Genomic DNA, 1,153,433 nt, shown 5'->3' with positions numbered 1-1,153,433 from the left:
GCAGAGACCAGTGAGATGAGCAAGAAACAGAGGGAAAGGATGCACAGTGGGGTAGTAAACATAAATAAAAAATCAAGAGTCAGTCTTAGAAAATAAACAAGCCAGGCCATGGAGGGACCAAGGGTTTAGAATGGAGAAAGTGGTTAATTTTATTTCTGTGCTACTTTATATCTTGATCCGTTTGGTTATTCAAGAATCTGGAAACAGTTGAAGACCTATACAGGATCTCAGAAAGAATCCAATTCAACTTTATAATTTTATAGATAAGGAAACTAAGGTTCCCCAATGCTGCACTGTGAAGGAGAATCCAAGTCTTTCTCCTCCTCATCCAGGAGGCTCTTCATTATATTTTGTTACTATTAATATAAATTTCTTGTTCATGAGATAAATTAGTCAGCTTTATAAAGTCGTACGTTAAGGTTGTAATTTTTCTTTATAGGTTTCTATACTTAAAAACTCACTGTTTAAAGCAGAAACTAACACACCATTATAAAGCAATTATACTCCAATACAGATGTTAAAAAAAACCCTCACTGTTTAAATCTAAGTTAATGTTGGTATCAGAATGCCACAGGGACATCCTTCAAGCAAAAGATACTGTTTCAAATTTATATCTAGTTAAATTTTAGCCTTTTTAAACCTAATTGTTGACTTAGGGAAGAAGCAAATTACAAAAACAAAGACAATTTTACATAATAACTTTAAAATCCCTCAGAAAAACTTCTATGTATGTCCCAGAGCTGCCCCATCTGAATCCCTAATTCTGTACATCCATGTACACCCCCATAGTTTCTATGTTAAAAAGAGGCTGTTAGTGTGTGAATAATGACCCTCATGTACTTAACTCAAGATGCTTAATTATAAATGATAAAATAATATTTATATCTTGTTTTGGGCTAGGGCTAAGAGACAAACTTGTGAAACTATTAATTCTAATCACCTGCAGGTTGCTTCAGGTTTTCTATTTGGATAATCATATCATCTTTGCATAATCTTGTTTCTTCCTTTCCAATATCATTTTTTCTTTTTCTTGACTTACTACACTGACCAGACCCTCCAGTACAATTTGTAATAGAAATGTGATTTCAAGCATTCCTGTCTTATCGCTGATCTTAAAGGAAATGCTTTCAATACTTTACCATTAAATATAAGATTTGCTGCAAGTTTTCTTCTCAACTTAAGGAAGTTCCCTTCTATTCATAGTTTGCTCAGCGTTTATTTTTGTCATGAGTAAATGTTAAATTATATCAAGTGCTTCTGCATTACTAAGATCAAATTATTTTTCTTCTTTAATCTACTGTGAATAGGGCTTAACAGAACCTTTCCCCATTAAAAGATGATCTTTGCTTAACTCTAGCTTAGTTTACCTAGTAATCTGATAATACAGTATGTCAACTATGTTGCTAGACAAACTTGTTTCTGGTAAAAATAATCCCTGATTGGTAAATTGCTTTGGATTGGGAAGAATCCAATCCAGTATAAGCGAACTATAAATACCCGATAGGGGAGCCAGAGCTCTGGGCTCTTCTGAGTGTGTAACTCATAAACAGGTGTGTCATCTATAAGGCGTCTGGGAGCTGGGCTTATGGAGTTGTTACAAGAGATAACTGGCTTCTGTGGAGACACGACCTTTAAACTGGGGTATCTACATCCATCTAGCGTGAGTCTTGTCTCCTGGCATCTGAGAGTTTATCTAGGGAGGCAAAGAAAACAGCTCATGGATAGCTGGTATGAACTGCTGCCAGATGGCTGCAAAGACTCCCAGAGAAGAAAGTGTGACATTGTGCCATTAAGCTCTGGTCCCTGTGCTATACAGTATCTTTCTGAGGATATTGGTACCAAGGGAGGCCTGTGATACTGTTAAGTCTGGATGTTTAGCTGCCCCTAAGACTCCCTAGTTGGCATTGCAGTTCTATTAATGCAGTGAATTGTTATCATTGATTTTCTAATGTTAAATTAATCAAGTATTTCTGGGATAAACCCGACTTGATTGTCACCTATTTGGTTGGTTTGCTGGATTTTTTTGGATAATATTTTGTTTAGGGTTTCTGCACCTATGTTCAGAAGTAAAATCAGACTAGTGGTTTTAGATCCTATTGTCTGCTGAAGTTTTGATGTTAAGATTATATTCATCTCATAAAAAGAATTGCTGAGTGTTACTTCTTTGTTTATACTCTGGAATAGTATATGTTAGATTGGCAGTGTTTGTCCCTTAGATGTTGGTAGACCTTCTAAGTAAAACTGTCTGGACCTGGGGTTTTATCTGAAGAAAATTTTAAAATTAGGATTGAATTTCTTTAATGGTTATAAGACTATTTAGATATTCTATTTCTATTTGAGTCCAAGTGATAAGTCCTCACCCCCTGGCCATGAATTTGTCCACCTCGTCTAAGTTTCCAAATCTTCTGACATAAATGGCTCATAATATCCTCTTAACTGCTTTTTGAGAGTGCTTTAACATCTGTTGTAAGGTCCCTTTTCATGCCTAAATCATTTTCTTGTCCTTTTTTACGTTTTTTCTTGCTTAATCTTGTCAGTTTTGTCAATTATATGAGTCATTTGAGAGAACCAATTTTTTATTTTGTTAATTGTCTCTATTTATGATCCTATTTTACTCAATTTCTGCTTGTATGCTTATTTCCTCCAATTTTTAGAAGTGTATTCTGTTGTTCTTTTACTAACCTCCATAATTTGTATCAGTCACAGAATATTTTTCACCCTTTCTTTTAGAATATAAACATTTAAGGCTATAAATTGCATTCCACACATTTTAAAATTCAGTGTTTCTATTATTGTTCAGTTTTTAATATTTTCTATTTTCCATGACAGTTTCCTTTTGATCACGAGTTACTTAAAAGTACATTTCTCAATTTCCAACATCAGGGTTTTTCTTCTTATTTTTTTAATTACTGTGTACTTTGTGCTATTAATTTCTAATTATTCATTGTTGCTGGAGAAGGATGTCTGTGCGACACTAGTTCTTTAAAAGTGATTTGTTTCATGGTGCAGTAAGTGGTCAAGTTTTGAAGTTGTTCCATACTGAGATTAAAAATGAGTTTTTGGGGAATTCCCTGGCGGTCCAGTGGTTAGGACTCTGTGCTCTCACTGACAAGGGCCCAGGTTTGATCCCTGGTCAGGAAACGAAGATCCCACAAGCCGCGTGGCATGGCCAAAAAAAAAAAAAAAAAAAAAAAATGAGCTTTTGGTTCTGTTTTATGTCCATCAGGTAAATCTAGTTAACTGTGTGCTTCAAATCTATATCTTTTCAGCTCAGTGCTTTGTGACCACATAGAATGGTGGGATAGGGAGGGTGGGAGGGGGAGAGCTACAAGAGGGAAGAGATATGGGGATATATGTATACGTATAGCTGATTTACTTTGTTATAAAGCAGAAACTAACACACCATTGTAAAGCAATTATACTCCAATAAAGATGTTATTAAAAAAATTATATCTTTTTTTGTTTCTTTTAAATCTGCCAATTACTGTGAGAAGTGTGTTAAAATCTCCCACTATGATGGTGAACTTGTCAATTTCCATTTCTACTATTCCAGACTTAGTTATATATTTTGAAGCCTATATTATATTGAAGGATAAAATATATATTTTAGTTACATATCTTTGCATGTTATTAGCTGCATGCAAATTTTAGAATTGTTATATCGCCTTGTAACCCTCTTCATCTTGAGAAATACCTTAAAGTCTATTTTTTTCCCTAATATGAATAAAGCCACTTCAGTCTTGTTTTGGTTAATATTTGCCTGGTATATTTATGTTTTTCTATCCTTTTCTTTTCAACTTCTTTGTGGCCTTATGCTTTAGGTGTCTCTTTCAAATAGCATATTGTTGTATTTTGTTTTTCTAATCCAGTCTGATAATCTTTGGCTTTTAACTTTTTAGTCTAGTTATATAAATTGGAATTATTGATACATTTTCATTTCTACTAGCATATGTTATTCTATTTTCCCTTATTTCACTTTCTTTAATTTCTTACCTTTTTTTCCTCTGCTATTTTAAAATAAAATTTCAAACTCGGTATTCTTTTACGGTTACCTTAGATATTTTAATGTAAATCCGTAAGTCATCAAATTAATCAATATTTTTATCCTTCTCTTTTTCAATATAAAGGGCTTAGAATACTTAGGTCAAGTCTTTTTTTTAATGTTTGTTTTCCACATGAACTTACTATTTTTGCAAATTTGTTTGCATGCATATAAATATGTCCATGCATTTAAGCAAAAGAATTTTCTGGTTAATATTAGTTAGCTCATATTGGAGCTTCCTGATTAGTAGCTGTTTTATTATAGGGCTTTTCTTTAAAGAAGATTTTGTCATTAGTTTATTTCATTTAGTAGTCCAGAAGGTCTAATGGGAGCCTGGCAGCACTTTCCTATGGAAAGGAAAAAAAGAAGGTAACTTTCTTCCAACTAAGTTTAACCTTCAATCAAGTAAATAATATGACAGAATTTAAGATTTGGGAACTTTGCAAGATTCTTATGTTTTTGTTATAGGAATTGAATTGAATTCAAAGGATGAAAATTAAGCTAGCAGGACCCCATGAAACACATCAGAGAGTCTGGTTTATCATTTTGAAATTTGTTTTGTGATGGTTTAGTACGGTCACCCATTTGTTGGTTACATGTATTTGATTCCCCAAGTACAAATACCTAAAAAAGACCCCAAAACTTTATCAACTGTTCTTTAAAAAGAAACAAAAAATTTAAAAGAAATGATTCCTAAAAGAGAAAATAATATGGGACTCCAGAAGTCATCTGGTCTAACTCCTTCAATTTATAACTAAGGAAACTGAAGTTCAGTTAAAATAAATGATGTAATAAACAAGAAAAGAAATTAAGGGATGGTTGTTAGACCAGAAAGAGCCATGCCACTATTTAGTTTATGTCTGTTTTGAATAATTGAATTAAAAGACAAACCATTGCCATCTGTTATTAACCACTGAATCCCATCAACAGTTGTAAGTCTTGTGTCAGAGATGCCAGTGGTATGATAGTTTGGATAACTTTTTACTTTACTGTGACTCCAGCCCCCACTCAGAAACCCATGGAAGTCTTTTCACTGGTTGTGCAGGAGGCTGATGGCTGCAAGCCTGCTGCCTGTAGTGCACCAATAAGAAGGTTCCACTAAAAGAGGAGACATGCTAAAATCTTTAGTAGCCACCCCAAAGTCTCACAACATGCATTCTTGAAAGGTACCGATTTTTTGAGAGAAGTTTAGAATCCATCAGGATTCCACAGTTACATCCTGGCTGGGTACAGCGGCCCTGTGCCCTCAGCCAGCTGAGAGGGCTTTTTTCTAAAAGGTGGCACTGACCATGGAAGCCACCCACAGCCTCCTCTAGTTCATTCACTTCCTCAAGCTGGTGAGTGCCCTGGTACTGATGGGCATCCTGGTGGGAGAGTTTAGGAATGATTCCTGACCCTGCCAACCAGCCCCCATTCATTGCTTTCTTGTGCTCCCTCAGCTGCCCAAACAGGATTCTACCTTTAGAACTTCTATTTTCTGCTCTTTGAGTGTCTGGTCACTTCTAGAGCTGGGAGTTATTGTTTTCACCCAAAACAATATCTTCCCTTATTTCTAAAACTTTGCTTCAACTGCGAGAGACCTTGTGACCCAAGCCTGTGTTTATCCCTACTATTCTTTCTACCTTCCTTGGGTAGGGATGGTTGTTCCCTCTTCTGCAGCTCCTGGCCCACAACCTCCTGAGGGCTGGTTGCCACAATCATTGCAGGTACTGCTGCCTTTTAAGCAGCTCTGTGCAAACGATGGGAACCCTTTCACAGTTCTTCCATTACTGAGTGAGAAGAGGTCTTTCAAAGGCAGTGGCAGAATGCATCCCAGCTGATACAATCTCGTCCAGTTAACTAGGGATTAACAAGATAGGGTTGTCAGGCTCACTTCTAATTTCAAGTCCTATGAAACAACTAATTATGATTTAGGCTAGGAAAACAAAAACTGAACTCTGCAAGAGAAGAGGGTTTTCCTGTGGAGCAGAGATGGCCTTTTCTAGTGGCAGTGAGGGCACTGGGGTTAGAATTAGGACTTCTGAGCTAGATTGCCCGTTCTGTCTCTTGGGAGATGTGTGCTCTGCACAAGTCACTAAATATACCTGAGCTTCCATTTCTATCACAAAATGAAGGACCTGAATGAGATTCCTGAGGGACACCATTCTAGCTCGAACATTCTCTGGTTCTGCAGAGAAGAATTATAGTCTATTTACATTACTGAGTCCATCTAGTCCCTGCGGTTCTTGGAATGTTCTTTTAGCAAAGTATAAACTGATACAAGGACAACCTTATGTGTAAATAGCAGGGAACATTCTTTTTACAGTGTCCCACTTTCTATAAAAGCAAGTCTAATGGTTGTTATATAATCATTTAAAAATATTTTATTAAGCATTGATTTTTAAAATGCAAGAGAAGAATATCACAACTCAGAGCAAATGCTTGAAGGTAAAACAAATATCACTATAAATATTGCACGTATAAAATCTCTTTTTTACATCTTCACACAACTCATTTCTAAAATATCCTTTTACAGAGATGTATAAATAAACTGCTTCCAAACTGTCAACGCTTGATACATTTAGTTTCTTATCACCTCACTAAGTGTGCAGGTTTCCAATCGGCTCTCTGCTCTTCTTCTTTGCAGGCAACAGAACTTCCTTCAGTGACACCGGAGCTCTCCTACCTACATCATGTGAAGAGTAAATCTCTCTGAATGCTCAATATTTCAGGTTATAAATTTTCTTTTCCTACTGAGAAAAAATAGATCCTTCAAAGGCAGTGACAGAATGCAGCTTAAATGGATACAGTTCACTGTTAACATTGCTTGTTCTTCAAGGCGTCCAGGAGCTTCTGATTCTTGGTCTTGAACATCATGATAAAGCTGTTGGGCATGATTTTGCCTCTCCCATCTTCACCCACTTGGCCCATAATAATGTAGTTTAGACCTAAAAGAGAATATAAGATTAACTTTTTTCTCTGTGTGTGTTGGTTTGAAACAACTTCAACTATAACTCACCTCTAGGTAAATGCTCTGTAAATGGTATAATTAGACATTTATCCTATCTAGGATAAAATCTGGTTTAAGACTCTCATTGGGAAAAAATCTAAATGTAACTGAATAGCATGTTCCAGCTCTGCTAACACTAGGAAAGTGGATGGAATGATTCGATCCGGTCATGTCCAGCTCTGCAGAAGGTCTGATGTATTTACTGAATGTCTGCTATGAACAATACACTGTTTCTGTGAAAGGCTCTCCTTCCTCAAGGGGCCTCCAGTGCTCCCCGACACGCCATCTTCAGATGGCCTCTCCTGGTGTCACAAGGCTTCTGGATCTCCCCAGGCATTTGGCAACTAATGATCCATTGTCTTCTGTTGTTGTTGTCTTGAACTTTTTATTAACATCGCCAACATTTATACTATGTAAGTTTTTTGAGGGCATGGTTGGATCATATACTTCTTTCCATTCTTATAGTCCCTTGCAAAAAGGTAAGTACTAAAAAGTACTTTATTCTGTTAAACTATTTTTTATATATCAGTGTTTCTGGCTAAGGTAGGCCTAGACTGGGGCCCAAGCTGAGCTATGTAGGGTTCAACTCTGAAGATTTATACTGCTTCAGAAAAACGTCATAAAGGAAGTGTGTCTTACCACCCCCTTTATTCTCCCTCTCTCCATGTGTCATAAGAGAAATATGTGTTTCCTTTTTCTCTTGCATAGGCCTTCCTCTGTGGGCCAACACTGGCATCATAGTGGTCTTGAGCCTGTGAAGGCTTGGTAGGATGAGCAGGTAGATGCCACCGAAAGGCTGGACTGCTAGCATCATTATGAGATTTGACCGTGTCTAGATGTGCATTATTTGCTGTTCCAGACAGTTCTGGAAAGAAGTGTTACCTTTTACAGGGTCTTTGCTATTCCCTCTAAAGAGTCAATGTGAGGCTGCTCGCCTTCCGACTTTTCTCAACAATCTGAATTCATAGTAAAGCTTTCTTGAAGTGGATATGCTATATTTCTGTGTGTGTGTGGCAGAGGTTTGGTTTGTTTCACTTGTAGGAGAGGTGTGTAACAAGACTGAGGAAAGAAATGAGCTGATATTGGACAGAAAAATCATGGTATAGCACACAGTGGAATGCCAGGCATTATTGCCATGCTGAAAAAGAGATCTATACGTGCTGTTGATGGAAAGCTGTCCACATATACATCACGTGGGGGGAAAAGTTTCAGTAGAACGTGTAGTATGATCCCTCTGTCTATGTGTGTATGTGCAGGCTTTATATGGATAGAACTTTGTGGAAGGAACTGTTCATTGTGCCTCTGGTGAAAGAGAAAGGGCTTCACTTTTTATTTTATATCCTTCTCTACTTATTTAAACTTTTTAAAAACCATAGAGCAGGGGCTTCCCTGGTGGCAGTGGTTGGGAGTCTGCCTGCCGATGCACGGGACATGGGTTCGTGCCCCGGTCTGGGGGGATCCCACATGCCGTGGAGCGGCTGGGACCATGAGCCATGGCCGCTGAGCCTGCGCATCCGGAGCCTGTGCTCCGCAGTGGGAGAGGCCACAATAGTGAGAGGCCCGCGTACCGCAAAAACAAACAAACAAACAAAAAACACACAAAAAAACCCCCATAGAGCATACATTACTTTTATAAGTTAAAGAACCTGTTTAAAAAAAAAAATCATGTACCTTTGGCTCTGGAGTAGCTTTTCTTTTTCCAAAATTTCTTAATAAACTCATCCCCGTCTATGGATTTAATAATCCTATATCTACAAATGAATCCCAAATCTTTCATTCTAGCCCATAGATATCTCTCTCTTCTGAACTCCAGCTCTGAATTTCCTGTTCCTTGATGGATATCTTCCTCTACACACAGTAGTGGCACCTTAAGTGCAATAATTCAAAATCTCTTTCTCCTGATGTGCTCCTTCCCTGTCTGTTCCCTACTGATCCAACTTCAAACGTTTCTTGGACTCATTGATCATTTCCATTACCTCATCTCCTTCCACAGGTCACCGGAACTGGGATTGGAGCCCAATTCTGGCTGACTCCAAAGGCCCTCCTTCGAAACCACAAGTGGGCAATACAGTAGCCCTGACTTTACTTCCCTAGACCAGCCATGGCATGGAAAGATCCATGATTTTCTCAGAGAGGCTCTCCCGTCCCCTTCTCTGCCCCTGAGCTCCCCTGGAAGAAAGACTGAAGTTTTCCTCTGACTCACCTCTTCTGAGGAGTGGGCACTGCTTGCAGACCACGATGACCTTGGCACTCATGTTCTTGCCGGCTTGCTGAATTGCCAGATTTCCCTCTTTATAGATGTTGATGATTGAGACCGTGGCGTGCAAACTCCCACCTCGAGGGATGGTGGTGATAACAGTGCCGGCCAAGACTGCAAAAAAAAAAAACGTTTTTGAAATAATGGGACAGTGAAGGCAAACGTAAGCAGAACTGAACGTAATTGTACATTTCTCTAAGTTTCAGATGAGGAACATTTTAATGTTAGAAAGAAGGTCCTCATAGAGCCATTGAATTTGATTCTGTACATTTGTCACCAAAATTCAGGTTGAAAAAAAGGAGTTGTGAAGCTGTAACGTTACCGCAGCTGTTAGGCGTTGATACTGAGTAGGAAAACCAAAATATCTGCCGAATTGCAGTCAGTTGCTGAGACGAGGACTCGTTCCAATGTTTCATCCGACGTATGGATCAATTACCAAATAAGGGATGGGCTCATGCGCCTCTACCTGTGAATACTCAACAGGACCTTGTACCTTTAGAGGTACTACCATACTAAGAGGCTACATGATGGGGGTTTGAGCCACGAAGATCTGAGTCCTTGTGTCTGTGTGGGTGAGCACCTACCTTTCTGTGTCTCCCCCTGGTTCCTCTCTTTAGCTGGCCTCTCTCCTTGAACTTTTTTTTTAATAAAACACATATTTATTAAATGAAGAATCGGTCTTACAAATATCCACTCCCTTAAACCTTCTCCCAGGCTTCTACAGCAAATGACCAATTGCAGGTGCTGGAGGAAACTAAAGAGAATTAGAAGCAGCAGGTTGGGATGGAGGTGGGGGGAAGGAAGAGGGAAGATGGGGGTCAGAAGATAAAAGCCCCTTTCGGGCTTCCCTGGTGGCGCAGTGTTTGAGAGTCCGCCTGCCGATGCAGGAGACACGGGTTCGTGCCCCGGTCCAGGAAGATCCCACATGCCACGGAGCGGCTGGGCCCGTGAGCCATGGCTGCTGAGCCTGCGCGTCCGGAGCCTGTGCTCCGCGACGGGAGAGGCCACAACATTGAGAGGCCCACGTACCGCAAAAAAATAAATAAATAAATAAAAAATAAGAGTATCATAAAAGCAGTGAAGGTAATCAGGGTTAGCAAAAACCAGAATTGTTTTTGTTCCTTAGACCAACCCCCCCACCTTCATCCCTTATCTGTCTTCTCTCAGTGGATATCAGGTGCTCTCTCCTTGAACTCTGATTCATCCATAGATCCCCATCTCCCTCTAATGATCAGTAAATATCTGTCTTTTTCTGGGTCTTTCATATTCTCTTTTTTATCCATCCTGTTTAACGCATTTAACAAGTCAAAGTATAGAACTGAGGTATAACTTAAGACATTTTCTTGCTTACAAAAAAAAAAAACAACTCTAGCAAAATTCAGTTGCTTTTCATTATGTCACTCTCTCTTTTTACTATGTGACACTCAGAGAAGAGTCTCACTTCTGACCCACAGAAAGAAAGATGCTATGTTTCTCAAAGGCGTGCTTTTGGCATTCTGGGGGTGGTGGGGGCAGGGGACATTCCATGTGAGGCAGGACTTGCGTTGAATGACTTTCTGATGAATCCTGTCTCTACCCAGAAAACCAGTAGCACCCGGCAGTTATTGTGACAATCGAAACCTACCCCTAGGGCTTCCCTGGTGGCGCAGTGGTTGACAGTCCGCCTGTCGATGCAGGGGACACGGGTTCGTGCCCCGGTCTGGGAGGATCCCACATGCTGCGGAGCGGCTGGGCCCGTGAGCCATGGCCGCTGAGCCTGTGCATCCGGGGCCTGTGCTCCGCAGCGGGAGAGGCCACAACAGTGAGAGGCCTGCGTACCGCGAAAAAAAAAAAAAAAAAAAAACCTACCCCTAAAGGAGTGTTACCAATGCTGGTTGGGAACCAATGGGCCACTGGTGATAGTATTGGGTCATTTTGCCATGGAAGTGAGTCACAGTGGAATAGATCGAGTTTTGGACTTGGCTGATATGACCCGTTCAGGATAAAGTGAGAACTCACTGCTTACGTGGTGCGCAAAGCTCATAACATCAGAATTCTTCTCATGCCTTACTTTGACTCTTGGTCATGAATGTTTACTGCAAAACGTCAGTCAGTAGCCGAGTGAAATCAGGTGGCTCTGAAGGACAGGAAGGGAGATTTCCTTAAGCACCTCGTACAGAAGACCACACTGGGTGTAGGAGCCATGACACCTCGTGCTACTGGTTTTCATTTTCATGCCATTATTTGAATTTCGGCATGCAAACTCCAGTTAGATTTAGGGCCCTAGATTCTTTAGTGCCTTCATACCTTCTCTACAACATAGTCCGTCTGGGCTGCAGTTACCACTTGAAGGCATAAGAAAAAGCAAGCAAAGCCTCATCTGGGAGGCCCTTTGTTCTGGGTAACCTATTTAAAGGCCATACCAACTTTCTTTTCCGGCTAAGACTTCTCTTCGATGTTCTTTTTAAACATAACCAACATAATTAAACTTGGCATCTTTTGCTCTTTAGTGGTTTTCACAGAAGTGCAATTTTTTTTAATTGGAAAAAACTCTTAGAAATTCTAAGTCATTAAGTAATATCTCCTCAGGTTCCTGTTTATAAGAGTTTCCAAATGGATTTCAGATTTCCAAGTTTTAATTTAGTACTTTGGAAGGACACTACAGAGGAAATACTTGAATTTCTTCTGAGAGAGGCCAGCTTGGACATGTTTCTAATTAACTTCAGTTGAACTACAGATGTGTGAAAAAGTACTCAGTACATGAAAACTATGTGAGAAAAAAGGGACACAGGTTTTTTCTGGAATACGGAGCCAGCCAGAATACACAGAGCGGTAGTATCACATACCAGGAGTCAAATTATTAAGTTTATGTGGAAAATGTATATTTTCTGTACATGGATTTTTCTCAGGTGTGAAATCTAACACTTCAAAAGGCACAAGTCAACATACTCTAGTGTGTAAGAAAATATTTTCTTGGGTAAATGAAGAGTGTAACTGACCCTTTACCATCACATTCACGGCAATTCCTCTGAGATTAAGCATGCGGTTTCAGGTTTCTGATTAAAGAGGAAAGGCTGGGTTTTATTTCTTACCAAAGTTACTCAAGCAATAATTGCTCTCCAGCGTCCCCGTCCGTCTACACTTCTGCTGACACAGGGCCACGGTGGGTTTTAAACCTTCATTCAGAGAAGAAAGACATAAGATTCAGGAAAATGAATTCAAGTATAATTGGTGTTTAGATCTGAATCTACCAATTTAAAATTCCCATATATTTCCCTGAGCCACCAATCTGTCATTGCAGTGAAATAATTAAAAAGCATGCAAAGGCAACACTTCATGCTACCAACCCCTGCTCTAATTTCTTCAGGGTAACTCAATACCCTCTGCTGAGTTTTAAACCTGAGATCAAAGATAACCCAAATTTAGCCCTATTCTCTTCTTCCTTTATATATAACTAATGCTGTAACCAAAAATAGATACAGTCTCATGTGCCCTGCTTAGAAAAACCCAGTACAACAAATATGAACACAGGAGATGTAGGTTAACTCCTCATTTTCCAAAAGGAATCCTATGGGTCTCCCCCGGAGGGTGGAGGGCACTTTCTTGGTGCATCTGAAATACACAGTTGCCCAAATGTGAGCAGTACAGGTTTCTGGGAACACTGCTCATGTGGTAAGGTGTGTTATAGCTGTAATTAGATGCAACCAATCACTAAACATTTATTTTGAGCCTGTAAGGATTATTAGTAAGGCATTATTCATTGCCTAGAAGGATCTTAAGAACCTAGAAGTAGACAAATTTGAAAGTACAACTAAACAGATAACCACAGTGGTTCTCAGTCAGGGGTGATTTTGCCCACTAGGTGACATTTGGTAATGCCTGGAAATATTTTTGGTGATCACAGCTAGGGGATGCCACTGGCATCTAGTGGGTATATAACCAGGGAGGCTGCTAGACGTCCTACAGTGAACAGGACAGCCCCCAACAGCAAAGAATTTTCTGGCCAAAAATGTAAATAGTGCCAAGGTTGAGAAACTGTAATATGATGAAACGAAATGAAATGAAAATAATCCTCATTATCATCATTAAAAATGTTTCCAAAATATTTCCTAATGATTCACTTCTATGTGGCAACATGCTAGGAAGAATTAAACAAAGCTGTCACAGAACAGTACTTGGTAGGTAAGAATTTACAACTGTAATATTGCCCTGCTAATATGTTCTAACTTTTCTGTGAATTTACTCTTAATTTGTACCCCTACTTAACTCCAAAAAGGATCCAAAGTGGATTATAGTATTAAAATATATACAATTTAATGGTAAAATACACACAATTTAATGGTAAAATACACACAATAGCATATATATGGAGAAAGAGCTCAGAAAGCAGTTAGAGGGACTGTTGTTCCAGGAGTTGGGGACCTGAATTTACCTAATTTGCTGAGTCAAAAGGCAGTGGCGTTAGTGGTTCTCCCTGTCTGATGAAAGAGCATCTTTTCACGTGGGCCACTGGAAACCAGCTCCTTCTCGACCTCGGAATGCTAGTCTGGAGGTGGGGTGGGTGTCCCCCACGGCCCCTTCTCTCCCTTCGGGACATCCCTGCTCTCTTGCCTTTCAGCCATCAGCTGTCCCACCCTGACCCTCGCCATGCTCCAGTCCTCTCTGTTGCCCTGCACTCCCCAGCAGGGCACCTGGTTCTCAGCCCTCCTCTCCATGTGCTCCCGCGGACGTGCCGGTGGGTCCTCCCTCCTCGGGGACGATCCCTCTCGGTGCCGCCACCCTCAGTCCCAGGCTTCCATGTCCTCCTGCTGAAGTCTCATCACCAATCTCCCAAGGGTAGACACCCTGTCAGCCAGTGTAGCCTCCTCTCCTTCAAGCTTATTTAGCTACTCTCAGACTCTCATGAGTACTTGCTTTCTGTCTTCAGAGGTTCAACTCATTGACCCCTCGCATTCTTCCCACTCCGCCCTCCTGGCCCGTCTCTACTTCCTTAGCTACTCCACTGACTTTCCACGGTCTGTTATCTCACTTTCTTGACAATATGTTAAGCTCCCTTTCCCCTCTGCCCTCCAACCCTTAGGAAGCCTGAAGGAGCCTCTGCGTCTCTTTCTGTGCCTGCACGTAGACAGCTGAGAACACAAATGGACCCTCGTCCAAGTGACAAGCTGTCTCCAATTTCCACAGCTGTTTTTCGGATTCTCCCAACCCCCCGGGGCTCCCACCTCCCTTCTTTCTCATTCTCAGCAGGTGACCTTGCCTATTTTCTGGGGAAAACAGAGATCATAGAAGAAAATGTTCTCGAAGCCCCACCAGACCTCCGAGCTGTCTTTATCTGCCCCCCTCTCTTCTTTCCTCCCCGAGAGAGGAGGCTGCCCATGTCTGGTCCAAGGTCTGGCCTTCTGTGCGTCCTCCGGAGGTCAGACCCGCTCCTCTTTGTGGAAATTTCCTCTTCAGTTTATTCCTTCACTCTGCCCTTCTGTTCTCCTGCTGTGCCGGCTACTTCCCATTGGCTTTACCACGTTCACACCCTCCCTTAGGCTTGAACCTGTGGACTGAGTTGCTGGACTTAGTGTCAGTTTCCTCGCCTTGCTCCACACGCCCCTCACCCCCATCTGGCTTCTGCCTGCACAGCTCCACTCATAACCCTTGCCAGCGTGTCCAGTAGCCTCCACGTCATGAAATCAGATGGTAACATTTTGGTCCTGCCGTTGTTTGAAGTCTCATCAACACTTGGCTCTTCTGACTACCCCCTTCTCAGAGACACCTGGGTTCCCCCCACATCCACCACCTCCCCTTGGCTGCTCTTTTCATTCTTCTCTGCCAGCAGATCCTCCTCTTTAAAGACCTGGAGTTTCTAGAGATTGAATTCCAGCCCTTCTTCTCCTTTCCCTGTAACCTCTCCCTAGGAAATAGCATTCTGCACCATGGCGTCAACCATGTATATGTTGAAGATTCAAATTTAAATCTCTTGCTTAAATCTCTCTTCTGGCCTGGAGGCCCGTAGATCTAACTGTCTACATAACAGCTCCATTTGCTTGTCTCACAGACACCTCTAACCCCACAAGGGCACAGCTTAACTTATGAATCTACCCCTCAACCTACGACTCTCCTTCTATGAATGGTAACATTGTTCCTCTGAGTTGTGCAAGCCAGGGACCCGGGAGGCATGCTTCTGGATCGCTCTAGTCCAATTAACCGCTGAGCCCTGTCACTGTCTCCCAAGGTCTCTGGCCTGCATAACTGTCAGTGTCCCTTGACCGTCTCTGTATTTCCGTCTGGTGCAGTTCCCCTGGACAACCCCAAGAACATGCTGACCCTCCTGACCCCTACAGTCCATTCACCTCACTGGGGCCTCACAGAGTGATCTTCGTAAAGTGTGAATCTAATCCTGGACTTTGCTTAAATCCACCAACAGCTTCCCCTGCACTTAGGATAAAACCCCAACTACTTAGAGCTTCAGTGGTGAGGTGGTGGGGCCTAAAGATGAACCCAGCAAGAGAGGCTACGTACAAAGTGCCAAGGGGCTCGGCCCCTGTGCCGTCCAGTATGGCAGCCACTGGCCACGGAGGCTTTTAAATTTTAATTAAATTAAAAATTCAGATCTTTAGTAGCACTCGTCACATTTCAAGTGTTCAGCAGTGGCCACTGTATTGGATGGCACAGGTGGAGACAATGAATTTAAGTGGGAGAAGGACACAGTCTGCTGTGTGTGTGTGTGTGTGTGTGTGTGTGTTTATGTATGGGGCATTCAGTGGGGAATTAAGACAGAGGAAGGGGACCCTAAGAGTGTGGCTACAGTTGCTGTGGACCATGCTTGGGAAAACAGGTGGAGAAGCAGAATTGAGACAGAAAATAATGTGATAGAAGTGAGTTACATTAGATATGTTTTCATTTAAATGTCTAGCAGCTGCAAAACTCGAGGAGAAAATTACAAATTCATGTTTGCAATTTCAGAGAAAGTTTAGGACTGGAGATAAAAGCTGGGGAACCACAAGACAAAAGCTGGGGAACCACGTGAGTGCAGACAGATAATTCACTGGAAAGAATAGGACACCAGGGTCCACTGAGATGGGCTGAAGAAATATTGCTGTAACGTGCGGTAGTACACCTTCAGGCCACAAGGTGGCACACTGTGGGGTGCTCAGAAAAATCAGCCCTTCTAGAAGTGCCTGTACTCAGGACAGCCCTGCTCAGGGTAACTGCAGAAAATGGTGGGCAGTAAAGCTGGGTTTATCTCAGCCTATTTCATATCTTAACCTTAGATCCTTCCTTCCCACTTTTTTCCTCCTCCCTGTATTTAGATTTTGAAATCTCAGGCCTGAAATCCTGGTGGGTGGAGCTGACAGGTTACAGAGACAAGATACAGGGACCCACACTTGCCCCTCCATTTCTTAGATAATACCAGAGTTTCCCGACTGGCTTCTATAATACCTCAAATATTTCTGTTTGATTTACTCCAATTTGAAAAAATAATACATTTTGTATGACACATTTTGGAGCATACCCCCTCCCAAAAAAGTCCAAATACTGGCAGATGTGAAAACAGGCAGGTATCAGAGCCCTGAAACTTTAACCTAAAACACTACAGTTCTATGTAATAAAAAATAAACATAATTTTATAAGTGCCAAGAAATAAAAAGTAGGCTTGTAATGATCTGTGCCAAAACAGGGTTCCTAGCATTTTTAAGTGACCATAATTTTCTTAGGTAACGGTTTAAAATTATTAGCTTAGATGCATTCTTACACCTTACACTTTTCTTTAATTCATGGAATCATATTATTCTCTTCCATAAGTTTTCATCTTATTTAACTTATTTTAGTCTCAAGTATTTTCCTCTTATTTAATTTTTTTTTCTACTTCAGAAGAATTTCTCTTATACTCCTCAAGTTTGTGTACAAACCTCAAATGAGAAAAACTTACTTGTAGTCACAGGAAAGGTGGTGGTAACAGGTGGTGCTGTAGTTGCTGGCAATTTCTTTGGCCTGAATTTGTAGTGAGCGATAAACCCATCTGCAGTTAAACTTAAGTCTGATAAAAACTGAATGAGAAGTTCATTTCTCTCAGATACAATTGGCCTAAAAGAAAAAAAGATGTAAATACATATATATTTAAAAATTTAGGTGACACCTCTCTGAAATGTAGAATTTTCTAACTTTCCATCAATTTCTGACGATAGGTTATTCTTTGTTTAAACTGAAAAGCTGAAATACTTAAAAAGATGATGGTCTTAATCTGCTCAGTATTAATGCAAATAGCTAACATTTACTGAACGTTTGCTCAGTTAGAAACGTGCTTTATGGAAACTCTTGAATTCTGTCTTCCCAACAACCCTGTTATTATCCCATTTTCATGGAATAGGCAAGTGAAGATCAGAGAGTTCAAGTGGTTTGCCCAAGGCCCTCGGTTAGTTTCTGGGAGAGTCAGCATTTGAAAGGACCAGGTGCCTTTAGAGACGCTGGTAGACATTGGGACCAATGTAAACACTGAAGCTGCAGCTGGTTCCTCACAAGCACTGCAGGGTTTGGCCTGACTTGGCAACCACACAGCTTCTTTGAACTAAGACTCTGAGTTCCAGCTGGCCTGGGGAGCTAGGGATGCTGGCCCTGGGGAATCAGATGGAGAACTTCGGTGAACAAATTCCCACACCCTGTGAAGACACCACCAAAGGGATCACCTCAGTGGGCTGGTCACCTAGGGATAAGAAAGCCAGGCAGGGTTTAATGGGACTTTCATTTCATTGTTAATGAGAGTTCTTATGCGTGCCTGAAATGGCACGCATTCTGTTTATAATCTGGGTAGCAAAATGCTGTGAAGGAGAAAGAGAAAGTGATTACTTTGTTTTGGTGGTCATGAAAGACATCATTAAGAATTCTAATTTTAAAGCAATTTTAGGGGCATGCTGGTACTAAAGGTTTAGTGGCGATAATAACTGAGGCTCAGAAGCTCTGTTAAATCTTAGGGGATAACTATATTATACAAGACGGTAGTTTCATTTAATCTTGCTATTGTTATTTAAACAATGGTTTAAAAATGCTGTTTGGCTAATTTTATTTTAAAACTATTTAATTCAGAAGTGGAAAATTTATTTAATTGAGTTAATTGGTGGTTTGACTAAACTCCTTTTTTTGAGGCGTCTTCTCAGCTGAATCACTTCTTAGCCCTCACGGACAGTAAGTAATGAGGCAACCTATAAGCTATTTTGAGTGGAGCGGGTGGAGGGGAAGGTAGATCTGGACTTGACCCAACCAGTTAGAAAAACTGCAGGATCTTTTCTGTCCTGAAGGTTATTGCCTTCTTAGCCAAGGGATGAGACAAACCTAAGAGCAAGCGCTGTGACCCACATTTAGAGTTCCAGTCACAAAAGCGACCAAGGTCATTTAAATAATGCTTCTGAGAATCAAGCCTGGAACAGAAGTATTTTATCTTGCTTTTGAAAACACATTCCATTGAATAAATACAGTGTGCAGGGAACACAGTTCTCAACTACAAGTACAAATAAGACACGTTAATCTTGTTTAGATGATAAAATTACAAAAAGCACTTCTTATAAGCAGCAAAGAAAACCTTAAGATCCAACCAGGTCAGCCTTCTAGGCATGATGTTATAATCCTAGTGATCATTCACTGCCTTTTCTATGAACTAATCTTGGAAGCACGATATTGGAAGCTGAATTTTCTCAAGGAAGAGTCTTTTAGTAACAAAGATATGCTGCCACTGAGTTATGCTGCTACTGAGCTTTAGTATGAATGCGACAGAGTCACAGTGCCATAAATGTACTGAGGGCAGAGTGCTGCATCTGCAAATTAATGTTACAAATCGCTAGGAAGGCAAGGGGGCATCTCACTTGGACCCACTCCCCACTGGCAGATCCCAGGAATGGACTGAGGATGCTGACGGGCGTCTTACTGAGGCGGCTTATGTGAGCTGTCTCTGCCTTGTCATCCACAGCCTCTCTCTTCTTTAATCACTACAGCCAACCAGCCACCAAGTCCTGCCAATTTTGCCTCCTAAGTATTCCTTGATCCACCTCCTCTTCATCTCTACCACCCTTCGCTACCACCTCAGCTTTCCCGGGACCACTGCTACAGCCTCCTTGCCAGCTCCCTGCTCCTCTTGTCTAAGGGCGGGCGTTCTAGAAGCCCCGGTCCTGTCACTTCCCCTAACTGCGCTTCGAGAGTCCCCATGTCTGCAGGACGTGGAACCCAACTCCACTCTCCGCCTCCTTGCTCTCTGGGCACCCACTCAAGGTTCAGGCTCCAGAATAGCATATATCTCCCCTGTGGATCTTCAGTAACAGAGTCCCCTCTGCTTGGAATGAGTCTGTCCTAAGTTCTGCCTCTAACTCTCACTCTTGCTTCAAGACTCAGCTTCAAGAGGCATAATCTCTTTTCCCAAACCTCCCCTGACCTCCCACCACTTGTCCCGACTGGACCAAAGGACTCCTTGTCAGAAATCCACCAGGACATTCCGTTGCCAATCTACCTATCTGCCTTGTTTTGGTCCTTCCCACTACTTACCTCTGTATCTTTTATTTTATCTTTGTGTTCCAGGTCCTTAGCATCATGTCTGCCACACGGCTAGGGTACATATAGTACATGTTTCTGAACTGAATCCAATGGTATCGATACTGATTTGAACCAGGCACAGGGATGCTGAAGTGATGTCCCCATTGCCCCCACCCACCCTGAGTTTTGTGCTTCTCCTTTCCTTTTGTCTACAGATTTACTCAAACATATGCATCGTGAAACCAGATATTCTATAGGTTTGCATTTTTTTAAACTTGATATAAATGAAAGAGTATAGTGTGTCTTTTTCTGTTATTTTTTTCACCCTCAACATTATAACTGTGAGATTCATCCACTGTGCTCAGGGCTGTGTAGTGTGAACGATAACAGAATCGAACTATTCTCTTGTTGATAAACATTGTGCCGTTCACTCTCCCCCCAGTACAAATAATATTAATGAGAACATTCTTGTATATGTCTTGTGATACACAGGGACAAAACTGTCCATGAAGAGAGTAGGGTATATGGTCTATACCAGGTCAGAGGATACAGGCTCATTTTCAAATTAAAAAAAAAATTGTTTATTTTTGGCTGTGTTGGGTCTTTGTTGCTGCGTGCAGGCTTTCTCTAGCTGTGTCCAGTGGGGGCTACTCTTTGCTGCAGTGTGCGGGCTTCTCACTCCGACGGCTTCTCTTGTTGTGGAGCACGGGCTCTAGGCGTGCGGGCTTCAGTAGTTGTGGCACGTGGGCTCAGTAGTTGTGGTTTGTGGGGTCTAGAGTACAGGCTCAGTAGTTGTGGTGCATGGGCTTAGTTGCTCTGCGGCATGTGGGATCTTCCCGGACCAGGGCTCTAACCCGTGTCCCCTGCATTGGCAGGCGGATTCTTAACTACTGCGCCACTAGGGAAGTCCTTATTTTCAATTTTATTAGATACTGCCAAACTGATTTCCAAAGTGATTGTACCAATTTACATTCTTGTCAAAGATTTATTCACTGTGCAGATTTCTTCTTTGGGGAATGCCTTTTCATGTCTTTTGTCCATTTTTTCTGAGTTGTTATCTTTTCCTTAATAATTTTTAAGGATTTCTTGATATGTTTTGGAACCTAGACCTAGGTCTTTTTCAAATATATCAAACATTTTACAAATATCTGTTTCCGTTTTGTGTCTTCTCTTTTCCCTCTCTTTAAGGTGTATTTTGAAGAGCAGAAATTCTCATTTCAGTTCCCAATCCATCTGTAATTGATGTTTGTGTGCTATTAGATATGAATACAATTCATTTTTCCCATAGAAGCAAAAGTTGTCCCTGCCTCATTCTTCAATAGGGTCATCCTTTATCTGCTGATCTGTGCGTCTCTGGGATATGTCTAATCTGCAGAGACATGTGGATATGTTTCTGGCCTCTCTTTGATGTTTTCATTAGTCAATTTTTCTACCTCTGTTAAAACCACACTCTGTCTTAATTACAACAGCCTTCTGACCTGGCTCTGCCATGGTTGGTCAAATCCCCCTGCCAGTTCCTTCTCCTTCAAAACTGTCTTAGTTTTGTCCCCTCCCCTAGCAATGCCATGTACATTTTACAGCTGGACTGTCAGTTTTAATGGAAAGCCAATCTTTAAAATTTTTAGATACTACTGATTTTTCCTATTCATTTGAATAGTACATAGCTCCATTTATTTAGGTCTTATTAAAATATCTTTTAGTAACGTTTTATAATTTTCTCTATTAAGGCCTTGTACATGATTTGTTAGATTAATTCTTGAGTTTTTTTTTGTTATTGCTATTAAGATACCTTTTAAAAATACAAACTTTTTTATTCAAGCTATTTAAGATAGTCTTATATAAGTTAATGTTTTCAACTAATAAAAACATAAGTTTACAAGTCACACTTTAATTTGGTAATATATAAAATTAAATTAATAGATTTTTCTAAATTCAAACCAACCTTGAACTCCTGGTCATAAAGTATTTTTTGATTGTTAGATTTGGCTTGCTAATATTTTTTCTTTTAGGATTTATTTTTCATCACATTCATAAGTGAGATTGATCTTCAGTATTCTTTTCTTTGTCCTTACCTTGTTTTGGTGTCACTATACTAGCCTTGTAAAATTTGTTGTGGAACAATCCCTATTTCTCTCTGGAAGAATCTGTGCAGTGTTGGAATTATCTGTTCCTCAAATGTTGGTTAGAACTCATGGAGGAAAACAACCGGGGCCTGTTTTTTTCCTCCCTTGATAGGAAGACTTTTCAACTACAGATCAAATTTCTTTAATCGTTATTCTGGCTTTTTCTTTTTCCTGCGTCCATTTTGCTTAAAAAAAAAGAAAAGAAAAGTGTTCTCTCCAATGGTTGGATGCAGTGTTCTCTATCCATTAGACCAAGCCTGTTGCCTTCAAATCGTCTACATCCTAATTTCCCATATTGAAAGAGATGTGTTAAAAATCTCCTACTGTAACAGTGGACTTTGTAGATTTGTCTTTTAATTTTTATTATTTTTCTGAATTAGATATTTTGATGTGCATACAAGTTTATAATTATTATACTTTCCTGATAAACTGCACCTTTTATCATTATATAGGAACTATTTCAGAACTGCTTTCTGCCTAAAATTCTTTTCCCTGATATCAATAAAGCTATGCCAGTTTTCTTTCAGTTAGCATTTGCTTACAATAGATTTTTCTATCCTTTCATTCTCAAATACTCTGTGTTCTTATTTTTTGGAGACGTGTCTTATAAACAGCATATAAATGGATTTTACTTTGTTATCCAGCCTGACACTCTTTGTCTTTTCATCAATGATTTGATCCATTTGCATTTATATTGATTACAGGTACATCTAGATATATTTCTATGGTCTCCTTTGGTGCTTTTTAAAAAAAAAAAAATCTTTATTTATTTATTTATTTATTTTTGGCTGTAGTAATGTCATTGCCACTTTTCCTAGTACTGTATGTGACGGTGTGAAATATCTTGCACCAAAACAGTCATGTGTTGCACCAAAATACAGCACAGAGGAAGTTAAGTAACTTGCCCAATGTCATGTATCTAATAAGCGGCAGAGCTCTTAGCTCCATAAATATTTGCTGATAAATGCACAGTACCTTTCAGGCTCACTCAGCAAGAATTTGAGCAACAATGCGAGGCAGCGTAAAGCCCCCAAAGTCCAGGACAGGTAAAATCACCTGGATCTGTCATAAGCTTCCAGGTTTCCTCATCTGGATTCCCAATAATCAGCTCCCTAGTTTTTGCTCAGAATTTTCCTCATTCCACTCTGATGCTTCAGCTCCCCCCTTGCAGGGCAGTGAGGTATCCAGGTCAGGTCTTTGGCTCAGCATCTGCCCCAGGGGCATCACCAACGCTACTTCGGTTTATCTGTTTGGCTGCCAAGCCCTCTCTACACTCTTGCTAATGTTGCCTTGCTCTCTTGGTTGGCTACTCTTTGTGTTGATGATGTACGGGACTCCACTGCCATGGAACCCAAGAATTTGAGAACAAAACAACACCACAAAATCTTCCAGAAAATACAATATAATTGGGCAATTTAATAAGAAACAAGTTTAGAGCTCCTAAAATATTAATGAAATAAAACAGGTGCTACTCACGCAGGAGGGCTGTCGCCACAATACTTCCCAATTCTTTCAGCGTCATTGATCTCCCCACCGTTAAACACGGCCACATAATCATACCGGCAGTAGTTATCACGCTCAACATCAAACTTCTCAAACTTTAATTCTATAAGCTTTAGTGAAAGCACAACATTAGAAGTGTCAGAAGAGCAGTGCGGAACAAACTCAAACAGTCTTCCTCTCCCCAGATTTGTAGGGTACCACGATTTTCCTTCTTAAAAAAATGTATTCACCGTGTTTGAATTTTTTCTTAGTGTTTACATACTTATTAGTTATCAAAATTGTGGTATTCTTTTGCTTTCATTTTTAATCATTCCTAAAGACCATCTCAAGCCCAAATCAATCCTAATTAGGATCTTAAACGTGGGAACTCTGTTCACTTACAGCTAAGAAAGTTTAAAAACACTATATAACCCCAGAAACCTATGTTAAGACTTAAATTGAGCTTGTGTTGGAGTGGGAAGCGGGGCTATACACCAACTTCATTCTTCTCTAGAGGAAAACTAATAGAAATAAAAATATTATCTACAATGTCCCCTATAGTAGTGTGTGTTGGGGTGCGTGAGATGGGTGGACACAACAGTTCCCCTTTCAAGAAAACGAGACTCACATTCCCACCACATGTAAAGAAGTCAAATTCTTTAGGACCAGAGGTTCAGGGAAGTGGGAACTGATTATGATGTCTTCTGGAAGTATGTTTGAAAACTGTGCCTGCCAAACACATTCTACTTGGTGATCTGGTTGATTTTTTAAGAGATTGCATAGAAGCATGGATACACAAAGTCAGTGCTAGATTTCTGAAGTATTTCTTAATTTTTTTTTTTTTTGCACTGGTACCAGTAGTAGTGTCCTAAATTATTCGAATCAATAAGATTTTTTTTTTTTTTTTTTGCAGTACGCGGGCCTCTCACTGTTGTGGCCTCTCCGTTGTGGAGCACAGGCTCCAGACGCACAGGCTCAGCGACCATGGCTCATGGGCCCAGCCGCTCCACAGCATGTGGGATCTTCCCAGACCGGGGCACGAACCCTCGTCCCCTGCATCGGCAGGCGGACTCTCAACCACTGCACCACCAGGGAAGCCCTCAAATCAATAAGAATTTTTGATGTAAGAGCAATCATTCCCCTCATAAGCAGATTTTTCAAGACTCCCTCCAACATGTGAATCAGAGGAAGTCTCACTGGGTTCATAAATACCCATGACACCCAGAGAGCTGGTCCCCACTCTTGCTGGATGGCAGGTGGGCAGGCAACCCTCCTTGCTGCTTATGGAATATAATAGGCATTAACTCCTGTTAGGACAGGCACACTGTTACTAGTTGTTAGCTAGTAAAGACTTAGACACAGTAACGTGGGTGAAGGTGATAACAGCAATGGCACCACAGAGAGACACAGAGGTAAAGTGTGGCTTTGAACATCATTGCCACTTATCTACATATTTATCCACTTTTAAAAAGTCAGCACCAGTGATGGGTGAATAATTGCTTATTCATACTTAACACTGCTTTAAGTTATATTAAAATATTTCCTCTTTGGGTCCTGTAACTCCTTACCGGTTAGTAATAAAATGTGTTCTAGGTTATTTAAAAATTGGCTGAACTTTTTCTACTTAGAAATTAGTCACAGAACTTTTGAAGAGAAAATAAAAATAAGTAAATAGATAGGAGGGTAAAGGGAAAGCTATGATTTTTTTAAAAGTAAGTCTTTAATAGAAGAAAATGCCCATAGATTTACATAGAAATTACTTAGGACTTAACTTTCTCATATTATTTTTCTCATTTGGACAGTTTCCAGTGATTTCAGACACTACAACCATGATTAAAAACTCAGCTGAAGCTTTTGGCTGAAGCCAAAAGTCATATAAATAAGATAAAACCCAAATTTAAGTTTAAATAATCCAAGAGAAAAACAATGGAAAAAAGATGCTAAATTGTAATCTGTGAGTATAATTAAATTCAATTTATTTAATCTAACATATTTATAAATGACACAGAGAGAAAAATGATCAATACAATCTCAAGAATTACATGATGGCTTAAATGTTTGAGAAATTTAATTTTTAAATTTATTTTAAACTATAAAATGTTTAATAGATCTATAGAATCTTTCATTATCAAATAAATGAACATATTTTTCATCTTAAAAATAAAACTGAATTTGGGGATTATGATCAAAGTGTGTGAAGTGTGTGTGTGTGTGTATGTGTGTACTCAAATCACTATCTTGCAGGGTATATTTACCTGAATAATTTTCCACTAAAGAAATGAATATATGTCAAATAATATTTGTGTAAGCAATACAAAAGATCAATTTAGAAAAGTTTTTTTAACAGTATTATAATGCTCACCATACAGTGTTTTGATTTAAGTCTATAATATTTGTAATAATAACAATTTTTTAAAAGTTATTTTCAGAATTCCACAACATAAGCTTGGTCTATTCTCATGCTAAGTTCTACCCTGCGATTAATATCTGAAAGTGGTCCCCAAAAAGGGTAAAAATTCATACAACCACATACTAATAAACAATGGAAAACTTCTCTGTTGATTGTTTTAGAGCAATGAATAAAGTTATTTGTGGGGAAACTACACAAATTTTATTTTAAACAACAACCAAAAAAAAAAAAAAACCACACACCACCAGTTTTCTCATCAGACACCTTGTTCTTAGAAAAGATGATGTGGTACGCTTGCACTGGCTTTGTTAAAGTGAAGCATTCAGGCTGTTTCTGATTTGGTGACTAAGAGGGCCATTATCAGGACATAATGCTCTGTGAGCAAATGGTAACCCGAAGTGTACATGTACTTGGGGATTTGTTATGCTTGCATGGTTATTCACTGCTGCTTATAACCCCATGCTTACAACATCTTCCACAGGGTTAAACAATCTCATGTGGAATTGGCAGACCATTTGTATTTCAAAACCTGTTTTGAAAAATCCAATTCTATAATAGGAAATTAAATCCATGACTTTGCATGTCAAATGGCACAAAGGCAATTTTAACCTGGGCCTTTGCATGAAGAAATACTGTGTCCAGGGGGTCTTCCTCACCCTGTATCTTTAACAGTTCACACTAATTCACACATGCATACTTTCTTCATGTTTTCAGGGAATCTTACCTGATTCTTTGGGGCTACAATGTGCCACACACAAGAGACTCCTGCAGGGTAATCATGGTCTGGCCAGTTGGGGGTTTTAAAAGAGCCGGAAGGTCTTTCAAGGAGTCCTCCACAATACTGATCCCCTGAAGTTATTAAAAATGAAAAAAGAAAATCCAAGTTTATGGCAATGCAACCATGGGGAAATTAGGAATTTGGAATATTGATACTATAATAAAGACAGTGGCAGATGCTTTTAAATTTTCTCTTAAAAAAATGGTTAGTCTCCTCTAAACCCACCCCCCCCAACACACACACACACACACACACACACACACACAAACACACACACACACAGACACAGAATGATCTCTAGGTTACCTGACATATCATATCAGCACAAGAGAGAGAAGGAGTGAAATCAGGGCCATAGCTTCCTTCCTTTTTCCCATTTTTTTGGATGAGACAAAACATTTGGGCATGCACTCATTCAGAAATCGTGCAGGCTCATTAGAACTCTCAAGGCAGGAGTATTATTTACTAATAATATTTTTGTCCATGCCCACGGACAAAATCTGAATTAGCTGTTATAGACAACTCTCATTCCTCGAAAACTTTTTATACTATACATCTTTCACAATTTTTAAGAATAATTTTGTTTGTAAAAACAATACATGTTTATAAATTTTCAGCAATACAGAAAAGCATTAAAGAAGGTGGGAGTGATTTCTAGATTGGGCCTGTATTGGGCAAGCTCCCTCTTGGTCTGAGAAAGTGACTGCTCCAGGAAAGTCTCCTGGACTAACAGGTATAGGTGTCACAGGGGGGCCGCTCCGTCCTGAGCAGCTAACCATGACCCTGGACTTGCCGCCAGGCATGAGCAGTTCTGCTCTGAATGAACTCAGAACAGAACCAGGAAGACTCTCTCCCAAGGGCCTCAGGAAGGGGTGCCACCGGGTGTTGCCAGGACCTGCTGGAGGTGCCCTCACACCAGACAGCACAGGCCCTGTGTGTTATGACAGGGACTGTGCTTCGTCAGCCAGTGTCCCTCTGCTGCCCTCTGTCCCCAAACCCATGGTTCCTCCCTTACCTGCACACTGAGATGGCCTTGTGTGGGGATGAGACCATCCCCCTACCTTTTCCTCTATTCCTCCCACCCCAGACCCATAACCTCATGTAGAGCTCAGACTCAGCAGTGCTGGAGGTTCTCCCTTTATGCACAAGTCTCATTATTTCACTAGGAGCTTCCAGAAGTTTCACCAAAGCCAAACTCAGCAGCATTTCTGATTGTTAGGATATTAAGATGGATGTTTAGTTTCACACTTGGTCTTCAAGAGAAAATTCTGCAGTGCTAGATTCCTGCTCTGTGCCGATATTAGCCTCACTTCTCTGGGACTGAACTGGGTTCCCCAAATACACCTAGACTCCTAGTAAAGCTGTTTCTTCATTGGTGGGGGGAAAAAATTAAAATTAAATTCGGGGTAAGATTACCTCAAATCCCACTAACCACAATGAACATGTGACAAACATCATTTCAGACCAATCTCTATGCATATGTACTGGGTTGGCCAAAAAGTTCGTTTGGGTTTTTCCTGTAACATCTTACGGAAAAACCCAAATGAACTTTTTGGTCAACCCAATACAAAAAGGTTCACAGAAATAATTTTAGAAAGATATTTTAATACAAGTTTTACATTTAATTTTACTGGGACTTAACTAACAAAGAAACACTGAAAGGAATTAATATACTTTAATAAAAATATTTCTGTGACACAGAAGCTAATCATTCTTAAAAGAAGTCTGTAAATTTAAGACAATGTGTTATAAAAATTGAGCCTTGAGTAATTTCTGTAAGTTTTTTAAAATATATATTTATTTATTTATTTTTGGCTGCATTGGGTCTTCGTTGGTGCACAGGGGCTTTCTCTAGTTGTGGCGAACGGGGGCTACTCTTGTTGCGGAGCACTGGCTCTAGGCATGAGGGCTTCAGTAGTTGTGGCACGTGGGCTCAGTAGTTGTGGTGCACAGGCTCTAGAGCTCAGGCTCAGTAGTTGTGGTGCACGGGCTTAGTTGCTCTGCGGCATGTGGGATCTTCCCGGACCAGGGCTCGAACCCGTGTCCCCTGCATTGGCAGGCGGATTCTTAACCACTGCGCCACCAGGGAAGTCCATCTGTAACTTTTAATTCATGGAAAATTTCAAGCATATACAAAGTAAACAGAACAATATAATGAATCTCTATGTATGCATCATCCAATTTCAACCATTATCATCATTTTACTGTTCTATCAATATCACTACCCAATGCTCACCACCTGCATTATTATTATTATTATTATTATTTTACAGGTTTGGGGGAGGTAAATTCAATACTCTGAAATGCACAAGTCTTAGCTGTAAAAATTTGAAAAATGGATCTGCTCGTGTGAGCCACACTCCTATGATGATAATAGAATCATTTCCCACAAAATTCCTGTATCCCTTGTCAGTCAATCTTCTGGCTTTTCGTGCCATTTTTCTAAAACTTTTCACCTTAGATTAGTTTTATTCTATAGCTTCATATACATGGAATTATACGGTGTGTCCTCTTCTGTGTCTGACTTCTCCTGCTTAGTACAATTTCTGAGATACATTCATGTTGCTGTGTGTATTAGTAGTTTGTTCCCTGACATTGCTAAGTAGTATTCTGGGGTGTGGAAACCAGAGTTTGTTCACCTATTCTCCTGCTGGTATTCATCTGGCTTGCTTCCAGTCTGGGCTTCTGCAAATAACGCTGCTATGAACATTATTGTATAAATCTCTTTGGGGACATGTATTTTCATTTCTCTTGTGTAAATATCCAGGAATGCAATTGCTGGGCCAAGAGTAGATGTAGATGTTTAACTTCATAAGAAACTACCAAGATTTTTTCCCCAAGTGGTTGTAGCATTTTTTACCTCTCAAGGGATGAGCACTTTGGTTGCATCACATCCTTGCCACCATTTAGTGCGGTCAGTTTTTTTAGCCAACCCGGTTGGTATGTAATGGTATCTCATTGTGGTTCTAATTTGCATTTCCCTGTTAACTAATGACACTGAACAGTTTTTCATGTACTTATGAGTCATTCATATATCTTTTTCTGGAAAGTATCTGTTCAAATATTTGCCCATTTTTATATTTACGGGGATCTTTATCTTTGTACTATTGAGTTCTTTATATATTTTGAATACAAATCCTTTATGAGGTAGTTTTGCAAATATTTTCTCCTATTCTGTAGGTTGCCTATCCATCTTTGTAACATTGCCTTTTATAAGCATTAGTTTTGATTTTAATGAAGTTTGCATGGTACATATTTTTCCATCCTTTTATATTGAACCTATTTTGTCTTTGTATTTCTAGTGCTTTCTTTTAGACAATTATGGTTGGGCTCTGCTTTTTAACCCATTCTAATAATTACTGTCTTCTAATTAGAGTATTTAATCCTCTACCTTTAATGTATTTATTGACATGTTTGGATTGAGTGTGCCAATTACTATTTTGTTCTATTTGTCACACCTTTCTCTTGTTCCATCTGTTCTTCCTTTCCTGCCTTCTTTGGGCTGTTCAATAATTCTGGTATTCTATTTTAATCTTTTGGCTTTTAGCTAAAACGTGTGCATTTTTAATGGGTTCTCCAAGGACTGCAGTTTTAATGGGTTCTCCAAGGACAGCTTATTTAGAGTTAACAGTGTATTTCTCCATGTACTGTATGTTTCCATTTGCTCCTCCATCCTTTGTTCAATTGTTGTCATATATATTATGTCATACATTACGCTTGCCACAATAGAGTGGTAAAGCTTTTTGTTTGTTTTGTTTTGAACAGACGCATGTAAAGAAATTAGAGAAGAAAATAAAACATAGCCTTCTATATTTACCATTTCCAGTGGCCTTCAATGCTTCCATTACCTTTGGGTTACCCTGTGGGGCCACATCCCTTCAACTTGAGGAACTTCCTTAAATACTTCTTGTGATGCAGGTGTTTATCTGAAAATGTCTTTATTTCATTTTCATTTTTTTTTGCCATTACTATGATTCCATTTTTTAAAACATCTTATTGGAGTATAATTACAATGGTGTGTTAGTTTCTGCTTTATAACAAAGTGAATCAGCTATATGTATACATATATTCCCATATCTCCTCCCTCTTGCATCTCCCTCTCACCCTCCCTATCCCACCCCTCTAGGAGGTCACAAAGCACCGAGCTGATCTCCCTATGCTATGCGGCTGCTTCCCACTCGCTATCTATTTTACGTTTGGTAGTGTATATATGTCCATGCCACTCTCTCACTTCATCCCAGCTTACCCTTCCCCCTCCCCATGTCCTCAGGTTCACTCTTTACGTCTGCATCTGTCTGTCTTTATTCCTGTCCTGCCCCTAGGTTCTTCAGAACCTTTTTTTTTTTTTTTTTTTTTTTTAGATTCCATATATATGTGTTAGCATACGGTATTTGTTTTTCTCTTTCTGACTTTCATTTTTGAAGACTAGCTGTAGAATTCTGGGTTGGTACTTTTTTTCCAGCACTTTAAAAATGCTGTTCCACTGCCTTCTGGCCTACATTGTTTCTGATTAAAAGAAAGCCATCCTTCATACCATTGTTCTTCTGTATGTAATTTGGGTTTTAGCTAATTGATTTTAAGATTTCCTCTTTCTCTTTCGATTTCTGTCATTTAATTATGATGTGCCTAGGTGTGGCTTCATTTTTTTTTTTTTTTTTTGCGGTATGCGGGCCTCTCACTGTTGTGGCCTCCCCCGTTGCGGAGCACAGGCTCCGGACGCGCAGGCTCCGGACGCGCAGGCTCAGCGGCCATGGCTCACGGGCCCAGCCGCTCCGCGGCATATGGGATCCTCCCAGACCGGGGCACGAACCCGTATCCCCTGCATCGGCAGGTGGACTCTCAACCACTTGCGCCACCAGGGAGGCCCTATGTGGCTTCATTTTTATTTATCTTATTTGGGATTTGTTGATCTTCTTGGCTCTATAAATTGATGTTCTTCACTAAATTTGGGTGGCCTCCAGCCATCATTTCTTGAGATATTCTTTCTGCATTATTATCGCTCTCTTTTTCTTTTGGGACACAAATTACATGTGTTAGACCACTTGACATTGTCTCACTGGTCTCCGAGGCTCTCTTTCTTTCATCTTTTTCCTCCTGGTTCTTCAGCTTGGATCATTTCTATTCAAATCCACTGCCTTTTTCCTCTACCACCTCCAATCTGCTTGTAAGCCCATCAGGTAAATTAAAAAATTACATGTTCTGTATCTTTCAGCTCTAGTATTACCATTTTCTTTTTTTTATATAGTTTCTTTTCTGAGATTCTCAATCTGTTTATTTTCTACACATATATTTCCCTTTAAATCCTTAAACATTTATAATAGCTGCTTTAAAGTGCTTGTCTGCTAACTGTAACTTCTGGGTTACTTTGGGGTCAGTTTTTATTGACTGCTTTTTTTCTTGAATATGGACACACTTTCCTGGTTTCATCACATGATTGGATACTGGACATTATGAATGATACATTATAAAGTCTCTAGATTCTGTTGTGTTCCTATAAAAAGTGACTTTTGTTCTAGCAGGCATTCAACTTGGCTAGACCCGAGTTCAAAGTCTGTTGCCCTGGCAGTGGGCAGCAGTTGTAATCTTTGTTTTTTTCAACCTCCAGATGATGCTTTTGTGCCAGGCCAACTGAGTTCTCCCTCATATATGCAGAGTTTAGCCATTAGCCAAAGATTTAGCTGGATTATACCTCAATTTTTTGTGCCTCAATTCTTCTTTGGGATTTCCTCCCAAAGGTTCTGGCTGCTCTCTCAAACCAGCGATGTTGCACTATAGCCCAAAGCAAGAAAAGATGAGGAGTGCCTGCAGGCGGAAGGCTGTAAGTTTAACAGATCTTGACCACTGTGGTTGTCTTCCAAGGGTAGAGGTTTCTACCCTTGGGAGTGCACATGTACTGACACGGAACGGTCCCAACTTGTAGTATGAAGTGTAAAGAAAAAGTTGTGAAACAATATGAATGTATGATACTACTTATATATTTTAAAAACTATTGCAAAAATACATACATATAAGTAAGTGCACGTAGACGGTATGGGAACTACCAGCCATGGCTATTTCTAAGAGGGGACTACAATGGGGTGAAATGTGTCTATAGCTGTATGTGTATATCTGTATGCAGGCTTCACATTTTTACTCCATGAATTTCTACATTTGAATTTTTATAAGAATATATATGGGCTTTAAAAAAGACTGATTTTTTTTATGGTTTATCTCAGAACATTGAATATAGTTCTCTGTGCTGTATAGTAGGACCTTGTTGTTTATCCATTCTATATGTAATAGTTTGTATCTGCTAATCCCAAACTCCCAGTCCATCCCTCCCCCACCCTCCCTCTCCCTTGGGAAGACTGATTTTTATTTTTAAGATTTTTTTTTGATGTGGACCATTTTTAAAGTCTTTATTAAATTTGTTACTACACTGCATCTGGTTTATGTTTTGGTTTTTTGGCCGCAATGCATGTGGGATCTTAGCTCCCCGACCAGGGATTGAACCTGCACCGCCTGCATTGGAAGGCGAAGTCTTAACCACTAGACCACCAAGGACGTCCCAAGACTGATTTTTTAATGGTCTCTTGATGGTTTGGTGGTATTTATTAGCTCTCTGTTTGAGAAGAATTGCTCTTAAACTTTAGATTAAATGAGTAAATGCATATAAAGTGCCTAGAACAGTGCCTGACACACAGGAGGCATTCAATACCCATGAGCCCTCATTATTGCTGTTATGTGGAAACGGTACCTCTTTCATTTGGTTCAGCGGCAGAGAACATGGCCATGAAGCCATTCCCAGCTGTGTTGGCATCGGAAATCATCTGCACCATCATCTTGTTGCCACTGGACACAAGAGCTCCGGGCCGGAACGTGCCGCAGAAGCGCCCAATGCGCTGGCCATTGGAGTGGCCGTTGTACACGTCCACAAAGTCATAGCGACACAGGTTGTCACTCTCCAGGTCTATGAATCGGAAATTAAGAACTACTACTTTTCCCTCGGGGACCTGCCAAGGAAAGGGCCAAGTGGAAAACCGTGTCATGAAAACAACTGAAATCTTCACATCGAGCCAATTACTAAAATAAGCAGATAAAACTTTAATACCCAAAATGATTATTTTTCTTCCCTCAACTCTGAACTAGGCCAGAAAAGATTTTCTACCATAATGCATTCCTAGTAAAAGATAAGCATTTGTTCTCTTTTGACAAATTCCACAATTCTCTAGGGTACAGGAGCTTATTCCTAGGGAGTCTGTTTCAACAAAGCTGCAAAATACTGCATCAGTCTTATTAATTGATAAGTCATTGCTGACAAAGAATACCAGTCCTGATTGGACCTTAGCACACATTTGCATATTTTAAAGCACCATGGCACTCAGAGATAGTGCTTGGCAAAGCAACATTTGAAATGTCATTTTTCACAAATAATACAATAGGATGATCTCAATATACAGAATGTTTCTATGAAGTTCAAACTGAAGGGGTGATTTGGCAATTGTGCAGTTAATTTACAGATAATCCACTTTGGGTCCTGAAGGATCCAGATCAACTATCTACAATGATTATATTAATTGAGTAATTGTTGAATCATCTCTTTTCAAAGTTGCTGAGTTTTTTATTTGTTTTCCAGGTGAAAACTTTGTATAACAGGCAGCCTTGAAACACAATACACTGATGAAAAAGATGTTTTCACTTTCTCATAAGACTTTGTTCACCATAATCTCCTCCTCCCTCCTTGTTCCCTGAATAGGTAGAGAAAATGGCTACAGGGCTTCCCTGGTGGCGCAGTGGTTGAGAGTCCACCTGCCAATGCAGGGGACACGGGTTCGTGCCCCAGTCCGGGAAGATCCCACATGCCGCGGAGCGGCTGGGCCTGTGAGCCATGGCTGCTGAGCTTGCGCATCCAGAGCCTGTGCTCTCAGAGTGAGAGGCCACAACAGTGAGAGGCCCGCGTATAGCAAAAAAAAAAAGAGAAAATGACTACAAAAGCATTTGGCAGGATTCTTACAAAAGCCCCATTCCTTTCCCAGTTCACACTATTTTAATTTCTTCATCCAAGCTGTTTAAAGTCTTGATCAGCTTTGTTTCATACTCAATAGAATAAGAATTTCATTCTGTAAAAGCTTACAGTTGACAAAGGTCAGTGATTAAAGAAAAAAAAAACACAAGCAACACTGATTGCTTCATCTTAGTTAACTATCTCAGACTCAAAGATCAACAGATGCTTTCATATAAATATGGCTTCCCCTTGCTGGTGGTAAATGCCATGAATTTTTTTTCCTATAATAATAAGAAGTGTTTCAGTGTTATTTGCCTTTTTTGTCAAACACATACACACCCAGTGTAGAAGCTGTAACAGAGTAGTCACAAGAAGAGGGATATTTTGGCTTTGACCTGGTTGCATTCTACTTGCTGGAAGCTTATCTTAAGTGTGAATATCAGAAGCTCTAAAGCAACAGTCTAAGAAGCTGATAGCAAAAAATGCAATTAAATTTTTAAGCATTCTCACGGAGATAGCTGTTGTAGAATGTCTTGTTTTTTTGTTCTGCTTTGCTGCATACAATCTCTATTTATCCCATGATCAGAAAATGATCAAAATGTGATGCCACGGGCTTCCCTGGTGGCGCAGTGGTTGAGAGTCTGCCTGCCAATGCAGGAGACGCGGGTTTGTGCCCCAGTCTGGGAGGATTCCACATGCCGCAGAGCGGCTGGGCCCGTGAGCCATGGCTGCTGAGTCTGCGTGTCCGGGGCCTGTGCTCTGCAGCGGGAGAGGCCACAACAGTGAGAGGCCCGCGTACCGCAAAAAAAAAAAAAAAAAAAGAAAAAGTGAGTCCTTTCTACTGTATGACCCAACAATTCCACTCCTGGGTATATATCCGAAAAAACTAAACACTAATTCAAAGATACATGCACTCCAATGCTCTTAACAGCATTATCTACAATTGCCAAGATATGGAAGCAACCTAAGTGTCCATCAACAGATGAATGGATAAAGAAGATGTGGTATATATAAATACAATGGAATACTACTCAGCCATAAAAAAGAATGAAATGTTGCCATTTGCAACAACATGGATGGACTTGGAGGGTATTAGGCTAAGCGAAGTAAGTCAGACAGAGAAAGACAAATACTATATGATATCACTTATATGTGGAATCTAAAAGTACAACAAAGTAGTGAACAAAATGAAACAGGCTCACAGATATAGAGAGTAAACCACAGTGGGGAGAGGGCAGGGAGGAAGGGCAAGATGGGGTAGGGGAGTAAGAGGTACAAACTATTATGTGCAAAATAAACAAGCCACAAGGATAGAGTGTACAACACAGAGAATGTAGCTAATAATTTATAATAACTATAAATGGAGTGTAACCTTTAAAAATGGTGAATCACTATGTTGTACTCCTGTAACTTATATAATCTTGGACATCAACTATACTTCATTAAAAAGGGGAAAAAAAGTGAGTCCTCTCTGCATGGTTGCATTCTTTTTCTCCCCAGCCACGTTCAACTCCCTGGGTGGAGGTGCAGAGCGGCTGGAGCTGGATTTAAGCAGTGCTGGGTGGGGAGGTTGGGAGGTGGAGGGGTGTTTGCCAAGTGAGGACTATGGTGGGGGAGAGGACGTAGGCAGGAGAATGACCATAATGGTGGACCGTGGAATCCAAGTTGGGTTATAAGCATAGAAATCAGGACTCAGTAGGGTGAGGGCAGTAACAACCTAGATCATGGTAGAAGCAAGGACAATGACAATGGAAGTGCGTGGCTGAGGAGCGATGGAGGAGAGGAAGCTAAAGACCCAAAGGGATCATCCACATAGATATTGAAATTACTGTGAATGATGACAAGGAAGGTGCTGAAGACAGTGACCATGAGCCAGGGGCTAAAATTTACAAGAAAGGAGGGAGACTGTCCTGGAGTCTTTGGATGACTGCAACAAGGAGGGACAGGGGGCATCATAGTCTTGTTTTATTTCATTCATCACAGTTCCCTGACACTGAGAAAACTGGGTGACTGTGGTCGGGCTGCTGAAATGGAATCCAAGCCTTGGATACTCATTCCCAATGGGATAAATCTTTCCTTCTCCAACATTCTTTATTTGGTCTCGATGCAATGAAAGTTGAAATTTCTCTGAGAATGAGCCACAAATAGATCAGCAGCAGAAAATGGGTTACGTCGTATAACTTTCAACACAAAACCCAACAACCCTGACAAAAACTCTTTGGAAGGAAGGTTTCAGGGGAGATCTGTACCCATTGTGGGTCTATTGGAACCACAGACGAATGCCATCTCACACTGAAGGCCAAAGAGAAATTCTACTGCAAGTGAGATGCACACTGCATCAAACCCTTTCACTGTAACACAACAGCTGTTCTTCATATTTATATAAGGAACCAAGATTGTCTGATGCTCTGTGAGGCGAACTTTGCTAAGAGTTCCTGGATTATCATTCTAAAGGACTTTGGAAAGCATATTCTCTGAAGATGACCTTCCAGTTGAAGAATCTACGGTCTGTACCCTTGATTTTTCTTTGTTAGGGATATAAAAAAATATAGAAAGGGGGCTTCCCTGGTGGCGCAGTGGTTGAGAGTCCGCCTGCTGATGCAGGGGGCACGGGTTCGTGCCCCGGTCTGGGAAGATCCCACATGCCGCGGAGCGGCTGGGCCCGTGAGCCATGGCCGCTGAGCATGCGCGTCTGGAGCCTGTGCTCCGCAACGGGAGAGGCCACAACAGTGAGAGGCCCACGTACCGCAAAAAAAAAAAAAAAAAAAAAAAAAAAAAAATATATATATATATAGAAAGAAACAGAGAGTAATATAACACACACCTGGGTACCAACCAGCCAGAATTGATCATTGTTAACATCCTGTGAATACATGTTTTAAAGTCTCCTTTAAAAAGTTAATAGGTAATTTCAGATCAGATGAGTTTTCCTTTGTCCTCATTCATAGCCTCATTCTCCCTCCTTTCTCAGAAGCAACCAGTGTCACAAATTTAGTGAGTTTTCTCCTGTGCCATGCAAAATACTTTTATATACATGTGTATGTATCCATGCAAAATACATAGTTAGGTTTTTGTGTCCATTTTCCCTGAAAGATGGAGCTCTAGAAGGTAAGGATCCCCCCCTGCCTTGTTCACTGTTTCATCCCCATCTTCTGGACAGCACGTGGCCCCAAGTAGAGGTGCATCCTAAAGATTTATTAAATGAATGAATCCATCAAGAGCTAAATGGACACCGGCTTCTTTGCACAAATCCTGGACGAGGCACCTTCTGGGTGGCTCTGCCTCTTGGGTTTTCATCTCATATCCCACCAAGCAGCAAAACTCCAGAAGGCCCCTCTCCTTTCTAGGTCATTCTTTACCAAAAATAGAAGATACATACCTTTGGGGAAACTTTATATCTCAAATCTCCCGTAAATGCTAACAATGCAGAAACTCAAGTAAGGTACTTTTTTGGGGTAGCAAATTAGACAAGGCTACCAAGTTGTTGAGATTCTATTGACCAAGGGATTCATTATCTGCCTGTAGAAAAATAATTCTGGGCTTGTGATTTCCCTATCAGTAGCCGAGTCTTGTGTGGGCCAAAGCTCAGCACTGCAACAGTGACCTCAGCTCACCCCACAGCCCCTGGGCTGTCCTTATGGTCACAGGCAAGTATGCCAAGTCGCTGGATGCCAACGCCAGGGCTGCTGCCAGAGAATGAATGGGGAATTGCATTCTGAGCTGGTCATTTGCATTTTCAGGATACTATGAGCAAATGCAACAAAGAGGAGCCCGTGCACCGCAACTAAAAAGTAGCCCCTAAAAAGTAGCCCCCGCTTGCCGCAGCTGGAGAAAGCCTGCATGCAGCAGTGAAGACCCACCGTAGCCAAAAATAAATAAATAAATAAACAAATAAATAAATAAAATGTAAAAATAAATAAATAACTGAGTGGATGACAGAGGACTTAAAATTGTGTTATTGGCTACCAATGTGTATATTTGACTTGAAGTTATTCAAGTAAATCTATTTCTATCCGTTGCAAAAAAAAAAAAATCGCAAATAGAAGCCAGCTTCTTTTGTGCGGAGGAATAGATTTCGGTAGAAGTGGGAACGCTCCTTTGTGTCTCTATCTTTTCTTCCCCCAACGCATCATTTACTAATTTGAGCAAAAAGATCTGTTTCTGCAGCCTGTCTGATTTTTTTTAAAAGCCCTCGTTTTAATCTTCTTAGATTTTCTTCTTCCACAAACAGACCTTTCAGAAAGCGTGTTCTAAAATGCAGTCCACATTTTATTTACAGCAAGTTCAAGAGGCACGGCAGCTCTGTGTCAACTCACTTACATCTCCAAATGTAATCCAGAGAAATGTATGTACAAATTACGCACAACTATTTGGCTAGGCTTCAAGAGGGGGATAAATCAGAAGCTTCAAGATCTTATTCACGTGTCTCTTCTATTTATTTATTTTATTTTTTTTGGCAGTGCCATGTTGCTTGGATCTTAGTTCCCCGGCTAGGGATTGAACCTGTGGCCCCTGCAATGGAAGTGAGGCATCCTAACCACTGGACCACCAGGGAATTCCCATCGTCTGTGTCTATTTAAATACTCCTCTTTTTAAAGATGGAATCTTATAAACATTTGGAAAATAAGACATACATTTTTGATTCATGGAAATAACGTGATGTTTTGAAAAAAATTTTTTTTTCTTTTGGTTAGGGTGTTTACCAAAGAAAAACCCCTTTACACCCTTACGTCTGGAGGGAGGGTGGAAACCCCCAACTACCTCAAGCCCAGCCCATGAGAACCAGTGGAGATGAGGTTACACTCCTCTGCTGAAAACTGTCCAAAGCTTTCCCAGCATAGCAGGAATAAAATCCTCACTGTACTATAATCACACACTTAAGTAGTGTATAAAAGGTGCCGGTATTTTTCTAAGCCCTTGACATATATTATCCCACTTAATTACAGCAACCCTATGAAGTTGATATTAGCCCAGTTTTACAATGTACAGGTAAGGAAACTGAAGCAATGAGAGGTTTAAGGTCCTGTATGATATGGCCCCTGACTACCTCTCCGACCTCATCTTTCCTTGTCATGCAACAATCTGGCTGTTCAAGGAACCCTCCAAGCTGGTTCTCCACCTCAGGGCCTTTGCACAGTCTGGCCCCTCTGCTCGGCACACTCTCCTCCCTGATATTCCCAAGTCTGTCTCTACCTACCTCATTATTTAACTCTCAGCTCAAGTGTCACCTTTCCAGAGGGGTCTCTCTCGAGCCCTTCAGTTGTTTTAGATCATGTTGACCATATAACTGTGTTATTTCTTTACAGATTATTTATCATCTGTCTCTACACCAGAATGTACCATCCAGAGATCAGAGGTTGCCCACAGCTAGTTCAATACTTAGCTATTACAGGAGTTCAAAACGTAGTTATTGAACAAATGACTGGAATCCTTATAATCTTTTTTTTTTTTTTTTTTTTTTTTTTTTTTTTTTTTTGCGGTATGCGGGCCTCTCACTGTTGTGGCCTCCCCCGTTGCGGAGCACAAGGTCCGGACGCGCAGGCTCCGGACGCGCAGGCTCAGCGGCCATGGCCCACGGGCCCAGCCGCTCCGCGGCATATGGGATCCTCCCAGACCGGGGCACGAACCCGTATCCCCTGCATCGGCAGGCGGACTCTCAACCACTTGCGCCACCAGGGAGGCCCCTTATAATCTTAATTTTTAAAAAAAAACAGTGCAGACCGCAACTCCTATTACTAGCACATAAGTTTATATAACAATGTAAACTAACTAACAGGTATGAGGCAAGCAGTAGTGGCACCCCTCTGAAAAGGAAGAAACAGCTCAGAGTGGTTCTGATGACTTACAGCCACCCAGCAAGTCAGCGGCAGAGCCCAGGTGTCCTGACTTCTACCTGACTGTGTTTCCCATGGCCTGACCGTGGCAGAAGCTGAGGAGATGCTCACTGATCTCGGTTCCTTTCCCCAGGCACACAGGAAGTTGACATGCTCCAGCCTGCACTGCAGTTAGGTTGGGGCCAGGTGCCTGGGTCCTGGTCAGTGGGATGCAGGTGAAGTGAGGTATCCAAGTCCAGGCCGAGCCATAAAAGTCCCCTGCACAATCTTTTCGGAGTTCTCTTTTTGCTCTAAGGAGGGGACTCAACGGAGGAAACAGGAAGGTTCTAGGAGATGGCAGAGCCACACAGGAGCTAATGCTCAAAGGCGAGTTGCCCTGGACAGCCATCCAACTGCACTGGACTGTGACGTGAGCAAGAAATTACCCTTCGTTCAGACTCACAAACATAGGGAACAGACCTGTGGTTGCCAAGGGGGAGGTGGGGTGGGGGAACGATGGATTGAGAGTTTGGGGTTAGCAGATGTAAACTATTATATACAGGATGGATAGGCAGCAAGGTCCTCCTGTATAGCACAGGGAACTATATTCAATATCCTGTAATAAACCATAATGGAAAAGAATATGAAAGAGAACGTATATATATGTATAACTGAATCACTTTGCTGTACAGCAGAAATTAACACAACATTGTAAATCAACTATACCTGAATAAAATAAAGGGAAAAAAAAGAAAGAAAGAACTGTTTTGGGCTCCCCTGGTGACGCAGTGGTCAAGAATCCACCAGCAAATGCAGGGGACACGGGTTCGAGCCCTGGTCCGGGAAGATCCCACATGCCGCCGAGCAACTAAGCCTGTGTGCCGTAACTACTGAGCCTGGGCTCTAGAGCTCAAGAACTACAACTACTGAGCCCATGTGTCACAACTACTGAAGCCCACGCACCTAGAGCCCATGCTCCGCAACAAGAGAAGCCACTGCAATGAGAAGCCCGTGCACCACAATGAAGAGTAGCCCCCGCTCACCGCAACTAGAGGAAGCCCGTGTGCATCAACAAAGACCCAATGCAGCCAAAAATAAATAAATAAAATGAATAAATTTATAAAAGAAATAACCCTTTGTTGTGTCAGGCCATTGAGATTTGGGGGGCTGTTTGGTACAGCTTTACACTTTGGGTTAATTATCCTGATTGACACATGGATAGTGACACGTGCCTGTTGTCCTGACCCAGCAGCTCAGTGACAGGCAACTGTGGAGATATCTTTGTTAGGTTTTGGTGCTTATAAGTTCCATATGAATTAGCATTGTAATGTGGCCACCAAGAAGTGGACACGGTCTCAGGCTGTGTGAATAGGAAGGGAGGTGACAGATGATTTGAAGCAGTCAGAAAAGAGTGAATTCAGAGGCATCACCGAGGTACGTGCTGTAAATTCAATGGCTCCTGCAAAGTCTAACTGGCTCTTCTGGCACCACCGTCGTGACCCCTGACGCCTTTATCTGTGGCTGGGCAGCGAAGGTGAGAAGACAGTCAGCAGCCATGGATACTGCTCGAGATGGGAAAAGAAATGGGTCTTCTGATGGAAGACCTGGCTGTGAAATGAACAAGAAGCTGGTCATGCATCCTAAGACTGAGGGTGAAGATGGAAAAACCAGAGAGGAGAAGGTGGCTCCCGCAGGGCCACTCAAGTCTGCCACGGGAAAATGCAGATGGGAAAAATGTGAAGGCACAACAAAGCAGCACCCAGGGCAACAGGAACTCTGAGGAAAGTCCAGCCAGGATGGGGAGACAGGCAATTGGGTAAAAAGCTACTCGTTTAGGTTTTGCCTGGGGGAGGAGAAAAAGTCGGGTTAAAATGTAGAGTATTCTGTATAGTTGATTCACTTTGTTACAAAGCAGAAACGAACACACCATTGTAAAGCAATTATACTCCAATAAATATGTTTAAATATATATATATAGGGCTTCCCTGGTGGCACAGTGGTTGAGGGTCCGCCTGCCGATGCAGGGGACACGGGTTCGTGCCCCGGTCCTGGAAGAGCCCACATGCCATGGAGCGGCTAGGCCCGTGAGCCATGGCCGCTGAGCCTGCATGTCTGGAGCCTGTGCTCCGCAACGGGAGAGGCCACAACAGTGAGAGGCCCACGTACCGCAAAAAAAAAAAAAAAAAAAAAAAAAAAAAAAAAAATATATATATATATATATATATATATATATATATATATAACATATATAGAAATTTTTTAAAATGTAGAGTATTCCTTTTTTTTAAACTCTGAATGAACTAATTTTATTTATTTTTACTTTTTATTGAAGTATAACTGATGTACAATGTTGTGTTAGTTTCAGGTGTACAGCAAAGTGATTCAGTTATATGTATATATATACCTATTCTTTTTCAGATTCTTTTCCATTATAATTTATTACAAAATATTGACTATAGTTCCCTGTGCTATACAGTAGGTCCTTGTTGTTTACCTATTTTATATACAGTCGTGTGTGTATGTTAATCCCAAACTCCTAATTTATCCGTCTCCCCCTTCCCCTTTGGTAACCATTAGTTTGTTTTCTGTGTCTGTGGATCTATTTCTGTTTTGTTTATAAGTTCATTTGTATCTTTTTTTTTAAGATTCTACATATAAGTGATATCATATGGTATTTGTCTTTCTCTGTCTGACTTACTTCACTTAGGATAATCTCTAGGCCCATCCATGTTGCTGTAAATGGCTATATATCATCCTTTTTTATGGCTGAGTATTATCCCATTGTATATATGTACCACATCTTCTTTATCCATTCCTCCGTGGACAGACATTTAGGTTGCTTCCATGGCTTGGCTATTGTCAATAGTGCTGCAATGAACATTGGGGTGCATGCACCTTTTCAAACATGGTTTTCTCTGGATATATGCCTAGGAATGGGATTGCAGGATCCTATGGTAGCTCTGTTTTTAGTTTTTTAAGGAACCTCCATACTGCTCACATCTTTTCACAGATGTGCCTCTTCTGCTTTTCCTGTGGCTCATGGTATCACTAGGACCCTACCACAGATGTAAGTGATGACAAATCTTCTGGGCAAGTTATGCATTCGTCATCACTTTTTCTGAGAACTGTAAATTCACTACTTAATTTTTCACTACACATGAGCTGTCTTTTTAACTATTTGTTCTTGAAAGGGTTTACTGCAAAATAAAAAAGCATTACCCAACAATAAAATAAAAAAGCACTACCATACAATAAAATATTGATTTATAAAAATAAAGAGCTGTAGATTTATACCAAGCCATAAATAATGAAACCACTCTAGCAAGAGCACTCAGACTGTTTTACAGCAGGACAGCTCAGCCTCCTTTCCCCAGCATATATTTCACGTACGATGAACCTATACTTCCCATGTTGTCCATTGAACCAGCCAACTGGTAGCCTGGTGGCTTTGTGTGTCTCACTGGTCACAGCACCAACCACAGCACTGGTGCCACCTGGCTTCTGGGACCAGAAGCATCAAACACGCATCCCTCTACCACCCAAGACTGGAAGGAGTGGCTGAACCTAGTGGCTAAAGCCCAAGCTATTTCACGTGATCAGTGGGTGTCTGGAATGTTGTCCTTGAAAGGTCTTAGCTGTGTTGGGAAAAAAGAGACAAGTTTGCACTGGTTGCCTTTCACATTTAACCACGTGCTGAAGAGAGAACTCTGCCTACTGTGTAAGTGTACGATGCCCTTCTAGACAAGACCACGGCAGAAGATGGAAGCGCAAAGGGAAGCTCTACCAAACCCATCTTGCGTTATTTTAAAGCAACTCTCAGGAGTAATATTTCTTTTAAAACAATAAAAAATCCATGACAAATGGTCAATCACATGAGATGCCCTGAAAGGCAGGTACACATCGGAACTGTCCAGGACAAGTGCGGCCGCCTGGCTCTCCTGGCCGCAGGGCATCTGGGTCCCTCCTCTAAAATTTGAAGCTGCCCCAGTAAAAACCATAGGTTGACTAAATGAAGTGCTGCTGAATGGATAAAAGGATGAAAGAATGGCTTCCTGTAACCTGCAGAATGAAGTCCAAACTCCTTACAAGGCTGTGTGAGGCCCACCCCTCTGACATTCTGGTCTCATCTTTACCCAGCCCTTTGTATCTTGGGCTCGAATCTCCCCATCCTCTATGAGATCACACACATTACCCCTGCCTGGACTCTTCTCTCCCCATCTCAGTCTATCGACTGCCACCCCGATTTCAACGACTGGGCCAAATGCACCTTCTCTAGGAACCCACCAGCCTCCCACTGCTTGACCAATGTCCACACTCAGGGGGATGTTATCTTCCCTCTTTCCGCTCCCAGAGCCCACTGGGGCCCACAGGGTCTGGGGTGTGTGCTCTGTCTCCAGGTGGACTGTGAACCTTTCAGGGGCAGGACTGCTCCACTCTGATTCATCTGAGTCTGAACCCACAGGCAGCTGGAGTCTAGGCACCAAAAAAAATGCAGGGAAGGTGAGGATGGAGATGGGGAAGGGTTTTCTATCTTCATTTTAGTCTCAGATCTGCGAACAGTTTGGGGACTTTCTAGGCCATTTATCATGCCATATGCCATCTATGCCATAAATAATAGCAGCCGGCACAGTGACACATATCCAGGTGGAGAAAACATAAACTCTGAGGGTCCCTGTGACACAGAACCTGGCAGTGCCTCCCTGGATCAAGTTAGGGCTCCATTAAGACATGTGAGAGAAGAAGACTGTAAAAACAACACCCATCCCAAGCAGTCTGGTTTGCTATAATCTCTCAATCTGCATATGATGGATTATAGCTTTTTTAACGAAAGGATAGTCATTGCTTTTTCTTAGCTGTGTTTCATGATAAAAGACTGCAGATAGGTCATAGAATTAAATCTAGCCAATTTCTTCACACCTTCAAAAAATAGAACAAAGTACTTAAGTCATTTTAGGATATATTTTCAATTCTCCAGAAGCTGTCAGCATGAGTTAATCCAGAATGGGATAAACGTGATTGGTGGAGATTCATGGAGAAAAAGCATCCCTACCCTAAGCCACTGGTCTGTGTCATCTGACAGCTAGGCTTAAGGGTAACAGACATAGAAGCCAGGGTTGTTTTTTGCTAGCCAGGCGCCTTTGGCTCATACAGAACCCGTGTTTTCTCCTTAATGACATGTGGGTGTAATTTTTTTTTGAAAGCTTTTATAGGATAACGCTGATTTCTATGTGATGACCTAAGAAAAAAATCTGAAATGATATTTTCAAGAAAATCCTTTTGTAATCTGTGATATCATCTGAAAAATCTGTAATGGCCCAGGAACACAAAATTCTACTATTTTACTAGGAATGAAAGAGAAAGCCTTTCCCTTCTGGGATAAGAGAAGTCACAGGAAGGTAGTAAGCACATTTCAAGCAGAACAGATGCAAATGTGAGCATCCAATGTTCTCTTGAAGGAGTAAGAAACAGGGTTCATGTGGCTGCATTAGGCTGTTACAAGAAAGAACTCAAATTGTTTTTAAACCTCATTCTTTTATCCAAAAAAATCATGTCCATAGTTTATAACTTAAAATAGCACTACAAGGCTTTAACGGAAAATAACAGCCCTGCCCCTCTTCCCATCCCTGATTCCTCAGGGATAACCAATTTAACTTTTTCGACTGTTTTATCTGGCATTTACCTCCTTGCTTCTTAATAAAATGCTTGTGCTTCTATTTCTTGATTTATCCTTTTAAATCTTTATCTCTTTACTTACTACTATTTCCCCTCTTCCCCCATGAAAGTTCTGGTGAAATCAATATTTAGGATTTCCAGTACTACGACCACATAAATATTATTCACTGTTGAACTAAGTTGTTACATTTCTTGCACAATTTTTTGTTTTTCTTAGGGCTAATTTATTGCCTTGTTCTTTAAGCTTTGTTTTCCACGTGCTTGTCACTAAAACCCCTCTCAGTAATCGTCAGCCACGGGTGTTTTATCAGTTTCATTTTCCTCCTTGAAATATCGATTCTGGAGCCTTCCACCCTCCTGCCCTCTATCTCTCTGGTCTGGTCTGGTTACTCTCAAGTCCTGCTGCACAGCTGTTAGGCTGGGATTTTGCTTAGCCATTAACTCAGGAAATCCCCATGGGGCTCCTATGTCTACTTTCTTGCTTGCTTTATTCCTTCATTTTTCTGGAGCTCATCCTCTTGTAGTTTTCTTACAAAGGGTATACAGAGATAAAGAGTTTCAGATCTTCCTTTTTTAAAATTTTCTTTCAGATCTTCCATTTCTAAAAACATGTTGGGAATTCCCTGGCGGTCCAGTGGTTAGGGCTCAGCGCTCACACTGCCGAGGGCCTGGGTTCGATCCCTGGTCAAGGAACTAAAATTCCACAAGCCACATGGTGTGGCCAAAACAAACAAACAAACCCCCAAACAAACAAAGAAACAAAAAAAATAACGCCTTAATTCTGTGCTCACATTTGTCTGACAGTTTGGCAGGGTATAGAATTATAGCTTAAAAATACTTTTCATTAGAATTTTAAAGGCATTGTTCCACTGACTTCTAGCTTCCCATAAACTAATGTTCCTTTCCCTTTCTACGTGATTTCTGCCCCCTCCAGAAGCTTGCAGGATTTTCTCGTCTAAGTTTAACAAAGATGTGCCTTGGTGTTTATCTTTTTCATTCATTGTGCTGAGTATTATTTCTTTGATAATTCCCTCCCTTTTGTATTCTCTGTTCTTTTTTTCTAGAACTCTCCCTAGTCAGATGGGGCTTCCTGGATCCTCTAATTTTCTTACCTTTTCTCTCTAATATTTTGCTTTCTGAGTGTCTTCTTCAAGTTTATTTTCTAGCCCTTCTATCCATTTAAAAATTAATTGGAATTAATTTTTCATTTCTACCAAATTATGAATTTCCGAGAGTGTTTAACTTATTTTTTCTTTTTTTTTAAGCATCCTGCTTTTATTTTACATGAACAACATCCTTTTTGATCTCTCTGAGGAGAACCATATTCATTTTGAAATTTTCTTCTGCCCTCTGCATTGTCTCTGTTTCCTTGGAGTTTTTTGGTTTCTGTCTGTTTGGGCTCCACTCTTTCAGGTAAGAGCCTTTCCTCAAATGTCTAGGACCCCTCGACTGAGGCGAGGCAGATGGGAAGCTCTGTGGCAGGGCTAGTCACCACAGCGTGACCGGGGACAGACTGGCTTTTTCCCGGGGTCTCCCAAAAGTCAGTGTCTTGAGGTCCTTCCCTTGGGGCTCTTCATTTTTGCTGAGATCCTTCAATGTCTTGTCTGAGGGGTAAAGACTTTGCTGCAGCTTTCATGAGAGAAGCAGAAGGAAAGGGGATTGGGAGGACCTCCCCAACAGCCTGGCCCCTTCTGCTGGACCTGCAGTTCCCAAGTCCAGAACCTCTCTGGTTCCCAGAGAAGAAGCCCTGCCATGATGGAGGGCAACAGGGAAGGGAGGCAGCCTCCCTGCTGCTGGGAGTGGGGGAGGGAACCTGAGAGGTTCACTGCTCTTAAAAGGCTTTCAAACGTAACTCCAATTTATAACCTCCCCTGCTCCGCTGCCTTCCAGGAAACCCGGTGCCTCCAATTCCGTGGCAGGGATTCCGTGGCACAAATCAGCTTGCTCCTCGGTGGCAGCGCCCCCTTCCCTCTGAAAGACACGATTTCATTCTCTCTCCTTTGCTAATTCAGTTACCACGGACCATCTGCTTTCTTATCCTCCAAAATTTTGCTGGTATCTCTCATGTACTGTTAGTACCATTCCAGTTCCCTTCGTCTTTGTGGGTTTAAATTTTTGAATTTCCTTCCTGTAATTTTGGTGGGACCTTGAGAGGGGGCAGATATAAACACGTGTGTTTAATCTACCATGCTTAACCAGAGGTCACTAAGGTGATCTTCATTAAGAAGTAATAAGAATGATATGACACTATAGTCTTAGGTTACTTGTAAGAGTATGTTAGGTATAACAATATAAAATTATGTACAAGAGTACATTTAAAAAAGAAAAGCCAGATTCTATTAAGCACTTATCAAATACCAAGAATTATGCTAGATGCTACGGAGTAGTGGTCCCCAATCCTTTTGGCACTAGGGACAGGTTTCATGGAAGACAATTATTCCACGAACGGGGTACGGGGGGATGGTTCAGGCGGTAACACGAGCGATGGGGAGCGGCAGGTGAAGCTTCACTCGCTCGCCCGCAGCTCATCTCCTGCTGTGCGGCCCGGGTCCTAACAGGCTGCGGACAGGTACCTGTCCATGACCCAGGGTTTGGGGACCCCTGCTATGGAGGACTCAAAAGAACTAAAAGACAGCTACGTTACCATTTTTAATGGCTTTATTCTAATGTATGCCTGTACCATAATTTACAGAAACAATTACATATTTTTCTGCTTTTAGTATGTTTCTAATTTTTCATTACTACAAATAATGCTATTATAATCACAATAATATAAGGCTTCTTGTGTGTAAGGGAATATTTCTGTAGGATGAATCCCTAGAAATGGATTTGCTAAGTCAAGGAGTATGGGCATTTTAGATGATTACAGAATAGACCCAGGAAAAGCTGAATTAATTCACAGTCCCACGTTTCACACCCTCAACTACACAGATGCTGTCAAGACATGTCAATCTGGTAGGCAAAAAAATGACATTTTGTTGTTGTTTTAATTTCACAGTGAGCATCTGCAGCAGAAAGCTGGGTTCACTTAAGGTGGTGGGGACGAGAGGGAGGATGGCAGGGAGGAGAAGCTTCACTAAAGATGACCTCGAGGCTTCAATCCCCGCAGGCACCATCCATATTAGAAGGACCGTGAGAAGGAGAGAAAGGTTTTGTGTTGTTTTGTTTTAGAGGAAAGCAGGGTGGAGGGACAGGGGGTGTAATAAGTTTGCTTTTGGCAGGTTTAAGATATTAGAGGTGTATGTTTCAGTATCAAAAGGCAGCTGGAACGATGACTGGAGGGAGGGGAACGAGTTTAAAAGGTGTAGTTCTAGACATAGAGAACAAGTGTATGGATACCGGGGCTTCCCTGGTGGCGCGGTGGTTGAGAGTCTGCCTGCTAATGCAGGGGACACGGGTTCGGGCCCTGGTCTGGGACGATCCCACATGCTGCGGAGCGACTGGGCCCGTGAGCCATGGCCGCTGAGCCTGCGCGTCCGGAGCCTGTGCTCCGCAACAAGAGAGGCCGTGATAGTGAGAGGCCCGCGCACCGCGATGAAGAGTGGCCCCCACTTGCCACAACTAGAGAAAGCCCTCGCACAGAAACGGAGAACCAACGCAGCCAAAAATAAATTAAATAAAAATAAATAAATAAGAAGACCCCAAGATCACTATGAGAAAAAAAAATGTATAGATACCAAGGGGGAAAGGGGGTGGGATGAATAGGGAGATGGAGATTGACATATACACACTATGGATACTATGTATAAAATAGATAACTAATGAGAAACTACTGTATAGCACAGGGAACTCTACTCAGTGCTCTGTGGTGACCCAAATGGGAAGGAAATCCAAAAAAGAGGGGTTATATGTATACGTACAGCTGATTCACTTTGCTGTACAGCAGAAACTGACATAGCAGTGTAAAGCAACTCTATTCCAATTAAAAAAAAAAAAGGAGTAGTTCTGTCAGGAAAGAGGACGTGGAAAACTTTTACAAGAGAAAACACACTCTGAGGTCAGAGATGACTCTTACTGTAGCCAGATGTCTCCCAAATGCGGAGCCATAAGGAGAGGGTAAGAGAGAAAGAGGGTGTGTGTGGGGCTCAGAGATGCCAGAAGCCACAACCCAAAGGGCACATCCTGGGGACAGCGGTGAGCAGTGTAAACAAAGGCGGCACCTCCACTATTTCCACAACTGTCTTCCCAAGACCAACAACCTAGCTAACGCTGCTTATAAATTCTCCTCCCCTCAGATCCCCACCCCCCAAGGAAACTTTTCAAAAAACGTAAATGAAATTAAAAACAAAAGAAAAATGGATAAACTAACGTGCTATTTAAGAAAAACCTCAGGATTCCCAAAGAAGAGTTTAGTCAGCAGGAGAAAAGACACTGAACCCTTCTGCTCACATGGTGTGACATTTAAATTAAATGTTCTGTGACAACACATTTAGGAAAAATCATAAAAAGAAGACACTCGTGGATGGGAAGAACAACATTGGAGAGAAGCTCAGAACAAACTCACTAGTTCAGACTGCTTGTAACTGGCACACATGGCTTGAAAAATCACGTGGCCATGCCACGTGGCTTGCGGGATCTCAGTTCCCAGACCAGGGATTGAACCCGGGCCATGGCAGTGAAAGCGCCAAATCCTAACCACTGGACCACCAGGAAACTCCCTCACAATCCAATTTTTGAACACTTCCATCACTACTCAAGCCCATTCAGTCATTCCTCATTCTCATGCCCAGCCTCAGACAACCACTATTCTCTATAGATTTGCTTTTTTCCAGATATTTCATATCAATAGAATTATATAACTTGTGGTCTTCTGCATCTGGCTTCTCTCACATAGCATAGCATCTTTGAAGTTCATCCATGTTGCATAAATTAGTACTTCATTCCTTTTTATGGGTAAGTAATATTTCATTGTATGCCATAACACATATTATTTATCCACTCATTGGTTGATGGATATTTGAGATGTACTTACTTTTTGGCTATTGTTAACAATGCTTTTTGAACATATTTTTGCAAAATTTTATGTGGATGTATGTTTTCATTTTTCTTGCACCTGAGAGTGCAATTGCTGGATCATATAGTAAATGTCTAACTTTAAAACAATCTGTTTTCTAAAGTGGCTGCACTATTTTACATTCTTACCATCAGTGTACAAAAGTTACAATTTCTCCACATCTTTAACAACACTTGTTATTATTCTGTTTTTTGATGATAGTCATCCTAGTGGAGGTGAAGTGGTATCTCATTGCGGTTTGGGGCTGCATTTCCCTAATGACTAATGATGCTGAACATCTCTTCATATGCTTATTGGCTATTCATATATCTCCTTTGGTGAACTGTCCACTCAAATTTTTTGCCCATTGTTTTTTTTCTTGTCAACCCTAATTTCAAATTACAAATAGAAAGAAAAGCATCAAAACTTAACTTGTAATAAGGATGAGCATCTGAGTCACACCGCAAAATCTGGTTTCGCACATTGATTTCATGCCAAGAGGGAGGGGCAAGGCACCCCTAACAAGTTTGTTTGATGAAGTTACTCTCCACAAAAGAACTGTGAGTTGACAACAGTATCCTTCAAATAATGCATCGGTTAAGAACACTGGTTTCTCACCTTAATTTCTCAAACCGCAACAATTTCTACAAAAGATGTTGGAAAAACTGGAAATCCACACAGAAAAATATGAAGCTTGACTCCCACCTCACACTATACACAAATTAATTTGAGATGGATCATAGACATAAGTGCAAAAGCTAAACCTACAAACTTCTAGAAGAAAATATAGAAGAGTTACAACTCTGGGTAGCAAGAAAGCACTAACTACAAGAGTAAAAACTGATAAATGGACTTCAAAAAATTTTAAATTTCTGGGCATCCAAACAAACTCATAAAATGAGTAGATAAACCACAGGTGGTAAGAAACTATTTGCAATATGTATATCTAACAAATAACTTATATTCAGAATAAATAGAGAACTCCTATAACTTAATGATAAAATACAAATAATCCAATAAGAAACATGGGCACAAGACTTGAACAGGCATTTCATAAAGAAAGACCAATATGCACATGAAAAGCTTTCAAGCTCATTAGTCATCAGGGAAATGCAAACTAAAATCACAATGAGACATTACTATACATCCTCCAGAATAACTAAGATTAGAAAGATTGATGATCATCTAAGGTTTATCTATGGTGCACACCTCAATGGTGTATTGGTGCTGCTCCAGACCTCATCACATTTTCACTCCAAAAGACCCTGGACTAGATATTCAATATGGGTTCCAATGCTGTGTGGCTGACAGAGTCTTGGTGCTCCAGCCGGGTGTCAGGCCTGAGCCTCTGAGGTGGGAGAGCTGAGTTCAGGAAACTGGTCCACCAGAGACGTCCTGGCCTCACGTAATATCAAACGGTGAAAGCCCTGTCAGAGATCTCAATCTCAATGCTAAGACGCAGTTCCACTCAACGACCAGCAAGCTACAGTTCTGGACACCCCATGCCAAACAACTAGCAAGACAAGAACACAACCCCACCCATCAGCAGAGAGGCTGCCTAAAATCATAATAAGTTCACAGACACCCCAAAACACACCACCAGATGCAGTCCTGCCACCAGAAAGACAAAATCCAGCCTCATCCATCAGAACACAGGCATGAGTTCCCTCCACCAGGAAGCCTACACAACCTGCTGAACCAACCTTACCCACTGGGGGCAGACACCAAAAACAACAGGAACTACGAACCTGCAGCCTGCAAAAAGGAGACCCCAAACACAGTAAGTTAAGCAAAATGAGAAGACAGAGAAATACACAGCAGATGAAGGAGCAAGGTAAAAACTCACCAGACCAAACAAATGAAGAGGAAATAGGCAGTCTACCTGAAAAAGAATTCAGAGTAATGATAGTGAATGAAGATGATCCAAAATCTTGGAAATAGAACGGAGAAAATGCAAGAAACGTGTAACAAGGATGAAGAAGAACTAAAGAGCAAACAAACAATGATGAACAACACAATAAACGAAATTAAAAATTCTCTAGAAGGAATCAATAGCACAAGAAGTGAGGCAGAAGAACAGATAAGTGACCTGGAAGATAAAATAGTGGAAATAACTACTGCAGAGCAGAATAAAGAAAAAAGAATGAAAAGAATTGAGGACGGTCTTAGAGACCTCTGGGACAACATTAAAAGCACCAACATTCGAATTATAGGGGTTCCAGAAGAAGAAGAGAAAAAGAAAGGGACTGTGAAAATATTTGAAGAGATTATAGTTGAAAACCTTCCTAATATGGGAAAGGAAACAGTCAATCAAGTCCAGGAAGCTCAGAGAGTCCCATACAGAATAAATCCAAGGAGAAACATGCCAGGACACATATTAATCAAACTATCAAAAATTAAATACAAAGAAAAAATATTAAAAGAAGCAAGGGGGGCCTCCCTGGTGGCGCAAGTGGTTGAGAGTCCGCCTGCCGATGCAGGGGATACGGGTTCGTGCCCCGGTCTGGGAGGATCCCATATGCCGCGGAGCGGCTGGGCCCGTGAGCCATGGCCGCTGAGCCTGCGCGTCCGGAGCCTGTGCTCCGCAACGGGAGAGGCCACAACAGTGAGAGGCCTGCATACCGCAAAAAAAAAAAAAAAAAAGAAGCAAGGGAAAAGCAACAAATAGCATACAAGGGAATCCCCATAAGGTTAACAGCTGATCTCTCAGCAGAAACTCTGCAAGCCAGAAGGGAGTGGCAGGACATATTTAAAGTGAGGAAAGGGAAGAACCTACAACCAAGATTACTCTACCCAGCAAGGATCTCATTCAGATTTGATGGTGAAATTAAAACCTTTACAGACAAACAAAGGCTAAGAGAATTCAGCACCACCAAACCAGCTTTACAACAAATGCTAAAGGAACTTCTCTAGGCAGGAAACACAAGAGAAGGAAAAGACCTACAATGACAAACCTAAAACAATTAAGAAAGTGGTAAAAGGAACACATATCAATAACTACCTTAAATGTAAATGGATTAAATGTGCTTACCAAAAGAGACAGACTGACTGAATGGATACAAAAACAACACCCATATATATGCTGTCTACAAGAGACCCACTTCAGACCTAGGGACACATACAGACTGAAAGTGAGGGGATGGAAAAAGATATTCTATGCAAATGGAAATTAAAAGAAAGCTGAAGTAGCAATTCTCATATCAGACAAAATAGACTTTAAAATAAAGACTATTACAAGAGACAAAGAAGGACACTACATAATGATCAAAGGATCAATCCAAGAAGAAGATATAACAATTGTAAATATTTATGCACCCAACATAGGAGCACCTCAATACTTAAGGCAAATGCTAAGAGCCATAAAAGGGGAAATCGACAGTAACAAAATCATAGTAGGGGACTTTAACGCCTCACTTTCACCAATGCACAGATCATCCAAAATGAAAATAAATAAGAAAACAGGCACTTTAAATCACACATTAAACAAGATGGCCTTAATTGATATTAATAGGACATTCCATCCAAAAACAACAGAATACACTTTCTTCTCCAGTGCTCATGGAACATTCTTCAGGACAGATCATATCTTGGGTCACAAATCAAGCCTTGGTAAATTTAAGAAAATTGAAGTCATATCAAGTATCTTTGCTGACCACAATGCTATGAGACTAGATATCAATTACAGGAGAAAATCTGTAAAAATTACAAACACATGGAGGCTAAACAATACCCTACTAAATAACCAAGAGATCACCAAAGAAATCAAAGAGGAAATCAAAAAATACCTGGAAACAAATGACAATGAAAACAGGATGACACAAAACCTATGGGATGCAGCAAAAGCAGTTCTAAGAGGGACGTTTATAGCAATACAATCCTACCTCAAGAAACATCTCAGACAAACAACCTAACCTTACACCTAAAGCAATCAGAGAAAGAAGAAGAAAAAAACCCCAAGGTTAGCAGAAGGAAAGAAATCATAAAGATCAGATCAGAAATAAATGGAAAAGAAATGAAGGAAACGATAGCTAAGATCAATAAAACTAAAAACTGGTTCTTTGAGAAGATAAACAAAATTGATAAACCACTAGCCAGACTCATCAAGAAAAAAAGAAGACTCAAATCAATGGAATTAGAAATGAAAAAGGAGAAGTAACAACTGACACTGTAGAAATACAAAGGATCATGAGAGATTACTACAAACAACTATTTGCCAGTAAAATTGACAACCTGGAAGAAATGGACAAATTCTTAGAAAAGCACAACCTCCCGAGACTGAACCAGGAAGAAATAGAAAATATAAACAGACCAATCTCAAGCACTGAAATTGAAAATGTGATTAAAAATCTTCCAACAAATAAAAGCCCAGGACCAGATGGATTCACAGGCGAATTCTATCAAACATTTAGAGAAGAGCTAACACCTATCCTTCTCAAACTCTTCCAAAATATAGCAGAGGGAGGAACACTCCCAAACTCATTCTACGAGGCCACCATCACCCTGATACCAAAACTAGACAAAGATACTACAAAAAAAGAAAATTACACACCAATATCACTGATGAATATAGATGCAAAAATCCTCAACAAAATACTAGCAAATAGAATCCCACAACACATTAAAAGGATCATACACCATAATCAAATGGGATTTATCCCAGGGATGCAAGGATTCTTCAATATATGCAAATCAATCAATGTGATACACCACATTAACAAATTGAAGAATAAAAACCATATGATCATCTCAATACATGCAGAAAAGCTTTTGACAAAATTCAACACCGATTTATGATAAAAACTCTCCTGAAAGTGGGCATAGAGGGAACCTACCTCAACATAATAAAGGCCATATGAGACAAACCCACCGCAAACATCATCCTCAATACTGAAAAACTGAAAGCATTTCCTCTAAGATCAGGAACAAGACAAGGATGTCCACGCTCACCACTATTTTTTTTTTTTTTTTTTTTTTTTTTTTTGCGGTATGCGGGCCTCTCACTGTTGTGGCCTCCCCCGTTGCGGAGCACAGGCTCCGGACGCGCAGGCTCAGCGGCCATGGCTCACGGGCCCAGCCGCTCCGCGGCATATGGGATCCTCCCAGACCGGGGCACGAACCCGTATCCCCTGCATCGGCAGGCGGACTCTCAACCACTTGCGCCACCAGGGAGGCCCACGCGCTCACCACTATTATTCAAAATAGTTTTGGAAGTCCTAGCCATGGCAGTCAGAGAAGAAAAATAAATAAAAGGAATACAAATTGGAAAAGAAGAAGTAAAACTGTCACTGTTTGCAGATGACATGATACTATATAGAGAGAATCCTAAACATGCCACCAGAAAACTACTAGAGCTAATCAATGAATTTGGTAAGTTTGCAGGATACAAAATTAATGCACAGAAATCTCTTGCATTCCTATACACTGGTGATGAAAAATCTGAAAGAGAAATTAAGGGAACTCCCATTTACCACTGCAACAAAAAGAATAAAATACCTAGGAATAAACTTACCTAAGGTGATAAAAGACCTGTATGCAGAAAACTATAAGACACTGATGAAAGAAATCAAAGAAGATACAAACAGATGCAGAGATATACCATGTTCTTGGACTGGAAGAATCAACATTGTGAAAATGACTATACTATCCAAAGCAATCTACAGATTCAATGCAATCCCTATCAAAGTACCAACGGCATATTTCATAGAACTAGAACAAAAAATTTCACAATTTGTATGGAAACACAAAAGACCCGAATAGCCAAAGCAATATTGAGAAAGAAAAACAGAGCTGGAGGAATCAGCCTCCCTAACTTCAGACTATACTACAAAGCTACAGTAATCAAGACAGTATGATACTGGCACAAAAACAGAAATATAGATCAATGGAACAGGATAGAAAGCCCATAGATAAACCCACACACATATGGTCACCTTACTTTTGATAAAGGAGGCAAGAATATACAATGGAGAAAAGACAGTCTCTTCAGTAAGTGGTGCTGGGGAAACTGGACAGGTACATGTAAAAGAATGAAATTAGAACACTCCCTAACACCATACACAAAAATAAACTCAAAATGGATTAAAGACCTAAATGTAAGGCCAGACACTATAAAACTCTTAGAGGAAAACACAGGCAGAACACTCTGTTACATAAATCACAGCAAGATCCTTTTTGACCCACCTCCCAGAGAAATGGAAATGGAAACAAAAATAAACAAGTGGGATCTAATGAAACTTAAAAGCTTCTTCACAGCAAAGGAAACTAGAAACAAGTCAAAAAGACAACCCTCAGAATGGGAGAAAATATTTGCAAATGAAGCAACTGACAGAGGATTAATCTCCAAAATATATAGGCAGCTCATGTAGCTCAATATCAAAAAACAAAGAACCCAATCCAAAAATGGGCAGAAGATGTAAATAGACATTTCTCCAAAGAAGAGATACAGATTGCCAACAAACACGTGAAAGGATGCTCAACATCACTAATCATTAGAATAATGCAAATCTCTTTCATTCAGCCTTCTATCACGTACGTTTTTATAAGGATGTGTTGGCTTTAAAAGAATATAACGTTTTTACCAAAGTGAAGTAGCTAACAGAACACACTCTTGGTGGTGGTGGTGGGATGAACTGGGAGTTTGGGATTGACATATATACACTAATATGTATAAAATGGATAACTAATAAGAACCTGCTGTATAAAAAATTTTTTTAATAAAATAAAATTCAAAAAAAAGAGAAAAGACACACTCTTAATTCATATTAACTATTTATCTATTTCTCTACTTAACTATTTACAAATTCCAACCCCGAATGGTTTTATACATAAAACTAACAGCTTACAAAGTCAACATTAATATTGCAGCACTGTACTTTTGCATATATGAGAAGTATAATGCATATTTATAGTGACACTGTGCTGTGGAACAGAAGGCACAGAAGAAGAACTTCACACAATGATGCATCTAAGAATGTTCACCCATATTGGAAAGTAAATATTCAGAAATCGACATTAAATCCACAGGGTGTGTTGTTCTGTTCATGTCACTGATGTTATGCTGACTGACTGGTGGTCACCCAGTACAACCATAGGGTGACTGATAATGCACAAACGCAGGGGGAGGTGCAAACAGCACACATATGGCACACAACTAAAAGCAAGGAGGAGGCAGGAAGGGAACATCTCTTTTAATGGTAGCATTCTTCAGATTACAAACATTTTCAGAATAAGTCATTTTCAGAATAAGTCTCCTTCCCTAGAGATCTTTGGCAATAAATTGATACTCTTCTGCAGAGGTCTATAGCTTCTGTGCTGTTCTGCCTAAAAGGAGGTGTAGTCATTGATCTATTCATTCATTCACTCATTCATTCACACATTCATTCATTTATACATTCATTCTTTCATCAGCTACTATTGCCTGTGTCAAGCACTATGTTAGCTACCAGGAGAACAGAAAACTAAAATAAGGGTTTTGTCCTCAAGAGCTTTTCAGTTTAGTAGAGGAGACAGATTAGTAAAGAGATGATCAGTGATCAGCGTTGCAATAAAGATACCCCCTGGATGCTATGGGAACACAGAGGAAGTAGATTCCAGTCTGCACTGGGGGATAGACAGTCAGGAATGCTTTCTGGTAATTCCCTTCTGGCTTAATAACTCTATGATTTATTTCTCTACTAAGAAATATAGTTTCATTATTTTCAGATATATAAATAGTTAAGATTTATAGAGAGTAATAAAACAATATATGCATTGCTCAGATTTATAGGGATAAATATATATAAGACTTATGGAGAATAATAAAGCAAGTTCATTAAAATTATAAATCACAATTATAATATAATAATTAAAACAAGTATATTGGGTAATTCCTAGGGTAGATGCATGGCTCCTGATAATTGCCTTGCCCTAAAAAAAATTTTTTTTCTACCACATATATGTATCCCCCACACAATAAATGCCTAGTAATCCCTAAAGAACAATGGGGCAAGGTCCTATTAGCTTGATGACTGTGCCAGAATCCCCCCTAAAATCTCAGTTGCTTTGGAGTATCTCCAAGGGATGCCTACACAGGTCCACAAAGCTGTCTGGCTCCCTAGTGATAGCGTTCACATGTCTTTCCTCTCTTACTGCTGGAAAGCAATTTGGTGGCTCCTCATAAAGCAGAGAATTACCACATGATCTGATCCAGCAATTCCACTCCTAGGTGTATGCCCAAAGGGACTGAAAGCAGGGACTCAAACAGACACTTGAACGCCAGTGTTCACAGCAGCGTTATTCAAAATTGCCAAAAAGTGGAAATAACCCAAGTGTTCATTCCCAGATGAATGGATAAATAGAATGTTCCTGGTGATGCATGTGCCCACCAAGTCCCCTGAACGGGCCGATGAAGAGGAAGCATCTATCTGTTTCAAGGGTGTTATTTTCTGATGCTCCTAAGATTCTGCACCCTCCCAAGTTGCAGAGACTTGTGAGCCAGGATGAGGACAACACCTTCCTCCCAACTCTGCATCACTCCGTGTCACCTGGGACCCAAGACAACATTACGCACAAAAACTGACCCTTCAGCTCCTCCCCTGTGCACATCCCGAAGCACCTTTCAAAAGTAAAAGCCAAACAAACCAAATATAAAGAAGCAAAGAAGCAAACCAAATCCACTACCCTCTCCACAGGAGTTAACCTCAATTCATGAGCAAGGCCTTTCCACTCATAATCATCCAGAAGACACTTTGTACTCATAATGGACAAGAAACATCAGAAGTTGCTTAATGCCACATACCTAGTCATCTGCATTCAGAGCAGTGATGACAATTTCTTCAGGAACCATCAGTGGGGAGATACTTTACATCATCCAGGTTTCAGTTCAAATGTCACATCGTCAGCCTCAGTCTCTATTACATCACCTTGTTTTATTGTCTTCATGGTACTTATTCCTACCCTACTATTTGTGATCTATTTTACTGTCTCTCTTCCCCCCTAGAGAGTAAACACCATCAGTACCAGAACCTTCACTATTATATCTCCAGAATATAAAACAAGGCCTGACGCATATTAAGCATTCAATAAATATTTCATGGATGAATAATACTTTTCCTTCGAGTACTTACCATGTGCTAAGCACAGTTTTTAATACTTTACATGCAATAACTAATTTAATGCCCAAAATGATCCTATGAGGTAGAGAGTATTATTAGCCATATTTTATAGATGAGGAAACTCATCTCAAGGTCATACAGCTAGTATGTAACTCAAGGTCAAGGTCATACTTGACCTTGAGTTACATACTAATGAATTTAGAATGGTCAACAGTAAGTCACTGTTTTGGTAATCTACTGCTGCATAACAAACAACCCCCAAACTTGGTGGCTTAAAACAACAATGTACTCTTATTTCTTATGGTTTTGTGACTTCACTAGTCTCAGCTGGGTGATTCTTGCTTGAATTATCTCAGGCAGTTACTATCAGTTCTCAGCTAGGGCTTAAGTTGTCTGAAGGCTTAACTGGGGCTGGTCCTCCAAGATGACTTTCTCATATGTCTGGCACCCCAGCTGGGAATATTGGAACAGCTGGGGGCTGTCTGAGCATCTTTCTCTCTCTCTCCATGAAGCCTCGCTACAAGGCTAGCTTGGGCTACCTCATAGCATGGCAGTCCTTTTATGGCAGTGAGATTCCCCCCGAGTTCATGTTTTAAGAGACTAAGGCAAAAGCTTTAAGATTTCTTATGCCCCAACCCCAGAAGTCATGTAGCATCACTTCTGTCTCATTCTATTTTTTCATAGGGCCAGCCAAGATTCAATGTTTGGGGGTACTAGAAAAAGGTGTGAATACCACGAGGTGAGGTTATTTAGGGGTCATCTTTGGGGATTCACCACCATAATAGGAGAGCTGGTATTTGAACCCAGGCAGTCTGGCTCCCGAAACTGCACTCTTAACTATCAATAATATATCATGGGGTACCTCTATTAGGAATAAATGAATAAATTCATTACTTAATTTGTATAACTAGTGGGGACTATTCTGATGATTTGAGCCTCCAAAAGAGAATTAAAATCCGCCTCTCTAAAGACAGAAAATTATTTGCAATTCTTAACTGACAATCCTTTCTCTGCCTCTAAACACCCTAGTTTTAAAAGTTAAGGGGCATTCTCAGTTGGTGCTGGGTGAGAGGTGGTTAGGTTGAGGAGAATCAGGGAAGGTTTGGAAGCACTTCTGTGGACAAAGTCTTATGAAAGACCATATTTTAAGTGAAGAAAGGACACAGTGAGTAGGAATGGGTATTTCCAATACCCATGGGAGCTAGCCATGCCCCAAAGGGATTACCATCCAGCTTGAAATGCGTTGGCTTGCAGACAAGTTCTACACAAACACCACCCTTTTATGGCTTGTTACAGTCCTGGAAGAGAGGTTGAAAAAAAAAACCCATTTATTGACTACTTTCTTGCATCAAGCGCCATGCCAAGGGCCACTCATCTACCACCTCCTTCAATCCTCACGCTACCTTTACGACGCAGGTCTGGCCATGATAACCAACTTTGGAAAGTTCTGGAAACTGCATCACATTCCTAGTAAACAGCTGAAAAATATTTCAGTATGACTCGCCAATGCCCTTTCTACTGGTCACTGAGTGATGCCATACTTACAGCCCTCCACTGTGAACCTTGTTACCCTGTGCTACTGTGATTCGTTTCCGGGACATCTCCCAGACTAGTGAAAGTCTCCTTGCCACCCCAAGCCCTGTTCTGGGACATGGTTTTCCAAACATTACAGTCTCCCTGCCCAACCCAGCATCTGATCTCTGGAAGGTACTTCAAAAATAGTTGTAATGAATTATGATTTCTTCCCAGAAGGTCAATCATAGCCCAGGGCTTTTAGAAAGTCTATATCAGACCTCTATCAGACCCTTACAGAGACAGGCTGGACTGGGGACCCTCTGCTGCCGTGCTTGCACCTGGAAAAATGTCTCCTCAAGCAAAAAAAATATGAAGAAACTATAAGGGACTAAAAATAACTGCATGCATGCCCAGGTGGGGCAAATTATGGACAACAAGATACAAAGAGATCAAAAACCCAACTGCCACTTCTGAAGAGCCCCCCTCCACCAAAAAAACACCCAACTGCTACTTCTGAAGAGCCCAGAGCAAAAACAGGGGTAATGTGCACGTCACCTGCACTCAACTCCACCAAAAGTGTGGGCAAGCCACCTAAGCCACACCTCCAGCCCGACCCCTGGACACACCCTTATCCTCACCCCATATAAGGAACCAGCTTGCTGTCCTTCCCCAGAAATGAGCAAGGGAGACTGTTACTTGTTTTCACTGCCCCGCCTGCTGCAGCAGGGGTCCCAATAAAGCATGGCCTGAATTTCTTGTCTGGCCTCATCAATTTCTATCGATTAAGGAAGGTCAAGAACCCTAGTCTGTAACACTATCAATTCACTTCTAGGAGCAGTAAGCAGAAATCAACTCTCCACTGGCTTCCCTGGGCTTCTTATCAGCTTGGTCCACAGAACAGCCCATCTGTGACTAAAAGGTCTCTCCCTCCCTCTGCACTTTGGGAAACACTATTTTATTATATGTCATGTCCAGGAGTGTCTTGGGGCTGAGGTGGTGAAAGAGAGGTGATATTTAGTGGCAGGGCTTGTGCAGCTTTAATTGCAACTCCCCACGTCTCTGTGGTTGTTCCATTTATTTTTAGATATTTATATTGGTTTTACAGAGACTTGCCACCTTGACTCTTATAATATATCTGAAGAAAACACTTCTATTCTCCCAAGTCCCTAGAGTAAGAAATTCAAGAGTACCCCCAAAGCGCCATTGCCACTGTCAATAAAGCTGCTAAATTATAATGCGCAGGGGTGATTACATTTTTCATAGGATCAAGGAATAATGATCCATACAGATAAAACTTACCTGTGCAGCAGCTAACCACGGGAACACTTTCCAAACTCTAAAAGCAGGACAACGTGAAAAAAAAAAAAACCAGAGAGAAAGCCTTAGAATTAGGAGCCCTGTAAATGCTTCTCTGGTCTCCAGCATAGAGCAACCAAGCAATGAAACCACTCTCTTTTTCTTTTTTTTTCTGTCAATACCTGATAGATTGCAAGGAATCTGCAAATTTTATGGAACAATTCAAATTTGCCTGTAATTTCATATCATAAATTGAACTCTGGATAGGAGTGTGAAACTAATTCCATCAGTCTTTTTAATAATACAACCTTTAAAACCATTTCTGGGTGTTTTACCTCTGTTAAATGCGTTCTCTTATACAGCTCTTTAATAGAGGGGTTTTAAATGTGTTATCTTTGTGCTCTATTACTATAGTGATGTTTCAGGAAAAATGACTTTTTGTCATTAATATATTATTAAAGAGAATCTCTTTCAGAAAAAAGAAATACCCAAAGAGGACTTCATTTTCATGGTCTCTCATTTTCTTCTCTACTCATTAAGCCCTTTCTAAGGCATCTGCCTTCAACCAGCCCTAAAAATACAAGCGGTACAAATAAGCACATTAATAAAACATCATGTTTTCAATCAATAAAAACATATTTGATTTCCATGTGAGACAGCAAAGAAAAACAAAACAAAACAGGCAACAGAAGCCCTTAAAAGCAAGCAGGAAACTAAACAAATTTAGAAAAATTGGGCTGAGGCCCCAGTGGGAAAATGTCACCTACTTGCTTATTTATTTAGGATTTATATTCCCCCTGCTTCTCAGAAGGACTGAAGGCAGCATGGAAAATGCTTTAATGCTTCCAGTATTTTATCAATTGAAACCTAACTGGGACAGTTTAAGTGTCATAAGAATCACAAAGTTTCTGAATTATTCTCTCCTAATTAAAATCAGAAAACATGTAGCTATAGTGCTCTTTTCGCATTCATATAGTGCTCAAGTTTGGGTATGCAGACATTCTCTGTTAATTGCACTCATCTTTACTAAGATATTAGATACGAATAATAACTCAAGCGCTGGGTTAAATTACTATTCAGGCAGCTGAAGTAACGAAGCCTAGTCCAACAAATGTATAGGTACATTAAAACAAACCCCATAGTTGACTGGAATTTAAATCTCTATATAATTCTAAATCCTACATGTATTTTAAAGCCAGGAAATATGTGTTTAAGGCCAAAATTCCATTCCGCTATCTGTCCTGCTGTGGTTATGCCAGGCAAATAACAGTTACAGTAATTTTAGAACCCCTTGCCATACCCTTAGGTATGATTAAGCGACTTAAATGTTGAGTTCCTGTCTAAATTCACTATTTGTTTTCCCAAATTATATACCTAGCACCAATCTAAATAGAACATCAGTATATGTTTCAATTTTCATGCAATTCCGTGCCCCACCACTGCTGACTTGCTTTTCATGAAGCCATATGAAGGTTAGTAGGAAGTTGTAAATCCCAATCACATTTTCAATCTATCATTTCTCTAAAGTAAATGTGAATGCCATTTAAACTTAATCAGGCTTTTGGAGGATGGATTCAGTATGATGACTTTAACACACATAAGTAACAAAATCACCCCATGGTAAGGAATGCCTTTACACAATTATTTATTAGGTGTATTTGGAAATATCAAGGCATGTGTTGTAAAACAGCCCTGTGCTGTCAAACAAAGGACATATAACAATTTCTCAAGTCTTAGAGCAGCACAGATGTAAAGTGGGTCATAACATCTTTTACTCTTTGCATGAGGTAATAATTGTTTTCATTTAAATAATCTAAGAACTGCAATAATTTTTAAAATGTCAATAAGCCTTATTCCACATTATCGATACTTAAAACTACTTACAGTGAGTAGCATAATTATTTACACAACATAATTGCTACTGATTTTCTTATCTAACTACTCCCTACCAGATTATAAACTCCGTAAGCATAGAAACTACACCTTGACTTTTTACCCCTGGGGCCCAGCCCAATGCTCAGTACATAGCGGACGCTCAATAAGCATCGAGCTATTTGTTAAATAAGTGCATAATAGTGCATTTGTGTCACCGAGTCAGAAAATGTGCTAGTCTTTTCAAACCATTTGCAGGGATTTTAGGCAAGATACAAGTTCTTTAGACCTCACTTTTGCCATTTGTGAAATGGACATACTAACATGTATCCACTGACATCACGGAATTGGATGCAGATGAAGTAACCATATGTTATTATTTTAGATCTGCGACCTGTATAATAACCAGTATATATATATATATATATATATTTTTTTTTTTTTTTTTTTTTTTTTTTTGCGGTACACGGGCCTCTCACTGTTGTGGCCTCTCCCGTTGCGGAGCACAGGCTCCGGACACGCAGGCTCAGCGGCCATGGCTCACGGGCCCAGCCGCTCCATGGCATGTGGGATCTTCCCGGACCGGGGCATGAACCTGCGTCCCCTGCATCGGCAGGTGGACTCTCAACCACTGCGCCACCAGGGAAGCCCTAACCAGTATATTTAATTCCAGTTGCGTAGAAAAAAAAAAGGTAGTTATCAAAATGACAGTACGTGTATTACCTGGGGAATCTGAAGATCTTCTACATATGACAATTTATGCCTTTTTCCTCTGCATGAATTAGCTAAATAAGGAAAAATTTGCCATATACTTTTGGCTTAAATAGGACTGACTCTATTCATTGCTATAATTCTCCTTCCATTTCTGGCATAAGTCTGTAACTTTCTGATCGGCCCACATTATTTACTTCAGAGTTAAAGGAAACACCAAATTTTAAACTGCTCAAATGTTTGCTGTTTTTTTCCCAAGCCAGATTTCTGCTCAGAATAATAACTGAAACCTTCAATAATCTGCTCTCTAATTTCAGTACCTTCAAACTTTTTTGGGAAATAAAAAAGAGATATAAATCATAAACAAATACCTTGTAATTTTGATAAAGTTTTATAACAATAAGACCACATACATGAATAATCTCATTTTTAAAAACTGTTTTGTAAATTATGCCCACCTTTAAATCTAAGAACAAAATCATTTTCACTGACATCTGCATACCAACTGCTGTTTCTGTTAGATAACAACAGCAATTCAGATGCAATATTTAGTGTTAACTTCATAACAATTCCTACATACCTATTCGAGGAGAGTTCCCAGAATGTTCTAGGCTTCAAGTTTCCTCTAATTTGCATAGTTGCTATAAACCAAGTTTCAGCTGGTTCCACTTAGCTGGCCATACCATATGCAGCCCAAGTCAAACTCTGAATAGAGTTGCTTTCACAAGGTATTATTTTGCTACTAAAGCCTCTTTTCTTTTTTTTTTTTTTTTTTTTTTTTTTCCTTTTGCGGTATGCGGGCCTCTCACTGTTGTGGCCTCCCCCGTCGCGGAGCACAGGCTCCGGACGCGCAGGCTCCGGACGCGCAGGCTCAGCGGCCATGGCTCACGGGCCCAGCCGCTCCGCGGCATATGGGATCCTCCCAGACCGGGGCACGAACCCGTATCCCCTGCATCGGCAGGCGGACTCTCAACCACTTGCGCCACCAGGGAGGCCCCTCTTTTCTTTTTTTAAAAAATTGTGTCAAATTATCAATATGAATCTCTAATTCTACTGGGATTATAAAATGAACAAGTTATCGATGAAAAGATCAAGGAACCGAAGGATTGGGTGACTTGCCAAGTTTGCACTGAATTTATAAGGAAACCGTTAATAGAATGGTGATCTTTGTGCCGGTGGACCCAAGAAGGAAAGGTGCCTGTTGGGTTTTATTTCCCTTCCCACCCAGAGCCTGGGGAATGTGTCATCCCAGGCAGCCTCCCATGCTCACATCTCCCAGGTATTCATCTGTGTGTCTCCAGCACCTACAGCCGTGCTTGGTGGGCTCTTGGTAAAATGTGCCTTGCCAGTGTAGCAGTGAGCCGCATCCCACCGGCTGCGCTCTATTTGACACTGGTCCACTCTCCCTGACTTGTTTTAGGGATCTCAGAGGTCTCTTACTGTCTTCTGCACAGTCTTGCCACTTTGGGCACATGTACCCAGCAGGGGGACCACTGTGATAGAGCGGTCCAGGTGGTGGTATGTCACTCCTTGGAGTTTCATTTCTTGTTGCCGGGCTTGGTACAGGCACAGTTACTAGTTCTCATCCTTCAGTCACTTTGGGTGACTTTTGCCTCAATCCAGTCATGTTGTCCTTCCAAGCCTGCTTAGAAGATCAGCTACCATTTTCCAAAAATTATACTTCCCTTAGCTGTCAAATCATACTTAAGTCCTACCCACCCCCCATGTATGCAGACTTGGTATTTTATGCAGATGCCCCTTAGGTTACAGTCCTGAACCTCAACTCTTATGAGAAACTAAGAAACCCTCAACTCCATCATTAGTAACAAAATACTTAACAATTTCTTAACCCTCAAATTCTCTGATTTGAACTCTAGCCGTACATTTTTTAGAACACACTCAGCAAAATTAATTAGTAAAACCTAAGACTAGTTGAGGTCACCAAGAGTTGGTGGCCAGAAAGATATAGTTGAGTCACGAGGCTTGAGTTCCAGTCACAGCTTCAGCACTACACAGAACAAGCATCAGCTTCCTCGTTTGCAAAGCAGAAGTACAACTAAGCAGCACGGAGCACGTGCGTCCTCAACATATCTTCACATGAGTAAAATTAACCTCGAAATTTTTTTAGAATAGCACTGTCCAAAGGAACTTTTTGTGATGATGGAAATATTCATCTTATATACTGTCCAATATGGTGGCTGCCACCTACATGTGGCCATTGAGCATCTGAAATATGGACAGGGTGACTGAGGAACTGGATTTTTAATTTTTAACTTAATTTTAATTAGTTTAAATTTAAATAGCCAATGTTGACAGTATATTTAGACAGTGCAGCTGTCCAAGAAATAGCAAGGAAAATTTTAAAGTCGTATAATTTAAGGGCAAATCTAAATTTCCATTCTGCAAGCTGTACTTCCATCTCAGAAAGTCCAATACAAATGGCTAGAAAGTTTGCTTGTGACCACTAGCCTTCACCTTTCTCAAAGTATACAGATGTTAACATTAGGTTTTTCCCACCTCCACACCCCCACTGATAAGATAGAGTTTGATGAAGAGGATTTGGTGGTGAAAGCCACTTTGCTGGGACACATCTCCAGTCTGGAAGAATGGACTGCAAAGCAGATGAGTAGTGAGAAGCAGGATCTTTCTAGCTACGGGAACTTGAGTTTGGGGGCTACTCTGAGACTCTGCCGTCCCTATGATGTTGAATAGCCAGTGGGAATTCTATTCTTGGTTTACTGACTGCAGGAGCTGGAAAATGGACTGGATCCACTGGTTTCCAGAAAGCCTTAAATGGACTGCCTTGGATGAGGCCACACCAGAGCACAGCCCTGTCTGGATCAGATGTCAAGCAAGGGTCCAGAGCCTGGTGCGTTGGGCCTCTTGGCTGGTGCCACTCCACCCTAGCTGCATTCAGAACTGCTAAGACAACTGTTTTAGGCAGAAGAGCCCACATTTCTTCATCTCCTTGGTTATCCCTCTTGTCCATTCTACCATCTTCTCTCTCCTGGAGGCCACACAGCTTCCTAATTGGTCTCCTTGTTTCCACTCTCAACACCCTACAATTCATCTTCCACACAGAAGCCAGAATGATCTTTTAAAATCAGAACATCTCAGTCCTTTGCTTAAGATTCTCCAGTGGCTTCCTACTCAAAATAAAATTCAAGCTCTTCACCATGGCCTACAGGGCCCTGCTCACCCTTTTTACTTCTCCCATCGTCCCCCTTATTCATTCTGTTCCAGCCTGTTTTCATCCTGGCTGTTCTTCAGACAAATCAAGCTTGTCTGTACCTCAGGGCCTTTGCACCCGCTGGTCCCTCTGCCTAAAATGCTCTTCCCCAGACTTTCACATGGCTGGATCCTTACCACTCAGGCCTCAGCTCAAATGTCACCTCCTCAGAGTGTCCATTCCCAACCACCTCATCCATAGCTACTTCTATCCCACCACTATGTTATGTTTGCTGGGCTTTTTCTACATATTTCTTGAGGTATATTTAACATATTATAAAACTCACCCATTTTAACAGCACAATTAAATAATTTTTAGTAACTATACCAAGTTGTACAACCATCACCATAGGTCATTTCCACCTTTGAGATCCCTCATGACCATTAACTGTTCATCTCCATACCTATCCCCTGCTCCAGGCAACCACTAATCTACTCTCTGTCTCTACAGATTTGCCCTTTTGGAATTGGAATACAGTTATTATCTAATATTCCACTGCTCTGTTTTATTTTATTTAAAAATTTTTTTATTGTGGTAAAATATACATAACATAAAATGTACCATTTTCACCATTTTGAAGTGCATGGGTCCGTGGCGTTAAGTTGTGCAACAATCACCATCATCCATCTCCAGAACTTTCTCATCTTTCCCAACTGAAACTCTGTATCCATTAAATACTGACTCTCATTCCTCTACCCCCACCCAGCCTGTGGAAACTACCATTCTACTTCCTATCTCTATGATTTTGATTACTGTAGGTGCCTCATGTAAGCAGAATCACACAATATTTGTTCTTTTGTGACTGGCTTATTTCACTTAGCATAATGTCTTCAAGGTCCACTCATGTTGTGGCGTGTGTCAGAATTTCCTTACTTTTTAAAGCTGAGTAATGCTCCTCTGTATACCATAGTGTGTTTGTCCATTCATCTATGGATAGATACTTGAGTTGCTTCCACCTTTTGGCTATTGTGAATAACGCTGCCATGAATATGGAGGTATAAATATCTGTTCAAATCCCAGCTTTAACTTCTTTTGGGTATATACCCCGAAGTGGAATTTCTGGGTAATATGGTAATTCTAAGTTTAATTCCTTGAGAAAGTATCCTATTGTTTTCCACAGCAGCTGCACCATTTTACATTCCTACCAGCAATGCACAAGGGTTCCAGTGTCTTCACATCTTTGCCAACACTTATTATTTTCTGTTTTTTTTAATAATAGCCATCCTGATGGATATGAAGTAGTATCTATTTTATTTTTATAATTCAGTTATCACTATGTAATATTTTCTTGTTTACTTGTTTGTTTAAACATTAACTGCCTGTCTCTCCAAACTAGGATGCTAGCTGCATGAGGGCAAGGAGCTTGGCTGCCTTGTTCACCAAAACTCCAGTAGTACCCAAGACCTAACACACATTTGCTGAATGAATGACAGACCTTAGGGCTACCGGCTTCTACAAGCTTTAGTGCTACCACAGTCCTCCTTCTTTTGTCAACCCAAGGATATACAGAAGCTAGGGAGCTCCTTTCTTCTGCTCTGACACACCAGAGGACCATGAAGAAGAACTGGGAATATTTTCCCCAACGATTCAGTGCTTTTCCTTGTGAAATACAAAGAAATGAAGATATTTTGAAACTGAGATCTTGAGAGCATCCAAGGCCTTTGGGAACATTCTGCTGAGGCTGTAATTATAACCAGGAGAATGTGCTGGGCTCCTCTGGAAGTTCTTGGTGCTACTCATATGCAAATATAAAAGAGGCAGCCCCTTGAAACAGAATCAAATGGCTAAGAGTGAAAACTATAAAGCTTTTCACTAGAAAAGCAAATTGTGCAGTCCTTTCTTGTGCATTACCTATGCTTTCTAAAAATATATATTTTTCAAAAAAGGCTGGCATTTGCTACTCAACTTTTGAGCATTAGTTCAGGCAGCCTGGGCAAACCAGAAATAAATATGTCACAGAGACTGCTTGTTGTTTGCTTGTTTTCCCTTCTTTCCACAGTTGATAGAAGACTTTTATTCAAAAGAAGACTCTTGAGTTTTAGCAGAGCACATGGATTCCTGACATGAAGACTTCATTTCAGGGCTTCCCTGCAGCTAGAAGAGGCCATGTAACTAATAACTAGCCAGTGCAATGTAAACAGCAAGGTGCAGGTAAGTCTGCAGAATGTCCTTAAAGGGAGGATCTGTGCCCTTCCTCTCTTCCTTTTTGTTGGCTAAACCATGAACCTGATGGCTTGGAACTTGAGCACACATCTAAGTGGATACTGAGTGCCTAATGATTTGAGGCTGCCACACCAATCTTGGATTGCCTACCTCCAGATTCCTTTACACGGGAGAGAACCAAGCTTCTGGTTGAGCGATTGTTACTTTGGATCTCTGTTACTGGGAGTCAACCTAGTCCTAACGCACACGGAATCTCTCCAGTAAGATTACAGGAGAACCCAAGCACAGAAATAAGTGCTTCCTAGATACACATAACAAAGTCTATTGTTCCATCAAAGTCTGAGCTGCTTTAAGGCTGATGCCAAGCCCAGCTTAGCCAATATACTAAGGGGGTGGCAGTGATCTGCCATATTGCCTACCAGTCAGAAGAAAGGATGAGTCAATACTAGCAACAACGGTAACGGTGGTAGCTAACGTTTAGTGAGCACTTCCTATATCACAGACACTCAGCTAAAGAGCTTTACACATACCATCTCATGTTATCTTCACAACAGTCCTGAGGTTTAAAGATAAATCCATCACACGGCTTATGAGTGATGGAATGAGAGCCAGCATGCCTCACCTTTACATTGTATCCATAAGGAGCATCCATTATACTTCCTCTTTCCCACACATAAAAATAAGGTAGTCAGGGGCTTCCCTGGTGGCGCAGTGATTGAGAGTCTGCCTGCCGATGCAGGGGACATGGGTTCGTGCCCCGGTCCGGGAAGATCCCACATGCCGCGGAGCGGCTGGGCCCGTGAGCCATGGCCGCTGAGCCTGCGCGTCCGGAGCCTGTGCTCCGCAACGGGAGAGGCCACAACAGTGAGAGGCCCGCGTACCGCAAAAAAATAAATAAATAAAATAAAATAAAATAAAATAAAACAAAATAAGGTAGTCAGGCCTCTGCGAGGGCACACCCCTCCTTTACCAAGGACAACTTTCACTGGATACCCTTCCCCACCTCCAACACTAACAATGCCCTGAAGACCCAAAACACTGGGCTAACCATGGAGTCTACTTGCTAGGCCCATGGTGTCTCTCAGTCACTAATTTCCTTGGGTCATTTTTAACTTACAGCCATTTAATCATAACTGAAACACAACTATAACATAAAAACCAAGTTATATGTTTGTTTCGGAGCCTTATTTCACATTTATGCTACTATCAATATTGCAGAGCTATCTTTCATGACCATTCTCTCCTGGCCCCCTGTGTTGCAATAACATAATGAAATCTGTACCATTTCATTAGATAGCCGATATTTTACAGGAGAGCATCAATGCATATAGGAGCTGACTTTTATTTAAGGAAGGAGACCCCCTCATATCTGCCTGTCAAATGACCTTCTTGGTGGGAAGGCCTCACTGCAAAATAGGCTTTACTTCATAGAAAGTTGGACTTACCCAATGCTTGATCAAGTCAGTTTATATTATTGTTCTAGACCTCAGCTTCCTCATCTATAAAATGGGGATAATAATACTTCCTCACAGTGATTTCAAAGATTCAGTGAGATTATGCTTGTTACCTCCTTGGCACAGTGCCTGGCACCCAGTGAGTCCTCAATAAGAGGTACCTACTTTTTTTTTTTTTGCGGTACGCAGGCCTCTCACTGTTGTGGCCTCTCCCGTTGAGGAGCACAGGCTCCGGACGCGCAGGCTCAGCGGCCATGGCTCATGGGCCCAGCCACTCCGCGGCACGTGGGATCCTCCCGGACCGGGGCACGAACCCGTGTCCCCTGCATCAGCAGGCAGACCCCCAACCACTGCACCACCAGGGAAGCCCAGAGGTACCTACTTTTAAAAATCATTCATTCATGGGTGGTACAATCTGACTGAATGAAGCAGTGAACTAATGTGTTCAATTACCAAACAACTTCCCAAAATTGAAAAAAAATGAAGAAGATAATAGTCACTACTATGCTCACTTGGAAAGATGACTCACTCTAGCTGACGAAATCCAGACTTATTTTTTTAAGGCTGGCTGTCTCTAAATCTGATTTCTTATCTTGACTCAGCATAATCTATGCCATTACTAACCAACCTGGGCATTTTGTTAGTTTTTGTTTTTAGGCTTTTTCTCCCCTAAGTTATTGTTATTCTCTATTCTTAGATTGCCTTTAGTGGTGGTTTTAAGTCAGAGACGTGAAGTGGGATTGTTTTTTTCTTTTTCTTTCCCCCTTTTTTCCCCCTAATGGTTATAAAGTAGTCAGAGGTGAGTACTACCTTTGATCTTCTATCCGCCACTGGGAGACATTTATGAAAGGCACAGGAAACAAATCGCTTCTAGAAGTCTTTATGATGGGCCTTTGCCTGAAGATAGCCTTAATTTTGAATCCATGAAACTCAGCTGAGTCAGACTGGGTTTTCAGACACACATCTGCTTTAAGAATTTCTCTCTCCAAGCATTATCTCGAGCACTTTCTAACTGTTAATGCAGGGCACCACCAGTTCTATTAAAAATCTCCCAAATAGTAGAGGTAAATCCAACATTTCACTCTTACGGACATTTGCCCCCAACCCAAATTCTGACAGCAGAGGAAAAAAGCAGCAGCTCTTCCACTGTTTCCAGTATTCACTTTTGGAGAATACCCTTTTAAAAAATGCTTACTGTGATTTTCCAGGTACATTTGCTATTTGGAGGGTACACTCCAGGAAAACCTTCGCTGCCAATAAAGCCAGACCCTCCAGTAAGAATGCCGCCACATGTGAAAACAGGTCTGGGGAAATAAAAGAGGAAAAGAAATTTGAAACACTGTCTAACAATTTAATGTCAATTTCAGAAAGGTGCAGTCTATTAATATGGATAAAGTGAATACTGACAATTAACTGCCTGCATCATATACGGGATTTGAAATACTTGTTAGCTCTTAGAATAAATTCTAGCCTGCTAAAACATTCAGTCCAGCTGCCATCTGTCTCCACCATAATAAGATCTATCTATCCATCCATCCATCCATCCATATGCAATCAAGTCCTCCACGTTAAGTGGTAAGATCTTACAGGAAAATGGTAAATGGAAAATTTAACTGCGGGGAGTGAGAGAGAGAGAGAGAGAGGGTGAGAGAGAGGGAGAGAGAGAGAGAAAAAAAGAGAGAGGGAGAGAGGGTGAGAGCTAGGCTCCGTGAAGTGCATGGTTTTAAAGCTAGACAAGTAATTGGTTAATATGAAAAAGTTTTAATTTCCTGGATTTGGAGAGATGCCTAATTCTCTCTTTGTTTGAAAATCGTTGGCCATTGGCAGAACCTCCCATTGAAAAGGAGAAGGCAAAGTTGGCCATAGGGCGGGTCTCCCGGCCCAGGTCCTGGAGCCATCTGGCAGCTCAGAGGTTGAAGAGTTAAACCTGCCAAGAGCCGCTCCCCGGGCGCCGGGCAGCTCGCGTTTTCCCCCAGGTTTCTGTCTCTGGGCAAAGCCTCTCCGGGGAAAAAAACAGGAGTAAAGCAAAGTCCACACATTTAGGTCCCAGTGCTTCCCAGCGCCCGCCTGAACCTTCGGGGAGAGGAGAGGTGGTGGGCGGCCAGCTGCGGGGCCGTGGGGCGGGCGGAGCTGGGGGGCGCCAGAAGGAGCCCCGAGGACGGGCGCCATCCCGGGGTCCTGGTGGCGCGTGGGTCCCCCGGCGCCCCGAAGCGGAGTGGGTAAAGCCAAGCCGTGGGCGAGGGAAAGAGAGGGAGGAAGGGAGGGAGCGCGGGCGGGGGTCGCGTTACCTCTCCGGGGGCTGCGGCCGCGAGGGCTGGAAGGCGGCGGCCAGCAGCAGGCAGAGCGGGGCCCAGGCGCCCGCGCCCCTCATGGCCGGTGGAGACGCTCGGGGCTCGCCCCACGCCGGCGCGCACTCCGGAGCACCGCGCGCTCCGCACCGCCCGGGACTCCCGCCCCGGCGCGCCCCGCACCCCGGCGAGCCCTCTCCCGCTCTCTCGAACGCGCCGCCGCGGGGCAGCCCAGGTAGCCGGGCGTGCTCGGCAGGCGGAGCCGGGGCGCTTTTCTAGAGGCGATTACGGTGCAGTCTGCTTCGCCGCTTAATTTCCCCTGAGGAGTTGCTCTGGCAGCCACAGGCCACTGCTGAATATCCCGTTTGTTCTCCGGCGGCGAGAGGGGGTGGCTCCCAGGCCGGAGCCGCCTCCTCTCTCGGGGCGGGCGTGGGGGCGGGAGGCTCCTCGCTGGCACCCCGGGACCCGCACCCTGCTCACATCCCTCGGGCAGGGGCTGTGGAGAGAAGGATGAAAGGGAATCCCCTGCCGCGTGGTACCCAAATGGGACCTGGCGCCTTGATCTACAGATGATGGGGTGGGAGGGGGGTTGGAGGGGGGTAGCCTTGGTTTGGTTTGCTTTGGGGAATGTTTTTCTCTAGTTGCTTTCAGATAAAAAATATTCGCGCTTGCTGATTGCTGGAAAAGAGGGTTCCTCCTTCCGACATCTAGATCCAAAGAAAGAAAAGAGAAAGTAGAAGAGAGATTCGACTATATTTTAACTCCTACTCTAATCCTCTTACTTTACACACAGAATCTCAGTAGATTCTTTTTGCTTTTACTGGTGTGTGAGAATAGGGAGATAGGTTCTGTCCGGGAGGCGGGGGGGCGGTTTAGAAGTGAGTTTTCAGCCGTGTGATTAGTGAGTGACTTGTCATTACCGTGACAAATAACGGAGACAAACTCCGGATCTTCAGCTCTCACCACCCCATGTTACGTCCTGAGAATAGCGCTTCTTTGCTGGCGCCTCTCTCTTCTTCAAAGATCTTTTACAACGATGCCTTTTTCTGTAATACTGATTAGTTGAGATGTACAGAGAATTTTGTTTTTCTAAGAACAATTGCAGTCTTATGGAATCAAGGCTTTCCTTTATTACTTTTAATTAATTTTAATTAAAAATAATTTAAAATATTTATTTTGCTAAGTGCTTCCCAATAACCAGGGATTAATAAAAGAAAAACAAGAATGGAATGGAGCCACTGGGTTTTTCAATGACTACGTCACCATAAGGGGACATAGCTGAATTCAAATGCCTCATTGGTGTTATTCCTCCTAAAGTATTTTCACCATTCTAAGCAAAAAAATTAAGCCTTCAAATAATCCTTATCAAGACTTCATTTCTTTCTTTTTTAAAATTAATTAATTTATTCATTTATTTTTGGCTGCATTGGGTCTTCATTGCTAGGCTCATGCCGACTTCTCTAGTTGCGGCCAGCGGGAGCTACTCTTCGTTGGGGTGCGCGGGCTTCTCATTGCGGTGCCTTCTCGTTGCGGAGCACGGGTTCTAAGCACGTGGGCTTCAGTAGTTGTGGCACACAGGCTTAGTTGCTCCACGGCATGGGGTATCTCCTGGACCAGGGCTCGAACCCGTGTACCCTGCATTGGCAGGCAGATTCTTAACCACTGTGCCACCAGAGAAGTCCCAAGGCTTCACTTCTAATAATGAGCCTACAGTGTTAAGAACATAAGTCCTGCAGGCAAGGAAATAAGCAACAACTGGCCGCAGAGAATAATCTCCCTTTTTAGAGGAGGGGTATCCAGGAGTCAATAGTAGGAACCAGAATTTCCCTGTGGGGTTTAGATTTTCTTACTATTTTTGAAAATGCGAAGGAAAAAAACACCAAGAATTACAACTTGTTAAAAATTTTCTGAAGGCACCACACCCTGTATGACTTAAAAAAAAAAAAAAAAAGGATTACAGAATTTGGCAAACTACATTATATGCTGAAGCCTACACCCTCAACCCAATAAAATTGTTTTAAAAGAGCAAATAGGAAAATAAATGATTGTTTATTTTGCACACATTTCAAGAACAGGCTGTCCAACAGCATACGTATTTTAGATATTTTATTAAAAAGTCATAGTTTTAAATTATGAAGTGAAAATATTGCTTAATTCACTTTCTGGTAATGATTTGAAGTGAACATAGCCAGCAAATACTTCATTCTTCAAAACTAAGCTAAGTTTTCAAAATTTAAAATTAAAAAACAAAGTGTGAAATATGACTAAATGGATAGAAAACTATTTGGACATAAATATGCAACAACTCTTTTCTTAATTTACAGACTGATGACTGCGTTTATATCCTCACTAAAAAGTTAGGGTTCCAACACTGATAGTTCTGTTGTTGTTGAGACATGTAGAAAGACACTGACGTTACCATGTGATTTTAAAAATTTACTAAGACATTATTATTTGCTCTTAGAAACGCATATTTAATTTGGAACTACAGTTCTTATTTTTTTTAACATCTTTATTGGAGTATAATTGCTTTACAATGGTGTGTTAATTTCTGCTTTATAACAAAGTGAATCAGTTATACGTATACATATGTTCCCATATCTCCTCCCTCTTGCGTCTCCCTCACTCCCACCCTCCCTATCCCACCCCTCTAGGTGGTCACAAAGCACCAAGCTGATCTCCCTGTGCTATGCGGCTGCTTCCCACTAGCTATCTATTTTATGTTTGGTATTGTATATATACCATGCCACTCTTTCACTTCTTCACAGCTTACCCTTCCCCCTCCCCATATCCTCAAGTCCATGCTCTAGTAGGTCTGTGTCTTTATTTCCATCCTACCCCTAGGCTCTTCATGACATTTTTTCCCCTTAGATTCCATATATATGTGTTAGCATACGGTATTTGTTTTTCTCCTTCTGACTTACTTTGCTCTGTATGACAGACTCTAGGTCCATCCACCTCACTACAAATAACTCAATTTCGTTTCCTTTTATGGCTGAGTAATATTCCATTGTATATATGTGCCACATCTTCTTTATCCATTCATCTGTTGATGGACACTTAGGTTGCTTCCATGTCCTGGCTATTGTAAATAGAGCTGCAATGAACATTTTGGTACAGTTCTGACCAACATTATAAAGCTTAAATGTCCTGAGAAGCTTAATGTGTCAAAATTGAGACACACCCAAGTGGACTCTGAAAGCGTGTGTAAGGTCCATTTCTGTGAGACCAATTTCTGGACTTCAGAGATGCAGCGTTGGTATAATGGTAGGGAGCCACAAAACTCCAGGCACTAGGAAAGGAAAGAGGTGGAGAGAACCAAACCTCTGCGGGTGCAGAGTGGTAGGTGAAGTGATCCTTGTTGTCCAAAGTATATATTACCCAGTCTCTGCAGTTAACCAAGTTGCACAGAGACTCAAAATCATGGGAATATGAGAATACTCACCAATGAACTGACCACTTATAAAATTAGAACCCGCTCAGAGTACATTGTTGCATAATATTAGCACCTAGTTGGGCCCAGTTTGTCAACATCTTTGTTGGTTAGTCACTGGTCAATTCATCAACCTTGCAAACATCTGAAAATGCAACATAAATACAATGCACATTTAATCCATGGTGCAGTACTGATCTTGTAAAAGATCCAGAATCTCATAAGATGGATGCAAGTGATAGTGAAAGAAGTGGAGGAATGATAGACTTCTTTGACAAATGAACACCTGGACGAATTACTCCAGTGAACAACTGAAGGAAAAAAACTAAAGCTCGCTGACCAAAAAAAGAATGATTTTTAATGCCAAAAATATTAAAGAGATGCCCATGAGAACAATTGATTCCCTATGCTACTTTTTCAAAAGTAACATTCTACTTTATGATGTTGTGAAAATCAAAGGTGAAGGGGAAGAATGTTTATATTTTGCTCGACTGTAATTTCGTAGGGAAAATTGTGTGAAAAACTCCAGATTTGATTCATTCTTTATTATGAGAATTGGCACATAGCTGCAAATATAGATGAAATTTTGTTAAATACAAAATAAATTTAACTTTAAAAATTTCAGCTTCATTTTTGAAGGTAAAACCCTAAACACTTTTTTAATATCTGCTATGAAACGTTGGAACCTGTTTTAAGTAAGTGGCCTTTTCCAGTACAGTAAATCTCAGGGATGGATTCATTCAAAATCTCAGATAATTTTTCCAGCTATCTTGAAAAGCACCTGAGCAACAATCCAGGGGACTGCATCAGATTGAGGGGGAGAGGCCGGGAGAGGACATAATGGCGGGCTGGTCTCTACCCCTGGATCCCTCCCATTGTTCTTTTTTTTTTTTTTTTTTTTGTGGTACGCGGGCCTCTCACTGTTGTGGCCTCTCCCGTTGCGGAGCACAGGCTCCGGACGCACAGGCTCAGCAGCCATGGCTCACGGGCCCAGCTGCTCCGCAGCATGTGGGATCTTCCCGGACGGGGGCACGAACCCGTGTCCCCTGCATCGGCAGGTGGACTCTCAACCACTGCGCCACCAGGGAAGCCCCCTCCTATTGTTCTTTTAGAGGCATGAGCCATATCTGGAACTCAGGTGTGGTCTGTGCTTCCTTGAACGTGACACTGGTCCAGCTGCACCACATGGGTCTCTAGATTTATAAGTGCTCCAAATGTACAAAAGGAATCAAAAGTATCTGGAAAGCAAATAGTGTGGAAATTCTTTTATGCAGCCCAACTTAGTGACAATACTGTTTGTGACATTTCCATAACATCTGTCGTTCTGCAAAACTATCAGACTGGAATATCCCCATGTTCTTTTACCTAGGAAAATATAATAGTGTAGAGTTATGATCTTAATACTTTACTGGTGAAGTGCCTTTTCTGAATTCAGCTTTTCAGATACTATCAACTTTTAGGAACTCTGTAATCTTTGAATTCTTGTGCATAGGTCTATCAGTAGGTCCTCTCGTGAACAAGGATTTTTAGAATTAGAAGTTCGAAAAAAAAAGTTCAATATTTTTTATAACTTTATTTATTTATTTTTATAAATTTATTTATTTTATTTATTTATTCTTGGCTGCGTTGGGTCTTCGTTGCTGTGTGCAGGCTTTCTCTATTTGCGGTGAGTGGGGGCTACTGTTCGTTGCAGTGCATGGGCTCCTCATTGCGGTGGCTTCTCTTGCTGTGGAGCATGGGCTCTAGGCGTGCGGGCTTCAGTAGTTGTGGCATGTGGGCTCAGTAGTTGTGGCACACGGGCTTAGGTGCCCTGTGGCATGTGGGATCTTCCTGGACCAGGACTCAAACCCATGTCCCCTGCATTGGCAGGTGGATTCTTAACCACTGTGCCACCAGGGAAGCCCTAGTTCCGTATTCTTTGATGTTTGGAAGCCTACTATTCCTCCTAAGAGTAGAACATTGGAGGGGAATTGTACTGGTTAGGCTTCTCAGCTACAAGCAATTGAGTCCACTCTGGCTGATTCAAGCAGTATAAGGGATATATTTTAAAACGCAAGGTAGTTCACATTACCATTAAGAGAACTGGAGAAACTTATTCCAAGGCTATTTTCCCCAGAATAGTGGCCAAAACCTTGCTTCAGAAATGTCCCCAGGAGAAATCTGTTGCCACTCCTGCCACCAAGGCTAAGTACTACACGCAGGTACTTCACCTTGCCGACACTGTGACACCTGCGAGCACAGCAGATGCATTTCTGCCCCGAGAAATTCAATCTCCCAATACTCGTGCCCCAAAGGCCAGACGGCTCTGCTGCCACCTACAGAATGAAAGCTCATCACTGACCCTCTTGGCTCAGATGGATCTCTTGAATCAGTCTCATGCAAGTGCATATGGTAATGTCTGTGTCACATGCCGGCATCTCAGCTGCAAGAGAGGCTAGGAACACAACTCTTTGTGGGGCATAAGGTCTGCATGCTGTAGAAATGTCCCCAAATATTAAAAAGCTACTCAAAAAATAATGGCAGGGGCTTCCCTGGTGGCGCAGTGGTTGAGAGTCCGCCTGCCGATGCAGGGGACACGGGTTCGTGCCCCGGTCCGGGAAGATCCCACATGCTGTGGAGCGGCTGGGCCCGTGAGCCATGGCCGCTGGGCCTCTGCATCCGGAGCCTGTGCTCCGCAACGGGAGAGGCCACAACAGTGAGAGGCCCGCGTACCGCAAAAAAAAAAAAGGCAGGCACAAGTATGATTAATGTCCATGACAGGGATATACAAAGTTCAATTAGCCTTTCTCTGTTGAGGAAAATGGCTCCAAGGTAGTCTTTATGTATAAGGGTCCCAAGGCAACGTAATGTGTGTTGAATGAAACCAACTCCACTCATCTGCCAACATTGGACAAAGAAGTCAGCAGCCCTTTGCTGGTTTGGAATGAAACTTTGTCCAGTGGAAGCTCTCCACGATAAATCCTCCTCCTCATCCGCATCATGATCCCTAACTTTTACTGGGCACTTATTATACACCAGGAACAGTGATATAAATGCTTTACAATAATATTTCTTTTAACTCTGCCAAAAACCCTATAAGGTAAGAGTGATAATCACTATTTTACAGGTGAAGATTCTGAGATTTCTAGAGGTTAACCACTAATCCCAAACCTGCCATACATAAATGAAATGCTGGGATTTGAACCCCGGTTGACTGGAAAACCCAAGCTCTTCATCAATACTGCACGCCAATCCAGCAGAGCCTCATTTGGGACCCATGAGTTCAGTGTAGATGGAGATGGTACCTGGAGTGGATGGATATATGCTGTGTATGCACCAAGGATCACCGATTCCATTCACTGCTCCTCCGGGCCCCCGCCCCACCTGCCCTGTGGGGCATGTGACCTAGGACTGTCCAATCAGAGAGCTCTCCCAGGACTTTTCTACCGTTGGTATTGAGGAAAAGGTTCTGCTACCCTGCTTCTTCCTCTGGAAGCAGCATGTAAGCAAACATTACGGGAAAGGAAGAGCGAGCCTGAGGTGAATGGTTCAGAACAACTGGACACCCGACTTCCACATGAAGATGGCCCTCCAAGAACTTAAAAAAGATTCTGTTGAGAACACAGGATTCTACCACATAATATGGAGACTCGGCCATGAGAAAAGATGTAAGTACCAGTGTTAATAAAAAAAACGAACTTGATCCTAAAAAATCCTCAGTGTGTGGGCCATTGATGATAATGAGGGCCATGAAGTGAAGAGTATAATTAACACCACCAAATCAAATCAAAACGCCTTGGAATTATTTTATTATGTTGACTTTGGGGGATAAGTCTTTGTCTATAAGATAGATTAGTATTAACTGTAGGTAAGAAATATCTTTTTTGTTTGTTAGGTATACTTCCCATAATTAAATAACCTCAATAAATTGATCCAGATATGGATGCTTTTTGCAATTAACTCATCTGGTTCTCTCACCAGGACTCAATATTACTCATAATCATGAGTCATGCCAAGATGGTAGTTGTCTTCAAGGAAGATAGGGTTACTTGGAGGAGAGTGCTGGGACCCCAAAGGTGAGAGGAATGCCACCATGACTGCCCACTAACAAGGAACCAGGAGTCTGGAACAAGAAATGCCAGAGCACCAGAGGGTATTAGCCCAGATCCCTTTGCCCCAGACTACCCTGCGGTTCCTGTGCCCTCTTCACTGATTCTCAAAGCTCAAGGCAAGCATTTGGTGTCAGCACCCAACCCTAACCAACACCAAGGAATGAAAACTGAAGCTCTCTCTTAAGCTGCATGGGTTTCCATCTTTGGTCACCATCTCTTGTTCTTTCTATTTTTTAAGGAAAAATTTCCCTGAGTAGAAAGGAAATACATGCTCATTATATAAACTCTGGAAAATATTTAAACAGAGAAAGAAGAAAATCACCATTAACTTTGCCACCCAAAGACGACACTAGTGTCCCTTTAGTTTCCCATCCTTTCTGATGTGCCTCTTCTACTATGAAATCATATCTAGGGATTTAAAGAGTTTGTTTTCATCCCAAGTCCTTCTTCGATTTTGGGAAAGTTACCAATAAAGAAAATCAATGATAATGATCTCATAGTGTCAACATTACTGCAGTGACAGACTGAACATGATTTCCTGAGAGGAATGGTAGTGGATCTTTTTCTATTTTCTCCATTCACAAGTCACTTCCTGCTTACTCATTGGTCTTCTAAACTACTGTTTGGAGAAACCAATTCTAAACACAGACAGAACCAACAAATCTACCTCAATTCAATTGCCTTTTATTTGTCCCTCAAGGAAAAGATTCACATTCATTGCTCATTAAACATCTGGAATAAAAGAATTTGTATTTCCAATTTGAGTCTGGTTTGTTATGAGTTTCAAGATTGCTAAAGGTTATTGCTTTTGAAAAGGTAAGATAACTACCTAAAAGGCATTATCCAAATTAATATTATATGTGAGCAAAGACATTAAAACTATGAGACGATCATTACGAGATTCTTCAGAGTTCTGTGAATTTTGCAGTTGGTTTTCTTTTAAGTGTTTCTGTAGAAAATTTGCAATTTAAGAATTAACTAAAATTAAATGAAATTAAAATTTAAGAATTTCTCTAAAAACTTTATATATAAAGAATTTATAAATATAAAAAATTATATGTAAAGGATTTATATATACTGTAATATATGAATATATGTTTATACATAAATATACATAAAATTATGGCTATGAACACAGTCCTAAATCCATGATATTAATAAAACTGTTTCAAGTATGTGTCCTGAGTCCTTTGCCCTCAGAGTTCTAAAAACACTTTGTAGTCTTGTAAATACTTTTGAATAATCCAAACAAAAACTTCATTTTTCCTAAGAAACAAGTCAAATTCTGAATACATATTTTTCCACTAAGATAATTGCAAAAGAAGATATATGTGGGAAAACATCACTTTCGGTAAATTTAAATAAAGCCAAAATGCTTGAACATCAACATGTATTTATTGTGGACATTAAACGGTTATTAATTTTAAAAATTAGCCTGAGACTTGTTTGATGGAATTTAATAGGATTACAGCTCTTGATAGAGTCCAGAGCCTTTTCTCAGGGACACTGCAATTTCCACATCTTAACTGAGGGATGTTTGCCAGACGCTAATGACAGGAGTACTCTGGCCTGCTGTGTAGAACTAATTGCACAAATGGGAAGTTGTAGCAACAGAAGTGCTGTGACTGTGCCTGCAGCTGGCAATTGTCTGTTTTCTCAATTGGTAATGTTTCCATTGGCAGTATCTAGAGGAGATTTTGTTTGTTTGTTTCACTTTCCTTTGACCCTTGTGGTATGTTCTTGGTATATATTGAGAATTCTGAGCAAGGTAATAGGTATATGCATATATGTATAATATATCCATTATTTCCTACACATTATTATTCATGCATATATAGATATGGATGCAGGTTGGAATGTGTGTATGCATCTGTGTGTGTGTGTGTATCTTCTCCAGACAGTGCTGAGGAAGTAATAACACATTTTTACTCTTTGACGTTCCCTTTTCTAAATTCAAAACTGACCATCCTCTCCTGTCGACATGTTTTTCCTTCTAATGCTACAGTTTTTTTTTTAACATTCACTAAAGCTTAGTTAGATTTTTAATCTCAGCTAATCCAAAATCTTCCCTTCCTCTCTCCCTCTCTTCCTTTCATAAGTTTTTGAGAGGCTGCTTTATGCTTTCTGCCAACTGCTGCACTAGGCCCTGAAGATACAGTGTTGAATAGAACAGACCCAGTTTGTATCCTCACCGTTGAGAATGTCCTTCAAGTTTATTTCTGTAAGTAATTAATCTCATTCACTTTGTATTGTGTTGGTTCGGGTCCTCCGAGCGACAGTCACTAGTACAGACTTAGATGTCCACAGATATATTGGGGGAAACACCTGTGGAGGATAAAGGGATGAGGAGGCATGAGTAGGTAGGGAGCCTCAGACAGCAATGCAGGTCTGGCACCTGTGAAAGGAGTTAGGGAAAGAAGTGGGATTGGGTTGGAAGCACTTTAGGTGACAGTGCAGCCCTGAGTAAAAGCTGGGCCAGGGCAACAAGGACCCCTAGCAAGGAGCCTGTTAGAGGAGACCTGTGTTGGCTCTAGTACTTCTGCCGTTGGCTGGGAACAGCCCGGGTGGCCTTGGCATGTATCCTGTAGTAGATCCCTAAAGTACAGCAGCTGGAGGCTGACAGCTAATGACAGTCCTTACACCAGGTTCTCTCCTGAAGGGACATCTATATGGTGTACTCCATGGCTACCATATGGGTGAATTTTAGGGTTTTATATGCAGAGGCAACTTTATTTTCAAGTTCTTGGAAGAGGCGAGAGTGGGAGCAGAAGAAACATTTCACTGCTGCCTCCATGTAAGGATTGTAATATCGAGAATTGAACTTTGTAGCAACAAGGTCTTACCGTATAGCACAGGGACCTATATTCCATAGCCTGTGATAAACCATAATGGGAAAAAATATGAAAAAGAATGTGTATATGAATAACTGAGTCACTTTGCTGTACAGCAGAAATGAACACAACATTGTAAATCAACTATACTTCAATAAATTTTTTTTAAAAAAGAAGAAGAAATAATATGAATTAAAAGTTCAGATTATGAATTGGCAATGATGGTACAAAATTAAAAAGGTGAAATTTAATAAAAATAGTTTTGTGTGAAAAAAAGAAAGAATTTAACTTTGTGACACCCAAACAAGTACATACCTGTGTCCTTCCCAGTTTTAGCAGAGAGGTCATTATATGGTCCAACTCCATTGAAAATACATATAGGGCTATTTTGTAATGATGCATTTCTTCGGATGCCTAAGGCTCCAAATCCTGTATTTCACTCTTGTCCCACAACAGACACCTACCAGCAGTAAGGTGTAGAATTAGATACACAGAAGGCATCCTGTAACACCTATCTCTTCTAGATTGCTTGTGTCACCTACAAATCTAGGACATCTTGGATTGCCTTTCCTCTTGTTTTAAAGCAAAATAAAGCCAAACCCACACCATCCCATACCATCCCCACCACCAAAACACTTGTAGCTGAGGAAAAGAAAGACCAAACAAGAAAAATCGATTAAAAAAGAAAAGCTACAAAACGACATGATTATCTCCAGGATAATTATACCCAACTGCACTTCAGTTGAACCCACCTCCACCTTGCCCTCTCATCAGATAGCTCTAGTGGGTCTGAAAACTTAGGCAGCTCAAAAGATTTTAACCAACAACATACAAGGCCAACAACTCTCTGCCTTCAAAAAGATTACCACCGAGGAAAAATTGAAATACCAAAATCAGCAGTCATCTGAACTCTTCAGGGCAAAAACAAACAGCCGAATAGTAAGTGTTCAGATGGGTAGTATTTCAGATGAATATCTGGTGGTTGGACTTTTTTTTTTTTTTTAATCTCTGCAAAAAGCACTAGAGAAACAGGAGAAACTTGTTTCTTGACTTCCAAAAAAGGAAATATGAGAACATTAGACACAGTGAGAAGGTGATTGGGAGATCGTCTCTAATTATTGCTGCTCCTCGACATTTCTGTGGTTGGATCTCCACTTATCCAAAATACTAGCTCCTTACATTAGCTAATTTTGAAATATAACTATGATGTCTTTAATGTGATTCTAAGAAACAGTAAATTAGAACACGGTATAATTTAGCTATGTATCTAGATCTGTGCTGTTGAGTAAGACAGCCACTAGCCACATATGGCTATTTAATTTATTTTACTTTATTTTATTTTTTATTTTTGACATTACGCAGGCTTCTCACTGTTGTGGCCTCTCGCGTTGCGTAGCACAGGCTCCGGACGCGCAGGCTCAGCGGCCATGGCTCACGGGCCCAGCCGCTCCGTGGCATGTGGGATCTTCCCGGACCGGGGCACGAATCCGTGTCCCCTGCATCGGCAGGCGGACTCTCAACCACTGCGCCACCAGGGAAGCCCCTTCCCCACTCTTAGTCCAAGTTGTCCTGATGAGCACGGCTCCACCCTGACTCTCTGGGGAAAGCAGTGACTCAGGCCGCAGTAAATCAGAGCTTCACACTCCCCTGGCCGCAGCGATCACTTCAGGGATGGGCATATGACTGCTTCCTCCCCAGAGCCCATGGGTTGCCATGAAACATTTTTGGAGAAGGAGACATTTCTGAGAAGCGTGGGATGTGTGGTATTCTTGCTTTGAAGCTGAAACCTGAGAGGATGTGGGGTCGGATCTGCCGTCACCATCTTGATACTTCTAGAGCCATCTCAGAGCAAATCAGATGAGAGACAGATAGAGGGCAAGGCCTGGAGACAGTGGGTGGGCCCGGAATCCGGCCATGCCTGATGAGTCCATCCTTGGCCTTTTGGTTTGCTCACTCAGTTCCCTAGTAAATTCCCTCCTTCTTTAAACCAGTTGGGCTCAGGTTTTCTGTCTCATGCAACTGGAGTGGCAAAGTCCTGCTGCTTCCCCTGCCAGGAATACCTCCACCCACCCCCATCGACTGGCAACTATCTCCTTCTCTTTCAAGACTCAATTTATGCACCAATCATCTCTGAGCCTTTTCTGGCTCTCCTGCCTCCGGGGGAGCTGACCCTTCCTTTATTTTCCTCCACTGTACTCTGTACACATTTGTATCATCTCACCTAAATTGCCTTAGAACACTTATTCTTATCATTGTGGCTCTCTCTCGATGAGGCTGTAAAGCTGTCGAGGGCAGGAACTGTCTATTTGTGGGCTTTATATCCTCAGAGTCTAGCCCAGTGTTGGACACATAGTAGGTACATAACTAGCATTTGTTACGTGAATGAATGAATGAGTGAATAGCGCAAGAGTCTGCACCCAAGTTTTCCTATAAGTGATATTCACATCTCAGCAGGTGGACAGAGACAGGCCATGGAGAATTTGGGATACACAATGGAAGGAACCAATCTGTCCATCGGTCAGCCATTCAGTCAGTTTGTCCATCTATCTGAATCTCCTTAGGCATCACTCACAACTGGGATTCCCAGGCTGGGGCAGTGACTCATGCTTGGGAATAGGAAATTCAGGGCTGTTTAAATGTCACCTATGCCCAGCACTGATTTTTGTGACAATCCTTGCCCAACTCTGCTCTCCCTCTCTCAGGTGGGCATCTTGGTGAGCAGCTCTGGAGAGCCAAGGGCACAAAAGCTGAGGGCATGAGGTGGAAGGTGATGGAACAGTTTTTAAGCATTTAATAAGTTATTGCTCCATTGAATTCGTTTACTATAGGAACTTCTTTTGTCCCCATTAATATGAGAAGCCACTTGGAGTTGCAAATATGACCAATGGCAAAATAAAAAAATGACATTAGTGAATGTAAACAGAAAATGTTTGAAGCATCATCTGAAGCACCAAAAGTATCCTCAAGACAATACCATTGGTAAGTAGGTCTGATCACCTCTCATATTGTGGTGTAATGATCATGTTGACTTTTCCTGTTTCCCAAATCAGAAGGTCACCAACCCCAAGCTCTGTAATCTACTAGCTAGAAAACCTTGGGCCAATCATTCAGCATATCAAGGGTATAATTTTATCACCTTTTCAGGGGGACAATAAAACCATCACCCCTACCTACATCTCATAGTTGAAATGAGGATTAAATGAAGGGAGAAACGAAAACTGAAGTGAGATTGGACGCCTTTTAAGTTCCCTATCCTATACTGCACATATTACAGACTGCATCTGTCTTGATTTTCTTGGTTGCAAGTGACAGAGAAAAACAAGCCAAACAGCCTTAAGTGAAAACAAGATACACTGACACTCATAACTGAAAACTCCTCAGAGAGATCTGGGCTCCAATGGCGTCACTGGAACCCAACCAATCTCTCTCACCTCTGTTCTCCTCAGTGTTGGCTCCGTTTCCAAAATATTCCTGTCCCCTGTGGTCACAAGATGCTTCCAGGAGCAGCAGACCTCATTCAAGTCTGTTGGAAAGGAGTAAGTGTCCTTTCCTTAAGAGTCCCAGTAAAAATGTCATTGAGTTTTATTGACTGTTTGGATCATGTGCCCATCCCCAAACCAATCATTGTGACCAAAAGAAATGTCAGATTTTTTCTGATTGCTGAGGCTGAGTCACATTCCCATACCTTGAGCCAAGGCTACAATCAACCCCACCCTTATTTCATGAACTGAGAGAGGAAGAGTTGGTGATCCCCCAAGGGAAATTGTGCTGTGGTGACCAGTAGGGAGAACGGAGGTTAAGTGACAGAACAACAGATGTCAATTACCCATATGTAACTCTTAAGACCTCAGGCCACACAAGAGAAGTGATAGCAGCTTGAGGCAGATGGGAGGGACAAAGAGGGTCACAAGAGCATACAAACTAGAACTTCTCTGGTTTTATCCCCACCTGCTCTGTGAGAACTCCAGACCCTCAGCTTCCTCCCCTATTAGTCCCTGGAGACTTTAACAAGGAGCCCCATGTACACTTGTGAAAGAGTTCTTCTGGGTATTGCTCAGGACCTGTAACCTCTCCCTCCTTTGCTGTGGCCTCTTGTGATGTTTTCTGTGGCTGCCAAGACCAAGGTATGCAAAGCACGGTGCTGCTTCTGCAGTGTACAATGCCCTCCACGGGCAGCAGAAATGGTGTGCATGTTGCTGAAAGGATCAAAGCCTTTAAAAACTGGTGTCTCTTCTCACTTCTCCAACAGGGACTCCATGTGAAGACAATACCCTTCACTCCCATTTTTGCCATTCAGCCCCTCTTACCTGACAGACAGGGCTCAGGTGGTGCGTGCCCAGCCAACAGGTAAGCCAGAGGATGGAGCTGGGGCACAACTATTTGTGGTTATAAAGCCAAGGCAATGGAGCCCAGGGAGATTCCTGGATGCAGTGCCCTGTTCAAGTCCCAGTTCAGAGCCCAAGTCCAGGGACATAGGTGGGCAGATAGCTGAGGAGCACTGACGTGGAGAAATGGACTTGAGCTTGAGTTGATTGCCTGATGAGTATCCCCTCTCCCAGAGTTGCTGGCTGGGCGAGACTGTGCTTATTTGGCCACAGAGATTAGTCAAACCACCCTGTATGTAATTACTTACTCTTTCCTGCAGTCCTCTCCCACTGTGAGTCCCTGGGGGCTGGGCTGGCCATCAGTCGATTACTGAGAACCATGCTTTTTCTGCAGGAGTTGCTTACTATTGCTCTTGGACCAATCCCAGGGTTCCAACTCTTTCTCCCTTAAGGTACGTCCTCTTCTTCATGCAAATCCATGCCTGGAAAGGATAGTAGCAGTGGAGTTCACTGCCCTGCTGGTCCTCCAGGCAGTCCTCAAACACTGTAGAGTGGGCATTATACATAATGATAACAACATCTAATACTAATTGAGAGCTTGTTATGTGCCAGGCAGGGCTTTGTGTGTGCTATCTTCTTCACTCGTAACAGCAGTCCCCTGAGTTAGGAACTATTATTATCCACAGTTTATAGATGAGGGCATCGAGGCAAAGAAAGGTTTAGTAGATGTAACTATACCTTGAACTGGATATTCGTCTGTCTTGGTCACTGATGTGTTTCCAGTGCTCAGCGCAGTGCCTGACTTAGAGGAGTTATTCAACAAATATTTTTAAGATTGATGGATATGCAGGGGATGCTGTGGTGGGCCTCCTTGATCTCTCATTTAGGACCAAGGCATTCATTCCCCCAGTTGCTGGGTGTCAGCTGCTAACATCTTCCAATTGGCACATGTCTAGGAATTTCCCACAGGACAAGATTTACAACCCCTCCCCCAAGGATGACACCCAGTGGCTGGTCTATGTGGGAGTTAAAAGATCAGTCCCAATTTGAAGGGCCATCCCAGGTCCCACTGGAGACGGAATCAGTTAGGCCTCTGTTGCATCTCCATTGCAGTTCAGTCTCTCTCTCTACCCAGTCTTGCTTTCCTCACTTCTTTTTTTTTTTTAACACCTTTATTGGAGTATAATTGCTCGCTTTCTCACTTCTTTATGGCTGTTATTGTCGACTACACCCCTCAGTGAACCACCTGCATGCAAATCTCTGAGTTTTTCTCCAGGCAGCTTGATCCAAGGTGGATGGGATGCATCATTCTCTCAGCCTTGTGGCTCTCACCTCAACAAACCTCTCTAGAGACTCGCTCTGTTTCTAGAGCTGTTTGAGGTGACATGGCCATGGGCGCTGCAAAAGCCTCTGCCTTCCTCCCTGAAACCTCCAAAGTTCAGGAAGATGCCACCTCTCATCACAGCTTCTCTCACTGAAGCTGGAACTATTTGTTCAGCCCTGATGGCCAGAGATGGCTCTCTAGTCCCAGTGCCCCAGGCCACAGTGATAGCTCAAGACACAAGAAAGAAAGCTTCTACCCTTGGAGATTCTCTCAGGAGCTCCACCGCAGCTTCACAGACCTTCCTATGAACCCTCCACCCTGGCAACCCTCTTGGGTCAGACCAGCCGCCGAGGCGTCAGTTACTAGCACCACCGTTCCCCAGTGAACCAATGGCCATGAGTTGGGTCTTCTCCTTCCTGCCAGGTGAATTTCCTTGGAGTCTCTTGCTCTTCCTTTTTCCATCTGCCTATTGTCAGGGCCACATTATGCACATCTGAAGCACGAAATGGAAATGGGTCCACTTCCTCCCCCTGGCTCCTCTGTAAATTTGCCTGACTGTCCATTCCCCTTGCCTCTCCCCAGGAACCAGCAAGCTCTGAGAAAATTGAATATATTAGGAGAGGGAGGGAGGGTAACGTGGGAGGGACATCTGCTTACTGACATACGATCCAGACAATGTCTCGTTGTGTACAGCAGAGGAGTTAAGGAGTCAGATAAACCCAGCTTCCTAACATACCATCTGTAAAATGGGGATACTTCACTAAGTTGTTAAGATAAATAAGGTAATGCGTGTAAAGCACTTGGCATTGTGCGTGGCATGAAGTGAGCGCTCCATACATGATATTTGTGCCGGTTACTTGGTTTTTGTCTCTCAGTTCTAAACCTACTGCTGTCTGCTCTGCTTTGTGGGTCTGGGACTCTACAGACCACAGTTCTGTTTTACCTGCTATTCCTTGTTGGGCTCTGCCAATGGGGAAACCAGAGGGAGACTACAAGGCTGCAGGAGGGAGCAGGAACGTGCTCCTCCCCTGGGGGCTGAGATCTACTTCTTGTTCTTGTGTGCCTCACATCAGCAATGCTTATTCATCCCTTCCAGGGGCAGTCTGAATCCAGGTTGCACTTTCCCCCTCACTTGCAGAAGCAGCCTCATCACACTCCCTTGGAGACACCAGCCCCATCCTTTTGTGCCATCCTCAGAGGTCCTAGGTCCCACCTGCACCCTCTTCCTCTCTTCCCCACCTCTAGGGGAGGTAGCTGTTTCCCATAGTTGCTACTGCTGTGATTTCTTAGTGTCTTCTTTCTACCTTTTCAGTCTCCTAATTAACAACATTATACCTAGTTAACAGCTTTTTTATATATATATATATATTAAATTCTCACTGTTCAGATAACTGGTATGGTTTCTTGTCTCCTGACTGGACCGTGATGGATATAGCAGTTTTTCCATTTTATGAATGAGAAAACAGGGGTTCGTGTTGGTTAAGGAATTTCCCAAGGTCACAGAGTGGTTCTTTGGGGTTTGAATCCTGGCCTGCCTTTGGCCGGCACTACAGTGGCATATTCTACATGATATAACACAGCTAACGTAAGCCACGTTGCACCCACTCCAGGTCACCCTCAGATTTTCATCCCTGCCTTGGCCTCACCCAGTTGCGTGATGGGATGTACTCCACCCACTACCCTGGGGCTTGGAACTGAGAATAAAGCCCAGCTGCTGCATGGCTAAAAACGGGACATTGAGTGCCTCTCTAAAACTCTGTATTTAAAAAAATTATTTTGACCAACTTCTAAATTTCTCATTAAGTGAACAGGGATAAATAGTAAATCAGTTATAAAAATTTTAGATGCTAGTGAATCTTTTAGATTCACTAAGGGTTATAAAATTATCTTGACCGAAATTGATTCTCTAAGCCTGACCTAGAATTTTGTGGGGAAAAAAATTCTCAAAACACAGCTATTTTAATGTCACTTTTATTTTTAAAAGTGTTTCATGAAGCACTTTTTGATGGAGGACAGGTGGTCAGAAAGAAGAAAGGGAGTTAGACCGAAAGAGAAATCTTTCACATCAAGCAAGGATGGACTGCACATCTTTAAAAGATGAGGAACCAGCGTTCTAATAGATTATTTGGGGAAAAGACACAGTGACATTCCTGGGAATCTGGCCAAAGGAGGAACTATCACTGGATGTTTCTGACTTTGTTCAGAATATTCCTGGAACTCAATATCTTTATAACGCCATAGAGATAGGAGCTTTTCCTAATATGAAGAATGCCACAGTCGGTTAGCAGAAATTGAACAACGTTTTAATTTTATTATAATGAATATCTAATTAGAAATGGTACCCCAAAGAAAAACAAATGAGTTGTTAAATAATTATTGTCAAGAAATAATGAGTAATGTTACTAGATGAATGGAAAAGGCTGACCCCAACATGTTGGTGAAAACAGAAAATACAATCCAACTTCTGGATCACTACCTAGGAATGAGGGCAGGGTTCTCATTCCAGGCAGTGATAAGTTGTTATGCTTGATGTTTCTCTACTAGAAAAACAAAATCGTGTAAGCAAAGAGTCATTTTTACAAGTTTGGAAAAACTAAAGCCACAAAATTTTGTGTCATCACCAAAGAATGCTCCTAGGAAACTCACTGACAAATATAATTTTTATGAAAAAATTGTTTTCAGAATCATGCCAGGGAGTTGAACGTTCAGAATTTATTAAATATTAAGTGTTGCCAGATAAAAGCCAAGATAAGTGAATATTTCTCCTATCTAGCTACTTCCCTTCTTTCTAGTATTCCAATATCTTGCTTTCTCACCGACTATATTCTACTTGGTTATTTTTTGGAGGTTCCAACTGTTTATGCTATTTACTCATTACCAAATTTTAAAGAAGGAAAAAATGACAGAATCCACTGACTTTTTCTACCAGTCTGAAAGGGCTTTCTAAAGTAACATATTTTACAATTTTTTATATGACTGTTACTGAGAGCACTTTTAAAACATTTCTTAAAATTGTTTTTCTCCATTCTTCAAGTCAGCAAGGACAGCAGAGAGAACACAGCAAGGTCAATGTGCTGTCCTGGATAAGACCACAAGCTCCAAGGGTCAAGAGATCAGAATTTGGAGTTTAGCTTCAGCCATTCACTAGCTGTGTGACCTTTGGGCAAGTTACCTAACCTCTCTGAGCCTTAATTTCCTCATCTATAAAATGGGGTGATGATAGTAGCCACCTCATAGGATTGATGAGTAAAACAGATGATACGCCTGGCACATCGTGTATGCCCAGGGAGTTACTATTTAATGAAAATGCAGGGGCCCAGAACAGGATTGGAGTGAGGGTTACCTCTTGGCAGGGCATCAACTCTGTATGATAAACACTTCCACGAAGTTCATTGGAACTTTTACTCATTCATATTTGTTGAACCCATACTGTATAAAAAAGAGCTTACAAAGTGCTAAGTAAGCTACAACCCATGCTTTCAAGAAATTTATAGCCAAGTTGGGGCATGAGGGAAATATCCAAACAACTTAAGGGCAGAAGAAAAGAAGGGACTTGAGTGTGGGACAAGCAGTGTGAGCTGTGGAGAGTCTCAGGGTGGAGCATCGTGGCTTTCCTTAGAGCCAGGGGTAGGCGGTACAGGTGGGTAGGGTTGGACCAGGTGACAGGGACATTTCAGGGGAGGAAACAATATAAAGCAAGAAAAAGAGGTGGTGAATTGTGCAATTCGTTTGGGGAACTAACCTATTTGGCTGAAGCACTGGGTGATGGTGAGAGGATAGTAGAAAATCAAGCTGGTTGGAATCAAACTTTGGAGAGCCCTGAATAGTAAGCAGATTAGGGAGTCTTGTTGGTTGGTTGGTTGGTTGGTTTTGGTTTTAAATAGGTAGTAATAGGGAGCCCATGGTAGCATTCAAGCGTGCTCAAGTCTCTTTTACCTTCTTTTCCCCTCCAGATAGGTCTTATCTCTCTCTTCTCCCTTTCAGCCGTATTTCTTGAAAGTCTTGCCTAAATACTTTGTCTGAAATTCAGATGCTCTGAACCACTGCAGCCTGGCTTCCGTCCTGTCATTCTGCTTGGAACTGCCTTATTGAGTGCACCAGTGACATTCTTTTTTTTTTTTTTTTAATTGAAGTATAGTTGATCTACAATGTCGTGTCAATTTCTGCTGCACAGCAAAGTGAGTCAGTTATACATACATATACATTCTTTTTCATATTCTTTTCCGTTATGGTTTATCACAGGATATTGACGATCGTTCCCTGGGCTACCAGTGACATTCTTGATGCCATTTTGCAGTCCCTATGGCATTGACACACTGACCCTTCCTCCTGCACTGTCTTCGCTCGGCCTCCATAAACCAGCACCTCCTTGGATTTCATCTAACACCTCGAGCTGCTCCTTCTCAGCTCCTTAGCAGGCTCATCTCCCTCTGCCCATCCTGAACTATCAGGACACCTTGGGGATCTGATCACATGCCTCCGCCCTTCTCCTCCGCATCTCTTCCTGAGGGATCTCACTGCTCCTCTTCATTTCCACACCCCTTACCACTTCCGTGCTGAGGATGGGTACCCAGATCCGCATCTGCTTCTGAGCTACATTTCCACTTACTTTACAGACAACTCCTCTTGGAGGTTCTTCAGGCACCTTAATCCCAATGTGCCCAAATGAACCCATTGGTTACCCCTGTGATCTCTGTCTTAATAAATGGCGTCACAACCCACACGCTACCTAAGCCAGAAATGCGGTGTCATCTGAGCCTCTTTCCTCTTCTTTATGTCCCACATTCTGCCACCAAGGCTTATTGCTTCTACCTGTGCCTGTTCCTTGAACCCATCTACCTCTCTTCGTCCCCATTGCCGTTTTCTTATGTTCTCTGCTAGTCCTAAGTGGTCTTCCTTTTCCCTGTGTCCATTCTTCATGTTGCCATCGTATTGTTTTTTTTTTTTTTTGCAGTGAAAATATTGTCCCCTTAATGGTACCCATCACTCTTAGGGATGAGTTGCAGACTCATCACAGCTTACAGGCCTTACAGGGTCTGCAGATCTGACCCTGAAACAGCAAGTGGGTTTTACCCTAAGAGTGCTTAATGCCTCGGGATGCAGGCCAAATGCAGGGAGTCCAACAGATCTTTCATTCTCTGGCTCCTGTCTGCCTTTCTGTTCATCCCTGGGCTTTCACTTACGTGCACCCTGCCCTCCCGTCACCTTGAACCTCTTCCAGGTCCTGGGATGTGCCATGGTCTCCTCTGTGCACAGCCGTGCACCTGGTGCTTCCCCTGCATGGAATATTTATTGTCCCTTCTGCACCTGTCACGTCCTGTTTGCTTTTTTTTTTTTTTTTTTTTTTAGCGGTACGTGGGCCTCTCACTGTTGTGGCCTCTCCCGTTGCTGAGCACAGGCTCCGGACGTGCAGGCTCAGCAGCCATGGCTCACGGGCCCAGCTGCTCCGCGGCATGTGGGATCCTCCCGGACCAGGGCATGAACCCGTGTCCCCTGCATCGGCAGGTAGACTCTCAACCACTGCGCCACCAGGGAAGCCCCCTGTTTGCTTTTTAAATGATTGTCCTGGGTGTCTTCCTCCAGGGAACCTTCTCAGGCTTTCAAGTCTAGGTTAGTGGCCCCTATTAAGTGCTCCAGTTTTGGGTTAGTCCTTTTCGTTTGCTGTAGCGTTTATGCTTCTGTACTGTGAGTGTCAACTCACTTGCCATGTTCCTCTTTTGGACTGTAAGCTTGGTGTGGAAAGGACCATGTCTATCTTATTCATTGCCTTATTCCCAGCACCATTTGGCAGTGCATGGCACATAGTAGGTATTCAACAAATACGTGTTAGGTGAATGAATGCATGAACTCAGCAGAAATTATTAGTACAATAACGAAAAAATTAGAAACAGCAGCTATTAAATATTACCATTCATTCATTCACTCAATCACTATTTACTAAGGATTTATCATGTGCCAGGCACTGGGTTAAGAAACTGGTAATGAAAAAGCTACAGAAATATGAATACAAGTTTATAATGCAATATAATGTGAAATAAATAAATAAACAAAACCAGAATACCAAACTGGGTGTACACTATGATTACAACTCTGTAAAATATGTAGGAGACAGCCTTGTTTTGTGCAGTGGTTTTAAAGGTTTTCTATTTTTAGTTAAAGGCTTTTTGTCCAAATGAAATCTGAGAGGCCCCAAAATATAAAACAGAAAAAGGCAGAGATTTTCTGCTTGATACAGGGGTGGGGTACAGAGCCCGCCCACGCTTCCCTCCTCCTCTATCCCACCACCTCCACCCCTACTCCCAAGCCGGAAGGCAGCCACTGTGGCATGTTCAGAGAGCATTATTTGAAAATCCCCAGAATAGTCTTCTGGTTAAACATTGCTGTTTAAAAACATGCACTTTTCTTTGATCCCTTCCAAAATGCCACTAAAATGACAACAAGCAAACTAAAATGGCCCAAGTCCACAAGGACAGAGGGAAGAGGTGGGGTCAACGTCAGCTCATTGGGAACAGGAACAGGGACCAGGTGAGTGGTGAGTAACCCAGCAGAGCTGAGAAAATGTCAACCCTGGCATCTGCACGTGGGAAACTGTTAAGAAGGAAGCCCGTTCATGGCACCGCACCCCAGAAAGGCCCTGGGATTGGGGGCACAGATCTTCTGGAAGAGAGGGTAGGAGGCAGGACTGCAAACAGGAGGTTCATGGAAAGTCTTTTTTTTTTTTTTTTTGCGGTACGCGGGCCTCTCACTGTTGTGGCCTCTCCCGTTGCGGAGCGCAGGCTCCAGACGCGCAGGCTCAGCGGCCATGGCTCACGGGCCCAGCTGCTCCACGGCACGTGGGATCTTCCTAGACCGGGGCACGAACCCGTGTCCCCTGCATCGGCAGGCGGACGCTCAACCACTGCGCCACCAGGGAAGCCCCATGGAAAGTCTTTTGAAAGTCCTTTGAAGGGGCCCTCAGATCCCCAAATTCCTTCTCTCCACAGCCAAATGACTGCCTTTCTCCCACCCCAGCAGAAACCAGGTTTACTCTTTGGGGGAAGTGAACTAGAGGAGGCTCCAGACTCAGGGATATGGACCAGCCAAGGGTGAACAGAGACTCCTCACTGAAAGAGGAGAATTAACTGATTGGTCTAGTGTTAGACATGCAACCCAAATTGGGTCAGTCATCCTTGACACTTTTATATTCTGAAGCTGGGAGAGAAAAGCAGTTAGAAGAAAAGAATGAAGTCAAACACAGATGAGAGAGACTGTGTGTGTGTGTGTGTGTGTGTGTGTGTGTGTGTGTGTGTGTGTTGAGGCCCTGGATCTAGTCCTGGAGGTTAATGGCTTTGACTGGTTCCGGTAACTCTTCCTTCAATTCTATAGGCTACCCAGTATCCTTCTATATTAGTTGGCTAAGGCTGCCATAACAAAGTACCTAGCTTAAACATCAGAAATTTATTTCCTCATGGTTCTGGAGCCTAGAAAGTCTGAGATGAAGATGTCAGCAGAGTTGGTTCCTTCGGAAGCCTCTCTCCTTGGCTTAGAGATGGCTGTCTTCTTCCAGCGTCTTCACGTGGTCTTCCCTCTGTGTCTGTCTCTGTCAGAATCTCCTCTTCTTATAAGGACACCAGTCAGATTGGATGAGGGCCTACCCTAATGGTCTCATTTTACCTTAATTACCTTTCTAAAGCCCCTCTCTTCAGACACAGTCACGTTCTGAGGTACTGGGTGTTGTCTTCAATATATGAATTTTGGGGCGAGGTAGGGACACCAAATTTAGCCCATAACAACATGTATGGACAGCAATTATTGAATAAATAATGTTTCCTTTTCTTTCTTTCTTCCTTTTTATAAAAGCTATTCCTTTCTCTTTTTTAAATTGAAGTATAGTTGATTTAAAATGTTGTGTTAATTACTGCTGTACAGCAAAGTGATTCAGATATATATGTATATTCTTTTTTTAAATATATTCTTTTCCATTACAGTTTGTCATAGAGGTTTTTTTTTAATTTATTTATTTTTATTTATTTTTGGCTGTGTTGGGTCTTTGTTGTTGCGTGCAGGCTTCCTCTACTTGCAGTGAGTGGGGGCTTCTCTTGTTGCGGAGCACGGGCTTTAGGTGCACGGGCTTCAGTAGTGTGGCTCGCGGGCTCTAGAGAACAGGCTCAGTAGTTGTGGCGCACGGGCTTAGTTGCTCCGCGGCATGTGGTATCTTCCTGGACCAGGGCTCGAACCCATGTCCCTTGCATTGGCAGATGGATTCTTAACCACTGCGCCACCAGGGAAGTCCCTGTCATAGCATATTGAATATAGTTCTCTGTGCTATACAGTAGGACCTTGTTGTTTATCCATTCGATATATAAAAGCTTACAGCTGCTAACCCCAATCTCTCACTCCATCCCTCCCCAAGCCCCCTCCCCCTTGGCAACCACCAGTCTTTCTCTATGTCCGTGATTCTGTTTCTGTTTCAAGGTACGTTCATTTGTGTCATAGTTTAGATTCCACATATAAGTAATATATGGTATTTGTCTTTCTCTTTCTGACTTTATAGTATGACAATCTCTAGTTGCATCCATGTTGCTGCAGATAGCATTATTTCATTCTTTAAAAGCTATTTCTAATTTAGTTTCTGCCACTTGGACCCAAAGAGCTCTGACTTACCCCTCCCTCAGCTCTGTGTACTGCCTGGGGCACATCAGAGTCTTCCTTAACTGTTCTTTAAATCTGCACTGCTCTTCACCTTTCCTATATTTATGTCCCTTGAGGCAAGCAGTGGATCACAGTTTGTACAGCCTATGGTGCCAGGTGATCAGATTAGTAGAGGATCTACTTATTAGCTGCTTGATCTTGGTGAAGTTCTCTGTGTCTCCATTTCCTCATCCGTAGAATGGATGATGATAATAGCAGGTTGCTGTGAAGATTGATGTGTTAATGAATGTAAAGCATTTAAAGCAGAGACTGGTATATGGTGAGTGTTATGCAAGTGTGTCTATTATTTATTCATTCAGTAGTCTCTATAGGAAATAACTCAGGTCATGTACGTGGTCGATGATCAATAAATCTTTATTAATTCTACTTTGTAAATGTATGTGCTATGATAAGTGGTTCTTAAAAGTATCCTCAAATCTTCTTTCATCAGTATCTTGTTATTTGCCAATGTAAGGATATCGTTACAAGTTTCTTTTTCATTGTTTAGTCAGTGGCTACCATAAACGGCTATAATTCTGGAGCACCTATCTTACTTAAAGCAAGTTGATACAATAAACAGGTAAAGAGCCATTTTCTTGTACTTTAGAAGCTCAGTCATATAGAAAAAGAGGCTGGGATAAAAGTCAGTGTTGCTGACTTCTTGTCCTGGCTCCCCCCTTTCTGTGACACTGGACAGAAGTCTTGTGTTTTCTGGGCTCTGAAGTCTTTATTTACAGACCGAGTCTGGATTATGTAATCTTTAGATGAGAGAACATCTTATCTGAGCTGCTCAGACCCTTTAAAAGTTACATTTTCCCTCTTTTCCAACTTTGAATAGAGCCTTTGGTAATTCTAACGCATAGTTAGATGTATTCCCCACCCCCTTCCATCAGTTATATAAATGAGCCATACATTATTAAAATTTGGCAAAGATTAGTATCAGGTATAGTATCTTTTTTTTTTTTTTTTTTTTTTGCGGTATGCGGGCCTTTCATTATTGCGGCCTTTCCCGTTACAGAGCACAGGCTCAGCGGCCATGGCTCACTGGCCCAGCCGCTTCGTGGCATGTGGGATCCTCCTGGACCAGAGAATGAACCGGCGTCCGCTGCATCGGCAGGTGGACTCTCAACCACTGCGCCACCAGGGAAGCCCCAACGTATAGTATCTTTTGATAAGTTAAGCATTTTATTTTCTAATGAGTAGCCCTCCATTCCAAAAGAAATCAGAAAGAGGGTAAGAAGAGGATACAAAATGCTATTTCGTTTTATTGAATTTTCACTCCTTGGCCATTTTAAATTTCCTCAGAATAGTGTTTTGAGTCTTGACCTTGTAGTCAGTTGGTCAGTCTGCCACTGTGGTGAGTCTGGAACTGCTGGAGGTAGCCATGGGGAGGATGCAAAAGAAGCAAAATGCACGATGTCCGCTCTCGATGGGGTCCCATCTTATGCTGACAATGCTCAGGCTAAACGCTCAGGAACAGGAACACGCACACACTCATATGTGTGCAAAGTGACACCACGTTCCTTCCTTCCTTTAACAAGAATGTGTTGACTGCCTGCTCTGTTCTTTGGGATCAGTGCTAACAAGACAAAGTTCTGGTCCTCATGGAGTTGTCATTTCAGTTAACTATATATCTCTGAATCAAAGAAGAAGATTGAGGGAAAAGTGAGGGTTAACTTCCATTCCCCTTGTGGGCAGATTCACAGCCGAGCGGCAGGGGAAAGCCTTGTCAGCCAGGGCAGCTCTCCCCGACCCCAACCCTGGCTCTTAGCTCTGGGGGGCAGTGGTGTGCCCTGTGTATCTGACACACAGAGCACGGCATTGGTTTACAGATCCTCCTTTATACCTTATTTTCAGTAATAGTAATAAAATGAGAAAAATAATATGAACAGAAAAAAACCCACAGTGACATTTTTCTTTTATTGAACTTTGTATGTATAATCATGACAATAAAAATAAATAAGTAATAGAATAAAGGATTCCAGGATCATAAAAGGGGAAAAGTAATGGACTACTACTTTTTAATTACATTACTATTTTTCAAACGGAGGGGGAAAATATACCTACATATTAGTCTGCCACAGAAATTAATTAAATGGCAGGTGAATAGTGATTAAACAGCAAATAAGGAAAATGACAACTAAAACGGAATCAATTTCAATTTTTAAAGGTATTGTTCAAATGCTGTTAAATTTCACATATGAACTAATTTCTATTTTTATCAGACAAAAATGTTCCACCTTGCAGTTTGCACTGTTTCACTTTAAAATTTTAATCACAAATTAAAGCTCCAAGTGGTCGCAGAAAAATGAGAGAATTAAATTGAAAGAGAGAATTGAAGTAGCTCAAGTTCTCTTATAATCAAGACTGTCTCTTATTTCAAATCTAGTGTGTAAATGCAAAAGCAGAGAACTCCACCAGAATTGGAGACATGAAATGTGCCCAAAGCAAGCATGATTGATTCCAAACCATTAGGAACTAAGCTATCAAACAAACTCATGTAGATTAGTCCAGTTATGCGAAGGCTTCTGTGAGTTAACTTCCATGTAGAATACAATGTTTATTGAACGATAAGTGACGAAATGTGCTAATTTTACTTATTACAAAGTTGAATAGTAACCACAGAACTTTTTCAGAATTTAGACAAACAAAAGATTTTGGGAGAGGAAGAGTATTTCACATTGTATCTGACATTGTGTAGAATTGCCAGTGTGGGACTATGTAAAAGCAGACCAACTTAGTCTGTTTTATTATTGTTTTAAATCTCTCTACAGACTATTCACTCCCTTATATTGTCTGGGACGATTCGTGTGACTACTCTTGGAACACCAATGGCAGAGGAAGTGAGGAAAATTAATATAGGAACTATAACTTAAAGCCACATGTATTTAATTGGTAAGACCCTCCCTGCCTCTCTGTTCCAGGCCAGTTCCCAGCCATGGGAGCCTCAAGAAGCCCCTGCACACCCTCTGGATCTTGCAGCCGGGTGAGGAGCCTGCCCAAGGCTACTTATCATAGACTCTGAAATGATAGCAGAGGCTGTGTGTCTATTGGGTGAGTGCGAAATAGGAGTTAGGGTGTGTATGCGTGCAGACGGTCATGTTTGCCTGTGGCGTGAGGTTAGAGAGGCTGGTGAAGAGCCCTAAGAATAAACATAAAACGAATTTGTGCCCTCTCCTGGAAACAATGGGAAATTTTGGTTTGAAAATTAATGTGGATTTAAACAGCTTCTCCGAGTTCAAAATACCTCACAGACATCATTTAATTCATATTTTCAGTTTCCCTGTGAGTTTGGCAGGAGATTTCTGTAAGCAGGGGGAAATTGTGGAAGGTATATTCAGTGATCCCCCTCATTCCAGGGTGAATTCATTAAACGGTAGATGAGTTTTAGACATATACATAGGAAAGAAAAAGAATGAGACCAAATCAGTAAGAAGTAATTATTTAAGAGCGTAATATGACAATACCTGGTACAGCTGAAGACAAACATTCCCAATGATCCAGCCATTCACTTCTCTTTTTTTTTTTTTTTTTTTTGCAGTACGAGGGCCTCTCACTGCCGTGGCCTCTCCCGTTGCGGAGCACAGGCTCCGGACGCACAGGCTCAGCGGCCGTGGCTCACGGGCCCAGCCGCTCCGCAGCATGTGGGATCTTCCCAGACCGGGGCACGAACCCGTGTCCCCTGCATCGGCAGGTGGACTCTCAACCACTGCGCCACCAGGGAAGCCCCACTTCTCTTTTTTAAAAAAATTTATTTTTATACAATTTTAAAGGTTACACTCGATTTACAGTTATTACAAAATATTGGCTATTTCCCCCGTGTTGTACAATACATCCCTGCAGCCTATCTTAAACCCAGTAGCTTGCACCTCTCCGTCCTCCATTTCTGCATCCCCCTCCCCCTCCTCCCCACTGGTAACCACTAGTTTGTTCTCTGTATCTGTGAGTCTGCTTCTTTTTTGTTATACTCACTAGTTTGTCATATTTTTTAGATTCCACATATAAGTGATATCATAGAGTATTTGTCTTTCTCTGTCTGATTTACTTTCCTTAGCATAATGCCCTCCAAAGTCCATCCATGTTTGCACATGGCAAAATTTTGTTTTGTTTTTTTAAATGAGCCATTCACTTCTAATTATACACCCAAGGGAAATCTCCTGTATGTGCACAAGTAGACGTGTGAGGATGTTTCAGACTGACTGAGTTTCTTAGGCTCAGCTGTGGTTTTCTCAAGACCCCCCAGGAAAATCACCTTCTTTGGAGCCACAGAGAGGTCGTTTTGACCATTGTGGTAGGGAAGCTCATGAATCTCGACCTCTGCAGAAGCCATGCCGTCATCATGTTCTTCCTGCTCAGCCAGCTGGGCCCATCGTATAGCTGCTCCGGGTCTCCCAGGTCACTGTGGTACAGCCCAGTTATCACCCCGCCTCAAACCTCACACTGCAGCCCCTTCTTTCCCACCCTGGACCCTCCCTGTCACCACGGAGGTACAAGATACAACAGAACCACTGGAGGCACACTGGCTTGAGGGGGCCCAGATGCTGCGGGCTGCAGGCAGAAAGGGGATGTCCCTGGCTTGTGCCTGCTCACAGGTGGCAGATGCCACTGCTGTTTCTTCATGGCTGCCAGGAGGAGCCTGCAAACAATGCCAGAAGTGCAGGATATTAATACCCAATGAAGTAAGTGTTAACCACTGATTCTTTGTTGTTATATTTAGTGTTATTATACACTAGCATTATTTTTTAACTTCCACATATAAGTGATATCATACAGTGTTTGTCTTTCTCTGTCAGACATATTTCACTTAGCATAAAACCCTCCAAGTCCATCCATATTGTTGCAAATGGCAAAATTTTCATTCTTTTTGATGGCTGAGTAGTATTCCAGTGTGTGTGTGTGTGTGTGTGTGTGTGTGTGTGTGTGTGTACACATACCACATCTTATAGAGAACAAACTATTGGTTACCAGTGGGGAGAGGGAAGCAGGGAGGGGCAATATAGGGGTAGGGGATTAAGAGGTACAAACTATTATGTGTAAAATAAGCTACAAGGATATATTGTACAACACAGGGAATATAGCTAATATTTTATAATAACTGTAAATGGAGTATAACCTTTAAAAATTATGGATCACTATACTGTACACCTGTAACTTAGATAATATTGTACATCAATTATACTTCAATAAAAAAATCAAAAAAACATTTCAACCACTGAGAGGATGGAAAAGAATCCATGGATGATTTTTCTCCATCCTCTCCCCAAAGGAGTCTTCTGAGAAATGATTCCATGTGGTCTCTGGAAATTTCCTACATGACTGAGCAACCAACTGTGCCTTCTATTGAAGTGTGGGGGGCCAGCTCAGCCAAAGATCACCTTCCGTCTGCTTCCCCTGCCTCCTGCCTCAGTGACCTGTTCCTCTTCACTCTCGCTTCCCCGGGTTTGCATTCTTCCAGTAAAGCTTCAGAATGTAAAATTTGCCTCAGGCTCTAATTTCCAGAGAACTCAGACTCAGACAAAGAATGCTGACTGCAGCAAAATTGTCACAATGCTCAGACATTGTTTTATGGACACAAAAACCTAATTAAACCATTAGCACAGAGAAAAAGAAGGAAAGCTAGAGCGAAAACAGGGAAAGCTGGAAACTAAAATGAAAACAAACATGGACTCACAGTGCAAAGAATAGCCTCTGACCTGGAAGAGTTCACTTCTATTTTTTCTCTGCTGCTCACTAGCAAGCTGTCTTGTAAACTTTTGGTTTTAATTTTATTTATTTATTCATTGGCTGCGTTGGGTCTTTGTTGCTGCGTGCGGGCTTTCTCTAGTTGTGGCGAGCAGGGGCTACTCTTCGCTGTGGTGTGCGAGCTTCTCATTGCGGTGGCTTCTCTTGTTGCGGAGCACAGGCTCTAGGCGTGCAGGCTTCAGTAGTTGTGGCACACAGGCTCAGTAGTTGTGGCTCGCGGGCTCTAGAGCACAGGCTCAGTAGTTGTGGTGCATGGGCTTAGTTGCTCTGCGGCATGTGGGATCTTCCCGGACCAGGGCTCGAACCTGTGTCCCCTGCATTGGCAGGCGGATTTTTTTTTTTTTTTGCGGTACGCGGCCCTCTCGCTGTTGTGACCTCTCCCATTGTGGGGCACAGGCTCCGGACGCGCAGGCTCAGCGGCCGTGGCTCACGGGCCCAGCCGCTCCGCGGCATGTGGGATCTTCCTGGACTGGGGCACGAACCCACGTCCCCTGCATCGGCAGGCGGACTCCCAACCACTGCGCCACCAGGGAAGCCCACGATATATTTTTAACCTGGCTATATGGGCATGGAGGTAAAGGTGAGGGCGGAGAAAGAATGATGTGGGTGATGAGGAGAAGGAGGTTGCAAATAGCAAAGCAAAAAAGGAGCAAAAGATGAAAAAATTTATGATTATGTTTAGGTATTTTTATAAATGTATATATGTAGAAAAAAAGCTTAAAAATAAAATGCATAAACAAAGAAAAACCATATATCTCTATATAGAGATATTCAAAATAAAATAACTGGAAATTGAATCTAAAAGTGGATTGAGAAAAATGTCCTGCGATCACATGCAAAGATGACTCAGTCTTAAGAAATATATCAACATTATTCAATATACTGCATCAACTAATTAAAAAGTAAAGAATCCTATGTTAGAATAAACATATGTCCCTAGAAGAGGAATTGAGAAAATTCAGAAACCATTCCTAACATATAAAGAACTTCTAAAGTTGGTGAAAAAAAAATCAGCAATCAATTAAAAAATAAGCCAACGACCTGAAGAGGTTAAGTGACCAGTCAAAATATGAAAGAACAATAAATAGTCATTAAATTGTTAAGGAAACACAAATTAGAGAACTTCAGCTGTCACATCTGCAGCAAATATTCTCTGAATCTGGTTTTCAAATTTTTTTAAAGTTGTCTTTTTATTGACATGCAGATTTTAAATGTTTCTCATGTATGCAGATTTGTCATTCTTTTTATGAGTGTGATATCATTTTTACCCTTGAGATTTGAAAAAATGGAAGAGATTATAATAACATATAGGTTATAATAACATATATAATAACATTGTCAAGGATGTGAGGAAACCAACATTCTCATCCCATGTTGTGGATGGGAATGCAAACAACAGATTTTGAAATATAATCAGCTATATGGCTGTTAGCATAACTAACACCTTCTTGGACCCGTTTTAGTCCGTCCTGTTGCTTCACTGATGCTACCTAGGACTATACTGTGTGGTAAATCACTTCTCTGTTATCAAGGGCTCTGTAGTTAAGATATTCTTTAATAATCATTAGGACCAGGTGGCCTCTATGCTCTGTTATTCTCCAAACAATGATGAAAACCTTCACTGACGTATTCCTGGTACCCATGAGACTAGTCACCCATTCCTAAATCTTGACTTAGGAACGGATGTCCTGTTTCCAAGCACTAACCCCCACACCCTAGGTTAACTATAAAGTTGTTTCAGTGGCCCCTTGGTGGTGCTGAGTGCAGCTGCGAATGCTGGATGGTTGTCTGCCTGATCCCCATTACACCCTGTAAGTTACCCTGTAATAAATTGATCCATTGATTAGATGGAGCTGCCTGCTAATTTTTTCAGTCTCAAGATGCCTTCCCAGTTTTGTGGGCACTTTTCATTCCTTCTGTCCTCCAACATCAGGTAACAAATATTAAAACATCAAATATGTTCATCTTTAGAACTTGCAATCCTGCTTTGAGGCATCCATATTGCAGAAATAAATGAACTAGCCAACACAAGGAAGTTTCTTGCAGCACTGCTTATAATATAAAACTTTATGGGAAGTGGGGAGAGCAGAGACAGCTGCACATTCGTCAGTGGTGACATGGTATACTTTACAGGAATTTACAAAAATGAGGTGGTTTTTTTCCAGTATTGACATTATATTACATTGATTACTTTATATGGAGAGATGTCCATAATGCACTATTAAGTGAAGAAAGAGAGATACAGGAAGTAATAAACAATGTTGTTTTTGCTGACCCAGGATTCATTAACCTTTCTGGTAAATGTGGTTTTCCTTTTGGGAGTATTATGAACTGGATGTTTATGCCCATGGCTCCCACCCCGCCAAATTCATACGTTGAAATTATAACTACCAATGTGATGATATTAGAAGGTGGGATGTCTTGGATACTTTGGATATTAGTTCATGAGGGTGGAGCCTCATGAATGGGATCAGTGCCCTATAAGAAGAGATATGAGAGCTTTCTCCATTTCCTCCTCTCCTCTTCTTTCCCCTCTTCCTCCTCCTTCATCTCCATCTCTTTCTCTGTCTCTGTGTCTCTGTTTCTCTCTCTCAGAGTCTGCAAACTAGTAAAAGTATCCTCACCAGACACCAGATCAAATCCAGCTCTTGATCTTGGATTTCCAACCTCCAGAACTGTGAGAAGTAAATACTTGTTGTTCAAGCCATCCGGTCTAGTATATTTTTGTATGGAAATCCAAACTAAGACAGGGAGCCTATTCTCAGTCCATGTATACCCATGACACATGACTGGAAGATCACAATGAGAGCATTCCTCTGGCCTCAGGAATGGACATTTCATCGATCCAATCAGAGGCAGTGAGTGCAAAACCTCAGAACTTTCGTTGATTCTGTTGAAAGAGAAACGTACTCTTTTTTTTCCTGGGTTTGGAGCTGTGAAGATGTAAGCTATTGCCACCACAAGGGAAGATTTGCCCAAGAATGGACCAATATAGAGAAGACCAGCACCAAGACAAAGCAAAACCAGGTGCTGATTTAAGTCCCTAGATCTAGCTATTCTTGAAACCTTCTCAGTTTAGTGAACCAACAAATATGCCCTTTTAGTTAAACAACTTTCTGTTTCTGTTACTTGCAACCAAGAGTCCTGATTAATATGTAGAATGATGTGAATGATTTGATTCTGACTTTATAAAACGAGCCTTTACAATTATGCATTTGTGTTTGAATAAATGTGCATATTTCTTCAGTGAGGAGAATATACACTAAACTGTTAACATTGTGCTTCTCAGGGGGATGGAATTGGAGGGAGTGAGGGAAGATTAATAACTTTTTCTTTATACATATATGTAATGTTTGACTTTCACACAGGTGTTCGTATCTTTTGCAATTTTTAAAACCCTATAAATTTTCATATGTTTTGTGTTTTTTCAAATATGGGAATTTATAAAAGGGGAAATGATGCAAATTACCCAGAAAAAGAAAAAAAAGCTTAAATTTGATACTAGAAACATTTTAAAACAAATAATCATATCAGCTGATGAAAACCTAGTAAAACTTTTCTGAGTTAATTCTTGATTTCAGAACTTAAATATAATTGATTATTGCTTTTTATATCCTTATTTTGAATGCACATGATTAAAGCTTTTTAAAAATGTCCTTATTCCTAGTTAACCTGATGCACATATGGTTTTAATCCAATATATTTAGGAATAGGAAACAGGATTTCTCCTCCACGATTAAAATATACCCACCCCTATATTAAGAAAACAAAACAATAAGGTATTTCACTATTGTCCTGGAAAATTGTCTTTCTCAGATTTGAATTCTGAGTTACAAAACGAATTATAACTTCTTATAACTTATGAAATATGCTTTGAATGATGCCTTCTGATAATGTTTGAGACTTTTTTTCACACTGGCATCTTTTATTTCTTGATTAGAAATGTAACCAAGGGTCTGATCAACCTAAATCAAAAACCTAGATCTTGGGACTTCCCTGGTGGCCCAGTGGTTAAGAATCCGCCTGCCAATGCAGGGGACACGGGTTCTAGCCCTGGTCCAGGAAGATCCCACTGCCGCAGAGCAACTAAGCCCGTGCGCCACAACTACTTAGCCTGCACTCTAGAGCCCGCAAGCCACAACTACTGAGGCCCTCGCGCCTAGAGCCCATGCTGCACAACAAGAGAAGCCACCACAGTGAGAAGGCCGCGCACCACAACAAAGAGAAGCCCCCGCTCCCTGTGTAACTAGAGAAAGCCCGCGCACAGCAAGGAAGACCCAATGCAGCCAAAAATAGATAAATAAAATAAATAAATTTATTTAAAAAAAGAAACTAGATCTTATAATTTTATGAAAACACAATTCAAGGCATATGTTGTTACAGTATTTACATTTGCATTATTTAGTAAGATGGTTTTTTTCCTCCTGGAAGTTGGGGAACGGAGATCAGTGAGAACATTAATGACAGAGCCAGGAGAAAACACTGCCAGCTCTTACCTTTGAGTGGCATTTCACAGGTCTTAACCTCACAGCCCATTTTAAACCCACAAAAGGTCATTTACTTTCTCACACAAGCCTCTAACCCACTTGAGAGATGGGTTTAGTCAAAGGTAAAGCCCCTGTGAATTGGTAACCTGGTTTTGGGAAAAGACTTACATAGTAACTAAGGTTTTGGGTAAACAGACACTTACCATTTATTTACAAAGACGCCTCATAGCTATGAGTATTATTTTGATTGTGTCTTCAGAGCACAATATAGCTGTCTTGGAGCTCCTTTTCCCAAGGAGAGGATCAGTTTAAATATAATTAAAAGTTGGTAATTATTTCCTTGAATTTGAGTATATCAGGTTATTATGTTGTATCTGCAAACCCAGTATGCCATGTTTATAGGTAGGAACTTCTACTGTACCATATATTAAATATTATCCATTAAATCCATCAAAATGAAAATCTTGACAAATGACAGTAAGTGAAATAAATAAATAATGTCCTTGGAAAAAAACACAGTAATATGTAAATAATTTTTATCTTATAAAATTAATACCATAAGAGAGCATAATTGACTTTATTGATTTACAGTACCGTCAACATTCTTGTAATGTAACATTTAGTAGCTAGCCTTGGACATTAAATTTTAAACTCAGAATCACCATCAATCTTTTATTTAGATCTGATAAGCTTCTGGGGTTGCTCCAGCAGTGGCATCTTAATCTGGTTCTCCCACATGGAGGGACTCACCTTCAGGATATTACTTGTCCTCTTTTACAAATCTATAAGCAAAAGTATTACCTATCATAATGGAAATAACATGACTAAAATTTTTTCACTTGGCATTGGGATAAGGATTACATTGTCTTGACTAACAGTTTATATATATTTTTTTCTCAGCTTTATTAACTCTAGCCAAGTCCTTAATTTTCATGAATGGAATTGAAAATACTGTTCCTTTAATCTTCTGGGTTGAGTTCTGGGTCATGCAAAGATTAAGTGAAGTGATTCCAAACCTAAATCCTATAATTATGAAATGTCTGTTTTAAGTTGATGCTTGGTCTTCTTTCTCCCTCTACTTCTAAGTTGGGAAGAGAGCTTTCTGAACTGCAAATTAAGATAGTCTTGGCTTGTTCATCTGTAGTAAAGCAAGCAGACTTAAAGAGGCCATCTACTTAGTTACCATTTCTTTTGTTTAATCTGAGATTAGGCCTAGGTTTACCAAAAATTTACTAAATTTAGAGTAGACAGAAGGCTTTAAGACAGCATTACTTGGTAGTAGTTTCTTCCTACAGCCTCTTCTGAGTGGTTCGTGAATGGACAGCAAAGTGTAAATAAGCTTTGACAAATTGGAGGATGCAGTTTTAGAGGGAATCGAAATATCTACAAATTGATCAAATAACATACTAAAGGTCTTCTAAATGGCAGCATTGGTTTTTTAACCATTTTTTAAAGGAGCTGGTAATAACTCCTCTAATGATTTACTGCATGTGTTTTTGCCACTGACCATTACCTAAGGGAAGAAAGATCATGTGACTCTTTACTGTAATGGCCCAGATAAAGAAATCCCTGTGGGAGGAAAGACTTAGAACTACAGCCTCATTTCTTTTTTTAAAAAATTTTTTATATCTTGATTGGAGTATAATTGCTTTACAATGTTGCTTTGTTTCTGTTGTACAACAAAGTGAATCAGTTATATGTATACATATATCCTCATATCCCCTCCCTCTTGAGCCTCCCTCCCACCCTCCCTATCCCATCCCTCTAGGTCGCCACAAAGCACCGAGATGATCTCCCTGTGCTGTGTGGCTGCTTCCCACTAGCTATCTATTTTACATTTGGTAGTGTATGTATGTCAGGGCTACTCTCTCACTTCATCCCAGCTTCCCCTTCCCCCTCCCCACATCCTCAAGTCCGTTCTCTACGTCTGCGTCTTCTTTCCTGCCCTGCTGCTAGGTTCACCAGTACCGTTTTTTTAGATTCCATATATGTGCGTTAGCATACAGTATTTGTTTTTCTCTTTCTGACTTACTTCACTCTGTATGACAGACTCTAGGTCCATCCACCTCATTACTAATAACTTAATTTCATTCCTTTTTATGGCTGAGTAATATTACATTGTATATATGTGCCACATCTTCTTTATCCATTCATCTGTTGATGGACATTTAGGTTGCTTCCATGTCCTGTACAGCCTCATTTCTAATTGGAGTGTGGTGAAAAAGACACTAGTTACAATTGGAACAAGGGGCCAGGATGGCTGCTTGCCTTGTCTTGCAACCAATAGTCAGCAAATCTTTGCATCAACATATGAGACAATTTTTGCAGCCAATTTGGGGGTTAAATTGTAGAAACTCTCAAAGGGACCAAATTGAGGACATTTCTGAGATTTAGAATTTGACACTTGGTTTAAGAAAGACTACAATGGGTAATGTGACCTTCTACCTTAGAGACAGTATTATTAATTGATGAAGTGTATTAGTTTAGTTTTATTTTTATAACTCTAATAAACTTAAAGGAATGTCTTAGCGGTCATTCAAAGTAGGAAAATATATTTATGATGCTGTTCTTTTCTGCTTGTTGCTTTCTCTGCTTGAAGAGCCTGCCAGGAACAGGAAGGTGAAGGAAGGAAGGAAGGAGTACGGACTCAGGGCCAGGGAGACAGACAGACCTGCGTTCATATTTCAGCTCTACAGTTACTGGCTGGCTGGTTGCAAGTGTGAAACTGATCCTCTCTGTTTCCTCAGGGGTTCAGTGGAATCAATGATAATTATACTGAGGGGATGTGGAGATAATGAAGTAACATATGCAAAGTACCTTGCACATGGCAGATGCTCCAAAATGTTGCTTTACTTCCTCTTTCCTTATGTCTGCCCGGTAAATCACTCATCCTTCAGACTGACTCAACAAACCTCTTACCTTCCAGCTCTCACGACCCTTCTCTTATCATGAAAATGGAAAGGTTGGACTACATTTGGGATATTATTCCCAGATAGTCTTTGGAATGCAGAGGACTGTGCTCCTTCCAAAAGACACAGAAGCAGTTGTCTTCAAACAGCCAAGATTTGTCAGAAGCTGGAGTAGCAGACTACTTGGATCTTCAAAGTACCTGGGCCCCTGAATCAGTTAAGGAAGATTTCTTGTTCTCTTTTGTATGATCCAATCATAAATTCTGTAAAATCAACTAACTGATAAAATTGACCTCCCAACCTAGTAACATTTCACCTACTAATCTTCCTAACTGATTTGTCCTTTGGTCTAGTTTTCCACCTGCTGTTTGTCTGACTGGGAAATCTGCTTTGTCTACAGAACCTGACCAGTCAGTGTTCACACCAACTCAGGTTGCTACACTGGCTGTCCTTTCAAAGACTTCTCTCCTCCATCTCAGATCTTCAGGGCTACGCTCACTGCTCTGCATAGGTTTCCATCATACGGCTTTGAAGAGGGACAGCTAAATCAATATCTTTGCTCTCCTTTGCTGCCAGAATTCGATGATCTGTCACAGTTCTTGCCCAATTCGTCTAATCGTTATTGTTCAAATGTTTTTAGCTTTGTTTAAAGTATTGGGTTAAGTGGTTTCATAAGCTACCTCTGAGCTAAACTTTGAAGTATAACTTTAGCAACATTTTACTATACTTTTCCACAACCCAGAACACATACTATTTTATGCTTAATGGTTAATCATTAATGGCATACATCTTTTGCAACTATCCTCCAAGATTTTTCCAGTATTTTCTATCTGGGAAGGTTTTTACTTATAATCACCCTATCCTGAATCATCTCACAAACTCTTCTGTCTTATATTACATTGCTCCTAACCCACAGACCAAGCACAGCTTACTCTAAATAATGTCGAATAAGATGCTATGGTTCGGGCTTCCCTGGTGGCGCAGTGGTTGGGAGTCCGCCTGCCGATACAGGGGACGCGGGTTCGTGCCCCAGTCCGGGAGGATCCCGCGTGCCGCGGAGCGGCTGGGCCCGTGAGCCATGGCCGCTGGGCCTGTGCGTCCGGAGCCTGTGCTCCGCAATGGGAGAGGCCACAGCAGTGAGAGGCCCACGTACCACACAAAAAAAAAAAGAAAGAAAAAAAAAAGATGCTATGGTTCTGTGAAGTCTTTAATATTCACATCTGAATGCAATCACTTGTAGATTCATAGAATAAATCTCTCTACAATGGGAGTGTTTATAAGTTGCTTATGTTAAACAGTTCCCCTATCATGCTTTTCACATTAAATAAAGTAACCCTTTCAAATCAATTTTCTATTGTATCTATGATGTAATCATTCGATGGTATAGGTCAGGGTTGGCCAACTTTTTGGAGGGTCAGATTGTAAATATTTGGAGGGTCAGATAGTAAATATTTTAAGCTTTGCAGACCATGCAATCGCTGTTGCAACTACTCAGCTCTGCTGTGTAGCAGTCACAGACAATTTATAAATGGATGAGCATGGCTGTGAACAATATAACTTTACCTATAGATACTGAAATTTGCATTTCATATAATTTTCACAGGTCATAAAATATTACTTTTCTTTTCAACCATTAAAACTGTAAAAGCCATTCTTATGGCCTGTACAAAAACAGGCAGAGGGCTGGATTTGCTCTGTAGCTGTGGTTTTCTGGGACAGTATAGTTTAAAGCCAGAAGCAGATCCAGGTTTTGTGAGGAGAGAACTCTTTACAAGGGGACCTTCTTCTTCTTTTTTTTTTAACAGTTTATCATTTTAATATTTCAATTTGCATTTACTAAGGATGAGGATATTTTCTTAAGTAACATCAGTAAAACTAATACATTTATGAAATTTAACAGTAATATAATACTTTATTCTAACCTATAATCCCCACTCCATTTTTTTCAACTGTGCCAATAATGTCCTATGTAGGACTGTTTTCAGTACAGGATGCCATCCAGGTCATGTAATAAGTAAAGTCTGCACATCTCTTTAGCTTAAGGGGTCCTTCTTTTTTAAAAAAAATAGTATAAAATTACAAATACGAAATTAAATACAAGGCTTTGGGAGGGACCCTTGCAGATGAGAGGCCCTTGAAAATGGAGTCTCCTTGATGTCCTGGTGAATCTGCCTCTGGTGACACTTGGACAATTCTGCTGTGAGGTTCCCAGACCTGGCTGATTATTCAAGACACCAAGAGAATTTTCTAACGACAGGTTGCAAAGCCCCAACAGAGTGCCTGAATTAGAATCTCTGTCTTGTGAAACTCTCTAGGCAATTCTACTGTGCAGCTAGGTTTGGAGACCACTATTTTACTAACCAATTTATAATAGCATGAGTCCATTAGAACTAGTACCACAAACACATTTGTTGCCTTAATTGTGTAGCCTGTCCAGAAGTAGGTTTTAACCATTGTTATTGACCCATAGCCCAAATATTTAGTTTTATCCAGAAAGCTCATGTGCTAAATGGTCTCAGCAGAGTAGATATACATACTCTTAGGCCAGGCCATCTACTCTCTTTTTAGTGAAGGTTAATCCATCCATAGTTGATTGGCTCTTCACCATTTAGACTCAGTCTAATATTTTTATATATTAATCTTTAATTTTAAAACTCTTTTTAAAAGTCTTTTATCTTTGGGCTTCCCTGGTGGTGCAGTGGTTGAGAGTCCGCCTGCCCATGCAGGGGACACGGATTCGTGCCCCGGTCCGGGAAGATCCCACATGCCGCGGAGTGACTGGGCCCGTGAGCCATGGCCGCTGGGCCTGCGAGTCCGGAGCCTGTGCTCCGCAACGGGAGAGGCCACAACAGTGAGAGGCCTGCGTACCGCAAAAAAAAAAAAAAAGTCTTTTATCTTTGAGTTGGCATTACATTTCAGATAATCTATGAAGTAAATAAATGGCAGTTGAAGAACATCTGAAACTTACGTCATCACAGTTGGGAGAGTTAGTTTATAACCTTGGGCACAAGGTGGTAGCTAAGTCACTTGTCATTGCCTGATTAATCGTCAGATTTATAGAAGCCTGCTTTCATATTCCTGTGAGTATAATGCATTCTTTATTCTTCAAATATAATATTATTTCCATGATGCTGAGAGATCTTCTTAGTCAGAATTGGGTAGTTCTGTCTGTAGAGTAGGTAGATACTACCACATCCAGTCATTTATTCATTTAACTCATTAACTCATACATTCAACAAGTATTAAACAACTGCCTACAATATACTAGGCACTGTGCTGGGTGCTGAGGATCAAAACCTGAAGCCTTGGAGCTTAGATTCTAATGGGGAGACAGAAACAGTAAACAAGGTAATTTCACATGGTGATAAATAATGTGTAGAAAATAAAATAAGGTAAAGCCATGGTGAATGTGTGTGTATGAAGGGAGGGAGGAGACAGGGGCCACTACTTACATAGTCAAAGGTGGTGGTGACGTTTGAGCTGAGACTCAAAGAGTGACAAGGAGTCTGAGCTGTGTTGTCCAGCACATGGGAGATTGAAGCTCCTGAAATGGGGCTGGTGCCACAGGTTGAAATGATAGTACTTTGGATATAGTGGGTTAAACAAAATATATCATTAAATTTAATTTTACCTGATTTTTTGACCCTTTTAAAGTGGTTATTAGAAAATTATATATATGGTTTGCGTTATATTTCTATTGGATGGCATTTATCTAGAAAGAAAGTTAATTCAATTCCAGTTTTTTTCCAGACTGCACACGTGCCCCCAAGGATCCTTATGGATTGGGGATGTTATGAGTTCCTAAGAGTTTGAGCGAATATAACCCGAGCTAAAATGTACTGAATGGTTAGCATGTAGCAGGCACTTAGTAAAATTGCTTTACATTCATTCCTTGAATTCTCACACTGCTAGGACATAAGAAATATTTCCAACTCGATTTTACAGATGAGGAAATGGAGGTCTGCAGGGGCCAAGTAACTTCCTGAGATGACAGCGAAATTGTGGCATGAGAAGTCAGACCCACGTCCAGGTCTGATGAGCGAGAGGCCAGGAGTTGCAGTGGGAGGAGGCCGGAGTTCAGAGCACGGACAGGGTCGGGACCACCGCGGACTTTCCTGCAGCCTTCTGGGTCCTCGAGTGTGGGTCCCCTGGCCCCCACCGTCGTCCCACCGTCCAGCCCGCGCCCCGCGCCCCTGCGCCGGCTCCGGCCGCCCTCCCAGCAGCTCCCGCAGGCCAAGGCCAAGGGCGAGGCGCCGACCTCCCCAAGCCGACCCCGCCGCCCTCGTCCTCTGGGACCCATCCGCCCCGCGCGACCCGCGCGCCGATGACCCTCGGCCCTCGCCCCGCTGCCGCTCCAACCCCTGTCCCCTGGCGACTACTCCCCGAGCACACCCGGAGAGCACCCCGCATCCCTCTGGCTGCTAGAAATGTATTTCCCCGAGCCAGCGTCGGCCCTGCAGGAATTCCTGCAAAAAATCCAGCGAGAGCCGATTTCCTCCCCCTTCCCCTGCTGCATGCATCTCCCCATCTGCTCCGCCGGCCGTGGTTCTGAAAGAGGCCTTTGTGGGGACCTTTATCGCTCGAGGGTCATCTCGCCATCTGGAGTGACCAGGGTGTTTGGTGTGTGTATATTTGTCCACAGCTCTTTAGATACCATTCTCTGGAGAGGCAGGATCCCCACCCCACCTCCAACTTGGGCGTCCAGCTTTTTCTTCCTGATTATCCAGAACTTCAGGCTGCGCCTCCACAAAGTTACCTGAGTGTGCAGTCATCCAGCTCCATGGCCGCAGCGGGGACAGTGGGGACATCGTTCCAAACACAACAAGCAGTCTGGACGCTAAGAGGCCCCAGACACCTGGGCAGCGATTCCAGAAGCGGCTTCCCGTTTTACAGGAGGGCACTGGTTTCCTCTTTGGGGCATCTCAGGAGGGGCTGTGAATAGTCACTAGCACCTCGGGGTGGGGTGGTGGAGTCAAGCAACACTAGCCTTGACAGGTGTCTTTGTCAGACCTACTTTTGGCATCGAACAGCAAGGACAGGGAGGAAAAGGTTTAGTTTTTAAAGTACCCTGCTACTCACGTGACGAGCCCCGTGTTGTTACGCCCAGGAAGAAAGGGAGAACTTCATCTTCACCAGACCTGAGTCTGACTCATAGCATAGCTGTGAGTCATTCTTCCAGGACTACTTCCCCAGCCACGAAGAAGCAAATGATGGCCCCAGGGCCGATTCTGTGAACCAGTATGACAGGGAGACAGGGTAGAATTGCCACCTGGTGCTAAGAAAAGCCCTCACGTTTCCTTTTTCTTCTCTTTTTTTTTTTTTTTTTTTTTGTTTGCTGTACGCGGGCCTCTCACTGCTGTGGCCTCTCCCGTTGCGGAGCACAGGCTCCGGACACACAGGCTCCGCGGCCATGGCTCGCGGGCCCAGCCGCTCCGCGGCATGTGGGATCTTCCGGGATCGGGGCACGAACCCGTGTCCCCTGCATCGGCAGGCGGACTCTCAACCACTGCGCCACCAGGGAAGCCCCCTTTTTCTTCTCTTTAAATTCATTTTAGCTGGATTCCCTCTGTGTAACCAAATTAAAGGGAGGCACCATGATTTATATGACTTGCCCTGGATCTCCTTATGCGTTCACGTGATACATAGGCGCCTAAAAATTAACAAGCTTTACATTTGGCAAGACATAGGTAATATCTGAGATCAAAATGAGGGGCTTCTGACAGAATTTCATATCTACCATTTTTTATACGTGACCCTTTCCTAGGATCTAAAAGTGACAAAAAGAAAACACCATAACCAAAAATTCAGATGAAAACCAAAAAAATCCAACCAACACAAACAACAAGAGAAAATGAGGACATGCACCTTTTTCTTACCTTATATGTAAGATATGATCATGATCTTCTTTTTTTTTTTTTTTTTTGCAGTACGCGGGCCTCTCACTGTTGTGGCCTCTCCCATTGCAGAGCACAGGCTCCGGACGCGCAGGCTCAGGGGCCCGTGGCTCATGGGCCCAGCCGCTCTGCAACATGTGGGATCTTCCCAGACCGGGGCACGAACCCGTGTCCCCTGCATCGGCAGGCGGACTCCCAACCACTGCGCCACCAGGGAAGACCTCATGACCTTCTTATAGTTGGTGTATTATATGCATATAACTGTAGAAATATTTATTTCCTTAAGCTCATTTCTTTTTGTACTTTTTGAAATTTCTGTGCAACTAAAATAAGAATATGAAAGAATTCTAAACTGATATTTATAGATTACCTTCAAAACAGATTTATAGATGGTAAGGTTGAAATAATACAGTGAACCAGTGAATTAAGAGCAGGAGTAAAAACCCACTCAGAGCACCTTTAATTAATAATGTAGCTCTTAGAGAATTACATTTTGTAGTAATAAATGCTCACGTGCCTTCTCCCTACCTCTCAGTTTTCTACATATATTTTTACCATTATATAGGCTCAGGATAGGAAGGTTGGGTACTATGTGAGCAGGCAGGATATGGGACCTCTTTTATTAGTCCTATGATTTTAAGAAGTACTTATATTTGCAAAGGTAATCCAATTTCTTAAATTCTACCTTCTTTTAGGAATTCCTTCTGCTCTTGGAAAAAAAAAATTGGAGGTCAGAAACTGTGAGTGGACTCCTCAGACAGAAAGGAGAGAAAGAAATTATTTACAAATGCTTCAGAAGTCGTCATGACTCAGCCACACACACACAAAAAAAGAATGAAATAATGCCATTTGCAGCAACATGGATGGGCCCAGAGATGGTCATACTGAGTGAAGTATAATAAGTCAGACAAAGACAAATATCATATGATACCACTTATATGTGGAATCCAAAAAAAAAATGGTACAAATGGACTTATTTACAAAACAGAAATAGAGTCACGGATGTAGAAGCAAACTTATGGTTTTCGGGGGGGGGTACGGGGAATAAATTGGGAGATTGGGATTCACATATATATGCTGCTATATATAAAATAGATAACTAATAAGGACCTACTGTATAGCACAGAAGTCTACTCAATGCTCTGTCATGGCCTATATGGGAAACGAATCTTAAAAAGAGTGGATATATGTATATGTATAACTGATTCGCTTTGCTGTACACCTGAAACTAACACAACATGGTAAATCAACTATACTCCAATAAAATTTTTTTTTAAAAAGTCATGTCATGTCTACGTGTAGACTTTCCTTTGTACAGATTTTGAGTGGGTGTTGTATCATTCGCTATACTCTGTTCCTTTCTCTCTTTTCTCTCTTGCCTTCCCATTACGCATATGTTATACTTTTTGTAATTGTCCTACAGTTCTTGGATATTCAGTTCCATTCTTCCCCAGTCTTTTTTCTCTTGGCGTTTCAGTTTTGGAAGTTTCTATTGAGGTATCCTCAAGCTCCTTGGTTCTTTCCTGAGTGTCTAGTCTACTAATGAGTCGTCAAAGTCATTCTTCATTTCTGTCAATATGTTTTTGATTTCTAGCATTTATTTTTGATTCTTTCTTAAAATTCCCATTGTTTTGCTTACAATTAGCCATCTGTTCTTGCGTGTTGTCTGCTTTTTCTATTAGAGCCCTTAGCACTGTTGTCCTAAATTCCTGGTCTGATAATCCCAGTATCCCTGCCTATTCTGAGTCTGGTTCTGCTGCGTGCTCCATCTCTTCAAACTATGTTTTCGGCCTTTTAGGAGCCTTGTAGTTTTTTATTTAAAGCTAGACGTGATGCCTATCAGGTAAAAGGAACCCAGTGCTTGTTCCTGCAGAGGTTTCTGCTCATGGATTCCTAACATGGCAAGTTATAATTCTTTGCATCCACCTGTCTGGATCTCTAATTTTGAGGACAATGGTTTGCTCTGTGATCTCACTTCTCGGATGGATCCAAGAAGAGTTGTTGATTTTTTTGGTTTATTCAGTGTTTTAGTTGTTGTTAGGATAGAGTGACAATTTGTAAGCTTTTTACATGCCATACCAGAAACTGGAAGTCCTCAGTCAATGTTCTTTAGTTGCAGGAAATGGAAACCTTCTGGCTAACTTAAGGGGAAAAAAATTTAAAAAGAATAATATATTGAAGGCTATGGGTGCCTCACAGGATTACATAAAGTCATATGCAGGCAAGTCATGGAAAGTACAGAATCCAGAGACACTCTGGGCTCACAGGCCTACCTTGGGTCACATGCCCCACCCCCACCCCCCCACTGCCAGGGACAGCAGTCCCACCAAGGTTGAGTGGGAGGGATTCTTCCTAAAAGGAAATTTAGGGTACTGCTAGAAGAAGCAGGGGGCTGCATTATAGGGATAGAAGGAAACCAAGGGAAAGAGGAAATGAAGCAGCTGCTGAAGTTCCAGCTCACTTCTGATGGCCTTTAACTGGGATAGAGGACCACAATTAATTTTTTAGATCAGAGACTCATGGAATTCCTTTCCAATGTTATAATTCTGTATATTCTTTATATTTAATGGATTTTTGGTTATTAGGGGCTGAGTCTCAATATGAAAATTATAAACACTATGCTGATACATGGGAATGTCACTTATTATTTGTGAGTTTTGTTAGTTTAGATTTCTTTCACTTGACATATGTTCTAAGTATCCATGTTATATCTCCCTTCATCTATTTAAAGTCAACATTAAGGGAAAGAAATCCTAGGTAATTCTGTTCCTAATGTTCCTTTTTTCCTTTGAAGTAGAACCAAATCTCTGAAGAGAGTTCAGTCTCTGCCTGATCCAGAGTCTGCTTTGTCTTCCAAGGAGAATTAAGGGTGAAAAATCAGAGGCCTACTTGACTACTTGCTAATGATTGGTTTGGGGAATAAAGAGCTCTGGCTTCCCATTTCCAGCACTCCTGATCACCATCTTTTTCTGCTTAGCTAGTTTATCAATTTGGAATCAGTTGTAGACAACAGAGTCCACTCAAGCTAGCTGGGGCTGAAGGGGATTTGTTAACAGGCACTGGTTGGCTTAGACACCCACTGAAAGGATTGGAGGAGTAGGCTCAAGGTTGAGCTTCCTGGAACTAGAATTACAATGCCTCGGTGAGTCAGAGAGCTGACAGGAAGTGGCAGAATCAAGCCGCTAACGTATACTATAACGAATCCTTAATGTATACTATACATAGTAGAGGGTCTGCGTTCACACTTTGAGAGCATCGACGTCAGGCGTCAACAGGGGAAGAGAAGTCAGCAAAGGAGATTATGAAAGAGTAGCCAGAGAGGTAGGAGGACATCCAGGAAGTACAGGGTCACAGAGGCCGAGGGAAGACTTTCAGCAGAAGGGAATGGAAAAGAGGATCTAAGAAATGTCCAGGACACCATAAGGAGGTTGTTAGAAATCTTGTAAAAACCATTTTGGTGAGATTAATGAAGCCAGAATGCAGTGAGTGAAGGAGTGAGTGGGAGTATGAAAACAAAGACAAGTGTACACCACTCTTGCAAAAAGCCTGGCTGTGAAGGAGAAGAGAGAGGGGAGTGGTCGTTAGAATGTGACAGAGTGGGGAGAGGCTGACTCTTTTTTTAGAAGATGGGAAAGACTAGTAGCACATTTAAAAATGTTCATAGGGAGAATCCTATTGAGTAGAAGTAGTTGAACATACAGGAGAACAATGTGCAATACGTGGAGTGTGGTTCCTGAAGAGATGGGAAGGGGTAGGATGAGAGATTTGAGGAAAGAGTGGGCGTGGGAAGATGAAAGAGACGAAATACCTGCAATGGAGCACAGGAGGGTCACTGGGCAGCCCCGAGTCCTAATATATCAACAGAAATCTGTACTTTAAGAAGATATTTCAAATGCCTAACATACAGATCCTAGGATGGGGGACTGGCTGAGTGAAGGTGGGATGGGGGCTGTGCAAGTCCTATTTTATATATAACTGGGACACTAGCAAACCTTACGGATCAGTTAAGATGTTTCTGATTACATGCAATAAATACAACTTAAACTAGATTATATAATGAAGGTTTATAAGGAAAAGTCCAAAAATGGGTAGGCTTCAGGCATAGATTGATCAAGTCTCCTTTTGTGATTTACTCTATTTGACCCCACTCCATGTGCTAGCTGTATTCTTATTCTGGCTTCCCGCAGGGTTACACTTAGACTGCCAGCAGCTGCCAGGGTTAAGGATCCCAGAAAAAATTGGAACCATAAAGGAAGAGTGGGGAGGGAAAGGGAAAAAAATACCTGCCTTCTGCCATCTCCCTTCCATCCAATCTCCCACCATTTCTCTCCTTGGCAGGACCTAACAAAAGCCAGAGAGAAGGGGGCCTAGAATCAGCTCCAATACAGAACAAATGAGGGGAGGGATGGGGAAATGGATCTGAAGGCAAACAGGCAGATATCTGGCACAGGCGCAAGGTGGACAGAAATCCTCCCAGCACACAGAACCTGAGGAACTCATCCTACAACCAGCTCATGGAGGGCTTGGCCTTCCTAGATCATGGGAGGTGACGGCTGCCATTTATTGGTGGCACAGTATGCTATTAGAAGTGGTACAATATTGTGAGCGGAAGTTGGCCTCTCAGTGATCCAATTCTTCTCCGCCTACAGTGAGTTGGGGTGTAGCTGAATGTCTCACTGAGAGGAACTCCTATCACATGGAGATCCTAGGTGCTGGGAGCTGGCTGCAGTTCTAAGCCAGGACTTTGGGTTGATTTTGGGAAAGGGGGCAAGAACACTTAGATTATACATGTAACGGTTCTATTGCATAAGGCAAGCATATATGGAAAGGAGAGTGTGGGCTAGCCAGCCAGGTGCTGGGCTGTGGTGGTTATTGTTTGGGGCTGCTGGCATGCATTTTCTTCCTTCCTTCTGTAACCGGGTGCTCCAGAACTTGGACGGGAACCCCACATTGGTAAGACACTCGGCTTAGACAAGTGCCTTACACAGAGTCCATTGGCCCAAACCTTCGGTCTCCCATTGTCCTTGTCCTCACACTCCCCAGGAGTTGGGATTATAGAGCTATGCCTGTGTAGCAGACAGCCAAGGGACACATGATGAGGTGGACAGCAGTTGTTTTTGTCTGCCCATCATCCCTTCCTTTGGGGAACTAACTCTTCCCCTCCCTGCGGTTCTGAAAAGGGCTGTAAATCACAAGCACCCATACCCTGACATCAGAAGAGTCCATGTGATCTAAGCTAAGCCAATCAGATACTCCCTCCCTTTGAACTGGGGAGAGATACAACAGGGCCAGAGAACAGCAGAAGTTGCCTCTCTCTGGTAGCAGTACCCTGGAAAGACGCCGGCTTGGGGCAGGAGTTCCCAGCTGGAATCTCAAGCTCTGTCCTGCTCTTTTTCCTTCCTGAGGTGCGGGTGGTCAGCTCTGTGCATTCTGGGAACTCCCAGAAGGTTTGTAGTATTCTTCCTACAAACCTTTTCGTGCTTAATTGATTTTTTCTGTTCCTAACAACCCCAAACCCCTGAAATAAGAGTCAACATGAGTTAAAGACTTAGCAGTCACCACAGAGCTTAAGAACTGAAGCTGAATCTCCCTTGCTAGTATTATTTAGGACAGAGAGGATGCAAAGTTACACAGATCACAGGGTTCTGGAACAGGCTGTATTTGCACAGAAGTCCATGGACCACATGTGCCCTTGAAAAATAGTGAAATGTAAAGAAAAACTTCATTACCTGGGTTATATGAGTATTTTCTTAGAAGATATGGTTTCAAAGTAAGTCATGAATTTTCTCTTCCTGTTGCGGGGGATGCCTTGTTGAGCGGCTTGTGGGATTCTAGGTCCCCGACCAGGGATTGAACCCAGGTCCTTGGTAGTGAAAGCACAGAGTCCTAACCACTGGACCTCCAGGGAATTCCCATGAATTTTCTTTTTCATTTAACTAAAATTGTAAAAATAATATACTAAGGGTGCTTCCTCAGGGCAAACTTAACATTCTTCCCTTCTGCCTGCTGATGTTTGTGTCATACATACTATTAATTTAGGAATAATCTGTTTGCTGAAGGATATCTTCTGGACATGCACAGAGGCGTACAAATGCAGTCCTAAACACGATGCTTACAAATAATTTATTCTTATTTCATACATTTGTTTTTCAGCAAAAAATGAACAGTTATTTATACAGATTCTCATATTCAAGATCGTAGGGAACAAATGTCTCAGAAAACCCAAATCACGATACAACAGAAATGAGTCACAATTTTGTTCAGCTACATGCACAGAACTGACCAAGTGATAGTTATCTCTATGGATTATTTTGCTTAATTTATCAGGTAACAGGGGATTATGATTAAATACTCCTTTTCTGGCAGAATACACCAACGATTTGAAACCACATTGTATAGTCCCTGTCCACACATCCTGAAAAAGCCTCGCCAGCTAGCTAAACACAGCTGTTTAAGATCTAGGTGGTGACTGGAGTTAAGGTAGCCTAAGAAGAATTAATTTAGCAAGCAGTGGAAAAACTAGAAACTATTAGTTTCTTTTTTCATGCCTGCGTTTTCCTTTACTCCCTTCTTCCTCCATTATCACCATTAAATGAACTTAAAAAATACTGACACAAGGAGGGCTCTATCTGGTCACTGTTAAATCCTCCCTCTGCCCCTGACCTGAGGAAAAAAATGAGTATGGCCCTTCAATTAATGCCCTTGACTGCAAAAGGGGACCTGCTGGTTGTACATTCTTGTAAATCTGAGTACAGTCATTGTATTTTAAATCCTCAGTTTAGAAATGGTTGAACCTCCTAAGGCAGATGGTTTGAGAAGGCCTAAATACACATGGAATCCTTCTAGAAACCTTTTGTGTTCAAGGCTGAGTTGGAAAGTGAAAGCTTCAGGGGGGATGGCCATGGTCTGGGAGAAGGCTGATACGAAGAGAGTTCAGAGCTACCACGTGCTTTATTTAAAGACAGCGGCCACAGCGGCCTCCCCCAGCCCTGAACCACAGCCTTGTCCTGGTCTGTGGATGGATGGCATGAGGCTTTTTTCTTCTTTCCACTCCAGAGAAACTAGGAGCGGAGGGTCCAGGGCTATACATTTTACTGGCTATGTTATCCACTGCGAGTGAACCCTCATCAAACTCAACTGGGCCTCATTTCTTTATTGCCTTGGTATTCAGTTGCTTAGTTGGAACAATTTTGCTCATAGCCTCCATAAAAGACCAGCCTGGTAGAAAAGTAGACCTTCTGTGCTAAGCCTTGCTGGGAGATTGAATTTAATGATGTTTCTAACTAGAATTTTAAAAAGACTTAAATTTAGCCTTGTGACACACCTATAACATAGCTGACCTGTTTTCTTCTTTTAAAAAAATTGTTTTATCCTTTTTAAAACTATACACTATTTACATTTTTCAAGACCTTGTAGGTCTTGATCATTTGGGTAAGAGCTCCAGGTGATTAAACTCCCAGGACAAAGATGAGGCTTTCCAAAAAGCGCTGGTTCTCACCTATGTGCAAAGGCCGGTTTTTACAAATAAATTGCTATTATAAACTTTTAAAATATAAAATTAGAATTCTTCTCTAAAAATTTTGCCTATTAATTTTCATTTTTGCATCCAGCATATTACAAACAGATCATGCTTTCTAACTAGAGATGGACCTAAAAGGAGAAATGACGTTCATGGGTCCCTGTACTCCATCTGGAAACAAGGGTTATTTACACGGGGTCCTTTCTCAATGTTGTGGTGAGCTGTGAGGGGCAGGGCCATCTCTACAGCATGGTTAAAAACCCAACCGAAGACCCCTCCACTCCTGCTTGAGTGCTTATTGCATATTTTAGGTGGAGTATAAGGCATGAGAAAGGTGGCCAGCCACTTTTACACGCTGGAGAATAACGCTGCACATTCAAGAAATGCCACGGTTGGAATAGCTTTCAGAGATTGTTCAAGAACAAAACGTATTAAAGGTCGTGCGTTACATTTAGAAGCACAATACACTGGAGAACATTTTCAAAAGCTCAAACGCAAAGCTGTGTTCCACTGAGTTAAATAGTCAATAAATGAGCATTTTTGCTGCCTCTAGGTATGTGTTCAGAGCTTTCAGAAGTCACATCCTGCCACAATTAACAGCCAAATGAGCATTCTCGGCCTCTGACCTATCCGTAAACACTAATTCTGCAACACACTCACAGGCTCTGAAGAAGCTGTTTGGAAACAAAAGAAGCCCACGAACCGGTTAGAAATCTGCAAACCAGAAATACAATACATTTTTCCTTTTTTTAACGACAAAAATTTATGTTGGCTTTTGGAATAGTGACCAAGAAGAGTAGACAACCAGGGGCTTCCCTGGTGGTGCAGTGGTTTAAGAATCCGCCTGCCAATGCAGGGGACACAGGTTCGAGCCCTGGTCCGGTGCCACGGAGCAACTAAGCCCATGTGCCACAACTACTGAGCCTGCGCTCTAGAGCCTATGAGACACAACTACTGAGCCCGTGAGCCACAACTACTGAAGCCTGCACGCCTAGAGCCCGTGCTCCGCAACAAGAGAAGCCACTGCAATGAGAAGCCTGTGCACCGCAAGAAAGAGTAGCCGGAATGCTGCAACAAAGACCCCAATGCAGCCAAAAATAAATAAATAAATAAATAAATTTATTTAAAAAAAAAAGGAGTGGACACCCATTTTCACAATTAAGAAATAATTATTCACAATGTTGAAGGAATAAAATCTTCAGTAGGAAGACATGCAGCCTATCACAACAGAGTACAGCAGTACTCAGCTTCCACCAATGACTGATGCCTTTTTCAGTTTGTCTAGACTTGTTCGTTTTTTGTCAGGTGATATACGTCAGAGAATATTGGCAATCCTTCAAGAAAATGATTCAAAAGGTGATTTACAATTGGCTGATGCTATCCCCTCGTGCCTTTCTGCTTTATGCCCTAATTTTATGGAGACAAATTAAAGACGGTAAACCAGGAGTACATCTGCTACTCAAAATATACCTAGGCACTTGTGCTCAGGTCATAAGCTACAGGATGTGGTCAGGCTGCCAAACAGAATTCCTCGCCTGCCTCTCTGAGCACTAATGCCCTGGGAGTGCACATGCTTTTCTAGGGACAAAATGTAAAACTCAGGCAAAACTGTCCGTAGTTCAACTTGTCCCATTCTAACTGTGTGAATCTAATCCTCCTTGTTCTCCCTTCTCGCATGACTGCTTCCTATCTTTTTCACATCTGATATTTTTTCTATGTAGCTTTCTCCAGATTAATTTTTTTCTAAAATAGGTTTCATAGGTTACAACACAATGACCTGAAAAGAGGAAAAAGGCTAAAGAGCATTAGGTAATCTCAGCTAATCTTTGGAGATATAAGCATTTAAGCTCACATTTTTAAAAACTTAAATACACTATCTGTGAAATGCAGACACTTAATGATATCACGGTTTAGGCACTTTGGATGAACCTTGCTTCACAGTGGTTTAAAACCATGAAACTTCCCAAAGTGATCGTTATTAGTGTCTTTATGAATTAGCAGTGATGATAAATTTTTCAACTCTTTGTACATATGCCTGCTCTCCCTTCACCTGGATTATGCCTTAAACTTTCTAGTTATTTTTACCAAGAAAATTCACATAGGCTTAGGAGCAGACAGAAAAAAAAAAAAAAAAAGGAATGAAATCGATTGTGGGTAAATTAGCATGTTAAGTGAAATAAAATTCTATGCATTGCTCTTAGGAGAAAAGAACCAAACTCAGTGGCTTGGGACATTGTGCTTATGGCCAAGGTCAGAGTTGGATCCCTGGCCAGAGGGCCTTTCTGGTGCTCCCACCTCTGTTCCACCAGCAGATAAAAGGGTAATGGCTATAATAATATGGCTGGTTCCTTGCCCAGCATCTTACATGCAGAAGGTTGCTAATGATCACTAAAGGGATTACATGAACAAGCAAGTGAAAATCAACTCAGAGTGAAGTCGGCAGTGGCAGACTTCAGCAGATGAAGAACAATCCAAGATGACAGAAAGTACTTAAGTAGCTGATAACATTTTGTTTAAAATTTTATAACCTAAATTCAAGGATAGTCATCTCTAACCTCGCTGTTTTACAATTATAAGGTAATCAATGAAAGGGGGAAAATATACAGATATCCAATTAGTGTCGGTGTGCTTGCCCAGGCATCATAGCCATGCGAACTAGTAACACTCACAATTGAGCACACAACCGTCTCCACGTTCTAATTCTGCTACCTTGGACCAACGGTATAACCTTCAAGTGGAGATAACTCCTACTGTATGTCTCCCACTATAGCTTTGTGCAGATTAAATCAAGTTGTGAAGAGATCTGAAGATTAAAATCCCTGTTTGTTATTGCTGTTAGCTCTCAGATTCAGCACCAAATCAGAAAAAGTTATAAAAATCACCTCTATCCTCAAATTTTGCAGTCTTCAAAATAATTCCCCTGAAGTAGTATGATGAATTAAGTGAAACAGTTTTTGACTGCGATCACTTACAGGCAGGATTTATGAATGGAAACATGGGAAGGCCACTCTGGCCAGCTCTGAAGCCCCATACTTTCTTCCTGGGCTATTTACAGAAAGCGTATGGCCGGGGGAAAAGATCACGTTCGTTTTTACAAGCCAGTCATGACATGACCAAAGAACTCACTTCCTCTCTCTGGGAGGTCACCCTCTTCACCTGCAGGTGCAGATACAAGAATGGCAGGGAAGAAAGGAACCTCCCCTTAGCCACCTAAATCAGCCCGAGTCAATTCCAGAGACCAACCCCCAGGGTGACAGGCATAGAAGTCAAACACCCTCATTTCCCAGGCATGACTCTCTGATGCTGCTCCTTGAGATGTCATCCAGATCATGACTAACAAGTAAAAATAAAATGCATTACATAACGGGCTTCAAAATTCTACTGCTGAAATAGGTTGTACAGAGATAAGGGAGTGCATTCTTATCATTTGTCCTACATTTCTAACAGCTGAACACAATAAACTGACTGAATTGTAAAGGATGTGGCAAAACGAAGTGTGAAAAAATATTTTAAAAGCGATTTTATTCTGATTGTCATTTCACCCCAGAAGTACATAATATACCTGGAGAGTTCCATGCAAATGTGGAGACTGAGTAAATATTTGCTGATTCTCAAATAGCATCATTTATCTTGACTGAACTCCGATATCATTTAGCAAATAACATATACAGCTTCGCAAATCAACCCTGGTCTTATGTAGTGTATAAGGTACCTATTTGGAAACATGAGGTAAAGCCAAACCACTGCTGTCAACGCGAATGTCCCTTGTCAGTGCTCTATGTGGTATATAAAAACGAAGATGGAACGGGAAAGGGAAAGCGCAGGAAGGAAGAGGCAAAGGGAAGGAAAGTCAGTCCTGACTCTGCTGAAACCTTCCAGGGGGAAAAGTGTGTCATCTTACTGGGCTCATGCATGATAATCACTTGAAAATTATATGCGTATAATTTTATCCTTAAGTGGCCTCCGCTTAAGGACAAAGACACGAGGCAAGAAGAGAATTTCCTTTGAGGACCTGGAAGATGGCCAACAAAAATTTAAGATGACAAATCGAGGCTTTATTTCTTGTGCTCAAACTCGTCAACCTTTTTTAGAAGTCTGTCTCTAGAAAGTTTCTTCTATTTTACAAGCAAGATCCAAAATGCTCCTCAACCTGTTTTTCTAGCTTCCAAACCAACATTTCTGGGGGCTCTAGAAGGGACAACAATGACATGCAAATGAGTTTGCATGTGGAAATAGCCTGATTTCCACAATTGCCCTTGAATACATGTACTGAATTAAGTTACAGCTGAGGATTAACATCCGTGGCAGGCACGACTCTCAGACTCTGTAACCTAACAGGAATCTCCTTGCACTTTGCCAAACATGAGGCACTGCCACCCATCAGCAAACGTGCAAAGTGTATGTACGATCTCGTTAAGAGGTCTAAGTTAAATACAGACACATATAAAGTTAACTTCCGTGTGCAATTAACACACAAGGATACTGGTTCCTCCAGGGAATTGTGCGCAGCCTCTCTGTTTACAAGTACAGGAGTGATTAAAAGCATAAACAAAAAGAGCAATCTTGGCAGGAGCACCAGCCTACCCGTGCTGAGGTAAGTGTTCATCTACCTTCTGTGCTTGATCTAAATTATACCATGAAGTCAAGTCTTCCCCATTCAATGACTTATTTGGCTCTTCACCCAAAGGACTTGTCAAGAAGTGTGATAAGTATTTAAATAAGCCACCTCAGTGGTTTGTGTTAGTCTAGAGTTGCTATCTCAAGTCCAGGATAACGTTTATGAGAAATGTCTTAAGTAACACTGGCCAATGAGGTTGTCAGATAGGATCTCAGGAGTGTGTTTCCCTAATGTTTCAACGATTTAGGGTGACCGCCATTCATTTCCATAGTCTGGATCCAAATGAGACTTCAGTGCGTAACTAGGCAAAGGTCATCTTATTTAACTCAAAATTGTCAGCTCTAACTCAAGTAACATACTCCTGACTTTCATAGTACAACTGCCGTATTTACTCCTGAATACTACGATTTTAATTTTAAGCAAGGCTAGATGGGCTCAGTCTAGAACAGTGTCCTTTCACCTTCCCCGATGGCAGCATTAGGAACCACAGCCTCATTAGTGGGTTGATTTCTTCTCCTTGTGAGAGAAGCCAAATGCTCTGCATGTCCTAGGAAGCCACTACCGGTCCTGCCAAAAACTTACAGCCCATACCATCTTCCTTCCCTCCTGAGTAGAATGTTAAACCTTGATTTGCAATAAAGTAAGAAAAGCTTACACCTACTGCTCTCCCCATGCAAGAAACTATGCCTGAGGACCAGTCATTTGGACATCGCTTCAAAGGCACATTTATTCCAGTGGCAATTTGAATCAGTAGAGAAAGAGAGAATAAGATTAAAAACAAAACCAAAAAACTGGATGGGTTTTGTGGAATACATAAGTAAATAGCAATCTGGGACCTATACAAACCACTTAGCTCCTTCCCAATAGTTTAACCAGAGTCCCTAAGGTAGAATAATTCACAGTTGTATCATGACACACACAGGCCTTCAAAAAATACTGTTTAAAAAAGTAGCTGAGAACTCTCAAGCAGCTTGCCCTGATGTCCAGTTCAAGTATATGCAGTGCAGAAGAGCTGCAAGATTCAAAACTACGTGACAAAGAAAATTCAGTGCAGATCACAGGCTTTGATAAATTATGAAAAATCATTGTATATATTACTATTTAATAACATCTAAGAAACATTTTGAAATAATTAACGTGTGTTCACATTCCATGCATTTTCTAGCAGGTTAAGCCCTGGGTTAGTGTCTCTGTGCTCTTTTCCTACAAAGCTCTATTCTTTGACAAATCCAAGCATTCCTCACACCGAAACGGAAGTACCCATGGATTCTGTCTACTTACCCTCTTTACTTCATGCCTGACCTCACAAGCGCTGCTCGTTATTACCTCTGGCAGAGAAGACGACTGGAAGATGGAACTGGTTGGGGTTTTATGTGGGGTTCTATTCGCTGCCTTAGAAGAATCCCTGGATGTCACAGACACCACCTGCATTTTTTCCAGGGGCAAGAACCAGCCGCCCTCTCCCTCTTGCTTGCCCCACCTCCCTCTTCCAAAGCCCTAAGTGCACTGAGACTCCCTTGTCGCACTGAACTTTTTCCCTGTGGTTTTGCAGCACCCTCCTCGAGCAAAGAAGGAAAGACAACAAAACTTGAAAACAAACCAACAACAGAAACTTGAAACAAACAGGTGGGCGAGCCGGCAGCCTCCTCCAAGGCGGAGGCTCACTTTTTACTGCAGAATTCGGTGTTGTTGAGGAACTTCTTGATGACCAGCCCCAGGCAGACAACCAGCAACAACATGTAGCCCACGGTGCCCGAGAAGGTGGGTGCGTCCGGCGGCGCCTTGAGGAACTGGCGCAGGCCCTCCTCCACGTAGTACACCTGGTCGTAGATGCTGAGGAAAGTGAAGATGTGGAAGAGCTGGTGGCTGTGGCCGATGATGTCGAAGAGGCCCGGCTGGATGCGCTCGGGGATCTTGCTCACGTTGAAGAAGGCGGCCACCACCAGCCAGAAGTAGCGGCGGTAGAAGTGCACGAAGAGCGTGGGGTTCTCGCCCCGCAGGTCGAAGAGCCAGCTCTCGAGCATGATGGGGCAGGCCATGCTCAGGGGCATGACGAAGACGAAGGTGCGCAGCGCGAACGGATAAGAGCACCAGTCGGTGCGGCTCTTGCAGCAGGCCACGGTGCAGGCCACGGCCAGCAGGAAGGCCACGGGCAGCACGAGCGCGCGGTAAGCGGCAATGAGGCCCGTGCAGTCCACGTGCCAGCCCAGGCGCTGCTGCACGTACGGGGTCATCACCCTGGCGTCCAACAAGCTCAGGCCGGGCAGCAGGTAGTAGTAGTAGGCCACAGTGCTGCCAAAGCCGTAGTAGCTGATGGACGCGTAGTCCAGGTAGAAGAAGGCTGCGCGCAGGCGCAGCGACAGGCAGCTGAACACGTGCGCCGTGCAGCTCATGGCGAAGGTGAGCAGCACGCCCGAAGCGTAGCACCACAGCGGCAGCAGCCACGGATGGTGGAAGGGCACGTCGCGGCCGCTCAGGAAGAACAGGCGGCAGAACTTGCTCAGGAACAGCAGCAGTGGGATGAAGTGCGTCCAGAAGTTCAGCGTCTCGTTGGTAGGCTTCAGCACCGAGGCTAGGCACTCCTGCGCCGTGCACGGCAGCCGCCGGTAGCCCGACAGGATGAAGCACTCCACAAAGTCGTCGGGCACCTCGTCCCAGCGCAGCAGCGGCTTGGCGGAGGCCGGAGGGTCCCCGGAGGGTGAGGGGTGGGGGCGCGAGGCGGCCTCCGAAGCCGCCGCGGTCGTGCCGGGCGGGCCCTTTGTGCCCGCGCTCCGGGGCTGCAGGCGCCGCGGCATGGTGCCCGGGGCTTGGCTAGGGCGCGCACAGGCGACCTCTGGCGCCGGCTCCGGCGCGCTCGCCAGTCCCCGCCGGCTGCCGTCGGAGCCTTTGTGCACGCGCCGGGGGCGTCGCTGCAGGTTCACGAGAAGACCTGAGCCTCGGAGCAGCCGTTCCTAAGAAATAAATAAATAAGTAAATAAAAATAGTCATCGATTTCGCAGCCGCGTAGCGACCGGTAGGAGCGCACGGGGCTCGGCGGCCCCTTCCCCAGGCTCCCTGCTACCGGCTCTCGGCCGCCCGCGCTGCTGCAGCGGCGGTGGCGGCGCGGCTGACGGCGGCGCTGCTGCGGTGACTGGGCATCGCGCGGTGCGGGCGCAGCAGCAGCCGCCCCCGGCGCGGGAGGCGGGGATGTGGGAGCTGAGGCGCTGGAGGGAGGGAGGGACGGGCGCACTGGGGGAGGGCGGGGGCCTCTCTGGCTAGTGTTTCGCGGCGGCCTCGGGGGATAGAGTTGTCCCTGGGCTCGAGTTCCGTACCATCCCCCCTCCCTCGGGTCGCAGAAGCCCGAGCTGGCCCGTTAATGATTGATGCGGGGGACCAAAGGCTGCGCCCGCGGCTCGGCAGCCCGCGCCGAGAGCGAGGGTCGGCGCGGGGATTCGAAACCCGACAGCCACGCGGGCATTCGAGAGGACACTGGAGAGACGCGTTCGCTGGGGGCGGGGAGCGGCGGCCGCTGGGGGAGGGGAGAGGAGCGCAGCCGGCGCGCGGGAGCCGGGGCAGGGCGGAGGGATGCGCTGACAGTAATCTCCGGAGGGGGCGGGGGCGCTCCGGAAATCGGGGGCCTTTGAGGCCATGTCTGGATCGGGGCGTGTCATTGTCAGATACCTGGGACTGCTCGTCTCTTTCCGTGTGTGTGCGCGCGCCCGCGCGCGCGGTCCTCACTCTCAGCACCGTATCAAGCATTAGTTTGTCTCCTGTCGTCTAGCGGACTTATTCAGGTGCGTCACTCACCTCCTTTCGTCCTTGTCCGGTCCAAACGAACGGTCCTCTAAACTGGCCTGTGGTCGCGCTCACCAGGCCTCGGGGGCCGCAGCTCACCCGTGCTCCTGTTCTTGTGTCTTTAACTAGGAATTTTGTTTGGAGCCCAAAGCCCTACAACTCAGAGCGGGCTGCTCAAACTCCACGTTTTAATGAAAAAATTCAGGTGAAGACCAGGCGATTCAGAAAGCCTGTAACGATCTGAGGAATTTATTAAGAAGGGGTTCCCAAGCAGAGCTGCGCCTGAGTCAAAGGCTGATCATAAGTGGGGGACGTTGATGACGGAGGACTTCAGGGAGGAGGTGCGTTCTAGCCCGAACTGAAAAGAGGACGGAGACGAATTCGTAGAGACTCGGAGGGGTGGCTTGGAAAAAGCTTATGCATAATTTAGCAGAAGTACCTGGCAAGCTAAGTTGGGTGGCTGGAGCCCAGAAGAAAGGAAGACTGAAGAATGGAAAACAGTTGTGATGCACTGTGCTGTGAAAATATGCCCGTAAGCCTTGTGAAAAGAGGGGCTAAAAAACCTGCCTCCTGTAAAATGTTTATCATTTCACGGAAGTTTCTCTTAGTGATGCCTTGGGGATGTGACTGAGTCTGACTTGCATCACTGACCTGCTGTATAGTGTCATGGCAACAAGGGCTAACCTTTAAGGAACCAGGCACTGTTCTAAGTGCTTTACAGTTTTAAAATTTTTTAGGTATTATTATTTTTCCCATTTTGCAGGTAAGGAAGTGGAAGCACCACAACGGTGAATAATATGCCCAATTGGCAGAAGGGGGATTTGAACCCAGCAAGCTGCTTCTGGATCTTGTGTACTTAAAGCAGAACATCCAACAACCTGATTTGCTCGGAAGAAACTAGTAGGGAAGGATAGTCTGATTTGAGGAAAGCCTTTCATTTTCATTTTATAAGTGAAAGGCCACCTTCATCACTATAACAAATCCTGTAGGTACGTCAAGGGAGATTTACTTAGTGGTGGCTCAGAGGACTTAAGTTATGGATAATAATTATTTATAACTAAGAAACCATTCAGTATTGTAAATGTCTAAAATTACTTAAAGGTACTAGAAACAGTCCCTTTAGAAGTTTCCGCCTTCTCTTTGAAAAAAGTGTTTTCCATTAATAACTGCTTTAGCAAACTCTTACACAACTAGACCAAAGGTACACTTGGGTCTTGAGCCTTTCTGAACTATCACAAATTCCTTATTAATGGATTTTAAATAAATGAGATTTTGCCGTAGTTACTTAACTAGTATTTTGTTTTGCCAGTGTCTATAGCCTTGTCGTTTTAAAGCAAAACCTAATTTCCTTTCACATCTGGACTAAGGATCCAGGCTAATTTGTAAAAGGGATTAAGATTCAGGTATTTATAAATCAAACCTGGGAATGATAAAACTGAATCCAGGGCAGACTGGAAAAAAAATTTTTTTTCTATTCTCTTTGTTACTCCACAAACAACCTGAGCTGTAGAAAAATGTTGATCTTATAATAAACCCCATATTTACCAACCTCTTAGTTGCATAATCAGCTCACTTACATAATCGGGAGAAATAATAGAAAGTTCACATCAAGTGAAATAGTGGAATTGACTCTGAATGAAAGTGAAAAAACTCTGGTTCGATGGAATGACATTTATCTTTATGACTAAGAGTGATGAGACTGGTTATAATAAAAGATGGTATTCTTTAAAACACTCAGTATTTTATAAAGTCAGAAGATCTGTTGTAACATTCTCATGTCTTTCGGAAAGTCTTTGTGACTTCTGCTTTTCTCTTTTCTCACGCGTCTCCCACCGCACATGAGGCACAAAATCAGCTGCTGCCTTGAAGTGGTGTTCCCGAAAGCTCTCTGATGCCAGCCAAGACAGGTGTCCTGGCTATACCTTGACAAAGCCAAGTAAAAAGGAAGTAAGGAAACTGCAAAATTCACCTAACTTATTTAAAAAAAAAAAAAAACTATGATTTTTCCTTAATTACTACCAATCTATAGAATTAGTTTTTCTTAAGGTTTTTGAGATGTAAAACTGTGTTCCCCAAACCTTACAAAGGCTGGCTTTTAACTCCAGTAAACTAACTGCCTCTTGTCAGTGAGAACCACGATTCCGTCCCCTGGGCTTGGCTAAATAGATAGAAGCAGCGGGCTGGCTGCCATTCCCTGAAGGTGCACTGGAGATAAGGCATCTCTAAGGTAACCAGATCTACCAAGTTCCTGATAGAGAAGAGTCACCAGGTATTACATTGGAAAGCCAGTGCCAGTGTTTAGAGGCAGAAACCAGCTAGTTCTCCCAATTGAAATCTTGTCAAACCAAGGCTACAAATGTGTTTTTCGCAGTTCTATGGAGGCTCTGTACATTTGGATGCTGAGGGGTCCTGGCTGCAAAATGCAGTCATAGGTAGGAATTGTAGCAAGCAGGACAAATGGCTTTTGCCCTTGTGGTTTGCTTTGGTGATGTTCTTATAGACCAACTATAGGTTTATTTGTGTTTCTCTCTGCAGTAATAAGATGAAGCATATATAGAAATTACCCAGCACATGTGATGTCCTCTAATAAGGATGATGAGATATTTGTAAAACCTGCAGAAAAAAAATATGCTATGATATTTGTTAATACTACACCTGGTTTTGGAGGAAGTAATTTTTTTGCTAGTCTCAGTTTTAGAAAATCAATCAACCAACCAAACGAAACCTACTATGGACCCAGTGCTTAAATGCACCCATGACTCTGTATGAAGAGAATTCTGTAAGGTTTGGTCCCTCTCCTTAGAATATACAGTCTAAACAAAGTGCTTCCCTTTCCTCAAATTGAAAACAGTCGTAATGTTATCATCCAAACTCTTGCATGCTGTTTGGGATTAAAACATACACACTACTATGTATAAAATAGATAACATGGGAAAGGGACGGTGGGAGGGAGACGCAAGAGGGAGGGGATATGGGGATATATGTATACATATAGCTGATTCACTTTGTTATACAGCAGAAACTAACACAACATTGTAAAGCAATTACACTCCAATAAAGATGTTAAAAAAAATAGATAACCAACAAGGACCTACTGTATAGCACAGGGAACTATACTCAATATCTTGTAATATGCTGTATCTTCCAATATATCTATAATGGAAAAGAATCTAAAAAAGAAAAAAAAATATATATATATATAACTGAATCACTTTGCTGTGCACCTGAAACTAACACAACATTGTGAATCAACTATATTTCAATGCAAATTTAAAAAAAAAAACAATCACTTCCATGTCAGATGTGGTCACTACCAGATTACAGGGTCCCAGCTGCCTAATGGTGGAAAAGCTTCTGGCAGTGGCATCAGGTGTAACTATGGCAACCTTTTCAGGGCAAAGTGCAATCCAAAGCCTGGGTAGAGGGCTGAAAGTGAGAGGGAGAGTGGTGGGAGATTGAGTTCTTACCTGGCACCGTTCCTTCCTGGTTACTGACATGGTGGCAGGGTTCTCTCTTTTTTTGGGCTGCACTGCAAGGCTGGTGGGATCTTAGTTCCCCGACCAGGAATTGAACCTGCGCCCACGGCAGTGAAAATGTGGAGTCCTAACCATTGGACCTCCAGGGAATTCCCAGCAGGGGTCTCTTTTGAAGGAAAGCTAAGGGAGCCTTGTTGAGGGTGTTTTTGCCTTTTGAGGTTCTATGCCGGGAGTGACAATTCCATACGCCCCTCTCTCCACAAGTTCACCTGCTCTCCCCCAGTGGTCTCCAGAGTGGGCTGCACAAGAAGACCGATTAAGGTGAAGAATAAGATGTCGCAACTTCTGTTTCAATAGATCTCATCCTTCTGAATGTCCATCCTCTGTGAAGGTTGTATAATACACTTAATGTGGAACCCATGGAGGTAACTTACAAATAATACATTGGGTCGTGGGGAGCATCTAAACACTGGCAGGTAAAGGGCATGCAATCGAAACTGTTTGACGACTTCTGCCCTAGAGTCCATTGCCCTTGTTTGTCTGGTCTGCTTCCATCCCCTGTCCCAGATCCAGGATGGACTCCCCTTTCCTGCCTCTCAGGTTGCTGGAAAGGGTGTTTTGGAGTCACCATCTGTCCTCCTACAGTCCCTAGGCTCTGATTAGCCCTGCCCAAGCCTTCAGCCCCTCCCACAGCTTTCCTGAGCGCAGTCTCCATTCTGGAGTTATTTCTCCCAAGTCTGCCCTTTCTGTTTCCTGACTAGAGCCTGTATTGTCTTCCTGTAAAATCCTCGTATTTACATGTTACATTCACCCTAATTCAGAGTTACCCTTTGAGGAAGAGACTTTTTTGGTGGTGCCTTTGAGGTGGCTTCCATTCATTTAACTTTAGAAACAGTGATACAAGTGTGTAAGATAGATGACTGAGTGCCTGCTCCTCATTATTTTATTTATTTATTTTTAATTTTATTTATTTATTTATTTATTTATTTATGGCTCTGTTGGGTCTTGTTCCTGTGCGAGGGCTTTCTCCAGTTGCGGCGAGCGGGGGCCACTCTTCATCGCGGTGCGCGGGCCTCTCACTGTCGCGGCCTCTCCCGTTGCGGAGCACAAGCTCCAGATGCGCAGGCTCAGTAGTTGTGGCTCACGGGCCTAGTTGCTCCGCGGCATGTGGGATCTTCCCAGACCAGGGCTCGAACCCGTGTCCCCTGCATTGGCAGGCAGATTCTCAACCACTGCACCACCAGGGAAGCCCTGCTCCTCGTTATTTATTGACAGTTTTCCTTGAGACACAGTGCTTTGCACATAGTAAGTACTCAACACGTACTTGTGATTGGGGCAATTCTTTTCAGTACTGTAGTTCTTTAAAAGGTTAGAATCTTAGAATAGGCATGTCCTGTAACCCTTTGGTCATCTACAGAGTTGGTCATCTAGTCCACCTCTCTTCCCATTTATCATAGTTGTTTCAGTTTATTGATCATACACTGTATTCAGGTACTGGGATAGGCACTTTACCTATATTATCTCTAATTCTCAGAATACTCTTTGTAAGGTAACTCCACTCTCCTCATTTTCAGACAAGAAATCAGAGGCTCAGAGATGTGAAGCAGTTGGGTGTCAGAGCCAGAGTCAAACTATTAATTCCAGACTCCCCACTCTTTCCTTTATGGGGCACTGTCCCCGGCAAGGCTATGGTGTAGCCAGCCTTGAACATCTCCAGCAAAGGCACCTATTACCTCATATGGTCTCCCCTTCCATTTTAAGCATTTTAAATAGTTGTTGTTGGAGAACTTTGTAAATAATTAAATGTACACAACTGATGAGAAAAAAGCCACTGTTGCATCTTAGCCTAAAGCTCAACCATAAGTGTTATTGAATGTGGTCCCTGGTTGGATCTGGTTAGAAAGTCCCCGAAAAGAATGATGCCAAATAAGACGTGTGTGCATGCAGTATGTGTCAGCTGCGTATCGATTATCCATGGCTGGAAGGTATATTTCATACAAAGAGCATTTTCCTGTAAACAATTAACATCTGTTGTTACCAGGGGACTTGCCACACCCTCGATCTCTACAAAGAGGCAAATAGCAGATTCTGTGATTTCAGAGATGATCCTTGTATTTAGTACAATATTATTGACTACAGTGATTGATTAATATAGGAAGGAAAATATTCTGCTATGGTTTCATTTAGTTTTTTTCTTTTTAAAAATTAAAAAAAATGTTTATTTAGGCATAATTCACATGCAACATTATATTAGTTTCAGGTGCACAATGATTTGATATTTGTATCTATTGTGAAATGGTCACCACAATAAGTCTAGTTAACATCCATCACCATACATAGTTACAAAAATTTTTTTTTCTTCCATTGAGGACTTTTAAGATCTACTCTCTTGGCAACTTTCAAATATGCAATAATACAGTGTTATTAACTGTAGTCACCATGCTGTACATTACATCCCCAGGACATTTATTTTTTCAACTGGAAATTTGTACTTTTTGACCCCCTTCACTCATCTTGCCCACCCCAGCCCCTGAATATGTTATTTTCTTCCTCTGTCTGACTTTTTTCACTAGCATAATGTCCTCAAGGTCCATCCATGTTGTCACAAATGGGAAGATATCACTCTTTTTTATGACAGAATTATATTCCATTGGTCTCTCTATCTATCCATCTATCTATCTATCTCTTCTTTATCCATTCATCCATCTATGGACACTTAGGTTGTTTCCATATCTTGGCTGTTGTTAATAATGCTGGAATGAGCATGGAGGTGCAGATATCTTTTCGAATTAGCATTTCCATTTTCTTTGGATAAATACTCAGGAGTAGAATTGCTGGATTGTATGGTAATTCTATTTTTAATTTTTTGAGAAACCTCCATACTGTTTCCACAGTGGGTGTACCAATTTACATTCCAATCAACAGTGCACAAGGGTTTCCTGTTCTCCAGTACAGGTTATTTCTTACCTTTTTGATAATAGCCAGTTTAACAAGTGTGAGGTGATATCTCAGTGTGGTTTTGACTTGCATTTCCCTGATGATTAGTGATGTTGAGCATCTTTTCATGGACTTGTACATCTAGCTTCTTAATGTAATGATTTTCTTTTTCTTTGGGGTACAATGTCTATCTGTTGAAAATATTTATCAACATAATTATCTTGGGACCAATCACAAAACTAATTGAAGGTATCGTATCTTACATATATTGCTTTTTTAAAGAGTCTGATCTTACATTCACCTTGTGCCCCATTCATGTGAAAACCACAAGAATGTGGGGTTACCAATAATAGGACTTTCCTCCACACACTTAATTCATTTCTACACAAAGAACAAGGAGCGTTTTTAAAGGAACGTGCGTAGTCCCTTGGTCACCCAGTGGCACGTTTCCTTTGAGCCATGTGTTCTGAGAATTCTATGGTCAAAATGCATTAGTTTTGTTTTATTCTTGGTCCCTGCCCTGCTCCTCCAAACTTCCACCAAACTCAGCTTTAGATACCTCATTCTCATATACACTTAACTCACTGATTAGAGATAACCCAGTGCTGGATACGGATTATTGAATAAATCTATAGTGAGCATTCAGGAGACAGGCCAGTTGTTTATTTAACAAGCAATAATAAACACCACTTATGCACATAGCTGGTACCTATTGCTCAGGGCATGGGAAGGCAGAGGAGCAAATTGGAGCACAACAAAGAGAAGTCAGAATCATCCCTCTTCTCACTTGGAGGGGAAAGGGGTCCACAATGTTTTAATGCAGCCACTTTGTGATTACTTATTTAACGCAGCCATTTTGAAACAAGGAACATTTCAATGCTGCTTCAAACACCATTAAGCTTCTGATGTTTTTACTTCTAAGTAATGTGCTAGACAGACACCTGTACCCCACCCACGACGGTCAGGGCTGGGGTGAGGGTTAAGCACCATCTGGCAAGAAAACTATGGAAAACGAAGACTCATGAGTCATCCACACTTGTTCATCTCAAAGAGAACTGTCATCCGTGGATTATTTGTTTGTCTGTCCCTTGGCTTGCATCTCTGTTCTCTGATTTCTCCTTTACTGTACCAATGCCCAGGCTCACTTCTTTTTTTTTTTTTTTTTTTTGCGGTACGCGGGCCTCTCACTGTTGTGGCCTCTCCCGTTGCGGAGCACAGGCTCCGGACGCGCAGGCCCAGCGGCCATGGCTCACGGGCCCAGCTGCTCCGCGGCATGTGGGATCCTCCCGGACCGGGGCACGAATCCGTGTCCCCTGCATCGGCAGGCGGACTCTCAACCACTGTGCCACCAGGGAAGCCCTCTTCTTTTTTTAAAATAGATCTTTATTGGAGTATAATTGCTTCACAATACCGTGTTAGTTTCTGTTGCACAACAAAGCGAATCAGCCATATGCATACATATGTCCCCATATCCCCTCCCTCTTGAGCCTCCCTCCCACCCTCCCTATCCCACCCCTCTGGGTCGTTGCAGAGCGCTGACGTAGACCTAAATAGACATTTCACCAAGGAGGACATACAGATAGCCAAGAGGCACATGAAATGATGCTCAACACCACTAATTATTAGAGAAATGCAAATCAAAACTACAATGAGGTATCACCTCAGGCTGGTCAGAATGGCCATTATCAAAAAAGCTAGAAACAATGAATGCTGGAAAGGGTGTGGTGAAAAGGGAACCCTCCTACACTGTTGGTGGGAATGTAAATTGATACAATCACTTCTAATTAACAGCTTTGAAATGCAAGAGTATGGAATTGACTTTGTTTTCCACTTTAAATTGCATGAATGTCCACTCCTATGTTTTGGAAGCTTCCAGATTATACTAACTTTATTTAATTGGGTCAGTGTTGGGAGGGAAGTGGGGTGGGAATGGAATGACTCTTCGGGTTACAATTCTATCTCATATTGCAAGCTCCAGACTGCATCGGAAATTCTCAATTAACATTTCTAACAGGTCCTTCAGTAATGTACATATATTCTATCTACTGGCATCAAATTCCGTTGCAATGACTTAGGGGAGACAGGCTAATCCAGGTCTGGTAGATGTCAACACAACACTTTGTTTTCTCATATTATTAAACAAAATTAAAACAAATATCGAGTAATTAGATGTGGGCTTGTCAAAACCATAAATTTGTAAGACATTTTAAACAATTCAGAAATAAAGTAGAAAATGAAAAGCTCATAAAAAAGGGGATTAGAGATGGAAGAAGGAGTGAGGAAAGGCTATTTTTCTTGTTTTATCTGGTAATTTAAAAACCAGTAGTGGGCTTCCCTGGTGGTGCAGTGGTTGAGAGTCCGCCTGCCAATGCAGAGGACACGGGTTCGTGCCCCGGTCTAGGAAGATCCCACATTCCGTGGAGCGTCTGGGCCCGTGAGCCATGGCCGCTGAGGCTGCATGTCCGGAGCCTGTGCTCCGCAGTGGGAGAGGCCACAGCAGTGAGAGGCCCGCGTACTGCAAAAAATAAATAAAATAAAATAAAATAAAAATAAATTTAAAAAATAAATAAATAAAAATAAAAACCGGTAGTGATTTTACGCTTATGTCAAGAATCTTTTGACTTTGCTGGGAAGAATGTTCTATCTCAGGAGAGACAAAGCATGGTACAAATACTATAAAAGAAGGAATAAAATGATGGGGAGGGAGGAGAGGATTTCTCTGTGTGAGAGGAGCATGGAAATAGCCTGCCTTAGTTTCCAAATTGGAATGGTATTGTATTAGGGCTGATGTGGTTCTTAAATTCTACGTCAGCCTCATGGTTGATGGCAGAAAATCATCCCCCTGTGGGGGACGGAGGGGAGTCCCTTGTCGGGGGGAGGGGGGCTCCTAAATCCTGTCCCATGGGGTTGGTGGTTAGCTCACGGAAGAAAGGGATTTTTAATCTACATCACTCATCTTTTAAGACAGAGGTTGCTAGTTACCATGCTCCCTCATTCAATTCTCTCTCTCATCCGCTGCACCAGCCTTCCTGCTGTCCCTCTAAAAGCATGTGCCACCAGGAGAGGCTTCGTGTGGCTGTGCACAGGCTGTCCCCTGCACCACAGCCTGGCAGCAGGGGCAGGGAGGTCTGACAGGCAGCCTGTAATCTGCCGGCCACACTCTGGGCCCAGGCATGGGCTGTCTCCCCAGGAGAAAGGGTGTCTTTCCCTGACTCACTGCTGGGCTGACAGCTGCCCCTGGGCCCTTGCACTTGCTGTTTCTCTCTGCCTCAGATGCCTTCTGCTCTGACATTGTCCCTTCATTCAGTTTTCTGATCAACATCACCATCTCTCAGAAAAGTCTGCCACCCGTCCGATCTAAAATGGCAGCCCCCGTCACTCTCTGCCTCCTCACCCTGCTTTATTTTCTTCATATTTTACTAGCTGACACTGTGTAATATATGGCATGATATATACTTCTTCATTCTTTCTCCCCTCCTGAAATATAAGCTCTGTGAGGGCAGGAACTTTGCTCTCTGCTGTATCCCCAGCACCTATCAGAGGACCTGGCACATAGAAGGCACTTAATCAACATTTGTGAAATGTTTAAAAACACCCATTTCCAAGGCTTTCTAAGTCCAGAGTTAGGCTCAATTCAGAACATTTGTACTGACCCTGTTCAAGCAGACTCTTCTCTAATTAACTGATCTCCACAACCCAGAAAAGCTAAACCAAAAATAGAAAACACGAAAGCTGTTGGCTGAGAACCTGTGACTAGGGCTGTGGTGTCTGCACTTCAGAATCAATCACTTGGGGACCTTCACAACAAAACCCCCAAATGAGGCATGCCACCCCACTCTCACCACTCCCCTCAGCTGAACCTCTGGAAAGAGCCCTGTTCACTTGGTGGACAAGTCATTTATCTGGAAAGAAACAACATATAACGTGGGCTATTATGATAGGAAGACTTACCAGTGCTTTGATTTGAATTTTAAAGGTCAATTCTAACAAAGTAGTTTGTATCAAAGAGAATTCCTCAAATCTCTTCTATTAATAGCATCATTTTGCACCCGGGCAGCTCTGCACAGGCTATTTAGGATTGTCTCACCATGGTTTCACCTTAACTGAGATAAAGAAGCAAATGTCAGCGTGGCTACAGTGCCACAGAGATATTAAAACTTTACACCCTCTTTCCCTATGGCTTGAGTTTTTAGAACTTAACAGATCCTTTTCCTGAAAGTCTGATTTAAAATGCTTGGAGGTTTGCAAATTTTAAAGAGCTTTTAGGACCACAACACTAATTAAAAATTTTTTTTAATTTAAGTATAGTTGATTCACAATATTATACTAGTTTCAGGTGTACAGGGTAGTGAGTGATTCAATATTTTTATAGATTATACTCCATTTAAAATTATTATAAAATATTGGCTATATCCCCTGTGCTTTACAATATATCCTTGTAACTTATTTATTTTATACGTAATAGTTTGTACCTCCTAATCCCCTACCCTTATCTTGCCCCTCCCTTCTTCCCCTCCCCACTAGTAAGCACTAGTTTGTTCTCTACATCTGTGAGTCTTGTTTGTTTTGTTCTATTCATTTGTTTGTTTTATTTTTCCGATTCCACATATAAGTGATAACATACAGTATTTGTCTTTCTCTCTCTGACTTATTTCACTAAGTATAATACCCTCCAGGTCCATCCACGTTGTTGCAAATGGCAGAATTTCATTCTTTTTGATGGCTGAGTAATAGTCCATTGTGTATATATACCACATCTTCTTAAGCCATTCATCTGTTGATGGGCACTTGGGTTGTTTCCATGTCTTGGCTGTTGTAAATAGTGCTGCTATGAACATTGGGGTATGTGTATCTTTTTTTTTTTTTTTTTTTTGGTACGTGGGCCTCTCACTGCTGTGGCCTCTCCCGTTGCAGACCACAGGCTCCAGATGCGCAGTCTCAGCGGCCATGGCTCAAGGGCCCAGCCGCTCCGCGGCATGTGGGATCTTCCAGGACTGGGGCACGAACCCGTGTCCCCTGCATCAGCAGGTGGACTCTCAACCACTGCGCCACCAGGGAAGCCCCTGTGTGTATCTTTTTGAATTAAAGTTTTTATCTTTTCTGGATATATACCCAGGAGTGAAATTGGTAGATCATATGGCCTGGGCTTGAAACATGGCTTTGTTATATATCGACTGTGTGACCTTGGGCAAGTTGTTTAACCTCTCTGATCTGCAAAGGGAACCCGTAATGTTGTCTTGCAAGTTTGTTGGGAAGATTGATGCATAAAAAGTGCTAGATACAGACTAGGTATCAATAAAGTGTAGCTGTTACTGTTGTTCCTATGCCCTCCCCCCAAAACCTTAGTCAAGGAAAAACAAACACAGCCACAGATATTACAAAACACTAGTTTAAGATGGTAGAGCTTTCAGGAGTGTTAATTTTTTAGTAGAGATCCTTGAAAATAAAAAGCCACTGAGATATAAAGGGATGAACTTTAGTAATGGGGTGGACATCTGGGCATGGTCCAGCTACATGCAGGGGGATGGGTTAAGCGTTAGGGGAACAGTTTCCCCTGACGGTGCCGGGAGGAAGCCAGTGCGAGGAGGACGCGTGAACACGTGAAGACAGATAACGTCCAGGCAGGCAGGCAGCCTTAGGGCAGGTAGCTAGCCATCTAGCTAGCCTGAAGAGGGACACGGCACAACAACCAGAAACCTGGAGGAGTTGAGATGCACACTTGTAAGTCTGTAGCTGACATCAGGGCGATCCATCAGGAGGTGGGGAGACCACAGCACCTATTTTCACATTCAGTCCTGGAGAGGTTGGCGGTGGGCAGACCGACAAATCCCAACAGGCAGACAACTACTTCTGTGCTTCCCTTTTAAGTCTGGCAAGAGTAGCTTGTGTATGTCGATGTGTCAGTTGCTATTTATTTTTATTTGCATAAAAGCATTTTTTTAGAAATAGAAAATTCTGGGGGAAAAAACGAATTAAATTCTAAACCGTTAGAAATAGTCTAAATACTCTTCTAATCTTTCTCAATATTCCTACAGATGTTTCACATAATTATAATCCATGTGTGAATTCCATCTTCTGTTCTAAATGTAGATATTTCCATGAAGTAACATAGTACACATCCTTTCCATTTTTAATACTTCTGTAATCTTTCATCCAGATTTTATCACAGTTCCCACTGGAAGTATTGGGGATGCTAAGAATTTATCATAATTACCAACTGCACTATTATGAGAATATCTTTGGCCATTTTGTTCTTTTACGTTGTTTCTTTGCCATAAATTCCCCAAAACAGAATTATGAGATCAAATATATGAACAGTTTGGTGGCTTCTGACATGATTGACAAATTTCTTTTGCAAAAACTGCTGAGATCTCCCTCCTCAATGCCCTGTCAACCCAAAGCCCACATAGGTCTCCCCTCCCATATTCCACAGGGACATGACCCCACCTTTGCCCTGGACCCTGGATAGACTCACTTCATGTGTGCATCAAGATTTTAGCAAGGCTGGCTTTGAGGCAGAGGTAAGAGTCGGTGCTGGGCAAGCTGACTTATGCTGGCCTCGGCCCAAGGCTGACCTCAGCCCGAGAGAGAAGGCAGAGAAGAAATGCTGCTTCTGTTTCTATTGATTCTTAGAAAACATACGGTAGAGGGAAACAGGATATAGAACTGAACTGGAAAAGGACTTTCCTATGTGTAGTAACAGAATTTACTGTACTATACGGTTACCAGGTCTTTTAACGATAAAAGATCCTGTTTGTTCGTTTAGAGGTGGAGATAACCGATTCTTCATTCACCAACGGCTCTCCGTTTGGTTGTTCCAAAGGAAAGTGGTGAGGACATCACACTTTCATCCCAAATGTGTCTGTAAGCTCCATGAGGGTGTCCCTGTCCAGCAGTACTGCCTCTCTATCCCCAGCACCTGGTACAGCACCTGAAGTGCAGGAAATACCTGTTAAATTCATAAATGAATGAATGTATTCCCAGAAATAGGAAATCAATGAGACAACCCGGTTCTTTTTCTCCAGGGGACGTTCTATCCAAGAAGCTTTCTTTCTTTTCTCTAATAGTTAACTGTGACAACACAACATTTAGCAGATGTAAAGTGAACATCAGCCATGCCCTGATGTAAAGACCAGCCCAAACAAAAGGATATTAATTCCGCAAGTTCTCTTGTGAAATGCTACTTAATCAGTACTTCTTAGGGAACCCGCAGGATAATTTTGAATTCGGCTGGTGCACCGGTTCTGGTTGAGGGAATGAAGATCTGATGAGTCAGGCATGCAGCCAGGGCTCTATCTCTAAATGGTCTTTGGTGAATTAATCGTTAGACCACATGCAGGGCCCCACCCATGTTTACTTTCCATTTGCAAGATTATGTTTCACAAATCCCCAAATAACATGGAAAATAATTGTTCTTCCAAAAAATCTATTAAAAACATAAAACTATGGCATGAATAGGATTTCTTTTCCATTTCCAGTTCCAAATGGTTGTTGTTAATATATAGAATAGCTATTGATTTTTGATATTATTAATTTTCGATATCTAGCCATTTTTAAAAAATCCTTTAGTATATTTTTGTTGTTGAATCTCTTATGTCTTCTCATTATACTCTCACATCATTTGCTATCATCCCTTTAACACACTGCTAGATTTAATTTGCTAATATTTTATTTAGAATTGTTTATCCTCATCTTCATAAGTAAAATTGTTCCATCATTTTTGTGTTGTGTTTTTGTAGTAGGTTTTGGTATTAAGGATATGGTAAAATCATACAGTGAAATAAAGTGCTGTCTTTTTCCATGGTCTGGGATGGTTTGGGAAGGATAGGAATAATTATGTAGTGCTTATTCCAGAATTATATCATTTTATAACATTAGGAAATATATCAACATTTTCTAGAATATTATAACATTAAAGGTTAAAATCTATGTGATTATGGTGATGTAGATGAAAAAACTTTGACAAAGTAGGTTTTCTAATAAAAATTCCAAGTGTAAAAGGAACAAAAGGAAGCTACTTAAATTTGCTAATAACTATGAATTACAACCAGCAACATCATATTATTGAGTGAAAAATCAAAGCTACTGTCATTAAAATCAGGGACAAAGCTGGGATAGGCACATTCACCACCATTCAACATTTTTTGAAAGTTTTAACTAATGTATTTGGGACTCTTACATAAATTTAACAAGTGGTATAAATATTGGAAAAGAGGATAAGCTTTTTGCAGTGGTGTGACTATATACCTAGAAAATTCAAGACTCTGTTAAAAACCAAGTAGAACAATTAGAGATTTTAGCTCAGTTGCTGAATGCCAGGTAAATATGCCCAAATCATTGTTTCTTCTATATTAGCAATTGTCTATTAGATATGGGAGAAAAATCCCATTCAAAATAGTGACAGAGAGCTTCCCTGGTGGCGCAGTGGTTGAGAATCTGCCTGCCAATGCAAGGTACACAGGTTCGAGCCCTGGTCTGGGAAGATCCCATATGCCGCGGAGCAACTAGCCCCGTGAGCCACAATTACTGAGCCTGCGCGTCTGGAGCCTGTGCTCCGCAACAAGAGAGGCCGCGATAATGAGAGGCCCGCGCACCGCGATGAGGAGTGGCCCCCACTTGCCGCAACCAGAGAAAGCCCTCGCACAGAAACGAAGAGCCAATACAGCCATAAAAAAAAAAAAAAAAAAAGTGACAGAAAGAGCAGATTCAATGATAAAGGCACAAGAATTTTATTTTTAAAAACTCTAACGTTTTCTTGAAGAACCTAAATAAATGGGGCATTACACCATGTCCATGGATAGAGAGATTTAATATGTGTGTCAGTTTCTGAACAAACTAATAGGCATATTTAATACAATCCAAATCAAAATGTGAAAATATATTTTCTTTGAAATTGAACAAATGATTTAAACCTTTGTATGGAATAAAAATATTTAAAATTTATTGGATAAATTTAGAAGGGTAGTAAGGGAGTACTCGCCTTACCAGAGAGAGAAAACGTACTATAAAACAACTAAAATCAAAACAATATAGATGTGACACAACTACAATAGAATCCAGAGATAGACTAGTCAGGCTATATTTGAGAACTTGTGCCATGAAATGTGTGCTTCAGTTAAATGGGAAGGATGTTTCTTAAATGGGATTAGCACAATTAACTGTTCATCTGGATGTTTGGAAGAATAAGGTCTTGAGTGAGATTGCTTGGGTTAAAATTTCATTTTTGTGTCTTAGTAGCTCTGTAAACTTGGCTGGTTCCTTAAATTCTCTAATCCTTAATTTTCTTATCTATGTGAAGTGAATCAAGTGCTTACAGAGCTCCTGGCATATGGAAATTGCTCAGTACATTTTAGCTGTTATTGTTGCTCATTATTATTATTTCTTCTCACTGTATAAAAATAAAGCCCAGATGGCGGCATATATTTAGAAAAGACAAAAACTCTAATTCAAAAGGGTACATGCACCCCAGTGTTCATTGCAGCACTATTTACAATAGCCAAGACATGGAAGCAACCTAAATGTCCATCGACAGACGAATGGATAAAGAAGATGTGGTACATAGAGACAATGGAATAGTACTCAGCCATAAAAAAGAGTGAAATAATGTCATTTGCAGCAACATGGACAGACCTAGAGATTCTCAAACTAAGTGAAGTAAGCCAGATAAAGACAAATATCATATGATATCACTTATATGTGGAATCAAAAAAAGTGATACAAATGAATTTATTTACAAAACAGAAATAGACTTATAGACGTAGAAAACAAACTTATGGTTACCAAAGGGGAAGGGAAGGGGGCGATAAATTAGGAGTTTGGGATTAACAGATATACACTACTGTATATAAAATAAAGAGCAAGGACTTACTGTATAGCACAGGAGTATCTTGTAATAACCTATAATGGAAAAGAATCTGAAAAAGAATATATATGTAAAACTGAATCACTTTTCTGTACACCTGAAACGAACACAATGGTGTAAATCAACTATACTTCAATAAAAAAGATTGTATTCTCCCCCTCAAAATAAATAAATAAATAACAAAAAATCCCAGAGGGGTTAAAAATCTGTTTAAAACGTAAAACAATAAAAATATCAGAAGGAAATATGAAAGTATTTGTATAATCTCAGTTTGAGGGAGACAGCCTGCAGGAAGACAGAAAACCCAGAGCCATAAAAGAAAAATCTGATGAGCTTGACAACATAAAAATTAGAAACTTCTGCCTAGGAAAAAATGGTAATCAAAGTCAGTATAGGACAGACAAGAAATTAATATCTTTAAAATACAGAGAACGCTTACAATCTGATAAGAAAATAGAAAAAGAAAAAATGGGCAAAGGGTATGAATGATCGGGTCACAAATTAAGAACTTTATATAGCTGAAAAATGTCTGAAAAGATGCTCAGCTACACGAGGCCAGTGAAATGCAAATTATAATAGTACTGAGTTGACTTTTTTTTTAATCCAACAGACTGACAAAAATCTGTAAATTTATCCTCCAGCTCTGGCTGGAGGATAGAGAAACAGGTGGTGCCCAGTGTTGCCGGCCAGAGTGTGTCTGCTACAACTCTTTGTAAAGTTAAATCTGTTGGCTAATTAGTTAAAATTAAACTTCCACATACCTTCTGACCCAGCAATCCCACTTTTGCAACTCTAGCCTATAGAAGTGAGAGCACAAATCATTAAAGGATAGGTGTATAAGGGAATTTGGTACACCAAGTTTTTAGACCATCCCCTCAAAAAAAAAAAAAAAAAACACTGGAAATAATCTGAAGTTTTCTCAAATAGAGAAATGGATGAACAAGAGATGGACTATTATGTCTACAAAGAATACATTCCATGTTATGTATTGATCTGGAGTAACAAAAGCAAGTTCCTGAGTCATGACATAATGGCTGACATTTATTGAGCACTTACAATGTGCTAAGCCATTTAAATATGGTCTCTTCATTAAACATTGTTGTCAGGGTTCTCTCTCACCGGATCTGCATCCTCCTCCCTGGTGTATTCCGGGGTTTGGCTTTCTCTGCTCTGTTTTATCTGAATTGTCTTCCAGAAAGTATTGTCCATTGGTGACTTCCTTATCTGTTCCCTTTGTTGTTTTAATTTTATCCCTCTCCCCACCCCCACCCCACCCCCCAATTATCTATACAGATTGTCTCTGGAACAACAGGAGACAAATGTTTGGTCCACTCTCTTGAAGCAGAATCCTTTAATTTCATGTTGTTAAACAAGAGGGAAAAAGCTGCCCTGCATTTGCATGCTTTGATTTATATAGATTTGTATGAGGGCAGAGGAAGGTAGGAAGGAGTATACAGTGAGTCTTAACATTTGAATGGATACATTGGTAATCTATTGTCCTTGAGTAGAAAGCTCCCATGATTTTGTAAATAACATTATTTCACTTTACAAATGTGCATATCTGTTGTAAACGGATTGAATCTGATTCAGTTGTAAACTGATTCAGTGACCTGAATCAACTCAGGTACAATATCTATTATCATCATATTAATTTGTCAGTTTTGAATTATATACTCACAAAGAAGGTAAAACCCCATAACTGCCAAAACACATCATGTTAATTAAGGCCTCCAAGCCAAAGAAAGTCTTTTAAAATCCCAATAGCTAGGAATAACTCATCTTGTTTCAGAATTTAAGAGCACTATTCCTCAGATTTCTAGTTTAAATTTTAAAAAGATCTATAGATAAAAACCTATAGGAGAAGGAAATTTCATTTAAGAGCACCTTTGTGCCATGTTCTGAGAGCATAAGGAGGTTTAAAAACTACCTTATTCTTCTTAATGTGTATACATTTATAAAATTACTTGCTTTGCTTCCCTGCTAGTCAGTGGAGCACACTCATTAAAAGTCAGGGGAACAGCATGTTCCATTATCAGCACACTAAACCACAGGATTAACGAATATTCTAGCAAAAGCAATCACATTTATTAATGTCCCCATGGAGCTGTGGTCTGAAACAATAAACTTAGCCATAATAATTTGGTATCCATTAATCAAATAAATTAATTCATCCATCCACGGTTTCGAGTATATTTACAATTTAAAAAGGATAACTTTGGGAAAAGAATAGACCCAAAGGAGTGTACACTATTAATTTGCATTACTTGGCAGCTCCTGATTCTGGCAAAGCACATGCAAAGGGTTAATGAGCTGGGTTGACTCAGTTGGTAGCCGCATTCCATCGTTGAAGGGGGTGGCAGGAATTTAGAACCAAAATGATTGCCTGGAAAGGCAGCAGGGGCACAAGAAGACAGATGGCAGAGAAAAAGGAATGTGTTTTTTTGTGCATTTACCAAATATAATTAAGTACCTCCTTTTTACCAGTGTTAGGTGCTTTTCAAAAAGGATTGCATTTAATCCTCTGACTAACCCTTACAGATGAAGAAATCAGATGAGAGAGAGAGAGAGAGAGAGAGAGAGAGAGAGAGAGAGAGAGATACTTGCCGAATGTAGCACAGCTAGTAAGTGGGAGAGCAGAGTTTTGAATGCAGTGGAGCGATCTGAGGTCAAAGCCAGAGCTCTATTCTCTGTCACACTGTGTGTGGACTGTTGTCTACCCTTGAAATTATTTGCTTAATCTCTGAATCCCTTGCTAGAGAGTAAGCTCCTTGAGGGCAGAGGTTGTGTCCCCCTGTGGATCCAGGTGTCCCTCATTGCCCTCTACAGAGTCCTCTGTTGGGAGCAGGGCACTTCCGGTTCCATTTACTTCCCATTTGGTGCAACCTGCTAGGAATTTATTCCTTCACGTTAGCCAGGCCTCTGGTGCCCCTTCTGACATTTATCCTTTCTTGGTCCTCTGCTTCCACTCTTTCCCTGGAAACCATTTTTCATGCAGCAGCCAGACCGATCTTTTAAAATGTAAATCAGGTAGTCTTGATCTTTGAATAACATCCAAAATCTTACCCATGGCCTCCTGGCCCAATTACGGGCCCCTGTGAACCTGTGCCCTCAGGAGTCCAGCCTCGTGCCTGTGCTTCAGGCACAGTGGCTCTCTTCCCGTTTCTCATCACTCTGAGCTTTGTTCCACCCTGGAGCCTTTGCACAGCTGCTTCCTTTGCTCTTTGTTCTAATTATCCCAGAGAAATACATGCACAAGGACATTTATTGAAGCAACTTTTAAATACGACAACTGAAAACAACCTAATGTCCTGCATCAGTAGAAAAGGGCCTATCCACTACAATGTATATCCTTTGTACAGCCGGTCCTCCTTATCTGTGGATACCGGGACACCATCGTCTTCAGAATATTATGCAGCAGTTGGAAACACTGAGATATACGCTGATGGGGGTATACATTGGTACAGTACCTGTGGAAGGCAATTTGACAATATCTATCAAAATTAGCAATTAAAAAACCCTTTGACTGTACAGTTTCCCTTTTGGAAATTAACCCTACAGGTATACTTCCACATGGAAAGTGACATAGGTACAAAGTTCTTTACTGTAGCACTCATTGTAATAGTAAACATTGAAAACAACCCAGGACTCCATCAACATCCATCCAGGGGGCTGATTACATTATGGTACAGCCATACAGTGGAACACCATGGTGCTGAAGAAGGGATGAATATATTCTCAATACTCTGATATGGAAGAGTTTTCAAGATACGTAAAGTCACTTCAAGGTGCAGAATAGTGCATAAAATGGGAGGAAAATAGGAATTATATTCATATTTGCTTGAAGTGCATGAAGAATAACGGATGGTAATAAGAAACTGACTACAGTGATTACCTATGAAACTTGTATGGGAATGGTGTAGATGGGGAGCAAGAATGGGGAGGAAAACTTCACTGTACATTTTCAATACTTTTGGGGGGACTTCCCCAGTGGTCCAGTGGTTAAGATTCCGTGCTTCCGGGCTTCCCTGGTGGTGCAGTGGTTAAGAATCCACCTGCCAATGCAGGGGACACGGGTTCGAGCCCTGGTCCGGGAAGATCCTACATGCCGCAGAGCAATTAAGTCCATGAGTCACAACTACTGAGGCTGCGCTCTAGAGCCCACAAGCCACAACTCCTGAGCCCAAGTGCCACAACTACTGAAACTTGCTTGCCTAGATCCCGTACTCTGCAGCAAGAGAAGCCCCTGCAATGAGAAGCCCGCGCACCGCAACGAAGAGTAGCCCCAGCTCGCTGCAACTAGAGAAAGCCCGCGCGCAGCAGCAAAGACCCAACACAGCCAATAAATAAATAAATAAAATAAATAAATTTATATATATTAAAAAAAAAAAGACTCAGTGCTGCCAGTGCAGGGGGCACGGGTTTGATCCCTGGTCGGGGAGCTAAGATCCTGTATGCCACGGGGCTAAAAAAAAAATAAATAAATACTTTGGGGGCTTTAACTATGTGAATATACTACCTCCCCCCGCCCCTACATACACAAAACAAGGAAGAGGTGGGTCTACATATTCTGACATGAAAAGGTCTGCAAGACAAATTGTTAAGAAAAACAAGCATGCTGCAAAACAACATGCAGACACTTATCAAGGTTTAGAAATATAAGGACAGGGGATTTGGAGAAGGGCACAAGAGGGGGGTTTGATTTTTAGGGGTGGGTTGGCCAAAGGCAACTTTCCTTTTAGCTGTATGGGTCAATTCTTTTTTAAAAAGAAGAATGTAGTATGCATTATTTATGAATTAGTTATAAATAAAGGAATAAAAAATATATCTTGGGTGGAGTACTGTCAGGTGATGACCAGATTAAGGGTTGGATTCTGGGAGTAGGTGATTGAAATGTAGTGAAGGTGAGGCTGGAGTTAAGGAGGTACCAGACGTGTTCAGTCAAGCTGTTACCCAGAGCTACACACATGGTAAAAAGCCCCAGTGTGATGCTGGGAGCTGGCCTGGGACAGCATGGGGCAGCTCTGAAGGCTGAAAGACCCTCTGAAAGTCTTCATCAGGAGAGGCAGCTCCATGACTCCCAAGAGGGCGTGGCTGGAGGTTCTAGGGCTGAATGGTCTCCAAGGAGAGATGGCTTTATCTGGTGGTGGGAGGGAAATAGAAGAGAAATACTGTCCAATATGGAGGTCGCTGGTCACATGTGGCTCTTGAGCACTAGAAATGTGGCTACTGCGACTGAGGAAATGAAGTTTTTTATTTTATTTTGATTAACTTAAATTTAGGTAGCCACATGCTTATTTGTGTTTATCACATTGGACAACACAGAGCTAGCCTAAAGCTGCATGAGGAACGGATTCTGGTAGTTTGAGGTATAAAAGAGTAAGTGGCCTCTGCTAGAGGCGCCCAGGGGTGGTGTAGTGGCCTTAGGAGCGGACCTGGATCCCAATGATGCAAGAAGAGGAAAAAAAGTGCTCTGGGGAAAGACTGAATATATAGGAGGTTAGAAGGTATTTATGAGAACAAGGATCTAACATTTCCATCATTGCAGAAAGTTCTACTGGACAATGTTAGTCTAGCCACATGCTGCTACTGAGTCCTTGAGATGTGCTGTGAGCATAAATACACACAGGATTACAAAGACTTAGTCCCAAAAGAAGAATATAAAATATTAATAACTTTAAATATTGATTACATGAAATGATAATATTTTGCATATATTACATCATATAAAAATATTATTTAAAGTAATTACAAAGGGGAAGGGAGGGTAGGTGAGTGATGGACTGAGAGTTTGGGATTAGCAGATGTAAACTATTATATACAGGATGGATAAACAACAAGGTCATAGTGTATAGCACAGGGACCTATATTCAATAGCCTGTGATAAACCATAATGGAAAGAATATGAAAAAGAATGTATATATGTATAACTGAATCACTTTGCTGTACAGCAGAAATTAACACAATATTGTAAATCAACTATACTTCAATAACATTTTTAAAAAGTAATTACAGCTGCTGCTTTTTTGTTTGTTTATTTGCTTTCTTCCTACCTCAATGGTCATGCATGTCTCTCTTTTTTTTCTTTTTTTTAAGAAGATGTTGGGGGTAGGAGTTTATTAATTAATTAATTTATTTTTGCTGTGTTGGGTCTTTGTTTCTGTGCGAGGGCTTTCTCTAGTTGTGGCAAGCGGGGACCACTCTTCATCGCGGTACACGGGCCTCTCACTATCGTGGCCTCTCTTGTTGAGGAGCACAGGCTCCAGACGCGCAGGCTCAGTAGTTGTGGCTCACGGGCCCAGCTGCTCCGCGGCATGTGGGATCCTCCCAGACCAGGGCTTGAACCCGTGTCCCCTGCATTAGCAGGCAGATTCTCAACCACTGCTCCACCAGGGAAGCCCACAGCTGCTTCTTTTTTAAAGTAGCTCCGAGAAAATTTTAAGTTACATTTGTGGCTTGTATTATATTTCTGTTGGACAGAGTTGATCTAAAAAGTGCAGGGGAAAAGATTGAGAGGGAGATCAGGTCAGAGCACGGCTGAGGATTGTGGGGACAAGAGGTGCTTTAGTACATTTTGGTCCCAGGTGGTGTCCGGTCTTCTCTCAGTTTGACAGGAAGGACCCCTACGAGACCTGCTGAGGGCCTGGGGTCCCAGCCTAGAAAGCAGTAGTACAGCTTGGGGTGATGTCGAGGGCTTTGTTTGCGGGGTCAGCTCAGGACTTTCCAGATTCTCTTTTCCCCGTGAAAGTGTACTCCCCTCTAGTCTTAACTGGGTGATACCGTCTCCACATCCTATCCCTTTATATAGTAGAGTTCACCCTCATTAAGACTAGCCTTTCCTAAATATGTAAAAAAGATGCTCAACTCACTTATATTAAGAGAAACACAAAGCAAAATACAAGGAGATTTTTTCACGTAGCAGATTGGTCAAGATAAAAAAAAATTAAGTATAAACTGTGTGGGCAAGATACAAGAAAACAGGGTTATGGGAATTTAGTTAGTACAACCTTTGTAGAAGACAAATTGATAGTGTCTATCAAAACTTTAATTGTGTATTTGCTTTGACTCAATCCTGATATTTATTCTATAGATATACACACTGCAAAATAACCTCTGTAAAAGAGTATTCACTGCAATAATGTTTATGCAAGAAATAATTGGGAATAACTTAAATGTTCATTACTAGAGAGTGATGAAATACATGATGAGTATAATTTCAATAGGATTATAAAATAATCATGTAACTTCAATAGCAGGCAGCTGCTAAAAATAGTAAGGCAGATATAAAGCAGATCCAAACGTACAGAGAAGTATCTCCAAGATAATAGCATTAAGTTAAAAAAAAAAAAAAAGAAAACAAGCAAATTGAGAACAGTGTAGGTAGCACACTGCCATTTCCATCGGGGGTGGAGCTCAATATATTTGTTCAGTTCTATGTTTACACATGTATAGATTTATTTGAAGGCTGTATAAGAAACTAGTAACAATGGTGGCTTCTAAGGAGGGGAACTGTATTGGGGGAAGAAGAGAGACTTAGTATTTTGTACCTTTAAGTTTTTTATGACCAATATATATTGTCAATCCAATAAAACCATATAAAACATCTAATGACTTTTTAAATAGGGAATTACCTCTTATCACAATATCATAGAGCATCTTTTGCCTACACTTCATAGTTTACCTCTTTCCTGGTACTGCAACTCTCTCTTTGCTTTCTAGAGAGTTAGATTTACCTTCTTACTACTTAGCAACTGAAAGGAAAATTGTATGTATTTATTTATTTGATTGTCAAGTACAGTATCTGGATTTACCAGTTTTTAGATTTCAAGGATTTTGATTTCTTTCCCTCTTCTTTTGTCCCTTTCTTCATGCTTATCGTTAAGTTAATGAGGGTTTTTAAAAATATTCACATTGAACAGCAGCAACTAACACAACAATGTAAAGCAATTATACCTCAATAAAGATGCTAAAAAAAGAAATATTCACATTGAAAAATCAAAGTTCTCTTATTCTTCCTCTTACTCTTTGAGTACTCTTGAAATAAACATTTAAAATTACATAGAAGTGAAATACAACCAAAGTACCCATTGTAGTGTGCCCTCTAGTGGTTAAAGAAAACACTCTCAAACTCACCAGCCTCTTCTTTTCTCAAGAATCAAGAACTTCTGTGTTTTACTAAAAATAGAATTACCATATAATCCAGCAATCCCACTCCTTGGCATATATCCAGACAAAACTATAATTCAAAAAGATACATGCACCCCAATGTTCATTGCAGCACTATTCACAATAGCTAAGACATGGAAACAAGCTCAAAGTCCATCGATAGAGGAACTGATAAAGAAGATGTGGTACCTATATATAATACAATGGAATACTACTCGGCCATAAAAAAGAACAAAATAATGCCATTTGCAGCAACATGGATGCAACTAGAGATTATCATACTAAGTGAAGTAAGTCAGAAAGAGAAAGACAAATACATACCATATGATATCACTTATATGTGGAATCTAAAATAAGGCACAGATGAACCTATCTATGAAACAGAAACAGACTCACAGACGTAAGAGAACAGACTTGTGGTTGCTAAGGGGAGGCATGGAGTGGGAGTTTGGGGTCAGTAGATGCAAACTCTTACATATAGAAAGGATAAACAATAACTAACTCCATTCATGAGGGCTCTACCCTCATGGCCTAACTAATCACCTTCCAAAGGTTCCACCTCCATAACCATCACATTGAAGGTTAGGATTTTAACGTGTGAACTTTGGGGGGACACGGATATTCAGCCCATAACAGTAGGTACATTTCTTAAATCAGAAACAAATAGTAGCTAAGGAAGAAAGCGATCAAAACATATTTAACTTGCTTTACCATCCATCTCTCTGGAGCCAAATACACAGATCAAAGGTGACTTTCCAAAGTTTAGATTTAGTTAGAAAGACAACTTAGTTGGATTGGAAGCAGAAAACTAACTCTAACTTTAATTTGCCCAGGAACGAAACAAAGGATGCATCATAAAGTAAATAGCCATTGGAATTGGTTAATGAAAGAATGCCTGCTTTTAGTAAGAGATCTAAGAACAAAAGTCATAGAATTTTTTCAGAAAGTGTGTCACAGAGGGTGATTTGATGGTCACAGCCCTTGTTTGCGAAGTTTCCTTGGGTCTGGTGATGGTAAACCAGGGTCTCTTTGAAGAAGACTGGAAACCTAAGGAGTGTTGGGCTGTGGTCTTCTGAGAGCAGCTTTGTCCAACAGGATGGAAAGTTCAGCTCAGAGTGGGGTGAATGGGGGCTGTCTTGATGGAGCTGACTGACAATTCCACCCATGTCAGTGGAAGGAAAACAGAATAGATGTGGACTTCTTTTCAAGGAAGAACACCCAGTTCCAATGCCTTTACTCTGGCAAAAATGCACAGGATATTAACATGCCACATTTTCTCGGATTTACCACCTGTGAAAGAGGCCCTTACATAGACTTGGTCCCTGGGCTAACCCTTCCTTTCTCTTGGCTCTTGCCTTTTCTGAAGTTGACAATTCTTTAGTGGCAGAAAGGAACACTAGTACAGGAAGGAATGGAAGAGATGAAGGAGGTATCATGTCTATCTTTTTCATCCTGGATCTCAGATTCAGAGGTTTCAAATAATCATACTTCTCATTTCAAGGTGCATTGTTATCGTTGTCTGGGTAGGGTTCCTCTTGTGACTGGCTGATTTATTAAATAGTTTACTTATTATCTCCTCTTCCCTTATCTGCTTCCCTTTAAGGCTTCCCCCAAAGGCAACTATTATTACGTGTTTAATGTGTATCTGTGTGTATGTTTCTTGCAAAAAATATATAATTGTTTTGTGTACATGTATTTTTAATTGAGTGGTACTACAGTATATCTCTCATTCTGTTCCTTTTCTTTTGCTTCAGCAGATGCCTCTGAGATCTATTTATATTGCTGTGTGTACTTTTCATCCATTATTTTTAACTGTTGCATAATATTCCATGATGTATATCTACCATTTTAACAAGCCACTGGCCAAGAGATGGATAACCAATTGTCTCTAACTCCCTGCTACCACAGATAATGCTGCCTCTTAATGAATCTGAGTGAGAACGTCTTTGGGATATATCCTGAGGGATGGAAATGCTGTGCCATAGAATATGAATATGTTTAATTTGACTATAGTACCAGATTGTTTTCCAGAATGGATGAACTAATCTGTACCTCCTATAGCAGAAGGCCAAAAACGTGTTCACAAATTCTCATCAAAAGGTGGAAACTATTTCTCTTCCCTTTGAATCTGATTTGACTTGTGACTTACTTTGAACTGTAGAACATGGCAGAAAACACATTATTTGAGTTCTAAGTTTGGGCCTTGAGAGTTCTTGCAACTCCTATTGCTGAGCTGGGATCCTTCCACCATCACGTGAACAAGCCCGGGCTAGCCTGCTGGAGGATGAGCGACCATGCAGAGAGAGGTGTGGAGAGAGGACCCAGGTGCCCCAGACACTTTGGCTGAGGCCCCAGACATGGGAGTGAGTGGAGAGTAGTGGGACCAAAGAGTAGGCTGCCTGGCAGAGCCCAGTCCAGATTGCAAACCCACAGAATTGTGAGCTAAATAAAATGTTTGTTGTTTTAAGCTACTAAGTTTTGGGTGTTGTGCTATGCAGCAATAGATAAGTGATATTTCCCCCCCTGACATATCTCACATTCCCACCAACACTTGACATAATCTGGCTTTCTTATTTTTATCCATCTTATAAGTATAAATAATATTTTATTTAATTTGGATTTTTAGAAGTATATTAATAAAATTGAATATTTCTGCATGTGCCTGGTGGACTTCAGGCTTCCTCTTCTTAAATTGCCTGTTCATATTCTTTGCCCCTTTTTCTTATGAAGTTGCTGACTTTTTCTTGATGATTTTTTGTTCTTGTATATTAGGGATATTAATCCTTTTCCATTTTTAGACACTATAAATATCTTCTACTATTCTGTAATCTATTATTTTTTACCCGTGATGGCCTTTGTTTAATAAAACTCCTTAATTTTTATGTAATCGAATGCCTCAAGTTTTTGCCTTATGGTTTGTGTTTGTAAATTTTTTAAATTGAAGTATAGTTGATGTACAATATTATATAAATTACAGGTGCTACAGTATAGTGATTCACAAGTTTTAAAGGTTATACTCCATTTATAGTTATTATAAAATATTGGCTATTATACAATATATACTTGTAGCTTATTTTATATATAATAGTTTGTCCCTCTTAATCCTCTACTGCTATATTGCCTCTCCCAGCCCACTGGTAACCACTAGTATGTTCTCTATATCTGAGTCTGTTTCTGTTTTGTTATATTCACTAGCTTGTTGTATTTTTTAGATTCCACATATAGGTGATATCATAGAGTATTTGTCTTTCTCTGCCTGTGTTTGTCAAGGTTTGTTTAAGAAATGCTTCTTAACTCCTAGAGTCACAAAGACATCCTACTACAATTTCCCCCATTAATTTTAGAGTTCTCCCTCAGATAATTAGAACCTTCATTCACCTTGAAACCACTCTGCTAGTTTGAGAGGTGAAAAGGGCATTTTCCACCCTGGTCCCATGTAGCAAACTGGATTTTCTTTTCCTTCATAATGAGTCAGTTCTCCCAACACCATCTGTTGAGCAATGCATTCTTTCCCCCATTGAGCTGTGGTGACACCTTTGTTGTGTATTAAGATCTCATGTGCAAATGGCACTACGTTAGCTCTTCTAGTCCACTGGCCAATCTTTCAGTCTTGTGCTAATATAACACTGTTTTTGTTTGTTTATTCTGTTCTGTTTTTACAATGGCAGGAGGTTTGATATTTTATTCTTATGCCCTAGGCATTCAGCCATATGCTTTCTTTTTTTAAAATAAATTTATTTGTTTGTACTATTTTTGGCTGCGTTGGGTCTTCACTGCTGTGCCTGGGCTTTCTCTAGTTGCTGTGAGTGGGAGCTACTCTTTGTTGGAGCACGGGCTTTTGGCGTGCAGGCTTCAGTAGTTATGGCACGTGGGCTCAGTAGTTGTGGCTCGCAGGCTTTAGAGTGCAGGCTCAGTAGTTGTGGCACACGGGCTTAGTTGCTCCACGGCATGTGGGATCTTCCGGGACCAGGGATCGAACCTGTGTCCCCTGCACTGGCAGGCGGATTCTTAACCATTGCGCCACCAGGGAAGTCCTAGCCATGTGCTTTCACTCCAGGTTCTCACTTAATTCTCTCAGAAAGCTGCAAGGTCAGTATTATGTTTTTATTATTTTTTTTTAACTTTTGGAGGTGACTTTATTACCATGATTGTGATGATCTAGGTCAGTATTATTATCTGTATTTTACACATAAGGAAACAGAGGCCCAGAAAATTTAATTTCATTGACAAAGTTCATGTATACTCTTAAATGGTAGAGCTAGGATTTAAACTAAGCCAATCTGGCTTGAGAGCCTGTGTTTTCCTTTCTACAACATGCCCAGCTTGTCAGCTCCTGGTCTGCTTGCTCTTTAAGCTCAATGAAGAGTCCTGACCAATTGGGAAAGGGAAAAAATTCATCATCTTAGTCTCTTGGCAAACACTGGCATGGTTCTAGGTTTAATTGCCTCATTTTTTTTCACTCAGTACTACCAATGCTCAAAGTTTTAAAAATCCATATTCTGAGCTAGATTTAGGTCACTTATGTGATCATTTTAAAAGTAAAGCTCCAGGTCTTGGGAGTGATGTAGTGTTTTCTAACTATAGTATATGCAATTTAGTTCAATAGTTAAAAAAAATGTCAGAAACCTAGGTCCTCACAATGTAGGAGACAGTGTTGTTATTACCCACTCTCTTCCTTTTCAGCAGAACTCAGATTTTATTCAGATCGCAAATTCCCTGGCAGTCCAGTGGCTAGGACTTGGTGCTTTTACTGCCCAGGCCTGGGTTCGATCCCTGATTGGGAAACTAAGATTCTGCAAGGCTCAGGGCAGCCAAGAAAAAACAAATTTTTTTTATTCAGATAATGCACACCCTAGTCAACCAGGTGCTGCATATAAGCCAATCATGGTCATTCTACTCCCCTTGCCATCAGTTGGTTTAGGCATGAGCATCAACCCATTTCTGCCAAATAAGACATGAAGAGAAAGTCTGATAGAGTGGCTTCTAGGAAGTCTTTTTCTTAAAAAAAAAAAAAAGATATACAAGCTTTCAGGAAGAAAGGAACACTTTTTCCTCTGGTGTGATGTTGGGAGCTGTGGTAGCCATTTTGTGACTGTGAGGGAAATTAGCCTGAGGAGCAGGCTGACCCGCTGAAGGTAGCAGAGCAGAGTGATGGAAAGAACCTGGGTCTTTGATGAGACCGAGCTGCTAAATTAACAAGTCCTGGGACAGTGTTGCCTCTGAACTTCTTGATGAGTGAAATAATAAAATTTCCTTACAGTGTAAGTCACACAAGTGACGAGGCTCCTGTCAGTTGCAACGTATGGTATCCTATATGTGCTTCCTAAGGTGATGTAAGTATAAGTCCTCAAATATCTCTTGTGAATTTAAGTCAAGAACGTGACCTCTGTATGAGCTAACCACATGCACTTGCCCCTGCTCGAGGTAGGGAGCGGGGGAGTCAACAGGGCATATTGGACCACAGTTCCCATATGCCTGCCTGCTATCCCATCCCCTCTCATCTCCAAGGAGCTTACTGTCTAGTAGGGAAGACAGAAAAATGACATGACAGTGGGTGAAGACCTGCCTGGGACTAAGTGTAAAGTACAGGGTAGCCCAAAGGATTGAGAGACCCACTTATCTGGGATGCATATCCAGGAACAGAATTGCTGGATTATCAGGTAAGGGCATGAGGATGGTTGGGGCAGGAGTGGGCTAAGGTGTCAGAGGAGGAGCCTTGAGTTGGGTGTTGTGCATAGGAATTATCCGGGGGAGGCCTGGGAGGAACAGTATTCCAAGTTGAGAGGAGGTGTGCGTTAAGAGATGGAGACAGAAACAGGCCCCCGAGGGGGAGATGGAACCCTTGGTGTGGCTGGAGCACAAGGTTATCAGGCCACAGAGAATGGGGCTGAAAAGAAGGCATTTTCCTGTTCCCCCAAAGAGGTGAAAGGAAAGAGTCTCTTTTTCTGTGAGAAGTGATGTGATATGTGCTCAAGTTAAACAAAGTATGAAAATGCTTCTTTGTGAGTTAGCTAATGTATGTCAATATAGAAAAAATGTTCATATGAGAATTTTAGAAATGGGTCTTTGGAATGATTGTTTATTGGAGGATATTAAAAATGTTATTATTTGTCTCTTTGCTCATTTGTTGAATAAACAATAGACTGAAATAGACCAAAGGGTCTATACTAAAAAGTAAGTTTCCTCCCGCCTCTGATCCCCAGAATCTTACATTTCCTTTCCTGATGGCGAGTACAGTGGCCAGTGTTTAAAGAACTGTATATATGCATAACAAATTAGCATTTTGTATTAGTTATCTACTGCTGTGTAACAATTTACACCAAAACTTAGTGGCTTAAAACAACAAACGTTTATTATCTCACAGTTTCTGTGATCAGGAGTCCAGTGGCCTAGCTGGGCCCTCAGACTCAGGGTCTGTCACAAGGATGTCATCAAGCTGTCAGCTGGGAATGCAGTCACCTCATAGCTCCACCCCGGAACATCTGCTGTCAAGTTCGCTCAAGGCCTTGCTGGCAGGATTTAGTTCCTCACAGGTCGTTGGGCTGATGGCCTCATTTCTTCACTGGCTTTTGGCCTGAGGCCTCCCTCAGCTTCATGCCCCGTGGGCCTCTCCACTGGGCCCCTCAGAGCATGGCAGCTGACTTCATCTGAGCCAACAGTTGAGAAGAGCTAGAAAAGTCAAGGAAGACAAGAAGCCAAAGGTTTTTTAACTGAATCTCAGAAGTGACATCCTCTCACCCTTGCTGTATTCTGTTCATTAGAAGCACGTCACTAGGTTGAACCCATACTCAAGGGCAGGGGATTACACAGGGCATGGTTACCAGGGGTTGGAGAGCATTGGAGGTCATCTTAGAAGATGCCTGGCTCACATGTGTACATATTTCTATCTATTGATGGCTTTTTTTTTTCAAGCATAAAGTTTCCTACCTTGCTTTTGTCATGTAGCAGTGTATCTTGGAGCAATTTCCAAGTCAGTGTATAAAGATCTTCTTGGCATAGCATTTTGGCCCTGCACCACACTGAACACTCTATGGATGTGCTAGAACTTAGGAAACAGTCCCTTAGTGATGGACGGTCAGGGATTTTGGATGTTTTGCTGCACATATTCTTTACTGGAGTGAGAAAGCATCCAGGAGGAAAATTCATTCCTACAAGTGGAATTGCTGGGTCAAAGGGTATGTTCACTTCACATTTTAGTAGCTATGGCCAAATGCCCATCCAAACCCCAAAGCAGAAGAATTGTCTACTTCTCCACAGCTTCTTGAGGCATTTTTTGCCACAAGTTTTAATGAAAAGAGAAACGAGAAATCGCAGGAGAAAAACTAGAAACCAAAGTCTAAGAAGTGAGACAAATTGGAGTCATTAATTTTTAGTAACAAAAAGTGGAACACTACTTGTTTACTTTGATTTGGATTTACCAGGGTATTTTCCTAGTGTAATATACAAACAAGAGCAAGGACTCTTGAGTTGAGGTCCCAGTGTACCTGTTGATCATTTCTGGCTCTCATCACTATAATCTTAGATAATGCTTCCCTCTCTGAGGTTTGTGTGGGTCCCTAACAGCACTCAACAGTTAGCTTCTCAGATTCCAGCTGCATCTGTGGACTATGGCACTCATGAATATCGAATCAAGTTTATAATGAGTAATTACTTACTTTGGAAACTTTACAGCTTTGGCTGTTTTTGTCTTCTCCACGGATGTTTCAAGCGTTTGAAAGACAGGGAATGTTGGGGTAAGAGAAGTCTTAGAACCCAGATATAGCTCTCCTCCAACTGCCTTCCAAATTCTGGAGCCCTTTCCACAATCAGCTTCTGTCTGTGTATTTTCATAGACAAGTACTTATTTCATTAAGGTAGATTGTTCCATTGGTAAACAGTTCTAGAGGTCAAAAAGTATTTTGGACATTGAGTTGAAATCAGAAGTTTGTTGTTTTGGGCCTCCATCCAGTGCTTCCTCATCTGTCTTAGGGAGAAACAAGGAAAAAGCCTTTGTTCCTTAGCTCCCGTAGCTTCCTTCAGTCTGCTCTCCTCCAGGCCAATGGCTTTATTTCGTATCATTCCTTCTTCCCAGGAGTTGATTTCCAGATGCACCACCACACTGATCCCTCTACTCTGAACACACTCCTGTTCTAAGGTTCAAAAAGATGTCAAGCATCAGGGCACCCACACTGCCAGTTTTTCTGCTGATCCCCACTTGATAGTAGGTATATTTTTAAGACCACTGATTGCTGGTATGTATAAATGACAAAGAGCTGTTGTGAATTCAAGAATGCTCTGAGAGTGTCCATAGCAGCATTATTCACAACAGCCAAAAGCTGGAAGCAACCTAAATGTTTATCGATGGATAAACAGCTAAACAAATTGTGCTATAGACATACAATGGAATATTATTCAGCCTTAAAAAGGAAGGAAATTCTGACACGTGCTACATCATAGCTACGTTATAGGAGACATTATGCTAAGTGAAATAAGCCAGTCACAAAGGAACCAATACTGTTTGATTTCACTTGTGTGAGATATACAGAGTAGTCAAATTTATAGAGACAGAAAATAGAATGGTGGTTTCCTGGTGCTGGGGTGGTGGGGGGAGATGGGAAGTTAGTGTTGAATGGGTACAGAGTTTCAGCTGGGGAAGATGAAAAAATTCGGGAGATGGATGAGAGTTTGCACAACAGCGTGAATGGATTTAATGCCACTACACTGCACCCTTAAAATGGTTAAAATGGCAAATTGTATGTTATGTGTATTTTACCACAGTAAACCAAATTGTATCTTAGCAGTCACAGCAGCATCTCCAAACATTTGAAAAACAAATTGTATATGTGCCTGAGACCTATTATTCATACACTCTACGGTTAGTTTTGGCCCCTCAACCCCACACCCGACATGAAATCTTCGTTCGATCACACTGTAAGCCTCTGGGGGCCATGTGTACTATGTGGCCCTATTTCCCTGGGCGCGGCTGATTGGACCAAGAATGGGCAGCTGATCTGAGCTGGACTGTTCAGAAACTCACGGCTGTGATTTTGGAATTTGGTTTCAGGAACTTTTTGTTAGTCTCTGTGTAGGGTGAGAGGATATATGTTTGGGAGCTACAAGGTAGCCAGCTTCCATGTTCATTTATTATTTATTCAACAAACGTTTATTGTTTGCTTATGGGTGCCAGGCACAGTAATAAGTTCTGGGATTCAGCCCTGTCCCTGTCCTCCTCAAGAAACAGAGCAAGCCAGACTGAAAAGATATTACCTCTAATGTCATCTATAATATGTCTGTCATCTCTAAGATTTTGTACACAGTATACCATCGTTTCATCGTATTTAACTTCCCCCTCTACATTATTTTGTTAGCATTTTTTTTTTTCAGCACTGGAGGTAGCACAACTGCTCAATGAAAGCTTGGTTGACATTGACAGGACCCTAGGAAGACTTTTAATTGACAAGAGCACCAGGACCACTCACAGAAGTTGTGTGTGTGTTCACAAGATCTACAAAGGATGGTGGGTGTTTTTATTCACCAGCTGCAGTAGTGCTACCACGTGGCAGAATAGTAAATGATGTTTGTAGTCCATTGAGCCTGTCTGTAGAAATCACACAATTCTTGTTTTTTCTTTTTCCTTTGGGCCACTCTGCGTGGCTTGTGAGATCTCAGTTCCCCGACAGGGATTGAATGGGGGCTTCCGCAGCGGACGTGCTGAGTCCTAACCACTAGACCACCAGGGAACTCCCGAAATGACACAATCCTCGAAAAGAGTTTTTTAAATTGAGGATGAGAGGAGGTTCGTATTATTTCAAAATTTGCACAGGAAGGGAGACTTTTCAGTCTGTTTAAAATGAGCAAAATTTGCATTTTCTTAAAATGAGATAACATTGTGCTAAGGTCTCCATCCTGCTCTCTGAGAGCCTCTAGTAATTCCTGGGAGTTAGCCCCAGAGGTGATTTCTTAAGAGCAGGACAGATACCCCCAAAAGTTCTACAGATTCTTTGACGAGGTCTTCCCTGACTCCTCTTATGCAGCACCAGTCTTCTGTGTTCCCAAAAAACCACCTCTGCTGTGGATTTCATGCATTAGCAAATAGTCATTGAGTGCCTGCATGGTGCTTACTCTGTTTCAGGCACTGCAGACACAGCAGTAAACAAATCGGACCAGAATTTCAATGTTATTACACTTGTTGTGACACATCTGTCTCCTCTATACCCTGTAAGTCCTCTGACAACAGGGATCTGTCTCATGCCATTTCACTGGAACCATACTGTCTACCCCTTTAATTCCCCAATAACAATTTCAGAGCTCAGTTGCTTTGAGAAGACTGTATTTATTAGGACCATTCCCATGTTAGTGTTCTGGTCGGATCAAAGCTGTGCCTGCCAGCTTTCTTCTAAGATGAAGAAAGTTCATTTTAGATCCTGTGGTAGGCTGAATAATAGCCCTCCAAAGATATGCACATCCTGACCCCCAGAAACTGCAGATACGTTAATTTACATGGCAAAGGGACTTTGTGGACGTGATTAAGTTAAGGTTTTTGAAAATTTATTTTTTATTATTATTATTTTTTTTGTGGTACACGGGCCTCTCACTGTTGTGGCCTCTCCCGTTGCGGAGCACAGGCTCCGGAAGCGCAGGCTCAGCAGCCAAGGCTCACGGGCCTAGCCGCTCCGCAGCATGTGGGATCTTCCCGGACCGGGGCACGAACCCGCGCCCCCTGCATCGGCAGGCGGACTCTCAACCACTGCGCCACCAGGGAAGCCCAAGTTAAGGTTTTTGAGATGGGAAATTATCCTGGATTGCTGTGGAGGACCAAATGTAATCATGAAGGACCTTAAAAGAGGGAGATGGAAGACTTGGAGAGAAGATTATAAGTTTGAATCAGAGGTCAGAGAAGAGAGAGGATGCTATGCTATTGGCTTTGAGGATGGAAAAGGGGCCACAAGCCAGGGAGTGTAGGTGAACTCTAGAGGCTGGAAAAGGTAAGGAAATGGATTCTTCTCTAGAACCTCCAAAATGAACACAGGTCTGCTGGCACATTTTATACTTCTGACCTACAGAACTATGAGATAATACATTTGTGTTGCTATAAGCTGCTAACTTTGAGGTAATTGTTCTGGCAGCAACAGGAAGTTAATATAGATTTCTACCCGTCCTCCCTCTAATCTGCTCACCCCACTGCCCATTCTCACTGGTGCACAAAGCAGGACATTTCTACTCTGTTCCCTTATTTTCCCAAGTCATGGAGGTGTCCTGGGGTTTCTTAACACAAGCCTGTAATAGTGTTTCTGTCATAGGGTTGTCTGACCATTGGCAGTCTTTGGCATATCCTCAGGGTTCCCAAGTTTTCTATGAGAATTAAAAATTCTGTATTTTCAGTTCCATGCTTGGCTAAAAAATTAATATATAATTAATATATATTAATTAATAATTCAACGTACAACCCCAAAGTCAGCCTCATCCTCGTAAGAACACTAAAAGCATTCTCATCAAAGTCAGGAACAAGACAGGGATATCCATTAGTACCATTCTTACTTATCGTTATTCTGGATTCACTGGCTAATGTTATTACACAAAAGATAGAAAAAAAACGTGGGACGAGAGGAGGTAAACTTATAGTTATTTGCCAATGAAATGAAAGTCCAAAAGAAACTGTGAAAAACTATACAAATAATAAAAGAATTCAGCAAAGTGGTAGGTACAACATTCATGCATAGTAATCAACATAAAAAATTACCTAGGACACATATAAATAATGGAAAAACATCCTATTTGAAGTAACAGAAAAAATTTAAAATCTAAGAATTAGGGTAACAAGAAATGTGCAAAGTCAATACAAAGGAAACAGAACAAAATTTGGAAAAGAAGAAAAGTATGCCATGTTCCTTAAGAGAAAGACTTACCATGATAGCACTGTGAAAACAGAGTCTTATGTGCTTAAGACCACTGCAGCTGGGCTTCTGTTGTTGGCAACCAAATGAAATTGATGAGAGAAATAGTCTTGTTTTATTTTCTCTCCATAACTTCATTCTCCACCCAGCCTTTATATTACCTGGTGGTCCAAGCCAAGCCCACCTTTGGACTGCCAGGCCATGGCAAGTGAGTTCTCCCTAGGAGATGTTGCCCTCTGCTCGGTTGTTGTGACTTGCCCTGGGCACCTTCAGTCCTCCTTTTTCGCACACACACATACACACACAAACTTAGAAACACCCATTTCCACAATACCCTATCTGGCCCATCCTAGGTTTTACTATATTGTTGATACAATAATTGCTACACAGTAAGGGTAATCTCTCCAGGATCAAAGCTAAAATAGCAATTTTTATTATCTTCAACATGTCACCAGACCATTCTTGGGCTATATGCTTTCTGACACTGTTTTTTTTTTTTTTTTTTTTTTTTTTTTTTTGCGGTACGCGGGCCTCTCACCGCTGCGGCCTCTCCCGTTGCGGAGCACAAGCTCCGGACGCGCAGGCTCAGTGGCCATGGCTCACGGGCCCAGCCGCTCCGCGGCATGTGGGATCTTCCCGGACCGGGGCACAAACCTGTGTGCATCGGCAGGCGGACTCTCAACCACTGCGCCACCAGGGAAGCCCTCGGACACTGTTTTTATATACTTCTTACCTCCCTACATCCCGGGCATTGTAGTTAAAAAAAATTCCACTGCTAATTACTATTGTCAAAGGAATTCTATATATCATCAATAAGTACATTTTTTTTGCTGGTGGGGGGAGAAAAAGGAGAAGCTGTTATTGCCACTGAAATTTTACTTGTCAGGCTAGCATTGTGGGGTGGGGCAGGCGATCAGGTTAATCAGAAAGAATCTTCCAGTCCACACAGACCACACCCTCCTTGGAGGCTGTCACCTGACTATTCCTAGAAGCGGCTAGGATCTCTCAGCAGATAAGCTAAGTCGGATTTTTAGCTTTCCCTTCCTCCCTTTTATCTTCTTTCTGCAGAGCCTGGCACATGCTAGAAATTCAATAACTGCCAAATGAACAAATGGATGGGATTGTCCTTTCACCAACCTATATCCTGAAGCCTAAAGAGCAGGGAGAGCTGCTTAAAAATTCTCTAGAAAGAAAGTGCCACCAAGTAGGAGCAGTTCATTGGCACAATAGAGGAGATGTTAACCTTAGGGCAATCATTTTTAAGGTCTCTACCTTTCACTGCGTGTACTGTGAAATGCTGCTATTGTTTCAGCCTCTCCACTCCATCTTCCCCCGGGCCCTTATTCTAAAAGAAATTAAAACACTTTGGGAGGCCCCTAAAAGTCAATGGGCCCTAGGCACTGCACCTTCTGTGCCTAACAGGTAAGTCAGTTCTCCTTGGTGCCGGGGGACTGATAGTTAAATATTTTGATCATTACCCCTGCTGAGACTTACATTGCACATGAGAAGTAGATAACTCATAGGCCTACAAGCAGGCCTGTGTGGGGCACTTGTCCACCGTGTGTGGTGAAGCCCTGGTGAACCCAAGACCCCCTACCCAAGAGCTCCCTGTGGCTCACCTCCACCGGGTTTTTCCCAGACTTGCCCATTTTTCAAGAAAAACTGGAAATCCTGAGTAGAAAAAAGTCAAGTCTCCCAATTAAAAAATGCTCAAAATTCAAAGAAAAAACCCTCCCTACTTGAGCCAAACAAAACACCTCTGTGGACTGCATCTGGCACTACTCTGTAATCTCGGTCAAATGTAGCTTTGGGGAGAACCCTTGAAAACAGATGACAGCTGTAGGACTAGAGAACCAACACGCCAGGAAGAGAAGGATGGTATGGGTTCAGTGTGATTGTAAAAAGTAATACTAATTGCAGTAAATGGTATGATTTTCTTACTCTTCATGTGTAGTCACTTGGCAATAATAATTGTGAATCTAATTAAAAATTTCAGGTTCTGTAAACTTCCATTCATATTCATATTCATGCCCTTTCATCCTCTTTGATTTGTGGCTTGAGTAACAGGGCCACAACTTACATGTACCTATTGAGGGAAGCTGCTCTTAATTGTGATTGTGAGTTTTTTTTTTTTTTTAAGAAGATGATGGGGTAGGAGTTTATTAATTAATTTATTTATTTTTGCTGTGTTGGGTCTTCGTTTCTGTGCGAGGGCTATCTCTAGTTGTGGCAAGTGGGGGCCACTCTTCATCGCGGCGCACGGGCCTCTCACTGTCGCGGCCTCTCTTGTTGCGGAGCGCAGGCTCCAGACGCGCAGGCTCAGTAATTGTGGCTCACGGGCCTAGTTGCTCCGTGGCATGTGGGATCCTCCCAGACCAGGGCTCGAACCCCGTGTCCCCTGCATTAGCAGGCAGATTCTCAACCACTGCGCCATCAGGGAAGCCCGTGATTGTGAGTTTTTAAGAGTGTACTTAATTTGGCCTTAATAAATGCCTATGTACCATTTCTAGTCAGGTCATATTTGTTTGACTTCCTTTGGGGCTTTACTGTATGAAAAAGAAGAGAGAGAAGAAGTCTATGTTCCTTTATGTTCAAGTCTTTAGGAGTAAACATTTAATAAAAATGATTTTTATGTGAAGTAGGACTTTAGGGATTTAAATGAAAAGTATGAATGTATTCACTTTACAGTGACAAAGTCAGCCTGCAGCATTGCCAGAACATGACTAGGCACGGCCAAGCCCACAATTCTCCCTTCATCTCAGCTGATGATTTCATTTTCTAATCCTAGATTGTAAACAGACAATGAAGATCTGGTGCAATGAGCATCTTGAGTGTGAAACAGGTTCCTATGGTAACAGAAGCAGAGTCTCTTTCTTAGGCTTGGTAGGGGAGGGAGGCCTGTAAGTCTTCCTGGAGGAAGGGATATCTTCAATAAGAGTATAAAAAGAAATTGATTAGCCTTCAGTTAGCAGTCAGGACTAATTGGGGGGGAGAAGCCCAGAAGTGAAAAAAGCTGGGCTCGAAAATAAATTCAGCAGGACTAGAGATTGTAAAGCATCATTCCATTTCAAGTGTAGCACTTGTTACTTTCTGACCTTTCCTTGTTTGCTCATTTGTTTACTGTCTGTTCTTCTACGCCCAACCCCTCACACAGAACAGGAGCCCTACCTGGCCTGCTGATTCCTCAGTCTGGCACATACGACTGTGAGTCTTTCCATGTGTCAGATCCAGCTTCCCTCACCACCACGCCAACCTCCCCTCCCTCTCCCCCCCAACACCATCCAACAGACAAAATTCTACTTCCTCAGAGTTGGCTCAAATACTTCCTTCTCTGGGAAACCTCCCCCCATCTCTTTGCCCAACCCCTACCTTTAGAATGAATTCTTTCAGGGTTCCCACAGCTAATGACCCTTCCTTGCAGCATAAATTGAATTCTACAGCGTTAGTTTGCTGTTCCCTTCTCTCCCCTATTCCTCATTAAATCTTTTTTTTTTGTTTTGTTCCTCATTAAATCTTAAATCATAGGAAGATAATGTGTCTTAGCATCTCTGTAAGCCTCTCAACATTTCGTGCAGGCTTTTACACACAAAACGGGCTCAAAAATATTTTGAATAAATGAATTCAGGAGAAAGTCATGAACCCTTCTTCCTCCCTTCCCCCAGTGCTCAGAGCAATCTTTTTTTTTTTTTTTTTTTTTTGCGGTACGCGGGTCCCCCACCGCTGTGGCCTCCCCCACCGCTGTGGCCTCTCCCGCCGCGGAGCACAGGCTCCGGATGCGCAGGCCCAGCGGCCACGGCCCACGGGCCCAGCCGCTCCGCAGCACGTGGGATCCTCCCGGACCGGGGCGTGAACCCGCGTCCCCCGCGTCAGCAGGCGGACCCCCAGCCACTGCGCCACCAGGGAAGCCCAGAGCAATCTTTTAAAACTTAAAATCTGATCATATCACAGCCCTACTTAACTGTGTTGAGGGCCGCTCTTCATCCTTGGAATAGAATTCTAACTCCCTAAGCACACTGGTTACCTCAGGGCCCTGTGTGAGCTTGCTCCCATCTACTTCTCCAGCCACGTCGATTCCCAAAACCTGGTCTAATAAAACGGGACTGCTTAATGTGACTGCACCACAGGGCTGTCCTGATTCATGCCACCAGGCTTTTATTTCAACGACTCCCTCTTCCTGGAATGCCCTTTCCATTTTCCTTGCCTGGCTTGGCTCAGGAATGACCTCAAGCAAGCTTTCCTTCTTTGACTATAGATCCTATTAAGAATTTAAAAAAACAAAACCCAAAAAGCTAAGTACAGAAAGGTTTATGGTGCTCCCCCATTTATGTGATTAAAAATGAAAAAACCGTAGAATGTAATTCTTACATGACACACAACTTACATGGATGCTAGATTTAGAATACCATCTGTTTATGATTTTTCTTTCATTCACCCTCTCTCTGCATGTACCCGTTTTGACCCAGAGTCTATCCGATAACCCCACTGCCGGAATCTCAGGTTGGGTCAAAAGCTTCCCTCCTCCGCTTCCGGACACCACTCTATTTTAAATTAACTTGAACAAACTGCAAGTTTGCCTTTCCCACTAGGGTGTGAGCGACAGAGGTGGCGCGAACACCATCTCTGTCCACGGAGCGCCGGACCCCGGTCGGCTCCAGATTTATTTTCTGAGTTGGAAGTAAAGGCTCCTCCCCAGCTGACGACGCATTTCTTCTTTAAGAAGACTTTCCCTCCTCGCCCAGCAGGTGCAACTGGCTCGCACCTACCAAGGGTTGGTGCTGGAAAAAGAGTGAACTATCGACCAGCCCTGAAAGCCAGGACAAGAAGATTCTCTAAATTCTCGGGCCCAATAACGCAACACGCCACAGAAACGCCCCCAAATATTCAGCGGAATGGGCGGGCCCGGGAAATGACCAACACCGAAGTCACGTGGCGAAGGTCCTCTTGAATTTCGCCAACTCGGCAGTCGACTATTCGGCCTTGCACGCGCCTCAGGCGGGCTCCGCTGAGATCCAGTCTTTCGGCGCTCGACTCGCCCGCGCTGCTGCCGCTGCCGAAGGAGGGGCAAAGCTCAAGATGGCGGACAAAACGCCAGGCGGCTCTCAGAAGGCCAGTTCAAAGGTAATTTCTTAGAGGACTTAGTAAGTCAGTGAGTGTATCACTGTCGTCTGGGGACTACAGACGCTTCTGGCCAGAGGGAGGAGATTGGGGTGGGGGTCCGCGTTCTGGTCGCGACGGTAGGCCGGGCGCAGACGCACCGTGGTGCGCAGGTTGAGAGGCCTGGTATCTCCCCTTAGTCCCAGCCTGGATTCGGCTCGAGACTGGCGGGCCCAGGGCGGGTGGCCTGAGTAGTTCGGCTCCCGCTTAGCACTGGAGTGAAATCAGTGATTTAGACTGAGGTCTGAAGTCGGGAAAACGCGCCCCTGTATTTCAGCTTATTGAGCTCTGAGGCCGCGGGACAGAGCCTGGGAGAGGCGGGAATCGCTTCCCGGTGCTTAAGTGTCTGCCTCTGTTTCCTCGGCTCTTTGGGTTTGGATCTCGCACGCTTCCGGCCTCGCTCTAGTTCCTTCACGTCCTCCAGGGAATAAATCTCTAGGGCCGCAAATTGTGAGGGGAGGGCCAATAGTGGAAGGAAGCGGGGTTGGAAGTGCAGTTCTCCTTGGCGGTGATGCCTCGCCAAGGTTAATGCTACGCTCTACACGTGGTCTTAGCTCACATAAGAGGAAGTGTAGAATGAACCCTTCGTTGGAGGGCTCGTTTTCGAGGACTCGGGGTCTTCCGCTTCTTCTGAAAGGAAAACTTTCATAGACTTGGAAGCCACCTAAGTAGTAAATTGCTTTTGAGTTTACAGGGAACCGTGTGCACGTATTGTGAAACCACTGAGCTGTAGAAGTCGTTTAGCGTTAGTCAGGTTGTGATTAGCATCAGGTCCTAAGTTGCCATCCTGGACGGGTCAGTCACTTAATCGTTTTTTGCTTCGAGTTTTTCATCTCCAATACGATATTAAAAGTAATAGTGCCCGAAGTACTTGTTAAGCTTTTTGATGCTGATGCAAGAAGTGTAATACTTAAAGGTTCTAAGGACTTACATATTAAAGAGTGTGTATTATAGTAAGTAGGTTATGAGGAAGTTACGTTTACGGTAGACGGGGCTAGTCTTGTGTGTACAGCTTGTTCTGGGAAACATAAGCTATTATACACCTGCTTTCTCAGTTTCTGTTAAATCATAGTCTTTATGCCATTTGGTGAATGATGTTTATAATTAGTTCGTAATTAGTGATGGATTTACCAGAAATCTTTTAGTTATGTAGAAACTGTGGTAGAGGGCCAGTCTTGGTTGCTCTACAACCTGCGTTTACTCCTTGTTTGTTTCTCCCCTCCCCAGTACATTTCTCCTTGGTGAGGAGGGGCATAGTTGGGTACCTGACTGCCCACTTCCTCAGCGGACTCTGACAAAAACAGCCCTGCTTACTATTAGGGAACTGTTACTAAAGCTAGTGCATCCATAAAATTCACGCACAAGCCTCACTAGTTTTGTTTCTACTCAGCGTAATATTTTAAGTATCTTCTGTTTGAGGCTTTGGGTACATTGAAAACATTAATGTATATATATGTTCAGGCCTCCTTCTCTAGTAGTACTTCTCACGGTTGTGACTGTGTGGCTGTTCCCTGTAAGTAAATTGTTGGATCTTCCAGTAATCTTTTTAGTTTATATTGCTTTAGATTATAATCAGTTGATGCTGTTAAGAGATCTACCGATGTCTGTAAAATATCTCAGGAGGGTGCATGATGTAGTGGAGAGATTATGGATTTTGATAACAAACAAAAGGTATTTGGATTCAAATCCTGACTTGGCAATAAATTATATTTGCGATATCAAGGCAAATTGCTTAAACTTTTCAGCCTCAATTTCCTTGTTCGTAATATGGACATAATCCCTTTTCTACAGGGTTCATGTAAGGATTAAATGAGTGAATATCAAGTACATAAAAAAACTTAGTTCCTTTCTTCTCTCCCCTTTGTTCTTAGAGGAAGTAAAAAGTACTTACTTTTCAAAATGTCAGGCTAAGTTCTAATCCTGAGATTCAGAATCTGTTATCATAATGACTGCTCAGATCACTGCTTTCTATTTCTAACACAAGTCCAGAATTTATTGGAGAGAGTATAAGATCATTTTGGTTAATATGACAGTGTTTGGAATTTCTAGCCTTTGATCTCTGTTTTGATTTCTTCCTCTGGGGAGTGCAGATGAGTGACATAGTCTACCATACAGATGGAGTAAAAAATTCTTTAGTTTCATGTTCATTCTTACTCTTTGGTAGTTAAATTCCCATTGCTATGGGTAGGGATGCTTGTTAATCGTATTTCTAGACCCTGAGGAAAATGTTAATTTTAAAATGTACGAGAGGATGTAATGTACAGCATGGTGACTATAGTTAATAATACTGTATTGCATATTTGAAAGCTAAGAAGAGAGTAGATCTTAAAAGTTCTCATCACAAGAAGAAAAAACTCTGTAACTATGTTTGGTGACGGCCATTAACTAGACTTATTGTGATGATCTTTCTGCAGTGTATACAAATACTGAATCATTATGTTGTATACCCAAAACTAATACAGTGTTGTATGTCATTTATACCTCAGTAAAAAAAAAAAATGGAGCTAATTGAGGTAATTTAAGGTATTGAGGTAATTTAACAAATGAAATGTATAATAGGTTTTTTTGCTATTGACAATGGCAAAATTATTTGATATGTCTTAATTACAAAATAAAGAGATTAAATTAGATAACCTCTACAGTTTCTTTTAGCTTTAAAAATCACATTTTAAGTTTGTATAGTCAAATGATTTAACCTTTATGTGTAGTTGTCCCTGATGAAGAGACCCTTTATTTTCTTTGTAATTTTGCTGTACTTTTTATTTTAAAGCCTGACAAATATAGAAATTCAGTAAATGTTTTAGGAATTAGCTAAAAATTTCCTGTGCATTTATTCTTGTATCACCAGACTAAAATGATGCTTTGGGGGAGAGGGGTACCATGTTGTAGCTTTGATTTTGGGAGGAGAGGCAAAGAGCCTATAATTGTTTGCTTAGAAAAATGTTAAATTTAATATATAAAATTAGAATTTAATTTATAAAAATTAATTTATTTTGATTGTAAGAGTTGTTTGCTCAGCACAATGAGGATATGAAGAGAATGTGGTATTCTCGTTCCCTCTGCAGCTCCTGTGCTGGTAGTACTACTAATATAATGGAATTGTGTGCCCTGTTATTTCACTCTGTGACAGTGCTTATTTTTTGCCAGTGTCAAAAATTGGGTTAGACAGGTAAATGGCTAAGTAGGAAATACTGCTGGCTTCCTTGGACACCCAGTGCTAAATTGGTGTGGGAACTATTTTAATTGCTGATTAACAAAAGTATTTCAGTTGTACGAAATATGTATTGATATAATGAGGATCCATTCAAGGCTTATCATCCTTAGGTATATATTACTGCTTGTGTACATTTTTTTGGTGGTACCTGAAGCTATGAAAGAATTAAATATGATCAAAAACTCCAAACAAAACACAAACCTTGAAAAATTAGGCTCTGTTCTCCAGTTTTAGTTTAAACTGAATCTTTATTATGATATGGTGTAAGATAAGATAACTGTCTTATCTTAAAATATAAGGTGGTTAGTTTTTTGGGTGGAAGGCTGTGTTTTGGGGTGGAGAGAGGAATTAGGAACTTTGGTTTTCTTGATTGGTGTCTTAAAAATTCGAGTATTTGTAGCACTGGTGCTCGAATATGACTATTAATATGGTTTTAAAAATTTTCTATCTTATTGGATTGAATTATTTGTTTTCGGAAAGTCTAATTTTTTTTTTTTCTTTGCGGTACGCGGGCCTCTCACTGTTGTGGCCTCTCCCGTTGCGGAGCGCAGGCTCCAGATGCGCAGGCTCAGCGGCCATGGCTCACGGGCCCAGCCGCTCCGCGGCATGTGGGATCTTCCTGGACCGGGGCACGAACCTGTGTCCCCTGCATCGGCAGGCGGACTCTCAACCACTGCACCACCCGGGAAGCCCTGAAAGTCTAGTTTTTATTCTCTTCTAGTTTTTATTCCTGAAGCTTTTTTTTTTCCTGGAAAGTATGATAAATTGACAAAAAGATACTCATTTGCCAGGAAGGCAAATGAGAGGAGGGCTCATTTGGTATGCAAGTTGAAGATTCCTGCCTCTCTATCCCTTTTTACAAAGAACATCATTTTTGAAAAACAAAAACAAGGAAAGAAAAAGGAGCCCCAAACTTCCTACAGGATATTAAACTCAAAAATATTAATATTACAAATAATTTGCCTCTTGTACTGTTAAGTAGCTTTAACAGTTTATTGCAGATTGGCCACATGCCAGATACTTTGCTGAAATAATTTTTTTTAAAAGCAAGATGCATTTGCCAATAGCACTTGAGGCTATTTGGTACTGTTAGATGTCTTCCTTGAGCAGTTAATTTTTTTTACCAGGCTTTCCTCATTTTAGATTACAGATCATTCAAAACGTACTTACAACTTTTCATGTATTGGTAGTGTTTTGGATGTAATTTTAAGGATAATTTCAGGTTTATTATTTAACTCAATAGATTTGATGAATTTTTTTGAGAGGTAGACTTCGGTTTGTCTTGGAAAGTGGTATTCAGCTAGGTAGCTGTTACTTGTTGGTGAGTGGACAGCTTAGTATGTTGATAGTGAGGAGTGCAATTTTGTTGTGTAGGTACTTGTTCCAACTGAGTACGTCAGCAAGTTTATTGAGGCTCCGTCACTTGCCAGATTTTGTTTGACTCTGAGGAAGAAAAAATTAAATAAGATGATAATCAGTTTTGGGGAACATGCTGTCTAGTGGAAAAAGAGTCAACACATGATAGTTCAAAGCGGAGCCATCAGAAGCGTCTAAAACTTTAGGGAAAGAAATGACATATGGTTGATTGGAGGGTGGGGTGGGGAGGCTTCAGGAATGGAGGAGTTTGAGTCTTTTGAACAATGAACAGAGTTTTGAAGGGTAGACGTAGAGGTATAAAAAAGAGATGGGTGAGGTAAAGAAAATAAATCACTGGCAAATGGATTGATACATGTTCTGGTTTAGCCAATGTATATAGGACATTTGCATAGGGATAAAAGTTTCTGAGACGGAAGGATAAGTTTGAGCTAAATTGTGGCGGCTTTAAAACCTATGGAATAAAATTAGAGAGCCATGGAAGATTCAAGGCAGGAAAGTCCTTTAGGAAAGCTCTTCTGGAGACATAGTTTAGGAAGAATTTGGGAGTGAGGAGGATTAGTTTGAAGATTTTTGTAGTGCTGCTGATAAATATTAAAGATTGCTTCAAAAATCTCACCTCAGATACTCTTTGGGAAGCTTTTCTGACGTCGTCCCCACTCCCATTAAGATTTGCTTGCCGTCTGTGCTCTGGTGGTGTAGCCACACTGTTTTACTTGTCTCTCTTATTTATTAGCTCCTAAGAACATTTATATCTCTGATGTAAGGCACAGTACCAGTAAGTGGTTGCCCAGTAAATGGGTTGAATAAAGGGAAGATCTGAACCACAATAGTGTCTTTAGTAAAAAAGGTCCCCAGAGAAGAATTTCAGTAGAGGTGGGGTGAACAGAATTTGACTCAGTTGGTTATGGGGGATAGGGAAGTAGTCAAGGATGACCCTGGTAAAATGCTGCTGGCTAACACTCATTGAGCACTTCTGTGTACCAAACACTGTTCTTAGTGCTTCACCTGTCTTTGTCCTTCACAACAATCCTATAAGGCAGGTGCTACTCAGCATTACAGATGAAGGAACTAGGCCCAAGTTTACAAAGCTGGTAAGTGCTAAAAACAGGAAGTCTGATTCCAGAGTCTGTGCTCTTAACATTTTACTACTTCCATGTTATGACTGATTGAGAGTTACCATTCGGTGTCAGAAGTAAGAAGGTCAACAGGAGAAGCTAGTTTGGGAGGAAACTATATTTTATATATATAGGATGTGAGGAACTTGCAGATATGCAGGTGAAGATGTCCAGGAAGTTGTTTAAGAACAGATTGGAACCCAGGAGAGGCACCAAGGTTGAAGATAAGGAATTGGGAGTCATCTCAGCACAATAAAAGTGTTGATATGCTTCCTATGGGAGTGATTGTTAAACTTGTGGAAATGTTAAGTTGATGCTTTAGAGGATGTGAGGAGGAAGGAGGCAGATGGGAATGGAGAGGGGACTAGGCAGAGTGGAGGTGTTGGAGGAATGTTGCTGTGGGTAGCTTGCTAATTTGAAAACTCAGGTGTAGCGGTTTTTCAATTGACGTAAAGTAGGAGCAGCTGGAAAAAAAAGTTTTATGGTATCGTTTAGTTGGCTTCACCTCTGTCTCCTCAGCAGCCATCAGAATGATCCTTTTTTTTTTCCCCCTTGCTGTCCTTCCCCACATCTGTACTATATCTGCTTTCTCAAACTTGAGATAAGTTTTTCTTGTGTCTGCTTCTTTATTGCCTCAAATCTCCCTTATTTTGCCTTTTCATTTCTTGCTTTTGGGTCTTTTCATTTGGATGAGGAATTGTGCTGTGGACTTCAGAAGATCTTTAAGCATCACTAATTTACTGTTCTTCAGTAAAAACATAAAACCCAAACCCAAGACAAATAACATAGTGCAGTACCAGATTAAGTAGAGGGAGAGACTCGGCTTCAGAAATAGCATTACATTTACTGCTTACCTGGACCATTAGCTTTAGAAGTTGGTTATTCCTTTAAAAATTTTATTCACTAGTATTTGCATCTCTTTAACTGTTCTCAAGCCTAAAATTTCATTCTGATGCTGTGTAGCGTATCAGTGGAAAATGTTTGGTTTGCAGTAAATATGACCATCTTAGGTTAATTGAAATCAGCTGATGCATCGTCCTAAGCCATGCTGTTATTTTTAAATCCTAGAAATGATGATATGGATGTGGTGGCATAGATTAAAGAAAGGGTAGCACTTTCTTAGCTGCTCTTTTGTGCTTATTCTTCTGGGTGAACTTCAGAATTATTTTTGGCAATCCCCTTGCAGAGACTTCCCTTTAGGATTTTGAGCTGTGGAATGAAATTGCATTAAATGCATAAATAAATTTAGGTGTAGTTGACTTTGTCTTAATAATGAGTTTTTCCATCTAGGAATGTGATAAATCTTTTCAAAAGTTGACTTGAATAACAACTCTTCTGTGAAGTTTGTATTTTCTTCGCACAGGTGGTACATATTTCTTTAGTTGGTTTCTAGGTGTTTTATGTTTTTTCTCACTATTATGATTACCGTGTTATTTTTGTTACCTAGCAGGTTAACAGTGGTATATTAGAAGGCAATTGAATTTTTTTTTCTCCTCAATTCACTCAGTCTCTTGATGGAACTGTTTTTTTCTTTTTAAAGAGGAGTTATTTATTCTCTTGTATTTTTTAAGTGTTTGCAAATGGATGCATTTCAAACTGATTCAAAGTAGGTTTCACAGGGTTAAATTTTTTTTTTTTGCGGTATGCGGGCCTCTCACTGTTGTGGCCTCTCCCGTTGCGGAGCACAGGCTCCTGACGCGCAGGCTCAGCGGTCATGGCTCACGGGCCCAGCTGCCCCGTGGCATGTGGGATCTTCCCGGACCGGGGCACGAACCCGTGTCCCCTGCATCGGCAGGTGGACTCTCAACCACTGTGCCACCAGGGAAGCCCCACAGGGTTAAATTTAAATATAAAAAAATTTCTTTCATGCTACCTTGCCTTTTAGGAAAGGTTAGCAGGGAGAAGAAAGTGAAATAGGAGGGACACAATAAAAGTTGGGGACAGAAAAAAGATGGGTAGAAAGAATGGAGATGGCTGGTGGCTCAGTGCTTGGTTGTCTTGGGCTGATTTTGCCTAGGGTTCAGTATGGAGTTCAGAGGAATAAATTGATTCAGTATGAAAATCCAATCAGCTGTTCTTAGCCTTATGTTTCAACAAGATAAGTAAAGCAGTACTGTGTGGACCCATAGGAATCTTATTGGCTTTTTTCTACATCATACAAATCTTCAATTTTTTTCTTAAAAATGAATATATTGTCTTGTGCATTGCATTTGAAATCTAGAACTGGGAGCTAGGATCGATGAGGTACTTGTGATCTCAAGATTCTTGATTTCACTTTTAATACTTAAATATATATATAAAATAAGTAAAATCTCACTACCCAATACCTTGAAAAATAAAAACAACTCAGTACCAGAGTTAAATTCTGGGCCTCCAATTAAAACTTAAGAAAGATACCACATATTATTTATTTAGTTAATAGTGTTATAGCTTGGCTTCTTCATCCTTTGCTGCATAGTGAAAAATCAAATAAATTATTATATGCCATATGTAATCTGAAATGTAGATCAATTAAAACAAAATCAGGTGAAGCTTTAACACTTGACCTTATTGGAAAGTGCCATTATTTGAAGACTGAACTTGACTGACACATTTATTTTGGATCACAATTTTTGTTTGTAAGTCAGAGATTGCCTTTGTTAGGTTTTATTAGCTGAGAAGAAATTGCTACAAGTTTGGAAAGATTGTGTAACACGAGAAATACTTGTTTTGTTAACATAATACATTTTCTGATTATTTAAATGTTGGTTTTTATTTTTAATGCTTGCAGACCAGATCATCAGATGTTCATTCATCTGGATCTTCAGATGCCCACGTGAGTATAAAAGGCAATCGTTGTCTTTTTTCCTTAAAATGTAATTTCTTTTTGTATATATCCCTACTTGATGTGCCCCTTATGATTTTACTTGATAAATAAATATGATTGCGTTGTATGTGCATATTTTCTTTAACCTTTTTTGCTAGATGTTCTGTGTTCTTTTTTTGTGTTCTGTTATTCACATAAGTTGGCCCCTCAAACCATGTTAGAAACCAAGTGTGTATATTTCCTTTTTTTTTTTTTTTACTGTGCTTGTAAAATTTTGTACATACATAGGTGTGTGTGCTTATACTTTTTTTTTAAACAAGTTTTGTGTTATACACATTTCTTTTCACAGTGCACAGTACACCTATTGCAAATCCCTGCAAGTCACCAGATAACAGCTCTAATCTAGTCTTTCTAATCTAGTCTTTCTAATGGCATCTTAATTTTCCACGGGGGAGGTGCAATTATTTATTAAGCTATTTCTCTGTTGATGGGCATAGACGTTTTGTTTCAAGCTTTTTGACATTTTGAATAATACTGTGATAAACTTTGCTTTACATGTGTTATTATAGCAGTGCTAAAAGTGTGGTCTTCAGACCCCTGGGGTTGCTGAGAATTTTTCAAGGTGGCTGAATTCAGAGCTATTTTGTAATAACACTAAGACATCATTTGCCATCACTGTGTTGACATGTGTTCTAATGGTGCAAAAGCAATTGATGGGTAAACTGTTGGCACCTTAGCATGAATCAAGGCAATGTCACCAAAATGTGCTAGTAGTCATTGTGTTCTTCCCTTCCAGACACAGTAAAAATATGCTAGTTTCACTTAAGAATGTTCTTGATGAAGCAGTAAAAATTATTAATATTAAATCTTGTCCTTGTGTATGGGTGTTTTTAACGTTCTGAGTGATGAAATGGGAGGCACATATAAGGCACTTCTGCTTGCCAAAGTGTGGTGTTTGTCTTGAGGAAGAGTATAATACTTGTGGGATTGTTTAAGTTGTGAAATAAAACTGGCTCCTCCTTTCATGGAATACCATTTTTACTTGAAGGTACAACTGACAGACAAACTGTGGTTAGTCAGACTTGGGTGTTTGGCAGATATTTTCTTGAAAATGAAGGAAACTAACCTGTTCTTTTAAGGAAAACAACTATTTGTTAGTGATATAAAATTTGATCTTTCAAGTGCAAGTTAGAATTATTGAAAACTTTCTGTACTTAAGAACTTTTCTGATGAAATCAGTGGTATTAAGGGATGGGATTAAGGGATAATTAGTGAAATATTTTGATAGTGTAAAATGAAGTTTGTCAATATTTGAACATTTGGGTTGATTCTAGTTTCAGTACTACATATATGATTTTTAAAAACTCATTTTCCTTTTCTCGAAGATGGATGCATCTGGACCCTCAGATAGTGATATGCCAAGTCGGACACGACCCAAGAGCCCAAGAAAGCATAATTATAGGAATGAAAGTACCCGTGAAAACGTTTGTGACTCTCCTCATCAGAATCTCTCAAGAGTAAGTATTGATAAAGATAAGAAAGGATAGATAATGATTTTGATCTGCCCTTGATTGAATTTGGTAGTTGAATATCTTGGTTTTGTACTTGTTGTTTCATCTTGTACTATTTGAAAATAGCATTCATTATTCTATTTGGGTTAACAATAAATTCAAACTCATCTAAGGAAATGTTTTTTAGCTCATATGTAAGATATGTTTCATTTAAAATTTTTAATTTTATTTTAAAAAACCAAGGAGTGTTTTGAATGTAAAATGGTTAATAGATTTATTGTTCTCCCCTTATGCCAAACCTTTACTGAACCAAGTGCCAGAGGCCAGTCACTGGAAATACACAGATGATTAAAACACACTTCTTGTTCTCAGCTTATACATAGTCCCAGCCTGGGAAGCTAACAGGAGCAGGTGCTGTTCACTCTGGTCAGTGCAATTCCCAGGGTGCTGCAAGCACCCAGAGAAGGAGCATCTTCATTTCCTGTATCTGCAAAGTACTCTCGTGTTCTTTTAGTCTTTTTTAAATTTCAAATAATGTTTTCTTGTCATGGTTAAATTTGGAAAATATAATAAAGAGGACAGTCATTACCAGCCAGTATTGATACTGATAACACTTTATTTTTCTTGTTTAATATTTTTAAGCATAAATATATTTTTACTTTGCTGAGGTCCATTTTACAGGAACACATTTTAAAAGATTCTTCAGGTCGAATTTTTTTTAATTTTAGGAAAAACTCTGTAAACAAACTTTTTAATGGATGATTATATTTTTTGAGTAAGTGTTCCATAATTTCCTTAACCATTTCTCTCTTAGGTGTCTAAGTTTAGCTCTTAGGATATAGATAAAATTGAGGACAAAAATTTTGCTTTGTAAAAGTATGTTTCTCATTGAATTTGTATGTAATTTTACCATTTGTTTAAACTTCAGCAGTTGAAACCAAAGGTGCTGAATGATAGCAAAACATTTTCCTTTCTATTTTCGGAAAAAATTTACTTTGAATGTGTTTGTGAAACCCAGTATTGACTTTTGAATTACAAACTGCTTTATTTTTTTTAAAGGGATTTTAATGTAACCTGGAAGTAGTTTGCAGCAATATTACTTTTCTATTTTGTATCTTGCCAAGGGCAAGCCTGTTTAATAACCAAGGGGTTGTTAGTTTAATGTCATAATTGGTTAACTTCTCATTTTGGTAGGTGAGAGAGAAGCCTTCAGATTTCAACTGCAGATTAATATTTTATGCTGTATTTTTGAATTTTATTTATTGTTTTATACAGCAGGTTCTTATTAGTTATCCATTTTATACATATTAGTGTATATATGTCAATCCCAATGTCCCAATTCATCACACCACCACCACCCCTCACCGCTTTCCCCCTTGGTGTCCATACGTTTGTTCTGTACATCTGGGTCTCAATTTCTACCCTGCAAGCCAGTTCATCTGTACCATTTTTCTAGGTTCCACATATATGCGTTAATATATGATATTTGTTTTTCTCTTTCTGACTTACTTCACTCTGTATGACAGTCTCTGGATCCATCCACATCTCTGCGAATGACCCAGTTTTGTTCCTTTTTATGGCTGAGTAATATTCCATTGTATGTATGTACCACGTCTTCTTTATCCATTCGTCTGTTGATGGGCACTTAAGTTGCTTCCATAACCTGGCTATTGTAAATAGTGCTGCAGTGAACATTGGGGTGCATGTGTGTTTTTGAATTATGGTTTTCTCTGGGTATATGCCCAGTAGTGGGATTGCTGGGTCATATGGTAATTCTGTTTTTAGTTTTTTAAGGAACCTCCATACTGTTCTCCATAGTGGCTATATCAATTTACATTCCCACCAACAGTGCAGGAGGGTTCCCTTTTCTCCACACCCTCTCTAGCATTTGTTGTTTGTAGATTTTCTGATGATGCCCATTCTAACTGGTGTGAGGTGTTACCTCATTGTAGTTTTGATTTGCATTTCTCTAGTAATTGGTAATGTTAAGCAGCTTTTCATGTGCTTCTGGCCATCTGTATGTCTTCTTTGGAGAAATGTCTGTTTAGGTCTTCTGCCCATTTTTTGATTGGGTGGTTTGTTTTTTTTAATATTGAGCTGCATGAGCTGTTTATATATTTTGGAGATTAATCCTTTGTCCATTGATTTGTTTGCAAATATTTTCTCCCATTCTGAGGGTTGTCTCTTCATCTTGTTTGTAGTTTCCTTTGCTTTGCAAAAGCTTTTAAGGTTCATTAGGTCCCATTTGTTTACTTTTGTTTTTATTTCCATTACTCTAGGACGTGGATCGAAAAAGATCTTGCTGTGATTTATGTCAAAGAGTATTCTTCCTATGTTTTCCTCTAAGAGCTTTATAGTGTCTGGTCTTATATTTAGGTCTCTAATCCATTTTGAGTTTATTTTTGTGCGTGGTGTTAGGGAGTATTCTAATTTCATTCTTTTACATGTAGCTGTCCAGTTTTCCCAGCACCACTTATTAAAGAGACTGTCTTTTCTCCATTGCATATCCTTGCCTCCTTTGTCATAGATTAGTTGACCACAGGTGCTTGGGTTTATCTCTGGGTTTTCTATCCTGTTCCATTGATCTGTATTTCTGTTTTTGTGCCAGTACCATACTGTCTTGACTACTGTAGCTTTGTAGTATAGTCTGAAGTCAGCGAGTCTGATTCCTCCAGCTTCATTTTTTCCCCCTCAAGACTGCTTTGGCTATTCAGGGCCTTTTGTGTCTCCATACAAATTTTAAGATTTTTTGTTCTAGTTCTGTGAAAAATGCCATTGGTAATTTGATAGGGATTGCGTTGAAGCTATAGATTGCTTTGGGTAGTATAGTCATTTTCACAATATAGATTCTTCCAATCCAAGAACATGGTATACCTCTCCATCTGTTTGTATCATTTTTAATTTCTTTCATCAGTGTCTTATAGTTTTCTGCATACAGGTCTTTTGTCTCCCTAGGTACGTTTATTCCTAGGTATTTTATTCTTTTCGTTGCAATGGTAAATGGGAGTTCTTCCTTAATTTCTCTTTCAGATTTTTCATCATTAGTGTATAGGAATGTAAGAGATTTCTGTGCATTAATTTTGTATCCTGCAACTTTACCAAATTCATTGATTAGTAATTTTCTGGTGACATCTTTAGGATTCTCTATGTATAGTATCATGTCAGCTGCAAACGGTGACAGTTTTACTTCTTCTTTTCCAATTTGTATTCCTTTTATTTCATTTTCTTCTCTGATTGCTGTGGCTGGGACTTCTAAAACTATGTTGAATAATAGTGTCGAGAGTGGACAACCTTGTCTTGTTCCTTATCTTAGAGGAAATGCTTTCAGTTTTTCACCATTGAGAATGAGGTTTGCTGTGGGTTTGTCGTATATGGCCTTTATTATGTTCAGGTAGGTTCCCTGTATGCCCACTCTCTGGAGAGTTTTTATCATAAATGGGTGTTGAATTTTGTCAGAAGCTTTTTCTGCATCTATTGAGATGATCATATGGTTTTTCTTCTTCAGTTTGTTAACATGGTGCATCACATTGATTGATTTGCGTATACTGAAGAATCCTTACATCTCTGGGATAAATCCCACTTTATCATGGTGTATGATCCTTTTAATGTGTTGTTGGATTCTGTTTGCTAATATTTTGTTGAAGATTTTTGCATCTATGTTCATCAGTGATATTGGTCTGTAGTTTTCTTTTTTTGTAGTATATTTGTTTGGTTTTGGTATTGGGGTGATGGTGGCCTCCTAGAATGAGTTTGGGAGTGTTCCTTCCTCTGCAGTTTTTGGAAGAGTTTGAGGAGGATGGGTGTTAGCTCTTCTCTAAATGTTGGATAGAATTCACCTGTGGAACCATCTGGTCCTGGACTGTTGTTTGTTGGAAGATTTTTAATCACAGTTTCAATTTCATTACTTGTGATTGGTCTGTTCATATTTTCTATTTCTTCCTGGTTCAGTCTTGGAGGGTTATACCTTTCTAAGAATTTGTCCATTTCTTCCAGGTTGTCCATTTTATTGGCATGGAGTTGCTTGTAGTAGTCTCTTAGGATGTGATGTATTTCTGTGGTGTCTGTTGTAACTTCTCCTTTTTCATTTCTAATTTTATGGATTTGAGTCCTCTCCCTCTTTTTCTTGATGAGTCTGGCTAATGGTTTATCAATTTTGTTTATCTTCACAAAGAACCAGCTTTAAGTTTTATTGATCTTTGTTATTGTTTTCTTTGTTTGTATTTCATTTATTTCTTCTCTGATCTTTATGATTTCTTTCCTTCTGCTAACTTTGGGTTTTGTTTTTCTTCTTTCTCTAGTTCCTTTAGGTGTAAGGTGAGGTTGTTTATTTGATGTTTTTCTTGTTTCTTGAGGTAGGCTTGAATTGCTATAAACTCCCCTCTTAGAACGGCTTTTGCTGCATCCCATAGGTTTTGGATCGAGGTTTTCGTTGTCATTTGTCTCTAGGTATTTTTTAATTTCCTCTTTGATTTCTTTAGTGATCTCTTGGTTATTTAGTAACATATTGTTTAGCCTCTATGTGTTTGTATTTTTTACAGTTTTTATCCTGTAATTGATATCTAGTCTGATAGTGTGGTGGTCAGAAAAGATACTTGATAAGATTTCAGTATTCTTAAATTTACCAAGGCTTGATTTGTGACCCACGATACGATCAATCCTGGAGAATGTTCCATGAGCAGTTGAGAAGAAAGTGTATTCTGTTGTTTTTAGATGGAATGTCCTATAAATATCAATTAAATCTATCTGGTCTTTTGTGTCATTTAAAGCGTGTGTTTCGTTATTAATTTTCTTTTTGGATGATCTGTCCATTAGTGTAAGTGAGGTGTTAATGTCTCCCACTATTATTGTGTTACTGTCGATTTCCTCTTTCATAGCTGTTAACAGTTGCCTTATGTATTGAGGTGCTCCTGTGTTGGGTGCATATATATTTATAATTGTTATCTCTTCTTTGATCCCTTGATCCTTATGTAGTGTCCTTCCTTGTCTCTTGTAACATTCTTTATTTTAAAGTCTATTTGATCTGATATGAGTATTGCTACTCCAGCTTTTTCTTGATTTCCATTTACATGGAATATCTTTTTCCATCCCCTCACTTTCAGTCTGTATGTGTCCCTAGGTCCGAAGTGGGTCTCTTGTAGACAGCATATATATATGGGTCTTGTTTTTGTATCCATTCAGCAAGCCTGTGTCTTTTGGTTGGAGCATTTAATCCATTCACATTTAAGGTAATTATCGATATGTATGTTCATATGACCATTTTCTTAATTGTTTTGGGTTTGTTTTTGTAGGTCCTTTTCTTCTCTTGTGTTTCCCACTTAGAGAAGTTCCTTTAGCATTTATTGTAGAGGTGGTTTGGTGGTGCTGAATTCTCTTAGCTTTTGCTTGTCTGTAAAGTTTTTGATTTCTCCATCGAATCTGAATGAGATCCTTCCCAGGTAGAGTAATCTTGGTTGTAGGTTCTTCCCTTTCATCACTTTAAATATGTCCTGCCACTCCCTTCTGGCTTGTAGAGTTTCTGCTGAGGAATCAGCTGTTAACCTTATGGGAGTTCCCTTGTATGTTGTCATTTTTCCCTTGTTGCTTTCTATAATCTTTCTTTGTCTTTAATTTTTGCCAATTTGATTACTATGTGTCTCGGCTTGTTTCTCCTTGGGTTTATCCTTCCTGGGACTCTCTGATCTTCTTGGACTTATGTGGCTGTTTCATTTCCCATGTTAGGAAAGTTTTCACCTGTAATCTCTTCAGATATTTTCTGGGGTCCTTTCTCTCTCTCTTCTCCTTCTGGGACCTCTATAATAGAATGTTGTTGCATTTAATGTTGTCCCAGAGCTCTCTTAGGCTGTCTTCATTTCTGTTCATTCTTTTTTCTTTATTCTGTTCCGTGGCAGTGAATTCCACCCTTCTGTCTTCCAGGTCACTTATCCGTTCTTCTGCCTCAGTTATTCTGCTATTGATTCCTTCTACTGTATTTTTCATTTCAGTTATTGTATTGTTCATCTCTGTTTGTTTGTTCTTTAATTCTTCTAGGTCTTTGTTAAACATTTCTTGCATCTTCTCGATCTTTGCCTCCATTCTTTTTCTGAGGTCCTGGATCATCTTCACTATCATTATTTTGAATTCTTTTTCTGGAAGGTTGCCTATCTCCACTTCATTTAGTTGTTTTTCTGGGGTTTTATCTTGTTCCCTCATCTAGTACATAGCTCTCTGCCTTTCATCTTGTCTATCTTTCTGTGAATGTGGTTTTTGTTCCACAGGCTGCAGGATTTAGTTGTTCTTGCTTCTGCTCTCTGCCCTCTGGTGGATGAGGCTATCTAAGAGGCTTGTGTAAGTTTCCTGATGGGAGGGACTGATGGTGGGTAGAGAGCTCAGTAAAACTTTAATCCCCTTGTGTGTTGATGGGTGGGGCTGAATTCCCTCCCTGTTGGCTTTTTGGCCTGAGGCGACCCAATACTGGAGCCTACCTGGGCTCTTTGGTGGGGCCAATGTCGGACCCTGGGAAGGCTCACACCAAAGAGTTCTTCCCAGAACTTCTGCTGCCAGTGTCCTTGTCCTCACATGAGCCACAGCCACCCCCCGCTTCTGCAGGAGACCCTCCAACACCAGCAGGTAGGTCTGGTTCAGTCTCCCTTGGGGTCACTGCTCTTTCCCCTTGGCCCCGATGCACACTCTACTTTGTGCCCTCTAAGGGTGGAGTCTCTGTTTCCCCCAGTCCTGTCGAAGTCCTGCAATCAAATCCTGCTAGCCTTCAAAGTCTGATTCTCTAGGAATTCCTCCCTCAGTTGCCAGACCCCCAGGTTGGGAAGCCTGATGTGGGACTCAGAACCTTCACTTCAGTGGGTGGACTTCTGTGGTATAAGTGTTCTCCAGTTTGTGAGTCACCCTCCCAGCAGTTACGGGATTTGATTTTACTGTGATTGCGCCCCTCCTACCCTCTCATTGTGGCTTCTCCTTTGTCTTTGGATGTGGGATATGTTTTATGATGAGTTCCAGTGTCTTCCTGTTGATGACTGCTCAGCAGTTAGTTGTGATTCCTGTGCTCTCGCAAGAGGGAGTGCGAGCACGTCCTTCTACTCTGCCATCTTGAACCATTCTAGTCTGTATTTAATAAACATTTCCTCTCTTTTAAAAGTTTATGACTCAAAATTATCATTCAAATAAATAACTGAACAATTAGAAGTCTACAAGTTGTTCAAACCATATTTACAAGGAAATTGCTTCTAAGTTACATAAATGAAGAATTCATTAAAATACTATTTTCTCATATTCACAATTAATTGATGACTGTTTACTTGTGTGAAACCTAGAACACAGTATGTGATATTTTCCCAGCAATGAAAATGAAATTATTTTGTTCATAAACATGAGTTTTGTTGATGAAGAATTGGGTAATTTACTGAATTACAAAAGGAAGTGATGCGATTTTTGTACCTGAATTGGGGGCTCTAGATGGTAATGATTCCTGCTACTGAACCATGGAAATAGATGCCTCTTTCTCCCTATTTGAATGTCTGTTTTCTATCACTGCTTCTTTTGCCCAGAAACATCTATACTTTCCTTCCTCAAGTGCTTTTATTCTTGTCGCCAAGTAGGCTGAATGAGTTCTAAGCCTTTATGTCTCTCTTTGTGTTTTATTTTTACTTTATGTATTTAAAAATGGCTTTTATAAGTTATTAACCTTGAGGTTAATAACAAGTTAAATTGATAATGTGTATGTAAAGGTATGCTTTTTATTTCTTTTCACAGCCTCTTCTAGAAAACAAACTTAAAGCATTCAGTATTGGAAAAATGAGTACAGCTAAGCGAACTTTAAGTAAGAAGGAGCAAGAAGAATTAAAGAAGAAGGTAATGCTTAAAATGTATTTTTAGTTATCTTTATAAGTGTGTCTAAGGAGGCGTTAAGTGTATGGACAGTAGAGAAATGTTTTTCAAAGATTCTTGATGTCCAGTGTCTTCTCAGCTCCCACCCCAAGTTAAGTCTTATTATAACACAAGATATATTTGGAGAAGTCCAGCTTTATCCCTGTCCCCTCCAACATTTCCTCTCTTCTGTATAAGAGTTTTGATTGTTTTCTGGTCTATTCTTTTTGTATAAGCAAGTTTGTATAAATGTATGTTGTGCCTGCTCTTTCTTAGATGAACAATAGCTTGCTATATTCAGTACACTTTTCTCCACCTTGCTTTTTTCACTTAACATTATATCTCAGAGATTACTGGAAGTATATTGAAATATTGCTTCTTCTTTTTTTATAGCTCTATAGATATCCCATAGTTTATTCACTAAAATCCTACATTCACTACAATGCCTATTGAGGGCATTTGTGTTTTGGTCTTTTGCCGTTTCCAGTAGTGCACTTAGGGATAGTGCTAGGCATATGGGTTTATTCCTAGTGTATCTTTAGGGTATATTACTATAAGTGAGATTACTGGGTTGAATGGTAAATGCATAGTTGTAATTCTGCTAGATAGTGTTAAATTGGTCTCTCATATATATGGGCAGGTCCATTTTGCATCCCTGTAAGCAGTGTTTGAGAGGTTGGTTCCCCGTAGCCTTGCTAGTAGTTTTGAAGGACTTTTGCCAATCTGCTAAGTGAAAAAATGGTATCTCAGTGTAGTTTTAAATGTGCATTTCTTTTATAAGTAAGGTTGAACAACTTTTCTTGTGTTTGATTTTGTGAACTGTCTGCTCATATCTAAACCAGTATTCCTCTAAGTTAGTAGGATATGTCTGTTTTTAGAAACTCCTGTATTAAGTATATTGTAACACTTGTCTATGACATAAGGTACAGTGTTCTTACTCAGTTTGTTGATTGCCTTTTTATTTTGCTTCTGGTGTTTTTTTTCCATGCAGAAACTATTTTCTGATGTATGGTCAGATTTATTATCAGTCTTATGATTTCTGGTTTTTCAGTTTACATTTTTTTACTCCAAGCTTTTAAAGGAATTTCCTTTTGTTTTTCCCAATACTTACATTTAAAAAAAAATAAATCTGATTCATTTGCAATTTCTTCTGGTATGTGGTGTGAAGAATTGGTTCATTTTTATCTTTTTTTTCAAATAACTATCAAATTATCCCACCATCATTCATTGAAAAGTCCGTCTATTCTCCACCGATTTGAGAGGCCCCTTTTATTGAATACTAAATTTCCACATGCTATTGGATTTATTTCTGTATTTTCTATTCTGTTCTGTTGGCCTTCCTATTCATACATGTTTTGGGGACATTTAGAATAGTTACAATTGTCAAGGTTCTTTTGAGGTTTTTTTCTTTAATGCCAACTGTCTGGAGATATTGGTTCTTCAGACTTCTAATACTCATGTCTTCAGTGGTTTGTGAAAGAAATGTTTATATTCAGAGTTAAATTGTTGTGCCTTAGAAATGTCATAAACATTAATTGAATAATATATTTTGTGTAGTCAGTTGTCATACAGTTGGACCCTTGCATTGTCTCTAAACAGATTTACTTAGTGGGTCCTTTTCTTGTTCCACAAATTACCTGTAGAGGAGCAAAGCCCCTCTTAATTCCAGTGTTAATTAGTATCTTAAATATCTACTAAGCATTAGATACTACCGCCTGTTAAGGTTGCTTAAATAACCTGCTTTCCCCATTGGAGGGAGAGGTTTTGTTTACATTATTCTTGGATGAGTTTCACCGTATATACAGTAATTTTTGTATCAAGTGATGTTAATATTTTCGTGTGTATTTAGGAGGATGAAAAGGCAGCTGCTGAAATTTATGAGGAATTTCTTGCTGCCTTTGAAGGAGGTGATGGTAATAAAGTGAAAACGTTTGTACGCGGAGGTGTTGTTAATGCAGCTAAAGGTTAGTGTGAATATTACAGTCCTTGAGCAAACCCAAAAAGTCTTGGTTGAATTGCTTTTGAGTTTCATGTTTCCTTTCTATCAGCACCCTCTAGTGGTGATAATGATTAGTAAAATTAATGGCCAAATGTGGATTAATGACAGATTGGAGCCAGATAAGTTTAAAAAATGTTTTTAGTACCTTTCAGGTTTCAAGATAGCAGAGAACTTTGCAAACATTTTCAAGTATTTTATAGTTTTACTGTATATTCCTAGGAGTGGAGTTGCTACTCATATGGTAACTGTTTGTTTAACCTTTTGAGAAACTGCTGTACTGTTTTCCAAAGTAGCTGTACCATTTTACAGGTTTTATAGTTTTACTATAAAATGATTAAATTAGTATTTTTGAGAGTAAGGCAGTAATATTTGAATAATATTTGAATTGAATTTCATATTTTGTCACTAGTGATATATCTTAATACCAAAAACATTTTACTAAGTTGTGTTTATTTTTAATAAAAATAGTAAGTAAACAAAATCCACATAATGTGAAATTAGTTTTGAAACTTAGTATTTTAAATTTCAGAAGAACATGAAACAGATGAAAAAAGAGGTAAAATCTATAAGCCATCTTCAAGATTTGCAGATCAAAAAAATCCTCCAAATCAGTCATCCAATGAAAGACCACCATCTCTTCTTGTGATAGAAACCAAAAAACCTGTAAGTCATACTTAAATAATTGACCATTTATGTTCAGAGATGACATTGCCAATAATATTTTCTGCACTTCCACTGTAAGCAGGACTTTGGTTTCTCGTTTCTAATTATTTTGGTAGTAGATGTTGAGTTTTGATGCTTAACCTTCCTAGATGAGAGATAATAAATTAGGACACATAGATGATACTCTTTTTATGTTTGTTGAGCAGTGAACATTTGCTGTTACTCATAGCATACTGCAAGTTGAAAGTTAACTATAGTATAGGCATAAATGTAAAATAATGGGATTGTCTTTTTAAGCAATGCTGAACTTGGGTATTTAAATATCAGCATGTGTAGTATCAATTACTTTGGAAGACGGTGTACTCCAACAATGTGTCTGTTGCCTGGAACATTTTTGGAATTTATTTGGATTTACTATCAGAACTAGTGACACTTTCCTTTAAATATTCTCAGTGTTAGAAAGTCTTTATGTTTTGAGAGTGGGATTTTTTCATGGGGGATGGTAGGTAGATGTGGGTCTTGTCATTTGGAGCCAGATTTGAGGAAATGTGATTATGCTGAATAGTGAGACTGATTTTTCTTGTGTGACTTTTAAAATAGCTCTGAAAGCAATTTTAAAAACAGCTTTATTAAGTGTTTTTTTAACGTATGTTGACAGTTGTGCAACAGTCACTAATCTCTAATTTTGAAGCATTTTTATCATCCCAGAAGGAAACCTTATACTTAATTTCAGTCATCCCTAACCTCTGGCAACCACTAATCTACTTTCTATCTCTTTGGATTTGCCTGTTCTGGACATTTCGTGCAGATGGAATCATACAGCATATGGCCTTTTGTGTCTGGCTTTTTAGCATAATGTTTCAAAGTTCATCTACATTTTGGTATATATATCAGTACTTTATTCCTTTTTATGGTTGAATAACATTCCATTTTGCAGATATAGCTCATATTGCTGATCCGTTTATTACTTGATGGACATTTGGGTTGTTTCTACTTTTTGGCTATTATGAGCAATGCTTCTGAAAACATTCATGTATAGGCTTCTGTGTGGACATATATTTTTAATTCTTTTATATTCCTAGGAGTGGAATTGCTGGTCATATGGTCACTAATTGTTTAACCTTTTGAGAAACTGCCATACTGTTTTCCAAAGTAGCTGTACCACTTTACAGTCCCATCAGCAGTGTATATGAGTGTTCCAGTTTTTCTACATCTTCATCACCACTTGCTAAAATTATTTCAGTCAACTGAGTGGGTGTGAAGTTGTATCTAATTGTGGTTTTGATTTGCACTTGCCTAGTGATGTTGAGCATCATTTTATTTATCATCCACTTGGAGTCTTCTGTAGAGAAATGTCTTTTCAGATCCTTGGCGCATTTTTTAATTGAGTTATTTGTCTTTTTATTGTTGAGTTGTAAGAGTATTTTACAGCTTCTAGAGTCAAGTCTCTTATCAATTGTGTTGTTTTCTCCCAGTTTGTGGGTTGGCTTTGCCCTTTTTTGTTAGTGTCCTTTGAATAACAAAAGCTTTTAATTTTAGTGAAGTTTAGTTTATCAATTTTTTGTTGTTGTTGCTTTTTCTTTTGTTTCTCATGGTGTCATATCTAAGAAACTATTGCCGAATTCAGGCTCATGATGGTTCACTCCTATGTTTTTAGGTCTTATATTTAGGTCTGTGAACCATTTGAGTTAATTTTTGTATATGGTATGAGGTAGAGGTCCAACTTCATTCTTTTTTATGGGTGGATATTCAATTTCCGTACTTCCATTTGTTGAAAAGACTATTCTCCCCCATTGAATTATTTTGGCACTTTCAAAAGAGGGATTCCAAAAGCATTTTTGGAAGCCGTTTTTTTTTTTTTTTTTTTTGGCGGTACGCGGGCATCTCACTGTTGTGGCCTCTCCCGTTGCGGAGCACAGGCTCCGGATGCGCAGGCTCAGTGGCCATGGCTCACGGGCCCAGCCGCTCCGCGGCATGTGGGGTCTTCCCGGACCGGGGCACGAACCCGTGTCCCCTGCATCGGCAGGTGGACTCTCAACCACTGCGCCACCAGGGAAGCCCTGGAAGCAGTTTTAAGAGAGGAATTCCAGTGGTGTTACTGTTTGTTTCAGTAATTCATTTCCTTCTAAGGTGATTGTTTTGAAGGGTGCATATTTTTGGTAGTTGTTCACGGCAGTTATTTACATGGCAGTTCAGTTACTTTATGTTTATTAATTTTCCCTCCAGTACCCTTCCAGCAGTATTCCGGCCTAAGTGTTGTAGGCTTTGGGGCAGGGGCGGGGCAGGGGATAGAGTTGGTGGCTCCTTTAAAACTGCTCCTTGTTTTAATAATGTGTTAAATTCTCAGTTTTAGAAAATAGGAAGGAAAGTTCAGTGGTAACAGAAGCATTCTTTCTTTTTAATTTAAATAATTAGATCATAATTGGCACTAAAATAAAAGTTTATTTAAAGTGATCTGATTATCGAACCATTAGTTTTGTTTAACCTTGTTTTCTTTGAAGTATAACTTATCATATCCTTCATAGCCACTGAAGAAAGGCGAGAAAGAAAAGAAAAAAAGCAATTTGGAACTCTTCAAAGAAGAATTGAAACAGTAAGTTTTATAGTGTTGAGAATGGCTCTCGTAGGTATTTTGAGCTGATAATTATAGATGCAGGTATGAAGAATGTAGTCTACCAATTCGTTTTTACTAACTGGCTTACCATGAGGCTGTTTTAGATTATTTTGTGGGTTATGTTTGAAAATGAAATTAGCCTTTTGTCCAGCATCTAGGTTGCTTCTGTTACGTGGATGCAATTAAATTGATTTAACTAATGTCCAGAGTCCTGTTTGCAGTGGAAACAATATAGTCACTGAGAAATGAGGAGTGGTCAACCTTTAGCTAAGAAAGAACAAATTAAGTGGTTTTAATGTTGAATTTCCTTCTCACCTTAGAAGTGGGCTTTGTATTCTACTGCTTACATGATATATCAGAAGTTTGCTCATGACTTGTAGCTGAGGGACTCTTTAATCTTGGTTGTCAGTACTGGCATTACACACAAATATTTCAGGTTATTTCAAGATGATATCTGGATAAGTTCTGTTATTAAATGTGAACAAACAAATTTTGGCTCGTTATTAGTGATTATATATATTTTCAACAGAATTCAAGAAGAGCGTGATGAGAGACATAAAACAAAAGGCAGGTTAAGTCGATTTGAGCCGCCTCAGTCAGATTCTGATGGTCAGCGTCGTTCTAGTAAGTGACATTTATTTTAATGTTTGTTTTTGTGACGAACTATTCCAAAAACTAAGAACTGTTTTCTTTTCCCCCTTTTAAAGTGGATGCGCCTTCAAGAAGAAATAGATCATCTGGTGGTAATACAGTTTTTTGCTTTTTTTAATTCATAGAAATTGTCCAAACTTTGTATTTTGCAGGTTATAATTTTTTCTTCTTTGTCCTAGTTCTCGATGATTATGCACCTGGCTCACATGATGTAGGAGATCCAAGCACTACTAATTTATACCTTGGAAACATTAATCCACAGGTAATATTAGAAAAGTAAGATGAATGTTGGCTTATATGCTGTATACTTTTGTAGGAAAACTGCTTTGTCAGTCATTAAAAAAAATGAAGTCAAGAATCTGAAGTAAGCAGATTTGGTGGAACTAGATAAGTCTCTAAAATTATCTTGTGAAATTGAGCCTTAGCGGTATGGGCCGAATTTTCTTGCTATAATTCCTAAGGGCTTGTCTCCTCTTTCTTTCTTTTCTTTTCTTTTTTTTTTTTAAATACATTTATTTAGCTTTGCTCTTCTTATTATTTCTTTTAAAAGTTTTTGGCTGCGTTGGGTCTTCCTTTCTGTGTGCAGGCTTTCTCTAGTTGCAGTGAGTCGGGGCTACTCTTCGTGGTGGCGTGCGGGCTTCTTGTTGTGGTGGCTTCTCTGTTGTGGAGCACGTGCTCTAGGCATGTGGTAGTTGCAGTACCTGGGCGCTGTAGTTGTGGCGCACAGGCTTAGTTGCTCCGCGGCATGTGGGATCTTCCCACACCAGGGCTCAAACCCGTGTTCCCTGCATTGGCAGGCGGATTCTTAACCACTGTACCGCCAGGGAAGTCCCTGTCTCCTCTTGCTGTAACTGGACTATCCTCTGATTTTGAAATGTTTTGCTAGGTGCTGATTTTATTTATCAGGATATGACCAGTGGTAGAAAATATTCTTTTGAGACTGTCCCCTTCTGATGCATAGCCTACTTCCTTATGGATTTTTTTCTTTTTTCATCTTAATAATAGCAAACTAATATTTTTGCTTTGTTTTTTATTTTTTAATTCTTTCCCCTGCTTCATTCTTAATTGTTATGGGGAATGTAGTGGTTGTTTTGCATAATAAGATCTTTTAAAAAATAATATATATTTTGGACCTCATTGCATATTTACCCTTTTTTGTTTTCTCTGTTCTTGATTACACTGGCAGCTGGGTGCTGGAAAAAGAAAAAGTGACCAGATCCTTTATTTCTTTCATTGCCAACAAATATTTCCTCCTTGACTTAAGTGTGGTAATCATTGCTGCCTGAAAAAGGTTGCTAAATGCTGAACAAACCATTGCTGTAGAAAGCGTATTTTAGGTGCAGGATCTCAGAAGCAGGAAGAGTGAAGGTAAAGGTGTGCTTTTGATTTCTCCAGCCACCCAGCCTCTTCACCCGGCCACTTATGTAAAACAGGATGTTGCTGGTGTGAGAAGATTTGTGCGTGCCCCTTGAAGGCAGGATTTTACCCTTGTAGAGGTCCCAGTACTTGAATGGAAAGCTGTAGCATTGATAGGTCTCTTCTCATTTTGCAAAAACTGCTCTGTGCTGCACAGAGTTCTTTTTTCTTTCCTCTTTGCTTAACAAAAATATCTTACGCCTTTTAATAGATGAATGAAGAAATGTTGTGCCAGGAGTTTGGAAGATTTGGGCCCCTGGCCAGCGTGAAAATTATGTGGCCCAGAACTGATGAAGAAAGGGCAAGAGAGAGAAATTGTGGCTTTGTGGCCTTTATGAATAGAAGAGATGCTGAAAGAGCTTTAAAAAACTTAAATGGTAAGGAAGCCCATCTGTAGAACTCAGATATTGCTTTGGTTTTGAAAAGTATTTATAAAAACTCGAGGGGAAAAATGGACCAGAAAGGTAAAGGTTAAACATGAAAATTAATTTAAATCACAAGAGAGCCCTTATTTTCTTTTGAGAGTTACCAGGGTGACTTTTCTTTTCTTTCTTTTAGGAAAGATGATTATGTCTTTTGAAATGAAGTTAGGTTGGGGTAAAGCTGTGCCTATTCCTCCACATCCAATATACATTCCGCCTTCCATGATGGAACATACGCTTCCCCCACCTCCGTCAGGACTGCCTTTTAATGCGCAGCCTAGAGAGCGGTTAAAAAACCCCAATGCTCCCATGTTACCACCACCTAAAAACAAGGAGGATTTTGAGAAGGTAATTTAAAAAATGTACATAGGGCCGCATCTAATTTGTAAATACTAAATCTGTGGTAGTATTTCTTTTCAACAATTTATAGAAAGTGTGTGTGTAATTCTGTTTGGCAACTCTTAAAGAAAATGAAATAACTTAGATGTGTTCCCTGCCTTAGCCCATGGAAACCCTGTATTGGGATACTAGGTCATATTTTTATTTGTGGCTATCATTCCTTTTTTGACCACTTATTAAGTTTTTTTTTTTCCTTTGTCCACTGTTGTATCCAGGTTTGCTTAAGTGTAGTATCTAAATTTACTTTGTTTTGAGAAAGTGATACTTTGTATTTGGTTAAGTGCCTTTTCAGTTAGAGACTCCTAAATAGTTAAATTGTTTGGATGGCAGCTAGCTAATAACTTCGTTTTCAAGATCTAAAGTATTAGAATATTTGAGAGCATATATGGTTTTTAAAAAGTTGGCTACTCTAGTAAAAGCAAAGGGTGAATATTTTCTTTTTATTAAACATAAAACCAACTTAATTTCAAGTTATAAGAATTTGTTGGTTCTATTATGAATTAATTACACTTAAAATGACAGGGCTGGTTTTAAAGGCTTGGGAACAAAGTAGCAAACTGTATGGTCAGAGGCAAACAGTTAATGATTTCACAAATTAAAATCTTTATCTGATAATTCTCAGTGTAGTACCTATTTCAGTGCATTGATGTGCATTCTGGCAGGAATGTTCTGATTCTTTGCATTTGGTGAACGTTTACTGTTCACTGAACACATCCATTTGCATTTATGTAATTGCTTAGTGTATAATTACTTCAAATGCAGTGATTGCCTGCAAAACTTGTGATTAGATGTGTAGTATTTTCAATGCATATGTATATTTTTGCTTGTTACTTGTTAACAATACTCACATATTCTATGTTTATTATCTGATGTGACTTCATATACAGACTCTGTCGCAAGCCATAGTCAAAGTGGTTATCCCAACAGAAAGGTACATGTTTTTCTTTATTATTACTGATCTAAATATAGACAATATCCCCTTCTGAATTAAAAAAAAAATGGTGTTGAGGAAAAGGTAGTATCTTGACTGAGCAATGGTTCCTTCCCAGTACTTTTTGGGGGGGATATGTGAAATTTAACTAACTTTAGTATACTTTGCAATTTTATGTCATTATCGTTTTTGTTTTATTGTTACCAATGTAGGGTATTTTGTAGCTTTAGTAGTTAGAATGTGTTTAATAGATTTAATCTGGAGTTGTTAGTCTGATAACATTAGACTATTGGGATGGGAAAATAGGTGTTTTAAATGTATCTTAAATTTTAGATAATGTTACATTTTGACCCAATCTGTTATTTTTTTTCTTGGTTTCTGAATTGTCTGTGTTTAATATGCAAGCTTAGTTTGAGTTTTCCTTACTGAAAGCATAGCTTTATTTTTCCTAAATGATTTTAAGAAGGAATTTCTATTATTCTCGTGAACACTGACCATAACTAGAAACTTTTTTCGTGATAACAAAGGTGTTTGGAGTTCTTTTATTTTCCTTTCTTCCTTTTTTTCTTTTTCAACATAATGTTAAAGCAGAAGAATTCATGCTGTAGGTATGCTCTTGCTCAGTCAAGCTAAGCCTTTTCCCAAACACAAGAACACAACACTGGTTGAATAATAAATGAACACAAAAGAATACCAAATTCTCTTTGACATTGGCCTTGGTGAGCAACACCAGCTGAACTGTCTGCGGCAGCGGGGGACCAGGAAAACATCATGGGATGGATTGGGAAAGTATACAGTTTTTGACCAGACATTGGTACGATCGACTCCAATAAATGTGGTTTTATTATAACTGAGAGACAATTTTTGTTGTTGTTGCCCAGAATAAGATAATTACCATTTTAAAATAAAATAATGCACTTTAAATTATATCATCTTTTTGTACTACACTGTTTCATTCTGATAGAAAAGTCACCTTTTTAAAAATAAGCACATAATCCTTAAGGAAAAAAGAGTGATTGCAGTTCTTTAAGAATCTTGAATTTAAGTTAGCAACAACTAATTGTCAGATTTTGATTTTAAATAATCATGAAACATTTTAAAACTTCTTTTAAACTTTAAATTTTCTAAAAATAGATATATCAGTTACAAGCCTGTTTAAAACTATAGTGGGTTTTTTTTTTTCCACTGGTAAAGCACTCACAGGAAGGTAGTATATTGGCAACACTTAAAAAGCATATATCCAGTATTAGCTTTACATGTGGCTCAGCTTATTTCTAAACAAAATTTTGAGTATACATTTTGCTGTAAAGTCTTGACTCACCATTACAATGAATCCTTTGTTTTAAACTTGCTAAATCATTTTTCATCTACCTTTAATATGCAAGTCAAGTTGCTTTTGACTTAATTCATACAAGTTTCTGGATGTGTAGTATTTGTCCACCTAGTCATTGATTTTACATATTATGATACATAAAATTTCCCTTTAATTTGACATATACCAGTGGGAGTTTTGGGACTGAATCAATACCATATCTCCCTTCTTTTAAAACAATGTCATTAACCATATGGATGTTGAGAATACGTTCTCATTTGTATATCAAGAACTGCATATTTGCAGACCAATTAATACTTCTGTGAAAGAATTTTTAGATTTAAAATTGATACTTTTGGGTTTTTGTTTTAACAGTTTGAGGTTGAATTAATAATTTTAATATATAGTTTTCCCTCTGTTAAAGATTTATTAAACCTTCATATTTTTCTTTGACCTCTTTTAGGAGGTCAAAAAATTTCATTTTTTCACTATGTAGAGATTTTAGTGTCCACTTAAGTAGGTTTGTTTGAGAACTGAGAAAATAATTATAATCAGCATGAGATAAATTATTTTACTGTTCATGTACTCTGAAGCAGGGCTTTATAGAGCAAAAAAAATGTCTTATTCTATAACTATATATTTATTCTAGCAGTTATATGAACTTAATTTGAGCTGGGAATGCTAAAGGTGTAATTTAGTGTGTGCCTTGTACCAAGAGCCAATATCCTTTTGCTTTTCCCATTTGTTATTTGCCAACTCTATATGGTGGAGACTGGTGAAATGAGAAATCAGAAGTAGCTATCATAAGCTGAATCATTTTTGCTTGACACTGTAATCAATGTCTAAAATTGTGTTTGGAGCCTAATAAGGTATCAAATTTTAAAAATAAAGACTTTGTATAAGGCCAGTCAACAAAATGACAACTAAAAAGTTACATATGTTTATTTTTGGCTTAAATATTGGGAAGTAATTGTTATGAAAAATGGGAAGGGCATATCACCATGTCCCTTATTTTGGAATATTTTGGAAACAGGACTCCATTCGTTTAAGGCTTTGGCAATATAATTGCTTTACTGATTCAGAACACACAGGCAGAATTATACATGTCATGAACTATGTGAACTAGTTTGAAGTGTGGTCCAAAGGGATGTTGCCTCATTAAAGGTCAGATTCAGTAAAAACTCCATCTGCTATATGTGTACCAGAAAAGCACAGGAGTTGGATGGATTTTTTTATTATTATTATTAAATCAGACCTTAAACTTGTTAATAGTTGTGCATTTTTATAAATTATAGTCATGTCTATAACATTTCAATATCACTACAAAAGTGCTTGGTTTAGGAATGTTTTAAAACTGAGATAGTGTGTAAGTTTTTAGATGGTTGTGATAACATGTAAGCTTTAAGTTACTGATTTTATATATTTGCAGCTTTCCAGTTAGTTGTGATTCATAATTTAATGTTTTGCATTTGGAAAGTAAAATTAAGTGGTATTTAGAAATTGAAATCTTTATTACTGTGAAGCTGTGTTGTGGTTTCCCACCCTCCCTTCCTTTCCCCTCCCCTCCCACTCCCTTATCCCCATTGCCCCACTCCCTCTTAATGCACAAGGTATTAACATATGCTCCAGGTTACTTTCTTGGTATAAAATTCTGTATTAGTCAGCAGAATAATCTTTTTCTGCACAATTATAGTAACTTAGGTCAAGTGTAGTTTTATTTAGTGGTAGGTCTGAATCCATTTTCTTTAACTGTGTTGTTGTTGTAGGAATTTGCTCGCCCTGATACATCGAATGATAGAGTTTGTTGTACGTGAAGGGCCAATGTTTGAAGCTATGATTATGAACAGAGAGATCAACAATCCTATGTTCAGGTGTGCATTTTTTTTATTGTGGTAATAACATTTACATGTAACATACAACTTACCATTTCTATATGTACAGTTCAGTGGCATTAAGTACATTCATGTTGTTGTGCAACCGTCACCGTAACTTTTCACATTTTCCATAACTGAAACTCTGTACCCCTTAAACAGTAACTCCCCATCCCTTTGGTCCCTCAGCCCCTGGCAACCACCATTCTACTTGCTGTGAATTTGATTACCCTAGGTACCTCATCTAAGTGGAGTCATACCTTATTTGTGCTTTTGAGACTGGCTTATTTCACTTAGCTTAATGTCTTCAAGGTTCATCCTTGGTGTAGCATATGTCAGAATTTCCTTACCTTTTAAGGCTGAGTAATATTCCATTGCATGTATATACCACATTTTGTTTATCCTCAGATGTGCATTTTTAAAAATACTTTAAAATTATTTTTTGGAGTTAAAAATACTCAAAGAAAAAAGTCCTAAAAGTATGAGGTTATTTTCGTAATGGGGTGAGAAGGCAGTTTTAATAATTAGACTAGAATGTGCCTGTGTCAATTTTCCAGTGATTTCCATGGTTTGATTAATTAAATAGCTTTGTTTTTAGCATTCTCTAGGAGGAAAATATTTTTCATTGTGTTTTTCAATGAAAGAGTCTTTCATAAGCAAAATATGGTAGAATAAATGAGGTTTATAAGAAACTACTTATCTTCTTAATAGTTATATCTAACACTTCATTTGCAATTTACTTAAGTCATTTAAAAACCACTGCTTTTGAAATTATATCTTGGGAAGACCTCTCCATTGCCAGACACAGTACCTGACACAGTGTTCAATAAAACTGATTGTAAGACTCAGCAAGATGCATACATACCTTCTGAGTATTAGTGTCAGTCACAAAGGCAGTCTGGGGTTGGGGTGAGGAAGTGGGTAGATGGCAGTGGGTGAGGATTTCTTTCGGGGATCTTTGCTTTTGGTTTTATTTAGAAGTAAATAGACAAATAATGTTTCTCATTTGTTCATATTTACTTGAAGATAGTTCTCCATTAAAGAATCCAATGTTTAATTTTTTGTTTGTTTTTGTTTTAGATTCTTATTTGAAAACCAGACACCAGCCCATGTTTACTATAGGTGGAAGCTTTATTCTATTCTGCAGGCAAGTATAATCAACTACTTTGTTTAATTTTGACTCTGAGGTATTATTAGATCTTTCTAATAACATTCTGGACACTTAACTAGGGAGATTCTCCAACTAAGTGGCGGACGGAAGATTTTCGTATGTTCAAAAATGGATCTTTTTGGAGGCCACCACCGTTAAATCCATATCTGCATGGGATGTCAGAAGAGCAGGAAACAGAAGCTTTTGTAGAGGAGCCTAGTAAAAAGGGAGCACTTAAGGAAGAGTAAGATTTTTACCTTTCTTGTTTTATATTCAGAAAAGTTGCTTTAATGGTCACTTCAATTGATGGTCTTAATAAGATGTGTTAACCCTAAAATAAAATGGTTTTTAAAATTGGTGATTGTTTAAAATAGTAACATCTCTTAACATATGCATTGTAATTTAAAAAATCTTGGCAAGTATTATAAGTGTGTGTCCTACTCAACTTGACCTCTTCCTACTGACAAAAATTATTGATGATCTCTTAAGTGATGGTACGCTAGCAGTGGAATACTTTATATTCTTATAGAAATTATTTCATGGCCCTTAGAACTCTTGCCTCTTTGAATGCAACGTAAAGAGGTAAAGTTATTTTATGGCTTAGTGAAGTCAAATGGGTGACTGCAAAGCTGCCCATGAAGTGCCGTGTGCGGCCACCATAGAAACATGTTATTATTAGTGCTCAGTCAGCACTGCTTCAGGGCAGTTAACCTGGTTTAAGAAGCAAAAACAAATTAAACTATTGAAATGTTTAGAGGAAATTCTGTATACCTGAAGGGGAAAAAAAGGCCAAAATAATTTTTAGCTTATAGGATTATATACTTCCTGTCAATAAATCTTAATGCTAGTTGCATTGATGCATTGTTTGTGAGAGCATTGCTGATAGAGAACTATAGCATTTGAGAGTATATTTGCTTCTGAAGATGTTATGTTCATCATTACTTTTGCCCAGGGATCTGCATACTCAGCCCATAGGCTAAATCTGGCTACCTCCTGTTTTTGTAAATAAAGTTTTATTTGAACACAGCCATACCCATCCCTTTACATGTAGTCTGTGGTTGCTTTGGTGTTATAGCAGCAAAGCCGAGTAACTGTGACAGAGACTGTATGACTTTCAAAGCCTAAAATATTCACTCTGTGATCCTTTACAGAAAAAGTTTTGTCAACCCTTGCTTTATAGCCTGTCCTAATCCTATGCAGAAGTGCTAAAGTAACAAACTTCCTTCAAAGGAGAGTGAAGACCATGAAGGTTCTTCTTCAGTGTAATAGGATAATAGGAGTGGGACATTCACGAAGACTCTTGAAAAAATGCCTATAATTTAAAATTTACTTAACTTGTAAACTAAAAGTCACTAAAATAATTTATTAGTTCCCAGGATAGTTTTCTTCCCCGTATAAATTCTTTAAAAAAATGTAACATATTTGGAATACGTAACACAAATCAGACTTAACACAATTTAGTCTTCAGAGTTTTATCTGAGTGGGTTTTAAAGAAATTAACTTGCAAACAGAAACTATAATGGCATTTGATATTTGTATTTATAAATACTTATAAGTTAAAAAATTCGTATTCAGACAGAGGGACAAATTAGAAGAAATTCTGCGGGGGTTAACTCCAAGGAAAAATGATATTGGAGATGCAATGGTTTTCTGTCTTAATAATGCTGAAGCTGCTGAAGAAATAGTGGATTGCATTACCGAGTCATTGTCCATCTTAAAGACACCCCTTCCCAAAAAGGTATGGGAATAATTTCTCCTAATGGAACATTTAGTTAAGTAAAGGAGAGGTAAAAGTTGACTTCTGTTTGAATTGAAATTGGTTTCCTTTTTGAATGAAGAAGTTGACTGAAGAAATCTTTCTCGTACAGTTTCATTTTCCTTCTGCCTGGGAAACTTATCTTAGTTACTAACACACAAATTATCAGCAGATTGAAATGTAAATGAGTTACAACTTTTATCCATGCCAGAGTCATGGTTGTGGTGATACCTAATTTCTTAAAACTCTTCTCATTAGTTAGGATTATTAAATTATGGCTAAACATTGCCCTTATGCTGTTGATTCAAAACATTTCAATATGGAAATTTTTTTAGATAACGTTTTTTGCTGTTGGTTTTTATTTTTAATCCATTTTATGCTATCTTTTGGTATTCTAGATTGCCAGATTATATTTGGTTTCTGATGTTTTGTACAACTCTTCAGCCAAAGTTGCCAATGCTTCCTATTATAGAAAATTGTAAGTATAGTGATGTAAGTTGACATGCCTGAACTAAAATATTTAAGGGTAAGGAGCTCAGAACAGAGGATAGTTTTGATAATACCCTCAATAATAAGAAATAATTGGAATTTCTTCATAGTTTGTTGAATATTCTAAAAATTGGATTGTATTCATTGAAGTAAACCACTTTAAGCTAAATTATTATAATCTTTTGAAAGTTTTTCTATCAGTTTCTTGATTAACTATCAATAAAAGAACAAATAAGAGTTAAAAATCACTTTATTCCTATTGTGTATTTAGCCACTTGTGTAATAAATAAGCTGAAACACTAGAAATAGTGGCCAACAAAGGAAGAAAACAAAGGAGCATTAACTATTTATAGACTCAGTGTTCTCTGATCATCATTGTAATTGGTTGTAGTTCATTGTTAATGTTTTCCTAGGCAATAGGAAATTATGTTGCTGTATATTGATATACAACTCTTCCTCAGTTCCCCACATTTCTTTTTTGGTGTTTATTTTATGAATTAGGGAAGCTTTTCTTTAGGAACTGGCTCTGAAAGGAAATTTGGAGGTTTGGGCCCTAATCTTAGCTCTGCTATTTCTTCTTTTGCCTTGGACAGGTCACTTACCTTTTCTATTTCCTATTTTATAAAACAAAGAGGTTGGACTAGATGGCTCAAGGTATCCTAGATGTAAAAGTTCCTTGTTAATTAAGGGAACTAGTTCTTAAGGCTCTTCGTGTGATTTTGCAGAAGAAAAATTCAGAATAATAGGAGTTAAAGTTTTAGAGTTTAAACACCTAATTCTTATTTTTAAAGATTTACTTGATTAATTTATTTATAAAATTAAAAGTCCAGAGTGGTTTTCGTTGGCTAGCATGTTGAAGTAGATAAGGATTTTTAAACACATTCTATTGTAAAAAGCATATTATTTGAATTTCAGTTTTGAAACAAAGTTGTGTCAGATATTTTCAGACCTCAATGCTACCTATCGTACAATTCAAGGCCATTTACAGTCTGAAAACTTTAAGGTACGTTTATTGTTTGGGTATTTTTGCCCTAGTGTTTTAAATGGGAAGTGGGCGCCGGGAAGCACATTGGAGGGCTAAAAGAGTATGTTAATTAAGTAAGTGTAAGACATAACTTAGATGTTTCAGAAATTATTGTTTTAAAATTTACTGCCATTTTACTTTCAGTATCAAAAAAAGCCTGAAATTTTAAAATACGTCTAGTGTTCTGTTGGGTGTCTGTTTTAGTTTTAAGGATTTTATTTAAACATTTTAAATATTGGTCTTTTCACAGAAAACACTCAGAAGATGACTTGCTTTGTAGTGGCATATATCATTTGGCTGGATTAGGAATATAGTTATTCATGTTGAAAGTATATTCAGTTATTAATTTTTTATTAACACGCAAGCTGTAGACCAATGTTAAGGAAAGCCAAACAGAATACCTTACTTATAGTTGAAAAAATAGATACACTTTCATGGGAAGAATACTCATTAAGGAAATTTTTAGCTTGGGAAGATGCCCAATGACCCCACCATTTAGGGGATTCAGACAAACAACTCCATTAAAATTTTTTTTGACCTTAAATTTTGACCATAAGACAGAGATTATAGAAAAGTTTAAGGAGGGGACAGAGAGAATTGTTAGCCAGAATCAGGAAGTACTTCATCAGACCATAAAGGAATTCAGATCAAAATGTGGGCTACCTTGATATCCAGCTTTCATAAGTTTCTAAGCTAGTGTTTCCCAGAATGTGTACCTCATGTGTACCACCAGTGGTATGGGACCTTGATCTTAGGTGACTGAGACCAAACAGTTACTGTTTCTTTTTTATTACATTTATTCTTAGTTTCTTTCCTCTTTTAATGGGGAGGTAATATTGATTTTTTAAAAAAATATTGTAATGATGAATAGTTATTTCCCTTAAACTTTAAAAAGAATATTGGTTTAAAGGAAAATTTAGCAAATTGTGATGGTCATTATCATGAGATGACGTTGGATAGTTATTGCCCTAAATGATAATTCATTGTCTTTTTCCTGTTAGCAACGGGTAATGACCTGCTTTAGAGCATGGGAAGATTGGGCAATTTATCCAGAACCGTTTTTGATCAAACTACAAAATATTTTCTTAGGACTTGTAAATATTATTGAAGAAAAGGAGACAGAGGTAGGTATTCAGTGTATTTGTCTGATTATCTTAAAATTTATTTCTGGAATGCTGTGGAGGTATGATATGTTACAGATGTGAGTAACATTTCTTTGTGGAAAATGCCTACTGTTTACCACTAAACAGTGGATTTTTGTTGCTGGGGTTGCTGGAGCCCAGGACTTGAAATTATATGTAACAGGAATTTTCTGTTTTGTGTCCTTATGTGAAAATTGGTGACTTTTTATTTGATGACATGAAAGGCTTTATAGTATATTAGTAGAAAAAAAGCAAGTAATAGAGCAATGTATGTAGCATGATTTCATTTTGTTAAACTAAAGATAGCTGTGTAAGTAAACAGGTACCTGAAAAGATACACCACAGTGGTAGCAGATTGTATTCATCACCATTCTGGTTTTTTTTTTTTAAACCTCCTCAATAGTTCTTAAATCCATCATCTTCATTTCTACCATCCTAATCCAGCTATCATATTTTCACTTTCACTGCTCCAACCACATGGTCCTTGTTTCAGTTTCTTAAATATATGCCCTCCTACCATAGACCTTTGTACATGTTCTTTCCTCTTTCCGGAACATCTCTTCTTTATCTGAGACACTTCAGATCTCAGTTTGAGGCATAAATTCATTGAGCCTTCTCAGACCTCTTTAGGTGGAACCTACTTAGTACACATTCTGATAACACAGTGCACCTCTTTGTTACAGCAGTCATCGTATATTGTTGTGATTATCTGATTGCCTGGCTCCTTCTCTGCCCCCCTGTCCCCCCCACCCCCTAGTTGTACTAAAGCTCTATGACAGGAGGGACTAGGGGACCAAGGCTCGTTTTTGCCCATCATTGTATCCTCAGTGCCTCCCATGGTACCTGGCATAATTAAGTACTTGGTAACTATTTGATAAATATTGCACAGATGAATGTGTCTTTGTCAGCTGGATGATAAAAATATATTCTTATTATCTCCTCACATTGTACCTGGGAATGTTAGTTGGTTTATACTGGATTGCAAGTTAATCTTTTAGCAATATGACTTTAGCAAGCAAAAGAAAATGTTACAGTAGTATGTGTTTTTATAGGATGTGCCAGATGACCTTGATGGTGCCCCCATTGAGGAAGAGCTTGATGGTGCACCTCTAGAAGATGTGGATGGAATTCCTATTGATGCTACTCCCATTGATGACCTTGATGGAGTCCCTATAAAGAGCCTTGATGATGATCTTGATGGAGTACCTTGTAAGTTCAAACTTCAAACTCATTAAATCTAGCTAATAAGTTTGATTCCAAGCCTCTTTAATTTCCACACATGCTGATATGGAAAAAGGTTATAATTTCTCAGTAAGGTTGTCAGTCATTAACTTTTTTTGTCTTTTATTTCTGACTTTTCAGAATGGAACAACCCAATAATACATTTGTGCCAAGAAAAAGGTTTCCTTTCTGGTCACATTTATTTGTTGGGACAGTCAGCCTTTTACAATATTAGCAGGTTTTTCCTGTCTTAATTGTTAGGAAACTATAGGCAAAATCCTGTGTTCAGTTGTATGCATAATCCCGGGTGCTTGGTTTTATCAGTTCTATTTTTATTATTTTTCCTAACTTATAGATTCAGTTTTCCTAGTTGCCTGAAATCATTTTTGGAAATAGGAAGTATACATAATCTTTAGTACATTTGGATTATATGTTAAAATATTGAATAATATATGAATTCTGCAGTTTAAACAATAATTAGATAAAGGTACTAAGGTTTCTTTTACTTCCTCAGCTTCTCCATTTGCTTGCAATAACCACCTCTGTTCTGGGTATATGTGTGCGTGTGTGTGTGTGTGTATACACACACACACACATATATGCATATGTATATATATAAATTATATTTATACTTATATTTAAAAATTGGACCTCAGGTGCAGAGAGTTGGATTAGTCATAATCCTTGTCCTTGACACTAGCATTATTAATCCATGTGTGACCTTATGTAATTTTACTTTTTAATAATAAGTGAATACTCATGAGCTCCTTGAGTCATCCTCTAGTAGTCAGAGTTAATGGCTCATCTTTCTTCAATAGTGGATGCGACTGAAGACTCAAAGAAGAATGAACCTATATTTAAGGTTGCCCCATCAAAATGGGAAGCTGTAGATGAATCTGAATTGGAAGCACAGGGTAAGTAAAAATACAATAAATACAAAGCTTTAAAAAATTGAGTACTTAAAATTTTACCAAATCATTGTGTGTGTGTGTACATTTTCCTTTTGTATTTTATAACATGTTTCAACCTTAAGACCCAGTGTTGTCATATTTTATGTCTAGTGGCTAAGTTTTCATTGTGGCTGCTGTTTAAATTTTCTTAGATCATTCAGTTTGGATGCTTCAAGAGTAATCAGGGAAATCTCTAAAAACCTTTTAGGTTAAGCCATTTCAGTAGAAAATGTAGATGGGAAGCTGTACCTGTTTGGAAATTTACTTAGAGGTCAGTTTCAGAAAAACCAAAGCTTTGTCTCTTATAATGCTTGACTTCTTAGATGCAGTTTAGACCTGCCTTTCATACTTGCTTGGACATGTATCCTAGTGCTTATAATCTGTAATTGTTAATTTAGTATTTGTAGGTTCTAATGAAATAAATCTTACCATCTAGCATAGAAATAAGGATGACAACATTATTTGTCACCTCATGAATTTGAGTAAAATTATAGTGTAGGTGTGAGGAAAGAAATACATTTAGTACATAGAAATGGCTATTCAAAGAAAAGATAAATGTAGATAACTTCTGTAATATAAACTTTCAGTTCTAAAGTTGGGCTTCTACTGTGCTGCTGCAAAAATGCTGATTTACCTTATGGAATTACATCCTTTTTTTCCTTCCATTCAGCTGTAACAACTTCTAAATGGGAGTTATTTGACCAGCATGAAGAATCAGAAGAAGAAGAAAATCAAAAGTAAGAATCTAAGTTTCGAATATACTCAGTTTCTTATTGCTTATACACTCCCTTTTTCATTAAGAGGTATGCTTGAAATAATAGTGAAGAGGAAAACTTAACTCTTAAAAAAACTTGTTTTAAGAGGATCATTTTTAGTTCTTCATTGTTTTTCCAGTGAATAAAGAGCTTTTGCTTTCTGGTTTTGACGCATCTGGTTTCACTTTGCTTTTGAGTTTGTTTTCCTATGCTAGGTTATACATTCTTACTTTGTAGTTACTAAATGGTCAACTGCATTTATTTTAAATCTTTGTCATCAAGTATTGTTTTGGCTCCACAAAAAGTGTTTTTTAAAATGTGAATGGGAAGGTTATTATGCTCCTTTTTGGGGGGGATTGTGCATTGCTAAGAAAAATAATTCATTATGACCATTATGACCGTTACGTTCTTTAAATGTTAACACCTCAGAAGAACTAAGAATAACTAAAAGAAAAAAACCATTTTACCTTTATCGTATGGGGAAATTATAGTTTTCAATCTTGCTCTTTGGTAATTACCCCCGGTTGATTTTGAGTTTAACACTGAATGTGATTATAGGAATTCCTGCTCCCAAATTCTCCTGCAAGTTTATGCTGGTAGTTTTTTTTTTTTTTTTTAAGATAGCACTTGACACCTTTAAAAATCATTACAAAAAAAGTTAATTTTTTTTAATAGGGAAAGAGATGGCATCAAAGCAGAGGTTTCTGGGTTTTGTTTTTGTTTTTTTTAAAATCTTCTTTTATTGTTTTCATATGGAAGAGTGCACAAAAGGAAAAGTCCCTTTGTGTCCCAGCACAATTTGAGCATTTGTATGGATTCAATAATTGGGTGTTAGCATTTAGATTTAAGGCAATATGATTGATCAGCATTTGTGGAAACACAGTTTGGTATGATGAAGAAAACTTGGCAATGGTGATGTCTTTCCAGAAACAGTGTGATCAGAACAAGTCAGCAATGATTATGACAACATGTTTACAAAATACAGATGTGGTTCGCTGATGGAAGTACCTCTCTGAGGCTGTTTAGGTGTACAGGAATTGGGAACAGTCCAGTTTGTTTTCATTTTTATGTCTGCAGTCCCATCATTAGTAACATCTCTCACCATTGTAGAATCAGTGCTTTTTAAAATGAGTATGTGTATTCATAAAATAATTATTTAAGGGAAAGGAAGGGTAGAAAAGCCATTGCAGAACTCAAATATTGTTCAAGCGGTTTTGTTTCTAAAGGTGCTAATTTTTTTGCATTGAATTTGGTATTTATGTTAATGTTTGAAATGTGAAAGCATTTTTGTGTTGATGGTAATTGTACATTCATACAGTGAAGCATGGATCACTGAAAATATAATTTATATTTTTGATTTTTCCTAGGAGCTCCAAATAAGTCATGATAACATGAAAATAACTTTTTGAAAGTACAAAGCAGGGGAAAATACTTTTTCACATACTACTGCTTTCTGGTCCTTGAAATTTTCTTGCGCCTCACTGCTGCTCTCTAGTGGCTGAATCCAAAATGCCTTTTTACCAAGGAGCTGCTTTTTTTGGGGGGGAGTGCTGCATTGGGTCTTCGTTGCTGTGTGCAGGCTCTCTCTAGTTGCTGTGAGCGGACTTCTCATTGCGGTGGCTTCTCTTGTGGAGCATGGGCTCTAGGCACACGGGCTTCAGTAGCTGTGGCTCGCGGGCTGTAGAGCACAGGCTCGGTAGCTGTGGCGCACGGGCTTAGTTGCTCCGCGGCATGTGGGATGTTCCCGGACCAGGGCTCGAACCCGTGTCCCCCGCATTGGCAGGTGGATTCCCAACCACTGCGCCACCAGGGAAGCCCTGGAGCTGCTTTTTGACACTAGTAATTATTGTCTTTGTGGCAGAAGGGTGATTAAAATATATATATAGCACTACTAATGCTTTGGAGAAAAGTTCCAATAGTAATTTAATGCGTTTGTAATGAATTCTGTATGGGTTTAGTCTTGAATTTCCAGTTCTTTAAAAGAAGAGCAAGATGAGGCTGTGATGAGATCTGAACCTAGAACTGGTAACTAAGAGCTAAAGTCAAAGCCAATTAGATCACTCAGGCCTTACAAACTTTAAATAGCAGCTGTAAAGTATGTACGTATTTTAAATTCTCAAATTGCAGTGTAGTTCATTTTAAAAGTCTTAAATAATATGATTAGTGTTCAGCCACCTATATTTTTTCTCTGTATGTATAAAAACATGCATATCTGTTTAAAGCATAAACTATGTAATATTGTACATACTCTTCTGTGACCCATGTTTTTCACTCAAGTATCATGGGTTTTGTTATTCCATGTCAGTCCATATGTTTATCAGCTCTGTATTCATCTGTGGTTGAAAGCAGGCATTCAGATAAGTGTCCAAGGAAGTTTATCAAGGAATATTTCAAATTGCAAAAAAATTTTTTTGAAAAAATTGTAAATAACAGGCTGGAATTGGTTAAGTAATCTCCATTGCATAGATAACACAGTTTCATTAGCTGTGTTGCATCTTTATTGATTAACTCTTTCCAGAATAATCCTTCAGTAAACTGTATTTACACACACACACACACACACACACACACACACTTTAACCACTAAAAGCATCTGAGACACTTGTAAAACTATTTTGCACCATAAAACAAATTCTCGTCTTTTAAAAAATTAGCTAAGAACTGCATTTAGGAAGTTTCTGCCAAATTAATGGGAAATATTAAGTAAAAGTTTATTTCCGAAAAGAATATGTTTTTTAATCGTCGGTTTTGACTTTTTCCTCTTTTTTTCATCACCTAAGTATTGTATTGAGTTGTGCCTATATGTGCTACTAATGATTTGTGGGGCTCTGAGAGTATAAAGTGTGAAAAGTATTTTATTAGTATTCTAGAAAGGACCTTTAGATGAGAAATAAAAAAGCTAGTACTCTCTTTATTTTTATCTACCTTGCTTAAATTTTTCTCATTCAGTGTGTGACTCTAAAATAATTAAAATTTTATTTGGAAAGAATTTGGTTATAATTGTTTTTATATTATCATGAATAGTTTTAAATATATACTAAAAGAACTCCTCTTATTCATGGTAGAGTGTAGTTAGTACCCAAATACCAATATATATAAGGGCTTATCAGGTTCAGATATTAAGGGAAAATGGCATATATTCTAGGCTGTGCCAGTAATGTTCTTATCACAATATTGTTTATGAGGAGTTTTGTTTGTATATACGTAAACATTTTGAGTTTGTACATGGAAGACTTGTTTTGCCCAGATCCAGCATTTACACCCAAAAGGCCCCAGTCCCATACAAGCTTTTTTTTTTTTTTTTTTTTTTTAAAGTCCCATCATTCTTTGTGCTTCAAGAACATTGAAGAACATTTGTTAATCCTATCCTGGCAATGATGAGCACCTTGTCATAGTTGCTTCCCTGTCTGTTTCCACTCGATTGCTTCTGGAAGGACAGGAGAATTTTTCTTCATTGTATCCTTAGCTATGGTAGTCACTTAGTTTATCATTTTCTTTTTATCTGACATAGAACCAATACAACTTTCATAATCAACTATGACATGAATACTAATGTGTGCTAAAATTTAAAATTAATACACTGTTTTGTTCTTAGGGTTATGTGTTAATTAGATAAGGTCTTTTACTTGCTGCATAGAAACTCTGACTCAAACTTATGTATTTTCTAGCTTACAGGCTCTGCTGAAGGAAGGGTAAACATTTGGCTTTTTAAACATTAACCATCATGAAATTACTCTGAACTACGAAGTATGCAGAAATCACTGATTGATTATTCATTTCATTTAACTGTTGCAAGGAACGTTTGTGGCAGAATGAAAAGCACAGAAATAACATTAACATAAGCAGAATTTTTAGAAGTGTGATTATGTTGAAGCTCAGATTTTTTCTATGGAGGAAACAAGAGTTTTATAAAATTGTTATTTGATCAGATATTTAGTAAAAGATGTTTTAGTGATGAATTATCCTCTTATGTTTTGTTAACATTATTTAAGCTCTAAGGCGGTGAAAAATCAAAAAGCTGTACTGTAAAATGTAATTTTTTTCTTTGCTGTCGAGACATACAATGTATTCTGCTTATTTATTTCCAAAGTCAAGAAGAAGAAAGTGAAGATGAAGAAGATACTCAAAGTTCCAAATCTGAAGAACATCATTTGTACTCTAATCCAATCAAAGAAGAAATGACTGAGTCCAAGTTCTCTAAGTACTCTGAAATGAGTGAGGAAAAACGAGCTAAACTCCGTGAAATTGAGGTTAGTATTGCATTGAAGTTTAAACTACACTACACTGGCCTTCTTTCACTTTTCCCACCAAACTGTGCTTCCTCTTAGCATCATACCTTGGTCCATATTGTTCCCTCTCTGCCTGGAAACCTTCATACCAGCTGTCTTCCTTCAGGCCTCTTAGTTCAAGCATCTCTTCTGTCTTTCTGTTACGATTTTACATGTGTTGTGGTGTGTGTATTGTTTTTTTTGTTTGTTTGTTTTTTTCTTGCTTGTTTAGTGTGTTCCCCTCTAGGCTGTGATTTCTGCAAGGGTAAGGGACCATGTCTGTTGTCTGTTCATCATCATATCTCCAGTGCCTGGCACATAGGAGACCCTCGCAGATATTGATGTAATGAATAGATTATATCTCACATTATGAAATCCATCACATGTTGAGCATAAATAATATGTAACAAAAAAAGTGAGATATTTTCTGACACGTTCAAGTTATGTATATATGGTACTGTAGTAGGCTCATTTTCAGTGTCTGCACAAGCGATGGGGAGAGAGTAGACGTCGATTGGGGCTTAACAACAAGAAGGGGAATGACTTACGCGGGAATCCAAACTCTCAAGACTTCTCTCCATTCCCTTTTCTATTATAATGCCTTTTTAAAATTACCAAAGGTATTCAGACACGTCAGTGAGGGGAGGGTTCTATAATGGGAGACTTCATTAATTCTTGCCCCAAGGTGGTGGAACATTCCCAGTAAGTATTAGCAGTCGTGTAGCAGTCAGTCCAGAATCTCAAAAGTGTGCATGAGAGTGAATTTTAATACTCTGTCCATTCATGTAACAGTATTTTATATGCCTACTGGTGGTCAGTGCTTTTCCTCTTACTAACTTATAATACCTACCACCTGAATTTCCGCTTCTCCACTTACTGACTGTTGGGCTGGTACAAGTTCTTGCCCACCTCTTTCTCGATATCACCAAGCCAAAAAGTTAATAGAGAAAACGTTTTGTTTCAACCTTACACAGAATCAGTATGATGTCAGTTTTAAGTAGAGAAGAGGGATTTTCAGAGTTAGTAAGTTGATTCATTTTTCCTGAGGTGTATTCATATACATTCTTTATAAAATTGTAGGGGAATCAAATGTTGTGTTATCAGTGAATGTGCTCACCCGTGGACCTTTTTCAAGCTGCACATGGCCCTTAACTCTCAGAACTTCTCCCAGTCTTACTGAACTCTGCCTTACTGACCTGATGGATCTACTGGAGTAGAAACAAAGATTGAGTTCAATAAAAAATATATTTTCTTGATAAATGAATGACCCTCTTATAAATGCCAAAACAGACTGTTTCTAAATGTTCTGTTTTCTTATTGACTTGAAAGAAAACCATGTGATACAACTTTTTTGTTAATTTGGATGGTTCTACACTGTATATGTATATACTGATTTGTGCTGTACATGCATACACAGAGGTGCACATACCAACACACCTTATATATATACATTTCCCTACTTTATATGTTCTTTGAGAATCTGGCCTCTCTCTTTGTTAGATACTCAGCGGTTGTTCATCCTGCTCTCATAGTGGCTACCCTATCGCAATTTACTTACCCTTTTGGGATTTGGACGTGAGCCAAATCCTGATTTTACAGTGTAGATCTTGGCTTTGTTATAGAATTATCTATTCTTCTCCCTTATTTACTCTGAGATTTAGTCGCCTGGAGTAAAGGTCCACAACTGGTGGCAAATTTGAACTAGAACTCAGGGCTCGTGAGCTTCATTCATGCGCACTCTCTTCTCTGCCCCTAAATTCAAATGTCAGTTTCTGAATTTAGAATTCAGTGAATACCTTTTTATTGGAGAACCCTTAAATAGAGAATTAAGTTCTAATTAGTTTTATTATATACTATAGTATATATAGTATGTATAATGTGTATTTATAGTATAGTTTTTCTAAAAGCTCTTTTCTTCCCCACATGTGTCGTAATAAAGATGTCTATAGCGGAATCTTTTTTACCATGGGATTAATAAAAACCAAAGGATTTGTGTTATAAAATATTGACATTCTCTGCAAAGCACCTAGAAGACACGCAGCCATAAATTACAGTGTTTACTGGAAGCAAGTTCTTAATCTTTCAGATTCTGCTTAGGGCAGCGCCTAGGCTGGCGTTTTCTTTTCTCATTGTGCTGTTGACTCCGTTTCTATCAGTAAGGGTTGGAGGAGTGGAACACTAGGTGGGGAGCCAGGTGAAGGGTCTTCTTTGTTGTTGAAGTAGAAAGATCCCTCTTCTGCCCTCATCCCTGAGGAAAGAGTGAATAGTTGGGGGGAAAGGTGATATACTTGGCACTGTCCCAGGGCAGCCAGGGGATAGATGGCTAAGAAGCCATTCCGTGGGCTGCTGTCTTTTGAATTGGGACCCTTTGTGACCTGTTTTCTGAGTGCCCTGGACTTGTGCTTGTGCCTGAGTTAGGCCACATCAGTAGGAACTGTAGCTAGGGATTTTATAATGATCTTCAAAAGGTGCTCTAGGAATGCCTTTCTTTCACCAAAGTAACATTCAGGTCTGTTGTTTGACTCTTGGATGCTTAACTCTTAAACTGATTCACCACAAATTAGAACAGTCATTTTTGTCAAGTCATCTCGTGTGGCTGTGCAGAGAGCACGTGGGCCAATGTCTGATTACTTGAATTCTGCATAGTTGGGCTTGTCTGACAAGTGGCCTTCCGATTAGGGAGTTACACATTGATGTTATATTTTGACTGAGTCCTTAATCAGTTACTGTATGTTTTTATGTTTTATGTTACTATACTTATGCTTTTCGTTTTTATACACTTGTTTCAAAGAAGAGAGTTTTTTTTTTAAAGGAGCAAAGCACTCCTTGAGAAGCTATAGTGATAAAAAGAGTTATTTTAAATATGTGTTATTTCACAGCTCAAAGTTATGAAGTTTCAAGATGAATTGGAATCTGGAAAAAGACCTAAAAAACCAGGCCAGAGCTTTCAGGAACAAGTAGAACACTACAGAGATAAACTTCTTCAACGAGTAAGGAATAAGTATACACAGTAATATGCATCTTCCAGAGTTATTTGTTTGACTGCCCACAATATTGATATATTGGTATATTTAAGGAAAAGAATACTTCAAATTATATCCTTTATCTAAATGCTGAATATTGGTAGCTAGTCAGGAACGTTTGAAACTTGATGTTTTACACTTATTTCAGCGTGGAAAACAGTCTTAGGGCAAGAGCACACTGTTTTATTCCTGATACTACCTGTGGAGCATGAAATCCTGCTAAGAACATGCTTTCAGAGCTGGAAGATACTATAGAAAGAGTCACATTTGTGACAGTGAGACACAAAGAGCCCTGAGAAGTAGCACAGAGTCAGAGATGGAGTTAGGGTTTGGGAATTTCATTTAGGACTCCTTTTCCATTGTGTCCAAGGAGGGACAGCAAGTGGTAGACTATCTCATCTGTGAATTCTAAGCTTTTGAGGGACCTCGTATTCTTATACATAAAAAAGTGTGTAGGGATATACAGAGAATTTCAGAACAAGGAGGCCTACATGATAATTGTTGAAAGAACCTAAGAATTTTTTTGGGACTGCTATTAATTTTTACCTATATCTTGACTGTCTTACAAATAAAAGATTATAGAGAGAAATAGAAACAACTAGAAGGGAGCTTAAAATCATACAAACCTATTAATGGTGACGGGAGCACAACAGTATGGTAAAGCAGCTTGTTGCTGTCCAGCACTGTGGAGTCCTGGTGCCACTGTCTGCTGTGCACTCCCAGGCACGTCGCTGAAACCTGCTTTTACTCTGTGAAACTGGGTTGATAAGTCCCAATTTTGCAGGACTGTGAATTAGATAATAGCTACATTAACTCTTTATTATTGAATTAAAATGTTTAAAATATCTTGAGTGTTTTAACTGTAGTCTGATTCCTATGAAAGTATCAATCAGGAAAATGTATCCTACAGATCACCAGAGGAAGTCAGTCTCCTCAGCATCACTTTTTAAATTTGTGCTCAGTATGTTGTATTTGGAAAAAAGATAAATGAGTTGTTTTTTTTTAAAAAAAAGATGTTATGTATCTGAACCCCATGAGTCCCTTTGGAGATGGTGGTAGATGTTTGATCTGCATGGAAGACTACACCTTGAGACGCCCACTGGGTCTAATGTAGTAATACATGTGTTATTACCATTTTAGTCTCCTTGCATTCCATGGTTGTAATTGGAGGGAAGAATGTATTTTTTGAAGGTACATACTAGGGGTCAGCAGACTATGACCATCACCTCATTTTTGTAAATAAACTTATTAAAACACAGCCATACCCCTTCACTTATTATCTGTGTATTATCTACTGTGGCTTTTGGACTAAAGTGGTAGAGTAGACCGGTTGTGGCCCACAAAGAAAATATTCACCACCTGACCCATATGGAAAACATGTGCCAGCATCTGATGTCGGCTTTTTATCAGATATCAGTTAGCTTTCTTGATGCATACAAATCATACAGAAATTTAATTCCTGTTAGTGGAGAGCTAAGTTGGCTTTGTGGGTTCATTGTCTATAGCCACTCCTTTAATTATCAATAGAAATCATAATTTCAAGTGAGACGTGGCAGTTGTAGCAGTTGGGGATAAGCAAATAAGTTATTTTTTGGTTTATATAATTATATAGTCATGTAGTTAGTCAGTTTGTACTTTTATAAATTAGGATTTAAAATTTCCAATATGATTGGTACTTGTTTCTCACTAATAGTATTTTCTGATGGACGATTATTGTGAATAGCTCTTTCTCCTTTTCAACATATTACTTTGTAAGGGCTTTCCTTTGATTAAATCAACTTGCTGTACCATTAGAATCACTATTGACAATTTTATTGCAGTCTGAATTGGAAAGGTCATTGTACTGTTAGCTTTTTCCAATTTTTTTTTAAGTGGTTGGACAGCACTCTAGGTAGTAGCTAAGAGACCCCTGGCTCTAGAGCTTTGGCTCAGATCCTGACTTCACCATCCTGTATGACCACAGGCATGGTACTTAGCCTTTCTGAGTCTCATTTTTCATCTCTAGAATGAGGATAATGCTATTCCTAGGCATGTTTTGAAGAATTACACGAAATGGTCTATGGAAAATTGTTTATTAATTGCTTGGCCTGTGGTAGGCACTCAGAAAATGTTTAGCTGCTGTCACTGGCATTATTATTCAGTATAAGTAGAAGAGTAGAAGAAATGACTGGTTTTCTGGAAGAGTAGGTATTAAAAAAAAATAGTTATACCTTCAGTAGTAATTTAAAAAATAGTTAACTAGAAGAGGCAATATTGTTTCATAAATGAGATTAACCAGGTTGGTGTTTTTAATGGGTAAATACTTTCTCTTTAAAAAAAAAACAAACAGGAGAAAGAGAAAGAATTAGAAAGAGAACGAGAAAGAGATAAGAAGGATAAAGAAAAATTGGAATCTCGATCCAAAGACAAGAAGGAAAAAGATGAGTGTACACCAACAAGGAAAGAAAGGTATGACATTTCTCATTTAATGCCTATACTGGTTTCAGGATTTGGAATCATGTTTCATTTTGTAATATTTTCATCACTGGTGCCAACAAACTGGAAAAGTATTTTTGTGTGTGTGGTAAACATGTTTGGCCTCTGCCTGCAGGAGGCAGAATTAGCTGAGAAATGGGGCAGTCAGTTGGCACTTGGCTTAGTTATCTGGGACATCATCCCTTTACATGGTGCGTATGGTACCTTAGCCTTAGTTCAGTGCAAGAATTCAGTTACCGTATTAGGTATCAAACCTAAGGCTTAAATAACTAAACAACTTGCTAGATCTTGCCTGTTACCTCCAATATAAGCTTTTCTTCTGTGCTGAGGCTGATATCTGTAAACTTGAGTCTCCTGGTCCTGTTTGTAAAGGGAGTTTGTGTACATAGGCCATAGGGACTTGGTCCTCACTTTAAGTCTTTTTTCTAATCAAAATCATTTCTCTTTTAGTTTTTATTTCTTACTTTCACAGTTCCTAAATCTCTGATTAGTAGAGAAAATTACTTCAGTTAACAGAATTGAGGTTTTCCTAATAAAAACCAAGCAAATGCCAAGAAAAAAAATTTGGCTCAGTCACTCTACATATAGTTACAAATAACAGGTACACTAATTGGTTAAGTAGTAAATCTATCACTTTTTTGTTTTTTATTATTGTCTTGATATAATTTCAGATTTATAGAAAAGTTGCAAGAATAGTATAAAGGATTCCCAGATACCTTCACCCACATTCCCCCAATGTTAAAATATTTCTCCTTTTGCTTTATTTTCTTCTTTCTCTTCCTTCCCCCCTCATCCCCATTCATTTAAGAGTACTGTGCCTACATGATGCCCCGTTCTCATACTTAACTACAATAAAAGTTTCAAGATGAAACAACAAAAAAAGGTTTCAAGGGCAGGAAGTTAACATTTTAAAAAACACTGTTGTCTAATCAGAGACCTTGATGAAATTTGGTCCATTGTTCCAGTAATCCTTCTTAGAGCAGGAGAAAATCTAATTTAGTTGAATTCAGTTTTTGTCTAGATCAACCTATCTTTAAGACTTATTTGTTCTTAGTATAAAAGGCTTTGACTGTTGTTGGAAAATAACATTAATAAGGTTAGTGAAAATAAAGATAGTGTAAGCTGGTAGGAATTAAAAGCTAATTTAGTAGAAGGAAAATGAATACCTGATCCTTTGCTCACTTTTGGAATGTTTTGGGGGCTTTGTTCCATAGGAAAAGGCGACACAGTACGTCCCCTAGCCCATCTCGCAGTAGCAGTGGTAGACGAGTGAAATCCCCATCACCAAAATCGGAACGATCAGAGCGTTCAGAAAGATCTCATAAAGAGAGCTCACGGTCCAGGTCATCTCACAAAGATTCTCCTAGAGATGTTAGCAAAAAGGCCAAAAGGTAAACGCAAGTCATTTTTTTGTAATATTTGAAATGCCAGTTTCCTTGTCATTCCACCAGCTTTTGAAAATAATTTGGTTGGCAGCCATTTTTAAAAGGATTCTAGAAAACCAAACAGATATACTTTCATTTTAGAATCTTCCTTCCCATCTCACCACCCCAGCCTTGTCATGACTAAAGCACAAGAAAGCTTCCAACAAGTAAAGACCAGCCAAGAATTTTAAACATCAGTTTCCTGTGGAGTAGGGATAGCTGCTTTCCTTTCCTTTCTGTTCTTTAGCTTCTATAGAATATTCTTTGATTTTTGTCAAGGCTGAAAGAAAAATACATTCTCCCTCCCCACCCAACAGTAATCTTATTAGCAAGTTCTTGGGTAGAGACTTATGGACATAGATACTATTTCTTCAGTGTTTAATTTAGTGTGTTATATACCTTTCTCCTCCTAGTTCCAGAAAGGTGGTTCAGAAATGTTTTATTTATCTAGTGTTTTATAGAAGAATTTTTCTGAGAGCTAGAACTGCTTTTTATCCTAAAATGTTTTTATTGTAACCATTTTTAGTAAAATCTTTATACAACAGATAAGTCTGTTTTTCTAAATGGTGCTTGTGCATATATTTATATACATGTTCATGAAAATTATATATATATATATATATATATATATATAATTATTTGTTTTGGTAATTTTCATGAATAGCACTTACAGAGTTATGCTGTCTTAAATGATTCCCTCAAATGATATTGCAGTAGTTGGTTCTTTTCCTTTCGAGAAGATAGGCTGCAAAGCTGCTGTGTTTAAAAGTTTGTGAATGATCTTGGATGCCATTTTGAATTTTGGCTTATATAATCTGGGGAGCTTGTTAAAATGCAAATTCTCAGTCCCTACCTCTTGAGATTTAGATTCAGCAGAGCAGTGGTAAGGCTCAGGAGTCTGTCTTTCTAAGCATGCATACCACCAATGATCACTGATGTGGTGCCTAGGAAGTACAAAATCTGTGTGTGTGCACACGGTAGGCAAAGTATAAACTTGGAAAGTTTACAACCTTTTTTATTTCAGTGACTTTCATTGTGCTCACTTTAGATAATTTAAGGATAGTCAGTTTTGATCACATGAGTACTTTGGTTAAATTGTTTTTGTTTGTTTCCTCAGATCTCCATCTGGTTCAAGGACACCTAAAAGGTCTAGGCGATCACGGTCTAGATCCCCTAAAAAATCAGGGAAGAAATCCAGATCCCAGTCCCGGTCTCCACACAGGTCTCATAAAAAGTCAAAGAAAAACAAACACTGACATAAGTTTTTAAGATGCTGTCACTTATTGGAAATGCGATTTTGTTTTGTGCCTGAACGGTCTGTTTTTTAAAAAAAAAACCAAAAAAACAAAAAATCTAATGAAAGAGCATTCCTGGGGTTTTTCTTTGTTTGTGAATGCATGTGTAAACTCATAAGTAACTGCATCTGTAGACCTGTCATTGTTTTATATTGTATAAATTACTTTCATTGTGGCTGTTTCTCAAGATGAGGTTTCTATTGTGCTAATGCGTTTCATCAAAAATGTGTATAATGGATCTGCCGGCAGTAGTAATATTTTGTTTTAGGATGTTGTGACTTTAGCAAAAAATAATACAGATGTCTTCCCCCCTTTTGTAGCTTTGACAATTTGAATTAGATTTCAAATAAAATCTGAACAGAAAACTATAACGTCGTTTTTTTGCCCTATCGATGACATCAAGTCCCTTGAAGTCCTACTTAAGTGAGTTTAGCACTTCTGCTGTGTTTCTTATACCTAATGCACTTTACAAGCTCCATTGTTCAGGTAGCTAAAGTTTTATATTTACTAAGATGACTGTCAAAATTTAGGGACCTGAGACTCACATTTGGTAGGTTTGCCAACCAGTTTCTTTGGTAAGGTTCCCTTAAGTAATGCTAGTACCCAGAGATCAAAAGACTAGGCAAATGTGGTGTAGTCTTTTGTTAATGCAATGCCTGGTTAAAATATTTTTTTCTTTTTTCAAAGAAGCAATATGGTTTCAATGCACTTAACCTGTGTCCTGAGCAACTACTTATTTTCAGGGAAAAATTAAATTTCCATCTTTTGATTTCATCTTCTGTCATTAGAAAAGTTTACTTAAAAGAAGTTTTCTAATAATAGTTGGCCATAGAATTTTTTTTTGAAGGTCACCCTTTTACAGCCCTCTGTAGGCTGTCTTTCAAACACTGGTATCAGAATATTTCTACAAGGTTCAGTTTAAAGCACCTTTGTTGGGTTTTTTTTGGGGGTTTGTTTTTAAAGAATTTAGTTTTAGGTTTAGCTTTAAGTAAAATCTAAAAATAAAATAATTTTCAGGAAACTTAACATCCAATGGTTTGTAAATTAAAGGTGCAAAAAGTTGATTTAAACCATTTGCAGAGTTGAAATCTGTAATACAGTGGTAATAAATTGCAGTATGAGGAAGAAATAAGAAAACTTGTGTAATGTTGAATATAATATTGCTATAATGTAATAAAGGGTTATGTAGACTTGAACTGACACTACTACTATTTGTAAATCTTGCTTTCAGTTTTTCATTTAGGCACTTTATACAATGGTTTGATGTTTTTTTCCCCCTCTTAATAGAGTAGAAAACTGTTCTAATAATGGATTGTTTTGAGTTAGCTTGTTTTTTAAATATATCTTTTCAAGTTGTTTTACTTAGTCTTGCCTAGTCACAAAATAAAAAAGCTGTACTCATGATTTGAGGAGTAGGAGTATCAGCTGAGCAGTGAGGCATGTTATTGCCAAACTGGGCAGACCTACAATAGCTGTAGAAATGAGCCAATCAGATTATTTTACTTAGTGCTTCTTATCAACATGCAATATTGCTTGAAAGTTATTCCCTTATCATTCACTCTTTTGTTTGTCCGTATTGTTAGGGTGTTAATTACTAAATGTTGCTCAGAATAATTAAACATGAACATTTGGTGCTGGTTTTTAAAAACCTACAAATATAGCCATTTTTAAAGAGCATGTTTTTCTCCCCTGTTCATTCCCTGGGAGAATGGAATTTTATATAATTACCTTTCTTTGCAGAAATAACAATGTTGAGTTGCTGGTGACTGCGGGCACTCTATCATTCATTGGTATCTAGTATAGGCTTAGAAATAGTTAGTCAGGAAATGATTTTGCCAGTCAAGTTGCAAGGAGTACTTCTTTTTCTCTCTTTAAAAAAATATCCTGGAGAAGCAGGAGTGTGTAGAAATTGTTAGGTCAGTTTCAGGTGCTTATATTTAGTATTTTTTCTACTGCAGTGGGACATAGTTCTTTTAATCTGCATCCAGATATAACGAACATTGTTTATCTATCTTAGAGTGGGGAGACTGGCTTCCTTTTGGGTGATGGGTGGGGATTGTGTAGGCTTGGTAGAATATGTATTCTGTGAAGTTTGCTAATGTTCGTATTAGATTGTATTGGATTTTTTTCCCCCTGGAATTGCAAATGGTATTGTTACATAGGTTATTTCCAACTTAATGAGAAAATATCCAGGGTAAGTGTGTTTAATTCTCCATGGATTCTGTGAAAGCTTAACGGTCAGAAATTGGTAAATTGTAAGGGAGGAGATATTCTCTACCATATTTTTATAATAGCATGTTATTCCTGTTTCCTGTCTAAAGAACACTTAATTAGATAGCAAAACTTCTACAGGTTAACTAAAATGTTTGTAGATGTGGCCATCCAGTTATAGGAAATACCCTGTTTCAGCTCTGTGATAGACAGTTATCCTCCACCACAGCTACATGTAGGAGGAAATCCTCTGTTGGCTACTCTTTTTATAAAGGGCGTGGCTTAAACCCTTCACTCTCTAATATGCACAGGGATTCCTTACCAGGTTAATACCACTTAATCTCATTCTTTAACAGGTGAGAGAAAGTAAATCATGTTTGTGAATCTTTTCTTTAACTTTGTATTTCCTTATTACTGTTAATAAGCTTATGGGCACTTCTGGACTGCAACATGTTGAAAAGTTAGAGACTAAAGAACTAAAACAAAAAGCCCTGACCCAAACGATCACTTTTATTTGGCTCAGAGTGTTCTTGGCATTTCTGCTAAAGTTTGCAGAAAGTACTATACACTGACCTAGTTTTTCTTTATTGCAGACCATTCCCGAGACTTTTATCCCAATTAAAGAATCTTAGAGGGAGGAAATACTTGCTTATGACTTTTGCATTTTTTCCCACAAACTTTAATATTCTTGAGCACTTGAAAATATTTTAAAGAAATTCTAATCGTGAGCTAATATAGTTTATTAGAAATATTCTGCACATATTTGCCTCCATTGTGGTATAAGTTCTGAAAAATTCCATGGACATGATAATAGTATATGATTATTAAAAATGAGGTGAAATAAGTATTGTCAAAGTGACTTAACCTGTTCTGATGACCACAACAGTGTGATTTCTTTAGCAGAAAAAGTTGTTTTTAAAAATAAATAGTACCACTTTTCTAAGAAAATAAGAGCTTCTTTTTGCTTTGTTGTTTTCCTCTTCTATTATATATTAATGGAAAAGCTACAGAAAATTCAGTGCAGGTACTAATGAAGACACTAGTGTAAGTTTAAAGGAACATGTGACTGTAAAAACTCATGAAGTGCTTGATTTCTTCATATTTCACATGCATGTTTTAGAATAGATTTTAGGGAGTATTTAATTCATTTTCCTTTTGGCATTTTTCTTTATTTTGTTATCAACTTCCCAGGACTTAGATGATACACAAATACAGATCCCAGGGGATGTGTTGTGATGCTGGACTAAAAGGTGGGAATGTGCTGCTGTCCAGAGTGAGCCATGTTCCAGTGTTGAAAATTCAATGCCTCAGTGTTTATTCAGTACCACCTCATGGAGCGTCAGTGTACACGGATTATATGTATAATTGGTTATTTATATAGTTTTGTAGATCTGTAGATAAATGCCCTCATTCATTTTTATATGTAATTGTGCTTGGAGTATTTTTGTGTTTTATTCTTTGACTTCAACAGGGTCTTGTACGTTATATCTTTGGTGATTTGAAATATCAGGAAAGACAGATTTTCAGAAATGAGAATAATACAGTTGAAATCAGCTTAGCTGAAATATTCTATAGCAAGACAATTTCTTTTGGGTGAACTGATTCCATAATTTAGTTACTCTTGATGTAAGGATTCAGTTTATTGTGGAGTTGCTTTCCAGACTGTCACTTTATAGTTTTTCTACATAAAGATTATATAGTTGCAAACAAAGGTTGTGGAATTTCCTTTTTGTTGTTGTTTTCTGACTTTTAATTACTTTAATAAAATACATTGTTTTCATAGCAGACTTTAGACTGTTCATGTAATTTTCTCCATACAGTTTTTCTAATGTAAGCCCAGCAAACCATATCTAGTTTTCAGCAGCATTATCCCAAGTGAAATAAGTGATGTGTCATATTTATCAGTTATAGCTAAAATGTTACTACATTTTACGTGTTTAAACCATAATAAAATATTGTCATGATAGATAATTTTTTTTTGTGTTTGTGGTACGCGGGCCTCTTACTGCTGTGGCCTCTCCCGTTGCGGAGCACAGGCTCTGGACGCGCAGGGTCAGCGGCCATGGCTCACGGGCCCAGCCGCTCCGCGGCATGTGGGATCTTTCCGGACCGGGGCACGAACCCGTGTCCCCTGCATCGGCAGGCGGACTCTCAACCACTGTGCCACCACAGAAGCCCTAGATGATTTTTTTGATAAGGAAATTTTAGTTCCTTATTGGTTCCACTTTTTAAAGAGAGTTTGTTCTGTTTTATGGAGGCAATTTTCAAACATATATGAAAGTAGAATAACAGGATGAGCATTCCTGGTACCCATCGGTCTGCAAATACCAAGTTATTATTCTCTAAATGTCTCTAAGTGTTTTCTTTTTAAAACATAACCACAGTATCATCACGTTAAAAATAATTTATTGGTTCCTTTAAAATCTTTTAAATTGTGGTAAAATACTCATAACAAAATTTACCATCCTAACCATTTTTGGGTGTACAGTTTAGTCCTGTGAAGTGTGTTCACATTGTTACGCAACCTGTCTCCAGAAGTTTTCATGGTACAAAACTGAAACTGTGTACCTATTAAACATTACTCCCCCATCCCCACACCCGGCAACCACCACTTTTTACTTTCTGTGAGTTTGACTACTCCAGATACTGCATGCAAGTAAGTGGAATCATAAAGAACTTGTCTTTTTGTGACTAGCATATTTCACTTAGCATAATGTCCCTTCAGGTTCATCAATGTGGTAGCATGTGCATTGGTTCTTTTTTAAAGCCTACTTTTTCTTTTAAAATTTCTATATTTCCTTATAGAATTTGAAAAGTTTTTTTCTGCAAATGGCACATTAGCATTTTCTATTTCGAGTAAAAACTTAAAAAAGAAAACAGAGTAATACCAAGTATATATGCCAACCACCAACTTTTTTTTTTTATCACTTTTGTGCTGTGTTCTCTTGAAATGATTATGTATATGACTTCACATCAACATCATAGCATGGGGTGCAAAATACACTTTCAAAGCATATGTGATTTTGAAATTGTAGTGTATTAATATAAATGACCATACTCATGCTTTTTTAGCTTATTTATTGCCTGATGAAAAGGAAACTAAAATTTTGGCATTTAGTATACTCTGTTTAGATTAGACACTCATTTTGCCACAAAGGAAAAAAAACTTTTGTTTTAATTTTTTTAGTTATTTTTTCCTGTTAGAAAACACAGAGCATGAAACTGTTTAGAATAAAGAACTTACTTTTTGATTTTTAAATGAGATGTGGCATAGCATAATGGAGGAAGAGGAAGAGGCTGGTCTGTGGCCTTGTATTTGAACTTACTTGAACTTGAATACCAGCTCTTCCCCACTACGAGCTGTGTGATCCTTTGGGATCTATTCTTGCCTATAAGATGGCAATAACCTTGCCTGTTTATTTTAAGGATGGAATCACATGTAAATCACTGGTGTGTAGTTGTCATACGGTGGTGGTTTAATAAACTTTCAGTATTCCTGGATCCTAATGATGGGAACATCTTTTAACTAAAAATAGATTAACACTACAATTCTGTATTACTGGTACCTTTAAAAGATATATTTGTGTACATGATTTGTATTAACAGATTTTGTGGACTTACACTTGGGGATATGTTGCTTTGTTGCACACTGAATATCACTTCATAATTTGCTGTCAAGTCTTAGAGATGACGTTTAATTCTTGATCTCCTTTGAGAAAAACATTTTCATTAAGCAGGTTTTTAAAGATACTTTTTAAATTGTCATTTATTATTATAGAATTCCATTAACCAAAGTTCCTGAAAGGAAGCTCATAAAGCAAAATTCAAATGTAAACAGCTTAAATAGGGTATATGTGGAAAGAACCTGGAAAATAGTATAAAATAGGATGAAGCACTGGATTCTTTGACCAAGTTCAAAGTTAAAAAAAAAAGAAGAAAAGCTATACCAGTTACCAGAGCTGAGCAACAGTATGCGATATTCACAGAATGAGTGGACAGAGAAGAGCATGAGGGAAGACTAAAAAGAGGGTTAGTAATGTGAGGGCAATTGAACTGCGTTTTGTGTATATGTTCAAGTTACGATTTGTATTTTCAGATTATGCAGAAATAAGAAATGTACCCTAAAACTACTTGTAGAAAGGAGAGCTGAAACTATATAGAATTTGAAAAGGAAATTACACTTTAAATTCTACTCAGGAATAATGGCTTTGTAGTAAAATACCTTTCAGGACATTTGTAATGATCTTTGGAGTTCTCAGCAGCTGCACCAACATGAATCTAGAAGAGCAAAACTTTGCTTAAAAACACTTATTTCGTTCTCCATATAGCTGAAACATTGAAATCAAAACAAATAAGTACCTCACTATCCATTGGCTACCTTAGCAGCTTAAATAGTCCTGTTACATGAAGTGCTATTAGATGATTTTTCTTCTTTCAGCATACTTTGTTTCACTGCTGCAATAGCTATTGGGTGTGAGCAGTTTGTTAAACAGCATTTAGGAAGATGCTTTTCAGATGGTTTTTAGCCATGCTAAAGTTTTAATAAAGGTTGTGTCAAACTTCACTCACTTCTGGGAAAGTTAGCTATCTGGGCCTAATACAGGCCTCCCTTACAGGGTGTAGTGTGGTATCAAAAACCAAAAGGTGTTCTGAGTAGATTTTCTAATCTTTATAGTCTCTAATCACAGCATTTAGCTAATGGGAATTTCAACTCTAAATTTCGAGATCACATATGTACCTTATGTATTTCATAGGGTGCTAATCCTTAACTTCTCCTGATATATCCATCTTACTTTTAAGAATGTGTCCTCTCCAGAAAAATCTGCAGCATGTCCAAGTCTGTGCCAAATACTATATATGTGTGCCACAAAGCAGAAGTATCACTCAAGTACTTCTCAAGAGGCATCAACGTCTAAAAGTACCGGTTGAATGCTGAATTGATTGCCCTAAGAGCATGCTTAATTTTACTCAAATAGTAGGCATATGTTAGAGAACGTCTTTAAGCAGGGAATCATCTTTTTACCTGTTCTCTTGACTGACGTGGAACTTGTCGAAACCTGTCAGAATATTCTTCATTTGCATGTATTACGAAATCTAATGTATTCTTTTTCTATTACATAATAAAACGGTGACTAACAATATATGAAGAATGAGAGAAAGTTTTGGTGCTAAGAAAGAATTACTCTGCGGCTTCCCTGGTGGCGCAGTGGTTGAGAGTCCGCCTGCCGATGCAGGGGATACGGGTTCGTGCCCCGGTCTGGGAAGATCCCACATGCTGCGGAGCGGATGTGGGCCCGTGAGCCATGGCCACTGAGCCTGCGCATCCGGAGCCTGTGCTCCGCAACAGGAGAGGCCACAACAGTGAGAGGCCTGAGTACCGCAAAAAAAAAAAAAAACAAAAAAAACCCAAAACTCTGCCTGCTGTATGTTTCAGAGCTTATGGTACCATTCACGACAAGTTGCAGAATTCTACTAGATCTGTTTCCGTGTATTTCCAGAACAGCTTATCTTATAATAGTCTTCATAATTAACAGTCACGGCACATACACTGATACTGTCCTACTCAGTGAATAGTTCAAATGATTCTCTTCAGGTACCATAGCCTATCACAATGGAATTCAAAGTACTTAGCTACAGAGATCACCACATCATGGCTTTCCTTGTACCTTAAACGTCCTTGGAATATAGGAAAAAAAGCCTTCAAGCAATTTTTAGTGCCTGAGTGTACTAGTACCTACCCCTCTTTATCCTAGACTTTGGCCTTTTGTCAGTTTATCTTGATGTTCTTACACGCACTCATTGGGGATCCAGAGACCCTTGAAGACCTTGCAAAGCTCCTCATGTCTGTGTGGAAGGTGTTTTACCTCTGTTGAAACAGACCCTTTTGTTGAATATGGAGGAGGATATAATGTACTCCTGGAGAAACTAGAGGACTTGCCTGACCCCCTTACCTCTTCTGATTGCCTTGTAGTGCTTTTTTTTTTTCCCTCCCCACTTTCTCTGAAGTTTTTAGTTCTTTCCTTGCAGAATGTGTTGAAGACAACAAGGTAAACATGATAAAATATCTGATTGTGGCTAAAATGATATTTCTCATTGATTTGTACAGATGCTTACCTCTGACCCAAACTGCCCAGGGCAAGAAGGAAGACTGAGGTGAAGACAAAATACTAGATATAATCACTTCCATCATCTCATGTACGAATGAGTCTAGTTGTCAGACCTCAAGACCTTAGAGCTTTTTGGATATTTTGGGTGGAATGTGATTTCTAAAGAAGAATTTCTGACCTTGATCATCTTTAATAAATCTAGATTAGCTCCTACAGGGCTTGATAGAAAGTTCACAGAAGCTGAGTGCCTCCTTGAGAGCCAAGTTCTTTGTATTTTGTAGCCCAGCAGGACTTGGCCAAGCAATATAACACAATACCCGGACTCCAAAGACTCCCTTCAACTTTGCTTCGTTGCAAAATGTGGCTTCCAATCACTTCCCAGCTGTGTGGCCTTGGTCACAACGCCTATTTCCTTATCAGCACAAGTGCACCATCCCCTTTATAGGGTTCATCAACAAACAGCATTTGCTGCGCACCTGGCACTGTTCTAGGCGCGGGGGGTATATGGTAATGATAGAACAAGGTCTTTCTTGTGGATTTTACATCTTAATGGGAGGAGCCAGACAGAAAATCAAACAAGATCATTTCCAGTGGTAAAAGGTCCTGAATAACAAAGAGCGGGTGGTGAGACAGAAAGTGGATGAGAGGTGCCTCTTTTGGATAGGGTAGTCAAGGAGGGCCTTGTAGTAGTGGTAATGTTTGAGCTGAGACCTGAGTAATAAGGTAGGACTGGCTGTGTGAAGATAGGGCACTGAGTGCTCCAGGCCCAGGGAGCTGCAAGTATGGCTGTGTTAAGGAAGGAACAGTGTTGGTGTGATGAGGAATGGAAAGCAGTCAGTGTGGCTCCAGTGCAGTGAGGAAAGGAAGGCGTGGAATGAGGTGAGGTTAGGAAGAACTTGACAGTTTTAAGCAAGGGAGTGATGTAGTTTCAGATCACTGGCCACTGTGCAGAGAGGCAAGAGGGGAAACGGAACTTAGGAAGTTCTTGGCTGTGAAAATTAAATGAGATGGTATAAGTGAAGTATGTGGCATTGCCCCGAGCACACAGCAGCTACCTAATCATTCAACCTCTCCTCTCATCATTTTCTTGGATCTTGTGATTCCTTTCTTCCCAGCAGAGGCTAAGCATTCACTTTAAGATTAACTTCACTTGACCTCTCTTAAACAAATTCAACCAGACCAGGACACAGCAGCCCTGTTGCTGGTATATGAGGAAATTATAAATTGTGTAGACTACATAGCATTCCTTCACTGCCACCCGCTGCTACTACTGCCTACTGCACTGCAGGGTGTTAATAGGTACTACTTGGAAAAAGGAGTTGTGTGGTCAAATCAGTTGAGAAACACCAGGCTAAATAGGCTTCTTTACAGCAGTCCTCAGAACCTTGACTATGGACTATGTATGCCCAGGCAGGAGACGTTATGTCATTTCCCAAACGTATCTGATCTCAGAGGGCTAAAGTTCCACTGAACATACTTTGGAAGACACTTTCAAACTGTGATTGGGCAACTTTATTTTTTGGAGTCTGATGATCTGATTGATGGGTTGGTTAGATTAGAGTCCTTGGGCACAAGTCAGTGAGACCATCTCTTGCTAAATTAAGCAAAAAGGAATTCAATGGAAGCCTGCCTAGACTCAGAGAACTGACAGTGCCATATGGAAAGCCAGATGTGGAAGTCAGCAGGATGTAGAGCGCAGCAGGCAAGGGAGCTGGAATCACAGTGGTGGGCAGTCCGGCCAGGCCCCCACCAGGAAGGATCACAGCTCCAGCCTTCTTCAGCCTCTCTGTTCTTCTCCTGGAGGTTTGGGTTCCAGGAAGGGGGCACCTGATGAACCTAGCTTTCCAGTCATAAACTTTTAGAAAATATATAACTTTAATGGCTACAAACAATCCTTTACTGTAGTTTGCCAAGACACTGTTGTTAGAAACTTGGGTTGTTTCCACTTTTTTCTAAACAATGCTGTGATGAACATGTATAACATTTTTGTTTTCATTCTTCAAAAAACCTTTTGGATTATTCCCAGATATGGAATAATTGGGTCAAAGAATGTAAACATTTTAAAGCTCATGTGATGCATGTTGCCAACTTTCTTTCCAAATAGGTACCATTTTAGACTTTATGTAATGTTGGGGGATGGGTATTTCACCACACCTTTGCCACCATTGGGAACTTGTGACGTACAATTTAAAAAAGTAATTCAAATTGGATGAAATTACTTGCTTCCAGCTGGGGAGATTTCTGGAATCCATAAAACAGAGGGTGATTTTGGCAGGCTATATAGATGAATGAGGTAACTGGTCCAGTCATCTGAAGAAACGTGTAGGTTTAAAGCAATCCCACTTGCAGGAGCCATACTGAGTGGCAGCCATATCCCTAGAGCCACACTAATTTCCTCTGACATCTGAGGCAAAAGGCCAAATACTCCTGATATGAATCTATTGTAACTCAGTTTTTTTTTAAAAATCACTATTTTATATTATCTTTAAAAGAGAGAGAAATTATATATAATAACTTAAATGTAAGTCTTTGGGTGGCTTTAGCTGTTTTCAATTTTTTGTGTGATTTTGGCAAGTTAGTTTTCCATGTGCATACGTGTCTGAGTATGGTTATGTGTTACAGAAAGGAAGACACCTCTGGTACATGAAAAAATCAAGCCAAGCAATGCTGTGTGTCCTCTTTTCCAGACCAGGGACACCTAGGTAGGTTTCCATTTTTCTACTATATCCTGGTATGTGGTTAAGAGGAAACTTCTCCTCCCAGATGACTCGAGATGGAATACTGCGAGATCCTCCCTCACTGAGTCAATAAAAAATTGGACCTTAAGGTTCTTATCTTCCAAAACTTGTGTTTGATTAAGCTAAAGAGTAGCAATATTGAACGTTAAGTGTGATAGATAGCAAGGTGGAAAGGGGAACCATACCTCCCAAGCTTCCTACCCCCATCACCATGCACCAAGTGATGAGACGCCCGCAGCTTCTGGGCCAGGAAGGAGCCAGGGCTTTTGGTGTGGGTTTGCCCCTTTAACAACAGGGGTCAGATCAGCAGTGAACCTCTCTTAAGCCTCTGCCCCCATCACCAAATGTCAAGAAGAGGTCCTCACATCTCCTGTGGTCCAAAGAAAACCACAGACACCCAACTCTCCCTCTCTCCCTTTCCCTTCTCACAGCTTCTCACGACTGATTCGACCATTCTTTTTCTTTCTTCCGCCAAGGCTGAATTTTCCCAATCCTTCAGCCCGGGTTATGTCGGTTTTATCATGAGGAGCCCCAGAATCCCACGTCACCCTTCACCTCCAACATTCTAATACACCTCAGGCTGAATATTCCCTGTTCTGTTCAGGATTCATGGACCAACAGAAACAAAATCCCCAATGTCCTTAATCTCCTTTCTGAATGTTCCTGCTGCCTTCTGGTTTTCATTTGAGCAGAATGTAATAGGAACATTCAGAAAAGATGTTGCAGACACAGGAGATTTTGTTACTGTTGGACTGTGAATCCAGGAGGACAAGGTTTATGACCTCCGTGTGTAATCTCATTTGGAAATAACATTGGAGGTCTTTTTTTTTGAATTTTATTTTATTTACTTTTTTATACAGCAGATTCTTATTAGTTACCCATTTTATACATATTAAGTGTATACATGTCAATCCCAATCACCCAGTTCATCATGCCACTACCCCCACCCCGCCGCCGCTTTCCCCCCATGGTGTCCATACGTTTGTTCTCTACATCTGTGTCTCAATGTCTGCCCTGCAAACCGGTTCATCAGTACCATTTTTCTAGGTTCCACATATATGCATTAATATATGATATTTCTTTTTCTCTTTCTGACTTACTTCACTCTGTATGACAGTCTCTAGGTCATCCACGTCTCTACAAATGACCCAGTTTTGTTCCTTTTTATGACTGAGTAATATTCCATTGTATATATGGGCCACATCTTTATCCATTCTTCTGTTAATGGGCATTTAGGTTGTTTCCATGACCTGGCTATTGTAAGTAGTGCTGCAATGAACATTGGGGTGCATGTGTCTTTTTGAATTATGGTTTCCTCTGGATATATGCCCAGTAGTGGGATTTCTGGGTCATATGGTAATTCTATTTTTAGTTTTTTAAGGAACCTCCATACTGTTCTCCATAGTGGCTGTATCAATTTACATTCCCACCAACAGTGCAAGAGGGTTCCCTTTCCTCCACACCCTCTCCAGCATTTGTTGTTTGTAGATTTTCTGATGATGCCCATTCTAACTGGTGTGAGTTGATACCTCATTGTAGTTTTGATTTGCATTTCTCTAATAATTAGTGATGGTGAGCAGCCTTACATGTGCTTCTTGGCCATCTGTATGTCTTCTTTGGAAAAATGTCTATTTAGGTCTTCTGCCCATTTTTTGATTGGATTGTTTGTTTTTTTAATATTGAGCTGCATGAGCTGTTTATATATTTTGGAGATTGATCCTTTGTTCATTGATTTGTTTGCAAATATTTTCTCCCATTCTGAGGGTTGTCTTTTCGTCTTGTTTGTAGTTTCCTTTGCTTTGCAAAAGCTTTTAAGGTTCATTAGGTCCCATTTGTTTATTTTTGTTTTTATTTCCATTACTCTAGGAGGTGGATCAAAAAAGATCTTGCTGTGATTTATGTCAAAGAGTGTTCTTCCTATGTTTTCCTCTAAGAGTTTTACAGTGTCCGGTCTTACACTTAGGTCTCACATCCATTTTGAGTTTATTTTTGTGTATGGTGTTAGGGAGTATTCTAATTTCATTCTTTTACATGTAGCTGTCCAGTTTTCCCAGCACCACTCATTGAAGGGACTGTCTTTTCTCCATTGTATATCCTTGCCTCCTTTGTCATAGGTTAGTTGACCATAGGTGTGTGGGTTTATCTCTGGGCTTTCTATCCTGTTCCATTGATCTATATTTCTGTTTTTGTGCCAGTACCATACTGTCTTGATTACTGTAGCTTTAGAGTATAGTCTGAAGTCAGGGAGCCTGATTCCTCCAGCTCCATTTTTCTTTCTCAAGATTTCTTTGGCTATTTGGAGTGTTTTTTTTTTTTTTTCTTTTTGCGGTATGCGGGCCTCTCACTGTTGTGGCCTCTCCCGTTGCGGAGCACAGGCTCCGGACGCGCAGGCCCAGCGGCCATGGCTCACGGGCCCAGCCGCTCCGCGGCATGTGGGATCCTTCCAGACCGGGGCACGAACCCGTATCCCCTGCATCGGCAGGCGGACTCTCAACCACTGCGCCACCAGGGAGGCCCTATTTGGAGTGTTTTGTGTTTCCATACAAATTGTGAAATTTTTGGTTCTAGTTCTGTGAAAAATGCCAGTGGTAGTTTGATAGGGATTGCACTGAATCTGTAGATTGCTTTGGGTAGTATAGTCATTTTCACAATGTTGATTCTTCTAATCCAAGAACATGGTATACCTCTCCATCTGTTGGTATCATCTTTAATTTCTTTCATCAGTGTCTTATGGTTTTCTGCATACAGGTCTTTTTTCTCCTGAGGTATGTTTATTCCTAGGTATTTTATTCTTTTTGTTGCAGTGGTAAATGGGAGTGTTTCCTTAATTTCTCTTCCAGATTTTTCATCATTAGCATATAGGAATGCAAGAGATTTCTGTGTATTAATTTTTTTTCTTTTTTTTTTTTTTTTTTTTTTTGCGGTACGCGGGCCTCTCACTGTTGTGGCCCCTCCCGTTGCAGAGCACAGGCTACAGATGCGCAGTCTCAGTGGCCATGGCCCACGGGCCCAGCCGCTCCACGGCATGTGGGATCATCCCGGACCGGGGCACGAACCCGTGTCCGCCTCATAGGCAGGCGGACTCTCAACCACTGCGCCACCAGGGAAGCCCTGTGTATTAATTTTGTATCCTGCAACTTTACCAAATTCATTGATTAGCTCTAGTAGTTTTCTGGTGGAATCTTTAGGATTCTCTATGTATAGTATCATGTCATCTGCAAACAGTGACAGTTTTACTTCTTCTTTTCCAGTTTGTATTCCTTTTATTTCTTTTTCTTCTCTGATTGCCGTGGCTAGAACTTCCAAAACTATATTGAATAATAGTGCTGAGAGTGGACATCCTTGTCTTGTTCCTGATCTTAGAGGAAATGCTTTCAGTTTTACACCATTGAAGATGATGTTTGCTGTGGGTTTGTCGCATATGGCCTTTATTATGTTGAGGTAGCTTGCCTCTGTGCCCACTTTCTGGAGAGTTTTTATCATAAATGGGTGTTGAATTTTGTCAAAAGCTTTTTCTGCATCTATTGAGATGATCATATGGTTTTTCTTCTTCAGTTTGTTAATATGGTGTATCACATTGATTGATTTGCATATATTGAAGAATCCTTGCATCCCTGGGATAAATCCCACTTTATGAAGGTGTATGATCCTTTTAATGTGTTGTTGGATTCTGTTTGCTAGTATTTTGTTGAGGATTTTTGAATCTATATTCATCAGTGATATTGGTGTGTAATTTTCTTTTTTTGTATATCTTTGTCTAGTTTTGGTATCAGGGTGATGGTGGCCTCATAGAATGAGTTTGGGAGTGTTCCTTCCTCTGCAATTTTTTGGAAGAATTTGAGAAGGATGGGTGTTAGCTCTTCTCTAAATGTGTGATAGAATTCACCTGTGAAGCCATCCGGTCCTGGACTTTTGTTTGTTGGAAGACTTTTAATCACAGTTTCAATTTCATTACTTGTGATTGATCTATTCATATTTTCTATTTCTTCCTGGTTCAGTCTTGGAGAGTTATACCTTTCTAAGAATTTGTCCATTTCTTCCAGGTTGTCCATTTTATTGGCATAGAGTTGCTTGTAGTAGTCTTAGGATGCTTTGTATTTCTGCAATGTCTGTTGTAACTTCTCCTTTTTCATTTCTAATTTTATTGGTTTGAGTCCTCTCCCTCTTTTTCTTGATGAGTCTGGCTAATGGTTTATCAATTTTGTTTATCTTCTCAAAGAATCAGCTTTTAGTTTTATTGATCTTTGCTATTGTTTTCTTCACTCTATTTCATTTATTTCTGCTCTGATCTTTATGATTTCTTTCCTTCTACTAACTTTGGGTTTTGTTTGCTCTTCTTTCTCTAGTTCCTTTGGGCATAAGGTTAGAGTGTTTATTTGAGATGTTTGTTGTTTCTTGAGGTAGGATTGTATTGCTATAAACTTCCCTCTTAGAACTGCTTTTGCTGCATCCCATAGGTTTTGGATCATTGCGTTTTCACTGTCATTTGTCTCTAGGTAATTTTTGATTTCCTCTTTGAGTTTTTCAGTGATATCTTGGTTATTTAGTAATGTATTGTTTAGCCTCCATTTGTTTGTGTTTTCTGTGGTTTTTTTTTCCCTGTAATTGATTTTTGGTCTCATAGCATTGTGGTCAGAAAAGATGCTTGATATGATTTCAATTTTCTTAAATTTACTGTGGCTTGATTTGTGGCCCAAGATGTGATCTATCCTGGAGAATGTTCCATGTGCACTTGAGAAGAAAGTGTAATCTGCTGTTTTTGGATGGAATGTCCTATAAATATTAATTAAGTCTATCTGGTCTATTGTGTCATTTAAAGTTTTTGTTTCCATATTAATTTTCTGTTTGGATGATCTGTCCATTGGTATAAGTGAGGTGTTAAAGTCCCCCACTATTATTGTGTTACTTTTGATTTCCTCTTTTATAGCTGTTAGCAGTTGCCATATGTATTGAGGTGCTCCTAACTTGGGTGCATATATATTTATAACTGTTATATCTTCTTCTTGGATTGGTCCCTTGATCATTACATAGTGTTCTTCCTTGTCTCTTGTAAGATTCTTTATTTTAAAGTCTGTTTGATCTGATATGAGTATTGCTACCCCAGCTTTCTTTTGATTTCCATTTGCATGGAATATGTTTTTCCATCCCCTTACTTTCAGTCTGTATGTGTCCCTAGGTCTGAAGTAGGTCTCTTGTAGACAACATCTATATGTGTCTTGTTTTTATATCCATTCAGCGAGCCTATGTCTTTTGCTTGGAGCATTTAATCCATTTACGTTTAAGGTAATTATCAATATATATGTTCCTATGACCATCTTCTTAATTGTTTTGGGTTTGTTTTTGTAGGTCCTTCTCTTCTCTTGTGTTTTCCACTTAGAGAAGTTCCTTTAGCATTTGTTGTAGAGCTGGTTTAGTGGTGCTGAATTCTCTTAGCTTTTAGTTGTCTGTAAAGCTTTTGATTTCTCCATCGAATCTGAATGAGATCCTTGCCGGGTAGAGTAATCTTGGCTGTAGGTTCTTCCCCCTTATCACTTTAAGTATATCATGCCACTCCCTTCTGGCTTATAGAGTTTCTACTGAGACATCAGCTGTTAACCTTATGGGAATTCCCTTGTTGCTTTCAATAATTTTTCTTTTTCTTTAATATTTTTCAGTTTGATTACTATGTGTCTCACTTGTTTCTCCTTGGATTTATCCTGCCTGGGACTCTCTGCACTTCCTGGACTTTGGTGGCTATTTCCTTTCCCATGTTAGGGAAGTTTTCGACTATAATCTCTTCAAATATTTTCTCAGGTCCTTCCTCTCTCTCTTCTCCTTCTGCGACCCCTATAATGAGAATGTTTTTGCTTTCAATGTTGTCCCATAGGTCTCTTAGGCTGACTTCATTTCTTTTCATTCTTTTTTCTTTATTCTGTTCCGTGGCAGTGAATTCCACCATTCTGTCTTCCAGGTCACTTATCTGTTCTTCTGCCTCAGTTATTCTGCTATTGATTCCTTCTAGTGTATTTTTCATTTCAGTTATTGTATTGTTCATCTCTGTTTGTTTGTTCTTTAATTCTTCTAGGTGTTTGTTAAACATTTCTTGCACCTTCTCAATCTTTGCCTCAATTCTTTTTCCGAGGTCCTGGATCATCTTCACTATCATTATTCTGAATTCTTTTTCTGGAAAGTGCCTATCTCCACTTCATTTAGTTGTTTTTCTGGGGTTTTATCTTGTTCCTTCATCTGGTACATAGTCCTCTGCCTTTTCATCTTGTCTGTCTTTCTGTGAATGTGGTCTTTGTTCCACAGGCTGCAGGATTGTAGTTCTTCCTGCTTCTGCTGTCTGCCCTCTAACATTGGAGGTCTTAAATGTGAGTTCCTGTGTGCAGATGTGGCTCGAAAGTCCTCTTCTCCATGATAGACACTGAGGTCCTCACGGATCAGGTAGCCCCATGGGACTATGATTACAGAGTGATGAAAGATCCTAGACAATTCCCAGGGTGACTTCCGGCCACGTGTATTTAAACTGGGTCAAAGCATCATGTTGCCTAAGAGGGGAATACATTTAGGAGTGAAGGCATTTGCATTCAAGAGTCTGCCTATTATTCTGAAAATGATCCTGGGCCAGAGTCAGGCAACTTGGGTTCTTCCGTGAACTAGCTGTGTGACTTGGGCAAGAAATGTGATGTCCTTGCGCCTCAGGGTCCTTGTGAGTCAAATCACTGTTTCCCAAACACCAGTCCACAGACCAACCACATCAGATTCACTGGAGAGATCTCAGAACTCAGATTCCAGGTCCCACCTCTGAGATCCTGGTTCAGCAGGTCTGAGGTGGGACTTAGGACCAGATATATACATATATATGGCTTTACTTTTAAGCGTGGAAAATTCAAACATATGCAAAAGTAGAAAAAATAGTATAATGAACCCCCCGACTACATCACTTGGCTTCAACAATTATCCCTTCACAGCCACTTTAATCTGTATAAATCCCAGACATGTTATTTTAATCACACATATTTAAAAAAAAATTTTATTGGAGTATAGTTGCTTTACGATATTGTGTTAGTTTCTACTGTACATCAAGGTGAATCAGCTATACGCATACATAAATCCCCTCTTTTTTGGATTTCCTTCCTATTTAGGTCACCACAGAGCATTGGGTAGAGTTCCCTGTGCTATACAGTAGGTTCTCATTAGTTACCTATTTTATACATAGTATCAATGTTTCTCTACAAGATACAGATTTTAAATATATCCACTATGCCATTATACACCAGAAAAGAACAGTAATCCCTTAATATCATTAAAAATCCTGTCAGTGTTCACAAATCTACAATTGTCTTATTAAAAAATGCGGTTTTTTCCTGTGTGTTTGAATTGAAACCCAAGTAAGAATCCTGCATTATGATTGGCTAATGTATCTCTTAAGTAATTTTTAATCCATCGGTGTCCATCATTTTAATTTTTTCCCCCTTAAATCTTTTGTTGAAGAAGCTGCGTTGTTTGTCCTGAAGACTTTCCCATAGTCTGGATTTGGCTGACGGCACCTCTGCCTCCTGCCAGGTTTATTCTCTGCAAAGCAGTCATTTGATCTAGAGGTTTGATGCCTTGGGTTCAAAAGCTTTGGCAAGGAAACTTCATAAGAGGTGGTGTGCACTTCCATTAGGGGCACATAATGTCTGCTTGTGTCTCTTTTTGTGACATTAGCCGCCACTGATGGCCATCGCCTATGTCTATTAATCCATTATGGTTGCATATGGTGATGTCCTAAATTTATCATTCCTTTTCCATTTGTTAGCTGAGATGATACAGAGAAACTTCCCCTCATCTACTGTTTGCTCAGGCCACAGTACAGTTCAGATAGGAAAGGCAGCCTAAATGCTTGATTCTTTCTCTTTATTTTCCAGTTTGCAAAATCATCTCGATGCAGGGAATATCACTACCATCCTCCAAAGTGACCATTAAAGTTTTATTATTATTATTAGCATCATTATAACCTCATGGATTTTTAACATGTTTGATGTGCTTTTATCCATTGCTTCCTGAGTCTTTTTGACACACGACATTGGTCTTTCATAGCTTCCTTGTTTTCTGAAATGATAGAGTCTCGAGACTCATCTTGTGCATTTTTTACCCCCAGAGCTAAAACAGCCATTTCTCAAGCTTTAGTGGAACTCATATTATTCAAAGACTCCTCAGGTAATTCTGATTTGCAGCAAAGTTTGGGAACCACTGGGTTGTATGAGATTCCTTCCAACTCCAAAATGCTATTTTTTTCTTCTTGCTAATTACAGTAGCAAAAATATATTTGAAGTGATTTAAAAATATTTATATGAAATACAAATATATTTCCATACCTGATATTCTTTTCCTTTGCTCACTGCACTTTAAGTTGGTACAACTTTTTAAAATGCACTTTGACCACACCCTGAATATTTTCATACACTTTGACCCAGAAATCCCACTTTTAGAAATCTGGTTTAAGGAAATAGTAAAAAATATATATGTATCTGGAAAAAGATGCATGCACCAACGCTTTATTTGCAAACTGTAAAAAAAAATTAGACATAGCTTGAACATCCAAAATTGGGGGAGCAGTTTGGTAGATTGTGGAGAATTTACTGGAAGGAATATTATGAGGCCATTAAATAATGCCTGGGAGGACTATGCAGCCAGATGCAAAATTGTATTTATGACATTATGTTAAAATATGCACACGAAAATGTTTAAAATGGAATATATCAAAATGAGAGCAGTAGGTTAGTAGACTTATGGGTAATTTCTCTCTGCTCTCCCCCTTTTCCAAAGTTACTTAAACGTGTATTTAAAAATTCTATGAGTCTGTGATATTTCATGGTTAACTGACTTGCAGCGCCCTGTCACTTAGAAACAACAGGGCTTGGGGAAAAGGGGCACAGAGCATAAGGCACAGCCCAGAGTCGGTGGGGGGAGGTGTTACCTAGGGAGTGATGGGGGAGGGGACACGAGCACCAGGCTGAGAAGAGCCAGTAGGGGTGACAGTGGATGCGACTGTGGCTCCCTTTCGGTCTTACCTGAGCTTTGTCTCCATCATACTCACGAACAGTTCAGCTACAAGCATGGGCTTGGAATCTTTCCAAGCTCCTAGTCTCCTTGGTGGACCCTCAGGCATTTCATCGGGGCTTGATGGCAGGGATGACTGTCCAGCCTCGCAGGCTGAGGAATTTGGCTTCAATATATTCAGGTAACCAAGGGAGTCAATGAAAATTTGGGGTTTGCCCTTTCAATTATTTAGACTTAGAAGAAGCGCCTTTTTCTTTGGGTTGTATTTATCGGTATGTGAAGCATCTTTTCTCAAACCGCTCCTCACATCTGGAAGGCCCTCCCCTGGCTTTCTCTCTCTCTTGTTAGGAGGTGGTGCCTGAGGGGAAGCTGAGGGTGAGGAAAGGGATGAGCCCTGGCCAACTGCCAGCACCCTTTGACCCCATCTTTTGAACTTTAGTTATGTGCTCTTATAGCCCCAGGATTTCCCCCTCATGGGAGAGAAGACATGAGAGGCTGGGATGGAAAAGCAGAGAGAAGCCACATTACAGGACTTGGAATGCCACGCTGAGAATTTTGGACTTTCTTCTCTAGGGACTACAGGGGGTTTTGAGCAAAGAAGTGATGCAATCTGACCTATAATTTAGGAAAACCACTCTGGCAGCTGAGCAGGAAAGACACTGGCATGAGATAGAGTCAGTGGGAGGGCAGCCAGAGCCAGGGGCCAGGTGAACAAAGGGAGCTTGAACGGTCATGGCAGCAGCAGAAAGGGTAGCATGGATCTCCCACTGAGGAAAAAGGCTGCGACTATTTACCAGCATCTGTCGCCTTTTCCTCCTTGGCACACAGCTGGACCACGTGTATTAGTCCCAGTGCTGCTGTAACAAATGACCACAAACTTAGTGGCTTAACTCAACACAGATTTGTTCTCTTACAGTTCTGGAGGTCAGAAGTCGAAAATCCAGGTGTTGCAGAGCTTTGTTCCTTCTGCAAGCTTCACAGGAGACTCCGTGTCCTTGTCTTTTCCAGCTTCTAGAGGCACCACCTTGGCTTGGGCTACTTCCTCCATCTTCAAGTATGTTACTCCAACCTCTGCTTTCATCTTCACATCTCCTTTTCCTGCCTTTGACCCTCTTGCCTGTCTCTTCTTAGGACACTGTGATTACACTGGGCTCGCCCATATCATCCGGGACAATCTCTTCATAGCAGGATTTTTAACTGAATCACACCTGCGAAGTCCTTGTGGCACGTAACATAGAACACAGGTTCTGGGGACGTCCTGGGGCCATAATCTGCCTACACACCACTCATCCCAGGCTCCCACAGTTAGGTGGGGTTATGAGGCCAAATCCCAGCCATTGGAATGTGACCAGATGATGTGATTTCTACTCTGCCCTTCCAGGCCTGGACCATAAAGTCTCCCTTGTTGCCCTCCACACTGTCTCCCTTTCACTGTGCTGAGGACACGAAGGAAAAGGCAGAGATGTACATACCTGGGACCCTGGATGGCCAAGCACAAAGCCATCTGCCACCGAGGAACAGCCACATTGGACCTAGTTGAGTGAAAAATAAACCTCTGTGCAAAGCCACTGAAATTTGGGAGTTTGTTGTTAGCATTACTTACCCTAATACCTCAACTGGCTGACTGTTATTCAGGATTGAGAGTCAGAAAGAGGGATGGTTTAGGGCTTCCCTGGTGGCGCACTGGTTGAGAGTCCGCCTGCCGATGCAGGGGACACGGGTTCGTGCCCCGGTCTGGGAAGATCCCACATGCCGCGGAGCGGCTGGGCCCGTGAGCCATGGCCACTGAGCCTGCGCGTCCGGAGCCTGTGCTCCGCAGCGGGAGAGGCCACAGCGGTGAGAAGCCTGCGTACCGCAAAAAAAAAAAAAAAAGAAAGAAGGATGGTTTAGAGTCTTAGGAGGTGGGGAGGCTGGAGCCCTTAGTGAAGATAAAAATTCAACTTGGGGTGTACCTTGAGACACTTTTGACTGAGGTGTCGGGTGGGTGTCCTGTTCCATATCCAAAGTCCAAATGTGAAAATAAGAATACATCCATAAACACACACACTACTATATATAAGACAGATAACCAACAAGGACCTACTGTATAGCACAAGGAACTCTACTCAATATTCTGTGACAACCTATATGAGAAAAGAATCTAAAAAAGAACAAATATATGTATATGTATAACTGAATCACTTTGCTGTACACCTGAAACCAACACAACATTGTCAATCAACTATACTCCAATAAAATTAAAATATTAAAGAAAGAATACATCCATACCTCAGAGTGAAAACTAACTAAGGCAAAAGATCTGAAAGACATTCTATAAATGCTTCTTCTCCTTTCAGTATTCTCACTGGGTTTTTATAGGAGCCCATTTCTGGGAAGTACTGAGCGTATTTAGATGCAGCAGATTCAGCTGCAGTCTTGCTTCAGTCAGGCACCTGAGAGACTTCATGGCAGCGAGTGGAGAGTTACAGGGCTGGGACATACAAAGTAAGAGAGAAAAGGGACAGGGCTGAAAGGAAGAGGGGGGAGCGGGGAGGGAGCAGCCCGGTTGGTGGTCAAGGTTTCTGGATGAAAACAGCTTTGGTGAGGGTTTTAAGTATTGTTTTAGTTCTACATAAGCTCAGAAATAATAAAAGAAGTAACTTTAAAAGTTTAAAATTTAGAGTGTAAGAGTGAAAATTCCTGGTGGCAATGGCTAACAATGTATTGTTTCGATTTTCTTTCTATTTATGTGCTAACACACACACACTCATTTTCTACTTGCTTTTTATACTAACTAGATCTTGAATATACTTCCTTGTCATTATCTATAAATCTGCCTCATTCTTTAACTACCATTGATAAACATTTGATTCCAGACACCATATCAGTGAATATCCTTTGAGCACCAGGAGAGCACTTCAAGGAATCTATCCACTGCAGGACAAATAAATTCCTTGGAGAGGGATTCCTGTGTCAAAGTGTAGAAACACGTTATAACTTTCATAGGTATTTAAGTTTCCCTCCAAAAAATATACCAATACCCCCCCACCTTTTTTTTTTGGCCATGCTGTGTGGCTTGTGGGATCCTACTTCCCCAACCAGGGATCGAACCCAGGCCCTCAGCAGTGAAAGCCCGGAGCCCTAACCACTGGACCACCGGGGAAGTCCCTAATACCCCCTTTTTGAGGGGCAGAAGTTGTGGAGTCAAGGAGGTGGGGCGTGGTGTGGAGGGAGGGTGGATTTTTGTGTGGAGACATGAGGGAGACGGGAGGATGGGGCAGAGAAAGACTCAGGACTTACCTGCCTGCCACCTGGGGCCCAGGGACCAAGCCCTGGGAAGAAGCGTGCGTGCTTGGCTTGATGCTCTGTTGTCACTGTACCGAAGCTCTTAATTTTTAACAAGGGGCCCCCCGTTTTTATTTTGCTTTGGGCTCCACCAATTATGTAGCCAGTTCTGGCGAAGGAGGAAACGGGCAGAGCCAGTGAGCACTTGTCCTCGTGGTGACGGGGTGCTGCATGGACAGCCCTTGGCCCTGGGGTCAAAGCGAATGGGCCTTGGGCCGGTCCAGGGACATCTGGACTCCTCAGGAGGGGGGCTCACAGTGAGCAGGGGGGGCCTGAAGAGCAGCTGGATTGGGGCGCCCCGCAGAACCTGTGTCCACTGGCCCCCTTAGAGTGTCCTAAACCAGTGACCCACCTTGGAACTCCACTGGTTCTAGAGTGTGGTCCCCAGGCCAGCAGAGTTAGCATCCTTGGCAACTGGTGAAAAACGCAGATTCTAATGCCCCACCCCAGATGAACAGAATCAGACTCTGGTGGGGCCCATCCATCTATGCCCCCGCCAGCCCTCCGGGGGTTCTGATGGGCACTGAAGTATGAGAACCCCCGTCTAGACCAACTCTGATCCTCAGGACGCCTCTCGGAGCTGGTTTCCAGAATAGCATAAACCTTCTGGCCTCTGAAAGGCAGAAGTGAGCCCAATGAGGGAGCCTGCCTTCTTTCTTGCCCAGGCTGGGGCTTCTCCCTCCTGCTTCAGCCTGAGGGAAAAGCTTTGGACCATGACAAGTCTCCTGGGGTATCAGTGTGCTTTTTCTCCCTCTCCGTCATGAATATAATCTATTGGGCTAATGAAATGCTATGCAGACCTCATTTCTGTGGTCCCCTGGTGGATCCAAGATAGAGTCTATAATAAGTCCTCCTCACATAGGGGGATAGAGGAAAGCTAGGCAGAGATGAATATCCTAAAATACATATTAATTATGTGGGTTCTGCTTTGGAGAAGCTAAAAACCACTGTGTTCGCTAATAGCTTTATGACATCTTTTAGACTTCTGGAAGTTGCACATATCTAAGGTAAATATCTTTGTCAGGAAAGGGGCCTCTTGGGATGCACAGAATATGAGAATATTAGAATTAGAAAGGGCAGCTAGAGATGGTAATAAAGTTGTATCACATCGAGGAATAATATTGAAAAATGCTAACACGAATGGTTTAAACTCTCTGAAGAGTCAGGACAGACTGTATAGAATGGAAATTACAGGCACATATTGGGCCTTATGTTGAGTCCAGGTCTGCACGGCCCCCTCCACATCTCCTTGGGCTAGGGAGAGCTGAAGCTCTTTGAACTTGTAGAGGCTGACGCTCTGGGCTGCACACGTTTTGAATGCAGGCGAGGGGAGTGCCCATCTCTGACTGAGTGGCGGCCTTTCACTGTGCCTGGGCGAGGGGCACTGTAGGCTGAGGACAAAGCTGGGGCTCCTGGTATCCCCTATTCTGGGAGCTGGGTCACCCCAGGCCTCTTGCACCACGTTCAGCTGATGACTTCAGAGGTACAGGGAGAGGTTGGAGCTGGACCCTGCCACTGCCTGTCTTCCTCATTTTTTTTTTTTTTTTTTTTTTTTTTTTGCCTGCATGTGGGATCTTAGTTCTCCGACCAGGGACCAAACCTGCACCCCCTGCACTGGAAGCACGGAGTCTTAACCACCGAACCGCCAGGGAAGTCCCTGTCTTCCTTCCTCTTAATCCTACAAGTGCTTGTGAGTTTGTCTGTCTTCTGGGCACTCCCTTCAGGAGTGTGGAGGGATAAACAAAGTCAGCCTCTGGGTGGGGGAGCCCAGCGGTTCTCTCTCTGCCCCTCGGGCCCTGTGCCCGGGGTCTGGTTCTGTGCAGACAGCAGGAGGTCTGCAGATCCCTTCTGGGGGCCCGGGCCTTGACAATCTTTTGGTAGCACCTTCCCCTAAAAGGAATCTCTCTTTGCCTCCAGCCAGCTGCTGCAGCCCCATCTGTGCCTGTTAGAGATGTGCAGAGGGTGAGCTGGTGACAGACTGATTCACAGAATTGTCCCTAAGCTGCAGGTGTGAAAAGAAGATGGGTTCAGAGCATCATAACTGAAGAAAAAGGCTCAGTGGAATAGATGTGACTTTCCAAGTCATTGACACCGGCAGAAAATGTTACCTTTGGTCCCAGCAGCTTGTTCTGGTCTAATGTCCCGCACTCCCTGGGGCTCCCTCCTCCCTGTGGGGTCACCCAGGACTGCCTCTTGTTCCTTGTCTGCAACACATATGCAGCGAAAGGGGACACAATGTCCTTGGATGGATTTGCAAATGAAAGTGTGTGATATTCTCTAAATGTTGTGGGTACCTTGACCTTACAGGCTTTAAAAGAAAGTCTTAATGAAGCAATAGTCTCCAGATGCTCATTTCCTTTTTTATTTTTATTTATTATTATTATTTTTTTTTCTGGTATGTGGGCCTCTCACTGTTGTGGCCTCTCCCATTGTGGAGCACAGGCTCTGGACACGCAGGCTCAGCGGCCATGGCTCACGGGCCCAGCCGCTCCGCGGCATGTGGGATCTTCCCAGACCGGGGCACAAACCCGTGTCCCCTGCATCGGCAGGCAGACTCTCAACCAGTGCGCCACCAGGGAAGCCCTCCTTTTTTATTTTTACCTGTAAGTGACCTTTTCTTCTAAGAATGGGCTTCTGATGTGCAAGGTTTTCTCGTGTTTGCTGCTTTTTTTTTTTTTTTTTCCTTCTGGGCTCATTCTTTGTGACTTGATTACCATGTCCCTAGCCTCTACCTTGGATGCTACAATTGGAGGTTAGAGCTGGTGAGAAGAAAAAGGCTCCACCAGATGAATTCTTAAGAGACCGAGGTTCTGTATTTATCTCAGCAGCTTAAAAAAGATACAGGGAAGGGAAACACAGAGATGCTGTGACACACAGGTGGAGTTATGGCTAGGTGGGATGCTTTTCAAAGCTTTAGATGGCATTGTTGGGTCTGTGAAAAAAACCCGTCTCTTCTCCTAGGTGGCTCCATAAATTCTGAAGTCCAGTCAGGTAGTAGTGCGGGCTGGATTTCCACTTACTGCCTGAAGGGTCTAGAACAAGGATATTCTGTGCAGCATTTCTTCATGAAGGCTTTTGTTTTCTCCTCTAGCTTTGAAATTTGCATTCCTTTTAATAAAACATGCTGGTACAAAAACACGTACGCATATGTGTTCTGTCTACGTTACTTAATTTAAAAACATTTGCATTTTTACAAGTTATTCTTTTCAAGAATTCAGTGAAACAGAGTGGAGTTAGTAGCTCCATGTTTTAAGTGGGAAACAGAGGCACATTTGAGGTCTGGTGTCTTGTCTGAGCACAGTGTTCTCACATTCCTTGTTCAAAAATGAACGAGTCAGGTTTTTAATTTTAATTTTTTTATTGAGGTAACATTGGTTTATAATGTTATATAAATTTCATGTGTACACCTTTTTTTTTTTTTTAGATGTTGGGAGTAAGAGTTTATTAATTAATTTATTTATTTTTGGCTGTGTTGGGTCTTCGTTTCTGTGCGAGGGCTTTCTCTAGTTGCGGTGAGTGGGGGCCACTCTTCATCGCGGTGCGCGGGCCTCTCACTATTGCGGCCTCTCTTGTTGCGGAGCACAGGCTCCAGACGCACAGGCTCAGTAGTTGTGGCTCACGGGCATGTTGCTCACGCGATCCTAGTCGCTCCGCGGCATGGGATCCTCCCAGACCAGGGCTCAAACCCGTGTCCCCTGCATTAGCAGGCAGATTCTCAACCACTGCGCCACCCAGGAAGCCCCATGTGTACAACTTTATGTTTCTATTTCAGGATACCCTGCAGCATACTCACCACCAGAAATATAGTTTCCATCCATCACCTTTATCTATCCCCCCCCATGGCCCCCTCCTCTCTGGTAGCCACTACTCTGTTCTCTGTATCTACATGTTTATTTCTGTTTGGTTTGGCTTGTTCATTTATTTTGTTTGTTTGTTTTTTAGATCCCACATATGAGTGAAATCATATAGTATTTGTCTTTCTCCTTCTGACTTATTTCACTTAGCATAATACCCTCAAGGTCCATCCATGTTGTTGCAAATGGCAAGGTTTCATCCTTTTTATGGCTGAGTAGTATTCCATTGCATATATGTACCACATCTTCTTTATCCATTCATCTGTTGATGGGCACTTAGGTTGTTTGGATGTCTTGGCTATTGTAAATAATGCTGCTATGAACATTGGAGTGAATATATCTTTTTGAATTAGTGTTTTCATGTTCTTTGGATAAATACCCAGAGTGGAATCGCTGGATCATATGGTAGTTCTATTTTTAATTTTTTGAGGAACCGCCATACTGTTTTCTATAGTGGCTATACTAGTTTTCATTCCTACCAACAGTGTATGAGGGTTCCCTTTTCTCCACATCCTTGCCAAATAAGCCAGGGTTTTAGTTGAATGCAGCAGAAACTGACTAGTGCTGATTAGTGGGAAAAACAGTTACTGGGCACCTCCTAGAATCACCAGGACAGCAGTGAGCCAGGCTCACAGAATGAGTGGGAATAGAGGTGCTAAGGGCACAGACGGCTGTTGGACTGGATTCTCATCTGTTGTGCATCTGCGAGGCTGATTAGTAGAACTGTAGTCACAGTCCTGGGCCCTCCATACAGAGCTGGGGAACGTGAATTTCAGCCCCCCTTTGGCTCCTCTAGTGGAAGGGACTCATGTTGGGGAAGTTTCCGAATATGGGAAAGGGATTTGGTTGCTGGTGAAGTATCTGTTCATATCTTTTGCCTATTTCTTTATTGAGTTGATAACTCATTAAAAAAAATTATTTCTGAAAAGTCCTTCTTCAACATCTATCTTTGGGAAATTTCTGGGAAACAATAAAAAGCTTAAGAAGCTGAGAGCTAGCTTATCCTTAAACCATACATTCATAATTAAATATATTTATTTCTCAGACTAAAATATTTATTGTCAGTGGTGTATTATATAGGGTTATTTGGGAATGTTTGGTGTGTGGAATTAATAAGGGGCCCTGAGATGCCTTGATCTCTCATTTTTCTAGCTATCAGACACAATCCCAGGGGTGAACAAAAAATAATTAAACAACTGGAGAAAAAAAAGAATCTCTTTTGCTGTGTTTCTGATTTTCAGAAAAGATAATGTTCTCAAGACATAACCTCAGAAACCTAAGGAACAGTTTATTTGGAGCTCCTTCTTTGAATCTCTTAGTTTTTCTGTAATTGTAATAAAACACTTAACCCAGAGTGCATTGATCTGCTAGAATTTCATCCCACTTGTCTCAACTGCACAATCCATTCTTCCTACCACATCTAAGAACGTGTATCGAACATTCAGTACAACCTGTCATTAAGGAGATGTAGAAACACCCAATCTCGAAGCGTTTACCAATTAGGTGAACTGAGTCGGTTCCCCTTGAGAGCCCTGCATTTAGCTACTGCAGTTCATGAAGGAGGAAGGTTGCTGAACCTCCCAGCCTTGGAGAAGTCAGGCAAGGACCTCACCACTCGATTTCCGGCTTGAGGATCTGGTCAAGATATTTCACAGGCTTTTCTAAGGGTTATATCTTGACATTTCCCTGCTTCCTGGGCCCACCACCATTCTGCTCCTCTAATTTCTCCCTCCCCCTTTCCCTCTTCAGACTCTGCACATACCTGCCAGCCACAGGGCAGTGCCCTCTGTCAGCATGCTGCCTGAGAAAAGGGGAGGAGCTGTCCAGTCCTTCGCCTCAAAGGGCCAGTGCAGGCCCAATGCAAACAAGGGAAAACTCAGATAGCTCCCAGATCAAGAAACAAAATCCTAAGATTCCCTAGGCATCTTGGTGGAGTGGCGTTTTGCTAGATTTAGACCAATTCTCTGGTCCAATTACAAGGAAGAATTTTCATTTAGTTCCGTGATAGGTCTTCTCGTGGAAATCATGTACACTTGTACCCAGGGACCCTGGCACCTATGCTGTGTGAAGAGTTGATTCCTATGATCTCAACTCTGTGGGTTAAGACTGTGAGTTTGTGACACAGACAGACTCACAGACTTAGGATATGCCAAGTGTTCTTCCCTTTCTCACTCCTGCATTCTCGCCCAGCCTATGCTTGGCCGGCTCCACCCTGCCTTCCATCTTGGTGTCCTGGACGTCCCTTCCTCAGAGACGCGCCTCTGACCACTCTCCGAAATGCTCCAGCTCGTCTCATCTTCTACGGTGCCTTCATAGACTCACAGACATAGAGAACAGACCTGTGGTTGCCCAGGGGACTGGGGGATGGAGAAGGGATGGATTGGGAGTTTGGGATTAGCAGATGCAAACTCTTATATATAGAATGGATATACAACAAGGTCCTACTGTATAGCCCAGGGAACTCTATTCAATATCCTGTAATAAAGCCTAATGGAAAAGAATATAAAAGAAAAAAAATAAATTACAAGAAAAAATGATCTGAAGTTGAATAGGTAAAATCCAACTTCCTTAGTGATTTAAAATTACTTGGATAAATCACCAAAATTAATGTATAGTCAAGGAAATAAAAAAGAACAACCGAAGCATCTTTTTCATAAAAAAAAGACTGTGACTTTCTGGTGTGTTGAGAGCGCAGGCGTCCCAAGGACTAAGAAACCACTCATTCTCTCATCTTGTCCCTTACAAGCCTCTGACTTCTTCCCATAGGAGGAGAGAGAGAAATATTCTCTCATTTCTCTAAGAGCTTTCTCCATCATCTCTCAGCTTCACCCCTTTAGTACCCTCAAGGTGGCATTGGGCTAAAGATTGCAGTTTTTGAGCCCCTCTTTTGCAAGTCTTGTATGGGGGTGTCTAGTAGCAACCTGTGAAATGTGGAGAGTACTTGACACTTATTGATTTGTTCTTTTTTTTAAAATTTTATAAATTTCAGTTTTATTTGACATTTAAAAGAGCTATGTTGACAAATATTACAGTAATACACAAGCCTTCGATATCATAATGTATATTGTATTCTTCAACCTATTGATTTGTTCCTGACCATATGGAGTTTTGGCCAAAACTGAGACTGAAAGAGGCCCATCTTAACATTCTGTTGTGTGTGTATATTGTATTTGCATCTTTATCATCATCACCTCCCAGCTTGTTCTGTATCATATTTAAGGTACCTTTGAAGGATACAAAAAGCGAATAATATGGCGTAAAAGGAAGTAGGTAGAGTTTAGGAAGAAGTGATACAAACGAGAAAAACAAGCAGGAATATATAAAAATGGAGTGAGGCGAAAACCAACACAGTTTCCGTCTGTGGACCAAAGTTTGACTCTGAACTTTCTGGTTAAATGAGGAGGTCTTCAAATGTGAGCCAGAAGGAATTTCTTCTGGGTCCAGGTAATCAGTAGATTGTGATGATCAGAGTACTTCTAATCTATTTAAATCAGATTTATTTTTAAAAGCTGGACAATCATAGTGTTACTAAATGTCCCCTGTGACCCAATCTTCCTCCAAAAAGACTCCAACATCAAACCAATAAACAACATAAGATTTCCCCAAAAGAACCAAGTCTGCCCAAAAGACACAAAAGTATCTCCACCTTCAGAATAAAGTTGGTGAAATACTCTACCCATGAATATTTCTGCAGAGGCAGTTTTCAGTTAAGAAGGAAACAAGAGTGGACGGTGGGTTTTTTGATGGTGCAGCACCCATTTTATCATTGCACCTGAACCAGTTGCTACGAGGTGGGCAAGGGACCCAAGCAGGATGAAGGGACTCGCTTCCCTGGAATTTGAATCACTTTTTGATTTGACCTAGGGACAGAAAATGCTTGGCGTCATTCACTCCAGCGGGGCTGTTCCTGGTGGAGGCTGGAACACAGTCTCCTGGGCACCCCCTGTCCCCTGACCAGACCGGACTGGCTCTGTCCCTTGTGAGCCTGGGACTTCCACCTTCCTCTCTCCTGTGACACTGCCCTCCCCTCTCTCCCAACCACCCCCATAGCTTTCTAATAAAATCTCCATTCATTTATGAGGGTCAGACTCCGTTCCTGTTTCTTGGCTCCCAAGTATTCCGACACTTTCTCAACGTGGCTTCAGTGTCCTCGGTCCACCATCAGGATCCAAAAGGTTAGAAAGTTTTTATCCCAGGTTGTTCAAAATTCTGCTTATAAAACATCCCCAGCACGGAACACTTTCCCACAAAGAATCTATCAGGTTTATCTGTATGCTGAATTTCTAAGGTAGCTAAGATGCCTTGCGTCTAGATGCCCAATTATCAGGAAGAAGATGCAACCTGTGCACATTCTTTGGTTAATTAGATCTGCTATGAAATCATTCATTTGATGTCCACCTAATGAAGCTAATAAAAGCCTCCTCTGAAGTGGGCTATTCTTCGTACCTCAAGTACTGTACCTCTCGCTCAGCGACGCTGGCAGCCGAACTAACAGACTTATTATCCTCCAAATTCTGATGTCTATTTTCACGCTCTGTGGATTTCATTAGATACAAAGTAAAATCACTACTTATTAAAATTGCATTAAAATCCTAACTTAAACTGACAAAAGCTTAGAAACTTAGAGGCCAGGCTGTTGTTCAGCCTCCCGTATACGAGAAATTCCTGCATTTTGCAGACCGAGTGGATTGGGCCTGGCCTGTACTTTATGGCCGAAACATTCGGTGTTTCCCCAGGCTGGGTGGGGAGCCAGCAGTGTGAGCTGCCAATGAAATTACTTGGTTTCTCATCAGTCAGTGATTCAACCATATTTTAATGGGTCAGCGGTTATTTTCTGATTTCCAGAATCAAATGAGGCAAATGTGAGGATGGGAAGAGAGTCCATTTTTACATGGCAAACTGCAATGCCTTCAGAAAAGATCACCGGTAGAGATGTTTCCACTGTTGATGCTTTGGGGCTACTTATGGAGAGACCAGTAGGTTGGTTATACTTCCATATCACATCATCAACGTTACTTCCCCCAGAGAGTGTAAAAAACAAAAAATAACCACAACCAGCCTTGGTTCTTATAGAAAATAGGAACAGAGGGTTAAGCGGCCACGACTTTCCAAAACCAACGTGTAACCTGACTGTATCCGGGGGAGAGAGGCCGAGTGGGCATCTGAGGGACGCTTGGAAGCACGAAGCTGGCGGTTGCACAGGGGAAAAGGCGTCGGCTGAGAAAAGAACTCTGTCCCGGGCGCGGATCGGGGTGAGCTTGTGACCTTCAGCCAGTTATTCTGTGGACTTTAGCTTCCTCATCTGTAAAATGGAGCTGTCGTACCACATTATACTATTACTCTCACCAGACAACTCAGTGTGTGCATGTGTATGTGTGTGCACATGTACATGTGTCTTTGTGCATGTGTGTGTGTGTGTGTGTGTGTGTGTGTAAATTCTAAAAGCTGCCCTCCTCAAAATTGCCCCTCCTCAAATTGAGAACCACTGTTCTAACGCATCCTTCCTGCGGCTGCCAGGGAATGTCTCCTTTGGTCCCCACATGAGGAATTTTGTTCTGATCACCTTGAAGACTGCAGTTTTGACAGCCTCTAAATCAGTGTTTAGGAGGACAGTGGCCGGTCATCACACGCATCGGAGGAGGGAAAACTGCCTCTTCTCCTCCCCTCTTCCCACACTTCCGCGTCCCTTGATTTCCATTTGAACTCTCCCAGGTGATTCCTGAAGTTGGGACCTCAAGGCAAAGATCCAGGAGGTGACAGGACACTGTCCCTGATGTACTCACTGAGATCCTGGCGGGTGCACAGCAGCTGTCTGGGTGCCATGACATTCTAATGAAAATTGCCATGCAGTTGAAGAATGATACAAAAACGTTAAAGAAAAACTGACAACAAAGCCACTGTTTATTGACCGCTTGTGATGTCTGAGGTGCTGTGATAAAATACTTATATACACTATCTTGACTCCTTATGACAACCTAGTAGATATTATTGTCCCATATTACAGATGAGAACACTGAGACTCAAAGAAGTTAGGCAATTTTCCCAAGGCCTCAGAGCTCCCTAAGAGGTTGATCCCGGATTGGAGACAAGCAGAGCTCTTTGCCACCTGGCCAAAGAGGAATCATGGAGCAGACTGTTTTTTGGTCTGTGTTGCAAACAATTTATGGGTCATGAAAATAATTCAGAGGTTAAGGACAGTATTAAAAAAGTAGAATAGACTAGAAAATATCAGAGGACCTCTCATGTTTCGTGAGTGGCACACATGTGCAAGAGTTTGCGTGTGTGTGTGTGTGTGTGTGTGTGTGTCTGTGTCTGTGTACAGGGTTGTAATGTAAAATCGGTTTCCTACTGTGAGTTGTGATTTAAAAAAATGTTTGTAAAACCCTGGCTTGGAGAAGTTAATGAATGAGATGGAGTGAAAAGGGCTAGGTGTTTGGGAGTCTAGGTTTTTGCATCCAGAAATTGACCATTAATTAGTTTTTTCATTTCAAATGCTCTCATTACATCTCTCTCTTCTTTTATTATCGTTCTTTCTAGCTCTGACATTCTAAGATCTTTTGAGAAGCACACACAGTTAGTTTGTGTCTTAGCAGTTTAGAGCATGACCAGGTCACTGGGCACCGAGGAGCTTTATGCGGGATGTCACCTGAGCAGAGAGGAGGAGGCTGTCTTTCCTGGGCAGGGGGACCAGCCGAGCCAGGGCCTGGAAGTGGGGCTCCGGGAGTACAGGAGTGCAGGGGTAACACAGGAGGGGTGAGAATGCAGCACTGCCCATGCTGGGCTGAGGAGGCTGACCCAAATCTTGGCAGTGGGGAGCGAATGAAATCTTTGCATCAGGAGAACGGATTGATAAAAGTGCATTTGATGCTGGGATTGCAAATTTCTCCAAAGCTAGGCAGGTACCATGAACGAATGAAGTGCACCAGGTGTGGGCTCTGGTGAGCTGTCCATCACATGGTCCCACTGAGGGGACAGCCACCCCTCAGCTCTGGAAGATTATCTTATGAGAATACAACTCCAGGGTTGCTAGATATTCCGATTTTTGAACAGAAATCTGAATTTTTATGTGAAATCTCCTGATTGGCAATGTAGACAACTGTATTAGTTATGGTAAAAGGCAATGCTGCTGTAACAAATACAGTGGCTATAAGAAGATGGACATTTATTTCTCTGAGGTTGTGGCCCAGGCTGGTGGGTTGGGAGGTTGGGGGCCAGCTGAGCTCCATGTGGTCATTCAGGGACCACGCTCCCTCCATCTTGCTCTGCCATCCCTTAGGGGACCGTCCTTAACTGCATGATCAAAGCTGGGTCACCAGCCTGTCTGTGGTCCAGCATCTCTGCAGCTGCAGTCTTTCTGCCTTTGATCGTTCTCATTTCTCCCTCCCTCACTCCTTCTTTCCTTCTCTTCCCCTCCATCCCCCTCTCCTTTCTTTCCTTCCTTTTCTTGCTTTATCTTCTTCTCATTGTACTTCCTCTTATAAAACATACCACACATAAGAAAAGTACATAAAATAGGCATTATAATAAACACCCTCTACGTTAAGGAATGTAATATCGTGAGCTCCCTGAAAGCACCCCAACATGCCTTCTCAATCATCATTTGCTTTCTCCTCCACAGAGGTGACCACTACTGACTTTCGTGGAAAGCATTTTCTTTATTTAAAAAAATATAATTAAAAAATATGTAAAGAACATAGTGTAATTTCTCCTGTTCTTGAACTTCATAGGAATGAGACAATACTGTATGTCTTGCTTCATTTTTACTCAACAGTGTCTGTAAGATTCATGTTTTTGTTTATACTCTAGTTCATTTCTTTTCATGTCATATTCCATTGTTTGACCATATAATTTATTGATCTGTTTTGATGTTTTGGATCTTATAAACACTTCTGGTCTTTCTCCTGTTGCCCATGTCCACAGATGCTCTAGCAAATATGCCCTATAAGTAGAACTGCTGGGTCATAGCGATGAACTTTTTCAAGTTTATTAGATAATGTCAAAACTTTTTTCCGAAGTAGCAATAGTTTTTGATTCCCACCAGCAGCGAATGAGAGTTCCCTTCCTTACCAACAGTTGGCACTGCCAGATTTTTTATGTTTTTAGCAATTTGGTGGTGTGTAGTAATATTGCTTTCTGGTCTTTAATTGCATCTCCTTGATTACTAATAAGATTGAGCATCTTTTCGTGTATATTGGCAATTTCAGTTCATTCCTTTGAGAAGAGCCAATTCAAATCTTTTACAGTTTTTCTATTAGGCCACCTGCCTTTTTCTTACTAAGCTGTGAGAATTCTTTGTGTAAAGTGGATCTAAGTACTTTGAGACTTACATGTGTTGCAATATCTTCTCTCATTCCACGGTTTGTATTTCCATTTCCTTTATGCTATTTTTCTGCTGAACAGAAGCTCTTATTTTTAATGTAGTTAAATACATATGTATATTTTTTTCTTCATGGTTAGTGCTTTTGTATGTTTACAATTTTTTTTTCTCTACTGAGATCATTAAGCTATTCTTCTACATTATCTCCTAAGAGCATTAGTGTTTTACCTTTCACATTCAGGTTTGTACTTTAGCTGGGCTTGAATTTTATGTATTGTATGAGATAGGTGTTCAATGTCATCTTTTTCCATATGGACATTCAATTGTCCTAGCATCATGTATTGAGAGACTGTCTCTGTCCTACCCCTTTGCAGTGGCAACTACGTCACAGTTCAGGTCCATATATGCATGAGTCTGTGAAGGAGCTACCTGGTCTATTCCAGTCCATGCTCGAGTTTTCTTTTACTGCACCAATATCACACTGTCTTAATAACGAGAGCTTTATACCAAGTCTTGATATCTGCAACAGCAAGTTTTCCTGCTTGTTCTTCTTTGAGGTTTGCTTGGCTTGGCTTGGTCCTCTACCCTGTATATCCACTGTGAATGAAAAATGGTGCTTGCCTTCTCAGTAAATAAAGGATGCTGCAGCCATCAAGCCACTACAGCCGCCCCTGACGGTGAGCCTTGAGGGAACTCAGGATGGAGACAAACAGGCTGCCCGCGAAGCCACGTGCTATGGTGCACCCTGAGGGGACTCAGGCTGGGAAAGCACAGGATAGTGACCTTACCTAACTAGCTGAGGTACATATCAAAGGAATGATTTCAATGAGCCCTGACTCTTGCATCTTCCCATACATTAGGAAAGTGCTAATTTCATTAACTTGAGGTGGCTGGTTTTCTTTAATTAGCAGTAATCTTTTGATGTTCCAACTACCTGGTGTTTTGTTGCAAAAGCCCCTGTGTATCCTGGGTCCTTCCTTCCTTCCTTCCTTTATTTATTTATTTTATTTGGTTGTGCCGGGTCTTAGTTGCAGCAGGCGGACTCCTTAGTTGCAGCAGGCAGACTCCTTAGTTGCAGCATGCCTGTGAGATCTCATTCCCTGACCAGGGATCTAACCCAGGCTGCCTGCATTGGGAGCGCAGAGCCTTAGCCGCTGTGCTACCGGGGAAGTTCCCTCCCTTTCTTCTTCCAGTCAGTCCCTCAGAGCTCTCTGATTGGTTGCAGCCCAGGGTTAACTCCTCAGTTTTGTCTGACAAATAAAACATAATTCTCAACTTTCAGGCTGTGCATTTTTTTCAGTTGACACCACGAACTTTCAGTAAGTGGGTATGTTAATCCGAATAACCAAGTTTGTCACTAATGGAAGCAGTACCTTCTGAGTAGAACATTTATAAGGATTTGCATATGTTACCCCCAAATGGAAACTCTAGAAAACACGATACAAATGTGCACCCCCAAAGCAGGTCAGAACAAGATTTAGCATGGAGAAGGACCATTTATATGTTTTTTGATTTAATTTAGGTGGTGGTATAACGTTGACCTCATGCCTCTAGTAGCTGTTCAAAAAGTATGTGCTGAATATAAGAATCTTTTGTATGAATAGAAATGCAGAGTGTAATGGCAAGCAGAATGTGTTTTCCCTTCTCATTGTAACTGTATGTGTGTGGTACTCATGTGGTTTTGATGTTTGAAAATAATTGATTATATACTATTCTGAAAAGAAGAACGAGATACACTTAAAAGTAAATTGAGTGTTTTAAAAAGGTCTTTCTTAACTCTAAACCTTAACAACAAAAGCGAATTGTATGTATGCATATAGTTCACAGAAGCGTTTCAATGGAATTATCAGATTTGGGGTGCACGGAGTTTGCCAGCATCTCTTGCAATGCTCATGAGCCTGGAATGGAAATATTTACTGTTAAGTTAAGAAGGAAATAGCATGAAGTTGTTCAGTGAGCTGGAGCCAGGGCTGCAGGTTGAGCATAACTGCTTTGGGTTGCACAGGCGTAAACACAAACCCTCAGCAACGGAGAAGCTAGAAACTGGAGGATTAATATTAGACATACAATCCTAAGCCAAAACCGGAACATAAAAACCAATCAGTGGCTCTAATAAACCGTGTGATTCATGACCTAACATAAGTGAATGGGGTGATCTGGGATGCCAGATGGAAAGTGTAATAAACAAACAAAAAACCCCACTTCAGCCTCTGTTAATGAGCATTCTGACCCTAATCTAATCACATGCAAATCAGGAACTCACCACACAGGGGAAGGAATTCATGGGGTAGAATCTGCACTGTACCAGGAAGACCCTGAACTAGACCCCTAAATGTTAATGGAGTAATTAAATGGAGGAAAGTTGCAAAATCAAATTTTACAGTCAAGATGTTTGTACATTCCCTCATTCATTCATTCAACAAATATTCAATCTTTGTTCAGTGCCTCCATAAGCAAGGCACTTGTGCTAAGTCCTAAAGCAGTTTTAAAGATGTACATGATGGTATTATAAAACGTTCAGACAGATTTCTTAAGTGGCAATCTACTTTTAAATTGTTACATTTCCCATAAAATACAGTCCCTTCGATTTCTGGCACGGCGTTTCTTTCCTTTTTTTTTTTTTTAGTGGTACGTGGGCCTCTCATTGTTGTGGCCTCTCCCGTTGCGGAGCACAGGCTCCGGATGCGCAGGCTCAGCGGCCATGGCTCACGGGCCTAGCCGCTCTGCGGCATGTGGGATCTTCCCAGACTGGGGCACGAACCCATGTCCCCTGCATCGGCAGGCGGACTCCCAACCACTGCGCCACCAGGGAAGCCCTGGCACGGTGTTTCTTAAAGACTAGGAACCCTACCACTCATGGTATGTCAGATTGTTTTCAGAAAATGAGGAAAAATTTTCAGTTTTGGTCTGGGGCTGGTCTGTCTTTAATACCTATTAATTTCCCCCCTGCTTTTAAAAACAAAACAAAAAAGCAAAAACAAAACAAGACAAACAACAAAAACAATAAAACACAAAAAACCAAAACAAAAAAGAAACCAAAAACAAAGAAAGGCTATAATCTAATTGAATTTAATAACTTCCTTTTGTTTTTTGTTACATTTATATTTGGTTACTTTTCATTTGTAAAAATTGATAATGGTTTTCCATTTATAGTGGTGATATACAATTTCTATCTAAAAAAATACAGGTTAGCTCTTGAACAGTGAATCAGATAAAATAAAATATTATATAAACAATAAAACAGGTGGTATCTGGACATGACAAGAAGGAGTGAAAGCGGAAGAGGAATGAATGAGGTTTGGTAAACTGCCAGAGGAGAAGACAGACACGCACACACATATCTGCTCAGCTAACTCAGTGGTTCAGACATGAGCTACAGACAGAAAGAGCTCTGGGCATTGGCTGCTTTTCTTCCTGTAGTAATCATGGAAGGCTCCCTGGAGGAGGCTTTTCAGCCTATCTATGGATGGGGACTAGCGTTGGAGCCAAGGGCCTTGCAAAACAGGGGAAATGACTGTGAAAGCCTGAGGGTCAAGGCGTGCGCTGCAGTTGACAGTGGTCCCCCTCATTTAAGTGCATCAGAATCAGCTGGAGAGCTTTTCCAGGACCCTGTCCTTGGAGATAATGATGTTGTGGGTCGGGGGAGGGGAGTGTTTAAACCTCACTTTGAGCAGGTCCTTGGACCACAATTTGAGAGGGCCTGTGAATCTAGAGTAAACACAGACCTGGAGGTCAGAGCCCATTGAGCATGGAGTCAGCATCCCTCTCGTGGTCATAAACTTGCAACATGGCTGGGCTGCTTCCACTTTCTTGTGTCTCCACTGCAATCCCGGCTAACATCAGTTTTAGCACTCTCACGTGGCCCACAAAGCTTATACACATACTTGCTACCGGTTTGGTGGTGTTTTTGAGGGAGAGATTGGGAGGAGAATGCTTGGATGTGGGAAGATGGAGAGAGAAGATCTGCTATGAGTTCTCTGTTCCTGCTTTCTATATAAGCCTCATGCAGGGCTAGGCATCCAGTACTGGGTCCTTGGAGGACAGGATGAAATAAGGATGCTAAAATTCTGCTGGACCTAGCTATTCATGGGTAAAATTAGTGCCTCATTTCCAGTCTTCGTGAAATTTCTATCCTTCTCTGGTGGGAGGTTATAAGGACGAGCTTCTGTAAAGTGATTTGAAAGTGAACCATGATTATGTAAACAGATGACATTATCTACCTTCTACTGACAGCAAGAATTGGTGATGTGGGGAGTCTTGCAGGTAAATAAAGACTTTTTGAATCAGGAGGAACCATGGGATTAGACTAAATGTGAGCCCCCAAAGCACACAGTGCATATTCAGCACTTTGACTTGAACTACCAGATGGATAGTAATCTATTAGGGGATATTCTGAGTGGGTTATTTAAAAGGATGTAAAAGATTGCTGACCCAGGCTGGGACTGTGGGAAAGCTGTGGGCACATCTGCAGCTATTGAGTACATATTTCTAAGGGCTTCCAGGAGAACATAAGTAAACAATTGCCTGCCTGAGTGATATGGGAGTTTCATAATAGCCATAAATACTTAAGGTGATGGCCAATGTGGTTGGACAAATGCAGCTGTGTGCAGAAACAGTGTCGTTCAGCCAAAAACATACCAAATGGCACCATCTCTCTTGGGTTCTTCTCCAACACAGCACACCATGCAGAAGGGCAAAACTTGAGCAATGGATACCCAAGTGCTCTGATGTGGTGACATCGGCAAAAAGGCTGCAAATAGGGGAAGATGTTGTGACTTTCACGTCATTATGGACAGAGTTCAACAGGCCAGGGATCCAAAAGCTTGCAGAGCAGTGCCATGCATATTAATTGAGAAGAATTAATTTTCACCAGAAGGAGAGGGCTTTCTTCTCTCATTAGTGACCATTATTCCCATTTTGTTGGTACTGCCATTCTGTCAAGCACATCATCATATGCTATGATGCTGTCCATCATATCTTCATTCTCTGGGTACAGAGTCCAGGCAGTGGCAATGGCTGAACATTGCTTCTCTATAATGAGTATAAAGCCATGACCACTATGGTCTGGGCAGAGGAGATTTGAGGGAAAAAGAAACAAAACATGCATCATTAAAAAGATAATGGGGCTTCCCTGGTGGCGCAGGGGTTGAGAGTCCGCCTGCTGATGCAGGGGACACGGGTTCGTGCCCCAGTCCAGGAAGATCCCACATGCTGCGGAGCAGCTGGGCCCGTGAGCCATGGCCGTTGAGCCTGCGCGTCCGGAGCCTGTGCTCCGCAATGGGAGAGGCCACAACAGTGAGAGGCCCACATACCGCAAAAAAAAAAAAAAAAAAAAAAAAAAAAGATAATGGAAAAATAAATCTGGATGAACCCAGATGTTTGTCATAAAAATCAAAACAGAGAGTTTAGTATAATAAATTCCTAATTTCTTAGGTTGTACTGAAATTTCATCGAGTCAATTAGATCCTGAAAATAAATGAGAAATGGGGCATTGGCTGGAGATGAAGAGAATGATGTATTTTTGTACAAAGGCTAGGAGTTTAGACATTTATTGGATTGGAATTTGACCTGTGGCATTAAGATGTAGATTGTCTCCCAAAACTGTAAGTGGGGCACGGATTTGCAGAAGAAACTTTTCTGCATAAAAAGTTGTGTCCTAACAATGAAATCTTGCATAAAAATAGACAGCTAACAAGGCAAAGGAAAAGAAACACTCAACAGATCAACAGAACATTTTGTGCTCTCAGAATGGAAGTGGCAGAAAGCATGCTTAAGCCAAAAGGTTGCTCCTTTGAAGGAAGTAAAGCCACTTGTTACGTCGTGACTGAGAAAAGAGAAATCTGTCGAAAGACAAGGATATATCATCTGAAAACTAATGAGACGTTACATTCTGAGCCAAAATTGCATCCAACTTTTCAGCGTGTAACTAGGCAAGATCTGAGCCAAAGTATAAAGAGTTGACCTAAAACTTTGGGAATTCAGAACTCAGAAGCTGCCATAGATGAAAGCGGGGCATGGGGCAGGGAGGGGGGAAGACCAACTATAGACAGAGGAGATGCAGAATGAAACTATCTAGGTTAAGACCTACTTTCTTTCTCCGATATTTTCCCCGGTTGGATTTTCTATCTTGTGACTGCCAAAACAATGAATGCATGAAATTCTACATTCCCTGCATTCACCGACACACCGTAGAAATTACACACATAAGCATGGAGGTCACCTGTGGAAAATCGCTGGCTTTCTGCATAATAGTTTGTCTATAAGTTACAAGGACGGAGATAACTTGGCCCAGAATAGAATTTGCTTTTGTGTGTGGCGCTGAGTACCATGAGACTCAGAACATGCCCAAAGCACTCGTCTTTCTTCAGAAAAAACTGATGTCACGATGGGTTGCTACCGTAATTAAGTGCGGGCATAGTTCCTTTTTTTGGTTTCTATTTAATGCCAGCAAAGCAGCTATTTCTATGGCTTTAGGTAAATACGGAAGTTGAGAGTGAAGGACGAGTTCTGGAAATTTGTATTATTTTTACTTATTTTTGTGCCAAGAACATTCCCTCGTGCGGTTGTGCAGGTTGTATTCTGCACAAAGTTTCCAGCCTCTGCTTCGCTGGCTGCGCACCCTGGCCTGGGGCTGTACCTGGGGTGGGGACGGTGGGGAGGAAGCATTTCTTATTAATATGTGTGCTAGCAACTGCTCCAGAAGGAGCCTGTCCTAGCCACCTGATAATCCTGTGCGACAGAAAAGGGAGTGAAAAACCAGTCACCCACCTGCATGACCTTAAGTTATTTATTTAGGTGTTCACTGCCATTAACACCAGAATGGCTGCTACCGGGCTTCCCAGGCTCCCCAAACTCTAACGTGCAGACCAGTCACTCAGTGATCTTGTTGAAATGCAGATTCTGATGGAAGCCGTTGGGAGGCCTGAGATTTTGCATTTCTAACAAGCTCTCAGGTGACCTTGATTCAGCCGATCCACTGACCATATTTTGAGTAGCAAGGCCCAGGGGACGTCAAGGCCAATGAATCCCAAGGTCAAACTCCAGTCATGATGGCCTCATCCTTCTGCTAACCACTGAATCCTTCTCCCACCTTTCTGCCCCTAAAATCTCAACCAGAACACTCCCTACCCTGAAAAAAAATCCCTCGCTGAGCCAGATCCCCAAATGTCCTTACCAAAAAAGGAATAGAAGAAGTGATATGGCACCCTTCCTTTTGCAGACCCCAGAGTTCATGCCACCCTAAGGAGAAGATACCCTTCACCTGGGGTGGGGGGCAAGAACTGTGATTTACTAACCACTCGGAGCCACGCTGTGTGTCTTCCTCCTGCACTTGCCCTGGCTTTTATTAGCCATTCGAGGAGATGGCTATTATTATCCCATTACTACAGATGGAAAACTGAGGCCCGAGGAGATGACATACTTTGTCTGGGAACACAGAACTAGTAAGTAAACTTGCAGGGAATTGAATCCAGGGCCGATTTCAAATTCTGTACATGAACCACTATATCTTTTTTTAAAATTTATTATTTATTTTTTAATTTTATAAATTTATTTATTTATTTTATCTTTGGCTGCGTTGGGTCTTTGTTGCTGCGTGTGGGCTGTCTCTAGTTGCAGCGAGCGGGGGCTACTCTTTGTTGTGATGCGCGGGCTTCTCATTGTGGTGGCTTCTCTTGTTGTGGAGCACGGGCTCTAGGCATGCGGGCTTCAATAGTTGTGGCATGCAGGCTCAGTAGTTGTGGCTCACGGGCTCTAGAGCACAGGCTCAGTAGCTGTGGTGCACGGGCTTAGCTGCTCCGCGGCCTGTGGGATCTTCCCGGACCAGGGCTCGAACCCCTGTCCCCTGCATTGGCAGGCGGATTCTTAACCACTGCACCACCAGGGAAGCCCCATGAGCCACTATATCTTGTTTCTCCATCTCAAGGAACTTAATTTCTTATGTCAATAAAGAGAAAGTTTTCCAGTTGACGGCCTTTTATCAGAGACTGTGTTACCTGTGGTAGAAGTCACATTGAAGGCATGGGGGTATTACACTAGACAGCTCTTTATTTGTTTTAAGCAGAATTCTATTACTGCACAGACATGTGGATGTCCCACGGAGTTTCCACCAGTGTGACATTATCTCTGCTTCCTCACGACAGTTGATTTTGGTGACTGGTTGATTATTTTTAAAGTACTTCCGATCATGGACTAAAACCCCAGTGGCAAAGCTTCTCCAGTTTTTCAAATGTTGTGTTTCAAAAATACCGTGAAAGTCATTGCTCCTGACCGACTGGGGCCAGGTGAGTGATGTGTCCAGAAGGTCCACAGTGAGCCAGTTGGCCATCTCTCAGGGCCTATAGGGAGGTCCAACCTCCAGACATCCAACTGTTGGGGGACAGGCTCTCCGTGGAGAGAACAGATTTGCTCCAAGGAGCAATTCCTGCAAACTGGAGGCCCAGCCTGGGGACGAAGGTGGTGGTTGGAGCAAGGCACGCTGCCTGCTCCCAGTTCAACTCCGTTTAGTGTGTTCGTAGCTCACAAGTCCTGGGAAACAGAGAGGGGAGAGCTGGGTGGGGAGGGGGAAACGAAATGATTTTCCAAATGCTTCAAGACCACTTTCTAGCTGAGGATAGCACAAGACACAGCTCTTACTGCTGTTGGGAGATGTTTGGCATGGAGATGTGAAAAGAATTGACAGAAGCTGAGTCTGTTTCCAGGCAGTCAATTCTCCAAGAAGCCTCTTCCTAGAAGGGATTCATCCCTACACACTTGGGCATGAGAAATAGCTTAATGCAGCGTGCTGAGATGAGCCATCAGGCCAGACCATCAGAGTGGTAGATGTAGCCCACACTAGTCCACCTTTCCTGAACTGAGCATTGATATTATGACATTAGATTTCATTGACTGGGCTTATAAGAACCAGCACCTACTGCCCCAACTCTATAGTTTTTTTTATTGTAGATCGTGGAGACCTATTTAAGGACATAGTACACTTTCCATGCTGCGTAATTCCTTTTTAAGGACCCACAGTAATTAGCCAACAAATATTTATTGAACACTTATATGCCAGATAGGGTGCTAGTATTAGGAAAAAAGCAGTGAACAAAGAAATCACATGAATGAGTCTTACAATACAAAGAAGAGAAATTATTTTCTTAGTTCTCTATGTCAGGCAAAGCTGTCAATCTCCTGAGCAACTTTCCTTCTTTACAATGCCTACTAGGAAGCTCAGAGCCAATTTTTGGACTCACCTCTCGCAGTTGCACAGGACCTCATGAAATGAATTGCTGTCCAGACCATACCCCTGGCTTCATGTTATTTTCCCCTTTGATCATTTTTCCTGTGTTTATCTCTGTGGGCTACCTCACATTCCTGCTATTTTTTTTTGAATGGGAGGTTATAATTAAATAATAATAAAAGAGCCCAGCAGATCAGGGGTTATGAGTGAGCAGCCCAGTCAGTGTTAGTGTGAGATAATGAGAAATATACATATATTGGTCTCTGTCCTTGGTTCCCGGCACAGGACTCCTAAAACCCTTGCAATTTCCTAAGTGCTAAGAGTACTAGGAACATCTTTTGTTCTAATGAGGTGACTCTGGGTGGGCTTCTGAGTGGCTCCTGGATAAGGGCTGGTCACCAGAAGGACAAGCCATATTAGAAACTTAGAATTCTCAGCCCCAGCCCCCATCTTCCGGCGAGGGAAGAAGAGCTGGAAGTGGAGTTAACCATTGGTCATGACAACATGAGAAGCCTCCATACATTCCAACAGTAGGGGGTTCGCCGGTGAACATGTGTTGGTGCCTGGAGAGCGGTGAGCCCAGAGAGGGTGTGCAAGCTCCGTGCCCCTTCCCACATACCTTGCCCTGTGCATCTCTTCCATCTGGCTGTTCACCCATATACTTTATCGTATCCTTTGAGGATAAACCGATAAACGTTAAGTAAACTTCTCCTGAGTTCTGTGATCCGTTCTAGCCAATTAACTGAACCCGAGGAGGGGGTCGTGGGAAACCCCTTACTTAGGACCGATTGGTCAGAATCCCAGGTGGCAATCTGGATTTGCGACTGGCATCTGAAGTGGGGGGCAGTCTAGTGGGACTGAGCCCTTAACCTCTGGGATCTGACCCTATCTCCAGGCAAATAGTGTCAGAATTGAGTAAAGTTGCTGGACACCCAGCGGGTGCCACAGAATTGCTTGGTGTTGGGGAAAGAATCCACACTTTTGGTGACCTGGAGCATCAGAAGTGAAGTGAGTAGCAAAGTGTTCTGTGGAGGAGAAAGACACAGGTGGGAACCTGTGTGTTCTTCTCATCCAGCTGGTGATAAATAAGGCCAGGGAGAGGTGTGAGGGGTGAGGTCACTGGTGCTGATGTAGAGGCTGGGCTGGAGTTCCTCAGGATGACTGGTGGCTACATACTAGAATTTGAAGGTGGGAACTCAAAAGAGTTCCTTCACAGCCGTCAGACGATTCAGGCTATTTCCTTTTTTTGTCAGTTAAGGCAAGCCCCTCTCCCCCCCACCCCAATCTTGACCATTTCATTTCAGCTTTTAAACTCAATTAAGCAGAGCGGTTACCTCTGGAGGTTCGTGGGCTCTGTAGTGGGTTCATGAGTATTCATTATATTATTTAAAATCATATAAAAAAGAAAAGGACCACACTTGGACTAATGACAAGCAGTGGTTTTTTGTTTGTTTGTTTTGCGGTACGCGGGCCTCTCACTGTTGTGGTCTCTCCCGTTGCGGAGCACAGGCTCCGGACACAGGCTCAGCGGCCATGGCTGACGGGCCCAGCCACTCCGCGGCATGTGGGATCTTCCCGGACCGGGGCACGAACCCGTGTCCCTGCATCGGCAGGCGGATTCTCAACCACTGCACCACCAGGGAAGCCCCAACAGTGTGTTTTAAATCAAGGATTATGATTAATCCAATTCTGTGCACTCAAGTTCCCCTGACAATGCATATTCGCTGAAATGATGACTGACTGAATCTATCTTGGTGCCCGGGGAGGGGCAGGCGTTCCCCAGAGGGGAATCTTGTGGGTCCACAGTGACACAGACAGGCCTGGAGGGAAACTGGCCGGGTAACCCAGCCTTACATCTTTTCTCGACAGACTATGGAGTAAGGTCTGGGGAAGATCTCTCTGCCACATCCCACAGGCTGGGCCCTGGGCCTACAGCACCCCAGAACGTTTGGCCTCCTATCTGTCCAGGATTAGGTAAATGCCACAGCAAGTTTCCAACAGCAGTTTCCTTTCCACAGCCCAGACCGCAGAGGATGGACTGAGGAGCCTCGTGGAAAAGACTGAATTGCGATAAACTCAACAGTGAGCTGAAATTAAGGACAGCCCTGTGGCCTGACTCCTCTGGCAACGAAATTATGTGACTTCTTATAGGTCTGGGTCATTACTATGCTAACGGGATAAGTGGCTTAAAATGAAAGGACATCCTGAACCCACGTGGGAAGACAGGCATTATCAAGTCTTTGGGTGTCATTAGTTGTGACGAAGGCTGGAATTAATCATGACACGGTGCAAAACGGTAAAACATTTGCAAGCAAGGAGAGGGTGGAGATGCTGGAACCTGTAAATTGATGCCAGCTGAGCACTCACTGCGGGGGGGGTGTCTGGCAAATGGATTTAGTATTTTGCCAACTTCAGGAAAGTGTTACAGAATGGCAGACAAAACTGTTTCTATGCAAACAATTGTTTAGAAAAGAGTCCTTACAGCAAATAACTGCAATTCAGGGGCTTTCTAAGTAACCACAAAGCCAGGGACTAAATTTTAAATATTCGACATTATTTTTCTTGGAACCAGGCTGAATACTAACGTCGAGGTTTTCTTGCCTCCGTAACTTCCTCTCTTCCACCAGTCTTTTAATGTGTCAATATCACTTCAGTTTCGTGGGGCAAGGGTAGTCACTCCATTAAACTATCATCTTCGTCTGTAAACAGGGATTAAAAATGTCTGTCTGTCCTGACATGCTCCCAGGGGAAATGCCATGCTGCTTGAGAAAGCTGTGAATAAAATTCGATCTCTACTCTCCCTCTCTCTATTTGCATAAAATCTGTCCCAGAAACGTCTCACCCTTACCTTTTATCAGAACCATGGCGGAGGGAAATTATCTGAACTCTACCCGTGGCATTATGGATTTTTCTGGAAAACGAGGCTAGGTCAAGTTCTTGGAACATTTTTCTGCCCTGAAAACTCATATGAATTAAGTCACTTTCTAAGACTCCTTGCACTCCGAAGATTCGTACTTCAGTAAGACTCACTGAAGAATAAAGGCGCAAACAACATTTTTTAGTTTAGAAGGATCTTGCTGAGAAAGGCTGCCCCAAACAGTACAAACATAAATTCGCAGTAACTTTATCAAATTTCTAAAAACTCCATCAGGACAGGAGGCAGCAAAACGTCTCCAGGAGATCAGTCTGTTACCAGCGGCCCGTGAGCTTCAAGACCGGTCGCAGTTCGTAGCGATTCAGCCCAGGACTCAAGTGGGGTTTAATCATCTGGGCGTCTAGCTCCCCATCACCGTTCAATTACTGGAGGCTATTATAATTGTCCCCATTTTGCGGATGAAACTGAGCTATGGCTTAGTCTCTTTTGGTGAGAGATTGAGAGAGAAAGAGAGAGGAGGAGGAGGAGGAGCAGGGCAGGGAGGGAGGGAGGGAGGGAGGGCTGTTCCTCATTATCCTAAAAAAAAAAAAGTACTTAAACCTTAACTTAAAAAATGATCTACTTCCAAAAACTGCGTTTCCTTTAGGGTGAAATCGTTTGATCTCTAACACCAAGAAGCAAAACAAGTATTTTACTGTAAATTGGAACAAAGAGTCACCCCCGACCCCCCATCACCCCAATTCCCGAGGACGTCAGTCACAGCGGACGCGTCATTACGATCGGAGGTGGGGAGAGCGTCTGCTGGGGGCTAATAAAACCGAAGAGGCCCTCTCCATAGGTGGAGTAGAGAGGGGAGAAGACGCCCCGCTGGCACACACCTCCGGAAAACTGAAGCTTCTTCTTTGACCCAGGGGTCAGAAAGATTTATTACTTCCTCGGTGAGGGAGAAGCCTCAGGCCAGCTGGAAGGGACGAGCCGGGAGTGGGAAGCCTGAGAGCCGCGCTCGGCCTCCTCGGAGCGCTCCGGGGCGCGGGTGCGTCCTCGGTCCCCGGAGAGGCCCGGCGGTGCCGACCCCGGGGGGAGAGCGGAGTGGGAGGCCGCTGGGGGATTTCTGCCCAAACTTTATCACCAACTCTTTCCGAGAGCAAAACTGTGCGGTTGAGCCCGGTAGCGGCACGGAGAATCCAAGTTTCCCAGAGGTCGGGACGCCCAAGCGCTCCGAACCCCGCGTCCGTACCCTGGCGCTTGGCGCACGGATTGCTACGGCCTACGCTGCGCGGATGGCGGCCCAAGCGGCGCCGCTGTAAATCGGAACCCGCATCTCCAACCCCCAAGGTGGCGGCGGCGGGAGCTGGGCGCTGCGAGGGGGGGGGGGGGGCGGGCGCGGGACGCGCGGAGGAGGAGGGCAGCGCGCCGAAGGGGAGGAGCCGCAGCGACAGACGGCGGCGCGCACCAACCCGGCGCCGGCTGGCAGGAGCCGCGCAGAGGCTGGCCGGAGCGCGTTGCAGCCGCTCCGCGTAGGGAGGGTCGGGTAGCAGCATCCTCCCGGGCGCCGGCTTTCGCGCGGCGGCGGCGGCGGCGGCGGCGGGGATTTCTCTGCCCCGATGCCTCGTTGACCTGAAGAGGCTGGTGCCGCGGGGTAGGCGGGCAAGGGAGCGCTGCGGACCCGGCTCCTTTGCCTAGAGCTGTGTGTGTGTGTGTGTAGGGGGTTTCCGGGCCAGTCGGAGGCTGAGGAGCGGCGGGGGCTGCCGGCAATGCCCGCCCGGGCATCCTTCGGGTGATGGAAGAAGCAGCTGCCGCCGCCGCCGCTGCAGAGTCGCGCTGCGCCCCATCTACCACCGCCAGAGAGATGGGAAGATTCGGGGCGCGGAGGCCGAGAGCAAGAGAGGCGGAGCCGCTTTGCCGGGAGCTGGGTCCCGTATAAGCCGCCTCCCCCTCCCCTCCCTCGGCCAGCTTCACCCCCCCCACCCCCCACCAGAGCGAGGAAGGAAGCTACAGTCCCGAGAGGGCGGTGGAGACGCCGATGGAGCCGGGCGCACTGGACTCAGCGGAGCGCAGAGCAGGGCTCCGGGCCCGGTGAAAGTTTCCCTTCCCCAGCCGCAGGGCGCCCGCTGCCCGCAAACTCTGCCCAGGGCTTGGGCTGCCAAGTCCCTCGGCCCCCTCGGAGGCGCGCGGACCCCGGGCGGAAAACAGCGCTCGAGAAGGCGGGGAACGAGTGACAGCAGGACTGACCGCCGGGCTGTGCTCCCGGGCCGCTCCGGGGAGCGCCCGCGGCTCCAGGTTAGCGGGGTAGCCAGGCAGACCCGAGGGTGGGCGTTAATTAGGGGGAGGAGGGTTGGGGCGCACGAGCTTACTCTGCTTCCCCTCGCAGGTCCTTCTCAGAGCCGCTGCCATGGGAGAGCCAACCCTGGGCGCCGGGGACCAGCCGCCGCTGCTGCCGCGCCCGCCTCGGAGTCGCGGCCCAAGTCCCAGCGCCCGAATCCGGGCCGCTGCGTCCTCCTCCCGGGTTGCAGGGCCGCCTCCGCCGCGCTGCCGGCCCGGGTTGTGCCTGTGATGAGCCGCAGCCCGCCGCGAGCCCTGCCCGCGGGCGCGCCCCCCCGGTTGCTCGCGGCCGCGCCTGCCGCCGGGCCGCGCGCCTTGCTCCCGCCGTGGCCCCGGCGCCCGGGTCGCCGCTGGCCCGCGTCCCCGCTCGGAATGAAGGTGTTCCGCAGGAAGGCGCTGGTGCTGTGCGCGGGCTACGCGCTGCTGCTGGTGCTCACCATGCTCAACCTCCTGGACTACAAGTGGCACAAGGAGCCGTTGCAGCAGTGCAGCCCCGACGGGCCGCTCGGGGCCGCGGCGGGGGCGGCTGGGGGCGGCTGGGGGCGTCCGGGGCCTCCTCCGGCCGTGCCGCCCCGCGCACACACCCGCTTGGACCCCCGTACCCCATACCGCTCTCCCGTCGCCCCCGTCCGGGCGGCTCCGGCAGCCGGGGCGGGGGCGGCGGGGGCCGCAGCCCCTCCCGGTAATGGCACTCGGGGCACCGGGGATGGCGGGGACAAGAGGCAGTTGGTGTACGTGTTCACCACGTGGCGCTCGGGCTCGTCCTTCTTCGGCGAGCTTTTCAACCAGAACCCCGAAGTGTTCTTCCTCTACGAGCCAGTGTGGCACGTGTGGCAAAAACTGTACCCGGGGGACGCCGTTTCCCTGCAAGGGGCGGCACGGGACATGCTGAGCGCTCTCTACCGCTGCGACCTCTCCGTCTTCCAGCTGTACAGTCCCGCTGGCAGCGGGGGGCGCAACCTCACCACGCTGGGCATTTTCGGCGCGGCCACCAACAAGGTGGTGTGCTCGTCGCCACTTTGCCCCGCCTACCGCAAGGAGGTCGTTGGACTGGTGGACGATCGCGTGTGCAAGAAGTGCCCGCCGCAGCGCCTGGCGCGCTTCGAGGAGGAATGCCGCAAGTACCGCACTCTGGTCATCAAGGGCGTGCGTGTCTTCGACGTGGCCGTGTTGGCGCCACTTCTGCGCGACCCGGCCCTGGACCTCAAGGTCATTCACCTGGTGCGGGATCCCCGCGCTGTGGCCAGTTCACGCATCCGCTCGCGTCATGGTCTCATCCGTGAAAGCCTGCAGGTGGTGCGCAGCCGGGACCCCCGAGCGCACCGCATGCCCTTCCTGGAGGCCGCTGGCCATAAGCTGGGCGCCAAGAAGGAGAGCATGGGTGGGCCTGCAGACTACCACGCCCTTGGCGCCATGGAGGTCATCTGCCACAGCATGGCCAAGACGCTGCAGACGGCCTTGCAGCCCCCTGACTGGCTGCAAGGCCACTACCTGGTGGTGCGGTACGAGGACCTGGTGGGAGACCCCGTCAAGACCCTACGGAGGGTGTATGACTTTGTGGGGCTATTGGTGAGCCCTGAAATGGAGCAGTTTGCCCTCAACATGACCAGTGGCTCAGGCTCCTCCTCTAAGCCTTTCGTGGTGTCAGCACGCAACGCCACGCAGGCCGCCAACGCCTGGCGGACCGCCCTCACCTTCCAGCAGATCAAACAGGTGGAGGAGTTTTGCTACCAGCCCATGGCCGTGCTGGGCTACGAGCGGGTCAATAGCCCTGAAGAGGTCAGGGACCTCAGCAAGACCCTGCTCCGGAAACCCCGGCTCTGAGAGGGGTTCCCGGGAGACCAGACTCCCTGTGGTGACACCCACAGAAGGATTGTGGTGTGTTTCAACAAAAACAGCCCAGATCCAAACTGAGGAAGCCCACACATTCTGTTATAGATACATAATATAAATAACCACACAGGCACTTGCTGTCAGTGTTTTGAGTCATTGAATTTCAAGGAACAGCCACAATACACACACATCTCAGAAAAGGCAAGGCTTGAAAGTTCTGACCCGCTGTCCTTCCTCTTCTCTCCCCTGCCTTTTCTCCCTTTTCCTACCCTCTCCCCTACCTGCCTTCCATTTTGAAGTGGGATGTTGATTAAATCAAGATCCAGTAACCCAAATCTTGTTTCCAAAATTTTCGTGGTATCTGTGAACATGTAGAAGAGTCATTTGGATGTCGGGGGTGGGGTGGGAGGTGTGGGAGGGTGGAGAAAGGGGAAGTGGTCCAGGAGCAAAAGCCCCACTGGGCATGCTAAACCAAGGAGGCATTCTTCTAAGTAGACTTTTGTGTAAAAAGCAAAGGTTATATGTGAGTATTAATAAAGAAAATAATAAATAATATTCTTTTTTATATTTGCCTCCATTACTTTGGATTTGCCTGTGTTCCTTGTCCTGTGCAGCTTCAGACAGAATCTGCTTCTCCTCCCCCCACCCCCTTTTCCTGTCTGTTTCCTAGAAAACAGCTCAGATGGGTGGGAGCAGCTTCAGACTCCTTGATAAGAGCCTTGGAGTTGTGTTCTCCCATGTAAATCACAGTCTGTCAGGTGCCCAGGAATGGGGACAAATCTTCAGATTCTAAAGGCAAAAACCAAGCAGGGCAGTGGAGGAAAAAGCACAGCACTACTTTCTTGTTTCACTTGGAGCACAGAAAGGAAGAAGCAACCCCTTGAGGATCTGAAGGCATTCGGTTTTGATTACTCTTAACACTGGGAAACCTTGAAGCAGAGACCAGTGTTTTGGTCCTGAGGTTAGTTCAGAAAAAGGATTTTTTAAAAAAGAGAAGTATGTAGTTCAAAAAACTTCTGATGATAACACAAACCTCAAACTAACTGGTGGTGCGGTACGAGGACCTGGTGGGAGACCCCGTCAAGACCCTACGGAGGGTGTGACCCTCCGTAGGTTAGCGTGACCGTTTTGTTGGCAACGGTAACAAGTTCTTTGGTTAGAAAAGTGACAGAAGTATTTGAGTTTGGGGCGTTTTTCTGCCTCTGACGCAGTCCACAGAGGCATATGAAAAGGGAAGTTTGATCTGGGAACTGTAAGGGCACCCACAGGTTATCCCCCTTATTCCTGGCTGCCCATCCAAATTAGTGCAAAAGAGAATGTGAATTTATAATGGTTTACTTAGGTTGCTTGTGGGGTACATTGCTTTTCTTTTATCATGTTTTCTGAAAGTAAAAAATTGCAAAGAAGCTACGTGTTGCTGACAGTATAAGTCTTCAACCAAGAGCTTCTTTTAGATATGAAAATAAATTATGGGAAAGAGGAAATGAAAATGAATTATGAGTTTGTATGTTGGATTTTGAGATTTGGTATTTTCCAGGGAAAGAACCATTGCAATTTTCCTGTAGTGGTAATGGTGTTGCTGCTCTCCTGAGCCCATTTGTACTGAAGCATTCTGCAGAATGTTGTATTATGATAAGAAGTTATGAAGCTAAATAGGAACAAGAGAGTGTAGTTGTATATTACATTAAATATGGTACAAGTTCAAGTTCATCATAATTTTATTTTACTGTAATTTATTGTGAGATTTGTGCAAGCCAATCTGTATAGGTTAAATGCTGAGGATTTCATTTTAAGGAAAATATAATGAAAAGGAATATGTACATGGGAAATACTTTAAGTATAATTTTTATTACAATGTGAAATCTAACTACACTGTTAAGAATTCCGAGAGTTTAAAAGCACAGAGGTTAAAAAAAAAGGGATGTATTTAGCAGTGGATTTTCTAACACATTCTAGAATGGTTATTTCTTAATTTACTAAAATTGTTTATAGTAATTGTGTTTATTAATCCAGATTACAGCTATAACACATTGATCATGGTTTCTATGATATTTTCATGGTAGCACCTATGCTGAATTATCTTCAGCAGCAGTAGAATATTTGTAACAACTTTAATTTAAGAATACTTTAAATGAACAAAATAAATATTAATGTTGGATGACTAGAGATGAAACAGGTTTAGCAGGAAATTAAGGCAGCATCATTAAAAGGCAACCACTCTGAATAAAAGAACCATTTAAAAACAAATTTCATGTGGCATTAGAATCAACTCATTTCACTTAATCACAGTAAAATTCACGCTTAGTGTTTGAGTGAAGGATTTTTAAGCAGTTGAACTCATTCTTCTCTCTGGATAGCTAAGGACTTTGATTGCATTAAAGTGGAATCATGATGTTTTTGGATCTTGTATTTTTAAAAGGTGAGATGCCACGTAGAGGCTTTGTAGCCTGCAGCACATTCACGGTCTCTGCTCCGATGAAATTTTAAGCTAAACACCCACAGTTCTCCCTTGCTGTGTTTGAACGGGGTTTCCGCCCATAATGTCCTTGTTTTGTAGCAGCTGCCTTCTCTCCACTGTGCCACTCCTGGGCTCGGTAATTTGACAGGGTGAATTGTTGCTCCTGGAGATTTGTACCTCGCTGCATTCTAGGAAAGCGAGACAGGTGTAGTTCCCGCTAACAGCCGAGATCGTCATATCAGTGACATTCACCTACAAGTCTGAGAAGGAGAGAAGCAATTTTGGGCGTTAATCAGCTTCTGTCAGCCCCGGGAGCAAGCAGACTTGTGCCACACAATTTGTGACAGAGAATTGTGACCATTTCTGAAGCAGCAAATGTGAAGGAGTTCCTTTCACCGTTCCCAACTGGGCAATATGTCCATCAGCAGGAGGACATATTCTTCAGAGCAGGTTATCAGAGTGATTTTTATTTTCAAATTCTGCTTGACTGATAGCACGCCTGATTTACCCCATTGCCTTTGGAATGCCTTTGTTAATTAGAAAGCTCTATTTGTAAAACAAAGTCTACTCAGTGCATTTAGCCAACAAATATGAGTTTGGAACAGGGGCAGCAGCTGAGGCTGGGTGCTTGAGTTTCAGGGAGCTCAGGGGCACTCAAAGGCCTCATTCAGACTGACCCGTGGGTACCTTGTGGGCGGGCATGGGGGCAAATCCTGTACCCTTCCGTGTCTACTACACAGTGGGTACTTGATAACTATTTATTAAGCGAGTGAAGTACGTAACTATCCAATTTTGAAAGTGCTCAGAAGGGAAAGAGTGGGAAAACGAGTTACCTGTTTGGAGAAAGTGCCAGGCTGTTCATCAAAGTTTGCTGAAGAGAAAGGGTCTTAGGCTCTATTTAGATGTGGGGCATAGGCACTAGAAACACCTTCAAGATTTCCAGGAGGATCTGTGTTTAGTTCAGTATTTCCCACTGATGAATTAGAATTTCTGAACATGGAGAGGTAAAAGTCTCCAAATGAGGAATTCTATTTTTATTACTTGTTTTTCCAACGGCATGAACAAGATAAAAGGCAGGGATCAGAACATATGGGCAGAATAAATGCTGCCCTGGTACCTAAGGGATGTTGTTAATGATGGCAGAAGCCTGTGATATTTATTTATGGTTTCGAGTGCTGTGAGTTTCACCCAGACAGAGAATAGTTACTTGCAGGAAGTGAGTCTTATTGTGGATAGTGGACGAGACAATGGCTGCCTGTCCCCATGCATCCCCCGCCGGGCCGTGGCCATTTCTGTCCAGGATTTCTGCTGCACACTGGAGAGTGGTGGCTGAATTACGCTGTCTGTTTGAAATTAATGTGAATGTGAATCTGAGTGAGGCCGTTAAATGAGTATTCCCTCCGTCTGAACAATGAAATAAACATGTTGGAAACCCAGTCTCTAGAGATGACTTCAGAAAGGCTAAGAGGGAAGTAAAAAGGCGTGTCTTAGCTGTAGTCGTGAATAAAGACGAGGTGTCACTTTACCACCCTCCCCCGACCTCCTTCCCTTCCCTCTCTATGCACAGCACACATGCCCGCCTGCACATACAAGTGTGTTTGTGCACTGTCTTGAGGTCTGGAAGAGAGAATGTTTTTATACCAGCTAATGGGTGTGTGGGGAGGGACACTTTTTGATCTCAGGCCTCTGAGAGCTCGTGGGCGATGATTCTATCAGAACCAGTGACAGTTCCGTGTCAGGATCCAATGTGGACAGGTAGAAAATGACCGTTGCAATCTGCAGAATGGCTTGAGGTGGGTGATCGGATGTCCCAAGGCAAATGCACAGTTTATAGATCCCTTTTGTCACTCGCCTTGAGAAGGACTCTTTCAAATCTGTCACGGCTAAGAACACAGTTGGTTTCCATACCTTCCCTTTTTTTCTGGCAATCCAGCTGCTACTTTTGCAGTTCAAGTACAAGCCACTGAGCCGCTTGGGTATGGGCTCTGGTACAAGTGTTTAATAATTGAAATTACAGGGCTTGACTTTTATTACATCTGATACAATTCTGCACACCCTTCATCAAATTATGCTAAGGAAATGGTTCAATTCTGAATAACACATTAAGTTTGTAGAATGGGAAACTTTATGAACCAGTGTTGGAGGTGGTATTGTTTATAAACTTGAAGGAGCCTTGAAGAAATAAGGCCTGTCTGTATACCTGGCAGGATGAGAGAGGATAGCCAAGGCCGAAGCTTAACTTTTGACCAAGCCAGTTATTTGTAATCAGACTTCAGATGTGTTGTGGGGCTGTTTGAACTTTCAGGTTGGTGACAGTCTCCCTGCCAAGTAAATGACTGTGAAAATGATCACTGTAACCAAAAGCTGTACTCAGAACCATTCAGTAATGGCTCCCATCCTGAGTGTGTAGACAGGGCTTGATAGAAATTCACCTTGAGGCAGTGAATCCTCGAGACAGGACCAGCTACATAATTTGTCGGGCTCCGTGCAAAATGAAAAGGCAGGGCCTCCTGTTAAAAAATTCTTAAGCATTTCAATTCTGCAGCAGCAGAGGATTAAATCAAGCATGGGCCCTTCTGAGTGTAGGGCCCACAAACTGTACGAGTATTTGTCGTGAAGCCAGTCTTGCGTCCAGATACAGAAACGAAATGCTTAATTATAGGAGAGAATAAATAACAGTGGCCTACGATTTCCTGGAAAGTGGCTGCAAGGTATCGTGTGTAACTATAATTAAAGCACAGACATCCTAGCGAGACAAGTGCACTCTGTATGATAGAATTCTAAGGCGGTGAGTGCACACATGACAAATAATCCTTGATGATTGTAGCAAGTGATTGACAAGGCCCTCTGAGTCATCAGTTGGGCTTGAGACAACTTGGGACCAATCCTGTTCAGGATGGATATTGCTTTATTAACTTCTGGTCCTGATTTTTCTTCCCTTGGAGCTAACTTGTTTATTCTTTTTGTTTGTTTTATTTTGTTTTTGTTTTATTTTGTTTTTCCTGTCTTCCAGAATTCTTTTTATGAAAAATTAAAATTTCTAACTTCCACAAGAACTAGTCTCTTTATGTTAATTTTGTCTAGTATTCATCAAGCCCATTTGATCTGAATATTTACTTCTTAAGTTCAAGAAGTTATTTTCTATAACTTTATATAAATATAAATATATATATATATATGGCCTGTGCCGTCAGGGGAATCCTTCTGGCAGGAACAGGTCAGATAGTCTTCCATGAGGATGGAGAGCTTGACCTCCTTGTCCTCAGCGTGGGGATGCTAGCAACTTCTGCTGACAACAATGTTCCCTTCCTTCTGAAACTACTGTGGGACTCTCTGCATTTGCTTCGTGTATAACAGAGAGGGAGAGTCTGTGCATAGAAAAGCAGAAGGTCAAGTTACAATGAATGCAAGGAGTAAAGGTGCAGGGTGTGCTAAGCCAACAGCTAAGCCTCCTTATTGTGTCCAGTCTGTTTGGCTAAGTTGATTTCATTATAAGTGTGGGATGTCCTGCTCTTCTCTGGGGAAATTTCTCTGCACTCTCCTCCCCTCTCCTGCCTGCCATTTCTTCTCTACTTTGTAAATTCCTACTCATTATCGAAGAGCTTAGATGTTTGAAGCTTTTACTTATCAGCCCTGCTCCAAGATGCAGACGTGTCTTTCTGTCTCCTATTCCCTCTGACTGCCTCGTGCATAGATCTATCGGTATGTATCCCTGCAGATTGGGGTTCTTTGTTTATAATCCACTTCCTCTTCTAGTCATGGTCCTTTAAGAGGAAAGAAACTGGCTCCTATCTGTGTGTGTGTCTCCCCAACACTGAAGCAGCATCTTGCTCGTAGGTCTTTAAAAAGTGAGTGCTGGGGACTTCCCTGGTGGCGCAGCGGCTAAGACTCTGATGCTCCCAAATCAGGGGGCCTGGGTTCGATCCTTGGTCAGGGGACTAGATCCCACATGCATGCTGCAACTAAGAGTTTGCATGCCACAACTAAGGAGCCTGCCTGCTGCGACTAAGACCCAGCACAGCCAAAAAAAAAAAAAAAAAAAAAAAAGTGGAGTGCTAAATAAAAGAGATCACCCAAGAAGCCACCGCAGCAGAAGGGATTGAGGGGAGCAGACACTGTCAGAGGCCTTTGAGTTGGGATGTGACATTCCACTATGGTCTGAGCTTCATATGTGTGCCAGACAGAAGGCGGAAAAAGCCAGACAAATCAATACGGATGAAAAGGAATTCCAAAAAGTCCTGTGGAAGGCCTCAAATGTGGTCTTTCCCTATTAACGTTTGAAACAGAGGAACAATAAATTGGAGCCCCCCAAAGAAAGGTAACAACTGAATTACAGTCAATAGAAATGATACAATTCTTTTGGTCCTACCCATGCATGTAATATATATGTATCCTTTTTACATATTAAAAAAATTTTAATACAATGTTTAAAGGTTACTTTCCATTTACAGTTATTACAGAATACTGGCTCTATTCCCCGTGTGGGACAATACATCCTTGAGCCTACCTTACACCTGATAGTTTGCCCCTCCCCCTCCTCCCCACCAGTAACCACTACTTTGTTCTCTATATCTGTGAGTCTGCTTCTTTATTGTTATATTCACTAGTTTGTTGTATTTCTTAGATTCCACATATAAGTGAGCTCATACAGTATTTGTCTTTCTCTGTCTGACTTAGTTCACTTAACCTAATGCCCTCCAAAGTCCATCCATGTTGCTGCAAATGGCAAAATTGCATTCTTTTTTATGGCTGAGTAGTATTCCATTGTGTCTATCTATCTACCTGTCTATCTATAGATATAGATATATATACAATGGAATATATATATACACAATGGAATCTGTCTCTAATATAGATAGATATATACACTATGGAATATATATATACCACAGTTTCTTTATCCATTCATCTGTTGATCGACACTTAGGTTCCATATCTCAGCTCTTGTAAATAGTGCTGCTATGAACATTGGGGGCGTGCATGTAGAAATGATACGATTTTTAAGGGCCCACTAGGAAAATATATTGCGGTAATGTAGGCTGAGCCCGTGTATTTATTTTGACATGTGGAGCTCATCACTGGTATGATCATCTTTTAACTTTTTCAGGGACTGGAAGGGTTTCAAGGAACAATGTGGAGGTCTGAATATTACATTTCCATTTTCAGATGTCCCAGTTACTCTGGCAAACTCTTATTCTCTCTAGCACTGAACTAGCTCCTGGGAGGAATTAAAATATTTGATGTTCTCATATTCATGCTCAGCATCTTTAGATGAAGGAGGGTATTATGTTATTTCTTTCTAAAAGAAAAATAGAAATGAAACACATTTTCCTTCTGAAAGAATGGGCATTCACATTTATAGTTTTTAGCCCTGTTATTTAACCAGCCATACTTGCTGGTAAGACCAGTATCCTTCCAGAATGTGAGCTCCGAGTGCACTTTTTTAGGTTAAGTCTCCATTTATATTTTTACATTTCCCAAGTGACTTCTCGATGTGTTGTGCTTTTCAGAACTTTCTATCACCATTTTAGTTTCACTTTCAAATGCCCTAATTGTGATGATGATAATAGTACTAATAGTCATTTACCCTTTGTAGAGCATTTGTTATGTGCTAGTCACTGTGCAAAGTACTTTATATGTATGATTCTATTTGATTCTCATAACAATCCTATGGCATAAGTATTACTGTCTCCATCTTTTTCTTCCAATTTTATTGAGGTGTAATTGACCTATAGCACTGTCTAAGTTAAATACGTACAGCATAATGATTTGATTTACATACATCATGGAATAATTACCACAGTAAGTTTAGTGAGCATCCATCGTCTCATATAGACACAAAGAAATAGATTTTTTTTCCCATTGTGATGAGTGTCTCCACTTTACGGAAGGGAAATATAGGTTTAGATGCTTAATTTTCCTCAGGTCACGCAGCTATTTAAGTGACAGAGCCTCTTTCTTTTTGCTTGGTACATGAGAGGTCACAGTATTTCCATATAAGGGATACCAACAAAATAGCAAAGCTTTTTATTCCAACCAAATGCTTTCTGAGAAATGCTTCCTAAATGCTGGAGGCATTATGCCTTCAGCCAGGGAACAGGTGTTATCAGTATTGTTAGAGATGCATTTTTTGCATCAGAAAGAAAGAAGCAATTGTTGGTCAGAATTCCTCTTGGAATGACCTTTGTTTAGCAAAACATGTAACAGGCCATTTTGGTGGTGGGAAGAAGGCATGGAAAATCTGAACAGGAAATTTGGGGATTGGGAGAAAGAGTTTGAAGGGAGAGGGGAAGAGGTAGAGAGAGGAGACAAGCAACGTGACGGGATGCTGGAGCCCAAGGAGGGGACCCTGCAGTGATGTCCCTGGGAGAGAAGGGAATGGCCAGTGTTCAGCCTGGAGGTATTTGCCTTCCTCGGCTGCGGTGTGTAGTAGCCTCTGTTACTCCACGCCTTCAGCAAGGCTGCTACCTGCTTTGCCTTGAGTGGGTGGTGCTTTGCAGGCCGAAGGGATCAGAGTAGTGCCATCCAGGATGACATGGGGTGAAAAACTACAGGAGGTGAAAGGCAGGGAGGCAATTGCAAATTCAGTGGAAGCAGGAACTCAAGCTAGAATTGACCTGTGGGAGTGTGGGCTTACGCCAGGACTTCCTGGAGGCGTTGGGCAGGGAAGGAAATTTCTCTCCCACTGTGAGATGGGGCTTCTAGGCAATCTTATTTAAAATTTCAAGGATGAGGTGGTGTGAGCCCTGCTCAAGGAGTAGGGATGTCCAGGAGGTGGATATATGGCTTGTGACTCTAAGGCTTTGCAGGTAGGGACTCAGTGGGCAGGTGGAGACCTAGCAAAGTTGGGAAATACTGGCATGTCATAAAGGTTGATGTGATAGAGACAGCTCAGTCATCCACAGGTGTGGAAATCGAGGTGCAGAGAGGCTGAAAGACGTCCTCTGTGTCTCTAGTCAGAGAAATTGCACAAACTAGAAACCACAGCTCTTGGTTTCCTGACACATCCTTGCCCTAAGACTTATTTCCTTGGCTTCTACCAGTTTTTTGGCCATTCCAGTGTTTCACATCTGTATAGAATGTCTGGGAATCAGAGAGGAAGTGCCCTTTGGGATTCTGGTCAAGTTTTAGTAGGAGATGAGGTTGAATCCAAAGCAGAGAGCTGAGTGTCTGGGTGGTCTGCAAGTGTCATTCTCATAGGCATCAGTCAAGGTTCTTTGGTTGAAAAACAGACTCAATTACAGTAAGCAAAACAGGAAATTAGCTGGAAAATACATTGGGAGGCCACAGAATTGAAGAACAGCTAAAAAGCAAGGCTGGATACACTGGCTTTCTTGTTTCTTTCTTTTTTGCCTCCCTCCCTCCCTCCCTCCCTCCCCTTATCCCTCCCACACTCCTCCCCCCCCTTTTGTACTCCCTCTCTCCCTCTCCTCATCCTCTCCCTTTCTCTCTCTTTCATTTGTCTTGCTTCACACATTCAGAATTCAATGTCTAGGAAGAGAAAGTTGCACTGGCTGAGGTTGGGGCACCTGAGCAGGGCACCTTGACTGACAGTCCCACTGAGGCAGGAGATAGATGGGCCCCAGGCTGAGCAGCTGAAGTCTGTCCACTGTGGACAGATACTCCAAGATAAAGATAATGGCGGGAGCCAGGAGGAGCTGAGTCCTACCGAGATAAAAGATAAAGAGACCACATATATCTCATTCTGGAGGTCAAGGAGACCTCCTGACTACACATGCGCAGAAAGGCTCCTTGGGGGCCAAAAAGGGAGGGGACACCACCCCATGATAAGTGGTGTCAACCTTCCCACAGGCCTCTGTGCTGGAATCCATCTTGGCTAAGAGATGTGTGTGCACGGGGTGGGGGGACCCTGAGATAAACCAAATATGGACTCAGAGCCAGGCAAAGCAAGATGATTGGCCAGAGGAAACCTGGCAGAAATGCCCCATATAAGTGATTCAAACTATCACAAATCGTGACTCTCTCTCTGAGCCCGCCGGGGTGTGTCTATTCACAGGTAATTTTTCCCTGCTAATAAACACTTTACTTGTTTTACTGCTTTCTGTCTCTTTGTTGAAATTCATTTCTCCAAAGCAGACAAACCAGGGCCTTGTCACTAACCCCTGACCCTTGTGGTCTAGTGGTTAGGATTCAGTGCTGTCTCTGCTGTGGCCTGGCTTCAGTCTCTGGTCGAGGGACTGAGATCCTGCTTCAAGCCACTGCAGGCTGAGGCCACCTGAGTTCACCACCAACCTGCACACAATGTGGGAGAGTAGTTTTCCACAAGAACATCAGGGTGCAATGATCAAAAGTAGGTGAATAAATTCCAGGTGGCCTTAAACCAATAAAAGTCTTCTATATTCATTTACATACTTTCTTATTATCTCCTGTTACCTTGAATAATTGGGACCAATCTTCTTCAGAGCCCACTACACAAAAGGTGGTTTGCTCTGCATTGCTATGTTAAAATGTGGGCAGCGACATACCTTATTAGTGAATTGGGCAGCATGCTTGTTGGATGTAAATAAGAACATTCACTTATTTAAGTGATGGGGATTAATTCAGGTAATGAAATTCATGTAGACAGTGCATTTTGTGATGTGCTTTCATTCAGGTTTTAATAATAACATCACCTTACACTTCTGTAATGCTTTGTAGTTTACTAAGTATGGCAGGTATTGCTGGTTTCCTACCCACTATCCATTATCCCCTTCTTTCTTACTCACAGAATCTTAGGAGGCAATATGCTCAGCTAAAAATATTTCCCATTCTCCCTTGTAGGTAGGAATGATCCTGCGACAGCCAATGAGACGTAAATGGAAATCTGCTGGGGATTTTTAGTTAAGTGTCATGTTTCTGATAGAGACAGAGCTTTTTCTTGCCTGTTTTGTCTTCCTACCTGTCTTCTTTCCTTGCTCCCTTCCTCTTCTCCCCCCTCCTTTCTGTCTACCCATCTGTCTGTCTGTCTGTCTGTCTTGAGTCTGGAAGGGGAGACTCTATGCTGTGGCTGAGAGGTGGCCATGAAGGTAAAGGCCACTTGCAGAAAGACAGAATCCAGGGATGTTGATGAGATCATGAAGTCACCACACCAGTCGTGGACCACCAGCCTTCAGAATACCTGTGTTGTAGGAAAAATAAACACCTAATTGTTTCAGCTGCTGCTGTCAAATTTTTTGTTACTCACAGTCAAATGCAATCCTAATGAATGCACTAAATATTCTCACTAATACTTTATTAGATTATTGGAAACTTGCCACCACCAGGCAGAAGTAGGATTATGACCCATCTTTTGTAGGAGGAGGAACTGACTCTCAGAGAGGCTAGTGGCTCCCTCAAGGTCAAAGTATATACAGTAAATGTCAGTTTTGAGGTCCAAATTAGTACGCTTTCCACTCAGCCCCTGGTTCTCAACTGTCCTTTCAGTCTGCTTGGTGGGGAGAATTGAGGGCCAGCCTTTGGAAAACTGTGTGTGTGTATGTGTGTGTGTGTTTGCCATGACACTGGCATTTAGTGGGCTGGGAGCAGTATTGCTGAATATTCTGTTGTGCACAGGACTGTCCCAGGTAATGAAGCATTGTCCTGCTCCAAATGCCAATAGTGGTTCCTTTGAGAAATACTGAGCTAAATTAAGCCAAAGAGAATTATGTACTTACTGACTCAGAACCAACAATAAAGCTACCTCATAATGATACTCCATAAATGTTAGGTGATAATGATATCACCACCATCATCAACATCATCATCATCATCATCAACATCATCATCGTCATCATCAACATCATCAACGTCATCATCAACATCATCATCATCATCATCAACATCAACAACATCAACATCATCATCATCATCATCATCATCATCAACATCATCATCATCATCATCAACATCATTGCTATTTGGGGCATTTAAGGTGGTAATGAATTTAAAGTTTGCATGTTTCTATAGCTACATTCTGCTGCTTTAGGTCAGGTGTAGAAAAGATGGCTGCTTGGATGATGGGTAAAGGATAGGGAAAAAGTAGGAGAGATGCTGAAACTCTCAATGAGAGCAAAGATTTGAGATTACATATATATATATATATATATATATATATATATATATATATATATATATACATATATATATATATACAGTTCTGGCAGGATAGATTATAGAACAAGCAGTCAGGAATTCTTGAATCCTATATTTCTGAGATGGTGCAGTTGTTCTCAGTCAAGGGCTAAGGTAGTTGTGTGGATTGAAGGTGAACATGTTAAGGAGATGAAAAAGTCTAGAATATCAGATAGCTTCCCAACGTGGACACTCAAATCATGGATAATGGTGGTCTAGGCCATTGTCGTTGATCTGGGTGCTCAAATCTTGCACTTATCCTTGGTGTTTGAAGTTGACACTGTCCTCTTGTACAACTTGCTTAGTCTCTTCATGTCCCAATGCACAAGCTAGGTCATTACTGCAACTCTATGTTCATGCCTGTGGAAGCTTCTGTTCCAGCTTACACCAATGCCTCCTTTCTTTGAGGACAAATCAGTACTTAGCTACACATTATTTTGTATTGGCTTTAAAATATTTGATGTGTCAGTCTGGTCTATATTCCAATTTAACTCTAATCTCGGAAACAATTAAACCAGACTTTTCACTTCTCATTTCCTGCATGGAAAGTAATGAATGAAATATTTCTGGAGTGACTGAACTACACCATTGCTGAGGTAGAGGTGGAGCAGTGTCATGTTAAAGGCCCCCAAGAAGCCAATCAGCAGTCTTTTCCAGATTGGGCACTGTGTGTGCTTTGCCTGTGGCTGGTGACACACACACACACACACACACACACATGCGCGCATGCGTTGTCAAGAGTATTTATCAGGTACCAGTGTTTTTCTCTATGCACATGCTTCTATCACACCTCTGTTGTGGTGACTGTGGCCTTTTGGCTGCCTGGCATCCAACCACTGATTTTCTTTTGGGAATCCATGCCTCCTGCTCTTTTGATGCATGTGGTTTTGCTGGGGCTAACTCCACCCTAAACATTAGTGTTTGCCATAGTGGAAGTCTGACTTCCCAGGACACAGTGATTGGTTAAGTGTTGAACACATGACCCAATTAGAGCCAGTGAGATACCTTGAGATTTTTGCTGAGATTTCTGGGATAAGCAGGCACTCTTATTAAGAGGAGAAGAAATATGGACTGGTATCCACATTGCCTCCAAGAGAAAAGAGCCAAACCACAGGAAGCAGAGCCAAAAGGCTGAGAGAGAGAAACCAGGTCCTGGTGGAGAAAGAGAAACTAGGTATTCATGATGTCATTTTAGCCCTGCTTCAAACTGGACCTGAAGTCACCTTACCCGAGCTTTGCAATTACAGGAGCCAGTTACATTCCCTTTTCACTTGAACCACTTTGGATGGGGGTTTCTTGCTTGTGATGCAAAGAATCCAAACGACGGCTGAATTTTCCCAGAGTGTTTTAAGCTGTCTCTCCTATGACACCAACTTCTCTAAGGCAGGGCCCCTGTCTTATCTTTGTATTTCTAGGAGAAGGCACTGTGCCTGGCACCTGGGATGCCTCCAAACCACGTTTATTTAATTGTGAAGGGAAGTGGGGTCCTCAGATCAGTTGCATCAGCCCCTCTCTATCCTGCCAGATTGGAATCTGCATTTTAATAGGCTCCCAGGTGATCGATGTTCACATTCAAGTTTGTGGCCAACCTGTAGGCAATTTCATTTTGCTAACGTTCAGCCTGGAGCGGTTCTGTATGAGGAGCACCATCGCAGTTCAGTAATTCTGGCTGCATGCCAGGCTTCTTTCAGTGGGCATCTTGCTCCCTTCCATAAATGTATAGATGAAGATGATCAGAAAGACAGGAGCAGCATGCGTAGCTGGTCCAGTCCCGTGGAGTGAGGGACGTGAAATCCCCCCGTGGCTTCACCATGGATACCTCGGTCCCTCCCTGCACCCCATCCTGGCCACCTGTCAAAGGACCAAACATTTGTTTACTTATGAATATGTTAACAACCCACTAGATTCTTCTTGGTTTGGAGAGCCTGAAGAAAGCTAGTTGAAACCTGAATTCTGCCACAGTCTAGGGAATACTGCATGTTAAAATGAATTCTGGGCTTCCATCCTGCAGCATCTTAGCCATGTGGCTGACTCCAGAATTTGATTTTTACTCTTTTTGAGTGTGCATTTTTAGAAGGACCAAAGGCAAACAAGCAGTGTATAAATAACAGACAAAATGACGGATATTCTCATTTCTTAGCATGTTTTCAGGTGATAAGAAAACTTGACATGCCAGACCCTCTAAAGATTAGATGCTGGTTAAAAATGACAATGTCAGTCTTGTTCTTTTTTTCTGATTTCTGCTCACCTCAGTTAATAAGAATATATTTCTACCATACGAGCTTTACACCCAATCATAACATGAATTTGGAGTAAATTTAGAGTCTCATCTAAGGGTCATATATGCATGTTTTATACATATGTACATGTAACATAAATAATTTGCATAACTTTTGATTAACACAGGGCAGAAAGAATGAGTCATTTCTTTTCTGTAACTTAAGAATTTGTTTAAAAATGGCTGGTTGGAGACTTCAAGCTGGGGGTAGGCGAGGAGCACAGTCACATGCTTCCTAGCTGCGGTTTGCTCTCCAGGATGAGGGAGTGATGACTGACTCAGCATTGTCCCCAGGGGAGACGTGGTCCTGGCATTGCCATTGGCATTTGCTCTTGAGAAATAACTTCAGACTTTTGGCTTTCATTGCTCAGTGTAGAGTTGAGAGTCAGCTGTGGATCAGTTATCTGGGCTGCCGTGATGTGATGATGCCTGATGCTAATATCTAAGGACTTCCTAATGGCCCAGAGATGATTCCCTAACCACTCTGATGAGAGCTGCCCAGTATGATAGCTTACATTTTAATATCCAACATGTTACTCATCCTTCGTTTCTTTGTGGCAGGTTAAGTACCTTCATTTCCACAATGTTTACAGCTCCAATAAATGGTAGAGAGCAAAGACACCACAGCCTAAACACGACACATTGTGGAGCACACTCAACCGGCCGTAGCCTGGAGGAACACTCATGGGGCAAGAGCTCAGGACAGTTGGCCACACCAGCTCTCGTTGCTAAGGCTGAAGCCTCAGAGTGTGGGGAAAATCAAGATCGTGGCAATAGATGGTTATGTATACATTATATCCATTTATCTATATAGATACATACATATATATGCTTGTGTGTATACATGTATTTTAAAGGAAGCCATTTTAGGGACAGACAGCACTTTAACATAACAGTGCTGAGCAAAGAGAGGGAAAACACCCACCTTGGGCTTGAGTGCACCTCCCAGGTGGTACCTAACCTAACAGCTTAGGGACTGAGTGTACCTATCAGCCAGCTGGTGCAGGCAATGCCTTCTTCCTCCAGGAGAGGTACCAGCTCTTTTAGATTTGCCAAACTGGTGGTTGGTTGGTTCACTTTTCAAAAGCAACTTTATACTGACAGTGAATGGGTAGAAAGATCCTCTTGCCTTTGACCTGCAGAGGATGATAATAATTTGCTGACCTCGACTGAGTGTACTGTTCTGGCCACTGTGCTATGCATATATGTCATCCACCCAGTGAGCCTCTAAGGTAGCCACTTCTCTTAGCCCGATTCACAGACAAGGCTCAGAGATACAGTAACCTACCCATGGTCACACAGCCAGTAACCGGGAGAGCCAGCTGTCTCAGCCCAGAGCCCAAGATCTTACCATGCAGCTCTTTTTCCCGGTTAAAGGGTTCGTAGTTGTTCTCATTTCAGACCGACATAACTACCTTCTAAGTTGAAAACCTAGAATAGACCTAATGATTTGCCACAAAGAGGAAAACCTCACACAACTCCTTCTTTACGTGTGGGTAATTATGGAGGGATCTTTGTTTTTGGCTTTTTCAAGCTTTCTTTTCTTTCTTTCTTTTTTTTTTTTTAAGGAAAACTTCAAGTTGTTTATCCAGAGACCCAATTAGGATCTAGTTTCCTATTTGAATCATCATCATGTATCGGCCCTATTTTGAATCAAATGAACAGTTTGCATGGAAGTGTCCTATCTGGATGCAAGAGGAAAGCAATTATTTCTGTTTTGGTGCCATTTAGAATCAACTGACAAGGAATGATTTAGGAGGACTTATTTACGTGTTTTCTTAATCAGAAGTGTGAGCGGGGAGCTTCAGTGACCCCATTGTTAATAAAGATGCACATTGAAACCTTAGTCACAGGTGGATGTTGACTTTTTAGAGATTGAGTCCTCAAGTCATTATGAAAATATCTGGTGAAGTTCTGAGCAGGTTGAAAAAATATTGCCAAACCTGTCATCTTCCACAGCATTATGTACTTAAAAATAAGGATAAAGACATTGCCTGTGTGTGACAGCTGTTACTGTTTCATGTCATAGCTCTGTGTTCACCGACAGGAGACGGCCGTGGAGCACAGATTTGGTCATCCAGGGAGTACACACAAATCGCTCTGGCCTGTTGAACAACCAGTAAGAGGCAAGAAGGTAGGGAGATTTTTTTTTTTTTTTTTTTTTTTTTTTTTGCGGTACGCGGGCCTCTCACTGTTGTGGCCTCTCCCGTTGTGGAGCACAGGCTCCGGACGCGCAGGCTCAGCGGTCATGGCTCACGGGCCCAGCCGCTCCATGGCACGTGGGATCCTCCCAGACTGGGGCACGAACCCGTGTCCCCTGCATCGGCAGGCGGACTCTCAACCACTGCGCCACCAGGGAAGCCCAGTAGGGAGATTTTGATTAAGAGTGGTGTTATGGGCTGGTGACATCACAGACTAGTATGGGCCAAGAACCCAGAATGATGTATGGGCTTATTAACTTCCTCGAGAAAGAGTTCTTGGGGTTTCCTTAACTTTCCTTGAGTATTCAAAGAAAACATTGTATCTTTGGCTTCTTTTCCCAGCTGGGAGGTGTCTGATGAGAAGACATTGTCATTTCCCAGCTGAGGACCATTCTGATCCCTGTCTTGTTATTGACCTTCTATCATCGGCAAGAAAATTAAAGGAGATGAAACTTCTGCTGCAGCCCAACGTTTAGAGAGCTCGATGTCTAATACCGAAAGAACTCTTCCTCACAAGAAAAAAAAGCAAGCCCTCTATTGACAAACTCACGTTCAAAACTCTGATTTGGGAGTGAGGGAAATGGCGCTCAGTGAGGAAAAGATGGTGAGCTGGGGTTCTAAGCCTGGTAGTAAAATGAGAGTTAGGATTAGGTTTAAGATTAGGTTTCCTTCACTACAGCTTCCTTAGCAATCGGTAACCTTCTTTATTTTTTTTTGAATACATAATTGCACGAAGGAGAGCAGAAACACATTGTTCCTATCCCCAAAGCTAAAGCTACAAACAGAAAACAGTGTTGAATCCACAATCCAAAATTTTGACTGGAGGATGTTGCTAGCTGTGTTCTTCTAGGACTTTCCTTTGGTTTCCCAGAAACCTGCAATCCCTACTCTGTTCAGAGAGATGCCCCAGACCAAGGGATGACCAGTCTTCCAATTTCCTTCTCTATCTTGCTTCCAAAGTAGTGATTAAAGGTAGACGGCTGGGAGGAGTGAATGAAGGACCCTCCAGTGAAACCTTTAAGACACTCACAAATGGTAAGTTTTTATTCTTCCATCTGAGCTTAATATTTTTCTCTCTTCCCCTTTGTTGAAACTAGGACAGCAAACAGCCTAGAACTACTGATATATCCTTCACTCTCCTACCTCAAACAAACCAAAAGAAACATTGAATCCACAAACATGTATTTAAGACACTGATTTGGGACTCATGGAAATGGTATCAAGCAAGGAAATTTAGAGTTTTGGTTGAAATGCCCTTTCTCCTTGGCTCATACAGTTTTGTGTACAGCTTGCAGGGCACAGAAGGAATTAATCTGGAAAAAAAACAGTCAAAGGCTTTTATCATGAAACAGGCTTTTCATGTTCATAAGCCATCTGTGCTGTGACTTCAACCAGCAGAGTCCTAATGTTACCACCCGAATGCTCCTTGCCCAGGAAGCGAGCCTGTGTTGTCCTGAGCTAGAGACGGCCCCCAGTCTGGCTGATTTCATGGAGGGAGGCATTGGTGATGGGGCTCTGTTGTCCTCCAGCTCAGCCGGATGGAAACAGGAGTCAGGAGCAGGACAAACATTCCCAGGGTCCTGCGGGGCCCACAGCATCTGCATGCCTTCCTTTCTTAAGCAGTGGGTCTGATTTCACTGGTATCTTCTCTACTACCTGCCTGGGTCCAGGGTGGTTATGTTCATACCAAGAATATTCTTCCACTGGGAAAAGCAACAGTAACTTGGAAATTCAAATACAGATTCTCAAAAGTATATATACTTAATAATTCAGCAGAAATTTAAAGCACTGTAATGTGCAAGGGACACAGACAAGCATATTCTCTGCCCTCTTGGAGTGTACATTGTAGTAGGAGAGACAGACTAATAAACAGTTTAGGTACAGTGTGACAAGTGCCACTGTAGGGCAAGTTCAGGGACAGTGAAAGAACTTGCATGGAGGGAGGAGGACCTAATCCCTACTGGGTGGTGATGGGGGTGCTAGAAGTCTTCCAAGAGGAAGTGATGTCTCTTCAGGGGTCTGAAAGGTGAAACAGGATTTTCTAAAAGGTGTGGGGTTGAGGCCAGGCTAGGGCACCAGGCAGAGGGAACAGTGGGTGCAAAGGCCTGGGAGAAGTGGAGTGGGGCTGGCGTCTAGAGTGGGAGAGACGAAGCTGGCGAGATTGGAAGTACTGCTGGTGGCTTCCGAATAGCATCATCCACTTCATCTACAGTAATAGAACCACCAAATGCTAGCAAGGCATATGGCTGCCCAGAATAAAGACTACATTTCCCAGTCTCCCTTGCAACTGGATGTTGCCCATGTCTAAGTTCTGGCCAGTGAGATGGAAACAGAAGTGAGTGTATATCCTGTTGGCTGTGCCCTTAAAGAGTGTGTCCTTCCTCCTGCCCTTTCCTGCTTCCTGTGGGCAGGAATGTGAATGAGGTCATGAGCCTTCTGGGAACGGCCCTGCCCCAAGGGTCCTGTTCCTGGAAGTATCTTACAGTTATGGGCCGTTCATACTCAGATGACTATATGAGAGAAGAATAAACTTCTCTCTTATTTAAGTTACTGGTCTCTTGGGTCTCTGTGACAACAGCTGTATTTCTGTTCAAAATAATTCCAGAGAGAAGCTGTGCCAGATGTTTCTTTCTTCCATTTGAGTAGCATGCCATATGGAGTGTCTGCTCTGTGGAGGGACCATGTAAAGCTGGAGTTACTGAGGTCACCACGCTGGACAGAGTGCCCACTCCCATGGAACTAGACTCTAGTGAGGCTGTTTGTAAGGCTTTGCAAGCAGAATCATAATAATGATGATGATGGAAAGGAGTATGATGGTTAGAGCAACTAACATTCATCAAGAGCTTTCTCTGTGCCAGACACCATGCTAAGTGCTTTCCATGTTATATCATGTAACCCTCACAACAGCCCTATGACCTACCTGCTATTATGGCCCCATTTTGTAGATGGAGAATGAAGAGGTTAAGTACCTTGTTCAAAGCCCCATTAAGGAGTTTGTTCTCTATTTGGAGAGCAGTTGGAAGCAGGGTGAGGTCTGAAACATACGTGGGTATAAACAGGTGTGGCCAAAGGTCTGGGTTTGGGTTAAGAGGTTAGTGCAGGGTTTAGGCTTGATCTAGACCTTGCTCTTTCAGGTCACTGCTGCCTCCTGTTGGTGGCTGACTCCTTAGCTCTCTGCCAGACCACACAGTTTAGTCTCTACAAAGCTGGCTGCCCCCTGCTTACCAGCTCCAACCACAACCCCAATGGGAACCATTATAAACATTTTATCTTTTAATACTTAATTTGGAAATAGTTTCAGACTTACAAAATGTCGCAAGAATAGTACAAAGAATTTTCTTATCCCCTTCACTCAGAGCCCCCAAATGTTAATATTTCACATAGCTACAGTAAAATGATAAAAACCAGAAAATTAATGTTGATGCCATACTGTTAATGTAATCTAGAGACCATATTCACATTTCTCCAATTGTCCATCTAATGTCTCTTTTCTGGTCCAGGATCCAATCCGGGATAGCATGTTGCATTTAGTTGTTATGTCCCCTAGTTTCCTTTAATGTGTGACAGCTTTCTCCATAGTCTTTGTCATTCATGACATTGACCTTTTGTGGAGAGTACTGGACAGCTACTCTGTGGAATGTTCCTTAATTGGATTTGTCCAGGTTTCATGATGACTGAATTCAGGTTATGCGTTTTTTTTTTTTTTTTTTTTTTTTGCTGTACGCGGGCCTCTCACCGCTGTGGCCTCCCCCATTGCGGAGCACAGGCTCCGGACGCACAGGCCCAGCGGCCATGGCTCACGGGCCCAGCCTCTCCGCGGCATGTGGGATCTTCCCAGACCGGGGCACGAACCCGTATCCCCTGCATCGGCAGGCGGACTGTCAACCACTGCGCCACCAGGGAAGCCCAGGTTATGCGTTTTTGACAAGAACATCACAGAAGTGGTATTGTGTCCTTCTCGTGCAATGTATCAGGAGGCCCTTGAGATTGATTTGTTCCATAACTGGGGATATTAACTTTGAAAACTTGGTTCAGGTGGTGTCGGACAAGTTTCTCCATTGGGAAGTTACTATTTCCCCCTCTGTAACTAACAGATATTTTAGGGGGAGATACTCTGAGACCATGTAAACATCCTGTTTCTCATACTCATGCCAATTAATTTTAGCACCCATTGATAACTCTTGCCAGAAACAATTATTACTGTGGTATTTGTCAAATTCCCTGCTGTCATCATGCTTTCTACATTTATTAATTAGAATTCTACTGCAAGAAAGAGCTTTCCCTTCATTCTCATTTATTTGTTTATTCTCAATTGTTTGTTTATATCTGTATAGATTAATGGCTTTTATTTTACTCTATGGGCAATTATCTATTACTATCTTTATTTATTTTATTGCTGAAATTGTTCCAGATTTGGCCACTTGGATCCTGTGTCATTTTGACCTATCTCTATCATTTTTTGAGCATTTCTGACTCTTTGGCACCATAAGATGGTCCAGGTTCATCTTCTTTTCTTTCCCTGTCCTGGAAGCAGCCATTTCTCTAAGAAGCTGTGATTTCTTTTATTGGAGAATGGTATTTAGAAATTAAGATCTGAGTGCTAGATCTGGTCATCAACTAGAACAAGTGTAAGCCTCTATACAAGGGGGCATGGTTGCATGTTGCCACTTTTCATTCTTTTCAACTTAGTTTTATGGCCTGTGAGATATTGGGATAAAAGCCACTGTTCTAACAGTCACAGAAATATCAGTGTGCGTGTTTATGTTTATTTACTATCTTTTGACAAATATTTATTGAATATTTACTGTTCTAACAATTCATCTCTTTACCTGTGAGCATCAAAATTTATTGCTACTAGAGCTGAAAGAAAATAGATTTTGGATAATCTAACTCTGATTATATACATGTATGTGTTGGTGTGAATAGATCTATTTAATGCCTTATCACTTGGTTAACTCAGCCCATTTGCTCAAGCTACTGGTCAATTTAGTAAAGCAAAAATCAGCTTGGCTAGTTGTTTGGCATAGCTAGATCCTAATCAGCTAACTACATTTTTCATTTTTTAAATAATTGTGCTGTTGTGTAGAGATAGCTTTAGTTAGAAATTCAGTTTCCCAGTTTGTAATACATTTGCCAAGATGGTTGAGTCATATCAAATCAGCATAGCTGATTCTCCCTCTCCTGATGGATACCATAGTTATATGCATAGTCAACAGGTAATTTATGAACTCTAAGGCCAAATCTCCCGGTGCAAAAGCTAATGCTGGTCTGTTTTGGTGAAGGATGTCTCTATTTCATTTTCGATGGATTCCTAAGCAAATTCACTCTAGATCAAACAGGAGTGCAGTGAGGAAACCCTTGGAACACGATTCAATCATGCTGATTTAGCCAACAATTTCCCACATGGGTAATGCAGTTAGAGCAATCATATAAATCAAAACACCTAATTCTTCTTATCCAGAAAGTCAAAGACTTTTCTACATTGTACTTGATGTATTTGGTGGCATATAATAGATTAAGAAGGAAAAGTACAAGATTTCAAAAGAGAAATTAAGAGGAATTATATTCTTATAAAAAGATTTTTTTGTGTTGCTATTGTCCAGAGCTAGTTCCCCAAAAGATGAGCAGTTCCTGATATGATCAAACCCAGGTTGTGATTATAAAAGTAGTTGCTGTTCAAGAGATACATCTGAATAGGTTGTATACCAGACTTGACCATGGCACCATCCTTCCAAAGAGAAGGACACCCCCAATAGCCTTGGAAAGATCACCCAGATATCTCTATTACTTCCTGTGTGCCTCATGGGACTATTTTAACAGAACAGTGTTTCTTATGGGTAGTTCTTCCCTTAAAATTGTATTTTGAAAAACTAAGGTCCATTCAAGTCTTCCATCTTAGCCTTTTTTTTTTTTTTTCTTTTTGCGGTATGCGGGCCTCTCACTGCCGTGGCCTCTCCCGTTGCGGAGCACAGGCTCCGGATGCGCAGGCCCAGCGGCCATGGCTCACGGGCCCAGCCGCTCCGCGGCATATGGGATCCTCCCAGACCGGGGCACGAACCCGTATCCCCTGCATCGGCAGGCGGACTCTCAACCACTGCGCCACCAGGGAGGCCCCATCTTAGCCTTTTGAGACACACTTTGATACCATTTTGAAGCCACTTGGGAGCATCATTTCTTCATTCAGAGCTCCTGATGGAGGGAAAGTCAACTACTCTCACCCCAGCACAGAGACTCCTCTTCCAGTTGGCTACTGCTCCAATGGATAGTCCTCAACTTCAATTCTCCTTCGTAGATTACCCCGAGGGCAGGTGTTGCTGCCATCATGAGAATCGTGGGGAAGAGAAAAGCACGAGACCGACCCAGATCAACCAATTTGGCCACAGAATATGCTATCCCTCAGTATTTGTTAAAAACCTAACAAACAACCTGGTGCTTGTTAAACACCTTCCCAGGACCACCCCCCAGCCCCACATACATTTTGAGTCCATGTGTCATTTTTTTTGGTAATTGCCCCTAGAAGTTTCAGAGGGGGTTTTGCAAACCAGTTCTTGCACCTTGAAAACAGCACTTATGTTCTCCTACTCTCCTGGGATTCTGTGCCTTTATGATTCTTTAACATTACATTCACTTCTTCAAAAAGGTGCTCATTTTCTATGTTAAAAACATGCGCATGTTCTACCCTGGAGAGCTAGGCCATCTGTTCAAGAAATGTTGCAGTGAGAAGATCTGACATGACATGGACCCGTTTTGATGGTGAAAGGAAAGGAACGTGGCACAGACTCACCCCAGGGCCTTTGCACTTGTGGTACCTTCTGCCCAGAATGTTGTTTCCTGAGATCTTTGCATGGCTGTTCCCCTCTGACCATTCAGGTCTCAGCTTAAATATACCGTCCCTAGAGAGGCTTCCCTGACTGACCACACAGGCACTCTCTTTCCTGTCCCAGTTTTATTCTCTTCATAGCACTCATAATGATCTGATATTATTTTGTTGGTTGATTTGTTTACTCGACACTTGGGGGCCTAGAATAGGAAACCCTTGGGAGCCGGGACCTTGTCTGTTTTGGTCGTGAGCATATCCCCCTGGTTTAGAATAGGAACGGCGAAAACTTACCACATGCTCACGATGCTTGTGTCAATTTGTTCATAGAACCGTCAACTTTACCTGGAAGAAACAAGTATGTACCTCTTTCATTTGTATGCTGTGGTCTCAGGTACATCCCAAACTGTAAATGCACATGCCCCTGTAAGCTGCCTGTCTTTTGGAATTTTATTATTATGATCACCCTCTTTGTAAGAGATTAGAAAAGATGGATTTTGGTGGCAAGTGAAGGGTCATTTACCTCTTACTTACTTCCAAGCCTTCTTCCCTAGCTGAACATTACATAAATTAAGCAGTTGCAGTGTCCAGGCCAGCAAGCTGTCAACTGCGTGCCAAGTGTACTTCACACTGGAAGTCAGTTCATAATGTAGGGGTGCCGATAGGATTTGCTTTGCTCTGGCATCCGGGTCTGGCTGTGGCTTCTCAGGGGCAGAGGAGAGTCTGTGCCACTGGCCACCTCCCGGAGTAAGCCAGCTCTGAGCCCTGCCATCTGATGTGTCTCTCCTAGCTCGTCTCCCCTCACCCCAATTAATATCACGAAAGGGCAATGTTTATGTAAAACCACATGCCGAGCGGCCTTTTGCTCCTAGTTTAAACTATTAAAATGCCATTAAGAATTGCACAGCACATTTCAGCACTGTTTTCCTTCATTATTTCTTGTTGAAGAACAGCCACGTGGAAAGGAATGTGTTTTGTTTCTGTGCAAAGTGGAGCCCGTTTATCTCAGGACGGTTTATGGTACCCACTGGTGGAATTTATATCCCCAAATCCAATCCCCCTGCTACCCAGAGATGGAGTTAGTAGATACACTTTCTGTCAGCGAAACTCAGGACAATCAATATGAACATACCAAGGCATTTCTTTTAAACATTTGGCTGAATAAATCATCGTGGCCACCACGCCGGAGACAGCCTTCATTTCAACTGTGGAACGTTTTGGAGCCTGTGAAATTTCTATTCTGTTTGCTTGTTTCTTTTTGATAAAGCATCAGCCTTTACTGTACCATGGCAAATGCCTCATCAGAGGTTACACCTGCTGCTCCGATGCAAAGCTACTTATCCAAAGACCAGTTCGTATGTCATGGGAAACCCTTCATGAATATAGAGTCTACCCACAAGGCTTGTTATTTTTGAAATTTTGGCCCAATTTACATCGTTTGGAGATTAAAACAGACACAGTTTCATCTCAGCTTTGACCTTTTAAGTTGCTACAAGTTAATCTTCGGCTAAAAGCATGGAGAGTGGGAATAATTATATTTTGTGAAAGAAGCAGGCTATGCGCACAGAAGGGGACCGCGGTTATGGAAACGTGTCTCTCAGACAACATTTCAATGCTAGAAACGGTATCAACAAAGAAAGACAGTGTTTTCGTGCATTTTTAAAATTGAAAACGTGTACTTAGATTCTGGATGGCTGCTTTGCAAGCAAGCTGCTCTTGGGTGTTTTTCTTTGCCCTGCTTGTCTTCGTGGGAGAGATGGTGTCCCCGGGCAGACGCACCCGAACGGTTCATTCAGGGAGCCAGTGTGGTTGCATCTGAAGCCAGGGTCCCTTTAGGCAATGTCTTCCCGACCTTGGAAGGAAGAGCAATTTTTGCCTCCTCTGCCCTGTTAAGGGCCCCACAGCCCCTGCGCTGAGCTCAAGGCTTTGCATCCTGAGTTCATCCAACCCTCATGGCCACCCCTGAGGAGTGCACCAGCTACCCCATTGTATTGCTGGGAGAAACAAATTATTCACCTGGTGGCTGGCAGAGATGGGAATGGAACCCTGGTCCGTCCCACTCCAGAGCCCATGGCAGGCTCCAAACCATCATGATAGGTAGCCTGTCATCTATGGAATTCAGAAGGTCCTTCAAACCCACCATTTGCTAGACTGAGATGAGCAGATATCCTAGAACTCTCTACGCCCCGGTGTCCAGGGAAATACATTCTGCAGAGAGGGCCTGATGATATTTTCTCCCTGGGGACAAGAACCACCAAGCCTTCACGTAATGACATCTCAGGAGTTGTGACTATGAAGTAAAATCAATGGCTTTTTAACACACATGGGGATGGCGTCCTCCACAGTCAAAGCCTGAGCCAAGATGGGCTGATTCCAATGACACCACCAGTTCTCTCTTCCTCTGTCTCCTCGGCTTCTGTATCCCGTCCTGGACAATGAAGCTCCTCTTAGAAATGGAGGAAAAGCACAGGGTTTAGTGTCCTAAGATGAGAGGTCAAGCCTGAGCTCCACTGATGACAAAATAAATGACCTGAGGCCATGGAGTCAAGCTCTGAGTCTTCACTTCCTTCCTTGTAAACTGGAGATAATTAGAACCTCGTCATCATCTCCAGTGATGGGCCAATCTTTATCCTTTGAAGGTAGGTTTGATTTTTGGATTAGAGCTAAAAATTCTTTGCAGAAAGGGACTGTGAATAAGGTGAGGTTTCTCTCCGGGAGAAGCTGGGCATATATGATGAGACGGCCAAGTCATAATGCTTCTTTCCTCGTGTGATTTGTGAATTGGCTCTATGGAAATTTCGGAAATGCCTTCCTCTTGGCATAATTACTGGAACAAGTATAGCACCTTTTAAACTAGGATGAAACTGTTCTGTTTGTTAAACTCTCTTATGGATCATATGATGCTTTATGGATCTTTATTTCCTTTGAGACTGTGATTGAATGTTTACTGCCTCTCAGATTTTCCTGGTGAAGATCTCAGGCCTGAGAAGACACTTAATTCTTTCACAAGATGGTGAAATTGGTGAATAGGAATACCAATCCTCCACCCCCTCTTTATGACACAACTTTAGACAATTCATTGAAACTCTTGAAGGCTCTGTTTCTCAATTTAAAAATGGAAAAATGCTGCCTTCTTTACAGGATTGTTGAAAGGATTAGAAATAACGTAGGAACAGCATCCAGCACATTGCTGGCATGAAGTAGGTACTCAAATTATATCTGTCCTTATTGAAATTGCCTGAGCAGAAAAAGATAACTATTTTCACAGTTGGCTTTAAAAATGTAGGTTATTTCCAACAAACGATGACTCTCCCAAGCATTTAAGGACAGTCATACAGTTTTTAATAAATGTTTACTAGTGCCTATTTTGTGCTGAATTCATGATGCATTAAACGAGGCCTGGGGTCACTTCAAGCAGCGGGGAAAAGGGAGAAAAAGATTAAGAAGTAAGGATAACTGCAGAACTGAACGAAGTCCCTGAACAGTAGACAGGCACTGTTACAACACATGCCACTGTGTTGTGGAAACTTCTACAAGGTGGAGGCAGAATAAAGCAGTGGCTTACGTCTTTGCTCTGGAGCCACTGTCTGGCTTTGAGTCCCAGCTCTGCCATTTACTGTGCAACTTTAACTTCACTAAGCCTCAGTTTTCTCATCTGAAAATGGGATGACAGCATTTACCTCATAGGGTGTTGTAAAGTTTAAATGAATTAATATATGTAAAGCATTGAGAATCGTGCCTGGTAATATTTTATAAATGTTTACTTAGAAGTTATTGGACTGACATTTATTGAGCATCTTCTCTATGCCAGGCACTGGTCCAGGCACAGGAGAGAGTGCTGGCAGAATACTTGCCCTCCAGGAGCTTTTAGACATGTAATAGAAGCACCAGGCAGGAAAATAGAGAACAAGGAAACACCAAATGTATTAGGGAAGGTGGCCAAGGAAGGCCTCTCTGAACAAGTGACATTTGATGTGACATATGATAGATGTAGGGTGATCTTAGAGTCTAGATCAAGGATTGGAGGTAGAGAAAGACTAACTTTCATGAGAGTTTCACCTGTGACATAGTCCTGTGGTCAGGATCTCCCTGAGATATTATGTTGTTCCATAGCCACTCCTTTCAATGGAATTAGAAACTGGGTAATTATGGGAACACGTCATCACAAATGGTAGACTCTACGCAGCGGCAGAGGAGAACTAAATCAGATACATGTTCCACACTGTTAGGAGGGCTATTTGCTCCTTCTCCTCAGCAGATAATTGTAACTCCGCTTAGACACATTTCACAGATGTAGAAAACTGAGCTACTGACAAGACTAACTCACATACTACACACTTATCAGCATTATACATTAATATAAAATGCCAGTGTTCTTCAGACAGCCACCTGAGCTCAGCAGATTACAACACAGGAACTGTATGACAGACCCACTAATTGTCTGGGCTGGTGCTTGTGATCGTACATAGTATAATTAGCTCAACTCTTGCGGTGGCCCTGCTGTTGCCTATCCAATATGTATTTTAACTTTATTAATAGACTGGTCATTTTGTGTGGGGTTGGCAATGTGTCCCACTAGAAACGCACACCTCTCAGACTCCATTGCAGCTAAGAGTGGCCATGGGACACTATTCTGGTCACTGAGGTGTAAGCAGAACGCTGCTATAAGGGGGTTTTGGAAAAGCATTCACTTTCTGGATGCAATGCTTCCCCTTTTAGTTTCTTTCTTTTCTTCCTGCCTAGAATGTATATTTGATGACTTAAGATGCAGCAGCTATTTCGGAGCCATGTGGCAACAAGCATGAGAACGGAGGCCTAAGATACAAGACTTGTGGGACAGGAAGAAGAGAAGAACCTGGAATCCTGATGCCAGTGTTGAGTTTCGGCGCTATGGCGAGACTGCAGACCCCCAGATTGCTTCATGCATTAGACCAATAAATCCTTATCTATTTAAGGTAGTCCCTGGTAGTCAAGGTTTCTTTTATTTGCATCTGCACTTATTTCTAACTGATACAAATAACTTCCATAACAATGGGCTAGCCGACAGCAATAAATTTCCCCGTTTGGAAACAGGCACTCGATTTTATGTGAAAACAGAGGGCATATGAGCTGATAATGAAAACATTATACAGTCTAGTTCTCTGTAGGAGAACTGGCTTTCCTAGCTACTGCTTTGTCTTAACTTATGGCATCTGGCTTCCTATGTCTTTCGTTCCTTAACAAAATTTAAATTGAAGCAATCATTTGTGAGGACGCCGACAGGCCACTTACATCTCCAGATCTGGCAGGGTTTCTTCTTCTCCTATTTAGCCTGATTTCTTGTCCTGGCTCTTTTCCTCTGGGTCACACCCCCCAGCATCTTCTTGGCTCTTCCTGCCACCCAAATATTGCTCTCTCTGCAGTTGATGAATTCAGAGACAGTTCTTTTCTCTTCATTTTGACCGGGAGTGACTTGACCTAAAGCCATGAGAATGGCCCGAGAGAGACTAGCATAGTCCTAATTGCTTTTCCTGGCCCTTCAAAAAAGAAATTCAACAGCCAATACATTCGGAGGTAATTGTATTATCTCAATTAACCCCCTTGTTTTAGTTCCTGGTTTACTGGATGAGAAAGAGGAACATGGTTTTAGGCAAAAGGCTCCTGGTGTGCAGTTACAGCTCGGAGACTGGTGCCCCACTACCCACTCTTCCGTGTAAAAGGGAGAAAGCGCTGGAAACAGCCTATGCCCGCTCCTTTAGCTATCAGCAAGTAGGGACTCTGATGTCTGCCAAGATGTGACCAAACCTTCAGATTCCTCTGTGTTTGTGTCCACATCTGCCCAGAGATGTCCCAGATTAAAGAAATTCACATATTTCCTTTCCTGAAGTGATGAGGGTCACGTGGAGACAGCCTGGGGTGAAATGCAGAAGTGAATATGGTTATTTACGAACGGCTCTTACACACGGGAAATAATCACCTTCCGAGTCCCTCCTTTTCCAATAAACATATAATTGCATTCTAAATGAAGAAGTGCCAATACCTGCAAAAGCTGAAAGTGGTAAAAAAAAAAAAAAAAAAAAAAAAACAATCAAATGAATGGGCCTCTCCAAAGACGTTTTGCTATGCTGTGTGCTCTGGCAGCTACTGCTTACCAGAAGAGCATGCCTCATCTAAACTCCTGGTTGTGTCAAAGAGATTTTTTTCCTAGTCTCTAATTTCATTTTTTTTCTCCCTTTGTCCTTGTGTTATTTATGGGACAAGGCTGAGAGTGAGCTGCTGAGGCACTTTTCAGCATATGCTTCATAAGTTTTATGAACCTCAATTGAATTTGCTTTTTTGTCTCCCTAGTCTAGGCCGAATAACTCTTTTCTGGAGTATAACCTATCAGCCTGCTGAAGGCAGTGGATACAACCCCCCAGCCCTTGCAGCCAGCCAGCCAGCCTAGACACTTCCCAATCATTTGCCTCGTTTCCATTTCCTGATGCAATGGGGCTCCTGAAATGGGGCTCATAGTTTCAGCTGAAGGCTGCGGGACAGGGCATCGGTCACCCCCTCTGCCCCTCAGCTCAATAAATACTCATCTCATGGATGCTGACACTGATGCCTTCTTCAGAAGTGAAGGCGCCTCTTCTCTCTGGAGCCTCCCTCCCTCATGCGGTTTGTGAAGTGCTAAGCTGACTTGAAGTGCTGGAAAATCCAAAGCAAATAAATTTGTTAGACCAAGGCAAGTGGACCAGCATGTGGGGCATCTCTTCAATCATCAGGCGAAATCTGAGTTGAACTACCCAAGTGTGGTTGACATTCATCATTGTTGGCTTTCTCAGCGTCAAAGAACCCTTCTTATTTGAGACAAGCCTCTGCTTGTGGGAGTCTTGGGGATGGGCAGGGCCCAGATGTCCATGACAAAATCAAGGAGAAGGACAGATACTCTTTATTCCTTACTCCTTGCTTGCTTGGCAAATAAGATGCTTCCATCAAGGCTTGGAATTTTCAGGGAGTGATGCAAGGATGCAGGGTCCATTGGAGCAAGTTGTAGCATGCAGAGGTGGGTGCTTTTGGCTCTCCTGGGGGTGACCTGGAAACACCCTGCCCGGACGGGAACTTGTCTATGTTCTTGGGCTGCCCAGGCTGCCTTTTTCTGTCTGTTTTCCAAGCTTACATCTTCAGTCTTCCAATGGATTCAGAGAGTGCCTCCGTCCTTTCAATACATTCCATTCGGTAAGACCTACAACCATAACTGGCATGTGAAGGAAAAATTAAATCTCCATCCCTCCCTCCACCACCCAACCCATTAGAACAAAATCAGGAGAAACTGATAGGTGTTCCCTTTCAGTCATCATTTCTATCTGAGATGGACCACAGCCCATTTCTTGTATGAGAAGAATGGCACTCCTCACCCATCCCTAACATGATCTGAATTAAGGTCAGGATTGTTTTCTTTATTGCATTTTAAGGAGAGGTTTGGAGGAGGTGACCGATTGCTCATGTTTTTACCACACTAGTAATACATGAATGCATAGTCCTCATAAAAGACTCCAACAATGCAGGAATATTCAGAGGGAAACAATGTTTTGTTTGTTTGTTTGTTTTGTTTTGTTTTTTGCCGTACGCGGGCCTCTGACTGTTGTGGCCTCTCCCGTTGCGGAGCACAGGCTCCGGACGTGCAGGCCCAGCGGCCATGGCTCACGGGCCCAGCCGCTCCACGGCATGTGGGATCTTCCCGGACCGGGGAACGAACCCGTGTCCCCTGCATCGGCAGGCAGACTCTCAACCACTGCACCACCAGTGAAGCCCCCCATGCACTTTTAAACGCGTAAATGGGACATACTGTGGGCTTTGCTTTGTGACTTGGGTTTCAGTTAACAGTTTGTCTGGAAGATCTTTCTATAAAGGCTCAATATTTTCTTCTAACAACTGCACAGTATTCCATACCATGCTTTATTTAACCTCTTCCATTTAGGAAGTAGGAAAAAATTTTTTGCTGGTAGAAAAAAATGCTGCCATGAACAACCTTGTATATCATTGTGTTTATACATAATCTTCTTTTCTAGAATAGATTTTTCTAGAACTGACTTTTTTCTAGAATGGATTTCCTAAATCAAATATTATATGTATATTTTCAACAAGGACCTACTGTATAGGACAGGGAACTCTACTCAATATTCTGTAATAACCTATATGGGAAAAGAATCTGAAAAAGAATGGATATAAGTATATGTATAACTGAATCACTTTGTTGTACACCTGAAACTAACACAACATTGTAAATCAATGATACTGTAATATAAAATAAAAATAAAAAATATTGTATACATGTACAATTTTGATAAGTGCCATCCAACAGCTTTTGAAAAAGGTTTTACCAATTTACAGCCCCCTTAACAGAACGGCCTAGAGCCCAATTCTCCAGCCCTTTCAATGATTTTATAGGCACTTAATTCTCTTTCTGCTTAAAATTGCCAAAGTGGTTTTGATTTCCTGCAACAGAATCCTGCCTGATTTTCCATGCTATGATCACAGGACTTCTCTGCTTAAACCACTTCTGTGCAAAAAAACCAAACAAACCAATCAAAAAATGGGCAAAGATCTAAATAGACATTTCTCCAAAGAAGACATACAGATGGCCAAGAAGCATATGAAAAAATGCTCAACATCGCTAATCATTAGAGAAATGCAAATCCAAACTATACAATGAGGTATCACCTCAATCCGGTCAGAATGGCAATTATCATCAAAAAGTCTACAAATAATAAATGCTGAGGTGTGGAGAAGAGGGAACCCTCCTGCACTGTTGGTAGGAATGTAAATTGGTGCAGCCACTATGGAAAACAGTATGGAGGTTCCTTAAAAAATTAAAAATAGAGCTACAATATGATCCAGCAATCCCACTTCTGAGCATATAGCCAAAGAAAACTCTAATTCAAAAAGATACATGCACCCCAGTGTTCATGGCAGCAGTATTTACAATAGCCAAGACATGGAAGCAACCTAGATGTCCATCGACAGATGTATGGATAAAGAAGATGTGGTATATATATATAATGGAATGTTACTCAGCCATAAAAAAGAACGAAATAATACCATTTGCAGCAATATGGATGGACCTAGAGATTATCATACTAAGTGAAGCAAGCCAGACAAAGACAAATCTCATAAGATGTCACCTATATGTTAAATCTAAAAAAAAAAAAAAAAAAACAAACTTATTTACAAAACAGGAAGAGACTCACAGACATAGAAAACAAAGTACAGTTATCCAAGGGGGAAGGGGAGGGGAGGGATAAATTAGGAGTTTGGGATTAACATATACACACTACTATATTTAAAATAGGTAAATAACAAGGACCTACTGTATAGCACAGGGAACTCTACTCAATATCTTGTAATAACCTATATGGGAAAAGAATCTGAAAAAAAGAATACATACATATATCTGAATCACTTTGCTGTACACCTGAAACTAACACAACATTGTATGTCAACTATACTTCAATTAAAACAAACACACACACATACAAAAACCCACTTCTGTGTATCAAATACAGTCCAAACTAAAACATTCTGTGCTTCCCTTGAGTCTTACTTTCCCTCAAGAACCAACCACAGTCTCTCTTGCCTCCAGCATCCAGAACAACTCAGGCCGCCTTTCAGACTCTCCAGAATTCTGCTCCATTCCCAGGTTAGTCAGGGTGGGTTTGTTTCCTCACATTCATCCCGTGCTCCAAACGAATGTATCTCCCACTGGCCTGCCTTTATCTGTAAAAATAATGGAAAAATAAGTGAAAATGGCTGGCATCTACCCACATGTACTCCTGTCTTCATGCCCTTGCTTCTCCCCCTCTCCGGCTCAATTGTGCCCCACAAGCCCCATCCTTTCCTTGTCGGTGCATGCCACGCTCAGGACAGTCCCACTGCTCTTGAAGGCTGCCCAGGGGATGCTGGATCACATTTCTCCCTTCTCTACTTTAGTTTGGGTTGTGCTCTGGTACACACTGTCCCACTCTCAGGTGGACGCAGCATTTGATTATATCAGAGGGTAAAGCCATTCTTTGGTCATTATTTTACACTTGTGTACATTTTTTCCCAATCTAGATTATAAGGCCCTAATGTAAAAGGGAGCACGTCTTGTTTTCCTTTTGTATTCTAACATGCTTAAAACAAGAGGAAAGAAAAGAAATTCACTGAATACCTACTATGGATAAAGTGCTTTCTTAAGCATGACCTCATTTAATATTCAAGACAACTCTGGAAAGATCTTATTGAATTTCAGAGGTGTGAAACAACTTTCCCCTGACAAATTCCCAAAGTTCAAACTTAGATCTGCCTCAGCCCAGTGCCACAGTGCTTCCTAAATCCATTGCCTCATCAACGGCCCCTTAAGGCTTTATACTCCTAACGGGGAGAAGCGGTAAACTCCTACTGTGAGTTACTAACTCATGAAAAATGAAAGTGTGCCGTCTTTGCCTAGAAAGATGATGTCTCAGGGGCTGCCCTGGTAGCGCAGTTGTTGAGAGTCCGCCTGCCGTTGCAGGGGACAAGGGTTCGTGCCCCGGTCCGGGAAGATCCCACATGCCAGCGGAGCGGCTGGGCCCGTGAGCCATGGCCGCTGAGCCTGCGCGTCCGGAGCCTGTGCTCCGCAAAGGGAGAGGCCACAGCAGTGAGAGGCCCGCGTACCGCAAAAAAAAAAAAAAAAAAAAAAAAAGATGATGTCTCAGGACTCTCAAAGTTTTCACTCTGTGTGCCTGTATTTTTCTTCAGATATTTAAAAAACGTTTAATTTTGAGATAATTTTAGACTTTAAAGGAAGTTGCAAAAGTCGTACAGAGGGTTCCATATACCCTTTATCAGGCCATCCCTAAGGTTAAAATCCTATAGAAATGTAGTATAATTATGAAAACTCAGAAATTAACACTGGCACAGTACTATTAACTAAACTACAGATGATTTTAGAATTTCCTGAGTTTTTCTGAGAATGTCTTTTTCTATTCCAGAATTCAGTGAGAATGTACTTAGGCATAATGTCCCTTTAGTCTCCTCGGATCTGTGACAATCCCCCAGTCTCTCCTTGTTTTTCATGGCTTTGATAGTTTTGAAGAATACTAATCAGAGATATTATAGAATGTCCCTATGTTGGGATTTGTCTGATATTTTCCCGTGAGTAGGCTGGAGCTATGGATTATTGGGACGAACACCACAGAGGCGATGTACCCTTGTCAGTGGAACATGTTGGAGGGTACATGATGTCATAATGACATCACTAGTGATATTAACCTTGATCATTTGGCTAAGGTGGTTTCTCTGCTGTACAATGACCATGTTTACCTTTGATATGAATAAATATTTATTTGGGGGGAGATAGTTTGAGATTATGGAAATATCCTGTTTCTCCTTAAATTTTCAGTCAATAATTTTAACAACTATCAGTGGGTTGTTCCTCCAGTGGGCACTATGGTGGTGTTCTAATAGTGATTTCCTATTTCTCTCATTCCTCCTACACTTATTTACTGGAAATCTTCTGTAAGGAAGTGTTGTCCCTTCTCTTCTATCTATTAATTATTTAATCATTTATTTATCTCACTATAGACTCAGGGGATATTTATTTGAATTTTTGGATTATGATCCAATACTTTTGCTATTTATATTGTTGCACACATTGTTCCAGCTTTAGCTATTTCAGGTTGGCTCCTGTGCTTTGTAGCATGCCTTTATCTTCTTATTTTTTTGTAAAAAACCCCTTTTTAACTTTCTGCCAGTGTGAGATGCTTCAAGTTCATCTTTTTTAAAAAAAAATAGCAGAATGGAGTTTTACTTTGATTGACTGAAAAGATAGACATTAATAAGCAGCCAGTTGATAACTAGTCACAAAACATAATTGTTGGGCATCAAATTATTCTTCCTTTCATTGTAAGCTAATCAAGATTTTAGACACAGTACAGATTAATGGCCATCTATATTTTTCCTGCTCCAGCCCTGGAATCAACCACTTCTCCAAGGGGCGTGGGTTCCTTTCTTGGTAGCACGGTATTAGAAACCAAGATCAGGGTAGTAGGTGTGCTCATTGCTACTGGGTTATTACTACTTCTAGAGTTTTTTTTTTTTAATTACAAAATTAAAAAAAATTTTTTGGCTGCACCACATGGCACATGAGATCTTAGTTCCCCAACCAGGGATCAAACCCCTGTCACCTGCATTGGAAACATGGAGTGTTAACCACTGGACTGCCAGGGAAGTCTCTATTACTAGTTTTAGACTCTCTCAGGAGACACACTGAGCTAGGACACATGTGTGTATACTAACCTATGCATACATCTATATTTCCTTCTGTATTTTTGTAGCTGTATATATATTACAATTAACCATGAGCCTTGATAGCAAAACCAAAGACACTACAAGAAAAAAACAATGGGACAATGAGAAGTTATCATTTAATGGGTACAGGGTTTCAGTTTGGGGTGATAGAAGAGTTCTGGAGATGGATAGTGATGATGGTGTGAATGTAGTTAATGTAGTTAATATTTTAACCACAAAAAAATAGCCATAAATTCACGTTGCTACCTCCCACTCCCATCTAGCAGGACAGGGATTATTCTAGCCTCCTTCTTGCCTTATTTGGAACTTCTTCCTCTAGCAGTAGGAAATTTAGCTCTCATTATCAGCAATATATGTTCTTGTATGTTCAACTCTAGAATACATAGAAAATGGTTTCAAAATTGCTAACACAATACTCCTGTGAGAAACAAAGTTACCAACTAGAGTACATTCTTTATGTCTTTAGCCTTGTAGTATCCAGTCAAGATATTGTTTTCCAAAGTTACTTAGCTCAGTTCCTTCCTTCCTCAACATCTTCAATGTGGTTATGTCATTCATTTGTAATACACTTGGATTCATTTGTCACAAGTGCTGGCTTGACGGTCAGTGAGATAATGCATGTGAAGTGCCTAATGCACTACCTGGCATGGCTCAGGGTCTTAAGAAATATGAGCTGAACCTGAATTTGTGGCAGTGATTAGTGTTGTCCATCAGCTTCATTACTGCAGCCCCGTGAAATGTCAAAAGAGCTTTGATCGGGTTTCGAGTGCCATTCTTGGCTGTGACTCAGAACTAAGGTAACCAGCCCACAAAAATCAAGTCAGAAGTGCTGCCCTCATTAGCATCATGCTCTAGACAGCTGAGTTACTTCTCACAGGACGATAACTCTATGGGCTTAAATGGTGAGTAACTGTAAAAGGTGTGAATCATGCAAGGGACAGAGAATTCCAGGGGTTAAAACCTATCTAGAAACCCAACAAAATTAGAGCCTATTCCTTCATCTTCTTGTCTCTTGAAACAGCCCCATTTCTCCACTCATCTGCTGTCCAGTAACAGTCACCCTCTGATCTCTGTAGTGGATTCTAAGGCTCAGACTCACCAGTGTCAAAGGATGCCTCCCCTTGGGCAACTTGAGATTCAGTTAGGATTTTTTTGGTTGCATGCAACAGGAAAAAAAAACCTAGCTACCTTAAGCAGAAAAGGAATGTGCTGGAGGATATGAGGTTGCTCACAGAATGGAAGAGAAAGCTGCTGGACCCTGTTTCAGAACAATAGGGACTTAGAAGCTCTGGGAAACTCCATAGCAGGAACCAATTGTCCCTGTGTCCAGGCCATGGCTGCCAGAATGAATCAATTCCAGAAACCTCTCTTTGTGTCTCTCCACAGAAGACTCAATTTCTGGGAGTGTTCTATTGGTCTAGCCTGGGCCACATGCCCACCTTTGGTTGTGGGAAGGCAGAGAACCTTGAATAGAAACCCACCAATGGGGAGAGGGGGGTAAACTTCCAATAACAGAAGTCCAGTACTCTCTGTGATATGGTCATCTTTCTTCCATCTATTGTGAGCTCTAAGTTAATTTAGCAATAAAAAAAAGAGTTGAGCAATAGGCTGTCTTTCCCCATATTCCCTACATGTATTCACTGTAAATCCTACAAAGTTCTCCACTCCCTGCCAGGGTAAGTGTGAGTCAGATGGTGACACATGGTTGGCTTTGCTGTTGTCCAAAATGTGCTCTGGGTCATCTTTCAGAGTGGAGTGTAGCAAATGGTCAGGGAGTGTCACTTGGACGTTCACCCAGCTTCTCTTGAGACAGTCCTTTACTGTGGAATTGGGTGTTGGTTTGAAGCCCTGGGATTCCCCTGATTTCACATTTTATGAAATCCTCAAATAAAATGCAAATAGAAGTTAGGTTGGGTGTGAACATCAATTTAGTACAATACCAAGTTGAAGAGCGTGGAAACTTGGAATTAGGATGACTGGAATTCAAGTCCTGACGTGGCCACTCACCAGCTGTGTGTTCTTTGATGTATTATCTTCTCTGGGGCTCAGTTGTCTCATCTGTAAAATGTGGGAAGGCCTTGTAGTCAAAGGCACAAGCAATGGGATCAGACCCTTGGATTGATTCCGTGGTCCACACTCCCTAGTTATATGACCATGGGAAATAGATTTAGTGTCTTTATATTTATTTAATGTCTTTAAATTCTTTCCTTGTCTGGAAAATGGGATAATGATAGTGTCTCCCTCCAAGGCTTGATCTGATAAACAAAATAATTTACATAAGTTGCCATTGGTATTATTATCACAGAATTTCTGTTTTGTTTTATTTTTTGGCTGCGCTGTGCAACTTGTGGGATCTTAGTTCCCAGACCAGGGATTGAACCATTGCCCCCTGCAGTGGAAGCTCAGAGTCCTAACCACTGGACCTCCAGGGAAGTCCTGATTACAGAATTTCTTGAGGATTAAATTCCTGTATGTGAGGTGCTGGGCATAGGGCCTGCCCTACTACACTAAACCTTTAATAAATAGTGGCTATTGTTATTATGTGGCTTAATGGCAGTTTGTGAATTACCTGTTCTTACCTTCATTTGTCTGGGTAATTGAGTTCCTGTGTTTGTATATATATTTTAACCAAATTGCCTTGTATCTGATGAGAAACTCTATGTTGCTTTTGTTTTCTTCAGAGACTAATAAAAGATTACAAAGACCTCAGGAGATTTTTAGAAAAAAATGTTTATTAAACTGATTTGATTCAACAATCTAACCTTCTCTGGAGCTACTGAAATGGTGAGCCTTGTCTTTAATTGCAAGGTTCTATTTGTAGAGCTCTAAAGGTAGCACTGAAGATACATTCTAATAATTCGGATTAAGAGAGAAACCGACAGCCCTTTCTTAAAAACCCTGAATCCTTTGTCCCCATTTTCCCAGGGATGTGTTGAATTCTCTGCTTTGCTTGTGGAGACAGGAACGTTTGACTGTGTCCTGATAGTAGGAGTGGTCCACAGATCCCATGAAAGTGATTTTCTTTTCTTTTCTTTTTGTTTTTAATTGGAGCATAATTGCTTTACCATGTTGTGTTAGTTTATGCTGTACAACGAAGTGAATCAGCTATATGTATACATATATCCCCTCCCTCTTGGACCTCCCTCCCACCCTCCACTCCCTTCCCACCCATCTAGGTCGTCACAGAGTACCAAACTGAGCTCCCTGTGCTATACCGCAGATTCCTACTAGCTGTCTATTTTACACATGGTAATATATATATGTCAGTCCTAATCTCCCAATTCGTCCCACCCTCCCCTTCTCCCCCCAACCCACGTCCACATGTCTGTTCTGTACATCTACGTCTTTATTCCTGCCCTGCAAATAGGTTCATCTATACCATTTTTCTAGATTCCACATATATGTGTTAATATATGATATTTGTTTTTCTCCCATGAAAGTGATTTTAAAGCTAAACTCCTCATTGGCTTCTGCATACAAGTGTTTCTCTTTCTACCGTTTAGATTTCGTTCTTTGTCATGAGTTCTACCATTTTTAAAGAAATTAATTAATTAATTATTTCACACACACACACACACACACACACACACACACACACTGTATTTTATTTTTACAAGAGATAAATAGACTGACACCAAGCATTGTAAATGGATGACCACAACAAGAGCAACAATGATTGCAATTACCAAACATGAAACACACTCATACTATGTCATAATATTGACATTCAGTTCAGTAATCCTCCACTGTAACAGCTTTTACTTTGCAGTGAAAATTGATTTGTATATTTTTTGCCTCTGAGTCCTTGTGGGATTTTTTTTTAATTCAAACAGAAAGTCACAAAAATTATAATCATCCTCATCAGTTCACTCAGTCCCATGTAATTAATTTTTTTTCATCTTTATCTTTTGTTAGCACTTTTATGAGTTCATCAGTTTTTCATTAGAGTTCTGAAAATGCTTATTCATTCAGTGCAGCTGTACAGTAAGTTACCAGAAACCTGTACTTGTCAGAGTCTTTTCCATGAATTCCTTGAAGATGAAACCCTTTTATAGGAACATATTTGCAAAAGCATCAGAGTGCATCCAGAACTGTCTGTAAATGACAAAAGAGCTAAAAATGACCATGGTTAAAGATTTGATGAAAGTTCATAATAATGCAATTGACAGGAAATTTAGTTATTTCTGAGATATATACTTTAAAGTAATAACTAGAATTATGACTTATAACATTATACCAGAACATATAAGATTTCTAGAAATTTCATGTAATGTCTGAAACATTTATATTAACATATTTCCATAAAAATAACCCAATGACAGTTTAGTATTAGTTGTTTTGTTTGTTTGTTTGTTTTAATACTGCAGGTTCTTATTAGTCATCAATTTTATATACATCAGTGTATACATGTCAATCCCAATCGCCCAATTCAGCACACCACCATCTCCACCCCACTGCAGTTTTCCCCCCTTGGTGTCCATATGTCTGTTCTCTACATCTGTGTCTCAACTTCTGCCCTGCAAACCAGTTCATCTGTACCATTTTTCTAGGCTCCACATACATGCGTTAATATACGATATTTGTTTGTCTCTTTCAGACTTACTTCACTCTGTACGACAGTCTCTAGATCCATCTACGTCTCAACAAATGACTCAATTTCGTTCCTTTTTATGGCTGAATAATATTCCATTGTATATATGTACCACATCTTCTTTAACCATTCGTCTGTCGATGGGCATTTAGGATGCTTCCATGACCTGGCTATTGTAAATAGTGCTGCAATGAACATTGGGGTGTCTTTTTGACACCCCAATGACAATGACATGTGTCTTTGACAAAAAGACACATGTGTCTTTTTGAATTATGGTTTTCTCTGGGTATATGCCCAGTAGTGGGATTGCTGAATCATATGGTAAATCTATTTTAAATTTTTTAAGGAACCTCCATACTGTTCTCCATAGTGGCTGTATCAATTTACATTCCCACCAACAGTGCAAGAGGGTTCCCTTTTCTCTGCACCCTCTCCAGCATTTGTTGTTTGTAGATTTTCTGATGATGCCCATTCTAACTGGTGTGGGTGATACCTCATTGTAGTTTTGATTTGCATATCTCTAATAATTAGTGATGTGGAGCAGCTTTTCATGTGCTTCTTGGCCATCTGTATGTCTTCTTTGGAGAAATGTCTATTTAGATCTTCTGCCCATTTTTGAATTCGATTGTTTGTTTCTTTAATATTGAGCTGCATGCGCTGTTTATATATTTTGGAGATTAATCCTTTGTACTTTGATTCATTAGCAAATATTTTCTCCCATTCTGAGGGTTGTCTTTTTGTCTTGTTTATGGTTTCCTTTGCTGTGCAAAAGCTTTGAAGTTTCATTAGGTCCCATTTGTTTATTTTTGTTTTTATTTCCATTACTCTAGGAGGTGGATCAAAAAAGATCTTGCTGTGATTTATGTCAAAGAGTGTTCTTCCTATGTTTTCCTCTAAGAGTTTTATAGTGTTTGGTCTTACATTTAGGTCTCAAATCCATTTTGAGTTTATTTTTGTGTATGGTGTTAGGGAGTGTTCTAATTTCATTCTTTTACATGTAGTTGTCCAGTTTTCCCAGCACCACTTACTGAAGAGACTGTCTTTTCTCCATTGTATATTGTTGCCTCCTTTGGCATAGATTAGTTGACCATAGGTGCGTGGGTTTATCTCTGGGTTTTCTATCTTGTTCCATTGATCTGTTTCTGTTTTTGTGCCAGTACCATATTGTCTTGATTACTGTAGCTTTGTAGTATAGTCTGAAGTCATGCTTTCCTTCTTTTTTATTCCTCCAGCTCCGTTTTTTTTCCTCAAGACTGCTTTGGCTATTCGGGGTCTTTTGTGTCTCCATACAAATTTTAAGATGATTTGTTCTTGTTCCGTAAAAAATACCATTGGTAATTTGATAGGGATTGCATTGAATCTGTAGATTGCTTTGGGTAGTATAGTCATTTTCACAATATTGATTCTTCCAATCCAAGAACATGGTATATCTCTCCATCTGTTTGTATCATCTTTAACTTCTTTCATCAGTGTCTAATAGTTTTCTGCATACAGGTCTTTTGTCTCCCTCGGTAGGTTTATTCCTAGGTATTTTATATTTTTTTGTGGCAATGGTAAATGAGTGTTTCCATAATTTCTCTTTCAGATTTTTCATCATTAGTGTATAGGAATGCAAGAGATTTCTGTGCATTAATTTTGTATCCTGCAACTTTACCAAATTCATTGATTAGCTCTAGTAGTGTTCTGGTGGCATCTTTAGGATTCTCTATGTATAGTTATCATGTCGTCTGCAAACAGTGACAGTTTTACTTCTTCTTTTCTAATTTGTAATCCTTTTCTTTCTTTTTCTTCTCTGATTGCCGTGGCTAGGACTTCCAAAACTATGTTGAATAATAGGGGTGAGAGTGGACATCCTTGTCTTGTTCCTGATCTTAGAGGAAATGCTTTCAGTTTTTCACCATTGAGAATGATGTTTGCTGTGGGTTTGTCACATATGGCCTTTATTATGTTGAGGTAGGTTGCCTCTATGCCCACTTTCTGGAGAGTTTTTATCATAAATGGGTGTTGAATTTTTTCAAAAGCTATTGCTGCATCTATTGAGATGATCATATGGTTTTTATTCTTCAATTTGTTAATATGGTTTATCACATTGATTGATTTGCATACATTGAAGAATCCTTGCATCCCTGGGATAAATCCCACTTGATCGTGGTATATGATCCTTTTAATGTGTTGTTGGATTCTTTTTGCTAGTATTTTGTTGAGGATTTTTGCATCTGTATTCATCAGTGATGAATATAGTGATCTGTAATTTTCCTTTTTGGAGTATCTTTGTCTGGTTTTGGTATCAGGGTGATGGTGGCCTCATAGAATGAGTTTGGGAGTGTTCCTTCCTCGGCAAATTTCTGGAAGAGTTTGAGAAGGATGGGTGTTAGCTCTTCTCTAAATGTGTGATAGAATTCACCTGTGAAGCCATCGGGTCCTGGACTTTTGTTTGTTTGAAGATTTTTAATCACAGTTTCAATTTCATTACTTGTGATTGGCCTGTTCATATTTTCTGTTTCTTCCTGGTTCAGTCTTGGAAGGTTATACCTTTCTAAGAATTAGTCTATTTCTTCCACGTTGTCCATTTTATTGGCATAGAGTTACTTGTAGTGGTCTCTTAGGATGGGTTGTATTTCTGTGGTGTCTGTTGTAACTTCTCCTTTTTCATTTCTAATTTTATTGATTTGAGTCCTCTCCCTCTTTTTCTTGATGAGTCTGGCTAATGGTTTATCAATTTTGTTTATCTTCTCAAAGAACCAGCTTTTAGTTTTATTGATCTTTGCTATTGTTTTCTTTGTTTCTATTTCATTCATTTCTTCTCTGATCTTTATGATTTCTTTCCTTCTGCTAACTTTGGGTTTTGTTTGCTCTTCTTTCTCTAGTTGCTTTAGGTGTGATGTTAGATTGTTTACTAGAGATTTTTCTTGTTTCTTGAGGTAGGCTTGTATAGCTATAAACTTCCCTCTTAGAACTGCTTTTGCTGCATCCCATAGGTTTTGGATCGTCGTGTTTTCACTGTCATTTGTCTGTAGGTATGTTTTGATTTCCTCTTTGATTTCTTTAGTGATATCTTGGTTATTTAGTAACATATGGTTTAGCCTCCATGTGTTTGTGTTCTTTACGTTTTTTTCCCTGTAATTCATTTCTAATATCATAGTGTTGTGGTCCAAAAAGGTGCTTGATATGATTTCAATTTTCTTAAATTTACTGTGGCTTGATTTGTGACCCAAGATGTGTTCTATCCTGGAGAATGTTCCGTGCGCACTTGAGGAGAAAGTGTAATCTGCTGTTTTCGGATGGAATTTCCTATAAATATCAATTAAATCTATCTGGTGTATTGTGTCATTTAAAGCTTCTGTTTCCTTATTTATTTTCATTTTGGATGATCTGTCCATTGGTGTAAGTGAGGTGTTAAATTCCCCCACTATTATTGTGTTACTGTCAATTTCCTCTTTTATAGCTGTTAGCAGTTGCCTTATATATTGAGGTGCTCCTATGTTGGGTGCATATATATTTATAATTGTTATATTTATCGTTGTTATATCTTCTTCTTGGATTGATCCCTTGATCATTATGTAGTGTCCTTCCTTGTCTCTTGTAAAATTCTTTATTTTTTTAACATCTTTATTGGAGTATAATTGCTTTACAATGGTGTGTTAGTTTCTGCTTTATAACAAAGTGAATCAGTTATACATATATATATATATATGTTCCCATATCTCTTCCCTCTTGTGTCTCCCTCCCTCCCACCCTCCATATCCCACCCTTCTAGGTGGTCACAAAGCACCGAGCTGATCTCCCTGTGCTATGTGGCTGCTTCCCACTAGCTATCTATTTTACGTTTGGTAGTGTATATATGTCCCTGCCACTCTCTCACTTTGTCAGAGCTTACCCTTCCCCCTCCCCATATCCTCAAGTCCATGCTCTAGTAGGTCTGTGCCTTTATTCCCTTCTTACCCTTAGGTTCTTAATGACATTTTTTTTCTTAGATTCCATATATATAACATTCTTTATTTTAAAGACCATTTTATCTGATATGAGTATAGCTACTCCAGCTTTCTTTTGATTTCCATTTGCATGGAATATCTTTTTCCATCCCCTCACTTTCAGTCTGTATGTGTCCCTAGGTCTGAAGTGGGTCTCTTGTAGACAGCATCTAGATGGGTCTTGTTTTTGTATCCATTCAGCAAGCCTGTGTCTTTTGGTTGGAGCATTTAATTCATTCACGTTTAAGGTAATTATCGATATGTATTTTCCTATGACCATCTTCTTAATTGTTTTGGGTTTGTTTTTGTAGGTCTTTTTCTTCTCTTGTGTTTCCCACTTAGAGAAGTTCCTTTAGCATTTATTGTAGAGCTGGTTTGGTGGTGCTGAATTTTCTTAGCTATTGCTTGTCTGTAAAGCTTTGATTTCTCCATCGAATCTGAATGAGATCCTTGCTGAGTAGGGTAATCTTGGTTGTAGGTTCTTCCCTTTCATCACTTTAAGTGTATCATGCCACTCCCTTCTGGTTTGTAGAGTTTCTGCTGAGAAATCAGCTGTTAACCTTATGGGAATTCCCTTGTATGTTGTTTGTCATTTTTCCCTTGCTGCTTTCAATAATTTTTCTTTGTCTTTAATTTTTGCCTATTTGATTACTATGTGTCTCAGTGTGTTTCTCCTTGGGTTTATCCTGTATGGGACTCTCTGTGCTTCTAGATTTTGGTGGCTATTTCCTTTCCCATGTTAGGGAAGTTTTCAACTATAATCTCTTCAAATATTTTCTCTGGTCCTTTCTCTCTCTCTTCTCCTTCTGGGACCCCTATAATGTGAATTTTGTTGCGTTTAATGTTGTCCCAGAGGCCTCTTAGTCTGTCTGCATTTCTTTTCATTCTTTTTTCTTTAGTCTGTTCTGCAACAGTGAATTCCATCATTTTGGCTTCCAGGTCATTATCTGTTCTTCTGCCTCAGTTATTCTGCTATTGATTCCTTCTAGTGTAGTTTTCATTTCAGTTACTGTATTGTTCATCTCTTTTTTTTGTTCTTTAATTCTTCTAGGTCTTTGTTAAACATTTCTTACATCTTCTCGATCTTTGCCTCCATTGTTTTTCTGAGGTTCTGGATCATCTTCACTATCATTATTCTGAATTCTTTTCCTGGAAGGTTGCCTATCTCCACTTCATTTAGTTATTTTTCTGGGGTTTTATCTTGTTCCTTCATCTGGTATATAGCTCTCTGCCTTTTCATCTTGTCTGTCTTTCTGTGAATGTGGTCTTTGTTCCACAGGCTGCAGGATTGTAGTTCTTTTTGCTTCTCTAACATTTTGTTTTTAATGACTTTTGAATTCTTGGACAACTGGCCTTCTGTCCTCGTGATTGATCACCTCTGTGTTTCTCTAGAGGCTGCTTTACCTCTTCCCTGGAAACCTTAGCCTCTAGCTCTGATTACCCCATGATTTCTTGCTGACAGTGTCTTTGGGATGGAAATTGCTCTATCATCTCTTCTGAGGGGCAGGCTGTTTTGAAAAATTAATTTAACTTCTCAGTAACCACACTCACCCCCTGTGTGGACTGTGGCTTCTCGGACCCTCAGACACCCTGCCCTATGAGGGCATGGCTTCTTAGCTGCATTTCTTGGTGCCCTTTGACCTTCTAGTGTGTCGTCTGTGGCCAGAAGCTCAGCTCAATACCTTATATCTTTGGAACTCCTTAGAATCCTCCTTTTCCAACAGTGCCCCATGATTCAGTCTTCAGTTTCTTTTGTAATTTCTCTGTGTCTAGTGGCACACACATATTTCATATTTATGACAAAGCTACAGTTTTCTGGAGACAACTATTTTTGAAGGGAATTTACCTATTACTTTCTTTTTCTTATTAAATCATAGTTGATTTTCAATATTATATTAGTTTTGGGTGTATAGCATAGTGATTCAATGTTTTTATAGATTATACTCTATTTAAAGTTATTACAAAATAATGGCTATATTTTCCTGTGCTGTACACTATATCCTTGTTGCTTATTTATTTTTTACATAGTTGTTTGTATCTCTTAATCCCCTACCCCAATATTGCCCCTCTCTCCTTCCCTCTCCCCAGTGGTAACCACTAGCTTGTTCTCTGTACCTGTGAGTCTGTTTCTGTTTTGTTATATTCACTAATTTATTTTTAGATTCCAATATAAGTGATAACATAGAGTATTTGTCTTTCTTTGTCTGACTTATTTTACTAACCATAAAACTCTGCAAGTCCAGCCATGTTGTTGCAAATGGCAGAATTTATTCTTTTTTATGGCTGGGTAGTATTCCCCCCCCCCCCACACACATATATTCTTCCTAATCTGTAAAATAGGGAAAATACACCACAGGATTGTGAAGAGTAGATATGAAAACATGATAATTGACTGATGTGCCAAGTTATTTCAGTGCAAGACAAGAAAGTCTTTTCAACAAACTGTTCTGGAACAATTGGATAGCCCTGCAGCGGGAAATGAGCCTCAACCCCTACAAGTCCACATTTAAAACTAATTTGAGATGAATTATAGACATAATATATAAAATCAGATTCCTAAATCTTCTAAAAGAAAGTATAGGAGAATATCTTAGTCAAAGATTTCTTTGTCAAGATGTGGAAAGCACTAACCATAAAAGATAAAATTTGTAAGTTAGACCACATCAAAAGTCAAAATTTTTGTACATCAAAAGATACTGTTAAGAAAGTAAACATGCAAGACACAGACTAGGAGAAAATATTTGTAATACATGTATCTGCATAGATCTGACAAAGAATTTGTATCCAGAAAATACCAAGAATTCTTACAACTCAACAGTAAGACAAACAACCCAATAAAAACATGGACAAAATATTTGAGCAGAGAAAGTCACAAAAGAAGATATACAAATGGACTAAAAATACATGAAAAGATATTCAATATCTTTATTCATCAGGAAAAGGCAAACTAAAATCAGAATGAGATACCATTAGATATCCATTAAAATGACTGAAATTAAGACAACCAATAACACCAAGTTGTAGAATACTTGGAACATTCATATGCTGCTGGTTGAAATTTAAATGGTGCAACCACTATGGAGGACTGTTTGCCAATTTCTTATAAAGTTAAATGTACATCTACTCTATGACCCAGTAATTAAACCTGTAGATATTTATCTGAGATAAGAGATGTGAAAATCTATGTTCACAAAAAGGCTTGTTCAAGCACGTTCATGGCAGTCTCATTCTTAATAGCCAGAAACCAGAAACAACCTACATATCCATCAGCAGGTTGAAAAGATAAGCAAATTATGGTATATCCATGTGATTGAATACTGCGCAGCAATAAGGAAGAACAAATTACTGATATGTAACAACATGGGTGAACCTCACTATGCTGAATGAAAGAAAACAGATACAAAAGAGAACATACAGCATGATTCCATTTATGCTAAATTCTAGGACAGAACTAGATGAATCTATAGCGATAGGAATCAAACAATCATTGTCTTCATGGGAGGGAACTGACTTGAAAGTGACACAAAACAACACTGGGGTGTGATGGACATGATTTTTATCTTTACAGGACTGGTGGTTGCACGAGTGCATAGAACTGTCAGAACTCAGTGAGCTGAACAATTAAGATGTGTGCACTTTACTGTATGTAAACTATTCCTGAAAAAAAAGGACAATGTGGTAAAGGGCACAGTACAGGGTAACTTCTCAGGAATGGTGGCTGTGGGTATTACAGGCATGGACAACAATACCAGTAGTTTTAGTTTTGATCTGCTGCCCCAATAAGTCAGAGGCTCTGTCAGCCATCTCCTTTGCCTAGCAGGGTCCTGTGGACTCACAGGGGACTTTTAGTAGATGTTCTGATTTGATTATTGTTACCCACAATCATGCACCTGAATTCTTTTTTTTTATTATTAAGGTATAGTTAATTTACAATGTTGTGTTAGTTTCAAGTGTACAGCAAAGTGATTCAGTTTTTTTATATATATGTATTTTTTTTCAGATTCTTTTCCATTATAGGTTATTACAAGATATTGAGTACAGTTCCCTGTGTTATACAGTAAGTCCTTGTTGTTTACCTATTTTATACATAGTAATGTGTATATGTTAATCCCAAACTCCTACTTTATCTCCCCCACACTCCGCTATCCCCTTTGGTAACTGTAAGTTTGTTTTCTATGTCTCTGGGTCCCTTTCCATTTTGTAAATGACTTCATTTGTATCATTTTTTTTAGATTCCACATATAAGCAATATCATATGATATTTGTCTTTGTCTGACTTACTTCACTTTGTATGATAATCTCTAGGTCCATCCATGTTGCTGCAAATGGCATTATTTCATTCTTTTTTATGGCTGAGTAATATTCCATTGTATAGATATACCACCTCTTCTTTATCCATTCATCTGTTGATGGACATTTAGGTTGCTTCCATGTCTTGGCTATTGTAACTAGTGCTGCCATGAACATTGGGGTGCAGGTATCTTTTTGAATTATGGTTTTCTCAGGGTATATGCCCAGGAGTGGGATTGCTGGATCATGTGGTAGTTCTATTTTTAGTTTTTTAAGGAACGTCCGTACTGTTCTCCATAGTGGCTGCACAAATTTAATTCCCATCAACAGTGTAGGAGGGTTCCCTTTTCTCCACACCATCTCCAGCATTTATTTGTGGACTTGTTAATGTTGGCCATTCTGACTGGTGTGAGGTGATACCTCATTGTAGTTTTGATGTGCATTTCTCTTATAATTAGTGATATTGAGCATCATTTCATGTGCCTGTTGGCCATCTGTGTATCTTCTTTGTAGAAATGTCTATTTAGGTCTTCTGCACATTTTTACATTGGGTTGTTTGTTTTTTTGATATTTAGCTGTATGAGCTGTTTGTATATTTTGGAAATTAATCCCTCATCGGTAGCATGGTTTGCAAATATTTTCTCCCAGTCTGTAGGCTGTCTTTTTGTTCTGTTTATGGTTTCCTTTGCTATGCAAACGCTTTTAGTTTAATTAGGTCCCATTTGCTTATTTGCACCTGAATTCTTAACTCACACATATTCTCTCTCTTTCTCCTCATCTCTCTCTCTCTCAAACACACACACACACACACACACACACACAGAGAAAATCATGACCCTCCCTTCCTTTCTTCCTTTCTCCTTCTCTCCTTCCTTCCTATTCATTTCTCATCTTTATTCCACCTCATTCCAAAGTCAGTTTAACGTGGTTATAATAATAGAGTCAGCTACCAGATAAAATGGTGTAGGAAACAAATGTAAACCTAAAGCCAGAAGGAAATAGACACCATTTGCTTCTCAGCCCTTGCTCGAGGTAGGCTACAAATTAGGCTCTGAGCTTCCTAGCCACAGCAACAAAAAGGGAAATATGATTAGTCACTAAACAGCCCACAGAGCAGAGATGCCCTCAAGCAGCATCTTGAGCTGGTATCTGTTATTCAGAGCCCCAGGTGTCCAAATTTGTTTCCCCAAGTGGTGGATTAGTGGTGAGGAGAGAAGGAACTAGAGATTTATTTGCTCTTGGCTCAGTTTTCCTGGCAGGGAGACACTGAAGGTTTCCTTCTGGAAGCTAGTGTCGCCAGGGCTCTCCATGCAGTGGAGATAACATTATTTGTATTCTGAATCTCTGTGGTCATCCTCTGGGTGAGCAGCCCACCCCACTGCCCAGTTCATCCTCACGCTGTTTTTCTGCGTTTCAGTTTTGATGTTGACACCTTTTCTTGAGTGGTATTCCGGCAAGACAAGCTTGTTGCTGAATGGCCCTTCCCAGCAGAGGTCTCTTTCATTCACCTTGGTTGTTTTTCTTTGATTATGGTAGACTTATTTTTTCCCTTCCCCTTCTCAGAGTTATTTTAGACTTTAAAACCTCTTCTTAGGGTTTCAGCCAAGCTATCAAGTGCATGGATGCAGGAATTTTTTAGATGGAGGGCCCTCTCCCATTAACCCTTTTAAGAACGAGCTTCCTAATTACAGGGAGTCACTGGCCTTGCAAGATATTACAGATCCATCTCCCTCTTGTCTTGAAGAGTTACTTTCCCTAAGAACCTGCTGTTTCGTAGCTGGAAATGAGATTTTCAGGCTGCTCACTGGAATTAAATCTTGACTTCCAAGAATGAGCAACTTGTAGTGTCAAGTACTCCAGACTGGGTGCTGGCAGATGTAGATTCCAGATGAACTTCCAGGGCTGACCCACTGTGTGATGTTAGGCAAGTGCTATAAACTTCCTGGGCCTGCTTTCCTCATGGTGTAATGGAGGAAGTAATCTCAGAAGGTCGTTGTGATGATCAAACAAGATATAACACTTGAAAGTGTTTTGAAAGTCTCAGTGCTTTAAATTCTAAGTCTGTAATGGAGAGGAAATGAAGGAAATAGATTTTCAATTGTATGGAATTTGCAGGTTGTATTCAGTGCCTTGGTAGGGGGACAAAAGTATTAGGAAACACAGTTCTTATCCTGAAGAGTTTTAGGCAGAGTTTGAAAGTTGTGTGTAAAATGTAAAACATTTACTCTTGATGGCTCTCTGAAGTGTTTTTTTTTGGTCTGAAGATTTTGGAGTCAGACTTGCTTCTTTAACCTCTCTTTCTCTAAATATTTAACTTCCTCCTCCTCACACTGATCTCTAGGTATTACAAAAATAGCTCTTACCTCCCTTGAATAGTATGTTTCAGATAATGAGGATTTCAGAACTCATCATGTTTCTCTTTTTGCTTTGGCTACCAGCAACCTCAAAGCTATAACTATTGCTTAGTTTAAATAACCATGATATTCACGGTGCTTGAAGCATTTCCTTTCGCTTCTTCTTTTTCCTACCTGATGTCTGACTTTTTTTTTTTTTTTTTTTTTTTGCATTTGAATAACCTTACTGAATATATCTTTTTCTTTTTGCTGCAAGTTGTTATGGATTATTTTTGGCAGTATAAATAATTTATAAGTTAATTTGGAAGTATAAATAATGCCAGCACATAACAACAGATAACACGCACTGTCCAATGGGCAAAATGCATTCTGAGTTCTAATTCAGCATTCCTCCTGCTGTCTCAGTGGTTGAAAAGAGGACTCTCTTGAATTCTAAAGCATCAGCTGTAACTGATGACTCCCACTGAAGGAACTGGGAGCCAGGTGGGAGTTACCGACCACTTGAGAATTGTCTAGATTTGTAGAGGAGAAGGACAAACTTAGGACCGGTGCTTTCTCAGTAGCTCAGAATGGTCTGTTCAAACAGATTTCCTGGTCTCCATTTGTAGATATATGTGTAGCTAATGCTTGGCACTCAGAACAGTTCTCCTCAAACTTTAACATGCCTATGAGTCACCTGTGAATCTTGTTAAAATGTGGATTCTAATTCACTACTTGTGGGATGGGGCCCAAGAGCCTGCATTTCTAACAAGCTCCTAGGTGATGCTGATGCTGCTGGTCTGGGGACCAGGCTTTGAGTAATGAGGACTTAGAAGTCACTCAACCCAATCTGTTGAATGGATGAATCTGACTTGTGCATGAGTCATACTTCCTAATTGTAGAACCACTATATTGCTAGACCTGTCTTTTCTTAAGAACCCTAATTCTTCAACGTTCCTAATTTCTTACTGTCAGTTGAGCATCTCTTCCACTTCTTGATGAGCTTTCGCCTTTCTTTTCTTCCCTCCTGGCCCACACCAAACTCAAGTCCATTCCTAAAGGGAATATACTGTGAGCTGTAGTGTCACTGGATGGGTCCAGTCTCTCTAGCCTTAAAGGTAGACTAGCTTGTACTTTTCCTTAGAATGGGGGTGGTGGGGGCAGGAGTGGGGTGGGCCTGCAGGGTTTTGTGCCTAGTGGGTGCTTCTTAGATATTTGTTGCTTGATTGATTTGCTTGTGACTGTAAAGGTTTTCATTAATGGAGACTGAAAAATTGACAAAAATTGGCTATCCTTTACCGACCTCTCCCTGCCTACAGAAGCAGAGGCTAATGGATGCAGTAGTGATTTAATAAATCACTATGAAGATTAAGGCCCTAATCTGCAAGGGACCAAAGTGAGAGAATGGGTACTGGGGTCCAAACACTGGTGCATTTGGGTCAGGCTCTCAGGCAGTTCCTATAATGCTGGTTCACCACAAATTAGGCCACAGAGACAAAAGGTATTCACAACTCAGTGGCTGGAAAATGTTACAAAGTGTACTGTGAGGGCTGCATATTTGAAACCATCAATACTGCCTCTATACCACATGCTCTCTGTCATGGTCCTTTTCCACTCTCGTGATTCTCCATCACTTTCCTCCCTGCCTCAGTCAGAGAGGTGAATCAGAAATGCAAGGTGCAATTAGCCAGGATTCCTTTACTTGCCCACATGACATGCAAATTAGTAATACAAAGTAATACTTAACACTGGCATCTTAGAACTTACATATCTGCATAAATGACTCTCTCTCTACTGAGTCCTTCATCTTGGAATAAGATTATAGTTGTCCCCAACAAGGAAAGTTTCCATTTATGTTGCAGAACATCAGTCATGAGGCGTGTCAAAACAAACTTGTTATTAGTCATGCTTACAGCATCCAAATTCACTAACAATGTATTTAAAAAAATTAATGAGTAGATTCAGTGATTTCTGCCTAACCATTTCATTCTCACTGACTTGCATTTGATATGGTCTCATGAATGAGTGGGAGAGAAAGGTTTTCTAACAATTAGTGAGTGGTAACTTGCATATCCATCAGGTGTTGAATGGCACTTCTGCCATCTTGAAAAATTCAGCTAAAGTCCCAAAGCCAATAATGATTGGGTGATAAGCTCCTAGGGAGTTGCTGTTAGCCATGTCCCTGCAGCCCCTACTGAGAAGGGGTCAAACCAACCCAGTGAACCTCAACCCAAGAACCACCTCCAACCTATATGAAGAGAAGACGAGAACTTCAAAAGGATCATCAAGGAAATGAGTGACGTGGCTTTGGCTCTTCCTTCCAAGCCTGGGATGGGGGCTCCCCCAGAGCACCAACACTGAATCACAAAAGCACTGATCAGGTATGCCCACTTTGCCCCATCCCCCTTTCCCTGCTCCTACCCCAGAAGAGAACTGGGTGGAGGTGGAGGAGGTGTGAAAGGGTGGTGGAAATACAGACAACTCTCCAGCCTCTGCAGGTCAGTGCTAAGCTTGAGGGGACAGGGTATCAGTGGTTGAAGGAGAGGAGGTTGAGCCTTGAATTGCATGGGGCTGATATTTTAATTTTGAGTGGACCAGGCTTGAGAGTGAGTCTTGATGGCCAAAATGAGGCTTGTTCTTAGAAGTGGCAGAGACAGGAAAGTTATGGGATTGGTCAAGTATGTCAAGGGGTAGAGGAGGGCGGTCTGATAAGGCAGATCTGAGGGCAGCAGCTAGAGGAAAACAAAGCTGTTTCCTGTTTGAACCCTGCTTGCTTCAGACTGTTCCATGAGATCGTTTCCCACGTGAGCCTGGGTACACCCATGGGAGTATGTTCTGTCTGTGACCATCACCTGACCTGGGTGTCTCAGGGGAAAAAGTGTAGGGAGACTTGGGGCTAGAACTTTTTTATCTCCCAGCCTCAAGGAAGACCATCCTGGTGTGGAAGGGGTTGTCTGAGGACTAGTTGTGGGTGCTGTCCCAAGACACATCCCTTGAAGATATTCTCTCATTTGACACCTATTTCTTTGCATAAGCAAAAACATTTTTTTTGCCTTTATGGAGTTTTTTTTTAAATTAAAAAAAATTTTATTTTATATTGGAGTATAGTTGATCAATAATGTTGTGTTAGTTTCAGGTATACAGCAAAGTGATTCAGTTATACATGTACATGTATCTATTCTTTTTCAAGTTCTTTTCCCATTTATGTTGTTACAGAATACTGAGCAGGGTTCCCTGTGCTATACAGGAGGTCCAGGAAATTTTAAACTGAAATATAAATATTTCCAGGAGGGCAACACCTGAGGCAATATTAATTAGTGGCTTTGGGGAATTGTTTGGTGGGATCAAGTCCCCATCCCTGCTCTGAAGCATTCAGTGGCTCCCCAGTGCCCTTGTGATTAAGTCTGAATAGTCTAGCCTGGTCCACAGGGGCTCTCAGAACTAGTGCCAGGCTACTCTTCTGGACCGGACTCCTCCTGAATTCTCCCATCTTACCCCACAAGTCAATATTACAGCTCTTCCGGAGTCCATGCATCTTCTTGAATGTGCTACTCACTTTTCCCATGGATTCCCATCCTGCTGTCCTCCCATCACTGTCTTTAAAAAGTCTACCCACTGGGCTGTGTTCAGATGCCACCTCCTACAAAAAGTCTTCCTTGAGCTTCCTAATTCATTTCTCTCTCCCTTAGTGATCCTTAATGCAGAAACCAGCCCCTACTTTGATAACATCGCACAACAGGAGTTAGAGAAAGAGAGGTAAAGTTTCAGCAAAATGAAAGCTCGTGAAAATTTTATCCGACAAACACTGAGACTTTTTTCAAGTGTATCATCAGCAAATCCCCTTCCTCTCCCCGACCCCACTTTTTTTTTTTTATAGTTCTAGGGTTTACCCTTCCCTCTCATATGCAGTCAAATGAGATCTCCTCTCCCCTGAGTGTCATCTGGGTCCCCTTCCCCTGCTGACCACAAGGCAATTCTCAGAGGGCTTTGCTTGCAAATTCTATGTGTTAACTGTCTGATGAGCACTCCCCTCCTCCCTTCCCTGCAGATCTTAGTACCACAAGGCTTTAAAAAATTCCTGTGTCTGTAGCCATAATAATATTTACATCACCCTATAGCTTGGTCTGTACACAATTCTAGCACACAGTACTCCCTGCCAGCCTTAGAATTTTCTGTCTGCTCCTCTGACAGATTGTATACTTCTTGGCCGTCCCTTCATGCAGTACACATGTTCTACCTACTTCATGTAGAGAACTTTGTAGGGGCTTAGTTAATATTTGGTGAATGACAACTCATGACACCTAAATCTGCAGGTGAAAAACTCCAGAGAGAGGCTAAAAGAGAGCTGTTGGAGGAGGTGTAGAACTAGCCGTTCTGTGGACCAGCTTCCGTCATGCCACTACTTTGCCTGAGATTGACCTGGAATCAGGCTGCAACATCCCTATTCACATAAGGCTACAGACCTCAGCATATAAGGAACGTTACCCCTTTCTCCTTGATTTACCTCTTCATGCCTGCTCAGGCACTCATGTTGGGGTGTGTGTGTGTGTGTGTGTGTGTGTGTGTCTGTGTGTTTAAGATGGGGGCAGGCAGCACATGTGGGCTTGGGAGTGAGGGAAGTTGTAGTTTTGACCGCTTACTCCAGTGTTTGAGGAAGAGGGTTTGAGTTTTCAGTCTGGTCTCAAAACCAGGTCTAGGATATTTCATTCCTCCCTGTCTGGCTGGCAAAGTGCAGTACACAGGTTGTACCCAGACTAAAGAGCGTGTGAGAGACACACGAGTGTTTCCAGGGTTAATTCTCCCTTCTCCATGAAGCCTGCAGATTTTTACAGTCTACACACATCACCCCTTTACAGAAGATCCTACAGCATTTAATACTTGATACTATTCCAGCCCTTGATTATAGCCATTTTTGGTTAGTTTCTTTAATAACGTCTGTCTTTCATTTGCTTCAAAGCTCATTTCTTCCACTGCTCCCTTGCTTCCTGTCGTATGAAGCAGTGTTGAACATGTAGGAGGAGCTTGGTAACTATTAACTGTTTTACTCTCTAATTAGATCCACTATGGAGTAGCTACCAGAGGGTGCTGGGTTTTAGGGGTTGTAAGAAAGTAATTTGGGGGAATCAACTCCAAAGACCAAATGTATGAATATTAACTTAGGTTGCTTCTCCGTAGGCCTCATGGGACTTAGATCAGATCAACAGACTTTTCAAGAAATAAACCACAAGTAGCTGAAAAACACAAAAGTTCAAATTGCATCCGGTGTAACCCTGTGAGAGAATTTCTACAGCAGAGGAAGTCTGTTATTCTCGACCTGAACTTCAGTCTTCTGTGATAACATGGGGGCTGCAAAAGTGTTTCTAATCTCACTGATAAAGTTATATTCTTACCCATAAATCTATCTGAAATGAGAGGGACCAACTGACTGAGAGCAGAGAAAAAATGTCCCCAGTGACAGTACACAGTCTATGCATATGTGTATATATATTTAAATCAAAGTAATTGGTTAATATTATGGAAACTTCATCTCGGTTTTAAGTGGTATTTTTCTTAATTTGATGTGCATTATTTTAAAAACATGGCACAGATTAACCTTTAACAGCCCCCGGCCTGTGGCATTATTCATACTGAAGCTTTCAACCAGCCGAAGAGAAAAGCACTTTTAACTACAGTCCACTTCATTAATGTTTCTGCTGTCTAAGCAGAAAAAATGGGAATGTGGCTCAGCAAAAGGCTGAGAAAAACATAAAATAGGAAGAGTAATATATCTATTTCTCATAGAGTTTTCTTACGTAAGGAGCATCTTAATGACTTTCTTTCAATTAACATAGTTTCACACATCTGAGAATGAGAAATGCAAGAATATATTGTTAGGATAATCTGTATTTCCCAAGACATGTTCAGTTTGGAGTCGCTGGTCTTTATTCAGCTCTTGCTCTGCCAGTCTTCCCCGTCTGGGCCCTCACCACTCGGTGTCAGCTCCTGATCTTGCTTCTGGGCTCCAGACTGAACTTTTTCGCTCTCTAATAAACATTTCAGAAAAGTCCTATTGAAATTTCTAACTCATCAAGCTAACAGTGACCTCATAATATTATCCCCAAGCAGTATTTGCATCAATACCGTTGACATCCTCCCCCTGCCTGAGTCAACTTTGACTAATTTTTCTGTTTCCTACAATCAATCCATGGTGGCGGAGTCTTGTTGATTCTGTCTTTGAAATGTCTACAGAATACGCTCTCCAGTTTCCATTTCTACTTCCACTGCCATAGTTCCTGCTTACCTGGGTCATGACAGCAAAGAATTGTCCTAATTGGTCTCATGGGCTACCATCGATTCCCTCTCAAAAGCACCCTCATGAGGCCTCCGGGATGTCTTCCTAAAGAATGACTTGGGTGATACCCTTCTTCTGCTGAAAAACTTGCGGTGGTTCCGCCACTGCCTATTGAATCTGTTTCCAACCTAACTCTTCAGCCTCATTTTCTGCAACTCCCCGCCATCTCCCCACACTGAGCTCCAAAAGACAACTCACTTTGCTCAATGAGATGCCCACTGTGCCTTTGCCTGGGCTGTTTTCACCCACAAGAGCCTCCAGCAAGACAACATGCAAATATCCTGCATCTTCCCCTAGCCCCTCACCCCCATCTGGTCCAAGCATCATTTGTCCTCTGTTTTAAAAACAACCCTTCTTGGCAGGCTTTCTGGAGACTTTGTTTACATTTCCATCTCTCCTGTGCACCAGATTTGAGCTCCTGGAGAGCAGGGACTATGTCATTTTTATCTTTTTTTTTTTTAATTTAAAAGATTCAAATTAGTGATGGATATGTATTAACGGCTCAATGAATTCTTCTTGCTGAATGGATGAATAAATGAATTGTTACCTCCTTTGTGAATATCTGATCCTCTGAAGCAAAACTATTTTTCTCCTTTATGTGACAATAACATTTTCATATTCTTCCAAGATTTTTCTCTTTGCATTTGGCTTTGAGCAGTTCCCTGTGATGTGGGTTGGTATATTTTTCTTGTATTTATCATGTTTGGGGCTTGAGGGGCTACTTGAATCTGTAGCTTGATGTCTTTTTTCAGCTTTGGAAAATTCTTTGTTATTATTTCTTCAAATATTGCTCTGCCCTTTTCTTTCCTTCTTCTCTTTGGGACTCTAATTCCATATGTTAGATTTTTCTACTGGGTCCCCTATATCTCTTTCAATATTTTCCATCTTTTTTTTTTCTCTCTGTGCTTCATTCTGGATAATTTCCACTGTCCTATCTTCCAAATTATTAGTCTTTTTTTCTAGCTGTGTCTAATCTATTAAATCTATTTATTGAGTTCTCAACTTCTGATATTAGTTTAGAATTTCCATTTGATTCTTTTTTATAGATTCTAATTCTCTGGTGAAATTCTCAATCTTACCATCTATTTTTATTAACCTATAAATCACAGGAGTTTTAAAGAATTTAAATAACTCCTTGGATTGCTGTAGGGGGAAGGTCTGTTTTTACTGTCTTTCCCTCCTCTTGGTCATCTCTCTTGGAGGTCTGAAACATTTTATTGAATGCCAGATATGCACAGAAAAATTTGTAGAATGTATAATAACACTTTCTTTTTCCAAAGAGAATTTAAAAACTCTTCCAGCGCTCTGGTGCTGCTGATAGCTCTGCCCAGCTTTTTATAGTCTTAGAAACCACTATTTGCCTTTCCTTTGGTGCTTTGTATGAATCAGTAAATGCCTCAAGGGTAAATGCTGCTCAGATTGTTGGGTTCACCCCTCTGCTTCCCTCCTCCCTGCATCTTGGCCTTTTAAGTCCTGGCTGTCTTGCTGGCTCTAAACTCCAATTTTTTTCTCCCTATCTCTGTGAGATGGTGAAAGCTCTGCTCAGCCTTTTTGTCTCAGCAGTTGCTTTCTTCTTGGCTTCTCAGCCATCACACACACTGTGTATGAATCAGAAAATATCCTAAAGAGAAAAGTGATATGAAATATTGGGCTCACCTCAGTGAGTTTCTCCTCTCTCTGGGCTCCTGCAAATCCTGGCTTCCTTAAGAGTTTCCAATGTCTTCAAACAGATTTTTTTTTTTTCATTTTAGCACATCTTTGTAGTTTGTTCAGTGGGATGATCGCTCTGCTATGACATAGTCTGCTGTAGCTGGAAGTGGTATTCTGTGTATTCTTCTATTACAGCATGATCTTTCATTATAAATTTTCAGGTGTGTTTCTTTCTCCTCATTTATGACTTCCCTGAGGTCAGAAACAGTATTTTCTTTCATTTATCTTTCACAAAATGCCAATTCATTCATCAATTCATTCAATGATTTTGTTTTTGAACAGCTACTATGGTACAAATGCTGAGGATACATCAGTGAATAAAATAGACTAGGTCTCAGCTGTTATGGAGCTCATGTCCTAGTGGGGGAGAAGGTACACAAACAAACAAATGAATAGCAAAAAAACCCACCCACCAACCAAATAGTAAAAGATGTTATGTACAGGATTAAATTAGAATGCTGGGGTCCAAGGTGGGTCACCACTGAGATCTAAATGATAAGAAAAAGTCAACCATAAAGAGATCTGGAGAATTGCAGGTAGAGAGAGGAAGCAAGGGCAAGGAAGGACCCAGCATGTTTGCTAAAGTTGATGAATTTTGTGAGAGTCTAAATTAAAGATTTCAACATAAGCTTTTTCTTCTTTTTTTCTGAGAACATTAATTTATACATTTTGAAACATTTCGAATATTTGCTAAATAACTGTCTCTGAGGTACTTTAACTCATTTAGGAATCATGAATGTTACTTATGTTTTTTTTTTTCTTTTTTGCGGTACGCAGGCCTCTCACTGTTGTGGCCTCTCCCGTTGCGGAGCACAGGCTCCGGACGTGCAGGTTCAGCAGCCATGGCTCACGGGCCCAGCCGCTCCGCGGCATGTGGGATCTTCCCGGACCGGGGCACGAACCCGTGAACCCTGCATCGGCAGGCGGACTCTCAACCACTGCGCCACCAGGGAAGCCCAACTTTATAAAATTTTAACTCATTAAATTTCCAGCAATGCTGTCAGTAGGTACTATTATTATTATCCTCCTCATTACATGTATGGGTCAGTTGAGAAGTGTGGCACAGAGGGTTTAAGTACCTAACACAAGGCTGCAGTTAATAAATCGGATTAAAACTGGGATTCAAACCCAAAGTCTGGCTCCAGAGTCTGTGCCCTGAACCACTACACCAGGCTCTCTGTATTCAGTGGAGGCTTGAGTTTACAATAATTCCACTGCTGTGGGGTTCAGATTTCAATTTCATGAATTGAAGTGTTTATCAAACAATTAAACCAAGATTTTCAAAAGTGCCTAGTAGATAAGTCCTCACCTTAAAAAGACTGTTGATTAGACTTTTACCATTAGAGAATCCATTAATGTTTCTTTGGGTCAAAGAAACATTAATGAATTCTCTTATGGTAAGAGGGAAAGATCTAATTAACATTTCTTAAAATGTGTTCCTTGCAGGAATGCCCTTATAGGATGCTCCCCGTAAAAACGTCTACATCATCAAATAAGTTTGGAGAACTTCACATGCTATATACATATATTTGAGATTTACAACACACATATTAAAGGTACTGAAAAGTCCTTCAGGAAACACACTTTCTTAGCTTTTTTCAGCCTAGAATTTATCAAGTTAAACTGACCAAAGGATTATTTTTTCACAAAATTCTTATTAACATCCTATAGCACCAGTGTCATACAATTTTAATCAGGTTCCTTAAAATCCAAGTGTTGGCTCTGAGGCTTCTAGAAGGCAAGCAAAAAGGGGCTGAAAAAAAATAACCAAGAAGTGAAACAATGAAACAGATGATTGTCTTTTTGCTTATACTGTCTGAATTCACCTTTTAAGTCTATGATAATCTGCTACACTGACATTTCCCATCATGGAATAACATTGTTGGATTTCTTCCTGATCTTAGTCAGCTCTAGATGTAAGCTTGGGAAGTATTGTGGAGAAGCTCACTTGCCCTCCCCATGTGTGCTGTGGATGTCTCCTCGAATAGCCTTGCTTTTTTTGATATTTTAGAGTGATTTCTAAATGCTCAAAAAGGGCAGATTCTAAATCCAGATCTGGTGAGAGACGCTGTTACTTATCTGAGAAGAACAGCTATGGAGTGCGCACACATATGTGAAAAGATCTTTTTAAAACAAGAAATGAGAGAGAGAAAGAGGGAGGGAGAGAGAGAGAGAGAGAGAGAGAGAGAGAGAGAGAGAGAGAGAGAGAACTTGATATAGAGATTTGTCATGTATTGAAGACTCTGTATTCGTCATATCACTTCATGCTTTGTCTACATCTGGGGACTGGAATTCCCAAACACATTCTAAGAATACTGTTAAAAACATTGTATGCTCCCTTCTCTGACATACACTTTCTCTCTCTCAACCCAGTCAGGTTTAAGTTCACTGTACTTTGGACACCTGGTTCTGACTATGGTGTTGAGCCCTGGCTTTATCCTCTCTCCCTACCCCCTCCTGATGGTAGTCACCTCAACCCCAATCTTTTGGTTCCAACAATCCCAAGAGCAACATAGAGAATGATTTCCCTTTCTCATGGTCATTATTGTTCTTCCTGTTTCTTTCCCTCAACCGGGTTCCCAAAGACCAGGACTGTGGGGAACAACTGTCTGCAGGGACCCTGGGTACTGCCCTTTGATGGTCCATTAGACTCGGGCCTGCTTGGGCAGGGAGAAAACTGCTCTCTGAAAGTGAACTTGTGACCTGTGCAAAACGAATTCACTTTTCAATGGCAGTAGAGGGCTATTTAGTAAATGACTTTCATTGCACAGAATTCCACCCTGGTGTCCTGGAAGACAAGACTGGTGTCACACAGGTGACCTATTTTCTCCCTGAGCAAAAGTGTTCCTACACAGAGGGCCCTGGGGGACCCATGAGCCTGAGTCTTGTAGGTGGATTGAAGGATGTTTGGCTGAAAGTCTGCTGGGACAGGGCAAGCATGGGGATTGTGTTTGGCCCCTGAAGTTTCTAGACCTGGGTCAGGAGCGTTTTCTGGGGAACTCTGAAAACTGAATTCTTGACCACCTTTTGCTGTGGCAACATCAGTGATGACCACAATAGTGATAACAACTCCTTATGTGGCTCCTATCAAATTCTGGCACAATTGAGGATACTTCACACACATTATGTCAGTTAATTTAGCAATAGAAATATGAGATATGTTCTGATATCATTTTATGGATGGAGAAATGAAACTTGAAAGGGTTAAGTCCCATACTTAAGGTCATGCACATAGAATACGATGGAGTGAGGGTTCAAATACATTCATTTATTCAACTAATGTTGACATTCTTGGAGTAGTTCTAAATGCCAGGGATGAAGCAGGGAACAAAATCCAAAAGTGAATATCGTCTATTAGAGGATGAGAAGACTAATGGAGAAAAACGGAGCCAGATGAGGAGATAGCATTTGTGTGGATGACTGTTCTATTTCATGTGGGAAAGGGTCAGGGATGTCCTTCCTCTCTAACAAGGTGACATTTAAGGACAGAGTTGAAGGAAATGTGGAAGCAAGGCATTTAAATATTCCAGAGATAAGGGAACAGTAAGTGCAAGGGCCCTGTGGTGGGTGTGTGCTTGGCCTGGTCAAGGACGGAGAAGACCAGTGTGACTGGAGCAGAAAGAGTGAGGGGGAAGTGGGTACTAATTGAAGTCAGACAGGTGGCCAGTTCATGTAAGGCCTTATAGGGCACTGTTAGGGCTTTGGTACTTACTCTGAAAGCCATTGGAGAGTTCTAGCAGAGGCATGGTATTGAGGCCTTACATTTAATTTTATTTTCATGATATAATAAAGGACATTTTAATCCAACAGCAATTCATTTCTATATTACATACTTTGAACATTTCTCTAATTTCTTTAATGTAATTAACCAATTAACCACCAGAGATTCCCAATAATGTAACAGAAAGAAGGTAATTCATAAATTTCTGTTTTTGAAACTATGAAAAATTATTAAAACATACCAGATAGAATTCTTAACATCTTTTCTTTTTCATGGCATTTGGAAGGCATTATAAAATATAATAAAAGCCCTTCAGGAAAGAAATCAAACAAAGTGACAAAGGGACTTCCATACTTTACAAATGCAGTATAGTATTGTCTCTCGAGTCAGAGGCCTTACATTTGAAGAAGCTGATGTGGAGCATAGACTGTCAGGAGGCAAGGACAGAAGGTAAAATACCATTATGAGCTCCTGTAATAATCCAAGCAAGAGATGATGTATTGGGCTTCCCTGGTGGCGCAGTGGTTGAGAGTCCGCCTGCCGATGCAGGGGACACGGGTTCGTGCCCCGGTTCGGGAAGATTCCACATACCACGGAGCGGCTGGGCCCGTGAGCCATGGCCGCTGAGCCTGCACGTCCGGAGCCTGTGCTCCACAACGGGAGAGACCACAACAGTGAGAGGCCCGCGTACCGCAAAAAAAAAAAAAAAAAAAAGAAAAGAAATGATGTATTGAGGCCAGGATGGTGGCCATGGAGGTGATGAGAAGTGTTTGAAGGCAGAGGCTACAGGATTTGGTGATGGTTTGGATACAGGATGTGGGGAAAGGAGAGGAGTCAAGGATGATGCCGAGGCGTTTGTGCCAGGAAACCGAAAGGATGCCATTGTCATATATTGAGGTAGGAAGACGGTAGGAGGAACAGGTGGGGGAAGGGTTGGGAAGGGCAGACTAAGAGCTTGGATTTGGATGAGTTAAGTTGGAGATGCCTAGTAGATACCCAAGTAGTGAGACTGAGGAGGTTGGTGTACATATAAGTCTGGAATTCGGGGCAGAGGTCTGAGGTGGAGATCACGAATCTGGGATTCTTGCTGTTTTCTAAACCGTGAATCAGAAGAGATCACAAGGGAGTGAGTGTAAATAGAGGAGAGAAGAGGTTGGAGGCCTGAGCCCCAAGTTAGGGACATGAGATGGACATGCACACAGGAGACAGAGAAGAACCAAGGGAGGGTGAAGTCCTGGAAACCAAGTACAAAGGTGTATCAAGGAAGAGGATGTGATCTTCTGTGAAAAAGTGCTGCTGACAGTTCCAGTAAGATGAAGGCTGGGAATTGACCACTGGATTCATTCATTCAACAACAACAGCAGATGAATAAATTCAGTAGAAAGGAGCTGTTTTGGCAAAGTAGAGAGGCTGGAAACCTGTTTGGAGCAGGCTCAAGAGAGATGGGAACAAGAGGAATTGGAAGCAGTGGATAAACAAAACAAAACAAAACAAAACAAAACAACCCATGAAAACTCCTTTGAGAAATTTTTCTGTGAAGTGGAGCTTTGGGATGGCATGGCGAGCAGAGTTAAAAGATTTATTTTTTAAAAGATACTTGGTATTAGGGCAAGTTTATATGCAGATATAAACAATCTAGCCAAGAAAGGGAAAAAATGATGCAGAAAAGATGGGGTAAATGGTGGAGCCATATCTTTGAGTGGGCAAGAAAGGAGGGGGAAATCTTGGGCACAAGGGGAGAAATTGGTCTTAGAAGTATGGATGGTTTATCCACTGAGGGAGAAGGGAGGCACAAAATAGAGGATCACATGGGTGGGTGGTAGGAGCATGTGAAAATTCTTCTCTGATTGATTCTATATTCTCAGAGAATTGGAAGCCAAGTCGTTAACCAAGAGAGAAGATGGGGAAGAGATGTTGGAGGGTGTAAGAGAGGAGACAGGAGAAATCTGGGAGCGAGGAGAGTGAGTGGACTCAGGAAACAGATGTGGTGGCAGCATGAAGGGCTGTAGATAATGGTCTTGAACTTAAGTTGGGACCTGTCAGGCTGGTTGTGTGCTTTTCTCCAGCCACATCCAGCTGGAGTATACGAGTGTGGATCAAGGAGGGTATGAGGTTAAACTAGGGCTGTGTTTTTTTTCCAGATGAATAAGAAGAAAGGAGGAAAGGGCAAGGGAATGATTACAATGGTGAACCATAGATTCTAAGCTATGTAGAGAGGGAAGTGAGAATCTGAACAATAAAAGTGGTAGGATCAATAGATTTTATCCTGGTGGGTCAAAGAGTTGTTGCAGTTGGGGTGCCAGAGGGGGTGATGTAATTGGTGAATGGGCAGCAGGAGATTTAAAGTGAGATTGCAGAGAGCATGTAGTTATTGATACTGACAAGATTTAGGGCGACCATGTGACTGAGCAGTTGAGGTAGGTCAGCAGTGGTGGGCGGGGGGAAGGAGCAGATCATTGGAAGAAGGGTAGGTCTAGGAACTGGGAAGCCAGGATACTGGAAGGTTCATTTCCACGGATCTTGAAATCAGCCAGTATTAAGACAGGCAGGTGCTAGTTTGTGAACTTGTAGCTAAGAGCAGTAAAGAGTGAGGGAGTGTGATGAGGGTCTTGGCAGCAGGAGAGGTAGTGGACGTCTAGGCTGATAGCTGGCTGTGCAAAGCTGGGAGAATTTTAGGAGATGTGAGATGTCAGTGAGAAGCAAGCAAGTCACCCAGTCCACCTCCAGGCCCTGTGAAATGATGACCGTGAGACAGAAAATAGCTCACAATGCCCGGGGGCTGAAGGGGAGGGAGCGTCCTCAGATGACAGGAGGTTTCAGATGGAGCAGGGAGGTGATGGAAATGTTTAGAAAAGATGTTGCGATGTGGGATTTTGTGGATGTGCAGTGAGCCTCAGAGGACACAGTGGGAGAGTTTCAGGAGTTGGGGAGGGGTGGGAGGGAGAATCAGAGTAGAGGATGCCTGGGATGAGGGCTGGGGTATAAGGGATGACCTGGAGAAACACGTCTGTAGAGGGTGGCAAACGGGGATCCAGATTGTCTCTACAGCAGACAGTGATGTTGAGGCTGTGAGTGTTGGTGGTGGCAGGGGGCAGGAAAGGTGTGTGTGGTCTTCCCAGGGACACACAGAGCTTTGGAGCTCCCTCTTGTCTCCTGCCAATGAGGGTGTGGAGACATGGCTGGGTGGTGGTATCCAGAGCACCTGAGCTTTTGGCCTCATTTCCATTCCTGTGGACGGAGGCCATGAACTAGGTGCCAGAGTTTGTGCTTAGCACTGAGGACCAAAGCTGGGATCAGTGGCTCCTGTGCCACACCATGGTGAGACTGTCACATGTGGGTGTCCTGCACAGGAGAAACAAGATCATCTAGCCACTGTCTCTCTTCATTTCTTCACTCTGCTCTCCACTGAGTCGTCTTCATTTTCAGGAAGATTCTCTCCATGCCATAGTAAAGTCAGCGTAGCAGCTCCAGCCTTGCATCCATTCATATGACCACCCCTTAGGAAAGAAATCTCTCCCCCAGTGATTCTCCAGAAAGATACCTTGGGTTCTTCTCTCTGGCCTAGCCTGGTTCATATTCCCATTGTGGCCAAGAAGATGTGGGACTGCAACTGGCCAAGTACACCCCTCCATCCTGGAGCTAGTTCACATGAACTGAGAGTGTGGGAGGATAGGTCCCCAAAGGAAAAAATTTAAATGATTTGCATCACGTTTATTTGGAGGAAATCTGAGTGCAGAGATTCAGGGCTGTGGGGACAGCATGTCCAGCCTTCCTCTGTTATCCTGAACAATTCAACATTGGCCCCAGTTTTGCATAGACATTCAGCTGAACAAAAGCCCAGCAGTTCATCAGACCTATCCATTTTGGAAAGCAAGTTAGGCATCATCCATAGTTAATTACCTTTTTCCAACATCAGTCAAGATAGTCTAGGTTTTGTCACTGTTACAAATAACCACCAAAGTCTTAGTGGATTAAGCTTAATTATTGCTCATACAAAGTCCACTGTGGGTCCCGGCAGCCATCTGTCATGTGGCTCCTCAGGGACCCAGGATGCTTTGGTCTTATATGGTTTCACCATCTCAACACAAGGCCTCCCTGAGAGCATTGTACCAGGATGAGAGGAGACTGGAGAATTGGCGGGGGTGGTGGGAGTGGGGGAACTTGTCACCATCTCTGCTTGATGTGACAGACTTCACTTCTACTCACTTCTCATTGGCCAGGACTTGTCACATGTCTCATGGGAGACACAGGGACTCCTCTTTGTTTCCATAGATACCTGTGCACTCCTTTGTCATAACACCTGCTTTACAGTGTGGGAACTAGCTGTTTAAGTGTCTGTCCTCCTCCAAAGACCATGGGTATCTAATTCATCTCGGTGTCTTTGGTGCCCAGTACCAGCCAGACACATTACAGCATTAAAAAAATGTGTGAATTGAATTAGTCCAACATATTCATTTGGCATATAAACCAAATAAGACCCCTAAAGATGAATGAGCTCAGAGAGGGGAAGTGATTGACTTCAGTTTGCATAATTAGAACCAACACAAGAACCCAGTGCAGCTGATGTTTAGTCTGCTTCCAGCCTGTGCCACCATGTATTACGTGCAGGTTGTGCATTATAAGGGGGACACCTGGCTGAGCCCATGTCAGGCTTGGTGTCCTTGTTATAGGCTGTGCTTGCTCAGAGGAAGCAGAGGCCTTTCCTTTCTATAAAGTACTGTGTGCTGGTCAAGCCAGGTACCTTGGAGGGTGCATCTGATGGGAGAGAGTGTTTTTTCCTGATTTACATTAAGGTACTGAAACATGGACTGAATGTTTGTGTGCCCCTAACATTCATATGTTGAAACCTAATCTCCAATATGATGGTATTAGGAGGTGGGACTTTGGGAGGTGATTAGAGCATGAGGGTAGAGCCCTCATGAATGGAATTAGTGGCCTTATAAAAGAGACCTCTGAGAGCTTCCTGTTTTTTTTTTTTTTTTTTTTTTTTTGCCATGTGAGGATACAACGAGAAGACAGCTGTTTAATTACCAGGAAGTGAGCCCTCATCAGACTCTGAATCTGCTGGGTCCTTGATCTTGGACTTCCCAGACTCCAGAACGGCAATAAATAAATTTCTTTTGTTTATAAGCCACCTAATCTATGGTATTTGTGTTATAGAAGCCCAAACAGACTGTGTAAAGACCAGTAATGGTTCCTCTTTTGCCATGGGACATGTCTAGCACCTAATACCCTTTAATCACCCAGGGTCAGGTGACCTAGCCTCTAAGGCCCAGGAAGAGAATAATCACCCTCTGGGCTTCCAAGAATAGATCACAGATAGATGCTCTGATTCTTCACCCTTCCAGCCAGGGAGAGATGGGAAGACCCCCTTTATCCCCCCACCCTTGTACCTTTCAAAACTTGCATAGGAACTGAATTGCTCAGCAGAACAGCTCTGAGGAGGCCTCTGTCATCCCCTAGACCCACGCACCACTTTGAGCCATAAGAATGGCCAGCTTGTTCTGGATCTTTCCACATTTCTTCTTGAGAGACTTCTTGGACCAAGCCCCTGTGGATCATGAACATTTTTGCCTTAATCCTTACTCCCCATCTGATAACCCCTCACTACCTGCATGTTGCCTTATCCCTACACTGCTCTGTACATCCTAAAATCCTTTTTCCATGCCTTTGCATCTGTCCAAATCCTTCCAGTATGCCCGTTGGAGCTCCTGGTTTGTCTTTATCAGACATAAATTGTCATCTTTTCCCCCGAATGTTCCCTTTACCTTCTCACTCTAACTGGAACCTGGCTCTCCCTGAGGACTCTGCTTCCTCCACAATCCTCTCAAGGAGAGACTTTGATTTCATACCCCATGGATCTGAAAGCCTGGAAAAAGGGTAAGTCTCTTCCTTAGCCCCCTTTACGGCTTCTAATTAATCATTGCTCTTGCTTCTAACTTCAAAGGTCTGAGCCCCTTTGAAGCACAGCATCAGATGTTACCGCCTGCCACCCCACCTTGCTGCTGTCATTCACTGGCCTTAGTCCTTGGTGCTTCCAGCATCTGCTTTGCTGTCTTTATCTCTACTGCCCATGATAATGACAATGATAGTTAGCATTTACCAAGTGCTCTCTTTTCTCCTGGAACTCTTCTAAGCTCTCTAAAAACATTATTTTATTTAACTCCTATAATACTATGAGATGGGTACCAATATCATCCTCATTCTATAGATGAGTAAGCTGAGGTGCAGAGAGTAATCAAATATCACACACAGTTAGTGACAGAGTCAGGGCTGGAAACACAGTCGGGCTCCAGAGCAAGTGCCCTTAAATACTATATTAAGCTATTTCCCTGTCGCCGTTCCTGGCAACCTTAACATCTCTGCAGATGACCCACGTGACACCCTGGCCGTTCTGCTCCTTAATCTCCTTGGTTCCCCTGTTCTACCACAGCTGCTCACTCCTGCGATCTTTGCTTCAGTTACAACAGCATTATCTCCAAATATGGATTTCAAGTTCCCTCCTGTCTGGCATCAACCCCTGTTTTTCTTTCTTTCTTTTTTTAATTTTAATAAACTTTACTTAGCATACCATAAGGAATCACTGGAGCTGTTTTTAGTAGGAGCTTGGCCTGAGAACATGTTAGGACGACCGATTTCCAATACTGAGCAGGTTGGATCAGAGAAGAAGAGGAAGGAGTCAGAGAGACAATTCAGGAATGTGTCCCAGTATTCCAGGAGCAGAAACGAGGAGGACTAAACTCAGGAATGAAATACAGGGAACAAACGCAAAAGATGTGGTGACTGAAGAATCAGTGACTTGGTCTGGTGTGACAGAAGAGACTGAGGGTATCACAGGGGAAACCCAAGTTTCCCCTGAGGGTAAATGGCCCTCAGAAGAAGAGCTGATTTGAGGGACAGTGAAATATTGTCTGGCTTTGGGCAAGTTGTCAACTCCTGTTTTTCCAACCCTCTACTGTAGTGATCCCACTCCAGAAATTCCTCAGCCTCATGGAAGCCTCAAATCCAACAACTCCATTGACTCTGTTATTTCACTTATAATAACACCCCCTGAAATCCTCATTTCCTTTTGGTGGACGATGGCCACAAGCTAGGGGAGCACTTCCTGTTTCAGTTACGTAATGCCGTGTAACAAATCACCCCAAAGCTTAGTGGTTCAAAACAGCAAGCCTTTTATTCGTTCACAATCCTGTGGGTCAGGAATTGAGCAGGGCTTGATGGGATGGTTCTTCCACTCCAAGTGGCATCAGCTGGAGTCTCTCATGAGGTTGTAGTCAGATGGTGACTGAGATTGGAGTGTCCACGATGGCTTCTGTCTCATGCCTGGACCCTTGGTGGTGATGGCAGGGATCTCTCTGTCTCTCTCTCTCTCTCTCAATTCATACTGCACTTTAAGTGTCCATCCTGGACTTCTTTACACACAGTTGGATCTCAAGAGTGAGTATTGCAATCAACAAAGCTAGAAGCTGCAGAAGTTACACAGCATCACTTCTGCTGCATTCTCTTAGTCCGAAACAAAATGTATGGTGAGCCCAGATCCAAAGGAAGGGGAAATAGACTGTGTCTCTAGTGGATGAATGGCAAGATTACACTGCAAAAGAGCATGTGGAAAGGGGTGGGGGAAGACTGTTGACACTATCCTTGGAAGCAATTTAATTATGACACAGCATTACAATTTCTCCTTCGAATGGGCTTGTACCTCCCCTATCCTCTTTCCCTTCCTCCTTGCCTGGCAATATTCCTGAGCTGGTCAAACCCAACTATCAATTGACTCCGTGTTTGCACCTGAGTAGCTGAATGTTTCTGGAGAAAGACCACACAACTTTCTAATTATTCTCACTTTTATGTTATCACCATGAGTCTCAGACGATCTCTGAAGACTTCTAGACAATCTCCACACAGTTTCCTGATGTTCACCCTTCCACTCTCCAGCAGGACTATTTCACACCTCCTCTCCTTCCTTAAATCCCCAACGTCATTCTATCCCTCTATCCCACTATCCCACCCTGGGGTTAACTTTACCTCACAAATTATATATACAATCAGATGAGAAGTACCTCATTTTTCCCATCATCATATCCATCAACTTACAGGAATCTGCACTCACACACCTTGTCTTCCATTCTGTTGAAGTGGAAAAAGAATCTCTGATGCCACCCAAGGCAAACCCTTCCAGTCGTGCATGGCATCCTCCATCCTTTCTCACCTCATTAAATACTTCATTCCTGCAGCTCTCCCTCCTCTCTCTAACATCATCAACTTCTCAGTCTCTGGGATGTCTTCTTGTCTCTATTTGCACTCTCTTCTTGGTGATCACAAATAATCTCATGGTCTTAATACAATCTGTCCTTTGATGATTCCTAAATTATAACTCTAGCTAGGGCTTGTATATCCTGCTGCCTACTTCATGTCTCCACTTGAATGTCTAATAAGCATTTCAAAATTAACTCAGCTAAAACAGAACAATGGATGTAACCCCCTTCTCCTACCCTAAACTGCTGTCCCTCAGCTTCCCACTGGAGCAAAGCCCACCACCATCCATTCTGTTTCTCATGACAAAAATCCCACGGTCCTAACAGATTCCTCGCTTTTGTTCATCCATGCCTCCATCCTTCCATCCATCCACCCATCCACCCATCCCTCCCTTCCTACCTCCCTCCCTCCTTCCATCCCTCCCTCCCTCCATCCATCCTTAAGTCCTTCCACTCTGCTTCCAAATATTCTGAATATGACTGTTTTACCATCTCCACTGCGATCATCGCAGTCCAAAAGCCACAATAACATCTTGTAGCTGCCCATCCTGCCTTCACTTTCACTGGTAGCAACTTACTTTATTACTAGTTGGGTAAAGCCATCACTATGTGGTTAAAATCACAGTGAATTGCATCAGACTGCCTGATTCAAATGACAAACTAGTTAAAGAAAGTGAGAGACAGCTTATTAAGGAGAATATCAGGCTATCTCACTCTCCTACTTAAATCCCTTTAATGACTTTTCATTGCAATTGAACAAAATCAAATGGTTAATCATGGCTGAAAAGGCTCCTGCCAAACTTTCTGAACTCAGTTCCTATACTCAATGTCCCCTTTTCCTACTCTGTTACAACCAGCTGGCCTTTCTAGCCTGAGAACATGCTCCTTCCAGTCTCAGCCCTTTGAATGTGATACTTCCCACATGGCTGCTCTGAGAGCATCATTCATAACTCAGTTCAAGTCACCTCCTCCAAGAGGCTTCTTTGATTACTGTAGGTAAAGGAGATTTCATGTGACCCCTTGTAGACTCTATATCAGATTACTCCATTTTCTTCATAGCAATCACTATCTAAAATTTGCTTATTCATCAAGTTCCATGTTTATTGTTAATCTTCCTCACCAGAATGTTAGTTTTTTTTTGGTTTTGCTTTTGTTTTTTTGCGGTACGCAGGCCTCTCACTGTTGTGGCCTCTCCTGTTGCGGAGCACAGGCTCCGGACGCACAGGCTCAGTGGCCATGGCTCACGGGCCCAGCCGCTCTGTGGCATGCGGGATCTTCCCGGACCGGGGCACGAACCGCGTCCCCTGCATCGGCAGGCGAACTCTCAACCACTGCGCCACCAGGGAAGCCCAGAATGTTAGTTTCTTGAGGCCAAGGACTCTCACTTGTGATTCTCGGAACCTAGATGAGGGCTGGCACAGAGTATGTATCTGTAAATATTTATTAACTAACTGGACCTGTGCTTTTTAATTTATTGAATAATATGAGTAATTCAAACACATGAGAAAATTTTCAAATAGCATCAAGGCATAAAATAAGAAAATTATCCATCTGTCTGTTCTCAGGACACCAACCCCCTCACCCCCATCCAGTTCTCACTCCCAAGAAGTAAGTTGGTTTTGGAAGTTTGTAGAATTCATCATATTACCATCACTTCTCTCTTCTTTGTCCATTTTTAAAAGTTACATTATTGTTTAAAATGTCTTCTTTTGGTTAACTTTATAACCATAAATAGCACACATAAACCACTATTTCTTGTCTCCCCATTATGGAAGAGGAGAAAATATACACAGGTACTTCCTTCCCCTTTTCTCTGGCCCTCCCCTCTTAGCTTCAGTCATTACTTTCACATGATCAAGGTTTATTACATTTATATTCTGATCTGTAACTATAATTAAGTCTTCTGTGCTTTGATGATAGATTAGTTTCTTAAAATTGAATACTATTAAATGGCAATTGGAAATTATGATTATGTAAATATTATTCAGTGTAGAACCAAGTAATTTGATTAGACTTGTAGAGAAGGAAAAATAATCCCAAATTACCAAACCCATGACATGCAATGGAGAAAAATCCAATCTTCAAGGTCAAATTAATTCTCTGTTTTCCACTCCATATTCTTTTACTTGCGAAAGTCACCCTGTGGTTTAATTTGTTTTGACATATGACATTTCTTGACAGCTTTGTTTTGTTTTTTCCAAGATCTCTAATTGCCTTTTTTTCTGTTGATATGAAAATTATAACAATATAAATCTTACTGAGGGCCAGGCACTAAATATTTTGCATGTATTATTTCATTGAATACCCATAATGACCTATGAAGTAGAAATTATTTTTATACCTATTTTTCAAACAAGAAAACTGAACCAAAGAGAATTTAAGTAACTGCTCAAGGTTACACACATAGTTTGTAATTTGAACCAAGCAGTCTAATTTTGGAGACTGAGATTTTAATCACTTTGTGATGTCTTTACCCAATTAGTAAGCATATCAAACTTCTTAATTACACTGTTAATTGAAGTAAACATTTTTTTCTAAATTGAAGACCTTTTGTGGGAAGGTTTCTGACATCCTGTTTCTTTTTTTGTTTTGTTTTGTTTTGTTTTTGTTTTCTTTTTCCTTTGTGGTACGCGGGCCTCTCACTGCTGTGGCCTCTCCCATTGCGGAGCACAGACTCCGGACGCGCAGGCTCAGCGGCCATGGCTCACGGGCCCAGCTGCTCCGCAGCATGTGGGATCTTCCCAGACCGGGGCACGAACCCGTGTCCCCTGCATCGGCAGGCGGACTCTCAACCACTGCGCCACCAGGGAAGCCCTGACATCCTGTTTCAACTTAAACTTTCAGGTTTAGTACTGCTGCGTAGTTGTCATCTTGACATTTTATTTTTATTGTACTTCTGGTTTGGTCCACGTCTTCCTCTTTCTTTTATTTCATTTAAATTTTTGCTGGCATGCAATGACAGGTAAGTTCTTCAGAATGGGTAACTGGAAAGTAAAATTTCTGAGTCATTGTATGTTTAAAAAGTTCTTGCATTATGTTGCCCTCACACTTGACTGATAGTTTGGCTGGTTATAAATTTAGGTTGGAAATAATCTATCAAAACTTTGCCAATATTGCTCCACTATCTTCCAGCATCCAGTATAGTTGAGAAGTTTAATGCCAGTTCTTTTGAAGATATTTTTCCCCCTCTGGAAGTTTTATGTTCTTTTTATCTTTGATGTTTCAAAATTTTATAAGAATATGTTTTTGTTCAGTAATTGGTACATCCCAGACTTGTGCTTCCTTCTACTCTAGGAAATTTTCTTCTATGATTTATTTCATGATTTTCTTCTCTCCAGTTCTTTTTTTTCCCCCTCTCCTTCTAGAACTCCTGTTGGATTGGTGTTGGAATCCTCAGAATGAAGTTAAATCTACCATGTTGCTTAAGTTTTTCTCTTTTTTTTCTTTAAAAATTTTTTCCTTCTTTCCTTTCTTGTTTCTTTATAATGTACAATCTTTCTTTGACTTTGTCTTCTAGCCCTTCTATGATTTTTCTTTTAACAATTACTTCTTTAATTTCTGAAAGGTTGTAGTTGTCTCTGCACATGTTCAAGTGTCCGGTTCAATTTTGATGGATGTGGTGTCTTTTTGAATCTGTCCATGCATCCTTGGTAATCAGTTGCTCTGTGTACCTTAGAGTTTCTTTCATGTTGTTGATTTCCTTAACTGTTTGCTGAGGCTTGGCTGCTTATTTCTCTTTGTAATAAAAGGATTAGATTTTCTACTAAGGGCCACTAAAGTAAGTTTCTTCTGGAGCTGATTAGATCTATTTCTACAACTGATTTCATCCTCCTCTTTCAAAAAAAATGTCTGAGTTACTCATCTTCCAGGGTCAGTATATAACCCTTTGTATTTTTATCCAGGTGAAGCCAGAATAGAGTGAGTTTTGTGGGAAGATTTAAGAGAAAAAGACATAAAAAGTCAATGTGTGGCTTGAGGGATAGATGTGCAGAAGGGGAGTCTGCCTTATAAGTGGAGGTATGACATGGGTTAGTAATTAATGTGGCTGATTATGTACAAGGGAACCTTAGAGGGATCTTTGTTGTTGTTGTTTTTTTTTTTTTTTTTTTTTTTTTTTGCTGTACGCGGGCCTCTCACTGCTGTGGCCTCTCCCGTTGCGGAGCACAGGCTCCGGACACACAGGCTCCGCGGCCATGGCTCGCGGGCCCAGCCGCTCCGCGGCATGTGGGATCTTCCGGGATCGGGGCACGAACCCGTGTCCCCTGCATCGGCAGGCGGACTCTCAACCACTGCGCCACCAGGGAAGCCCTGTTTTGTTTTTTTAAAGAAAATTTTTTAGAGCAGTTTAAGGTTCATAGCAAAATTGAGGGAGAGTTACAGAGGTTTCCCATATACCCCCTCTCTCCTTACATGTGTAGCCTCCTCCATGATCCACATCTCCCACCAGAGTGGTACATTTGTTACAACTGATGAACATACACTGACACATCCATAGTTTACATTATGGTTCATTCTTTGTGGTGTACACTCTATGGGTTTGGACAAATGTATAATGACACATATCCATTATTCTAGTATCATACAGAGCATTTTCACTGCCCTAAAGATCCTCTGTGCTCCATGTATTCATCACTCCCTCCCCTCAACCTCTGGCAACCACTGATCTTTTTATTTTCTTTCTTTATTTTCTTTTCTTTATTTTCTTTCTTTATTTTCTTTATTTTATTTTATTTCTTTATTTTATTTTATCTTTTTATTTTCTCCATAGTTTTGCATTTTCCAAAATGTCACGTCATTGGAATCATATAGTAGCCTTTTCAGACTGGCCTCTTTCACTTAGTAATATGCATTTAAGGTCCCTCCATGTCTTTTCATGACTTGAGAGCTCATTTCTTTTTAGGACTGAATAATATTCCTCGTCTGGATGTACCACAGTTTATTTATACATTCAACTATTGAAGGACATCTTGTTTGCTTCAATTTAGAGGATTTTTGGTGGTTGTGAGTTTTTTCTCCCCTTCTCAAAACTCAGAAATCAGAACCATCTCCTCCAGCCCCTGGGCACCTACAAAATCACTTCCCAGCCATAACCATTAACAGCACAGCAGACCTCTAGGACTCAGAATATAGAGACACTGTTTAAATCTATATTGTCTAGTGAAGGGGATGGGCATGCTACCCCTGGACCAGCTCTGGCCTCTTCCTCACCTGGTATTCTGTATTATTTTACTAATAACAGTTTTTCTCTTGTGAATATAAGATCATTGTGAAAAATTTGAAAAATTCAGAATTTAAAATATTAAATATCACTCAATATTCTACTACCCAGAAAAAAGGTTACAAATTCACTGTATACCTTTCCAGTTTTTTGAGAAATAGGTAGCATATGATGTACATAGTTTTTATTTGACTTTAGAAAAATTTATAGTTTATGTCTTTAAATATTCTTCAAAACATGATCCTTGATGTTGCATGATATTTATCACATGGCTACAGTACAGCTTATTTGCCTATTCTTTACTTTTGATTTTTAGAGCATTTCTAGATTTTCTATTGAGTCATACTATGAGAAATATCCTCGTTCATAAAGCTCCCCCTGCCCCCATCTCTTAGTTCCTTGGATTAATTCTTAGGATGGCAGATATAGGCCAAAGTGTTTCAGCACATTTTAAAGCTTTTTGTACATACTGCCAAATTGTCCATCTGTTGAGATAGTATCAATGAATACATTTTTCTGTTACTGTGTAAGAATTCCCTAGCATCTAAACTTGATATTATCTTTTAAAAAAAGAGAATGGGAAAAAAGATTTTCTATCAGCATGACAGAAGAACATGTTTTTCAATGTTCTTTTGTGTTTTTTTGATTCTTACCAAAATTAAATATGTCTGTCTGTCTATCTAACTATCCTATTTGCATTTCTTCTTTTGTAATTTTTCTGGCTCAGATCTTTTTGCCTATTTTTCTGTTAGTGTGTCTCTCTTCTATTACTTATAAGACTTTTATGGATTAAGAATTCTTCTCTTCTATATATATGTATATGGAAGAGAAGAATTCTTGAACATATGTATGTGTTTACATATATGTATATATATTCAAACAATTTTTTTAGTCTCTGAATTTCTTTTTAGTTTTGTTTAGGACTTTTTTTTTTTTTTTGCGGTACACGGGCCTCTCACTGTTGTGGCCTCTCCCGTTGCAGAGCACAGGCTCCGGATGCACAGGCTCAACAGCCATGGCTCACGGGCCCAGCCGCTCCGCGGCATGTGGGATCTTCCCGGACTGGGGCACGAACCCATGTCCCCTGCTCGGCAGGTGGACTTTCAACCACTGCGCCACCAGGGAAGCCCTAGGACTTTTTTTTGAATAGAGGAGTTTTAAGTTTTTTGCATGAATCCTTTCTCTTATGGGTTTACTTCTTTGGCACTTTTGAAATTTAAATCTTTAAACCATCTGGAATTTACCTTTCTGCAAGCGTGATATAGAGATCTAACGTTATTGTTTTGCTAAACATACGGCCAACTGTACCAATGCCATCCACCAAATAAGATTTTATTTATCCACCAAATAGAAATGTTATTTTTGAAATATATTTAATTCTTACATACATTGGGATCTGCTTCAAGGATATTAATTCTTTCCTATCACTGTATCTGCTTACTGAAGTGCTACTACACTGTTCTAATTATTGTATTTTTACAGTATATTCTTAAAAGTGGTAGTGAATATTCCAATGACTTGTCTTTCTCAAATATTTAAAAGCAATTCTTGCCTACTTATTCTTTCATATGAACTTCAGAATAATTTATTCACACTCTTTCCTATCCCCAGTCTACTTAATCTAATGTGTTAAGCCTATAAATTAATTTGAAGAGAAGTAACATCTTCTCATTACCCAGGCTTCTTTGCCCAGCATGATCTATCTTCTCATTTATTCAAATAGCTAACTAGTTGTTATATTCAGTAAATTATCTACAGTGTAATATCTTTGATAAACCCATAAAATCATGAAGAAATGTGATTTGACCCAAGCGGTCCTGGAACAGAAATCGGGAAACTTGGATTCCTGCTCCAGCCCTGCCACCAATTGGCTGTGTAAACTTGGATGATGAGCATCTTTGGGGATCTGTGTTTTCACCTGTAAAATGAGGAAGGCTTGATAAAGACTTCTTTAAGATCTCTCCAGCAACAGCATCTGTGATTCCATGAATCATGATGCAAAATTTGTACAGCAAGTGGTCCCCCACCAGGAGGAGAATGTTACTCTAGCTCCCTGCACTGGCATCATAGGCGTGCACAGAACTTTGAACACATCCACCCACCATTCCTTACATGAAAGTCAGTAAGAAAGAGAAGAACTGTGCACACTATGGAATTAGTTTCATTTCTTACATTTTCTAGCTTTCAGTGCTGTGATAAAAACAAATTTAAAACCACCTTACCAGGCCATTGTTGCTGTTCCAAAGCAGGGTTGAGATGTGAGCTCTCAGTGGGAGGAGGGGGGCCTCATGGAGGGGCATGGAGCCGTGGGCACTGTTACCATTTTGCAAAGCTCCAGGGAAGCGAAACAAAAGAAATGGAGCTGCTTTGAAGGTCCCTTAAGAGCAGCGGGATTAGGAGGAAAATGAGGCTTCTAAGAGCATGACCAAGCATTTAATACCCCCTGGAACCCACAAAACAAAAACACAGTCATCTTCATCTCACCATTAAAAAGAAAACACGAAGGACAGTGGCTTTGCTTGATCTCATTAATTGGATTATAAAGTTTTTATGAAAATTCTATTGCAACGAAGTGACCAAAGCTTTATGGCCAGGACACAATAACTCAGAGCAAAGCTACAGGTCCACCCAAGATCCTTCATCCCTAGAAAAATGGGGCTTAATTTCCACATCATAAACGGTTTGAATCTGCACAACTTTTCCTATTGCTTTTGAAAACAATTCAGTTTCAAGAACAGTGGAAGATTGAACTCAGTTTGGTGATGGCCATTAACTGTTCTCATTTAGAAGGATATTTTGGAAAGCTCTTTTTTTTCCCACTGTCACAAAAAAACGAACTGGTGATGCCTAAGCAAGCACTAGAAGAAGAGCTTAATATATTGGCAGATAAAAACACAGCACATACTGAAGGAATGTATTATGGACGTAAGCCATAAAAATGTTTTCAATTTCTTTTGGTGTTAAGCTACAGTGTAAGAAACTAGTCAATTTCTGGAGACTCACTTGAGGCAATTTGCATATAGAATGTTTATTGCAGGATAGCAGCTGTGACTATGAATAAATGCAGCCAGTTCTTGTGAACATTGCCTCCCATCTCTGTCCAGGCTACCAGCATCTGGAAGTTGTGACCATGCTGCATTAAGAAAAATGATTCAAGGGACTGAGAGACAGTGTTCAAAGTTTATATAATTTTAACTTAATTTGCAGCTAATTGATGTAGTCCTTTTTGAGGTTTCTGTGAGTCCTCTTAAGGAACTCTTCCAACATCAAGAGAAAGAAATGTTTTCTCCCAACTCCAGAACCTTCTTTTTCTTTTCCTTTGGTCTGTTTTTAAAAAGATACATTCACCCTGTCGGTACACATTGAGATCCTGTCCCTTTTCTTTTTGGAAAATAGCTTACTGCGAAGCCTCCTTTACAACTGGATTCTGGGGAAGCATTTAATTACACACCAAGGGAGGAGGGTGTTCATGTGGATACAAGAATGATGAACATGCTATGAAAAGTGACAAGGATTGAAAGAGAGGATAATATGCCAAATTATAAAACCAAACAGACAAATGTCTTTGACTTCATTCTAGACCTAAGAAAGAGGGAGTGTTTACAAACCCAGCCTGCACATGGAAGGCTTGTTTTCCCTGGGAGCCCTGGGAAAGGAAGAGGGCGGAAGCAGCAGAGCCAGCCCACAGGTTGCAGCTCCTGGGTATTTCTCGGTCCAGATGCAGTGAGGGCAATGGACCAGTTCCACTTCCTCTTCCGGTTGCCTTTGAGGTCTGGCCCTAATGCTGAGCAGCCCGCAAACTCCACGCCAGCCTCTCTTCCCGCTGCCCTCCACAGGCTCTGAGTGTTTCTCATGAGCAAATGTCACCAATTGAGGTTGGCCTTCCACGACCTGCAGGTCTAACTCAGCTCTCCCAGTTGTATTTGCTCGTGGCATCCTGTGGGTTTCCTTCCCGGCTCTCACAGCCATCTGTACATGTGCATTGACTTGTGTGCTTACTGGTTTCTCTGGCCAGGTGGTACATCCCCCTCAGGGCTCGGCTGTGGCTCCCCAGCACCTGGAACAGGCTTGGCACACAGCAAGTGCCCAGTACATCCTCGGTGACCAGTGAGCGAACTTTGTGGTTTTCCGAGGGAGACTCATCTCCACTCCCGTCCCTGCCTTGTCTTGGCAGAATTCTCCAACAGCTTGATCTCCATCTGTCTCCTTTTTACTTTCTCACTCCCTTCCTCTGTCCTTCCCTCCTTCCCCTAGTCACTTGTAACAACTTTATTGGTTTCCCTGTTTTTTCTCCCATACAGCTCTAGAAGGAAACAGATGGGTAGAGGATTTCGGATGAATACTGAATATCACATCCCCATTGATGAGATCATTTTGGAATTTTCTAAAAGTACTCTTTGTGGTTACATGGCCAGGGAGAAAATATCCCTGGGTTTTTGAGAGTGGGGATGCTGCTGCCAGGTTTAAGTCATTATTAAAGAGACAAAGACTCACCAGGATAAAGCTGCTGGAAAGTTTTCTTTCTTTCTTTAGTAGTAGAGCATATTCAATAAATAGCACTCACCTGGAGGTACGCTGGATAAGAGCTCCTTCTTTTGTGTGTGTGTGTGTGTGTGTGTTTATGTATAATTACTTGTCACTGTATCTAAATGTCATATCTGGGAGAAATTATCTTCCTTTAGACATTTCCAATAGCATCCACCTTGGGACTGCCAATAGGAGATTACTCGGCCCTGGAAAGAAGATTTTTAATGGCTCATATTAATAGCATATGATTTTCCTCCTCCCTTTAAAAAATGTGGACAAATGTGTCAGAAAGGCAATGTCATGCCTTGAGCATATGAAAGACGTTCCAGGTATTATTGCCTGCTTGTTACCTTTGATTATCTCATCCCTTACTCTCCAGAAAATGAAGTGCATATGGACTTGGCTCCTTCAGAGAGGCAATCTCAACTTTGTCGGGGTTAAGCCCATCGGTTGGGTGTTGAGTCGTCTTGATACTACAAGCTGGGCTGTTAGATTCAAAGAACAGGTGGTCACTGCCATGGTACTTGGTTGCCAAATGCCCTCTCCTCCCAGTGATGTCCACAGCAGTTTGACTCTAGGTCAACCACCTCTCTCCCACCTTCATCTCAGCTTGAGAAAGGCTGCCCTGGTGCAAAGCTGCAGCGAGTCTCGAGTCTCAACATTTCAGTGAAGACAGGGAGATCTGTCGGTAACCTAGCAACGTGACGACATAAGCATCCACGTGCTGTTTAGTTTTTCAAATAATGAAACGATAATGTTTCATGAAATGCAACATTTTGCATTTAAACAGCACAGTCTCCAAGGACCTTACAGACTGTTGCAAATAGAGAACAGGAGTCACAAGAACCTGCTCCTCTGGAGACGGTTAGCTCTATTTTACAGATGGCTAAGCTAGAGCAAACACAGCACAAGAGTCCATTTTACGTGAGCGGCAGAACTAGCTAGGAAGCATGCAGAACTTCCAGCCAATGGAAAACGCGAAAGAAAAGGATCTGTAAACCAGCTCATTTCTTCTCATTAAACTTTTCAACTCCTAGGGAGCAGAGAATGTGTTCTTCATCTATTTTGAAAAGTAGTTGCCTTACTGATTGCTAAATTGGAGATGAAGTCAGTGGGTAGGTGGTCTGCCTTGCAACCTCACGGCTGAAAAAAAGAATCAGCTCTAGGAAGGATTTGCAAGATGTTGTCAGTTTTCTAAACTTGTGGTTATTCTGGGATTGTTTTCTGAAAATGAAATTTATTTCTGATCCGAAGGCAGATGCTGTTATTTATCTACTCCTTTTTTTGCTAACAGTGTGGTTTTAAAAAATTGGCACAATTTTTTTTTTTTTTTTTTGCAGTACGCGGGCCTCTCACTGCTGTGGCCTCTCCCGTCGTGGAGCACAGGCTCTGGATGCGCAGGCCCAGAGGCCACGGCTCACGGGCTCAGCCGCCCCGCGGCACGTGGGATCCTTCCGGACCGGGGCACGAACCTGCGTCCCCTGCATCGGCAGGCGGGCTCTCAACCACTGCACCACCAGGGAAGCCCCAGGCACAATTTTTTTTAATGAAACTCCTTTGTTGAGAGATAAGGTCTTTGTAATCTCTCCTTGAGTCTGTTGACCTTATGACTGATTCAACCAATAGACTATTGTGGAAGTTATGTTAGATGATTTTCTAGGCTGATTCATACAAGGTGATACAGCTTCCCTCCTGTTCACTGGAACATTCACATTGGGAGCTCAGGAAGCCATGAAAGAAGTCCAACTACGATGAGGCCGCCATGCTGTGTGGAAACCGAAGTCGCACTATGGCGCTATGTGTAGGCATTCTGGTTGACCCCCCAGCTGAGCTTAGCCTTCGAGTCATTCCCGCCTGGGCACCAGATATTTGAGTGAAGAAGCCTCCAGATAATTATGCTGTCCACCACCCAACTCTGCCCATTCTCATTGTCCCATCTGAAATCCCAGACCTTGCGAAACATAATAGCCATCCTTTCTGTACCTTTCTAAATGATCAGTAAAAATGATGAAATCATCATTATTTTATGCCACTACGCTTAAGGAAGTTGTTTAAGCAACAGTAATAACCAGAACACTCAGAAGCCCAGTCGTCCACGTCTATGTTTATGTCCTGAAGGAGAGGCTATGGCCCTTTCTTGACTCCTGAGGGTGAGTATTTATTTGTCTAAGGCAATTATGGCCATCTCATTTCTCTTACTATGTGTTTAGGTTGGGTATGGTCAGGAGATGCAATTCTAGTCAATTCAGTGAGTAGAAGAGTTTGCTGGGGCTGCTTTTGGGAAAATTTCCCTTATTCTCCATAAGATTTGAAGGACAGACTGGTTCTCCATGCTACCTTTGGATGCTGCTGTCTGCACATGACGCCTACACCCGTGGTACCCAACCTAGGACCATCAGGAGAGCAAAGAGGACAAGCCACACACTGAAGGGAACAGGTCAAAGAGAAGGATAGAGAATCTATGTCCCTGATGAGGCTCCACACTGATGATGCTCAATCCTGGAACTACCTCTGCTTTTGCACTTCTTTTTACGCTAACATTTCCCTCATTGTTTAAGCCTGTTTGTGTTGGCCTTTCTGAGAGCTTCAGCCCTAGATCTCATATTTCAGAGCATAGGTTTTGGTCCTAAAGATCTAGATTCAAATTTTGGTTCTGCCACTTATTAGCTGTCAAACTTTGAGTGGTTCTCTGTTTTCTTAGACTAAAAAAGATTTTCATCACTGAATTCTTGTGAAAATAAAATCAGTCACGCAATAGGTGCTTATTGAGGGCCTGCTGTGTGCCAGGTACCATTTTCAGCTCTGGAGAAATGGCTTTGTATCAGACAGATAAGCTTCCAACCCTCACTGTGGCTACATTCGTGTGAGGGAGATAGATCGTAAATGAGGACCTAAACAAGATAATCTCAGGTAGTGGCAAAAAGCATGATAAAGATCACATAAGAGGAGGTCCGCAGAATGCTTAGCACTGGGCCTGGCACAGTGCAAGCCATCTGTAGTGACATCTATTACCTTTATTATTAAAGTTAATAGTATCGGAATCGCCATGAGGGAAAGTAAGTCGCATGAGTGAACTTGGATTTTGGTCTGAGGATTATAGAAACATGAAGGCTGTTTGTTCCCCCTCCCCCATTTCCATCCATTAGGATTAAGTGGGTAAGGCCTTCTCTGCAATGCACTGGCCTGAATGTTTACCCTTCAGGATCTTGCAATTGGCTCTTCCTGGGTGCAGCCCCTCCCCAAGTGAGCCGAGGAGAGATGTGTGGCTGGTGGGAGAGCTCCATGGACAGGTCCCCGCTGGCTCTCTTCTGACCCTTGGGCAGCCAGGGCTATTGAAGTATGTCAGATGGAGGTGGCCAAGTGCCAGCATGTTCCCCTCCACGGTGGTCCCCTGCCTCAGGTCTGCCAACCCTGCAAAGTGGGTAGATGGGTGACACTGGCTCTTAGAGTCCACACTGAGGCTGTGCATTGGAAGGCGTGAGGGCTTGGCTTGTGATGAGGCTTGTGTAGACTTTAGAGCAGCAGTTCTGTATAAGTACCGCACGCTAACCGATTGTGCCACTGGAGCTCCTAGAGCAGCAGTTTTCATTCTGAGTATCCCAAATACCTAGAAATTGGAGAATAATGACAAAAACAACGCAGTATGGATTTTTGGTAGGGACCTATGGGCCAGGCATTTGTGAAGTAGTTTTAAATTATAGTGGTGTCTAAGAAAGATTAATGTATGAAACGCCCTGATTCCCAGCTCCAAGTGGCGGAGCAAATTCTCTCCTACGATGGCCTGCTGCTAATTCCCTTCAGTGACAGAGGCTGGACCATGTTTTCTGCACTGTCTTATTTCTCTGTTAAGGCATCCAACTATTCTTGTTTGCGTTTTCCCTAATATTCACAGCTTGTCAATGCTAAATAGTGCTGAAAAGCAGTTTTGAAACCTACCCACACCTCCAGCTGAGAGATTTAGTTGAAGGGTTCTTTGCCTGTGTGTTTCAATACATTGCTTATGCCATGCACTGCCTTGACCCTGGTTATCCTGAAGAATATCCCCTTCTCACATTTCAGCTGGCTGAGCCGGGTTGGAATTCAATCTGGCTGGCTTGCCAGGCAGCGCTTCAGACCTGACTGAGGTCTTCAGGCTGCTGCTGTCAAGTGTGGAGAAGAAAAACAAGTCATGTCTGCCCAGCCCTGTCTGCTGGGCTCCTGAGAATGTCAGCTGTGTAGCCCTGGTGTCCTGAGTGATGGGCCACGACCACTCAACTGTGCAGAGTCTCCCCTCCAAAAATGCACATGCAGCCCTTTCATTTTGTGTGTGCATTTGCAGCTGCTCACAGAGGCATTTCCCTGGAGCTCAGGATAGTGCATTTTTTGTTTAAAGGGGATTTTTGGTTTCAAGCGCTTCTTGCAGTCTTGTGGAAGAAACCTGTTGAATTACTGCAGGTGGCCAAATGCAGTGGCCAGAGGTGGCATCTGATGGTGTTTCTGATGGAGGGGTCACCGACAGTTCCAGCCTTAGGCCTCTGCAAAGGGGTGAGGAGGTCTTATTAAGAAGGGGTGTAGGTAAGTAGTTGCCTTCTGGGACCCTACCTGTCATCCCACATTTTCCATCTCCTTTTTTGATTACAGAGAAAATGCCTGGGCTCTTAGACAGACCTAGGTTTGAAAGCCGAACTTGTCATCTAGATACGGTTTGACCTTAAGTAATACACTTAACCCCTCTGAGTCTGTTTTTTTTTTTTTTTTTTTTTTTTTTGCCTATGGAAATGAAAATAATGTTTAACTCACAGGATTGATGGAAGAATTAGATGAGCTCACTGCATAGCACGGGGCTCAATAAATGTCTCATTTTAGATGTCCTCTTTGAAAATACAAGTGTCACATCAAGGATTCCTACAATACAATGAGTGCTTATCAATGAGCATTCACTCAACACTTTAACGATAATTAAAACAAGGATTGGCAGGAATTAAGTGGAGAGGGTCAAAGGGGAGAGATAGAATCTTGTAGGAAATGGGTAATAGCACCAAAGACATTGATTTCCTCACCTCACAGCTTTCCTGGATGTCAGGCCTTTTATGGAAAGCTAGTATGTGTATATATAAAAAATATATTATGGATGTTAAAATCAGTTCTAAGGTATATATATATATATATATATATATATATATATATATATACACACTATATATAATATGTATATATATTATACATATTTTAAAATCAATTCTAAGGTACACATTTTAAAAAGTTAATATCTCTGAGTTTTGAATTTATTTGACAATTTATGGCATTTATAATTACAATTTTTTAATGGTATATGAAGTAACATATCTCGCCATTGATGGCATCTTAGTTTGGATGAATAAGGTAATACTTTTTATAAACAACAATAGTTTCAGGAATCTAGGGCCTTCTTTAGACTCTCTTAGAACTGCACTGCCTAAAACTGTAGCCACTAGCCCCATGTGGGTTTTGAGCACTTGAAGTGTGGTTAGTCCAAATGATGATGTGCTGTAGCACAAAATACTCACCAGAGTCTGAAGACTTCTGTATGGAAAAACATAATGCTAAGATAGCTCCTTAATACTTTTTTGTTGATTCCATGTTGGAATGATAATATTTTGGCTCTATTGGATCAAATAAACTATATTATTAAAGTTGATTTCATCTGTTTCTTTTTCCTTTTGTAAGGCTACTAGAAACTGTAAATTTCCATACGCAGCTCACGTTTCTTTTCTCCTGGACAGTGTTGCCTTAGAACAGAGATCTCAGAGTTGATCTGCTGTGACCACCCGCTAGAAGCTGGATGGGCTTCAACCCCAAATTTGGTTCAGACGTTGAGACTGATTATGCCACATAACAAGAGGGTATGAGAAGGTTTGCTACTCACCTAATGAGGCTTTCTGGGGAGAACAGTGTAGGTCCTAGGCAGTTCCAAAAATACCCTGAGAGCTGAGGGATAGGAGACTGGCTTGGGGTTTTTATGGCCGTTCGGGAATGGGACTGGGGTGAGGGTTCCCATGTGCTGGCAGAGGCTTGAGTGACTAGAAAGTCCCCGGAGGGAACATCTGGGCTTTCTTTTCAGCTTTTCCAGATGTGGGGCCAAAGGGGAAGAGGGAGGGTGAGGTTAAAAGCTGTCAATTCCAGCTGCTGATCATAAAAGAGTCAGACTTCTCATTGCATGATCTAATCCTGTGCCTTCCTTTTACCAATGGGGACTCAACGCAGAAAGGGAAGGTGACTTGCCAAAGGTCACACAGCCAGCTAGAGGCAATGCTGCTGGTGCTGGAATCCAGGCCTCTGGAGACCAGAGATTTTTCCTCCCCATTCACAGCACCTGGTGGAAAGTCTTCTTGGAGGACAAGGAAATTCTTTATCCAGGGGACAACGGTCTCCGTGTTTTGTGGATCTGTTGGGAAGAAAGAAGTGCTGAAGGATGGCGGTCAGGCTCAGCATCAACCACCTGGGACTCTCTCTCTCTCTCTCTCCCTCTCTCCCTCTCTCACTAGGGCAGCTCCAGGCCAACTTGCCTGATGTTTGCTGACAAGCTGGCTCAGGAAAGTGACTTGAAAAGTAAATACTAACTCGACCTAAAATGAAAAGGAAATCAAGAGCTGAAAAGGAAAACAAAAGAGAAATCCCCCCAAAAAACCAAACAAATCTGTGAGAACAGAGTAGGCATTGTGCACTCACTTTTTTTTTGATGTTAAAGTGGCTTTGAATCAAGCCAGAAAGCTCTCACACCTACATTCTATGCGGATTAAAAACTTCCACGAGAGGTTATGAGTCCAGGGACAGAGGGTTCCCATTGCAGGTGCAGAGCTTAAATGCTTCACAAAGGAAAGGAAATAAGCTCGTTGGAGTTTGTTTGAACACTTCCAGGAGAGTCGTTTCAAGTTGACAGCATGCATTTTGGAAGCCCGAGTACTTAAAAACACACTTGAGAAGGAACTGGTTTTAAAATCTGAAACTTTGCCTGGTTCTTGGTTTCTCTGAAGTGTCAGTAGTTTTGTGTTTTCTATTTATTGTTTCACACAAAAATCAGTCTGAATTTGTTTTGATTTTTCTGATTTTCTCCTACCCAGGGAAATTGAGCTACCTTCTCAGTGGAAATAAGTTTGCATAAAGTCTCCAATAATGACCAGTTTCAGCTGACACTCGATGGGACCCTGGAATACACTCTCTGCTGCCTTCTAGGAAGAACAAAGGGTAGAAGGGGTTGATTGAGAAGCAGATAAAGATCTCCTCCTGTGTCATGGCCAACCAAGAGAATTTCATCCTTATTTGTGTGTAGGGTCAGCCCACAATTGTCTGGCAAATGAGACATGGTGGATAGAAAAATGTGACAGCTGTGGATGATACCCAATTACTTATATTTAGCTTTGAACTGTCTTTTGTTGGGTTGTGTCTTTTGAATATGGGGAATTTTATGGTTATAGCAATACCAGCATATATCAAATTATATATTCCATGCCTACCCTGGGGAAATAATTTGTGATAGTGTCTCTATTGATTCTATTATTTACTATCTGAAGGGCATTTTTTTGCTTGGATAGGAATACTCGCTACTACCTAGCTTCCTTTCATGTTCAATTTATTAACTTTTTGGACTTTATAAAACAATAAGCATTAACATAATTAAATAACTAATATTCTTCTAAATATTTGCATGCTATTCAACACAACTAATAAGTCAAAATTTAGGAGTTTGAGAAGATATTTTCCCCCACACAAACTTAGAAAATTATTTGATTAAATGTTTTCGTACAGTAAATCTTTACAAGTCCTATGTATCAGGATTCTCCTAAATGCTCTAAACAGCCAAGAGGGAGGTAAAACACACAGAATATCACAATGATTGCAGCCCTTATTCTTATACTTACACTATTGATTTCACTGTTTTATTGTTTCTATCCAAATCTGTATCCTCATTCTCATCTATATTCTTATACCTTCCCAGGGTGGCAGTAAGTTTACCAGACCAACATAGATGCCAAGTTCTGGGATGCATCAGCAGATTCTTGGTCTGGATGTAGGACCTGTTTTTTAAGTTCGAGATGATTTAAACCAGAACCCTGGTCAATGGCCCAGGCTGGGTCCACTTTTTTATTTTATTTTATTTATTTATTTATTTTGCACTCTCACTGTTGTGGCCTCTCACTGTTGTGGCCTCTCCCGTTGAGGAGCACAGGCTCCGGACGCTCAGGCCCAGTGGCCATGGCTCACGGGCCCAGCCGCTCCGCGGCATGTGGGATCTTCCCAGACCAGGGCACGAACCCGTGTCCCCTGCATCGGCAGGCGGACTCTCAACCACTGCGCCACCAGGGAAACCCCCTGGGTCCACTTTTTAACTGTTTCTCTTGCTAGTCATGAGATTTTAGATTTCTGAGGCTTTTAGGCTTTTGATATTTGTTGTCTTTCTCACTATCCTGCCATTATTGTATATTGGCCAGGTCTTTAAGTCTTATTGGAATGTAGTTATGCACTCCTAGAATCTCATTCTTATTAATAAGTGCATTTAGAAGATTAGGTTTGTGCGGTAAGTTCTCTTCTTTGGGTTACATAGTGGATGCTGTGATGTGCCTTCCAGCTCCTCCCCTGATGACTGGGGCACTCGTGGGTAGGCATGTTGCCTGCTGACGGCTCAGCAGAAACTGTCCTTGGGCAAAGGGAGCTGCCTTGTCCCAAAGACAGGTTGGTGTAGTGGTACAAATGCTGATCCCCTTGCTTCAATATTCTAAATCTTCACTATGGGAGCCATTCCAGTTTTGGAGCTCCCCATGGGCTTGGCTTAGGCTTTGCTGCCATGCATCACAATTCAACTCCCCCCACCCCATTCAGCTTTCCTCATTTGCTTACAGGAGTCCTTTCCAACAAGACAGCCTAACAAACCTCTATTTCAGAGTTTGTTTCCAGGAAGCCCACCTACACGTTTGTGCCAGGCATAGTCCTAGCAAATGGCATCCAAAGTAGAATTTTGGAGCTGGATCACTGATCAGGTGGCAATGAGAACCCCATCCTTGGTGGTAGCCCCCTGCTATGTGGTGCAATTGCTAAAATGTCCCTGGTGGTGAACCTGGATGGGGTACTTGTGGAAGGGAATTCACTGGCAGATGCAATACCTCAGCAGTCGAGAGGCTCAGGGAAAGTAAACGTTTTTAGGATTCTGGAATTGGATGGTGGTTGGTTGGAGATCTCAAGGTACTGAGAGAAGGAAAGGCTGAGGGTGATTAATCACCAATTTCAGATGAAGTGTGAAAAGCAGAGCCAGCCCACATGTCTGGCAGCATGTGAAGAGATTCTCATTTATTATAGCCAAAGGGCAGAAAACAGTCAGCATCGAATCTAGGACTTAATTACAAGAGTGATGGTGCTCCAGAAGAGGTTGAATTCTTAAACATGGCAAGTCTGCCACCCCAAGTTTAGGGTTCTGATGAGAAAGGTGTAGGACTCTGAGACTTGGAATGGGACCATCTGGGTTGATGTAATTAAACTCAATCCCTGGAGTCCCCCAAAGTCTCTGAGCTTGTAGAAATGGTCAGAGACCTCACTATTAAAGACTAGTGTACTCCTTTCTTGAAGACTAGGAGGAAGTCTCTGCCTCGAAAAACAATACATCAACCATGCCCACCATCCCCAGGATCTATCTCCACCTTTTCTCTAGACCAGTAACTAGAGTTAAGCCACAGTATAACCTGGCCAGAGAAGTGCTGTGTCCGCTAAGGGAGGAGAGGGAGCAGCAGTACCTGGCCAGCACGTGGTTCTCAGAACTGGGAGAGTATGAATGGGAGGCTGGATCAAGTGGGGGTGAAGGTGAAGAGGAAATACAAGGCTGGTTAAAGGGGAGTTTATGGATATGGGAACAGTCTCACAGGATACATGATTTAACACCTTGGCAAGGACCCTGGGGGATGAGGCTGACACGCTGCTAGCACATTGCTCTTAGAAGCTTAAAGAAGGTGATACCCTACACTAGGTGAAGTAGAAATTCCAAAACCGTGGCAGATGGTGGAAGGGATCAAAGGCTCAGAGAATTGAGGATGCTAGAGAGAATACACTAAGTAAGGATAAAAAAGTACCAATTAACTTTCTGGCGTTCCATGAGAAAGCCAGAAGAATAAGGTCAGAAGGATACCAGCCTCACTGAGCAGTTCAGTGGTGGCTGTGTTCTGAAGGCCAGAGCTAACACAAGTGATGCCTTTATGGCACCTAGTTTGGTGACAGCAATGGGGCTGATAGCATCCACAGGACTTCACTCTCAGAAGTGAGGGGGGCAAAATAATCATAATTAATGACAAGGTCAAAGTGACAGCCAGAAAACCTGACCCACTGAGAGCTATGGAGGTGGTTAGTAAAATGTAGCATTGCTGCAGGTGAGATAGACGGGCAGCCACAAAGGATTGCCCAAACCATACAATCAAAAACCATCAAGGCTAGATTATCAGGAAGTTGAGGGAACTAATGTAATAAAAATTCATGATGTCCCTTGTCTAGTTTCTAGGCCTGAGCCAGTTTTTGGACTTGGAATTTTTCGACTGAAAGAGAGGTAGAGTCCCTAGGAAGAAGGACCCTGCAACACCATGGCAAGTGAATATGATATAATTCCTCTGGGTAATGATGCCCCAGAGGGCATTCCAATCATTTACTCAGTTAACTGTACACTGGATAAAGGGGAATACCCAAACATTTCAAAGACTGTTGGCAACAGAGTTGATATTAATACCTGGGATCCCTTCCTCTTCAATAGCATAGTCTAACTCACAGAGTACATTGAGTTCATGGACTCATCCAGAGGTCTTTCCCTGGAACAGACATACTTGGTAGTTTGCAGAAACGCCATATTTATTCCTTGGTTCTAAGCTAAGAGATACTGTAGTGGAAAAGGCCAAGTGGAAGATTTCACTGCAGCTACTCTCCTCCTAATGGTCAATCAGGCAGTAACTTCGGTGGCCCTGAAGGCACCACACCTCCCAGTATTCACAGCTTTGAGTTGTCCCCTCCAACACTGAGTCTGAGCTTGGGAAAATGGGTATGAGCAGGCATGATGCAAACAAAGGCTTGATAAGAGTTTGCACATAAGGACTTGTCTTCTTGGAATGCTTGCTCTTGGGATTGGCTGCCATGTAAAGATGCTCTAGGTAGCTACATGAAGAGATGATGTGGACTGCCAGCCATCTCTGCTAAGATGCCAGCCGTGTGAATGAAGATATCTTGGACATTCCAGCCTCAGCTGCCATCTGGTTGCATCAGCGTGAGAGACTCCAAGCAAGACCAACAGAGGGATGATCCAGTTAAGCCCCTGTTAACCCACAGAATTGTGCTAAATAATAAAATAGTCAGTGTTTTAAGCCACTACATTTTGTGGTAATTTGTTTTTCAGCAAGAAATAAACAATTGTAAATAAAAAATATAACATCCTGGGGGAAATGGCAGCAATTAGCATAACTGATAAAGAACTAGACCCTCTCAAAGGGCAGCATTTTGAGTGTTGCATCTAGTCTATACTTTTATGGAAAGAGAAGTGGTTCAAGGCAGGAATATGAATGGACTCCTGGGCAGTGGCAAATGACTTGACTGGTTGGTCAGAGGCCTGGCAGGAGAAAGATTAGCAGACTGGGGACAAAGAGGTCTAAGAAAGAGGTGCCAACTAAAAATTGGCATTTGCCATCTGCCTCTACAAGGATTAAGCCACTGACCTTCAACACATCCTGAAAGGAGTTCAGGGTGGAGACCAGGAAAGAGGCGCTCTGTACTCTGGGAAAAACTGGCAGAACAAGCCTTCAGAGAGTTAGATATTTTCAGGAGAAGATTTTATAAGCCCATTTTTTGCATCTCCTTCTGTCTAGAAGAGCAATAAAATCATTCATGGTGACATCTGCTGCTTGTGACTAGCAGCGACTTTCTGCAAAACTCTGTGCTTGATTGCATGTACCCCCCTTCACCAAAATCATATATATACTGACCTTCCCCCCTGCCTCTTCAGAGCATTTTCTCAGAGCTATCTGAAATGCTGTCTCCTGGGCTATAGTCCTCATTTTGCCCCCAATCAAACTTAACTCACAGCACTCACGTGTATTTTTTTTTCAGTCTACAGAGGCATGTGGATGGACCTATAGGAGTGGCCACAAGGTGTACCCTGTGGGTCCGGGAGGACATTTCACTTCTCTGGTCCATGCAGCTCTCCTCCATGCTGTATGCAAGAACTAAATTCCTAAGTTGAATGTCTCTGTCATTTTTGTACTGGTTTATACCTTCCTAGGAGCAGGTAGGTCATTATATGCCTAAGGCTGAAATGACTTTCCTGATGGTTGGGTCTGAATGTGGTGAGAAAATGCCAAACCTTCCTTCCTGGGGGATGGACTAGAGTTCAGATGATTGTGCAATCACTAACGACTTTTTTTCTGATCTATTGGTTTGAACTCTGAGGTTTGCACAGATTGTGGACGAGAACTACTACGTCAGTTCTCATTCATCCTTAACTATGTAATCTGAATCTTGAATCCAAGAAACATGTCCAGAGATAGCCAGGATCACACGACAATTTATATTATTTGAGGTAGAAGGTCTTATCTTTCCTTTATTAAGAGGCCTGAGTAGGTAGTTGGCTTGGCCTTTAACTTGAGTAGGTACCTGGCTGCTTTCCCAGCTTACACTTCATGGAGAAGGACTCTTGTCCTCATAGGGGTCTTGTCCTGCCCACCAGGTTTGTTCTCCTGATGCTGTCTTTCTGGCCACAGTTGACTGGAGCTAAGGTGAGCAACTGATCCACGCTGAACCAACCATATTTTTTCTCCTTGGAATTTGGAGCTGGAACTGAGCTGTGACCCAGTTAGTCCTGGCTGGTCTATTGAAGCGAGAGGACAGAGACTTGGGAGCTGAGACATATTCACCCTTTGCTCACACAGGCACAGAGAAGCATCAGAGGCCCTTCAGAGGGAAAAGAGAAGTGGATTCCACAGAGCTTTCCTCCTTTTGGCTTCCAGATACCACCTTCCTTTTGCTTCCTGAATATTCTTATATCTTTATAAGAATTCTTATATCTTATGGCTTTATTCCTATATCTTATATTCTTATATCTTATATCTTTAAGCCAACTTGAGTTACTTTCTGTGACTTAAAACCAAAGAGATTTAACTAGCATAGACCCATTTTCCTGAACATACTTCTGGTGCCTGGATATTGCTGCTTGATTTTCCTTTCTTCCTTCTTCCCTCCTGCTCTTCTTTCCTCTCTCCCTCCCTCCCTCCTTTCCTCCCTCCCTCCCTTTCTCCCTTCTCTCCCTCCCACACTTCTCCTTTTTGCTTTTCATTTACCCCCAGGACTGCATTGCCATTGTGTATTCAGGTTACAGAGAATCCCTGTTCTAACCCAAAGTGGTTTTCTTGCCAGGAATCCCATAGGTACAAACCCTGAGCTTTGAAGGCTAAATTAAGCTTAAGGGTATACCTCCCAGAATATAGCTCACAACCTATTATCTGAAGAAAATAAGCAAAGTCATTGTTCTTCCCTAAAGGCAGCCTCCTCTTAGTTAAGTACGTATGTCTAGTTCCATTTGTGTGATCTTCAACAGCTCTTTGCACTGAGAAGGGAATAACAAACCCCCAGAGACAAGGGACAACAAGAGGGCCTTTCACATGAGTTTCTTCATCTTTTCTCAATGTTCTTTAATAGAGAAGAAGAGAGACTTGACAGTCTCTTCACCTGTCAGTCCAGGAGAGGTAAAAATGTAACACATTTAAAAAAATATATTTGATAAATCTCCACTCAAATTCAAGTACTCTTGCTTGTCATGGCAAAGAGAAAACAACAAAAGACTGGAAGTAGGACACATTTTCAGAAATAGGAGGTTGGTTGGAAAAACTATGATCACCCACACTTTAGAGAATTGAGCGATTATTAAAAAGAATGATTGGGGGCTTCCCTGGTGGCAGTGTGGTTGGAAATCCACCTGCCAATGCAGGGGACAGGGGTGCAAGTCCTGGTCCTGGAAGATCCCACATGCCATGGAGCAACTAAGCCCGTGCACCACAATTCCTGAGCCAGCGTTCTAGAGCCTGCAAACCACAGCTACTGAGGCCCGCGTGCCTAGAGCCCATGGTCCACAACAAGAGAAACCACGGCAGTGAGAATCCTGTGCCCTGCAACGAAGAGTAGCCCCCGGCTTGCTTCACCTAGAGAAAGCCCGCACACAGCAACGAAGATCCAGCATAGCCAAAAATGAATAAATTAAATAAATAAATTTAAAAAAAGAATGATTGGTTATTAGAAAGAAAGGTTATTAAAACAAGCAGTATGTATTATAGTAAGAGCTTTATCTGGGGCAAAGTCTGTGCGTTACCCCCACCCCCCAATAAGTCTATCCCTTTCCATGAAATTTAGCTGGCCACATAGCTGCCAGGGGAAAAGACTACATTTCCCAGCTTTCCTTGTAGCAAAGTATAGTCACGTGACCAGGCCCTGGTTAATGACATATGTGGAGAAGTGAGATAGGCAACTTCTGGGCATGTCCTTTCCTCCCTTCTTTCCTTCATCGTATTTCCTGAACGTGGCTGTGATGGCAAAATTAGGCCATGTGGATGAGGGATACTGCTTGGGGAGAATGGGTAACAAGCTAGAAAATTTTGGATGCCTGGCCCACCGTATGGGACAGAGTTCCAGAAGGCCCCTTGACCATCTACCTAGGAACTGTTAAGTCAGATAGAAAGAAACTTCTGTCTTCTTAATTTGGATCTCTGTTACCTGCAGTCAGACTTGTAGCCCAATTAATACCTCATATAAGTAGGAAAAAAATTTTCGGTTGTAGAGCCATGTGTATAGTATGATATGATTTTAAAATATCTGTGAAAGAATTTGCCTTGTATGTATGCATATATGCTTGAAATGTTTAAATGATCTTCAAGAAAAGTGGGAAAGTATATGGCCAAGCTTCTAACTTTGATTTCTAAGAGGTGGGGTAGAGAGAAATTGTTCACACTTTCAACATCTTTTTTTTTAACTTATTATAACAATCAAAACATCTTTTTAATTTATAGAAAAAATTATTTCAAGTCTTCCTGAAATAGGAGTAGCTAACATGAAGGTGCTAATTAAAACCATGCAGTGGAAGGCTTTTGGGCTAAAAGTTCAGGAACAGAAACCCAGCCCGCTGTTCTGCTGTGGCAGAATGCTATATCTGCCTGAGAGACTTATATGTGGGGGGCTATTCTTTTTTTTTTTTGGCTGCATTGGGTCTTCATTGCTGCATGAGGACTTTCTTTAGTTGCAGTGAGCGGGGGTTACTCTTCGTTGTGGTGCGCAGGCTTCTCATTGCGGTGGCTTCTCTTGCTGTGGACACGGGCTCTAGGCGTGCGGGCTTCAGTAGTTGTGGCTCGTGGGCTCTAGAGCACAGGCTCAGTAGTGGTGGCGCACAGGCTTAGTTGCTCCGTGATGTGTGGGATCTTCCCGAACCAGGGCATGAACCTGTGTCACCTGCATTGGCAGGCGGATTCTTAACCATTGCACCACCCGGGAAGTCCTATATGGGGCTCTTCTTACAAACTTCTTTCTAGATAGAGGTCCTGCTGGCTCTTTTATGTGGTTGGGTAAATGCTACTGAGGAGGACTGATTATTTTGTAGTAAAAAGAGAGGAACTATTGTGTTTCATACAACATTATCTCTCTCTGTGCTTCTATTATGGGGCAATTGTGGGACGAGGTGGACAGAATGAATGAGGGAAATAATTAAACTGTGGAAAGATCTCCCTAGTGACTTCTGACCAGCTGACCACGTGGCCGAAACTCAGAGTGAGAAGGGGTGTCAGAGAGCCAGGAATTTACTGCCCGCAATGAATACAGCAACCTCACCCGCAGGACGCAGAGAGATTTGCACATTTGTTGATACGGCCCCAGTTGGAAATGAAAATTAGGAAATCCTGGGCTTCAGAGTCAGTAACCAGCAGCAAAAGCTTTCAAATTCTTTTTCTAAGCATTTGTTGAGAAGATAATTTTTCTTTCTGTACTCCTCCCTACCTCCTTATTTTTCTAAGGAGAGAATGATGCCACAAGACTATAGTTTGACAATAGTTAAAATGGCACGATTCATTGAGAAGAGGAGCTACTTAAATTTTTCCACTTGACCAAGGAAAGGGAAACTAATAGCTTCCTTTGGTTTTCCATATCTGGGTAAAATGGACAAAAATCACTGAGAAGAGATGGATGTGGCACAGACACATTTGAAAGGACATCTTTTCCAGGACCAAAATGAAGACTATTCAAAAAGTACTAAATAAATTCTAAATGGAATTCTGAATTTGAATTTGGAGGTTGTCTGGCATAATAGAAAGAATAGGGAATTTGGAATCAGCTAGTTGTGGGTTCAAATCCTGATTTTCCACTTATAGCAGTGTAATAGGATGTTAAGATAAAACTTTTTTTTTGGTATCACTTTTGGCCAGGGCTTTAAGACCATGATATTAATTTACATTACAACATGGGGTATGACACCACCATGTAGAACTTGCAACAAAGTGTTTAACACCATTTTGGGACTCTTATCCCCTCAGCATCAAGGATATAAAAGGGTTGAATAGAGATTAGAAGATTTTTATTTGGAAAGGTGGGACATTTTTCTTTTACCTCAAGCCCAGGGAGAAGGTCTTCAGTGGGACCACAAGTGAGTTTGACATGTGTCCCAACGGATTGATGTTTGAGTCACGCTGAAGACATCAGAAAGGTAAGAGACTGTTGTTGCTTCGTTTCACCAAGAGAAGAGTGAAAAGATGCTGCATAAGGATGACTTTCACTCCCCAGGCTGACTGGGGCAAAGAGCATATGTGTCCTTCTGACCAGATGTTGCCCAGGAGGGCTGTCTTAGCTGCCAAGCAGGAAGCTTGCCTGAAAGGGCAAAGTGAAGTCAGGAGAGAGTGTGGTTGGGTCCTGCTGGGTGAGGTTTGTGGGAGAAACCCAATCTTTGAGGAGTCTCTGAAGAACCCACATAAGTGCCCCTTGAAACACAGAGTCAGTTGTATACAGCTGCCCATCCTAGGAAGTGCTGGTGTCACAGCACTACGGTGGCAGGTGGGGTAGGATTGTGAAAGAAGACTCACAGGACCTCAATAGTTAGCGCTTATCAATCTACAGTTCATTGCAGGAAAAGGATGAAATAGAGCATCAGCATTAAAGCCAGGACATACATCTCAGCCAAGGGCGGCCTCACAGCAAGGGGTCAGGAGAGCCCAAGTTCCAGGTGTCTTCCTCTGTAAGGGCTGAGGTGGGATGCCCCTGCTATCTCAGCTCAGGAACCACTGATTTGTGCACAGAATACTTAGGAACTGGGGAGCCCAGAGGAGAGTCTGGGCCAGGGTTTCTCATACTCTGCTGGTCACATGGGTATAATTTTGCTATGCAGCCAGCTCCAATGGCCAAGGTTTTTGGGGGGCTCTCACCAAGACAGGTGCAAATCATCAGCCTCACTGTTATCCATAAAGATGCTGACAGGCTTGTACAAACCACTCCAAACTCCTCAGACACATGATTATAAAGTGACACTATTAATCATGCCTTGGCATGTCAGTGCCATGCTGGTGCATTTCATATCTGAGTAAAACAGCTCAGCCTTATTCCAGGCTTGCTGGCATTAATCCTCTCCATGCACCAGCTCATGACAACCTCTGTCTAATAAGAACATTTCTGCCCCTGGCTTCTCCCTGCGCTCTAAGCCTAGAAGAGGTGAACGCAGACTAGAGATTGGAGGGGAACAGAAACTCAAGATGAAGAAACAGAAAAGGAGCTGACCACATCTATTTCCTTCTCAAAGCATGTCTGACAGGAAGAAGACGTCATTCTAAATGTAATCGAATCTTATGACTCTTCTGTAAGACTGGATATTTTAATTATTGAACTGAGACCATTTTCATGAAGTACACATAGCTGGAAAATTCTTTTTTTTTCTTATTGGTGATGATTGACCATAAAACCATGAGACTTGTCTTCAATTTCTTCTAGCAAGCAGGGCAAAACTTAGGCCTCCCAGGATGTGTTTGAATAGGTAGGAGGAGAAGATGATTAAGCCACACATGAGCTTGATTCTTTTCATATATGGATTCCATGAGAATATCAAAGGTGAAATTGGACAAGTGTTAAGGAATGTCCGAGAAAAATGAGAGATGTTAAATAAGTAAAAATTGATGATTAAAACTCTCCCTTTCCCACTTCAAACTTAACTAGGAATAAGCACTGGAATCCTATTGCTTTCTTTTTTAAAATTTAAAATTTAAATTTAATTTTTTATTGAAGTATAGTTGATTTACAATGTCTCAGGTGTACAGCAAAGTGACTCAGTTATACATACACACACACACACACACACACACATATATATATATATATATATATATATATATATTCTTTTTCAGATTCTTTTCCATTATAGGTTATTACAAGATACTGTGTACAGTTCCCTGTGCTATACAGCAGGTCTTTGTTGTTTGTCTATTTTATGTATAGTATTGTGTATCTGTTAATCCCAAATCCCTAGTGTATCCCTCCCTCCCTTTTCTCCTTTGTAACCACAAGTCTTTTCTTGTTTTTTTTTTTTTTTTTACTTTTATTTGCATTTATTTTTTGAGGCATTTATTCCCAGGCCATAAGTAAGTTTTTGTTTCTTCAGTTTCTTCTGGGATATCTTTTTCTTCTGTGCAACCTCCACTTCTGGTTTAGGAACAATCTGTTCTTTTTCAGTGAGGATCATCTCAATGTGGCAGGGAGAGCTCATGTATGGGTTGATCCTACCATGAGCTCTGTAAGTCCTGTGCCGTATCTTGGGGGTTTTGTTCACCTGGATGTGCTCAATGACCAGAGAATCTACATCTAAGCCCTTAAGTTCAGCATTACTCTCTGCATTTTGGAGCATGTGCAGTAAAAATTCAGCACTCTTTTTGGGCTACCCACCCTGTGTCCAGCCCCATTGTTTGGCCTGGGCACACCTACCAACTCCATCATTGTAACAACGGAATGGCACACATTGCTTCCTTAAAGTGACACCCTTCAGATATTTGGTGGCTTTTTGGATATGCATACCCTTAATGGCCTGGGCAGTTTCATGAGTGTTCTTAAAGTGAACACGAAGATTTGAACCTCTTGACTTGCATGATTTTGTGGGGTTTTCTGGGTCAAGTGAATAGAGAACCGTTTTTAGAGGTCACCTCAGGCTGCTTACTGGAAAAGGAAGCACAGGTCTTTTCTTAACAAAGCAAAATGTTTACTTACATCGTTTGATTTTATGATGAAGGAAAAGGGATTAAGATACCGGTTTCATGAGTTTAAGAGCTGGTTTGCAGGATTAAGAGAGATCTTGAACAGCTGGGAAGATTGCAGGGTTGACACATGGAACATGCTCTTCCAGGCCATTAAGTCATGTCACCAGGAGCGGAATGATAGCTCCCTTTCCCCAGGCTCCCTTGCAGCTTTTGGTTTCTGGCCGTCTGATGAGGGCGGAAGTGGTGTAAGCCACTTGCAGACCTGGTTTTTAAAAGCCAGGCAGACTCTCCAGATTCCTCTTTCTCTGTTACTCTGAAGTTTTCTAGATGAAAACAAGACAGAGGAAGTTCTCCTGACCTGTATAGGGCTTTGTGTGAACAAGTTCAGCCATAGAAATGTTGGGTTCACTGTAGGTTAAACCATCCTGACTAATATATGGGAAAAGACCTAGGAAGAAAGGAAGCAGCAAAAACATAAAGCAGTTTTCCCAAAACAGATCTAAAGGTGGAATCAATATTTCTCCTACATCAATATTTGTTGAAGAGAACAGGGAATAGGGAAAGAAAGAAGAAATGACATTAAATAATTTTACCTTGTGGTTACACTAAAAAATGAAAAACTTCTAAAAAAGAATAATACATATAAACAAATGTATAAAAATCATACAATTTTCACAAACGGAATATGTCCACATAACCGAGTGAGTAGTAATAATAATAATAAATCAACCCAGAGTATTACCAGGATCCTAGAAGCTCTCTTCATGATGCTGTCAGTCACAAACCCACAGAAATACCTCTGTTCTGACTTCCAACGCTGTGGTTGCACCTGAGCTCTGCTTGACCATGTGGTTAAAAAAGAACCTCACTCCCCAGACCCACTTAAGTTTCCATATTACCCAGAAACTCCAGGCTTCTCAAAGTTTCTTAATTTTTTTGCTTTCATAACGTAGAAAAAAAATAAGTTAAAACAATGAGGAACTGAATGAAACAATTATCAAACTGATTTTAATTCTTAGTGGATTTTATTTTCTTTAATTTCATTTTCTTGGGATAAATATCGTATGTGTGTATGTCTACAAAAATTTATAAAACTAGTTATATGTTACCAAAAAAGGTCACCTTATTACATTTTTAAAGGTAGAGATTTTACAGGGAAATTGTATGGTCGTAATTCAATACAGTTAAAAATAAAGACTGGAAAGTTACCAAAATATTACTGCATGGAGAATAAAAATAAATAGAAAACACTTGGTACAATCCAAAATCAAAACTGAAGTTACAGTCTTTTTAAAACCATGAAAATAATGCTTTATCTTAAAACCTAATAGTCACTGCAAAAGCTATTCTCATAGAAAAATCCATAACCTTAAATATCTTTATTATTATAGAAGTACTGAAAATAAACATTGCCTATCTTAGAATAAAATATAATAAATCAAACAAAACAAGCCAGGAAGTGAGGATTACCATATTGCATCAATTCTAAGGCTCACTTTCCTTTTTATTTTGACATCTCTTAAATCAGAACATGTCCTCAATTTCTGTTGACCATGTAGCAGTGTGACCTTGTTATTACCTGTGCCTGTAAGAACTTGGCTGTTCTTCCTGGTGGCATGATTGAAATCCCTTGAGATGTCAGTCAAAAAACCATTTAAGCACTGTTTGAAGAAGGACTATGAATACTGGTTGATGTCTAAAATACTTTGAATGACACTTCCAGTAAGAGAGAACTAGCATCAAAACTTGAAGAGTGAGTATCAGCAATTTGGAAGAAAATCTTGGAAACAGTTGTGGGTCGCTCTTAGGAAATGCTGTGTCACCAGCACGGAGGACAAAATTGTGTGGAAAAATTGGAACATTGATGACTGAGTGGATGATGATTTAAAAGAGCTGGTCTCTCAATCAGAAGACATCTTAGAAGTACTTTAAGTGATTTTATGTTTTCTTTTATGGATGCATAAGAGAAATATGATTAAAATTTATGCCTAATGAGTCTAAAAGAGCCTTCCAATAAGTAAAGAATAAACATTCTAAGTGATAAGAAAGCCTTATGTCCTAGATAATGTCGAAGAGTTTTATTTTTTTAGCGGTGTCCAAAATAATGATGAAATGGGGTTACACAGCCAAAAGTTAAAGTTATGAAATAGAAAACTGAAAGAGTAGCATGTATAAATAAATGGAAAAACTAGATTTTTGCAAAGATTGGTAATGTATAAATAAATTCTTCATGAGCCTGATTAAGGACAAAAGTGTGGGAGCAAAAATATACAGGATTAGGAGTAAGAAAAGACACAGAGCTAACAGAGAAGGTAGATTGAAACAGTAAGAGAATATTCATGCAAATCATCAGCAACCTATCTGAAAATCAAGAACCGGGGTTGGTTGGACCTAGAGTCCATCATACAGAGTGAGGTAAGTCAGAGAGAGAAAAACAAATACCATATGCTAACACATATATACAGGATCTAAAAAAAAAAAAAAAAAAATGGTACGGATGAACCTAGTGGCAGGGCAGGGATAAAGATGTAGACATAGAAAGTGGACTTGAATGTAAAGCAATTATATGCCAATAAAGAGGTTAAAAAAAAAGAAGAAAGTGGACTTGGGGTGGGAGGGCGAAGCTGGGGTGAAGTGAGAGTAGTATCGACATATATACTCTAACGAATGTAAAATAGATAGCTAGTGGGAAGCAGCCACACAGCACAGGGAGATCAGCTCGGTGCTTTGCGATGACTTGGAGGGGTGGGATAGGGAGTGTGGGAGGGAGGCTCAAGAGGGAGGGGATATGGGGACATGTGTGTGCATATGACTGATTCGTTTTGGTGTACAACAGAAACTAACACAGTATTGTGAAGCAATTATACTCCCATAAAGATCTATTAAAAAAAAAAGATACTAGGGGTTGGCAAACTTTTTCTCTAGGAGGCCGGGTAGTAAATATTTTAGGCTCTGTGAGAGGTAAATCGAGGCTATTATGTAGGTATTTAAATAACCATTTAAATATTTATAGAGAAAGATGTGGCCAAGATGGTGGAGTAGGAAAAGACCCTGAGCTCATCCCCTTCCATGGGCACACCAAAATTACAACTATTTACAGAGCAACTATTGATGAGAATGACCTGAAGGCTAGCAGTAAAGATTTTCCACAACTAAAGATAGAAAGAAGAAACCACAAAGAGATGGGTAGGAGAAGTGGAGACACAGTATGGTCAAAATTCATGCCCCTGGGGCAGGCCATCCACAAACAGGAGAACAACCACAGTTGCAGAGGTTCTCCCCAAGGAGTGAGAGGTCTGAGTCCTGCATTAAGCTCCCCAGCCTGGGGGTCCTGCACCGGGAAGATGAGCCCCCAGAATGCCTGGCTTTGAAGGCCAGCAGGGCTTGCGTATGGGAGAGCCAGAGGGCTGTAGGAAACCAAGACTCTGCTCTTAAAGGGTGCACACAAAAATCTCACATGCTCCGAGTCCTCGCACAGAGGTAATACTTTGAAAGAAGCCTGGGTCAGATCCCCTTGCTGATCTTGGAGAGCCTCCTGGAGAGACAGGAAGCAATTTGGACACCCCCTAGGGACAAAGATGCTAGCAGCAGCTATTTTGGGGGAGCTCATTCTATCCTGAGGACATTGGTGATGACAAGTGCCATTTTGGAGTCCTCCCTCTAGCCTACTAGTGCCAGGGGCTTACTGCCCACCCACAGGCCAGCACCAGTCTTGGGACCCAGTCCCCCACCCCCCACTTATGGGCTGTCATCAGCCCTGGACACTCTGGGCTGTGCAGCCAGCTGCACGGGGACCTGGCCTGGCCCAGCAGGAGGCTGGCAACCACCACACGAGGCAGGGCCTGGCAGCTAACTGGGCTGAGTGCCAGCTTTAGTGACCAGTGGGTCCACAGCAGTCACCCCTACCACAACAGAAAGGCCCACACAACCCAGATGAGGGGCACCCCTAGAGCATAAAGCTCTGGTGACCAGCGGGGAGGGTGCTGTTGGGTCCCACAGGAGGTCTCCTATATAAAGCCACTTCTCCAAGATCAGGAGATGTAATTGGCCTACCTAACATGTACAAATAAATACAGCAAAGTACCGAGTGAATGGTATGTTACAACCAAGGAGAAAAGGCAAGGGTGGTTGCATCTAAATTATCAAGAAATTTATCAATAATTAATTATATCAGCAAATAAGAGAAATGCAAATATGATCAGAGCAATAAATGCTAAAAAAATTTGATTAAAAACAACCGCAGCAGTTATTCCTAAAAAAACCCCTCTAAATAAATGGCAGTTAAGAAAAGGTATTTAAAAATGATTAATGAGTGAAGAGAGTCAAAATATACAAACTTCCAGTTATAAAGTAAATAAGCCATGTAATGCGCAGCATGGCGACAACAGTTAATAATTCTGTATTGCATATTTGAACATTGCTAATAAGTAGATCTTAACAATCCTCACCACAAGAAAAAAGAATTGTAACTATGTATGGGGACAGATTTTACCTAGACTTATTGTGGTGATCATTTTGCAATATATACAAATATTGGATCATTATGTTGTACACCTAAAACTAATACAGTTATAGGTCAACTATACCTCAATTAAAACAAAAGACTCGGGCTTCCCTGGTGGCGCAGTGGTTGAGAGTCTGCCTGCCGATGCAAGGGCCACGGGTTCGTGCCCCGGTACGGGAAGATCCCACATGCCGTGGAGCGGCTGGGCCCGTGAGCCGTGGCCGCTGAGCCTGCGCGTCTGGAGCCTGTGCGTCCGGAGCCTGTGCTCCGCAACGGGAGAGGCCACAACAGTGAGAGGCCCGCGTACCACAAAAAAACAAAACAAAAGACTCTTTTTTGAAAACGAAATAGGAAACATCACTCTATGTACTGAAATGATGAAGGCAAGTCAATGAAATTCAAAAAAGACGTGCCAACTATTGCCTTTATCATTCTATATCATTTTGGAGGTTCTGTTGTATATACTAAGACAAAATAAAAATAAAATACAGTAAGTCCCCTACATACGAACCTTCAAGTTGCAAACTTTCGAAGCTGTGAACGTGCATTCCATCAACGTCTGGCGTGAGTGCAATTGCAGCTTGCCCTCTGTCTCCTGTTGCTGACGATCCTTCAGCTCTACCGTCTCCCACCTCCTCTCCCTCCTCCAGTCAGTAACTCTTCTTACCTGTTCACTTGATGCCAGCCCCTGGATGCCAGCTGTTGTACTGGACTACTGTACTTTTCAAGGTACTGTACTGTAAGAGTAAACATGTTTTATTTTTTGTGGTTTTTTTCGTGTATTATTTGTGTGAAAAGTATTATAAACCTATTACAGTACAGTACTATATAGCCAATTGTGTTAGTTGGGTACCTAGACTAACTTTGTTGGACTAACGAACAAACTGGACTTATGAACGCACTCTCGGAACAGAACTCGTTCATATGTAGGGGACTTACTTACTGTAGTAAGTATAAGCAATGGAGAAAAAAGAGGTAAACTGATCATATGATTCTACACCTAGAAAAACCAAGAAATTCTAGATTGAAAAATTTCTAGGAAAAGAAATTTTCCTAGAGAATGAAGGGGAAATAAGAGAATTTGGTGATGTGGGACACAAGCTTTTCTTTATTCTAGAAATAAGACATGGAAATGGGAAAACATTTCATTGATAACATCAACAAAAATTTAAAATATAGATGAGAATGGTACAGAACCTGTAAAATAAATGATAGTATGAGATGGAAGGATGTAAATCAACATCTGAATAACTGGAAAAACTTTCATGTTCTTGGATTGGAAGTGTTAATATTAAACAAAATCAATTATGTCATTACTAATATGTCAATGCAATTTCAATTAGAATTCCAATGAGAGCTTTCTGGGGGATAATTGATTATGATGATATTACATTTCATATGGAGGAAAAAATGCCTATGAACAGCCAGAAAAAGTATAAAAAGAAGCATAGTAAGGAGGCATCTGCTTAACTAAAAAGCCACCATAATAAATCAGTATGATACAGGCATAGGGATGGCCATATAGATCAAAACACAGATGGACACTTCAGAAATAGATCCCATTTCATAGGATTAAAACATTTTTTTATTGAAGTACAGTTGATTTACAGTGTTGTGTGAATTTCTTCTGTATAGCAAAGTGATTCAGTTATACATATATATATTCTTTTTCATATTCTTTTCCATTATGATTTTTCACAGGATATTGAATATAATTCCCTGGGCTATATAGTAGGACCTTGTTGTTTATCTATACTATATATAATAGTTTGCCTGTGCTAGGATGATTTTACATATGAAAATGTGGTATTTCGATTCAACGGAAGAAGAATGATTTATTTAATAAATAATGTGTGCAACAGGCTATCTATCTGGAAGAAAATTAAAGAGGACTTGTATCTAGTATCATTTATAAAAATAAATCCCAAATAGATTAAAGGAACGAGACTTGTAGGGTCTCTTTCAACGGATGGACTTCACATTTTGAAACTCTACTTTGGCCACTGTATCTGGAGTCAACTCTGTCCAAAGTCCTCACAGGATGAAAGGGAAGCTGGCATCTTCCCATCTGCCTAGCTGCAAGGGAGTGGAGGCTTTGAACACAATGAAGGAAGACAAAGAGAAGGCATACTGAGTAGGCGACTGGTGGTATCTGCTAAAGAAAGCCAGCTGGAGAGAGAGAGAGAACGAGAGAGAGTTTACATTGGAGTATTTTTGTCATTGGCTGGGATCCATTGCTGTTGCTACAAGACAGGATGGCTTTCCCTTGCTTTGATTAGCTTTGGCTTCTGGCCAGGTCTTTGCTGTGGTACCTGCAGCCCCTAGGGGGACAGGAAGACTGACTTCTATCTTAGGTACCAAGGAGGAAAGAGTCCAAATATCATGTCTAGGACACCCGCCACCACCTGCCCCCAACTCTCTAGAACTGCTCTTTCGCAGGAGGGAAAAGAAATGTAATTACCGCTGCCTTTTCCTTCATACTTAATACTCTGAAGAAAAGGGGATGAAAGCCAGGAAACTAAGCAGAAGGCCAACTGCTTTCTTCACCCGCTTTTAAGGGATGCCCAAGACAGGTGTGGGGTCATTAACCATTTCCCCAGCATCCTGCACAGGAAGACCCTGGGGTGGGGTGTCTGGAAGTGAGCCGTGAAGGCCCATCGGATAGTCGCCCTTGAAAGACTTCCTATTCCTGGTGCTTCTGGCATCTGGTCCTGAGAGACAGAGGGCTCAGCATCACCCGAGGAGCAGTGGGTGTGGGGAGGAGAGAAGAGAGGCCAGCTGAGCAGAGAGCCCGGGAGAGGACTGGGCACTGTCCTCTCAGGCCTGGGGCTTGCTGGGGGAGCAGCTGACCTGAGCTGAGGACCTCAAGGGAGGGAAGGAGCCCTCTGCCATGCTGCTCATGGATGGAGAGGACGCTGAGCTCGGATCCCGAGGTGAAGCATCGCTGCAGCCACAGGTAACCACCTGAACGGCCAGAGGTGCTGGCGAGGGCAGGGGTGGCATTCTCCCCAGATGCCAGATTACCCTGCCCTGGCCAGAGAGGTGTTTATTTAAGGGCAGAGGCCGGGCACATCCAGAACCTTCAAGGCTTCTGGCAGGGGTTCTCTGACAGAGCTGGGGCCTGGGTGGGGCCTCTGTGCCCAGGAAGTGACAAAGAAGCACAGCACTAAGAGTGACCCCCCCCCCAACCTTGCCCTGTCTCTGGCTCTCACCAACAGTGTCAGCTTGGAGAACTTCCCGAGCATGCAGTGGTCAGGGTAGGCTGCCTCTCAGCAAGGGTGTCTGAGGGAAGAAGTGTGGTTTTGGCCTCAGACAGACCTGGGCTTGAGTCCTGAGTGACCCACTTGCTAACCAGCTGTCTGATCTTGGGCAGGTCTCAGTTTCCTTGCTGTTCATTTGTGAATTAAGAGACCCACAGAGCTGCAGGAAGTGGTCAACAGGAATGAATGACAAGGCCCTTAGCACAGTCTGGCACAAAGTAGGCACTTAATCAATGTGAATTTCCTTCCTTCTCTCTGAGGAAGCAAGGTGGCCTTCCATGGCAGGCATCCTGGAGGTCCTTTTGTTTTCCTTTTGTTGGGCTCACCTGGCCCGGCCTCTGGTGGGTGCAGCAGGCATGGCTTAGTGAGCTCCATCTCCCGGTACCTTACTTTACACTGCGACTTGCTGCTTTATCTAATTTCTTTACTGTTGTATTGCTTTGCCTAGGACAGTGTCTGGCACATAGTAGGTGCTCAGTGAAAGTGTTCAATGAATGAACGAATGAGTTTGTCTCTTTTGTCCTTAGACTGCTTTGAGTGAGACCCCCAAAGTTCTATAATTTGCACCTGGACAATTATTGTCACTTGGAGATCCATCTCTGTTTTTTGGTTTATAGTTTTTCACAAAGAACTGTCACATTCTAAGGTCAGTACCAGGTTTTAGACCACATTCAGACATTATATGTATTAATATACACCCAAAGCCTGCATTAGAAAGAACTAATTTGCTGTAAAATAAGCCAAAGATTTCTTTAGAAATTATTGGCTATTGGAAACTTACTTAATTGACAATTTGCTAGGATTTCTTGGCAATCATTGTGCCTGCTCAGGAGTTTCTGCAAAGTGAGCAAATCTGACTTACAAATGGTTTTCAGATGTAATGGAATTTTTATGAATACTAAACTGAACAATTAATGAGGTTAAAATAATGTATTTTGGCAATAAACATTTATTAATTTATGTTTTGCTGGTTTCTTTTCACATCTGAGAGTTAATGATTTTATATTCTGGCCTCAAACATTTTTGTAGGTCCCTGAAGAACTCATGTGACATAAGCACTGGGCTGAGAGCGTCTGTTGGAGAAAATAGTCTCAGAGGATTGTAGACTCAGAATGTCTGTAACTTATTCTTATCTAGAGTGGATCATGGGCTATCTTTTTTTTTTTTTTTTTTTGCGGTACGCGGGCCTCTCAATGTCGTGGCCTCTCCCGTTGCGGAGCACAGGCTCCGGACATGCAGGCTCAGCAGCCATGGCTCACGGACCCAGCCGCTCCGCAGCATGTGGGATCCTCCCAGACCGGGGCACGAACCTGTGTCCCCTGCATCAGCAGGCGGACTCTCAACCACTGCGCCACCAGGGAAGCCCATCATGGGCTATCTTGATAAGGGGAAAGGACATCTTAGGAGACTGTCTTTTAGCTCTAGCCTCTTCGGTATTCAGCCCTGATTCTCCTTTTAGTGTCTTTTAGTATCTTACCCCCTACCTATTTCCTTTTGGTTTCCACCCTCTGCACTGAAACCTATTATATTATTTGCCCTCAAGGCCACAATTCTTGGCTTATCAGGCTCACTGATCTGCATTATTAAATTCTTGCACCGGTGGGCTGAGTCATTCATTTTTGTATTCCCTTAGAAAGGAAAGTTAGTAAATGTAAGTTGAAGGTAAGAAATAGTAGATGAAGTCTTTACATCAACGAAAAGGCATCTTCCCTTCCCAGGTAACGTGGCTGTATCCCGTGGCCTCTGGTGGAGGTGCTCATATCTGAAATCCCCTCATTCTGTGTCCCTCTTCCTCATTCTGGCAGACGCCTCCAGTCTTTTTCCTTTTCAGAGAGAGGACAGTGGGGTGAGGGGGAAAGGAATGGAGAGTGAATATCTGAGAACAGTTTATCAACTGCTTTATTAGACTGCTACGCAGACTATGGTCTGAGGACAAGTAGCGTCTGTACCCGCTGGGGGCTTGTTGGAAATGCAGAATCTCAGGCTCCACCTCAGACCTGCGGAATCAGAAGCTGCATTTTAAGAAAATCTCTGGGTGAATTCATGTGAACATTAAGGTTTGAGAAGCCCTGGACCAGACATCATCACCTGGATGTCCCTTAAGTACTCAATGTCCACAGGTCTGATTCGAAGCCCATCATCTGCTCCCACAACTTGCCCCCTCCTGGGCTTCTTCTCTTCTTCTATGTTTCAGGGGTGCCTGAAATTATATTTCATCACAGGACTTGTTTATTGTTTATTATGTTACTTTTTTACTGTTTTCTCCCCATTAGATTGTAAGCTTCTTGAAGAGAGGAATTAAGTCCATTTATTTTCTGTCACCAACAGTGTTCACTGAGCCTGAAACAAGTTTTGGCTTCTCTAACCTCAGTTTCCTCATTTGTAAGGTGAAGGGGCTGGGCTTTATCTCAGAGACTCTGTTCAACCATAACATTCTGTGATTCTATGATGTGCCTATCAGAACTGCAAGTTCTGTGTGTTCTATCAGAACTGCAAGTTTGAGAAATACCTTGGAAGTCACCTAACTCGACAACTGCTCCCCAAACCCCCATATTGCCCCATGATATTCTGGCTAAAGCGGAAGCTCCTTCAGCCACATCCACATGTAATGACTGTCCCACTTAAGCATGGACATCATTAGTGACAGAGAAGTTAGGACCTCTGTGGTCAGTACATTCCATTTTCAGAAGGCTCTACCTTTTTAGAAACTTATTTTATATTTTTGAGGCTTCATAGCTAACTTAAAAGAGAATGGATATTGGAATAGGATAGAAGTGGTCTCCAGTTCCACGAGAGTTACTAACTGTGTGAGTTGAACAGACTCTAAGATGAGCCCATGAGCCCTGTCTCCTGGTGTTCATGTCTTTGTGTAATTCACTTTCCTTGAGTGTAGGTGAGCCCTGTGACTTATTTCTAACCAACAGAGTGTGGTAAAAGTAATGGGTTGTCACTCCTCTGGTTACATTATGCTATGTAGCCAAGGTGATGTCACTCCCATACCTATGATATATAAGATTCCATGTCCCTCTCAGACCACTCTTTATCTTCAATGCTGGCTTTGAAGAAGTAAGCTGTAATGAATTTTACAGCCACAAGGAAATAAATTCTGTCATCAGCCTGAGAAAGCTTAGAAGTGGAACCTTCTCCAGTCAAGCCTTCAGATGAGAACCAATCTCTGACTGGCACCTTGATTTCAGCTCTGCAGAGGACCCAGCTAAGGCATTCCCGACCTCCTGACTCTCAGAAACTGTGCCATAATCAATGTGTGTTACTTTATGCTGCTATTTGTGTAATTTGTTACACAGCAAAGAAAATGAATAACATACTGTATAATCTTGGGCTTGCTTCTTAACTTCATTGATTTTCTATAAAACATAATAATACCTACCACCTAGGGTTCTTGTAAGGACTGGAGACAGTTTGCTTGCTGATAGTGGCTGCCATCAATGGTAGCTTTTCTCCTTGTTATTGTTATTTTCTCCTTGTATCTCCTGAGGCTTTTCATAGCCAACTTCATGAGAGAGCTGTCTTTGGAAGCCATCTCTAATTCTTTGCTTCTCGTTTACGGGTCAGCCTTCTCCCATGTAGTTTTTGTCTGCATCGGTCCATTGTCAAGATTACCAGCAACCTCTAGTTTATAAATCCAATGTCTCCTTTATTCTGTCATCAGTTTACTGACCTCTCAGATGATTTTGTTATAGCTGACTGCTCACTCCTTCTTGAGATACCCTGTTGACGTCCATGATAGAACACTCTTCTGGCTTTTCTCTTTGATGCTTTTTTTTTTTTCTACTTGGCTGATAACCCATCTCTACCCAGTCTCTAAGTTTTAATACAGCACGGTGTTAAGCCCTCCATTTCCTTACATACTGCTCCCTTACATTATTCATCCGTTTTTTCCATGGTTTTCATTAGCATCTGCAGGCTCCCAAATTTGTAGGTCCTTCTCTGAACAATCCTCTGAGCTCTAGACTCATATATCCAACTGCCATCTTGACTCCTCCATCTGGCTACCTCACAGGCATCTCAGATTAACATGTCCCAAAGTGAACATTCTATCCTCTTTATCCACTCCTCTGTGGATGGACACTTAGGTTAGTTCCATGTCCTGGTTATTGTAAATAGTGCTGCAATAAACATTGGGGTGAATGTACCTTTTCAAAGTATGGTTTTCTCCAGATATGTGGCCAGGAGTGGTATTGCTGGATCATATGGTAGCTCTATTTTTAGTTTTTATAGGAACCTCCATACCGTTCTCCATAGTGGCTGCACCAATTTACATTCCCACCAACACTGTAGGAGGGTTCCTTTTTCTCCACACCCTCTCCAGCATTTATTTATAGACTCTTTGATAATGGCCATTGTGATTGGTGTAAGGTGATATCTCATTGTAGTTTTGATTTGCATTTCTGTAGTAATTAGCGATGTTGAGTATCTTTTCATATGGTTTTCATTTTTGACCATCTGATAAAGATGTGGTATATTTATACAATGGAAAATTACTCAACCATAAACAGAATAAAATAATGCCACTTGTAGCAACATGGATGGACCTAGAGATTATCGTGCTAAGTGAAGTAAGCCAGACAAAGACAACTATCAAATGATACTGTTTATATGTGGAATCTAAAAAATGATACAAATGAACTTATATGCAAAACATAAACAGACCCACAGACATAGAAAGCAAACTTATGGTTACTAAAGGGGAAAGGTGTGGGGAGGGGTAAATTAGGAGTTTGGGATTAACATACACACCCTACCCTATATAAGACAGATCATCAACAAAGACCTACTGTATAGCACAGGGAATTATACTCAGTATTTTATAATAACCTTTAAGGGAAAATAATCTGAAAAATATATATGTATATATGTATAACTGAATCACTTTGCTGTACACCTGAAACTAACACAACATTGTACATCAATTATACAAAACACAACAAACAAAAACCCCCAAACCCAAACTGAATGTTCCATTCCCCACCCTCCCAGACGATGCTCCAGCCTTCTTCCTCCTCTAGATAAATGGTATCACCGTCCACCTGTTTGTTTCAACCAGACTCACCCGTGATTGCTTGCTTCCACTCATTCTTCCTGTCCCCCTGTAAGCAAGGCCTATCGATGACAACTAAAATAATGTGTCTTGAAAGTGTCCCCTTCACTCCCTCTATACTGCCACCACTCTATCCAGGCCCCCAGGAGCAACCCCTTGAACAGGGACAACATCTAACTGCTCTCTGCTCTTTCCCTCAGGCCTCTCTTTAAACCATTCTTCAGGCCACAGCCAATGAACTTTTAAAAAGTTAACTTGAATTATATCCCTCTACTTTTAAAAACCTTTAAAGGCTTTTCGTTGTATTTAACGTAAAATGCAGACTTTTAAATGGCCTAAAGCCGTATACAGTGTGGGTCCTCCCACCATTTTCCTGTTCTTTCATTTCCCGTTGTTACCTCACCTTAAATATTCTTCCCCTTGTTCTCTGAATAGTGTCTTCCTTTCAGTGTTTCGGCTTCAGTTTAAACATAACTTCCTTAGACACATCATGTCTTACTGCTCTACTGACTTTAGAATTCTGTCCCTCTTCTCTAATTCAGCACCTTGCTTCATTTCCTTCTTTGCACATTTTATAATAATTAATTTGTTTGCTTATCATCTGCCTGCCCCACTAGCCCATAAGTTTCATGAGGGCAAGTTCTGGCTGTTAGGTGGCAACTTGGTAGATGTTATTGAATGAATGAATGAATGAATGAATGAGTGACACTAGTGTATTCTATTCTTACCCTCTCGGTTCACCCAGAAACAGTGTCATCCCCTTCACGCACTCTGCTCCTCCAGTTCCTTGAAGACACTCTCCTCCCCTATCCCAAACAAGGCTTCTTTTTCCCTAAAATAAAATATTTTTCAGCTTTCCCTTTGTCACGTGATTTTGATGTCACTTTATAGTCCTTGCTATTCATTCAATAAATCTCCTAAATAAAATAACAAATAGTATTCCCTCTCCTTTGGACAGGGCTCAGCTCTATTTTGTCAGGTTCTTATTAATATGTGTTCCCCTGCCCCCAGTAAATGGGTATTTCCTAGAGTTGAAGAAACTCTTGTAGATGTTGACTGACGAGTCCAGCTCAGAGCTGACGAGGACTGTCATATCCCTCACTTCAGAGTCCATACTTCTATTGATTCATCCCAGTGGGAGTTTCAACAAGTCTAGAAGGGAAGGTGACATCATCACAGTAGTGGGGAGGCGGGAGTGTATCAATTACATAACTTCGGGTGAAAGTAACAGAAAATTCAACTATTAACAATGGATTGAACAATAAAGGTGTTTAATATCTCATATAACCAGAAGCCAGTCTTTAGGCTTGGTTAAGAAAGTGGTTCAGTGATGTCATTAAGGACTTAGGTCTTCAGTGTGTGTCTTTGTCCTTCAGTTTGGTTTCATCATGCTTGCAAGATGGCTGCAGTAGCTCCAGGCATCACCAAGCCCATAGGTAGAAAATGCACCTTTCTTTTCTTCTCATGCATCTTTTTTTTTTTTTTTTTTTTGGTCTGGTAAGTTTAGGTTGAATTTATTAAGAAACATTGTCAAGTTTAGAGCAAAACTAAATTCCAAAATCATTCAGTACTCACTAATTGTGTCAGAGGACAATTCTCATTCAGAAAAAATTCAGTCTCAGTCCTAAGCTCCAAAAATTAAAATGTAACTTTACCACCATTAAGACATTAAGCTGCTCTAAGGTAGGACAAGTCATTATATTCACCTTCTACTTCTGAAAAAAATTCACGGAACTGATGATATTTAAATCCATAAGAGCAAGTAAAATACGCCATGGACAGTTATGTTTCAATAACACATGAGTATTTTACACAACTGCTGATAAATAGTACAAGGAATAAAGATAGACTTTTAGAATTTTACATTTTAATAAATTTAAAATGTAAAATTTGTAAATTTCTCTAAACCTTTTTCTGCCCCTCGTGTATTTTTATCACTAACAGTTGTAGCACATCTTAGCAGATTCCACTTCAGCTTGTAATAAATTAGTGCTTTTTCAACTTCTTTGAAAAAAAAAATATATATATTTAAAATTTTTATTACTATTCAGAAAAGCTTAATCCAAATGGTTTTAACTGAAGCACCAATTAACTTTTGACCCAGTAGGAAAAAGATGCAACAAAAAAATAGTAAAACTAGGACAAAATCAAATACACGAAGCACTTACATACATAAGTAACATTCAAAAGCAAGCTAATTGTAAAATGTCTCAAAATTCTACTATTACATTATAAAGTCACAACTAATATATATCTAAACAATGTAGCTGGATCCTTTTTTTCTTTTTGAATTTTATTTTATTTATTTTTTTATACAGCAGGTTCTTATTAGTCATCAATTTTATACACATCAGTGTATACATGTCAAACCCAACTGCCCAATTCATCACACCACCACCTCCACCCCCCTGCTGCTTTCCCCCCTTGGTGTCCATAGGTTTGTTCTCTACATCTGTGTCTCAATTTCTGCCCTGAAAACCAGTTCATCTGTACCATTTTTCTAGGTTCCACATATATGCGTTAATATATGATATTTGTTTTTCTCTTTCTGACTTACTTCACTCTGTATGACAGTCTCTAGATCCATCCACATCTCTACAAATGACCCAATTTCATTCCTTTTTATGGATGAGTAATATTCCGTTGTATATATGGACCATATCTTCTTTACCCATTCATCTGTCGGTGGGCATTTAGGTTGCTTCCATGACCTGGCTATTGTAAATAGTGTTGCAATGAACATTGGGGACATGTGTCTTTTTGAATTATGGTTTTCTATGGGTATATGCCCAGTAGTGGGATTGCTGGATCATATGGTAATTCTATTTTTAGTTTTTTAAGGAACCTCCATACTGTTCTCCATAGTGGCTGTATCAATTTACATTCCCACCAACAGTGCAAGAGAGTTCCCTTTTCTCCACACCCTCTCCAGCATTTGTTGTTTGTAGATTTTCTGATGATGCCCATTCTAACTGGTGTGAGGTGATACCTCATTGTACTTTTGATTTGCATTTCTCTAATAATTAGTGATGTTGAGCAGCTTTTCATGTGCTTCTTGGCCATCTGTATGTCTTCTTTGGAGAAATGTCTATTTAGGTCTTCTGCCCATTTTTGGATTGGGTTGTTTTTTTTTAATATTGAGCTGCATGAGCTGTTTATATACTTTGGAGATTAATATTTTGTCCGTTGATTTGTTTGCAAATATTTTCTCCTATTCTGAGGGTTACCTTTTTGTCTTGTTTATGGTTTCCTTTGCTGTGCAAAAGCTTTGATGTTTCATTAGGTCTCATTTGTTTATTGTTGTTTTTATTTCCATTACTCTAGGAGATGGATCAAAAATCTTGCTGTGATTTATGTCAAAGAGTGTTCTTCCTATGTTTTCCTCTAAGAGTTTTATAGTGTCTGGTCTTACATTTAATTCTCTAATCCATTTTGAGTCTATTTTTGGGTATGGAGCTAGGGAGTGTTCTAATTTCATTCTTTTACATGTAGCTGTCCAGTTTTCCCAGCACCACTTATTGAAGAGACTGTCTTTTCTCCACTGTATAACCTTGCCTCCTTTGGCATAGATTAGTTGGCCATAGGTGCGTGGGTTTATGTCTGGGCTTTCTACCTTGTTCCATTGATCTATGTTTCTGTTTTTGTGCCAGTACCATATTGTCTTGATTACTGTAGCTTTACTGTATAGTCTGAAGTCAGGGAGTCTGATTCCTCCAGCTCCGTTTTTTTCCCTCAAGACTGCTTTCACTATTCGGGGTCTTTGGTGTCTGCATACAAATTTTAAGATTTTTTGTTCTAGTTCCATAAAAAATGCTATTGGTAATTTGATAGGGATTGCATTGAATCTGTAGATTGCTTTGGGTAGTATAGTCATTTTCACAATGTTTACTCTTCCAATCCAAGAACATGGTCTATCTTTCCATCTGTTGGTATCATCTTTAACTTCTTTCATCAGTGTATTATAGTTTTCTGCATACAGGTCTTTTGTCTCCCTAGGTAGGTTTATTCCTAGGTATTTTATTCTTTTTGTTGCAATGGTAAATGGGAGTGTTTCCTTAATTTCTCTTTCAGATTTTTCATCATTAGTGTATAGGAATGCAAGAGATTTCTGTGCATTAATTTTGTATCCTGCAACTTTACCAAATTCATTGATTAGCTCTAGTAGTTTTCTGGTGGCATCTTTAGGATTCCCTATGTATAGTATCATGTCATCTGCAAACAGTGACAGTTTTACTTCTTCTTTTTCAATTTGTATTCCTTTTATGTCTTTTTCTTCTCTGATGGCCATGGCTATCACCTCCAAAAGTATGTTGAATAATAGTGGTGAGAGTGAACATCCTTGTCTCATTCCTGATCTTAGAGGAAGTGCTTTCAGTTTTTCACCATTGAGAATGATGTTTGCTATGGGTTTGTCGCATATGGCCTTTATTATGTTGAGGTAGATTCCTTCTATGTCCACTTTCTGGAGAGTTTTTTTTTTTTATCATAAATGGGTGTTGAATTTTGTCAAAAGCTTTTTCTGCATCTATTGAGATGATCATATGGTTTTTAGTCTTCTGTTTGTTAATATAGTGTATCACATTGATTGGTTTGTGTATATTGCAGAATCCTTGCATCCCTGGGGTAAATCCCACTTGATCATGGTGTATGATCCTTTTAATGTGTTGTTGGAATCTGTTTGCTAGTATTTTGTTGAGGATTTTTGCATCTATATTCATCAGTGATATTGGTCTGTAAGTTTCTTTTTTTGTAGTATCTGTGTCTGGTTTTGGTGTCAGGGTAATGGTGGCATCATAGAATGAGTTTGGGAGTCGTCCTTCCTCTGCAATTTTTTGGAAGAGTTTGAGAAGGATGAGTGTTAGCTTTTCTCTAAATGTTTGATAGAATTCACCTGTGAAACCATCTGGTCCTGGACTTTTGTTGTTGGAAGATTTTTAATCACAGTTTCAATTTCATTACTTGTGATTGGTCTGTTCATATTTTCTGTTTCTTCCTGGTTCAGTCTTGGAAGGTCATACCTTTCTAAGGATTTGTCCATTTCTTCCAGGTTGTCCATTTCATTGGCATAGAGTTTCTTGAGGTAGTCTTTTAGGATGCTTTGTATTTCTGCAATGTCTGTTGTAACTTCTCCTTTTTCATTTCTAATTTTATTGCTTAGAGTCCTCTCCCTCTTTTTCTTGATGAGTCTGGCTAATGGTTTATCAATTTTGTTTATCTTCTCAAAGAAGCAGCTTTTAGTTTTATTTATCTTTGCTATTGTTTTCTTTATTTCTATTTCATTTATTTCTGCTCTGATCTTTATGATTTCTTTCCTTCTGCTAACTTTGGGTTTTGTTTGTTCTTCTTTCTCTAGTTCCTTTAGGCGTAAGTTTAGAGTGTTTATTTAAGATGTTTGTTGTTTCTTGAGGTAGGATTGTATTGCTATAAACTTCCCTCTTTGAACTGCTTTTGCTGCATCCCATAGGTTTTGGATCGTCGTGTTTTCACTGTCATTTGTCTGTAGGTATGTTTTGATTTCCTCTTTGACTTCTTTAGTGATATCTTGGTTATTTAGTAACGTATGGTTTAGCCTCCATGTGTTTGTGTTCTTTTCGTTTTTTTCCCTGTAATTCATTTCTAATCTCATAGTGTTGTGGTCCGAAAAGGTGCTTGATATGATTTCAATTTTCTTAAATTTCCTGTGGCTTGATTTGTGGCCCAAGATGTGATCTATTCTGGAGAATGTTCCATGTGCACTTGAGAAGAAAGTGTAATCTGCTGTTTTTGGATGGAATGTCCTATAAATATTAATTAAGTCTATCTGGTCATTGTGTCATTTAAAGTTTTTGTTTCCATATTAATTTTCTGTTTGGATGATCTGTCCATTGGTGTAAGTGAGGTGTTAAAGTCCCCCACTATTATTGTGTTACTTTTGATTTCCTCTTTTATAGCTGCTAGCGGTTGCCATATGTATTGAGGTGTTCCTAACTTGGGTGCATATATACTTATAACTGTTATATCTTCTTCTTGGATTGGTCCCTTGATCCTTATGTAGTGTCCTTCCTTGTCTCTTGTAACATTCTTTATTTTAAAGTCTATTTGGTCTGATATGAGTATTGCTACTCCAGCTTTCTTTTGATTTCCATTTGCATGGAATATCTTTTTCCATCCCCTCACTTTCAGTCTGAATGTGTCCCTAGGTCTGAAGTGGGTCTCTTGTAGACAGCATCTATATGGGTCTTGTTTTTGTATCCATTTAGCAAGCCAGTGTCTTTTGGTTGGAGCATTTAATCCATTCACATTTAAGGTAATAATCGATATGTATGTTCCTATGACCATTTTCTTAATTGTTTTGAGTTTGTTTTTGTAAGTCCTTTTCTTCTCTTGTGTTTCCCACTTAGAGAAGTTCCTTTAGCATTTTTTGTAGAGGTGGTTTGGTGGTGCTGAATTCTCTTAGCTTTTGCTTGTCTGTAAAGCTTTTGATTTCTCCATCGAATCTGAATGAGATACTTGCTGGGAAGAGTAATGTTGGTTCTAGGTTCTTCCCTTTCATCAGTTTAACTATATCATGCCACTCTCTTCTGGCTTGTAGAGTTTCTGCTGAGAAATCAGCTGTTAACCTTATGGGAGTTCCCTTGTATGTTATTTGTCATTTTTCTCTTGCTGCTTTCAATAATTTTTCTTTGTCTTTACTTTTTGCCAATTTGATTACTATGTGTCTCGGCATGTTGCTCCTTGGGTTTATCCTGTAAGGGACTGTCTTGTCTTCCTGGACTTTAGTGGCTATTTCCTTTCCCATGTTAGGGAAGTTTTTGAATATAATCTCTTCAAATATTTTCTCTGGTCTGTTCTCTCTCTCTTCTCCTTCTGGGACCCCTATAATGTGAATGTTGTTGTGTTTAATGTTGTCCCAGAGGTCTCTTAGGCTGTCTTAATTTCTTTTCATTCTTTTTTCTTTATTCTGTTCTGCAGCCGTGAATTCCACCTTTGTGTCTTCCAGGTCACTTATCTGTTCTTCTGCCTCAGTTATTCTGCTATTGATTCCTTCTAGTGTAGTTTTCATTTCAGTTATTGTATTGGTCATCTCTGTTTGTTTGTTCTTTAATTCTTCTAGGTCTTTGTTAAACATTTCTTGCATCTTCTCGATCTTTGCCTCCATTGTTTTTCCAAGGTTCTGGATCATCTTCACTATCATTATTCTGAATTCTTTTTCTGGAAGGTTGCCTATCTCCATTTCATTTAGTTGTTTTTCAGGGGTTTTATCTTGTTCCTTCATCTGGTACATAGCCCTCTGCCTTTTCATCTTGTCTCTCTTTCTGTGAATGTGGTTTTTGTTCCATAGGCTTCAGGATTGTAGTTCTTCTTGCTTCTTCTGTCTGCCCTCTTGCATCCTTTTTTTTTTAATCCTAAAAGTCTTCCCTCCCCTCCCACTCCCATATTTTCACATCCTATTGGTAAGAACTGGGTCACGTGTCACCGCTAAAACAACCAATGGGAAAGAGAAGCAATCATGATGTTGGGATTGATTAATGAAGCTTCTCTGGGGTGGAGAAGGAAGAAGTCTCTTCTGAAGCAGAAGGCTGCATCAGCCTTGAATCAACTCTGGGTTCTGCTAGCAAGGAAGGTAGAGCAGGGGATGACAAGGAAGAGCAACTGCTGTAGGGTGGGTGATGCTTTTGGGTACACAGACCTGTCTCTATCTCTCATCAATGTCTGCAGTGGCTGCCCTCTCCTGAAATGTGAACTTATCTTTTTCAAATTCTCAAGCACTTTAAAGGGTTTTCTTGGGAGTGGAACTTATTCTGGACATACTATATTTCATCAGACCTAAGAAACCATAGACTACAAGATTCACCATTGTCTAGTGAACTTCTAACATAGAAAAAGTTATTTTAAACTCTTACGTAATGTCTTAACAGTCATTCTGCAGGGTCCTTGATTGGTCATACTAGCGTGTGCTGCTTTGAAATTTCTTTCATCTCTTCTGAAGGATTTGTCAATCTCTCTTGCACTCAGTTGCTTTGCTGGATGTGGGGCAAATATAACTGCTTCATTTCTTGTAGGTTTCATCCTTTTTGAGGTCTTGAAAGAAGTTGATTGTTGCTTTGTGAGAAAGTACGGAATGGCGGTTTTCCTGTAGGAACAAATATTTGCTTCACAAATGTCAAATGTACAGCCCCTTCTTCTGTTTCTTTTTGCATCCACAATAGCTCATTGTCCGAATGCCAAAATATAGGATAATCTTTGGAGGGCCTTTTAAACGGCATTGAACCTCCACACCCGTCCTTGCACCCATGCATTGAACTCAGCTGAAAGTATGATAGCATGAACAGCTGTGACCAAGTTTGCCACACAGAGGCCATGATGACTATCCTGTGATTGCCTTGATTCTAAGGCACATTTTGATTTTAAAAGATGTTAAAATGTGGAGGGCGGGGAAGCCTGTCTTAGAATCTGTGAAATATGGTACATCTAAATAGCATGGTAGTCTGTGGCTTAATCAAAACTATTGATGGTTTCATGTCCCTCATTAATGGCCAACTCGGGCATGGGCCCTGTGTGGACTAAAAATGCAGAGACTGGCTGGGCAGCCATGGCCCGAGTGGTTCTAATTAGATCAGAGAGATGTGGAGCAGGGCTCTTGGCTGAGCTGGCTGTGTGACATGAATGGTCACCACTGGAGCCTGTGATTTTCTTATTGCTAATTGGACAAAGGCTTGTGTCGTCTGTCACTTCCTGTATTTGTTTTCTGCTTTACTGCACTCTTTGCCAAGGCAGTAAGATGTGGTTAGAAAGGAAGAAGGGTGTGTGTGTGTGTGTGTGTGTGTGTGTGTGTGTGTGTGTGTGTGTGTGTGTGAGGGTGGGGGGAGAGGCAGAGGGAGAGGCAGGCTTGCCAGTCTTGAGTTTAGTGAAGAAAAACACTCACCTTTAAAAAATTGGTTCTGGACTTCCCTGGTGGCAGAGTGGTTTGGAATCTGCCTGACAATGCACAGGGGACATGGGTTCAAGCCCTGGTCCGGGAAGATCCCACATGCCGTGGAGCAACTAAGCCTGTGTGCCACAACTACTGAGCCTGTGCTCTAGAGCGTGGGAGCCGCAAATACTGAGCCCGAGGACCACAACTACTGAAACCCATGTGCCTAGAGCCCATGCTCTGCAACAAGAGAAGCCACTGAAATGATAAGCGTGCACACCGCAATGAAGAGTAGCCCCCACTCGCCACAACTAGAGAAAGCCCGTGCACAGCAACGAAGACCCAATGCAGTCAAAAATAAATAAATAGGATAAATAAACTTATAAAGCAAAAATAAAATAAAATTAAAAAACAAACAAAAACAAAAAACAAAAATTGGTTCCTGAAATGATGGGATCCAGTAGGCCATGTGAAATCAAAGATGAAAACACAAGCCCTGGGTGGGATTCTGGCAAAGGGGATCATGGGCACAATTTTCCTCCAGGACTCCCTCTCTGAGGCAAGGTCGGGCTCCTGCTGGGCTGGGTCTGGACACTGCAAATCGTGGAAAACAAAACCAGACCCAAGATCAGACTGCCTTCTGATGAACCTAGGGGCAGGGCAGGAATAAAGACGCAGACATAGAGAATAGACTTGAGGACACGGGGTGGTGGGGGGAGGGTAAGCTGGGATGAAGTGAGAGAGTGGCATGGACATATATACACTACCAAATTTAAAATAGATAGCTAGTAGAAAGCAGCCACATAGCACAGGGAGATCAGTTAGGTGCTTTGTGACTACCTAGAGGGGTGGGATAGGGAGGGTGGGAGGGAGACGCAAGAGGGAAGAGATATGGGGATATATGTATATGTATAGCTGATTCACTTCGTTATACAGCAGCAACTAACACACCATTGTAAAGCAATTATAGTCCAATAAAGATGTTTAAAAAAAGATGATCAATTAAAAAAAAAAAGAAAGGAAAAAAAATGTGTGAGAACCTTCTTGTCTGATGTCAAGCAAGTGAAAAGGCACTCTCGGTTCGGATGATTCGCTGAAAAAAATGTGCCCTTTCGGCCAAGCTCTCTTCTGCCTTGAAGTCTGTTGTTTTCAGCATCTCAGTCCCTGGCCCACCCACTCTGCATTGTGTTCGCAAACCATCCTAACATGTCAGCGTGTGCTTGTCAGCTTCATAGAGGAAGGACCAGACTGAGGTATGTTCCCTACGGTGCCCTTTTTGCCCCCAGCACCGGCAGGCTGGGGCAGAGGCAGTTTCTGTTTCTGTTTTAGTAATCCACGCCTTCCTTCTCAGTTCTCCTAGCCCCCAGATCGTTGTTTCTTCTTCTAAGGTTTGCATTGTAAAATTTCGCCTCTTGGTAAGGAGCAGAGGAAAAAAATAGTTCTTTTCTTTCTGGAAATAGTAAGGGAGATTTGCACCGCAGGTTAATGGTTTGTGCTCTGTGCTCTGATAAAACTGGCGGCAAACCCCGGCTCCTTCCTTTATAATGTATAACCCGGGGCAAGTCCCTTAACCTCCACGAATCTAGGCTTGCTTATTTGAAAAATGAGGACAGAAATGGGACACATGTCTCTGATTGTTTGGGGATGACAAGGGACCACTCATGCACTGCCTGTCACCTGCTAAGTGTCCAACAAATGGTAGCCAGCACTGGTGTATTATTTTTATGCATTTGAGGGGCTGTAAGTTTCTTATTAGTCATTACAGAGTCCATTACTGTCAATCCCTCTGTTTCCAGAGGGAGGATTCTCGCCTTGACTATGTGTGCATCTCACAAACACGCTTTGTGTGGGCAATCACATCTCCCTCCATCCTGTATCCCCAGTTTTGTATTTCTATTGTGGTCAAGCCTCTCATCCCAGCCCCAGATTTACACATTCACCTGCTGACAGGACCCAGCTTGCAACTAACACTAAAACTGAACTCTCCCCAAACACGCTTTCCTCCATGGTTTCTCTCTCACCACCATCTCCCAGTCACCCAGTGCAGCACCCACTTTCTCTCCTCCTCACTCCTGCCTTGGTGCCCCTTGATTTCTACCATATAATGCAACGAGCATTCCCAACTGGCTTCCTCATTTCCATTTTCTCCATCTTCCAATCCACCCGTCACTGTGTTGGTCTTATTCATTCACGACACTGTTTAAAACCTTTGGTGACTCCATGTTACCTTCCGTGTAAAATCCAAACTCCTTAATGGGGTCCTCCAAAACCCTGCAATTTGGTCCACCCCTCCTGCTCATCCCATCTCTTTCCCTTTGTCTTTAAATTCCTCACACTCCAGCTGTGCTGGATTGCTTGAAACACTCTTCCTGATCCATGGACATGTCTTGGACTTTGCATAAACTCTTCCCTCTGCCTGGAATGCAATTTCCATAATTTTTCTTTGTGTTATTTATTTCATCTCAGTTGATACTCCCATAAAGCCTTTCCTGACTAAACCCCTCAAATCTGGCTTTTGTTCCCCTCACATTGCACATTGCATCCTAGGCACTCCTTCATCACAGCTCTTTCTGAAATGGAGCAGGACCCTATGGTTCTTGCCGCCCCCCCCCAACCATGTCCTCCTCCTGCCTTTTGTCTGTGGAAAAACTTTAGCCAAAGACGAAGTTTAATCAAAGAAGTGAGAAAATGCAGAAACAAAGGAAAACATCCAACAAGACTAAACAATAATAGTTTAGTCAGTAAGCAAGGTCAAGAACCTTGAGTTCCTCCACAAGGGCTATAGATAATATTCTGAGCCGTATCCTGTGAGCTGTCTTATAGACACTAAAACCCCCGCCAGGTGGAAGATGTTAACTACACGATGACCAGACTGTAACCATGACATAAGCTGCCACAATTCCAAGAATTAGCCTCAAAGAAATGGGAAAAAACTGACCCTGGAACTGAAGATTAATTGTGCTTAAAACAATCAAGGTGATGCTGATCAGACCACTGATGGCCAATTTCAAGATGACTGTCAGAGCTGACTGTGCTGTTTCTGCATGTGACCCCATCCCTCCATCTATAAAAGCTCTTGCCCACTGATTGTCAGTGGGGGGGATTTGGCCTTTGGACAGGAGTCCACCCTATGCCTGGTTGCTGGCATCCAAAATAAAGCAAACTTTCCTTTCCACCAACCTTGCCTCTTTAATGGCTTTTGAGTGGTGAGCAGCCAGACCCCACTTTCGGTTACATTACCACACTTCTTGAATGAAGGGAATTTTTTTTTAAGCTTGGTATCCACCATACTTTACATTAGGTCTGGCACACCATACAAATATAATATGTTTCCTGAAAGAGTGAACAGAAGAAGGAAGGAGGAGATGAATCATTTTGATGGGAATAAATCAAGATGGTAGGGACTTCCTTGGCAGCCCAGTGGTTAAGACTTTGCCTTCCAAAGAAGGGGGTGTGGGTTCAATCCCTGGTCAGGGAACTAAGATCCCACATGCCTCACAGCCAACAAAACAAAACATAAAACGGAAGCAATGTTGTAACAAATTCAATAAAGATTTAAAAAATTGTCCACATCCAAAAAAAAACCCCAAACAAAACAAAACAAAACAAAACAAAACCCAAGAAGGTAGATGGTTCTCCAGGATAGTATGTCTGCATCTTGGTGCTTGCCGCAGGGGATGGCATCATGAGATGAATCGCCTGCGTTCCATCTCGGTTATCTGCACACGGAGAGAACCCTAGTTGCTTCCTGTGCTCTCCAGAATCAACTAACATTGCCCACTAGGGTCAGGTCCCCAGCCTGGGAGGAATTAACCAGCCGGCTTCCTAAGTTCAGTCCTTCTGACAATGGCGATCACATAAAGAGTTTAAGTCCACTTTCTCAGCTACTCGACCTTGGAGTACTGAGGACTTTGGAAGCACGAAGGCTAAGCTGCATCTGTAAGTCAGTCCTGACCCTGGTCTTTCTCACTGGATATCACTGTTTAGTTTTTGTATCGGTTTTTATTGTTAAGAAGGCTTGTCATGGTTAATAACTTCCTACCCTTATTTCCTGTTTATCTGTAACAAGAAAGAAATTTTGACAAGGCATAAATTCATCTGTAGCTATGGGGTACTCTTTGAAAGCTTGTGGGTTTTTATGCTTTTTTAACAGATTGTTGAGACTTCTGACACTCTGATTTACCCTGAACATATTTCAACTCTTGAGTAGCTCTGATCAGCTTAATTTTCAAAACATTTATCTTCAGCGCACTGAGGGAGCTTTAGTATGTCCCGAATCTAGTTTGGTGCATTTCCAGTAGTTTTGTCTCTTGTTTCTGTAAACAGAGAAGTAAAGCAACAGGGAGGAAGTAAAGGTAGCAGTTATCAGGAGGAATTGCCCTTCTCTCCCATTAACAACTTCTGTGGCCTGTTTTTTCATTCATTCATTATAGGTCAAAAGTTACTTTTTGATGAGAGCTAATGCCTTTTGTTTCTTTAAAGGATCTTTAAAGGGCCAAGAAGGCCATGCCTATTCCTCAAGTGGTTAAACTTGACAAGGGAGGTTAATAGATTTATCCAAGATCATATAACAAATGAGTGTCAGAGTCTGGGAAGAACAAACACCCAGGCCTAGACATGGTGTCACTGTGAGATTTTGCTAACTGTACACTGGTGGTCTGATCCTTTGTAGCTTAGGGGATAAGCTTCCTTTATCTGTCAGTGTCTTCCTTTGTGAGTAGACAGTTTTTTTCCACATAAGCACAGATTTGCCCCCCTTTAAAGCTGACCTCAGGATCCTTTAATTCTTAAGCTCATCATCCTCAGGTATTCAAGACACAATGAACAGGACACACAGTTCCTAGTTCCTGCAGATGAATCAGAAATGATGATCTGGACTCATTCCCTGAGAACCCCAGCATCTTCTAAGCCAGGTGTCCCCAGCCCCCTGGCCGTGGACTGGTACCGGTCCAGAACCTGTTAGGAACCGGGCCGCACAGCAGGAAGTGAGTGGCAGGTGAGCGAGCGAAGCTTCATCTATATCTACAGCCGCTCCCCATCGCTCGCATTACCATCTGAACCATTCCCCCCAACCACCCTGGCCGGTGCCTGGTTCCAGAAAGTTTGGGGACCACTGTTCTAAGCAGTAGTTCTTAACTTAGCTTCACGTTTAAAAGAAAATTCCAGAATTTAGGCCCCAACCTCAGAGATTTGTATTTAATGGGTTTAGGGTAAGGTTCTGGCATGGTAATTTAAAAAAATCTCCTTGAATGACTTTAACGTATAACCAGGGTGAAGAACGAATATTCTCGGCTATCTTGCCGATTTGCTTTTATCCTTAAAAGCAGGCTTTGTTTGTAGAGCCATGGCCAAACGGGTTGGAACCTTGCTCTATTTTTAATTTAAGCCACATTTATTGTACTCTGCAGATGTTGAAGAAAAAATCTCATCCTTGGGAATTACAGACTGATGATATAACTTCTCTGTAATGAGGCTGAGACAGACAAAGCAAAATGAATCACTCAAGAGTCTTCTAAAGCACCTGGATGTGTAGAATTTGAATGGAACAAGCTGGCTTGAGTAAAATTATGCCTCTTGAACCTGTCAGAAATCCTTGAAATAAAGCCATGGATAAAAGGGACTAGTGGCTATAATTTATTTAGTTTTTCCAGAAGCCTTTGATAAAGTTCTTCATGAGAAGAGAACCTGGTAACTGGGGAGGGAAACTGCAGAACTGTCAGGGATTAGGACTGATTAGGAACTGGGACTCCTGGGGTCAGGAACAAATGTCTGTTTTCAGTGTAGCCAGCTTCAGCGGGGACCCGCACAATGATCTGATCAACAAACTTCGTGGTTTCTAAGATTCTTTTTTGTTTTTATTACCCAATTTTACAGCATCTTTTGAGAGAGAAGGGCTCTCAAGCAAAGTGGTTAATGACCAGCTCTTTGCCCTCCTCCTTGCTTGTCCAGGACAGGGTGGTAAGGTTGAGTGGCTATTTGTCTGGCTTTGACCCCAGACCTTGATTCACACTCTGAAAATGTAAGATCCTCTAAAGTGCTGTAAAGAAAATGAATCATGGGTATTCCAGAGACTGGCAAGGCTGATGGGATGTGGTAATCTACTTAATCAAAGGCAGACAGGGCAAGAACTGTAAGCAGAAGAGCTGCTAGGAAGTTATGTGTCTCTCCTCCCATCTCTGGGGTCTGCTGTATTTGCTGGGGACATTTTATGGCTCAGTTAACCCAGGCACCCTGTGTCTTAAGTCCCCTGGAAGGTTGTGCTTCGCCAGAGTCTACTTCTGCTTCTTTTAACCTTAGCACTTTTCTCTTTCTTTGGCAAACTACTCATCACCCACTCAATCCATGGAGCTCAGGAGGGAGCTGTGACTCACCCGCCCTCCCAGCATGCACATATATTAGCTCCAAGGTGGGCATGTTCCCTCAGCCTGACTATTAGCATATTCCATCTCTTTGGCCTCAGTGACTTGTATAGGGCTGGTCACCTTGCCCAAGTTGGTCCAGTGAATTCCAACCCAGGGATTTTGTTGGAACTCTTGAGAAAGAGGCTCCCTCTGTCCATTGCATTTGCTAAGCTGGTGACCAGGGGCCACCCTGAAGAGGGTAACTTCTTGAGACAGAGAAACAAAATGGAAGAAGGCAAAGCCAAGAGGTGGAGCATGACACACTTCTTGACAACATCTTTGGAGTATCCGGATCTAGGTGTATTTACGAGATATGTCCCCTGGACATTTTTGTTATATTAGTCAACAGATTTTTCATCCCACATAGTCTTTCCTTAAGCTTCTTAAAGCTGTGTTTCTGTCACTCACAGGATCCTTTCATAAGAGGTCCCTAAGTGAATACCCTCCTAACACACCTTAGTGGCCCATCCCATTAAACTAGTCTTTCCTGTCTCCTTAGGGACAGGCTCTCTGGACAGTGGTAGTGGCAAGCTCATCTAAGAAATGAGTCTGTGTTGATGAGCCGTGAGGGGGTTGTCTCAGGTAAAAATTTACATTAAAAAATAATTATTTTATTGACGTATAGTTGGTTTACAGAGTTGTGTAATTTCTGCTGTACAGCAAAGTGACTCAGTCATACATATATATATATATATACACACACACACACACACACACACATAAATATATATTCTTTTCCATTATGGATATCGCAGGATATTGAATATAATTGCCTGTGCTATACAGAAGGACCTTGTTGTTTATCCATTCTATATATGAGTTTACATCTGCTAATCCCACATTCCCACTCCATCCCTCCCCCACCCCTGACCCTTTGCAACCACAAGTCTGTTCTCTATGTCTGTGAGTCTATTTCATAGATAAGTTCATTTGTATCATATTTTAGATTCCACATATAAATGATATCATATGATATTTGTCTTTCTCTGTCTAACTTACTTCACTTAGTATGATAATCTCTAGGTCTATCCATGTTGCTGAAAATGGCATTATTTCATTCTTTTTTATGGCTGAGTAATATTCCACTGTATATATGTACCACATCTTCTTTATCCATCCATCTGTCGATGGACATTTAGGTTGTTTCCATGTCTTGGCTATTGTGAACTGTGCTGCTATGAACATAGAGGTGCATGTATATTTTCGAATTATAGTTTTGTTGGGATATATGCCCAGGAGTGGGATTGCTGGATCTTATAGAAACTCTATTTTTAGTGTTTTGAGGAATCTCCATACTGTGTTCCATAGTGGCAGCACCAATTTACATTCCCACTGAAAGGTTTACATTTTGACAGCATTTTTCTGGAGCCAATAGTTCTTCTTTTCAGTTAACCCAGCAGAGTGATTGTGAGGAACACAGGGAAAGAGGGGATAGGGAATGAATTGTCACTGAGCATCTTCTACACGCCAGTCCTGTGTCAGGTGCTTAACATAATGTTACCTCATTCTTACACAAATTGTGTGTATATTATTATCTTTGTTTCACAGATGGGAAAAAATATCAATAACAATAATAAATAGCTACAATTTATTGAGTGCTATGTTCTCATGTTAGCTATAATTCTACTTTATTCATTACAGTAATAACCTGCAAGGTAGAGATTAGAAGCTATACTTTATAGATGATGAAGCCAAGGTTCAGAAATGTTAAGTTCACTGTCATGCAGCTAAAAAGAGGGTAAATCTGTATCCAGACAGATTCAAGTTGGAAGCCAAGCTTGATAGGAAGCAGGTCTTCATTATAGGCTTGTGATGGGGCTGGATGGGGAGATATTTGGGGCTAAGGAGGGACTCTTGCCATGGATGCACAGTCAACAGGAATAAGTCCCAGATAGTGTTGACCTGAGCTACCTGACTCAAGCCCTGGCATACTTGACCACCAACTTTAGTTGGGACCTCTGGTCAGGTTACTTGCTTGATGAGATCTAAAGGAGTTTTCTACTTGGGACTTTATAAAGAAAAGAAGAAAGTATAATTAAGAGCACAATGTAGAACACAGTTGTCATCTAGCCTATATAGTGTAAAATAAACCCTAAACACACTGGATGCTCCTTAATTTGAGCATCAGTGTAATTACCAGTTGGTAAATGTGGAGCTGACTGGGGCTCGGGATGTCTGCCGGGCGCTGTTAGTATTCTTTCCTAGGTTGTGCCGGTCCTGGGAGTTCTGTTGGTCTGTGCTAATGGCCTGTGGTGATTTGTGTCCCACATGGATCCATGCCAGCCCCCTTCAGATGTGCAGCTCCTTTCTCAGTCAGAATCGATATCCAAGATACAAAGAGTTCTCTGTCTTCTCGAATGCAGCCCCTTGGAGCTCAGTCTTTAAGGTTTATCAATTGCATTACAGTTGTGCCATTTAATTCTGTCCCAACTGTTACATTAGTTAAACAAGGAGGCCATTAGACTGGCTCCAATGCCTTGATGACCTACGTAAACCAACCAACATCTGAGCCCATAAATGCCTCCAGGTTACAAATCCGAAATGCTAAGGACAACGAATCACAAACAGCCAACCAGTCTTTATGCTACAGACAATCCAATCATTTCCCTTCTTTGCTTTTGCACCTTCTCTGCAGAACTCCCTCCCACTGCGCCTGTCTGCAGGGCACCCCTCACCACTTCTGGTTTGGTGCTGCCCCAACAGAAGAGATTTGTGCTCAAACTCTTAAAATGTTAAAGATAGTACTTTAAATATTTTATCTTTCAACACCACCTATGGTTATGATGCTATTGTAGGCTGGAAGTGGCTCCCACAGACATCCAGGTCCTCATCCCTGCAACCCGTGGACGTTGCCTTACATGATGAAAGGGATTTTGCAGGTGTGATTAAGTTAAGGCTTTTGAGATGGAGAGATTATCCGGGATTATCCAGGTAGGCCCAATTACAAGGTCCTTCTAAGAGGAACGGTCAGGCGGCTCAGAGTCAGGAGAAGGAAGTCCGATCACAGAAGAGGTTGGAGTGATGCGGGCAGGGGGTGATGAACCAAGGAACACGGCAGCTTCTAGAAGCAGAAAAAGGCAGAGAGACTCTCCTCCTGATCCTCCAGAAGCAACCAGCTCTGCCGACACCTTGACTTTAGGCCAGTGAGGCTGATTTTGGACTTCTGACTTCTAGCACTATAAGATAACAAATTTGTGCTGACTTAAGCAACTGAATTTGTGGTAATTTACAGCAGCAATGCTCCAAACCATAGCTTAGATGCTTGAGGGACTTTTTTGTTTTCCTCCAGCAAACAAATGCCTTGTGTTTGCCTTTAGCAAACACGTGCCACACATTGTTTTACTGATGTTTGTGAAGGTGTACAAATGACTTCCCCTGAGCCACCTGGGGATGGGGGTTTCAAGGGTTCCTATGGCTTGAAGAGGGGAGAGGATAACTTTTGGTTTGTGTGCATCCTCAAAAATGCTCCCCTTCCTTACAAGGCCTCGATTCTCCACTTGCTTCCTGTGTTGCACTAACAATCGCTCCCCTTGCCACAGCAGCTGCCCGTAAAAACTGTCCCCTTGCTTTTTCACTGGGTTTTACTGTGATAGAAGAGTTTTCGTCAGTTGATGGATACAAAGTTAACCATTTAATTCGCACTTACATGTTGTAATTTGAAGATAGTGGTGGAAGGCCAGGTTCTACTGGGTTACTGCAGGCCTCGGGGGGTGGTGAATTCATCACGGGACTGGGCTTCAGCTGGACAGGAGGATGACTTGACTTGGGATATGACTTGGGTGTTATTGGAGCCAATTAAACTCAGAAGAGACTGATGATTCAGCTGGATTTTATACATCCATAACTGAGCGTATTGAATGCTGCCGGCTGGTACTGATACTTGCCATTTGGAGTCTAAGGAAGAAGAATTATCAGAAGCTTCCTTGGTAGACATGAAGTCAGAGCAAAGGGAGGTATTAATATATCAGAGTTTGGGGACATTTAATTCAGGACCGTTTTCAAAAGAAGGCACTTAAAAAATGTTTGGGGAAGTCTAGCATGTTGAAGTTGGTGCATCAGGGGTGGAGGTTCCTCTGCACCTGTGGTGGCCCCCAAAGGCCCTCAGAAACCCACCAGGGCTCTTCCAGGGACAGGCCTGGTGTGTCAGCCCTGTGCCATGGCAGGATATGCCTCCTTGCTGATGCCAGCTTTGGGATCTCTCCCATCCAGCCTGACAGAGCTGAACAAACACTGTCAGTGATGGGGTCTCTGGGCTTCCCTGCTGTGTGCTCCAGGCCAACCACGCCCCCTGAGTTCCAGAGACTGTTCTTAAACTGGGTACAATATAATTGATTAGGATTGATTTTTCTAAATTACAATTACAGTTTGGTTTTGTTTCTTTAAAATTACACTCTGGTCCCCTTGATTGGAGTTTTGAATATTCCCAATCTTTTCAGTTACATATTTACAGTCTCTGGGTTTATTTCCACAGATGGCTGAACTCATGCATTATGTATGGGTTTTACAGGTGGTGTCTTGGAGGGCAAGTCTATTCTTGAATGTTTGCTGGGTCCTATGGTCACTCCCATGTTTTATCCACATGTGTGGTTCTGTCTCCCCGTTGAGTGGGGCTGCGGATCCTCCTCACGGGAAACCGACCCGTTAGCATTGCCAGGCTACCTGTGAGGGAGTCAGGATGTGTTTTCATCTTCCCCCCAGATTCCTGTATGGGGAGGGGATTGTAAGTGTTGACATTAGATCAGAACTGTCAAAAGCGTATAAACTCAGCTTCAAAACTTGAGTTGTGGTTCTCTTTGTTCTGGAGCAGGGCTAAATCCCCCTGTTTCTCAGCAATCTAGAACAGAAAAACAAAGAAACACATGGACCCCTCGGGTGCAAATCAACTGATGAGGACACTTCCATCCCAGCATCCCTGTCCTCAGGGTGGCTGTGCTCACTCAGCTTGGGTTGGCTGAGGACCCAGATTTCTTACTCTCCTTTAATCAATTGCGATTTCAGCTGTGGTTGGGTGGGACTTCTTGTAATTGTGTTTAGTTAACATTGAGGTCGAAACAAGAGTTCCCCCCCACCCACAGCCCCGGGTGTCCTTCGGGGACTGTGCCTATAGTAGAGCTTCTGGTCGCCCTCTCTGCTTCCTTTTGTCTCTCACCTCCACCAGCTGTGCCCTCCCCTGGTTCAGAATTCCTGTGAAAGGCTGGACGGGAGGAACAACTACACCAGCACACATCAGTCACGTGCTCCCTGTCCCCCATCCCCAACTCCCATCAACACTTTAGTCACACAGTGTAAGGTTCAAACTATCGTCCTGTCTCCCAGGGCATCAGTGTTTGCTCAGAGACCCTCAGGGCTCTGGCCCTCTCTCCACAGGGGGCTTGCTCTCATCTTCGGCAGCTGTCCCACCTGCCTTCCTCACTTGAACTTGACCTACTAATGCTGCCCTCCAGAGGATCAGCACAGTGTGGGAGATGCATCAATGGGCTAATTACATATGGTGGAGAAAAGTTTACCCTCAGAGCGGGAACTCTTTTGAGGTTAAAGCCACCATAAGCGCTTGTGAAATGCTGATGCCTGGACAGAGAGAGAGAATCATTCCTTCTCCCCTCTTCATCATTTCCAGGCCACAGGAGAAAGCCAAGGCTGGTGGGTGTTGGGGGGAGGAGCTGTCACTGGAATAAGTGTGATGGCTAGAGGTCACCTTAATTGAGCTGCTAAATGGAGTTGTATGTTTTGTCTTTTTAATGTGGATGGGTCACTGTTTTTATGGCTGTACTTATGTCATCTTTCTTATAACTGGCTTGGCTTATTGGCACCGCTGGGTATTGTGGACTGAGAATTATTGGGAGTCATTTTTTTTTCCTTCAAGTGAAAAGCCTGCCCTACTTCGGAACAAACTTATCCGTCAAAAGTACTTAGTATAAACTGACTGGTGGTAGGTGAGTGACTGAATTGGGTTTACTTGCAGCTTCTTGGCATGTGTTTCTCAGAATGTTAGCCTACCGGAATACCTATCAGACATTTGATACACCCATGGACCACCGTTTTCATAGAAAAAAGATGCAACACAATTTTTAAAATAGTAAAGTGAAAACTGCATTCAAAATGGAAAACAATGTTTTGTTTTTTTCCTGGTGAGAGACATGATATAGTTTACCATCTTTCACTAATGTGTCCATATCCATATACAGACCCATTATAACGTATCTGTTCAGTGGGGGAGAGTTTGAGCCACAGATGAGTTTCCCTATAATCTATTGTTTTTGGTTTGTATTTCTCCTAAATTTGAAAATCCTTATTCATAATTATGTGTTTGGTAATGAAGGGACATATAAGGTGACTCTGTCAGATAGTTCTGGATATCTGCATAGGAAGGACAAGCACCCCAGACTATGGGGTGCTTTCTCGTTATTGTCTTTCTGCCCATCAGCCCCCTTGTCAATTAACACGTCCTACTAATGGGGATGTTTCAACAAGGAAGATGATGGCGAATGAATTCCTTATTTCTTCTTTGGTTTCATTTGTAAGTTTTCTTCATATTCTTTTGTAATATTCAGATATGGGTTTTTGTTTTGTTTTGTTTTTTGCTGTACGCGGGCCTCTCACTGTTGTGGCCTCTCCCGTTGCGCAGCACAGGCTCCGGATGCGCAGGCTCAGCAGCCATGGCTCACGGACCCAGCCGCTCTGCGGCATGTGGGATCTTCCCGGACCGGGGCACGAACCCGCATCTCCTGCATCGGCAGGCGGACTCTTAACCACTGCGCCAACAGGGAAGCCTCAGATATGGGTTTTCAATATGCCCATTAATAAGCCATATATTTCTCTCTATCAGAAAACAAGAGAAATTGTTTTGGAAAATAGCTACTTCCAGGGATGGAGTTGTCTGTACCACTGTTTGTTTCTTAAAAATCCAGATGTCTCATTTCCAATATTAAAAATGATGGCATTTCAGCTCTGAAGTGAGAGTTGCAGGCTGTTTAAGACACTGAAAGTTCAAGTGTGATATGTAACTTGAACAACACAGTTGAAATGATTAGTTACAGAAATGGCTCCTACTGGATTCCAGAGTCATGAAGTAAAAAATCATATTATCCATTAAAAAAAAAAAAAACTATGTGAGTCCCTTTCTCCTTGACATTCGGGATATTTTGGTGAGTCAAACACAGAGGACTCCCCGTCCATGCTTTAGGTGGTACATGGAAAAACTCTATACTTGGTGACCACAATTTGACTTGATATGCCACTTTTTATAGCTAAATCAAGATCCTGGCTTAAAAGGAAAACACCATCTGTATGCCAATGATTCTCCTGAAAAGAAAATTCCAGGTCTAGCCTGCTGGTCCCAGAGGAGGATGGGATGGGAGGTACAGCAGGGCTAGACCGGTGACCACCCCAGTAGGACCCAGCCTGGATTAACAGACATGCCCCCTGTCCCCCAACAAATGACTCATGACACATGAGCTAAATAAATGCTTACTGTTTGTATTGCTGAGATTTTTGTATTGGTTTGTTACGTAGCAATAGCTGACCAGAATACCTTATTTCTCTCATTACCTTCCTAGAGTCTATGTTCAACACAGCAGATGGAATGAGCCTTTTAGAAGCCAGACCTTGTCAGTTATGTGCTGCCCATGCCTTCGGTTCTCATTTCACTACGCGTCAAACAAAAAGTTTTACAAGAACCCATATGGACGACCTCTTCGCCCTACTCATTTCCTCCTGATTTCATCGTCCACAAGCCCCCTCCTTGCTAGCTCTCCTCTAGTCACACTTATTTCCTTGCTGTCCTTAAACATTCCAGACAAGACTAGAACTCTCTCCCTGCAGGTGTCTCCATGGTCTTTGCTCAAATGCCGTCTTCTCAGAGAGGCCACCTCTGATCATCCTACTTAAAAATCCCAACCTTCATGCTACTCCTCATCCTGTAATCTCAACCTCCCTTACACAGCTCTATTTCCTTCCCCTATGGTGCTATCACTCAGTAATCTACCAGACAGTCATTGTTAAAGTCTTTCTTTTTCTGCTAGAATGTAAGTTTCAGAGGGCAGGAAACTTTGTTTTGTTCACTCAGTATCCTAAGCACCTAGAACCATGCCTGACATAGTGTAGGTGCTCATTAAGTATTTGTAGAATAAATACAGGTCAAGAGGTATACTGGTGACCAGAGAGGTTCTCTCTGAATAAGGCAATGTGTGGATGGACATTTCTGCTTGCTTGTCAAAGCCCTCTCTGGCCACCTGACAGTATTTTGTCAGTATGATCCAAGCACACCTTTTCTGGTCTACCTCCCCAGGTATGAAACAATCAATTCCAAAATAAAGAGTAGCAAAGGTTTTTAGTAACAAAGAGAACAAAAACTTGCAGGGCATTTTTTACTTCATTTATTTATTTATTTATTTATTCAGTATGCGGGCCTCTCACTGTTGGGGCCTCTCCCATTGCGGAGCACAGGCTCCGGATGCGCAGGCTCAGCGGCCATGACTCACGGGCCAAGCCGCTCTGCGGCATGTGGGATCTTCCCGGACCGGGGCACGAACCCGTGTCCCCTGCATCGGCAGGCGGACGTTCAACCACTGTGCCATCAGGGAAGCCCTACTTCATTTATTTATTTTACATAAGCCTAGAGCCGATTTATATTCTATAAATTTATATTTTACATAATTTATATAAATATAAATTTATATAAATATAAATATATATTCTATTCAATTCAATTTCACTTGGATAATAATCCAAGTGAAAACTGAAATACCCACTCACAAACTCACAAGATCACAAAGATGTTTCACCTTGAAAATCATGTCCTAAAGTTTACTCTTGTTTTCCCTCTAAGAGGAGTATTTATAATTAAACTGGTTTAACAAACATTTTGGCGAAAAGTATAGTTTGACCCATTTTCTGCTGTTAGACATACAACTTTGAATGGTGTTTCTGTGGCTTATAACTCTTCTTCAACTTTGGACCAGATTTGTTAATTTTGTACTGGAATGTATTATTTTGTATTTGTTGTAGAAAAATGGAAAGATTTTAACACAGAAGGAAAGGAAGTTTCCCTCTGTGCTCTGAAGTGGAGGTAAAGCTTTATGCCCTCCTCTGACAAGTTTTGTAAAAGATGATGTTCTTCGAGGGAGGGGTGAGCTGATAATTGAGTTTCAGATACTTTTCCTTTGTGCTGCTTGTGTGCAGTTGTCACTCGATGAATTCACCTGCCTGGTCAGACACCAGAACCGCAGAAACAAGCTCTCGCTCGAGTCTTGTTTGCTGCCCACGTGTATAACATTTTGAATTATAGTAGTTACATGATTATTTCTATCCCTACTTTTATGCTCCAATGAACTACTTTTGAGTCATCGATCCATCTCTGGGAACGTGGTGACACAGTACTAAGGACAAAAATGCATATATGACAAACATAGCCGTTTTGCCCATATAAGGAGAAAATATATTAATTAAGATGAGTTGCGCCCTGTAAACTGAAGATTAGATAACTGAAGAATTAGCTAACTGAGAAGTAGCTGGGGAAAACTGAGCGATACTATCCTTACCAGACACGGACAAACTTTAAAAATAGAAGAATTTTTGTGAAGATCACAGTTAATATTACATTTCATATGAGTGCCCTGGCTGCGAACCAAATGGTTCTGTCACTTCATTTCTGAAGCTGCCAAACTGCTTGCAGACGCTTGACAGATAAAGACTGCCTGTTAACTGCATCCCAAGCCTGAGAAACACTGCTCTGGCCTCCAGCTACTTGAAGTGTGGTCCAGGGACCAGCAGATCAGCATCACCCAGGAGCGGCGGGAAATGTAGAACCTCAGGTCCCATCCGAGACTTTCGGAATCTGAATTTGTATTTAACACAGTCCTCAGGGCATTCAAATGCCCTTTAAAGTTTGAGAAGTGATGCTCTAGACAGCCCTTCTTAAGATAGGTGTCAGGAGGGCGGGGTTACTCTCCTAATAAAGAAAAGCAGCCTTGCAAGCCTTCAAGGATGGCAACGACACCAGCTGAACGGGCAATTGAGGGGGAACAGAATAAGCCACCCCAGAAGGCACCACTTGGGCATGTGGATTATCTCAGCCTGAAGATAATCGGGGCCCAGCAGGCTCAGGTAGAGCTTTTTACCTCCCCTTTAACTTCCTAAAAGAATTTAGATAGGGGGTCTGTACCAGGAAGAGAGCTATTGGCAGAGAGAATTTTTATATCCAAAAGACTCATCTGCGTGGCGAGGCAAACATTTGTTCCCAAACATTGGCTCTTCCCATCTTCCTGTGAATTGTCTTCCTCCTCTTTGAAGCCCCAGATCCCTACTCCCTTCTCCTTAGCTCAGGATGGTATAAAAGCCTCAATTACCTGACTGTGGGGGTGTGTCATATTTTTATGGGGCTCCCATATGTACAAATTTGTTTTTCTCCTGTGAATCTGTCTTACGTCAATTTAATTATTAAACCAGCCAGAGAACCTAGAAGGGAAGGAGAGAAGAGTTTTCCACTTTACGCAATCCTTGACTGTATCAAGAGTCATCTCTTGGGCTTCCCTGGTGGCTCAGTGGTTAAGAATCTGCCTGCCAATGCAGGGGACATGGGTTCGAGCCCTGGTCCAGGAAGATCCCACATGCCGTGGAGCAACTAAGCCCGTGCATTGCGACTACTGAGCCTGTGAGCCACAACTACTGAAGCCTGCACACCTGGAGCCCGTGCTCTGCAACAAGAGAAGCCACTGCAATGAGAAGCCCTCGCCCCGCAAGGAAGAGTAGCTCCCACTTTCTGCAACTAGAGAAAGCCCGCGCACAGCAACGAAGACCCAACACAGCCACACACATACACACAAAAGAGTCATCTCTTCATTTCTAGCAGGCGCAGACTGTTGGGAGAGGGTGGGAGGGGCAGGGCTGGCTCTTGGTCAAGGTTCTACCAGGAAGAGGATGCACTTGGAGACCAAGGCCAGCTCCTGATGCAGTTCGTATCTTTGGACCCAGTGGTATGAAAAGGAGACAATTTGAAGTGATTTGGTGGGTGACGTTGCATGGTCACGGGGGCTTGAAGGGAGCAATTATTTTTTCTTCTTTTGTTCAGGCAGCAGCTGTGGCTCCCATATGCGTTGCCTGCTGGGGATTTAGAACTTGATGATTCACAAGTTTTGTGAGTTGGTGCTTTTCTAGCCGGACAGTGGTCTCGGCCGTGCACGTGGTTATAGCCTGAGGATTGAGAATCAGGCGCAAATGAGGGCAGCATCCTCATCACCTCTGTTACTTCTTAGCCATTGTGTGGTTCCTTGTTGCCCCAGCAAGCAGGATGCCAGGGACGTGCCCTCCGGCCCCTGCCGTCACCGTTTGCCCTTCTCTTCCCCTTCCCTAGACTGTCCCCCGGCTCCACATTCCCAGTTTGCACTGCCCATCCCAATCACCACTTCCTCTTTGATGATTTTCTGCAACTGGATGATATTGCTCCCTCCTCCAAAATCCCTTTCATCTAGTGGTTTGCAACCTTGGCTGCACATCAGAATCATCTGAGAAGCTTTAAGAAATCCTAACGTTCAGGCCACAGCCCAGAGCAGTTATGTCAGGATCGCAGGGGTGGACCCAAGCATCAGGAGCTTGTAAAACTCTCCCGGCCCCTCCAATGTTCAGCCAGTACTAGTACCATAACATTTGTCTGATCACTGTAAACCGCATGAAGCTGAGGTGCATCTGTCTGGTTTTCTGCCCCTGATGTTGAGGCATCAAGGGTTCTTAGTGCATATTGACAGACTTGTGCTAAGTCTGCCTGCAGCCTGGTATAATTGGGGAAGAAGTCATGGTCTTTGGAACTATACGGTTCTGGGTTCAAAACTCCCCTCTGCCATGAATCAACTGCATGATCTTAGGCCAAGACTTAACGTCCCTTTCTCCCAGGTCCACGCACGTAAAGCGGGAGTTGAAATGTGATGCTCCTAGGGTGGTTGTGAGGATAAAATGAGATATTGTATCTGGAAAAGTGAGGCCCATATCAAAAGGTCAACTAATATTTGTTTCCTTTCTTCCTTTTGTCATTTTTCCTTTTTCCCTTTAGGCATGGTGCCAGGTACAACCAAGCTCTACCAAGCCATGACTGAATTCAGTTCAGTTCTGTTAAGTCAGCGTATCCTGAATGCTGGCCATCTGCAGGATAATGAGTGGACAGTGGGGTTTCAGGGAGGGGGACCTGGTGATTTTGGTGAACTGAAGGCTGCCTGTAGACCAGGCAAAGGATGGGTGAGTTTCACAGTATGACTGCATTGCTTAGGCCACATCCTGAAGTAGGGGGCATTGGAATCTGATCTCTTGTGTTTGGTCCTTGCTGAGCTGCTCCCCTCCCACTGACCAGTTCCCAGTGGGGAGGGGGCACAGAGGAGGATGAGGATCTGCGAAGAAGCTGCCTCCTCTAATGCCAAGGTGCAGATGACCCAGTCCCCTCCTTTACCTCCAGGCTGGCTTGGTGGAGCTCCCCTCTCCTCTGTACTTGTTGCTAAAACGAATCAGTCTGCCTGTTGAGGTGATGCAATGAACCAAGATGTCTTTGAATTCATGTGCTGTCTGGACTCACCATTAGTCATCTGTGCCGTCGTGACTGATCCCATTAAGGATGTTGACACTGGCAATTCCTAACTTGGATTATCAGCAGTATATTGTAAGCCTCTAATAAATGTTTGTGAAACTGAAGGAAAGACAGGTTGATGGACAATATTTGGGAAGACTATGGAACCTTCCATAGGCAGGCGTCTTATCCTTGCAACCTCCCCAAACCTAGCCTAACGGCTGCCCACGCTCAGCAATAAACACACCTGAAGGCTTCTGGGCTAATCTCACAAGTACTTCAATAGTGTGTTTCAGGGGCTTCCCTGGTGGTGCAGTGGTTGAGAGTCTGCCTGCCGATGCAGGGGACACGTGTTCGTGCCCCGGTCCGGGAAGATCCCACATGCTGCGGAGCGGCTGGGCCCGTGAGCCATGGCTGCTGAGCCTGCGCGTCCGGAGCATGTGCTCCGCAGCAGGAGAGGCCACAACAGTGAGAGGCCTGCGTACCGCAAAAAAAAAAAAAAAAAAAAAAAAAAAAAAAAAGTGTGCTTCAGGATCATCCTATGGACATCAGTTATCCTTGAACTGTGCTATGTATCTCCACACACAGGGATAAGAGATTGGGGCAACACTATGAGTAAATCAGCATACAGCACGGAAGGTGGTTTTTTTAGAGACAAATCCCTGAAGTGCTCCTTTCAAAAACATTTGAATGGATCAAATAATCTGCCTGTTTCATTTATTTTGTGTGAGCATTGCTCTTATAGTCTTTGTCCTTCTGGTCCATTCTGGAAGGAGAGGGGAAGGGAAGAGGGAGGGGAGAGAGATCAGGTGAGGGAGGGCATATCTTGGCAGGCAGGCCACCAGAGTGGGCAGCTTGGAAGTCTCTGGTATGAGGTGACACAGCGGTCACAAGCAGAACTTCCTCCTCAGAAACCTCAGTTCTGCTCTGAAGGCCTTTAACTGATTGAATCAGGCCCACCCACATTAGCTAGCCCAGTCTCCTTTAAAGTCAACTAATGATGGATGTTCATCACATCTACAAAATATGCATTCATAGTGACACCTAGATTAGTGTTTGAATGACTGGGGATTATATCATAGCCGAGTTGACAAGCAAAAGTATCACAGCTGAGGAGAGGTAGGGCCGTCGTACACGACCACTAGAACAGTAACGGTAGAAATCGATGTTTCTCTGAGCTAGTTCCCTGTCCCCGGAATGCCAGAGCTCCTTGAATTCTCCGTGAGGGCTCATCCAGGCTCTTTTCACGGGTGCACACTGTCTATCCACTGAATGTAGCACTTAGCCTCTGTCCGACTCTCTCTTTCTTCTTCTTGTCGGTGGTTCTCCCCAGGGATTGAGTGAGAATCATCTGTGGTGCCTTTCGAGAAAAAATATGCTTGTCCTCTTGGAGATTCTGACACGGTCCTTTTATGGGGAAGGCATACCGGAATTTCTTTGCAGGAGTTAGAGACAGGTGATGAAGGTCATGTGGCATTTGAGAAACTCTTCAGTGAAGCTGTGATGCACATCTCATCCCTCCAACCACACACCTCCAGCCTGGACATTTTCCTTAAACTTCAGATGCTTGTAAACCTCTGGATAGCTCCATGAAGCTCTACATGGGAACCTCAGGCTCAGCATGTCCAGAGCTGAATCCACTGGCTTTTCCTTGTTCCTCCTCCTAATACCCTCAGTGAATGGAGCCGTCAGCCTATTGTCACCTAAGCCTTAAACTTGGGATTGTTCTGGGCTCCTCCAGCTTCCTCACCTTCCATATCCAATCAGTCACCAGCCTTGTAGATTCTCACTCTGAAACCCATCTAGAAGGTGCCCCTTCTGCATCCTCCTTGATTCCACCTGAGTTAAGTCTCTAATCATCTCTTTCCTGGGCTAGTAAAATAACATCCTAACTGGGTTATTGCACCAACACCCAGTCCTACTTGCACTCCGTCTCCTCACAATACATGTAATTTTCTTCCCTGTTTAAAATATTTTGGTAGCTCCCCATTCTCAAAGGATCATGACCCAGACTACTTCATTTGATCTACATCTCCAGAATGATCTCTTATTCTTCCATTTTCTCACACTCAAACACATAAACAGCCCCATGTGGCATAATTTATAGTTCCTCTAATGTGCCAGGCTGCTTCATACCCCTTTGTCTCTGCCCAGGCTGTTCCCTTTGATTGGAATGACTTTTCCATATTCTAATGATCCACTGTGCCTCTTGCCCCATGAGCCAGCACCCATCATGTCTGCTTGGTCATATCCTCTCATCTTTCAAGACTTCATTCAAATGTAAGTTCCTCCTTGAAGCCTTGCTTGACCATACCTTCACTCCCCACCCCCATCTTGAAGCCAGAGCCATTCTAAGAACAGATCATAAATGAAAATGGTATCACTGTAAAAATTTAAAGTAATGCGGATAAACCAAAAGGCTCTCTTGATTCAGTCCTCCTATTCCCACTCCTCTTTTTGTTATCAGTCTGCTGTGGATCATTCCAGACTGTTTTTTCACTAACAATTTATCTTGAAAATATTTCCATGTGAATGCATATGTATGGGTCCATCTCTACATAGAGTATAACTAACTGCTGCAGAGTATGGGTATAATACAGTTTAGTTAACTCTTCTGCTATTTTTTTTAACCTTTTAAAAGGAGTTTTATTGATGGTGTGCTATGCAGGCATTAACATTTCTCAAAAAATTTCAAATAGAAAGAATTAAATTGCTTTGCTTAGCAATCTTTTTTCCACTAATTTATCTTTTTTTTGAATTTTATTTTATTTTCGTATACAGCAGATTCTTATTAGTCATTAATTTTATACACATCAGTGTATACATGTCAATCCCAATCTCCCAATTCATCACATCACCACCTCCACCCCCCGCCGCTTTCCCCCGTTGGTGTCCATATGTTTGTTCTCTACATCTGTGTCTGTATTTCTGCCCTGAAAACCAGTTCATCTGTACCATTTTTCTAGGTTCCACATATATGCGTTAATATACGATATTTATTTTTCTCTTTCTGATTTACTTCACTGTGTATGACAGTCTCTAGGTCCACCCACGTCTCAACAAATGACTCAATTTCATTCCTTTTTAGGGCTGAGTAATATTCCATTGTATATATGTACCACATCTTCTTTATCCATTCGTCTGTCAGTGGGCATTTAGGATGCTTCCATGACCTATTGTAAATAGTGCTGCAATGAACATTGGGGTGCATGTGTCTTTTTGAATTATGGTTTTCTATGGGTATATGCCCAGTAGTGGGATTGCTGGATCATATGGTAATTCTATTTTTAGTTTTTTAAGGAACCTCCATACTGTTCTCCATAGTGGCTGTATCAATTTACATTCCCAAGAACAGTGCAAGAGGGTTCCCTTTTCTCCACACCCTCTCCAGCATTTGTTGTTTGTAGATTTTCTGATGAAGCCCATTCTAACTGGTGTGAGGTGATACCTCATTGTAGTTTTGATTTGCATTTCTCTAATAATTAGTGATGTTGAGCAGCTTTTCATGTGCTTCTTGGCCATCTGTATGTCTTCTTTGGAGAAATGTCTATTTAGGTTTTCTGCCCATTTTTGTATTGGGTTGTTTGTTTTTTTTAATATTGAGCTGCATGAGCTGTTTATATATTTTAGAGATTAATCCTCTGTCCAACTTTTCTGCTATTAAAGAACATTTCCCCCCCAGTATTTTGCAATAACAGTGTCACAATGAATATCATTTTGTACACTTCCTTATGCATAGATGCCAAATATTTCTTTTCTACAGGGATGCCTAAAAGTAGAGGTCTGGATAGAAGGTATACATATTTGATTCTACATTTCTTGACATATTTTTTTATTTGGTAGTTTTTTTCTTTCTTTTCTCATGCATCAGTAAAGGTTCTTTGTGTGTGTGTGTGTATATATATATATATATATATATATATTTTTTTTTTTTTTTTTTTTTTTTGCGGTACACGGGCCTCTCACTGTTGTGGCCTCTTGCATTGCGGAGCACAGGCTCCGGACGCACAGGCTCAGCGACCATGGCTCATGGGCCCAGCCGCTCTGCGGCATGTGGGATCTTCCTGGACTGGGGCACGAACCCATGTCCCCTGTATCGGCAGGCGGACTCTCAACCACTGCGCCACCAGGGAAGCCCTCTTTGTATATTTTGAAGAATGATCCTTAGTTGCACAAACAAAAAGTGTGTGTGTATATATATATATATATATATATATATATTTCTCCACTTCATTAAAAAAATTTTGCTTATCGTGTCTTTAATTATAAGAAATTTTGTATTCTTATGTAGTCAAATGTATCATTCTTTGCTTTTGGTTTTCATCTTTCTCAGGAAGACCATCCATATGCCAAGGTTATTTACATATTCTATTTTATATTTTGTGTTATTCTGTAGCTTTATTTTTTACATTTAGCTGTTAAAGTTACTTGGAATTTAATTTTATGATGTTTGAGGGTATTACCTAATTTTCTTTCTTTTTCCAAATTGAAAGTCCACTGGTCCATACTATTTATTGAATATTATTCTATTCATCCATGGCCCCAAGTTGAAATGACATTTTTTATATATTAAGTTTCTAAACATATTCATGAGTCAACTTCTGTCCTTTGTAGTAGATTTTCTTGATGCTTTGCTTATTTTCGGGTCAATACTACACTGTTTTGGTTACTATAGCTTTATCGTGTGTTTTGATACTTTATAAGGAGACATTATTTTTTAGCTCTCTGTCTCTACTAGATATGGGCTGGATGGGACTGAGTCACATGTCTTTGAATTTTAAAGATCTTTTACGTAGTTTGCATCCATGTATGTTGAATGATGCAAATGAATAAACCAGAAGCTATTGGTGCTATTGATGCTATACTTTGTATTCTCAAGGTCTCAAAGATTGCAGTGTAAAATAGCTTTTCCAGTCCTTACTTCCTATTGCAACTCAGTACCTTAATGTGTTGCTTCATAGGAATCTTCTTCTTATTATTTTGAATAAATAGTGCATTTACAGTGTACAAAACCCAAAAGCTGCAAAAGTGAGAAATCTCTCTTTAATTCTTAAGAGGCAATCATACTACCAATTTCTTCTTCAACATCCAGAATGACAGCACACCATCTGTTCTGCCCCTTGCTCTTTTTGTTTAACAATATATCTTGGAGATCATTCCATATCAGTACTTATGGTGCTGTTTCATGAGATGGCTGTGCCATGTTTTATTTAACCAGGATGGCAATTCAGTTGTTTTAATAAATATTCTTTATATGTATACAATTCTCAAATATCTGGAATAAAAATTTTGCTTATGAAATTGGTGAGTCAAAGGGTGTTTGAATTTTCAGCTTCCATTTATATCATTAAGTTGTCCTCCAAGAAGTTTCCAGAAACTTCATGAACGAAGACCATTATGGCATTTGCCACCAGGCTTCAGACTTGCTCAGACATGTGCCGAGTACCAGGGAGAACACGACAGAGACGTTAGCTGCGACCCTGACAGTGAAAGGAACTCTGTGTGTGTGTGTGTGTGTATGTGAGTGTGATGTATACACGGTAAGAAGTTCAAGGAAGAACCTTAGGTGAATTAATTAAGGTCCTGTTTAACGCTCTAATAATGAATGCAAGCATTAATGGTTTGAATAAAGCTCCTTTGCCTTCATTATTCATTAGAAACTGGCAGTAAATAATAGGTTTGAATTCCACCATCCTGATGCTGCTAATCAAAGCATAGAGCATTTCTTAAGATCATAAATTATTATGCTTCACAACAGGAGCAGAAAGGGAATTTGGTTTTATGAATTGCTAACTGGGACACTAGCTAGCCTCTGTTCTGGTCTTGGTCTGATTCAGAGGGAAAGAGGCTGGTTATCACATCTTGAAGCTGGAACCCTCTCCAATTGGGCAGGACACACATTTCCTCAAACTCACAATATCATACCTACCCAGAGTCAGCTGGGATAAGTGGTCCAGCCCAGATTAAACAGCCCTCATTCTCCTTGTGGGTAATGGTTCATGATGTTCAGATGGAAAGAGATATTTTTCCAAGCAGGAAGAGGGCTTTGCCTGTGGGCCAGGAGGCTATTTTTGGTCTGCCCTCTTAGCCAGTTGGTACTGGGTGTAGACGATGTATCTTCCCCTCCCCACCCCGCCTCATTTCCATCCAGTGTGTCATATTTCTCTCCCTTCTCTCCACTCCTTCCCTCACTAATGTTGGTCTGTTTTGGGAGCATCTTCTCTTTCCCTGATGTGTCTTTCTCTACACAGAGGGAAAGAAACAAAACACCGAGTTCTCATCCCTCCGTTTCACATGATAAAGGCAGAAATAAGATGAAGCCTCTCTCCCGCCTTTCCTTCCATCCTTTCTCCTCTAGCACCTCCTCCCCTGTTGTGGAAGTTTCTGGTCCCCTGCAGTGTGAAAGGAGGAGGTGCTCCCCTCTGCCTGACTCCGCCTTCCCTTCTCACATCCTCCCAGCCCACGTCACTGGCTAGGCCAGTAGCCCCCATGGCTCTTCCTGGCCCAGAGGACCCCTGCATCGCCCTTACATCACCTTTCAGTCCCCCTTCACCTGGCACTTCGAGAGCAAGGGCTTAGCACTGCCAATGGGCGTAGACAGTAGAAGATGGCTTTAAATACATAAATAAAACAATCGTACTTTTTAACAAAATTTTATTAGGATTAAGTCAAATTAGAAAACTTCCTGCTTTGCCATTTGCCATATTTACCCGGAATGACCATGTTATACTTAGCTGAGTAGAAAACAATTTGTGCCCCTGGATTCTACTGTTTGGAAAGCAAGAGAATCTGCATAGTGGTGTGCCCGGCACCACCATGGTTCATGACTAAAGCCAAATAACTGGTCAGCAAAGCCTATGTTACTTCCAAGCTTTGGGCCCCAGGAAGATGCCATTCCTACCTACCTCAGGCACAGACTCATCAGAGCCTGGGCACCTGTGACTGGGGTCTGCTTTTTCTTGGAGTCTGATATTAACATTTGCATTTCAAGAGAAGCTGTGTTTGAGGTATCTTAATGGCTTAAAAGTTGTGCAGCTAAATTAAAAGCTATTGCGTTGGTCTCCCCACCATGGGCCATGAGCCGTGCCTTGTAAAAATGCTCCTGATGCTGCGTTCTTGTCTCTTCCGTGTGGTCTCTGCGCATCCTCAGCCCCGATCCTCTCGCTCCTGCCCCTGTGTTGCTGTTGAGCTGTGAGAGTTGGAACTGGAGGACAGGTCAGGGTTCCTGTCCTGAATCCTGCTGTGTGGGGAGGAACCTGTGCTTAGGAATCTCATCACTCAGCAGACAGAGGGACCTGCCACGGAGCCAGGAAGTGACTCAGATGCAAGCGAGGACAAGAAGGCTGAAACATGGTATGGAGAAGAGGTCTGCTGTCCCTGGAAGGGGTCCTACCAAGGTGAATAGTGGCACTGCATTTAGTGCAGAGTGCACCAAAGTTGTCACCAACAGCTTCAAGCAACAGGAAGAGCAACTTGAAGAGGATGCGGAGAACAGCGGGTCCCCAGGCGCCGCGGGCTCTGTGAGGCCGTCAGCAGTGGTATCAAGCAAGCACTTATGTGGGCAAATATCCGTGTGTCATTCGGAGCGAGAGGGAGCCTAGTTTCTAAACATATAAAACGTCTCACTTCCTGAAGAACTGGGCATTCCCTCCAGCTTAGGAGGCACGCATTTAAGCTCAGAAACTCTTTTTCTGATTTTTAAACTCTCCTTAATGAAGGGAAGAGAATCCCAAATCTGAGTAAAGGGCCCAGAGAGCTGCACACAGAAGAGAAACACCCTGCAGACACAGCACATCTGTTTCATCCTCCCAGCAGCTAGACTCCTCCCTCCCTCCCCTCTGTACCCTTCCCACCCCACCCAATTCATTAATAAAAACGGCGCTGTCAAAAACTTAGATGCAGTTGCGTAACATAGAGGGTTGATAATAAATTCTCATTTCTGCAGGCACCAGAGGATAAGGTTTTGAATCTCTCCAATTTATGCTCTTCATACATTTTCCAGCCTCTCCCCCACGCAGCCTCATCGGCTTGGCTTGGTCCTCTGTGATCCCTGCGTTACCTGTGATTGCCTCGGCCCTGTTCACGCCCATTAATTCAACTGGGATTGACCTGGAGTTTGCTCAAGCTTGAGTCCATAGCCTCCTAGGCCAAGGTCCCCCTCATAAATGTTTTCCTTGCTTGGAGTCTGGGGTGAAGCTTTCTGGTCCAGACCCGGCCTTGCAGGAGGGCTGCAGGGTGAGGTCGCTTGCTCCGGGTAATTCATGGCCAGTTCATCCTGGTTTACAATACATTCTACATCATCCCCTTTGAGCTGTTCCTGGTTTTGGAAAGAAAGAGAGGTCACTTCCTGATAAAAGCAGAAAACAATAGCAGTCCTACAGTGTTAGAAACTAGGATGTTTGTTTTCCTTTTTTAACTGCCCTGTCTTGTCTCAGCTGAAGCTGCTGGTATGGCAGATGTCACGTTTTCCCTCTCTGTGGGTAAGGGAACATGTGCTAATTGAGCACCTCTGTGGATAAGGAAGTTAAAATAAAATGCAGTGGATTGTTTGAATGGATGCCTAATCTGGGTAAGAGGAGTTAGGAGTTTGCAGAATCCTGTGACCTCAGAGTACGGAATGATTCTCAATGTAGGTTTTGTAACACTCCTGCCTATCACAAAATTCTTAAAACTCAATGTCTGTTATATTTTCTTTGAAAAGTATATCCTCACAGCACGTTTCTTGGGATGAGTGTCACAGGGCTAAAAAGGGTTGGAAGTTACCATAGCAGATAATGGTGGAAATGAACTAGATCTGGCCACTAAAGTTTTCCTCAGACAGAGCTTCCCTTAAAGAACGTAATTAAAATCTCAACTCTTCTTCCATTGGTTTTTGGAAGACCACAGGAAATTACCTGTAGAATGAACCCTGGCTAGGTGACCTCAGCTCAGTGGTTTCCAACTTTGGCCTGTCTTGGAATCACTTGTTGAAGCACAGATGCTGGGCCCCTGAGACCAGAGTTCTGATGTAGGGCCTGAGAATTTGCAGTTCTAACAAGTTTCCAAGTGATGCTGAGGCTGCTGGTCTGAGGACACACTTTGAGAACCACTGGCTCATGCTGTGGTGTCCTGAGCACGTCTGAGATCTGAGACGCCTTTTTCTCTGTTTAGACAAGGGGTCAGCCAGCTGGACAGCCTCCAAGGGTGCCACAAACTCCAAGATTCTGTTCCTCGCCAATCCCTGACACTCTGATTTACTGAAAAGGATTCTAATTGCTTCTCAGCATTTTTGATTCCACCCCCTTGAGCTATAAAGCACAGGCCTAATATTCTAAACCTCAAAACACAGCACTTTGTGAGGGCACATTCCTTCTTTTATACTTTCTAAATTCATTTTATGGTTAAAAATATTGGTCACAATAAAAAAAATTGCATTTTTAAAAAGAAGAATGAGCCCACATCAGCAACAACTGAAAAGAGAAGGGAGATGATCCTTTGTGCCGTGAATTTTAAAAATGCTTCCTCCTCATGCTGGGAAGAAATAGCTCCGAGGTTCCCAGGCTCATCAATATTCACCATGCCTGTCCCTCTCGGGATATTTACTCACCCCATAGGCCTGAGGACTGGTGAGCAGTCTGGAAACTGGGCCGCACCATTCAGGTAATGTCGTGGTCAGCGGAGGACCAGAGTGGGTTAAAATTGGTTTCAGATATCTGCGAGGCCTGTTAGGGAATACTTGCCAAGAGGAAGCCAGGATTTAGTTTCTTACACAGCACAAACATTTGCATGCCACGAAAGAGACAGTTATTTTTACATTTAAATCGCCTACTCCCTCATTTAGGAGGTAATTTGGCCCGCAAAAATGGCTAGCTATATTCCTTGCTCCACACACGTTCCCAGCCCTCCTCGTGGTCTTTAATCATGGAGAAATGGCGCCTCGACCTGAATGACTTTAATAGCAGCATACAAGACTGTGTTTTCCTAAAACCGCACACACAGCTTAAACCAGAGGTAATTGTCACAAAGAAGCAAGAGGTATTTCATAAAACGTTCACTCATTCTAGGACTGGGTAGTGAACAGAGATTGTTTACCAAAATACTTTATTTTCACTATTCAACACAGTCACTTTACACTTCATACATCAATGCATCTACATACGAAATAATGTAAATAAGCTGGAGCCAGGTTTATTCTACTGTCTAGCACCTGTCTTTCCCCTCTCTTCATCCCGAAATGCTCTAACAAGTTAAAAGGAAAACCTGTTCATCTAAAGCCGTTATGTTTCCCTCCAAATCTATCAATAATGAAATCCCTAGAGGCTGCCTCAGGTTGCCTTATTTATTTATATTTTTTTCCTCCAAGAAAAGTAGCGAAATTATTTCACCATTCTATCAGAAACAGCTTTTAAGCTTTGTATTATTTCCTCTTCTGGAGAATAGGTCACCTCATCAACTTTCTGAAAAGCTCTAATAAATAGGGAAAGGGAAAACAAAATGGAAAGCAGTTACCATCGGCTTGTGAGGATGTACAGTCACCCCCAGGCACTCAAGACAAGAGGTAATCTAGGCGATGGCTCTACTGGAACCCACCCACGGCTGGATGGTGACACCATTCTGTCATGCCTGGGATGCTCTGAGCGTGTGGGACAGGAGGGTGCGGCCCACATGGGCCAGGAATCTGGTTGCCTCTGGCTTCAAATCACTCACCACCACAGTGGGGACAAAGCTGGTGAGGCTCATGAACACAGCCTAGTTATGATGTGAGGAGAGCGACTGAAAAGATGCTTAAGAGGGTCTGTAATTGCAACTACGAATAGAAAACTTGACGACTCTTTTCAGATGAGCAGCTGTTGTGCTCAGTTAAGGACAGGGAAGATATTAAAGCTCAGAGCCTGGCATTCCCTGCAACATCTTGTAAGTCTATCTACAACTCTGGAAAGCCCTTGATGATTTGCCATTAATTTTTATTACAGAGTGTTATTACCTTCATTTTAGGGATGAAAGAATTGAAGCCTAGAGATATGATGATTTTAAATAATCCGGAGGCTCCCTTTGCTATTTGAATCCACCACGGTCATCCCCTAGTGAAAGGTAATTTATCAGAGCAGAATCATGCATGTGACCAACTGGTTCTCTAGAGAGAAAAGCTTGCAGACAGCACCCCTGCTGGTGAGCTGCGGACCCTCTCAGGCAGGGGGCATGTGGTCTTACTAGGTTTTATGGTGTGCATAGATCAGGGAAAATTTTTTTTTTTTTTTTTTTAGGGAGGGGAGGTGGTCGATATATATATTATACAACTGGAGTATAAATCAAAGAAAATCCAGGCAATTTTATTTCCAGATGGAAAAGTGACAGCAAGTAAGCAACATTCTTAGCAATGTTGTGTAAATAAACATGAAGCCTGTTGTTTAAGAGAGGCTTGGGCAACTTCCATTGTTTGAGGTTCTCAATATAACGAAAAATCAAAATGCCAAAATCATGTCACAAAAGGAAAACACCAATTTAAACTTGCACAAGGCACATTTTCTTCTTTTCATCCTGATGAGGTATCTCTTCAACTTCATGTGTCTTGTTATTGGGGCTAACACTTAATGACTTACTTTGTAGCTTTTTGTGACGGTGAGGCCTGGACCACATGGGCTACCATCTGGCCCCTCTGGACAAGCTCTGGGATTTTCGGCTCAGAAGACTTGGGTACAACTGCCCCTCACCGACTCTATGACCTGTGGTCTAGTGATTGACCCCTGTGAGCCTCAAGCCTTGCCATGGATACTAACTGAAATAACATGGAACAGAGGTGTTACACTTTCACAGGCCACTCAAATGCTATTTTATTTAAAAACATTATTTTCTAAGCAATACTTTCTGGAGAGAGTGGTGTGTCAGTGATGGTGCAAATAACAGAAAGGAAATGATTTGAGGGTAGAGATGAGAGAGTGGCACTCCTAGCATTTGCTGCAGCATTGGGAGTCACAGGCTAGTTAGTGGTTGGAAGATTTGAGCTGCTCCTACACCAAAAATAGCTATTTGGGTTAAATGTTGTTGGATGGGGGGCTGGAGTCAGGTAGTAGGTGAGAGGTGGGAGAATTTGCTGACCTAAGACTCTTCTAGGAAACTCATGATGCCATTCTGGCTGTGCTGGCATCTCAGTAGCGGCAAGTCAAAGGAAGGACACATACACCGCTTGGCAAAAGTGAATGGAACGGGGGCTTCCCTGGTGGCGCAGTGGTTGAGGGTCCGCCTGCCGATGCAGGGGACACAGGTTCGTGCCCCGGTCTGGGAGGATCCCACATGCCGCGGAGCGGCTGGGCCCGTGAGCCATGGCCGCTGAGCCTGCGCGTCCGGAGCCTGTGCTCCACGATGGGAGAGGCCACAACAGTGAGAGGCCCATGTACCACAAAAAAAAAAAAAAAAAAAAAAAAAGTGAACGGAACGTGTAAGCACCATCCGCAGACACGGCAGACGTGGACCAGAGTCTACGTTCTCCAGCGTCTTGGTTTGCCCAATGATTGCCATATATAATGTGCTCAGTGGATGTTCGTTGAATTTATAGTTTAGGAAAATATTCAGGGGTATTATGAGTGATGGAGGTGGATTCTGGGTAACTGTGTCAAGGGAAGAATGAAGGGAGCAGATTACAGCCAACAAATGAGGATTTCCTGAGGATAAAAGTCTAAGGAAGGTCAAGTCAGAGATGGATCTCTTGGGCCTAGGTTATTAGAGAAAGGGGACCATGTGGTAACGGCATAAAATAAAGTGGTTAGAAAACAACTTTGTGCTTCACTCATTCAATCATTCATTTGTTCCTTCATATACTCACATGTTTTTATATTATGCACTAAACTACTGAAGTACCCACACAAGGAAATTAACAATTACATTATAGAATGGAAAGCTCCCTTGTCTCTAGACAGTGGTCTCCTTGAGGGCAGGGCTGTCCCCTTCAGCTGGATACAACGCTTGGCGCATTTTAGATGTTCAAGAAATAGTTGTTGAATTAATGATGAAAACAGGCTCAAAGAGAGTAAAAGAATTGCTCAGTGGAACACAGCCAGTTAGTTATTGGCAGAGCTGGGCCCGAGACCCCAGACATTTCCACCGCATTGGGCACCTTCCTGCTGGTATAGAGACACTGAGTAACAAGTCTCATCTAATTGGATAACTTATTTGGAATTGGGGACTCAGTGACTTTCTGAGTTCTTCATTGCTGAGCAGTATCTGGAAAGTGGCTGAATCTCCAGGATTACCTGAATTATTAAAAAGTAAGAAAACTCTTTTGATCTACAGGAAATCCCAACTGCCGATTTTGCAAAATGTGTTATTTTTCTTATCAGGTTCTAGTATATGTTCGGAGAGAGAGATATTCCCCATTGGGTATTTCTGGTACAGCTAGTTTTGCTTTTCTAATAAGCTCGAAATGCATTGAGATGAAATGTTAAGCTCGGGGAGGGTGGGGGGAAAACAATGACTTTTCTCATCTTTAAAGGGCATAAGTTTGGGAAGAGCAGTCTGGTTCAGGAGATGTAAGTAAAAGCTGGAACTCTACCCAGAATTTAACATGTGTGAAATAGGAAAGACAATTAACTCAGGCCAAAGGAGAAAATGCATCTGCTATCAGCAGGTCCAGAGCTAAATTTAGTGCTTAACTGAACCAACATCCAAAATAGTGGTGACATTGATTTCTCTCTTTTGTTAGTTTCTGTTTTGATTATTCTAAGTCCTCATGTTTTGTCCCTTGTAAGTTGCCAAAACCAATGAGTGCACAGCTTGCTCCTGCCTATGCCTCTCATAACACGGTCCTACATAGAGTGGTCAGATGCAGAAACCCCAAGCTAAGATCCAGCTCCACAAAAAACATCTGCCCCTTTGAAGGGAGTAAGCCCCATTGCCCTGTACTATGGACTGAATATTTGCGTTCTCCCAAAATTCACATGTTGAAGCCCTGACCCTCACTGTGATGGTATTTGAAGATGGTGCCTTTGGGAGGTAATTAGGGTTAGATGAGATCATGAGGGTGGGGCCTTCCTGAGGGGATTGGTGTCCTTATAAGAAGAGAATCCAGAGAGTTTGCTCTCTCTCTCTCCACATGTCCACAAAGGGGTCATGTGAACACACAGTGAGGTGGTGCCTGTTTGCAAGCCTGGAAGAGAGTTCTCACCAGAACCTGACCATGCTGACACCCTGAGCTCAGACTTCCAGTCCCCAGAACTGTGATAAAATAACTTTTTGTTGTTTAAGCCAGCATTTTATGGTATTTTGTTAGGGCAGCCTGAGAAGACTAACATGCACCTGTTCCTGGACTTCTTGAAAAGTCTTTGATTTCAGAACACTGAAGAGCTATGTTCTATCTTGGCTTTCTCTAAACATGCCTCATCATGAAGACCATCTTGGCATTTGTTAAAAATTCAGATGTCCAAGTCTCGCTCTGGAGATTTTGATTTGGCAGGTCTGGGAAGTGGCCTGGGACTCTGAATTTTCAATGGCCCAGGCAACTGATGATCAGGCGAGTATGGAACACAGTGGTCTCTCTCTAGAGTATTGCCCTCCATGTGAGATTTAGATCTTAAATAGGAAGAAAAAGAACATGGCCTCTTATGTCCATAAAGCCATCATTTTTAGGGTGAGTATAGGTATAAGATAAGCCCATTTTGCCCAGAACCCAGACCTGACTAATACCAATTGTTTCAACTTGTCCCTGAGGGATGGGTCTGCAACTTGGTTCAACAAGATACAGTCTTGATAATGTTACACCTGAGAGTGGAATAATGAAGCATCGCATCTTGGCTTGTGTAGGAAGACTTTGTGCCTATTGGGAGCATTTGCATGTGTTTGTATGTATAAGCTTGATAAATGGTCTTTTTATCAGGAAAAAATTCTTGTTAATTCAGAGGTGTGTAGAGAAGGAAAGCATATTTATCTTTTTAGGAATGCAGCCTGCATCTTTTTATTTATAAGACATTTCTCTATATCTTATTTTCTCTTTACAACTGTAGGTGGGTATTATAGTCCCATTTTACAGATCAAGAAATGTGTAATCAGAAGGCTTTTCGATTCTCTTCTAAACTATCTTTACCTCCCTTTCCAGAGCACATTTAACTTCCAGGGCTGACTTGCTACCAGAGATGGTCAGGGATCAATGGCAGGTGGCTGGGGAAGGGTAAGTGCATCCCAGAGTGGGAGCTGACCTTGCCCTCCAAGCCCATATGTTACTGCAGGAAACCAGGTCCCATTTGCTATGGACTTGCTGAGTCCCCACACTGGTATTTACTCAGCATCCATGAACAGAACAAGTAGAGGATAGCCCCAAATTGTGCACACCCCATCATTCTTTGATTCCAATATACAAATCACACCCTTTATGCTTTATTTCACAGGAAATGTGGGCTAACAAATTGAATTGAGTGTGTTCTCCCTCTTCCTTAGGATATGTTGGATTCTGTAATTGGACACACTGTCTTGCCATCTTGCTTAAGTATGTGATGAAAAATTTTCCTGAGGTGTATTTGGGGTTCAGGTTGGAGGAAGGCTTTAAGAGTCCAACCAAAAGCCCTCTTCTTTAAGCTGTTTCATCACTCTGTTCTCTCTACCTTGAGGGAGGACTTCCCATTCTGCACTGGCACATTCTGAGAATGTAAAGGTGTGGTTCTGTCTTTGAAGCAGCCACTCTATTTCCAGAACAAGCTATCAAGAATATACAATGGAATATTACTCAGCCATAAAAAAGAATGAAATTGCGTCATTTGTAGTGATGTGGAAGAATCTAGAGTCTGTCATACAGAGTGAAGTAAGTCAGAAAGAGAAAAACAAATATCATATATTAATGCATATATATGGAATCTAGAAAAATGGTACTGATGAATACATTTGCAGGCCAGAAAAGAGATGCAGATGTAGAGAATGGACTTGTGGACACAGTGGGGAAGGGGAGGGTGGGACAAAGTGAGAGAGTAGCACTGACATATATACGCTACCATGTGTAAAATAGATAACTGGTAGGAAGCTGTTGTATAGCACAGGGAGCTCAGCTTGGTGCTCTCTGATGACCTAGAGGGGTGGGACGGGGGTGTGTGTGACAGGGAGGCTCAAGGGGGGGATATATATATACATATAGCTGATTAACTTCTTTCTACAGCAGAAACTAATACAACATGGTAAAGCAATTATACTCCAACTAAAAAAAAGAAGAAAAAAAAAAAAGAAAAAAGGAAAAGGCAGAAACCCTCTATTCACATACAAGGGTGAACATGTGTTCCTTTGGTTGACAATCCTAACCTTTACCATTTTTTTTTTTTTTTTTTTTTTTTTTTTTTTTGCTGTACGCGGGCCTCTCACTGCTGTGGCCTCTCCCGTTGCGGAGCACAGGCTCCGGACACACAGGCCCCGCGGCCACGGCTCGCGGGCCCAGCCGCTCCGCGGCATGTGGGATCCTCCGGGATCGGGGCACGAACCCGTGTCCCCTGCATCGGCAGGCGGACTCTCAACCACTGCGCCACCAGGGAGGCCCCCTTTACCATTTTAAAGGCAATTGCCCTAGACAAGTGCTAGGATGGAAAGGAAGCCCGAATAAACACGCTGAGGGGTAAGCAGAGCTGCCTGGAATAAGATAGCAAGGAGTGACTGCAAGCCCCTTCAGCCTGGTCTCTGGGCTCTGCTACTCACATGTCTGTTTGCAGAATGGCTCTCCCTTCAAGGCCAGGCCGGTGTGTCCCTTCCTCCCAATAGCCATCTCAGATCTGCCACGCTGAACTGCTTCAGCTCCATGGCGGATCCGGAGCAACATGTATAATACATACCTGCCTGACAGCCTTTATCACACTGTCTTAAAGCTGATTGTTTATATCTCCATCTTCCTCTTTAGACCCTAAGCTCCTTGAGGGAGCTTATAAAATAAAATCTTTTTATTGTAAAATGAAAAAGTGATACATCAAACATCACAAATCTAATGTGTATCTTAATGGATCATTATAAGGCATGGAAACCTTCCAGATTCCAGGAAACGGAACTATGTCGCCTACCCTTGAAGCCCTTTTCAGGTGTCTCATCCTAATCAAAACTTCTTCCTCTCTCTAAAAGTAACTACTATCCTGATTTTTATACAAGTCACTTCCTTGAGTTTTTATGACAGTTTTGCCACTTAAATGTGCATGCTGGCACACTACAGTTTGGTCTTGCCTATTTTTAAAAATGTGTTATGTCTTTTAATCTATAGATTCCTCTTCCACCCTTTTCTTTATAATTTATTTGCTGAAGAACCTGGGCCATTGGGCCAGTGGAGTTTCCCATGGTCTGGATTGCTGATTGCAAACTCATGTGCAGCCCAGCATGTTCCTCTGCCCTTCGTATCTCCTGCAAATTGCCAGCTGGATCCAGAGACTGGATCAGATTCAGGTTTTATTCTAGGCCTTCTGCAAGACTAAAGAAGGCACATCATATCTGGTTGTCTCTCTTTGGGTGATTTTAGCAGCCACTGATGTGTAATAACTATATCTATTTGCTCACTGGGGTGTGCAAACAGTGAAATTCTAATTTTATCTTTTTATTATTTTATTAGGTAGAATACTTTTATAAAGAGACACTTTTCATTTGTCCTATTGGGATATTCAGTGGAATAGTCAATACAGGAAAGGCAAGATAAATGTTTGATTTATTCCCTCTATTTACTAGTTTTCAAGATAATAATTGGTTATGACCCTCTGAAAATGACTGATTCTTTGTTTAAATATCACCATAAAGTAATGCATTTAAATGAATTTGATTGCAATTTTTATCACTGTTGAAGTTCAAACTGAAGCTCTTTGGTCAATGGGAATCTTCAGATTGGCTTCTGAGTCCTATTGACATGATGCCAGTATCTTTGATAGCTTCCTTGTCATCTGCATGGCAAGTTGTAGGTTCATCTTATACATTTCTGTTTCAGACCTCAAAGAAGCTATTTCTCCAAATTTCAATTTTTTTTTCCAGTGAGAAAGGATATTTTAACAGCACAACCTGGGCACCAAAGGTTGCAATATAAAATGGGGTGCTAGCAAATGTTTAACAACTGACTCTCTTAAAAAAAGGACAGATTTGTAGCATTTCCCAATTTTCATGGTGTAAATACTCCCATTATGGCTGATTCCAATATACCAACATGGAGTCATTAAATGTGGAGTTGGGACAAATGTGTACAATCTGTTCTTACCAGCTCTTGTAAACCAGCTTCACCACACCACTGATTATATATCTCATGAGCTCCTATGGATACTTCCAATTCAAGTTCAAGAACTTCTGATTCTCAAGGACATAGGGGATGATAGAATTAGAATACTCCACAATGACTCATTTGTTTTATCCACAGTATTATACTTACAGTAGTCTCATAATCATAATATACTACCACCATAATAATTACATCATATATTAAAACTTTTTGCTTATCCTTCCTGCATTCTAACTTCTCATTAAAAAAAGAAAATCTATAGTAGAACTATTCATAGTTGTACTATATTTACATTGTCAGAATATATAACCATTACATTCTATACTCTCTCTCAGCCCTCATGTAATCTTAGCACTACAGGTAACTGTACATTTAATGTTCACCTTCAGGCCTTATGTCAATATCTTTCTAGACATTTTGATTCTTTGAAGCTTGTTCTTTAGTATATTCCTTAGGAAGAACTCACGGAAACATTCTCTGAGTTCTCGAATATTGGTAAGAGTTAGTGCCCTTTATATATTGAAACTCTGTTCTTCTGGAAATAAAATTGTTGGCTTATACTTTCTTTATTTGATTACTTAAATATGTTTCTATTTTCTTTTAACATACGGATTTGCTCCTGAAAAGTCTAATGAAAATATAATTTTCTTTCCCTTATAAATCATGTTTTTTTTCTCTAGATGTCCAAAGGACTTTTTAAAAAATTTCATTAATTTCACTAAGTTTTTTCTGATGTTTGCTGTTCCTAGTTGACAGTCTCAGGTACATGGTGTGCTCTTTCAAAGTGTAGTTCCCAATGTATTAAATGTGTTGTATTTCAGGGAAGTTCTCTTGAGTTAGGACTTGTTCTGTTTCCTTGCTTTGCTCTTTTTTCAGGGATTCCTGTTTTCTAGATGTTCAATCTCCTGTGCCTATCTTCAATATTTGTCACTTTCTCTTGAATCTTTTTAATCTTTTTCTTCATTTATTTTTGACTTAAAAACTTCTCTTTCTTTTCACTTGCATTTTCTCTTAAGGTATTATCCATTGTGTTTATTTGCTTTTGTAGTCTTTCTAATTTACTATTCATTTCTGAAATAATTTTTTAAAAATTTTAAATTGTTTCCAGAGTTTTTTTCTAATTCTGATTTATTTCATTCTTTCATAGCTCGTATCATTTTTTTTTTTTTTTTTTTTTTTTTGTGGTACGCGGGCCTCTCACTGTTGTGCCTCTCCCATTGCGGAGCACAGGCTCCGGACGTGCAGGCTCAGTGGCCATGGCTCATGGGCCTAGCCGCTCCGCGGCATGTGGGATCTTCCCAGACCAGGGCACGAACCCGTGTCCCCTGCATCGGCAGGCGGACTCTCAACCACTGCACCACCAGGGAAGCCCTCGTATCATTTTTTTTTTAACATCTTTTAACTTTCTTTAATATAGTATGTTATAGTTTTGATCTATTTATGGGCACATCTTTCTGGCATGTTTTCATCATTTGTAGAGATGTTATTCTGCTTCTCATCCTCTTTTTTCTTTTTTTTCCCTTATAATAAGTCTCTATGGGATTTGACTTCTATTCTTTTCTGTTGTTCGTTCTTACGTAAAATTAGTTTTCCTAAAGTTATAGAATAAGGTAGGGCTCAGGAAAGCTGTTCTGACTTCACAGGTTTCCCTCTTCTGTTGTTTTTATATAGTGGTAAACATGGTGGCTTGCACTCTGAGATTTCCTGCCCTGTTTCCTGTGCCCACCGCACTTCCCCCCACCCCCCAGCTGATCTGGACCTTGTCTTTCCCTTATCACTATTGTCTCTATGCAGCTCAATTTTAACTCCACTCCAAGGCCATTTCTCCTGAGTGTAGGGCCCTGACCTGGAAGGGAGACTTCTGAAAAAATGCCCATGTGCTCATCACTCGTGTACAACTTTGAGAGCTCTCAGGGGTCTCGACAGCTCCAGCCCATTCAGTCCTTCTTCCTGGGACCTTCCACTTACTCCTCTTAGAGAAAACTACATCTCCCACTCCCTGCCCCAACACCAGGTTTAGGGATGTTTATCAAATTGGTCCAACTACACTTTCCAGGAAATACTATTGGCCATTCAGTTCTCCTGATTTCAGATGTTACCTCAGATGTTACCTTATTGCTTCCTTTTTCCTCCTGAATGGACACTTTACTATTGGTGGTTTGTTTCCCCTCACTTTTAATTTGGAGTTTGTGAGAAAACTTGCCCTTAGTTTTGCTGTAAATGTGTCCATGGATTTTGGTTTTGTTACCTAATTGTTCTGCCTGTTTTTTTTAAACTTAAAAATTTTTTTACTTACTTTTTAAAATTGTTCTGCCTATTTTTATGTAGGGATTTGGAGAGATTGAGAGACTGCTGTTGACGCCACTGCCATCTTCCCAGAATCCTCCAGGACTGTATTTTATTTGATCTTCTATCTCTGGTGATTAGTATCTAGCATATTACTAATGAATGGGGATGTGGTCTAGTTAGATTTGTAAATTGTGCTCTGTCTGAATTGCCTAAGCTAACTGGGGACTGTCCATAATTCAAGCAATGTGGCTTAGATTTATCAAAATGGACTTCCTATGTCACAGCCAGGTGAGCTGAAGGTACCTGGAGCCATGATTCCTAACCTTCCCTGGCCTTGGACTGGCATCTCTGAAAGAAGCCTGTGTGCTCATCATTTGTGTAAAATTTCATGTGACATTTCAGAGAGTTTCCAGATGCCTTGAAATGCATCCATGTTCCCCTAGAAGTCTTGAGCTAGGAAACTCTGGTGATTAAGTATTAAGGACAAGAGCAGACTAAAGGCCGATAAAATGATGTGCTTGCTATCTTATTTGTACCGGGAGTTGGTTTTATCAGTGATATCTATAGGATCTTACTATCAAATGTTAATTCTGTTGGGCTTCTCGGTTCCAGATAGACAATCCAGGGACAGAGAAAGGGCAGTGGAGTTTGTTGAAAGGTTAAAGGAAAGAAGACAGTTGTAAGATACCAAAGCAGCCAGTGTAAGTAGGGCAAGTGGACAGGAGATAAACAGGGGGAAATATTGGAATCATGAGGCTGGAGGAAACCTGAGAGTTCATCTGATCCACAGCCTTGGATCTAAATACAAAAGAAAGTCTAAACCTGGGGTTTTTCCAAGGGTGGTCACCTGCTCATCTGTGTCAGAATCATTGTTGCTTCTTAAAATGCAGATTTCCAGGCCCTTGACCCCGACCCCCTTAGGTGGGGGCCTAGCAGTCTGTATATTAAGAACTCCCTGAAAACCACTGGTCTAAATGATGCAGAGCAGAATGGCATCCTGTCTGTTGAAGAACTCTGGATGTGGAGGTACAATATCTATGAGCTGCACAGTGCAATAATAACAATAAAAACAGTGATGACAATAGTATTACTTTCACCCTTACCACCATTGTTTCTCCTCCTACTACTGTGGCCTTAAAATTTTTCCCTTTGGGCACAGGATGGGATCACAGATTTCCAGGAATCTTTGTTGCCTATCAGACGCAGTTAAATCCATTTGCACCACATGGGAGGTCACATTTGGCTCATTGTTTCGAGAGAAGACAGTTCTTGAGAAGAATGCTGCCGATACTCACATGGAGTGGGTCTTGGCTTTTTGTGGCCTTCTGGTTGTTAGGGGAAGTGCTGCCAAAGACCCAGACCTTCTCTGTTAGCTCATGGTGATTTTGACCCTTTATGGGTCACCTCCCTTGTGGTGTTTTGGAGAACTGGGCTCTGAGAAGTAACTCTGCTTCAATGTTCCAAGTCTTCACTTTTGTTTAGAGGGAAATTTTTATTCGATTTCTTCCCCCCAACACTGATTGCATCTGGTCTTGTGAGTATTGGAGCCTCAGCTGGCTACCCCAGGATTCACATTTAAGACGGAGGTGGCCAGCCCTGCCCAAGCCCTCTGTGGCTCATCCACGGGGCTGGGCCCTTCCCCTCGACATCCAGAACAGAGTGCGTACCTGAGGGACATGCTTCCCCATGTGGGCATGGGCAGGGACCCTCTGGGGATGCATAACTGTACTCATCTTCTACCTCTAGGGAGCCAGAAACAGTCACTTTTGCACTGACAACTTCAACGTGGACTCCATGGGTCAGGATTCTCAGAGCACAAAGCTAAAGAGGAAATTACCTTCAATGCTTTCATGGGGAGGCTGATGGCAGACACCAAACACAGATGGCTGAGGTTCTGGCTCCATGACTGCTTCTCAATTTGAGCAAAAGTCTCCAACTTTTTGTGCCTCTATTTTCTCATTACTGAGGAGACTCATAATGCTATGTTAGACCTGGTTAGGTAAGTATTTAGAGATTGCAATTACCTCGTGTCTTTGTTTCCCAGGGCTGCGTTAACAAAGCACCACAAACTGGGTGGCTTGAAATAACAGAAATGTATTATCTCACAGTTCTGGAGACTGGGAGGCTGAGGTCAAGGTACTGGCTGCGTTAGCTCCTTCTGAGGGCTCTGAGGGCCAAGCTGTCCCATGCCTCTCTCCCAGCTCCTGGTTACGGCCAGAACTGCTTAGTGTTCTTGGCTTGTAGGTGCATCACTGCATTGCTACCTTCATCTTCCCATGCTGTTCTCCCTGAATTTTCACAGGACTGTCTTCTTATGAGCAAACCAGTGATACTGGATTAGGGATCCACACTATTCCATTATAACTTCATCTTAATTTAAGTAATTACATCTGCAATGAACCTATTTCCAAATAAGCTTACATTGTGAGGTACTGGGGCTTAGGACTTCAGTATATTTTTTTGGGGGAAATAATTCAGCCAGTGATTTCCTGCTACTTCTGAATAATCCCAGGTCTTCTGTGTATTTATCTATTTATTTTGGGGGGAGTAGTTAAAAACGCAGATGGGCTGGGTTTGAATCACAGCTCTTATTATCTGTGAGTAAGCAAATTTCCTAAGCTCTTTGAGCCTCATTTTTGTCATCCATAGCATGGAAATAGCTTACAATAGTGACTTCATGGAGGGGATTAAGTGAGATAGAAATACTTTTTACAGCACAGGTCTGGGCACATAATAAGCACTCAGCAAACATTAGTTAACATTATTATTATTATTATTTTCACTATGTCCTTTGAGGAGTTGTATGTATTAGAAATATATTCCAAATATCCCCAAGTCAAGTTACTCATGAAAACCCCTCCATGTGCCCCAAGGATTTCCTAATATTTCTTCTGCTGGCTGCTGGAGCCCAGAGGAAGGTAATGCAAAGTTTCTCTCAGAAGATTCCCTTCTGTTCTTGGAGCTGTGCCCCACGTGATGGTGCCCAGGGAGGATCTGCTCACTGTTTCATGTCAGCAGGGTTTCAACGGAGCACTTACATTCCGAGGCTCCTAACACAGGAACGACCTGTCTCCACGGGAGTGAGGCACTCACTCAGAAGGGGGGTGTTTTCATGTTGGGCATCTGGTTTTTAAGGCCGCCCTAGAGCAGCCCTTTCTCATTATTGTATTTGTTTCTCTGAGCTCTGGTTGTCCTTGAGGCCGATCCAACTTTCCTATACTCTGAAGACGCCGTCTCTTCCTGGCCATTTAGCGAACTCCTTACTATTGAGAAAGACAAATCTCTGCCGCTCTGTCTCTCTCTCTCACACACACACAAACACACACACACACACACACACGCACACACACCAGCAACGCTGACTGCTGTAACCCACTGAGTTAGTTACGCATATGGGAATCAGGGTATGTGACCCTGGGTTGTTTGGAGCTATGGAATGAAGCCCTATTCAGGAGACATTAGAAACTCTTTTTCCTTTGACTGAGAGGACATAGGAGGAGAGCCCTTCGTTGTTATGGGGTCACATGTCATAAATAATCTCATTCTGCTCTCCAGGCACATTTTTCTCTCAGATGCAGTCACTTTCAAACTTTTTTTCCCCTCTAACACTTACCTGGAAATACATTTTATAATTGCTTCTCAGTACGTGTCCTAACATCTGCCGAGTCATAAAAGTAAAAATACTGCTGTGATGCACTTGGGTCTATTCCTATTCCTATTTTTATTCTTTGTCCTATTCTCCATCCTATCCTATCCTACCCTACCCTATCCTATCCTATCCCATGCCATTCAGTCTGTCTTCTATATGTTTCTCCTGAGCATTGCTAGGATTCACTAATATCCAGGTCTCCTCGTCTTTCAGGTACATCAGCATCTTTGAAGAAGGTGCCTCGGCTTCTTTGAAGTAGGTGGGGCTATATCACTAATGCTGGCCAATGTGCTGTGGTCACGGTGACTAGTGTCACTTCTACGCTGAAACATAGGAAGCCAGCAAACCTCCAGCTCACTCTTTCCCTGATACAGTGATCCCAGGAGGCCTCAGGCCGAGTTGGTGGAGCCCCAGATCAAAGCTGCCTGCATCACTGAGTTGCCTCATGGAGGTCTGTTGCCCTAGAGGGTCACCTGCATCCTTGGCAGCCTTTAAGTAAGAGAGAAATAAAAATGTTTGACGGGCCACTGAGATTTGGGGAGCGTTTGTTACCACAGGATAGTCTATCCTATTCTAATATGGTATTCTTGTGTATTTCTTTCTTTCTTTTTTTTAAGAAATGCTGGTCCTGGGTTACTGAAATGATTCCATGACCCACTATGGGTAGCCTCCTACAATTTGCAAATCTTTTTTTCAAAGCATCTGCCACATCGATAGCCCCAAAGTTTAGACAGAGAGAGAACGCCACAGAGGAGGGTGAGCACATACCAGTGCTGTGTCTCCTCAGGCTTCCAAATCCTGGGGATTGGTTGACTTAAGGACTACTTGGTTGTGTGACTTGGGACCTAGAGAGTTAGGTTACAATAGTTTTGGTGCGGAGGCACCAGGGACTAGTTCCAAAGGTGACTGAGTAGTGCATTTACCCTTTCTGTGGGACATTTTTTTGCCTTTTGGATGTACATGGATCCAGATTCAGGCCTCCTATATACTGCATTTTATCAATAGTCCTATATGCGCTGAGAACCCAAATAAGCAGTGTATCCTGCTTATTATTAAAAGAAGTTGGAGTACAATCGCATGACTGCTACTACTGTACTGTCAAGTGGTGAGATCAGAGGCCTCCATCATGGCTGCGTCCTTGACTAGATACTTGAACTTTATTATCCTCTGCGGATCCCACTTACTTTCCCAACCCTATTCCCCATACTTTTCCACAATCCTTGGTTTCTGATAAATGTAGTTGGGCACTGATTCCTGTTTATGTATCACTGTCTCTCCGGGCCTTTGCATATGCTGTTCCCTCCATTTAAACAGCTTTTCTTTTCACCTTGGCACTTGGAAATCTTACATCCTTTCAGACACAGCTCTACTGTCACTGTCTCTGAAATCCCATTGATCTTTTATTTACTCCTCTTCTAGGACTTACCACTCTCTACCTTAGGATGATTAAAGTTCAATTCTCCTCCCGCAATCCTACCTGGAGCCAGAGCTTCTCTCTTTTAGCTTTTATATCTTGGGGTTCCTCATAAAATTCCATCCAAATAAAAGGCTGCCTATGAACAACAATAACCGTAACACATACCCTAAAGTTAGAAAATCCACTGACTTAAAAAAATAAAGTTGAGGGACTTCCCTGGTGGTGCGGTGGTTAAGAATCCACCTGCTAATGCAGGGGATATGGGTTTGAGCCCTGGTCCAGGAAGATCCCACGTGCCACACAGCAACTAAGCCCGTGCACAACAAATCCTGAGCCTGCACTCTAGAGCCCACGCACCACAACTACTGAGCCCGCGTGCTACAACTACTCAAGCCTGTGTGCCCAGAGCCCATGCTCTGCAACAAGAGAAGCCACTGCAGTGAGAAACCTGTGCACCACAACAAAAGAGTAGCGCCCACTCACCGCAACTAGAGAAAACCCGTGTGCGGCAATGGAAGACCCAACGCAGCCAAAATAATAATAATAATAATAATAATAATAATAACAAATTGAAAAAAAAAAAACCAAGGTTGATTTATTAAGACATGGAAGGCCTTTGTAGGCTACTCACTGTTCCCATATTTACCAAATACTACACGGACTTTTATCTTTGCATGCTCTGTTTCTTTTACAAGGAATGTCCTTCCTCACTATCTTTGGGGGAGGCCCATTTATTCTTTAAAGCCTGTGGGATAGATTGCTTTTTCCCTATCCAATATCCAGTCTCCCTTTCTTCCTTATGATAGCAAGAGGTTCTATTTCCTTAGCAGATTAGGTGGCCAATGAAATTGAAGACGTTTGTTGGGTAGAATTTCTAGAGAAGATCTGCAAAGAGAGCTTCAATTTTGTCCTTTTTCCTTTCTTTCCTGGCACTTGTATGTGCTGTCTGAAGCTCCAGCAGCCATTTTGGGGCCATGAGGTAAACTTGAGGCTAGAAACTGTATACTAAGGATGGTAGAGGAGAAAGATAGGAGGACCACAGGAATACTGATGACATCATAGAACTCTGTTACGTGCTGTAGACTGTTTAATGCTGGACTTCATTTACATGAGGTGAAACCTCTATTTTGATGAAGCTATTGTTTGGATTTTTGTTATATGCAGCAAAACGTAATCCTAATGGATATACTGCTCAATTCTTCTTTGTCACCATCCTTGTATCCTAACTAGGGAATTGTTTTACTGGGGCTCCCACAGGCCTTCACTCAACTTTCTGAGTATATTTATGTTGATATATAAGAACTATTTGACTATATATCTCCTGCCTGTAAGACTGTGAGCTCCTTGAGGGAGGAACATTGTCTCATTCCTTTTCGTGTCTGCAGTGCTTAATGTCTGGTAGCTAGAAATGAGTCCTCTCAATTGATGTTTGTTGAGTTGAATTGAGACTTGAAAAGGATTTCAGGTTTTCTGTTGACTTGCAAATTCTTTGGGAAAGGGTATTATCTGAAACCTGAACCTTATTTGGGATTTAGTTGGCAAGAAATCACATCACGGGAAATGACACTGGCCGGGGGCCTTTGGTTGAGGGTGTGAGGGATGAGTCGGGCTGAACTGGCCACAGGAGGAAAGTGGGAAAAACCACAGCCATGGATTGCAGCCCACCTGGATCTCCCTAGGGCAGCTCTTGTTTGCTGTTATGCTTTTCTGTACACAGAACCTCGCTCCCTGGAGAGCCCTAGAGGAGGCTGCCTGCATTAGGAATGCTTTACCTCGTCCCTCCTGCCTCTCTGAGAGGCACAGCTTCTCTCCCGAGACCAGGTATCACAGATAACTGGCTCCTTGGGCATAGCTGCGAGTGCCTCCTGCATGCCCCAGCCCTGTCCCCTTGGTCCTCCCAAACCACTTTGGAAGGGTCTGTCACTCTTGAGTTGCAAGATTAAATGAATGCATGTCTGGATAAGATGCTTTTGGGCCCTAGATCAAAGTCTTCCCTACCCGGGCTCTAGACCCCTTTCAGAGCGAGTATAAAACCTGCCCCCCGCCTTTCAGTGAATTACGGGTGCAGAAGGAGAGAAGTCCTACATATCCACCGTATCAACACATCTTCTCATGAGCAGAGCTCAGGTGGCGTCCTCTGAAACCGGTGCACTGAGAAAATGGAAAGACGCACTTTCTATTAAAACCGTTCAAAAAATTTATTGGCATGGACAAATATGATCCTTTGGCTAAATAAAACCACTGGAGGGCCAATTAAACCATGCCACATGATATGATTATTCTCTTCTTGTAAAAATAATAAAAAAATGTTTTGGTAGGTTTGCTGTGCTTTTGTGTGTTTGCTTTAATAAACAGTTCCAGGGTCTTTTTTGTTGTTGTTAAGTCACAGATCTGGATATAAGCCAAACCAGTGGCAGGAGCTGTCCTGCTTGCCACAGAAAAGGAAGAAAAAGCGCCGAGTCGTTGTACAATTCCACTCTCCTAAATCAAACCTTCCGTTTGCCACAATTATTTACCATTGCTTTGTAATTGTGAGGAGACAGCTGAGTGGAGCTGGAAGTCTATTCATTCTTTAAAGTGACATAAAATGGCACTTGGAGCGCCAAACGATAATTGTTCTTTTCTCCTTGTTAATATCCAACTGCTGCTAGGATTTCTGTGAAAGATTCATTTAATGCCAGCTCCAGAAACTTCTGTGGGATTTGGTTCTTGGCCTCTCTTTTGAAAACCAATTTGAAATCACCCTCAGGAATTGGGAAGGCTGAATTGGTTGTGACTTTCAGTCAGAATTCCTCTCTAAATATTTTAGCAGGATGGAGAAATTCCCCTCATTTACAACCCTATCCTACTCAGCAGGGGTATGGGTGAGAAATATTGGCAGGTTCTCAGAAATATGATTACTTCAAGGACATTTCCAGCTCCACCTGAATCTTAGGAACTGGAATTTGGTAAGGAAACTAGATCTTATGAGATTTTCACCTAATCTAATAGGACCTTGGTGGCGAGACAAAAACTTGAAGTCCACGGGAACCACTCTGCAAGGATGGGAGGGTCCTTGCTCTTTGGCTACTGCTCTCAGGGGTTCCCCCACCCCATAATGAAGTGACCATTTATGGGTAACCTGCCAATCCAATGAAACTTTCTGCTGATAAAATGAGCGATACAGGGCTTCCCTGGTGGCGCAGTGGTTGAGAGTCCACCTGCCAGTGCAGAGGACACGGGTTCGTGCCCTGGTCCGGGAGGATCCCACATGCCACGGAGCGGCTGGGCCCGTGAGCCATGGCCGCTGAGCCTGCACATCCGGAGCCTGTGCTCCACAAAGGGAGAGGCCGCAACAGTGAGAGGCCCGCATACCGCAAAAAAAAAAAAAAAAAAAAAAAAATGAGCGATACAGATTGGCTGCGTCCTTTGGCTCTACGTGAGTTTCCAAACACCCTTGAGATCCCTGTTGATTGGCAGGGAAGGTAAAGACGTGCTGATATCAATGGGCCTTTCTACTGTACGGATGAGTCCTGCTACTCCTGCCCTCCGGTTTCACATGCTATGCAACACTGTCGAGTTTCTGACCTGGGTTAGAATCAAAAGCAGCAAGCTCATGCCTCTCTGACCCTCTGGCTCAGAATTGCAATATTAATGGTGTCCAGCATTTATTAACACTAAGTATATTGGAAACTCTGTGTTAAGTGCTTTACATGACTAATCTCCTTTAATCCTAGGAAGTAGTTTTATCATTATCCCCATTTTATGGGTGAGGAAACTGAGGCCCAGGGAGTTGAAGCCATTCAGCTAGGAGATGGTGAAGCCAGAATGCACACTTGAGCTGCTGCACTGCCAGCCTCACTGCCAGCCTCACTTCCCCTCGCTTTGACTCTGGAGCTCAGAGCACGACGATCACATCCCTGGCTTCGGAAAAAGTCAGCAGAGGTGTCTCTTAGAAAAGACCTTCATTTTCTGCATTTTCTGAGCCTGCTTCAGCACCATTCATACCTGAGGCCATCAACCCAGTAGGTGACTGTGGCCCAGGAACTTTGTGGCATGATAATGGGCTTAGGTTAGGAACAGAATTATTGGTGTGAAAAGATTTGCCATGGGGCAGACTTCCACTTGCAATGGTTGGAGTTTTAATAGTTTGTCCCACGTATCCCTGGTTCCTTGAGGAAAAAAAAGAAAAGGAGAGGAAAGCAGAGACACCTTGGAAGAGGAACTGGGCTGTCTCACCCTCCTCCCTTTCTTTCTACTACGTGTAGTTTTGAGGTTCTATTCATGAGCTATAGTGTTTTGAGGTTCTATTCATGAGCTATAGTGTTTTGAGGTTCTATTCATGAGCTATAGTGTTTTGAACCATTTAGGAATTGAATACACAGTTGAGGGAGTATGAGATGTGACTTAATAACCCAGAACCTGGGAGGGGTTGGATACAGAGTTTAGTAAGGTACTCAGAACTGAAAGATTCTCTTCTCTTTCAACCAACAAAAGGGAGGCCAAGGACATTCAAGAGTTGGTGACTTTGGAAGTTGGGGAATTTTCATCTTCCATGTGCCATCTGCTGATTGAACAGTAGTTGTTATTTTCCCCTAACTGAGCTTCTTTTTTTTGAGGCTGATTTTAAGGGTGTTTGCAAAGGAAGGCGAGTGTATGCTCTGGAGGTGGTAGGGGTAGGAAGCAGTGGGGTCTCAATAAACCTTCCCAGGATCTGCCTGAGAGCTTCGGCCAGGCCCTGGGCCTGTGCACACAGTGTTGCCAGACATAGCGGCTCTGCGATCTTCTTGAGGATTTGGAGGAGGCCAAGCCAAGCATTCTACGGCTCTTTCTGTTGGCTCCTGCAGGGCCACAGAGCCCTTGGAGTAAATCTGACATTTTTAAAAGGAGGCCAGGGCATTCTCGGTATAGGCGGTGCCCGGTCTCGAGGTTTATAGTCTGGTGACAGTCCTTCTGGCTCCCAACCTTCTTCTCAGCCAGGTCCTCACAGGGTGTTCTTGTTCAGGCTAAGCCTGCATTGTTTTGTGCTGTGGATGGACATTCTTTTTCTCCCATTGATTCTTCCCAGTTTAGGGATGCAGCTCTGTCTGGATATAAATGGAGGTGGAAACAATCACACCAGATTTCAGTGACTACAGATAACCATCACAGTGGCATCTTCTGGGGTTTCCCCCGGGACGTAAATAACTCAGATTAACTCCAAACTCTTTAGAATAAAACTTCATAGTGTCTGCTAGACTGTGAAATGCAGGTGCCAATGCAGGTCACCGTTGAGTCATCATAGCCCACGACATGAGAAGTCTTAAAGCAAAATGTGGCTCCCCTATTTCTGGACCTCACAAGGTAAGTGTCAGCAAAATTCTCCATCTCTCAACCCCTTCTCTATCCTAGAAGCTAGGCTGGTGGGGAATGGGAGATAACCACGGCAAACAGGGGAGGCCCAAGAATGCCTGGCCAGGCAGCTCTAGAGGGGCCGCTGGCATGACCTGGACAAGGCAGCAAAGCAGATACCGTTCCCTAGTCTCTGTTTGACCTGAGGCTTGGCCAGCTTACACCCTGGGCAAAAGTCTTGCATTGCCAATTTAGAAGAGTGCTAATCCAGCAAACTAGGAATAATTGGATGACTCAAAAAACAGCCTGTTAAGGGGCACACATCAAAGGGTGCAATGGACCAGAGGGAGAAATTCTTCTCTCTCTTCTTTATCCTCTGGGAGCTTCTCTTCCTGTGCATACCATTGCTGGCTTCTCTTGTGATTTCGCATCTCATTTCTGTGATTCACAGGTGACTGAAGTGGAAATACGAACCGGGAGCAGTCGCCCATTGTTTTGAGTTATCCCTGCAAATTCACTCTCTTTGCCAACAGAATGAAGGAGCTGACTGTGTAGCTATTCCCCCGGGTTTGGAATAATTCCCATTGCTGCTTTTCATGCAGGCCAGGACAATCATCTTCCCATTTTCTGCTCAGCACCTTGTCCTTCAGTGGCGATGGAATAATAGTGAGTTAGTTTATAGAATTGTTCTATCTATAGACCTTTGAGCTTTAGTTAGGAATGGCCTGGGGTAAGAGGAGAATTTGCATGAAGTGGATACCAAAGGGGATTTCAGAGATTAAAAAATGTTTCAGAGGTAAACTATTTGGTTTTTCCAGAAGGGCTCAAAATTATGCCAAGTGCTTACACTTAAGTATCACTAGAATGCTATTCTCCAGTAGATTCTGGCCTGTCCCCCCAAAATGTCTTCCTGGAAGAAAAACAAATTTAGGCTTTTGATTGATTTGTTTTTATTCAGAAAGCCGAAATGGAATTAATTTTATAGGTGGAGGACTGGTCTCTGCTTCTACTGCTGACAGTAAGTACTACAATAGGAAAACAATGGAACATTTCCTTCTGAACAGAATTGTAGTGAATTGAGAACTAAAGAGCTTATGGAAAATAGCTTTCAAATGATTATTTTTGTTTGCTTAAATGCTTGATTATGATGATTGTAATTCCAGCTATACACAGAGAGAGCATGGAGAAAAAGCTAAGCCTAGACTCCTGTTATAACAAAAACCACAGAACACATCACACTTCATAAAATCCAAGTGCTTATAGGTTTCTTGGGATTGCTAAGTAAAATATAAATACACTGTTCAGGTTCTACTTGTTTGCATTTTCAAGGCCAAGAATTCTTTTTAGGCTTTCTTTAAAAGGTTTCCCTTGGCCTTGGGTCACTGTAACACTTATGAAATGCAACTTGAACTTGGAATTTTCTTGCTTTGCCTGCAAAGGTTGGCCCTCTGGATTACAACAAGAGGCTTTTGGGGGTGACAAATACATCTGCTGATGGCTCAGGGTTTCAGACAACAGGATCATTCCAGCCCCTGAACTGGACAGTTCTTGGTGGGATAATTTCATCACTGCTACAGAGGCAAACCTGGCTACAGCATCACTATCAAGCACAGCCCTATTGACAGCCATGTTCCGTGAAGTAATGTTTCTTGTTCTTTGCTTAGAAAGAGTAGGACCGGGGCCTCCCTGGTGGCACAGTGGTTGAGAGTCTGCCTGCCGATGCAGGGGACACGGGTTTGTGCCCCAGTCCGGGAGGATCCCACATGCTGCAGAGCGGCTGGGCCCGTGAGCCATGGCCGCTGAGTCTGCGCATCCAGAGCCTGTGCTCCGCAGTGGGAGAGGCCACAACAGTGAGAGGCCCGCTTACCGCAAACAAACAAACAAACAAAAACCACCCAATGACGGAGGAAAAAAAAAGGATGGTGCTCAAAAGTTAAACGCTGCTCCTTTGGAGCAGGTTTAAAAGTCTGTCTTGAAGAATTTTTTGGCAGTGTAACTTCTTTTTCCTTCTGGGATACTATTCCTTCTTCCAAATTAATTATTTATTATAGAAAGACAAAATTTCATGAAGCTACAAGCTGAATCTTCTCCTTTTTCACTGTCCTTTTTCCAATCTAAAAGGGGAAAAGCACTCAGAATATGCCATCCTGAAACTCTGCAGTGGAGCCAGTATGGGCTGCAAGCGAGTCCAGTGGGAGGGCCTGTCACCCACAGGGCTGCTCTAAGTCAGCGGGGGTGAGGCCAAAGGGACTCTCCTAGGAAAGAGGGGGGTCCATCTGCAGGGAAATAAATTACTTTAAGCTTTTAGAATCTGAGTCAATCTGACTTGTCCCCCTACCTTACTAAAGAATGCTTTAGACTTTTAGATTTTGCTCCTGTAAAGAAGAGCCGGCCTCTTGGCCTAACCTGCTACCAACCAGAACGGCAGGCAGGACCCGGGGGCTTAGGAACAGCAGAAGCCTCTTCACTGAGCACATGGGATGAGGACACAGAGCCAGAGGGCTTCCATTCGGCTTAGAAGCCCCTGGACTGGCCCCTGGCATGGTGCTCGGCTGCCATGGGATTAATAATTACAACATGTAGCCTCGTCCCTTCAGGTCGGCTTTTACCTCTAAGTAAGTTCAGTCTGGGCTGACTCTGCTAACAAAGGAATTAGGAAATGCTTTTGTTTTTCAGGGCAGTTTTAGATTTCTGAACTGCTGATGACAGCTTGTGGATTTATACTATTATTTCCATTGTAGAGGTGAGTAACCTGAGGATCGGAAAGGTTAGGGATTTGGTGCAGTTTATACACATCTGTGATCTGAACACAACTTGGCCTAGTTCCAGAACCCATGTTCTTTCTACTACATCCTGCCTCCTTCTGGCCACATGGATGTCCCCTGCTTGTGTTTTCCTGCGTCTATGTGGCTGGGGGATGTCCCAGGATTGTAAAATGAGAGCTGTGGATTGGATGATCTAAAAGGTTCCTTCCTGACCTCTCATTCCATAACTCGAAGCAAACACATGTTCCACTGTCTACAATTGGGTATACATCCAAGTGGATGCCTAGGAAGGGAAATCTGCCCCCTTTAAGACCTCTTTTCCAAAATGTAAGACCCTGGTGCTTTTGGACCAAGTGACATATGTGAATCCCTTGATCCCTCTGTGCCTTGATGGCACTGCTCTGGCTGCAGCATGGGTGGCCTTAACTGAGACAGGAGACCTGGGCTGGTTAATGCTACACTTGCTGGGGGCAACATAGAAGACACTTAAGTGCACTAAGGCCACAGAGCTATAATTAAAGCTCTGATTTTTTTTTTTTTTTGGACGAGTTGGGGGTGAAGGTGGGGGAAGAGACCCTTTAAATTGAAGAACTTGTGGGTATAAATCACTCTTCCCATCTGTCTTTATTTTGGAGTGTGTTTAAGGATACATATAATATGCATTCCTCTTCCCATATATCTCTATGCTTATATCAATTCATAAATAAAATATACAGCTGCTTGGCTGAAATGTATTACTTGTCTGCAAGATTCCTCCTGCAGGTTAATATCTCCTGCCAGGGGAGCTGCCCTGGTTTGCATTGACTTTCAATGACCTACTTGTATGCACTGGTTCAGGCAGGGTTTAACAAGTGGTCTGGTAGATATGTGCACCTGCATGTATTCTTCATTTTTACTTTTTTTTGTATTAATTGGCTTCACTACACCCAAAATCAGTAGTATGTGCATAAAGTTAACTTGGCAATTGCACCTTTAGACAGGAAACCTGTCATGAATAGATACTTTAAAAAAAAAAGTATTTATTTATTTATTTAGGCTGCGCGGGCTTTCTCTAGTTGTGGCAAGCGGGGGCTACTCTTCATTGCGGTGTGTGGGCTTCTCTTGTTGTGGAGCACAGGCTCTAGGTGTGCAGGCTTCAGTAGTTGTGGCTCACGGGCTCTAGAGCGCAGGCTCAGTAGCTGTGGTGCACGGGCTTAGTTGCTCTGCTGCACGTGGGATCTTCTCTGACCAGGGCTCAAACCCATGTCCCCTGCATTGGCAGGCAGATTCTTAACCACTGAGCCACCAGGGAAGCCCTGAGCAGATACTTTTGGAAATGGCTCTGGAGGGGAGACTAATTCATGCCGTTTATCATTCTGCAGCTGTTCTGTTATTGGCATATTTGGCATTTTCCCGATAAGTGCCTTCAAGATCTTCAGTGTTTATGGGAGAGAGAAGCTTGAAAATGGAACCCACCTGAGGACTGCACATCATTGTGCAAGTTCCCTTTCTGTTGTTGAATGTGATCTGAGACTGAGGTTGGCGGCTGTGAATTTTAGTATGTTACTGTCAATCACGGGAGCTTATCTGAGTCTATTTGGCTTGGAATTAGAAATTCCTGAATAATGCGACACAAGCATTGGGTAGTCTCAGAATCAGAAGGCAGTTTAATCTCCATGATCAGATTTTAAAATATGATTCTTACAGTATTTACTAATACTGAAGAATTCCATCTTTGAGCACAAGTCAGTGTTTTGAATGTGCCTGTAACCCTTGCAGGAGGTGTTTCTTGTTAAAACCAAGCATTCAGTTAGGGACCAGAGAGTAAAAAAAAAAAAAAAAAATTTATAAAACTCTTTTCTTACACACATCTGTAAAAACAAATAGAACAAATAATATGAGATGATGAAACGTAAATTCATATAAAATGTTGTAGAATATACTTAGCCAAGTCAAGCACTTGGTGCATTGTGAATAACTGTTTCTTGTAAACTAAATTACAAAAAAATTGGATAAAAAAATCAATGGACCATTACTTATGTTCCATTTAATCTAGGTGCTTTAATAATGTCTATCTGGCCAAATACAATATTGATTTTTCATTGCTGTGGGATTCACTTAACCTCAAACAAAACTAAAGAAAACTAACCCCCAATTGCTTACCCTCTCTTGTAATTGTTGGTGTTTACAGTGGGAAAGAACACGTTGAATTTAGGCCACTGATGGGGAAAGGCGAAGAGATGTAGGAGCCTTTGTTTTCTGCCTGTTTTCAACTGACAAACACTTATATTAGGTGTGAGATAATATATATATATATATATATATATATATATATATATATATATATATATATATATGTATTGGTCTTTGACCCTGGTTCCTGACACTGGGCTCCTGAATCCCTTGTAAATTCCTAAGTCATAAGAGTACCAGGAGTATCTTTTGTTCTAACGAGGTGACTCTGGGTGGCTCCTGGATGGAGACTGGTCACCAGAGGACAAGCCATGATTAGAAGCTTAGAATTTTCATATCCACCCCCATCCTCCTGAGAGGGGAAAGGGGCCAGAAAGGAAGTTAAAAATTGGTCATGACTATGTGAGGCCGCCTCCATAAATTCCCTACAGTAGGGGGTTTGGAGAGCTTCCAGGTGGGTAACCACATCCGTACCAGGAGGGTGTGCATACCAACTCCACAGGGGAAGAAGCTTCTGCGCTCAGAACCCTCCCAGACCTTGCCCTATGTATTGCTTCATCTGCTGTTCATGTGCATCTTTTATCATATCCTTTAATAAACTGGTACATGTAAGTAAGTATTTGCCTGAGTTCTGGGAGCCTCTCTAAGGAGTTTATCCAACCTGAGGAAGGAGTCGTTGGAACCTCCTATCTACAGCGCAGGTGATAAGCTGGGCTTGTGGCTGGCGTCTGAAGTGGGGGTAAGGGTAGCCGCCTTGTGGGACTGAGCCCTTACCTGTGAGATGTGACGCTATCTCCTGGTAGGTAGTGTCAGGATTGAGCTAAATTGCAGGATACCCCGACTTCTGGTGACCGGAAGTGTCAGAATTGAAATGAGCTAGGTGAGTAGTAAAGGAGATTACCAGGAAAGAAGCACAGCAGAAAGGAACTGGGTTTCCTCTACTCTGGAAGGAAAAATCTGGTACGAGTAGGGTAAGGCTCAAATTCGTACTGTGCATTTTCAGATATATCATATACCAAATGATAAGGCAAGACTATTGCCAAACAAGGTACCCAGTAAGTGTGGGACAAGGAAGCACAGAAATCTACTGGAGGAGCCTGCTTCAGACAAAAGTAGAAGTTCCAGTTTCTATTTTACATTAACTTTTTGAGAAAATCAGTTGTATTCCAAGTGGGTTGTCCAAATACTGAAAGAAAAGAAATTTTCAGGTGAGGGAGGGTAGACAGGTGGAGGGTGGGCATTGGCAACCCCTAGGGCCTTGCCCAAGCTCTTTCTGACAGGCCTTGTGCACTATAACATCTAATAGTTGCCTAATTTAAATCTTATTTCGATTTTGTAATTCACATGTCAGTGTCTCCATTTTGCAGATGAAGAAACTGAATACTCAGAGAGGTTGAGTTGCTTGCTTTAAGGTCACACAGCTCTTGCTTAGCAGGACTGGGGTTCTAAACTTGATCGGACAACATGTTTTTTCTACACATGTCCCATGTAGGAAATAGATAGAAATATTTCAAAAATAACATTATCATGGGGATTAATATTTACATGTACAAGATGGAGGAGCTGATCAGAAGATCATTGATTGAAGTCCTATCTGTGATAAAGTTTAATGATTTGAGAGTGGTTTAGAAAAAGCTGAAGTTACCTCTGGAAGTCCATGAATGGAAGTTAGTTTGCAGATAGGTTTTGTTTTGCCTGTTGATGAAACAGGTAAACATCTGAGGTTAAGATTTTTTTTGAGCTAACAGTAAAGCAAACACTAAACCTTATATAAACTTATATAAACCTTATATAAACTTTATATAAAAATCTGAATAATCAGCAGATCTGGCAATTGAGTCTGCACTCCTGAAAGGTAACAAACAGTTGGTCTGAGTACCAGATGTTCACTTTAGATGTTGTCTGCAGTCTTCCACTTTGCCATAGTCCCTAACAATCCCTAATGTCTCCCTGACACTGAAGCCATGTATCAATTGCTTTTACTTCTTTTTTTCCCCTCAAACCTGGCAGCTCCCTTTATTTGTCCTGCCTGCTTTGTCCCTGTAGGCACTTTTAGGTGGGTTTCCTGATACAGAAAGCAGTAGAAGCTAAAAGAAGAGAGACTTGCATTCCAGAATCTACCATGGCATTAATCAGTTCTATGATCTCAGGTTAATGCATTAACCACTCTGAGCCTCAGATTCCTCATCTGTTACATGGGAATGATGAATGATTTGGGGAAGATTAAATTAAAAAGTTTATGAGGGCTTCCCTGGTGGCGCAGTGGTTGAGAGTCCGCCTGCCGATGCAGGGGACACGGGTTCGTGCCCCGGTCCGGGAAGATCCCACATGCCGTGGAGTGGCTGGGCCTGTGAGCCATGGCCGCTGAGCCTGCGCGTCCGGAGCCTGTGCTCTGCGGCGGGAGGGGCCACAGCAGTGAGAGGCCCGTGTACCGCAAAAAAAAAAAAAAAGTTTATGAGATTAGACTCAATAAATGTTAACTGACTCTAAGACATTCTTAGAAAACAGTTCTTAAAGAAATTTTGCCCTCACCACTAATCCACAGAGGATGCTAAAACTGACAGTGTACCAACAGCCTCTCACATCCATCTTACAGCTAACCTTTCAAATCACCTACACCCTTTTCTAGACCATTTTTTGCTCTCTTTCATTCTTCCTTTAGTCAAGTGATTTTTAATTGTGCTTCAGACCGTTTCCAACATTACTGTAATTACATAGCAACATCTTTTCATAATACGAAATGGAGCAATTGAACAAAACATGCAAAGGCCCCTGCGTCCCCAACGCCCCTTCACACAGCTGCTCATGGTACCCCTTCTTTGCCCACTGGGAGATGAGGCGCCCACACTCTCTGGCCTGTGGCTACCATTTTGGATCTTTCCTTCATCACTCCTGTTTCAAGGGCCTACAATTGTTAATAATATGGTATTGCCCAATCATGTCTGAATAACTTTTTTCTTGACTTCAGTCTAAGACTCAGCCACAGTGGTGTGTATTTACTTGGAAGGTACAATGGGAAGTGGAATTTGGAGTCCCAGTAGTGACAAGTAAGCGGTAACCCTTGGGCTGGGTGCAGGTTTTCAAAGAGTCCCTGACTTAACCTCAAACAAGAGGGAAAATGGCCCATGGAGGCCCTTACAGGAATAACTGACCTGCATTTTGGCAAAAACGTATAATTCAAATAAAATTACTTAGAGTGGAAAATGGCTTTCTCCTTGCATGAATGAGAAAGGTTGAAACACAATTTTTGTTTTGCCTGCTGATTTCTCCATAGAAGTGATCTCTTTGGACCAAGTGTTGAAGGGCTTCCCACGTCTTGGGGTTCAGGTTAACCAGTGTGTGTCCATCCTGTGGATAAACATGGCAATTGGGAAGAGGGTGTTTAGAGGTTGTTCTGGGCAGGTGCTGAGGCAAGCAGACAACAAAGGAAGTCTATATGGATCCACGACCCAACGCTAACCTTTAAGCAGGTGTCCATCTCATTCTGTGATTGAATTAGCCAGTGTCCTTTTTGTTCGACTTGTCGGATCATAGCTCAGAGCCTTCTTGCATTTAATGGCACGAACGTGAGCTCTTACTGGGGATGTGGGGAGGACATGGCTCACTAGCTCTATCTTCACGTGCTTCTTTCTCTTGGGAGTTCATTTCCCAAGTTCTAGGTGTGGCAAAGAGGTTCCCTGGTCTTCTGAAGAGTGAAGCTCAAGGCTGCTTAGCAGGGCATTGGCAACGCAGGACCTGCTAACTTGGAACATTCGCTGCCGGTTAAGAATAGATCTCTAAGTGTTTCAGGGTGCTCAAGCACAGCTGAACTATTTCACTTTCCATGGCTGATCTATTCTTATGCTTTGAGAGCAGCTTCCATAGTGCAGCCAGAACACAGAAGAGGTTTGTTGAGCTAGGCATCCCGGGGCTTTGAGTAGGCGGATCTATTTTGGGACCTTGCTGTGAGAATTCTGAAACCCAATCATTCCAGATACTGAGTGTGCCCTAAGCTCTTTAACTTTCCTGCTGGAGAGTAAGGAACACAGGAGCACAGGCTGTTGGAAAAACCCTGGGGCTACCCTTGCCACTTCGTGATTTTAGGCAAGTCACATCATCTCTCTGAACCTCAGTTTCCCTATTTCTCAGACAGGGATCACTCTGTTAAATGAGATGATAGGTGAGCAGGGTGTATATGCTGTATCACTGTATGCTTGATGCCTGGCCTACAGTCGGTGCTCAAGAAATGCCAGTTCTCTTTTCTTTTTCTGATGCCCCCGTGTTTCCTGCCCTAGCAGAAAGTGAGCTGAAGGCATGGAAAGAGGGCTTAATATTTCATCTGTTATCCATCATTTTCTTTCTCTTTTCTAGAGCATTACGGTTCTTTCCTGAGAGGTGAGGAAGGCCCTGAAAGATTCAATCAGCATGTAAATTTCAGCTTAGTTCAAAGCTAAGCCCCTTAAGAAATCTTTATTTTGCAGAGGGTCCCCTCCTGTGGCAGGGGCTCAAGCACAGGAGCTGTGGGCAAGCACACAGGCAGGGCCACTGGGGCTGCTTGCCTTAGTGTGCTGGCTCTCAAAAGAGCAATGTCAGGATGGCCTGGAGCGCTTGTTAAAACAGCTTGCTAGGGCTTCCCTGGTGGCGCAGTGGTTGAGGGTCCGCCTGCCGATGCAGGGGACGTGGGTTCGTGCCCCGGTCCGGGAAGATCCCACATGCCGCGGAGTGGCTGGGCCCGTGAGCCATGGCTGCTGAGCCTGCGCATCCGGAACCTGTGCTCCGCAACGGGAGAGGCCACAACAGTGAGAGGCCCGCGTACTGCAAAAAAACAAACAAACAAACAAAAAAAACGGCTTGCTAGGTGGGTCCTGAGCATTTGCATTTCTCACAATTCGCAAATGATACTGATGCTCCTGGTCTGGGGGCCGCAAGTGGAGAAACAGTGCTTTGTGGGAGGAGACATGCAGGCAGTTGGGACTCCAGGGCTCCGGACCCATGCTGGCTTTGAAGGGCCGCATGACCTTAGGTAAGTCACGTAAGCCCTAGGAGACATGGCTTCTTCTCTGTCCAGCAACAGGCAAATAGTGTAACTTGGAAAAAGTACAATTTAGAGAAGAGCTTCCTCATCTTTTTTCTGTAGCGAGTGACCACCCCAGGTCCTGCTACACTGATGGAGGGCTGAGGGAATCACTATTTTGGCACATCTGTAACCCATCCCGAGTGTCTGGTTGGGAAAGTCAGATTAAGTGGTTAAGAGCATGTGCTTTCGAGTCCTGGAAATCTTAGGTTAAGTCCTCCCTCTGCTTATTTGTGTGGTCTTGCAGCTGTCCACCTAGGTCTGAGCCTCAGTTTGGTCAGCTGTGAAATGGGCCCAGTGCTTGTATCTATATCATAGGTTTATGGTAAATATCAAACAAAGCTGTGCACATACAGTGCCTGGCATGCAAAGTACCTGGCATAGAGTGAAGGCTAATACCTATTAGGTAATATTTCTTATTACTAGCTATTATTATTTCCATTTCTAAAATTTTGTGATTCACTCTTGCACCTATTCTGGACCTTATTGGAAGAGGGAGGTAAACCTTCAGTGTTTAGAAATGTAAGAACTTTTAAGAATGTAAGAATGTAAGAACTTGTTTGCTTTATAAATTTTTTTATTTTGGCAGGGGCATGGCTCTAAAAGAATGCTTCTCAGACTTGAATGTGCATCCAAAGCACCTGGGGTTCTTATTAAAATGCAGATTCAGGCTCAGTAGGTCTCGGGTGGGGCCTGAGAATCTGCATTTCTAAGCAGCTCTCAGGTGACGCCCACACTCCTGGTCCAGCTCCTAGTCCACAGACCTACACCTTGAGTGGCAAGTCTCCTCAGCAGTTGCTCTTGAACTTGGTTGCACATTGGAATCATTTGGGGACCTTTAACAACCTCAGACCATACTCCCAGCCAATTAAATCCCAGTCTCTGGGGTGGGGTACAAACATCAGTCATGGTCGAAGCTCCACGGCTGATCCCAACCTGTAGTTTGGACAGTACTGGTTCTCAAAGTTGGCTACATATTGGAGAGTTTTACAACATAATGATGCTTGGGTCTCACTCCCAGAGATTTTGATTTGGTCCAGGGTGAGGCCCGAGCATTAAGGTTTTCAAAAGCTCCCGAGTATTTTAATGAGCAGTAAAGTTTGAGAACCTCTTTCTAAAGTCCAAAGCACTCTTTAGTAAGGCACAGGGAGAAGTTAGACTGACTTGTATTCCAGGAGATTGAAGCAATTAATTTCCTTTCAAATGGGTCCCCTTTTCCCCAGGAGATCTACACTGAAATATGGCCAAAATAAGAATATTTTTTACTCTTATTTTAAAGGCAAAAAACTGTTTAACATCTGTATTCAGGAAGCTGTGTTGTACAGTAGCTCAGAAAGAGGCTCAAGAGAGAACATTCAGCACCTAATTCCTTCCGTCACCACCTTCAGCGCGACCTTGGAGAATCTTTTCATGTTTATGTTTCCACATTTTCTCATTTGCGAAACCTGGCTAATCCTACAAAGTGACCACAGGACTGGTGTATGGTCAGCTGAGGCTTCAAAAACACTCGTGCTGCACTTCTCCCGAATTGTTCTGATTTGCTGACTACATTTGGACATTTATGCAAAATGCATACTTCGTGAGTCTTGAAAATCTGTCACATTTAAACTATAGTTTTCTATCTCTCTCTCTCTTTTAAGAGTACCAATTGCTTCCTCTTCTATTCACACAAAGTTTAGGCTTAACACACCCCAGGGATTCAGGAAAATCAGCAAGAGGGCGGAAATGGTTTTTGAAAAGCTGTGGTTTTGCAGGCTTGGCAGGGTCAGTCTTTTTCTTGACGCCCTAAGTGGAAACGTCCCACAACTTTCCAGTGGCCCACTTGGTCCCCTGGCTCGCACTTCTTCTGACTGATTGCCTATACTTTAGCTTTATGAAACAGGCTCATACATCTTTGTTTCCCTAGCGCTTAGCATACTGCCTGGAACATAGTAGGTGCTTAAGGAGTGCTGGTCCAACAAATGAATGAAGTGGCAGAAAGAAGTAAAATCGGACAGTATGGAGGAACCAAAGGATTTCAGGAAACAGAAAGGAAATGATATTTAATGGGGAAAGTAGGTAAAAATAAGGTATTGATGCTAATAAACGTTGAAGGGAACGAAGTGAAGGGCTGAAAAAGCTCAGTAAATGAGATGCAGGAAAGCCCAGGAGGCCTGAGTGAGGTTTGTGAGGGGATGAAGGGGCCCCCGGGACAGCTGGAGAAAAAGGGGGAAATGACCGGAGAGAAAGAGGTAAAGGTGTGACTGACGAGGGACCTCAGGCAGTTGAAGATAGAGGAAGGCAGTGAAGGTAGGAAGAAGGAGGTGGGGGAGGGGGAGACCTGTCATGGGGACAGAACCTCCCAGGACCAGGACAGCTGGTCCCCTCGCTGAGGACAGACAGGAGTGGCTCAGGTCTGACTGAGGCAGGACTGGAGGGAAAAGCCAAACCGGTGCGAGTGAAGTGGGCCACTGTCAGGGTTCATCGCGTTTTCTGGAATCGGATATTTTCAAACTGCATACTTCTCTCTGTTTTCAATTATCCTCTGAGAGAGAGTACAGTCCCTGCCACCTTACAAATCCACCTCGGTTAAGCCCAGACAGCCACTGCTAACACCGGGATGATTCCTTGGCCACCTCCCGGCCCTCCCTTTCCAGCCACCGCATCCTGGCCCTCCGCCCCCAGAGCCTCCGTTGCATCTCCAGTCATTTCCCCTCCCGACTTCCAGGCACTGCCGGCCAGTGTGACACATGGACTCTTAAGGCGCCTTCCTGTCCCCATGGACCCTCGTTCCTCCAGGGCCACTGTCAGCCTATCCACAGCCTTTGTGCAGTTTGGAAAAAGCGGCCCGTGGGGTCCTGGGCAAACGAGTTGGAGAAAAGTGCCGGTGGGATAAAGCAAGACTTGTGTCGCAGTCAGCAACTCTGCGAGGATGCTGTGTGTGTGTGTGTGCGTGCGTGCGTGTGTGTGTGGGGGGGGGAGGGGTGTGTATACAGAGGTGTTCAGCGGAAGTTGCTCATAAAAAGTGATATTTGAACTGAGTTTTCAAAGATGAGCAAATGTTTTCCCTCTTCCAGATGGTTTTGTGTGTGTGTGGGGGGTGGAACAAAGGGAAAGAACTGCTTTGGGGCAGGAATAGCGTGTGCAAAGGACCAGAGGTGGGAAGCAGTGTGATTTTCAATATTGCTGGAGCGTTTGTGTGAAAGGTGGTTAAGAGGGGACCCAGTGATGGAGATGAGGTTAGAACAGGGAGGAAGGAACGGGGTTGTGAAGGAACGTGAATGCCAGGCTCAGAACCAGATATCACTTTACAGGAACTAGGCAGTGTCTGGTTAGAAGCAAGGATGAGGTGTGAGATTTGCATTTGAGAATGATTACTTTGGAAAGGTATTATTATTTAGTTTTTTATATATATGATCAAACTCAGCCTCAGAAGGGTATTTATAAATGACCTGCTCCGTGTCACATAGTTGATGGCAGAACCAGAACTTGACTCCGTTTTGTTTTGCTTAAACCTGATCTCTTTACCCAGACCTCAGGTCTGAGTGACCTGTGAGATTTTCCTTGCAGAACTTGCTAGGCCCATCTCACCTTCAAAAGCCACAAAGAACTAGATTCAGGCCAGTTCAGAGAATGCCCCTTGGGCCCCTAAAGAGATACGTTAAAAAATCTAGTTGCTTCATTTCTTAACAGAAAGACTTTATTCATACTAGGTTAGTTTTTAGAAAGCTGAACCAAAAAATGCTCCATTGGGCATTTACTGGCACTGATTTCCAGAAAATATTTATGTTGTCAGCTGGAAAGAGGGAAAGAAATTGGGGGAAAGAGGACTCAGTGATCTCTTAGATTTCCGTGGGAAGACAGCAACTATAGTCAATTGTTAGTGGCCACTGGATCTACTGGTTTTGGTCTGTGACCTCAACATAACTTTATTCCAGGTCTGCTTATGAAAACAAAATGGAATTCCTTCAGCATTTTTCTCCTTTTCCTGTCTCCTATACATAGGTGAGATTTCTGCCAAAGAGAGATGGCCTCAGGGAGGAGAGAAATGATAAAGAGCCTTGAAAATCAAATTTCTGGGGTTCATCTTCTGAATCACTGGTGGCCGAAGCATCCAGGAAATATCCACCTTAATGCTTGTGCCTGGGAAGTGCCTTTGTTCAACTCCAGCAGTGAGAAACTGCTTCTTGTGTCTAAGACATGAAACTGAGAGAGGAACCCAAAGTCTCTTAGTCATCTGGAGTGCTGCAAGAGAGGCACTTTGGGATTAGAGGGGATGTTTATACCTTGTTTACACTCAGCTTCATCTTGGTGGCATTCAGGACTCGGTCAAGAATTTGGTTTCAAGTTGACAGACTTGATAAAAGTCCAGCCAAGGCTGGTTCATGAATGAGACACCCAAGGTCTATCTTCAGAGCAGCCAATAAATTACTATTATCACTGCTGATAAGGCTGAGTTCTTTGAGATTTCTCTAAATAAAGTTAATGCGAACAATAATGACTTCCCAGAATGTTCCCACAGACATTCAAAGTACATCTTCTATTAGTAATTTTTAAAAAAGCGTTGATTTAACATACTCTCCTTCCTTCTAGAGTATTCCTATTAAAATTTAAGTCCAGTGACATTAAATACATTAGTTTTACACATAGATTTTTTTTATAACTTATCTATTTTATACATATTAGTGTATATATGTCAATCCCAATCTCCCTATTCATCCTACCACCCCCAACCCCTGGTTTTCTCCCCTTGGTGTCCATACGTTTGTTTTCTACATCTGTGTCTGTATTTCTGCCTTGCAAAACTGTTCATCATACCATTTTTCTAGGTTCCACATACATGCGTTAATATATAATATTTGTTTTTCTCTTTCTGACTTACTTCACTCTGTATGACAGTCTCTAGGTCCATCTACATCTCCACAAATGACCCAATTTCATTCCTTTTTATGGCTGAGTAATATTCCATTGTATAAATGTACCACATCTTCTTTATTCATGCATCTGTCGATGGGCATTTAGGTTGCTTCCATGACCTGGCTATTGTAAATAGTGCTGCAATGAACATTAGGGTGCATGTGTCTTTTTGAATTAATACACAGATTTTTTTTAAGGGTTGACTATTTGCAAGTCCAGGTGAGGAGCACCCCACCCTTAGGTCAAAACTCCCCAGTACACACACACACACACACACACACACACACACACATGCACCCACACACTGGCATTCTAGCTCCTCCTGCTGGTAGCCACTCAGCTCTGCTTATAACTTTATAACTCAGGGTCAACCAATTGATCTGGGTCTATAGATAAGAGCTTTGGAGAATATTTTATATTTTGATATCTGATCCTGGACCAATGTCAAAATTAGATTTTTGGGATTAAGAAAAAAATTCCCTTTTCCTTTGCTCAGGAAGTGACAAGGCAAAGTCATAGCTTTTTTATTAGTATCTTGGTGCTCAAGAATCGTAATGCCAACTGTTGTGGGCCATTTGGGTAGATAGGGAAAGGGAGAGTTGAGGCCAACTTTTTGAGAAGCTCCATTAGACCTTTTTTCTGCTGCTCCTCACTCTGTTCCAGCAGGTGATCCCTGCCTCCTCTTCTAAACCTCTCACTGAATCATGATTATTTTGTTATGCAGCAGTGGCTACCGATGGTGATGCTAATAGCGATAGATACACTGAGTGCTAAGGACCTCATATTCTTTACCTCGTTTATTCTTCTTGACAACCATATAAGGTAGGTAATGCCATTTTACAGTTGGGAAACTGAGGTTCAGAAAAGTTAAGTATATTTCCCAGTCACACAACTTGAAAATGGTGGAAACCAGTATTGGAACCGGGTCTATCTGACCTCGAAGTCTAAAAGCAATTTTGTTGTCTTCATACAAGTTCACGACTATTTGGATTTCACTTTCTTTGTGACAGGGTTGCTGGGGGGAAGTGAATTGATAGGAAGAGATAGTCTAGGGAAGGGGCCACAAATGAAAATATAAATACGAGAGTGTGGATTGGTCTCAAGGAAATGTTCTGGCAAATTTGAAGGATCCGGTCAATGACGGTCAATTCTATTTAAGGCCTCTGATCAAAACTAACTGTCCATCACTCCATAAAAAAGAAATGACTGAAGATATAAAGAAATATATTTTTGACCAGAAGTGGATTGGCAGAAAACCCAGCTCAAGTCATAGAACCATCTCCTAGGCTTCTTTCCTGGCTTGTCTCAATTTCTCAGCTGTCAAGTGGTGAAGAAGAATGTTTGCTATTTGTCAAAATCATTTTTATTTGAGAGTGAGCAAAACAGTCTAACAAAACCTCCTTTTGTGGTGTATTCGGTAATTTAATCAGATTATGAACATTTGTTGTTTTCTCTTTGGCACGTATGACCTGAAAAATCATAAAAGTGGAATTCCTAAAAAACATTCTGATACACTGACAAACATGGACATTGTTTTCCTTACTGTCCCACTCTAGCCTTATTTTTTCCTGGAAGATTTTAATGCACCTCAGAAGCACCATCAGGGAGGCTGTGGGGAAGCGCAGCAGGGGTGCTGGACAAGAAGGCAGGAGTTTGCTGGATCCTTGGAGGACCCGGCCCCTTTCTGCCCTCACACTGGCATCCACCTGCCTTCCAGCTAAACCCAGGCACCTGCACCATGAACCTACCTGCTTTCAGTTTATGACCTAATATTTCACGCAAGGGTAACATCTAGACCTCCCCTCTAGAATTATTTGAGAATTAATGAGGCAATGCATGTAAAATGGTACTGCATACCATGCCTGCCATGCAGTAAACACTCCAGAGTTAACTATTATTATATCTTTTAAAACAATTTCTCCATTTGCCTAGAAGATCCATGAAGGCTGGGGCAGTATTCTCATTGATGAATCACCAGGACCTTGCACAGGTATATGTATATGGCACAAGCTCAATAAATACCTGTTAACACAGATATATAAAACCTGGCCCAGGACGCCAGCATCTTCCACCTGGGATGCTGCCATGGCCTGCCTGGTCTCCCTGCTTGCCCACTTGCCTGTAGACACATTGCCCACACTTAGCCAGAGTGATGGTTCTAAAATATAAGTACAATGTCCATGGCTGCCTTATCATAACACCCAGCTCTGGAAGCTGGTGAACTTGGCCCCTGCACTGTCTGACTGTCTGGTCTCTGCTTCTCCACAACCTTGTCTTTCCCTGCTCCAGCTCTTTCTCAAACATGCTTCCCTTTCTTCCTCCCTCTCTTTCCTCCTGGCCTGCAAACATGCTGTTTCCTTCCCCTGGTCATGTCTATGGTCTCACATCTATGTCTTCAGGTCTCAGTAGAAACCTTCTTCCTCAAGGAGGTCCTCCCTGCTCTCTGTCCAAAGTTATATTGACCTGTTTCCTGCTCTCCATTTTCTTCTGTAAAACTTTCAGTGTTATAGTTTGTTCTTTCTAATAGATGGTAGCTCAGTGATATGCTGGCATAGGTTCCCTAGAGCAGATTCAGCACAACTTTTCCCAACTCTGTATTTGGTGACCTCACATTGGTACATTGATATCAGCCATGGTGGGAATATTTATACCATGGAAACTGGCATATGTGACAAAGCAATTTTTTACTTTTTCTCCAGAAAGCTGGTTGTTAAACATTTATTAGCACACCATTGGTTAGTCCCACAAGACCTGAAGGTATCCCAGTCCTTCCCACAGAGGCTGGCTCATAATAGGGTTCTTTAGATATTTATGGAACTAAATAAGTATACATTGAGACTTTCAGGGTGACCATACTGAACTGTGCACTCTATCTATCTATCTATCTACCTATCATCTATCTATCTATCTAATGTCTCATTTTGACAATGACCTCACGAAGTATGTACTGTGTCTCTCGTTTTTCAAATGAGAAGAGTTAGGCTCAGCAAAGTAAATGATTTCCCCAATGTCACAGAGAGAGTGAGCTGAAGATCCCTTGTGCCTGCGCCTTAGGGCTCTGCTCTAGCCTGTTGCCCTGTGCTCCTGGCTGTCTGCACCCACACTGTCTCTAGCCTGGCTTGGGTCTCTGAAGATGGACTGAAGCCTGCCTGTTCCCAAATAAACTGGTCCCTCTGGATTCACTTGCCTGGTCCCCAGTCTCACAATGACAGATAGTTGGTTGCCCACCCTCTGCTATGGTCTCCAGCCTGCCCTCTGGATGAGCCCTGTCTTTGGGGACCTACATGTGTCCCAGTGGGCACAGGACATGGCACAACTGATAAGGTCTGGGAAGCCTCCAGAGCCCCATGCCTGCGACTGCATAGTAGAGTAACCAACTCATCTCGGTTTGCCCTGGACTTTCCCAGTTTTAGCACTGAAAGTCCCATGTCCTGGGAATCCCCTACAGTCCCAGGCAATCTGGAATGGTTAGTCATCCAACTTAGAATACAGAGACTACTGAGGCCAACAGAGGAAGGGAAATCCCAAAGGGGCTCTGAAAGCACAGCATCCACTTAGTCAGTCCCTTTGGTCACCTTCACACTGCCTGCTGACTCTGTACGTCTGTGTCCCTATCTTTGTGAGTGGCTAGGACCAAGACCAAGCCATTTAATTTCTCTAAGTCTCTGTTGATACATCTGTAACATGGAGATAATGAGGACCAGCTACATAATTTGTGGGGCTCAGTGTGAAATGAAAATGGGGGATCCCTTGTTCAAAAATTAAGAATTTCAAGATGGCGATCGCAGAGCACAGGGCCCTTCTGAATGGTGTCTGTCTGCAACACCACTGGTCTCAAGCCCATGAAGCTAGTCTTGGTTACCGATAACACCTATCATCCAGAGGTGTGGGGATTCCATGGCCCGAAGCATTGACAGCATTGAGCATGGTGCTTGGCCCAGGGAAAATGGCCAGAACGTGGGGGGGGATTGTTTCTGTGGTCTGACCTGGTTCCCCCTGGCCTGCTCAGCCTTTTCCAGAACAAATCCTGAACTCTTACCTTGATGGTAATGTGAATTGGGTGATTTTTTGTAAGTCACTTCATCTTTTCTAGGCTCAGATTTTTCCTTCTGTAAAACATGGGGATTGCAGGAAATCTCTAAAGAGCTTACCAGCTCTAAATCTGTTTTGGCCAACTCCGTGACATTTGTGCATACGACCAAAGTCTTAATGTTCTTTTGAAAGCAATTTCTCCCTCCCTGGGTTTGCTGAGATTCTATTTGGCCCTCAAGTTCATTTCATATCAAAGAGTCTTTCCAACCCTGGATACATAAATCAGGGTATGTATTCTTTCTAAAGTTCCTCTAATTCAAAGGTCAACCCATTTTACGCGTGAGCAGTCTGAGGCTTGGGATGGCTGAATGCCTCTCCTGGGGCTGTATAATGAGATGGAGGAGGGTAGGAATCAAGACCTGCTCCTCCACAGGATTATACCATTTCTTTCCTGGCGAAGGAAACATCAGAAGACATCTTTATAATCATACTTTGCAATTATTCTCTTCTGAAAAAGTTTTCATAAAAACAAAGAAGAAGTAGAAAAACAAAAAAAGGAAAAAAAAAGTAAATTTTCCTTTAGGCTCACCGGATGATATTTTTTTCAAGTATGTTCCTACTTTCTCAAAAGCAGGACACCTGACCCAGGCTTAGTTTCATGATTTCTCCAGTAACTTCTACTTAGTAAGGATGAGGGTTTCCTCTCTTCCCATGTGAGTGCAGGATTCCCAGACCCTTTCTTCTCACGCTTCTGTACTCCAGGGTGAATAAAAAGATGTTCCTTTAAAAGCACATCTTCTTTTATTTAATTAAAAAAACCATCTTTATTGGAGTACAGTTGCTTTACAATGTTGTTAGTTTCTGCTGTATAACAAAGTGAATCAGCTATATGTATACATATATCCCCATATCCCCTCCCTCTTGCGTCTCCCTTCCACCCTCCCTATCCCACCCTTCTAGGTGGTCACAAAGCACGGAGCTGATCTCCCTGTGCTATGCAGCTGCTTCCAACTAGCTATCTACTGGTTGGAATGACCATCATAAAAAATCTACAAACAATAAGTGCTGGAGAGAGTGTGGAGAAAAGGGAACCCTCTTGCACTGTTGGTGGGAATGTAAATTGATACAGCCACTATGGAGAACAGTATGGAGGTTCCTTAAAAAACTAAAAATTGAACTACCATATGACCCAGAAATCCCACTACTGGGCATATACCCTGAGAAAACCATAATTCAAAAAAGTCATGTACCAAAATGTTCATTGCAGCTCTATTTACAATAGCCAGGACATGGAAGCAACCTAAATGTCCATAGACAAATGAATGGATAAAGAAGATGTGGCACATATATACAATGGAATATTACTCAGCCATAAAAAGAAATGAAACTGAGTTATTTGTAGTGAGGTCTATGGACCTAGAATTTGTCATAAAAGCATATCTTCTTAATTTTTTGTTTCCCTCTATCTCAACTGGTCTTTTGGGGATATCTAATCATTCCCTTAAAAGAAAAGGTTGAAAAGAAGGAAGGAATGTTCTCAGTCATTCCTGGGTCTGGTCCATGTGAATTCCTAGTAGACCTCTCCATGGGGCATCTGGTCATGTGCCTAGTGGTTGGAAATTTTTGAGCTTTTCCCAAGGTTGAGAGTTAGAGACAAAAAAAAAAAGTCTCTGTCTCTGGAAATCCTGTTACTTCCAAAAATCATACTCACCCCCATTTGTGCTGGTTCTTTCACTGAGGGAGCCCTGTCTGGACAATGGATCCAGCTCATTTTTGAGTGATATATTTTTAAATTTAAGGTTGTACTTTTGACATGAACTGGCTCAGGGCCAGACTAAACATGTATTGTTTTAGTGGGAGTGAAGACTGTAATTTTATCTCTTCTCTTAGTTTAATCTGCCCTTCTGCTGCTGCAGTGGTCCTGAACTGACAGACACTTCAGAGACAAAGGGAAAGGGTTTTTTGTGCCACTCTCAACTTTCATTGAGATTTAAGGCCATATGCCATTTTCTCCATTTTCAAACAGCTTAGAAAGGAAGCCCAAAGGCTCAAATTCTAAGGAACTGTGATTTGCCAACCAGTTTGAATCAGCCTGTGAATGAGGTTTGTAAACTAAGAACAGTTTCCAGTGGGTACTCTCTCCCTTTTCCATAGGCTGTGTAATAATCTCCTTTCTAGAAGAAAGTCACAGAAGTCTGGGGCTGCTATGAAATTTTCAGCTGGCATCAGGCCAGAATGAGGGCTGAGAAGCTTGGAGTGAAATGTGGAGGTGGTGTGGCCTTTACAAAACAAACCCAGAAAGTCTTGCACTTAAAAAAAAAAATCCCAATTTAGAATCGAGTTTTCCACCAATTTCAGAAATGGATACTTTCTGCTTCCCCCATCCTGACACAAGGGATGCTTTCTAGTTGCAGGGATTATAGAGTTGTAGGGGTAGTTATAGCTGTGCAGGTAGATGGCGCATTCCCTAGAGGAACTAGGAAAACTAGGGGGCAAATCCTGTGTGTGCAGGAGAGGGAAGTGATGAGAATTGGTGTAACCACAAGAATTTGTGTCTCACAGGCTCATGAGATCATGGAGACACTAATAAGCACAGGTGGTCATAATGTTCATGAATAGAAAATCAGAAGAAAATTTCAGATCCAGAAAGATATTCTGGGCCTAAAATCCTTCAGGGCTAAGAATGTCCTCAATTCAAACCGGATTGTTTATTTGGGAGGATGTCAGATGTCCTTAGACCTCACATAGTTTAGAGATCAGAAAATGGGCACCCTGAAAGGTTGAGTTACCAGAGTTTGTAAAAGTTCTCTGTGTAAATGACTTGATTTCCAGAGAAATTTTCCCACCCAGTTTAGCCAAGACTAAAACTGGCTTCTTACCTACCCTACACGGTCAGTGGGAGATGGTGGTCTTTTCTTTAAAAGCAAGTCCATCGTGCTCTAATTGGCCCTTGGTCAGCTGCCTTGTCTTTAGTGGCCAGGACTCTTCTTACCTGCCCGGTCTCTCTCTTGTAAGAGGGTTTATACTTTGCAATAAAGGGAAGGATGTCTCAGTGAGCTGAAAAGACAGTGAAACACTCCTGATAGCCAGGAACCAAAATCAATACTGATAGTCCAGGTTTGGATAATTTGGGCCTACCTAGGGAAGACCTTACGTGGCTGGTGAAGTGAAATGGCATATTATTTTGGTATGGGATCATAAATAGTCTACATTAATAAATTAATGTGCCTGCTCTCCCTATTGGTTATGACCTTCTCTTACAGTTAGTTGGGAAATGTAATGGAACAAAACCATTCAAATATCATTCAGTATTAGACATCTATATAGCACTTAACAAGTTAATGAGAACACAGTGTTTCATCTGCTCTAAATGTCTGTTTTGTGAGGTACGTGTTCCCATTTTCACAGATAAGGAAATTAAAAACATAGGGAAGAATGACTCGCTCAAGGGCAGTAATTAAGTGTCAGATGTAGGGCGTGACCCAGGGACTTTTTATGACAATTCAAAACTTCCTTTCCATCCTAAAACAATTCAACTTTTCCAGGTTATGAGAAATTCTTCTCTAGCACCCTGGTGAAAGCAGACTTCACTCCCAGGCAGGTTAGATGCTTCTACTAACAATAACTACACCTTTTATCTTGCGGAACTAAACAACAGGAATGGGGGAGATTAGGACAAATAAAGTTGTATTAGAAGCAGGTGATATGTCAAGTCTTATTACATAAAATAAAAATATTGGGAAAAAATGTCTCTTCTAATTATGTTGACTAGTTAGTGGAGAGAGGAACTACGTTCTGAATGTTCTTTTGTCTCTACCTGTTGCTCTGGCTGACTTTGCTTCCCTGTGTACTGAATACCAACCCTAAACATTATGAGATGGAAGAGTGATGGTTGCCCAGCCATAGTTTAGTTTCTCTGAGTTCGTCCTAAGTTCAGCCTTAGAAAATAATTTGAAAATATATTATACTTCCCTACCCCATGGAGAAAACAAAAACATTAGCTGAGTTAGTCCTTTTGAGGCATGAGAGACATTCTATTTGTCTACCAGAAGGTGAAAAAAAGCATTAAGCTCCAATCTTCACATAGAAACAAAATCTGAATGCTGACCATTTGGCCTGTTAATCTTCTTTAAGTTACAGAGAGTCAAAACCTTCCAGGAAAATACTCAGTTGCCCTCTCTCCATGTCAGAGGACACGGTGTAACCTACTTCTGTCATTTGCTGAGCAAGGATTGATGTGTGGGCTTGTGGGTGAGGAATGGTGGTGGATGGTTGAAAATGTATTGCAACAGGGCTCAATCCAACAGCAAGTCAAAGGAACCGGAACAAACTTTGGAGGAAACACAGAAACGGTTGCCAAAAAGTTAACCCTCAATTGTAACATCACAAAAGCACCTCTACAAAAGCTCTGGCCATGCTGTTTCCGGAAGCATGAGCATTTGTCTGGGAAAAGGCTGCTCTCAAATCTTTGCTCCAACTTCCATCTGACTCTCTCTGAATCGGCCCCGAAGGAGAGAAGCAGGTTAGCTGCTTGATGTCACACCAGGGCAGAAAAGCATGGCCTTTCCAAACTGGACCCTGGCCCACCAGGCCTGAGGATGAGGTGGGACCCAGTGAAGTCATCTGTTCCATCATCCTGCCTTTCCCTAGTGGATGAAAACCTACCCTGCTTTCTGCAGCTGGCAGAGAAGTCATATTCTACACCTTCTTGCAGGCAACTCATTCCTTGGGGTAGCAACCCCACCTCCCTAGAAGGTCTTCTCACTTTTGAAACTGAGTTCCCCGTGTCGCATCTTGTTTCAGTGCAGCTGGTTACCATTTTCTAATAATATCAGACATTTGGGGACTGACGTTATCCCCCTCTCACCTCTGATCAGTGCTCAGACCAAGACGGCATGTCGTGCCCCGTGACAACCCGTGCCTTATGTTGCTGACTCAGAGAGCTCCCCAGTGAATCCTCCATCCCAGAGAACAAGCTCTTGTTAAGACTATACCTCCTCTTTTTTCAAATATCCTCTTGCTGACCCTTCATTCTCTGGGCAAGAGTGCTAACGAATTCGTCTTGTGAGACTTCGATAAAACTAATAATATTACATAGGAAACAGCTCAAAGGGTCAGGAAGTTAAAAAAAAAAACCTTAAAAACTAGAATTAATTGATCTTCTACTGTGGACCACATGGACCCTCACAGTTAATCCTCAGGATGGTTCTTCAAGGTGGGTTTGGCTGGTGCTAGCTTTGTGCTTGAGGAAATGGAGCCTCAGTTCCGTAGTGAATAGAAAAGCTGCAGTTCAGCATCTTACTGATTCTAAAGCCACACACTCCAGGAGGGCAGGGGCCCATGATGGGGAAGGGTTCCATTCCCAAGGTTAAATCCTGTCCCTGCCTCTTTTTTTTGTTTGTTTTTTGGGCCACACCACGTGGCTTGTGGGATCTTAGTTCCCCAGTCAGGGATCGAACCCGGGTGAAAGAGCAGAATCCTAACCACTGGACCACCAGGGAATTCCCTGTCCCTGCCTCTCTTTGAATTTTTTGGTCCCCTCGTAGCCATAGGGACATAGATCCACAAAACACAGCCAGGGCCCAGCTGGTTTGGGATTGGCAGAGTGCTCTAAGCTACAGCCATGCTCAGGCCCAGAGCCACAATAGCGGGGACCTGCTTGCCGCCTGTCATGAGATTCTTCACTCTTTCTCACCAGAATGTCAATACTTCTGTTTTCTCCCTGAATCCTCCCCCAAATTCCCATCCTACAGATGGAGAAACTCATGTCCTGAGAGCAATGAAGGAGTGAAAGTTCACACTTTTTTTACCTCTTGGCTTATGGGGGCACACTTGGGTCTTTCCCTTTCTTCCATTCTTGGTAGAGGCAAGGCAGCATGTCTCTCTTCTCCTGGACTGTCCTGGAGAATGGCCCTGCCTGGGATGCTGGCCTTCACAATGCACCGAGCTGACCACGCCACCAGACCTGCCGCTTTGTGGGACTGAAGATGTGGGTGAGCTCGGGAGGGGTGGAGAGTAAATTCAGCAACCCTCCTGGGAGCTCCCACTGCCCTTGTGCCCACCTCCATCATGGGACTTAACTCTGTGAATTATGACTTTTTAAGCCCCTGTCTCCCCATTGGACCATGAGCTCCTTGAGAACAGGATTTGCATCTTCTCATTTCCATCCCGAGCAGGTAGCATAGTTTGTTAGCACATAGTAGCTGTTCAATAAATATGTCACGGACGAGTGGAAGGAGAAACATGGCTGCCTCCTTCCTTACTGCTGAGATCACAGACTGCTCTATTCCATATGTTGTCAGGACCCCACACTCCCCTTGCTCACCTACCTCTCCCCACATTTTGCTGGTCCTTCTCCTTCTGACCTGTCCCCATAGAGGGGCTGGCCCCAGGGAATAGAGGTAAGGAACCCAGCAGACTGAGCCATATGCATGAGCATGGTGCGTCGACTTGGGGGTGAGGAGAGAATGGTTTGAATTCTACTTTTCCAGGGTTTGAAGGGGGAACTGTGTAACACACAGCAGCTGTTTCCACTTAAAATTGATTACCAAGTGTCACTACAAATGGACTCAGAATTTAAAACAAATCGCCATGGAAATGAGTCATTCTAAATGGGTTGAAGGAAAGAAGTTTCTCCAGCTGAAGACCAAAGAGATCTCTGTTAGTCCTGCTTTCCCCCTACTGGACAGTCCTTCTAGAGGTTACGAATCTCAATTCTTTCTTGCTGGCTGCTTGTCACGAATTTTAACTGGTCCTGAGCAAATGCCCTGGCACTGTCGGCAAAGCTGGAAGTAAAATGTTGCCGGAGACGGAGGCGGCCAGGCTAGCCTCACTCTACTTTGGGGCAAGAGCCAACACTCTTGGAGAGGAACCTCAGAGCAGCCCTCGGACTCTATCACAGCCCTCAACAGTGAGTAGCTGATAGGCTGGTGGGCAGTGCCATTTCCAATAGCCCTTCAGCACCTGGGAAGTTAAACATAAAATACTGTTTGGTTTTTGATTTGTTCTTATTAGAGAATTAAGAGTCTAATTCATAGAAACAAATAACCTCAAGGTGTGATACTCAAGGAAATTTCAGAGAGTCCTGGGGTTATTAATGGCCATAGCGTGGGCAGTCTTCATAGAAAGCCTGATAGAGGCGGCAAATCAAATAAAGAAAATCCATTTTTGAGACTAAGTTAAATTTAAAACGCATCAGCTGTAAGGCCCCAGCAAAGACAAGTTATAGTACATCTTCTGGTCATCTAACTAATGGAAGTCACATTTTACTCCTATTGTACTGGCCACACATTACCGAGCTCTGATCTCTCTAAACTTAGATCTTTGCAGAGATACAGTTGGCTCATCTTGACAGGGCTGATGGGTGGTGAGAGCGTCTAACAGCAACACACTCCATCTGGGAAGATTCTCTTCTGCTCGGCTCTATAAAGCATCCTTTGTGTCTCAAGGATTGATGTACTGCTGTGCGGCCTGAGAAAACAAAACCCAGCGGTCCACTCCTCTTTTCTCCGCTGCTTAGCTCATAGAGTAGGTACACAGCTGGCCCTAAGCAACATCCATGTCACCTCCAAGGAGAACAGAGATGCCACTTAGTCCCTTTCCTACCTAGATTTGTTTAAAACCACGTGTGGCGATCATGACTCAGGAAGCAGAAGATACTAAAGACCCAGGGGGTGGCTTGTCCTTTGGTCAAGGAGACTTGATAACACTTGTTGCCTGTACCGGTTTTAGGCTTTTATATTATCTTCCTTAATTGGAAGAATTCCCACTTGGGTAGAGCTAAAATAAACCCAGGGTTTAAAGCTTCCCTGGGGTAATGCTAAAATGCGTATTAATGGTGTGCCAGTGGAGTGAACGCGATCCCACGGCCCTGTGCTGTGGAAGGTCCTGGAGAAGACGGAGCCTGGGATCTGGATGGAGAGAAAAGGCCTCCAATGGCAGCCAGGAAGGACCTCTGGCTGATGAAAAAAGCCAGGAGGCAGCGAGGGGAGACGGTGACACCTAAGTCCCCTTGCCCAAAGCTAGAGCCAGAAGCTTCTGTGATAGGTATCTGAGTGTCTGAGCCAGACAAATTGGGTTATACTTAGCTGAGACACCCAGGGATGAGCACTGAGGGATGCTGGGGCATTGGAGGGTTTGAAACTAGATCCGAAGAGGAAATGACGCATTGTTGAAACTGCACGGGTGAAAACATTCCCACATCTCTAAACATTGAAAACCACTTGCCACTCAAAAGACCACATGGGCAAAGGGGGCTGCCAGCTTTATTTCATTTTCTTGATTGATCCACCCAACATTTACGATGTGCAGTTACTACCTGTCAAGGAGCTTGTTAGGCAATGGTGATACAACCATAACTGTGACATAGTTCTTCCCCTCAGACTCTCTCCTATTCTGGTGAGGAGACAAAAAGTAAACAGGCAACTTCAAGTCCTCAGTGCTCAGTGATCTGAGAGGGTCTGGATAGGAGTCTTTGGAAGCATACAGGACTGGAAGTTATTACCAAACTCAGTGGCAAGAGGACCTCTTCTACATTCCCAGGAGAGCTGTATGCAACAAAGTGCCAAGCAGACAATACTCCATGCAGTGAATTGCTCTGGAGATGGGCCTTTAAGACCACACTGATTTTGATACCACAATGATATTAATAAAATACCTAGTTGACCCCATATCAGGCATGTAAATATGAAGTAATGCACTCTCGACATTTGATAGAACCCTGACCATCTGACTTGGACAGACAGTGAGAAAAATCAGCCTTGCTGGGAACCAGCAGGATATAATGGATGCACCAAGGAATAGAGAAGAATGACACTGGCAATACTAACTGCAAATTCATACTGAGCACTTAAAACAATTTACAAGTGTTACTGCCTTTAATTCTCCCAGCAACCGTCCCAGGAAAGAAATGATCGTTACTTCCATCTCCTAGATGAGCAAATCAAGACTCACAGAGGTCAAGTAGCTTGCGTGGGCACAGTATCACACAAATGCTAAGTGGTGAACGTAGGAGTCGATCTTAGTTCTGATCTTAGGGTTGTCATGAGGACTAAATATGTGCGAAGTGCTAGGAATGGGGCCTGAAACGTAGCCAGCATCCGATGAGAGTGAACCATTATTACCAACACAGATAAATCTCGCCTGCAGATCTCTTCCAAGAGAAAAATAAATGATCTCCCCTCAAACAACCAACTTCATGCAGACCTCTCAGTGATTAAAGGCACTGATTACCTGCGCCTAAAGGAGAAAAGAAATGAGGCGAGAGCTTGCCAGCCCCCTGTGTCCAGCCAGGGTCAGGATCATGGTGTCCAGTGCAGGGGATCCTCCACGGAGCCAGCTCCACGATGCTCCCTGCCCAGGTAGAGCCCAGTGGGGGCCCTGGGAGCCCAAGGCGGGGACAACTCCCACCCCATTTGTCCCTCCATTTTCTCTTGGGCTGGACGTTTCAGTGTTACCGATTAAAACACGTTCTTCAGTCAAAATCCTCCTGATTCCCACGCCAGCAGGTGGGGCTTGGGGAGGGGGAGGGGTGGGGACATGCGGGGAACAGGTGAGAGGTGATGAACCACACTTCCCAGCAGTGTTTTCCAAGACATAGGCATTCTGGGCACTGGAGAAAGCAGACATCTATTTTCTTTCTTTTAAAGAAAGCAGTTTCTACCAAATTCATTATTTCCAGAAAGTTGATATGTTCTGTGTTTCATTTCTTCCTTCTCTCCCCATCCCAATCTCTTTATAGGCTTTTGCCACCCAGCGGGATTTCGAGAAGTTTGTTACAACCGCCAGCGGTGGGGCTGGATGTTGATATATAGTCATCTTTTTATTTTCACTTTTTATTAGACAATCTACTTTTAGAAACTATACCTAAGGTTGTTTCTCCACTGACTAATAAATACTCCTGCATGCATTTCACCCTTCTTTCAACAAATCAAGACTGGGATATTTCAAAGGGAAGATGAGAAATAAATTAAAATTGTATTGAGAAGAAGCTGTCATTATTGCAATCTTTAAAATAAGAAAGATAAGCAGCATTTTTGTATTATTTCTTTGAGGAACTCAAAGTAACCTTCGATTAGCCTGGTGAAGTAAATCCGAGAGAAATGTGATTAGGTGCACTTTTTTCATGAAGAAACAAACATGGAGAAGGAAAGTGATGTGCTCGTTCAGAATACACAATGCAGTCAAGCAGAACTTGTAACTACATACAGACCTCACAATTAGCCAGTAAATTTAGTAGGCGACCTCCAGAAGCACACACTGGACCAAAGGAACCAAAACAACTCATCAGTCACAAATGGCTGCCCTTTATGATGCATGAACCTTGGAGTTGCCAGAGTTCCCACCCCTTCTCCCAGACATGGGGTGGAGTCTCACTTGTCATTCCTGGTCTTTACTTAGTCTGTGATACGCATTTCTGTTGCCTGTCTGAGAATAAGGTACAAGCAGTGGACACAGGTTGGACACAGGACCAACTCAAATAATATGACAGGGAAGCAAAGGGACAGGTGAGGACTATCAGCCCATTTCAGAGTTAGGAAAACAGAAACACAAAATAGGAAGTCATTTACCCATAGTTCCTCCAGGCTTCTACTCTCTCTGCTACCATTTTGCCCTGATAATCTTGCAGATGTTTCCTGAAGACCTTAGATTTCAGTTGCAACAGAAATCCTTAGTGGCTTGTTACTCTCACCACTTAGCTTTCCCCCCAGTACATCTATCCTTTAGGAATCTGTGACTTGCGACAGACTGCAAATGTCAGATGGGGGAAAAGAAAAATGATAATAATACACTGGGAGTTGTAGCCTCCTTGCTAATTCACAGAAGCCGTTTCCAGAAAAATATTGCCTGCTAATTAAACAAACCCTTTTTTTCCCTGACAGATGAAAACATGGGAAAAATCGTATCCCATCAGATGGAGAGCAGCCACTGCCCTGGGAGGTGGCTTCTTTTTCTAAGGGAATTGACTTCTTGGGAACAGCTGTAAAAAGCTTTTACAGTAGGTAGAGCTCTGATCTTCAAGCCACATGACAAACCTTAACTAATTAATATACCCACACCCTGTGGGGAGGTATCATTCATTAACACCACTGCTTCAAGGTCTTTGCTATGACGCCCTACAAACACGAGTTGTCTGTCATTGGAGGTCCACCCAGTTCTCTGCCACGTGGATGGCCACTTTGGAGCAGCTGGGATGACAGTTCTTACCACCCTCTGAAGTTATTTTACTTGTTTACTTGTTCATACTCTGTCTCTCTTCACAGCACTGTGAGTTCCATGAGGGAAGTGCTGGCAGATGCTCCTTGTCCATCTTATTCACTATGGTATCCTCTGTGCCTGGGACTGGCCTGGTGTATAGTAGTTGCTCAATAAATACTGCTTGTATGAATTTACTGCTTATCTTCTATACGCTACCACTTCAATGACAACAAGCTCCTGTTTAGAAGAAGAGGAAGTTTCTGTGTTTGAGGTATTGTAGTTGAATTGTATCCCCTCCAAAATACATATTCAAGTTCTGATCCCCAGTACTGGTGAATAGGACCTTATTTGGAAATAGGGTCTCTGCAGATGTGATCAAGTTAAAATGAGGTCATCCTGGGTCAGGATGGGCCCTAAATCCAATGACTGTTGTCTTTATAAGAAGAGGGGAATTTGTACATAGAGACACAAATGCGCGGGGAGAAGACGATGTGAAGACAAAGGCAGAGATTGGAGCAAGGCACCTACAAGCCAAGGAAGCCAAAGAGTACCTGACAGCAACCACCAGAAGCTAGAAGAGGCAAGGAAGGATTCCTCCCAGGGGCTTCTGGAGGCAGCATGGCCCTGCTGAAGCACTGATTTCCAACATCTGGCCTTCAAAACTGTGAGGGGATACATTTCTGCTGTTTCAAGCCACCCAGTTTGTGGTACTTTGTTACAGCAACCCTGGGAAACCAATCCATGAAGGTTATTACAGATCAGCAAGAGACCCTTTGGGGAATGAGACAGGAAGCTCTGCTCACTTTTGCTTGGAAGCTCAGTTTACTTATGGCCTCCACTGCAGAGCAAGGCAGTTATCATAGCAGCTTTGTCAGAGTGGTGGTAAGAGATACAGATGGGAAGAAAGGGAAATGTGTGAAATTTACTGAGGCCTTCCCTTTGTGCCCAGGAGCCCTCTGACCCAGGTGGGTCTGTCTGGTCTTCAAATATGGCCCCCCTGAAGTCCTTCACATTCCAGGAGGTGTTTCTCCTGGGGTTAGCTCCTCTTGGCATGTTCACCGCCATGGATACCACCAGCCACCTATTGACTGGCTGCCCTTGCATTTTGGAGCGTCAAGCTCTTACTTTGTGTGGTCTATATTTTCTGTTTCTGGTGAGACAAATGGGTCTGCTATGGGCACTGCAGTCTGTGTGTCAGGTATGCTCTAGGACATTTCCCCTCACGTCAATCATAATCACTGAGGTCCAAAGAGCCAGCTGAAATAGTACATCCATTGCTCTGAAGTATATTCCTTCTTGTAACTAAGGAATATTTAGAACTTTAAGTAATTTTGGAATGTCAGTGATTCTTTTTTTTTTTTTTTTTTTTTTTTGCCGTACGTGGGCCTCTCACTGTTGTGGCCTCTCGCATTGCGGAGCACAGGCTCCGGACGCGCAGGCTCAGCGGCCATGGCTCACGAGCCCGGCCGCTCCGCGGCATGTGGGATCTTCCCGGACCGGGGCACGAACCCGCGTCCCCTGCATCAGCAGGCGGACTCTCAACCACTGCGCCACCAGGGAAGCCCCTGTCAGTGATTCTTGATCATGATTTTTAGCTCCTTAGGAAGACTCTGGAGCATGAGTCTTAAGACTTTTTAGGTGGCAGACCCTTTGAGAGTCTGATGATGTTATGGAGTCTCTCTAGGTGGACATCCATACGACATCTGGATGATGCTTTAGGCCCTGGATCCTGAGTTAGGAATTCCTGCTCTGCCCTAGGTGGATCATCTTTTTCTTCATCTCAGCTTATCAAAAGGAGAAGCTGCTTGGCCCTTCCAATGACTTTTCAGAAGAGGAGTCCTGGCCTCTGGCTTTTGGGAAGTTAGTGGAGGAGCCCTGACCTTTTGGTTGATCTCAGCTGACTTTTTCCTTCATTTACATAATTCGCCAGTAGGAATGGTTAATATTATGTGTCAACTTGACTGGACTACGGGGTGCCCAGAAATTTGGTCAAACATTATTCTGGGTGTATCTGTAAGAGTGTTTCTGGATGAGATTAACATTTGAATCAGCAAACTGAGTAAAGCAGATTGCTCTCCCCAGTGTGTAAATATGTAAGTATATCTCCTGTTTATTCTCTTTCTCTGAAGAGCCCTGACTAATGTAACCAGGGAAAGAGGAGTCAGAAGCTGTACCTCATTTTGCCTGTGAACTGCTTATTCCACAGTGGATCTAGGCCCTTCGTGTGTGTGTGTGTGTGTGTGTGTGTGTGTGTGTGTGTGTGTATGTTTTCAAAGTAGAAATTCCAAGGCTTACTTTTAGGGTATTAATTAGTGCAAAATAGGTTGCCTACAGAGTAACAGAAAGAAGAAGTCTTCCAGACCAGAGTGCCTGGCACGGTCTTCACACAGCTGTAATCATAAAAGATGGTTATGTTTGCTTTGTTTCCGGCATATGGATCCATTTATAATACATATGCGCCCTGAGGAAACTAATATTTTTAAAATGGATCCTTGAAGCTGGTTTACGTTAGTCTTCAGTTTGGCAGCCTAAGAAAATGGTTACCTAATCTTCCAATTATTTAGTTGGCCCTATATACTTGGTCCCAATGTATCCATTTTTCTTTGCATTGTATTTATCAGTCTGTTGGTGGTGGTGGAGGTGACAGTCCAGGTTGAAAGTTCCTTCCCGTGCTGTTCTTTGCTGTTATCATCACCTCTCTCCTTTGCTCAACTTAAACCTCCTGCTCCCCTGGGAAAGGACAGAGATGGGGTCAGGGGAACAACAGTAACCTTCCTTGAATGAGACTTATTGAACGAGTGGGAGCACCGTGGGGTCATTGTAACGCTCCCCAGGCAACAGGTGAGCCTGGTCTAGGTCTTGCTCTCCATTCCCGCAGCCTCCCTGCTTCCCTGAAGCTCCAACAGCACAGCCCGGTGGGAAAGCACTCTGCAGTCAGACCAATCTGGACTTTAACTGCAGTCGGGGCCCTTCCTCTTACTAGTGTGTGACCCTCGTTGGGTGAGTTCCTCCATCTCTGGAAGCAATACCTGTCTCTTGGGACTGAGTGAGGACAGTGTACATGTAAAGGCCCTCGGGTGGTGCTGATACAGTGTGGATGCTTAGTAAATAGTAGCTGCTTCTCCATTCATCTGCATTAAGGCTCTCAGGGCAGCCTCTTAGAGGTTACTTCTCCCACCTCCAACACGGCTGTCAGCTTACTCTTCTTAATGTCATCAAAAATCTTCTATGGAAAATATGTAAAAATTCCCCAAATCCTTTACTCTGGTTGGTCAGATTATGGACGACCTGCTGTTTTCTTTTTTATATGTTTCTGTCTCTTCTCACTGACCAGAAAAAAAAAATAATAAAATAAATAAAAGCAAGCCTCTATCGCTTCTCCTTTTTCCACCGTGGAGAGAACAGTTCCAAGCCTGCTCTCCATTGGCCCTGGTTGAATTTGTCCTCATTGGCTATGTCACTATGTCACTTAACCTCCCTCAACCCCAGATTCTCCTCACCTATGAAAGACTGTTTGTGCAAGGACTGAATGGGAAAACGCATGTAAAATACCCAGCACGGTGCTTAAGCACTGAGAGATTTGAGCGCCAGGAAGTGCCTGAAATACTGGCCTTGCTAAGGGTTTGTTAACAGATCTGCGGAATACAGTCAATTACGTCTCTCATTTCTTCACCTTCCATAACCCAAAACTCCTCCCTTGGCCTCAGTTCAGACAGAGCTTACTGTCAGACTGGGCTCTTCTCTGGCAGGGTCAGCTTGGCTGTCCTTATTGTGTCCCCTCTGTCTCTGACTGCAGGCTCCCAAGACCAGGGACCTGCCTTATGTGCCACATGTGCAAATCAGGATCAAAAGCGTCCTTACCTTTGCTAAGGGTGAAGATGCGGTGGGCAGGAGTAACTGAGAGGAACAGATACACCTGGACGGCCCTGGCCTGTTCCATAGGACAAGACATCCCCTTGGGCTTTGCAGTGTGTTCAAATCTTTGAAAGCCCGTGGCCTCGTGCCAGTCAGGATTATCAGCAGCGGCATCAAAAGGTACAGTAATGGACTGTTTATGGGTGCCTTGTCAGTAGCTGTTTAAAGTGAATCCTTCAGACCTGGTCTCTGCCTATAGGATGAGCTCGGGGCAGACACAGAGGGTGTGTCAGCCATCACTTGCGCAGGTTCTGGAATGTGCTGACGTGCCCTCAGTCAGTCCTGAGGCACTGCAAATGTGTCCTGGCTTAAAGTTTTGCTTAATGTTTTTGCTTTAGGAAGGATGAATCTATTTTCTTATAGCTGAAGCTCTGATACCACTTGGTACTGGTTTTCTCTTCGTGCACGCAACTGTTCTGTGAGTGCTTTATGTATTTGCTTGCACATGAACATTCATAGAAAATTCAATAAAAAGTTGTTCGCAATAATGAAAAGAAAAAAAACGTACAAATCTTGGATGTGCAGTGAAAGGAGGTTTTGACTGTCTTTGGACCCAATTATTGGAGAAATGAATACTCTGAAGGAGCGGAGGAAGGATTAGAAGAAATTTCTCCCTACGTCCATTTCACCCTCTGTCGGCTTTTCTGGGTATCTCTTCTTCCCAGGTACCTGCGGGGCGTTTGGGTTTCATTCTACAAAGAGTTTCTAGTTCTGTAGGCATTTCTGAAGTGACTTAGTGTTAGCACCTGAACAGGGACACATTTTGTGGCAAGTAAAGAGGCTTCCTCTGGAGAAAGGAAAAAAGATCTTCTCTCGGAAAAGTATTGGAGGAAATCATTGACCTGAGTTGTGGTAACAAACCTCAACTGGGTACTTAACTGTGCTAGATGACCCTATTGTGTGTTTTTTAAGAAGATTTGCTTTTCTTCCCTGAAATGACTTGCCTTTCTCCCCTTCAGCTTCCTGCTCCACCTTCCTTGTCAGCTGATGACCTCGCCACGTACTCTACTGAAAATAAAGAGGAACCAGAAGCTGGACCGGACGGGAGCCCCCTCCCCTTCCCAGCATCAAGCTCCCACCCGCCTGGCCTACGCTCTCCTCCTCTGCTCTTCTTTCTTCTGAGTGTTTGTCCTGCCCCCTCAGAGGCCAGTCCCTCCTCCTGGGATTGCAAGTCCATCCTCTGACACCTTCTCCGGGCATTCTTTTTTTATTCACTCTTCAGCACTGCTGAACCTCCCTCCCTCCCGAAACATTTCCATCAGCTACAGACCAATGGGATCTGGCATCTTCCATATTTAACTTTCCTCCATATTTTGCCCCATTTCTTTGATTCCTTTTAGAGCTCCAATACTCAGAAGAGTTAATTTATGTTCACCACCTTCACTTTCTCATTTGTATTCACTCCTCAATCTAGCCCCAGCCAGCTTTTGCTCCTGTCACCCCACTGGATTTGCTCTAGTCAAGGTCAACCAATGACTTCTGTGGTGCTAACTCCAAAGGACCCTTCTCTGTGTCCCTCAGCCCCTGGCACAGTGACCAGCCTTCTCCACACTCCCTGCTACCTGAGTTCTCAGGTTTCTGTACCCTCTTGCCTCCCCACCTGCCATTCGTGGGCCTATCCTTTGAAGTCTTCTTTGCAGACACCCATCCCTCTACTGAAGTCTAAAAACTGGTATTCCTGGAGGGTCTGTCCTGGGACCTCCTATCTTCCCCCAAACACCCTCTCTCTAGGTGATCTCATCTATGGTTTTAAATAGTGTCTACAGATTAACAAATCACATATAACAAATATTATATCTCCATATGTTTTCTGAGCTCTAAATGCATATATCCAGCTGACTACTTACCTTTTCCACTGGCCAACCTCAAACTTAACTTATCTAAACCTGAACTCTGGAGTCCTCCCTGCCTCCACCAGTCTTCCCTCTCTCAGTAAATGACATCACCAGCCACATGGTGGCTGAAGTCAGAAACCTGGGAAGTCAGTCCTGATTCCTCCTTTTCCCTCACCCCACTCCCCATACCAATGCCTGAAAGTCCTGTGAGTCCACCTCCAGACTAGATTCAAGGCACCACGATTCCCTGCATCCAGGCCACCGCTGTCTCTTGCTGGTACTAATACAACTGCTTCCTAACTAGTCTCCCAGATGCCATGCTCACTCCGCACAGCATAACCGGAGTGATCTGTACAATAGTAAATTAGATCACAAGATTGCTTAAAACTCTTTGATGCATGTTTATTTCACTTAGAATAAAGTCTCCCCTCTTCAGCCTGGACTTCAGGCCCTGTGGGATCTGCCTTCCTCACCAGATTTCCCTTGAACCTTGTTCCTCAGTCATCCTCTCTCTCAGCCACACTGGCTGCCCTTCTGTTTCTTAAACATACTAAGCTCTTTCCCTGCCAAGTCTTTGCATGTGCTGTTCCTCTGCCTGGAACCCTCTTCTCAAAGCTCCGCGAGAGCCTGGGTCCTTCTCATTTTTAGTTTCTGAAGGAAAGCTCTTCCCTGACTGCCTTTAACGTAGCTTCTCCCCTCTATGGTTCCTCTCCATCACGGTAAAAAATGGCTGACTCTGTAATTATTCCACTTGTTTGATTTGATCTTTGTTTTATTCACCTGCTAGATTGTTAGGCTGCAAGCTGCATGATAAGAGGGGCCATGTCTTCTAGCCCCAGCCCAAGTACAGAGGCTGGCGCTTAGTAGGCACTAAATAAATATTTGTAGAATCAATAAGCTGTTATATGGTTGCTCACTTAAATCAAGAGTCACGTGTATCTCTGCCTCAGGGGTCCATTTTCTCTTGCCTGTGTTCACAGTTCTTACAAATGGTGATAGAGGCCACTCATCTACCTTGTGGTGAAATAAAGTAATTTTTTTCATCAGCAGTAATGATCCCCTTGAATCTGTCAGCAGACATGGGTTCAGAGATAAGTCTTTTTAGGATAATTTCAGTTGAAAAAGCTCAGAAAGGGTCCTTGCAAGTATTCTTAGAGTACAGTGGAGAGCTGGAAACACATTTTTCCAGAACTTCAACTAGAACTCTCACTTGCAGAAGCTCTTTCAGACAGGAAAGAAAGAGGAAGGAAGTCTAAAGTCTCCAAAAATTGCAAATGATAAATCCAAGTGAGAGCTAAACTTCCTCTCTTAAAAAATCACAACCTCCCACAATGAAAGAAAAAAATCTATAAAAGTAGACTTGTGGGTGTGAGGTAGAGTGGGGCGAATGAACAGTAAAAGGAACTTGACTAGTAAATGTGGGGAATAAAGAAGAAAACCAACTTAGACACTGGATCAGACAGTGCGAAAAGAAGTTCCTTAGTACAGCGCCATATGGAACAACTATGAATTTTAATTCAAGAGAAGGAAACAGAGCTTTTGTCTGTTTAACTTTTTCCATCTCCTCTTATTATTACTAGTAGATTGATTCCATTTCTTGGGCCCTGAGGCTTTTCTTGTTTCCTGTCATTAGAACTTAGAAGTATTTTCCTCTGTTCCCCACCACCCCCCTTCATTATTCTTAGTTCTTCCACAAACATCTGTGGTCACCTACTGGAGACAGAGAAACAGCCTCTAATATCTTTTGTGTTCAGTGTACTTGAGGGTAATACTCTGAATGTAACACAAGATTAACAGGACATTCTGATCTCAAAATTTTTGTGTTTGCACACTGTTCCAGAATGTGATAGTAACTAGATTTTCCAATCTATCTAGGGGAAAAATCAAGTACATGTAATAACTTTTCTGAGAAGCAGTGCCAGTTCTTCCAAATTCATTCTAAACTCCTTGAGCACTAACTAGTCCAATCCCCAGCTTTCACGTTCCACTGAAAGTTGCAAACCTGGGGCTTCCCTGGTGGCACAGTGGTTGAGAGTCCGCCTGCTGATGCAGGGGATGCGGGTTTGTGACCCTGTCCGGGACGATCCCACATGCTGTGGAGCGGCTGGGCCCGTGAGCCATGGCCGCTGAGCCTGCGCATCCAGAGCCTGTGCTCCGCAATGGGAGAGGCCACAGCAGTGAGAGGCCCGCGTACCGGAAAAAAAAAAAAAAGTTGCAAACCTGGATGAGCTATTCTTACTAAGAAAAGAAAGGTTCTGAAAGGCTCCTCTCTTCCTGCTTGCAATATGTGTCAACAGAGGGAGTTTTTCTACATACACGTTTCTGCTCCTTGTACAAGTACTATCTGTTTTTCTTGCCTGCAATAATAGATACTTATTTTAATCAATAATAGATAGATATCTAGAAAGCAGAGTCTCAGCTGTCTTTTAAAAAGTAAACTATTACATATGTTACTGTAATGGTGGATACATGTTATTCCATATTTGCCAAAACCCACAGAATGTACAGCAGAAAGAGTGGAACCCAATGTAAACTATGGACTTTAGTTAATAATAATGTATCAATAATGGCTCATCAGTTGTAACAAATGTACCACACGAATGCAAAATAATAATAGGGGAAAATATATGAAGAGAGAGGTGAAGTATATGGGAACCCTGCTCAACTCTGCTCAAAATTCTGTAAACCTAAAACTGCTCTAAAAAGTAAACTCTAGTAATTAAAAAAATACAAAGTAGTTACAATCCCTCTGGTTTCAAGATCTTTAATGATATTAAAGATTATTTCACAGAACCATTCTGAACAGCCTGAAAACACAGCAACCGTGAGCCATAAAGAATCAGGTGAACTCTGCCATATTAAATGGGTGCTGATGTAACACTGGAGTCTAGATGCCCCGATCATGTCCGGCACATTCCCCTTCCTTCATCTCCCTGATTCAAAACCCTACACAGTATTCTCAGCCCAGTTCCCTGAGATCCTCTTTTTCAGAACATCCAGTTCTGCACCTGGAAGTAATGTTGTCACCATTGCTGGAACTTTCCCAGCTTCCACAACTTGTACACAGGGCTTCTCCTGTTTCTGGCACAAGTTAGCTTTAGCTGCTGGAGGATATCTGGGTTGTTCTCCCTGATTAACTTGATCTGTTCCCGCATTACCCTATTTGTTATGGACCCAAAAGATGGTTAGAACAGTACCTGGATTTTTCCTTGCTGATCATGCTGTTCCTGCCTGTCTGCAAGTGTGCTTGTTTTGTGCTCTTTTAGTACTCTGCGTCAACTTTGCTTGACCACATGTGACCCATTTAAAGATCTCGTCAAAGAGCCCTGAAAATATAACCTTATTGCCTGATGTGGGCCCCAAACTTCCCACTCAAGTTGATCTTTGCATGTGGCACTTGCTCTAAAAGGGTCAGGAATGCCAACAGCTGACTTTCAAGAGTCCAGCCATTTAAGAACAAGGGCTGTTTCTGAGCCTCAGTATAGCTGTGACCCAAACAACACATTGCTCCATAATGCTGACAAGAAATCCTACCGTATAAGGAATGTTTCCTATTTAGGGCAATCTTTTACGGATCTAGTAATTTATTGTCCCTTGAAGTGTGTGTGTGTGTGTGTGTGTGTGCGCACACGTGCGCGCACACACGTTTTGGGGTGGAAGTGGAGGTAGGGGAGTTGATGCAAAAGGTGAGAGGCTGAACCCAGGGGCAGAACAGGGTACTCAGTAAAGCCAGGAGGACCAAAATAGCCAAAAGGAAAAAATGAATAACTTGTAGACCCTGTAAAAGGAACTCCCCTGTGTGTTGGCAGCAGTGGATCTCTACTGACATGACATTTAAAATCGTTGATTAACAAAACAATTTTGATTTCCCATCAGATTCTTGGGGCGGGGGAGGGTGGCTACACGGGAGAAGCTGGGCACACCTGTGTGCACGACCCTCTGCCTCCCGGTGCCCACCTGGCGGGGTCTCGGGTCTCCTCCCGGCCCAAGGAGAACCCTTTCTCTTCCATTCGTCTGCGCAGCCTCCCAGCTGTTCCCCTTCGGGAAGGGCTGGTCCCGTCCTCCGCGGGAACTACGGGGAACTACGGGGTCCTCGCTGGAGGGACCTCAGGAGCCCGGGGCCCAGGTCCCTGGGCGCGGATCCCTTTCCCCGCAGCTTTTCTTCGGCACCCGTACCTGCAGGCTTGGCTCTGTGGGGTGTTTTTTTCTCCGTAATATAGGAGGGAGGGTAATTAGAAGGAAATCCTGAGAAAGAGCTTTCAAAATACTTTTTACAAAAATGCTGGAGGTGCAATTCTAGGAAAAGTGGAATTTGACCGGGCTATGACCCGCCACGCCAGGCTTTGAGTCCAAGGTGGAGGAAACAGATGGTGAGGTGAGGGACCGTGTGTGCCACCTGATGTGTTGGCCAGGGCCATCGGCGGGGCAGCCCAGCATCGGTAGGAGCCATGTGAGCAGAGGGCAGCCCAACTGCGTTTTAAACCAACATGAACTTGAGGGCAGGAGAAAAAAAGGATAAAGCGCATTAGTGGGAAGTCAAGACGTTTGTGAATGGAACGAGCTCAGTCATTTTATTTTAAATTCAGTGCCAAGTGGTGGGGAGTGGACTTAATTAGTTTCAAGTCTCACCTTCAACACTGGGGAGGGGTAGGTCATCAGAAGCCAAAAGGGACAGTCTCGACCGTCTTGGGCCATTTCTGAGGACTGTGACCAACAGTCAACTAATCAGACCTGAGCTGCGGAATAAATGGCACTTGGACATATCTCTTTTTCATTAATTTTCATTTAAAAGTAGTTTGGATATTATTTTGAGAGTGTTTCTTTAAGCACAAATTTATTATTAATGGCTAATATTTTAGGATACGGTTAGTTACACTTTCTTGGGTGTCAAGCACATGTTGTTTCCTGAAAATCATTAAAGGTCTTCCTTCTGTTTGTAGGTGTGACACATCCTATTGTCTTATTTCCACAATGCTTAATTGTGTTATAGCAAATGCCAATAGCGGACTAACTATCCCTTTGAATGTTTCAAATGTGACTTTTAATTAAGTGTATTAACCTGATGAATCATCACTTGAGCAGCAACCAAAATAAGATTATAGGCATTTTCAACTTTTGGATGTCCACAGAACATGAAAAGCACTTTATGAGGCTTGCATTAATGCATATTTCATTATAATGTAATTCTATATTAGATATTCCACTTATGCATGGAGCCAAAATAGTTTCTGCTCTGTAGCGATGCTGATTTAAATGAGTAAACCACAAGGAATCGAGAAAGCTTAACTCTTTGTGTATCTCAGCATGGTCGTGCTTACAAAAGAATTCTCTGGGGGCAGAATTTCACCTTTAGTTAGTGGAGAGAGTACAGCATTTATGTGTCAGGTGGGACGGGGTAAGAAAGAACGGATGCAGCATTTCTTCTGCACATTAACTGATTAAGGATAATCCTGAGCAAACCCTGAGCACTTTCCCTTTACTCCACATAGACAGCTGATCAGTTTCGCTGCACCCAGCAGTCAGCAAGGCCAAGTTGCACACAAGAGGGTTGTGAGGGGCTGGTGGGCTGCCTTGACCACCTGGATAAGAAGAACACCTGCAACAGAAATGCATAAAGAAACCCTGGGAACTAAATGGATGGCCCTCTGCAGGGCTGCCATAAAACACCCTGCACAATATTACTAATAGACCTTTTACAATTTTTATAGCTTCCCGAGTTATTTTTGAGTCAGTGCTAGCATTCAATTATTTCCTGTTGAATAAGGAACAAAACAGGCCTAAAGACTGAAAGGAAAAGCTGCTGAGGGGAGTGATCTCTCCAGATGGAAGTTTTCTGGCAGATTGTGATTTGTGACTCAGAATGAGCCCAGATCACTGTGCCATATGGATGGCAGCAGAGCCTTTAGACACTGACTCAGTCACTCAGCAGACTTCTTTTTTTTTTTTTTTTTTTTTTGCAGTACGCGGGTCTCTCACTGCTGTGGCCTCTCCCGTTGCGGAGCACAGGCTCCGGACGCGCAGGCTCAGCGGCCATGGCTCACGGGCCCAGCCGCTCCGCGGCATGTGGGATCTTCCCAGACCGGGGCACGAACCCGCGTCCCCTGCATCGGCAGGTGGACTCTCAACCACTGCACCACCAGGGAACCCCTCAGCAGACTTCTGAATTCCTACTATGAGTCGGTTATTAGCTGGGCATTGGGAAACAAAGATGAGTAAGCAATGGTATCTGCCACCAAGGAGTCCATTCATTCATTCATTCTTCCACATTTACTGAGCATTAATGATGTGCATCGTATATTGGGGGACTTGAATATGTAAACGGGGAGTAAATTACCATATGGTATTATGACAAAGTCAGTTATAATAATAGGGGAAAATGCTTCGCAAGGATGGAGGAGGAGAGAGAGACTAATTATATCTGGCGTCGTCATAGGGAATTGATAAAGTGACCTGCAGCCTGAATTTTGAAGATGGATTAGTGGATTAAGGAGTGGTATTGGTGGGGTGGGAGGAGGGCAAGGCCCTTTCCTTTCCAAGCAAAGGAGCAGTATGAGCGAAGTCACAGACCTAAGGATTCATGCTTGGGAGGAAAAATAAGAAATTGGTTGTGGATAAAGCCTGTGGCTTCATAGACAGGAAATGGAATTAGAGAAATAACCTCTTCAGGATCTTCAGTGTCATGTCAGAGCTTTAGCTTTATTCTATATACTGGGAATGGCAATCCCAGAGCTTCCCCCTTCCCACCCTCATGGCAGATGTCCCCAGTCTGCCATGAATGGCGTCTTTCCTGCTGAGCCCAGGCCGACCCACGGAATCCTTCTCTGCACAGGGCTTTAGGAAGCCCCCTCCACCTTACTAGGATTGGAACATAGGAAAAGTACATTCACTATCTTTGCTGTAGGCAAAGGAAGTATTCTAAGGTTTTTAAATACAGGAATGACAAGGTCAGATTTGATTATCGGAAAGCCTATTTTACTAGTACACTAGAGAATGGATTGGAGTGGGCAGAATCTTGAATCAGAAAAAACAGTAGTAAACTGTTTAATAGTTTAAGCCATTGGTTCTCAACCCCGGGTGCACATTGAAATACTTGAGTACTTGTTAAAAATATCTTGTACCTAGGTCCCACCCCAAACCAGTGAACCCAGATGATTCATGTGTGCCCAAGGGTTGAGATCCACTTGTCTGGGTATTAGTTAGTGAGAACATTTATTAAACGTAGTAGGTTTTATCTTCCTTCCTGATGATCTTGGAGAGGGGAGGAGTTGACTTGGGGAAGATGGGAAAGGATTTGCCCTTGTTTGGCCTTTATTCAAATAGTATAACTGAGAATGACTGTGCTTTCTGGGCAGTCTTCTGTGTGTTTATGTGTTTGCTAACTTATATGCAGATGTATAATTTCACTTGATCCCCACATTAATCCTGTAAATATGTATTTATTATTTCCAATTTACAGCTGAAGTAACCACATCTCAGAGACCTTAAGTAACTTATTTATGATCACAGGGTACTCTGATGCCAAGAGCTATATTCTTTTCACTCCTCCATGTTACTTTCAGGACTTTTAATTTAAATCATATATAAAATGCAGGAAATACATTAGAAGAAATAAGAGCCGTTGAGGAGTGTATTGTTACTCTTAGGTATGATCAAGTTCACTTTCGGGAACTAAAACCTGAGCCTCTTGCTGTCAAGTAGGCTGGGCTGGCCCTGTGGCTCAGGAAATGGGTGACTTTTAAAAAAATTTATTTTATTGAAGTATAGCTGATTTATGCCATATAGCAAAGTGATTCAGTTATACATGTATATACATTCTTTTTCATATTCTTTTCCATTATGGTTTATCACAGGATATTGAATATAGTTCCCTGTGATATATAGTAGGACCTTGTTGTTTATCCATTCTGTACATAATAGTTTACATCTGCCAATCCCAAACTCTCAATCCATCCCTCCCCCAGCCCATTTCCCCCTTGGCAACCACAAGTCTGTTCTCTATATTCGTGGATCTGTTTCATAGATACGTTCATTTGTGTCATATTTTAGTTTCCACATATAAGTGATATCATGTAGTATTTCCTTCTCTGTCTGAGTTACTTCACTTAGTATAATAATCTCTAGGTCGGTCCAAGTTGCTGCAAATGGCATTAAGGAAATGGGTTATTTTACACCTACTGTAGCCTTTTTATGGAGGACTGATGGGAACATCCGTGTTCCCCTCCAGTCTGGACAAGGTAATTCCCACCCACCAGGAACTATGCTTTCACTCTGTGTCCTGGTTGGCCTAAATCCTCATTGTATGCACATCACAGCATTGCCCTGACTAGGTGTCTTTGCTTGGTTGTGATTCCTGTGAACAGATAGTACAGTGAAACCTCTAAAATTAAAAGACACATTAGGTCCTTTTGCAAATGTATATAAAACTTGGATTTGTCCGACCAATTGTTATTTAGTGACCAATTAATGCTCCGAGGCTACCTAACTATCCAGATCATTTCAGAACTAATAAGCTGGAAACTAGTGATTCACAGGAAGCACTAAGTTCTTACTTGGTCTGAAACTTCCATTCTATTATCTCTCTCTATACAACAGAGGCAGCTGGAATAGCCGGCAGCCATGACATGAGTTGAATTTGACAGCCTGTATCTCATCTACAATCCAGCAGGCTGCTTCCTGGCCTGGGTGATTGGCCATGAAGGTTGGGCTTGAGGAAAGCATGTTACTGCAGCTAGGTGAGCCCCATGGCTTGCCCTGGTAATAAAAGCCACCAGCGGAGGAACACACCACAGAGCGCAGAAGTCAGAGGAACACACGACAGAGTGCAGAAGTCCCTAACTTTGTTTAAAGTCTTCAATGATCAGATTGTATTAATTCCTAACAATGGAGCCAAGTAAGGGGTGTTTTATTCATTTGTTATGTTTTACTCTCTCAACAAAATCTTATGCATTTCGTTAGCGTCTGTTTTTTTTTTTTTTTAATTGCAAGGAGACCCTAGGACCCTGGCTTTCCAGCTGTGTTCTGTGGAGCCCCAAGATTCCTTGCTGTATGGGAGGGACCTCGGTGGATGTCATGGGGAGGAGAAGAAGGTAGGAGAGAGGGTTGGACTCTAGGCTCTAGGATGTTCATCCCATCTTCAACCCAAGCAGTTTTGCTTTTACTAATTTTATATTTGAAAAAAAAAAGGCTATAATTGATGTGAAGAGCACTGAACTAGACATAAGAAATCCCTGGGTAAGCATCTGCATGTGTCAATCAATTGGACTTCTTTTAATTTTAATTGTCTGGAAATTCAATTTTGACCCTGTGCATGTCTGAAAAAGTGGCCGGAACATAGCAGAAAAGAGGTGTCACAAAGCCCATGAACTTGACTCTCGGGAGAGATCTGGATCTACCTACATGCCCTTATACCATGACCATGGAGTTAAAACGGGTTTAAAGTCAAGGTTTCTGATTTAACAATCCTGGTTATTACATTTCAACAGCATATATTAGTAGAGAGCTGTTGGAAGCTGACATGCGGAAAACTAATAGAAGCCACAGCAGAGGAAGTGACATGAGACTCAGTCACCCACTGCACTGGAGGGACATTGTGACATTGTGGGTCACAGTGTGGACTATGGAATCTAACAGATTTTGGTTCATGAGACAATTTGGCCCCTTACTTACTTTGAGCCTCAGTGTTCTCTTCTGTAAAATGGGCACAGTAGTCAGGCTTTACTGGAATCTGACAGGGCAGCTTCTTCAGAGGACTTCTGGACTTTCCCAAAGCTTTCCTGTTGACCTACTCTAGCAGAAACCCCTGGAATACTGGTTAAATATACAGATCCCCTGGCCTCACACCCAGGCTGCCTGAATCAGAATCTGCAGGGGGAGGACTAGTGATCTGAACTTTTAATCAGTGCCTCAGGGGATTCTGAGCTGCCTCCATGTTTAGAAACTACTACTTTAGAGACAGCTTGACAAACCCTGATGAAGATTCTTGGGAAACTAAAGAGTGGGAAAGGGAATCTCCAGCCTAGGGGAATCTCCTGGCCTTGTACCTACATCCCTTTCTTCCTAGACCCACATCCTCTCTGTTGGCAGAGGAGCATCCTTGCCTGGATACTTTGAAAGCCAGAACCCACCGCTGCTTCACGTCAGGGCCAGAGTGGAAGCAGTCATGACCCCGTGAAGGAGAAGCACATGCTTTTTGCTTTTCTCTCAAGCAAGGAGGGATCCTTGAATGCCAATTAAGTGACTTTTATATATTATACAAGAGACTAATATAGATGTCTCTTTAAATAAAAAGCCCTATTAAAACATATAGTCATGTGGTTTTGGAGAGGTACAGAATGTGTATTTTTTGTACCAGGCTGAAAACTGGCCACATTACTGTAGTGGTCTTGCAGAGTTTCAAGAAAGAAAAGAGCTCTCATTTTTTATTGCAATGTCAAAGTGTTACGGTTGTCAACCCAGTTGTGCCTAAATCCATTCTAAGAGGCTTCATGAATAAAACTGAATCCAGTTTTCTGTAATCTTTCAGTTTGCACAAAAAATGTGGCAAAGGGAAAGGCACTGTAAACATCTTTGGCCTGATTTGGTCTGTGTTTTTCTGTGTCAGACTGGAGCTCCTGACAGGAAGACAGGGCAGTGTTATATTAACAAACACCTTTGTGAAACCCATAGGGAGAGAGGGAGAGAGGGAGCAGGTGGGAGCCAGTCGGCTCTGTTTAATCATTTAACTCATTCCTAGCCTAAAGTGTGTGTACAGAACTGGGGACCTGCATACACATATTTTTTAAAGATTCTTTAAAAATAATGACACACCTGACTGAACCCAAACCAGGTGATGGCCTTACACAGGTGTTTGCTTCCACTCACAGCTTCCACTGGGTTGAGGAAAACAGTCAGAATGGTCCAGGGTAATCAATCACCTTTATATTAAAAAATGACTTAGAGCAGCCTGAGGATTGTACGTCTAGGCTGCCAATTGATTAAAATAATCATGCATGTGGGTACAGTGCTTGATACTTTGCCATTATGACAATAGCTTCTTCCCGTTTGAAGATTACGAAAGAGATTTGAAAAGTGACTTGGCCAAGTCACTCAGTTATTAAGTGAAAGAGACAGGGGTCTGAACCCATGTGTTTTGAATCCAAAGACCTTCAAAGTTCCACAAGTCACACCACGTTAGCTTATAACATAAAAGAATGCCATGTGATCTCTTCCCTATTAGGTCTTGCTGGAATTATAACCAAGGAGTGGTTAAGAATGCTGGAAACCTTCAGATTCCATAACTTAGATCTCACTGATGCCTCCTACACAAGGCTCTGTGTCACCTGACAGCCCGAGGGACGGACTTCTGGCTTCCCTACGCCACTACCTGCCACCGAGGGCTTCACTCTCCATCATCATCAGCGATGATTTGTGCGTCCCTGGAACGCCACCTCACTCTGTCTCACAGTCTGCTCATTACTGCTCCCTCCTGGTGTGGAGGCTCATCACACTGCTCCTTGGACGGGTGCCCTCAGCCTCCTTCACTGCTAGTGTGTGTTGGCTGTCATCTCTCGCTTTTGTAATTCATTACAATTTGCCACATAGGAGCTGAGTGTCTGGAGGGAAGAAATGCAGTTTCCAGCTCTCTCGCTCACCTACTCGGCTCAAGCCTTGGATGAGGATCTTCCCCAGTTGGGTTCCAGGCTGCTTGATTCTCGCTCAATGCACAGAATTCCTTTTCCCTCCTGCCTTCCTTTATGTCACATCCCCTCCTTCTGCATTGACATACTACTTTGTTTCTAATATGAATAAATGATTCTTCAGATCCTTTTCACGGCTGTTCTTAAGGGTCTCCATCATATTGCATTGCCCCATCATTGAAAACCCTTGTTGTGCCTGGTGAATGATAGTCGTCACTAAAAGTGCAGATTGTTGAGGTGTCCTCTGGAGTTCTCAACAATCACACGACTCTGATCATTTCCTCTCCTGTTCCAAAGCCGAGCTTGGCTGTGTTCAATTCTGATCATTAGGTTCATGTTTACAACTGTTGCTCAATTCACTGTTTTCTCACAATTATTAATACAACTCTGGGAGTGACAACTGCTTGTTAAAGAATTGTGCTGCCTGAATTATGGGGTGTGCTACATACAATTACAGCTCCCAGAAAGGTGTTAACTGATATGGAAAAAAGCAATCAGGTCAAAGACTAATGCATAGGAGAACTCTAAAGAGCATTAAAGACACAACATGAGAACTTGTGCATCGTGACATTGTAAACAAAATAATAAGTGTCTTGGAATCATGGTGGATTAAATTCCTGTTAGAAGCCCTCAGCACTATTATATCATGCTTAGTCTCCTAGGCACCCTTGCGCATGATCAGCCAACAAACTATAATTTCGTGCTTGAATGGCCTAATACGGTCTTAGGTTCTAGATTCTGTGCACAACCATGCTAAGCCAGAAAAATTAAGTGCAAAGCAAATAAATAAATAAAGCAGTGGGCAGAGGTCAAAAGCCAATGCCCAATACCAGCCTGAAATAGAGCAAGCCTTTTTGTGGAATACGTTCGTGTTTTTACTATTATTTAACTGCAGGACCTTTTTGATTACCTGCCGATTAAACATTTACTAGAACACCTGCTATGTGCCAGGCACAGTGGTAGTCCTAGAGGCTATCGTGGTGAGCAAACAGTTACTGATGAGCAGTTGGGATTTCTCAGTGGAAAACCAAGATGGGTTCCTTTCTCAACCACTCTATAGCAGAGTCTGAAGAGACACTGTTAATGAGGTTTTGGTTTGGGCTTTGGCAGCTTTCCCAGGGCTCTCTGTTTGCACCCTCGTCAAGATTTCTTCTGGAAAGTGGGCACCGATCCTTTTCCAGATGCAATTCATAATAATTATTTGCCCTTACTATACTCATCTGTCTGTATTTCAGAATATACTCAGAAAAGGTCTTCTGTTCAGATCTTATCTCCACTCAGTAAAGGTTCTCTTAAGATCCAAAAACCTGTCTGCAGGTGCCCTTTCATTTGCTCTTTCTAAGATGACAGTATGAATGGCTTGGTATGAGGAATGTAAAAAAGAGAGATGAGGAATTTATTGAAATTTATCAGTCATCAGGACAAAAGTTTTTATTCATTTCTACATATTTTGTGCAGTTAGGATCATCTGAACTTTACCACTCTTGCTGGTAGCAGAATCATAATTAAAGCTGAAAAGGGTACTTAATTCAAAGAAAATTCTTTAAGAAATCCTTAACAAAACTCTTAAGACTGCTCCTCCCACTATCCTTTAGGCTGAAAAATCTGCCCAAATGCCTTTTGGCGCTTATATTGAATATAATCAGTTCTTTTCTCTGGGTTTATCTCAGGATAGCATTGATTTGGTATGATTGGGAGGTAATTTTCCTTCATTAGGCTTTTTGTCACTGTTCTTTAGTGTTTCTATTGTGCAGACCCTTTGGAGCAGAAGGCTTACAGGTGCCGGGCTCCCATGAAGCCTTGGTCATGAGAATGTATGCCTGAGATGAGGCCAGTTTGGGAGCCTCCAATGCTTGAAGTTAAGGATATGTGGTGTGGGGTGGTTTGGGGGATCCAGAGTGAGATTTCAACATAATCATCAATTCATAACTGTACCAAGTGGCAAAGGAGGTCAAGAGAGTCATTCTAGGTCATTGGCTGTACAGTGCAAATTTAGACTGAAGGACGGAAGGTATTGGAGGACATCCTGTAACCAACATGACTGGGTACCTGTAAATTTAAGCACACTTCTCAGGAGGTGACAAGGTACTTGCCATAGTATGATGAGCAGGAGAAGCTGTGCAAGATGGTTGGGGAGAGATGTGGAGAGGAATAACATTAGTTTCAGATACCAAATTGAGGATTGAACTTCCCGAGGAATTTTTGAGCCCCACTGACGTAAATTGAAAATATATTATTTTACCAAAACTGCTCCAATAAGCAAATGCAGAAAATGGTGCTAAATGGGTGCTAGGGATTGAAATCTTTCACAGTGATATGACACATATTATTACAATAAGACTCACAATAGATCGTATTTGCTCTGTCTTGCTTACTCAAATGAATAGGAGTGGATCCAGATTTTGTGGACCCTGAAGGTTATCCAATCTGGGGGACCCTCCTTAACAAAAAGAATATAAACTTTGAGTATAAAATAAGGACAGATTCTTTACAAGGGGCTCCCTCGAGTGAAGGGCCCTGAGAGTTGAATGTCATCGATTCTTGGCAAATCCACGTCTGGATGTAGAGCTGTGTTATGAGCCATGTCATGGGAAGGGCCCAGCTCCCCTGCCACCTTAGTAGGAGGCAGGCAAACGTGAATGTGGAAACTGTGGCTCCAAATTTCAGATTTTACTTAGCACAACTGAGTGCTTTGCTGACCATGTTGGAAGCTGCTTGTTGATCCCTTAGGAAGGGGACTCTCAACGAAACAAACACCAGAACTTGTGCTTCCTTATGACCAGAAGGCCCTAATCCAGAATTTACTGAGCTGGAAGATTCCTCATGAGGCCACTTATAAAGCTTTTGGGGATGTATTCCTGTTTATCATTGAACTACCTTAGATTTAAAACACCCCACACAATGCTATTATCTAGGTAGCCACTAGAGCAATAGCCACAAATAAAATAACCTTCAAGGCCAAACAGCTGCCAAGAACTGGATTTGTCAAGATTAACTTGAGCAAGTTAAAATCTGGCAATGCTGTAGACACATACCCCTGTGGAGACCATAGCATATCGTGTTATTTCAAAAGACCAAGCAAACTGAAAATTAGTTGCAAGAATTCCTTTTGGGTGATCCGTTTAATCACTCAGGTTGGGTACAGTATGTCTAGTGCACGTTCAAGCCAGGACATACAGGTATGCACACACATATGCATGCACACACACAAACATGTCTCTCTTTGTGAAAAGACTCTTCCTTCTTTCTATCTTATCTCTCTTTGAACAAATTGTCAAAACAATCCTCAAATGCTACACAATATAATCCTCAAATGCTAGTAATATAAAAATGACTGTAATAATACAAGTGGTATTATTGCCATTCATGGCACTGACACTTTGTTTCTCAAATCTGCAACTATCCTATTTTCTAGTCTATATTCTTTTATCTGCTGAAATGACTGATACAGGCAGTTTAGACACCCAGAGAAGGATATAATGGTTTTGACCTTATTAGATGGTTTGACTGTGTAGCACATCCCATAGACTTAATACCAGAAGAGGTTATGAACGCTTTTTGTCCTTGATTCTCTCCCTCTTTATTATGAAGGGACTAATTTTGTGTGATCAGGCTCACATGAGTACATGTGTGACAGGAAATATTGAACTCCTTTTGATTTCTCACTTTGTAGTGACAGGAACAGGAGGGCATTCTTTTACAATTCTTCTCTTTTTCTAAGCAAAGTGTGGGAATGAAGGGTGAGAGTAGGCCAATTTTCAGAATGAGATGTTTTAGCAAGATGTTAAGAGGGAAAAAAAAGTAATTTCCAACAGCTAAGAGAGAACTGCCACAAGTGGTAGTCGATCAAATCAATGATGTGGCTTCATAATGTGGTCTTGGATTCAGCAAAAAAAAAAAAAAATGCTGTAAAGAGAAAACTGCAGGAGTCCCCACCATGTCCCCCCAGCATGAATTTAAAGGGTCTGCTGGAACCTGGAAGGCTGTGAAAGTGGCCTGACTACCACTGATTCTCCTGATGGTGTCAAAGATGATTCATGGTTATATATAAAAGGAAGCACTTTTGTCTGCTATTCATAAGTTAAAAATGACAGAGGGTATACATTTTCACTAGGCTATTTACCCAACACTGCTGCCTTGGAAGCCTGGTTCTAGGTCCCATGAGTTCCCATGAGTTCTCTCTCTGTGATCTGAGCTCTGAACAAGGTCCTGAGCTGACTACCTGAGCAACATTATATCTAAACTAACAGCCAGGTGTAGTGATCAATGATCTGAACAGCTCGTGAGTTATGGCTGAAGGAATGGCTTACCCATCAAACCCACATAACTCTCAGAATAATGATTTCAGCTTTTGGGCTGGAAATTATTTAAATGAAAGATTATTTACAAAGGGAACAGCAGGGAGAAGAATCATGTAAATTAGATTCATTAAGTGGACAGATTCATTCACAGTTCATTTTGGGATAATTTATGCCCGTTTTCTCTGATGTCATCTGTTGTTCAGGTTAATAATTAGTCATGCTCATTATTCACTGATGGAGGTTGTTTTGTATGTTGGCAGAGGGAGGCATATTATTTGAGAAAGCTCCTATCAATATGCCTATGAATACTCAGCTTTCAATATAGGTAGAGGGTTTACTTGCAAAAATACACCTCTTTCATTTTTCCAAACAATGCAATATTCTGATGCATTTAGTTCTATATTCTTAGGAGGTTTTGCAGAAGACTATATCATTGTTTTACTAGTGTAAAAACAGTCAAGACCAAAAGAAAACAGGGTAAAATGTTCATTTTAAGTCTTTAGTGCTTTCTGCTTAGAACCAAAGATAATATTTTAAAATATATTAAGCCATCTCTTTTACAGGCTAAGTTACAGATCTCTTGAGAAATCCAATATGATAAGGAGGCCCATTTAAAAGATTTTATGATCAGAAAATTAACTTTAATACTCTGTTTTACAATTCCTCCAAATGGAAGAAATGTATGTATCTAAGAAGATATGACAATCCATTTACACCTTTGGAAATTCTTGGGTGTAGCTGCGAGAATGTGTCTCAGTCCTGTGTAATTTAGTGACTCTGACCTTGAGAAGGTGACAAGAATGATGCCCACTATTAATGTTGTTTTTCTTTAAAAAAACAAAATATTTCCTGGCATGTAATTGTTTTTTTTTTCAAAAAATACTTGATCCTGTGCACTATTTTACACTTACATCATTTCCCATTTATAAGTCTTTCTTGTTTCAGTGTGTTGGAGGAAAAAAAAGGTGTTAGGTAGTTCTTCTAAATAACTCAACCAAACAATAACAATCAGAACATTCCAAGCTATCCTGAACGTAAATTCTGAAGGTAGTAAAACTGGTGAGAGATGATTTACATAACAGCTGGATAAAGGAGAGGGAACCCAAGAAAATGCTTGAGCTTTTTGTCTGTGTTAACAGTACAGAGGGGACACTGGACATGGATTAGGTTTGCAGGGGAAATTCCTGAGTTTAAGGCATATGTGTGGGGCTATCAAGTAAGTTGCATCTACATACCTGGAGTTTGACAGAGGTTTAAATTGTGACTTATCTCTGTTTCCCTGTTGTTTTAATCCAAGAGTATAGATGGACACTTAGGGATAGAGAACAGAGTGAGAAGAGGGCCTTGGATTGAATCTTGATTAATCCCAGCATTTAAAGGACAAAGAAAGGGCTTTCCTGGTGGCGCAGTGGTCGAGAGTCTGCCTGCCAATGCAGGGGACACGGGTTCGAGCCCTGGTCTGGGAGGATCCCGCATGCCACAGAGCAACTGGGCTCGTGAGCCACAATTACTGAGCCTGCGCGTCTGGAGCCTGTGCTCCGTAATGGGAGAGGCCGCGATATTGAGAGGCCCGCGCACCGCGATGAAGAGTGGCCCCCACTTGCCGCAACTAGAGAAAGCCCTTGCACAGAAATGAAGACCCAACACAGCCATAAATAAATAAATAAATTAAATTAAAAAAATAATAATAAAGGACAAAGAAAGATGAGCCTGAAAACGATTGGCCAGAGTGACAGGAGGAAACTCAAAGAGAGTATTGAGTCAGGGAGGACAAGGGAAAGAGCATGACAAGCAGGGAGCCATCAACAGTACCACATGCTGCTAAAAAGACACGTCAGAAGAGAACTGAAAAATATCCGTATGGTTTAGAGATCTGGGGGTCATTGTGGACCTAACAAACTGCTTTAGTAAAGTGGTTGAGATGGAAGCCAGAACTGAGTGGGATGAGGACTGAGTAGATGGAGAATAAATGGAGCCAGTGATTATAGTCATTTTTTCTGAGAATTTCGACTTTAAAAGGGAAGGTGAAAGAAGATGATTGGTGAAGGGGTTGTGAGGTTACTGAAAGTTTTTATTTATGTAGTTGGTGTTAAATGGTTAAGACTTCTTAAGTTTGGGGGGAGGGATAAATTGGGAGTTTGGGATCGACATATACACACTTCTATATTTAAAACAGATAACCAACAAGGACCTACTGCATAGCACAGGGAACTCTGCTCAATATTCTGTAATAACCTAAATGGGAAAATAATTTGAAAAAGAATAGATACATGTATACGTATAACTGAGTCACTTTGCTGTACACCTGAAACTAATACAACATTGATAATCGACTATACTCCAAAATAAAATAAAAATTTTTAAAAAGTCATTTCAAAAGATTTAGTTGAGAAGGAGTGGTTGACAATATAAGAAAAGAGAAAGTGTGGAAGTAGGTTGGTTTGAACGTTTGACAGATAGATGAGAGGAGTTCCCATCTAATGGCTTCTATTCTCCATTAGCCTCCTCTCTCTATTAGGAGGGGAGCTCATTTGTTGAGAGCGAGATGGGAAAGTTGGAGAGTTGAAGTCTCAGGAGAGCAGACATAGGTTTGAAAGAGTAATTAAAGATCAAAGTTATGAGAGTTGTGAAGTAGGAGAGTTGAGCAGTACAGATCCATTTGAGGTTGGTATTCAACAGTTTAATTGAGAAGAAGTCTTCCTAGGTGTGTAACTGTAACAGGGCTCAGCGACTCAGATGCAGTTTCCCCCAAAAGCAGAGAGTTGGGTCCACCACTGCTTGGGATTTTGTCAGATGGGTGTACCAAAAGGATAGCGGACAAAGGAATCTAGAGTGCTTGAAAAGGTGTTATTGAAATGATGGAGCATGGATTCCAATCTAGGTAAGTAGAAAAGTGGGGAAAGGATAGACCTTAGTGAACTGGAGTCTCTATCACATGAAAGAATGGTCTCATCTATGCATATGCCCCCCTTAATATAGCTTGACTACAGAAGGAGGAAAAATAATGTCTTATTTAAAGTTATAGATATTTAAGGTCACTGAATATAAAGAAGTTCTTTTTGATTAAACTAAAGGGCAAAAGAGAACTAAATCCAATTTTAACTAATTTAATTTTAATCCAATTTTAATCTCTCCCTTCAAATTTGTAGGAAGGTCCAAGCACAGACAAAACAGATTTCAAAGACAAGCTCAGACTTGTATAAATTCTTATCTGAATATAGATTTCTCCTATATGCCAGTTAAAACTCTCTCAGCATAATAAATTTGTGGGAAAGATGCTCTCTTTGCATTTGGCTAAGGGTAAAGGAACACCACTGTGTACAAAGAACTGGAGACCAGATGAGGAAAAAAAGTGGAGAGAGAGGATGAAAAGCATAACTTTACACAAAGGGGAACCTCATTTAATTTTTCCATTATTCTCAGCAAAATGAGTGCTGAGCTAACTGCAGGAGAAAACTGATACTTGATGTTGTAAAAAATAAACTTAAAAAATAATCATACTAAAGTCTCATTTCTTTCTCAGCACTCTGTGGCCTTTTTGTATTATATGATTTTTATTAAAACCTTTGGATAAAATGAAAAGGAAAAGAAAACACTAGCTATTAGAAAACAAGAGAAAAATAGTGAGGAAAAAACATTACATTCAATCTCCACAAAACTTTTCAGATGACTGTTGTCAATTTCCTTCACCAAATAATAAGTAATATCACAGCCAAGGGCAAGTCTAACTTTCCTTTTTTTCCAGAAAGGAACATGACTAGTTATTCCGGAAAAGCAAAGGAAAGGAAAAGGAATTTCTCCTCACCAGCTAAACCTCAAATAAACAAAAAGCATCTAAACAATCCAAGGACATGAACTTGAACCTGGTAGGGGACATAACTGAAGCAATTGCTAGAATCCCAGAATGTGCCCATCTGTGAGCCTATGAGATAATGGATAGCATTTTTCTCAGCAAGGAACATCGAAGATATATTTCATCATTGAATTTGGTCATGTACTGGTTCAAGAACGTTCCCAAGCATGGCAACTAATTTAGGACTTTAATAGAGAAGCGGCTTTATGTATGGTTTAATCAGATGGCAGCATGGGAAAGGAGCATTTGTTTGCGTTAACAAATGGAATGATGAGACAGATAAAAGGGGAAATCAAGAAACTCACTCAAGGAAACAGATAAGTGAAGGAATAAAAGTGAAGTTCAAAATTCCTCCAAAGAGAATTTGTTATAAGAACATGTAGGTGTTTTCGGCTAAACCAGAAATCAAACGGCAGCTACTCCCAGCTGAAGTCCAGAGCGATAAAACACAAGATAGGGAAAGGGCCCCTGGATGGGGGTGGCCCATGCCCAGGGTTTCAGTCCCAGCTCTGCTGAGCCTCCGTTTCTATACGTGTAAAGAGAGAGGAGCCTCCTGCTCTGCGCGAGAACGAAGAGGCCACCACTGCTGTCATCTGCCCACTCTTTTTTTTTTTTTTTTTTTTTTTTTGCGGTACGCGGGCCTCTCACTGTCGTGGCCTCTCCCGTTGCAGAGCACAGGCTCCGGACGCGCAGGCTCAGTGGCCATGGCTCACGGGCCCAGCCACTCCGCGGCATGTGGGATCTTCCCGGACCAGGGCATGAACCTGTGTCCCCTGCATCGGCAGGCGGACTCTCAACCACTGCACCACCAGGGAAGCCCTATTTTTAGTTTTTTAAGGAAACTCCATACTGTTCTCTATAGTGGCTGTACCAATTTACATTCCCACCAACAGTGCAAGAGGGTTCCCTTTCTCCACGCCCTCTCCAGCATTTATTGTTTGTAGAGTTTTTGATGATGGCCATTCTGACCGGTGTGAGGTGATACCTCATTGTACTTTTGATTTGCATCTCTCTAATGATTAATGTTGTTGAGCATTCTTTCATGTGTTTGTTGGCAATCTGTATATCTTCTTTGGAGAAATGTCTATTTAGGTCTTTTCCCCATTTTTGGATTGGGTTGTTTGTTTCTTTGATATTGAGCTGCATGAGCTGCTTGTAAATTTTGGAGATTAATCCTTTGTCAGTTGCTTCAGTTGTAAATATTTTCTCCCATTCTGAGGGTTGTCTTTTGGTCTTGTTTATGGTTTCCTTTGCTGTGCAAAAGCTTTGAAGTTTCATTAGGTCCCATTTGTTTATTTTTGTTTTTATTTCCATTTCTCTAGGAGGTGGGTCAAAAAGGATCTTGCTGTGATTTATGTCATAGAGTGTCCTGCCTATGTGTTTCTCTAAGAGTTTGATAGTGTCTGGCCTTACATTTAGGTCTTTAATCCATTTTGAGTTTATTTTTGTGTATGGTGTTAGGGAGTGTTCTAATTTCATTCTTTTCCATGTAGCTGTCCAGTTTTCCCAGCACCACTTATTGAAGAGGCTGTCTTTTCTCCACTGTATATTCTTGCCTCCTTTATCAAAGATAAGGTGACCATATGTGTGTGAGTTTATCTCTGGGCTCTCTATCCTGTTCCATTGATCTATATTTCTGTTTTTGTGCCAGTACCATACTGTCTTGATTAGTGCAGCTTTGTAGTATAGTCTGAAGTCAGGGAGCCTTATTCCTCCAGCTCCATTTTCCTTTCTCAAGATTGCTTTGGCTATTCGGGGTCTTTTGTGTTTCCATACAAATTGTGAAAGTTTTTGTTCTAGTTCTGTGAAAAATGCCAGTGGTAGTTTGATAGGGATTGCATTGAATCTGTAGATTGCTTTGGGTAGTACAGTCATTTTCACAATGTTGATTCTTTCAATCCAAGAACATGCGATATCTCTCCATCTATTTGTATCATCTTTAATTTCTTTCATCAGTGTCTTATAATTTTCTGCATACAGTTCTTTTGTCTCCTTAGGTAGGTTTATTCCTAGATATTTTATTCTTTTTGTTGCAATGGTAAATGGGAGTGTTTCTTGATTTCACTTTCAGATTTTTCATCATTAGTGTATAGGAATGCAAGAGATTTCTTTGAATTAATTTTGTATCCTGCTACTTTACCAAATTCATCGATTAGCTCTAGTAGTTTTCTGGTAGCATCTTTAGGATTCTCTATGTATAGTATCATGTCATCTGCAAACAGTGACAGCTTTACTTCTTCTTTTCCAATTTGGATTCCTTTTATTTCTTTTTCTTCTCTGATTGCTGTGGCTAAAAATTCCAAAACTATGTTGAATAAGTGTATAATTTTAATTGCAGAGCATCTCCCTGTGAGAGAGCAGCTTGGGAGAAAAAACTAAGTTCACTCAGAGGTCAAGAGAACTGTATTTGCAAGGCAAGACTGGGCCAGTGGCTTGTTTTTCCCAAAGAACAGGCTCAGCAAGAACACAGAGCAGGTTCATATAAATAGGTTTCCACCTGTGGGGTTACCAACCGCTTCTCCCCATGAGACTAGTCTTCCTGCCTCCTGTTTCTGTGACTGGCAGAAGCAGAGGGTTGGAACCCCCCCAGCTACCCACAGCCCCCCACTCCCTAATAACTGCACCTCCTGGCTCTTCCTCTCTGCAGCCCCAATACCCCCAGTACCACAGCATCACATTCTATGGATTTGGGGCCAGGGTTTTCTAGCATCTGTCCCTTTTCTTTCTAGTCCCTTTGCCACTAGTCCTATTTAGGCCCTTGTGACTTCTCCCTAATCAATGCTGTTAAATCAATCTTTCTGAAACAAGACTCACTCCTGTGTCTACAAATCATCCACTTCCCCATTATCTATTGAATCAAATCCAGACACCTTCACCTGATACTCAAAAGCTTTACAGATTTCCCTAAACACAGCTTTTTAGCCCCTTCCTCTCTCATGGCCAGCCCTACATGTGCCAGGCTGCCGTCCTCCATCTATCCTAGGCACAGTCTCACCTTCACCTGTGAACTTTGCTTTGCCTGGAAAAACTTACTAAGCATATCTTGTGTTTGTTTGATATTTCCTAGTTTTCAAAGTGGTTTCACTTTCCTTATTCTATTGGAAAACTGTAATTACTAAGCAGGGCAGATAGCAGATTAGAAAATATTGGCTCTGAGCAGGCCTAGAGCCTGAGGTTCCACAGCTGAGATGTAGGCCTAGGAGCCAGGTCTTCAAATTCCCTCTCTCCACAGCTCTGGGTTGCTTTTCTCTCTCCTTCCTCTGCCTTTCCTCTGGTTCCCTCCAGTTTCTACTTGTCAAGTTCTGCCTTTTGTCCAAGTCCAGCTCAAATCCACTAGCTCCATGAACTCTTCCAAAATAACCCGTAAGAGTCAATGGCTCTCTCTTCCATTCACTCTTACAGCTCCTCACCCAACTACCCTGGCACTTAAAGCAATTAGGTGAAAAGGCCTGAGAGTTCCAGGATAAGGGTTTGAGGCCAGCATAGATCAATGTTTCAAGTCTTTTTGATTAGGATTTCCATTAAGAAACACATTTTAGGGCTTCCCTGGTGGTGCAGTGGTTGGGAGTCCGCTTGCTGATGCAGGGGACACGTGTTTGTGCCCGGGTCCAGGAAGATCCCACATGCCGCGGAGCGGCTGGGCCCGTGGGCCATGGCCACTGAGCCTGTGCGTCCAGAGCCTGTGCTCCTCAACGGGAGAGGACACAACAGTGAGAGGCCCGTGTACCACAAAAAACAAAACAAAACAAAGAAACACATTTTATATCACAAACTAGTGTACACACACACACACACACACACACACACACCCCTGAAACAAGTTTCATGATACAGTATTTCTAATGCTGCAATGCATTATCATATTTTCTCTAGTTTTTTTTAATTTTTTTTTTTATTAAAAAGTACTAGTTAGGAACCCACTAAATTGATTTTGAGGACTAATGAGTCCTAGTCAGCAGTTTGGAAAACTGATTTAAATTTAATCTGTCCTTCTAAATGGCCTAGACAACATTTTCAAAGATTTGTAAAAGACTGGGCTAGCAAGAGAACTAAGTTCATTGGGGGTTTAATCTGTGGTTCTCATCAGGAACACAAACACCTCTCACAAAGGCTAGGCCAGGAAGGAAGGGCCTCAGCTGGAGAGCACCAGCTTCTACTAGCTGGAAGGTCAAGAGCAGGGATTTTTTCTCCCCAGCTTTATTCAGGTATAGTTGACAAATAAAAATAGTATATATTTAAGATGTACAACGCGATGTTTTGGGGTATGTATATATTGTGAAATGATTACCACAATCATGCTTATTAACAAATCCATCACCCCATACATTTACTTTTTTTTTTTTTTGGTGGTGAGAACACTCAAGATCTACTCTGTTAGTGCATTTCAAGTATAGAATACAGAATTATTAACTATAATCACCATACTGTACATTAGATCTCCAGAACTTACTCATCCTGCATAACTGAAACTTTGTACCCTTTGACCAACACCTCTTCATTTCCCCCAATTCTGCCCCTGGTAACCACCATTCTACTCTCTGCTTTTATGAGTTTGACTTTTTTGGCTTCCACATGTACGTGAGATTATGCAAGGAGAGGCACCCTTAACGGGCTAATTGATAGAGGAAAGGGGTACATCCATTTCACAGTGGATCATCTTCAAAAGAGAGTGCCAGAGATCTGGGGAGAAAGATTTCTCAGTCAGGCACATCTGTAGACTGAAAGCAGATTTGTGTGCTCGTCATAATCTTGACTAGATCAGGAAATCAGCTAGAATTTAAAAATAGTAAAAATGTAATAAAAATTTTTTGTTTATATCTGCATAGTGAGTCTGAGAGCCTGCAAGCCTATAAACCCGTCAATGAAGTTAGTATCATTTCAACTTTATGAAGCACTTGACGTTTGCAAAGAGTTTGTATAATTACCAATTACCATAATGTTCATCTTCTGAACATTGCAGTTCAGAGAAGGCCTGAGGACTTCAGACTGAGAGTAAAATTAAAAAAAAAAAAAAAAGTAAAGGAAAAAGAATTGGTCAAGCTAAAGACCAGGCTTCTGGGCTTATGCTGCCAGAGCTGTTCAAGATGTGGTGCACCTGCTTCTGAGTAGGGTGCCCTCTTCCTGCAGTGCATGCAGCCAGCCTTGGCACGTTGCTCTTGGAAGCTCCAAGCATGATCTGCGTCTACATGAAGCAGGGGAGGGAAAGGCAAAGGGCTTGGCACCTGCAACCCAAGTGCTCCTAGTGTTGAGGGGTGTAGGAAGAGGTGTTTGCGACTGCTGGGAAAGGGTAGTGAGGAAAGGGACAAAGGAGTTATGGCCTTTCCTGTTCCAGCTATTAAAGGCTGTAAGTATAAGCTGGAAATCAGCTCTGGCTATGTTTACAAGCAACAGGTCAGTGAAACTCAACACACTGGTTTACTTCCAGGAATTCCAAGGAAATGGCTTTAAGGAATGTCAAAGGCAATGCTCTGAGGATGTGTCTGTTTCCTCTGGAGAAAGGTTAGCCCTCCTGTGCTTCTTCCCCTCTATTTAAAATCAGCAGCTACCACCGGCAAGTGGCTGACCCCAGGGCTGAGCGTAGCCTGAGGGCTGGTGGTGTTCTAGTTTATCAGTTTAGCAACAAAGAGCAGGCTTTTCTTTGGAAGTGATTTTTAATCCAACATTTTCTGTTAGATTAGTTCAAACCTCTTTGTCAGAAGTGCTCCCTTTTCTGACCATGGTTAGGGAACTGTAGTACCAGAAGCTGAGCTGAAAGACTTGAGTTGGCTTTTGAACCAGAAAACCTCCTGGTAGACCCTAATCGTTTCACCACCGGATTTTCCCTAGTGGAAGTTAAAAAAAAATCGATCTCTTAATGAAACGATACCTTTGTATGTTAATATGCTTGTGTTTCGAAACACATATTGAGCGTTCCCAAATGTTTCTCTAAGGAGAATGAGAACATTCCTGTCCTCATTTTTATCCACATAGAAAACGGGTGGGTGATTTTGAGAGCAACTGTCCAGAATCATCCTAAGTTTATTGTTCTCTCAGTCGCCCCCTTCCACACAGCCACGGGTTCTCTTCATTATAACAAGCCGGACTGTGTGACTCCGTACTTAAAGCGCGGCATTGGCATCCTGCTGTCAATAAGATAAAATCCATTTTCTTGACTGTGACATACGTGATCCAGCCCAATCGGTCCACATGAGAACTCTTCAGTTTCACCTCCCACTGACCTAGCTGCACTGAATCTCTTACCATTTTCCAAATACCTCACACCCTGTTTGTGTCTCTGCCTGAGCTGTTTTTTTTTTTTTTTTTTTTTTTTTTTGCGGTACGCGGGCCTCTCACTGCTGTGGCCTCTCCCGTTGCGGAGCACAGGCTCCGGACGCGCAGGCTCAGCGGCCACGGCTCACGGGCCCAGCCGCTCCGCGGCATGTGGGATCTTTGCGGACCGGGGCACGAACCCGTGTCCCCCGCATCGGCAGGAGGACTCCCAACCACTGCGCCACCAGGGAAGCCCTGCCTGTGCTGTTTTATTGCCAAAATGCCATTCACATCCTCAGCCCAGTTCCTCACGGATTCTTACTTTTTTTCCCCACCTGGTTTCTAAGTTACTTCTGTGTGGCTTCTCTGATTCTCCAAAGCTGGTGAGTGCATTGGCTACACCCGCCTCTGGCTTCCGTAATGCTTTTTGCTCATAACTTTTATATAGTTCTTAGTGCATTGGTGGCTGCTGTCTCTACCTCGTTAGGTTACTGGCATCTTGAGGGCAACCACCATTTCTTATTTATCTCTGTGACTTCAGAAGCCAGAAGACATGCTCCTATTTTTTTTTTTCTAGGAAAGAAGTATTAAAACTAAAGTCAGTTAAAACAATTAAAGAAAATTTAAGCAAACTATTTGTTTTATTCCAGGAGAAACATTAAAATTAAACGTTAATTCTGGAAACATTAAATGCGTAGGTACCTGATAAATGACTGTCAGACAGATGAATCAGATTTGCGACAGAAAGGAAACTTTAAAGGCTCTTTAGCCTGTGACACGCTGCCCTACCTTTAGCCATCTGAGTGACCAAAACAAAGAAATAAAATTAATACCAGTGGGAGAGAATTCTGATTGCGCTAGGTGTAGGGAATAAGAGTCTCCTCCTTTGCTTCAAAGGCTGACACTATAGTTCTCTGGAGACCACCTGCTTTCTCTTCTCCCAATTCTGTACCTTACAGGCAGCCTTACCCAGGCTTCTTTGAGCTATTCGTGCCACACTTGTCATGGGACCATCCTCCATGGTATTCCATGCTCTTCTTCACTTCCCATTGTTTAATTTCATGTTAGGAAATCCCAGTTCCTCCATGGACTCTTTCCCACATGATTAGAAGAACAGTAGTGATTTCTCCTGTAATCCCTTCTTTCATTCACCTCCAGCGCACGTACCTCTTTGCCTGCGCTTATTTATGCACTGGTGTGACATAAGTCGAGCGGGTGTTATCACTGTCCACCTTGTGGAGTGAACTTTAATTAGGGTGGGGTCATGTCTGCCCACATGCCTTGTCCTGTGTCTACCACAGTTTCACAATCAGACAAGGGCTGAGTACTGCTGTCCACGAGATAGACTTGGCCTCTGTCTCCCTGTCAGGTGAGAATATGTGAGACCAGCAGCCAAGGCTCATGCTGCTAAGGTGTCTCTGGTAGCTCCTGAATTTGTTGGCAGCCTGTAAATGCCTTGTCTCTTACGGCTGAGAAGGAATGACCAAGTAGCAATTAAAGACAATTTAAGCAAAATACTCTTTTTTTCCCATGGGGAAGAAATATTGAAACTAAGTTCAAAACTGGCAACATTAAGGTAATACATATGTTTTGGTCGGTCTTAACATTATTTCCTTTTCTTTTTTTTCTAATAAAATGATTCAATATATACTGACCTAGAAATCTTCAAATGTAACATCACACTGCTAATGACAAAACATGATGGCTTCACCTGAAAGGTGCAATTAAAAGATTTCTTTTATCACAAGAATGTACAAGAGGAATAATTATCATCAAAGGCTTGTATTGCTTCCATTGTTGGACAGGAAAATTGTTGCACTTTTCTATCAAGTGAAAATTGCTTTCTGTGGTGTAATTTCCAGAAAAATACTATGGGACAAAGTACTGTAACTTAGGAAAATTGTAAATGAAACAATCACATGTGCAGAACAGGGGACACAAGGAAATGCCGAACACCAAGCTACTTCCATCTACTCAAGATCAAATCAGAATTGTGTCTGATTTATAGCCTGAGTGGAATCTTTTGTTTCTGGAGACTGAAGACTTTCTTATGGTATTAAAATATGGCTGTTCCAACAAAAAATTTTTACAAGCATACAAGACCATGGATATTTTGGTCACTCAGAAACAATAAATGACAATGAATAACAAATACATTACATGATGCTGCCCTTTAAGAGAAGCAGACATCAACAGGTAATGATGACAATAATAAAGCTCACATTTTTGAGCACTTATCTGAGTGCTTTAACTCATTTAATCCTCAAAACAAACCTATGACGTAGGGACTTGTATTATCCCCATTTTGCAGCTGAGAGACTGAGGCACAGACAGGGTAAATAACTTTCCTAAAATTACACAACTAGTAAGTGTGTAGGCTACAGTAGCAAATCAGTAAATCCTGACCACTGAGCCAGATTTCCCTCTATTTGATGAAAACCAATAGTGGAATGTCTAAGTGTATCTTTCTTTATACCATAGTCATTTCCTGAAAAGACATCTGTAAATCAGAAACTCAAAAACAGAACCAGATTGGAATGTAAGCTCTGTGAGGGTTTGTCAACAGCTGTATCCCTATTGCCTAGTATAGCACATGGCCCATGGTAGCCTCTTGATAATCATGTGATGAATACGTGAATAAATAGAGAAAAGAGGAGAGTCTAATACAGTGCTTTGCAATGAGAAAGTGCTCAACAGATTTTTAAAATTGGATTTAAAGGAATTTGTTTTATGAATCCATTCGAGAAGAGGAGGATTCATCTTCTGATTTCCTGTTTGTGTAAATCCAAATTTTCATATTGTTTGCTTACAGTGAAGATGAAATGAGAAAGCATTCTCATTTAAGAGAAATATTATTAAAACTTTTATGGGGGAAAAGGCAAAACAAATCAGGGATGCCAAAACTCTTGTAGAATCCTAGGATTATTGTAGAAAACTCAGTTATCATCTTGGGATCCACAACTTTTCACATTCATAGCAGAGTATCCAACACGTTTGGGCAACAATTCACAATGTCATGCTTGTAGTCACTTGTCAGGACTCCAGAAGAATTTAAGTCCAGTTATAGAATATTTCAACATATTTAGGCCACAGGGTCTTAAGAAGGTTGCACTATTGAACTGTTTTAAACATGTTTTGGCTCTGAGAGATAAGTGAACAAGTTTTAATAACTAGCCAAATTTTCCAATGGATTTAGACAAAACAGAAGATAATATTTATTGTTCCCATTATATGGAAGAAGAAATCATGGAAGACCCAAGTTATGACCGGAACAAAAGACAGCTCGTGTTTCCAGGCACTGATACCACCCCCTACATTTGTTCTCACCAAACAGTCAAGGAATATAAAGATCCAGGAAGCTAGTGTTTTCTTTTAGTGAATTTTAGTTTCATTTCACTTAGGTGCTAAGTCAAGGGCTGTCTACAAGATCTTTCTACACTAGCATTTGTGAGGACAAGGATGACCAAAAGTCAAGCTGCATACCCAATGGATTAACCACCTGGGTGGGAGGCTGGCTGCACTACTGCTCCATACAAGCTCAGCTCCTCCCTATAGCCAGCTTCTCAGGAGGGAAGCAGTTATAATGCCATGTACATCCTCATGTGGGATACCACTGGGGATGTATTTAGAGAGAGTCTTTAGAAAGCTGATTGCTTATGTTTGTTTCAAATATTTTGAAATGTTGGTGCTTTCTGAAACCGCTTGTGGAGTTATCTGGTTACATTTTGCAAGTGAGGGTTACAAATTATTTTAATTCATGGCTCCCTGAAGAGCTCCCCCATTCAACTCTGGTGATGCCAATGTCTCTCTTTCCTACACTAAGGGCCACCTGTCATTTCAAGGGGCTTTGGGGTCATGACTCATTTGAATGAATCAAATAACATGAGATTCAACGTGCCTTGAGATTCAACGGTTGACATGAGAGTCAACCGTGCCTACCTTGTTTGCTGCTGGCCTCAGTACCTCCTGTATTGCTTGGCACATAGTAGGTACTCAATAAGTTGAACATAAGGCATCTTACTTACATCCTCTGCTATCCCTCTGGCTTTCTACTTAAAGTAAAACACACCCTGCCTCCAGACTGGTGAAATTTTTCATGAGCCACCCAAGAAGCTATCACGTCAAGCTATCAATTGTATGCCAGGCACACTTGACAACAAGAGCATCACACACATATTAATGCCACCAGAGCTCACTGGATGGACTCCCCGAACCAGGACCCGTGGATTCTTCAGGTGGACACAGCCCACTCTTGGTTGATTACGAATGCTGCCTCCAAGTCCATCACTGACCTTGGGTGTGCCTCCTCCCTCCTTTGGGCTCAGTTGCCTCATCGGTAAAACAGGAATCACAGAGCTAACATTCCTTGTTCCTCTGAGAGTTTTTTGCTAAGTGAACTCAAGTCATTCACAAGGCCACAGTACCAACCCAATAAATAATTCATAGATGCTTCAGCTAGTCAGAATAAGAGAAAACTGCAATGCAGTGATCATCATTTAAAATGGAAATTGCTGCTCACAATATTCATACCTATGATTTAAAATAAGCATGACTGTGTGGGATATAATGAATTCTGTCAAGTTTTAGGAGGAAAAGGGTTCTTTTCCTTTGTTTTTTTTTTTTGTTGTTGTTGTTGTTTAAAGACTACAATGCCGTTACATTTAAATCCATTAAATACTTGTTTCCAAGGATCATTTTGAATGATCCTGATGTTCACGTTTATTTTTCCTGGAATGCAGTCTGTCACACTTTGGTACAGGAAGGGGTCTGGCATCTGCCACTTTCCTTGCCAGACTTTTTAATGGAAAACTCAAGAGCTGCAACAGCTACACATCTGCCATGGGCCTTTCATTTTCTTGGTAACATCTCAGTGCACAATTCATTTCAAGCCAGTGATGGGAAGGAAGTCTCCATCCATGTGACCTTGTAATTCTCTTACTGTGTCAACTTGCCAATCCATTGTTATCTTTGTGCTATCTTTACACTTATGTAAAATGTTGGCAACCACAGGATAACTCCTTATTTTCAGTTGATGTTGGCGTACAGGAAGCGCTAAAAATGATTTTAGGCTGCCCTTTTTATTTTGGAAGAAGTCATTCTAATCCTCTGTCATTCACATTTGTAGAACTAATATATACACATGCTTAAGGGGAGAGATGATAAATGATAGCATGGATAGAGACTGTAGAAAGTAGACAGTCCAGCAGCATCATGAGTCACGTACGAATAAGGCAACCTACGATTCCTACACCAGCTGCAACACTGTGAATCCAAGCAAACCGTTTTATCTGATGTCTTAAAATCTGAATAAGGGGGCGTCAGTTTCTGCTTCTAATCTTCTCATTATAAGAGATTGTTAGTGAGGATGATAGGTGGCTCTAAATTCTGATTTCTGTATACAAATAAAATCAACACACAATCGGTGAGATAGGATACAGTCACCCAGACAGAGAATGGCTTCTAAGCCAGAGCCAGGCTTGAATATATGAGATCAGGTGTACGAATTAAACCTAAGGAAGGATGAACCAACCATAGGAAGGAGGTCAGTGAGGCAACAGGGATCCAACTCTGCCATGGTGGCTGTCCCTGCCCAGGGAGAGGGACCCTGCAGCTGGGGGAGGGGTGGGTGTCCACCCGGGGTGTGCCTTTTCGTGCCAAAGGGCAGCCTGGATGAAAAACACTAAGATTATCCCTTCTGCCTTGCTCTGCTTTCAGACTCACTTAGCAACCCTCAGATAATTAATTGGATTTTTCTGCTACATCAACGTTTTAGAGTAAATGTGCCCTGGATAGGAAATATTGCTTTCTTGCTTGATTCATTCATTCAGTGAATATTTATTGAGTGTCCACTCTATGCCAAACTCTGTTCTATGCTTTGATTACAGACCCAAATCCCTGTCCGCAGGAAGCATATATCCTGGTTGGGGGAGAATATTATAACAAATGCATAAAGTACATACAGTGTCAGATGGTGATGAGCATAATGGTGACAAACGAAGCGGGGAAGGGGAGAGGGAGTGCTCCTGTTGGGATGGCTAATTTAAATATGGAGCCGGGAAAGTCTCACTGCCAAGTTGGATGAAAGAGGTGAAGGAGGGAGGCCTGCGAATGTCTGAGAAAAGAGCACCCCAAGCAGGGGGAAGAGGAAACAGTGCGAAGGCCCTGAAGCAGGAATGTGCTTGGTGTATCTCAGGAAGGCCGGGGCGCTGAAGCAGGGTGAGCCAGCGAGCAACAGGAAGAGAAGGCGCCGGAGGGACACTGGGGACCAGATTGCGACTTGACCCTTCTAAGGGCTGGGAAAGAATATCCCTCCCCATGAGGATACATATGATGATTTAGGAATTTGATGTCTGGTTTCTACTCGTGCCTCCTTGAGCTTGGTTAGAGTGCACCCGTTTCTATGAAACTAAACCATTCTCAGAGTCTTTGGCATATTGAACTTTCTGCCTTTGAAAAGTTGACAACATGATTCAGAAACTTGGAGACTCCTTTATGGTGGTGTTCTTAGGGTCACCGACCAGGACCCCTAAACTTGTCACCTCCTATATCTCCAACAGATGCTTGGGATGTGAACTCTGTATGACGTAATGTAAGCAGTCATAACAGTCATTGCTTTAATAGTGACATTCTGGACGTAGGGAAATGGGGTATATGTGTAGATAAGAGCTATCATGGACATAGAGTTGTCAGTGAGAGAGTTCATTTAAGTATATTTATGGATTTTATCGTTATGTAATGCCTTTCTTTGTCATTACAGTCTTTGTTTTGAAGTGTTTCGAAGTCTATTTTTTTTTTTTTTTTTTTTGGCCGCATCGTGCAGCATGTGGGATCTTAATTCCCTGACCAGGGATCGAATCCAAGCCCCCTGCAGTGAGAGCACAGGCTCCTAACCGCTAACCGCTAACCAGGGTCTTAACCCCCGGGTAAGTCCCTAATTTAGATTTTGACAGATCCGGGCTTGGATCATGGAATTGACACTAGCTATGGAAACTTAAGAAAGTTATTTAAGTTCTTGGAGACTTTGTTTCTTCCATCTCAAAAAGAGTCTTTGTGAGAATGAAACCGAAAGAATGGTTATTAGGATTAAACGAAAGAATGTTCTCGATGGCAAAGCGCTGGTGCTCAGTAACATGGTTCCCTTTCTCATTGCCCCCTTCTCAATTTCTGCTTTGCACCGCAAGACTCAGAATTGCTGCCCACAGGGAATCATAATGAAATCTTAACTAATTGTCAATTTTGGCACCATAGGCTTCTGGCTTATTTATTTTTATTTCTTGCGGTGCATGGGCTTCTCATTGCAGTGGCTTCTCTTGTTGCTGAGCGCGGGCTCTAGAGTGCAGGCTCAGTAGTTGTGGCCCACGGGCTTAGTTGCTCTGCAGCATGTGGGATCTTCCCAGACCAGGGCTTGAACCCGTGTCCCCTGCATTGGCAGGCGGATTCTTAACCACTGTGCCACCAGGGAAGCCCGCACAGGCTGTTTTGTCAGAGGCCAAGACAATCAGCAATCCATTTGTGTGGTACTCTACCCTTGGAGCCACCCTCTTAGAGAGCTGTGGAGGTGACATGAAATTATAAGGTAAAGCACTCAACACGGTACTTGGCCATGGTTCATCCTTATGGAATGTTAATTTTTATTATTTTTATTTTTCTGTAGCTTTTGGAAAATTTTTATGGGAATGCATATGTATTAATTATGCTATGAAAAAAAGAAAAAAAACTATATGAGCAATAGTGACTTGTTTTATTGATACTGATGGTGAGTTAAGAGCATCTTTGTATACTTGGGTCTGAATATTGGGCATAAGTTCAATGTGAATTGAGTACTGTGACACTTAGTTTTACATGTTTACTTGGCTAGGCTACCTCTTTATTCAATCAGACCCTAATCTAGTTGCTCCTGTGAAGGTATTTTCTAGGTGTAGTTAGCATCTACAGTCAGTTGACTTTAAGGAGATGATCCTCGATAAGGTGGGTGGGCCTCATCTGATCAGTTGAGTGGACTTAAGAGCAAAACTGATGCTTCCCTGAGGAAGAAGACGTTTTGTCTTAAGATTGCAGCAGCTCAGCTCCTACTGGAGAGTTTCTAGACTGAGAACCTGCCCTACACATTCTGAACTTGCCACCTTCACAAACACATAAGCCAATCCCTTGAAGTAAACCTATGTGTATGTGTATTATATGTATATGTATGTATGCGTGTGTGTGTGTGTGTGTACTCCTGACTGGTTCTGTGTCTGTTTCTCTAGAGAATCCTGACTTACAAAGGTGCATATGAAGGCTCATTTATTCTTCCTTTTCTTTTGTCTGTAATTCTTTATGATGTCTCATTTGCATGATGCAATTTTACTAAAATGAAACTTGAACAGCTCCAAACTGCATAATCCATTTCTTTCAGCCTCACAATTTCTTTTTGGCCTCAGCCAGGCAATCTGACCCCGGAGTTGGGGGGATCATCCCTACATTGACAGCAGCTGGCATAGTCTACCCATGAGGTCCATGGGGCACATTGCCTGGGTTCTAGGTGGCCAACAGGATGACGATAAGTGCCAAGGGGATAATTTGTCTCTAAAAATATGGATAAATCAAGAGTTTACAGAGTGGAAACTGGTTGGTTTGCTACACTCTGTGTATGAATTCAGAGCATAACTAGGATATAAAAACTCTGTTGTCTAAGTGAAAATATATTTATGCAGTGATGGTAGCCCCGCAATTTCTAGGATGAAAGCACAGGAGGACAAATTACCATGAGAAGAGATATTACTGAGAGTGTAAGTCTGCTTTCATTTTTTGCTAGTTTGTCCATAATCATATGGAAATAACCCCCCGGTGAAATGTGAGACAAAAACTATGACATCATCTGAATTTAGTGTCACTGCTCTAAGCTAAGAATTTGGGTGGGTTCCTACTTACATTTTCTTGTCTCTAAGTTATCTTTTCCATTTTGCTCCTTTTCTTCATTACAAAGCATTCCTAACAACACTGTCAGAATTTGAACAAAAACATCTTTTATCTAATTTCTGATTTGCCATTTTGTGATATTGTGATTTATAATAAGAAATAGAAATTTGGTCTTCATCCCCAGTTTTGGCAGAGAGCTCCTAAAACCCTTGAATTTCCTAAGTGATGAAAGCAAAAAGGCATCTTTCTGTTATCTTAATGGATGACATTTGGACCCCAGCTAAGGTTGGGTGCTGGATGCCAGGAGAGTGATTAGAGGGTTGGAACTTTCAGTTCTCACCCTCACCACCTCTGGGGAAGAGGAGAGAGGCTGGAGATGGAGTTCAATCACCAATGGTTAATAATTCATCAGTTGTGTCTATGCAATGAAGCCTCCATAAAACCCCAAAAGGATGGAGTTTAGGAGAATTTCCAGGTTGGTGAACAGGTGGAGATTCGGGGAGAGTGGTGCACTTAGAGAGGGCATGGAAGCTCCATGTCCTTTCCCCATACCTTGCCCTGTGCACCTTGTCCATCTGGCTGGTCCTGAGTTATATCCTTTTATAATAAACCAATGATCTAGTAAGTAATGAGGTCTTCTAGCAAATTAATCAAACCCAAGGAGAAGGTCACAGGAACCTCCAACATGTAGCCGGTAGATCAGAAGCATAGGTTAATAACCTGGGCTTGTGACTGGCTTCTGAAGTGGTGGTGGTAGGGGCAGTCTTGTGGGACCGAGCCCTTACCTGTGAGATCTGACACTGTCTCCAGGGACACAGTGTCAGAATTGAGTTGAGTTGTAGGACACTGACCTGGTGCATTGCTTGGATGGGTGGGGAAGCCCCCCTTCCACAAGTTGGAAATCGGGTCCTGGAACCTCAAAAGACACTTTCTTACTGTACATCTTGTCATAACCAAGCAGCCTTTATATGTGCTCGTTAGCCACATTTTTATAACTTCCTACAAATTTGGTTATCAGATACTTTAAGCAATGGCAGGAGAAAATTGTGTTTCCAGAAGAGAAACAAACTGGAACACAAACCAGCGTAACCTGCTAAGAACTGGCTTCCCTCAGAGAGACCAGTGACTGGTTAATGAGGTACCAGAACCTCCAAGAGGTTAATGGTCAAGATGGACCACTTTTAGGGTGGTGGCAACCTGCACTGTCTATGAAAGCTCAAGATTGAGTGAGGCAAGGTATTTGCCCATAGATAACAGAAGTATGGGAAAGCAAAACTGTAGCCTCAAAAAGCCTCTACCTTCCACATCTCATTTCATAATTCTTGGAATGTTCTACTATTTCAGAATTGCTTTCTAATTTTAACCTTGTTTTACTTTTGCTTATGTCTGCAATGTTCAATTGGCTTCTCTTCCCTTCACTCTTACTTATTTTTTTTTCTACAGTCATTCCTCGAGTTTGCTTTCCTTTCCTTCCTGCTGTGAATTTCCTGTATTTCTCTTGCTTCTTCTCCCCTTTCCATTTTTACCTCTTCTTCATCTTATTCTTTGAATTTCGTTCCCCTGTTCTTAATTCTTCTTCCTTTCCCTCTGATCTGTTGTGGCTTTAATCATTGCTGAGCTGCTTTAAAATCACCCAGTGACTGACATTTTCTCCCTGAAAGGAGAGGGATTTGTGACTGTGGAAAACTAACTACAAAGACCCAACACATTCAATTTTCAGCACAGTTCTTTCCTTTCTTCTGTGGCGCTTTTGCCTGGGATAAGAGGTGGACCGCTTACTGCAACTCACAATGGCAAAGCCCTTCAGGCCTGACTTCTCAGCTCTGTGAGTCGCATGGCAAGGTGTATCTGAGCCACTATGTTTACACTGATTGCTAGAATTTTGAAATTGCCCGTCACTAGAAAAAGCTTACTCAAGTGTTTCCTGGAAAACAAAGTAGTATTATTTCACAATGTGATGACCGGACTTATTCTTCTCCTTGGACCGTTCGTCCTCTCTACCCCCTCCCCCTTCATTTTTTACAGCATGAATCAAAAACAGACAAATGTGTTCCTGGCAGAAGGGTGAAGGAGCTTTGTCACCCTGGCCGACTCCACCAGAAACAAGATTTTTACAAAGGGACGAACAGTAAAATTAGTAAAATAGATCAATTTTTCAGGACTCTGATTTTATCATAGGGCATTAGGAAATAGTAGATTGCCACGAACACACCAAATTCATTTGCCTCTGAGAGATTTCACTTTAGCTCTTTGTAACACTTAAGTATGGACTACACAGCTTTTTATGTTTTGAAATCATTCTTTTGGCTACATTTGCTCGTGAATTCGCTTTACCTTTCTGTGTTTCTTGAAGAGCAGGAGCACATACCTCAATGATTAAGTGCTCGAAGTCAGTGTCTGTCATGTAGCAGGACCTGGGAGATTATCATTATCAAAGGATACTTGTGGTCAAAGCTGTACCACATTCTGAAGAGCCAGGCAGTCTCTGTTTTTGTCGTGCTTTTGCCAGCGTTGTTTGCTTCCTAGCGAGAGACAACAGAAAAAGGCATTGGATAAATGATCACTATAAATATTGATATATAATATAAACATTAATATATAGTATGTATATAATATTAATATATTTTAACTATAAAAATATGTGTCAAGCCAAATTAAACTTAACCACTTAAAAAAAATCTTTTCAGATACAGGTATTTTCATCTAAATGCTGAACCTGCTGCCAAGCAGATTAGCTCATGGATCTTGCCATATGCGTGAGGTTCTTGTGGCATAATTCAATGTTTACTTTTTTTCATAATTCCTATTTTATTAAACAGCTAAGAAATGCCACTTTGTTGACACCAGTGAACATGAGATTTCTGTCAGATTGCTGTTGTGGGAATTTTGCAGTTACTTCTGTCAGATTTGGATGGTATTTATTTACGATTTACCAAAAGGTCAAGACTAAAGGGATAACAGTCTAATAATTGTTAAACTAGTTTTCATTCATTTTATTTTTGGTAGATACAACCAAAGCCTATGGTTAATTTTTGATATCTTCCCCCTTTGATTCTTAAGTTTTGAAATAGATATTCCGGTTAAGAACCCTGTAATAATTTAATAACTGAGTGAATGTGTTTGTCTCCCCCGACCCCATGCTCACTCTCTGTTTTTTTTTTTTCCTCAAAGGACCACAGTGGGAGGGAGGAAGAAAAGGACAAAAGAGAAGCATCTGATAGGTGTTTATGTAACAGTAGAGGATGAAAATGTGAGAAAAAGGTGGAAAATTTTTGTGGACTTTAGAGAGATGATAATGGACATTGCAATGTGGTATGAAGGTGATTCAGTGACATTTTTACCTCTTCTGTGTATCTCATTTTGCATATTAGGAGAATCCCAGACTTCAATCAGTTGTAATTATCTTCATCATTAAAAGCATTTATATCGTAGCATGGACTTCATTGCTTTGTTTGGGCCCTCGGTTTCCATGCCCAAATGGTATCAGGAGTTCACAGTCCAGTAATAATGCGAACATTCTCAAGAAATCATGAGGCATGGAAGACAGTGAGAAACCACTGGCTGCTCCAAAGCTAGCCCTTAGTTGAACTCAAGGTGATTTACTTTATTTTATTTACTTTTTTGCCCCTTTCCAGACAGTTCCACTGATGGGTAATGATAAATAACGGAACACAAAAGGCTGTATTCTGCTCTCTGAAACACATGTAAAAGCAGATGCTGCAGTTCCATGCCTCACAAACAAAAGGGGAATACAAGAATGCTAAGTGTGGTCCCTCCCTTTCTAGGCAGCCATTTATCCTTTGTCGAAAATGGTTGAAGCAGACACTCAACAGTAAAATGAAAACCCAAACTGGCAGCCTTTCCCATTGGTTGTTTTAAGATCTCTGATTTCCAACCCTGAACAGTTTCCTGAAAGGCGTTCCTTAGTACGCCACTATTCTATGTGATGTTGATGGAAATTCTGTGCCGATCGTTCAGGAAAGGATGGGTTAGAGAGTGTTAACCAGGTTTGTTATATTCAGACATTTTTGGAATCTTTCATTTGTAAATAAGCACTGTAAATCTTTGAGAGGGAAGCCTTTCTCCAACTTACCTGGTCATGCCCCATTCCCAAGTCCCACAGTGGGACATCAATGATCTCTTCATGGATGTCAGAGTTTCATAGATCTGTTTTTTGATAGACCCAGAGTGCCATGCCCTGTTATCTAGAGCTAGAATGTACCCATCGCATTTCCACAAAAGGGAAACCAAGGTGTCCAGTTCAATTTCCATCCTTCCCTGAACCTTTCCCTAGCTATTTCTACCCCAAGAAAGGTGTCAGATTTGCAAAGTCACTGCTATACTTAGTGTTTTCTTCATCATCTTGCAACATTTGCAAGTTGTTTCTGAGTCACTGTCTGTCAAACAGGTCAGCACGTTGGGGCTCAGCTGGCAGAGTAAAACTGTTATCCCTAAACTAAATTAGGTAGTAAAGCTCTGGGCTAGCCCTGGGGAGTTCTCTCTCTCTTTTCTTTTCTCTTCTTTTCTTTTTTCTTTCCTTAAGAACAATGAGGAGTTACAAATTTTATCCATCCAGAGGCACAGGTAATTTTGATAGCTGACAATATCTATTGATGACAAGATAGTCATTGAAGAAAATTGATAGAAAGGAGGGTAAGCAAATTCCTGTTTTTTTGTTTGGTTGTTTGTTTCTAAGTTAAGGTGGCCTATGTAGTGTTGAGCTTGGCTGGCAGTCAGGGGCCCAGGATTCTAGCACCCACTCCACAGAAGCCCAGCTGAATGACATTTGTAATAATATTCTCCAGCTATGGAATGCTCATTCATTCCCAGGCAATGTGCTGGTCACATTATCCAGTCACTAACTTTTTCAGTCATTGTTTTTCAATTTTCACAACAAACCCTCAAGGTAGGTTGCATTATACCTATTTTACAGGTGAGGACCTAGAGAGGCCCAGAGAAGGGAAGAGATGAGTCCAAAGTCACATAGCTAGCAAGCTATAGAGCTGGAATTTGAACGTAGGACTAAAGGACTCCAAAGATGATGTTCTTTCTGCTGGTATCTCACTCAGCCTTTGAACTTTGGAAAGCACACACACTGTATGATAGGCTATTTGGGCTGCAGTTTCCTCATCTGTAAAATGAATTGAGGAAATTGGATTGGCTGGTCTCTGAGGTCCTAATCATATGGAAAATACTGTTTTTTCATTAATGACAACAATAACAGCTGGCATGTCTTGAATAAATGCCATGTGCCAGACACTGTTCTAAGTGCTTTTCATATATTATTATTCCTATTTTACAGATGAGGAAACTGAGGCAACTGGCACACAGAGAGGTTTCCAAGCACACTTGTGGCCTCTCAGCAGCAGCCATGATTCCTATCATCTAGGTGGGTGTAAGTGAAGAGAAAACTAGGGCAAATGGGTATCTGAAGAGGAGATGAGGTCAGGCTACTGAAGGTTGAGATGCAGCAGCTATATATCCCCCCAAACCTAACGAAAATGCATGGCTCCCCTCAGCTGGGTGGACGCTGATATGTTGGAAAGTGTCCCTGTAGAAACAACTTCAGAAATTTAGAAATTTCTCTAGACTCCTAAATACTGGTTTCAGGGATTTCTCAAGGTCTTGGAAAACCTCCCTGCCTTTCACTCCCTTTTTCCTCTCCTTTTTATTTTATTTCCTGAGGGGAATATATCAGAACTTACAGGCACTCCTGAAAGAGCTTATACTCTATTTCTGGGAAATCTTCCAAGGTTATTTTTTGCCAGCTGATGAGAGCAACACATACTACGTAGCATTTTGGAAAAAATGTTAACACTTGTAATCTATTTTTCAAACTTTAATTTACTTGGGATACTGGAGATGTTATTCATTTTACTGCTTTGTAGAGAAATAAACTGGGTTCCAAATTGAATGAAACATAGGGCTTCCCTGGTGGCGCAGTGGTTAAGAGTCCGCCTGACGATGCAGGGGACGCGGGTTCGTGCCCCAGTCCGGGAAGATCCCACATGCCGCGGAGTGGCTGGGCCCATCAGCCATGGCCACTGAGCCTGTGTGTCCGGAGCCTGTGCTCTGCAATGGGAGAGGCCACAGCAGTGAGAGGCCCGCGTACCGCAAAAAAAAAAAAAAAAAAAAAAAAGAAAATGTTTTTCCAGGTAAGGGAAATACCATGGATGACCCAGCATTGACTTTTCTGCTGATTTGAGATAAAATGTTCAGTGTATGTCTTAAATATCTGTTGGCCCAGTTCTGGATCCATTCATTTATTTCTCTGAAGTTATTGATGACTTAATAACTCGGTTATGAAAGGCCATCAATAAATGAGTAGAAATAAATGAGTTAGTCCACTGTGTGCTCTGCTTGTTCACTGGGGGCTGAAGATAAATGTGCCAAGGGAAGGCCAGCCTTTGCAGTCACCCTGGAACAGGGAAGGTATCCAATGAGGTAGCGCAGAGGGCAAGCCTCTGGGAGGGCCCAGATGGGCAGAGGACAGCAGGTAGCATCAATTCACCTGGATTATTCTGAATCAGAGATCAGATCACACCCAAGGACAATGGATATAAGCAGTCATCAGAAGAAGAATCTGGAACTTGGTGATAGTCTCTTTATTGCTAGCAATATGTCTTCTTTTTTGAGTTCTTTGATGCCAGAGGGGCAGTGGCATCCATGTTGGAACAAGCAGAGGATCCAGAAACTGAAGACCAAGATTTGAGTTCCGACTCTCTACTGTCTACCATTTAATAATAATGATACACTTTCCAGATCTGAGCCTCATGTTTCACAGCTGTAAATGGGAACTGGAGATCCAAGGGCATTGAATGTTAGCTTTTATTTGCCCTTGCTACTTCTAAGAAGCAGAGTGTTTGATATATGTGTAATTTGTTTTATTTATTATCCTCCATTTCTGGGAAAATGTAAAAATGACTGGGGCATTTGATATCTTTCCTTTTTCTCCTTAAACAAGGGAATAGATCAGAGGTTGGGAAGTGGCTGAGCATAATAAGGACTGAGTAGTTGTCCATGGCTCACGGGCCCAGCCGCTCCGTGGCATGTGGGATCTTCCCGGACCAGGGCACGAACCCGTGTCCCCTGCATTGGCAGGCGGACGCTCAATCACTGCACCACCAGGGAAGCCCAGTAGTTGTCTTTTAAGTGACCCCTCTAGCACCACCCTAGAGAGGGAGCAACAGGAAAATTAGGAAGGTACTCTTTGTTTTATGCTTATTTGGATCCCAGAGAGAAAACAAAGGCTCTGGCCAGGAATCTTTAAAAAACAGACACTGAAGCAAGAGGGGATTGTTTGCTGTATTAACCTTAATGAAAAAGAACTAAGCAAATGTAAATACATTCCTCTATCAATATTGAAAGGAGGGGCCTTTGCTAAGCGAACTTCAGGAACTCTGCTCTGGGCTAGTCATATGGGATTGCTTCTCACTTCACGGGGATTCAGTGGATTAAGAGAGAGAAGATTTTCCTTTCTATTTCTAAGATTTCATATTCAATATTAATGTCAGTGGAGGTTGTACAGAATGATGACAAAGACAGATAATTATCATAAAAAATCTGTAGAGTTCCTTATGGGTTCCAGAGCACTTTTTCAATTAGTCAGTGTGAATGGGATTTGACAGCAGTACTTTTGCCCTGCCATCTCCCAGTGTGGAATGTATTCATGTAATAATTTCAAGTTTATTGCCTTGATTTTCTGATTACCAAGGAGAAGACCGGATTCTCTGTCCCTAAAGAGAACGATTTCTGGATTCTGAAGAAGGGGGACATGATACAATTGAGAGTCAATAGGACATTTTTTTAAATTGATGTTTTAAAAGGTAAAATTAACTCTTAGCCTCCACATAGAGAGTATTTTATACAAATATTTTCACCATCCTCACACTATGATAAATTCATAAACGTTCCCAAGAAGGTATAGTCACAAAATACATGCTTAGGGAGAAAGAATGAAGGAAACAACTAGATAAGGATGGGTAAAAATGCCAAGAGGAAACGTAGACATCACAGAAAGACTACCAGATAGGCTAAACTCATGGTTTAGCTACCAAAAAAAAAAAAAAAAAAAGGTCTGCTTCAAATAACTTTGTCCATACAAGAGACTCAAGTTAATCCAGGGAAAAATAAATTGCTTGGTTCAGGTAAATATAATAGTTTGGTGATTAAAAATGTATATTCAGGGCTTCCCTGGTGGCGCAGTGGTTGAGAGTCCGCCTGCCGATGCAGGGGACACGGGTTCGTGCCCCGGTCTGGGAAGATCCCACATGCCGTGGAGCGGCTAAGCCTGTGAGCCATGGCTGCTGGGCCTGCATGTCCAGAGCCTGTGCTCCGCAACGGGAGAGGCCACAGCAGTGAGAAGCCCACGTAATGCAAAAAAAAAAAAAAAAAAAAAAAAAAAAATGTATATTCACAAATTCTTTGGTACTTGTCCCTTTAAAAGATGGAGACGAATTTCCCTTCCTATTGAGTGTGGACGATACATAATGACTCATTTTTAATCAATGGAATGGGGCAGAAGGGATGGTAATATACAAGGCTTGTCACAAAAAAACATTGTGGTTTCCTCCTTTCTGTCTGTGTTGAACCACTTGAGGGAAGTTAGTTGCCATATTGTGAGGACCCAAGCCACTCTACTGAAAGATCCATGTGGTAAGGATCCAAGTCTCCCTGCCAATAGTCAGCAAGGCACTGATGCCTCCTGCCAACATGGAAGTGAACCTTTCAGACCCAGTCAAGCCTTCAGATGACTCTAGCTCTGGCTGACATCCTGACTGCAACGTCATGAGAGACCCTGAGCCAGAAACACTCAGCTAATTTGCTTTCAAATTCCTGACACTTAGAAACTGTGAGATAATAAATGTTTGTTATTTTAAGCCACTAAATTTTGGGATAATTTGTTCAGCAGCATTAGAAGGCTGATACCATTACATATTGGATTATAAGTTCTAGATGTAAAAGGCACTGGAGTAGAAAATGCACCTTGGAACAAGAAGATCCTAGTTCATGCTGTTCCCCAGGGACAGTGCCCCAAACCACAAACACCATAGCAAAGATAAGGGTTCTACATTTAGACTTGTGATTTGAGTATACAGTATTATATTTTTGTCTGAAAACAAAACAAAACAATGTTTCCCCCTACAAAACTACTTGCAAAATACATAATGGCTGATAAGAATAACTGGTATCATAAATACATGATAGAATTCAGATATTGGGTAACAGGCAGCAAAGGACAAATGAGGTAAGCCCTATATTCTCTTTTCTTTCTGCCTGGAGGCCCTTTCCCAACTGTAGTACAAGGAGCTAGAGTCCAAGCAGACAACAATTCAAGCTGAGAGCAACAGTCTCACTGAGTTGAAGAACTACAAATTGGAGATTGGGTGTTATGGAAGCGGCTGGAATTTTTTTGTTGTTGTCATCTTGGGAAAGTTACTTTTATTCTTTGAACTTCAATTTCATCATTTATAAAATGGGGTTTATAATATGTATCTCGATTGGTCAAGGTAAAGATTAAATGTGATTTTACATATGGCACCTAATTGCTAAATTGAGGCTACCACCTTCCTCCACTTCCTCTTCCTCATTATTATTTCTGTTTTCTAGAGCATGTAATTATAGAATCTGTAAATATAGATTCTATATTCTATTCCATATATATATATATATATATATATATATATATATATATATATATATATGGAATTTAGTCTTAAGCAGTAAAAATGTAGTGGGGAGGGTGTATATTTTGGGGTGTATAAGCCGTAAGTAAAACCAAAATAAATTCAGTGTTGGCCAAGGGAAAACCCAAGATACTTGCTCTGAAATGGTCATTTTATTTTTCTCAAAGTACTATTAGTTACAATAACATAAAAAAACCCTTCATCTGGGTCAGGTCAATTTTAGAGCTTACTGTTCTATTTCTGAAATATTTGTTGGTATAGCATGGAATTTACATTCTGTGAGGCCAGCTCCAACAGCATGGGGACATAGTATGGAAAAATATTGATAAATGTTCGATCTGAGGAACATATACGTGGGAATCTTTATTCCATTTTCTATAGGTTTGTTAGCAATATCTAGAAAATATTCACAAGGCAAAATTAAATTTTATTTAATGACTAGATGACCCTACCATCTGCTAATCTCTTTCCCTCTTGAACCTACTTATATTTCCAGCATTTAAGTATCAATTGTGCAGAAGAACACATACTTTTATTCTTCTCCAAATGAGCTCTTTCAGTTTTAAGGGTGTTTTAAGTTATGGTTTTCTGGGATTTGGCAAACAAGTCTTTGTTCACCTGACTCATACCCTCCATATTTTTACAGACACTTTGTTGTATCCCTTCTTAGTGCTAGTCTTTCTGCTGGAGAAATCGTAATTCTTTTAATCTCCCTCTGCTCATTGAATCTGCCCTTCTCTGGACCTTTCTCAGCTCTGCTTTGACTTTCTTGAGCTGTGGTGACCAGAACTTATCCACCCAGGTTACACACAAGCATAAATGACAACCAAAACCAGAATTCAATGAAGGGACTTCTCGAAGCAAAAACAAAAGTGGAAGTTAGCATTAAGAGAGCACATAGAGAAGCCAGCATAGTGTTCAAAATAAAATTATGTTAGAAAAGATGAAAATTAGCCTCACTGTAACAGTTGGCAGAGTCGGAGCTGGAAGAAAAATGAATTTTTAAAAAAGTTGATTCCATTACTTTTAAGTTCCAAACCTGCAAGTTTTTGCTGCCATCAGACATAGAATGAAATCAAAATCACCACTGTGGCCAGTGATCTGGCCCCTCTTGGTCTCTCCTAATCCACCTGCACTGGCTCCCACCTTGCTCACTGGGCTCCAGCCACACTGGCCTTCTTGCTGTGTGTGGAGCGCACCATAACCCGCTGTGAGGCCAGGGCCTTCATCCTTGCAGTTCCCTCTGGCTGGACTGTTTCCCCCCAGAGCCCACATACACATCTCACTTCTGCACATCGTTCAGGACTCTGATCAAATGCCACTTCTTCAGAGAGGCCTGCCCTGGCCAGCCATAGCCTCTCCTCCATTGTTCTCCATCCTTGTACCTGCTCTGCTGTTCCCATTCTCTAAACATATAGTATGTAGCTGTTTACCTTTTTGTTCCCAGTGTCCCCCATTAGAGCGTAAGCTCTGTGAGGGTGAAGACTTTGAATTGGTAACTGCTGCATCCTCCTCACACTTAGATTCGTGTCTGACATGGGTGGGTTGTATGAATGAATAAATGAATGAATGAATAGACGCACGCACACCAATTAAGAGTGGAAGTTCTAGAACCAGATTGTCTGGGTTCGAATTTCACTACATGTCCTTTGGTACGTTATTTAACTTCTCTGCATACAGTTTCCTTATTTAAAATATAAGCACAATAACAGTACCCACTCATAGGTTTATCTTGGAAGATAAATGAGTTAACACAGATAAAGTGCTTAGAACAGTGTTAACAACAGGAGTCAGTACTCCACAAATATTAGGATGATCATGAAAAAGGGCAAAAAGGGAAAAAGAGAAGCAATCGTGGCAGCCCTTCTCGGGTAGCGGGAATTTTCTACTGAAAGATTAAGGTGGGCGTGGTGCTCCAGCAAGTCTCAGCTTCTTTGTAATGCTGGGCTGCCAAGGACACAGAATCAATTACAAGGACAACTTCTTGTTAGGGCGAGGGTGGGGTGGTGGAATTTTGTCTGAGGGTTTTGGTCTTTTTTTTTTTTTTTACATTTAAGAGACATAAAATCACAACTGCGATATTTTCCATTTCTCAAAGCGGCACATTTGCATAGACTATATATTTAAAGTTTAATACTTGCTTGTGGAACATTCTTTTTAAAGCTTCTGGGTCTGGTATGAGTAAGAGTGTAACACCATTCACACTTTCAAGGTATTACGAGGCAAAAAGGAAAATTGTGACATTGCTGGTTAGTCACAGCCACAAGTTCATATTTCCCAAAGGTTATTTTATTCTCCAGAAACAGAGAAAAAGGAAATTCCTTCAAAAATATGTACATGTCGGGCTTCCCTGGTGGCGCAGTGGTTGAGACTCCGCCTGCCGATGCAGGGGACACGGGTTTGTGCCCCGGTCCGGGAAGATCCTGTGGAGCGGCTGGGCCTGTGAGCCATGGCCACTGAGCCTGCGCGTCCGGAGCCTGTGCTCCGCAACGGGAGAGGCCACAACAGTGAGAGACCCACGTACCGCAAAAAAGAAAAAAAAAAAAAAAGTACATATTACATATGCTTATTATTGATTTTGAGAGTATATGATCAGTAATTGCCACAATTATCTGAAAGTTTTAGCTTTGGGCAAGTAAGAGTAAAGTCTGTTTTTCAGAAGTTGACCAGTGCAAAGATTATCCTATTTGTTAATGCAAGACCAATTTAATAAGTGCAAGCTGAGTGGAAAAATGCAATCCTCCTAAGAATTAGGTTTCTGGTCTGTAGTCAGAGCAACAGATGGTGATAATAAGCGAAGAGTTGTCAGGCAAAATGAGGGCCGACAGCTTCTTGACACGTAGTTTGGAAAGTACCAAAAAACCCCCTCTGTCCAGGTCAAGTGGCAGCTGCATGGACGCTGCGGTTTGTTACTTCTGGCCTGAGCCCACCATTTCCTGTACTTGACAGTGAACATAAGAATTATTCCAAGGGTGGAAAAAACCTTTTTCTGAAACGTAGTTACCTCGGTAGTCAACCATCATGAATAAGAACACTTCCAGGACACTTTTTAAAAACAATAGCAGCAGAAGATCAGTAGGAACCATGTAAATTATACCAAGGTTAGTTAGATAACTCTTTATGTGTCCTCTACAGGAAGCCCCAAGTGAGAAATTGTGGCCTGTGAACCTCTGTACAGCTTGAGGACAGAGTATAATTTTCCCCTCTAATTATAGTAATTTAGTATATTACTGGTTATCATTTCCTTTTTCCCCCCCTTTGGTTACCAGAAAGCTTACTTGTGGTTCAATTTTAGCAAGTACATAGGACCTTATGATCTGCTTACTCATGATTCTTTTTACTCCTCTGGTTTTGTTCCTGCTTTCATTAATTTTTTTAACTGAGTTTTAAAGTTCTTAAAAAATATTTTACTATTATTTTATCATATGTGGTGGTGTAAGCTGCTTCATCAAATCCTTCATGAGATAAGATGGTTTTAATGAAATTAATTAAGTTAGGTAGTTTTCATAAATATAATTCTTTTTTTTTTTTTGCGGTATGCGGGCCTCTCACTGTTGTGGCCTCCCCCGTTGCGGAGCACAGGCTCCGGACGCGCAGGCTCCGGACGCGCAGGCTCAGCGGCCATGGCTCACGGGCCCAGCCGCTCCGCGGCATATGGGATCCTCCCAGACCGGGGCACGAACCCGTATCCCCTGCATCGGCAGGCGGACTCTCAACCACTTGCGCCACCAGGGAGGCCCCATAAATATAATTCTAACAACCTGGAGAAGTAGACATTATTATCATTCACGTTTTACAGTTAGGAAAATTGCAATTCAAAGATGTAAAAAACTTGCCCAAGATCCAAATACCACGTAGTTTTCACTGTACTATGTTGTACTATCTCATTTCTCTAATAACAACAAAAAAAAAAATACTTTCTACTGGTGTAAGTATCTTCAGGTAAGAGTAATTACTAAATTGACAATGGTATGAATGAGCTAAAATAAAATACATTTAAATTACAAAAGAAAAAAGTTAAGCTAGCAGGTAACCTTACCAATAATTATATGTAATTGTAAAATATTAGGCAGTTAGAGGAAGATGAAGAATTTTCTTTGATGAATTTTCTTATTCTATCACTTTTCTTTTACAGAAAAAGATATGAGAAGGACAAATTTAAATAAAAGCTCTACGTGAAAGTAGGAGAATGGATTAGTTGATCTATATGAGATAAAATGCTTGTGAAAATCTGTACCAGCCCTTCCTAAGGACTCATTACAGCCCACCAGTGTAAGGAGATGGACAGGCTTTGATCCCCTTTTGAAGGGCACCACTCTGGCCCTAATCCCAGTACGCTGACACCCTGCTGGGCTCAGTCCTGCAGTTAAGTGTCTTTCCTGGTCAATAAAGTCTGTGAAAACAGCACCAGCATGGGTTTGGAACACATGTGACAAAAAAATTCAAAGTACATATGAGCCAGGATCATTGCCAACTTCATTTTCCAGCCCTTTGTGTAGAGCATAGGATCCTTCCCCCTCTTTACATGAACCAGGAAAGCAGCAGCATCGTGCCTGGTGGCACTAACCAGCTGTGCCTCATTGATGGGACTGTAGGAAAGAAAAAAACCCACGAAATAAAAGAGAGATGGATCCTCTTCAGATCCAAATATGGTCAGGACACAGTTCATTAAGCAGCACCGCTTATTTAAGATGTTATTCTATCATGTCTGTCTACCTGCAATTTCAGCAAGAGGTGCAACATTTCTACACAACTGTTTGCTTTAAGTACTGAGTTAAAAATGACTAAAGCAAAATTGCCAATGACAGGTTTTACTCTGATGTTAGATTCAAGTCCAGAGTTTGCGGAGACTAAACTTCCCTTACTCAAGGCGATAGCACGTTGTTCTGAATAATTTTCCCTAAGGATTTTCAGGCTGTGCTTTTGCAGATTTTCAATGTTTCTGTATTTCTGTATACCTGGACCTGATAAATGAGAAGTCATGCAGGAGAAGCAGGCCCATCTGATGTGTGCCCAACATGCATCGAACATGCATCAAGTAAATTTCACTGAGATGACGGTGCTAGCAAGTTGCTGGGCAGGCATTTGTACTCCAGGCTGCCTGATTCCAAGAGCTGTGCTCTTGCTCGTACACTGCAGTTTCCAGGCTTCCTGCAGCCACAAAGAAGGCACGAGTGTATGCTAGTTCTAAGCACTCTAGAGGTTACACAAAGGTTATCTACACCCTGAATTCCTGCGTATTTTATAGTCATCTGATTTATTATTATTATTTTTTTTGCAGTACGTGGGCCTCTCACTGTTGTGGCCTCTCCCGTTGCGGAGCACAGGCTCCGGACGCGCAGGCTCAGCGGCCATGGCTCACGGGCCCAGCCACTCCGCGGCATGTGGGATCTTCCCGGACCGGGGCACGAACCCGTGTCCCCTGCATCGGCAGGCGGACTCTCAACCACTGCGCCACCAGGGAAGCCCCATCTGATTTATTTTATCTGTGGGGCCAGCCCCCTTTAGAATGAGCCTACTGGCTACGGAACAGAAGATCTCATATCGCTGTACTCTACGCATCTGCTTCTTTGACTTACCTGGTGTGAAGAGGGCTCCTTTTGATCTTCATCCAGGTCCACACCAACCCTGTTAAAGAGAACAGAGAACTGGTAAGGGCCTTGCTGCAGATGAGATGAGACAGTCTCTTGGGTCAGATCACCTGAACCAAAGACAATATGAATCAGAGGAAAGGTTTGGCAGAAAACCCTCCTACCTCTCCCTGAATCAAAAGAACTTCAAATAGATTTATGGCAAGAGGAGAACTTGTACAGCTGAGCCTCTGCACAGCTGGTGAGATCGGGCACCAACAGCTGTTCCCTGCTGCTGTCTTTCCCAGCAAGAGCAGAAGCCTGAGAACCTGAGACAGGAGTGCTCAGGAAAAGACCTCCATGGCCCCCAAAACAGGGATCCTAGAAGGAAGGCCACCTGTTCTTCCTGCAGGACTCACTGACAAAACTGCTCTGGGAATGTGGTGGCCCAGGCTGGAGCGGGCTCCCCAGGACAGAGGAAAAACAGATCCTTTGTCCAGATGCTCATGGAGGCTGGCAGTAGGGAGGATCCAGGTTTGTGGGGCCTGAGACTTATACAATTTGGGGGGCTCTCTTTAAGCAAATTAATACAAAAATACAAATACAAAATTAGGGATGAAAGTGACTTTTAAAAGAGAAAGAGAAAATAAATGATAACACATTTCATAATTTTAAAATCTGGCAAATGCAACAGACATCTCAACATCTATAAAATACATAATATTCTAATTAATTTACTGCCTGACATACCTCTAAAATAACTTCTTCCTCCTAAGTTTTGCCTGCATACTTTGTTACTCTCTTTATATGATATAATGATTTTGTATAAGAGAGAATAGGAGGGGGCTTCCCTGGTGGCGCAGTGGTTGAGAGTCTGCCTGCCAATGCAGGGGACACGGGTTCGTGCCCCGGTCCGGGAAGATCCCACATGCCGCGGAGCGGCTGGGCCCGTGAGTCATGGCCGCTGAGCCTGCGCGTCCGGAGCCTGTGCTCCGCAACGGAAGAGGCCACAACAGTGAGAGGCCTGCGTACCGCAAAAAAAAAAAAAAAAAAAAGAGAGAGAGAGAATAGGAGGACAAGGTAGTGTCTCCTCTAGCAAGCATCATCACAATTATTAATAATTGCGAGGCATTAAAACATGGTTCCTTACACACACAGACACGCTTGCTGTGTGCAGTACTGCTAAAGGCTTATACCCCGAAAAGACAAGATTTCTGATAAATTTCACTGCATGCAATTCTCATCAACAATACCCAGTACGCTTATCAGTGTATATGCTGCATCACTGGATGCACGTATTCCTGAATTTCCGTTCTGACAGGGCATCAATGAGAACAGAATCCTCCACTTTGAATTGTACACATCTCATGACTGGAAGACTTTCCCACAGACTAACTTCTGGCTCAGTGCATTTGAAGCCTTGTTTTTCCTCCACTACCCCCAGACTTGTGAAGCCAGGCGCCATAGGACATGTTCATCTTCCATCCAGCCTCGTGACACCCTTCCTGTAAGCTGTCGCTGCAGGAGGCTGGCCAGCAGTGACTTGCCCTTTGCACAGAAGTGGCTGCAGACCACACAGCCTCGTCCCACTAAATACAAACTAAATGTGCTCCCAATTCAGCTTCCCCTTGGTCGGACCCCACAGCTGCCCAGGGCCACTCCAGAGCCATCTGACCAGGCGAGAAGTATGACGGAGGGGAAACTGTAGTACAAAGAAACAGTGATCAAACCCAACAGTGGTTAAAATATATTCCTTTTGGAAATCTTACGAAAACACAGGACCATGGGAACACAATGCTAGGGCTCTTCCCAGGGCCTTGGAAGGGCCGGAGCATGTGAGGGCCTGGAGCTTGCACTTCCTCTGCTCTGGAGAGTGGGCCTCTGCCTGTGGTGGGCGGCATGGGGGTGCAGCTCAGGGCCTCAGCCACCTGGCTGGGGCTCTGCCAGAGCCTTTCCTGAGAATGTCACAATTTCTAGAGCTTTAGAGTCTTTCCTTCCACTCCGGCCCCTGTAAACACTTCTGCAGTGCCCTTGCTCTGGTCCCTAGATGGGGGGAGGGGAGGCAGGTTAGAAGCTACCAGGCCTGCAGATGTGTTAGTCTGTGAAAGGAAAGCCACGGTGGAGAGGTGGCTTGTTTAAAATACCTCTGATTTGGGGCTTCGCTGGTGGCACAGTGGTTGAGAGTCCACCTGCCGATGCAGGGGACACTGGTTCGTGCCCCGGTCCGGGAAGATCCCACATGCCACGGAGCGGCTGGGCCCGTGAGCCATGGCCGCTGAGCCTGCGCGTCCGGAGCCTGTGCTCCGCAGCGGGAGAGGCCACAACAGTGAGAGGCCCGTGTACCGCAAAAAAGAAAAAAAAAAACCCTCTGATTCTTCAAAAACTAGTGTCCTCTGGGCATGAATAGCCCCTTTTCTCTAACCCAGAGGGTGAAATGGGTGGCTATTTATTGTGTGCTGAACCTTTTGGCCTTCAGGTAACTAGAAAGAGCCTCTGGTGGGGACTAACCTTTGATTTTCTTAGAGCAGAAACAGCTATTTGATCTATTTCGTTGAAGTTGGAGGGAGAGAAGGACAGGAAGAGGGAGGAGGGGGGAAAGGGGGTCAGGAAGGAGAAGGGAGGAGGGGGTAGGAAAGAGAAGAGAGAGGGTGAGGGGGCAGTGTAGGGATGGGGGAGGCAGGAGAGGCGGGGGGAGAGAAGACTGGGAGAGTTGAAGGGGGGAGGGTGGGAGGACAGAGAAGAAGAGGGGGGAGGGAAAAGGTAGGGGAGAGAGAATGGAGGGGAGTTAAGGCCCAGCCTCTCAAGGTGGGTCTAGACAGTGACCTTGGGGTATGGGTGGCCTGAGTCCAACCTCTATGAATAGTGGGGTCCCAGTTGGAGGCACCCTGGCCCCCTTTCTTGTGGGGCTGGGCCACCTTCAAGCCTCTGGTGGATCTGAGCTCTCTGGCGGATGCTGGGGGCCCCTAGGAGCCTTTAATACTGAGCCCTAACCCCTTTCCCAACAGCAGGAGCTACAGGCACCCATGCAGGCTGTGAATTGAACTGAGGGTCCTGAAGTTCCTCCTGCTGCATTTGTTTAGGGCCTTTTTTTTTTTTTTGCTCTGTCTAGAAAACTGGAGAGAAGAGAAATCAAATTTCACAAGAAACCCAACATTTAAAGTCTGAGGCAGCAGTGAGACCTTCCTCCCCAGCAGCAGTCACAGCAGACATTTCTAGTTTCAATTATTCTAGAAGCCAGATGGAGCGGAGGAATGATAGCAGTGGATTAAGTGCTTCAGTTTTATGTGGGACTCGGTGAAAAGCATCTCAGGGGCCCGAGAGATTGGCTGTTTTCCTCAGAGCAAGAATACATCTCCCTCCTCCAGTTTCAGGGAAGCTCAGGGTCTGCTCCTGGGGCCAGGCCTGCAGCCCTCTTGCCTAGAGCAGACTAAACATCTCAAGAGGCTTGAGGAAAGAGAGACTTCGTGTGAGTTATTCCCTCCTGGGGCAGAGGTGGGGAACAAAGCAGATGTGGTCCCTGCCCTCACAGGGCATAACGGTTAGGTACGTTAAATTAGAAAACTCTGAAAAGTTTCTTATAATTTTTTTGGTTTTATTTTTTTAATTAATTTTTATTGGAGTATAGTTGCTTTACAATGTTGTGTTAGTTTCTACTGTACAGCAAAGTGAATCAGCCATACATATACATATATCCCCTCCCTTTTGGAGTTCCTTCCCATTTAAGTCACCAAAGTGCATTAAGTAGAGTTCCCTGTGCTGTACAGTAGGTTCTCATTAGATCTCTACTTTATACATAGTATCAATAGTGTATATGTGTCAATCCCAATCTCCCAACTCCTCCCACCCCCCCTTCCTCCCTTAACCCCTTGGTATCCATACATTTGTTCTCTATGCTATTATAATTGAGGTGCTATGAAGGAAAGGCACCTAAGAATGATGCCTTCTTTCCCTTATGATTTTGCCTCTTTTTCATAGCAATCTTGCTAAAATATATTACCTGGCCCCCTGCTTCCTTAAACTGAGTGTGATGGGGCTACTCGGAACTTTACTGGAGGTTTCAGTATCGCCACTGGCCCCATAAAATCTAACACTCACTTGTTATAATGATTTCCAAGAGGTATGTGAACCTCTTTATGCCCATATTAAACGGTCCCTGGCTACTATTCTTTTTCTTTTTGAAATTCTTGTATCTGCCATTTAGATTGCCTTGATTTTCTACCTGCAACAATATGTTAGAATATTGTCTCTATGCTTGCCCCCTACTTTTTTTTTTAACATCTTTATTGGAGTATAATTGCTTTACAATGGTGTGTTAGTTTCTGCTGTATAACAAAGTGAATCAGTTATACATGGACATATGTCCCCATATCTCTTCTCTCTTGCGTCTCCCTCCCTCCCACCCTCCCTATCCCACCCCTCTAGGTGGTCACAAAGCACCGAGCTGATCTCCCTGTGCTATGCGGCTGCTTCCCACTAGCTATCTATTTTACATTTGGTAGTGTATATATGTCCATGCCACTCTCTCATTTTGTCCCAGCTTACCCTTCCCCCTCCCCATGTCCTCAGGTCCATTCTTTATGTCTGTGTCTTTATTTCTGTCCTGCCCCTAGGTTCTTCAGAACCTTTTTTTTTTTTAGATTCCATATACATGTGTTACCATATGGTATTTGTTTTTCTCTTTCTGACTTACTTCACTCTGTATGACAGACTCTAGGTCCATTCACCTCACTGCAAATAACTCAATTTCGTTTCTTTTTATGGCTGAGTAATATTCCACTGTATATATGTGCCACATCTTCTTTATCCATTCATCTGTTGATGGACACTTATGTTGCTTCCATGTCCGGGCTATTGTAAATAGAGCTGCAATGAATGTTGTGGTACACGACTCGTTTTTTTTTTTTTTTTTTTTTTGCGGTACGCGGGCCTCTCACTGTTGTGGCCTCTCCCGTTGTGGAGCGCAGGCTCAGCGGCCATGGCTCAAGGGCCTAGCCGCTCCGCGGCATGTGGGATCTTCCCGGACTGGGGCATAAACCCGTGTCCCCTGCATTGGCAGGCGGACTCTCAACCACTGCGTCAGCAGGGAGGCCCCGTTTCTAGATTTGTTGATTATGGCCATTTTGACTGGTATGAGGTGATACCTCATTGTAGTTTTGATTTGCATTTCTCTAATGATTAGTGATGTTGAGCACCCTTTCATGTGTTTGTTGGCAGACTGTATATCTTCTTTGGAGAAATGTCTGTTTAGGTCTTCTGCCCAGTTTTGGATTTTCACCCCCTACTTTTTAATTTAGTGTGGGACCGATAGCCTGAGAGTCTTTTTAGTACATGTTTTTCTTTTCAAGTTTATAATACACACACACATACGTAACAAAATAATACAATTGAAACATTACAGAAGGGCTTACAAGAAAACACAGTAGTCTCCTGCCACAACCTGCACACCCACATACCGACTCCCCTCCTCTGAGGGCAATTTTCTGCCTTTTCTCCATTGTGATGTATAAACTGGCCTCAGCATGCGTGGCACATTCACACAGCATCCCCAGGGTTAAGCAAACACGCCAGCTGCGCCTGTATCTCTTATTCTCCTCTTCAAGAAAGCAAGTCAGAGTGTGAAAGTAACCCCCTAAAGGGTTAACCTTGAATCCACTCACTTTTATGCATAAGAGATCATTTACACACTGTGGGTTCTTGAGAGATTATTAGAAAGAAGACACAATGAACCCTGGCATGTGGCACCACAGGTGTATGCATACAGCAGCTCCCAAGGTGAGATCACAGGTGTATGGGATGAAGTGCACCCTCCTTAGGTGTTATCGAAGGCTCTTCAGCACCTTTCCCACAGCCTCGTACCACCCTTTCTGCTCATCTGATCTAGACGCAGTGTTCCAGGGCTGGTAAATGGACCTGTCCTTGTCTCTGAGCCTCAGTACCCAATTGGGCCCCTGAGCTCTGGTCCTGCCTGGATCAGTGCCTCTTCCATTGACTGAATCCCCTCTCTCCAAACTCTAGGTGGTGGTTGGGCCATGCTGGCCATCACTGGCCATCTGTGATGCCCCGCCTCCTTTCCTGAACTTCCCTCTCCTGCCCTTCCTCTTCTGATCACCACCATGGACCATCCATTTTGTTGCCCTAACTTGGTTCAGATGCCCCATCACTTAAAGTGTTCACTGACTTGGATGGCAAGTAGCCATACACCTTCGACTTCATTCTCTGCTTCCCAACAGAACCCCTTCCAGTGTGTCTGTGATTGTCCTGCTGTGCCCCTGGCCCACCCTGCGTTCATCTCTTTGGTGCCAGCCAGCCGAGTGGGGCTAGCCAGTGCTCTTCAGGATATGCCAGCCCTGGCTGAAATCCCAGGACTCAAGATCACCCTGTGGTTGTTGAGGGGTGAGTGAAACCCCGCTGTGAAGAGCCTGTCACTACTGTGTGACCTGCATCACTCACTGCCTTGGTTTCCTTGTTAGTACAGTGGGGATAATGACAGAACCTACTTCCTATAGTTGTGGTGAGGATTAAATGAGAAAATACTTGTAAAGTGTTAGCTTAGGGCCTGGTACCCACTGAGCTCTCAAGACACGTTAGCAGCTATTGTCCATGTTATTATTTTAATTATTATCTGTACTTTTTTTTAAATCAATGGGCCCAGAACTCAGTACTGCCATGCTCACTGCTCAACCCTTCTAGTCCCTGGTTCTGCACTGGGCAACTCTTGGGTATAAACTAACAGTTACAGCTGAGCCATAGGGAGTGGCCAGTGCACAGCAGGAATTTCCAGTTTCACAGTAAAACATCATTTCTATTTACAGAGGGCCAAGCTTCCTAGATTGGAATTCATTTACAATTTACTGGTAGGCTAGGCAGGTAAGAGGGCAACAAAGAAGGAAAGGAAGGTGTCTAGAGAGCAAGGGGAAGGAAGGAAAGTGTAGAACTGAGCAGAAAGAGAGCAAAGAGAAGGCAGGGGCAAAGGAAACAGTATCTTACTATAAAGAATAGGTACAGGTGGTGGATAAATAACCACAAAGGTGCATGCAACTTTAGAAAGGGAAGCCAAGGGTGGGTGGAGGAACAACCGCACAGCCCAGGAAAATCTCTAAAAATATAGAGAATTGAAGAGCCAGTAGAGGATTAAAAAGCAATTAAAGAGTCTGGTTAAAATTTTATACCATGTTTTGCATTTTTGATGTACCTTTTAATTTTAAACATGTCGAGGGCCTCCTCTGTGGTATTCAGATGAAAATGAAAATGATCTTTGCACATATTCCCAGCTGTGCCCTCCAATGTCTCACTCTGGATTCCTCATTTATGGCGAGCAGCCAGCGCCATTTTCAGAACCAAACAAAACTCTGTGCACCATCATGCACCTCCCCTCCCATGGCACCTCCATTCTTTGGTGAGTTTTATTAGACATATTAAAGTCTCAGGATGCTCCCATAACCAACCACGGCAAAAAGAATGCTCCAAAGTTGGGTTTTTTCATAGAGTGGAAGCAAGGTAAGTAACGAACAAAAGGCTCACTTTTCCCATTAGAGCCAACAAAGTCCATTCTGATCCTTATCACTTAGCACCTCCGGAAAGGCAGTGAAATATTACCAGGGCTTAGTCTCATTGTGTGAATTCCAATAGTCTTACGTTCAGTTTGGTTCTTTTTGACCCACCCCCCTCCTCCCACTGGCAGGGGCCAGGTGGTGAGGGAGGAGAAACCATTTCCTCTAAGAACTGTATTTGATGGCTAAATGTAAAAAATGACATTTTCAGTAAGGGAAGAGCGACTGGATATTGAATGTAATAAATACAGCAGGACAATGGAGGAGTCTGAAAGACACTCGCTGAGGTTTGCGGACTATTGTGTAGCCATGAGAACATCCCACAGGGGCCCAAATTCGGTACTTCACCCGATTTTCACCCTATATTATTTGAATAAAGATTAGTGGGGCTTGTGTATGACCCAAATCAATCTAATATAATCACTCAAATATTTTAAATTTATTTTGGGGAATTAAGAAAATGGACTAACGTAATTGGAAAGACTCACCTCAGTTCATTTTGTAGTTTCGGCGTGGCACCGTAGTTAGATGAGTTAGGAGCCTGCAGCCAGGCTGTATGGGTTCAAATCTCACTTCTATGGTTTACTGCACTTGTCACTTTGGGAAAAACTACTTAATCTGTCTAAACCTCAGCTTTCTCAATTGTAAATGGGGATATGTATATATGAATGTAGGGGTTATTATAAGGATAAAATGAGTTAATACACATAAAGTGTGTAAAATATTGGCTGCCACTTAGGAAACACTCATGAAACATTAACTGATATTCTTGGTGTTATTAGCAAGACACTGATGTACCCTAAATTGAGTGGTAAATAGGTTAAAGCCAAGAGTAGATTGTCTATAAATGATAGATGCTAAGCTATAAAGATCAATGACAGGATTCCTGCCATCAATGACTCCAGATCTAACGGCAAAGACAGACATTGGAAGCAAAGAACTAGAGTACAGTGAGGTAGGCATTGTACACATAATTATTGGAACACACAAACAAAGAGCCCAACCAAGATGGGTTGTGGAGGGAATTGGGCACATTTCAAAGAGGAGCTGGGTTAAAAAAAAAAAAATTCATCCCCAAACCATATTCCACAGCCAGGTTAATGAACTTTCATTCTTTTTACACTGCAATATAAATTGAAGAGGAGTGTAATTCAACTAACTAATTGAATATTAGTTGGAGTTTAGAATAATATTAAAATTTAAATAGCTTCATCAAGTTAAAACAACAACAACAAAAACCCTAAAAACAAAGAGGAGCTGGGTATTAAAAGGGGAGTATAGTGTATGTGCTTGACATTAAGATTTGATTGCCGAGGCATCCATTTCTAAAGACATCCATCTTCTATAAACACATTGCCTGCTATATGATACAGTTCCTAGCATAACAATTCCAGACTAGGAATTAACCTGCCCCACCCATAAAGTTCCCTCTTTCAGAAAGCCCTGGGTAACCCAGATGACTGACTGCTTGAGGGACCCAGGCTCTACTTTCCCATACTCCTATGCTTTAAATTAGCCAATAAAGAGTAAGCACCCAAAAACCTAGACACCCCACCCTCAGACCTAATAAAGGCAGAGCCCCAGGTCCATTCTCTCTCTCCCCCCCGCCACCCCCATGACCTTGTTGTGTGGCCTCAGGGGTGCTTAGTACACCCTTTGAGCAATGAAACTTGTTCCTGAAAGTTCCCTGATGGTTTTTGGAAGTGTGTCATGCAATCATAACAAAAACCACAAGGGCTGGTCCAGCCAAAACATTGGCCCCAGTGGAAGAAATGTCTGTGGTGTCTCTCAACGAGGAATATGGGCGAGTGAGTGCCTCAGGCATTCCTAACTCAGAGCATCACTATCAATAGACTGGGACCCACGCCACATGAGGATTTAATGAAAGAGAGGTTGGGAGAGCGTACTCCAGGCTGAAGGCACAGCATGGGCAAAAGGGCTAGAAATTTAAAAGAACGAAGTAGACTTAGGACATGGTAAATAATTGTGTCAGTAGATTGGGAGGGCTATGCATGTTGAGGTGGGCAGAATTGCTCTGGGTGAGATCAGAAAGTAATTTGAGGCCAAATTACAAAGGATCTTGAATGCTATGCTTATGAGAGTGTTTTTTGTTTTGTTCTGTTTTCCTGTAGGCAGTAGGAGTTGAAATAATTAGATTTAGGTTCTAGAAAAACAACTGGTGGCAAAATTGTGACATTAAGAAACTGGAGGCATGGAAGTCATTTAGTAGACGACTGCAGGAGTCCAGCCAAGAGTCTAAGCTCAGACACTGGTGGTGGAGAAGAGATGGATTTGAGAGACGTGTACATGGAGGGGCAGGGGGTGGTGGTGGTGGTACATGATGGACTGACTGTGGAGGGAAGGAGAGGAAACTACCGAGATGATTCTGAGTTTTTAACTCAGCACACCCGAATGGTTCACCCTTGCCATTAACCATATACGGGAGACGTATGTGTGGATTTTCTTTCTTTCTTTTTTTATAAAATTTTTATTGGAGTATAGTTGACTTACAACATTATGTTAGTTTCAGGTGTACAGCAAAGTGAATCATATATAAAATATATATATCTCCATTCTTTTTCAGATTCTTTTCCCATATAGGTTATTACAGAACATTGAGTAGTGTTCCCTGTGGTACACAGTAGGTCCTTTTTAGCTATCTATTTTATATATAGTAGTGTGTATATGTTAATCCCAATCTCCTAATTTATCACTTCCTCCCATATTTCCCCCAAGGTCAGCCCCTACATTTGTATCAGCTCAAGAAAAGTAGCCCCTGCTCCTTAAGAGTTTTAGCTATTTGCTTGTCTGAAGTGGAGGTTGAGACTAAATGGTAAAATTCAAGGAATAAGGGAGGGAAAATGGGTGTTTCAAGGCCAAGATCAGTGGACTGGGAATGTTCACGGAAGCTGGAGAAGGGTGTATCACAATCAGTATTTGAAGACAGTTTGGACATCTTATTTAAGAAAGGCTACAGGGCTTCCCTGGTGGCGCAGTGGTTGGGAGTCCGCCTGCCGATGCAGGGGATACGGGTTCGTGCCCCGGTCTGGGAGGATCCCATATGCCGCGGAGCGGCCGGGCCCGTGAGCCATGGCCACTGAGCCTGCACGTCCGGAGCCTGTGCTCCGCAACGGGAGAGGCCACAACAGTGAGAGGCCCGCGTACCGCAAAAAAAAAAAAAAAAAAAAAAAAAAAAGAAAGGCTACAGAGAGGCTAAGGAAAGAGGCTCAGGAGAGGAATTTATCATAGTCTTGGAGAGAGGTGAACATTTTCTGGATGAAGGCTGTGGCAATAGAGGTAGAAAAATTTCAGTTTGGATTAACATCCATTACATGAGACAGACAGAACCACAGGGATTACCCAAATGTAGACAATGTGGGCTCAGAATCAAGAAAAGCACCCCACCTCCCCATTTCTTGTTTGTTTTTAAACCAAGAAAGATGGATCATGTCAGAGGTGTGACAGTGAGTCCCTTGGTCAGTAACTGGGTGGATGGTTTACACTTCTATCAGAACACTGGATTTAGAGCGCACAGAGGCATTGGATTTGAGGAGTGATAAGATAATATATCTGCCAATGAAGTGAAGGGAGAAAGGGAGGTTCCATAATTTGGGGACATGAAGCATTTGATGACTGTGAACTCCATAGACAAGTAAGATACTCGTGAGTCTGGGGATGCTGCTGAGAGCAGAACTGTCTCTCTGGGTTTCCACCAGTGCATGGACACACTGTCATCTGTTGGTCTCCTTGTATACTCTGCTAGATTATACTTTCCCACCCCTGGGACTTGGCTGATCACTAAATTGAAAATGGCTAGATCAAGTGTTCACGTGACATTCCTGTCCTGGTGTCCTGTGGCTGCCCACATGATTTTTGTTTTTTTAGGAGATTATGGATGTGGAACAGATTCCTTGGGTCACCCTCAGGCTGATCAGACTAGAGAAGGGTCTGATCTCTCTTTAACTCTTTGCTGATACAGTTTACTAAAAATACTAGGTAACAGCTAACAAGGCATATAGCCTAATCATTAGGAGTTAGAAACCCTGACAAGCTGGTCCCATCATTTACCTGTGTGGCTATAGGCAAGAAGCTGTGCCTCGCTTTCCCTTTCCATAAAATGGAATATTAATAGTAACTATCCATGGGGTTGTTGTGAGTTGGTGGATGTAAGGGGCCCAGTGCAGGACTTCACCAAGAAGTCCTCAGGAGTGGTAGCTGCTGTTATTGTTGTGTTTCTTGTTGATGTTATCCTTGCTGCTTAGGCCTTCTGGATAGAGATTTAACTGTGTCTCCAGCATGGCAGTTATGTTTCACCCTTCATCACCTTAAAGTCCCTTTTCCATGTAACTCCCGATTCCAGTGGAGGCTTATTTACAGTGTAAACACTGAGAAGAGGAGGTGCTTTATGGATGCATAGATGAGCCATTGGGCTCATGTTTATAATCTCTGACAATTTAGAAATACATTTGGGAACATATAAGTATGCTGAAAACGTTATGTTCTTTGAAAAATAAACACCAATAAACAAGTACATGTCACAGACACAAACCAGATCTATACCCTGTTCTTTAAGTTTGGCAAAACGTCCCTTGAGTTTGGAGTGTTTAGTTTTGCCAGGCTGTAAGCTAATTTCAGGCTACAGATAAGAGTCAATTAGAAAGGGGATTGAGACTGAATACACGGACTAATTTCTTTTGACCTAAGCTGCAAGCACACTGACACACTTTGGTGGGAAGACAGATGTAATAACTTATCAAGGCATCTGGTCTTTCTTCCCTAAGGCTTCACTCTGGGTGCCTTGTCTGGGCAATTAGGGATTTATTAGAGCCAAGTTCTCATCCCCTTTCAAGAAAAGCCATCCTTTCAAGTGGATTAGCTTGTTTAAATTCTAGTGTGTTACCAGGTGATGCGTCTTTTCAATGTCAAACTGAAGACGTTTTATGAGAAAAAAGAGAGACATTTTATTACTGGATATAAAGAGGTTGTAGGAGCCTGCTTTAAATGTTGGTGTGAAACCAAAAGTGGTTGAAAATAAATCCCAGACTGTCAGCTGTCTGAGTGAGAAGTGGAAAATTTAAAACTTGGAAACTGTTGTGGTTCCTTCACAGTCAAATAGCCTCCCTTGGCAATACCAGAACTGCATCTCCTTCCCTCACTCCAAACCACCCCAGGCTATAAGGAACTCAAGGTGGAACTGTGGCCTAATCCCAGCTCTCCAGGAAAGACTGAACTTGGTATGTAGCATTGGTCTAGAGGCCATCTCAGAGCAAGATTTCACACTGCTGTTCTCTGATGTGCTCAGACTTCAGTGGGAAGGAGCCTGGATGGGGATGTGTCCTCTTGATGCAAAGAGCATATTATCCCCATGAGAAATCACCCACAAAAATCAAGAATGGACTTTGACGATAAGGGGGAAATACATTAAACATACATTTAGGGAACCATTAAATTTCTTTAAGCAATAACCCAGGAGAAAAGTTGACCCAGCCAGAGTAAATGATCGCCAGGAGACATTTATGTGGAATGATGTCCTGGAAATTATCCTAAGAGGAGAACAACAAAGCTTTGCAAAATTGATGGATGTTTAGTACAGCTGTTGCAGGAGGTATAATTCCAGTGGCTGGTTCTGAATTCTCCATCCCAAGTTGGCTTTACCTGTGGGTAGGGCAGGTAATCTACAAGGTGTTTTGAGAAGGCTACCTCCCCAAATCGTGACCTTCTCTAACTTCTAATGCCTGAACTTCCTTAACATGAGATAAAGTGCTTCATTCCCAGTTGAAGATTAGACCTAAAGGCAAGGACTTGGTAGAGGCAATATTTGGACTTGTATTCACACAATGTACAAGTGACTGGATTAGGCTTATCCCTGAGAGCAGGAAGAGGTGAGAACAAAAGCTCAAAGGGCACCAAGGTATTGAGAGAGGGCATCATGGAACGTGGAAGTAAGGGCGGCAGAGTGTGAAGAGGCACCTGGAAATGTAAACTTAATAGTAGCAACTAATATATATTGAGTGCTTAAGGAGTGTTAGAATAAGCATTCAGTAATATTCCTGTTTTATCTAAAGCATATGGAGGTGAGGAAGAGGATCTTAAGTTATCATTGTAATACCATGTATTTTAATAATTAAAAAAAGATGTATAACCCATTTCTTTAAGTTAGCCATTAAAAAGCACTTGCAACTGGGTTCTATAATAATTTTGCACCATTAAATCTGTTGCTTCTGGCTATCCATCACCAACATCCTGCAGATAGTACAGAATTATGAACCATGTGGACGTAAAACATGAAAAAATAGCCAAAGAAAATTGTTTCACCAACAGTAATAAATCACTAAAATTGAAATTAAAACAGCTTTGGGGTAAATAATGGTTGCCCAAATCATTACTTAAGCCCCAAATTGGAAGTAGATTGTGATCCATAATCTCTGCAAACAACTGAAATCTTATTCTCCTTTGGGGTGGTTAACACTTTTTAAGGCCATGTGATGCTATTAATAATTAATACTCAGCCTTCTGATATACTCATATTTAATTTTTTAATGAAAAAACTTCTTCCTTATCCTCAGAAGAGAGTTAAGTCAGAAATACCAGTCTCAATATTGCATTATAAATGAGTAAATGTCAATTTTAAAAGGGAAATTCACAGGAAGAAGTAATGGCTAAGCTAGGAAGCTGTTACTGCATGACTCATCAAAAAGGAGAAAATAATGTTAGCTTCTTGCAAAGAGGGATTAAAGTAAATCGCTAGAAAAATAATGTTTTCTCTGGCCAAACCAGCTTCTATTAACCATGAGACTGAGGTGCATGCCTGCATGCAGGACTGTGTTAAAATGAAATGAAAATTTTAAACTTTAAAGTAAAAGAATTCATGGTTAATGCTAGAATTACACTGAAAACTGCACTTTGATTTCAGAATCAGGGGTGTGAATTGAGAATTAATGAAATGCCATTGGGAAGAAGTTCTCTTAGAGCAGATGAGAAAGAGGAAGATGAGAAGAGTGAGTGAAAATCTGCTGTAAAATGGTTTCAGATTGTCATGAAGACTACAGAAAGTGCCCAGCATGGACACAGAATTAGTGTCAACTTGGCAGAAAATGAAATAATGAGAGTTAAGTGAATGCTCACGGTGAATGCGACATTCAGGCTTTTTTAGCCTATCATTGCAGAAGATCGTGATGATAGCTTAAACTATTGTATACGAACTAGTATTTTTCCTGACACCACACTATCCAAACCCTAAAAGGAATTATCAGCTAGGACAGGAGGACTCTCTTGTTCACTCCCTCCTTCACTCACTTATTCATCCATTCCTTCATGAAATCCTGGCTGAAGATATACCGTGACCATTATTACATCCTAGGTATGTGTTAAATCCAGATACATGCTCAAAGTGTTTACACTGAATTTCATCAAATCAAAGGTGCCATCACTTATAAGGCACACTATTACTCTGTATACCTCTAAGAAGAAAAATGTTGCTAATTGCACTTCTCACATCATTGATTATAAGACAAGATTGACTTCAGCAATGTTAAGATGTGAAAAAATGTGCAGTTGGAATCAGTGACACACCCACACAAAATAATCAAAATCCAGGGCTCAATGCCAGGCCGTTAATCACACTAGCCTCTGGACATTTCATATATGAGTAGTGTATTATCTGCCTGGACCTGGCGGGGGTGGGGAAACATCTAAAGAGATATTTTTTAAATCTCTAAAGAGATATTTTTAAATCTTTTAACAAATGCTCCTCTTATACTTACAGATTAAAAGGTAGTACATTCCCTCTCTTAACTGTATTGCAAACAACTCTAAGTCCCTGGGTGAATCAGGCCTGGGACTAGGCGACCCCTCTTTCCAGGTCAGGAAAGTGCTGAACCACAGCCTGACCCTGAGACTGAGCACCTTCTTAAATTTTGCATCCTAGGTACCTTGTTAGCTTCACTCTTGTCTTGATCTTGGATAAACTAACCTCACCATTGTTTTTGCTGCCCCACCCCTGGATTTGGGAAACGTGTGACTTTTTCCATTTGCCCTTCTACCTGCTCCACACTGTCCTGGGCTCCGGGATGCTCACCATTGTGAAAAACATAACTGTGTTCTCTCGCCCTCTGACTTTAGATTGGTTTTGGCCAAAGGGAAGCACTGGCAGGATACTGGAAGGAGGGAGGAGAGTGAAGACAGGGTATTTATTCCTTAAGCTCCCTCCTTGCTAGGTCACCGTGGCTGTCTGTGTCCCTCTCCCAAAGCCTCAGCTCCTCATTGGCAGCCAGGTCTACATAGCTTCTCTCTCTGGGTCCTGGTCAATACTCCCTCTCCCTATCCATTTGGGTGGTAACTTCTCTCCCCTGATCCGAGTCCTGGGATACCGCACTGCCTCTGGTTGGTTTTCTTAGGCCAGCCCATATCTTTGTAAATATTCCCTTTATTAACTTTCTTTAAATGAGTCAGTTTGAACGTGCTACTTGCGTTCTGCCTAAACTCGGGCTAGTATAAAATATTCCACATCTGTAAGCATGCAGCTGCAGTAAGTTCTTACTTTGAACTGGGAATTCTGTAGGCACTTGAAATTTCTTAAGGAACTCATGAATATAATAAACAAATCTTAAACAGAGTTTTGTTTCCAGCCTTAAAAGTTAAAATTGCGTTTTTAACTGTTTCTCTAGGGCCCCTGCATATTCATGCCCAGCTTGATGTAAACTGCTCTCAGCCCTAGGCTGGCTTAGATTTTTCACTAGGGAAATCTGCTGACTGCAGATATTAGGAGTGCAGGTCATGCCACAGACAGGACCTAAACAGGAGGAACTGGGAGTTTCGGATTGACATATACACACTGCTGTATTTAAAATAGATAACCAACAAGGACCTATTGTTTAGCACAGGGAACTCTGCTCGATTTTCTGTAATAACCTAAATGGGAAAAGAATTTGGAAAAGAATAGATACATGCATATGTATAACTTAATCACTTTGCTGTACACCTGAAACTAACACAATGTTGTAAATCAACTATACTCCAATAGAAAATAAAAATTTTTTAAAAAGTGTTTCGGAACCGAATCCACTTATTACAACCAAAGGCAAAGTGTGCTTTATTAAATCTGCATCTTAAACTACTGAATTCTGTAGAAATGTTAAGAGTTTGCAGAAGTCTTTCTAGAAGCGGAAATTGTAACCCAGTGAAGCAGTGAGGTGGACCTCACCAACTCAGCAGTCAGGATCCTGCTGACCTCCTAATGGTGAGCTTGGTGAAACAGTTCACACCAGGCTCAGAAGAGACCTCAGATGGTCTCCTTCTACCACATCGTTTAAAAGATGAGAATGCCAAGACCCACAGAGATTACCTGGCAGAGGCAATTAGGTTGTAAGTAATAGAAACAAGACTTAAATCAGTTTTTAAATTTAGGTTGTTTCAACTTTGTATGTTGCCTACCTTAAATAAGCAAATGAACAATGATGGGGGAGATTATAGAATCTTTTTTACCCTTTGGTGAGAATGGACTTTTAGGAGAGGGAAAGATTAAATGAAAAGGTTAGTGGAAGATACTTTTGTCTGAGACGTCAGGATATAACAATGCAGAGTGAACTTGAAATTTGAGAACAATATAGCCTTAATGTGGCGTGAGGTGGTATTTCTCAAACTCTAGTAATTTGCTTAGTCCCTTTGTGAGTTTTTACATTACTGAAAGCCACTTGTACCATTATTTCTTTAATATTTTTCTTTAAATTAACTTTTCTTTCTTCCATTCTGTCAGTTTTGCTTCATGTATTTTGGGGCCTTATTGTTCAGAACGTGTGTTTATAATTGTTATATCTTCCTAACGAATTGACCCTTTTTATCATTATAAAGGAGTTCTCTAGCAACGTGTGTGTGTGTGTGTGTGTGTGTGTGACAGTCCATTTTGTCCGCTATTAGTATACTTCTCCAGTTCTCTTACAGTTACTCTTTCCATGGTGTATCTTTTTCCATCTTTTGCCTTTTAGCCTATTTGTATCTTTGAATCTAGTAGGATCTTGTCTTTTTAAAATCTAGTTCAATAATCTCTGCCTTTTGATTTGATTGTTTAGTTCATTCACATTTAATTATTGATATAGTCAGATTTACCTCTGCCATTTTGGTATTTTTTTCTATATCTTTCATGTGTTTTTTATTCTTCTGTTCTTAATTTATTGCTTTCTTTTGTATTAAATGGATATTTTCTGTGTACCATTTTAATTCCTCTAATAACTTTTAAAATATTTTTGAGTAATTTTCTTAGTGGTTGCTCTGGGGATTACAATATACATTTTAACTTAACAGACTCTATGTCAGATTTATACTAAATTAATTCCAGTGAGATATAGAAAATTTGTTCTACTCTATTCCCTCTCCCCTCTTTTGTATTATTAATACAATATATATCACATCTATATGTGTTACAAGTACAAAAATATAGCGTTATAATTGGTGCTTTATATAATCTTATGTCTTTTTAAGAAACTAAGAAAGCAGAAAAATATATTTATAAAGTTGTTTATTAATCTTCTGATTTACCATTTCTGGTACACTTCATTTCTTCCCATGGACTCGAGTTATCATCTCATGTTACTTCCTTGCTCACTATAGGTAGCTTCCTTTCTTCCTTTCCCCTTTGTATGATTATTATGCTATAGACCCCATAATTCAATTTTATATTGTTTAATCTTGTTGTATTTTAATTAATTAAGAGAAGAAAGGAAAATAAATATGTAATTATGTTGTCTTTTATGCTTAACACATGATTTCCTCTGTCAGCACTTTTTGTTTTTCATATGGATTAAATTACAGTCTGGCTTTAACTTCTTTTCAGCTTAGAGAATTCCTTTAGTAATTTTTGTAAGGCAGGTCTGCTGGCTACAACTTATCTTAGTCTTTGTTTATCTTGGAATGTTTTTATGTTTTCCTCACTTTTGAAAGATATAGTGTTCTTGGCTAACAGTTTTTTTCTTGAAGCACTTTAAATATGCTATCCAGTGCCATTTGCACTCTACCATTTCTGATAAGAAGCTGTAATGTCATTGAGATTCTCTCCTATGTGATGACATTCTTCTCTGCTGCTTTCAAGATTTTCTCTGTCTTTTACTTTCAACATTTTGACTATGATATATCTAGATATGGCTCTTTTGTGTTTTTCCAATTTGGAGTTCATTGAACATGAATGTGTAGATCAAGGTGTAGATCAAACTACCTGGGAAGTTTTCAGCCATTATTTCTTTGAATATTTTTTCTGCCCCCTTCTTTCCTCTCCTTCTGGCACTCTCGCTACATGCATGTTTTTGTGCTTAATGGTGTCTCAGAGGATATATTCATTTTTCCTCATTCTTTTTTCTTTAGGTTTTAAGATTGTATAATTTCTAATGATCTATCTTCAAGTTTGCTGATTCTTTTTCCAGTTCAAATCTTTAGTTGAACCCCTGTAGTGAATTTTCCATTTCAGCGGGTGTACTTTTCAACTTCAGAATTTCCATTTTTCAATTTGATTTCTATCTCCTTATTGATATTTCCTGTTTGATGAGTCATGGTCATCATACTTCCCTTTAATTTTTTAAAAATGGTTTCATGGTTTTAGTTGTTTGAACATATTTATAATAGCTGCTTTGAAATCTTTGTCTCCTTCACCTGGGCTCCCTCAAATGCAGTTTTTATTGCTTACTTGTTGTTGTTTTCCTGTACAAGGGTCACAATATCCTGTTTCTTTCCATATTTTATAATATTTTGTCAAAAACTGAACATTATACTGTACCAATTCTGGATTCTGATTAGCCCCCTTTCCCACCCACAGGGCATGATGATGTTGCTATTTTTTATTAGTTTATCTGTTTAGTGGATTGCCTGGACAAATTATGTAAAGTCTATTTCCATTTTGGAAGTCCTGCTCAATTGATGTTTTATAAGCTTAGTCTATCTTAAGCAATAATATCTATGAAATTATGGTTTGATATGCTAGCTATGTATTTTATATATCCCTTTACCCTCAGTATACCATCAGCATTCATTGGATCTAATTTTAGTTTTTTTGTTTTGTTTTGTTTTGTTTTATAGTGTTTATTTTTACTTGTTGACAGTTTGCTTTATTTATTTATTTATTTTTGGCTGTGTTGGGTCTTCGTTTCTGTGCGAGGGCTTTCTCTAGTTGTGGAGAGCGGGGGCCACTCTTCATCGTGGTGCGCGGGCCTCTCACTATCGCGGCCTCTCTTGTTGCGGAGCACAGGCTCCAGACGCGCAGGCTCAGTAATTTTGGCTCACGGGCCCAGTTGCTCCGCGGCATGTGGGATCTTCCCAGACCGGGGCACGAACCCGTGTCCCCTGCATCGGCAGGCAGACTCTCAACCACTGCGCCACCAGGGAAGCCCTAATTTTAGTTTTTGAGTTTATTTTTTGAGTAGTTCTATTTGTAAGTATTGCTATTTCATGATATTTTCCTTCTTTCTTATAAGTCTTCCAAAGCTCAAGGAGAAATCTTACATATTAAAAACATAAAATAATACCAATTTTTTTTCTTATAATTCTACAATAGGTCCACTGGACCCTTTTAAAAAGCTAAAATATATTTTAAAATCTTAGTGATCTTATTTTTCTTATCTTGAAAAATTTTGCTATTCTGTCATCCTAGAAATTATGTCCTCATCACTCATTATTCCAAATGATGCTATAAAATACTAAATTAAGAAGAAAACAAGAAAACTGATGGGATCACCTAGATACACTGATATGATATGAGTGATGTAAGTCATCATTATTTTATTATCCTTTAGCTTTCTTATTAAGTTGTCTAAAGTATTGCATTACCTGTTGAAAAGGTGTAAGGTAAGATAGAAGACACTCTCTTTGTAGTCATAGTCTGCTTTTAGTTTTCGTTGGACACAATTGAGAATTCAGAATTTTTTCATTTCTCACCCATAATGATAAAAAGAGTAGAATTTACAACAGAAGACATTTCATAATTATTAGACAAATGAGAAAACAAATACAAAGAGACAGTAAAACTCTATTCTCTAAGGATGATGGTCAAATTGATTGTATTAGCAAAATCTTAGACCATAATTCTTCGAATAACAATATCCTAGATGAATTGTTTTAAACTCCAGAATCCATGAGTGATTAATATAATTGTAAGAGCACAAAGGAAATATGGCATTTTCATTAATTTAGTCATTGAAGAGGAAGAACTTTATCATGTAATATTTTGCAACAAGAACTTGGATTATCCCATGTTTCTAAAAGGACGTACCCATTATTTTTTTTTATCCTTTATGATGCTTTTGTGCCAAAATTATTTGATATGATTTGTAAGTAGACAAATGCTGAATCAGATATATATACAAAGATGAGTGAAAGGAAATTAAAACAATTCAATAGACATTAATATTTTAATTGCTGTTTGTAAATCTAAAATAGAAATGTTTTGTAATGTGGAATTAAAAATATGGCCTCTTCAACAAAATTATGATTAATCACAATTTTAAAAAGTCTTTACATTTTCCATTTTCATGATGCAAATGCAAAAAGAAGACCCATAAGTAATGATAAGCTAGATCCTCTTAGTGATATGTGTGAAATCTGTAATATGTTCTAGGTGCATGCATGACAGTTGACAAGCAATTAATTGAACTAAGAGAATGTTGCCCAGTTCAGATTTCTCTCGCTCATTTATGTACCTAGAGAGAGAAAGAGAGGAAAAATATATAACAAAAATTGTGTTTCATGTGTTTGTATTCTTAATAAAATTTTGAATAAAGTTGCTTTTCACTATCCTTTTTTTATATCTTTATTGGAGTATAATTGCTTTACAATGTTGTGTTAGTTTCTGCTGTACAACAAAGTGAATCAGCTATATGTATACATATATCCCCATATCCTCTCCCTCTTAAGCCTCCCTTCTACCCTCCCTATCCCACCCCTCTAGGTTGTCACAAAGCATCGAGCTGACCTCCCTGTGCTATGCAGCATCTACTCACTAGCCATCCATTTTACATTTGGTAGTGTATTTATGTCAATGCTACTCTCTCACTTCGTCCCAGCTTCCCCTTCCCCCAGTGTGTCCTTAAGTCCATTCTCTACATCTGTATCTTTATTCCTGCCCTGCCACTAGGTTCATCAGTACCATTTTTTTAGATTCCACGTATGTGCGGTAGCATATGGTATCCTTTTATTTTTCTGAAAATTATTTATAAAATGTTTTAAAGTATAAAAAACAAAAGCAAATTTGATCTAGATAGTAAATGGTGATGAATATTTTTCCTATTGTACTAGGGATTAAACACAAATGTGTAACTTAAAAAAATTTAAAGTTTGTCATTGTACCTCTTAAAATACTCCTGCATGAATATGTATCACACTTTAGGCAAAGGGATGTGCTAGGATGCCTAATGGTTTTGGAACCAGGATGACCCAGGTTTGAATTTTGGCCCCACTCCTTTTAGCTGTGTGACCATGGACAAGAAACATCCCTTCTATAAATTCTAGTTTATTCATCTATAAAAAGAGGATAATAGAACCTGCTCTGCAGAGTTAACATCATATTCAGAGATGAAGAAAAAACACCTAATGTATTTACTAGGAAACATTAGGTGCTCAATAAATACTCTCTTCTTCCTTCTTTCCTTTTGGTATTAATAATCTTTGTTGAGGAAGATGCATGACTAGACTAAGACTAATGGAAAAATAGGTCTGGCTCAAAAGAAACATTATAAATAGAGGAATGGCACTGTGTGTGTGTGTTTAAAGATATATAATTAAGTGAAAATAAACAAATCTTAGTGGAAAAATGAGATGAAAAGTGTTTCTGCATGGATGAAAGAGAAGTGGAAGGATTATATCCTGGGAGTATTATACAAACTTCGAGGCCAGGGAAAGGCCTTGACATACCCTCTTAGTATTGTGTACAGACCCATACAGAGAAGAGCTCCTACAGCTAGATCTTCAGTGCTCCAGATATCTGTTGGAAGCTTAAGTTTTTTTTTTTTTTTTTTTTAATTTTTTTATTTTACAAATTTAATCAGTTATACATATACATATGTTCCCGTATCCCCTCCCTTTTGCGTCTCCCTCCCACCCTCCCTATCCCACCCCTCCAGGCGGTCACAAAGAACCGAGCTGATCTCCCTGTGCTATGCGGCTGCTTCCCACTAGCTATCTACCTTACGTTTGGTAGTGTATATATGTCCATGCCGCTCTTTCACTTTGTCACAGCTTACCCTTCCCCCTCCCCATATCCTCAAGTCCATGCTCTAGTAGGTCTGTGTCTTTATTCCTGTCTTACCCCTATGTTCTTGATGACATTTTTTTCTTAAATTCCATATATATGTGTCAGCATACAGTATTTGTCTTTCTCTTTCTGACTTACTTCACTCTGTATGACAGACTCTAGGTCCATCCACCTCATTACAAATAGCTCAATTTCATTTCTTTTTATGGCTGAGTAATATTCCATTGTATATATGTGCCACATCTTCTTTATCCATTCATCCGACGATGGACACTTAGGTTGTTTCCATCTCCGGGCTATTGTAAATAGGGCTGCTATGAACATTTTGGTACATGTCTCTTTTTGAATTATGGTTTTCTCAGGGTATATGCCCAGTAGTGGGATTGCTGGGTCATATGGTAGTTCTATTTTTAGTTTTTTAAGGAACCTCCATACTGTTCTCCATAGTGGCTGTACCAATTCACATTCCCACCAGCAGTGCAAGAGTGTTCCCTTTTTTCCACACCCTCTCCAGCATTTATTGTTTCTAGATTTTTTGATGATGGCCATTCTGACTGGTGTGAGATGATATCTCATTGTAGTTTTGATTTGCATTTCTCTAATGAGTAAAGATGTTGAGCATCCTTTCATGTGTTTGTTGGCTGTCTGTATATCTTCTGTGGAGAAATGTCTATTTAGGTCTTCTGCCCATTTTTGGATTGGGTTGTTTGTTTTTTTGCTATTGAGCTGCATGAGCTGCTTATAAATTTTGGAGATTAATCCTTTGTCAGTTGCTTCATTTGCAAATATTTTCTCCCATTCTGAGGGTTGTCTTTTGGTCTTGTTTATGGTTTCCTTTGCTGTGCAAAAGCTTTGAAGTTTCATTAGGTCCCATGTGTTTATTTTTGTCTTTATTTCCATTTCTCTAGGAGGTGGGTCAAAAAGGATCTTGCTGTGATTTATGTCATAGAGTGTTCTGCCTATGTTTTCCTCTAGGAGTTTGATAGTGTCTGGCCTTACATTTAGGTCTTTAATCCATTTTGAGCTAATTTTTGTGTATGGTGTTAGGGAGTGATCTAATCTCATACTTTTACATGTCCCTGTCCAGTTTTCCCAGCACCACTTATTGAAGAGACTGTCCTTTCTCCACTGTACATTCCTGCCTCCTTTATCAAAGATAAGGTGACCATATGTCCGTGGGTTTATCTCTGGGCTTTCTATCCTGTTCCATTGATCTATCTTTCTGTTTTTGTGCCAGTACCATACTGTCTTGATTACTGTAGCTTTGTAGTATAGTCTGAAGTCAGGGAGCCTGATTCCTCCAGCTCCGTTTTTCGTTCTCAAGATTGCTTTGGCTATTCGGGGTCTTTTGTGTTTCCATACAAATTGTGCAATTTTTTGTTCTAGTTCTGTGAAAAATGCCAGTGGTAGTTTGATAGGGATTGCATTGAATCTGTAGATTGCTTTGGGTAGTAGAGTCATTTTCACAATGTTGATTCTTCCAATCCAAGAACATGGTACATCTCTCCATCTATTTGTATCATCTTTAATTTCTTTCATCAGTGTCTTATAATTTTCTGCATACAGGTCTTTTGTCTCCTTAGGTAGGTTTATTCCTAGATATTTTATTCTTTTTGTTGCAATGGTAAATGGGAGTGTTTCCTTGATTTCACTTTCAGATTTTTCATCATTAGTATATAGGAATGCCAGAGATTTCTGTGCATTAATTTTGTATCCTGCAACTTTACCAAATTCATTGATTAGCTCTAGTAGTTTTCTGGTAGCATCTTTAGGATTCTCTATGTATAGTATCATGTCATCTGCAAACAGTGACAGCTTTACTTCTTCTTTTCCCATTTGGATTCCTTTTATTTCCTTTTCTTCTCTGATTGCTGTGGCTAAAACTTCCAAAACTAGGTTGAATAAGAGTGGTGAGAGTGGGCAACCTTGTCTTGTTCCTGATCTTAGTGGAAATGGTTTCAGTTTTTCACCATTGAGGACGATGCTGGCTGTGGGTTTGTCATATATGGCCTTTATTATGTTGAGGAAAGTTCCCTCTATGCCTACTTTCTGCAGGGTTTTTATCATAAATGGGTGTTGAATTTTGTCAAAAGCTTTCTCTGCATCTATTGAGATGATCATATGGTTTTTCTCCTTCAGTTTGTTAATATGGTGTATCACATTGATTGATTTGCGTATATTGAAGAATCCTTGCATTCCTGGAATAAACCCCACTTGATCATGGTGTATGATCCTTTTAATGTGCTGTTGGATTCTGTTTGCTAGTATTTTGTTGAGGATTTTTGCATCTATGTTCATCAGTGATATTGGCCTGTAGTTTTCTTTCTTTGTGACATCCTTGTCTGGTTTTGGTATCAAGGTGATGGTGGCCTCGTAGAATGAGTTTGGGAGTGTTCCTCCCTCTGCTATATTTTGGAAGAGTTTGAGAAGGATAGGTGTTAGCTCTTCTCTAAATGCTTGATAGAATTCGCCTGTGAAGCCATCTGGTCCTGGGCTTTTGTTTGTTGGAAGATTTTTAATCACAGTTTCAATTTCAGTGCTTGTGATTGGTCTGTTCATATTTTCTATTTCTTCCTGATTCAGTCTTGGCAGGTTGTGCATTTCTAAGAATTTGTCCATTTCTTCCAGGTTGTCCATTTTATTGGCATAGAGTTGCTTATAGTAATCTCTCATGATATTTTGTATTTCTGCAGTGTCAGTTGTTACTTCTCCTTTTTCATTTCTAATTCTATTGAGTCTTCTCCCTTTTTTTCTTGATGAGTCTGGCTAATGGTTTATCAATTTTGTTTATCTTCTCAAAGAACCAGCTTTTAGTTTTATTGATCTTTGTTATCGTTTCCTTCATTTCTTTTTCATTTATTTCTGATCTGATTTTTATGATTTCTTTCCTTCTGCTAACTTTGGGATGTTTTTGTTCTTCTTTCTCTAATTGCTTTAGGTGCAAGGTTAGGTTGTTTATTCGAGATATTTCCTGTTTCTTAAGGTGGGATTGTATTGCCATAAACTTCCCTCTTAGAACTGCTTTTGCTGCATCCCATAGGTTTTGGGTTGTCGTGTCTCCATTGTCATTTGTTTCTAGGTATTTTTTAATTTCCTCTTTGATTTCTTCAGTGATCACTTCGTTATTAAGTAGTGTATTGTTTAGCCTCCATGTGTTTGTATGTTTTACAGCTCTTTTCCTGTAATTGATATCTAGTCTCATAGCATTGTGGTCGGAAAAGATACTTGATACAATTTCAATTTTCTTAAATTTACCAAGGCTTGATTTGTGACCCAAGATATGATCTATCCTGGAGAATGTTCCATGAGCACTTGAGAAAAATGTGTATTCTGTTGTTTTTGGATGGAATGTCCTATAAATATCAATTAAGTCCATCTTGTTTAATGTATCATTTAAAGCTTGTGTTTCCTTATTTATTTTCATTTTGGATGACCTGTCCATTGGTGAAAGTGGGGTGTTAAAGTCCCCTACTATGATTGTGTTACTGTTGATTTCTCCTTTTATGGCTGTTAATATTTCCCTTATGTATTGAGGTGCTCCTATGTTTGGTGCATAAATATTTACAATTGTTATATCTTCTTCTTGGATTGATCCCTTGATCATTATGTAGTGTCCTTCTTTGTCTCTTCTAGTAGTCTTTATTTTAAAGTCTATTTTGTCTGATATGAGAATTGCTACTCCAGCTTTCTTTTGGTTTCCATTTGCATGGAATATCTTTTTCCATCCCCTTACTTTCAATCTGTATGTGTCTCTAGGTCTGAAGTGGGTCTCTTGTAGACAGCATATATATGGGTCTTGTTTTTGTATCCATTCAGCCACTCTGTGTCTTTTGGTGGGAGCATTTAGTCCATTTACATTTAAGGTAATTATTGATATGTATGTTCCTATTCCCATTTTCTTAATTGTTTTGGGTTCGTTATTGTAGTTCTTTTCCTTCTGTTGTGTTTCTTGCCTAGAGAAGTTCCTTTAGCATTTGTTGTAAAGCTGGTTTGGTGGTGCTGAACTCTCTCAGCTTTTGCTTGTCTGTAAAGGTTTTAATTTCTCCATCAAATCTGAATGAGATCCTTGCTGGGTAGAGTAATCTTGGTTGCAGGTTTTTCTCCTTCATCACTTTAAGTATGTCCTGCCACTCCCTTCTGGCTTGTAGAGTTTCTGCTGAGAGATCAGCTGTTATCCTGATGGGGATTCCCTTGTGTGTTATTTGTTGTTTTTGCCTTGCTGCTTTTAATATGATTTCTTTGTGTTTAATTTTTGACAGTTTGATTAATATGTGTCTTGGTGTATTTCTCCTTGGATTTATTCTGTATGGGACTCTCTGTGCCTCCTGGACTTGATTAACTATTTCCTTTCCCATATTAGGGAAGTTTTCAACTATAATCTCTTCAAATATTTTCTCAGTCCCTTTCTTTGTCTCTTCTTCTTCTGGAACCCCTATAATTCGAATGTTGGTGCGTTTAATGTTGTCCCAGAGGTCTCTGAGACTGTCCTCTGTTCTTTTCATTCTTTTTTCTTTATTTTGCTCTGCAGCAGTTATTTCCACTATTTTATCTTCCACCTCACTTATCCGTTCTTCTGCCTCAGTTATTCTGCTATTGATCCCATCTAGAGTATTTTTTATTTCATGTATTGTGTTTTTAATCGATGCTTGATTCGTCTTTAGTTCTTCTAGGTCCTTGTTAACTGTTTCTTGCATTTTGTCTATTCTATTTCCAAGATTTTGGATCATCTTTACCATCATTATTCTGAATTCTTTTTCAGATAGACTGCCTATTACCTCTTCATTTGTTAGGTCTGGTGGGTTTTTATCTTGCTCCTTCTCCTGCTGTGTGTTTTTCTGTCTTCTCATTTTGCTTATGTTACTGTGTTTGGGGTCTCCTTTTTGCAGGCTGCAGGTTCGTAGTTCCCGTTGTTTTTGGTGTCTGTCCCCAGTGGCTAAGGTTGGTTTAGTGGGTTGTGTAGGCTTCTTGGTGGAGGGGACTACTGCCTGTGTTCTGGTGGATAAGGCTGGATCTTGTCTTTCTGGTGGGCAGGTCCACGTCTGGTGGTGTGTTTTGGGATGTTTGCGGACTTTTTATGATTTGAGGCAGCCTCTCTGCTAATGGGTGGCGTTGTGTTCCTGTCTTGCTAGTTGTTTGGCATAGGGTGTCCAGCACTGTAGCTTGCTGGTCGTTGAGTGAAGCTGGGTGCTGGTGTTGAGATGGAGATCTCTGGAAGATTTTCGCCGTTTGATATTATGTGGAGCTGGGAGGTCTCTTGTGGACCAGTGTCCTGAAGTTGGCTCTCCCACCTCAGAGGCACAGCACTGACTCCTGGCTCCTCAATTTGGGATGATTTGTTGTCTATTCATGTATTCCACAGATGCAGGGTACATGAAGTTGATTGTGGAGCTTTAATCCGCTGCTTCTGAGGCTGCTGGGAGAGGTTTCCCTTTCTCTTCTTTGTTCTCACAGCTCCTGGGTCTCAGCTTTGGATTTGGCCCCGCCTCTGCGTGTAGGTCGCCGGAGGGCGTCTGTTCTTCGCTCAGACAGGACAGGGTTAAAGGAGCAGCCTCTTCGGGGACTCTGGCTCACTCAGGCCGGGCGGGAGGGAGGGGCACGGAGTGCGGGGCGAGCCTGCAGCGGCAGAGGTCGGCGTGACGTTGCACCAGCCCGAGGCGCGCCATGCGTTCTCCCAGGGAAGCCGCCCCTGGATCCCGGGACCCCGGCAGTGGCAGGCTGCACAGGCTCCCGGAAGGGCGGTGTGGACAGTGACCTGCGCTCGCACACAGGCTTCTTGGCGGCGGCAGCAGCAGCCCCAGCGTCCCACGCCCGTCTCTGGGCTCCGCGCTTTCAGCCGCGACTCGCGCCCGTCTCTGGAGCTCCTTTACGCGGCGCTCTTAATCCCCTCTCCTCGCGCACCAGGAAACCAAGAGGGAAGAAAAAGTCTCCTGCCTCTTCGGCAGCTCCAGAGTTTTCCCGGACTCCCTCCCGGCTAGCTGTGGCACATTAGCCCCCTTCAGGCTGAGTTCTCGCCGCCAGCCCCAGTCCTCTCCCTGCGCTCTGACCGAAGCCCGAGCCTCAGCTCCAGTGCCGCCCGCCCCGGCGGGGGAGCAGACAAGCCTCTCGGGCTGGTGAGTGCCGCTCGGCACCGATCCTCTGTGCGGGAATCTCTCTGCTTTGCCCTACCCAGGTATGTGGGGAGTTTCTTGCCTTTTGGGAGGTCTGGGGTCTTCTGCCAGCGTTCAGTAGGTGTTCTGTAGGAGTTGTTCCACGTGTAGCTGTATTTCTGGTGTATCTGTGGGGAGGAAGGTGATCTCCGCGTCTTACTCTTCCGCCATCTTACCCGGAAGTCTCAAGTTTTTTTTTTTTTAAATATAGGGCATCTGATTATTTCTTGGTTCTCCCTGCTGACAATTTCATTATTATTACTCAGAACAAAATGAAAGTAACAAGAGGGATTTCTATTTTGCTGTCAATACTGACCAAGAAATCAGAATAGTGATGACAAAGAAAGAATGGAAAATTTAGGGAAGTTTTGGAACATTATCCTGGACTTTACTAATGTGAAGGAAAAAAATGATAGGCTCAATTAGGTACACCTCTGGCTTTAGGAAGGCATACTTCATAACACTCAGGAAAGACATGGCTAAACAGTCAGTGGTATTAGAAATTGCTACAGCTATTTTGTAGAACAATTAGGCAATATGTAAAAGTCATAAAAGTCACTCTTTGGCACCAAAAGCCTACTCCCAGGAATTGATTTTATTTCAAATGCCCAACTGACAATTCAAATAAAACCTAAACTAAAAGCATCATCATGTTCACCACAGATTATCACCAACAGTCCAAAAACCTATCTAGAAACAATTTAGGTTTTGTCCCTTGACCTCCACTCCAATTCCCCTAGAACTGCAGTCAGCAAATGCTTTCTGTAAGAGGCCAGTAGTGATTTAGGCCATACTCTGTTGCAACTACTCAACTCTGTCATTGAAGCATGAATCCACTCATAGACAATATATAAATGAATAAGTGTGGCTGTGTTCCCATACTTTATTGCTAACTCTGAAATTTTAGTTTCCAATAATTTTCACATGTCAAGAAATATTATTCTTTAAGAAATGTTTCTTCAACCATTTAAAAATATAAAAATCATTATTAGCTCATGAACCATACAAAAACAGGTGGCACACCTGCCCAAGGATGCTCCCACTACTGTGGTAGAAGAGAGTCTTGGAGAGGGTGGAGCCCTTGTTTCCTCCCACTCCAGAAGTGGGTCTGGATTTTTCTGGTACCGTCCTATAGTTAACATGTATCTCTTGCTCATTTGTCACTTGAGATGCCAATTCCTATTTGTAATGTTCTTTTTGAGAAAGACACATTTGTCCAGTGATAATGTTCTTCTGGTCATGCATCCTATCTCACCAAATATTACTGATACCAAGGAGAAAGAAGGAAGAACCAAGTATTTATTGATTACCTTCTATAATGGAAAAATATTCAGGTTTCTGAAAGGGAGTAAACGTGACTCCAAACAACATAGCCCTGTAAACGTGATGGACCCCCCAAATAGACTGAAGAGCCGACTGATGTCACACAAAAATAAAAGTACCTGTAGGATGGGAAGCCTCTGGTATAATCCAAAGAATTGTGCTGTTGGTTCAATTTTGCACCATACAATCCCTCCTGACCCTCTTATAGAGTCCTCCTGAAAAAGTACTGTAGCTTTCTGTGCTTACAGATGTGTAGTGTTTTTCAAGGAGCACCTCTTCCCTCTTAACCAGAGAACCAGAATTCTCTTCATTTCAGAGATTATGTGGCAAATTGAGGCTGGCAAGAGTCTTTAGACTCAAAGAGTCAGGGTCTAACCAAGCCTAAGGCTCATTTCAAAGTCCATCCCAGTCCATGACTCAAGTTCTTTCCATGGGAAAAAGACAGAACAGGGAATGGGCTTAAATAACGTCTTGATCAAGGTTAACTAAGCAGTGTCTTTCTCATAATTTAATATGCATACTCATCATCTGAAGATATTGTTAGGATGAAGAATCTGATTCAGAGGGGTTTTAGTCAGCTTGGTCTGCCATGACAAAATACCATAGACTGGGTGGCTTAAACTACAGACATTTATTTCTTACAGTTTTGGGATGTCCCAGATAAAAGTAGTGACTGATTTGGTTACTAGTAAGATCTCTCTTCCTGGATTGCAGATAGCTGCCTTCTCACTATGTTCTCACATGACCTCTTCTTTGTGTGTATGGCAAGAAAGAGCATGAGCTCTCTGGTGTCTCTTCTTATAAGGACACTAATTTGATTAGATCAGGGCCCCACCCTTACAACCTCTTTTAACCTTTATTACCTCCTAATAGGCCCTATCTCCAAATACAGTCACATTGAGGGTTAGAGCTTCAAAATATGAATTTGGGGGTGGTGACACAATTTAGTCCATAATAGTAGGTGTGTGTGGGGCCTCAGATTCTCTATTTCTAACAAGCTCTCAGGTGATATGGATGCTATCTGCCTTTGGACCACATTTTGGGTATCAGAGAACCAAAGTTAAAGGTCCCAGGTCCTGCTTTAGGACAGAATCGGGGTGCTCAATGATAAATGGGATGACATGGTTAATCATGTTAGTAAAGCTTGTTCAGGAATGATGCCAATGAGGATAACAGCACTGCATCCTATTGATGTGTAAAATGTCATCAAAGAAAGCACAAAGACATGAACAGATTAGCACAATGGCAGTCAATTCTTCAACAAATGACCCTAAGTGAAACTGCCTTGAATGGTATCTTTCAGATTTCTGGATTTTTTCTAAGACATGTGAAGTTCTCCAGATGAAATGCCTTATGCCTCCAAATCTGAAAGCTTCTTACCAAAGACCCCGTCTCTGGAGCATTATTAAATTTTCAGCAAAGAGACAAAAACATCATTACTATATGAGAAAAATAATCTTAGCACATAGAGGGGAAAGAAGACTCCACGTGAATTTCCAAATTTGTACTACTAGTAACTCTACAGAGACAGATGAAACTTAGAAAAAGATGAAGAATCAGGCCATTTTGCCATCATTTTATTTGGGCTGCTGATAAGCATCACCAACCAGGAGAAATGAGGACTGACTTTACAAAAGAGCTGCACACACACACACACACACACACACACACAAAAGGAAAAGAAAAAGAAAAGAGAATGCCTGCCCAGATGTATTTTGACAGTTTCCTACAAATGAGGCAAGTTAATTCTGGGCTCAGGAATACCATTTTTCTCCAGTGGTATGTCAGTGGTTCTCAGAACTACTTTGGGTATATGTGCCTTTGTTTTCCTTGAGCATGAATCAGGCTCATTTGGATGTGAGGTCAGGCCACTGTGCCCATTAATGTTATTAACTCAAAGAAAAACTTTAGAGACTTCAACGGTAAATAGTGTGATATCCTGCTATTTCTTCTGACTGAAAAGTGGTGGGTAAAAATAATTATCTGACCTTCCATGGCCTGAACATGGAAGAACACTTCTTGGGATACTGCACAGATGTTCTCAGATACAGGTTCATGGCTGGAGGACCAAACTGAGTTCTCCATATTTTAAGCATCTCTGGGAGTCCAGAATAGTGACTTAGCCTCTCAGCAACAAAGCATAGCCTCAAACGAAGGACCAGAAAGGTTTGATTAAAATCAGCTGCCAGAGAGACAAGAAGGGAGGCTGCCCAGAGCATCGGCACGCTGCTCCCCCGTCCCACGCCTTGGGCCTCCTCCCTTAGGAACAAACAGATGTCAGAAACTGAGCTGGAAAAGATAAAAGTCAGAACAGCTGAGCATTTTGAAAATGACAAAAATAACATTTCTTGGTTGAAGGAAGGTTAACAGTGCTAACTGGAAATCAAATTTAATTTGTAAAAACACTGAACAGGGAAAAGTTACATGGTTAAGAATTATAGGAGCCGGAGGAAGATGGCGGAAGAGTAAGACGCGGAGATCACCTTCCTCCCCACAGATACATCAGAAATTCATCTACACGTGGAACAACTCCTACAGAACACCTACTGAACGCCGACAGAAGACCTCAGACCCCCTAAAAGGCAAGAAACTCCCCACATACCTGGGTAGGGCAAAAGAAAAAAAGAATAAACAGAGACAATAGGATAGGGACGGGACCTGCACCAGTGGGAGGGAGCCGTGAAGGAGGGAAGGTTTCTACACACTGCAAGCCCCTTCGCGGGCGGAGACTGCAGGTGGCGGAGGGGGAAAGCTTCGGAGTAGCGGAGGAGAGCACAGCAACAGGGGTGTGGAGGGCAAAGCGGAGAGATTCCGGCACAGAGGATCGGTACCCTCAGGCACACACCAGCCCGAGAGGCTTCTCTGCTCGGCCGCCGTGGCGGGCGGGGCTGGGAGCTGAGGCTTGGGTATCGGCTTTCAGTCGGAGCGCAGGGAGAGGACTGGGGCTGGCGGCAGGAAGAGAGCCTGAAGGGGTTAGAGCACCACGGCTAGCCCGGAGGGAGTCCGGGGAAAGGGTCTGGAGTTGCTGAAGAGGCAAGAGTCTTTTTTCACTTTCACTTTCGTTTCCTGGTGTGCGAGGAGAGGGCATTAAAAGGGCTGCTTAGGGAAGCGCCGGAGACAGGCGCGAGCCGCGGGTAAGGCGTGGACCTCGGAGACGGGCGTGGGCCGCCGCCGCCGCCCGCCGCCGCCGCGGCCCGCCGCCGCCCACCGCCCGACGCCGCCCGCCGCCGCGGCGGCCCGCCACCGCCCGCCGCCGCCCGCCGCGGCCCGCCGCCGCCGCCGCCCGCCGCCGCGGCCCGCCGCCGCCGCCGCCGCCGCCGCCGCGGCCCGCCGCCGCGGCCCGCCGCCGCCGCCGCGGCCCGCAGCCCGCCACCGCCCCCGCCTGCCGCCACCCGCCGCCGCCGCCGCCGAGGCCCGCTGCCGCCGCCGCCCCCGCGGCCCGCCACCGCCGCTGCCTGCCGCCGCCCGCCGCCGCCGCAGCCGCGGGGCCTGTGTGCGAGCGCGGGTCACTGTCCGCCCCGCCTTCCGGGGGACCTGTGCACCCCGCCACTGCCGGGGTCCCGATACCCGGGGACGGCTTTCCCGGGAAAGCGCACGGAGCGCCACGGGCTGCTGCAACGTCACGCCGGCCTCTGCCGCCGCAGGCCCGCCCCACACTGCGCGCCCCTCCCTCCCCTCTGCATGAGTGAGCCAGAGCCCCCGAATCAGCGGCTCCTTTAAACCCGTCCTGTCTGAGCGAAGAACGGACGCCCTCCGGCGACCTACGCACAGAGGCGGGGCCAGGTCCAAGGCTGATACCCGGGAGCTGTGAGAGCAGAGTCAGGGAAATCTCTCTGTGCAGCCTCGGAGGCAGCGGATTAAAGCTCCACGGTCCATTTGATGTGCCCTGCGTCTGTGGAGTGCATGAATGGACAGCGAATCATCCCAAATTGAGGAGGTGGACTTTGAGGACAAGATTTAAGACTTTCCCCCCTTTTCCTCTTTTTACAACGAATTATTCCAAAGTAAGGAGGTGGACTTAGAGAGCAAGATTTCAGACTTCTTGCCCTTTTCCTCTTTTTACAACGAATTATCCCAAATTGAGGAGGTGGGCTTGGAGAGCAAGATTTTTGATTTTTCCCCCTGCTCTCTTTTTGTGAATGTGTATGTGTAATCTTCTGTGTAAGATTCTCTCTGTATAGCTTTGCTTCCACCATATGTCCCAGGGTTCTATCGGTCCGTTTTTTTTTTTTTTTTTTCAATAATTACTTTCTAATTTTAATAACGCTACTATATTTCATACTTTACTCTATTTTACTTTACCTGCTCTTTCTTTTTTTCCTACCTTCCCTTCCTCCCTCCCTCCCTCCGCTCTTCCTTTCCTTCTTTCTTTTTCTTTCCTCCCTCCCTCCCACCCTTCTTCTTTCCACTTTCTTTTTCTTTCCTTCCTCCCTCCCTCCCTCCTGTCTTTCTTTCTTTCTTTCCTTCCTCCCTCCCTCCCTCCCTTCTTCCATTCACTCTTCCTTTTGCTTTCATTGCCCCCTCCCTCCCTCCTTTCTTTCCTTCTTTCTTTCCATCCTTCCTCACTCCCTCCCTCCTTTCTTTCTTTCTTCCTTCCTTCCTTCCTTTCTTCCCTTCTTCCTTTCTTTCCCTCTCTCTTTCTTTCTTCTACTAATTCTTTCTTTCTGCTTTTTCTCCCTGTTATTCTGAGCTGGGTGGATGAAAGGCTCTTGGTGCTGCAGCCAGGAGCCAGTGCTGTGCCTCTGAAGTGGGAGAGCCAACTTCAGGACACGGGTCCACAAGAGACCTCCCAGCTCCACATAATATCAAGCAGCGAAAATCTCCCAGAGATCTCCATCCCAACACCAGCACCCAGCTTCAGTCAACGACCAGCAAGCTACAGTGCTGGTCACCCTATGCCAAGCAACTAGCAAGGCAGGAACACAACCCCACCCATTAGCAGAGAAGCTACCTAAAAACATAATAAGGCCATAGGCACTCCAAAACACACCACCAGACGTGGACCTGTCCATCAGAAAGACAAGATCGAGCCTCAACCACCACAACACAGGCATTACTCCCCCCCACCAGGAAGCCTATACAACCTACTGAAACAACCTTAGCCACTGGGGTCAGACACGAAAAACAACGGGAACTACGAATCTGCAGCCTGCAAAAAGGAGACCCCAAACACAGTAACATAAGCAAAATGAGAAGACAGAAAAACACACAGCAGGTGAAGGAGCAAGATAAAAACCTACCAGACCTAACAAATGAAGAGGTAATAGGCAGTCTACCTGAAAAAGAATTCAGAATAATGATGGTAAAGATGATCCAAAATCTTGGAAATAGAATAGACAAAATGCAAGAAACAGTTAACAAGGACCTAGAAGAACTAAAGATGAATCAGGCATCAATTAAAAACACAATACATGAAATAAAAAATACTCTAGATGGGATCAATAGCAGAATAACTGAGGCAGAAGAACGGATAAGTGAGGTGGAAGATAAAATAGTGGAAATAACTGCTGCAGAGCAAAATAAAGAAAAAAGAATGAAAAGAACAGAGGACAGTCTCAGAGACCTCTGGGACAACATTAAACGCACCAACATTCGAATTATAGGGGTTCCAGAAGAAGAAGAGAAAAAGAAAGGGACTGAGAAAATATTTGAAGAGATTATAGTTGAAAACTTCCCCAATATGGGAAAGGAAATAGTTAATCAAGTCCAGGAGGCACAGAGAGTCCCATACAGAATAAATCCAAGGAGAAATACACCAAGACACATATTAATCAAACTGTCAAAAATTAAACACAAAGAAATCATATTAAAAGCAGCAAGGCAAAAACAACAAATAACACACAAGGGAATCCCCATCAGGTTAACAGCTGATCTCTCAGCAGAAACTCTACAAGCCAGAAGGGAGTGGCAGGACATAATTAAAGTGATGAAGGAGAGAAACCTGCAGCCAAGATTACTCTACCCAGCAAGGATCTCATTCAGATTTGATGGAGAAATTAAAACCTTTACAGACAAGCAAAAGCTGAGAGAGTTCAGCACCACCAAACCAGCTTTACAACAAATGCTAAAGGAACTTCTCTAGGCAAGAAACACAACAGAAGGAATATAACTACAATAACGAACCCAAAGCAATTAAGGAAATGGGAATAGGAACATACATATCAATAATTACCTTAAATGTAAATGGACTAAATGCTCCCACCAAAAGACACAGAGTGGCTGAATGGATACAAAAACAAGACCCATATATATGCTGTCTACAAGAGACCCACTTCAGACCTAGAGACACATACAGATTGAAAGTAAGGGGATGGAAAAAGATATTCCATGCAAATGGAAATCAAAAGAAAGCTGGAGTAGCAATTCTTATATCAGACAAAATAGACTTTAAAATAAAGACTATTAGAAGAGACAAAGAAGGACACTACATAATGATCAAGGGATCGATCCAAGAAGAAGATATAACAATTGTAAATATTTATGCACCCAACATAGGAGCACCTCAATACATAAGGCAAATACTAACAGCCATAAAAGGGGAAATCGACAGTAACACAATCATAGTAGGGGACTTTAACACCCCACTTTCACCAATGGACAGATCGTCCAAAATGAAAATAAATAAGGAAACACAAGCTTTAAATGATACATTAAACAAGATGGACTTAGTTGATATTTATAGGACATTTCATCCAAAAACAACAGAATACACATTTTTCTCAAGTGCTCATGGAACATTCTCCAGGATAGATCATATCTTGGGTCACAAATCAAGCCTTGGTAAATTTAAGAAAATTGAAATTGTATCAAGTATCTTTTCCGACCACAATGCTATGAGACTAGACATCAATTACAGGAAAAGATCTGTAAAAAATACAAACACATGGAGGCTAAACAATACACTACTCAATAACGAAGTGATCACTGAAGAAATCAGAGAGGAAATTAAAAAATACCTAGAAACAAATGACAATGGAGACACGACAACCCAAAACCTATGGGATGCAGCAAAAGCAGTTCTAAGGGGGAAGTTTATAGCAATACAATCCCACCTTAAGAAACAGGAAACATTTCGAGTAAACAACCTGACCCTGCACCTAAAGCAATTAGAGAAAGAAGAACAAAAAACCCCCAAAGCTAGCAGAAGGAAAGAAATCATAAAGATCAGATCAGAGATAAATGAAAAAGAAATGAAGGAAACGATAGCAAAGATCAACCAAACTAAAAGCTGGTTCTTTGAGAAGATAAACAAAATTGACAAACCATTAGCCAGACTCATCAAGAAAAGAAGGGAGAAGACTCAAATCAATAGAATTAGAAATGAAAAAGGAGAAGTAACAACTGACACTGCAGAAATACAAAAGATCATGAGAGATTACTACAAGCAACTCTATGCCAATAAAATGGACAACCTGGAAGAAATGGACAAATTCTTAGAAATGCACAACCTGCCAAGACTGACTCAGGAAGAAATAGAAAATATGAATAGACCAATCACAAGCACTGAAATTGAAACTGTGATTAAAAATCTTCCATCAAACAAAAGCCCAGGACCAGATGGCTTCACAGGCGAATTCTATCAAACATTTAGAGAAGAGCTAACACCCATCCTTCTCAAACTCTTCCAAACAATTTCAGAGGAAGGAACACTCCCAAACTCATTCTACGAGGCCACCATCACCTTGATACCAAAACCAGGCAAGGATGTCACAAAGAAAGAAAACTACAGGCCAATATCACTGATGAACATAGATGCAAAAATCCTCAACAAAATACTAGCAAACAGAATCCAACAGCACATTAAAAGGATCATACACCATGATCAAGTGGGGTTTATTCCAGGAATGCAAGGATTCTTCAATATACGCAAATCAATCAATGTGATACACCATATTAACAAGTTGAAGGAGAAAAACCATATGATCATCTCAATAGATGCAGAGAAAGCTTTTGACAAAATTCAACACCCATTTATGATAAAAACCCTGCAGAAAGTAGGCATAGAGGGAACTTTCCTCAACATAATAAAGGCCATATATGACAAACCCACAGCCAACATTGTCCTCAATGGTGAAAAACTGAAACCATTTCCACTAAGATCAGGAACAAGACAAGGTTGCCCACTCTCACCACTCTTATTCAACCTAGTTTTGGAAGTTTTAGCCACAGCAATCAGAGAAGAAAAGGAAATAAAAGGAATCCAAATCGGAAAAGAAGAAGTAAAGCTGTCATTGTTTGCAGATGACATGATACTATACATAGAGAATCCTAAAGATGCTACCGAAAAACTACTAGAGCTAATCAATGAATTTGGTAAAGTAGCAGGTTACAAAATTAATGTACAGAAATCTCTGGCATTCCTGTACACTAATGATGAAAAATCTGAAAATGAAATCAAGAAAACACTCCCATTTACCATTGCAACAAAAAGAATAAAATATCTAGGAATAAACCTACCTAAGGAGACAAAAGACCTGTATGCAGAAAATTATAAGACACTGATGAAAGAAATTAAAGATGATACAAACAGATGGAGAGATATACCATGCTCCTGGATTGGAAGAATCAATATTGTGAAAATGACTCTACTACCCAAAGCAATCTACAGATTCAATGCAATCCCTATCAAACTACCACTGGCATTTTTCACAGAACTAGAACAAAAAATTTCAAAATTTGTTTGGAAAAACAAAAGACCCCGAATAGCCAAAGCAATCTTGAGAACGAAAAAAGGAGCTGGAGGAATCAGGCTCCCTGACTTCAGACTATACTACAAAGCTACAGTAATTAAGACAGTGTGGTACTGGCATAAAAACAGAAAGATAGATCAGTGGATCAGGATAGAAAGCCCAGAGATAAACCCACACACATATGGCCAACTTATCTTTGATAAAGGAGGCAGGACTGTACAGTGGAGAAAGGACAGCCTCTTCAATAAGTGGTGCTGGGAAAACTGGACAGGGACATGTAAAAGTATGAGATTAGATCATTCCCTAACACCATACACAAAAATAAGCTCAAAATGGATTAAAGACTTAAATGTAAGGCCAGAAACTATCAAACTCTTAGAGGAAAACATAGGTAGAACACTCTATGACATAAATCACAGCAAGATCCTTTTGGACCCACCTCCTAGAGAAATGGAAATAAAAACAAAGATAAACACATGGGACCTAATGAAACTTCAAAGCTTTTGCACAGCAAAGGAAACCATAAACAAGACCAAAAGACAACCCTCAGAATGGGAGAAAATATTTGCAAATGAAGCAACTGACAAAGGATTAATCTCCAAAATTTATAAACAGCTCATGCAGCTCAATAACAAAAAAACAAACAACCCAATCCAAAAATGGGCAGAAGACTTAAATAGGCATTTCTCCAAAGAAGATATACAGACTGCCAACAAACACATGAAAGAATGCTCAACATCATTAATCATTAGAGAAATGCAAATCAAAACTACAATGAGATATCATCTCACACCAGTCAGAATGGCCATCATCAAGAAATCTAGAAACAATAAATGCTGGAGAGGGTGTGGAGAAAAGGGAACACTCTTGCACTGCTGGTGGGAATGTGAATTGGTACAGCCACTATGGAGAACAGTATGGAGGTTCCTTAAAAAACTAAAAATAGAACTACCATATGACCCAGCAATCCCACTACTAGGCATATACCCAGAGAAAACCATAATTCAAAAAGAGACATGTACCAAAATGTTCATTGCAGCTCTATTCACAATAGCCCGGAGCTGGAAACAACCTAAGTGTCCATCATCGGATGAATGGATAAAGAAGATGTGGCACATATATACAATGGAATATTACTCAGCCATAAAAAGAAACGAAACTGAGCTTTTTGTAATGAGGTGGATAGACCTAGAGTCTGTCATACAGAGTGAAGTAAGTCAGAAAGAGAAAGACAAATACCGTATGCTAACACATATATATGGAATATAAGAAAAAAAAATGTCATGAAGAACCTAGGGGTAAAACGGGAATAAAGACACAGACCTACTTGAGAATGGACTTGAGGATATGGGGAGGGGGAAGGGTAAGCTGTGACAAAGCGAAAGAGAGGCATGGACATATATACACTACCAAACGTAGGCTAGATAGATAGTGGGAAGCAGCCGCAGAGCACAGGGAGATCAGCTCGGTGCTTTGTGACTGCCTGGAGGGGAGGGATAGGGAGGGTGGGAGGGAGGGAGATGCATGAGGGAGGGGATGTGGGAACAGATGTATATGTATGACTGATTCACTTTGTTATAAAGCAGAAACTAATAAAAAAAAATGGAAAAAAAAAAAATCAGCTGCCAAAGCACTATTTACAGCAGCCAGGACATGGAAGCAACCTAAATGTCCATCGACAGAGGAATGGATAAAGAAGATGTGGTACATATATACAATGCCATATCACTCAGCCATAAAAAGGAAAAAAATAGTGCCATTTGCAGAGACATGGATGGACTTAGAGATTGTCATGCAGAATGAAGTCAGAAAGAGAAAAACAAATATCGTATAATATCTCTTTTATGTGGAATCCAGAAAAATGGTACGGATGAACTTATTTGCAAAGCAGAAATAGAGTCACAGATGTAGAGAACAAACTTATGGTTACCAAGGGGTGAAGGGTAGGGTGTGACGAATTGGGAGAGTCGGATTGACATATATACACCACTATGTATATAATAGATAACTAATGAGAACATACTGTATAGCACAGGGAACTCTACTCAATGCTCTGTGGTGACCTAAATGGGAAGGAAACAGGGGATATATGTATACGTATAACTGATGCACTTTGCTGTACAGCAGAAACTAACACAACGTTGTAAAGCAACTATACTCCAATAAAAAAAATAAACAGCAAAAATAAAATAAAATCAGCTGCCAATATTCAATGTTTCCATTTCATTCACAGGTTAAACCTCACCAAAAGACTAAATTAACATGGCACAAATCAGTGGTAGAGAGTTCAGCAAATATACTTTGCCTGAACCTACCCTTCTCCATCAAAGAGAAAATCAAGCTGGCCTAAGTAGAGGCACAGAACAGAAAAGTCTTTCCTGGATGCTTCACTGCCTGGCTCTTTTTTTTTCCCCCAAGCAAATATTATCATCGACTTGTTGCTTTTCTAGAAACTATGCAGGAAGATTGACTTGGATGGAATCCAGAATGTTTGTTACCAGTTTTGTTTGAAAGAGTTATCTGAATATGAAGAGATCTTGACCAGTGATTCTTTTATTTGATTCCCAAGATCTAGATTTCTCAGTGATGTGTTGTTAGGGTTCTGGACTGCAGGGGCAGGAGGAAAGAAAGACAAAGAAAACATAAATTGAGCTGAAGAACTAAAGCTGTATTAATAGTCATTGAGTTACAACTGTGAAGCTGTGTTTAATTACTTTAGGAACAAGTCTCTTGAGCAGCTCACTTGTTCCCTAAGTAGGACGTTAGAGTTGAATACTGAGGCCTCGAGGAATAATAATGAGGAAATGCTGACCTTGCTTGTTTCTCTCTGTCCCCACCCTCCATCCCCAGTCCCCTAGGACGGGCCCTCTGAACTGTAGCAGAGAGGGTTGGAGAGGAGGGAGCTTTCTTCTCTCTCACTCCAGAGCTTGGCTGGACATTTCTGGAATCAGTCTATATTAAACATATATTTTTTTGATTATTTATCACCTTTATAAGATAACTGCATCCCTGGACTGGTGACAGAGGCATCTGGGTGAGCAGGGGCATATTCAGATTTATGATGAGTACAGTGCCTCATAAAGTGCCTTGCCCACCACAGGCACCTCAAACGCTATGTATTTGAAACTGAACTTCATGTCTTCCCTCTCCAACTTATTCTTCCTTCTCCATTTTCTGTCTTACTAATAGTATCACCTTCACCTGATGACCCAATCTCCAACTCTCACTCCCCTTTGACTCCTTTTACTTCCTATTTTCTGCTTCCAAATGCCAGGATCATTTCATTCCAGAACAGCTTCTCAATCCAGCTCTTCTTCTGATCCTGCCACTTGGGTATTTTAGGCTTTCATCACTTTGCTGCAGAATTATCTCCACCGTTATCTCAGGGCATTGCTGCCAGAATTGTCTTCTTCTGCACTTTGCTATACCTCTTCTAATTTCTTAAGTTGAATAGGTACATTTTATTTATCTTCAGTCTTTCTTTTTCTTTTCTTTTTTTTTTTTTTTTGCGGTACACGGGCCTCTCATTGTTGTGGCCTCTCCCGTTGCAGAGCACAGGCTCCGGACGCGTAGGCTCAGCGGCCATGGCTCACGGGCCCAGCCGCTCCATGGCATGTGGGATCTTCCCGGACCGGGGCATGACCCCCTGTCCCCTGCATCGGCAGGCAGACTCTCAACCACTGCGCCACCAGGGAAGCCCTCTTCAGTCTTTCTTTACTTTCATTTTAATTTTTCTAATATACTAAAAGCATTTAAAGCTTTACATTTTCCTTTTGAATACAGTTTTAGCTGCATCCTGTACTCTTTGGCATGAAATGTATACTTTTTTGTTACTCTCTAGATAATGTCACATTTTTGCTAGGACTTGCCTATTATGCCAAAGAACGTTTCTTAATTTGCAGGTAATTACACTTGTTTTGGGTAACCATTTGTTGTTGATTTACAATATACAGTAGACCCTTGAACAACATGGGTTTGAACTGCATGGGTCTACTTATATGCAGATTTTTTTTTCAGTAGTAAATAATACAGTACTGCATAATTCATCCGTGTTTGGTTGAATGCCTGATGCAGAATTGCGTATATGGAAGAACCTTGAATATGGAAGGTAGACTACAAGTTATAGGAAGATTTTCAACTGCACTGAAGGTCAGCACCCCTAACCTCCATGTTGTTCAAGGATGGGGACTATGATATTCTTTCCTTTCCCTTTCAGGTGAACGATACTTAGGCTGGATACGATTTTAGGATCATAATCTGCTTTTATTAATAATCTTTCTTTCTCTATACAGGTGTTATTTCAGTGTTCTTTAGATTCTAGTATTTCAGATGATGAACAAGTGACCTGTTCTTTCTGTCAGAAGGTCTGTAATATTTCCTCCCTATCTTTGAAAGGTAGACATTTCACTAGAGTATGTCTCAGGTTTTTATTGTTGTTGCTTTCCCCTCTTAATTCATCTTCTCCAGGACTCAGTGGAGCTTTCAGTCTGAAGGACCAAGTATTTCTTCCGTTTAGGGAATATTTTCTTCCATTATTTGCTTATGGCTCTGCACACGTTACTTCATATGTTAACATGGTAGATCCTCTGGCTGTGTCTTCTAGGGCTCTTTTCTCATTCCACATGACTTATACTTTGGGGACTAGTTCTCTGTGTCTTGAGATATTTCTTTAACTTGATCTCCCAGAACATGACTTCTGTTCTCAGCAGTGAGCATTCATTTTTTTTCAATTTGTTACTGAACTTTTAAAATTCAGAAATATCATTCTTGTTTCCAGAAAGTCTTTCTGTGCTCTAATTAGATCTTGCTCTAATTACTGTTATTAATGTCCTCCCTCTCTCTTCCATTAGTTCTAATGTAAATGAAGTTGCCAGCGTCACTTGCTCAGCCTTGTCTTTCTCCGTCTACAGAGCCCCCTTAAGTGGGTTGTAATTTTTCATTACCTACTGATGGTGTGTGCTCCCTCAATTCGTGTCCCCGTCAGCCAGTTGGGGAATTCTATCAGTGATGGCAGAGCATGGGGCAGGAGGCACGCCAGTGCCCATTTTTATGGGCTGGCGGCCAGCAAGCAGGCAAAGTGTTACCTTCTGTTGAGGTGCTGATCGAACTCTCTGTCAATAGAACAGATCCAGCCCATCAGGGAAGCCCCATGTAGGTCCAAGAGGGTGAGCATAAATTGGTGACCTCTTCGAATTCCACATCTGTAGTCGGGAGAGACACAGCCCCCTTCCAAGGGCCCAGACAGACATCTGCCAGAGGGGCTTCTTTGGGGAGTCGCAAAATCCAAGGTCCTCACTTTATGGCTCCTCCTCTGTCATTGGTCACCAGGCCTTGCTGGTGGCTGCCAACTACAAATTGGCACTTGCCATCTGCCTATACCAGGGTTAAATTATGAGCTGCTGCAGATGCTGACCTTCAACACCCCCTGAAAGGGGTTCAGGGTGGAGAGCAGGAATCTCTGTGTTCTGGGAAAAAACCGGCAGAACAAGCCTTCGGATAGTTAGATATTTTCAGGGGAAGAATTTATGAGCTCAAATTCCTGCATCTCCTCATATCTAGAAAAGCATTAAAATCCTTCACGGTGACATCTGCGCCTCGTGACTAGCAGGAAGCTTCATGAGATGAGAAACAACCTTCTGCCAAAAATGTGTGCTTGATCGCATGTACCCCCCTTCACAAAATCACGTATAAACTGATCTCCCCACCACCTCTTTGGAGCAGTTCCTCAGAGCTCGCTGAGATGCCGTCTCTCTGGCTATAGTCTTCATGTTGCCCCCAATAAAACTTAACTCACAGCTCTCACGTTGTGCAGTTTTTTCCAGTCAACGCTGCCATGGAGCCTGAAGTCCCCAACATGCTCTCCCTCGTTGTGTCCTCTGGACTCTGGCTCTAGTCTCACTTCTATTGAGAAGGACGGGGGACAAGGCCATGCTTTCTCTCTGGCAGTCCCCTTCTCAGATTCCAAGCTATCTTCCTAAAGTGTAGGCAATACTGATACCTTCCAGTGGCTCCCCTCTCCTATAGCACAATATCCAAGCCCTAGGACCTATGAGCTGAACCCTCCTTAAGTTGGATGCACTGAACCAGGCCTCACCCCCTCTGTTTTCTGTCATACCTGACTCCTCACTTTCTCCAGACCCATGTCGTGTATTCCCTTTCTGTGTTGACGTGCACGTTCCCCTCATCGGGAAGTCCCACCACTTCCCTTTGCTCTGACTTCCGGCATCCTCTTCATTCTCTGATTCAGATACCACCTTTTACAGGAAGCCTCAGTTGGAATTTATTCTTCCCTCCTCTGTGCCCCTATCGCTCCTAGTTGTTCCTCAGTGACAGCACTTCATACAACCAGCCTTTTCTTTTCTTTTCATTTGGCCGTGCCGCGTGGCTTGTGGGATCTTAGTTCCCCAATCAGGGATCGAACCCGGGCCCTCATCAGTGAGAGTGCCGAGTCCTAACCACTGGACTGCAGGGAAGTCCCAACCAGCCTTTTCTTAAATTACCCTCTCTCCCTCTCCCACCCCAGACCCTAAATAACATGAGGGCAGGTTCTAGGTCTGTTTTATTTTATCTCTTCTCACTGTGTCTTCCATGAAATGGATGCCCAATATTTGTAGTGTTGAATTGACAATGGAAAACGATTAAACTGGACATTGGTGGAGCAACCCTGGGCTTTTTTTTTTTTTTTTTTTTTTTAACTATTGGTGGAAGATAGCGTCATTAAGATCTACTGGAGTTTAACAGAGGAACTGATGTCCTCAGCATCAGTTTACAGACTTGCACCTTCAGAAAAGGCCACTGAATCTCATGAGAAGGACTTCCAATTATTTTCTCCTACTCCACCGAAGTGTTATTATAAAGAGAGAGACGGGATGTGGGTAACAGGGTTTGTGGTCAGTCACAGCCACTGCATGTCACGCAAAGCCTCTCCTCAGTTGCCTGGAAGTAGGCAGCTTAGTCAGGTAGAAGACGGCCGGCGAAAGACCAGAGGTTCTTGCTTTTCAGAAGACCTGTCTGTCGTACATGAACCATTGCAAAGATAAGCTCTGAGCGGGAAATGCCTCTGACACTTCAGGAAGTTTGAAAAGATTCATCATGTTAAGAAGTAGAGAGATTAGTCAAGCAAAGTGCAGTCCTACAGAATGCACAAGAAGAGTTGGGAGGGGCCTTTCCCAAGGCAGCTGATTATAATGAAGCAGGACTCACCCTCCTTCCACCTGCTTGCAGACTCCCACTTCATAGAGAACCATAACTTTCTGAAGAACACTTCACCTGTCACCAGACCTCTTTGTGACTTGGGAATGAGCAAAGATGACACAATTGGATAATCAACAGTCTAACCTTGACTAGCTTAACCATTTTCTTGCCTGGGGGTCCTTGAAGTAGCTGGTCTCACGGTGCCATTTTCTTGCTCTTGTTTAGAAAGCCAAGCTGAAGGTACTAAAATACAGAGACCTGTATTATTAACTGAGTGTGTGTTTATTGTAAAGATGTATTAGCAGCAGCCTTCCCTTGGTGAGAAAATATTGCAGCTCTTCCTGGAAAGGAGACTATTGGCCCCTTTAAGAATCCCATTTAGCACACTGTCACTTTAAATGCACCATTTAAAGGCAATGGCCAGTGCCTCACACAGGGCCAGACGCATAGCAGGCTCTTGAAAAATGTGCTGAAAATGGAATAGTCAGCATTCAGCGGAAAGGTAGAGATTCAGTCTGATCTTTCCTTTCTTTTTGGCCTTTACACCACTTGTTTTTTTTGTTTTGTTTTGTTTTTTGCGGTATGCGGGCCTCTCACTGTTGTGGCCTCTCCCGCTGCAGAGCACAGGCTCCAGACACGCAGGTCCAGCGGCCACGGCTCATGGGCCCAGCCGCTCCGCGGCATGTGGGATCTTCCTGGACCGGGGCACGAACCCGCGTCCCCTGCATCGGCAGGTGGACTCTCAACCACTGCACCACCAGAGAAGCCCCTACACCATTTGTTTTTATAATTGCATTCCAATTTCTCTTTTCCTCTTTACAACCTCTTCAAGACTACGTGTGTATATGTGTGTGTTTGTATGTGTATGTGTATATGTGCTTATGTGGGTAAAGTTGTATATGCTTTTATATATGTGTGTATATGTGTATATCTGTATATATGTCTGTGTATATGTGAATATATTTTTGTGTGGAGGAGTATATGTGTGTAAATCTGTACATATCTGTGTATGTGTAAATACTTGTATATATCTACATGTATGTGTTTATGTATGTTGGTATGTATATATGTGTGTGCATGCACACATTTAATATATATAGTATAAATATATATTTTATAAATAAAAAATGTGTATATCAGATACCCACTACAGCTGATAATGAAGCCATTTCTTCATAAAAGCTAGCCTGAAAAGAGTCTAAACGACATCTTGCTTAAGTTTATTCCTTGATTCTTGTAGCATTACTGGAGGAGGACGGGGGAATGGGGTATAGGAGAACATTTGGGATGCTGATATTAGCCTTCCAGTCTAAAGGGAGATATTGATGGTACAGGAAAAAGGGAGAGGAGGACTGAAGGAGGGAAGATCTGAGAAGTGAGAGAGGATAGACTCCAGAGCTCAGGGGAGAGGTTGCTTTAGATAGGAGAAGGGGCAAGCCTTCTACTGGGTTCGGAGGCTCTTTCCAAGCTGGGTGACCCTGTTTCTGTGCTCTCAGGGCAGTAGCAACTGTAGCAGAAAGCTCTGAAATTCTCCTTGCTATGCACTGAATTGGGTCCCCTAAAATTCATATTGAAGCCCTTACCCCCATGTGACTGTATTTGAAGATAAGGCTTTTAGGAGGTAATTCATGTTTAAATAAGGACATAAGGGTGAGGTCCTAATCCCATAGGATTAGTGGCCTTATAAGAAGAGGAAGAGAGACAAAGGTCTCTCTCTCTACCTGCACACACTGAAGAAAGTCCATGTGAGGACATAGTCAGAAGATAGTTATCTGCAAGGTAGGAATAAGGTCCTCAATTGGAACTGAATCTGCTGGGACCTTGATCTCGGACTTCCCAGCCTCCAGAACTGTGAGAAATAAATTTCTATTGTTTAAGCAACCCAGTCTCTGGTATTTTGTTCTGGCAGCCTGAGCAGACTAAGATGCCCCTCCTAAGGACTCTTACCACACAGCCATTGACCCGTGAAAGAGTAGCTTCTAAGGCCCAGAGGGCCTCTAGCTTTGGAAAGAGCATATCTTTGCTTTGTGTGATGGTCACAGAGGCTGGGACAATGGGAGACGCTCAGAGGAAGGAGTATCAGGATTCCGTAGCCTTACTCTCCAGTGCAAGGAGCTTCATTACATGCATTTCTTGTGCTCCTCTACCATGGCATTCTATTTGGTTAATTCCTACTCAATACCCTCAAGAAGGAAGCAGACCCAGCAGGAGGGTCTGTTCTGAGCACAAAAAGGTTGACATAAAAATTCATGATTTATTGCCTCTTCTTCCCACTTCTGCTACCCATGCTTCATGGTGAGGCTGTACCGGTTTAAGAATTCAGTCTCTGGAGCCAGATGCCTGGGTTCGTCACTTTACAAGTATCGTGACCTAGGGCAGATTGCTTAACCTCTCTGTGCCTTTGTTTTCTTATGTGTAACGTGGGGACAATAACACCATCCACGTTGTAGGCTTGTTGTGGAGAGTCAAGAAAGTTAATATATGTAAAAAATCTTAGCATGTGGTAAATACTTAATGTTGGCTCTTATTATTTTTTTCTGTTTTTCTTCCTTGAGTTCATTAGCAGGGGACCCATGGCAGTTCCTGGAGCTGAAGCATGGCCAGCTCAGTTAGTCCAAGGCATGTGCTTCTAAAGGAAAATGGTCTTGACTGTATCGGGAGAACAAGATGGGAGCAAGTGAAGTTGGGGTGGCAGTTTTGGTAGTGGAGGGTGAGAGGGTGTGTGCCTGCTGGCTGCTGTTTTCTCAGTGAAACGTGAAACAAGGTCATCAGCTGATGGGCAGCATGGAGGAGGGGCCGTGGGAGGCTTGTGAAGGCTGGAGAAGGAATGAGTTAGATGTCTAAAAGAGGGGGAAAATGAACCTTCTAGAGAAACCTAGCAAGCTTGATGAGGAATATTGAGTGCCAATTTAAGTCTTGAGATCATGAATTTAAAGTGAAAACAGAGGCTTGATTGTGTGAACTTCTTCCAACATCCAGCAACCCGGGGTGATGCAGGGAGAAGGCATGGAGCTGCTTTCTGATCGACTGTCCTCGTTTGCAGGGCTGTGTGTCCACTGTGCACTAACATCTGCTTTTATACATGATGATTGTGCCAGTTTTGTTCATAACATACTATGTTAATGATGAAGGGAAATATTCTAGAGTCTTCTCACCTTGTTGTAGCTTCATTTTCATTTCCTTGTCCCTTTCCCCTGAGACCACATGTGTAAATTACCAGTTTATGGTAATTTAATTTGTAGAATGCTTTGGACAAAGAACTCATTTTCTTAGTTCATGTGGCTTTGGGTACTGTATTTTCTTTTTATTACCCTATCAGGGTCTTAATCTCTTTGTGCCAAAGCAACAAAGGCACAAGATGACAAAGAAAGTTCATACTTCTATAGCACTTACTATGTGCCAGGCACTGTTCTAAGCACTTTACATATATGAACTTATTCATTTTTCAGGTAGGGCACAGAGAGCTTAAGCAACTTGCATGAGGTCACACAGCGGGGAAGTATCAGAACTAAGATTCAACCAGGCAGCCTTGCTCTGGACTCCATGCTTTGTACCTCTATGCTTCTCTAGGGCACCCTTGAAAAGAAGTTAAAAAATTTGTGTCTCTTTAAAATATTTACTTTCTGAGAAAATTTATAATAGATCTACCTACCTCTAACTAGGCTATTTCCTTACCTTCCCCTCATGTTGCATGTACCTCCCGCTGTTGCCATCATTAAGGATAAAGATGACCAGTACCATCTCTCCAACCAGCCAACATATATTTATGAAAGGCCTACCTTGTTTAAGCACAAATGAGATAAAGGTGACCAAAACACTCTCCTTGCATCTCCAGAACTCAGTCTAGCTGGGGATCAGACAAATGGACAGGGAAAGTACAACAAAGGATACAGGGAAACCCCCAGAGACACAAGATCCTGTGAAAAACAAACTACATAAGGAAAAAGAACAGGTCAATGGTGCCGAATTTATTTCATTCTCAATGGCAGCCTTTTTAGTCCCTGAGCAGATGCCAACTCTTCTGGTTGTGTTACAGAAATACTCTGGCAGCAAGAGGCCCAAAACTCTAGTCATTGTGCTCTTGAATGTCCGGAACAAGGGGAATGTGGAATGCTGGGAACTGGAGGTGGTGTTCTGAGCTCATTGTTAGCAATTTTAATTTGCCTCTTTGGCCAAGTGGGGCACAGTCAGAGTTCCACAAATCAACTGGATGGGGTCACGTCCTGGGCATATTTCTCTTGACGAGTAACGTGACAGTGGGCTGAACAGAAGGTAGGTCTGGTGCCCCTCACACATTGGATCCAATCTGGACCCAGTCATTTACTGCCTGTGCAGCCTTGGGAAGACATTAAAGTTTTCCAAACTGCAGTTTTCTAATCTATGAAATGGATCTTCCTTGCAGGGATGTTCTAAGGATTAGCAATGAGTTTGCAAATTTCCTAGTATAATATGCATTCAATCAACCCAGAGCCATCATTATTATTACACAGAGTTAAAACTCTATGGTAAAATTGTCTTAAATGCATCCTTTATTGCTGGAGCAGTCATCTCTTCCTCCGAGTTCTATCGCACCTTGGAAATATTCAGAGAAGGTGAAAATGCCATAAAAATGCAACTTATTATACTCAATTGCTCTTTTAGAAGGTTATCTCACTAGACCATACTTAAGAAATTACATGATCATTTTAACTTCGTTGCTCATTTTTTAACTCTATATAGGTATAATTATAGTTTTTTTTTTTTTTTTTTGCGGTACGCGGGCCTCTCACTGTTGTGGCCTCTCCCATTGTGGAGCACAGGCTCCGGACGTGCAGGCTCAGCGGCCATGGCTCACGGGCCCAGCCGCTCCGCAGCATGTGGGATCCTCCCAGACCGGGGCATGAACCCATGTCCCCTGCATTGGCAGGCGGACTCTCAACCACTGCACCACCAGGGAAGCACCCTATAGTTGTATTATTATTGTTATTACTATTATTACTTAACATTGTGGTGAGGGGAAAAGTGAAGGGAATAATTATTTATTAATTGTTTCTATCTACCAGGCACTCTGCCAAACAGTTTTGCATACAATTAAATATCACAACCACTTGGGAGCTTGGTGGTAGCATTATTTACATTTTAAAAATGAAGTAACAAGGCTCAGAGAAGTTGCGTCATTTTTTCAAGTTCACACAGCCAGTGGGTGTCAGAGCCAGTCTGGCCACAGGCCCTTTACTCTGACCTCCATCCTGTGTGTGCTCCTGAAACAGGTATTATGGTCACAGCTATTTTACAGATGAAGAATGGCAAACTGGAGCAGTTAAGTGACTTGTTCAAGATCATATAGCTATTGAAGAGGAGGCCCAGGACTCAGTCCCAAGTTTCAGTGCAGTTTTCTTCCTTTTCCTTGAACCCCGGGGGGCAGACAATAGTGTAGAATGGTTAAGAGCACAGGCTGTTAGGTTTCTTGCTGTCAGAGATGGAAATATGGAAAGGGAGAAACTAGAATGGTATTAGCCTTGTTTTGAAGGCATTGGTATGAACTCATATATAAAGGTATATGTAGCCACATCCAGAATAGAAACGAACGTATATGTAAATCTCTCTTTCTTCACGTATACACATAATTCCTAATTCTTTCTACCTAGAGGACCAGCTTTGAAGCAGCAATGAGCACACCAACACCACATCTTGGTTTCTAAATACTGTTCTTCATTAAAAGAAACCAGGGATCCTTGGAGAAATGTTTGATGCCAGGGCTGGAGCAGGGAAGGTACAAGATGAGCCTGGAATATCTTATTGTGCCAATTCGCAAGGAAGTGCTCTAAAAATGATAGGAAAATTTAAAAAGACAAAGCAGACAGGTTGAAGGGGCTCCCAATAGGCAAACTGAAGACAACTGGAATATCAAAATAAAAAAACAGTAGTAATACATTATAATCCACTGAATAAGTAGAAAAGCACAGGTCTATGTTGGTATTCATAAATAAATGAATGACTTGAAAATTGATAAGAATCAGAATATTTACATAGCTTCAAAATGCCCCCCCCACAGAAATACTTGTTAATTATGGAGGGTAAAATGCAATGTGATAAGTCCAAATCATGAGCCCCTGAGAACATGCAATGAGAGAACTCAGCATCACTTCTGTGATATTCCCGCTAAAGATGAAAATCTGAATCTAATCATGAGGAAATATCAGATACCCACCAAAGGAAGGATCTCTACAAAAGATCTGGTCTGTAATCTTCAAAGGTATCAAGGTCATGAAAGTTAAAAGATTGAGCAACTATTCCAGATTAAATGAGACCAATGAGATGTGACAAATAAATGTAACACATGATTTTGCTTTAAGGGACACTAGTGGTAAACTGGTAAAATGTGAATGGGGTGTGAGAATTAGATGGAAGAAATGTTTTGAATGTTAAATTCCTGATCTTGGTGGTTGTGTTGTGGTTGTGTAGGAGAGTATCTGCTTTATTGGAATTACATGCTAATATATTTCAAGGTAAGATGTATCAGGTGAACGACTTACTCTCAGATAGTTCAGGAAAAAAAAAGGTCTTTGTATTGTATTTGTTTTCAAGATAAAAAGTTATCTCCCCAAACAATAAAAATCTCAGAACAAAAACAAAAATAAAATGGAACACAGGTGGTACATGCAGAAGTTATAGTAAAGTGGTTAAAAACATTCTTTAGGCTCTGGATTTGAATTCCAGCTTTTCCACTTACTAGCTATGTGAACTTAGGCCTAAGTTATCTGTGACTTACTTTCTTGGTCTGTAAAATGGGGATAATAAAAGTACCAACATAGATTCTTTGTGGATTTAAATGAGTTAGCAACCATAAAGTACTTGATATCGTGAGGTCTGTAATCAGTGCTTAATACTGCTGGTTGTTCTTCTTACATGGTAGGCAATGATATGGTTCTCTGTGATCCATGTTCCCCTCAAGGTGTATGCCAGGGAGAGAGATCTGGCCTACTCCTTCTGACTTATTCAGCTAGAAATAGAATTCAGCTAGAAAACATGTGCTATGTGGTCAATCCTATTATTCAGGCAGATGGCTGTAGCTTTCACAGACTGAGAAAGTTTAAAATAACACAGATGTGTCTGTAATCTTTGGATATATACTTTTTGATGTAGGGCCCAATGGGGATTAGTTTTTTTTTTAAACTATACATAATTATCCTATCAGGCCAAGATATTGTGTTAGGAATAATCTAGGCATTACTATGAAGAAAAAGTGATTATCACATTGACAAGATGTTTCTTAAGCAATTTAAAAAATATACATGCATGGCCTATTATAAAGGATTAAAGTGTATCCACTACCAACAGTGGCTAATTCAGTTAAAAATGGAAATAAAAAATGGAAATTAAAACAATGTTCTGGTTGGGAAGGAAGCACAGATTGCACTTTGATGTTGATTCTTTGAAATTATTCCTTTTCTGGAATAATTTTTTGGATACTTAATACCGAGCAGGAATAACACAATATGAGAAGCTGAGTGTGGGCGTGGGGAGTAAGGCTAGTATTTTGCTAGTTATCTTCAAAGCATACTTTTTTTGGGTCCGTCTCCACTAATGAAATTCAGTTTTAAGAACCCTGAGTTCTTTTTCAGTTAGCTTTGGTTGACATGAGAGCCAATGGGCCCTGACAAAGCCTCTTTGCTCTCTCATTTGGCAGTCTTTTAAAATGTTACTTTAAAACGTTTCAGAGGTTCACAATGACCAATGCTAACATGACAAAATGGGATCCACCTCACCCCTTGGAAAAGAGTGTAAACCTCCCGCTGGGCTGAACTCTGACCTGGACCCTGGGATGTCCACTTGAATATGCCGGTGTTCTGAACTAAAGAGCCACATTGGCTTTTCCTTTTTTTTTGTCTTCTCAAAAGGCAGAGAATTTTTTTTTTTCTTGCAGTACGCAGGCCTCTCACTGTTGTGGCCTCTCCCGTTGTGGAGCACAGGCTCAGCGGCCATGGCTCACGAGCCTAGCCACTCCGCGGCATGTGGGATCTTCCCGGACCGGGGCACGAACCCATGTCCCCTGCATCGGCAGGCGGACTTTTAACCACTGCGCTACCAGGGAAGCCCCAAGGCAGAGAATTTTTGATGCACATTCAAGATTCCATTTATATCAGTGACATAATAGTGTCAGCTCTTTGAAGAAAGAAAGAAGAACAGGCAGCAACTGGTATTATATTGCTAATTGCCCAAGAATCAATTACATCCTTGCTGAGACAAGAGGCACTTTTCCCATTTAAACTTCACAGATGCACGGACTGGCAAATTATTGTTTGGTTGTTGCTTCTTTTATTATAATTAACAATTAAAAAACACACTTTATAATGTAATTAGCTGTTTACTGGCTGTTACTGGCTCAGGTCATAGCCGGGACTTTACTTTCAAGGATGTGAACTACTAAAAAAGTATTTTAATCAACTCTTTTAGATTCAGTCACTAGTGTGGAACCATTTTGGCCCCTCACAATTAAGCCACTGGAAATTTCCAAGCTGATCTGGGTTTATAAGAAGCATCTTGTGGAAACCTATCAGTTTCTTTTCTTAAAACATTCAGCTGGGAGTTCACTGATTCTTCATTTCTGGAAAATGTAGAAGCAATTTTCTTGCCTTCCCCCTCCCCCAACCTTTTTCCTCTTGTTCATCCTTAAATAAATTCTTTTATCTCAATGTAGGCTCATATTCTTAATATTTTTCAAATACACACACATATGCAGAACACACAAGAAGCTAATTTTGTTCAAGGTCAAATGGAAATTTTATGATTACCCTTACATGGACAACCTGTTTGAAAAAAGCTAATAATTTAGATAATAAGCAATGCCATGTTGGAAAATGGCACTAGAAATGGAAATTGTGAAGTGTAACAATGGATGACTGTTCATAATTATAAAAGCTAACACTTATAGGGCACTTATTATGTACCAGACACTGTTTAAAGTACTGTATACGCTGTCCACAATTTAATTCAGTTAATGACCTCACAATGACCCTCTGAGGTCGTTTCTATTATAGTCCCCAGTTTAGAAAAAGAAAAGGGAGGTGCCAGGAGGCTGGGTGATTAGGCCATGGTTATGGAACGTGCAAGTGGCAGAGCTGGATTCAAACCCAGGCAGCTGGCCCCAGAGCCCATGCTTTCAGCCACTACAGTCAACTAGTATCTACAAAACATGATGACCGTTGAAGCAAGGTCGAAGCTTTTTGTTCGTTTGTTTGTTTTTAAACTCATAAAAATGAAGTAAAAGAGATTTGAGAAGCAATGTCTTCATATACTGATTGACAACCCCACTGATGAGATTCCTGGGGAATATACATTTGCTTACTATGAACCAGGCTAAAGCATGAAGTGGGTTAAATGTCTAGAAAATATCCATGGAAATAGTGGCAAAAGTTATGCTTGTGTAACACACTCATGCACATAAGGTTACCTCTTTATGTGGTCTCATACTCTAAGAAAAGAAACCACCATATGTTGCCACATATTTACAACTATTACTGTTATTATTTACAAATTTAGGCTACTTTTTAGGCATTTAAAACTATTCTTGGATCTTCTTCCTATTGCATCAGGGCATCTTGTGTAGAGTAAATGGTCCCTAATAATGATCAAGTAAGGTACTTCTTACCCATACCCTAACATTTTACAAAATAGGAGTTGAGGAAACTTACGATAGAAGGTCACGTAGTTGGACAAGGACAAGTGTTATGTCATGATGAGGGGGATGGGGGAGGGGTGGGTAGAAAATGATGGTTTTAGAAAACTTAGGGCTGGACATAGTTATGACAACTGAGCCCAGCATTTTGTGCTTAATTGGCACAAAGCAATGGTGTAATGTTGGTGAAACGTGTCTTAGCTCCTGATATTCCATCTTTTATCTTCGTTCCCTGCCCGGCTACTGGTACTTAATGCTGATATTTCTCTCCACATGTCTCCTGAGGCACCTTCCTCCCAGGGTCTCTCAGCTGGCTGTCAGCTCATCTCTTAGAAGTCAGGGCTTGATGTCGGTTTGAGAAACTACCTCTCCCAAGAGAGCAGGGTAGAATAAATGAGAACACTTGGAAAACTTGAAAAGGTGTTAGAGGTATTTATTGTTATTATTAATAGGACCATCAAAGCAATAATACCTTTAAATTAGGGGACTGATTCAAGTGGTGACTCGGGCAGCTGTATAGGCTGTGAGGCTGTCTGGATGATGTTGGGGGTAAGGGGTCAACTTGGGACACCCTAAAAAGACTGTATGTAAAGCAGGCATTGACTTGTATTAGGAAGAGAGGAGAGAAGGCAGGTAAAGTTAGAATTCAAAGCCCCACTGAGTCTATCTGCAAGGAGAGGAGTGGAGAAAGAGGTCCATCCCTGCTACCTTTCTAACCACAGTTAGGGCAGTTCATCTTTACAAACATTTGTTGAATGCCTGCTGTGTGTCAGCACTGTGTTGGATGCTACGGTACCATGTTGACCCAGACACAACCCTGCCCTCAAAAGGTTGATGGTCTAGTGGATGACACTAAGAGGCAGCTCCTCTCCATGGCTGTCCACACCAAGATACTTACTTTTAGAGGAAGTCAGACAGAGGTCTGGGAGGAAGGGCTTGCACCCCTGGCTGGAGATCACCCCCGAAGAGGAGAAGCAGAGTGTCTGTGGTCCTGGTCGTCAGATAGTATGTAGGACAAAGCCTGCATCCACGATGGCCACTAAGGCCCAGTGGAGGACAGAGTCACGGTGTCCTGGGTTCATTACTTGGCTGTATTGGCCTTAGAGGTCATCTCCTCCAAATCTGTTATTTTACAGATGAGGCAACTGAAGCCCACAAGATCTACTGATTGACTGGGCAGTAAGTGGCAGAGCTAGAAATAGAAACCAGATGCTCTGATGCCCTATTCATGCCACACTTAGGCCTGAGCCACAGGCGCTTGGCAGTTAGGAAAATAAGGACACACTTAGGGGAGGGGCTATTTTCTGTCTTATGAGTCATTTACACTCCAGGGGTAGTGACTTCATCAGAGCCTCTAGGAGAATAGATTTGGAAAGAGGGTGAAGAGAGATAGGCAGAAATGCCCTGGGTTTGGGGAGGGCTGGTTGCGGCCACTGAGATCAAGTTTTGCAGACTCATAATGTGGCTCAGTCACACACAGCCATGGGTGCCCTCACACGGGCGTCTTCCTGCTACATCACTTAGGCTGACAGGACAGAAGCCTCTTCTGACAAAACACAAGCAAGCTCTGCAGGCTTAGGGAAATGTTGAGTGTTATATACACGCATACACCCCTCTTCTCTACTGAGAGGCAGACCCCAAAGGCAGCATAGGAGCCCAACCCACGGCTGAGTCAGTGATGCTCACAGACACACAGGAAAGGCAGGACTTGGAAGCCCCAGCTGGCCCACCTGGGCCCCTGTGGAGGGGGCGGGGCAATGACAGCCAAGGCGGGGAGTGGGTACTTCTAGGCAACTCTCCTTCCACTGACCCTGCCTACAAGGGGTGGGGAGGCCGTGCAGCTGCACGTGGCCTTCTGGGAAAGCATCCTCTTCACTTGCATCAGCTGCATGAAGAGCTCGTAGCAGCGCTGTTAGTCATGGACGCACCTGGTCCACCAGCCCTTCTGCTCAACAATCTTCCAGGTAGGGATGGTCATGTGACCCAGTTGGGCCAAAGATCCATCAGCAGAAGCTGTTGGATGGGGCTTCTAGGGGATCTACTCTCCTGGTTAAATCAAGGAGGTGACAGATTCATGTGCTATACACGCTGTCTTCCCCCCTCTTCCTTCTGAGGACATGGATCTGTGGCAGCCTCTTATGACCGCGACAAACTAACATGACAGAGATGATGGAAAGAGCCTGAGTCACCATTGTCATCATCGACCTTCTGCACTAGTTCTGGACAGATCCTCGGATTTCTTAATATGTGAGACAAAGAAGACCCTATTTGTGTAAGCTACATAGTTGGGTATTTTCCTGGTGTCATAACAAGTAACGACCTTGGGATCCAAGGCCTTTCACAATCCGATGCCACAAAACCTTTCCCGTCTCACCTGCTGCCACCTCCCTCCCTTCTCAAAACCCCATTCCTCTGATCCAAGTATCACAGCCCTGAGAAGTCCTCCGGGGAACTGGTCGCACACCCTGCTCTACACTCTAATCTTGTTCGTACCATCGCCACAACACATAAAACCATGTATTATTTGCTGATTTGCTTAGATTCTTTCAACTGCCTCCTAACTTGACTCCCAGCCTCCACCTTTGCCTCCCTACAGTGTATTCTCAGGATGAGAGGTTCCTTTGAAACACCAGTCAGATACATCCCTCTTTGTAAAACCCGCCAGTGACTCCTCGTTCTTTCAGAGTAAAAGGCAAAGTCCTTACAATGGCTTGTAAGGCCCCGTACGACCTTCCTGCCCCCATTGTTTCTCCGGGGTCTCCTTCTAACTCTAATTCTTCACCCACACTGGCCCGTAGACACTGCCCCAACGTGTCAGGCTCGCTCTCACCTACAGTCTGCGTAAGCGGCTCCCTTTGCCAGAGCTCTCTTCCTCCTATCCCTCCTTCAAGTGTTTGCTCAAGAGAGACCTTCTCCTTAGACCTACCTGGACCACCCTGACTCACATTGCAACCCAACCCCATCCCCTGTATCCAGCCCTCCACTTTCCCTTACTTTGCTCTATTTTTCTCTATAGCACTCACCGCCTTCTAATATACTGTATAATTTACCTATTTATTGTGCTAATTGCTTATGGTTTACTTCCTCTGGCCAGAAGGAAAGCTCCCTGAGGGCAGGCATTTTTGTCTTTTTTCGATAGCTGACTTATTTCAAGTGCCCAGAATTGTGCTTTGCACATAAATATTTGTTGAGTGTCTGAATAAATGGATAAATTATAAATAAATAAATTTAATTTATTTTATAAATTATTTATTTAAATAAATTAAATTAAATTTATTTTATTTTATTTTATAAATTATTTATAATAATTTAATTTATTTAAATTTAAATTAAATTAATTTAATTATTAATAAATTAATCTTAAACAATTAAGATTAACATGGCACTGGGGACCTCCCGTGTGTCACACCCTCTCAGGTCCTAGGGATGTGGTGGGAATGAGCTACGGTCCTGGCTCCTGAGAGTCTGCAGCTAGATGATTGTTTACCATCCCAGTTACCCTACTTAGACTAGTCTCACTAATAGGTAGAGGGTATATTTATCATATAAAGGAAGAATAAGAATTAACACATTAATTTCTGGAGGGCTCCTTCATTACAATCCCATCCATAATTCATACAGAAAGGGAAACAGATTGGGTCCAGGTTTTGAGGAACTTTACAAAGAAAGATGTTATTACAATGAGCAGGCTGCCCAGGAATCAGTATTTGAAGGGCTTTTATTCCTTGAGATGGAGGCCAGCTGGCTGATCTTGCCCACATTTTATCTCATCTGAAGGCACTCTCGCCTTTTTGACTGGAAATCAGCATCCAGGACATAATCTGATTGGAGCAACAGCATCAACCAACTCCCTTGTGAATGAAGTTACAGCCCTGGTAATTTCTTTGAACTTAACAATGAAAGGGAGAATTTAAATAAAACCCTTGAGACAGCATTCCTTTTCATGCACGTCTAATTGGACTTGATCATAAGATTCAGTCTTGATAAGTTTGCTCTTGATTTCCTGGAAAGGTGGACAGTTCCCGTAATGACTGCAGAGTTTTCCTCCCTTGACTCAAATGTGTCAGGGCAACAAGAGCACCTCTTGATTTTGACTTTATGGCTTTTTTAAAAGAGATGGTCACTTGGTCTTTTTTGGGGGGTGGGGGGTTTATAGCACAAGCATCATGGAGATTTATTTACTTGTATTCAAAAATACTGAGGTGAATAATTTTTATTGTGTGTTTTGACTCTGCTTATCTCTTTGATGGAAAAGTACTTTCTAACTGATAGGCATTTCAGCAGATCAAGGAGATTCATTACCCTGGCGGTTTTTCATTTTCAGATAGGAATGAGTAGAAATTATCCAATTTCTCTTTTTATAATAACGTCCAATACAGTTAGTGTCCAATTTCACACTGCCCCTTGATTTATAGCATTTGCCAGATTAATCAAGATTTGCTGATATTATAAAAGGTTGGTGTCTCTTAACCCTATGAAGCCCAGGAGGCAGGCATATAGAACCACACAAGGATTAAACCTGTCTGACTCTCATACACACTCCAGAAAGCAATTCATTTATACTCTGTTTACTCGTGTGTTTCTATCTTGTCCTGCCCTGCCCCACATCTTGAGGAAATGTGCAGATTCTTGGCAGCAGCAGGACTCTCTCAGAAACCTTGATTAAAATCACCCATAAAGTAAAGTAAGTGGGGAGTTGCATACCAAACCTTTAGCGTTTCAATGGTTTTGAAGTTTAGATAGCCTGTATCTTCCTTATCTTTGCACATCAAGTTTTCATTTAGGTGTCTTCCTACCTGATCTCTGCCTCACTGGAGGGTGATGTGCTGCAGAGGCTCTTCGGGGAAGGCTCTCCTGGCTCTGCCAGAAGACATACAGATGGCCAGCACACACATGAAAGGATGCTCAACATCGCTAATCATTAGAGAGATGCAAATCAAAACTACAATGAGGTATCACCTCACACAGGTCAGAATGGCCATCATCAAAAAATCTACAAATAGTAAATGCTGGAGAGGGTGTGGAGAAAAGGGAACCCTCTTGCACTACTGGTGGGAATGCAAATTGATACAGCCACTATGGAGAACATTATGGAGATTCCTTAAAAAACTAAAAATAGAACTACCATCTGACCCAGCAATCCACTATGGGGCATATACCCTGAGAAAACCGTAATTCAGAAAGACCCATGCACCCCAATGTTCACTGTGGCACTATTTACAATAGCCAGGTCATGGAAGCAACATAAATGTCCATCAACAGATGAATGGATAAAGAAGATGTGGTACATATATACAATGGAATATTACTCGGCCATAAAAAAGAACAAAATTGGGTCATTTGTAGAGACATGGATGGACCTAGAGACTTACAGAGTGAAGTAAGTCAGAAAGAGAAAAACAAATATCGTATATTAGCTCATATATCTGGAATCTGAAAAAATTGGTATAGATGATCTTATTTACAAAGCAGAAATAGAGACACAGACTTAGCGATAGAGAACAAATGTATGGATACCAAGGGGGAAAGGAGGGGTGGGATGAATTAGGAGATTGGGAATGACATATATACACTATTGATACTATATGTAAAATAGATAATTAATGAGAACCTACTGTATAGCACAGGGCACTCTACTCAGTGCTCTGTGGTGAGCTAAATGAGAAGGAAATCCAAAAAAGAGGGGATATATGTATACGTATAGCTGATTCACTTTGCTGTACAGTATAAACTAATACAATATTGTAAAGCAACTGTACTCCAATTTTTAAAAATGGGCACAAGAATAAGATAAAAAGTATATGGCACATAGTAGCACTACACTATGATACATGCATTCCTCTCCCCAACACACACATACTTAGTTTCTTCTAATTTATGTAATGTTTCAAGTTTGCTTCAAGTTTCAGCATCTTTTTCAAGGAGGCCTTTATCATGAACTACAGTATATGATGCTATGTTGACATGTGGATGCAGTTCTATCTCTGCAAATATATTGAGAGTCATTTGAGAATAGGAACTAGGTGTTAAATTGTATTTCTTTGGTTTCTTGCATAATGTGACTGCTTTATAGATATTTAGTGACTGATGAGTTAAAAGAAAGAGAGAGGCAAGAAAGGAAAATGAAAGAGAAGTTTTATAGGTTATCTTTCTTGCTTATTTGGAAATCCTATGTTTAGCTTTCATTATGCTGGCATCTCCTCTAGCGTCTCTGAACTGAAGAAGTTCTCATGGAAGAACATCCTGTAATTTTTCCTTTCCAGCCTCTGTGTTGTGCTGTAATTTTCCTTTCCAGTGTTCTATTGCAACTACTAATCACCTTGGCCTCCTCTTGCTGGGCCCATCCAATCTGAGGGCACAGGTTGAAAGAAAAATCCTTATTTCTCCAGAATCTACTGGTTCTGTCTCGGAAATGCCTCTTGTGCCTGCCCCTTCTCCCTATCCCCACAGCTACTCCCCTAGGTCAGGTATTCATCTCATCTCATTTGGATTCAGTTCCATAACCTTCCATCTCTCCCCACCCCAGTCCATAACCTCTGCTGCTGGACCAATTGGATGTGGGTAGAGTCCTCATCATCTCAATGCCTCTGACGATTGAATCATCTCCCTCAGCCTGGTCCCCAGCACCCTCCATGACCTCTCCACACCCAGCTCTCTCAGCCTTACATCCATCTCTTTATGTCTCCTGGGCTTCATGCTAACCAAGCTCATGTGGTCCATCCCACGAGCCTCTTCTTACCTCTCTCCTACCGCTCATGTTAACCCCTTTTTTGGTCACCCAATATTGCCCTTGACTGCGGCTCTGGACCCTGCTTTCTTTCAGGCATGGCTCCTGTGCTTCTTCATCATCAAGCTTTCCCAGCCTTCAGCTGGAATAAACACCTCCTACTGGCATCCCTTAGACCTTATCAAGATACCTTTTAAAATATTTATCCCTCTCAATCTTGTCTTATATTTAATATAATATTTCATATATTTTGTATTATAAAAAATTCTATTTTGGGATGTCTTTTCTCTCCTACCTTTTTTTTTTTAAACATCTTTATTGGAGTATAATTGCTTTACAGTGTTGTGTTAGTTTCTGTTGTATAACAAAGTGAATCAGCTATATGTATACATATACCCCATATCCCCTCCCTCTTGCATCTTCCTCCCACCCTCCCTATCCCACCCCTCTAGGTGGTCACAAAGCACGGAGCTGATTTCCCTGTGCTATGTGGCTGCTTCCCACTAGCTATCTATTTTACGTTTGGTAGTGTATATATGTCCATGCCACTCTCTCACTTTGTCCCAGCTTACCCTTCCCCCTCCCCATGTCCTCAAGTCCATTCTCTATGTCAGCGTCTTTATTCCTGACTATCTTGTAAGCATCTTGAGGACAGAAGGCATGAATGTGTCTTTGTTTTTTAAAGAAGTTTTTTGTTTGTTTTTTTCCTATTATAAACCCAATGTACCTGATTCCCTGAGTTGGAGGAAAGGCATTGTAGATAATGAGAAAGTTGGAGTCCAATAACCTTGTATTTTCTTGATGAAGAAGACAGTAAAGTCAAGGTTTTAAAGTAAGAGTTTCAAGTGACTTTTTAAAAAAAGTAATAATTTGCTTATGTATCTAATAAATGCTTAGCTTACATATCCATTTTCAATTATAATTTTACAGCAAATCCTACTGTCCAAAAAAATTTGCAGACTCATTACAGAAAATTTGGGAAATTCAGAAGTCAAAGCGAGGGAAAATGTCTTCACTTTGAGTCTAACACATTGCCTGACACCTTAGACTTTCAGTAAATTATCTTTAAGTAATTAATCAATGAAATCAAGCTTTCCAGGAGATAAGGGCTTTGGAATGAGAGGGCCAGGGACATGGAAGCCTAGGGCAGATTTCAGAGCAGCCTGTAGAGTGGCAGGATCTGAGGGGTGACAGAAAGCCCCACTCAGATCTCTCCCAAAGGGTCCCAGCTTGAGTGCCACTCAGTCTGAAATGGCACATGAGAATCCATCTCTCTACTCTGCTTAGTCAAACCACTAATACACCTGGAGGACTAACATAATTATATACAAAAGAGGATTGCACCACACGTTACATCCTTTCCTCCCTCGAGGGACATAGTGGGGCTGGAGGTATAGGACCAGAAGGAATCGTGTAGAAAGGTAAGTCACAGACCCTGACACTAAACCTTTAAGATGATTGTGCCAGCTTTTATGTCACTGTAATCAACCCCCTAGGCCCTTTTTCCTTACCCTCCCTCATCCTCAAGGCAGGCCTTTCCTGCTTTACCTCTAGTCTCTCTTTGCCCTTCTCTTGCTCCAAGTTCCTGTCAATCAGCTCTCACAGCACCTCTTCAGACACAAGGGCCATGGGGGCTCCCTTCTCCATGGGGAGAAGTAGGTTCAAGTCTGCATGAGGTGTCTGCGGTGAGAGCACTGGCTGGTGGGCACAGGGTCTAGTCTTAGCTGACAGGCTCAGCTCATTACCCTATCCCGGGCATGCCCCTCTCCCACCCCAGGTGGCTAAAGAGCCAGACCCTGGCCTGTGAACATGTAACATGAGAGCACTTAGCATTCACATGACACCCTGTTACCTGTCATGCTCACAAAACATTTTGAGGCCTTCAGGTGGAAAGTGCTATAAATGCAAAACAGCCTCAGTCAGACCTTGTTCGGTCCATCAGCAAATGAGAGGTGAGTTACTGTCCTGTTCCATTGAGTCCCTTGCGATTTGGTCAGATGATTTGTGAAAATCAGAGCAAAAGCGAGGGCCTCTCCCTTGCTTTCTTCACGGCGCGGGTGGGAGAGGCAACAGTGAGAAGTACGGCTGCCCTGATTCCTGTCTAATATAGCAAAATAAAATACTTCCTCTTCATGGACAGTAAGTTGTGACTAATTAGGCCTAAGTGCTTTCTGGCTGACCAGCTCCAATCCAGAGGTCAGCTGGTGTGTTTCCTAACAGATCAAAAAGAGAGAAGGCAAATGCTTGTCCCGGGGAAATGGGCTTCCTTAGCCGGGATGCTTGGCCGAGTCTGTGGTAGCATTGCTGCTCTGTCTGCATGGGTCTGCCTGAGCCACCTTCCTCCTAGTTAACTCACCTTTTATGGGTTCACTCAGAAGTCACTCCCTTATAAAGGCCTTCCTCCACTTCCTGGATTACGTATAGCCAGGCACCTAGCTAGGTCCTCTGGTTATGTCGCATCATCTCGTGTGCCCTTTGTGTACAGCTCTAATCAGAGTATTATCATGTCACACTTGATTCAGCTTGTTCCTCCCCCTAGACTCGGAACTTCATGATGGCAGGACTGGGTCTACCTCGGTTCCCCACTATTGCTCCAGCCACAGAGGCTGCTGCCTAGCAGATGCTCAATAAAACTGAATGAAGGAATTGCAGACTGTTAGCACTGGAAGGGACACTGAAGCCCCCAGAGGTGACATAATGTGTCCAAAGACACAGTGTCCCTTATAGCAATCATAGTTTCCTGATTTCGAATTCCAGATTCCTTCCCACATTCACTGCCTTCAGAATGAAATGGGTCACTTCCAGAACTACCCTGGTCCTTGGCCTCAGGCTCGGATTCCAGGATGGTAATCAGTGGACATAGGGTGGCTAGAGGAAGGGGATGCCCAGTGCGGGTCCTGTCATATTCAGCACCTTTAGACGGTTAGTGCAACCTGCTTCCTTTGAGGACTTGGGATACTATATTGAGCTAAAGATCTAAGACTTTAACCCAGAAAAACAGCTGATCTCTACTAGAGCATTTGAGGCCAGAGGCAGCTCAACAGGCAGAAAAGTAGGTCAAGTTAAATTCTGTGCACAGGGAGATCTGTGGCTAAATGATTGGAGGCGTGTTATGATCCCACTGATACGGTCTCAGGGAAAGAAAGATTCCCCACCCCCTAGTCACCAAATTGGAGGAGGAAAAAATGAAAGGGTTTTACTTACTAGAAACCTCTTTTCTGTCCAGGGAAGAAAAATATCTCTTAAGAGTGTTCAAGAAATAATTTCAATCAAGAGCAAGGCCATAAACATAACAGCACGAATGGTACAGAGGGATGTAAAGAGCCAGGTGCACCAGGAAACACACTGTCTTTAAGTTAAACGGCTGGGTTCCCTCTTATGGTCAGTAGGAAATTATAGAGGGGGACTGTTAGCTTGGCATTTCTTTTTTCAATAGTAAATCAATGGATCCTTCATTTTCACTAAATTGTTTTCCTGCCCTACAGGGAAAATATGACACAAGCATAATGCAGATGAGGAAAGGAAAGGCCAGGCTGGGACAAAACATTTAATTAAACCCCCTTTTATAAAACAACCTTCCTTCAGCTTGAAAAGTGGATGAAGCAAAATGTGCTTATACAAGCTAGACAATTAACCAGGTCCATACAGTTTAGAACTCGCATGGATCAGTCGCAGGTGGTAGTTCAGCCCATTGCTTGTCAGGTGTGTGCTGTGGGGAGGGACCGGGGGCGGGAGGCCCAGTCTCTGCAGAAAGGTGGCTTCAGAGCAGCAACTCTGCACTCCCTCACAGAGCAGAGGTTTATGTGGGATTTGGCAGTGCCCAAGTTTCTGTGTTTCTGGAGCAGGGTGGAGACGGCTTCCCCCTGGTGTGCATGCGTGTGTGTGTGTGCACACATGCGCACGCACACACGAGGTAGGGGCTGGGAGGGAGTCTGGTGGAATTCTGCAAAAGAAGTACACTCCAGGATACAGCCCGAAAGCCATCTCTGCCTTCCAGCCTGAGAAATCGTCTAGCTTAGTTGTTCAGAAGCATGTGTCTGAGATTCATAAACATATGAGATTTAAAACCTGGGGAGTTTTAAAAAATGCAGATCCCCAGGCCCACTCGAGACAGCGGAAATGGTCTCCCAGGGGAGAGTGAGAACACTATCTTACAAGCCTTTAGTCTGGAATGACCCACAGGGTTTGGGGCCCTTTGGTCCGTCCAGCACCTGCCTTTGGCAGCTGAGGAAACCAAGGTTGAGATTGTTGGGGCCACATGGATCTTGAACCTCTGATCAGGGAGTGGACCCCAGTCTCCAGAGCCACACCCCACCGCCTTTCTTCGGGAATGCGGCTGCTGGAGGACTCGGGGGCTCATTTGACGGAGGAAGGTCACACTGCCGCTGGCTGAACTCAGGCCTCCCCGTTCAAAGCCCAGGGCTCTGGCTACAACAACATGCTGCTTCCTTTGTCCTTGCTAAGGTCCTTTCGCTTGTTGATTCAGTCATTTATGCAGTTGTTCAATTTGTACAGTGCTAACCTTGTGTGATTGCCCACTCTGTGCTACTCACAGCTGCAAGGGGTGGGGATATAAAGTTAAACGAGCAGGTGTCTAGATCCTAGGGACTAACACAGCCTAACAGCAGTGACAGCAGTAATAATGAACAACAATTACAGGAACTTATCACTTGCAAGGCACTGTCTGGAGCCTTTTCTGTTTACTTAGTTAATCCCTCACAGTAACCCTGTGCAGTAGGTGCTATTGTCCCATTTTGCAGATGAGAAAACAGAGGCACAGAAAGACTTGCTTCAGGTCACACAGCTAAAGAGACCTAAGATTTAGTACCTTGGTAGTTGGGCCTCCGAGCCCACCTTCCTAGCCACAGCCTCGCACTGCCTCTGGCTAAGCTCGCTGTACCTTGAGAGTCCAGTGGAGGCACAGGGTCAGTTCTCCGTGGGATCAGGAAAGGTTCACAGGTGAGAAGTCGCCACAATCAGCACCAGGTGGAAGGTGGAGTAGGAAGAAGAATTAAGGCAAGAAAGGCAGCCTGAGCTCTGGGGGCTCAGGAGCAGAGGGTGGAGGAGGGACCTCGCAGTGGGGTACCTGTCACTTCCTGGCTTGTGGAGTCATGTGGCTCTTATGTGTAATCTGTCCCGCTAGTAAGGGGCCACCTTTTGGGACCATGCCATTCCTCTGTGTCTCCCACCCAGAGCCCCCAATAAATACCAGGTGAATGAAAAGGAGAGGGTGGGACAGGGAACGCAGGGACCCTGGCTCTGAGGAGAGGAGATAGTTCAGGGGAAGCTGTGGCCACAAGGACCAACCAGAAGCCAGTCCTGCTGGGGCAGAGGCGGCTCTTCTAAAGCTCTGGCACCTACGTCTGGGCTTTAAAGATAAGCCCACAGTGGCTCTATGGGTTCAGGAGTTCAGAGGCTACCCTGGTGCCAAATTCAGCCTGCCCCCGACCTTACGGCCTTCCCAGGGCAGCAGAATTAGCCAATGCAAGTTGCTTTGTCTTCATGCTCACTTAAGCCACATTCGAACTGTGCTTAGAGCAGGAAAGGGACAGTTAAGATGGAGTGAATGGTGCGGGAAACAAGGGGAACACAGGCTGATGCTAGTGGAGAGTGTGTTTGACCTTGGTTTGCCGCTTTCCTCGGCAGGGGAGACCCACCTAAGGATTTTACAAGCTCTGAGAACACAGCGACTTCATGTGTCCTGTGAAATCAAAAGGTCCTTGAAGACATTCTAATGATCTCTTTAATCACCGCCATGCTAATGTGGTTTGAATTCTGGGAGACTTCCCTGTTGTTTATTGTTGACAGAGTGGCGACACATCCCAACGGGTACATGAAGTTCTTTATGAAATGAGCCCTAGGAACCTGGAGGGGTTCGCCAAGGGGCCTCAGCAAGCCTCTGCTTCCCAAGGCAGGGTCTTTACTGAACATCGAGATGCTCTTGCTCCCTTTGATGAGAACTTCCAGAATGATCACAGAGGGCTTTGTGGTAAAAAACTACTTGAACCAGTACATCCCCCAAAGGAGCTTTGCTGGCAGAATTGAAACTGTTTAAATATGTTCATACAGAAGAAACTTTAAAATAAGCCTGGCATAACTTTTGTGGGTTGTTATTCTACAGAGCTTGGTCCAGAATTATAGATTTAAAGATGCTGTTACTGGGAATTCTGTTCACTGAATTGAGCATCCTGAGTGGTTTGGCCTCGCTAGAGTGAGAGAAAGTGGGAGGGTGGAACCGGAGCCAGGACTGCAGAGGCAGGCGCTGGCACAGTGGAACGCTGCCTTTTAAGTACCATATGAACCAAAATGGACATGCAGTGACAATTTCACACAAACAACAAGTTGGACTTCCTACAGAGCAGTTTCTGAAAGGACTCAGTGTGTTGGAGAACAGCATCTTGGCGCCCTGGTTCAACATAATGGAGACAATCCACTTTCAACTTCCCATTTCAGAACGTTCACCAAGCTCTCACATGCCTAACAGCCAGACAATGGCACAGTGCTCAGCTTTTGTAAACTGCTTGCTACCCACGCAAATCCTAACTTTTAAAAGCCACATCTTTCGGTATCCTTCATTAACAGGGGAAAGCGAAACAGGATGGGTGAGGCCAGTTAGTAGGTTGGGTTAGGTGTGTGACAGGCTGCGAGGGTCCGCGGGGTCATGTAAGGACACTGGGTGGGTTTGTGGGACCCAGTGGGGTAGGAGCTGGTGGTGAAGGACAAGGCTTTTCCTATTTCAGTTGGTAGAATGTTCTCTGAGGTTATAATCCTTTGTTTCCAGTACTTAAGCATCATCAACTGCCCTTTAAGCCGTGTAAAGTATGACTGAGGACTCCGGTTACAGCCTCTGGGAAAGAAAGGAGCTTTTGAACCCTCTGTAACCCTTTCTGGCTGAACAGACACGTGAAAGCACAGTGTACAGCAAGCCACCCTACAGGTGAACAGAGTAGGGCAGAGGTGGGGAGGGATGGAAAATTACATTTTGAAGCAAGGTTTAGAATAATTTTATCATCATGTGCTTCCCATGTATGATTTCTCAAAGCCACCCCAAGTCTCCTGTTCACTGCTTGCATAGGCGCCTCCTGTACTGATGAGGTGAGCATTGTTTTCCGGTTTTAAGCATAATAGTGTTTTAAGATGTAACCTTATTTGCTGCTCTTTTAACTGCTGCTTTGCAATGTTTTATCTATTTTAATTACTGTTTTAATGTGCTGCGTGTATCCCAAGATGCTTCCGTGAAGGGTACCATGTTAAGAAGTGAAGAACTAGATAAATAAATCCACATAAGGATAAGATTACATTAGTCAAACCTGTGTCTAAATGAGCATTTTTAAATTTGCCCAATGTTGAGTGTTAATGAGCAATAGTCTCTCTTTCAAGTGTAAGGACTGAGGTGTGATACCCAAGGTCAGACATGGAGCATGGGTAGAGCTGGGAGTGGAAGGCAATATTCCCAAGGGCTCTCTTCGTTTCCAATAACTAGAATCCATGCTATCATGTTTGAGTTTGAGCTTCTGTTCTCAACAAGTCTTTAAAAGTAACAATAGCTCTAGTGAAGGCAAAAGTATATATTTTCCACTTAACTCTAGCAGCAATTGAATTGTAGTTCTCTTGGCCAGGAAACAAATTCCACAGACCCAGTTCTTAACCTGAATCATGTTACCCTTGGTCACACACTCGACTGCGTTCCTTGGCTTAGTAAAGTAGGAAACGGATGGTGGATTCAGAGTTTCCTGAACCTGAGGTAGGTGCTGTAATGACATAACGCCTCTCCACTCCCCCACGGCCACACCAAGCTTTTTATTTATGGATTTAAGCACAGGCGAGGTGAAAACAATAGCTGAAATTTCATAAAACAGTAGCAGTTATGCCTAAATGTTTTCACTGACTTCCTAAAAACACGTTGGAATCAGCTCCAACTGTGTTTATAAATGAAAAAGGAAGTGAAGTTCAACACCCCCACTGCAAAATTCTTTGGTCCTGAATTGGCCAGATGCCTAGATTTCCTTTGCGTAAACGGGGTCAAATGTGAGGGCAGCCAATTGTAAACTAAGGTTCTGGCCTCCTGGAGCCTCATGATCAAAGATGCCAGTGAAGACACCATAAAGTCATGATGTAACTTCTTAGTATGGGGAAAATACAGGCAGATGGAAGCAACGAGCCCAGGGGTTAAGAGCCCTTAGAGCGAATGTGGCTCATGCAGCAAGAAAGAAAACACCTTTCTCAGGCCTCTCTCCCCTCCACCAAACACACACACACACACACACACACACACACACGCATACACACCTCTGCTTCTACAGACTCCTTCTGTGGGGCTGGTCCTATGACTTTTCATTACTTTCAGATAGCTTAAAAAATGGTCCTCTGATCAAAACAATGAGGTACCACCTCACTCTGGGCAGAATGGCTATCATTAAAATGTCTACAAATAACAAATGCTGGAGAGGGTGTGGAGAAAAGGGAACCCTCCTACACTGTTGGTGGGAATGTAAATTGGTGCAGCCACTACAGAAAACAGTATGAAGGTTCCTCAGAAAACTAAAAATAGTGTTGCCATATGATCCAGCAATCCCACTCCTTGGCATATATCCAGACAAAACTATAATTCAAAAAGATACATGTACCCCTATGTTCATAGCAGCACTATTGACAATAGCCAAGACATGGAATCAACCTAAATGTCCATTGACCCATGAATGGATAAAGAAAATGTGGTACAGTATAGATATATACAATGGAATAGTACTCAACCATAAAAAAGAATGAAAAATTGCCATTTGTAGCAACATGGATGGCCCTAGAGATTATTATACTAAGTGAAGTAAGTCAGAAAAAGAAAGACAAATACCATATGATATCACTTATATGTGGAATCTAAAATACAACACAAATGAACTTATCTATGAAACGGACTCACAGACATAGAGAACACACTTGTGGTTGCCAAGGCAGGAGGGTGGGGGAGGGATGGATTGGGAGTTGGGATTAGCAGATGCAAACTAGTATATATAGGATAGATAAACAACAAGGTCCTACTGTATATAGCACAGGGAACTATATTCAATATCCTATGATAAACTATAATGGAAAAGAATGTAAAAAAGAACGTATATATATGAACCACTTTGCTGTACAGCAGAAATTAACACAACGTTGTAAATCAACTCTACTTGAATAAAATACACTATAAAAAAGAGTGCGTATAGTATGTTATACATATGGGTGGGGCAGACTTACTTTTCATTATTTACTCTTTTGTATCTTTCAAATTTTGTACTTTATATACGCATTTCCTATTCAAAAAGAAATAAAATAATTTTAAAAAGTGTCCTCTGGTCACTTGTAATCACAGAAATAGTCTCAGGTAATAACTATGTCCAGTCACATGTAATAATATCAGAATCTGAGTTTCATTCCAAGTGAGTTCCCTTCACCAGCTTGGGCCTGCTGCAAGGATCCATCTTTCTTTTGATCCTCCTGATGTTTCCCACTCCACTCCTACTTGCTAGCTTGGCTTCTCCAAGGTTAGGGGACAGGAGAAGGAAGAGAAGTAAATAGGCAAGAAAGGTTTCATTTGTCTGGCACAACTAAGGTGCCATTTCCCTTTGGTTGTGACAGATGTTGGAAGTTGACTCATGTGGGCATTTGTGAGGGCTCTTCAGGAAGCCCAGAGGGCTCTCTAACCTGTGGTTTCCTACATGGTTTGTGCGTTTCATCCACCCCTCCTTTGGCCCCTGAACAACCAGCTGTATAGCCCTGGCTTTCTTCCGCTGTGATCTCTGGCCTCTCCTGGTGACATTCTAGGGCCAGGTCTATGACAACTCAACACAACAGGATCAGCCTATTACACCACATGATCAGTCAATAGGAAACATGCTCCTTAGATGCATTCTCAGTGGAAACACATCAGCTTCCTAAACTGTGGCTCTCACTCTGTTGCAGGCTGTTTCAGCCAGCTCCTGGCCCTTTAGATTTCTCAGGTGAGTCAGGCAGCAGGTCTGACACTGGGTCTCTCAATCCTCTGGGGATATTCATCAAGCTTGTCAATGGTCTTAATGAACCTCGTCTCAGGGGCTTAAGGGGAGGGGCAAGCTTCATCTGTGTTATCCCTTTCTTATACATGATGTGACTCACAGATTTACTTTGCCCAGTGGAATGTGAGTAAACATGATACACACTATGTCCAAGTGGAAGCTTTTAGAGACTTTGGAAGTTTCAGCCCTTTCTCCTGTCATGGGAGAGGAGCATGTTCCAGATAAGGCTGCTCCTTAGCCTGGGTTTTAGGATGAGAAAACAGATGGCAGAGCTCCAGCCAACTGGCAGCCAAGAGGAGTCAAGCCCAGCTGAGCTGCAGCTAAGTAGAGCCCGGTAGAGTCAAGCAGACATGTAGGTGACTCCTAGCCTTTACATAACTTGAACAACAAACATCAAACATCAACAAACACCTCTGTGGTTGCAGATCCCTGAGATATTTGGGCTACTGTCCCTGCTGCAAAAACTGACTAGCTACGTAGTGGCACAGTAGGTATTAGGAAAATTAGAGGGAGTATGTCCTAGAATCCAAGTGAAGAAGGAGGTTTCAAGTAAGTAGGAGGATCAATTGAGTTAAATGGTGTTGATCGTCCAATAAAATGAAAAGTGAGGCTTGACCATTGGATTTAGCAACATGCAGGGGAGCATCAAGACTGGTAAGAACAGGGACTTCCCTGGTGGTCCAGTGGTTAGGACTCCGTGTTTCCACTGCAGGGGACCCAGGTTCGATCCCTGGTCAGGGAGCTCCTGCAAGCCCCGCAGCCAAAAAACAAAAAAGAAAAAAGACTGGTAAGAAGAGTTTGGTGGAATGATGAGGGCCACTGCAATATCAGAGTACATTCAAGAGAGATTGGGAGGAGAGGATTTGTAGATACTGTGATTTGAAAACTCTTTTGAGGGATTTTGCTTTATATAAAGGACAGCAAAGAATGAGGTTATAGCTGGAGGGGGATGTGTGGGCAGGAAAGGTTTTTTGTTTTTACTTACGATGAGAGTGATTACATTAGGTTTTTAAATTATTCAGGGAAGGGGGCAAATGGGGGCAAGTGATGATATGAGAGAGAAGAGAGATAAATGCTGGAGTGATGTCTTCCAGTAAGTGAGAGAGGATGAGAGTAACACACAAACAGGAGGATGAGCCTTAACTGGAGCAAAATCAGTTTGTCCCTTGTAATACAACAAGGTGGAGTTTAAGGGCATTGATACAGGGAAGTAGGTAGATAAAGGGGGAACTTGTGAAACGTATCTTCTGATTGCTTCTGTTTCCTTAGTGAATTGAGAAGTTCATCAAAGGAAAGAGAAAGCTGGGGAAGAGGTGATGGGGGCTTGCGGGGTGGAGAGAAGGTACGAATGAGCTTGTCTAGCAGAGTGGGATTGTTAATGGGTTAGGGAACTTTAGGATTATTTCTGCACATCCCTCAAAGGCCCTGAGTGCCTTCTGAGTGCCAAGCATGATGCTAAAAGCTAGGAGACAAAGGGAAGAGATCCAGACCATGCCCTTGGGAGTCTCACAGTCTAAGGTAGAGAATGTTACCATCAGCAACATTCTGCCTTTTTCCCATTTCCATTTGATGCACGTCACATACTTGAAACTACCTCTGTATCCCCCCACTAAGCCCCACCTATCACAAATACACTTGGCAGAAGACAAAATTACGATGTTGCTATTTATTTTTATAGCATGTATTAGAAGTTATGAGACACACTGAACGATCTAAAGAGAAGTTAACTCTAGGATGTAAACACAGGCCAGATTTTCATTTCACCTTAGTATCCTACTGAGTTAGACAGGATTTGGCTCAGTGACAGAAAAAAACAAAATCACAGCCAGATGTTTGTGTTCAGGATTGGAGGCAGAAATATTAAGTAAAACAAAAAAGCAAAACTATACTATCATCAATAATCATCAGTAGTTTTACAAAATATATTTATTCCTATACTTTTGTGCTTCTTTTGTTGTGTTGCCAACAAAAAATTTCTCCAAAAATGATTGCCTCAAAGTTTACCTTGAAAAAAGGAAACAGAGCAAGTCAAAATTTGCAAATGCCCTGTGTGACTTCTGTTTAAAATGGTTTCACGTTAGCAGTCCCTAATGATACCCCTCCTAATTTCCTACTAAAATGCTTTTGAAGGCCCAGAAAAGGCAAACAACTCTAATACCATTGAAACCCTAAAATAACGGGCAGACTAGTGCTAGAATCTCACAGGAGTTTTCAGTAATCATAAGCTGGAAGAGGGACCTTCAAGACGGTGGAGGGGTAAGACATGGAGATCACCTTCCTCCCCACAAATACATCAAAAATACATCTGTATGTGTAACAACTCCTACAGAACACCTACTGAACACTGGCAGAAGATCTCAGACTTCCCAAAAGAGGCCTAAGTGCGACCTACATGCAGAGGCGGGGCCAAATCCAAAGCTGAACCCCAGGCGCTATGTGAACAAAGAAGAGAAAGGGAAATTTCTCCCTGCAGCCTTGGAAGCAGTGGATTAAATCCCCTTGATGTACCCTGCATCTGTGGAATACCTGAATAGACAATGAATCATCCCAAAATGGAGGTGGTGGACTTTGGGAGCAAATGTAGACTTGGGTTTTGCTGTCTGTGACTGATTTCCTTCTGAGTTTTATGTTTATCTTAGTTTAGTTTTTAGCGCTTATTATCATTGGTGGATTTGTTTGCTCTCTTCTTTTTTTATTCTTTTATTTTAAAAATTTAAAAAAATTTAATTTATTATTAAAAAAAATTTTTTTCTTTCTTTTTTTCTCCCTTTTCTTCTGATCTGTGTGGCTGACAGGGTCTTGGTGCACTGGCCTGGTGTCAGGCCTGAGTCTCTGAGGTGGGAGAGCCAAGTTCAGGACATTGGAACACCAGAGGTCTCCCGGCCCCACATAACATCAATCAGAGAGAGTTCTCGCAGAGATCTCCATCTCAATGCTAAGGCCCAGCTCCACCCAATGGCCAGCAAACTCCAGTGCTGGACGCCCCATGCCAAACAACTAACAAGACAGGAACACTACCCCATCCATTAGCAGAGAGGATGCCTAAAATCATACTAAGTTCACAGACACCCCAAAGCACACCACAGGATGCAGCCCTGCCAACCAGAAAGACAAGATCCAGTGCCATGCACGAGAACACAGGCACCAGTCCCCTCCACAGGAAGCCTACACAACCCACTGAACCAACCTTACCCACTGGGGGCAGACACCAAAACCAATGGGAACTATGAACCTGCAGCTTAAAAAAAGGAGACCCCAAACACAGGAAGTTAAACAAAATGAGAAGACAGAGATACACACAGCAGATGAAGGAGCAAGGTAAAAACCCATCAGACCAAACAAATGAAGAGGAAATAGGCAGTCTACCTGAAAAAGAATTCAGAGTAATGATAGTAGATGTGATCCAAAAGTTTGGAAATAGAATGGAGAAAGAACAAGAAACATTTACCAAGGACCCTGAAGAACTAAAGAGCAAACAAACAATGATGAACAACACAATAAATGAAATTAAAAATTCTCTAGAAGGAAGCAATAGCAGAATAACTGAGGTACAAGAACAGATAAGTGACCTGGAAGATAAAATAGTAGAAATAACTACCACAGAGCAGAATAAAGAAAAAAGAATGAAAAGAATTGAAGACAGTCTCAGAGACCTCTGGGGCAACATTAAATGCATGAACATTCGAATTATAGGGGTCCCAAAGAAGAAGAGAAAAAGAAAGGGACTGAGAAAATATTTGAAGAGATTATAGTTGAAAACTTCCCTAATATGGGAAAGGAAATAGTCAATCAAGTCCAGGAAGAACAGACAGTCCCATACAGGATAAATCCAAGGAGAAACACACCAAGACACATATTAATCAAACTATCAAAAATTAAATACAAAGAAAAAATATTAAGAGCAGCAAGGGAAAAGCAACAAATAACATACAAGGGAATCCCCATAAAGTTAACAGCTGATATTTCAGCAGAAACTCTGCAAGCTAGAAGGGAGTGGGAAGACATACTTAAAGTGATGAAAGGGAAAAACCTACAACCAAGATTACTCTACTCAGCAAGGATATCATGCAGATTCAATGGAGAAATTAAAACTTTTACAGACAAGCAAAAGTTAAGAGAATTCAGCACCACCAAACCAGCTTTACAACAAATACTAAAGGAACTTCTTTAGGCAGGAAACACAAGAGAAAGGAAAGACCTACAAAAGCAAACTCAAAATAATTAAGAAAATGGTAACAGGAACATACATATCTATAACTACCTTAAATGTAAATGGATTTAATGCTCCAACCAAAAGACACAGACTGGCTGAATGGATACAAAAACAAGATCTGTATATATGCTGTTTACAAGAGACCCACTTCAGACCTAGGGACACATACAGACTGAAAGTGGGGGGATGGATAAAGATATTCCATGCAAATGGAAATCAAAAGAAAGCTGGAGTAACAATTCTTATATCAGACAAAATAGACTTCAAAATAAAGACTATTACAAGAGACAAAGCAGGACACTACAAAATGATCAAGGAATCAATCCAAGAAGAAGATATAACAATTGTAAATATTTATGCAGCCAACATAGGAGCACCTCAATACATAAGGCATATGTTAACTGCCATAAAAGGGGAAATCGACAGTAACACAATCATAGTAGGAGACTTTAACACCTCATTTTCACCAGTGGAAAGATCATCCAAAATGAAAATAAATAAGGAAATACAAGCTTTAAATGACACATTAAACAGGATGGACTTAATTGATACTTATAGGACATTCCATCCAAAAACAACAGAATACACTTTCTTCTCAAGTGCTCATGGAACATTCTCCAGGATAGATCATATGTTAGGTCACAAATCAAGCCTTGGTAAATTTAAGAAAATTGAAATCATATGAAGTACCTTCTCTGACCACAATGCTCTGAGACTAGACAATTACAGTGAAAAAAAACTGTAAAAAAATATAAACATATGGAGGCTAAACAATACACTACTAAATAACCAAGAGGTCACTGAAGAAATCAAAGAGGAAATAAAAAAAACATAGAAACAAATGACAGTGAAAACGTGACCACCAAAAACCTATGGGATACAGCAAAAGCAGTTCTAAGAGGGAAGTTTATAGCAATACAACCCTACCTCAAGAAACAAGAAACATCTCAAATAAACAACCTAACCTTACATCTAAAGCAATTAGAGAAAGAAGAACAAAAATATCCCAAAGTTAGCAGAAGGAAAGCAACCATAAAGATCAGATCAGAAATAAAGGAAAAAGAAATGAAGGAAACAACAGCAAAGAACAATAAAACTAAAATCTGGTTCTTTGAGAAGATAAACAAAATTGATAAAATATTAGCCAGACTCATCAAGGAAAAAAGGGAGTAGATTCAAATCCACAGAATTAGAAATGTAAAAGGAGAAGTAACAACTGACACTCCAGAAATACAAAGGATCATGAGAGATTACTACAAGCAACTATATGCCAATAAAGTGGACAACCTGGAAGAAATAGACAAATTCTTAGAAAAGCACAACCTTCCAAGCCTGAACCAGGAAGAAATAGAAAATATAAACAGACCAATCACAAGCACTGAAATTGAAACTGTGATTAAAAATCTTCCAACAAACAAAAGCCCAGGACCAGATGGCTTCACAGGTGAATTCTATCAAACATTTAGAGAAGAGCTAACACCTATCCTTCTCAAACTCTTCCAAAATATAGCAGAGGGAGGAACACTCCCAAACTCATTCTACTAGGCCACCATCACCTTGATACCAAAACCAGACAAAGATGTCACAAAAAAAGAAAACAACAGGCCGATAACACTGATGAACATAGATACAAAAATTCTCAAGAAAATACTAGCAAACAGAATCCAACAGCACATTAAAGGGTTCATACACCATGATCAAGTGGGGTTTATTCCAGGAATGCAAGGATTCTTCAATATATGCAAATCAATCAACATGATACACCATATTAACAGACTGAAGGATAAAAACCATATGATAATCTCAAAAGATGCAGAAGAAGCTTTCCACAAAATTCAGCACACATTTATGCTAAAAACTCTCCAGAAAGTGGGCATAGAGGGAACCTCCCTCAACATAATAAAGGCCATATATGACAAACCCACAGCCAACATCATTCTCAATGGTGAAAAACTGAAACCATTTCCTCTAAGATCAGGAACAAGACAAGGTTGCTGACTCTCATGACTATTATTCAACAAAGTTTTGGAAGTTTTAGCCACAGCAATCAGAGAAGAAAAAGAAATAAAAGGAATCCAAATCAGAAAAGAAGAAGTAAAGCTGTCACTGTTTGCAGATGACATGATACTATACATAGAAAATCCTAAAGATTCCACCAGAAAACTACTAGAGCTAATTAATGAATTTGGTAAAGTAGCAGGATAAAAAATTAATGCATAGAAATCTCTTGCATTCCTATACACTAATGATGAAAAATCTGGAAGAGAAATTAAGGAAACACTCCCATTTACCACTGCAACAAAAAGAATAAAATACCTATGAATAAACCTACCTAAGGAGAAAAAAGACCTGTATGCAGAAAACTATAAGACACTGATGAAAGAAATTAAAGATGATACAAACAGATGGAGAGGTATACCATGTTCTTGGATAGGGAGAATCAACATTGTGAAAAGGACTATACTACCCAAAGCAATCTACAGATTCAATGTAATCTTTATAAAACTACCAATGGCATTTTTCACAGAACTAGGACAAAAAATTTCACAATTTGTATGGAAACACAAAAGACCCCGAATAGCCAAAGCAATCTTGAGGGAGAAAAATGGAGCTGGCGGAATCAGGCTCCCTGACTTCAGACTATACTACAAAGCTACAGTAATCAAGGCTGTATGGTACTGGCACAAAAACAGAAATATAGATAAATGGAACAGGATAGAAAGCCCAGAGATAAACCCACGCACATATGGTCACTTTATCTTTGATAAAGTAGGCAAGAATATACAATGGAGAAAAGACAGCCTCTTCAATAACTGGTGCTGGGAAAACTGGACAACTGCATGTTAAAGAATGAAATTAGAATGCTCCCTCAGACCATACACAAAAATAAACTCAAAATGGATTAAAAACCTGAATGTAAGGTCAGACACTATCAAACTCTTAGAGGAAAACATAGGCATAACACTCTATGACATACAACACAGCAAGAGTCTTTTTGACTCACCACCTAGAGAAATGGAAATAAAAACAAAATAAACAAATGGAACCTAATGAAACTTCAAAGCTTTTGTACAGCAAGGGAAACCATAAACACGACAAAAAGACAACTCTCAGAATAGGAGAAAATATTCGCAAACGAATCAACAGACAAAGGATTAATCTCCAAAATATACAAGCAGCTCATGTGGCTCAATATCAAAAAAATAATCAACCCAATCCAAAAATGAGCAGAAGACCTAAATAGACTTTTCTCCAAAGAAGATATACAGGTTGCCAACAAACACATGAAAGGATGCTCAACATCACTAATCATCAGAGAAATGCAAATCAAAACTACAATGAGGTATCACCTCACACCAGTCAAAATAGCCATCATCAGAAAATCTACAAATAATAAGTGCTGGAGAGGGTGTGGAGAAAAGGGAACACTCTTGCACTGCTGGTGGGAATGTGAATTGGTACAGCCACTATGGAGAACAGTATGGAGGTTCCTTAAAAAACTAAAAATAGAACTACCATATGACCCAGCAATCCCACTACTAGGCATATACCCTGAGAAAACCATAATTCAAAAAGAGACATGTACCAAAATGTTCATTGCAGCTCTATTCACAATAGCCCGGAGATGGAAACAACCTAAGTGTCCATCATCGGATGAATGGATAAAGAAGATATAGCACATATATACAATGGAATATTACTCAGCCATAAAAAGAAACGAAACTGAGCTATTTGTAATGAGGTGGATAGACCTAGAGTCTGTCATACAGAGTGAAGTAAGTCAGAAAGAGAAAGACAAATACCGTATGCTAACACATATATATGGAATTTAAAAAAAATGTCATGAAGAACCTAGGGGTAAAACAGGAACAAAGACACAGACCTACTTGAGAATGAACTTGAGGATATGGGGAGGGGAAGGGTAAGCTGTGACAAAGCGAAAGAGAGGCATGGACATATATACACTACCAAGCATAAGGTAGATAGATAGTGGGAAGCAGCCGCAGAGCACAGGGAGATCAGCTCGGTGCTTTGTGACCGCCTGGAGGGGTGGGATGGGGAGGGTGGGAAGGAGGGAGATGCATGAGGGAAGGGATGTGGGAACAGATGTATATGTATGACTGATTCACTTTGTTATAAAGCAGAAACTAATTAAAAAAATAAAATAAAATAAAATAAAAAATAATTTTTTAGTTTTCTAATTTTATATAATAAGCATGTATTAGTTTATACTCATAAAAATTAAACACCTGCTTAAATGCCTGGTAATGGCTCATGAAAAATAGAATTAAGACTACTGTTTCAAACATTTGTATTTTCTCCCCTTTCTCTGAGAATCGTTTGAAATGCTAAGAGTGCTGTATAAAAATGAGTAGATCCATGGTGACAGTAAAATAAAAAAAAAGAGAGAAGGGTGGGATTACTTTGCTGGCTAGACCAGAATAAACTGCAACCCACAGGGACAAAGGCTGCAGGCAGGCAGCTGCACTCCCTGGCAGAGCCCCAGGAGGGCCACGCAGAGGGGCAGGTGAGGAAACCCAGGCTGTGGTGGCCCCAGAATGGACTGAACCAAACCCATTCCCAGCATTTTAGCTGGAACTTTCCAAACAAAGATGATCATTTGCTTGGTGGGGACTCATGTGTGGGTGCTGTGCCCAAGGAGAAAGAGCGACAAGCAGGCTCAAGGGAGCATGTGGTGACCTTTGAGGTCCACTTTGAATCCTGCAGAAAATAAGAAATAAGCAGCCAGTGCCACTGAGAAGTCAACTGCTGAGATGCTTTTCACCATCATCTCCAAACATGAATGTTGCTTCATAACTGGCCAGTTATACTCTGCACTACAGATCTAGCACTGGGAAGCATAGAACACTGCCCATTAAAAAAAAGAAAAGAAAAGAACAGCTAAGGCTCTTCCAAACATTCGTTGTACCAAATACAATGAAATCTGCATGAAAGTGTATTTTGCCTCTAATGGGCAATTCCCTGTCTTAAGCAATTTCTTCCAAGTGACTGTGTGATAGAATTCAACACTTATTTTTAAAAACTCCAGTTAAAATCCCATATTTTGGCTTGCAATTGATCTCTAGGGTAGATGCTAAATGGGAGCTTTATTGTAATTCTTTGAATTTTACACATTTTAAACCATAAGGTTTAAAGTGCATACTAGCAGGTAAAAGATTATAATAGATTAAAAAATAAGACTTTATTTTCTGAAGAGAAGTTAAGGACTTCAGGGAATGAAACGATGTTGATCAAAACACTGAAATCTACTAGCTCACTGCTTACTTATAACCAGAATGAAATGGAGGAAATAGGGAGTCCCCACTGTCTAGTGCTAATGAAAATGACTTTTCTATATTACTTTTTAAGATTCCACATTATGAGAACTAGAGGATAGAAGACGGGCATGAACATATAAGAAGGATACAACCATTTTAAGTTTCATTTCTGGGATGAGAAAGACATACCAGACAATTTGAAGATTCCCTATCATAAAATGGTGTACTACACACAACACATCAGAAATATGTGAAAGACTGTATAAAATTAGAATGCAAGACCTTGATTACAAAAAAAAATTATAGTGGGAAATTTAATGTACCTCTTTCAGAATCTGACATCTAGTAAAAATATAGATAAGGATATAGGGAATTTGAGTAACATAATCAAGAAGCTCAATACATATGTACAGAACTTTTTTCTTAAAAATAGCAAATATACTTCTTTTCATGTCCATGGAATATATACCCAAATCAGTCATGTACTTGATCACAAAGAAAACTTATATTTTATTATTAAAAATTTTTTTTTTGATGTGGACCATTTTTTTAAAAGTCTTTATTGAATTTGTTACAATATTGCTTCTGTTTTATGTTTTGGTTTTTTGGCTGCGAGGCATACGGGATCCTAGCTCCCTGACCAGGGATCGAACCCACACCCCCTGCAATGGAAGGCAAAGTCTTAGCCACTGGACCACCAGGGAAGTCCAGAAAATCTTACATTTTAAAAGTAGAATTATTACTGATAACATTCTCATAATTTGATAAATTAGAAATAAATTTTTTAAAAGGTGATCAAAACTGTGATCATTTGGTAAACTAAGAAACTGTCAAAAAATTACCTATCAAAGGAAATCAAAACTGAATCATCTCAAATGTAATCATTGAATCAGACAAGGATCATCAATGGACGCTAAAAACAGTGGCTTACAGAGAGATTGGAGACAGGAGATTCACCCAGTGCTCAAGTATTGCCCCATAGGTTAAAAACTAATTCCAAAGGTAAAACTATACTTTTACAATGGGGGTTAGCACTATAACCATATGAACAAATTTAGCATCACCAAGAGTGGGACAACTTGACCTTACGTGCCTGTTGATATGAAATATGCATTATTAATTTTTTTGAAATACATATTATTAAGCATAGAGCATTACCAATGAATATTCTTTTCTTTTTGGCTTAAACAACAGACATTTATTTTGTCACAGTTCTAGAGGCTAGAAGTCTACGATCAAGGTGCCAGAATGGCTAAGTTCTAGTGAGGGCACTTGTCCTGGTTTGCAGACAGCCACCTTCTCCCTGTGTCCTCGTTGCGTTCCATGGAGCGTGTGTGCAGAGAGACAGGGATTATCTCGATCTCTGTTCTTACAAGTCCACCAGTCCTGTCAGCTAGGACCCTACCCTCATGATATCATTTAATCTTCATTACCTCCTAAAAGCCCCATCTCCAAGTATACTCACACTGTGGATTAGGGCTTCAATATATGAATTTTGAGAGGACACAGTTCACTACACAGCATGCTAGGTCTCAGTTTGGACTAGCCACATCCACATGGTCAAAAGACATGGGGCTACCAGGTACCCTGTGGAATAGTACAGTCCAACAGTTGTATTTGAAGCATACCCCTAACGAGTGAGAAAGACTTGTGCATTTGCCAATGAATATACTTGTCTAAAAGGTTCAACCTGAATTTCAAGCCTTGACCTAATTTCTAGTTTACAGGAAATATAGCAGAGAGAAGAATATATTAATGGATGCTAGGAGGAAACAAACAAGTCCAGAATGTGGAATAGTGGGCAAAACAACTGACCTGGTTTCTTCTAAAAATCAATGTCATGGGGAAGAAAATGAGAGAAACTGGTTAAAAGAGACCAAAAAAAAAAAAATTGACCAAATATAATACATAATCTTGATTTGATCATGAATTAAAAAACATCTATACATAATTTTTTTCAATAACTGGGGAAATTTGTGTATATACTGATAAAATTATTAATTGTTTTTGATATTTTTAGACACAGTAATGGTATTTTGGTTACCTAATAGAATGTCCTTGTTTTTCAAAGTTGTATCCTTTAGTATTTAGATAAGAAGTGTATGTCTGTTTTTACATTGAAATGACTCAGTGAAAAAGAAAAGAATAAATAAAAACACATTTAATATATGTGATATATATGTATATATGTGATATATATGTATATATAAAGGCAAGAAAGCAAAACGGGCATATTATTAACAGTGGATAAAACTAGGTAAATGGTATATGGATATTCTTTTTAGTTGAACTATATGAAATTAACAATACTTGACCATTTTTGAGTTTAAAGAAATGACTATTTTACATTTGAATACACCAATTACCATAGGAGACACTAGAAGGGTGATTAAAAACCCACCATTAAAAGAACTCCAGGAACCAGATGGTTTTACAGCTGACTCCTAACTAGCCTTTAAAAATCTGATCATTTCTATGCTATGCTATTTCAGGCCATGAAAAAATAGAAAAGTCTTTAGCTCATGCTATGAATGTAGCACATCCTTAACACTATTTAAACCCAATAAAGACAGCCCCCTCTACCCCCAAAAAGAAAAAGTATAGACTAACCTCAGTTATTGTTATAGATAGCAGAATTGTAGGAAAAAATAGCTATCCTGATATTGTAAGAATAACTCAATACCAGGATATCTATCAATATATTTCATCACATCAATAAAGTAGAGGAAAAAACTATGTGATTATCTCAATATATGCTGAAAATACTGTTAAAATTTATCTGACATTTCTAATAAAAGCTGTGAATAAAAGAAGGTTACTAATGAGTGCTTAGTTCTGCTTAAAGGATTTTAACATGTATTTTCTTATTTAATGTTCACACATTTAATCTTCAGAGACAGATCCTGTTATCCCCATTTTGCTCTCTAGGCTCTAGAAGAGGGAACGTTGAGTCCTATAATAATTGTATGTTTAACTTTATAAGAAACTGCTAAAATGATTTACAGATTGGCCATACTGTTTTGCATTCCCACCAGAAATGCATTCTCTTTAAGTGTGAGTATGTAGCTTGTATTTTCATTCTCTTAACAGTGTCTTTTGCAAATCGAAAAATATTCATTTTGATGAAGTCCAATTTATCATTTTTTTCTTTTGTACATGATGCTTTTGGTATAACATTTAAGACTCCTTTGCCTAATTTATGGTCATGAAGATTTTTCTCTTATGTTTCCTTTTAGAAGTTGTATAGTTTTATATTTTACATATTGATCTATGATCCACACATGTCCTGCATGTGTGCCATCCAGTGTATAGTCTGGGACCTGAGTGATGCTCTATCCTGTAGCTCATGTCTCACACTTTGGTGTGCTGTTTAGGCTCAGATACATGCTTACATAGCTTGGAAGTGAGCCCAAAAGTTTATACACAATTTTATTGGATCACTTTCTTGTACTCCCTCTACTCCACAATGTCTTCCATGTTTTCTGGCTTCCCAAAGCTCAGGGCTTTCGTTTCCCTACACTGCTACATGTTTCCCATGATTTTTCCATAATATTGGGCCTGTTTCCAAGCTCAAGCAATGATAAGATTAAGAGAGAAAAAAATGCAGTGGGCCTTCTTCCCAAGACCTCTGGACCTCAGTTGCTCTGGTTGGGAATTTGGGGTCCACCCAACTGTTGCTGCCATCTTACCAATGCTGCCTCAGGTTTGCCTGGTACTGGAATGAGAATGGAGTAAATGATAACAACAAACAAAAGAGGGGATTTCCCCCACTCTTTTGACCCACAGCAGTCCTCTGTCCTGTTCCTTATGTCCCAAACAGAACATTTCTTTTGCAGTTCTTCCTTTTTGTGCAGTTCTGGCCTTTAAACTGCCTTTGAGTTCAGGTCAAGAGATTCCAGAGAGGAAAAAAAAATGGGAAATTCATCACTGTTTTAATAGTACTCTGAATTCTGGTTTCCTTCCCCAATCTATCTGCTGCCACTTGCTTTTAAGAGTCCTTAGATGACTGCTACATTCATTCTGGCCAGGGATTTTAGTTGCATTCGTTGGAAGAGCCAGAGGGGAGTAAGTGTGTTACACCATGTTGACCAGAACTGGAACACCTCCATAGTCTTTTGGATCACAAGTTCCATCTATTGCATTTAAAATATTTTTTTTCAGACTTCACCTATTACCCAAAGTAAAGATACATCTATTACTTAAAGATAGGCACCTATATTTGATTATACTTTATGGTAGCAAGCTAATAAATTCTCTTTGATAGAAGAAAATGTTCACTGTTTGGTAAACTTAATAAATGGGTGAAGCTTATTAACATCGATGTTCTCAAGAGCATGTTGGAGAAGATAAATAAGAACATGCCTAGTGGAAGATAGCTGGCAGTTATGAACATAAAGTCTATTATCTCTGAAACTGGGAAGATTCAGTACATAGAAAGAAAGCGTATTAAAGAACCCAGATGGCATTGGAGGCAAATTTAGGAGCTGCTAATCCCTGCTTGTTAAAAACCTAGGATATATTTAGGTTAACAATAGGTTACTAGAGTTATACAATATCTTTAATAAAATATGTCAAACTAGATTGATTTAAGCAATAAATATTTGGAGTTGTGAAACATTTTTTAGAAGAGCCTATGGAAAATAGAACATAATTTTAAATGGGGGTTAGAGGTAGGGGATATTAAGTACAAGTTTACATTCAAATGAGTAAACTGGTTTTCCATGTTTCTTGACAAAGGGTATTTCTCGGACCTGCCAATTAATAAAAATTGAGACAAAATGTATAAATTGGTACACAGTCAATGCAAAATAATGAATTGATACACATTGATGAAGCGGTGCAAATTAAATATCTGAAGAGATCCTAAGCAAAGATTATCATGTCCAGAAGGAAATAAAGCATGCTCTAGAAAGAATCTTTCTGAGCTGTTGGATGAATATAATGCTTTTTGTGAGCATTTTTCCTTAAGAGGTTTATCATTTTGAATGCAGAAATAGGAGCTGCCTGTAAAACTGATGAATCTAATCATTACAAAAAATGAACTAAGCTCCCCAGAGGCTATTTCTTTCTATTCCCCATGTAAACCATGCTTTCATAAATACAGTTAATTAATAACACTTTATGTGTATGTATGTGTGTGTGTATATATATGCCATAGGCAGAAGAAGAGTGTTTGGATAAGAAAAGGCTCATAGGTGGTCTTTTGGGTAGCGTTACAGCAACATTTATTGAGCACTTACTGTGTGCCCTAAATTTATACATGCAATACTTAATCTAAAACTGATTTTAGATGATGAAAACTGATGAATCTAATCATTACAAAAAATGAACTAATCTCCCCAGAGGCTATTTCTTTCTATTCCCCATGTAAACCATGCTTTCATAAATACAGTTAATTAATAACATTTTATGTGTATGTATGTGTGTGTGTATATATATGCCATAGGCAGAAGAAGAGTGTTTAGATAAGAAAAGGCTCATAGGTGGTCTTTTGGGTAGTGTTACAGCAACATTTATTGAGCACTTACTGTGTGCCCTAAATTTATACATGCAATACTTAATCCCTATAAAAATCTAAAGAGGTAGGTATTATTATTGTTCCAAGTTTACAAATAAGAAAACTGAAGCATAGAGAGGTTGAATTTCTTGCTCAAGATCCCATAGCTAGTAAGAGAGGGAGGCATGGTTGGGCCCCATATCATCTGCCTCCAGAATGTGTGCACTGATCTACTATGTTAATACACCAGTGAAGTAAATTGTTAAGCATGCATGAGACTTTGGATGCTAGAAAGAAAACCAGGCAGAACACAGCTGGATATGAAGGGAACTTGATTATATGTATTCTTCCATTATATAAAATTGACATTGCCTCACCTCAGCAATAAAGGAAGTCTGTACGTAAGCAGGTGTATTTAGCTCTACTATTGTTTAAGATGAAAAAATATTACTAAAGACAGTTCTCTCCTTACCACTGTGTGCATTCCCATGGTGGCTGTTATAAACTTTGTAGCCAGTGGGTATATATGATAAAGAAATCATTCTAGGACGACATAAAAATAGGATGGGCCATAAACCCAAAAATAAATTTTAAATACTTAACTAAAATAATGGCAGTGGAGACATTCCACTAGCTAAAAGTTATTCACTCTGCAATGGACACAGGGCAGTATGTGTGATTTTTTGTTTGACCTGAGGAAGGGGCTGACATGACAGCAGGCTGACTTGGGACCCCGAATGGGGTTGGGAAATGAGCCTGAGGGTAACAAATTCCTCTACTTCCAAATTCCTATAATTGAGGAAGACAAACGTCCCTGCTTGGCTACCTGAGATCAGGGCTGGCCTTGTTTACCTTTAAGTTTTCTAGGTCAAGGAAAAAAATCTGCAGCAAGAAACTTCTGTGCAGCACTAGCAGGTCAACCCCATCACTGATGAGGGATGAAGATTTCCTGTGTTTGTTTTTAACTGGCCTGTCTTGCTGATAAAAGTACATCTCTTTTTCCCCAGAGAAGTTGTTAATCAAGGTAGTTTGCAGGCTTCAGGAATTAGCTCATTTATTTGGGGCAGCAGAAGAATGAACCAGTTGGGAGTGCAGGCCCTGGGCTCAGGCTGCCTGGCCTTGTAGTCTGACTCTGTAGCTGGACAGTGGGGTGACCCTGGGCCACTTTGCCAGGCCTCACCCACCCTAGGAGGTAGCTACTGCTATCATCCCCATTTTATAGATTAGAGGCTGAGTCACAGGGTGGTCTTATGCCTGGCACTTTATTTTCTAAATATCTAGCACAGAGTAAATAGTCAATAAAAGCCAGCTGTTAGGGCTTCCCTGGTGGCGCAGTGGTTGAGAGTCCACCTGCTGATGCAGGGGACACGGGTTCGTGCCCCGGTCCGGGAAGATCCCACGTGCTGCGGAGCGGCTGGGCCCGTGAGCCATGGCCCCTGAGCCTGCGCGTCCGGAGCCTGTGCTCCGCAATGGGAGAGGCCACAACAGTGAGAGGCCCGCGTACCGCAAAAAAAAAAAAAAGCCAGCTATTAGTCTTTGAGATGTTCGAAGCAAAAATCTGGAAACTGTAGAAGTCATCTTGCTGGGGGCACTTTCTCATATTGTCTGGAATACAAGTTCTGAATTGCTCCGGTGTGCAAGGCTTTCTGTACTGTGGTTGAGGTATTTCGAAGAGATGGGTCCAGCATTCCTATCTGGGAGAAGCCAGGAAAGGTTTGCACTATGGTATGGTCTCCATTCTCATGAGTTCTGTTAACTCCATGTGACACCCTACCCTAAACTAAGGATGGGGTTACCATCCCAGATTACTTACCGCTGCCGGAGAGCTCTGCCCCACTGGCTTCTGAGGTGTATTTGTAGGCCTGTGTAATTATTTGGTGGACAGTACTGTTTACTGGCCTCTGCAGGGCAAAGCCTGACACCTTTGATCTCTTGTTTCTTGGCTAACAGCAGAGCTAGTCCTTGGAGACTGGGAGCTGGGTTTTCCTCACCACCAGCATTAATGTAATTCACAGAAGGGAGGAGATCTAATCGAGAAACCATTCTGCTTTCTTTTACCTGAAAACCTCCAAAATAATACTGGGGGAGTCTTTTCTTTTTCTCTAGAATTTTAAGAAACAAAGGTTCGTGATTTATTTCAAATGCTGCATTAAAAATATTTGTTATTATTAAAAAAACAACAGCTTTAGGACAAGAAATTTGAATGCGCTTAGGATAAAACTTAACCAGTGGAGAATTTGTTTCATATGTTAAGATCAAGCTGAATCTCTTTAAGCATGAAGTCATTGCTGTTTTAAAGTTTTTCTATCAAAGTGCAATTCATATTAATATCAATTTTTACCTTACATAAAACATTTTATCTGCATCTTACTGTGGTAGTTTGCAGCTGAATGGCAAATATTATAGGGACTAAATGAATAAATAAATAAATTCAAGTACATACCTAATAATTTAAGAGAAAAAAAATGTAGAAATTTAAGAAAACCAAAAAAGGGGGCTTCCTTGGTGGCGCAGTGGTTGAGAGGCCGCCTGCCGATGCAGGGGACGTGGGTTCGTGCCCCGGTCCGGGAGGGTCCCGCATGTTGCGGAGCGGCTGGGCCCGTGAGCTATGGCCGCTGAGCCTGCGCGTCCGGAGCCTGTGCTCCGCAACAGGAGAGGCTACAGCAGTGAGAGGAGGCCCGCGTACCGCAAAAAAAAAAAAAAAAATGATGGACAACTATCATTTAAAAGCAATAATGAAATGAAGGATTTCTCACCATAATTCAAAAAGAGACATGTACCAAAATGTTCATTGCAGCTCTATTCACAATAGCCCGGAGATGGAAACAACCTAAGTGTCCATCATCGGATGAATGGATAAAGAAGATGTGGCACATATATACAATGGAATATTACTCAGCCATAAAAAGAAACGAAACTGAGCTATTTGTAATGAGGTGGATAGACCTAGAGTCTGTCATACAGAGTGAAGTAAGTCAGAAAGAGAAAGACAAATACTGTATGCTAACACATATATATGGAATTAAAAAAAAATGTCATGAAGAACCTAGGGGTAAAATGGGAATAAAGACACAGACCTACTTGAGAATGGACTTGAGGATATGGGGAGGGGGAAGGGTAAGCTGTGACAAAGCGAAAGAGAGGCATGGACATATATACACTACCAAACATAAGGTAGATAGATAGTGGGAAGCAGCCGCAGAGCACAGGGAGATCAGCTGGGTCCTTTGTGACCGCCTGGAGGGGTGGGATGGGGAGGGTGGGAAGGAGGGAGATGCATGAGGGAAGGGATGTGGGAACAGATGTATATGTATGACTGATTCACTTTGTTATAAAGCAGAAACTAATAAAAAAAAAAGAAATGAAGGATTTCTTTGATAGCATTATAAACCACAGTGGAAGTGGAGCATATGCTGGTATCACTATAACATGGTCAAACCAAACTTTTGTCGTGCTTGTGTGTGTTTGAACACACACTAACTTATGATCCTATTCTTTTATGTTTATTCTATTGTGCTCTATTTCCTTCTCGTTGATCAATGCACAATGAATTTTTCTCTTCAAGTTAGCCCCTGCTTCCCTCCAGCATAGGTGCTAAAATTTTTAAACTTGAGGCTCAGGTGTGGGGCCCTGGGCAACCCCAGCCAAATCTGACAGTATTTAATATTAGCCCCATCTCTATGTGGGGTTATAAGTCTAAACCAGTGGTTCTCAAAATGTGGTCCTAGAGCGAGCAGCATCAGCACTGCCTGGAGTGTGGTTAAAATGCAAATACTTAGGCCCTGAACCAGACCTACTTGATCAGAAACTCTGGGGCAGGGGCCCAGCAATGTGGGGGTTTAATGAGCCCTCCAGGTGGTTCTGATGGTCATTAAAGTTTGAGAGCCTTTGGTCTTAACTTGGTCTTGCTGCCCTGTATCCTGTCTACCTGGGTTGACTTCCTAGATACACATATACCGATAAAGCTCAGTTATCCCCTCTGATTTCCTCATGACTGGGTCTCTGTCTCTCTGACTGGGTTTATGCCCTGATTTCAGATTAACACTCTAGCTCCCAGCTGGGATTTCCACCTGGCCTGCTGGACCAGAGCCCTGTCAGCTCCTTTCCTTAAATATATCACGGTCCTGCTTTTACTCTTCTCCCCTCCTGGCTGGTGGACAAGTCTGGCATTGAATCAGTTGGGTCACTTGGAGCCAATTCGCACTGGGGCATCTCTATGACCTGGCAACTCCATGCTGTGCCACCCAGCAGGCCATAATAGCACTTGCCTAAGATGACCTCCAGGCCCCTCACCTGTGGACGTTATAGTTGACATTACTATCCTTCTTTATTAGTCCTTGTCCTATAACCTGATAAACATTCTAACCTGCCTAGGCCCCATTTTATATTACCCTGTTCCTACTGATCTGGGTATCAAGAGACTGCATGAGCTATGACATCTATCTGAAGTCAGTGGATACCTTTGGAAAACACTACAGTAGAGTTAGGTAAACATTTTAGGGTAAAACATGTATTGATTTGGGGACAAATCCTTCAGGGTAAAGAAAGACAATAGTAGAAAATAAGTTATGTTTGAATTACTTTAAGAAAATGTTGCCAGCACCACTTTATGTTCTGAATATTCTAATTTACCTGATAGAGGATTCAATACATTTATCTTGTGAGGATTGGTATCCTCTAACTTCTGCTTTCCAAGTCCCAATTTTTCCATGCATGGATCCACCTACTGAATTTATTTTCCCGAAACCTGAACACACCATTATCTTACTATCAGTTTACAGGAGACTCAACACTATAGCATTTAATAAAACATTCGTGCTCATCCAGAGGAGCCTATAAGCAGCTACTACCATGAAAGAAATTGAAGGTCACATTTATATGCCTAGAAAATAGTTCAACAAGTATTTCAAAACATTCTCCATTTCAACCTTTGGTCAAAGCCCTTTTATGTGTTAGCAATATTCACAATACTTGAAGAGGTCCTTTTTTCCTTGAATTGCGTTTAATGCATAACCACTTGGCCCAGTTTAGACATAAGCTTTCTTACCCTAAACTCGTGAGTCCTGCTTCTGCTTCTATTTGTCAGATGGATAGAAATTTGTCAGTAAACGCTTAACAAAAGGAATTTACATGTGTGGTTATATTCATTCAATTTTTTCATGGAGCAATTATTTATTCCATTCTACTATGTGCCAAGCACTTCACTGGTGCTGGAATAACAGAGTCCCTGCCTGAAAAAAATCTTCTTGGAAATCCCCTCCCAGTCAGATGGATCTTTTCTTGTCAGAGGTGGTGGGTATGGATTTGCCTCACAGAGAATGGGTGGGGACCAGGGACAGGCTGCATGATCATCAAGATGTATGGCTTTGGAAAGTAAAATGTGATTTATGCAAAACACTGTTACATTCTGGGATATGAGAATGAGGACCCAGATCAAAGAAACAAAGACAACAACATTTTACTTTTTCACAATTGGCACAAGCTATTCATTTTTCATCAAACCTGCATACTTTGGGTTAATAGCAATCATCTTCCAAGCACTGCTTATTGGATGGCCCCTAACTGAAGCCTTGACCTGATTTTCCTTTAAGAAATTGTCTAATCTGTGTCTATAGCATCCCTCTGGCCAAACATATGGCTGAATAATCAAATACATTTAAGCATTTCCTGTGTCTCTAATTCTATCCTAAGTGCTGTGACAAATTAAAAACAAAGCAAGTTCATTTTCTCCTTGGTATTATAGCTTTTTCTGTATAAATTCTACTGTATCATAAGTATCTTGAGGACAAGACTCATGTCTTACTCATTTTTGTAAACTCCATAGATTATCACATTATACTCAGTAAATATGATTGAATGGAAAAATTCATAAAGAAATTCATTTCTAGGGACTGTAGACTATAAACATCATCCTGAGATTTCTAGAACTCTTGGAAAAGTCAGTTCTGTTGGTGATAGGTCATACTGTTTCACCTTGTGAATGAAGGTCAACTTGACCCTAGGGAAAGTTAGTGTACAGACATGCCATTGTACTCTTGGCCAGTCAGCAACATCAGAAACGGAACAGTGTAGCCATGCCTCATAATGATTTCCTTTGTTAAGCAGTGTCACTCACCTGATCTGAAGCCAAGTCAGCATGGGGGTTGTTCCTCCTCCGAATACCCAGACTGTGAAGAACACGAGGAGCAGAGTGGTGGTAAACATCATTTGCTTGGGCTGAGATCCTGTGTTCCGAATAGCTAAGGCAAAAGCTATTGCTCCTCGCAAACCTGTAAGGAAGGAAAAGAAGGAGAAGAAACATCTGCACGAGTGTCATTCTCATTTCATTGAATGTATCTTTACAGTTTACTGACAAACACAATTATATTTTAAAATTAAACTTTTAATTTTCAGATAACTGTAGACTCACATGCAGTTGTCAGAAATAATAGGGACTTACTGTGTGCCCTTTCCCCATTTTCTCCCCAGCAGTGATGTCTCATCTTGCAAAACTGTCTAGTACAATATCACACCCAGGATTTTGACACTGATATAGTCAAGATTCAGTACATTCCCAACACCATAAAGATCCCTCATGTTGCCCTTTATAATCACATCTACTTCTCTCCCACAAACTCCTTAACATCTGGCAGCCAGTAATCAATCATCCATTTCTATAATTTTGCCGATTCAGGAATGTTATATAAATGGAATTGTGAAGTATGTAGCCTTTTGTAATTGGCTTTTTTTCACCCAGCGTAATTTTTGGATACTCATCCAGGTTGCCAAATGTATTGATAGTTTGTTCCTTTTTATTGTTGAGTAGTATTTCCATGGTATGGATATTCCACAGTTTGTTTAACTGTCATCTGTTAAAGGACACTTGGGTAGTTTCCAGTTTTTGGCTATTACAAATAAGGCTGCTGTGTGAGTGAACGTAAGTTTTCAGCTCTCTGAGATAAATGCCCAGGAGTGCAATCACTGAGTTATATGGTATTTGCATGGTGTTTTTTAAATTAATTGATTTTAATTGAAAATTTTATTGAAGTAACATTATTTAAATTTATATGTATAACATTGTATATATTATAACATTATGTTTCACATGTACATTATATTTCTTTTTTAAATTTAATTTTATTTATTTTTTTATATAGCATGTTTTTAAAAGAAATTACTACCAAACTTTTCCAGAATGGCTCTAGCATTTTACATGCCCAGCAGCAATAGATAAGTCATCCAGTTTCTCTGCCTTTACCAGCCTTTAGTGTTGTCATTATTTTAAATTTTAGCCATTTTGATAGCTTATTGGGGTTATAATTTCCACATTCCTAATGGTATTGTAAATTTTTTAATGTGCTCATTTGTGATCTATCTACCTGCTTGGGTGAAATGGCTCTTTGTGTTTTTATCTCATTTTCTAATTGAATTGTTAGATGTTTGTTAAATTTTGAGAGTTTTTTATATATTCTAGATAATAGTCCTTTGTTGGATATATAGTTTGCAAATATTTCCTCCCACTTTGTAGCTTTTTATTGATTAAATCTAATCTGTTGATTTTTCCTTTTATAAATCATCTATTTGGAGCCAAGTCTAAGAACTCTTTACTTAGCTCTAGGTCCCAAAGATTTTCCCTTGTATTTTAAATTTTTTTCTAAAAGTTATTTAGCTTTACATTTTACCTTTAAGTCCATGCTCATCTTAAGTTAATTTTGGTATAAGGGGCGAGTTTTAGGCTGAGGATCTTTTTTTTTTTTTGCCTATGGATGTTTAATTGCTCTATTGAATTGCTTTTGTACCTTTGTCAAAAACCAATTGGCTGTATTTGCATGGCTCTATTCCTGGGTTCTCAATTCTGTTCCATTGATCTATGTGTCTATTCCTGTTTTGATAGTACACTGTCATGATTACTGTAGGTATATGGTAGGACTTAGTATCAGGTAGACCTCCTGGACTGTTGGTGGGAATGTAAATTGATACAACCACTATGGAAAACATTATGGAGGTTCCTTAAAAAACTAAAAATAGAACTACCATATGACCCAGCAATCCCATTACTGGGCATATATACCCTGAGAAAACCATAATTCAAAAAAACAGATGTACCACAATGTTCATTGCAGCACTATTTACAATAGCCAGGACATGGAAGCAACCTAAATGTCCACTGACAGATGAATGGCTAAAGAAGATGTGGCACATATATACAATGGAATATTACTCAGCCATAAAAAGAAATGAAACTGAGTTATTTGTAGTGAGGTGGATGGATCTAGAGTCTGTCATACAGAGTGAAGTAAGTCAGAAAGAGAAAGACAAATACTGTATGCTAACACATATATATGGAATTTAAGAAAAAAAAATGTCATGAAGAACATAGGGGTAAGACAGGAATAAAGACACAGACCTACTAGAGAATGGACTTGAGGATATGGGGAGGGGGAAGGGTAAGCTGTGACAAAGTGAAAGAGCGGCATGGACATATATACACTACCAAACGTAAGGTAGATAGCTAGTGGGAAGCAGCCGCATAGCACAGGGAGATCAGCTCGGTGCTTTGTGACCGCCTGGAGGGGTGGGATAGGGAGGGTGGGAGGGAGACGCAAAAGGGAGGGGATATGGAAACATATGTATATGTATAACTGATTAAATTTGAAAAAAAAAAAGATCTATTAAAAAAAATCGGGTAGAGTGATTCTTATATTTCATTTTCAAAAGTGTTTTAAATATTCTAGATCTTTTGCCTCTCCATAAAATTTTAAAAGAATATCGTCTGTATTTACAAAAAAATCTTTCTGGGCACAAATACTTTTAGAAAATCAAGTGTGTTAGACAACAAGGAAAACCAAGCTTATGGACCATTGAAAATTAATAAACGATTAAATGACATTTAAGAATTATTCCAGCCTGAGAACATACTTTTACAAAGTCTATAATCTAAACTGACCTATTAAAACCTGCTTTTTTGTCTATTTTTCTTCTTTAATAATAATATGTTAATTGAATTTTTATGAATCCATATTAAATATATTTGCAAGAAGATGTTAAAGAAGATTAAATGCTACAATTTCAAATCAAAATGTGATAACATTATAAAAACAGATGTAGACTTTGAAGAAAAGTAAATAAAAGCACAAGTAGTAAAATAAAAAAGTTAAAATGGAAAATCTCTCTTGGGTAACACAAGACTTATAAGACATTTACAGGCTCTGTTATACCATGTAACAGGGCAAATAAACATTTATAATGATAGCAAGTATAAGTCAAAGGTAGTGATTTTTGCTACTTTTATAGGAAGGTTTAAGTCACATACATAAAATTTCAATGGTCCATTTTTTATACTATTTATTGTATTAATATCATCTAGGTTTCTAATTTTCTAAATCTTTATTCATACATTAAAAGACTTTTAGAAATTGGATACAGGGTAGGATGAGAAAAACTGTAACTACTTTGATCTTTATCCTTGGCTTCACAACTTAGAATATAATGCTCCTTTCTCATCTTTACACTGAGAATATACAAGAGACAAGTGGCGTAACACAAGATCTAGAGGACTAGAATAGAGAGACTTAATATATTTTGCCTGAAAGAAGGAAGCCTCAGAAAGAGAGAGGAACATGCACTCTGATTATAAAATTACCTTCAAGGAACAAAATGTAATGGAGGAAGAAAATTATTCTAAATCTCCATGTAGACAAGGAAATGGCCTGAAGATAAGAAAGATAACATTTGAAGTAGATATTAATAAAGAAAAGTTCTTATACATCAGAAATTCTGAACACTTAGATGGTTGTACTCAAGAAGAGTACACCAGAGACGTTCATGCACTTAGACCCAGCTGGGGACAAGAGAGTGGGGATATTAATAACCCTTATTACTGGAGAATATTTCAATAATGTTCTCTCCAGGAAATACAAATGGTGTCATTAGGGAATGAGAACTGAAAGAAGCAGTTTTCCAACAGCCTTCTATATCTGAGGAGAAAATGTATAGGTTAAGGTAAAGCTCCTAGCAGTGTTTAATCAGGACAAGATTGGAGATAGAAAGTGATCTTTTCTTTTTCTCTTTTCCTCAAGCTCACATTTCCAGACATGTCCATAAAGAAACATTACTCCAGTTAAATGGTGTGTATTAGAAATATTAAGTGCTAAGACTCGAAGTATTTGTTTTCATTATATTGAATATTTGTGTGTGTGTGTATGTTTTTGGCTTTGTTTTTTCATTTTTTTGTTTTGTTTTTACTTTGAATTTTGTGAGAAAGAGAAAAATAGAGACTGGAATAAAAGTTAAAACTTGCTATGTCGTGTTTATTGTAAAGTTCATGTTAGTTACCAAGGGCAAGGATGGACATAATCATTTATCTTCCTGAATATGTTTAATAATGTATTGTTATTATGTTAAACTAGCATAGCTAGGCTCTTAAATCTAAATTATCTATACATGAGCAGTTCTTAGTTTAAAAATATACTCAAAAGATATATGTTATTCTGACTTCTAAAAAAATCTATATCCTATAAATAAAACTCTATATTTACAGGAGATGCAATGTAGAGATCTCTTTTAAAAAAAGAAGAAAGAAAAATGCAGCCACTGCCTTGTACTTGTACTTGTGGAATATTAAGAAACATTGATATTTAGAACCAACTTCAAGATGGCTCTATAAGAGGAGCCCTTCCCCATATAATGGTCACCTAAAAAACCACAGAAACAGTATGTTTTTGGAGAAGAGAGTATCTGTCTGTAGCCCTGGCCACTTGTCGCAAATATGGCTCATGCCACATGTGAGATGGCCTAGTAGCATGGGAAGCATGGAACTGAGAAAGGTAAGGTCACTAAGTAGACAAAGTGAAGCTCATTTAGAACTCTAGATGAGAACAACTGCCTACATACCATTCATCCTTTATGAAGCCAAAGTTATTGATCACACATTCGGCACCTAGACAATTGTCAACTCAATGGCCATTCATTGCTTCATTCAGCACATATGTGTCTTAGTCTGACATAACAAAATACCACTGTCTGGGTGGCTCCAACAACAGAAAATATTTCTCACAGTGTGGAAGCTGGGATGTCTAAGATCAGGGTGTCAGCATGGCCAGGTCTGGTGAGAGCTTTCTCTCTGGCTTACAGAAGGCGACCTGCTTGCCATGCAAGAGCAAGCTCATTGGTGTCTCTTCTTAATTCTATCATAGGGCACCCCACCCTTATAATCTCATCTAAACCTAATTGTCTCCCAAAGGCTCCATCTCCAAATAACATCATATGGGAAGTTGGGGCTTCAACTTATGGATTTGAAGGGGACACTATGTGAGGGGAGTCCATAGCAATATGTACTGATTGATTATCTGTTATGTGGAGGCTCTGGGCACACTTATCCTATCTCCTTCACACCATGGATTTGGGAAACGGAGGACTTTAGGACTGAAATAAATTACTTAGGCTACCAGCAAAATACTAGAAATTAAAGATTAGTATTGACTTAGGAGTTTCTTCTAGCAAAACACTATTTTTCAAGAACACATGCCATTTTGCTTACAAACCAGGAAATTCAGAACTCAGTGTCAAAACTTGTGTTTTATTTTGTTTTATGGGTACTTTGATTCTTTGGATTTACCTTTCTTTTTCTCTTTGTTTTGGCCAACTAATGGACATAATTTTATACTTTTGGGGGTTATAGACTATATCATCTCATTTTAGATGGGTTTACTGTTCAGAGACTTGACATATTTCACATACTCAGTTGGAAAGTTAGCATCATCTTGTGGAATAAAAGAATTACCTGAAATTAAATGTGGTTTCATTTAAAATTGGCCTCTAAGGGATTCTTATGTTAATTATGTTGATGTTCTATTCATAACAATAGAAGACTATTGAACCAAGGAAAGCTTTCAGGCAAGGACCCCTGCTGCAGAAAAAGTGCAGCTTCCTGTTTATCTTTAAACAGCAAAAGTGAAACTTAATCTGTTATAAATTTGCAGATGTGTTCTGAACAGGGTGAAGGTCATATACAGCTACATTTAAATCACAAGAATACAAGTACCCCCTAAGGCATTTGCATTGAAGGTGCAAAGCAAGAGTCTAAACCTAAACATTTATTGAGCACTCACTCTGTGCTACCTGTTACCCAAGGCACAGTGGGGGGATGCAATGGTGAGGAAGCTTGGGCTCCTCTATTTTAGGGCTCAAGGTTCTACAAAAATGAGTCTCTTAACAGGTAAATTATGCTAAAGTATATTAGAGGTATAAAGAGTATGCTTTGCATGTATAGACGGTTGAAGAAAAAGGTAAGATTGCTAAATTTCATGAGGGCCCAAATCATGGCCATTGTTAACAAATGTGCAATGTTTAAGGCACTGAAATCAATGGTGGGGTGAAAGAGGTCTTTGACATGTGGTTTTCTATACTTGAATCATTTTTCTCCCATTCAAATTTTCTCTAGTTCTTTCTTCTATAACCCTCACCCAAATTTCACCTAATTCCAATGATCTTCAGAGCTCAGCTGAGCCACTGATTTCTCTGTGAAGCCTCCACTGAGATCTGGGCCTGGGTTAGGCTAACTGACATTCCCAGTACAAACTGTGCTTGGCCTATCAGGTGACTTATGACATTACACTGTAATTGGCTGGCTCTTTGTTTATCCACACACGTAGAGCAATGCCAAGCACATACAAGGTCAATGAACAGATGAATGTTCTGATTCTTCATGATTCTTGATTACAAATGGAAAAGTGATTGATATCTCTTAGTTCAATGGAATGGTTGAGTAATTGTTTCTTCGAGTTTGGCTTCTGCCCTTTTATTATTTATTGAGACCCTTAAAGCCTCGTACTGAGAGTCAAGAGACCTGGGATCTGTTCTCAGGCCTGCCCGACAGGATGCATGATCATTAGCCTCATCTGAATCTGTGTTGTCTCATCACTGAATGGAGGTTTTAAGACTAGATTGTGGTCTTTAGCCAGAAGTGCACATCAGAATCAACTGTGAAACCTAAAAATGTATGAGTTATTCATGCTAGTGTCCTGACTCTAGAGATTTGGATTCAGCAGAGAATGAGTTACCTGAAAGCTCAGGCTCCTCTCTCTTCCCTCTGTACCACCTTGGTCCAAGGCCCATCACCTCACACTCTGACTGTGCCCCTGACCAACAACCTTGTCTCTTGGCCTAACAGCCTCCATCCTTTCTTCCTTCCAGACTATCAATGTCCCTCTGAACAGTTTCCTCAGAATCTAGCTTTATGAGGTGGTGATCTGACCCAGAAACCGTAAGGGGCTTCCTACAGTCCATAGAAACACTTCAATCAGAATTCTGCCCCCCCTTCCGGGTCTACCTCCCCTTGTCCACTGAGAGCTTTGCATACCAACAGGGTGGTCTTCTTTCTCTCCGTAAACAATTGTTATCCTTGCCCCTATGCCATGATCCCACTGTTAAGCCTGTGTTTCACTTCTTTCTGCCTCTATTCCACCCCCATGAAGTTTTCCTGGAACACTCCAGTCCACATTGCTCTCTTTTTCTTGGAAATCCTATAAAACATATTGCTCATGCCACTCATATTATTGAATGATAGTCTGAGATGAATCAGTAGTTTAATATGATCTATTCTTTCCTCTCAATTATTAATCTTTTAAAAGGCTGGAATTACAACTTCTTTACACAACTTAATATCTCTCATAGTATCCAAAACATGAAACTCAGTAAATGCTTTTGAAGTCAATGATTACAGTGGCTTCAGACTCTTGAGATATGAGGTGGTGACATTCATATGTTCCTTCATTCATTCGGGCTCTAGGGGATAGCAGAAAACAAGAGATAGTTTCTGCCTTAAAGCGGCTTCCAGATTAGTTTAAAAAAGAAAAAAAAAAGTAATATGTAAGTTGTTTTGAAGAAAACAAAAGTAGGATAAGAAGATAGAGGATATATTTATGTGAAGGGCTGGAGTTTTTAGGGTGGTTAGGAAAGCCACTTTGGTTAGGTGACATTTGAGCATAGACTCTAATGAGGGAGAGGCCATGTGGGTGTCTGGAAGAAAAGCACTCCAGGCTTCTGGAACAGTAGGCTCAAAGGCCCTGAGGCAAGGCTATGCCTGATATGTTCACATAGCAGCAAAGGGGCTGGTGTGGCTAGAATGGAATCAATGGGGGGCGGGAGTGGGGAGTGAGTGCAAGGAGATAATGCCAAAGAGGTAACTGAGCCAGATCATGCTGGGCTCTTGAACAGCAAGGCTTTTGAATTTTATTTTGAGATGGAAAACTTCAGGAAGGTTTTTGGCAGGGTAGTGCTAGGATCTGTTCTATGATTAAAAGGATCACTCTGGCTCTGCTATGAAAAACAGATTTCCAGGCTGGAGGCAGGAGGTCAGTGAGAAGTCTGCTGCATAATCCAGGCAAGAAGTGGAAGTGGATCAAAACAGGATGGTAGCATGGTAAGTACTGGAATAATGTCAAAGGTTGACAATATTTGCTGATGGGTTGGATGAGGGGTATGGGAAGAAGAGAGAACTCCAAGAACTTATGGCTTGAACAACTGGAAGAATTGGGGGAAACTGTGGGAAGAGCATATTGGGGTGTCTGGAGGAGATCAAGGGTTATATTCCAGCCATGTGAAATCTATGATCCCTAGCAGTCATACAAGTGCAGAGGTTGAGTGGGTGGTTGGAGTTAAGGGTCTGGAGTTCGGGGGAGAGGTTAGAGTCTTTTTTACTGGAGACAGTGGGGAGTTGGAGTTTGAAAAGTGTGGGAAGATAAAGTTTATTTTAAACCATGTTTTCTCTTGCTTTAAGGACTTTGTGCTGCTCCTTGCACCTCCAGTGATCTTCCCAGGCTTCCCCTCGCCCTGTTCCCCAGTTTCCCCCGCCGGCCCCCAGCCCTGGCTTCTCCTCATTCATTTCAGTCCTCGGAAAGGCTGCCCTGACCATGCCAGCTAAGTGTCCTCCACTTGAACCCAGGCCTTTTTCACATGTCATTTATTACACTGATCACCATCTGAAATTATATGTTTGTTTTTTAGCCTTTAAGACCTGTGTCCCTCCACAAGGCAGTGAGCTCACTGACAGCAGGCCCAGTGCCAGGATGGTGCCTCTCATATTGTAGGCAACTCCTTAAGCACTGGATAAATGCATGAGTGAATGGATGAGGGAAAGATCATCTTTTGCCTTTGAAACACAATTGGAATCCAAAGGCAACTGAACAGTAGTTGGACAGGGATGCAGAAATGTCCCTGAGAAACTGACCCATTCTTTAAAAGAAATATCCCTTAGATAAGTTATTTTGCTGCCTTTCTTTTCATTTGGGATATAATCCATTGCAATACCTTTTTTCCTTTCATTTCAAGTACTGTGAGGGGGTTGATTTCAAAGATTTAACACCTTCTCATCACTCTGATAAATCAAACCCTAGTTTGACTCTACAATAGAATTATGTATTGCTTTTACCTTTGCTGAAGTCTCATGACCTTGCAAAAGGTAACTACTTTCAGCAAAAATGTCAGTCTGATTTCAAAATACATTTTCCAGGATAGTACAACCTTGTTATACAGTCCCATTTTCAGTTCAACGTCGTTTTATCACATGGAAGCGAAGCCAACAGATAGTTTCAGTGAAAAAGCCTCTGCATTCAAAAATAAATTGAGTTTTTCTGGAAAGTAAGTCTGTGTTAGACAAGCAGAACTTTCTTTCCTCCATCTCTCTTCCTGAACTTGAATCATTTAAACCTAAGGCCACTGAGAAGGAATGCGACATAACTTCAATATATTTTTGCATAGAATGAAGTTTGTTTTTGGACACCTTAGGCAGCCAGGAAGGGTAATTGTAAATAGGATTAGCTCTGTCACAGCTCTGAGTCAATATGCATAGATGCCTCTGTCTTTGGAAGTTTATTTTTACATAGGGAAGGTAGCTGTGGTAGGGAACTGTGGAATAATCCTTGCCACTAGCTGATATCTTCAATGGAGGGTTTCAAGAGAAAGGCTAAGAGAGATCAGAAGAAAGTCAACTTTCTGTGAGCAGTACCCAACTTATGGCCAGCTTGTGTTTCAAAGGTCAACTTATAAGTTTCCTATTTGACCAGTGGTTCTCAACTTGGGTGAGTTTGTCCCCCAGGGAATATTTGGCAATGTCTGAGGACATTTGTGATTGTCCACAACTGGATGGTGGGAGGTGCTAATGTTAATCTAGTGGGTAGAGACCAGGGGTGCTGCTAAATATCCTACCATGTACAAGACAGACCCCACAAAAAGGAATTATCAGTCCCCAAATATCAATAGTTGCTGGTTTGAGAAACCCTAGTTTAGACACTGGATTGCTTTTTCCCATAGGAGCAACGCTAAAAATATTCCTACTGCAGAGGGCTATTTTGGCAAAGATGGCTATCTGTCCACCGGAACCTATTTTTATCATCCATGCTATGCTGCTATAACTGCATAAACTACATTTCCTAGCGTCTCTTGCAGCTAGGAATACAGCTGGTTCTCACCAGAGAAATGAGAGCAGAGGTGATACATGTCATTTCTGGGCCCAGGCTTTTAAGAAAAGCTACCTACTCCAGTCTCTCTTTCCCGTTCCACCAGCCAGTTATAAATCATGATGAATCCCTATAGCAGCAGTTCCCAGACTTTAGCTACATCAGAATTACCTGGAGGACCTGTTCAACCTTAGATTGTTGGGCTCCACCCCCAGAGTGTCTGATTTCAGTTGGTCTGTGGTGGGGCTTGAGGATTTGCATTTCTAACAAGTTTCCAGGTGTTGCTGATACTGCTGGTCTGGGGACCACACTTTTAGAACCCTTGACTTAGGGGATTATGATGCCACAAGATAGAAGGGGCCTGGTGATATCTGAATCACCACCTGGAGGAGGGGCATCTTTCCCCCATCCTCATGTTAATATCAACCCTACCTGTGACTTGAATGAGAGAGGATTTACTACTGTGGTTCAACAACTGAATTTTAGGAGTCTGTGTTCTAGCAGCTTAGCCTATCTAAAGGCTCTCTACATCTACCCAACCTACATCTCTCTCCCTTACATGTCCCTGTAGAATCACAGAATATTTTCTTAACAGATGAGGGAATACGGGCTGGGAAGGATGGCGTAGCCAAGGTTACATAGTAAATGGTATGGCTTGTTATTCAACTGTTTCATTCCCCCCACTGAATATATAACCCATAACAAAGATTTAAAAAAATCATGGTTATCTTAATAATTTCAATTTTTAGGAAAGATGCGAAGAAGAAAATTTTCTTCCCCTTTCCTAGGCAGACGATCAACCTGAGGCAACATTTTGAAAAAGATGTTTTGCCTTTTGCTCTCCCTCCCCAGTTCTTTCTGTGCCTTCTCTCTCTGTGTCTCTGTGTCTCTGTCTCTCTCTCCCTTTCCGCGCATTACTGCCATCTTGCTGCCCTCCCCATCCCAGTCCCAGCCACCCTACTCTAAAATGATCGGTTGGTTTTTGACTCTTCAGTCAAAACTCCCATTTCCGCATGCAGCCAAAATGAGCTTCCTGCCAGGAAGAAAACAATTGGAAGGAAGAAATCTGCTGGGGAAGGAGAGCACACAATTCTCCTGAAGGGCGTGCTTTTTAAAATAGTTAACATGCGTGCTTTCACATTTACTTGTGGAATTTAAAACAGCTCCAGGAAGGTCTAGTGACATTTTTCAGGCACTGAGGGAAGTGGATGGTGAGTGGGACTGAGGATCCTGTAAAGGGAGGGCGAGGCTGTTATTCACAGGCAGGGCACCTCTGGTGTCTCCTTCTGCCCTCAAGTGTAACCACAGGTCTCTAAAAGTTCCTGGTGCTTTTGGAAGAGGGTCAGTGGGAGGCTGGGCAGTGCGGCTGGGACCCAGCCCTACTCATACAGGTTTGGTCTGTCTGTGAAGGATTTGGTTGCCCAAACAGCACTGGAATGTCCCCAGTATATTAGAGCCAGTGCCGATAATTCCTAAATGACGTAATGGCCCTTTTGAAATTTAGCACAAGGCATTTTTAAATGTAACTGCTTCTTGCTCATTTGCACATATAACTTACTAGAGTCAATCCTATTGACTTCTTCTGAACTCTATTCACAGAACCTGAGGGCAGAATTAGAGGGATTTATGCATGGCACAAACAGACTTATTTTTTGAGCTTGGTTTGTGTGTATTGATAGTTTTCTAAGGTTATGTCTACCTAATGCCAAAAACAAGCAAGCAATTAGTAAGCAAATTCAGGCAGAAAACAAGGAAAAACAACGTGGTCCTTTTGTTTGACTCAGCGGACAGGTTAGCTTGGTTAAAACCATCAGTCAGATATTTGTGATATCTGTGACACTCCTGAGAAACTGAAATGCACACAGAAAGTTCCCAAATTAAATAAGATTATTCATTTTTCTGTATCTAAGACCTTATCCTTGAAACACAGGGAGAGGTGACAAGTGTTCTGGGTTGTCCCCTTTCATTACTCAGTGTCTCTCAGGGGCTAGAGTGTTCTTATTGGTTACTGTCTCTATATAGTGCGGTTGGGTAATCTGCAAGGCCTTGCCACTTTTTCACACTCAATAAATGTTTAAGTAGATAGTGGCATTTTGCATGTGTCAACTTGTCCCAGAGGGGGCTACAGTATATTTTCCTCACAAAAACTGGTATTTTGAGTTTCACTTTGAGTTTACAACATTCCATGTCTTAGTGCCAGGAGTAGGTCACTGCTGCAACTAAAAGTAGAATATCAGCAATTGTCCTTAAATGAAGGGGAGGGGGGTGGAGCCTTGGATCTTGCCTTCCACGGGTATGTCACTAGCACTTAGCATTGGCCTCAGACTAGGTCCTCAGCAGTGATCTGACGGTCAAACCTTACTTAGAATAAAAACCTTAACCTCTGATAGGAGGTTTTTCCGAGAGCAGTTGTGAGTTTATATGAATCCTGTCTCTGTGAAGCACTAACGGCTATCTCCTCTCTGGTGGTTAAAGAAAGTGATGGAAACTCCCAATTGTCGAACGTGGCCTAAGTGGCGGTCCCTGTGCCAGGCATTTTATATACACTTTCTACTCTGGTTTTCAACACTGACCGTCTAACGTAAGTACCATTTTACAGCCACGGGAGCTGAGGTTTAGAGAGAGTTAACCATAGAGCGTCCCATGGCTGAGGCTGCTTCAAAGCCTGAGCCCTTTGCATTTCACCAAAACGGTAGTTCCTATTTAGAAAATATGTGGGGTGCCCAATAGAATCTAATATGCTGCTTAAAAATGCAAGAACTAATAACTTTTACTGCAAATTTATTTTGGAACTAAGTGAACAATATGCTATTTTGACCTAATCATAGGAGAACACTATGGGGCTGGCTGTAGCTCAAAGCTAGTTCTCAGATGTTCTGAATTTGTCATCATCACATAAACTTTTCTCAGCATTTGAAAATATGAGGACTTAATGGGATCTTCAGTTCATACGGACCTACCATGCTTGTTTACTTTGTCACAGCAATGTGGCAAGTGGTTACTTGTTATTCAAGATGTGTTTTATCTGACTGTTGGACACACTGGTTAGAACATTTTCATGACTCATTTCCTGTATAAGCTGGTTAACCCTGTCCCATTTGAAGACCTCAGAAGACCTTCACCAGTCAGCCACCTGCTCACTAATGCCTGCCCCAGGCCACAGTGGGTGTCACGTGAGAGAGGTGGGGACTTGGTAGATGTTCATCCACTCTAATGGAGAAAATGTTCTCAGCCTATGTCCCATTAGCTGGTTAGTGACCTTGTACTGGTAAGGAAGAGATAGTGGCCTAATTAATTGCACAAGCTATGCCCAGAGCAGGAAGGAGATATACCACCACGGGAACGGGAGGGAACACTGGACTCTGGGGGAGGGGCTGAGAAGAGGAAGGCTTGGCAAGGAATGCTTGACAGCGTGATGGCGTCATCTGGGCTGTCGCTCTCTGGAAGGATGAACAAAGGAAGAGACAAGGAGAGAAAGGGTCCTGTCGGGAATTCCCTGGCGGTCCAGTGGTTAGGACCTGGCGCTTTCACTGCCAAGCCCGGGTTCGATCCTTGGTCGGGGAACTAAGATCCCCGCAAGCCAAGAAAAGAAACAGTCCTATTGCTTAGAAGGCTCAGTCTCTCAGACAACCCTTGTACATACATTTAAAGAAATCTTTTTCCTGAGCTGAAGTCAAGCCTGATTCTTTTTTTTTTTTTTTTTTTTTTTTTTTGCGGTACGCGGGCCTCTCACTATTTTGGCCTCTCCCGTTGCGGAGCACAGGCTCTGGACGCGCAGGCTCAGCGGCCATGGCTCACGGGCCCAGCCGCTCCGCTGCATGTGGGATCTTCCCGGACAGGGGCACGAACCCGTGTCCCCTGCATCGACAGGCAGACTCTCAACCACTGTGCCACCAGGGAAGCCCCAAGCCTGATTCTTGATTCAAATCATTTGGCTCATATAAAAGTCCCAGGGTTTTTAATGAGATCTTAGGTCTTTAACTGGAAATCATAAACATCCATCCAACACAAAGCAAGCAAAGATTTGAAAAATAGTTTCATATCCGAATGCTACTGTTGGGGAAGTGTTAACAATGCTCAGGGAAGGGTTATGCACAAGTGTTATGAATGCTCAGGGAAGGGTTTTTTAGCCAGAAGTGAGTAGGTAAAAAATATTTTCTTTTATTTCAAAAACAAAAGTCTTTATTTGTTGATCTCTTTCCTTAAATTTATTGTTGCTTAGCTCCCACCTGGGCAAACATGGTCTGAGAGCTGCCTTTGGGGTCAATTCTGGATTCAGAAGTTCCCAGGCTGATAGAACAGGAATGGAGAGTCCTTAAGTGAAATTTTAGTGAAATGTACAATTTTAGTTGCATAGACATTGTTGTAGGTTGTTCATTCATTTGCCTATTCATCCCTCAATTATTTGTGGAAGGTTCAAGTAGCGGGCTGGGTGCTGAGGTACAGAGTGAATGAAACAGATAAGTATTTGGCCTCACAAAGCTCCCTGTCTAGAGGGGCACACAGGCAGGCAAACCAAAAATCATGGTAGAATGTGATGGGTGCTAGGAGAGGAGAAGTATTGGGTGTTATGGAAACAGAGGAGAGGGACATCAACCCAGACTTGAGGAGTTACAAGGTTTCCTACAGGAAGTGATGTCTAAGCCAAGATCTGAAGGATAAAAGGTATTAGCTGAGTAAAAGAGTGAGGGGGGTGGGTGGGTGTGGAAAGGGGTCCAGGCAGATGGAGAGCCTGAGTGAACAGGGAAAGAGTTCCACATACTCGAGGAACTGGAGGAGATTCTGTAAATGGGTAAACATTGCTGTGCTGATCAGACGGCAAGGGGAAGGACAAGAAGCAAGACTGGCACCCAACAGGGTCCAAAGCAAAACAGAATAAGGTGGGAGGGATGGATTGAAGAGAGAGGTTCAGAACAGAAACCACGAATTGTGATTATGTTCTGGGATGCACTTCTCAAACTTTCACATGCATGCGAATTGCCTGGGGATTTGTTAGAAAGCAGATTCGGATTCAGCATTTCTAAAGAGACCCCAAGTGATGTCGTAGCTGCTGGTCCCTGGACCACACTTTTGGGTTTGAAGGATCAACAAAGCATGGAAGTGTCCCTTTTTCATGGTGGCTGGTAGTTATTGTGGGACAGTCCTGGTGGCTTAATAGCGTTCCATTAATTTGGGTGGTCATAGATACAGAGTCCTGTTCCTAGGCACTGCTGAAACAATAACCTTGACTCTTCACTTTCATGAATTCCACTTATGTTTTCTTCCTGGGTATAATTGATAAATCAACTGGGAAGGCCACTTCTTGGTCAAAGCCTCAGACTGGCTCTGACAATGGCCTGATTGGTGGCTCACCAAAAAGACACTGAGAAAGGTCGTCACCTACACCTGGGCAGTGGTCCTTAAGCTGTCCTTCTGTAGAACACTGAGGTTCTATACAGTACTTCCCAGAACTTGAATAGTAATGGCAGACTTTTTACCATTAAGGGGGAAGAAACTGAATGCTAATGGGAAAATTTTCTTAAAGTTTTACTTCCAGGCCTTTCTCTCAGTTCTTTGGTGCCAGTAGCTGTCTGAATGCTAATGAGTGCTGGGGACAATCAAATGAGCAACAAGCAACATTAGCAGCAAAGCCTGGCCACGCTTGGTGCTGTTGTCTTTATGGCTATGTAAACTCATGGATCAGGTTTTATATTATATCCATACACTGAGGTCACATTTCCCTGGTTAAAACCCCTTCCTAGTTTATGCAATAGGACACATCAGGGTTGCAATGTCTCTCCAAAGTGCAACAGAAATGGACAAATTGGAGAATTATGTCCTGTGACCCACCGTTGGGCCCCTTGAACCTGCCCGGGTGCTTCAGGGCCTCCGTTCCATCCGGATCAGCACAGCAGCTCTGCATGGAGCCTCTGAAGCCCAGTAGGCTAAAGTCCCCAGCCACGGTGGTTTCAGGAAGGCTGCCGGGGCTCAACTGGGCTTGGTTTTTCCCCTCCTTCAAGCAAGTCCCGGCTCTTATTTAGTTTTAAATTAAATCAAAATTGCGGCACATGGATTTGAATTAAAACAAGAGGGCCGATCTTTGTAATATGCACCACATCAGGAGGAAAGCTAATTTGTGCAAAGCACATCTCCTCCTTTAATTTAAACCACAGAGCTCTGCTTCTCCGGTTTCAAGGCAGCTGAGCCCTGGGCAGGGCAGCTCACACCAGGCACTAACCAGGGCTGTGCCGAGAGGGACAGGAACAGTTTCAGGGGAGCTGAGCGGTCCTCTTAAGCCCTTTGTGCTGGGTGTCACATGATACAGCAGAGCAGTTGTGAACTCCTGGCCTTGAATTTAAAGAAGGTCTGGAAATGTCTCAGGGTAAACTCCCCCAACTGATTCTTAACTGCAACCTAGCTATCAAAAACAGAATTTGCGTTATTAAAAGCTTCTCAAGGCAAATGAGGCAGAGAGACCACACTACGCCTGACCTTGAGACCTCATTTTAAGGTTCCAAGGCTGCATGTGTGTGGATTACTAGACTACACAAAACCAATCGGGTAGGGCCTGTGCTAGGTGAGAAATTCAATCTGGGTCCTGACAGTTGCTTCGCTCAGTTTAACTGGCTCTAGAGGCCAAAGGTGGAGACGGGGTCGGGGGAGGGGAGGGCACAGGGTGGTGGAAGTGGCAATAGGGTCATCCATGAACAATGTGTGCTTTGCTCAAAAACAGTGCTGTACCCCAGCCGTCTACACAGCTCCACGCTTTGCTTCAGTGCTCACTGCCGGTAGTGTGTGCTCCCCACCAGGAGGTAAGTAATAAGCAGCTGGATCCCTCTGCAAACTGTCACCTCCAGGTGCATCCAGATTTGGAAACAGGTCTGATTCAGGTTTTATGGAGCCTGAAACTTACACATTTTTGGATCCTCTTTAAGAAAAATGATACAAAAACACCTTTCACAAATTTTATATACCATGAGGACACACTACTAGCGCCCATCCCAGGGTCTTGGAAGGGGGACACGGGGAGCTTAAAACTGAAGTTTCTTTAACTTTACAAGTAAAGCCACTTCTGCTTGAAATACATCACCAGTTCTTTACCTGCCCAGTGCAAAAAGGCATGCACAAGGTGAGGGTAAAGGTGATGGAAAAGGCTTTGTCAAATAGTAGGTGTAATTGACTAAGACAGAAGTTCTGGTTCTTATTTGTTTGGTCTTTGAACCATCTGTGGTGCCTGGGCTTGGTGAACCAAGCTTGGCCCAAAGCCAAGTTCTCTCTCTTAGGCTGCAAGCCACCTTGAGGGCAGGGTTCTCATCGCTGTCTTCGTTCACCCAAATACCTACCAAAGAGAGCCTGTCAGGGAGTGTCTGCTGAATGAGTAGCTGGGTGACTGATTGAGGGATTGTGTAAATAACTTCACGCTCTCATTTTAGATCTAGAGTCATTGTTGTTTACCTTCTCCAGACGACTCTTTGAAAAACATTTTAAGCTATGTAAAGAAAGGTTCCATCTAAATTTATTAGTGAGGCATGGACAACTAGTTTCCACCAGAGATAGACATAATTAAGAACATTAAACTACATTATAATGCAAATATTCTTTAAGGGTTTTGGCTGTTTCTTCTGGTTTCAGCGGCTGTTGTGCCCACACACCCAGAAAAGGCTAGACAGTGTTATTTGATCTGCTTTTTCACTTCCTCCTCAGGCTTACATTACCTTACGTTGACCTTTTAAATTCTTTACTTCCTGGCAAATATATTTAAAACTTTAGGTCCTGAGTGAGGTATGGCATATCAGAACTCATGCAGAAAATCAAAGCCCAGTCTGAACCATTCTCTTTTGAAGAAAAATACTGTGCTGCACATGGTAAGCTCCACTGGTCCTTCCTACATTCCGAAGGGGGTCAGTGGGTGCAGTGTAGAACCTGAACCTATGGCTGGGAGGGGTGTCACCCACGTGTGTGGTTTACTGCGAACATGATCGGGGTCAGGTTTGCATGAGAGACATATTAAGACATGCTGGAGTTGGCCTGGGCTAGGAAGGGCATGGTTTTGATTTAACTTTTGTTCTCATGACCTTGAGGGTAAATCTGAAGTTGTGTCAAGATAGATGAGAAGGCTCTAAATTCAAAGTGAAGAGGTCTGGGTTCAAGTCTCAATTTCATCTCTTACTGAGTTGTCAGATCGTGAGCAAGATACTCAAAAACTCTCCACGTCTTTCTCTCTCTCTTTCTTTTTTTTAACCTGCAGGAAGAGACCAATAGCGCCTATCTTATCTTGCCCTGGCTATGAGTCTCAAAACATTACACACAAAAGGTCTTAGAAAGGTATAAAGTGACTTTGGAGTTGAGCATCTATGATTCCATTACATAACCATGTAACATTACAATCTCCTCATTTTAAAGCTTTTTAGTAGAAAATCCAGTGTTCTTAATGATAGGAACTAGCAGATGGATATTCCCTTGAATTAAACTATTAATGTCAATCCCATTAAAGTGATGGGATTATTATTTTTCTTCTAGAGGATGAAGATGATCTAGAACAGGGCCAGATAGTAAATATTTTAGGTTTTGTGGGCCATACAATTTCTGTTGCAACAATCACCTCTGCTCTTATAGCACAAAAGGCAGCCACAGACAATATGTAAACAGGAGTATAGCTGTGTTCCAACTTTATTTACAAAATTCCTGTGGGCTAGATTTGGTTCAAAGGCCATAGTTTGCTGACTCCCTGATTTAGGATATCAGAAAGGTATCACCGAATTCTGGGCTTCCTCACATCCCCTGGTCATACACACCATACTGCTGGCCTCAGTTTTTAATGCAGCTCCAATCCAACAGCTAAGCAAACATAGAAGGTGCCAAATCCAGAAAACCACCAAGCCACGAGGTTATTTGGGCAGACACTTCACATCCCAACATGGCTATCTAAACCTTGCACTTCTCTCACAATCTTCTTTGTAAGAAAAAAGCATTGTTTAAAATGTAATCTCCAAGTTTTAAAAATAAACCACCATTCTCCAGAGTAAAGCCACTGATATTTTGATGGGAAAGAAGGAAAAGTGCTTCCCAACTCCTAGAAATGCTTTGCAAAAATGCAACCCAGTGCCGACTTCTTATTTATGTGATCCAATTTGCCTTTTGCTTTCCCATAATGGAGTCAATCATTACCAAAGTTCATCACTGCTCTAAGTCAAAGATCACCTATCGGTACGAATTATCCTCTGTATGACTCCCTCTCTCACCTCGCTGGCATGTCTGGAAATGTAGAGAAGCACTGTCAGAGGCCTACAGAAGGACATTGTTAAACTCTGGGTCTCCATTTGCCAGTACTTGATTAAATGACTCATTCTCAGCCTGAGAGTTCCCAACCTTTACTGTGTGAAACAGGCTAGGAGGGACCTGAAGGTGAAACAAGCCTTTTATTCCTACTACTACTTCTAAAAATGTGGATTTGGGACACTTGGTCGGGTTTGAGGTGAAGTCTCACAGACCTGGGTTTAGGGATGATTTCATCCTTGGCCAAGTTACTTGACCTCTTTGAGATCCTGAACCTCAGTTTTTCCATATACAAAATGGGTTAATATCTGCTTTATAGGATTGATATATAGTGAGTGGCAAACAGCAGATATTCAATAAATGATAGTTTTTCTCACTCTTTCCATATCTCCCTGAATACCCCAAATTTTGTTTGCTCTATTCTGAAGCAGTTTTGTTTTACTCTCATGCATCTTCCAATGAACTACCTCTGAGTGTAATATAAGTGCACAAATACATAGAAGGCATGTACGGGGAAAGGTCTCCAAACAAGAAAAGGCTGATGGTAGGAAAATTAATTGAACAGAGAGAAACAGAATCCCCAGAGTAGTTCAGGGTCAGCAAATTCATTTTGTTTATTTTCTTTGGGAAAAAAAGAGCCTTCAGGTATGGTTTGAGAGCAGAGATCCTGTCGATTCATCCACCTGTGCCTAGAACGGCTCTTGGCATTTGGTGAGAGTGCAGTTAATACTTGTTTTCTCAACTAATAACTGATCATACTTAGATATGATTTGCTTTTGTATTAACCATAAGAAGTTGCTGGAGCTTGGCATTAGGGAAGGAGCAGGGGTTCTAAAGAGAAGGAGCTTTAACACTGAACAAAAATGGTATCATTTACACACTATTTACCTGCAAGTATGCAATTTATGAAATTATTAAATTAGGCAAATTCTCCCGAGTGAAAATTGATCTGAAATAAGTCAGGGGAAAGTCCAATGCCTATTCCAGGCCAGTTTCTGGCAGATAATGAACCTTGAGGCCATTCCAACAAGATTCCCTTTAATTTCATTTCCCTTCTGGAAAAAGAAAAATCCCATTGTTGTTCAGAACTTATGGATATCCACATGGCAGTATGTACAACGGGATAAAGAGAAGTTATGCTTCCCCAGAAGGTCTCTAAGTATCCTCATGGTTTTCCAAGTACTGGGAAATTACGGGAGAAGACATGCACTGACACACAATGTAGTTCACATACCTGAAAACATCATCATGTGCTGAAAGTTCCAGGGGATCTTGTGTTTCCGGCCCAGATTCAGGAGGAAGGAGAGGGGATATATGTTGCATGCTCTGGCTACAAAAATTGCTAGCTGTGGATAAGCACAGGGAAACATTGAGGAAAATGTTCCTGCAATAAGGGTGAGAGTTCTTGAGCTTTAAATATTATGTCCTTAAGCTTCTCTATATTAGGACCCAGAAAACAGGAATAAACATGTCAATACATGTATGTCCAACTTGCTTCCAAAATTCATTTTTCAATGTCAGTTCCTTTCCAGAAACAGTAGAGAACTCTGTCTTCTTTGAACATATACTCGGTTTAAAATTGTTAACCAATATCGTTTCCATCACTGTAAATTTTCTCATCATGTTTATGTTGCTGATAACTGACTCTACACTCAGTTCTGCTGCAAAATGTGAGGCAGAGACCATTTCGAGGTTGTGGCATCGTCCTCTCAAGCAGCGCTTTAGAAAGGATAAATGTGCTTCAGCTCATGATTATCATCTTACTTTCCATCAGTTTATACTCCTTAAACCTAGCAAGTTTCACTTATTTTTTTCTTTTAGTGGATTTAATTTTGAGAGGAACTGCCTGTCTAAATGTATAATACAACTTCTGCTTTAAGAGGTGTTTCACTAAACTCCAAGCTTTCTAGGTTAAAAATCTATGAAAATATTTGTGGTAGTCATCTCTCCTCTTTTGACTTCTTGGACTCCTTCCCTGATAGCCTGTCTATTCTAGTTTGTCCTCAAATGGGCTGGAGTTATTTGGGAAGAGGGAGCTTCCTTCTAAGATCCAGGTTTTGGATGGAATTTGAAAATTCACTTGACTGCTCAATGAAAAGAGAACAAGAGGTAGGTGCAGGTGCTTAGCTGGACCCTGGCTTCCAGAGAGGAGCTGGTTCTCTTGGCTGTTACGATCATCTGCCTGTGATCCTAGGGGGCATCTGCCCATTTTCCAAGTGGGAACAAGGACAACAGCTGCTGACTGTCCTTTGGGGACATCTGCAGTGGCTCAGTATCCTTTCTGATAGACATCCCTTCCTACTGGCAATGCTTATACCCCAGACCTAGAGCTAGAAAAGCCCTCTGCATTAAAACTGAAGTCTAGATTTTACCTGTCCTTTTACTTTCAGGAAAGGGGCTATCTTATTAAAATAAACTTACATGTGCACAGTGCTTAAGATGTTGAAAGCACATCTATCATGTTAATTTCACTTGATCTTTACTCTATCTTTTTTTCAAAGTCCTCACTGGAAAAAAAGATTTTACCATCTTGCACTAGAAGTATTTCTGAAATTCTAAATCCTGGCTGTCTTATGATACATTCTAATGCAGATTAAATATAAAAAATGGATTGACATACTCTTTATGTAAATGATTCATAATTTGAGTTAAACATATTTTGAATATTCAAAAAACGTCATTTTCTTTTAGTTTTTCCCCCTTACTTCCCTCAGTATTTTCCAAACTTTTTACCCTGAACCATAACATTTAATAAAGGTCCCAATTTCTTAGGATATTTTCCACCCCTAATTAGAATTACTTGTCTGCCTTGAATTTGAGCTTTGCAGTAAACCTGAGGAAATTACTTTAACAATTTAACAGAATAATCACTAAAGGTAGTTTGTTCTCTTTTCTCATCACCCATTGTTCTGTATTTCAAAGGATACAAAGGCTCCAAGTATGAAAAGAGCATTAAAGATATGATTCTGGAACACGAACAGCGCCAGGCCCATGTAACAGAAGATGACGTTCTCAGCCAAGAAGTTCATAAATTCAAACAACTGAAAACAAAACAGAAAACAGAATCCATGAATTATGACTCAGCTTTGAGTCCATTCAATTTCTTGTGACTGTATTTGGTGACTGGATGGTCCCCCTGTAACTGGGAAGGCCATCCTTTGGCCTTTTGCTCAGCCTCTGGCGGGATGGAGGGGCCTTGCCTATCCTGCCAGGTCAGCTGACTCTACCCTGGCTCTCTACCCAGTGACAGATGCTGCAGCCGTGTCAACATCCCACCCTCCTTTCCAACTGCAGGGCTGCCAGAGATACCCCAGGGTGAGATTAACTGACATGATCCTCCGTGGAACAATTCCTACTAGGATGAAAGAATAGTCCCTGTTACAGAAACTGAAACTACATGATTTGCTTAACGTGTACCATAGTGAACTATGCAAGAATTGTTTAGCCCCTTCTGCACATCACCCAGTAGATACACGTGAGTTCCCAGACCCTGAAGAACTAAAAAAAAAAAAAAAAAAAAAAAAGCTTTAGCTAAATTACCTTCCTCAGGCAGGCAGGAGGGGCAAACCTGGAAAACTTAGAAACCTGTAGTGAGGATGAATGTCGACTATATTTCAACATTAGAATAATCAGTATATTTCAAACTTCAGACAATGCGACTCATTAAATTGACTGACGTAGGTATATCCATTAAATGTCTACAATCTCTAGCTGGTAAAAAGGAAATGATTAATCCCAGGGGTCAGTTAATTCAGCAAGAACACAACCGATTGATCAAATTCAGTCAGAGGGATAGAGTAATAACATGTAACGCTGAGGGATGCCCCCAAGAGTTATTCTTAGACCATTAACTAAACAATTTACGTTGAACAAGAAAAACATTCTCCAACTTCCAGATTAGAAGTGAAAGGGAAATGTGTCCAAGGGCTACAGCAAAGGCAGATTTAGAAGAGATTTTAGTTTATGATCCAGATTATTTCATTTGGAAGTTCTGAAACTTCTTTCCCAGACCTACATAAATCACCATGTTAGGTAGATGTCTCCAGAGACATTTCTCTTGATTTTTTAAGGACGCATTACTTTTTCATGTAATGTATTTACAGCCCCACAAATAATGCCCAATACCTGTTCACTGACAGCTGACAGAAAGAAAAGCAGAATCTTGTCAGACATATTATTTAAAACCAGTAATAGAAAGAATGGATTAAAAAAAACCACAGCTCTTTTGGTACAGAATGGTCTTTCTGCAGGGGTTAGCGATCGTCAGTTATCCTGAGTACTCATTCTAGCCCAGCCCATCTAAACAAACAGCGTCACTCAAATAACCACAGACAGCTTGAAAATATAGGGGGAAATATAGGAGATGGGGGACACTTTTCTATCTCATTATGTCTTTACTTTTTCAAAAAGTGAGATTTGGCTGCTGTCTTAATCTGCCATAACATGTCAGGCTGCTATAACAAAATACTATAGACTGGGTGCCTTGAACAACAGAAATTTATTTCTCATAGTGCTGGGTCTGGGAAGTCCAAGATCCAGGTGCTGGCTGATTTAGTTCTGGTGAGGGTCCCCTCTTCCTGGTTTGCAAACAGCAGCCTACTTGCTGTATCCTTACATGGCAGAGAGAAAGAGAAATCTTCTCTCTTGTGTCTCTTTTTCTGAAGGCACTAATTCCATTCATGAGCACTTCACCCTCATGATCTAATTACCTCCCAAAGGCCCCACCTCCAAATGCCATCACACTGGGGATTAGGACTTCAACAAATGAATTTGAAGGGGGTTAAGGGGAGACGTTCAGTCCAGAGCAGCTACCCAGTTTTTGACATTAATAATCGCATATCAAGGTTAAATTCATAGGGCTTCTCCTTCTCTGGTCCCCATCCCAAGTGTATTTTACTCTAGAGGGGACATTTTGCTGACTAGGATCCATTCAGCCTCTTGTTAGTGGTCATACCCCAATTTGCCTGTGGGGTCCACCTCTTTCCCCACACTCAGCCCAGCATGTTTGGTTCAGAAATGTGTGTGATGAATTCAGCAGTTATTAGCTGGAGTTAGGACTTCTGATTGTGAGACATTAAAAAGAAAAGTAAGTTAAGGAAACAAAGGATATGCCTGTATACATATGAATCCATCGTGTATTAACATACACATATACATATACATATACACATAACTTGCACTCCACTTTACAGACGTTTGACATTCCTATTAAATTTTGTTTTTTACCATGAACATGTTACTTTCATAGCTTAAAAAACTGAATTAAATTATAACAAAAATTTTAAAGTGGAATAAAATACTTCCCAAATGTTTTCCTTCTTTAGCCTTGCTCAAGCACCAACTCTTCATCTTTTTACTTTCAGGAAGTTATCAAGCATTCTTATCTATTTCTAATATTTTTCTTATTTTCCTTAAAAATTGTTCTTGAGTGCAGGAAAATACAAACAACAACCAAAAAAAGCACTTATCTTTTTGTGGAACATCTTTTTCAGTGATCTCTTTATTCACAGATCCATAGATTATACAAACAACAAGCATAATGTTACATAAATCTGACCGTATTTTTATATAATTTACTTCAATTAACTCAGTAATATTTCACAAACCTCTTTCCATGGCAATAAATTTCAATCTACTGAACAATTTTTAATGGCAGCACAATATCCCTTTGTATGTTCATACCCAATTTTATTTCACTGTATCTATTATTACCCATTATTAGACATTTGGTTGTTTCAGATTTTCCCCTTATAAACAATGCTGCACGAGCATCTTTATACAAATCTCTCTCCCCAGCTGAGTGATTACTCCTTAGGTGAAATTCCTAGATATGGGCTACTTCTGTCAAAGGATATATATTAAATTTTCTTTTTCAACATACTACCAGTCTACCCTTCAGAAAGATTATACCAATTTACATCTCTAATAATGGTGTAGAGGCTGCCCTTTCTTCACACTCTTGCCAAAATTAATTTTTATCAATTTAAAAAAAACTTTGACAATCTAATAGACTCACTTATTTTAAATTGTAGATGGCTGTTATCATTTTAAAAAAGATTCCCTTCATAGCAAGGCAGCAGCACTGATTAGCACTCCTTTGTCTACTTATATCATGTAACAACATTCCTCTGAATGAATAGGCTTCATAATAACTTCCTTCTCAGGGCACTTAACGAAAATGTGTGGGCAAATTCAACTTTGTGTTTCACATGCAAAAATCTCCTGAAGACATGTTTCAGAAAGAGAATGTACATTAAGGCCAAGCTGACAGAAGCAACCAATTTGACCATTAAACCTTCATTGTCTGAGTCTGGCCCAGAGTAGTCAATTACTGAGGGAATAGATTTACTGGTCAATTTTGGAAAAAAGAAAAAAGAACAAACTCCACCCCCAAACCAATAATAATAATAATAATAAATGTCAAACTAGTTAATTCAGTATTTAATATGAATAACCTTGAATCTACTTCCTTCCCACTCAGGGTCAATGAAAAATAACTTGAGTCAACATTTTATTTATCCAGTACAGTAAGCAACATTTGTTTTATCTCCCTTAATTCACAGTTTGTGAGCCTGTGGAGGGGACCCAGGTTAAAAGTAATATTTGCTTAGCAGAGCTTTTCTTTAGGACAAAAAAGCACGTTTAATAGGGCAGGCAAGACTAGGGAACTATTTAAACTGCATAAGAGGACAATCTGTGTTTAAAAACTCTGAAAGTTCATGGTAACAACTTACATGTTAAACAACTTAATCTGGTCAGCAAACTGTGTTCTCTAAAGACTTATTCAATACTACGTTTTTCAGTTAGTGTTACTTACTGTACTTATTAGAAAGTAAGAAAAAGTCATATCTGTTTTATAAAATATGTTTATTACTAATTCTGATTGACTTTTTCTCCTATTAGTAAAAGAATGAAACAACCATATTACTGTGGTTCATGTACAGAAATATTACAGCAGTTCACTATACCCTGCTTAACTAATACTAATTAAATTCACATGAACTCCTCAATATGGCTTTTATTTGACTTAAAGTTTGTTTCAACATATTGACTTTCATTTACTTGGCCAAGTAATGCATTTTAATTGGGATGTTAAAGAACCTACAAAACTATAATAAAAGTGAAAGGAAAGAAAGAACTAAATATATTCTTTTATTTTCCCCATAATTTTGTGCTGGGATTAATTTTTTGTTTGTTTGTTAATAAAATTTACCCTTATTCCTAACTGGGAGCCTTCTTTAGAGAATATCTCAGATTTCATTTTTTTATACATTATTGGGTATATCTATAACTATTCTGAACAAACTGGAGTACAAGTAAACAATTTTTATTCCTATATTGGGGGATTTGCAAACAAACATTACAATATATTCTATTAAAATTATAAACTTTTGCTCCTGGGATTCTAATATTTGCTTAGTCCCAAGTCCTGAGGAAATCTGTTCAAGGTGAACCCAATAATTCCTGTGGGCTCTACAGGTAGCATAGGACTTGAATTGTGCTGAAGACCTGTGACCTTTACCACCAGGACATAAGGGATCTGAAAGCTTTGTTGCCAGTCAAGGTCATGTTCCCAGAGTGAAGCTTCTCCTTATAAAGCCGAAGATCTATAGTTACAAATAAGTACAAGGGCAATCCTTTGAGATCCTCTTCTAGATTTAGGACACTGTAATAATATCAGTATTACTACTTCTAAAATAGTAATAATGCTAATGGGACTCATTTTTTTAGGACTTAACTTGTACTAGGGAATGAGTTAAAGGCTTTTGCTTACTTTAAACATTTTTAGCAATTCATGTCATTATGAAAAGAAAACTCATAAATTGATAATATTATTTCTATTTTACAGCTGGGGAAATTGCACTCAACCATAGTAATGCATTTGCCCATGTAAAGCACAATAAAGGGAAGAAATGAGTTGTCCTGAGTTTTGTCCAAGGCCCATGCCACTTCTGCCAGACTAGGCTGCCTCTCCATTAGACAAGATTCAGGTTCAGGGACAGCAAGAAGTTTGTAATAATAGTACTGGTGAATATTTGTAACACATTACAGTCTGCAAAGTATAGTTTCATACATATATACATCCTGTTTGATCATCAGAGCAACTCTTGGTTGGTAGGGAAGATATCTGTGACTCCGACCACATTGTTTTTCAAGTAAAGAAACCCGAAAGGTAAATTTCCTTGTACCCAACTAGTGGATGCAGGGGGTGACTTGAGGTAGGGGATACTTATCTCCCCGCAATGTCTATTACCATCCGTTCACCCAAACCAATTCTTCCAACCCTTTCCCTCCTCTCAAAGTACAAAAAGTAAAAACAAAGGTCTTGCCGTGCATTTGTAACTTCAAGACAAATCTCCTTCCCATTCACCCCTTTCCCCTTAGAGAAATTCTGGACTTTTCACTGTGCCTTACATAATGATTGTATATGGTTATATATATATATTATGATACATATATATATCTTTATATCTCTCTGTATCTAGGTATCTATGTATCTATCTATCTATCTATGGCCTAAAATAAGACAAACTTCATGCAATGTCTCGGAGGTGGACTACAAATCCAAGATCAGATTCTTCAAAGTTAGGACAATACAGGCCCTGAAGTAAAGGAGGTTCGGAGAGCTCTTTTACTGAGCTAACCAAGCTGGTGCAAATGATTTTCAATACTTGATTTGGGTATTTTGAGCATGTCGGCTATCTCCCGCATGGTATAACATTGATTGCTCTCAAGTAATGTCTTGATTTTGTCACTATCAACTTCAACTGGTCTACCCAACCGTAGAGCATCATCCAGTGAGAAATCCCCAGTGCGAAATTTTGCAAACCACTTTTGACACGTTCAATCAGTCACAGCACCTTCTCCATACACTGCACAAATCTTTTTTTTGCATCTCAGTTGCGTTTTTACCTTTCTTGAAATAAGAAAGCATAATATGCTGAAAATGTTGCTATTTTTCTTCCATCTTCAATATTAAAATGGCTACACAAAAATTCACCAATTTTGATGTCTTTTTAAAATGCATGTTGATATGACAGCTGTCACATACAATCTAACAAAATTGTTTCGAATGAAGTTAAAGACAGCTAAGTGCTACTAGAGCCATCTTACTGAAAAAAAAAACAAATGAAACTTTTGGCCAACCCAAAAGTTTGAGAATTGTTTGTTTGAGAATTCTTGGGTTCCCTATGCACTCCTGGCTGCTACCCAGCTCTCTCCCGTTCCCTGCATTTTTCATTGTTTTCTTTTAAACTTAATTTGACTTTTTAAAAACATGAGAATTTAAAAGCACAGCCTATAAAAACACAACAGAACACATTTTACGAAGATGAATAGGCATCATTAAGTAAGTAAAGCTAATATAGGAAATGAATGTAGTTACAGCTACAAGGAATTGAGCTTCATTAAACTGAATAAATACTATAGCCAGATTTTCTTGAAATCCTTGAGCTTATAACTTAAGGGGAAGGTTATTTTCTATGAATTTGCTAAATTACTTTAGCCAGTAAACACTGATAATGGTGTTCTTATTTCTGGAGGTTTTCCAGTTTTGATTCTTCCTTTTTGGGGGGCTATTAAGGTAAAAGTGTAGAGTTTTGTAAGGTTGCATTTAAGTTAATACACTATTAGGTTAAGAATAACTTCTCGAGTCTGCAACTTCAAAGTTCTTATTATCATGATATTGATCAGGAATATTGGTTCACCAAATAAGACTGTCCTTAGATCTATTTTGATGAATTTAAACATACACACACACACACACACACATGCACATACACAGGCACACCATGATATAGGAACACAAATTTCAAAGGTAGAGTCACCTTGTGATGTATATAGTCCAGACATCTAGCCAAAGCTTGATTGCTCCAACACTCTTGTTAATGGTCTCTGCAGCTTATAACTGAACACAGCCAAAGGCAGAAACCTCACCACTTACCAAGGAAGCAAATGGCATTTTTAGACATCTGTAACTGTATGAAAATCTTTTCTTATGTTGAGCTGAAATTTCGATCTCTATCACTTTCAACTACTTCTCCTACTTCTACTTCTTTAGCTCATAAAAAAAATAAGTCAAGTAGGGTATCATTTTATTCCATACTGCTTTGCTCTAACAGCAGAAAGGGGATTTCTATCAGAAGTGTTGCAGTTTAGGCAATTTTACAGTGTAGGCAGCAAATGCCACTTTTTTTTTTTTTTTTTTTTTCGGTACGTGGGCCTCTCACTGTTGTGGTCTTTCCCGTTGCGGAGCACAGGCTCTGGACGTGCAGGCTCAGCAGCCATGGCTCACGGGCCCAGCCACTCCACGGCATGTGGGATCTTCCCAAACCGGGGCACGAACCCGTGTCCCCTGCATCGGCAGGTGGACTCTCAACCACTGCGCCACCAGGGAAGCCCCAAAGGAAGATTTCTAATGATGTCATTTCTTTAGGTCTCTGAGTTGAATACCAATACCCCAGCCCTTGCCACTGATCTGAGTGACAACCACCCACACCATGGCTGAGGATATATTGCTCCATCCACCATGAGAATATTGTGCTCTTTCTACATGAAGATTTGGCACTGGCAACATACAGTATATGGAGCCCCAAACACTGTGAGCTGTGTTTGACTTCTTCCTGCCATCCCATTTCCTTGATGAAAGTGTTACAAACTAAAATGCCTAGGATTAAGGACATTACTCGGTGTTGTTTCATGATCAGCTATTTCACAATGTAATGCATAGAATATCAGGACAAATGCAAAACACTAGAGCCAAACCAGTATTCACTGAGAAAGTCTTTGCCTCAGTATTTCAGATTGAGAAGTTGAAGCATGTGTTTGGAATAACACTTAGTTGTAAAGCTAGCTTGAAAATTTCCAGAGATTCTTTGCTTCATGTTATGTTACGCCTAATAAACACTGTCATTTATGTTAGTGCATCTATCATATTTGAATTCCTTTGATAAACTTTCTGAATTAGATAATTTTGAATAATTTACTGTAATGGTATGACAGTAGCCAGAACTTCTCAGAAAAAACTATTTTACCATCCTTACCCCATCTCCTATTTTTGAGGGAAAGTGATTTGAAGACTAATTCAACTGGTTTGCTATCTAACCTGAACAAACTCTTTGTTCAACTTTTCCTTTTGCTTTGAGGTCATCTCTTGTACAATACATGGAGGTAGGTTTTTCACAATTTAGAATGTAAAGAGGTATATATTTTTTCTTATGTATTTCAATATGATTTTAAGTCTGATACAAGTATATAACACAACTTTATATTATATGTAAATAGTAATATGCAAACTCTTAATTTTTTGTTTTCCAGATGGTTAAAGAGTTCATTGATTTGACTGACAAAGAAAATATCACAACGAAAGGTTAAAAAGCATTTTAATTATGAAGAAGATTTTGAATTCAATTCCTGAACTATGGTGGATTGGATTATGGAAAGGCATTCAATAGAAGGTTTGAAGCTTAGAGTAGAACATTGTGCTAAACATGATAAGAAATTGGAACATGTGAAAGAGTCTTTATAAATCAGAGAAATCAATGAAAATGAGACAAAAATATGACAATTGAATAATGCCATGTAATTAGAAAACAGCTGCCAAATGATTTTTATGAAGGCACAAATATCACTAAATCAATAGCTGATGAAAATTAAGTTTGCTTGACTTGTTTCTTTGTAATGGAGAGTTAAAATGTAGTGAATGTAGATTGTCAGTGCTTGTATTGAACTCCAGAAAACTCTTATTTTACACCGATTAACTTTGTTGAGCTTCTTTTCCAGCAAGATTTCTAAAGCCCCCTCCCTGAAGCCTCTTTGTATTGAAGCTCCTGCACACCCTTGACAATATAAGTAAAATGTCAAAAATTATGAACGATTACAGTACGTGAATGTATTTCTCTTTGTTTCCAAGGAAGGCAATTCTATTTTCACATAAAAACCAGGCATGCCTAAATCGATTCTGTATGAGAGTTTTAGCTTTGACTTACTTTGGTGGTTTGGAGCTAATTTTATTTTTGTTCCAAACTCTTTGGGAACTTCAGAGTTACCACACAAAGTTCCCTCAGAAAGTTCTCTTGGGCTACATGTGTATTTTTGACGATGTTCAGAATGAGTTTGTATGCAAAACAAATCATATGCAAATACTGAGGGAAAGACTCAGCTGTAGATATGCACTAGAAGATCTTAATCAGTCTCTACTCTCTAGTTTAACCCTCCATTCCTTCTTACCACATACATTTTTAGGCTTAATGAGTCAGTTCCACTTGTTCCAAAGTCTGTTTATCTTTGCTTTAAATTGGTATTTGTAATTGTTAATGTAACTACATAGATTAAGTGTGACTATGAAAGAAAGAGTTGATGTTTTTCAAAACTAAGTTAAGTATGTAGAAAAGACTTGGTAAAATTTAGTTGCGTAGAAAATGCTACTAAATTAGTGGTGAGCAGGACAACTATAAAACGTTTAAATACAGAAAAGTTCTTCACATATATGCTCTGCGATGTCTTTAATTCTTGGCTCTGAACTAAAGACACAGAAATAGAAACTGGAAATTCTGGTAGATATATTTTGGGTGTGCTTTGTGCAAGAAAGGCATCCTAGAACCCTAAGATTCAAAGAAAAAGCAGTGAATCTTTATCAAAAGATTGGCAAATTAATATGCATTTGTGTAAGTGACGATTAAATGTTGGAGGTATTTGTGTCATTTTAAAATGATTCCTTGCTTTAACTGACTTTTCCATTAATTGACTGATGCTAATTTTGCTTTAGATAAAAGTCGTGCCTGTTTTTCTCTCTTTTAACACTTTTTTTGTATCTAATATTTCCATTTGATTATTTTTTACAACATTTTGTACCTGTTCCAAATTATTAATATTCTTCTTTATCTCTTTAAGGATACTAATTATGCATATTTTAAATTGTTGGCTTGCCGTTTCCAATAGTTTTGCTTCTTGTGGTCTATGTCCAGATTTTGGTCTCTGTTTTAAGTGGTTGTGCTTTTTGGACATTTTGTTATTTTGGCCTGTGAGCCCATATTTTCCTGGGGTCAATCCTGTCTGCCAATGTCATGAGGAAATGTTACGAGGGACACACACTAGAGTTCCTTCAGAGATTTTTAGGAGATGAGCAGGGATGAGCTCCAGGGTGGAGGAAGCCCTCAGCACCATCAAACTTTTGATCACCCTCCAAAACTGAATTGGTTTCACTCCTCTGGCAATTCCTCTGTCAGGGATTCACCCTTAAACCCTTAGAACATAGCAACACTGGGAAGAGGCAGAGTCTCTCTAGGTCATTTTCCATCATCCTGAGGGTTTGGAGGCACAGGAGATGGAGGACAGAGGATGCTCAAAGGCAGGGCACCTGGTCATCCTGCACTTTTATCAACTTCTTCACTGCCCAGATGCTACTTCCAGGGCTACCACAATGGATGCTCTAGGCTATTGCAATGAGGCGGGTGAAGATCACCCCAAAACAATAAGGGCAAGAGGCAAATGCAGAAGTTAAAATCTCTAACGGATCCTCTCTTCGGGCTCCTGCTTTCGCTGCTGTGCAGGTGTGGCCATCCTTCATACCACTTTGACCACCTCTGGCCTCTCCAGGTGTTCTTATAGTTTTTATTACTTGCTTGGTTCCATATTTTCTCTCAATCATGTAGTTCCTCCAGGTTTCACTTGGGAAGAAGGAGCCAGCAGCTGAAGCTAGTTTGCTATCTTGTCATCACTGAGTTTTGTATTATTTTTAAAGTTAAAGTTGCTGATTGAGAATGATAAATGGTATTGAAGTGTTCTCCTCCATAGGGGTTTCTGAGTTCAATTTGAGTCAAACTACTGAAAAGCCTGCTCAAGGCAAAACTGGGGATATGAGGTTGTCTATGGCCTATGCCCTCAGCCTCTCTGCGTGTGGCACTTCCTCCCTTTCCATGGGTGAGGAAATCATCTATTTCAGACTTTTGGGGACCGACCTATTTTCAGACACTTTGTTCTTTTGTCCCCATCTAAGTACTATTGTGCTTTTCTATCCTCTATTCTATTTTTGGTTTGGAAAACAAAGTTACTCTACCCCAAGAGATTTCATTCCTTGTACCCCTTATACTTCAGACGCCAAACATCCTAGAATCTTGACTTCTGGAAGATCAAACTGAAAATTCAGAAAAATGGATAAGTCACAAACAAGCAATTTCTTAAAGAATATATACTGATGACCCCAAAACTAATCTGTAAGTTTCAGAAGGGTGCCTAGCACATTTGTCGTGTTTGTCACTGAACACCAACTCCCAGCAGAGAGCTTAGCATATCATAATGTTCAGTAAATATCTATTGAATAAACAAAGTGAATAAAAAGGGAACTCTAAGGAATTGCCTGTGTCACTGTAAGTTTGCACAATCTTCCTTCATGGAAATTTAGGAAAATATAATAAAATTTATAAGATGTAAAACCTTGATCTGAACAATTCTACTTTTTGGAATTTTTCCTAAGCAAATAATGTGACAAGTATACATAGATTACATCAAGATGTTCATTGCTTAAAATAAAAAGATATGGAAGACAACCAAAACATACATCAAAAGAAGAACACTTAAACAATTTAAAAGGGATTACACTTCTGAAGGTTCACTGCCATGTATGATGTTTCCTATGGCTTTTTACCAGATACATTTTATCAGATAAAGCAAATTCTTCCCTTCTATACTTTGCCAGGAATTTTTAAAATAAATATTTGTTGAATCTTTCATATTCAATGCTTTTTTAAAATCTACTGAGATATTTTCTTTTCATTTGTTTATGTGGTAAATTATACTTACAATATTTTAATATTAGAGCATACTTACATTCCTGGGACAAACCCAGCTCAGTCATAATGTACTTTTGTTTTACACTGATGAATTTGGATTGCTGATATTGTTATCACAATCTTTGTATCTATGTCCATAAATGAGATTGGCATACACGTTTCATTTTTATTACTGCCATTGACTGGTTTTTATTTCAGGAGTATTATAATAGTGTCATTAAATGACTTGGGAAGCATTCCTCCTTTATCTTTTTTCTTAAAAGGTAAGTATAAAATTGAATGATCTGTTTCTTGAAAGTTAGATAGAACTCACCTATGAAACAATCTGGGCCTTGTTTTTTTTTTTGGTGAATGGATTTTTAGCAACTGATTCAATTTCTTTAATGATTATAGGTCTACTTAATTCTTTTTCCCCTTCAGACAGTTTTTTTTTTTTTTTTTGAGTATCACAATGTTTACTGACAGATACAAGTATATAAAATCAGGGCATGAAGATGACTTGATAAATTAAGTAGACTTAATTTCAATACTATAATAAGAGAGACCAATTCAAATTCTCACCATTTGTTTCACACCCACAAAGACCACTTCAAGGGCATTTATGATCTCTCAAAACTGATCAGTTTTGTGCGAGTAAACCATGTTTCTTTTAAAAAGGCTTGTGCACTTGCCCAGGCTCAAGGATATTAAAATCTAGCACATAAAGCCCATTACCAGAGGTAGAAATACAGGCAATATACTATTATGGCAGCAACCATCAATTACAGTTAAGAATTTTTCTGTAACAACCAAATGGATAATCAAATATTGCAACAACTCAAGTATTACTGAGCAAAGTGCATTTCTACAGTATTCAGTGTTGCTATTCAGTTTTCTAACTTAAAACAGCCTATGATAACTGGCAGCAAAGAAGGTCCTTGCAATAGACTGCCTCTGCTTGAGAACTTATGATATAATATTGCATGCTGCTAATATACTATCCAAACATTAAAGATACTCCTAAAATATTTGATGGTAGACTATGATTAAGACATTACACTACAAAAAAAAACCTTGTGCAGAAAGAAATCCTAACTGACGTGCTTCTGCTTTAAATATTGTGAAAATGCTACAGCGGAATGAATTTTCGTAGTGGTTAGGTCAAATGCAGTTACATCATAGCAACAGTATGTTTTGCACGATTTAAGGCTTTGGCTGGTGTTTTTAGTCAGCTTCTTCCTCTGATTCTTCTTCTTCAGCAGTTTCTAGCCAGGTTAGCCACTGATTCACCTGGAACAAAGTCTTGCGTTTCCCTGGAAACTCTTGGGTTATATCTTCTTTCCAAGCCAAGAAAGCTTCTTCTTCAATAATCTCCATGTCATAGAAGTGAACAAAAAAGTGAAGTAACATGCCTTTCGGGAAGTTGCTATTGTAGCAGTGTACCTGAAGAGCATAGAGGGCACTGACTTGTAGATCAACGTGATCATGAAGGAATTTCTGCATTACTGGCTTGGAGGAAAGAAGCAGTTGTTTTTCCTGCTCTAACTATTCTTTGGAAAGAGCAGAGGAAGAATCTGTTTCATCACCGGGTGGGTTTACTTCACTAGAAATGTACTGTAAGAAGCTAGTCATTAAGATGTTCACGGGCTTCCCTGGTGGTGCAGTGGTTAAGAGTCCACCTGCCGATGCAGGGGACACGGGTTCGTGCCCCGGTCCGGGAAGATCCCACATGCCGTGGAGCGGCTGGGCCCGTGAGCCACGGCCGCTGAGCCTGCATGTCCGGAACCTGTGCTCCACAACGGGAGAGGCCACAACAGTGAGAGGCCCGCGTACCGCAAGAAAAAAAAAAGAAAGAAAAAAAGATGTTCACAAATCCTTTACATGAAGTTTGGGAGAGATGTTATCTTTAATCCACTTATATACGGTTTGAGGAGATGGATCCAACTTTATTTGCTTTAACAGTTCCTTCTCCAATTGGAGGACTGGGAGTAAGAAACTGTCCTTTTCCTTCCAAGATCTCCAATATGCAGTCCTTATTCTGATCAATTTCTGGGAACATTTTCTGCATATGGACCTTGCTTCGTTGGAAAAGCTCTGTTAACCATTCTCGATCTTGTAATTTAGCTAATTGCTGAAGACAAAGTAAGAAGAGAGGACAACGGGTGCCACTTTCCAGTGGCTGAGCTAGTTCTGAAATGCTCACCAGCTCCAAAATGATAGCATGAGCTGCAAACTGTGCTAAATATGATTTCACCAAGGGGATGTCAACCTCCAGTTTGGGGCACTGGTCCTGTACATTCAGGAAAGTCTGCATGAAGTTGTCACTTGTGGCTATCCCTTCCTGTTTGAGTAAACTGATCAAAGAACTTGCTTTTTCTTTATCTTCATCACTTCTGTCTAGTGACAGGATGATTACTTAGCTTAACATCTCGGGGAGAAAATGTTTAGGAGCCCTCATCTCTCTTACACCACTGACAGCTTCGTTTACATTTCCACTATTCAAATATTCGGTTACAACAGTTTCGGTTAATTTAAGCAGCTCTTCCTTTGATGGTGGTGGCTTTTTACTGGTCTTGGCAGGCTTTTCCTGAATAAGTGGTGGATTAGTTTTGAGACCAAGCTGAGGTGTGTGTCCCAGAGGTGGTGTTTGAGTGCGTGGTGGTTGCACTAGAAGGAATCATAGTTATCTGGGGCTGAAGCTCTGGCACTTGATTTTTATTCATTAGGAAAGACTGAGCAGGCCTCAGGCTAATCTCATCTGCATTAAGCTGTCCTTAGAAAACCGAGGTGGCATATCCTTCGACTGTCCTTGCAGATGGGATAAGAGTCCCTGACTCTGGTTATGGTAGAGCTGGCTTAGCCCCTGGTTTTCATAAACTTGTCTCCCATCTCCCCAAACTGCGATGGTGTGGGAGGCATGATGTGTCCCCCATGGCCACTGAAGAGTTGATTTGAATGATGACGCCCCAGGGTGGGTGAAAATCTATCCTGGATAACTCCTGGACCAGTACCAACTCCACTACCTGGCATTTGTCCAAACATATCAGCAAGTCCTCCAAGTGCATCCCTATCCATTTTCATCCTGGGTGGCATGAATGGGCCCTCCAGAAAGAAGTCACTTCTCATCCCTTGAACCATAGCAGCAGGAATAAACACTCCTAGACCTTTTAATGCATCTTGACGGATTTGATTGATCGTCTTTGGTCTATTGTCAAGAAAAGCCTTGCGAGGAACTCAATGGTGTTCTCTCAACTCTACAGTATCCTGCAGCGGCAATTCCTTACTTAACATCAAGGAGCACATTCGGGCAAAGTACTGATCCATTAAGGACTTGGCTCGTTCATGGTCTAACCTAGGTCCCACTGTCCTCATTATCTGACAGAGGCACCCCAGATCCTCTCCCATATCTTTGAGTTGCACCTCTTCTTTTTTTTCAAAAGTGTTTTGATGCACTTATGAAGGATAGATTCATGAATAAGATCAAGCTTTCCAAGTACTCCAATGAATTTGATGTTCCCCAACATCTTGATCTTAGCAATGGCTCTCTGTTACTCCTCCTCGGGGAGGAGGGGATTTTCATGCTTATCACAGACATCAACATTTCTGATTCAGTTTTCAATTCATCTTGTAATTTGGAAATTCAGGGGCGTCTGAATGTTGTGCTTTGCTTCTGTCCTGGTTGACCCTCTGCTGCTGGACCATCAAAGTTTGGTGCATCTTCTGCCAATCGCAGACATAGCTGAGCATACAGTGAGCTATATTTTGGCTCTTCTAGGGCTCTGTCCACAATCAGTAGTATAACCCCTTTAAGGATGAGTTTAGACTCTACACCCACGTTGAGGAACTCAAGGCATAGTTTGTCAAACTTCTCAGGAGTAAGCTTCTTTAGTATGCCTCTTACTTTCCTGAAGATTGCATCATGTCGTTCTTTTTCATTTGCGGAGTTGTTTGCTGCGGAGTTGTCAACTCGTCTAGTGCTTGATGCAGGTATCCATTTCTGAGCGTTTTGCCCTGGGGTTTTTCCCCAGGAACTCGCTGTTGCCAGCAGTCTTGGGGTAGTGCTGAGGTGCACCCTTACTTCCTTCTCTGCCCGAAGAAGCACTGAAACGAGAAGCAGCCGCTTCTACCATCACACTCACCACTTTGGCAGCTTGACAATGAAGAATCTTCAAAAGAATAATATTAATGGATGGGGTGGGGAGAGAAGGGGATGGGAGAAATGAAAAACCTTCACCGAGAACTCAGCAGCTGCCACTGCAGATGTCTCCTCAGGATCCAGTCGTCTGGGACGGGGAAGGGAGGGGGAGAGGAATGGAAAACAGGAGCCTCTTCAAACAGTTTTGGTAAGTTATATGGTTCTAGGAAATTGTCCTTTTCACCTAAGTTTTTAGATTTATTTGCATTGATTGTGCATGACATCTTCTCATCTTTTTAACTTCCACAGCACCTATGGTAATGTCCTCCTTTTCTTTTTTAACATTGTTAATTTTTTTTTTTTTTTTGCCTTATCCAATTTGTCCATTTTATTGGTTTTTTTCAAAGAAACAATTTTTGGCTTTGTTGATCCTCTCTATTGTAGTTTTGCTTTCCATTTCTTTTCTTTCCTTTTTTACTGCTTTTACCTTTATTTTTTACTTAATTTTGTTCTTTGGACTTGTTCTGCTTGTTCCTTTTCTTAACTCTTAAACTGATATTTTTACTCATTAAATTTAAATTCTTTGTTTTTTGTTTTTTTTTTTTTTTTTTGCAGTACGCAGGCCTCTCACTGTTGTGGCCTCTCCCATTGCGGAGCACAGGCCCTGGACACGCAGGCTCAGCGGCCATGGCTCACGGGCCCAGCCGCTCCACGGCATGTGGGATCTTCCTGGACTGGTGCATGAACCCGTGTCCCCTGCATCAGCAGGTGGACTCTCAACCACTGCGCCACCAGGGAAGCCCAGCTTCCATCTTTTATTTCTTTAATATTTTAAATATAAATTTTTTTTTTTTTTTTTTGCGGTATGCGGGCCTCTCACCGTTGTGGCCTCCCCCGTTGCGGAGCACAGGCTCCGGACGCGCAGGCTCCGGACGCGCAGGCTCAGCGGCCATGGCTCACGGGCCCAGCCGCTCCGCGGCATATGGGATCCCCCCAGACCGGGGCACGAACCCGTATCCCCTGCATCGGCAGGCGGACTCTCAACCACTTGCGCCACCAGGGAGGCCCTAAATTTTTATAATCTTTATCCAGTTATTCATTGTATCAAAATCTTGAGGTCTAGTTCTATTGTTTGCTATTCCTGCTGTCTCTCATGGTGGTTTTTTTCCTTGTGTGTTTTTAATTTTGATCTATGAGCTAATGGTGGAATTTTAACAGAGGTGACAACTTTGTGGCCTTTGTCTAGAAGGTGGCTTGCCAAAGATGCTTTGTTTTTGTTTTTGCCAGTTGTTCCAGGCATATTTCCAACCTGGACCACATTTTAAATTTATATTTTAAGTTTGGGTTTTGTGGATATCATAGGCACTATAAATTTAAACCATAAACTCTCATAAGGTCAAGCCTGAAGTCTAAATTTCTCAGGGGATACATCTTTCCACACCTAGAACCCACCAATGTTTTCTGAGATATTGTAGATATAGTAGATCACATGTAAGAACTATTTAGGAGACAAGTCTAGCCCGGAAATTAGACTTGATAATAATTTAAAATCATCATTTGTATCCTCTTAATTCAATTCCCATTTATTTCCAAATATTGGTTGACTGTTTGCCTTATGTTAAAGATGTGCTAGTCACTGGGGATACAATAAGAAATAAAACATAATTCTTATTTTCAAGGAAATAATAGTTGGATAGAGAAATTTACAGTCTTGTTACATAGAAATGGTCAAAACCTAGTATGTGCACCACAAGTTCTCCCTTGTATGCCCATGACAGGTACTTAATTGGTCCCAGCTTTCTTTTCCATTGATTTTGGAAACAGCCATAAAACTCCACCTCTACATCATATTGTTCATCTGAGTCTTCATATATCATCCTTTCTTGCCTTTCCTGACCTAGAAGAAAGACCTGAAGCATCTAGTATTCCCTCCAATTATAACCAGCTTCCAAGGTCAGAAAAGACTGGGCACCAGGGTGGCATAGAAACAACCAGATCTAACAAGAATTTCCCTGTGCTACTTTAACACTGCCCTGGATATTTACCTACATTGTGGCACAACCTTGCCACTTCATGCCATTATATTCACTACATTAGAAACTTATAAGAATATAAGAAAGCATAAGTGAAAATATGCTTAAAAATTCAGTAAAACACAACCTAAAAGATTACCCTGAAAAATAGAAAAAAGGTAATAGAAAGAAACAGGTTCTGTAAAGTTTCTCATTAGGCCAACTGCCTGCCTCTCGTTACCCACACCTCCTGATTCTCATTGGGCCTGCCTGGATTTCATTTGGTTCTCAGGTCATTGCTTATTTTCATATGGGGGCTACATAACAGGGTCTCTTCCAGTCCCAGAATTCCATGGAGAGAAAAAGAGAAAATGTCAATAATTAATGAACTGTCAGGGAGACACAGCTTCAACACATCCTGAATCATGTAAAAATTCCTACTCTACAGCTCTTAGGCGTGACCAGCAAAAGGCCAGCACTTAACTTTTCTGAATGTATTTTCATATAATGCTTATCTTTGCTTCCAAAACGCACAATTTCATAAGGTAGAAAAAAATTGACATGTAAATTAAAAGGAAAAATGTGGATAGGAGTGACTTATTTTTACTTTTCACAAAACTCAAACTTTGCAGAACTTCATATTTTTCTTAATTTTTAGAAAAACAAATGAATAAATTTAAAAAACCCATATAATTAATTTTATCAAAACTCAAAGCTAACCCCAGTAATCACCCCTCCTAGTAATTTGTACCTCTTAGGAACTGTTATACTTAACGTCGAGTCATAAAAAGAAAGTGTTGAGTTATAAAGACACAGCTTGAATCCCAGCTCTTTGGTTGCAAGCTGTGTGAACTTGAAAACTTGAAGCCTCAACATTATTCCATGTAGAACTGGAGAATTTAATACCTACTGTGCAACATTGTTGTTATGTAAACCTTCCGGCAAACATGAGGGGCTCAATGAAGGCTAACTGTTATCATTATATTTTTCTGTAATCCCCTCAATGTCTAGCACATAGGGATTCTCAATTATTAATCGTTGAAAGACAATCAATCATGACAAGATTGTGTGTACTGTGTATATCTAAGGTAAGAAGGTAATGAGAAAGAAACAAAATATTTATGGTACATATATTTATTTTGACTTCTGCCACATAAGCTATGTAAAAAGAAGAAAGAGTTGAATATAGATGTCTCCTTTATCCAAGTCAAACAATGAAATCTAACAATAATGTTACATTTCTTTGATATGCTGAAAGGACATGATATTGAGGGGTCCTTTTTTTTTTTCTTCCATTTTTGGCCTCACTGTGTGGCTTGTGGGATCTTAGCTCCCTGACCAGGGATGGAACCCTGGGCCCACAGCAGTGAAAGTGCCAGGTCCTAACCACTGAACCACCAGGGAATTCCCTGGGTGGTCCAGGAAATGGATGCCTTAGCAGAGCAGATGGAAGACTGAAAAGGGAAGACCAGAAAGGAGGAGGAAGATCAGGAGGGGACTGACTGTCTCCGAGAAACCAAGTAAAGAGGTGGATTGAAGAATGTATCTGTTGTCTATGATGAAAAACACTGTGCTGAGGAGAAATAGCTAGAAGGGATGGAAAGGCTGAAGACACAGGGGGGAAGAAGATGACCGAAGTCCCTGAGGAGATCCAAGTCCCTGCTCTCACAGGAGAGGAAAAGGATAGAGGCTGAACTGAGATGAGGGATCAAGGTTAATAGATTACCCATCCAACTAATAGTCTCAGGTATCAAAGTCAAGCTGAAGGCAAGGGTGGCATGGGATTGGAGAATGTGCAGAAAGAGGAGAAAGTGGATCAGCTTTAATAATCAGGGAAGAATGTGTGGTGGCCACATTGTTTCTTCATACGTACATAGTTGTTTCGAAAATACTTGACTGTACTAAAATCAGTTTTTGCATATATTTTTTGAAACAAGACCCTAGAATTCTATCTATATTAATCGTTTGGGTTTCCAGAGTGCCCATCATTATGACCAATTAATGGAATTAGATTTCTTGAGATCTATATCCATACTCAACCAAGATGAACAAAGTATACTGAATGCTATACAGATGTCAAAAGAAATTGTCAGCCTAGGCAAAATATGGCTACCTGTTCTAAAAAATGCTAGCTAAAGGAGGATGCAGTTAAGGAACTGGTTCTTATATGTTTAAGGCTTTTGAAAATGTCATTTCTCTTTTTTTATATTGTTTAAATTCACACAAATCCATTATGAAAAAGACCTCATCTTGAATAGTAAGGACAGAGCTCCAACAAGCATCGATTACATGCTAAATAGTGTCCCTGCATGAGGTGAGTATTATTCCTCCCATTTCCCAGATGAAGCCTCTGTGGCTCAGACTGTTGAGTGACATATTTAAGATCACATAGCAAGTGACAAGTAAGGACCCTGGCTCTGTCAGATTACTGATGGATACTTTCTCTAGAAGGCTGAAGTAGCATATGAATCTCATCCTTCAAATCTCCCTACCATCTTCTCTTTGCTCTGTGAGTCTCTTGGGGAAACATTTCTTCTTTTATTTTAGGAATTGGCATTCAAATGTCATTACAACCTTAAGAGCATATTGCTGAGTCTATAATGAAGAACAATTTTATCCCTTTAAAACATACCCTTTCACTTAGATGGTGTCAATAAGTTGTTGTGGCATCTGATTTAATCTGATGTATAAATCAGAAAGAATGAAATGATAAAAATCCACAGGTTGTAAGAGGAGAAAAGTAGATGGATCTAGATACATCTATTTGGCCAGTAATGACAAAACAAAGAAGAAGACTTAAAATTAATGGGAGATGCTTAGTTTGTAACTGTCAAGTAGATGGTGCAAGATACAAAATTGTACACACACAGTCTATTCTTGACTAAATTAAAATAGCTAAGAAATACTAGCAGAAAAAAATGCCAAGTTCAGGTAATATGCAATGAATTCTTAGCATACATTTGTAAATCCTGGAATTGTGGGTAGATACGTATTAGTTGTTCTGATCAGGAATGGAGAAACTGTGTTGGTTCTTTGGGGATATAATGATATTCTAAAAGGCAAAGAGAAGTAATGATTTGAAAGAAAAGCAGTTTGCAACAGATCAGCAAAAATAATAATAATAATAATAATAAGCCAAAGTATTAGCAGTTACAGTGGCTGCTTTTAGGCAGTAAGATTTTCTTTTACTCTCATTATTCTGTTTTATATTTACTGGTATACTACAAGAATTATGTTATTTTTATAAATAGAAAGAATAAAGTCAAAGCCATTACCAAAAGCTTTTGGCAGGTGGCTTTGAAGTCTGGGTCTTTTAAGTCCACAGGGGGAATGACACCAAACCATCAAACCACAGAATCCCTGCTTGTATGGGGCAGGGAGTGACAAAGCAGTCGTCAGAAGCGCCACAAGGAAATGTCTCTTGGGCTTGTTGTCTTGTTCCAAGGAATAGCCTGAATGCAGGTCTACACAGGATTCTTTCAATTCACCTGTCATAGTGGTGAGGACGTGAGCAACCGCCCAGAAATGCTTGGGAGCAGGCTGCTCTGTGGGCACGCAATAATCAAAGAAAATAGGCAGTAATCGTCCAGCAGTTCCAGCTGTCTTTAATGTAACTCCAAGCTAATATACTTACTTCCTGTATTTTAGCATCTACACTGGGTTTAAAGAAACTGATCTGCCAATAATTTAGGAGAACAAAGGCCCCTCTGAGCCCACACATGCCCCTCCCCAGCATTGCATGCTGCCCCCTCCCAGCCATGCTCACCTCCAGCAATCAGTTCCATTTCTAAGGAGACAGAGAACAATTTATTCAGCTTCAATTTGCTGAGAGGAAAACCTCCTATTCTCTAATATTAATTCTTGAAGCAGATTCAAAAACAATTTTTGTTCCTTGCCAAGGTTTGGGGCTTTGAAAGATATTAATGTAGACAGTCTTTGAAATATTAGGAGTTGGCAGCCATTGTAAGGATCTTGAACTTAGCAAGGAAGTCTCAGTGCAAAGTATATGCTATCTTATGTGTTGAAATATATATCAAGCTTCCTGTGCGGTGAGGGGCTTGGGCACCCTTGTGGAACTACGGACGTGGACATGGACAATTGTTGCATTCATTTCAAGCAGATCTACCCCGCATTAGGGACCAGGGTTATTTGGGGAGATATTTGCTTATTTTAAAGTAGGGTTTTACATTTCCAGTTCTGAAACTCCTTCTATGCAGTTTTAGGCAAATCTACTTGGAATCCACAAATATAGCCAGAACAGTGATGACCTGTTTCCCCTTCACAGATTTAACATTTTCATTTTTGTTTTTGTTTTTCACCATTTTTCATAGATAGCATGAAATATGTTCTGTCATTCCTCTTTACGCCTTAACATAAGATTAATAGACTATCATTTTAACTACACATATTAGCCGTATTGGAGCACAGTAGGATCCACTATAGCAAAAAGTATTTAATTGACACTTGACAAAACTTGACAACTTGTGTCTTTTCATTGTTAACATTTTCTATCGGTTTAGGAGAGTGAAAATCAGGGAACATGATCACAAGGCTGATGTAACTGGATTAGGATGATTTTTTTCATCTAATTGACGAGTTGTCTTGGTGCCACACAGTATACGCTGAGCGCTATTGCATCAGAATTTGCCGGCTCTCATATAATGAAAGCAATCCTAGAGACTCTCCCTGCCCCAGCCCACCTTCTGACTTATCTTTCTAAAACACAGTGTGCTCCTGCCATTGCCCATCAACTTTAGCTGCCTCCTTACCGACTGTCAAATAAAAGCCAAACTACTTAGCATGACTTTTAAGACTCAACACTCTCCAAGATCTAGCCCCAGGCCCATCTCCTGATGCTTAGCCCTCCTCCCCTCTGCCCCTTAGTAGTGCAAGCAGAGCCAAGGGGTGGTATGGGCCACATATGAAACTGTTTTGCAGGGAGTGGTGGTCCAGGAAGAGGTGAGGGACAGGCTTAGTGGACAGAGAGTGGCACCTCATGTTAGGAGCCGGGCATGTGCACCTGGGACAAGGTGACGAGAATGCCACCAGGTTGGGGCTAGGCAGTAGCATGACCAAGGCTAAGTGGCTGTAACGAAAGTCAATATCCAGGGCATGGAAGTGGGAGGGAAAAAAAGAAGACTAAAGCTGGAGAGGGATGGAGAAAACTATATCCATTCCTTTTCCTCAGAAACCACTTTCATCAGCCGACTTTGCAGAAACCATAGACACCCAAGGAAGGGAGAAGTGAATATTTCTCCTTTGAGTATTAACTTTGGATTCAGATTCTTTGTGCTCAGCTCCCTGCTCCACCACTGCAGGCTCTGTGACCCCAGTCAGGCAACTTTGCTTTTCTGTGCCTCCTTTTACCCACAGGTAAAATGGAGATAAGAAGAGTTCCTACATCATAGAATTATTGGAAGGATTAAACAAATTAACTGAGGTGTCTGCACATGGTGGGTCTTCAATAAATCTTACTGATGATTATATTTTTATGATACATTTGGACATTTTTTTCTTTACACATTTAGGAAATAATAAATCACAGAAAGCAGAATTCGACTGTAGTATATCGACTAGGGTGACCAACTAGTCTGAGTTTGCTGGGGTCTTTTCCTGTTGTAGCACTGAAATCTCATATCCTGGGAGCCCCTCAGTGCTGGGCTAACCAGGACCATTGGCTGGTCACCTAGTAATGAGTGTGGGAACTCTTTGCAAACAGAATGCCCAGCTGCTTAGCAGCATGGTATTAGTTGAATCATACGAAATTGCCATTTCTGTAGTTGAAAACGTCAAATAGCCACAGTTTCATATGGTCCAACACAGTAAAAAGTCCTAACATGGCTAGGAGTGGGTAAGAAGAAGGTGGCTTCTATACTTTAACTTGTCCCTTTAGCTTAAAAGAAATAAAAGGCAACAAAGATTTCTTGAGTATTTACTTTGTGGTAAATCAGGACTTTACTTTGGTTAATCTTCATGATTCATAAGTGGGGAAAATCAACATGAAACAATGGAAATATAAAGCCAGCAAGAGCATTAACTCGAAAGGAAAAGAAAGAAAGCCTGAAGGAGAACATGTGCATCCTACAGATGAGGAGAGAGCCAGGGCCATGGTGGGAGGAGAGAGAGCGTCTGAACAGGGTGCAGTGACCCTTGGGGGAACCTAACTCGTTGAAGTTCAGATCCAGAAGCCTCTGGAGCACAATCACAGTATCTCACTTCAGGGTGGGAAATGCCTTTCTGGAAGGAAGTCAACCTTCCATGGCCTAAACCACAACACTGAGATAGTTAAGAAAAACATAAGTTAAACTTAAAAAAAAATTTTTTTAATAAAAACACAGGAGGGAGAAAAAGTCCAAGTTCATTGGCTTTTGGCAAAGACCTAGAGGATTTCTTATTCATCTCAAGCATTTTGGTCCCATTTCTACTAAAAAGTTTTAATTGTTTTTGATATGTAATCCTCTCTAGGGGTTTAGATAAAACAAGGGCATTATGAAGTTTTGTTTGGGGAATGTCATCCCTTGAAAGGATCTGTGAGTGGATTTTGGAAGGATCCAACACTGTTTTGTTGGATAGTTTTATATATTGGATGAACTGAACACACTAGAGCAGGGATTTTTAACTTAAGAAAACTCAAAGTACATTTTAACAGAGAAGAAAATAGAAGTCGTAGCTTTCAATTCCAAGGACTCTGTGACCTATGAATGGTTACTGGCTTCAAGGGAGAGATTAAGATTTATATAAAGTATTTGATATTTATATAAATTTGTATAGTATTTATAAAGTATAAAGTAGTTGATATATATTAAAAAGTGAAGAATTCAAAAATGGAAGCCTAAAAAAATTGGACATTATATCTGATGCTGTATTTTTAGCTAATTTCTCAAAAGAAAAGTTTGTCCAAGGAGTGCCTTACTTCGTTTTAAATTTATTATGGGAGGAAGGGATGTCACCCCCCATGACTCCAGGATGGAGGAGTGAGAATGAGAAATCTGGGGTCGTGCTTGCCAAGAGTCTAGCCTGAGTATCACCTGTTCTTAGAGACTGGAAGGCAGCTGCAGCCTCATTTAAGCTTTATGGTTTATTTCAGCCTGCATTTATTGAGTCTGTGATACACACTGTGCAAGCAGAAGGGAAGGAATACCTGCCTTTGAGGAATGGAGAGGTTTGTGGCTAATAAACAAGAAGTGGCTACTAAGCAAATGAATTATCATGGTTGGTAGAATATCCAAGTTATTTTATATGGTCAAGGTTTTCCCTTACTGACCAGGTGGAAAAATGCCCATGCATTTTCTCAAGTCTGTCAGAAGTCTTGAAAACACTATCCAAATAGTTGTTGCAGCACACAGCAAACAGAGACAAGAATCAGGCAGCTAAAGGGTAGATATGGCCTCTCACTGCTCTGTCAAGACATGCATTCCCCACTACCTGTTTTCTGATCTAACCAGCTTCAGATTGGTTGCTACTCTACCTAAGTTCATTGAAAAATTGCTATAATGTGATCCATGATTTGCCTATGTCAACTGAGCTTCTTTTAGCATTTTAAATTTGACTTCATGGAATAAGATAATTCTATTACAGAACAGAAGCTTGAACTGCAAGATGTAATTATGAGTCCTAATTCTAGCACTCAGAAAACAAATAAAACAAAACAAAAACAAAATAACCAAAACCAAACCTAACATGCATATAAGTGCCACAAACGCTGTAAAAACGAGTGTGTGAAAACTTATTTAATCCTCACCACAATTCTATTCATTCGTCAACAGCTATTTGGTGAACTCTGTTACAGATTCTGATGCCATGAAGTAGAAGCTGTCATTATCCCCATTCATGAATGAACCTGATTCAACCCCTCAGGCCTCCTTTTGGGTATCCTGGCCTCACCGACCTCTTGAGATGTTGAATGCTCTCTTGGCAAGGGAAGCAAACTGCAATCCCCAGACTTCCTCTTTTCCTGAGAGTTCTGCTCTGGACTCTCCTGAGCCCACAATGGATTCAGCCGAGTTTTACTTATTTGATTCTCTTCAAAAGAGTACTAAGGGCACCTTTTCTTGTCTTTGGGGATTGGGACTCAGATGAGGGGATGAAAGAACCCACACCACAAGTGGTCCACAGTCCGTCCTCCTGCTAGAAGTGCAGTAAACCAGGGAGGACATGACATGTGGGAAGCTTGTCTGAAAAATCTTTAGAAAAGAGGGAGTCTATGCAAACCTTCCTTCACTGGGTTCCTTCGCAGTTCCTCTTTATAGCTTAACTCTCTATAAAATATAAAATGTGGGTGTAGATGATGAGAAATGGTAGGAAAAAACAAGACCAAATGATCTAGGTAATTGTTGCTCAGCATATATCAACAAGCCTCATTTTAATGAAGGATATCTATATCGTGGCCTGGAACATCGCCCATGACATAGTAAGTTAAAAAATAGTAAAAAGTAAAAGAAAGGGCTTCCCTGGTGGCACAGTGGTTGAGAGTACACCTGCCAATGCAGGGGACACGGGTTCGTGCCCCGGTCCGGGAGGATCCCACATGCCGCAGAGTGGCTGGGCCTGTGAGCCATGGCCGCTGAGCCTGAGCGTCCGGAGCCTGTGCTCAGCAACGGGAGAGGCCACAGCAGTGAGAGGCCCGTGTACCACAAAAAAAAATAATAATAATAAATAAAAGAAAGAATCTTTGGTGTAGGGAGATACCACAAGTGCACGAGCAGACCCAGGCAGAGAGCCCAGGTCTCCATGTCCAGTGTCAGTTGCCCTACCTTCCCTGCTTCCCAGATGCCAAGGTTGTGCGAAGACTGACTTGGAGACACACAGGATAATTCAGTACTTGTATCCTCTCGCTTCTGGGAGGCATTGTGCAGGTGTTAATAATTCAAAGAGTCATGGCTCTAACCCAGCAGAGGATGCTTTGAAAAGGACAAACACACTGGAATCTGGGAAGGTGCAGTAAGTGAGGCTAAACAGGTAGAAGTCAGATATACGAGCATACCACATGCAAAGCATAGCAAAGCCGACCTTTGTTGTGTTACTGATGCATAACCATGAAAGAAACCCTACATCTTTAAATATCATATATTTTCGAATCATCTGGAGGTAGAGGTATTTTAAAAATGTATCTGAGAGAGAGAGAAAAATATTTCAAACAGACCATTGTAGCCAACGCCCCTTTGTCAAGGAAAGGTCTTTGTAGCTAAAGTGAAATGGCATTTCTTTTTTAATGAGGTGAACATTTGTGAATAGCTATTATGCATATTTTTCAAAAAATAATAGCGTAGATCTCTTCTGTAAAGCAATAAATGTCTGGGTTTAGTCCACCTAACCTATTGCCTAAAATATAATGCAATTTTTAGCATACACATCTACAAATAAATTGAGTTAATATTGCAAGTTGGAACAATTCACAAAGCTACAGCAAAAAGCTTTTCTTATTAAAGATTTCATATGGTAAAAACTGAGTGTAACAATTATCTTGCCCAGATTTCACTTAAAAAAAAAAACAGTTATGTTTGTGGGAAGAAAGCCCATATTTTACACATTGAAAATTAAATCAGTTGTCAGATGATACTTTGAAACTCAAGACCAGCTCATAGTAATTAAAAGGTAATAATGTTTCAAGAATCAAGTAAATCTGAAAGTCAATAAAACACAAAAATAATTTATTGGTGCTTTTAAACATTTGAAAATAAATTCTAAAAAATTATTTTAAATGATGTGTAACTTCTGTGCAGCAGAACCACAAATCAAATCATCTCTCTGTTCACCTAGTTCAAAGTTTGAAAGGGAAAGCGTGACTGTTTGAAGTTGACTGACCGTAAAATGTGAATTTTTTAACTGGATTTCTCAATATTCCTATGGTAACAGATTTCTCCAGGAGCCCACTGCATTTGGGCCCCTCTTCCAGAACCCTGGAACTACTCCCCCAGGGTCAGGCAATGATGTTTTTTGGATACAGGTGCTGGGCATTTTTTAGCAGGAGGATCATTTGTTCACGTTAAAGATCATGGGTTCATTTAGGGACCCCAGACTCTTTTGGTCCACAGAGTTCGGGTTTACTACTAGGGCGGAGCTAGGGGTCCCGGCATCCCTCTGAGTCTTTTGTGCTGACCAGCAGGGTAGATTTAAGTGTTTCTTTATCAACCCTAGTGGTTGCTTGGCTTGACATTTGGAAACTGGTGGAAGAGTTGGGATGCTGGACAGTGGGATCAGAAAAACATATTTGGAATAAATAAGTTTGGCATCAGGTTTTCTTTGAACTGCAACCCTTAAGTCATTGGGAAACGAATGGTACAACTAACATTTTACTTTAAAAAAAAAAGGCTTAAAAAAAGTCACTTTTGTGTTCTGCGGCATAAGCTGAAGCTTCTGCTGCAATTTAAAATCAAAAAGCATTTTCTTTTCAAATGGAATTTCTAGGTTGAGGGAGGCCTTTTAAAAAATGATAGAAAAAGGAGCTTTGATTGCATAAATCATTAAATCCTTAGAATATTTGGATGAACAACAGAAATGGAATTGTCTCTCTTTTAAAAGCAGATCTGAAGTTTAACTCCTGTAGGTCACCACTTAAATCATCATAATAAATCACAACCAAGAAAAACACTTAGGAAAGAATCAATCACTTAAAAGCACTTAAAAGTGCTGGGAAGGCATAGAATATATACATTCAAGACAAAGTAAAATTAAGATATTGATGAACATAGAGATTGGAGCAAGTCTTAAGGCAGCTTAGAAGACTTTAGTGTTCTGTCATAGAAGTTTCTATATCACAAAATCAACTAGCACATACTGTTTCTGAACAAAAAAATTCATGTCAGAAGCAGAACCTGGAGTCAGCTTCAATCCTATCACTTTCTGCCAATGATACCTGGGTGTTTTATTTTCATGTCCAGTTGAACATTGTCAATGAATTTACTTTTTTTTTGCTTAACTCTGAAAAACATGGTGTAAATTGCTTGAAATTAAGTACTAATACACACTTTTGGAAACAGCATTTTTTTCTATCTATCTCCAAGTAGCTGAATATGTTCCTTATGGTGATATGAGCTTTCAGAGTACTGATAACTTACACAAATGTGTTCTTTGTGGGGGAAGGATTCAGTGAATAGAATAAGGTGTTCTAAGATGAAAGCTCTTGAGAATGTTAAAGAATCCAAAATTCTTGGGACTTCCCTGGTGGTCCAGTGGTTAAGACTCCGCACGTCCAATGCAGAGGGCATGGGTTAGATCCCTAGTTGGGGATCTAAAATTCTTAAACATGTACAAAAATTGCACATAGATTATAACTTTAAACACACGATTCTTCTTTACACGTCTACCTCATCATATAGAAAACATTAAACTTTCTTTTGTACAGTTCTGAAAATTATCAAAGTGTGCCTTAGCCACAGCTTCTGAGAAATAGACATGGCAAGTTTTCTATCAATTCATACATGGTAGAGTACAGTAATTAGAATCACTGTCATTTAAGAATACCACCTCCTTAGCTGAAGAAATTAGAGATTTGATTTCAACATTCTCAAGAGTATTGACTCTAAAAAGATATTATTTATTGAGGCTTCAAATAATTTTAGGTGGAAAAAATTCTCTATCCTAGAATTATCTATAGTATGGGATACTGTAGGTAAGTCTAGATTTATATGGATCGTATACTTAGCAACTTTCCAAAGGTATTTCATGAAATTCATCACAAATAAATGCTCCTACGAAACTAAAACTGGAAATGAAAGTTAAACTGTGGGATACCCTCAAGTCAATAAGTAGAGGTGGAAGAAAGGCAGCTTGGTGAGGTGGAAAAAAAGCCCTGAACTTGGGATCTATCCTAAACCCATCCAGGTCTATTTGTTGTATGATCCCAGGTAAATGAGTTAGCTCTGTGTGTGACAGTTTCCTCCTCAGTAAAATAGCTGCTCTTAAGACCTAACTGACCAGTTGTTGTCATGAAGATTAAATATACTAATTTTCAGTAAACCACCTTAGACAGTGACTGGCACCTATTAGATATTCAATAAATATTAATCAAATCTGCATTCTCCCAAATTAAAGATGAAAGTAGTGAAAATAAATACCCCTAAATAGCTCATTCTAGTTGAAGTACCATTTTCTATGTAGTGCAACAGTTTTGCAATCTGTGATCACTACAGTGAATCTGTGAATCTTAAAGTGAAACCTCCATTTGTCTGCTTCAGACAAGTGAGCAAGTCACCCTACGACGGGGTCTGTCGATTGTTCTCTTCGGCTTGTCAGTCTGACTGCCTCCCTAGATCTAAGAACTGTGGAAATACCTATCTGGGTAATGTCCCCGAAACATCCTGACTGCAAATATAAAGGCATTTGTACAAACATCTAAACATTGATGGCTCTGAACCTCCACCTACTCACACAGAATGTAAAAATCCCTTCCAGAGTTTCCTTTTCTCTCTCTTTTTTTAAAAAAAATTAATTTATTTATTTTGGCTGTGTTGGGTCTTCGTTTCTGTGCAAGGGCTTTCTCTGGTTGTGGCAAGCAGGGGCCACTCTTCATCATGGTGCGCGGGCCTCTCACTATCTTGGCCTCTCTTGTTGCAGAGCACAGGCTCCAGACGTGCAGGCTCAGTAGCTGTGGCTCACGGGCCTAGTTGCTCCATGGTATGTGGGATCCTCCCAAACTGGGGCTCGAACCCGTGTCCCCTGCATCGGCAGGCAGATTCTCAACCACTGCGCCACCAGGGAAGCCCCTCCTTTTCTCTTGAATATTTATGGGAATCCCAAAGGGGAACCCCATGAGTGATGTTAATGTCCCCCAAGTCACTGGCTCTCAAGAGTTGCTGTACATTAAAGCCACCCAAGGAGATTTAAAGAGCTCTGCTGCCTGGTCCATCCCACCCCATGCCAATTAAATCAGAATCCCTGGGGGAGGCACCGGGCACAACTCCTGGGTAATTCCAGTGTGCAGCCTGGTTGGAGAAGGGCCTCAAGCCCTCCGGCGTGCAGTTCCCACCCCCCATGAAGTCACCTGGACAGTTTGGCTTCTAGCTGCTGGATCAAAACCCCACCTGTCAAATGACAGAACCTCAGCCCTTCCCCGCCCAGTGTCTTTCTAGAGTCCCAGGTTTGGTCACTCATTAGAATCACTTAGGTAGAGTTAAAAAATATATATATATTGCAGCCCAGGCCCTACCATAGTGTAACTAAATCAGAGCTCCTAGGCATCTGGGATTTGTGAAAGCTCCTCAGTCATTCCAACAGAGTCCAGGGTGGAGAACGCCTGCTCTGAGGGCTTTCAGGAGGAGGGAGCGGGGGTGGCACATATGACCAGAGCCTGGAACTTGCCACGCCTCAGCTCCGGCTGCCCACGTGCTTGCTCGGCTCAGCCACAGCCATGCTACCTGCGCCCACCTACTCTCGCTGTACTCCGAGCTGCTGACCGTGCTCTCCATGCCGCCTGCACTGCAGCTGCCTGCTGCCTGCAATTCTAGGACAGCCTCGTTCCTGGGGGCACCTGTTATTTTTGCCACCAGCACCTGAAGCTCTATTTCTGCCTGCCTCCTGGTCTTTGCCGCTTCTCTCTCCTTCCAACTTCGTTTCCTTGTGTCCAGTTCTTTTAGAGATGGCCCCTTAGTAGAGGTATTTGGACACCCACTTAAACTCTTTCTAGTTTACCAGCCAGCATTCTGGGAAGAGAGGAGGGTCCCAGCAGGGACACATTGCTGCCTCCCCCTCTCCCCATTTTACCAATTAGTGCTCTCGTCCTCAGAATATAGGCAGGCCAGCAGGTGGGTGGGTTAGGAGGGCCACGTCCATTCTCACAAAGTCCCACAAAAAGATGCTGACCCTCAGGCTGTACTAGACCCCTTCCCATTTATAGGAATTTCCCACTTAAGGGTTTGGTTATTCCTCTCTGTGTCTGGCTTCTGTCATTAACCCCTTCCTCATACATATATCACTACATGCCTGAAGCCCAGTCAGGGATAAAATTCAAGCTCCTTCCCTTGGGTTGTCTGGACCTTGGACAAATCAGGAACTAGGGCTAGTGCCTGTATTGGTGCCTGGGAACATTCTAGAGCCTTTAATAAGGTACTTTTTTTGCCCAGAACATAGGGAAGACCCTTAAGGAATGGTGCTTTATTCCACAGGCCAGTGTATCTGAGTCCTAGCAACAGTCCAGCTATTACATGAAACATTCAGTAGGGCCCAACAAGCCAGAAATGTTCCTTTAAAATCAGACTATTTTTCCCTGGAATGTTAGATGGTTTCAAACTCTTTTGTCTCTAATAAACTTGGATGAAGCAAAAGACCCCTGTAGATTACCTGCTCCACTTGACACTATAAAAGCAAGCCCCAAACCAAACAATAGATTAGCACAAAGTGGAAGAATGGTGGTGTTTCCCCTAAGAGGGTGGTGTAAATCATTAATTTATGCCAGAACTGAGTGCAGGCAGTGTCATAAAATTGAATCATTATCACACTAGCCTACAAACCACCATTGGGAACACCTGCAGAAGGAATAAACAGTTAAGATATAGTCCACCTTGTGACCCTAGGAAAGAACCCAGAGGCTGCTCATAGAACTTCACAGTAACTCTCCAGAAACCTGCTGTGTCAGAACTCAGAATAGCGAAACTCAGCTGGTTCTCATCTCATCCCACGTGCTACCTGGAGCCCTTCTCTGCCTGTCTGTTTCTAGTTGGCCAAGAGATCTTCTACCTCGACCCTATGTTGTAGGTCCCTGTGCTATCATCAGAGCAGCATCTTTAGACAAGAAAAGCAAGTCAGAGGATGACTAGTGTTGAGGTCTGAAGTCACTGTCCTAGAAACCTAAAATAACATTTTTTCCAGATCTGAGTCCCAAGGACCACATTTTCACAGATCTCTGGGGAAGAGAAGAGTTGTGTAAATTCAGTTACCTATAATGTCAGAAAAGATTAGACATTCTTTCTCAACAGAAGAATTCCTTTATTTTTCCATCAGGCATCTTTGCCTCTCTAGTTTGTCCTTGAAAATTTAACTGGAATGGAGCAAGGCACAGTACGAAAAGGGAAAAGAAGTATGTTTTCAAGCATAATTTTTAACATCTTGGAACCAATGGAAAAATACATCAGGAATAGTTTGTTATTTGGGTGCTCACTGCTACAGCAGTCCATAATAAGGGACATTCTCTTCTCCCTCAAGAACAGATGGGTCACTGCTGACTCCAATCAAGTGCTTTCTCAATGCAACCCAGAACAATTGCATTAAGTGACTTTCCTAAAACCAAAGTCTTATTCTCATTTATTAGATTTTCCTTTTAGATAATTTGGAGTTCTGTATCATCTCTCCACTGATGAGATTTTTTGGATTTTTGAGCTGTGCCTCCGGAAGTAATTCAATTTCTCTTCTGAAGGAATTGCACAAAGACTTAACATTTTATTAAATCCATTTGCTGCATCTTTCAAGACCATCAAGGAAATGGCATCCTTAAATTTGGCAGTATTCTTTAACAAACACACGCTCTGGTGCACATATTCAGCCTTGATGTTTTCTGTGCTGCATCAATCAAATTTAATTAAAATGAGTAGAAAGATGACAGTAATTTTCATTTATCATCCCAAAATGCCATTATGAGACTGAAGCCCTTCATACCTGCACCTGTCAAGCAGGGTGATAAAACTATAATGGGCTATTCAAGGGGGTTATGTCATTGCCATCTTTAGAAATTTTAAGGTAATAATGAGCAACCATCTGTCTTGAATGTCATCAAAATGGGGACCAGGCCAGCTGATCTCTTAAAACCTATTCAGATAAATTTTTCCCATTAAGCAGTGAATCAGACTCATACATAGAAGGACATGGATCATATCTATTTATATGTTAATACTTAAGCATTAATAACGATTTTTTTTCTTGTTTTCTAAAGGTGAAAGAAATGAGAGAAAATATTGAGACAAAGGGCAAGAGAGAAAGAGAGAGCGAGAGGACCATCTCTCTGAGAGGCTGAAGCTCTACATAGTGGTAAAGAATACAAAGCCATTATTTTGGGGGAAACGCAGTAAAAAATTAAATTTTAGAAAATGCTGAATGAGGTGAGTATACTTTCTTAGGGTTAAGATAAGACAAAAGTTAAGAGAAGGCTTTGAATCTTGTTGGCAAGAAATGTCATGGTGAATTAATATGGACCCCCCAAATGTTGCCTATTGGGTAGAGATAGACAGTCCTGGCAGGTGACTCAGATATAGAGTCTTTTATGATCGGGATGAGGAAGCAGAAGAAAACAACAATAATACTCAATTACTCTTAGCTACATGGAATACTGATGAATCCTGAAGAAAGAGGAAAACAACAGCAGCAAAATGGAATAAAATATCTGTCACAAGATAAAGAGGTGAATAGGATAGAAGACGTGACAGCATCGATACTTTGGTGGAAAAAGAAAAGTCATTCTTGGTTCTACCTATCAAGGCTGTCTCCGGTTACTGTTAAGGCTGATAAAGGAAAAGAAGAGAAAAGGGAGGAGTGTTGGTCGGCAAGGACAGGGTGACTTGGGTTCATTGTCATCTACAAAGGGGACAGGGAGGAAGAAGTGAAGCCCAAGGAGAGGAAGAAAATGACAGTGATAAAAAGAGAAAGGAATGAATTAGAGAACACGGTAGTAGAATAGATAAACAAACCCAAGTGCTATTTCTTAAAATGATCAGTATAATATGCAGTTTCATAAATTAAAGAAGGGGGAAGGGCTTCCCTGGTGGCGCAGTGGTTGAGAATCTGCCTGCCAATGCAGGGGACACGGGTTCGAGCCCCGGTCTGGGAGGATCCCACATGCCGCGGAGCAACTAGGCCCGTGAGCCACAACTACTGAGCCTGCGCATCTGGAGCCTGTGCTCCACAACAAGAGAGGCCGCCATAGTGAGAGGCCTGTGCACCGTGATGAAGAGTGGCCCCCGCTTGCCACAACTAGAGAAAGCCCTCGCACAGAAACGAAGACCCAACACAGCAAATATAAATAAATTAATTAATAAACTCCTATCCCCAACATCTTCTTTAAAAAAAAAAAGAAAGGGGAAAATACATACACATCACTTTCTACAGGAAAAGTCTATAATCAAATATATGAAAAAGACATTAAAATAATAATGGGTTATGGTGCACAACTCTATCCTTTGGGTGACCTTTTTAACTTCTCTAAGGCTTGTAAAATATGATTAATATGATTTACCTCATGAATTTTTTGGTGAATTTTAATTGGAATAATTTATGTGAAATATATATTTATAATGCCAGGTAGTAGTGTTCAACAATTGTTGTTATTAAAATTTTTGAAAAGCTGGAGAGAATAGATGGTTTACTAGGAAAGTAAAGTTGACTGAGGAAGTAGAAAACCTAAGTATTCAATCATATAAGAAATTGAAACCATGATCAAAAAATCACTTCCCAAAATGGCATCAGGCTCCATGGTAGTTTTAAAATATGTTCACAATTCTTTGAAACTCCTCCTTTCAAGAGGGGGAGGTTAATTCCCCTCCCACTGAGTGTGGGCTGGCCTTAGTGACTGGCTTCTAACAAACAGAATATAGCAGAAGTGACAGTGTGTGACTTCAGAGAGTAGTTAATAAAGAGCATTGCTGGGCTTCCCTGGTGGCGCAGTGGTTGAGAGTCCGCCTGCCGATGCAGGGGACATGGGTTCGTGCCTCGGTCCGGGAAGATCCCACATGCTGTGGAGCGGCTGGGCCCATGAGCCATGGCCGCTGAGCCTGTGCGTCCGGAGCCTGTGCTCCACAACGGAAGAGGCCACAACAGTGAGAGGCCCGCGTACCGCAAAAAAAAAAAAAAAAAAAAAAAAAAGAGCATTGCTGCTTTCTTCTTGCTCTCTCTCTTTCCGGTTTCACTTGCTCTGGGGGAAAGTTACTTTCACACCATGAAGAAACCCAAGCAGCCCTATGGAAGGCACATGGTGAAGAACTGAGGCTTTCTGCCAATGGCTATGTGAGTGAGCTATGTTGGAGTGGATCCTCCAGGCCTAGCTGAGTCTTCAGATACTGCAGCCATGGCCAACAGCTTGTCTGCAACCTCATGTGAGACCCTGAGCTAGAACTACCCAGCTAAGCTGATGCTCCTAGACTCTGATCCCTCAAAAACAATGCAAAATAGTACAAGTTTGTTGTTTTAACTGATACATTTTAGGGTAATTCGTTACACAGCAATAGATAAGTAATACACCAAAGGTTGCTTTTTGGAGGTGGGTATTGGGTATTTTTAGTTTGCAGGGCATATCCCTTGAGCATTGGTCTATGCCCACATTGGCCCCTGGGTTGCAGAACTGACTCTACCCCTCAGGTCATCGAACTTCCTTGGGCTTCAGTTTCCTCCAACATAATTCTGGGTTTAAAATCTTTATATTCCCACCTTGCTCTGAACTTCTTAGATTTTATGACTTAAAATTCTCAACTGCAATTATATACTATGATAAACAAACACAGATGTGTGGTTAAAAGAGTAGCTAAAATTTAATCGAGAAGTTACGGTACCTTGATGTTACAGCTTTATCAGAGAAAAAAACTTACATGAAAAATTTTCAAGGGAAAGCACATCTTATGTCTTACTCAGCTTTATTTCTCCCTAGTACCTGGCATATAGGAGATACCTACTATGGAGGGCGCCTAATGGTCAATTGTGGCCCCTACTATAATCCAAGTTGGTTGTGGCATACGGCTTCTTAACTAGGGGCTCACAGACAATAATTCTTTCTGGGCACCGAAAGTACAGTGTGTTCTTGCCATTATGTGGGAGCTCCACTCTCATTAGCATTTAAAAGAGAACACTTATTAGCTGAACTACTAAATGTCCTTTATACAGTATAATGAGTTTCATTGGAAAGAATCACCAGCTTAGCTAAGGAGAAATTTAAACACTTTGCCATCTTTTATGAATTCAACCCTTCTAGGATGGTATTTTTAAACGTACTTTGAATGAAGGGAAGAAGAAAAGTGGTAGAAATCTTGACAAAGGAAATGTAATTAGAGTTTTTTTTAAATGGCAATTCTAAGCTTTATGAAGATATCTTTGATCTTACTTCTCAGAAGCCAGGGAGACAGGGGCATTGTTGCCCCCGACTTTCTCTCTACTCTGTGCCTCAGAACAGGTAACTGGGATGAAACGAGCTTGCTTTTGTTAAAAGTGATGGAGAAAAATTGCAGAAAACCATAATCAAAAACCACTGTAATGCAAATCAATAAGGCAGATGCACACTGCAGGAAACAAGCAATGGAATTATACTTGATCTTTCTTTCAATATCTCAAGATTACCCTAGACATTTGCTTTGTACATCCAACTCATTACATTTAAATTAATGCATCATAACAGAATTAAATAAAACTATGAATTAGCATACATTGTTTCCCCTCTCTATTTTTTATCTTGGAATGTTAAAGGTCATAATTCATTCACTCATTCATTTATTTTTTTATTAATTCAGCAACTCCTAAGTTCAAGACAAAACTAAATGGTAAACTTCCATAAACTTTTCATATAGACCACAACATCCTAAGAGAATCAGACAGGACAAAAGTATACCTAGAGCCACAGAAGGTTAAGATAAATTTAGATGTTACATATGTAAGCATTTATCAAAAGGAAGTGTGGTGAGCAGGGAGACTGATGTCATGGGTTGATGTCATTTCCTTCATGATCCTACCTTCATTATCTTTGTAACAAATCTGATTATTATCATCATCTCTATGTCTAAAAGCCTTAAGCAAGTATGAGCCTTATAGAATATAGTTCTCCTGGGCTTCCCTGGTGGCGCAGTGGTTGAGGGTCTGCTTGTTGGTGCAGGGGATACGGGTTTGTGCCCCGGTCCTGGAAGATCCCACATGCCGCGGAGCGGCTGGGCCCGTGAGCCATGGCCTCTGAGCCTGTGCGTCCGGAGCCTGTGCTCCTCAACGGGAGAGGCCACAACAGTGAGAGGCCCGCGTACCGCAAAAAAAAAAAAAAAAAAAAAAAAAAAAGAAGATAGTTCTCCTAAACGTAGCACAGTGAGACACTAAAATGTCCACCTGAACTCATCTCTCCATTTTAATCCTCAACCCTCTCCCAAACCTTTCCCTTTCCTGCTCCACAACCTATACCAGCAGCCCAAACCCACCCCTATCTACTTCCCCAAGGGAACCTGAGCCCCAGGCAGAGTGTGCTATCTCTTTGTCTCTAGGACTTGTCAAGATCATTCTTAGTTTTCTGCTTTTGCATACTCTTTTCTCTTTGTTTTCATTTCCCATGAAATCTGCATGATAATCTCCTAATTATCTTTATAGTCTCCCGTGAACACCTTGCCTCCAGGGAGCAATTCAGTCTCCTGGTTGCCTTTTTTTTTGCCTTTGTCTCCCTGGATTCTAGCATGGTGCCTGCCATGCAACCATGTGGTGCTTAGTCCACACTCAGTCCATGCTTGAAATGAAAAGCTGGGAAGCCCTTCAGTCAGACCCTGACACTGAGTGGTAGCAACGTAAGCTTTGTTCTCTCCACCCCCAAGGAAGCAGGCAGTCTTTGAAGAACCCATTACAATCACTCACATAGGAACAGAGAATTTTTCCAGGAAAAAGTATCCAGCCCTCAGTGAAACTTTTCACCCCAGGATAAATCAAGGACTTAGATGTTCTACAGCTTCATCCTTGGATTTGATTTGACAGTTTATTAAAATGGTCTACCCAACGATCTGTCAACAAGAGCATTGGCAAACTTTGACTGCTCCTCTCATCTCTGTGCATTGCATTGTAATCAAGTGATCCCTGCCCATCCCAGTCTGGAAGAGGGAACCAGATGTGTGTTTTATGCTCTATGTCAAGTCAGAGAATTATTAGGTTTATAGCATCCTCCTTAAAACCCAGTCATATAGTTCAATCATTCATTTTACAAATGAGAAAACTGAAGCTCACAGGTGTTAAATTAATTATCCAAGGCCCCACCATTAGTTGTAGAGATAATGGGCAAACTCTAGCTTTCTGGACTCTCACTTAAGTGTTCTTTTCACCATATCATCTGGATTTCCCCACATTCCTGTTCTTTTTCTTGAATTTTTTTTTACAAAGTCATGCATAGCACATCTAATTTGGCTCCCATTGTCTTTTTTTTTATTGGAAATTTAAATTTGGATTTGCATTGCTGCTTTTCCATTCAATGGTGATAAACACTCAAAATATCATCTGGGGGGAATGGAAATAAAATAAGCATCTGGAAAGAAAGTGCTGTAACGAAGATGTCATTGTTTGCCCATAAATGCTAGGCAAAGAATCTGGCTTTTCAAAAATAAATGCATGAAAACATCTATGTCCATCTCGGTCTATATTTTAATAAAAAAATTAAAATGCACTGAAAGACTTTCAAAGATGACAGAATTAAATATAAGCTAAATGACTAATTAGCTGAAAGGATAATAAAGATAGCCAAACATTCATTCGTCACTCACTCATTCATCTATCCATCCACTCAAGGTTTACTGAATAAATGATGCTAAGCCCCCCAATTGCTACTAAACCCATTTACTAATCAGAGAATAGTAAAAGGCAAAATAGTTTGAACGACAAGTCAAAAAACCTAAGTTAAAAATTTCCCTCTGCCACTCATAAGTCTTGGCAAACCCTCTCACACACGGTCTTCTACTCTGTATTATTCCCATCAGCATACAAAAGTACTGTTAGTTCTCCCATCTTAAAAATAAAACGATTTGTCTTTCGGCCTCACTTTTCCCTCCAGCTATCATCTCATTTCTTTGCTCCCCATCCTTTGAAAGACTCGTCTATACACACAGTTTCCAATTTCTTTCCTTCTATTCTCTCTTGAACCCATTACATTCAGGCTTTTACCCTGACACTCCACCAACACGGTTCTTATCAATGTCATCAATGACGTTCATGTTCTTCACCTTACTTGACCTTTCAGCAGTATTTGGCACCATTCCTCATGCTCCTTCTGGAGACTCTTCATCTGACTCCCAGGACACCATACTTTCTTGGTTTTCCTTCTCCCTACTGGCTTCTCCCTCTAGGTCTCCTTTGCTGGTTCCTGACCTCTTACCACCACTGGAGTGCCTCAAAGCTTGGTTCTTGGATCTCTCCTCTAGTACTTCCTTAGAGATCTCATCCAGCCTCATGTTTTCAATATCATCTCTATCCTGGTGACTTCTAAAATTATACTTGTAGCCTAAACTTCGCTCCTGAACTCCAGAATTCTTTGTCCCACTGGCTATCAATAGCTTTGCTTTGTAGACTAATACACATCTCAAATGTCACAAATCAGCACTTGGTTGTCGATTGTCCCTCAAATGTGCTATCTTGCAATCTTCTCCAGTTAATACATGACACCTCCCTTCTTTTAAAATTTAAATCGTATCATGCCATGCCTGAACTTAAAAGCCTCTGGTGTTTTCCCACCTTGTTCAGGCTGTCCAGGACCCGTCTCTTGTCATTGCTCTGATATTGTCTTTCATGCTCTCCCCTGGTACACTGCACCTCAGCCACATTGGTCACCCTGTCCCAGGGTGCCATTGTGTATGTGGCTTCCAATTTCTGGGTAGCTCTGCCCCAGATGTCCACATAGCTCCCTCTTTTCTTTCTTTCAAGGATCACCTTCTTTTTGAGGCCTTCCTTGGCCACCCTGTTTAAAGTAGCAACGCTGCCTTCCCATATACACACACTCCTTCCTCCCTTCCTTGCTTTATCATGGGCCTTATAACTTACCGTGAACACTCTGTATGTTTTGCTTATTTATTTTGATTCCTCCAAACTCCTCTACTAGCAATTCTTTTTGATTCACTCTTGTATCCCAGCACCTTGAAGAGCGGCTGGCACAAAATAGGCTCTCACAAAATATTAGATGAATGGATGAAGGTAATCAGTGATAATAAGAAGAGCTACCACTTAGGTAGAGAAGTAAGTAAAAATTAAATAAGTACTTTGTACATGTTAATGCATCATAGATGTTAATTATTTAAATTAACATTGTACGCCCATGTGTATCTGTAAAAGTAATTTTTAGGTGGAAATTGCAGGAAGGGAAGGAGAAATTCTAATTAAAAGGGATGTTAGATCTGTGATAAACCATAATGGAAAAGAATATGAAAAAGAATGTATATATATATATTACTGAATCACTGTGCTGTACAGCAGAAATTAACACAACATTCTAAATCAAATACACTTGAATAAAATAAATTAAAAAAAAAACCCCAAAACCTTGGAGGAAAAATTAAAGGATACCCTTTAATCTTTAAAAAAAAAAAAAAAAAAAAAAGGATGGTAGAGAAGTACATGGTTTTTTAAGTCAGCCTCAGGCCAGGAAGAGACAGCTGATGAAAACACCCTGGAATCTGGCCCAGACTATCAGCTCCCAGGCCTGCCTAGCGGGTGAGGGCATGAGGGAGGAAGGGGTTGGGAGGCAGGCCGGGACTTGTGTGAGTGGGGTCAAGAGGTCGGTATGCGGTCTTCTGGATGCTTCAGGGTGAGACCTCTAGGCTCACAGACTGCCGTGTGCTGATGTCCATCTCGACTATCTCTAATGGTTCTCAGTTTCTAGGTCAAGAGTCAGGGCTTGCAGTATTTGTCTGTCTCTAGGGCTAGATGTGCACACCCTAAAGTAAGCAAACGGCTTTGAGTCCAGGGAAAGGGTTGCCACGTATGTTCATATACTCTTTACTAGAGTGCTTTGCTATGGAAATAGAAATCCGCATGGTGGGTAAAAGCACCAGAATGTCTCCATTATGCTGCTTTGTGCCTAACACACAGTGATGCTACATGTTTCTTCATGGCTTGGAGTGAAAATCAATTCACTGGCATCTAGATGGTCATTATCAGTTACAAAACATATTTTAATGTAAAACTGCAGTTTTAAAAAGGCACTCTAGGGCTTCCCTGGTGGCGCAATGGTTGAGAGTCCGCCTGCCGATGCAGGGGACATGGGTTCGTGCCCCGGTCCGGGAAGATCCCACATGCCGCGGAGCGGCTGGGCCCGTGAGCCATGGCCACTGAGCCTGTGCGTCCGGAGCCTGTGCTCCGCAACGGGAGAGGCCACAACAGTGAGAGGCCCGTGTACCGAAAAAAAAAAAAAAAAAAAAGGCACTCTAATTCTTGAAGCTACAAAGGATATATTAATTCTCAAAAGTCTTTGTATCCAGATATAGCCGTTTCATTAGCTGATCTAGGCACAGTCCAGGAATAAAATTCTTTTTAAAATCTTATTACCTAAGGATTTTTTTTTTATATACACATTTATTTATTTATTTATTTTTGGTTGAGTTGGGCCTTCCTTGATGCACACAGGCTCTCTCTAGTTGCGGTGAGCAGGGGTTACTCTTCGTTGTGGTGCGCGGGCTTCTCATCGCTCAGTAGCTGTGGAGCATGGGCTTAGCTGCTCCGCAGCATGTGGGATCTTCCTAGACCAGGGCTCGAATCCATGTCCCCTGCATTGGCAGGCCGATTCTCAACCACTGTGCCACCAGGGAAGCCCATAACTAAGGATTTTATAACACAAAGTGGATTTTCATTGATTTTTTCCTACACTTCACTAATTGACTTCCTTCACTCCCATTAAACAGTCCTGGGGACAGAGGCAAAGAGGCGATTTCTCCTACTGACAATGAACACCACTCAGGGAGATGCAGAGGAAGATAATGTATTCTGTAACCATGTGTTGTCATATAATACTTTCTAAACCTTTGTCCGTTTCAAAAGGAAACAGTGGCAATCTCTATAATCCCTGCCTCAGCTTTTCTTTACAATTTATAATTGGTTTCCCACATGGAGTTTAAACTTTGCTTGCTACATTGGTGAAGATGTGGCCAAGGACTTTGATCTGTGAAGTTCATTAAAGTACTTGATCTCCATGTCCTGGCTATTGTAAATAGAGCTGCAATGAACATTTTGGTACATGACTCTTTCTGAATTATGGTTTTCTCAGGGTATATGCCCAGTAGTGGGATTGCTGGGTCATATGGTAGTTCTATTTTTAGTTTTTTAAGGAACCTCCATACTGTTCTCCATAGTGGCTGTACCAATTCACATTCCCACCAGCAGTGCAAGAGTGTTCCCTTTTCTCCACGAGTCTGTCATACAGAGTGAAGTAATTCAGAAAGAGAAAGACAAATACCGTATGCTAACACATATATATGGAATTTAAAAAAAATGCCATGAAGAACCTAGGGGTAAGACAGGAATAAAGACACAGACCTACTAGAGAATGGACTTGAGGATATGGGGAGGGGGAAGGGTAAGCTGTGACAAAGTGAGATAGTGGCATGGACATATATACACTACCAAACGTAAAATAGATAGCTAGTGGGAAGCAGCCGCATAGCACAGGGAGATCAGCTTGGTGTTTTGTGACCACCTAGAGGGGTGGGATAGGGAGAGTGGGAGGGAGGGAGACACAAGAGGGAAGAGATATGGGAACAGATGTATATGTATAACTGATTCACTCTGTTATAAAGCAGAAACTAACACACCATTGTAAAGCAATTATACTCCAATAAAGATGTAAAAAAAAAAAAGAAAAAAGGAAATCAAAACTGAACCTGATCAAGCCTCTAGACATGAGCTATCTAATATGGCAGCCACTAGCCACATGTGGCTAATGGGCACTTGAAATGTGGCTTGAGATGTGCTGTAATAAGGGTGACACAGATGCAGGATTTCAAGGACTTAGTATACAGAAAAAAGAGTAAAGTATCTCATTAATAATTTTTTACACTGGATACAAGTTGAAATAATATTTTGGCTACATTGCATTAAATAAAGCGTATTATTGAAATTAAAAAAATAAAAAATAAAGTACTTGATCTCATTTTTTTTTAAATGGTGACCTTGGACTCTATATGATAGGGTGGGGAATATGTGTGTAGATGTATGCATATATATTCATGTATAAATATGCACAGTTGCTATGTATGCATATATTGAGAGAAAAAATAAATAGAAAATGAGATATCCTGAAAGAAGAAAAGTGAGAAAGGTATGAGAAGGGAAGGGAAGGGAATTAGCATTCATTAAGCTCCTACTATGAACCAGACACCCAGGAAAGAAGGCGATGGGGGGAGCAAAGATAGAGGGATGCAATTATCTGGATGTTAAGGAATGAACTTGTAAAAATCTCCTTCCCTAAAGGAGACTGCTGTAAAAATGGATGCTGGCAGCCCATCAGGGAGTGCTTGTCAAGCCATTCAGAGAAGAACAGAAGGCTGTGGGGCACTGATTTTGGCTTTGACTCCCCTAGGTGCTGGGCTGCTGTCGCGCCATGAGATGAGTTATCTTTGAAGTTCTGCTGCGCAGTCTGGATAGCGTGACTTAAAAGTGCAAGTCCCTAAACAGAGTTCAGCCTTTCAGAATACAAATGCTCAGAGAACCATATGAGGTCAGGAAAAACCAGCCTAAGATACTTCCCTTTAAATTCTAGAGAATGCTAGTAGTCTCCATAATTAAAAGGATCCTAGGAGACTATGTATTGGAAGTTTCTAGGTACTGGTCTCAGTTTTCTGGTTCATTTTTTAAAACTGGGGCTCCTTAAAATGTCTGTAATTGCATTTTCTGTGTCCTCTGATGGGCAGAGATAAGGGTGACCTTGCAGAGTCCCTGCTGGGTAGGTGGGAGATGGACTCAGGTCCAGCTGAGCTTGGGACATGACAAAGAGAGAAGGATGAAAACAATAGCCATTTTACAGAGCTTTAAGGTAAGTCTTCAAAAACTGTTTAGGAATGCCTAGCCAATTACAGGTTTGCTTAGATGTCTTTTTGGGTTTTTTTCCACTCCCACTGCCCCAACATCAGATGTTCTCAGCATCATTGGGCTTATTATAGGAGCCTATCTACCTCCATTTGCATTTTGGGATAGACTGCAATAATTTGGTTCTGTTCTTCATAATTTTCTATATCCATGTTCCTTGTCATGTAACTTTACAGTGTTCTCCCACTGTAAGCTAGTGACCTGCTCAGCCCCTTGACCCTGGGCTCAGCCATGTGTTTTTCTTTACCTATAGGATGTTTAGGAAATGTGATGCAAGCAGAAGCTTGAAATGAACTGGCACACGGGGGTTTATTCTTCTGCCAGGAGAAGAATGACAGACACGGGACACTGGTGAAGGTGCTCCAGACAAGCCCACTCTAGCATAGAGCCCCACCAAACCCACAGATAGTGAATCATCCTAGTTGAGACAAGTAGAGCCACCCAGATCAAAAGAGCTAAGCCCTGCAGATGCACGATAAATAAGTGTTTATTGTTAAATGCCACTGGGGTTGCTTGTTATACAGCACAAGCTAGGTGATACAAGTGCCATTTGATCCATGCTCTTCTTGTCTGTCAGTTGATATTTCTAAAATGGAACTTCAATTATCTGAAAATTACTCTACCTAAGACACTTCAATGACTTCCTGTTATGGGCTGAGTGATGTCGTCCTAAATTCATATGTTGAATTCCTAACCCCCAGTATCTCAGGATCTGACCTTATTTGGAAATAAAGTCCTTGAAAATGTAATTAGTTAAGTTGAGATGAGGTCATACTGGAGTAGGGTGGGTCCCTATTCTAGTATGGCTGGTATCCTTATAAAAAGGGTAAATTTAGAGACAGACATGCTCACAGGGAGAATGCCATGTGAACATGAAGGCAGAGATTAGGATAATGTGTCTACAAGCCAAAGAACACCAAAGATTGGCAGAAAACCACCAGAAGGTAAAAACAAGGAATAGAACAGATTCTCCCTCAGAAGGAACTAATCCTACCTATACCTTGATCTCAGACTTCTACCTTCTAGAAGTGTAAGACAATAAATTTCTGTTGTTAGAGCCACTCCCCATTACCTTTAGGTTAAAGTCTAAATGTCTTCACAAGGTATGAAAGTCCTTCAATAAGCCGGTCTCTGGCTGTGTGTGCAGTCTCATCGCATACTGTATTCCACTAACTTCAGCCTTACCCCATTCACTAGCCACACAGAACTATTTAAAGTGCTCCAATAAACTGCTTCAGAGCTTTTGTCCATGCTACAACCTTGGCCTCGAATGCCCTTCCTGCTACCTTCTCATCCCCCACTGGATCCCACATCTTTACCTAATTACCTTCTATTTGTATTTCAAACTCCAGATTGGGCTATCATCTCTGGAAACTTTCTCTGCACCTTCCCAGGCCTAACCATGGGAGGAGGCCCTATGGAATTCTCCCCAAACAACCTATATAGACATTTCTATCTCAGTACTTATCACACTGTGGATAATTAATTGCTCACTGCACATCTTTATCCTCCTCAACAGACTTGATAATGAACCACTTAAAGGCAGGGTCATATATTATCTGCCCTTTGATTCCTTGTACCAAGCACAGTGCTTGGCACAGAGTGGTGATGCAGCAAATGTTTGTGGGAGGAATCTGTATTTATGCGCCAATATCAAAACAGATGTGTTCCTGGCATATGGGAGATACATTCTGCTTATGTGACAACTGGCAGTTGAGTTTACTTGGAAGCAAAAGCACCCAATTAAAGACCAAATATTACTTCCTTATCCTTCTTCATTTCCTTCTGTCTATAAAACTAGCCAATCTCACATGCTTTATAATGCTTTTAGATGTAAGTGACTGTGAATTATTACTGACGGTGGGCCTTTCATCTTCAGGACTGACAGTCTACGTTCCACATTTCTCAGGAGGAAGAGACTATTATAACTATATTTTTGCTTACCAAGAGAATTGTTAATAGTTATCCTGAAGAAAAAAAAAACTATAAATATCCAACCTATAACGAAGGCTTCAGCTTACTGTCTTCCTTTACTAATGAAATTCTTTCCAAGTGCCCTGCCAGAATTACATAACCATTACACTGAGAAAAGAGACAAAGCCTGTAGTGAGTTTTTTCTTTTACCTGTTTAGTCCTCATTTTGGAATCCAACGACAGATTGTTGTAGGTGTAATGTGCCTGTGTGACTCCACAGAAGAGAACAGCAACTATCCCTGAAATTTAAAAACATATCAGTCAAAATCAATTTTCTTTCCCATCTAAGTCAAAGGGGTAGGGCTATCCCAGCTGGAAGACAGACTTGGTATCAGTTGAGTTAAAATTGCTAATAATTATGGTGATGAAACCTTTGGTAAACCTGGCTGCTTACTTTAAACACAGAACTTAACAGGATTAAAGTTAAAGCAAAGCATTAAGAAGTAGATTCTTCCTGAGGATAAATGATTCTCTGGTCATGAGTTAGGAAAGTTATACTTGGAAACCCATGAACAAAAGACTGTATAGTCAATTCCAGGCCTCTCACAGCTAGTGCCAACTACTCGGCTGCATTTTATACTAAATGCTGGCATATTTGCTTAGACATTTGCTTTCCACTGTGTACCTTCAGGAGCCTGAGAAGTTCCTATCATACCATAATTTAGTATTAAAAACCACAAGTCATAAACCTAAGACATCTATAAGGGTTCAGTTGCCTCTGCCAATACTCCTACTTGCCAAGCCCCCAAAGAGATCCTTGTTTGCCTCTATACCTCCTTGGCAAAGCTGGGGGCTTCGTCTTTCTGCTGCTGGATAATCTCGTGAACACACCCAAGGCACACACTCCTTGAAGGTAAGCTGATCTGTTCTTGTGTGCTTCTTATCCACAGTGGGCCCTCAGCTGCTTCTTGGCTGGTTGCAGGATTTATTTCTTAAGCCATCATTATACCCAGTTTTAAATGCTACATGAAGCCACACATACACTAGATGCTGCCTGGGGACAGAGGAGGAGAAACCATGGGACAAATGTGTTATTTGTCCCTGGGCTCTGTTATTCTCTGTGTTATTGCCCCTGAGCTGGGGTGGGGAAGTGGTAGGGGCTGCATTCTACCTTGGATTAAAGATTTGATTAGCTATGGGAAATTGGGCATAGAGGAGGGCTTTGGGAAAAACACAAGATGTAAGTAGTCTTCAACCCAAACCAAGGGGATTGAATTGAATTTTAAACAGCAGACTCTTTCCAACTAAAAACACTCATAAATTAAATGCTGATGATTCTTAAGAGTATAGAGATATGTGAACTGAATACTGACATTTCAAATGAAATAAAAATTTTGCAGTAAAGAATTTTAAAGAACCAAGCATATTTTTTACATGTACACTGTATGCTTCTATTTATATGTTGGTTATTTTGGGTGTTGGCTTTGGATAAAATATTGCTAAGACATATTTGTCTAACACATTTACATCACTTATTTCCTTTTAATATTATGCTTCAAACTTTTAGGCAAAAGAATAAAAACAACTAGGAAATTGTGCCAAGAAATAATATATGCAGTAAGCATTTATATAGTTGCTTTGGGTAACTTTTCAGTTTTCTAGCCTCTCTTCAGAAATTCAAAGAAAAAACGGCTTATGAAATACTATATTTCACTCTTCACAGAATTTCTATTAAAAAACAACCAGTACCAGGGAAACTTTGTGGGTACTGAAGTACTTCAAGGACTTCGAGGAACTGGAAGGATTGCCATGCATGTTGTTTTGTCATCAAGTAGTTTTCTTTCTTTCTTTAAAAATGCAATTTATCTACCTCTGCTGATTCAGCAGTCTGTTGGAAGTTTTTCTGGGTGAGGTTTAGCCAACCTCCCACTGTTGTGGAAATGTTTTGACTATATATTGATCTGCGGAGAAGTAGTGAATAAAAAGGGAGGGGTGTGTGGGTAGTGCACAAATGCATTCTGAGAACAAAAAGAAGTAACAATGAATAAAGGATATGTAAGGGCCCTAAGACCGGCTGAATGCTTATTGTGGGCAAGGAACACACTAGTTTTATTCACATCATCTCATTTATTTCATTGATTTATTATCTCACAACAGGCTTCACACGATTCACCAGCCCTTCCCGCTCTCTTCCCCTTCTCAGTAACAGCATCTCCATTCTTCCTGCCGCCCAGGCAAAAAACTCTGGGAAGGGCTCCCCTGGTGGCGCAGTGGTTGAGAGTCTGCCTGCCGATGCAGGGGACACAGGTTCGTGCCCTGGTCCGGGAGGATCCCACATGCCGCGGAGCGGCTGGGCCCGTGAGCCATGGCCGCTGAGCCTGCACGTCCGGAGCCTGTGCTCCGCAATGGGAGAGGCCACAACAGTGAGAGGCCCGCGTACCGCAAAACAAACAAACAAACAAACAAAAAAAACAACAACCACTTCTGGGAACACTCTTTACTTCTCCCCTCTCTGTACATCAGCAGTGCTGTTGACTGGTCCTTCAAAACCTACCCGGCACGCCATCACCTCTCAACATCTCCACACTAACACCCTTTTCTAAGCCACCATCATCTTCTGCTTGGATTACAGCAAGAGCTTCCTAATTGCACCTCCGACCCCGTCTCCCTTATTGACTCTCCACAGTCTACCTGCCACCCAGCAGCGCTAGTGAATCTTTTAAGACAATTCAGATCATGTCAGTCCTCTGCTTCCAGCTCTGTAATGGAAACCCATAACAAGCAGGCCCTGTAGGATCTAGTCCTGCCTCCTCCTCCCCTCCCCCCAGCTCCCGGACCTCCACTTTTCCCACGCCCCACCGCTTGTCACATATCCTCTTCGTCTTCGCTAAGCAGGTTCCGCTGCAGGGCCCTGGCATGTCTGGTTCCCACTGTTTGGAAAAGTCTTCTCCAGAACATCCACATGGCTCCCTCCTTTCCTTAAGATGTTACATTATCAGACTGGCCTCTGCTGTGCACTCTATAAAAATAATCCCTCTCGTCGTTCTCTACTTGCCTACCTTGACCTATTTTTGTAATATTATTTACTGCCACCTAACATTTTATATATTTATAGGTTTATTTTCTGCCTTCCTGCACTGCAGTGGAAAGCTCAGAGAGTGCAGAGTGATTCACTGGTCCCCAGCCATTAGAGCAATGTCAGGCACATGGTAGGCACTTCACATATTTGCTGAATAAATAAATGAACATTCCTATCACCAGGTAACAAGAAACCAAAGTAATTTACTCAAGGTCACCTTGAAAGTGGCAAAGCTAAGATTCAAAATTCCACAGACTCCTTGTACTTTTCTGCCTGTATTAGACCCTCCAGGAATGTTTTAAGGTAATCTTAAGCCATCTAAAAAATATCATTTCTGATGTCCCAGGGAAAGAGTCAGAGATTTGATGATGAAGATTATATACCTGAGATTATATACCTGGCTGGACATCTCCTTTGAGGATATTTTCTCCAGTAGCTCCATTGGTTTTCCCATTAGAACACTAATAGGCAAAGTTTCTGCTCATATTTTTTGCGTTTTGTCCACAGATATGTCACACAAGCAGCAAACAATGGAGAGTCTGCCTACATGCCCAGAGTCCTGGTGTTGTAAGTAAAATAAAACAACAAAGCTGATCTGACCCTTAGTATTAGCATACATAATCATAATTCTATAGCTTGGTAATTAATTCACTCACACAAATTAAAACACATTTTGAAAATGTTTCACCCGAATACATCTATTAGCTATAAAATTCTCTGCCATCTAAACAGATTCACAGTTGCCAGTTTTCTACCTTACAAAAGTATATTTTAATTGCCACTATAGTTTTACATACCTGTGCCTGCTAGCCCTAGTTGTACCCCTGTTATGTGAGGCCCTAGACCACTCTCTTACATGCTCTGGATCTCAGATTCTCAGTTGTAAAAAGGACGGGGAGGGGGACTAAGTGTTCCTTGTGCCAGGCCGTGAGCTAGTGTCTCAGCCCGAAGCCCACCCTCCTGTGCTGGCTCTGTGATCCTGAGGCTGGGGCTCTCCAGACTACACCTTCCTTTGCCTGATGGGCTCTGTCAGTATAGAGCCCCAGGAGCAGAGTAGGATGCAGACGGGAGAGAAGGCCTTGCTGCCTCCTGTTTGCCTGCCAGTCCTGTCAGCTGCATCTCAGCCATGGTTCTTCACAACAGCTTTGGCAGTTGGTCCCAGCCTTGTTTTCTCTTTTTGTTTTTTGTTGTTTTCCTTCACTTCCAGACCAGCCTCCTGGGACCCCCTCAGAGAAAGCAGCGGCAGTCAGGCAGTGTCCTCAGAGGTCTGAGTCCCAGTTCCTTCTTAGGAGCTTCTAGACTCTCTTCCCTTTGCTCCTCCAGTCCAAGGGGTCACACTTGCTTCTTGCAGTGACTCCCTCTGTGTTGCCTCAGTGCCCCTTTTTTATTTTCGCAGCTCTTGCTAACTCTAAAATTTTTTTAAATTATATTTTTGTGTCTTATTCTCCATTTTTTCTTTCTGTGACTTTCTAGAATTGACATGATTCCATGAAATAATTTTAGGGTCATGGAACAATTATCTATTAAGAATGTTTGAGGAGTTACACATTTTTTTCTTTATTTTAAAATTATTTTTTAACCCGAGCAACACTAGAATACAAAAGAAATTAGTTAACATGTAATAAATTGATGATATATTTTACTATCGAATAGTTCAAAAATTCTTTCCCCCTCTAAAAATCAAAACAAAACAAAACAAACAAATTGCATCCTTTGATCAAAATGTTATAAAACTGGAAATTAACAAAAAGCATAGCTACATAAATGTAACCATTAGAGATTTTTAACTGTATTCTTTTCAATAAAATTGGAGTTGAAGATGAAATCAAATTTGAAATTTTAGCTTATGTAGAAATAAATAACAGTAAGTGTATAGTACATTTCTTATCAAAACCAATGGGATAAAACCAAAGGATTATTCAGAGGAAAGGTTACAGTCTTACATGCATTCTATTAGAAAAAATAAAAGGAAAATAAATGGACTATTTACCGAAAGAATCTAGACAAAAGACATAAAAATGGAACCAAAGACAGTAGAATTAAAAACTTAATAAAGAAAAATGAAAAAATACAGCCAAAGAGAACATTCCTGATAACCATATGGTTCATGCCTCTCAGGCCTTGGGGTCCCTGAGGTGTCCAGCCTCCCCAGGCTGCCGTTCTCTGGCCATGGCTGCAGGTATGCAATGGGTGATGTTGGCCAAGGGCTTCACCCACCTAAGACTCAGTTTTCTCATTTGGATAGGGCCCACCTGTCTCACAGGTCTGTTCTAAGTATAAAGCAATACAATGGATTTTAAAATGATTTGTAAACTAAACACTAACAAATAAATATAAGGTTTTGCTATAATTACTAGAAGTAGGTGAAAGGAAGAAAGCATGAAAAGAAGGAATGACTCAGAGAAGCTCATTACAGGTCTAAACACAACAACATTTCCTATTCAACAAGTTGCTGGGGGAAGAAATACAAAACATCTAGCATGTCTCACTCCTTTTATGTCCTTAATCGTTATTTGTTGCCTTCTCTTCCACATCAACTCCTGCAACAAGGAAAAGCAGGTGAAAATGTGTGCCTCACTCCTAGAAATCCAAACTTAGACAATTCTCAGTAATATTACAGTTAAGGTATCAGATTTTTGCAAGTTCTATCTATCTACTGAGATATTCAATGAGGAAAACATGGGTTATGGATGTGGGGAATGCAAGGATGAATAAACCCAGTCCTAGACCTCAAGTAGCTTTATGTCTCCTACCAGAGACCACACATACACAAAGATATCTAAAAGGTCGAATGAAGTAGGTGATAAGAAAATGGGAATTCTGAGGGAGTGATTTCTTTTGGGCTGGGGAAAGTGGGAGAGAGATGGGGAAAGTTTTCCTAAAGGACACAGAGGCATTTAGGTCTTGGAAGATAAGAAGAATTTGGAGGTGCAGGGTCGGGGGTAGGGAATTAATTGTGAGTGAAGGGCAAAAGCTAGGAGACTATGTGTCATGTCCCAGGAACATGCAGTTTACCTGCACACTTTGGGTTTGAATCTGTTATAGGTTAGGGAATAAATACACGTTGAATTAATTAATTACATTTTTCCAAATACAAAACTTAGAAGAAACATCTAATATGCTCTATGTTTAAAATGATCAAACTAATTATTATAAGTATGAAAGTATTTCTCTTACATGCTGTGTTAATCCTAGTATCCATAAAATAAAACTATGAAACATCTAATATGTTGATCCTCTGCTGGCAAACATTACTGCATTTTCTTTCCTAACTGAGGTAAAACCTGATCATTCTGCTTCCATCTCTTCTGAAAAACACAAGCGGTCATTAAATGCAACTATGAGGGTTGCAAGTCTAAGGTTCTGGTTTCAAGTTGTATTTATGGGGCGCTGTAGCAATGACAAGTGGAACCAAGTACATACATCCAGATCCACAGGGAGGGAGCATGCTCAAAAATATCTGAGAACTAAAATAGATAAGGAGCTCTGAAAGAAATCAAGAAGTGGCTTAGAGAAAATAATAATAAGAGTTTCTGACTCATATGTATGCTCAAAATTGCCTTTCAGTTTGCACGGTGAGCTTTCAGTGGTGGGCAAGATCCCTGAAGAGCTGTCTGCAAGGACTCATTTGTACAATTTTGAATAAGAACTAGAACCGATACTTTGTGACACTAACTAAAAGAGCTGTATGAGAAACCACAAAGAGGTACACAGTTAAATTCAAATTATTGCCAGGCAAAGAAGTTTAGGAAACAGCATGAGGAGGTCTGTAATTCTTTGGGAAGAATAATGATTCTGCTGGCAAGTAAATTCTTTCCAGAGAGATCAATTTTTTTTAAATTTATTAAAATTTATTTTATTTATTTTTATTTTTGGCTGTGTTGGGTCTTCGCTGAGGTGTGCGGGCTTCTCACTGCAGTGGCTTCCTTATTGCAGAGCACGGCGCATGGGCTTCAGTAGTTGTGGCGCACAGGCTCTAGAACGCAGGCTCAGTAGTTGTGGCGCACGGGCTTAGTTGCTCCGCGGCATGTGGGATCTGCCCGGGCCAGGGCTCGAACCTGTTTTCCCCTGCATTGGCAGGCAGACTCCCAACCACTGCGCCACCAGGGAAGCCCCAGAGAGATCAATTCTGAGAGGACAATTAGCTCCTTTTGGTTAACAGAACACCATTTACACTGTTCTCCATGATTCCCACTTCTGGACCTTCTCAGAAAGCATTAGTGTTACTAATGCTTGTGTATATACAATATTTAGTAACATTAACCTATGCTTACACACATCACACACAAAGCTATGCTTACATGACATCAAGGTTCATTGTGTGGTTGTAAATTATGTAAGAAAAAATGTACTACAATGGGTGTCAGGAGACCTGGGATCTATCTGGCATAGTTTGGACACTTAACTAGTTGAATGACTAATGCAATTCAAATTCATTGCCTGGTCCATTGTTTTCTTCTCAAAGAATTAAAGAAGATGGTCTGCATTAGTGTTCTTTAAATTGGGGTATGCAAAAAACCCATTGAAGGGTAGAAGAAAATATAAGAACTTCATAAATTTTTTTAAACTTTTTATTTTATATTGGAGTACAGTTGATTAATAATGTGATAGTTTCAGGTTCATAACTTTTAATTAGGACTTTTGTGTATTTTAAGGTAAGTAAGTACCATGTGGGCAAAAAAATATGCTCATGTGCAGATAAGTGCATGATAAAACTATCTTATTTTTTTATGATAAGGGTCAAGAAACTGTGGTAAATACTGCTCTAGATGATCTCTAAGCACCTTCCCATCTTAAGTGTCTGTGATCTGAACTGCTGTTTTTACATTTGCTTCAAGGACTGCATATATGGAATTGAAGAATTACATGGGACCCCCATGTAAGCCTCACGTGGACTTCCTGACAACTAGATTACGTTCTCGACCTAGATTTCCTCAAGGGCTGGGTCTATGACCTGCTTCTTTGTATTGCTCCCAATCCCATAACAGTGCCCAGTAGACATCAGACACTCAAATGCAGGTTTGTCAAAGTAATGAATCTCTATTTCAAGAAATATTTATCTGCTCTAAAAAGAGAACGAAGGAGAAATTATTTTTGGTCCTCACATACAAATAGATGTTTATCTAGATTTATTAGTGGCAGTGTCTATTTTCTTCTAACATTTAAATTTTCTTATTCAAGACTATTGTCACGTACGGTCTCTGCTACTGATAACATTATTCAGTGGTTCTTTTCTCATTAAAAGTTGATGAAGACTTCAGATACAGAAGCTGAAAAATAAACATCTGTCATATGGAGCATGATTTTCTTTGACATTAAATGCAGACTTGAGGGGTTTCTAAGACTGGAGAATATTGCGTTTTTGGACAGGAAATATTGATTATATCATCAGAACACAGAAAGAGAGCGAGTGAGAAAGAAAAAAATGTGTCTTGCTCTCAGGCGGCACTCTGAGGGGTTTTAAGGTTGACGGGTTATTTTTCCATGCCACACTTTTATTTATTTTTGATCTAGTAAAACGAGACGTTTCTGACAGGTTTCCTACCACCACTGCTGAATGTGAACCTGGAACTGAGAAGTCAAAGACTTAACGAAATGGAAAACTCCTTCAGGGAATATGAAGGATTCCAAGTTTGCAAAGAACACAATTACTGTCTAGTTTACTATATTTGGCAATGCTACGGTTGGCAGATGAATGATGAGTCTGTGGGATACAAGAATATCAATATAGAAAACAGCACAAATCTATGTTCTTCCTTCTAGATCCTCCAGTGCAGAGGGTAGGCATGCATTTAAGATTACTTCCTGTCTGTGTTGCAAGGTTTATAAATTTCCATTTAAAATAAAAAATTCCTTAAATAATGTAGTAGTGAGTACTTATGCAAATTAACTTGAGGTCAAGAGGAGAAGAAAAATATCCTTTTGTTTAGATCCCTGGCTTTCCACCTCAAATGTTGGTACTGTCAGGTTTACTCCTTCTTTTCAGTTTTCATTTCCTTGGAGTCGCTTAATACATGTACACCAGTGTCACCTAAATCTCTAGTCAGCAGCCTCATCCCAGATATCCATGTCCAATTGACCACTGTACCTTTCCATGTAGAAATTCCACACTTGTATAGAATCCAGAAGACTTTCAAATGAACTAATTTTTTGGGGGGGGGGGTACGCGGGCCTCTCACTGTTGTGGCCTCTCCCGTTGCAGAGCACAGGCTCCGGATGCGTAGGCTCAGAGGCCGTGGCTCACGGGCCCAGCCGCTCCGCGGCATGTGGGATCTTCCCAGACCAGGGCACGAACCTGTGTCCCCTGCATCGGCAGGCGGACTCTCAACCACTGCACCACCAGGGAAGCCTGGAATGAACTAATTTTTGTGTCTCTCTTTCTGCTACATGTATTCACTCACATTCCCCATTTTGGTGAAATGAACCATTGATCTATTTGATATAATTCCCAGTATCCTCGACTCATTTTTCTCCTTCAAGTGTGTTAATCACTCGTGCCATCCATCTTCTGAAAGTTTTCTACACGCCTGTGCAGGACATGAGCAACTTTCTCTTTTCCCTATGGCTGCTGGCACCGTGAGGAGATGTTAAGTAAAGACAGAAAACATTTACAGTGAAGAAAGCAGAGGTATATTTGTCCACTATTCAAGTTACATGTGAAAGATTGTTTGAATATTGAAATGATGAGTTATTTGGTTCAAGAAAGTGCAGGTGTGAGTTAATGAGTTATTATGCTAGGAGGTGTACTTTACACCTGTGTTTACTGAGATGGCGTCTTTGTGTGTTTGCCCTTGGTTCAGCAAGCTAGTTAATAAATCCCCTTGAGAATTTTGGGTGTCTATTGCTACAGCTTGAATGCCTCATATTTTGAGCCTCTGGCTCTATTTTTGGCTTGGAAAACACTCAGTGCACCTCATTTGTTGGTGAATTGTTGGCTAATTAAGTTGGATTCATATGGTCCTGTCAATATGAAAGCAAGAACAGTTTGAAGCTGAGATGTCAGCTAATGACATGCATTTAGAAGCTAAAACCGGCCTGATTTGATTTGAGGAACAATTCAAACTAAGTCCCTCCTGGTGATTTGTTTTATTTACTGAGATCTAGAAATATATTTCCCATCCAGTCATGCGATGCATCAGTGGCAAGCCAAATGGAACACATTTATCCCTGAACTAGAAGCCTTCTTAAGAGTTTCAGACAAGTATTCACCAAGTCGAGAGATGATGGAGATGAGAAGTAATGAGCCAACTTACTTATTCAGATCAAGTAAAGTCTCAACGTGTCCAGTAATAGTCATTTCATTTGGAAATCTTTCCTTGTCTGTTGCCAAAAAGAAAGACATTCCCAGTTTCCCCCTTTCCCAACTACGTATTCTACAAAAGCCTTTCAAGAGCTGACTGGACAGATAAGCAGGACCTGAGCTTTCAGGTGTCAGCTTTTCCTTATCATGACAATGTAATTAGGCCCTTGTCATTTGAGACCAGTGGGGAACGAGGCTGGGGGATGGCATTGAGGTGAATTGACTGTTTATGTTGTGCTTCATGTTTGTGTGTGCTGAGTTCTCTCATTCAGACATCTTGGTCAATTCTTTAGTGAATGAGCCTGAGTGGCATTTGTTTTTACCCTTCTACGTTCAAACGTTTTTTCAGAGTCTCTTACTCTCTAGAGTCAGACTACAAAGCCCAATAGCATTGCTTAGTACAGTAATCAGGACATTTTTTCTTTCAGATTTTTACACGTTTGTTTTCTTAGATGGAAACCATTCTAAGCTGAGTAAATAGTGGGCTATACTGTTTGACTTTTTGTATGAGAAAGTGAGGGATGCCAAGGGCCTCCCTCCTCCTCCTTCACTTCCAGCTGACATAAAATATGCCCCAGGAACCTAAAATTGGAAGCTGCCTTTATTACAACAGTGCCTGGAAGCAGAGAAATCATTAGATGCAGTGTCAATGATGCCATTAAAATCTTACTCTTTGGGTGTTTAATGACAGTCCCAGAAAGTTTGCTTCTGGCAAAAACCTGACCCCCAGGGCTTCCCTGGTGGCGCAGTGGTTGAGAGTCCGCCTGCCGATGCAGGGGACACGGGTTCGTGCCCCGGTCCGGGAAGATCCCACATGCCGCAGAGCGGCTGGGCCCGTGAGCCATGGCCGCTGAGCCTGCGCGTCCGGAGCCTGTGCTCCGCAACGGGAGAGGCCACAACAGTGAGAGGCCCGTGTACCTCAAAAAACAAAAACAAAAACAAAAACCTGACCCCCAAAGTCTCAGCTGGGAAACAGATTATAAAAATGAATTTTCAAACCACCTATCCAGCTGCGCTTTTTGGTTATCTTTATAAACTGTAAAGCAGCTTCTATGACAGGATTCAATGCCACCAGAGATTATTCTATAAATAATACTGCTGCATTATTTTCAATATTCAATTTAAAATAATGGCTCAGTAACCTAATGACTTTTAGAAAATAGGCCAAGAAAAATTCTACTTGATCAGAAATTAGGTATGCATGTGTACCAGGTACCTGACAGAGAGAATACCTCAGGTCATGTATTTACTCAAAAGCCACATTTTGTATGTATGCCATGTCCTTCCACTATAAAATAATAAAGTCTTTTTACCTCAGCAGTAAAGAAAACTGAGATACCAATTAACAGGGCGACATTCCTATCCCTCAGCAAGTTAGCAGAAGAACTAGAAATCCGAGACATCCCCCTTAGTGGCTGATTTTGTAATTAGGGCAGAAACTTCCATATACATTCTCTTCCTTCTATGCTCTCCCAGCTTGTGAGGACTCCCTAAAGTCCATTTCTATCTACACACCCTCATCTTCTAGAAAGACTTCTCACTTGCATTTGATATTCTGCCCAGTCTTCGTAAATAAAAGTTTTCTCAGACAGCACTTGTACATTTCCAGTAGCAGAGCATCAGACCTTTGGGTAATAGAAATGCCAACCTTCATTTGCATGTCTAAAAGCCACTTGTTTCCATAAAACTAAGTGCTTCTGTGTGACTAATGAACATTTGCAGGTGCAATTTCTAAGAGACTGAGATGAGGCGGCTGCAAATGTGGCCCTTGAAGTAAAAGATGATCAAAATAAATCAAATGATCATCATCAAATTAGTAACAACTAAAAGTGAAAGCAACAAATGTGGTCATGAGCAAGCCCCGCCCACCACACTGAAGTGTTCATAATGAATCTTCTAAGGAGGCGAATCGAAAAAGAATAATGAAGACTGTGCAAACTGTCTTTGTAAGCTTGATTCTTTTTGTTTGTCTATCAGTACGCACCTGGCATGAGATGGTCCCAAGCATCCTAGCCTAGAGGTTGTGCTGTCTTTGAGCCTCTCTTCCCTTCTGAATTGTCACCAAGTTATGCAGCTTCTTTTGTTGAAATACCTCATAGATTATTCCTTCCCTTGTACTATTTAGATTTCTTTGTTTGCAAGCAATAAACACTGATTCCGGCAACGGTAATCAGAAAGGAATTTATTGGAGGGAAGAGGCATAAAGGCAGCTCCAGAGATCTGTGGCAGGAATAAATAGAGGGTCCCAATAGGGTTCTGCTGTTGGAAAGTCCGGGTGCCAACAGTTGTATATACTTCTAACTCCCTCCTAAAAGTTCATATCACAGGGAAGGAGTGTCTGCTTGACCTAGCTTAGGATGCCCCTATTCTCTTTGGCAGGGGAGGGTGGGGTACCTTGGTTAAGAAGATGGTATCTGGGCTTCCCCGGTAGTGCAGTGGTTGAGAGTCCGCCTGCCGATGCAGGGGACACGTGTTCGTGCCCCGGTCCGGGAAGATCCCACATGCCGCAGAGCGGCTTGGCCCGTGAGCCATGGCCACTGAGCCTGCGCGTCCGGAGCCTGTGCTCCGCAATGGGAGAGGCCACAACAGTGAGAGGCCCGCGTACCAGAAAAAAAAAAAGAAAAAAAAAAAAAGAAGATGGTATCTGATGGAGGAGGGGTAGTTCCCCAAATAATATCAGGATGCTATTCTCAGTGAAAGGGAGAACAGGTGCTGGGCAGCCAAAGCTTACATATGCCCACCATATTCTTTTAGATAAGACTCTTGTTTCCCAAGGTCTCCATGTCTCCATTTTAACCTAAGAGTTAGGGAAATGAAATTGCAGATTAATGTAATTTATGATATATCCTTTAGTTGATGTATGAATCTGCTGTGAAATATCCTGACTGGTGGACATAAAGAACCTACAAGAATATTATCAGGCAAAAGGCACTCACTAACTCATAAAACAGTCTGTTATTCAGATTTTAGAAAATTTTCCTTTTGTTAAGCTAAAATCTTTCATTCTATTGCTCAAAAGATATTGAATGCCTAGCATGCTTCAGCCACACTGCTGGTGTTGATATAGTCCTCACAAACCTGATAGTCTAATATAATTGTGGCCCATCAATCCAAATTCTACACATCAGCTATGGTTCTATATTTCAGAACTGTGGAGAGTAAATCAAATAGCATGGTGAGGTCTAGATGCACATAAACAAACAATAGCCTTCCAGAAACTATAATGGAAGAAGTTTCCATTCAGCATAGTACACCAAAATATAAAATAACTTAAAAAATGCTTAACAAGAAATTTGTAGGTCTAATGTGAAGACAACTATAAAAATTTACTAAGGGCCATAAAAGATGAGTTGAATAAATGGAGAGACATAACATATTCCTCTGTGGGAAGACTCAACATTGTAAAAACACCATTCCTCCTCAAATTAATCTAAAAATTTAATACAACCCCAATCATCATCCTAAAGTTATTTTCTGCTTGAAACATAAGAAAGTTATTTTAAGTCATTCTGGAATATAAATATGTGAGTATAGCAAAGAATCTCCTGAAATTGGGGAAGGGGGATGAGAAATGGATCTATTAGCTATTAAAAGGAACCATGGAGTTGAAATGATGAAAACAGTAAAGATCAAGAGCTCAGTGGAATAACAGAAAGCCCAGAACATATATACACATATACGTACCTACATACATGGACATTATATTGTAAATTCATAGATTAAGTTTGAAGGGTGTTAGGATCAGTGAACAACAATCTAGGAAGAAAATCAAATCCCTATTATATCTTGCACCTCATAGCAAGACAAATTCCAGATGGATTCCAATGCAAAGATAAAACTAGATGAGTATTAAAAAAAGTATATTATTATTAATAACAGTGGGCTTTATAAGTAGAAATCAATAAAATCTTGGGCTTTCTAAGGAAGAGATAAAATTAACCACATGAAACTTGAAAATGTCTATACCAACCTTTCCCTTACATAAACAAATAAAGCATAACATATTTAAAAGGTAAACCCATGAATTGGAAAATATTTATAGCCTACATGACAGTCAAAAGGTTAAGATTTTCTAATAGATAAAGAGCTTCTAAAATTTAACGTGACAAAAATAAGCACTTCAATAGGAAAAAAGGACAAAGGTCATAAACAGGTAGCTCACCAAGGGAGAATACAAACTGTCAATGACATATAATTAAAATGATTTCCTCAGTAAAAATATAATGAATTTAAATCAGAATAAGATGGAACTTGATTATCAAATTAGCAGGGGTGAATATGAGTTCGGGTGATGAAGATGTGAGTGAATGAGCTCTCTCTTACATCGTTGGTGGAAGTATAAAGGAATGCAAATTTTCTGGAGGATAACTTGGATGAATTTTTCCAAGACATTAAAATGTTAGCATTCTTATTAACCCAGGAATTTTATTTTTAGGCAGTTATATAAATAGAAGTTCATACATCAAGCTATAAGGATTACCATTGCAATCATATTAACAATGTTGAAAACTATAAACAATCAAAAGGTTGGTATAATAAATTATGGCAAGTTAATATGATATAGTACCAGGCAGCAATTAAAAATAATAATATATAGGCCTCCCTGGTGGCGCAAGTGGTTGAGAGTCCGCCTGCCGATGCAGGGGATACGGGTTCGTGCCCCGGTCTGGGAGGATCCCATATGCCGCGGAGCGGCTGGGCCCGTGAGCCATGGCCGCTGAGCCTGCGCGTCCGGAGCCTGCGCGTCCGGAGCCTGTGCTCCGCAACGGGGGAGGCCACAACAGTGAGAGGCCCGCATACCGCAAAAAAAAAAAAAAAAAAAAAAAAAAATAATAATAATATAGAAGAATATTTAATGCCATGAAAAACATTCACTATAGATTGTTAAGTGAAAAAAAGCAAGTTACTTAAAAATAAAAATGTAATTACATATATGTATGCATGTATATATTTAATTACATATATGTATTTGCATATAATTAGATCAATTCAGACAAATACTGACAATAGTTATTAATAGGCAGTGAGAATACAGGTAACTCTAATTTTATTTCCTTCTGTAAATCTACATTTTCCAAATTTTCTACAATGTATATGCCTTACTTTGGTAGTAAGAAAAAATAAAAAATAGATTCTTAAAACAGATATATTTTGTTTAAAGCAACAGAAATCCTTTTTTTAAAATGAAATCTTAGGTGAAAACCCAATCTATGGAACCAATAAGAGGGGTGAAGTAGGGGTGGCAGGCCTAGAGGCCTGCTCCCTTGATGGGCACCCTTGAGCCCTCACCTAGCAATGTCAGGGCTGGGGGAATTCTGCTGAGAACCCATTGTGTGTAAACACCATTTCTGGGTCCTACATGATGTATTTTCAGTGAACCCATACACGGCCCCAGGATGGCTGGTTACCACTACAGTTACTCATCAACTATTTAATAGCTCATTTCATTTAGTTCACTATATTCATTATCATATGTTCATTCGTTAAGCACTTTCTGAAAACTTTTCTAGATTTTTTTTTTTTTTTTTTTTCTTTTTGCGGTATGCGGGCCTCTCACTGTTGTGGCCTCTCCCGTTGCGGAGCACAGGCTCCGGACGCGCAGGCCCAGCGGCCATGGCTCACGGGCCCAGCCGCTCCGCGGCATATGGGATCCTCCCAGACCGGGGCACGAACCCGTATCCCCTGCATCGGCAGGCGGACTCTTAACCACTGCGCCACCAGGGAGGCCCTGAAAATTTTTCTAGATTTTAGCTTTGTGTTATATTAGTTTACTTGTGGATTAGAGATAAAAAGATTTTCTTACTACATGAAATATCCTCAGAGAATATAATTTAATTCCACACCATCAGATTTTATTGAAGGTTGATATGAGAAATGATTACATGAAGAATGGATCTCCATCTTCACTAAAACAATACATTGTCTGTTATGGTGCTCAAAGGCCCTTACATAAAGATGCGTGTGATAAATTCCCCTAAAGTTTTAGAAAAAAAGGTTGCCCATTTTTATAAATAATTGTGACTTCCTTTTATAGTACTGTATTATTCCTATATAACTCATCATGTTTCCCTTTTGGCTTTGGCTGCCAGAGAGCTCAGAGCTATATTTATTGCCAAACCACAGCAATGAACAGCTGCCTCATTTTGCAGAAAAACTCTATCCCAAAGCACTTGAGTGTCTAGCCTCAACTAAATGGTCCCATGATATGCATGGCTCAGGTTATGAGTTGTCTCAAAGCCAATTTAGAAACAGGCAAGGATTAAATAATAAACAAACAAACACATAAGTAATTTGGACTAAGCAGGCTTGGTCTTCGGCAGTACAAAATGCTCACACCTAAAGTTTGATTTGTATCAAATGCCTTTCAGGCGTGTTGCTTAATCTGGAGTACTGTTCTGGATGAGTGCTCCCCTGGGTGCAGACGTGGACATTTGGGTCTTTCTGCTACCAAGGCCCACACATGCATCCACCCACCCCATGATGCTGGCTCCTTAGAAGTGATCTGCATGGTATCCAATAAGGATATCAGGTCAAAAGCAGAGCAAAAGAGCAAGGCACAGATAAACGAAGAGTTTATACGTGGACCATAACCTTAAAAACATTTAAGAAAACAAGATATTGCTGAATTGGATCAGGAAATAGACAATCTTAACGAACAGAAACAATCTTAAGCATTGGGATGTGTGCGTGTAAGTGTGTGTGTGTGTGTTTATTACAATGATCAACAGTAGACTAAAAAATATCAGGTGAGTTAAGGTACTTCTTTATCTTTCCAGAAGGTCAAATATGTATTCTAACTGTTAACATTACTTACATCATTTTACAATATGGTAAGTGCTGAAAAGGGCATAGAATGTGCAGGAAAGGGAACCACAATTTTCTGAATGACGTATGTAAATTGTTTCCTCCATTATTTCATTTAAGAGACCCCAGTATCCTTTTTCTTTGCAAGGCGTAAGCTCTTTAGCAACTTTTCTAATAACACGGTAAGGCTCTAATATAATGGATGTTGTGTTAGAATAGTTTGGAATGATACTGGGCCTGGTAGGGTGGACTCTGGTAATGCAGTCTTGATTATAGTGTCATAATAACTGGCAGGTGGCTGTCTGTATCAGCAACAGACACCCTCAAAGCCTGTGGAAATAGCTTGGTTCCCATGGCTATGAAGTAAGGTGGGTCAGCTGCCCAGAGCAACAAATTATCATTACAAAAAAGATTTGCCATGGCTTTCACAGGAGAGGCCAAACCAGCCTAGAAGCAAATGGACGAAGCAGGCTTCTGGGGCCCCAAATATCTTCCTACTCCTGGGATCCTGCCTCATATTCTATAGATAGAATTTCATTCAAGGTAGCAATGCCTAGAAGCAAATGGACGAAGCAGGCTTCTGGGGTCCCAAATATCTTCCTACTCCTGGGGGTCTGCCTTATATTCTATAGATAGAATTTCATTCAAGGTAGCAATGCCTGGTACCCATGAGCCCAGGCTCTAGAATCAGATCTCCTTATTTGAAATCCCTGCTCCACCACTTACTGTTGGCTGAGTAAACTGGGCATAGTCCCTAAATTTGGGTCCTTCTGTCAATGAATGAGAAAATCCATGAAAGGCAGTTAGCCAGCACCTGGCTCATGGTATGCTTTCACTATATATCAACTTTTATTATTATTTACACTTAAAGTACCACCTTTTAAAATGCAAGTACCCAGGGAGGCATACCTTATTCCCAGTTAGTACTTCGGAGGGGGGCGGGGGAGTCTCACCACTTGAAAGTCAATTAAGATGTAGTGAGCAGCAAGGGATCCAGGACTGAAACCCAGGAGAAGCAAGGAACTAAGCCAAAGGAGAGAAACAGCTTTGAAATTTTGCTCAGAGCCACAGTGATTCTTCTACATGGAAAAGTACCCAATCGTTGCAGCTAGCCAAGCGCAAACCCTCGCTGTTGCAGAAAGGCAATCTAATTGCTGAATCCAGATACAGGATGCGTGGCACCTGCGACCTTAGGGACGGCCTCTCTCTCTATCAACTGCTCCAACTCAGAGGACTCTACATACAGACTTTCTACAGTAAGAGACATTAATTAAACCATGAAGCCACCAAGTTAGCTCCTTGTTTTCTGGCCTGCCATGGAGCGTATGCAAAGATTTTTAAACACGGCTGAGTGTGGAGATGAGCACACCAGGAGAGGCTGCCTACGTGGGCGCTGCTGTTAACAGCCAATGGAAAGTCACCACCCTTTCCCACAAAGTGGCTGTGCATCCTTCACACTCTGAGCAGAGACTCCTATTTGTAAAGTCATCCATCACCTCAGTATACCAGTCATTCACAGATTTCAACATCCCCTTCCTGACCAGCAAGGACAGGAGAGGAAACGGCAGTTTGGAGACTTTCAGTTGAGCTGTTGTATAAATGGATGATATTTTTTCTTCTCCCCAGGGTGCCCAGGAGAGGCTGATTCTGACACAAACCTATAGAAAAGGGACTCCATTTCACCTCCGGCTGGGTCAGGGAGGGGGGCATGGGGAGAGGCGGGGGGAGCACACATCCAGTTTGCTGCGTTGGACGAAACACTGACCTGTTAGGCCAGCGGCCTCGGCAGACAGGAAGGCGCTCCAAGACAGGAGGAAAAACAGTCCCGTTTCCAGCATAGGGAACTCACACAGTTTGGTAAATTTGGTCAAGTGACAAAGATGTGTTAAGGGAAATAACAACTGCTTTTATGAATAAATCTCCTTTTTGGCTGTGAAAAACTAATCTGGTTGTGTTTTAGATGAGAGAACTAATTTTCGGACCTGACTGTAGCTGACTGAGACTTGACTTTGAAGGCCATCAGGAATCATGCTTCATTGCGGGCTGAACACTCCTATAAACATGCAAACTGGTGTTCAGATAAAAAAGATGTCTTACTGAGAGGATAAAATCAGCTAAGTGTAGACACAAAACTTCTTAAATTTGGCCTCAGCCCTTGGGGGGTGCCCCTCAGAATACTGGTAGATCTCTGCCAGTGCGTCAACACTGAAGGAGGCCACTGCTCCTCAGGGAGTGCTGGTCTGTGGACAGATCACCTTGAAGAGCCTTCTCTCTTGGGGATAGAAATTGAATCAGGAGGAGCATTTATGTTCAGTGAGAGGGAAGCTGCCCGGACACTCTTTGTAAAAGTAGGATGGAGGAAAATGGGTGTTGTTTCTAGGTCAAGCAAGATGCCCTCTGTCGGGCAGTGGTTCATTTTGGCCAGGATGACACTTGGTCAATAGTCTATAAATTGCAAATAGAACAAAGGCACAGTGATCTGAGTCAGGCAGAGAATGGGCTATGGGGAGATGATTAGGAGTAAGCAATGGATGGGAAAGGGCTACCTTGTAATTGTGTCCACCACCACTAGGTGGAAAATGTCCTGACAGATAAAGAGATGTTATGCGGTTGCATTTTTATGTTTCTACAGCAAAGTGTAAGGAAGATTCCATATTAAGAGATGTTTGGCAGCAGGGCAAGGAAGCAAAAAGTATGACCTCTGCGTTAGTAGATCTGGGTTTGAGTCTTGGCTCTGCTAGTCACTGGCTGTGTGACTTCTGAGCAGTATGTTAACCTCTGTGAGCCTTATTTGTATCTTAAGTGAACTGGCAATAAGAATAATACCTACTCATACAATGTGCAGAGTAACCTGCAATGAAGATATTAAAAGTGTTTTGTAAAGTCTTAGAAAGCACAAAATACTAAGGATCATGTCATGGTTGGGAGTGTGGCCTCTGGAAGGCAACTCTACCTGGGCTCATATTCATGGTATCAGCTTAGACGGGTCCGTGGGCCACTCTACGCTTTGGTTGCCATGTCTGAAAATGGGCATAATAGTGCCACCTACCTCCTAGGTATATAAACCACTTACAATATGTTAAGTACTCAGAAGAGTGCTTGGTATATAACAAAGGATGTATACGTTTTTCAATCAGTGTGATTTAAATAAATTTGTTTGGGAAAACATCTTTTCTGGAAAGAGATTCTGTAAGGGTCTGGAAGCAATTCTTTATCTGGAGGAAAACATGGGCTGCCCTTTGACCCTTTTCCAATGTCCCCTCTTCTTACTTGGAGGGAAGGCTTTGTTTCTAATGGAGTTTGTTCCTCTGAATTCCCTCTTCTAGTTTGTTGTAAAGAGAAGGCTCAGGCCGATTTGAGTAACAGAATACCAACTGGGCGTAAAGTGTTCTTCTCTTTCCACGGCCTCCAGAAAGTTGTTCAGTTCTGAGTCAAGCCCTAAGTTTGTCCAGAGCCCAGGGGCCCACAATCTGAGGAGCCTCTGCCTCATCGTGGACAAGGCATCCAGGTGGTTATGGTGGAGGAATGGACTGTGCCCCTGTCTCCTTCACAGCCTGAGTTTGTGACCCAAGGCCATCAGGTGTCGCCACTGTTACTGAGCCCCTGTCTCTTCCTTTTCTCCACCCCTTTCCCCAGATCTGATCCAATATCAGGGCAGACTTCCAACCTCCAGGAATTTTTACCTTCCTTATCAATTTGTTAACTTATGTGTCCATACATTCCCTGCACACTGGGCAGAAAAAAGTTCCAATCTCAGCCCTTCCACCTCGTGCCATCCCTGGGACCAAAGGCCTGGTTTTAAACCCCTGCCCTGTAATGTCCTAACTGTGTGGATTTAGACAAGTTGCCTAACCTTATGTGTCAGTTTCTTCAGCTGAAAATTGGGGGAATAACAGTATCTCCCTGCCAGGGTTCTTATAAAAACTATCGGAGATAATCTATGTAAAATACTAAGAAAAATGGCTGGCACGTGGTACAGTTCTGAACATATGTAAGATGACATAATTAATATCATGCCCACTATTACTGATATGTGACTCAGAGTGAGCTACTTAACCTCCTTGAGCCTCGGTTTCCTCCTGTGTAACCCGGTGTCTTACAGGGTTAATTCGAATAAGGAGACATATATATATAAAGGCCCATGCTAGACATTCACTAAATGTCGTGATCATTGCTATTACTCTACGCCAAACAACATGTGACCCCCATCGTCATTCCACTTAATAATTAAGAGGCAACAGGGAGTAGTGATCAAGAGCATGGTCTGTCTCTCGGTTTCACGCCTTGGGTTTGATCTTGGCTCTACTTCCAAGCTGTATGACCTTGGGCAATAGCTTACCCTTTCTAAGCTCCAGTGTCCAGTAAAAAAAGCTATGACCATTGTGAAGGTTAAATGAGTTATTGCATGTAAAACAAGTAGTAGGGGGCCTGACGTGTCTCCAGTCCTGGGTAGATTGTTAATCATTATTTTTAGTTGGAAGTCAGCCCTACCTTTTCCGACTTACTTTTGTCAATGGAGTTGACATTCTCCAGGGTTTCCAGGACATGACTTTGGGGGGGTCTTTTGATTCTCTCCTCTTCCTTAGCTCTTAGGACCAACCAATCACTAAGTCCTAGAGATTCTTCTAAACATTGGCCTCCTTTCCTATTTCCCCCCCACAGGTTGTCATCACAGTTTTCCTTGATCTTAATCTTCCTTCTCTCATTCACCCTACATACCAGTTCCTTATTTATGTTTTAAAAATAGGACTTTCATTGTGTCCCTCTCTGTGGACTACAGAAAGATGCCTAGGCTCCTTTGAATAACACTCCAAGATACTCCACAAGCTGACTCCATCCCACCTGTGTCCCCTCATCTTCCACCGCTCACCAGCCTGAGACCTCAGGTCCTTTCAGGCACAACTGCCATGTGCCATGTCACTGCTCCCTCCGCCACACCTTCATGAATGCTGGTCTTCTCCTGAATCTCTTACCATGTGGCTTTTGCCTGTATCCTACCCATCTTTCAGGTCAAGCCCAGGTCCTACTCTGCATGTAAATACTGCTTTTCAGATTATTTTCCAGAATGATAAGATTGGCCAAGAGTCTATTGGACTATCCCAGACACAGTGGCCTCATCATCATTTGAATTTTTATAATCTTACTAAGGTGGCTGCAGCTTTAGCGCTCACTTTCCATCCAACTCTTACTGTAGAGCTTGTCTTTCCAAGTTTGCCATTAGTTGAAGGCAGAGTCCATGTTTTATTCACCTTCTGACTTATCTTAGAAAACTTTAGTAGAACCTAGCCTTTTAGCAGGTGTTCAGTGAACTGTTAGGGTAGTCCTCATGAAAAAAGACCCCAACGTTTTGCTTTCCTTGCCTTGATCCCGGGCCCTTCTTGCATCTTTCTCCTTTCTTACTTCTCTTTTCCCCCAAGGTCTCTGGTCCTTTGTTCTGCCTCTTCTCTGTAGCCTCAGTTAACACTTGACATTAGCCTCCTGGCTTTCCTCTTCAAATCTGACTTATTTTTGTCCCATCCAACTGCTGTGAGTGAAGAGCTCACCAGACCAGCTTCTTTCCCTGGCTCAAATCCTCTAGGAACTTTACCCATCCTCCCACCTCTCTGCTGAAAAAGAGGGAGTAAGATGACACAGTTGCCTGGATATGGCAAACATCATTTCTGCTTTCCTTGCTATTCCCCTTCCATAAAAGAGCTATGGATGCTCATTTAAACTCACAGTGATCTTTGGCTTGGCCAGCCCTGTGAACTAGTGCTTGATACAAGTTTGAAAAGGAGGCAGAGAGCACTCCCAGTCAATCATGTTTTATTCTTGACCTTGGATCTTCAGTTCTTCCTCTTGACCTTAATATATCCAAGCCTGATACCCCCTGGTCACCTATATTCCTAGGTGGGAATTTTTTTTAAGACTGTTGCTATCCTAGGATCAGACAGTATGAGCAGTGCTAGAACTGGCCTTGGACAGGAAAAGAGCCTGGGCCCCTCTTCCACTGGTACCGACCTATGCTTCGAGGGGTGGCTCAGAATCAAGATGGCTCCAGTGGTGCCATACTGCACTTGAACAAGACTATCTAACCATTTCCTAGCCTGGAATTTGTCAGTCCTCAGAAACATTCCAGGGAAGTTGACTGCTCTTAACAGTCCCCAGCTTTCCACACGGGACAAAGGATATCAGTGCCGTGACAACAGCATATGCAGACCCCATTGCAAATGAGCCCGCGAAGATCCCCAGGAAATTCCCCACGGACTGGAAGAATGCTGCAGCATCAAATGCATTCGGATTCTCCTTGGGACTGTAAATGGATATAGAACTGAAAAGAGAAGAAGGTGAAGGTTAGTCAGCGACTCCCATCTCATGGCCCAAACACCAGAAGTCAGAATTTAGCACCCACTTTTGGGAAGGGCACGTTTTCCCATGAGGTTATGTGCTGGTTGGAAGCTTTCAGGGGAAACGGATGAGGACAGGGAGAGGTGGAGAAGGCAGAAAGCTTTCTGCTTCCTTACAACCCAATCCCATGGTATCTATATATTGCTGCCCGTCAGTAAACATTTTTATATAGGAAGGGTCGTAAGGAATATTGTTTCTGAGCAAACTAGGCATTAAAACATGGTAGGTGTATAAGGAATCTACTGAGGAGATAGATAACTGTGAATTATTTAGTGGCCACATGTCTTCAGTGCTGTTATATATTCACAAATGTTTCTGATAAAAAGTGCACTTTTATGTCCTGTGCACAAATGGGCGATACAAATCACAGCATGCACAAAATATTCTGCTGTGATCTTGTCATAAACCACAAAGCATTGTTCCTCTCCAGTGTAACCCTTCAGAAACAGAGCCCAGAGGACGTTCAGAGCATCACAGTATTAACCCCTGGGGAGAGACAAAACACTCATTTTCCCACTGAAACCAATGGCAGCAGCTGCCTGAGGTCATCTTTTATACCCCAATTCTGGTGGCTGCCAATAGATTTATATCCACAGAGAAAAATCAATCTACCAATAGGCAGTCTGTTCACTTAAATATTTTTGAGGATGTCATATTTGCTATTTTCTTTTTGTAACCAGGGCCTCAAATCCCACAGTGTTAATGTAAAGGACAACGTGTGTCCTATTTTAGGAAACATGAGCTCCGTATTGTAGCATCAAAATGAACGGATGTGCTAGAACCAGTAGCTTTCGGGAGACTAATGAAGTAACTTTTCAGATTTTTTTTTTTTGCAGTTTTTATTTTTTTTATTTTTTATTTTTTTATTTTTTGCTGTACACAGGCCTCTCACTGCTGTGGCCTCTCCCGTTGCGGAGCACAGGCTCCGGATGCACAGGCTCAGCGGCCATGGCTCACGGGCCCAGCCGCTCCATGGCATGTGGGATCTTCCCGGACTGGGGCACGAACCCATGTCCCCTGCATCGGCAGGCGGACTCTCAGCCACTGCGCCACCAGGGAAGCCCTGCAGTTTTTATTTTAATACAAGGTCTTTAAAGCTAATCAGACAAAATCAATAGTTTCTCAGCGGCTGCTGGGAGGGACTTTGTAGCTCTTAGAGAGCAAACAGTACACCAGACACACTGACTTGAGGTTAGATAGGATTTTACAGAGATGTAACTGAATCTCTTGTGACTTGGATGATGAGAGTATGTTAACTCTCTGACCTGACTTTTTGTGTCTAAAGACTAGTTAAGAGAGAACAGGGGGAGTGGGTTCCAATTCTCCTCCAGGAAAATGTGTGGCATAAAAAAGGTAGTTTTAAATGTTTCTAGTTTTTCCCTGGATGTCTTTAAACCCCCAAAGTAGGCCAAACACTTCTGCTTTTTTTTAAATTTAATTAATTTTTTTATACAGCAGGTTTTTATTAGTTACCCATTTAATACATATTAGTGTATATATGTCAATCCCAATCTCCCAATTCATCACACCACCACTTTCCCCCCTTGGTGTCCATATGTTTGTTCTATACAACTGTGTCTCAATTTCTGCTTTGCAAACCGGTTCATCTATACCATTTTTCTAGGTTCCACATATATGTGTTAATATACGATATTTGTTTTTCTCTTTCTGACTTATTTCACTCTGTATGACAGTCTTTAGATGCATGCATGTCTCTACAAATGACCCAATTTCGTTCCTTTTTATGGCTGAGTAATATTCCACTGTATATATGGACCACATCTTCTTTATCCATTTGTCTGTCAATGGGCATTTAGTTTTCTTCCATGACCCGGCTATTGTAAGTAGTGCTGCAATGAACATTGGGGTGCATGTGTCTTTGTGAATTATGGTTTTCTCTGGGTATATGCCCAGTAGTGGGATTGCTGGGTCATATGCTGATTCTATGTTTAGTTTTTTAAGGAACCTCCATACTGTTCTCATTGTGGCTGTCTCAATTTACATTCCCACCAACAGTGCAAGAGGGTTCCCTTTTCTCCACACCCTCTCCAGCATTTGTTGTTTGTAGATTTTCTGATGATGCCCATTCAAACTGGTGTGAGGTGATACCTCATTGTAGTTTTGATTTGCATTTCTCTAATAATCAGTGATGTTGAGCATTCTTTCATGTGTTTGTTGGCCATCTGTATGTCTTCTTTGGAGAAATGTCTATTTAGGTCTTCTGCCCATTTTTTGATTAGGTTGTTTCAAACACTTCTGCTTTGATCATGTAATTGGATAAGGAAGATGAATGTGGGTCTCAAATGGAGCCCTGATATGTATGTGAGAAAGGGATTGCCTTTGAAGTGTTCTTCTTTTTGTAAAGTGTTGTGCTTTGCAGAAAAAAAGGAAAAGCAAACCCATATTTGGGTCCTTTTTAGCTGACAGTCCTGGGAAAGGGTGTAAAACCCCATGGCAATTCTGAAACTTGGTGCCCATGTGTGTGTAAAAAAAACAGTAGTGATGAGGAAACATTCCAGTTGCTGTCTGTCTTTCAAACAAAGGTTTTTGCACAGTAACAGTTTTGTAAATAATCCTGTTAATTCCTAAGGCTGCTCCCAGCAGATCTGATCCTTAGAACAGGCATCTCTTCAACCCCATCTTCACCTTTGCACTCGCTGAGAGTGTTTTCTCTGTCTCGATGCTTCCCTAGCTTGAAGCACCACCATCACTTCTTTTGGCCATATTCCGTATCATTACTTATGTAATGTTTGTTCTTAAATCAACTCATTTTTATTCAAATGCAAAAGCTTTTATTAAATAATATTTATGAAATCATAGTTTGTTTGTTTGTTTGTTTGTTTGCAGCACGCGGGCCTCTCACTGTTGTGGCCTCTCCCATTGCGGAGCACAGGCTCCGGACGCGCAGGCTTAGCGGCCATGGCTCACGGGCCCAGCTGCTCCGCGGCATGTGGGATCCTCCCGGACTGGGGCACGAACCCGTGTCCCCTGCATCGTTAGGTGGACTCTCAACCACTGCACCACCAGGGAAGCCCTTCGCTGTATCGTTTAAGACTCACAGACACCATCAAAACTCCAGTGTTTCTCAATAACTCATCTTTTCATCTTTACGATGTTCCTACAGGAAACCCCCTGGCAACTTAGGTAGTGTTAAGGGCATAGTATCTCAATCTGAGATCTGGGTTGAAATCTCAGCTCTGCCACTTACGGGCTGTGTGGACTTGACCAAGTTACTTAGACTATATGCACCTCAGTTTCTTATGATGATGAGAGTTAAAAAATGATAATAAAATGAGGATGATAATAATAGTACCTATCACATAAGGTTGCTATGAGAAGTCAATCAGTTAATGTTTATAAAACATTCAAAATGGTACCTGGCACATAGTAAGAACTAGATAAGCATTTCTTAAGTTAATCATCCTTCTTCAAATAACCCATCCTCCTCCCCTCCCCCTCCCCTCCCCCTTCCTCTTCTTCTCCTTCTTCTTCGTCATCATGTTGTTTGTCTGTCTTTCCGTCTCTTTCTCAAACTGAGAGATTGGTTTAGTTCTAAAAGAAGTATCCCAAACTAGATGTCTAATGAGTACCTCAACCAAAACAGAGCTGAGATGTCATCACCTGTCTCTCTCCCACTCTGACTGGTCCTTGGTCTAGAATCTCTTGGTATCAGGGATCATTTGATCATACACATTGTTTTGTGTAGAATGGCATGTGGCACATATGCTCAATAAATGCCAGCCATGAGGAAGAAGGAGAAGGGGGGCGAGGAGGAAACGAAAGAAGAGGAAGTAGGGAAGAAGTTATTGCAATCACGCTGAGAGTGAAGATGAGATAATGTATAGAAAGTATCCTATAAATGGAACCACCATCACTGCCGCCAATGCCATCCCTTCCAAAACTCTGGCCATCTTCCCATTCTGGACCCTACTGAGTCATCGCTCTCCTGATTCTTACAATCTTAAGACCACCCAGCTTCCATCACCACCCACTCCTGTTACTCTTTACTGCTACTGCTAAAATAGTTTCCCCATAATTTTCCCTCACAGAAACTACTCAACAACCTCAAGCTCCTGGGCAGCCTTCTTTCATAATGATGCTCATCTCTGACAGGTCCTCCCAACTCCCACAATCTACTCAATATTCTGGGTGACTGATTGGGACAACCTGCTTCTCTTATCTCCCAGTCCAGTCTCACTTCTCTTGTTAACATGAATCAATGCCACTTTAAAATTTTAAAAGGAAAGTTTTAAGCATATACATCACATCCCTTTTTGAATTTCTATGAATGTAATCAAGAAAAAGATGGGAAGATGATTACTATAGCCAAAGATATACAAAAAGGACCTTCCCTTTTCTCTGGCAAATCTTTAATCCCTAACAAAAAAATTTAAACTACTAGCACCAGTTTATTACAGAGTTCTTGATTCTTCCAACTGTACTATATTGAATCCTTCTTTGTGCTGGGTGTATAGTTCCATTAATGATGTCTTGGTCAAAGTCCATTATTCAGTTCCTTTTGGTTATCACAACTTAATGCTGTCCAGCTTAAAACCTAAATCTTCAAAGCAAGGTTCTTTTTCTCCCTGCAGAATATTCTAGAGCAGCAGGCAGGATGACTTGAAAGGGAGGAGTGGCGCACTTGGTGGCACAGTGGTTAAGAATCTGCCTGCCAATACAGGGGACATGGGTTCAAGCCCTGGTCCAGGAGGGTCCCACGTGCTGTGGAGCAACTAAGCCCATGCGCCACAACTACTGAAGCACGTGAGCCTGGAGCCCATGCTTCGCAGCAAGAGAAGCCACCGTAATGAGAAGCCCGCACACCACAAGGAATAGTAGCCCCGCTCACCGCAACTAGAGAAAGCCCACGCACAGCAACAAAAACCCGACGAAGCCAAAAAAACAAAAAGTGTTCAGAAATGCTCACCTCCACCTCCCTCCTGAGCACCAGCGCCCCCTGGTGTTAGAGACATGGAGGAGTGATGGGGAGCCAAGCTCTCCACCTTTTGTGGCCAATTGTTTGGCCACAATGGACAGGGTCCCTGGCCTCACTCTTGCCCCTGCTTGGTCCGTTTCTTGGAAGCCCCTGCTGACATGGTGGCACCTCCAATTTATTAAGGATCCCCTCACAGGACCATTCAGTTTTCCTTCTGCCCTGCCAGTTCTATATATTCGCAGCCCTTTTCTATGGCTTGGATCAGGGGCCACTTGGGGAATTCAGTGGCTCTCACACCTCTCTTGATCTCCAGTCCCCTTTAGTTGGGGCACCCCTGAGCACCCTCCATGGGCCATGGAGCACTCTACTAGGAGGGCTCAACCTTGCCCACTCCCCAAACACAGCAAACTAGGGAGCCTTCAGGTCCTGCTGACACAGAGGACTCCAGCTGACTCCTTTCAGAAATCTGAAGGCCAGTCCCTGTGCTCTTCTGCTGTCTCACTCCAAGAAGCCACATCCAAGAACCTCCTTCCCTGCTCTGTTTTGAGAGGGGGCTCAGCCCCTCTGCAGTTCCTCCCATGGGAACAAGCTGGCAGCCTTCCTCTTGCAGGCAGCCTCCATCTATTTGGGTGATTCCAGTGGCGTTCCTTCCACTTGACTTAGGGGAGAGGAAGCTCCCTCATGGGGAGGGGTAACAGCTTCACACCTCAAACGCTGCAGTCTCTCCAAGGAGGACCCCCTTTCTTTCCCACTCCTTTCATACACTGTTTTGAGACCAAGGAGATGGGGTAGGAATTGGAGGAAATGAGGCTGATTCTGTTGCCAATTAAGCCTGTTGGGAGGTGTGTGGTTCTAAGTGCTGGGGAGCCCTGATGCTCCTTTTAGTATGGAGGCATTTAGCAACTTTTGTTTCAGGTCTGTTTCCTAAACCCAGTTTGGAAAACAGGCAAAAACCCACAGGATGATGCATCTTGTGACCTTTATGTCCGGGCGCTTCTAGTTTCTTTTCTCCCCATCTATCTAGAGTTGCCTTGTCATTCTGCTCTGAAGGATACATTTTAAGGAGAAATACAACATAGAGGGGTGATGGAAATTTGTAAAAGCCGCTCTATTTGGTTGGCCCTGAGTTTCACAGGTAATAAAGTAGAATAAAAACTAATTACAGTGCTATTTTGTGTTTAAAATTTTTTATCTCCCCCCCAAAAAAGAAACAAGTGGATCCTTATCTATTATTTACCTTTTAATAACTCTACCAACCTGCCCTTTCTCAAGAAGTTGCTTAATTATGAATAAGGAATTGATTTTATAGGGCCAAGAATTGTGTGTACACATTGAAATTCATTCTGGCATCTGCTTGCCCATTATTCTGGCTTATGTCCTGCCAAAGGCTGATGAAGTTCTGTCAAGAGAACCTGCTGTAAAACATAATGACTTCAGGAATTGGGGGCATTCCAGGCACCCTGGGAAGTTAGAAAAGCTGCCTTTTAATAATAAGTGGTTCTGGCCAGAAGTTCACTGAGCTTGAGTTAGAATCACAGGGTCTCACCTTCCCAAGGGCCAACAGCCCTGCAGCGTCAAGGTCTGTGTTTCAGGAGAGCACATTAATGAACTCTTTCAGCTTCTGAAGGACTGTTTAGTTAATGACCGCTCCCTTAGGGTCCAAATTCACACCAAACAGTGATTTTTCCAAATCCTTGACAAATATCACTTTGCCATTTTGATGTCTGGCACCACAAGACAAGGAGAATTTTGTGGGAAGTATGAGTTAGTATATCATGGCTGCCCCCAGAATAATACCATCTCAGGCTGAATTAATGGATTCATTCTAACAACAAATGTTTCTTGAGCACCTACTATGTGCAGACCTTTTTCTAGACACTAAAGATCCAGCAGGAAACACAACAAAACTTCTGACCTCATGTTCCTTATGTTCCAGTGGAGAAATCAACATAATAAGCAAGTAAACATATGAGTTAAGGACAGAGACAGAAAAGAAAAAGAAAGCAGCATGAAGGGATGGAATAGAGAGTGATGAGGGTGCTGTTTTACTTAGGATGGTCAGGAAAGGCTTCTCTGAAAAACATTATTAAGTGGAGTCCTGCATGAAAAGAGTGGGGAGAGTTTTCTAGTCCCTGAAGCAGAGGCAGTGTGGCTGGAGGGGAATGGGCAAGGGGAAAGTGGTAGGAGACAGGGCTGGAGACTGGGCTGGGGCCAGGTCTTGTGGAAGTTTACGGGACTTTCTTAGGACTTAGGATTTTCCTCTAGGGGTGAAACGGCATCCACTGGAGGGTTTGGGGTAGGGGAGCATGGTATAGAACATTCCAGGTGAAGGCTATGTTAATAACAGTAGAGGAAGCGGGACAGGAGTCAGCATGGTCCCGTTGTCCTCCCCCATGGCTGGATCAGACGGGGCTTTCTTCTTTGGTCTGGGTGGCACCATCTGAACGAAAGCTGACAAACCATAGCAGACCACAGGAGAAAGAGTAGGGTGGTGGGGAAGTAGAAGTAAGGAAGGAGGGGAGTTTAAAGGATGGATGAATTTAGCAGAAACAGCTACAGCGAGCATTGGAAAGGCGGCCATGCAGAGGAGGGACTGGCCTCATTCTCTGTGTTTCCAGAAGGAAAAATAAAGTCCACGAGTAAAACATCAGAGGGAGAAAGATTTCAGCTTTATATTCTATTTCAGAATTTCCTAATTCTTAGATCTGATGGAAAATGAAATGAGATCTATAAAAGTCAAGTTCTCTGTCGCTGGAGATACTTAAACATAGAATGAAAGAGTTACCTGTCAGGGTGTTATGGAGAAAATTCATGCACTAGACAGTGGGATAATGTGGCCTCGAGGAACCTCCCGCCCCCAGGGTCACTGACTCCCTATCTATTTCCAGCTTCCTCCAGGACTATCAAGAGAGGGATGGAGGGTACTTGGCTTTCTGTGCTACCCAAATGCTGCCACTGGAAACGGCTGAGTATTCAGCGAGCAGGGGCAGTACTTCAGTGGGGATGCAATGAAGGTGCCGATGATTTAGGTGGGAACCGTGTTGATAATGACATCAAGAACAGTTACAGGGGCTTCCCTGGTGGCGCAGTGGTTGAGAGTCCGCCTGCCGATGCAGGGGACGCGGGTTCGTGCCCCGGTCCGGGAAGATCCCGCATGCCGCGGAGCGGCTGGGCCCGTGAGCCATGCCGCTGAGCCTGAGCGTCTGGAGCCTGTGCTCCGCAACGGGAGGGGCCACAACGGTGAGAGGCCCGCGTACCGCAAAAAAATAAAATAAAATAAAGAACAGTTACAAATTTCAGCACGGAATAAAGTCTTTGACAGATTCCTAAGTGGCTCTGGTCCATTAAGTTCCAACTTTAAAGTGACAAAGAGAGCTCTGAGCTTTAAATTGGTTCAAAGGGAAGAAGAGTTAAAGGAGGTTTGTTATGAATTATATGTACATTTTCTTTGAAAGGAGATCTTAAATTACTTTGCGATTCAGCCTGAAAAGTCTTGTCAGAATTGGATTAGTCTGTGGGCTTTGAGAAATTTTCTCTTGCACCTAATATTGAGAGGAAAGTGAATCTGAGATAGTCCTAAAGATAAAAGTAACTCGCAAATACTCTTCTTATTTTGTTTGCTTTCTTTCTTTCTTTTCTGAAGCAGAAACAGGAATTTGAATCCCACCACTGTGAACCTATTTAAAAGAGATTAAAAAAAAAAAAAAAGAGAGAGACACTAATTCTCATGATCTAATGGGAACTTCAACCCTTTCTCCAACTTTTCAGTTCCTTTAATCCTCACTAATGAAATCTTAGCTCCAAAGAGTACAGTAATATGTGAAACTTTTAGTCATAATAGATATAAAAAGATATAGAAAAGTAGGTTAATAGACACTAAAGATGGAAATCTAGTTAAAATTAAAGTATAATCACTAACAGGTGTAAGAAAGACCAAATATTAATCCCCAAGGTTGAAATGGAGAAGGGGGTCAGGTGCTCCAACATTTACTGAGAACTCAGAATACATGTTATTCGCTGTATTTGTTACTATGGAGCATCCACTATGTGTCAAGCGCTATGTTAAGCATTTTTATAAACATTATCTCACTGAACCCTCCCAGTGACCCCCTGAAGTAGGTGCTATTATGATTTCCATTTTATAGATGAGGAAACTATGGCTTAGAGAAATGAAGTAACTTTATATATCTCACCTCATTTAATCCTTCCAAAAATGTAATGAAGAAAGTATTTGCATTTTAGAGATAAATAGACTCAGGGATGGTAAATCATTTGCCCCAAGTAACTCACTAGTAACTGGAGCAGCAGCCAATCAACTCAGGTCCCACTAGTGAAAGCCCGTGTGCAACATAGACTGGGAAGTGAAAACACTTGGATCCATCGCCTGAGTGTACACACAGATAAGTAACTCAACAAACGTTTCACGTTCATAGGACAGAGGCAAAGACTACTCACAGAAGGTTAAGATTTTAGGACTTCTAGTACTAATTTGGAAGAAAAAAACTGCATTAGTGAGCATATTCATTTCGATATGAGGAGTTTTGCTGACCACCTACTGCTGCTTGTAGGCCAGGATTTCTTCATGGAGGGCTCTTCTCCACACTGAATGAGTTTGTTATGAAACTACGTACACTCCATGTCTCTTGATGTTCATGCCAGCACCAACTCAGGCCTCATATCATGTCATGCAGTTGTTCACCCTGTGCTGCCATGTGGTGACTACTGTCTCTGTATAGTAATTACTTACTTGTGTCACAGTGTCTTCATCTAAAAAATGGTGATAATAACAACTGTGCCTCCTTCATAGAGTGGGGATTAACTGGGTTAATACGCGTACAGTGTTTCTATTTGGAACATAGAAAGCACTCCACAAATGTGAGCTGTTATGATTGTTGTTACTGTTATTTATATCAATATTATTGTTGGAATGATTATCTTTCACCATTTGCTCAAAAGAAATCAATAAAAACTGAGCTCTTCTTCTAAGAATATAGAGGCATTCAGGAATTCCAATTAAGGTGTCAGAACATTATAAGAGTCTTCTGAGGTGGAATGAGTAGTACATTTAGAGTTAGATCATGCACTGAATTCATCTTTTTCTTAATGAGGCCTGTAAGGCAGAAGGTTATTGGGATAGTATCAAAAAAGAAGATGCATGTAAATTGTTAACAACAGTTAAGACCCAAAGATCCACGGTTGTTATACAAATCCAGCAGAGTTTAACTTCCAGCAGCCTTGCGGGAGAAGGGGACACCAAGATAGACATACCACAGAAATCCCGTTGCTATACCTGAAGCAAAAATGTTCATGAACAGAAAGTATCTAATGAAGTTGTATAGAATTGTGGATCAGCAACAATCAAGGAAAAATCATGAAACTGATGGAGTCTGCTTTCATTGCGATCACCAATTCACAGCTCACTGCATGCTACATAGAGATAAAAAGAATCCGAAAACAGGCACTTGCTTTCATTGGGGCCTGCAGTGCTTCACAGATGCTGTGGGCTGAGGACAGAGATGAGGGGCTGAATGACACACTAGCTTCCTCTGGCTGGGTCAAAGGACTTTTCATAGACAATGTTCTATGAAAAGCTTTCCTAATCTGGGTGCTTTTCATTCCTGTGTTAAACAAAACTCACTCCTGTTATAAACAGCTTCCTGAGACAGCCTGATGGAGTTTCACCTGGTGACAAGCCAACTCCCAGAAAATATTTGCACTGATCAACTCATATCCCCAGATCCTTCTCCTGTGCTTCTATTTATTAGCAATTAAGTGAGCATCTGGGCCCCAAATCACAACCTAATTGAGAATCTGCATCCATAAATAGAGTTACTAAGTAGAGTTGCAGATAATTTTGCTTGAGTACAAGTTTATCTTTGGGGGCCAAGCACATAGGTATGTTGCCTCCCCTCTACAGATTTTGATTTAATGTTTGAAGCACAGGAGCTGTGGACCAACAAATCTTACCAAAGAGGGTTTTGCTTTCACATAATGCTTTTAAATTACATTACATGTGTCTAGCAGTTGCTATAAAGTATATATTGCAGAATGCTAAAGTTCCACAGTAGAGTCATCTCTGATACTGCATCTTCAGGATACAGCTTTATCTAGGATAACAATGTAGACTTTACGGTATATTTGAATCTCAAACCAATACAACTTGTAAAAATTGAGAGATTTCTAACTCAAGCAATTAATAGGTTTTTCCCACCCATGTAATAAAGATAGTTTCTAAGACTTGGAGTCAGAAACCAAGCACCAGGATGAACACTTCATTTACCAAGGCCATTGCTGAGCCGTGAAGGAGCACAAGCTCCTAGGGCTAGGGCCCTGAAGCAGTCTTAAAGATTCAAGAAGCTAGGTTTTGCACATCTAGGTGGACAGTAGGTCAGAGGCTGGGGAAAATGCAGACTGGAAGACTTGGTGGAGGATTGGGGTGGAGGCAGGTCAGTACAACACTTCAAGTTAGACCCAGGTGAGCAAGCCACAATGAGTATATATACAACCAGCAAGGCAGCCAGGGAATCAATGATTCAGGGAGTCCCGGGATGGGTGTGAACCCAACATAAATACACACAAGCACTTTGCTGGAAGAAGAGTCCTTAACTTTCATACACCTTCACCATTTATTCCATGACCTCAAAAAGGTTAAATACCACTGAAGTAGGGGTACACGAATTCTGATGTCAGAACAAGGAGGGAGTGGTCAGAAGCTGGGGCTAACAGTGATCTGCAGAAGGGGAGATAAGAGACAAAATCAGATAACCAGACCAAGGTACAAGAAACAGGAGTGGGGTCATGGAGGAAACCCCGTGCGTAAGCCATGGCCTTTCACTTGCTGCCTGCTCGGGTAGGGGTCGTATATGTCAGCTGTGGGCTAGCAGGCAATGCACGGGAGAATGTAAGTAAATAATGACATCTAAGTATATCTGGAGAGAAAGGTGAGGTTTTGAGAGTTGTATTTACACAGGAATAAATGACAGAGGAAGTATAGCAGATAACATCGTGAAGCATAAATTAACTGTGGCTTGAATCAATCCTACTCTCTCTTCAGGGTTTAGCTTATGTCAACTTTATTGATTCAAAACATCCAAAGTCACTCACCATCACCACCACCACTACCAGGGCTTGGCTCTCCTTAGGTCAATCAGAATGTGTGAGACACAACAGCTCCCAGGCCTCGTTCAGTGCACCCATGGCAAGATCTTCGAAAGATCTACTGTCTTTATTTATATGTCATGAGAGCACATGGGAGAAACAGGGAATTTGCAAGAGAAATGTTCCTTGATGGCTCAATTATGAAATAAGTGACATGTTGGTAATAAAAAGCATTTGGGATGTAGATGTCTCTCTGTGAGATGGGTTAAAAACTAGTGAATTGTTCATATTGTTTGTAAGGGAAGAAACTGGTAGCCAGGGTGGGTCAGAAGGAGGTGCTGGAGATGTGGCCCCTCCTATTTGGAGGGCAAGTGGCAGGTGGGGAAGGCTGCTTTGGGATAATTCCCCTCTCCTCCTTTTATGGTAGGGGTCTCTCTCGCTCTCTCATTTTGTTTTTTGTTTTTTGGATTTCTTTGGTCAGGTCTATTTTGTAGACCACCACTAACTGGGTATGCTACCAGCTAGTGTTGAACTTTACTACTTAAATGGGACTAAGGTTATATAGAAATTACAAAGTCTTTGAGATCAAGGGTGAAATTCAATAATTATACCTCACTGTCTCCTCTGGATTAAATGTATTCATTAGATTTGTATTCAAACCTATTACCACCTTCTTGGAAAATCCAGTTTTTAAAAACATGCCTTGGGGCCATTGCTAGAAAGCATCCAAATGGAAACAGAGGTGAGCCAGTGATAGAAGAGGAGAATGCCATTTAGATGAAAACAATAGAGGATTGTGCTGCTTTCATATCCATTTTGTGTGTGTGTGTGTGTGTGTATGTGTGTGTCTGTTAGAGAAAGAGGGAGAGAGAGAGTGATAGCGAAAGCAAGAGAGAGAGAGAGAGAGAAGCTCTAAAAAATCTTATGCAGAGAAATAGCAAAATCCATGTTTTTGTGTGTGAAAAGCCTGCTTTATCACTTAATGCTAATGAAACATCGTCAGGAGGAGGTCAGTGCATAATTAGAGATTATAGCACCATGGATGTGTATGGAGTGTGATGGTGAAGGCCCAGGTAACTTCATCACAGGAAAAGTATGATAATCCCCACAAACTTAATGCCAGAATTTGGCGAATGTAATGAACTGGGAGGTCTCAGAGAACCAGACAAGCACCTCTGCCATCTTCTACCTTGGACTGCCTGACAATCTTTGGCTCTGGCACCAACCGGTCTGTGTAGGTGGCAGTGGAGAGGCAAGAGAACACTGGTTCTGTTAAATTATTTACTTTGAAAACGTTTTGCCTTCAAACTTCTGGATTAAAAAAAAAAAGGACTCAGTAAATTACCAAAATGACGACCAAGAAAAAAATAATAATTTCTGGCTTTTCAAACCATAATAAAATAAACTGGTAAGATATAAAAAGATAGTTGGTAAATTGAGTGATCAGTCCGTGCAATGCCAGCTTCATTTTAGCGTATTAAATACTGAATTTGGAAAGCATATATGGTATGTTCCTGCAAAATACTCAGTGTTAAAATCCTCTTGGACTTTGTGCTTTCCACATTGCAATGCTAATAGCTGCCACTTATTGAAGCCCTCTTGCAAGCCAGAACTGTGATCAGCATATACATTATTTGTAATCGTTCCAACAACCCCACAGGAGAGATAATATTATCTGCATATTACAAGGAGAAACTGAGGACATTGAGGAAGGTTAAGCTACGTGGCCAAAGACACATGGCAAGTAAGTGGTAGGACCAGCGTTAGAACCCAGTTCTAAACCTCCTTACGGCCCCCTCCCAGTAAACTGTCCTCAAGTGTGCATCAACAAAAGGGTAGCTATATGTGCTGGTCCCAATAGGTAAGTCCTTCCCTTTGGTAATCTCTACTGGTGAGGTGAGGTCTTTAAAGTATCTATCTGCATATTTCTTTAGTTCTTCCTCTGTGTGTTTATTTAATAGCAAACCAGCAGAAAAAAAAAAAAAAGTCCACAGGGCTACTGAAACTGAAGTTGAACAGGGTCAGCTCTCCTCCAGACTTTGCCCTAGGCTTAACAAAACGTCTGTGTTTGAAAGGTAGAGTGTTTTGCCTGTTATCTGGCAGGAAGTAGCATATCTGTCCTTGGCTGCTACTAAATTTTATGGATAATCAAAACATTATTTTTCTATCAGAATGGAATGTAGTACCAAACGGAGTACCCAATGATGGAAGCCTACACCGCCAAAGCAGACTTGAAGACAGGTGTCACCCAAAAATGCAACCCTTGATGAGTTCTCCTTTGAACACACCAGATTTAGGGGCAGTGGTTCCCTGTGACCTAAGCACAGCAGCAAAGGTGGACCTGATCCACCTTTCAGATCCAAGATCCTCCCAACAGAATCATATTCCTTTGGCTTCAGAGTGGTCCAGGAAAATGGAATACATTTATTAAATGAGAAATTAATGATACTAAGATGCATTTCATGCCAGATGGTGATTCCCTCTCAACCAACAACTCTTATCAAACATCTGCCTGAGGCTACCAGATCCAGGAAAATGTATTGACTTCTTATGAAAAGACTGATTATCTCCCTTCTTTACTGTTGTATTCCTTTCAGTGTTCCCTTTCCTGCATCAGGATTAAATCAGCACGTCCTCCCTTTTTGCCTAGTTCAGTGAAAATAAAATGGTTAGAGTCACCTTCCTCCTGAGTCTCTCAAGTAAGATATGATGCAATGCCATGAATGCACGGGTTCGGGTGGTATGCGTGGAGTGTAGAAATAAGGGGAGGGGTAAATCACGAGCACTGAAGATTTCTCTGGAGAGAGTCCATCAAATGGTGCTCTAATCCCAAATTCTGGCTTATTTTGTGTAACAGTTGCTTGGTTGGCTTGAATGGGAAACAAACTTGGCAGCAGAAAGGAGAGAGATGGGACATATTGCTTGCTGCACAATAGATTCTAATATGCTGCCTTGACTTCTAATAAACATAAAACAATCCCTAGTGGCTGGGCTTAACGGGGGAAAAGTTTTTGTTTTTCAGTCGTTTCTTGGAACAGGATGAGATGGAGCCTTTTTGCAATATGTTGTCTATAGCCCAGGGCAAAAACTTTCTCCGTGGGCTTCTCTGCTTCTTCCCAGCGATGGGAGGAAAACAAACCATGGCACAACATAGTTTAACCAAGTTCAGATGAAGTATAACTTTGGTGGTGAAATATACACTCTAAAACTTTAGGATCCAACAACCAGAAAAATATATGGAATAACTTTTATTTAAGGGATTTGAACTTTGTGAGAGATAGAGCAGATCATATAAATCCTAATCTTTTCTCAACACACACACACATACACACACGCACACTCAGAGACATAAGTAGCCACACACCCCTGCACAACTGAAGCACCTCATCAGGTGTCAGAGTTCTTTGGAAGTGAGTGAAGGATTTTGGTTTTGACGGATGTTTGTGCTATGCTCAAGGCTTATTTATCTGTAGTCTTAGAGACTACAGCTTTTGGAGGTTTTATTATTTCCATAAGGTACCCCAAATTGGTATCGGTTTTCTGTTTCCTTATAGTTAAACACTTCCTGTTGAATTATCTGGCGGCTTCCATGAAGAACATGGTCTATGGGATCATTAAAATGATGTGACATCATGCTTAGGGAATATGAAAAACTTGTTCAAAACTCAGCATGCAGATGCTCCCCCCATAACTTAAAAAGTCTTGAACATATGTCGTGGCAATCTTCTTTGCTAGCTTCCCTTTCACTCTACTTCTTAGTGCTTAGCACAGAGAAAGTGCCAGAACATTTAGCATGAGCCTATGAAAGATGTCATTAATCTCAGAACTGAGTTAAAAGAAAACCAAAACTTATTCTTAAACTACTTTACACTTATTGGCTGAGATGGAGCACATTGGGTCCTATAGTCTCAAATTTAGAGGTTCCTCAAAGTTCTAAGGAAGGTGTGGTGCTAAAAGAAGCAGAAAACTGGCTTCAATTAATTCTAATCATCACTATGATTGCTATTAAGCAATTCTACTTAGAGTACCATATTAGGTACCATGGAGTTAAAAACAAATAATGAGCACTGCTCTCCCTAGAATCCCATTTTTGGGAGCTAGTAACAAACAGTTGGATTTTAACTCAGGGGCCACAGACGAAAGCCTCCATTCTTGCATACCAATTCCCTGAGCTCTCCAGTTCCCTGCTAAATTTCTTTTCAACACACTCTTATACTTTTGTATTTTTAAAAAATGGAAATGTTAGCAGGAAAAATCCACTCCACTGTAAGAGGCACATTATTCTGAGAGCATAGCTTTCTTCACAAATACCAGCATCACTTCCACTGCTCTGTAATAAGTGGCTGCAGCTGTTGCCATGGTGATTTTCATTTTTAAAAAACTGTATCCACACAAAGACAGGCAACACAGCTGTTTCCAAGAGGAATCATAAAATACGTCCAGATGTAATGACGCTACTGTCTTTTGCTGTAGTAAGAGGGACATGCGTATAAGTCTAAGCAGAACTAAAGATGGGGCTGTAGCTATGTTCCCATCAGGGCTTATCGGAGGGTAACTTAAAGCTGATGAGAGTTCAACTTATACCCAGTTTTTTCAGGCAGATACTTAGCACCAGGTTTACATAATTTTCTCCAGTAGCTGCCTTTTCAAAACATACCCTCATCCCCCAAATCTCAGCGTTACCCCAGAACATTCCAGAAGCAAGCTCAACTGACAGCACTCACTCAGTCCTTGTTTATCTGAAGTTCCATGACCTCCTACCTATGTGTTATTAAAAGGCTGCAAGAAAGTCAACACAATGTATTTAAAATCATTCCCCACTTTCCAGTTGGGGCGGGTGCGCTGCCTGCTGCTGTCCTGGTCTTTCAAGAGGGAAAAAGTTTGGTCTTCTCTGTGTGGGGTACAGTAGGCATCAATAACGACACACAGATACATGTGGAGCTGACATTTCTTTAACAATGACATTGTGTTTCTCAGGGAGCAGGACCCTTTTGCTTGTTGTTTTGTTTTTTGTTTTTAAGGCCTTGATTTGCTTGGCAAATCAGATGCTGAAAATTATGTGAGTAGCTTCAAAATGTTGGTGGCCTCAATCCCTCATTCTAAACAAGATTCAAACTAGTTATCCCTTCGTTAACCTGAGGGACAGTTCTTGCGGTCACACAGGCGCAGTGGGACTCTGGCAGCAAAGTAGGAAAGGAAAGCTTCCCATATGCCTCATGGGAAGAGTTAGAAAAGAAATTATATTCCCTGTTGCATATCACTGTTTAACTCTTAAAAACATAATTATGTTTCTGGAATTCTCTGTATTTTATCAAGCAGTTGGTTACAGCTATTTTGTTATCACTAAGAGCATTGAATTATAAATGGTATAAGTCACCAAATGCCCAGGAATCTAATAATAAAAGGACTTTACTTGGAAAGCATAATTGGTCCTTTTATTCTGTGAGGAAGGCCTTTGTTTGCAAAGAAATACGGCTGTGCTTAACATCTGAGTAATCAGCAATCTTTGTGGTGGTTATTGTTATTAAACATAAGGTTGAGATGCGACCCACAAATAATCCACGGGAAGCTGTGGGGCTTTATGAGCTAAACAATTGCCTGTGTTTGGTCCTAACTTGTCACTGACACTCTCTGTGACCCAGCAAAATATCACTTCTCTCCTTTGTACTACTGCAATACAAACGGCGCTGAGGCTGACCACAGACAAGGCTGTGAGGAATAAGGAATCCAAGTTCCTTCACAGTGCCCTGAAGTGTTCAGTGTCATCCATAATGAAGTGTATAATAAAATAGAAATAAAACAAACTCGTCTGGGTCCCTCGAGACTTATAAGAAATCAGTGTCGCAAAATATTCCATTTGTCTTCTCATGATGTCACAAAGTAGGAAATCAGTGGCTCTTTCCATTTTTTTTTTTAAACTCAGAAACCAAAGGAAATATGGAGAATGAAGTCACTTGTCAAGGGTCATGCAGCTAATCAATAACTGTCCCAACTATTATTTTCTTGGCCTCTTACCTATCAGTCCAGTGCTGCTTGCAGACAGTCTGCTGCCCTGAAAGGCAGCAAAAACAAAAGTTTCCTCTAGACAGATTAGAATTCTTTAAGCGTGCAAAAAGTAAACAAAAGTAGAACTCATTAATTTATCAGATTTAAATATTAACCTTGGTAAGTCAATCCTTAAAGCTAATAAATATTATTAGCTTTTTAAATATTAATGATGTACAGAGATTGGTGACATTCTTGTTCCTCAGTGGATTTGAGATGACTGTCCCCAAACTCAACTCCCAGCAAATCAAAAAAACTGATCAGTATGGAAACACCTATGTTGATCAGCAACCATGGCTAAGGAAAGAATTGGGAAATTATTTCATAGTTGTCGAGAGGAGCTAAGGTAATGAAATATGGGCGATACAGGCTGTTAAATAGACCAGAAGGCTGAAATATTTTTTTTCACAAATGCTTTCAACTACTTCAAATCCTCTCTTTCACTGTGCCCAAGGCTGAGAGAAGAGACCCACTGGGCTGTCCCTCTAGCTCTTGGCAGAGCTTGCTGAAGATCAGAAAACAATATGGGGAGGAAGCTCTGTGTGATTTATTTTAACTGAGCATAAGAAAGTGGCAATTGGGGATGTAAGTGTAAATGCCTCAAGTGTGTATTTGTTTAGGTACACATTTCATTTCCCCTAGACATGGGATGCTGAGGGGAGAAACAGTCTCAATAATGATAGTAGGGGAGTTATTTTTCAAAAGTTCTTCTCTTTAATTAAATTCCAGTATGATTATTTCTATTGGTTTTCATGTTTATTCATTCAATGAATATTTGCTGAGTGCTTACTAAGTGCCTGGCACTATTGTAGATGCCATAGGTGAATATAGAGGGGGGAGGCAAAGAGACAGAAAATAAATATGAAAATCAACAATCAATCTTTTGAGATGGGGAATGATCTGTGACCCTCCCCACATAAAGATCTGAAATAATTCAGAATTTAGAATTATAAAGTGACTTCATAGACAATATCTTATCTGAGTTTCATCATATTCCAATGACATAAGTTTTGTGGCGAAAGCTCCATTTTGTAGATTTGGGGATTGAAATTAAGCGAAGTGAAGTGACTTGGCCAAATCCATTTAAGCAGTGAATGTTATGGGCTTGGGGGGTGGGGGGGATGGTGAGGGGGAGGGATAGGTTGGGAGTCTGGGATTGACATGTACACACACTACTATATATAAAATAGATAACCAAGGACCTACTGTATAGCATAGGGAACTCTGCTCAATATTCTGTAATAACCTAAATGGGAAAAGGATTTGGAAAAGAATAGATACATGTATATGTATAACTGAATCACTTTCCTGTACATCTGAAACTAACACAACATTGTTAATCATCTATGCTCCAATATAAAATAAAATAAAAATAAAAAAGAATAAAATACATAAAAAACAATTATCAAAAACAAAAACAGTGAATGGGGAAGCCAGGGTTTAAATTCAGAACACCTTTCTTCAAAACCTCTGCTCTTTTACTATATCATACCACCTCCAAGGATTGATTTAAAATTTTATGTACCTACGTACAGTTTCCAAATCCAGTATTAAATAATTCTCCAAATTCACGTATTTAACCCTCCCACTCCATACTGCTAATTTATAGCTTTGCAGTTTAACCATTGCTTTCAAATTTCACTCAACCTCTCCAAGTACAGTAAATTACAGGACTGCAGTAAGGATTCAATGGGATGAGGCAATGCATGGCACATGCAACATGATGTTTACAGATGTAACCCTGGGGAGTTACCACTACTTTTCTTTGCCTCTGTTGGCTCACTGGAAAAAAGGGAATGATAATTACGTTAGTTTACCTTATTTATCTCTTAGGGTGGTCATAAGAAACATATTGTACAACAGACGTAGGAAGACTCTGTGAATGGTGAAGTATAATTATCGTTAAAGGAATCCTCTAAATCAGATGCCCGACAGAAGACATGTAGCTAGACTAGGCTTCTTGTTATTTCCATTCACGAAGAGGACCCAAGTGGTCTGCTGAAGTTTGGGGCCAATGCCATGGTGTGAGCAAAACTCCAGCTAACAGACCAGGTGGTCTGATTCCTAGGTTCTCAAGCCCAGAGGGCTGCAAAGCACACCTTTTGGGGGACAATTTAATGAGCCCATTATCTAGCTCTCATATGAAGTCACCCAGAAGACTCAGTTCTACATATTTTGAAAAATGCCTGAACTCGATGGGATGTGTCCACGTGTTTGCACAGGAGCACTGCTCCCTCTGTAGACTCTTCTGGAGGAAACACCCTCGCTGGGCCCCAGACCCTCTCACTCGCCCTCCCCTCACCCTGCACGGCTCTCACACTCATCCCCACCTCTTGCACCCCGAACCCTTATCACCATTCCTCCGAGCTCTCACACTCCCCTAAGACTTGAGGCCCTGCTGGGGAGATTTCCTGGAGAAATTCTCCTCTATTACATTTCCAGCCTGTATATAACAGGTTTCCAGTGTTCTCTTTCCTATTTATTTTAAATTTTTCGACAATGCCTTTCTTCAATTTTTAAAAACTTATTACTCCTGCAGGCTTTATTCATCCCTAACACTATCATATAAAAAATTAACTTTGCTGTTGTATTATTCAAAGTTTCAAAGCAGCCAAGAGTCAGGGGAGAGAGGAGGCCTGTTGGACCAGTTTGCTTTGAAAAATTGCTGGCTTGCTCACTGTGGGACCAGCGGTACGTAGCCAGCCCCATAGTCACGGGCCTCCTTCCCGTGCATGCTCCTGACCCGGGCTGGAGGCTCTGACTCAGATCCAAGGACTCTATGTCAACACCTCTCAAGATCTCAATGGTGAGATCTTAGCTAAAGTCTGCCCCTTAAGAAGTTCTTCCCGGTGAGGAAAGCCAGCTGTGTATCATGTCAGTGCTCCAAACATTTACTAGTTGCCTATAAAAGGAATTAAAGCAATTTTTTTACACGCTAGAAATTCTTAACATTCAAATACATTACTTTAACTCTATTTACTACTAGCTTTTGTGTTTCTTTTAATTAATATTTCATTCATTTTTAATGGGTTAATAAATCCTTTTAAAAGGCTAAAGGAAATATGGGTATGAGTGGGACAATTCTGCATGTAGTCTAAAATGAGAGCACTTAATCTCTTTATTCCTGGCTGAATATATCTGATGCTTAGCTCTGTAATATTGGGTAAATTACTTAATCCCCCTGTACAATAGGGATAACAGTACCTGGCTTTCTCCAAAAGAGTCCCTTTCACATTTTAAGACAGTTCCCTTCTTTAGCTCTGTCCCTGAGGACCATTTAACATGCAGTCCTACTGAAAGTCAAGCATGTGAAATGGCATTTCTAAGACTTGTGGCTGAGAATACCTGTGACCACACATGGCTTAAAAGTTTTAAAGCCAAGAGTTTTTCTTCCATATTTTACATGCAGAAATCTATGTGCAGCCTTTTTGAGTAATTAAACATAATCAGATTTCTTTCAAGGAAACTGTTGGCTTTATCACTGCAGGGGTGGGAAAGAAACATGCGCATCAGGCCTGCACATTTTCACCCCGTACCAGGTACATTAATCTCCTGAGACTGGAAGTATATACATCTCTCATTAATCAACAACATAACTACTGACTTGCAACCTCAGAAGTCAACTCTGAATGGTCTTCATGCACTACTTATAAGTGCTCACATCTGAAATTCCAGAAGGACCATCTAAAGTACATGAGAACCAAACATTCTTCGGTTGCTTTGGCAGCCATCCTTTGAGATGGCCTCCAATGATCCCTGACACTTGGTATCCACACCCTTGTGTAGTCCCCTCTCCCATTGTACCAGGGCTGATCTGTGTGATCAACAGAAGTGATAATATGTTGTTTCCGAGGCTAGACTGAAATAGTCACCACGGCTTCCATTTTGGTTGCTCTTTCTTTCTCTCACATGTGCTACATTATAATCTTTCAATCTTTCTCTTGGATTGCTCTCTGTCAGGGAAGTCAAGTCATGCCCAGCCCTGTGAAGGAGAATGTGCAGCATGGAAGTTAAATGTTTTGCTGACAGCCATGTGAATGTGCTTCAGTCCCAGTTGAGTCTTCAGAGACTGCAGCTCTGGTCAACAGCTTAACTGCAAAGTCACAAGAGATCTAGAACCAGAACACCTAGCCTCAACAGACCCTCAGGAATGGTGAAATGAATGTTTGCCACATTAAGCAGCAAAGTTGTGGGGTAATTTGCTACCCAGCAATGGATAACTAACAGTCACTTAAGCTCTAACTTTGTTTCACATCAGATCATCAGGAAACAACTTTAAAGAACTATTATAGTAGTGGCTTTATTTAGTTAGGGATTATTGCTCTACTTTTAGCTTTGGCAGAGGGCAGATTTTAGAAGGTCAATATGAAGAATAATTTTGTGTCTTTCATAAGACTGTAGTCAAGAACATTGTCTACTATGTCACCCTATGCCTTATTTCTCATGGAGTTCAATAACAAACAACACTGGCAGATGATCTGTGTGCTTTCTTTAGCTGGCTTGAAGAACTATATAAATTGTTGTACTTCCCTTTTCACTTTGTAGCCAGGAGGCTCTGAACAAAATTTAGTGCTAAATTAAGTGACTAAGTGGTGCCAGATACGCATTTTCTTGTTTCTTTTAAGAGGTGTCTTTTAATCTTTTACTTATTATCCTTTTTGAAAGTAAATATTCCTTAGTCCCGTAAATTAACTCAACTCCTTTCTGGACATAATTAAGTCTAATTCAAGATACTGTGAGTTTGTTGAGTAACTCTTAGGTGCCAAGCAGGGTACCAGGCCCTAGAAATACAAAGATGAATAAGACAAGAAGTAAGGCTTGCTTTTAAGAAGCTCAAAATCTAGTACTGAACAGCTATGTGGAGAACCAGTCATAAAACCAAGTGACAGTCATGCTCATCACAGAGTGAATGAAGCAGGATGAAAGTGTTAGCAAGAGAAAATGACTCCTGACTTGAGACAAAACCAAAACTGGGCCTGACGAAGAGGGAGAGGCTGGCGTTATGTTTCAGGGAAAATAAGAGTCATCTAGGATATGGTGAGGAGCTTAGTGCGGCTCAAGTGGGGGTGAAGTGGAGGTGGAAGTGTATGGGGTACAAATAGAAACAAGTAATATGCTTCTGAGTATCTGGGAACACAGTTTATATGGAAGAGGTTGTAACACAATAAAGCCTATTTTTTCCACATGAGTACTGACCAAATGAATAAATAGCTAACCTAACAGGAAATAATAAAGCTATTTCATAACATTTTACAGCACCCCTACTTGGCTGTGATACTGCTGAATCCTTGCAAAACTAGAAAGAAGGAATAATTTAAAATTGGAAACATGTCCAATTCTTATTAATTACCCACAGATTCTATCAAGTTTGCAACAAGGGGCCCACTGGTTGAAACAAGAGTTAAAGTTCTGGAGGCTCTGCTTCCAAAAGAAACCACGAAACCTCACAAAGATACAAATGCACAAATACGAAGCAAAAATGAAAGGTTTTCTGCTCTTTTCTGCTGGTCTGAATCACACTAGAACCCATTATGTTTATATTTACTAAAATTAGTGTCTGTGTTTTCTTTACAGGACCTCGGATTACTCCCCCAAATAAATATGCTTCCCTTGGAGTATGTCAAAAGAGCAGATCATCTTTCTGATCTTAGTGAGTTAAAGTGCTTACATACTAAAGTGAATTAATCAGATTAATCAGCCCTTTACATATTTATTAGGAGCTGAATGGTAATGTATTTTGTGGCACTCCACAAATTTTTTACTTCCTTAGACCAGAAGTTACAAACTCAGGTGTGTGCAAGGCCACACCTATAAAGGAACAAACTGTTTGTGGAAACAAGGGAGAGGGTTGAGAACTCCATCTTTCAGTACTAGCACAGGCATGCAGGAGGAACTGCATTTTTTTGGTTACTTTGTTTGTAAGAGACACTAAAAATCTTAACCATTATATAAAATAGGCCAATTTTTAAATGTTGGAAACTAATACAAAATTTTAAACATTGTGTGGACTAAACAAAATGTGTCTTAATATGGGATGTGAGCAGTGGACCATATGTTTGTAACTTCAGACTTAGAAAATTATATTAGCAAGTATTATCTTTGGCACATATTAAAAAATTGTTCAGAAACCACTTTTAAGATTTGTATTTGTTTTCAATAACTTTATGACATCACTGAGTGCTGACAGGAGTACAGAGCAGTGTTAAAGAAGTTAAGTGTCCTCAGAAAGTCATTAATAGGGGGTTCATGCAAACAGTAGAACTAAACTAATGTAGAGTTTCTTCTCGTATTAGTGTATATAAATTTAAACGTAAATTATAACAACTTTTTGAACTCATAGTTGAATGTGAAATAAAGAAGTGGAAATCCCTAGGAGTAAGAAACAAAAGGAAAACTGAAAGCAAGAATCAGCTCCACTTGATGCTACTAAAAAAAACAAAACCTTCACAAAAGACAAGTTTGTGTGCTTTCTTTAACCGACTTGGAGGACAATTTAAATCAATATCCTTCACTTTTCATTCTAACTTTGTTTAACAAAAAAATTTGAAAATATATACGTAGTGTAAAAAGAGAAACCACTATGAGGGAGAGGCAGAAAATAAAAAAAATTTAAAAAGGGAGAACTAGAACCATAAGAAATAGAAATAGCAGCACAGTCTGAAAAACCCTCCAAAACAGTTACATTTAAAACGATTAATGGTAAGTTAAAGATAAATATAAAACATAATGAGGGCTTTCCTGGTGGCGCGGTGGTTGAGAGTCCGCCTGCCGATGCAGGGGACACGGGTTCGTGCCCCGGTCTGGGAGGATCCCACATGCCGCGGAGCGGCTGGGCCCGTGGGCCGTGGCCACTGAGCCTGCGTGTCTGAAGCCTGTGCTCCGCAATGGGAGAGGCCACAGCAGTGAGAGGCCCACGTACCGCAAAAAAATAGTAATAATAATAATAATGAAAGAACATAGCCAATTTTAAAAAGAAACAAACCAAAATCTAGAAAGTAAACTGTAGACAATGAAATTAAAAACTCAGTTGGCACAGCTCAAAAGAGAATTAGAGAACAAGATCTGAGGAAATCACTTAAGTCACATAAACAGAGAAAAAATTAAAAAAAATAAGACACATTGAGAATAAATTGAAAAGATCCAATATATATCTAATAGCAGTTTCAGATGAAAGAAAAGAGATGAGGGACAGACAATATTCTAGGAGAATTTTTATATAATTGAATAATCATTATTCTGAGTGGAATAAAGTAAAATTAATGCATACTTAGACTTGCTGCAGTGAAACTGCACAATTACAGTATATAAGGAGAAAACCAAAAATCAACCAGAGAGAAAAGATAGATTAGTTTTAAAAAGATAATGATTATAGAGCATATTGTTAATCAATAGCAACAAAGTCCAAAATACAATTTTCTAACACGTCTAAAGTTCTGAGGGAAAATATTTGTCAACTTTGAATTCTATAACTGGATAAACTATATTTCAAAAGTGAGGACAAAATAAAGAAAATTTTAAGCCAAAGACTAATAATTTACTGCTAAATTACCATTACTGAGATAATCTGTTAATCTAACATCTTTAGTAAAAGAATCATTACAGAAGAAGCTTCAAAAAGAAGAAAACTGGACACAGAAGAAAGAGTAGGTTCATGAAGCAATGTTAATTAAAGAAACTATTAAACATGAAGATGAACCAAAATAAGCATTAATTGTAACAACAATAATTATTATTGAATGGTTAAAAATGAGTTGGAATTAAAATACTAGCCAATTAATAACATGAATGATGGGAGAAGTAAGAAGAGTTAAAGCATTTTAATTTCTTGGTATTATCCAGGATGATGCTAGAGATATTTATTTATTTCAGACTTTGTTAATTATGAATGCTATGTGAATTATATCTTTAAAATTTAAGGATAATGACTAAGGTAACACAAATAACTGAAATGAATCACTCCACAGTAGTGTAACAACGACAATATAAAAGGGACATAGAGCATTCAATATTCCAAATGAAAAAGCAAAGGAGAAAACAAGAAACATAGAAAAGCATTTACATTGAAAGCACAAAGTAAGGTATATGTATGCACACACGTGTGTGTGTGATCAGAGATGGAAATGAGATGATCTATTGTCCTATTTCATTATTTAAGGATATATTTTATATGTATTCAATAATAATATATAGTATACTATATATAATATAGTATGTAATATATGTATTATATATTACATCTTTATGTAATCTATATGTATTATATATACAATTATCACATGAGTACAAAGATATATATATATACACACACAAGGATTTCATTTTTGTAATAGTGAAAATATGGCAACAACTTAAAGGTCCATCGATAGGAAAATACTCAAATAAATTTTGATATATTTATATAATGAACTATTACTCAGCAGTTAACATGAATGGATTATATCTAGAATTACCAATATTGATAACCTGAAAAAAAAATGACGGCAAATGGAAAAATGCAACTTTTAAAAGAATAACCTAGCAGACATCATGACTAGCTACTTAAAAGTTAATAGCTCCCATTTTTCCCAGTGACTTTCTCTACAAGAAAGCTGAAAAGCTAAAATATTCGATACTTTGCCCTCTCTTGTAGCAAAGGGTGTATCAGTTCTAGCAAATGAGATGCAGTGAAATTCTCTGGGTGTCTTTTCCTTCCCAAATAAAATGACAAAACTTAACAAGGAAAAGGCTATTGCCTTCCCTCTTTGTCTTCCCTGGAACGTGAAGTCCTGAGGTTTCATAGCCAACTCACCAGCAGGTGAAGAGTTACCCACTGCGACAGTGGAGCAGGATGACAGATAACATCACTATCATCTCAGATGACATCACTGAGCCACTGGATCACCACAGGACCACCTTTCCTTAGACTTCTTGTTTTGTGAGACAAATAATACTCAATTATTTACTACCTTATAGTGTATTTTTCTGTTACTTGCAGCTGAATGCAATCTAATTGAAATAAATAAGTATAATACCATTTATGTAAATTTTTACATAAAATTTACAGAAATATGTTATATGTTGTATACAGATACATACAGACATAGGGCATAATAAAAAATGGTCGGGACGGGTAAACACTGACTTTAGGGTAGTGGTTACCTTCGGGGAGAAGGGAGCTGGGGGAAGGAAGAGAATAGCAAGGAACAGGACTACAACAGTAGCTGTATTTTTATTCCTTTAAAAAGAGTTCTAAGGTAATATCAATCTTTTGAAAAAAAATCTGAGTAATGGGTATATTTTTTTCTGTACACTTTTACATAGTTGAATCATTTTAAACATTTTCTCTAAGACAAAAGAAATGTGAAATCATGTAAAATCTCTAGTTATCTATGCTGGAACATGGTTTGTTGTGTCCCTTGTAGGTGGTGATCTATAACTCCGTTATCTGGCCTATTTCCACACTCCAGGGAGTTAAAGCAGGGGAGAAGATAAGTCTATTCTCAGTCTGTTCCAGGTACAGGTCTGCTACAACTGTAGCAAATGACCTAAGAGAACAGATATCTGGGAAACTTTTATGTTGCAACAGAGTAGGTAAATAAAAATTGTGGAGAGAGCGTTCTAAGAAGCAAGCAAGAAAGCATGATGGTTGGCAGTTGGAGTTGGTGTAGGCAAAAATATGGGATGATGACAAGCCTGAAGAAATCTCAGCTCATGGGCCAATTTGTTACAAGGTAAGCCAGCCGAGAATCAATATTTTTTCAATTACATTTAAAAACTGTTTCACAATCTAGTATTTGGACAGCAAGCTAGCAATGTTGTAGTTATTAATTTTTAACAAAATTTTAGCTATACAAGACATGTATTCTCATGGGAAAAAAACTGAAAAAAAAATTCAAAGAGTGCAGAGGGTATAAAATGAAAAGTGAAAGACTTTCCTTCCTCTCCAGGCCCCAATTCCCACTCCCAGAAGTACTATTAATATTTCTTCTGCTTCTAAAACTTTTATGTATGGATTAGCAATATATACCCTCTCTTAGTTTTAGAAAAAATATGAGAAAATACCATACGTATTATTCAATAAATTGCTTTTTAACTTAAGTGATATATTGGATATCTTCCAAATCAGCTCACATTTAATGATTTCGTTCTTTTGAACAGTTGCAAATATTGTATCAAGTGATCAGATTTATTAAACAAATTCCATATTGGTGGACAATTAGGTTGTTTTTAATTTTTTGTTTTTATAAACAGTGTTGCAATAAACATCCTGTTATAATTCATCTTTTCCCTACAGATATAATTCATCTTTTCCCTACAGCCACTTTTATCATATCCAAAATTCCCACATGTGTTTGTTCGGATTTCTTCTAACTCTAGTCTTCCATAAAACTGCCAGCCTTTTCCTTCACAGAACCAAACTTTGATGGCTAGAGCCTCATAATACATTTTAGGATCTGGTAGATCATGTACCTCAGCATTACTCAGGACTTGCAGAATTTTCCTTGAATGTTTATTTTTCCAGATAAACTTTAGCATCATTTTGTTAAGTTTAAAATATCCAATCTGGGGCTTCCCTGGTGGCACAGTGGTTGAGAATCTGCCTGCCAATGCAGGGGACATGGGTTCGAGCCCTGGTCTGGGAAGATCCCACATGCCGCGGAGCAACTGGGCCCGTGAGCCACAGCTACTGAGCCTGCGCGTCTGGAGCCTGTGCTCCGCAACAAGAGAGGCCGCGATAGTCAGAGGCCCGTGCACCGCGATGAAGAGTGGCCCCCGCTTGCCACAACTAGAGAAAGCCCTTGCACAGAAATGAAGACCCAACACCGCCAAAATAAATAAATAAATAAATTTATTTTTTTAAAAAATCCAATCTGTTTCTCTGAGCTGTCAGCCATTATTGTGCACTCCATCTCCAGAGGATTTACTTAAAAATTGAGGCAGGGAGGGTCTGGACTGGGGGCAGCAGGCACAGGGGAGGAAGACTAGGATACAGAACTGAATAGAGGTGGGTTAAATAAGAGTCCATACCATAAACTGTGAGAACCCTTAGATCCTTTTCCATGCAGTACTCTAAGCATGTTGGTAATCTACTTACACCTCCCATTAGAAGGACTATTTGTAGACGCTGACTGGTTCACAGGTACTTAGATTTGGAGGTACTCCCAAATAAAGGCCAGGTTCCCCAATTACCCTACAATGAGGCTAACGAGTTGACAGCCAAGACTTGCCCTTAGCCCACATCCTGTGCCTTCTTAGGCTTTTTCTCCCCCCTTTACTCTTAAATATAGATATTCAGCCAAGCCTCTCTAGAGAGATGAGGAAAAACAGAGAACAAAATGAAAAGACAGGAAAAAAGAAAAAGAATTTTCAGAAAACAGACACAACCTAAGGTACTGAAAAAAATCTTCCAAAACCTATTATCAGTATTTTGAGGCAAGAGAAAATATTGCATTCATGAAGCAAGAATAGGACTCTAGAAAAAGAAGCAATCAGAAAACAAGAAAGGACTTTTAGAAAGAAAAATACAAGGGCTGAAATGAAAATTTCAAAACTGGAATATAAAGTTGAGTAAATCTCTTCGAAGATGTTTATATTAATAGACAGACATTTAGCTAGATATGATAAAGAATTGAAAAGTACAAGAGAAAAGATGAGAAAATGAGATGATCAGGTCGACATTACAAAATGAGTTCCATGAAAAGAAAGGAGAGAGGGCCTCCCTGGTGGCGCAGTGGTTAAGAGTCCGCCTGCCGATGCAGGGGACACGGGTTCGTGCCCCGGTCCGGGAAGATTCTACATGCGGCGGAGCGGCTGAGCCCGTGAGCCATCGCCGCTGAGCCTGCGTGTCCAGAGCCTGTGCTCTGCAACGGGAGAGGCCACAACAGTGAGAGGCCCGCGTACCACAAAAAAAAAAAAAAAAAGAAAGAAAGAAAGGAGAAAAGAAAAGATGAAATTATGAGAGAAAATGTATGAGAAAATTTCCCAGACTGCAGAGTATGTTTCTAAATTGTAGGGCTCACCAAATATGAAGCACAATGAATGGAAAAGAGCACTATACTCAGACACGTTATTGTGGTATTTCAAATAAAAGGAATAAAGAGAATGTTTAAGTAATTCTTTGAGAGACAAAAGAAAGAACACAAACAAATGGGTGGAAGTCACACAGCAGTGGATTTCTGAAAGCAGCACTAGCAGTTGGAAGACAATGAAACATGTCTTGAAAATTTTGAAGTAATATGACTTCTAACCTAAAATTCCATAGCCAGCCAAAGAATCATTCCAAGCATGAGAGAGGAATACAGTTGAAACTGGGTATCTGCAAGGGATTGGTTTCAGGACCCACTGTGGATACCAAAACCCATGGAAGCTCAAGTCCCTCACATAAAATGGATAGTATTTGCATAATAACTGTTTATTTAATTTATTTATTTATTTATTTATTTATTTACTTTTATTTTATTTTATTTTTTTGTGGTACGCGGGCCTCTCACTGTTGTGGCCTCTCCCGTTGCGGAGCACAGGCTCCGGACGTGCAGGCTCAGCAGCCATGGCTCACGGGCCCAGCTGCTCCGTGGTATGTGGGATCTTCCCAGACCAGGGCATGAACCTATGTCCCCTGCATTGGCAGGCGGCCTCTCAACCACTGCGCCACCAGGGAAGCCCTATTTATTTATTTTTAACATCTTTATTGGAGTATAATTGCTTTACAATGTTGTGTTAGTTTCTGACGTATAACAAAGTGAATCAGCTATACATATACATATATCCCCATATCCCCTCCCACTTGCGTCTCTCTCCCACCTTTCCTATCCCACCCCATAACTGTATATTTTAAATCATCTCTAGATTACTTATGATACTTAATACAATGTAAATGTGATATAAATAGTTGCCAGCTTGCAGCAAATTCAAATTTTGCTTTTTGGACCTTTTTGAAAGTTTTTTTTCCCCCAAATATTTTCCATCTGCAGATGTGAAATCCATGGATATGGAGGGCCAACTGTAAAGCCATGTTTACCATGCAGTGATGCAATGTCTCAGAATAATTGCTCTTTATGTTCCCTTTGCAGAAACATACTGAAGGATATGCTCCATGAAAATATAGGGGAAAGATGAAATAGAGCGTGGATGTGAAACTATGAGAAGAGATAAGTTATTGAAGGGAGTAAATGCCAAGAGAGAAATGGAGGTGAGGACACAGACTTAAGCCTCATAAACTTGGGACCAGGAGAAAGATGCAGTTAAGACAAAACAAAAGGGGGTCTAGAGAAAGACAGATGGAAAGCTAGGTTAGTTCAGAGTTGAGAATAGATGGAAGTGGAGAGAGTCCTAAAAAGTAGGTGGTTAAACAGTTTTTGATGCTTCAGAGAAGAAGTCTGAATTCTTGGAAAGCACAGTTTGAATAGGCACAAAAGGAATGGAGAAGCAGGTTTGTTGAGTCAATGGGATGGAAGTCAGTTTACAGGGGTTAAGGAGGGATATGAGAAAGTAGAGTAGAACAATTCATTTACTAGATGGGTGATGCAAGGAAGAAGAAAAATATATTCGTAGTAAAAATAGACAGTAGAGACAAGCAAAAGTACTATTTAAGGAGGGGAAAATAATGGCATAGCTGAAAGAAAAAAATAAAGGAGATGATACAGAAGAAGAGATACAGCAAAACAGAGGAAGAGATGAACTTAGAAACAAAGTCTTAAAATGGACACAAAGGGATGAGAATCCAAGTGAAGTCAGTCACTCTAACAAGGAGAGTTTATCTGAGACACATGAAAAGATTAAGAAGACAAAAGCAGGAACGACAATATGTTAAGGTCTGGTTGACTGTGTAAAAGTTAATTTATAAGCAGTGACTTGGGTATTACTATAAATCATTGCCTGAAGGAGAAACTCAGAAGGAGGGTAAAAGAATCAGAGGTTTAAGGAGCAAGGAATAGATCTGAAACATTAAATTGCAGAACACTTGGGGCTCAGGAAGAACCACTCTCCTCATGAGAGACACACACTGGCAGCAAAAAACTTTAATGGGACCCAATAAAGGGACTTGGTGATAGGAAATAACTAGTTCACGAGAAATTTGTTAAACAAGATAATTTAGACAAAAGAATAAATTGCTGAAAATAATTATCAAAAACACTTTTTTTCCCCCACACTAGGTAACTTGGGTGCTCCTTCAGTTTTATTTATAATGTTTCACTGTTAAATATTTTTGTCAATTTCCAGAATATTTTTTCTTTTCCTTTCTTAAGTTTTCAAAATCTATTTTTATAACTATTACTGTACTTATTTGTAATAGTAAAAATTTACCAAAAGACACTCACACACACTCACAAATAAAACTAATATCCAACAATAGATGATTGGTTAAATGTTCTAAAACACTAAGTATGGTATGAGATAATTTCTGAATAAGGTATATATGTATATGTTATTCATATGTATGAGCAAAGAAATGGTATATCTATCATCGTGGTTGTCTCTAGGTTGGATCATGGTGGGGTTTCTGATGTACGTCTTTTTGCTTGTCTGCAATTTATGATTTTCTTCTGTAGTGCGTAAACTACTTTTATTTATAGGTGAAAAGAAAAACACAGAAAAGGAAAAATACTAAAAATTTTCAGACTTAGGCCTTTTAGATATTTTTCTTTAATTTATAAAGTTTGAGTTAATTCTTAGTCAAGTGAGTCTACTCAGCTGTTAGGCCTGTTCTGTGGTCTCCTCATATACTACCTCATGACCTTTATACAAAAAGTTATAAAGTCTTGATATAGTGAAGGGAAACATTCATTTTTTTACCCTCAATCCATTAAAAACTTTTCCAAACAATTATGGTGGCTGTAACCCCCAACTGTTGAGTATTTAGTTTTTTTCAACTTATCAATAATACATTTTTTTGAACATTTAGTTCCCCTTGTATTCTGGGGTATATAGGGGTGGGGTGGGGAGACTTGGAGGAAACAGCAAAAAAACAAAAAGAGATGAGCAGAGGAGAACAAAGCATTTTTATTTTTATCTTTATTTTTTGATAAATTTATTTTATTTATTTTTATTTTTGGCTGCATTGGGTCTTCATTGCCGTGTGTGGGCTTCTCATTGCAGTGGCTTCTCTTATTGCGGAGCACGGCGCGTGGGCTTCAGTAGTTGTGGCGCACGGGCTTAGTTGCCCTGCAGCATGTGGGATCTGCCCGGGCCAGGGCTCAAACCCGTGTCCCTTGCATTGGCAGGCGGATTCTTAACCACTGCTCCACCAGGGAAGCCCCAAACAAAGCATTTTAAAAGTGATCTGGGGCACTTCAAAAATCGAACTGCTACATGAAAAAAAAAAAAAAAACAGAATGGAATTGATTTATGGAAAAAAATTATTGTATTGATAGATCAATTTGTTTGCAGCCAGTTGGTCTTTAAAGTTGTTTTAAATTGGATCCTGTCCTGCAAGATGACTAGGAAGTGTTCTAGGTCCTGGGAGCATGAGTGAAAAATACAGAGTGGGTTGACTCAGAGTGGATCTTGGTTTGAAAAAATCAAGAGGTTAAAGACAACGATATTATAGAGGTCGATGTGAATCAATTGGAGATTAAAGCAGGGGATACTTTTAAGTCAATGCTTTAGGTCAATCATCAATGTTCGAAGCATTCAAAAGACAGATAATGAGTGCTAGACTTCACCCAAGGCTGGATCCCAGCCTGCCCCATGTGGGGTGCATCATTGCAGAGTTGCACTGGCCCTGTCTCTGTGCACTAGACAGTGATTGCCATTGACAGAGCAAGCTTGAAGAGAGGTAGGTATCACTATATATAGCAGCACAGTGGTTAAACTTTGCATTTTTGGCCTGTTTCAAAGTCTCAAACCCTGAACCCATGTGAATTTGCATGAGCGCAGCCCAGTTAAATGAAATATTGTCTGCAAGGTGGAAGCAAATCCTATGCAATCCTATTGCCTTCAGACAGTCTGTCTCACTCATGGGCTACTCTTACATAAATGAGCAAGGATCTGGCTTGGCTTGCAATCACACTGACCTTCAGGGTGGTGCCCTTGTGCTCTGACAGTTTGCAAGAGGAACCTGTTAGGATGCTAGACCACCAGTATGTAAGCCGATTGAATACAGAGGTAAATAATTTCTTCCCTGAGGTGATTTCAAGGTTCTCCAACAGAACTGTCTGTTTATCAAACCTCCATTTCATAGTATCCTTTTGTTTATAGAAAAACAGACCAAAATACCTGCAACTGTCTTGAGCAGATTTTAAATGACATGCACAGGAATTCCCAGCTAATTTGCACCAAGTTACATTTTCATACATCCCTGAGGGCAAACTCTATGACACCTCGCACTGAAATGTTGCAGCTGACACTTAGAGAGGACGACTGTGATTTCAATTTGAATATTACATGTAAACAAAAGGAATTACCTCAATAGCAACTTACTTAAAGAACTGCCTTAGAAACCTGAAGCACTTTAAGAAAGCTAAATCAAACCAATATGGATTTTTTTTTCTAATGTAGAAAAAAAGAAAAAAAACTAACACAGCAGGGGCTGAAATATGTGACAAACAATTTGGAAACAGCTGTGCGGATTGCGATAGTCTCCCAATAATATACTGCTTGTATTTTCTTCTCAGTTTGATTCCTTGACTCCTGGAAGTACTGAAAAGTTACAAAACATTTTCTTATGGCAAGATGTTTTACTGTGATCAATTACCTTTCCTTCTGTGTGCTGTGCTGTCGTTAGTCACATGATTAATGTCTAAGGGAGCAGAGGGGGTGGGGCCCCGAGGTATGCTTGGGTTTTTTCTTTTTTTCTTTCTTTTCAAAAAACATCTTAGAATTGAAAAGTGTGTAAAAAGAATTCCAAATGTCAATAGCAAATGATTAATTTTCTGGCAGTTATGGATAATAACTTACTAAAAAGAAAATTAAGCATGGAATCATAAAGAATTTGTGAAAGTTTCTGTAATTTTAATATGTTTGAAGTCTTGGCAACCAGTCTTCAGAATATATCAAAACCTCTCAAATTTTGCAATTAAATCTTATGGCCACAAAATCTTCCACAAATATATTTATTAAGTGCTACTAGCTAGTATTAAGTTGTAGTAAACCTAGTATTTCTGGTGGTTTTACGTACATTTTTTTACATGTCATCTGGAATTTGTTTTCATGTAAGGTATGATGGTAGAGTTACAATCTTTTCCTCTTGTCTTTTTATAATTAGCCAGCAAAATGTTCCAACTTCATCTTCTTTTTCATTTTTCACTGAATTGTAATGTTACTTTAAACATAAAACACATGTGCATACATGTCCACAGACACACCTCTGTTTATTTCTGAGTGTTCTATTTTTTAAATTTGGCTTGTCTATTCCTGTACTGGTACCATATTGCAATAATTATAATTGTATCATTCCATTAGGCTTTCTTTTTCAGGATTGCTTTAGACATTATCGTAACTCATTTATTCTCCTATACAAAATTTAAATAATTTTATCCAGTTTTAGTAGAAGTGGTCATATTACTTTGGGGAATTGCATTACATTTTAAAACTAATTTGGGGAGAATTAACATTTTTAATAATGAGTTTCTTATGCAATACTATATCTCTCCCCTCTTCAAATTTTATAATTCTCCTCCTATAGTTTCTGAGCATTACCTCTGCTTGTGTTTTCCATCGCCCATCTGCTCCAGAGCAGCACCCAATAGCTTGAATGAGTCTGGGTTATTCCACTGTTTGCTCTGGGGGAGTCTTCAATGAGCCATGTGATGAGTACATCATTTCTGAGAAATAAGACTAGTGTTTCCTAGGCTCAGTTTCTCTCTAAAAAAGGTCGTTCTACTCATTTGTGGTATGCTTGTATCAGTTTCTGATCCCCTTTCCCCCTCCCTCCACTCTTGCTACGTATCATTTGGTAAGCTGTATATTTAGTTCTTTGATCAGTCTTTCTGGCTCTCAATCATTTCTAACTCTCCTTTCTAATGAACCACAAAGCTTATTCAGAGACACCTCTAGCTTGGGAGAAAATAGACTACGCAGAGCTCTCTTCTGATTCCAGGCACTTTAATTCATAGTCCTCCAACAGACAATAAGAGTATATCTTACTGATTGCCTAATAAAACCAGGAGAAATTGCTCTCTCAGTGTGCTATAATTGGATCATGTCTTTGCTCACATGGCATTCAATAGGGATCCAGGACACTTTAAGGCTTTTGGATTTTTTTTGTTTTTTGGTTTCTTTATTACCATAAGAAAGATATAAACCATGGTTAGGACATTGAATACTTTCCACTCCCATGATGGGTGGTGGAACTATCAATTCAGATTCTACATTCATGGGATCTTTTTATGTGTCAGATGGGGTATCTGTTCTCTCAGATACTATCTGGCTTTATGACAATCTCAGTTTTTCAAAAGGTAGCTGTAAGCCCAGACATTTGAAATAAAAAATAATAGGTTATGAAAGCTTATGTCCATGTATTAAAATGATCACAGGAGATAAGTCAGAGCCAATAGTAATAGTAAAATAAATGTAGCAGGCATCACTTGTTGAGTTTTCATTATGTATTAGATGCTATAAATAATTTATCATCATTGTTACAACAACTGCATGAGATATGTAAAATTAGCCCCATTCTATAGATGAGGAAAACATCTCAGAGAGATTAGGTGCCTTCCCCAAGGCTGTACATTGTGAGTGAAAGAAGGAAGAATTGAATCTTCATCTGACGAATGTTTGTGTTCTTTTCAGTACAGTATTTTGCTTCCATTCATCCTTACTATCTACACAATTCTAAGAAGTTTAGAGAAATTGATTATCCAGTTTTATACTGTAAAACATATTAGAAATGGCAAATTGGAAAGAGTTTGAGAGACTTCTGGAAGTACAAAAGATTACCCTGGACAACAATGACAGAGTTAAGTTGCCACAGAGACCATATGGCATATAACCCTAAAATGTTTATCATCTGACAATCTCCCGGAAAAAGTTTGCAGAACCCTGGATTAGAGTAGATGGAAGCAGGGGGACAGATTATTCACTGATGGCCTATGGGCTTCATCTGATTGCCATGTTTTATTTGGCCTATACACTGTTCTTTTGTTTGTTTAAAAGAAAATATGAAATCTTTTCAACATTTAAAATTGAGATCACACATAAAAAAAAACCAGATTCCCAGCTACTCTTGAAAAATCAGAAGTTCTAACAATTTTGGAAGTAATTTTCTGCATAGCCAGAATTAGAGCTGAGGAGGGGCAACCCCCTGCATGGGCATGAGCTCTCCATTTTCCCACTGTCCTTCCACTCCCAGCCTAATCCACTCGTCTATCTACCTCTGTCCTGCAGGAATCTAAGTGTACAAACTCCAGAAGAAGCTGGAGATAAAGGTAGTAGTGATTCAGTAAAGAGCTAGGAATGCCCTGTGGAGGAGTTTGAACTTGATCCTGAGGTGCCGGGGAGCCACTGAAAGGTTTGAAAGAGACAACTGACCTGAGGAGACTGGCCTTTTAAAGAACAATACTCTGATAGCACCACGAAGAATGAACTAATGGAAACAGTGACTGGAGGCAGTAAGACCAGTTAAGAGGCTTTTGGAGAAGTCCAGTAAAGAGTTGAGGGAGGCCTTAACTTGGTGTCAGAGGGAAAGTAAAGAAGCAATCGGTATTAGGAATATTTACAAGGCAACCAAAAGCACAGTTGGAACTGAGCTACAAAGAGGAGATATTAGACTGACAAAAGCTCACCACTGCTACTTGCACTAGAATGGTGTGGGGAAAAGCATTAGCATTGACCATTTTTTGAACACCCACTTGGGGATTGTCAACAAACTCTTAAAGTCAATATGGCATAGGGCCTGCTTTGTATGGTTGACTGATCGACCTTGGGTCAAGACAGCTTATGTATCAGGAGCTTTGGGGATGACAGGCATTGAGGTGGGGCAGAGAAGCTCTTTGGAAGAGACTATAAAAAAAATATCTGGGGCCAGTGGCCTTCCATTATAGGTAGGTGTAGAATATTAGGGTTGTTGAAGGGAGAAATGGCTTTGTTGGGAGCCTTGGGGTCCAATGTACATCCTAGATTTGGAAAGTCTGGTAGATACAGATAGATATAGAGACCTCACAGGGGCTCAAAGATAATACCAAATCCACGTGCCTCTTTCTACTCCTTCCTAATTCTGCCTCCAAAACCAAGGGTGGTTTCTGATGGTGGAAGAGCAGCTGCCTCAGGACCAACCTAGGACTATGAAAGGAGACTTACCATTCCTCTCAGTCTCCTTAGATGCACAGCAGACGAGTCACTTCTTGCCTGCTGGAAAGACCCTCACGAGCTTTCCAATAAGGATCTATTCCCACCTAATAGTAAGGAGAATTGAAATGCTACTTTCATTTGTGAATGGAGAGATAATCTCAAAACAGTTATTTATATGAAGAAAAACCAGTACTCAATAGCATTTTCTAAAGAGTTTGACCAAATGGAGAATGAAAGACACAGAGGGTTTAAGCCATTTCTCTGAGGAGAGAAGACATGGCAGTTTCTATGGAGCATCCCATCAAAGAAACTCAAACCACAGCATCCTGAATTTTGAAAATAATGGTAGCTTCCCCAATCAAGCTCATCATTAACAGTGAACCGAATCTTACAGAAGAGAAAGGATTTTTCCTTAACAACCCACACACCTCTGTCAAATTCATTCAGAAGAGCAGCTGAGGCAATTTTCTAAGCCCTATATTTTACCAGGATTATAGAGAGGTGTTGAAGAAAATCCACAAGGAGTAACTGGAAGACAAGGGGAAAAGCAAAGAGGTTAAAAAGGAAACGTAGAAAATGCTGTCACTGTAAAGATGACAGTTTCTGAAGCAAAATCTCAGACAATGCTCACTGTTGGAGAGAACTTGTGATAACTGCTCTAAGCAGAGTAATTTTGTTTGTGTATGGAGAAAAAAGAAAGAAAACACATTTTGAAACAGTAACTAATATTTAGAAAGGAAACTTACTGGAAGCAAACTAGAACCATTAGGTTTGTCTGATAAAAATGGGATTTTCAAATTTGCATTTTATACATAATGCACACACATTTTCCATGCACAGCATTCAAATATTAAAATCTTTACAGAGCCTTTTATTTAGTGTAATGCATGTGTACAACATTTTGCACTACCCCAGATAAAAATTCATCTTGTAGTATCATGCTGTGTCGGTCCTGAGGAAAGGCACACAAATACTCATTTTAACAGGACAATAGCTTTGGGTAAGAGGATAAACTAGTCCTCCTTAATCTCACTACCCTGCAGCTGACTCTGGAGGGCCACCCACATGGCCAGAGATTTGAGGAAGAACTGAGGTGAAGCACTTCTAAGAATGGCCTTTTCTTTCTCAGTATCTCAACAACTTCTGGACCCACTAAGAGACCAAATAATAAATCCCACTTTCATGGTGTTTTACAGTCAACAGAAAGCCCATCTCATTAAGTTTTCATAAAAGTTGCTGTTAATGACAGCAATGCTGGTCAAATAGATTGAATAATTGTCCTGGATCATTAGGAGGCGGCAGATGCAGGGCTTCAACCCAGGCAGTGTTTGGGTTGTCACAGCTGTGCCTTGGCCATGGAACAGTGGCAAGAGTGGGGGAACCCCTCTTCCTTTCAGTGGCCCCTGTGTCTGGGAGTCATGACATAATACTTCAGTTCATTTTCAGGGAGGGTCCTTCTCTTGCAGGTCCTCTTTCTTTTGACATTCATTCTATAATATTTATATCACTTCAAATTGTACCAACTAACTATCTGTGCAGTGTCTCCATTACTAAGTTCTGCCACTTTCTAACTAAGGAGTTTTAGCAAGTAGCTTAACATCCCTGAGGCTAGGTTTTTTTAATCTATTAAATGGGGATAAGAAGTATCTATCACATAGCATTGTTGGGAGGATTAAACGTAATGGTGTATGCAAATCACTTATCAATACATAACACGTACTAAACACTCAATAGAAAAGAAAAAAAATTTTTTAATTAGCAGGAAGCTGGTAATATGAAAGTTCAGTGGAGAACATTTACTTCTCCAGTTAAACTGTGAGCTGTCAGGAGGACAGGCCATTATTTATTTAATGTATCTGTATTTATTGTATTTAATTTATTTTGTTTTATTTTATTATTATTATTATTTTTTCCCCTTTGCGGTACACGGGCCTCTCACTGCTGTGGCCTCTCCTGTTGCAGAGCACAGGCTCTGGACGTGCAGGCTCAGCGGCCATGGCTCATGGGCCCAGCAGCTCCGCCATGTGGGATCTTCCCGGACTGGGGCACGAACCCGTGTCCCCTGCATCAGCAGGCGGACTCTCAACCGCTGCGCCACCAGAGAAGCCCCTATTTATTTTATTTAATGTCGTCTGTATTCTACCCTGGAGCTCTCCCTAAGAATATGTTAATCCTTTCTACACACTCTTAGGAAAACACTACTTTCTCACCTCTTAGAAGGAAGATGGTCTTGTTTAGAATGTGAGAGCCTGGGGGGCAGAAGCTATTTCCCTAAGGGACAGATGGATGGAGATGGAGAGATGGAAGGATAAAAGGGTAGAGAGAATAACATAATAACTCACTCTTTAATATTCATCATTAGTTAGATGGAATATAGAGACCTATTTGAGTCACTTAAATTGATTAGTTCTGTTAGAACAATCATTTTCTGAACTAAGTTATCTTCTGAACTATGCTTTGGGATGTCAGAGTTACACTACATAAAATAAGAGGCATTTCATTAACACTCATTTTGCAGGTAACGTAAATCAGGCCCAAAGAGTATGTTCAAATATGTCTTTGAAATGTCATAGTTAAACCACCTTATTTTCTTCAAGATTAATGCATTCAAAATTTCTTCTTGTGCACAAACAAAAAAGTAAAATACATTTTAAAATGTAAAATATAGCTTAGGGAATTCCCTGGTGGTCCAGTGATTAGGACATGGGCTTTCATTGCTGTGGGCCCAGGTTCGAGCCCTGGTGGGGGAACTAAGATCCCACAAGCCGTGTGGTGCAGCCAAAACAAAACAAAACAAAAGAAAATGTAGCTTAGTTAAGTATTTTTCTTTGCTAAAAAGATTAAAACAGACACAAATGCCAGCATCAGAGGAGCTTCAGTATCAGTGGTTTACTAATCAAAATCTCTTTTGGGTAAGTTCATGACCATTTCTGTTTCCTCTGGATCACCTGCACTTAGGTCACTTTTTTGGTGATGTCATCAAAAAAAAAGGTAATATTCTTTTAATGTAACTGACTGCAATCTGTCATCATGTGGTGGGGGGAAGCACTAAGCAATAAACGGTCTGTCTACGCAACTCATCAATCAATTAATGAAAAATCATTTATTAAGCTTGATAGCTCATCTGATCTCCAATCAACTCACTCAACTAATACGTATTAAGCATCTACTAGTGGAAGGAGATGTGTTGAGTGATAATGACATGTTGGTAAGGAAAACAGACATGGTCCTTGCCCCCATGGAGTTTACATCATAGTAGGGGATAAGAGACAATAAAAAAGTAAATAAATGAATATATAATTGCAAATCATGATAAGAGCTATGATCAGGGCACCATACTTAGGGTTGCCAGTATTAAACTTACATATACTAAAAGAAATTTTCATTGTTGATCTGAAGTTCAAATTTAACTGGGAGTCCTACATGTTCATTTGCTAAATCTGGCAACCCTACCAGTATAGAAAATAAATGTGTGTGTGTGCATGTGTGTGTGTGTGTGCATGCGTGCATGTGTGCATGCGTGTGTGTGTGTGAGAGAGTCAGGGGAGAGATATATTAGATAGGATAATCGAGCAAAGCTCATTCTAGACACTCTATTTAAATTGAGACTGAACAGATGAAAAGGAGCCAGCCAGGAAAGGAATAGGTGGCATATGGTGGGATGTTGTTACAGGTATGGGTGGGGGGTACAGAATTCCAGACAAAAAAGGGTTCATAGGGGGTTCAAAGGGGTTCAAAGACCCCGAGATGTTCATTCATTCAGCAAGTATTCACTGAGTGTCTATTATGAGCCAGGCCCTGTGCACTGGGGGTACAATGGTGAGCAGGACAGAAGCATTCTCTACTCTCATGGACCTACAAGTCTAGAGTACCAACTGAGAACAACAGGGCACAGCAGCAGTGAGATCATATTTAGCAAGGGAACGGAAGATAATTCAACTATACCATTTTTATTCCCTTAGCTGCTAATATGAGGCTCAAAGAAAAAAACAAAAAATGTGTATTTGTTGAATTCAACAACCATTTATCCTGAACTTGGCCAGGGGGGAAAAAAAAAAAGAAGTTGACAGACAACCTTTTGTTATCCTTTACAATAATTGTCTTTGGGTTGCTCATCAATAAAATGCCTCAAAATTAATGAGAAGTAAAATGAACTCTCTAGAGAAAATTCATACTCGTTTAAATAACTCCCTAAACCAATCAACTCAAGTGGAGAAAAAAGTCAAAAGGCACAAAGATGTGAACACAAAACAACCACTTGGTTGATCCAGTGTGCCTCAAGTATAGCAAAGATGCTCTGGATGTGAGAAAGAACCAAGAAAAAAGATATATTCTAGAAATGTAACCATCTGGAAAGTTCCAGGATAACCACAAATATCTTTTTCTCCAGTGAATTGTGATTTTGCTCTGAAGATCAGTTCATCTGGGGGAAAGGAGTGATTCTTGTGGATAAGAGCACAGAGCCATCCCTCTCATCATAGAAGCTAAGGCAAATTTTTTCTGCCTTGACAATTATCTGAGATTTTTCAGATAATATCCATTGTATTAATGGTAATGCAGTTCAGGAAAAATGATCAGAGGTTAGCTTTCAAACCATGAGTTGAGTTCATTATGTGAAAATCTAAGGGGAAGAAACAGAATCCAATTTAAGGCTCATTTTTTTTTTTTTTTTTTTTTTTTTTGCGGTATGCGGGCCTCTCACTGCTGTGGCCTCTCCCGTTGCGGAGCACAGGCTCCGGATGAGCAGGCTCATCGGCCATGGCTCACGGGCCCAGCCGTTCCGCGGCATGTGGGTTCCTCCCAGACAGGGGCACGAACCCGTGTCCCCTGCATCGGCAGGCGGACTGTCAACCACTGTGCCACCAGGGAAGCCCAAAGGCTCAATTTTTAATTTGCTTATCTGGGCAAATTAAAAAATGAATTCATATTCCAATGTATTTTATGAATATTACAGACTTTGCTTAAAGTATATTTCTTTGGAAATGCTCTTACTTAGGTTTATTCATCAATTAATAGCCCAAAACAAAACAATCTGATAGGATGATTATGATATGATAATAATTCAGAGACTAGTTACGTCAAACTAACCTTAAATACATAGGGTAGACTACTTCTCCAGCCTGTTGTTCTCTCTTGGAATCTCAATATCATATTCAGTCTATTTGCTATACCTCTTAGAGTCATATCAATTGCAAATTTGACAAGTCTGCAATCTGTCCTTCCATGTCAGTCACCGATAAAAATATTAAACAGAATAAATCCCTCAATCGAGCTCTCTGCCAAGCTACTAGAAATACGGACTTTTATTGCTACTTAAATCAATACCCAATTACTTAATTTTGCTTCTTACTAACTCTAACTTCTCCATATTATTCCACAAGTTTCTGATGAGAGGCTAAGTGCCTTGCATAAATCCAGATGAAATTTAGTAGGGATTAAAAATAATCCCTGCATTTGGGTCAAAAATTCTAATGCACTTTTGAAAACATAGCAGCAAACTCGTTCACAGTAGAGCAACTAGGATGATGAATGAAATCAGAACTATGTCGTATGTAGAACAGAAATAGGGACTTGCAGAGAAGAAAACATTGAAATTTTTTTGATAGTTTTTTTTTTTCTCTAACGTATAAATGGCTTTCGTATGAAAAAGAAGGTGTTCGTGTTCATTGCTAAGGTGACAAATTCAAACTTCCACAGAGGTCTGGAAGGCAATGTGAGTGAGGGAGCACAGCCTTACTCTTCCTTTTCCACCTTTGATAGAGACAGAAGCACAGGAAATAATGTCTTTCCTCTTAACTCTCCTGTAAAAAGGCACTGTGTAAACTCAATAGCCCATGGCAGAGTATCCCTAGGCTCAGTTTAGGGGCAACATGGAGTGGAGGGAACTGTGACTAACTGGGGTATTCTCCGCGGATTAAAAGCGGGGGCAGCCATTTCCTAATGCCAGCTAATTGTTCTCAGGGGAGATGTTATTTATGCACTTCCAATATTAGTACAGCTAACAGCTTTTTCAAAAGTAATCAGAAATCTGGGTTTTTATGTTAATTCTCTTGATTTTTAAATCTGGGCAATAAATTCAGAGTTTAAAAAGAAAACAAAAACTTTGCCAGTCAACACTGGGGAAGCCCAACAAAACCAAGCTTCTAGTTACTATAGGATTCCCAGAGGTGAGACCAGGACCAGTGATTTGCAGATACAGGGAATCAGGTAGGAGGTGAGTGGAGAGAAGCACTCGCTGCTCCTCGGAGTTGCCCTGCTTTCCCTCCAGATCACCAGCTCTGGGTGGAGTGACCTCCTGCTTGTCATGACGGAAGGCAGCCTTATCTGAAACTGCACTGATTGAATTTTAATGCCCAGTCTCACCCTGAGAGGCTATGGTTCCAAATAAAACTTTCCCTGGGGGTTCAGAGAAAGGAATCTATGGCTGGAATGTTCTTGATAGTGTTTGTTGGAGAGGTAGGATGTAATCTCAGCTTTGCAAAACAATAACCATTTGGACACAGAAGACTTGGGAGGGAATTCCTAACTGATAAAAGAGAAGGCACAAAAGAATTAAGGTAGAAATGAGGATAGCCTGAAACGCAGATGGCAATGAGAAGATTCTAATGGAAGTGGATTGTTTATGTTGCTTACACCTAGGGTCACAAACTGGCCCCCTCCAGCAAGGCTTGGCTATCACAATGCTTAAAATTAAAATTGAACCGAAAGTACTTTTGGAGGGCATGCATCCTCCACTTAGTCACTGGCCCCACCGCTTTTTATTGTCTTGTGTCCTGGACCATCACAAATTCGTATTACCTGCTTTGTTCACAAACTACTTAGAGCTGTATTATCATTAATACAAAGGCAAATTTTTTTTATTTTATGTGAATATATTTTCCTGAGTCAAGTTCATGATGCATACATCCAATATGTCTTAAACGTTCTTATATGGTTAGGGATTTGGAACTTCGAAAATGATCTAAATGAATTGGCCAAAGATTTCAATTTTCAATCAACTGTTCTGGCATCCGAGACACACACATTTCTAGAGTTTCATTCTTATAATTTAAAATCAGGTTTTTGCTGTCACATAAATACCTGTGCTTGTATAAGCTTTTTACAACCATCCTCCCATTGGATTCTCACCAAATCCCTATTCATTCATTCATTAGACAGAGGCCTACTAACTACAGATGGCCAGCTATTATGCTAGTTGTAGGTGCTCAGAATGTAGCAATAAACACAACTTAAAACCTCTATTAAGTAAGCAGGTAAGGCACTTTTCTTCCCATTAAAAATGCATTTACTACAGAAGTAAAACAGAAATACGCCCTCTGTATTGAAGATTAAGGTAATGCAAAAGTGTACAGAGTAAAATGTGAAAGCCATTCCCTTACGTTTATACGCATTTACATACAAATGTCATTTTTGCATAAATGCTATTATACAATATGCATTTTTCAGAAACATTATTTTGTAACTAAAAAGGTTGATTTTTCCATGTCTTCTACTTTTTATAGGCTCCAAAGTCTTCCCTAGTTTGTATGTAGTACAATATATATATATATTTAATCCTTATTGGAGTATAATTGCTTTACAATGTTGTGTTAGTTTCTGCTGTATAACAAAGTGAATCAGCTATATGTATACATATATCCCCATATCAGCTCCCTCTTGAGCCTCCCTCCCACCCTCCCTATCCCACCCTTCTAGGTGGTCACAGAGCACTGAGCTGATCTCCCTGTGCTATGCAGCTGCTTCCCACTAGCTATCTGTTTTACATTTGGTAGTGTATGTATGTCAATGCTGTATATAGTACAATATATTTAATCTCTTCCTTATCAATAGACATTTTTGGCTGTTTACATTTTTGTTGTCATTATACTGATGCACTACATAGGTATCTTTGTCTGCATAAGGAAATATTTCTTGAGGTATATTACTAGAAGCAGCTTAACTGAGTACATTCAAAATGTTGAGTGACCAACAAAAATGTGTATAAGAACACCTGATTCTCCTCATTCTTGCCAACACTGAACTGAACGTGAAAAAACTCTAAATCTTGCTAATCAGATGGATGTAAAATGTCTCATTTGAATTTTCTCCATTTGTAAATAAACATCATTTTACTTGGCTATATACATGTGTGTGTATATGTATATATATATATATATATATATATATATATATATATATATACACACACATACAGAGATCTGCAAATTATTTTTTCATATTTTTATTCAACTTTGTATTGAAAATTTCTCATATTGATTTGTAGGTGTTCTTTGTGTATTTAAAATATTAAGACTGTAAAGATGTTGCAAATATTTTCTTCTAGTCTGTCCTTTGTCTCCTATTTATGCTATTTACTTTTAAAAATTTGTGTATAAATTGGTTAATTTTTAATTTTACTGTTTTTAAGTTTTGAGTGGTATTTTTTTTTTTTGAGTGTTATTTAGGAAGACCATCAACATTCCAAAATTATAGAAATAGCTCCTGGTATTTTTATAGTTTTTTCTTAACATTTTGCTCTGTAACCCCTCTAGAGTTTCTTTTTAGGAACAATATGAATTAGGCATTTAACTTTGTCTCCCAAAGGAATAGCCCATTGACCCACACTATTTATTAAAACACCTAATCTGTTGCCTTTATATTGCACGAACAATTTGGCTTGGGTTTCACATTCTGTCCCTCAGAAGTAAAAATGTGCTGCCTTTCCATTTTCTGAAATTGAATGTCACTTGGGCCTTGGTCAAGTCCAAGGCCAACCTGATTATTCCTGCTTTTGTAAGTGACTTGGATTTTCTGCTTAGATGTCCCCATAATTCTTTCTTTAAACTTGAAATTCAATAACTCTGCCAGATTGTCTCATCGTGCTGATGATTCCAAATGAAATTTTCCTGGCATCTGGTGGGTCCTTTAAGTCTTTCCATCCACTTATTACATCATTTCAGGAGAATATTGTTTTATTATGTTTTAAAATAATTTCCATGTGCTTTCTTCTTCAAAAACACTCAACTATCTGCCATCCACTTCTACCGTATTCCCTAGAGTCATTACTATAACTTTGCTCTTTTCTACTTTGTTTCATGTTATTTCCTCAAATCTATCTTCTATGTCCCTAACAGTGCTTTCAGAGAAGTTCATTCTATTTTTGTTGCTTCTAAAGTCTTTTTTATCTCTTAAGTGATTTTATTTATCTCTCCAACTTTTCTCTTGAGCTCTGCTGGCACAGTTTTAATCTCCCTTGATTTTTTTATGTCTCTTCTGTGAAATCTTTAATGATATATCTATATCTATCTATATCTACATCTAGAGAGAGAGAGAAAATTCATGCTGTCCTTCATAATAGTGGAGAACTCTTTGGCTAAACTTTTCTTTAATACTTTAGTAAATTTGTTTGGGGGATTGTGGGCTCTTCTTTGGCTTAAGTTAAAAAAAATATTTTGCAGTTTTGATGAACATGTCCCACTCCCTCCTTTTTGATTATTACTCATCTTTAAAAGAGACTGGCTATTTATTAAAGAATAGTATAGTGCAGGGATACAGGGAAATGGGTAGAGTAGAGTAAGCGGAAGCCAATTGCAGTTCTAATTCAGGTTTTGTTCTGGTTATCTATCATTGCAAAACAAACTACCCCAGAACTTAGTGGTTTAAAACAACAATCAGTTGCTTTGTTTACAAATCTGCAAATTGGGTGGAGCTCAGCAGGTTCACCTCATTTCTGCTGCACATGGTATCAGTGGGACAGCTCTAAAGAGGTTGAGGGATCCACTTCAAGGATGGACCACCCAAAGGTCTGGGAAGTCAGGCTGGCTGTCATTCTCTCCCCAGGTGGTACACTTCACAGAGAGGCTTGACTTCACAGTAAGGTGGCTGCGTTCCAATGGGGAGTGTCACAAAGAACGGGAAGTGGAAGCTGCTAGCTTCTTAAGGCCTGGGCCTGGAAACTGGCACAGCATCCCTTCCTCTGCATTTTATAGATTTACAGGGACAAGGGGAGGGAACATAGACTTCACCTCCCCATGGGAGGACTGTCAAAGAATTTGGGAGTCATGTTTGAAAAACTGCCCCAAGTTGTCTGTCTCAAGCATTTGTTGCTAAATCCGTTTTCTTTCTTTTGGGAATACATCATTTTGCAGTCCATGGCATTCAAATTGAGTGCCATAGAGAAAAGATCCATAAGTTACAGATAAAGTATGTTTTGGTTTGGAAATTTTTGCCTCCCTCTCTCCCCCACCCCGCCCCCATGCAAATAGCCTCCTGCAATGCCCTAGCTGGGAAACTAGAGTGTAGGTCAGCATGATTTCTACTCATCTTGCATTTTGAAGGGTCAGATTATTTTCCTCCATTTCTTCCTTGGCCCATCCAACCTGATCTTATCTGTGCTTTAAACAACGGAATGTTAGCTAGGCCTGTCAGTGATGTGATATGCTGTCAAATCTGAAAGGAATTGACCTGGCTCAGCATCTTTCCATCTCTTGTTCAAGATTTCACATTATTTGGCAGCAATACTTCATATGTAAATATTTCATAGTTTGTGGTTTGGAGTTGTGACTGTTTCTATGTTGCATGTGCTATGAAAATTTCCTCTCTATTTTTCAGTGTTTTTCATAGTTTTAGTTTGTTTTGAGGGCGTCTAGTCGGATAAATATTTTATCCTCCTGTTTTAAGCAGAAGCTCCAAGTGAACTTTAGAATCACCTTAAAAAAATCTGTTGGGATTTGAGGAGGCAGATTATTCTGAAGGTACAGATTACTTGGGGGAAGGGCTGACTATTTTACAATATTGAATCTTCCCATCCTGTTTCGTAGTAGGGCTCCTCATTTATTGAGGTTCTTTTTTTTTTTTTTTTTTTTTTGCGGTACGCGGGCCTCTCACTGTTGTGGCCTCTCCCCGTTGCGGAGCACAGGCTCCAGACGCGCAGGCTCAGCGGCCATGGCTCACGGGCCCAGCCGCTCCGCGGCATGTGGGATCTTCCCGGACCAGGGCATGAACCCGTGTCCCCTGCATCGGCAGGCGGACTCTCAACCACTGCGCCACCAGGGAAGCCCTTGAGGTTCTTTTTTGTCCTTCGCTAAAGTTAAGATTTTTCTTCTCACATATCTTACAGGTTTATTATTTAGGGCTATTCTAGTTATTTTAAATATTAAAATGTTATCGTGAACAAAATAATTTTCCATGACATTTCATCATCAGTTGTTATTGAAGTCTAGAAAAGCTATTGATGTCTTCTGTCCAGCTAGATTTCTGAGTGCTCTAAATTTTTCCATTTGAGTCGCTTGTATGTTTAAGTAGACAATCATATCAGCTCATCTATTAAGTATTTAATTTTAATTTTTATATTTTAAATTTGTATGAGTTTACTTTTAAAATTTCAGCTTATCCCTGTCTTCAGGATATAGTCTTTTACCCCATCTTAGTAAATAATTATACATGTTTTGGGCTTTGGTTTTCTATTGTTTTGTTTTCCCATGACACTGATGTTATTGCTTTCATAATCTATATCTTCAGTGCAATCTCACTTCTAAAATCCCAACAGATTTTTATATTTTAAATTGGGATAGATGTGTATACTGAGGCTGCCATCTTGATGAAATTAGAAAGCAGACTTGCAGAAACTGACTGACTTGCTCAATGGCATAAAGCTAGTAAATCATAGAGTCATCATCCAGACTCCCAGCCCAGCCTTCGCTTCTTCGTGGAGAAAGTAAAACACACAACCCACACATGAGGTATGTTCTAAGATTAAAATACTTCCACCAAAACTTTTACCAGAACTCCTAATAAAATGAAATTGAATGCATACATGTGTATATTTTTTTATTTTTCATAACTTGTTCTTATAAACATGTTAATGAAAAGGCTAAAAGCAGACTGCTGTTAGAACAATAGGCAATGTCTAAAAATCTAAATGTTCAATAGTCACATAATGAAAAATTAACTCTGCTTTGAAGATATCCTGATGTCCATAAAAACAAAGTAGGCAGATGAGGGTGGGGATGGGGTTAAAGATAAAAAAGAATAAACCTCCAATATATTGGGGTCAGGATTTAATATAATGGCATCAGGGATAGCATGCTCAATCAATGGCATTAGATCAAATTTGACCATTTAGCTGTCATTCTGGAAATAAGCTAATTGGCACAGGTTCCAGAATTTGACTTTCATATATTGAGTTGAATTAAGTACCTTTAGAAAAATCAGATGGAATTACATAACGGTTCTGATACTATAGGATAATGCCAACAAGCATGTGGTCTGGATTTTATGTGTTTCACTTCATAAAAGAATTCACTGGGCACTCACTCCACTATCTTTTGAAATGAGAAACTCTTCATGTTAACCCATGAAGAGCAACCTAAATACTGGAAGAATTTCTTCCTTTTCCCTTCAACACTGCCTGTCATTCCGGCAATGAAAAAAAATGATGTATTTGAGGACCCCCGGGACAGGAAAATTGATAAGCGCTCCCAACTTCTTTTCCATAAACAACCGATCTTTTAAAGCTATTAACACAGGAGCTGGGCATTCAAAGACAGTTCATTTATCATCTAATAGCAGGTCAGGGTATCCGGCATTATGGTCATGCTCTGAAAAATGGGTCCTGAGTTCACCTTCTATGGCTGAACAGCTGCTCCTTCCCAAAGTTTTAATCAGATTCCCAGAGCATTACATGCCCCAGTAAGGCAGAGCCCACATAAAATCTGCAATAAGCCTGCCATGTAAATTCATTATGGAGCCCAAATAACATGAACAGATTATATTCTCCAGGCCAAGAGAGAGCTTTTAATTTAGACTAAAATTATGATCGCATACTGATTTGACCCCTTGTTCTCTGGAAATTTTTTTCTTGGGAAAAAATTCAGAATTGATCACCTAAAATAAAAGGCATTTTCATGGTTGTTCAGAATGAGAAGTCAAGCTTAAACACAATGGAAAGAAAATATGCTTTAGGACAAAACAAAATCTTAACCCAGAGCTCCTGAAATATAAAGTTTTGTCTTTTTTGTTTAGATACACTTCCCTCTCTCTGACATGAGAGCCATAGCTTTCTACAGATTCTAAAAGAAGTTTATGACCTCCTCCCCAAAAGTTTAATGTGTAGTGTTTTAGATCATGTTATGAACAGAAGCCAGTTTGGCAATGTTGGAAATCTTACCTCACGTGAAGCCAAAGCCATGATTGGTTCTTCTCATAGATGTCCCTGATACCCAGTTATGAACTATCCTCTATCACTAGGCCACTGTCTTGTGAATGTATGTCACTGGTCACAACACAGAGAAGGAGAGACAATCACTATTAACTCTCCCACCAGGTATTAAAGGACATTAATTAGAGACAAAGGCATTCATGTGTGGTGACAAAAGTGCAATGTATCAATCAGAAGAAGGACGGACTAGTCATAGAAGAATTGAGAATCACAGAATCAAACACTGCAAGTGACCATCCCAGGTTTATCTAGTGGGGAGAGAGCAAGGTTTAGTTATCCTAACAAATGTAGAATAGTTTTAAATGTCTTAAACGTTGGTATGGATTTGGGGAGTGGTTGCCATTGCCTACCACTTCAAAATTCCAAGTTCCGTTGGGAAAAAAATACCTTTTGTGTGAAAGATGCAGATAAACATGTGATTCATCAATCTACCCTTCATCTGTCCCCATGCTGAGCATACAACCCTTTGGATATTATTTGTCTTTATATGCAGGTCAGGCCACAGGAAATACTGCTTTTATCATGTGATCTTTGGGGTACTTCAAATCCCGGTGACAGTAATTTCCTGTGGTGAATTAATAAAGTGGATGCTGATTATGATTCAGCTTCCTAAGTAGCTTGACTATTGAAAGAAAATGAGCTGATCATGCTAGCATGGATAGTCTGGTCCATGGGTCAGTAACTTCTTGGTGTTTATTATATCAGCACCCTGGTTCCACCTCTGCCTCATGCATACTTGGCTTAGTGCAAATCATTCTCTTAGTACATGGCTGGTCATGCCAGGCCTAAACAAGAGAACATCACCAGGTTCTTCAGTGTAGAGAGAGAGCCAAAATTTCAAACAGGGCCTAAAATAAATAAGGCACTACTATGACTTGGTGACAATGTACATCAAAAGACAGAACAACCTCTTTCATCTCTCAAGACTGTTTTTTTTTTTGCCTAAAACATTAGCTCACAGTCATTTGTGCACATAAAGAACAATTTTTAAAAGAATCTCCATCACACAGCATATCAAGAACTGGTGTGGTAGAAAACGTCCCCTGCTTTCCACCCATGGAAGTAACCTCTTCTCAGGAATTGGCAAGAACTGAATAGATGAATTCCTAGTATGGATCATAAATCTGACAATAAGAGAACATGAGGAAATCAGAACAGAGAGTAAGCAAAAGTAGGAAGACAATGAGAAGGATGAAGGACAGCCTCCAGAGAGAACACGACGAGTCCCACACTTGAGACGCTAGAGGTACAAAGGATACAGCCTATAATCTTCAACAGAAAAATGGAGGGATCCCAGAGAAGATACTTTACCAGCTTCCTAATGTATAGAAATACATCATACCGTTTAAAATTATGAAAGACTATCTAAGGTTTCAGAGCAAGTATAAATTGATTGCAGCATTTCTAAACCAAACTGAAAAAGATTAGTTGTCAGACTCTTGCACCATTTTGAGAAACATTTCGGTAAATATGGCTACTTGAGTGAAAATTGGATTGCTTTAAAACAGCTCTTTTGCTGTATCTCCACTTCTTCTATATACCATCCATCATCTCTCAGTCCACTATCATTCAATGTCCACTATCTCTGAATACTGTAGTGGATAATATAGTGCTTGTTTCTTCCATAATTTGCCCCTCCCCATTAATCATCATTATTGTTGTCACAGTCATTGCTTATTAGATTTATGATTGTTTCACCAATATCTTTGCTCACCACTCCTTATCTCCCAAGTCTTTGTGAGCTGTTTCTTATTTCTATAATTGATTATCTATGAGTCGTAAACTCTATTTACCTGAAAATGTCTTTATTTCATTCTTTCCCTTGAATAGTACTTTAGTTGAATTTAGAACCTTGTTTGTAGGCTATTTTCCCTCATAACTTTGTACATATTATTCTACTGTCCAAATTGTTTTCCACTGTAAGTAATTCATCTTTCCTCTCTGGTTGCTTTTAAGATTTCCACTTTGTCTTTGATGATCTCATATTTCACTATAATACACTTGGATGTGGGTTAGTTTTAATTTTTCCAGCTCTGGACATAATATGATGTTTCAGTTTTTCTCTTCAACTCTGGAAAATTATCATCCATTATCTCTTCAAATACTGCCACAGATTAATTCTGCTCTGCATTCTGGGTCATTTGCAAACTTTATCTTCTGGTTAACCAGCTGCATTTAATAGGACATTTATCTCATCCGTTTAGTATTTAATGTCAATATCTGCATTATTCTTTCCTAACTTGTTTTCTGTTCCTCCATTTATCTCTTTAGTCATTTTAGTATGCTTATTTATAATATATCTCAAGATTTTATAATTTTTGTTTAGTTCCTTAGGGTGCTTGTTCTGATTTACTTTTATTTCCTGACTTTTCTTCATAGTGGAGTTATTTCCTTTTGTGGCTTGTAAATTTTTATTGTGAATTTACTTTCAGGAAGGGTTGTTTTTTTTCTGTTGGATTTCCATGTGTCTGGGTTGAGATAGTATCACTTCAGAGAAGTTTAGCATATTTAGAAATAAGGAAAGGGAAATAATGCTGGGGCAGATGTTTCAATAGTCCTAAAATCTTTTAATCTTAATTCATTGGCTTGTATTTCCTACACACAACTTCCCAGGCCAGGGATTCTGATGCAAAATCCAGATAAATGACACGTTTCCTCACCACTTTTTTTTTTTTTTTTTTTTTTTTTTGCGGTACTTGGGCCTCTCACTGTTGTGGCCTCTCCCGTTGCGGAGCACAGGCTCCGGACGCGCAGGCTCAGTGGCCATGGCTCACGGGCCTAGCCGCCCTGCGGCATGTGGGATCTTCCTGGACCGGGGCACGAACCCGCGTCCCCTGCATCGGCAGGCGGACTCCCAACCACTGCGCCACCAGGGAAGCCCCTCCTCACCAATTTTTAAGGCTGATGGACAGAGTCTGTGATGGAGGGACCACTTTGAGAATCCAGGCTTTATTCAAAGAGCTTTGCTTAAGTTTATTATCATGAGTGAGCCTACAAGAGAAAGTGCTCTGATTTCCACATGGAAATGGGACTCCAGCTCCAAAACCTCTGGGTTTATGTCCTATACAAAATCATGCAGCTACTGACAGTGGTATCTTCCCACTCTTGCCTTGTACACCTGGGGAATTTCCTTTTCTCTCCTTCAAATCAATTCTACATTTAGCAAAGATTTTTTGCCTTTTTAGATAAAACTTTTTTTTAAACATCTTTATTGGAGTATAATTGCTCTACAATGGTGTGTTAGTTTCTGCTTTATAACAAAGTGAATCAGCTATACATATACATATATCCCCATATCTCCTCCCTCTTGCCTCTCCCTCCCACCCTCCCTACACCACCCCTCTAGGTGGACACAAAGCACCGAGCTGATCTCCCTATGCTATGTGGCTGCTTTCCACTAGCCATCAATTTTACATTTGGTAGTGTAGTCCTAGAGAAATGGAAATAAAAACAAAAATAGATATATAAAGCATTTTTTAAAGTTCGTAAAGGCATAGGGCCTATGTGCTTCATTTCAATTCATTATGTTCGGAACATTCCATTATTGTGAAATATGGTAGTTGCTGTTCTGGGATTAAACTTGACTTCCAATCACTTTCTTCTAATAATAGATTCCATGCCACTGGCCACAAGGATGGGGATATCATTCAGATCTGGCCAATTACCATGTTTAATTTCCATAGAGTACTGTGTGATTGGCCTAGAGGTGATCTTCTGATACAAGCAGAGTCAATAGGAGTCCTTCTCTGTGGCTGATATGCAAATATTGGGAGAATTAAGTGTTATTCTGAACTAGAACAATATAAGCCTGGAGATGCCATAGGTCACTCTCTCCTACTTTGTAGTCATCTATCTGTGCAGTCATCTGTCTGTACTAGGAAAGAATGACACTAGCACTCAGGGAATCAGAGCCAAGAAAGAAGAAGAAAGAATAGACAACCACATTTGAATCCCTAAATCCTGGCATGCCCAGAGTCAGCCCAACTCGTGTTAAATAGGCCAGTGAATTCCTTTTGCTTAAGCTAACTTGAATTGGGTTTCTGGCACTTACATCTGACTTATACACCAATAAATTAAAGTATAAATGGAATTGAGATAAGAAACCATCAATATGGATTTCTTTTTTTTCTTTTTTAAAAAATTTTAATTTATTTATTAAGTTTATTTATTTATTTATTTATTTTTTGGCTGCGTTGGGTCTTCATTGCTGCGCACGGGCTTTTCCCTAGTTGTGGTGAGCGGGGGCTACTCTTCGTTGTGGTGTGCAGGCTTCTCATTGTGGTGGCTTCCCTGTTGTGGAGCATGGGCTCTAGGCGTGCGGGCTTCAGTAGTTATGGCTCGCGGGCTCTAGAGCGCAGGCTCAGTAGTTGTGGTGCATGGGCTTAGTTGCTCCGCAGCATGTGGGATCTTCCCTGCCCAGGGCTCGAACCCGTGTCCCCTGCATTGGCAGGTGGATTTTTAACCACTGCACCACCAGGGAAGTCCCAATATGGATTTCTTTTATTTATTTATTTTTGGTAGTTCAGTCTGTAGTGTGTGGTTTGACATGAAGCAAAGCAAGTTCTGAATTCCCAAGAAGCAGTGAGTAAACGTTAGATCTAATCTGAGAGGCAAGGGATTGGAGTCACAGGATAAAGTCAATGTCAATTTCCAGGAATCTGAACAGGGACATTAAAAGATAGGGTAGGGGAGATGCCAGAGTCATAGCCAGGAAACAGGAACCAGGGATCAGGAACAAGGAAAAGCAAACAAGGCCGCAGCAGCAGGCAGGGGTGTGGGCAGAAAACACTGGGCGTTCTGAGTTATGCTGGAGGTCAGCTGAGCTTTGCCTCCCAGTAGCTTCTTAAAGATGCCAGGACACTGTCCCATTCCTGCTAGGTGGTGCCACCTGGTGTCCAAAAAATGAAGTTGGCATGGATTGACTGTTAGGGCAAGGGGTCCTTAAGCAAAAAGGACCATATATTTTTTTTTCTAATTATGTATCCCAGCAGTATCTAGACAGGCATCAAAATAAATGTATTTTATGCTGATTATCAGTTTCCAAGGCAAATATCAAAGTGATTTACCCTCAGAAAGATGCGTCAAGATATAAGAAATTTGTTTTTAAGTTAAGCAGATTCATGAGAAATATTATACTTTCCGGTGGTAATAACAGTTTTGGTTCATTCTCATCAAAAGGAGACATCTCCTTATCACCTCTATGTTTACAGCTATGGGTAAAGTGGGAGAAGTAGCGCTAGTGAGGATAACTAATAAGGCGTTTCATATATTTAGAAGAAGCAGTATGAAGAATATTAAACATCCATCCTCTGGAATGTATTTTAATGAGAGGATAAGTAAAATGTCCCCACCTGTGTTTGAAAGGTTGAGAAACTTCCAGATAATTAGCTGCATGTCATGGAGGATGGAGAAAAGTATATCTTTCGTTCAAGGAGCTTGTAATCTACTTAGAGATGATGGTACCAAGAGAAATAATAGATTTCCTTAACGATATATGTTTAGAACCAATCCCTACATAGCTATTTTCTGGGATAATTTATAGAGCAAGTTTTTGTTGCACATATTAAATCCTGCTTTAGCTATCCTTTGCCTCGTTTCAGTGAGGAGCTGTTGAGAGTAGGGATGAGTGACTGTGCCCATCCATCTACATTACCAATGCTTAGCATAGAGTCTGGCACACACAGGTCCTCAGTACATTTTTTTTTTTTTTTTTAATTTTTTATTTATTTATTTATTTTTTTATTTTACAAATTTAATCAGTTATACATATACATATGTTCCCATATCCCCTCCCTTTTGCGTCTCCCTCCCACCCTCCCTATCCCACCCCTCCAGGCGGTCACAAAGAACCGAGCTGATCTCCCTGTGCTATGCGGCTGCCTCCCACTAGCTATCTACCTTACGTTTGGTAGTGTATATATGTCCATGCCGCTCTTTCACTTTGTCACAGCTTAACCTTCCCCCTCCCCATATCCTCAAGTCCATGCTCTAGTAGGTCTGTGTCTTTATTCCTGTCTTACCCCTATGTTCTTGATGACTTTTTTTTCTTAAATTCCATATATATGTGTCAGCATACAGTATTTGTCTTTCTCTTTCTGACTTACTTCACTCTGTATGACAGACTCTAGGTCCATCCACCTCATTACAAATAGCTCAATTTCATTTCTTTTTATGGCTGAGTAATATTCCATTGTATATATGTGCCACATCTTCTTTACCCATTCATCCGATGATGGACACTTAGGTTGTTTCCATCTCCGGGCTATTGTAAATAGGGCTGCTATGAACATTTTGGTACATGTCTCTTTTTGAATTATGGTTTTCTCAGGGTATATGCCCAGTAGTGGGATTGCTGGGTCATATGGTAGTTCTATTTTTAGTTTTTTAAGGAACCTCCATACCGTTCTCCATAGTGGCTGTACCAATTCACATTCCCACCAGCAGTGCAAGAGTGTTCCCTTTTTTCCACACCCTCTCCAGCATTTATTGTTTCTAGATTTTTTGATGATGGCCATTCTGACTGGTGTGAGATGATATCTCATTGTAGTTTTGATTTGCATTTCTCTAATGAGTAAAGATGTTGAGCATCCTTTCATGTGTTTGTTGGCTGTCTGTATATCTTCTGTGGAGAAATGTCTATTTAGGTCTTCTGCCCATTTTTGGATTGGGTTGTTTGTTTTTTTGCTATTGAGCTGCATGAGCTGCTTATAAATTTTGGAGATTAATCCTTTGTCAGTTGCTTCATTTGCAAATATTTTCTCCCATTCTGAGGGTTGTCTTTTGGTCTTGTTTATGGTTTCCTTTGCTGTGCAAAAGCTTTGAAGTTTCATTAGGTCCCATGTGTTTATTTTTGTCTTTATTTCCATTTCTCTAGGAGGTGGGTCAAAAAGGATCTTGCTGTGATTTATGTCATAGAGTGTTCTGCCTATGTTTTCCTCTAGGAGTTTGATAGTGTCTGGCCTTACATTTAGGTCTTTAATCCATTTTGAGCTAATTTTTGTGTATGGTGTTAGGGAGTGATCTAATCTCATACTTTTACATGTCCCTGTCCAGTTTTCCCAGCACCACTTATTGAAGAGACTGTCCTTTCTCCACTGTACATTCCGGCCTCCTTTATCAAAGATAAGGTGACCATATGTCCGTGGGTTTATCTCTGGGCTTTCTATCCTGTTCCATTGATCTATCTTTCTGTTTTTGTGCCAGTACCATACTGTCTTGATTACTGTAGCTTTGTAGTATAGTCTGAAGTCAGGGAGCCTGATTCCTCCAGCTCCATTTTTCGTTCTCAAGATTGCTTTGGCTATTCGGGGTCTTTTGTGTTTCCATACAAATTGTGAAATTTTTTGTTCTAGTTCTGTGAAAAATGCCATTGGTAGTTTGATAGGTATTGCATTGAATCTGTAGATTGCTTTGGGTAGTAGAGTCATTTTCACAATGTTGATTCTTCCAATCCAAGAACATGGTACATCTCTCCATCTATTTGTATCATCTTTAATTTCTTTCATCAGTGTCTTATAATTTTCTGCATACAGGTCTTTTGTCTCCTTAGGTAGGTTTATTCCTAGATATTTTATTCTTTTTGTTGCAATGGTAAATGGGAGTGTTTCCTTGATTTCACTTTCACATTTTTCATCATTAGTATATAGGAATGCCAGAGATTTCTGTGCATTAATTTTGTATCCTGCAACTTTACCAAATTCATTGATTAGCTCTAGCAGTTTTCTGGTAGCATCTTTAGGATTCTCTATGTATAGTATCATGTCATCTGCAAACAGTGACAGCTTTACTTCTTCTTTTCCCATTTGGATTCCTTTTATTTCCTTTTCTTCTCTGATTGCTGTGGCTAAAACTTCCAAAACTATGTTGAATAAGAGTGGTGAGAGTGGGCAACCTTGTCTTGTTCCTGATCTTAGTGGAAATGGTTTCAGTTTTTCACCATTGAGGACGATGCTGGCTGTGGGTTTGTCATATATGGCCTTTATTATGTTGAGGAAAGTTCCCTCTATGCCTACTTTCTGCAGGGTTTTTATCATAAATGGGTGTTGAATTTTGTCAAAAGCTTTCTCTGCATCTATTGAGATGATCATATGGTTTTTCTCCTTCAGTTTGTTAATATGGTGTATCACATTGATTGATTTGCGTATATTGAAGAATCCTTGCATTCCTGGAATAAACCCCACTCGATCATGGTGTATGATCCTTTTAATGTGCTGTTGGATTCTGTTTGCTAGTATTTTGTTGAGGATTTTTGCATCTATGTTCATCAGTGATATTGGCCTGTAGTTTTCTTTCTTTGTGACATCCTTGTCTGGTTTTGGTATCAAGGTGATGGTGGCCTCGTAGAATGAGTTTGGGAGTGTTCCTCCCTCTGCTATATTTTGGAAGAGTTTGAGAAGGATAGGTGTTAGCTCTTCTCTAAATGCTTGATAGAATTCGCCTGTGAAGCCATCTGTTCCTGGGCTTTTGTTTGTTGGAAGATTTTTAATCACAGTTTCAATTTCAGTGCTTGTGATTGGTCTGTTCATATTTTCTATTTCTTCCTGATTCAGTCTTGGCAGGTTGTGCATTTCTAAGAATTTGTCCATTTCTTCCAGGTTGTCCATTTTATTGGCATAGAGTTGCTTATAGTAATCTCTCATGATCTTTTGTATTTCTGCAGTGTCAGTTGTTACTTCTCCTTTTTCATTTCTAATTCTATTGATTTGAGTCTTCTCCCTTTTTTTCTTGATGAGTCTGGCTAATGGTTTATCAATTTTGTTTATCTTCTCAAAGAACCAGCTTTTAGTTTTATTGATCTTTGCTATCGTTTCCTTCATTTCTTTTTCATTTATTTCTGATCTGATTTTTATGATTTCTTTCCTTCTGCTAACTTTGGGATGTTTTTGTTCTTCTTTCTCTAATTGCTTTAGGTGCAAGGTTAGGTTGTTTATTCGAGATATTTCCTGTTTCTTAAGGTGGGATTGTATTGCCATAAACTTCCCTCTTAGAACTGCTTTTGCTGCATCCCATAGGTTTTGGGTCGTCGTGTCTCCATTGTCATTTGTTTCTAGGTATTTTTTAATTTCCTCTTTGATTTCTTCAGTGATCACTTCGTTATTAAGTAGTGTATTGTTTAGCCTCCATGTGTTTGTATGTTTTACAGCTCTTTTCCTGTAATTGATATCTAGTCTCATAGCATTTTGGTCGGAAAAGATACTTGATACAATTTCAATTTTCTTAAATTTACCAAGGCTTGATTTGTGACCCAAGATATGATCTATCCTGGAGAATGTTCCATGAGCACTTGAGAAAAATGTGTATTCTGTTGTTTTTGGATGGAATGTCCTATAAATATCAATTAAGTCCATCTTGTTTAATGTATCATTTAAAGCTTGTGTTTCCTTATTTATTTTCATTTTGGATGATCTGTCCATTGGTGAAAGTGGGGTGTTAAAGTCCCCTACTATGATTGTGTTACTGTCGATTTCTCCTTTTATGGCTGTTAATATTTCCCTTATGTATTGAGGTGCTCCTATGTTTGGTGCATAAATATTTACAATTGTTATATCTTCTTCTTGGACTGATCCCTTGATCATTATGTAGTGTCCTTCTTTGTCTCTTCTAGTAGTCTTTATTTTAAAGTCTATTTTGTCTGATATGAGAATTGCTACTCCAGCTTTCTTTTGGTTTCCATTTGCATGGAATATCTTTTTCCATCCCCTTACTTTCAGTCTGTATGTGTCTCTAGGTCTGAAGTGGGTCTCTTGTAGACAGCATACATATGGGTCTTGTTTTTGTATCCATTCAGCCAGTCTGTGTCTTTTGGTGGGAGCATTTAGTCCATTTACATTTAAGGTAATTATTGATATGTATGTTCCTATTCCCATTTTCTTAATTGTTTTGGGTTCGTTATTGTAGTTCTTTTCCTTCTGTTGTGTTTCTTGCCTAGAGAAGTTCCTTTAGCATTTGTTGTAAAGCTGGTTTGGTGGTGCTGAACTCTCTCAGCTTTTGCTTGTCTGTAAAGGTTTTAATTTCTCCATCAAATCTGAATGAGATCCTTGCTGGGTAGAGTAATCTTGGTTGCAGGTTTTTCTCCTTCATCACTTTAAGTATGTCTTGCCACTCCCTTCTGGCTTGTAGAGTTTCTGCTGAGAGATCAGCTGTTATCCTGATGGGGATTCCCTTGTGTGTTATTTGTTGTTTTTGCCTTGCTGCTTTTAATATGATTTCTTTGTGTTTAATTTTTGACAGTTTGATTAATATGTGTCTTGGTGTATTTCTCCTTGGATTTATTCTGTATGGGACTCTCTGTGCCTCCTGGACTTGATTAACTATTTCCTTTCCCATATTAGGGAAGTTTTCAACTATAATCTCTTCAAATATTTTCTCAGTCCCTTTCTTTTTCTCTTCTTCTTCTGGAACCCCTATAATTCGAATGTTGGTGCGTTTAATGTTGTCCCAGAGGTCTCTGAGACTGTCCTCTGTTGTTTGCATTCTTTTTTCTTTATTTTGCTGTGCAGCAGTTATTTCCACTATTTTATCTTCCACCTCACTTATCCGTTCTTCTGCCTCAGTTATTCTGCTATTGATCCCATCTAGAGTATTTTTTATTTCATTTATTGTGTTTTTAATCGATGCTTGATTCGTCTTTAGTTCTTCTAGGTCCTTGTTAACTGTTTCTTGCATTTTGTCTATTCTATTTCCAAGATTTTGGATCATCTTTACCATCATTATTCTGAATTCTTTTTCAGATAGACTGCCTATTACCTCTTCATTTGTTAGGTCTGGTGGGTTTTTATCTTGCTCCTTCTCCTGCTGTGTGTTTTTCTGTCTTCTCATTTTGCTTATGTTACTGTGTTTGGGGTCTCCTTTTTGCAGGCTGCAGGTTCGTAGTTCCCGTTGTTTTTGGTGTCTGTCCCCAGTGGCTAAGGTTGGTTTAGTGGGTTGTGTAGGCTTCTTGGTGGAGGGGACTACTGCCTGTGTTCTGGTGGATGAGGCTGGATCTTGTCTTTCTGGTGGGCAGGTCCACGTCTGGTGGTGTGTTTTGGGGTGTTTGCGGACTTTTTATGATTTGAGGCAGCCTCTCTGCTAATGGGTGGCGTTGTGTTCCTGTCTTGCTAGTTGTTTGGCATAGGGTGTCCAGCACTGTAGCTTGCTGGTCGTTGAGTGAAGCTGGGTGCTGGTGTTGAGATGGAGATCTCTGGAAGATTTTCGCCGTTTGATATTATGTGGAGCTGGGAGGTCTCTTGTGGACCAGTGTCCTGAAGTTCGCTCTCCCACCTCAGAGGCACAGCACTGACTCCTGGCTCCTCAATTTGGGATGATTTGTTGTCTATTCATGTATTCCACAGATGCAGGGTACATGAAGTTGATTGTGGAGCTTTAATCCGCTGCTTCTGAGGCTGCTGGGAGAGGTTTCCCTTTCTCTTCTTTGTTCTCACAGCTCCTGGGTCTCAGCTTTGGATTTGGCCCCGCCTCTGCGTGTAGGTCGCCGGAGGGCGTCTGTTCTTCGCTCAGACAGGACAGGGTTAAAGGAGCAGCCTCTTCGGTGACTCCGGCTCACTCAGGCCGGGCGGGAGGGAGGGGCGCGGGAGGGAGGGGCACGGAGTGCGGGGCGAGCCTGCAGCGGCAGAGGTCGGCGTGACGTTGCACCAGCCCGAGGCGCGCCGTGCGTTCTCCCAGGGAAGCCGCCCCTGGATCCCGGGACCCCGGCAGTGGCAGGCTGCACAGGCTCCCGGAAGGGCGGTGTGGACAGTGACCTGCACTCGCACACAGGCTTCTTGGCGGCAGCAGCAGCAGCCCCAGCGTCCCACGCCCGTCTCTGGGCTCCGCGCTTTCAGCCGCGACTCGCGGCCGTCTCTGGAGCTCCTTTACGCGGCGCTCTTAATCCCCTCTCCTCGCGCACCAGGAAACCAAGAGGGAAGAAAAAGTCTCCTGCCTCTTCGTCAGCTCCAGAGTTTTCCCGGACTCCCTCCCGGCTAGCTGTGGCACATTAGCCCCCTTCAGGCTGAGTTCTCGCCGCCAGCCCCAGTCCTCTCCCTGCGCTCTGACCGAAGCCCGAGCCTCAGCTCCAGCGCCGCCCGCCCCGGCGGGGGAGCAGACAAGCCTCTCGGGGTGGTGAGTGCCGCTCGGCACCGATCCTCTGTGCGGGAATCTCTCCGCTTTGCCCTACCCAGGTATGTGGGGAGTTTCTTGCCTTTTGGGAGGTCTGGGGTCTTCTGCCAGCGTTCAGTAGGTGTTCTGTAGGAGTTGTTCCACGTGTAGCTGTATTTCTGGTGTATCTGTGGGGAGGAAGGTGATCTCCGCGTCTTACTCTTCCGCCATCTTACCCGGAAGTCCCTCAGTACATTTTTGTCAAATGGCTGGATGACATCTCAAGGTTCCTGTTAGTCGCATGGTACTTGGAGTCTCACAGCCATCCCATTAATTTCCATGTTAAATTTCCCTTAAGATGCATGGACTATAAGAAATGTGGTCTTTCAAAATGTCACTCACTCTTAAGTGCCAAGCACTCACCAGTATCACACTTGAAATGACATTTTCTAGTAAGAGCCTCTAAGCAGCATAACACTCTTATTTAAAATGAGAAAATGGTGTCCATTTCTCCATCTCTTTCAATAATCTATATTAAATTTCCTTGTAAGCATTTGCTTAGTAGAAAATAAAGGTACCTAGTATGTATTTATTATCATCCAAGAGCCAGCTGTTTAATGAGGTTCTTATTTTATCTCTAAGAAAATCTGGAGGCATTTGTATACTGTGGAATTATTTTACAAGAAGATGTTTCAGTACAATACTGGCAATATTTTAGTTTCACAGATAAATGGCTGAGAACAAGTCATCATCCTCTTTCTTCTCTTTCATGGGTAGAAAAAGATTTCAAACTTAAACCTCTGTAGAATCTGCATTTAAATGAAGATTGCCAATTTTCAAGTATGTTAACGGGGGATTCTTTGGACCAGAGTCGATCATAAGTAGTTTAATCTATTTCCAATACATATATACAAGCAAATAGAAGAAAATAAAAATCACCTGTGATGCCACCTAACACTCTGATTTTGTACATAAATAATAATGTGTTCTAATTATACACCCACATGCATACACACACATGAATTTGGCTGTGATTTTTTTTTAACCAAAATAAATCTTAGAGTATACACCATTAAAAAATTTTCCTATTTTCTTAAAAAAATATATCGTGAATATCTTTTAACATCAACACTCCTTTTCTATCATTTTTCAAATGTCTGCATACGATTTCATGATCTTAATATATTATAATTTATTCAACCAACTAGTAACTTATGTACAACTTTTTGTTCAAATCAATGCATTCATCTTCATGGAGAAATGTTTGTGCATGCCCTTAACTGCTTCTTAGGATAAATTTCCAGGAATAAAATAAATGGATGAAAGGATTCACAAAATCTAATGACTGTAAATATCACCAAATTGCCTCTGTAGAAGTTCTATCACTTTTCTCTTTTTGCTCAGTAATGTGGGAGGGTTCCCATTTCTCCAAACTCCAATTTACCTCAAGTATGATTGTTCTTTTTTGACTTCTGAAAATTTGAAGATTCGCTAGGCAAAAAATGGTATGTAATTTGTTTTATTACTAGTGAAGGCGATCTTATTTAGTGGAGCATCAGCCATTTTTGTTTCTTCTCTTGTTCATTATTTATATCCTTTGTCCATTTTTCTATTATGCTTCCCTTTTCTTTTTTTTTTCCTTTTTTTTTTTTTTTTTTTTTTTGCGGTACGCGGGCCTCTCACTGTTGTGGCCTCTCCCGTTGAGGAGCACAGGCTCTGGATGCGCAGGCTCAGCGGCCATGGCTCACGGGCCCAGCCGCTCCGCAGCACGTGGGATCTTCCCGGACCGGGGCACGAACCCACGTCCCCTGCATCAGCAGGCGGACTCTCAACCACTGTGCCACCAGGCAAGCCCTTCCCTTTTCTTTATTGGTCTTTTATAACAGGAGTAATATCAGCAGTACGTATCTAATGTTTATTGAGTGTTATGAGCCAGGCCCTGTTCCAGGAGCTTTATGTTTAATCCCACCCAACGAGATAAGTGCTGTTACCACCCCTATTTTATAAATGACACATCTGGTGCACAGAGAGGATAAGTAATTTGTCTCAGGTAACATAACTAGTACATTTGGTATATTAAAAAGATTAACAATCATTATATATATTATAAGGACTATTAACCTATAAATATGTGTGTTGAAACTGCTTTCCTTGGTTTATCCTTTGTCATTTAATTTTATTTGTAGTGAATTTTGCCTGCTAGGATTGCTTGACTCTATTCTCATCAAATAAATTGGCTTTTATTTTGATATTTGATCACCTGAAGAATGTTTTAGATAAATATAATTCAAACACATACAAGCATTCAGACAGTATGAAAGGACATAAAGAGTTAAATTATCTTTTCCCCCTTTGTCATGGTCCTACAATAGCAAAATTATCTCCTTTTAACCATTTCTTCTGATGGCTGCCCCATGACTCTAAATAATATGTATATACTTCCATTTCTTGATTTATCAACTCCGCACATATATATTGATTTCTTACTGTGAGAGATGTGACATTTTAGGTAACTTAGCCCTGCCTTTCTCTCTCTTGTCCTCCAATTAACTTCCACAAGTAATATCAGTTTTGGTTGTGAGTACCTGTATAACTTTAAGTAATATACTTCAACCTCTAGTTCTTTAGACAGTGTATCTTAACTAAGTGGTTCATTCCTAATGGGGGAAATCACATGTAAAAATGGTTATTCTCTCTATCCCTTGGATCATAAAATGCCATATTTATGACGGAATGCTTCACTAGAAGCAGGCCTATCTTTAGTCATAACAAAGAAACCAGAGAGATCTGTGTAAGTACAATGAAAGATATTGATATACATGACTATATAAATTATAATAAGTATATATATTTATAAGCATAGATTATGTAGCTTATATAGATTATAGAGCCTTTCCAAATATATTGCTTTATTTATTGCCCAGAATAATTTTGTAATGTATACAGAACTATTCTTACATATTATAGGTTAGGAAACAAGCATGAAGAGTTTATGGCCATATGAAGTCGCTGTCGTGGTCTTTAAGGTTCTGTTTTGTTTTGTTTTGGTTCTGACCAGCATCCACTTTTCCTTTTCTGTGGCAGTATTACTCTAAGCAAGAATCCCATCTTTCCCCAGTCTCAGTTCATGTGCTTCCAAGTAAAACTAATTACTGCCCTGAATTTATGAACAATGTGACTTAGACCTGAGATAGTAAATGAAGCACATTTCCCTGGCCACAAGTGGGTCTGGAATAGCATCAGAATCTATAAGGTGTACTAAGATTTATGTTGGGAATAATGGGACAAAGATTCTTGCTCTATCCTCCTGAAGAAAGATGCAGCCCTGGGACTCGCTGGCAGCTATCTAGTGACTGAGTGAGGGAGATAACCCTGAAGAAGCTGAGTGAGGTGAGAGCTCAGCTCATTTCACTGGATCCTTTCCTGAGCCATTTATACTCCTGCTGTTCAGTTACATCAGCCAACACAGACTCCCCTTGTGTTTACTCCAGTTTGGGTTGATTTCATGTCAACTGTAATAATTGTACAGTTAATTCGTGACAATCCCGACACCACCACTTTTGACTTAAATCTAGGGCTCTTTCTACCCTACCATGGTGTCTCTGAAAATAATGTCTTTGTTCAGGATTCAAAAACACACACCTTTCAAAATGTCTTCATTATATCTTTTGCCTTCCTTCACAGTCTATTACACAATCTTTAGAAATGTAAATCCATCACATGGAATTCATTCATGAACCAACACACATACATATTTGGGTATGACATTCCCTATATACTTGAAATAATAGCATGGATCAGAGAAAAGCTAATTTCAAAACTTTTTTGTTAAATAAAGTTACTTTTATCTTAAGATAATTCTGGATCATTTTAAGCCTTAGGGACACCACCCACCACGTGTTGCTGTGTACAAGAATTGTGGTCATCAAATTCAATTATAAATTAGTTGTCTGAAATTCAGAGCACATTTAACCTAAGAAGAAGTATTATAATTAGTTAGTCGCTTCTTAGATTAGCACAGAAAAGCTGATTTAATCTAAAATGTGGCTAAATTACTTTGTATTTGAATGAGAAATACTAGAGCACATTACTGTCAAAAAACTAACAATAAAACTTTTTTAAATACTAAGAGGATGGTTCTTAAGCAAGGAGATTTGCTTGTAGAAGATGGAAAGACAAATGAAAGTGTGTGGCTATTCCAAAGAGGCTCTGGAGTCACTGCCAAGGCCATAGTGGCTGATGATTTAGGTCATTTACTGTGCTTGAGTTCACATCAAAATGTGTCTTTTCCTTTCCATGGTACAATAAAAGCTCTACCTCTATTCTTGAACTTCAAAAACCACACAAAGATGGAACTGAGAAAGGGAAAATACAAGGAGGTTTTCATTTGCTCTTTTAATATACGTTTCAAGTGCAAAGTCTCCATCTTCAGAAAGTTACTATCTAGAAAAGCAAATATACGTGTAAACCCAAAATTTCATGGCTGAGCTGGCAAGGAATCGATGGAGGCACATACAGAGGTGGAGGAGGGACTTAGCATGTGGCCTAGTGGTTCCCAGAGGAGGCGACTGAGGTACATGGTGAAAGACTTGATTGGGCAGAAGCAGGAGTTGGGAAGAGAGAGCTTTGCGCCTGTGAAGAAAGGCATGAGGCTACAAGCCAGAGAGACGTGTCTGGCTACTATGCGAAGTTAGAGTGAAGGAAGAGAAAAATGGAGAGACCAATGTTTGAACTCCTGGTCTGAAAGTCATGGAAGACTGTTAAATAGGGTTCTTTCATGGGAACTGGAAGATAGTTGGAAGAGAGATGGTGGGGATGCAGCATTAAAGGAGAGGGAATGTGTGTGTAAGTAGACGTATAAAAAGAGATTGTCGCATCGCACAGGGAGATCAGCTTGGTGCTTTGTGGCCACCTAGAGGGGTGGGATAGGGAGGTGGGAGGGAGATGTAAGAGGGAGGAGATATGGGGATATATGCATACGTATAGCTGATTCACTTTGTTATACAGCAGAGCTAACACAACAGTGTAAAGCAATTATACTCCAATAAAGATGTTAAAAAAAAAGAGATTGTCATACGTGCTGTAAACTAAGTTTAAGAAGCAAGTGAGAAAAGTGAAGAGTAAAACACATGGAGGATTGTGTAAGGTGAAAGAAGAAATGGTCAACAGACGGCACAGGGGGACAGAGAGTCTAGACCCAGGGTAACCTAGTTACAGGAGGCCCTCCGTATTCTCGGGTTCCTCATCGAACAATCCGAGGTTAGTTGACTCAGCAGACATGGAGCCCACGGATAGAGAGGGCTGACTGTACTATGCCATTGCATATAAGGGACTTGAGCACCTGTGGATTTTCGTATCCACAGGGGGCCTGGAACCCATTCCCTGTGGATACAGAGGGACAGTTGTACATGAATGCTAAGTAGAGCTCCTGGAAGAGGCTGGTGGAGTCCAAATGCACCAGGTGGAAGAACGAGCTTGCAGGTTTGAATGTGTGGAAGTTTCCGTGTCAAGTATTCCTAATTTAGAATTATCTTTATTTAAGTTGAAACTCACTGGGGTCACTCTGCGCAATACCTGAAATGCCAAAGCTGGGAAGCACAAGATTTCAGCTAGAATGGCAAGTGTCTGGTGCCTAGAAAGTAAAGGACCTTGCCATGGTGGGAAACACATTTTATTAAGACATGAAGCACATGGATAGGGGGGTAGAAAAGGCGCTACCAGTAATAACCACATATTGACCTGAGGAGATCTTAAATGGACTGTTTCAAATGCCCCCCAGCACTGTGCTCAACAGTGTCAACATTCATCCTTGGAGTCTGCATTTTGAATGGAAAACTACTGTGCATGGTAGTGCTGAAAGTAGAAAGGCCAAACCTTTCCTTGGCTGTAGCTGCATGATTCTTTCCCAAGGCTCATTTGTGCTTTAGTCGTTTTGCTTTGCTTGGCCTTTTTACAACATGGCAGCTCAGGAAGTGAAGATGAGGGACTCAGCAGATTTTTAAAATTTTTCCTCCAAATGTTCCTTTAATACTAGTATATCTTGGACAAAGATCCCTGATGTTTTAATTAATTGTTCTTGGTGTTTCTTTAAAAGCATCCTCTGGCATTTGTGAATCTGCCACGGCTTTTGCTCTTAATTTGCACTCACTGGTATTTTCCTTTAATGCAGGGGAGGCACTTCGCAGTAGCCAGGTAAAATATACGTTTTTTTGGAGACTCTTTCTTGAAAATTGCTGAATTCAGTGGTAACTTTAGGGTGGCAGCCTTAAGAAATGTCAGCTGGCAGAAAGAAAGAACAGTGCTGCTCTGTTGTTTCCTACGCCCCTCTGGGTGATCTGACTTTTAAAAATCCTTTGTTACTTTGCAATACATTTTCAAATGCATTTGAAGTAATTAACACCCTGAATTGAATCTTGTTGTCACATTTAATTATTAGATAGCTACCTTCCTCTAGGGTATTTGACTGTTGCCCAAAATGTTGGTCTTAATCTAAAGCCAAGAAGAGACCTCTGACATAGTGAAAGCCACCAAAGTGTCATTTATTAAATATAAATGGTAAACATCTAAAGGGGAGGTGAGGAAAGAGTACTAGTTCTCATCTTGAAAAGAAAATTCTTCCAGGATGAAGGGAAAATTACATTAACTCTTAGCAGACGAAGCTCCATTATTTTTACTTGTCACGCGATGATTTTAAAACGTGTGTGTTCCTATAACGTGTTACATTTGCACTGATAAATAAAGAATATTCTGACTCTCAACTTCTATCTCCAATTTGCCAAAATTAGTATAAATACAACGGTTTCTATTAGTCTATTACCTGGAAAGCGACTTAAGGGAAAACATTAAATGATATTGATTTGAAATGAAGAAAGCTTATTCATGTGCATTTTAGGAAACCTAAGTGAATCAGCTAAATACATACACCAAGAAAAAAAAAATGTTACCCTTTGAGTAGTATCTTGTAATAAGCTGGAAACATGAAGCTTATTAATGGTGTTAGAAATTAAGTGGCTAATGAAATGTTCCTACTCTTGGAGCTCTTCTGTGATAATAATTCCTTAAAAGTTAGAAATTGACTATCTCTATGACATAACAGAAAAGATACTATTAAAGCCACTAGGAATTATCACCAAGTAGAAGCATATTTTACATGGTCAAAGAAGCACAGGCCAATTCTGGTACTTACTATGTAAGGACTATGGCAACTGCATCATTCAACACACTCTCCCCAAACAAGAGTGTGTACAGGTCAGGGTCGACATGCAGTTCATGGAAAATGGCCAACACCGTCACTAGGGAAGACACACAGATATGCAGAGTTAGCTGGGACGTGGCCAGGGACTTGTCCTTGGTTGTGGTCACCTGTATAAAGCACTCATTAAATGTTCATCTTCTCAAATCCATCACTATACACGCACCGAACCTTTAATCAAAAAACGATGTGACTGTTCACTCCCCTGCTTAGAGATTTCTCTGGGCTCGCTCCTCTCTGCTTACAAGAGAAAGTCTGAGCTCCTTGGTACAAGTCTTCTATAATCTTCACGCTCGTTACCTTCCAACATCTCTGTCTGCACCACTCCCACCCCCTAACCACCCTTTGCTGCCTCCCTCAAGCCACAAGGAATTTGCCATAATTTCCGAAACACGTGTCATTTTTTAATTACCTTGGCATTTTGATTCACTTTACCAGAGCAGCTATTTGTTTCCCATCCAAGTGCTACTGTTCCCCTCCTTCCTTAAATACATAAACACAGACACATACACATGCACACACACACACACACACACACTTCTTGCTCCAAAAAATACCCAAACCAAAACAAAACAAAAAACCTTTATTCAATCTTTAAAAGCCTTTCAAATTTCCCCTCCACCCCCGCTGATCCCTCAGCAAAGACCCGGGTCACTCCTTTTTGATCCCAGAAGTTGGGATCACAGAACATATCACAGAAGAGACTGTGAGCTCTTGGCAAACGCTCAATAAATGTTTGATGCGTGAATGACTAAGTGAATGAATGAATGAATGCTGTCGCAGCGACTTATTCCTGTGAAGGGAGAGGTAGTCGGCACCTGGCTCTCATTCTCTCGAGATCACACTCATCTATAAAGATGGACTCAATGATCCTAAAAGCAAGACCTGAGGATTCATTTTTGGCAGCCTGCTGTATGGCTACTATATACCTCATATATGTATGGAGCCTTTGGGAGTACACCAGGGCAGTAAATAATCACACACTGATTAGCTGTGGTCATCAAATCTATTCAGTGTCTTGATACTTGAAACAGTCATGCAAAGTGTGAACAGCAATCATTAGGAAAATGATCCATTGAGTTGATTGCCAAAGGGGAAAAGAGGGTGGTTGCAAATGACACTGATGGTAAATTTTTAAGGCAGAGTGGGCATTTTCAGTTCTGCTCTTTCTTTTCCTATTTCATGGGTCGTGAGGTTAGGAACTGTGTTGTATAAAAGAGTGCTGGGGGGAGAAAAAGCTGAGTTGGACTGTTTTGTAAGTAGAATCAAGAAGTTTGGCGCTTGTCCTGCTATAATGGAAGGGTTTTAGTCAGACAGTGACACAATCTGATTTAAACTTTGGAAATTAAGTGCAGGCAGCAGGGCAGAGGGCAGAATGGATGTGTGGCTAGAAGCTTTCCCAAATGTTCTGGCAAGAGATGAGTTGTACCAAGACAGGAAGAGTCCTAGATTCCTAGAGTCCTAAACTCTTGCACATCCTGCTCTGCCCTGAACATCCTCCACCCTGCGTTCTGATAGGTCAATGACCACCGTGCTTTGTACTTTACTTACTTGTTGGTTCTCATCTTCCCTCTGTGTCACTAGCCCTTAGCACGGTGCTAGAATATAGTAAGCCTTTAGTGAGTGAATGAATAAAAGATAATGTCAGGGAGGATAGAGCAGAGGTGACAATACCCACAAGATATTTGGGATGGAGAATTGGTGGGTCTTGGTGCTTGAGAGACAGCAAGGAGTGATCTTGCTTTCAATCCTGGGCAGTTGGTAGATGGGCTGCATAAGAGATATTAGTTTGTAGACAGGGGCATTTTGTAAGTTTGGTTTTTGACATGTTGACTTAAATAGCCAGGTAGAATTTCCAATGGAAATTTCAGTAAGAAAGCTGGAAATAAAAGGCTGTAAGCTGAGTTGGACAGAGTTAAAGCAGAAGAAAGATTTTAAGTGTTATAAGTATGTAGATGGAACATAAAGCCACAGGAGTGGCTGACATTGCCTGGGCAAAGTATATAGAAAGAGAAGAGAGTTCATGAGAGATCCTTGGGGAACACTTACAGCTAAGGGGTACATGGAGAAAAAGAAGCATGAAATATACACGTGGGATATTTGCCAAACCTGACCCTAAGCATGAACAAGTTGGCTGAAAACCATACTCATCATGCATAGAGTTTTATTTAATAAAAATTATCCTAGGGAAAGGAGTATTGAATTCAACAACTAGCTCCGAGGTAAAGAGACAACAGATATAAAATGTCATGAATTGGCATGACAATTAGCCGGCTCCCATTTTACTAGGCATAGAGTCAATTTCATTATTCTAGCTGAGTAGATCCTTAATCACGATAGGCAGAATGGCAGAGATGTCCTCTCTACTAGCATGTAGTTGTTCACATTTGCCACCATCCTTAGCCTTCGCAGGCGGTCGTAGGAGGGGCTAACAATTACCTCTGCTAAGTAACCTCTGTCTCCTGCTAGGATAGTCAAGACCCTGCATCTAATCAAAACAAAGAGACTTCCATTGGGGGTTTTAATTAGCAACATTTTCCTTTTGCTAGGATTTTGTGGAATAAAAGTAATTTTTAAATTAGAAAATTCTATCATGGAAGCTCTATTGAATATTGGCTGTTGTTTTATTGTGATTGTTGATTTTCCAAGCTTTGAAGATGACTTGCAGCTTGTCTGCACTCCCAGACACACAGGTTTCCTAGGCTCATGAATAGGGATGTAAAGCCCAGGGTTTCTTTCCTCACATCCCCAGTTACGAAGTCCACCCTGGGCTGGGATGGACTCTGCACCTTTCCAGTGAGAGCTCTGGGCCTTAGGAGGGAAAGGCTTTTAACTGAATATCCAGTTTTGTTCAAAACTGTTCTGACATTCCCACAATTCCTTTTGCACAAAGAACTGCATTCCACTTCATAAACGTTATCCCACACAAGAGAGAAAGCTATTACTTTGTGCATTCCTATTTACCCTGTGAAGAAATGGAAGGGCTTGGAAATAGAGCCAGGCAGTGTGTCCTACAAGAGGAAGTATTTGCTGGGACCACAAATGAGTTGAATAGGTGAGTGAGGAAATTAGCCGCCCACTCTCGCTGCTAAGCTTAGAGCTTTTAAAAAACCCATTTAATTAGCTCGTTGGCAGGGCTCAATCTCACACACAATGTCCAAGACTCTGTGGCACCTTCCCAGGAGAGAATCTCTTGGAACAGCTGTGGACATGCTCACACAAGCTCTGCCCACGCGTTGCTGGGTTTGTAAGGACAACCTAGGTCCGAGGCTGGGCTGAAAAGCAATGCATAGTTAGATGAGCCTTCTTGTGACAGTATGGGGAGAACATTCTAGACCCCATGTGGATAAGAAGGGGAGAAGACACAATCCAATTTCTTAAGCCTCTGATTTTATCAGGGGATTCAGTCATATTTGCCTTTGTCATGCTGTAGTTGCACCCATCGCTTAGTGGTGGGTTGAAAGCTCCGCTTGGGGCTCAGGACCCCTCCCCAACACATCCCCTTTCTACTTGAATTTTTAGCTGGAGAAATATCCGCTTTGTCTCCCAAATTGGTAGTAAGGAATGCAAGCATACATAACTTTATGCTCAAACACACACACACACAAACACACACAACTACCCCCAGGTAAGGGCAGTGGATGGTTGAGAAATGCCACTGACTCACTGGAGATATCTGAGAAAATAGTTTCAGAAATCAAACAGCGAGGGGTCTTGGGGGAATGAATGAGGCAGTGGTGTGGATGGCACTTCTGAGAAGTTGGTGATAAAGCTAAGCCTATGGAGCAGAAAGCCAAGAGAGACTTTCTCTTCAATTTCTAAATTACAGATGGAGCAGAATAAGCGGAAAGAGAAGTTGAAGAGAGAGGAAAAAGAGGGGAACCCCTTTAAAGCACTGAAACTAATATTTTCTCATCTCAAATGTAATATCCATACCTGGAGATAAAAATTCAGAAAATGACTGGCTGACCCCATCAGTACCTCACTGTGTTGACTCTTAAATGATGTTTTGCTTTTTTTTTTTTACTGCTAGCTTTTGAACTGGCCTCATTGCTCTTTCAGTCACTCTTAAGTCTTCAGGGTGATTTAGTGACAGTCCCTTCCTTAGAATCCCCATTAGCAGCTCTCTGACCCATATTTTCTTGGTGTTTTACAAGGAATTTAAATTTCAAATGATATGGGTCTATGGGCAACATCACACAATAGTTCCTACCCCTGTTGCTCTAAGTCATCACTGAGCCTTGTCAAAATGCTGGCTTTCCCTGGAGAGTGCTCTCTGTGGTTTTCTGTGCAAATCAGTATGTATGACACTTGTCCCTGACACATGGAGAATCAAAAATGTCTCTGGCTTATGCAGCTGAACCATGTCAGGCCTGACAGGTGGAGAATCCTGGTAATCTCATAAATAAGGTGGCATTTTTGCATTTCCACAAGTGATTATTGGGGAAATGTGGGATTTTTGTTTTACTCATGTAATTCCTATAGAAGAAATTCTCCTGTAACTCTTCCCACTTTTCTGAAATATTATACAGAGTGAGATTTCAAGGAGAGGCTTCCAAAAAAGTTGAGGTATCCTAGTACAGGCTAGAATACTGGAATTATTTTGAGCCTAAACCTTCTCAGTGAAGCCTTGGCAGCAGAATCAGTGCATGTACTGGTTTTGCCAGTCAAGCTTTGCTAATCATATCCTAGAATTACAACTAGAAAACCTAACCCTTCTGAAATAAGTCAGAGAAACTATGCCAGATCTAGAAAGCTAACCACTAGATTTACTTCTTTGAGGTTATTCTAAATCAGAAGTTACATAAAATCATCATGGATGATTTAACCCTAAAACGCTGCAATTTTATTTTGGCCATCAATATGATGTGTTATTTTGGTATTGAGTTAGTAGTGGAGAAAATACCATATGCAAGCACACTATTGAAGCCCTCTTCACCAGGGATCCTTGGGAGAAACAATGCCCCAAGGCAATGGTTTCAGAGTATGGTCCAGGGTCCTTTGGGAGTTCCTGAGACCTATCCAGGAAGATCCCCAAGGTCAAAACCATTTTCAGAATAATATGACAATGTCACTTGAGTTTTTCCTTCTTATTATGTCATCTGTGTACAGTGGAATTTTCCAGAAGCTATATGATGTGTGCGAGTGCAATTGAATGCAGAAACAGATGTGAGAATCCAGCTGTCTTCTACTACACCACACATTAAGGAGATTTGAAAAGATGTTAAACAATGTCACCCTTCTGAGGAAATTTTTTTGTTTTGGAAATAAATTTATTTTTATAAAAATATGTCATTTAGCTTATAAATGGTTTATGATGGCTATTTTAAATAGATCAATGAAAATATGTTAAAAAATTTAAAGTTCTAACATGGTAAGAATTGATAGATATAACACCCATAAACAAAAAGCTCCTTGAGGTCTTTCCTAATTTTGAAGAACTGTAAAGTGGTTGTGACACCAAAAAGCTTGAGAACCATTGTCCAAAGGCATTTGTTGTACATAATGAATTAATTTACATCCTCTGCAGCCAGAATGATACTGGCTAAGCATCATCTTTGAGAGAAATGAGAAAATAGTTGCTCAAATCATTTTCTGTAGAATTTAACTCTCTTGTTGGATTCCTGTTGAGAAAGCCACCCTAGATCTTAATATCTTTTGCCACACTATAACCAGCTGATTCTTCTGGCATATATGTAGAGGACTTCTAAAACTCCCACATGAGGAAAATTATTCTTTTCATATTAATTCCACTGGCACATTTCTGGAATCACAGTTCTGTCATGAGTGTTTCTGTTTGTTTAAGTCCGTTTTTGGAATGTAAGTGCTTTGTGGACAGAGATTATTTCTTCAATATATGAATAATAAAAACACTGACAATCATACGTCCTTTCCTTGACTTCAAACATGGCTGAATGTTGTTCCAGAATAATCTACTTCCTCTTTTGCTTTAAAACCAGGAGTACAGTCCTTAGCAGTTACTGAGACTATAAAAAGGTAATCAGAAGATCACAAGGTTTGGTATTAAGAAAAAAAAGATATTTAAAGATTAGGAAGGGAGAAACTGAGAATAAATACAGGGGTCGGGGGGATGTTTCCCAGATTCCATATTTGGGAACTTATGGGCTGAAATCTGTTGGCACTTTAGCTGGTGCATTAAAATTTTTCCCAAAGGTACCTGCAACAGAAATATTCTAAATTTAACATTAGCACAGAACATAAACATTTAAAATAAGACCCAGTTTTCTCACCAATGGGGTTTAATGAGCCATGGTGCAGTTTAATGGGGAATCTTTGCAGTATGCGCAATATCTGAGTGAAGATGACTCACCCTGTCATCAAAAAGCGTTCTCCAATCAGGATTACGACAAGCATTTTGCCATTTTAAAAATGAACACAGTAGGCGAGGGTTTGCCTACAAATCATGAAACAAATTCAGAGAAAAGCTCAGTGGAGCCATAAAGCAGACAAAGCTTGGATGGGTCATCAATGGAAGGTAAAAATATCACTGTGACCCATTAAATGTAACAATTGTAGGAAAAAAGATGGTAGTGTTAGTCATGGTCATAATATAAGTGGGTTTCACAAATAAATTTTTCTCTTGCTACAAAAAGATATGAAACAAGCAGGTATCTTACACCATCAATGCCCAATCTGTGGATCAAGACCCTAAGGGACATTACTGAAAGGTTTCAAAGTAGAGGGTGCATATTCCTGCTTTCTAAGCAGTTTAGACAAGCTGCTAAGGATGAACAAGAGTAATATTGAGAAGAGTCCACACTGGGCCTGTGTGAGAGAGAGGGGAAAAGGGACGGGAGGAGAGGGATCATACCATGTGTCCAATCATTCATGTCATCACTCTGTGAGGTAGCCTGGATAATGCCTGCCCTCCACCCCACCCCCCCAACCAAAGATGTCCATGCACTAACCCCTGGAACCTGTGCATATATAACCTTACATGGCAAAAGGGACTTTGCAGATGTAATTAAGGTTCCCTTAAAATGGGCAGACTATGTTGGATTATTCGGGTGGGTCCAACCTAATCACACAGGCTCTTAAAAGCAGAGAAATTTCTTTGCCTGGTCAGAGATGCAGTTGAAGGCAAGGCAGAAGAGAGACTAAAAAAAAGAGGGAGTCAGGAAGACTCCAAGTGTGAGAAGGATTCAACACTCCATTGCTAACTCTGAGATGTAGGGAGTCACTTGCAAGGGCCAGAGGGAGATCTCTAGAAGCCAAGGTATTCTCAGCTTTCAGCCAGCAAGGAAACAGGAACCTCAGTCCTATAACTGCAAGGAACTGGATTCTGCCAACAAACAGAATGAGCCTGGGAGAGGATTCTTCCTAGAGCTTCCCTGTAAGAGCCCAACTAGCCAACACCTTGATTTTGGCCTTGTGAAACCTGGAGTAGAGACCCCAGTTGAGCCAACCTGGACTACTGACCTATAGAACCTGTAAAATAATAAATTTGTGTTGTCTTAAGCTGCAACATTTCTGGTAATTTGTTATAGCAGCCCTAGCAAATGAATACACTCTGCTACCCTCTCACCATAGGAACTACAAAATGGCTAAACATCCAGGCATTTGACTTTTCAATATATGAGTTACTGAGTGGGGATGTAGCTAGCTAGAATGGCCCTTCAGTCCTCCCGGCCCCTACCCCACCATGGGTAGAAAAGAAGGCACTTAGACAAATCTTTTAGCTCATGCTTAGCAAGGGAAAACCTGGACCGATGAGAAAGCTGTGGGTTTGAAAATATTTGTGCGTATTGGGCCCTCTGTGCTAATTAATTATCCATGTGAGTCACCCTTGGTATGATCATCACACACAACAGATCACTCATTTACTCAGAATGTATTACTTTATAGCTCATCAGATCACTTTATTTTCCAGTGTTTATTTTATATGACCTACACTGTGAAGAATTGGTGCTGAAGTGGGAATGATGACTTCCAAACCAGGGTGGAAAGTTAGCACAATTGGGCAAGCCAAGTCTAAAGCGGGCAAGCCAAAAGTCATAAAGCAGCTCTCAGGATAATTTTTATATTTCTTCTTTGAACTTTGTTTTGTATTTTATAAATTTTTACAATAAGCATGCACTATTTTTAGAATAAGAAAGGTAAAAACCATCTTAAAAACTGGCCAAACTTAATAAGGAGATACAGCATGGAACTTGGAGTCTCTTCCCACAGCCCAGGATGCCATATGTGAGGACCCCTCACCTCCTCCCTTTCTCTCAGAACTTCCTCCCTGGGCTTCCAGACTGTTGAGCCCTCTATGTGACATGACACTGTGGACACTTCTTGTCTCTCCAAGTGCTCTCCTTTGTGTTGGGGATACAAGCTTCACCTAATTTCCCTTCAACCCCTCTTGTCTCTTTTTCTCTCTCTCCTGTGTAAACTCAAACCTTTTTCTCTCTCTACTGTGTAAACTCAAGCAGATGCTGCCCAGGAACTCCTCCTCGGTTCCCTTCTCACTCTACCAACTCTCCCTGAGCAATCTCATCCACACTAAGTAATCTCAATCTCCAGCCTATCTCTTCCTCTCCCTCAGCTACAGACTCCCGTATCTAGCCACTGCCAAGACAACTCCACCTGGAGTTCTTCTACTGGAACAAATACTTGTTAAGCATCACTGTGTGCCTGGCACTGGGTATGGATGTGCTATAGATTCCCTGTCCCCTAACCAGCCTTTATCAATCAGCTGCTCTTGCTCTTGAACTACCAATCTCAAGGAATGGCATCATTACCTACCCAGAAACTTTTTGTCTGTGTAAAAAAATGTTGACTTATCTTATTTACAATGGAAAAATCTCTGGCATTATAGGATATACTTTTAAGAGACAAGTCACACTTTGCAGTTCAGTGGTTTACAAGGTCAGTCAAGGAAAGAAAAAGAAACCAGTTCTAGAGGTGCTATATTACATCAGATACTGCAGTGTGAACTAGCTTTGTCATTTCTGAAATTTTAGCCCTCTACAGTAATCCTTTCTGGATTGGAAAATAATATAAGCAGGCAGAAGTTCAGGTGCAGATAAATGCTTTTTCTTATGTGAAAGCAGTATTAAAAAACAAACAAACACACAAAAACACCTCCCCAAAAAACAGCCTGCAAGCATTTTTACTTTTCTTTAAATTGGTCCCCTTGGATAAAAAGTTGGTCATCACTGGTATCGGTTATTCATCTATATATTTGTTGATGCCTTTGATAGTTTTGGCAAGCAGCAGGCAATTAATTCTGTTGACCTAATGAGTGAACAAATGAATGAAACTTGAAGGTCACGCGCCATGTGGCTAACTCCTTGAAGATCAGACCGGCTCCTGCCTCTCTTGTGTCCTCCCATTGTGGTCAATGACTTCTTTGCCCACTCACTGACCTGGTAGCACTTGTTATAAAAAGCTGTTTTTGTTTCAGTTCAAAATAATACATTGAACACTACAATGTGTTTTTTTATAGTACCCAGGTAAAAGGTCAGTCCCTGTCCTTTCTTGGCTGTGTTCTAGAAAGAGGGAAACCACTTTTCAAAGAATCCTAACCCCAGGGGCCTCTGAGAGTCTCTGTAGAGCAAGGGGACTCAACCCAGGCTGCTACCTGGGGGGCTCTCCTGGCTCCTTAGGTATCTCACCCTTCAGGAGGTGCTCACTTTCAGGTTGTGCAAATGCTGACGCTGCATTTACATGACTCTGAGAGTGAATGCTGCCTTCAGTGTGACTCAGTAGTTGCCTCATTGCCCCATGGTTTTGACCTCAGTCAGCCAAGCCAAACCCTAAAGGGAGCCAGAGGGTGCTCTTGTCCAAGGAAACACTCTCCAAGAAATTTCTGAATCCAATTTTCCACTATATGCAATATCTTCTGTAACACATAAATGGAAAGTGTGGGCTGGACACTGACTTTCAAAACTTCTGTTCTGCAGGTCTGTCTTTGAGCACTGCTGAAAATGAACTGCTTTCATTTAAACAGAGTCATTCTGTTCCCCAAAGCAGTGAGCCAGAGAGGTCTGTCAGCCACAGCTGTTTCCCAGCTGTCCACGGAGCTGTTGAATTGCTTCAAATGGTTTTTCAGTGTGTTCTTGAAATCCCATCCTCAGAACACCTGGAGTCTTGCTTTACCCACTCTCAATATCCTGGGCATTTATATAGTTGGTTGTCACCCACTATCTTCTCTAATTCTGTTCTGTGGAGCTGACTTTCCATAACTAGGCTTCCAATTTCTGAAGCAAGACCTTTGTGCCAAGACCTTGCTATTCACAACTCTGTTCTGAGGTAGACATAATGGTTGGGAACTTGACTCTGACGTCAAACCAACCTGTGTTCAGATCCGAGCTGCAATGCAAATGAACTTGGTGATCTTGAGCCAGTTATTTAACCTCACTAAGCTTTCAGTAAGCTTCATTGGCAAAAGGGAGATAAAAATATTCCCTCCGTTGTAGGTTTTTGGAGAATGATTAAGTGGGATAATTTATGTAAAGTGTCTGGCATATTGTATTTCAGTTACTGGTGGTTACCATTAATGCTATTATTCATGTCATCAAAACCATCAGAGGGTTTGTCCATTATAAAATGGAATGACACCTTCTACTTGTGTGTTTCCCCTTTGATTCTCAAAAATGACTTCAAGAGAGGTAAATAGATATTATCAAGCAGAGAAGTGATGAAAACTCTTCTCTGCCTCCCTCCATTTCTCACAAATTACCCCTTGAATTTCTGCATTTGGAAAGAACACCTACTCCTACCCAATGCACATTTACTTTCTCTTTCTGAGTCTCAAGGTCCCCGTCTAAAAATGAGATTGAGAGAGCTTGTCTTTAAGGTCCTTCCAAAACTAAGATTCTATGGCTCTCAGACCTAAACTCCAAACTGTAGACTCTGGGTGTGGAGAGTGTATATTTTCCAATTATGCTGATGGAACCTGGGTGGGGACTGAGATCAGGGGTTGCAGAGCAACAGGTGCATAAGAGTGTCAAAGACAAATGATCATGAGCTTGACTCTTCTGCATAAGTGAGGAGAGAGCTGTTATAATAGCAAGAGTGTGTGCTCTCGATTTGACCCTGGCCCCCTGAATTATCAAGCCAGGACACCCCCAAAGAGAGTCTGAGCCTAGGAAAAGCTTGCTAAAATTGAGCAGGTCATGCCATCTGTGGCCTGAATGGGAATTTAAAAAGAACCCTACTCATATGGCCACCTCTTATAGGAGAGAAACACGGTTTGTGGTTCCTCCAACTGACATGCTGTCTTCTTTTTTTGCGGTACGCGGGCCTCTCACTGTTGTGGCCTCTCCCATTGTGGAGCACAGGCTCCGGACGCGCAGACTCAGCAGCCACGGCTCACGGGCCCAGCTGCTCCATGGCATGTGGGATCTTCCCAGGCCGGGGCACGAACCCGTGTCCCCTGCATCAGCAGGCAGACTCTCAACCACTGCGCCACCAGGGAAGCCCCATGTTGTCTTCTTCAATCAAGCAAAATACTGTCTTGAAGGAGGTCCTATGTCTTCCCAGGACCCTCTTCCAACCAGAGTGATACAAGAGTTCATGGGGCCCTTCCTCCGAGCTCACAAAGCTGCCTGACTACCTCTGTCTTATCTTTTAAACTTACTGCCGGTTGTCATATTTATATCCCCCTTTAGACTGGAGTTTCCTGAGGGCAGGATCAGTATTTTGCTTCTCACTCCCTCCCTCAGTCACTCCTAGTGCATAGCAGGTGCTGAATAAATGTTTGTTAAATGAAATCAACAATAAAGTGAGAAATTGACTATTAGGTTTCATTTTGTGCTAAGCCTAATGGGCACATCACTGTTCTATAATATTTTGAGAAATAACAGTGGTGTAGGACAAAGAATGTTGGATACACTTTGTCTCCCATCTCTGCCACTTATGACCCTTGTAGACTTAAATAAACCACTTAAGTATTTATAATCTTAAGTTTCTTAAAATGGAGATAATTGGCTGGCTGTGGTGATGATCAAATTATATGATATATGTGTACACACTTAGTTAATTGTTGTTATCACTGAATGGTATACTCTCCAGGTAGAAAAATTCAGATGGAGGTTTTTGTTTGCTACCAACTGGTGGCTTTGGGTTCCAAATTTTGACTTAACAGATGCTTTGATGGTTAGAATAAGGATGTTACTGATTTTAGAGCTGGCTGCATGTTAGCTGAAGTCAATAATACATTTTGATCATACAGATGTTAGTGTCTTATAGAAAACATAGTCTAATCATCTAAGAAAATAGAAGTCCTGGCTTTTGTGTCAAACTTTCATTGACTTACTATAAAATCTTAAGAAAAACCCAACATTTCTCTGTGCTTCAGTTATTTCATCTAAGAAATGGATCCTCTCTACCCAAGAAAACTACATGAAAGTAATTGAAATACTGAGTGTGGAAGACATTTCAGTTCGCTGAAAGAGATACATAATATAAATTCAACCTGTTCTTTTTATTTCTGGACAAATTAGCTCAAGAATAGAATCTGGGTTTATATGATGGTGTTTTATAGACCTGGGTTTATGTAGAGACTTTTAAACTGATGCTATCCCAGTGTGTTTAACATGGAATTGGACAGACACAAAAAAATGCAACCGAATACTATTAAATGACACTGTGTATAGGTTTGAAGCACAGATTGCCTCGTAAAAATGTCTGGTCTGTCTGCAGTCTCTAGAAGCCTGCTGCCTTCTATGGGAAGTACGCTGGTCTAATATCCTCTGACTTCCTCAGATGTGTAATTTTTTTCTACCTGGAATTCAATGAAAACGTATGAAAAGACCCCAAATGATCCCTCACTGCTTGCCTTCTTCCACAGCAATACTAATACAGTACTTCTCTACCAAATATTACACAATAGAAGTAGAGTCACCCAAGTTTCTCTACAGATAACTAGGCAAATGATTTAGGGACATAACCTTATACTGTATGTGAGCTTTTTTTTTTTTTTTTTTGAATATGGGAATAAAACCATCTCAATCTCTTCCTATGCTGCTTAGCAGATATTAAATGAATGTTGTCTTTGTTCTCAAAGCCAGCCCTGGTGCTGAAGAGACTGCTTTGTAAATTACATCTTATTTTTTTTTTGTCTGCAGATAGAAAGTTATTCAGTTTTCTCTTGAATTTCTGTGTAGAATGCTGCTAACACCAGTGTTGAGAAACCACAAACTTGGTGTATTCTGAAACTCTGAAATGCAGAGGCAGAGAGGACCAAAGAAGAAAAAGAACAATATATATGACTGTAAAAAAAGAAGCTATAGGGCTTCCCTGGTGGCGCAGTGGTTGAGAGTCCGCCTGCGATGCAGGGGACACGTGTTTGTGCCCCGGTCTGGGAAGATCCTAAATGCCGCGGAGCGGCTGGGCCCATGAGCCTATGGCCACTGAGCCTGCGTGTCCGGAGACTGTGCTTCGCAACAGGAGAGGCCACAACAGTGAGAGGCCTGCATATCGCAAAAAAAAAAAAAAAAAAAAAAAAAGCTATAATACAAACAAAAGAAATGAATGAAGACCACAATTAAATATTGAAAGACAATAGTGAAGAGAGTGTGTGATCAAAGGGACCTAAAAAAACAGAACTAAACAACGAAAAGTCTTCTGATTATGACAATGTTTTTTTGTGTGTGTGTGTGCTACATGGGCCTCTCACTGTTGTGGCCTCTCCCATTGCAGAGCACAGGCTCTGGACAGGCAGGCTCAGTGGCCATAGGCTCATGGGCCCAGCCGCTACGCGGCATGTGGGATCTCCCCGGACCGGGGCTCGAACCCGTGTCCCCTGCATCAGCAGGCGGACTCTCAACCACTGCACCACCAGGGAAGCCTGACAATGTTAATAATCATTCCTCCAATATTAAAAAAAAAAATCAGGGCTTCCCTGGTGGCGCAGTGGTTAAGAATCCCCCTGCAAATGCAGGGGACATGGGTTCGAGCCCTGGTCCAGGAGGATCCCACATGCCGCGGAGCAACTAAGCCTGTGAGCCCCAACGATTGAGCCTGTGCTCCAGAGCCTGTGAGCCACAACTACTGAGCCTGCGCCCACAGCTACTGAGCCTGTGTGCCACAACTACTGAAGCCCGCATGCCTAGAGCCCATGCTGCACAACAAGAGAAGCCACCGCAATGAGAAGCCTGCGCACCACAATGAAGAGTAGCCCCCGCTTGCTGCAACTAGAGAAAGCCCACGCACAGCAATGAAGACCCAATGCAGCCAAAAATTAATTAATTTAAAAAAAATCAAAATTCTAACCAGAGAGTTCAATGACAAATGAAAAAATATGAGACAGCCCAATTAAGTCACCCTTACTGGAGAGGCTTTTCTCCAAAAATAACAGTTCTGCTTTTAATTATAGATTCTTGGGTCTATTAATCAGCCATCTTCCTCAAGGCTAAGCTTGGTGCAAATAACAGAGAAGGATTCAGCAAAATGCCTTGTTTAATTAAAAAGAATTTAATTAAAAATATTTTTATACACATGACCAATCACCATTATTTATGCAGATATTCCTTCGTGCTTCTTTGGAAAGGCTTTTTTTCTTTCTTTTCCTCCTTTGTTAAAAAAATATGCTGTTCTTCTGCAAGAACTACTGTGAAATGAGAAGCACTATGACTCGTAGTTAATACCTATTTTTATCAAAACAGCAGTGTAGCTCGCACATCACCCGTGCAGCCGTAACCATAGTAACCCCAAATAGAAAGGTTCTTCTTCGGATTATCAACACGATCAAAGGTAAGGTAGTTCATGTGCCTCTGGAATAGTTACACTGCAGCAAACTGTAAAGGATAAAGGTTGCTTTTTTCCCCTTACAACTTAAATGTTAAATGAAAATAGTGACTTGCAAGTATGGTGTATAAAAACACCTTTCATTTTGGAAGACTCTGATTTCCTCAAAGCGTTAATAATAGAAAAGATGAAAACTCAATGCTGTTCATTTGTCCAGTGCTTCCATCTGATTATGCTGAGGAGACAATAATAATCATTTTGCCAAGCTGGAGAATTTGTTACAGGTAAAACCCTACCCTTGGGCGCCCTGCAGGATGAGAAGACATATTTTGTGCCCATGCACTCAGAGGGTGGCTTTGGTCAGTGGTGATTGTAGACACACATTACGTGGGATAAGCTATAGTCAGTGACTCAAGGTGTGGACTGGCAGTCAAATTATGAAGAAAAGGAGCCTTTAATTAGAGAAGTGGAACTCGTTTGAAAGACCAGTGAAGTACCAACCCAAACATAGATCTGAATTTGGCTTTATAATTTGTGGTAGTATTAGAATGGGGTGGGGAGGGATGGGTGAGCAGGGAATAAAAGGCTAGAGCACTCATTCTCAATTATTCCATGATCTATATAATCCAAAACAGAGGCTGGTATTCAAGCCTTTCTACTACATTTTGCAATGCCTGATATGACTCCAGGCGCAGCATCTGGAAGCACAGGGAAACTACTCTGAATTTTAAATATTTAAATAACGTACACTGGGAAACCATCAACAAAATGAAAAGACAATCTACAGAATGGGAGAAAATATTTGCAAATGATGGGACCGACAAGGGCTTAATTTCCAAAACATACAAACAGCTCATACAACTCAACAACAAAAAAACAAACAACCCAGTTCCAAAATGGGCAGAAAACGTAAACAGACATTTCTCCAAAGAAGAAATACAGATGACCAATAGGCACATGAAAAGATGCTCAACATTGCTAATTATTAGAGAAATGCAAATCAAAACTACAATGAGGTACCACTTCATACCAGTCAGAATCGCCATCATCAAAAAGTCTACAAACTATAAATGCTGGAGAGGGTGTGAAGAAAAGGGAACCCTCCTACACTGTTGGTGGGAATGTAAGTTGGTGCAGCCACTGTGGAAAACAGGAGGTTCCTCAGAAAACTAAAAATAGAATTACCATAAGATCCAGCAATCCCACTCCTGGGTATATATCCAGACAAAACCATAATTCAAAAAGATACATGTAACCCTACATTCATAGCAGCACTATTCACAGTAGCCAAGACATGGAAACAACCTAAATGTCCTTCAACAGATGAATGGATAAAGAAGATGTGGTACATATATACAATGGAATACTACTCAGCCATAAAAAAGAACAAAATAATGCCATTTGCAGCAACATGGATGCAACTAGAGATTATTATACTAAGTGAAGTATGTCAGAAAGAGAAAGACAAATACCATGTGACATCACTTATATGTGGAATCTAAAATATGACACAAATGAACCTATCTATGAAACAGAAACAGAATCACAAACAGAGAGAACAGACTGGTGGTTGCCAAGGAGGAGAGGTTTGGGGGAGGGATGGAGTGGAAGGCTGGGGTTAGCAGAGGTGAGCTTTTATATACAGAATGGATGAACAACAAGGTCCTACTGTATAGCACAGAGAACTATACTCAATATCCTATGATAAACCATAATGGAAAGCAGTATCAAAAAAGAATTTATATATATGTATAACTGAATCCCTTTGCTGTACAGCAGTAATTACCACAACATGGTAAATCAACTCTACTTCAATAAAAATAAATAAATAAATAATGTACACTGGATGCTACAAAAAGTAGAGAATCCACACAAAGATATACACAATTTAATTGTTGTTTCTTTTTAATCCTTTTACATTTGGGATTTACCTTGAAAGCGGATGGAGAAGTAATGAAATATCATGAGACAACAACTGTTTCTTCATGGTTACTTAAGAAAAGAGTGGATATTTGGCAATTTCATGTTCAATTATAAACAAATGTTTTGACAGTGTCATCTAAAAAGTCAATAAAGCGACTTAGAACAACTCATTGTTAGTAAAAATTTGTTTAATAATAATACCTAGCAATTTACAAATAACAACATTTCTTTTGATCTCACAAGAATTCTGTGAAGAAGTTGAAGGTACTTGATGTTTTGTTTTGTTTTTACAGTATCTATTTTAAGGACATGGAAAATGAAGTTCAGAGAAGTTAAATCACTAAAATATGGTGCTCCATTCACCCATGGCACTAATCTTGCCTTAATGAACATATACTTTCAATATCCAGGACAATTTGGCCACTGGAAGGCCCCATCCTGACCTCATTTTTAGGTAACTCTCCTACACCATCACACACCTATTTTATTTTTAGTGGCAATTCCTCTTGGGATTGAAAGTTTATGATCCATCCCTAACTGTGATCCTTTTATGTGGAGAATTTCCTAGGCGATCTCTTAAATGCTTTAACCCACAAACATAGGAGCTGGTAATGTATTCCCCAGTGCCCTGGCTCACTCTAGCTTTCCCCTTGAGACCAGCTAGCCCCAGAATTAGAGTGACACCTAGCTGTGATTTTAGGTAGCACATGCTGGGAAAGCTGGGCAATGGAGGCTGCCCTGCCAGGAGACAGTCAGGTGTGTCTCAGGAGGGAGGTCACGACCTCCCAGAGGTGGACGTCTCTGAGGTTTTCTAGCAGCACTTTCTATACTTCTGCAATCTCCTGGGAACTAGGACATTTACAGTTCACATTCTCTGAGGAGGGAACACATATGGTGGTAAGAATTTATCTTTACTACAATTATCCTAAAAAGTTCGTTTTTGCCACCCTTGAAATTACATATATATCCTATAAGTGCGTAAACCGATATTTACCTCAACCTAAAAACATCAGTACTGAGCCTACTTCACTCTCTATGATTCACCATGTTTACTCAGGATTGCAAATATTTCACTCATCAGTTCTTATATTCATCAGGCTTCTTTCTGGACTAGCATCATTAGCGTCAGTTGGACATTTGTCAGAATTGAAGTTCTGGACTCCACTTGGACTTACTGAACCAGAATCTCTGGAAGCAGAGCCCAATAATCTGAATTTTAACAAACTCTCCAAATGAGATTTACATACGCTCAAGTTGGAGAATCACTAATGGAGAACAGTAAGTGAATGACCTCAGCAATCATCTAATTCTTCTAGGAATATATGAGGAAACTAAGCCTAGAAAGGTTAAGTGGCCACCCGAATTTGCCCTGTGAGTTAGTAGCAGGAACTGAACTAGACCTTAGATCTCCCAATGCCCAGTTACAAAAATAACATGGTGCTACAACACTTGTCAAGAAGCTGGTTGGGCTCCGTATTAGCAAAGCAGAGACTTAGACTTTGTATCTATATTCCTCTTGGCTTCTAATTTCAATAAATGAATTATCCATGCATTTAATTTGGGCTCCAGACAGGATAATTATCCTGTCTGGAATATTGTGAATATTGTAAATTCAATTAACATGAGCCAGTAGTCTCCTTATGAAAGCCAACACCCAGGGTCCAGGGCTTCATCAAGCACTTGGGATTCTCAGCACACTGTAGCTGCCAGATCAAGTCAAGATGTGTGACTTACATGTAATATGCAAAGTCGTTGAACTTTTTTTTTACTTCATAGTATGCATAATATCATATCGAGTTTGAAGATTTTCTTTTAAGATCTTCTAATTACACTTTATAGTGGTTTAATAATATGACATTAAAAAATTCATCAATTTTCCCATTTCTATGAAATTTTGAAGTTTTCTTTTTTGCATACATAGATGTGCTTCCATATAAATGCATAAATATGTAAATGTCACGTTATATTTATACATTTTTGTTTGCTTTGCTTTAATAGTCTTTTTTTTTCTTTTCCTTTTTGACATGTCTCCCTTTTCCCCATCTCTTCTTTTCCTTCCAAAGTAACCCAACTTTACAATCTAGTACACGTCCCACCAATGTCTCTTCATACAAAAATTCTCTTTATATTAATCACATACACACACATTTGTAACAGAGTAAATCAGAAGTTTAAACTGAGGAGAAAAGAAAAAAATAACATTTTTCACAGTGAGATGCACAATTTTAAAGTACTTATCCAAAAACCAGTTACATGATTCCTTTAAACCTCTCACCTACCTTAAGAATGTGAAAGGGTCTCTAGACTCTAGCCTAGCAGGTTAAGATTTGTGAATGGTGTTCTGCTACTTGTGAATTGTGGATCTCACACTCCCACATGGGGAGGGCTGGGGGTGTTTGACCTCATCTCAAGCCTATGAAAAGGATCTTTGCCTAGACCGTCAGACAGCTTAAGATGTGACCCCTGGAGTTGGGGAACACAGTGGAATATTGGTTGACTCTCGCCTGAGAAATCTAATGGGATGTGGCTGTCCAGCTGCTCTAATGACGGCTTACTGTTAATCAAATAAAAAATTTCCTTACTTCATCTCTGCCCCCATCTTGTAGGAGTCAGGAGCTGCATCTAGCAAGGGGTAGATGAGGCATGTGAGAAAGAAGACCCCAACCAACCTGCCTTCAACGTGCTGGGAGATGTGGGGCAAAGTCTTAAATTAACTTGAAAACATGCAATATTACGTGATATTGGACATATTCATTGCTGAATTGAGACTCTGACTGCAACTTAAAGACCAAAAGTTTTCATCCACGTGGGAAAGGAGTAGTCTTTTAAAAGAGCAATGGGAGAAAAAACGCAGTTTCTACAGTTATACCCCATGAGTCCTGCTTTATACATATATATGTATATGTAAATACAAATACAGGCATTCCCATGTATTTATGTATGTACATTATGTATATAAATACATTTATATAAATAAATATACATAAATACATGGGAATGACTGTTGTTTTTAAAAAATTTTAATCATATATATACTCTTCTGCATTTTGCTTTACATAGTCAACAGTGCCTCCTGGAAAGCTTTCAAGTCAGATGGAAGAGCACTAATTTTCTTTTTTAATGGCTACATGACATCGTGTAGATGTCCTGCAACCTATCCAACAATTCCCTTATGGATAGGATTCACTTTGCTTCTTTTTTTTTTCCCCCTTCACTTAAAAAGACGTTGCAATAAACATCCCTGTCCATATATCCTTAAGAATCAGTCTTTTTACTTGTGTGGGACAACTTCCCAGGAGTTAGATGGCTGGGAGAAGGGGCTATGTATTTTAAATTCTAATAGCTGTTGCAAAATTGATTTCCAAAAGTCTGTTGATGATTTAAATTTCCACTAGAAATGTGTAAGAGTCCACTTTTCCCTGCCTCCTTGACAGCAATGACTGTTACTTGGTGTTACAGTTGTTGCCAAACTGCTAGGGGTAAAATGATATGCTGTTACTTTATTTTACATTTCTAAGGCTTCTGATGAGTTTGAATAACTTTTCACATTTGAGACCCAAGAGGATTTGTACTTCTATGAATTGTCTCTTTATTGTCTTTGTCCATTTTTCTGTTATTTATGGCCAGATTGTCCTTTTTAAGTGTCTTTGTATATTAGAGACAATAATACTCTGTCCTCTATATTTAAATGTTTTTCCCCAACAATTTAAGCAATTTAAAAATTGTTTTAAAACAATTTTATATAGTCAAGTATGTTTATTCTTTATTTGTAGATTCCAGGTTTCCATTCTTTGTTAAGAAGAATTTCCTTATCTATAATCTGCAAATATAAATGTACAGATTTTATTGCAGAAGTTCTTTTACTTCATTTTTTCATTTACATTTTAATTCTTCTAGGTATATTTTTGTAAATGGTAGATAAGTATCCAATTTTAATGTCTTCTAAATGGATAGAAAGCCAATTTTACAAATATCATCTGTTACATACACAATCCTTTTCCCACTGAATTGAAATACCACCCCTCAAATTCCCATTTATACTGAGACTTGTTTCTAGATCCTCTATTCTTTTCCACTGGTCTCCCTATTCCTAGGCCAATACCATATTAATTTGATTATAATAGCTTTGTAGTTTACTCTTATATCTGGTTAGGCAGTTCCCCTCATGCTTTTATTCTACTTTATAAACTTTAAGATAATTTTATCCAGTTCCAAATTTTTAAAGTGTTAGGTTTTCATGGGAATTGCATTAAATTTTTATATTAATTTGAGAAAAAGTGGCATTTTTATCATAGCATTCTTCCCATCAACAAGACGATGAGCTAGTGTAAGCTACTGGCTTCCTCCCCTAAATCAATGATAGAGAAAGTATACAAAGAAAATGGAATTGGAGCTAACAGACAATAATAACAATACCAACAAAAGCCATGAGAAATCCCCAGGAAGAAGTCTGTTTTGAATTGCTGCTTGTGGAAGGGAGGTGAGGGAGTTGGGAAAGGTACGTACATCAGACTCCAGCAAAGGGCAGCTATACACAGCAGTGAAAAGACAAATTAGAAAAAAATCAATATAAGCGCCACCCTTTAGGCTCACTTGCATTCCATGGAGTAATTATTGCTCAGCTCCTTGCCACACTAAGCATACACAGTTAGCTAGACAATAGAACAAGTGTTCATGGGAGTAATATCGGGCAGTACAAAAGATATCCTGATGTAAGGAATTGATGAGAATCTTAGTCATTCTCTTTCCATACAAATCCTGGGGCTGGTGGATTCCCAGTGCTGTCTTTCCTTAAGGGTCTAAACCCGACCCGAGAAATTAGCTAATGTGGGTTTCTCAATTTGGGCACTATTGACATTTTGGGCCAGATGATTATCTGTTGTGGAGGGAAGGTCTTAACTGCATAATCCTTTGATTTATCTACCCAATTGCTTACTTGGAAAAATCATGAATTTTATCTGCCCTTGATCCTCTTAACTTTTCTTATAAAAATATTGTTCAAATTGTCCTCTGACTACTTCAGGAATTTATTCTCTGTGTGTGTGTGTGTGTGTGTGTGTGTGTGTGTGTGTGTTCTGTTTGTTTCGACTGATCTTCCTCTCTCAGGCCACTGAAAAGCCATGTTGTGTTTTTATTTTTCTTTGTTGGGTTATTGGGGCTTAAGACTGTTTGTTGGACTACCCTCCAAGACAGCAGTCCCATAAGTGGCAGAAAGTAGGCCAGTGGTGTAGAAGCATGTGGGCTACCCTCAGACAGCTGGATGAGGCTACACCTTTGCCCAGTAATCAAGGAAACCAAGTTCACTCATACAGGATCAAGTGGGTCAACCTATTCCCCCTTTTCCATCACTAAGATACACAGACTTCTGCAAACCCAAACCTTTACTGAGTATTCATAGCTTTCCAGTCTCCATCTAAAAGCATCTGTGAAGATGGCATCTAGATGCTCATGCTACTCATGGTAGAGAAAGCTCAGTGCTTGTTATTTCACTTGTGGTGGGCTCACTGCTTCACCAGCACTCAGTTGCATATAGGCATCTATCTGATTTTAGCAAAATCAGGTAGATTAGAGTGAGTAATAAAAGGCAAGGAAGTCAAGTTAAGGCCATCACTTTCCCAGAACTCACTGCAGACCTTCATAAATTTTTCAGAGTGATTATAATGTTGTTTTGACATGTCTTAGGGTCAAGTAATTCACCTCTAAACCTTAGTTCACTCTTTTGTAAAATAAGAATGTTACCTTAAATGATTTCTAAAGTCTCTTTCTGCAAAGTGGGAGGGAGACGCAAGAGAGAGGAGATATGGGGATATATGTATATGTATAGCTGACTCACTTTGTTATAAAGCAGAAACTAACACACCACTGTAAAGCAATTATACTCCAATAAAGATGTTAAAAAACCAAATAAGTAAAAAAAAATTAAAGAATAAGTTAATTAATTAATAAAAAAATTCTACAATTTTATTATTTTAAATTACTCCTTATATCATCCAAAAGCAATGTGCAAACATTGTCTTGATCCTTGGTCTAATAGAGAAGCTATAAAAAATTTTATGAGACAATTTGAGAAATTTAAATCTAGCTATATATTTGATAACACTTAAAATTATATTAGTTTTCTATTGTTGTTGTAACAAATTATCACAAACTTTAAACAAAACAAATGGATTATCCTATAGTTCTGGAGGTCAGAAGTCTGACATGAGTCTCAATGGGATAAAGTCAAGGTGTCAACAGGGCTGCACTCCTTTCTGGAAGCTCTATGAGAGAATTGGTTTCCTTGTCCTTTTTAGATTCTAGAGACCACCCTCCACATTCCTTGGTTAATAGCCCCTTTCCTCCACCTTCAAAACCAGAAAAACTTTATCTCTTTGTACCTTTCTTCCATAGTCACATCTATTCCTGATCACTGCCAGAAAAGGTTCTCCAGCTTTTAGGGACCCATGTGATAAGATTGGGCCAACCCAGATTATTCAGGGTAATAGCCACACTGCAAGGTCTTTAATCACATCTGCAAAGCCCTTTTAGCAAAGTAATGTAACATATTCACAGGTTCTGGAGATGAGGACATGGACGTCTGTGGAGGACCATTATTTTGCCTACCACAAAAATTATTGTTAATATTTTAGTTGTGATGATGGCATTGGGGCTATGTTTTAAACCAGATGTTTAAAATGGAAATTTGTTTACAGCTGCTTTATTTGACCAAAGATCCAGGTATTGTCTACTCATTCCTTTTAGATGATATAAGGATTGGTTTAAAATAATAATGTAGGATTTTTTGCAGCAATAATAATTCTAGCTAATAATCTGAAAGAATGACAAAATTAGAAAAGAATCACTATTTTGTCAATCTTAATGAAACTAATAGGTTCAGACAATAAGCATCAATGGACGAAACTATTACATGAAAATTTCATGGGAAAATTCACAAGGAGGAATCAGGCTGTCACCACCTGAACCCAACAGATCACACTTAACATCACTAAAAGTCAACACCCAGAGAATGTGTAACTTCTGATATGATGCAACATGAGCTATACAGCATCCCCTATGCAGCATTTTTGCAAAACTGGTGAACCTGAATCTAATCAAGATGTTTTGAACTAACTTTCAAAATGGAAATACAGGAACAATTAAATGACACCACCAGTAAGTGAACAGACAAATCTAGAATGTGGGACGTCCTACAGAGCTGACCAATTTCCTCAACAAGTCAATAGCATAAAAAGTGGTGGGGTAGAAGACGGAAACACTGCTTTGGACTAAGAGAGAATGCAGAGATATAACACCTAAATGTCAAATGTGAAGCTTTTTTGGGTTCTGATTAAGGTAAAAGGCAAAAATCAGGGAAATTGAATGTGGACTGGGTATTAGATGATATCAATGGATTATGGGAAATTTTGCAGGTTTGATAATGGCTCCATGGTTATGTAAGAATAATGATCATAATTATAGAGATGCATACCAAAACACATGGGGAAAAATGGCAATGTCTGGGATTTGCTTTCACATATTATCTTCTACCTGTGAAATATAAATATAAAAGTGTATTTGTGTTTTATCCAAAGCAAAATTGCCACATTATATATATTACACTCCCAACTCATGAACAAATGGAGGTGGTCAAGGGAACATTCCACTAACCAAGTATGTAGATTTATGGAAATCCATTTACTATTACCAGGAAAACAAGCAAAAATGTGCATCTTTCACTTGCTGATGGTAAAATAGCAGCCTCATCTTAATATAGCATAAAAATAACAAGTTAACAATTTTTGAAAATGTTATCTTATTTATTTATTTAAGTTTTTTATTTTGCAGTACGCGGGCCTCTCACTGTTGTGGCCTCTCCCATTGCGGAGCACACGCTCCGGACGCGCAGGCTTAGCGGCCATGGCTCACGGGCCCAGCTGCTCCGCGGCATGTGGGATCTTCCCGGACCGGGGCACGAACCCGTGTCCCCTGCATCGGCAGGCGGACTCTCAACCACTGCGCCACCAGGGAAGCCCTCTTATTTATTTTTATTTTATTTTTTTAACATCTTTATTGGAGTATAATTGCTTTACAATGGTGTGTTAGTTTCTGCTTTATAACAAAGTGAATCAGTTATACATATACATATGTCCCCATACCTCTTCCCTCTTGCATCTCCCTCTCTCCCACCCTCCCTATCCCACCCCTCTAGGTGGTCACAAAGCACCGAGCTGATCTCCCTGTGCTATGCGGCTGCTTCCCACTAGCTATCTATTTTACGTTTGGTAGTGTATATATTATTTAACTCAATATTCAATTAATATTATTATTTCAAAATGTAGTCAGTATAAAAATTATCAGTGAGATATTTTACTTTATTTCACATTACGTCTTTGAAATCTAGGGTGTATTTGATACATACAGCCCATCAATTTTGACTAGCTACACTTCAATAGCTACGTGTGGCTCATAGCCATCACATTGGACAGAGCAATGCTCAAGTAAGCCCTATTTGAGGTTGCCTAAGTCAGGACAACCTGGATTAATTTTCTTGAGAGAAAATAGGACAAGTCTACAAAGTAAGAATTATTTTCTAGTTTTAAATACTGGACTAATACTTCTGGAGTTCAAAATAGCACAGCTGTATTTGAGTCTCAAGGTAGCTGCATCACATAAAATGAAGACATTTTAATCCAAATAGGAAACAGGGAAATTGATGAAGTGAGAAAATGCACAGCCCACTATGCATTTTCCTGAATGAATGGCTTCCTTGGGACCTTGGAAGAAATGTCAGTCCTGTAAATACCAGGATGAGTTTCTGTCATCTTCTGGGTGATTAATATTTAATGTATTGTGCTGAGTTCTTCCTTTTCCTAAAGGAACCTCCTATTTTGGACATCTTTCAACCTGAAAAAAAACCTCACACTGTTATAACTGCTTCTGCAAGTCTACAATCTACAGCTTTGTGCTCTCTGGAAAGTGTTAAGCTACTGACCACCGATGAAAAGGGGGAAAGAAATATTGGCTGCATGGTTGAACAAAAAGAAAGACACATTTTTGTTTTAGCTGGATATATCTTTTTTTTTTTTTTCCAGAGGGCAGAAACTAATATTTGCACTCAGCTTGTGCTGGAAGTTCAGCTATGTGCTAGGAGTTCCACCTTCATCTTGAGTCACTGTCCCTCCTGGGGCCATGAGACTCCTTATCTCCAAGGGTGAGCGGGGATATTCAACTGCTTCACATTTCACATTTGAGAAAAGATACCCTTTCAAGCTCCACACTTTGCTCTAGCAGTTTCTTCCACAAATTTATTAATTCATTAATTTAACAAGCATTTATTGAAAACCTACTGTTCTAGATACTAGAAATATAAGAGTGAAAAGATAGGAAAAAAAACCCAGAAAAAATAGAAAAAAAAACCTCCTCTTTCAGAGGGACAAAGAACTAAGGAACAATATGGAAATAAAATAAATAGTAGATCAATAGTGATTAGTGCTGTACAAGAATGTAAGTCAAGGAAAAAGGATGGGAAGCACAGTGATTTGGGGCAAACTGTGTTGGGGAGAAGAAGGGAGTGATTTTTGCTAGGATGGTTAGGGAAGGTCTCATTGAGGTGACATTTGAGAAAAGACCTGAAGAAGGTGAGGATGGAGAAACAACAAATGCAATGTCTGGAGGCAGCAGCAAGACTGGTGTGTTCCAGCTAACATCATACTCAGTGGTGAAAAGCTTAAAGCCTTTCCTTTAAAATCAGGAATAAGACTAGGATGCCTACCCTCACCACTTCTATTTAACACAGTTTTGGAAGTCCTAGCCACAGCAACCAGACAAGAAAAATAAATAAAAGGTATCCAAATTGGAAGGGAAGAAATAAAACTGTCACTATTTGCAGATGACATGATACTTTTTACAGAAAATCCTAAAGTCTCCAAACAGTCTTCATGTATTATTAGAACGAATACATGAATTCAGTAAAGTTGCAGGATACAAGATTAATATACAGAAATCTGTTGCTTTTCTATACACTAATAATGAACTATCAGAAAGAGAAAGCAAGAAAACAATCCTGTTTAAAATCACATCAAAAAGAATAAAATACCTAGGAATAAGTTAAACCAAGGAGGTGAAAAACCCATACTCTGAAAATTTTAAAACATTGATGAAGGAATTTGAAAATGACACAAGTAAATGGAAAGATATCTCATGTTCTTAGAGGATTAGAAGAATTAATATTGTTAAAATATCCATACTACTTAAAGCAATCTACAGATTTAATGCAATCCCTATTAAAATGCCCATGACATTTTTCACAGAACTAGAACAAATAATCTTAAAGTTTATATGGAACCACAAAGACCCAGAATTGCCAAAGCAACCTTGAGAAAAAAGAGCAAAGCTGGAGGTATCACACTCCAGCTTTCAGACTATACAAAGCAACAGTAATCAAAACAGTATGGTGCTGGCACAAAAACAGACACATAGATCAATGGAACAGAATAGAGAGTCCAGAAATAAACCCATACACTTATGGTCAATCAATCTATGACAAAGGAGGCAAGAGTATACAGTGGAGAAAAGACAGTCTCTTCAGTAAGTGGTTCTGGGAAAACTGAACAGCTGCATGTAAAGCAATGAGATTAAACATTTCCTCACACCATATACAAAAATAAACTCAAAATGAATTAAAGACCTACATATAAGACTGGAAAGCAGGAAACTTCTAGAAAAGAATATAGGCAGAACACTCTTTGACATAATTCTTAGCAATATTATTTTGTATCTGTCTTCTAAGGCAAAACAAATAAAAGCAAAAATAAACAAATGGGACCTAATTAAACTTAAAAGCTTTTTCACAGCAAAGGTAAACATTGACAAAATGAAAAGACAACCTACTGAATGGGAGAAAATATTTGCAAATGATATGGCCAATAAGGGGTTAATATCCAAAATGTATAAACAATTCATACAACTGAGTATCTAAAAACAATCAATCAATTAAAAAATGGGCAGAAGACATGAATAGACATTTTTTCAAAGAAGATGTACAGGTGGCCAATAGGCACATGAAAAAATGCTCAACGTTGCTAATCACCAGAGAAGTGCAAATCAAAACCACAAAATCACACCTGTCAAAATGACTATCATCAAAAATTCTACAAATAACAAATGTTGGCAAGGATGTGGTGAAAAGGGAACTCTAGTACACTGCCGGTGGGATTGTAAATTGTTGCAGCCACTATGGAAAACAGTATGGAGGATCCCCCCAAAACTAAAAATAGAACCATCACATGATCCAGCAATCCCACTGCTGGGTACATATCCAAAGAAAATGAAAACACTAATTCCAAAAGATACATGTACTCCGATGTTCGTAGCAGCATTATTTACAATAGCCAAGATATGGAAGCAACCTAAGTGTCCATCAACATACAAATGGATAAAGATGTGGTATATATACACAATGGAATATTGCTTGGCCATAAAAAAGAATAAAATTCTGCCATTTGCAACAATGTGGATGGACCTAGAGGGTATCATGCTTAGTGAAATGTCAGACAGAGAAAGACAAATACACTATGTTATCACTTATATGTGGACTCTAAAAAATAAAACAGATGAATGTATATAACAAAACAGAAACAGACTCAGATATAGAGAACAAGCTAGTGTTTACCAGTGGGGAGAAAAGGGGGAGGCACAAGATAGGGGTATGGTATTAAGAGATACAAACTAATACGTATAAAATAAATAAGAAACAAGGATATAGTGTACAGCACAGGGAAATGTAACTATTATTTTGTAATAACTTTAAATGGAGTATATTAAAACATTGAATCACTATGTGGTACACCTGAAACTAATATTGTAAATTGACTATACTTGAATAATAATAATAATAAAAAGACTGGTGTGTTTAAGGAATAGCACATGGGTACAGTGGGATTCCCAAGTATCTTTACATACCTTAAAGACCTCTCTATGTCACTCACTCCATATAAAGGGACATTTCAGTCTTAATAATAAAAATCGTTACCTTGGATTATCTAAATATACCAAACTGGGACCCAAGTCAGTGATGAAAGAGACAGGAGGATAGTATGAGGTCGGAGAGACTCCTAATGGGCTTTGGCCATGTGTAAAAAGAGGGATATTAACTATAGCATCTATTTCCAGTTGTTGGGTCTCTTACTCTATTACCATTTTGTTGATTGTTTCTCTTCCCTCCCCCATCCTCCTATTTTTCCTTGTCTAAACACACCGTAAGATGAGCTGGTTCACCGATCAAGCCCTGCAAGTACTTCTCTCTTCCCATACCCTGCAGTTTATCATACATGGTCTCTTTGGGGGCTCTCCCTTTAGTTATCCACTCTTTCTGTTAAGGGATGCTGATGATGTTTACATCATCAGCAAGATCTTCATCAGTGAGGAAAGGAGGGAATTAAATCAATCAAATAACATCTAAATCACCCTAACTGGAGGTAAACTGAAAATTGGCTGAAGGGAGTCTGAAACATGCAGGAAGAATTAGATTTAAGTCTAAATATGTAACTGTAAAAGAAAAATATGAATAGTTAATAATACCTCGCTAAGATTTAGCTAAGGCTAAATGGGAAAGAATTAATTTAAAGAAGGCCAAGAAAAATCAGACCTGGAGAGCATAGGTTCTCTTTCATAAATTAGTGAGTCACAATAATTTAGGCAATAAATGAATAATTGTAGGGTAAGATTAACTAGGTGTTTAAAGGTTGTTGAAGATCTTAAATTGCACCAATTTAGCAGAGAGTAGGTTCAGTGTGTTTTAATATAACAATTAGCTCCCAGAAGAAAAGGGAGCTTAAGTATTCCTGTTCATGTGTGGGTCTCTGCTATGTGAGATCTTCTCTAACATTTGCTGAGTTGGTGTTAGAACCCCCAAATGTCTGGGTGGAGGGCTTTGGGTTTACTTTTAACTACTTTAAAACAAAAACTTGTTTTAAAATAAAATTAAAAAACAACAACAAAAAAAAAAACAGTCTCACAGAAATAAGTGCCAAATGTTAGAGCTGGAAAGGGCTCTAGTCTAAACTTTTCATTTTACAGATGAAAAGTCAGTTTCTTCATCTGTAAAATGAAGGGGTTGGAAAAGATGAGATCGAATATCTTCCACTTTCAATAACCCATAAAATCTAGAGAGGCTAAGTGGTTCCCAAAGTTGTACAGCTGGTCTGTGCCAGACTTGGAAAGTGGACTTGGTTCCCAGGATTCTCCTTATGGCTGTGAGTCAATTCTGTATTTCAAAAAAATTCAGTCAGTTGTTTGATACAATGTAGATAAATAACCATCTTACTGAGCTAGATTTTTTTTTTCTATTTCAATCAGTTTTCCTGTGTCACGTAAACATAACCTCAGGAATATCACTAGTCACAGAAGGAGCAAAGCTTGAACACAACACACTTGGAGCTGGCTGAATCACTCCATAAAATACAACAACTTGGCCATTAGCATTGGGACCAAGAAATAATGGATGCAATACTTTTCAAAATGCAGATTTGTGGACAGGTGACCTAAAATGGGAACTGACTATGAAAAGCAAAGTATCCATATATGGCAGAAGAGAATAACCTGAACTACCTAGAAATCACTGATGGAATGAAAATAATTTACTTGAGGCCCCATTTCCGTGGATGCCAAGGGACTTCTGCATTTCCCTGGGTTTGGGGGTTGGTAGCGTGAAATGTTCCAGCAATGATTTAGTGGCCAGGTCTTCTCTAGGCTGGGATATGGAACGGTCTCTCCCTGTACACCACTCTGGGACTCTGATCTTCTAATGGACACCACGAGTTCTAAATCTGAGACATACTTTCATTTCATCCTCTTCCAGGAAGCAGGTCAACATCATACATTAAAAAATGCTTTTTCCTCCCCCATCCCATAAGCAAAATAAAACAGACAAAAATGTGCAAAAAATATTTGTAACTTATATTACAGACAAAGGGTTAATATCCTTAGTATATTAAGGGCTTCTAAAGCATGAAAAATAAAAGACCAACAACCCTACTGGAAAAGGGCATCTTATAAACATTTGCTTTTCAGAAAAAAAAGTGCATATGTTCCCTAAACGTATGAACAAATGTTCAACCTTACTCATATTAAGAGAAATATTAAGTCAAGACACACAGAGATACAAATCCTCACTTATTGTATGGGCAGAAACCCAAAACTGTAACAGAATTCTGCATTGGCAAGGCTGTACAGAACAGATACTGTCATACATTGCTGGTGTGAATGCAAAATGGTACAAACTTTATGGGGAGGAATTTGGCATCTAGGAAATTACAAATACCTTTTAACCTGTTTCTACAAATCTATCCCAAAGAAACAGGAGCAAAATGTGGAAAGCTATTAATTTTAAATTTATTAACTGTAACACTATGAATAATTGAAAAAGACAAAAAAGAACCCAAATGTCCATTAACAGGCAACTGGTTGAATAAACTATGGAGTACTCTGCAGCTATAAAAGAAAATGAGAAAACTGTTTATATGTTGCTATGGATTACTCTTGAGAATACTGTTAATTAAAGAAGAGCAAGGTGATGAACCATGTGTGCTGTAGTATATAGTCGAGCGTGTTCATGTTTGTTTGCTTAGAGTTAAAAATAGAAGCATACCAAATGTAAGGCCAGACACTATCAAACTCTTAGAGGAAAACATAGGCAGAACACTCTATGACATAAATCACGGCAGGATCCTTTTTGACCCACCTCCTAGAGAAATGGAAATAAAAACAAAAATAAACAAATGGGACCTAATGAAACTTCAAAGCTTTTGCACAGCAAAGGAAACCATAAACAGACAAAAAGACAACCCTCAGAATGGGAGAAAATATGTGCAAACAAAGCAACTGACAAAGGATTAATCTCCAAAATATACAAACAGCTCAATATCAAAAAAACAAACAACCCAATCCAAAATGGGCAGAAGACCTAAATAGACTTTTCTCCAAAGAAGATATACAGGTGGCCAATAAACACATGAAAGGTTGCTCAACATCACTAATCATTAGAGAGATGAAAATCAAAACTACAATGAGGTGTCACCTCACACCAGTCAGAATGGCCATCATAAAAATATCTACAAACAATAAATACTGGAGAGGGTGTAGAGAAAAGGGAACACTTTTGCACTATTGGTAGGAATGTAAATTGATACAGCCACTATGGAGAACAGTATGGAGGTTCCTTAAAAAATTAAAAATAGGGCTTCCCTGGTGGCACAGTGGTTGAGAGTGCACCTGCCGATGCAGGGGACACGGGTTCGTGCTCTGGTCTGGGAAGATCCCACATGCCGCGGAGCGGCTGAGCCCGTGAGCCATGGCTGCTGAGCCTGGGCATCCGGAGCCTGTGCTCTGCAATGGGAGAGGCCACAACAGTGAGAGGGCCCATGTACCGCAAAAAGAAAAAAAAAAATAGAACTACCATATGACCCAGCAATCCCACTGCTAGGCATATACCTGAGAAAACCATAATTCAAAAAGAGACACGTACCACAATGTTCACAGCAGCACTATTTACAATAGCCAGGACATGGAAGCAACCTAAGTGTCTATCGACAGGTGAATGGATAAAGAAGATGTGGCACATATATACAATAGAATATTACTCAGCCATACAAAGAAGCGAAATTGAGTTATGTGTAGTGAGGTGGATGGACCTAGAGTCTGTCATACAAAGTGAAGTAAATCAGAAAGAGAAAAACAAATACCATGTGCTAACACATACATATGGAATCTAAAAAAATAAAATGGTTCTGATGAACCTAGGGGCAGGACAGGAATAAAGATGCAGACGTAGAGAATGGACTTGAGGACACGGGGAGGGGGAAGGGTAAGCTGGGATGAAGTGAGAGAGTGGCATGGACATATATACACTACCAAATGTAAAATAGATAGCTAGTGGGAAGCAGCCGCATAGCACAGGGAGATCAGCTTGGTGCTTTGTGACCACCTAGAGGGGTGGGATGGGGAGGGTGGGAGTCAGACGCACCAGAGGGATACCAGAGGGATATATGTATACATATAGCTGATTAACTTTGTTATACAGCAGAAACTAACACAACATTGTAAAGCAATTATACTCCAATAAAGATGTTAAAAAAAAAATAGAAGCATAAACTAAAAAACAACCAAAATGGTTGAAAAATTAGGATAGAGAGGACAGGTCTAGAAGCTAGATTTCTCTTCTTTTGTCCTATGGTTTTCATTTTGGAATTCTGTAGATATTTAATCTAATTTTAAAACAACAATTAAGGGCTTCCCTGGTGGTGCAGTGGTTGAGAATCTGCCTGCTAATGCAGGGGACAAGGGTTCGAGCCCTGGTCTGGGAGGATCCCACATGCCACGGAGCAACTAGGCCCGTGAGCCACAACTACTGAGCCTGTGCGTCTGGAGCCTGTGCTCCACAACAAGAGAGGCCACGATAGTGAGAGGCCTGCGCACCGCAATGAAGAGTGGCCGTCGCTTGCCACAACTAGAGAAAGCCCACGCACAGAAACAAAGACCCAACACAGCAGAAATAAATTAATTAATAAAAACAACAACAACAACAACAAAAAAAACAACAATTAAAAGCAAAATGAAACAAATGAACATTATTGTATAATTGACTTGTGGCTTACCCACACAGAGGATTATTTCAAGAGCTCTTAAAACAGAGTAATTTTTAACTGTTCATCCTAGTGGCATATAAACAAAGGTTAAAAAGAACCACAATGTAATCTAAGCAGTTTTCAATAATCATATTTTTAGTAATAATATGTGTATTGTAAATTTGAAAATATACATTTAAAGGAAGTAAGAAATTATATTAATGTAATAGAAAGAAGAAAAGTAAGCAGAAGAAAAATTTAAATGCAAAATAAATTCAAGGCAGTTAAGTTAAATTTCTATAATCCTAAATTGGAAGTAACAATATTAATTTGAATTTGTGATATTATTTCTCCTTCAAAACAAATAAAAACATGTAGTAACAATGACCAATACAATAGTAATGAAAACACCCAGTGCCCACATTTTGTTCTCTAAATAAATTTCCCTCTTAGAAAGAACCAAGTCTTCTTAGAGAAATGTCTGGTTCTAAATCAGGGTACAGGAAACATACAAAATAAGGTTGGACCATTTAGTCCTGCTCCAAAACAAGAAATCTATGAGAGACTATTGGGTTTGTGGCAAAAGGATATAAGAGAAACTTGCAGAGGTTCCCAGTTGTCAAAGATGGAATATTTTGTTCAAAAAGTATAATTACTATAGTAGATTGAAACATATCAACTATGTTTAAATCCATGTGTTGATATGATACTTAAAAAAAGCCCCAAACCACCTCCTTGATCATATATGGGAGATGATAAACAACTCATTATTTTGAAAATTAGAAATTAGTAAATAAACAAAAAGAATAAATAATTTATCCTGACTTTTTGTTCAAATAATTATCACAGGGTACTCAAAAAGTTGATTTGGAAAAGTGCTTCTTTCAGGAGAGTACCAGCTAATACATGCAAAATGTAGGATAGAATTAGCATACCACTAGTTTGTAACCCCTAACAAATTCTAGACTAAGCATAACCATCAACAGGTACTAAAGCCATTAGCTAAAATGGTGAAGTCTAACATTAAGAGCTTCTCAAACTTTACTGTGCATATAAACCACCTGAGGATATTAAATTCTAGAATCTGATTCAGTAGTTCTAGAGTTGAGCCTGAGATTCTGAATTTAAAACAAGCTACCACATGGTGCCAATACTGCTGGTCAGAGGGCCATTCTAAGAAAGAGAAGAGCAGCCCCTAGTATCCGGGAGCTGGCCTGGTACTATCAGCTGGGCTTTGTTGTTCTCTTGTTGAGTGTAAACAATTTCACAGAAAACATCAGACAAATTTACTCTGTGACCATGATGGATCAAGACAAAAACAAGCCTACTGTGTAATCACATCTAAACACAAAAAATGAACACTGTCCAAACCACAACATCCCTATCTTGGCTATTATAAGTGGAGCCGCTTCTTTACAAATTGTAGCCTTAGGCTCTATTCAGTCTTTCCTCCTGCCGGATAAGACTTACTAAAATGCCCAATCACTCATGCTTTCTGACAGCATCTAATCCAGAGCAAAGCCCCAATTCCTTAAGCCTTCCCTAAAATCACCAAGCATAAGCCCAAGTCCTATAACAAGTCCTTTCTAACACTCTCTGAGATGTCCCATGGTTCCTCTGGTGAGCATTCTCTTCATTAAAACATGTAATAAACACATCTTGTTCAACTACAGGTGTGCTCTGGTGGTCTTTGCTGGAGTAGCAATTCAGTAGTGTGGTGGATCAGGCTGGCAGGTGAGTCACTAAACAGTATGTGCTTCCTGATGTGATGCTATAGAGATTCATAGCAAGCAAGTAATCTTTTTTTTTTTTTTTTTTTGCAGTACACGGGCCTCTCACTGTTGTGGCCTCTCCTGTGGCGGAGCACAGGCTCCGGACATGCAGGCTCAGCAGCCATGGCTCACGGGCCCAGCCGCTCCGTGACATGTGGGATCTTCCCGGACCGGGGCACGAACCCGTGTCACCTGCATTGGCAGGCAGACTCTCAACCACTGCGCCACCAGGGAAGCCCCAAGGAAGTAATCTTGCCAAAAAGGATGAACGCTGATCTGATTAAACCTCTAGATTTAACCATCAGTTTACAAGAAATACAGAAGCTAGAGGAACATTTTAAGCAACCATATTTAATTCAACCACGAGACAATTTGCCTTTTTTTCCAACAAATAAGTGACAAGAAAATTAGAAGATGGAAGGGGAACATATAGATTAAAAGAAACTCAATAATCATATCCATCAATTGTAATGTGTAGCCCTTATTTGGGTCCTAATTTGTACAAACTACTGCACAAACTAATAATGATAATGACAAAAAGACAATTGAGGCTATTTGAACAGAGACTAGCTCTTTGATAATATTAAAAAAAGATTATTAATATTTTTAGGTTTCATTATGACAATGGTCATTTTTCAAAACATTTACAAATAAAATGATATACTGTCTAGGATTTGCTTTAACATAATTCAGTCATAGTGAGAAGGAGTGTAGAAGGGTATACATAAAAACATTGGCCATATTTGATACTCATCATAATTTGATAATTTTAAGGGTATATGACAATTCTTTTTATTATTCTCCCTATGTTTAATATGTTTAAAATGTTACATAGTAAACAATTTTAAAAATTATTTTTTACCATTTAATTCAATAGAGCTTTTTTTTGTGTGTGTGGTACGTGGGCCTCCCACTGCTGCGGCCTCTCCCGTTGTGGAGCACAGGCTCCGGACGCGCAGGCCCAGAGGCCATGGCTCACGGGCCCAGCCGCTCCGTGGCATGTGGGATCCTCCCGGACCGGGGCACGAACCCGTGTCCCCTGCATCGGCAGGCGGACTCCCAACCACTGCACCACCAGGGAAGCCCAATAGAGCATTTTTGAAAGAAGAAAGTTAAATAGAGAGAAATTAAGGACCACAGCTCAAAATGGTTACATATGAATGAATTAGTAATGAATTTTCAAGAGTCTTTCCCATTACTGAAATTGCTTTCAGAACTATTTTTTGAGAGGTGTTTGAATATTCACCTGTTTCTTTTCTCTTTTTTTTTTGTAATCACTAACAGATATGTCAACTGCAAGTGAAAAGGAATAAGGAATATTATTATGTAGACTCGGGTGATGGTCATTAGAGAAAAATTCAATTTAAATGTTTGACTCTTAGAAAGAAGGAAACATATCATTTGGGCAATTACCTGGATCCGTAGCAGACATCAGTGAACCAAAAAACAAACAGTCAGTGAAATGAAAGTCTCCATTTTTCAGCTGGTCAGCATATACCATAGCCTTCACAAAGCCATACATAATTAACCTGTTGAAGAGAAAAATGTGATCTTCAAACATCAACTTGAATCCTGTGTAAACCCATGCCATCATAGCTGACATTCTAATGGGCTTCCTGAATAAGCATGATGCACAAATTACCACTATTCTGCCTATTTGTAGCCATGCTAGTTCTCAGTACACTGTACTAAATATCACAATTTATTCACCTGGCAAAAGGTAAAAGAACATTTTATACTGTACTTCAGTGAAAACAAATCTCAAGGATATAAAAACTTATCTGTGAAATATGGCATAGCAAATCATACCCACAAATATAGTGGCTGGGTTGACATCTGTAAATGGATTGCTTTTCAGTTTTACTGTTTTGTCTGCTAGAGTGTCTGAAAAGGGTTCAAGTTTCAAGTCTGTCACTGTGATGAGAAGGATACTGGCCACTCACAGGGCACTCAGTCAACCAGTTACTTTACAATAGATGAGTCTCTACTACTGGTGGTGTCAGGACACTTCCACACCAGGTAGAGAATCACTGTTAGGTTTAGAGCGCCTGTAACTTCAACACAGTTGAAAATGAATCTTGAAATGGTTACAGTTTGATCTTGCAAAGAAAGCCATTCTTTTCATGAGATTATGTTTACCAAACCCATGGAATGCAAATTATCTGTTTTGGTCATCATTTGCCACCCTATAGCTTTTAAGTTGTATTTAATTAACTGATTTTTCTAAATCCTAGTGGAGGAAACACAAAAATTGGTGAACTGGACCACGGTAGAATCACTAAAAGTGACTGTAAGAGTCCTTAGAAACCACTGACTCTCAGACCAATAGACTGTTGCTTAGATATTCACACGTATTTAAATTAGTTTCTTGAAAAATGTTCTAGGGTTGTGAGCATGACTAAAAAGACTAGGAATCAGATATTCGAAATTTTAATGACAATGACAATGTGGATATTTCAAATTCTCTTATGAAAAATTTCTCTATGAGAGAATATTTCAGACACACCTGCATTTAAATCCAGTTTCTACCACTTACTAGTATGTGATTTTAGGGCATTACTAAAACCTTCTGAGGTAGGTATAACAATTATGGTTAGTCTACAGAGCTGTTTTAAGGATTAACTGAGGTAATATAAATTTGGGTTTTGACACATAGTAAATTCTCAATGAGATTATTACTGCTAATAGTAATTATCAAAATAGGTAATATTCACTTTCTATATCTATTTCTTCACATGTTTTAACTCATTTCATACACACATTGATCCTACAAGGTAGGTACTATTTGCATTTTACAGATGAGAAAACTGAACACTGTGTGATCAAGTAACTTGCTCAAAGTGACACAGCTATTAAATTGTGGAACCCAGACTTGAACTGAGGAATTTGACCCAGATCCCGGGCTTTTAATTCCCATGTCATATTGCTTACATGAACAGTTCTATATTGTACATTATATGTTATCTCATACAGTATACTCTTAACTAGTCCATAAGGTGGTTGTTCTATATAGGACAAAGGCGCAGCAATGGAGTATCCCTAAGAACTTGGAGATACTACTACCCATGAGTTGAACTATTAAGACAACCAACATGGGTTTGAGCAGAGACCCAATATTGCTGTGAAGTGTGTGGATTCTAGCAGGGGAGGCTGAATCTTAACTAGGCTGCAAGTGTTAACATATCTGAGAAAGCCTGTGTCATGTGACACAGCAATGGTTTCTGGGAAGAGGCCTCAATCACGGCAGCTCACCTACACTTATCTTGGGGAGGGCATTCTGCTGGTTACCAGGGTGTGCAGCCTCTGGACAGCTTAAGAGTAGAGTCATTCAGCTTGTTTATTCAATAGATATTTATTACTGAACCCCTACTATTGTCAGGCTCTGTGCTAGGTGTTTAGAATACATCAGTGAACAAGACAAAGATCCCTGTCCTTATGGAGCATGTCTTTTATAGCAAGGCAGATGGCAATAAATATAATCATAGATTTTAATTATATATGTTATCCACATCACCCTCTGAATTAGAATCTGCATGTCTGATGAACACTGAGACTTTCTGGACAGTCACAACATTACCAGGGAAATGTTCTCCGATAGTCATCCCTTCAGCCTCACCTGGTGTTACCCTGACTTCACCACAGTTCTTTCTCATTTGAGCTACACTTCCAATATGGAGCATGGATAGGCTCTGGAATCAGTATCAACTTTATGACCTATGACTATATTTCTGAATTCTATACCCATTAGTTAATTTTACAATTTAGGAATCTGAGCCTCAGAATTAAAATGACTTGCCCCATATTGCCCTACAGAAGCCATTAGATTGGGTAAGATAAAAAAAATATATGCATGCATATGTATTAACCAGACTTGGGAAGATTACTTGGAAACTAGAAGCCTCATATACTATTGATGAAAATAAAATTAAAGTCTTTATAAAAGCCAATTTGACAATTTATTTTAAAAGTATTAAATTTTTTATATTCTGTAGCTTATTAAATGATTTCCTATGAATTTTTGCCAAGAAATTAATCTGAATACACACCAGAAGGTATTTAGATTATTTCAGATTATTACTATTCATGAGTGAAAAATTCAAAGCAATCTAAATGTCCAGTGAATAAATTACAGAACACACATATAATGAACTAATATGCAACTATTAATACTATATACAAGAGTGTATATTAGGCATTGAAAAGTAAATTGATAAAGCAAATTATAAAGTGGGTAGTATATAATAATTTCTAATTTTATAAAAATTGAATATATTTAAGCACACATATAAACAGAAAAAGGTCAGAAGCATATAGTCTGGGAAGTTAATAGTGGTTATAAAATGACATGTGACTATTTTTTTTTTTCCTATTCTGCATTTTTCAGTTCTTTCTAAATAACAGTCATAATAAAAAAAAACAATGTACATTAGTGAGTGCTATTATGCGACGTGACATTCATTATGTCATTTAATCTTCATAATACTTGAGTTATGTACTATAATTATTCCTTTTTACAAAGGTGAAAATCAGGATTCAGAGAGGTTAAGTAAGTTGCCTAAGGTCACAGAAGTTAGCTTGTGACAGAGCTGGATTTGAACCCAGGCAATTGGATGCCAAAATCTGCAGACACAACCACCATTCTATAGAAATTCGGGAACTGTTTTGAAATCAAGAGAAACACATGTGCATGTACACACACACATACACATGCACACACATATACACATACCCCTATACACACAGTTTGTTTTTTTAAAAAAAGAAAGTAAATGATTTGTTTACTCCAAATCAACTCCTCGACACAAAATAACTATAATTCCAATATCTTCCTTGAGATAATACCTTAAAAAGCAAGAAAAACAGAAAAAGCCCAGTGTAGTATGAGCTCAGAATGATCATTTTGTTATTATTACCAATAACAATGGTCATTGTCACTGATAATTATAATGTCAATAATTAGTGTGTATCTATTATGTGCCAGGCACTTTTTAAAAAAAATAAATAGCTATTGTTATTGTTGCTACATTATTATAACTAACTAATTGTAACTATATTAACTGGGAGGATAAAAAAATGAACCCATTAGCAACCACCACATTCTCGCAGGGTGGTATGTTCTATCAGCACTTCACAGAAACTATTTCAGATGGCTCAGGATACAGGAAAGATGTGGTCTGATGGGGAGAGGGAAGCCAGTGAGTTCCAGTGCACGCAATGCTGTGAAGATGGTGGACCCAAGTGAGATGTCCTTCTGGGGTCAGCCTGTGCTTAGGGACAGCCCAGGTCACAGGGATGGGCAGAAGCAGAACTGCCATATAAAAAGCAAAATTGCTGATAACATTGATTTCAACAAATATCCACTTAGTGCTATTCTTTAAAAAGCAGAGTGCTTATGCTACAGAGGATACAAAGGTGCAAATCCATGACCTGCCTTTAAAGAGTAGAGTTTCACAGGATGGCAGTCATGTCACTTATAGAAGGCATTGGGTAAAAGAGAATTTGAAGAAATGTCCTACAAAATGCTCCATATACTCACTTTATTGAGTGTTTGTGACACACGTACTGATTTTGAATTTCATGAACTTGTTTCACACTATTAAAGCTGCACACCTAAAGGTATGTTGCAGAAATGTTTCAAAACAAAAAGTTCCAGAAGGCTCAATTGCTTGGATGATTTTTAAGTATGCCATCTTAGTCTCTCTCGGTATTTTTTAAAAAGAATACATCTTCTTTTTAAAAAATAGTCTTGATCAAGCTATGAATAGATCTACTGGAAAAAGCAGTTTTTTGAATTGCTAGAGATATGCAAGGGGAATTGCTGTCAGTTTGGCAACAGCTGTGTGGACCAGGCCTGTTAACTGTCAGAAGAGCCACATTCCTGCCTGTGAAAGCTTGTGAAACAGACCATTACGTGGACCTCACTCTGCAGTGGGAAAGCCCAGCACCAACAGGCTCTGATAGCAAAACAAAGATTATAACCTGCACCTAAATTTCTGATTTCTATACTCAAACATTTCCTCTGGATAAGCATCTTTATTTATTTGTTCACATTTCATGGATAGTTTCAATCTCACAGTTTCTTTTTTTTCTGGGGCATGCATTCAAGAGCAATACCCCACTAGAGAAGTCATAAATTCTTTTTTTTTTTTTTTTTGCGGTACGCGGGCCTCTCACTGCTGCGGCCCCTCCCGTCGCAGAGCACAGGCTCTGGACGCGCAGGATCAGCGGCCATGGCTCACGGGCCCAGCCGCTCCATGGCACGTGGGATCTTCCTGGACCGGGGTACGAACCCGTGTCCCCTGCATCGGCAGGCGGACTCCCAACCACTGCGCCACCAGGGAAGCCCCATAAATTCTTTTTCTTTACAGCTTTACTGAGATACAATTCACATATAACATTGTGTCAGTTTAAGGTATACAATATGATAATTTGATATATGTATGTATTGCAAAATGACTACCACAATAAGGTTAGTTAGCATATCCATCACCCCACAGTTATAATATTTTTGTATGTGGCAAGAACTTTTAAGACCTACTCTCTTAGCAACTTTCAAATATACAAGAAAGCATTATTAACGCTAGTCACCATGATATACATTACATCCCCAGTCATCTTATAACTGGAAGTTTGCACCCTTTGACCATCTTCACTCACTTCTCCCACCTCCCCCTTGACCCCTGCCCCTGGCAGCCACCAATCTGCTCTCTGTTTCCATGAGAGAACTCATAATTTACTAATGTTGGGATGGATGGAATTGGGAAGGTCTTCTAGCCAAATTCATTCACTCATGCATTCATTAATTTGCCCATTAACTCATTCATTCAACAAATACGTACCAACAGACATAATTCCTCCTCTCAGGGAGCTTATATTTTATTGGGGGCGCCAGATGTTTAACAGCTAATTTATAATTTATTATTTTAACAGTATTGTGGTTAAGTCCTATGGACAGAAGTACAGATTGCACATATCCACACTTCTATTAGCTGGGAACAATAAAGGGGGACTTTATTTTATAGGAAAGATTACACGTTCAACTTGAGAAATGTTGAGATTGAGAAGCTGGTGAGCCTATTGGGTATTCAGCGTTGGGTGTGAATGAAAATGTGAAGAGAACATAAAGTGGAAGAGGGCCCACGATTGAGGCCTGGGAACTCCAGCATTTGAAGATGAGGTAGAGATGATGAGGAAAAGAGGATACAAAGAATTGGTCCACAGAGACATGAGTGGAAATCTGGTAGAGTGTCACAAGAGTCAAGAGAAGAGTGTTTCAAGAAGGAGGGTGTGATACGTAGGATTGAATGTGGCCAAGTGAGCCCTTTCATTGAGTGTCATTAGGAATGTGGGAGCTAAAGCGAGATTAGAATGGGTTGAAGAGCCCATGGAAAAAATGAGGAAACTGAGACAGGCAACATACCCATCCTTTTGGGAGGTTTGGCTATGAGGGAAATCGGGTTTATCTCCAGAAGGGGGTTTAGGGTGAGACTTGAGTTGATCTTAAAGATGTGGGGAAGAAGGCTGTAAAGAAGCTCACATCTCATGGGGGCTCACAAACAGGAGTTACAAAATAAGAATTCTGCTTTGTCAAGAGTAGTGGCGTGAGATGGTGAGTCTGATTTTAGGTGAAACTATATGGGCCTTAAAGGGTCTGTAGGATCATTTGCTCCTAGGTATCAAAGAAATGATTCTCCTCTTTTGTCACTGTTTCTCAGTTTGTGTGTGTGTGTGTGTGTGTGTGTATACACACACACGTTTTTATATATATAAACTCATACATATATATGATAGTAAGTTCTCTCTCTATATATATATTTATATATATAGTATTTAATATCATAAAAGCCTTTACTAAGGCTTATGAGAAATGCAAAGATAAGTTAGGTATGATTTCCATCCTCAGGAGGGAGAGACAAGTCACCTACAAAAGCAGAATACGTGATAGAAAGTGTTACGTGTCCTAGGTGAGTTGCAGATCAAATGCACTGAGTTCACAGAGGAGAAGCAGCTCTCTTGGGGACGCAGGAAAGGCTTTGAGAGGAAGGTGGCGTATTTGCTGAATCTGAAATATACATTCAAGTAAGAAGGAGACTGCCAGCAATATCCCATCTATATGTAAGATGCCCAAACTACTGATTTTCCTCCCCTAGAATGCAAAACTGTTCCTACTGAAGGTGGTTTCTTCTTGGATCAATAAAAATACAATGGCCAAAAAATGAAACCTCTCCTTTAGCAATCCAGGAAACCATCTGCCGTCTGCCACCCACTGCAGAGATGGCGGGGAAAGGTTTGTCCTGACTGAACTGTGACTCTATTTATGGCCTTTATCTCAGCACCCAGAGTGGGCTGCTCGGCCCCAAGAAGCCCATGAAGCCCGTGGGCCCTGCTGTAGCTGAGTCAGGTGCTAAGATTTCATACACTAGATGACCCCTTGGCCCATTCTAGTTTTCCCACCAGCCCCAAGACTTTGTTCCTTCTGTTTTAGTGAAAGCTGAGGAGAAGAGGAGGATGAAGGAATCAACTGGGTGGCTTGTGGCCATGTTAAAAGAAGATAGGAGATCGGGTGAAGCCCCACTCAGCTTTGCTATGGTGACAAGTGAGCTCCTGTCCAGCTCCTCTATCAGATATCTTGTACCAGCAACTAGGAAGAGTGCAGACTGCTTGCCCTCAATCCTCTTTCCTCTGAAAGGTGTAGAGGGAGAGAGGAGTAGAGGAAGGGAAAGGTTGTATCCAAATTTTCTGTCCCTAAGTGGAAAGAGGAGGCTGGTTAGGGAAGGTGGTGGGGGTAAGAGGAAGAGGAGAGATGAGGGGAGGTTTCGCTGTCAGGGGCATAAATGCGTGTGTCAGGGCTGGGAAATTCTATGCCGGAACATTTGACCACGCAAAAATTTTGTTTGCAACAGCCATCAGCAAGACAACTGTACCCCCATGGCTTCTACTCTCCTACTTTCTTCTTGGCTGCCAACCCCATGGAACTTTAATTCTTTCAAGGCGCTGAACTGTCATTGGGTAGGTGGCTCTCTGGCCCTGAGATTTTAAGGAATAAAAGTATTAGGAATAAAAATGGGGGAAGGAGGAAGGCAATGAACATATGAACATTTGAGTTCCTACTCTGTAGACCTCCCACGTGAGTGCATTTTCTGTATTTTTTAAATCTTCACATACACACACACACACACACACCAGTTGGGCAGCTATCAGGAATCTTATATTACAGACAAGGAAATCCAGCTAAGGGTAGAAATGAGATTTAAATATATGTTCCTTTCTACTTTTTAGTATAGGACACTGAGTAGAAAATTTAAGATATCTTTGCCTTGGCTTCCCAAATTTTAAAAGTCCATTACTATATTCTTTGTTTCTGAAAGAATGTTTTTGGCATGATACATAAAGGGACCAGCTTTTTAAGGGTTAGGAATGCCTTGAAGACCTTGCTTTTCGGCATCAAATTTGGCTGTAAGAGGGTTTGGAAAGCACCATACCTTCCATGATTTTCCCTTTAAGTCAGTTCTATATCAGGCTTCCTATGGGCCTAGAAGAAAACATGGTCACCATGTCTTTTCAAGAATGGAAAGGGTGCAGAGAGGAGGTTGTGATGAAATACACTGTTTTTTAACCATGGCTGGAGTCTGAGGCTTTGCGACTGTGGGATCCTTGGAACAAAGTTAAGCGAATCCATTTTTTCCACATACTCTACTGCCCACTTGCCTGTCAACTTGTCACTTTCTTGGGCCTCCCCAGAGGCCCTATAGCAACCTACATAGTTGCCTGCAGGGAAACAAGCTACCCTCCTGTTAAGTGCTTCACAGTTCTTGGAGGAAATGGGATACACATCCCAAGCATGAATATGGAATGCGCAGAAGTCACAATGCTGAAATGCAGCAAGAAGTTGAGATCTACTGAAGGGTGAACTACACACAGGTGAGAGCTTGACCAGGCATCCTAATTGCGTGTCTACTCAGATCCACTTTCTGGGAGTACGCTGGCTCATCCAGGGCTGAAAGAGGATTGCTTTTGAGGAGACTGAGAGGAACAGTGAAGGAGGTGTGGGAGTCAGTCACACTCACTAAAGGCATCAGGTACCCTAAATGACAACCTCCCTTGCAGTGTGTCAGCCTACGCCAGCAGCCAGGGATGCCTGGCCCTTAGAGTGCTCTGAGTCATCTCAGCTCTCTCTACAACCCGGGCACCCTGCCTTCTCCTTTCAGAAAACCATGCCTAACACTTGCTGGATATAATCACTGCTCTCTTGCTGCCATTCCTCTTTCAACTTGTATCCCCACTGTCCGCCCTCTGATGTGGTTAAAAAATCTCTCTTCTTTATTTCATCCAGATCCTAAATTCCGCTCATGCATTCTTTGTGTGCCTATCTTACCTGACTAATTTGAAGAAAGACAGCACATCTGGACTGTTCTGCCTTCTTCCCTCTCTGTTCCCGTCTCCATTCTAAGCACATATTACCCAGCCTTGTTAGATACTAAAGGTTACAAAGATGAATCTGATACGGCTTCTGCCCTCTAGGATCTGACAGCTCCTAGAGAAGGGACAAGCTAAGTGTATAAATAACTGGACTACTAAGTGTCAAATCACAAGTTTGGTAAGAAAGCTAAAGGGGTAACTCAGGGGAAGAAAGGAGAACTATGGTCTGGGGGAAGAAAGCACTGGAGGTGCATATTTCTTGTAGGACCAATGGGGTCAGACACGAGTTGTAGTCATGTAAAGGGGTGGGGTGGTCACTAAGGAAAAGTTAACATGGGCCACCAAAGCAAGTGGGTGGCAACACCTGAGGTGTGGACAATGAAAGGTGGGTAATTTAGTGTGATGGATTCTTCCACTATGAATTACTATATAGTCTAATTCAATGGTTCTCAAATTTTGGTGCATATTAGAATCACATAGGGAGCTTTGAAAATCATGATGCCCAGGCTACATCCCAGACCAAGTATATCAGAATCTCTGTAGGTGGGACACAGACATTAGTATTTTTTTTAAAGTTCTTCCACTGTTCCACTATGCAGCCAGATCTAGAACAAGTGTTCTAAATCACCACATCATGTCTCTAGTGTCCAGACCAATCACTTAAGGATCAGCCAGTAGAGTGTGGCCTGCCATTCTGCCTTTCTGATGAGCTCCCAGGTGCTGATGCTGCTGGTTTCATGCCACACTTGGAGTAGGAGACCCTAAATGAGGATGCTGCGAACTAAGCAAAATCACTGAGACACTTGTACACATTCTGGCTCTAATGGTAAACTCTAGGCAGCACTTTGAATTCCCACATGGAGCTTGCTTGAGATGCAATTAATACAGGTTCACATACAGATAAGCACCTAATACTTACTACCCACTGCATGGTGACTTAGTCTCCCTGCTGATTTGTGGATGAGTGATGAGGCTTATTGAATAACATATGAAGGTTCAAGGTACTGTCACCTCTCAGTTCCAATCTGGAGCTCTTTGTAGAAGAAAATTTAAAAAGAGGTGGGGAAGAGGGAGTGAAAGAATGTCTCTCCCAGTAAAATGTAAAATTTAACAGATTTCCATTATGCCTTTGATTTACAGCTCCACGGAGACTTCTGTCCTAGGTACAGAGACCCACCCTTCACTGACACAGGGAAAGAGCTGGGTGACTGCTTTGGTCTCATCACATCTGAGGCTGGTCACTGCAAAGTTTTACTGAGTCTTCAAAAGTGATAAAGGGTATCTTCAAGCTTTTCTTTTTAATTTTTTTTTTTTTTACTCTTAGCAGAAATTTGCATGTCTGTTAAAGGAATACTATGCCTGTTAAATAAAACAACCCATTTCTTTGCTTTGGGCTGAACTATATCAACTCAGAAGCTCTGATTGGCAGTAGAAATACGTGTATGTACATGTGTGTGCACGTGTAATGCACACATGCACACACACATATATGTATACACATATATACATATAATCTTTGATTAATAACAAATGAGCTTGTACAAAATATCTCTAACTATGAAATTCATCCAGGCTAAAGCAGCAAGAGAGGAGCCTGCTGCCCTGTACAGTTAGCCCCTTAGCCACTACTTTTCATCTTTAAAAACACATGCATGACTGTTGCCTCACTTGCTCTCACCCTTCCTGGGAGGTGGATAAAATCAAGCTCCATTATCCTACTTTCACAGATGAAGTAACCGTCACAAGGAGCTTAGCAGCCTATTACCGCCTCACAGCACTTGCTCCACCATTTTTCCTCAGGTGTGAAACTGAAACACTTTGGAACCAGTTGTTTAGATCTGGAAAAAAAAAAAACCTTAAAAAATTATTCAACTCAGAATCCCTATTTAAAAATATAAAAACCACGACTCACCTAGGTTAGTGGCTTGGTCAAAGTCACAATGAACTCGGCTGGTAGGGGAGCCAGGACTGGAATGCCAGTTTTCTCCTAAAGAGATTTTACCGGAACTGGCAGATACCACAGACGCTCTGCTGCCTAGGATTTCAGCAAAGGGAATAGAACCTGTGATTTGAATATAATTTGCCTAATCTATTATTCCCAGAAAACTTTTCATCCCTTTTCATATTCCCTAAAGCATATTTATGTTCTTCAGCTGTACCATTTGGAACCCTAAAGCCAACTGCTGGTTGCAACAGAATGTAAATAACAAGAAAATGCAACTCTCTGGATTTTCCCCAATCAGATGAATTTTCCAGCAAGTAGCAAGCTCATAAATAATGTAGATGTATAAAACATATTTAGCTCAAAGTAGGATGTTACACTATTCACTGTTATGGCTTTAAAATATATTATCATTATTGGTGACAAGATAGAATGAACAATATATCTTGTGAGTGATGAAAATCAAACATTAATTCCTTGCCCTGATTCTTCTTTTTCAACCATGTCAATATATTTTTGAAAACTTTTTGATCTAGAATGGAGAGTTTCCAATGGTCTGTTTTGCTTCTGATGCATGTAATACAACTTCTTACTTGAAATTCCTTTGTAGTTGTAAAGTGAATTTCTTTTGGAATATTTCAAATCAACTATCAGAGCCCATAGACAGATTGTTCTCATGGGTTTCTCTACTAATAACAGAGTTTACCAACTAATCAAATATAGAAAAAAATCACCCAAATGATTTAGAGAACAAGAAAACAATAAAATATTTAGTGCCATAAAGAAATGATGTATTCCCCTATAGATCCTGAGCTTTGAGATCACTACTGCTGTTCTCCATCAACCCAGCAACACAAGCATTTCCAAAAAAGGCCATTTGGTTTGTTAAATCTTGTTACTCCCAAGTTGTCCCTGTCATAATATTAAATGACCAGACTCCAGGGCTAGATCTACCTGGGGCCAGCCTGACCAATCTATAGGAACATTTCTGACAATTACCCACCTATCTGGTCTACATAGCACCAGACAATTGATATAACTACGCTTCATCTATGACCCTACTTATTGTCTACTAACCCCCATCCTACCTGACATACAGACTGCTTTACACTATTAGGCATTGAACTGAAATGTAGACAGTTGGGCATGTCCCCATGTGATTTGAATTGAATGGGCTTTTAATTCAGCTGTAAGACAGACATGGTGGTATGAACCATCTGCAGAGGACTCACCCAAGTAAATGGGCCAATAGTTAATGATTTCATTTCTTAACAATTCTATACCTCTGAAGAACAAAGCACCTGTTTTATCAAGCATAATTTCATCTTTAAAAACTCAACATATCAATAGAAGGAGTAAATGTTTTCTTCTTTATAAAAAATGAGGCTTAGAGGGAGAGGTAAGAATCAAGTTTATTTATTAAGCCATACAGTACATTTTTAATTGAGCGCCTACTATATACCCAGAACCCTGCTAGGTGCCAGGCATAAAATGGAAAAAAAAAGATAATGAGCAGTCTACTCAGGTACATAGAGAAGTAAACGGATTGTTAAAATCTGTTATGGTAGATGCTTCTGCTGCTTTCTAGCTCTTTGACTTTAGGCAACTTGTCTATCTCATCCTTTCCTCAGTTTCCTTGTCCATAAGATGGGTATAATAATAGTCCTCCTTTTGTACAATATTATTACCAGAGAACCACTGCTGAATGACCCAAGGGCTTATTTAGTTATTCCAGCTCTTACTTTTGTTGAGAAACACAAAATGCCATTTAGCCTTTGAGACCATCTCCCTCAAAGAATCAGCAAATTGAGAAAGGCTCAGATTTCGAGTTATCAAGAGAAGCCTTTAATAGGTTGTTTTCAACATAGAAACATACATTTTCATCTAATTTCATTATAGACATTTGCCAAGACCTCATTGGCAAAGAGATTACTCCTTTAAATGATTCTTCAACCGGATCTAGTCAGCACAGCACACAACTGAGAGACCACATCCCCTGGCCCCACCACATCCAATTTTGGGCCCCCCTGAAAAAAACAGGCAAGTAGCCAAGCAGAAGATGGTGAAGAGAAGCTTGCCAGGAGGTCACAAATAGCTTAATAGGTTTATTCACCCACATAATGAAAATATTCAAACAAATATCACAAAATTCCCAAAGCTAGTGACGTGACAAGAGAAGATGATAAGAGAAGACAGATCTATGGCAAAAGAAGTAGTGGAGGGGAAAGATATCTATATCGATGAAAGTATACTTGTGCAGACCTTGAGACATACTAATTCCACTGTATTCAAACCTGGTCTGATCTCAGCTAAAATATTTTCTTATTCAAAACACCCCATTGGAAAATGGCTCTTAAGATACTGAGGGATTAGAAACATGTTAGATGGGCAGGAGATGTAGAGCTGGGTTTGCCACCTGAGAGAAGGTCAAGAAGCAACATGGTACTCAGAGTTTAGAATTGGAGGGTGGTCATTGGAAGGGAGAAAGAGAATTTAATCCATGTTCCTCCAGACAACCAGGACATTACAAAGAGTCAGATCAGCCTATTGAAGAACTGTCCACAGTGTGGTAGGAATCCACTATGGTGGGAAGCAGTGAGTTTCCTTCCCTGGAGGAATTTAAGCATCCCTTAAGTATTCTCCAGAAAGGATGCTGGCTTATTATATGAAAAGGATACAGGTGTACTTGAGGGAGTGAATTTAGGGGGTGGAGCTAAATAAATTTTAAGGCGATTTCAGACTCTAAAATTTCATGATTTTATAAAAATCTGAAGAATAAAATAAAAGGAAAGACCAAGAGAGGAAGATGGGAAACTTCATAATTGACAATACTTTCCAGCATTTAGTCAGTTATCAAAGTAAAAATAAAGACAGGTTTACAGGACCTAAAGTCTGGCACCAGGAACTGATTTTACTAACCAGCACTCTTTTCCTAACTTGACAGTAGCTCCTTCACAAATGCTTATTTTGGAATAGAATGCAAACAGATGAAGTTATCCTTGCCTGTGTCAAATACCTCCACCTTCCCAGGAGATGGGAGGAGACATTCACAAAACTCATTGAATTCCCCAAGACTGGGGAACAACTCATTTTTATTTCCCAGATGACACTGAACAGGATGTCTAGCAACCTCTATACCTTATCTAATACCCAGGCTCCTGTTCTGGCTTCTAGGAGGACCTGTAGGCACCTCAAACTCACTAGCTTTGAGTCTGAACATAGGATCTTCTCCAGAACCCTGGGGTTATTCCAGTGACTTTTTTTCTTTTTTTTTCTTCAGCAAAGGCAGCAACTCCTACCCAGAAGACTGGAGGTCATCTTAGACATATCTCTACCTCCTCTCCATGCCCCTCCCTGTAGGCAATCTATCACTAAACTGCTATTTTACCTCTTGAGTTGGTTTCAAATACATCTATCTAGCCTAGGCCACATCTCCTCCAGATATCTCTATGCTTGCTAAAATTGTCTCCTTGTATCCCTTCACTGCCCACCAATGTGTAGCCAGAATCATTGTAAAACACAAATCTGACCATATATCTCCATGTTCAAAGCCTTTTCATGACTTCCCATTGCTCTTAGATTAAATGCCAGAATACTTGTGGTGGCTATTCCTTTCCAGGTCCATTCTCCATCCTTTCCACCCTGCTCTGTGCTCCAAGAGACTGACATGTATGAGCTCTATCAGTGAGCTCTCCTATTCTCTGGATTTTGGTTTGATTTGACCAACAGGTCAAAGGGGTGAAGGGACACTGGCAGGAGATCAAAATGGCAGACAAGCATAAGGTTGGGGTATTTATTCTTTATGATTTCAGTTCTCTCCCTTCAGGGTCTATATGGGCTCTTTGTCCTTCAATAAAGGTCACACCTAAATTCAGTTGGTCCTGTCCACACAGATCTCTTCAGGTTCTAATACCTCTTCATCACTTCCCCCCTCAGATAATTGTGCCCCACTATTACGAGCCCTGGGAAACCAGACTACCCCTTATGTTTTTTCTTTGCCCTGCCCACATCCTTTAAATAGTCCTCAAACATTACTCTTTCAATGAAACTATTCTGGACCCTCCTGCAAGAGTCAGATCTGCCTAATAGAAGCTTTTGTCATGCCTTCTCTTCTTCATAGCACTCACCATAGAATTAAATGATTAATTGTATAATAGACTGTCTAATATCTGTCTTTCCTGCTAGGATGAGGGTAAGGACCATCCCGTATTAGCCATCCCCAAATCCCTAGGACACTTACACATAGGTGCTCAATAATTATTTATCAAATAAGAAGGTTGGTGAGAGTGGGGAAGAGGGATAGGTGGAGAGGAAGGCCAAGGCAGGAATGAAAGAGCCCCAGTCAGATTGACCAGAGCCATCACAAACCAAAACCTTCCACACTACAAGGCCAAGAAGTGAGGGCAGCATAGACTCTCCTCTAATTGTCATAGAAAATTTGGGGGAGGTAGGACATCAAAAAATTGTTTGGCAGGATACTTTTCACAAGGAGATTGTCAAAGAGAATATCTTCAATTAAATGCGTTTTCAAAATGTGAGGTTTATACCCCAAAGAGTAAGTCATTTTCTGTTACTGCACACAAAGCCACCACATAGCAACTTGGCTGGAGTTGACATAGGTGTTGCTTTGAGTTATTTTCAAAAGAGAAATAGTGTTTTTCCTTCAAGACTCAAATATGAATATTTTTCAGAAAAAATAACCCCACATACATAATTTCTTATTAAGCATTGCTTGTTAATTATCAGTTCACATCAAAGAAGAGATTAATTAAAGTGTCTCATTCCAGACTCCTGCCAAGTAGCGAAGAGTGGCCACGGTTAGCCCCGGAGCCTATGCTGAACTCTGGCAAGTTTCTCCTGTTACGTGGCTGTGAGAGGAGAAAGGACACTCAGAAGAAGCATCATCAGAGAGCACAAGGTCGAGGTTAGGAAATCAGTCCAGCAGGCAGTCGTCAGTTCAAAGGGTGATGGACAAGGGCTGAGGCGAAATGAAACAAAACAAAATCAAACAAACAGAAAACCAAGCAAGATGATGACCAAGGGAGAGATGGTACGTGAGGCAATGTGCAGCAGGCAGAGGGAGAAAAAGGAGAGAGAATTATAGAGTGGAAGTGGAGGAGGTTGCTAAAGCCCTTTATGTGGCTCTTTTGCTGTTGGCTTGGATGTCTGGGAGATCTATGGGGAGCAACAGCCATGTTTTCTCCAACCACAGCTGGTGAGACCCGGGATGGGGCAAAGGAGGATGAGCAAGAGGATGAGGGAGAGAGGACTGCAAATGAACCACAACCTTCAGCTGCTTTCCTGTCTGTAGCTCCTTGAGCTTAATAAGCCTCTTCTGGTGCCTCCCAGAGTGGGTGAACATGGCGGAGCCCCTTTCCAGAACATCAAAGTTGTCCTTACACTAATCATCACCTTATACAGATATCAATGCTTCTTAACCTGTAATGCACAGATCAATCACTTAGGGACCTAGTTAAAATTCAGATTCTGATTCAGTAGGTCTCAAGTGGGGCCTGAGATTCTGAATTCTAATGCATTCAGATTGGAATACAGGTGATATGAATACTGGTGGTCAATGGACCACACTTAAGGAGCAACGTCCCAAACTACACACACGACAGGCATTTTCCAGTGAATGGTGCTATCTCAGCATGGCATCTCTATTTCATTCCTCACCTACCACAGAGACTGTAATCTGGCTGCTGAGAGGCAGTTGAATGCCTTGAAAATTGTTAGGATTAGTGGCTAACAGTAAAAGATCACACATAAAAATTCAGCCTATGAGCTTCTCTTGGAAACTAAGAAGATCTAGCAACATTGGACCATGTTTCCCTCATGGAAGCAGCCCACTGGAACTGAGCGGTGGCTGCCTGCTTCCCTACCTGACCACAGTCTGAACTACTCTTACATCTAGCTGGCTTCAATCTTTACATCCCCTGCTGCATCCCCTTCTGCATTTGTGTCTGTGAATTCTGCTATATTAGTCAGAACTGAGATGCACCCCGTATTTTGAAAGAGAATTTTGCTTCCAGTCAAGCCTTTTTAGTTATCAACACATTTCTCCATTCTAGAAAGCTATATCCCTGGTATTAAGGATGCAGACAAGTTCAGAAAGAACACGTTTTTTATGGCAAGGTGGCCTTCCTTATCCACTTGCAGATAAAGAGAGCAAAATGATTAGTTGAATAAACAGTGGTGGGGTTAGTAGGTCCACATGTCACAATGTGGATGTAACCTTCTCAAGGGGTAAGAATTAAGCAGCTAATCATGTTCAATGATGACTGAAGGATCCAGATGGTGATGGAAAGTTCAAGCCACAGAAGTTGAAGATCAAATAGGTTATGGGGAGTTAAACAGGCGAGAAGAGAATGACTGAAGCTAAGAAGAAGGAAACAAAAGATAGCGCAGTCCAGCTAAGCCATTTCTTAGGAATTGGCAAGTTTACAAGCCTCTGACTTGAAAACATTGAGAACAAAAAAGAAACATTCAGAGAGAACAATATAAAGCTGAAATAACTCTTTTTTCCTCCTTGTCGTCTTGGGATGTGCAAGCTCGCCTACTGCTTTGATTTGCACTGTTTACTTACATTTTTCTGTTCTTCTCACATATTTCTCTCTCCCACACATACACACATATTTGCGAAGAAACTCAGGGGAAAATGTTTTCCTTGCATAATGCTTTCTTGTTTTTGTTGAAATGGTATCCAACAGAGTCCTTGCAGAGTGAACATTTCTGCCCCTACTAGGGAATCAAGAGCTTTGAATGAAAAGCACAGGCAGCAAAGTGCCAGCGAGACTAGATCGGGCTCAGTTACGTCCCTGCTGTACCAGCACCTCTCACCTGGAGCTGAACCACTCATGGGGTGAAATACCTGGGCTCCCCTCCTTCCCAGCTCATTCACACTTACCACCTGGACAGGCAGGTTCTGCTATTGCTCTCGAGCCCTTCATAGCTCTCCTACAAGTGGCCCATGCTCAGCCCTGCAGCAGCTCACCTGGGTCAGCCCACCCTGGTAGTATCTCATGGATTAAAAATTTCCTTATCACTTCTCGTCTTAAAAAAATTATTTAATCTCGAATTCCATTCCTTAGGACCCTCCTTTCTGAGTTTAAAGGTGAGAACTTGGGCTTCCCTGGTGGCGCAGTGGTTGAGAGCTCACCTGCTGATGCAGGGGACACGGGTTCGTGCCCCGGTCTGGGAAGATCCCACATGCCGCAGAGAGGCTGGGCCCGTGAGCCATGGCCGCTGAGCCTGCACGTCCGGAGCCTGTGCTCCGCAACAGGAGAGGCCACAGCAGTGAGAGGCCCGCGTACCGCAAAAAAAAAAAAAAAAAAAAAAAATGGTGAGAACTGAATATAGGGGAAAGAGCATTTGACTGGTCATAGACTCTGGGTTCAACTCCAAGCACTGTTATTTCGTAGCTGTTTAAACTAGGACAGCTCAGCTTCTCAGAAACTCAGTCTCCTCTGTAAGATGAGGATAACAAACAAATGGCTGTTGAATCTTAAACAGATTTTTGAAAATCCATGCTAATGTGTTCATGGACATTAATTTCTTAATGTGTTCTTTCAATTCGCATTTGCTTCTTTATAGAACATAGTGCACATTACTGAGAGACTCTAACTGTGGAAATTTGTATTTCATGGCAGATAAAGGGCTCAGAGTTTCCTCCTGCAGACAGGTGACTTGCCACCTTCTATTTTACAAGATCTTTGGGCAGGACTCCTAGCTCCCTCAAGGCACCTCCATTCCTATGGGGAAGACATCTGGGCTGCAGCAGCCCAGGGGCACCAGATGCACAGGCATGATGCTTGATGATGATAAAGTAAATTGTAAATTTAAACCCTGTTTTTACTTGGGAAAAAAGTCCCTTTTCTTGTGTCTTTAATAAAAATACAAGCAACCAAAACACATCCTTTAGCTTTCAAAAAATAAGCCCTGGGCTTCCCTGGTGGCGCAGTGGTTGGGAGTCCGCCTGCCGATGCAAGGGACGCGGGTTCGTGCCCCGGTTCGGGAGGATCCCACATGCCGCGGAGCAGCTGGGCCCGTGAGCCATGGCTGCTGAGCCTGCACGTCCGGAACCTGTGCTCCACAATGGGAGAGGCCACAACAGTGAGAGGCCCGCGTACAGAAAAAAAAAAAAAAAAAAAAAAAAAGGGATTCATTAAATGTACAACTAATATGACAAATTTGATACCTTAATAAAAGTTTTAAAAAAAATAAGTCCTTTCAGGAATGGGAGAAATTAGCTTGCAAGAGAGTTTTGGATCTTCAGCTTTTAATTATCTTTGCCCTAATTAATCTAGTCACTATTTTATTTGAGTATCTGCTTGTTTTTCCTAACAGGGAGATGGTGAGAGTCTTAACAATATGGAAGACGTGGTACTGGAGAAATACAAGTCCCTATTTTTACTTGAAAATAAAATATATGCAAATATGTGTGTGATGTTCCTTGTTGAATAACATGTCAGGCTGATAAAACTGCACCTTGGTACTTGCTGTTTCTTTCACACGGAATATTTTCTACCTCCACCACTCCCACCCCTGGACAGCCCCTGAAGTAGTCCTACCCGTTCTTCAAGTTTTAATTCAGGGGCTCTATCTTTGGGAAGCCATCTGGACCTGTCCACCGTTTACACTGGGTCTTCCAAGGTAGTGTTCTCTCCTTCCTTCTCCTATCCCTGATTCCATGGTAGATGTAGCTTATCTTGTCATTTGGTAACATTTGTTTATTTGTTGTTACTAGGCTGTGTATGCCCTCTGCAGGCACCATATTTAATTCTTCTCTTATCTTCAATACTTAGCACAGTACCTGGCCTTTAAGAGGTGCTGAATAATTTCTTGTTGAAAACATTTATGATAAATGAAAACACAGGAATACTCTGGTAGCTGTACTGAACTATCTCCAATCCTAGTCCTGTGTATGCCCTCTTGTCATTCTGGGATATCACCTTCCATTTTTCACTCAGCCACCCATATGTGTGTAGGTCAAACATGGTAATACTTTCAATCAGAGAATCAGAGGCCCTCTTACATGGAGACTCCTTGAAGTTCCCTCCTGAAAAACTGCTTCTACTATTGCTCCTACTGTTGAGTAGATGCCCAATAATTATACAATTAAATAAATAATCTACTTTTCTTCTCATGCTTGGCTGTAATTCCTAACCCTAAATAACTGGCAGTATTTTTTTTTTTTTTTTTTTTTGTGGTACGCGGGCCTCTCACTGTTGTGGCCTCTCCCGTTGTGGAGCACAGGCTCCGGACGTGCAGGCTCAGCGGCCATGGCTCACCGGCCCAGCTGCTCTGCGGCATGTGGGATCCTCCCAGACCAGGGCTCAAACCCGTGTCCCTTGCATTGGCAGGAGGACTCTCAACCACTGCGCCACCAGGGAAGCCCATCTGGCAGTATTTTTAAAAGGCTTCCAAATGAATGTTCTAATAAACCCAATTGATATTTGTAAAGATTCTGATACACACACTCACCAATGTGCCACACTTGGGTTCTCTACTGGAATTATGAGGCAGATATTCCAAGGGTTCTATCTATATAGCTATACACATGATAACTGATTTGAAAAAACAAAAGAGATTTCTACCTTGGCCCAGGGTTTTTCTTTGCTGTTCTTTGCCTAGCAATCAAAGTCAGAACTAACTGTGAGGCTGGAAGCAACCTGAGGAGGATGCATTTGGCTGTCAACGACTCGGGTCTCACTTGCTGAGGAAAGAACAAATGAGCAGGTGAGGAGTTTTACTCTTTTAAATTCAAGCCAGACGTACAGAGATGTCAGGAAATCAGGCTCTCCTGCCAGTATAAGCCTCCTCAAAAGGCTTAGGCCTAGGTCTCCTAGGCCTACGGGCTTCCGGTCACACCCCTGCAGGGATAACTGCAAAGAGCCAGTATCCCTTTCTACCTCCACCTTCTGTTGCTTCCAACAGCCTCAGCTTCCCCCTCATTTCCACCCCCCTGTCTCTGAGGAACACATGTAGCCTTCAACGGGAAAATGGGCAGAGCAATGAAAAGTGCCTTCTTAGGTTCTCATGTTCAACTCTTTTCTAGGTCCAGTTTAGGAAGGCAAAAGAATGGGTAAATGAAAATGTTAGCTGTCTAGGTATAGGAAGAATTGATTTAATATTTTGAGGCTATAACCCATGTATAGTTCAGTCCTTAAGTATTTTCCTTAAGCTTTATCTTTGTTACAAGAACAAAGTCCAGGTCATCAGATATAATTTTTGAACCTAAAGATGTCCCAACAGTACCTCTTCAAAATCCTCCCTTACATCTCCCATCTGCTACAATCACATGCCACATCCTCAGAGCTTGTGGGAGGAAGCTGTAGGAGAGGACCAAGTCAGAAACCCCTCATGTGGGCAGACAGAGGGAGGAGAAATACTAGCAACTTCCGTTCATTAATCCTTTTAATGGCATGGTGTAAAGAAACAGAAGTGGTGAGTTCTTTCTTTAGATATCAGTTCAACTACCACTTTTTTGCGGAAAAGCTATCTTTTACTCCCTGACTATATAAATTCCCACTATTAGATTCTTCTCAGCACTTATCAGTGTTATGATTCTACATTTATCTGAGTAGGTCTTTTATTAATGTCTATCTCATTGAATTCAAGTTCCATGAGGAGAGGAAATATGCTCTTTTATTTTTTGTCCTCATCAATGTATCCCCAGCACCTAGACAATACTGAGTATCTAAAATAAGAGTTAAATATTATAATGCTATCAACATGTTATCAACAGAAGATTGTTAAATGAATTAGAATTCATCCACAAAAACTTTAAATAGAAGGAGGAAGCTCTTCTTCATACATTAATACGGAAAGATCTCTAAGCTATGTTGTTGAGTTAGAAACAAAAGAGGAGGTGCAAAAGGTATGTTCTACTATAAAATAAATAATCCAATGTCTAACTGAAAAAATAAAAGAAGTGGTGAGTTTCCACTCTCTGAATCTGAGGATGCCTGTGAAGGTGTAGGAAGGGAATCTCTGGAGAAGGAGGTAGTTAATAAGAAGAGAGTGGAGGGGGGCTTCCCTGGTGGTGCAGTGGTTGAGAACCTGCCTGCCAAAGCAGGGGACATAGGTTCGAGCCCTGGTCCGGGGAGATCCCCATGCCGTGGAGCAACTAAGCCCGTGCACCACAGCTCCTGAACCTGCGTGCCACAACTACTGAAGCCCATGCGCCTAGAGCCTGTGCTCTGCAACAAGAGAAGCCACAGCAGTGAGAAGCTCGCGCACTGCAATGAAGAGTAGCCCCCGCTCGACACGACTAGAGAAAGCCCGCGTGCAGCAACGAAGACCCAACACAGCCAAAAATAAGTAACTAAATAAATAAAAAGAAGAGAGTGGAGGGGAAGAGCTGAAAGTGTGTCTCAATCATCCATCCCAGGTCCCGGGGAGAGGCCTTGTTACAGTGGCTGTGGAGGTAGGTAACTGTCCTCCTGTTGCATCCCCCTAACTTCTTCCCAGCAGCCCAGGCTTTATAGAGTCCCTTGGGTAGAAGTGAGGCACTGAATCACTGGTGGTTGTGGTTGTACGGCTCAGTGGTGGTGGAGACTGAGGAGAAGGGAGGAGGGCGAGAAATCCCCACACAGTAGCAGCTCAGCACAAGGAGAGAAAGTGGTCAGCCCTTTCTGAGGTGACCTTTAACACCGAGGGTCAGATGGACATCAGACAAAGAACAGATGAAGAAGAGTCCAGAAAAACATCATTTTTTAAACGGAAGATTTGCTTTTATGTCTCAGCAATCTGACAAGTCAGTGTCTAAAACAAAAGTATTATTGAAAACATGGCCTTTACAAAGATTTTTGTGAGTCAAAAACAATTTTTTTAAGTGAATGAAGGAAAGCAGTATCATGTTAAGTTTTAAAGAATCTGATGAATGGAGGGGTGGGGGGTATGATGGGGAAATAAGGTGCAATTTTGCCAGGTGTAAATCTGGTAACACTCTCCTTCCTCCTGAATTCAACAGTTTTCTGCAGGCTAAAATGAGTCGTAGTCATCAATAAAATTGATGGCACACCCTAGGGCCAAGCCAGTGTACCAAAGGTCTGGCTTCCTGGAGTCTCATACAAACTGCAGAATCACATAGAATGCAGGTTTCCCTCTCTCTCTCCTTGGTCAAAAATTCTCTGGCCTTAACTTTCTTTTCCTTTTGTTCCTCTTCTTTGAGAAGAGGACATTTTCTTTTTACTCCCCAACTCCCCTCCAATTTCCTTTTCATTTTTGGTCAATTTTGTCTTCAGTGGCCAGTAAATAGTCTCTGTGTTATGTTTCCAAGACCATTTTCTGTTTATTTATCCATTCTCTATTCCTAAGGACCAATTATTTTTGAAAATTGGTATTTTAATATTTGCTGAGTATAAACAGGGCTCAGAACACCAATGACTTCACTGTCTCCTAACTTTCTCCCCAGCCTCCCCACTATAGTTTGATGATTACTGTCCACTTCACTCCTAGCTAGTCAACCCAGCAGGCTGGTTGAGTTCTGGTACCCCTACAGATAAATAAACCCAACAACACATAAATCTGCTCTGAGTTTCAGTATCTGCCTTCTTTAGGTGATAAAAATAATATGTCTTCCTGGTATGTGATTGATGGAACAAAGATTGCTTTTAGAAATCAACAAACCAATAAGCAGTAACCAAAGCAAAACAAAACAAAAAAACCTGTGTTCCTGAAAACCACAGTCAGGAGAAAAATTTGGTCAGACTCTTGCACACAGAGAATTAGAAGCTAAACTCCAAAAACAAGTGTCCTGGGTAGAGAGACCCAAACCTGCCATTGCCTCAAGTTTAAGTCCATCAGAAGGCCAGGATGGTGATGGATGGGGCCTCTGTTTCCTGTATACGGGTCCCTGGGGTTTTAGGGTGGAGATAATTTTCATATTTTTCATGTTAATCCAAAGAATGAAACATTTTCTAGCCAGAAGGCTAGACTATGGGTTGGTTGCCCAATGGAAAATGTGTGTTTCAATGACATTTTCAGAGGGCTGCCTCTATATTGGACTCAACTCTCTCTATTTTGGACTCGACTCACAGGAAGAGTATTCCCTGAATAAGTTGACATTTCTAAACTATGCACCTTTTATAACATAAATAACTTGAAGTAGAGCGGTCGGTAGGTCAGTTATCCAGAAAAGGTGACCTATCCAACACTTCACCACCTCAGGCACCTGTCCAAGTGTGTCCTTGGTCCAAAAGCATCCATACCACCTGGGAGTGTGTAAGAAATGCAGAATCTCAGGCCCCTCCCCAGACCTGCTGGCTTGAAATCTGCATTTTAACAACATTCACAGGTGATTTGAGAAGTTTAACCTGTGAAAGTATGAGAAGCCTAATGAAGAAAAATAAAACACCCTTAATGGTCAGAGAAGCTAGAAGAGAAGCTAGAATAATGTCTAAATAATTGCCCAATTATTTACTGGAGATGGAAGTTTTACCCTTGCTCTAACTGAAGACCACTGTGGAGATCTCTTTTCCTCTGTCTTCACTTGCTGTCTCATTTCCTGTTTGAGTTGTAACTTTCTGGAGATTTAACTTTTTGGAAAGCCACCTTTGAGTAAAGGAGACTGGCCAGCAGGGGAGATGATAGACAACTGAGGACAGTCTCTTGCAGCTATATCCTTTCTAGAAAACATCAATTAACATATTTCTCAAACTGAACCAAAAAGTAGCTCCTTCAAATTATTTCAAATTATGTAAACAGACTGAAATAAAACTCCATTGATTGCTTCTGATGAGAAGATCCTAATATGCTAAACACCAAAAACATTAGCTTTTATGAAAAAGTGTTTGGTGAGTGAAGTCAGACATTTTACCTACCACAGAGTAATTACAGACTTCCGCACCAGTGGTGGTCCCACGGACTTGAGCATTCACTCCTCACAAGTAAAATATAAAGGCAAGACACCTGAAGGGCCTTTAGAGGTCAGGTGGTTCAAGCTCCTCGTGTTATAGTTGGGAAAACCAAGACAGAGGGTTAGAAATAGAGTCCGTACAAGAAAGAGCCCAGGCCTTGTATGTATTGCTTAATCCATGCCTCTTCTCATCCCAGCACTGCCTGCCCCCAACACCCGTGATTCTTGAGTATGTTACTATCTTGCTGCTGAATTTCTTCAGTGTCCATTTACCCCTCTCCCATTATTGCATAAGGGCTTTGAAGGCAGGAGATGTGTCTTGTCCTTCATCCTGTCCAGTGATTAGGAGAAAGCTAGAAATACAGAACTAATCAATGTTGCCTATGGTGAGGATGAGGGTGACTGACTGCAGAGGGACACCAAGGAAACTTTTGGGATGATGGACACATCCTTCATAGTGATTGAGGTGTTGTTTAAATGGGCATACATTTGTTAAAGCTTATCCGACTGTACACTTAAAATGGGTGCCTTTTACTGTATGAAAATTACACCTTGATAAAGTTCATTTTAAAAGGTAAAAGAAAAGATCATCAGACATAGATGTCACACATAATGATATCACATCATTAGATTTCTGCTTGCCCCTGAATATTCTGAATACAGTTTGTGACATGTCTTTTCAGTGGATAAGCTACTTGTCCGTGAATAAACTATAATAAAAGTATATTCAGATAGGAGGCAAAGAGAGGTGAACTCTGACTTTTGTAGTCAGAATTTTAAAAAGTATTGACCCAGTTAATTAAATAAGAGTCTTCAGAGATGGAAAAAACATCCACCTCCTTTGTAAAATGCTTAAGGAAAATACTCTGGGAGAATATGGTTGACTGGAAATATAATAACAAAGATAGCAGTTATCTTTACTTATTCTCAAGGAATCCATCATTCCAGCATAAAGTATAAAGGACTCATCCCAGTGCCTCAAGATTGGACTTACTGCATCAGTTGGACTACTTAATAATCACTTGAGGATTGAGATGAATCACAGAAGATTTTAAACATAAAGACCCCCACCCCCAAAAAACTCCTGAGTAATTGTAAAAAAGAAACTGAATAATAAAAAAAGAAGATCCACCAGAGGGCAGACAGCAGAAGCAAGGAGAACTATAATCCTGCAGCCTGTGGAACAAAAACCACCTTCACAGAAAGATAGACAAGATGAAAAGGCAGAGGGCTATGTCCCGGATGAAGGAACAAGATAAAACCCCAGAAAAACAACTAAATGAAGTGGAGATAGGCAACCCTCCAGAAAAAGAATTCAGAATAATGATAGTGAAGATGATCCAGGACCTCAGAAAAAGAATGGAGGCAAAGATCGAGAAGATACAAGAAATGTTTAACACAGACCTAGAAGAACTAAAGAACAAACAACTAGAGATGAACAATACAATAACTGAAACAAAAAATACACTAGAAGGAATCAATAGCAGAATAACTGAGGCAGAAGAACGGATAAATGACCTGGAAGACAGAATGGTGGAATTCAGTGCTGCGGAACAGAATAAAGAAAAAAGAATGAAAAGAAATGAAGACAGCCTAAGAGACCTCTGGGACAACATTAAATGTAAAAACATTCACATTATAGGGGTGCCAGGAGGAGAAGAGAGAGAGAAAGGACCCGAGAAAATATTTGAAGAGATTATTGTCGAAAACTTCCCTAAAATGGGAAAGGAAATAGCCACCCAAGTCCAGGAAGCGCAGTGAGTCCCATACAGGATAAACCCAAGGAGGACCACACTGAGACACATGTTAATCAAATTGGCAAAAATTAAAGACAAAGAAAAAATATTGGAAGCAGCAAGGGAAAAATGACAAATAATATACAAGGGAACTCCCATAAGGTTAACAACTGATTTCTGAGCAGAAATTCTACAAGCCAGAAGGGAGCAGCATGATATATTTAAAGTGATGAAAGGGAAAAACCTACAACCAAGATTACTCTACCCAGCAAGGATCTCATTCAGATTTGAGGGAGAAATCAAAAGCTTTACAGACAAGCAAAAGCTAAGAGAATTCAGCACCACCAAACCAGCTCTACAACAAATGCTAAAGGAACTTCTCTAAGAGGGAAACACAAGAGAAGAAAAGGACATACAAAAACAAACCCAAAACAATTAAGAAAACAATCTTTGATAAAGGAGGCAGGAATGTACAGTGGAGAAAGGACAGTCTCTTCAATAAGTGGTGCTGGGAGAACAGGATAGGGACATGTAAAAGTATGAGATTAGATCACTCCCTAACACCATACACAAAAATAAGCTCAAAATGGATTAAAGACCTAAATGTAAGGCCAGACACTATCAAACTCTTAGAGGAAAACATAGGCAGAACACTCTATGACATAAATCACAGCAAGATCCTTTTCGACCCACCTCCTAGAGAAATGGAAATAAAGACAAAAATAAACACATGGGACCTAATGAAACTTAAAAGCTTTTGCACAGCAAAGGAAACCATAAACAAGACCAAAAGACAACCCTCCGAATGGGAGAAAATATTTGCAAATGAAGCAACTGACAAAGGATTAATCTCCAAAATTTATAAGCAGCTCATGCAGCTCAATAACAAAAAAACAAACAACCCAATCCAAAAATGGGCAGAAGACCTAAATAGACATTTCTCCACAGAAGATACACAGACTGCCAACAAACACATGAAAGGATGCTCAACATCTTTACTCATTAGAGAAATGCAAATCAAAACTACAATGAGATATCATCTCACACCAGTCAGAATGGCCATCATCAAAAAATCTAGAAACAATAAATGCTGGAGAGGGTGTGGAAAAAAAGGAACACTCTTGCACTGCTGGTGGGAATGTGAATTGGTACAGCCACTATGGAGAACGGTATGGAGGTTCCTTAAAAAACTACAAATAGAACTACCATATGACCCAGCAATCCCACTACTGGGCATATACCCTGAGAAAACCATAATTCAAAAAGAGACATGTACCAAAATGTTCATAGCAGCCCTATTTACAATAGCCTGGAGATGGAAACAACCTAAGTGTCCATCATTGGATGAATGGGTAAAGAAGATGTGGCACATATATACAATGGAATATTACTCAGCCATAAAAAGAAACGAAATTGAGCTATTTGTAATGAGGTGGATGGACCTAGAGCCTGTCATACAGAGTGAAGTAAGTCAGAAAGAGAAAGACAAATACTGTATGCTGACACATATATATGGAATTTAAGAAAAAAAATGTCATGAAGAACATAGGGGTAAGACAGGAATAAAGACACAGACCTACTAGAGAATGGACTTGAGGATATGGGGAGGGGGAAGGGTAAGCTGTGACAAAGTGAAAGAGCAGCATGGACATATATACACTACCAAACGTAAGGTAGATAGCTAGTGGGAAGCAGCCGCATAGCACAGGGAGATCAGCTCGGTGCTTTGCACCACCTGGAGGGGTGGGATAGGGAGGGTGGGAGGGAGACACAAAAGGGAGGGGATATGGGAACATATGTATATGTATAACTGATTAAATTTGTTATAAAGCAAAAAAAAAAAAAAAAAAAAAGGAAATGGTCATAGGAACATACATATCGATAATTACCTTAAACGTGAATAGATTAAATGCTCCAACCAAAAGACACAGGCTTGCTGAATGGATACAAAAACAAGACCCATATAGATGCTGTCTATAAGAGACCCGCTTCAGACCTAGGGACACATTCAGACTGAAAGTGAGGGGATGGAAAAAGATATTCCATGCAAATGGAAATCAAAAGAAAGCTGGAGTAGCAATACTCATATCAGATCAAATAGACTTTAAAATAAAGAAGGTTACAAGAGACAAGGAAGGACACTACATAATGATGAATGGATCAATCCAAGAAGAAGATATCACAATTATAAACATATATGCTCACAACATAGGAGCACCTCAATATATAAGGCAACTGCTAACAGCTATAAAAGAGGAAATCAACAGTAACACAATAATAGTGGGGGACTTTAACACCTCACTTACACCAATGGACAGATCATCCAAACAGAAAATTACTAAGGAAACACAAGGTTTAAATGACACAATAGACCAGATAGATTTAATTGATATTTATAGAATATTCCATCCCAAAACGGCTGATTACACTTTCTCCTCAAGTGCGCATGGAACATTCTCCAGGATAGATCACATCTTGGGCCACAAATCAAGCCTCCGTAAATTTAAGAAAATTTAAATCATATCAAGCATCTTTTCAGACCACAATGCTATGAGATTAGAAATCAATTTCAGGGAAAAAAATGTAAAAAACACAAACACATGGGGGCTAAAAAATATGTTACTAAATAACCATGAGATCACTGAGGAAATCAAAAAATACCTAGAGACAAATGACAATGAAAACATGACTATCCAAAACCTATGGGATGCATCAAAAGCAGTTCTAAGAGGGAAGTCTATAGAAATACAAGCCTACCTCAAGAAACAAGAAAAATCTCAAATAAATAATCTAACCTTAAAACTAAAGGAACTATAGAAAGAAGAACAAACAAAACCCAAAGTTAGTAGAAGGAAAGAAATTATAAAAATCAGAGCAGAAATAAATGAACTAGAAACAAAGAAAACAATAGCAAAGGTCAATAAAACCAAAAGCTGGTTCTTTGAGAAGATAAATAAAATTGATAAACCATTAGCCAGACTCATTAGGAAAAAGAGGGAGAGGACTCAAATCAATAAATTTAGAAATGAAAAAGGAGAAGTTACAACAGACACCGCAGAAATACAAAGCATCCTAAGAGACTACTACAAGCAACTTTATGCCAATAAAATGGACAACCTGGAAGAAATGGACAAATTCTTACAAAGGTATAAACTTCCAAGACTGAACCAGGAAGAAATAGAAAATATGAACAGACCAATCACAAGTAATGAAATTGAAACTGTGACTAAAAATCTTCCAAGAAACGAAAGTCCAGGACCAGATTCACCTGTGGCTTCACAGGTGAATTCTATCAAACATTTAGAGAAGGGCTAACATCCATCCTTCTCAAACTCTTCCAAAAAATTGCAGAGGAAGGAACACTCCCAAACTCATTCTAGGAGGCCACCATTACCCTGATACCAAAACAAGAAAAAGATGTCACCCAAAAAAAGAAAACTACAGGCTAATATCACTGATGAGCATAGATGCAAAAATGCTCAACAAAATACTAGCAAACAGAATCCAACAACACATTAAAAGGATCATACACCATGATCAAGTGGGATTTATCCCAGGGATGCAAGGATTCTTCAATATATGCAAATCAAACAATGTGATACACCATATTAACAAACTGAAGAATAAAAACCATACGATCATCTCAACAGATGCAGAAAAAGCTTTTGACAAAATTCAACACCCATTTATGATAAAAACACTCCAGAAAGTGGGCATAGAGGGAACCTACCTCAACATAAAGGCCGTATATGACAAACCCACAGCAGACATCATTCTCAATGGTGAAAAACTGAAACCATTTCCTCTAAGGACAGAAACAAGACAAGGATGTCCACTCTCACCACTGTTATTCAACATAGTTTTGGAAGTCCTAGCCAAGGCAATCAGAGAAGAAAAAGAAATAAAAGGAATACAAATTGGAAAAGAAGAAGTAAAACTGTCACTGTTTGCAGATGATGTCATACTATACATAGAGAATCCTAAAGATGCCATCAGAAAATTACTAGAGCTAATCAATGAATTTGGTAAAGTTGCAGGATACAAAATTAATGCACAGAAATCTCTGGCATGCCTATACACTAAAGATGAAAACATCTGAAAGAGATATTAAGGAAACACTCCCATTTACCATTGCAACAAAAATAAGAAAATATCTAGGAATAAACCTACCTAGGGAGACAAAACACCTGTATGCCAAAAACTATAAGACACTGCTGAAAGAAATTAAAGATGATACAAACAGATGGAGAGATATACCATGTTCTTGGATTGGAAGAATCAACATTGTGAAAATGACTATACTACCCAAAGCAATCTAGAGATTCAATGCAATCCTTATCAAATTACTAATGGCATTTTTTACAGAACTAGAACAAAAAAATCTTAAAATTTATATGGAGACACAAAAGGCCCCGAATAGGCAAAGCAGTCTTGAGGGAAAAAAACGGAGCTGGAGGAATCAGACTCCCTGACTTCACACTATACTGCAAATCTACAGTAATCAAGACAATATGGTACTGGCACAAAAACAGAGATATGGATCAGTGGAACAGGATAGAAAGCCCAGAGATAAACCCATGCACCTATGGTCAACTAATCTATGACAAAGGAGGCAAGGATATACAATGGAGAAAAGACAGTCTCTTTATTAAGTACTGCTGGGAAAACTGGACAGCTACATGTAAAAGAATGAAATTAGAATACTCCCTAGCACCATACACAAAAATAAACTCAAAATGGATTAGAGATCTAAATTTAAGACCAGACACTATAAAACTCTTAGAGGAAAACATAGGAAGAACACTCTTTGACATAAATCACAGCAAGAACTGTTTTGATCCACCTCCTAGAGTAATGGAAATAAAAACAAAAATAAACAAATGGGAACTATTGAAACTTAAAAGCTTTTGCACAGCAAAGGAAACTACAAACAGGAAGAAAAGACAACCCTCAGAATGGGAGAAAATATTTGCAAATGAATCAACGGACAAAGGCTTAATCTCCAAAATATATAAACAGCTCATGAAGCTCAATATTAAAGAAACAAACAACCCAATCCAAAAATGGGCAGAAGACATAAATAGACATTTCTCCAAAGAAGACATACAGATGTCCAAGAAGCACATGAAAAGCTGCTCAACATCACTAATTATTAGAGAAATGCAAATCAAAACTACAATGAGGTATCACCTCTCACTGGTCAGAATGGCCATCATCAAAAAACCTACAAACAACAAATGCTGGAGAGGGTGTAGAGGAAAGGGAACCCTCTTGCACTGTTGGTGGGAATGTAAATTGATATAGCCACTATGGAGAACAATATGGAGGTTCCTTAAAAAACTAAAAATAGAATCACCATATGACCCAGCAATCCCACTACTGGGCATATACCCTGAGAAAACCATAATTCAAAAAGACACATGCACCCCTATGTTCACTGCAGCACTATTTACAATAGCCAGGTCATGGAAGTAACCTAAATGCCCATCGATAGATGAATGGATAAAGAAGATGTGGTACATATATACAATGGAATATTACTCAGCCATTAAAAGGAACGAAATTGGGTCATTTGTAGAGGCGTGGATGGATCTAGAGACTGTCATACAGAGTGAAGTAAGTCAGAAAGAGAAAAACAAATATCGTATATTAACGCATATATGTGGAAACTAGAAAAATGGTACAGATGAACCAGCTTGCAGGGCAGAAATAGAGATACAGTTGTAGAGAACAAACATGGACACCAAGGCGGGAAAGTGGCGGGGTGGTGGTGGTGGTGGTGGTGGTGGTGGTGGTGGGATGAACTGGGAGATTGGGATTGACATATATACACTAATATGTATAAAATGGATAGCTAATAAGAGCCTGCTGTATAAAAAAAAAAATTCAAAAAATCAAAAAAAAAAAAAAAGAAGCTGCCTGCCTAATTATAGTGCAAACAACAAAAAAAGGCCTAGAGTTTTAACATGACAAAGGAGAAACAAACTTTAATTAACACTGTCTGATACATAGCAGATATTCAATAAATCTTTGTTGTCTGATAAGCAGGAATAAAAAAAAATTCTGAGTACTTCGAGAAGAGGATACAACTGTCTAAAATCTTATCTTTATTTCTAACCAAGGTAGCTCAAACATAGACTGCGTATTATCCAAATATAAAAGGTGAACAGTAAAGAAAATCTGTGTTATTAAATGCTTTCTCTATACGTGCTACTTGGGGCATCAATGGAAACATTGTTATGTTTTTAAAATCCAACTTCAGTGATTGGATTAGTATGTTGTGCTGTTTGAATTATAAAATTTAGAATTAAAATATATTCCTATCCATGCATTAGCCTATGCAGACCAAAGATTCTCTGGCCACTCTTTAGCCTTGACACTTGTTTCTCTCACTATTATTAGATTACTCTTAGTGAATCAGATTTTATTTACTACCATGGGAAAAGGCTTCTGCGTCTCTCCTGCCAAAATTTTATGGCTAGCAGGGCTCATCTTCTGTAACAAATTATATCTTGGCTTCAAATTTTTATAGTAAAGAAAAAAAGACAGCTGAGAAAATAAAACAGATTAATTCACTGAGTGCTTTCCTTTCACAGATGAAGAAAATGCTTTAGACAGCGACCCACCTTGGGCTATTACTTCTACTTGCCACTATGAGGTCTGTTAGTATTGGATTATTCACCTATGTCAATAGATTCAATCATTTAGCTAATATTAATTTATTTAACAAATATTTATTGATGACTATTTTGTGCCAGGCACTGTCCAGAGGAGTTACCATGTCCCCATGCCTCCTAAATTGAATTTATCCTCATGCTTCCCTATATTTCCTGCACAAATTTTTATTTCTTCTCCACATTCTTCTATATCTCATACTGTCCCTTAAAGTTGTTTTTAAGTCTTTAGTTATTAGTTGATGGAGCTGTTATTAAACAATTAATGGGAGACAGCCACATTTCTAAGGACTGTGGCTATTCTGGGCCAGGCATTCAGGGTAAGGTGTGAGCAAAACAACATGGTGCTGTCCTCTTGCAAGTTTACAGACCAACAGAAGAGACAGATATTTAATGAGCAAATAGCATGGTGACTTCTTGTGGTGAGGATGCTAAGAAAATCACAATATCAATGATGGAGAACAAATCAGAGTAGGATGGAGGAGAATGGAAAGAGGAATCAAATAACGCACTGTTTAAGCTGAAATCTGAAGGATGGAAAGGAGGAAGTCATGTAAAGATCTGGAAGGTGATCATTGCAGGCAGGAGGACCAGCATGGACAAAGACCTCGAGGCAAGGGATATAGCGCATTCTAGGACCTTGAAGGAAGTGGAGCAAAACGGATGAAGGGGACAGAGGGGTGCGGTAAGCTTGGAGAGGAAAGCAGAGCCTTGACAGCCATGGTAAGGTATTTGGATTTCATCTGAAATACAGGAGAATTCACAGGAGGATTTCAAGCAGGGGTGAGGAGGTAGGTGGTCTGAGTTACATTTTTAGAAAGTTCCTGTGGCTGCTGAGCAGAATTGCAAGGTCATGAAGGAGGCCCTCACCATAACCAGGTGAAGAACGATTTTCTCAGAGTTGGGAAGTAGCTGTGAGGATGGAGTGGGGAGAATATTAGAGATGTATTTAGAAGGAAGAAATGGCCTCATTTAACTCTTGATTCATTGGATAAGTGGGTAGAGGTATGGAAAAATCAAGGATGACTATCAAGGTCTAGTCTTAATCAAGTAGATTATGGTTCCAATAACTGACGTGGTGAAGATATTTTGCAGGGAGCTGATGATCGTGACATGGTTGAAAAAGAAATGTGTTTTGGTCAATGTCCTATCCTTACAATATAAAGGTCATCCATAATCTGGTTGCTGCTTACATATTTAGACTCATCTCCTTCCCCTCTTGCCTCATAACGTATGTGATACCAACACCTAATTCCCTCTACCACCAGGCAGTTCCTTACCTCCACACTCTTGTTCATGCTCTTCCCTCTGCCTGGAATGTCCTTCCTTCATCACCTAGCCAACTCCTTCTACTTTTTAAAACTTAGCTTATACATCATCTCCCTAAGGAAGGCTTCCTTGATCCTCAGGCTAAGTACCACTCTATTGAGCTTCCAAATTTATACATTATTGTGTTGGCTCTGGAATACAACAGACCTGAGTCTGAATCCACACTACTTGTTATTTTAGCTGTGAGGTCTTGGAAAAGTTACTTGACCTCTCTGTACCTCAGTTCCTCTTCTGTAAAATCAGAATAATAATATTCTATTATTGGTACGTTGTGAGGCATACATCATATAATTGAGGTAGGGTGCTAGCACAAGGTCAAGGCTCTTCAAACATTAACTCTCCTCACTCCTGTCCATGTGTCTATCTCCTCTTCAGGTCCAGGCCTACTGGAGAGTAGGGATTAAAACTTGAAATTGTATCTGTGGATCCTAAAACTCCTGGGCACATGGGAGACACTCAACATATATATAATCAATGAAATTCAAACTCCTCAAGACTGCATACAATACCTTTATTGGTCCATAAGCCCTCTCCATCTTGTCACCTCACACTGCTCTCTCATCCACTTCTCTGTGCCACCCCCCCAGTTCACCTCATTGTACCTTCTTGCCCCCTAGAAGATTCTCACCTTAGATGCCCTCTTCTTCTGGGGTTCCCTCTTTTTGTTGGTCCTTCTATCTGGAAGTACCTTCCCAACTTGGAAACTCCTACTATTACTTACCATTCAGAATCAACAGAAATACTATCTACTCTCTATACATGGCCAAGCTCCCCCCATTGTATCCCTCAAGGATTTCACCTGTGTACATACTTTTATGGTAATGTTTTCTATTGTATGATAGGTATGTGTTACGTGTGTGTTTCCTCTTCTATCTTGTGGGTTCCTTAGGTATGAATCCTGGTATTTATCACCGTATCTTGTTCTTCAAACTGTATCACATATAGTAAGTGGTTGATTACATAAATGTTTTCAGAATTGAAGTGCACATGTTAAGGCCAAGTGTGGTGGCCTTATATAATTCTGACAATCAGAACCAGAAAGGGGGTCACAAAAACTCAGGGAGCATACTCACTGTTGGACCACCTTTGAAAGGGAGGTATTTTGGAGACTTTGGCATGACTGTGTATCTCAAGAGCAAGGATTAGTCTTACAACCCATCTTCCATCATTCCTCAAACCTACCTTCTTTCCCTTGCAGCATCTAAATAAGTAAACTGTCTTCCTTTTTTGTTCACCATTCTCTGAGATTCTCTTATGATACAGACTGTCCATTTCTACGTAGCCTACCTTTCTGAATGGATTTACATCTAGGGGTGAAGCAGTTGGGCTTTCCTTACTACCTCTCTTCGCTTTTTCAGTTCCTACTCCCTGAAACATACTTTCTGCTGGGCAAGTCCTAATCAGTCTCTGTATGTCCTACTCTACGTCCAACCTGGAGATTAGAGCTCATCACTACCCACTCTGGACTACCAAGACATTTTGTACATTCCTATCTTACAAGACATATCATACCATCTGTTAATAGGGTTATGAGCACTGCAAGGGCAGGGGCTATTTCCAATTCATCTTCATACCTTCAATGCTCATCTAAATGCCTGGTATATTGTAAGCACATAATAAATGATGGATGGATGGATGGATGGATAGATGGGTGGATGGACAGAGCAGAAGATAGAGCCTTGCAGACTAAGCCACCTCCCCTCCCCCAGACCTCTACTAAACTTTCAGAAAAGTTAGCATGACTTAAAAAAAATCTGTCACTTAAGATGATATAGGTTGCAAGTGACAAAAACAAAAACAAAAACCTTGATTCATATTGGTAATTTTCCAGCTCAGCCACTTTCACCTGATCAACATAGACTATTTCCTTGTGGTCACAGCATGGCTGCAATATTTTGTTCCAACCCTTATATATAGACACAATAACTTTCAGAGATGAAAGGGCTATCTTCCCTTAGGAGAGAGGAAACCTTTCCCGGAAACCCCTCAGAGGCTTTCCCCACAAGCCTCATGGGCCAGAACTAGTTCACAGGCCCACCAATCTCTGGCAAGGGGCCTCGTCATGCCTACAGAGATTTACTCTTGAACTAGGGAAGAGATCATCATCCTCAGAGCCATGTGGATAATGGGTAGATGCCTAAACAAAATAGGAGTTCTGGTAGCAAGGGGGAGGAAGAGAGGATGCTGGGTAGGTATCTGTTCCTCAAGCTGAAGTTCCCAATTGATTCCCTTATTCAACATGCATACCCAAACAAGTTTGAGTTTGAATTCTACTGCTCCTTCCTGGCCTGTGCAAGGTCTAGAAAGGGATGAGGACAGTGTTCCTGCTTGTTGTCAGCCCTCACTTCGTTCCCTCAGGGTCTTGATTCTCGTACTCCACAGTTTGTTCTCACTCGTCTTCCCACCTGTAGGCTCAACCACATAATGTGTCCTCAGACATACTTCTGAGCTAGGAAGTGCTTGAATATACCTGTCCTCCTCTAATATCAAGTATTCTTACTGTTAAGATGACTTGTGATGCAGAACCCCACAATGAATATAATACTCTTAAGATGCGAAAAAGTCCCCTTTGCTACACTCCTGACCCAGGATAGGTCCTTGGTGCCCAAGTTGCAGTCACCTCTCCATATCACCTTGCCCTTTTCTGAGGAGATCCTACTGTGTCTTTTGCTTCAGTCATCTTTGAATGAAATCATTTCTTTCCAAGTGGTAACACATCCCCATGATCTGTTTGCTTCTATCACTCTCCAACTGTCAAAGGATGCGAGACATCACTTGAAATTGTGCTCCAGTGGCTCCTTTAAGCACTTCTCTTGCCCGCCATCTGTGCAGCTATAGCAATATGCCCAGGAATTGCCTTGATGTCTTAGTCTGGTTCCCTCTCAGTGCATGACCTGCTGAACAGAGTTTATTTACATGGCTTCTGTTCTTGAGGATTGGATCTGCTCCAGGAACCCTGTGTTGGTTAGTGACTAGGAGCTGTAACTTGATGTTTACTGGAGCATGTGTCACTGATTCAGAGGATGAACTTGACGACAACAGAAGGCCCAGATCTTACACTTCAAAAGATAAGCTCACTGTGCCATGAATTTAAAATATTTCACTTTGTCTGAAACTTGGTGGCAGTTTATGCCTCTCTGTCAAAAATCCACAAGTCCCTTAATTTGGCCTCCTAAATTCTATTGCGCATTTTATCTGTAAATATCTTAATTTGCGTTTAATCTGTGGACAATGTAGAGAGTTTACAAAGAAAAGTGGGGCGGCTCTTCATCATTCTCTCCTTATGTGACAGAGATCCCTCAAATACCATTAATGACCCTTTTCTCATAAATGAAAGTGTGTGTTTATGGTGTTAACCTCAAAGAAAGAGCTTTAGGCAACACTGCCTTCAGCTTCATGTGTGAATGTCTCAGAGAGACACATGGGAATTGTGAATGGGGATTTAAGGACAGCCTCTGACCACTTTGACTTTTCATTAACAAAGCGTTTGCTTAAATGTTTAATGTCCAATTTTACAATAGACAAATCCATGCTTCACTAGAATCCATCTAAATTCTTCATTAACCTCCTCCCTTGCTACACCTCCTGGTAATTCAAGGCACCGCTGAGCTATCTCCTCTAAAGGAATTTTGTTACTCACAGAAAATAACAATGACCAGTTTGTGAACTCCAGAGAAAGGAAATTTGGATCAGAGGTAAAAAAAGTGGTAAAATATGACATGATTATCACTAGAACCAGTTCAGTTGGACCACATGGCTGTCTTAGACTGAATATGCTGAGTGGTAACTAGCACTTGAATGGTGAAACGGGGATAAAAAGTTATCAAAACCATCAACTGACCTATCAGTCAGTAAAGACAATACTTTGCCATATTCTCTACATCAACTGGATATTTTATTTTTTCCCTAATTGTCTGTTCCATGGACTATTATTACTTCTTTCAGGTTTCACCTTGGCTCAGCTTTTGGCTTTATAATTCTCAGATTTTGAACTTTAAAATTCACAAATGTTGGAGAGAAAATGGCTTTTGAGTTTTTCTCAAAATCTTAGGTTTGGAATGTCAAAAGCAAAGACCTTGAAGGATTCAGTCATAATGAATAGATATGGAAGGATATGATTTCAATCATATGCCAGGTTTTCCAATCCCTCTACCCTCAGCACCAAATCCAGATGAGGGACAGTTTTCCAGGCTAAACGGAGAGAAGAGATGGGGATGGGAGGAGGGTAAAGAAAAGACTTTACACATTGGTTCATCCCTGGCTGCATGTTGGGAGTGGGGATGGGAGGATAGATGCCACTCCTCGGGTAGACTTGGGGTATTTGAGAGCATAGCCTGTATGGATTGTTTTCTAGGTAGGTCCCAGTGAGGGCACCTACCTCACCTTGGTCACTTGTGGAGCATGCCTTGAGAGATGTCAGGTAGAAACAGAGGTGTGAGGTATCCACACACACAGGCCTAAGGCAACTTTTCCTAGATACCGTGGTGTGATTCTCGGCAAACAGGCAGATAGCCAGCAGAGCCAAGAGGTCTTGCTATACAAACAATGAGGACATGGTCATCATTTATTTGAACCAAAGGTGAGAAACTACCCAGGATTCAGATCTAGCCATGGACTGTGGACAGAGGACAATGAAATAACAAATGCCCTGACTTTCCATTTTTCTCCTAAATTCCAGGAGTCCAACACTGTGACTCCTGGAATTTAGAGAATCTCCAAGAAAAGAGAAAGAGAACATTTTGAACTGACTGAGGATAACTCGGATTGACTAATTAAAACCTTGAATTGATTGAGATTAATGTAACTAGTCAAGATTTTGTTTTTGCCCCCAGGCATAATGGTGATTTGAATTATGGAAAACATAAAGTTAGATGGCTTATATACCTGAGATTTTGACAGATTATATATATCTATAATTTATGGGAAAAGAAAAGAAATATACAAAATAAACCCCAGGATAGTAGAATTATGTCTTATTTTTATTTCTTCTTCATATATTTTTTATTTTAAACATGTTTCAAGAGGCATGTGAACTTCAATATTGGAAATAAAACTATTAGTTACAAAAGAAAGAAGAATTTGACGTAAGTAACCAGTTTGTGAGCATCAGAGAAATGAAACATCAATAAGAGAAGATCCTATCTAAGCCCTTCCTACTCTGCAAGCTGTTTAGAAACCCCGTGAGCACTTCTGTCCCAGGGTGTAACGGGATGCGGTTGCTCACCTTAGGCCCTTTCCTTCCCATCTTTCTTGCTAGCAGAACACTGGGTTTGTTCAGGTAGCCTCCCTTGGTGCACTCTGGGTGAGAGGCCACATGCCAGGCCCAGGGGTGAAGCAGGACAATCTAAGCCAATTAAACACGAGGGGAAATCTGCTAGGGGTGGGTGGGTATTGTGGAAAATGTTCCTTAGCTCTTAAAAGGAGACTCAAGATGGATAGAGTCCCCCTTTCAGCTTCTGGTCACTTGTGTGTGAGAAATAGCTGCCTGGAACTGTTTCAGCTATTGTCCAACCTCACAGCTATTGTGAGGAGGGGAGTTAGCTTGGTGGGAAGAGACTGAAGATAGCAGAGCAGAAAGATGAGAGGACACTGGCCTGGATTTAAGTTGCTCAGTTAACCAACTGTGAGAACTCCAGATGTCTGGTTATTTGAGACAGTAAATCCACTTATTGTTCAAGGCATTTTGAACTGTTGTTGTTTTTTTTTACTTGCAGCCCTGTTACACGGTGCACATACTTAGCACATGGTACGATCAATGATGACTGATTTACTTGTTTGTTTTCCACTTTCCATGAATCCTTCCCTCATCCTGCCCTGCATCATGACCATCTTGAGAACACAGATTATGTATTATTTATTTATCTTTGTATGGCTGACCCAGGACTATGAAAATGTAGCTTATGCTATACAAAAATTATTCAGTCATAAAAAGGAGTGAAGTTCTAACACGTGCTACAACATGAATGAACCCTGAAAACTTATGCTAAATGAAATAAGCCAGACACCAAAGAACAAAGATTGTATGATTCCACTTACATGAAATATCTAGAATAGGCAGATTCATAGAGACAGATGGTAGATTAGAGGTTACCAGGGGCTTGGAGGAGGGGAGAATGGAGAGCTATTACTTAATGGTTACAAAGTTTCTATTTGGTATGTTGAAAAGTTTTGAAAATAAATAGTGATAACGGCTGTACAACATTGGAAATTCAATTAATGCCACTGAATTAGATACTTAAAAATGTTTAAAATGGCGTTTTACGTTACAAATATTTTTTTCACAATTAAAAAGCGAATGAAGGAACACTGTCCCTACTACCTACTACTCATGGGTCTTACACTCAGGATGGCCACAAGGAGGATTTTGACAGGGATGGGGGGTGGAGGGGAGGGGAGAGCAAGCTAATGGTCACAAGGCTGTAGGAAGTCTTCTTCAGGGGCTCACAATTCAGAGGAAGGGATGAAGGGGGATAATTGGTCTCTTCTTTGTCCTCCATTTGTAAGGGCCCAGGAATCCCACAGGAACCTCCTGTGACTTACAGGCATTTTGACCACTGGACAGATCATTCCAAATAGGTACTCTGAGAGAAGGACCAAATTGGAACCAAAGGTGGAAGCAACTGCCCAGTGGAAACAGAGAGAGGAAAGTCTGTCTACTTGAGTCAATAATACTCAAAACTGTTAATTGTTTATATTTCTTTACAGTTTTCTTTTTCAGCATTTGGAAAGATGCCCTATTTCCATTCACTCAACACTTAACTACCTCTGAGCACTAGTTTAAATTTGTGCTCATATAATGGAAAAACACATAGAATCATGATGGTAGCTGTCACCACTACCGACCGCCAAGGGGAAAGCCTGAGGTCGCAGCCTGTCATGTTACATGCTCAGAACTAGCCCAGCTTCTCCTGGGCCCACCTCAGGAGCTATGAGCAGCAGAATACCTTTCTCTCCTGCCTTTGCTGCACCCTCGGTTCCAGGGCAACTACCACAAGGGCAGTGGAACAATGTATATGTGGGGCCCAGCCCCCTGCACGCCGAATCCTGGGTAACTAGTACAGCAAATTCCACAGGTGCCATCAAAACGAGCATTTTGGTATCCTTTTCTCCTGTTATTCCTTCTCATCACTAAGCCTCATTGCCAAAGAATTTCATCCTCTGAGACACTTGAATCTATTTTAGTGGGTGTGGTTATTTCTAAATTTATTATGCAATATTTAACATATTCAGAAAAGTAAAGAATAAATCAACATACAACTATAGTAACTACATACCCACCCAGCTCAGAAATAACACGTTATCAAGACAGTTGAAGGCCCCTCTTTAATTACATCTCCATTCTTTTCATTTCACCAGATAAAAGAGTTTTTCAACCCCTCTCAGTAATAACCCAATGTTCAAGAAACATAAAGACTAGGAAATTATTCCACATTTGCTCATTAATTCATGTATGTTTTCATCCAACTAGTGCATCAAGAGTCTAGTGTGTGCAAATATCATGGGAACAACTTACTTGTCCCCTACTCACCATTCTGTATCGTAGGCCCCAATTATCCTACTTTGTATTCAGTTAAATGGCAAACAGCCAATTGTCATCTTTGGGATAATAACCATATTGCTCAACACCATTAAAAAATTGTCTTCCTCCTTCTCATCTCTAATATCATGAACCTCAGTCTCTATAGTCTTCCATTCCAAAGCTCATTCTTCAACCTTCAAATTCATCTTGAGGTTCTTCTCTAACCCTTTTCCAGTGTTCTCATGTGCTCCCATGTATATGTGCCATTACACTAACTAGTAAAACATCTATGGTTCCTAGAAAATAATGTCAGCACTTATTGATTACTGATTATGTTCTGGTTACTTTACATATAGCTACTATCTTTTATCTTCATAAATACCCTTCATAAAAAAACCTGGGGAGGTTTGTGGATGAGCAGACTGTATCATGGAGAGCTTCAGTAATGTGTTCAAGGTCACAGAGGTGACAGAGTTGGGAGGTGAACTAAGGTGGAGTAACATGGCCATGCTCTGTCCTCTACTCTCCCTCTCTAAGTGGCTAAAGAGAATCCCTGGTGAAGTATCTTGTGGTTAAGTCATAATAAAGATTATCAGATTGTGAATTGTGTTGTCACATGTACTTTAGTAAAGATGCATCAGTCAGTCTGGCTACAGCTCAATCAGATCTATTTATCAAATGACAATAATTAGTGTACTCAGAGTCACACACTTGCTTTATGTAGAAGGAAGGGCCTGTTCACTAGAACACACAATGCAATCCCTGACAAAATAAACACTAATACATGTGAGAGCCACACTTCTTGTCCTGTTGGTAAAATAAAATTCCCCATTCCTCAAAGAGAAAGCAATCACTAGAATGGTTTTTGAGGACCAACTACCAAAATGAAAAGCTTAATAATGATTAAAGCTTCTGCAGTCAATAATGTGAAGCAGAAAAGTAGACAACAGACCTCTAAAGACCTCAAATAAAAGAACTCCTACCCTTTGGGGAATCCCAGGAATTACTCAAGTAATATTTTGTTCAACCTTGGAATCCTAGATTTAAAAGATATGCTATCTGTAAAATTAGATTTGCAGGAACACTCCAGTGAGCCTGAGAAAGTAAAATTGGAAATTAAGACTTTCTCATGGTCTGTCTCACAAAGCCCAAGGTAAGGAGTGTTATAGAGTCAATGCTCAGCACGGTGCCTGGCATACATGAGCTATGAACTGCTGACTGAATGAATGAAGCAATGAACCTGTGGAAAGCTGAAGGGAAAGTAAGACTCTGTAAAAACATTCAAACTATAGGCTTCCTTCTTTAAGACTTCATGCTCACCAAATAAGGCTTTGAATAACTAATCTAATTTCTCAGGTATAATAATTCAAGGAAAAAATTAAGTGGATGCCTCAAAGATACTGCCAAGAGTTAGTGTGTAAGATCATGGGTTGTCAAGAGAGATGAATTCAAATCCCTGATCTCCCATTTGCTATTTGTCTAACATTGAGCAAGTTACTTAGCCCTCTCTGAGCCTTAGTTTCTTCAACAATCATTTTAATGTGCCTCTTTCAGACTCTCCTGGCAACTTATTTGTTCTTTCCCATATCTTGTCATTTTTCTTTTTGAAAATCACGACACGAAATCTCAAACGTTAGTGGGTTATGCAGAAAACTTCCCTTGAGATATTTTTAATGGAGGATGCTCTTCCAGGAATCCACATCTTTGTACATGTTGTGTTCTTTCTCTGGAACCCTTCATTTGGCTTGTGGAGTTCATAACGATCCTTTAAAGTCTATGCATCTCCATCCTTGGAAAGTTTGCTCTGCTCCTACCCCACGCCCCGCTCTTGACACAAAATTTAGTCTCTCCCTGACTCACATTCTTCCTTGCACCTGTATTATAATAGTTCATCACCCACTACCTGATAGCTATTTGCTTATGTGTCTGTTTCTCTTCTAGCCTGGGAGTTCCCTAAAGGTAAGAACAATGTTCTCTTTGCCGTCATGCACGAGCATCCTGTCAAGTGTTCATTTGCTCATTTACTCATGTTTACTGAGCATCGACTACATGCCAGGCACAGTTCTCAGCATGTGGATTCCAAGGTGATCAAGGTAAAAATCCTACCCTCTTAGAAGTTATGTGTTAGAGGAAGTGGATATTCAATAAATGTTGAAGAGACACAGACTACACCCTAAACAGGGGGCTCTGTGGAAGTAACTATTTACTCCCTCTTTCAAGTTTTATCTAAATTTCTGGGGTTTGTTTTTTGGCCTCTCACTGTTGTGGCCTCTCCTGCTGCGGAGCACAGGCTCTGGACGCGCAGGCTCAGCGGCCATGGCTCACGGGCCTAGTTGCTCCACGGCATGTGGGATCTGTGGGATCCTCCCGGACCGGGGCACGAACCCGCGTCCCCTGCATCGGCAGGTGGACTCTCAACCACTGCACCACCAGGGAAGCCCTCTGGGGTTTGTTTTAATCAATAGCAAGAAGGTCTAAGACTGAGAAATCTCTGTCTTATTTGCTCTTAGTTCTCATGATATTCAAAATAAATGACTATGGTAGGTGACATCTGTAAAAGACAAACACACCACAATTCTATGCTCCTGCACACTAAGGAGAAGTAATTAATTGGCTCACTAATCAGTTTTTGAGCAAAGGGCTAACAGGATAATGGGCCAGTAATGAGATGACTCTTCCAAGCCAGGCTGCCAGCTAATCACATCTAGTTTGTAAAGTATTAATCAGCTCTGAGTCAGTGGGTAGGGAACATTAAGAATGCGGTTACTTCCTAAATAAATTATTTTCCACTTACTCTGACAATCATAATTGGAGCATTTGAAAGAATTATTTTAATACACTAAGTAGAGAAAAGCTCAGATATTGAGTCATTCTAATAATATTCTTTGATTAAAAAACCAAGTTATAATATTTTGTATTATTAAAGATTTATGGTAATAATAACTCAATAGACTTCATGCCACATTAAAAATGTCAAGGCAGTGTGTCACATTTTAAGATTTGCTCTGGAAGTACCAAGCTTCTAAGTCTTTACATCATTTCACCATGAAAACAACATTTTCTGCCCCAGTATTTTAATTAGTCCTTTAACTAGAATTGCCTCCCTGGGTTCACTGAAAAATTAGCTCTTTTCATTTTCCTATTACTCTTTATGTTCCAGGTACATTTGATGTCCTTCCTGTTAGTCATTTGCCTTTTCCAATTTTTACCAAGATGTTCTCACAGGAATTGGATGCACTTTTATTTTTGGAAGACAGCAGGTAGAATAATTAAGTTTGAATCACAGAAATAAAGGCTTGATTCAGAATTCACTCAATACCTAAAATAAGAACCCCACTAAAGGGAGTTTTAAAACTCCCATGAATGGCAAAGCTAGTGAAGACTGCGCTGATGGCATGTTTCAATCTCAAGTTTCAAACATGTGCAGGAAGAAGGTCAATGTATTTGGTTTGTGCAGAAAACATATTTTGCCTATGAGTTTATATACAATTTCTTCTAATATGCTGTGCTATACTAATACACCTACAGAAAATATGATTTCCTAGCTTTATGTTGGTATTTAGTTTTCTTCTAAATATATAATAAGCTTTTACTGTAGAAAATTTGAAAGTGGGGGAAAAGTATAGAGCAAGACATTATCCATCTTCTCCCTCACCCTCTAAGACCTTATCATCATCATCATCAAGAATGTTTACACTAATTCAATACTTAAAATGTGTTCACATGCTCTGTTAATGCTTTACATGAATTTCTCACTTAATCCCCACAAAATCCTATGAGATAGTATGCTGGATTTTTAAAACTATTTTAAGTGATTAGCTTATAATATCCCCATGCTTCTCCGTGCCTTTCCTTTATCACAGGGGCTGGAAGACCAAGAACTACATGTCCTAGACTCCATTACCACTTAGGTTCTGCATGTACTTTATATTTTGCCATTTAGTGAAATACTTTAGCACTAGATCTGGGAGACAAGAGGGAGTCAGAATTCATTCTTCTTTCTCCTGCAGTGGCAGATATGTGGGCCTTAGGAGAAATCAGTCTTTCAGTGGCTTCTGAATCCCCTTACAGTCACATGCCATAGGACACAGGCATAACTGGGATAACAGCAAGGCGTCCTACAGTCCCTCACCACTGGATGGGATCTCTGGGACACAGCTGTAAAATCTAATGGCCACCCTCTTTACTTCCCTCTCCAGCCCTTCCAACAGTTTTGTAAACCCCCAAATATTATTACATAGTTTCTGTTTGAAATACCTAGAGTGGATCTGTTTTCTCAACTGAACCGTTAGTGTTATAGCTAAATAATATTATGACTCCTGGGGCATTTTACAACATCAATAACCAATTCTCCAATTATCTGGACACCAACTAGATGTCCAATAATTTAATTTAATTCTGACACTATCTACTTGGAGTTAGCATCAAATTCTACAAGTTAAAGGGCTCAGTTCCACAAGACTGCCCTCAATTCAAATGCCAGTTACAAGTCCTGAGCCACTTTTAGTTCTGACCCACCAGCTATAAATCAGGAGTTTCCACAGCCCCTTCTCGGTTCAGTAACATGCTAGAATAGCTCAGAGAACATGTAAAAACTTTTTACTCACTATTACCAGCTTATTATAAAAGATACAACTTGAGAACTGCCAAATGGAAGAGATGTATAAGGCAAGGTATAGTGGCAGCGGGACGGCAGGGGCAGGGGGTGGGGTGGAAAGGCACACCACCCTCCCAGCCCTTTGATGTGATCACCAACCTGGAACACATCTTTGAACCCCATCATTTAGGGCTTGCATAGAGGTTCTATTATATAGGCATTGGTGATTAAATCATTGGCCATTGATGGCTGACTTAATCTCTAGGCATTCTTGCTTCCCTGGAGGTCGTGGGGTAGGGCTGAAAGTTCCAGGCTTCTTTCTGATCATGCCTTGGTCTTTCTGGCAATCAATCCCTGTCCTGAAGCTATCTAGAGGCCTGCAAGAGTCACCTCATAAGCATAAATGCAGGTATAGTTGAAGGGAGCTTATCACAAATAATGAAAGACACTCCTATCACTCTGAAAATTCCAAAGATTTTAGGAGCTGTGTGCCAGAAAGCCAGGAAAAAGACCAAATATATATTCCCCACTGTACCACAACTCCCATTTCACAGTGGAGAATAAAAAGAGACTAACAAACTCATTCAAGGCCACAAGACTAGAAAGTGTTAGAGCTGAGGTTTATGTCCATTCAGTCTGCATCCAGAGGCAGCACTTTTAAGTCCTATGATAAATTGTATATAACTTTAGCACATTTTATGCCAATTTAATTTTTATGCATTTTAACCCATTTGTGACCCATACCATTTATAAAATGTTGCAAATTACCATTTTTCAAATAGTACATGATTTTCTTTCTCGTTTACACACTTAACTTATGAATCATAGAACATTTCTTTCTTTCTTTCTTTCTTTTTTTTTTTTTTTTTTGCAGTACACAGGCCTCTCACTGCTGTGGCCTCTCCCGCCGCGGAGCACAGGCTCCGGACGCGCAGGCTCAGTGGCCATGGCTCACGGGCCCAGCTGCTCCGCGGCATGTGGAATCTTCCCGGACCAGGGCACGAACCCGCGTCCCCTGCATCGGCAGACAGACTCTCAACCACTGCACCACCAGGGAAGCCCCATTTCATTTTATTTAACATAATATATTAAACAGTCTTTTAATATTGGACATTGAGACAAATTCCAGTTTTTACTCTTAAATAATGCTCTCAAGCTTTACCTGCATTTCACATTGTACCATAAAGAGAGATTCCTAAAAATTGGGTTACTGTATCTCAGGCTACAAATTTCTTTAAAATTTTTATACTTATATTTTAAAATAATAAGCAAATGAGCAAATGAAATATGAAGCAAATTTGAGGTATATTTTCAAACTAAACAAAGTAAAAGAAATTTCTTCGTGACCAAACCACTTGCTCCTACTAACAGCCCCCCCCACAAAAAACAACAAAATGTTCCTGATTTTAAAAAGGTCAAACCCAAAGAGAATAGTTACTTAATACTTACTTAAAATCTGCCATGAAAGGAAACAAAGATGATGATGTTGATAATTGTCACGTTTATTAAATTTGAAGGTTTAATATTTCCTTACCTGATCTTGTGATCAGTGACCACAATAAAATTAAGGATGCTCCAAAGTTCAAGTTTAATTTCATTTAGATACTTAAAGTTTCATTTGCCTTCAAGCAATGATATTTTCTATAATAACATATACAATATAATCTGTTCTTTTGCTTCTGTTAAGCCACTGCCTGAACGCCTGAACCAATGATTCTCACAGTGTGATCCCTGTACCCCAAACTTCAGTATCTCCTGGGAATTTGTTATAAATGCAAATTCTTGGGACCCACCTATACCTACTGAATTAGAAACTTTGGGGTGGGACCTAGAAATCTGTGTTTAATAAATCCTCTAAGATTTTTTTGTCTATTTTTAAAATCTCTATCCCTATCCTTGTCAAGGTATCTTGGTCTTACCTATGCTCCCTCTGAGATTCTATTTCTCTTGGTTGGGTGTCTGTAAGGTGAGTTAGAGCATTAGTGTTGTCAACTAGGACTGTCTTATTTAAGATCTGACAAAATCCAGCTTCCTCCATTTGGAGATCCTGGAATTCTCTAGAGTATACCATTTGAAGAAGTTGTGAACTTAGTGAGAAATTGGCCAAAGTTATGAATTGACTGTTGCCTCATGTGTTGTAAAATTAAATGAGACTAGATCAGAGAGAGCAGCATCACTATTTTAGACAAAAAATTAAGAGAAAAATATATAATGTATGATAGATCATTAATATCTGTACACCAGATTGTTTTGAACTGTCGAGAATGTTGTAGGTTGAGGATCTGAAGTGAAAGCAGGATTCTCAATTGGCTATGCATTAAAAGTAGATATAGGTATGATTTTGATGGGTCTTGTGCATAAATTAATTCAGTTTTTCCCAGACTTCAGCCTTTCCCCGTCACTGCCAATTTTCATTAATATGACCCAGTTTTAAAATTAAATATAGTTACCTTTGTCCTAATCAATAATTGTCACGAAATCATAGTTTTGTTCGTCTAGTTATATACTTTTTTCTAGTACAAATTAAAATAAATGCATATCAGTGATATGTTTGGTAAATATGAGATTAATTAATTTATTAAATTATCACATCTCTTCATTAGAGAATCTCTGGAAAGAATGCAGATTTTGACAAGAGTATCTAGCTATATCACAAATGTATGAAACAACTCACTAAAGGAGGAAGGAGGAAAAGGCTGACCTAAAACTAAAGGCAAAAGGAACTGCACATAAATACTTTAATTGATAAAATTGTTTTCCATGGAGGTAGAGGTTAAAAACTCTGATACTGCTATACATGTATATTAAAATTAAGTAAGTAAATGGCTCTCCCCTTTGGAGAGAAAATTTATAGGTCAGCAAGGGGAGGAGGCTAGAACAACCCTTGTGGTAACAGAGTTGGAGACTCGGTAAGAATTCATGTTTTAGTTAATATAGATTCAGAAAGTTACATATAGAGATATTTATAGATATATGCATGTAGACAGTATACACACATATATTTCCTTGCTCTGTCAGTTGAGAGGCCTAAAAGAGAGGACCCAGTAGCAATGAGTACACGTAGTCCTCAGATCTTGGTTTCTAAGATCATTCTCCAACAAAAGAAACCAGTGTTCCCTAGAGAAATGGCTGTTTCTAGCTCTGGACAGGAATTATACAGTCTGAGCCTGGAGCATGTTGTAGCTCCAGAAAGTAAGGAAGTGACCCATCCCCACTCAAGGAATCCCACAGTGATGGGAATATGTCAACGGGGTATAGGCGCCAACTGAAAAGATTTCCCAGTGGCCAAAGCTAAAGTAATTTGAGCAATAAAATAAAGTAGTATTGGATTATCAACCAAAATACTAAATAAATATCCATGAGTCCATACTGAAATAAATAAATAATTGAACAAATGAATAAATGGGGGAGAAGAGACAAATCTCTCCATGTAGAGTTCCAAAAATTGATGCAGATACTCCATGGAAAGGAAAAGGAACATAACTCTCTATGCCATAAGTGTGGGCTGCACATAGTGACTCCCTTCCAAAGAGTAACTGGAAGGAGGGGAAAAGAGTAACTTTATAGTGGAGAAACCTGACAAACACTAATTCAGGCAGGTGACCAAGGTCAACATCAATAGTCAAAAATCATGTTGAGGGCTTCCCTGGTGGCACAGTGGTTGGGAGTCCGCCTGCCGATGTAGGGGACACAGGTTCATGCCCCGGTCCGGGAGGATCCCACATGCCGCGGAGCGGCTGGGCCCGTGAGCCATGGCTGCTGAGCCTGCGCGTCCGGAGCCTGTGCTCCGCAATGGGAGAGGCCACAGCAAGCAGTGAGATGCCCGCATACCGCAAAAAAAAAAAAAAAAAAAAAAAAAATCATGTTGAAACTTTGTACCCTTGATATGATATGATGAAAATGACAATTTACCTTTGTGATCTTTCTCCCTAAAACATATAACCCCAGTCTTAATCATGAGAAAAATATCAAACACATTCCAGTAGAGGGACATTCTATGATATATCTGACCAGTACTGGAAATTGTCAGTCATGAAAATCAAGAAAAGTCTGAGAAACTGTCACAATTAAGAGGAGCCTAAGGAGACATTATAACTAAATGTAATGTGATATTCTGGATGGGATCCTGGAACAGAAAAAGGACACTAGGTAAAAACTAAGGAAATCTGAATGAAAGCATGAACTTTAGTTAATAATAATGTATCAATATTGGGTCATTTGTTGTAACAAACGTACCAAACAGTTAAAAAGGAGACAACAGGACCAAATGGAGTCACTTGTGGTAAGCCTCATGTCAGCAAATCAAGACTTAATACCTACCCTAAATGCGGCTACAACCTCTCCCAGGAATGTAGTCTTAGCCAGTCAGTCTGGAATTCTAGTCAGGACCAATGCGGCAATCTGCCACATGTGCCCTTCCATCCCCCACAGGGAGGAGGTACCTAAGCCTGAAACCTACTGTTCCTCCCCCTCTGCCTAGAAAAGGCTTCCACTATGTACAACTCCTCAGAGCTCCTTTCTACTTGCTAGAGGGCTTGCTGCCCGATTCATGAATCGTTCAGTAAAGTCAATTAGGCCTTTAAAATTTACTCAGTGGAATTTTTGTTATTTAACAAAACTGATGTAAGACGTTAATTATAAGGGAAACTGCACGGGTTGGGGGGATGGGGAGACATAATGGGAACACTCTGTACTAGCTGCTCAGTTTTTCTGTAAATCTGTAACTGTTCTAAAATATAGCCTATTATTTAAAGAGTTAAAATAAATGTATCACAACTCTCCAAGAGAGCCTGCTGCCTGTTCCCAGGAGCTTCTCTTTAACTCCTTCCAATTTATGCCAATTTAGGAGGGTGATCGGGGGCTGAAGCCCAACTCCCACTCTGCTTGTACAGCCCATGGCCCAGGTAATAGACTGCACCCCTTCAGAGGGGTCAACTTTGTGTAATTCGTAGAAAGGCATTGGTATATGCTTTTAATTTGCATAGATGCCTTGGTATGTGCTAGTTCCTGTGTTAGTTTGCTGTGGCATTCCTAATTATTTCGGGAATGACAGCATGAGAGTGAGGAGAATATTTTTTCTGCTGAACAATTCTTTAGACATGAATGCAAGTGAGAAGTTCAACTTTAATATATTCTGACACTTCTAAGCCCCTAAAGGCAGAAGTCTGGACCAGATGACCATCGAGGCTTTAGATGGTCTAAAGAATTCTGATTCTGTGGATTCAGGTAGTGAGTAGCTAATATGATTAATAGTAATCATAGTAGCAACATCAGTTAAATACTTAACCACATCCCAGGCACCAGCAATATAGAGTTCAAAGTAATTTTTGAAAAGTCCAGAGTCTTTAACGCCTCCAGGTTAATGCCAGTTCTCAGTTTTGCTTTAGAGCATCACGACGTTCCAGTTGTGCCCTAGGCTCCGGTATCCCCAGACATGGGCTCAGCTGGTAGAAACCTGTTGCTGCCCCAGTCCTCTTCAGGAACATTGGCAAAGGCCACTTCACACCCGCCAAAGACATCCCTCATGGCACCTCTTGCCTGGGGAGACCGAATCTCTAACAGGCCCTGAATGTGTCTCCCTCATCACGGGACTCCAGGCTGTGCTAATCAGAAATGACACATATATACACTACCAAACGTAAGGTAGATAGCTAGTGGGAAGCAGCCGCATAGCACAGGGAGATCAGCTCGGTTCTTTGTGACCGCCTGGAGGGGTGGGATAGGGAGGGTGGGAGGGAGACGCAAAAGGGAGGGGATATGGGAACATATGTATATGTATAACTGATTAAATTTGTAAAATAAAAAAAAAAAAAAAAAAAAAAAAAGAAATGACAGTTACCTGTACATAGTTATTTCCTACACAGGTGTCCCTAACTCAAAACCACTTCAGAGCTGAGCCACAGTAATAGAAAACTTGACTCCCCCTCTCCCCAGGGCCCCATCCACTCACTCCCCAGCCTACCCAGGCCCTCCCTGCATTCCTCTCACCATTGAAAAGAACTTCCTGTTTCTCTTTTTTCCCCCTGTCTTATTTAGATAATAATTAGAATTCACCATTTTATGCTCTAAAGGTTTTAAAAGGCTTAAAAAAGTCTCCACTGGTCTTGTAGCTTTTTTAGTCAAAATGATTAAGTGAAAAACAGCTTTAAATGTTTCCTGAATTAGGCAAATGAATAATGATTAAGTCTGATTAAGTGGAGAATCAGAGGAAAGGGGTGTGAGTCAGGGGTAGCTTTTTATACCAGGTATTTACTGTGCCAGTATCCAGAGGAAGTTTTTAATGAGAAAGGAATTAGATGATACTTATCTGAAGTAAGCCCACTAAGAGGAATTACCTTAGGTTTGGTGGATACCCAGAATGCCGAGTTAGGTATTCGTTTTTAAATCAGTCCAAGTCTAATGGCCAATTAAGCCCCATTTGTTCAACTCTGCCATCCTCTTTTGTTGTTTACTGCTTTGACTTTGAATGCCAAAAGCTTTTTAAAGAGAGCTTGACCTTTACACAAAGGAGATGTTTCAGTTTAACTTCTAATTTAATATGACTGGCATACAAAATATACTAGTTGGATGCTCAGGCAATAACCCACAGGAGAGAGAGAGAGAGACGGAGCTTCCAGACAAAACACGGCATAGAGACTGATAAATGAAAAATACTGACCAGTGAGCATTTTCAAGCAACAAAGATATGTTTTTATAGTAAGCTTCTTTGATTGCAAAGCATTTACAGATATTTTTATTGTTGCAATACAGAAAAAAGCCTCCAGAAAAAGAAAAAAAGAGAGATTTTCAAATAACTAATTCAAATCATCACAATTGTATCTCCTGAATTGTTCTCATTTTAAAGTGATACTGTTATTTTTTAAGACCATTTTTACTCCTGTGTCATAATCCTAGCTCAATGACTAGCCTAGAAGTCTGCAAAGAACACTAAAATCATCCTTCATGAAAACTTTACAACTGTGCAATGCTACCTTTATGGGATTAACTCTCAAGCCTACTTAAAGGATTCGGATAATAATGTCACCAATACTTAGAACACTAGGGCTTGCTCTACATTCTTCTGGAAATTCTCTTCATCAAGGTCCTGACTTTGGGCAGTGTAGATTTAGAGTTTTCATATCATGGCAGGGGCCAAAGTTTACATCTATCTTGAGACAACCAATAGGGATAAAATGTATAAGATTAACAAGGTCCTGCCTCATGGAAATTGCATTTCAGTTGAAAAGAAATAAATTAAACACAGGAAATCACTTTGGAAATTGATACTTGCTGTGTGTGATCAGACGAATTCCTCTATCAGGGTGACACCTGAGCAGAGACTGGATGAAAAGAGAAGCTGAGGTAGAACAAGGGAAACTGCAAGAGCAAAGGTCCTGAGGCAGGAATAAGCTCAGAGTTTCCAGGAAGAGAAAGAAGGCCAACGTGGCTGGAGAAAGTTGACCATAAGCAATACTCTAAAGGTAGGCAGATGCAAACTGGTATATACGGGATGGATAAACAACGAGGTCCTACTGTATAGCACAGGGAACTGTACTCAATATCCTGTGATACACCATAATGGAAAAGAACATGAAAAAGAATGTATACATATGTATAACTGAGTCACTTTGCTGTACAGCAGTAATTAACACAACATTGTAATTCAACTATATTTCAATAAAATTTTTTTTTAAAAAGTAGGCAGAGGGTGAACCATGTCACTTCGGCCATAGCAAGCAGGTGGAATCTTATTCCCAATATGCTGAGAAGCAATTAGAGGGTCTTAGGCAGAGAAGACATGGATTTCCTGCATGGAGAATAGATCTGGTGGGCTAGTTTGTAAGGTCTGAGAGTGGTTCAAGCAAGAAATGGTGGTGGCTTGAACTCGGAGCAGGCGCAGGAGGTGTTAGGGAGGAGACAGCAGTGGCCGTTCATTCAAGTGTTTCCTGAGCGCTCCTTGAATGTCCGATAGTTTCCTATGTTCTCTTTTTTCTCCTCCTGAGCCTTCAGCCTCAGCTCTTCCATTATATCCCTCTCATAGCACGTACCACATTGTATTTTCGTTTTTTAGCTGTTTGTTTCTGTGTCTCTTCTCACATGCTAAATTGTGAGTTTTTGAAGGACATGTATGGAATATAATTTATCTTTCTATTTCCAAAGCCCAGGGCCTGGCATCTAGCGGTGTCTCAATAAATGTTTTTGTGTTTAATTAATATGTTGAATTGAATTCAAGACTCCTATCTCAAATTCTCAGGAAAAAAGCTTGTCATCAAGCCCTGCCTATGTGAGTACATTCACCAATTTTTTAAAGTGCTCAAATAATTTCCTTCCAAGGTAGTGTGGTTTGCCACCTGCCCATTCCAAATAAAAATAGTGCTGATTCATATAAACAAAATAGGAAAACAGTTGGCTAGAAATCTTTGCTTTCTTCTTCATCTGCTATTAGTTTTCCTCCATAACCATGGGAAAAGATGACCAAATAGAAAATTTTTGTCTTCACTGGTGATGGTCTTGACAACATCCAAGATGAAAATACTTATCTCTCTCTATTAAATCATGTGACAAATCTAATTGCTTTTTCCCTCAAAAGTAATATTTTTAATTCTTTTGGACCAAATATTATAACTTGAACCATCAGACAAAGACAGTGCAGTGGTAGGCTGAACAGTGAGCACAGAAAATGTCAGGTCCTAATCACCAGAACCTGTAAACGTTACGTTACACAGACACAAGGACTTTGCAGCTATGATTAAGATAAAAATCTTGAAGTGGGGAGATTATCCTAGATTATTCAAGTGGGTCCTAAATGCCATTACATATATCCTTATAAAACAGAGGAAGAGAGAGATCTGAACACACAGAGAAAAGGAGATGTGAAGATGGGGCAGAGAGATTTGAGGATGCTGGCCTTGAATATCAGAGCGATGCAGCCACAAGCCAAGAATGCCAGCAGCCAGCAGGAGCTGGAGGAAGCAAAGAATCGATTCCCCATTAGAACTTCTAGAGGAGATGCAGCCCTGATAAGACCTTGATTTTAGACCAGTTAAACTGATTTCAGAGTCTGGCCTCCATAACTGTGAGAGAATACATTTCTGTTATTTTATGTTTCTAAGGTTGTGGTAATGCGTACAGCAGCCATAGGAAACCAATACAGCAATGTTATGCTTTGAGTTATTTTTTTAAGAATTCTCCTTGGGGATCTGGTCTGCATTCTGTCCTCTGCAGCATCCCATTTTACCTCTCAGCTCACTGGACAGGCAGCACTGCTCTCAGACCTGGTGAAATGACCACCTGTCCAAGGTCCTGTGCCCTAGAGACCCAACTATCGACCTTGTCCAGATGTCCCCTCTCCCCGGGGTGGAAAGTGTATGGGCCAATGAGATGTGGCCACCCTGAACCCATAACCCTGCTATCCAGGCCACACTCTTGTTCTCAGACTCCAGGATCCCCTGCCACTAATGGTGCCAAGCCAGCTCCTGGGATTCTATGGGCCCTTTTCCTAAGTCTGAGATGGAGGCAAAGTGGGTGGCAGCCAGGGACCAGAGACTCACACTCTCACTGCCCTTATGTTCTGGCACTGAACTTGGTGTCTTGATAATTCCAAATTGGAGCTGGCCTTCCAGGTCATTATAAAGGTATAATTGTCAAGGTATAAGTATGAACATACTTATTTAGCAGTCTTTGGGCCTGCCTTTTACCTTTAAATATGTAGGCGTATGATATGTGGGTGTCCGTCTATGCTCTTGTCCAGGTCCCCACAAATGTTATAGACCCACAAATAGGTCTGGGCTTACCAAGCTGACATCTTGTGATTTCCTCTTCCTTGCCCAAGTCCTAGTGTCTGATAGCTAGTTTAAAGAGCATTCCATGTTCTTGAGCTCCTTGATCAGAGTTCTTGTATAATACAAGTTCCTGGCACATTACTACAACCAACAGGGGAGAGGATCCAATAACAGAAAGAATTGGAGCTTTGGAATCAGACTTGGCATCAAATCTGTGCTCCACCACTGGTGGCACATTCTTTAAGTTCATGGGGCTTCAGCTGCCTGTCACTTGCCCCACTGCAGTGACCTCAGAGTCTCTATTCTTGCCTCCCAAAGCCCATTTCCCACCCGGGAGCTGGAGAGATATTTTTAATAAGACAATCAGATCATGTCACTGGCAAAGACTCTCACCTTTTTCAAACTTAGTCAGGCTCTTGCTCCTTTTCGATTAGGCCCTGTTTGGGGTCCTTGTCCTCAAGAGCAAGAATCCTTCTAAGTCAATTTATGGAGAATCCTTCACCCTCAATATCTGATCATCCTGGCCTGCCTTAAACAAGAAGCCTGTTGAGTTAGTTTAGCCAGAATCCCCCCCTCAGCCTTAATGTTTCCTCTAATAATTTTTTTGTCCACTGACCCTCACCCTGCTCATTGGTTGTAAATCCCCTCTTTTCCTTGTATTCAGAATTGAGCCCTCAGAATATGTAAGTTAATTACATACATTTAATATATATGAAGTCTAAGAACAGCTTTCTTCCTGATTGCATTCATTTTTTCATTCAAGTACAGCTGTGTAAGAGGTACAGGGCCATGTATGCCTATATATATATATTTTTTCTTTTTTTTAAGATGTCTTTATTTATTTACTTCCTTGCTTGCTACCACTATCCTCCTTCCCAAACACACACACATGCACACATATATACACACTTTCTTTATAAAAAAAAGATTTCAGAAGTCTTAAAGGGATAATCTAAAATATGAAAGATTTATTTCAACTATATAAAATAGTTGAAAGAAGGGTAAAAGAAGATATAAAAAAAGGATGGTACTAACTGAAGACAGAAATAAAACTAAAATTGTAGACCAAAAAAAGCCAAACATAATAAAGATGTGCATAATAGAATTATATAAGCATGTGAATAATAAAAGTGTCATTTTTCATAGAAAACAGTTAAATATGGAACATATATTGTCTAACTAAACTTAATTTTTAAAATATTTTTTTCTAGACTTTCATGAATTTTATGGATGCAAGTACAGACTATTTAAAAATTTAAAGCATTTTATTACTATAAATATTGTGAACACATGGTTTTACTCATTTCCTTGTTATTTTAAATTGATATTTATAAAGCCTACATAAATCTCTTTGCCTTGTTTTGGAGGAATTGAAACTGTTGGGAGGTTTAAAACAGATAGCTATGGTGTCATTATCACACACAATCAAAATGCTTTCTTCCTTTATTCTTTGTTTTTTTCCTTTTAGAAAAAATGAATCCATGGTTAAAGTTAAGAAGAAAATTAACTGTAAAATCACATTTTAGAAACACTACAGTAATTTGAAAGACAACCCACAGCAAAATGCTGCAGCATTAAAGAGCTAGCCTAAAAATTCTGCGTCTGGAGACTTAGCTGGAATTCCTTTTATCCCACTTAGGAAAACATTCCTAGATGCCAAAGATTAAGCATGCTACTTTATGGGACTAATGTTTAATGTTCTCTACTTCATTCAAAAGTGAAAAGCAAATCACTCATAAAGCTCAACAGTTTATCAGAAGCCTAATATTTGTGTTCCATCTTAAAGCTAGAGTTGAGGAGAATGGCATTTTGGGACAACACTTTTGATGTTTAGTTGATTTCAAGGCCTAAGTGGCTTAATAGTTGATTTGCTTCTTATTATAATTCTCAGATAGCCAAAACTGCCCTTGAACAGCCCTTATTGGTCCATGAGGTATAACTATCCTGGTTTCAAGAACATATTTCTGTACAGTAATCCTTGAGTATACCATTAAAGTTTCAGAACCACTGGTCAGACTAAAATAAGGAACAAAAGGAAAATCTATATGCCGATGCTTAGGCATCTAAATTATTCTGTCTTTCAGATATGATTAAACCCTAGCAGTGAGTAGGGGGAGAAATGTAAATTATGCAGGCTCCTCTGCAGGTGCTACTCCATTTTTTGGTAAGACTAGGCCTTCATGATCTTAATATTTGTTAGTAGATTTATCGTTGTAAGGATAAAAGTAAGTCAGCTTATAGTTAACTGCATGATACTGTATTGTCCTGATTTTGTAGTTAAAAGTGGCCCTAAATTCAAATAGAAGACAATTAATGCATCAATACCATCTTCAGTTATAACCGTTTATTTTGAACTTTGTTCTAACTTTCAATTGAGCCTTTAATGGCTTAGTAAATGACAATGCGTTTAAATTTTCACTGACATTTTCTATTTTCACAAGCTTCACATTTCTTCAAAGAGCCCCAAACTCAGTGGCATATTTTTTGTAATACCTGTAATCAAGGCCTTCACCCAGGTCCTAAGCAAAGCTAACAAATAATTATCCTTCACAATAGAGCTAAAAACAGGAGTCTAATTAATTAAAGCTCTAATTGAACTTCTCCATTACTGATGCATTAGTTCCTGCTCTGACATAAACATTAATCAAAGTCGTTGAATAATTCAGCTCTCCACTTCCCCTACCTGTGTAGACAAATCTACCCGCTATCCTATAATGATAACATAGAAGAAAATGTTTCACAATGCCGTTTGGTAATGTCTTTGTTAAGTACCAATAACCAATAACTACTCTACAGAAAAGTGGGAAGAAGGTACAGGGTAAAAGCAAATTGTAGTCACATATATGACTACATATGGTATGTAAAATATATACTTAAATAAAATATATTTCTTATTTAAATAAAATATGTTAATATTACATATAAGTATATTTATACATTTCCTCTTTAAAAAAATAAATCCATGGAGGAGAGAGTCTTTTCAGGAAATATTTTTAAGTATTTCACAAAACTTTTGCATTTTAATGAAGTGGGCCATTTAGACTGCAACTGTACAGGGAGGGACAGTGGATTTCCTTTAATTATGTGATTAGATAAATATTTATATTTTTTTCTCTGTGTTGAAATTCAGGCTTCCTGTTGAGTCTAGCTGTTGGCTCTCTCCTCTCCAACTGGCAGAACCAGTTTCCAGGGCTGCTGGAGGAGATGCACATCAGATGCTGCTTCGATAAGATAGGAAGTCACCATTATGGACAGTTCTGCTTTTGAAGCCAGGCTGGCGGGGACCCCAGTCTGGCATTGCAGGATGAGTTGTGGTGGCTGCTCTTGCCACACCTCCATCAGGTTCTTGATGTGTGGACAGGAGGATACACACTCTCAGAGGGCACCTTCCTTTCTAAGCATCTATCACCTTAAAATCACTAGTAGGATGTTCCTAGAAGGACCACCTAATGGTTTAACATGGAGACTGTAGTACATGATATGATGCATGGTCTCATCTCCCTTCAGGAACGCAGGACTTACTCCCCTGCTGCTGTCAGCCCCTTATAGGGATTGCCCTGGTTGAAGAGACTCGCCTTGTATAAGGGCATACTTCCTTCCAAAGGCAGCTTACATCCAGTGCTATAAAGGGTATAAAGGCCTGGCCTCCTTGTGTCAGTTTGGGGCAACTCTGAAGGGTGGTCCTGGCTCGAGGGTCTCCCATCCCCTTGGGGTCAGCTCGGGCCTTCCTTGGGACTGCGTTGTAGCTCACTCTGCCCCACCCTACCTCCTTCCACAGGCCTGTATCACGAGAACACTTCCTAATCTCTGCACACTAACCTCTGCTTCAGAGTTGGCTTCCTAAGGAATTGGCCTGTGACAGAAATGACAGGAAGTTCCCTTACAGAAGAAGTAAATGGTTTTTATTCTTCAGTTTGTTAATATGGTTTATCACATTGATTGATTTGCGTATATTGAAGAATCCTTGCATTCCTGGGATTAAACCCTGCTTGATCATGGTGTATGATCCTTTTAATGTGCTGTTGGATTCTGTTTGCTAGTATTTTGTAGAGGATTTTTGCGACTACATTCATCAGTGATTCTGGCCTATAATTTTCTTTTTTTGTGATATCTTTGTCTGGTTTTGGTATCAGGGTGATGGTAGCCTAATAGAATGTGTTTAGGAGTGTTCCACCCTCTGCAATTTTTTGGAAGAGTTTGAGAAGGACAGGTGTTAGCTCTTCTCTAAAAGTTTGATAGAATTCACTTGTGAAACCATCTAGTCCTGGACTTTTGTTTGCTGGAAGATTTTAAATCACAATTTCAATTTCATTACTTGTGATTGGTCGGTTCATATTTTCTATTTCTTCTTGGCTCAGCCTCACTAATTATTAGAGAAATTCAAATCAAACCTACAATGAAGTATCACCTCACACCAGTCAGAATGGCCATCATCAAAATACCTACAAACAATAAATGCTGGAGAGGGTGTGGAGAAAAGGGAACCCTCTTGCACTGTTGGTGGAAATGTAAATTGATACAGCCACTATGGAGAACAGTATGGAGGTACCTTAAAAAACTAAAAACAGAGCTACCATATGACCCAGCAATCTCACTACTGGGCACATACCCTGAGAAAACCATAATTCAAAAAGACACATGCACTCCAGTGTTCATTGCAGCACTATTTACAATAGCCAGGTCATGGAAGCAACCTAAATGTCCATTGACAGACGAATGGATAAAGAAGATGTGGTACATATATACAATGGAATATTACTCAGCCATTAAAAGGAAGGAAATTGGGTCATTTGTAGAGACGTGGATGGGTCTAGAGACTGTCATACAGAGTTAAGTAAGTCAGAAAGAGAAAAACAAATATCATATATTAACACATCTATGTGGGCTTCCCTGGTGGCGCAGTGGTTGAGAGTCTGCCTGCCGATGCAGGGGACACGGGTTCATGCCCCGGTCGGGGAAGATCCCACATGGCACGGAGCGGCTGGGTCCGTGAGCCATGGCTGCTGAGCCTGCGCGTCCAGAGCCTGTGCTCCACAACGGGAGAGGCCACAACAGTGAGAGGCCCGCGTATCGCAAAAAAAACACAAAAACACAAAAAAACAAACAAAGAAACACATCTACGTGGAATCTAGAAAAATGATATAGATGATCTTATTTGCAAAGCAGAAATAGAGACACAGAGGTAGAGAACAAATGTATGGATGCTGAGGGGGAAGGAGGGGAGGAATTGGGAGATTGGGATTGACACATACACACTATTTGTACTATGTATAAAATAGACAACTAATGAGAACATACTGTATAGCACAGGGCACTCTACTTTATGCACTGTGGTGACCTAAATGGGAAGGAAATCCAAAAATGAGGGGATATATGTATATGTATAGTTGACTCATCTTGCTGTACATTAGAAACTAACACAGCATTGTAGAGCAACTATACTCCAATAAAGATTAATTAAAAAAAAGAAGTTAAATGGTATGACACTGATCACAGTCATTAACAAGGTGGGCATGGCGTCAATAGGCAAATGATAAAAGGATGTGAAAGAAAGTAGTTGGAGGTATGGGGGAGAAGTAGGTCACGCTGGAGACTAAAACAAAATAGGCAATGTTTTCCTTTCTCCTCAGGCTGAGTTGAGTCAAGTGGATTCTGGACCAGAGCCTGGGGCCTCCTCAGTGAGTCTCACTATTGAAAAATCTGTTGCCACCAACATGGCCTGCTGTTGAGAGGAAAGGACAACTAGGGTTGGGAGGAGAGACTATTCCTCCATCCACGGCCTGTTTAATCACCTCTCAGACACTCATCAAACTCTTCAGAATCTGCTTCAGAGTTACTTCAAAGAAGCCTTATCAAAGTGAGGTTCAGAGATTTGAAAATAAACTCCAGAGTTCTCAGAAACCTCCTCAGCAGCAGCAGCAGAGTGGGCACCTCTCCTGCCCTTATCATGGATGGGAGATGGCAGTCCAGGGATCTGTCTCATTAGCAGAGAGAACAGCAGCCCATCTTTAGCCCTGCTGATTACGAACACAAACTGTTCACAGGTTTCTAGCAGAATCTGGTCACCATCCCGTCTGTTTTGAATTCTCCTTTTTATCACCTTCACCATAGGTGGTCTAGTAAGTCTCCAGATGAGACCATGGGCTTTAGACACCACTACTTGATGAAGGTGAGACATGATTTAACACAGGAGATCCTCACTGGGCTTTACTGACCAACATGCAAAGAAAAACCATCATAGCTGCCAGCATAGGCCTACCCACCTCGGGGGAGTGAGGGTGGGTGTTGTAGGAAGGCAGAAGGTAGAGGCAAGAGTATGGCAGCAACTTTAAAGAAGAATAAGTGTAGACCTAATACTTGGTGATGTCTTTATCCCCAAAAGCTTGGCTGTCTGCACACAGCCACATCTCATGAAAAGGCACTGGGGAGAGCTGTGTGAAAAGGTTCCTTTTCTGTTCTTTTTTATTTTTTTTAAAGTTATCTGCCAGATGCTCTGAAAAGAGCTTTTTGTGTTGAGCTTAAGGCAGCTCAGTTTAACTAGCAGTAGGCAGAGCATTGTTAAAGTGGATAAAAATGGGAGATAAGCTTTGCTTCCACAATCTGCTTCCAATGGATATGGAAGAGAAAAGAAGTGGCTCCTCGGAGGCACATTGTTGCTGCACTTCCTGGGCTCAAAGGCCTTCCTCTAAAATTAATATTTACCTCCAACTACAGTTTCCTGGGGTAAGGAGTCCCCACTGATGATCCTGTTCTGAAAAGCTTTGATTTGTTGAAGGGGTAGGCAAATCTACTCACTTAGGGACCCCCTCACAGAAAGTGGCCAATGAAAAGATTACAACCAGAGCAGGAGGAATGTTTTATTTACATTTCTTTGAAGTTCAGGCCTTCATTCCTCTTTCCCCACTCCCTTGAGCAGAATGGCTCCAATAAGTTTTGCTCTGCTTTTAGAAAGCTCACATCTGCCCCTTGGCTGTAGTTTTGCTTTGTATTTTGCCACATTTGGAAGGCTTTTCTGTCTCCTTGAAATTAGGATTTGGCCCATGTGGAAAAAAAAAAAGAAAGATGTAGATGTATGACTTTGCTGACTCCACATGCATGCAAACTGGGAAGTAGCAGACTAGCTGAACTTTGCAGAGATACCAAACATCAATTGAAAGCTTGCTTTCCCCTCCCCACCAGCCCCGTTTTCTGTTAACTGCACACATACAGAGCTCCAATCCCTTCTTTGGATGGGTGAAAAAAATGAGGTGGAATTTTTCCTCCAAGAGAGGAAAAGAAAGGAAGCCAACGGAGGCCGTCCCCTGGGCCTGATGAAGCACCGGTCTTTGTTCTTCCCTGGTGCCCTTCAGGACCCTAACAGGTTATTACAGCTGAGTTTTGGAATGGTGACCATCCTTGGCAACATTAGAGGATTTCCAGGGATGATGCTGTACTCCACTGCGGCAGTCCTGGGAGCTTTTCAAACCCCTGTGGCCCCTCACTGTAGATGGACATGGCTGAGTGTGGAGGGGACTTAGTCCTCTCAGGCCTTCAGCCTTGCTGAGGTCACTTGCATATCTACCGGTGCTGCCCAGAATGGTGTGTAGTTATAACAGATATAAGAAAGTATCTTGAAACTAATTTTTTTTCTTTTAGGAGTCAGTCGTTTTTTTTTTAATTTTATTGAAGTATAGTTGATTTACAATGTTGTATTGATTTCTTCTGTACAGCAAAGTGACAGTTATACATATATATGTGTATATATATTCGTTTTCATATTCTTTTCCATTGTGGTTTATCACAGGATATTGAATATAGTTCCCTGAGCTATATAGTAGGTCCTTGGTGTTTATCCATCCTATATATAATCATTTGCCTCTGCTAACCCCAAACTCCCAATCCTTCCCTCCCCTAACTTCCCTCTCCCTTGGCAACCACAAATCTGTTCTTTATATCAGAGTCTGTTTTTGTTTCATGGATATGTTGATTTGTATCGTATTTTACATTCCATGTATAAGTGATATCATATGGTATTTGTCTTTCTCTTTCTGACTTACGTCGCTTAGTATGATCTCTAAGTTCATCCATGTTGCTGCAAATGACATTATTCTTTTTGATGGCTAACATTCCATTGTATATATATACCACATCTTTATCCATTCATCTGTCAATAGATATTTAGGTTGTTTCCATGTCTTGGCTATTGTAAATAGTGTTGCTATGAACATAGCGGTGCATGTATCTTTTCGAAGTATAGTTTTGTCTAGGTAGATGCCCTAATTCTTTATGTGGAGAGAGGAAGGAAAAAGGGATACTGAAAAAGAAAGATTTTTGATAAAGAGAAAAAGTAAATAACTTACCAGATATTGTCTGCCAACAGGGAACAGACCAAGACATGTGCTGAATCTTCCCCTATAATCAGGTCTGTCTGGATGTCTCAGGATTTCTCTTTCTCCTCCTAGGAGCCAGGAAAAGGGCTCAAAGCCCAACCATCCTCCACAGTTTTGGATAGACCTTTCAGAGATCTTAAGAGTCTGAGAGACTCTTAAGACAAAGGTATGGAAAAGACATGGCTAGCTGTCGGGATTAGACACCTGAATCCACAATAGGGGAAAAGTGAGACCGAAGAAATAGAAAATACAGAAAAATGTAACCACTGAGCTGATAAAATAAGGGAAAGTGTTCTTGCAGCCACCCTGTCTCAGTAAAATTTAGTTCCAACATGGGAACCCCAGGGTCAGGTTATCATGCTTTGGGATTTTTTCCTGCTCTTATCCCTCTGAACAGGAGTAAGGTCTACAGCCAGGAAGCTCTTGCCAATGAATATTTTCTGTTCTTCCTTTGTCAGGGTTTTCCTTTTCAACCTCCCAACAAGATCATTTTGCCAGGGGAGTGTTTTCTTGTGTGTGAAGGGTTTGGGGGATTGTTTGTTCTGAAAAGCATCTGCAGACAATAATTGGGAAATGTGTTAAAGCTGCCATCAATTTGCTTTATTGATATGGAAGCCTCAGTGGGTCCCCAAGGAGAACAGACTTTTTCCCCATGTGAGCAAGTGACTAAAAAGGCTGAGCCACTGAAAAGCACGAGTCAGACAGAGGCAGGAGCCAGGAGAGGAAAGTGACAAGGGGAAACAGAGGGGCGGAAACTGAGCCAGCGGTCCTAAGACAAAGCCTACGATGAAAACAAAATCTTCTCGAGATGTTCAAAAGGAAAGCTGGTTATCACAGAAGCTCCTCCAAAAAAAGGAAGTTTTAGGGATTTAGACAAGGGTGGGTGGCAACAAGAGATGAGGGAATATGTGTATCAAAAGAACCTCATCTGGATGACATGGGTCCTGTCTGTTAAGCAGTTTAGTTTTTACAAAAGCTTTCTCCCCCCATTACAGCACAGTGTTTAGTTCTGCCATAGAGAAATCCAAAGTCTCTTGACTTGTTGTTTATGGCACCTGGACAAATGGTAATTATCAGCCTATAATTCCCTTGAGGGGAACTGATGTTTCAATAAATTATAACAGCTGAGTCTGAGTGGTTTACAGCACCATCAAAACCTTGCTATGGACATAATCTTATAACCACAACTTGCTAGTGAATAGGTGTTTGCACAATGGGTGATTTAGGAGCTTCCAGCCCTTCTCAGGGAGCAGTGTGGGCTGCCGGGCTCTCTCCAGCTGCCCCCAAGCCACCCTAGAATGAACTGAAGACACTTCCCCTCTCAGTAGGTTGCCAAGGCTCACTGCTTCAGCTTCTCCAAGGTGAACACATTTGGATCTGCACTGGTATACACATCTATAAGATTTGTTGATTCCCTCAAAAGAGTACTCCCCAAGATGACCACAAGTGTGCTCTCAAGCGTTTAACATGTTCACAGGTATCTCAGAGCAAGGAAGAGCTCTACAGATTCTATTCAAGGACAGAGCGAAAGAGGGACTGCCTAAATCGGTATGCAACCTTGGTCATGGTGATTTAATAGTAAACTTATAAGACCTGTTTTGAAAATGTCTTAGAGCCCTGTAGAAGCATTGGCTTCAAGACGTTCAAGAAATATTTATTGTGAGGCTCCTACATGGACAGGACATAGAAGTGTCCTATTAAACCGTCAGGTGGAAGATAGAACTATGGTAGGGTTGCTAAAAAGCACTAAAAAAAAATCATAATTCATGACTTATCTAGTGTATTTAAAGTATATATTCCTGTGACTTCCAAAAATAGTTTGAAGTTGCTTAGAATATAATGTCATAATATATATTATGCCAAATATATCTATTATATATGCAAATATGCATGCATGTGTGTGTATGTAATTTTTAAAACATACCAAGGGAAGAGTGGGAGAGAATTGTATTGGATTTTAAAAAGTAAGTTAAAGTAATTTGGCTCTAAGTTTCTCTTTGAACTTCCTAGAACAAGAAAAGAAATGGAAAAAAAAAAAAGAAAAGGAAAGAAAAAAGAAAAGATGATGGATATAACTGTTGAGGAAACTGAGGTTCCAGTAAGAAACCTGATCAGTGGCGCTTCTTAGGTAATGCAGTGGGGACCGCAGGGCCCAAGTCTCTAAAACACCATGGCAGGTGGAGCACCATTTCTTACCAATCGGGTCTTCTTCCTCCTCTTTGCACACACACAAAAGCAAACAAATCACTTTTCATCCATCACACTGTCTCATAAAAAGAAAATATCTACAGGCCTTTCTGCGCCTATGGTCACAAAACAGGAAGGCCACAATCCCACAACTAGACCTCAGGATTCAGGAAAGAAAAGCACTTCTTCACAGAACAGTAGCAGTATCCAGCCCTTATAAATCCTTGGAATAAACCAATTAAAGCCACTGACTCACCAGGCAAGGGCTTTAGCATGAAAAGAGAGTTATTGCTGTCATTTCCATACACTATCTCATTCTAGTACCCTATTTTTCGTGTGCTTTCTTAAAAATATCTATGCTCCAAACTGCCTGACAAATGTTAGCACAAACATCCATTTGCCTTATACTCTTTGCCCTGTGTACGTTAAGCCTCCAAAGATTTTCAAAACTACTTATTCTCAAAAGCATTCATTGGTCCTCCACACCTTTACACTTCAGAAACTAAGGCGCTCTGGGGAGAGTGTTGGTTTAGTGAATGGATAATCCATTTTTATAACAATAAATAGAGGCAGGCTGAACATATTCATAGGAATTACCACACTATAAGAATCTCTGCAATAAAATATTTTCAGACTTCAATATCAGCTCAAGAGGTCTGTCCCTCCAAACAAAGGTGTATGCGTCCGTTAACTGGGCAAGAGAATTCTATAGTCTATTCTTTGATTCATCCGAAGCACAGAGTTAAATGTCTGACTGAAGTAACAAATTAATCCTGGTAGTTCTACTCCTTTTTTTTTTTTTTTTTTTGCAGTATGCGGGCCTCTCACTGCTGTGGTCCCCCCCGCCGCGGAGCACAGGCTCCGGACACGCAGGCCCAGCGGCCACGGCCCACAGGCCCAGCCACTCCGCAGCATGTGGGATCTTCCTGGACCGGGGCACGAACCCATGTCCCCTGCATCGGCAGGCGGACTCCCAACCACTGCGCCACCAGGGAAGCCCAGTTCTACTCCTTTTAATTGATCTCTTAAATGGTTCTGTTTCTATTTTTAATTGTCTTGTTACTGTAAGCTGCTCAAAGTCTTTTTTTAAAGGTGTAAATCATGTATAAGCAAATGTAATAAAACACAAATGCTTTCTACAGGAACTTAGGTAAAATGCAGGATGAATCAAAAGATGCACATCAGGGTACAAGACAAATGAGAATAAAGTTTCCTTGTGATATCCCAGAAACTGTCCCCTGGAACAATATCTGGTCCACAGAGCCAAACAGTTTACATGTGCTGGAGGAAGAAAAAACCAAACCAATAACAGGGAGAACTCAGGGTTCTCTTTTCAAAAATATAGATTTGTGACACCTAAACCAAAATCACTGGGCAAATTTAAATGCCTTCAGGTTGGAAGTGTGGGTATAAATGAATGAAGTGGTGAAAAACCACAGAGGGTGGGCTTTATGGGGAAATGGAGAATGTGCCTTCCCATCATTCAAATGTAAATTTTTATAAAACATGCCTCAAGACAGACAAAATATTGTACATCTGTTGACCACAGTTGTTGGCTCAATGGCTATGTTGTGACCCCTGATCTAAATAATCAATATATTTCACGCCACTAAAGTTTCTCAACAGTGGAACTACTGGCACTTGGAGTGGAACCAACTTTCACTGTGCAGCACTTTGTTGTGCATTGCAAGTCTGTGGTCATCTGGGTCTCCCAGGAACCAAAAGCTATAGCACCATTCAGGCAACTGAAAGTGTTCCCACCACCCCACAAATTTCAAATGTGTGTTTCCCACTCCTCCCCCACCCCCCAAGGTGGGAACTAGTGTCTAGTTCCATGTCTAAACTATTCTGCCTCTTGGTATTTTCATATCTCACCTTGTATTTTTCCTTTTTCACCAGATGATTTCTAGGATTTAAGAAGAACAGTATAATAGCAGGCCCTTTCCTTTGTCTTACATCGAATTAGAAAGGGTACTATGAAGGGATTGGCAGGAAATATGAAGATAATGAGATGAGGAGGAAGAGAAAATGATCAAGGGCAAGTCAGTACAGTCACTAGGCAAAGGAAACAGCAGGGAAAGTATGTGGAGATGGAGGCTGGACTAGTGATTTTTATTATTGCTACCATCACACAGTTTTTCAAAGCTGCTCTCTTTCATCCTCTTCCATCACCTTGGAACTTTCCCAGAATGACCAATTTGAGAAACTTTGCATTTATATCTTTGGCCCCTAAATTAAGTTAGAATCCTGTCTTAATGACCACCATTTATAACATCCAGTTCTACATAATGAGGCCATTGCCAACTCATGGTCAACAGCCCACAGTAACTCAAGGTTGCTGTTATGGATATAATTAGCTTCCTTAAATGAAAAACTCATATAAGACAAACGTATTCCCAAGTCATTGTTCATTTACCAGTCAACCTAGTTAATACACCTATTGATATAGTGTTTCATTCATAAATAGAAATTACTTTTGGATGATTGCATGTTATAATATCCTGTGTAAATCTGGCATCAATTCTCAAAGTTCAGTTTTTTGTTTCCTCCGAGTGGAGAATGTTGTAAACTATAAGGACTTGATGACTGTAGGGTTCCCCCCATGGAGAAATGGCCCTCGCATTTTTTAAAATAGTAAAAAAAAAAAAAAAAAAGGTCTCAGGGATATGCAGATTTGAAGATGTTTGGAATGAAACTTAACAGAGAAGAGAAAATGAACCAAGGTGGAGGTGGGAATATAGGTGTCAGACAATTTCAAAAGTTCAGAATAGAGAAGTGTCAGACATAGGTAAAGCAGGGTGGAAGAACCAGTGTAAGGAAAGGTCAGGAGGTATAACTGACACTAAGTTTGGTTCTAGAAGAGAAGCAAAGACTAGCAGACCGGGCGTGTGTTGCAGGGGAGAGAGGGGATACGGGGGAGGGGTGGGTTTGGGGGAGGAAGGAGTCCTCTAAGCCTTGGTATGAAGCTGGGCTTTTAAATGTAATGTCCATGCTTATTGACAAGGAAGGGAGGATTACAAAATAAGAGGTCACTAACAAGTTCCTACAGCCTCAGAAACTGATTCAAAGTAACTCTTGATATGTTTTTAAAACATCTGTACTTTTTAATAATCATGATACCATCAACATGTTCTATTAACTTTACATGGATTAGCTTCTTTTATGTCAATACTATGGGCGTCCTCATTTTGCAGCTGAAGAAACCAAGGGGGAGAGGGTTAAATAACTGGTTCAACTCTGTCACATGGGTACTAAGGGGAATTTGAAGGCAAGCATCTGGCTCCAAATCTCTGCTTTTAACTGTCAAGTGACACTGCCTCTTTTCACATCTGACACTCTCTGTTATTCCCAGGATGACAGACCCCTTGAGAACTATCCCTACCCCAACAAGAGTGGACCCCAGAAGCCCTGCGTGCACTATCCCCTCCCCAGGACGGAATTGTTCAAATCAAGGTAGGCACCTTGCACCAAACTAATCCCTTCAGATTCTCCCCCACCCCAAGAGTTTGGAATTGGGATAGAAATAACCAGTGAGTTTGGTCCTTTAGGCTGAGAAATGTCAGTGTAGGGGCTACCATGTATCTGCCTCCTTCCCTTCAGGTCTACTGAGAGACAGAAGATGGGGAATGAGTGGAAGGACACAGAAAAGAGATAGAAAGGGAGCATTTCCTAGGTCCTTAGTGGGTGTCCAGCTCCTTTTTTCCAGGCCAAACTGAGGCCAGCTCCTCTCCTGCCATTAGATTCAGTAAAATGCCCTCTATCCTCATAATAAGAATCCCTTTTTGCTTATCCTGCTCTGAGTTGGTTGCTGTCACTTACAACCAGAGATGTAACTAAAATAACATAGAGAACTCCAATCTGTAGTTTCTATCTCTTCTTCCGTATTTTACTGTCTTAAGCATTTATCCCTTTCATCAACATTTTCTGTCTTCTTTCAGATAAGAAACCCTTTCCTAAATCCCTCTGAGATTTAGTCTTAGAACAATAAAAATATCACAGACACCAGCAGACCTCCATCTCCTACTAGAAAGACTGGGAACAAAATAACCACAGAGTGTACTGTACATATTTGCTTTATGGAAATGACTTTTAAAATGATAACAATAGCCACCATAACATCTGATATCATAAATACCCTTTTTATTTGTAGAGTAGACATTAATTTTAATGGTACTTGGGCTCTTTTGATAGTCTACCAATTTCATTAAAATGGAATTCTACTGTAATCCCTGATAAATAATTAAAATAGCCCCTGATAGAAGCTTAACTTTTATACTCGCAAATAAAACTTTGCAGTGGATTGCTTTAATAGCATGATGATCTCCAAAGCAACTTTCCCACATCAACTATGTTTTTATGAGGGGGATGGAGGCAAGGATACTGCCCATGGTTATTTTCTCAAGTTGACCTGAACTTGCCTGAGCAATTAATATGACTGTGACTAAACACAGATAGAACAGATAGACCTTCTCCATCATTCTCATTTTGCAGATGAGGATGCTGAGGCCTAAAGAGCAAGGTCACACAATTTAGTGGCAGTGTTGGCACTGGATCCTGAGTGAGCTAATATTCCTGATTTAAAGCTTTTTACATTTCACCTTTTTGAGAAGGTTTTGTGGCTTTTACCAGTTTCATAACATTAAGAGGCGACCTAAGGTTGAGGAACTCAGATCAATTCACATGAGAAGTATCCAGTAGAATGGCCAGGCACTGGATGGGGAGTTCTGGTCCAGGCTCTGCCATTTACAGAGCTGTGCTTTTGGGTCCCATTTGAAAAAAAAAAAAAAAAAAAAAAGGTGAGGAGACGGAACTAGTTCCAATGGTTTCTTGACATTTTGGAGAGTCCTCAGATGCCTCTAGAAAACCTGGCTAGCCTCCCATTGGGGCTTTTGGTGGCAGCTTCTACTGGCTTTCCTATACAGTGATCAGAACTGGAAATTCATAGGGTCTTCTTGTGAGCCAAGGGAGTTCCCCACCCTCTTCCTTCAGAACCCAGATAATGTGCATGAGATTCAACCCACAATGACATTCAGATATCTGTGTCAGTCACTAAAGCCAGAGCCATTTAGTTCACAAGCTTTGGAAATTTACATCCATCTACTTTTTTTGTTTAACTTGACTTTATCTTACTAGTTTCTTTACTGAACAAAGAAATGTTGAGGTCAGAAAAATCTCTTAATCTGACTTAAGGTAAATGCCTTTATAAACAGATAAGTTCAAATAATAGACGTGGGATTTGGTCACTGTGGTTCTAAAACAAAGCACAAACCCCTGCACTTCTCTTTTATAAATAAATACCATCATGGATTTTGTACTCCTAGTTTCTGGTATCAATTCAGCCTCCTGCGATAGGTGTTACTAAAAATCTTTGGAGTGCTTGTTTGTACATGCCAGATTTTCTTTAATATACCAACCAATAGATAGTTCCACTCTGCAATCTTTCAGAAGAAAAAAAGCTGTGAAAAATGAAGTAAAAAGCAAAATAAAATATTTTTCACATTTCTTCATATTTGTCCTAAAGCATGGAATGTGGCTCAGGATCTCCACCTAGTGGAATCTTTAAGGTGATAACTCTGTTGTAAAACCTCTAAAACTTAAGAAATTTGAGGATGGGGCCATCAAGTCAGACGAGTGATTTTTTTTTCTACACAAAATGTATTTATTGAGAGTCTGATATGATAAGTCAATATTGCTTCTTTTTAAGTGGGAGGGTTCACATTTCCTAGGTTACTATTAAGAGATCTTTTTCAACTAAGATCTCTGACCCCTGAAAGCCATCCTTTGTCATATCATAAGCAGGGTACTTGGGTTCTTCCTCTTTCCCTTTGCCAAGCTCATATCAGAAGACACTGCTTTATAAAAACTCCACTCTGAATGGGTAGGGAAAAGAAAGGGACTGTTGCTCAGGAAAGGACATTTTTTCCTAGTTATTAATTCTTATCAAAAGGTTGATGGAGAAAGTTGCTGATAAGGTATCTAACAAGGTGATGTGAGTGCTCTCAGATAGATTAAAGAGACATAATAAATCATGGGGCTCTCATCTACTTCTCAGGATGAATACAGATTATATCTGTGTAGACAACTGAATGAATTTCAATGATAGCATGTAATTTTCCAGATAGACCACTTCTGATCATTTTTCCCTTTGAAAGGTAAAACATATGCAATGCAAGTTACACTTCCACAAGCAGTACTAACTGCTGCTCTCAGAGTAACTTCTGGAAAATCTTTAGGTGCATAGTCACCACCTCATGTGTCCACCTCAGTGATCTGGAAAGGCTAAGACTTCCTTTGCTGAATTTTCCGTCTTCTCTTCATCACGTCTGGTATTTTGTTTCTGGCACCTGTGTTAATTACCAATGATCCCCGAGAGATCATTGAACCAAGAGGGATCCCTGAGTTCATATCCCATGAGTCTGTCACACTATCCATATGCTGCCTAGAAAGATGTGGGGCATTTGGGGTTCAGTAGGGATCTTGTTATAATTATGCTGTTCAATAGACTAGCTGTTTATTCATGGACAACACATAATTTATACAATAATTGTCCTTTACTCCAAAAACAAAAAGCATCAGTGGTCAATTGGTATAAAGACTGCTACCTATGAAAAATATAAGCCTGTGATTGCTGATATAAACCACTGACATAAATCTATGTTTCATGGTCACCCTGGGCTCTTTGCAGCCAAATTCAAATTACTTTCCTGTCATATTTTGGTGTAATGATTGCATTAATGGCCCCAATTCCTCACCCTTCCATCTATTTGCCACGTCTATTGTCATTGAGGCAATAGATAACTGATAAAGGAGGCACACTAAGTTTTGGGATGGCTTAGGGGTTAACCAGAGGAAGTTCTTATTGAAAAATAGTCATCTGAGAGCAAAGAAGAACTGTAGTTTGGGATTTTGAAAAAGGAGAGCTACAGGGAACAAAAGTGAAAAAGTACTTCATGGTGAAAATAAGCGGACATTTAAGAAAGTTGACAAGGATATAGTATCAGGCAACAAGGCCAGAACCAATATAACCACGCTTAGTGAATGTGTGTGGAAGGAAGTGATTCTGATGGAAGAGAATGGCTACCACACAGGATTTGACCTCACCACATATTTAAAAATAGCGGGATGATTGCTTTAACCATTAAGGAATTGCAAATTGCATTTCGACAAGTAGGTCTTGGTTTTTCTTAGCTGTAAGTGGAGGGGTAGACTAGAAGAGTTCCAAAGCTCCTTCCACATGTCCCATAACCCTATTATCTCAGTATACCAATTTATTATTTTGAGAAACAATGCATGGTAGTCATGCCCACAATTACTGTACGCAATTAGAAAGCAGTATCTGTAGCATTAATACCACTATGATTTGAGTGTGTCTGAGTTGAAGAATATTTCATGAGAATTATGCTAATAAGATGGTTAGGGGTTTAGAGCATATGTCTCATTCAGGAGGTATGCCCCTTGATTGGATCTCCAGAAGTTTCTGCAGGGGACAAAGTGAAAGAATTGATGTTTGACTACAATAACAAGGCCAAACTTCATGCATGTTATTCATGCCTTCATGCCAGGGTATCTTCAGACAGGATTGGACAATAAAACCTCTGAAGATGTGGATGATCACCCAGCTACATGCAATTTTCCATACTGAGTAAAGCTATTTACTCCTTCCCTATCATATACACGCATGAGCTGGCACGGCCCTTCATATGATTTGGTTACTGAAACAGAAACAGAAAGAGAGAGAGAGTGCAAGAAAGTGAAAAAATAAATTGACTTCAAAGGCTACCTTAACTGACTATCCTGTTTTGCGAGAGGAAGGATAGTTTCATAGGCAAATATCTCATTAACCTCAACTAGAAAGCTCCCTGTGGCCAGGGACTCATCTCACTCTTAAATACCTGTAGCATTCAACTCCATTGGAATGAACATTGTAGACCCTCAACAAATATGTTCTACTTTTTCTCCTCTTTTGTAGTAGGGGACTTTTAGCGCAGCCTTGTTTTTTGTTTTTGTTTTGTTTACAACTTTATTGGAGTATAATTGCTTCACAGTGTTGTGTTAGTTTCTGCTGTATAAAAAAGTGAATCAGCTATATGTATACATGTATCCCCATATATCCTCCCTCTTGCATCTCCCTCCCACACTCCCTATCCCACCCCTCAAGGTGGTCACAAAGCCCCAAGCTGATCCCCCTGTGCTATGCAGCTGCTTCCAACTAGCTAGCTATTTTACATTTGGTAGTGGATATATGTCCATGCCACTCTCTCACTTAGTCCCAGCTTACCCTTCCCCACCCCCCGTGTCCTCAAGTCCATTCTTTATGTCTGCATTTTTATTCCTGTCCTGCTCCTAGGTTCATCAGAACCATTTTTAAAAAAATTAATTAATTTATTTTTGCTGTGTCGGTTCTTTGTTTCTGTGCGAGGGCTTTCTCCAGTTGTGGCAAGTGGGGGCCACTCTTCATCGCAGTGCACGGGCCTCTCACTATCACGGCCTCTCCTGTTGTGGAGCACAGGCTCCAGACGCGCAGGCTCAGTAGTTGTGGCTCACGGGCCCAGTTGCTCTGCGGCATGTGGGATCCTCCCAGACCAGGGCTCGAACCCGTGTCCCCTGCATCAGCAGGCAGACTCTCAACCACTGCGCCACCAGGGAAGCCCCCAGAACCATTTTTTTTAAGATTCCATATATATACATTACCATACGGTACTTGTTTTCCTCTTTCTGACTTACTTCACTCTGTAGGACAGACTCTAGGTCCATCCATCTCACTACAAATAACCCAATTTTGTTTCCTTTAATGGCTGAGTAATATTCCATTATATACATGTGCCACATCTTCTTTATGCATTCATCTGTCGATGGACACTTAGGTTGCTCCCATGTCCTGGCTATTGGAAATAGTTCTGCAATGAACATTGTGGTACATGTCTCTTTCTGAATTATGGTATTCTCAGGGTATATGCCCAGTAGTGGAATTGCTGGGTCATATGGTAGTTCTACTTTTAGTTCTTTAAGGAAACTCCATACTGTTCTCCATAGTGGCTATACCAATTTACATTCCCACCAAGAGTGCAAGAGGGTTCCCTTTTCTCCACACCCTCTCTAGCACTTACTGTTTGTAGATTTTTGATGATGGCCACTCTGACCAGTGTGAGGTGATACCTCATTGTAGTTTTGATTTGCATTTCTCTAATGATTAGTGATGTTGAGCATCCTTTCATGTGTTTGTTGGCAATCTGTATATCTTTGGAGAAATGTCTATTTAGGTCTTCCACCCATTTCTGGATTGGGTTGTTTGTTTTTTAGATATTGAGCTGCATGAGCTGCTTGTATATTTTGGAGATGAATCCTTTGTCAGTTGCTTAATTTTCAAATATTTTCTCCCATTCTGAGGATTGTCTTTTTGTCTTGTTTATGGTTTCCTTTGTTGTGCAAAAGCTTTAAAGTTTCATTAGGTCCCATTTGTTTATTTTTGTTTTTATTTCCATTTCTCTAGAAGGTGGGTCAAAAAGGATCTTCCTGTGATTTATGTCACAGAGTGTTCTGCCTGTGTTTTCCTCAAGAGTTTTATAGTGTCTGGCCTTACATTTAGGTCTTTAATCCATTTTGAGTTTATTTTTGTGTATGGTGTTAGGAAGTGTTCTAAAGTCATTCTTTTATGTGTAGCTGTCTAGTTTTCCCAGCACCACTTATTGAGAGGCTGACTTTTCTCCATTGTATATTCTTGCCTCCTTTGCCAAAGATAAGGTGACCATATGTGCATGGGTTTGTCTCTGGGCTTTCTATCCTGTTCCATTGATCTATATTACTGTTTTTGTGCCAGTAGCATACTGTCTTGATTACTGTAGCTTTGTAGTATAGTCTGAAGTCAGGGAGGCTGATTCCGCCAGCTCCGTTTTTCTCCCTCAAGATTGCCTTGGCTATTCAGGGTCTTTTGTGTTTCCACACAAATTGTAAATTTTTTTGTTCTAGTTCTGTGAAAAATGCCATTGGTAGTTTGATAAAGATTGCATTGAATCTGCAGATTGCTTTGGGTAGTATAGTCATTTTCACAATGTTGATTCTTCCAATCCAAGAACATGGCATATATCACCATCTGTTTGCATCGTATTTGTTTTCTATCGTCCATATCTTATAGTTTTATGCATACAGGTCTTTTGTCTCCTTAGGTAGGTTTATTCCTAGGTATTTTATTCTTTTTGTTGCAATGGTAAATGGCAGTGCTTCCTTAATTTCGCTTTCAGATTTTTTGTGGTTAGTGTATAGGAATGCAAGAGATTTCTGTGCATTAATTTTGTATCCTGCTACTTTATCAAATTCATTGATTAGCTCTAGTAGTTTTCTGATGGCATCTTTAGGATTCTCTCAGTATAATATCATGTCATCTGCAAAGAGTGACAGTTTCACATCTTCTTTTCTGATTTGGGTTCCTTTTATTTCTTTTTCTTCTCTGATTGCTTGGCTAAAACTACCAAAACTTGTTGAATAATAGTGGTGAGAGTGGGCAGCCTTGTCTTGTTCTTGATCTTAGAGGAAATGGTTTCAGTTTTTCACCACTGAGAACAATGCTGGCTGTGGGTTTGTCATATATGGCCTTTATTATGTTGAGGTAGGTTTCCTCTATGCCCACTTTCTGGAGAGTTTTTATCATAAATGGGTGTTGAATTTTGTCAAAAGCTTTTTCTGCATCTATTGAGATGATCATATGTTTTTTATCTTTCAATTTGTTAATATGGTGTATCACATTGATTGATTTGCATATATTGAAGAATCCTTGCATTCCTGGGAAAAACCCTACTTGATCATGTTGTATGATCCTTTTAATGTGCTGTTTGATTCTGTTTGCTAGTATTTTGTTGAGGATTTTTGCATCTGTGCTCATCAGTGATATTGGCCTGTAGTTTTCTTTTTTTGTAGTATCTTTGTCTGGTTTTGGTAACAGGGTGATGGTGGCCTCATAGAATGAGTTTGGGAGTGTTCCTCCCTCTGTTAAATTTTGGAAGAATTTGAGAAGCATAGGTGTTAGCTCTTCTCTAAATGTTTGATAGAATTTGCCTGTGAAGCCATCTGGTCCTGGGCTTTTGTTTGTTGGAAGACTTTTAATCACAGTTTCAATTTCAGTGCTTGTGATTGGTCTGTTCATATTTTCTATTTCTTCCTGGTTCAGTCTTAGAAAGTTGTACTTTTCTAAGAATCTTTCCATTTCTTCCAGGTTGTCCATTTTATTGGCATATAGTTGCTTGTACTAGTCTCTCATGATCCTTTGTATTTCTGCAGTGTCAGTTGTTACTTCTCCTTTTTCATTTCTACTTCTATTGATTTGAGTCTTCTCCTTTTTTTTCTTGATGAGTCTGGCTAAGGGTTTATCAATTTTGTTTATCTTCTCAAAGAATCAGCTGTTAGTTTTATTGACCTTTGCTATTGTTTCCTTCATTTCTTTTTCATTTATTTCTGATCTAATCTTTATGATTTATTTCCTTCTGCCCACTTTGGGTTTATTTTTTGTTGTTTTTCTTTCTCTAATTCCTTTAGGTATAAGGTTAGGTTGTTTATTTGAGATGTTTCTTGTTTCTTGAGGTAGGACTGTATTGCTATAAACTTCTCTCTTAGAACTGCTTTTGCTGCATCCCATAGATTTGGGGTCGTCATGTTTTCATTGTCATTTGTTTGTAGGTATTTTTTTATTTCCTATTTGATTTCTTCAGTGATCTCTTGGTTATTTAGTAGCATATTGTTTAGCCTCCATGTGTTTGTATTTTTTGCAGTTTATTTTCCTGTAATTGATATCTAGTCTCATAGCATTGTGGTCGGAAAAGATACTTGATACAATTTCAATTTTCTTAAATTTACCAAGGCTTGATTTGTGACTCAAGATATGATCTATACTGGAGAATGTTCCATGAGAGCTTGAGAAGAAAGTGTATTCTGTTGTTTTTGGATGGAATGTCCTATAAATATCAGTTAAGTCTCTCTCCTCTAATGTGTTTTTTAAAGCATGTGTTTCCTTATTTATTTTCATTTTGGATGATCTGTCCATTGGTGAAAGTGAGGTGTTAAAGTCCCCTACTATGATTGTGTTACTGTCGATTTCCCCATATATGGGTGTTAGCATTTGCCTTATGGGTTGAGGTGCTCCTAAGTTGGGGGCATAAATATTTATAATTGTTATATCTTCTTCTTGGATTGATCCCTTTATCATTATGTAGTGTCCTTCTTTGTCGCTTGTAATAGTCTTTATTTTAAACTCTATTTTTCTGATATGAGAATTGCTGCTCCAGCTTTCTTTTTATTTCCATTTGCATGGAATTTCTTTTTCCATCCCCTCACTTTTGGTCTGTATGTGTCCGTAGGTCTGAAGTGGGTCTCTTGTAGACAGCATATATACAGGTCTTGTTTTGTATCCATTCAGCCAGTCTATGTCTTTTGGTTGGAGCATTTAATCCATTTACACTTAAGGTAATTATCGATATGTATGTTGCTTTTACCATTTTCTTAATTGTTTTGGGTTTGTTTTTGTAAGTCTTTTTTTCTTCTCTTGTATTTCCTGCCTAGAGAAGTTCCTTTAGCATTTGTTGTAGAGCTGGTTTGGTGGTGCTGAATTCTCTTAGCTTTGGCTTGTCTGTAAAGGTTTTAATTTCTCTTTCAAATCTGAATGAGAACCTTGCTGGGTAGAGTAATCTTGGTTGTAGGCTCTTCCCTTTCCTCACTTTAAATATGTCCTGCCACTCCCTTCTGGCTTGCAGAGTTTCTGCTGAAAGATCTGCTGTTAACCTTATGGGGATTCCCTTGTATGTTATTTGTTGCTTTTCCCTCACTGCTTTTAATATTTTTTCTTTGTATTTAATTTTTGATAGGTTGATTAATATGTGTCTTGGTGTGTTTCTCCTTGGATTTATACGGCATGGGACTCTGCATTTCCTGGACTTGATGGACTATTTCCTTTCCCATGTTAGGGAAGTTTTCAACTATAATCTCTTCAAATATTTTCTCAGACCCTTTCTTTTTCTCTTATTCTTCTGGGACCCCTATAATTCGAATGTTGGTGAGTTTAATGTTGTCCCAGATATCTCTGAGACTGTCCTCAATTCTTTTTATTCTTTTTTCTTTATTCTGCTCTGTGGCAGTTATTTCCACTCTTCTATCTTCCAGGTCACTTATCCGGTCTTCTGCCTCAGTTATTCTCCTATTGATTCCTTCCAGAGTATTTTTAATTTCGTTTATTGTGTTGTTCATCACTGTTTGCTCTTTAGTTCTTCTAGGTCCTTGTTAAATGTTTCTTGTATTTTATCCATTCTATTTCCAAGATTTTGGTCATCTTTAGTATCATTACTCTGAATTCTATTTCAGGTAGACTGCCTATTTCCTCTTCATTTGTTTGGTCTCTTGGGTTTTTACTTTGCTCCTTCATCTGCTGCATATTCCTCTGTCTTCTCATTTTGTTTAACTTACTGTGTTTGGGGTGTCCTTTTCCCAGGCTGCAGGTTCACAGTTCCTCTTATTTTTGGTGTCTGCCCCCAGTGGGTGAGGTTGGTTCAGTGGCTTGTGTAGGCTTCCTGGTGGAGGGGACTGGTGCCTGTGTTCTGGAAGGTGGGGCTGGATCTTGTCCCTCTGGTGGGCAGGGCCATGTCTGGTGGTGTGTTTTGGGGTGTCTGTGAACTTAGTATGACCTTAGGCGGCCTCTCTGCTAATTGGTAGGGTTGTGTTCCTATCCTGCTAGTTGTTTGGCATGGGGTGTCCAGCACTGGAGCTTGCTGGCCATGGGGTAGAGTTGAGTCTTACTGTTGAGACAGAGATCTCTGGGAGAGCTCTCACCAATTAATATTCCATGGGGCTGGGAGGTCTCTGTTGGTCCAATATCCTGGACTCAGCCCTCCCACCTCGGAGGCTCAGGCCCGACACCTGGCCAGAGCACCAACACCCTGACAGCTGCACAGCACAGAAGAAGAAGAAGAAAGAGAAGGAGAAGGAGAAGGAGAAGAAGAAGAAAAACGAACATACAGAACCCCCAAACAAATGTTAAAAGCAAAACTAAATAGACAAAATCACACACATGCACACACGCACAGACACACATACACAGACACACACACACACTCACAAGAAGAGAAAAAAAAAGGAAGAGAGCAACCAAACCAATAAACAAACCCACCAATTAAAACAAGCACTAAAAACTAAACTAAGATAAACATAAAACCAAAAAAAATCAAATGCCAAAAGAAACTCCAAGTCTACAGTTGCTCCCAAAGTCCACCCCCTCAATTTTGGGAACTTTTTTGTCTATTCAGATCTTCTTAAAATGCAGGGTTCATCAAGTTGATTATGGGGATTTAATCTGCTGCTCCTGAGGCTGCACAGAGAAGTTTCTCTTTCTCTTCTTTGTTTGCACAGCTCCTGGGGTTCAGCTTTGGTTTTGCCCCCACCTCTCCATGTAGTTCGTCCTCAGGCGTCTGTTCCTTGCTCAGACAGGAGGGCGTTAAAGCAGCAGCTGATAAGGCTCTCTTGCTCACTGAGGCTAGGGAGAGGGAGGGGTATGGTAGTCATAATTGGAACACAGGGTGTGCCGGCAGAGGCTGGCATGATGTTGCAACAGCCTGAGGCATGCTGTGTGTTCTCCCAGGGAAGTGGTCCCTGGATCATAGGACTCTGGCAGTGGTGTGTTACACAGCCTCCTGGGGGAGTGTGGGTAGTGACCTGAGCTTGCACACAGGATTCCTGCTGGCAGTGGTGGCAGCAGTAGTGGTCCATGCCTGCCTCTGGGGTCCAAGATGATAGCTGTGGCTCACACCCATCTCTGGAGCTTGCTTAAGCAGTGTTCTGCTGTCTGTGGGCACACGGAGCAGGAATCCCCTCTCCTTGTGCACCCCGAAACAATGGTCTCTTGCCTCTCTGGCAGGTCCAGACTTTTTCACAGACTCCCTCCCAGCTAGCTGTGGTGCACTAGCACCCTTCAGGCTGTGTTCACGCAGCCACCCCCAATCCTCTCCCTGGGATCTGACCTCTGAAGCCCGAGCCTCAGCTCCCAGCCCCCACCTGCCCTGGCGGGTGAGCAGACAAGCATCTTGGGCTGGTGAGTGCTGGTCGGCACTGATCCTCTATGCAGGAATCTCTCCGCTTTGCCCTCCGCACCACTGTTGCTGCACTCCCCTCGGTGGCTCCAAAGCTTCCCCGCTCGGCCACCCTCAGTCTCTGCCTGTGAAGGGGCTTCTAGTGTGTGGAAACCTTTCCTCCTTCACAGCTCCCTCCCAGAGGTGCAGGTCCTGCCCCTATTCTTTTGTCTCTGTTTTTTTCTTTTTTCTTTTGCCCTATCCACGTATGTGGGGAGTTTCTTGCCTTTTGGGAGGTCTGAGGTCTTCTGCCAGCGTTCAGTAGGTGTTCTGTAGGAGTTGTTCCACATATAGATATTTTGGTGATGTATTTGTGGGGAGGAAGGTGATCTCCACGTCTCACTCCTCCACCATCTTGAAGGTCTCCTTCAAGAACCACGCTTTAAGAACCACCATCCTGCTGGTCTTGGAGAGTCTCTGGGAGAGCAGAGGGCGTACAGCTGTGGCTCACCCTGGGAATGTGCACACTGGTGGAGGACACATTGAGGAACATCCAGCTGCAGGAACACTGCTGCTGGAAGCTAATTTCTTGGCTCATTTGCACTGAGACCTGGCAGCACCCAACAGCCCGCAGGCAACAGTGCTGGGATGCCTCCAGCCAAACAACTAGCTGCTTGTTTTTATAGAGGTGAAAAGCTTTAGAATTTTTTCAACAGTAAGTGTGAATCTTCCTTCGTCCTTTACAGCATGATTTTTTTAAAAAATCATGGAATGTTTAAAAATAACAGCCTATTTCCTTAATGAAATGGCCATTTAGATGTCTGGTTTCCCAATCATCTTTATCACTTCATGCATTTCTGTGACGTCTCTCTACCTTATACCTAAATGATTATAAAGGAGAAGCCTAATGGTTTAGAATTAACTACACAGACAGTAATTATATCTTTCAAGTCTCTCACTTCCTCAGAATTTTTTAATGATCAAAATATATTCTCTTGAAGAGAGCTGGTATGAATTCTCATGTTTGCTCTGTTTGTTGCAAAGTTTGTACCAGGCAATTAAAGGTAAGTAGATGACAGTTGTAGAGATACTCTCCATAACCACCCTGTTTGCTCTAGCCCCTCCAGCTGGACTTTTCCATGTTTCTTATCATTTCCTTTCCCCTCTTATTCTTCACACCACCCCCTCTTCTTGCTTGCATGCAATATTCACCCATTAACTGCTATACACTAAGTTCACACACCTGAAGGGCTCCTCTCTCAATGATTCTCAGTCAGGAGGAAAAATCATATAAACATTTCTACCTATATATAACAGTGATGGCTGTGATAATAAGCAACTAGAACACTACTGACTGAGGGGACAAAATGCATCTGGCATCATTCTAAGAACTTCTTATATATTAATTCATTTAATCTTGAAAACACCCTGCCCTATATTTTGTCCCTAAGTTATAGATGCTGAAAAAGGTTGTTCTATTTTTTTTAAGAGAATGAAACATGGTTCTCTTGGAATCAGATGTACCACATTCTTCTGAGCATGTGAATCTAGTAATAGAACACGATTTAATGAGGTATTGAAACTGGATGGAGTGTACCTCATCTAACCAAACACAGGAGGAACTGTGTTTAAGATACCAAAGGGCTACTTCAGGTGAAAGAACTCCTACTCATGCATACAAAAAGACACAGAGGGCTTCCCTTGTGGCGCAGTGGTTGAGAGTCTGCCTGCCAATGCAGGGGACGTAGGTTCGTGCCCCAGTCTGGGAAGATCTCACATGCCGCAGAGCGGCTGGGCCCATGAGCCATGGCCACTGAGCCTGTGTGTCCGGAGCCTGTGCTCCACAACGGGAGAGGCCACAACAGTGAGAGGCCCGTGTACCACAAAAAAAAAAAAAAAAAAAAAAAAAAAAAGACACAGATTCATTATAATGAGGTTACTAAGATATCCAGTGCTATATACATAAGAGGTGCTTTAAAAGTAATTGCTGAATAAATGGCATGGCATGTTAATGCTCTATGAATATGTCTTCATTCAGTAAAATGTGGTAAATAAAGGGAAATGGTATTTCTCGGTAAAGTTTCCAATTCCAAAGTACTAACGCTATTTAAAACAAGATTATATACCTCTATGCAACATTTAGTACAAATGTTTATATTTTGTCACTTTGAGTAAATGTTTCACATTAAAATATGAATAATTAAAAATAATAAGGTTTTTTAGTCTGTTATAAAAGGTTAAGCATGGATTAGTGGTTAAGTGTTTAAACATTCACTCAAGTTCCCGCATTTACTGTCTGTGAGACTTTGGCCAAATTATTTAACTTTTTCAAGCCTAGATTTCCTCATCTACAGAGTGAAAAGAAACAACATGATAGAGTTATCGGATTAAAGGAGAAAATGTAAGTAAAATACTTAGCAACTGACACATAGTAGATAGTAAATGTTGTTACTACCAGTAATTAAAGGTGAGGCAAGGAGCTGTCAAATTAAATGAAAATAAATTGTATTTTATAATCTTAAAAATACAGGAGTGGCTTCTTCAACTCTTGCTACAACCTGAACTTGCTTTGGCCCCTGCTCTGCATCATGCTTATCCTATGCCCAGAAACCAACACTTCTCTTTATTCCCCTCAGCGGATTTATACAATCTTTATCCATGTTAACATTAGTGAAAACAAGCCCATATTGAATTCAGTTGCTGATACCAGCATAGTCTTTTTAATGTTTTATTCTTCAGTACCTAAGGTATTCCTCTGAAACAAAAGCAAAATCAGAAGAAAACACTAGAAACTGTGAGAACTCTTTCTTTTCCACACTATTACAAATGTTCTCTTTTGCTATTTTCTAAGAGTAGCCTTGCAGCCACCAAATTCCAGCAAGCTGTGCTAACTTGTAATTCCATGTAAACTAATGAATAAAAAGTGCAAACAAACATACAAAAACTAAAAATATAGCAGCGAGTTAGGCCAATACTGATCTGAAAAGGTAGTACTCCAGGAAAAGGTCAAGAAAGCACAGCAATCTGTGTTAGATAAATAGGAGCATAGGCTCTGGCTAAAATTCAAAACCTTTTTCCTCCCAATGTGACACAAGGATGGATGATATTTACATGAAGAATACACAGCCTTGAGTACAGAGATAAGATATGCCAAGAGATGTGTGGAATTCTTAGGGAGCTAGCTGCAAGCTTGGTTTCTTTTTCCCCAATTCAAGAGAAGATATAGCTGCATGCAAGTAAACATGAATGTTTATGGATAACCTGAGAGTCATTCTAACTATATAAAGCATATAAATTATTTCCTCTATTGATACTTTATCATTCAGAATAAATTACTTGCAACATATCTTGTTTCTCGAATAGGAGGACTCAACCTCATAAATATACAAATTTTTCACAAGTTAATTTATAAATTTAATGCAATCCTAGTAAAAACACCTAGTTCTGGATGATTTTGGTGCAAGATTATACTGGTGATTCATAAGTTAATATTGAAAATAAACAAACAGGAATAGTAAGAAAAATTCTGGGGAAAAAAGGAAGAGACACTAGCCCTTTCATATATGCAAACGTATTTTACAGCCATAATAATTAAGAAGAAGAAGAAGAAGAAGAAGAAGAAGATAGTGAGCTACTGGTGGTTCTTAAAAAAAACAATCAATGAAACAGACTATACTGTTCAGGAATAGACCTAAACAAATGTATAAATATAGTATATGACAAAAACAGTATTTAAAATAAGTGGGCAAAAGATGAGGCATTCGACAAATACTATAGGAATAAATAACTATTTATTTGGGGGGGTTGGATGGAGATGGAGGGTGGATAAAGTTAGAGTCTTACGTCATAACTTTTATGCCAGAAATTGAAGATAGACAAAATAATTACTACAAATACAAACAGGAATGAAAGCACTTGAAGAAAACGCGGGAAAAAATGAATAAAATTTAGACTGGGAAAGGCCTTTGTGAGAAAAATCTAAATGCCACAAAATAAAGTATTGATAACAACAATTATATGGGAAAAAAAATTTCCTAAAAGTAAAAACGAAATGACAAACTGCGAAAAATATTTGCAACTCACATCACAGTAGACTAATCTCACTAATGTATAAAGAGCTCCTACAACTTAATAAAAGACAAAATAAATAAAAATTATGAAGAAGATGATTCAATGAAAGGAAATATAAATGGCTCTTAAACAAATTTAAAGATGCTCAGCCTTACTCACAGTAAGAGAAATGTAAATGAAAACTACAAGCTATTTTTTTTTCGCCTATCAAAATGGCAAAGATCGAATCAAAAGGTGTGTAGAAGGGAAAATGCCTCCCCTGTTATGTTCCACTTGGTGCCCTGATTCTAAGCACACACTATATAATATTCCAGCTTGGCTGCTATAACAAAATGCCATACACTGGGTTGCTTAAGCAATAGACATTTATTTCTCATGGTTCTGGAGTCTGGGAAGTCTAAGATCAAGGTGCCAGCAGATTACATTCCTGGTGAAAGCCCTCTTTCTGGCTGGCAGATAGTTGCTTTCTTGCTGTGTCCTCACATTGGTAGAGAGCGAGCGAGCTCTGGACTCTCTTCTTCTTCTTATAAGGACACGAATTCCATCATTGGATCCTACCTTTCTGTTCTCATCTAAATTTAATTACCTCCTAAAGGCCCCACCTCCAAATACCATCACTTTGGGGTGTTAGGGCTTCAACATATTAATTTGAGGAAGGGGACACAAATATTCAGTTCATACAACACAACAATGCAAAGAAGCAAAGGGATCTCATAACAGGGCTGAATTGTAATGGCTGATGAGAGCATCTGTAGGGAACTGGGAAAGGAGTCTCCTCTACACAGAACCAATGTTCATTGAGTTCCAACCATGTTAAGGAGGAGGAGGTATACTTTTTTGGGTTTTTTTTTCAGCCATGGCTCACGGGCCCAGCCGCTCTGCGGCATGTGGGATCCTCCCAGACCGGAGCACGAACTCATGTCCCCTGCATCGGCAGGTGGACTCTCAACCACTGCGCCACTAGGGAAGCCCAGGAGGTATTCTTTATGATATTTATTTCCTTCTTATGACGTGTTCAGTGGGATTCTGATTCGACTGCAAGTGGTGCATGGCATGTACCAAAGAAGGGAAGTGATGGAGTGACTAGACTGAGTGAAGCTTGCTTTTTCAGATTAACACTGTCATTATTAGTCACACACACATACACATAGACAGACAGCCTGACCTTGCAGAGAGTAGGTGTCATGGGGGAAAGGCTGAGATCTCAAGCTCAAGGATAAAGAGACTGAATGGGAATTTATCCTCTACACTGAACTGTCCCCTTTTAGGCTAACTTGTCTTTGAAAACCCAGGAAACTCCTTAATTATAAACAGGAATTTTATTGACATTGGGGTGGACTCGGTTAATAAGACATTATGATTTCCTCTCTACTCCTGTTGCCATTCCTTGTCATATTTTTGGCTGTGAAAGTAGTGGAAACCACTCAGACTCTTTTCTCTTCTTGTCATCACTTGGAGAAGTGACCACTTCCCCTTCTGGAATTGACAGAGAGGAGGAAGCAGCCTCCTTTCCAGACTACCCTCCAGTCTGGGCAGCAGAAACAGAAGAAGAAGTGCTCAAGGATGGCCAGATGGTCAGCTGAGCCACAGGTGGGCTTCCAGCCTAGGCAGATGGGTCCAAGGCAGCCTCAGAGGAGCTCCCGAATGTGTGTGTGGAGGGGCAGCAGAATGTTTCTCATGGGTCCCAGAGTGGCACACTCATGACTCAGACTGCTGGAAGCCCTGGCGAGACTTTGCTGCCAGGACAAGGAAGGGTATACAAATGAAACGTGTAGACCAATGCCTGAAGTCCAGACTATGGTGTCTCTGTGAATGCCAGCGTGCCCTGATAACATCCAGGGGGACCCCACCCTGATACCTTGGGGCTCCAAAGTCCCCTAGTATTGCACATGATCCCAGGGAGATAGATTTATCTTCAGCCACCCAGACAGGATATTAAAGCCTCAAAACAGAAACAAATTTTAGTTACAGAAAAAAAAGTAAAGAAAATTTTCTTTCTGGTACACTCAAGCTTGTGGATTAAAGGACAGTCAGTAAAATCAAATACAGATATTTGAGAAGGAGGGTTCTAGTTAGAAGGGCCTAAAACTCCAGGTTGGGTCATATGTAGTTTATGCTGTAAGCCCAGGGACTCCGTGGTTGTTTCCGAGCATTCTCTCTGCCTAGTTGTAACCTGAAGTGAAAGCAGGTTCCGGAAGGAACTGTAGCACTTAACCCCTATTAGTTAAATACTACAAACGGCCTTTTCACTTCAAAAGAAGACTTGTGACCACTTTTGTGAAGTGCTAATTAGCAAGCTTATTGGTTGCCCCAAAGTCCAGTTTGTGTAAAACTGTCAGATTGGAGCTGTGACTGGAAACATTTATAGAGACACCACTGCCCCCAAGAGGTCCTGCCCAACTGATTCCAATTTCAGAAGAGTGGCAGCAGTTCTGTATTTCCAACTGCAAATTCCAGAGAAATACGGAAATGAAGTTGATTTTAACTATGTTGAAAGGTAATACTTTAAAATTATCATTGTTGGAGACCATGGTGGGTTTTGGTGTTTGTTTTGTTCAGCTTTTCTTTCTTTTTTTTTTTTTTTAACATTTTGAGTGTGTGTGTTGCTCAAATAACTAGTTCCATTAGACCAAGAATTCTTTTTTTAGTTGTATATTAATCTTCACTGTATCTAGTTGTGTGCTGCTAAATGTTTAAAAACTAGCTCTTTAAGAAGAAAAGCCCTGATTTATAGCCTTTGCCGATTTCTATGCTGTAAATACACAATAGCCAATTTCAAGCTACCAATGTGAGATCTCTGAAGTAGAGTTGGGAAAAAATGCACAGTTGCTAGCACATTCTTACATTGTATTTCCACCATACAGATACACTTGTAAATAACCTCAAAAGCATGAATAATAAAATGTAGTAAAAATTAAGAAGTGATGTTTTTACTATTAACTTTGTTTTAATATAATTTATATATTTGTATATTCACATAATTTAATAATTTTTAATAATGGATGTGTTTGACAACTGACTCACAAAAGTCCTGAAACATTAACCACTGGCTCTTGTGAGCCAGTACAAGCCACTTAAGTGTGGCACTGATCGTCACACTGTCCCTAGCATGGTGATTGCCACCTAGTAGGTGTTTTACATAAGTTTGGTGAATTAATTGGTTCATTAGTTAATGAGTAACTCTCTGAGCCTAAAAGTCTTCCAAATGCAAATGCAATAAAAGATTCAGGTCTGTTTAAAATCAAGTAAGGGGTGGAGGGGGTGACCCCCGCATATAAGGCAAAAATTCTGTTTTCTTGGCTTTAATAAATAATAAATCAACTAGTAAACTTCTACTTTTGCTACTAGGTAGCATCCATATAAACTCAACGGCTGAGTGTTAAACTCAGCAAGATATAATAATCAACTATGGGACAGTCACTTAGCCTTTCTGAGAAAGGAACCTTCACTGGTTGGGGGCCTCACTGGTACCAGTGATGCCTTTCATTTCTAAAGTTGAGCCAAGGGTTTATAGGTGTTTGATGTATTATTATGCTTCATAATAGGCATGGCAGGTTGGTTAGGAGCATAGGTTGAAGCTGGCTGGCCTGGGTTTGAACCTCAGCTCTTCACACGTACTGTCCATGTGACATCTGTCATGGTTCCTATTCCCATTGGACTGTGGTCTCCCCACCAGCAAACTGAGGACACCACCACCATCCAGTCCATGGGGTGTTTGTGAGGACTGAATGGATTAAGATATATGAAAGGCTTGGAACAAAATACATACATAAAAGATGGCCTATAAGGTTAGCTATTATATTATTATTATGTGTATCATGTATCAAATTATAAAGAAGGAAAGAAGACAATCTTTAAAAAACCGAAAGCTGGGCCTCCCTGGTGGCGCAAGTGGTTGAGAGTCCGCCTGCCGATGCAGGGGATGCGGGTTCGTGCCCCGGTCTGGGAGGATCCCATATGCCGCGGAGCGGCTGGGCCCGTGAGCCATGGCCGCTGAGCCTGCGCGTCCGGAGCCTGCGCGTCCGGAGCCTGTGCTCCGCGACGGGGGAGGCCACAACAGTGAGAGGCCCGCATACCGAAAAAAAAAAAAAAAAACGAAAGCTGAACTACATATTTTTGCAACATTTTCTAATTCTAAAATTGTTCATATTATGTACATATTTGCCAACTCCGAGCCTTTCAAACTGACCTAGCATATGTGGACAAGCCCAAGGCTGGGTGAAAATGCCCCATCGTGTTCCAGCCATCCCCCACCCCTACCCCAGGACCCTCTTCTCCCCTGCCTCCTTGGTTAATTTTCTCCTCAGCTTTTTCAGCTTCACAAGCCTCATTGTGGCCCACTGCCATGGACTTTTGTCCCCACCTGGCCCCGGATAGGTGACCTGGAGCTGGATTTCCTGGTCCCATTGCTAACTTGTGTGAAGGACCCCAGGTCTCACTAGTCAAAAGAGAGCAGCACCTCCTGGGACCCACCTCTACCCTGCTGGTCTTGCCCCTCCTTGGCCCTCTCTGAAAGGGGAGAGGAAGCAAATAACATTTAAAACCTGTATTTGCAAATATGAGTAGACTGGAGATGAGGTTTTAGCTCTGGGAAGACCTTAAGGTAACAGGGAAATGAAGAGGGAAAGTATTGGACTGAATTCAGAGTTAATGAGGTTAAATGAAATGACGATTATATCGTGTCTGGCACTTAAGAGGTATTCAATAATTAATACTTTCCTGGGACAAAGGAGAACTGAATAATAAATAGTTCACTTTTTTTTTAAGCCTGACTAAATTATTTATCATCTCCAGGTAAAACTGGGAGGTTGGATTAGTTGATGCCGTAGGCAACTCTGCCTCAAAAATTCAGTACATATTCTCCCTTAGGCTAAAGTTTGATTATACATAAAGCCCAGAAATAAGACATAATAAACCTTGTTGAGTCAGTTCGAAACTGTTAAAATTGTGATTTATAAATTTTCCCACCAGAGGGCACAGTATAGAAGCCAATGGCTGCTGAGCTACAGCTGGTGTATGGTTTATTGTGTATAATTATTTCATTCTGTTGATTTTGGAATGGAGTTTCAGCTTCCTAGGTGGTGATAGTTGCCCCTCCTGTTTAACATCCATTTTAATATAATCCACACTTCATTCTTCACATGTTTAGGGTTTGCCTTGAGTCTGAAATGCACAAATAATTTTACCAAAATGGCTTTTCACATCTGCTTATTGAAACAGACCTTTTTTAAGTTCCAACTTTTCTTTCCAATAGGCAAAAGATTGTAACTTTGAAATGATCTTGAAATGTAAACTTATGATAACACTCTATGGTGCCTTTAAACACTGCTAAAATCTGGCTTCAACTCTGTGTGGGTGTTAGTGGTTAAAAAGCAAGGGGTGTAGCTTTATCAATTTGTTTTGTGCTCCGAATCTAGTTTACATGCAAATTCTCAGGACACTGAGAAAATATACACATCCTTATCATGTTCTAAATAAAATCTATCAGCTTCAAATTTTAAATGTATGTTCTTTAAATCTAAAACATAACAATTTAAAAAACTAATTTACTATTCTTTTCTGCTTTCTCAAAACATGTGTTTATTTAATATAATGGCAGTTTGAAAGGATTTTAATACATGTAATAATAAGCTATATATTATTCCTATCCTTCAAAAGGAATAGGTATAAAGATTATCATTAGATCTTTTATTTATATCTTGTGGCAATTGTATAATTTTTCTCCATCTCTTCAAACCAAATTTTGTTAAGGGAATTTCCCCCTATTGAGATGTTCTTCATAATGATTTAATGGACTTATCCTGTGAAGTTGTAAACTAGTAAGAAAACATGTGAACATCTGAAAAAATCTGAACAGCAAGGCAGGTGATGAAAACAAACTCTAAAGCATTATCAAGTCAACTCTTCCATTCTAAGTAATATAATTTGTAATGTTTTCTCCCCCCTTTTATTTTATTTTTTAAATATATAATTATTTATTTATTTTCTCCCCCTTTTTAAAAAAGGATAAAGCAGGCGTATGCCATGTAAAATAAAAGCTATTTCCCATAACTATAACTTCTTCTACAGACTTATGGATTTTTGAAAACCGTGTAACTGGAGGGGAAAAAAAAGACTAAAATTCAAATTAATAAAACAAAAAGTTTTACAAATATTATTAGATGTTAAAATTTGAAAATCTGAGAGGGGGGATATTTTTCTAGATCAGAATTCTTTTCAATTATAAGTAATGTTTTTAAGCAATATTTTACCAATATTTCCCCTTCAAGTGAATGAATTTCACACCATGGTAGCAATGTTGCTTCAACTGAGGAAAATCTATCCCTACATATGTTTGTTATTTTAGAAAGACTGCAAATTTTGAACATTTCCCATCATAAGACTTTTGTAAATTCACTTAAGAGAATGCTAAGATATATTTTCAATATAAAAATTTTCTTCTGGGAAGCAACTCACAACATTCAGGAATTGAATATCTACCTGGTGAAAGATGCGTTAGTTTAGTTCTTTGGGGGACTAAGGAGGCCACCAAAAGGCATTTTTATCACCTCTTCCTTGGCCCCATTCTCTCTTTCTTAAAAATACTAGGCTGGTGTTGGTGTACCCATCACAGAGATCATGCCTGAATCTCAGTTCTACTGGACCTATCTTGGAAAACAGCCATTTTTATTAAAAACTAGATAGCCAGAGTTACTTGAAGTAAGTCTGGCTGCCTCAAAGAAATTTACTCAATATGGAAAGCTTACATCAGGAAGAAACGTAGTCAAGTTAGATTTCAAGTATACAACTGAACTGCCTGCCTTTCCTCCCTGACTCCAATAAAAGAAAATCTGAAGCAAAGTTTATCTGAGTTATATTTTTATATATATATCTTAAATTAAAAATCTCCTTCTTGAAAAAATGTCATCTCATAAAAATGCTTAAGTAATTTTCTGATGAACTTTAATGGAATTAAGATTTGTTCTGAGAAACTAGTTATTCACCTAGTGGACTTTAACCAAACTTTTTTAAAACCATAACCTAGAATTGATTTTCAACCATTTTCTTTTCCTCTATGAAATACCCCTACCATAAGGACATTTTTGAATTGAGCTCCTTGAGCACTGATTCTCAAACTCTCTGTGGTGAAGGAGCATTAATCAATTAGTTAATTATTATTATTATTAATTCCAAACTATTGCCACTGATACTTTTGTAAAATGCAATAAAAATGAAATGCTGCATAAACTGTATTTTTACATTACACAAAATGCAAGTCCAAATATTTTATTATTAAATTCAACAGGTATCAAATGACTGTGGCTATTCCTAAATGTTTATTCTCAGTCTTTGTAATTATTCCTCCCAATCTAATAGCACCCAGCCCACAGACCAGCACCAGTCTGCAGATAACACTCTCAGTAGCATTGTGCTCATGACCTTTCCTCTTACAGCAAGGTTGTAAAAAACCTGACATGTTCTCATAGCTACATTGCCTGAAGAGTACTAACATTGCTCAAAATATGTTTCAAAGTATCTAAATAGCTATGAATAACTCAAGGTTTAAGTAAAATCGCTTTCATCTTGTAAAACTTTAAAACAAAAATCCCATAACTATTACTGAATGCTGAAATTCTTCAAAATGGGAGGAATGGAGTCAGAGAACGGCTTTTGGAACTGTATATCCGTGCTTAACTATGTCCCCTTAACTCTGGGAGGCAGGGAGGAAGAGAAAAAGGAGGGTTGGAAATCAGCTGGCAACTATGTAAGAAAATATCTTTAAAAATAGCTGTATTTTCCTAACCTGATATATGGAAAGTTAGTTAAATTTAGAAGGAAAGAAAGAAAAACCTTTGGGGAAACTTCTGTACCTTTTCCCAACAGGAAAATTGATTTCCTTACAAAGAGTTATTCATTAGAAGTAGCCAAGCTAAACTGAACATCAGTGGAAGTAATAGAACAGTTGAATCTAAGATTAGAGACACAGCTCCTGAAAAGTATAATTTGGGCTGCCATTGAGTGAGTTAATGCTGGTTGACTTGCATGCCCTGTGTATGTAATTTCCTCTAGAGATCAACTAAATACAGTTCTCTAAAATTCTGTGAACACAGCACTATTTCTAATGTAGGACTCTTGCAATGACATGAAATTACACCTCCAGTGTCCTAAACAATTTCACTGGATTTATATTCATTTCTGGATCTGGCTCAGGGATGTCTTTGGGGGGAAATCTCACATCCCTGCTGTCTTGATAGGCAGTTAAAATAATAGATGAAAAAAATAATTAAAAATTGAAAGTGGGCCTCCCTGGTGGCGCAAGTGGTTGAGAGTCCGCCTGCCGATGCAGGGGATACGGGTTCATGCCCCGGTCTGGGAGGATCCCATATGCCGCGGAGCGGCTGGGCCCGTGAGCCATGGCCGCTGAGCCTGCGCGTCCGGAGCCTGTGCGTCCGGAGCCTGTGCTCCGCAACGGGGGAGGCCACAACAGTGAGAGGCCCGCATACCGCAAAAAAAAAAAAAATTGAAAGTGATGTGTCTGTGTGTGCGTGTGTATGCATGTGTAGGTATCTATATATATATATTATGTACATATGTGTATGTACTATACATATGTATATATATATATATATATATATATATATATATATATATATATACCTGCAGTGTACGTAATACACAGTTATTATTTATCATGTCTATTATAAGTCTCAAATTTCACTTGTTGTATTGAATGATCAGCAAGAGAATAGATTTCAAGAGTGGGATAGCCCTTAACCAAGGATGTAAAGCATTTGAAGAGATCTAGGAATTAGAAAAAACAGATATTATTTCCAGTTTTGACAAATACTAATGAAAAAAGTATCTTAGAAAGTAATATAACTTCTCTAATATTCAGTTTCCTTATGTATAAAGTAGGATAATTTCTGCCTCTGCCTGTCTGGCATGGTTGTGGTAAAATGCAAATGAATACACTGTGTGAGGAGGGCAAGGGACTACGAGAATAGTACACTTCACTCATATTTCTAAAATGAGTATCATTTCTATGAAAACAGGCCATTTGAAAGTAAAATTTTTTCCTAAGGCATGTGCCATCCACAATAACCACTTACATTCTTCCAAATGAGTCTCCATCTACTTTCCACCCTTAGAGGATAATGCTTACCTTTTCCTATACTCTTAATTTCTCTCTGCTGGGATAAGGCTGTAATTGTATTTAGCCCTGTGAAGCACAGTGGATAACTTATTAAATAATCAGGTTATTGATTCCTGTAGAAGTCTTAAATTTGTGACCTAGAATAGATGTATTTTTGCTGCAAATTAAAAGCAATGCCTTCACAATCATGTAAGCAATTTATTTATTACATATACATATATATATATATGTTAGAAGCCATAGGTCACCTGGATAGAGGACAGCTCAATAACAGAAGCCAAGCTATACAAAATAAACAGGAAAAACTAAACACATAAGTAAACTTTGAAAAAGAAGTGTCAGGTATTACGCAGAGAGAAAGAATCAATTAGTAACAAATGACTAAATTATGGTTAGTATTTTGGAGGGAAGAAAACATTGGCACACTACATGCAACCAAAAAACATAATGAAGATATTATGATCATAGCCATGGAGAAAATGATCTTGAGAAATGTGATTAGTGAATCACAGCCAATTAGGGCTTGATGATACATTATGATCACTCTTATGAAAAGTTTTATTCAATCATGATTTTGTCAATAGTGTAGTTTAGACACTGAAAGAGGAGAAGCAAGAAACTCATGAGTGCTAATATCCATTCTGTAAAATAGAAGAAACATGATTTAACTTGGGCAATTAAGAAAGCATCATCCTCATAACACCTATTCTAAGGGATTGGGGAGGTGGCCACCATATAATGGAGGCTAACCAGAGGGAAAGTTTCCCATTAGCCATAAAGAGTTCAGCTTCTAGTTCTACTATTCTTAGGACCCCTGGTACTATGATAGAGATGAAGTGTAGTAGGGCCATTGCCAAACTGGTCAGCTAAGGTGCTATCACTAAAACAGGCTAAGTGGACTTTGGGAGTCCATGAGCCCAAAAGAGTTACAGTCCTAGGTTTAGATAAGGATAAGAACCTCTAGTTTTCATCCAATATCGGACCACTAGGAACATAGGAAATATCTGGTATATTCTATATGTTATCAAAGAAAGAGGTTGTGTAAAAGATTTATAAAGTGGACATTCTTTTTTTAATTAATAGACTATTTTTTGAGTGGTTTACAGAAAGATTGAGTAGAAGTATTCAAAATCTCAAGATAGTTACCCATATACCCCTTCACTCTCCTCCAGTTTCATCTACCATAATCCAATATTGATACATTATTATTAATTAAAGTCTGTAGTTTACATTGGGGTTCATTTTTTGTCTTTGTGGACATTCTTCCTTAAGAACCCTAAGCTTCTACTGTATATTAACAAAATTCCAGCAAGAGTCTATTCTATAAGTAAGAATATTTATGAAAGTATTTTGTAAAACTTTTTAACATTCTAAAGAAAAATTAAAAATTGTTTTAGTAAAGAACATGAAAATGTATATGCTTATGACGAGAAAAATCTTTAAATGGAGGGTTGTGAAAATGAATGAATTTAATATGTGTAAAGTGCATGTCAGTGGCTGGCACAAAGTACATGCTCAATAAATGCAAGCAATTATCATCATTAGAGTTGATAGTTCTCATAGTTGTACACCTTATTTGAAGAGGGGGACCAAGAGATATGGTATCCTTGAGAAGCTAAAGAAAAGATTGAGTAATCCACTTCACCAAGCACTAGAAAAGAGTTGTCAAGAAAAATCCAGTCAAAAGCAGGTCAAATTCATATAGATGTTGAAATCACAAGGAGGAAGGAGATGCAACCACAGGGCAAATAGTCAAGAATCATATAAAAAGAGATCGTAGGTACCTATCATCCAGTAGCAATGACCTTCAAGTATAAACTTGCTCATTGATGCTAAAACAATGATGTATGTCATCATTCATGTTCATGATTCTGTTGATAATGTAGCTTACCTATTGGGAACCTTTATAGCTGCCTCTCACGCAGAGGGAATTAGTAAGTAAGGGTGAAATAGAGCAATAAAGCATCTCAGAGCTGTGGTTAAGATTGACTTCTACTCCTTTTATAGGGGCCATTTCATTTCACTGACATCAGAGCGTAATTGCTAAATCAGGTAGAGTACCTCCCACACTGATACTGCTAAAACCCTTAGACCAGAACTTTGGGCATTTCTCACTGAGATGGCTCTATGTGCCCCACTAACAGTAATCTACCAATTACCTACTACGTAACACACATACAATATTTGACTCAGATATGTGCACAAAGATAGCTACATAAATCTTGTGGATATAAATTCTGAAATTAACTGATTTGGTTTCGTTTCAGTGATGCCTGGGTAATATGAATTAAACACAAGTTAAAATCATCTTGATTCCTATAGTCTGTTCTTACTAAATCCCTAAGTAAGGTATTAAATCTCACTACCCGTTTGGAAGTGTAGCATAGTAAATTTACCTAGGGCTTTTGTTAATATGCAGATTAGGACTCAGGAGGTCTTGGATGAGGCCCAAGACTCTGCATTTCTAAGAAACTCCAGGTGTTGCTGCAGGTACAAAGATGCAACTTCAGTTCTAAGGATGCATTTAGCATACGAGCTCTGGAGTCAGTCACACCTTGGAAAAATTACTTAAGCAATATGAGCTTCATACCTCTCACTTACAAGAAGGGAACAATAGAAATTATCCATCTCTGCTGTTTGTTGTGAAGATTGAATGAGATAGTAAATGCAGAATGGTCAGTTCAAGGCCAGGAACCAAAAAAATGAACCAAAAAGCTAGCTTCTGTTGAAACTTTTGCTACTTCTATTACCTCTTTGTCAACCAAAGAATATACATTTCTCAGATCTTTTCATTAATTCATTGATTCACTTGGCTATTACATAGTTATTGACTTTTACTAAAAGTAAAGGCATGATTACCAAGAGGTTAATTCTTTTTTTTTTTTTTTTTTTTTTTTTGCGGTACGTGGGCCTCTCACTGTTGTGGCCTCTCCCGTTGTGGAGCACAGGCTCCGGACATGCAGGCTCAGTGGCCATGGCTCACGGGCCCAGCCGCTCCGCGGCATGTGGGATCTTCCCGGACCGGGGCACGAACCCATGTCCCCTGCATCGGCAGGCAGACTCTCAACCACTGTGCCACCAGGGAAGCCCCCAAGAGGTTAATTCTATTAGGGAACATAAGACAAGGATGGAAGGGGATAGCACATAAGGTCCAAACTGTGCTAGATTTGACAGTCAAATTCAGAGTGAGCTTATGGTTGAAGCCAGAAAATTGACAGTTACCCATGATGTCCTTTATTTCTCTAAATCTGACAAATGGCCATGTCCTGTCAGTTCCATCTCCCAGTCAGCTCTCAAATCCAACCAAGTAGTCTCCAGGTTTAAAGTAGCATCACCTCCTAGCTGCTCTCGTTTCCCACCTTGACTTTCTCTCATCCATTTTCATATTCCAATTGGAGTGAAATTTTAAAAGTGCTTATCTCCTGTTGAGCACTCTACAGCCTACAGAGTTATGTCCAAACTCCAGAACAAGGTCTCGAGTTCCCAGAAAAAATTTTGCCTTCACCCTGTGTATCTCCTACTGCTTCCTGTCCATACGCTGGCCCTGCACAAAAGCCAGAACTAAAGTTTCACCTTGCTGGCTTCCCACGTGCTATACTCTCTGCCTGAAATGTCTTCTCTCAGATCTTTTCCTAGGTTCCTCCTTTGAAATAAATGTAAGATCTCAGGTTAGAAGTCATTTCCCCAGAAGCCTCTCCTGGCCTCCTTAGTGTGCTCCCACAGCTCCCTCTACCTACCCCGTCAGAGCTCTTATCACTCCAGACCCAAGCCTCAAGCAGATCCTCCAAGTCTCTGATCTCTTTGCAGCATTCACTTCTCCTTGCTCACACTCTCTGTAGCTGTGCTTTTCCATGTGTTTATGTGACTCCCTCATGAATGCCTCCCTTGTAGACTGTAAGCTCCAGGCCAGCTAGAAGTGGGCCATTTTATTGCTTTTCAAAGACTGCTAAATTGCAACACTAAGAAAATGAAATGTTGAAAATAAAACCATTTGTAATATAATACAATATTCCTAGGAATAAATTTAGTAAAATTTGTGCAAGACTGTTATTGGAAGACTTAAAGAAAACATAAGTAAAAAGAGATATCAGATTTTAAGAATAGAAAGGCAATATCATAAATATGTCAGTTTTCCCTAAATTGATCTATAGATTTGATGCAATTCTAATCAAAATACCAGCACAGTGAGTCAAAGTATCTGATGAGATGATTCTAAAATTTTTACAGTAAAAGAAAATGATCCAAAGAGCTATGATATTCATAAGGAATATTGTAGGGTGTGTGTGGTGGGGAGTAGGGTAAGGTTGTTCCTATTAAATATTGAGTTAATTACTAGAAGGCAACAATGATTAAAGTAGTGTGATACTGTCATGGGGCTAGACAACTTGATCATGAAGTCTGACAATAATAAGCACCGGTGAAGATGTGGTGCAATGGAAACACACCAGCTGGTAGGGATACCACTTTGGAAAACAGTGTGGTATCACACATTCCATTTCAAGTTCATTGTTTAAAGAATCTTTTACAAGAGCCGCAGGTGACTTGTACAAGAATATTCATAGATGGGACTTCCCTGGTGGTGCAGTGGTTAAAAATCTGCTTGCCAACGCAGGGGACACAGGTTCGATCCCTGGTCTGGGAAGATCCCACATGCCGCAGAGCAACTAAGCCCGTGCACCACAACTACTGAGCCTGCGTGCCACAACTACTGAAGCCCGTGCGCCTAGAGCCCATGCTCTGCAACAAGAGGAGCCACCGCAATGAGAAGCCTGCTCACCAAAATGAAGAGTAGACCCTGCTCGCCACAACTAGAGAAAGCCCGCGTGCAGCAACGAAGACCCAACACAGCCCAAAATAAATAAATAAATTAAACAAAAACAACAAACAAACAAAAATAAATGCAGCTTTATTAAAAAAAAAAGAATATTCATAGATGGAAGCAACTCCATCAATAAGAGAATAAGAAAGCGTGGACTACTCCCACATTCGCATGTTACCAATGACAGTGAATGAACTACAGCTAAAAAGCATAACATGGATGAATCTTAGAAAAGTCATGAGTGGGGGGAGAAAAGAAAATGGCTTGATGACATAAAGTATAATACTGTTTTTATAAAGTTCGAAAGCACATGGAAAGACTGTAAATAAAAATTCAGTGTAAGATTTACCTCTGGGGATGGGGGGAAGGAGAATGGGGAGGAGCACACAGGTAAGTTGGACAGTTTTGGCAATGTAGCTTATAGTTTAGTGAAAGATTCATGGGTTTCCATTTTTAAGGAAATTTTCAAGGCCCTGAAAACATACAATAAAGGCCATGTGGCATAACTCCTTAGCCTTATTTCTTCTTAAACTGTTCAAGCAAAATGAATAAGCTGCCAAGATCAAGCTTTAGTCATCTCCAAAGCTCCACCCTTTCCCGAAGCACCACAATCAGTCAGACAATAGTGCATGCAAATCAGGTTTGTTATGACAGCCCTTGGCAAGGGATGTGCAGCCATGAAAGAAACCTCAGCAAGGTTGTTGTTGCCTTTACAGTGAACATGGCCACACCTTTGCCTCCACATTCTCAGCACCACTGGTGGGAAACAGAGCAAGTGAAATTCCCAAATTAAATAAAACTCTTCCATAATCCTCCACTCTAGCTGAGCAGGGATCAATTTTCCACGAATGCCATTTGCTTTGGTAGCATAAAATCTTAGTGAGCCAAGCTCTCTACTTTATTTCCTTTGAACTTTTGTATATTTTTGCATAAAATTTTATATCCAAACATAGAATGTTATAAGATACTTCTTTAAAAGTCACTTAAGTCATCAGGGTACAGATTCATTATTACTCTTTTCAGAACATCGGGAAGTCTAACAGAGAAGGCTGGTGAGTTAGCCTTTCTAAGGTCAACTTGATTCTCCATCATGTTTTCCTTTCGTAGCCATAGGTTTCACACCAAGTTTTGAGTCCCACTTTTTAATGCCAGCTCTTACCTTGATGTCTCTGAAGATATTTTATAGTTCCTTCCTGTGGTAGAATATTTGCAAGGATGACCACAATAATTTTCCCATCCCTGTATGCATACCCCTTTGTAATGTGACTTTATCACAACCTGCATCAAGAGCTGGAGCCTATTTCCCCATGCCTTGAATCTTGGCTGCTCTTGTGATAATTTGACCAATACAATGCAGTGAAAGTGATATTGCAAGACTTCTGGGACTGAGCCTTAAGAGTCTTGCACTTCGGTTCTCATCATTTTGGAATGCTGCCCTGAGACCACCATGGAAAAAGGCCAGGGCTAGCCTACTGGGGGGTAAGAGGTTACATGGAACAGAACTGAGTCCCCAGACCAACCAGCTAATAATCAGAATCAGCCACCAGACATTTGAGTGAGCCCATGTTAGACCACCCAATCCCTGTCAAGCCCCAGATGACTGTGGTCACATGAGTGACCTCAGATGAGAACCACAGAACTGCTCATCTGAGTCCAACCTAAATTGTTGAGCCACAGAATTGTGAACTAATAAAATAGCTGTTTTAAGCCACTAAGTTTGGGGAGTGGTTTGTTGCACAGCAACAGATAACTGATATATTTCCCTTATTTTTTTTTTACCTTTTATCTGCAAGGGCTGTGGTGTGTGTGTGTACATGTAGAAGCAGAGCCACATTTAAAGCTTTTCCATCAGATTTTGGTCAAATTGAGAAAAATATTTGACTTTGTGCCCAAGGGTAATGAAGAATGAAGATAAACTAGGTAATTCCAAGACTTGAATATTTCATTTAAAAGGAATCCCATAGTTAGAATCTTTAGAATACATTATTTAACCATAAGACTTAACAGGCAAATGCTTTTTCAGAATAGATTGTTTCAATTATTTTTATGCTTTTTTATTATTATATATTTCTCTTTTTCCATGTAGAAAATCTCACGTATTTTGTTCCTTCTACATGATTTTCAGCATTCCTCTTCCTAATTTGGAGTTAGGTTTTATTTGCTTTCCTTTTTGAATCTTTCAGAATTTGTTTACTTTTCTCTGTTCTGTGTTGTCATTCTTATTCCCAACATCTTCAAGGCTGTGATAGAAGGAGTAACGCAGTAACTAATGCATAGATCCATATGGCGCTCTGACGGCTTCACCTCCTTTACCTCCCAACTACATCTCTGATGTTCTCCACAGTCCCTCCCTCCTTACCTTTTGTTTCTTTTCCTCATAAACTTCACTTTCCTCTTTGCTGCCAGAAATACAGCCCGTGCCTGCTGTGATATGGATATGAGAAACCACACTGCTAAGCAGCTCGGGCTGTACTTGACAGATTAGAGATTATTTTTTTCTCATTTGGCTGTGTCAGGGCAGCAGCACATTTATTTTTCTCTTTGACACCAGTGACAGCTATTACCATGCCAGCTCCGTATCTAGAGAGTAAATGAATGCACTGAGGAGGCATGGGGCCTTCTAGGCTGACTCAACACAGCCTCCCGAGCTCTGCTGTGTTGCAGCCTACTGAAAATGGAGTCTCAGAGAGCAGCAGCCCAGACAGAGTCTCAGGGGACAGTGAGAAAAACACGGTTGGGATGGAGGGGAAGAGAGTGGGGAGAAAGAAGAGAGAAGGTGAAGATAGATAAGGGAAGAGAGAGGAAAAACAGAGGGCTTTGTGGTTGACAAGAATTAACCAGGGGATACTAGCAAATACACTCTTGGCACCTTTGCATCTCTGCTACTGCCTGCCAACCAGAGTTGCTCTTATTAAAACACACACAAAGAGAAACAATAGAAGAGTCTGAGTTTCCCAGAAATGGAAGTAAGCAACATAACCAAGCTGCTTATATTTATAAATCTATTAAATAGCTCCATCAACTTGTTTTCCCTTTTATTTTCTTCTTAATACAATTGACACATGCAAGAGAATATACAGAAGATATATGCAAGTTATAAATTATAGTAGTATATTGAATACCTGGAAACCCACTCCAACCCATAAGCCAGAATATTACCAATAACTTATTTCTTCTACGTGTTTCTTTCCATTACATTCTTTTCCCTGTTTCCCAGAAATTACCACTTGGCTGAATTTTGTGTTCTTAATTCCCTTATTTACTACACACATGCATATATGCATCCTCACCTATATGCATGTATGCTTATGCAACATTGTTTAATCTTAGTCATTTATGAACATTATAAAAAAGGTCTTACGGGACTTGATTTATTGATCTTACCTTATGTTTCCAAGATTCACCTCTATTGTCATTAGCAATTTTATTTCATTGCTTTTCACTGCTGTATAATATTAAATACATTTATTTCTCTTTTCTCCTTTTAATGAAGTGAGTTGTTTACAAGTTTTTGCTATCATATAATATATATATATATATTAATAATATATATAACTATATATGATAATATATATATTACTATATAAAATTGCTACAAATACTTTTATGCATGGTGCACATGTACAAGGGGGTCCTTAGGAAAACACTCAGAAATAGAGTTATAAGTTATACAAATATGTACAAAGTATATAAGAATGTATTTATAAATGTTAAAATTATATACTCATAAATATATACATTGGAATAAATTTATATTCAAGAGTAAAGAAATAATAATAGAAAAGGTACTCATGAAGAAGAGTTTCTTTTTAAGATATAAAGACTTATTATGAAGCCATCATAATTAGGACCATGTGGTATTTGTGCAGGGATAGATTAGAGACCAATAAGATAGAATTAATGGTCTAGAAACAGAAACCACAACACATAGTACAGGAGGAACTGTAGATACTGGGGAAAAGTGGGACTAGACAATAAATGATGTTAGAATAACTGGCTGTCCCTTTGAGAAAGAAAATTTTAATTGGATGTCTACTTCATACTATACACAAAAATCGATTCCGGAAAATGGACTTACTGCAAAAGGCAAAACTTTAAAACACTTTAGAAGAAAATGTCTTTCTGATTCTGGGGTAGGGAAGGATTTTTTAAATAAAATACAAAAACGTTAACCATAAAAGAAAAATTTATAAATTTAACTACATTAGATTTAAGAAATTCTGTTCATTAAGAGACATCATGGAAAAGTAAAAGCATAAGACACAAACTGGGAGAAAATATTTGTGGCATATGTAACTGAATACAGACTACCATGCAGAACATACAAAGAAATCAGGCAAATTAATGAAAATATGGTAAAACAACTCATTAGAAAAATGGACAAAAAGTTTGGTGAGGGGGTTTCCCTGGTGGCGCACTGGTTGAGAATCTGCCTGCCAATGCAGGGGACACGGGTTCGAGCCCTGGTCTGGGAAGATCCCACATGCCGTGGAGCAACTAGCCCCGTGAGCCACAATTACTGAGCCTGCGCGTCTGGAGCCTGTGCTCCGCAACGAGAGAGGCCGCGATAGTGAGAGGCCCGCGCACCGTGATGAGGAGTGGCCCCCACTTGCCGCAACTAGAGAAAGCCCTCGCACAGAAACGAAGAGCCAACACAGCCATAAATAAATAAATTTAAAAAAAAAAGTTTGGTGAGGTATCATATGAAAATATAATCAACTTCATTAACAATCAGAGAAATACAAATAAAGACCACAGTATAATTTCACTTCACACCTATTAGGTTGCCAAAATTTAAGAGGAAAAATTGGTACAGGTGCTTTGGAAATGATTTTGCATTATTTTGTAAAAATGAGTAGTATTTTGCAGACCGTACCACCTGGCACTTCCACTCTTAGGCATGGATACAGAATGGCCACCAAGTCTGGGACCATGGACAAATACGTAATAGCTAGTTTATTGTTATTACATTATAGTACATGATAAGATAATAGCATGCATATTTACAGACTTTATGGCCACACTGAATGCAGTCCAGAGAATTCTTCAGTTCTAATTAAATATGGAGATATGTGAAATCCTTCCTTTCTCAACACTCTCTTTGCTTCGGCTCTTGAAAAACATACTTGTTCTTTGTCAACTTCAATCTCTTAGCAAAGCTGATGAATCAGTGAAATCTATGCAGACTCTCTCCCATGAAAAATTCATGGACGATTTAAGGGGGTTGAATGCCCCACCCTGAAGTCCTTTTATGAACCATTTAAGGGTCTGTGTTTCCTGGATTAAGAACTGGATTAGGAATTAAGAACTGCTCTAAGTCATTCTCTTCCCAGTGTTAGAGCTTAAGGCACTGAGGTATCACTCGGCCTCCATCTATGAACTAAACCTCTTCAGGTTTTGGTCCTAGACACTTGTTTCTTCTTCCAGGTTTAGGAGTCAGCCTTTGGAGACTACTGAACCTCAGCATACAGTATCCCATTTAAGGACAGAGCAACAGCGATTCCAGAACCAGCGCCATGGGCACTTAGACCTATGGGTCCCCAGCTCAGCAGGCATGATGACACAAGAGGGCAGTGTCAGGCATGCTTCTGTGGTATATTAAGGAGCCCAGCAGGAAAATCAACATTCCTGAGGAATGTTGATAGGAATAATATAAACAACCTCACATTTCTGAATCCAAGTTTTCCAGAGTGAGTTACGCAGAGTCCAGCAATTCTAGGCAAGTAAAATGGATTCATGCCATCCCTCCAACTACCTCCAGTAAGAAAAGACAGGTTCCATTTCTACTTTGCAATTATATTCACAGCTCATTCTTAAACATACAGATTTTTCATAATTGCTAGCCATAATGATAAATACAAGAATCTGAAATTATTGAGGACTTGGTTTGTATGGCATATATAGTTATTAATTGCAAAACACTATAGGAAATGTAACGCATCATCTTAGGAGGAGGAGGAGGACAAGGAGATTCTAAGTGTGTCTGTTCTAAAGTCAGACTGGCTATGCCATTTAATACCATTTACTTCCTGTGTAACCTTGAGCAAGTCTCAACCTCAGCATCCTTGTATGTGAAATAAGGATAATAATAGTACCTGTCTCATAGGGGCATTATGAGAATAAAATGAGATAGAAGCATAGGTCAGTGTGTGGCACATGGGATGCGATTTAAAAAGTGAGCTAGTTTTAACATTAACACCCCATTCTTCATCATTTAGATCTATGTCCCCTTTCTTTCTTTCTTTCTTTCTTTCTTATTATTTATTTATTTATTTTTACCTGTGTTGCGTCTTCGTTGCTGCGCACAGGCTTTCTCTAGTTGCGGAGAGTGGGGGCTACTCTTCGTTGTGGTGCGCAAGCTTCTCATTGCGGTGGCTTCTCTTGTTGTAAGCATGGGTTCTAGGTGCGCGGGCTTCAGTAGTTGTGGCATGCCACGGGCTCAGTAGTTGTGGCTCCCGGGCTCTAGAGTGGAGGCTCAGTAGTTGTGGCTCATGGGCTTAGTTGTTCTGCAGCATGTGGGATCTTCCCAGACCAGAACTTGAACCCAGGTCCCCTGCATTGGCAGGTGGATTCTTAACCACTGCATCACCAGGGAAATCTTCCATGTCCCTTTTTTCCAAGTATTTTTGAAACTGTGGCATTTGTTTTAATTCCTCATTAACAGAGAAGCTAAAAGGGTATCATTTTCATTGCTCTTGAAGAAGAAGCACTTCATGGGTACTAATGAGTTCTTAGAACAAAAATGTATGTGCTGACAGTAAGCATTAGGTAGGTTGTCATTGTGATGACACATCTGTGTGGCCATAGAGTGGAAACATGGAGTCAAAGATAAAGGAATAGTCCCCAAAGATGAAGGAGATGAATAGCAAAATAATTCAAACACATGGGTTTTATTTAAAAACAGATATGCATTTAAAATATTTCTTAAGTGATAAAATGGGAGAGAAAACTAGAAAAGATGGTTTGATCCTTTAAGAACAATCCATCCTATAAAAAAATGGTTAAAGGTTTCTTTGACTTTATTACCAGGAGGATACTGTTAAAATTTCCCATGTAATATGAAAGATGATTTACATCTAATTTTTGAAACAAAATGAAGTTAATAAAGGTTAAGAACTCTTTCATTTAAATGGACCCAATGATCTAAATTACTAAAGCCTCTGAATCCAGCTCTAAAACCAACCTGTACTTTGATTACAGTGTTTACCTACAGAAGACCATGACCCACTAGCTGAGTTTTCATTCATATTCCAAGATCACTCTTTGTGACCTTCACATTCTCATAAATTTCTGATCCTGGGGCTTCCCTGGTGGTGCAGTGGTTAAGAATCCCCCTGCAAATGCAGGGGACACGGGTTTGAGCCCTGGTCCAGGAAGATCCCACATGCCGCGGAGCAATTAAGCCCGTGAGCCACAACTACTGAGCCTGTGCTCTAGAGCCCACGAGCCACAACTACTGAGCCCGTGTGCCACAACTACTGAAGTCCGTGTGCCTAGAGCCCATGGCTCTGCAACAAGAGAAGCCACCACAATGAGAAGCCCGTGCACCACAACAAAGAGTAGCCCCTGCTCGCTGCAACTGGAGAAAGCCCGCATGCAGCAATGAAGACCCAGCGCAGCCAAAAATAAATAAAATAAAATAAAATAAAATATTTAATAAAAATAAAAATATAATATATTTCTGATCCTGGGCTTCACGGCCATCTGTCAGTTGATGCTCCAGTATTTTAGTTCCCACAGTCTCTTACATTGCTCAGTGAGACTTACTCTCTAACTTGGAAACTTGCACAATATTCCCCATACCCACCAGGACTAATGCACTTGAGAGTATGGAAACTCCAACTACCTCATCCCTCTTCATTAAATGACTACCCAGAATCTGCCTCCTTTATAAAATTATTCTCAGAGTCCAATCTACCTGACTGTCCTGAATCCCTCCTCTTGCCCATTTTATGCGAGTATAAACAGAACTGCATAAACTCAGGCCTCCCCCTTCTTCCCCTTAAACATGTGGATTTCTTTTAGATAGGGTTCCCTAATAAAAATCTCTCATGTCTGTGAGAACTTTTAAGGGGATAAATGAAGAAACAAGGGGCATGTGAGTAAATATTGACTTATGTACACAATGTTTTCTTTAGTTTAATATTCTGAATGCTGTTTTTTAGTGATACCAATACATAGAAGTAAAGCACATTTTCTGGCATTAAGAATTTGACTCTGGAGTCAAACGCTTTGGTTACTAACACCAGCCCTGTTACTTACACTGTGTTATTCTCTCTGAACCTCAGCTGTCTCAACTGTTAAGTGAGGCTAATAACATTATCTACTTAATAGGATTATTTGGAGGATTAAATGAAATAATCCATGTAAAGTACTTTTAAAAAGGGCACGGTACATATTAAGCACTGAATAAATGTTTGTTGCGTTGTTCTTACCACCATTAAGTTATCAGAAAATATAACTGGTCATTTTCTAAGACTTAAGTGTAAGTTTGAGTGACTCACAACAGGAGTCACCAAATTATGAAAGTGTTCGGTCTGAATTTAAGTGTGTGCCTTTCTTTCAAAATTTCTGATTGTATCTGGAGAACAGCATAAAAATAAATGATGGTTTCTCATTGTACACTACCCCAAACAACTGAACCTACCAATACTCTTCCTCTATTTCTGCCCATAGCATAAGTGTGGAGTCGCCCATCATTTCCTAGGGGTTGAATCCAATGGACCTACGCCTATCCCACTTGACCTCTCCTGTGTTAGACACTGTCCACCCTCCATCTACATTTTACTTTAACTTCCAGATACATTGCCTGCTGGTTTGCTTCCTGTTTCTTGGGCCCAGTACTTAGTCCTTCGTGGGCACCTCTTCCTTTCTTCAAATAGTGCTGTTGCATAAGTACCTTCCTTTCTCACTCCACATACTTGCCCCGGATGACTTCATTCTCTCAAGATTTCAACAAGTTGATAGCTCCATATCCACCTTTACGGCCACTGCCTAAGACTAGGCCCTCATCACTTCCAACCTAGCCTGGAAATTGCCTCTAAAATAGTCCCCTTGCTGCCTTTTTCCCACTTCACATGGCCACCAGAATGTCCTTCCTAAAGTATAAATCTGACCTTGTCACGCTCAAGCTAAAGCTCTTCAACGGTTTCCCTTACCTTGCTGGATAAGATCCTAAAATCTTTAAACTATCTAACCCTTCTGCACTTTAACCTAATGACTCACATTAGGAAGGCACCCTACAAGTTTTTGTTGTTCAAACAAGGAACATGGTTCTAAAAGTTTTGCCAGGGCTGTACTTTTTATTCAAATCACTTTTCATTATAAATTATTGATCACAGCCTTAAAAATCAATTAGAAGAGTTTCTCAGCTCCAGTAAATACATATCACTAGATCTCTTGAATTGAAATTTTTAAGAACAAGTCAGTTATATACAATGCACAAGTGCAAGCATACACACACACACACACACACACTATACATTATTGCGCTTTAAAAATAGATGTATAGATTTTTAATAATAGTAAAGCGTATTATATAAATGCATATACTTATGTATACTTAAAATCAGTTATGCAAAGGAAACAAAGTAATAATGAAACTGATTATGCCATAATTTGACAGAATTGTCCACAAGTTTAGAATTTGCATCTATTGTAAATCTCAGATTTCCATATTATAGAACGGCTAAAGATCAATCTTGCTATAAACTGATAATCATTTGTAGAGTCCACACATCTCGGAGTCTTGTGTCAATGTATAGGGATAATATTAGGTATGTATAGAAATTAAAGATAAATTGCTAAATGAAGAGAGGGGTGATGGAAAGACCTACTGGATCAAGAGCAGAAGTTCTTAATTTTGTCCCGACCAAGGTCCTACTTCTCATAGATGGTGAGACTGAAACAATTAATTAGGCTTTCAAGATGTTACATTCCTCATCTTCAGAAGGAGGGGTTTTAATTACACAGATCTCTGAAGCCCTTGCCAGCTTTGAAATTTGGATATTTAGCTATGGCACACCCACAGAACAGAGAAGCCCCACCTTGAACAAGCTTTGAGAAAGATCAAATCCACTGTGACTCTCAATCACAAACACTGAAAGATCTCTTAGTTGTCCAGATTTTACAAGGCTCCCCAGTCTACATTTCTGCAAGCCTCCACCTTCAGGTGCTAAAATCTTCAGCTTCCTCACCACCTTAACGATGCTGGACATTTTCATATAATGTGGCCTGAGTTGCTCTAGGCTTGAATCAATAAAAATTTAACAGAGAATTCAAAATAATCCCCCCACCCTGCCCCCCACTTTCAGGTCCAAGTAATGATAGCTCCTTAGCCTCCCAGTGACACACACTAAACATTTCATAAGGAAAAGGCTGGATGAGTGAATAATGTGTGTTTTTAGCCTCAGTTTCTTGTGTTAGGGATATAACAGCTGTATGCAGTAAAATTCCAGGGTAGAACTGGCTGTATCGACAATTTAAGACATCCACACCATTGTAGTCACAGCAGCTGTACATGTTTTCTGCAGTGGAGATTTAACGTATTGGATAGGATTATAAGTGAATTGGATTGGCTTCACCATTTTGTACCACATTTTGCTTTATGATGAGCTGCAAGCCAGAGTCCGTATAGTTAGACTTGGGGCTTAGCAGCATAACCAATAAAATATAATGAGAAAAAAACAAGTCTGCGTCCTACAGTGTGTCCCAGCATTAAACAACTCTGCTGATATTTAGAGATGTCTGTCTCAGACTGCTCTCTTGTAAACTTTCCCTTAGAAAGAAAACCCTTAACATATAGTTACTATTTTACTCCTATCAATTACAGGTAAGGTTCTGCCAAGAAGGAAAACGAATGTGATGTGCGTATCTGCATTATTTAAGCCAAAAAAGGGAACGTGCTTCACATAACTCAAACCAAATTATCCACATTCTCTAAGTCAGAAGTTCAAAACTCACAGAGAAAATCCAACAGTCTAATTCTAGTTTGCTTTGATTTGAAGACTTCTGTTTGTCAGAAGACATGCATGCCTTGGAATTGAGTCAGAAAAATGTGTAAAGAGGTGATATACTGAAAAAAATAGACAATTCACCCAGTCAGTGTGAGTCCAGGAAGTGTGAGATTCCTCCCACATTTCCAGAGCACCGGCCCTACAGCCTTCTGGAACTTGTGCTCCGAATGTCACTTACCCTATGACGATACAGGAGATGGCAGTTCCCAAGAAGGCATATGTTAAAATAGATCCTAAGTTCTGAAAAAAGTGTCTCTGGGGAGAAAAAGATACATTTTATATAGTACATCAGCATTTTTCTTCTTAGTGTTAACAGGAAATAAAAATAAATGCAATAAATTGCCCCACCCTTCCCTCATTGTTTAGGCAAATTTTGTTTTTGGAGCATCAGTTCCTGGCCTTATTGTACAAATAAGGTTTAACTGATTTACACAGAAAAGGATAGAGGTTTCCAAAAAATAGGGGAAAAAATACACCTGGAAGGTGACAGGGTAGAGATGAGAGAAACTACTGCCAGAACTGGCTGGACCTGAGATAGAGGGAAGGGACTGGAGCAATGGCCATGAAGGATTCTGGGATGATTAAAGGAAGACAGAGTTTTTCAGAAGTTTTGTTTTCACTGAAACCCCTTCAGCACTTTAAATATACTATTCTAAAAGATTTAAGTTGTCATTTGACTTTTATTGGATCTCTGATTTACAGTTCTTCTGAATGTGATGAAACAAAACCTTAATCACCTACAACAGTTTATTCTAATGAATCACACAAAATGATGCCTATTCTTGGGGCTGGGGATGAGGAAGGATGACTGGAATAAGTCTAGCTTTCTAAATCATTTCAAATGCTTGCTCGGGAAAACTCGCTTCCAGTTCTGTAAGTCGCACCTGAGTAGCCAGAACTGACAGACAGAGGGAGCCTGGAGTACACAAGAAAATCAGGTCTGTGCTGAAAAAGCAAAGGCTGCTGGAGCCCACAGGCCAAAGGAGGAGAGCCCTAGGAATCTCTGGAGTGGGTGGTGGGCAGCGGAAAAGCAACTGCACTACCTCTGCATCTCAAAACTCATTCAGGCCAGAACCTCACTCTGCAGCACTGGGGATGCTACCACCTAAACTTTTATGTGAATTACTAATTTAGGAAATGTGAGCATTCAGGCTGCACCTAAGTAATGTTTTGCAAGTGCATAGGAACTGCAAAACCGGACTTTGTCTCTATGAGCATCAACAGCTGAGTATTAGCAAAGCAATCTTAAGTTTTCACCCAATGGATGATGGGTAAACCCAATGTAATTAACAGCAAACTCTTTGGTTATAATCATCTAGAATAATATTGCCCAGTAGAAATATAATGTAAACCATATATGTCATTTAAAATTTTTCTAGTAGCCACATTAAAATAAGATTTTAAAAAGTAAAATGAATGTTGATAATAAAATGTTTTATTTAACCCAATATATTCAAACATTATCATTTCTATATGAAATCAATATAAAACATTATTGAAATAATTTACATTATTTTTTGATACTGAGTCTGTAAAATCCAGTGCATATTGTACACTTAAAACACATCTTCAGGGGCTTCCCTGGTGGTGCAGAGGTTAAGAATCAGCTTGCCAATGCAGGGGACATGGGTTTGAACCCTGGTCTGGGAAGATTCCACATGACATGGAGCAACTAAGCCCGGGCGCCACAACTACTGAGTCCAAGCGCCACAACTACTGAAGCCCGCTTGCCTAGAGCCCGTGCTCCACAACAAGAGAGGCCACCGCAATGAGAGGCCTGCGCACCTCAATGAAGAGTAGCCCCTGCTCGGCGCAACTAGAGAAAGCCCACACACAGCAATGAAGACCCAACGCAGCCAAAAATAAATAAATAAAATAAAATAAAATAAACTATGATAGCTGTAGAAAAACAACTGATTAAAAAGCCCCAAATATTAAAAAATAAATAAATAAATAAAAGTAAAAAAAACAAAGAAAAAGCACACCATTCAGACTAGTCACATTTCAATGGCACGTGGCTATTGGTCAGTATATTGGACATAGCACGATTTAGAAGAATTCTAAGCATGTCAGATTTGAATCTGTAGCACATATGATCTAAGATAATGATATTCTTACCAAATAGGTAAACCCATAAAATAAAATAATTTTTTTCATTAGTGCTGGCAAAATTCTCTACTTAATGATAAAAGAAGAAAAAAATCACTGTATATTTACCTTCTTTAGGCTATATCCGGCATGAAATATAATTGGTGGCAGTAAAACATTGAAGAAGATTTCTGGATCAAATGTCATCTGCCAGAAAAGACAAAAGTATAGTTAAGAAGATGCTCCTTTGGGCTACTAAAAATAAGTTTAAAAAATTGTTATAGTCACCCTTGCTAAGGTTGTCTGGGGCATATTAACATGATATTAAATTAGCAAAGATGAAAATAAGAGAAAATGCAAACTTAGAAATTCATAATTGAATACAACTATAAAGTAATTGTTTTTTTTTTGTGTGTGGTATGCGGGCCTCTCACTGTTGTGGCCTCTCCCGTTGTGGAGCACAGGCTCCGGATGCGCAGGCTCAGTGGCCATGGCTCACAGGCCCAGCCGCTCCACGGCATGTGGGATCTTCCTGGACCGGGGCACGAACCCGTGTCCCCTGCATTGGCAGGCGGACTCTCAACCACAGCGCCACCAGAGGAGCCCTAAAGTAATATTTTAAATGTAAAACTTTATTCTGTAGCTAATAAGAACATCAAAAAAACCTCAATGAAACCTCTCTAGGCAAAGAAAACCTTTTCCTTTTCCTTTGATTAGTTATTAATTCCTCATATTTTCAATGTTTTTATTCTATTTTATTTTTTTCTGGTTGAGGGGATTGGTAGTGTTCCAACATTTTAGCTCTGACAAGTATTTATCTAAGGTTTTCCCAAATAAAACATTTTTAGAAATTTAGTCTTACTTTTCCCACTTTATCCCACTCTGAAGTTCAAAATATTTTCTGGACTCTGGAAAAACACATTTGAAAGTGAAACTGGATTTTTCTAGTATTTGTTTATTGGCTTTTACTTAAATGTTAAAATAAACTTGGCAAAAAATTCCTTGGTGTGAAATACAGTGAAATGAGATGTAGAAATTCTTGAATCCAATATCTGCTATTTGCTGGGTAGTCTGAAAATGTTAACTCATTTAATCTTTAAAACCTTCCTTAGGCTCATTCTCTTCTTCCACACTTTCCCTCTCTCTCTCGCTCTCTCTCTCTCTCTCTCTCTCTCACACACACACACACACACACACACACACACACACTGCCATTCATTATTTCACCACTAAGCCTTCTTACCATTACAGCACTCGTCAAAATCTTTGAGATGTATGGGTTTCACAACTATACTTTCTAATTTCCTCCCCCTTTTTGCCTGAATTCTTACTCATCTCTGAAGCTGGATCTCAAAAGCTACTCCTCTCTGAAACATGCTTTGATTTCCCGAGTCAAAACTGACCATTCTTTCTTCTATGTTCTTTCAGCACTTTGTACCCTCCCTTGTAGCATATGTGTTTCATAACATATTTTACACGATTATTGGTTTCTGTTTGACTGTTTTCCCAGTTAAATTGGGAAGCCATCAAGGATCACGATGATGTCTTAGTCAATTCTGTGTTGCTTTCATCCCTCCCAGTGCTACCCCATTGCTCAATATATATTTGCTAAATTGGAAAAAAAATTAATTGCCTTTGAGAGACAAATCTATTAAAATGGAATGAATAATATATATCCCTAACAACCTTACACATTACAGGTAAGAATTACTTAAGTAAAAATTAAGAAAAGCCTTTCTTAACTCCCATTTTTTACTTTGGGCCTAATTGAGCATTGCCAGAGTCCCTCTTCGCTTTTCTGCATACTGGCCCCTCAACTCTACTCTTCTAATATTTGGGAAGGGGAAGGGGGGTAAGTAGGAGCCACGTAACTCAGCTGGGCACCCTCTCATAAACCTAGTTATTCCCTCATTGATGCTACAACTGCTTGTACCAGTAAGCATTCAGATAGATCAGCTTGGCCCATCCCGAACTCTCTGTGCCAGTTTCTTCATCTTGAAAATGAATACAATAATCTGGTACCTAATTTTAAGGCGGTTATAAAACTAAAATGAATTAATACTTACAAAGCCCTTGCAGCGTTGCCTAACATCTAGCAAGCACCTTTAAGTATTTATTACTAAAGAAAATAAAATATCTGAATTAATATTTTGAAGTTATACTATTTGAAGAAGTTGCCCTGTTGTTAGGAACTCTTGAGTGTTACAACTGTGTAACATTTGGGCAAAGATATTACTTTTCCTTCTAAGTTTACTCTTTTTTCTAAGATTATCTGAAACACCATTATTGATCTATTTTTGAGGCCTCTTTGAGAGTGTATCAATTGCATATTTGAAAGTTTTTAGCAAAGAGGTGTATCTCTGAGTTCTGGAGGAGAGAGGCAATGCAGCCGTGATCATCTGGAAAAGAGAATTACAGTGGCACAACATCTTGGACAGAAAATCCCTTGCCTCGGCAGTTTTTCTGCAAAAATCAGGTTAGTCACTCAACCAGAACATTTCAATAATCAGAATGCCCCATTCCCTGCATGCAGGTTAACTAATGTGTTATTGAATTATATTTTCTGGAGCAGCCAGATGAAACTGGCAGGCTGAGAATGGCATGCAGCGTACAAGGATTTATTTGTATATACAAAACAGATTTGCGTTCCTTTCAGACTTGCTATAAGCTTAGGAACTGCTAAATCAGAGTTCTGGGAGTAACTCCAAACCCAGACAATTTCTCAGAAATGGCTGGATCTGCCGCTGCACCAACCTCCAGATGGCGATTCCACATGTCATTTTCCTCAGACTTTGTGTTCAAATCGTGGCCTTGGAGGTGAGACTGTTTTTAAGGCCCAAACAATTAAAATTCTTCATTATAGTATGAGGGGGGAAAAAAACCTAAGACAGGTGTGAAAGGGAAGAGCAGAAAGTTAAAAATCTTCCAGTTAAATACATTAGTCTTAAGATACAAATTTTATACACCAGCACTGTCCAGTGGGACTTTCTGTGAAGTGAAAATGTTCTATTACTGTCCTGCCCAATACAGTAGCCATGGGTCACATGATCTATTGAGCAATTGAATTGAAAGCTACTGGAACTGAGGGACTGAAATTTTTATTTTCTGTGGCTAGTAACTGTTGGACTGTACATTTATAGACAGTTACTAGAATTTAAAAATTCAGACCATTCAATTCTTAGATGGTTTATCGTCCCATATAAGGAATGGCTAATTTGAAGCAACTGACCTGAGACTCAGGTGGTAGAATTATGGATGCTTCATGAAAACTGTGAGATTTTTAAATACTGAGATTCAATTCTTAAAATACCAGATAATATGAGACAGAAAAATACCAATATGTTCAACTACTACAAGGATGCAGTAGTTTTACCTATTAACTCAAATATGCACTGGTATTTGGCTAGGAATGGCCTGGACATGTTGATAGAGATAATCAACTTGAAAACTTCCAAAAGCAGAAAGCAAAGGTACCAAGTTTAATTCTCATCAGAAGGTTATAGATACAAAAATTCTGTTTGGGGCTTCCCTGGTGGCGCAGTGGTTGAGATTCTGCCTGCCAATGCAGGGGACACGGGTTTGGGCCCTGGTCTGGGAGGGTCCCACATGCCGCAGAGCAACTAGGCATGTGAGCCACAACTACTGAGACTGCACGTCTGGAGCCTGTGCTCCGCAACAAGAGAGGCCGCGATAGTGAGAGGCCCGAGCACTGCGATGAAGAGTGGCCCCCGCTTGCCACAACTAGAGAAAGCCCTCGCACAGAAACGAAGACCCAACACACCCACAAAAAAAAAAAAAAAAAAAAAATTCTGTTTGGTCCTGAGTATTAAGGCATCCAGCAGCTCAGTATGAACTATCTAGGAAAAAATATCAGTGTTCTAGGCAACTACTAAATAAATAAGCACTAAAAGAACCACTTTAATAGGGGACTGTGATTTATGTGGCATATTACTCCCAAAGAGGCCTTTTAAAAACATAGTTTCATCAACTCTGACAGCATTCCTGAGTGGTAACTAGCAAATGCAATTATCCCCTTTTTCCAGAGACAGGAGAAGAAATGAATGGTAGGCCCAGTGTCAATGAATGTGTCAGGGATATTGCTGGGAATTGGGTGTATCTGCATGGGCAAGCTAAATGTGTGCTTTCCAAGGGAGAACAAGGCTAACATAACTACTTAAAGCAAGACTTAGGAGTGTTTAAGAGAAGTTGGGACTCAGAAGTAGGCTTTCATTATTTTGGCAATTCCCAATTCCTTTGGAAAAGTAAAAGTGGTTAACACAACAATGTGTTCACTTATCTTCAACGCTTTGTTCATTAGAAATCTAACAAGCCTCTTCTCTGTTGCAAAGTTCTGGAAGATATATGATAGATGGACTGAATCCATGAAGGTTATAGTCAAAAGAAAGACGCTGTGTAGTTTCAGTACACGGCACAGGGTTACGTTGTAGTTCATGGTTCTCTAGGACAGAGACACCACTCTGGGCTTGCTAACCCTGCAGGGAGGCTTGATATTGAAGCAGCGTATGAGCTGGGTTTTGAAGGATGGGTAGGAGCCTCTCCATGGGGCACCAACATACAGAACCATGCTCCTTTGTCTGCCCTGGAAGCAGTGGGCCAGGGTTCACCAAGCCACAAGGGAAACTGGCGGCTTCCTGGAGTTTCAGTTACACTTGATAGCAAGCAGTTTGAAATATTTTAAATACTTTTAAAATGCAGATATATTTAAAAGTGAAAATCAAAACCCATATGCATTTTTAATATAAATATGAGAATTCAAAGAAACCTTGGCTTGCTCGGGGGAGACAGCTTTGGGATATACATAGAGACAACTCAAGGGTGTGTGTTTCCTTTCCTCTGCCCTAAGTTTTGGTATGAAAAGCACCAGAGGGGGAGAATGGAGAACAAATTCAGAATATCTGATGAAAATATACCACCTACTAATTAGATGAGCTTAGTCCACTTAATCTCTCTGAGGCTCAGTTTCATCATTTGTAATATGGGCATGCAAATGCCTACTTCCTAGACTTGCTTTTGAGGATTAGATGTAATAAGAGATGTAAAGTGTTCTACTTGGTACCTGACACTGATTGTTTCTCAAGAAATGCTCACTATACTTGAATTGAAAGGGAAGAAACTGTTGAAGCAATGGGTTAAGGATCGGAGGTACATGGTGCACTTGGGAACAGAAGTAGAAAATGTAGACCTCCTGAGTGATGTGGGAGGACGTTAAGGCCTGGCTATGCATACTGCCCAGACTATTAACCTCTCTAACCCAGCGGAAATGAACTGAAACTATATTCACTCAAACACGGAAGAAAATAGAGATATTTTGCACAGCAGGATTATATAAATTGGCTATTGAGAGTACAAATTTGTATAACCTTTTAGTGGAGTAATTTAGCAAAAGTTATCAAAATGTCAAATATCCATATCATTTGTTTTGTTTTGTTTTTGAAATTTATTTATTTTTGGCTGTGTTGGGTCTTTGTTGCTGCACGCGGGCTTTTCTCTAGTTGCAGGGAGTGGGGGATACTCTTTATTGCGGTGTGCGGGCTTCTCATTGGAGTGGCTTCTCTTGTTGTGGAGCGTAGGCTCTCGGCGCGTGGGCTTCAATAGCCGTGGCTTGCAGGCTCTAGAGCGCAGGCTCTGTAGTTGTGGAGCATGGGCTTAGTTGCTCCGCGGCACGTGGGATCTTCCCGGACCAGGGCTCGAACCCGTGTCCCCTGCATTGGCAGGTGGATTCTTAACCACTGCACCACCAGGAAAGCCCAGATATCCATACCATTTGATTCAGCAACACCTCATCTGAGAATTTATCCTGCAGATATGCTTGCACATGTGTAGAATGACATAAGGGCAAGAGTATTCATTGCAGATGAATAAATGGGGAAAAAGAAAGCATTGAGGATGATTGAAAAATGGACTGGTTAAATAAATCACAATATTCAGCTGACCCTTGACCAAGGTAGGGGTTAGCGGTGCTGACTCTCCATGCAGTCGAAAACTGGGTATAACTCACAGTTAGCCCTCTGTATATGAGGTTCTTCCCTTTCTGCAGTTCCTGCTTATCCATGGTTCTGCATCTGCAGATTCAACCAACTATAGATCATCTAGTACTGCAGTACTTGTTATTGAAAAAAATCTGCATATAAGTGGACCCACGCAGTTCAAACTTGTGTTGTTCAAGGGTCAGCTATAATCTGTAAAACTGAATACTATTCAACTGTTAGAAAGGCTGAGGAAACTGTCTATGAACTGATATGGTTGCTTTCTAAAATTTGCTGTCAAGCTAAAAGAGCAAGGTGTAGAACAGTCTGTCTGGCATGTGTAACAAACACTGCTATGGTCTCACCACACCCCATTTTCTTTTTGTCCTGGCCAGACACTTAGACCACATTTCCTTATAGTCACATGGGGCCATATGACAAAGGTCTGGCCAGTTGAATATGGAATGAAGTAATATAAATAATTTCCAACCCTGGTCTCTAAAAATCCCCTAAATCTTCCATGTTCTCTGTCTTTCTGCCTTTGTTAGCTCCTGTAGAACATCTGGCAGAGGTCTCAAATACTAGGGACTGGCAGAACCACTAGACTAAAGGAAGATGGGAATGATTAATGGCCCCTGGAGAAGACTACAGTGGTCCCCTCATGGCCCAAAGGCCACAATGGATTGGAACACAAGCAAGAAATAAACCTTTATTGTGTTAAGTCATAGAGATTTGGGGGTAGTTTGTTAAAGCATTTGGCCTATTCCATAATTTGTATGGAAAAGGAGGACGTGTAGAATATTTACCTGCATATTATAAATATGTGTGTGTGTATATATGCATATATATACTATTGTCTACTGTATATTATATACATAAGTTTTATATATATATATATATATATATATATATATATATATATATATATATATATATATAATCAGTTGCTTCTGGGGAGGCCAGGGAGGAGAACTTGGTGGCAGGAAGTATGGGGGTTAGGAGAAGGATTTTCTGTGTGTACTTAGTGAGGGATGACTTTCTTTGCCCTGGCTTCATATCTATGGATACAGAGAAGACTGCTGCTTAGAGCAGGGCATCCCAGCATTTTTGCCATCATGACACACACACAGAAAATGAGTATATTGGGTCAATGGGGTAAACTGTGGGGAAATTAGGGTCCTGATGAGACTACTCAGGGATGAAAAGATGAGACTAGGACTCTGACCATCCTCAGCCTGAGGATGAAGAGATTGATATCTCATGGCACACCTGTAACCCATCAGCACACCAGGTGGGGAGCGCTGTACAGGATTTAACACTCCTGGCCCTGGTCCCACCTTTCACTCACTCTCCCTAGGAAACAGAGAGTGACTAGTCTAATTGGTAAGCTGGAGTAAAGGAACTGAGTGTGTGCATCTCAGCTCCGGATCTCTCAGTGTTGGAACCGGTCTGCTTGCTCAGAGTGGATGTCCCTGGCTCCTCCCAGACCTAGGGAAGGCTCATGCTGTCCAGCTGGGTCCATGGCTGGGTGGGTCAGTCCTTCTAATTCTGGGGTGAAAGATGAGCAAGCCAGCTTACAGACTGAGACTCATTATTTTACCTAGCTTTTGCTCTCTGTCTTTCTCATTCCTGTATCTATGTCTCAACTAACTATAAAATCAGATGGGCAACTATACTGCAACAACAAAAAGTCTTTGTTCATAAATACTATCAAGTTAAAAATCAGATGGGCAAAAGAAGTGATATTGAATAATGTCTTCAAGATGCCAACCTGCGTTTTTTGTACCTTTTGAACGTTGAGCCACATGAATGTATTACTTACTCAAAAAATAAATTAAAGTCATTTAAAAAAAAAGGTGTCTCAGGTAGATTAGTTTGAAGGGGCCTCAAGTTTAGCCTGGATGAAGGGAAACCATTGTCAAGTCACAGAACCAAAATGAGCACAAGGTAATAACAATGTGAATGAAGGTGACTGTGACAGAATGGAAAGAAAGGACCAAACCCAGGAGACATCCATTCATTCAACAATATTTACTTAGAATAAGTGAGATCAGGACAAAGAATGGTAAGGATATAAGTTTAGGGAGGTAAGGAAGCCATACAAGCAGCAAAAAGATAATGAATTACTGTCTTTTAAAAATGAGGAGAAATCCTGCTCTTGACATTCAAATCTATGGAACGGCCAGGTTAGGAGATAGTTATTCACAGTGAAAAGCATTCTTCGTTTTTCCAGATGGCTTCCTACAGAGCTCTTATATGTGTCAGGGACTCATCAGAGAAATAGGCTTTACCTCCTGTAGGCTGTTGTTTAAGAAATACAGAGTGCCACAGACACACAGGCTGTCAGAAGGAGAAGCTGCCTTAGACATCACCCAACTTAGGGGTCTGCAAACTGATTTCTGCCAATCCCTGGACTGCACAGAGGGAGTGGTGGTGATGGGAAGTGGAGACAACTGTGCTGCGTCCACCCTGGCTCTGCTCTCCAGGTTCTGCCTGAGTAGTTTTGATTTTACCTGTTTCACACATTGTGAAGGATTTTCAGATTTTCTTTGAATGAAGTGTTCCTCTGCTAAAAAATGTTTGAAACCCTGACCTAATATTGTCCCCCAGAAAGTTCAAGGGACATGTGGAAAATCACAGGATCACTCAGAGGCACCACTGAACTTTGAAATCCTAAACCAGAGCTGTTTCTTTTTTTATTATATTTATATTCTTTTTTTTTTTTTTTTTTTTTTTTCTTTTTGTGGTATGCGGGCCTCTCACTGTTGTGGCCTCTCCCGTTGCGGAGCACAGGCTCCGGATGCGCAGGCTCCGGATGCGCAGGCTCAGCGGCCATGGCTCACGGGCCCAGCCGCTCCGCGGCATATGGGATCCTCCCAGACCGGGGCACGAACCCGTATCCCCTGCATCGGCAGGCAGACTCTCAACCACTGCGCCACCAGGGAGGCCCTATATTTATATTCTTATTTTTGCTTCAAACAAGTTTTAAATGATGTGTCAGAGTTGAAGACCCTTCCCCAGAAGTGACCAATACCCTGAAGTTAGAAAGTGTTTTCCTTCCATGACTGTAATCTTGTACTTCATATACATGTATCCATAGAAATAATTAGTATTATTTGTGTATTTTAAAATTTTACAGAAATTTAGCCATAACTAGCCTTTTGTATCCTGCTTTTTACATTCAGAAGTGTTCTTACAATTTATCTATGTTAATACATGTGGATCTTGTCTGTTCGTTTCAACTGCTGTATAGCCTTCTGTTGGATGAATATATCACAATTTTTTCCCTTCTCTGATAAGAGAATTAGGGCAATTAGGTATTTTCCTATTTTCACTATGACTAAAAATAATGCAATAGATATTCTTGTACTTAAGCCTTTGCATACATGTGTAAATTTCTCTAAAAGAGGAAAATACATAGCAGTAGAACTGCTGGATGATAAGGTATACGAATCTTCAACAGTAGTAGGTTGAAGTAACTTTAAAGTGGTTACACCATTTACACTCCATGGGAAAGTCTAGAAGTATTTCTCCACCTTCTAGCCAACACTTAGTATTGACAAATTTCTAATTTTTACCAGTAAGATATATATGAGCTGCTACCACATTACTGCTTTCTTTGCATTTCCCATTACTAATGAAATAAGCATATTTTCCTTGTTTATTGGTCTTTTGTGACATCTCTTTAGTGAATTTTTGGATCATACCTTTTACCCAGTATGACTTTTTCTTGTTTATTAGTTCTTCACACAACCTGATTACTATTCTGTTTTGGTTATTTACACTTCAAATACATTCTTCTATTCTCTCACCTCCTTAAACTTTTTAACATTGTTTTTTAACTTTGTCATGGTGTCTTTTCATGCAAAAGTTTTTCATTTTAATGTAGTAAAATTTATTCCATTTTTACTTTGATTCAGCTTTTGGTAACTTCTTTAAAAAATCTTCTCTTATCTTGATGTCATAAATATATTTTCTCCTGAAGTTTTATAATTGGCTGTTTACCCTAAACTTTTAAAAGCCTGAGGAAAGGTAAGGGTACAATAATAAATAAATAAAGCAAGTTGCAAAGTTTGAGAGACCATCTGATTTAAATCACATAGAAAAATATGTAAAATATATGTAAATATATTTTATTTGTAATAATAATTATAAATTATCATTGAGAAATTGTGAGATTTCTCACAAAACTATGATGATTTTTCAAGTAATTAAAATTCTAGAAGTTAGAAATACACTATTGTGAACATTATACATGCAAAAATGACAGATATAAGCACTGGTATTTCATTGGAGGCAGGTAATGTTTATAAACCCAGGCAAACTTAAGTGGAGAACTGAGAACAAAACATTCATATAATTCTAAATATTTAGCTTGGCAACACAGAGGTGTGGAAAGAACACTGAACTCAAAGTCAGAAGACCATTTGGGCCACGGATCAATCTTGACCAAGTCACATAAGCTTTCAGAGCCTCAGTTTCTGAAACATAGGGGTGATATCTGATCACCTCATGGAATAATGGTGAGAGTGAAATGGAAATAACAACTACTATGGAAAAGGGAATGCACAGTCATTATAAGTTAGGCAGGGCTGAAGCTCAGGGTCTGTCTTCCTCACTTATAGACTACTACAGTTACCACTTGTCAATTAATTACAATAATAAGTAATAATTTTTAAAAACCCTGACATTTGGGCCTCCCTGGTGGCGCAGTGATTGAGAGTCCGCCTGCCGATGCAGGGGATACGGGTTCGTGCCCCGGTCTGGGAGGATCCCATATGCCGCGGAGCGGCTGGGCCCGTGAGCCATGGCCGCTGGGCCTGCGCGTCCGGAGCCTGTGCTCCGCAACGGGAGAGGCCACAACAGTGAGAGGCCCACATACCGCAAAAAAAAAAAAAAAAAAAAAAAAAAAAAAAAGAAAACCCTGACATTTCCGTAAGGCTGTTACAGTTTTAAAAGTGCCTTCATACACAGACTCTCATTTTTTCTTTACAACAACCTTTTGAGGTAAGTACTGTGAACACCCCATGTCTACAGAGGTGCAACCAAGGCTCAGAGAGATATGTAGCTTTCACAAAGTCACACCTTGTAAGTAGTAAGACTTGGACTCAAACCTTAGCTTCTAATTGTGAGTCCATTGCTTTGTTGATAACAATAAAGATAACAAAACTAACAGTTAATATACCTTGAACACTTACTATGAACCAGGCACTATTCTAAGTGCTTTACATGTATTTTCTCATTTGCAACTCACAATGACCCTACAAAGTACTGATAGTTAGGAATATCCCATTTTACAAATGGGGAGGTTGAAGCATAGGAAAACTAATCATCTCATCCAGCATCACACAGCTGTTAAGTAGCATTCGAACCAAGTAATATGACGCCAGGGACCTCCTTCTTAACTAAAATAGTCCATCTGCCATCCACCTATGGGTTCAGGTTATCCACTCCACTACTGGATGTGTCCTCATGAGCTTCAAATACATAAAGACCACCTACATTTTCCAGATCATTGCCACAGCACCTAGATACCGATTGGCAGAGAGTCTCCTATGTTTCTGCATAAGATTCTTGACATATGAACTTACCTCTGTTACCTTTGTGACCCTTTACTAAGGTAACCATACCTTCTGGTTTGACCAGAACAGTCCCAGGTAATACCTGTTGTCCTGGCCTAATTATTTATCATGCCTCACTTAGCTCTCAAGAGTTCCAGTTTGAAAATCAAATGATATGGTTTCCTACTCCTGACCCTAGACACCCAGACTCCTGACCTTTTAACTCCCTACATATAGCTCGGATTGGCTGCTGGTGCCCTTTGCTGTGTGGGTTGCCTAGCCCCCTTACCTCCACTAGCTGTGGTATTAACACGACAGGGGGACTCCCTGGCTACAGATCAGCAGGGGAAGAGAAAATAATAGGTGTGTGTGAGAAGGGCCTGGTCCCCCATCTCACCAAGAGTATTCATTCCTCAGTACCCAGGGGAGGGTTGCAAAAGGAAAGACATCTAACAGAACTGAAAACCTGTGCCTCAAGAATGATTTCCCCCCTAATCTGGAATCGATCTTAATCTTGGCCAATTTTTATATTATAAGCCAAAGAAACTGTGCTTTCCAACTCTTGGAATATACAGGAGCATCACAGTCCCACAGAGTTTCTTTTTTGCCTTACAGTTTTTCTGAGTTTGCATTATCTTTTTGGTCCTTAGTTTTGAAGTGTGCTTGCAGCTTCTCCATCACAAGACCTCACCAGGGAGCAACTGGCCTTGGGAAGCTGGACAGGGAAGGGCTGAGTCAGCAAGGACCACAGTCACAGGAGGCATGCTTGAGGGGATTTGGGGGAAGTGGGGTGGGGGGGAGGTGCTGAAATCAGCAGAAAATGATACCATACATCTTGATTTAAAATTAAAATGATGTATTTTTCAAACAGTGCATTCATCTTAAAAATGATGCATTAAAAAACAACACCAAACTTCCTTCAACATGCCCACTTCAAACTTTGTCCCAAGGAGGAAATCCATGCTTGCCAAGGGCCGATGTTAAGGAAGCAGAGTCATATTTACAGCACACCTAACACTAAATAACTTTTTCTCCTTTATTTTGTAAAGCTAAAGTGGGTATCACTGATCCCTGTTGTATAGATAAAGAAAAATATGAGAAGTTAACTTCTCCAAGTTTCAATGCTGAAAGTGGCAGAGGTAGGATTCAGCCCTAGGTGTAATGGCAAAACTGCAATGGACTGAATATTTGCATCTCTTCAAAATTCATATGTTGAAATCCAACCCCTAAGGTGTTGGTATTAGGAGGTGGTGCCTTTGGGAGGTGATTAGGTTGTGAGGGTAGAGCCCTCATACATGGGATTAATGTCCTTATAAAAGAAAACTGAGAGAGCTATCTCATTCTTTCTATCACATAAGGACACACAGCAAGCAGATAGCCATCTATGAATCAGAAGGCTAGCTCTCACCAGATACCAAATATGCTGGTGACCTGATCTTGGTCTTTCCAGCTTCTAAAACTGTGAGAAATAAATGTTTGCTGTTTAAGTCATCCAGGCTATGGTATTTTTGTTATAGCTGCCCAAAAAGACAAAGACATAAACCTTACACATTTCTCTGTATCACCTTAGAGGGAGTCAGTTCAAGCTGAAGATATGAAGCTCTAATAGTGAAATTTTAAGACAATCATCATGTGAGAAAGAACTTTTTTGTGAGATGAAACATGTGGTGTGTGGATATTTTCAGTTCTCCTAAAAATGCAATGATATAGTATATATTCAGTGGTGTGCTAGTAAATCATCTCTCTGGAGTAAAAAAAGCCTACAAGCCCCGATTTGTAGTAGTTGACAATTTCTGTAGTCTAAATACTCCTACCATGGCCCATTTCAAGTTGTCAATGTTTGATCAACTGGCTTGCAAGATTCCTGGATATTTAATAAATAATCAGCTCTCAGAGCACAGACTCTCAGTACTCCACTGCATTATTTTACTTCAACTATGTTTTAACTCATCATTTGGGTACTCTTCTTGCACACATAACCTATATAAAGCTTCTCAGACTACTGAAGGTATAGGAGACCAGAATATACTATATCCCCCCAAAATATGCTTTGGCCTTAGAATTATTTTGACCTGATTATTTTGAGAAACAGCAGACACAGGAGAAGCTCTGAAAACAGAGTAGAAGTTACCCTTTTGTAAGGGAAACTTACATTAAGGAAACCTCCGTTTGTAAGGGTGTTTCCTTCTAGGAAGAGAAGGATGACTCTAAATCATATGAAACTTATCAATAAAAAAGGCACAGACTTAAATCTGCATAATAACCTTACCCTCTTTACCAAACATGTCCTGGTCACCTTCCTAAAACTTGCCTCCCCTACACACTTTTCGTTATTTTAGCTAAAGATGGTACTGAAGCCTGAATTCTAAGCCATCTCTCTGGGTTACTCATTCCCTAGATTTCTCCCAGGTATACATGAAATAAATATGTTAATAAACTTCTGTTTGTCTTTCTCTTGTTAATCTGTCTTCTGTTACAAGGGCCCTAGTCAAAAACCTAGACAGGCAGAAAGAAAGATTTTTCTCCCCTACAAGGGTCAATGTGTTAGACACTGGGATTTTCCTTCATTGAAGGCTTTGTCACCTCTGCCGCTTAGAATGCTGTCAGCCCCTTCAGAGATTGCCAAGACTGAAAAGAGGCAGCTCACGCAAAGTCACGCCCTTCCCAGAGTAGCCCACATCCAAAGAAAAAATGATTTGGTATTTTAGAGTCCAGGCCATCTCAGTCCAACCATGGATGACTCTGAAGAGCCATTCTAACTCCAGAGCTTCCCAGGGAGTTAGACAAAATTGTTGGGCCTGCATCACAGCTTAACTTCTCCCTTGGCCCGCTCAGCCTTTCTTCCTCTTCCATTCATAAGGTGTTGATCTCAAGAGCACTTAACCATCCCATTAAACCCCACCTCTGAGTCCTCTAGGAACCCAATAGTCAGAAAGAATGGTGAAGAGAGCACTTCCCTGGTGGTCCAGTGGTTAGGACTCTGTGCTTCCACTGCAGGGGGCACGGGTTCTACCCCTGGTTGGGGAACTAATATCCTGCATGCCTTGTGGCATGGCCAACAAAACCAAACCAAACCAAACAAAAAAGGAACAGTGAAGAGAACCTGAATTTGTAGACATTCTCGACTCACACACCTTCACCTGAGGCAGAACTCTGTAAATCAGACCATGTGTAGCCTTATAATTAAAAATGGATCTGAGAGGAGCAGCTAGCTGGGAGACCCCTAACACAAGACAGGCTCACATGGCATCAAGAGACAAGCCAGTTAAATGCACAGCTTCCTTAAGGTTCTCACCTCTCTTGATGGTCCCCACCCTTCCTGTGCCACTGATGCATATCCTACCTTCAGGCTGTATAAGCTACTAATGAGGAGCTTCTTAATGACCTTTGGGAAGAACCAGGAAATGCAGTTGGATAGAACCTTATATAACTACTCACTGGAGCCCAGCAATGATAAATGTGCACTCTTGCCACAGTTTAATGTTTTAGAAGGAATAAAGCAAAGAGGAAAGAAATTGAAAGATCCGTTTTAAGTTTTATCTACTGAGACTATAAGCCTTGTGAGAAATCTCTCTTTCTCCCTCCCTCCTTCTCTCTCCCTCTGTTTGTCTCTCCTGTACCCAGCCTCCTTTTCTCCCTCTCCCTCTATCCTTACTCAATTATTTGGAGATGAGACTGCCAGCAATTCAACCCTCCGAGTAGCAAAAGGCCATCACAAAGTCCTGGTACTTCACTCTGAGGAGAAACCTGTGATAGATACTTGGGTATAAAATGGCTGACAACTAAGACAGGACACAGTAGCAGTGAGAAGTTGCAACTGAAAAGCAGAGAAGAATACTTCATTATATCACCCACTCACTTGCCAGGGTCCACAGAGTATCAACCATGTGCCAGGCACCAGCACGCATGTGCTGTCAGCTGGGAATACAATGTGACCACAGACAGACCTGGTCCCTCCTCCTCTCCTGGGGCCTATAGTCTGGTGAGGAGACAGACATTAATCCAACATCATAGATATAAATCTTAATTTACAACTCAGCTAAGATACAGTAGGAGAACACCAGCTGGAGCTTTGAGACGATAGAACTAGGTACTGAAGTATGGCAGTGTGGGATCACTTAGGGTGGGGTTGAATGTTCTCACAAAGCTCACAGACCCTAAGAGCATCCCTATCTCAGGCCAAGAGCCCATGTACATACTGGTGCTGCTGAGACTCAGAATATAGTAAGATTTTAGAGAAGAGCAGATTTTTTCAGGAAACATCAAAAATAGTTAAAATAAAAATAAAATTTTAATAAAATATGAACTATTCTATTGGTCCTTAAGTTGAGGTGCACATATGTTAGGAAGTAAACAAGGTGATCCACCTGAGTGTGCAAAAAACTTTTTACATTTTACTTTTGTCTCATCTTTTAAAAAATTCTAGTTTGATACTGCTTTATAATATACACAGTACATTGGTACAATAGAACTTTCATCTCATTTGTAAATAAATAGGCATATATTAGGTACACATAATAGTGTTTTACTGATGCACATATCAAAGTATGGAAATCAGTGTTTTAAAGTACTTAGCAGTTAGCTGGTGCTTAATAATAACAATTAATATCGACTGAGGACTTATTAATGCTATAACATATTATCTGGTTATATGAATTATTGAATTTAGTCCTCCTAATAACCTTTTGAGGTTGGTACTAGTATTGCCTCATTTGACGAAACAAAGGCACCAAGGGTTAGGTCACATGCTAAAGATCAGGTTAAAGGCAGACCAGGGCGGCTTCCCTGGTGGCGCAGTGGTTGAGAGTCCGCCTGCCGATGTAGGGGACGCTGGTTCGTTCCCCAGTCGGTAAGGATCCCACATGCCGCGGAGCGGCTGGGCCCGTGAGCCATGGCCGCTGAGCCTGCGCATCCGGAGTCTGTGCTCTGCAATGGGAGAGGCCACAGCAGCAAGAGGCCTGCGTACCACAAAAAAAAAAAAAAAAAAAAAAAAGGCAGACCAGGGATTTAAACCCAGGTATTCTGATTGCAGCGTGGGGCTCTACCCATATTATGCTGCCTCATACACTCCAGTTCCCAGCACGTATGTGCTGATGTTTAAAAGAATAATACTTTGGTGTTTTTTGGAAAGATCACCTAGGAGGAATATTTTGTTCTGAGATAACACACAATAAATACAAGACATTAATAATTACAGAAAATAGTAACAAATAACAAGGTATAAGTCATTCTTTTAAGACTGGCCTCTCATGGAATATATTTCACCATGATCTTGAACTGAGTAGGATAGGGAAGTGGAGAGAATAGCTTCAGAGCCCTCAGCCACCCCCCTCCCCCCAAAATAGCTTTGAAAACCTGTCATTTGATAGCTAAGTGGATGGCTACTCAGCACCCCAAAATGCTAGTCCATGGTGTGGTCTGCCGTGCTGGCTCCCATAGTTCCTAAAAATGTGTCTGTGCTACCACTTTAAGTCCCTTCTGGAACCAGGCAAATGGATGACCAAATGGACGTGCTAAGATGGTCCAAGACCAGGCAACAGTCAGGAGGCAGAGGTGATTGGGAGATGGGTGGGCAGCTCAGTTGTTTCTCCCCATGGTGGTCTGGGATATTTTCTCGGGCTTGAAGCCAGGACTCTGAGAAGCTACCCCTTTATTCCATAGCTGCTCTCCTCTTATCAAATTTTGTCATGTTAGAAAGAGCACCATGCCAGTGTTCATCCTACTCATACACTTTCACGTGACTTCCTTCCTTTCCCAGCCAAGAGTGAATATGAGAGATATCAGTACAATCTGTGCTCTAATCACATGACACTCCAAGAGACCATTGCCACCAACAGTTTTTACATTATTTTGAGTAGCTAGGCTTTTTGTTAAGAAATAAAATCCGACAGCTGGTTGGAATGCAATCCCTGCCACAAATAAATGTTCCAGTGGTCAGTTTCCTTAGAACATGAGTCATGAGTGATGATCTGTGAAGAAGAAGAAAGGAAGTCATAAGAGTTTTTGAGTGCTGCCTCCATAGCCCTGTGTTAGAAAGCTGAGCTGCCTTCCAGGTGGCAAGGGCTTAATCCAAACTCTGCCACATAGATCTGTCTAGGGTAATTCTTAATCCTGCATTGGGGGTGCTCCAAGTTACAGTCAAACTGTAGTAGAACAACTCCTTTGTGTCTGGACTGTGCATTCTGAAGGCCAGACTGCAAAAATTGCCAGGATGCTAGGCAGAGCCTGCCAGTCTTTGGGGCACAATGTTCTGTTATTTCTACGTTTTCTGCATTTTCACTGCCCATTCCAAGTGGACGTCTCTCTTCTTCTCCTCTACCCTTCTCAACCACAACAAATAGAATTTTTCCAGAACTTTTTGTATAGACAAAAATGGCATTGGATGTTGATGAAAAATATAGCAAAGAACTGGCAAGGGAAGAAAATGACCTCCAGAAAGCAAAGGCACCTAGTCTTATTTAGTTTTGCCCTCTGTTTTGAAATTCTCTGCTTACAGATCTCTGCGTGGCTCACTCCAACTTCATTCAGATCTTGGCTCCAGCTTCACCTCCTCAATGAGACCTTCCCTGCAGGACATACCTAAATACACTTCTCTCACCATCCCCTCATTTTGTTAACCTTTCTTCATAGCACGTGTCTCCACCTGGCATTAGATTATGAATACTTATGTTGAACTGTACTTTATCTGTCTCTCCCCTAGAACCTAAGCTCCATGAGATTGAGGACTTTGCTTTGTTCACTACTGTATTTGCATCATCTAAAACAAACTGGCATATGATTAGTGTCCAATCAATAAATATTTGTTGAATGACTAAATGACTAAAGAAAATCTATGTTATTCAATGACTAAATTAAAATCAAATGGAACTAATCATCAGGGAAATGCAAATCAAAATCACAACGACATAGGAGATATCATCTCACACCTGTTAGAATGGCTATTATCAGAAAGACAAAAGATAACAAGTGTTGACCACTATGTAGAGAAAAAGGAACACTATTCACACTGTTTGTGGGAATGAAAAGTGGTGCAGCCAGCATGGAAAACAATATGGAGGTTTCTCAAAAAATTAAAAAATAGAACTACCATATGATCCAGCAATCCCACTTTTGAGAATATATCCAAAGGAATTGAAATTAGGATCTTGGAGAGATAGCCACACACCCATGTTCACTGTCTCATTATTTACAATAGCCAAGACATGGAAATGACCTAAGTGTCCACTGATGGATAATTGGATTAAGAAAATGTGGTGTATATATATAGATATATGCAATTGAATTATTCGACAGTACAAAAGCAGGAAACCCTATCATTTGCAACAACATGGATGGACCTTAAGAACATTATGCTAAGTGACATAAGATAGGGAAAGGCAACTACTGTATGATCTCACTAACTTGGAATCTAGAAAAAAAAAACAATGAACTCATGGAAACAGGGAACAGATTGGTCGTTGCAAGACCTGAGAGATGAGGAGTGTGAAAAATAGTTGAAAGTGGTCCAAAGGTACAAAGTTCCAGTTATAAGATAAATAAATCCTGGGGATATAAAGTACAGCATGGTGACTATAGTTAATAACATTGTATTGTATATTCAAAAGTTGTTACGAACTTAAAAGTTCTCATCACAAAAAAGTTTGTAACTACATGAGGTGATGAATGTTAACTAAACTTATTGTGATGATCATTTTGCATTTGATATATATATAGATATCTATATATCTATATAAAATCATTATGTTGTGAACCTTAAACTAACATAATTTTATATGTTAATTTTATCTCAATAAAATTGGAAAAAAATTTTAATGGAATATTTAGAGTCGAGACAGTTCTGAAATCATTTCTCAGGCCAATGTTCTACAAAGAAAGTTGAACAAAGGTGGAAGAAACCAGATAATACAAATTTAAAATGTTAGCTTTCTTTATTAACAACAGATCTCTTAACTAAGATTTACGATGAAAGTAGCTAAGTCTATCCAAACAGCCTCCTCCCATGCTCTGCCAAGCTTGAGATCCCCCCAGGACAATCTCATGTGTAAGAGTCAGGACTTGTCATGATAAAGAAACAAAAATCATGAATCCTTGTTCTCTCTAGAATGGAGAAATAGTTGATAGTGTCCTACAAATGTTTCTCCAAACCCAAAGTGCTGATTTATGTGCCTAGAACAGTTTTAGAGATTTCTTTCCTGTCTTTTCTTTATCCTCTCCAAAAGTGCCCCAGCACTAACTGCACATATTTATCTCATGGTCTAATGACTCCTTCTGATCAAGCTGTTCCTGTTACCAGAAGAGCTTGCCTCTGAGCCAGAATAATCAAGCAATAAGAAAGAATGGAAAGAACAGAAATAGTTTACAAATAAATATGTGAGAATTAAGACTCCGAACCACAGACAGTCAAAATCACCATCAGAAAAAGCTGGACAGTGAGAAAAATATTAAGACCCTGATGTTTTGATACTTCAAATACAAAATTATTTTTTAAAGTCATATAATTAGCTGTGGCTATAAGGACTTCCTTAAAATATCTCAAAAATATACAGTATTATCAGCACAATTGATAACAGCTTCAGGGTGACCTATTTGCCTGGTAATTCTCTTTACTGAAACAATAGACAGGACAGATTACTCAGCAGTGTAACTTACTCCAAAATAACTTTCCTCGCCAAATGATAGTGTCACTTGTCACACAGGAAGTTAAGACTTGGCAAACATTTCACTGGGTAGTTTCCTTTGACTTTTCACATTACAGTCAACGGACTTATAAGTTATAGGAAGTATAAATTTAACTGTGCTGACAACTTTTTGAAAACCTACTGGGTCTGCAAGACTTTTCCAGCCAAATGGTCTGCTGACCTTTCCAACTCAATGTGGAAAAACATAATGTGTTAAATCAATGATAAATTAATGATGAGACAAATTAATTCATTCATCAGTTTTAAACTATACTTGTGATTTTCCACTACAAACCAGCTCCTTCCCTTAACTTTTAAGGTCCCCATTTCTGTCCTGCCACTGTCTGTGAACCCACAAGAGAGGGTAGCAGAATTAGCTCTTCTCTCTTTGTCCTTGTGCCCAATTGGTCCAAACTCTACAGCGTCTTCCTTTCTTGCTTCTCTTTCATCTGCCCCTTGGTTACCATTCAAGCTGAGCCTCATCTGTCTCTCTGCTTTCACTCTCTACTTTGTGCACAGGAGCCTAACGATTTATTTTCTTTTGTCAACACTGCACTCTTCCACTGACTACCAATAGAGTAGGCATTACTCAGCCTGGCATTTAAGGGATTCCGTAACCAAGATCTGCCTTTATTCCCACCCTATGTTTCACTGGTCTTCCATACTTCAAATTATTGGAAATGTTTTTCTTTCTTGGAATACTCTCTACCCCTTTTTCTACCTCCACATCATGCTTTTACCTCTGCTTGGAATGACTCTCCTACCTTCACACACTATATATATCACCACCAGAGTTAATCAGCTATCCTTCTTTGAAATCTTTCCTGTCACCCTAACAAGAAATAATATTGCCCCCTCTGAATGTCTGTGGTATCTGACCCACTCCTTTGATAGCTGTCTTGTGGCGTATTTGTTCATTTATTCATATGCTGTGTTTTCTCCAATTTACTAATAAACTCTTTGAGATCATTCTTTATTTCAGAATTGAAATGGATGAGACTCACTCAGTTCACTTGTGTTGAAAGAATGAATAAATGAGTGATGGAGAAAGTTCTTTTATCTCCTGCTCTTCAAGAGCAAGATTTAAACTTCCTATTGATATGAAATTCAGAAATGCTTAGTAGACATCTTAGAATGCCTAAGTACTCTGTAACAAACTAATGTCTGTAAAGCCACTGTGTAATAGAATATAGGCCCCACTCATTTAAAACTACTTAAGGATACATGAGATCCACAGAACAGTTTGACAAACAGTGTTGGAAGCATTAACCGGATAGATACAAAGCAACACGATCTAGTTTTATTCTCTCAGAAGGTTGTTTTGAGATCATCAGCTGCTCATAACATATAGAAAAATACTGTTTTCACACATCTTTAAGCGAAAATATTTTTTCCTTATCTGTATTGAGCATGACCAAAAGAAGCTTAGCATATGGTATTTCCTGAAATTTTTATATGTTTATAATGTGGCATAAAAGCACAGTACACTGCTGCATATATACATGCCAACAGCTCTCATATTTTCCAGTTTTATACCTTCTTATTGGAAGAAACTCAGGGAGCCATCAAGCCCAGAGCTGTTTCCAAACACATCAAGGCCTAACCATCTCAGAAATACACGTGCTCTTACGAGTATTCCAAGAGATGATTATATGGCACAGGAATTTATTTCAGCCTCTTCAAATCCTGAAGTCAGAAATTTCATCCAAGCCCTTAAACTACATTCTTCTGAGAGTAAAACTCATTTCCTCATCCTGTAACTTTTAGAAACAAAGGCCAAATACTCCCTTAAATCTGTACCACAAAGAAAAAGGTCCCAGTGGAGCCGCACCAATGACTTCTGTAACACCAGGGTGCTAGACCTCTTTCTGTAATTCTGACCATCCTCTTCTCTTTCCAGCACTGGTCCTCATCTCCTTCCACCCATCTCAGTGTAAGATAGCCCAGGCCTCAGTCCTTCTCTGTCCACAGGGCCACTCAAGAGCCTGTCCAATGATGTGGGATATGATAAATCACTCAGGACTCAGAGTAAAGTGCTATGGGTCTCAGTTCTGCCTCTGACCAGTAGTGGGGCCCTGGACCCACCAAGTAATTTCTCTGGATATGAATTTCTATCTATATGTACACAACTAAGATTAGATAATATCTTAGTCTCTTCAACCATTAAGTATCCAGGATACTATTCTACCAACTCCAAGATGATAACTTCCAAATAGTCTAGCTGTATATACTCCACCAAGCTCTCAGATTCTTCCACTTACTCATTCATTCATTCACAAACTACTTATTTAGCAGCAATATGCATCGGGCCCTGTGGTAGTCTTTGGGGATACACCGGTCAATAAAAAAGGCATGAGCCCTGCCTTTGTGAAGTTTACAGTCTAGTGGACATCAAACAATGTAAGAATGATAATTAATAAGCAAGAAAATACATATAAAATTTCATATGGTGCTAAGTGCTTTGAAACAAAAGAGAGGGCAGGAGAGAAAGAGAGAGAGGGGATACAGTGTGAGAAAATCACAGGGCAAGCCCTCTCTGAAGGGATGGCATCTCAAGATTCTAGGGATAAGAAGGAGGCTGGCACCCAAAGAGAAGGAGTAAGACCATTTTAGGCAAAAAGAATAACATGTGTAGAGGTCCAGAAGCAAGAAAAGTACTTTGTGTATAAAAGGGGCTGATAGATCTGCAGCAGTGGAGGCGAGGAGAAGCAGCAGAAAAGCGGCATTTCTCTCCTCACTATATTCACCTGAACACAACACAGGACCAAAATCAGTGGTTCCCAACCTTGTCTGCACACTAGAATCACCTGGTGAAAGGGGGAAAAGCGGGGGCGGGGGGGGGTTGAATTGAGAGATTGGGATTGACATATATACACTAATATGTATAAAATAGGTACGTAATAAAAACCTGCTGTATAAAAAATTTAAAAAAAGAAGAATCACCTGGTGATCTTCTAAAAGTTCCAAAGCTCAGGTGGCATCCCAATCCAGTAAAATTACAAACTCCAGGGGTGGAACACAAGCAGCAGGATTTTCTGCAGCCTCATGATTCCAAAATTCAGACAAGTTTGTAAATCACTGACTTAAATCAATTTTAGGGCTTAAGTTCTTCTTTTACTCATCTATAAAATGATGGAATTCAACTTAATGAAGTCAGGGCTCTTTCTTTCTTTCTTTTTTTTTTTTTTTTTTTTTTTTTTTTTTGCGGTACGCGGGCCTCTCACTGTTGTAGCCTCTCCCGTTGTGGAGCACAGGCTCCGGACGTGCAGGCTCAGCGGCCATGGCTCGCGGGCCCAGCCGCTCCACAGCATGTGGGATCCTTCCGGACTGGGGCATGAACCGGTATCCCCTGCATCGGTAGGCGGACTCTCAACCACTGTGCCACCAGGGAAGCCCTCCGTTTTCCTTTTGACTTAAGGGAGATTTAAACTGCGTAGCCAGCTGGTAATATATACAACAACACTTAAAACACACATGTGGCACTTCCCTGGTAGTGCAGCGGTTAAGAATCCCCCTGCCAATGCAGGGGACACAGGTTCCATCCTTGATCTGGGAAGATCCCACATGCCGTGGAGCAACTAAGCCCGTGCGCCACAACTACTGAGCCTGTGCTCAAGAGCCCGTGAGCCACAACAACTGAGCCCAACTACTGAGCCCAAGCACCGCAACTACTGAGGCCGTGTGCCACAATAACTGAAGCCTGCGCTCCTAGAGCCCGTGCTCTGCAACAAGAGAAGCCACTGCAAGGAGAAGCCTGTGCACCACAACAAAGAGTAGCCCCCACTCACCGCAACTAGAGGAAGCCCACGTGCAGCAACCAACGGAACCAAAAATTAAAAAAAAAAACCAAAAACCCAATGCAACCAAAAATTAAAAAAAAAAAAAACATGTGAAAACTTGAACCAAGTAACATGAAAGGCAGAGTCAGCTTAATTACTATTATCTTTTTACCTAATGTAACTGTGGCTTGCAAAACAGTTATAATAAAAAGCATTATTTTTCCAACTTCTAGAAAAAAATACAGACAACTGAGCTTACAATCAGAGTATATCAAGGCATTAACCACTTAGCTAAATCACCCCATTAGTGTGGTGTTGAAAAAAGGCATATGTATGTGTATGGATGCGTTACTTATGGTGGCTCATATATGATGCAATTATTTATACTGGAAAACAAACATATGTGACCAGAGAGGGAGGATCCTTACCTTTTCAAGTATAGCGTTGCCTTGATGAGGATTGATGTTGTGCCGGCTTATTTCCCTCTTGTATTTATATTCATAAACTTGGTCAGTGATATTAATCAGCAGAGTTGAAGGGCTGAAGACCAGTTTTCCACAATCATACACAGTTCCACTTTCAATATCAGTTGGTGCTGTAGCATATCGTAAAATTAATCCCATTACAAGGCCTAAAATAAAGAATAAGTAATTGCACTGGAGAACTGTAATCTAAAATGTTCATTACTAGATGCTTTCAAATATATGATTTGTAACTTGTATAGGTGACAGGAGAAAGGGTCGTTGCCTGGTTTAGAAAATTGTTCACTCTTCCATAGATACCAGCTCAACTCAATAGACTGTATTGTTAAAATAGTTGCGATGGACACTGTTAATACTTCTCCTTTTTTCCTTCCTAATGGACCCACAGATTTTGGAGAGAAAAGCTACCCACCTCTTCTATCCATCCAAGTGCTCAAGAAAACCTTGGCTCCATGAGAGATACTGAGTAATCTAATCAGTCAGGAGATGGAATTCCCCTGGAAAAAGTTTCTGGTCCACAGATCAGCACATATCTGAGACAGCCCCATCAGACTAAAAGGTTGCACTTATATACTGTGGTTAGGGGACAAGTGTTCTTATTCTCTCCCTCAGGATATGATCAAGGCAATATGTTTCTCTACTTTTTGCTGGCAGGTATCTTGTGACCTCGAGGGGATACAGTCCAAGGACACAGTCAATATACTGAGGATGGTTGGACTGAGATATAGACAGAACCCAGGTCCTGGATGCCTTCACTGAGCCCTGGATCAACCTATCCTGGAGCTACCCTAATTTTAGACTTCCTGTTATGTGACATAATACATTTTCTATTTTTTCAAACAATGTAAAATCAAGTTTCTGCTTACCTGCAGCCAAACGCATTCTAATGATACAATAGTCCCTTAGCAAAGAGTTGAACTCAAGTGACAATCCTTGACTTTTGAGTTTACAGACTCTGTTAGGATGCTCATGGTAATCTGATAAATGTGAACTCTCTTAATATTGTGGATTTATTAACAAAATCACAAAGAAACTTTAGAGGTCCACACATTCCTCAATTTAAAATTAGGATTGATGTATTTGTTTTAGGATAAATCCACAGTTCACTCTTTTTTTTTTTTTTTTTTTTTTGCGGTACACGGGCCTCTCACCGTTGTGGCCTCTCCCGTTGCGGAGCACAGGCTCCGGACGTGCAGGCCCAGCGGCCATGGCTCACGGGCCCAGCCGCTCCGTGGCATGTGGGATCCTCCTGGATCGGGGCACGAACCTGTGTCCCCTGCATCGGCAGGCGGACTCTCAACCACTGCGCCACCAGGGAAGCCCACAGTTCACTCTTTAAAACATCAAAGGTTGGAGGTTTTACCACTCTTTTGTAAATCTAGTCATCTAATGGCCTTTCATTTATTCAATAAAACATTTGTTGGGTGCATATTTTGCTTCAGACATTTATAGACTTAAAATAAAAATACAGTCCCAGTCCTACAGGAGCTGAAGTTTGTAAAATGAAGATCCATCAGCAAACAATTATAATACAATGTGACGTGTGCTATGACAGCTGGTAACTACCCTGTGTTATACGAGTACAGAGAGGAGACACTCCAAAGCTCTGTGAATGATGCAAAGCTTTAGATGAATCTTAAAAGGTCACATAAGATTTGTCCAGATGACCTGAATCAGGGAATGAGTTGGGATCCAGGCTGCACATGTGGGTGGCAGCACGTGAGTAACAGCAGAGACAGATAAATGTTCCCTAGGATTTTTGTTTGCCAATGTGTAGAATAGTTGTCAGGAAGTGGCTGCTTGGCCAGAGATTGTGTTTCCAGCTCTCTGGCATTTGGTTGGGTTCTCACCGATGGAATATAAGCAAAAGTGATGTGTGCCACAGCACTGAAGAAGTAGGTGAGTTTTCTCCCTTCTCTTTCCCCATTTATCATATGGATGGGGCGGAAACAAAGGCCCTATAGGTAGACAGAGTCACCACACTGAAGAAGTCTGCATCCCTGGTGGGGGAAAGCCATCCGCCAACCAGGAAAACCTGCACTGGACTGTTACTTGAGTGAAGAGTTAACTTCACTTGTGTAGTCACTGAAATGTGAGTGGTTCTGTGTTAACACTCACTAGGATAAACTAATAATATAATGTATAAATACAGAGGAATTTAAGAAATCTGATGGATTTAGGGAATCAGCAGTGGAGTAAGAAGAGAATAGGTGGAGAGAGACAGAGACAGAACAAAGAGAGAGAAAAACTAGACCACAGGGGCCAGGTCATAAAGAGACTCCTCTGTCGTGCTAAGAAGTTTTTATTTTTAACCCAATGGTAATATAGAACTATTGAAAGATTTTAGGCAGGACAGTAAAACAGTCAGATTTTCATATAAGATCTATCACTTTGGCAGTAATGTAGAGAACTAGAGTAATAGGTGAGAATGAAAGCAGATTTCTGTCAAAAATATTTTTACCTTACTTGTTCCTGCTTCAGTATTTGGCCCACTCCCCCATAATAGTGAGAAATATTTTATCTTAACCTTTGCCAGCAAGAAAAACTAAGTGATGGGTATGTAACCACCATGAGCGCTTGACCCATCACAGAACAGTGGGCAGCCTTCAATGTGCAGTGTCAAATGACTACAATAAAACTAGTCAGGAAAGAGAAGGGAAGACACACCACATACACTGCACATGGTTTAGGGTGCCTGCGTAAGAACATCACTTTTCCAACACTCTAGTGGAATCCTAGGAAGGACTCGTTTTCTAAGAGTTACTTGGTAATTACCATGAATGATACTATGACCTCTGCTTTCTGCTAAGTGGAATATAAAGAAGGGAAACAAGGTACTACATGCATAGGGCATGAATGGAGAGAACCTGTTTTGATAATATCTGAAATTCCCAAAGGGTGAGCTGTGAGCCGCTTATTTTTGCAATATGCCTTCAGTGCAGTAACAAGAAGTAAACATGAAGTGTCCACCGTTTTTTCTCAAGCAGGGGAAACAAGTATTTGTCATAATAACAAGTGCTTAGTACCTGGGTTTCTGTGGTTAAATTCATACAATGACTCAAAAGCTAAACGGCCGTGCCTGGCCCTCTGTACCTCTCTGGTTCCAGCCTTCGAGAAGCGGCACACTGGAGTAAGGGGAGTAAGCTGCTCGCTGCCAGAGATGACCAGATGTAATAGCCATGAAAATGCACCTTGCAGATAGATCTCCCACTATGAGGAGCGTGTAGTCTGACCGATGGTCTGGAATTCATGACTGCAGTCATGCTGAAGCCAGCCAATGACTGATCGCAGCAGGGGCACTAAGACAGGGAGATGGGACTCCTCTGAAGGGTCACCGTGGCTCAAAGCCTCCGCGTCAGCTTTGCCCAACCTTTCTTAGAATTGCACCGCAGCCTAAACCTTTTCCTACGCAGCCTCCCCTCCTTCCCTCTCTCCACAGGGGCTGGGTGGGCTGCTCCAAGACCTGATAGCTGGCTCAGCAGCCGCAGTCTCCCTCCCCATTTTTCCTCAAAGGAATTTTCCCCCAATAAATCTTTTGCACAGCTAATCTCTCTCCGGCATCTGCTTCTTGGAGGACCCAACTTAACACACTGGACAGAAGGCCCTGGCCTTCATTCTCCCCAATCACAAGGGTTGAGAGGAATGAACATCTTGGCACAGTACAAGGGCCAGTGGGGAAGCTGCAGCCTCACCATGCACTCGGTTAACAAATGCATCCACCCATTTGTGTGCAGTAGCAGCAATGAGAAAATCCTTAATGTTGGAGGCCAGACACCTACTCATAGAGCCTCATAATGCTTTTGACAGCCACTCAGAGCTTTAGCTGTATGCTGACACAAACGTAGAATGTTGAGTTCACACACTCCAGCCCGGTATTGCATGAGAGCAGGTGACAGGTAAGGTAGGATTGCTAGTAGGAAGAAAATGCTAATGAAAAGGGGTTATTTTTATACTCCCACGAAGATACAGGGTAAAGAGAGCATCAACCACTTGTGCACAGAAGAAAAGAGGGGACTGTCTACCATGACTTATGGACACAAACCACTACTCTCTTTGGTAAGCCATGAACCAGAACGCTACCTGCCCGGGGAGAAAAGGAGGTAGCCTGTCCCAGCAAAGCAATACCACAAACACATGTGTGCGTAGCCCTGACCCCAGGTTGTATCCTCACAAGCATGACACTTTGCTGAGCTCTGTCACTTGGCCGGCTGGTGGCATTACCTTCTCCAAGCAGAAACTCTAGTCCAGATGCATCCCCTGGGTCTACAAATTTGAGCATCTGGGCAACTAGGGTGACAGCAGTGGGAACTTGCTTTCTAGTGAACGCTGACCTTGCCCCAGAAGCACACAAACCCCCAAGACAGATCTTGGACAACAGACCTCATCCCTAAGGTCCTCACAATCCTACAAAGTCCATCTCAAGTCCCAGCTGGGGGACCTGTGCTCTGATGCAGCCTGTACTCACTAAGCTCCCTAATCTTTGAGTACTTACGGTTTGCACCACACCCTTTTTGGCTCCATTTTATATAAAGATATATACTGTTCAGCATTGCTCTGTAGACTTTGGCTTCGTCACCCCCACTGGATAATGAGACTGTTTAGGGCAGAAGCTGTGCTATTCTTCATCTCTTTTTTTTCTCTAGAAAATCCAAACACTTTAGGTGGTTATAACCCAACTTTCTCCAAGTCCACAAACTCCCTTGGATTCAAGAAGAAAAGGATCCTCTGAGTTTATGTAGTTAGTCAGTGACCGACATTTTAAAATGTCACATGTAAGGAGCATCACACCAAATGTTGTGATGTTCCTGTCCTTACAGAGCTTGCAATATAACTCTCAGAGCAGATGCCTGACATACAGTTGACATGGTGATGTCTGTGGGAGAGGAAAGGAGGGACGGAGGAAGGAAGGAGGAAAGAGCCTCACGAGCACTCAAAATGCGAGACATTTAGAAATATGAGCCTCCTCTTTCTGGACTGGCTCTCCAGTCTCCACACTGAAAATATGAGAAAACCCCACTCCCTCCCTCCTTCTGCTTTCATGCTACAGACATGGAAGGCTTTGCTCTAGGACTTGTGGGAATTATAAAAATGAATAAAATATGGCCCTGATCATAAAATATTAAAATATTTTAATCCTACCAGGCCTCTTCCTTCTGCCCAATCCTGTGATCCTGATTTCCAGTAAAAATAAGGTACAAGGGTGTCCTAAGTGTCTTCTTATATTAAGCCTGCATTTCATAACCAGTTCCCCTGCATCTTATTTAGTCATTCTACATGATGCTGAAATGTTATCCTAAAGAGAATTTTCTCAGAGGAATATAGATGGGGATTTACTTTTATAGATAATGATCATATTTATATATAATGAAATGGATAACAGGATGGTTTTTAAAACACCACATGTTGAAACCTCTTTGGCTATGTTCAGACCAATGATTGTGTTCACACACTATCACACACACTGCCACACTGCATGGCACACTCCAGCGGGCTCCTTTCAGATTCTCTTCCTGTAGGAGTCACACAAAGCAATAAGCCCAACTGTACACATGCATCTAATCAGACTGTCACACAGGTATACTTAAGTGCCACGTGACACTGGAGAGAATTTAGGAGCCTCAAGAAAATGTAGTTAGTACATGAAGATTGAAGAACTGAGTTTTGTAGTTCTTTCACTCTCTATGCACGGAGTGGCTACCAAGAATAATCTAAATAAATGAGGTATTGTCTCTTACTGAAAAAACAAGATAAATCCTTAAACTACGTAATATGATATTTCAACTTAATAAGGGTATCAGACACTGCTGATTGGCAACTCAGCATCTAACCCCTCTTTTTCCCAACAAAACCCTGATTTCTTCGGCTAACGATCCCTCCCCACATGTGCTCAGGGTAAGTTGACCTCTCTCTCAGTTCCAAGGGTGTTTCTATTCCCCTTGCTGCTAATTGGTGCTAGAAGGCATGTAACTCTATTCCTGTCAATAAAATGCGAAGAGAAGCTTGCTAGGAGGCTTCTTAGAAAAGTTTTGACATCCTAAAAGAGGGGCAGAGGAGAGATGAGCTCTCTTCTTCCTCAGGCTATTATTGTGCCTGGTCAGGACACCAGGAACTGCCATGCCCACCTCGCGCCCAGCCTGGCACTGAAGTCAGCACTGGGAATGGCAGAGCGGAGAAAAGGAAAAAAAAAAAAAACCCTGCGTCCTTTTAAACAACAGCAGTTGCTGAATCAGCCAGCCCTGAAGACTACGCTTCTCTAGACTTCTATTTATGGGAGATAATAAATTGCCATATTGCTTAAGTCTGTTTGAGTTAGGGTTCCTGTGACTAGCAGGTGAACACATCCTAACAGATACAGTTTTTTTTTAACAAGTGAATGTACAAAGTCCCAAAGAACCCCAAAGGAGAGATCGACTAACTCCACCCCCTACAGTATTAAGGAAGGCTTCGCAGAGGAGCTTCTTAAGGATGCACAGGATTTGCAAGAGAGAGAAGAGGGCGTGGACTTTATAGGGAGAAGCACATGGAAATCAATAAGTGGGGTGCTAATCGGGAACATCGAGCAGTTTGGGTGGCCCACTAGGACACCTGAGATCAAGGACCCCAGTGCAGCTGAGAAAAAGAGGGTGTTCAAGAGGGAGAGATGGTTGCCAAGAAGATCCTGAGGAAGAACCGAGTGAGCTCCTTTTGAAGAGGCAGATTTGTTCTGTTTCGGGGCAGAGGAAAGAGCATTTGGAGAAAATTATCCGAAGAGAGAAAAGAGAACTGAGATACAGTGGGAACATGGAGAGGAAGTCAACATCAGAAATAGTGTCTACTTATATGAAAAAGAATTTAGCAAAGGAATTTGAGTAGAGGAATTTCAAGATGACAGGAATAAAATAAAGCCAAGGAAGAGTGTTCTTTACCACTCTTAAGACTTTTTATAGTGGGAGACTCTTTAAGGCAGGGAATCTAAGATGTTATTTCAGTCATTCAGATTAAAAAAATATGAACTAGGGATCCAAATGTGGAAACGAAGAAGGAAAGGGTGTGATAAATATTCGAAGGAAGCCAAGTCAGTGGACACCATTTAACTGTAAGATAGCATTCACAAATATTAGATATTACGTGTTATCGCTACAATTTTTAACTGTTTGATATTTATCCACCTCTACCATCTTATCAAAGCCTTTGTCAGAACACTGATTTAGAGGGATGGTATGGGATTGAGTTTCACATGCTAAATGCATTCCCTAACATTTTCCTTTAGCAGTTTAGTTTTACACTGAGATTAGTCAGGGATAGAACCAAAAGTAAAAATATACAATGCCTTCTGGCTATTTAGGGCTTTTGTTCCCTCTCTGCTCTCCCACCAACCTTCTAAATTCAAAGGACTAAAGGAAGGTGTGGGTGTTGCTAAAAGTGACAAAATTTATTGCTTTGTGCTGGCTCACTATCAACTTGCTTTGCTGAAGAAAAGCATCCCATAACGATTTCAGAACAGGTCTGGCTGGGGCATCTGCCCGCAAGAGTATCCCATGATATTCCAAGGTGGAAAGTGGTCCATGAAGCTGTTCCACCTTGGGATGCTTCATCCATTCAAAGTTCTATCTTCTCACAGGTTAGAGTCATATGCGAAATGACAGAGTCCCAACCATGAGATCTTCCACCATGGTAGGCTGCCCGATGTGCACATCCATCCTTGGTGCATACCAGACAACACACACATGCACACACTCGTGCATACAACACACACAAACACACACATTTCACAGCACTCCAGGATTCCTAACATAGCACTATAGGTAACTTTTCTCTAGAAACTATCTCAGCCACAGCTTATATGTAGCTAATACCCTTCCTTGAAATCATCTTAGGAAGTTTACAAAAGAAATATAGAGATATCTAACTAGATAAATATTGACTAAAACAAAATGATTTCTTTTATAATGTTTACACAGAACAGTCTATTTTTTCTCAAACCAGAGGTGGAAACATCACAAAGTATTCTAGATAGTGAAAGAGGAAGGGACTCTCCAATACATGGAGATTGTCTCCCAAACTCTCTCTTCATCACAGCAGGGTAATGAAGTGAGAAAGAAAAAAGATAGGAGAAAAGGAGACAAAACCAGAAAAACTGCATGTTTCATTTTCCTAGTGGAGTAGTTCTCAGACTTTAGTGCATCAGAAACCTCTGGAAGTTTCATTAAACCACTGCTCTGCTGGACTCCAAGTTTTTGACTTAACAAGGCTGGGTTGGGGGCCACATATATACATTTCTAACAAGTTTTCAGGTGATGCTGCTGCTGCTGCTTCTGGAACCCTACTGTGAGAAGCACTGTCTTGTAAGACAGCAGTTTCTACCAATACGACTGCCATCACAGTCATAGAACTCCATCAAAAGCCATGTCACCTCAGGTTCATGCACACAGGTTTCATCAAGCTTGGAGAGCCCAGAGGAATAATTAATTTTATCTTCAGCCTCTTCCAAAAATTTAATTCCATTAAACTCAGATTAGATGAAAGCCTAGTTTTGCACACTCCACAGGAATAAGGCATTTGCAGTTCCTTCCCCACCCATTCTGACAACCACAGGCATTTAAAACCAGAATCACTGTGGACTTGCAACACCACCTTCCCTGATGCTGGGGCAGGTAGTTTCCGGGTCAGCCTCATCACTCTCACTGGGACATTTCAACCCAGCTGCTTGGCATGGATGTGCTTTCACAATATTGCTCCCACTGCCTTTCCCATGCTGGGCTTTTTGTTATGGACAGTATAATGTTTCTGAGGCCTCAAGGTAAAAAGAAAACTTAACGACCCACCTCCCTTTCCCAACCTCTCCTCACTCCTAACTTCCTGGGAGAGTTAAATACCAACAGCAGACTTTGATGAGAGGACAACTGTGGCCAGAATTTGAGAGCACTAGCTTCCAAAAATGGTATTTCTCCCAATTATTGTGGGCAGCCTTGGCCATAGTTGTAAATTTTTTGAGTTTCTGTTTCCTTATATACAAACTGAAGAGCCTCAGACCTATTCTGCATGGATATGGTGATGATTAGCCATGAGGGTTAGTATGTAGTTAGATCTTTCAATCTCTGTCTTTCTTTTATAAACTTTCTAAAGTACTATCACCTGGCACAAAATAGATATTTATTAAGTAACAGCAACACTTCTAGGGCTAAATGTGTGACACAGGTGAAAGTATGGGTTTTATGATCGTGGGTTTGAAGTTCAGCCCTGGTGGTTACCAGCAAGTCACTTTATGTCTCTGAGTGTTGGTTTCATCATCTGTAACATAAAAATGACAATACCTCCCCCATGCAACACACACATGCACACACAAGCACACCCATGTTTGTGATACCCAGTGGCCTTATGGAGACAAACTGCCAAGGTATGAGTCCCAGCTTAGATATCTAGTCCATGTGTGACCTTAAGCAGGTTACTAAATTTTTGGTGTCTCAGTTTCCCCACATAAAAAATGGTTGTTGTGAGGATTAAATGAGTTAATATATGTAAAGTACTTATGACAGCATAATTCATACTGTAAATGCTATTTGTGTTAGCTATTTTTATTATTGTTACTTGTTATATTGTTATTTTTATTATATGTTATTTTGACATAATAAATGTTTAGCAAATATTAGTTTATCATGTTACCACTTGCCTAACCATTTAGACTATATATAATATCTCCATAAACAGTTTAAATCAAAAATTCATTTTCTTGATGTGCATACTCATTAGCCTTTAGAGTCTGAGATGGGATCCTTTGAGGCAACACAGTAGTTTGCTCTACGGGCTTCCTCTGTAGCTCCTTAGTAATTCAGAAGCACAGCAGGATATATAGGAAGTTACTTTCTTAAAATCAAATTTTAAAAACCTACACAGAGCAATACATCTTTGATTTTTTCCACTTTTTCAAACTTTCTTTGGCTAACAGTTTACAGCATGGAAAACCTTGCCCTGATCTCCAAAGCTTCTTAAAACCAACCTTTTTTTCCCCTAAGAGGGAAAGCAAGTTTTACAAGGCTCTTAACCCTAATTACCTTTCCTGCAGATCCCTTCAAATTAAACTAGAGCCACTCTGGTTTTCATATGACATGCATCCACAGATCCCCAAATCCACAGCCAGACCTCACTGTTCTGATGGTATAACTTTCTCTCTTTGCCTTTCTAACATGAATTCAACAGGATTTACTGAGCATTCCATATAAAATCAGAGCAGGACTGGAAGAAGTAAGAATGGTAAAATAACACTAATTAAAATCCCATCTGGGAGAAAGACTCGGATGTCATTACAGGCTGGTAGGGGAAAAAAGCTATTGGTCTGAGTTGGAGTGGCTGAGAGTTGCCTGATGGCTAATGTCAGTCTTGGCCTGAATTTTGAAGGACTTTTGAAGCTGGAAGGAAGGTTAGTGAAATCTATTTCATTTTTTCCTCATTTTATAGATAAGAAAACTAGGGCTAGAGATTAAATCGCTTGCCCAAAGTAATGCATCTAGCTACTGAAAAAAAGAGAAAATCATAAGGATTTAAAAACCCAGATCCCCAAGAGATCATCCAATGCTTTCTCTATAAAGCATGCTACATTTGAATAAGTAAAAGCCTCAGGAGGGCCTTCCAGGCAGGGAGAAGGGTGTGAAGTGGCAGTCAACATCTCCTATGGGCCTGGCAGTCAAGGAGGCAGGGCTGGACTGAAGCAGATCAGTAGGGGAGAGCCACACCATGTCCACCAAGCCTATTTTATCCTGAGGAATCTCCAAGCAGTGCTAGGATAAAATTAATGCCTTATGATTTTTTTTAAGAAAAATAGCTTTTAAAATCTTAGTGCTTGACTATGTAACTATGTTTTCTTTAAATCTTGAAAAACAGGCTGTTGAGTGAACTCAATTGGCCTTATTAAACTGCTAAATATATTCTTAGAGGATCAGACATAGTCTAATAGGTTAATAGAATATAGTTTAATGAATTCAAAATCTAAACTTTGTGGCTTAAAATTTCCCTTCAGCCCACTGAACAGTGAGCAAGATTTCCCCTTGTATTTGGAGACTGTCCCTTATATTATAAGGCTGTGAAATCAAAGGTAGAATTCTAAGAGATTTAAATTGGTCTGTCCCTAAACTCAGATCCCAACCCTCAAATGCATGGCATTATGAATGTCCTACAAAGTAAGGGAGCCCCCAGTGATGTGTAATGGAATTGTTAATGCTATCAGGGAACAAGGAGCAATTTTTCTTTTACGAACAACGAGCAATGGATACAGGGCCCTAAGTGAGCAGCGCTAAGTGCACCATCTGCTGCCAGTCAATATTTTGACCATTAATAGTCTCTTAAGCTTTTAGTCCAATTTAAATGAATATCATCGTGGCTTATACTCTAAGCCAGTTATGGATTCTAACCCTTTGATTTTGAAATAATGAGAGCTGTAGAATGTCATGAGACACAATTACCAACCACTGTTCCTGGTGAAGCAAAAATATTGTTAAAATGCTGCCACTAATTTTTAAAAGCATCCTAGGACACTTGATACCAAGAAAGATAGATTATTTGTATCTGGAGTATCAGAATTATCTCCAATGAACTCCAGAGTCAAATCAAACACCACCCATGATTTTTCTTGGCCTCTACAACACTTCATATAATATAAGGTTAACAATGTGGAAATGGTTCCTAACAATAACTATAAAAGAGCAGTTAAATGTTCTGTTTGGTCACTTTTCTCCTCAATTTTATTTAATTGCTCATTTCCTAAGACACTCCTCCCTAAATTTTTTAAATTGGATTTCCCCATATAAAGATAAAATGCATCAACATCTAGTGTGTCTTCTAAAGGATAACTGACACATATTGGCAGAATAGTGACAGAAAGGCAAAAGGCTGGCTGGGCTGAAACAGGAAATCCAGGGCCTTAGAAAAATATTTATGGTTCTTGATGCAGAGGAAAATGAAACGTTATACAAATAGTTGACGAGAGTAAGAGCAGTAGTCAGTCTAGTAGGGGAACTATTAGTCAAATTCATTGATAAGCGTCAGGTACAGGACCAAGCAATTTTAGAAGATGTTTCATTACAAGCATATCTGTCTGTAAGATGGAGCTGACTGAAGCACAGTTTACTTTCAAGTGTTCATCTCCTTTAAGATAAAAAAAAAAGTTTTAAAAGTTCAACGTGAACCATAGTTTTGTTTCTTTTCTTCCCCATTGATTATCACCAGGCCCCTGGCAGAACTCTCGCAAGAGCCATGGCTTCCATCCTCTGGCGATGAAGGGGTTTGTTTGGTCTTGCTCTGAAATTTCATTCTTTTGGACTTTCTGGAAAATAGAATCTATCTGACTAATCTTGAAAGCATAAACAATATGAGGATGCATCTGGATCTCACAGATACATCTTCTCTCTATGACAATCATTGAAGGAATTTATTTATTTTAAAATATCTTCAGCATCTCTTAATAGAGATACATAGATAGCCCAGCTTGCTGGCTAATTACATGACCTTCATATCTCTAAGTCTTCATTTCCTTACCTGTGAGATGAGGATGCTGGACCTACAATCTCTGACTCCTTCCCAGTATATGAATTTCAAATTCAGTTACAGCTACTGGGAGATTCATTCACTTGGCATTTCCCTTCCCCTTACCATGCTAGTGGGAACCTGCTGTATAGCGCAGGGAGCTCAGCTTGGTGCTCTGTGGTGACCTAGATGAGTGGGTTGGGGGGGGTGGGAGGGAGGTCCAAGAGGGAGGGGATACAGGTATACATATAGCTGATTCACTTCGTTGTACAGCAGAAACTAACACAACATTGTAAAGCTACTATACTCCAATAAAACAACAAAAAAGGTTTATCTGAATGTCCCATCTTATTTCTCTGTTGTAGTTTCAGATGATTTTATTACATCACTGACAGAAAGTCCCTAATAAATATTTTAGACATAACATTTAGATCATCCCTGAAGAAGAAATATGAGATGTCACCAGTGCTATCCATATGGACTATTTTCAGAGATTATCAGTGAGAACTCTTTTGAGATGAACATGAACCTTATTAGACATGTGGATGAGTAAAATCACATGGACGCCGCCATGAGTAGCTATTCAGTTTGGGGGAAGTTCATTTCTTTGAGATTGAGTTTCTTCCTCTGTATAATGAGGTGGCTAGAGAAAATAACCTTTAAGATCTCCTTAAATTCCAACAATTATAATCCTATGCCAATAAAAAAACTAAACAACACTAAAATAAAAGTCTTTTCACTGATTTATACAGTTCAAGATAACTCAAGGATACTAAAAATTCTAGTAATGGGATAGTTATACATATATATAGATGTCTCCATAATTTTTATAATCCTTATACATTGCAGTGTTTCAGAACTTGCTTTCAATAACTCCCATATAAAAAATTTATAAAAGAAGGACAGAAATCAGATAGCTCAGCTTAATCCCACACAAACCTTAAGCTTAAACTGTCTTAAGAATAGCAATTTAGAGAAACGCTATCTCAACTATTGCTCAATGTGTTAATTTTTTTCTTCTTTATTGAAGTATAGTCGATTTACAATATTGCATTAGTTTCAGGTGTACAGCAAAGTGATTCAGTGTTACATATATATATATATATACACACATACACATACACACACACACATATATATATGTATATATATTACCGAATCTTTTAAAAATTCTTTTCCAGTATAGTTTATTACAAGATATTGAATATAGTTCCCTGTGCTATACAGTAAATGTGCTAATATTTTATGACTTCAACCACAACTTAAAAGTATTTCATGCAGTTTTTAAGGATTAAAGTTAATCTGGGAATTTTCATGTTAAAAAGTAAAAGTTACATTTATGTGTTGTGAGTACAAAGTGTGTCTGAATTTTAATAGGTCACCAAAATTTAATCAAAAGTTTTACAAAATAGTATCTCCATCATAGATAAGCTGAAATTGGTAAATGAGTCATAGTTCAATCAAATTCAGGGCTGTGAAGAAATCTTCCCCTCTAATAAAGGTTTATAATTTTAAAACCAGTGTGGTTTTGCTAAACTATATATAGCCCTTTAACTTAATGCCAAGAATTACATTGTTTCTGGCTTCTCAGATTACATCCTATATCCTCTTTGATTATTTATTAGAAGAGTCAGTAGAAAGCCTGGTCCGCTGATGGCGGAGAAGGGCAGTGACTGGCGCCGCGGGCTTTCCATCTGGTGGTGTCACTTCCCTTCTCTCTGACTATTTCTCTTTAACCTGATCGTAAGTTTTTCCCCTCAAATGAGAGTTCTGTTATGTTTTTTAAGTCCCTCAATGGAAAGGAACTTAACTGTGCTCTGAATGGACCAGCACATCAGTCTCCTGAAATAAATTACACTGCTTAGCCTAAAACTTCTGCCTTCTAGCTCAAGTATCTCACAGTGGGATCCAGTTAAGGCATCCGATTTCTTATGGTCTCAAATCATGACTGTACATTCTTATCATCAGGACATCATATGGTTAGCATAAAAAATGTGCACTGATCCTGTTCCCTGAACCTCGGGGGTATAAAAGGCTTTAGGACTTCCAAATTAAGGGAAGTGAAATATAAAAGTATATTCTTTACTATGACTTATAACAATGCCTCAGCTGTTTCCATTGTGTTCAAAGTTCCCATCCATTATCTGGCTAGAGTGGTAAAGCAAACTATTTCATAAATCAGATCAGTTTTAAAACCACCAGTGTCTTACACTTTACTTTAAAAGATGAGAGTACATACTGGATAATGTCTGTCATATTTTATTAAGCTTTCTGAAAGGAATGACATGGTAAGTTGCACAGAAAGAGCAATACCTTGGGAGTTTAAAAGGTTAAATTCTTTTCCACACCTTGTCTCTCCCTCCAAAAAAGAAGATAGATAGTAAATCATACTAATAATAACTATAAACTAGAAATTATGAAATCAGGCTAAGAAATGAAGAGCACTGCATAAAGAAACTTGTGTACTATAAGAAAATAAAACATGCTCATATAATTAAAATAGATTTGAACAAAATTACTCCAATAGTAGGGGTGGAATACATACGTTTCTGCAAGTTTTCTTCTTGAAACTAGTTGATGTAAGAGGATTTACTCAATACATGTTTAAGTGATGTTATTTCTAGAACTTTATAAAGCTCATCAGCCCCTCCAGTGAAAGAAGGCTGCTCTCTGTGACTTCCCAATATCTATCATTACAAAAACAAACAGCTAGCCCTGTTTGTCTCCCCACATGACAATGGACCTGCATCTGTCAACAGACTCGCATTATGTGCCGCGTGAGAACATGACTGTGACATTTACTCTTGTGACAAGGCAAATTTTGGCAGCTCATCTGGATAGAGATGAGCATTCATTATGCTGCAGCACCTTTCATCAAGCTAATGACATTTCAATCAGCATGTTTTCTCCAGTTTCGGTACTTTGCCATCTGAGCACAAGTCTCTAATTACGCCCAAGCAACAAGTTTCACATCAATCCTACAGTTTCTGCACTCACCGTACACCATCGCTCCTCCGGTTTCATGCAAGAAGCGAAATCGATGATTTTTAAATAACCAGATTGTCAAAATGGTAAGGATGAGCAAAAAATTAAAGACAAGCAGCTCCACCGCTCCCTGATGTTGAAACTGATACTCGTCCCTCTCTGACATGAACCTTTGCTGTCTCTCCATTCTCCAGTCTACTCGGGATTCCTTAGATAAAAACCTGGATAAGGACTGTTTTATCAAGGTTTGCCTAAGACGGTCTGGCTGCCTGAGGATTTCAGGATAACACTGCCACTTAAGTTGCTACTTCATGAGCATTCTGCCTTGGCTTAGTATTCAGATGGCTTCTAGTTACAACTTCCTGTTTCTCTCTTAAAGCAGCCTCGTCTCTTTTCAAACTCCAGCGTGTGGTTTCATCATCGACTCTTACTGTCTTTAAATGATTCATTCCATGAAATTAACTTTCATATCGGACAAACCTGCTATCAGTCATTCTGAGATCTTGAGTCATGATCTTATCATTTAGAACAAGTCTTCTTAAGCTGCATAACAGGTGAATTGTAGATTAATAATAAAGCAGATCACCTTACATCACCAACATTTTCTAAATTCAAAAAGCCAATTCCTGAATCATAACCTCACTCACATTCGAGATTTTTCCTTTCCAACCAAAGCCTAGCAATGTGATGGGGACAGACTGAAAATGATTTCACAAGGATTTTTTTTTAAGTTTAGAAGCAAGAAATAATTTTGTATATGACTGTCTCTCTCTCTGGTTTTATATAACTGGTAGTCACAAGAGCAGTATTTAAACTCTGAATCAATTGCTTTTCTTTTAACAAGAATAAATGAAAGCACAAGACAAAAAGAATTTTGTCCTATCTCTACAGCTGTGTGCTGTTTTTATATTTTGAGTCAAAAAAGAAAAGAAACTAAACACGTGTCTTTGAAGGAAAAAACCATACAGCCATTCCCAGTAATGCAACATTTGTGGATTTCTCTTTGTAAAGCTCCTGGTCCAGACATTCAGGACCCACAGAATCTGCCACGGATCACAAACCTCCTCTGTCCTATGTGGTTCACTGAGGAATAGTCTGCCACCAACAATGAAGTTTCCAGAATTCCAGGGCACAGAAAGTGATGATTCTTCAGACCATCTTGCATTTGGCAGGTTAGTTCTGTTTGAATTAAGATTCTTATGCTTTTTGAAAAAGATCAAGATAACACTACCATAGGCTCTGCTGTTTTCTTAGTAATTGTTATGATTCGTTTGCCTTATTGGTCTTATGATACAATTAGATAAAGGGTTAAGTGAGGTTCTTCATCATTTCATGATATTATTATAACTCAGGGGTTGTAATAATCATCTAGTATCCCCATACTTGATGGAATTAGTATTCAATTTATATGGTGTAAGTGATTCACTGAGTAAGATGAGTCCAAATAGAGCCTCAGAATATCTTGTCACCAAAAGCTAGAGGTCAAACACACAATATATTGGGGGCTAAACTAGCTCCTCAATAACGGTTTTACCCACAGAGAAAGTCTATCAACCACTTAATATAAAACTCTGCTGTTTCAGCTTCTTTGCCTTCTCAACTTTTGAAGCTGATTTCCTGAGTTTAACTCAGCAGGGGGTATTTATGTGGGTTGCAGATGTTCTTTTAACACACTACCCTTTTTGGCAGACATATCCGTGATGACTAATATTCAAACTGTTTTGAAATCTGTCAGATAATGCTTGCAAGCATTTCATGAAGCTTTGCTAGCAGGTTCTACCTTTACAATTTTGCAACACCACAGGTTTAGTCTTGAGTTGTTAGATTTACAAGATAACCCAACTTCAAAACGTGGCAATTTCCTATCTTTTTTTTTCTTTTCAGTCATCATTTAATTACTTTGGTTTCCTTTTAATAATGATGATTATTCCATCTGGCCAGAATAAACTTTCTTCAGTTTTCTTATTACAACATCCAATTTCACTCTCTTACCCAAAGAAGCAACTCAGTGAGAGGATTAAAGGCCTATGGAATGTTTTGATTGGCTAATACACTGTTTTTAAAAATCCTAAACTTGATGTCAACATATGAAAAAAGGTATATTTCACATAAAAATATCAGACACATGGTTTCTCTAGAAAAAAACTGGTAAGATCTGGCACACTGGACCCTCCTTCCCATGTGGCCACAACCTGTTAAGGCTGAGGGGTTTCCTGTTTGCCACAAGTCCCATTCATTCTATTTCACTCATTTATGTTCTCTGCATGACCCCTACAGTCATTTGAACATGTGGCCCCTTGTTCACTCCAGGAATGGAATACATTCACCATTCCATTGTCCGATCCTGATACTGTTTAATGTTAGGATGGGAAGCTGAAAAGAAAAGGGGGTTTAGGAAATTTTTCCAATTCTTCCATTCAGAAAAGTATTTCAATTCCTCCTATCTTGTGTTTTCTTCTCAGACTATCATTTAATATTCTTATGTACCAAGAAAAATAAGAAAACTAAGTAGAAGCATGTATTACTTTGGTATCTACTATGAACCAGGAAATATGCTGGGAAATTTAATTTAATGTAATAATCATAAAAACCCTACATGTGAGGCACTTAAGGCTCAGAGAGGGTTGGTAATATATCCAAGGTTGCACAGCCAGTAGGGGTTAAATTCACACACAGGGTTTAGTGGCATTAAGATGGCATTTTAGCTGGGGTGATCAATTCACCTTGACTTGTTAGAGACTTTTGTGGTTTTAGGACTGAAAGTCCTGTATCCCAGAAACTTCTCAGTCACAGGCAAACCAGCACAACTGGTCACCCTAATAGCCAAGGTTCCCCAAATTTACAAATCCTGTACTATCAAAAATGACTACTCTTTATGAGATTCCTGAGGGAGATATTCACAAAAAGAAGAATATCAATTAAAAATTAAGGCAGTAGTTTATTAGCTGGTGACATAAACCTTAGTTCTCTGATGAAGTTGGGATCTCAAAACTTAAATACAAAACTTAAATACTCCCAAAGAAGAATTCTTGATTGTCCCTTAATTCAGATCTTAACACCTTTTGGCCACTGAGTCAAAGGTTCTTGCTGAAAGATGCAACATGCCAGTAAGAGGAAGGAAGTAAAGAGAAAAACAGGATGGCCGAGCTTATGCAGTGAAATTCCCCTGTCTCAGCTTGCCCATCTAGTCTCATGGAAGGAAAAACTTGAAGAGAAGAGACTTCCAAGCCAAATAACTTGGTGTAGCATAATAACCCCACCCTTAGTGAATGTGACCAGTTACAACCCATAGACTGTGTTTCATAATCTAGCCAATCATTTGAGAGTTCCTTGCTCTTGGAGAGGACAGTGGTGATTGTGGGCTCAGAGGATCGAGAAGGGAAACTTTCCTGGGGTGAGGAGAGATGCTGAGAGTTCCTCTTCCCTGTTCCCTAGAGCCCCACTCTGACCAGCCTTAGTTCTCTCTCAACCATCGGGCTTCACGGAAAATACTTAAGTCAATTCAGGCCCTGGGTTAGAGGAAAATCCCATTTCCTCATTCACTTGGCCTTTCTCCTGATATGAATCCCTCTCTGAGACCAGTGAGATGGCAGTTTCATGTTTTGCCCCCAAAGGTTCTAAAATAGACCAGGACAGGACTGTAATTAAGTTTACTTGAAGGTCACACAATGAACTAAACTAAAGATTCACCCCCTATTCTATTTTCAAACTTGCCGTAAATCCATCTGTTAAAGTAATTAAATGAGGCAACTATTAGACTGGGGTGACTCTAATGCCTTGGTCACCTATGCAAGCAAACCAAACCTAAGCCAGAGTCAATGTGCTCAAATCCAAGAAAATGAAATTTAAGAACAACCAATCACAAACGGCCAACTAAGATTTCCCAAATAAGGCAACCAGGAAAGCTATAGCAAACCAAATACTGTCCTTGCTTTGTTTCCCTATCTTTTCTACAAAAACTTCTCTCTAAGCTTCTATTGGTGGAGTGCTCCTAATCACTTTCAGTTTGGTGGTGTCCCAGTTTGAATGGATGTATGCACAAATAAACTCTTGAAAACTTTAATGTGCTTCAGTTTATCTTTTAACGCATCTTAGCTTTCCTTACCCTCCAAAAGTCACGTTAGCATACAAATGTCCCTGATTTGAACAACATGAACTGCTCCCATTAGTAGATTCCCACAGAGAAATGAAAGTTCAAAAATTTCACAGAAAGTTAAATTCCATGTAAACACTTGGACAGTATTAAGTCCCAAAGACATTCACTGCCTAATACCTGGTTTTCCTCTTCAGACTCTCAGTCTATGGGACCAAGGACCATGAACCCAGGACATAATCCCCAAGTGCATGTTTTTTCCACTGCTCTTCATTATGGCGGCAAAGTGAAATAAAGTTCACTGAAAACTAGTAAGAATGAGAGGGCTTGTATAATTTCATTAGACAACTCATATATAGAAACATGTGTGCATGAATGAGGATCTCATCCTTCTTCTACTCCACCAAGTTCCAGCCATGCTCTGAGGAAGGAAAACTGGGGTACAGACCTTACTGTTTTCCAAGGTGAGGTCTTATCTCTAGATTGTTCATCCTTGATGTACACAAGTACATAATAAGGACCCCAAACCAGGGATGACCAGAGAAAAGGGGAATCGCCTTACACTTGCACTAGATGCCACTTGCTGGCTTTGTCCCAGCAAACATATACTGGATACCACTTTTTTTTTTTAAGCATTGCTTCATTGAGGGGTCCCAAAGCTGTACAGAGCTGAAGAGAGGCAAGGCTGGCATTTTGCCTGTGATCTAGCCATGTCATCCCTGTGCCATCAAAGGGCTTCACAGCTAAAGCCTCAGAGTGACGAGGGTCCCAGATGAATACCCCTTGATTCCTAATTCTGCCTCTTCTCTTTCTTTGTTCCTAGACTTCTATCCACAGCATATCACCCCTTTTCTTTTGTAGAGGGTACCACTGTAAGAAATAATAAATGTTACATGTCAATTATATCTCAGTTTTAAAAAAGTTAAAAAAAAGTAACAAGCTTCGGTCCACTGGTCCCCTCTTCTGTCTTGAACATACTGAAGGGTAAGTTGTGAGAAAAATTTCACTCACTGCCTTTTCATTTTGTTCAGTCAGTTCACGAGGCAGGGTAAGTGCAGGCTGGCCACAGTGGCTGAAACCTCCCTACAACCCAGGATGGAGACTTTAGATCTGGAAAGAAGTATGAGCTCTGGAACCAAGGACAGGGAGGACAAGATGGAGAACTGACACTCCAAGCTGCATCTATTGATAATTTTAATGCAAAGTTTCTGTGATCAAAGACCTGAGAAAATTCATTCCTTTGATCTCCTAAGTGTCTACAAGATAAATTCACATTCCTCTTAGGATGTGACTTCTATTCTGTGTCTTACAAACTAATAACTCTGACCTCATTAGCTGAAATATATTGATAGTTTGCCCTATCACTTCTCCATTAAATTATTAAAATTTTATATAAACTAACGAAGAAAGGCACCATGCCCCTCACCTCCCCCTGGTCTCTGCATATTTCTCCAGTTAGAGAAATGTACACAGGAGGAGAGAAGACAGAGTTCCCAACAACATGAAGTTGTATAAACTTGGAAATATTTTTCTGAAATGAAGTACATAAATGTCAAGCAGATTTTGATAGAAATGTCTCTTAGACACTGGGTGGGGGAAAGAACTATTCCCCCAAATATTATCAGGGCTTATAAATCTCAATTAAGCTGTAACAGAGAACATTATGTTATAGCAGGTCTTCAGGTTCCCAGATTCTTCAACAAAATTACTTTTAAAAGAATAGATAGGGCTTCCCTGGTGGCGCAGTGGTTGAGAGTCCGCCTGCCGATGCAGGGGACACAGGTTCGTGCCCCGGTCCGGGAAGATCCCACATGCCGCGGAGCGGCTGGGCCCGTGAGCCATGGCTGCTGAGCCTGCATGTCTGGAGCCTGTGCTCCACAACGGGAGAGGCCACAACAGTGAGAGGCCGGTGTATCGCAAAAAAAAAAAAAAAAAAAAAAGAATACATAACTTTGAATATTTATTCACTCTTAGTATTCTTGTTAAAAGAAGAATTTTTCTTCAGTACATTTGGTCTTCAAAACTGAGGGACTATAAACTATATAAGTTTTTACATGTTAAATGAAGAATCTTTTTTTAAAACAAAAATGTCTTTCTAAGTCTACTTTCAACTTACTTAAACCTTGTCTGTTAAGGCACTCTAATTAAGAAATATTAAATTTGGAAAGAGCAGGATCAATTGGTTGTCAGCAATTTGAGATAGAAACAGTATTGGATTCCACCAAAATCTACTATAATAGCTAGATTCATCTCCATGTGGAAAATGGAATTGTTCTGTTGGAATTGTTAGGCTCCATGAGCAGCCTAACCTCACAGCTCCTCCCTGCCACCATCTTAACCAAAGGAGAATACACACAAAACAAATAACTGAACAAAATAGTCGCATCCAAAATATAAAATTTTTGTGAACTATGTTTGAGAAGGTGGCTTAGACCACAAGTCTCCCACCTCATCCCAAATCTACAAAGAGGCTGAGGAGAGCACATTCAGAGACACACCTAATGATGTAAGACCTTATCAGCAGAGCAGAATCCACATCCATGCACTCAGCCTGTTTTAAGGAGGTCTCCTGCAGAGACACAGCAGGAAACAGAAAGAAAGAACGTTAGGGCTTCAACCACTCCTTAACCTTCTGGGCTCACCTTGACTGTAGTAGTCAGAGAAGAAACGGTTCAGACTTCTCTGTTCCTAAGCCCAGAAAACTTCCCTCTAATAAGGTGTGGCCCAGCCCATGTGATGCCTAGATCACCCACTGAACATTCTTGTTCCAAGGGATCAAGAGTGAAGCAGAAGCTCCTTCATGGCACTTGCAAAAGGTCAGAAGCATAGGTAGAAGTTTTCTCCTGCATGAACCAGTGTGGAAATGTGGGGCTAGGAGCAGAAATGTTCCCCATAAACTCTCCCCAGGTATTTGTTAGACTTCACTGTCAGGCTTGTGATCAACCAGGAGCAGACTGACCCACTCCAGAATGGAAGTCAGCATTGTATCTAAGCAATCATGCTCCTGTGTTCAAGAGGATGCTTCTTTTGCATCCACCTGGGACAGTGTGTTCAGTGGTCTAACTATTGCTCCCAAAACCTGTGAGGAAGGATAAGAACCCATTAAATTTGCCTTAACTCCACCACACACCAAAGGATGAAAACTCACTCCTATTCAATTCTTTTTATTTTCGGTAAGTTGGGTTGATCCACATTGTGCAACTCACAGCTTAAAAAAAGTATAAAAGCTCCGTGTGCCAGCATAAAACTACTCAAAAAACACACCATACAAACAACATTCAAACACCCCAAATTTGAATATTAATTATTTGATTGTTAAATTATGAGAGAAAGTACTAATAGTCTAAATCAAATTCCGCTTCTCCTTGTAAACTAAATTCAATTTTTTTTTCCTGTCTCTTTCTGGGTTTAATGGATTCATCTCACTCTGATGTGGCCAGCTTTCTTTTAGCAGCTGCAGTGTTTTGCGCCATCTCTGAAGCACTAGAATAATTATAGCTTCTTCAGCAGCTACAAAGTTGAATTTACCCAATTACAAATTACTCATGCATTCTGCTGTGCCTGAGAATCACAGCACCAGACTTATTCTAACAAAGTTTAGAAAATACAAGCAAGAAACTCCTGTGCCACCAGAGCATTATCCCAAGCAAAATTATCTGTCCAGAGTTTTGTAGACAGTACAATCTAGTTCTGTATTTTTGTTATCTGCAGAACATTGCTGAGAGTTTTATCCTAGGGAAAGACAGGCATGTGAAGAAAACACAGTTATAGATAAAATATTTTGGTTTCAGGCTAACCGACAGACATCAATCTGGGCATGTGGTCCAGAGGCCATTTCCAGCAAATTTAAACCCACAAGGGAGAAATTGCCCATTAGTGGTCATACCGTGTTTCCTGCAACGATGGGAAAATTCACTTGGATATATTGTCTCACCATTAGAGAGAGGCATTTAAAATGCTATCTTCTTGCAGAAAAAGCATTTGATAAAATTCAATGTCCATTCATGATAAAAACTCTCACCAAAGAGGGTATAGAGGGAACATATCTCAACATAATCAAAGCCATTTATTACAAACTCACAGCCAATATAATAGTCAACAAAGAAAAACTGAAAGTCTTCCCACTAGATTCTGGAACAAGCCAAGGAGACCCACTCTCATCACTACTATTCAACATAGTACTGGAAGTCCTAGGAACAGCAATCAGACAAGATTAATAAGAGGTATCCAAATTGGAAGAGAAGTGGTAAAATTGTCATTATATGCAGATGACTTGATACTTTATATAGAAAACCCTAAAGATTCCACACAAAAACTATTAGAACTAATAAATGAATTCAGCAAGGTACCAGGATACAAGACTAATATACAGAAATCTGTTGCATTTCTTTACACTAACAATGAAATATCAAAAAGAGAAAGTAAAAAAAAATCCTGTTTAAAATCACGTCAAAAAAAAAAAAAAACACAACTAGGAATAAATCTAACCAAGGAAGTGAAAGACCTATATGCTGAGAACTATAAAACATTGATAAAAGAAATCAAAGATGACTCAAAGAAATGGAAAGATATCCCATGCTCTTGGATTGGAAGAAATAATATTGCTAAAATGGCCATACTATCCAAAGCAATCTACTGATTTAATGCAATCCCTATCAAACTACCCATTGACACTTTTCACAGAACCAGAACAAATAATCCAAAAATTTGTATGGAACCACAAAAGACCCAGAATTGCCAAAGCAATCCTGAGGAAAAAGAACAAAGCTGGAGACATAATCCTCCCAGACTTCAGACAATACTTCAAAGCTAAAGCAATCAAAACAGCATGATATTGGCACAAAAACAGACATATAGATCAATGGAACAGAATAGAGAGCCCAAAAATAAACCCACACACGTATGGTCAATTAAGTTTTGACAAAGGAGGCAAGACTACACAATGGAGAAAAGACAGTCTCTTCAGCAAGTAGTGTTGGGAAAGCTAGAGAGCCTCATGTAAATCAGTGAAGTTAGAACACGCCCTCACACCATACACAAAAATAAACTCAAAATGACTTAAAGACTTAAATATAAGACATGACACTTTAAAACTCCTAGAAGAGAATATAGGCAAAACGTTCTCTGATATAAATCGTAGCAATATTTTCTTAACTCAGTCTCCCAAGGCCAAAGAAGTAAAAGTAAAAATAAAGAAATGGGACCTAATCAAACTTACAAGCTTTTGCACAGCAAAGGAAACCATAAGCAAAACAAAAAGACAGCCTACAGACTGGGAGAAAATATTTGTAAATGATGCAACTGACAAGGGATTAATTTACAAAATATACAAACAATTCATATAACTCAATATCAAAACAACAAACAACCCAATCAAAAAATGGGCAGAAGACCTAAATAGGCATTTCTCCAAAGAAGACATACAGATGGCCAACAGACACATGAAAAGATGTTCAACGTCACTAATTATTAAAGCAATGCAAATCAAAACTACAATGAGGTATCACCTCACACCAGTCAGAATGGCCATCTTCAAAAAGTCTACAAATAATAAATGTTGGAGAAGGCGTATGGAAAAGGGAACGTTCCTAAACGGTTGGTGGGAATGTAAATTGGTACAGCCACTATGGAAAACAGTATGGAGATTCCTTTAAAAAACTAAAAATAGAATAACCATAAGACCCAGCAATACCACTCCTAGGCATATATCCAGAAAAGATGAAAACTCAAATTCAAAAAGATACATGAACCCCAATGTTTATAACAGCACTATTTATAATAGCCAAGACATGGAAGCAACCTAAGTGTCCATCAAGAGATGAATGATAAAGAAGATGTGGTATATATACACGATGGAATATTACTCAGCCATAAAAAAGAATGAAATAATGCCATTTACAGCAACATGGATGGACCTAGGGACTGTCATATTGAGTGAAGTAAGTCAGACAGAGAAAGACAAATATCATATGATATCGCTTATATGGGAAATCTAAAAAATAGTACAAATGAACTTATTTAAAAACAGAAACAGACTCACAAACACAGAAAGCAAACTTATGGTTACCAAAGGGGAAAGGGTGGGGAGGGATAAATTGAGAATTTGGCATTAACAGATATACATTACTATACATAAAATAGATAACAACAAGGATTTCCTGTATAGCATAGGGAACTAGATTCAGTATCTTATAATAATCTATAATGGAAAAGAATCTGAAAAAGAGTGTATATATATATATATATATATATATATATATATATATATATATATATATATATATATAATTTATCACTTTGCTGTGCACCTGAAACTAACACAATATTGTAAATCAACTATAGTTCAATAAAGAAATTTAAAAATAAAATAAAATGGTAACTTCTTCTAAAACTTTGAAATGTGCAGGGGTGACACCTCTAGTGTAGTACTCTGGGTTAACCCAAGGTTTCACTGGTCCGCTCTGTGTCTGTCCTGTATGTTGAAAACCTCTTAATTATTTATTAATGAAATAATAAACATCTGGACCTTTAATGTACTCCACCATAAAATCATGTGAAGGAATAGTTAAAATAAGAATGGCAACAATTTTATGGTTGCTGTGACTGCGTAATGGGAATGTTATATTATTCTATCTATTTTTATGTGTAATTCAAAATTTCCACAATAAAACATTTTAACTATATTTTTATTTCCTTCTTGACTGCTGCTTTTGGAGTATCCAGTTCCTCCCAGAGCCTGAACTCTGTCTAGTGATACTGCTGCTTCATCCCCTTCTAAGCATATTCATGACCTAACATTCTATGTAAACTCAACCACTTTCCTTCTCTATTTCTACATCCCCAGTAGAAACTCAAAAGGATTTTAGCCTGTGCTGGAGCAGATTCGGAGCTGGAATTCCTTTAACCTTAATCTAAGGAACCATATCTTATAGATGCAGTTCCCTCTTATCACCCTGATGGCCTCATTTAAAGAATTATGCTCAGTACACCCCTATCTGAATCCTCTGTGGATAGTTCTAAATGAGGATCATTGTGTTCTTTTTCACGTCCTTTCCCCCCAAACCTTGCCTTTCCTTGGCTTTTGGACTTTTCAGACCTTGAACGTCTCTCTTCCCACATCATTGGTAGCAGAGCTATTCATTCAGCTTCATCTTTTCCTACAGCAGTTTAATATCCCCTAATGTTCCATTTCCTTCTCTTCTTCCATGAACTCTGCAGGCTCAGCAAAGCTTTGAATTTTCTTTCCTCCTGGGTAGCACTTATTGCTGGATCAGAGTTCCTGCCTTTTTTTTTTTTTTTTTTCAAACCAGACAGTTGTTCTGGGATCCCCTACATGAAATCAGTCAGTTCTGGGTCAGCCAAATGTGTTCACTGTTCAAACATATCCAATTACCTTCACCATCCCAAGCTCGATAATTCTACCCATAAGTACGTTCCATCAGCCTAGCACCTGACCCTGGTCTGGAATTGATCTCTTTTAAACCTACCAGGCTCGCCTTCACTGTACCTCATCTTCCTTAAATCTTTGCTCAGAGTGCTAACCCTATGATTTTCCTGGACATCTTCCCCCAAACAATGGCCATATGAGTTGGCCACCTGAAATGACTATGTTACCTTCGAACTCATCAAACAATGTTTAATGTATTCTCTGCTAATCTTCCCAGTCCTTCTATCATAAACGTTGTCCACTTTTTCAAAAAATTTATTTGTTTTTGGCTACATTGGGTCTTCATTGCTGCGCGCAGACTTTCTCTAGTTGTGGCGAGCGGGGATACTCTTCTTTGTAGTGTGCGGGCTTCTCACTGAGGTGGCTTCTCTTGTTGCAGAGCACGGGCCCTAGGCGTGCGGGCTTCAGTAGTTGTGGCACATGGGCTCAGTAGTTGTGGCATGTGGGCTCTAGAGCACAGGCTCAGTAGTTGTGGCACATGGTCTTAGTTGCTCTGCGGCATGTGGGATCTTCCCGGACCAGGGACTGAACCCATGTCCCCTGCATTGGCAGGTAGGTTCTTAACCACTGCACCACCAGGGAAGTCCCCGTACCCAATTTTTCTGCAACCACCCAATACAGCATTTCCATGAAATGTCCATGAATATATGGATAATAATATACGCATAATATGAGGGAATTATTGTTAATATTTTTAAAGACAGTTTTTAGAACAGTTTTAGGTGTTACAAAAAAATTAAAAGGAAGGTACAGAGATATATAGTTTGCCCACACACATGCATAGCCTCCCTATTAGCAACATCACTCATCAGAATGGTATATTTTTTACCAAGTATGAACCTACATTGACCCATCATAATCACCCAAAGTCCATAGTTTACCTTAATGTTCGCTCATGCAGTTGTCCATTCCATGGGTTTGGACAAATGTATGATGGCATATATCCATCATTATAATATTATACAGAATTTTTTTCACTGCTCTAAAAATCCTCTGTTCTCTGCTCATTCATATTTCCCCTCTCCTCACCCCCTGCCCCTCACTAGCAATCACTGATCTTTTTATTATCTCTATAATTTTGCTTTTCCTATAATGTCATATGGTTGGCTCATACAGTATGTAGCATGTTCAGATTGGCTTCTTTCACTTACTAATATGCATTTAAGATTCCTCCATGTCTTTTCATGGCTTGATAGCTTATTTCTTTTTCGCACTGAATAATATTCCATTGTCTGGATGTACCACGGTTTATTTATTTATTCACCTACTGAAGGACATCTTGGTACTTCCAAGTTTTGACAATTATGAATAAAGCTGCTATAAGCATCCATGTGCAAGTTTTCATGTGGACACAAGTTTTCACCTTCTTTGGATAAATACCAAGGAGCAGGATTGCTGGATCATATGGTAAAATTATGTTTAGTTTTCTAAAAAACTGCCAAACTGTCTTCCAAAGTAGCTGCACCAACAATAAATGAGAGTTCCTATTATTCCACATTCTCCTCAGCATTTGGGGTTGTCAGTGTTCCAAATTTTGACCATTCTAATAAGTGTGTAGTATCTCATTGCTGTTTTAATTTGCATTTCTCTGATGACATATGATATGGAGCAACTTTTCATATGCTTATTTGTCATCTGTGTATCTTATTTGTTGAGCTCTATGTTCAAATCTTTTACCTATTTTTACTTGGGTGGTTTATTATTCTATTGTTGAGTTTTAAGGGTTCTTTTTATATTTTGGATACCAGTCCTTTATCAGATATCTTTTGCAACTATTTTCTCCCAGTCTGTGGCATTTCAGCACCATTTACTGAAGAGACTGGTTTTGCTCTGTTGTATTACTTCTGCTCCTTTGTCAAAGATCTGTTGACTACACACTGAAGTAGAGATTCAACACATCTTTAGACTGGTTTGGGTATATTAAGAGGATAATATATAAAATCACAAAATATGAGTATCTGTTATGTATAAGAGCATGTTATATATTCTAAGAAATATAAAGAGATTTAAGGCACAAGTCCTCTTTTTTGGACCTACACTGGACTGTGTCAGGGTCCCCAAGACCACCCCTGGGTTTGGTGATTTCCTACAAAGACTCATAGTACTAAGCATATAGTCATACTGGTGGCTAAGATTTATTAGAGCAAAACCAGCAAAGGGAAAAGGCACATGGGACAAAGTCTAGAGGAAACCAGGTGCAAGCTTCCTAGAGTTCTCTCCTGGTAGAGTCACTCAGCATGAGCTTAATTCCACCATGGTTGAATTGTGACAACGTGTGAAATGTTGTCTCTGGGGGAACTCGTTTGAGACTCAGCCTCAGACTTTTAACTGGGAGTCGGTCACATGGCAGCCTCTGCATAGCATGTACCAAAATTCCAGAATCCCAGAAGGAAAGCAGGGATTGAACATAAACCACGTGGTTTACCCAGACAGTTTAGGCTCAGTGAGCAGCTCTCATCAATTAGGGAACGGAGGGAATGCTCCCCAAATCCAGGTTCTGATGCCAGCTAAGGGCCAGCCTTGTAAGCGGGCCTTTCTAAAGAGAACAGTGTCAGGCATGCCATGGTAACTCTTTTCTGCACATGGACACAGTAAAAGTTATTATGTATTTAATAACTTTATAATAATTAAATAATTATGTGTTCAACCAAAGTTATTATGTATGCATATTGGGCCTGATGTCATGCTAGTGGCATCTGTCAGTCACAAGTACAGATGAATGCTTTTTAAAACAACTGAGCAAAGTATATGAAATGGTCATTATTCATTGACTTAGTGGTTCTCAGTTACATTTATTAATTCACACTTCTGTTGTAGGACTTAATGATTGTCTTGACTTATTGGTCTTGTTTCTAAATAATGGCAATTTTGTAACAAAATTATCTATAGTCAGACATCAGTACTCTTGAATAAAATGGCTAGTTCTTATTTCACAAAGAAAGGTGTAGTATGTTTTAGTTTTAGAAGTTAAGCTAAATCTTTAAATGACTAAATTAGCAGGGAATATTGTCAGAGCAGATGAATCTAGTATTTTTAACAACTGATTTATGCAACTCATCTCGGAAGGTATAAGAGTGAAAAGTCTACATTTGAACACAAAACCAAAAAATTACATGGCTTGAAACTTAGAAATATTGTTAAAGTGAATAAATATTATTCATAAAAATGTGAGTTATAACTTCAAAAAAAATCAGTTGACTATATTTATGAGTGGCTCTTTCTGGGCTTTATGTTCTGTTCTATTAATCTGTTATTTGCCAATACCAAATTATTTTTTTAATTGAAGTATAGTTTCTGTACTATATTATGTAAGTTATAGATTTACAATATAGTGATTCAGAATTTTTAAAGGTTATACTCCATTTATAGTTATTATAAAATATTGGCTATATTCCCCGTATTGTACAATATCAAACCATCTTGATTACTGTAGCTTTACAGCAAGTGTTGAAGTTGGGTAGTGTCAGTTCCCCAACTTTGTTCCTTTCCCTCAGTACTGTTTTGGCTATTCTGGGACTTTTCCCTCTCCATGTTAACTTTAGAATGAGCATGGCCATATCCATTAAATAACTTGCTGGAATTTTGATTAAATCTACAGATCAAGTTGGGAAGAACTGACATCTTGACAATATTGAGTCTTCCTACTCATGAACGTGGAATATATCTCCATTTATTTAGTTCTTCTTTGACTTTATTCATCAGAGTTTTATGGTTCTCTTCATATAGGTCTCACACATTTTTTTTTTTTTTTAGATTTATACCTAAGTAGTTCTTTTTTTTGGGGGGGGGTGCTAATGTTAATGATATTGCATTTTTTATTTCAAATTTCACTTGCTCATTGTTTGTGTATAGGACAGCAATTGACTTTTGCATATTAACATTGTATCCTGGAACTTTGGTATAATAGGTTATTAGCTCCTAGAGTTATTATCAATATTTTTAGATATGAAAGAAGCTTGTGGTTAAATTTTGCTTTTTAAATCCTTATTTCTTTAAGACAATACAAATGAAACTAGATGGTGCCTGAAATTAACTTTAAAATAATCCAGCATGGGATAAGGGGCTGAGGGAGGAATGGAGAGGTATAAATGAAATGAGAATGACCATATGTTTATAACTGCTGGAGCTGAGAGATGAACACATGGAGGTTCATCATATTATTCTCTCTTCTTTTGTGTTTGTTAGGAAATTTCGGTAATTAAAATGTTTTTTTAAAACATGAAGGAGGAGGAGGAGAAAAGAAAGTGAAAGGAAAAGAAGAGAAGAGAAGGGAAGGGATGGGGAGGCAGGGGAGGGGAGGAAGGGAAAGTTTCACTCTCAGCAGTATTCTCTATCTGGGCTCTCACTGGGAGAATTAACCCAGTTAGCTCTCTCCATCTCATTTCCTTTATTTGGTTTCATGAGCTCCACAAACTCCTTGATTGAGTAACAACTAAAATATTTCCCTTTTTCCCAGTTACATCTTTTTTCAAGAATTCAACCTTTCTTTACAGGTAAAAGTTCATTCTCCATCTCCATCTATACTCTCAGTGTGTATGCCTTCATTTTGCTTTTACTTTTTCTCATTGATGTTTTGATTGTAAGATCAAACCTCTTTCCAGTTTTCTTTCCTCAATATATCACTAAGCAAACCAAATTCCAAATGACAGAGTGTCCTGGAAGGAAATCTTGAAATTGTTCCTACTAGCCTTTGGTTCATAATGAGGATGGTTTTGTTTTGAACTCTACTCCAGCTTAAAAATGTGACATAGCTCCTTTGGAGAAATTCCATATTCCTCTTTGCCTGTTGCACTACCCTTCCATGGTTGAAGCTGTGGTTGGGATAAATCCACACCGATGAGCAGAATTGCTAAAATACCCATTTCAGAGCCAATTTACAACCCAAAGGTAGAGGTTGTATATTTCCAAAATCCTATAATGGAGCCTCATGAGCCCAAGAGACTATTTGTAAGATTTGGAACTTATCTGGAGCTGCTACTCAGGCCTGATGCTAACAAACTGGAGGTCAGAATGAACACATTAGTGTCCTGTGCCCCAAGCACTATATGGAGAAAAAAGACACTATGAAAGTAGCAATCATTCTTTCTACAAATGTCTAAAAAGGCCTCACAGAGTGAAGACCACATGTTTTGAGGTTGCATTTAACCAGAACTCTGCTTCTGAGCATTCCGTGCCTTATGTACCAGCTATGGCTGTATAATAAACCATTGTGAGCTGCCCCAGCCCAAGCTGACCACTGAGTCTTACATTGAGATCCTCAGTCTCCCTAGGTTGCCTTTTGCTGCCCACATGCCCATCTTATGTATATACTTGCTTCCCAGCCTATTTTAGAGGTCTTTTAGATCTAAAATCCTATTCTGCTCCCCTTCAGAGTGCTGACTGATAAAGCAAACACTTAAAGAACAGATAGCCAATTGTATGAATGGTTTAGCAGGGCTTCTGCTAAAACATGTTGGAGACTACAGTTTTCACCTGAAGTTTTCTTAGATCTAGGATCTGCACATTTACCCTGGAGCTGTGTCCAGGTCACAGATAGGACTCTGTGTCCACTTACCCAGCCAGCTGCAAGGACCAGGCTACACTGTGTAATGTCTCCAGCAGGGACTGATGCCCGTGGAAGGGCGCTACCCAGGTGGGCTTACTGCTTGGCCACAGAAGTGCAGGTAAGCCTGTTTGCACCTGAGAGCCTAGGAGGGTCACAGAGATTAAGGAGGCCCCCTCCTCTTTTTATGGGCACAGTCCTCACAACCAATATGGCCCGATGAGTATCATGCTCTGTCCACAGCAGGTGGAGGGAGGGGCACAAGTTTTCTCACCAGAACGATTCTGAGAGGACAGAAATATTGGTGAATGCGTCCTTCTCTCTGGGCCAAGATGGGATCATGTGAAGAAGAGGAGAAATTTTTCTTTACAACTTTTTTTTAAATTGAAGTATAATTGGTTTACAATATTGTGTTAGTTTCAGGTGTAATACTTCCTTCACAGCTCTTAAGTTTGAGGTTTTAAAATTGAGGAAACTACAGTGGGAAGGCCAGAATTTCAAGTGAGTCATCTAATCAGAGAAAGTCACAAATTCAGAAACTTTCCTGAAAAGAGTCAGAGAACTCTTTGATTTTACTATCGATAAAATAATATAATTGATAGTTTTGTATAATAATGCTTCTCACAGTTTTTCTGAAGTCTAAAAATTCCACCTTTGGACATACAATCTTGTATGTTAATATCTCTGCAATAATAGAATTTGCACCCAGTAGGAACACTCTATTATTTATCAAATACTGTGGTTCTCAAAGCGAGGTCTGGACCAGCAGCATCAGCGTGGCCTGGAAACTTGTTAGAAATGAAACTTCTTCCACTCCAGACCACTGCATACGTAAGAAACTCTGAAGGTGTGGAGACCAGAAATCTACGTTGAACAAGCCCTCCAGATGGTTCTGAGACTCATTATAGTGTGAGAACGACTGGTCCAAGAGACATCTTGATAGAGGTATGAATTGATAGAGCAATAAATGACTCATATCATAAAGTAAAAGGAGCAAATATACAAATGAAAAAGTGTCAAATCCTGGTTTAAAACTAGTAAAATAACTGGTATGGAACATCACATGTAAGTAATAACACACATGCCAAATCCTCAAGGTGACACCCAGTCTCAGATAAATTGGATGCCAATATGTTCTTCTTTAAGAAACAGTAGTGTGTAGCCAGTGCTATCATTTTTTTTTTTACTTTTTTTTTAATTGTGCAGAAGGATAGTAAACATCCTGCTCATTTTCACAGGCATTGCATCACTTTCATTTCCAAGGGTTCAGCATTAGCGTCTCCCTGTGGTGTCTTGCAGGACTGGCTTCCTATCTCGTCCTTCATCATTCATCCAGTTTCTCCTCCCCTTCATACACTCTGCTTCACCAAAAGCTGTCATTATTCTGAAACAGTACTGGAAGTGGTTCTGCCCACAATGTCACTAAGAGCTTTGACACAACAGACATAAAGATGATTATTAATCCAGACATCTAGGATAACACACAGTGTTTTCTTATTCCTCTAACCTCATTTTCTCCTACCTCCTCTACTCTCAAGAAGTTCCTCCTGACACAGTGTCTCCTCTCTCCATTCCTGTATCCAATTCTAGCTCAACACTCCAGTCCAAGCTTCCTAGTGATGTCTCTGTTATTCCATGCTTGTCCCATTCTCATGCTTTCGTCTCTTTCTTCCCCATATTATCTCATTTTCTTCCTTCTTTTCCTTTCTCTTTCCCTTCTTAACTTTCCCTCGCTCCTCTGTATTCTTCATTGGTTCCCTCTTTTTCCTTGTTTTCTTCTCTTCCTCACCCTTCTTTCATCGTATTTCCCCTTTCAGTGTAGCTTACTCACGAGAGACCGAGCCACCTGGGAGGCAGACAGGAAACACTAGAGATGTTCTTGGAACACAGGACACTTGGTGAAGGGCCCTGTCCTGTGCTCGGTGCTCTTGGCAGTAACAATATTTAGAAGCCAGGGTTGGCCTGACAAGTATGTTATGCACATTTCTTTCCTGACGTTTACCCAGTTTAATTCTTCCAGTTTCAAGCACTTGACTTCTCTGGCTTCATTTTCCTATCTCTCCCCCAATCCAATTACACTACATCCTGAAAATATCTGTTTTCTAAAACAGGCAAGATTGTCACCTCACTCCCCTGTTCTAATTATCATAAAACTGTCGCAGAAGAGGTAGTTAACAGGGGCTTCCCTGGCGGTCAAGTAGTTAGGACTCCATGCATCCATGGCAGGGGGCACGGGTTCGATCCCTGGTTGGGAAACTAAGATCCTGCATGCCACACGGCACAGCCCAAAACATAACAGTAATAAAAAAAAATTTTTAAATAAAAATAAATAAAAATTTAAAAACTTATTTGTTAAAAAAAAGAAAAAGAGGTAGTTAACAAATAAAATGTACAAATACAACAGCCTTTAGAACATCAGGTGGCAGAGATTTAAATATCTTACAAAATTCTCATTTTCCCAGGTTGTGTGCTATTCCCATAAATTCATAAGCCTCAACAAGAATCCAGAGGGTTTATCAGAGTTCTACTAGGTAGGCTTTCTGGGAAGCCATCTGCTCCTTGTTGTGACCAGTAATAATCCGTTAATAATTTTTGATAATTTTCTCCCATTTACAGTGGATTTCTGCTCAGGAACATCCCTGTTTCTTGCTGAACACCACCTTCTTCATTCCTCAAATTCAGTTATGTCCTCTTGAATCCAGTGACCATTGTTGCCCTTAGGAATAGTAGAACTGGACAAAAGTGTGCTCTTTGTCACCTTTCAACAATCTACCCTTTAGTATTTTACAAAATGTATTTGACATAGGTCCTGCAACTTTGTAGTATGTGTCGCAGGTGTCCCTGACTTAGTTGTGCTTATTGCTTCCTGGTTTTTACAGACAATACTAATAGCTAACATTACTGTTACAATACCATTTCATACAATCCGCTTAACCACCCAATGAAGTAGGTACTATCATTATGTCCATTTACCACTTGAGGAAATTAAACACAGAGAGAGCCACTTGCCCAAAGTCCCATGACTAGGAAGTAGTAGAGCTGGGGAAGGAAATCTCTATATCATCCATCTCTGGATTTGAAAATAAAGATAGTAATAATATAGACTTAATTAAGGCCTTTTTGTATTTCTGTTTGAGCTCTTTTTATCCTTTTCCTCTCTTTGATCCCATGTCATGTAAATCTTACTAAGTTGGAATTTGGATAAAAGGCTTTGAAATGGATAATTTTTTTCTTGAAAATAACACCATTAATTAAGGGCCAAGTTTCTTTTCATTGAACATAACATTATTAAAATTGCCAGAACATTTTCTTGGGTTGAAGGTGGAGGGAGATTCTCAGCAGCACAATTCTGAATGAAGTTTTGATCACCGATGATTTTTCTTCACTTCCTTTTTAAAGCATGAATCCACTTCCTGTTTAGGCAGTTAGATATTCTCCTTACTTTGCCCCTGTTTTTTTCAACATGTAGTATCAAAAGAACCCCCATTTTACTGCTTATAACAATGTATATCAGGAAAATAACAAAGTAATATGACCTCATTTCTTTTATGCCAGGATAGGATGATGCTTTCAGTGTGTGTCTTAGTTTGGGTAGCTATAACAAATTATCATAGACTGGGTGATTTATAAACAACAGAAATTCATTTCTCATAGCTCTGGAGGCTGGAAAACCCAAGGTCAGGGCACCAGCAGATTCAGTATCTAGGGAGACCTCTTTCTGGTTCAAAAACCGCCATCTTGCTATATTCACATGGTGGAAGGGACTAAAGAGCTCTCTGGGGTCTCTCTTTTTAGGGCTCTAATCCCATTCATGAAGGCTTCACCCTCATGACCTAACCACCTCCCAGATGCTCCACTTCCAAATATCACATTAGGGATTAGGTTCAACGTATGAATGTGGGGGGCACACAAAACTATTACACAATATAGAGCAGTGTGTAAATAGACTTAAGTTCATTACTGGTAGAGGATATTATTTCCTTGTCCTCTTCTAATGTTGTGCATAAAGGAATTTTATTCACAGGATAAAGAGTATAAAGTACATGGTTAGCTGGATCTTAGTTTGAATATACATATACTATGAAACTTTAAATGGTTAGGGCTTCCTTAGGCTGTGTCATGTCCTGCATATCAAACTTACATGAGAAAGCCAATTACACACCGGACTATTAGATTCTTTGATTTTTACTTCTGAGTCTGCCACAGGCATATCTGTCTCTGAGAAAGTCTTTGAAAAACCTTGTTTTCACTTCTACCCTTGTAAAATGAGATTTTACAATCTGCTAGGGAAATTCTGAGGATTAAATATCAAATGATAGCAAAGCACTTTGAAAGTACTAAATGGGGTTATTAATAATTTAAGAGAGAAGCAAGCCTTCATCTGAGTTGTTGAAAGGAATATGTGGCATATTTATTTCAATCACTTATCATTTCATTGAAATATCCTCTACCTTGAGCTACTCAGAAAACATCTGATTCCCTTAAAAATAGGACTTTAAAATTAGTTCTCTCTGTTTTTTTTTTTTTTTTTTTTTTTCGGTACGCGGGCCTCTCACTGCTGTGGCCCCTCCCGCCGCGGAGCACAGGCTCCGGACGCGCAGGCTCAGTGGCCATGGCTCACGGGCCCAGACGCTCCACGGCACGCTGGATCCTCCCAGACCGGGGCACGAACTCATGTCCCCTGAATCGGCAGGCGGACTCTCAACCACTGCGCCACCAGGGAAGCCCTAAAATTAGTTCTCTTTTTATAGTTTTTCAAAGTACTGCCACACCAGTTATCTTGTTGGATCCCCACAAAACTCCAGGAGATACAAATAACATATTGTATAGAAATTTTATAGACTACAAGGAATAGAATACCCTACAAATACTTATTTAAATAAATAGAGGTTTATTATTCTCACTTTAGGAAAAGCCCTGGGGTAAGAAATTCAGGGCAAATGCACAGACTCAATGGTGTCACCTAAGGTCTTAACTCCATTCTTTTTCCCTCTGTCATCTTTGGTGAATTGACTTGTCACCTCATGTTTACAAAATGGCTGCTATATGACTCCAGGCACCATATTTATTTTTAAGGTAGGAGAGAAGGAAGGAGGGAGTCCTGTTAATTATACCTTTTTTTTTTTTTTAAGTAAGGAAAACAAAAGCTTTTCCAGAAGCTACTGCAGAGTTCCACTAGAACTGAATCATATGATCCCTGCTAGGGCGAGAGAAGGGAGTGCAGTAAGTGTATGGCTTTCTATGCTCTGTGGCAAGGAAGAAAGGGGCTGAGAACATTTGGGGAACCCAACTCTGGTGTTGATGAAAAATGACAAGCATTAAAAAGTCAATTTTTCAAGGTGGCACAGCAGAGGAGATTAAAACAGATCCGAATCGCTCTGCTCAAGTGGAAAAATCTAACAATAAATTGTAAAATCAACTGAAATTCTTTCGGGGGTGATCACACTGAGGACTACTCCAGGTACCCTCACTACATGACCCCAGTGCACTCCCGTAACAGTGCAGCAGCAGAGGAATGGCTTTCTCCCTTGTGCACATGATGAACTTGTTATTTTTTAAAGAATCATCCTTTATCAGCAATCCAACTCCTTAGCCCACACCCTCCTTTTCTTGTTCTCCTCCATTATATAGAGAAGCTCAGCAAGGTCACATGGAATAAGTTGGAAAAATTAATCACTTGACAGAGGACTACCATGGGGAAGATAACTTCTGTGGCTTCCTGTCTGAATCAGTCAGAGTGTGGCTGCAAGAAAAGGAGCTAGAAGGATACAGTGTAGGAAATTGGGTGTTTCTGTTAGTGGTGTAAGGGCTGGAGGAATTACTCCCAAACAATGTCATGCAACAAGCCCTCCAAGAGAGATGCTACCTCTGACCCGTTCAGAAATGTGGGGCTTCAGGAGTTGACGTTTGGGTTGGTTGACCTCAAAACCCACTGCCACCTACTGCGATCCAGGGATCAAGAAGCTGCAGCCACTGCCTTCCACATCACAGCTGCCTTTCAACACACATGGAACTAGTGAAGGGATGCTGGACTTCTCCAGAAAAATTTCAAAATCCTCACAATGATGTTTGCCAGTAAGATCCAAAGCAACAGGAAGATGGCACCCATCTCACGTCCACCTTAAAGACTCTGCATAAGCGTGTCAGATTAAAGAGTTAAGCTGTACCCAGAATACCAGCTGTGTGGAAGTTTAGGAAAGGTAGGTTTCAGTACGCCAGTCTCTGTGTAACTCCAAGCACGTGCGGAGGAGTTGGGAACTAAGGCTGAAGGCCAATCTACCATATCCATAACATCCCACCACTCCCAAACATCGGTGGAGACAGGAACCAAAGAGCAACAGAAAGGAGTTTCCCATTAGCATCTAACTTTTGGCTGGGACTTGCTCACACTTGATGAATTTAACTTGATTGTAAATTCCAATGACAAAGACTTAATTTAGGATAAATTCTACAGGGTATCTGATGTCTGGAATATAAAAGCAGGAGTCATTATTTATTGGGGACTCATTTTGTGCCAGCCACTATTATTAGTGCTCAGCATGTAATTTATTAAAACCCACAATAACCCTGTATGGCAGGAAATGTTGTTAGTGCCGGTGTTCAGATGAGAAAACTGAGGCACAGAGAGACTACTTGCTAAATGTCATAAAGATGCCAGTGGTGGAGCCACATTGAGCAGAGCTATCCGGCTCCAGAGTCCAGGTTTCTAACAACTATAATGTATTGCTGCTCCATAAAATTAGTTTACATTTAAAGCCATACTGGATAAATGTGCCCTTCACAGTCTCCCTTTCGATTTACTATTAACATCCTGCTGGCTCCCTAATCAATTGATCTTGATGATCTTTATCGAAGATCCAAGACGGTACCACTAGAAGAATTCCTGTTCAGCTAATCCTATTTGACACTGATTCCCATCATAAAATTAGACCTACCTTTGGCTTGAGATTTAAACTCATGCAGAGAGCAATTTATTATTTTCCTAAGAGTTCCCCAAAGTCAAAAGTGAGAACTACTCGTTTTGCAATTTTCTCTTCTCAGAAAATAGCCCCAATTCTCCGGAGGAGCCCCTAGGGCCAAATGTTATAGGACCCTCCCTTTAGGCACATTTAATTGGTCCAAAGTTGTTCATAGGATATTGAACCCTGTAACTAAGAAAAGAGGCTTAGTTCTTCTTAAAGGGCCAAGTTAGGAATTGGGAATTGGGAAAGCATACCATGCAAATGAAGCCAAAAGACCTAAGAGAATGATATCCAGAAAAAAAAAGAAGCAGCAATGACCAACGGATGGGGAGAAACTGATATAGAGAGAGGAAATTGTGGAAGTGACCAATCTGATTCTAGCTGTGCCCGACACCAAGCTGTATCCCTGCCTTTATTTCATGAAAGTGCCTCAGAGGTCTTCTCAAAAACTTCCAACAACTTCCCCTCTGTTCTAGTTATTCATTCATTGCTGTGTGACAATAAACCATCCAAAACTTAGTGGCCTAAAACAATGTATCATTTATTTTGCTTATAAATCTGCAGTTTGGGCAGAGCTGGGAGGCGACAGTTTGTCTCTGCTCTAGTCAACACCAATTGAGATGGCTTGAAGGCTGGGAACTGGCTCACTTAATCCCAAGTCTGGCAGTCGGTACTGGCTGCCACCTGGACCTCAGTTGGGGCTGGGGTAGAAACACCTTTACAAAATCTTGCTAAGGTGCTACTTGACTTCCTTACAACAATGTAGCTAGATTCCAGGGGCAAGCATCTGTAGAGAGAAAGAGAGACTGGAGCAGCTATATCACATTTTATGACTTAACCTTGAAATTCAAATAGTTGTCACATGGTTCCAGCCCCACCCAGATTCAAGAGGAGTGTCAGCATCATATTGTAAGAAGAGCTCGTGAGATGGGATATATTGATGTAGCGACCTTTGGAAATTTTAATCTGCCACATCCTCTGTAAAGTGATATCGTGTTACTGTGATGGAATAAATATATGTTTGGTCTTTGTCTGTGGTTCCTGGCACACAGCTCCTAAAACCCTTAGAATCTCTGGAGCCAAAGAGTGTCTCTTGTATGCTAATGAGATGACTGCTAACTGAGGGCCCCTAGATAGCTTCAGGATGGGGTCTGGTTGCCAGAAAGACCAAGGCACTACTTGAGGGTTGGAAATTTCAGTGCCATTGCCTAACCTACAGGAAAGGGACAGGGGCCAATGACTGAGTGAATTCCTGAGTTACACCCTTTATAATAAACCAGTAATCGTAAGTAAAGTGTTTTCCTGAGTTTTGTGAGCTGTTCTAGCAGATTATCAAACCTGAGGAGGGAGTCATGGGAACCCCCAATTTATAACTGGTTGGTCAGAAGTAAGGGGATCCAGAACTTATCAATACAGTTGGTGTCTGAAGTGGGGGCACTACTACCTTGAGAATGAGCCCTTAACCTATGGGATCTGTGCTAACTCTGGGTAGTTAGTGTCAGAATTAAAATGAATTGTAGAACACCCAGTTGATGGCTGAAGAGTTGGAGAATTTGTTGGTGCTAGAAGAACACCATGCATTTTATGTCAGAAGTGTTGTAAGTAGAAACAGCTCACAGTTACTTAAAAGTGTTTGCTACTTATAAACAAAAGTGTGTGTATGATTTAAACAGATAATATATTTGTGTGGTCCAAAATTCAAACAAAAAATAATTCGTATATTTGTATCTGTGTAGATAGATAGAAATATAGTGAAAAATGTCACTCCCTCTCCACAACCGAGACCTCTAGGTGCCTTCTGTGGGGACAACATATGCCATCAGTTTCCTGAGCTATTTTTTGCTACTATAAGAAAATGCTGTACATAAATAAAGACCTCCCCTTCAACTATTCTACACATATAGTAGCCCCCTTTCAATACTTTGCCCTTTTAACTTATATTTAGAGATCATTATGTATCTATGTATATTTTCTCAGTCTTTTTTTTAACATCTTTATTGAAGTATAATTGCTTAACAGTGTTGTGTTCCTTTCTGCTGTAAAACAAAGTGAGTGAGTTATATGTATATATATATCCCCATGTCTCCTTCTTCTTATGACTCCCTCCCACCCTCCCTATCCCACTCCTCTAGGTGTTCAAAAACCACTGAGCTGATCTCCCTGTGCTCTGCAGCTGCTTCCCACTAGCTATTTTACATTTGATAGTTGTATATGTGTCAATGCTACTTTCTCACTTCATCCCACCTTCCCCTTCCCCTTCCCTGTGTCCTTAAGTCCATTCTCTATGCCTGCATCTTTATTCCTGTCCTGCCCCTAGGTTCACAAGAACCACTTTTTTTTTTTTAAGTTCCATATATATGTGTTAGCACACAGTATTTGTTCTTCTCCTTCTGACTTACTTTACTCGGTATGACAGACTCTAGGTCCATCCACCTCACTACAAGTAACTCAATTTTGTTTCCTTTTATGGCTGAGTAATATTCCATTGTACATATGTGCCACATCTTTATCTAGTCATCTGTCAATGGACACTTAGGTTGCTTCCATGTCCTGGGTATTGTAAATAGTGCTGCTGTAAATAGTGCAACATTGTGGTGCATGTCTCTTTTTGAATTATGGTTTTCTCAGGGTATATGCCCAGTAGTGGGATTGCTGGGTCATATGGTACTTCTATTTTTAGTTTTTTAAAGAACCTCCATACTGTTCTCCATAGTGGCTGTATCAATTTACATTCCCACCAACAGTGCAAGATGGTTCCATTTTCTCCACACCCTCTCCAGCACTTATTATTTGTAGATTTTTTTGATGATGGCTATTCTGATTGGTGTGAGGTGATACCTCATTGTGGTTTTGATTTGCATTTCTCTAATGATTAGTGATGTTGAGCATCCTTTCATGTGATGGTTGGCAATCTGGATATCTTCTTTGGAAAAGTGTCTATTTAGGTTTTCTGCCCACTTTTGGATTGAGTTTTTTGATATTGAGCTGCTTGTATATTTTGGAGATTAAGCCTTTGTCAGTTGCTTTGTTTGTCAATATCTTCTCCCATTCTGAGGGTTGTCTTTTGGTCTTGTTTATGGTTTCCTTTGCTGTGCAAAAGCTTTTAAGTTTCAGTAGTTCCTATTTGTTTATTTTTGGTTTTATTTCCATTACTGTAGGAGGTGGGTCAAAAAAGATATTTCTGTGATATATGTCACAGAGTGTTCTTCCTAGGTTATCCTCTAAGAGTTTTATAGTGTCCGGTATTACATTTAGGTCTTTAATCCATTTTGAGTTTATTTTTGTGTATGGTGTTAGGGAGTGTTCTAATTTCATTCTTTTACATGTAGCTGTCCCAGCACCACTTATTGAAGAGACTGCCTTTTCTCCACTGTATATTCTTGCATCCTTTGTCAGACAAGGTGACAGTATGTGTGTGGGTTTATCTCTGGGCTTTCTATCTTGTTCCATTCATCTATATTTCTGTTTTTGTGCCAGTACCATGCTGTCTTGATTACTGTAGCTTTGTAGTATAGTCTGAAGTCAGGGAGGCTGATTCCTCCAGCTCCATTTTTCTTTCTCAAGATTGCTTTGGCTATTCGGGGTCTTTTGTGTTTCCATACAAATTGTAAAATTTTTTGTCCTAGTTCTGTGAAAAATGCCACAGGTAGCTTGATAGGGATTGCACTGAATCTGTAGATTGCTATGGGTAGTAGAGACATTTTCACAATGTTGATTCTTCCAATCCAAGAACACAGTATATCTCTCCATATGTTTGTATTGTCTTTAATTACTTTAATCAGTGTCTTATAGTTTTCTGCATACAGGTCTTTTGTCTCCTTAGGTAGGTTTATTCCTAGGTATTTTATTCTTTTTGTTGCAATGGTAAATGGCAGTGTTTCCTTAATTTCTTTTTCAGGTCTTTCATCATTACAGTATAGGAACAGAAGAGTTTTCTGTGCATGAATTTTTATCCTGCTACTTTACCAAATTCATTGATTAGCTCTAGTAGTTTTCTGGTGGTATCTTTAGGATTCTCTATGCATAGTATCATGTCATCTGCAAACAGTGACAGTTTCACTTCTTCTTTTCCGATTTGGATTCATTTTATTTTTTTCTTCTTCTCTGATTGCTGTGGCTAAAACTTCCAAAACTACATTGAATAATAGAGGTGAGAGTGAACAACCTTGTCTCATTCCTGATATTAAAGGAAACAGTTTCAGTCTTTCACCATTGAGAATGATGTTGGCTGAGGGTTTGTCATATATGGCCTTTATTAAGTTGAGGTAGCTTCCCTCTATGCCCACTTTCTGGAGAGCTTTTATCATAAATGGGTGTTGATTTTGTAGAAAAGTTTTTCTGCACCTATTGAGATTATCATATGGTTTTTATCCTTCAGTTTGATAATATGGTATAACACATTGATTTGTTTATACTTAAGAATCCTTGCATTCCTGGGATAAACCCCACTTGATCATGGTGTATGATCCTTTTAACATGCTGTTGGATTCTGTTTGCTAGTATTTTGTTGAGGATTTTTGCATCTATGTTCATCAGTGATATTAGCCTGTAGTTTTCTTTTTTTGTGACATCTTTGTCTGGTTTTGGTATCAGAGTGATGGTGGCCTCGTAGAATGAGTTTGGGAGTGTTCCTCCCTCTGCTATATTTTGGAAGAGTTTGAGAAGGATAGGTGTTAGCTCTTCTCTAAATGTTTGATAGAATTCGCCCATGAAGCCATCTGGTCCTGGGCTTTGGTTTGTTTGAAGATTTTTAATCAGAGTCTCAATTTCAGTGCTTGTGATTGGTCTGTTCATATTTTCTGTTTCTTCCTGGCTTAGTCTCAGAAGGTTGTACTTTTCTAAGAATTTGTCCATTTCTTCCAGGTTGTCCATTTTATTGGCATATAGTTGCTTTTAGTAGCCTCTCATGATCCTTTGTATTTCTGCAGTATCAGTTGTTACTTCTCCTTTTTCTTTTCTACTTCTGTTGATTTGAGACTTCTTCCTTTTTTTCTTGATGAGTCTGGCTAATGGTTCATCAATTTTGTTTATCTTCTCAAATAACCAGCTTTTAGCTTTATTGGTATTTGCTATTGTTTCCTTCATTTCTTTTTCATTTATTTCTGATCTGATCATTATGATTTTTCCTCCGGCTAACTTTGGTTTTTTTTTTTTTTTGTTCTTCTTTCTCTAATTGCTTTAGGTGTAAGGTTAGGTTGTTTATTTGAGATTTTTCTTGTTTCTTGAGATAGGATTGTATTGTTATAAACTTCTATCTTAGAAGTGCTTTTGCTGCATCCCATAGGTTTTGTGTCATTGTGTTTTCATTGTCATTTGTTTGTAGGTATTTTTTTATTTCCTCTTTGATTTCTTCAGTGATCTCTTGGTTATTCAGTAGTGTATTGTTTAGCCTCCATGTGTTTGTATTTTTCACACTTTTTTCCCTGTAATTGATATCTAGTCTCATAGTGTTGTGCTAAGAAAATGTACTTGATACAATTTCAATTGTATTAAATTTACCGAGGCTTGATTTGTGACCTTATATATGATCTATCCTGGAGAATGTTCCATGAGCACTTGAGAAGAAAGTGTTGTTTTTGTCTTCTGTTGTTTTTGGATGGAATGTCCTATAAATATCAATTAAGTCTATCTGGTCTAATGTGTGTTTTAAAGCTTATGTTTCTGTATTTATTTTCATTTTGCATGATTTGTCCATTGGTGAAAGTGGGGTGTTAAAGTCCCCTACTATTATTGTGTTACTGTCAATTTCCCCTTTTATGGCTGTTAGCATTTGCCTTATGTATTGAGGTGCTCCTATGTTGGGTGTATAAATATTTACAATTTTTGGATCTTCTTCTTGGATTGATCCCTTGATCACTATGTAGTGTCCTTCTTTGTCTCTTGTAGTAGTCTTTATTTTAAAGTCTATTTTGTCTGATATGAGAATTGCTACTCCAGCTTTCTTTTGATTTCCATTTGCACGGAATATCTTTTTCCATCTCCTCACTTTCAGTCTGTATGTGTCCCTAGGTCTGAAGTCGGTCTCTTGTAGACGGCATATATACAGGTTTTGTTTTTGTATCCATTCAGCCAGTCTGTGTCTTTTGGTTGGAGCCTTTAATCCATTTACATTTAAGGTAATTATCAATATGTATTTCCCTATTCCCGTTTTCTTAATTGTTTTGGGTTTGTTATTGTAGGTCTTTTCATTCTCTTGTGTTTCCCGCCTAGAGAAGTTCCTTTAGCATTTGTTGTAAAGCTGGTTGGTGGTGCTGAATTATCTTATCTTTTGCTTGTCTGTAAAGGTTTTAATTTCTCCACTGAATCTGAGTGAGATCCTTGCTGGGTAGAGTAACCTTGGTTGTAGGTTTTCCCCTTTCATCACTTTAAATATGTGCTGCCACTCCCTTCTGGCTTGCAGAGTTTCTTCTGGAAGATCAGCTGTTAACCTTATGGGTTTTCCCTTGTATGTTATTTGTTGCTTTTCCCTTGCTGCTCTTAATATTTTTTCTCTGAATTTATATTTTTATAGTTTGATTAATATGTGTCTTGGTGTGTTTCTCTTTGGATTTATCCTATATGGGACTCTCTGCATTTCCTGGGCTTGATTGACTATTTCCTTTCCCATATTAGGGAAGCTTTCAATTATAATCTCTTCAAATATTTTCTCAGACCCTTTCTTTTTCTCTCCTTCTTCTGCATCCCCTATAATTCGAATGTTGGTGTGTTTAATGTTGTCTCAGAGGTCTCTAAGACTGTCCTCAATTCTTCTCATTCTTTTTTCTTTATTCTGCTCTGCAGGACTTATTTCAACTATTTTATCTTCCAGGTCACTTATCCATTCTTCTGCCTCAGTTATTCTGCTGATTCCTTCTACAATACTTTAAATTTCATTTATTGTTTGTTTGCTCTTTAATTCTTGTAGGTCCTTATTAAATGTTTCTTGTCTTTTCTCCATTCTATTTCCAAGATTTTAGATCACCTTTACTACGATTACTCTGAATTATTTTTCAGGTAGACTGCCTATTTCCTCATTTGTTTGGTCTGGTGGGTTTTTACCCTCCTCCTTCATCTGCTGCAAATTTCTCTCATTTCTCATTTTTTCAATTTACTGTGCTTGGGGTCTCCTTTTCCCAGGCCACAAGTTCATAGTTCCTGTTATTTTTGGTGTCTGCCCCAATGGGTAAGGTTGGTTCAGTGGGTTGTGTAGGCTTCCTGGTGGAGGGGACTGGTGCCTGTGTCCTGGGGGGTGGGGCTGTTTCTTATCTTTCTGGTGGGCAGGGCTGCATTCGGTGGTGTGTTTTGGAGTGTCCATGGAGTTAGTATGACTTTAGGCAGCCTCTCCGCTTATGGGTGGGGTTGTGTTCCTGTCTTGCTAGTTTTTTGCAATGGGGTGTCCAGCACTAGAGTTTGCTGGCCATTGGGGTGGAGCTGGGTCTTAGTGTTGAGACAAAGATCTCTGGGGGAGGTCTCACTGATTGATATTAATGGGGCTGGGAGGTTTCTGGTGGTCCAATGTCCTGGACTCAGTCCTCCCACCTTGGAGGCTCAGCCTGACACCCGGCTGGAGCATCAAGACACTGCCAGCCACACAGCTCAGAAGAAAAGGAAAAAAGAAAGAAAAATGAACAGACAGAACCCTAGGACAAATGGTAAAAGCAAAATCAAACCTATACAAACAAAATCACATAAAGAAGCATACACATACACACTCACAAAAAGAGAAAAAGGAGGAAAAAAGAATATATATATATATATATATATATATATACACATATAAAGGAAGAGAGGAAGCAAACCAATAAACAAATCCACCAATGATAATAAGCACTAAATACTAAGCTAAGATAAACATAAACACAGAAGCAAAGTAGATACAGAAAGCAAACCCCAAGTCTGCAGTTGCTCCCAAAGTCCACCACCTCAATTTTTGGAACTTTTGTTGTTTATTCAGGTATTCTTAAAATGCATGTTTTATCAAGTTCATTGTGGGGATTTAATCTGCTGCTCCTGATGCTGTATGGAGAAATTTCCCTTTCTCTTATTTGTTTGTACAGCTCCTGGGGTTCAGCTATGGTTTTTGTCCCCGCCTCTGTGTGTGATTTGTCTGTTCATATTTTCTATTCTTTCTATTTCTTCAGGCATCTATTCCCCACCCAGACAGGAGGGGGTTAAAGCAGTGGCTGATTAGGGCTCTCCTGCCCACTGAGGCTGGGGAAGTGGAGGGGTACGGTAGTCATGATTGGAATGCGGGGCAAGCCTGAGGAGGCAGAGGCTGGCATGACATTGCAACAGCCTGAGGAACGCCACGTGTTCTCCTAGGGAAGCTGGACCTGGATCATGGGCCCCCGGCAGTGGCATGCTGCACAGGCTCTCAGGGCTGTGTGGATAGTGACCTGTGCTTGCACACAGGATTCTTGGTGGCAGCAGCCTTAGCAGTTCATGCCCATCTCTGTGGTCTGAGCTGATAACCATGGCTGGCACCTGTCTCTGGACCTCGCTTAAGCAGTGCTCTGACTTCTGTGGGCACAATGGGAAGGAATCCCCTCTCCTTGTGTGCCCCGAAACAAAGGTCTCCTGCCTCTCTGGCAGGTCCAGACTTTTTCCCAGACTCCCTCCTGGCAAGCTGTGGGGCTCCAGCCCCCTTCAAGCTGTCTTCACGCAGCCAACCCCAGTCCTCTCCCTGGGGTCTGACCTCCAAAGCCCAAGCCTAAGCTCCCAGTCCCCACCCATCCCAGTGGGTGAGCAGACAAGCCTCTCAGGTTAGTGAGTGCCGGTCGGCACCGATATTTCGTGTGGGAATCACTCCACTTTTCCCTCTGCACCCCTTTTGCTGTGCTCTCCTCCATGTCTCTGAAGCTTCCCCTCTGCCCACCCCACGTCCTTGCCAGTGAAGGGGCTTCCTAGTGTGTGGAAACTTTTCCTACTTCACAGCTCCCTCCCTGAGGTGCAGGTCCCATCCCTATTCTTTTGTCTCTGTTTTTTCTTTTTTTTTTTTTTTGCCCGACCCAGGTATGTGAGGAGTTTCTTGCGTTTTGGGAAGTCTGAGGTCTTCTGCCAGAGTTCAGTAGGTGTTCTGTAGGAGTTGTTCCACATGTAGATGTATTTTTAATGTATTTATGGGGAGGAAGATGATCTCCACATCTTATTCCTCCACCATCTTGAAGGTGTCACCCTTCTCAGTCTTTTTAAGGCTGCTTAGTATTCCAATGTAGGGATGTAGTATAATTTATCCAACCCCTGATCTATTAATAAACATTTAAGATTGTTTCCAATAAAGATATTAAGAACAACTCTACAATAAACTTCTACATCTGTCTAAACCATTAGCCAGATTTATCAAGAAAAAAGGGAGAAGACACAAATCAATAGAATTAGAAATGAAAAAGGAGGAGTAACAACTGACACTGCAGAAATACAAAGGATCATGAGAGATTACTACAAGCAGCTCTATGCCAATAAAATGGACAACCTGGAAGAAATGGACAAATACTTAGAAATGCACAACCTTCTGAGACTGAATCAGGAAGAAATAGAAAATATGAACAGACCAATCACAAGCACTGAAATTGAAACTGTGATTAAAAGTCTTCCAACAAACAAAAGCCCAGGACCAGATGGCTTCACAGGCAAATTCTATCAAACATTTACAGAAGAGCTAACACCTATCCTTCTCAAACTCTTCCAAAATATAGCAGAGGGAGGAACACTCCCAAACTCATTCTACGAGGCCACCATCACTCTGATACCAAAACCAGACAAAGATGTCACAAAAAAAGAAAACTACAGGCCAATATCACTGATGAACATAGATGAAAAATCCTCAACAAAATACTAGCAAACAGAATCCAACAGCATATCAAAAGGATCATACACTATGATCAAATGGGGTTTATCGCAGGAATGCAAGGATTCTTCAATACATGCAAATCAATCAACGTGATACACCATATTAAGAAATTGAAGGAGAAAAACCATATGATCATCTCAATAGATGCAGAGAAAGCTTTTGACAAAATTCAAAACCCATTTATGATAAAAAATCCCCAGAAAGTAGGAAAACAGGGAACTTTCCTCAATATAATAAAGGTCATATATGACAAACCCACAGCCAACATCATCCTCAATGGTGAAAAACTGAAAACATTTCCACTAAGATCAGGAACAAGACAAGGCTGCCCACTCTCACCACTATTATTCAACATAGTTTTGGAAGTTTTAGCTACAGCAATCAGAAAAGAAAAAGAAAGAAAAGAAGTAAAGTTGTCACTGTTTGCAGATGACATGATACTATACATAGAGAATCCTAAAGATGCTACCAGAAAACTACTAGAGCTAATCAATGAATTTGGTAAAGTAGCAGGATACAAAATTAATGCACAGAAATCTCTTGCATTCCTATACACTAATGACAAAAAATCTGAAAGTGAAATTAAGAAAACACTCCCATTTACCACTGCAATAAAAAGAATAAAATATCTAGGAATAAACCTACCTAAGAGGACAAAAGACCTGTATGCAGTAAATTATAAGACACTGATGAAAGAAATTAAAGATGATACAAATAGCTGGAAAGATATACCACCTTCTTGGATTGGAAGAATCACCATCATGAAAATGACTCTACTATCCAAAGCAATCTACAGATTCAGTGCAATCCCTGTCCAACTACCACTGGCATTTTTCACAGAACTAGAATAAAAAATTGCACAATTTGTATGGAAACACAAAAGACCCCGAATAGCCAAAGCAATCTTGAGAACGAAAAATGGAGCTGGAGGAATCAGCATCCCTGATCTCAGACTATACTACAAAGCTACAGTAATCAAGACAGTATGGTACTGGCACAAAAACTGAAAGATAGATCAATGGAACAGGATAGAAAGCCCAGAGATAAACCCACACATATATGGTCACCTTATCTTTGATAAAGGAGGCAAGAATATACAGTGGAGAAAAGACAGCCCCTTCAATAAGGGGTGCTGGGAAAACTGGACAGCTACATGTAAAAGAATGAAATTAGAACACTCCCTAACACCATACACAAAAATAAACTCAAAATGGATTAAAGGCCTAAATGTAAGGCCAGACACCATCAAACACTTAGAAGAAAACATAGGCAGAACACTCTATGACATAAATCACAGCAAGATCTTTTATGACTCACCTCCTAGAGAAATGGAAATAAAAACAAAAATAAACAAATGGGACCTAATGAAACTTAAAAGCTTTTGCACAGCAAAGGAAACCATAAACAAGACCAAAAGACAACCCTCAGAATGGGAGAAAATATTTGCAAATGAAGCAACTGACAAAAGATTAATCTCCAAAACATATAAGCAACTCATGCAGCTCAATATCAAAAAACAAACAACCCAATCCAAAAATGGGCAGAAAACCTAAATAGACATTTCTCCAAAGAAGATATACAGATTGCCAACAAACACATGAAAGAATGCTCAACATCATTAATCATTAGAGAAATGCAAATCAAAACTACAGTGAGATATCATCTCACACCGGTCAGAATGGCCATCATCAAAAAATCTACAAACAATAAATGCAGGAGAGGGTGTGGAGAAAAGGGAACACTCTTGCACTGCTGGTGGGAATGTAAACTGATACAGCCACTATGGAGAACAGTATGGAGGTTCCTTAAAAAACTAAAAATGGAAGTACCATATGACCCAGCAATCCCACTACTGGGCATATACCCTGAGAAAACAATAATTCAAAAAGAGTCATGTACCAAAATGTTCATTGCAGCTCTATTTACAATAGCCAGGACATGGAAACAACCTAAGTGTCCATCAACAGATGAATGGATAAAGAAGATGTGGCACATATGCACAATGGAATATTACTCAGCCATAAAAAGGAATGAAACTGAGTTATCTTTAGTTAGGTGGATGGACCTAGAGACTGTCATACAGAGTGAAGTAAGTCAGAAAAAGAAAAAAAATACTCTATGCTAACACATATATATGGAATCTAAAAAAAAAAAAAAAGGTCAGAAGAAACTAAGGGCAAGACAGGAATAAAGACACAGGCCTACTAGAGAACAGACTTGAGGATATGGGGAGGGGGAAGGGTAAGCTGTGACAAAGTGAGAGAGTGGCATGGACATATATACACTACCAAAGGTAAAATAGATAGCTAGTGGGAAGCAGCCGCATAGCACAGGGAGATCAGCTCGGTGCTTTGTGACCACCTAGAGGGGTGGGATAGGGAGGGTGAGAGGGAGGGAGATGCAAGAGGGAAGAGATATGGGGACATATGTATATGTATAACTGATTCACTTTGTTATAAAGAAGAAATTAACACACCATTGTAAAGCAATTATACTCCAGTAACGATGTTAAAAAAAAAAAAAAAAACTTCTACATCTGTCACTTTGCCTGGGTGTGAGTATACTTATCGGATAAATTTACTGGAAGTGGGACTTATGGGTCAACAACTATATGCATTGTCAACTTTGTCAGATTTTGCCAAATCTCAGCACCAATTTTTAGGGTATGTGTTTTCCAACATGTTCCCTAACACAGCGTGTTATTAGGGTCCTCTTGCCCACCAGCCAGCAAAGCCAGTCTACTCTCACCTGGTTGTGGTGAAGGAAAGTACAGTGTTTACTGCAGGTGCCAAGCAAAGAATACAGGCAGCTCATGCTCAAAAGACCCAACTCCCTGATGGTTTTCAGGGAAGCGTTTTTAGAGGTAAAATTTAGGGGTAGGGCTGCAGGGTGTGTAACTTTCTTCTGTTTGGTTGGTGGTGAGGTAACAGAGTGGTGTTCCAGGAATCTTATGCCAGGCTTCTGGTTGGGGTCTGGGGTCCAAGTTTGGTTCTGTAACAAAACCTGAGTGAAAAGTGATTCTTTTTGTTATTTTCTTCCAGTGTAAGCATAATCTGTAGGTTTTGTTTGCTTGCTTGTTCACTTTTATTCACCTTAGAGTAAGTACCTTAGAGTAAATTATAGACTAAGATTGAATGGAGTTAATAATGTGAGTCTAAACACTTTGGTATAAAAAGGGAATATTGATTGTTTCTCCTGCATGAGTAAAACATAATCTGGAAGTAGATGTGTGGACAAAATGAAGATAACTAAGACTTGTTATCATTAAACAGATACATTAAACTGCAAGTAGCACAGTGTTCCCTTTGTGCAATGAGGGCATTCATACTAGAAAGAAGAGGGTCTTCTGGGCAACATGCTAATGCTCTCACTGGCCCTCTATGGGTTCCCTCTTTGAGTTCTTTTTCCCACTCTCACTTGTAACACAAAAGTGATTTGTAGCTAAGATGTCAGCTTTTGATGCTTAAGATTTTGCTTTCACCAGTGTGGAGTTTAAACAAGGGTCCTTTGAAACCCAAGAACCTTACAAATGCTGACATGAATGGCAGAACCTGGATATTAATAGCTCTTGAGTGTGTGATGGCAGGATGGGAAAGGCAGGACCACTGACCAAGACAGGAAGGGGTGCTTCCAGATAGGGACAGCCAGGCTAGCATAGACCTTCAGGGTTGAAGATAAAAATAAGGAGCAGGGTAACATTTTCAAATATCACCCAGTGTCGCTTCTGTGTAATTCAGATGTTTTTTTCCTCTTCAGCTCCTCATCATAAAGACAAATCCAGAAAAGCAACAAACTGGTAAGACCTGAAGTTAAGAAGACATGTTTGAACTTTTTTCCTAGGAAGACTTTTTTCTGTACTAATAACCTGACTTTTCAATGTTTTTATCAAATATCCCACAACTTGGTTTTCACACATCAGGATCTAAAGCTGGAAGATCAGACAAGGAGGAAAAAGGTCAAAGCTCAAAAGGAGAAAGCTCATCCAGAAGCTAGAGGGAGAAAGTGAGTTTCCCAAAAGTTCTCAGGAAGGCAGGCTCTGGAAAATTAGAAAACAGTGGGACAAATTCCCTTCTCTCCCTGTGAGGACCCTGGGAAAACCGCCAGCCTGTCATTACTGCCTCTGACAGCCTTGGCAAGTCAAAGTAATGAAGCAATGCTTGTAGAATCAAGGTACAGACTTGTACATAGGTATGGGAACAACCTCACAGGGTCCAACTTCTCCTGTGGAGAAGCAGCCAAGGGTTCCTGTAACTGTGAAGAAGGGGTCCCAAGGAGACCTGGGGTCAAATGAGAAGCCCACAGTGTGAGGGAGCCTGACAACTGGGGGCAGTGACAAGGTCCATGGACAATCTGACCTTGACACTTACAGACTGTGGGCAAAGTACTTACTCTCTCTGAGCCACAGTTTCCTTATCTGTCTGTCTATCTCATAGAGGTGGTATGAGGATTGCACAAGCTAGTACCCCTCAGGTTGTTAGAATGCACGACCTTGCACGTGTTCAATAAAAGCTAGTTGTTATAAGCATCAGTTGCAAACACTGCCCTGAACACCAGGTGAGACCATCCTCACTCCCATAATTGATGGGACAGGACCCCAGGCACTAAGGGGCCAGGAGACACTGAGGCAGATGTGGCAAGTGGTCAGATGAAGTGAGATACTGTAAGCAGGTCCAGCAAGGATGAAATGACACGTCTCTAGAGCAAACTCATAAAGCATGTCCCCCAGATTTATATCAACCAAAGAAGGAAGTGATGGAATAGCACATTGTAATTACTATTTTAAACTGTATGAGACGGAGACAACATCGGCTGACAAATCAAGTATTTTCTACCATAAGAGGCACGGAAGAAGGTAGAATAAAATGGGACCAGTTATTAAAAAAATAAATAAGTAAAGGAAGTTCCTTTTTATGAATATCTGAGCCATAGACGTGAACTGAAATCTTGTTATAAGGTTCTCTGGCCTTGTTTTGTAGGAAAGTAATTTAATTTTATGCACATTTGATTCACATTCATCAATTCACTGGCCCACACCTGTCTGTGGAAGTGTTAAAGACTGCCAGCATTCATTGACCAGTAGTTTCTCTGTCAATTATAATGATTAAAAAAAATAAATTTTATAGGCTTTTCTGATTCTAAACATAATAAAATTTGAAATTTAAACAAAGTATAATGAAGAAAATTTAAATCACTAGTTATCCCACCAACCACAATTAACCACAGGTAACATTGTAATGATTTACTCCAATTTTAAATTTATGCATATGTATTTTTAATTATAATCATATGATATCTAAAATTTTGTATTTTGTTCTTTTACTTAGCAATTTCCCAGAAGTAAAAATTTGTTTGGAAATCATGGTAATACCTATATAATATTCCATCATGTGAGTAGACAAACATGTATTAAAGTTTTCCCCTATTGTTGGACATTTAGATTGTTCCCGATTTTTTAATTATGATTAATAATGCTATAATAAGCTCCTTTTATCTAAGTCAGTAGGTATGCATATTCTGGATTTATAGTTGAAACTACTAAATCTTAAAATGATATGAACTTCACAAAATCTACATTCTTATTTCCAAATTTTTTTCCCCAAATACTGTCTACATATACATGTCCTCAAGCAGTATATGAGAGTGCCCTTAACAACTAGCCAATGATTAATTGTATCCTTTCTTTAAAAAAAACTCTTCATAATTCATTGGTCTTTTTTCTTCTAGTCATCCATCCATTAATTCATTCATTCAAAAAAAATTTAGTAAGGGTCCACTCTGTGCTAAGCACTGTTCTGAGTGATAGCAATAAAGTTCCTGCTCTCACAGAGGGCTAGGGTGTGAATAAGGTCAGAAATACATCCAGAACCAGATAGCATGAGGCTTTCTGCACCATGGCGTGTAAGGCCTTTGGATTTCACTTTTAAATGTAAGGTAAGCCATAAAGAAAATTCAGGTAGAGCAATGACATGATCTTGTTTACTTTTATTTACTTATTTATTTTTGCAGTATGCGGGCCTCTCACTGTTGTGGCCTCTCCCATTGCAGAGCACAGGCTCCGGACACACAGGCTCAGCAGCCATGGCTCACGGGCCCAGCCGCTCCGCGGCATGTGGGATCTTCCCAGACCGGGGCACGAACCTGTGTCCCCTGCATCGGCAGGCAGACTCTCAACCACTGCGCCACCAGGGAAGCCCTTGTTTACATTTTTAAAGGATCATTTTACTGCTGGTAGTGAATAGCAGCACATAGGCAGACAAGAGAGGCATCCATTAGCCTAAATTGCTATGCTTTTGGGCCCAGAAATTGGTAAGTGGTTTGTACAGGGGAGGTGGGGTACAGGTGGTGAGAGGTGGACTCTAGATTATTATTTGTAAAAGTGTTTTTTTACATAATTATGTTTATTAGCTTCTTCTTTGTTATTTTGTTGGAGATAAATTCCTGGTTGTCATTTAACTTTTATATTTGTATACAGTTTTTGATGTACAGATACTTAACAATTCCATATATCAAATCAATTATTTTAATGCTTCATAATCCTCTCTTGCCCTGAAATTTTTTTTTTTTTTTGGTTTATGAAACATGATATTAAAACTCTAATTCTTTTTATCACAGTTTTTTCTGAAGCCTAAAAAGCTCATGACCAATGAAAGTGCGTGGCAGGTGCTTCCACATTCCAAAGTGGGATGCCTAAACTTCAGTGACTCAGCAGCACTGCAAAGAAATGACAAACACCAGTGTGTGGCCCCTAGACAACTGTAGAGAAAGGCCTACAAGGACTGACAACGAAAAAGCCAAGGGAGGGTAGCTGTCTTTAGAGAGAGTTGTCAGTGTGGGTCCCACACCTACTCTGAAGGGAGAAACTGGGGACTCTTTCCTTTCACCACAAGCCCAATTGGGGGCTTGTAGGAGGCCACTGTGAGAGACTGGTGCATAGTTCCCTGGTATTTGGGAACACAGTGGACCACAGTAAGACTCAAGTCACTTACCAGTAGTGATCCATGGCCTCAGAAGGCTGTGTTTGGGATGTTATTACAAACAAAAGGGCTTATTTCTTAGGAGCCGATGCAGACAGGCATGGTCGTACAGAGGTGTTTAAAAGGGACCTTTGACAGTGACCAATCGTCCTGATTTGTCCAGGCCTGTCCAAGTTTTAGCGCTGAAAGTCTCATATCCTGGGAAAGCCCTCAGTCCCAGGCAAACCAGGGTGGCTGGACACCTTACACATTGCCCAAGAAGTTATGAAAAAAGAGGCAAAACAGCCCTCAGGAGAGGCTAAGGTGGGAGGCAAGAACCAGGCCAGGAGGAACTCTGCCCCTCAGGGGATCTGCAGTGGAAGGGATCCAGCAGGGGCCTTTTAGGGTAACCACCCCCACCCCAAAAACTTTTGCATAATAAGAATCCTGCTTTAAACATCTGTGACAGGCAGGGGGAGCAAATATCAGAGGACCTCTGCCTGTCAGTTAGAACTTTCTGCCCTTTACCACTCCTACTTCTATGACTGGATGTGACTAGAGTGACTTATTACCTAAAGATGGTTGAATAAATGATGGGACCTATCTGCCCAGGGCAGCTCTCAAGTACACAGGAGAAAAAGGGGCCGATGTGGCAGGTTTGCCAGGATGAGAGTGAGAAAGTATGCAAGTGATGTCGCCTCCCCTCTTCCAACGTCACAGTCACAGTGAGTCACAGGGAGATGGGGGTCTCACTGGATTCTTCCCCACCCAGAAGCCAGTTCTGCAAGGGTGCATTTGTCAAGTTCTAGATCTTCTTTTCTACATTTGTATATTAAGCTCTGTTTAAGAGCTATATTTGATTCCTTGTTGATTCTTATGGAAATGTGCTATTTTAATTATTGGAATTTTATTTATGTAGTCACATGTTTAGGCTTCAGAAAAGCTTTGGAAAAAATCTTACAAATTCTCAATACTCAGCCCATTGGGATTTTACCTGAGATTGTATTAAAATACATTAATCTTATGAGACCTGACATTTTATTTTTTTAAAATATGTATTTATTTATTTGGCTGTGCTGGGTCTTAGTTGCAGCACACGGGATGTTTGTTGCTGGGTGTGGGGTCTTCGCTGTGGCATGTGGGATCTAGTTCTCTGACTGGGGATTGAACCCTGGTCCCTGCATTGGGACAGTGGCATCTTAACCACTGGACCACCAGGGAAGTCCCTAACAAGATCTGACATTTTAAAAAGTGCAGTCTTTCCAAACTGTCTGGATTTAAATGATGGCTTTACCACTTGCAAGTTATGTGGCCACCGGCAAGCTAGTTTCCTCATTTATAAAATAAGGCTAATAATCATACCTACTTCAGAGAGTTGTGGTGAGAGTTAATAAATGTAAAATGCTTAGAAAAGTGTCTAACATGTAGTTAATGTCATATATTTGCTACATTATTATTGTTGTTATTATTATTATCATCATCACCATCATCATCACCAATATCATCATCATCCAGAGACAAAGTATGTATGGTTGCTTTATACAGGGTCAACTTAGCTAAGCTGGAACTATGCTTCACTTTCCTCTCCTGTATGGTTCTGTTAGCGTTGGCCAAGAGAAATGTGTACAAGATTTGAAGAGAAGAAATGAAGCAGCATCTGGACCTATGGCTCTACCAGTTAATGCTGGACCTCCTCCCCCAGCTCTCAGAATCAGCTTCATGTGCCAGGTTCAGGTTGGAGGTTGGAGGTGATAAGAAAAAGATATGCAATTTCCAGTCTTTCCCTGCTCTCCCCCACTTAAGACCATCTTTCTTTCCCATTTGCCAGCTCTGCTGACATGAGGCCAGCACCAGATGCAGAAACAACTGCTGTACATTGATTTCTCAACTGGTTCCCACAGTTGTGTAAGGCCCAATCCTTGAATAAATCCCTGACTCTCATCACTCATAATGGTTCTGCTTCATTGACAGAAACCTGACTGGTAAAATGTCTCTCCATTTATTCAATTTTTTCTTTATACCTCTCAGTAAAATATTGTAGTTTTCATCATGTATACTTTACACATTTCTTGATAGGCTTATTCTTAGCTATTTTATGTCTTTTGTTGACTTTGAGAATGGGATCCTTTGTTTCCATATCATGTCTTCTAATAGGTAAACTTAGAGAAATTAACGTTTTGTATATTTTATATGATATCTGGGCACTGTAGCAAACTCTTATCAGTTCTAGAAGTTTTTTCAGGTACTCTTTACACCACTTAGGAAAGGAGAAAGTACTGGAAGTACTATAACTATGCCCTTCACCCTTAGGCATATTTTAGCCTGTTCCACGATAACTCCTTTATGTTCCTTTTCCATTCTTCCTTCTTTTTCACCCTGGCAGGAAGTGTTTCTCCCTCCCCCGTTCTTCAGCAAAAAATCTCAATCTTCTTTCAGTTGTTCTTTGGAAAATGGTGTTTATAAAACTCTCCCATGATATTCCCCTGCTGAGAAATAAAAAGCAACTATCCTCCAGACTCCCAGTTTCTCCCAGTTTCACCCAGCCCTTGGAATGGATTATCCAGTTCAGCCCACATTAAAAAGCCCTTAGTGTTTCTTTTCAGCCAGTGATAATCAGATCAAATTGCAGACTTGAAATGTAAATGACCCTGAATCTGAATGAACTCACCCCTGGTGAAATTTCAGCCCCACAGAAAATTGGGTCTGCTTCAGTCGGAAGATCCAGTACTGAGCTGAAAGAAGACAAGAAGGCTAAAAAAGGGGACAAAGATTAAATAAGCAAATCATAAACACTTAAGAAAAAGAATAATTTTCCTCAGTCCATGAGCCTATTAAAAATTCAGTTCTTAATGACTGGAACACAACAGCGCTGCTTACATAAAAAGGGCTATTCTTCATCCACAGCTCCTCTTAGCTGAATCACTGAATCACACAACACAAATCATACTTTAAAATATTGTAAGTTAAAAAAAAAAAGAATAAATGGTTTTGCTGAATGAAAGTACTGTGCTTCCTTTAAAAAAGATGGAAGCAAAAACCTTTCTGTTCACTGGGACCATGGGCCAAATCAGGCCCAATACTTTTTACTGTATGGGTTGCAGGCTAGAAATGGTTTTTCTTTTATATATTTAAATTGTTGAAAAAGAAAAAAAATCAAATGAAGAAGAATATTTTATGACATATGAAAATTATATGAAATTCAAATTTCAATGTTATTAAAAGATAAACTGATTCATATTAAAAAGTTTAAGAGTTTATTCGAGCAAAAATTGATTCAAATGGGGCACTGCCAAACCAGAAGTGCTAAGGACAGCTCTGCTGACAGGAGCTCAGGAAAGACTTTTATAGAAAAAAACGTGGAAGCAAAGAAAGGAAATTATTGATGGGTACAGCTTAAAGCCTAGTTGGCTGTTTGCGATTGGTTGGCCTTAGGTTTCAATTTCGTACATTTGTGGTATTTATAGGCTTAGATTTGGGTTTGCTTGTGTAGGCAGTCACAGCGTTAGGGCTACCTCAGCCTAATGGCTTCCTTGCTTAATTAATTTAACAGTGTTCATAATACAATTTCATTGGAACACAGCCACACTCATTTATTTACATGTTGTCTATGGCTAGTTTCACGTTACAACCGGAGTTGAGTTGTTGCAACAGAGTATGGCCTAAAATGCTTACTATCTGGTCCTTTACAGACAAAGTTTGCTGACCCCTGGGTAGACCAGTTTCTAAACCTTGGCGCTATTGATATTTTGGACTACTCCCTAACCACCCTTCCATCCCTTATGAAGAAACATCTCCAGACATTGCCAAATGTCCCCTGCAGGGCAAAAATCCCTCCTGGTTGAGAACTGTCACAGACCAAGCCCACTGGGGACTGAGGTGAGGGGAATAAGATGGAATCTAGGTGATAAAATCTTACACCTAAGTTATGGATTAGCATCCCCAGCACAGAACCACTGCGCCCCATACCCCAACTTGGCACACCATGTGCAGAAGCGCTGCCCACAACACTGCAGTTCAAGGTGGCAACTGCATACTGTGTGCAGAGATGCTGTGCCCAACACTTCAGTCTGAAGCGCTGTGAGCAACATGACTGCAAGGACCCGTAGGAACTCCATCCATCCCTCCCTCCGTAGCAGAGAACCCTATAAAGAAGCCCTGCCAACATGTACTCTAGAGAACACGTACTCTAGAGTCGAGCTCGCACCTCTCCATTCTTTGATCAAAGGATAAAGCTTTCCTTTGCTTCTGAATGGAGCTTGATCTCATTCTATTTACTTGATTGACACTGGGCAGAAGAACGCTTCTTGGGGGCCAACTCAGACTCAGACAGGTCGGTAACAGAACCACTGCTGTAAATGATGAAAACACCACCCCAGTAATTTTCACAAGGTTATAAGGATGATTCATAGACAGAAACATTCATGTCTTTTGTTGCTAAAGACAAAAAGGAGGAAGGGAAGGGAAGGGAAAGAAAAAGGAAAATGTTACTTTATCTCTTGCTGAGTTTTTTAAATACTATTTTTAACTTTAAAACTCCCCAAGCAAAAAATGTATACTACTGTTTAAAAATACAACTCACATGGTCTCTAGGTATGCAGAGATTGTAAAGTTACTTTTGGTTCTCAAGGCGTCAGTCTTCCTCTTAGCAGCCCCATTAATATAATGTAGCACCTCCTACTTGCAAAGACTTCTTACATGTTAATTTTCTGATAAACTTTCAGTTGTATGTGGAAGTTGCTACACATTTATTTTGCTACAGGCCCTGGGCCTTATCACTTTAGGTTCCAGAAAATTCTGTTATGAAAGAGAATTTCCCCAGTCCCTTCAGTGAGAATTCACTCTGTGGAGAGTCTTTTCCCTCAGAATTCTTTTTGGTTTAACTTTGTTGAAACTTTCCTGACTTCAGCTAACTCTTGCTGTGACCTCAAAGACCAGCTTCCCACCTGTCTCTTGGGGTCCCAGATTGAGTTTAGCCTGGCATTTCTGGAAATTGTGCAGTGGGCTCAGTAGCAGCCTGTTTCCCTGAGGACTAAGAGCCTCCTGAGGGAGAACTCATGCTGAGGGAAGTAGATGCCAGACACAGGGGGCTTAGCCAGGAACACCTGAAGGGAGAGAAGACTGTGAACACAGTGAGTCATCTGCCATGCACATTTGTCTCTGGGTCCAGTCCCCACTTGACTGGGAGGGACTCATGTCCCTAAAATAAACCTGGAACAGATACCACCCTAAACCATCATAAGACACTGGGCACTTGTCTATCTAAATAACAAATTTTGACACCTAAAAAGGGTTAAATTTTGGGCTTCCCTGGTGGCGCAGTGGTTGAGAGTCTGCCTGCCGATGCAGGGAACACGGGTTCGTGCCCCGGTCTGGGAGGATCCCACATGCCGTGGAGCAGCTAGGCCCGTGAGCCATGGCCGCTGAGCCTGCGCGTCCGGAGCCTGTGCTCCGCAAAGGGAGAGGCCCCAACAGTGAGAGGCCCGTGTACCGCAAAAAAAAAAAGGGGGTTAAATTTTCTATTTTAATTTTCAAAAAGCTAAAAACATAATTCTTATACCAATATAGTGAGCATGTGTCAAATAATTTTTTAATTCCGTAATGAAGGAACTAACATCTGTTTTGAAAAGCTGGTTCAAAATAGAACATGAGAAACTAATAAAATAGATCCTCATTACTCACAGATTCCATATTTGCAAATTTGTCTACTCACTAAAATTTATTTGTAATCACAAAATCAAGCCTTGCAGCACTTTCGTGGTCATTTGTGGAGTGTTCAAGGACACACAGAGGTCATGTGCAGAGAGGCAAAATATTTGAGTCTCCCAACATATAAGCTCCCAGCCAAGGTCAAACAACTGCATGCTCTGCCTTCTTGTTTCAGCTCTCATATTGTAAATAAGTGTCCTTTTTGAGGTCTATTTATTGCCACTTTTTTTACATTTTTGCATTTTTCTTGGTGATTTTACTGTTCAAAATAAGTCCTACATGCAGTGCTGGGATTCTATCTATTGCTTCTAAGCTCAAGAAAACTGTGATATGCCTCACAGAGAAACTCTGTGTGTTACATAAGCTTCGTTCAAGCACGAATTATGGTGCTGCTGGCTGTGAGCTCAATGTTAATGAATCGACAGCATATACCAAATAAGTTGCCCTTGAAGCAGAAACACATATAAATCAAGGTTGAATATTGATTAAAATGTGACCAGAAGCTTGAAGGAACCTAACCCCATACTCCCTCTACGAGCAATGGTTCAGTATTCACTAATTCAGCATTCAGAGTGACCTTATAGAACATAACTACCACAAACAATGAACATCAATTGTATATATATTCAGAGAAAAAAAAGAATGCTGGAATCAATTTCAAAGTTAGATTTTAAAAAATGGTCAGTGATGACTAGGACAATAAAACTTTTGTACTAGACAGAAATCATTGGCAGTTTATCAATCTTCTGTAAGTTAACATCCAACTTTACATAGTCTAAGACAATCAATAGTAAATAGAAAGTCGAACAAAGTTATAGTTCCCTGGAGCACCAGCTGACCCTTAATCAGGCTTGGTAGACAATGCTCTAGAGTATAGGGTTCCTCAGCCTTGGCACTACTGGCACTTTGGGCTGCATAATTTGCATAACTGTCATGGGGGGGTTATTCTGTATGGGGTGGTCTGTAGGATGTCCTGCAGAATCTCTGCCTCTTCCCACTGGACACCAGTAGCACCTTCCCTCCCAGTCATAACAATTAAAAGTGTTTCCAGATATTGCCAAATGACCCTGGGGGACAAAATTGCCCATGGTTGAGAATCACTAGTCTATTATGATTTTGAAAAAAGCACACAGTTACCTGTTGCCTTTTCTTCTGTTTTAGATTTTTTTCTTAATGCATTCATAAAAAGAGGGAGAAAGGTATACTTTTCCCCCTGCAACACACAGGTTTGAAACTTTAAAACATGTACCATAATTTGTAGTCATGTATATAATACTTCACTAGTTATATTCTGTCTCACCCATGGTGGTAAATGAAGCACAGTGCCAGGAACACAGAAGACATTTCCAGTAGGAAGTCATGACGTTTGAAGCTTCCAGGATCTAAGCCTGGTGTGAAGTATAGTATTTGGGGATGGAGAGGACAGGTACCTTAGGAGAGACAGTCTTACTGAAGCTGAATTATAGTTGCCCATAGGAGGTATCTGCCTGCCATCTCCCAGAAGCACTGGAGGGCTGCAATCTGAAAGGAATGAGACCCTGAATGAGCAGGAAAGGAGAGATCTAGTGGAAATTTAACTCCATTTATAGAACAAGCTGCTAAGACCTGGGGGATTAGGTGATACTGACATCAGCCAGTGATACTGTCCCAAGGATGGCTCTATGAAAGTCATATGGTCTTCCAGAGATCAGAATTTGGAGATGGAATGGGTACAATTCCTGGCTCCTCCACTGATTAACTGAACCTCTCAGAGCTTGATTTCTTCATCTATAAAATGGAAATAATAATAGTGCTGCTATGAACTGAAATGTTGTCTTCCAAAATTCATATATTGAAACCCTAATGCCCAGTGTGATTGTATTAGAAAATGGGGCCTTTGGGAGATAATTAGGTTAGATGAGATCATAAGGGTGGGGCCCTCATAATGGGATTAGTGCCCTTATAAGAAGAGATACCAGAGAACTTGCTCATTCTCCCTATCCAAATGCACCAAAGAAAGGCCATGTGAGGACACAGGGAGAAGGTGGCTGTCTGCAACCCAAGGAGAGAGCTCTCATCAGACATCAACCCTGATGGCACCTTGATTTTGTACTTACAGCCTCCAGAACTGTGAGAAATAAATTCTTGTTTAAGCCACCCAGTTTATTGTATTTTGTTACGCCAGTCTGAGTTAAAACAAGTATCAACCTCATAGCATTACTGTAGGGATTAAATGAGAAATATATGCACATTTCCTAGCACAGTGTCTAAGAATTCTCTACATCTTAGCAAATGGCAAATATAAGAACTCTCTACAGTTTAACCAAAAAAGACAGAACCTGAAATGACAGTGGATAGAGGCTGACTTGGAATTGTCCCCTATACACAGTATCCCTTTCCTATTTTGGATCCAATGGTGCATTTACAGCAGCAAAAGCTGATATTTTTACTAATTTATTTTGAAATTAGAACTGTGAAGCAATACCAGTCCCCAGTGTGCAGTTTGATTATTTTTATAGCTATCAATTTCTATAACTACCAAAAATGTATCAGGCCTAATCTATAATAATAGATAAATAATAATCTAGTGTTGCCTTTTTGAAGGGGTGCTGCATGTCGTATTGCATTTATGCCACACCTAATAGAGCACCCAATAGAGCCATATATTATGTGACTTGACAGAGTTCATCTATGTGCAGAAAGTGAGAGTTGGGGCCTCTGCACAAATAATGTAAAGCTTAGACTGAGACTAAACTTGGCAGGTTCTGTGTCAAATAGTTGTGTGGTCTGGACACAGCAGGATATGAATTAATGATCCAGTGTGAACACCATACTTTAATAATAGGGACATTTTCCACTTTCTTTCACAGTGGTTCATCTCACTGTCAATACCTGATAAGTATTTATAAACCTTATTTATGTCACCTTCTCTTTCTACTCTCAGGTCCTTTAAGGATAATGACCAACTCCTTCCATGTTTCTGTGAAAATGGCCAGAAAATAATTCAGAAAACAGACATTATTCTTGGCTATGCTTAGAACTTCAGTCAATAAAGAACAGGTCAAAGCCAAAATGAAGGGTAATTTTGAAAGGACAAAGTAGAGCATTATATGAAATATTCCAGATACGTTGGAGATTTCCCTGACAAGTTTCTCAGAAGACACTTTGTCCCAATAAACACATTATTTGGGTAAGTGTATGGAAAAAAAGTTTGTTTATAACATTTGGAGAGTAAACATTTCTGATTGAGAACATTTGTTTTAAACATCTTGGCCATTTATACAAAATGGCCTTTTGTTTGGGGGAATTGAGGAACAATAATAATTTTTGCAAAAGTTTTCCACTGTTGCTTAAATGAAAACGTGTTTATAGAAGTGCAGCAGCTGAGTGTAGCCCTAAGGTCTAGATAAAATGGAGGTCAGCTGAACCGGGGTACCAGGTCCCCTCACTCATAACCTCAAAACAGCTGTGTTGGCAGTGCTGGATGGGCAGAGGATCAGAGTCATGGGCATGATCTTGGCCTCCTGCCCCAGTCCTCTTCCAGAGCTAAATCACAGGGCTTATAAGTGACCTTTTGAAGTACTCTCCCTGTGGCCTTGGAAAGATGTACAGGTATAAAGAGAAGGGTTAGTGCCCTAAGCCAATCCCTGAAAGCAACTTAGTCAATGAAGCATGTAGGAATTTTACCCTGTAGCCCCAGATGTGCAAGAATGTCATTTTCTTTATTCAAATCATAATTCAATCTCCATCTTGATTGGTCAGAGCTGTTGGGAAATTCAATCTCAGGATTATTAGGTCCACTCACCAGGGTCATGGGAAAGTCCTGGGGATCTTACACAGAGAAGAACATTTCAAAGGGCAAGAAGCAGCCAGGAGTGCGGTCCCTCTTTGTTATGTGCGTTAGCAAAGCCCACATGTCCTTTCAGGTCAGGGGCACTGCTCCTCTTTGGGAGAAGGCAGGAGACTCTGATGCAAGCCATTGTCTGACATCTAGTAGGTCTCAGGTCCCTGGGGCCTCTGACCCCTTCTCAGCCTGAGGAAATTGTTTTCCTTTCTTATGCTGCTTCTGAAGTATTCTTGGGACACTATCCTTCCTACCTTACCTCTCTCATGGGGGTTCTCTAAGTGTGATTTTGAGAGCAGCAGCAGCAGTACTGGGGGAGCTTGTTAGAAATGGAAATTATCAGAATCTCGATGTAGACGACCAGAAGGAAGTGTTTTAACAAATCCTCCATGTGACTCTGATTTGAGGCTACATTTTTTTTTTTTTTTTTTTTTTTCCTGTACGCGGGCCTCTCACTGTTGTGGCCTCTCCCATTGCGGAGCACAGGCACCGGACGCACAGGCTCAGTGGCCATGGCTCACGGGCCCAGCCGCTCCGCGGCATGTGGGATCTTCCCAGACCGGGGCACGAACCCATGTCCCCTGCATCGTCAGGCGGACCCTCAACCACTGCACCACCAGGGAAGCCCCGAGGCTACATTTTGAGAAAGACTGACCTAGCACAATGCATTCAATTAACTCGAAGTTTTGAAAGCAAGAACTTAGGTAATTTCTGTTTTTAGCCTTCAATATAGCACCCCACTCCAACTCAAGGCCACGGAAGGAAGAGGCCTGGCTATAATCAAAAAATAAACACTCAACATAACACATAAGTGTCTTGCACAGCAAAGGATCTGAATAGACATTTTTCCAAAGAAGACCTACGGATGGCCAAGACATATGAAAAGACGTTCATCATCACTAATCATCAGGGAAATACTAATCAAAGCCACAATAAGACATCATCACCTCACACCTATTAGAATGGCTATTATTAAAAAGACAAAATGTAACAAGTGTTGGCAAGGAGGTAGAGAAAAGGGGACACTTGTGCACTGTTGGTGGGAACGTAAATTGGTGCAGCCACTATGGAAAACAGTATGGAGATTCCTCAAAAAATTAGAAATAGAACTACCATATGATCCAGCAATTCCACTTCTGGGTATTTATCCAAAGAAAATTGAAAATACTAACTCAAAGAAATATATGCATCCCCATATTCACTGCAGCATTACTTACAATAGCCAAGATGTGGAAACAAACTAACTGTTCATCTGTCGATGGATGAATGGATAAAGAAAATGTGGTATATATAAAAGAGACAGTATTCAAGCATAAAAAAGAATAACATCTTACCCTGAAGACATTATACTAAGTGAAATAAGTCAGACAGAGAAAGACAAATACTGTGTGATCTCAATTATATGTGGAATCTAAAAACAAGTGAGCTCATAGATATAGATTTCAGATTGGTGATTACCAGAGGTGGCACATGGGAGGTGGGCAAAATTGGTGAAGGGAGTTAAAAGGTACAAACTTCTAGTTATAACGTAAAAAAGTCATGGGTATGTAACACAAAATATGGTGACCATAGTTTGATATACCATATTACATATTTGAAAGTTGCTAAGAGAGTAGATCTTAAAAGTTCTCATCACAGGGGAAAAAAACCTCTGTAACAATGTATGGTAAAGGATGGTAACTAGGCTTACTGTGGTGATCATTTCCCAATACATACAGACATTGAACCATGCTGTACATCTGAAACTAATATAATATTATATTTCAATTATATCTCAATTAAATAAATAAATAGATGCTCAAAAAACTTTTAGAGAATAAAAAACATAAGCACCTCTCTGATTTTTCTGAAATTGGAAAACAAAAACACAAATGCATACCTCAGTAAATATTTTAATAAATTATCTGGCCACAAGGATTAACTTTAATGATAATAGATTTCTGAGCAAGCAAGTTCCAGGAACAATGAGATGTGGTAGAGTTGGGGTGATCTGGGGTCAGGGATGAGTCTAGGAAAGTGAGATAATAGATGAAGGAAAGGTGCTACATCAACTGTGGGGAAGAAAAATGTCATTTTCCTGGACCAGCATAAAATTCTAGAGAAGTTGGTCATCAAAACCTTTATTTCCAAAAGTCAGGCCTCAGGATAGCTCTGCAGTGGTGATCATAAAAAGGCAGTGACTTACACTGCTCAAAAACAAAGTGCAAAGCATAAGAAGCCCTGACTGTCCTGAGGCTGTAACAGACAAATTTCCACTCTTCCCTTTCTGCATGTGAGTGCAGTTGTACCTGCATATGTGGCCAGTTAGCTATGGGCTACTGAGTCCCAGGCCTCTTTGCATCCAGGTGTGACAATGGAGTGTGAACAGAAATGATGTGCGTCACTCCAGGCCTGGGCCTTATACATAGCCTCCTTCCCACTTTTCCTTTCTGTGAACTGGAATAGGTTGCTGCTTATGATCCACCTTTGACCATGCAAATGAGGGTGACAACCTACAGTGGAAGCCAGAGGGAAGGCAGCTGGGTCCCTGAATAGCCACGTGGTGCATAGCAGCTCAGCAACCCACCCTGGACCACTAGATAAGAGAAATAATTTTCTTTAATCCCCTAGTTTATTGGCTTCTTTGTTATAGCAACTTAGATTTTCATGTAACTAATAGAAAAATCAAGGTCCCATGTGAAAAATCAAGGCAACGCTTAGAATTCATTGAAGCCCAATAACACCAAAGCCCACACAGCAGGTGCTTCATAAATAGTTACTGAATGAACAAGTGTGGCACCATGAGGAGCTGTTGGGGCAAAAGAGATGTCAAGTGTCTCATAAAATAATCTGCCTGAAAGTAAATCTAAGTGGTGGGTTGCCATCTACAGTGAGAAGAACGAACAGCACACAAACAGCAACAATGGGTTAAAATCAAATGGGCATCTTTTTGTGTACAATGTAGAAATGATTGCTAATTATACAGCAGTCATTTAAGTGATTTGCAGAGAGTAATCACAGTCACTGTCATTTTCCAAAACAAAAGAGTTATACACGCACAGACAGGTAAATTCTTCTTTTAACAAGTTTGATGAGACATCAAGATTGCTATTCTGTTCATGGTCCATAAAAAAATGAAAATCCATTGCTACAATATGCAGATTGAATACAAAGTAGCTTTTTACGTACTCTGTAAAGGCAGTTTTTGGTAGTATATGGCATATAACTCTAACTCCATTTGCTGAACCTTTGGAGGGCCTACTATGTTAGAAGTATTGCAAAGAAAAATTCAGAGATACCAACAAAAACATTAATAAAGATATCAGAGGGAGAGAATGTTATATAAAACAGAGATTTACATTTCTAAGAAATGGCAATTAAGGAGTGCCTGAACCATTCTGGCTATGTCTAAACTTTCTGTGGTGTCTGTGATTAATTCCTATCACAGAAGTTGTTCCTACACTTAAATAAAATAACATACATAAGGTACATGGTGAATTAAATGAGCTCCAGAAAATGCTAGTTCCTTTCTTCATACCCTGTAATATAGTATTTTTTTAAAATAAATTTATTTATTTATTTTTGGCTGCGTTGGGTCTTTGTTGCTGTGCATGGGGCTTTCTCTAGTTCCAGCGAGCGGGGGCTACTCTCTTGCGGTGTGCAGACTTCTCATTGCAGTGGCTTCTTGAGCACGGGCTCTAGGCATGTGGGCTTCAGTAGTTGTGGCACACGGGCTCAGTTGTTGTGGCTCGCAGGCTCTAGAACACAGGCTCAGTAGCTGTGGTGCACGGGCTTAGTTGCTCCACGGCATGTGGGATCTTCCTGGACCAGGGCTGGAACCCATGTCCCCTGCATTGGCAGGTGGATTCTTAACCACTGTGCCACCAGAGAAGTCCCATACCCTATAATATAGTATCTTAAAAACTTGAAATAATTTTCAAAATGTTTCATTGGTGATTTGTTCTAGAGCCATAAAAATAGTTTTACCTATCTCAAGCTCAACATATATGCTTATGTTAACACACACGCTCCATCCAGAGCAAGTAAAGAGTAATGCATTTTGCAAACCAAAGGATAATTGGCTATGATGGATATCAGGGTTTTCTGATGTAAGCCAGAAAACTCCACTCTGGTTATTTATGCTGACAGCTGATTTACTGGAAGGAAATCTAGTAACTTAAGGATCCACAGAAAGCTAAAAAATGATTGCTCATTTACATTTTTGCCTAATCATGGGGACAGTTGTTATAATGTCACTGTTGGCATGGCCAACTTGGGACACGAGATATGTCCTTAAATAATCTTCAGTGGTTTCCTTGACTACTTCCTAGTTCCAGAGCCACTTTCTGTACCACACCAGAGCTGCTGGGCCCTCGTGCTCTCAGGCCTGAGCCACTTGCCTGGCTTCCTAAACACATAGCTCCAGAGATGGAGCATGCTGTTTCTATGGTGCTAAACCTTTGCTGCAAACATCATCACATCTCCTATTACCATCTACCTTATCAGTCTCCTCTGAGATGGGATTAGGTGTTGTATGTCCAAAGCAGCTCCAGGGCCAGTCCAATCTGTCCACACATACTGAGCCTTCCCCAGAGCTGCCCATGGAGGCAGGTTATCACAGTCGAAAAGTGCAGGAGATTTAACACCCAAATGAGGAGGACTTTGATCTACAGGAGATGGAAGATAGGAAGAAGCTGACAGGAAATTCTTCCTCTTCTCTGCCGCTGCAGGGCTGTTCTGAGACAGACCTCCGTGCACATACTGTGGTCATGTCTCACATAACTGAGCTACCAATGGTGTCTTCTTGAAAAGCTGTGACCAGATCTGTAATGCATCACTTTGTATTTTCTTTCCCTCCTCTGCTTCACTTCCCTTTTCCTTCTCACTCTTGTTTCCCTGGCAAACAAAAAAACTTGGCATCTAGGGTTTTCTTCCAGGCCCTTTTATTGAGGGAACAAGTGTTATGTCAGTGTCACAACCTTAACTTTCAAATTTCCAGGCTGGAGCAGTCAGTTGGTTGATATTGGGCTACAATGCTCATGTCCCCCGCCAGTGAGCTGGGAAAAGGCACTTCTGCCTCACCTATGATGCTATGGTGAGAGGTGGGGTCCTGCTTCTCATCTATTTGGAATTAACCCCAAACGGGAAAAGTGTTTGGATTCTGAACAGTCACAGAGGTGACACATTTCCCCTCTGAACTAGCTTGGCCTTTGTAGCTCCCCCCCCTCCCCTGGGTTTCCCCATGTTGGGTGTCTTCCCTCTATGCAGCATCACCCCAAGGTATCTCCTCCACTTTCACCTCCTGACCCTGCCAAATCAGTTTTCACCTGTTCTAGACTCTCTGCTTCTGATACGCTTGTTGTTCCCATTTTCCCCATTAGACCAAATATTCCAGATTGACCCATTCTTACTAGCTTCCCTCATTCCCAGATTCAGAATTCATTTCTCCTTTGCATTTCATAGTCCACAGGCCAACCAGCCAGCTCTCACACCTAGCCCTGGCATTGGTCCCTTGTCTTGGTTAGCATTCCAGTTCTTTGCTGCCTGAAAAGTAGGAGTAGATGGTTGCAGGTATAAATAGAAAATGCTGGACATCTTACATCTTTCAGGACAGAGGAAGATTAAGCCAGATTCAGCAAGGATCCAATTCTTTGGATTTGAACAAGGTGACCAGACATCTCATCCTTTTTTTTTTTTTTTTTTTTTGCGGTACGCAGGACTCTCACTGTTGTGGCCTCTCCCATTGCGGAGCACAGGCTCCGGACACGCAGGCTCGGTGGCCATGGCTCATGGGCCCAGCCGCTCCGCAGCATGTGGTATCTTCCTGGACCAGGGCATGAACCCGCGTCCCCTGCATTGGCAGGCAGATTCCCAATCATTGTGTCACCAGGAAAGCCCTCATCCTTTTTTTAAGTTAATTAATTAATTAATTAATTAATTAATTTGTGTGTGTGTGTGGTACGCGGGCCTCTCACTGTTGTGGCCTCTCCCGTTGCGGAGCACAGGCTCCGGACGCACAGGCTCAGCGGCCATGGCTCACGGGCCTAGCCGCTCCGCGGCATGTGGGATCTTCCCAGACCGGGGCACGAACCCATGTCCCCTGCATCGGCAGGCGGACTCTCAACCATTGCGCCACCAGGGAAGCCCTCATCCTTTTTTTTAAAAGAAGTGTCTGGGGAAAGTCTTGGACTGCTTTCAAAGGGGACTTTCTGATAACTGTAGATGGACTAGACTATAGTGTCTATGTAGTCATCTATATTGCTGCCCAGTTTGGTGAAAATATACGCCATGTGTGATTGTTTAAAAACATCATTCATGCATGCAAACAGAAGTGGTAATGTTCTCTTTAGCCAGTCCTAACCTGCTCTGATTAGCAGGTTCTCACTTTCAAATACTTCTGGAGATTTCCAAGGTATGCTAATGTACTGCATCTTTCTCTCATGACCACAGATGCTGTGTACGGTTATGCAGGTCTGTAATGTATAGGGGAACCACACATAAAGGGGAGTCATTCCCACTGCAGACATCATGGAGTTATTACAACACTTTTTCTGGCAGATAGACGTAAAGTGTTTTGTTTTAACAAACTAAGGTACCAAGAGTTTAGCTAAGTTACTCCATAGTACTGCTGCCTCAGCATCCATTTGGTTCAGCCAAGCAGCCTGCAGTAACCTTAAATGGACACTAGCCCTGTCATACAAGCACATGCCCCAGATAGCAGCCAGTAGAATCAGAAGCAAAAGCCAGTTCCCGATAAGACTTCCTCAACAGCCCACGTGATCAAGCCCCCTGTCTCCCAGTGCCTGCTTGCCTTATGCACCCCTTACATAAGACCCTCATGGGCTCACAAAAACACAGCTCTTTTGGTTTGAATTGGTCAATCTGTCCCTTACTTGGGAACCCCAAAGCACTCCACCAGTGCTTAATAAAAGCATGTGCCCAAGGTCCTGTCTCTTTCTCTCTGGCTTGACCTCCCCATGTGGCCCCTTGAGATGTCCTGGGCACTTCCTCCAGGACCTATGAGTAATAACTTCTCTATTTCAGTTTCTCTTGGGTCTGTTGTTGAACTGCGGCTCATCATCCAGAACCCCGGACTGCACTTAACAAATGTTCATTTGTTTACGTAAGTATATTAGAACAATTTCCTGGCAAAGATAAGTAAGGGGTACTGAAAAATGGGCACCTTCTTCTAATTTTTACAAGGGTGCCGTAAGAGCTAGCGGCAGCTCTTCTTTTTCCCCATACAATTTCTTTGGGTTGGTTTAGACATTCTCTTTAAAAAAAAAAATTGTTCCAGCAGGGGTCTCTCTCCACACATGGTACAAAAAATTCTTAGATGTTGGAATGGAATATTTTCATTTTGCTTACCAATCTTACAATGTAAATGGCTGTGGTTGCAAAATATATCAAAACTCTTTTCTTACATTATTAGAAAACCATTGAAAATAATATAGTAGAATTTATTCTACTATATCATAATACAGTGTATTATAATATATAATATAGTGTTCCATATCGTGATTTGGATGATTAAACAGGTATGTTCACTATGTGATAATTCATCAAGCAATGCATTTACAATATGATTTTTAGGTCGTTTTCTGTTTATATATTATACTTCACAAAAAGTTTTATTTTTTAAAGATATAATCCATAATTTGACTTCTATTTGCATGTTCTCTCACTTTTTTGTTTCATTTCTTAAGTATCTAGAATATTAGAAATTGGCTATTTTATTTATTCATTTAATTGAATTTTATACATATTTTATAAATTATGATGCTTGGTGTATGTGTTGGTAGAAAAATATGGAAAAATTAAAACATAGCTGTAATACTAAAAAGAAAAATGCAACTTGTTTGAGAGTATTATCCAGGAAAAAGCTTTGCATTGGTTTCTGAATCACAGACTTTGACAAAGAGGCATAATCACTGTTGGCATCCAAGCTTTTGGGAAGGATCCCAAACACCAGATGGATATTTGTCCTGTGATATGCTCTGGGGCTTGGTCTGTACTTCTGGGGGGAACAGGTCAGAAGGGGTCAATGGCTACTGAAAACGTGGACCTTCGTGAAGAGTTTTGTTCATCTCTGGTGTCAACCACTTGACTTTTTCTGAGCAGAAGAGAAATGGCCAGAAACCACCCCTTGCCAAGTTAGCAAATGACACCTGAAATACAGTGCTTGAGAGAAATACTTGTCATTAAAACAGAAAACAGCAAAAATTAAAGTCCTATTTAAATTCTTAAGTACAGATTTATGCAAAGCACCCAGACTGCTGGTTTTATTTCTATGTTTTAATCTCAAGCTTTTGCTATTTTTCTTTTGCTTTATTTCTTTATGACTGCACCTATCACATCTTTCCCTGTCTCTATTTTCATTCCTTCTTTAATCTCTCATTTCTCAAAATCTTCTCTTAATTCTAAAAAAATGTAACAACATTTTAGTGGCATCTTTTCATAAAGTAGATATTTTCCATTTACAAAAATTAATATTGGTCCATGAGAAACTTCAATCTGTCTGAGCACTAATAAAACAGAAAACATTAAGTGAAAATGTTTAATTCCAAATGGCATTGCCACTTACTTTTTAATAGTATTAGAGTAATTACCTTAATTCTCTCTTGGAAGAAAACATCCATTAAGGTACTTTAATGAAGGAAATATATATTTGTAATGGACCAAATGGCAACATGCCCTTGTCTGAAGCAATCACACTGTTCAATAAAGGAAGATCCACATTTAATTGTGGTGCCTCGGAACACCAAGTATTACAAGAACTCCTAGTCAGAAGGATGCTATGCCAAAAGCACTCCATAAATTGGTTTACCCTTTCTTACTGTCTTGTGGCCTCATTCTAAATATTTCTTTATTAGTAATGGTAGTGTGTTGGATAGTTCCAACAATATAGACCTTAATAGCCTATGTTTATCTCTGGGCTATTCAAATCAATAAATATTACAAATCCTTCATTAGAAACACTTTTTCACCATTTTATCTTTACCATTTTATGTTTCTTCCTGCCTTCCTATTTCTTATGTGAGTCATGTCTCTGCCCTCTGTTTTTTTTTTTTTTTTAATTTATTTATTTTATTTATTTACTTTTGGCTGAGTTGGGTCTTGGTTGCTGTGCACGGGCTTTCTCTAGTTGCGGTGAGCGGGGGCTACTCTGTTGCGGTGCACGGGCTTCTCGTTGCGGTGGCTTCTCTTGTTGTGGAGCACGGGCTCTAGGTGGGCGGGCTGCAGTAGTTGCGGCATGCAGGCTCAGTAGTTATGGCTCGCGGGATCTAGAGCACAGGCTCAGTAGTTGTGGCCCACGGGCTTCGTTGCTCCGCGGCATGTGGGATCTTCCCCGAGCAGGGATCGAACCCGTGTCCCCTGCATTGGCAAGTGGTTTCTCAACCCCTGTGCCGCCAGGGAAGCCCCTCCGCCCTCTGTTTTGCATATCGTTTCCTTTCTCTCTTGCTTGCTCAGCATCTGTACAATCATTTCTCTTTGCTCTGCCCCTTCCTTCAGCCTCATGTTCATTTCAGCCTCCACATTTTTTCCTTCACAAACCTCTTTTATTCCAGTTGACAGTTTAAGGGTTTTTTTCTTTTACTTTCCAGAGGCTCCTGTTGCCATAGTGATACTTGATGATGAAGACCATGACTGCTTCCATTGGCACTCTGGTTGCTATAACAATGCCAGTTAGCCGAGAATTCTGTGGAAACTTGTGAGAAGGATGCTAGCTTACACCTTTGTGTGGGACAGCCTGCCTGTGCGGAAATGTTTCTTAGTTAATGGTTGTTTGTAGCAGTAGAACTGGAGGCCATAAACTTAAGGGCAGCCCATTCAGGAACCGAAAAACCAAGACACCAACGTTTATATCTTCACACCCTGAAAAATTTCTCTCCCGTCTTTGTTTGTCCTCCCTTCCTATTCTAATTATTCTTGATATTAAAAACATACCTGCGGGGCTTCCTTGGAGGCGCAGTGGTTGAGAGTCCGCCTGCTGATCCAGGGGACACGGGTTCGTGCCCCGGTCCGGGAAGATCCCACATGCCGCGGAGCGGCTGGGCCCGTGAGCCGTGGCCGCTAAGCCTGCGCGTCCGGAGCCTGTGCTCTGCAACGGGAGAGGCCACAACAGTGAGAGGCCTGTGTATCGCAAAAAGAAAAAAAAAAACATACCTGCTATGGACTGAACTGTGCCCCCACAAAATTCATAAAATTGAATCCCAGTCCTCAGTGTGACTGTATTTGGAGATAGGGATTTTAGGAAGTAACTAAGGTTAAATGAGGTTGTAAGGGTGAGGCCCTGATCCAATAGGATTGGTAGCCCTATAAGAAGAGGAAGAGAAAGAGATCCTTCATCTCTCTTTCTACCATGTGAGGACACAGTTAGAAGGCAGCTGTCTGCAATCCAGGAAGAGAGTCCTCACCAGGAACTGAATTTACCTGAACCTTGTTCTTGGACTTCCCAACCTCCAGAACTGTGAAGAATTAATTTCTGTTGTTTAAGCCACCCAGTCTATGGTATTTGTTATGGTGGCCTGAGCTGACTTATACAATACTTTAATATTAACATTTATAGATCTTAAGTGCTTTTGCTTTCAGAGACATCAAATTCTGGAAATATACCCAAATAAGAAGTTATAGAATATCACAATGTGCATTATCAATATTTCATTCTTGATGAAATATTTCATTCTTGATGAAAAAAAGAACAAGTGAGCCAGAATGAGAGCAGACTGACTCAAGAGGAATCATGTTTGTTGCTATATTTTGTAATTTGTCATTGTCATTTCATGAGTAATAGATTAGAAATTATTGCAATATATAACTATAACCAATTTTAGGACATCTACATATTGCTAATTGTCATATAATATAAATAAATTGCCCTTCTGAGTGTTGTTATTTTGCACATACTTTTGTCCCTGGTAACCCCAGAATATGAATGATTCCATATAATATCTGGGCTTTTCAGACCAAATCTTCATGTTTCTAAAGGGGAAAAATCCCATCAATAAAATGTTCTCCAAAGAACTGTCTTTTCTTTGAAGATGCTCATATCATACTCCACATATTTCTAAGAGGTACTCCCACTGAAAGGAGGAGAGATTGGAATTTTAGGGATAGCATGGAGGAGGGCCAGACTAACCCAGCAGGCAATGAAGCAAAGGCCTGTGGACTTCTGGGCTGTTTAACACCTGATGATTCAATGGCCCCTCAGCTCCCAGCTCCTTTCATGTGCTAAGCCCAGGTAGTGGTGTCTTCCTAGTTCTAAAGTCTTGGGTCGTCCAGAGTGCATCCTTCAGGTTAGTGTTTAGAATATAGTCTACATGGAATGAGAAGCAATGACTCTCCTTTATTGACCCCTAAAAATTAGCAAATCAGTAAGTAATGTGGATATGGTGTGGTAAGAAAAGGACTGGGTGAAGAATCAAGAGACCTGCCATCTCATCCAAGCCTAAATAACTTTATTTCTGGGTCTCAATTTTTTTTTCTAAAAAACAGTTCTGGGGTGTTATAGAGGAGGAACAGGTGATGTACTATAGTGGTTTTCAGCTGGGATATGCAACAGAAGAGTCCTTCGTTAACATACAGAATTATATGTTAACATTTAGAATCATAACCCTGGCCCCAGTCTCAGGGTTATGATTCAGTAGCTTTGCATCTGTGCATTTGATAAGAGCTTCAGGTGCTTTTGATGTAGTCAGGTCTGTGAACATGTTTTGGAGAACAACCTCTACAATAAAGATGATGTTGAGTTTCAAGCGTTGTTTTTTCAATGCATTCTTCAAGAGGCAGATGGCAAAATGACAAAACACAATTAAATAAAAGCAATTTTCTGATGACCAAAGAGTACAGTTTGAGTACACAGTTCTCTGAGGTTCATGTTTGATCTTATGTTAAAATATAAAACATCAAGAGGGATTCAAAAATAGGTAACTCCCTATTGTGAGTTTCCCTTTATTTTAAAGGAAGGTGGGTCCCAAACAATCGCACTGATAGACAGGCACACAGAGAGAGTCCAGAAGCATGTGCAAAATTGTCTCTTCCTTTGGTTCAAGTTGATTATTCCAGTCCCTACAGAGTTCACAGAGGGACTGAGATTCAGAATTGGCTTCTTCACTCTTATTTTCTGTAGTTCCTTACAAACTTGAAGTCTAATTTTTAAACTATCAAGGCATCCGCATGTGGTCATTCCTCTGAGGTTGAAAATTGGAGGATGGCCAAGAAACTCCTCCCCTTTTGATTTTCTCTTTCCTGTCCTTCTCCTTTTTCCCACTCCTTGGTCATTTTAGCTCTTGGTTTGCCTTACTCTCCTTTTTTGAAAACAACTTTATTGAAATATAATTTACAAACCATAAAGTTCAAAGCATATATTTCTATGGTTTTTAGTATATTCACAGGCTGTACAACCATCAGAAAATCAATTTTAGGGCATATTCATCCCTCCCTCCAAAAACCCACACTCCTTAGCAGTCACTACCTGTGGCACCTTTCCCCCAGCCCCTGACAACCATTAATTTATCTTTTGTCTCTATAGATTTGCCTATTCTGGACATTGCATACAAATGGGATCATATAATATTGGCTTCACCTTCTTTCACAGAGTCCACCCTCTTCTACCTTTGGTTTAGCCTCTTGTGCTAGATTTTTCCTAGGCTAGACAGGGCTAGGGATAGGAAGAGACTCTAATCCTATATTACGAGGTACCTGCGAGGTAATCACACTACACTGTTAAAATCTTTTTAGCAGCTCTTTCAGTCAGCTTTACTAAAAGGCCTTCTCTATTATTCTCACCTTTGGAAGTGACTGGATCTGATGAGGAAAATGGAGGCATAGAGGAAAAAAATAAAATCTCTGTACAACTAAATTTCTTAATTAATAAACATATTTTAGAGCAGTTTTAGGCTCACAGCAAAACTGAGTGGAAAGTACAGAGAGTTCTCATATACGTCCTATTCCCAGACATGTACAACTACCCCCATTATCGACATACCCTACTAGAGTGGTGCATTGTTTACAAATGATGAACCTACATTGACATATATTATCACTCAAAGCCTGTAGCGTAAGTTTCACTTGCGGTGGTGTCTATTCTATGGGTTTTGACAAATGTATAATCGCATCTATCCACCATTGTAGTATCACACAGAACCATTACACTGTCCTAAAAGTCCTCTGTGCTCTGCCTATGCATTCCTCCCCTCTACCCCCAATCCCTGGCAATCACTGATCTTTTACTGTTTCCATAGTTTTGCCTTTTTCAGAATGTCATATAGTTGGAATCATACAGCATGTAGCCTTTCAGTTTGCCTTCTTTCATGTACTAATATGCATTTAAGGTTCTTCCATGTCTTCCTATGGCTTAATAGCTCATTTCTTTTTAGCACTGAATAATATTGTGTTGTCTGGATGTACCACAGTTCATCCATTCATTTACTGAAGGATATCCTAGTTTCTTGCAAGTTTTGGCAATTATGAATAAAGCTGTTTTAAACATCTATAAGCAGGTTTTTGTGTGGATGTAAGTTTTCAATAAATACCGAGGAGCATGATTGCTGGATCATATGGCAAGAGCGTGTTTAGTTTTGTAAGAAACTGCCAAACTGTCTTCCAAAGTGTCTGTACCATTTTGCATTCCCACCAACAATGAATGAGTTCCTATTGCTCCACATCCTCACCAGGATTTGGTGTTGTCCGTGTTTTAGATTTTGGTCTTTATAATAGGTGTGTAGTGGTATCTCACTGTTGTTTTAATTTGCAATTCCCTAATGACATATCATATAGAACATACTTTCATATGCTTATTTGTCATCTGTATATCTTCTTTGGTGAAATGACTGTTCAAATATTTTGCCCATTTTTAATTGGGTTGTTTGTGTTTTCACTGTTGAATTTTAAGAGTTCTTTGTATATTTTGGATAACAGTCAGATATCAGATATGTCCTTTGCATATATTTTTTCCCAGTCTGTGGCTTGTCTCCTCATTTCTTGACATTGTCTTTCACAGGGCAGAAGTCTTAATTTTAATGAAGACCAGATTATCAATTACTTTTTTCATGGATAGTACCCATGGTGTTATATCTAAAAAGTCATCACCATACCCAAAGTCACGTAGGTTTTTTCCCAGGTTATTTCCTATGAGTTTTACAGCTTTTTGATTTACATTTGTGTCTCTGATCAATTTTGAATTGATTTTTGTGAAGGGTGGTCTGGGTGTAGATTCATGGTTTTTGCATGTGGTGTCCATTTTTTCTAGTGCCATTTGTTGAAGAGACTGTCTTTGCTCCATTGTATTGCCTTTGCTCTTTTGTTAAAGATCAGTTGACTATATGTATGGGGGTCTATTTCTGGGTTCCCTATTCTGTTCTATTGATTTTTCTATCTTTCACCAATACCACACTGTTTTGATTACTTTTTCTTTATATGTTTTGAAGTCAGGTAGTACAGTCCTCTGATTTTGTTCTTGTCCTTCAACACTGAGTTGGCCATTCTGGGGTTTTTGCCTCTCTATGTAAACTTTAGAATCAATTTGCTGGCATTTACAAAATAACTTGCTGAGCTTTTGTTTGGGATTGCATAGATTCCCTGTAGATCAAGTTGGGAAGAACTAACATCTTGACGATATTGAGTCTTCCTTTCCATGGACTTGGAATATTTCTCCATTTACCTATTTGATATATTTCTTCAGATTTTTGTAGTCTTCTTTGTATAGGTCTTGTACATATTTTGTTAGATTTATACTTAAGTAATTAAATCTTGGGGGTGCTACTGTAAATGGTAATATGTTTTTTATTTCAAATTCCACCTGTTCATTGCTGGTATATAGGAAATTGACTGACTTTTATATGTTAACTCTTTATCCTGCAACCTTTTTATTTTACTTATCAGTTCCAGGAGATACTTGATGATTCATTTGGTTTTCTTACATAGATAATCATATCATCTGCAAATAAAGACAGTATTATTTCTTCCTTCCCAATTTACATACCATTAATTTCCTTTTCTTTCCTTGTTACTTTAGCTATTACTTCCAGTACAATGTTGAAAAGCAGTGGTGAGAGGAGGACCTCCTTGACTTGTTATTGGTCTTAGCAAGAACACTTCAAGTTTCTGACAATTAAGTACAATGTTAGCTGTAGGTAGATAGTAGAAACACTTTGTCAAGTTGAGGAAGTTCCCTCTACTCTTCATATGCTCTGAGTTTTTATCATGAATATGTATTGGATTTTGTCAAATGCATTTTCTGCATCTATTGATATGAGTGTGTGATTTTTTCTTCTTTAGCCTGTTGATGTGATAGATTACATTCATTGATTTTCAAATGTTGAACCAGCTTTGCATACCTGAGGTAAATCCTACTTGGTCATGGTGTACATTTCTTTTTAAACATTGTTGGATTTGACTTGTTAATATTTTGCTGAAGATTTTTTTCATGTATATTCATGATAGATATTGGTCTGTAGTTTTCTTTTCTTGTACTGTCTTTGTCTGGTTGTAGAATTAGGGTAAGGGTGGCCTCATGGAATAAGTTAGGAAATATTCCCTCTGCTTCTATCTTTTGGAAGAGATTGTAAAGAATTGGTGTACTTTCTTCCTTAAATCCTTAGTAGAATTCACCAGTAAACACATCTGAGCTTGATACTTTCTATTTTTCAAAGTTATTAATTACTGACTCAATTTATTGAATAGATATAGGCCTATTCAGATTAACAATTTATTCTTATGTTAGTTTTCAGAGATTGTGTCTTTCAAAGAATCAGTCATTTCATCCAGGTTATCAAATGTATGGGCCTAGAAGTGTTCACAATATTCATTTATCATCTTTTAATGTGCCTGGGATCTGTAGTCATGTTCACTCTTTCTCTTCTGATATTAATAATTTGTGTCTTCTCTCTTTCCTCCTTAATTAGCCTGGCTAAGGGCTTATAAATTTTATTAATCTTTTCAAAGAACTAGCTTTTAGGTTTTGTTGATTTTCTCTACTGGTTTCTTATTTTCAATTTCATTGATTTCCACTCTAACGTTTATTATTTCTTTTCTTCTGCTTCTTTTGGGTTTAATTTTATCTTTTTTTTTTCTACTTTCCTAAAGTGAAAGCTTGGAGGATTGATTTTAGATATTACTTCTTTTCTAGCATATGCATTAATGTTGTAAATTTCCCTCTAAGCACTGCTTTTGCTGCATCCCACAAGTTTTAAGAAGTTGTGTTTTCATTTCATTTCGTTCAAAATATTTTTAAATTTCTCTTGAGATTACTTCTTTGGCCTATGTGCTATTTATAAGTATTTTGGTCATTTCCAAGTACTGGGGTGGGGTGGGGGTGGGTGTCCAGCTACCTTTTTGTTATTGATTCCTATCTCACTTAATTCCATTGTGGTCTAACAGTAGACATTATGTAAATTACATTCTTTTAATTTTGTTATGTATGTTTTAAGGCCCAAAATGTGATCTTTGTGAATGTTCTGTGTGAGCTTGATAATAATGTGTAATCTGCCATTGTTGGATACAGTAGCATTTTGATGTCAATTGTATCCAATTGATTGGTGGTGCTATTGAGTTCAACTATGTACTTACTGATTTTCTGCCTGCTGGATCTGAACATTTCGAATAAATGGTTATTAAAGTCTTTGGATTCTTTTATTTCTTCCTTGCAGTTCTATCAGTTTTTGCCTCATGTATTTTGACACTCTGTTGTTAGATGCATACACAATAATGATTGTTATGCCTTCTTGGATTATTAAATATTTTATATTTATACAATGCCGCTCCTTATCCCTGATAGCTTTCTTTATTCTGTGGTCTGCTCTATCTGAAATTAATATAGCAACTCTCATGTGGTATTATATAACTTATACAATATACTAATGTATATTGATTAGTATGGTGTATTTTTCTCCTCCCTTTACTTTTGATCTATATATGTCTTTTTTAAAAAATTTTTTGAAGTATAGTTGATTTACAATGTTGTGTTGATTTCTGCTGTGCAGCAAAATGATCCAGTTATACATATATATTCTTTTTCATATTCTTTTCCATTATGGTTTATCACAGGATATTGAACCTAGTTCCCTGTGGTATACAATAGGACCTAGTTGTTTATCCATCCTATATATAATAGTTTGTGTCTGCTAATCCCAAACTCCCAGTCCTTCCCTCCTCCACCCCTCTCTCCTTCCCCTTTGCAACCACAAGTCTCTTCTCTATGTCTCTGAGTCTGTTTCTGTTTCATAGATAAGTTCATTTGTGTCGTATTTTAGATTCTACATATAAGTGGTACCATATGGTACATGTCTTTCTCTTTCTCACTTAATTCATTTAGTATGATAATCACTAGGTCCATCCATGTTGCTGCAAATGGCACTATTTCATTTTTTTATAGCTGAGTAATATTCTATTATGTGTGTGTGTATATATATATATACACATATATATATCACATCTTCTTTATCCATTCATCTGTTGATAGACATTTAGGTTGTTTCCATGCCTTGGCTATTGTAAATAAGTGCTGCTATGAACACAGGGGTTCATGTATCTTTTAGAATTATAGTTTTGTCTGGATACATGCCCAGGAGTGGGATTGCTGGATCATATGGCAACTTTATTTTTAGTTTTTTGAAGAATATATATGTCTTTATATTTAAAGTGGGTTTCTTGTAGATATCGTATAGTTGGGTCCTTTTTCTAAAATGTACTCTAGCAATCTCTGTCTTTTATTGGTGTATGTAGGCCATTAATGACTAAACTGATCATTGACATAGTTTGATTAATATCTACCATATTAGTTACTCTTTTCTATTCACTGCATTGTTCTTTGTTCCTATTTTTTTCTTCCACACTCTTTCTGCTTTTTGTAGTTTTACTGCAAAACTTAATATAATTCCTTTTTGAGCATATCAGTTGTACTTCTTTTTTTCATTGTTATCCTACAACATATATTTACAATTAATCCAAATCCACTTTCAAATAACACTATAGCACTTAACAGGTAGTGCAAGACCTTATAACAAAATATTCCTAATTTCTCCTTCCACTTATTATATTATTGCTATAATTTATATTCATTTATACATAAGAATTTATAAATGAATATGTTGTTATTATTATTTTAAACAAACTGCTATTAGATTAATTAAGAAGAAAAATAAAATTTTTATTTTACCTTCACTAATTCATTCTCCAATGGTCTTACTTTATGTAGATCTGAGTTTCTGACCTATATCATTTTCCTTCTCTCTAAAGAACTTCTTTTAATATTTCATGCAAGGTAGGTCTACTGGTAACAAATTCCCTCAACTTCTGTTTGTATGAGAAAGTCTTTATTTCTCCTTCACTTGAAGCATAGTTTTGCAGTGTACAGAATTCTAGGTTGTTTCTTTTGTTTTTGTTTTTGTTTCTAGAATTTAAATATTTCACTCCATTCTCTTCTTCCTTTCATGATTTCTGAGGAGGAGGTGGATGGGATTCTTCTCTTTGCTCCTCTTAAGGTAAGGTATTTTTTTGTCTGGCTTCTCTCAACATTTTTTCTTGTTCTTTCATTTTCTGAAGTTTGAATATGATATGTCTAAGTGTAGGTATTTTTGATATTTATTCTGCTTGGTGTTCTCTATGCTTCTTGAATCTGTGGTTTGGTGTCTGACATTAATTTGGGGAAATTCTCAGTCACAATTGCTTCATATATTTTTTCTGTTCCTATCTCGTTTTCTACTCTTTCTAGTATTATCATTACACATATGTTACACTTTTTGTAGTTGTCTCACAGTTCTTGGCTATTCATTTCTAGTTTTTCTTTTTTTTTTAATTTCACAACTATTTATTATTTTAGTTTTTTATTGGAGTATAGTTGACTTACAGTATAATATTAGTTTCAGTTGCACAGCTAGTGATTCAATATTTTTATACATTATGAAGTAATCACCATTATCAGTATAGTTACCATCTGTCACCATAAAAGTTATTACAGTACTATTCCCTGTGCTGTACATTACATTCTCATGACTTATTTTATAACTACAAGTTTGTACTTCTTAATCCCTTTCACCTATTTTGGCCATTTATCCCCCCTCCCTCCCCTCTGACAACTAGCTTGTTCTCTTTATCTATGAGTATGTTTCTATTTTTTGTGTTTGCTAATTTGTTTTGTTTATTAGATTCCATATATAAGTGGAAATCATACAGTATTTGTCTTTCTCTGTGTGACTTATTTCACTTAGCATAATACCCTCTAGGTCCATCCATGTTGTTGCAAATGCCAAGATTTCATTCTTTTTTATGCTGAGTAATATTTCATTGTAGATACATACACCAGATCTTCTTTATCCATTCATCAATCTATGGATACTTAGGCTGTTTCCATGTCTTAACTTTTGTAAAGAATGCTGCAGTGAACATAGGTGTACATATATCTTTTCAAATTAGTGGGGTTTTTCCTTCATAAAAATACCCAGGAGTGGAATTGCTGGATTTTATGTTAGTTCTAATTTTAATATTTTTAGGAACCTCCATACTGTTTTCTATAGTGGCTATACCAATTTACATTCCCATCAACAATGCAAGAGGGTTCCCTTTTCTCTATATCCTCACCAACACTTGTTATTTGTTATCTTTTTGATAATAGCCATTCTTACAGGTGTGGTGATATCTCACTGCAGTTTTGATTTGCATTTTCCTGATGATTAGTAACGTTGACCTTTTTTTCATGTGTCTGTTGGCCATCTGTGTATCTTCTTTGGAAAGATGTCTATTCAGATCCTTTGCCCATTTTTTAATCAGGGTTTTTTGTTTTTGTTTTTGATGTTGAGTTGTATGAGTTCTTTGTATATTTTGTATATTAATCCCTTATCAGATATATTGTTTGCAAATATCTTCTCCCATTCAGAAGGCTACCTTCGTGTTTTCTTGATAGTTTCTTTTGTTATGCAAAAGCTTTTTATTTTGAGGTAGTCCCATATATTTGTTTGCTTTTGTTTCCCTTGCCTTTGAAAGCACACTAAAAAAATATTGCTAAGACTGATGTAAAAGAGCATACTACTTATGTTTTCTTCTAGAAGTCTTATGGTTTTAGGTCTTGCATTTAAATCTTTAATTGATTTTGAGTTTATTTTTGTATATAGTGTGAGAAAGTAGTCTGGTTTGATTCTTTTGCATGTAGTTTTCCCAGCACCATTTATTGAAGAGGCTATTTCTTCCCTTATTGTATATTCTTGCCTCCTTTGTCATACATTAATTGATCATATATGCGTGGGATTATTTCTGGCTCTCTATTCTGTTCCATTGATTTTTGTGTCTGTTTTTGTTCCAGTACCATTATGCTTTGATTACTATAACTTTGCAGTATAGTTTGAAATCAGGGAGTGTGATACCTCCAGCTTTGTTCTTTCTCAAGAATGCTCTGGCTATTCAGGGTCTTTTGTGGTTCCATACAAATTTTAGAATTATTTGTTCCAGTTGTGTGAAAGATGGTACAGGTATTTTAATAATTGCATTCAATCTGCAGATTGCTTTTGGTAGTATGGACATTTTAACATTATTAGTTCTTCCAGCCAATGAGCATGGTATATTTTTCCATTTATTTGTGCCATCATCAGTTTCTTTCATCAATATCTTACAGTTTTCAGGGTACAGGTCTTTCACCTCCTAGGTCAAATTTGTTCCTAGGTATTTTATTCTTTTTAATAAAATTGTAAATGGGATTATTTTCTTAATTTATCTTTCCAATAGCTTACTAGTGTATAGAAATGCAATAGATTTCTGTATATTAATTTTGTATCCTGCAACATTACTGAATTCATTTATTAGTTCTAACAGTTTTTTAGTGGAGTCTTTATGGTTTTCTATATATCATATCATGTCATCTACAAATAGTGACAGTTTTATTTCTTCTCTTCCAATCTGGATGCTCTTATTTCTTTTTCTTGTCTATTACTGTGGCTAGAACTTCCAATATTGCTCCTCCTGCCTCAGGGAGAGTGGACATTCTTGTCCTATTCCTGATCTTAGAGGAAAAGCTTTCAGCTTTTCATCATTGAGTATGATGTTAGCTGTGGGTTTGTTGTATACAGCCTTTATTATGTTGAGATATGTTTCCTCTATACCAATGGATATTGGATTTTGTCAAATGCTTTTTATGCATCTATGGAGATGAACATGTGATTTTTATCCTTCATTTTGTTAATGTGGTGAATCAGGTTGATTGATTAGTATATATTGAAACATCCTTGCATCCCTGGAATATATCCCACTTGATCATGGCATATGATCCTTTTAATGTACTATTGATTGGTTTGCTAATATTTTGAGGATTTTTGCATCTATGTTCATCAGAGATGTTGACCTATAATTTTTTTTTTTGTAGTTTTTGTCTGGGTTTGGTAACAGGGTAATACTGGCCTCATAGAATGAGTTTGGAAGTGTTCCTTACCCTCGAATTTTTCAGAATATTTGAGAAGGATAGGTATCAACTCTTCTGTAAATGTTTGGTGGAATTCACCTGTGAAGTCATCTGTTCCTGTTTCCCCCACATGGAAGGCTAAGTCAGCTGGATTTGGTTATTTCCCTTTCTCCAGGTAGATTATTGCTGACAAAATCCCAGCAGGTTTAGGCTCTGGTAAAATAATTTCTCCTAAGGGAAAGGTTTGTTAAGAACAGAATGCTCTGGTGTATTTGAAAATGGTTCATTTTCCCCTCCCCCTGCTGGAAGTATGAGGGGATTTGTCTCTAACATTCACTATGAGAACCTGGTAGAGCTCCTGGAGGTAAATCTCACAATACTGTGGGCCCTCTCTATGACTGGGTCTCCCTGGAGTTTTTAATTCTCAAACTTGTCCACACTAAGCCTCTAACAATTCATCAATTACATTTTAGATTTTCCTACCCTGGCACGGGCTCTCATGGGTTGCTGATCTGGTTAGTTATGATTCTCCATATCGTCTGTCTCTCCAATTGTCATGGTTAATTTTATATGTCAGCTTGTCTGGCCATAGAGTACCTAAAGGATAAACATCATTTCTGGGTGTCTTTGAGGGTGTTTCTGAATGAGATAAGCATTCGAATCAGTGGGCTTAGTAAAGTAGATTGCCTTCCCCAATGTTAGTGGGCATCATCCAATCTAATGAGGGCCTGAATAGAATAAAAGGTATAAGAGGGAGCAATTTTCTCCTTTTTTCTGCCTCATTATTTCACCTGGTACATCTCATTTCATCTCCTGCCCTCAGAGTGAGATTTATACCATTGGTTCCCCTGCTTCTTAGGCCCTCAGACTCAGACTGAATTATACTTCCACCATAATCACATGAGCCAATTCCTCTTAATAAATCAATCTTTCTAGATAGATAGATAGATAGATAGGTTCTTTTTCTCTGGAGAACCCTGACTAATACAGAAGTTGGTACTATGAAGTTGGAGTGCTGCTGTTACAAATACCCCAAAATGTGGAAGCAGCTTTGGAACTGGGTAATGGGGAGAGGCTGAAAGAATTTTAGGTAGAAGTTAGTTAAAGATGACATTTTGAATGGATCATTAAAGGCGATTCTGGTGAGAGCTCAAAAGAAAAGAATAAAGCTGTAGAGAAAGCTTCAGTCATCTTAGAGAATACCTAAGTAATCCTGAACAGAATACTGGTAGAAACACGGGTAAAGGCCATTCTGATGAGATCTCACATGGAAATGAGGAACATGTTATCGGAAACTGGAGAAAAGGCCATCCTTGTTGTGAAGTGGCAAAGAACTTGACTGATTTGTATTCATGTCATAGTGCTTTGTAGAAGGTAGAACTTTTGAGCAATGAAATTTGATATTTTGCTGAGGAGATCTCTAAGCAAAATGTTGAAGGTTCTTTCTGGTTGCTTGTAGTAAGATGTGACAAGACAGAAGTCTTTGGAAAATGGAATTGTTAAGCAAAAAAGAACCAGAGCTTAAAGATCTAGAAAATTCTCAGCCTATCCATATGCAAAAATGAGAAAGCATGTTCTAAAGAGAACATTAGGGTACAGGAAAAAGATAATCTGATAAGGAGATTAATGTGGATATGAACCATGCACCTAAATGGCAATTTCAGCAGAAGCCAGGCACTATTCTCCAAGACAGGAAAGAATGATATCCCGTCTTCCCAAAGTGATTCAGAGATCAGGCCTGCCACTTCCACCACAGTCCCAGAGTGAAAGGGCCCAGGTAGCAGAATGGTTTCAAAGGATGAGGCTGCCTCTCCAGTTCAGCTGGGCTAGAATGCCCAGTACTTCAGTGACATGGCCCCAGTGCTTCAGTGATATGGCCCCAGCAGAGAGCTGTGGCAAGGGCAGGGCCACTGCAGAGAGCATGGCATTAACAGTGCCCCACTGAGTCTTGGGGTGATGTTGTTATCCCAGTGGGACGAGAGGGCAGAACACTGAGCCAAAAAGGATTATTTTTGAGCCTCAAGGTTTAATGTTATTTGCCCTGTTTGGTTTTGGACTTACTTTGAACCCATTAGCCCCTTTTTCTTTCCTATTTCTCCCTTTTGGAATGGAAATGTCTATCCTATGTCTGCCCCACCACTGTTTTTTGGAAGCACACAACTTTCTTGGTTTGACAGGTTCAAAGCTACAGAGGGATTTGCCTCAGGATAAATCTTACCTTCAGTCTCACCCATATCTGATTTAGATGGAATTTAGACAAGACTTTGGACTCAGACTTTAGAGTTGATGCTGGAACAAGTTAAGACATTTGGGGTTGTTGGGATGAAATAAACATACTTTGCATGCAAGAAGGACATGAATTTTGGGAGGTCAGGGATGGAAAGTTACAGACTGAATATCTGTGTTCCCTCAAAGCTCATATGTTGAATCCTAACCCCCAATATGACAGTATTTGAAGGTGGGGGCTTTGGGAGGTAATCAGGCTCATGAATGGTATTAGCGCCTTTACAGAAGAGAACTCAGAGAGCTCTCTTGCCCTTTCTTACCATGTGTGAACATAGCAAGAAGAAAGCCATCTATGAACCAGGTAGCAGACTCTCACCAGACGATAAATCTGCTGGCGCCGTGATCTTGGTCTTCCTCCAAAATTGTTAGAAATAAATGTTTGGTTGTTTAAGCCACACAATTTATGATATTTTTTTATAGCAGCCAAAACTGACTAAGACACTGATTTGGGGGGCAGTGGATTACCCTATAACGTCACTGCTGTGATAGACTGAGTTGTTGATTTGTTAAAGTTTTTACTTATTGTTAGAACAGAGTGATAACTTCTATGATCCTTACATGCCAGGCTGGATACCAGAAGTCCCTGCTGAAATTATTTTTTGGAAACACATTTTTGATTAAGGCTGAGAAGCAAGATTCAAGGCTATATTACCAGGCTAGTACCAGACTAGTAGCATCCAGAATACTAAGTATTTATTTAGTCCCCACTATGTTGTGTATGAGGGCTCTACAACTGTACTAGTTACTGGGAATATAACAGGAGCCAGATATAATCATTATTCTCGAGGAGTTAGAGGGAGGCAAGAGAGAAAAAAAATATGTAATCACATTTTGAAAAAGTTGTTCCAAGCCTGATCTGAGAAAGAACATGTTTTGAGTTATGTAATTCATGATGTCCTTTTGGGAGAAAGTATTACTTCTGATTAATTTTTAAATAATATCCCTACAGATTTTAGTAGATAAAAAGTTGCTCTGGGGAATCAAGTAACCCATCATCCTGATGACTGTCAGTCAAAAGTTTGATAAACTTTTACCAAATATTCTTTTCTTTTTGATCTGATTCAACAATAACTACCTAATCATTCTTTTGACTATAAAATTCCTTACCAAGAAAGAATCTTTAACCAGCATACACACTCATAGGCTTTTTCCTTGCAGCAAAGTTGTAATGAAACTTTGACACATACTCATAACTAAATTGGCTGAAAAGCAGCACCAGGTGCCCATCAACAGATAACTGGATTAAGAAGATGTGGTGGGGCTTCCCTGGTGGCTCAGTGGTTGAGAGTCCACCTGCCGATGCAGGGGACACGGGTTCGTACCCTGGTCCGGGAAGATCCCACATGCTGCGGAGCGGCTGGGTCCGTGAGCCATGGCCGCTGAGCCTGCGCGTCCGGAGCCTGTGCTCCGCAACGGGAGAGGCCACAACAGTGAGAGGCCCACGTACCGCAAAAAAAAAAAAAAAAAAAAAAAAAGAAGATGTGGTGTATATGCACAATGAATTATTACTCAGCCATAAAAAGAGTGAAATACTGCCTTTTGCAGCAATATGGATGGATCTGGGGAATATTATGCTTAGTGAAATAAGTCGGACAGAGAAAGACAAATACTGTATGATATCACTTTTATGTGTCTAAAAAATAATACAAATGGATATATATGCAAAACAGAAACAGACTCACAGATATAGAAAACAAACTTATGGTTTGTTTTCTATAAAAGAGATAGAGACAAAGATCCAAACTACTATGTATAAAATAGATAAGCAACAAGGATATACTATATAGCACAGGGAATTATAATCATTATCTTGTAATAACTATAATGGAGTATAATCTGCAAAAATACTGAATCACTATGCTGTACACCTGAAACTAACACAATATTATAAATCAACTATACTTCAGTTAAAAAAAAAAGAAAAGAAAATTACTAAGAGTTGTAATAGAAGTTTTAGCACACGGATATGGGGAGTATTTGAATTTTGGGTGTAAGAGTGGGTGGGCATGGGGGTGGGGAAAATTCCTCCAGAAGTGACATCTAAATTAAATACTACAGAGGGAATAGAACAAAAGGCGTTGGGGAGATGAGAGGAGTCTAAGAGTAGCAAAGAAAAGAGACCTAGAAGAGGAAAAGCACTATCTGTATATCAAGGCTGTGGCTGCCTTGTCTATGTCCCTTGGCTTGAAAATCTCCTTGTTCTCAGGGCACTTTCACCTGCCTACATCTGCATCTCCACCTGATAGTTTTCCTCCAGGGCAGCAGAAGGCCACTCTTCCCTCTCTTGGGAAATGCTGGTAAAAAGCTTGAGAGGACTAATACCCACTAGAGCAGCCCTCAAACAATGACAGAGTGGTGCAGTTAATATGAAAACACCCCAGTTCCTTCTTCCCTCAGGTGGGATAATTCTAAGTGTGTTTTATGTTTCCCAGAATTTGCCCAGGGATTTAGCTCCAATCCCCCACTGTGGGCACTGGCTTCCTTTTCCTGTGTCATTTCCCCACTCCTTACCAGTGTTTTCTCTGCTTCTCAGATAAAGGGCTTTCCCTCCAGTCCTTGTCACAGGGTCTGCTCTGGGGAATCCAGACTAAGCAGCCTTATTGGGTGAGTTGGAAGCAGCTGAGCCACAGAGAAAACTTGTAATATCCAAAGAGATTAAAGCAAGGTTAGGCCAGAGTATGCAGGGCACTAAGCTGCCAAATTTAGCATATAAAAATACAGAACTATCAGGTAAGCTTTCATTTCAGATAAATAACAAGTAACATTGTAGTACAAGTATGTTCCAAGTATTGAAAAAACTATTCTTTGTTTATCTGAAATTTAAATTTAACTGGTCATCCTGTATTTTATCTGGCATTGCTATATGATATAGAAAGGATTTGGAGCTTTATCTATAGGACACTTTGATTGCAGTGTGAAGCATGGATTTGAGAAAGGCTGGGGACACCAGTGAGAAGGCCTGGGCCCGGGGCTGTCAGGGAGATGGAAAAAATAGACAGAAAGCATAAGGACATTTAGAAAGCTACCTGCACATCTCAGACTAGCTGCCAGGGCAACAGAACTATCTCACTGGATACAATGGGAAAAGACTTCCAAAAACAAGTTCAAGATGTCCTGAAAATACCCTCAGGCTGTTTACAGAAAGATATCTAAGTAGCAGTACAAGGCCTCCTTTCCCCGCCTCCCCCATGTGCTTATGCCCATGAAGTGAAACACTCTTCATTAGGCCCAAACACCTCGCCCTGGAATTCAGGCTGCAGGGGCCCTTTGGGCCTGACCACTCCTCCTAAGCTGCTCTGAAGACCTGCATTAGAATGGACTCAGCTCAGCCCTGTCCCCGGACAAGCCTCTGACCAGAGCTTCCGGGAATTACCAGCTCTGCATGGCAAAGGGCACTAAGGAAAAGCAAATTCTCTTGTTGGTCATTTTCTCTTTGTTGTTGTTGCTTTTCCTTGAGATGGACCTTGCCCTATTTGATAACCCCAGCCGTTATGCCCACATTTCTCAGTGATGTCACAGAAAATTCATCCTCATTATGGAGATGAATGGAAACCATATTTGGAATCACGCAGCCTTCTCTTTGTGAAGAGCTCTTCAGTTTCATTTCAACTTTCATGAAGGAAATTCTACTCCTGGGGGAATCTATTTCAAAAACAATATGTTAAAAGAGAAAGAAGAAAAATGAAACCTATTATACCAATGGTAGATTCTTTCTTCTGTTTCATTCTGTTTCTTCAGTTTGTAAACTGCACACCAAAGGCCATTCGGCAACATAATTTGAATTGCTTTACTCCAAAGTTAAAGTGTCGAAAGATTAATAAAAACAAAAAACTGCACCAAAAGGAAAACAGGTTTTCCTTCATTTTCTAACACCTGAATTTGACTGTAACTTTAATTTCCGAAATTGTATAGGGTTTTTCTTCAAACTAAATTATAAATACTTGTGTCAGACACTAGAAAGGCACATACATGAGTGGTTATTTAATGGGAAACTTTTTTTGTTTGTTTGGCTGCATTGGGTCTTTGTTGCGGTGTGCCAGCTTTCTCTAGTTCCGGCGAGCAGGGGCTACTCTTCGTTGTGGTGCGTGGGTTTCTCATTGCAGTGGCTTCTCTTGTTGCAGAGTATGGGCTCTAGGCACAAGGGCTTCAGTAGTTGTGGTTCGCGGGCTCTAGAGCGCAGGCTCAGTAGTCGTGGTGCACGGGTTTAGTTGCTCCGCGGCATGTGGGATCTTCCCAGACTAGGGCTCGAACCCATGTCCCCTGCATTGGCAGGCAGATTCTTAACCACTGAACCACCAGGGAAGCCCATAAGTGGGTATTTAGAAGTCATGTGTTTTCTACCCACATTCACATATACACACAGGCACCATAGTATGAGTGATTTGAATTAGAGGAGCTGTTAATCACACATTCAGGTACCCCACAGTAGTCAAGCTGGCATCCCAGGGTCTCTGGAGTGCCAAGGAGCATTTTGGTTATTTACATATACTATATGTTTAATTCTCTTAATAACTTCATCGGGTGGTTATGCCTTTCTCCACTTTATAACTGTAGAAACTGAGACTTAGAAAGACTGAATAACTTTTCCAAGGTCACACAGTCAATAAGTAACAGTTATGGGCTGAACTGCATCCCCTCCAAAGTTTATATATGTTGAAGTCTTAACCTCCAATACGTCAGAATGCAACTGTATTAGGATATATGATCTTTAAAGAAATAATTAAATGAAAATTAAATCATTAGGGTGGATGTTAATCCAATATGACTGCTGTCTTTATAACAGAAAGATACCAGGGATGGGGGCCCACAGAGGAAAGACACTGTGAGAAGACAGCCATCTACAAGCCAAGGAGAAAGGCCTCAGGAAAAACCAACCCTGCCAACTCTCCTTTATCTTGAATTTCTAGCCTCTGAAATTTTGAGAAAATAAATTTCTATTGTTTAAGCTACCCAGTCTGTGGTACTTTGCTATGGCAGCCCCAGAAAACTAACTACAGTGCCTAACCCACAGTTTTCACCTGGCCTGAAATATTTTTTCACCAGGGAATCAGGCCTAGGAGGAAATGGGGTTAAGGGAGAATTGATTTTACTTAATATCCAACATCCCAAGGCAAACTGGGGATTAGCTCAGGCTAACTAAGTTATCCAAGATGACCCAACGTGGTAGCTGTGGTGGTGATGTTATGATGGTGGGTATTCTAGGGAGGAAGGACATCACAGCATAAGCTCCTAGGCAACTCAGCTCAAACCCAGAGAGCAGGCAGTGGCACTGTCCTTCCAGATAATCAGTTTATTGAGTAAGATCCCAGACCATGACCTGATTCTCAGAAGCAGAATCCAATCCCCCTCATGTAACCCAGCACAAGGGACTGGCAAAAGTGTAGTGTGTGGTCCACATTCTCTTCCAAGGCACCTCCTTTCCCACCGGTATCCCAGGTATTACCCTAGAGCCTTGACGGCTGAAGGATGAGGCCTCTCTCCTGGGCCAGCACAGATTAGCTGGGGTGGGGCAGGGCAGTGCAGAAACTGGGCCCAGGCCCAGTGATCCAGAAAAGATCCCCAGAATGTTGAAGGGGGCCAGTTCTCTTTCCCACAATGAACTTTTTCTTCTCAGAATTTTTAGCATTTCCCAAAAAAGAAGGAGGGAGTACAGTTATCTATGGAATCCAGTTTGCATAGATGCCACTTTGAATAAATAGCAGCCAGCTTCAAATAAAAAGCAGCTACTCCCTCTCCCTGGTTCCCCAAGGCAGAGGCTGTGATTTTATTCTACCCACCCCTTCCCACCCTCACCACCACATTTACAGGCGAGGGTTCTCAGCCCTGCATCTTCTGGGCTGGATGGATGCCCAGTTCAGCTCATAAATTCCTCTCTTATAACTCCCATTTGTTCCATCAGTTACCAAACATCCAAAAAACATTCTCATAATCTTTGCAGTTTGATATTTCTGATATGTAGGCTGTCCAGAGTTCAGGGCTCAGGGCGGGGGCCCTTTCTGCCCAGGTTTAAGGGCTATACTGGAGTATATAGTTCCCTAGAGAATTGGAAAGCTGAACAGAAAATTGAGGCAGAAAAAGTACTGACTTTGACCAGACCCTTAGTGCAGGGACTGACCAGCATGGAAGACCAGAGCTTTCAATACGTGGAGGCCCAAGGCTTGCTGAATCCTGAACTTAAAACTACGTCCAATCCAACTCCATCCACCACTGGCAAGACAAAAGTTCCTAATGTCCCTGTTCAGTCCTACCATTGTCAGAATCAGCCAGAGTGGGACTCCCCAGATCCATCAATGATGGCCTTTTTGCCTCACAGGAGTGGGTCTGGGGGTGAGCAGTACGTGTCATGGTTAATATAATCAATGGGGTCCTCTCATTTCCAGAAGAGTCTAACCTTGGAGTGGGGGACTCTCTGGAAAAAAACTCCAAAGTACTGAGATATTGAAACTATGTCCTAAAAGCTCTTGGTGGGTCAGATGTACAGTGACAGTGTAACATCCATGGTCTTGATGTACTAAGTGGAATATAACTTCTCTTAGAGCTGTTACAGAATTACAAATGTAGAGCCATTTCCATTAATACATGCACCTCCCTCCATCACACATACATTCCTGAGGAGTGAGGTCTCTAGGTGGGTAGCTGCATTGGTCCATTGGTTGCCTTGTAGATATGAATGCTTTCTCTCTCCCAGGAAATTGTCTGGCTGTTGTCATGGAGCAAATTGTATTGTCAGAGTCAAGTGGGATCCAGAGCCTCAACTTTCAAGTGTGGGGAAAACAGAGCAATGGCTCCCTGCTGAGGGAGCAAGGCCATCTAGCCATGGAAGCCTGGGGTTCTGCTCCTATTCTGTGACTATTTCACCCAGAATTACTTCTCTTCACACTCTCAGTATTATTGGATATATGCAAATTAGGCTAACCTAATACGTTACATGTTGGAAAGCTAAGGTGGCCCTTACTGACAGTAGGCAGCCTTTGTGTGTTGGTATTGATGAATTTCTGTGGCAAGAACTGGCTCTTACAGTCATAATTCATATAATCTTATACTCTACATACTCAATGTTGTTTTCCTCAACTGCTTCTCTATATTTCAGTTGTCTGTGGTCTCTGCCCCCTGCTAAGATGTCATACAGAACCAGAAGATCCATGAATATTAGAGTTATAATGAACAGTCAGATGTCATTTGAGCCAAAGTAGAGGAAAACTCTACTGACATGTCTCTAAAAGTTGCACCCCCCACCCTTCTTCAATACTTACAGTGTCAGGAATTTCACTGCTTTGTGAAGGAACCTATTCCACTGTTACACAGCTCTAAACGGGATATTTCTATTTCTTTTTCTTTCATTTTCCAGATTATTGCCTAATCTCATAAAGCACACAGAGAGAGTGTCCTGATCTTACACAGTCTTTGAGCACATGCGATGGGTATCCACTCTCTAGGAAAGCCTGACATGGCAAGCTTAACCTGGCCCATTCCCACAAGGTAATTTACATAAGTGAAAACAAGGGGCAAAGAACAAAAGCATAATATGCTTCATAGCTTGTTCTTTGTTTAGCAATTTTGCATGCTTCTGACCTTGTAAATTTGTTAGAGAGAAAAGAAAGGTGGCCTCTCATCACCACAAATGAGAACAGGAAAGTTACTGATGATCTCCTCACTGTCAATTATCTTTCTTGGGTCTGAAAGGGAGAGATACCTCTTCTGAAGCAGGAGGAAGAGTGACCAGATTGTGCCATGGATCTTGACCATGGATGACCCGCTTTGGATCTCTCCTTCCTAGGATAGGTTTCTCAGATCTTTGAAACAGTTGGAAGAAGCAAAGCCTCATCTGTCAGGGCTGTGAAACCAGTACAGGTGACATCTGACTATTACCTCACCTTTTCTTAAGTATATAAATAAGCAACTTTATTCAAAACCTTGACTGATGACTGTCTCTTGGCATTTTGAACTTTTTTATCTATTGCTGTATAAAAAGAGTTTATCAATTTATTTGAGGCCTGGTATAGAGAAGGGAATCTTCCCTAATCTTTAGGCAAATATTCCCTTAAAACATCCTAGAGGAAAGAGAAGAAGTTGGGGCAGAGGAGGAAAGTGGAGAAAGAGAAGAAAAAGGAGAAGAGGGGACAAGGAAGAGGAGGGCTGGGGAATAGGAAAGGAGGGAAATTTTCCAGCTCCTTGTGACTAATGGACTAAACTGCTTCAGTCGTCTGTTAGAGGTGAGTGGTCTGTTTGACTGCAGCTCTACTTAGGTAATATCTGTTGTGCTTTGATATGGCAGCCCTAACAGACTAAAAGAGCAAAGCATATGCTTGTTTCACAGTTTTTCAAAGAAAACATAAAAAGAACACTGACTTCCATGTGTATATCATCAGACATTTTACAAAGGTTGTCACATCCAGTATGAAATTAGATTCTAACTGCAGACTTAACTGGTACATCATGATAGCCTTTTTACAAAAGGGAAAAGCAGACAGACGAAGGAAGGTAATTTGTGCAGTGTCACACAGAGGGGTCAAAGTCTGGACTTGTACCCAGACCACTGTTCTTTGCACAACACTAAACTGCTCTCATAACAATCAATCTTCACACCATGATGTCATTTATAAATCTAATAAGAAAGTTTCAATGTTTTCACACAAACATCAATAAAAGCATTTAAAAGGGAATTGTTAGTCATACCTTCTAAACTAAAGATGACATATGGATTTCATCTTGCAAGCCAACTATGATCGCTTGGGAGGGGCTGCCAATCCTGTTTATTGATGGGGATTCTGAGGTCATGAGGATTCTAATACCCAAATTAACTAACAATGTCAGCCACAGGCACAGGAAATGGGGTGTGTAACAGGCGAAACTGGGATTACAAATGCTACTCCAACCCCCAGAACAATATGGGGTCTTCAGGGATGAACAAATGAGCTTCCCAGTGGGAAGAACAAAAATATAAACAAGGTTGGCCAAGGACATTTTTGTTTTTAATTCTCTTTTGAGTTGCTTCTGTCGAGTTGCCTCTCTCTGACCTCTCATTTTCTTTGTCAGTATGGAAAGTTGGAATCTCAAAACTAAATTCTAAAAGAAATTCCTCACATGAAGCTTTATATGTATGGAAGATAATGAGTTTCTGAGAGACAAGGTCTTCAAGATTTTACAGTAAATGCAGAAGCAGATTTTATGAAGGACTGATAAGGAGAAGCAAAATTGGTTCTCAAGAACATTCCTAGCAACTGTTTCATGGTTGGTAGAACAATTGGATATATAATCAGGGAGTACACAGCTTTGATTATAGTGGATTATACCAAAAGACATAATAATACTGCTATAATTACATATCAGCAGTTAGGCCTGAAATTCTTTTTTTAGAAAATAGTTACAAGTTTTGTAAAGCTACAAGTTTTACAGAAATAGATCCAAGATAACAAGAAACACAAGGATCACAGTAAAAATCCTTTGTGACTAAAAAAGTGGCATCCTGTTCCTCCCCACTTCTCCATCTTAAACATTCTCAAAAATAAGTCCTTACTGCACAGGACAGTAAACTGAAAAGCATATTCAGATTTTAACTTAATTTTTTTTCAAGGATAAGCTAGATGCCTGCTTTCAAAACAGATAGCACACTTAAAATGATGTAAGAAGTTAAATGGCTCAAACAAGACTGACCAATTTAGCAAAATTTACTAACAGAAGTAACTTCCTATAACTGCTTTCCTTACCAAAGCCTATAAAATGCCACTTTCATTTAACAAAAATGATGAAAGCTTTTTTATTGTTATAGAAACCAGAAATATATGAAGATCATTTTAGAATAAAATTAGAGCATATTTTAATCCAATCTTGTTGACTTTTAAAAAGTTATGATTCTTGAAGCTAATGCTTTTTCCATTAAGTTTTTTTTTTTTTTTTTTTTTTTTTTTTTTTGCGGTATGCGGGCCTCTCACTGTTGTGGCCTCCCCCGTCGCGGAGCACAGGCTCCGGACGCGCAGGCTCCGGACGCGCAGGCTCAGCGGCCATGGCTCACGGGCCCAGCCGCTCCGCGGCATATGGGATCCTCCCAGACCGGGGCACGAACCCGTATCCCCTGCATCGGCAGGCGGACTCTCAACCACTTGCGCCACCAGGGAGGCCCTCCATTAAGTTTTAAAAGTAATTTTCCTAAAGGTCTTTTTTTTTCCCCAATATTTATTTATTTATTTATTTAGGCTGTGCTGGGTCTTAGATGCAGCACATGGGATCTTCACTGTGGCATGCAGGATCTTTTTATTTTGTTTTTTTAGTCGTGGCACGTGGGATCTTTAGTTGTAGCATGCTGACTTCTTAGTTGCCACATGCCAACTTCAGTTGGGGCATGCAGGTGGACTTCAGTTGCGGAATGCATGCGGGATCTAGTTCCCTGACCGGGGATCGAACCCGGGACCCCAGCATTGGGAGCGTGGAATCTTACCCACTGGACCACCAGGGAAGTCCGGAAGTCCCCTCAAGGTCTCATCTGAGTTATGAGCCAGATATTTGCTACTCCTAGTATTTATATTCTTGAGAAAAGCTCTCTGGTAACATAAATAATAAAGCTGAACTTCTAACGTGGTTCTTTGTAAAATGAAGGTAATAACTAAATTACAGAATCAAATACAGAAAAATTGAGCAACTGTGTGACTCTAGCAAGAGTACTTACAGTTCATGTAAAAACAAAGTGAGGAAGATTCAAACTCACTCAGTGACAGGTTTTACTTCAATAAAAACATGGATTCTTATTTCATAAAGTACTTACTTCCAAGTTAACAATCGATCACTCAAATATATTTTTTTCTTTGAAAATAGGGCTCAAATGAGGTAAGAGAAAATTAATCTGTTATAAAAATACACAAGGGGGGCTTCCCTGGTGGCGCAGTGGTTGAGAGTCCGCCTGCTGATGCAGGGGACACGGGTTCGTGCCCTGGTCCGGGAAGATCCCACATGCCTCGGAGCGGCTGGGCCCGTGAGCCATGGCCGCTGGGCCTGTGCGTCCAGAGCCTGTGCTCCACAATGGGAGAGGCCACAGCACCGAGAGGCCCGCGTACTGCAAAAAAAAAAAAAAAAACACCACACACACAAGGGTCTGAAACATTATATTTTTAAGTCAGAGTAGGACACTTAAAATACTCCATTGTTATTTGTATCAGAAGTACTTAAATTTTTGATACAAGTTGCTAGATAGAAAGTAATAATAATTAAATTAAATAATAATATAGTCTTAACCTTATGAAGTGCATTAGTGTTGCCAACTCTCACGCTTATGGTCCACATGTCACCTGGTCCCCCTTCCCATGGAGTCTGGGAGAGACTGATCTGACCTCTGCTTGGTGACATCTCTGAGCCTTCCTCAAGTTTCCCACAAGTACAAGGTGAGAGAACAAGGAATAATCTATATTCGTAAGGTCATTTTGGCCTCCAGGTTCCTCTGACCCAGTTCCAGTGTTAACTCAGATGCAAAACATGCCCCCTCTTGAGTCGCCCAGAAAATTTTGCTCTCCCAAAGCAATGTGAAAGTGTATAGCATTTTCTGAAGATTATGCCTGATGGAAGATTTGGAAGGGCTTATCTTGAAGCACACGAGTAATTTCATATGAACATATCCCTCTCTGCTTCTTTCCTGTCCTTCAGTCTCTCCATTACTGGGAATGTGCACTGGCCCTTCTCCCCACGGAGATTCTTTTTTTTTCTTTTTTAACATCTTTATTGGAGTATAATTGCTTTACAATGGTGGGTTAGTTTCTGCTTTATAACAAAGTGAGTCAGCTATACATATACATATATCCCCATATCCCCTCCCTGTTGTGTCTCCCTCCCACACTCCCTATCCCACCCCTCTAGGTGGTCACAAAGCACGGAGCTGATCTCCCTGTGCTATGTGGCTACTTGCCACTAGCTATCTATTTTACACTTGATAGTGTATACATATCCATGCCACTCTCTCACTTCATCCCAGCTGACCCATCCCCCTCCCCGTGTCCTAAATCCCATTCTCTATGTCTGCGTCTTTATTCCTGTCTTGACCCTAGGTTCTGCAGAGCCATTTTTTTCCTTTAGATTCCATATATATGTGTTAGCATACAGTATTTGTTATCCTCCTTTCTGACTTACTTCACTCTGTATGACAGACTCTAGGTCCATCCACCTCACTACAAATAACTCAATTTCGTTTTTTATTATGGCTGAGTAATATTCCATTGTATATATGTGCCACATCTTCTATATCCATTCATCTGTCGATGGACACTTAGGTTGCTTCCATGTCTTGGCTATTGTAAATAGAGCTGCAGTGAACATTGTGGTACATGACTCTTTTTGAATTATGGCTTTCTCAGGGTATATGCCCAGTAGTCGGATTGCTACGTTGTATGGTAGTTCTGTTTTGAGATTTTAAGGAACTTCCATAATGTACTCCATAATGGCTGTATCAATTTACATTCCCACCAACAGTGCAAGAGGGTTCCCTTTTCTCCACACCCTCTCCAGCATTTATTGTTTGTAATTTTTTGATGATGGCCATTCTGACCGGTGTGAGGTTATACCTCATCGTGGTTTTGATTTTGCATTTGATTTGCATTTCTCTAATGATTAGTGATGTTGAGCATCCTTTCATGTGTTTGTTGGCCATCTGTATATCTTCTTTGGAGGAATGTCTGTTAAGGTCTTCTGCCCATTTTTGGATTAGGTTTTTTGGTTTTTTTGATATTGAGCTGCATGAGTTGCTTGTGTATTTTGGAGATTAATTCTTTGTCAGTTGCTTCATTTGCAAATATTTTCTCCCATTCTGATGGTTGTCTTTTCATCTTGTTTATGGTTTCCTTTGCTGTGCAAAACATTTTAAGTTTCATTAGGTCCCATTTATTTATTTTTGTTTTTATTTTCATTTCTCTTGGAGGTGCGTCAAAAAGGATCTTGCTGTGGTTTATGTCACAGAGTGTTCTGCCTATGTTTTCCTCTAAGAATTTTATAGTGTCTGGCTTTACCTTTAGGTCTTTAATACACTTTGAGTTTATTTTTGTATACAGTGTTAGGGAGTGTTCTAATTTCATTCTTTGTTATGTAGTTGTCCAGTTTTCCCAGCACCATTATTGAAGATGCGGTCTTTTCTCCATTGTATATTCTTGCCTCCTTTATCAAAGATAAGGTGACCAGATGTGCGGGGGGTTTATCTCTGAGCTTCCTACCTTGTTCCATTGATCTATAGTTCTGTTTTTGTGCCACGACCATACTGTCTTGATTACTGTAGCTTTGTAGTATACTCTGAAGTCAGGAGCCTGATTCATCCAGCTCGGTTTTTCTCTCTCAAGATTACTTGGCTATTTGGGGTCTTTTGTGTTTCCATACAAATTGTGCAATTTTTTGTTCTAGTTCTGTGAAAAATGCCACTGGTAGTTTGATAGAGGTTGCATTGACTCTGCGGATTGCTTTGGGTAGTAGAGTCATTTTCACAATATTGATTCTTCCAATCCAAGAACATGATATATCTCTCCATCTGTTTGTATCATCTTTAATTTCTTTCATCAGTGTCTTATAGTTTTCTGCATACAGGTATTTTGTCTCCTTAGGTAGGTTTATTCCTAGGTATTTTATTCTTTTTGTTGCAGTGGTAAATGGGAGTGTTTCCTTAATTTCTTTTTCAGATTTTTCATCATTAGTGTATAGGAATGCAAGAGATTTCAGTGCATTAATTTTGTATCCTGCTACTTTACCAAATTCATTGATTATCTCTAGTACTTTTCTGGTAGCATCTTTAGGATTCTCTATGTATAGTATCATGTCATCTTCAAACATTAACAGTTTTACTTCTTCTTTTCCAATTTGGATTCTTTTTCTTCTCTGATTGCTGTGGCTAAAACTTCCAAAACTATGTTGAATAATAGTGGTGAGAGTGGGCAACCTTGTCTTATTCCTGATCTTAGTGGAAAAGGTTTCAGTTTTTCACCACTGAGAACGATGTTGGCTGTGGGTTTGTCATATATGGCCTTTATTGTGTGGAGGCAAGTTCCCTATATGCATACTTTCTGGAGGGTTTTTATCATAAATGAGTGTTGAATTTCACTGAAAGCTTTTTCTGCATCTACTGAGATGATCATATGGTTTTTCGCCTTCAATTCGTTAATATGGTTTATCACATTGATTGATTTGTGTATACTGAAGAATCCTTGCATTCCTGGAATAAACCCCACTTGATCATGGTATATGATCCTTTTAATATGCTGTTGGATTCTGTTTGCTAGTATCTCGTTGAGGATTTTTGCATCTATGCTCATTAATGATATTGGCCTGTAGTTTTCTTTTTTGTGTGCCATTTTTGCCTGGTTTTGATAAAAGGGTGATGGTGGCCTCGTAGAATGAGTTTGGGAGTGTTCCTCCCTCTGTTATATTTTGGAAGAGTTTGAGAAGGAGAGGTGTTAGCTCTTCTCTAAATGCTTGATAGAATTCGCCTGTGAAGCCATCTGGTCCTGGGCTTTTGTTTGTTGGAAGATTTTTAATCACAGTCTCAATTTCAGTGCTCGGGATTGCTCTGTTTATATTTTCTATTTCTTCTTGGTTCACTCTCATAAAGTTGTGCTTTTCTAAGAATTTGTCCATTTCTTCCAGGTTGTCTATTTTATTGGCATATAGTTGACTGTAGTAAGCTCCCATGATCCTTTGTATTTCTGTAGTGTCAGTTGTTACTTCTCCTTTTTCACTTCTAATTCTGTTGATTTGAGTCTTTTCCCTTTTTTTCTTGATGAGTCTGGCTAATGGTTTACCAATTTTGTTTATCTTCTTAAAGAACCATCTTTTAGTTTTATTGATCTTTGTTATTGTTTCCTTCATTTCTTTTTAATTTATTTATGATCTGATCATTATGTTTTCTTTCCTTCTGCTAATTTGGGATTTTTTGTTCTTCTTTCTCTAGTTGCTTTAGGTGTAAGGTTAGGTTGTTTATTTGAGATTTTTCTTGTTTCTTGAGATAGGATTGTATTGCTATACACTTCTCTCTTAGAACTGCTTTTGCTGCATCCCATAGGTTCTGGGTCATTGTGTTTTCATTTTCATTTGTTTCCAGGTATTTTCTGATTTCCTCTTTTATTTCTTCAGTGATCTCTTGGTTATTTAGTAGTGCATTATTTAGCCTCCATATATTTGTATTTTTTACACTGTTTTTCCTGTAATTGATATCTAGTCTTATAACGTTGTGGTCAGAAAAGATACTTGATAGGATTTCAATTTTCTTAAATTTACCAAGGCTTGATTTGTGACCCAAGATATTATCTATCCTGGAGAATGTTCCATGAGCACTTGAGAAGAAAGTGTATTCTGTTGTTTTTGGAAGGAATGTCCTATAATATCAGTTAAACCCATCTTGTCTAATGTGTCACTTAAAGCTTGTGTTCCTTATTTATTTTCATTTTGGATGATCTGTCCAATGATGAAAGTGGGGTGTTAAAGTCCCCTACTATGATGGTGTTACTGTCTATTTCCCCTTTTATGGCTGTTAGCATTTGCCTTATGTATTGAGATGCTCCTGTGTTGGGTGCATAAATATTTACAATTGTTATATCTTCTTCTTGGATTGATCCCTTGATCATTATGTAGTGTCCTTCTTTGTCTCTTGTAATAGTCTTTATTTCAAAGTCTATTTTGTCTGATATGAGAATTGCTACTCCAGCTTTCTTTTCCTTTCCATTTGCATGGAATAACTTTTTCCATCCCCTCACTTTCAGTCTGTATGTGTTCCTGGGTCTGATGTGGGTCTCTTGTAGACAGCATATATACAGGTCTTGTTTTTGTAACCATTCTGCCAGTCTATGTCTTTTGGTTGGAGCCTTTAGTCCATTTACATTTAAGGTAATTATCAATATGTATGTTCCTATTACCATTTTCTTAGTTGTTTGGGGTTTGTTATTGTAGGTCTTTTCATTCTCTTGTGTTTCCTGCCTAGAGAAGTTCCTTTAGCATTTGTTGTAGAGCTGGTTTGGTGGTGCTGAATTCTCTTAGCTTTTGCTTGTCTGTAAAGCTTTTGATTTCTCCATTGAATCTGAATGAGATCCTTGCTGGGTAGAGTAATCTTGGTTGTAGGTTTTTCCCTTTCATCACTTTAAATATGCCCTGCCACACCCTTCTGGCTTGCAGAGTTTCTGCTGAAAGACCAGCTGTTAACCTTATGGGGATTACCTTGCTGCTTTTAATATTTTTTCTTTGTATTTAATTTTGATAGTTTGATTAATATGTGTCTTGGCGAGTTTATCCTTGGATTTATCCTGCATGGGACTCTCTGTGCTTCCTGGACTTGATTGACTATTTCCTTTCCCATATTAAGGAAGTTTTCAACTATAATCTCTTTAAATATTTTCTCAGTCCCTTTCTTTTTCTCCCCTTCTTCTGGGACCCCTATAATTTGAATGTTGGTGTGTTTAATGTTGTCCCAGAGTTCTTGGAGACTGTCCTCAATTCTTTTCAATCTTTTTTCTTTATTCTGCTCTGCAGTAGTTATTTCCACTATTTTATCTTCCAGGTTGCTTATCAGTTCTTCTGACTCAGTTATTCTGCTATTGATCCCTTCTAGAGAGTTTGAAATTTCATTTATTATGTTGTTGTTTGTTTGCTCTTTAGTTCTTCTAGGTCCTTGTTAAACATTTCTTGTATTTTCTCCATTCTATTCCCAAGATTTTGGATCATCTTTACTATCATTACTCTGAATTCTTTTGCAGGTAGACTGCCTATTTTCTTTTCATTTGTTTGGTGTGGTGGGCTTTTACCTTGCTGCTTCATCTGCTGTGTATTTCTCTGTCTTCTTATTTTGCTTATGTGTTTGGGGTCTCCTTTTCATGGGCTGTAGGTTTGTAGCTGCCGTTGTTTTTGGTGTCTGCCTCCAATGGGTAAGGTTGGTTCAGCGAGTTTTGTAGGCTTCCTGGTGGAGGGGACTGGTGCCTGTGTTCTGGTGGATGAGCCTGAATCTTGTGTTTTTGGTGGGCAGGGCCACGTCCAGTGGTGTCTCTTGGGGTGTCTGTGAACTGATTATGATTTTAGGCAGCCTCTGCACTAATGGGTGGGGTCGTGTTCCTGTCTTGCTGGTTGTTTGGCATGGGGTGTCCAGCACTGAAGCTTTCTGGGTGTTGAGTGGAGCTGGGTGTTAGTGTTGAAACGGAGATCTCTGGGAGGGCTTTCACCGATTGATATTATGAGGGGCCAGGAGGTCTCTGGTGGACCGATGTCCTGAACTTGACTCTCCCACCTCAGAGGTTCAGGCCTAACAACTGGCTGGAGCACCAAGACCCTGTCAGCCACACGGCCAGGTACATGGGTGTCTCTTGCCTTTTGGGAAGTCTGAGGTCTTCCGCCGGCGTTCAGTAGATGTTCTGTAGGAGTTGTTCCACATGTAGATGTATTTTTGATGTATTTGTGGGGAGGAAGGTGATCTCCATGTCTTACTCCTCTGCCATCTTGAAGGTCCTCCCCAAGGAGATTCTTGCCCCATACTTTCAGTATGTTCTAGCTTCCTGCTTCCGTCTATTCCTGCCTCATTCCCTCAGGGGTAAACAAACTTGTTTCTCCATCTCCAGAGTCACAAGTTCTCCAACAAGATGCTTACCAAGATACTAAATATGCCTGAACATAAGAGACCCAAGAATGTATTTTCCAAAAGAGAAGATCCCCTTTAAAAAGTTTTTAGCCAACTTAAATATGTATATAAATGATTGATATAGAAGAACCCGTCATATGTCTTCTTACAGTATTGAATTTATCAATTTAATCACACAATCATACTTAAAAGAATGCATTATAGAGGACTTATATTGCTTTTTTTCTAATTGGAGTATAGTTGATTTACAGTGTTGTGTTATGTTCAGGTGTACAGCAAAGTGATTCTGTTATACATGTACATATATTCATTCTTTGTAAGATTCTTTTCTCATATAGCTTATCAAAGAATACTGAGTAGAGTTCCCTGTGCTACACAGTAGGTCTTTGTTGGTTATCTATGTTATATATAGTAGTGTGTGTGTACGTTCATCCCAGGCTTCTGATTCATCCCTCCCTGCAACATTTCCCCTTTGGTAACCATAAGTTTCTTTTCAATACCTGTAAGTCTGTTTCTGTTTTGTAAATAAGTTCATTTGTTTCTTTTCTTTTTTAAAAAAATTAGATTCCACATGAGTGACATCATATGATATTTGTCTTTCTCTGTCTTACTTCACTTAGTATGGTAATCTCTAGGTCCATTTATGTTGTTGCAAATGGCATTATTTCATTCTTTTTTATGGCTGAGTAATATTGCATTGTATATATGTACCACACCTTCTTTATCCATTCACCTGTCAATGGACATTTAAGTTGCTTCCACATCCTGGCTATTGTAAATAGCACTGCAATGAACATTGGGGTGCAGGTACCTTTTCAAAGTATGGTTTTCTCCAGATATATGCCCAGGAGTGGGATTGCTGGATAATACGGTAGTTCTATTTTTAGTTTTTATAGGAACCTCCACACAGTTCTTCAGTGGCTGCACCAATTTACATTCCCACCAACAGTGTAGGAGGGTTCCCTTTTCTCCATACCTTCTCCAGCATTTATTGTTTGTAGATTTTTTGATGACGGCCATTCTGACACATGTGAGGTGATACCTCATTGTAGTTCTGATTTGAATTTCTCTGTTAATTAATGACGTTGAGCATCTTTTCATGTGCTTTTTGCCCATCTGTATGTCTTCTTTGGAGAAGTGCCTATTTAGATCTTCTGTCAGTTGCATGAGCTGCTTGTATATTTTGGAGATTAATCTTTTGTTGGTCGCTTCACTTGCAAATATTTTCTCTCATCCTGTGGGTTGTCTTTTCATTTTGTTTGTGGTTTCCTTTGCTGTGCAGAAGCTTTTAAGTTTAATTAGGTCCCATTTGTTTATTTTTGTTTTTATTTTCATTACTCTAAGAGGTGGAACAAAAAAGATATTGCTGCAATTTTATGTCAAAGAGTGTTCTGCCTATGTTTTCCTCTAAGAGTTTTATGTGTCTGGCCTTACATTTAAGTCTTTAATCCATTTTGAGTTTATTTTTTTGTATGGTGTTAGGGAGTGTTCTAATTTCATTCTTTTACATGTAGCTGTCCAGTTTTCCCAGCACCATTTATTGAAGAGACTGCAGAGGTTCTCCCACAGAAGTGAGAGTCCTGAGCCCCACATCAGGCTCCCCATTCTGAGGTCTTGCATCCGGAGGAGGAATCCCCAAAGCAGTTGCATTTGAAGGCCAGTGGGGCTTGACTGCAGGAGCTCCACAGAACTGGGGGAAACAAATTCTTCGTATTTGACATAGGTGTCTTTGCCATCAATAGAGCCATTGTTGAGTCATCTAACACAGTTCTCTAAAACACATGAAGTTAATTTCTTTCTAACTAATTTGAAGTACAGCATACTTAATCCAGTCAGCCCAAGCCATAAAACTCAACCTGTTATTTATGTTCTCCATAATGTAACCACTTAATTTTCTGCTTCTTAAATTGACCTTTAAGCCTTATTTACAACGACATTCAACACTTGCAATTGAGAGCTTGTACTGGGGAATAATGATTACAGCTGGGTTAAATTTCCTTGTGTCCTTTTTTGTAACCAATTCTCTTCAGTGACCTTTATAAACAACTGAAATTAACATTGATTGAAGTGGTTTCAGGCTGATCTTCCTCAAACAGTTCTTTGTCCTCCAACATGATACTACTGAAATAATGTCCTATGAGATTTGAATGTAAGGTTGCTATCTTTTTGGAGGGATAAATAATTTTGAGGGTAAAAAAACGCAAACTCTCACCTTATGTTCTAGCATATAGGCAACTGTCCCTTAACTTTCTCCCTAGGAAGGACTGTGGTATCAGTTGTTAAAATTTTCCTTATTACACATATATTAATAGTATCATTTAATCTCCATAGCAGGGCAAATATTAATCCTACATTACAGATGAAGAATATGAAGTTCCAAGAAATGTAGCATCACGTGGCTTGACACTGGGCCAAGTCTAGCCAAGTGGTTTTCCCTAGAATACGATAAAAACAAAATACAAGAACCTCTGAAAGAGCAGCTAACAGAGTAAATCTTAAGTATTCTCACCACAAAACAGAAATGATAATTATGTAATGTGATGAAGGTGTTAGCTAATGCTATAGGGTAATCATTTTGCAATATATACATGTATCTCCAAGTCCATATGTCAATTATATCTTTAAAGTTGGGGGAAAAATTTGTGTACAATGAACTCATAGTACGGTTATAATGTCAGAAATATAAAAGACCACAAAATTCAATATTTTTTTTAAAAAAATACAGTAACCTGGAGTGGATAAACACGCTCACCTTAGCTCCTGGACGAGAGGGAGGATGCAGCAGTGACTGCATGCTGAAAAGTGAGGAAGCTACTAAAGGAGTCGGTAACAGATAGAGCAAGAGCCATGCCACATCGGGGCCTAGTGGCCGGGCCAGACTTTGACTATTTTCAGCATCACTCTTTCACGCCAGCAGAGGTGGCCCAACATAACCAGCCAGAAGACCTCTGGGTGCCTTACCTGGGGAACGTGTATGACCTAACGCGGTTATTACAGAAGTACAAGGGAGACCTGCTGCTGAAACCCATCGTGGAAGTTGCGGGCCAGGACATCAGCCTCTGGTTTGATCCAGACACCAGAGACATTGGCAAAGCACACAGATCCGCTGACAGGTTCCCTGAGATACCGCACCCCCCGGGGCTGCTTTCTGCATGTGCCGCCTCAGCTGTCCCTTTCGGACTGGGCCAATTATTTCGGGAAGCCTTGGTGGCAGGGGTCGCGTTACGAGGTGGGGAGGCTGTCCGCCAAGACCCGGAATACCTGCATCATTAACACGTGCACATCGCAAGAGCACACACCAGAGGTGGGGGCCCGGGAATCAATGTGGGAAATCCTACACAGGTATCTCCCCTATGCTGCACATGCTGCCAGCTACACGTGGAAATATGAAGGGGAGAACCTGACATGGATTATACCCTGGAAGAGAATGGCATCTGGGATGAGGAGGAAGAATTTGATTATCTCAATATGGACAGTACACTCTACATACCTGCAGTACTGCTGTACTTCAATGATGACCTCACAGAGCTATAGAAAGGGAGATGTATGCTCATGTAGGCTCAAGCCATATTTTGAGTTTAGCTGTTTCTGGGCCCTGTAGGAAAAGAGGTGGGGATGGGGCGGGGAGGGCAGTACCTGGACCTAGACCTCCATTCTGCTCTGGGAGCTGGCCTGAGGTTCCCATGCTCAACTGAAGTGTAAAGGTCCTATTCCTTGGGTTAATTACAATTTACTCTGAGAAAGTTAGGAAGAATGCTAGAAGTGAATTAATTTTTAGGAATGATACAAGAAAATAAAGTATCTTAGATCAGGGAGATGTAGAAGAGGATAGTCAGAGAGAGCTCAGGCAGAACTTTTCAATAGTAAGAGAAAGAGAAGTCCAACACAGGGATGAGGGATGGAAGAACTTTTCTGGCAATGATGGAAACGGGATGGCTGCAGGAAGATGGGATTTACAAAGACAGGAATAGGAAATGTCTATCACTGGCCATATAAAACTGGCTAATCTCTCTTCTGAATAGTATTTGGCAGCTGAAACCCAAGAGGAACGAAGGAAGTGAATGGTCACCAGGTAATTCAGGCTAGGTATTATGCTATGTGCTTTATATACCTCATTTAATACAACTACCCATAAGACAGATACCATTACCACTATTTTACAGATAAATATTCTGAAGCTTAGCAAGATATAATAGCACAAAAGGCACACCAGTTAGTAACCAGATTGCAAACCCAGGTCTTCCCAAGTCCAAAGTCTATGTTCTTCTCAATGTCCAGGCTCACTGCACAATGGGAACCTATAGGCCTATTGTGTAGTCAGCTGTGGTGTTGTGCTTTTTTGTTTTGTTTTTTTAGTTATTGTCTTTGCAAGGGACTTAGCAGAGTTCTGCAGTGGCAGAGAGGACACAGGGAAGGCTATGTGTCAGCTGAGTCACAGCTATTGAGGCTACTTCATGGTTAATCACATAGCAAAACTTTCCTCTGACTTTTCTGAGGCAAAGAGGTGGCTATATACTGACTCCAGGAAAATTAGAGTGGGAAAGAGCCTTTGGATTGGGACCACTTAGAAGGGGGAGCAAAAAGGAGGCAACAGCATGTATATTCATGATGAGCCTGCACCTCTGAAGGGAAGATGAGGAAGACAGGGTCGACTTTGCCAGATGGTGACTCTACAAGAAGGGGCTTGACAGAGGTGAGGTAAAGAGAAGTGCTAATTAAGTCAGAAAACTTCTGGTGTTCAAAAGAGAACAACCATGGAGGGCAGTGGCCAGATTTGGTCCCCTATGACCTAAGCAGGGAAGGGGAATGAGAATCACAGGTGAGTTTCTTGACAGTAGCAGGCAAAAAAGCAGGGAGATGTGCACACATCTTTGTGGAAGGTGGCGCCCTAGGAGACACTGGGTAGGCTGCAGAGGAGTATGCTGAGGGGCTGACTATGAACGGCATGGACAGAGGTGGAGACATCTGTATCCACCTGCAGTTGTTTCATGTGTATCTTGTTTGCTCAACTAAACCCTAAACTATTTGAGAACCAAAGCTATGCTATTGCTGTAATCCCAGCCACAGGGCCTGTGCCTATGGGACCTGCCCAAACTCATCCCTCTTCCAGAGTTTCCTACTTTAGTACCTCTTGCCAGAAACACATCCCTCTCCTCACACACCCAGTCATTCTCCCAGTAGATTCTATGTCCTAAACATCTCTGGAATCCATCTTCTTTTCTCGAAGCTGTTATCATCACCTCTGGTCTGGGACTGCTGCAGTAACTTCCTAACCGGTCCTCCCATCTCCACTCTGTCCTCCACACACAGCAGAGTGAGCTCTGAAAAACAAACCTAAACATCTAACTTTCCTCCTTCAGATTCTTCAGTGGCTTCCAGTTGCTTTTGGAATAAAGTCCTAAATGCAAAGACCTTGCATAAATCAGCCTCTACCTTGCATCACCCCTCTTTGTTCCCTGGCTTTCTGTTCACTAAAGGTTTTCTTGCCTCAGAGCCGGCACACAGGCTGTTCTCCCTGGTTACAACACTCTTCCAGTTCCCACCTTGCTGATCCTAAGTGTTTCTTCCTCAAAGAGACCTTTTCTGATTTCTCGATGCAGGTCAAGACTTTCTGTTAAATCTTCTCTTAGCACCATGTCTATTTCAGAGCACTTATTACAATAGTAATGTTAAAATTATGGATGTAATTGGCTGGCTGGCTGCTAGATTGTAAGCTCATGAGGGCAGAGATCATGTCCATCTTGTTCACTGCTGTATTCCCAATGTCGGGCACACAGCTGCTGCTCAATAAATTTTGACTGAATGAACTCAAAAAAATAAAAATTAAAAATAAAGAATAAAAATACAGTAAACTGGGTAATGGCTTGAGAATAAGAGGAAGGTTTTTCTAGCAATTAGCTCTGTAAAATCAAAAATAAACACAATTCTGGGCTTCCCTGGTGGCGCAGTGGTTGAGAGTCCACCTGCCGATGCAGGGGACGCGGGTTCGTGTCCCAGTCCGGGAAGATCCCACATGCCGCGGAGCAGCTAGGTCCGTGAGCCATGGCCACTGAGCCTGCACGTCTGGAGCCTGTGCTCAGCAATGGGAGAGGCCGCAGCAGTGAGAGGCCCGCGTACCGCAAAAAGCAAACAAACAAACAAAACCACAATTCTTTTATTTCTTCATTACTAAATACTTTCAAATATCTCTTGGAATTCTTTTCAAAGCCCTTTTTTCCTATGATAGGGTCATTTGTTACCAAATTGAAAGGTTTGAATAATCAGTCTCTCAATATGCTATTTTCATATTTTTAAAGAATTTGTGCCTATGCTAAGGTAAGAAATCATCCGATACTTGCTTTTATTTTTCTTTTCTTTCTTTTTTTTTTTTTTGCGGTACGCAGGCCTCTCACTGCCGTGGTCTCTCCCGTTGCGGAGCACAGGCTCTGGACGCACAGGCTCAGCAGCCATGGCTCATGGGCCTAGCCGCTCTGCAGCATGTGGGATCTTCCTGGACCGGGACACGAACCCATGTCCCCTGCATCGGCAGGTGGACTCTCAACCTCTGCGCCACCAGGGAAGCCCATATACTTGCTTATTTTTAACACAAAAGTGACACATCATGTCAAAGACTATTTCTAAGGAAGTTTTTGTTTTCACTGCTGAGCTGAGGTAAAGGATTGTTTTCTCCAGCATCTCAGGGGGACTGCTCAGCATGAGGAATGCACTATTTTCAGGAGAGGGCAAGCCAGATGTTAGGTGGGATTTTGGAAGGGTCTGGGCTGAGGACTGTGAAATGCAGGCTACGTGGGTGATAGAACTACTTTCAGAGAAAGGCTGGGGAGAGAGACTCATTTTTAAATAGCTGCTCAAGGGTGAAAACATGGAGAAGGAGAGCTGCTAATAGATATGTGTGTGTGGAGGGGGGGTGGCTTGCTATATGATGCACAGTGTGAAATAACTGTGCCACCCTTTTAAGAAAACTCATAACACATGTCCAAGTTATTCTTCAAGTTTTTTGTAGTTTCTTTGTTCTTTTACACAGAGGTGAAAGAACTCGGTGCTTTGTGTTCAAATTCCTTCCTGGGTAAGGGAGAGAGAGCACAGAAGAGGTAGCCAAGCTAAGTTCTTTAAGCAAAGGCTGGTTCATCGGACTGACAAATCCTGGATTCAGGCCAGCCTTTCAACATTTTGCAATGCCAAATATTTCACTTTTATCCTCACTGAGGAATGATAAGACCTGAGCAAGATTCATGCTTCCTAAAATGAATGTGAACTAGAAGAAGACATCAGTTCATGCAGAGTAAGAACTCTCTTAGATTGGACTGCTGGCCTCTTCAGCATGGTCACCTTCTCAGCTTGAACCCCAAACATCATCAGAAGCCACTTAATTAGTTTACTTTAAGAAACCACTATCATAGGAATCAGGAAAAACCCAAATTCATATAACCAGTATATTTTTCTCCTTGTAAGTGAGCCCTTGTGAGCAGCCAAATCAGAAAAAGGACCTTTGTTCAGAAGGCTCCTTGTTGGGATGAAATCAGATCAGGCAGAAACACTAACTTGAACCTCAGAAGGGGGAAGGTCTTGCTTTAAAAAAAAAAAAAAAAAAAAAAAGCAAAACAACACCCTTTAAAGTTCACTGGTAATACTCCCTGCATCTGTTAACTATACCAGGACTCACTGGAGATCAAACACTATGAAGTCCAGCTGCTAGGTCAGCGGGTGCTCCTTGACTGAACAGCCCCACCTTATTGGCAAGCCTTTCTTTGGACATGGTGATTCATTCAGTCTGGGGACAGCCAAGACTCCTGTCTTTCTAGTTACTTTGCATATATCCTCTGCTTTGATCATCAAGTTTAACTGTATATACCAATCTTATTTCCTTCCTTTCCTACACCTTGCTGAGGCCCACAGTGCATGTGCCTGAGAAAATACTCCCATTCCCTCTTAAACAGCAGGGCTGTAATTTCTGTATGAGAAGCTATGCAGTCACTCATTCCTTTCTAAGAAGAACTCTCCCCTAAATTTCTATTTCTCCTTATTACTTAATTTTAAAGACTCTAAGAAACCTATATAAACTTAAAGGTATAAAGATCTATAACAAATTTAAATTATATTCCTTCTTAAGGTTTAGGTTTTGAACATTAGTAGAAGATATGGTTTTGTAAGTATCTGTGTCAACACCTCATTTTGCTCCCTTTCCACATTTTTAGAGTCAATAGTAAATTCTTCCCTAACCTCCTCTTCATTAAGTCCAAACGGAATTCTAGCCTATCAACCACTTATGTTTATTTATTTGTTTTTATTTTTGTTCTTGTTCTGCATAAAGTTTAAAAATGGGGGGGAATGCATTTTAGAAGGCTCTGTGCTTCCTGGGGCAATGCAGTATCACAGCAATCACTAAGTCTAAGTGTCCTAAAAAAAGGTCTGGAAAACATTTACTCTGCCTGTTTATATATTGGGCCTGTTTCCATGGCATTCCCAGATTTAAGTAATGCATGGGGCCCTTCTCTACCCATTCTGATTAATTATTCATTCACAAATATTTACTGAGCATCTCTACTCTGTGTCAAGTACTGTATGAGGTACAAGTCATACAAAAGAGAACAATGAAGTTTATATCTAGAGACAGTGTCTACAAAATTTTTAAACTGAACAATACTATTAGGAAAAAAGAAGCAGTACATCCACTATTTATTTATAAGTAACATATATGTGTTCCTGTACTAATATTGTATATATTGTAAGAATTCATAAAAATAGCCATTTTAAATGGATCAGATTTTCAAAAGTTAACAAGAAGTATATGTTCTAACATTTTCTCCCCACACACCACTGGATCAATTTGCATAGCAATTAAGGTGTGGAGGTGCACTACTTTGAAGACCATTGAAACTGTTGACCAATGTTTAATGCATCTGTCACTGACATTGAAATAATGAATTTGTAAAGTGGAAGTATATTTTTTGACCTATTTTACAGATGAATAGACCTCTTTCAAAATGTTATGTGAATTTAAGAATTATATGTCAATGTAGGAAAACAACTTAATAAGAAATATATTTTTCTTCAAACTTCTGCAATTTCCCAGATATAAAATTATGCTATGTTATGATTTCCGATTGGTAACAAATAATACATGGCATGAAATGAGTATCTCAACTTGGAATTCAGACAGAGAATATAAATATTTTATTTTACAGTTCTACTTCTTTACTTCTGTATTGATATGAATTAAATTTAATGACATGCCAATACAATATATAATATAGCCATTACACAGCATCTTGTAAACAAATAAAACATTAACTGATTAATAATTGTGATTCTTTACTAAATTTCTCTTTAACAAATAAGGGAGGTATTGTTGCTTATTGTCATAACTCATCTTATTGCTGCACTAATAACTCTTTTAAGAAAGATTTTTCAGAAGATGAATAAAAAAGGCAACAGCCATAGACCTAATTGCTAAGGATGTGTTGGGTAAAGGGAAACATCTTGTCATTTTTTAAATATACTAAACTCTTAAAATTTAAAATTATATACATATTTGTAAATAAATGTATATTTGTGTATGTTTGTATCTATAAACCATAGGATTTGAAAAGAGAATGAAGTGATGCTACATGGGAAATGCCCTTAGTAGGAAAGCAAATCTTTGAGATTAAATATGAAAATAAAATACTGGAGGTCAACAGGGAGAAAATAGCTCCTTGAGAAACTTAGTAATCAATCCCCGAAGCTTTTAAAAGCCTCACTTTAGATCTGATGTGGAATCGGAATATTTTAAATGGAAAAAAACATTACTTCAAGTGAAAATTTTTAGCTGGACTATTAAAAAAGGGGATGGCTATATTTGAGCTCTCTTGATCTCAAGGAAACGGAAATTCATATTACTACATGAAAGAAGCTTTACCTAGAAAGGTTACATACTGTATGTTTCCGATTATATGACATTCTGGAAAAGGCAAAACTATGTAGACAGTAAAAAGATCAGTGGTTGTCAGGGGTAGGAGGGTGGCAGGGATGAACAGGCAGAGTGCAGAGGATTTTTAGGGCAGTGAAACTATTCTGTATGATACCACAATAGTGGATACTTGTCATTACACATATGTTGAAACCCATAGAATGTACAACACCAAGAACGAACCCTAATATAAACTATGGACTTTGGGTGCTTATAATGTGTCACTGCAGGTTAATCAATTGTAACAAATGTACTACTCTGGTGGGGGATATTGATAAATAGGGAGGCCATGCATGTGTGGGAGCAGGGAGTATATGGGAACTCCGGACTTTCCTCTCAACTTTGCTGTAAGTCTACAATTTCTCTAAAAAAAATAAAATCTTTAAAAAAATAAAGCCTACATAAAAAATCTATAAGCTCTTGGATGCTACCATTTTTTAAAAGGAAGTAAATTTTTTTCAAGTAAAATTGTAATATTGTTTCCTCAGGCTTTAACTAAAACATTCCACTATTGTGATTTTTAAATGAAATTATATTACTAAAATGAGCCATTTTACACATAGATGGCCCAATGAGTGTAAAAAATGTTGACAAAGTTTTGGTTGGTTGAAGTACCTTTCTATAAATGCCATTGACTTTTTCCATACTCTTGTTTGAACAAATAAAAGCAACAATTAATTGGAAAACATTTTTAGTTTTGTATGTGCTCAGAAAGACAACTCAAAATATTCAATAAAAGACCATTTTGGAGGCTGTACTTTGAAGTAAAGCAGAAAACTGAATGAAAAACAGATAATAGACCAGGATAGAGGGAACTGTGAGACAAAGGATCAAATAAAAATTATTGGACATCCCCAAGAACCTTCTAATGGCTTAAATGTGCCCTACAAATAGTTTCATAGATCTGTAATTTTTATCCTTAAAGCAAGATCTAAAGGGGGAAAATGCTTTGCTTTTTGTGTTTCTGTAGTATTTACCTCACTACATAAAAATGTTAACATGAATTTCTCCTCTTATAATAATGATGTCTCAGAAGTTTTGATGTTGTAACAGAAAACTAGACGTAAACCGTTTGACACACTGCTAGTTGTCTCCTAAATCTATCTCCCCCTTCTTGCTTAGTAATCAAGTTTTAGCTAGGCATACACATAGAGACTACAGTTCCCAGTCTTCTTTGTAGCTTGATAGGACAATGTGATTAAATTTAGACCAATATGTGAATAGAAATAACGTTTACCATTTCTAGGCTTTGGTCTTAAAAACACTGGGGATATATCTCTCCAGCTTCTCTTTCCCCTTTTCCTATAGGCTGGGGTACAGACATGGCAGTGACCCAGCTTCAACTATTCCCCAAAAAGAGGTAACCCGAGTGATAGCAGAGGAATAAAATGGAGGGTTCTTGGTCCCTGGACAGCCTCATGGAGCAGAGCTGCTTCCTCAGCCTTAGATGGTCAAGGCAAACTATAACACAAGAAAGAAATAAACTACCATCTTATTTTAGCAACTGATTTGGGGTTTTTTTTTTTTTTTGGTCTCTTTGTTATAGCAGTTTAATATTTACCCTAAGACAGAACAAATTTTTTTTAAAAAGGGATTTACTGACTAATGAAACTAGAAAATCTAGGGTTTCTTTGGGCTTCAGGATTGGTTTGATCAAGGAGTCATTCCTTTCTAGGTCTCAGTCTTCAATGTATTAGCCTCATTCTGAGTCTGGATTTCCTACAGTGGTACAACCATTAACCAATCACTGAGATCCAAACATGAGAATATAAAATCTACTTTGAGCCTGAACTTCATGCCTCACCCTAGAGCCAGGGGTGTATGAAGTCGTTGTGTCTACCAAAGTGAAAATTCAGGGAAGTTTCTAAGAAAAGAAAAATAGAGGCTGGAGAGAAAGTCACACCACAATATTCAATACATGCGATTCTCAAAATTCTCATTCACTGGGAATTTAAAAAAAAAAAGAAAGAAAAGAAAAATGTTCCCAGGCTTGCCCTTTCTCTGTAACCCCAGCCACTCTGAGAACCTTTGCCTAATAAACTGTGAGCTTCTTATTTGTTGTTGCTTCCCCAGGACTTAGGATATGTGCCAGGCACACAATAGAACCCAAGAGATATTTGTTTAATTGAGTTAATTTAAATTAAGTTTGAAAGAATAATTAGGAGAAAAGAGAAATTGTATTTAGGCAAAATTTCAGGTTAAATTTTTTAACTTCAATTTTAAGTTTGGAATATTAGGGGACTAGGATGAATGAAATATCTTTGAAGGAAAACAGGAGTCTCTTGGATAGATTAATAATTTTTTTTAAAACGTAAAGGGAAGATATAGAAATCATTAACCTTTCTTTCATGAGGCTTTTGTTACACTCCACCAGGGGAATAGTGAGGTGGGATGCTGACTGCCAACAGTAATAGGCAGTATGGAATACTTGCTGAAGGGATTAAAGATGCAGAGGGTATAGTCCATCTCTAGCCAGGACCCCAGCTGACAATTATAGACAGAATTGTGGTGTTCAGAGTTGGAGAGCAGACCAGGAAAGCAGCATCATAAGAATGCTGTCTTGAGGAACTTATTCCATTCACATTCTGCCCCTTCTCAAAAGCAACTTGGAAAGCAAGAAACCTCTAGACCATACAAAGGATAATTATTATCATTCCAGCCTCTGAAGTCCATCTTGTCTGTGCAGACACATTACAGAAAATCACACCCTTCAGGCTTCTCCCAGAAACCATATGTTCAGGGCCTACAATGTTCCACTTGAGCAAGAACATTTGGCTTTGTGGCTACATCCCTGCAGCCCACTGTCAAAGGAAACATCTTTTCTTTTTCTTTTGACTAGGATGAGCTAACCATAGGGTAAGTGTTTTGGAGAACCAGATTCCAATCCTCGGCTGGTTTTAAACATACTAGTTAGGAGAGAAAGCCTAATAAAGCAAACAGTGGTGAATGATGAAAGATGTGTACATCCTATAGACATTAGATCATAAACTTCTTGACAGAATTGTCTGTTTAATTTGGTCTCTTGGTCCTCTAACAATGAGCTCAAAGAATAAAAAATGTTTCTTTTTATGAAAAGTTCTTCATACAGAATAGCTATGCTGTTTAAGTGAACTGTAGGCAAAGAGTAAATAAAATTGTAGTAGCTAATTGACAAGTCCTAAGATGTTCCTAAAGTGTTGGAAGATATTTTAAAACTCGCCTTAAGAAAGCATTGCTAGATGCCTGAAAGTGATATCTAATCATTATTATTAATAAATATATAATCACTAATCTGTTTTATATTCATTTGTCCCAAACTAGTCCTCAGACAGTAATCATTCAATTTTATATATTTGTTAACAATAAAAAAAAGACATAAAATATGTCTTTTACAGGCAAAATTAATCTATTGTGGTAGAAGTCAGAATAATAATATGAGAAGGATGAGTATCAACAGGCAAGGGGCAGAAGAGAACTTTCTGGCAGGGTGGAAATGCCTATCTCTTGATCTGGTGATGGTAACAGAGGTTTATACGTTTGTGAAAATTCATCAAGCTTTCCTTTTTATTTTTTTTATTTTTATTTTTTTGCGGTACGCGGGCCTCTCACTGTTGCAGCCTCTCCCGTTGCGGAGCACAGGCTCCGGACGCGCAGGCTCAGCGGCCATGGCTCACGGGCCCAGCTGCTCCGCGGCATGTGGAATCTTCCCGGACTGGGGCATGAACCCGTGTCCCCTGCAGCGGCAGGCAGACTCTCAACCACTGGGCCACCAGGGAAGCCCAAGCTTTCCTTTTAAGATTTGTGTATTTTACTATATGTAAAAGATATCTTATTTTAAAATATTTTTAGAGTATGTATTTTGCTTAGGTGAAATCCTAGATTTAGACGCTTTTGGCTTCAAAGATTCATTTTATCTGTAACAGCATGAGCATAAATACTACATGGTACATTGCAGAGGCAGCATTTTCTTCACTTATGGTCAAAAACTCCTGTTGAAATTCTCATCACATTCCACACAATAAATTAGTTCCTGAGGTTGATTAATATCGCTGGAAATTAACAGTCTTTTAAGGTAGTTTTTTTAAAATGGTAAACTAAGGAAATCCTGCAACTCCAGCTAATTTTGCTGAAGTTTTGCATCAGTGAAAATATATCTTTGTGTGTAGTCCAACCACCATAAAATCCTGTATCCCTGAGATTATAATCTTGTGGCTATGATTATGTCACTGGTTTTAATATAACTCTTTCAATATAGTTAAAATTTGAGAATAAATACAAAATTAGAAGGAAAAAATAATATATGGTACACCCAAAATTTTGAACACAGAATTCAGCATTAGGATCAACTCAAAACATGATTTTGTTTTTTTCATTCCTTTTTGACACTCCCACCCCTACTCCTCAAAACACAAAGCCTGTTTAGGACATCAGTCTCTCCACATACAATTATTTATTCAGTGCTTATAAGTTCCTAGGCACTGGGGCAATAAAGGTAAAGAAAGTAATGGCCCTTTCCCCAGAGAATTTGCAATCTAAATGAGGAGACAGAACAACTCATTTAAAATCATTACTTTTAAAACAGTTAAAATTTATTTTATTTTATTATTATTAAATTACTATTTAATGACAAAAATGATAAAAGATATCATATATAGTCGTATGCTGGTAAATGTTTAACAACTGGCTCTCCAGGAAAATGAAAAAGCCTTGATTTGTAGCTTTCGCCTATTTCTATGTTGTAAATACTCTCACCATGGCCTGATATCAAGGTACTAATAGGAAATCAAGTAGCTGGCAAAATTCCTCCAATTTTGACCACCTGCTCTCATGAGTTGGTATATACCAGTTCTGGCACACCACTGCTTCAATATCTAGTAAGAATGCAAATTATTTCTAGAGCAGCTTCAAACCATGTAGAATTATCAAAAAATTCACTTTATTAAGCATCTACTAAAAATCAAGTACTGTGTTAGATATTAGGAACAAAGAAGATTAATTATAGTCTCTGCCCTCAAGGATTTTATAATCCATGAGAGTGGGATTAGATAAGTAAGCCACAGACTATAAATACGATTAGTAAATGCCGTGGTAAGGGAAACACAAAGGAGGGAGCAAGTAACCGGATCATGGGTCAGAAACACTTCCAAGTGGAGGTGATACTTGAGTTGAACGTCGGACACAGGTAAGACGTACTTCCTCTCAAGCACTATTGGTGACCTGACTTCAGCAGATCTAACACTTCGAGGCAGGCAAAAGTTATTTACCAGAAATTTTGGGAAATGCCTTATTATTTTTTCCTTATAAATCTGTTCAAAGGTAACAATTTTAAATAAATATTCAAATCAATTGATAGATGACAAAAATAATCAAGTGAAATAGTAGCAGTTTTCCTAGTGATTAAGGCCAAATATCTTAATAGCTTTTACCAGCATTTCCTAAAGTAAGTTCCATGGAGTGTTAATAAATCATGTTCAAAATAAAATGTCATGGTTAAGTAAGCTTGGGAAACATTTAGTGAAGAAAGTTAAACAGGTTAGTTACTGCCAATACTTCCCAGAGGCTTTAATCTTCTCCTGTGCATTGTGATCCTTTAAGAGCAGGTTATAACAGGACTCCTTTGCAGAGACTCATAGGATTAGTGTTCCAGGAAGTGGACTTCAGGAATTATAAAAGTAAAAATGGCTCATTATAAGAGTTTTAAAGGGATTTTTTTCCAACAGACTCTTTGTAGACACATACCTAGTCAAAACAGTAATATCTCTAAATGTCATTAAGATACCATGAAAAAAATCACCTCTTTAGTTCTACTTCATCATCTCTCAATTATATCATGGGTAGCATAACACCTGACAATTGAGAATAATTTAAAATATCTCTAGAATCGGAACTTCCCTGGCAGTCCAGTGGTTGGGACTTTGCCTTCCAGTGTGGGGGGATGCGGGTTCAAACCCTGGTCGGGGAACTGGGATCCCACATGCCTCGGGGCCAAGAGACCGGGACATAGAGCAGAAGCAATATTGTAACAAATTCAACAAAGACATTAAAAAAAAAAATGGTCCCCATCAAAAAAAAAATCTTAAAAAAAAAATGAAGTATCTCTAGAATGGTAGTAAAGGTGACACCAAACGTGAATAAATACTACACCACTTGTTAAGCCCTAATGGCATTTGGTGAGGTGACACAACAAACCTGTGACTCCAAATCTTGGTTCACTGCCAGTATCAAGGCTGAACTTATGAATAATGAATTTTCTCTATGGTAGGAATTGCCAGAATGGCTCTTTTGCCCCCATTTTCCACAGGGCAGCTTTTGGTACCATCTTTATAAATTCCTTTCTTATTTACTTTTTAAGGTATTTCTTGGAGTCCTCTAATAAAGAGACATCCACCACCCACACACCCCAGGTTTAGTCAATACTTAGCAGACTTAGCATCTGTTTTCTAAGTGACAATCAGCAGGAAGCTTGCCCTGAGAGAATACATATAGAAGCAAGACACTTGTGTTTGGAGGAGAGGGGAAAGGTTCGTGCCCAGTATGGGTTTCCCTTAGAACACAACAGTCAGGTTTGGTAGGCAGTGAATTATCTGTGTCTGGGAGAGGCACTCCAAAGTTGGAAAAATTTCTCCCTCCTTCTAGCTTCTCATCTCCTATTGGTGTCACCCAAATGTCCAGTGGTGATGTAGTCTGTTAAGGTCAGCCTCCCAGTAGACAGAGGAGGGCAGAGAAGGGAGACCAAGGAAGTGAGGGCCCACGAAGCATCATCAGCCCATCTTCAAGGCCAACTAAACAGTGATAGATGCTACCATTTTGAAATTTCTTCTCCCTAATTTATGTTGACAGATGTTTACTTATTACCCAAAATAGAATACATCTAGTATCTTCAGTGTGTTTAGACCTAGGCCAAACAAATGCAGCGCACTGTTGCTTGCTTTGGTAAATAAAGCTATGTTGGAATCCAACCACACCTATCAACTCTACAAAAGGCAGAGCTGTATAGTTTCAAGAATGATTTTAGGCTTGCAAAGCCTAAAATATTTACTATCTGGTCTTTGACAGAAAAAGTTTGCCAATCTTTCCACTCAAATTTTCTAAAATGTTTCCAAAGTGACTTAATGTTTATATTTTTGAAATCAGATTTTCTCTGTGAAAAGATTCAGGTTATTTTACACTAAAAAGCAAATTATAGTTAAGTCTGATAATAGCTAGGCTAGCACATGCAGCTGAAAAGTGGGAAAATAAAATGTTTGTTTTGAAAATATCCTTTTTTAAGATCACAAACATCTGGATATTTCCCCAAACATCTGGAACACAAACTGATTGACTCATTATGTTTAGCCAGGCGCATTTTGTAAACACTATCAGTCAAAACTAAGCATTAGAGGTAAAAAATAATAATTTCATATAACATCCTTATACAAAGTACTTCACATCGGCTTTCTTGTTCTTTTAAAATGCACCAAGAAGTACAAAGAAGTCTTATAATTCTGTCAGAGATTTTGGAGAATTTAAAGAATATGATATTGTCTTTTTCTTTATATCTTATTCAGTTATGAAATCTCTGTAATCTCATTGTCTGAATGATAGAAGATAATTTCATTATGATGTTTTTTAAAAAGGCCTCAAAACTTAGAGTAAACAATGTACTTTTCAGTAACTATATAGTAGAGTATCAGCAAAGTGGTGCGAGGAATTTACCATCTCTGAACAATTAAATTGAAATAAAACTTGTTCCTTGGTTGCCCAATGTCAGCTCTTTTGATGTCAGAATAGCCATTGGTTAGAGCCAAATAGATTGTCATGAAAGGGTCTGGGGCTTTGGAACCAGACTGGGGTTTGACTGCTGGCTCGAATTCCTTTTAGGCTGTTTGGGCCAAAGTTTCTACTTAATAAAATGGGGATAATATTTTTATTGGTGATAGATATAGTGTATATGGTACCTGATAAAAGAATAATAATAATAATAAAACAATCGCTCCCATTTATTGACTTGCTTACTATGTGAAGGCCACTAAACTCAGTATGTCATATACTTTACATCATTTAATCCTCACAAAAGCCATAAAGGGAGGTACCATTATCTGTCATTCAGAGATGAGTTCATTGAAATGTTAACTTCCACTTTACAAATTCTACCCTTAGAGGAGCAGCTACCAACCATCTACTGCCTACTACATGCTGGAGACTTGGCATTTATTTTCTCTTAAGGTTTAGAGAGATTAAATAGTTTGCCAAAGTTACACAGCTAATCAGAGACAGAGCTAGGGTCAGAGTCCAAGAAGAAAACCCCTCAGAGCCATTGCCTTTAACCTTTACTGTACTACCTCAGCAAAAAGTAGTTATTATTATTATTATTATTACCATAGGTATCAGTTTAAAAAAATAAACATAAAATCAATGTACTAAAAAGATACACCTATGCATATGTTTGAAACTTGACAAATGCAATTAGGGAATCAAATAGTTTCAGGTATAACCTATTGAATTGAGAGCATCTATCTTTGTACTGAATTGCAAAGTAACTATGAGGACAACTTCCAAAAGTCAAAATAGAGCTAAGCACTAAGCACTCCACACCTGAATCCACTTTCCCAGGACAATCCTTCTAAGAAACAGAATTTGAAATTTTGAATTCCAAAGTTATGTTGACATCTGCATCAGATATCTTAAATAGTGTGTGTTGCTGAAAAGTGATAAAGCCTGCAATTATGTCATCTCAAGCTCTGAGAAAGTAAGGTGCAGTAATGTTTGTGAAAGAGCATAGTGTCATATGCAGTCCATGTCAGAATAATCAATTTGAGTTCCTATGTTCTTATATCCTCACTTCAGATTGTCAGTCAGAGCGATATGCAGAAAATATATAGCTTGTCGGAGTTTGCCCTTGCCGAAATAGTCTCAGACTTATGGGATAAACAGCGTAAAACTTCTATCTGAAATAGACCTTTTCCCCTCCTGATTTTTTGGTTTTGTTTTTTTAATCCATCATTGGATTTAGGGATGGCTGCCTGCTAACATGTCTGCAAAGAAATGGCATATAACCAAGAAAATTGCTGCAAAAGTTTGGTTTTTATTACAACATTTGCACAAGTTTTGAAGATGTCTTCAAACAATAAAAGGTAGTGTTCCAAGAAAATCAAAAATTTTGACCACCTAACTCTCAGCAAGCCATTTCCTGCAAATTCTGCAGGAAGCATAGAAACCAGTCCACACTGTGCACTTCAGTTGGGGACAGAAAACATTACAAATGTGAACAGGCTTTTCTGTTCTCTTTTCATCATTCCATTCTTTCCACACTGATAATCAAACGGTAATTGATCCTTTTTTGGGTCACCCATTCATTGGAGAGTTTCTGAACATATGGGCATGCCACCTTCTGGTGAAAGGTGTTTATCTGCCATTTACAAAGGATTGGAACTTTCACGGATCCTTTAAGAAAAAGGCAATGTCCTTGATACTTCTGCTTGCATGACAAATTATTCAACTGATTTGTTTCAATAATTTTCTTTTTCCAGAATTAAAGTCAAGTATTATTCATTATTATCATTTAATCTTAGTTTTAGCTGGTCAGTATAATGAGCAGAAAATAGCTAGGGAGAAATAAAGTCTATAGCCTGAAGGATTCCTGTCTTTCTCACACTTCCTAGGGACCTGTGGAGAATTCAAGACACAGCACCTTAATGTAGCCCCTGATTCAGAAGTCATGCTGAGAATGTACTTCATAGGTCTTAAAAACAGTCTGAATTTTGCTTTTCTTACTCTATGGAATAAGATTTGATAGCTTGAAAATAGATACTGAAAATTTAAATTCTAAGTTAGCTTGGAAAATCTATAATGCACAAGAACTCACCTCATTTTTATGATTACTCTATCAATAGCTTAACAGTGCAAAATTAAGTTTATTCCTAAGGATAATAGACTGTTTCTGTGGTAGCTTTTTTATAGCTGAAGATAGGAGTGATTCAATTACCACTTTAACAGTGAATTGTTGGGCTTCCCTGGTGGTGCAGTGGTTAAGAATCCACCTGCCAATGCAGGCGACACAGGTTCGAGCCCTGGTCTGGGAAGATCCCACATGCTGCGGAGCAACTAAGCCCGTGCACCACAACTACTGAGCCTGTGCTCTAGAGCCCATGAGCCACAACTACTGAAGCCTGCGTGCCTAGAGCCTGTGCTCTGCAACAAGAGAAACCACCATAGTGAGAAGCCCGCTCACCGCAACGAAGAGTAGCCCCTGCTCACCACAATTAGAGAAAGCCTGCGTGCAGCAACGAAGACCCAATGCAGCCAAAAATAAATAAAATAAATAAATTTAAAAAAAAACAGTGAATTGTTTTAAATATTTTAATAACATGCTGATTTTTACAAGAGAACCTTAACTGTTCCCTCATCAATAGATAGGGTTGCAACATAAAATACAGGATGCCAGTTAAACTTCAATTTGAGGCAAATAATAAATACATATTTTTAGTATAAGTATGTCTCCCCTACAATATTTGGGACATGGATTACTGAAAAACGTTCCTTTTTCCTCTAAATTTCAAGTTTAAATGGGAATTCGGTATTTTCATTTGCTAAATCTGGCTTTGAATGGTTTTCAAGAGTTCAGCTGGCTATCAACACACTTTACATTCACCCATTCATTCATTTACTCACTCATTAATTCATTTAACAAGTATTTGAATACTTCCTATACTATCGTCAGCATGGGGAATAGTTTTGCAAAAATCCCCTACCTTATAGATCAGTGGTTCTCATTCTTAGTTGTCCATTGTAATCAGCTGGGGAACTTTTAAAAACATGTTAATAGAGCCCTGGATACAACCCTCAAAGATTCTGAATTACTTGTTCTGGGGTCCGTCCTGGTCATTAGACCTGTATAACCTCCCCAGGTGATTCTAATGTATGGCCAAGTTTGAGAACCACTTCTGTAGATGGAGACAAATTGTTTTTTTAGTCTTTATTTTTGCAATACCTGCACCTGCCACCAGGTGTGTCCATTAATGCTTGATTCACTCAGCATATCAACTCTTCATAGAAGCAAACTGCATACAATTTTAACTGATTGAGATTTTTCTAAAGCAATATAACTTTTTTAAGCGAGCACTATACATTTTTAAACTATTTTGCCTCAATTTTAAAACTATGAGTATTTAAATAAATGCATTTATACATTCATTCAAAAATACTTATTTCTGTCTAAGCATTGGGCATTGTACCAGGCACTGGGGATGAAGCCATGAAAAAGACAAAGCTACTCTTCTTACAAGAGGGACAGACAATTAATATGGAAACAAAAAATAAATACTTCCTATGAAGAAAAAGAACCAAGGAATACAAAAAAAAAAAAAAATTAAGTAGTGGAGAAGGGTAGCATTGTACAATAAAGCAATCAGGAAAAGCTTCTCAGGGGGACATTTGATCAGACACCTGAATGAGGTGAAGGACTGAATCTCCAAAAATATCCAGTGAAAGGTAAAAGAAATAGCAAGTAGGAAGGTCCTGAAGCCAGAGAAAGCTTGGTGTATTCGTAGGAAGAGTTGGAAGGATAGTGTGGCTGGAGCAATGGTAGGGGGAGAGTGATATCAAATGAGGCTAGACAAGGGTATGTAGGCCCTTAGGCCAACGTAAAAACATTGGGCCATATTCTGGGCTATGGGGCAACATATATGGTCTAATTTACAATGTAAAAATATCACCCTGGCTTCCATGTAGAGACTGGATGGTAGGGTAATGGTCTGGTAGGAGCAGGCAGACATTTAGGAGACTACTGCTGTGGTTTGAATAAGAGATAATGGCGACTTGGACTAGGATGGTAGGGGTAGTGGTTTCAAGAAGTGGTCGGACTCAGGATATACTCTGAAAATAAACCAAATAGTTCTTGCAGATAGGTTGGATGTAAGGTGTGAAGTTAAGAGGAAATAAGACGGTCTGAGATTTTAGCCATCTACAAAGATGGGGCTAGAAGGCTGACACAGAGTTCTGTTAGGGCCAGGTTAAACTTGAGGTGCCTAATGGTCATCCCAGTGGATAGGTCATAATGGCAGATATGTGTGTATGGGGCTCAGAAGAGCAATCAAGGCTGCAGATATAAATTAGACCATCACCAGTACATGGAAGTGTACCATTTTTCTCAAGTTTAAAAACATTGGACTGTTTTTAAACAAAGTGGTGCAGTCATTTCCTTTCAAAGTGAAATACTTTTTCTAGAAGTTATACCCATGACCTTCTCAACTACACTGGCACCTGATGACTTATAATCCTTTACTACAGAAAATGTATATAAAAGGAAACATTGCCCCCACAACTTTTTAAATGTCCCTGGGATGAACACAAGAAGTAATTGTGAAAATTATATTGGATGATGCATGAGGCCTTTTTAGACTATAACTAAAAAAACCTTATCATGACTAAGAAATGATAATTTTCAGCTGTAACTGCTTTTTTCTTAAAATTGTTTTATCACACATTTTAATATTCAAACAATCCAGTGGTATTTTTAAAATAGTAAGTAAATTATAAATAAAAATTAGATTTTTTATACCATTATATCTTTTAGAATGGGGTTCATACAAGTAGCATAATCTTTGATAGCTTAAAAGGAGAATTTTAATATACCAACTAATCTTTATTGTAATATTCACTAGAGAATATTCAGTCTGTAATGTTGTTGGAAAGCTGAGTTTAGTAGAAAAAAAGGATTTTGAGTTTCCTATTTGCCACTAAACTAGTTATATGACTGAACACAAATTGTTTAGCTGCCTGGAAAGTTAGTTTTCTTACTTGAAAAAAAGGCTACTTCTAAATCTACTTCTAAGGGCTTTTGATTAGGTGAAATAGTGTATATAAAAATATTTCATAATAATAAAATTATACATGAAAGAAGCTGTAAATAAATCATGGACTATTGTCCACATTCTTTTCTATTAATAAATATCACACATCTAGTACTTAAGAACTCAAGGCAGATGGCAATGACGATAACATTGCTGTGAAAAATTAGTCACAAAGTGTTTCAAACTCAAAAATATAAAGTCTAAAAATCTTACCTTTTTTTTAACTTGTTTCTCTCGTGTTATTAGTTTATTTCTTTTTCTTGAGTTGTTAAGGTGACTGAGTTTATCTTTTTTTTTTTCCTCTTTATCTTTGATAAAGATAAATGAGGAATTTGAGATGGTAAGATTAAGGAGTCAACACTGACAGATGGAGAAAGAAGAGAACTATGAAGAATTCAGATAAGGCACAAGTAAACTTCAACTCAGCTCTTTCAAAATTTATAGTACAAGCAATATATAATTACGTGTTTACATTAGTGATTAAAATATTGCTAAAAGCTTTTTTAAGAGTTAATTTTAATTAATCATCAAAATACTATTATTGGTCAAATTAGTATGGAAACAGTTGTATTAAACAGCAATAAGGGGCTTCCCTGGTGGCACAGTGGTTGAGAGTCCGCCTGCTGATGCAGGGGACACGGGTTCGTGCCCGGTCCGGGAGGATCCCACATGCCACAGAGCAGCTGGGCCCGTGAGCCATGGCCACTGAGCCTGCGCGTCCGGAGCCTGTGCTCCGCAATGGGAGAGGCCACAGCAGTGAGAGGCCTACGTACCACAAAAAAACAAACAAACAAACAAACAAAAAAAAACAGCAATAGGATTCATTCCCATTTCTACCTCTGATACCTAGCCCTGTGAATACTGGCTATGGAAGAAACAATACCATATATTGGATGCTGATTTAGACGTAAATAGCCTCCTGAAGAATATGAGAGTGGCACCACTTACTATTACTCCTAGTGATCCACTAGCAAAATTTTTGCTCCCTATACCTGCAACCTTACACTCTGATCTACAGGTCTGAGTTTCAAAGGGAGGAATGCTTCCAACAGGAGACACAGGTAGAACACTATGTGAAGACAGAGAACTGGAGTAATGCATCTCCAAACCAAAGAATGTTAAAAATTGCTGTAAACTACCAGAAGCGAGGAAGAGGCAGGGGAGGATCCCCCTGTATGTTTCAGAGAGAGCATAGCCCTGCAGACACCTTGATTTTGGACTTCTAGCCTCTAGATCTGTGACACAATAGATTTTTGGGTAATTTTTTTAAGCCACCTAGTTTGTGGTACTTTATTATGGCAGTCTTAGAAAAGTGAGACAGCAACTGTTTTAATAAATCTTCTAGATTTAACAGGGCAAGAACTTGTTTAGAAAGATTTACTATTTTCTAGGAACTATTAGCTAAGGGACTGTGTCTCCTGTCTTTCATAAGCAGTTAAAAAGGAACAAGAAGGTAAATTGAATCACGTAGTACAATCTTTAAGTAAAAAAATATGTTTATGCTCTCCACAATAAAGCACATTTTATTTTTCTCACTTTAAGACAACATTAGGAGATTCTAGGTATGTAATAACATTCCAAGTGGACTTGGAGAACATGAGCTAGTTTTATAAGTAACAGAGGATGATTTAACGTCCAAGGATGTACTTTTAAACTTTACGCAAGCCAAGGGTCTACAAGACAGGAGAGGTCATTTAGGTTGTCCCAACTCCTAGAGCAGTATTTGATTTGGGCCAAAGAAGTACAGACACTCCAGATAGATGGGAAAAGGGAAACAGGAAATTTTAAATAATATCAGAAGGAAACTTTTAAAGGAGTATAACATCCATCATTTTGTCAACAGTGATTTGGTTAAGGCTGAGATTTTAGAGCAGTTCAATTGGACTTTGAAATCTAAAATGTGGTGTTATTTTACTGTTCAAAACACATTTTAATACATTGATATAATTCAGCACTTCATCACTAGTTAACAACCACCAGAAAATCTGAAAAAAAATCTATAAATATCATAGTCAGAAATTCTTTAGAACTTTAAGAGAAAAAACAGAAAATTCCATTTTGTGAGAAAGAAAATCATGGCATCTGAGTTAAAGGAGAGATTCGAAAAGTGGTTCCAGGAGATAGTAACAAGAAAGATATATTCAGTAACAAAAGTGGTAACCAGAAGCTAGCAACAACTTTTTAGTTAAAAGATCATGAAAAGGCTGCTGGAAGAACCAAAAATCATAACCATATGTCAAGAGTAAGTACACAACATAAAAAAAGAAATTATTTAGACAAAGGGACATGCTAGGAATTAGATCATTCTCATCAAATGGTTAGACTGACTTGAAAATATTAATAGTTAGACAAAGCTTTGATGATTTAGAACTTTACATGGTGGAAAGTATGTGAATAAAAATGGGTTTTATACATATGGTTACCAAAAGGGAAAGGCGGGGGAGGGATGAATTGGGTATTTGGCATTAAGAGATGCACACTACTATATATAAAACTGATAAACAACAATGGCCTACTGTAGAGCACACGGAACTATATTCAATATTCTGTAATAACCTATCATGGAAAAGAATCTGTATATTATATATGTATAACTGTATAACTGAATCACTTTGCTGTACACCTGAAGCACTGTAAATCAGCTATAGTTCCATTAAAAACAATGGTTTTTATATTGCACTACCCAGCAATATTTCAACATTACCTTTCCCTTGAAGCTTAAGGATATCTGATAGTTGGGATTTGAGCAGACCAAGGCCCCAGAACTAGGAAGTCATCCCCAGAGATGCTATCTTCTGGTGTGGAGGACCATATTTTCTAGAGGAATAAGTATAAACTATCATCTTTATATATTTATATTTAGAAAAGAGTAAATTAGTTCAAGCCACCTACTATGACCCTCTCAGAATTTTATGCTGGATCTTTTGCTTTTAGCTGGCTAAGAGAAAAAGTGAGAAGGCTGCATGAAACATTTTGCTGTCAACCCTGGAAGTGGATGTATCCCATCTACCACACTACTTTGTCTAGAATCCAGTCATATTCATATTGCAGTTTGGGCCGGGAAAGGCAGTCTTCCTATGTGGAAGGAGAAGTGGGATTGATAAGCACCTAGCAAAAAAAATTTCTGCAAAAAAAATTGACACATACAAACATACACAAGTATCTCCTATTTTCATTTTGTTGGCATTTGCAGGTATGTCTGTGCCCAACTATTAATTTTCAGCCTTTCTGGATTAGATTGGTTTTAGATGAATCTCTTGAATCTACAGTTTATACTTGGGTTTAGCTCTATGATTTGACCTAAGAGATTCCTCTTTCACTAGCTGAGTTTATTTTATTTAAATTTATTGATCTGATAGATATGTTTGTTCTTAGTTTTGTCAAATTGTTTTGTTTTCTTCTTTTAACTTTTTTTAATGTTTACTATAAGGTTATCTTTTCTCTTTGGTTTAGTTTTAAGCTTATTTTCTTCCTAAAATTTCAATGGTTTTCTTTTTAAAATTAATATAATCTATCCTCTGATTTTTTAGGCTTGAAAACTCTGTTTGTTGGCTTTAAACATGTATAATAATTTGGTTTTGTATTAAATTTTTCTGATGTTCTTTCTTTTCCTGAGGAAAATGTAAATAATGTTGCATCATCTTCTAGCACTGATTGTAACTGGGATGAATTTCTATATAATTTTCTCTTTATTTTTGGAATAAGGTAAATGTTTAGGCTATTTATTGACATTGACTTATTTGTGTAAATGTGTTCTACAACAAGATGTTGTTGAAACTGCTAAATAGTTTTCCAAAGTGTTGTACTATTTCACAATCCCACCAGCAATGTATGAGTTTCTGTTGCTTCACATCCTTGCCAACTCTTGTTATTTCTAGTTATTTTAATCTTAGCCATGTGAAATGATGTGTAGTAGTAACTCATTTGCATTTAAGTTTGTATTTTTCTGACAACTATTGATAGTGAGCATTCTTTCATGTGTTTGTTGACTACCTATATTTTTACATATTTATGTAATACATATAGTTTTATATAAAGTATAATTATAATATAAATATATATGTGTATTATACATGTATAATTATACACACATATATATGTATGTAATTTGATAGATATAACATTTTCTCCCAATATGGCTTACCTTTTCATTTTCTTAATCATGTGTTTTAAAGAGCAGAGGTTATCCTGAAAAAGAAGAATAAAGTGGGAGGCATCACTTCCTGATTTCAAGCTATATTATAAAGCTAAAGTAAGTAAAACAGTATGATACTGGCATGAAAACAGACACATTGACCAAGGGAACAGAATCAAGAGCCTAGAAACATAATAAATCCACACATATATGGTCAACAAATATTTGACAAGGGAGCCAAGAATACTCAATGGAGATGACAGTCTCTTCAATAAATATCGCAGGGAAAATTGAATATTTCTAAGAATGAAATTATACCCCTATCTTATACCTCTCACAAAAATTAACTCAAAATGGATGAAAGACTTCAAAATGAGACCAGAAGCCATAAAACTTCTAGAAGAAAACATAAGAAAAATATTCCTCGACATAGGTCTTGGCAGTAATTTTTTGGATATGACATTTAAAGCTCAAGCAACAAAATCAAAGATAAACAAGTAGGGCTACATCACTACAAAGCTTCTGTACAGCAAAAGAAATGATCAACAAAGTAAAAGGACAACCTACAGAATGGGGAAAAGTATTTGCAAACTGTATATTTGATAAGGGACTAATATCCAAAAAATATAAAGAACTCATAAAACTCAATAGTAAAAAAAGCAAATAATCCAATTAAAAATGGGCCAAAGACCTGAATAGACATTTTCCCAAAGAAGATATACAAATGGCCAACAGGTACATGGAAAGGTGCTCAACATCACTAATCATCAGGGAAATGCAAATCAAAACCACAATGAGATAGCACATCATGCCTGTTAGAATGGCTATCATCAAAAAGATAAAAGATAAATGCTAGTGAGGATGTAGAGAAAAGGGAACCCCTGCGCACTATTGGAGGAATTGTAAATTGGTACAGCCACTATAGAAAGCAGTATAGAGTTTTCTCAAAAAATTAAAAATAGAGCTATCATATGATCTAGCGATTCCACTTCTGGAAATATATCTGAAGGAAATGAAAATGCTAATTCTAAAAGATACATGCACCCCAATGTTCATAGCAACATTATTTACAATAGTTAAGACATGAAAACAACCAAAGTGGCCACTGACAGATGAATGGGTAAAGAAGTTATGATATATATATATACACATATATCACCATATATATATATATGTATATGATAGAATATTATTCAGCCATAAAAATAAGTAAATCCTGCCATTTGTGACAACATGGATGGACTTTGAGGCATTTATGTTAAGTGAAATAAGTCAGACAGACAGAGAAAGACAAATACTGTATGATCTCGCTTATATGTGGAGCCAAAAACAAAAACAAAAAACAAATTCATAGTAAAAGAGATCAGATTTATGGTTACCAGAGGTGGGGCTGTGAAGGTAATTGGATAAACAAGTAATAGGGATGTAATATACAACATGATGACTATAGTTAACACTGCTCTGTGGCACATTTGAAAGTTGTTGAGAGAGTAAATCCTAAGAATTCTCATCACACACACACACACACACAATTTTTCTTTTTTTTTTGTATCTATATGAGATGATGGATGTTAACTAAATTCATTGCAGTAATCATTTCACAAATATGTAAGTCAAATCGTTATGCTGTACACCTTAAACTTATGTGGTGCTGTATGTCAATTATATATCAATAAAACTGGAAAAATATAACAAAGATACTATTGCAAAATCTAAAAATAACTCATTTATTAAAACCACTCCAAAAGGAACCAAGACTGTGACTGTGTCATAACAAAACACATAGTAATACAGGTTTACACCTAGAAAATGGATAATAAAACAACCCTGGGCTTCCCTGGTGGCGCAGTGGTTGAGATTCTGCCTGCCAGTGCAGGGGACGCGGGCTCGATCCCTGGTCCGGGAAGATCCCGCATGCCGCGGAGCAGCTAGGCCCGTGCGCCACAGTTACTGAGCCTGTGCTCTAGAACCAGCGAGCCACAACTACTGAGCCCGCATGACACAACTACTGAAGCCCACATGCCTGGAGCCTGTACTCTGCAGCAGGAGAGGCCACAACAATGAGAAGCCCACTCACTGCAATGAAGACCCAACGCAGCCAAAAATAAATAAATAAAATAAATTTATTAAAAAAATAAAAAAAACAACCCTGAGTGGGAAGCACAGGAGAAAAGAAGAGGGGCAGTTATCACCATGAGATCTTTTGGCACCTCTACATGTCCTTCAAGCAAGAAAAAACATCAAGCAAGGAAAAACAATTAAGTAAGGATAAACTGGGTGAGCACTGTAAACCAACAGCTAATAATTAAGAAGAAACTGGAAAAGAGAAAAGGAGTAGGAAAGTCAGAATCATAGAATAAATGTTAAAAAAAGAATATTAGTAGATTTTAAACTAGTCTTAAAACATATAGCTGCTCTCACATTCTACCCTGGGATAAAGTGTGGTCTTACCCTGCCAAATAGAGTTTTAAAAGCTGCAGTAATTTCCCGGCATGAAGAATTACTTCAGGATGTTAACGGAGTCAGGATGCTCTCCTCGTTAGTACCTGCAATTTATATTCAGACAATTAGATCTCAGAATCCACATACCCTCTCTCTCAATAACCTTTGTAACCAGTTCTCCAGTTACTTCAGTTCCTTACCTCATAAAATATATTTTATATATTTTATTAAATAATTTGTTAAACTATAAAATTTACAATAAAAGCATTTTAAAAAAAGTTTTCAACTTTGATAAAATAAATTTAGCCTATTTTTTTTTTTTTTTTTGGCCGCACCTTGCATCTTGTGGGATTTTAGTTCCCCAACCAGGGATTGAACCTGGAGCCACAGCTGTGAAAGCACCGAGTACTAACCACTGGACCACCAGGGAATTTCCCAAATTTATCATTGTTTTTGATTTCATGATGAGAACTTTTGGTGTTTTATCTCAAAAACATTTTTCTACTCCAGTTCTGTGAAGATTTTCTCCTAAGTTTACTTCCAGAAGTTCTATGATGTTTTAGCTTTTATGTTTAGATCAATGACCCATTTCAAATTAAGTATCTGTAGTTTTTGAAAATTAAATCAATCTTGCATTTCTAGAATAAGTTCCACTTAGTTATGATATATTATTTTTATATATTGCTGAATTTATAATATTTTGATAAGAATTTTTGAATCTATGTTCCTAAGGGATATTGGTCTGTAGTTCTGTTTACTTAACAATGTGTCTGGTTTTAAGTTATTAGGATAATGTTGGCATCATAAAATGAATTGGATATTGGTAATAGTTTCATTACCACTATTTTCTGAAGGAGACTGTATAAGATTAGTGATGTTTTCCTTTTAATATTTGTTTTAATCTACCAGTCCAACCATGTGGGACTGCTGTTTCCTTTGTAAAAGGGAAGTTTTAAAATAATCAATTTCATTTTCTTAAATAGGAGACTTACATGTTTTTTTCCCCCCATGCCAGTTTTAATTTGGCCTTTCAGGAGTATTCTATTTTATCTAAGTAGTCATAGTTTTTAACAAAATATGTCTTTACTATTCTTTTAATGTATGTAGGCTCCATAGCGTTTTCTCCTCTTTTATTCCGGTCTTTGGCAACTTTTGTTTTTCATTTTTTCCCGATCAGTCTAGCAAGAGGTTTATCAATTTTATTGATCCTTTCAAAGAACTAGCTCTTTGTTCAACTGATTTTCTCTATCATTTATTTTCCATTTAATTTATTATTCTATTCCTTATTTCATTCCTCCTACTTACAGTGGGTTTAATTTTTTGTCTGTTTGTTTTACTTTTTAAAATAGAAGCTTAGGGCTTCTCTGGTGGTGCAGTGGTTGAGAGTCCACCTGCTGATGCAGGCGACATGGGTTCGTGCCCCGGTCTGGAAGATCCCACATGCCGTGGAGCAACTAGGCCCGTGAGCCATGGCCACTGAGCCTGTGCATCCGGAGCCTGTGCTCTGCAACGGGAGAGGCCACAACAGTGAGAGGCCCACGTACCGCAAAAAAAAAAAAAATTAATAAAATAAAATAGAAGCTTAGATCATTGGTTTTAGATCATTGGTTTTTAAATGTTTCCTCTTTTCTAATATCAGCACTTAAAGCTATAAATTTCCCTGTAAGTTACTGTAGTTGCACCCTACAAATTTCGATGTGTTATTTTCATTATAGTTCAAAAATAATATTTCATTCAGTTCAACATTTTTTCTAATTTACCATGTTATTTATTCATTGACCAATGGGGTATGTAGAACTGTGTAATTTAATTCTAAAATATTTAGAGATTTATTTCAAGATAAATGTTGTCATTGTTTTCTAAATTAATTTCATGTGGTCACAGAATACATGCTGTATGACTTTGATTATTTTACATTTATTGGAACTTCTTTTATGACTCAACATATGATCTATCTTGATGAATATTTCCTGCCCATTCAAAAATAAGATGTATTCTGTGTTGGGTGTAGTTTTCTGTAATTTCAGTTAGGACAATCAGGGTGCTATTGTTATTCATGTTTTCTATAATCTTAGAGAAATTTTCTGTCAACCTATTTTATGAATTACTAAACTGTGTTGAAATCTTCAACAACATTTATGGATTAATTTATTTTTCCTCTCAATTCTCTTAGTTTTTGCTTCTTGCATTTAGAAGCTCATTATTAGGCACATACACATTTAGAATTATGTCCTCTTGATTAAATGATCCTTTAATTATTATGAGATGACATTCTTCACTTTGGTAATATTGTTTGACCTGAAATTGATTTTGTCCTATATTAATATAGCCACTTTATCTTTTTTATGACTAAAGACCTATAATTGTCTTTATATTTAAAGTGATTATTGTGGACACCATAAAGTTTGGCCTTGCCTTTTTATCCAGTCTGAAAATCTCTACCTTTTAATTGGACTGTAAGAATATTTGTGTAGATCCAAATTTCCATCTAAATTTTTATTTAGCCAAAAATAACTTCCTTTATTTTTGTAGTGCTTGTAGTGCTGGACTGTTAATGATATATTTTTCTTAGCTTTGTCTGAAAATGTCTTTATTTTTGCCTTTATTTTTGAAGGATATTTTAACTAGATATGGAATATGATCAATAGTTTTCTTTTTCTTTCATTATTTTGAAGATGTTTTTCCATTGCCCTCCAGCTGATATTGTTTCTAATGAGAAGTCAATTTTAACTCTTATTAATTCCAAAGCATGGAAAATGCCCCCCCTTCTTTAATCTTTGGTTCATTAAAATTTTTCTCTTTATCACTGATTTTCAACAATTTGATTTTATGTCCCTTGGTATGGTTTCTTGTGTTTGCTCTACTTGGGACTTATTGAGCTCCATGGGATTGTGAGTTTATAATTTTCTTAAAATTTGAAAAAAATACTTGACCGTTATTTCATCAAAAAAATTTCTGCTCCCCTCATTTGGAACACCATTTGTACTTAAGTTGGATCACTTGATATAGTCCCATAGCTCACAGAGTGAATGTTCATTTATATTCAACCCTTTTGCTCTCTGTTTTAAACAATTGTTAATTGCTATATCTTTAAGTTCATTGATTCTTTATTTTACACTGGACAATCTGCCATTAAGCCCATTTATTGTTTCCTGTTTTTTTTTTTTTCTTTCATTTTGGAAATATTTTTCAGGTCTCAAAGTTCATTTTAGTTCTCTTTTCATAACTTTCTTTCCTCATTATAATTCCTTAAAAATATTTCTAATTGCTATTTTAAAGAATGTGTCTGCTAATATCATTATTTTATTTATGGGTTTGTTTCTATTAACTAATTGCATTCCTAGTTATTAGCTGCTTTTTCCTGCATGTCTAGTAATTTTTGATTCAATGCTGAATATGATAATTTTCATGTTGTTGAGTCTGGATTTTTAGTTTTCCTCTAAAGAATGCTGACTTTTTTGTGTAACACAATTATTCATCCCTTTGAGGTTGTTTAAAAAGTTTTGTTTGTGAGGTGCTAGACTAGCCTTAATGTGGATGTAATTTAGCCTTGTTACTAAGGTAGTACCCTTTTGGGGTCTCTGCTGAATGCCTGGACCGTTCACTAATGTTACTACACTTTGGCTGGTCTGAACTCAAATATATCCCAGGTCTGTCTATGCTCTACCTTCCTGCTTTTCATTCTGGAAAGTGCCTCCAGTTAGAAAGGTAGAATGATTGCTGGACTCACTTAAGTGCTTTCCCTTCTCTTTAGGATCACAGCCTTGTGTTGCCTGTTTTATGAAGTCTGAAAACAGTTGTTTCCTATACTTTGTCCAGTTTTTTAGTTGTATGCCAGTCTAGTACTTTTTACTTACTTTCCTTTTTGTATTTTTATTGTAAAATAAAATAAAATTACAGAAAAAAAACCACAAAAGAAAATGAATCTTAATGAATTATTATAAGGTTAAATACCTGCTATGGTCTGAATTTTTGTGTCCCCCCAAAATTCATATGTTAAAACCCTAATCACCAAAGGTGATAGTATTAGTAGGTGGGGCCTTTGGGAGGTGCTTAAGTCATGAGGGTGGAACCCTCACAAATGGGACTGTGCCTTATAAAAGAGGCAAAAGAGAGCTCCCTAGCCCTTTCTTCCTACTGAGAATACAAGAAAAATTCTGTGACCTGGAAGAAGGCCCTCATCCAGCCATGCCAGTGCTGTGATCATAGAATTCTGGCCTCTAATACAGTGAGAAATAAACTTCTGTTGTTCATAAGCTACCCAGTTGTGGTATTTTGTTATAGCAGCCCAAACAGTCTAAGACTATACCTTTGTAACTACCGCTCTGGCCAAGAAACAGAAATTGACTAGCCATCCTAGAAGATTCTCTGTGTGCTCTTTTCCTTTCACAGCCCCCTCCCACCCATATCTAGTTTCCCAACTTTTATAATACTCACTTCCTTGGAGTTTTTATGGTTTTCAATCACTGAAGTGGGCACCCCTAGACCCTTACCCATTTTTGTTAAGTTGAATTGTCTTGTAAGTCTCTTTTTATATACAGGTGTTCCCTTCATCCCTTTCTATTCTTTACTATTTATCTGTTGAAGAACTGAGCTGTTTGTCCTGTCCAGTTTCTCACAGTATGAATTTTGCTGTTTACATATTCGTGGTGTAATTCAAATATTCTATTTTTTCTATTTCTTGCAAACTGTCTTCGGGATCCAGTAGCTTGATAAAACTACCTTTTTATCCCTTTGGTAAGACTATAATTTTCATCTGAAGGCACTTATAGCTTGTTTTCACTCAGTTTTGATGTGTGCAGCCATTTGTGTTCAATGCCTAGATTCATTAATTCATTGGTGCTTGTGAAATAGTGATAGCCTAATGTTTTTATTAGTTGAAATAAGTTTATAAGAAGACACAAACTTATTTACTATTTACCAAGTGGTATGGTTCACTTAGGTTGGGTGACACGAATGCTTGCTGTTTTCATTTGTTTTTAAGATAATGATTTGCGACTATAATAGTTTCCTATGGCTGCTGTAACAAATTACCACAAACTTGATGCTTTAAAACAACATATATTTGTTCCCTTACAATGCTGGAGGCCAGAAGTCTGAAATGAGTATTATGGGGCTAAGATGAAGGTTTCAGCGGGGCCACACTCACTTCAAAGACTCTAGGTGAGAATCCCATGTCCAGGTGCTTCCTCCATCTTCTCTCTTTGACAATGTTTCCATCATATGGCCTTCTTATTTTTTGTCTGTAGTCAAATCTCCTTCTCCCTCATAAGAATACTTGTGATTATGTTTAAGACCTGGATAATTGAGGATAATCTCCCCATCTAACTATTCTTTTTTTTAAAAATATTTATTTGTTTATTTGGTTGTGCTGGGTCTTTAGTTGAGGAAGGCAGGCTCCTTAGTTGTGGCTCAAGGGCTCCTTAGTTGCGGCATGCATGTGGGATCTAGTTCCCTGACCAGGAATCGAACCCAGGTCCCCTAGATTGGGAGCGCGGAGCCCTAACCAGTGTGCCACCAGGGAAGTCCCACCATCTAACTATTCTTAATCATATCTGCAAAGACCCTTTTTCCACATACAGTAAAAATTGTATATCTCTGGAGGCCTACCACAGTGACCAATGCAATCTTTAAAAAATATTATTTAATATTATTATGAACTCACAAGTTTAAACATATCTGATTGGCTTCAATCTATTGTAATTTTTATATAAACTATGGCCAATTAGAGCCTCAATTTGACTTCTGAATCCTTGTGACATGACCCTTGTAATTTCTGATTGTTTTTCTGCTATATAATACTTCAAGATGTTCTAGTATATTTTCTGCTGTACACCTGGAATCAATCATATCTTGAAGAAGCCTTTATGGTTTCCTTCAAAAGAAAATGATATGTCAAAAGAATAGTCTGGAAGCTAGGGTTGCTATTTGCTACTGGTTGGTGATTTTTTTTTTTTCTAGGATTTTTCAAATTCAGGACTACAGGGTTTTTAATTAACCTGTTTTATTTTACATCTTTCTTTTCACACTGAGAATCCTCATTCTCAAGGTCACAAGTAATGATAGATTTAGAATATATCACAATTGCTCATTTGTTTTATCCTTGTTTTTTATCCCATATTTAAGTATCTTAAATATGTTGTCCCATTTCTTCCTGCATAAAGCATTGCTGTTAAAAAATCTGATAATTTTGATGCCCTTCTGAAATATGTACTCTTTTGCCTAGATTCCCAATGATTTTTCTTTCTTCTCCTTTAAAGTCCAATACCTTTACTAGAATATTTCTTGGTCTTAGTTCTTCTGAATATTCTCATGTAAAAGTGTGCTCTTTTAATGTATATTTCACAGTAATATTTTTCAGCAAGTTTTTAATATTTGTTCTATTCCCTAGATGTTCTTGTTTCTTTTTTTAGGGACTCCTATATCTATATGTTGAATCTTCTTTTTATAGCTTCAATATTTGTCATTTTCCCTCAAATCTTTTTTTCTTTCATTTTTTTTTTAAACTCCCTCCCTTTAATTTACTATTTCTTGTAAGGCATTATTTGTTGTATTTGTCTGTGTGTGTGTGTGTGTATGTGTGTGTGTTAAGTATTTTTCTTCTAATTTATTCTTCAGTTCTGAAATATTTTTTCTTTTTTCTTTTTTGAGCTTTATTAGCTAATTTCTGAGTTTTTCTAATTCTAATTTTTGTTTTCATATCTTGTATCTTTTCATTAAGCAACATTAAGTCTCTTAGCTCATTTTGAAATGGTATGTTTCAGTTTGCATACACGTTGAGCATGTCTTTCTAGTATGTTTTCTTTGCCTGCAGGGTTATTCTGTTTCTTATTGTCATCTTTTCTTATAGTTACTTGTATGTTATTTGACTTCAATAGTTTTCCAATGTTCATTTTTACATGGATTTAATTTGCATAGCTTCTTAGATTTGGTTCATATAGCTTTTCTAACTTCTCATGAGCTCCCTTTTCTATAGTTTGCTATATTAGTAAAGCTATAAGTGCTTGCTTGGTGCAGTTACCAGCTCCGTTTCCTTCTCCCTTTTCTCTGGATCTTCTTTTTCCTTTGTCTTAGTTGTTCCCATGCTGAACAATTTTGTGTCATCCCAGCAGTTTCTCTTCAGTGTGAGACCTTGTACTTGAAGCGAGCCCTGGTCTCAGTTATGAGAATTTATGGGAATGAACCAACTCTAAGACTTAGGTCTGATTACTGGAATATGCTACACCTCTCCCAGTTTTAGCTGCTGTTCTCAAATTGAATTGCCATGATTTCCAGTGAATAACTTTTAGTTTATGTGGGGTTTTTCTGTTCTCAGCTCCGTCAGATGTCCCTTGGCTTCACACTGCTTTCCCCTACATAGACATTGATAAGACACAGGTCTTACGACTACTGTCCCACCTGCTTGTATTCTGGGGTTTGTGAGGAGAGCCAGCCTGTTGTTTGTTTGTTTTTGGCTTTGTTATCTAGTTGCAATGTCTTTTTATGTGGGGATTCAAAAGATCTCAAACATATGCTACCATCTCTATTACCATCCTCTCAGAATCTCACACAGTTATTTAAGTGAGATGACTTAATATAAAAAAGTTATTTAGATGTTAAAGAACCAAAAGGCATAAAAAGAACTCTTGAATATCACAGAGCTAGAAACTGCAGGAAGCAACTACCATATCTATATCTGGGAAACCGAAGAATGTTTATTACTTGGCTGGTGCTGGCATTTCTGAGTTCAGATGAGGGGACTCATGGAGTTGGGATCCAGCTCTAAGAGAAGCTGGAGCAACATTCGTGTTGGTTTCCCTGAGGGGACATAATCAGCACGATATTTGAAAGACTGCAAACTACAGTCAACTGCTGATGCTGAAAGGAAATGCTAGTGTCAGAGTGAAGCTTTATTGGGGTGATGCTAATAGGAACAGGAAGAAAATAGTAAGAAAAAGAAGAGTTTCTTTCCTCCTCCTTCTGTCCTGTGATCACCCTATACTTCTCCCTATTGCCAGAGGTTAACAGGGAGCAAGCTAACAAACCAGAAGTGCAATTTCCAGAGTTCTAACTCCAGCATCACAAAGCAAAATATAGAAGGGTCAATTTGAAGCTGAGAGATAATACCTTAAAACCTGGCTTATAACTGTTATATTTTTGTAAACTGTGACTTTTATCACTGCATAATCTTTAATACTTTTAACCTTTTTATTTGATCTGAATGTTGCCTTTCCTCCATTTATTTTGTATGCAGTTGCTTATCTCTTTTCCTATTTTTTATTTCCAATATTTCTTCACTGCTTTAAGTGTGTGTGTGTGTGTGTGTGTGTGTGTGTGTGTGTTTAGGAATACATTGATAGGTTTTGTTTTTATCAACTAAATCTGAGAATCTGTTTTACACAATGGGGAATTTAAACATTTGTTATGATTTATTCCTTTCACCTTATACTTTGCATTTGTATTTATTTTTTATTTTATTTTTTTTTTGCGGTACGTGGGCCTCTCACTGTTGTGGCCTCTCCCGTTGCAGAGCACAGGCTCCGGATGCGCAGGCTCAGCGGCCATGGCTCACGGGCCCAGCCGCTCCGCGGCATGTGGGATCTTCTGGACTGGGGCACGAACCCGTGTCCCCTGCATCGGCAGGCAGACTCTCAACCACTGTGCCACCAGGGAAGCCCTGTTTGCTTTTTTAAACATTTTCCTTTTTTCCTTCTAAATATTTCCCTTACTAGTTCCCTCTCTGATCATTACTATTACTTATCTTTTTCCTCTTTATAATTAGCAAATTTTATTACACTTTTCCATTCAACTGGTGATTATCATTTTCATATACTCAAAATGAAACCCATACGAAAGGATTCTATGAAAATATGGAAACCAATGAATTCTGTTTTTAGGTGCTCTGCTCCTTCACTGGATGAGTCCTTTAGAATACTTTCACGTCCCCTCTCCCCACCCCCAAACTGCTAGGATTAATTAGCATATTTTATTGATAATTACCTTTAGTCAGTCTATTATCAGGGATTCCTCATATATGCCACTTCTATTTCAAGAATCAACAGTCTGTACTCATATTATACATACTCAGCCTGCATCTCTGTTTAGATTTCTCTTCAGGTAACAAATGTGTCAGAGCTCATCACTCTTTCATCTAGTCCATCTTCCCATGTCTTAAGGGCTGTATTTTCTTTCATTTGTTTGCTGTTTGATTACAGTCCTTTCCTTTACTATTTCTTCAGTTGTACTACTGAGTGATATATTCTATCAACCTTCGCATATTTCCAAACAACTTCCTTTGAAATTGACAATTAAATGATATCTTAGTTATATTAGAGTTATTGGGTCATAGCCCTTTTTCTCAATATAAATGATACTAAATTTTCCTCTTGCTTCTCATATTGTAAGTAAAAGGTGGTCTGATTATTTTTCCTTCATGATTTATTCTTTTACCAAGGAAGACAGACTTTTTTCTTTATCCTTGGAACTTAGAAATTTAAGATTATTTCTAATATGTCCATAACAAGATAGTATTAAAAGTCAGCATGTGAATAAAGGAAGTTGAAACCTCAACAAAATGACAGGTCCTTAAGATATTAATGAATAGATTCTATGACCCTTTCTAATTGCATGATATTAGCATATCTTTCACGTAGTCATTTTTCTTTTTTTTTTGGAGGTATGCAGGCCTCTCACCGTTGTGGCCTCTCCCGTTGCAGAGCACAGGCTCCGGACGCACAGGCTCAGTGGCCATGGCTCACGGGCCCAGCCGCTCCGCGGCATGTGGGATCCTCCCGGACCGGGGCACGAACCCGAGTCCCCTGCATCGGCAGGCGGACTCTCAACCACTGCGCCACCAGGGAAGCCCTCATGTAGTCATTTTTGTTTGCTAATTTGTGACTGATGATATTTCCTTTCTCATTGTCACTGAGGTCCTTTCTTCCCTTTTGCCTATAATGCAATTCTTGGAATTGGACTTTCATTGTACTGCTGTGTAATATAAACCATGATAATTTTGATGTATTAAGACATTAGTTATGGTTGCTTTGCTATAGCTGATGGGAACTCCCTTCCTTTTCTGCAATGTCATTCTTAGTAAACAACAAAGTCTTATTTAAAATTTGGAGTCTATGGTCTTATTTTCCACAACAATGTTTTCATTCATCAATCCTGCCTGAGTGAGATCTTTTATTCTGCAGATGAATGCCTTTCTCTAGCTCAGGAACATTGTTTCTATATTTTTTTATATGAAATGCTACTCCATCTTTTAGTCTTCCTCCCTTTGGAACTCCTGTTACTCTGTTGGGTCTTCTGTATGTGTCTTTCAGTTCTCTGATCTTGTCTTTTATTTTTTTTTCTTTTTTTGCGGTACGCGGGCCCCTCACTGTTGTGGCCTCTCCCGTTGCGGAGCACAGGCTCCGGACACGCAGGCTCAGCGGCCATGGCTCACAGACCTAGTTGCTCCGCGGCACATGGGATCTTCCTGGACCGGGGAACGAACTCATGTCCCCTGCATCGGCAGGCAGACTCTCAACCACTGCACCACCAGGGAAGCCGTGATCTTGTCTTTTATGCTTTCCATCCACTTATATTTTTGTTTTGTGCTCTCAATTTTCCACCATTTCATGTTTCATACTATTAATTCTGATATATGATTTATGTGCTGAGTTTTTGGCTTTTTATGTGCTGAGCTTTAAAGTGCAAAAATTATGATTCAAATCCTTGGGTTGGGACAGTGTGAGATAGGGATACTAGTTAATGTGCTCCTAAAATTTCCAGGCTAAAGACTCAGGCCTGAAATAAGCATATAAAATCAGCAGAAATGAAGAAGGAGTAATAAACTGTGTTAGTTCGCTGGGGCTGCCATAATAAAATACCGCAGACTGGGTGGCTTAAACAACAGACATTTATTTTCTCAAAGTTCTGGAGGCTGGACGTCTAAGATCAAGTGCCAACAGTATTGATTTCCTCTGAGGCCTCTCTCCTTAGTTTGCAGATGGCTGCACTCTTGCTGCCTCTTCACATGGTCTTTTCTCTGTGTGTGCACACCCCCTGGTGTCAGTTTTTGTGTCCAAATTTCCTCTTCTATAAAAGCAAATGACTAAGGCCAAAAATAGCTTCTCTTATGTCAAGAAAGCCATGCCTGCTTAGGCCCAAAATAGCTTCTCTTATGTCAAGAAAGCCATGCCTGGTTCTCTTTCTCCAAGGATTCCCCCCCTACCCTATCTGCTTCACTTTCAGTCTTACCTCCCCAGAACACCAGTCAGATTGGATTAGGACCCACACTAATGGCCTCATTTTAACTTAATTACCTCTTTAGAGACCTTATTTCCAACTATGATTATACTCTGAGATACTGGGGATTAGGATTTCAACAGATGAATTTTGGGGAAACACAATTCAGCCCATAACAATTGTCACTGTAAAAGTAAATACTTGCTGTTTATTCACATCAACTAATTCCTGTATCAACTAGGTTTCCAACAATTCAATTCAATTCTGACACCAACTCCCAGAGTTAGCATCAGGATCCACAAGTGTCTCAGTTCCACAAGAGTGCCCCCACTAGAGACACTAGCCACAAACTGGGTGCCAAAATACTTACATTTCTGCTCAGCAGACTAAACATTCAAGGGTTCCCTCAACCCTCTCAATAGGTTTGGTAACTCACTAGAACAACTCACAGAACTTAGGAAAGCATTTACTTATGACTACTGGTTTATTATAGAAGATATCATTCAGGAACAGTCAAATGGAAGAGGTGTGTAGGGCAAGGTATGGGTGTAGTTGTGTGAAGCTTTCATGCCTTCTCTGGGTGCATTACCCTCCCAGCACCTCAATGAGTTTACCAACTGAAAAACTCTCCAAACTCCATTGATGAGGGTTTTTAAAGGAGGTTTCATTACATGGGCATGATTGATTAAATTATTGATAATTGGTAAATAACTCAATCACCAGCCCCTCTCCCTTCCTGGAGGTTGGAGGGTAGGGCTGAAAGTGTAAGCAGATAGGGTAGGAGGTCCCAGAGAAAGAGAACCAGGCATAGCTTTTTAGACATAAAAGAAACCATTTTTGGCCTAAGTCCTTTTGTGATCTAAGCCTGGCCAAAATGTTTGCCCTTGAACAGGTCTCAGTAATTAATGATCTTAAGAGAAGTGAGGCAATGTAGAAACAAAGGAAAAGCAGTCAAGAAACAATAGTTCAGATAAAAGAGTCCTAGTTCCTCCTCAAGGGATATACAGAACACTCTGATACATTTCTTTCAGTTCCACAGGAACTAAGGCCCACATCCAGGTGGAGGATAGTAACTACACGCTGAGACCTCAGACTGGTGGAACCTAAGGAATGATGATGTTGACCTTTTCTGACCCTCATGACTTTAATCAACTAAAGCTTGGACTTGGTCAACCTTTGTTTCAATTCAATGCTAAATTCTCCTCTGCTTAAGCCCCTTCATGAATATGCATACACTGCCCAAGACCCTTCATGAATATGAATGTACCCTTAGCTTAAAACTTCCTCAGCTTTGCTGTTTGGGGAACAATGCTTTGGGAAAGATCCCCGGTGTTCTTGTTACTTGCTGCAAGTAATAAATCCCTGCCCCGCTCTTTGGCTTGTTTGTGTCTTTTGGCACTCACTAAAAGGTGAACCTATTTTCAGATAACAAAAGTTCCAAGCTTCTAATCGTGGATTGCTCTTTCTGGTGACCAGAATCCATCCAGACGCCGCCATCTAAGGGCCTGCCTTACCACTAAGGAAGTTCCAGAAATTTTGGATTTGTGTGAGAAACTAGGGACAAAGACCAAATATTTTTCTATTACACATTTATGCAAAAAGGTGACACACTGGACTACAAGATGCTTTTGAATCCTGGATGAATACAGACTGGGAAAAATGCCATTTAAATGTTATAAGTATGTCTGCTTTTCAAGAGGTTAACTTTACCTTTTAGATTGTTTCTTTGTTCTAAGAAAGCCACAAAGTGGGCCTGTAAAGTAAATCAAGTCATGTATCTATTGTTCCTGAGAAAACCACAAGAATCTTGAATGTAAATATCTTAGAGCAGCTAAGAGTTTTGTTTTGTAAATCAAATGTACCTAGGTATCAGGTTTCTACAAGTTTTGGGGATTCCTTGGCAAAAGTATCCTTTTATGTTTGGATCTGGATTGCCCTGTGTATTATTTTTGTCCTTGTTCTTTGAACAGTTGTAGGAGCTTTAGTGTTGTAAAAGAAAAAAAACTCTAAGAAGAGAAAGCTGACTGGAAAGGTGACACTAGAAATCACTTGCAAACTCAGCCAACTTTAGAGACCAAGCAGGTGGCATAAATGTGTGTGAAACTGTTCATTCTAAAACTATATTTAGTGGTGAGTGAGTAGTTTAGGGGTAAAACTGGAAAGTTTGTGCTTTCTCAAGGAATTTAATTTCAAAAAAGTTTTTAAAACACTCTGAAGTAAGTTTAGTTTCCAGCTATGGTGGAGTAAGAGGGACCAGATTTTATCCTCCTGCCATAACAAATAGATTCCTGGTCAGGGAACAAACTATATGAAACAATGGTTTTCAGACTCTAGGCAATGTCAGCACAGGACAGTGATCAATGACCCTGTTAAAAAGGAAATAAGGAAGGTAAGCCCTATTTTGCTCAAGCTTATTTCTGGAGTTTCCAGGTTGCATCATATGAAAGGGTACCCAAACAGAAATCAGCAGTCACACTAAATTAGGGAACTGGAGTTTGTTGTTTAAGGATGCCAAGTTTTCTATAATTTGCAAGATATAATGATGTTGAGGAGATATAATAATGTATAGAAAGCACTGCAGAGATCTGTAGAAGGCTGACCTAGAGTCTTGCTGAGGATTAACCTGCACATTGAGCTGTGACTTTTAAAAATATCTGTGGAATTTGAAAGCAATTTTTAAAATAAATTTTTTCTTAGTATTTTCTCTGTAATTTCCTTTGAAATTACTTCCAGTTTTAAGAGAGAAAACAATGTAAAGGAAATGTAATTCATTGGTAGTCATTTTGGTAGAAACCGAACATTCCAAAAAATGAATAAACATACATGTTACGATTTAATGATTTTTATAGGAAAGTTTTTACTATTTACTATTGGTCATTGCTTTGGTATTTCAGACTTTAACACTGAACTAGTTTTTCTGTCTTGATATTGAAGATTACTTAACTGTTTTTTAAATTGTCTTTCATTATCTACAGTTCTATACTAAGTACTAGTGTCTTAAAGACTTGGGAATCAAAACCTAATCCAAAAAACAATTAAAATCTGCCCTTGGGAATTCCTTGACGGTCCAGTGGTTAAGACTTTCACTGCTAGGACCCAGGTTCGATCCCTGGCAGGGGGAACTAAGATCCCACCAGCCGCGCATTGTGGCCAAAAATAAAATAAAATAAAATCTGCCCTTATGTAGAGTTTAAAGCTTCTTTTAAAATACATTCTAGAACGTCAATTACTGTATTTACTACTGAGTCTGCAAACTAATAGCTGCAATTAGGTACTACCTTATGTTAGAATGATATAACATTTATAAATATATAAATTATTTTTACATTTCAGTTTACTAAGTTGCTATTTTTACTTTGTCAACAAGTTCTATAATTTTTTTATCATTAATTAGATCACTACACATGTTTTACTTATACGATTATTTCAGTTCTATTTTCTAAGTATCAGGCAAATCTTCAAGGAAGCTTAGTTATAATAAAGGAATATGTAATATTTCTAATCCCTTTGATGTGATTTAAGATTTTAATCCCTGACTTTGAAACTGAGCAGGATCCTTCCGGCCCCTCCCAGGGACAAAAACCCCTCCATGTCTCCTGGTTCTTGTTTGCAGAAAAAGACTTTAATCTCCTAGGCCTTCCCTGAGTTCCAAAGAGCAGACTCAAATAGTTACTAATTAGGGAAGTTAGGGGACGCAGAAACAAAGGAAAAACAGTAAAGTAAGAAAAGTAATGATAACCTAAACCAGTGGTCCCCAACCTTTTTGGCACCAGCGACCAGTTTTGTGGAAGACAATTTTTCCATGGACTGGGGTGGGGGGATGGTTCAGGCAGTAATGTGAGCAATGGGGGGATGGTTCAGGAGGTAATGTGAGCGATGGGGAGTGGCAGATGAAGCTTCCCTTGCTTGTCTGCTGCTCACCTCCTGCTGTGCAGTCCTAACAGGTTTCTGTCAGGTATCGCCTGGGGGTTGGGGACCTCTGGCCTAAACAATAGTTCAGTGAAAAAAAAAAAAAAAGAGTTCTAGTTCCTCCTCCAGGGAGATACATAATGATCTGATGCATATCTTCCAGTTGTTCTGCAGAAACTAAAACCCCCTACCCATATGGAAGAAGGTGGACTACATGCTGACCAGGAGAACATAGACCCCAGACTGGCTGGAACCAGAAGGCTGACGGTTAAGATTCCTGAAAGGTCATGCTGTTACCTCACCACCAACCAATTAGAAGAAAATCCCTGAGCTGCAACCCTCATCCCAAATGTTGCCTTTAAAAACCCTTCCATGAGAGCCATTGGGGAGTTTGGGTCTTTTGAACATGAGCTGCCTTTTCTCCTTGCTTGGGCCCCTGAAAATAAATGCTGTAGTTTCCTTAACCACAACCTAGTGTCAGTAGATTGGCTTTGCTACAAGGCAGGCAAGCAGACTCAAATTCAGTTCAGTAGCAACTTCTCAAAAAATAACCAGAGCTTTACTATTTCCTGGAAGAAAAAAAGGGGAAAAGCATCAGTTTGTTATGTATATCCCTTGAGGAGGAACTAGGACTCCTTTTTTTCACCGAACTATTGTTTAGGTTATCATTACTTTTCTTGCTATACTGCTTTTCCTTTGTTTCTGCATCCCCTCTACTTTCTACAGAAAGTATAGGGCAGCGTAAGAAGTACAGAAAAGTAGTAGATGATCTGTCAAATCGGATAGACCAGTGAATCAATTATATCTCTATTGTGAACTCATAGTTCTACTGGCCATATTCTGTAATTAGATTAGACTGGATAATAAGACATCTCTACAGTTAGTTCCTGTGACATAGTGATTTATAATAAAAAATACATATGTGCCTTTGGTTCCTGGCCCATAGTTCCAAACCCTTGTAATTTCCTGAGCAGAGAGCAATGTGAGCACCTTTTGTTATAACATTTGGTCTTTTGTCCTCAGTTCCTTAAATCACTTCAGAGTCATCAAGGTGAAGTAGGTGTCTTGTTATTCATAACAAGCCTCCTTCCACCACAGCTGGCTTTCGTTAATGAGGTGACTTTTGGAGAGCACCTAAGGATGCTGCTGGTTGCCAGGGGAAACAATTTGAATATAGGATTGGAACTTTCAGTCCCTCTCCGTGATGAGGGGAGAGGCAAGAGGAAAGGGACTGGAGGTGGAATCAATCACCTATGGCCAATAATTTAATCAACTGTGCCTATGTAATGAAGCCTCCATAAAACCCCAAAAGGATGGGATTCAGAGAACTCCTGGGTTGGTGAACGTGTAGAGAGTCGTGAGAGTGGCACACTTGGGGAGGGCATGGAACCTCTGAGCCCTTTGCCCATACCTTGCCTTATGCATCTCTTCTATGTGGCTGTTCCTGAGTAATATCCTTTTATAATAAACCAGTAATCTGGTGAGTTTCTCTGAGTTTTGTGAGCCACTCTCACAAATTAACCAAACCCAAGGAGGGCATATGGTAAGAAGCATAGGTGATAACCTGGACTGACATGACCGGCTTCTGAAGTGGGAGGGGGAGTCTTGTAGGATGGACCCCTTAACCTGTAACCCAAAGAGGGGGTCGAGGGAACCTCTGATTTGTAGCTGGTTATCAGAAGTACAGGTAACAACAACCTGGGTTCACAAATTTCTTCTGAAGTAAACAGCAGTCTTGTGGGACTAAGTCCTTAACCTGTGGAAGTGGAATCTGATGCTCTCTCCAGACGTACAGTGTCAGAATTGAGTCAAATTGTAGGATATCCAGCTGGTGTCAGATAATTGCTTACTGATGTGGGGAATGCCCTCCCATACACATACACCCCACACACAAGAATTGGTGACCAGAATCTTTAGGTCCCCAAAATGGGATTCTTAATTATTTACCTACAGGGTTTATAAACCCTTTTATAAGGAAAAAACCAAAAACTTCGACATATATCAACCACATAATTTTGAATACTAAATACACACTACATTTGATATCCAAGTGCAAAACATAAATGGCCTTCCTCAGCTGTGGCTGACCTTTATGACGGGCACAGCCATTAGGCTGAAGACTACGGCAGATCTTTTACCTATACATGTGGTTTCCGTGAAGGGATCCTTACTTAGAAGAAGTCCGAGCGGTAGCTACCCAGAAGATTCTGTTGCTCTGAAAAGGGCAGTTGTGGTTCTCCCAGCTTTCTGGCATGCTTGCTTAAAAGGAGCAATGGGCTGCAGCTGCCATCATCCAGCAGAGGTGACAGGAACATCAGATGCATAAGCCAGTAGATTCAGAGGGGTAGGAGACATAAAATGTGAGGCTTATGAGGAAAAGAGACTGTCAAGGGAAAAAGAAGCAAAATTATCCTAGTGCACAAAACCTACTCTCCTAAGAGGAGTGCTATGAATGCAAAGATAATGTCTATAAGCTATAGGAATTTCTTCCTTATTTATGAATCTTTAATATTTACTTATATCTCAATATTTCTCAAACATGTAATAAAGTTAATATGTATGTACCTGTCTCTCCACTGGACTCTGAAAACCCAAACCCACAGAATCTTGTACTTGGGTGGAAGTGAATAAGAGGCACTTCCAGTATATATGCCAACTCATAAAGTAGATAATAATAATGCTAATTCACATAAGTTTTGGTTTAACTTTTCAAAAGATCTTGACAACTGGGTTTGTAAGTGTTCTCTCATTGAAATGGTGTTAATTTTTTTGTCTTTGCTTATCTTACTTTCTCTGCTGAAAAAAGCTGGGAAAAAAACAGAAGTACTAAAAATTTACTAAGAGAAAATGTGCCTCTCTGGATTAGCGTAGTCAAGGTAGAAAACTCTTATGTAATACTACATGTTAATCTGAATTAATATACATCAATAATTATAAATTGCAGTTGCAGTTGAGCTAATTTGAATTATTCTGACCAAGTCAGAAAACTATATGATTCAGTTATCTCAAACAAAGTCATGGTTTTGAGGTTTATTAGTTTGAGAAGTCTATTTTTTACATCCAATGAAGCCAACTGTTTGATATTAAACCTGTCCTAAAAAACACCTGTGTATAGTGTCATTGATTTAAAATACAATAAAATGTGCTTAAAATTCTATTGAAACACTGAACAGCTTTTAACTACAAAACCTGTTCTTATGGTACATCTAATATACATAAATGAGATAATTAACATTACTTAGTAGAAGAGTTACAGTTAACATTGTCAAGTGTTTGAATTTTAGGTATTGGAGTTGGAAACAGGGAAAAGACCCCATCATTTTGTGGGAAAATGACATAGGTCTTTTAATTAGACTGAAAGTAATATATTATTATTATTCATATTTTGATAGGTAGCTACAAGTTTCAACAGCTAAATTAAGCTTAGAAACACAAATGTGGCACTGAAGTAAATGGACATGGAAAATTTTACTTGTATCTTCCTCATTCTTTTCCTCTAAATCTCCCCCATCTCAGTAAATGGTAACTCTTCCAGTAGTTTGGGACAAAAACTATGCAGTGATAGCTGATGCTTTTCCTTCTCTCACATCCAAACCTTGAGTAAATTCTGTTACATCGGTCTTAGGAATATCACCAGAACGTTCTTACCAGCTTCCTTGCTATCAGCTGTCATTTCTAGTTTGGATTATTACAATAATATTTAATCCTAAAGTGTTCACTGCTTCAACTGTTCATCCATCCACCCATCCAACAACTACTAATAAACAACCACTTATATCAGACACTGTTTGGGGTACTTAAGTACACAGAGAATTGCCCCTTTGGCCTTTACAAAAGGAATACCTCTTATCCATCCTAAATTTACTATGATGCATTGTCCCAGGACATAACTACGAGGGGACTAAACAGTCAACAATGAGAAAGTTAATGACTCAGTAAGGAATCATTTTCCAAGTCAAGATTCCAATGCTCTGCTTCTTAACCAGACTAAACTGGAGAACCTAACTGATATGTCATTAAGAATATTCTGATAGATCACTGTCAGTAATGATTTTTGGCATACAACATGGAAGGAATAAAAAGAATTGAATGACATTACTTTATAACATTCTTTTTACTCCTCTCAACTTAACAAGATGTTTTGGCCTTTATATCTCTAAAACTGAAAAAGAGAAAAAGAATGTACGTTGAACTCTGTCAGATTACAGCAATAAATACTACTCATCCATGGAAACTTTACCTAAATGATAAAAAACCCCAATATCCTAAGAAATGTATTCCAATAAAATATTACTTTTATAATACTCAAAATTGTGACATTTATACTTTGATCAGCTGTATACTAATAACAGCTGTAATGATAAAAAATTTCTCTGAATTGACAACGTTCAGAACATTATGATCACAAGATATGCAATAAATGTAAATATACACACTTTTTTTGCTGCAAAAGAATAACCAATAAAACTTCCATACCTAAAACCTTACTACCTAACAGTGGCATTTTGTAGGTTAAGAGTTTCTCAATAGTACAGCACTATTGACATTTTGGGCTGGTTAATTCTTTGTTGTTGGGAATTGCCTTGTGCAATGTAGGATGTTTTGCAATATCCCTGGCCTCTCCCCACTAGATGCCAATAGCCCCTACTCCCTAGTTATGACACCAAAAATGTTTCCAGATATTGCCACATGTTCCCCCACCCGAGAGGCAATATTCCCTAATTGAGTGCCACTGCTGTAGGGAATATAATAGCAGTGTAATGTAAAACTTTATCAAAGAGCTAGTTCATTTTTTTAAAATATATGATGGGTATCAAAATACTATATTTAATCCCATTGCATACATTTAAAAGAGCGATTGTAAAATTACATTTTATGATGTACTGGAAATTACATTGCCATTATTTGAACTTATGGGGAGGAACTTTGGATGTTAGCTCACAATCCATTAGCCAAAGGCATTCAGCAGTTCATAGGATAGGTGGGTAATGTACATTAACATTCATTTACAGATCTTTTCCCAAACCCTAACGGGTACCTTAGAACACTCTTGAGTTTACCTCATATAGCTCTAAGCCTTCTTTTTTTTTTTCCCCTTGATGAATGTATTAAGTTCTTGAAGACTATCTTTCTTTGTAAAAGTCTAGAAAACTGAACTGAAAGAGTATCAAGGCTTTTAAACACATGTAATATATTTAGATACAAATATTTTTCAAAATTCAACTTATATAGGCTAGTAATCTTTTTTACTTCCATTCTTCAAATGATGCCTATAAAATTGCAAAGATTTGGAGACTGAAAATAGCTTAAGAACTCCAAAGATCTTTTCTATACATAGAAGCAGTACTTCCTTAATCCTGTTACAAGGGCCGTAAATGGTGTCTCACTGCGCCTCAATCCTCTCAGCTTAATCATTGGCAAAAGTGCCAATGGAATCATTCATTCTAAATAAAAATATAAAAATGTATGTAGTGCTTTTATTGTTTTAAAGCAATTCCACATAAATTATCTACTATTAATTGAACACATCTAAATGACAGGTAAAAAAGATGTTAGGGATAAGAAATTTGCATTTAGTAATAACTTGCCTAGTTTACCATTCAGCAGAGCTGACTTCTCCAGACCAATCGCACCAAACTCTTTTCTTACGAAATCCTCATTTGAGATATTGCTCATAATTTTACATTTTATGAAGTTCTGGGATGCTTTGAAGGTAAGTTAAATCCAATTACTGCCAAAGGCTTCAAAAAGTCCTTAGCTTTATCACATTTCTTAAGCACTTTGTACAGGCTTTGTACAAATCGAAGACTAAATTGTCCAACTTGTCTGTAGTCAATGTAATACCATTTAAAAGTCACTTTTGGGGCTTCCTTGGTGGTGCAGTGGTTGAGAGTCCGCCTACCAATGCAGGGGACGTGGGTTCGAGCCCCGGTCCGGGAAGATCCCACATGTCGCGGAGCGGCTGGGCCCGTGAGCCATGGCCGCTGAGCCTGCGCGTCCAGAGCCTGTGCTCCGCAACGGGAGAGGCCACAGCAGTGAGAGGCCCGTGTACCACAAAAAATAAAAATAAAAAAAATAAAAGTCACTTCTGTGTTGAATGCATTTATTAAATTGTACAAAAGTTTTTTGTTTCCTTTTTCAAAGTTTGAATTCTTATATCATGAAGGTCAAAACACTGACTTCAACAGTACTTCTCAAGAGAATGGCTCTGCCTTTTACAATTAAACAGCTACTGAGAACAACACAGAGAAATAAATTTGATAATCCAGTATAGATGTTTCTCATTAAGCCTTCCAGAGTTGATGTATACAGGCCAGTTAACGGTTCTTCTAAAAATCACTGTCCAATCCCTATCATTAACTCAGTTAAAACCCAGATATTTAATGTCACATCAAGAATCACTTGTCCATCAGAAAAACGACTAGTCCTCATTTTAATTATTCTAGCGCTAAAACTGAAAAGCATTATAATTGCATATTCCAGCTACTGTAGAGTCTGGGTCCCCTAAAACTTCTACCAAAACAAGGCGCTGTAGTTCAGCATTTCCGAGTTATTTTTGCAGTTGTGACGTGAATCTGAGCCAAGGTGCCCGTGTGGCGCACCAGGCGGCCCCGGGTCCCCACGGCTACCGCCACAGCAACGCGTCGCGTCCCGCAAGGCAGGCCCCAGCTCGCGGGGAGGGGCGAGGGCGCCCGCCCGCGCCTCAGGGACGCTCAGGGGAGGCGCCGGGACACTGTCTTCCCCGAGTTGAGGAAACGGCTTCAGGGCCGGGCTGGGAAAGCTGGCGGGGAGCAAGCCAAATGCTCGTCCCTGCTTCTTCGCAATGGCTAGGGCAGAGCTCCCAGCAACACCAGGCCGCGTCAGTTCCTTCTACATCCTTCTTTCCCTTTTTTATCATGGTGCCTTGCAGACTTCGTTTTTTCCGTGCCCACGCAGGATAATTTAAGATGCCTCCACAAACGTGACAGACGCCAAAGGTGAAGCCTCCGAACAGTCCCGCCAAAACTCACGCCTTTTCCCACGTTTTCTCCGCAGGGCCGCCCCCGAGTGAGAGTTGTGCGGGCACAGGGGAAGCTCGAGCTCCCGCCGCGGCCTCGCTGCGCCCCGCCCCCGGGCGCGCGCCCCAAACGTATAAGGCTCGGGGGGGCACGCCGCTCCGCCCACCTTGCCTCCAGCCCGCGCGCGCGCGCGCCGGGCGGAGGCAAGGGTTGCAATAGGTTTCCGCAGTTTCTTTCTTTCTTTTTTTTTTTTCCTCTTAGAAGACTGTTTCCACAATGGCAAAAAACAGGGCCCAGTAGAAGTCAACAACCATAAAAGAGTAACTGTTGCTAAAAGTAATTTCAGCACAGGAGCTCGCGAGTTTACCCCGCCTCCAAAATAGCTCGAACTCCGCCCCCATGGAGCCGCCCCCCCCCCCCCCAACCAAAGCCGCCCCTGGGAGCCCGCGCTTACGCTTTCCGGGCGGAGCGCGACGCGCTCGCTCCGCCCCGCCAGCCCCGCCCTCCGGCCCCCTCTCCCTCCCTCAGGAGAGCCAGCGCGCACGAACTAGGGCATGCGGCGTCAGGGACGCGCGGGCACCTCATCCTTCCCACCTTCCTACACTGTTGCTACTTTTCGATGTGAGACATTCCAGCTTCTCATCCCCTTCCGTGAGTCCCTCCTTTCCTCTTATTAGAGACCCCATTCGCTCGACGGGCGGCCACCAGCGCAACAGCTTTCGCGCCCCAAACAAGAAGAGCGCGTGCGCGTACACGGGCGGCCGCGGGCGCGCGGCCGCCAGGTCCCCGCGCTCCCTCCCCCTCCCCCCGCTGTATAACTTGACTGGCTTGGAGGAGGCGCCGCCGGAGTCGGAGGGCGGGGAGCTCGGAGGAGGGAGCTCGGGAGTTGTGGAGACTAGTGACTGGGAGAAGTGGCAGCCTGCTCCGGTCGGCTCCTTCCCGCTCCCCGTCTCTCTCTCTCTCTCTTAACACACCTACTCCGCCTTCCGCCCCAGCCTGCGCCCTCGCTCCTTTTCTCGCCCGGGGGCCCCTGCCAGTCACTCTCCGGGTTTCGGCGCGGCGGGGGCGCCCCGGGGGTGCCCTCGCCCTCCGGGTGCGGGCGGACGGGCGGCGGGCGGGATGTGGCGCCTGGTGCCCCCGAAGCTGGGCCGCCTGTCCCGCTCGCTGAAGCTGGCGGCGCTGGGCAGCCTGTTGGTGCTGATGGTGCTGCACTCGCCGTCGCTGCTCGCCTCTTGGCAGCGCAACGAGCTGGCCGACCGGCGCTTCCTGCAGCTCAATAAGTGCCCGGCGTGCTTCGGCACGAGCTGGTGCCGCCGCTTCCTCAACGGGCAGGTGGTGTTCGAGGCGTGGGGCCGCCTGCGCCTGCTGGACTTCCTCAACGTGAAGAACGTCTACTTCGCGCAGTACGGCGAGCCCCGTGAGGGCGGCCGCCGCCGAGTGGTCCTCAAGCGCCTCGGCTCGCAGCGCGAGCTGGCGCAGCTCGACCAGAGCATCTGCAAGCGGGCCACCGGCCGGCCCCGCTGCGACCTGCTCCAGGCCATGCCCCGCACCGAGTTCGCGCGCCTCAACGGCGACGTGCGGCTGCTCACGCCGGAGGCGGTGGAGGGCTGGTCCGACCTGGTGCACTGCCCCTCTCAGCGTCTGCTCGACCGCCTGGTGCGCCGCTACGCCGAGACCAAGGACTCGGGCAGCTTCCTGCTCCGCAACCTCAAGGACTCGGAGCGCATGCAGCTGCTGCTGACCCTGGCCTTCAACCCCGAGCCGCTGGTGCTACAGGTAGGCGCGGAGCTCGGGCGGGGGGCGTCCTGCCGGGAGGGCCGCCCGGGGAACGGGAGTCCGGAGAAGCGGCCCCTCCCGCGCCCGTCGCCGGGTCAGGACCGAGTGAGGCACGGCGAGGCGAGGGGGCGGGCGTGGGGAGGGGGCGGCGCTTGGAGGACCCCTGGCGCTGTGAGGTATCGCGGAGGGGGACCCGGCTGCTGGAGAGTCTGCTCTTCTCAGCTGGGCGCGGGCTCATCTCGGGTCTGACTGCGGATCCTTCAACGCCAGAGGGAGCGCGTCTTGTACGCTCGCAAAATGTCTCTCCGCCGAGTTTCTTTCGGCTCTCCTCCCTGCCCTTCTGCTTTGATCCGCCGGGGCTTGCGCTTCCGCTCATGAAGTGTGTTCATGAGCCCTTGGACCTTTCTTAGTTCTCCAGTGTTTCTGTGCCGCGTTTGGTCTCGTCTTCAGCACCCCGCGCGGCTGGCCTCACTTCGGCCCCAAAGTCTGTCTTTGTTTTATTCCTTAGCTCATTCACCTGGCACATCATTGGGGCCGCCAATTTGGGGACAGACTCGGGAGGATGAGGTCAGAGAATGGGGACCGGGGTCCGGGGTGGGGTCAGTCTGCAAGCCGTGCTTTGGGTGGGATTAGAAAGAGGAAAAAGTAAGGCCCGTTGGACTTGGGGCTGCGAGGCTTTAAGGCCAAGACGGACATTTTCATCCTGATCCTGTGACCTGCTCTATTCATGCGGTAATTTGGCAGCAGGAAGGTGAAATGTTAGGCCAGGGTTAGAAAACAGGGAAAAAGGAGAGTCATCTCTCTTCTAGCTGACTTATTGGTTCTCTCGTGAGTTTATTTTGAAACCAAACGAGCCTTTTAGGGGAGTAGGTTGGGATCTTTTTACTGGTGGTGACAGCCAAAAAGAAAACAGAACCTCTCAAAACTGTGTTTACCTTGGGAAAAGTTGCTGAGTTTATCCACATTCCCACTCGCCTTTAATGCAGTGTGTCCTTGGATAGTGGTTACAACTGTTGGGGTTTTGATCTAGCCCGATAACCGTAGGGAAAGTTACCTTGCTCGTTTTACATAGCAGTTGTGCTGTATTTCAAATACAAAGGGAAAAAAAAAAACATGACGTAAAATTAATCACAAGTAATTTTGAATACTTCACGCCCTTTCGGCGCTGCTAAGAATGTCACTGATGGCTGGGGTTTTTTTACAGGGTTGCATTTTTTTAAAATCTAAAGTGCATCAATAGGAACGTGCAGTATTCATTTATGTTGCTGGCTTTTCTCAAGTTCTTCGCTGCCCAACTTAACTAAGAGAAACCAGCATCGTTTGATTAGTTCAGCCAAATAATTTTAACACAAAATAAATACTTTGCCTCCAACAAAACCGTAGTAAATTTTAAGTCGTCCTAGGATGTATGTAACGGGTCATTTAAAGTACAGATTGTATAGTAAATGCTTCTCTAACAGTGAATGGTATATAAAACTGGTTAAGCTTTCCTCGAAGAAATTACATTATTCGGTAGTTCCAAAACTAGTCAGCCTCTAAAGTTTAAGTCCATACTTATGATACATACATTTGATTTGAAAGGTTTTTTCCATTTAAGCTGCTTTTTCTCTGTGAGAAATAGATGTTTATGTTAACAAGGTTAGTCCCTGGAGAAAGCTCTAGCAGTATGGTTTGCTTAGCAGATAGTCTCTCAAATTCTCTGGGACCCAAAAATTTAGTCAAGAGCTATCTTAGTAATACACATTTTCTGCAACTAAAATAGTGGCTGCTATTGAAAGGTTTTTATCAGTTAATTCTACTTATATTAGAACCAATATTTTAAGAACATTGTATATCCAGTTCTATAAATGTATGACATTTTAATATGAGAAACGTTGGCATTTGATTTGCACTAAGGTAAATCTGCTTTATTTGGGAAACTTACATGTTTTTGAAGCTTGAAGTTGTCTTAGTATTTTCAGTTTACTTTATAATTGAGACAGTCAAGTGTACGTATATCTTGTTTTCTGATGAACTCTTCGGTTAAACTTTTCTTCTCTTTTCATCTTTAGTGATAAAAAACTTTTTTAAAAAATCAGTTATATTTTTGTAATTTAAGCTTACTTGACACAATTGCAGTGAGCAGGTGGCTAGGTGGGTTATAGTATAAGAGTTTGTTTTCAGTATGTGAGGAAATATCTGTATCAACATTGTTGACTGTGATATTTGTAACTTGAAATTTTAATTTAGTTCTATAGCTGTTTACATGCTGTGTGAAATATAAATTTGGGGTCTTTAATACCAGTCAGTCATTGGTATTTTTTTTTAACTGTTGAACAAACAAGTAGAATAAGAAGACTTATTTTTAAATAGAAGATCTTCATAGAGCTGCTACTTACTTTATAGAACCACTTAATCTTCGGTAAAAACTAATGAGTTAAGTATGAACAACATAATTAAAATTTGATGACTGTATAAAACCACTGAAGTGAAAGGAATCTCACAATTCTTTGGTCAAGTACAAAGATTGTTATACACTAAGTCACATCATGATGTTCATTACTTTTTGTTAGCTAGACAGACATACACAATTTTAGTATTTATACAGGTTTCTGTGAAACTGTTCATAGCTGTTTATGGTAGCATTGGGATATTAATTGATAATGGTAGAAAAACTCACTCAGATTTGGCTCTCTATATTTTGGGGTTCATGTAGTTTTAAAAAATATTTTTAAGGGTACAAGTGTGTGTTTTACAGCTTGAAGAGGAACTTGCTGTTTTTTTTCTTTTCTTTTCTTTTTTTTTTTTTCCAGGAGAGGGAGCTACTTATTGAATTTTTGGACAGTTGATAACAAACTAGATTTTTCTTATATTGCCCCCAGATTAACTACTTGAGAGAAAAAGTCTTTTGGATTGAATTCATCAAACTATTCTTAAGAAGAGTTCCAATGTAGGAAACATGCTTCCAAAAATAAACATTGAAAAATCTCTTTTGATAAGGTACTAAAGAAAAAACTGAAAAGTATATATTAATGTAACCCATTAAACATGCATCTTCTGATTTTAAGAAACAGTAACAAACTGAAGTTTCTGTTATGCCTTGAAAGGAGACATGAATGGTATTAAATGTCTGCAAGATATGTTTTGGACATACCTTAGCTATGTAAGGCTATACAGATTTGTAGCATAGATTTCCCAATATGAAATGATACAGAAGTACAACTCTCTTCCCATTGTTAGATAGTTTTACTAGCCTTCAGCAGCTTATCTAATTCTAAGGAAAGTTGTTCTGCCATAGAATTATCTTCTAAAAAATTTTTATAAGCATCAAGCAACAAGATAATGCTAGAATCTTTATTTTCTACTTTTTCTCTTCACATTTTTACTTCACCCAGAGGTATATTTTAATTACAAGTATGCTAATCTTAACTGGAAAAAAATGTGGAGAGGAACTTTGTAATATTCGTATGGCATTTTTGGAATAGTCAGAAATTGAGGTGTTGAAGTATTTGGCAAGATAGTAGGATATTTTCTGTTACTGATAAAATTTCTACCAGTATTTGTACTTACTTATCCTTGAATTTATAAAAATTGTGTGTATAAGGGAGAAAAATGCTGTCTGGATTTCCTGAGGCCCAAACTGTCTCTCTGACGTTATCGCTTGGAGATAGTGAAGATGGTCTTGTTTATAGAAATAAGAAAGCTCTTGGTTGTTTGGGGCAAGGAGGTGGGAATTTGTCTTATTATATTTGTAGAACTTTGTCTTAAATTTTCTGAATCATGGTTTTAATGGGATTTCTTTAATATTTACAGTGTGTAACGTAACTATCATTGTTTAAGCTATAGATTTTAAACTTTTCTATTCTTACAAATGACATAATACATTGAAAGCATTTTATGTAGTGCCTCATGCATAGTAAGCACTCAATAATTAGAGTGCTTAGATATTAAATAAGTAAGTGACTTAATTATCCAATGCATTTGATTAGTGGTTTTGAAGCCTGTTTGGAATGTGAATCACCTTAAAAATAGTTATGATTCTGAATATCAACCATATCTTTAATTACAGATTTATTCCATTCCTACATTACAAGATGAATTTTATAATTAAACTTTGAATGAATGTTGTTGTTTTTGTCCTTAAAAATAATTTCTATAGGAAAAGAATGTACTTTTAAGATGCACTAAGATGCAGTTTTTGACGTAAACAAAAGATTATGGCCATTTATCTAATTGTCTTACTTTGGACCAGTTGATAAACTTTTTATGGGACTCCCTTTACTTAGCTATAAAGTGAGACTATTGGATTAAATTCTCTTCAGCCCCAACATCCTCTGACTCTCAAACTCTCGACTTGAGAAATTATTATTCTTCTGAGCTTGACTTTAACTGGTGAGTTTAAGCTCTTATAAAAGGGGGTTGGGCGTTTTTGTACTTGATCCCTGCTATGGGTTGGAGGCCAGGATAGATAGTCCTTTTTCAGGCTTGTCTTCCTAGCCTCAAATTTTTACACACATGAAATCAGATTAAAGCAAATCAAAATTCGAGACTGCCTTTAAAGGAAACAAATCTGGAGCTAAAGGTAGCTAAGGGTCTTGTCGGGTATTGGCACCTAGAAAGGATGTTCCAGACTTTGTCACGGGAATTTCTTTTCAAGCAACAGTTTAAGCGGCTACCTCCTTCTCTCCTCCTGGCTGCTGCTGCAGTAACCACACTCCTGCACTCCCCAATTTAGGCTTCAGAGATGGTTCCGACTAGATAGTTCTGAGTAGAGCACTTTTTATCTAATAAATGAATGAGCTTAAATCTAGAGGGTTGTTTTTTTTTTTTCCTGTTTTTCTTTTTATCTGAGGTTTCATTGACACTTGATTGTGCTTCCTGACAAAGCAAACAAAAATAATAAAATCTGTGTTAACTCAGGTCCTAAAAAGAAGGAGACTTTTATTTTGGAAAGATTATAGAAACAGACAGTCACCCATAGGAAGGCACCACTTCCAGATCAGTGGAGCAAAATCATTTGACACCCTAGCCTATTTTCTGGATATGTTCATATCATTTGACTATTATTAGTTCTGAGATCCTTTCTGTACTTTTATCTAATCTTTGAACTATTTTCCCTCATATTTCCATTGCTTGCACCAGCACATATTCCTCACATATGTTGGTGGGGGGTAGAAAGCTTACTTTTGGGGGATCTACTTTCTGGACATAGGTGGTCAGTTTCTCAGTGGCTCATCAGTCTGGTTTTTATTCTGATTTTCTGCCTTATGTCTCTGGTCTACTTCCTATATTGCAGTTATTGCTGCTGACTCTTCACAGAATGCTGACACGTTTTCTTTCTTTACTCACTCATTTTGTATATATTAAACTAACATGGGCTTAGAATATAAGCCCTGCATTTTCCCTATACATGCAGTGAACTTTAGTACATGATTGTAAGCTGTCTTGAGACTGTAAATTATTGGTGTAAGATGAGGATAGTTATTCATCCTGGTCATAGACCTTGAAAGGTTTTAAATTATGTAATCAAATTTTTTATCCAATTTTTATGTCTTTTTGTAGATTATAGGAGGAAGTTATCTGTAAAATACCCGGAAGCTCTTTGGACATACCATAGCCCAGGACTTAGAGTCAGAAGAACTGAATTTTGTTTCCTCATTTGCTAAATAGTCTGTTATAAGGCATTTGGATTGAAACCTTCTTTCTAGGCAACTACTAAGTAGCTTAGCTGTGTAGGAGGTAGGTATATACATGACTAATTACCATTAATTATTATGCTATCATAATAAGCCCTACAAAAAAAAAGGATATTGTGCACCCTGTCAGATGACTCATTTAGGGAGGGACATCTGGGTGTATCTTCATGAGAATGGATACTAGGGAAGATTTCACAGAGGAATTGAATTCTGAGGATAAATGGGATTTTGCCTGTAGATTTGGGAGGTGGGGGTTTGGGGGGGCCCAGGAGGTGTGGTGAGGACAGTATTGAAATAGCGTTCTGTACTACCACAAAGTTGTTGGGTGGCAATGAACGAGTCCCTTAATGTTTCAGAGCCTGAGTTTTTTAATCAGTAAAATGGGAATGTTAATACTGATCGAAAGGATTATTTTAAAGGAGATAGGATTATTCAGATACTATACGCAAAATATCCTTATTTGTGAAGTTTTTTACAGTATATTATTACTTTGCAAGTCAGCTTATTCCATTTTTAGAGATCTATAGTAAACTTCCTTAGTACACTGTGTTGATATCTTAGAAATATGTAAATTTTACTCTTCCTATGGCAAATGTTCAAATGTCACCACCCTTACATACACATAGACACATCATAAATACCTATGTAGCTGTTGCTTCAGACTATAGTTTTTTTGGACTAGTAATTAAAAGGGGGTTAAGGATTTGTCCCATATGATGAATAGAATGAATATTGTACGAAACATGGTTTTTTGTAAGGATTCACTAATACAAAGCAAGTAGTTTAATTTTTCTCTGTAAATCATTATTAAGCTTAATAATTTTGTTTAGTACATTGATGAATGATAATTTTAAAACTAGAGGTTAAGTCTGGGTTATTTCTAGACATTCTTAGACTCTGAGACAGAATGTTAGAAGATTTATTATTTGAGGTAAGTTTGATGTTTCAGGGTCTTCATAATTTGCCTTACTGCTCATTTGGAATTTTAACTATGAACTGAAAAGATCTGACGGGAATTCTGTAGCATCGCTCCGTAGCACTGGGAACTGACCTATATGCCCTTAGGATACAGTAAAGATGACACGCCAGGGCACAGTTTGTGCAGTCTTTGCTTTCTGGGGCATTAGATGTGGGCAACAAATAGAGAACAAGGTAATCTTAGATTTTACATGCTATGAAAAGAACAAAGCAGATTCCTAAGATGGAGAATTGGATTGGGGATAGAATTTTAAATTTGGTGGTCAGAATTTAGTGACATTTTAGCTGAGGTGCACATGATGAGAAAAAGCCAGTGGTGCAAAGTTCTGAGGGCAGAGTGTTTTTAAGCAAGAGGTATGACAAATTTAGAGGCCCCAACAGGATCAAGCATGGGAGTAGCAAAGCGTGGTAGAACACAAGATCATAGAAGTAGGCAAGGTCCATATCCTGTAGGGCCTTGGAAACATGCTTAATGAGTTTGGAATTTTGTTTTCAGAGCACTGGGAAACAGTATAAGTGTTTTTAGTAGGGCCTGATTTGTGGAGAATGGGTTATAAGAAATAAGACAGGAATCAATCAGAAAGGCTTTTGCACTGGTTTGTAGGAGAAAGCTTGGTGGTTTGTATTAAGGTGGTTGCAGTTGAGGTTATGAAAAGCTGTTAGACCCAATATGTTTTGGAGAAATAGCTGACAGGACTTGATGATTGGGATTGGTTACAGTATGAGGGAAAGAGAAAAATAAGATACCTCCAGGGTTTTTGGTCCGAGCAACTGTTGATGAGGAAGCCCAGAGAAGGAATGGCTGTTGGAGTAGGGGGAACCAAGAGTTTTGTTTTGACTATGATAAAGTTAAGACAACAGGAATACAAATATAAAACCAGGCACCAAGTATTTAATGCAGAGATAGTATGTTCCTGGCAGGTATTTTGCTTTACTTCTGAAGGGCTGTGTTAATTCAGTTAAAGGGAAGGGGGAAGTTAGTATTGTTCTATTGGCAGACTTTTTAAAGAAATCAGGTCTTGACTAAAGAAAGTAATGCAGGTTATTGGGTTCAAAAGAAACTGCTTATATCTTTTTTTTTTTTCTTTGACATTTTGTTTTACTGAAAGTAAATATTTGAGTATAGTGTTTCTAGGTATATCTTTCAACTTAGAAACATGGATCACAGTTGCTGGTTCTCATGAGGTAAGAAAGGGTCAGTTGAGACGAGTTAAATATTTATATATTTAAAAATTTACATTTAAAATTTGTGGCCAAGTGATTTTTTTTTTTTTTTTTTGGTGTGGGAGAGCATTTCTTAAGCTACTCATTCTAAAAGATGAGTTATTTCTGTTAAACTTAGTAGATTTTTTGTTTTTGATGTGTTTTGATGTTAGTTTCCTATTTTAGATACAGCTGTTGGACATGATATTCAGTGAAATAACACAACCATGCTATTTTCAAGGCATTGCTTAATATTGTTGGAATTCTAGGTGGGTGGAAATGGCATTCAGAAAATTATTTAATGAAATAAATGGAACATACCCTGTGACTTGAAAATCTTGAGATTATTAAGATTCTACAGTATTTGCAATGGATTTTGGCCACTATTTGGCAGTATAAATTAAGAAGCTGAGGTCTTAGAGAAATTTTATCAAAAATTAGGTAACCATTAAATCATCCCAGTAATTTTACTATATTTTCCCTCCAGACAGTTCACAAAACTGTGAACACATTAGTCTGTCACCAGTGCATTAGACTAATCTCTATGAACAGCTGTTACAACATGCGTTACTACAATGGGATTTTGTTCAAATTTTGGCTTTTAAAAATAATTTTGAAGCTCAAATTGAACCTTTAAGCATTTTCTATGCTTTTGATAATTTACTTTCTAAAAATGTTCTCAAGTTTAAATTTGCGTGTACGTGTAGAAATGCCAGTTCTTTAGAAAACCTATTAACTAGATTTTAGATTGCATGTTTTGACTATTAATGGATTTTTTTTTTCAATTCAGTGTCTTTTTACTAGGAATTTTCTTCTTTAAAAAAAAGAGCCATTGTTGTAACATATTTCCTTCTTAGGCGAACTGCAAAGTTATATTCCTTTTAATAGAATGTTGTGAGATAATAAATGGCTATAAAATATTTTATGTTTTTTGTGTGAAAGGAATTCGGATCTTTTAAACTTAGTATGCAAACTACTTTTGGTCATGTAAGGAGAGAAAAAGATAATAGAACACAAACTCTTTAGAGCTGACCTTTGTTCTATCAGTTTTTCTTATACATCCCATATCTCCTTTTTTTAGGACTGTGTTCTGACATAATAGAATAAAATGATGTAATTAATCTGGTAGGACAATGGCTATTGATTAAAGGATATTGTGATATTGTAAAAGCTTGTTTTTTGGAATGATGTTATATACCACGGGATATTGACTAACTCCAGTAAGTAAGATGTTTCTGAATGTTAAGCCTTGGACACATACTTTGTATTTTCATGGCATGTGGACCATGTTGAGGAGTTTGTGTTTTGTTCTGTAAGTCCCAACGTGATCTGATCCCTACCTCCCTCTCCAGACTCCATCACCTCAAGCAATTCCCTCCTCATTTCACTGCAGCTGCTTTGGACTTTTTTTAAGTTCTGCAGAGGACAGTTTCTGGCTCTAACATATGCCTCCAACATTCTAAACTGCCTCATCCCCAGTCTACGTAATATTATACTCATCCTTTAGATCTCTCCCTAAGTAGCACTTCCTTAGAGAGGCTGCCCTTTACCACACCATCTAAAATAGATCCCTACTCTTCTTTCTCAACATATTGTATATTTTCTGTGATTTGCAACAAATTCCATAATTTATTACTTATACATGTTTAATAATCATCTTCCTAACTCAGGCTAAAAAAGCCTTCCTTAGAATAGGGGCTATGTTTTATTTACAGCTCTTTACTTAGCATTTCTTGATGGAGTTAGGCTAGATCTAGGATTTTTAAATTCAAGGTTTGTATTTTTTTTTTTTTTTTTTTTTTTTTTTTGCGATATGCGGGCCTCTCACTGTTGTGGCCTCCCCCGTTGCGGAGCACAGGCTCCGGACGCGCAGGCTCCGGACGCGCAGGCTCAGCGGCCATGGCTCACGGGCCCAGCCGCTCCGCGGCATATGGGATCCTCCCAGACCGGGGCACGAACCCGTATCCCCTGCATCGGCAGGCGGACTCTCAACCACTTGCGCCACCAGGGAGGCCCCAAGGTTTGTATTTTTTCATTCTACAGTAACTGTCTCACTGCCTTTTACTCCAGCTGCTTGTAGTACTCAATGAAATGTGGGTTGACCTACAATCCCTTATCTGTAATTCCAAATTTAAAAATCTGAAGAAAAGTAGGTTTCGTCAAATTAAAAACAAACAAATGTGAAAATACAAGGTAATTTATGTGCTTTATCCCACTTAGGATGAATAAGCTTATAGTATTTTTGCAGTGTAATATGTTTTCTTGTGAGGTGCTACCTCAGACTCTCCTTGAGGCGTTGCATAATATGAGTATGAAATATACGTACTGTCACCTTTCCAAAATCTGAAAACTTCTGAAACAGAGGGATATTGGATTGAGGGGTTGTATTAGCCTGAGTTCACCTCTTAATTACCTGTGTGACTTGAGGCAAATCACTTAAACTATGCTGATAAAGTTGAACTGTACTTACAACTCAGGTACCCTCCAAATCTAGAATTCTTAGATTTCACATCCCATTTATTGGTCACATAAAGTGTCGTGACATTTGGTTTTGATCAATAGATATGTGATAGTTATGTCAGCATTTAGAATTTAAAAAAAAAAGAGCCAGTCTTGTAACACATTTCCTTCTTAGGCAAACTGCAAAGTTATATTCCTTTTAATGGAATGTTGTGAGATAATAAATGGCTATAAAATAGCCATTTTGTGGTGCTTGCCTATTATAAATGAAAATTAAATTACAATGCTGTGTTTATACATATTACCAAGTTTTAAATTTTTTATATTTTTAGTGCTTGTGGATGCCCTGTACATTTCTCATAGCATTGAGCCTTTTTAAAGTTTGGTAACTAATTTATACATTCCTTTGTAAATTAAAAACTACTAGAGGACAGTGAAGATAGATTTCTAGTTTAGTGGTTCTTGGCTACGTTTGGAAGGTGTTCATTATTTGTAGATGCCTTTTCAATAGGCGGTTTGCAAACAAGCACCTCTATTGATGAATGTATGGACTTATATAAATAGGAAGATTTAAACAGGAAGTATAAAAATGTTTTGGTAAGCAATTCTTTATAAAGCAGTAGTAAATTGTACATTTCATACTTTTTTCTTTGATCTTACATTGCCCTGATGAATATGGGGCAAATACTATTCCAGTTTTACAGAGGAAGAGACTAAAGCTCTAAAAAGTTTTGGCTTTGCCACCATCACACAGCTAGTGAGATGCAGAGGTGAAGGTGAAACTCAAAAGCTAGACTTGTGATATCAAGTCCATTATTCTGTTCATATACTGTTTCACCCTTTAAATATAGAAATTTTATGAAATATTATGTACTTTAAAGAGTATAAAATAAATTTTCTTTTTATTGATATATATGTTTTATGTCACCTTCATTTTATTTTCTCATAAAATGAAGATGATCCTAGTGGTTTTGTTTGTTTCCGAAACCTTGGCTTTAAGCTAAAAGATACCTAGACATGATGACTTATCTTAGGTTTCATATTCACAGTACCTTTTATTATGTAAATTAACAGTGAAGGCATTTAATGTTGCTTTAAATCTTAGAGTTAAGCATGTTTGACGTGATACTTAAATTTCCATTTTTAATTTTAAATTGGTAATAATACTCTGTAGACTTTCTTTGGGTAGTCACCCACTCAATATAAAAAAAAGAGTAATAGAGTAGTAAATATATTGTTTTGTAACTATTATGTGCCTTTGTGTAATCTTAGACTAATAGTTATAAAAACTTCACATACTACACTTTATGACATACACATTCAAGCCTGATGAAAAGCCCTGAACAGTTAATTGGAGTGCCTCCAATCCAATTAGAACTTAAACCATTCCAGGTTGAAAGTCTCTTTCCTTCACATGAAAAGTGTTTGTACACATTTTTTCAGTAGTAAATAATCCTGTAAAATACACACATTTTCTTATACAGCTCAATATCAGAAAAAAACAACCCAATAAAAAATGGACAGAAGATCTAAGTAGACATTTCTCCAAAGAAGATATACAGATGGTCAAAAGGCACATGAAAAGATGCTCAACATCACTAATTATTAGAGAAATGCAAATCAAAACTGTAATGAAGTACCACTTCACACCAGTCAGAATGACCATCATCAAAAAATCTGCAAACGATAAATGCTGGAGAAGGTGTGGAGAAAAGGGAACCCTCGTACGCTGTTGGTGGGAATGTAAATTGGTGCAGCCACTATGGAGAACAGTATGGAGGTTCTTTAAAAAACTAAAAATAAGAGTTGCCATATGATCCTGCAATCCTACTCCTGGGCATTTTCCAGAGAAAACCATAAATTCAAAAAGATACATGTTACCCCAGTGTTCGTTGCAGCACTATTTACAATAGCTGAGATGTGGAAGCAACCTAAATGTCCACCAATAGATGAATGGATAAAGAAGATGTATATATACACGGTGGAATATTACTCAGCCATAAAAAAGAATGAAATAATGCCATTTGCAGCAACATGGATGGACCTAGAGATTATCATACTAAGTGAAGTAAGCCAGACAGAGAAAGACAAATGTCATATTGATACTGCTTGTATGTGGAATCTTTAAAAAAAAAAAAAAGATACAAATGAACTTATTTCCAAAACAGAAGGAGACTCACAGACTTTGAAAACAAATTTATGGTTACCAAAGGGGAAGAGGGGGGAGGGATAAATTAAGAGGTTGGGATTAACATGTGCACACTACTATACATAAAATAGATAACCAACAAGGACCTACTGTATAGCATTGGGAAATATGCTCAATATTTTGTAATAACCTATAAGGGAAAAGAATCTGAAAAAGGATATATATGTATAACTGAATCACTGTACTTTACAATTGGAACTAACACAATATTGTAAATCAACTATACTTCAATAAAAAATAAAGTAAAAATAGAAATAAAAATGAAATACATGCATTTTATTTCAGGTTACTTAAAATTGTGTGCCTGTTGTGCTAGGCAGTTTGAAAATCTGATTTTAAGATTTTGTTTAAAGAAAAAAAATGTGGACCTCAGCAGTATACTTCTTATCTTAGCTACTGTGGTTTTGTGCACTGTGGGAGTTGGGTAGTCAGGAAGTCAGAAGTTGTGTTTCTTATTGCTTGATATATTTAATAAATCCAAGCAGTAACATCTTAAAAGTTTGTCTCTCAAACTCTCCTTCATCATGGTAATTTGATCCTAAGCCAGAATTGTTTTAAATACAAATTATAAATATTTTGGCTTCCTTGAAGCATTTTCAATAGAATGCTCAATAGAATTCTGTTCTCATTAATGAAGTCTGACTATTTTGACTACACAATGAACATTCTTCTCATGAGCAAGTGATGTGAATTCATTTGTTAAAGTTCTTCCAAAAGATTAGGTAACAAACTGTATGAAAGAATTGTAGTGCTCTTCTTAAAATGAGGTATAACAGGATTTCAGTTAACGTTGTCAGAAATTACTGTATGAATGTAAAGTTTCTCAGTATGACATTTGTTCATATATTTTATCGTCTTCCATGAGGGACTTGAGTAATGAAGTGTATATCTGACTGTCGTTTGCCAGTTGGAAAGCCTCCAAAAACAAGGAGGCATTTGTACATGTGCAGAGGTTGGCAGGGTTCCCTTTTCTCCTGTTGTCAAAGACCATTTTATTTTCACAAAGATAAGTTTGTATCTGTTCTACAATATGGCATGTGAATAATATACCAATAGTGTATGGAGGAGTTTTTTCGTTTACTTTTTGCATGACAAAACTATGTAATCTCACATATTTACGTATTTTCAGTGCCTTCATTTATATGTCAGGTTTTATACATGAATACTTCTGGGAAATAGTTAAATCTTTTGTAATCATTTTGTCTAAATAAATTTTCAAGTTTGTGGAGGTATTTTAAGTTGGGAGGAAAGGTTGAAAATAACATGTGGTTAGCAGTTTTTGCATGTCACATTGGACATGAGCAATCTGTCACTCTTCCCATTGCCCACAAGAAATTTTAAAATCTCAGGTAATACGATTAAAAACGTATTTTCCTCTAATTATTAAAGAAATCAGTAGATATCGTCTCTGAACAAAATTGAATCAATTCATTTACTGTATTTAAAGATTCATACTATCATATCTAAATTTTTAATTTACATAATTAGTATTTTATCACAAAACTCCAGATCTTAAAATTTAAAAGAAAAACAGGTATATGTACCAAGAACAAATAGTTATTGTACATTGATAGTGTTGAAAGGAAACACAAATGAACATAGGTAATTATGGAGGAAGTTTGGTTCTAAAAATCTTTTGGTTTTAAAGTTGATAAAAGTTTTAATGTAAGGGTATTATTGAGTTTTGTCAATTTTATAAAAGCTCAGGGTAAAATTACTTACTTTTCTTGAGAGGCCCAAGAAGAGCCTCATCTCCAGCTCTTGTATGTAGATTGTTCAATTTTTAGCAATAGAAGTAGGCTACATTTATATTCTGTAGTGTTTTGCTTTGTTTCCCCTGAAGTTTATGTAAACATCATCTTTATATAATTTCTTCCCCCAACTTAAGGAAAGGTGCTAGACTGAAAAATGTCTCTTTAAAAAACGCCTCTGGTCATGTGGTCTTCCAAAAAGTTGCTTAAAACAATATTTATCACCCTTTTGCACTCCATTGCTCATCTTGTAGTTGGGTGTTTTAGCTTTGGAGAGTGAGTACCTTAGAATAAGCCTGCCATTTTGCTTAGGTTGAAAATGACTTGTTCATGATCCTGGAAGATTTTTGTTTTAGGATGTTAATCTTCCTAGTAGTTATAAAATCCATTAGAAAATCTTGCCAAGATTAAGAGAATAAATAATTTTGAAGTTGGGTTTAAGGTGAATAGACAATGTGATGGCATTGGAAAGGGAAGCAAGGCTAACTTGGGACCAGAGGTACTTGGAGTAGAGATTGCATTGGTAGGTTATCAGATTGCTCTTTACCAACCTTTGGGTATAGATAGAAGGTACTTCCCAAGAATCCTTCTTGAATTCCACCCCTGCTTTCCTCTGGACTAGATAAGGCCCCTATTAAAGACTTTCTTAGGACCTGCACCACCTTTTAGTAACTAACACTTATCGCACTCATAATTATTTGTTTGGTATATGTCTTTTCTTCTAAAATTTTTATTTTAGAGACTGTGTAGTTCACTCTTCCAGCATAACACAGTGCCTGGTGCCTGCTAAACACCTGCTGGCTAATAGGCCTACAGTCCTATTCATTCCGAAGAAAGGATTGGTTGATTGTACTTACAGGAGTCAAAAAGATAAAGGAAAGCATACATACTTTTAGATCTGGTAATAAAGAAGGTGTCTTGGGGCCTCCCTGGTGGCGCAAGTGGTTAAGAGTCCGCCTGCCGATGCAGGGGATACGGGTTCGTGCCCCGGTCTGGGAGGATCCCATATGCCGCGGAGCGGCTGGGCCCGTGAGCCATGGCCGCTGAGCCTGCGCATCCGGAGCCTGTGCTCCGCAATGGGAGAGGCCACAACAGTGAGAGGCCCACATACCGCCAAAAGAAAAAAAAAAAAAAAAAAGAAGGTGTCTTGTGTCTTGTTGATCAATTTGGTTCTGAGATTTTGATAAGAAAGACTTTCTTTATTTTAGCTTTATAATGTAATCTATTAAAAAATTTTCACGTCCATGGTCATGGTATGAGTTAAAGAAGAAATAAAGTTACTCACAGACATTGAGAACAGACCTGTGGTTGCCAAGGGGAAGGGAAGGAGTTGGGGAGAGATGGACTGGGAGTTGGGGGTTAGCAGATGCAAACTATTACATATAGAATGGATAAACAGCAAGACCCTACTGTATGGCACAGGGAGCTATATTCAGTATCCTAAGATAAACCATAATGGAAAAGAATATTTAAAAAAAGAATGTGTATATATGTATAACTGAATGTAAATCAACTATACTTCAAGAAAGAAAGAAGGGAAAAAAAGTTGCTCTCTATTGAACTATTGAATATAAAAAGAAAATCCAAGCTCATGCCTAGTAGAAATCCCTACGGAGGATCTGGGGTAGACCTAGGATATCTTCATCAGAATCTCTTATAATAAGATAATTCTTTTGTAGAGTTTTCCATCTGATGAAGGTTGGCCATTTGCAAAATATCTTGGAGCTTGTGGAAGAATGGTGGCTGTAAATTATGTTGGAGAAGAACTGTGGAGTTACTTTAATGCACCATGGGAGAAACGAGTTGACCTCGCTTGGCAATTAATGGAAATAGCAGAGCAGCTGACAAACAATGACTTTGAATTTGCACTCTACCTCCTGGACGTCAGCTTTGACAATTTTGCAGTTGGTCCTAGAGATGGGAAGGTGATCATTGTGGATGCTGAAAATGTTTTGGTTGCTGACAAAAGGTTAATTAGACAAAGTAAGTATTATAACTTTTAGATTTTCTCTATGTCAAAATAATGTTTACATTTATGTAAAGCAAACTTTTAATTTCCTCCTTAGAGGGCAACCTTGCATCTTTCTTTGTTTTAGTTGACCAGTATCAGTAAACAAATACTGATTTATTATACTTACGCTTGTACTCTTAGTCACAGTTTGTCCTTATTTAGAAAATAGCCTTCAGATTCAAATGGACGCAGATATACTGTGTGTGTGTGTGTGTGTGTGTGTGTGTGTGTACACATGTCTTTTTCATACTGTCTGATTTATGCTGTGGTTTAGGATCTAATGCAGAATTAAGTTTTTATATAGTTAAAGGCCACCAGAGAGACTGTACTGCTTTCGTGGAGTCCATATTTTTCTGTGGAGTCTCTTATAGCGATATTCTGTATTTCATTGTTCTGTGAGGTCCCTTCAGTGATTTTTTTTTTCTTTTCAACCATTTAGATGATTCGTAGCACTGCAGATCTCTAACTTTGGTTTGACATTATTACGTCTCATCCAAAACTTTGCTCTCCGTTTATTTATGAGCTCTTCAAAGGATAGGTGGGCAGAATGGCTGAAGTGTTTTGAAAATTAAGTGTCATAGGAATTTTAAAGTTTAAGAGACAAAACCTATAGTTCTATAACTAATGTATTTAGTAAAAAAAATCCCAAAGGGTTGTTATTCCATGGTGAAGGTCTTGTATTCTTAATCCCCTCATATCATATGGGGGTCTGTTGATGAAGAGACCAAAAATTTGTGGCACCTACGGAATGCAGTGAATGTAACAGCAATCTGTTAAGTTTATACTTTTTACATCAGCTTGATCTTGTTAAATACTTTATTTTTCTCAATGCCTTGATCTGATTCCATACTCACCAAACTACTTCTGATTATTTCTTGACCTGCCATGTAGATCCTTTCATGGGGAGTGGATGCCATGCTCTGGAGTGCTTCATTTCCTACTTATCTCTTCCTACATTTGTGAATGTTGTAGCAGCTTACACCATGCTTTTCTTTTTCAAAGTGTACAATTCAATGGTTTTATTATATTCAGAGTTGTGCAACTTGCCTAAACTTTAAAACACTTTAATTCCAGTTTTCGTAAAAATAATATTTTTGTAATTTTTTTTCTTTTTAATGTGGGCATTCATGGAATACATGTTACAGTTTTATACCAACTAATTCCTGACCTTGAATGAATACAATATAGCTTCTGTATTCTCGCATTTCATCCAGTGAGCATTACTCCAGTGCTACTTTAGCTCTGGCTAATTCTTTTCAAATGTCTCATGGTAGGGCTGTCTAAATAGACACTTTGCAAAAGGCCATATTTAGTTATTCACCCTCTTTTCTGAACTCTTGTAAATGACCTTTACAGGGAAATTGTGATTTTGTTTCGGCAACTCCCTCAATGTCCTTCCCTTTATCATCTAAACTAGTAAAAACAATACACATTCATTTTTTTCAAACAGAATAGATCCTTCCTTGAGAAATTGTTGCATCAGTTATCTTCTTCAACTTTCCACCCTCCTCCTTAAAATCCAATTTTTCTTACCTTCCCCAAAACAAGTATGCATAAGATTCTTTTCTGCTTTCCCAGCATTTAAAAAAGTTGCTTACTGCCTGTCTCTGCTTCCTCAGCCTCCATTCATTTCTCCACCCATTAAACCTGACTTAGAAGACTGCATTACCATCTGCAACCACCCAATTGGCAAATTCATGAAGTGACTGATTAGTAACAACTTTTTTTTTTTTTTCTATCATTCACTGAGTATTTTAATAGTAACAACTTTCTGAAATTCTTTTCTCCTTTGGTTTCCTTCTATTCAGGTAGTTCATTTTTTAAAACATAAATCTGATCTTAGCACTCCTTTGCTTAATGCTTTTAATGACTTTCCATGGTTCTTCGAGTAAAATTCGAACTCCTTACCAGAGAATAATCTGTGTGACTTGGATCTGTTCTGCTTCATTTTTAACATCCCTCCACTGCCCTTAATGCTTCAGCTACAGTGGCCTTTTAGTTTCTTGAATGAACCTTTCCACTGAATACCTCACAGCTACTTTATATTACTCTGTATTTATGTATAAAATATTAACATTATGTTGATAGTGTCTATCTTGTCATCTAGTTAGAACCTCAGACTTTACTCATACACTTCCCTGTTAATTTTTTTCTCAAATGTTTCTACAGTCTGGCTTTTTTTCCTAGACCATCTTAGTCCCTCCAGTCTTCAGCCCAGATTTACATTTCTATTAGACGAATCATGGTCATGACCATCCAAGGTACAAACTATTTTCTAGCCTTATCTGTACCTCCTCCCCAGTTATCTGTCTCATGCTCTAGCCACAGTGAATTTACTGTTTCCTGAACCAGCCGTACCAATCGCTTAAATCCGTGCCTTCGTACATACTGTACCCTGGGCCTAGCATGCTGTTTTCCCTCTTTGCTTTTCAGACTTGCTTATCTTTCAAGACCTAAATCAGTTGTTCTCCTCTGTGCAGCTTTCTGCAGCCCCAGGCACAGGTACTGCTTCCTCTGTACTCACGTCGCACTATGTCATACTTCTGTATGGCACTTTCTCTGTATCATGGAGAGTTTCACTCTACGCTGAACCTTTTAGTAGCAGGGACCTTGTCTGATCCTTCTGCCTGGCATTGATGGACTCCTAATAAACGTTTGTGTATAAATTAATATATTTAAGTATTTAATGTTATACAATTTTAAGAACAAATACTGTGTTAATTAGTCAAATGTTACATTTTGGGAAACAATGAAAACTCTCTTAAAATGTATTTTTCTCTTTCTCCTTTTTCGCTTTTCACAGATAAACCTGAAAATTGGGATGTATGGTATGAAAGCAAATTTGATGACTGTGATAAGGAAGCTTGCTTATCATTTTCAAAAGAAATTCTTTGTGCTCGTGCCACTGTGGACCACAATTATTATGCTGTTTGTCAGAACCTCTTATCCAGACATGCCACCTGGCGTGGCACCTCTGGAGGACTGCTTCATGATCCACCAAGTGAAATTGCCAAAGATGGCCGACTAGAGGCCTTGCTGGATGAGTGCGCCAACCCAAAGAAGCGCTATGGCAGATTCCAGGCTGCAAAAGAACTGCGTGAATATCTAGCACAATTAAGTAACAATGTGAGGTAGTCTATAGTGGACTTTTCTTCGCTTTTCTTCATTTAAATAGCACTGGCTAAAACGAAACCACCAAAAATTATCTGGAAAAATGAAATTTGGAAGTAATACATTCAGAGGATGATAAACTTGCACTGATAGATCTTAATGTTAACATCCATCAAAGTAAGACATAATTTCAAAAAATCACATGATGCTTCTGCAAATAAGTTTGTTCTTACACTTTGGAGGCTTGAGCTATCGTTAACTGCTTTACCCCCTGAATGCCTGACTGGATTAATGAGTATTGTTAAGCTATTGGAAATGAGTCTGATAGTTATATTGGCTTGTGTATCAAAGGGTACTTGGTACTTGACTTAGTTTGCGTTATGATTATGATTTTGTGAATCTCTTGTATTTACTTTGAATGTCAAATTAGATTGGCCTGTTTTATAGGCTACTTTTTCCTTCTGATGTGTAGATTTGTTTTTTTTTCCCCATTTTTATGTTTTTAATTAAATTTTACACATTCAGGTTACTATAGGTATTCATTTACATCTGGGCTAGTTTTCATTCAGTGCTGTAAGGTACACATTTACCGTTAGGGCAGGATTCCCAGGTTTACTGTTTTTTCAGAAAGCTGAATATTTTATTATGTAAATACATTTCTTCCCACTTTCTGTGGTTTCACCATTGCATGAGATCATTTAAGGTTGTTTAACAGTTACATCCCTCTATGCCAATAAATTATAAGTGTACACTAAACATGAACTTTGGCATATGTTGCAAAATGTCATTTTTGTCCCTTAAAAGGCTTTAAGAGTATACTAGCAGTCTATACCTTGATGTTAATTTGATTGAGGGAAAAAAAAAAACCCAGTATTTTTTAAATGCTAACTATTCCAGGATAGTAATGCATATGCCAAAGAAATATTAGACCTAGTCCTATGGTTAGATTTTAAAATTGGTCACCTAGCTATTTTTACTATTCTACTTCCAGTACTTCAACTTTGTCATTATTAAATTCATATCTTCCTGATTATTCTTTTACATTGAAAAGTTAAGCTACTGCTTCCAAACATATGTAACTTAAAGATGTCGTACCTTTTATTCATTGGTAGTTTTGCAAAAGTCAACGTGGTAGTCATTGTTTGAGTTTAATATGGCATCATAACTTTTTATTTATTGATGGACTAATAATTCTTACTATAAAGCAGACAGGTTTAGCCAATCTGTCCAACTTGATCTTCATTACCCAATTATTAGCCATAAAAATCATCAAATTTAAGTATATGGATAAAAGTTAAACGTGTGAGATTTCTGTGGGCTGTTTTTTAAAGTTACAATATATATATAAATAGGCTATCACTAACGTAGGTGATATTTTTCTGTTTGAAATTACAACTTTTGTTTACCGCAAAGTTTGGTGTAGTGTGCAGTATTTAGTTCTAGACTGACCTTATTCTAATCAGAAAGTGATTGAATATGCACAACCAAAGCCAAGTTTTTCTTTTCTTTTTCATTCATTCAGCAACTATTTATTGAGCATCAACTCTGTGCCAGGTACATTACTAGCTGCTACACACTGTCTGAACATGACATATGGTTAAGTGACTTTAAAATGATTATCAAAGACTTTGATGTGGGTATTTCTTAAGTTGAAAGAGCATTCATTAAATTGGGATGATTCTTTCATGTTACTTTACTGTTGTGATGCAAGTTCTACCTGTACCATCTGCAACTGGGTTGCTACAAAAAGAGCAGGAGGAAATCAATAAAGTTAATCCCAGTTTAAAAACTGGAAGAAGGGTAAGATCTCTTCGTTGTAAAGCTAATTTTTATACATCAGTACATTACATGTATCAACTAGCCCTCAAAGAAATATTTAAGTGCTGGAAATTTTACTAAGCTGACTTTTTACAACTTTGGAAAACTTTTGAGGGGAGTAGGTAAAATTACATGTCAAACATTCGCCTCTTACTCAAAACTTCAAATAAAATACACATTTTCAAAATGGAGCACCTTTTATATTTGATAAGTATTCATTACAAACCTTAGAATGCCAGTCATTAGAGGAGTTGTCTTTCTGTGGTTTAGCAGACATTTATCTTACTTTTTGGAAGAGTGATTGTGATTGCAGAACAGGAAGTGAGAAAACACTGCCAGCAGTGATTGCAACTTGAGGTAGTTTTTTATAACTACCATTTCCCCCATGAGATTACGTGTAATTTCTTTTATCTTTGGAAAAGTTGAGGAGAAGATAGTAAAAGAATTAGGAATTTAAAATTACAGGGAAAAATATGTATGTGAAAAGCAATAAATATTTTGTTCACTTTGCTATCAAGATGTTCACTATCAGATATTTATTATACAGCAGCAATTTATATTTTTAATCATTGCCCATTAATAGACGCAGTAAAATATTTTTGAATCAGACATTTGGGGTTTGTATGTGCATTAAAATTGTCTTTTGTACTGTAAGTTACTGCTTAATTTGAATATTTTATCAGAACTGTCTCCCTGTGCCTTTATAATATAAAGTTGTTTCTACAACTTTTAATGATCTTAATAAAGAATACTTTAAGAATCACACTTTTCAGACTATCTCTTAACTTCAAATATACAGCTTTTTCTTGAATGGAAAGTGGGGTTATATAGATAAGTTTTTTTTTTTGCATATATTTTGATATAATTTTCAGAAACTATCTGGTTGGGTGTGATCCGAACTTAAGGTGTGTTTGTTTTCTTCTGTTTTTCTGTAGTAGTTGGTGACTTTTTAAACTTTTACTACTAAAATGGGATAGAGAACTTCATTATGGAATTTCTCAGATGTATACAAGAAAATAATATAATGAACAATAATAAACTGTTGTTATACTAATTTCAAAAGTTAGCAACGGGTGGCCAAACTTGTTTCATCTGTACCCCAGCCTACTTGCCCCAGCTTATTTTACGAGAGATATCATTTGATTCAGCCGTGCACATTAGGCATTTTCTCCAACAAAAATTTCACATCCAAAAACTTAATACCTCAATATCACCAAAGCAAGAGAGCTTTCGGAAACTCAAAGATGTTTTCTCAGAAGCTCAAGATCCAACTGCAGGGACTTTAAACCACTGGCGATACATACATGGAGTAATATGATGATAAGGATAATAACTGAAATGCAATGAAATTCATTAAATATGTAACCTATGCATTCAAAATGATAAACGTGAACAAAAACAAAACAACTCAGTTACCTTTGGAAAGATGTTGAGGAATTATTCTGAAAACTGGAAACCTGGAGAGAAAGAAGCATTTATCCTGCCTTACCCCCAGGATAATCAAATAACTGAGGGGAAGAATTTGTAGAATTATTCTAGTTAGTATGCAGAAGGAGTATTGTTAGAATATCACCATTTTTAAATTCCTAATGAATTGGCAAGAGCTAAGCAATGCACATCAGTGACAGCTGAAGCTATTAATTGAAAAGCTGATGAGGAACTTTGGATGAATGGATCTGAATGGCAGCCTGATGAACTCATTGGTTAATCTTAATGATGTGTCTTCTAATACAACTCAATGAAAAAGTACCCAGCACCACCTATGAAGTGTCTTGACAGGGACAAAAAAAAAAAAAGCCTGAATCTGATCAAGCCCCTAGATCTACCCATTAATGGGAAAAACACAGCACAAAAGAACATGTTACAGAACATGTTACAGAATACAATCAACAAAATCCAGAACACAGGGAATTCTACAGGATAAATGACCTGGCTTTGTTTAACAAATTGCAAGGAAAAGGAGGGGGACCCTATACATTAAAAGAGACTTTAGTAACAGATAAAGTAAATGCAAATGTCACCTTTGTATCCTGATTTGAACAAATCTATTTTAAAACCAAGTGGAAACAAATTTGAACAACTAAACAAAAAGGTGGATGTCTTGAGTAACCTCATCTACTTTAATTTTGCACTTGCCTTAATATGTGGAAAAACGATAAAACTACCTATATGAAGTCTAAATTTGTCTATATGTCTAAATTTTGGATAAAGACATTTTAGTTTTTTTTTTTTTTTTTAAAGTTATTTGCCCATGGTCACAAAAATAGGTAGTGGCAGACCTGCGGCTCAACATTGATTTTCTGGTTGACTTCAACACTCTTTCTCCTATACCATGTGGCAACTTTTAAGAACCAGAAGCATATAGTTGAGGACAAGAGCATATGAATATAATTGCATAAAACGTTTACATCCATATCCTCAATTTTTAATAAATTAGTGGAGGGGAAGATTTGTGAGGGCAAGAAGTAGAAAAATCCCAATTAAGATACAAGGTAGGGGAGGGGGAAGGGTAAGCTGAGAAGAAGTGAGAGACTGGCACGGACATATATACACTACCAAATGTAAAATAGATAGCTAGTGGGAAGCAGCCGCATAGCACGGAGATCAGCACGGTGCTTTGTGACCACCTAGAGGGGTGGGATAGGAAGGGTGGGAGGGAGGGAGGCGAAAGAGGGAAGAGATATGGGAACATATGTATATGTATAACTGATTCACTTTGTTATAAAGCAGAAACTAACGCCATTGTAAAGCAATTATACTCCAATAAAGATGTTAAAAAATTAAAAAAAAATACAAGGTAAAAAAAAAGAGATGCGGGGAGAAGAGTAGAGAGTGAGAGAAAAGGGTAAGATGTTTTCTTCTTTGACCTTGAAATGTTAGGCCTCATAGATCTATATAGATTAGATTACTCTTCCCAACATGAGTTTACTAATATATTCTGTCTCTAGGGATCTACCTCAACCTTTCAAGTTATTTTCTTCCCTTTCACCTTTCTTTATCCTACAGATAACTTGAAACTGTACATCATGCCTTATACTCCCAAGTTCTAAGACTATACAGACCTATAAGAAAGTCTGCCTTGTAAGGTGACCATTAAAATAAGCTCAACATTTATGCAATCAGGCTTGGGATTTTGTTAATTTGTTTTCCTTTTAGTTGTATATCTCAGGTGTTTTGGTGACTCAGAATACTGAAAGAGGTCACCTGTAGGCTGTTAGATAAAGATAGGACAAGCAGAAGCAATGCTCTCTGTATTTCACTTTAATCCTGAAACAAAACCAGTGGCTCTCCAATGACATTGAGTGGTCTCACTATTTTTCCATTTTTTCTTTTTATACTTAAAGACATTGATTATTGGTTTTAGTTTCTTGTAATATGTATTCATTTTTTTCTTTTTTTAGCTACGCAAATTACTTAATTATACTTACAGTCTCCTAAGGACTTCCCATGTAGGTTATCTTTATGTTTTTTAAGTAATCACTTTGTAATATTGGGTTACCCAAATTATTTCCTGAGACTTGCTTTGAAAGGTGTTTTCAGTTGTCTCGTTAACAATTCTGAATGGCAACCTTCTAGAATTTTTTTTTTTTAATCAACGCCTGTATTTTTGAGTTTCTTTGATTTTTTTTCCCCACTATTACTGGGACACTATATTTTTGTGGTCCTTTTATGTAATGATTTTCAGACATAACTTATTTTCAAATGTTGTGGAAGTAGAATAAGGTAAGAATTAGAAGTTGCAGGCAGATTTTGGTCTCATGAAATTAGTTAATGATACTGGTGTACTCAGATGTAATGAAGTTTTTTTTGTTTTGTTTTCTGGGTTTTTTTTTGCGGTACACGGGCCTCTCACTGTTGTGGCCTCTCCCGTTGCGGAGCACAGGCTCCGGAGGCACAGGCTCAGCGGCCATGGCTCATGGGCCTAGCCGCTCCGTGGCATATGGGATCCTCCTGGACCGGGGCACGAACCCGTGTCCCCTGCATCGGCAGGTGGACTCTCAACCACTGCACCACCAGGGAAGCCCTGTAATGAAGTTTTGAGTATAGTTCTTTTCTATCTTCCTCTGAAACTAATATTCTCTTTTAAAAAGTCATTTTTTGTTGTTAAAGCCACAAATAGAAATCTCAAACACT

At 40.6% G+C, this 1,153,433-nt stretch overlaps 6 protein-coding genes, 1 long non-coding RNA gene and 3 pseudogenes across 11 annotated transcripts; 4 read left to right on the top strand and 6 right to left on the bottom strand.

Moving 5' to 3' along the window:
* Window positions 1-6,426: 6,426 nt before the first annotated feature.
* PCOLCE2 (procollagen C-endopeptidase enhancer 2) lies at window positions 6,427-75,052 on the bottom strand. Its single transcript, XM_060100219.1, has 9 exons — window positions 74,650-75,052; window positions 73,557-73,665; window positions 33,303-33,558; window positions 26,513-26,637; window positions 23,373-23,509; window positions 17,189-17,343; window positions 12,360-12,443; window positions 9,235-9,402; window positions 6,427-6,969 (listed from the first exon to the last, which is right to left on the bottom strand). The coding sequence occupies exons 1-9, from the start codon at window positions 74,730-74,732 to the stop codon at window positions 6,839-6,841; spliced, it is 1,248 nt and encodes a 415-aa protein (XP_059956202.1). The 5' UTR covers window positions 74,733-75,052; the 3' UTR covers window positions 6,427-6,838.
* Window positions 75,053-132,153: 57,101 nt separating this feature from the next.
* PAQR9 (progestin and adipoQ receptor family member 9) lies at window positions 132,154-133,287 on the bottom strand. Its single transcript, XM_060100218.1, has one exon. The coding sequence runs from the start codon at window positions 133,285-133,287 to the stop codon at window positions 132,154-132,156; it is 1,134 nt and encodes a 377-aa protein (XP_059956201.1).
* Window positions 133,288-175,586: 42,299 nt separating this feature from the next.
* U2SURP (U2 snRNP associated SURP domain containing) lies at window positions 175,587-227,226 on the top strand. 3 transcript variants are annotated; one of them, XM_060099566.1, is made up of 28 exons: window positions 175,588-175,695; window positions 184,208-184,252; window positions 185,629-185,760; window positions 193,498-193,596; window positions 195,461-195,575; window positions 196,140-196,273; window positions 198,799-198,866; window positions 199,417-199,511; window positions 199,595-199,627; window positions 199,718-199,800; window positions 201,166-201,331; window positions 201,513-201,724; window positions 202,663-202,706; window positions 205,785-205,889; window positions 206,970-207,036; window positions 207,120-207,283; window positions 208,615-208,777; window positions 209,194-209,273; window positions 210,200-210,287; window positions 211,310-211,432; window positions 212,503-212,659; window positions 213,490-213,585; window positions 214,292-214,358; window positions 218,467-218,626; window positions 221,524-221,634; window positions 223,997-224,115; window positions 225,357-225,533; window positions 226,684-227,226. In XM_060099566.1, the coding sequence occupies exons 1-28, from the start codon at window positions 175,651-175,653 to the stop codon at window positions 226,820-226,822; spliced, it is 3,087 nt and encodes a 1,028-aa protein (XP_059955549.1). In that variant the 5' UTR covers window positions 175,588-175,650; the 3' UTR covers window positions 226,823-227,226. The 3 variants fall into 3 exon arrangements, with proteins under 3 accessions (XP_059955550.1, XP_059955549.1, XP_059955548.1); XM_060099565.1 differs by having other exon boundaries at window positions 199,595-199,630; XM_060099567.1 differs by lacking the exon at window positions 225,357-225,533 and having other exon boundaries at window positions 175,587-175,695; window positions 199,595-199,630.
* Window positions 227,227-275,963: 48,737 nt separating this feature from the next.
* CHST2 (carbohydrate sulfotransferase 2) lies at window positions 275,964-280,522 on the top strand. The gene is made up of 2 exons (XM_060099564.1): window positions 275,964-276,814; window positions 276,906-280,522. The coding sequence occupies exon 2, from the start codon at window positions 277,088-277,090 to the stop codon at window positions 278,678-278,680; it is 1,593 nt and encodes a 530-aa protein (XP_059955547.1). The 5' UTR covers window positions 275,964-276,814; window positions 276,906-277,087; the 3' UTR covers window positions 278,681-280,522.
* Window positions 280,523-378,362: 97,840 nt separating this feature from the next.
* Window positions 378,363-378,912, bottom strand: LOC132490573 (large ribosomal subunit protein uL22-like; annotated as a pseudogene).
* A 48,648-nt stretch (window positions 378,913-427,560) lies between these two features.
* SLC9A9 (solute carrier family 9 member A9) lies at window positions 427,561-983,619 on the bottom strand. The gene is made up of 16 exons (XM_060100216.1): window positions 983,290-983,619; window positions 967,744-967,946; window positions 943,440-943,517; window positions 941,401-941,477; window positions 830,166-830,281; window positions 793,691-793,796; window positions 722,735-722,873; window positions 718,329-718,434; window positions 699,591-699,679; window positions 652,776-652,889; window positions 651,083-651,194; window positions 630,273-630,426; window positions 536,627-536,675; window positions 523,804-523,883; window positions 429,265-429,370; window positions 427,561-427,995 (listed from the first exon to the last, which is right to left on the bottom strand). Exons 1-16 carry the CDS (start codon window positions 983,462-983,464, stop codon window positions 427,768-427,770), a joined length of 1,932 nt encoding a protein of 643 aa, XP_059956199.1. The 5' UTR covers window positions 983,465-983,619; the 3' UTR covers window positions 427,561-427,767.
* LOC132491043 (eukaryotic translation initiation factor 4 gamma 2-like) lies at window positions 665,722-692,653 on the bottom strand (annotated as a pseudogene).
* Window positions 983,620-1,077,701: 94,082 nt separating the features above from the next.
* Window positions 1,077,702-1,078,388, top strand: LOC132491354 (cytochrome b5 domain-containing protein 1-like; annotated as a pseudogene).
* A 23,367-nt stretch (window positions 1,078,389-1,101,755) lies between these two features.
* Window positions 1,101,756-1,126,673, bottom strand: LOC132491345 (uncharacterized). Of its 2 annotated transcripts, XR_009532659.1 has the most exons (4): window positions 1,124,907-1,126,673; window positions 1,121,481-1,121,692; window positions 1,104,199-1,104,293; window positions 1,101,756-1,101,800 (listed from the first exon to the last, which is right to left on the bottom strand). It is a non-coding gene; the product is annotated as an uncharacterized LOC132491345 (long non-coding RNA). The 2 variants fall into 2 exon arrangements; XR_009532658.1 differs by lacking the exons at window positions 1,101,756-1,101,800; window positions 1,104,199-1,104,293 and having other exon boundaries at window positions 1,121,307-1,121,692.
* Window positions 1,126,674-1,126,825: 152 nt separating this feature from the next.
* DIPK2A (divergent protein kinase domain 2A) lies at window positions 1,126,826-1,149,994 on the top strand. Of its 2 annotated transcripts, XM_060099563.1 has the most exons (4): window positions 1,126,826-1,128,083; window positions 1,144,039-1,144,342; window positions 1,146,540-1,146,631; window positions 1,147,174-1,147,259. In XM_060099563.1, exons 1-3 carry the CDS (start codon window positions 1,127,427-1,127,429, stop codon window positions 1,146,620-1,146,622), a joined length of 1,044 nt encoding a protein of 347 aa, XP_059955546.1. In that variant the 5' UTR covers window positions 1,126,826-1,127,426; the 3' UTR covers window positions 1,146,623-1,146,631; window positions 1,147,174-1,147,259. The 2 variants fall into 2 exon arrangements, with proteins under 2 accessions (XP_059955546.1, XP_059955545.1); XM_060099562.1 differs by lacking the exon at window positions 1,146,540-1,146,631 and having other exon boundaries at window positions 1,147,174-1,149,994.
* The last annotated feature ends 3,439 nt before the right edge of the window (window positions 1,149,995-1,153,433 follow it).

Source organism: Mesoplodon densirostris, chromosome 5 (assembly GCF_025265405.1).
Source record: "Mesoplodon densirostris isolate mMesDen1 chromosome 5, mMesDen1 primary haplotype, whole genome shotgun sequence".
NCBI classification, from domain to species: domain Eukaryota; kingdom Metazoa; phylum Chordata; class Mammalia; order Artiodactyla; family Ziphiidae; genus Mesoplodon; species Mesoplodon densirostris.
The sequence above is the reverse complement of the archived record's forward strand: the minus strand, read 5'-3'. Positions and strand labels throughout refer to the sequence as shown.

Excerpts from the sequence above, each read along its gene's own strand:
- PCOLCE2 (XM_060100219.1), bottom strand. The coding sequence starts at position 74,732 with ATGAGGGGCGCGGGCGCCTGGGCCCCGCTCTGCCTGCTGCTGGCCGCC. Across the intron at positions 33,559-73,556 it reads AATGTACCTGGAAAATCACA|GTCCCCGAGGGAAAAGTAGT; the intron begins GTAAGCATTTTT and ends TTTCCTTGGCAG. Across the intron at positions 23,510-26,512 it reads TTGTAGCCCCAAAGAATCAG|CTTATAGAATTAAAGTTTGA; the intron begins GTAAGATTCCCT and ends CTTTCACTAAAG.
- PAQR9 (XM_060100218.1), bottom strand. The coding sequence starts at position 133,287 with ATGCCGCGGCGCCTGCAGCCCCGGAGCGCGGGCACAAAGGGCCCGCCC.
- U2SURP (XM_060099565.1), top strand. The coding sequence starts at position 175,651 with ATGGCGGACAAAACGCCAGGCGGCTCTCAGAAGGCCAGTTCAAAG. Across the intron at positions 175,696-184,207 it reads CTCAGAAGGCCAGTTCAAAG|ACCAGATCATCAGATGTTCA; the intron begins GTAATTTCTTAG and ends TAATGCTTGCAG. Across the intron at positions 209,274-210,199 it reads GCTTCCTATTATAGAAAATT|TTTTGAAACAAAGTTGTGTC; the intron begins GTAAGTATAGTG and ends TTTGAATTTCAG.
- CHST2 (XM_060099564.1), top strand. The coding sequence starts at position 277,088 with ATGAGCCGCAGCCCGCCGCGAGCCCTGCCCGCGGGCGCGCCCCCCCGG.
- SLC9A9 (XM_060100216.1), bottom strand. The coding sequence starts at position 983,464 with ATGGAGAGACAGCAAAGGTTCATGTCAGAGAGGGACGAGTATCAGTTT. Across the intron at positions 722,874-793,690 it reads GTTGCCATAGTCCTTACATA|TTCTATATCCATTTACAGTC; the intron begins GTAAGTACCAGA and ends TTCTCTTTTCAG. Across the intron at positions 652,890-699,590 it reads CCAAAATGAGGACTAAACAG|TTGTTTGAATTTATGAACTT; the intron begins GTAAAAGAAAAA and ends TTTTGTTTTCAG.
- DIPK2A (XM_060099562.1), top strand. The coding sequence starts at position 1,127,427 with ATGTGGCGCCTGGTGCCCCCGAAGCTGGGCCGCCTGTCCCGCTCGCTG. Across the intron at positions 1,128,084-1,144,038 it reads CCGAGCCGCTGGTGCTACAG|AGTTTTCCATCTGATGAAGG; the intron begins GTAGGCGCGGAG and ends ATTCTTTTGTAG. Across the intron at positions 1,144,343-1,147,173 it reads CAAAAGGTTAATTAGACAAA|ATAAACCTGAAAATTGGGAT; the intron begins GTAAGTATTATA and ends CGCTTTTCACAG.